At 37.6% G+C, this 912,185-nt stretch overlaps 37 protein-coding genes, 4 long non-coding RNA genes and 1 other non-coding gene across 127 annotated transcripts; 23 read left to right on the top strand and 19 right to left on the bottom strand.

The window, feature by feature from the left end:
• The first annotated feature begins 5,528 nt into the window (after nucleotides 1-5,528).
• On the top strand, nucleotides 5,529-52,211 carry LOC116430962 (scavenger receptor class B member 1). 4 transcript variants are annotated; one of them, XM_031985753.2, is made up of 8 exons: nucleotides 5,529-5,764; nucleotides 40,848-41,103; nucleotides 41,800-41,941; nucleotides 48,484-48,684; nucleotides 48,952-49,176; nucleotides 49,381-49,543; nucleotides 49,685-49,929; nucleotides 50,107-52,211. In XM_031985753.2, exons 1-8 carry the CDS (start codon nucleotides 5,731-5,733, stop codon nucleotides 50,440-50,442), a joined length of 1,602 nt encoding a protein of 533 aa, XP_031841613.1. In that variant the 5' UTR covers nucleotides 5,529-5,730; the 3' UTR covers nucleotides 50,443-52,211. The 4 variants fall into 4 exon arrangements, with proteins under 4 accessions (XP_031841613.1, XP_031841614.1, XP_031841615.1 ...); XM_031985754.2 differs by having other exon boundaries at nucleotides 5,544-5,687; XM_031985755.2 differs by lacking the exon at nucleotides 5,529-5,764 and adding an exon at nucleotides 20,419-20,480.
• Nucleotides 7,236-9,777, bottom strand: LOC116430963 (uncharacterized). 3 transcript variants are annotated; one of them, XR_012998546.1, is made up of 5 exons: nucleotides 9,240-9,777; nucleotides 8,879-9,118; nucleotides 8,448-8,582; nucleotides 7,747-7,920; nucleotides 7,236-7,683 (listed from the first exon to the last, which is right to left on the bottom strand). It is a non-coding gene; the product is annotated as an uncharacterized LOC116430963 (long non-coding RNA). The 3 variants fall into 3 exon arrangements; XR_004235836.2 differs by having other exon boundaries at nucleotides 8,448-9,118; XR_012998547.1 differs by lacking the exon at nucleotides 8,448-8,582 and having other exon boundaries at nucleotides 7,238-7,683.
• A 137-nt stretch (nucleotides 52,212-52,348) lies between the features above and the next one.
• On the bottom strand, nucleotides 52,349-56,955 carry LOC116430961 (ATP-dependent DNA helicase Q5). The gene is made up of 13 exons (XM_031985751.2): nucleotides 56,623-56,955; nucleotides 56,403-56,527; nucleotides 56,157-56,321; nucleotides 55,905-56,081; nucleotides 55,658-55,837; nucleotides 55,466-55,571; nucleotides 55,276-55,387; nucleotides 54,967-55,194; nucleotides 54,708-54,893; nucleotides 54,515-54,638; nucleotides 54,173-54,445; nucleotides 52,824-54,084; nucleotides 52,349-52,751 (listed from the first exon to the last, which is right to left on the bottom strand). The coding sequence occupies exons 1-13, from the start codon at nucleotides 56,708-56,710 to the stop codon at nucleotides 52,702-52,704; spliced, it is 3,075 nt and encodes a 1,024-aa protein (XP_031841611.2). The 5' UTR covers nucleotides 56,711-56,955; the 3' UTR covers nucleotides 52,349-52,701.
• tweek (transmembrane protein KIAA1109 homolog tweek) lies at nucleotides 56,894-85,703 on the top strand. Of its 9 annotated transcripts, XM_031985739.2 has the most exons (50): nucleotides 56,894-57,319; nucleotides 57,907-58,218; nucleotides 58,312-58,455; nucleotides 58,573-58,892; nucleotides 58,968-61,243; nucleotides 61,311-61,597; nucleotides 61,675-61,978; nucleotides 62,079-62,402; nucleotides 62,835-63,207; nucleotides 63,280-63,780; nucleotides 63,851-64,457; nucleotides 64,536-64,612; nucleotides 64,686-65,022; nucleotides 65,097-65,275; nucleotides 65,341-65,566; nucleotides 65,651-66,039; nucleotides 66,117-66,278; nucleotides 66,335-66,460; nucleotides 67,487-67,625; nucleotides 68,357-68,599; nucleotides 69,041-69,297; nucleotides 69,383-69,412; nucleotides 69,530-69,833; nucleotides 69,906-70,304; nucleotides 70,378-70,890; nucleotides 70,969-71,384; nucleotides 71,527-71,968; nucleotides 72,061-72,308; nucleotides 72,394-73,088; nucleotides 73,160-73,320; nucleotides 73,391-73,599; nucleotides 73,787-74,016; nucleotides 74,095-74,313; nucleotides 74,408-74,479; nucleotides 74,542-74,697; nucleotides 74,763-74,942; nucleotides 75,010-75,211; nucleotides 75,294-75,682; nucleotides 75,748-76,157; nucleotides 76,264-76,593; nucleotides 76,663-76,974; nucleotides 77,058-77,250; nucleotides 77,331-77,560; nucleotides 77,651-77,932; nucleotides 78,015-78,203; nucleotides 78,275-78,481; nucleotides 78,647-78,670; nucleotides 79,241-79,365; nucleotides 79,462-79,652; nucleotides 79,901-85,703. In XM_031985739.2, exons 2-50 carry the CDS (start codon nucleotides 57,966-57,968, stop codon nucleotides 80,118-80,120), a joined length of 15,102 nt encoding a protein of 5,033 aa, XP_031841599.2. In that variant the 5' UTR covers nucleotides 56,894-57,319; nucleotides 57,907-57,965; the 3' UTR covers nucleotides 80,121-85,703. The 9 variants fall into 9 exon arrangements, with proteins under 9 accessions (XP_031841599.2, XP_031841603.2, XP_031841602.2 ...); XM_031985743.2 differs by lacking the exon at nucleotides 69,383-69,412; XM_031985742.2 differs by lacking the exon at nucleotides 78,647-78,670.
• Nucleotides 85,704-121,117: 35,414 nt separating this feature from the next.
• Nucleotides 121,118-145,489, top strand: LOC116430887 (uncharacterized). The gene is made up of 7 exons (XM_076367839.1): nucleotides 121,118-121,273; nucleotides 136,763-136,883; nucleotides 136,970-137,326; nucleotides 137,398-139,062; nucleotides 139,261-139,872; nucleotides 140,251-143,862; nucleotides 144,081-145,489. The coding sequence occupies exons 1-7, from the start codon at nucleotides 121,238-121,240 to the stop codon at nucleotides 145,487-145,489; spliced, it is 7,812 nt and encodes a 2,603-aa protein (XP_076223954.1). The 5' UTR covers nucleotides 121,118-121,237.
• A 2,006-nt stretch (nucleotides 145,490-147,495) lies between these two features.
• On the bottom strand, nucleotides 147,496-170,279 carry LOC116430911 (uncharacterized). Of its 2 annotated transcripts, none has more exons than XM_031985614.2 (5): nucleotides 170,158-170,279; nucleotides 153,835-154,141; nucleotides 151,631-151,781; nucleotides 148,852-149,059; nucleotides 147,496-148,259 (listed from the first exon to the last, which is right to left on the bottom strand). In XM_031985614.2, exons 2-5 carry the CDS (start codon nucleotides 153,850-153,852, stop codon nucleotides 147,923-147,925), a joined length of 714 nt encoding a protein of 237 aa, XP_031841474.1. In that variant the 5' UTR covers nucleotides 153,853-154,141; nucleotides 170,158-170,279; the 3' UTR covers nucleotides 147,496-147,922. The 2 variants fall into 2 exon arrangements, with proteins under 2 accessions (XP_031841474.1, XP_031841475.1); XM_031985615.2 differs by having other exon boundaries at nucleotides 148,852-149,044; nucleotides 170,158-170,274.
• LOC116430910 (tachykinin-like peptides receptor 99D) lies at nucleotides 161,679-182,365 on the top strand. 5 transcript variants are annotated; one of them, XM_031985609.2, is made up of 10 exons: nucleotides 161,679-162,967; nucleotides 173,763-173,838; nucleotides 175,585-175,823; nucleotides 176,318-176,466; nucleotides 177,184-177,308; nucleotides 177,709-177,917; nucleotides 178,052-178,152; nucleotides 178,235-178,325; nucleotides 178,546-178,664; nucleotides 180,604-182,364. In XM_031985609.2, exons 2-10 carry the CDS (start codon nucleotides 173,778-173,780, stop codon nucleotides 180,860-180,862), a joined length of 1,353 nt encoding a protein of 450 aa, XP_031841469.1. In that variant the 5' UTR covers nucleotides 161,679-162,967; nucleotides 173,763-173,777; the 3' UTR covers nucleotides 180,863-182,364. The 5 variants fall into 5 exon arrangements, with proteins under 5 accessions (XP_031841469.1, XP_031841472.1, XP_031841471.1 ...); XM_031985612.2 differs by having other exon boundaries at nucleotides 178,546-178,701; nucleotides 180,604-180,741; XM_031985611.2 differs by lacking the exon at nucleotides 161,679-162,967 and adding an exon at nucleotides 167,639-167,752 and having other exon boundaries at nucleotides 180,604-182,365.
• Nucleotides 182,366-183,047: 682 nt separating this feature from the next.
• On the bottom strand, nucleotides 183,048-184,251 carry ave (sterile alpha motif domain-containing protein aveugle). The gene is made up of 4 exons (XM_031985660.2): nucleotides 184,190-184,251; nucleotides 183,770-183,861; nucleotides 183,516-183,629; nucleotides 183,048-183,404 (listed from the first exon to the last, which is right to left on the bottom strand). Exons 2-4 carry the CDS (start codon nucleotides 183,806-183,808, stop codon nucleotides 183,228-183,230), a joined length of 330 nt encoding a protein of 109 aa, XP_031841520.1. The 5' UTR covers nucleotides 183,809-183,861; nucleotides 184,190-184,251; the 3' UTR covers nucleotides 183,048-183,227.
• Nucleotides 184,252-184,538: 287 nt separating this feature from the next.
• On the top strand, nucleotides 184,539-188,997 carry LOC116430925 (RNA polymerase II-associated protein 1). Its single transcript, XM_031985657.2, has 8 exons — nucleotides 184,539-185,064; nucleotides 185,143-185,830; nucleotides 185,907-186,411; nucleotides 186,491-186,660; nucleotides 186,736-186,895; nucleotides 187,001-187,280; nucleotides 187,370-187,473; nucleotides 187,551-188,997. Exons 1-8 carry the CDS (start codon nucleotides 184,585-184,587, stop codon nucleotides 188,884-188,886), a joined length of 3,723 nt encoding a protein of 1,240 aa, XP_031841517.1. The 5' UTR covers nucleotides 184,539-184,584; the 3' UTR covers nucleotides 188,887-188,997.
• Nucleotides 188,998-189,117: 120 nt separating this feature from the next.
• Nucleotides 189,118-218,393, bottom strand: LOC116430926 (CB1 cannabinoid receptor-interacting protein 1). The gene is made up of 2 exons (XM_031985658.2): nucleotides 217,950-218,393; nucleotides 189,118-191,787 (listed from the first exon to the last, which is right to left on the bottom strand). Exons 1-2 carry the CDS (start codon nucleotides 218,123-218,125, stop codon nucleotides 191,463-191,465), a joined length of 501 nt encoding a protein of 166 aa, XP_031841518.1. The 5' UTR covers nucleotides 218,126-218,393; the 3' UTR covers nucleotides 189,118-191,462.
• A 2,199-nt stretch (nucleotides 218,394-220,592) lies between these two features.
• On the bottom strand, nucleotides 220,593-223,378 carry Pisd (phosphatidylserine decarboxylase). Its single transcript, XM_031985623.2, has 6 exons — nucleotides 223,218-223,378; nucleotides 222,886-222,934; nucleotides 222,560-222,821; nucleotides 222,207-222,440; nucleotides 221,831-222,122; nucleotides 220,593-221,646 (listed from the first exon to the last, which is right to left on the bottom strand). Exons 2-6 carry the CDS (start codon nucleotides 222,924-222,926, stop codon nucleotides 221,240-221,242), a joined length of 1,236 nt encoding a protein of 411 aa, XP_031841483.1. The 5' UTR covers nucleotides 222,927-222,934; nucleotides 223,218-223,378; the 3' UTR covers nucleotides 220,593-221,239.
• Nucleotides 223,379-223,698: 320 nt separating this feature from the next.
• On the bottom strand, nucleotides 223,699-236,805 carry spz5 (spatzle 5 Toll-1 receptor). 7 transcript variants are annotated; one of them, XM_031985629.2, is made up of 8 exons: nucleotides 236,673-236,805; nucleotides 235,187-235,626; nucleotides 231,348-231,502; nucleotides 226,509-226,598; nucleotides 225,949-226,125; nucleotides 225,420-225,584; nucleotides 225,001-225,243; nucleotides 223,699-224,767 (listed from the first exon to the last, which is right to left on the bottom strand). In XM_031985629.2, exons 2-8 carry the CDS (start codon nucleotides 235,214-235,216, stop codon nucleotides 224,596-224,598), a joined length of 1,032 nt encoding a protein of 343 aa, XP_031841489.1. In that variant the 5' UTR covers nucleotides 235,217-235,626; nucleotides 236,673-236,805; the 3' UTR covers nucleotides 223,699-224,595. The 7 variants fall into 7 exon arrangements, with proteins under 7 accessions (XP_031841489.1, XP_031841486.1, XP_031841484.1 ...); XM_031985626.2 differs by lacking the exon at nucleotides 236,673-236,805 and adding an exon at nucleotides 236,246-236,661; XM_031985624.2 differs by lacking the exon at nucleotides 236,673-236,805 and adding an exon at nucleotides 236,269-236,661.
• On the top strand, nucleotides 229,900-230,419 carry LOC116430918 (uncharacterized). The gene is made up of 2 exons (XR_004235825.2): nucleotides 229,900-230,121; nucleotides 230,205-230,419. It is a non-coding gene; the product is annotated as an uncharacterized LOC116430918 (long non-coding RNA).
• A 1,486-nt stretch (nucleotides 236,806-238,291) lies between the features above and the next one.
• Nucleotides 238,292-336,516, top strand: LOC143174551 (von Hippel-Lindau tumor suppressor homolog). Of its 2 annotated transcripts, none has more exons than XM_076367924.1 (3): nucleotides 238,292-238,443; nucleotides 333,124-333,573; nucleotides 334,452-336,516. In XM_076367924.1, the coding sequence occupies exons 2-3, from the start codon at nucleotides 333,257-333,259 to the stop codon at nucleotides 334,696-334,698; spliced, it is 564 nt and encodes a 187-aa protein (XP_076224039.1). In that variant the 5' UTR covers nucleotides 238,292-238,443; nucleotides 333,124-333,256; the 3' UTR covers nucleotides 334,699-336,516. The 2 variants fall into 2 exon arrangements, with proteins under 2 accessions (XP_076224039.1, XP_076224038.1); XM_076367923.1 differs by lacking the exon at nucleotides 238,292-238,443 and adding an exon at nucleotides 297,618-297,769.
• PH4alphaEFB (prolyl 4-hydroxylase subunit alpha-1) lies at nucleotides 238,296-585,003 on the top strand. Of its 6 annotated transcripts, none has more exons than XM_031985764.2 (12): nucleotides 238,298-238,443; nucleotides 387,896-388,291; nucleotides 464,776-464,813; nucleotides 535,876-536,083; nucleotides 576,191-576,513; nucleotides 580,014-580,181; nucleotides 581,889-582,061; nucleotides 582,454-582,744; nucleotides 582,922-583,146; nucleotides 583,246-583,311; nucleotides 583,417-583,582; nucleotides 583,727-585,003. In XM_031985764.2, exons 4-12 carry the CDS (start codon nucleotides 535,896-535,898, stop codon nucleotides 583,819-583,821), a joined length of 1,695 nt encoding a protein of 564 aa, XP_031841624.1. In that variant the 5' UTR covers nucleotides 238,298-238,443; nucleotides 387,896-388,291; nucleotides 464,776-464,813; nucleotides 535,876-535,895; the 3' UTR covers nucleotides 583,822-585,003. The 6 variants fall into 6 exon arrangements, with proteins under 6 accessions (XP_076224037.1, XP_031841624.1, XP_076224036.1 ...); XM_076367921.1 differs by lacking the exon at nucleotides 238,298-238,443 and adding an exon at nucleotides 297,618-297,769; XM_031985763.2 differs by lacking the exon at nucleotides 238,298-238,443 and adding an exon at nucleotides 297,663-297,769 and having other exon boundaries at nucleotides 387,935-388,291.
• Nucleotides 239,262-239,355, top strand: TRNAY-GUA (transfer RNA tyrosine (anticodon GUA)). The gene is made up of 2 exons: nucleotides 239,262-239,298; nucleotides 239,320-239,355. It is a non-coding gene; the product is annotated as a tRNA-Tyr (tRNA).
• Nucleotides 547,997-562,144, bottom strand: LOC116430964 (putative helicase with zinc finger domain). Of its 3 annotated transcripts, none has more exons than XM_031985757.2 (6): nucleotides 561,715-562,144; nucleotides 560,584-561,254; nucleotides 559,754-560,455; nucleotides 559,158-559,673; nucleotides 558,137-558,744; nucleotides 547,997-550,085 (listed from the first exon to the last, which is right to left on the bottom strand). In XM_031985757.2, the coding sequence occupies exons 1-6, from the start codon at nucleotides 561,935-561,937 to the stop codon at nucleotides 550,079-550,081; spliced, it is 2,727 nt and encodes a 908-aa protein (XP_031841617.1). In that variant the 5' UTR covers nucleotides 561,938-562,144; the 3' UTR covers nucleotides 547,997-550,078. The 3 variants fall into 3 exon arrangements, with proteins under 3 accessions (XP_031841617.1, XP_031841618.1, XP_031841616.1); XM_031985758.2 differs by having other exon boundaries at nucleotides 558,164-558,744; XM_031985756.2 differs by lacking the exon at nucleotides 547,997-550,085 and having other exon boundaries at nucleotides 556,972-558,744.
• Nucleotides 585,004-598,101: 13,098 nt separating the features above from the next.
• On the bottom strand, nucleotides 598,102-614,340 carry jdp (DnaJ domain-containing protein). 2 transcript variants are annotated; one of them, XM_076367557.1, is made up of 5 exons: nucleotides 614,065-614,340; nucleotides 610,532-611,113; nucleotides 607,371-607,472; nucleotides 606,688-606,804; nucleotides 598,102-605,725 (listed from the first exon to the last, which is right to left on the bottom strand). In XM_076367557.1, the coding sequence occupies exons 2-5, from the start codon at nucleotides 610,613-610,615 to the stop codon at nucleotides 605,504-605,506; spliced, it is 525 nt and encodes a 174-aa protein (XP_076223672.1). In that variant the 5' UTR covers nucleotides 610,616-611,113; nucleotides 614,065-614,340; the 3' UTR covers nucleotides 598,102-605,503. The 2 variants fall into 2 exon arrangements, with proteins under 2 accessions (XP_076223672.1, XP_076223673.1); XM_076367558.1 differs by having other exon boundaries at nucleotides 598,102-605,680.
• A 7,138-nt stretch (nucleotides 614,341-621,478) lies between these two features.
• stumps (DBB domain-containing protein stumps) lies at nucleotides 621,479-671,765 on the top strand. Of its 3 annotated transcripts, none has more exons than XM_076367918.1 (19): nucleotides 621,479-622,434; nucleotides 622,527-623,383; nucleotides 632,686-632,738; nucleotides 635,760-636,204; nucleotides 636,501-636,695; nucleotides 636,824-637,095; nucleotides 663,295-663,454; nucleotides 663,964-664,351; nucleotides 665,062-665,358; nucleotides 665,456-665,591; nucleotides 666,235-666,425; nucleotides 666,855-666,927; nucleotides 667,326-667,634; nucleotides 668,132-668,551; nucleotides 668,803-668,919; nucleotides 669,000-669,094; nucleotides 669,259-669,478; nucleotides 670,001-670,567; nucleotides 671,624-671,765. In XM_076367918.1, the coding sequence occupies exons 3-19, from the start codon at nucleotides 632,729-632,731 to the stop codon at nucleotides 671,638-671,640; spliced, it is 3,912 nt and encodes a 1,303-aa protein (XP_076224033.1). In that variant the 5' UTR covers nucleotides 621,479-622,434; nucleotides 622,527-623,383; nucleotides 632,686-632,728; the 3' UTR covers nucleotides 671,641-671,765. The 3 variants fall into 3 exon arrangements, with proteins under 3 accessions (XP_076224033.1, XP_076224032.1, XP_076224034.1); XM_076367917.1 differs by having other exon boundaries at nucleotides 622,513-623,383; XM_076367919.1 differs by lacking the exons at nucleotides 621,479-622,434; nucleotides 622,527-623,383; nucleotides 632,686-632,738; ... (1 more) ...; nucleotides 636,501-636,695; nucleotides 636,824-637,095 and adding an exon at nucleotides 655,653-656,007.
• LOC116430944 (uncharacterized) lies at nucleotides 669,303-673,882 on the bottom strand. Of its 2 annotated transcripts, XR_004235828.2 has the most exons (5): nucleotides 673,618-673,882; nucleotides 673,230-673,404; nucleotides 672,167-672,500; nucleotides 669,826-672,005; nucleotides 669,303-669,476 (listed from the first exon to the last, which is right to left on the bottom strand). It is a non-coding gene; the product is annotated as an uncharacterized LOC116430944 (long non-coding RNA). The 2 variants fall into 2 exon arrangements; XR_012998690.1 differs by having other exon boundaries at nucleotides 669,826-672,500.
• Nucleotides 673,883-674,801: 919 nt separating this feature from the next.
• On the top strand, nucleotides 674,802-676,991 carry LOC116430980 (WAP four-disulfide core domain protein 2). Of its 3 annotated transcripts, none has more exons than XM_031985803.2 (4): nucleotides 674,802-674,961; nucleotides 675,595-675,712; nucleotides 675,905-676,080; nucleotides 676,528-676,991. In XM_031985803.2, the coding sequence occupies exons 2-4, from the start codon at nucleotides 675,648-675,650 to the stop codon at nucleotides 676,812-676,814; spliced, it is 528 nt and encodes a 175-aa protein (XP_031841663.1). In that variant the 5' UTR covers nucleotides 674,802-674,961; nucleotides 675,595-675,647; the 3' UTR covers nucleotides 676,815-676,991. The 3 variants fall into 3 exon arrangements, with proteins under 3 accessions (XP_031841663.1, XP_076224185.1, XP_076224186.1); XM_076368070.1 differs by lacking the exon at nucleotides 674,802-674,961 and adding an exon at nucleotides 674,975-675,029; XM_076368071.1 differs by lacking the exon at nucleotides 674,802-674,961 and adding an exon at nucleotides 675,050-675,458.
• A 1,090-nt stretch (nucleotides 676,992-678,081) lies between these two features.
• Nucleotides 678,082-680,149, top strand: LOC116430981 (waprin-Thr1). 3 transcript variants are annotated; one of them, XM_031985806.2, is made up of 4 exons: nucleotides 678,082-678,548; nucleotides 679,041-679,106; nucleotides 679,738-679,911; nucleotides 680,033-680,149. In XM_031985806.2, exons 1-4 carry the CDS (start codon nucleotides 678,542-678,544, stop codon nucleotides 680,119-680,121), a joined length of 336 nt encoding a protein of 111 aa, XP_031841666.1. In that variant the 5' UTR covers nucleotides 678,082-678,541; the 3' UTR covers nucleotides 680,122-680,149. The 3 variants fall into 3 exon arrangements, with proteins under 3 accessions (XP_031841666.1, XP_076224187.1, XP_031841665.1); XM_076368072.1 differs by having other exon boundaries at nucleotides 678,092-678,548; nucleotides 680,014-680,149; XM_031985805.2 differs by having other exon boundaries at nucleotides 678,139-678,548; nucleotides 680,030-680,149.
• Nucleotides 680,150-680,278: 129 nt separating this feature from the next.
• LOC116430977 (uncharacterized) lies at nucleotides 680,279-681,856 on the top strand. The gene is made up of 4 exons (XM_031985799.2): nucleotides 680,279-680,770; nucleotides 680,892-681,044; nucleotides 681,188-681,301; nucleotides 681,442-681,856. The coding sequence occupies exons 1-4, from the start codon at nucleotides 680,612-680,614 to the stop codon at nucleotides 681,631-681,633; spliced, it is 618 nt and encodes a 205-aa protein (XP_031841659.1). The 5' UTR covers nucleotides 680,279-680,611; the 3' UTR covers nucleotides 681,634-681,856.
• Nucleotides 681,857-682,804: 948 nt separating this feature from the next.
• Nucleotides 682,805-700,558, top strand: LOC116430974 (protein DOP1 homolog). Of its 11 annotated transcripts, none has more exons than XM_031985795.2 (26): nucleotides 682,805-683,013; nucleotides 684,434-684,778; nucleotides 685,461-685,707; nucleotides 685,888-686,165; nucleotides 686,243-686,408; nucleotides 686,558-686,747; nucleotides 686,827-687,002; nucleotides 687,082-687,354; nucleotides 687,431-688,994; nucleotides 689,084-689,346; nucleotides 689,422-690,985; nucleotides 691,166-691,476; nucleotides 691,552-691,753; nucleotides 691,829-692,230; nucleotides 692,310-692,446; nucleotides 692,531-692,687; nucleotides 692,767-693,138; nucleotides 693,220-693,334; nucleotides 693,500-693,671; nucleotides 693,856-694,067; nucleotides 694,297-694,449; nucleotides 694,554-694,749; nucleotides 695,233-695,244; nucleotides 695,620-695,787; nucleotides 695,860-695,971; nucleotides 698,208-700,558. In XM_031985795.2, the coding sequence occupies exons 3-26, from the start codon at nucleotides 685,652-685,654 to the stop codon at nucleotides 698,409-698,411; spliced, it is 7,455 nt and encodes a 2,484-aa protein (XP_031841655.1). In that variant the 5' UTR covers nucleotides 682,805-683,013; nucleotides 684,434-684,778; nucleotides 685,461-685,651; the 3' UTR covers nucleotides 698,412-700,558. The 11 variants fall into 11 exon arrangements, with proteins under 11 accessions (XP_031841655.1, XP_031841644.1, XP_031841654.1 ...); XM_031985784.2 differs by having other exon boundaries at nucleotides 693,220-693,358; XM_031985794.2 differs by lacking the exon at nucleotides 695,233-695,244 and having other exon boundaries at nucleotides 693,220-693,358.
• Nucleotides 696,230-697,857, bottom strand: LOC116430979 (uncharacterized). The gene is made up of 2 exons (XM_031985800.2): nucleotides 697,470-697,857; nucleotides 696,230-696,908 (listed from the first exon to the last, which is right to left on the bottom strand). The coding sequence occupies exons 1-2, from the start codon at nucleotides 697,534-697,536 to the stop codon at nucleotides 696,367-696,369; spliced, it is 609 nt and encodes a 202-aa protein (XP_031841660.1). The 5' UTR covers nucleotides 697,537-697,857; the 3' UTR covers nucleotides 696,230-696,366.
• A 1,167-nt stretch (nucleotides 700,559-701,725) lies between the features above and the next one.
• On the top strand, nucleotides 701,726-705,971 carry LOC116430976 (uncharacterized). Of its 2 annotated transcripts, XM_031985798.2 has the most exons (10): nucleotides 701,726-702,063; nucleotides 702,173-702,367; nucleotides 702,461-702,633; nucleotides 702,709-702,987; nucleotides 703,071-703,266; nucleotides 703,348-703,602; nucleotides 703,700-703,930; nucleotides 704,028-704,381; nucleotides 704,478-704,641; nucleotides 704,752-705,971. In XM_031985798.2, the coding sequence occupies exons 1-10, from the start codon at nucleotides 701,737-701,739 to the stop codon at nucleotides 704,927-704,929; spliced, it is 2,352 nt and encodes a 783-aa protein (XP_031841658.1). In that variant the 5' UTR covers nucleotides 701,726-701,736; the 3' UTR covers nucleotides 704,930-705,971. The 2 variants fall into 2 exon arrangements, with proteins under 2 accessions (XP_031841658.1, XP_031841657.1); XM_031985797.2 differs by having other exon boundaries at nucleotides 702,173-702,633.
• Nucleotides 705,972-707,378: 1,407 nt separating this feature from the next.
• LOC116430940 (UPAR/Ly6 domain-containing protein crok) lies at nucleotides 707,379-722,203 on the top strand. Of its 2 annotated transcripts, XR_012998705.1 has the most exons (4): nucleotides 707,379-707,804; nucleotides 716,729-716,890; nucleotides 718,209-720,892; nucleotides 720,956-722,203. XR_012998705.1 is itself a non-coding variant. In XM_031985691.2 (3 exons), the coding sequence occupies exons 1-3, from the start codon at nucleotides 707,735-707,737 to the stop codon at nucleotides 718,478-718,480; spliced, it is 504 nt and encodes a 167-aa protein (XP_031841551.1). In that variant the 5' UTR covers nucleotides 707,379-707,734; the 3' UTR covers nucleotides 718,481-722,203. The 2 variants fall into 2 exon arrangements, 1 of the variants encoding a protein (XP_031841551.1); XM_031985691.2 differs by having other exon boundaries at nucleotides 718,209-722,203.
• A 561-nt stretch (nucleotides 722,204-722,764) lies between these two features.
• gcl (germ cell-less) lies at nucleotides 722,765-727,141 on the bottom strand. Of its 2 annotated transcripts, XR_004235818.2 has the most exons (9): nucleotides 726,783-727,141; nucleotides 726,468-726,591; nucleotides 725,955-726,051; nucleotides 725,518-725,887; nucleotides 725,183-725,452; nucleotides 724,694-724,912; nucleotides 724,519-724,609; nucleotides 724,244-724,447; nucleotides 722,765-723,755 (listed from the first exon to the last, which is right to left on the bottom strand). XR_004235818.2 is itself a non-coding variant. In XM_031985583.2 (8 exons), exons 1-8 carry the CDS (start codon nucleotides 726,926-726,928, stop codon nucleotides 724,316-724,318), a joined length of 1,449 nt encoding a protein of 482 aa, XP_031841443.1. In that variant the 3' UTR covers nucleotides 722,765-724,315. The 2 variants fall into 2 exon arrangements, 1 of the variants encoding a protein (XP_031841443.1); XM_031985583.2 differs by having other exon boundaries at nucleotides 722,765-724,447; nucleotides 726,783-726,928.
• Nucleotides 727,142-727,152: 11 nt separating this feature from the next.
• LOC116430894 (fidgetin-like protein 1) lies at nucleotides 727,153-730,336 on the top strand. Of its 5 annotated transcripts, none has more exons than XM_031985580.2 (4): nucleotides 727,153-727,292; nucleotides 727,768-727,857; nucleotides 728,228-728,330; nucleotides 728,434-730,336. In XM_031985580.2, exon 4 carries the CDS (start codon nucleotides 728,447-728,449, stop codon nucleotides 730,247-730,249), a length of 1,803 nt encoding a protein of 600 aa, XP_031841440.1. In that variant the 5' UTR covers nucleotides 727,153-727,292; nucleotides 727,768-727,857; nucleotides 728,228-728,330; nucleotides 728,434-728,446; the 3' UTR covers nucleotides 730,250-730,336. The 5 variants fall into 5 exon arrangements, with proteins under 5 accessions (XP_031841440.1, XP_031841438.1, XP_031841437.1 ...); XM_031985578.2 differs by having other exon boundaries at nucleotides 728,186-728,330; XM_031985577.2 differs by having other exon boundaries at nucleotides 728,161-728,330.
• On the bottom strand, nucleotides 730,277-733,960 carry LOC116430898 (uncharacterized). 2 transcript variants are annotated; one of them, XM_031985586.2, is made up of 8 exons: nucleotides 733,882-733,960; nucleotides 731,943-732,195; nucleotides 731,749-731,877; nucleotides 731,577-731,679; nucleotides 731,362-731,500; nucleotides 731,139-731,286; nucleotides 730,932-731,060; nucleotides 730,277-730,602 (listed from the first exon to the last, which is right to left on the bottom strand). In XM_031985586.2, exons 2-8 carry the CDS (start codon nucleotides 732,172-732,174, stop codon nucleotides 730,427-730,429), a joined length of 1,056 nt encoding a protein of 351 aa, XP_031841446.1. In that variant the 5' UTR covers nucleotides 732,175-732,195; nucleotides 733,882-733,960; the 3' UTR covers nucleotides 730,277-730,426. The 2 variants fall into 2 exon arrangements, with proteins under 2 accessions (XP_031841446.1, XP_031841445.1); XM_031985585.2 differs by lacking the exon at nucleotides 733,882-733,960 and adding an exon at nucleotides 732,361-733,529 and having other exon boundaries at nucleotides 730,291-730,602.
• On the top strand, nucleotides 733,906-740,089 carry glo (heterogeneous nuclear ribonucleoprotein glorund). The gene is made up of 9 exons (XM_031985584.2): nucleotides 733,906-734,064; nucleotides 734,564-734,831; nucleotides 734,991-735,134; nucleotides 735,878-736,016; nucleotides 737,178-737,350; nucleotides 737,752-737,945; nucleotides 738,046-738,165; nucleotides 738,338-738,437; nucleotides 738,525-740,089. Exons 2-9 carry the CDS (start codon nucleotides 734,573-734,575, stop codon nucleotides 738,608-738,610), a joined length of 1,215 nt encoding a protein of 404 aa, XP_031841444.1. The 5' UTR covers nucleotides 733,906-734,064; nucleotides 734,564-734,572; the 3' UTR covers nucleotides 738,611-740,089.
• Nucleotides 740,090-740,550: 461 nt separating this feature from the next.
• Nucleotides 740,551-750,041, top strand: LOC143174502 (ATP-binding cassette sub-family C member 5-like). 10 transcript variants are annotated; one of them, XM_076367507.1, is made up of 25 exons: nucleotides 740,551-740,714; nucleotides 741,603-741,696; nucleotides 741,946-742,095; nucleotides 742,241-742,399; nucleotides 742,669-742,816; nucleotides 742,909-743,142; nucleotides 743,211-743,384; nucleotides 743,461-743,608; nucleotides 743,687-743,835; nucleotides 744,055-744,165; nucleotides 744,853-744,963; nucleotides 745,743-745,894; nucleotides 745,975-746,433; nucleotides 746,531-746,657; nucleotides 746,731-746,876; nucleotides 746,956-747,089; nucleotides 747,149-747,336; nucleotides 747,578-747,854; nucleotides 747,937-748,090; nucleotides 748,153-748,281; nucleotides 748,371-748,647; nucleotides 748,729-748,894; nucleotides 748,966-749,149; nucleotides 749,216-749,408; nucleotides 749,532-750,041. In XM_076367507.1, the coding sequence occupies exons 2-25, from the start codon at nucleotides 741,614-741,616 to the stop codon at nucleotides 749,793-749,795; spliced, it is 4,317 nt and encodes a 1,438-aa protein (XP_076223622.1). In that variant the 5' UTR covers nucleotides 740,551-740,714; nucleotides 741,603-741,613; the 3' UTR covers nucleotides 749,796-750,041. The 10 variants fall into 10 exon arrangements, 7 of the variants coding, with proteins under 7 accessions (XP_076223622.1, XP_076223620.1, XP_076223624.1 ...); XM_076367505.1 differs by lacking the exon at nucleotides 740,551-740,714 and adding an exon at nucleotides 740,721-741,278; XM_076367506.1 differs by lacking the exon at nucleotides 740,551-740,714 and adding an exon at nucleotides 741,268-741,379.
• Nucleotides 750,042-750,084: 43 nt separating this feature from the next.
• Nucleotides 750,085-759,111, top strand: na (sodium leak channel non-selective protein na). 2 transcript variants are annotated; one of them, XM_076367504.1, is made up of 29 exons: nucleotides 750,105-750,427; nucleotides 750,716-750,849; nucleotides 750,932-751,117; nucleotides 751,185-751,408; nucleotides 751,482-751,756; nucleotides 751,833-752,080; nucleotides 752,187-752,576; nucleotides 752,698-752,889; nucleotides 752,951-753,088; nucleotides 753,166-753,372; nucleotides 753,440-753,636; nucleotides 753,716-753,838; nucleotides 754,047-754,220; nucleotides 754,329-754,508; nucleotides 754,618-754,870; nucleotides 754,950-755,117; nucleotides 755,336-755,544; nucleotides 755,618-755,738; nucleotides 755,821-755,954; nucleotides 756,044-756,209; nucleotides 756,485-756,679; nucleotides 756,885-757,102; nucleotides 757,509-757,732; nucleotides 757,824-757,960; nucleotides 758,044-758,180; nucleotides 758,253-758,409; nucleotides 758,489-758,608; nucleotides 758,672-758,846; nucleotides 758,933-759,111. In XM_076367504.1, the coding sequence occupies exons 2-29, from the start codon at nucleotides 750,745-750,747 to the stop codon at nucleotides 759,109-759,111; spliced, it is 5,232 nt and encodes a 1,743-aa protein (XP_076223619.1). In that variant the 5' UTR covers nucleotides 750,105-750,427; nucleotides 750,716-750,744. The 2 variants fall into 2 exon arrangements, 1 of the variants encoding a protein (XP_076223619.1); XR_012998525.1 differs by lacking the exons at nucleotides 758,489-758,608; nucleotides 758,672-758,846; nucleotides 758,933-759,111 and having other exon boundaries at nucleotides 750,085-750,427; nucleotides 758,034-758,180.
• LOC143174503 (uncharacterized) lies at nucleotides 756,931-758,759 on the bottom strand. Of its 2 annotated transcripts, none has more exons than XR_012998529.1 (3): nucleotides 758,626-758,759; nucleotides 757,711-757,966; nucleotides 756,931-757,074 (listed from the first exon to the last, which is right to left on the bottom strand). It is a non-coding gene; the product is annotated as an uncharacterized LOC143174503 (long non-coding RNA). The 2 variants fall into 2 exon arrangements; XR_012998530.1 differs by lacking the exon at nucleotides 758,626-758,759 and adding an exon at nucleotides 758,193-758,341.
• Nucleotides 759,112-760,753: 1,642 nt separating the features above from the next.
• Mcm3 (minichromosome maintenance 3) lies at nucleotides 760,754-764,995 on the bottom strand. Of its 2 annotated transcripts, XM_031985808.2 has the most exons (12): nucleotides 764,768-764,995; nucleotides 764,597-764,709; nucleotides 764,273-764,481; nucleotides 764,055-764,185; nucleotides 763,466-763,704; nucleotides 763,137-763,379; nucleotides 762,695-763,058; nucleotides 762,306-762,610; nucleotides 762,075-762,225; nucleotides 761,545-761,993; nucleotides 761,141-761,350; nucleotides 760,754-760,880 (listed from the first exon to the last, which is right to left on the bottom strand). In XM_031985808.2, the coding sequence occupies exons 1-11, from the start codon at nucleotides 764,837-764,839 to the stop codon at nucleotides 761,152-761,154; spliced, it is 2,475 nt and encodes an 824-aa protein (XP_031841668.2). In that variant the 5' UTR covers nucleotides 764,840-764,995; the 3' UTR covers nucleotides 760,754-760,880; nucleotides 761,141-761,151. The 2 variants fall into 2 exon arrangements, with proteins under 2 accessions (XP_031841668.2, XP_076223628.1); XM_076367513.1 differs by lacking the exon at nucleotides 760,754-760,880 and having other exon boundaries at nucleotides 761,046-761,350.
• Nucleotides 764,996-765,400: 405 nt separating this feature from the next.
• Nucleotides 765,401-793,759, bottom strand: Orct (Organic cation transporter). 15 transcript variants are annotated; one of them, XM_031985536.2, is made up of 13 exons: nucleotides 774,675-775,176; nucleotides 772,526-772,703; nucleotides 771,982-772,092; nucleotides 770,661-771,592; nucleotides 769,490-770,209; nucleotides 768,219-768,507; nucleotides 767,776-768,034; nucleotides 767,433-767,601; nucleotides 767,120-767,350; nucleotides 766,784-766,998; nucleotides 766,515-766,696; nucleotides 766,115-766,251; nucleotides 765,401-766,032 (listed from the first exon to the last, which is right to left on the bottom strand). In XM_031985536.2, the coding sequence occupies exons 5-13, from the start codon at nucleotides 769,630-769,632 to the stop codon at nucleotides 765,915-765,917; spliced, it is 1,743 nt and encodes a 580-aa protein (XP_031841396.1). In that variant the 5' UTR covers nucleotides 769,633-770,209; nucleotides 770,661-771,592; nucleotides 771,982-772,092; nucleotides 772,526-772,703; nucleotides 774,675-775,176; the 3' UTR covers nucleotides 765,401-765,914. The 15 variants fall into 15 exon arrangements, with proteins under 15 accessions (XP_031841396.1, XP_031841397.1, XP_031841404.1 ...); XM_031985537.2 differs by having other exon boundaries at nucleotides 770,718-771,592; XM_031985544.2 differs by lacking the exon at nucleotides 774,675-775,176 and adding an exon at nucleotides 772,861-774,631.
• A 1,566-nt stretch (nucleotides 793,760-795,325) lies between these two features.
• Dap160 (dynamin associated protein 160) lies at nucleotides 795,326-812,856 on the top strand. The gene is made up of 36 exons (XM_076368068.1): nucleotides 795,326-795,676; nucleotides 795,801-795,856; nucleotides 796,077-796,230; nucleotides 796,494-796,642; nucleotides 796,730-796,957; nucleotides 797,288-797,383; nucleotides 798,092-798,187; nucleotides 798,643-798,813; nucleotides 798,940-798,963; nucleotides 799,368-799,529; nucleotides 799,613-799,982; nucleotides 800,069-800,282; nucleotides 800,351-800,502; nucleotides 800,560-800,682; nucleotides 800,750-800,888; nucleotides 800,966-801,280; nucleotides 801,385-801,753; nucleotides 801,823-801,980; nucleotides 802,053-802,254; nucleotides 802,388-802,675; nucleotides 802,805-802,927; nucleotides 803,111-803,206; nucleotides 803,478-803,615; nucleotides 803,687-803,813; nucleotides 803,898-804,062; nucleotides 808,370-808,494; nucleotides 808,571-808,677; nucleotides 808,753-808,825; nucleotides 808,890-809,096; nucleotides 809,170-809,409; nucleotides 809,478-809,624; nucleotides 809,696-809,939; nucleotides 810,146-810,220; nucleotides 810,996-811,169; nucleotides 811,244-811,414; nucleotides 812,774-812,856. The coding sequence occupies exons 2-36, from the start codon at nucleotides 795,835-795,837 to the stop codon at nucleotides 812,833-812,835; spliced, it is 5,706 nt and encodes a 1,901-aa protein (XP_076224183.1). The 5' UTR covers nucleotides 795,326-795,676; nucleotides 795,801-795,834; the 3' UTR covers nucleotides 812,836-812,856.
• On the bottom strand, nucleotides 812,026-820,959 carry LOC116430969 (uncharacterized). The gene is made up of 2 exons (XM_031985777.2): nucleotides 820,589-820,959; nucleotides 812,026-816,659 (listed from the first exon to the last, which is right to left on the bottom strand). Exon 2 carries the CDS (start codon nucleotides 816,655-816,657, stop codon nucleotides 812,794-812,796), a length of 3,864 nt encoding a protein of 1,287 aa, XP_031841637.2. The 5' UTR covers nucleotides 816,658-816,659; nucleotides 820,589-820,959; the 3' UTR covers nucleotides 812,026-812,793.
• A 1,549-nt stretch (nucleotides 820,960-822,508) lies between these two features.
• On the bottom strand, nucleotides 822,509-824,680 carry LOC116430971 (uncharacterized). The gene is made up of 5 exons (XM_031985780.2): nucleotides 824,493-824,680; nucleotides 823,868-824,269; nucleotides 823,588-823,792; nucleotides 823,282-823,497; nucleotides 822,509-823,200 (listed from the first exon to the last, which is right to left on the bottom strand). The coding sequence occupies exons 1-5, from the start codon at nucleotides 824,560-824,562 to the stop codon at nucleotides 822,951-822,953; spliced, it is 1,143 nt and encodes a 380-aa protein (XP_031841640.1). The 5' UTR covers nucleotides 824,563-824,680; the 3' UTR covers nucleotides 822,509-822,950.
• Nucleotides 824,681-824,718: 38 nt separating this feature from the next.
• Sgt1 (suppressor of G2 allele of skp1) lies at nucleotides 824,719-826,215 on the top strand. The gene is made up of 5 exons (XM_031985783.2): nucleotides 824,719-825,055; nucleotides 825,140-825,250; nucleotides 825,362-825,563; nucleotides 825,705-825,904; nucleotides 825,988-826,215. Exons 1-5 carry the CDS (start codon nucleotides 825,014-825,016, stop codon nucleotides 826,093-826,095), a joined length of 663 nt encoding a protein of 220 aa, XP_031841643.1. The 5' UTR covers nucleotides 824,719-825,013; the 3' UTR covers nucleotides 826,096-826,215.
• On the bottom strand, nucleotides 826,209-827,972 carry LOC116430972 (mitochondrial potassium channel). Of its 2 annotated transcripts, none has more exons than XM_076368069.1 (3): nucleotides 827,781-827,972; nucleotides 827,465-827,712; nucleotides 826,209-827,330 (listed from the first exon to the last, which is right to left on the bottom strand). In XM_076368069.1, the coding sequence occupies exons 2-3, from the start codon at nucleotides 827,630-827,632 to the stop codon at nucleotides 826,548-826,550; spliced, it is 951 nt and encodes a 316-aa protein (XP_076224184.1). In that variant the 5' UTR covers nucleotides 827,633-827,712; nucleotides 827,781-827,972; the 3' UTR covers nucleotides 826,209-826,547. The 2 variants fall into 2 exon arrangements, with proteins under 2 accessions (XP_076224184.1, XP_031841642.1); XM_031985782.2 differs by having other exon boundaries at nucleotides 827,785-827,972.
• Nucleotides 827,973-827,985: 13 nt separating this feature from the next.
• Nucleotides 827,986-831,248, top strand: LOC116430970 (S1 RNA-binding domain-containing protein 1). Its single transcript, XM_031985779.2, has 3 exons — nucleotides 827,986-828,128; nucleotides 828,275-830,183; nucleotides 830,269-831,248. The coding sequence occupies exons 2-3, from the start codon at nucleotides 828,312-828,314 to the stop codon at nucleotides 831,040-831,042; spliced, it is 2,646 nt and encodes an 881-aa protein (XP_031841639.2). The 5' UTR covers nucleotides 827,986-828,128; nucleotides 828,275-828,311; the 3' UTR covers nucleotides 831,043-831,248.
• Nucleotides 831,249-912,185: the final 80,937 nt, after the last annotated feature.

The following is a 912,185-nucleotide window of genomic DNA, read 5'->3' as shown; positions in this document are numbered from 1 at the left end:
CATCGCTGAAGGTCAATTACCTTAAATGCAAGAAAAAGAAGATCCGGAGGAAATCGAAGAAGCAGGCGGTGTATGTACAGAAACGTGTTTCAGTGGCGGAGATTGTTTTAAAAAGGATTCAACCGTCCATGGAAGTAAGAGAATTACTTCTTAACCCCCGACACACTGGTTGCTTGCGGTCGAGTTTCTCGGAAATCAACATAGAAATGGCTGAAAGCGCAAGTAAATTCTCGAACGATGCCAACTACACCTTTCTGCAAGACTTTTCTGTGATTACCTTCATTCTTTATTGCATCTGCTTAACACTAGAACTACCGTAAAAATGACGAGTTTCAGTTTTCTTATTTCGCAATTATTGATATCTTAAACGTGTTCAATAACTGCAATGATTTTAAAGATAAATAGTTTCGCTTCGATACTATAATTAATATATGAAGAAACCGAAAAGATCTATTGTTACAAATTTTATAAGGATTATATATAAATCATGTTAATTGCTCGGTGGTTCTAGTGTTAAAGAGAATCCCGTTTTCCTTGGTACACAATGAAATGTAATAAGGACATCATTATTACGCGAACGTTTGAATGTTATAAATAAACATACAGGACGTACGTGAAGTACGTAATGTATGTAGGTAAAACCACAGAAGAGAGGGGACGTAGTTCTATAATAAGACTAGCGTCATGGTTTCATATTTGCGATATTAAATTCGTGGTAGAAAGAACTTATTGAAATGCATTTTCCGTCTTTCCTTCACTTTCCTCGAAATATTAGCAACAAGGAAATTTCAACGGTATTTCTTGTGTAACATTTTCGTAAATATAGATTAGAGGTACAGAATGAGAATAATCAAAAAGATTACTAACAGTAAGTGATAAATAGAATCTAGTTCAATCGTAATGGGTTTTATTTCTCATCGCGAAGAATCCCTGATGAATTATCCCACAGGATCGCCAAAAAGGCGTAAAGGACGAAAAAGGGAGACAAAGAAAGATGTGAAGGATGATAAATCAAAACAAGAAGAAGGGAGAACAAAACAGGACACTAAGCCGAAATTAAAGGACGATGCAAGTGAAAGCAAAAGGAACGAAACAATCAAGGCTGCAAGAACGAAGGAAAAAGGTAAAAAGAATGGAAGGGAAATGATCGAAGACTCGGATAAGGAAATTTTCCTTGCAGGTAAAGTGTCCATTACTTTCCCATTGGAATCAGGGATTCTGTAATTGATAAAGAGCATAATCAAAATAAATATTTCTTTAATATATGATTAATTAACGGATATGATTCTGTTTAAATAATCAATAGCTATTCTAATTTTGTACAAGGATTTGTAATCTAATAATTAGACCGTTGAAAATTGTTTTTCTTAACAAATATTATAAGAAGCACTACATTTTGGATATTTTATGTATTTTTTCGTAATTTGCACAATATTTGCCAATTTGCAGTTCCAAATTTCCCATAAATGTACACAAATCCGCAGTCTAATAATAATTTCATGTATTAGTTAATTTAATATAAGATTCTTCCGAACGAAATAAAAGGACCTCGAAGTGTTCTTGAAATCCTGTTTAAGATTGTTCATTCCGACATTGTAGGAGTTTATTGTGAATTAAACTAAAACGTATACCTGATACCAATCCAGTGCTGCACTTAAGAGATGCATTCCGTGTAATAGGCGTCAAGTTAACCGCAGAGGATAGGAAGAAAATAAAGCAGCATCAACGCGAAGTTGAAGATGCAAATGCGGAGGAGAAGAACGATAAAGTCAATTAGCTGGAAAGACAACCAAACGTGCGGCGACCGAGCAGAAATTCCGTACAATTATTCACGAACCAAGTACGGAGGAAATGGAAATGGGAGTGTTCGATAAAAATCCGATAACTAGTTACCAAGCAAGTACTATTTAATGGGAGGAAAATTTTAATTTGCTGAGTAAAATGCCAAGAATCCTGAAGCAGTTTTAAGATAATCTAAACAGAAACAGATACTATTTGATTTGAATAGTTATTCACAATACTTTATAGCATTGAACCAGACCTGTTATGACAATTCGAAAATAATCGCTGATGATGAGAATAATTAAAAATATTTAATAATTATTACTAGCGGTAACGCTAATGGAAACAGCCGGTTAAATCGAAAATAAGTTAACTAGTCTTTATTAATTATTTTTCATCTCATTGTTTGTGCCCAAAAGATTCGCTGACAAAGAGGCCGAATGCCGGGATGATGTAAACAAAAAACAGAACACGCAACGTGCGTCACGACCGTGTCCTACGGCATGGGGAAAACTTCTCAAATTCCTGGTATTATTCCTTAGTTGTTATTTCAAACTCTCTATCTGAATAATTAATTCCCCCATGTCTGACGTGCACACCGTAGAATCGTAACGCACTGACGACAAAACGAATCGAATGCATTGTTAGCTCCAAAATATTGCAGGTACGTAAAAGGCTTGTTCCATTTGACGAGATGGAAAAAACGTCGCTACTAGTTTCAGCTGAACAGAGGCCAAAAGGAGACCAACAATTAACACCCGAAAGGGTATGGCACGGCAACCGGACAACCGGCGGCGCTGCCTTTTCATCTAACAAGAATGTTGATAATTGCCAACGAAATCCACAACAAACAGTCGAAGACGCTGTTTTGTCCACAGGCCCACATTTTTAAATAACACAGAAAAATTCTGAACAATGTGATAATTAATTTCTTAATTAGTAGCGTCGAAGGTGGATATTATTATTTACTGAACACCTGTTCTCATAAAAATAAAAATAAGATGTTTCAGAGAATGTTTAATAATGTGTTGCAACAGATAATTAAACTTGGTTTAAATTGAGGTAGTAATACGAAAATGTACTAATATAGTAGTCAGCTAATAATATTTTTATTTTATTTTGTTACCTCAATGTTTTGTTCAGTTATATAGTACATTACATTTTTCTTTAATTTCAAATTCTCTAAATAGATTATCAACTTGAAAATTTGTATAAATATGCAGCGTCTGTTTATACAAATGAAATTATTTATTATCGTCAGATAATTCAATGTCGACGAAATTAATATACCTCTCGATTGCCTTGAATTGAATTTAAAATTACTTTGCATTCCACTTCTTAAGAAACATTCACTGTAGGGCGATGCATGTCCTACCGTGGATGAACGCATGCAGCTGCAGATTACGGACGTAGTCATTTGTAAACCATTCCCTTCCAGTAATCACACTTGTTGGTCGTATAATCGCAATGACTACCCCACCGTGACATGAAATAACTGACAGCAGGCGGTCGGATACTTCAGACTTACAAAAAGATCCATCTAACTGCACTACCAACCTTTTAATCGACTTTTAATAGTTTGAAGTGCTCTCCACAGGTAGAAATTTGTAGAAATTTGAGAGGTAGTTTTATTTATACACTTAAAAAATGCCATAAAAGTCTGCACGTTATCCTTGGATATTATCTCTGATAAAAGTATTTATATAACAAATATAATACTTGAGCCAGAATATATTTTGTATTTATTTCCATAGTCATGGATATAATAAAACAACCTATAAAATACATAATTAAACTGTGAATCTGAATTTGGCGCCTATTAATTTTGACACAGCAATAAAATAGCTATTTTGATAGTATAAATATATTATTATGTATACACAGAATCCCGTAACACTAAAAATAAAATTCATTTCAATTAATTGGTGGTCCACGTGGTATGAATAAAAAATCATGTGATTTTATACAAAAGTTGAACTTTTCGTACTGTAAAAAAGGTCGTTATGCATCTAATAGAAATAGATTTTGTTTAAGTCGTTCCTGTTACTTCTTTGAACGAACAAATATAGTAACAGTTGCAAACGGCGGCCATCTTTGGTACCGAGCGAAAGAGGAATGAATTCCCAGATAACCTATATCATTTCAAAGATAAGACAGCTGTCCGGTCCAATAACAGAAAATCTGACTTCGAATTATCGTTATAACTCTGATAAAATATTTTTTTGGTTCACAAGGAAAATGATCCCACGGCACTGAACATGCCTCATGGCCTTGAGCCCGTCAGGTCGTTAACATTGCGGACGAGGTTGTGATACGGCAACTAGCAATCAAAAGGTGGAGTAAAATTCTAGAAGTACGCGAACCTCTTACGGTCATCAATTGGTAAACATCATAAATGCATTTCCTGCGCATCGTTAAACCCGGTCCACGTCATGTTGCACTTAAAGATAAACGAACTTAGGGGCAAGCAAAAATTGAAAAACAATGAAATTTCGAAGCTCGTGTGTTTCTCATAAATTTCTGACTTTTATAATTAAGTAATGCTTTTAATTGATTGCATTTCGATTGTATTGTTTTACTTCATAATAAATGTTATACGCAACGAATTAAAAATTGAAATAATAAGCGTGTACATATCTCTTAATTAAATTTGTTACGTCTATATAAATCAGTGGTTCTTCTAAAGATTGTAATGTAAAAACATTTCTAAGATAGTTAAGATCCATTACTGAAAATTTTATTTGAATCATGTTTAATGTATTGACCTTAGAAGAACCTTGGTCATTCTGTAAGTTTTATTCGTGATCGTGTAATCTGATTACATGAAAATTCATGAAGCCATATAGTTCCACCTGTATGTTGACGTTTATGGACATTTGAGGGTCATTACCTAACAGGTCATTGACGTCAGATTTAAATCATTCAATTAAAAAATTTGCGATTCTTCGCGTAGATCGTAGAAACCGATTTAAAAATGTCAACCACGTGGATTTATTTAATAGTCTTTTCAAGAGGCATTTGAAGTTTTCATGGATAAATTATAGGTACATAATATATTAGTTAAACAATACCATTCCAGAACTAAATAAAACGACGACTTAAAATATTATTAACAGTTATTCAAAATTTCTATTTTCAGCTATTTTTGAATCATAGAGTTGCTATATTCCCTCTTCTCACTGTCCCATAATCCAGTCCTCTAATATTAAATATAATAATATTTCAAGAAAAAAAACAGTTCAAAATTTATCATTAAAAAGTAAATATTTATTCTATCATAAAAGTGACAAATAAAGTGATTATTATAATGTACACACAATTGGAAACAAATTTTATTCAAGAAATATAATTATAACACAACAGATAGACAAATCAGGCAATAATATTCGATAGCATACATGTCAAACTTTAAGTATCGTAAAAAAGTAAGTTTCTCAGAGAAAGAAACTTTAAAGTTTAATTTTTCCTTTCACACTACAAATCAAATATTTTTTGATCACATTTTTTAATTATATATTTAAATGTAACCAATATATACATCGCTTACGTTGTAGCGATAGCTAAGCCAGCGGTCAAGCTATTGTATCTCCACCCGCGTCGAACTCTAACAGATAGATAGCTCGTAACAGTCTTTAGACGAACAATCCAACTCCTTATCAGCTCCTAGCGGCAACTGCTGGTTATCACGCAACGATTTCAGACCAATTCGAAAAGAAAGAAAAAAGAGACGTAGATTTACGACTAAGGGAACTGCTGCACTCAGTGCACGAACGGCCGTCGACGAAGACGTCCGTATCTGCACTGATGAAACCATTTTGAAAACCGCGAAGAATCACATTTTCTAATCATTCCAACGATTCCGGTTCTTCGTTCGACATTGGTCAATCGGGACCGGTATTCTTTACGTAAGTACTCGGGACATTGAAAGTTTTACACTGCCACGCCAACATGTTCTTCCACGCCAAGATATCAAAATTATTCTGTAAGTAAAATTTATTATTATACCTTTTTAACCCTTAAAGGATCACACCGTAAAGTAACGTAGAAGACTGGTAGTGTACAACAAGTGGTGAGCTCTATAAGAAGATGATTAGAAAAAAGTGTTTAGATATATGTTTGTTACAATTGTTTCTTATTGAATTTAATTTCGTTAGTTTATTTCATACAAAATGAATTCAATTAGTCCTTTATCCTAAATATATATTGGCAACAACAACAAAAACAAAAAATTCTCCATGATATCTTTGAAGAGAAGGAAGTAACTCTTTTATTGACAGACTCATATGAAACAACAGAGATGAACGATATACTTCGATACTTCGATTAAATGACATGAGATCGTAATAGATCACAATCTCTTTATTAATTGCGTCAACTCGATGACTAGGTTATAAATAATGAACCATTATGAAAATTGGTCGACGATAATTGCTGTCGCTTATTGCGCCTGTTTGAAACAATATTTCCATATGTGAATTAGTATTGAGATTGGTAACGCTCAGGAGTTCTGTTTTCTGGTAAAAAACGATGGAAATGAGGGAGGAGTTGAAAATGTTATGCAGTTGCAGATAAAATATGCAAAAGATACGTCTAGATCGATATATCAAGTTTAATTGTACCTAGTGACTTAAGAAAACGTTCACATAGTTCTTACCAATTGGCACACACCTATTTTAAACAGTTCAGCTGTAATTTATGTACTTAATTAACATGAATCGTTCTGGTTACTTTCAGTTAAAATGAAATATCTTAATTTTTAATTACACCTTTTGCTACGGAAATATATAAACTAGTTTAACTCCATCGATTTTGCTGGTAACTTTCATTTGTACGATCCAGTAACGAGCAAAATGGTCTTCTTATATAGTCCAAAGCACAATTAACTGACGTTACCGAGTGAGAGGCAGCCTACTTTCCCAGAAGAACATCTGCTTTCTTTTCCTAGATATTTTAGAGCTATTTTCCTGTCGCTTAGTTTCGAGCAGACGACATAATTGTGTCGGCATAGTTATTTGTACACCTTGACGGATGCCTAAAGACACGGTTCTGCCTCGCTTCTAATTATTTCCTCGAGTGTGTCGGTATGGCTAGAGCACCAAATTCATATCTTTATAGATGAATTCAAAGGTTCTGCAGTTAAGTAAAATTCTATTCTCTGTGGTAATTGGTTCCAGTGGCACAGGAATCCAATATAAGGGAGAAAATTTCGTTAACTTTTATTTTATTCTATTTTTTGGCCATTGGAAGCTGTGAATATATAAAAATCTATAGATTACTTATAAATAATTGTCATAATTATTAAAATTAGTTTTTTAATTCTTTTTTTTCGAAATCTACTTAGATCGTTTTTCTAACAAGGAAGTGTAATTCGAAGTTAAAATGATATGGTGTTTTTTTCTTTTTCTTTAAAAAATAGCAAATTCGAAGGTGAATATGTTTGAAATAACAAACCTCGTAAACAAAGGCAAAAATTTGTTGTGAAGTTAAGAATTTTTCCTTGAAGAATCTTGTAGACGAAGATAAACATAGCGTTTCGTATAAGTGATATCGTTTTTATTCAACAAAACTGTTTGTTTCGACACTCTAGTTCACTCATGATAGATAAATATCACAAAGTAATATAACATAATTTTTACAATTTTCGAAATGAAATCACAGTTATTTGAAGTATCATCGATTTAATTCATTTCTATAAGGAAACTTATTACATAACCGAAGTACAGAGAAATATCTAAATATTGATTAAATACTTCAAATATATGTAGATCAACGGAAACAGTGTTGACTTGGCGACGCTACATTCCGAGCGTTACGTACACGTGGTCTTAGAATTCTATTTCTTAAATAGCTACGTGTTTCGTAGACTTTTATCATTTCGTCTGGCAGCATTTCGTCCTATACCTGTAGAGTTCATACGTTTAAAAAAGCTGATAGTGAGACAGTCAACACACTCCCCGAAACTACCTGCGACAATGGTCCTTGATGCGCTGTCGACTCAAATACTCCAGTTATCTGAACATTTGGTAACCAGCTGACCTGAGATTTCGAACAATAAAATGTTTAAGGGATTTTCCCTTTATCTTTTCAGACCACGGTAGCAGAAGTTGTGTCGCAACAATTTGATCGCCGGTATACACGCTGAAAAACAATTATGAAACAAACAGCTGTTATTAACACAATCATTTCACTGTTATGCAAAAAGTAGCTATCAAATCACATGATCGTTAAAAAACAAAGATATTTCGTGGAAATATTCAATTTTAATCTAGGACCATCCTAACAGAGAACTGTAATAAATTATTTCCTATTCTATGTATTTTCCATTTATTTATTTACTTGTCCAATCTGCATGTTACCGTGAGTGTAATCTAAATTAAATAACTGACTTTCTTTATTTTTTAGATTAATTTATCGTTAGCATAGTTCAAACGAATTTCAATCTAAACCTAACTTGACATAAGTTTCTTTCAATGAGTAAAATCTTTGTTTTTGTCTTTCCAATTACTTTCAGCTTCTGAAATTTCATACTCATTACCAATCTATTAATTAATTAATCTACAATTTCTTTTAACGTAAATCGGTTTGTGTATCCGCGGTATCGCATATTCATGCGAATATTCATCCGCAATATTAAAATCAACTCCAATTTCCCTCGCATCGATTACCTTTTCAACTGCCAATATAACAATCCACAAATTGGTAATCATCGAATCGTACGCCACATAATTGAGCTGACTAAAAGCTACATCGTCAAGTAATTTCTGGTGAACCACCACGTAGCTGAAAGTTCCGCGTCGCGCCTGAAAATGACGACCAGATTTCATAACGACAACCGTGCACCACGTGTTTGTTCTAGAAACAACGAAATTATAGTCCTTTTTGCGAATATCAGAAGCTCATTGGGTTGCACTTCACGACTGCAATCTTCGAAATGCCGTGACGCGATAGAAAATGAATCAACTAACGTGTGTTAGAAAATGACCGGAAACTTTTAATAACGTAATTATAGTAAGTGATCGAGACGTGTTTTCTTTCCACCGACGATCGATCAAATAAGACACTCGTCCTAAGTAAGGAATCGATTATTATAACTTACAACTCATGGCTTACGTGATGTCCGCATACAAATGTTGAACATTGAACGCGGATACATTCCATTTCGTTTCGAAAAACCATAGCCGCTGTAAAAATTAATCGACTCGTTTGTTGATTACTGGAGGAGTTTCTTTATTGTTGTACGTGAATTGTAGAATATTTGGTCGAGTCATGTTGATGATCGGTTTGTCGGCTTCACATTCGTCGCGGCTTGATGAATGAAAGTCGGAACGCGGGTTGTCTATAGTAGTATAAAGTAATTAAAAAATTATCAAAAAATGACTATTACTATTACATTACTACATAAATTTCAGAATCTTTTGCTGAAAGTTACGTATACAATTGAAAATTAATTTACTTACCCAATTTTAAGAACTTCGCCGCCAGATGGAAAAAAGCGTGAATTACATGGTCGGTGTGAACGTGTTAATACAAGTCGGACCAGTATCCAAAAGAGGAATTTCACGCGAAATTCCTAAACGTGGAACCCTGTAACACTTTATATCCATTCAGCGGACCATGAACTTGCGAAAACTGTTAACGAAATCATGTGTCAAGAATGGACGGGGTTCAATGAAACAGTTGCTGAGCCGTAGAAGTTGCGATAATCCAGCAAATGGCACAATAACTTCTGGTGAACAACTGTTATCTCGGCTTCTTTAACACTCCATTTAATACAAGAACGCGTTCTCGTAATCGAGTAAGTTTTTACTTGTTCTCGGAACGTTCGAACAGAAATTTATTTGCCGATAAATACGATAGGACGCTGCCACTTCTTGTACCGCCGTCAATCGCTTTTTTTTCAACGTTAGCCGGAGTAATCGCGAAACTCCCCTCGAACCATAATAGATCGAGCAAATTTTTGCTTTCTTCATTCCGGCACATTTGAACACGATTACATTTCAGCTCGTATTTTCGTGAATCACGTTTCGTAAATTGATGAATCACGATGGATTACTCTCGTACGAGATTGAATAAAAGGTGCACATGATTTTGGAATATCGTGAATTTTAATACTTCTACCAGACAGGTCAAAGTGACACAATCCTGATCTTCTTCTTTTTACAATTATTAGAAAAGTAACAATTGATTCTGCGAGAAATGACTGAAGACATTAACTTAGTAATACGCGAACTTAATTATAAATTAATGGAAATCTCAGTAGATGCACTGTTATAGTGTCTATAGGAAAATTTCCAAAGGTTAAGTTGACTGCTCGACAGTTTTAGTGTTAATATTCTCGATATTTGTAGGGCCAGTGTTGTTGCTTGTGCTACGATAAAAATGAAAACTATTCTGGGAACCGATTAAAGATATGGATTAAAGTTTCTTTGGTATAAAGTTTGGTTTTAGCAGTACAGAAACTGAATATTCATAAAACGAGTCTTTGATCAATCAGATTCATTAATGTGTCTGGCCATATCTCGATGTTTCTACTGATAATAAAAACTGACGATAGTTCACAGATTCTATGATACGTCTTACGTTACCGTGTCTACATGATCAATTTTTTGCATCCATTGTGAGATTCAGGAATATCGTCATTCAGTGGCTTTGAGTTAATAGTCAATTATAATCCAATCAATTGACACAAGATATGACGGTGATCATCGAAACATTTTAAAGGTGCGATCAGATTATAAAATCATAAAAGATTTATACACCTACTTTTTACTTTATAAGAGTACTCGACAATTATAAATCTTGTAAATGTTCGTTAACAAGATAATACACAAACATGGCAACTACTTAACTTACGTAGTGAGAATTTTTTCTTCACCGTCTGGTTTTTTTTAGAAAACTCTGAACCAGTTTGACTAGTAAATCAGACCAAACTATTCATAGTCTGGCACGTTACCTATACAGCAAACAATAATTCTATACTTAATTGTTTAATTGACGAGTCTTTGTAACAATATATTGTCTGATACAGAATGTTTTGTTTCTGTAAAATGTTTAGCCAATTGTATTCTAACATTATTAATTTAGTATAGAAAGAATATTTTTAGAACACTTCCAGTTTTTCTGAACTCACCTGTTAATTTTCTAAACTGAAGAATCAATTTTTCACCATGACACCTGTGTACAATAGTCTAGACCTGTCCTGGGCTAAAAATATTCCCCTTGATTCATTGGCTGTTTCACTGAGTGCTTTATCCCAAAGCATCCTTGAACCCTCGAATGCTAGGTCACCAGGACCCTGGTGTTCTGACGCGCCCCCTGACTCAAGGATTCTAACTTTTACTTTCATGACATCTAGACACCATAGTCTAGACCTGCTGTGTACTAAAAATATCACCTTTGATCTACTGACTGACCCGCTGAGGTTTTTGTCCCGAAGGGAACATGTTAATATCTTAAACTCATATGAAAACACATTCATAATAATTTTTGTTGATGTGAAGAATGTGTTTCTTCTTAACCGTATCAGTAAATTGTAGGTCACTCTGTACACGAAGACGTGTTTTTAAGATACTTCGATTGGAATACATAAATCATTTGCCGTGCGTGACGGCTGCAAAGCAACATTCATTAAAGAAGACTCGTTATCTTCCCTTTCCGTGTCGTTAGGTGATCAATCACAGGAGTATTACCGAATCGATAAGACACTTAGGTGTTCTTATTTTTTCAATGCAAAATAAACAAAAACTTGTATAAAGTATAATATTTGAAAGCCGCATACGTATCTATTACAGTGTGTTACTTATAAGTTTTGAAAAACTTATCAACTTCTGATACAATTTTCCAAATAAAATTTTTCAAGATATCGTAAGTCCTATATTTAAATTTATATGAAATAAAAACAATTTAAAGCACAAAAAATCAAACTCCGAAAAAATACTAAAAGAAAGGACACTAAAAAAGGAGCTGATTTAAAGATACAAGGGCTATCCACGAAATTGATGAACAAATCATTCAAGGAAAGCATGTTGGGGTTAATAGTACAAGGGATGCGTCCAAAGGATCCACAATATTTATCAAGGAGCACCGAAGTATTTCGGGAATCCCGAGACTTTCGTGTCCCACGATTCACCGGCGGAGAGGTCAAGCATTATAAAAACGCTGTAAAGAAAAAAAGGAAATACGTGCCAGACGATAGAAAATCACCAGATTCTACCATTAACGTCGACTAAGAATTTTTGTTTTTCCCCTTGGACGACACAGCAGGAAATTAGGATTGAATTTTTGCGATCTATCGGATTTGCATACCGCAACGAGCCATGTTGCCGCACGATTACTCTCACGAGGTTTACAGATGCCGTTCGCCTCAGACGTTGCCTCGGGAGGAAACAAAAAGGAAGGAAAGGGTTCGGTTCCGTGCGACGTAAATTGGCTGTGCTGGAAGCGAACGTCAGCACTCGGGATTACCGAGCGATTTTTAAAATACCCCGCAACTTGTCTCCTATTTTAAGAACTCGCCTCAAAGATCGTCGAATTAAGATGTTTACTGCAATGTTCAACGATAACGTTTTCTACGTCCCCAGGGTTAACAATGAATACTGAATGAAAAGTTCACGTAATTTCAGATTTTTCGTTTTCTAGAAATTTAGACAAATGCTTGAGCTACGTAAAATTGTGGAAAAAATGTATGATACATATAATATTTCATATTTTTTACAAAGAAATTTGCAGGACAATTTGGATAAATAATTAATTATTTTATTAACTATTTCGAGAACTTTGTTAAGTAAATATTTTAGTTCTTGTCAATTTATGAATTTTATTGTTAGATATAAAAGTTTTGTATTTTAGGATAAAATAGAAACAATGGTATGTCATTTATAGCAATATGTAATTACAGTTTAATATTGTAAACGAAAAATTTCTGTGTATTTAAGATTTTTAAAGTAAATTATTCAGTCACTTGTTGCCAGAAGTATTTGCACGGCCTTCTTAAGGAAACTGAAGTTTACCTATCGATTGACGGAATTACTATAAATGAAAAAGGTCGAGTCAGAACCGAGGCGAACCGAGTTCACTGACTGTTCCTCGAAGAATGACAAACAAACTCGGATCGTATACTCGTCCTTTTTTTGTTTGCTGTTAATTGAAACATAGACCATACAACTTTCATTACTTTTGCACGGATCGTGCCTTACGCTTTATGAACGCGATTAGAGGAGTCAATTAGCGTGTTTCTTTAAACTACTATCACAGGCAGATTTCGTATTTGCGTTCCAATTTCTACGATAATTTATGTACTGTTATCCTTAATACAGTAGAAATTGCATTCTAAATTCGATTCCTAATAAAAAAAAGGTATCTATAATGAAATTTATGCGATAAAACTGACACTCTTTAGTGATCGTTGAAGAACACTCCGAGAATTTAACGAAGTTTCAAATATACGAAATATGCGAAATTTCATAAAATTCTGAGACTTTCAGAATTAATAGGAGAACACGTTTTTTATGGTCGAAGGAATTGACGTTTATCTGTGGAAACTGATAAAGTGTTACTCAATACTTCAAGATTAAATGGAAATGTATATTGCGTTTATCACGAAGATTCAGCTAGATTATCTATTTACCACGTGTCGAAGTTGATATGTACTTATGCATTCGCAGACAGTAAAAGTTCTTAGGAAACAGTAATATACAAAGTTCAATCAGACTTAATGCTGTTTCAAATGATTGTTTTATTTATTAAAACTATTGGAGTGGGAAAATAAATTTTACATAATTTCACTTTGAAAACGGTATAAAACAGAGAATTTCATAAAACTCCATTGTTTTGAATATTATTTTTAACCTACTAAGGCTTTTAATATTATTATGCAACGGTGAGAGTTCGTATCATTGAAAGATACGAAGTTCAGTTGGTAAGGATTATTTAGCACAATTCTATTGTAAACACGCTGCCAGCAGAGTTCTTTTGATGTCAAAGAACAAAATCGAGGTTCCGATGCATTCTCGGCAGGAACAAATAATTATATTATGTCATAGTACACATTATTACATAACTAAACTGTCATTTGTGTGAATGAAAACATGCAGACCGTGTAAACCGATATTCTTGTAAATTATATAAGACATTTAGGAAAAGAGAAGCCGAGATTTGATCTAGACCTGACCTAGACCCGACCTATTTCTTCTGTAATCGCAGACAAAACTCAAGTTAGATTTAACACAGAAAGACCAACATCAATTCACAGCAAAATTGTCAATGTACCTAACCAGTTATTTACGACCTTGTTTTAATAAAATTTAAACAAACAGCAGCAGTTTTGGCGATATTAACCCTTTGCGGACGGATGTCGGCATTTCGGTCAGATGAAATGTTCAGATTTAGCAGACTAAGTCGTGGACAAATAATCTAATTCGTCGAACAGCCAGAGATCAGTATGTAGTTTTCTTTTTTTTCTACTAATTAAGCAATCGATATACAATTTAGGTTCATACGTTGAAGGTTTTGTATGTTTCGAAGAATCTTCGGCCGCAAAGGGGTGACGATAATTAATAATTTTCTTTCAATACTTTAGATGAGACAAATAATACACTTCCAATACACACGTTCCGCAATTTACATGGTAAATTATTTATACTATTTACGTGGTAGATTTTATGCGCGATCTGACGTCAATAACACCGAATAAAATGTACTTTTGTTTTCAGAAATGTCATTATTATTATTTCTTTTGTCAAGTCATGTGAAATAAATATGTATTTCTAAAAGTTATACCAACTTTTCTTTCCAATATTCGGTTTTTTCTCGTATAGACACACTCTGTTTACGTGATTTTCATCTCGTAAAACGAATTCATATGGAACGGATTATAGTTCTTTTGGGAAGGTTTAAGATAAAATTATCACATCCGAAGTATCTGTTTGAATGATTAAAGTTGACGTGTTCCATCTGTCAGCTATCGCATATTATCATCAGTTGACGAGATTTATAGATTGTTCTGTGCTACTTCGGCTTTGATGTATTCTAAATACGCTTATCTATGTAGGAACCAACCTGATATTCATGAGTTCTGTTCGAAAAGTATTTCTGAATATTATAACTAAAGGTCAAAAATGTTTTTATGTCGGTCATCCTGAAGTGTTCTATTGGAATTTACTTTCTTCGTATGATTTCAAATAAAAAATAGTAAAATAGTTTAAAATAGTATTTCCTGGATACATTTCTAATGAGTTTAAGACAGGTATTAAGCGTTGACATTTAATAATGTATTTCGTTTGCTTATCTATATGCTAAGCTTAATGTCTTCCGCATGGATAAAATATAAGCCATATATATAAAAAGTAAATTATATTATAATTTAAAACACATTATTATTTAAATAGGTGAATTCTGTCGTCCTAGATTGGGCAAGTTATTCAACTTATTTGTTAATATTAATATACTTATTTTTAGTGGTAATAAGTCAATTATTTGAATAAGTAAATTGAGTAAAAAATAACAAAACAGATATTTTCCTTGAAATCTTAAAACGATGACTTGCAAATACACATGCAAAAAGAATTATAAGTACTCGCACTTTGCAAAATATTATGAAAAAGAACAGTTTGGAAATACAGATACAAAATATAACCTTGTCTCTTTTATTAATAATGTAAAAAGAATGAAAAAAATCGGACCGTGGAACTGTATACAAATATACATATAAATAGGACAATTGAAACAATTTGAAGAGATAACAGTTTCGATACCTTTGCATCTTATACTCTTCTGAAAACATTATTAGACTATAAATATCAAATATACGCAGTTTAGTTATGCTAATTGGAATAAAAGTTTCCAAAAAAATTTGAATATTTCTTATCCTGAATTTTATTACAGCCAAACATGAAATTATCCAATATGAGGTTACGGTGTCAAACTTATTTTTAAAAACATTTCAAACTACAACTTTGTTCATGAATTTATTCGGGATAAAGTATACTTTCACGTTTCAAGCGTATAACATTAGGATACGAAAAACATCTGAAGCATAGCAGAAATTCCATTGTCAACAAGTTTCATATAATTGTGCGTTATCGTGACAAATTTGTAAAATAAACATTGCAGAAGGAAAATCCACAGGTTTTTCTGGATTAGTAAGCAGAATCTACTGTCGCTAGATGAGACGTAGATCCATGTATTTTCGTCGAACTCTTATTTCATACCTGTCACCCTAATTATTCTGAATCAACGATAATTAATAGGTGCGTATAACACATAGTGTGACAAGACGTTTGAATTTCATCACTAAGACATTTTGCATCACATATTTTGAACTTCTATTTAAGTAACAGTTTCATATAGGAAAAGGTAAATTTTCCACTACGCAAGTTTTATAGATAAGACATCTTCAATTAACTTGACATTCTTTGATGCAGGACAGTGATTCTATAATTAAAATTATATAAAACTTGTTTAAAAATTAAAGATTTAATTTAATTCTATATAATTAAAAGAATTAAATAATTCTATATATGTAAAATATGTGGACTATAGATGTTATATTCCTCAACACATGTTATATACTATTAACTCTTACTAATTGTTACAGAATGAATGAAAAATGAATACAACAAATTATAAAAGATATATTTTACATTAACGTCGTTAGAATTATAGGAGAAGAAATCACGAAAAGCATTCGTAAATATTTTGATGATAGAAAAGTTTGTTAATTTGCATTCTTTGTGACGGAATGTCGGATACTTTGTTTCAGTTAACATTCCTACAGAATATTTATAATCGTCTGTCTGCTGAGTTAGCTTGTACGAATAAATATTTTTTTTCATTCATATAAAAATTGTCACTACTCGGACGAGATACTTAAAAACGAAGACACAAGAAATCATGATGACATGATAAAATTCTAGAAACTGCTTGTACCACGCGCAATTTTAATATTCAATTATACAATTTCATTCAAATAACGTAGAAAGAAAAGGTGTAGCATCTAAACGATTCTTCCTGACACACATATTCAGTTTATTTTGCTGAACAGTCGTTCCACCGTTTATTTAAAATGGAACAGTTTTTTTATTTTTAAATTATATTTTTTGTGCTTATCCAATGAAAACAACTGATTTCTGTTATGTTTTATGTATTATTTTGAACATTTTACCTGTGTAACAATAAATTCAAACCAAATTAATGAAATATAATAATCTACATTTACATTACAACATAGAAAAACAGTGTAAAATTCGTGTAAAAAATTTCTAATAAACAACAAAATGTAAAAGAAGTTCAATACCTGACAAAGATTAACAGTTAACAGAAAAATATTTTTTTGTTTTCCGCTAGCTAAAATAAACCTTTACCTGGATATACTGTAGAGAATGGTAATTTTACAAGATCTACTTAATCAGGAACACGGCCTTCTTTCTCGATCAAAAACCGCGTTGGGTCATTGTCCCAGAAGGTTAACTTCTGCCATACTTAATCATCTCCTTGTTAAGAACGATTACTTCACTAAAAGCGATTAAAGACAGAGCCGTTACCGTGGATGCACTATAATGCAGGCCCTCAACCGTTATCCAATTATACTGACGGTGTATAATATACAAATGCAACTTCTGTTTAATTCAAATTAACACGAAATGAGAAGAACATGCCGCATAGATTTTATCAGTACAAGAACGATGTAATGCATTACTGGTACAGTTAGCGTCTAAGACGCGCTATGTATAATTACGAGACATTGAAATGTTACAATTAAGAACAAAAAATTCATCTCCCTTGAAAGAATTAACATTTTAACTCTTTATCATCACTTTTATTATCACACTTATTACCACATTCAGTCTTTAATGATCCTTCTTCTTCCTTTGCATTTTTTAGACCAAGAAATATATATTTTACTACAATAGATCCTTTATATATGAATGTAAACCGATTTCTAAAAGGATATAATGATTTTTGTAGCTTTATCTTACAGTCAAGAAGGATAAGTTTGTTCTTAATATAAATCACTATTTAAAAGTGTCACTATCGTTGTCATCCATTACGCTCGTTGAAATTGAAATCCATGAGATAAAGTAAATTTACAGTATAATTGACAATCGATCATTACTGGATCGTGTGAGAGTATAAAGTGTTAAAACTGCGAAACATCGTTCCTCACTGATAAGGACAGATCGAAAGACATTAATCTTCGTACCGCTATATAATCAGTGAACAGATCTCTTACAAGTCTGCATTAAGGTTGCCAACCTTCTCAAGCGTTCTTCTCAAGCTACCAAGCTTCTTTTGAAGGTCACCGGGTCTTCAGCATTAAGGCTGATTGTGAGAAGGGTTTATAAGATTGTGCAGTTATGCTTGAAAGCGTCCAAGTTGACAATATGTAATTAGACGTTTAGACATACTAAATTACAAAGAAATAGACTAGAAAACTAGAAATTTGTCAAGAGTACAGATGACGACAAGGTCTTTTAGAAAAACTTTTATTGGGTTTAAAAGTTCATCATATTCTTTTTACACATTTAACCATAATTATTTGGAATTTGCACGAAAAGTAATCGTTATTTATTTCTTTAGCTTGTCCATATATTTCCGTAAGAAAAAACAGAGTCGAAGTCTTATTAAGTGCTCCATCAAATTAATAATGCGTTCATACAAGAATAGAACGAGAAAGGCAACTGATATTTCGAAAACAACAAGTAAAAACGTAAACAGGAACATAAAACTGAAATTGCTGTACGCAGCCTGAATTTGCATGAAATTAAAATCGGAAGCCGGGAAACGAGCGAATTCTGCGCGCATATGAAAATTGATTGAGATCGTCGCAAATTGCGATCCGCAGATCCATTTTAGATAAAAATGAACGGCTAACGATGAAAATCCGATCGAGATGAAGGTAATTTGCGAAATTACGCGATATAAGAACAAGTGGAAGAAAATGTCCGTGTCTATTGATAGTTCGCTGGAAATCGGTTAAAGACAAGCTGGAAAGCTGCAGGTGTCGTCTATCAACTCATAAACGTGACGATCCAGTGATCAAATCGACGCTGCATACTGCTGATATTTATCTTTCAAATTAAATCAATATGCGTCGTACGGGGAAACAGTGTTGAAGAAAAGGAAGCAAAGGAAACTTTCGATTGAAAGTGGAAACGGGCGTATGCAGAGAGCATCACGAGGAGGGAATGAAAAACACGGTTATGCTAATGCGGAATCGGTGGAAATTTCTAACAGGAGGAAAAAGTCGAAGGAGTTCAGTTCAGAGGAGGTTTCTTCCGAAATAAATATTCATCGAATGACGCTAGGCGTTTCGGTGTTCCATCCGACGCGTCCGAGAAATAATTTGTCGAGTGTAAACAAACATGAACTGTCGATCGTGACACGAGATAGCGTGAAGGTGTTTTGACAAGAACGCGAATCGTTTGTTCAACGAAAGAAGTTGTTTAGTCTCATAGTCAGGTTCCGCGTCTATTATTTCCAAAATTCGTCAAACATTTTTCTCTTTTCCAGAATGTTTGTCACGTTCCTTTCAGTGTGCATAATGTCCTTGATTTATCTCGATCGCGTCGACTATTCCAAAGTCCGCACCTATTGCGCAGCGGGCGGCCATCTTGTCGCAGAAGTGTAAATACGATCACACTGCCCCAAACACTGTTATTAATTTCTTCATTGCGTCGCTGTTAACGCCAGACAATTGACGTTAACAAGACGGTGTAAATTATCTGAATATACAAATATTAATTATATCAAATCTGAAAATTATGCGTGTTGCATGGCCGATGTCGCGACGCGATCCCGCCAATAAAAAACCAAAGATAGACGCAGAAAACAGTGAGGAAGGAAAAACCAATAAAGGGTGATGACTTGTAATTTGTATATACGTGGAACAGATCTCGCAGTCTATATTTTTGAACAACATTAACATTCGGCCCACTGCTGTCGGAACAGCTTTTCTAAATTCCTTAGCCTTGGATTTCGCGTTGCTGGAAGGATCCTTGACTGCGTGCTGGTTCGAGTAATTGTCTGGAATCTCGGGCCGCTTTTCGTGAACTGTCGAAGTCAACTCCGACCTCGTTCTAGCGTGGCAAGACTGGCCGACAAAGCGAAACTATAATTCAAGCTTTACGAATTCGAGGTTTACGGAAATACTCGGTGAGCGTGGCTTGAAATGAGCATTCTGCGCATGAACATTCGTACCGGCAGCAGTAAAATGTCGGATTGTTATTTTTATTTCTTTTTTCCAATTTTCTGTAGTTGATGTTGCATTTGAAACAGTCGTTGTCATAATGGTTACTATTGACGTCAATCCTTTAATGATGTCTCAATGATTTCTGATATTCCGCTTGAAATATTTATTATTATGGTGGTTACTGTTGACGTCGGTCTTTCTAATGATGATTACTGTTATTTCATACTATTAAACTTTTTTAAATACTCGAAAAAAAGTAATGACACTGAATAATGTGTTTCATGTCATATAGGTACTGCACTGTATGTTACTCACGTTAGGCAAGCCGGCCTGTGGGTCAAAAGTGAAGAGGGGCAAGGGCCTCGGACGCATGCTCCGCTTCAGCTCGCGGCTCGGGCAGTAACAAAAACGTGCCAAAATTAATTCCACGATTACTATCGGGCCGCACGCCACGAATGGACGTCTCCTCTTACCCTTCTTCACTTTTGAACCACAGGCCGGCTTGGCTAACGTAAGTAACGTACAGTAACTTAATAATAATGTAAGATTTGATGAATTCGTTACCTATAATATTTACAATATCTTCTACAAATAAAGTACTGAATACTTTCGCAGAATTTAGGTTATTAATTTTAATCAACCAATGCTTCCTCATTTGACGAGTAAGAATATGTTACACGGAATAAGAATTTAGAAAACAATATTAAAGTCATTAATCGAGGCACAAGGGTAAACTCGACATTTCTTATTCATTAATTTTCGACGACTAACAGTTATTAAATTATAATTAATGTATAATATATTATGAATGTAATATATCAATTATAATTAAAGTGTAAATCATGCTCTTCTTAATTGCTTTACCAGTATGTTTTAATTATCAACTATTGATCATACGTATCTGAACATTCTCGAAGAAAATCTCGTACAATTAATATGTAAATTGCTTTGTCAGAGGAATACGAACCTTCGGAAAAAAGTAATGCAAACCGCTAATTAGTCCTTGTGATCGGCAATCTGAGTATATATTTCTAAGATCGGAAACTCTTCTCATGAATTTGAATTCATATAATGATTGTTTATATTCAAATACTGATATTCATCAGTTTTCATGAAATCTACCAAGTAACTACAAACAATCATTTCCATCTTGTAAATTATTTAAAAGAAATTAAAAGAAACATCTAAAATTTCAAATATGACTATTTTAATACCTTTAAAGTATATTGTTAATGAAACGGCAACTTTTAAAAGAATAACATAATTACCATTTCACACGTTAATTTATTTCAATGTTCAGACAAAAATCTGAGCAATATAAAACGTTTGAACACAACACGATGTTCTAGAAGTCTAGAGATTGGCAAAACGAAATAAATGCACGATCACTTTATTTCAAGAAAAAGTAATTAAATAATGCAACAGTCAGAATATTTTACTGTAATTAGACGAGTTTTCTAAATTATTCCTGATGAGGTAAACCGATGAAATGATAAAGATGGAACAGAATCATGAACTAGCCTTGAAGCGTCCTGCTCACAGTTAAACACATTAACGATTACGCAATAAAACGGAAAATAATTCATATGGTATTGTATAAATAAACGCGTAATCCTTTGTCTATCGACCTGAGAAAATTCTTGAATGATCTCTTAGCTAAGACAGGTTTCTGATTACGATTAAAATCGAATAGTTGATTGGACTTCAAATTATTAGATCGAATCACAAAAAGAATAAGAAAAATTAGTTTTTCAATTCAATATCGATGTTTGTAAATCTTCAAGTGAATGTGAAAGTGCTTAAATTCTCAAACATCATTGATGGCAAAAGCCAATCGAAATCTTTCATTTCAAAGACACCGATAACCTGAGACATTAATCGCAAATATAAATAATAATTGACATAATTATATAAACATTTTTATTCTATCCCTAGGTTTTCATTTCGTAAGATGGTTACATTCTTCTAAATATAAACACAGTATCAACAATCCGCTAATGTGTGAGTTAGATCTGGATTACGCTATGTTGTATGTGAGCGAGGACAAACTACTCTGTGAGAGTTACTATCACAGCTTAATATATGCATCAACATCAAATCAAGTAATAATTAACGTCGTTTCTACATAATGCGTTTCCCAAATGGTTCCATGATAATTCAAACAACATAACCGAAAAATATTGCACATGTACAGGAAGTATGAAGTCAACAGCTTACTATAGATTTAAATCTTTATAATGATTTCTCTCAAATAAATAGTTTTAAAGGTATACAAAAAAAAATCAGTATCAATTATGAATATACCCAATGTCATTAAGATGGAACCGTGAATCGGCATGATTGCCAAAAATTTCATGCGATTCAAGGAAACGGGCAACGAACGATGATTGGCCACCGTCGAGATCTGCGTACGTCCATATTAATGAAGCGAAGACGGGAAGTTCCGGTTGTAAAGAGAGAAGTTTCTTGGACGAAATTCCGTTTACGGCAGTGGCAAACCCGTCGGCATTCGTGGGAGACAGGTTTAAGTCAGGGAAGCACACTACATCGCAATAAGCATTTTTGCCTTGAGTTGACCGTGCCCTCGTAAATATCAGTACAAAGTTCTTTGGGAAAACCACCGCAAGATTCGTTCAATGATACGTACCGTAGTTAACAATTCTATCGTAAGGCGGAGCTTGAGTCCTTGACCGAAAAAATAATTGGTGGATACACGTAATTTAATGCAGTAATATCAATGTTTACGACGGTCACTGCAGATTAAGCGTTTTGTTGTTAATCGTAACCAATAGCGAAGCATTTCTTTGTGCCATCAGTCGGATAAACTTTTGAGTTAGACAAGATGTTAGATACTATATGAAAGAAAAGAATGATGAACAAAATTTATTTGAATAATTGGTTGTTTATTAGAGTAAAAATGAGCTTTCCGTGTTGATAAGTAACTAGAATAATTCGTTGCATGTGAAGAATAATAAATTATGATGTGGATGAAGTATTTAGGTAATAAGAATTCGTTTTAATGTAATTAAAATGTAATTGCTAATTACTTTATTTCATTCCGTCACTGCGTAGGATAATGAGAATAATGATAGTGTGAATAGGCACGGTTTAGTGCCTACAAAACGCCCTAATAGCGCTGTTATTAAACCTCGGCCAATTAAGAGATTTGTGGTGGCGTTGAACATTTAGTTTCCAGAAGATTCTTAGATCGAATATATTTTCGAAACGCAATTAATGTTAATAGGAATGTGTAGAAGTTGTTGATCGCCAGAAATGCTTGATCTTGCTGAATCATTGACGATCTCGTCGTCATCCACGTTCTGTGGACGATCGTTGGTTCGGTCATTCTGTTATGATATTTGATAGAAATATGAAACGACCTGAACAGATCGTGCAGCCCGAGACAATGATGACGTGTGTCACGATACGTGATAACGAGCAATCGTACATGAAGGAATTTGGATATTCTGTCTTTCGAGGAATATTAAAGATAAATAAATTTTAAATATAAACAAATAAAAATTGGATAAAACTAACTTTCGGAATATGCCTCCAACACAACATTTTAAAGAATAAGTGAGAGACGAAGGAATAAAATGATCAATAAACGTTATTTATAAACAAAGGATTAATTCAAATATTACAGTATAGATGAAAGAAAAATGATTATACTAGTAATCAGTGTACAATTTTATTTGAACAAAGTAAATCATATTCCAGAAACAAAAACAAACGAGAACCAGATAAAATCAGAATACTTTCACCAAACAAACCGAACAATTTTCACGAACGAGGACAAAAGAAAACAAAATAGAATCAAAATATTTCCACGAATGAGAACAGAGCAAAACCGGATAAACGAATCGAAATACACGTAAAACCTAAAAGGATCACTGAGAATCTCGGTGCATCCCCTGTTGAGGATCATATGACTGACGTAGAGAATGTTCCATTGACCTTTGCACGTTGCAATCGAATGCCACTGCAATTGTTACTGGTCGCGTTGCTCCCCGGCTTCTTCACTCGACCACCTGTAGTGTCTTCCACCTATAGTGGGGTACCGGTCCAGGTCACCGATTGGTGAGCGTTCCACGTGCAGCTAGCCGCGACCGGGCGGTTTGTAACTCTAGTGGGGGCACTGCAATGACTCTAACATAATTTTTGAACTTCCACTGAACCGTGTTTTCATCACTTTTGCACAGAAGCGCACACGGTACACACCGGGAGAGGAAAAGTGTACACCGCGAGCATTAGCCGCTTAGTACCTGCATGTGGACATCCGAGTACCTAAACCGCAAGTTGTCGTTCGATTCAATTAGCGTTCTGAACTTTTGCATTCTTGCGATAAGACTTCTCAAGGAAGATCAAAGGGTATTGGTGAACAGTAGAAAAGGATATTGAAAATCTAGAGGAGGAGATTAAAAGCAGAGGAGTTGGTTGAAGAGTGAAACAGGACAGAAGCTAGACTCTACTACACTATCGAAGGATATCAGTGGCCAATAAAGAAGAATATTGAGGAGAAGATTCGAAGACAAATCTAGAGAAGATTCAAAGACATATCTACAGACGAAGATCTAAAGACAAAAGAATTGGTCGACACAGGACAGAAGCTTCCAGATATGTCGCCGAGCCTCAGATTTGCCTGAAGAAGGGAAACGCTGATAGCTGAGATTCTTAGACATATAAGCGCCGCGGGACTGGTCCTATCAAATCAGTGTTTCCTTCCGTAAACAGCAATCGCGAATCGACTAGTTCTACTGGTTAACGAATCCTGTGCGCGATCGTTCAGCCGACTAGCTCGTAACACTTTCGCAACGCACGTGACAGCGCACCTCCGTGTGACTTCGCCGCGATAAAAAATACGTTTCTGGTGATTAGACACGAGCAAGAGGTAGCGCGCCCCCGCGCACGTGCCCTGCCAGGACTTCCGCCAAAAGTATTGGTCCAAGCGAAGTAACAAAAATGAAAGACTTCATGATGATATGGAACCGATTCGCCGGTCGGCGTTACTCGACCGTGAACACTGGCCAGAATCAAAACAACAGCAGCAGCGAGGACGACGAGATGACAATCGCACAGAAAACAGAGACCATCAGGAGAAAGTCATCGGTGGTCGTGAACCGCTTGTTTAATGCGGCATTGTCACCGGTGCACTCAGCCGACAGCACGAAGTGGCCAAAGAGTAAGTAGATACTGATTAATGGTCACCTCCGGGGATTTGCATATTTATTCATTCGTGCAGATGGATATTAACGATTCGACTGACAGTAGATGATAGTAATTGACGTCTTAGTGTCTACGGTACACGTTGAAACATGAACAGATTGATGGTTGATAAAGGAGATTGCTGACAATAGATACTATGTCGGTTTATTTTGATAGTTGATACATTTTTAGTTAGTTGATTTTATTTCTTGGATGACAGAGTAAGGGGTAATGGTTTGTCAATTCTTTTGGTCAAGTATTTTTTGAAGGTTTACTTTTTAATGTGGTGACTACGGTATTAGATTGAGGAAGATTAAGATTTGAAGCGTTGAAGCGGTTGTTTCGATTTTATGGGATTTTTATGAGCGGTGATTCGGTAGTCGACGACCGTATTATTGCACCTAATAACTATAACGGAATATATTACACATGAATGATCTTTTAAATATGCATACGTTATTTTACGAGCTGCCGATAACTATCAATTTTATTTAACCGCTAAAAGCTAAATAATTAAAAACGTCCGAATCCGTTATGTTAAAGTAGCCACTTTCGTGCGAAAATCAAATAACGATCTCACAAAACAGGTGACCACATTAAGAGGACATAATTATTCGCAAATGTAATTTCTAGACAGACCGTCTTTATGCAGATTCGAACCTGCGAACTCTTTCATTCGGTAATTAGAATTACTTGATAATTTAAATTTGTCATTTAGTATTTCATGTGGTCAGACATGAATAAAGAAATTTATAAAATTTTTACCATGGTATCCAGTTTGTTGTACTCGACACCTTAGTGGACATATAGTGTCTACAATGTACTAATTATTATCGTTACTAAAAAAATTGATTAAGTAACCTTAAAAATGAACCATTTTCCTTTGTTATTGAAAGTCGAAAGAATTTATTAATTTGAACTAGCTCTATATGGAAGGCGATTCCCGCTACCAATTCCCCTCAAGTGAAACGAAAACTTTATTAACTAGCTTGCTAGGATGCAAGGTATGTACATTGTCTTCTAAAAATGTTTGGCTACTTGCAACATTCCCAGTTTAGAGGAGAAGAGAAAGTAAAAGACAACGGAGTCTATATTTTTCTGGTTGTCATAGGATCTCTATTAAATTACAAGCGGTAACTGAAAATATCAAGTAACGGAATACGTTCATGTGGTTTTACAATTTAATTTCGATGTAAAAAATTACATTAACTTGATGTGGTCACCTAATATACACAATCTTAACACTTTAATGTCACACTTCCGTCGTGAATATTTTATTGAAAAAAAAAACAAAATTTTAAATGCGCCGTAATCTATTTTACAGTTGAAATAACGACAAGTTTTATTAGATTCTCTGCAAATAAGAACGTTCGTTGATGTTTCCGGACAAAGACTGTAAATAATAAATTTCCTGATGAAATGGCTGCAGTTCAAAGTGTTTAAGCAGATGAAAAAATTAACACACGCGAACCAGTTGATTTCACATCACGATACGCGATCCAGACACGAAATGAAATTCTCGTACTCTTGTTTCAACCATCTGCAATGTCAAAACCCCGCGGAATAACCCTTAATTGCTTCTTGCCCGGCGCGCGCGGGCGCTACAGTGATTTTTCAAGAACGTGCTCCAGTTACTACGCAAAATTGTAGAAACGCTGGATCAGATAACGTTACGTACGCGCGAGTTACACGAGACACACGCTTACAATGTATGTTATAGAATCTGCCTGACAGTTTCCATTATGCAAATGGAAGCTAGTTAATATACGAATCTTTTTGTTAAGCGTTTGTACGATGTAAATTGTAATACGTATTTCAACTTCCAAACAACCTGCTCACGTGTTGAACGGCGTTTGCATAAAACATAGTGTTTCATTTTAACATTCCTATTAATATCATACATGTAATTCGTTGATATGTTCACTTCAAGATTTAAGAAGTATTCAAATTGTATTTACACACGCTGCTGCTATAAGGTCATGAGTGAATATGTTGTTACACATTTTTTATAAATGTCATTTATTATTGGTGATCGAGATACTGCTCGAGAATAATTCCGAATTTTCCGTTACTTGAATAAGGAATGTTTATGTAATTAATTTTAATCAACGATCTGTTTGTATAATTAGTACCCGGTGAATTTATTAACGAATTCGTATTCGGAAGCGATATCTCTGTTTAATTTGCTTTTGTGTCAAAGGCCATTGATCTTCACGACAAATAATGTAATATCGGTGAATTTATAAATAGGTTACGCATACTTGTCGCATGACGAATTTATGGATATGGCCAATCTCCGTTGTAAAACGATCTATATTTGTCTATTGTTTACTAGCAGCCTATAGATATTTAGTGCCAAACAAATGTAATTTCAATATAATTAATAACATCGATTATCATTGTTCATCTATCGCGCTTTCATATTGTTGTTGAAATAAAGTCATACGATTTAGAATAGTTATATTCAGTTTCAATAGAAATGAAAACAATTTTTATAAAAGAAGTTGTATTCACAAAAAAAAATGATTCTTTCTTCAAGTAGTAAATAAGTAAATAAATATTGCGGAAATAAATGTATTTTTTCTGAAAGTTTTTATTTGGGGCCCAAACGGTTAAAGAAGACCTGATTTACAATAAAAGAATGAAAACAAAAGTCTGAATCGTCACAGACAACATTCTATTATTTAAATTATCAGCAAACGGAAGTATACGAATTCATTTATTATTCCTCGAAAATGTTTCAATGGCTACCATTACGACGAGAAGAAACAAAAGGTAAAGAATAGTGAGAGAGTCGCGTCCCCATATGAAGGTTCAATGAAGCAATAAAAAACCGCCTCGCGTTGTTCATGCTAATGATGATTATCCTTCCTGAACACACGCATCGACGAATCACGAGACCCTCATAAAATCCTCGAATATGAAAAGCTTCCTTCTTCGCCCAATGCTGTGAACTGCGACTTTAACGATACAAATTAACACCAGCACGATCGTGTCTTTAAAGCTGTAATTATTTCATAAATAAATTCCAAGGTAAAATAGAAAAAAGCTCAGAGAATATCGAGACACTGTATAATTCTCATTACAATGAAAAGAAAGGTCTCAACCATGCGGTAATTTATGCTGCTGGCAGTGTGGTGGTTAATGTGTTTATTAAATGATGTTTTTCGCGTTACAGACACGGCAATGAATATGTGTACGGGTCGCTTAAGCACAGTGTTTAATTGTTACACTTAATTTTTTTAACTGAAGAAGTATTAATAGCATTGTGGCATCATTAACGACATCATCGAAGTAGTTGATAGTGAATTCAAGCGCGTAAGAGATTAATCTCTCATGAGGATTGTGTTGGTGTCCATAAAATGAACAGTTACGAACTTAAAATTCAAACGCGACTGCTCGGTTTTTATGGTGTGGACTCGTACAATAATAGATATAATTGACGAAGACATTGTCTTTACATTTATTCTTCTCGTAAAGACTGTACTTAATCTTCCGCGAACTGGCATCAAAATATTTTATACTCGACAGTCTTTTCGTTATATATAGTCATTTTTTTCTAATAGAATATTGATCAGCCTATCGATTCTATTAAATAGAAAAATTAATTACATTATATAAAATATGATATCGAATATTTAATTTTATAATTTTCTTATATTGAATTAAATGGCGACTATGAGTCGCCTCTCGAGTGCAAAGAATTAATGCATTAATTCATTCATTTGACAAAAATTTGACAAAAATTTTCACAAAATATTAAAATGTTCGTGCATACAGTTTAATACTGACATCAATAAATGCAATGTAAATCAAAGTCAGATTTGATATAATTTGATGATTAATTGAAACATTTGATATTAATATATAGAAAATTTTAATTTAATTTAATTTTAAATATTTAAAAACTTTATACGAAAATAGAGATTGGAATTGAAAGACAAAATGGTTGCATGTTGAGTTTCAATTTTGGAAGAAGAAGTACTTTAAAAATCAATCACGTACGCACGCATCAACTGGAAGTTTTGACTTAATGACTCACTGTATAGACTATTTTTGTTCGTGTTCGTATTTTTAAACATTGACAGTATCATAACTTGCTTCCTGACATTGCTACTGTCTTATTCATTTATTATTAAGCAATATTTCGAGATCCATACATGTAAAGCAAATTTCTAAAAAAGCAATTGTTTTATTCGCATTTGTAATAAAAAATAAAATCTTATTTTCTGTGTAATTTTAATTACTATTGAATTAATTAATTATCACAGCACTTAAGGATTTTTTCTATAATTACGTTGTATATATCTATCTAAATTTAAAATCGAGATTTGAATTTAATCAGAATGAAGCTATGATACGCAAAGGGACAAATACTAACTTTCAAACTGCTTATTTATCAATGCAGATACAGAATAAATTTTCATTGCTTTAAATTGATAGTTTAAAAAGTAAATAGAATATACATCTGTGATAATATTTGAGATGCATCCTACTGTTTTTTAAGACATGTACATACGTGTTTTAAGACCATTAATAATTTCTGATTTTGATTAAAATAATTTGTTATATTTTTTTCTATGTTTCGCTTGTAATACGTCGTATAACAGCAACATTAAGCTTAGGAATTACAATAATATATCACTTAAAGACTGCATGCTTCTGTGACAGAAGTGAACAATAGTGAATCTGTATACAATGCTGCATAAATCTGCCACGTTTTTCACAATTTTCGTTACACAGTAATGGCACTGACACCGGTTGGGAAACAACTATAGGTTGTATCGACCAGAACCAGTTCACGCTGGCGTTAAAAGGCAAAACGACAGTTCAGAAATTTCCAGATACTCCTTAGGCGAATTCGACTAACATGGCCATTTAAAGTGTCCCTTTCAATTTCGATCTTGCACACGACACTCCACAAATAATGTTCCATGCATCAAATGTTATATACAATACAAAAAAAAAGTTTAAATTACTTTGTATTCTGTTGAAAAAATGTTGAAGTAGATACCTACAGGAAAAACAAAAGTCGTTGATCTCCAGAGTATCCTATTATGCGTTACGATTACTACTAAAAATTCGTGAAAATTTGGGATTTTACTTTTTTTCGAAATACAAACTTCGAATCTTTATGAATTGGAATTAAGTAATTCAATTTATTCAAATTAAGTAATGAATTCAAAATAATTCAGATTCTTTCATTACATATTGCAGATGATAAATATATAAAAGGATTCGTTGATAAAAATACACCCACCTATAAATAGGTTATTTATCGGTTATTTATGTTTCACTATTAATCCTTTGGAATAGTAAAGTAGAAAAGCATGTAGTTCTTAAAACACCCGTGTTTACGAAAATACGAATTTTCGAAAACAAGAGAATGCTGTTAAGATAAGACGTCCAGAAGCGATGTATTTGATGCCCATTAACCCAAAACTGCGCTAATTTTATGAACGTCTACGACACATAAAACGCGTGACTTGCGGAGATGGAAATTTAATGAAGAGTGAGGCGAAACGAGAAAATTAGGATATCTGAAACACAGTTTGTATGGGCCAATAAATTCAACCCAGACGAAGAAAAAAGAAATGAAGCAAAACTATATTTAAGACCTCGATTAAACAGTCAAATTCGATTTTACATTATCAATGTAGCCAATTACAGCTTTCTGGGCCGTGTTCTTTATCACGATTTAAATATAAACAGCCTGTAAATGTATTTATACTGCACATTTCATTAAAAACCTCCCATTATCATTTGTCAGATATATACTGCTTCCATTAAAAATAACATTACTAACAAAAAAAATGTGAATTCATTTATTCGATACAACTATAAATCACTACATTAAGAAATATAAAATCTTAATTGTTATAAAAACATACAAATTACTATCTTCGTTTTCGGTCACTTGATTTATAAGTCGCAGAATTAGCATACATTATATCATCATAAATGACTCACAGCTTTTGAACAAGAGTGTATACACGCTTCTCTGTGTTGCATCTTCAATCATTTTACCCGCTCGACAACTCTTAGCTGATCCTTTGTGTTATGACACGCGCGCTGCATATTTTGCTACAACTCTAGGTTTTCCCACTTTAATAATAAGGTACGTTGTAATCTTTACTCGACAACATGTCACATTCATTCCACTTCCTATGACAACTTGAAAATTTCTATTGTAATTCACTGAGCAACCTCGGTTTCGCGCTAGCGATCATTCTGTCACAAGAGGAATATATGAGAAGCGTGTGATAGTATGCGGAACAGAGAAACCGCTCGCGGAATGATAAGGATCATGACGGACGTTGACAGAAAAAATCACTTATAAATCGCTAAGACAAATCAGCTTCAACATGTAAAGAGATTTTCTTTAAAAAAACATGTTTTGGTAGTATATTATAGTTGATGCATATTACATTATGATATAGCTTGTATATATACCAGGTGTTCCGTTTTAAGGCAAAGAATAAAACTTTGTAGCCTCTTTATACACATGAATTGATAGCAACATTTTTAAAAATAAAAACCGATATATTATTAAATATTAAAAATAGATAAAGAACACATTTTTTAAATAATTATTCTAGCCTCTGGATTTTATTAGATCAAAAATAATACCGAATCGATAAGACTCGTCAATTTTTTAGGAATGTTCAACGGTCAGATTTCGTTTCTTAATAATGTTATTAATCTCTAAATCTAAGGTGTTGACACATTCGCGCGCGCGACGCTTGCGCAAGACGAACGTGTGCATGTGGACGCGCTTGAAAATGCCAAAAGTGAAACTTCGTAATTTGATCTTTCATCGCTGGCATTTGATACATCCATCGGAAAGTCTATCTAACACAATACCTTGGAAAATTTTTATCCTGCCCGCTCCCTGAAACGCAGATACGTTCGCTGAACGTTTGCCAAGAATTAGTGACATGTACGCGCGAGCCGCTTAAGTATTTAAACGTTGAACTTGACGTGTTTCATTGAAAATAAAAATAACTATAAAAATAACAAGAGAACATCTTACGTGGACAATCTACGGATAGATCTCGGATGTTATGCATTTGCAGCGTTTCTAAATGCATAGAACGCAATAAAATTAAAAAGTTTTACTCTTACATAAAATACAATAGTTCTTATATTACTATTACGACAGGGAAAGTCGTAGAAACGATATTACAATTCTGTTCAACTTCGGTTTTTGCAAATTATTCTGCAAATCTCCGTGTTTGCATAAGAAATTCACAATCTTTGGATTAGATTATCCCATGCGCTCGTATATCAAAATGCTTAATAGGCTTTACATTTCCTTCGAAACACGCTAGACCTTTCGATAGAACATATTATTAGCGACAAAAATTTGTATTTGCATAATCATGTGCAGTCCAGCTATTGGGAAGGAACGGCGAAAACGGAAGTGACCCAGTGAAAGAACTAAATTTCACAAGCTATCATTACGCGGAAATTTCAAAACAATAACGAGACGTTATTACACGCGTAGATAAGCGACGGCGTCTGGTGGTAGTTACTGTATTCCATGCTTTTATGACCATCTCGTTGCACATGAAAATACACCTTGCGCGTACCAGTTCGGGTTCTCAATTTTTACGGTTCCCGATTTTTACTATAGTACTATATTTTCGACGGTATTCTAAGTATATATTGCCCATTTCCTTCGGCGCTGAATGATTTTTAAAGGAAACCGGGCAAAGTTACACCACACGTTGAAGAATTCGATTTTCTCTGCATAATATCTGATCGTGTATACCAGAGTGAAATATAAAGGCGTCGGAGGAAGAAAAAATAGATAAAAATAAAATTTTATTTAATAAGATTCTATTTTTTAGAGTATTAGATCAGACAATTATTTACGAATTTCCATTCGTTGCGCGTTCGACATGTCTAACACACGAAGATTCACACTAAACGTACCGACACTTTGTATTTACCAAATCTCACCGTGGCCAATCGATACAAGGTATACAAGTTAGACGATAAATTTGTTTTAGTGGACACAGAAACAAAGGGAAAGGCGAAAATTGAAAAACCGATTAACCGAATAACATAGGAATTGATACAAAAGTTGAATGAACGAAAGAAAACGCAGACTTATAAATCATATTTTCAAACAGGTCATTGGACCTGTCGGGACACGTTTAGTGTAAATAAATTGAAAATTTTACGATGTGATTTCGCGTGTCACATAGTGAAATAAATAAATTGCGCATAGACTTTTGCTACGATGGCGAAACGGCCGACTCCTAATTTCGTCTCGCTAGTTTCTCATGTTACTAACCCTATTTCGCCAATAAAAGAAACAAAACAGTCAGCGATTCTTGGAACTCTACCACCCCAGATAGCAATCGCGACTGAAGCAGACACGGTATATTACTTTTGTTAAACGTTCCAAGTCTCCGACGAAATTCACTCCGGTTCTCTAGACGTTTTTACCGTATAAATTATACATTAAATTTGTAAGTTACTAGTTTTTTCAAAATAGTGCGAACGCATGAATAGGCAGTAACGTTTGAGACAACGATTAACCTACCCGTCTTTAATAATAATAGAATGTAATGTTGACTAATTTACCTTAACATGTTAACTGTGGAATTTAGTTTAAAAAAATCTCTCGTTTTGCACGCAATAAAATAAAAAAATGGAGTGTGTACGTGTCAAACGCAGGATGAATGTACCTCGGATATATTTTAATCAAAAACCAAAGTAAAACAAAAAAGAATGACATGTTTATCTGAGAAAATAAAGAATTCATCGTTGAAGGAATTAGTATCATTTCAAACTTTAAGATAACGTGTATACACGTCAAACGCAGTTAACTGGTTAATCGTTGAACGATACGTTGAATACTTTGAATTTTATGTCTGAACTCGCATTTTCGTTCCTTAACGAATGCAACATGAGCATTCGGATTCTAATACATCCTTTTACATCAAATAATAATAGCTATGCATTCGCGTGGACGGCATTCATGAGCGTACGATGTCCTTTTCTCGTTGTTTAAAGTCGCATGTACTTACATACATATGTTTTTAACTCTGTCACATTTTCATTATAGATATAGAATTAAAATATAGAATATAGATATAGATATAGATATAGAATTATAGAAAATTCATACGACGCATTGAATTCTAATCATCTCGAAGATATCAAATGAATTGTTCTGTATGCAATTTTTCCTTTCTTGTTTTATTGTACTCGCAATTTCTCTGTTTATCAGTTATTACTCTTTCCTAGCGTTGTAAATTTGAATATTACCACTATCCATTAGCAGTCTACATTACAGTTTCATTACAAACGACTGTAATATTTTAATTGCGTCACAGACTTTCTGTTAAACGCGTGGTCGTCAACGTATTAAGGAAATCAATTCAGAGAATCACCGCGTAATCTTCGGCGCTAATTACAAGATTCCCGGCGCACCCTGTGTGGTGGTCGCGTGACCAATTTAAGACAGATAATTATCGTGCATAATGGTTCCCGTCATTCGCGTCTCGTTATTATCCGGCCCAGCTTACCTCGAACCGACATACCACGGGAACGGTCGCGCCGGTTCACTCCAAAGACAGTGGGCGCCGGTATGTTCGGGTTGCGCAAACATGGCGCACACCTCTCGATTTATTTAACGTTGTGCAATCCCGTTGCGCCGGGCCGTTGTTATTAACCCTTAACACATTGCGGACTAGGCAATTCAGTTACTCGCCACGTCTAGTAGCTATATATTGGTTTTCATTAAGTATTTTTCTGGTCACCTATGGTCTCTTTGTTATTGAATTTTATTATCGCGTCAACTACTAAATTTCGAGGAATATTTTCGAATTACAGTAATTTTCTAATGAATATTGATTAGAAATATTTATGTAACGCATAAATTTTATCGAAAACGTTGCTTTCATTTTTATTTTCTTAGACTTGCTGTCGTTTGAGATATATATACCTTTGTTTGATTGTATCGGAAGTTTTATCGATATTTTCCCTGTATTTAGCCATTTCTCCGCATGTTTTAATAGTGAAGCGGGTATTAATTAAAAATTATCGACCTTTCGATAACTGCTTGATACAACTATCTTATCGTTAATAGTTTAGTACAGAAGAAAAAGAACTTTAGTCTTATTCTCCGTCTGCGCTTACTCTAAAGGTTAAAGATTGATCACAAACAATGTATGTAATAAATAAATAAATAAATAACGTTTGAATTTGTCGAAGTTGATCGAAGTCTGACTCGATATTATAAGAGAAGGGGTTAGGAGTTAAAAAGTTCATGAAATCAGCGGTTGGGACGAAGCCGCGGGATCGCGACCACGGAACGATGCGGCGCGCGTGCCGCGACAATGCGGCGAACGGTAGTCCGTCAACCCTTCCTGGCGACGTTGCAACGATAAATTGCACGCGGTCGCATGCGAATGCATCGGATAGCCGCTGCAATGCAGCCACTTAATGGATAAGCATTATCGCTGAGTAATGGTTTGTATTAACACGTTTAATGCCGTACGATTTCATAAAGAAAAATACACGAAATGGAAAAAAAGTATAATATTAAAGCATTTGATTGAATTGCATTATTATCATTGCACGTTCGTCTAGCTGAATGTCACCGCATTAGGTAACATTATTTACAATATCATTCAACATGTTAAATAGAGACCGGAAGGATCGACAATAATCTAGTAACTACTTTTGATTGAATATCGTATGCTACCTTTGGAAAGTTTGTGATCACTTATCCTATCACTGAAAGAAAATCACTGATAAGAGAAATAGTAAAAAATGATAAAACGTTTAGGAGTTCAAAAAACATGTTAAATGTAACAATTTCAAGATTTGTGGATTTATTTATGGAACAAGTAGAAATACGAAATGGAAATTGGTTTACTAAAAACGAGCTGTGAGATAGTGTATTTTTTTGTACTCTTATCTGTTTTGTAAATTGGGACTATTGGAAAGTATTCGAGACTCTTGAACTTTAAAGTAGAAAAATGAAGCTTAGTTGTTCAAATTTGGATGATAAAGGGTCGCTGCCAGAAAAATTTTAAATCGATATCTCTTTCCATGCCGGAAGCAGACTCGTACTTATCACCTTCTCGGCAAAAAAAGAAATTAATTAATTCAGCTAAGGAATACGTGCTCGTATTATATGCAAACCTAAAAAAGTTAGATGTTGCGTTTTTGTTACTGGCAGAAGTGAAAATGTATGCATGAGTGCGAAGTGTATCGAGCGATATTGCAGTAAACGCTTGAAAATACATTATAATAGTCCGAATAGAGATTTTATAGTATCTAACCAGTTTATGAAACATACAATGCCAGACAATGATTTACAATGAAAGAAGCAGAAGAGTTGCTGACATAAGGAATTAAAGTGGTACGTGTCTGACGTAATGAAATTATTACGAACACAGAAGGGTACGTTAAAGAAAACAAGAAGCTACATTCGTTTATAAAGTGAAATATGAATCGAATGCATCTCGAACTTTCTGGAGGATTCTGTATTTTACAAGTCACGATGAAACGTGTACATATGACGACTATCTTATAATTAAAATACAGATCAATCGAAGTTTCAAGAAATACACTCTCACAATTTATTTTATTTTCTCTAAGAAAACTACAAACGGCCAATCGGACAACTCATTGTCGGTAACTACATTGTTAATGTTCTCATAAACTCAAAAACGTTATAACATAAAACATAAATAACAAATACCGGTATAGGAAAGTGGTGCAGAGCAAGAACAACTTAAGAACCAAGCACATTTCTCATTCAGACAAATGAGAAATATAATTGATGAAGTCACACCTGACATAGCACGATCGAATCAAACCGGGCATTTATTAAAATCTTGGTTAATTCATGAGAGGCCAGCCAGTCTTTCACGGGCATTACGAAAGCCCAATAAACGCATGGTAGTCGTCCCGCGAGGGATTTCCTAATTTCCTCTTCCGTGTACGGAGGCTGGTATTTTTTTACCGTGATAACATCCATAAAAGTGTTGCGATTTCATGGATATAAAATATAACGGCGGAGGGCAAATATGCACTTTCTATTGGGTAGCGCATTCGCAGTCGCGTCCCGATTACCGTCGGAAGATTATTACCACACCATGCCGCACTGCCAGAGGTCTTGCAATAGTCGAGAGCAAAACGACTCCTTCTCCGAAACGAACGAACGGACGAATTGGTGTTTGTCAATCCTAAATCCCCGTTTAAGATTGTTTCTCATCTGTCTATTAAGCTTAATGCTCGTCGGGGCCCAAAAGGTCGGGTATAATACAACGTGAAATACTTCGAACGAATACACGTACGGCAGAGGGTTTTGCACAACACGTGTCATGACCTGTTGTGAAATCACAAAGTGAATGACACCTTTTCATTCGGTCGTCGTAGTCAACGAAGATCGATAAAAACATTAAATAATCGAACGACTGAATGTTTATTCATGAATTTTCACGAACACGGTTTCTTAGGTCACGTAATTTTCTCATCGAGCCCCCACTTACCCCCGCCGTAGCAATCGTACGATATTCAAGCACAAAAACAAATTAAACTGGATGATTTAACGATCCTGAGTACGTTCGAATAATTAAATGAAGATAATTGATTTATTTATTTCAAACGTCATCGATCGTGGCGATATAAATCGTTGATTATTAAATGAATTAATAAACTGTGATCATATTCTGTCAATCGTATTTTTTCGATTCTTTCGAGGACTGTATTGTTCAACGTAGATTTATGTTCAATATAAATCTTCTAATGCTCCAAGAGTTCCACGTTTTGAGGAATTCACAATTTTTTCAATTCAGTATCGTCGGGAATTTTCTTTTTATTTTGCGCAAGAATTCAAATTCTCATTTCCGCGGCGCATAAATATTCCGCGTGATTTATGGTGAGGTTACTTAACGCTTGCCGAAGCAATCGGTTACATGCTCGATGAATCGGCGTAGGTGCGCGGCCAATGTCGATGACTAAAATTACGTGGCGCGTGTTGAATGGAATTCATCTTGCGGACCACTTCTGGGGGAAGATACGCGAGTTGTATTGTCCATGAGTACTACATCATTTGTGATATCCATCTTCAAATTAATCGTGACGAAAAGGAGAAGATTCTACAGGCCGTTAATAGAAAAAATTAGCTTCTGAAATTGCTTCATTGCTAATCGCAAAATTCTAACCTTGTATAAAAATAAAAATTAAGAATTAAGAGTTAAAAATTTACTTAAGTACGAATTAAAAGTTTCAACATGTTTCGATAAACACCGGCAAAATGTGTTTCGATAAACACTCCGGGCCAATAAAGAAAAGACGCGGAATAAAGAACCGAACCACCCACGTCGCGAGCCAAGAATAGAAAACCACGCGGATGATGACAGAAAAGTCCATCGTACCTTATCACTGCGACAATCCAAGGTTTTCTAGTATTCTTTTCCATGAAGCCAATAAAGAAGAAATTAATATACCCCGGAAATCTACACGATATTATTGCGCGTCGTAAGAAATTTATTCCATAAAAAATTCTAATGGCAATGTGCGTAAACTACGTCAGAGAGGTGTTGTAGATCACGATATTCATCATTTAATGATCAATTTGAATATCATCGCGGTATAATTGAGATGGGAAAAAAGCATACAAGATAAATATGTAGTTTCAAGCAACTATAAAATATGTAAATTGTTCCATCGAATTGGTTCAATCTAGACCGAATAGGCTTTTTTACGCGGTGCACGCGAAATTAACGTTTAATCCGATCTAATCGTAAAGTAGACTTTTTCCGAAATGAATTCTTGGCAATGAGTATTGGACGAATTTTTTACCTGTCTTAATAATTCATAAGGTAAAGCAAGAATGGTTATTAAATCCTTATGTAACAGAACTTCATTCCCTTTAAAATACTTTTATTATTGCCTTACATAAAGTTATAAATAATTACTCTTTACACCTCACAATACAGTTATAAATGATAAGTAAACGATTGACGTTGCTTTAAGAAAGGATATAGATTAATTAAGAAAGTAATCTCGTTGTACCTCTGTCTTACAAAACCAAATTATAAAACTATAAATTAAATACTATTCAATATCTAAAAATACATCAATGTTAATGTAAAAGGATAAAAATCCATGGTCACCTTATGAGTTAATAGTCCACGCAACCGCGGTTGCGTGAAAACGCGCGCAGTATTTCCGGAAACAGAGAAAAATGGCGCGAGATCACAATTCAACCGCAAGTCTTACAGCATGGAACTTTTCGTCGAATTTTATTCTTCTTCTCTTAATATTCATCATACGGTTCCGTGCGTGCACTCCCACGAAATAAACCAAAAATCCCCGAGCGAACCGGAATTCCAAGCGTACCGCGCGCAAATGCGTCGAACGTTCGCGACACGTAATATTTTGAAAGATGTCGGATGTATTTATCGAGCACGGTAAATAATTCACGGAGCATCGTCGCGCTCGCGGAAAAAAGAAACGGAAATGATTCGTGATATCGTGAGGGGATTTCTTGCGTTCCGTCGAGATTTTCGAAAAATCAGTAAAAAAGTGAGAGAATCTCGAATCATCCTGTTACGTAACGCTAATACGCGAGAAGCTAGATCAATCGTTTATAATTATTATTTGTCCGGACACACAAATTGCCGTTTGTTATATAGGCGACATTGAAGTATTTGTCTTACTTCACGCGGCGAATGACGATCCTCTTGTCATTGGTAACCGGATGAAAATTTCCATGCATTTATTAGGTCATATTTGCATTTATTATATTTCTTTTATTTCTGAAAATAAAGATAAACGAAACTGTTTTTAATCTAAAACATAGTCTCCTTCATTACCCATAAACTGTCTACCTATACATTATAATTACTTTAGAAAAAGTTTTGTTCATTTTTATTTAGAAAAACAAAAGAAATATAAAATCCGTTTTCATAAAAAAAATTATTTGTAGGATGACCCAACAAGTATACTTATACTATCTGTAATCTTACAAAACACTAAGGAACGAGTGCATTGACTTACTGACTGTTATGATGATTACCAATGACTGTAGCTTCTAAATTACATGCTAAATTACTTATTAAATTTGTAAAATAACAGACATTGAACAAGAATATTCGACAACGTAAATAATTGGATAATAATGTAACAAAATATTCGTGATAAGAAGTAATTAATAATCATTCCTTATCATCTGTGCTACAAAGGAATAAGTGGTACATAAAACGCCGACATTTTTTGTGGCAGTCGACGTTTCAACAAAGATTATTACAGTCGCGTTACTTTTATCACAGAAATCTTTTTTTTTAATTTCGCCTTAATCCAATTAGTTAGAAACAATCAATCGGGAATTCGCATAATGATCTGCGGTGTGCCCGTAATGATGCGGTTCGCGATGATAACTAATAAAATACGTCCACGATGGTGCGATTGTAACGAAATATCGTTCGCACTTTACAAAACAGTTTCATTCAAATTACTTCATAAAATTTCTAGCCGAATAGCTGAGCACGTTTTTATCAGAATCTTATTTAGAGCTCACGATTTTACGTCCAATACGAGTATGTTGAATTCCGTTTCGGTATAAATAGATCGCGCAGAAATTCTATTTTATAGCGAAGTGTTAAATCGTGTCTCCTTTATTTTTTGTCGGGCACAGATATTTTCGCCCTGATGGCTTTGAGCGCGCTCTGCCTGACGATAGGCTCCCTGTTCATCGTCTTCGAACCGTACGAGCTGTTCTTCAAGCTGAAGGTGGTCTTTGGACCGGGCGGAGAGATTTTCGAAATGTGGCGGAAACCGGATGTCGAGCTCTACTTGAAGGTCTACCTCTTCAATGTGACAAACCATGACGATTATATGTCCGGCAAAGCCAGCAAACTGAGTTTCCAAGAAGTCGGTCCCTACGTGTACAGGTGAGCAAGATCGGTATAGATTTTCCTCGACTTCGTCCGCTTGATTCATTAATTAAGCAATGTAAACAGACACAATTGTAGTGTTAACTAAGATTTTCCAGGATAGATGACAAGCAAGAATTTATTTTTCTTTATTATTCAGAATTTCGCATTCTACTGAAAAATGATAAATTTCTCGATCTTCGTTGTAATGCTTACTTTATTTTGAATATTTTAACATTAAAGGCTGTGATAAGTGTCTTTTAAGTGATGATCCTAAAAGAATTTTAAAAGTAGATTCAACCCCTTGTCCTATGATTACTTCCATAACTACGCTTAATAAAACTGCTTTATCGTAAATAACGTATCAGAAAAAGAAAAGGATTTGACACTTCTTATATATCTACGTTTATTCCAAAGGTTAACAATTGATGATAGAAAACTAATATTTAATTTCTATTGGAAAAAGTAATTAACACTTATATTTGAGAAATTTAGTTTAAAATTGTCGTCGCGAGTCTGATACGATATTATAGGACAAGGGGTTAATCGTCAATGTAATCACTATAACATTAAAAAATTGGTTAAAAAGTTCTCAGTTGTCAATTGTGAAGTTTACGAAACTAATAAAGAACAACAAGTAATGAATTATGAATAAACTCTGCGTTAATGATATTCTAATCGTACGATAATCTATAAGTGGGAAATTAATTTTAGAGAGGCTTTCGAGCATCGAGATGTTGAATTCAACACAAACGGCACCATAACTGCAAACGTCTATCATCCATTGGTCTACGTGCCGGAGAAAAGCAACGGAACTGAGGAGGACCTAATGATACTTCCAAACATCGCGTTGCTGGTGAGTGAAACAACCAATTTTATTCCCCTTCGAGTTCCCCGTTTGACTTCCTTCTTCACGAATACGACTGTGCATGCTCCAATTCTATAACTCTCAGCGCACGATGCTCACGCGAAATTCAATGGAATTCGTGAACTCGCGACACTGACGTCATTCGAATGAGGAATTCAAAGAAACCGAGAACTCCGATATTGTGGAAAATGCAACATTAAGATTGATCACGACAATAAGCGAAGCTTCTCTTTTATTCAAATGAGAATCATCCTCTCTTCGAGAACTTCTTTCACCTTTGTTTCTTAACACTAGAACAACCAAGCATTTAACACGATGAACATGTAATCCTTATAAAACTTGCAACAATAGATTTTTTTCGGTTTCTTCCTATTTTCAGTATAGTATTCAAGTGAAACTACTTATTTTTCAAATCATTTCGGATATTTAACGCTTCCAAGACACCAATAATTGTAAAACGAGAAAATTGAAACTCACCATTTTGGTGGGTGCAATAGATCTAATGTTAATATTCGAACTATTTATAATTCATTATCAAAAATATATAATAAAGTCCGAGTTAGGTAAAATATCTGGATTGCATCGATGTGCCATTTTTTTACATGAAATTATCATAAAATAATCGAGTGTACAAAGACTGTTTAGGTCCAATGTGCCACGAATGATGCTTCAACCTTTGTGTTCTCTGTCCAACGAGTTGCAAACAGACTTGTCAACCTTTCATCAAGTTTTAAGCATCCTTTCACGCGACGGACAAGCCATTATGAGATAAAGTACAATAATCTGTAATCATATTAACAGAATCATTGATCGTATCGCATTCGCTCGACAACGGCGACCTAGCGCGTTAAAAGAACGCTGTTAATCATCGTGTTTACTCCATAGCCTTGTTGTACACCGAAGGTTGCGATGTTACCTTATTACATGATGCTTTCACACACCTCCTACTCGCTCCTCGGACCGGTGTGCGCGAGACAAGTGTGTCTTGGTAGAAAAAATCGAGACGAAATTAATCGCACGACGCGGTGCGCCTCAATTTAATTGAGTACCGAATCATTATGGTCGATAAACCCCTAAATAACAAGACAATCTCCGTGACAGAGTCCTTTTAATGAGGTGAACGCTCGATTAAGGACGTCAACGGCGGTCGTTAACAACCTGACTCAACGTCGACCGAGAATATTGCTACAGCCCGTGTAATGTGGTTCGTATGATTGATCGAAAGCAATAAAGAAAGAGGAACAAACCCTTCTTGTTTGAAAAAATAGATGTAGACACAATTCGTGAATAGAGTCGATCCAACGAAGTTAAATAGGAAAAGTTTGAGATGATCCTATTCTCGGTACTCTCGAAGTAACGATTCTTTAACCCTTTGCACTCAAAAAGTACTTCACTAGAATTATCCAACATTTTCTGTCGAGATATAGACGACATGTTTTGAAAACAATTTATTGAGACAGTGTGCATAGATTAAGGAGCACAGTTTTTTAATTCAATATTTCATATATTGATGCATTATACAAAGCTTAACATAAGTATTAAATTTTCTAATTTACTATGTCCTGAATCTAGTGACCACTATGAATGATTATTGTGCAAAAGGTTAAATAATTTATAAGTATTTGCGGTATTGAAATATTTGTAATATCTTGATATTTTTAAATTGGTATATTTTTGAGATTTTAATATTTATCAAGTTTGCATATTTTTGAAGTTTTAATATTTTAAAAACGGCTATGTTTTTGAGACTTCAATATTAAACAAATGTTTATATTTTTAGTTTTTCAATTTTTAGTAGATAATTGGAAAACTTCTTGCGACAAACAAGCTGTTCCATTTTTTAAGGTACGCGCATAATTTAAAATCACAAACAGTTTGAAGTGATTATCACGGTAAAAACTAATTTAAAAAAGTCATAAATTAGATATTTACGTGGGATAGATCAGCATTGTAAAATGAAACCGGTATCTCATGTCGGTGAACATTGTCACTGGACACGAACGAGAGTGAGAGTGATGACGTTGCAATGTATTCACATGGTTCTGTTCTGCTCCTTGAGTTTATTCTTGCACACGCGGGCACCGAGTTAAGTGGATATCTGTATATTGTTATTACCGTTTCATTACTCACTCAAATATACAAACATATACACAGGGAATTGCTGTTATTAGACGCAGCCGTAAGTGCACGGCTATGATGTCAAGAAGAATTAACTACAAGAGCTTTCCACGCACACTTTGTATCTATTAAAGTCCTGTGCATATTTACAATCACTTTGGCCAGATAATTTGCACACAATCTACATATAATGAGTTTGAATATTTCTGTTATACTAGACTTAAGAATGCATAATTTGTACTCTGAATAGATATGATAAAATAACTGACGGCGAATGATGAATTATTAATAGACTGTTGAAACAGTCGAACAATAATAATAAATATTTACATATAAATATTTGTGCATTAGAAACTTCTCATTCTCGAAGGTAAAAGACGACATTACACGCTCGATTGTAGCAACACGTCTTGTTATGACGCAAATCGTTGCATTTATTATTCTTTTCATTTGATGCCACTGACATAGAACCGTTTGCCTTGAAACTATGATAACTTTCTAGATAACTTAACCTATCCAATCAAACTCATAAATAAACAAACTATAATAAGCTACGATGCAACACGAAAGTAATATTAAACTATATTTCGTAACTATTTCACAGGAATTAAATTTAAAATTTAAATTAAAAATTTATTTTCTATTAATTTATCATTTTACGTTCATTAATTAGTTATTAATCTAGCGTTCGTTTTCGTTGTAAAATATAGCATGAAACTAATGTCGTCCGAATGAGTTCAGCAAACGGTTTGAAGTTGGTAGATCGTTGCGCAGAAATCGAATCAGATGTCATTAATCAGAAAGCTCCAGGTTTGTTTAATGAAGTTGTTTACAAATAGCGTCGCGATAAAAAGAAGACGGAAATGCAGAACTGCAATCCAATTCCGCGTACGAGCTGGAGGATCTCCGTGTTTGTATCGTAATCGCGATGAACGTAGTCATCGATTTCACGAGGACATTTCCATCTCCGCAGAAAAATTGATTCTGTTTACCATGTTATTTACGCTTCCTTATTATTCAGGTGGAATTTCATATAAATAAAGCAATTTTATAGATACTAATGGTGCAGCATATTCTCAACATTTCTGTGCACAACACGGATTAAAATAATAACAATTATTACCAATAGATAATAATGTTTAAGAGTAATAACGACAAAAGTCTACTTTCAGTTCGTATTTAAGAAAAACTAAAAAACTAAGACTTAAAAGTATAATCATATATTAATAATCACTAATTAAAGATAACTTACGTCTCTCCACGGATATTGTAAAAGTGAATTTATATTCTGTATTAGCTGTAAAAGACAGTATAAATTTTATACAAATGCTCCGCTTTTTACTGGTAATGATTATAGGAATATAAATCGAACTATTATGTAACAGCAGCTATACAATGTCAGTGAATGTAAATGTGAGATTACCTAGTACACGGTGAAACAAAAAAAAACTTGTCAAGAAAGAAACTGATACTTTACAAGTGAGGTACATTATTCACTCTTGTTGCCGTGAGATTTTGCAATCGCTGAATGTTGCCTAAGGAAAAATTTGCTCACGCGTCTGGTGTGTTTCTGTTAGTCATCTCTATATACGCGGAAACGTGTTGTACTCCGATTACACGTAACGTAATTGATTAAGTAATGGACTAGGTAAGAAGGAACTATAGATACATGGCGGACTAATATACATTGAATTCGAATTTTTTCGGGATAATTGAAGTATTTTTGAAATAATATAATTAATTAAAATCCTTTTCTCATTCCCGTAGAACTGAAATTTTAATTAGAAAATAAAAGACGTAAGCTTTTCAGAAGTTTAAGAGGAAAATTATGATTTTAAGAGAAGAATAGGAGGTTCTTTCTATTATCCAGACATCGCTTACGTGACCGACGCTCTCCCCAAATATTGTCTTCAGTTGAGTGCCATTTGAAGCCATTTCCTTTCTAACCTCCTTTCTAATTGCATTACCCATTAGACAATTTAGATAGTGTTTTGTGATCTACAAAGACAGAATTAATAAAATATTCTGTCCACAATAATTATAGATAAAAATTTACATTTATAAAATTTATTAAGGCACAGCGTTTTTCTACCTACTTTGCGGACGACTCACGGTCGATTAAAGAAAAAGTACCAATCAATCCGATACGTTCAACCAGAACTTTATTAAACCGTAATATACTACACTCCCGTTATTAGAAAATGTCTATGCCAAAGAACACATGTATGTAGTTGAACTATTATTATTCAGTACAAAACTGATCGTGTAGAAAAGAAATATCGGGAGATCAAGATGAATTATAATAGCCCAATGTTACCTTGCTAAGTACTTGTATTGTATTAAAGGAATACAATAATCGATCATAATTAGATACACACATCACAATCATATATCTCAGAAAGGGATAATTACTCGGAAAAAAAAGAAATCGCACAAACATTTTTTCTTCATTCGTTTAATCGTCCATTTCCGTTATCTTTTTGTTCGCGAAGTATCATGTATGGAGCACCAAGGACCGAATTATATAACTCCGTATGTAATTGCGCTTATTAATTGATCGATCACAGGAAATCATGCAGAATAATTTGTTGTAAACGAAGCAAATACTCTGAGTATTAAAACGAGCACGGAAAGGTTTTCTAGAATTTAAAAATGTTTTTAAATTCGAAGAAAAATCTATTTTTAAATTTTTATAAGGATTACGTGTTAATCATGATAATCGCTCGGGTATGTCTAGTGTCAATGAAGTGATTCATTGTTGGTTAATTTCATTGACGTAAGAAGCTAGAAATCATCCGTGAATGAAGGTGGGATCGAAAATGCGTTTCCTGGGGCACTTTACCGGTCGTTCGCAGGCGAGCAAAGTAGAATCGGGAATAATTTGTGAAGTGCATCCTTATGTAACACGTGTACCTGCACGTAACGCATGCATATGTATGTGACCGGCAAGAATGTTGACTTAAAGCGTGCAGGAGATCCAACGACGCGCACGGCAGACAGTAACCGCGCGCGGCCAATTACAATGGCGTCAATGAACTCTCGCAGATAGTAAAAACCACGGAAGTTCGAGACTCGCTTTGTCTCCACATGCGAGGAACACGATAGAGTCTTTGATCAAGTGCGTTCTTGAACAAAACGGAACAATAGAATCGGTTTAATCGGTTAAGGGAAGAGATACCGCAGTGAATAATGATCTTGAACGAACGATTTTCTTCAACTTTCTACCGATAACACATAATTGCTAATTAACTGTAATATTCGTACCATGCAGTACAGGAGTTTTGTAACGAGTTAGATTAATTGGTGCCGATTAATGAGTGACTCGAACTATTTTCTTGCAATTGCGAAGGCTAACAACTAAACTATCGCTAACATTGTTTAATCTGTAATGGCGTTTACAACTTGTTCAAGAAGATACAATGTATTTTATATGTTCGTAATTGTTGTTTTACAATTGTTCCTCATTGGAAGAACCCCAGGGGTCTTATGGAAGATTTACATTTCAGAATCTTTTGACTCCTCAGTTTTTAGACTTCGATTCTTGGGTCTTCGGATTGTAGAATTACATTATAGAGTGTTGAGATTTAGACCTCTACGTTCGAAGATCTTCAAATTTGAATACTTGAGTACTTGAGCTTCATGTTTATTAAGCTTGGGCTTTTCGGATCTGAGAGTTCTCAGGTTTAAATCTTTCGGTCTGGTAATTCTTTGATTTGAATCCCTAAATAAGTGTAGTTGGAATTCCTTGGTTCCAGATTAGTTTATTGTAGATCTGAGTGTTTAGCTTTCAAATTTTTTGATTTTTTATTCGATCTGCCCCCTGGTTAGCTAACTGGAAGTTTCGATGATATCTCAATCCTGGGGTTTCATCCAAGCCTTGAGGTCTCCCCTGTCTCTCAACTGTCCAGACTTATCGATCCAGTCTTTTTCTTACTCGAGACTTAGATGTCATAGTCCAGACTCGATCTAAACTAAAAGTTACTCGACCTAACCATTGGACGGCTACCTGCAGACTTGATCGCGATAAAATCTTGATGGTTAACAGGGAAAAGAGCAATTCATTAATGCATCCCACAACTAATATTATGTTGCATGTAGCTCTTTACACTCAACCGATTGTTCACAGTTTAATTCAGCATTCACGATTCTAAGTTAATTTGATTAACAATATCCGTCTTTCACTCCTAAGTTGATTGGTTCCATTCCTTTCGGAGCTTGGAATTGAAATTAATTCGTTGGGTTTCGCGTTTCTGATTTATTTTATTTCGATGTGGTCTGAGTAACACGAAATTGTATTAATCGCATTCGACATGTAAAAACATTTCGTACGCTTAGAAATCTAATAAGTACATCCAATTAATTCATCACGGTGATTACTCCGACTTACTATTTCACGAATTGCTTTGTTCCAGAGTATTACGAATGTAATGAGAGAGGCTTCGTATTTGACCAGGTTGGGCTTGAACGTGCTAATTCATCACACGGACTCGAAACCTTTGGTCCCAATGACCGCTCGAGAATTTATGTTTGGTTACGAATCCACCTTAGTCACTTTGGGCAATAAAATGATGCCGTCATGGATCAAGTTCGACAAGCTTGGACTCATCGATAGGGTAAGTTCCTTGACCTCGGATTACTTTTTTACAATTTTCATTAACTATCGATTAACTTAAAATAAAAATCAAACTAACAAAACTCGTGAATTATAAATTTATTATCGTGTCTATTGTATAGGTAGCATTGATTTAAATATTTATTAAATATTCAAGTGATTCATAGCGAATTGAAGTAGTGTCCTTGCGCGTTCATCCAGTTCACCACGTTTTTGAATGTCAATTACCAATTCGTTTCTCTGCAATTTCACTTATTTTTGCTCGCAGATGTATGATTTCGATGGCGATTACGAAACAGTTTACACTGGAGAAACCGATGTTCACCTCTCGGGTCTAATTGAGAAGTACAATGGCGATGTAAATTTACCGCAATGGACAGGAAAGTGTGCGAATGTGAACGGTTCCAGTGACGGCGCCAAGTTCCCAGGTTACATAGAGAAGAACGACAGTGTCCTTTTCTTCAGGAAAAGTCTGTGTCGTAGTGCCCACATGGTGTGTTGAACGTTCATTCTAACCAGAATCATCCGAGCTCATGAATGATCGAATGCATCCGATTTCCAATTAAATGAAACTTGCTTCAACCCAATCCAGGCTATTAATCGATCATTTAAGTGTCTCGATGCTATCAGTGATTTAAAGAATTTCGGAGATAATATACCGACGATTTAATCATCCGAACCATTAATAATGTTGTAGAAATATAGCGGGGAGAAGACGATAAACGGATTGCACACGTACAAGCTAACATTCGTTGAAAACGAATTGGATAATGGCGCCTACAACCCGGAGAATAAATGCTTCTGCCGTCAAGGGCATTGCTTGCAACCTGGCTTAATAGATGTAACCGACTGTTATTATGGTAAGATAATTTAAATAATAACATTTTTTATATAATATTTTCTTTATCTTTTATATAAGAATAAAATGATCTTGAAAAATAAAATCAATGTTATCAAAATTGAAAATTGGTATTAATGAACTTACCCTGTCAAATTTTCAGGTTTTCCCATCGCTCTCTCTTATCCGCACTTTTATAAGACGGATCCATCCGTTTTGGAGGCTGTGCAGGGTTTAAATCCGCAGGCGGATCTTCACGAGTCTTTCGCGTACGTTCAACCAAAATCGGGGCTTCCGGTGAACGTCGCCTTCCGATTCCAAATAAACATGGCCTTGCAAAACATCGGTCACATGGCCAGAGTGGAGAAATTCGAAAATACCGTGTTGCCGCTCCTATGGTTTGAAATAGTAAGTGTTTGTACAAATACAGTAATACAATAATATGAATAATTCTATTAATAAATGTAAATTATAAACTTAAATTTCACTTTTCTATTGACAGGAATTCTTAATAGAACATTTATTTATAATAATATACGTAATCTATGATAATTTCTACTTAAATTAATAAAACGTTTTTTCCAGGGTTTGTACGAATTGCCAACGGCAATGAACATTCGCTTTTGGTTCTACCTAAACTGCTTGCCAGTTTTTACAACCCTGATGACGTACACCTTTGTGATCGCCGGAGTCGCGGGAATAATCGTCAGCATCTACAAAATCGTTTTGTGTCAAACAAAAGGATCATTGTTACCCAATCAGATTTCGGACATCAAAAATCATAACTTACAGTTCATAGCGAACAGACGGCTGTCGTGCAAAATGAACGAAATAGACAATACGTTGCTCGTGTCGAAGGACGGGAACGGGATGTCAGACGTTACAACGGAACTATTGAATTTGAAAGAGGAAATTGTGTGACCGATTGTACGCGATTTGAGTTTCAGAAAGAGGCTATTTTCCACGTAAAAGTCGTTCTACGCTTATATCCAACGGGAGGCTTCGAATGGCTGTGGATTTTGAGAGACCACACCCGCCTCGAGTAAACGAGCGAAGTCCGTATTAATAAGTAGGAAAGTGCTTCCACAATTGGGGAGCTTAGAATTATTCGTATCGAGACGTCTCAATTTTATGGTAGTTTTATAGATTTCAAACTGTATCGTAACGCTGACAGCGTCATGAAACAGTGGGCTGATAGTATTCATTTCATGATTTACTATGAAACGCGTGATCGTTAAAAGGGTTGAGTTAGTTTGAATAATAAAATCATAACGAATAAATCACCTTAGATGGTGAGTAGTGTCATCTGTTCATACATTTTTCTATCGCGACGCAATTATCATCTGTCAATACAAACGGTGCAAATTCATAAATTTTCTATTTACTGATACGTGAACATCGTATCAGAATCGATGTCAGTCTTTCTTTTTTTGAAAATAAATTATTATTAATTAAATTACTAACACTTTACTGTTCTATAGTCAATATATAAATATAGTAAGGAATCTATTATGCTTATTGAAAATAATAAAATCAGTCGTGTGATGTACATACGATGAATTTGCACATGAATGTATATGTAAAAAACAAAACGAATTAAGACTGATTCTAATATAGACTGTACGTAGGAATTAAGTATTTTTGATGAAAGAATAACTAAATGCATTGGTACTAATTAGGCGGAAAGATTTCGATTTGAAAATCGAAGAGCATATAGGGGTTGTAGTTGCATTGTAATTGTAAATCACGACATACTTATAAAAAATGATCTACTTGGAATTGCACCGTTTGTTAATCTAATACATATTTATCATTATTAGATTATTAAGATTATAAAGTACAGAATCATCGTATAAATATTTTCTACTATACTTTCAATCATTTCTATGTATGCACACGTATTTAAAGCGAAAAAAAAATATTGAACTTTAACGAAAGTATAATGAATATGGATCAACAGAAATGACAGAAATCATGTTAGCGGTATTTTGGTATATTTAAAATGAGTAAATTTTTGGAAGCATCGTTCATAAGTAATAATTTGTAATTCTTCGTGAAATTTATAAAATCTTAGATAAATTGCCATTTCTTTTTAATCAACAGACCGGAGGAAATTCTACGTTACTTGGATATATTCAAATAATCAATTAATTAATATTTATCTCCAGATTAAATTAATGTCAATTGAAATATTAATAAAAGTAACTCCATTAAAGTGTTTTAATAGAAAATTATATTTGGATTCGGTGAAGGAAAGCAGATTTTCATATAGTATAACATTCTAAGTCATTAATGTTGAAGATAAGGTACCGCGAAGTTATGTCATTTTTAAGTAATTCACTAAATGTAGAGACTTCTAAAATATCAGTCTTGCCTAAATTCGAGAATATAGTAGACCAATTAAAGAAACAGTATTTTTATAGTACGAAATTGAACTCATGAATCATATTGTTCTAACACTTAATTATAGTTCGATGAAACAACATCGTTTGAAGTTTTTCTTAATAATTTCTTTCCTTTGATTGTACCACTGATATTATAAGAATACGAATATTTAATAAGACGCATGTGTACATTTATCATGACTTTTACAATTTTCACTTTCATGAATATTGTAATTCTTGCCAGTGAAATAATGTAATGTAAATATTTATAAAAATTGCTCAAATAATATTTTTAATAAAATTTTATCTCATTAATACCTTTCTCTGTAACTTCAGAAATACTCCCATACAAATTTTGTTTGTGTCTTTGCTGTAAGTATTCAGGCTCACTTATTAATTTGTAATTTATGAGTTATTAAAAAAAAACGTCAAAATTTTCATAGAATGTCATTGTTTATTATATTACTTACAATTATTTTCAATTTAAATTAATTTCATAACGTATGTTTGTAACTAAAGAGTATTTTTCAGAAACAAATGTAAAAAATTGGAGCAGTTTCTAAGAAATGTACCTCAGAAAATTAAAATTTTTCCTTAAGATTTATTAAATTGAAATATAATTAATTGACATTTATATACATAAAATATCTACGTGATTCGTGATATAAATACAATACATAAATAATGAATTCTATATTTGTATAAATATATATATATTATATATATACACATATACAATTGTAGATCAATTCTTTTCAGGCTGTACTGATTCTATTAAACACTTTTGATGCAAACATTAATCCTGTGACATATATTTTGTAACAAATCGATGTATTCCCGTTTTATCTGAAAATAATTATTATTATACTATCCTTAAGTTAAATGAACATTATGCAAGCCAATTAACGTATACTTTACCGAATATTTTTTGACCTAGCAAAGTATAATGCATTTCCCTACAAGTTTTCGAAAACGACGATCTATCGGGAATACGTTTGGATGGATAATATTTCATCAAATATGATTTCAAAATTTCTGCAGTTTTAAATTGTGTTGCCTTATCTGCCGGTACCATTATTTTATCTTTTTTATTAGACGAATGTTTTACACGTTTTGATTTATGATGTTCCACATCACGAGATTTTCTTCTTTCTAAATTTTCGGTTACTAAATGCTCGTCATTTGATACCTTTTTATCTACATTTTTCATAGTCAATAATTCTATTCTATCACTTATAACTTCATTTTCATCTTTTTTCGTATCTGCAACAGTTTTGATTATACTAATATCAATAATGTCATTTGTTTCACAATTAATATTAGTAGTTATCTCACAATTCGCCACAGATAATTTTTCTTGATCAAGCTTCACTCTTTTATTTGTTTGACTGTCTGCACTGTTGTCAAATAAATCTATAACTTTCCGTCTTTTATTAAATTTTGATTCTGTCATGTCGTTAGTAACATTCATATTCTCATTACTTTTGTTATTTGTTGAACTTGATTCGTTACAGATTAACCCTGTCTCTATATCATTAGTTTTTGATTTGGCAGATTTTATAATCTGCTCATAGACCGTTGCAGTAGCACGTGATGTTTTTTTATTTTTCGACTGTCTCTTTGCTTCTTGCGGAGACTTTCGTGACTTTTTGTCCTGAAGTTTTAACATTATTTTATTTTCTTCATGAAGCTTCCTAGCACACATAAAACCATTAAATTTCTGTGAATCTTCAGATTTTTTATTGTTTTCCTCAATAACTTTATTCTTTCCAGTATCTACACTTTCACTATAATAAATGGGACTTTTCTTGGGATCTACTTTCGTTTCTGTTGTGTAAATGTCATTGTTGTCATCTGTTAAAATACTTGCATCAAATAAGCAAATTTTATTTTTAGTAGATGATGGTTTCATTACTTCTTCATTGTTTTTCATCTCTAAAGCGGTCTTAAATGTAGGATATAAAATATTTTTGTTTGCGGCACTTAAGTCTTGGGAAGGAACGCGCATATCTTTATCACAAAATTTACTTGGTACACTTTCCTCTTTCTCTAAACTGCTATTACTTACTACTTGTTCATTAAAACTGTTTGATTTTACATGCTGTTTATTATTTGGTTTGTAATCACGTAGGTATTCATGAACAGTGTTGTTGCTGGTACACTTTCGCACAGAAGAAATCTTTAACCGTAAATAATACAAAACATAAATAAATATTGATGTAAAAATTAAAAATTACGAAAATATGTAAATGTATTAAATTACATACCAACTTAGACATATTGAACTTGTACTTGTTTGCAACTATAGTGTTACATAAAGCTTTATATTCAAGCTCATATGCTATATTATGCATATCTTTCTCTTGCAACTGTTCCGTTAACTCCGTAGATATTTTCTCAAAATTATCTGTTAATGCTGATTTTAACTGAATGTAATAGTGTTCTCGCACCTGAACAGTTAGACCTTTAATTTTTACATCAGTACTTTCAGCTGCACACACATGTGATTGTTTGGCATCTTCAAGGTTCTGCTTCTTTATCTTGAATAATATATTGAGAGAATAAAATATTATAAAGTAAATTGAGAAATTTAGGTATTAAGTTTGTACCTCGTCATTTTTATTATTAATTCTCCGAATAGAAAACTGCTTCTCAATTAATTCTTTTGATTCCCGTTTGCTTTCAGCTAAGAGTTTGTTTCTTGAAATTTCCCTTTCATTACCTTCATTTTCTCTATATATTTAAATATTTAAACATTCATTAATGAAAAGTGTGTAAAATTATTTATTAGGTATTACTTACATATCATCATATTTTGGTAAAGCTATTCCAGCCAGATTACTGCGACTTTTATTTGATCTGGTTTGGCACATTTCAAATTGCGATAACCTCGCCTGAACAGCATTCTTATTTTCACATACATCACACCTGTTCTTACATGGTGGTGGACTGTCTCCGAAATATTTAGAAAATACTGCGTGTCTACATCTAATATACATATATATAAATTATATATCACCATAAGTTGTTTAAACAAATATCTATAAATTATAATCCTTACTTTACTTCAAGGCAATATGAAACAGTTTTCTCAAAATTTTTCCACCTTAATTTCACAAGTTCTGTATTTTTTTGCGTTATTTCTTCTTTGATAAGAAATGCGATAGATCTATATTCTTCATTGCTGAAATAAACTCTGCAGAAAGCTGGTTTCCCATCTCTGCCTGCTCTACCAGATTCTTGATAATATGCTGCTATATTCTGAGGGACTGTCCAATGCACAACAAATCTGCAATGCAAATTATAACATAGATTTTTAAATAAATAACATGGAGTTCAATGAAAATATTCATTCATCTGTATACTTCACCTAACTGATCCTTTATCTACACCCATTCCGAAACTACATGTTGCTGCAATCACAGGTACTTCACCACATGTCCATTTATTTTGAACCTCGTTACGTTCTTGATTCTTCAGACCTACAAGCAAAATTATTTACTTCCTTTTATCATTAATTTTTCTATTGTAGACAAACTGTACAATAATGTGACATATACCAGCATGATATGCTAATGTAGGTATGCCAAACTTAGATATTTTATTTGCAATCACTTCAGTTGCTTCTTTTTTTCTACAGTATATAATGCCACAATTTTTCTTGTCCTAAAATCATTTGTTCAGTAGAAGTTCATAAAAAAAACATAAACCTTTTGTCTTTATAAAACATATAATTTATACAGAATTTTTACTTTTGGGGTAGATGTATCTTGGGAACCAAGAGCTTTTAAAATAAAATTCTTCAAGTGTTCGAATGGCTTATCTAAGGCTTCTAAGAACCACATATCATAATAAAGATTAGGTCGAAATACAGGTACTGAAAATATCAGGGGATTTTTCATGTTTAAACATTGAAGTATATCATCTTTAACCTATAATAATACATATTATATTAAACAATTCTAAAATATGTTTCTATAAACAATTTGAAAAATATACCTCTTTAGCAGCAGTAGCTGTTAGTGCAACTATAGGGATATTAGGACATAATTTTTTAAATACTCCTAACTGTCTATAACTGGGCCTAAAATCATGACCCCATTGACTTAAACAATGAGCTTCATCAATAACAAAATAAGCCAATGCTTTTGCCTTTTTTAATTTGACTATCATATCCTTAAAAAAGTGTTAGCAGTTATTTGTAAATGTTCTTATTTAATAATTTTAACATGAGTATAATAAAATAAAAACCTGAAAATGTTGCTGTGCTCCCATTTCTGGAGTAACATATAACAACTTGGTCTTCGGCGAAGTAGATGATAAATCCTTTATTATTGCATTTCTTTCTTTAGTCGATGTTGTCGAATTTAATGAACTTGCATTTATCTTTTTGCTAACTAAAGAATCTACTTGATTCTGTAATATAAAATTAATGTTATATAACTCATTCTATCAATATTTAGTTATTTTTTAAATTAATCCATCCATAATATATACCTTCATAAGAGCTAATAGTGGTGAAAAAACTATTGTAACTTTATTTTCCTTCATTACGGCTGGCAGTTGAAAACAAAGTGATTTACCACCCCCAGTTGGCATACATACAAATACATCATCTTTACCTGGACATGTATAATCATTCATAAACAAAACACTGATTAATATTTACACGTGCATAAACAAATATAATGTATAATTAATTAAATCAGGTTTCAACCTTTGTAAATAGCGGTGGTTGCACGTTTTTGAATATCGCTTTTAAAATCATCATGACCAAATACAGTTTTTAAAACAGTTGACAGCATTTTACCATATACTGAAGTAGACTAATTTTTAACTAAAACTGATCATAAACAATTATAACTGCATTATAAATCACTTCTTAGACACAGTTTTTACACGAATTTTATAGGTACACAACTTAACAGAACCATAAAAACCCGCTATCATCATACTAGTAAATACCCATAAACACTTGTGCTCAGAAATCACTGCTGCAGTAACCAACCTTTTCGACCAAAATTTTCTAAAGAGGTAACATTTTGGGATATAAAATCAATAAATTTGAAAGGTATTAAACTGTCTTTTCATATACTCTACAGTTTTAATTAATTTTTATACTAAACAGAAGATTTTAAAAATATATTTTCATTTACAATGAACAAACACAAAAATGTATATTTTGATCACCCCTTTTACATGTGTATTTTGAAGGGAGCATTAACAATAGAAGATTGTACTTCATTCTTACATTTATAGTCAGTGACAGTAGTCAACTATGGAGTGGTTATGTGTATTACTGTCCATCGATGACAGTTCTATGACATCTATTAAAACTGATATACTAATAAACATTAAACCATGAGTGACACAACAAAAATTGAATGCTATCCTTATATAAGAACCAAATAAAGGTAAACTAATCCAACATATTAGTTTTACTTAGCATTTATTAATAAAACATTTTTGAAAATGATACGTTTTGATTGTAATACACTGTACATGTAAGTACTTTCGTTGATAACTTTATAATTATTTAACTAACACAATGTACCAAGAAACAAATAACTACGTATAGTTACTATCTTCTAATATTGATAACAGTAAATGTTTTTTTATGTTGATTTTGATGTTCATTTTCACGATAAAAAATGATTACTTCTTTAAATAATTAATATTAGTAATAACTATTAAAATCGATAAATATAATTGAATATATAACATAATTATTGTCAGTTTTAAAAAATATTGTTTAATTAGGACTTATCATTTAGGTTATGTTTACAATCTTTACTTTTTCGTTTATCAGTCTTATAACGACCAATGAATATTAACAATAACTTGCATTTAATTTTGAGAGAAAAATTTGAAAATGGTAAGACACAATTGCAATAAATTAAGAATTATAAATTTATTAATCATGAAGGAAAAAGTTTAGATTTTAAGTAATATTCTTTATATTTTTGTTATTTTAATAAATATTTTTTCTTTGTATTTTTAGTGTTTAATAACAAAATGAGTAATAGTTCTTGATTTTATAATTATAAGAAAAATATCACAATGGAGGAGAATGAGCTGTATAATGCTACAGTTCCATCTTTGTCTGGAATTGAACCAGCTTTCTGGAATTATTCCGATCATGTCATCCTCGATGATCTTAAGATGGATAGTAGTTTTATATATTTACTTTGCTCATTAGTATCTGCTACTGCTTGGATTATTTATATAGCTTATTATAATAGCAGAGTCATCGGTTACATATTAACAAAATTATTAAATCGATTTGTTATTAGAGATGGGTATGTTAAAGTAGGTGAGTATTGAAAACATGATTCATGATATATTGTTTTACTTTAATATATTATATTCTACAAACTAATTGCAACCAATTTTCTTCTATTATTAGGCTCTTTTACTCTAAGTGTATTAAGCGGGAAAATAATGTTTAGAGATATAGTTTATATTACAACAGATTATAGTATCAGAGTTCAGGATGGATGGCTTATATTTAGATGGTGGAGGAGTTATGTTCCCAAAGATGTATCTGAAGGTACTTTAAATGAATTATAATATATTTTTATTTATTGTATAAATATCATGATTTTTAGTTTTCTCTCTTTTAAATAAAAGTAAACTGCTTTTAATGGAAAAGGATATTCCTTTTTAGATCTATCACATTCCGATACTCGATTATCAGTCATGTTAAATGGCTTTGAATTACATGTTTACAATCGCTGTCAACTGTATGCACAATTAGAAAAATCATTTGGTCTTACACCCCAAATGTTTCCTGATGAAGAAGATTATACTGTTAATATCGATGATCGTGATACAGAATCATTTAAGAAAACTGCTAATGAAACTCGCCAACAAATAAATGCAATGGATGTTTCCCGTCATGTTGATAATATTAGAAAAAAGGAAGCTCACGTTATAGCTCGAACTTGGAGAGATTTAATACCTGTTATTAAATTAGATGTCTGCACGGTTAGTTCATTGTGTATTTTTCAAGTAAATAGACATTTTTTTTAAATGTACTCATAACAAATTTTGTTGTTTCAGGGAAGATTAGTATTTGGTAATCGATTGGTTCCAACAACTTTATCGATAACTGTAGAAGAAGCACATTTTGTATATTCTACAAAACCAGCAGCATCCCGACATGATCATTTCATGCACTTTACAAAGTGTAAAGCAGAAAATTTCAAAGTCATTTTAGCACCTAGCCCAAAATATACTGGTATGGTGGATGATCCCCCTAGATACATGGGAGAAGGATTTGTTGTATTGAGCTCGAACAATATGGAAGTTTATTACTATATGGATGAACCTGGATTTGTTCCTGAACATCCAGAAATGATTCAGTTAGTAAATGGAGATATGGTAGAGGCTATGCCACCAATTTGGGGTATTGATATTAAGTGTGGAAAAGGTACAGATTTCAGTTATGGACCTTGGGCAGATAGACAAAGAGAACACTTATTTAAGTTCTTTTTCCCAAATGATTATCAGCCATTGAAAGTTACAAAACCTCCTGTGACTGGAGAAAAAAGACAAGTCCAGTCATTTGATATTAGATTATCAACATTAAATGAAGCCACAATTGACATACTCTTTAGTAAGAATACTGAAACGAATGCTGTTCATATTAATGTAGGACCTGGTTCATATCTGGAAATTACTATGCCATGGATAGTTTTACAAGATGGATATACCACGAAAATAACAGGTCAATTGTTGCATTTAGAAGCAACTACAAGTTTACAATATCGAAGTTTAGTTGAAAGTGAAACGTTAGAATTTGGTATTAAATGTCATTATCCGATAAGATGGAATGATCATCAGGAATGGACACTGAATTTAACTGGATGCAAAGCCACTGCTAACTTAGTTTATTCGCACAAAGAATTTTTTCAGGATATGATTAATGATTGGGCCAGTAAAGCCAGACCTGATATTTTACATTTTGTACCTTATACGTGGAAGTTTAATTTAGTATTAAAGGAATTTGAATTAATCACGTTATGTAATGAATATAATTGGATCGATTGTTCATCGCAGAATCAAGAAAATGCGCACATAGCTTTTTGCGGAGAATTCTTTGAGCTATCATTCGATCTCCCATTTGTCGACTATCTGCCCGTTACGATACCTTTACGTTTTTGGATTCAAGGTGAAAGCGTTGACCTTTCCTTTTACTTACCCGAAGTCAACACAAATCATACGATTCTGTTAGCTTTGCATAAAAATGCAAAGATTATGACACGTGATGGATCACACATATATTTATCAGAATTAAGTAAAAATAAGAAATGGAGAAATGTTTGTCAGAAGGGTGCAGGTTGGGTTGACTGTTGGTCTGTACCAATTGTGGCATTAAGTATTAATTATACATATCATCTGTGTCCACCTCTAGGACCTACCCCACAAGCAAATATCACAACACCAGAGAAAGAAGAAATTCTTTTATCCCCAATGAGGATACCTCGATGTAGAAAATCACCTGGTCTTCAATGGACAACAAATGGTAGCCAGAAATTTGATCCACAATCTATAGCTCCTGACAAAGTTAGTTTAGATCTCGAAATAGGCCCATCCATATTGTTTTTATATGGGTCATTGTTAAAAAATTTTATACATTTAAAAGAGAACTTATTCGGTGATTATCAAACGTTTACTGACATGCAGCAAAGTAGAACGAATCCTACATCTACGACTACAGAGAGAAGTAAAGACAGAGATGTACAGAATAGCAGTATTGAATCTGTAGATGATGAAGATGCAAAATCAAAGTCATTTGATCCTAGAGATTATAGACCACTGGAAGTAGTTGTTGGAATCACCATGCACGATATACAAGCCCATCTAATTAAAAATTGCGGTGAAAATGATCCTCCTTGTCCCGTTATACTTCTTGAACGATTCGGATTTGAAATGAAAAAACGATATAGAGAAACTGAACTTCAGTTACTTCTCTCGCCTGCTATTGCGTTGCTCACTGATAATGTGGTACGGTCAAACAAAGAACGTCACTTGAATCAAGGACATTTAATGTTAAGTGCATTGCAAGTTAGAGGGCATGCAATGTTCAGTAACGAAGGAAGAAGTTTAGATCAAGAAACATTGGAATATGCATGGTTAATTGAAGTACAATTGGGTAAATTAACTGGAAAAATGACTTCTCCACAGTTGCATCATCTTATTACATCTCTGGAAACATTTTTACTAATGGTAAAAAATAATGAAAATACTTTACGCCCTCCTGATTTGCCGCATCATTGTCATCATGGTATTCCTCCCTTAGAATGCCCTGATAGCGACATTGATAAACACTATAGGTATACAATAATATTATATAAATAATAACATTTCTAAATTGGTAATAAACTTACTGTGTTATTTCAGATGTCCTAGTTCTGAAGATATAAAATATAGAATGACCAGAATAGCGATAGATGCAGTTGATTTACATTTTCAAGAGGTAGGAACAGCCGTACATCTTTGGATATCTCCGATTCGTATTTCCACGTGTAATCTTCATGGTCAACATGTTAAATCTGGTGTAACTAGTATATTACCTAGAACAGTAGTTCGACAGTTTGTGTCAGCAGCTGATCACTTTGCAAATACAAGTAATACTAATACAACAGGCAGTGGGAGATCACACAATAATGCAAGCAGTCGTATGTCAGGTATAATAAAATTATAAAAAGTATATCACTTTTGTTGGCAAACTTTTACTATTTCATCGATTTGTTTTGTATTCTAGGTGATGGTTCTGATGTCTGGTTAGAAGTAGGATCAGTAGCTTTAGGTCCAGTTATTTTAGAAGCAGCAATTTCACTTCCAACTCCCGAACATAATTTACATTTAGTACAAAATAAATATTTAAAATTACATGATGAAGCCACAAAACGTTTATGGTTTTTATGGCCTCAAGAAAGTGGCGTAAAGCCAGCAAAATGTGGTTGCATAGGTGGTTGTGCATTTTTTGGAAATAATCGAAATGGGCCGAGATTTTTTAAACCAAGTTATCATGATTTCCAAGATGGTATTAACGTTGCTGCGTATAGGTAGGACTATATTTAGTACTTATAATATCATTTTTGTAATTTATATTTAGTAAAAAAAAAAGAAAAAACGAAAAAGTACATTATTTTCTACTTATTTTAGAATTAATGAACCTGGAAAGGAAAAAGGTTTCGGACAGTCCATTTTACATGATGGTCAACTGGTATTCCATACTTCGCCTTATAACTTGAAAGATGTGTCTTTACAAGATTATCCGGTTGTAGGAGTAAAACTAACTGCTACACAGGATGGATCGCACACTTCGAAAAAAGGTGTTGAACGTCCAAGGTCTGTGGCAGAGCATAATAAAGATTCCGGTATCGAAGAAAATAGTAGTACAAAATTTATTACTGCATCAGCAAGTCCATTCGCATGCAGTGGGGAACGGAAACTGCTGGGCAGAAGATTTTCTTATACATCAATGCGGTAATCTTCGGAATAGCTTTGAACCGGCTTATTAATGATTTTAATGACTTTTTTTTAATATTGCATGGTCGCTACATATGCTAAAATCCATAGAGTAATCATACATACTTTAAATCGTAATAAAATGAAGAAAAACTAATGACAAGAATAAAAATATTAAAAATGTATATTATTTACGTTGCACATCGATGTAATTTTTTAATGTATTCTAAGTTTTTATGGGTTCTATCTTAATGAAAATTTTCTGCTTCTCGCAAGCTTTTCATCTCTTTTTAATGTAAAAATGACTTATTTGTTTTTAAATGTTTATTTCCAAAACGCTCCGCAAAATGTAATAGTATCACTAGTAAAATTGAATCTAGGTATTCAATATTTTATTAAAGAGTTTGCTTATTATATTTGAATGCCATAATATTCTTATTTTTATTATAGTGGAAGCAGCGTAAGAGATGTTCCATACTCTCGGTTAGTTGATGCAAGTCCTGTTGCACATCTACCTCAGAAGTTAGATTCAGATTCTAAATTACACACGGAACGCAGTAAATCCATCTTAAGTGTTCCTGAAATTGAAGCTGCTCCTAAGAGTAGTGTATCTGATTCTAAATTAGCGGTAGATTATTTCAATGCATCAGACGTGGAACCATTCGAACCTAACAGTCCACAATCATTACCAGTTGTGTCTACTGACACGAATTATTCTGAGTCATTGCAAATAGCTACAAAAACGGTTGATAGTATTAACATTTCTGATTCTCATCACTCATTGTATGTGAACTCAGAGTCTGAAGAAAGAGTAAAGCAAGAGGTACAATTTATTAAGTTACATTTATTAAATATTTGTCTATCATACTTTAATTATATCTGACTGTACTTTTAGGTTCAACGAACAATATCTATGTCTTCGGAAAACCATTCAGAAGCATTCTATTCCGCTGATGAAGATACCAGTCATGGTTTAAGCGGAAGTCGTACATCTAGTTTACGCCAATCTATCATTGGATCTGGTTCGGTATTAACACGAAATGATAGCATGAAAAAGAAGTATTCGTCGGATCTGTCTATCGTAGAAAGTTCCGCGAATGTAAATGTCCCTGTGTCTGAAAAAGCACACACTTTAGAAAGAGCCAAACCGCAAACGACAAGCACGAAACGCAGTCCCAGAGTTAATCGAAATACTAGTTTCCAAAACGACACTGATTCAACCGGGCACAGTATATTACGTGACTCATCCGACAGCCATTCTGTTTCTTCCACAAGTTTTATTTCCGCTGTATCTTCGCAAGAAGATGTTACCCTCGTAAATTTACATATGCAAATAAATAAACCAATCGTTGATTCTCCATTGCTGATGTCAAGTTACGTTAGTCATTTAACTCAGGTAATATCGGATACAATTGTACTGTATTTTTCAAGTTTTCAATGATTAAGAAGTGTATTATTAAATTCAGGTGCGTTGTTCAAATTGGAGCCAATCGTCAATACCTGCTGGAAGCGGTGCATTTACTACACCACTTTTCCAACCTACTGAGGATGGTAGATTAGTTTATGTTGGCGTTAAATATGTACCGAAATTCGAAACTATCGCTGAAGGGTTTACATCCTTGAAAATGATCACTCGATCAGATGGTTCACCTACAGCTGGTTCGTCTAATAAAACACCCACACACCCGTATCTTTGGGATAGTTCAACTATAAGTCAAATGGAAGGTGAACAAGATCATACGACCCACAACGAAGAAGAATTGTTAGCAGCACAGCACGAGAGTGGATCGCGTACAACAGTAATTGTAAAATTTAAGGGAGATGTAGATATTATGTTAACTCCTATGGTGCTAGAATCTTTGCAACGTTTCATCGATGCAATCATACCAACATTAGCCGCACTACACCCGTTATCTATTTTAAATCATCTTCATCATGAATGTATTGGGAAAGTTGAAGACGCCAATATTTTAAAACAGGATCAAAGTTTATCATATTGGAGTCAGGTGCAAACTAGCTCAAAAAGATCTACTGCTGAAAGAAATGTTAAAAATGGACAGGGTGACGACAAACGTTAGTTCGAATATTACGAAATTTCTTGATGTATGATGTAAAAGAGTATTATTAATAGGTTTTTCTTTTAAATAACAGGTAAAGTTGCACTACAAACTAATCTGTATGAAGAAAGTATTATGACTCAAGTACAAGGCAGTATTATTTTACCAAAAGTAAGGAAAAATTTATATTAATTTCTCCTCTATATAGGAACAATTTTTATGTAATAATCTAACATCTTTTTAGATGAACATAACATTATTACAAGCTTCTGTTGTTGAAGAAATCATATCATTCTCTGCTCTCGAGAATATTCGTGATTTAACATGCGTGTCATTATTTGCTATATGTTTCGACGATGTCACAGGAATATTTTATATTGGAAAACAAGCTCGAGAAGTCGTTCAAACATTTCATAAGCCAGCTGTATTAACAAATCAGAAAAAAGTTAATAAAATTAGCAAAGCATTTTTACCTGGCCATCAAACAGCTGCTGTAGTAGCGGATATTGGCAGTGGAGAAACAGTTTACATAGAAACTTCGGAAAAACAACAAGAAGAAATTGTTGTTACATTGAATATAGGTAATTTTATACTGTCATTATACACTAGTATGATATATAAATTAAGAAACTAATTTAAACAATTAATGTAACAGGCAAAGCTCATTCTCAATTACGTAGGCTTCGAAATGAATCTTCAATTTTGAAAGATGCTGTTATAACAGCAATCCCTGCTCATTATTCAAGAGTACTATTTACGTGTACTAGAATAACTTCTCCATTAAAGTGTGTCGACTATTATATGCATCAGTTCATGGATGATAAAGATAAAAGTGTATGTTTCTATTTTTTATATAATTATATAAATTATGTATAACAATTTATTATAATTTACTATAGAAACATAGCGGACCTCCACAAGCTACGGAAGAATTTACTTTGGGAAGTGGCGAAGACAGATTAGGTTTTATAATGTTTGAATGTGGATTAGAAGGTGTTAAACTTAAAGTAGTAAAGAGGTCACAATTTGAAAAAGGAGAAAATGGAGGTGATAGTAAAAAGGCAGACACTGAAGTGTTTTATACGGATAGCGTAAAAAGTCAAGAAGAATTAGATAACACAGCTGGTATACAATGATCATAATTAACTGAATAAACATGTATGATATGCATTTGCATATATTTTTAACATTTCATTTATTATATTAAAGCATCTACTGCAACTGCAGCTGAACCAGAAACAGCATCAACGAATTTACCTAATGGGGTTCAGATAAATACCAGTGCTACATGTGCTAGTCTCGCATCAAAAGCAGGGAATGGAAATACAGTTTCCTGTGTTATAGAATTAAAAACAGTATGGTTCAACTTCGCTGCTCCACCACGTACTCCAATAACCAGAAAAATTGATTATACTCGATTAGATTGGAATTTATTGAGTACTGCATCACCAGCCATAAATGCTTGGATGAATCCTAGTAATAAATTCGCAATGCGAATAGTACACATGTTTAGGACTATGTACAGAAGATCAACGGCTATTGTTGCTTGCCTTATGGCAGAGGCATTAGATGTACAGGCAATTCATATGCCTGCTAAGGTATAGTATACATATTTTTTTAATGTAAGGAACCAATTAATATATAAAAATATTAAAACCATTACTATGTACTTTAGAGTCGTTATGGAAGATTGACTCCATTAGCAAAAACATTACAAGAAGATCCATCATGTCAATTATGTACAATTTTACAAAATTATGTTCTATTAAACGATCTAATAAATATTGAGGCTAATTTAAAAGAATCGCATTTGCCTCTATTATCAACACTTCGCCAGGTATGTGTGATCGAATATTCATTTTTTATTATTTACACATGATACTCTATTTGTAGGGTGTAATAGTACTGAGTAGACAATGGAAAAACGTTCTCTATACACCATTGTTATTGGAACATAATTATAAAACAAAACATGTAAAACCATTGAATGTAACATTTGCTGTATCAGATCCAGAAGAGGTAAGACCGCATTTTATCTTTTGTGAAAAGTTGAAGTATTTATAATATTTCTAAATTCTGAAATATGTGGAATGCAATTCTCTAAATAATATTATGCAAATTAATATTAACTATTTTGACACATTAATTTTTCTAAAATAATAATTAACATTATATTCGTTTCTCTAACTCTTCGTATGTTGGATTTGGAATTATCTTAATTTTTTTGTTTGAAAATAGTTTAAATAACAAGAGAATGTCATAATTTCATTAATTAATTTTAATATTATAACTTTCATGATATAGAAGAGGTTTTTTATTTCATCCGGAAGTTTATACACATCTTATGGGGAACATAATTCGGTAGATCATTTTTTTTTCAGCGAGTAAGGAAGGAAGTGCTGAAGGATGATTGCAATATAAAATGGAGTAAGAACTTTAAAAATATATGCACAAAGTAGTCCTAACACGATACTTTTCTATAAAAAGAACCTATGAAAATTGAAATTTCTTTTTACATTAAAGAAAGCACAAGCTTTATCATGTAATTAAATATTAACCTTATTGAAACATTTAACAATACATTAATGCCATTATATGTTCTTAACATGCTCATTATGTTCTAACGCATAGTATTCAAATTATAATCATTTTGTGTTGTGCTTGTGTAAAATAATATTTTGCAATAGGAAATAATTACTTTACCTTGAATTTGAAACTAAATTTTAATTCTTACTACATGTTAATATAAATTTGGTGAAGGTTTTATAATCTTGTGCAATATGTTATATAACTAAAAACATAAACATTGTGAAATATGTACACATTTTGTAATAGCAGTACGACTTCCTGTGAAATTCAAAACTTCTGAAAACGAAATCTCCTCAAAACTATTCTCACATTGATTTGGTTGTTAAATTTATTAGATTATGGTATTATACTTTTTTAATCTTTATTGCTGATTATAATGAAATACGGTATCCTGACTTCAATTGTTAAAATACAAGTATCAAATACAAATTTCTAGTTTCACTTACTCATTCACAGGAGAATTTGCTGACAGACGGTGAGGGTAGTGCAGGAGAAGTTGATGATCAGGAAGTCACAGATGAATGTGCTATGTTAATTCATACGGACCACATGCATAAACATATACATGTCAAGAGTGGACAAGATAAGACTACAGGTACTATAAATGATACTAACAGAGTATTTATCACATAATATACTATACCCGAAACACAATATACTCAAAACTGTATGGTACAGTACTTTCGATACAATTTTATGGGATTATCGAGTATTTCAAAAAGACTTTAACCGAATACACCTGCAGCTTTTTAGCATCTGCTTTAAATTGTGATTTCAATAATTGCTTAATGTTTTACTATGCATTTTCATATAGGCACATTATAGCATGTGCCATTAGATATAGTGATTGTAAAGTACTTAAGCATTATTTTCAGTCTTCTGTTAAAAATTCTCTTTTGTGTTGTATAAACATTTATTTGCTTCTACTAGTATTATCTAACTTTGTCCTTTAATTACTAACATTAGTAAAATCTTAGACCTGTATACAGAGTTTTCTAATCGAGTGACTCATAATGAATCCTAAATTGTACAATTTACACATAAGTTCATGATTGAAATGATCTTGCAAGTTTACTCTGCATGCAAGTCTTCAACTTAAGTTTCGAGTATACTTTTTTAGAGTATTATCTGTAGAAGTCAATCTAATGATTGCATTTTGTAAATAACATAATAAGTGTCATTGAAACTTTAAGACGTTTCTTTTATAAAAATATTTATATATATGTTATTAACAAAATATATATACATATATATATACATATATATTTTGGTAATATAATCTTGGGCTTTCTGAACAAAACACTTGGCTTGATATGGAATGACCAGGTATTTGTGGTGATGGTTTGACGGTTCCTGTAAGTTCTCCTCGGGGGAAAGATACAACCCCCATAGCAACACCGGTTCCAGGCCCGGATTCATTAACCTCCCCCTCTCCACCAGTAGTTCATCCAAAGAAAGGAAAATCACTACAACCCACGCAAGTGCCTGCTAGTACACGAGCAAGTATTGTTTTTCCATTGCTTGCAAGTGGCGGGTTATTCAATCAAACTCGGGAACCAAGTAACATAAGTAAGTGCGAGATGATCAAATTTCATTGATTAGCAGTCTATACATTGGTGTAATGTTGTTAAACTAAAATTTTACTTAACTGTATTAAGCTAAAGCGATTAATAGGATTTTTTATTTTAATTGATTTACAATATCCAGTGTGCAGACTGTTTTGAGTGTATTGATTATATAGTGGTATAAGTTTCCTCTGCAGTTGTATCGCTTCGCACTTCGATCACAGCTCAACATTTTTGTGTATGCATTGGTTCCAGTTTTCTTCATACCTGTTACAAGCTTATCATTTCATAATTGCACTTATTAGGTATCTATTTCATGTTTTATTTCCCTTTATATACAGTTCTATACTTCTAATCCTCTAACATTGTTTTGTAACTTTTCTATATGGTAAATGTTGTACTTTTTAATGAAGTTTACATAAATATACACAGAATTTTGTACTAGGCTATGGCACTCTCAGAGAGGAAAAGACACCACAAATTCACATTTCCCATTCCCATCAACTGGGTTCCAATCCAAGTATCTATTCTGGTGGAGGTCACGGTAGTCAACATAGTACTGGAAGTTTGGATCAAGTGACTTCTCCAACAAGTCATCACTCTATTAAACCCTTAAATACAGGTGAAGATCTGTACAGTTGGATGGCAAAACAACAAGAGTTTATAAAGGATAACGACAAAAGCAATTTAAAAGGAAACTGGGTGAGTAATATTTCAATCTTTAAATAATAATTTTGCCAAAACCATTTGTTTTTGAGTGGTTACTTTTACTATTCCTTTTACATAGGTCTTTCGAGCAGAACAAAAGTCTTTGAAGGTATTTGAAATTTACTTTTGATTCTGATGTGACATTACATAATTGTTATTTCATTATATACAATGTATTTGATTTGTTAATATAATTTTATATATAAAGAATCTAAATTACTTCCAGGATTCTAAAATTAACACAATGACAACGGATGATACAGAAGACTCTGATGTTCATAGTGGCACTCTTCTTTATCCAATGAAAGATTCACTCAGATTGCTAGATGCACATTTAATTTTTGAGCCACTTTTGTCTTCCTTATCTGTTATGCCACAACAAATGTTGTCTGCTATTGGTTCAGGAAATGTGAACAATGTGTCTTCCTTAGATTCATTAGGGTCAAATTTGTCGCTAGTGGGAAGTATGGAAACTATGCGTATCGACATAGTTGTTAGTGAATTTGGGAAGATAACAGATAAGAAGAAAGGTATGTGTTCAACGAGTAGTAAAAGAAATAGAATTACTTATGCATTAATACGAATTTTAATAAATATACTAGGTAACAAATACCAAATAAAAAAAGGGAACAACTCGAAATTCCATTTGGATATACCACCAGAAACTCCAGCATTTTTATGTGAGAAGATTGGTATTGATATAGATGTTAAGAAAATGGCTGATATGACTGTAGATGATATGATTCAAAAGCAAACTGTTTTATACATATCTCGGGGCCAATTGAAAAAGCATACAAGTACAGTTGTGAATTTTAGTTTAAATATACGATATATTAGCCAACAAGTAAATATGCCTCTTCTCAGATTATTACATCAGATTAGTAATATGTATCAGAATGTTAAGGAAACCCAAATGGAGTTAAAAGAACAGCAACCAGAAAGTAAACGAAATAATGCTTTAATTGTTAATGATGTGGTAACTAAGAATGGTTCATCATCAAGTAAATATGAATATATTATTTCCTTTCTCTAGTATTTTACCGTAAATTTAACATTTATATGTTTACTTCACAGCATCCGATTTACAAGATCAGCTTCTGTTAGGTGGAAAAAAAATGGATATTCCTTTACTCCGTAGTAATATGGAATCAAATTCGTCCAAAGTTACATCACCTGGTACGAATAATCGATCTCGTCCACAAAGTTTTGCTCAAAAATTACGCAGTACCGGAAAAAGTGTCAAAGGTTACATTAATTTGAGCGAAGGTGTAATTACTCCTAACTTTGGAGCAAGTCCTAGTGGGTCTGGTTTAGATAAATTTTGCGTACTTCCTGATAAATGCAAAGATACAACATACATGACACCTCGATGTTGGAAAACAATTTACTACTTGTTAGATCTATATGCTACTCGTCCAGAGACTAAAACTATCACGCATCGTTTTTCCATACCAGCAGACACATCGGAACACTATAATAAAGGTGGTCAAAAGTATGAGCTTCTTAATGAAATCAAAGATGCGGACATAGAAAAAGGTTTAAATGCTGAAAATAGCTCGACACCTGTACCACTTCCACGAGAATTGAGTTAGTACAATTTTTAACAAAACCGGTGACAGACGAATATTTCCGATATATAAATGATTTTTTAACGATGTTTTCTAGATATTGTCACAGGAGAACGTACAAGATTAGTTATCTTTGGCGTTGCTAGAATACACAGAACTAGATGGTTGGCTACTCTCAGTGGTTTAAAACTTGAAGCCGAAATAACAAGTCTTCAGGCGAGTCTAACATGCTGCAAAAAATCGAGGCCAGCAAATTTTGAATGTAGTTTAACTGGACAAATCGGTAGAACAATGATTGTCTTATTAGAAGGTGTTGCCCCTAGCCAACAGACAGTTGTGAAAGTAACTGTAGGGAAATCACAGGCTTTGTATTCTAGTATCAGCAAGCATCAGAAGGATAAAAACAGTGGTTTGTTAACTGTTGGTGTTGTGAATATTGACATTCCTCAACATCCGGTAGCTCTGCATGGTATGATGACTAGGGGCAGTAAACAGTTGTCATCGACATTACAAGTAAATACAACATTTTTGTTCTCCCTTTAAGTATTTTTTATATTTTTCCGTAAAGACCAAACCATTTATATATGATAGAGTTCTTTGTGTTTGTCTATAATAATTGACGTATTTATAGTTTAAAATTTTAATTATTATCTAGGAACTCAGAGTAACAAGGACATCTTCAAGAATGTCTAGAGGTCAACAGCAGGATGATGTGGATACAGGTGTACCTGGTAGTCCACATCAATATGCTCCAGCTCCACAAGTTGACGTACAAAAACCACAAGTTGTGTCTAGTCTACTAGAACCAATTGTTATGCAGTTTAATATTATACTTCAAAGTTTGAGTATAACAGCAGCTCTGCTACCATCTTTGCAAGCACAGTACAAAATGGATCAAGTCACTAGTTCTGGTGTAACTGGTAGTAAAGCTAAGTTTACAATAGACTTACCTCATCATACTTTAAGTTTTACGACGAAGCTTCAAGTGACAGAAGCAAATTTACCTTCCGAAGCTAGTATCGAACTTCCTAAAGTACACGTATCCGCGGAATATGTTCAGGATGGTAGTAATAATATGAATGATAGTAAATTGGCTGGTTAGTAAAATATAATAATTTATGCTGGTATTTTCCGAAATATTATATTTTACAGTACAAAGATTCTTAATTAAACTTCTTACAATTCTCAGATGGCGTAATATTGAGACAGGGTAGCTACCTTAGTGCTACTGCCGACATTGGTGTATTTGAACATTCTTTAAGTACAGATCTTCTTAATCATTTAGTATTTGTTCAGAAAGTGTTTATGAAGGAAGTAAATGAAGTTGTGCAGAAAGTATATGGTGGAGAGAAACCCGTTCCTTTATGGTTGGAAGATGAAGAACCAACTAATTCACCCGTGAAGAGAATATTATTCTCTTTAATTATTCGTATTAAAGTACGATGTGATTGCATTAATTATTATTATTAATCAAGTAGTATCTTTTAATGCTTTTTTTACAATATCTTATTCTTAAACACAGAGAATACAACTGACTGCAACAACTCCAACGAATTCAGCAGTGCGTTTGGAAACTGGAGCTGTCGAACTTCAATTATCCAATAGAGTACAAAATATCGTTGGTGCTACTCAACCAAACCCATATATGAAGCTATTTGGAAAGGCACAAGTTGACATTAATTTAAGTCTCGGACAATTGTTGAAAAATGTTTTATTTGAAGAGGCGGAAACGGAATTCCAACAATTTGCATTTTTCAATACTAGAGTAGGATTACGGAATGCTTTTCAAGATGAAATGGCACAAGGCGAAGATAAGGAAGTAGTATTAATTACATTAAAACGCCCGTTGATTTATGTCCAACCGGTGGCCATCGATAAAGCCATACTTGTTTGGTTGAATTATAAAAACGCGTACGAGTACTGGAACGAAAAGAGAGCTAACTTAAATAAAGAGGTTCTAACAGCTACACAGCAAGTGTTAGAAAAAGTACCATTCGGTCAGATAACAAGTCAACTTAGTGCGCCTCATTTGGGGACATTATTTTTGCAACTGACTGTAGATGATATGGGCATTTGTGTTCCACTTAATCCTTTACCACCTACTTGGGGTATGAATAGAGGACTTTATGATGGCGAGTCAAGAGATGCTGTTGTAGTGACTTTGGAGAATACAAGCATTTCTGCATGTAGCAGTGGCAGCTTAGTTAGTAAAGCAAGGTACAATGCAAATGATACAATTAACTATATTTCTATTTTTGAAAGAGGAAACACATGAATATTTTGTACAGGTTTATGGGCTTATGCCTAAGATTTGCTGAAGACTTTGAAACTTCTTTGGATGATTGGAAACCAGACACAACGGACAGTAGCATAATGAATTTGTGTATGGTATCTGAAGGCACTTACGAAGTGTGCAGTAGAACGATTGCACAAAAGCCAGACAAATCTGGTAATAAGAATTCAATTACATTATAACAATATTTTATGGATTATACATAACATATTCTAATAATTTCCAGATAATGCTAAGTGGATTTTAAACGTACAATGGCAAATGGAAGGCGTTGATATTCATTTAGATGTTAGCGTCGGACAACAATTATCAGCTCTTGGACATACTTTAACAATGTTAACTGGTTCTGAAGAAGATGACATTCATGTTCCTGCAGAGTATGATAGCGATGACGTGGATCAACCAGAGAATAGTACTAGCCAGGTTAAAAAAAAAGTATGGTATAATTATGTTTATTTTATCCTATAATACTTTTCTGGCCCCATTGGTTCGGTAATGTATATAAGATAAAAATATTACATTTTTCCATATTTACTTATTGCACTCCCATATTATTTTGTTTTCGTTACTTAATTACATACATCGTTCTGCTTCATATTTCTTAATCAATATGTATTTCCAGGAAAGTATATTAATGAAGAAGTCCAAGAATTGGACGGATAGTTTACCAGCGTTTGTTTTTGATCCAACTCTTGACGCGAAGAAAAGATCAAAACTTATCGAGAAAGAAATGAACGAACAAGCAAAGATTATAAATGATCTGCGGTCGCTAGGTGCTTCTCACGGAACTATAGAACAAGAAATGAAACGTTTGCACGAATTAGAAGCTGTAGTATTTAAAGATTTCAGAAGGTAAAGTCATATGATATATTATAATTATCTTTAATAAAATGAATCGTAATTATTAATATTTACTTGTATATTATTTAGAGACATGATTCAAAAATTACGAAGACAATCAGTTAAAGCGTCTGGAATAAAAGGTAAATTAGGGCTTGGTGGTAAACCAAACACATACCGGTCACGGTCATTTATCGTACCGTCACCGACACTTGAAAATCAGCTAGAAAGTCCTGAGGATATGAACATAGATGTCAATTCAACCAACTCTGCCAGTTACGAAAGTAGTCCTAGGAGTGGTCCAAGTCGGTATGATATATTCTTATTTTTATAATCAAATAAATTTATTTTTCACTTAAAATCTGATTTGTGAACAGGTGTAATAATAAATATCCATTTTCAGATCTGCTTCTCTTCGAGTAAGAGGACTTACCGGACCACGAGTTACATTTAGCGATACTCATACAATGGGAAGGTATGTTAAGTAGTTTTAGTATACCATTAACCAGTAGTAAATAACACAATTTAATTATTTAGACAATCGTCATTGCCAAGTGCTGGATCAGAATTAAGTTTACCAGAAGGAGAATTAGATTGGCCACAAACTATTGATATAGAAGGAGAAAGGGTTGAATTGAGAAAGAAGAGTAGGGATATCAGTTGCACTTCAAGTTACGATAGTATGGAGGGAAAGTATGTATAACAATACAATTTAAATTTGACTGGGAAGTCTACTGTCTTTGTTTCTTCCTGTTTAGCGTTCCACTACTTGATTCATTGACGAAAGAGCAATCTTCTTCAACATCGTCACCGTATATAACACCTCAGAAACCTCAAGATCCTAATATAGACTTCGAACTCGATGTAAAAGTTCTGATTAATAGTGGCAAATGTGTACTTCACACGAAAGATCCAGGAAAGGAGGATGAAATTAAAACGTAAATCATATAATCTATATTTTAATATTTTATATATTTCCTTTAATCGGCATATAATTTTTTATAGTATGACTAAAATGAAAAAAGAGCGATCATGTTCAGGAGGCACGTTCGAGTTTCAACCAAGCAGCCCTAGTAGTAGTAGAAAACATTTAAGTAGCAAAGAAAAATCATCTACTACAAGTACATCTCGATTACGGTATTTACAACATACGAACGTGCCCCTAGTGGACTTGACTATTTTTCATATTCCTGGTTTAGATGTGAAGGTACAGTATTCATTTTTTACTGACACAGACAAATTGTATTGCAGCAATCTTATCTGTTACGTCGTTCTGGCAAACTTTTTAGGTGCACTATGAATCTAAAACACTTCCCGAAGAATCTGTGTCTCCCCGCGTTTCATCCGACAATGGCATGCTTAATCCTACACCAACAACGACGACGTTTAGAAAATCCAGCACGAAGAAAGCTAGTTTATTCGCCTGGATGACACTTCAAAGTATACCAGAGGAAACTATAATAAGCCCGCATATTCTTGAATTCTTGGAGCAAACGTTAGAACCGATACCATGTAAAACAAACTTCCAAAATAATGCACAAACAAACCCCGTATTTCCAACGGAGAATACGGAAAGCACATCTTGGGCAGCCACTGCAGCAAGCAGCAGCAATTATGTTTATGCAAGTTTTCCAGTTGATGTAATAGTATATTTTCATATGCAGCCCTCTACTTTTAGGTAAGCATTGATGAAATTTTGTTAATATAATCGATTGTAAACGAATAAAACTAATTACTTTTTAGATTTTCCTGCTTACCACTTTCTCGCGTAGAATGTATGCTTCAATTGCCGTCCCTTGACATAATCTTTTCGTCCAAGCGAGCAGAAGAAGAGCTCATAGAATTTCGAGAGTACAAATCACCAGGCACACAGTCCACTGGAAAAGAATCAAGTTCAGCTATTGGTGGATTATCCGTCACCGGTTGTCTCGCTGATTTTTCCATTTATATCTTCCATCCATATGGTGGTGGGAAAAAAGCAGGCTTGAAAGAAGCTCAGTGGTCACCACTATCAGATAGTGAGAGGAAGGATTCTTTAAGTATCAATGTTGAGTTTGTGAAATTTCATATTGCAAGAAGTAGAAAGTTAAATTTTCAAAGTGAGTCATCGAAGAAAATGTTAGACACTAGTCGAGCAGTTATACGATTTTCTAGTACGTATACTTAATTATTCGAGTTAATAGTTTAATTTTTACTAATTACAGTTAATGAAGTAATCATGTTTTTAATAATGAAATGTTTTATTTTATAATTTCACAGCAATTGTTGATATTGGATCTGCCTCATTTAAGTATGATATGCGAAAATTAAGTGAAATTTTGGTCTTTCCGAATGCATGGTATAGACGCAGTATAGTACGGCGATTATTTTTGGGTGACTTAAGCTCAGGTACAGCATACTCTGAAGGTGATGGTAGCCCTTCTTTAAATCAAGAAGAAGCTGTTATGGGAAGTTCTTTATTAAAGCATTATGAACGACATGGCACCGATGGTTTATCAAAAAGTGCACCAGAACGAAGTCCTACATTAAACAGAGATAAGCTAAGATTAAGTTTAGAAAGTGATATGCCAAGACACGCGCGATTAAAAGGTATTATGCAGATTATTGTCTTTTTGCCGTTTAGTTTTATATATTTCATATTACGTATTTTTCTATTAGATATTGGTAGAGGGTGGAGTTTTACTTCAGATAAACAAACGCCATCAGAAGTAAAATTAAGAGAATCTGCGTGGGAAACATTAGTATTATTTGCTATAAATTTCACTCGTCTGAATGTTCACATGAATATGAGTAATGTGATGGGCAACGTTACATGGATGACAAAGGATTTTAGGTCTGATGGAAGACTCTCCATTGGTAGTACCGGACATAAAAATTTGTATATAGGCGTTGGTTTGGAGGGTTCCAGTTTAGATGCAAAGGGTGGTATTGTGGCTGGCACCATAGAATTGAGTAAAATCGATACATGCAGTAAGTCGTTAATTGTAGTAATTACATTAAGAAATTAATATTTTCATTCAGTCACGTGCCACTATTCACATTCATTTTTATAGTACGTATTCGGGAAGAACCTGGAATAGAACCTGATCATACTCTAGGCTTGAAATTATTTGCATTGGAATTGAGATTGGATTATATGGGAATTAGCATGCTAATGTGTAGAGTTTCTTCGTTGGATGTAACATTAAACGACGAATGGAAAATTAGTCGAAGTAATAATGGAGAGACATTTATGCCAACAAGAAGGTTACATATATACATATACTTTCTTATATTATCCATAATTTCACTAAATTAATTACTAATTGGATCAAATATTGATACAGACCAGCAACAATCTTCATACATGGCGATTTAGGATGGGATCAATTACAAATAATGATAAGTAAATCGACAACAGCGGATTTACTAAAAATGTATTATAGATTAGACGAATTTTTTAATCAACAGTTCAAAAGTAGCAAACGAGTATTCAGTTCTTTACAACCAAAGCATCAAAAAGTAAACAATAGTAGTTTTAAAAAGAGACAGATGAAATATAGATCTACCGGTGAAGGTGAAGGATACTATAAATCTACATTATTTATGAACTTTAAATAATTGAAACAGAGTATTTAGTAGTAATGGGTAAAATTATATATTGCAGGTCCGTGTAATTTGAACCAGTCAACGATATCGGATGCACGTCATCATAGACATTGGCAAGGAGTATTAGCCCAAGTGGCAGATCTTCAGTTAGGAAGTTTAAGATTCTGTTTACCAACAACAGGAACTGTTCTCGGTGGAACGATGGAGCTTCACGGGTCTAACATTAGTTTAGCTTGTTTCCATGGTAGCAATTTTAAGAGTAAAAGTTGGGCATTGTTTTCATTAAAAGAACCGTGTATCAGTTTCGCTACAGAAGCTCAAGAAATCCCAAACATTGAATGTAATTATTGAGTTATTCTGAAAATTAACTATATCTAGAGTTTAATTATATGCAGAAGTAAATCACGAGTGCATATTTATAGCGCCAAATACATGCGATGTACACGTCGTACAAACTTTGACCATCAGTTTAGGCCAACAACAGGAGCAACAAACAAGACATCATTCGATGGCTACTGTTTGTAGATTAAGTTGCAGTCTTCTATACCAGCCACAGTTTAAATCATTACAAGAATGGTTTCATTATGCATTTGCCAGTAGTGAAATCGATGGTATGTTGTACATAAGATCTTGAATAACTTTGTAACATTAACCGTGTAACAATTATTTCCTTTTTTTACAGCTGTAGATCGATTTCCGTGTGTTGAAAGAGAACGCACAGACAGTACATCGGACAATGCTAATATGCCTCGTGGAAGAAGTACATCAACAACTTCTGGAAAACTGGAGGATCACTCTCATGCAAGAGAAGTTATATTTGCATTGCCATCGTTGCAATTATATTTAAAAACTGAACATCTTCAGACAGCTAAAACTCCAGATGTTATTGGTGAGTGATACGTTTATTATATTCGTATTAAATGTTGTTTAATACCTTATACATATATTTGAATGTTTACAATCCTTTTATACATGAATATAAGAAATACGATTTTGTTAAGTAGAAAATCTTTTTCTCCGAATTGTTGCAACTATTTTCTTCATATATTTTTAGGAGCCCCAAAACATATTTTATACAGTAAGTACAGTGTGAAAATTAACTTATTTCAAATCTGGTAAGACGCATTGTATAATCTAGAATGTTCTAGATTTTTAAATGGTTTGCAGCATTTGTAGTCTAACTTAGTATTCTACTATGTATTGTATGACAATTAATTTGCATGAAATACGTAGAAAAAAACTGCTAAAACGACGCTGAGGCTGATCGAGTATGCATTTATAAGGATATTTTCAGTATCACATTTGCATAATTATTAAATGCAAATTTAATGAAATTTAATACAACATACATTTTTTGCACCAAAAAAAACATTGCCATTCATGAAAGATATTTTTTAAAAATTGTATAGTCTTAGATATTTGTAAATAGACAAATAGATATGAACACATTATTGATTCTTATAGCATTTTGGACATATTGTTTACTATATTTGGACATATACCTGTTTACTATATTTTTTATAGAAAAACGATTGCACAGTGCCTTAAACATAGAAATTAGTATTTGTGATGCAATGCTATAATTATTATTAAATACACAAAGATAAAATACTGTAGAGTATACTACTAACAACTGTTTGTTGAACAGGTGAAAAACCATTAGTCGAATGTAGTTTTATAACAGAATTCGAGGACCACATCTTCGTTACCGTGGATGCAGAGGCGTTTTTCTTCCTACACGACTTAATCACGTCGTACGTGAAAGAAAAAGTGGTAAGCTTTATTCAGTTAGAAGAATATCCATGTATATACATTATGATAAAAATAATACTACATTAAAAACAATACCTACTTTTTCGATAAATGTAGAATATGGGTGCAAATAGTCCGGATCCCCAAGAAAGAAGAAAGGGAAGGGCATCCGCTGCTAGTACCTCTGGTACAACATCAACTACTTCAGACGATGAAAAGAAACGCAAACAATTTGATCCATCAGAAATGTTCATAAAAGATTGGAGATCGTACAGGTGTAAAACTTGGCACTTAGAACCAACTGTGAGGTAGTATGATTTTTTATAACTTAAATAAAAATAAATATTGAAACACTTAATACCCAATAATTAGATGTGTAGATTATATTATGGATCTGTATATACTAGTAGGTTCTGTTGACTGTAATTTTCTTATATTTTTTAAACACCCTAACAAATTATGAAAAGGGCTAAGTTGAGTATAATAATTGATTCATCTTTGTGTTAAGAATAATTTTATAATCAATATCGATTGATTTTGAATATTTATGTTAAAGATTGCTGTCTTGGGCCGGTAAGAGCATTGAACCGTATGGTATAGATTACATTTTGCAAAAGTTAGGATTCTCTCATGCTCGTACAACGATACCAAAATGGATTCAACGAGGTTTCATGGATCCCTTAGACAAATTGTTAGCCATACTTATGTTAAGAATGGTGTTAGCTGTACGCGAGGAATCACCAGAAGAACAGAAGGAATATAAACGCGAAAAATAATTATACTTAAAAGAAAATGGACGTTAACGCTATTAGACATTTAACCACTGAGAAAGTGAAGCAAACTCAGAAATGAAAGCATATAATAATCGTCCATAATGATAAAGTCCTGTCTAGATAATAAAGAAAGTCACAGGTTAGTAAATGAGACTAACAATATACATTCTCTATATTCTTCCTTGCAATGCGCAAGACGAACGTTGATTAACTCGAATCGCAGACGAAGGAAGGAATCAAGCTTATTGTTGTGAAAATTATTTTCAATCTTAAAAACGTGGAATTAGTAATCACGAATCTTAATCACTTTGAAGACATAATGGGACACATTTTAGGGGACATTTGTACGAAATGTAAATAGTAAAGTGCAACCTGTTATCAATTGTACATTAAACTATAGATAAAGATTTGTAATCATCGATATTTCGTTCGAACGTGTTAGAAGATATTGCACAGAACGCCAAGGATACATCCAGTACTATTTAAAATATACAGTGTTCATGCAGTTATTAGCAAGTATATTTCTCATAAATGATAAGTATATAGAAGAAATGAAAGAGAGAAAAGTTTTACTGTTTTTTACAATGAACATAATAGTGCATTTAAATTTTATCATGTATACGACATTTTTGTTCATTTCTGATCTTCTGTTACATGGTTGCGCATAGTTGAATTTATCTTCATATGATCACGCTTCCATATGATATATAAAAACAAATAACATTTTATTTAAAGTTGAAGGTCACTTTTGTTTCTCAGAAAATATTGCAAACATAAAATATTTAAAACCATAATTATAGCCATTAGAAAAAAGGATAAAATTGTTTTCTCTTTAATTTTTTCCGTATACTTGCTATTTACGAGAAAAACGTTGATGAGTAACTACTTGGAAACCCTGTGTATATACATATATGCGTGAGTATATATATTACAGTGTTCAACGACGCCTCGTTATATTTTCATAACATAATTAACGAGAATTTCAGTTAGGAAACAAAAATTCGGTTACGCCATCGAATTCGTGATTCTACATGAAATGATACCGCGATTGACACGTATTTCGTGTACAATATTTAGATTCGAGTATCTCGATGTAACGTCGAGTAAAGTGGTTTCAGCTTTAGAATTTTATAAATTACGTTCATGTACGTATTATGTACAGTTATTAGCGGTTTAAGAAGTCACGCGCCTAGATAAGGAAATAAAAGAAATTAAATGAAACGTATGTACGTCTTATGTATGAAACTACACAGAAGCAAAGCTTCTTGGTTTCGAAACTTTGCAGCATTCATAGCGCGTACCATGCAGGGTGTTCTTCAGTTGCTTGGCCAGGATTTACCAATATATTCTATTAGATCATACGAATAAACAAAATTTCACAGAAACGATAATTTCTTAAATGTTTCTTTTGTGATACAAAGTAGCCAAAAGTAAGAGATATGTTTCTTTTAGCTGTGATATAAATGTGTGTATATACAGGGTTGGTAAAAATCGTGTTAAGACTTATATAGAAAAAAATATGGATTTGTTACCAATGTATGTACACCTGACTACACAAATAAGTTTTCAAAATACCACAAAATTAGAAAAAACATTATTTGTAAACTATACAAATTCGATATATCACATTTATTTCAATATGACGTAACAAATATATAAAACACGTAATCTTTATAAAATACCACATATTCTTTATACATGGCAGATGTTGCAATATATGTATATGGATATGTAAGTATTAACATGATTTTCGATGTACCAATCCTACTCGATGAAAAAGAATTCTAGTTCAAATTGATTATACAAATTCTTTACTTTTTTTCTAGCAGAATGTAAATAATGGTAGCTATATTGAGAAAAAGGAAACGAAGATGCCAATTATGTTTAAATATATTTTCACGTTTAAGAAGTTCAGCTTCATTGTATTTCAAATACTTCCTCTGAAACGAAACTCAAAAGAGAAGCATTTGTGACTTTGCATTTCAATAAATATTCTATCATGAATATAGTTAATGAGATAAAATATCACAGTTTGGCCACAGGATTCAGGAAGACCGTGCATATACAATAGGGAAGATTTATCTTTGTACGAACTGCTCACGCGATTACGCTTACATTCTTAAGGATATTTTATGTCGTCGTCTTTCCTCTGTGTTTTTTTTTTAAAGTAAAAAATGAAGAAGCTGAATTCAACTGAAATGAATTCAAAGCTTTCAGTCAATCGACACCGGCCGTATTTTTTGCTCAGCTTTACGGATAATTTACGCGAATTCTACTATACGGTAACTTAACTTTATTTTTTAGCACCGCGAAGTGGGAATGATTCTTTTCACTCTATTTATGTATATACACTGCTTTTGTGTATATGAAATTATAGCTCTAACGTAATATCATACAATTTTGTCTACACGTCGCAATTCTATCCGTGTAACTCGCGAATATGCATGTGCATACGTATGTAATATACAGGTTGAGTTGCTTAAGATTGGAATTTAAACTGTCTCTGTTATTTTTAATGGCATGAACAATTTTCCAAGCACGGAAATATTTATTTAAAAGAAAAGACAAGTAATATAATATAAAAAATTAATTTTTTTTCTTAAAGGAGTCCATATAATACTTAATATATAAGACAACGCAGTGTATAATTCTCTACAAATAATGATTAAAAACTATTTTCTTAGTGGCAATGTTTGCCTCTTTAAAATAAATATTTTTGCTCTTAAAAATGTTCTCATTTCGTTAAAAGTAATGAAGATATTTTATACTTATATCTTTCTTGATTCACCCTGCACATTTTTATATATACACATACATATTCGCGCAAATTTGTAACGATAACGTGTACTTTTAAAGCAATTAAATGAAGCTGATATATATTACACGTAAATCGTTACTTGTAGGATATTATATATATACAGAGAAAGAGAGAGTTCTAGTGTATACATATAGTGTACTTTAAACCAAATGTAAAAATGTAAAAGTAGAGGAGATACAGAGACGAGCAGAATTGATGTGTCGTTGTCCAAGTATTCTATTTTCGTCGGCGAAATCGTGATTAATGTAAACCTTGCGTCACAGTTAACGATGTAATTCGCTAAATTGTATTTCCTTCAATTTATTCTTCTTGCCACAGGATTTAACTTTAAGGCAAATCGTTCCTTTATAATATATTTCGTTATCCAAACTGAGAAAAAGGAAAGAAAATTAAAAGGGAAGCAAAGGATATGGTCAAATTTGGATTCAAAACAAATTTTATTAGTACTAACTGAGGTACAGGGTCGGTCAAAATTATGTTAATATATCTCCATGGAAAATTCATGCACTCTAGTAAAATATGAAAATGTGGAAACGACAAGTTCTATTTTGTGTATTATCAATTACATTCAAATAGAAGTTGATAATGCAATTCTCTGGCTCTATATATTTGTTAGTATTGATATTTATGTATTCACATATAAAATACAAATGTACACGTAGCAATATAAGTAAAAATACAGAAAAAACATTCACGTTTCCCAGCATAATTTTGATTAATCGTGTATCGTTTATTTCATAACTAAAATTTTAATTTCCATGTTAAGGATAACTACAAAGAAATTCTCGTATTTTATTCATTTTTAACGAAACGAACATTTCGTCTGTCTTCTGTCCAAAAATGTTGACAACAGTAGTGAGGATACACATGCGACAATTAGGTAGGAGAAAATTGTAACGAGTAGAGAGGTGTCTTCGTGAATCAATGCAAATCATTTCTCATTAGATTGCCAGTGGTATATAAGTAAATACCTACATACTTCTTATTGTTCACAGGATGTTGCAATAATCTGTATTTGCAATAGAAAGATGGAGAGTTACTTTGAATGTTGTTATGCTGAAAATGTTTGTATATGTATATTTATATATGCGTCGAATAGAATTCACATTGTATCACGCGTGTTACTTCGCACGCGAGCACCAGTATACAACCATCCACTTGTACAGTTGGAAAAGTAGTCGATTAATTAAAGTGTAAAAATCTACGTTAATTTCACGTGGCTCATTCTATTCGTAAGTTAAGTAGATTTCTGATAAATTCATAGGCAGCTGAATATCGTCGAGTCTTTCTTCCATTTTAATGTTGTGGAAAGCATAGTTGGCCTTAAACGTTTCCAATCTAATATTCAAACAGCACTCTCTTGTGAGGTAGTTTGCTATAAATTATGTAGAAAAGTTTCTTCTTTCGAAAATCCACGCAATCAGTAGTATTCGTGAACGTCAATTATATAGAAAAAGACTGTAGAAGAAAAGAATTGTATCGTACGAAAACAGTCTTAACACTTCGTCTTCAAAGTAGTATTGGATAACAGATTTCCAATATCTACAATTACAATGTAATTTCATTTCTGATAACGAAATTTCATTGAACAATCGATTTACTGGATCCCCGCTGAGCTTCCGTGGTCTGAACTTCTAAAATCTGTCATATAAATGATTCATTCATTCAAACCACTTTACGCTTTCGATTAAATGAAAACAAAGAATAACTAATGGAAAAGAGATGGAATATTTGTAAACACGTACGATTAGTAATTAGTAATAAAAATTATTATTGTCTTACGAAAAATTGCTGTTTCAATGTTAGCTCGGAAACTTTATGCCGAGCTGACTACATCAATACTTGTAGCACTTAAAAGACCGTACATTTCTAACGGCTTTTCTCCAATATTAATAATTTCTTCACTTTAAAATGAAAAATAAATGAAAACAATGGAAACGTTCATAAGTTCATAGAATGTACCAGTCTTCATCGTTAATAATATGTTTATATTTTCAAACACAAGACTGCTATTCATGAAAAGAAGATGAAGAGAACTAATCCTAAGTGCGGTTTTCTAAGTGTTCATTGATCGTTGATGTTCAATTACCATTCTAAATAACCGTTACTCTTTGATTTACTTCAGAATCTCCGTTAGAACAGTAAGTCTAACTGAAAACTGTATTATATGCATGTACACTTGCTCATAATTACGAATCTTCTTCACGCGTGAGTTTCTATTTAACATGAACGATAAAGTAAATAAAAAAAGACTTGGTAGATTCAACCAGTACAAGGATAGCGAACTTTAACATTGTACTATTAGTATTATTTACGGATACACGGCGTATTTATACATATATACATGTTATACAATAACATAATGAACTTTTTCCGTTTATTTCTTTACTCCAGCGACGAAACTCGTCCGTCATATAGGGCGGAGAAACGTGCACCGATCGGTTTTCGGAATTCTCAAGTGTAAATCGGATCAACAGTTAATCGTTCAGTGGATATATTAAGGGTTTTCTGCTAATTATCTGACCTATCGGTAACGTAGCGTTGTAATTGTGTACGTGTATAGACGCATGCCCGAATTAGTGAGAACACATTGTATAGTAAACGTGCCTGGAACACGGGTTTTACATATTTTCCCGCAGCACTCCTTGGCACCCGGCTTGATCCATTCGATCCTACATTTCTTTTTACTGAATTATCAACTGTTGTTCTATTTTCTATGTATATTTGTTATCGATATTTCAACAAACGAATAAAAACTTTTAAGCTGATGTCCGATCTCTATTCATATCTCTGTCTCTTCGGGGCACAATGAATTTCAGGAATTTACTTGTATCTTGAACCGAGAGCTTGACAATATTTTATTCTATATACAGGGTGTACCACACAACTGAAACAGACTGTATCTCCCAAACGATTAGAAATAGAAGAAAATGTTGCAGATAAAAGTTAAATGGTATCAGACGGTGTGTAGTATGCAAATCATTTTATATACGTTTTTGCATTGGTGCATAAAAAAATGCAACGACTTCTTTTAAAATGGAAACCTATGTTTCTCATTGCACCAATTAATGCAGTTTTTAATATTCTATAAAAAAGTACTAACTTTCTTTTTCTAACGATTCTATCCTTCCCACTGGAATCACTGATACTATAAATAATTTCGAAACAGAAAACGCATTACGACATAGTGTAACGAATCAACGGAAAATATTACAAGGTATTTATTTACAGAATTATATTCTCATAATAATTAGAGCGTACCAAAGTAAATGTGGTCACGAAAAGGAGAAAAAAGATTGGGAGATTAAGCTGTCTGGCGATCGAGACGGGAAAGAGCAGCATGTAACACGTCTTCAGTGTCGATTAATTAAGGTTCACGATGTTGATATCGAGTTTCGGGTGTGCGTAAATTTCCCGTGTAATTTGGGGTGACGCGTGATTTTCGAAAGTCGGCGCCGAATTTACCAGGGCAAATTGTTCTTTGCATCGCGATTCACGCGTATTGGTGACTTTAATCTACGTCTGGATGGAAAGATTTCCAGCAAACGAAATTGAGGCCGATCTCTGCAGAAGATTCACGAGAGACGAGGCGTGAATGATCGGTCGAAATGTTTCTGGCTTTTGTCGGTGCGTTTAATTGGCGGCGAGGTGATCGCTTGACAGCGCGAAGGAATTACGAAACAATGAGCGTAACGCGTTACGAAATTACTTAAATAGACATTTTTCAAGTTTCGATATGAGCAACTGTTTCCTACAACTCATTTGAGTCAAATACATAAGTATATAACTGTGCTGCATAATTGCCTCGAGCCGATCATATTCCTGTTTTACATATGACATTTAATTCACATCGAGAAATGAATAGTGCCTGATAAACTATCTACCATTCGATCCCCGTTATAAAGTATGACATTTTCCTTTAATCGTAATTATTTATAACGATACTACAGAGCAGTGCAACCATTCAGTTGAAATGTGAACAACCGTGTCAAGGTGGTCCCAGAGTTAGTAGAACGCACTCTTAAGGATAATCGTTCTGCGCCATTCTCTTAGCGTGATGAACACCCGTAAAAAGATTGCTTCCAGTTTCTTCTAACGAGCTCGTTCATTTCGTCGCGATTTCAATGTCCCGGCTCGGTGAAGTTTGATTAATGTTCAGTAATGGACTTTTTTGAGAACTAAGATAATTTTCAGCCATTATTTCAATTGGATTGTGAGCAAATGTGATTGTAAAGGATATGGTGAGAGCAACACGTTTTGTAATCCTGGACATATTTTTGGGGATTATTTTGCATTCAAATGGAACCATAATTAATATAGAAGATTGTATTAAAATCAAGTAATCCTATCCAAAAAAAATATGTATAATTTTACTTACAACTTTTTTGCTCGATCTTTATTAGATCTGTTTTTAATAGCAGGAAAAAGCTTTTAATTGTATGTTTTTTTCGGTCTTTTGTACACTTAACTTGCTACTTGTTCATTTGATTGATTCAAAATATTCTTAGAACTTACATACCGACTATCATTAAGAAAGTAATACGCGACGAACATTTTTTGCTAGTTTACTAGTGCATGTATGCATTAAAATTTCATGAAGATCGTCATGCATCAGTTTCGTTGATGTCTCCCTCGGTCCGCGTAGTAATTTATACGTTCTCTGATAAGAGCAATGATTAATTTGGTTCCTAACAGCCGTGACTCATCGACCGACACGATCTCCATCACGAAGATGATATTCAGAATATGCTCTGTGTCCCTAAAGATTTTCGCAATAGTTCATGGCATATTGGGGCCAGTGGGCGGCCCATTCTTTCGTCACATTAATATACACCCCTCTTTGTTCCACTCCCGGTAATGTCATTTTACATGTTTCGCGATTAATCACCGACCAGTTTTTAGTTAACTCGATACTGGAGAAATTTCCGGATCACGGTGATCCTTGTGCTTTTTACACGCCCCGCTTGAAAATACCCATTTTTCTTTAGGATTGCAGTGATCTAGGAGTTGTAGAACATAGATCTTGATTAATTGACTACTCTAATTTCCGCGTGTTTTCTTCGAAACTTTGCGCAGAAAATGTACATAACTTAAATTTCATTGTATAATACCGCGAATTTAATGAATTTTGTATTGCAAGGTGAAATGGAATTTTTAATATTTGAATATTATTAAATGACACATTTTTGCAATTCAAGGTACGGCATGTGTTAACCAAATGAATCAGAGAAAAAACATCAAATATTCTTTTAAGTTAAAAGTGAATTAATGTGAATGAGAGAATGTAAAATTTACGATTTTTAAATTCATAAACTACCATGACAAATATGAAATATTATCGTTGCCTTATTTGTTAGTTTTTATTTATCAGCGGAAGGATATGTTTTGAATGAGTGTCTGTAATAGATGTACAACTGTAGAAAATAGCTACACACGCGAATGTAGGTTGTACATATTCAATTGTGTGAGATTCGGAATACCAATGGAACACAGTTACGACTTTGCGAAGTAAATTATATTTGATAGCCGCACGCCTACGCACAGCAGTATCATTGAATTTCTCTAATTTGCATATCTTTTTTGCAAATACGTTCCTTGCTAGAAACGTATTTCCTTTGAACTTTGCGATTATAATTCTTTCGATTCCGTTTCTACACTTGACCAGATTATTCAAAACTTATGAAATATTGAAGATCTTTTTCGCAAACTGAAAGGAATTTGAGTTTCAAAAATACATAAATACAAATGAAAATATATTTCACGTTGAGAGATGTAAAAGCATCACGGTTAGATTCATAATGAAACAAGTATAAGATCTCTTATGATAAAGATGTTATTGCTAAATAAATGTTCAAAAAATAAGTGCTACCAGTTGTTACGTGAACATCAATTCTTCTAGGAACAACAGAATGAAGTATACGATAAATGTTTGTAAATCCAGTATTAAGATAACATTCGTTTAGGGTACAAGTTAATTCACTTTAGCTACCATTGACGAAAATTTCAATTTCCTAATTCACTTTACTTGTACTGTAAAAGTTCTGATAATATTTCTACAGTATCGCGACGGATTATTCCGCGGACAGTTATGAAAGACCTACGCCGATTACTTGCAGTTTCGAATTTCAATTAAACAACGTCAAAGAGCAATGTCGATCGACGGTTATCGTCGATCGTAGTTTTAAAAGGTTTACAACTTTCCCCGTTTGACCTTATCTTCGCAGGTGTACAGCTAATAATTTGTGTCTTTCAATTCGCAATGCAATTGTCAGACCGCAAAAAGTCAAGGTCGAGATCCGTCGAACCTATTCACGACGTAGATACAGCGTTCGCAACAGGCAAAGGTGTCTACATCGAATTAGTTATCGTATAATTGGACAACTTCCCATCAGGAAGAATAAAATTTATTCCAGGTGTCACCAGGCTCTTGTACTATTCACTGACAAATAAAAAAAAAAAGAGTCGTCAAACATATTAAAAACATGAAACTTGCGGTTAACTGCAGAAAGTAACGTGCATAATGAATTTTAAGAAAGAGGACGCGCCGAAAGCGACAGAATTATTTGAAAAATCTGCAGGGAGCAGAATATTGTTGGTATTTTCGTATTATACGGAATACATATGTTTTTAAGAAATAATATATTGATATTAAATAACAGAATAATGATAATAATAATAATGGTAAGACTGACAGTAATAATAATAATAATGATAATAATAATAAAATATTAATGATGTGTTATAAAATTAAATAAATATTAATCCAGACCTAACCAAGACCTTCAGCTAGTAAATAAAGGTGTTTTTTTTTGTATTTCTTTAAATGCGTGAAAAGGACTGGACTATTTGAAGAACGTTTTGCATTTTACGGTTTTCGGTGAGCTCTCGCGAAATTTGAACGCGGTGCGAAGCCGTTTGGAGAGCTTCAACCGGTTTCGCGACGCGAATCGTAATATTTCGCTCGAATTCGTGGCTCCTGGCCGGTGAACTCCACGGTGTTTTTTTATCCAAGGCAAACAAAAGGTGGCGGTCAAGGGGGAAGTACTTAGTCACGGGTTTTCCTGAGCAGAAACTGGTTTCTGTTTGAGGTCCTTTTTAACTGCGATTTGAAAGCGTCGTTAAGGGCTTACCGTGAGACATGGATGACTTGCCAATAATTCCTCCGCCTTCGCCAAAAGCCCATTATTTCACTGACAGAGAAGTATAGGTATACTTCGTTTTATAGCTTCGAACGGGGTACGTATTGATCCGATGGAATTAAAAATGAGAAACGAGCGGGAACATGTTCCTTTTAGTGAATTGAAGCTTAACGCCGTATTACACTAGATATTCGCGGGTTACGAGTACATTTAGATGTACCAGAATAATTTATTTCTCGAAAAGTAGTTTATTCGTTAAATTTCATTTGTACTAGGAATTTAACAAAGTTTCTTGTAATAGAAATTTAATGAATGCTCGTATGAAGGTGGTTTCTCGTAACTGTAAAGTACATCGGTATATGTTACGAGACATGTTTTGAATCCGCCTTTATAATTTAAAAGAGAATGTTACACGCGATGCGATCTATTATTCAAGTTGTCCGTAAAAGCGTAGTCATTGTCATTCATTGAGGATTTTCGAGGAACCTATTATGGAGAACGATAACATCTAGAATCAAAATGGCAGCTTTCTCCGGACCAGGAAACGGTCTCTGCGCATGAATGTCAAGGTTGAGTTGTGCTCTTGATCTTCGGATAAAATATGACGTAACGTGTCTATAGACAAAGAAGAACGGGGCCATAAATTTTCCATCCCCCAGTGCCATCGAAGCAGATACTAGTAATAAAGAACGATAATTAAGGCAATCCAGATGCATAACGAAGCTACAGTACAATAGCGATGGAAGATACCCGCAACAAGTTAATCGTTGAAATATACACACTGTGCGGCCGATCGTTGATATCGTTACAGTGGAATTCGATGATACGTGTATTTACTGTTGTTAAGTAACGAATGCAATCATTAAACAATATTATTGTTTAATATAAATAACTTTAATAATAACAAGCGTAACCAAGAAATGATTAATGTACAAATTTCAATCTCTTAGTTACATTTTAACCTTAGACTTACTCTAATTCCAATGCACATATTTATTAAACCATTTTTACCAGTATTAGAAATAACAGAAAATTACTCAGAAATATTAACTCTTTGCTCTCGACAATACTTTTCACTATAAATATTCATTATCTTCTGCTATAATATTGATAATACCATTTGCAACTAACATAAAGAAAAGTCTTACACAAATTAAGGGTGAGAAGTATGATAATTTCTATGGTTCATATGTTAATACCTAACGCAAAATTGAAAATTAAATTTTAAGACTGATCATACTGTATTGAGTCAAATGGCGACTGAGAGTTGACTTTCGAGTACAAATAGTTAAAATTTCCAAACGACAGAACAGATAAAAGAAGAATTCCTTTCCAAATATCACTTTCTTTCCCATTCCTCTTCAAAGTCACTTACGTCTTTCTACGCGTGCAACTAAACAATCCGCTGTCAACACTGTATTTCTGTACGTCAACTCGTTAACAGGGTAACACCTGCGAGTCGCCACTTGACAGACGTAACCGTACAACAATGCGAACGTGAACCGCGAACAATCGATCACTGGAAAATTGGGTCCGAGTCCGCAAGCAGGCGGGACCTTGCGCAACCCGTTCGCGAAGAGCAAAATGCTGGAACTCAATTTTGATCGTTGCCGACGTTCGATGTGGAAATCGATCTCGCTTGTCCACGCGGATCAAACAATGGACAATTAATATCTCGCGAGGATCATGATCGAGTGGCGCCTCTCCGTGGTTTCACCTAGTAATTATTCGTTGGCTCGGGCGTCTTTGTCACGAATGTCACGAGACAGGCCGATCGAGAAGATGAAGAAGATCCGGCTGGCCTTATCTCATGACCTATCGACCGAACGTATCACACGGAATTTCGATAGCGAACACGGCCGACACTAAAAGGTGTATGACATCGATATTCCCTTCAGGCGTTTCTTGATCTTTACTCGTAAATCTGCGATTTAACGACGCGACGAGTGAGCGACGTTTGGAATTTCGTTTGGCACCCAGGGCGTAGGATGGGGTGCACCGCGCTATAAACCTCTTTTCCAAGTAATATAATAATATATAAGTCCTAAATAAAACTGTTAGGAACAATAGATTTATTTACACAATATACGTGAACTAATTTGTCATTTTGAATAAAAATAAATATTTTTAAAGAAATGGTATTCCAACTGCTAAGAAAATAGGTGGCGACTACTATACTGATTTTTTACTGATGGCTTCGCGACTAGTCCATTGGTTCAAATTTTACTGATATCAACTTAATACTTAATTTCTTATATTGATGTTTATTTTAATTTGACAACGTTGACTGCCACAAGAATTCCGACTGTTTTGTGTAGAAATATTTATTCTTCTATAACAAAGGCAAATAGTATTAGAATTAATTATTAACGATATAATGTTGTTAGGACAACAAAGGGACAACTTTACGATACGGTAAAATATTCATAGAGTCGTTCATAACCGTTAGCTTTCCGTTCGGTAGTTTAGCAGGCCGGCCTGCAGCTAATGTGCGGTACATAAGTTCATTGCAAAAATTAGCCATTTTCTATTTCTTTCATCTACTTTTCACTTCAGCCCAGGTATCGTAAAGTCGTATTCCAGAGGGTTCCTTAGAAATTCAGAAATAAGTGTCCTCAAGGATTTTGACCTAACGGAATTTCCCTGATGTTGCTAAACATACGTCCAATGAAGGAATGATACAGGAGTGATTATCACAGCTAGGAAGGGGTGGAAAACCATTCCGGAGGCTCCACCTTTTTAAAACTAACGGAACAATACACACCGAATTCACCCTTTGTGGATAAACGTTGAGGAATTCGAGACACTAAACTTTGTTCGTGACGCTGAAAATGGATTTCAGCTTTATTCCAGATACTACGTATGAATGTTTACTCAACATAATTAATAAAATAAATTCTTGGTGTTTTTGTATGTTACATTCATTTGTTGTTTTTATTGGAATATTAATTAGCGATTGAATAATACTTCAAATAACAAATAAACGATTTACTTTGTATTTGGAAACGAAATGAATTTGTATTTTGTTAGCGGAGAATATAATTTAATTTTCTGTTTTTAACCTTCGTTTTATCGATACAATACTATGCATTTCATTTTAATGATAATTATTCCGTGCGATGTTAAGCAAAGCATATGTTTCGAATGTATTAGTCAGTTTCGAGGTTTCCGTGACTTCCAGGGTTTTTACGTGGACATCTTTTTATTTTTTTCGTCGCGTAACTGTGTCTATACAGCTATAAAAGCAAACGGACCTAAACCCCGCTTGAAAGGGACGATTTTACGAGAAGACGTGCGCCGAAATATTTGACGAACCATCGAACCACGCATGCGAATGCTCCTGCCTGCGGCAGATGGAAATCGAAAAAGAATAGTCGTCCGAATTTTATTTTTTTTCGAGTGTCCTCTTAAGGCAACCGATATAAAACACGCCTGTCAAACAAAATTCTATATACCATTTCACTATAAATGCTCGTTTATAGAATATAATATATTCTTTCTGGTTTATGGCATAATACATTCATGTTACGCCATAAAATTTAGAATTCACAGGATCGTCGGTTTTGGATACTTTATATTACACGATGTAAATAGATGAACATCAATAATCTACCAATAAATGGACCATTGAAATCCGTAATTGAATCATGCGAAATCGTCGTGCAATATGAATTTTCAATAATCTATTAAACGAGCCGTTTCTGCTCGGGGAATTCGCAAGAATCCAATTCGATAATTCCACAGAAATGTGGAAACTGTAAAACAGAGTTAGGCACAATTATCTAGAATTGTTGAATGTTACGAAGTTCAGTGCGTCAGCAGTTACTGGAAATTTCATGAAACCATTTCACAGAGTTTGAATCAGGATTTAACTTATTTGCATCATTAAACGGAATAATCCGCACACAGTAATTGTTGCTTATTCCGTACACAATAACTTCTACATAATTGTCTTTGTGTTACTCGGCTATATCGGTCGTAGCACATTAATTTCAATCAAAAGGTTCAAAAGACTTTCAGTCGAGCATCTATGATTTATAAAGTAAGCTTCACATTTAGAGCGAAGATGCAAACGGGTTAATACAGTTCCATGCTGTTTTCACGAAATCGTGAAAAATAAGTATCATAATATTTTACAATGTTGCATACACAAAATTTGCATGGTCATATTTTTTGGAAACAAAGGTTGACAAACAAAAAAATATAAATTCTCGACACTTTAATTCATTTTTATGTAAAAAAAGTCTGTTGCACTTTTACAGTATTTATTATTTATTGTTGCCATTAGATATTTTTTTATTCAAAGATAACAAAAAATTTTGTATGAAAGATTACAGATGATGATTCGATGTCTACTGTTTTCGTTCGGTATTTAATAGCAACCTGTAAAAAGGATCGACCAAAGCTGAATTAAGATGCACACGAGCCGTACCGGCAGATCGACAAATTAAAATGCTGCGCACCGCTCTTCGACACACGTAGTAATGGCGTGCCAACAGTGAAGTTCAATGTTTTATATCGGTATTACTCGTACTACCACTTGTTTCCGCAACGAGTGGAGCATTAGAAAGTAACCATTAGTCATTGATGTTCTGATAAGATAATCCAGCTAGTAAATACATTTCGATTTCTATCGAACAGTTTAATGAAAAACTTTCTGCCATGTTACGCGTCGATCGAACGATGAATATGAGAATTACGAAAGTATTTGAACTAAATCTTATGTGATGCGATATAAATTTGCGTTCTACATCTGATTTAATGTGATATGTAATTCAATGTTACAAGTATAATGTGATTTTATATCAAGAAATAAGTTGAGGACAACCAATTCATTTTTACTAAAAACCACATTTGTGAGAAAGTATGACACAACTATTTGTCTATCATATTTTTTATATATAATTATCTTCAGCTTTTACCATTATTTTTAATTTTTATTAACCCCTTTCCCTATGATTTATTTCTTAGCTATAATCGATACAACTATTTTATCGTTAATGATTTATTAAGAACACAACAAATTTTAATGCTTAATCCATGTTCACGTTTCTTCCAAAGGTTAATTATTGATAATAGAAAAGTAATATCTAATTTATATTTAAAAATAATTAATGACACTTATATTTCTTAAAATCAATCGAAAATTTTCATCACGAATCTGATACGACATTGTAAGTCAAGGGGTTAATCATGTTAATAAAATACAATGTTACAAGTTAAGTTCCTACTTAAAACTAACTGAAACGAGACGTATACTTTTAATTTCACGATTTCGCAAGGAAAACCGTGATTCAAATATGCTACGCGCAAATACTGCGAATAATCGTGCTCCTTTGAGCACAGAACGCAATCTGACCTACGGTTTACGAAAAAAAGGTCACTCGAACGTTTGAGCTTTCAAACGGTTCGAGATGATTGTTCGCGCGTCATTAAGAGCTACTTTGACGGACACCACATCAAGATTACTGGTCAGAACTAATTAAGATTTCGCAGAAACGCCGGAGACAACAAGGCCGACTCTAACAATTTCACGGTGCCATCCCGCGCGAGGGAACAGTTCACTGACTTTCACCCTACATGGCGATGTTCTTGAAAGGAAGGACGAAAAGAGAACCCGTCTAGAACGACTTTAGGCAAGACCGAGCGCAGAACGCGCGTCACGACCGTGATTTGTTGTTACCATAATCAGGTGAGTTTATTATTATCGTCCGACGCGGCGGACGGAAAAATGCGAGTCCATTTCGGAATGGAATATCGGATCACCGTTATACTGGGCGACCCTGAAAATTGTCATCGATTTAGAAAATTTAACTTTTAGGTGAAGATACTTAACACTAGAACTACTTATCAGAATCACGGGTTTCAGTTTTCTTATTTCGTAATTATTAATATCTCAAACGTGTTAAACATCGATAAGAAATTAAGAAACCGAAATAAGAAACATTGAAGAAACCGATAAAGTCTATTATTAGAATTTTTATAAGGATTATATATTAATCATGTTAAACGCTCGATAATTCTAATGTTGATTTTGGACAAGGATAAATATGGAAATAAAAATTCTGATTTATTCGACCAGTTCGTTTTATGCAATATTATGTAATGATATACAATTTATTAAAATTTCTAAAATTTTGTAATATATGTTTTCATTTACAATATTTTCATCTTCTTGGTTATCAATTAATTGGAAAACGAAGGTGCACTTGTTTACTCGATTCTGAATATTGTGTGCATATGCAGTTGATATATCACGTCTAAAATCGGGCGAAGTAACAACGGGGGAATAATGAAGGATAATAAAAAAGGAGAGACGAATGAAATACGTAAACAATGGTGTCAGCGATCTAGGAAAGGAAACATCGACTTGAATGACGATATTTGGTACAAGAGAAGCTTTACGACGTGGAATTGCAACATCTGCTACACGAGAATCAAACACCAACGCAAATAGAGCTCGTGAAACAGTTTAATGTTACTTATAAATTAAATTTGATTCGGGAGTAAAATGAATTAGTTCACGTTTAACATGTATTCCATTTATTATATCGTATTATAGTATCGATTAGGCTGCCATGTCGGAATATCGCTAACATACACATTACGGAACACCCTATATTCGTCCCTTTGATATGCCGAACACGTGTTACCCTGCGATGCATCTGAGAGACGTCTCGGCGAGTTAACCTCATCCGGGTGAAGTTTAATTCCATGTAGCTCGTGAGCCTACTATTAAGACATTCATGGTTAAATAACCGCCACCGGCTCCGTTTGAAAACGAACTTTAAATTTTAATTGAATATTCCGGTGCATTTACGGTTTGAACGTCCGTTAAGTCTTGTGTACGCGGCGGCCATTTCAAAATTAAGGTAAATACATAAAGGTGAATACATCAGAACCTTATACGTATGAACTTTTAGGTTTAACAAAAGTGTATTGTTGGTTAATTGTATTTAATTATAGAGTGACAGAAAAGGCATTTATAAATTGATAACTTGTTATCAATAAACAATTCTATTTTCGGTATAAAATTAAAAAGTGAATAAATAGTTACTTACATCAAATTGAACATAAAAGTACGTTACTTAAAGAATTAATTAAGTGCATTATCAAGGATGATCAATTTAATGTCGAATGAGAAATTCCAATGTTTCCCTGATGCACGTCCTAATTTTCTATAAACGTCTCCTCGTTTTAAATGATTATTATCAATTTTTAATGATTACTACAAATTTCGATTAGACACAAAATGATTGATCAATAATTCTGAATAAATTGTTACTCGAAATATATTTTTATCTATTTCATGTTCGTAGTAAGTACTCACTTCTTTTAAAATCTCCATTACTAAATACATTGTGGACCTTTTAGGCTTACATTAGCGGTGTTACTTGTACAATATTTTACGGAAGAGAAAGAGAAGGAGAAAGAAACATCCGTTTCCCAATCTGATCAATTTAAAATTCTCCATGCCGAGCCATGTCCGCGAATTCATTATGCTTTCAACAGGATTTATAACGTCTCGTGGAGCACAGTACCCATAACTCGTACGTGCTGTAATCATCCGACGTGTTACGTCTGGCGGTTTCGTTACTCTGATAGTGACGCATTCCCGGCATTCCGTACATTCCGATTCGATTGGTCGCGAAAGTCGAAAAATGGCATGACCACGAAGAAATACCAAGAAGCAGGCAACATGTGTCTTGCATCAACATTATTGCTACCTCCTTTACACTCCGGTTTTACCAACGACGTGTTCGATGAAAAAAATTCCTTTTATATTCCGTTGCACTCCTTGTCAGTAAGAATGAAATTTTCCTTTATTTACTTCTCATCTTCATTAAGAAAATTGATCGAACGTTTTTTTTTTGTTTCTCTCTTAACCAGTTTGCAAGCTTAGAAACATTCCTATCACAAAGTTTCGTAATAGATATGTACATAACAATTACTTATGGTAGTAATGGTCTCAATATTAATTATTTATGGTGAATGAAGAGAGGGATTTTGTGTGATAACCAAAGATTTGTTGTATAAGAATTATGCAACATATTCTGATGGATTGTAAGTAATTGCATATCTTCCAGTAGATATCTTTTAAATTAATGTATGTATGTAAGGTAGAGAAAGAGTTGATCATCGTGTGCAAAAGTTGTCGAACATTTGTTATCGCTACGTTTACGTAACTTCGAATTTCTTTAGACAAATTTCTAATAGTCAACAGCTAGTAAAATCTTCTTTTCTCCGTGGAAAAGTGAATCGGTAGAAAGTAACGTTTAAATTTGATAAAATTTTATTGTATTTCTCACAGTAAAATAGACTATACAGTGCTGCCTCTTTCGACATTTTTATGCACTACTAAAGCGTATTACTTTCATTCTCTTTTTTAAATATTGTCGTTGATGATACTTTTAATGCCTATATCTTCCATAAAACATTTTTATATTTTTTCAAATGTATCACGGCTCCAATTTCAGGTTATTTCGTATTTTCATTTCTCTGTTTGCCACGCGTTTTCCATTTCGCGTAGGGTAGTAAAGTTTTATTAAAGGCTGATGTCCCTGTCAGTTGTACCCACATTTTATCCGATACACGTCGTTCTTCTACACTCGCATGAACGGAGGATTGTTAGCTGATTGTAAGTCACGACTTCCGATTGGTTCAATCCTGTAACATATTATTCTACGATCTAACAAGTCTCATCAACAAGTAAACAACTTAAAACATTTTTCATATGATTCTACATTTGTACCGATACAGTTTGAACGCCTATATCATTCCAACAATCGCCGTGTCGATCATTACTGACAAAAAGAAAGAGAAACTATACCAAATTTCATCGATGCTATAAAATACAAACTTTAATAAAACCTCAATCAATTCTTCACCTCATTCGTGATCAACTGAAATTCACCTTAAAAAGGGTGTGTCAATGATTAATAACAAGTACTCAAGGAAAATCTTGCAAACTTCTAAATTCTATAAAAATCTCCTATCCACTGATAATATTCAAAATCCAGTGGCACAGGCTGTCTAAAATGTTCGAGCGACAGCGCGTACGAAGAATTTATGTAAATGCCAATGACGAGCGATTCTGCGCAAAAAATACGATCGTTCGAGTTCCACGCGAGAAAGAAAGGATAGGAAGTGAAGGAGGCTAGAAAAGGGCAATAAAAAGACAATAAAAAGAGGAAAAATAATGGTAAAATGGATTCGAATGAAAATTGGCGATAACTTTGTTTTCTAACTGAAGGTCGTGCTGGTGTGTCATTTGAGTTAAGTCTGGATTTATATTTATTTAACCCTTTGCACTCGATTGCGAATCGCTACTTGATTTGATACAGTAAAATTTTAGAGTATAATATGTAATGTTAAACTGTGTATAATGCATCAATATTTAATTTATGTGCTTAATTAATTTATGTGGAATTAATGTTAAGTTAATTAAAAAAAGTATCATATATGTCTTATAAGAAAATGTTAAATGTTTCTAGTGAAAAACTATGGAATGCAAAAGGTTCATATAATAACTCATTATTAATATTTTATTATTATTATTATTATCATCATCATTATTGTAGGGCTACTAAAATAAAAACTAAGTCCGTAGTCAGGTAAAATATATTTATTACGCGATGTGGCTCTAACGAGGAACGGCGACTAACTATTTTCCTCAACTGCTTTTCCAAAAAGGAAAACTCTTCAGTCGAGGGCGTACGTGACCCAGGTCATGCTGGTCCCCTTGGTCATAAATTTCTTAATGAGCCTGGACTATCTCTCAGGCCCCCAAGCATCGACAAGGAAAAGGGCGAACCGTCTACATTATCATCATCATCATCATTATCATCATCATTAGTACTATTACTATTAACCCCTTATGCTACGATTTCTTTCACAACTGTACTTGATACACCTACTTTATCGTTAATAATTCAGATGAAACAGAAAAGAATTATAGCAAAAATAAATGAATAACATTTAGATTTGAGGGATTCGGTTGAAAATTTTCATCATGAGTCTGACTCGATATTACAGGGGACAAAGGGGTTGATATTTGATTTCTTAAAAGTAAAGGCAGTCCGTACAGTACAAGTAAGCGCCAAATCGGCTTGGCCTAACGTGTAAGATAAAGGAGTGCTTGTTTCGGTTCATGAAACGAAGGGAATGGACGGGTCTCCGAGCCACGGTATCGAGGTCGTTAAAGGTCCTAGGGGAAAAGGTTAATTATCCGGAGTCACCGTGAAGAATTCCGGAAGATGTTTGGCAACTGTGCCTGCAGTGGAAGCGAAAGTCTTACTCCTATTGGCCTGTCCGTATCGGGGTTACTGGTCACTTCGCAAAACAGCCGTTCGATGCCTCTGGCCGGGTTTTCGGCGTGATATTGAATAATACTCGCGTTAAGTGTGTGCGAGTTAATTGTCGGTAATGACCGTGTTACGACAGCTTCCGCTTTCTACAGCGGATTCACTTGTGTTACCGCCTCGTCTCATCCCTGCCCGTCGTGAGTCCGCCTTTTTCTTTTCGCGCCGATCCTATCGATTGTTTCCTGAATGGACGTTAACGGTGCACACCCTTGACCCGAAATTCCGTTTGAGTTTGTAAATCGGGAGATCTGTAATCGATGCCTCGAGAATCTTTACGCGCCGCGTTGGATTTCGAATCTCTGTGACCTGAAGATGGATAACAGTAATTGCTTCGTTTGGTTGTTGGTACTTAGTAGATCTTATTTTAAATTGAATTTAATTGTTTTTCAATTTGGAAATAAATTGCACGTTACAGTTGTTATAATTTCAGTATTCAGTTACTAATAGTTTTCATTAAAAATGAAAATTACAATGAAGAGATAATTTCTTCTGCATAATTGGAGATTAGGAAGCGGTGCCGAATCAACTACTTAATTGTTCAGTTAAATAATTCTTAAAAATTTTGAGACAAAACTGCGAACTATTAAAAGAAATTCCTTTTTGATCGATTATTCCGTAATAACGCAAACTTAGATAAAAACCCAGTCTAATTACAATTACATAAGTAGGGTACTAAAATGTTTGTATACTTTTAAAGACTAGCGTCTACTAATGAAAGGAACAACATTTTGTTCGCAACGTCAATATTTTCTATGAACGTGTTCAAAGAGAAATCGTATTGCATCGACAACGTTCGTACATCGACGTTTCGACAGGCAACAGGTTGCCTCGACATTGACATTTCGATAGCAGAATTTGGGTTGACCACGTAGACCAGCTACAGAAGAACTGGCAGCAGGTTCAGTGGTCTGTAGTAACTCTGGGGTCAATAAACCACGTTCCTGTGGACGCACATGTGGCGAATCGGGGAATCTGCTTAAGTTTGTTAAAAATTCACGCACGGGGGTCAAACGTGTACGGCATATCACCACGGCTAGTAAGAGTATGTTTTCCGGTACGAAATTCAGTTACGTACGTATCTCGCGCGATTCGACAGCACGCCAAAATTCATTAATATTAGGTTTACTGGAAGAAGTAATAAACAGTAACGAAGATTTTTGTAGACAATAAAAAAGAAATTACGAAATAATGAATTTGATATAATTTAGATATTGGAAGGTGTATCGTTGAAATTCTTAAACATTATCACAGTTTTTATATTAAGCCTTAAGTGAAGTAAGAATGATTAATCGTTCTAAGTAGGAAAAGTTTCAGCAAAATACATATCTGTTGCGAAACTTTCTTCTTATCCATCGGTCGTGATCTGTTCTGGAAACTTCTTCGCTTTGAAAAGTATCTGGCTGCAGTTTTCACCGAATTTAATGATTTTAACATCGAAGAATATTCCCACCTGCTCTTTCTTGATTTTACAAGGTTCGAAATCTTGCAGAATTTTCAAGTTCATTGAAAAATGTAAATGTCAATATTAAGTGCATTAATGAAGTTTCAAGAACTGCTGCTTTTTTTTAACTTGAAAATCATTACAAACTCCGACAGTATGATCCTTGTTTATTTATTGAAAGTATGTATTAAAATTTCAATTCTAAAGAATTTTTGCAAGTTCTTTATCTTCAGATTTTAATTACTTAAAATACGCAGGAGTATGGTAAAGTGAATTAAAGAAAACATTTGCTTACAAACATTTGCAAAATAGTGTTTCTCCAATAACGACTCGTGAAATAGAACGATCGAATACTCATTATCTTTTATACTCCAATACCCATTGCATTAATATCTACCCATTATACTGTATTATACCGTTCACGCTACTTTTTCATCAGTGAATTCGCATTTTATCACGTCGTTTGATAAAACATATTGCTTGTGGTCATGGAAAATTTTGAAGTTTATATCAATAAATACCACACAAATATAATTTTCATGTTCATCCGAAGTAAAAAGGACTCCGTAAACACGATGTTTTATTTTATGTTTAAAACACGACGTCGCTTTCACCGTTTTAATGCAACTGTCATAATCGTAAAATTTGTTAAAAATGTTATGACATGGAATAATTAAAACCTTGCTCGAGCTTTTCAATTAAAACAATAGACGCTAGTAGTATTTTATAAATACTAAATGGTTTAAAAACATTTTAATAACACTTTAATAATATTTTAATAACATTTTAATAACGTTTTAATAAGAATTTCAACATAATAAAAATGTTTCGAAATAGAAAATAAATTCCATCCCTTTGAAACTAAATCCAAATAGTGTTTTCCAAGAAAGGACGAGTCGAAAATAGCAGGAAATCCCGTTCGGGATTCATCTACGATATAAAATGTCTCGCAATCGGCATTCCGGAATATCTTTCCTACGTCCTCCTCAGACAAATCCGCTTTCTCGGATCACCGAAAATCCGCGAATTTCAATCGGATCGAAAGGACGGAACTTCTAGACGCCTAGACCAGTGGTTCTTAAACTGTTATCCAGCAATTCTAGGAACTCAAAATTGATTAACTCATTTCCTTCTGTGACCCCATTTAGGGACCTCTTCTATACCAAGTAATGTAATTATTAGTACAAATTATATTAAATTGCATGTACCATCATTCCCAAATGGACCTTCTTTAAAAGATTAATAAAAAATATAGTTTCCACTTGTTCTCTCGAAAATTTCATAAATTGTTAGTATCTCATATAAGTGATACATATTTCATTTATATAAAGAATAAATAGATAAGGTTTAGATTGGTCGAATTCGGTTAAAAATTTTCATCGCGAATCTGATTCTACGATATAAAAGGAGTTAACACGTTGACTACCACAGTGATAACCGATGACTGGAGCTTCCAAATTCCTTGAAAATAATTACAATAAGAAAACTGTCGAATAGAAGTATTTCATAACTTAAGTAACTAGACTATAATGTCACTTAAGAACCATGATACCAAATCATTAATAATTGATTCTAATACCATTTGTTTTTGTAACATTATACAAAATACACAAAGTTTTCGTTGCAGTCACCGTGTTAGCGTTAGAACTACCAAGCATTTAATATGATTAATATGACTAATATATAATCCTTATAAAGATTGTAGCAATAGTGAAACTATTTATTTTCAAAATCATTTCGGATATTTAACACTTTCTAGATATCAATAATTGAGAAATAAGGAAACTGAAGTTCGTCATCTTGACGATTTCGGAAATTCTTCCAGTGTTAAATAAGAACCGCTGGTCTAGACAAAGCTGGAATACGCGCCAATAGACGAAATTCCCGCGACGCGATGTTCGCCGCTCGGAAATCGGGCTTCATAAATAAAATCTCATCCGGGTCGTGAGACGTAACCTCGGGACTCGCGGCGAATACGAAGTCATTACGCATTCGGCGTCGCTGGAAAAGAATGTATCGCCGCCGCGATCATCCGAAGCACACCTCCGGAACCGTGTTCGCGTGGTCGTAATGATCATCACGCTATAAATTTCTTCGGTTTTGGAAACATTCGTCACACGAGGAACTTTTTTCCGGAGACCGAGGAATATGCAATTTGATTAATATATTTCTTGCATTTGTAAAACACAATTTCCAATCAAATCTGTTATCAGGTTGACTACCAGTCATTTGTTTAGCAGCAAAATTATATAGCAGTGGAGTACTTAATTCCTTTATTTAATTTAAGGAATAATTTATTATTTCTTTCATATTCAAAGGATACAGTCTAATCGGAGTCAGTAGCATTACTGCTGTGAAATGTAGCAGTTAAATAAGTTTAATTAAAATTAATGAAATTGGTTATATTTATAGTTTCTTCTAGGCAATTGGCTAAATGTTAATCACGTCGCGGCAGCTACTAAATGAATTCGCTCGAAACGAGTCACCGAGGCGAAGGCAGTGATACGCTAATGCAGATGTGTAGCTGTTGATTCATAAGATTACTATTTACCCGAAGTAACGGCACCGCGAGCGAGATAAAATGTAATGATACGAAGTTACAAGCGATCCGAGAACGATAATACGCCCCGCGTTAACCTGGAAAAACAATTTTGACCGAAAAATCGGCTGTAAACTAGCCGAAATGATGTCCGATCCTGGAAATACATACACGGATATAACGGTATGTGTATCATCTGATCGGCTCGACGGTCACTGACGCCACTATTTTTTTTTTGAAATCTCGTGTAAAAGGTACAAGATGCGAGGTTGTTTTGCCAAATGCTGGAATCCTTTTTCTGGAAAAGTAAAAAACAACGTTCAACTCAAGTGGGTCCTCGAGGTCAGCGACTCGTCGAGGAATTTTGTAACGTATTCGGCCATTTCCCTAATGACTACTTCATCAGTTGACCTCATATACAATAAAAATTGATTTTTAACACCTTGAATGTCTAAGTAGAATTATTATAATATAAATATCTCATAGAAAATTCTTTTTCTAAATTTCTAAATTTTCCCTACAAAATCCTTCTCATTAAATTTACCTAAGTCAACTGGATCATCGTTTCCTGAAAAAGTTCCTTACGGTTTAAGGTACCTCATCCCGCTATCTCAGAATGCATATATTAATCGAAAAGTGGTAAAGCATACCGAAGGTCGATAACGCATTTTGCAATTGCACTGAATAAAGTTACAGGGTCGAATAGCTTCTTTGAGTTCAGTTGCTGGCTGCCTTCTCTGCTTGATTGGCTGCAAACCTAATTCAAGGGTCCCATGAAGGGATGTAAATTATTTGAATCGTTGCGTACCTATCTCGGCAAGGATGCGGTTGCCTATTTATGTAAACGCGTGACAATTCGTTAAAGGCATCATCATCGGAACTGTCACAAAGTGTTGCACATCACGATTTCTAATGTGAATAGCAAACGAAGATCTTCCTTTGCAAAAGGTGCTGTCCTGGAATCTTCGGAAGCAATTTCCAGAGCAGATACACCGGACAAGGTAGTTTTGCCTAGCTAACGAAGGATCCAGGGACCTAAGAACCCGGTTTGTTTCATCGTCGCACTGTCAAGTGAACCTGAATCCATACGGAGCCAGCTCGAAAGAGGAGCGATTGCGCTCGACCCATGTAATAGATTGATCAATCGCTGGCTCATCCGTCCTTACAAGTACTGTCCTGAGCACGTCGTGACGCATCCCAGCCAGGAGTTCGCTTTGCTGGTTTCTTTTCTCTTTGGTCTCATGTCGCATACCGGGAATACTATTCCAGGCTGAAGGAGCAGCCGTGGCCTTAAATGATCGACGATTTGTCTTGCTTTATACTACAATGCCTTCGGGCACTAAGAAACATCACGGGATCAGGGGATATTTGTAAGAATTTGAATAAGCTTGTAGAACCGATCGCTTTTGTTCCTTCTATTTGAATTTTCGTGGAAAGTAACTATTTTGTAATCCGATTAATTTTTAAGTGTCGTGTTAAAGGTCATGTGTATCTACAATGGGAATAATTATGGTAAAAATTGAGATATTCGACAAAATTGAGAGGACTAGTTAAGTAATGTCTTAAATTTGTTCGTTCTTGCGAGACATTCGAAATGTTTGTGTCGCGTGATTATTTGTAACATAAATTACGTTTCAAACGTGCAGAATGAACGGTCAACGTTGACGGTTTCGCAGAGGAATTCTGTGAATCAGAACGAGGAAATATTCGTAATAATTTATATGTTAGCCAATGCAAATCATTTCTTGCGAACAGTCGGCCAGATATGTATCTGATATAAATCAGAGATTCCAGTGGACGTTTCGGTGGAAGCTTGAATACCTGGAGGAAAGAATGGAATTTTACAACAGTTTTTATGATTCCATTGTGATATCCCTTCGTTTACAAAATTTCTTTATTCCAGCAATTAAATATTCTCTTCACAATAGGAAGTCTCTATTGTTTGCTATTATTGACTTGCTTTTTCGAAACAATTTACAGCGTAATTAAGTTATCGCTCGCCGGTAGATCGCGAGCTTAATTTAAGGACAGTTTATTTAACTTAATCCTTGTGCATCTGCGCCTCCCGTTCATATATCTTACGTTTATGAAATGAAGGAAATATGCTTAATGTAATGTAATGCCCGCGTGCAAAGAGAGGAATTCACATTATTCACGTTCTTCTCATGCGGAAATTATTTTCAACTTTTTGTTACGTAAAATAGTTTGCAAACTACACGAGGCAGCTTGCAAATGTGATAGTCGTGCAACAGTACATTCGTAATAGTCTCTATCATGTTTGAATATTTTGAAAACTGCAATTTGTTAGCTTAATTGCAGGTAATTAATTAACTGCACGATGCACTTGTAAAACATTTTCCTGTATTTCATTCAAATTCAAAGGTACAAAGAAGAGAACATTAAACAAACCTGAGTAGCAGAGTTCATATTAAAGTTTTCTAATAATAATTCTTGATGCCGTTATTTTGCAGACTAATTCCACTGTGTGGAATACTAATAATTACACAATGGAGCTAATTAAGCTGCTTCAGGAACAGAAACAACAGGTTTCCGATCCTGCCATAGCAAATTAACACTACTACTGTATCAGCACCCGCGATCCAATCGCACGACTACATCTTGTCGATCTTATCAAGCATTTCATAGTAACTTTTCAACATTTTATCGTATATATTCCACAAACATGCCTATACATCCGAAGACAAAGACGTTCTGAAAACTATATAAGGCTCCAGCCGCTTCGCGCCTAGAAACAACGCGCCTGGGATTCTTCATTCCTTAAAAAATCGATGTCCTAGACCACCTACGGAAATTCCACGGTGTTAGATCCTTACGCAACACCGTCACATTTACATTATTAAGAAAGTATCAACACGTACACTAGCAGCTTTCCTCTTGCTTCATTTAAATTCAATAATATTAATAATAAATATTAATCTACTGTTTACTAATCAATAATTAATCTAATATATATTTATCAATGATTAAAATAAAAGATTAGACACAATTAAAATAGAAGATTAACCCCTTATCTTATAGTAACCTGTCACTAAAAATGAAATATTATTTGCCTATCATCAGTTATCAATCATCGGACTAAACGCAGATATAGGACAACCACAAAATTCTTCTTCTCTATTAAATCATTAACAATAAAATATTTCTAGTATGCGTAGTCGTGAAAGTCGTCAAAGGACAACGGGTTAAAAGAACCGATGTCCTAGACGACCTATAGGAATTCCAGTGTTAGATTCTTACGTAACACGGCCACTGGCAACCGTCGATATCGCTACTGTGAGATAAAACGGATTGGAATATTCGGAGGGGGTGGATTCGCGGCGCGCATCGGTTGAACGGAAGATTTCACCGAACCGGTTTGCCCACCCGAACAACGCCGGGCCTTAACCTTCCCACAAAGAAACAATAATTTAGGCGCAATGATAACTCAACGCGATACACCGACGCGCGCTTCGAAATAATCTCTGACGTCACATCGGTGGATTCCTTTCGCGTGCAGAAAAGAAAGGAACAAGAAAGCCACGGGCTCCACGTGCACGGGTCACCGGGAAGCTGGACCGTAACGTCCACATTCAGGTGTGCGACACGCGGGAAAGATGCTGATGTCAGACCCGCGGGATTCGGAGTTACGCCCCTTGATAGTCCCGTGATGCACCGCGATGTTCATTCGGATAAGGAAACGGTCCTCTCGTTCCAGTGGCCCGTAATTGCTCGTACGAAGCATTACCAACGCGTTTTCTTCTTCGTTTTCTTTGCTTCGGAAGCAGGAATATCATTTTTGTTAGCGTAAAGTTGTAGTATTAATGAAAATAATGTCCCGAGACAATAAAAATGTAAATGTTTCGAAGTAATTTGGAGAAACAAGGGTGAAGTAAACACTGAATTCTTATCTTAAGGATTTTAATGAATATTTCTCTGTTTGAAAGGAGGACAAACCCAGGATTATCGTAAATCGTAAGGATTATATATAAATAAATGAATAAATAATAAATTGTAATATCGCTTCTTTGCATATTCCGAGGGCTCGTAAGGTTAGTCTATGAAACTCATAAATGAAAGTCAAGGATGACTGGACAATTGTCATAGTCAGTCTCGTGTTTCTCAAACGTCAAACTCGACTGTCAGTTTATTCGACTTTATTACTTCAACTTGTACTAATTGGCGTCGATAATTTATTGATTTAAGAGAGAAAATATCTTAAAGAAAGTTCGTTTGTTGACTCTAGCGCCAATAATGGATGCTGCAGCATACTCATATTTCCATGAAGAAAAGTACACGGTTGGAAGACTCTTTAAAATGTACTCTAATAAGGTTTATTACGTTTTCTTTGGTTACGCAAGAATGGCTTCATGGAGGTAACGTTGTTTGGCTTCCTTATTACTTTATCAAATTCTCTCACTGACTGGCTGTCACTGCGTGCGACCACATGATGTGATTATATCACAGTAACAACAATGTCAGCGTCACGTCGTGTTGGGGAAACGGAACGCGACGAGTCACGATCGACACGTTGCGATCTTTCCTGTACAACGGCCGCGAAAGTTACACGCCGGCCACGTCAAACCAGTTAGCTCATGTAAATTACGTCTTCGGACATTATCAAGCGGATTCGCGCGGAAGATATCACTCTACCCAACGTCGAAGCATTCGGAGAAAGTGATTTGCGCCGGGATGACTGGCCGTTCGTGATTCATGATCCATCATTGGCAAGGTGTGTTCCTGCTTCTTACATTTTCGCATCAATGTTGACACTGTGTCATTCAAGGAATTTAAAAAAAAGCTGCTGATTCACGTGCGTGTGATCAATTAATAGATATAGTTTTGTAGTTTCCGTTTCACCTTTTCTTAATGAATTGACGATAAATACAAATACAAATACAAATACAAATATAATGAATATTGAGATATTCTGTGTAAGACTAGAAAGTAATATTTTAATGTGTGATGTGTATATGTATTTCTGTAATTGAATAAAGTTTCTTGTTTTGATCAGAAGTATATTCTACAGAAGCTACGTGTAAGCATAGTTCAACCTGTTTTTATTAAAATATCCTTCTCGATAATCTCGATGACAGTAAAGCAGCTTCTCAATGAGTTTGGAAAGTTCCGTTTTGTTATCTGAGACTTTCGAATCGAAGTCGCGCGTACGCGGCAGAGAGACGCCTTTTGACTGTTTAATTATTGAAATCGCTCTGGGGAAATGGACAGATCTTAATTTGACGGAAGATTTTATCCAATAATTCTTCAGTGTGCTACCTTAATTTGAGCTCACTGAATATTTTCATCGAATTCTAATTAATCCTGTGTATCAGCTACTTTACACGATCATGCGATATACTGTTATTCCAACACTCTTCATTCTTTCTATTATACAACTCTGAAACACTAATGACAATCTCGAGAAATTCAGATAAAACTTGCCTTGGTAAAACAATGAAAAAACAGCTAGAAAAATGAGTATCTTATCATGCACAAATCAAAACAAACGATGATTTTCTATTAATCCATGTAACAGAAATTTGATTATATTTTGAAGAAATTTGTTTATCTTTACGAAAGAAATCTTCTACTGTCAGGAAAGCAATGTAACCGCGTCAGTAACGGCACTGATACGCGCACAGTCATTGAACTGTCCACATTAGAATCACAAAAGTGAAAGCAAACGAAAAAGAGCACCACTTTCATTCTCGATCAAGTCGGAATTTCAAATCAAGCTTTCGATCATTCGATTTTCCGTTTCGCGAGGGTCATCCTCGATCAAAGGGCGGTTAGTTGGCTATCCTGCAGTCCGTATCGCTGAGTGAAAACTGCATTTCAGACTGTCATCCAGATCCAATCAACTAATGAAAAGGAAAAGAAAGTGATTCGTTATCCAACCGCAACGATCCACATCCCACACCTCTTTTCCATCGGTTTTGCTGCTTCCTTTATCTGTCATGACTGTTCGTAATTCATTCCGGAAATCATCAATTTTCGTTTAAAAGGAAGCACCGGGTAAAAAGCACGTGTGGAGGAAAGATCCACTAGCGGGATAAACACAACCAGTTCATTCATGTACGCTTCAACGAAACTTAGTAACGAAACGAAATTTGCTTTGCGATACAATTAACTTTTTATATTAAGAAAGCCAATTACGCTGGCAATAAGCACACTTGTCGATACCTCATAATACCTGTTCTGCTTACATAAATAATTTTAAATCCTTAAAGTGAATGCCGTCAAAGTGAATCGCAATTAAACGTATAATCAAATGGACTATTAAATGGACGTACGATATTATTCAACTGCTCAAATGTATTTTATAAATTTTGTCTATATAAATGTAAAATATATTTCATAGTAGCATATATCTTACGAAATCGTGTCCATTGAAAAGTTTTTGTTATCTAGCAACTGAAAATGTACATTACTCTACAACCATTGAAACGAAGACAATATATTATAAAACCTCTACAGTTGAAAAGTAAAAACTTTTTCATAAAATAAATGGACATTGCGTTTGCTGGTAACTTCGAGCAAACAGATGAGAAACTTTACATTATTTCTTTTCACAATTGCTGACCGAATCGACCGTGTTATCCGGAATTAATTAGTTACCGCGACGGTTCCCTCCCGAATTAATTAGACAAATTGACGTGCTACTACGTGCCGTATGGGAAACCGCCGCGGAATTTATTCCGACGATGAATTTTATTACGAGAGAAAGTGGTCGCGCGTCGCGGATATTATTCACACGGCCAGGATGCGGCATCCCGCATCACGGACGCGTCCTACGACAAACTCTTTCCAAATTTTTTTCGCGCCTATCTCGTGTTAGGAAATTTACCGACTGTGAACCGCATTATTTTTCGTTCAGAACGGTTTCAGAATTGCGTTAAACATGTCGTCGCCCACGCGGATCTAGAAAGTTTACACGCCTCTCCCGTTTGCTCGAAAATCGTGCAATAGAAGCACACTCGCGGCGAAAGAAACTAGGTTTCACGCGGATTTCTGCGTGGCCGACGATTTTTCACGAAATTTTCATTGCGCCAAAAACGAATAAATAGGGTAATCTGATCGTAAAATTTCCCTCGAACACTTGTGTCCCTCATCGACCTATTCAAATTTAGCCCAGTTTAACAAACGCACGATATTGCGTTCATTCGCGAATGTTTCACGATTGTTGCAAATGCGCTAAATGGGTGCAACCTTTGAACATTAACCATACCAGCACTTTGTATGTATTTATCGTAATCAGTCAAATGACTGGTTACAAAAGAAAGGTAAACATTTTAGATGATCAATTTTTCTTAGTGGAGACAAAAGGACAAGACAAAAATTAAATAACTGATTAATCGAACAATATAGGATTCGATATAAAATTAACTGAATGAAACTGTTAATGGAACAAACGCGTATACGGCAGGGACGAATCTATTTTGATCGGAGTATCTTTGGGCATACCACTCTTACCGATATTATGTTAAACGCGTTTGACAGATTATCAATAAACGTTTCGCAAAAAATTTTTACCGGACAATCAAAGAGAAAGAAAGAAAATTTTGTTCAGTGAGATATAAATTACAAGGTAGTACTCATAACGCAGATTTAAAGTATACTTTATACATAGTATAGTTAAACCAAAAGGCAAAGCTTTTACGTTGGACGTGTGCACGATACAATGGTCTACATAGTTAAAACTCGATATTTTACTGGGTACCAGCCATTCCACCAAATTCACATTGGAATTTTCTTTTATTTCTCGTTTGTAAATACTACGAGGGAGTACCTTTGCTGCATGTACCCCGTTCCGTTGATAATCCTGCATCTGTGGAAATATTCGGTAGTTCTAATTTCAACAAAACTATGAGAGAGAAATTACAACGATATAAAAGTTTTCTCAAAAAAAAAAAAAAAATAGATATAAGTGTGTAAATTACTTATTTTATCTCAGAGTAGAATAAAATTAATGACTTCTGTTACACGCTAACTATGGAAAGCCCAAATTGCTTCTCCTAAAAGAAATCGCCGGTACGCGGTCTACGTACGTATCAGGCCGGCTAAAAAATTCGTATCAGCGATCTACCACCGGTAGGAACCGCGGTACGCATCCGGCATGCAAAATACGGCTGGCTGCCGCAGCGGAATGGCAACAAGTAGTAGAAACTCTTTTTTTTCGCGGGAAATTTCAATGTCGTGTGACTCTTCTCATCTCTCCCGCGTGTCAGTGACGAACGAAATGTGCTCACCTGCCGTGAGGTAAGGTCGAATGATAATAGAAGAGCTCGAATGTGGGCCACAGCGAAGAATTGGGTTTTCGTCGATCGCTGTTCAGGGACTGTCTATCTATAACGCTTTCTTTTACGTTTTATTTGCTAGTCACGAATTTCGCGTTACTTTTAGATCTACCAAATGATCGTTGAAACGCGAAAATACTTTTCTATTGACATTTTGACTGTAAGGAACAATTTCAGCGCTTCACGTATCACTTATTCTTTGTAGTAGATAAAAAGGAACAATCGTTGATTATTTGGTACCATGATTATTATCTCGTTATTTACACTATTGAACATTTTTCGACATCAGTTATCTTGCAAATTATGACTGTTTTCAAGTAATTTGGAAGCTATGGTTATCGGTGACCACCGTGGTCGTTAACGTGTTAACTTTTTGACACATCGCTTGAACTATTTATAGGTAAATTATCATAGGTATAATACATTGATACGAAAGATAGACTTACGTTGAATATTAAATATTGATACACTGACAATTACAAAGCTGAATGTATATCTTAATGAACGATGTTTCTCCTTTAATTGGAAGCATCACAGTTTTAAGAGGATCTCGGTTGTCTTCGAGATCCCAGAGGAAATCAGACTCCAAAGTTCTGAGAATTTTGAAGATTGAAGAGATTTAAAGTTTCTTCGAAATATCAGGGAAGTTTAAAAAATATTTGAATATTCCAATGATTCGACAGAAACCAGAAGTCGCTTCGACGCGGCTCGAGAGGTTTAACTTCAGAGGAACTAAGGCAGTCCATAAGTCATAAGAAATATTGTGCATAAGGAACTTAGTACTAATTATTAGAATTTTCTGTGGAATCGTTTAGATTCAATATTTTATTCATCAAGTTCTTCTTTCAGATTTATGTTACATTTGGGATGAATTCTGTGTATTCTCCATTGAAATTTTATTGCTGTATGTTTCACAGATCTGTTGGTCTTGCCTGTTAGACTCCATGGACTCTTTGATATATATTGCACACCTTACAGGACCAGGAATGTATAATTTAAATTCCACGAACTTGCTATCGTAAAGGAACCCTTGTTCGTTGCTTCAAAAATGAAGAAGTCCGACATTCTAGAAACATTTCAAATGGTTTTGCTCGGAGAAATTTTTCACCCGACATTCTCCGCTACGATATTTTCAGAAAATATTGTTTTCTATCGCTCTTGAATCTCGCAAGTATCAATCGAAGAGATGAAACGAAACGGAGAGAAACGAATAGCTAAATAACTTGTTTCATGATTATACAAACTCCATGAATAGTCATCAATTATGTAATTATAAATTCGAAGAAATAGCAACGATCTTAAAGGCAGCAAGCAATCTTAATAGCAAAAATCTTGAAAATCTTTAACCAGTTAACTGCATTCGACGAATATACACGTCATCTTAAAATCAAAATGATACTAATTCTTGCAACGATAAATTCTTTATTCTTTCAGATAAACATGTAATTCTGCTTCGTTTTGCTTTAGCTTATAGTTGGAATACATTATATGTGCTGTATGTGCGTCGCAGCATCGACAATTAAACGACGCGGAGGAACTTCAATGGATGAAGTCCTATCGAATATGTATAAGTGGACTGTAGTGTTGTTGACTGTCCCACTAAGTGGTGAGAAGTTGACTGTCCCACCGACTAGTGCGAAGTGATGAAAATGTCTCTGGTCCTTGACCACAACACCTCGTGCCAGGTTGAGTATGCTGATATGTCTCTTTGGTTTACTCCAATCAACGCATCTTTGCTATTTCTTAAAATACTAGTTAACGCCCTTTAACCATCCCCTCTCCAAGCGGTGGTGAGGACAAGTATGGGGGTTTTTCGAAGTTTCGATAGGACGCAGAAATTTCCTCCAGGTCGACTCTTGCCTGGAAGTGCCGTTATGCACATATTCTGGTCGAACGAAACGAAATTCTAAGGCTATTGTATAAAATTGAGAATGACTGAAATAAACTTTACTATCACGAAGAACAAAATATCGATTATAGAAAATAAAACTCTGAAACATTAGCGAAAAATAAACACGAAAATAAACTAAACTTCGAGAATCTCTAATTACGGTGTTCCGTATAGAAAGGAACAGATGCAATTGGCCTGGGTTAGACGAATGTACACGTCATCATTTGATTTCATTGCGAGTATTATAAAATATTTCCGAAATTAAATTTCACAGTTAATAGTGTGGGATGGAGGAGGTTTTGGCGAAAACAAGCACAGGTGTATTTGTATCTTTACTGAAATGGACTATAAGTGACTAGAATTAAACTAAACTATGTGTCTTAATCTATTCTACGCAATACTACGCTGTTCCACGCTAACCTACTCGGATCACCTACTCTAGACTCTCAAACTACACTCTCACACGAGACATGATTCTACAGACCATCATCGGTCGCCTGTGAACCATCTGAGTCTAAATGACTTGGTCATAACGGTCCGAGTATACTTGCGGTATCCGGCCTTACGCATCGCACCCCACAATAGGTTAAAAGCGATGAAAATTTGTTGTTCAGAAACATAGAAGATACTCTTACTTAGGAAATGCATACATTGACACTTTGCATTGTTTTAAATTCATATACTTCGACAGAAGCATTTTAATAAAATGCATGGTTTTTAATACACATAAAGGATTATTGACAGAGTAAATTGACCTACAATGCTTTTAATAGAAAATTTTGCAGATCGTGCCTTCGTTAAGGTCTACTCGATTTTCTCTACGCGGGGAAATGTTTTTGCGTGCAATTTAGTTAATGGCTCCGGGATTCCGTATAAAATTGTTTAAACTTTACCATGGTATATAAATTTTTGACGTGCGGTCGCAGTGTAGGGAATATTTTACTTGCTGAAGCTACAAGAGTTACGAGAGACCTCTCGTAAATTTGCTGCGTTGTATGGTTTCACGAAGAATGGAACCATCGAAAAATACGAAGTTCCAACGTTGCTACACATCTCGCTCGAGAGAAAACTTTCCTTTGAACATAGCCTAATGCCGTGTCAGTTTTACGATTATGCATAGAATGGACGAACTTCGCGTCTCTTTGACATTCTTCCTGTTTTTTCGCTTGGATTTCATAGGTTGTACAATATTCTAAATACTGCATTAAATTCCATGGTTATATACTATGTATACATATCCACATGTTTCTTGGGCCATTTTACTATAAGAATTCAGGAAAATTTTATCAAGTGTCCTTATATCGTTAGAAAAATTAATATTAAATATACTCTTAACGTTCATAATATTTATTTTTATTATCCTTTATTCTTATTATTCTTCTTATCATTTATCTTCGTAATTAATACAATAATAATATGAGTACATGTATAAATTATAAAAATATATGATAGAATTGGTTAGTATTAAGAGCAAAAATTAGAAACGATACAGCTTCGGTTTTCATTTTATTTGAAGTAAAATTATTTTTATATGATATTTTCTTTTACAAATGAATTATAATTGATTATAAGTTTATTTGATTTTAGTTTATATTACAAGTGAGAAGGCAACACTTACAGTTTAACGATGTATACATTGACAATTAAATATTTCCATTCCAATGTGCTGTTTACCCGCGGGTTTTTAACTTAGAAATTATGGCCCGGTAAAAATACCATCCGCATCTGCATAATCGCTGCCATTTTTTTCTTTGGTCGCTACCTTAACCGTGCGTGAAGCTTACATTTATACGCGAATGGAATCGCGCGCCACTTGTAACAAGATATTGGACATTTAACGTCACATTTGACAGCCTCGGCGACTGAAGCATAATTCTCGTAGATTCATGAAACGTTTACCTTAACGCGCGTAAGATGCTACGATATATTAAACCGTCCGTTTAAACGTGCCGCGAATGTTACCCCCGGTGTGTTTCGAACCTGTTACACTGTCGTGAGCTGAAATTTTATTCACGCAAATTTTCGACAACTATTTTGCTCTGTTCCATTTAATTCGCTGTTTAGTAATCAATTGCATCATCGTTACGAATCGTTTACACGAAGATTCAATTTGTACCTGAATATTAAATGAGATTGATAGACAGCAGCTAAATGCGCGTTTATACAAATTAGAGATGCAAGAAACAATAAAAAAGGGATAAGTAAATTTGGTAATACTTTTATTTTAATTTAACGTGTCAAAACCGTAGAAAATTGAGTCTATCAGCTTGACAACTTCTACATTTTATGTTTGTTGACTGATTCATATATTGAAAGTGAGGTTGTTATTAAATAATTCGCTTATTTGCTAATTCTAAGTTGTTTGAAAATTGAATTGTATTGATATTGTCTTTCATTTTAATGGTACTTTCGATAATTGGTGAACCTTACTTTTTCGAGTGAACACGTTCGTATGAAATACGTTTTATCGGTCGATCATTTTCAATGTCCAGCATTCGCGAGGAAAGTGATTCGGATTATGACGAAACTTTTAAAGTAAAGATTTGCGATTTAAATTTGAGTTATGTAAGCCGCGAGCACACAAGCGCCGTCTACAAACAACATCGCTCTCAGTTACATCAACGAGCTTGCAGCCGCGCTTGTTGCGCACAACACTCGACTTGTTAATTAGGTTCACCTATACTGAGGTATTCATAGAATCTCTCGTACTCTTTTGACAGTGGTCTGAACAAAAAGGGCTTAAAATTAGAGAACTATTCACAATAGCACACGGAAGCCTATAAATTCTCATGTCAGTGATCTGATTAATGATTTCACATTCCCTAACTATTATCATTTTTACTATATCAGATATTTCAAATGATTTCTTGATATCCATGGTTCATGCACTGCTTCGTCCATTACTGGAAATACTATCATAGTAATAATATAACATAATCAAATTGTAATGATAAATTAAAGAATATTACATTTGTTTAATAAATAGACGACACCAGTTTCTGAAAACTTTCTTTGACTTTATTGTTAATGACTACTAATTTTTATGCTTTCATAGATGAATAAAGTTTGGAATAATATCCATGTTTAGTCTACCAAAATTTTTATTATATGAAAGAGGAATTAATTATAAGTGTAAATGAGATTCGATTGAAATAGTACTATAAAAATCATCTTACAGTATCCGAAAGAGAAGCTGTTGTACGAGATAAAATTGATTACCCATATCTATGTATTAGGTACATAGATTATAGAAATTGTTTAAAGGCGTTTAATTAAAATCGCTTATGTTTAATTCATTCAATTAAAGTAGTCTTCCCGACATTTCCATTTCAGAACAAGACAGAAACACGATACTCCTGATTAGAGAGAATTCCTCGCTGTACATTTAACCAAGGTCCTAAAACGGTTCTTTATCTTCGCAAATGTATCGCGTGCTACGATCAAAGCGGCCATTCGGTGCCATTTTTGGTGCCATTGGTGTTACCTCCTCGAATAAACGGAAAGAGCGAGAAACGAAAAATGACCGGTGCCATTATCATATAATTGAATGACGCTTTGAAAACACAGTGCAAGTACATTGTTTTCCAAAAACGAAATACATGAAGGTAATGAAGTAAAAAACGTAATTTATCCGAACATACTAATCTTAACTGTAAATCATCATGTGTAGACTGTGGGTTTAATACTTGCAGCATCCTGTAACCTACGAAAAACACTCTAGATTTCACATACATCATATTATATTATATTATATTTATTATATTATATTATATTACTTATCATTATATAATCTATGTTACATTTTTGCTAAATTTATAAATTAGTATAAAACATATAAAACAGAAACTTTGCATACTTAACCGCAATGCGTTTATAAAGGCCCAGCACATCGTTAAGAACAAATAGAAGTCTCAATTAATGTTTACCTTAACTCACAGTTGCTGCAAATGGAAGATTTACTCATCCGTATCGTTTTATCATGGCTAACTTCAATTTGTCTTACAAGCACGATTGCTTTTTATTTACTTTAGCTTATACGTTACTTGTTAATTGGATTGGGAATTCGTCGAGTTCGAAGGTTTCACTCGGCAATATCTCAATCGTTTAATCCATGAGTAACAGACCGGACTGATCGCTGTCCACTCTTTGTTCATTCAATCGCGTCTCATCGCGGGCCCGTTCGGCGCGTAGCATTTCTCACGATCTTGTAACCGTTTTCAGGATAAATCGCCGCGAAACCGTGAGACATACGGATGCACCTGCTCGCAAAAGTATCCCGCATGGATTACCTTCCCGCAATGAAGAATGCGTTCCTGTTTGCCCGTTCGGGTCTAATTCGTTCGAAGGTCGAAGTTCCCCGCGAGCAGACCTGCACGGCCTTCCCCAATTACGTATCCACGAAATCGACGAATCGAATACAGTGAACTGTACTCGAGTCACTTCAACCATATAGATGATTCACTCTCATCTCGACTCGACTACGAAACACCTTTAGCCGTCGATGAAACAGCGACACGCTGCAAATGGATCGAACGGATCAAGGATACGGAGTTTTCGAGCCGGACTATCTCGAGATCGACGCGTTTAGATTTAGAATTTGCTGTTGGGTTTATCTTTTTGAGGACAGACATTGCTACATTGGATAGAATTGAAAGTTGAAAACTTTTTAATACTTTTGTGAAAAGTTTAATTATTGAAACAATTAATGGGTAGATTCGGAACTTTATGGTAGACTTGACTCTTTGAGAATGAACGTTGCTATAGGGTGGAATCGAAAATGGCAAACTTTCTAATACTTTTGTGACTAATTTAATTAATTAAATAACTAAAGATCGGGTATAGAATTTAGTGGTAAGCTAAACTCTTTGAGGATGGTTGCTGCATTGGATAGAATCCATAGCTGGAGACTTTTCAAGATTTCTGTGGTTAATTGAAATATTTAAATTAATTTAAACACAGGGTATAGCAGTCTTTTTTCCTATCATTTAAGAATTTGATAGATAATTTAGCTTCCTATGAAAAAAATGTTCAACGCTTTTAAAAATCCTCTCCTGCAGGGCGTTAAGTCGAGTTGAATCCTACAGCTGAATCATGAAAGGTCAAGTTAAGGATCGAATTGAAGATTTTTTGTTCGTGATGCAGATCCTTGAGAGATTCCGGGTGTCAATTTTTTTTATGATTGATGAGCGTTTGATTAACAATGCGAGATTCCAGCGAAGTGATGCATGTTACCAACGTAAAATTGAGAAGTTTGCGTGATGAAAACATACTCAAATGAGTTTTGCGTAAACCGTAATGAAATCATAGTTTGTGTAAGTCGTTAAAGACGATGTGTCTTTGAAAATTCTTTTACGAATGTATCATTTGCTTAAGAAACTATGATCTACGAATGCTAATATGTAAAATCGAGTGTTCGATGTTATCTTTAATTTCTTAATTAGGAAAATATTTAATTTATATTTTGTAAATACATTTGGATACTCGAGCAGGTTATCAAAAAACTCAAGTACTTGACCACTTTTGACATGTTCATTAACCATTACATAATTCATCTTTCTTGTTAATTTGCAGCAATGACGGATAGTGATTAATGACAGCAGAACAAGATTGTCATCACTTAATTACATTCAAAATTCGAGGTACCGTTACTAACTGTATTCAGAGTACAAAATGTATAACAAAATACAGAACAAACTATATTCAACTGAGAATACTATTAAACAATGTTTCTACAAATTTCTCCATGTACTTAATTTCAGTTTCATTCATTTAACTTCAAATCCTCGCCGCAAATATAATACAACATTCCAAGTATCAGATTAACAGTCCAACACTAAACAAATATCCTCATCCTCAAACGACAACTGTAATTTCTCCAACGCTTCGCCGAACTAAACTACAATGCTTCTACAAATCCAACTAATCCGTTCCAAATCCAAAACTATCTCTCCCAAAAACAGATCAACCCATATGACTCGAGCAGAAATGTCTACCGACGACGCCTGTACTACAGAAAATACTTCTTCCACAGAGCTCTTCGTTCTCTATCATCGTTCTAGCGAAAGGCGATCATCAACACTCGCTAAAAACGATGACACCGAAGAAGGCAAGGAAACGCAACTCGAAATCATCCAGCCAACCACTGTCCGATCCTTGCTTCTCACTTTCCAACGGAATCGGAATGATCGCGCGGGAGTGATCCGCGATAGGGATCGATCTGCCCGTTTGTTCGTTACAGAAGGGTCCTCTTCAGGCAGGCAAGGATCACGACACCGAACACGCCGAAGGATCAACGAGGAAAGAGACGAACGAGAGAGAGAGGTAAATGAGGATGATGCCAGGTGGGGAGAGAACACGCAAGAATTATCCCTGAAGAGTCGAAACGTAGAAGAATGGGGAAAAGAGAGGACACCAAGGAGGATGGGCACCAAGTTGGTCGGTTGGTCTGGTTGCCGACCCCCACCCTGTATATAAGCGTTCTTCTGCCGGCTACGTCTTCAGTCTTACAGTTCGAACGGCGCACTGCGTGTACACGAATCACGAAGAGATCATCCAATCTGTCGAAAACGCTCGAGGACCGCCGGGAACCGGGATGCCCTCTCACTGACGGGTTCTAGCTGGATAGCGCGCCAGGATGCTCGGCCGTGTCCGCGCCGCTTTCTTCAGCCTGGTACGTGATCCATTTAAAATAGAGCCGTGCGATTCCCGCCGCGCCGGCCCGGGCCGAGATTAAACCGAGTGTGGGCTCGTACAGGACTCGCGTGCCAGCTACCCGACCGCAAGCTTTCGATCAGTGCGTCTTCCGGTTCGCCGGCCTTGTGAACGATGTGTGCCGGCCGCTGCCGGGCAGGGTTGGGGCAATGTAGTTCGACCGGATGGACTCTTTCTTAACCCCTTGGACTACTAGATCGCTTGATGGCTAGGCTGAGGAATTCGGCTGATCAGTTTCTATTCTTTGTCAGTCGATTCTCTATTGATTTTATTCTTTAACTCCTGGTATTTTGATCACTAATTTGCTGTTTGTCAATAAGCTTACATGTCACCACTCAAAACTATGAAACTGTAAATTAGAAATCAAGCTAGACATCAAGTTGTTTCATTAGAGTACTTTGATCAGTCTCACTCACGCTCGCAATTTTGAACCAAACACGAATGTCACTAGGGTGACTCGAGGTCATAACGTAAATGAAATATCGGTCTGATAGCTGATGATCGTTGAGGGGATCGTAAAAGGTATGCTTTTGGTATGGTTGTATAGAGTTGTATTTTATGTCCTGTGGAATTGTATTCTATATTATGCAGAATAGAATTTTTTGTAACACTTTAATGGGTATGTTATGGATTAATTATAAGATAGTGATTTGTGAAGTCACGCTGGTATTGTTTATTTACCAGCGTTTTGTTTACGTTCGTTCATAAAATTGAGATTCGCATCGAAATTTATATAAAAATTCATCGCTTGAGTAGAATGATTTGTTTCTTATTTATTCAGTTGGAAAATGTTGTCAAAGTGGAATATTTGATTCATTTAAACACAAAGCAATATTGTACGGTAACTCTTAGACAAATATAATTTTAATTGATATAATGATCACCGAAAACGGAGAGAATAGGTTTTTGTTTTTCATATTCTCAAATATTATGGAAATCATCTCGAATGAAATTAAAAACTTGTTCGTAAATTAAAGTGTTAAAAAATGAAGGAATTATTTCAACGTACAAACTTTTTTAATTAAAAATTTAATGCTCGTTTGGATCACTTCTCGATATTCATTTATTTATTTACATATATGAAAACTACTTGTCCACAATAAAATTTGACTAACGATGATAAACCTACGTTCCAACGCAATGCAAACAACGAATAGTTAATGATAAATAATAAAAAATGAATAGTAAGTAAATAAAAAGTAAATAAAATAAGTAAAAATAATATTTAATATTTACAAAATGAATAATACATAATTTTAGAAACAGTCTCCAAAAGTATTAGCTTTGGAACACGAGAAAATTTATGAAGTGACAGAATTCTACTGAAAATCATATAAATTTTGATTTATCAATCTACTTTATAAATTCTACATTTTTAATCACTGGTACCTCTACATTAATGTAACGTTTGAAGATCGAAGTGTAATTTCAAACACTCGTTAATCGTAACTCCAATTTTTCGGAGAAGTAAATTTTCAAAGAAAATAAATAACAAACAAATTATGTTGAATGATTTCATCCATTGGGGGTCAGAACAGTGTGACGCCGATAGCCGGGACGTAAATATAGCGATGATAGGCGTTTACACCTGTGCGCTACTCTGAGATGAAAGCGGGATTCACGCCACGTCGCGACGAAATACCAACCGATTGCGAAATAGAGGCATACGTCGATTCGACTGCAAATAGAAAATCGCAACAATCGGAACGAGAGTCACCGACACGTGGTACTTGCTGGGCGTTGCATTTACTGTGTCGCTCCTTATTTCAAAGACCTTGAACAAATAGCACTCATTTTCATCCGAACGACGATGTCGCGTTCGAATAAATAATCTCATCATTTAACCCCTGAAATCAGAATATATAATACATATAAAACATATAAACTATATAAGACAAAATATTAACCCTTTGCACTCGTATGTCATATGGGAGATGACAATACAAATTTGTTATAGAACGTTGGAAATTGTTTGAAAAAGTATCACACTTTAGAAGATTATAAAAATTAAATCATTCTATTCCACGTAGGTTACCGATGAGGTTCGATACACAAGATAACCTATGAACAAAAATGCTGAATCCTCGAGAAGAGATTGTGTCGATCGTCGCAAATAATAAAAGTTTATACGAACGTGAGATTAATAGCGATGGAGGTAGAAGTGAATTTGCAATAAAATGCCGTGAATAATGGTCAAGATAGAAACATTTAACACAGTATTAAATGTTATCCAGAGGATGACTTTATAAAATAAAATGAAAAAAGAAAGTGTTTGTGGATACTCTTCCCCTAAGATTCATTAACTGTCATTTTCTTGAACATTAATCTTTCAGTTCTGATTGATCCCCGTTCGAGTAACGTAACTCAGATGACATTAAAAAATTTCTAGAAATAAGAAAAAGGGGAAGCAAGTAGAATTATTGAAATAAACCTCCAAAGGACAAATAAAATAATGAAACTATTGTTTCCCCGTATTACATAACTGAATCAGTTATTAGAATCTTTTCGTTGCATATAAATAAAAATACTGGTAAACAGAATAATTCACTTGACGACCATAAATCGAATATTCTAAAATCTGTACGTACACTGTCCCTAATATTTGACAACCAGATGTGACAACAAAGACGCAAATTAAAATACAAGTTGGTGGATTGTAGTATTTCGGTAAAATTGATTACACGAACATTCCGGGTGTGTTAATAGCACAAATTCCTACGATCGAAATGCGTTGGATGATGAACGCGCGGAACGAAGCGAATGATGATTCCGCTGACATAATATAATAGTCGGTGTGTATCACGGATGGGGAACAGTTGTGTGCGAGTGTTCCATTGATCTTGGCTCTTGAGCAGAATGTCGTTGCACTACATTTCATTCATAACTCTCAATGCCGCGGCGCAGCTATTATGTTCAGCTGGAATCCGCAGCTCGTCTGATCGTGACTCGTTTTATTGAACCGTGAATCGGCGAAGAGTCATTGAGATAACCCAGAATCCATCGACGAATGGTTGTTTCTGATAACTCCAATTAAAAATCCGTGTTATTGTTGCTGGTGTAATTGTTATTATAACTGTTATAATTAAATAATCGTTATTACAAGTGTTATAATTAAATTGTTGTTATTATTCAAGAAATTCAATTCAGCGCAATTCGTGTTGATTATTATTATTATGATCATTATTACTGTCGTTATTGACAATTTCAGTACCTCCCACTTGCAAACGTTTATTTTTAATATAGGCAAAGAAGTGTTTGACAATAATAAAAAGGCAGTTATAACAGTTTGTAAAAATATATTGATATATTTCAAGAGACTTTGAATAAAAATCTTGATCGCTGTTGAGGAAATTCGATTAATAGATATTTTTGCAACTCTCATTGTTCAATATTTAGAAACATGTTTACAAATTTAGTCCTCATTGACGAGTGAAATGAAAAGGCATTTGAACAATTTTCTTGGTTACTCTTTAACATTTGAAAGCGCATAAATTTCCTTCTAACGTCGTCCCTGAGGCTCTGGTCACACATTATGAAACACTCTGTACATTCAGGCCGAAGAAAAAGAAAGGGCTTGTGAAATAATAGTCAGTCAATGGTTTAACAGAAGATCTGCTCATCTGTCGGAGCATTTCCATTACGAATAGCCCCCTTCTATCGAAAGTCTGGCAATGATTGACGACTACCGGTTGAACTATAGGTGCCCGGTACCTATCTCTGGATCAACAGAAATTATCTTCAGATGCGATCCGTTTGTACTGTTTACAAATCCGGCGAGATACAGCGTTTAACGCTTTGATACGGCTAGTTAAATACAAAAGCTCAGCTAATTTGTTCCGGTCCGCAGCTGCCCGTTTGCTGCGCTTCTGCGATAGTACATACATGGAAATTTTCAATTTGCAAATTTTCCGTTGCCGCCGATTCGTGGTCGGCGGCTGTTCTCAAAATTTTCGGTTTCAAAATTCTTACTTGACCACTGATCACGCAATGTGATACATATGCTAAAACCTACTAGTGTGTTTCAGAAGTTGCAGGAAAGAGATGATTCTAAAATTGTTTCTCTTTTCATGATTTCAGTGAATGTATTATTTCGCGTCATGTTTCTAATATGGCTGACATATGTATGTTTGATAGTTGAATGAAGCACCCAGCATCATGTAATTTCAATTTAACTTATTATATTATTTCCAGCTGTTTATTTTCCATATAAGGAATCAAATAAACTAAAGGTAATTTTAAAATCAATAACAGCTATAATTTTGTTCAGAATTTGACATTATGAAAGACATTAATTTCATGAGAAAAGTTTGAAATCATGCTCCGCAATAACAATTATTTATTTGAAGGATACTTAAAATGTTACTTGCTACACAATTCGTTAAAAGAATTATAATAGCAGTACTCCATCCGTAACATGGCTTAAAAACACTGAGCAAACGAAAAGAACCTGCAATATAACTTCACATACTCGTTATCGTGTAGGAAGAAATCCTTTTGTAATCCTCTAACGAGATTGTATTTTTTTAAAAAGATATGGAAATGCATGTGAATTAATTTTTCAAAAGAATTATACAAAAAAAGATTATCACTCTTTTATATCCTATTTCGCTTCGCTGATACAATTCCCAGTGACTTTTTTGTGAAGCAACAAACTGTTGATCTAATATATTCTGATGTTCTGGAAAACTTCTGCATAGTTGTTCATGTGCATCAGTATAACGAAAGATGGTAATTATCTTTGACCGATGACTTAATTTACATGAATGCATCTGACTTCTGGTTGGAAAAATATGAAATAATTGCGATGAACTTTTCTTCGAGTCCAACAAAGCCCTGCAATTTCCTGGAAAAATTTTATCAGAAACGATTCAAACTGCAAACAGTGTTGCTTTGAGTTGCAGAAGTTGGAAATAAAATGAAAGTGGATATGAGAGTCGGATAGCACGATGTACAACGAACATGATAACAAAAATCCAATTTAAAGAACAATAGTTTTTACCACGTCCTTGAAATAAAAGGGTAATCATGAAGATTTCCATCTTTTCATTGGAAAATAGTTCCCTTTTTATCATTAGATATTCTGGTTCCTTTCCATTTAATAGATCGTTTAGTTTTGTTTAATACGAAAAGAAATATTAGTTTAACAAAAAGAATACCTATTTATTTTTTAATTGTCTGTGAGATATTCATTTTCTTGTAAAACAATGATATTAGCAAGAGGCTTTCTTGATAGTATAATACTTAAAAGATTTCTTCGACTGATTGAAAAATTTTCAAATTTCTCTTTGATATTGTAAAACTTGCTGTAAACGTTGTATGAAGATAATTATACCTGGAATTTAAATGTTTAAACACGCAATAATGGTTTTAGGTTTAAAATTGTTTAATTGATGTAAGTAGAGCAATTGCAATAATTGCACCGTTTAAAACAAATTTACAGAATGTACTTTGGGATATCCTTCGGGGTAATTGTTCGTGAAAGTTGAACAGAATCACAGTGATTAGATTCTGTTAGAGTAGGTTCGTATTACCGTTGATAGATTGTTATTTTCTTGATTAATTTCACGCGAGATCGCAATAAACGCTGCGGCTGATCCTGTAGAATTCATAATTTGCCGTACGATCAATAACGCAAGGAAAAGGACGTATTAAGCAATCCCAGTTAGTCTCGGCTCAAGCACGCATTTGCAGTAATGTTGAAAGGTTATGCAGTAAGAGAGTTTTGCAGCTATGTAAGAATCAAAGAACTTTTTTCCGTCAATTGTCATTCATTATTTAATTGAAGACTTTGTGTACTGGTATTTACTATATACGTATAAAATATTAAAGAATAGAATACGATAGAAATGATGGAGTAACAATTAGTGTTAGTCATAATGATTGAGTAAAAGTCTTCAAAATTTTACTCTATTGGCATTATTAGTTTTCCTTTTAAAATAAAATTTTTAATAATGTTGTTTTAAATGTTATATATTATTTGATATATCTTCCTTCCCTGTACAAGGTGATCAGGTTGTTAATATCAAATAAAAAATGATAAATTCTAAAAGTGCAATGCCAAGTAGTTAAACCGTATACTTAAGTCTATAGGAAAATCATCTTATCAGTTCAATAATTTTGAATTTTCCTCAAAAATAAATGATTTAATAATACAATCTTGTAGAGAAAGGAAAATTTTAATTGCTTCTACATATTTTGGTGAAATAATCGAAATGTTTCGTCCACGCTGACTTCCGATTTCAACAGACCTCGTTTATAACAGATACAGCAAACAAAAATTTCATTCTAAGATCAAAATACATTGAACTACGATAAAACTTAACCTTTTCAAGGATACTGGCATAGTATGTGTACATTTGATATTAGTTTAACGTTAAAGTCTTTCGAACGGACACTTGCCTTATTTTCGTATAATTTTCATAACTATCTTTGTCCGTTTTCGTATTATTCAATTTATATCAATTTGAATAAAATGAACTGCATCCAAACGGAAACTGAAATCATCTTCATCTGTTCTAAAAAAAAAATTCGGCCTGGAAGAAGTTAACACATTGTTGCTCTTTGTTCCTTCGGTGGTTGTATATTTGGCTTTCGATTCTTTTCGCGTCTATCTCGGCTCCTTATTGGTCTACGCCAGAAAGCCGCAACAACGTTGAACCTTCGCACACTTGTTGCGACGACCTCCGGGTCCGGGGCTGACAATGAATCCGTGTAGATTGTATCGAGGCAACTTTCTTTTCGTAATCCTCCCAATAATGCAAACACCTCCATCTGGTTTCAGTAATATCCCCCGTCTGGCATTCTGATATTAAATTACTTCTCCCTTTGCAACTGGCCATTGTTCCGTCGAGCAATTAGTACGATTACATTGATGAAGAAGGAAGGGACGAAGAAGGAAAGAGAGAGGGAGAGAGAAGGGGACAGAGAGAGAAAGAGAGAGAGAAAGGTGAATTCTAAGTGTCACGTTCCAATCCGACTGCGAGAACACCGAATTATCTTGATTTTTGGAATGACGCTTCCCGGGAGTTCACACCGTTTCAAGGACGGGACGGAACGGTTAATGTGAATGACACAACCTTGTTAGATAGTGTGAACGCACTGCTACAGGATTACGCGATCTCGGTTTGTACCGTGGAAAAATAAAACATATTGATGTTCCTATTACCGGACTTAAATACTCATTGTAAATCTGTGATTACATACCTTCACAGCTCACAACTTACAGGATTTGTAAGATTATTCTCTGAAAAATAATACTTCTTACAGTTTCTCGTAAAATATCAAATGTAGGTTAATTATCTAATTACATGAAAAATAAATAAAATATATGAAAATCTCGTTCTCAATGGTTCAACGTTATGCACAAAATCTTAGTGTATCATAATGTAACTGTATGAAAAAGAATTTTCGGTTATACTTAAGATTGCCTAAGTTGATGGCGATGCTACTTAACACTTAGGCAACCGCCTGAAGAAAATTACAACCATAACGTCTTCATTAACTTTAATTGAAGTCATTCAATAGATTTGATTAGCATTGAAACTACCAGATGGGTCAAAATGACCCATTCCTGATTTCTTCTTTTTGCGATTATTATAAAGGTAATAGATACTTCTCTGAGAAATTATTAAAGAAACTGATTTAGAAATAGGAAAACTGAATTGTAAATCAATTAAAGTCTTAATAGTTAAAAATTGTGTTTCGTGAAAGCAAGACAGATGCTTAATGAATTGCAAATATTCTCAATTCAAAGTTTACTAAATAACAATAGAAAAAATGAACAAAATGAATGGCAATGCGTCGATAAGCGACAAGTGGAACGTCTCCCCATTCGATTGCCCAAGTATTAAACGAGCGACGAACACAGCCGACTTCGAGGCTCGAAATTCGCGTAAGGGGGATGTTTGTAGGAACTTTCTCCGAATAGAGAAACCAATCTAAATCATACTAAAGTCGGCTCAGTCGGTGTTGTGCTTCAATCCGTGCTACCGAACAGCCAAATGTACGATTGGCGGGCCAAAGTCATAGCCTCAAGCGGTATCGACATTCGATTGCGCAATTTTTCGGGGACTTTCACTGAGAAATGATGCGTTCATTCGAGTTTTGCGATGCACGGGCTATTAAACGGTTTAGAGTCAAGAATTGGACTGGAAGATTGTTAATAACAGCTAATTCGTTCGAAAGTTTTAATATATTCTCTGCGTTAACAAATAATAGGCTTAAACTTTTCATGATATTGAACTTCTGATTTCAAACTAATTAAATGTCGTCTTGCCTTTTAAGCTTAAACTTTCTTTGATAATATTCATAGCTTTATAAAGCACCTCTAGGAAAATATCAAATAATTCTCTCTACCTTTCGGCTTTTCGAAACTGAAACAGTACTTAAACTACTTAAGTTATTGAATAGTAATTAATATGATTTTGCAGTTGTGTATGCTTTTAACAATATAACTACATGAATTACCACTAAAAAGTTTGAAATTATACATACATTTTAATAAAATAACTATTTGTTAATTTGATAAAGTGAACTACACCCAAGTGAGAGGTTTTTCAAGCAAAATAGGAAAATTAGATGAAGGAAATTTACTATTTTGGTATGTAGAACCATGAATTTTACAGATAAACCTAAATAACCCGGTTTAAATTAATTTGGTTTAGTTTCTTAGGGAAATAGATTTCATGTTCGTACTCAAATATTTAATATTATGCATTTCTTTTCCGTAAGCCAGTACTCCACTTAATTGCTGTCGAACATTCAAGGTGATGCTTCTGAAGATTTCCTCGCTCGCACACGTTATAACCGGAGTTATGTTCGATAATGGCGATGCTCAGTCGACAACTGGATTTTACATCCTCGTAAAATTACCGTTCGAATCGTTGCCAGTTGCCATTTCAGCGCGTTGAATGGAGACGTGTCACGATGTTACAGAAAAATTAGCACGGTCGATCAGAGCTTACCATTATATTACATTTTATGCACTTGCCGGAATCTTGATTACCTATGATTCAGCGTATCGAACATTTGACTTCGCGAGATATTCCTTTCATCTGTATTCTGATAGAAGCTTTCATAAATAAAATTTATGAGCACTCGGTGTTCAGGTTTAGTTAATCAAAGATAATTAACAAAATATTTCGTCACTTAGAATCATAAATATGCAAAGTACTAACTACCCTTCTTAATTAAATTAGCATCAAATAGTACATTCACTTCGTCACTGCTGCGGCGGTAGCATACTTTGCAAAATTAATGAACGCATTAACTCTACCCAAAACTGAATTAATGAGTAAACTTATTAAAGAAGTAAACACTTCGCGAGCATTTATAAATCATCGTTGAAAGAGCAGCGATTAATTTTCAGCAGCAGGGAACGAAAACATTCGAGTTCCTAAAGTTCGCTGTGTAAACGTTTAACCTATTAACACTTAACGGACGGATCGAATCTACCCTGTCTTTCCCAGTTTTCGGGTATATTTAGGGTATATTTATTTACCTATGTTTTAGGTATATTTAAAACGTAAATCTACGTGGCCCGTCCTAGGGAGTCACAATGGAAAAACGTAAATTTACGTGGCCCGTCTGTTAAGTGTTAAAGGCCAAATTTTTACACAAACCGAAATTTAAGGTATTGATAAAAACGTGACACAACCACTTCTTTTTATTGCGAAATAAATATTCATATCGGGATGTTCGTGATAGCGGGAATAATAAGTAGTACGCAGTGTGCAAAAATAGTATAACTGAGCAAGATTGTATTATTAAAAATTTGTCATTTATTTGCGGAGGAACCTCGGGGCGAGATGGGTTAATAGAAACATCAAAATATATAAACTCTCAGTTGAGAAATTTCTATAAAATTGAAAGAAATAAGGAACACTGCAAGGGAGATTGAGTTGCGCGTAGGAATTAATAATTGTTTACCTTTAATACCCTTTGTGTTTCCTTACCCCAATGTAACTCTCAATTATCGGTGATTGATGTCGACGACAGTTGAAATTACTGACATAACCAGGAATCGATTACTACACAGTTAATGGCCCATTGATGTTCTCGGGGTGGCGGGTCGCAAGAATTAATTAGTTTCAGGTGCACACAACTGTAGGTGAAATATCCCTCGAGCAAAAAGACTGGACGCAAAGAGGCAGTAAATGTTGCCCTCTTCTCCTGCTCTTTAACTTTCGCCGTGGCCACTCGTTACGGCGTTATTAATATGCGCGCATCGCAGGACACCTTTTTCAAAGATCAATCGCCCGCTCGATCTCGCTCAGGTCACGTGGAGACGCGCAAGACTCTGGATCCGCGTTTCTTCACCCGCTATCGCGATTATCTTGCGATTATATCGTGGTCACGTGCGCGAAGAACTTTTCTTAACCCTTGCACCGACGGGCAAAATGTTCGCGACGGTCGAAGCGTTAATATTTGCAATCCATCATACGAATTTTTATTTTGGAAAATGTAAATCGGCTTGGAAGTATATTACAGTTTATAAACATTAATGATCGAATGCTTTAACGAGTCAAATGTTTTTGTAGAAATTCTTAGCTCGAAAATGTGAATCGGCTTAGAGAACATTACAGTTTATAAACATCGATGATCGAAGCGTTAACGCGTAAAGTCTTTTTGTTGGATTTTTTTTATTAAAAAGGTAAATCGGCTTAAAAGAAGATTATAATTAGAGAAAATGATAATGTCGCCCCCACCTCTCTCTCTCTCTCTTTCTCTCTCTCTCGCCGCAATTCCCTTATTTATTATTACTTTACTCCTTTATAATCCAGTAGATTATGTACATATATACAGTTGAATAAATTGATGAACATTATTGAATACCGCATGTCCGTTAGATCGATGATCGGAACAAGTCGCTCGTTCTCCGTGAACTAGCAGCTATCCATTTGGTATCCAAAATGGTTATTTTCATTAAAAGTGTGCGTTAAGTAGGGTAAGTCGGGGGGAGATGGCCAACTTTTTTAGAAAGAATTAATACATCATAAATATTATTACTACCTAACGGAAAATAAAATGAAAAATAAAGTATGTTTCATATTTGTATTATTTCATAAATATTTTATTTTTATATCTGTATAAGAATAATAGTTGAATAAGTCTTTGTATAAAATTCAGTACACCACTTAAAAACAATTGAAAATATTTGACAAATTTAATAAGATCGGTCTATCTCTACCGTAGAGCCATTTCATCCGGAATTACGCTACAAAAAAAGACGTCACACTGCAGCTTATTAAGGACAGGTTATTTATATCTGTTGCTAAGCACGCCGAGATTCAGTGCGACCTTTGAATGGTAAATATAGGAAAAAATCAAGGTATTAGAGGTTAAAGAGGTTTTATAGAGGCGTTTACATTTGATGTCTATAATTTTCAATGGTCTATCACAGAACAGTTTAGTATTCGATGGATTGCACCACAGATTCCACTTCACGGTTGTTCCGCGGAAAATCTTTAATACCTAGTTTGATCATTCTTTTTAATGACCTTTGTGGAAAAAGACATATATTTACAACGAACGGAGAAGAGAATTGCCGTGTTCGTTAATATAGAAACCTATACTTTCAAACTTTGGAGAAGATCAATTGAAAAAACTTTGCACAGAAAATCAAATAAAATTAAATGCTATAAGACTACCTTAACGTACTGTTAGAAATAAATCAATATTGATTCTTACAGAACTACAGTAAATACATTCATGTAGCTGTACTGAATTAATACATAAAAGTGCGTCGGAGGTATTTCATCAACAATCCACCTGGTTGTTAATTAATTGATCACCGATCCTCATTATACTCCATCCAAATTATGTCGAAGGTATACAAAGCTGTTTACCAATATGAACACATTAATTACAACGTAATAGGAGAATTCACTTCAAAATAACCGTAAACTGAACCAGCATGTTGCTAAATCAATTCCAACTGAAAGTAAATAACTTCCAATAATCTTTTACATACTCGTCAAACAAAGAAATCATGTGTTCACTGAGAAAGTTAATTCACCGTGAAAGTTTACTCGTTTACAAATAAAAATCAATATCCCTCTTCAATCGATACTAATTAAATACACAATATTCATGTCCAATTAAGAGAAAAATAAATCTTGATATTATAAGAGGATTAGTATGGCCATGCATAAAGTAACCTATCGAAACCACAAATGATTCTAATGGAGGCAACAAATGCGGACCAGATATCATTTAGTCCAGCAAAGCTCCACCGGCTTTCAATGTAGGTTTATGTCTCGTCGGATCATGAAGGTAACGCCAACGCGCTATCTCGACAGTCGTAGGCGCATAGACGGGGATGCTGGTTGCCCGTGGTTCACCTGCTGATTTCCCATTGTCCACTAAAATATCGTGGCACGAATACCGGAGGTATTACCATTGCCAGTTGCTGATTCATGACACAAGGCGGGTCAAGCGTTAGCATATATTAACCTTTCGTAGACATATGTGTGTACGGACAGCGACGAAGTAAAGAGACCCGTGTTTCAACGACAGTGTGTCCGTCAGCTCCGAATGGAAAGAAGAGCTCGGTCGGTTCTCACTTTCCCTTTTCGTGGGTGGAACACACAGGGCGGCTGAGATCATCCATCGCCGTGCAGGAGACCCTAGCTGAGCAGGATACGCGGCGGCCGTGCCACTTTTCACGACGGCGTTTCGGGCCATGCGTTAGACAAGATCGTATGCGATGCTCGAGGACGAAGTATTTCAATTTGTATTAAGTTTCAATTGAACATTCTCGCAGAGCTAATAGATTGCAAGCTTTTATTCTAAGTGTGTCGTAAATCTATAAAAAATTAGAAGGTGATATCTTCAATATTTTACGTATTTATCAACGATATAAATCAATCCAGTAGCTCCAATGTTTACTTGTTTACTTATTGCTTTTGTACTAGATGTTATGGAATAATATGTTATTATTCCATCTGCAATGGAATAATATGTTAGTATATGCTTTTCCATGAGGTTGGAACATTGTTTATTATTTACCGTTTAAAATAAACACTGGCTCCATGAATGCTATTATAATGTCCGCATTCGTTTACCGGTTTGTGTTCGTTTATTATTCATGGGTAAAACTAGAATATAGAATCCATTAATTTCACGAACACAACGTGGGCTATGTAAATGGTAGGAAATTTGTTTGAAATGTCGACTGAGGGAATAGTAATGTACAGATTGTTAGAAAAAAATAGCTGAACATTAATCTGAACTAGATGTTTGATTATTTGCATTATCAAATAGTAAATACGCAAGTAACGCTAACAGGTGCAATATTTGAAACTATTGTATACAATCAGGGGTACATGTTTACGCAAAACAAGGATTACGTAAGAAGATTCACGATAAAAAATAATATTTTACGTACGTGAATTCCGGCACGGTATTGTCATTCATAAGTGGAGACAATTAATACTATTACCATTCACAAGTAAATCAGTAGCGCATCGTAAATTCTACGAGTATAAATATAGCAACGATTTTCTATTCATCTTATTCGCTTGGCTCTTTTTTTCGTGGAAATTGATCCTTAGTGCTTTCTTGCGACTCCTTGCGCTCACACATAAATCACAGTATTTTCGCTAGGATAATGAAACAGAGAATTTCAACTGTGCAAGACATCATTTATCTGATTCAATGGTCCTGTCGGCGGAACTCGAGAAGAATAAAGTAATTCTTCAACCGTCTTTGAAGTAGGTGGGGCCACGGCTCTAAGTTAATCATTAATCACACATCGCTGCTGTAGCATGACGGTGTTAAATGTGTGTTAATAAAACCACTTACGAATGATCAATTACCTTAAAAATTATATAGCAATACAAAAAAAACTTTTATTTTATGCAATATTATTCCTTCTATCTAAACTTTTACTGTTCTATTGTTTTGAAATCCTTGGAATGGAATTACATTTAAAATTTTTTATAACTGTACAATAAAATCATAAATTACAAAGCTCCTTCCGCTCTAAATTAAAATGATAAGAAAAACTGATACATAATAATGGAACAACTGACATAAGTAGCACACATCAGTAAAAATAAACTACAATTTTATTATACAAATAAGGCATAAATACATAGGAGAAAGAAATTCGAATGGAATCGTAATTCGCGTACTCTCACGAAAAATGGTGGCGACTCTAAAAAGCTGACAATGATTGATCTTTATCCTCCATTTCTCGTGACACTTTATCGGCGAATCTTTCATGGAAACCGATCATTGACTCAAACATACTACTGAAAGGAGAAATAGAAATCGATCGATAGGAGTCGATAATATAAAAAAACACCGTGTTCTCCGTTCGCGCTGGATTTGTCGGATATTCGATTATGAAACATCACGATGCTCCTTCGGAAGAGCGGGCGACCTTTAGTTTTAATTACCCTAAATGGCCGAGCGAACGAAAATACTTCCCTCGCGTAATCATGCGAGAAATAAATCAGCGATTCCTCGGGCTGACTTTTACAGGAATCTCGACATGAAAAGATTGAACGCCGTGTCAGTGTCGGCTGCGCTACAAAACCGTGCACTGTTCACTTATATCAATATGGTGTTGGTTATTTATAGACGGTGGACAGACAGAATTGATGGTCGCGAATGTAATCTCGGTTTATCTCGGATTTTTTATGAATGCAATACGAAAGTAACTGAATACTTCAGGGAATATTGTTCAGGGCAAACCAAACGCGCTAACGAAAGATCATACTAAGCTTCTTGACTTAAAATGTGATACGCCTTCCATAAAACTGTTGAGGTTTGTAAAACAGACAGACTAATTTGCAGCATTTGTTTTTGCGACAGCTAAGAACTTAGAGAAAATATTTGATGGACTATCTGAGATATGACGATGAGCTATGTGTTGACTTGTTGCTACTCCGACAACATAAGTATGTATGGGCAACAATTTTTGGAGCCGACCCCAGTCCATCGCATGAACGTATACTGAGCAACGCAGTCCAAGAACGGTTGACTTGACATTTAAAATGAGATGCTATGTTGTTAGTGAATCTTCGTTAAGCTTTTAAAAGGTGAACAAGATTAGTCCAGCTGAAGTCACCAACCGAAAGAACAGATCGTGATACTACATTGACTAATTTGCTGTGTAATTGTCGGGTTGCATAATGTTGACCTAATGATTTAGGGCACGTGGATATTTACCATAACAACAGAAGGAAATAAGTTGTAACGTAGTTGGCAGTTCAACTTTCTATATTAAAAACTTTACCCTTTATAGTTTCACCTTTCACGCAATAAGAGAAAATTCCAATTATATCATGTACATACTTCTTTGAACATATTGTTCCGAATTTATGTAGGTCTTACACTATTCAGTAGATAATGCACTTCAGAACAAAAACTGAAGCATGGCTTTTAGCGTTTTAAGTATGCAACTTCTGAAGATAACTAATTAAACGTTTACATGCAACAGGTGGTTGCCACATCTCTGTTGCAAGGCACTCAGCAGCAAGGAAGCAGGCAGAGCAGAGAAGTAATATTGAACATCAGTGATGACCAGAAAACACAATATCTAAATCAAGACTTCTACTCAAGTATGTATTCGCAATTTACGTATAAAACGGAAATGTATTTATAACATTTCAGTATAAACAAAAGTTTATATGAACTGCGTTTGCAGATGCATACAACTATGGATATGAAATTAGTCCAAGTGGACAGTTCCATCACGAGGCTCGAGGACCAGACGATATAACGTATGGTTGCTATGGATACATAGACCCGTACGGAAAACTAAAGACAACATTTTACATAAGCGATGGTTGGGGATATCGAGTCGTCCAACCAGGTCAAACAATTGAATTGTTTTTACATGAGCATGAACATCACCAACATGACGACTCGGTCCAACATGAGCATGAACATCACGACCACCACGGGGTAATGACAGAATGGAAGGACCTGTACTTTCCAGAAGTATGTAGACATTTCGACGGTACAAGCAATAACCCAAGCATGGTTCCACCATCAGGTCAACGTAAGTAAAATCAAACTGTAAAATAAACAGAACTACAAATGCAATTGAATAATATCTCAAATATCCCACAGCACCTAGCACGGGTGGATCAACTGGCGGAGGAACACCAATACCAGGCCAACCGCAATATCCAGTACCACCAGGATATCCCGGAATTCCTGATACACCGGGCACACCTGGGTATCCTGGAACACCGGGCCAACCTGGTTATCCTGGAACACCAGGACATCCTGGCGCTCCCGGAACACCTGGAACACCAGGCAGTCCGGGACAATCAGGATATCCTGGACAACCAGGAACACCTGGCACACCCGGTACTCCAGGAAGACCACCTCGACCCGGACATCCCGGAATTCCTGGCACACCTGATATTCCTGGTATACCAGACAAACCAGAATATCCTAGTACACCTGGAGGACTGCATCCACCGGGACAACCTGTAACTCCAGGATACCCGGGGATACCTGGAACGCCAGGGAGACCAGGAACACCTGGCAAACCTGGCACCCCCGGAACTCCAGGAAATCCACCTCAACCGGGACACCCAGGAATCCCTGGCACACCTGGAACACCTGGAATTCCAGGAAGACCGCCTCAACCAGGTCACCCTGGAATACCTGAAAAACCACCACAACCCGTATTCCCCGGAACTCCTGGACACCCTGGGACACCAGGCCAGCCCGGTTACCCCGGAACACCTGGTAAACCACCTCAACCAGGACATCCTGGAGCACCTGGACACCCTGGAACACCTGGATATCCTGGAACCCCTGGCACCCCTGGGACTCCAGGAAAGCCACCAAAACCGGGACAACCTGGAACTCCTGGTTACCCAGGAACACCAGGACAGCCCGGTTACCCCGGAACACCTGGTAAACCACCTCAACCTGGATATCCAGGAACACCCGGCATACCCGGCACACCTGGTACACCAGGCGTACCATCTCAACCTGGATACCCTGGAACTCCTGGATATCCTGGAACCCCTGGCACTCCTGGGAGTCCAGGAAAGCCACCAAAACCGGGACAACCTGGAACTCCTGGTTACCCAGGAACACCAGGACAGCCCGGATACCCCGGAACACCTGGTAAACCACCTCAGCCTGGATATCCAGGAACACCTGCTGTACCACCTCAAACCGGACACCCTGGAACACCTGGATATCCTGGAACCCCTGGCACCCCTGGGACTCCAGCAAAACCACCACAACCTGGACAACCTGGAACTCCTGGTTACCCAGGAATACCAGGCCAGCCCGGTTACCCCGGAACACCCGGAAAACCACCACAACCTGGATATCCAGGAACACCTGGCATACCCGGCACACCTGGTACACCAGGCGTACCATCTCAACCTGGATACCCTGGCACTCCTGGATATCCGGGAACACCCGGCACACCTGGAACTCCCGGAAAGCCACCACACCCTGGACAACCTGGAACTCCTGGTTACCCAGGAACACCAGGAAAACCCGGTTACCCCGGAACACCCGGAAAACCACCACAACCTGGTACACCAGGTGTACCACCGCAACCCGGATACCCTGGAACTCCTGGTTCCCCAGGAACACCAGGACAGCCCGGTTACCCCGGAACACCCGGTAAACCACCTCAACCAGGACACCCTGGAGCACCTGGATATCCTGGAACGCCCGGAAAACCTGGCACACCGGGGAAACCCCCGCAACCCGGACACCCTGGAACACCTGGATACCCAGGAACACCAGGACAGCCCGGTTACCCCGGAACACCTGGTACACCACCTCAACCCGGACATCCAGGAGCACCTGGATATCCTGGAACGCCCGGAACACCTGGCACTCCAGGAAAGCCACCACAACCGGGACATCCTGGAACTCCTGGTTTCCCAGGAACTCCAGGACAGCCCAGTTACCCCGGAACACCCGGAAAACCACCTCACCCTGGATATCCAGGAACACCCGGCACACCCGGCACACCTGGTACACCAGGTGTACCACCGCAACCCGGATATCCTGGAACTCCTGGTTCCCCGGGAACACCAGGGCAGCCCGGTTACCCCGGAACACCTGGTAAACCACCTCAACCCGGACATCCAGGAGCACCTGGATATCCTGGAACGCCCGGAACACCTGGTACACCGGGGAAACCACCACAACCCGGACACCCTGGAACACCTGGATATCCTGTAACACCTGGAACACCTGGCACTCCAGGAAAGCCACCACAACCGGGACATCCTGGAACTCCTGGTTTCCCAGGAACTCCAGGACAGCCCAGTTACCCCGGAACACCCGGAAAACCACCTCACCCTGGATATCCAGGAACACCCGGCACACCCGGCACACCTGGTACACCAGGTGTACCACCGCAACCCGGATACCCTGGAACTCCTGGTTCCCCAGGAACACCAGGGCAGCCCGGTTACCCCGGAACACCTGGTACACCACCTCAACCCGGACATCCAGGAGCACCTGGACACCCTGGAACACCTGGATATCCTGGAACCCCTGGCACCCCTGGGACTCCAGGAAAGCCACCACAACCGGGACATCCTGGAACTCCTGGTTACCCAGGAACACCAGTAGAGCCCGGTCACCCCGGATCACCTGGTAAACCTCCTCGACCTGGATATCCTGGAACTCCTGAATATCCAGGAACACCTGGCACACCCGACATACCTGGTACACCAGGTCATCCAGGAACACCTGCTGTACCACCTCAACCCGGACACCCTGGAACACCTGGATATCCAGGAACACCTGGAACACCTGGCACTCCAGGAAAGCCACCACAACCGGGACATCCCGGAACTCCTGGTTTCCCAGGAACCCCAGGACAGCCCGGTTCCCCCGGAGCACCTGGTGTACCATCTCAACCCGGATACCCTGGAACTCCTGGCTATCCGGGAACACCCGCCACACCTGGCACACCAGGAAAACCAGGAGTTCCTGGTCACCCTGGAACACCGGGACAGCCCGGTTTCCCCGGAATACCATCTCAACCTGGATATCCAGGAACACCCGGCGTACCTGGAACTCCCGGAAAGCCACCACAACCGGGGCAACCTGGAACTCCTGGTTACCCAGGAACACCAGGACAGCCCGGTTCCCCCGGAACACCTGGTGTACCATCTCACCCCGGATACCCTGGAACTCCTGAATATCCAGGAACTCCCGGCACACCTGGCACACCAGGAAAACCACCACAACCGGCACAACCCGGAGCCCCTGGTTACCCAGGAACACCAGGAGAGCCGGGATATCCCGGAATACCTGGTGAATCACCGCAACCCGGTCACCCTGGATCTCCCGGATATCCGGGAATACCCGGCACACCTGGAACTCCCGGAAAGCCACCACAACCGGGACAACCTGGAACTCCTGGTTACCCAGGAACACCAGGACAGCCCGGTTCCCCCGGAACACCTGGGAAACCATCTCAACCCGGATACCCTGGGTCACCTGGGTATCCTGGAACCCCTGGCAAACCCGGCATACCTGGTACACCAGGTCATCCTGGAACACCTGCTGTACCACCGCAGCCCGGTCACCCTGGATCTCCCGGATATCCGGGAATACCCGGCATACCTGGATCTCCTGGAAAGCCACCACAACCGGGACAACCCGGAACTCCTGGTTACCCTGGATCTCCCGGATATCCGGGAATACCCGGCACACCTGGATCTCCTGGAAAGCCACCACAACCGGGACAACCCGGAACTCCTGGTTACCCTGGATCTCCCGGATATCCGGGAATACCCGGCACACCTGGATCTCCTGGAAAGCCACCACAACCGGAACAACCCGGAACTCCTGGTTACCCTGGATCACCTGGGTATCCTGGAACCCCTGGCAAGCCCGGCTCACCTGGTACACCAGGTCATCCTGGAACACCTGCTGTACCACCTCAACCCGGATACCCTGGAACTCCTGGTTACCCAGGAACACCAGGACAGCCCGGTTACCCCGGAACACCCGGTAAACCACCTCAACCCGGACATCCAGGAGCACCTGGATATCCTGGAACGCCGGGCACACCTGGTACACCGGGAAAACCACCACAACCGGGACAGCCTGGAACTCCAGCATATCCTGGTACACCTGGCACACCTGGCACACCTGGCACACCTGGCACACCTGGAACACCTGGTGTACCACCTCGACCCGGATACCCTGGAACTCCTGGATACCCAGGAACACCGGGAAAACCCGGTTTCCCCGGAATACCTGTAGGACCACCACAACCTGGCCACCCTGGAATACCTGGATATCCTGGAACCCCTGGAACCCCTGGAATCCCTGGCACACCTGGAACTCCAGGAAATCCACCACAACCGGGACAACCTGGAACTCCTGGTTACCCAGGAACACCAGGACAGCCCGGTTACCCTGGAACACCTGGTAAGCCACCTCAACCAGGACAACCTGGAACTCCTGGTTACCCAGGAACACCAGGGCAGCCCGGTTACCCCGGATCACCCGGTAAACCACCTCAACCCGGACATCCAGGAGCACCTGGATATCCTGGAACGCCCGGCACTCCTGGTACACCGGGAAAACCACCACAACCCGGACAGCCTGGAACTCCTGCATATCCTGGTACACCTGGCACACCTGGAACACCTGGTATACCACCTCTACCCGGATACCCTGGAACTCCTGGTTACCCAGGAACACCAGGACAGCCCGGTTACCCCGGAACACCCGGTAAACCACCTCAACCCGGACATCCAGGAGCACCTGGATATCCTGGAACGCCGGGCACACCTGGTACACCGGGAAAACCACCACAACCGGGACAGCCTGGAACTCCAGCATATCCTGGTACACCTGGCACACCTGGCACACCTGGCACACCTGGCACACCTGGCACACCTGGCACACCTGGAACACCTGGTGTACCACCTCGACCCGGATACCCTGGAACTCCTGGATACCCAGGAACACCGGGAAAACCCGGTTTCCCCGGAATACCTGTAGGACCACCACAACCTGGCCACCCTGGAATACCTGGATATCCTGGAACCCCTGGAACCCCTGGAATCCCTGGCACACCTGGAACTCCAGGAAATCCACCACAACCGGGACAACCTGGAACTCCTGGTTACCCAGGAACACCAGGACAGCCCGGTTACCCTGGAACACCTGTAGGACCACCTGAACCTGGACACCCTGGAACTCCTGGATATCCTGGAACTCCCGGCACACCTGGGACACCAGGTTATCCCGGAACGCCTGGTATACCTGGAAAACCGCCACAACCGGGTCACCCTGGAATACCTGGCACTCCCGGCACTCCCGGTATTCCAGGCAAACCAGGGTATCCTGATACACCTGGACAACTACCTCCGCTGGGACACCCTGGAACACCAGGATACCCTGGGGCACCAGGAACGCCAGGACGACCGGGCACTCCTGGTCTTCCTGGACCACCTGGTGAACCCCCTCATTCCGGTTATCCTGAAATTCCTGGAATCACTGGTATACCGGGCAAACCTGGACGACCGAATAAGCCTGGAAAGCCCGGCCATAACGGTTCTCCTGATATGCCTGGGGGTAATCTCCATCCACCAGGAGGAATCCCTGGTCTGGAAATTGTTCCTGGTACTCCGCCGCATACGCCACAATCTGAATATCCTGGAAGCCCTGGAATATCAGGAGTGCCCGGTAGGCCAGGTAAACCCGGAAAGCCTGGGCATCATGGGAAGCCAGGACACCACGGAAAACCGGGACAGAATGGAAAGCCAGGACACAATGGAAAACCAATGTCACCAGAGTCTCCAGCTGGCCCTGCATACCCCGGATATCCAGGTTCTCCTGGAACTCCGGGAATACCTGGATCGCCGGGAATACCAGGAACACCTGGGAAACCAGGATTTCCTGGAACTCCTGGCACACCAGGCAAACCTGGAGATTCAGACAGTCCAGGTGGACCTGGCACACCACCTTATCCACCTCATCCAGGATATCCTGGAATACCATCAACTCCTGGCTCACCTGGTGCACCCGGAACGCCATCGTATCCAGGGTACCCTGGTACTCCTGGTAGGCCGGGATCACCTGGCGCTCCTGGAATTCCAGGCACACCAGGCACTCCAGCCCATCCTGGATATCCGCAAATACCAACTCCTCCACCACACCCTGGATATCCTGTATACCCTGGAACTCCGGGCACTCCTGGAACTCCAGGGATACCAGGTACTCCAGCTCATCCCGGATATCCAGGTACTCCAGGCATACCCGGTACTCCTGGCACGCCAGGCAGACCTGGAAGGCCTGGTAAACCTGGAAGACCTGGTACACCCGGCACTCCACCTTACCCACCACAACCCGGCCATCCTGGAACTCCCGGTATTCCTGAGACACCTGGAACACCAGGATCACCTGGATATCCTGGAACACCTGGAACACCAGGATATCCTGGAACACCTGGAACACCAGGATCACCTGGATATCCTGGAACACCTGGAACTCCAGGATCACCTGAATATCCTGGAACACCTGGCAAACCAGGTAAACCTGGTCATCATGGACATCCTGGAACGTCAAAACCAGGTAAGGAAGATATTCCTAGATTTACAAATTTGTGTAATATATATTAGATGTTGATTTTATAAAGTAGTCTATTTTTTAAAATGTGGCTTCGCGGATTTAATGATTACATCATTGATCATTATGCAATTTTTTTCCAAATTGCTGAGGAATTTTTCAATAGATATGTAAGTGTATCTTGTTTAAATTGTAGATTTATGTGTATGTAATGAAAATTACAGGTCATGGTCAGTTTCCGCAATATCCAGGATATCCTAGTGAACCGCAAGCACCAATTGGAGATGTGGGTCCTGATGGTCCCAATGGGCCATGGCCTAATGGTCCTGATGGGCCCGAAGGATCGGGCGGCCTAGGAGGTCCCGAGGGTCCTGGCGGCCCCATCGGCGGTATTGGAGGTGATGGCGGAGTGGGTGGCGAGGGCGGCGTTGGACCAGATGGTCCGGATGGTCCATGGCCAACTGGCTCACCTGGTCCTGACGGTCCATGGCCCGGTGATCCAGATTACGTATCCGGCGTGAAGGCAACATCTGCAGCTCATTACGAGGGACCGATAAAGCTTCAGTACCCATTAAAGCAGTACGAGCCCACGACTTCGCCTAGCTTAAGGGAACCTCCTTTCGGCAGCTACGGACAAAAACAGGTGGATCGGTTAACTTCTGCGTCTCAGTTTGATTCGGGTTACAAACGAGGTGAATCGAACGATGAAAACTACGAGAAATACGTGGAATCCACTGGCTTCCAATACCCAATCAAAATCAGCAGTCCCTTTGGCTCAAAAGACACGCGCTACCAAGCTCAATACAATCAAGGACAAGTGAACCTGGACGCAGACACCATTAATGCTCTTCTTCAACGGAAAGAATCTCGCAAATACGTGGACCAGCAGAACGAGAATATTCCTGTGACGAAGACAGTGCGGCTGGAAAACACGTATAACGAAGTGAAGACCAATGGCAGGTACGCCGGCGAGGAAGAGTTCGATCAGAGCTCTCGGGGACATCGTAAATTTTCTCAGCAGGTGAACAAAGTCAACCAACCCGACCGAGGCCGCCCTATCGTTCAGGTGGAGACGAACGGCGGCCGCGACGAGACGCAGAAGAACGTAAGGTATCAGTCAACGGATGGCGATAACGCGGCTCTGATCAAACAGGTAAACGAATTGTCCGAGCCGTTAGAGCCTAGACCAGGCGTGACTGCTATTGGGGTACAGCCTCCAAGCAACAAGCCCTACCAACAGTCAATAGGGCCAGATCCCCAAACCTGTCCTTGCTACCTTGTCGAGCCGAGCAATGATACAACGACTACCACGAGCACGACACCCGTTCCCCTTATCGGTCAGCTTGGCTTCATTCCCGTGGTATTCATACCATACTGTCCAGGCGACGAGACGGACAGCCAAACCATGAAAGACATGTTCCCGTCCGCTATGCCTGTCCCGTACACGTGCAACGCATGCGGTTCGCAGACCGGCCAGATCGAAACGAAGCTTCTCAGCCTGAATCAGCTTGGGAACATCGAGAACCTGCGCGAGGCGTTGCGTCAAGCGAAACTCGGCTTTTTGAATGTTTCAGCTCGTAGCCGGACCGAGAGGCGACGAACGAAAACACGGAACGCCAAGAGAAGAGTGTAATTGTAAACCCGAGGGGCAATTGAGCCATGGCCAATCGGCCGTCACCAAGTTCTCCCGTGTACAAACATGATGTCCCTGAGACGACGATAAACCGCTGCCCGTCCATCAGCTGCTGGACAGCTGACGGATGGCCATGAAGGACACGATGATCGTGGCCCACGCGTCTCCGTTATCACTATGAAACGAAATATGATTTATAAATCACGTTGATCACACACGAACCCACCAACTATGATCCCCCGGAGGTATGGTATTGCGCCGGCAAGTGAATAGCCCCACCCTTCTCTTGTTTCCCTGCCTTAACTTCGAGTTGCGATAGCATTGTACGGAGATTTATGATAATCGAACGGTGGTGCTTCTGTAATTCCGCTTTACTGGTAGAAGCTGACTAAACAAGTCCCCAGCCCTAGATTAGGGTCGTAGTAACCTTTCGTTCATGCATTCGAGTAATTCTAGGACGACTAACACTGGAGACCAAGCAATTCATTTATTTATTCAAGCTGCTTGTTTTTTCGAAAATACTTTTTATCAATGAGGATCTATATTTCAATGTCAATCCTTTGGACGTAAATACTTTGTTGTTGTTAGTGTTGCATGCATAGTTCAGGCTTAAATTTTCTCTGTTTCCACAAAACTAAAATGAAAACGATTAAAAAAGTTAACGCAGGTAAAAGAGAGATCTTTTCGCGCAGACGCCAAGCAACATTTGAAAAGCTGATTCTTCTTATTAGTTATAAGGAAAGAGGTATTTTGCCCTATCATCTCATTATCATCAAGTCATATTTAATTTCAAGAATGCCCCTTCGTTTCCCACGATGTTTAGGAAGGCGACGATGACGCGTATCGCGCGCCCCACGCAGAAGTTTTTCGATTTAAGTTATACGAACATCGTGGGGAACGAATACATACGTTCCGTGCTCATCCTTGTATGCTTGAGATTAAATATTGATCGTACAAGGCCTAATAATACATTTATATCGGATGTGCCAATAGGTTATCCATTATAATTTGTCGAATTTAATATTTATTTTCGGTAATACCGAACATCCACGACGCATCGATGTTATTCTTGTTCTTCAATGTCCTGCGCCATTTTTAGAAAAGGGTGACATAGATATTCTAAAATCAAGTCGACACTTTTATTTAAAAAGAATGTAATTGATTACTTATTTGCACACTTAACAGTACTCATTGAGCATGTACCGGACGGCTGTCGTATTTATATTTACCTCGATTGCCGAATGATTTGCAATAAGAAACGATATGCAGTCGATAACGATTGTTTAATACAACGGAACAGACCGTGCGCGACTGTACGTGCTCGATGCGTTCTTCTTTCTTTAACAGGTTATATTTTGTACATTGGATACAGCCTTATGTAACCATGTATCTTCTTATAGCGTAACGATCAACAGATTTTCAATAAATTATACATAATTGTACATATTAATATTGCGTTCATCTAGTGTTCCTTTATGAGCATCAATCATGTATTTTTAATAAATAAAACTAATCGTGAAATATACAATCGTGTTTGCTTTAGAAGAATATATTGAAATCAAATTTGTCCTTTTATAGTGTCAATAAATGTGCGTTCTCTAGTGAATTTGTCGAGTCGTAAATTCACACGCGATGATGATCTATTAATTCCGCTTCAAATCGTAAATCAGTGACGGAAAGCGATACGCAAAATTGTACTGCATTGGTTTATTTAACCACGTCGAAGCTCGATAGAGGGACAGATGTTCGATTTCGAACCATTTTGAAATAACATTACGGGGTCATTATTCATTTGTCGAGCTCGAACGAATTCGCAATCGAAGCGTACGAGATAAACGCATCGGACATCTATTTTGTATATTTACTACAAATAGGACACATGAAATAAGAATCATACACTAAACAAATGAAAGAATAATTTACTTGGCACCTGTTCATAAAGAAAAAGTATTTTGTAATGTACTAAGAATTTGTGTCCCAATTTTAAAGATAAATCAGAAACGTAATTCGTCATCGGAATGTCATTTATTATTATTAATATTATGTACATACATTACACGAAGAATTAATAAGTATTAAAAATTAAAGTAAATTAATTAGCGGAACAAATAAACGTATAAATGCCACATACGCAGTTAATCAGTATCCGCAGATACTGCTGCAATGTTCTGTTTGTTATTTGTTATGCGACCAGTGAATTGGTCCTGTTTGGACCTGTTTAAACATTTATAGAAATTGATATGATGCTATGCATAAAGGATACAACATCAAACATAAATATATTGGTCAAAGGAATATATTTATTTAAATTGAATTCATTGAAAACACAGATATATATTTTATTTAATCAATTAAGTGAATTCGACATAGATATTTTTGGCGTTGCAATTTTTATGCACAGCACTATACTGGAAGTTCAACCTCGAAAGTAAACTAAGAATAGCCTCTGTATCCTGAAGGATAGCTATAACTTCCATAACCGCTCCCGTGATAGGTATAAGGCTCATAGTTACTCCTCGTGCCGTACACGGATCCATAATTCGATCCTCCATACCCTGATCCATACCCATAAGCATCATAGCCACCGTAGCGTCCATAACCACCGCGTCCGTATCCATTATATCCGTCATCGTAGCCTAAACCGTAACTTCCGGTGTTGTATGGACTGTATCCACCGTAACCTAATCCACTTCCGTAACCGCCATATCCGCTCCCATACCCGTAACCACCATAATTGGGATTGTATCCAGCATTTCCGTAATAACCGTACCTATACAGGAACAATCATGTCATAAAACTGATCTGATTTCAATGGGTTTCAGTTTATCCAATTAACGAATCTATACAAATTTACAGTAGCTAATTTCTCAATTCTCTGTACGCTATTTGTATTACAAAAATGTTTATGCAAATATTATGTATTATAATGGCATAAACTATTCTATCCCACTACAATGCAGAATAGTAAAGTTTCGTTGATTAGAACCCCTGAAAGCATCGTTATCATTGCAAGAATGGAATATGATTACACATCGATACTTTCATGAGAAACAAACACTTATGGTAATGTATATAATATTTCTACTTTCTTTCCACTGCGAGAATTTCCTAGATAAATGAAAACAAATTCCTCTTTACCGGTGTTTATATAATAACTAATGAAAACAGGAATTTGCATTAAGTTCCGCAGTCGACTCATTATTTCGAATCATCAAACACTCAAGGCTTCCAGCAATCCCGCGGCCTCTATGCCTCTCATGTTCATACGTGAAAGCTGTCATGCCAATTTAAGTCGGACGACAATTCCGTGACAAGTTTATGATAAGTGTATTATTCCATTTTGAATTGCGTTTGAACCTTACCCAACGTGACCGTTACCGACAATTCCGCTCGGACTATAGGCTGGATAGCCTCTGTACCCTGTATTCAAGTGTCCTAGATTATATCCTGCGCCGCGGTACCCTGCACCGGGACCGTAAATCGAGCCGTAGTAACTTCCGTAGGGCACGCTCCCACCATATCCGGGCTGACCATAATCCTTACTAATATGGAACGCTGGAACCAAGAAAGCTTTTAAGAAAATCAAAATCGTTAGGGGATCTGATAGTACCTTAGCCGCCTGGCAATTATTTCTCCTTAACCCTTCGTAAAACAGAATTACATACTGATCAAAATGACAGTTTGAATTCATTTTTTGTTTCGATATAATAACGAGAACTTTGTAGCATAACCAAAGTGTGTTTTCGCATTGAAATCATATTGCAAATTCGAGTTATAATAGAAAATTTAGATATTTGCAAATTTGGGATCTAAAGGGTTAAATTTAAGGACGTATGGAAATATTGTATCCAGGAATGATAATATAGTTATAGTTATTATCCGTTTGTAACTTATTGGTATTATCCACTAGTAACACCTTATCTCATTCAAATTTTCATATATTTTCATACATGATTAATGTGTAATAATATCTACAATTCAATAGTGATTATATAATAATTCATAAAAGAGACTTCTTCGATGTAAGAAAACTTCTATTCAAGTCGAGTATCTCACACTTTACGGCGCGCAAAAAAGAATGGACAATACGTTAAACCTTGGCAAATTCCAAGGAACGTCAGAACGGTTTTCACACAAATACGTCCTCGCCTCGTGCCCTAACGGCGGAAATGACGCGATGTTAAACGATGCGTTTATGCATTCGAGATCAATAAATGTTAGCCGTTATCAGTGACGTTTCCGACTAAATGATTGGAAACATTGACAATATCTCAACACTTTAATCAATACCGGACACGAGCTCAAGGTTTAATTTTCACAATTAACGATATACATTACCTACTCTCCGCGCCAATCAAATTGTAATAAGAAATACTTAAGAATGATTGAAGTATTATATTTTATAATCGGAAGAATATTTTTCTCTTATTACAATGTCATTGGGATGGAGAGTACGTAATGCATATCGTTAATTATGAAAATTAGACATATTGATTTTATATAATAAGAATATTCAATATTCTTTATCTCAATGAAATTGTAACAAGAAAAAAATATTCCTTCGGTAAAAATATTACAACACTTTAATCATTAAAAAAAGTGTTAAACTTGAGTTGTATATATGAAACAAGATCGAATGGAAAATTAATTTTAATTTCTTTTTACATTCGTATACAAAAGTGCACATCTACATAAACATCCATCGTTTAAAGAAACATCGGTTAATTAACCGCTTTCCACGTTTCAATTCGGCGGGTGTAAAAGCCACACGGTGCGCGCATAACCGCGTGATTATTTAAGCTCGTGAACTCACTGTCCGTGCAGAATTGCGGCTATCCTCAGGACAGACAATCAATCGTTATCCAACGATTCTTGTATTAAATAAGTGTGTCACTACCGTTCCCACGATCGAACGTCTCAAACAGTTGCCAACAGTGAAAAAGTGACATTCGTTATAATAACATGCTAATGCGGCGAGACCGGCGAAGGTCCTTCAACATCCGCCGGCATATTTTCTTAGTGTTGCTCCGCGATCACTGATTCCCATTAAATCATTCATGTAACTAACCGCGTAACGAGAAAACAGAATTTCCTTGGAGTGATTCATCTGCTACGATTTTCGCAGACGGCGTTTTCATTCTGAGCACATGCTAAGTACAGAATAGCGATGAATATTAATATTGTTTAATATCCTCCTTTATTAGATGCAATACGTGGATTTCCATCGTTGGTAAGTCGAACAGTTAAATGAAGCTTTTCATTGAGAAATAGTTGCAGCAAATCTAGCTGTTTCATTTGAAACATGAATCTTTTATTTTTCAACATAAATGACTATAGCACTTCTTTTTCTTAGTGCTATGTGAAGAATTTGGTCATAATAAAATTTATTTATAGGAATAAGTGATTCCAAATTAATTAGTTCTGATTAATGATCATAAAACATAAATTATGGTAATAATAGTAAAATAACCATCAACTGTACTCTTATTAGTAACTTACCATTCTTCAAAATATCCTGAATTTTAATATTTATATTCTAAGCTTTATCGATCTGTTAAATGTTCCATTAAATAACTCTGATTATTTTATTGCTTGTTAATTTAATGATAAATATTAATGCAGGGGTTTTCGTTTAACGTTTAAACGATGTTTCGTTGAAAATGAACAAATGTCTGTATGCTTTTAAATAAAATTATATTAAGCATCTGATGAAGAATAACTAAATGTTCTTTATACTCGAAACAGGTAACTGATCGATCGAAACAGTTCGTGTGAGTTTTGAAACCAGGAAAATAGAGAAAATGGAAAATAGAGCCATACATCAGAAAAGAAGGGGCGCCGCGAACGCTGGGAAACTCGAGAGAATGATGAAGCGGTGAATCTGGCCGTTGGATGTGCGCGACAATTAACCAGGACTGAGTGGCATCTTGACAGTACTCGAAAAGATAAATGTATGCGAAGTGGCAACGCGGGAAAGCAAAAGCTGTCGGAAACAGGAATTTTAATGTAAAAGAGTTGCGCTGGCATGTCCAAATCTTTCATTTTCAGTAAAGTCGAACATTAGTGGTAAGGAAGCTTTTGCAGATTAAAATATGCTGCAATATATTATACACAATATATAATTGGAATTGGATCACTTACTTCGATCACTCGCGGATGCTGTTAAATCTTTGGTGGAATCATCGTACGACGGACTGTTCACCGGCGCTAATTTGGTAATTAGCTTTGGCTCCGACGTTTTGATGGCACCACTGCTGAGTGCTATCACGCAGGCAAAGCAGAGCACCTGCAACTGAATGACAGAAGAACGAATTTTCTTATAAACAGTTCGACATAAGCTCTATAAATTATTTTGTATCATGAATTAATTGTGTTCTCGTTATCTGTTTATATTTTGTTAAACGGAATACTATTCGATATGAAATAAAATTTTGTGAAAATCTACTTATGTCGAAGTTGCTAAAAATTTTGGTAATGCGTGGAGTAGGAAGAAACGGTATTATCAAACGCAAAGACTACGTGTTCCCTTTTGTATCCTATGATACATTTTGAGTGTTTCCCACTTTCACTTCCTTTGATCCTAAATATTGGTAGAGAACGGCAGTGTATTCTTAAGAACGGAAACAGGATTATTTAGGCTATGTACACTGCACTTTACGTAACAAGGAAGATAAGGGAAGACACTAGATAAAAAACTTCGTGGCATCGGAAATTCATTAAAAAATTCTGATCAACGCTGGAAAGGTGCCATAGAGAAAAAAATATAAAAGTGAGCGCAACAGACATTGTTCGAAGTATTCCTTACGGTTATGTTTAATAAAATTCACAGAACTGTATGACGCTGTATTAAAATTTTCATATTCACAGGCACGTTCCCTGCGCCGAATTTATAAACTTTCATTACATCCCGTATTTACGAAAACGAGAGTTACCGTAAATATTCGTAATCTAATAGTAATTCTAAAAAAAATGAGTCTCGAAAATTAAGCGACTTATCTGTGTACATAATAATTTGTAATGTTAATGATACAATTTTTTTTCTTCGAGGAATAATATCTTTACTAGCTTAAGAATAAATTTTCAACGTCAGTCTTTACGACGAAAAATACATACTTTTCGTTTAAATTTTCTAAACAGAAAAATAATATGTTTTTTATATGCTGTGATTAATATAGAAGAATACCAAGTACTGTCTCTGTAATTAAACAAAGCCGTTAATTACCGATAGGGGTAAAACAATCTGTCCTGCTTGTCTGGAACTAAGAAACTGAGTGCGAAAAACAGCTTTTATTTCACACCCGTAAAAATAAAACTTTCGTGTTAACGAGGATTTCATTCAGTTTACCCGCTAATTGCTTATGTTTCATTCTGTTTTTTTCTACGTTTCACGTGACGCAAACGAAATGCACCAGCAATCCTGTACAGGAATCACATATGGTCCATTCTGCGCAATTTGTTCGTATTTTTCATAGAAAGAATAATTTCCAATCGCTGCGTCTAAATGAACCAATTACCACACATGCATTTTAGATGCAAATCCTATTGCTTCCCGGAAATATCGGTTCTTCCACTGGGTCACTCGCGACAATTGCGTATTATTTATCGATGAATTTGTCATACGCGCACCATTCAGAAAATGAGCAAAAATTGTTTATCAGAACTAAATGAAAACTTGTACAAAAGGAAAATCCCGCTGGTGTACCTTTTCTCGCGTGAAATTCAATCAACATGCAGCATGGGCATATTAAAATGTACCATGAAACATTAAAATAACACGATTTTTTGAATTCGTTTACTGAAAACTGTGACGATCGAGTTTTACAAACCACAGTCAATATATTTTGTATCCACTGCCCCTCAATTTACGTCTAACTTATATTACAGCTTGATTAAAGGTACCCTTTGTTTCACATGTGCGTGTACTTTCAAATTACACGGAAGGGTAACAAATTCTAGGTGCAGTAAAATGACATCCACATTACAGTAGGTACCAATTCTCCAACGAAATATCGGGGAAACGTCGTACCACAAAACATCAAAGAAAAATGTCATTACCGTGCATGCACAACAAACGTACAATTTCATGCTAAACAGCTCTTATAACTCCACTCACAAGGGGCATCGTCAAAACCGCGGATTAAAATCGCTCGGTTTAAAAGTAATTCCATTAAACATTATCAAAAAGCGAAAGAACGTTACGGAGAAACGAGAGAAATGAGCGTAAAATAAAATGAAAAGAACCATTTAGATTCTTACGAGCACCCTCTGTTCAGGGGTAGAAGCCAAGCCCCGTAAAGAATAAGTGAAAGAACAAGGACGCAAAACGTTGTGCGTAGTCCACTTACCGGTAAGAGTGGTTGCATTTTTCTCAGCTGGGACGGACAAGAATTTTCACGAAAACGCCTTCACCCGGTTTCCGATGATCTGCTTGCAGAACACGGCACGAAACCTCCTATATACACGTTTCGCGTAACCCCTCCTAGCCTTCCTGGACAGGCTCCGAGTTTGTTTAAACTCGAGCCTTGCTCAGAAGACGACGTTGACAAGGCCGCTCGCAGAGAATCAGCCGGCGATTCGCTTGACACGCCTATAAGCATTGGCGGCGTGGTGTCTATGGGAAAATGTGTTTCCCTATTATCCAACGGTGCAGCTCTGGATAAAACGTTATTGCAAATAGTGAGTAGACTATTGTATATTGAATTCTGCGTGTACCTTCGAAAATAAATATTCTGTGTTTCATTCGTTGTACGATATATAACAAACGGATATATTAAATATTAAATATGAAATATTACAAATGAAATCCCTTTGAAATAGGAGAAATGCAACTTGTATGAAATATGAAAAATCGAATCCCTGTGAAATATAAATTTATGCAATAAGCTTCTGACATAATATTTTATTAGTAACATTTTGTTCGGAGAATGCTGAGAGTATTTTCGGAGCTGTTGAAGGAATAGAATGTTGTAATCGAAATATTTTTGTTATTGAGATGTCGCTTCGTGTTTGGGATATTATTTTATTTGAGACGCACGGCGTAACATATTTTGAAGAGTTTTTAAGTTTTTCAAATAATATTTTTTTGAAACTTTCTGTATCCCCGCCGATGCGTCGAACGTTCACGTTCATGATTATTCTTCGATTTCAGCTAACATCATCGCGCAGGGACATGACATTAACTTCAAGTAGTTCAAGATCAGTGAAATCGAGCTGATGAGCTTCGGAAAGGGAATGTTCTGTGCGGAACGCCCGACAATTTGTTAATGATAACATTTCGCTCTTTAATTCCTGGTCGTGGCTGTCACGATTGTTTGACTGACATGCGTGACAACAGAGAAAAATACTGCGAATCGTTTTGATGATTCAGCGTGAGAATTATCATTTCTAATCATTAGTAACCCGAAAATTTTGTATCTTTTTTTTTAATTTCTGAGGAATTAAAGAATTGGTTTCTGATATTTCTTTAATTTAACATTTAAAGCTGAAGAAAGTGCATTAATCTTTAAGGACTGTCTTCATCTAATTCAGACCAGAAAGTAACGAAAAAGAAAATGTTCATACTTTTATTCAGAAGTATAATTTCAGTAAGATAAAAAGGAACTACATTAAACTTCGATAAACTGTATTAAAAACTTCATACTCAAGAAAATCGACTTTGTAAATTTATTTTGTACATATTCGAACAAAATATAATAAAATTTTATACCTTAATAAAATACAATAAAATTTTGTACCTTAATAATGAGATAAATTTAATCACAGTTTATTTAATAACTGTCAGTGACAATACTGAAATTTTGAATCACAATCGTTATTTCGACGATTAATGAAATTACGCAAGTGGAAGCAATTCCCATTATGAAGAACAACTCAATTTTCCACATTAGCGATGTACAAAAAAAATGAGAGAACGCTCTCCGGGCATAAGGACACATCAACCACGCCTTCTTCATCACATTGTATGTTCTGGTTTATTCCCAGGTTAAATTACGTGTTACGCCATCGAAGTCCTTCTACTACAGATATTTGCCAATGAGTCACTAATACTTCGTTGTTGCTAGTTTGCAGGAATCTCCGCTGATAAAATATTTCAAACACTAATTTACAAATGCATAAAATCCGCAGACCTTCATTCATCACATATTTCTCAATATTTTAATGAATTCTCTTAAACAACTGGATTATAGGAAGTCTCAGTAAGCCTGTTACGCGAAACCAGATTTGAAAACAAGAAGCTCAGGTTTTATATTACGTGAAAATTCTAAAAAAAATATTGCATTATTCCACTCTAATTTCTCCTTTATTTTCTTTGTCCTTATTTTCCTTTCTGGCCACTTCTTCCACCCTTTCATTTCCTCCTCCTTTCTTTTTCGTTTACTTTCGATTCTCAATTCTTCCTTCTCTTTTATTTTCCTTTCTCTCATCTGCGACAATTCACTCGATACCCAGACATTACAAGTACTCCTTCTCGAAATATGTTCTTCTGTTATTTTCCAATTAAAAGCGACAGAGTTAACGTGCCAGAAACTAGTTAGAACAATTCCCTAAATGGATCGTTCACGACAATAAAAAATCGGTTAATCGGTTAACCGATAACGATAACGACCACGAGCATTTCCGCTTGTCCAGCACATTCGTTACAAAGTCCACAAAAAAAAAAAGAAGGCGGCATTACGACACGAAACATAACGTTTCGGGCACACCCTCGTGCCACAACACACACGCCGCGAACGGTGTGGCCATTGGCACGGCTATGAGAGCCCCGAGTACGGTGCAACGTACACGTTTAATCCGTAGACAGTCGCAGAGACAAGTGATATAATGTACATGAATATTCATGGACACTAACGTGTAGACTACGAGCTCGTTTGCCTCATTGTTTGTCGAGACAATGGGAAAACCACCCTCGACGAGCGTCACTACTTTCTTTCTTGTGTCGGACAAATGATTAAGCTTGAACCTATTTTGATCTGGAACATTTCTATTGCCCGGAAATTTCGGCTGAATGGTTCTGAAGATTTTGTAGGAACTTTTCTCATTACTGCTGTAGTTGATGAGATCCTGGAATACAGATAGAATGCTTTATCTGTCTCTTTGTATACAATTTTTTTTTGTTCGTTATTCTTTTTTTCCGTCAAATAAATGTTGAAAGCGGATTATATCCGGATCAATTGAATTCGCAACGGAATGCATTAAACTTGGCGCGCTCTAGATTCAGTATGAACGGTCAAACGAGAGGCAATTACCAAAACTTTTCTCTGTGAACGTGGATTTTACAGTAAATATTGAAGGATCAATTTTATTTCGGTGTGTAATGTACACTCGTTCTTTGAATACGCAATGTTCACTCGCTGTTTCGGTAGACAATGTTTCACATCGCATTCCTCGCTTCATTTACACATTCGCGTACTTCCATCTCAATCGCACAACTTACAGAACATTCTTTCATTACCATGAATTAACTTCATGTATATTTGGAGTATTCTAAATTCATTAAAGTGAATAGCGTTAATATGTAAAATTTTTAGATAATATATTCTAGAATATTCATCTATTTCACACACCTTCATTCGTATATCCATTCCCTCACTCAGTTCCCATTCGCTCTACAATATTCTTTTTATGTAAGAAATGAGATCGGGAGAAGATGTTTTTTCCTTTTCAAGTAAATATTTAGTGGATAAATCGGTTCTTGCGCATAACGTAAAGGCACGAGCGTCTTTTGTTTATCGGATTCGAGCGCTGAAAGTTTCTAATTCAATTCCGAAGTTACTTAAACGTCTTGTGAATGGATTTATCAGATTCGAGAAAACTTCAGTTGAAAATCCAGCGAAGGGCGGAATATCAAATCTCGAGATTTACGAAAGAGAGCAGCGTGAAGTAAGTGTACGCGAAATTTTTAATTTCACTTCATTTGCGAGAACGAGGTATAAAAGAATTCAGTCTGGAGACTTGTGAGCGAAATTTGGAACGTTTGTGGCGTATTAATGTGTACGAAATTATACCGAGACGTTGTTTATTGGTTGATATCTATCAGTTGTCGAAAATGTAATTATAATCAACATGAACGGAAAGTGTTGCTTCTCGATTACAACACTCCATTGGTTTATCGATTTTCTGTCAGAGCCATGTTTATTGAAACCCGATATCTCCTTTCGTTTCAAGGGAAATAGTAAGTTAGTAACAATACCATCTTCTTTACTAACTCAATTGAATACGATACACGAAAAATTGTCATAATTATATACTTTATATATTATCAAAAATATATTATATATTTCTTATACATTACCAAGACTTTATTTTCATAGTTCCGTTATTTCAACGAAAATACTAATAAGAATAATTAACCAATTTAAATCAGATTACTACTTTAGAAAAATTCATTCTCAGATGTTAACTAATAGTCAACTTCTTACAATAGATGCATGTTTTCTTCTTCGTGGATGCAACGAATTAATTTATCACGAAATTTCGAGAACAATACAAATTAGAAACAGGTCCAGCGATTTCTCGGTTTCTAAGGGGAAAACGTGTTAATTCAATCGTGTGAATTCTGCTCGCACACAAGGACAACGCTTTTGACAAACGTCGCTTAATAATTTAACCGTAACTCCTGGGAATATTCAACGCATCTTACAATTAGGAGTATCCACTGAAGTTCCACGAACGACGAACAGTTGTCTTAATAAACTTCGAAGTTACAAAGCAGTACGAATCTAAGACACCTTAATCATACTTGACTTTAGAAGTTCCTGCTTCATGGTCGTTCATAGTCAGTCCCGCTATCGTTGCTTACTTAACAACAACAGTTTCATTGTTACTCGACTTACGCTCTGATGATTTACATTGTACAGAAAAGAATATATTTATAAAACATTTTTATATAATCTTTCAAATAAAATGAAACATTCACTGACGTTTTATCCTCCATTCGACACCAGCTTTCGTAAATTACTGCGTAAAAATTTATGTTTTCATAAAACTTCACCAACTACTCTGGACGAAGGATCTTCCCATAAAACATCTTTATGGTAATAAGGTTACGAGAGATTTATTCTAAAAAGGAACATTAAGAAGATGGATTTTGCGTAGAAATGTTTTCTATAATGTAACATTAAACAACATTGAAAAATGAATTTCAGATTGTAATTAAGTTAATGATACGTATTTTCAAGATTTTCTCTTTCCGAGACAGTGATTAAGTGTAGCAAACTTTTCTTTATGAAAAAGATCATTTGAACCCAATAAAAGATTGTCGTCATATTTTGAATACAAACAATAAAAACCTATTCAAAAAGGAAAACGGATATAATTTTAATTTGTAGAATTTCTATATCATGCAGAATAACAAAGCACATTAAACGGAATACTCGCGTATGCAGAATGGCTGTCGCTTTTAACGGACATGACTGTTAACAAATAATAAACGTCAAAATATCCATGCAATAAGGAAATATCTTAATAGTTCAGCTGTCATTGGGTATTTTTTATTTTTCTCAGATAATTGTCTGTATAAGTTCTCATTAGTAGTACCCTTCGTTCGAATAATAATTACACATTATTCACAGCAGATTATTCTATCTATATATTTGAAAAATTTACTCGAGATTGTAGACAACTAATTACTGTTTATATTATAACTATTAAACATCCAATTTCAAAAGTTTGATGTTTATCAATCAGCTGAATATCTAACCAAGGAGCTTCGTAATGTTACTTTTTGAAGTATTCTATTACATTACTCATATACCGTTCTTTATCCTAGAAGATCTCCGGTGGACTGAGAGTGCTTCGAGTTAAGTCACCATTGAATAAGAAGAATATATCGTGACACAATTTCAATTTCAATTTTTACTTCAAAAGAAAACGTGAAAACAATTCTAATAAATATTGCTTTATATCGCTTTCGTCTATTGGATTTATAAATATAATAATCTACAATATTTACACTTATCACAATATTCTAAAACCGTACAATCAATATTTTTCTGTATGATATTTTAATTATTGGAATAAAAAGAAAGTTTGTAATTTGCACTGTTTGCTTTAAATTAAAATAAACTGCTCCTTATCATCTGCAACCGGACTTGCAGTTTCGTAAGTCGGTTTGCAAATAATGTTCCTGACAGTGGCCAAATGATAAATGGAATTTTGGTTAATCTCTTGCCGTACAATGACGACTAAGACACGTGACGAAGTTTTCTAAATTAATCGAATAAAACTTAATGTTGTACATTGCATATGGTTCACAGTAAATAAACTATTTTGCTACTGCCAATCTATTATCTTCAAAGTGAATTTGCATTTACGGTGGAACGGATAATTTCCTTGCGTTTCTTCTAAAATATTGGTAGTTAAAAATTACATCAGCTTAGCAGTAAAGGAAAATAATACAGCAAGGGGCTAATAAGTTCGTCACTCACTACAAAACTAAACCAATTTCGTAAGATAATGTATGTATTGGAGACAAGAAAGAAATTGTCTCTTGAAGAAGGAACTTAGTGCGAGAAACTTTGTAAATGTATACCCTTATTAAGATTCAAGACGGTTTATCACTTACACTAAAGTGGAAACTTCATCGTTATTAAATGAAAGAGTGTGCAGCTTGCTGTCAGAGTATAATAATGAACTGTAAATTTCCAAAAGTGTCTATACAAATTGTCAAAAAATTCATTTCCATAAAATAATCTTGAAAAATCTACATTTACATAAAGATCTCCGGGTTATCACTGTTCGAGCGACTGTGGAATTTTTTAAACAGTTTCGTATCTTCGCCATCACAGATCGACCATACAACAAGATCAAATGCAAGTGTTACAGATTTGTTAGAATTCGAGTAATAAAAATTTCGATCACGTTTCTCACTGGCTCTTGTGTAAATACATAATTCTTTTAACGACCGTTCTGTAGTAACACACACAAGTTCCTCAATTCAGCAGTTGGGCATTTCAACTGACCTCTATCCAATACTGTCGAACCGCATTGATTCTTCTATGAATACGCTGATCGAAGAAAAGATCTAAGAGGCTCTTCTATTTTTTCAAAATGATTTTTCATTCATTGTAAGAATATCTTCGAAAAGTTTTCTACGATTAGCGACATTTTATCTTGTTAAAAAAGGAATTATGCAAGAAATTTGTTTGTGATTTACATGTTTTGATCCCTTTCCACGTTATTTCAGGAATTATCTGAATAATCCGCGTGTACATTTCGGTAATTCATTTTCCCAGGTGCTTCAGAAAGGCGTTCAAAGCACTTACTATGTCGCCGAATGTATAATTCAGCACAGAGTGCCATCATATACGATCTAAATTAATTCTCGAACTACAATATACATATTTAAAAAGCTACATTTAATGCTACATTTAAAAGATCCTTCTAAACACTAGATGACAATGACATCTTCAACCAGTTTCAAGACGTTCAATAATAATGGTATTTGAAAATACCGTCGGGAGGTTAAATACGTAAAAGGGTTGCATTAAAATACCTTCAACGCATTAACGCTACAAATATTAAATGTGTTAAAATACATTTGCGATTCTTGCCATTGCCATTACTGAAATCATAAAACCGTATTAATAGGAGATTGTTAAATAAATACGTTGATATTCACAAATATTCAATAAAGAGGCTCCTGCAACCTTTACACGACATTAAAGACGAGTTACTTTTAATATTCCACATTCAATGTTAAAATACTTTCATTGAACTGTTACGATGAGCCAAGTGTCCTTAAATTGTCCTATCAGTTTAATCAATTTAAAACACCACCACCAGCATTTACTTCGAGATGATCGCGACAAATACTTCCATTCACTAACAGTCATGCTGAAACTCTAAAACATCAAAGGATATTTCAACAGCATCATCGGAATGTTCAATTCCCTGCGATTTCCTCAAATTCCGGAATTCGTAAAATTCGTTCGCGACGGGTGGCGAACACAATGCGACGGCAGCAACGTCGACTACGAAAATAAAGAGGAAAAAAAGATAGAACGGGAGAATGTATACAGAACTGTAATACACGAATAACTCAGCTCGTTCATTATTCACACGTAAATTTCCGCAAACGAGAGGCGCGTATAGAAAAGGTAAGCCGCGCGGCTCGGCATGGCGCTGAAGACAGAGGGGTGGGAGTTCTCGGTGGTGTAGCGGTGGCGCGAATCCGCAACGAGCCGGTAGGGTCACGAAGAGCGCAGGTTCCACGATGATCTCCTTCCATGAGGAAAAGCCCGCCGAAGTCTGGCTCGCCCCACCGCAGAGATCCTGAAAACCGACGACATTTCGTCGTGAGTTCTCGGAAAGCGCGGGTCTGGGCTGACTGAGCATCGATCGTGCCATCGGATCCATCGATCGCATCTAATCCAGCGCGTCACGGAAACCGACGAACTCGCTTGTACTCGCTAAACAGAAAAATCGATTTGCATCGTTGGATAGGTTCGAATTGAATGATATATTCCGATAGAGCTTCCATAAGAAGACAACAACTATCTACTCGAATAGTGGAAGCATGAAGATCTAACCGAGAGTGATTAAGACAGTTCATCCCCTATCGGTGAGGAACGATGAGTAGGACTGATTCGATCTAGATTGCAAATTTATAGGGAAAGTTAACGAAAAGAGACGTAAAGAAGTTTGAATATTGAACCGGAAGCGAATATGTTCTCCATTGAGCTAGGTGTCGGGTAATCTGCCGCAGTCCTTTGATCCAGTTACCCGTTGCCCCGTCAACGTCTATGCGTCGAGTGCAACTGACCCAGCCAGCGTTTGTTGACAACCCGTCGAGCAGCGGCGACGGCCAGCTACTAGTTGCGTGTGGAATGTGTGTGTGTGTCAAGAATTAATGAACGCCGGCACGTGCTCTTAACGAGATCCAGTGGACTTGGTTCTAGCTAGAGGACATCGGTACACTGAATTTTTGAAAGTTTTGGAACTGCTGGACCCTATTACCTTGATTGGCAGATTGCTTTGGTTCCTTTATTATACTTTAAAGCACTACGAATCCCGTGAAATTGAGAGTTTATCTTAATCCAACGTGTCGCATCGACTTATTCAGATCCTCGGATCGTTCGCGAGTTTCGCACACAACGTTGTTACGCAGATCATGAAAACATCGCTGACTGAACCGTCTTTTATGATTGATTTTTACGACGTGGTCGATGCGTTTACGGCCACTGGCTGTGCTCTGTCTGGAACGGTTTAACGATTCCCTGGAATTCACATGATTTAGAAGATCGCTTGAACAAGTGCGTCAAGAAAGTATCGCGGGATGTGTTGAAAATGATAATGAGAGCCAGGTTGATTGCTAGAATCTCGGAAAAGCAATTTGATTGAAATTCTTTTGTGCGACCAAACAACGTACAGATCGCATTGATCGGGAACAGAGGAACGATAGATTGTGGCTGCTCGCGCGAAAACATCTGGCATTCAGGGAATCCGTGATTGATCTTTAAGTGGATACTGAAGCGGTCGGTGAGTTCAGTTATTGGATTTTGTTCGTTGCGAAGATCGGAGGGGACGTTCTTGGTGGAGCAATTTTTTCTTCACAGTTAAATGATTTGAAAACGATGGTGCATTCATTGCTATGTAATTGTCCTGTTTCTTTATTTTTTAGTTTATAGATGCCACTTCCTTTTAGCGTATTTTCAATTATAAATTGTCATTAATCTGTTGGTCAGATTATTTTGGAATACGAGTATTTATATTGATACGCGTGAACGGAAATAATAATAACATGAAATGACTTACCCCTCGACAAATGTAATTGATACTACAATAAATGCATATTACAATGACGCATACTATTATAATTAAATTTCAAAGTAGAGACTATTATCTAAGTTTATAATGATTATTATTCAATTGTCGTAGGCAATGGAAGTTATTTATGATTGGATCCAACAGAAAAATGCTGTCTAAAGAAACGTGTTATTCGGTTATTGTCGAAAAAGTGTTATTCTCAGTAGAAAGAGAAATTTTAAGAATTTTTTGTTATTAATAACATTGGTTGAATAAGCCCACAATTATTTTGGTCTTGTTTTATAAACTTACTCCTGGCAATTTCGACATTTTCGGCACATCGTTGTTTTTTTAAATATACATGGGACCATAATACCAGAGTTCAGGGACGTTTATACACTTTAATATAATGTTTACAGTATTCTTTTGTAGCGTTCACTATTTTAATCGTTAAACGGTAATATACCAAATTTTAATGGTAGTTTTTATTAGATTTTATTCATTTGATTTAATATTTATATTTGGAAAATTATATGAATGTAATTAAAAAATATAATTATGAAATTTCTTATAAAATATAAATTAACATTGAAACAATGTCATCTAAAGCTATTAGTTGAGTAGAAGCTCGTAAGATAGTTTCTTAATTGTTTTAAGCCAGAGCCTTGCAGGAAACACGGGTATTATATGAAGAAAAGAATTGAACAGATTACTATTCGAGACTGCCCAGGTGGCGCAGCTAGTAACATTTTTATGATTCGCGCATCCTTTCGATGGACTATTTCGGGATCGACGATACTGCTTGCAGAATTTAGAATAAAAATATCGCTACGATTACACATAATATAACTTCCACCATCGATAAACTTTATTTTGCAACGTTTAATTTATCGTTATAAATTTTAAACATGAAAATTGCATCAAGTAAACCAACGACGGAATATAACGAAAACACAACAAATATCCATTATTCAATATATATAAATATTAATTCCATTTTCGTGAAAGAATTATTTATCTTTGACCCACGTACAAGTGTGAAGTAAAAATAATCTGTAAAGGTTCTATTTCTTTTACGTCGAGAAATAAGCATATAAAATGACTGAAAATGAAACCTCACGAAAGTTTAATTAACTTATGCAAAATCGTTAACTACGGCTATCATGATATCATCATATTATAACGCTTACTACATGAAATAACGGAGAAGAAAAGATAATAAAACCTTAATTTAATTTTTAACGTCGTACTTTATTTATGTGTAACATTTTTCAATAGAGACTTATCACGATTAAAATAAAATTAACCTTTCTCAAATATAGCAATAATACAGACAACAATAATAGACAATAATAAATGTTCATAGTTACCAATGGCCGAGGCCTTAAGAAAAGGAACTACGAATATCCAAATCACATTTACGATGCAAAGTATACAGTAATCCAATTCGCAACGGGGGCCCTTGTTTATGCACCCGCTCGACAATACAGTACTAAACAGAATTGAAATTACGATATTCAAATAGAGCACTGTCATGATGAAATTCTGATAGAGTTAGTACGAAATCGTTGAAGAAGTTTGTACACGATCCATAGCACTTGCGAACTACATCGGAAAGTAATTGTGTTTACTGAGAGAGTGCCACTTGAAATACCGACCCGTAAACTTTTATTAATGAAATGTGATGATGCAGCAGTTGAAACGTAACCAGCCGAAATGAAATGTCGATTCCAACGTGGCTCGTTGATTAATTATTTTGAAAAATGGGAATGAATGGAAGTTATAATTAATCAGCAGATATTTATACAAAAACGTATGTAAAATTAGACAGAAAAATATGTCAAAGAATATTTTTCCTTGACAAAGGACAGCATGAAATCTATACCCAGTTTCATTCAAATTTGTAATTTATTGGAGTTTGCACAATGAAAATTTCCACAGCCCATCGTAATAAAGAGATATGTATATAGCTGGAAGTATTGATAATGAGTCTTGGGAACGTTCTATCAGCTCAAAAGTTGCTGCAATGTATTGGAAATATACTACTTATGTAAAGTATTTATAGAAAAAGATCTTATTGTCGATTTTATTCTTAAAATGCAAAGAAAAACCTCAGTTCAGTTTCTCGTTCTTTCATTCTTTTTATTTGCATAAAAAGTCGATTTCAAAGTTCAATTCTTCTATTGTTGTAAAAATTCTTCCGCGTGCAAGTATCTAAGTAATCTCAACGTCAAGTGATGTATCTTTCCTTGATTGATCAGTTTCTGCTTTATATTAACTTTCTTGAGTATGTTTACTTCACTTGTCACGCTTATGTAGTATTATTATGTCTTTATGGCTGCTGCACATATGCAGCAAGAAATTTAATGGTGCAAATGAACTACCTTTGATTATGCAAAACGTGATTTATGTATCGTCGTAATACCGGTGCAAGGTTGAATCATTTTTCCGTTTAATTATTCCATTTACTACCAATACATCTTTCTATTTTTGACTTAAAATATTCATCGTGAACGTAAATCAAAATAATTATATGAAACGAAGGATTAAGCTGCATTTGTTTCTTATTACGCTCATAAAATACACTAACAAAATTTGACAGGAAACAATCTTTTTTAAAGTCGACGCACGTAGTCAAAGAGATTCGTCACATTTTCGAAAATGGAACATACGAGAACCTAAATATCCAGGCATTCCGAGGAAAATCGTATAAGTACACAGTTCGGAAATTTTGAACACGAAAGCTTTTAGTTCCCGTGCATACATTGAAACCCGGACAGACAAGTTGTGATGGAGGCATTCTGTTTTCCAAATTGTACTTTCATATACGCAGGATTTTCGATTCGAGTGGAGTTTCAATTAAAATTACGGTCGACCGAAGCTTTTTTCCTGGCACCAATGTGCGCACCATCTTAGATTGAGGCTGTAAAACCTCTTAGTTTAATAGCTACTTACATACATGAGACATCGTCGATCTGTATAAATATCGAAAACTCGTGTATTGGAACGAATGTAGCGGAAAAAGAATGTATTTTCTTGAAATATATATATATATATTTAATATTGATACACACATTTAAAAAATGAGGTTTTTGTCCAAATAAATTGTTGTAAAATCAAACTACAGTTGGTTCTTGACGTTGTACAGAAGTTTGAAATGTCATTACATAAAACAGTATTCTTCGATATTAAACATAAAGTTGCAATATTATATTAAAGTAACATAAAATTGCTTTTAAATTTATTTCATTCCATTCTTCAACAAAATCCTGTTAAAATGTCGGTTTAAATGCCCTTAGGTAGTTTCCAATACAGTAAAGGAGAATTTCAATCGACTACCTTGGAAAATACTTTACATATCAGTCGTTTCAAAGACCACGCAACTACTTGAAAGTCAGACTTGGTTATAGGTTTTACTTTATTCCTTTTCTACCCTTGAGTTTTCTTCATTTATTCTACATTCAACAGTTCCAACGATCCGAGAATGAGAATTCTGTATTGTTCGAACTTTTAATCGCAGAGTTAATTGAACAAATAAAATCTTTCTCAAGCAAACATTTATTCATTCGAGCCAAATTATAATTTTATTCGAAGCAAAATTGTAATTTTACAATGTTATTTGCAAATTTTATTTGCAATGACTTTTAAATTAAATTTTCTTTCAAACAATTTCATTTGAAAGTTTACTTCTTACTTTTATTTCTTACTCATTAATTGAACGAAGTTTTATTCAACCTACCGAGGTGTTCAAAATATAGTGTTCTCCAATCAAAGATTTATAGAGTACGGTTTACATTCCGCCCAGTTAGCGGAAGAGATCTACTAGATTCATAAATTTCAGTGGGCGAAAAAAGATGTGGGTGAAATGGAATAGAGGTAGAAGAGAAGGACCACCGAATGAATGCGAAGAACCTCTTTTTCTCGTGGCATTAAACTACCAACCGTGCGATTACAACACTATCGTATTTCGCTAAACGAAACTTTATTGTACTGTGATCGTATACAGAAAGTAACAAACACTAGACCAGGCTTTCACAAAACGGAGATTCAATTTTATTATATTTTATATCCCTGGGGATAGAAAGTACATCATTTTGTATTGATTTTATTTATATCCTCGATTCGCAATTGTTAACGATACTCGAACAAAGTCTCGAATGGAAAAATGAAAAATTGTAGAAAAACATCATGGAATTATTTTGAATTATCTTCGAAATTGAAATATTTAAGTACCTTGTCGTTAGGGTTGGATAAGATAAGAGCGATTATTCTGAAACCTGACCATTCCCTGTGCTATACATTAATTGCATGATACAATAAATTATAATTTATTATATTGGGAAGAGTTTAATATAAATCATCTCCCCCAATCCAGGGGGGGTTCAGTTCTTAAGTTAACTGAATCTTGTAGGGATGAAGACCTAAGTCTCTTTACTTCTTGCACTACGTTGACGTGTCGAAACGTGTTGATCAACAACTGAGCCAGTGGCTTCGAATTTCTGTATCAGACGACGAATTGTGAGTTCTGTCAAGAATTTCTATAATAAATGTTAATAATTTCGAGGTGTTGAGCAATTGAGTATCTATTCATAATAACTTGTCGAGCATTACTGAGTACAAATAATATGTGACACTAACAGTTAAATAACGAACATGGCGACTGTGACAATTGAAAGATCTATCCCTCTTATTGGAAGACCCTGTATATTGTCGTTACATGATGAGATCAATGTGTTATCAATTTATCGCAGATTTTGATGTGTTTTTCACTGGTAACGCTTTCATGAATAATACAATCTACTGAAATCATTGATCAAGCAAATGGAACTTCATTCAACGTCAGTTTTACTAAATCGACCTGTGAAAGTATAAATTTACACGAACATCCACAACCATGTTATTAATGACTGCAGCTCTTTATGGAAATTTCTGTTTTCAGGAACTACAATAATAAGGGAACACAAACACAATAGAAGTTTCCTGTAATGTCCAATATACCTATAGCATATCTGGTTACCTGCAATTTAACATAATACATTGAAAAGAAATTTTTGAAGTTTAACAGTAATTGTATCTTATTTGGAGATTTATAAAATCCACAATGAGCCAAAGAGATTCCTGTTGATTTTACTGTATGTAATTCGGTTGTTTAATCAAGTGTCAACTAAAATTTCCAACAATCTTTACAAATCTTAAAGTCAAATGTTTGCTCGCATAAACAGATTACCATGAAAATTCCATCTCGACGCCTGAGTTAAAATAGATTAGTTGACAATTCGTAAAGGTTAACTTCTCCGGGGGTGACTAAGAAATCGCGTGAGTGTCAAACTTTGGTAAAGGAATCGAAAGCCAAAACTTTAAAGTTCTGGTAATCCTTGCGACTTCGAACTTTTTTAGATAGAATCTGTATCTGCTCAATAGATAACCGATAATTTTTGACGAATATTCGAACATTGTGCTTCTTAATCAAAACCAACCTTATTACTAATCAACTGTCTTTTATGGAATACACAAAAATCCTTTCAATACGATCTTTTTCGTATCTTATAAATTATTAGGAATTGCTTGAATTTTGTATTTGATAATAACTGGTGATTACAGTGTTCTTTGTGCAAATTCAGACACAAACATTTTACGTTGACTTATAACAAAACGTGCAAAACGGGAGATCCATTTTGATTCATTGCGTGTCAAGCGGCGCGGATCGGTTGGCCTTCGCGCGTGTCTTTCGGTGTGATGAACACTCGTAAATTAATAAAACGGTGCAGTCAAATAAAGCAAAATTGAAAGAAAACATGGTTTCATACAAAGTGGATCGCTCCAAATTATTAGCAAGAAGATATTTAATATGAAATATAAGCATTCTTACGTTCAAAAAGCTTTACTACAGCAATATTTCTCTCGTAATGAGAAAATTCTTGAAGTTCTGATTTAAATACACACTGTATTATTTTTTCATCGGTTTAGGAATATCCTCCAAATATTTTAATATAAAAATTTAATATAACAATTCATAACTCAAATCATATTCAACATTCACAAATGAAATATAAAATTGAACGTGAAAAGAATATAAAATCTTACATTTTTATTATTACACTGTTTCATTGTACAATGAAATGCACACAAGAAAACATCTCATTTCCATTTTTACTGGAGAAATAAAAACACTGCTAATGAAAAGAACGCCGGAGAAATTTTTAGTAGACGAGACTATATGACATGGGCTCTACTTCCAATTAAGTTTGTATGCAGAGATAAAAAGTATCTTTTTCCTCGAAATACGGTCAGCCTTATGGTTGTTATGCGAGGGCGGTCAATTAGATCATTGACGAGCTAGATCCTCCCTTTAATGGATAAAGTCAACGTATTAGAATCTATTTCGGTTAATGGTGTCCAAACTGTGCAAAGCAATTTCACTTTACGTCACTCATCGTAAACGTGGCTTAAGAAAATTCGACTGTACGAAAAGTGCCTCATCAATATCGTTTATGACACGACGCAATTAACAAGGAATGATCTTGTTTACAGCTATATAATAGAGAAATTCTATAATTCGATTCTATAGAATAGAGTATCCAAAATTAATGACTTTTTTATAGAGTTTCATTCTATAAGAATCGACTCGATGTAACTCGAGTATCGTATTCTTCCTAACTAAATGAGTATCAATTTCTCGAAACTACAAAAATTATTTATTATTACTATTTTACTTATTATTTATTATTACTAATTCATACTAATTTGTGTAAGAGATCTCAATATTTGCAATTCGAGGTCTCAGCAATAAATCTGTCACAAAAGAAATGTTTAAGGGAGAAATCATATTCGAATGAATTGAAAAGAATGCTCAGCTGATGTGAAATCCATAACGCATAAAAAAGTCCTACAATCGTATTTCTTGCAAGTTGATTAGTACTTACAAACAAGACGTCGTCGATTAAAGTGGCCTTTGCATGCTTGTATTACGTCGGCCAAATGGCATAATCACGTTATCAAGCACAAAGTGCACATTGTCCCGTAGCATGGCCGTAACAAGGTACTGTCGCGGCGTCTCCAATGACCATGGAGCTATAACCTGTTACGCTGTGGACCAATATGACGGGTAAACCGTGTCCTAACCGACACTTATCATCCACTTGTATTGTTTCCATTTGAAAATGTAACGATAGTCATTACATCCAGCAGAATAGAAAGCCTTCCTTTTCTGTCCTTTGCTATTGTACATTGTAAAGCATGTATTACTGTATTAATTAATGCATAACACATTATAATTAATATACTTGTAAAAATGAATCACAATGTTGCTATTTATGCAGTCTCTCCTTTAAAATGACTTCTTTTTATAACTACATTGTTTTACCATTCTTAAACGCCATTTTCTAATAGGAAAAGAAACCATCTTAATTCTCTTCCCGCAATCTTAAACAGTAAAATTAATTAAAACGAGGTTCAAAGAATTCCAAGAATTAAAATAAATTAGTGTTGAACGGATTAAATCTAAATTAATCTACGAGAATCTTCAAGATAGATGTATTTAAATATTTATAATCTATTATTGAATTGATTGCGTGTAATTCTTTGTCTCGTTACTTCCTCTTACTATTCCTACAACTTTCAGATAATTAATTATGCTGTTCCTTGAAACCTCGATTATCCTTACATGTAAAAGAAATTTTGTATTTACTTTAGATCTTGTGTTATTGTTACACCGTTCGTGTTACGGAGATCGTGAATCACGATGAACAGTCTTCCTACTGATTAATAGGAATTCAGAATCGCTCTCCGTCTCCTTGGTGGGTCGTAGAAGAGATTGAGCAAAGTACAAACTCTAGTTTTTCTGTATCCCAGTGCGTCGGCAGCCAACAAACTAGAGATAAATAACGAGCAATGGGAAACGAAGTTAGCAAAGCACACAAGAAATATCGCAGACGAAAAAGATAATTGATTTAGATTATCTTCCGATACAAAAAAATATATGATTTGTACGCTGGATTGCGGAAAGTAATGAAGATTGAAGGTAAAATAATCCTTGAAATTGGTAAAAGAAATATTTACATTGAATTCGAAAGTATAAAGTATTCGTTAAAATAATTATAAGTTTAGCTGATTAATATTCATCCCGTGAGCTCTGAATCCTCTCAAATTGACTGGAAGACACATAAACGTAACGGTTCATCATTCCCTTATCTGTATGGAAGCTTAATCATAATTATTTCTTTATTTTGAATTTTCATCGTTATTTTCACATTACTCTCGCGAAATTGCTCGACAAATGTATACACATGTACACATCGACGATAACTGTACATATCATTCTTGCGCGACTACATCGATTTCAACCGTAGAAGGAAGTCCTTTTGCATTTCATTCAATCGGTTCTATTACGCTGCACCAAGTGCTCATTCTTTCAAGATTTCAATGGAAATGGAACCACTATCGATGTTCTGATTTTTTTTTATCGCATATTCATTTTATCGAGACACATGAAATGTGTGCTTACTTCATCGATTTTATAATACAAAAGACACTTCAAATACGATTTCCATATCAATATCCTACTTTCATATTAATATCAACTTCCTACTTCCATAGGATAAAAGTTATTAAAGAAGTTCATGTTAGAAACGTTTCTTTCCTTCATAAAGAGGAAATGAGTTTAAAACTTGTAAGATGATGGTCATTTGTAACTGAGAAAATCTGAGAAATCGTTGAATCGTTGAATTCATGCTTTTCAGATAAACTTGTCTTTTATGGACTATTATCGAAATATTTAAAATTTCAAATAAAAAAGGCGACACTGGAATTCTAAATAATGATTTTACTGTAACCTGTTTGTCGGATTCATTCGTGAAGGAATGATTAAATATGTGCGTTCGTGACGTTGATAAAACAATGGAATATCCCCGCTTCCAAATCTGTTTCCAAGAAACGAAACACGCCTGTATCGTGACACAAATTTTCGAATTTCATTTTACAAAAGTATTACGCCGTTCCTTTCATTCCGATGGCCAACGGTTATTGCCAATGAAAACTTTAACATTCTCACAGCATTAAACAACAACAGTCACTAATTCATTATTTCTCCGTGTTATCGATAAACAAATAATATTAATTCAATTCATTTCGTTACCAATCGGCGGTACAGAATAATAAAATTCACATTTACAGAATTTCACGTACGAAAATGTTACTGATATTTGACATTTCCAATTCCATTTCAATATATATTCTCCTCACATGTCACAGATATCTATATGTTTCTTATGCTTTGATTCTAACGAGCCACCTAATTACGTTGTTACAATAACATACCCGACGTAAATGAAACTGCGCGACCTAATTTCTTTGAAGGCATTTCCAACATTCTGCAGAACCTAAAAATTCACAATTCAACCACCAGTAGAATAAAACGAACAGCCACTTTCATTTAGGAGAACGGAGGACAGCAGAATATTTTAAAACAAAATTTTTTGAATTTGTCGTTTGATGCTAATGAAGCTTGTATTGAATCCCTCACATATTGAAGTTTATCGCGGTGTTTACCGGGGGAAACAAGACCGTTTCGTCCACCAGAAAATCTCTGTACCCTGTTCCAGTTTTCACTGATATACGCATTTGTTGGAACTCGAACACGGTTCGCATCCAATTATCCCATTGAGAATCATGAACACAGTATCGAAGGCATTTATTTGTTCCATTACAGTATCGTTGTTTGTCACGTTAACGGGGTATTCCAACAGCATAAATCTACTTTCGTTACATAATTACCCAAATTGATGAATATATCCATGTATCAACGTCAAATTATTTTAATCTACAAGCCAACAACAGTGTAGAAACAGTTTTAGTAACATAAAAGTTGTTGTTTATCAAACAGAATACCAAGTTTCGACATACTTCGCGTTCAACGGTTTGTAAACGAAAAAATAAATAACAATAATAAATGAGGCTAAAAATATTCTATCACGAGCGTTTGAAGAATAATCGAACTCTGTTGTATTTTGTAAAATTCTTGTATTTTGTCAATTCCTGGCGTGCATTAATTGTTTTATTTGTTCGGTGCAGTACGTTGCATTAATATTCCGTTTGGTAGGCCACGTATGCAAATTTTCGGAAGCCGCATAAGGTCGTACACGTCCACAAAGCTGACTGAAGCTAATGTATTATCGTTTCGAATGTATTTACATCGATATACATAGAACTGTACAGTCTATCGTGCCGAATAACGCCATCATTGCCCGTAACTTACCTAATTTATGCAAACATCAAGTTAGAAGGTGTCACATCCAAGGAAGAATGTTTTTGCACCTACTACGAAATAACCGATTTTTTGGAAGCTATGATAATGAAGTTAATGTAGCACAGCATTGCTACTATAATTAAGATCTAGTTGCCAGACAAAAAATAGAACGTTACAAACAGTATTCTTAAACTCAAATATTCTATTGCTTCATTTAGCTTCACAAATAATTTTGAAGCCAGATGGAAATTTCGTTTTTAACGCTCGACATTTTCTTTCTTTCAGACGGACACTTTCAATATGGACGAGTCCGGAAAAAATGATACCTATAATAACATCACTGGTTTGAGCAATATAACTGGTAACTAATTTGTTTTTCTTTTTTATACTTAAATTGTGGATTTTATGTAAATGTAATCCGTCTACTGGTCAATGTGAGATATTATAAATTAAATGAAGACTAATTAGACTTTGTTCTTCGCGCTGTTCTATTTTAGTACAGTTAAACATGTACTTCCATAAAATCTGCAAGTTTTTTTAAATTATACATATTCAGGTAATTTCAGTTTCTTTATTACTACCTTCTTTGTCTCAAATCAATGTAAGAGATGAAAGAAGTACGGTCAGTTATAATTTCAGATATTCAAAGGACTTCATTAGCCGTTCTTGAAATAGTATTAAAGTAAACCTCCGAAGTATCTATAATTACATAAATAAAAAGCTGACTACTACAAAATTATATTTCAGATATCTCTGTTCTCTTCAAGTTATATTATATATTGAAATACAAAGGATATTTGATGAAGTTCATCTAGAAACGTTAAACTATAAATAGCTTTTGAAAGAAATATTAAGTTGAAACCCGGCACATTGTTTTGCAAATAATGAAACGGTAAATAAGCGCATCAAGCAAATATAAATTAATACTTCGTTAGATATTCTTATCCTTTCACCAAAAGCTTCGGGATCAAATAAAAATTCCTATAGTTACAGGTTCATCCATCATCCTTACGTTGTAGTAAGCTTACAATGGTGGTTTTCAGATTCCATAGTTCGTCAAGGCATGAAATTAAGCACCGTAGCTCGCTTACGGTTTTACTGTAAATGCGATACGATTTGAAGTCTTCAATTTTAATAGAATGAAATATAAGTCATTCCTAAATTACATTTGTATCAGCAATACTGCGGTTAATTAGGTTAAAGACTCATCCATTTTCTATGTATACTACTAAGCTTCCGACCGTATAAACTTTTTATCATGAAAACTCGCGTAAACAAAGTAAAAATGTGACTCGAGAAACATGATTATGTGCACAGTAATTGAAATGATGCATATTAAATTACAAATAGTATCAATGATAATTTAACGATATAATAGTATTGTATTTAATAATAGTATTAGTATTATATTACGAACACATTCTATGCCATCAGAAATTGAATTGTAATTTCTCGGAAAGCACACAGCATGATGTTCCGTATTATAATTTATATTACAAAATATCAGGACGCTCTCGACATTCTATAATAAATCACGATCTCAAAAATAATTGTTAAAATGAATAACACAGAATAATGAAAAATAGGTTTCTCTGATATATTTTGTCATCATACGATGCTCGTGGAAAATGTTAAAAAATCCATGGCAATTTAATATTTACAGTAACACGATAATGAGCAACGTTGCGAAAGACCGGAAGTTTTCAGTCACTGTCATCGCGACGGAAATTAACGTATCTTCGGAACAACGAGGAGATCCTTTCCACTACAAACATATTTTTTCATACTCCTTCAAGCTTGGTCGAGGAGCGCTTATATTGCTACAACCAGGGATAACTTGATTGTTCCGTGAAACGAAATTTAATTTTCATTCAAACGTAATTTTTCGTCCAAGAAATACTTTAACGCAATTTACGTTTGAAACATTGATAACGAAATAATTAATGATCGCGATCGATAATTGTAATTGAAAATTGTATTATTAGGAACCCTGTTTTATTGGGAACACGTTAGCAAGAACATTTCTTATTAATTTTTTTAGTTAATGAATCCTTCTTAGATGGAATCATATTAATTTGATAAATAAATCTATTTTTCCATTCAACAGATTTCGTAGCTGAGGTGGAGTTTAGCTGTGAAATAGACGAGGGTGAAAAAGTACCGCCGCTAATCGTCGTAATCCTCAGTATATTATACGGAAGCACATCCATTTTGACGATGGTGGGAAACTCCATCGTAATATGGATAATCGCTACGACCAAGCGGATGCAGGATGTTACAAATTTTTACATCGCGAATCTAGCACTGGCCGACATTGTAATAGGTTTGTTCGTGAGTCCGCTTCAGGTGAGATACTCGTTCTTTTTTATACCCCGGGAAATCATATGGTCCGTGTAACAGCAAAATCCTTTAAAATCCAAAGAAGAATTACAGCAATACGAGTACATCCTCCCTAATGTAACTTTAGACATATACAAATTCCTTCTGTATCATTTCTCATTTTTGAAAAGTTAAGTCGAAAGCTGCCTCCAAAGAGGATTTTCGTTATACATTCCTGGATTTCAAAAGATTGCCTGAGCTGTCTTGAAATGTGAATAAACGCGTTCCAGAAAATATTTCTACGTAGGTATACAACAAAAAAATTGGTATGAACAATAAAGAAAGGCATTGGAAGAAAAGTAAATTTTTTATCTTAAATATAATTTACAAGCAATAGTTTACGATACGTTTTTGTATAATTATCCTTTACATTTAAACAAAAATGCTGATGGATATTATGAACAAAACAATCTCGCAAATTACTCGTGACGAATTCTCAAATTTTCTTGTTTTCTTTTCAGTATCAAGCTGCGCTACTACAAAAATGGATTTCACCGCATTTTATGTGTGCTATTTGTCCTTTTGTGCAAGTTCTCTGTGTCAATGCTTCGGTCTTCACGCTGACAGCGATTGCGATTGATCGACATCGAGCGATTTTGAAACCACTCAGGTATGTTTAGCAGCAAATACTCTTATTCGATCCTTTTAATTATATTATTGTTTAACTGATAATTCCTTCTTTAATGATTTTCATCTTCGTTTCGTTATTGATTAGTTTCGTATCCAAATTACTTCCTTTTTTTATATTTACCAATATATTTCTTCTGGTTATTGTGAGAATAAATTCTGTAACATTTCAATTACAGAGTCAGTGGGAATCATGTTACCACCTGCCTATAGCAAATATAATCACATTTCAAAATTATGCGATACTTAATTCTATCTTATGTAAATTAATGTAACGGTATTCGGTTATTTAGGTACTTACCTACGAAGAAGCAAAATTTAAAAAAGAATGTACCACACACAAAAGAAAAACACATGAATGTGAACAAGACAAAATAATTAAGAAAACTATCGTCTTTATGATCGTATACTTTTCTTAGTTAACGATATTCGAATGATTAAAATATATACAATATTCCCCCGCAACTTCGTGAAATTCTTCTTAAACTTCGTCGAAAAAATGATGCGCGGAGGTGGTTGTCAAAGTACCAAATTAAACGGGGAACATTGTAAATGCTAATATGTTGTTTAAAGAAACGAGTATACTTGTGCAAAGTACATTCTCAGTTCCAATTGTTGTTTGTTCTATTATTTGGAAACGCGATAGCGAATTCCGTAATAATGGTTTCCTTTCATCCAAGCATTTAACTGTTCCCAATAGCGCGAAGCCGAGCAAACTCACTGCCAAAATTGTCATCATGGGAATTTGGTTATTTGCCGCGATTTTAGCAATACCGGCGGGGATGGCATACACAGTGACCATAGTCCACAAGAATTTTTATGGCGGTAAGTTTATTCACCGATCGATTTCTGAATTATACATAACCGTACAACTTTCTTATGTTGTCCAACGTGACGGTCAATTTTTTCAGACATTTTACTTGTAATCGTGATGAACAGTTAATATAACAAACGATGATTGTTCTTTTATCGTATTTGCTGCACACTTTGAAAAATGTTTTATAAGTGCATCTCACATTTTTCTGTTGAGTTTAAAAAATAGCGCTGTATCGTGCACCAGTAGTACATTTCAAATTGTTGGACAAATTTATTGTATTAGTGAATGAAAATTATAATAATGATTATCAAAATATAATTATTGTTGTTGTTATTATTATCAATATATTTTTATTAGTCAATTGAGCGTAATTGTATTTATTTATTGAAAATCAGTGCAATTTTTCAGAGCAGAACGTACCGATGTGTGCCATCAATAACATCTCCCACAAAAAGATATTCATCTACTCAACATTGTTGGTGTTGTTTCAATTTTTGACACCACTGTCAGTGATTTCTTTAGTGTATACAAGAATGGCACTGAAATTGTGGAGTAACCGAGCACCCGGAAACGCGGAAAGCAGTCGGGATGCAAATTTAATGAAGAACAAGATGAGGGTATGACTTTTATCGTTACACCAAAAAATGAACGTTGCGTTTGAGTTCAATTTAAAAGCCAAGGAGTGCATTTTACTGTATGATAGAAGTTAACAATGAGTATTAATTAAAGGAATTGTTTCTTGTATTCATAGGTCATTAAAATGTTAATCGTCGTTGTCGCCGTTTTTGCAATCTGTTGGTTGCCTGTTCAAATATATCACGCTTTAAAATATTGCTACGAGAAAATAAACTGGTAAGTACTTTATCATAACTTGCGAAAATACGTTTCATAATACTTATTATTCTACAGTATATTAACTAAGAATTTGTTTTAGTTACGAGTACATCAATTATATATTTCTCGTTTTCAATTGGCTGGCTATGTCAAACAGCTGTTACAACCCTTTGATCTATGGAATATATAATGTACGTATCCACCAATATTTCACTTGCACAAATAAAATAAGAAAAGTATAGTAACTAATAAAACTATTTGAATAAGCAACTTAAAGATTCAAGAGCTTATTTTAAAATGTATATAACAATTAAAATACACATTTGTTAAGATTAGATGGGTGGGTTGTGTTAATATGTAAATGCACTTTGTAACTATTAAATTGTTTAATGAGTAAGGACACTTTTTCAGGGAAAATTCAGAAGGGAATTACGACAACGATGTCCGTGTAAATTGCGAAATCGGGCAACTAGTCCGCCAATCAATAATACCGAAATGGATAAAACGCAAAGTAGCCGAACCTCGATTAGGTATGCTTTTTATAAGCTATAATTGGAATGAAATTTGGTAAGCATGTAACATTGTAATGTTAACATATTTATTATATACAGTGGGTCACAAAATTATTCGCTCAGTCGATAATGCGGTAAAGATAAATGAAGTAACCATACAACGAAGAACTTTTTCAGATTTCTTTTAATGGATATACATTATTTACAGTTCAGTGTAACAAAATGGTATAAAAAAGTATAAAGTTTTGATTTATAATTGCAAAGAAAACGAATTGTAACAAATGTCTACACTTTTTCACGTCACAAAATTATTCGCCCATGTTGCGACCAACTAAAACAAATGCTATCAATGTGGCTTTGGTAGGCATTTGTTTATGCTTTTCGCTAAAAGTAGACAGTATAACGTAGACAAGTGACTAAAAAGCATTGATCTTGATTTGTAACTTCTTGTGTCAACAATTCAATATTATGGGTAGAAAAAGTAAAGAAACAAATCTGGAAGTTAGAAAAATCATTATTTTTCATTGGAAAAATGGAAAATCCATTAGGGACTTGCGGAAATTGTTTGCAAAAGTTATTCTACAGTGCGATACGTTATAAAACGATATAAAGAAGAAGGACGAGTAGAAAATAAAGCAGGCCGTGGTAGGAAAAAATTATTAAATTCCGCGGAAGAGCGATTTATAGTGAGAAAAGTTAAAGAAGATCCAAAAATAAGTGCTCCCCAAATCAATTCACTCCTTCAAGGCTTTTCTGAAAAAGAAGTTTCCCATGAAACAGTTAGAAGAACACTGCGAAAGAATAGGTACAACGGCCGCGCAGCAAGGAAAAAGCCTTATATAAGTGAAATGAACAGAAAAAAAAGAATAGAATTCGCGAAAAACTATATTTGGAAGCCTCCTGAATTTTGGCAAAATGTCATTTTTTACGACGAAAGCAAATTCAATATTTGGGGTTCCGATGGCCCGCAAAAAGTTTGGCGAAAACCAAACACGGAGTTGGATCCGAAGAACTTATGCAGTACTGTTAAACACGGAGGCGGCAATATAATGGTTTGGGGATGCATTAGTTATCATGGAGTGGGTAATTTGGAAATTATTACAAACATAATAGAGAAAATAATGTATTTAAATATTTTAAAAGAAAATTTAAAGGAAAGTGCTCAAAAGATGGGGATCTTAGACATTTTCCACTTTTATCAAGATAACGACCCCAAGCACAAATCAAGAGTAGTGCAAGAATGGTTGCTATACAATTGCCCGAAAGTAATGAAAACTCCACCTCAATCGCCGGATTTAAATCCTATCGAGATGGTGTGGAATATACTAGACACTAAAATACGTAAACATTCAATTAAAAATAAAACTGAACTACAAAACAGATTACAAGAGGAATGGCAAAACATTGATGTTAATTATTTACAGAAAATAGTGAGATCAATGCCAAAAAGGCTAGCAGAAGTTATAAAACAGAAGGGGTATCCCACTAAATATTAATTTTATTAAGATAATAATTAAAACAGTAATTATTATGAAATGAGCGAATAATTTTGTGGCGTGAAAAAGTGTAGATATTTGTCACAATTCGTTTTTTTTGCAATTATAAATCAAAACTTTACACTTTTTTATACCATTTTGTTATACTGAACTGTAAATAATGTATATCCATTAAAAGGAATCTGAAAAAGTTCTTCGTTGTATGGTTACTTATATTATCTTTACCGCACTATCGACTGAGCGAATAATTTTGTGATCCACTGTATGTGTATAAAATGGCGTTTCAAATTTTTATAATCACCGCCATTTAATATTATGACCTGTGCACGCGGAAACAAAATAGGAATGTCATGACACATACAAATTCTAGTACAATTGTATTATCAATTCAATTTTCAAAGCGAATTATTCAAACATTATGTAAAATAGAATTTATCAGAATTATATTAACTGTTTTTCAGATACGAATGGAAGCGAACAATTTCTGGCGGTTACCCAGCTGTTGCGTCGTTTTATAAGGGAATATCAATGAGAGGATCCACTCACTCATTCATTGATGACCCCCAAACTTATGCGCGCAATAAGAAACGATTAGGACATTATATGCATGGTAGTCATGAACATAATTGCTCGATTTCATCGAATAAAACCGAAGAATTATACGTTTTCTCACCCCGGAAATACGGAGAAGATCCTGAAATGGAAGAGTTAGGTTTGTAATATCAAGAATTCCATAATCTATGCGCACATAGGCCTACCAACCGCAGTCGATAAAACTGTTGGCAAAAGGGGTAAGTAAGTAAGTATTTAGATAGAAGAATGTCGAGGACTGCCATGCCCGTTGGCTCCCATAACAACAGATTAATCGTAGAATTTATTTACATTCAATTTTAAATTTCGGTCAGATGTAAAATATTGCTTGATTGCCATTACTTCTCCACTACGTTCCAGAATCTACCTTTTTCCTATCACCTGTACTTGATAAGATTATACATATAAAGTACTTTGAACATGGTCAGCAAAAAGACAAATTGCATTATACTCGAAGTGCAAAATTTTTGTGATTTTTGTATCCACTGCGTATAGACAAAGTTGAATTAATGAATGGTTACCTCACACAAGACCAACGAACCATTAATGACATATCACAATTCCTTTGTACCCTATTTTAACCATTGCTCAGACTTGTCTGTGAACCTTATGTAAGTGTCTACTTATATAATGGTGATTATACTTACAATTTGTTGACGTTTGTCCATTTATTAATGTATAAATATTGTTTTATATGCTAATTTTTCATTTTTCAGATAGATTGTAATATATGTTTTATTTAAAAAGTTTATATAAATGTTTCCCTTTATATTTAGTAATAAGATTAATGAAATGTGACAGTAATTTACCGATAATAGGATTTGTGGATGTATTGAAATGCAAGAAAGATATGACAATGAATAAAATTGAAAATTTTAATTTAAAAATTATTGTAAATAAGTTCTATTTTCTTTTTTATAAATGCATTTGGTATGGACACAGTTTAATATACAAAAACACTATGGAAGATATGTAAGGCTGTGACATTTTAATTAAAATATTATTCTTCTATTACACAAATTTTATATACCTTAAGTATTATGTACAGTCCGCCTCTCATGCTAGCTCCATCAGCCAGAGATTTAAAAGTGCAGGAGAACAAGAGGATTCTTCCACTTACGACGCTCGGATCTTGGCGTGCGCCAATGACCTTGCGTTGAAAGTCGAGTGTTGTGAATATAAGAATCCTCTTGCCCCTGTGCAATTTTAAACCTATGACCCATGCAGCCAACGTAAGAGACGTATAGAATTTAATGTCTCATAGAGAAGAAATTTTATTGTATAAAAGTAGTTTTAAATGTCACATATTTAATTCAGAAATATCAAAAAGTTATTTCAGATATTAGTAACATTTTCCTTTTATTCTATATGAAATTAGAAGTAATCTTATAAAATTATTTATGATCTCGCTTTGGTTGAAATAGCTAATACAATTACATTATTATTTGTGTAAGTAAAACTAAACTTTTAAATATTGATAGCAGTAGCGGTATTAATATAAAATGTTTATCTTATAGTTAATATTATTAGCAATTTCATAAAACGATGTTTTTAAATGTTATTATATCAACCTACAATAACTTTTTAATATTAGAATTTCATTTTATATTAATATTAAGTCTTGCATTACTTCATAACATAGGAAAATAAACTGAATGTATTCTTCTATTATTGCATTAATAAAAGTTTCTTAATTGTATTACTAATGCTTATGTCTGTATGTACATTATATGTAAAATTATAATAAACAGGATATAGTAAATTTTAATGGCTAAACAGACTTCTTCAAATAGTCATAAATTCTATAGAAAGTAACAAGTAATAAAATACACAATATCATGAACTAAAGTCATGGAAAAAATGGTTTTAGTCAATAAGTTTGTATTTGGTAAAATAAAATATAATTAAAAAATTTTTTGTTGTTAAATGATACATTGTTTTATTGTTTTTATGGAACTGCTTTATAAAATAATATATGTGGCATTTAAAAATTGTATTTAATTCAATTTAAATATGTTGTACTAATTTAAGAGAAGAATCAAAGACTCAAAGTAATTGTATTAGTATGTATAGTGTAGTTCATATATAAAAAGAGTAGATTTAAAATAGAAACATTTTCTGTAAGAATGTGATAAAATATAGACAATTAAAATTATTATATAATTACATTGAAATAAATATTTCATTAGTGTCTTATTACTACTGTCCATAATATATTACTTTTTCGTTTAAAAAAAAAATATATATTTCTCACAACACTTATATATTTGTTATTATAATTTTAATTAAAATATAAGTAACTGAATACAGGTAATTATAAACATGCAAAAATTACAATCTTTATTCAATATGAATATTTTACTTTTTAAAACATGATTAAAACATTAATAGTTATAATACAATGTGTAAGAACTTTCTTACTATATGTTAGCAAAAAAATAAAGCTTAATTATAAATAAGTTACTGGTTTCATAATATCGATTATCTTCACATTTTAATCAAAATTTATATTATTGCGTCGCTCAATATCTTTAATTTCTAACATATCTGTTTTAAGATGTAATTTCATTATTTCTCTCCAAATATCCATTCTATGTTGCTCATTATCAATTCCCAATCTCAATAAAATATTTTCATTAATTCTCAACAAAACTCTTCCTGTGATGTCATGCTTGAAAAAACAAATAACAATAACAAGATATCAATTATTAGAAGTACAAAAATGTAATTAAAGTAATTATGAGGTATGGATTTACATTTATTATATCCATGAAATACTTACATATAAAAACTTTTCGTGATACAATTGATAATAATCACTACAATGCCTCCTTAACCATTTTTGTACATCTAACACATTCCATAAATAAACTGGACGTGGTCGGGCAGTTTTATTCTGCAATATTTGACGTATGTACGAAAAATGTTAAAATTAGTTAATTAATTAGATAGTAATGGAAATAGTATAAATTGAATTTTAAGAATATTATAAAGTTTTATTACATTTTTAGAATATCATTTAAATGTTCAACTTACCTTAGGTTTATTAGTAGAATTAACTACTTCCTCTACCATTATGTGCAAAAAGATCAAATAAATTTCGTGATTACAATAATATTTCTGGATAACTATATAAATAAATATACAATTATTAATTACAATTCTTTTGTTCTCACATTATACCACGGCACGTCACAGGAGTTGGCATAAAAAGTTGTCATTGTTAAAAGATACATATTCACAAATTTATCATTATACAATATATTTACTACTAACTGCAACTGTATAACCTGTCACTAGTATTTAGAATTACATATATTAAATTCTGGTTAATTTTCTGTGGCAGTTTTATATTATTTACTTAATTACTTTAAATCGATATATACATATCAACAATACGATGACTGACGTCCAATAAGTAAGTAAACATTCTGATAAATACATACATGTACCTACCTACTAGATAGATATCTCATATGTATTTACGATGTCAGGATTAAGTTCTGCCACAGATGGCGTGTTTTTTACCATAAAATAATATTGGTTGGGTTAGACGTACTTAGTTATGTATGTAACGATTAACAATTGTTGATGCAAAATATCAACTTATACAAATTTGACGAATAGTTTAATATTAATTTTAAATTACACTTTAGTTGTTAATAGAAGTAAAGTGAATAAGTGTACTTATTAACGTATGGTGAATAACTGATTGTGCACTAATCTACTACAAATGCTAATTATACTGAGAATGTTTATAACCTAAAAGTATTTGATAATAAAAAAGAAAATTAGCTACCGCGTACAAACATTACAATTTACTGTATATATTTTTGATATAATTAGAAATTATGGATAGGACTCCAATATTGAAGCGGCCTAAGCCGACTGACAGTGAAGAAGAATTATTTCGTATGCAAGAAGAATTTTTGAAGAACAAACAACAACCGTCTGCAAAAGTAATTAATTTGCGAGGTTCAGCAAAATCATTTGATAGTGCTACTTCTACGGGATCATCTAGAAATGAATCTGGTACTGGAAAAACAAGATCAAAATATTCTGAGCTGAAGAAACTTAAAACACATAATAGAGTTTCTACTTCACAAACTAGCGGTGATGTTATAAATCCTATAGTTAATGAAAGAATTCAGAATAATTTAAACATAGGATCGCAAGAATCTGTTCAAAACATACCAGTTGCGCCGTCTAATATAGTATTAGGAAATATAATTGAAAAGAAATTTAATCCAATTAACTATATTTTTAATAAAAGGGAATCTTTGTTTGATTCGACCAAAGGATTTCCAGAAGTATTTGTTTCTAAGTATATGGTACATTATTCACATTGTTTTATGATAACCATACATATAGTTTTTAGTTTATTTACTTCAATTATTATATGTCTTTAGGAAAGTGATGATAATGAAAGTTTATTTTTGAAACAAGTTTCTTCAAAAAAGGAAACAACAAATAAAATGAAAAACTCTCAAGGGATTATATCATCAGTTAATGAAGGTAGTGTTATTATTGAAGGATCATGGTCAAGTGAAATACATAAGGAAAATTTGGAAAAATTAAGTCAGATGACTACAGAAGATATATTGAGAGAGAAAAATAAACTTGAAATGGCTTTAAAACCAGAAGTAATCCAATTTTTAAAAGAGAGAAGAAACAGAAAACTTAAAGAAGAAAAGAACGAGGTAGAAATTAAACAATTCAATAGTCTTACAGAGAATCAAAATTCTAATGAGCAAATGAATGAGGAAAAATTAATTACAAAAGAAATTTCTGACAAACATGACGTTCCATCTAAAAGTAATGATGTTATACAAATGGAAGTAGATAAATCTGAAGAAGTATTTAATGTAAATAATACATGTCCATCCAAAAACAATGATATTGTACCTATGCAAGTAGATGAGCCTGAAAGTATACCGAAAGCTCCAATAGAGTTAATGGAACAAGCTAAAGAGAAGGGTTGGGTGCACATGGATGCCCTTGAACCTCAGAAATTAAAATGGATGGAAGAAGTACCAGCACAGAAAATTGAAGAACCTGCTCCAAATGAACCATACAATGCTCGTTTCGATTTTAGTGGTAAATTCTTTTATATTAGTTTACTTAGGAATGCATATTTTAAACATAGGCTCCAATTTTTAATATACTTTGATAGGTTTATTATTGCCATATAAGGACGAAAGTGTGTCACTTGATAAAGGTCTTCACCATCATGGAGAAGAACCTGAACGTCCTGGATATTCTTTACAAGAATTATTACAATTAAGTAGATCAGCCACACAACAACAACGATGCACTGCTCTTACAACATTAGCAAACATTATAGAAAAAAGTCGCAGTGGCTGGTATGACAAAGCATTACAACCAGCACCTTTGAATGCTCTCAGTCAGAAAAATATTTTGCTACTGTTACGATTTTCATTAGATGACACATCGGTAGCTGTAGTTACAGCAACTTTACAAGCACTTAGAGCATTTTTATACAGTGAGGCAGATGAAGTTTGTTTAGATAGACTGTATGGTTTCAATAATTACAAGGAACCTGTTTTGAAGACACCAAAAACAGATGTTTCTGATACAAGTGATTTAAAAGACCATGAACTGGCTCAGTTAGATGCAATAGCTGCTTTATTAAGATCTGATATTCTTTTAAGAATCAGGTATTTAATAGTTTATTCTCCATTTTTATTAAAAACATATAAAATATAAAACTAATAAGATAAATGTAATTATCTGCAGATACATTTTAAGCGAAATGCGGCCTCCGCCAGTTGGTGTTACTTCTGCGTTAGAAATATTAACCAGGCTTGTAAGACATTCACCTATAACAGCATTAAATGTTGGAAACACACCAAATTTATTAGAAACGATAATCGAATTTTTTGTACCCCTATCTACAAACTCATTAGGTTAATTTTTTGTCTCTAAAGTCTAGCAGTTATTTTAAATATATTGTTAGTAATATGCATGTTCTTTATTTGTAGCAATGGTCAATACTATAAACAACGTGTATGGTGTTCCTGTTACTGCTGCTCTTAAATTTTGCCGAGTTTTGCTCTGTTATGGAGGAAAACCAATTTCTCAGAAGTTAAACAGACTTAAAATTGTGCAAAGCATTTTGTCATACATCAGTTGTGATGCAGGGTACTGTATTAAATCATATTAAACTGTGAAATTTATTCTTAATGTTCTTTTTTTAAGTACTTTTTATTGTATGTAACAGATCTAGGAGGTTTTTATTATTTTTAGGAAAGAAAGTTTTAATCTTAGAATTGAAAGTTTACGGTTATGGAAACTGTTGTTACTTCATGGAGAGGCGATGGACAGTGTAACTGGAGCACAATTAACTCTTTTATCTCAGTTGCAACTTCTCTTAAGCAGTCATAATATTCAAACCGCATCCGAATTGTCTTGTGAATATGCAGCATCTTTAATAGCTGTAGCTAGTTGTCTAACACCTTTAAAGGAAAATATATCAGTTTTATTAAGAAAATGGAATATACAGTTACAATCTCTAACAAACGTGACGGTTGGTTCAAAGACAATATACAAGATTTTACATGAAACGATATGTATATATGAAAGTCAAACATTTACAAAAAGTATATTCTTTTATAGTGGGGAAAAACAAAACTTATATCAGAAACGTTATTGGCTGTTGGTGATACTTCCGCTGTTAAAACATTGAGTATATCCCGATCGCAAGTATTTCAAAAACTTAGGTAGGCGTTTCGGTATCATATAGCGTTAATATTTTCTTAGAGAAAATGAAGATATAAAATATTTTTAATCTTTGTAGCTCTACATCGAATTTATTGAGTGAATGTAGTCCAGCTACAGAACGTGAACCTTCTTGTCTACTTCACTTAGGAGTATTAACTCAGGATGGACAGTTGCAGCCTATAGTATCTGAGCCATCTTGTTTTCCTTTTCTTGGTACTACTTTCAGTATTTTCACCAATTATTCTTTTATAGAAGAAATTCAAGCAGTGCTTAGTCTTCCACAAGTTTATAAGTATTTAAAAAGATTGGAAACAACAGACTGGTGTTTAGAAAAATCATGGTATACAAGATCTGAATTATTGTTCTTAACGAGTATAGTTAATGCTGCTTCTATTATTAAAAAGAAATTGAATAATGAAATAATGCATATTATTTGGAAAATTGCTATTAAACTGGTATCGACATTGCCAGCTGATTCTTCGTCTGATATAAAAAATATGTTAAGAAGTGCTTTATCAGAAGAGAAATTAAGTTTAGAAATAGTCGCAAATGAATTAGAAAAATTGAATTTAAGTTCAAATATACAGGATATTACACCCAATTTATCTCGTAATGTGGCAACTATATATGAGCAGTATGTACCATTGAATGGTGAATGGGATCAAGCTGCAATGCCTAAGGATTGGATTTATTTACCTGTAATATACATTTACACAAAGTGTAGAAATGCTGGTAAATGTAACGATGAAGACAAATCTGTCATCTTGACTGTACTAAGTTTGGAATTAATATTACCTGATTTAGTTGAAAAACTTTCACAAAGCTTGAGATTTAGCAGATTAATCTTGGTGTATCTTTGCGATACAATATATTTAAATAATGACGTTTCGGTTTTGCTTACTAGAGCCGTTTCAACTTTGTTGAAAGATCATCATAAGAAACTTAATTTTACAATGGAGTTACCTGGATTAAGTTCATTTACTGATCTATTTACCGCTATGTGTGAACATTTCTGTTCGACTTCTTATGGTGATAACAGTTTTTCAATGACCTTATTGGTACCTATTGCACAAAGACATGATGCTCATTATAGAAAGTTATTATGGTCAGAGCATGCAGGTGTGCTTCGATACATTAGGTTATCAATAGAACAATTAGTTGTTCCATTAAAAGAATATTTGTATCCTATCGAGAAAGATACATCTTTAATAGAAAGTTATATAACTGCTCTTGTCAGAGGAATTGTAAGAAAAGATTGGTGCCCAGTTCCTTACACAATTGCTATACATCACTCTGCAATGTATTTAAAACAGTCTGATAAAATAGCAATGAAGATGAGAGTGCACCTAGCAAAAATACCTAATAAGACTTTAGCTACTTTAATATTAAATTATGAACCACCTAAATTATAAATATAAATATTTAATTCTAAATTAAAAAATTCTGGAATCCTTGTAAATTAATTTCTAATACAGTCATAAAACAATAATATAAGGATCATTGTAACCTACATTGTATAAAGTGTAATTTTATATTTTTTGCATCTCTGTATTCAATAAACATTAACTTATGTTTCGAAATATAAATATGACTAATAAAGGGTATCCTTAAGGGGTTAAATAATTCATTTTAATCAAACAATGTACATATATCGGTATTATTGAAAAAACAATTAATTACATGATTAAAGAATAGGAACAATCTGTGTTTACAATTGTACAAAGCATAGAGGCACTGCTTGGTCATTTTTGCTGATTATAAGAGTTGTTAATAAAAAATTGTTGTTGCAATCTGAAAAGCATAGTATATATCAGACATTTTTTGGCTTGCTAATTATTTTCATTTAATACAATTTTTTGGAATAAAGGAAATGTTACTGTATGTAGCTTAGTAAGATTCTCCATAATTCTCTTACCATTATTTATAAAATACTCAATCTAATAATGTAAATATAGTAATAATAAAAATAATTATACTCATGAAAAAAAGATTGTGAAAGTAATTGAAAAATGAAGACTTATATAATTTTTTCATAATTTATTGTATTATAGTGCAATAAAATGTTTAATATTGTGCCAGAAGTTCAAAATTGTAGCTTTTACCTTATGTTGAGTACATAAAGTTCAATGTTTACACATTATGGTAGAAATCCATATTATGAACAGAAATACACAAACAAGTAAATAATTAATAGTTCTTATAATTGCAAGAACTGATTGTTCGAAAATTAAATGTTTAAGATATGTGTATGTAATTATTTCAATATCTTTAAGTATAAAATTTTTAAGTCTGATTTGTTGGAAGTTTAATTTGTCGTTAGAAATAAATGAAATATTGGTTCGTTTCTTATATGCGCATATAAATGCAGAATTTCTGCATTCTAAAACGCAATAAGTAGAAATCCTATAACGGTAGTTGCAATTATGCGGTAACTTAATTTCACGTACCTCGTATGGCGCTACGGTCATTATTACGTGTTGTTTCATTGTAAGTTCGTGTTCAAACGTATTAAATTGTTAAAATCTTTTATCACAAATTATAAGCGAGAAAAAGGAAAGAAATGCAGTTATTGCTCGAGTGAAAAGCAATTCTTTAAAATACTAAGAAGTAAATCATAACTCCAGATTAATTCACGTATCACGTATCAAAAATGAACAAACGCAAATCTTTCTTTTTCATCTTAAACGCTTTAAATATCTAAATTAGCGCATTAAATAATAGATTTATTTCTAGACACTTTCTTCATTTATATCAATTATATCATGAATATACATATTTTTCGTAGTTTTTCAATAAATTATCTCGTTTATTTATCTTTCCTTCATTAACATCTACATTGAATACGTTCTTACATGTGGTGCGCTATTTAAATGAGTGAGTTCTCAAATTTCCATAATCCTTATCATTTTTTTTAAATATGTTAAACTTCCCTCAGGTCTCATTGAATATTGGCAAAATGATATACGTTGGTCATTCAGAGCAGAATATTTTTTATCCATTATATGTATCACATGCTTCTCAAAATATCGTGATTTTACATAAACCTATTTATATATAAACAGTAAGAAATAATTGTTAAGCAACCCTATCGCCGATGGTTCTATTTACGCTTTACAAGTATAGCTACGCTATAAAGATTTTCGTCAAGAGTTTACGAAAAGTATTTCAATGCGAGAAAATATATAAATCCATAAAACAAGAATCATTGACTATTTTAAGTCCATTGTGGCCAAATCGAGAGACATCAAAGCATTTCCTATCGATAAATATATACTCGAAGTAACACAATTAATCCGCTGCTCGTGCAAGTGTCGTCAACAGTTGACAAATATTACTTTACTCGATTCGAAGAACGTTACGCCACGTTTCTTGCGATAAATCATCTCTATTAGTTTATAACAACAGCATTGTATATACATTTACAATTCTCGTATATATATACAAATGTATTCTCCAAGATAGAAAAATAGGAGGGTGAAGTTACGTTTCGGTGAGGTTAGTAAAACGGGTCCACCGTTCGATGTTACATACATATTCATATAGCCGTTGAGAGATGCCAGAAGGATACGTTCATATCGCTAAAAGCCTTATCCGCAGGTATATCATGACTCGTTTCCTGTTACAAACGAAATATCCCGCTGAAAGACGTTGCCCAATCTGTTCGTCTCACGTTCCGTTATAAAACATTCGGACGAATATTTCTTTCCACCTACAGGCGTGAAAACTGGTCTCTTAATTCGAATCGTCAATAAAACGTCCCGCTATGATCGGCGCCACGCGATCGTGCTTCGAAATCGAGTCTGGAGCCTGCTCTATCCGTTTCATTCTTGTTATTCGGCGAGCGATCCCGATCACAGATAATAGATCGGTCTCATGCGTCAATCAATTTACGATCGTGAAAAACAACATCGCCCTTACGAGGTAACACAGAAGCTGTAGCCAATTTTCGTTAAGTAATGGCTTTCATGACGTTAACGCCAACCGACTGCTAGGACTCTATGCCTAGCTTCCTGTAAGTTTCCCGGTCAACGGTGACCAATCTGCCTTCCACGCTCGAGCAGTCGAGCTCGATACAATGCAACCTTGCGCCCCATTCGCAGTGACTTTGATCATCTTGACGGTAGTATTTGATTTGCAGACACGTGGACAGATAACCGGACCCCAGGACACGCATCGCGATAGATAATTCCTCCCGGTGACCTCGTGCGCTCGCTGGTATACCCTTTGTGTTGTGGTAAGCGCTGTAGGCGCAGGCTGTACCGTCTCGCGCGCGCTCGATCGTTTCCACTGGCTTCCCTCCGATACTCAGGCACCTGAGAAATTAAAACATCCCAGGTTCCAGGTTAGTTTTATATAATCACACGTGGTCCTATTTTAGGGTGGGTAAATGTCATTGAGATTTAACAAAAAAGAATATATTTATGAAAGCAAATACATGTAAGAAGAATAGTTAACACTAGATTTACGGAGATTTATTTGTACAGTTTGTTCTATCGTTTTTAGAAAAACTGATATTCTTTCGTTTAGATCTTGGAAATTAGAGGTTTAAAATCGACAAAATTCAATATGAGTTAAATTAACTCGTTCCGCAAATCTAGTGTTAAATGAGTCTTTGTGCAAGATTCGCTATACCACTAAAACAATTAAAAGTACGGATATTTCACGATTTCAACGAAATTGGATCATCTTACTCAGAATTATTTTATTAGAAAAAGGGAAACATCAATAGTATGTTGGTCATAAAAGTTAGTTACAATGTGTTGATCGTTCCCCTTGATCTATCTTGTTTTCTACCATTGTAAGCGCACGGCAAGGTTCGAGTTGCCGACAAAAAATAGCCCTTATCTGATCAGGAACGGTTGCGTGCTTCAACATTCACGGCAAACTCGTACAGTATTTGTAGAGACTTTTTTAGGCAACGCTGTATATTGTAATCTCTCACGTAGAACCGAAATTATGTTACTCACGTGTAAAATGTGTGCAGTAAAACTTTTCTCTAAGTTGTTTATCGCGTGAATTGTGCGGTGTTTTTATGAACAAAATAATATGACGACAAATCTTGTAGGTGTATATGAAAGTTTTGGCGAATTCGATGCAAACTGTTAACATTTGTGGCGTAACAAATTGTATGCAATTTTGAACGAGTAAGAAAATGGTTTTACGGTTTGTCGTTGGGAAACCATTAGAAATACTCATCGGTATACTTCTGAAACTTTCTTTTATCATTATTGACAGTATTACTTATGTATTACTTGCTTTTATGAAATAAGATACGACGAGAACATTTTGAATTAAAAAAGTAAGGATTTCAAATCGTGTTTCCTGTTAAATGAATTTCCTGTCGTTACAACAAACATGAAACTTCGAAGCTCGACCGAAAGGTTAATTGAATTGATCGGGTCTTTAGTTTCAATTGTAGGCAGGCGTCGAAGCAAGTCTGATTTGATCGTAAATCGGCGGTCCTCGGCGGTTCGCGACAATACAGAATGGTGATTCGAATTCATTTGCATCTTCGAGCTGCCAGCATTCAAGATTCAGGACCTCGTTTTAGGCCTCCATTGTGTCGCTCACCTGCCGTGTATCATGCTACCATCCAATCAATTACAAAATGGTCGCATACACGGTTAAAAATTGAAAATCTGGGAACAAATATTTTTGCTTCAAAAAACTAACCACACACTTTTTAAAACAATTGATCTGTGAACTTAAGGAAAACAGTTATTTATATTTCAATGACGAAAACGCATAACGTTCTAGATATCAAAGTTTTAGATCACAATGCTAATGAGAGAGAAAATTAATTTAAATCGTGATAATCGTGCAGCCGACGGTAAAAATACCCCACGGCACATTCGAAAGAAACGTGAACCATTTTCACCAGTATAAGTTATAAAATTTCAGATTGACCTGTTGATACCGCTAACCCCTTACATTTTTATATCATTTCACGCGCATAATGGAGCAGCGGGAAAATTTTATGTGGCGATTTCTAAAAATATTTCTTCCCTTGAATGCGAACTTTCTTCGGCGAAATTTATTTCCACTTGAGTACCGAGAGTTAATTTACATCGTATCAAGGAACAATGCTGTTCCATAAATATACATATACATACACGACAAAGAATGTCTGTTACATATTAATAGTCCTCGCATGGCGATGTACACTGGCTTGATTTCAAGCTTGTGTATTTTTAGTGTCCCGAGCAAAATATGTACATGTCAGTGAACTCTACGCGTATCAATGTCGAACATCACTCACGTGTTCGAAATTAGTTCTCGTGACGTAAAAGCACGTATAATGATTCGCATTGAGAACACCCGTTTTAGATTTTACGTTGGTAAAAGGATTTTCTGTAGTTGTCCAATGTTAAAAAATTTTCTTGGAAATATACAGGGTGAAGTTGGTTGTAACGTGTAACATCCTCTTTTTATAATAGTTTAAATCACTTTTATTTGCTACAATTTAAAATTAATAATATAATTAAAAAATCAAGCCGAGATCCAGTTCTAAAATGAAATCAGATCTGGGAACCTGGAATTGAGGTTGCTAGGAACCTTCGACGTAAGTCCCCATGAATCTAAGTAAGTAGGTCCCTCTAGCTTGGATCACATTTTAATTTCAGAATCTCGGTAGGGTCCTAATTAATTCCGTCGACTCTAGGCTAATTTAATTTGGAGTCAGTCGGTTCTGGATTAGTTGGATTACTTAGATCAGCTAGATTAATCTAATTCGCGTTTATTAATGTTGGGTTTGAATTGTGACAATTATGAAGGTGAAATGATTGTGGTTGTTGTATTGCTTGGAGCCAAAACTTGTCGAACGAAAGAAACGATTTCGAAATTTTGATAGGTATCCGTATTACCTTACCTCTATAAAATACACAGTACATTTTACAGGTATCACTTTAACGGACATACAAACCAAGTTAAAATAAATCCATCGTCATAGATTTTGTAGAATTCAATCATCTAAACGAGAACGAATAACTGGTTCGGTACACCGCTCGATAATGCAAAGGACTCATTAACTGGAATTGCGGCGGGCGCTCCTCCAATTTCGCGAGACAGATACAAATTAAAGGAGAAAGAATGACAACTTAATTGCGAATTCTATTTTACTCTTAGATCGACAGTGGCGGGTATCATTTTGTTCAAATGTTATTTAGGTTGTAAACGTTGAACATTTATTTCGCCAGATTTACGAATTCATTTCACTTAATTAACAAATAATAATTGCTATTGTCCGTAAACAATAATGTACTGACTTTTCTTTTCGAAAACTGATATTCCCGCTGCGATTCACGTCTGTGTGCCCGTCTTTTGACTTATATCCACCAAATCTTTTCTAAAGTATGATAATAGCGCCGAGCATCTGAGAAATACTTTCTCTTGAATTCTTTAAGGGCGCGGAGGGCTGTTGAAATAGATGGAAGTGAATTTATTCGTCTAGGTGGCTCTTTCCCATATATTTGTCCGAACCAGATGTTTTCCCTCAACGAAGAATATCGAATTGTGAAATGGCGCGAAAGAAAATTCTTTGGGAACCTGATAATAAAGTGTCGACACTAATGGGCTATTTATTCATGTCGTTTCTAGCATCTTTTTTATGGTACAACTCGCAGAGACTGGAATAAAACAGAAATGTCTTCCTCTTGTTTGTTATGAAAGTTGTATTATCTATAAAACAATATAAAATACTTCGAATAGTTCAATAAAATTCTTGTGTTCTTTGGAATTCGATAGAATCCCAACGCAGCAAGTGACATTTTTTCTCGATTTCAATTTTGAGAGTTTTATCCAAGAATATCTATATCTATAAACATTTGTGGTTTGCTGATTAATCTGCGGTTTTTGTCAACTTATCACTCTATTAAGTTCTCGAACAATGTATTTGTTGCAAATATAAGAAATTCGTTTTTCAGTGTTCGCATTTGAAAGAAAACGAAAGATTTTCGAATTTCCTGTAACACTTTTGCCGCAAATGTGTGACGTATCCTCGACACGTACAGTGGTGCAGCAGTCGCATTTAGGTTTACATTTTTTAAAACCCGTAAAACACGGTTCCTTTGGCGCGTCGTAAAGCTGAACGTGAAACGGAGTCGCTCGGGTCAACGCGGCCATTTTCAAGATCGATAGAAAACGAAAAGCCGCTCTTTTTTATCGTTAAAAAGACGTAAGGTCAAGTTGTGGCGAACATTCCGTCGATGGGTCAGTGAAATAATGATCTATATTCTAATCGTACTGTATCCAAGTGAAAAGTAAACTTTTGCTTAAATATTTAAAGTGTTTAAGTACAATATGAAATATTAAATATTAAACATTTGCCAGATACATGATTTATATTTGGAATATGAATATTACTTATTTAACTTTTTCAAGATAATTAAAATGTTCTTTGGCATAATAAAACCACGAATTACTGAAAATATTTATCTTTTGTAAAGTTTACTAGAATTTTTTGTAAGAGTCTTGAATTTTCGAAACAGATGGAATTCAAAGTTTCGAACGACATTGAAATCAGTGGTAAAAGAAAATGCTATCGATAACATTTTTATAAAGCGATATAAACTTTCATCGATATAGGAATATACACCGGTGCACGAGTAAATATCTGTAATTCAATTCGATTTCATGGAATGCGATGCAATTCCTCGCGCATACGCGAAGTATTTTTCTACTAATATCTGGCTATACTTCAATATCTTCTAGACAAAATGTTCTTCAAAGTCTGAAAGTATTTTTCATATGAAACAGTTTAATACATTATTAAATAAAACGCAACACAATGCATGGATCATATTTCTTTTATAACCCCTACCATACTTACATTCTTTACACTTATGTTCTACTCTACTTAATGAAACAGTTCTTTACCTTGGAAATAAAGTTACAAAAGAAATTACTAGAACGTAGAAACAGGCGGTCCGTTGTTATAAACACGATCTCTGACGAAACATAGTAGTATGAAAATAGAGAAACAATGATAAATCGTTCGGTTTCGGTGTTGATTGAAATGGCGGTTGCGGTTTCAGTTTCTGTGTCGAAAAGCACGAACGCGATGCGGGTCGCGAAAGGTTAACCATCTGCGAATGAGAATTTTTGAATCTTCTAAAAACTCTTTCTATAAAATATTGAATTATGCATCGAAGTTTGAAATATTAAAAAAGAAAGAAACAGTCTTTTGATATTTGAATAATTAAATTATTCATCTGCAGTTTTCAATTTTAGATATCGAGGCTTGAAGTCACCATTACGGCGGTATTCGACCACCAAAGGTTAACAACGCAAACGGTTAGGTTTTTAGAGTGTGGCGAAGAAAAATGTAGAAACTGCAGTTTTTAGGCCAATGAATTCGTGTCTCGAATAGGTACCGATCAATCGCAATCTTTGAACCGTTCGAACGGAATAACCGACCGATCTGCCACGATAGAACAAGCTGAAAAGAAGTTCACGGAGAACTGCGGGTAATACCTGGAGCCGTGCAACGCGTGATCGATACGTTCCATCGTCGTTCGTGAAAAATGTAACGAATCCCGGGTCATAAGTATCGTAACATTGCCGACAAGACTCTTGCCTTTATTTTCTCTCATCTAACAGGAAACAATGATCTTAGCCGCATCGATTATTCCTATTCAAGATTTCGTTCACTCAAAAGTTTTTCACTAGGAATATTATGATGAGATCTTAAACAACATTTTTGTTTGTATTGATTACTTCCATTCCAGATTTCGCTCACTCAAAAGTTAGCACTCGAAAGTTTTTCAGTAGGAATATCTAACGTTTCTTGATGAGACATAGGCAGCATTTTTGAAACTGACTTATCGAGAAATTACAAATAAACTACGGAACGAAGCTATTTTATTTAAATATTTCACATATTGATGCATTATGCAAAACTTAATGTTAAATATCGAACGTTGTAATTTTGCTGTATCGAATCAAATGGTGACTGAGAGTCGCCCACTCGAGTACAAAGGGTTAATTTATGAAATGCGGGTGGTGTCAAGATAACAGAAATTGCTGGAATATCCATTATACATGGAGTGTAGGTTTCGTACGTTTATAATAATTATGAATATGTAAAAATGGAACGAACAGTTGGATAAGAGTTAATGACGTTTTAAGGTCCTTTGAATCTTGATTCTTGTTAAGTGGATTTTAGTTATGGGAATATACGTAAAAATTTGAATGAGATCCACGGATTCCCGGAGGAAATTCGAAGACCCGTAAATCCACAGATTCATACTAGAGGATTATTGGATGCAGAGACATGAATCGTAAATCACTGAGACTTTTCTGACCCCTTAGATCGTTGGTTTTTATAGATTTCTAGGTCTAGGATCATATGGTATTAGACTTCCTAGGTTTAGAAGGCTTGTGGCTTTGATCTCTCGGTCTAGAGATTCTCTAGCTGGGATCTCTAAGTTTATATATCTTAGTTTATGACGTTGATTTTCTGGACTCAGGGCTTTGTAGTTTGGGTAATTGGTACTAGATAGCATCTGACTTGGATCTGTGAATTATGTGACTCCCTTGGTTTCATTTTCTAGGTCCGAAGTTTCCCTATTTTGAGTCTGTGTGTTAAGAAGTCCTTTCTATTATTAGATCAGGTTTTTTAATTTGAATTCTTCTGTTTATATTATTCTGTTTCTTTCACTTGGGTCCTTGAGAGCTGTCTTTGAACAAAGAGAAGATCTTTCAAAGTCTTGGAATAAAGAACTAAATACAAATCCACCAATCGGATGCTTCGAATTGAAAGTTCAATTATTAAAAAGTGAATATGTAGTCACAGAAATATATGAAACAGAAGCAGTTTCTTTTGAAAGCGTTTCTTGCTCACTTTAACAGGGAAAAGGCGGTCTCACAAAGGTGTAGCAGTACGAATCGTACGAAAGCTCAAGTAATGCCTTACTAAATAAGAAATGAAGATATTTCTGGTTGACTTCTGATGTCGAAACCACTTGTGATTTGACGTACTGATGTTAAAGTATACATCGAGTACTCTTGTCATTTGCTAACCAATACAGAGTTTCGCGTGCAAAGGATATCTTTCCTGTAGAAATCAAATAAGTACATTCTCTGTTTCTACTTCAGTAATTAGCGTACCGGGCTACTGGATAATATCGACGACCATGCGTATATCATTCATTTGATTATTCCCATTCATACGTGCGGAAGCAAGATGCATTAATTAATCATACAGTGATCCTCATTCTTCATAAAGTAATAAATTACATCTGTCGAAGCCAGATATTTTAATTAATTATTTCTTACATTAATTAGCCACATTGAAACCGTTTTCTTAGACTGCGAATATTTAGAATGAAAAAACCATTGATATTATTAATCAGTGCTGGTTCCAAAAATACTCGTTCTCGTAGACTTCATAATGTTTCGTTCAATGATTTTGTGATTTTATATTTCCAGTGTTCTATACTCGTTACGTGTATTAATTAATAACGAGAACAGGCATATGTGATTTTTGTAATTACCATAGAGACAAATTTGATCAATTTTGTCCTTAATAAAAGCTTTTGTTCTTTTCCTTTATGCAACTTCACTGTGAGTTTCGTTTCATTTGGAATTCTCTCCCCTGTTTCCATGGTCATTGTGAAGCGCGCAATTTCATGCCTAGGCACCGGACATTGAAAAAGAACGTTCATTCAGCGTGCTTAAATGCGACTCCTCCCTTTGTGGTCTCCAGAACTAGAACTTGACGATGTACAACGCAGAATATTCTCGAGTTTACGGTCTTCGATTTAAAGTAGAACTCACGGTCTATTAACTCTTTATCTTCACACGTTCTTCTCTTGAAACGAACACACACTGACGCGACGAAACGCGGAGTATGTGCTCAAGGTAATTGAATAATCCTTCCTGAAATGAAAGTTCTATCTTGGACTTTGTGAAAACCATCCTCGCCTTTCAAAGTAACAAATGATCTGCACCCTACTTAGACCGAACCTTCTTCCGCTTTTACTTGCACCCCGAAATTGTTTAAATTTCCATGAAATTACTGCGTTTCTCGTCAGATTAGATTCTAGATTAAACTGAAGTTTTCCGTGACTCGTGCTGAATTAAAGTGACTCAATCGTGAAACGTAGAGTCAGACGGAATCAATTTCTCCTCGAACGAAATCTTTTCTAACTGAATATTCATATTAAGATGCGAATTAATTCGTTCTAAACTAACTTGTTCGCGATTAGCTTTGGAACGAGGACAGCGCACACGTGAGACGAGTTTCCCTTTGTCTTTCGTGTAAGATTACACGAAGAAGCGGAGCGATAAGTTTTTTAGAGATTACAAATTTCTTTGCAGCCACCGTAGATAGGAAAAACCAATCTTCCGGTTGCAAACATTCTCCTTGATGCCGGATAAGCATTACGTACAAACATTTTTCCTTGTCGTTCTTATAGATTACTTTCTCTTTGCACATGATTCTTACCCGCTGTACGTGGGCGTTTCATAAACCACAGGGCAAGAATCATAGCAGCAATATGTGCATCCAGCAGGTGCGGGATACTGTAATGATTATTGTCATTGAGGTCATAAGCCGTCCACACGCAATGAACAGTGAGCTTCATTTATACATTGTACGGATTTCTGCTATTACCTGAAACTACGCGTGTTGACAAATATTGAGAAAGTTAATCAGTTTCGTAAGTATTTTTCCTTCCACCCTTTCAAAATTAACGAATACAACTTCTAAAAATTGCTGAAAGAAGACATAATACTGCATTAGACCAGGAAAGAGTTTAATAAGCTTTTTGTAATTACAATACCAAAGGACATTACTTACTTATCATTTGAAATGACATTAACAAACACAGAAGAATCACTCCAACTAATCCAATTAATAAAATATATATATAAATAAAAAATAAAATACATATCGTATTTGAAAAACCTTTCGAATGAAACTTCATTCATCACAAAACAACTTGTAATTCAAAAGTATGAAAATTTCGTTTCCTAAGAACTGAATCAATTGAATAATTCTAAAGCTAATTCATTTTCCAAACGATATTTAAATCCCGGCCAAATTATGTTTGTCTCGCTGTTCTGTTATTGGCTGCCGCAAAAAGGCGTATATTATAGTTGACTTTACAATTCCTGCGGAAAGATAGAATGATTTATTAGAGAAGTTACAGTTGACGATTCAAATCCGACGAGCGGGAAGCATTCGCGATTATGAGAAGCCAGCCGCCTGTAAAACGAAAAGAGCTGTTCGCGACGGAGTAATTTGCAAACTTATATTTTTAGTCCGCGCTTTCTTTCGCCGTGCGAACTACACAGGAAGAAAGAGATGGCCGGCATTGAGAGGCGCGACATCAAAGAGAGGCCTTCGGAAAATGTTCGTGCAGCAGTGCGCTTAGAAATGGAGAAAAAACCCATTATTCCGAAAGTATGATGCTCATGTGTGCACTAGTATTCTTCAATAACCAATGAACCCAACAATCTCGCCATAATAATTGCCTATATTTTCTTGATATTAACACTAGATTTACGAAACCCGCCGATGTGACGGATATTAAATTTTATCCTGGCTAATTTTCATTAATTCTTCGTATTTGAAGCTCCAACTTCCAAAGTCTATACGAATGAACACTGGTTTTCCTAGGAGCAATACAATAAAGTGTACAATAAAGTCCATAAATCTAGTGTTGAACAAGAACAAATTTTTATCTGAAATAACATGCAACTTCATGTAACTCGAATCTCACGATTTTCTGTTTCTCAGATTCACAACTGTTTAAATGAACCACTGGCCGCCTTAATTTCTATTTAGATAAACGAAGTTTCGCGTTAGGAAAGTGATTGTTCCATTACCCGAAAATCCGTTTATCCGAAAATTTGCGGGTCGCCATTACTTTGTATACGCGAGGCTTTAATGCACCGTCAGGTAATTGTTGTGTAAAATTTCGTTGCGGCTAATTTACGTGCGCGTGGTTTCGACGAAATTTCACCGGGATTTCCTGTAGTTGAAACGCGACGAAAAGGAGTTTCAGTGTAACCAAGGAAACACAGTGTTAATCGAACTTCTTGCTGGTCGGCAGTCACACTTCGCCGGAGGATGCACTGTGCTAACAAAGACCCCGAAAATCGCTGACGCGTGTCTTGATAAATAGAACGGTTCTTCTATGCAAACGCTTCGAGGGTCGCACTGTCTCTCGGGTTAAGTAAACTGCATGTTTTATTAAACTCGTGCGTGTGAGGCGCCATGCAGAACCCTCGAAAAGTCGACGCTTTTGATACGTTGAATGACATGAGAATCATCGGTGACCCCCAACCAAATCGAATTTCCATAGCCCACTCAGTTAAACGATGATTATTTGCAAAAATTTCTATATTCTAAATAATGCTATCTAATTCGGTGACATTCAGCTAGGTAAACGTGCAATAATAATAATGCAATTCAATCAAATGATCTAATATTTTATTCTTTCCATTTTGTGTATTTTGCTCTATGAAATCGTACGGTGTTCAGGGTGTTAATTAGCATTTGTAACTAGGTCGGTGTAAACCTTGTGCCTGTCATTTATTTTCTCTTCGTATCGTTTAGAACCTCGATGTTGAAAATTTAATTTTTCAACGTAAAACTTATGGATTATTACCATATTTATTATCATTAGAATATCATCAAATTTTAAATTATATATAGTACAACATTAAACTTTGACGCGATTCAACATTAGTGAATGAAGAAACATTTTTTTGTAGATACAAAAATCTTTTTAGTTCTTAACTGATAGAGATTTATAGAACCAAATTTATTCATGTCATCACAACTACGTCGAACCCGCATCATAATTTAGATTCCTTTAGAAAGCTTGTAATCTATAGCAAATCCCAGTAACCAATAGCTAACGCTGTTAGTACTGCAGAGAGTGGGTTAATCATAATAAATTGCAAACAGTGCAGTACATAACTAATACTGAAGTACGCGTGCATAATAAATTTATTAAATGTAATTCGCTCTGACAAAAATCAGTTGTTGATTATACAGATATTATCAAAGTGCATTCGTGTCAATGATAATTAAGGAAACGTTTGCATGAAAGCCGTGTTGTACCGTGTAATTATTAAATTAATTAAACTGCAACAATCATGTGAAATTAAAAGGTAATGTCGTGTCATAATGTTGAAAGCGCATGAATTATTGAAATTAATTAACCTGCTTTTTAATACTTTTTAATCATTTCCAATTAGTCATTGAGTAAATTTATCCGCTTTGTGCAAACGTTTAAACGTATTGTTTACTGGATCACTTGTGGCTCTGGATGACTGTAGCTTTGTACTTACAACCCACACTTAACAGCTAAATCTGGTTACCTCGTTAGTTATTTAGATTATGTGGGTTACAGTAGGTTATTGTATCTAAGATCAAGTCTAATGCGGATCTCTTGAGAACGAGGATCAAAATAGACTCATCACCACTGTCAGAGAATTACGCAATACTTCGATTGTTGAAAAGTAATGTGGCTATTGTCTATTGGAAAATAATATGGCCATCGTCTAAAATAGAACAAGCAGAAACGTTTCATCTAACAAACGAATTTCAGTTACAGTTTATCAAAACATTCCTTTTATTTCATTCGTGTTCAATACTACGTCGTCCAAATATCTCATCCTTATAAACGAGGGACCTAAAGGTTAGCTTGAAGATTCTACAGACTATTTACTCGACGAAAACGCCGGATATTTAGTTGCTCCGCGAAGATTACACGAATGCAGTCGAACACGAATATTTTACTTTGATGTACCGACAACTGGTGCACTACATTCGACTATGTCTAACGTTTACACGTGTTCGTTCTTGGTGTAAACGTGGTATAGCATAATGTATACACACTTCCTTGTGGATGCTAGTTAAAGTTGTATCAATTGTTCTTATAGTACATTAGCGGCGAGATCAATAGTCCCACTTGCTTTGGGTTATTAGTGCGTTTCAAATACAATAGTGCTTTCATATTCGAATTAATATTAGGTACCGGAAGTTTGTGCGTCAGTATTAGATACAAGTTATGTTTATGCTGTTGATATCAAATGAAATAAAAATATTTGTAAGAACGTTCTCTGCGTTTAAATTTTGATTTAAGAACCCGCATGGACTTTTTCAGTACTTAATACAAAACAAAAATGTTCATCCAACTAACAGCTTAAAATGTTTCTTAACCCCTTGTCCTACAATATCGTGTCAGACTCGTGGTAACGATTTCATATAGAATTCAACGAATATAAATATGATTTTATTCTTCCAAGTCCGAATTGAATATTATTTTCCTATTATTAATTGTAATGCTTCTGAGTAAACGTAAACATAGAATAAGTGTAGAATTTTCCTCTTTTTCTAATGAATTATGAACAACAAGATATTTTCGTTGAACGTAATTGGAAAAGAAATTATAGGGCAAGGGGCTAAACTTAATATGCTCTATCAGTCTCCAAAAGTTTTATATCCTGTTTGTATTTTATTCTATATATCTACTGTGCCCCGTCATTGCAACCGTTACCATTAATACGCGGTTGAATCTGCAGGTTTGAATCGCACTGGTTGAAAATCGGAGAAATCTCTGCACGTGTATCTAGCTGTTGGTAAGCTTGAAAAATCGCTGGATCCCTGGAAAAGCCTCGCGGTCGGGTCATTCAGAGCAACGATAATCTACTGAAAACGCGATTTGATAGTTAAAATTTTTGTACGCGAAAAATAGAGAACAAATAATTCGTTTCGTAAATCTTGGGTGACGAAAAATGTTCCTTTCTACGGTAAACTGGAAAATATAAAAATATGAATAAAAGACTGCTTGATCTATTACAATTTTTAACTTCTGCATGCAAAATCTATTTTTATATTTTTCTTTACAAAATGTGAAACGATCAGAATGTTTAAGTTCTGGACGCTTTAACATCCAGATACTTCGAGCAGTTAACACTCAGATACAACGGGACGTAGAAAATTCAAGAGCTGATTGAACTTCTACAGAGTATATTTTCGCTGAAAAAGGTTCTTTCCTGTTTGATCCAACGCTCCCCTCAGGACACCACGAAGTTTCATGAAAATCAGAACTTTCGGGTTGGGCGTCCTTCCTTGAAAGTTCTAGAAATTATTTCTCAGTTCGAAATGAAGCTTACACCGAAGATGTTCGTCAGAATCGCGGATGCATTTAAATAGACCGGATATTTACGAAAATATTTTTGGTAGGATTTTTGCGGGAGCAAAAACTACTATGTTTCAAGATGTTTTTTACGAGTCCGGTTTCGAGGAAATTATTGCACATACTCTTTCTGCACTTTGGAGGTAATATTATTCCTGACTGCTGCGATATATATATTTTATTCTCTGCCAGAGAAACCTGATTAAAACAAGTGTGAATAGATAGTTTCACTGGGAAACATAAATTTCGTAATTTCTTTCACAAAAAAAGAAGCAATATATAAATTAGCTGTTTTTAGGATACATTTATTTATACAGTAATTTATTTTCTTGAAAGTGTGTTTGATGACATGAAAGTTAACATTTTTCAAGTTATATTAAATTGAATTTGATATGTTTAAATAACGTACATTGCTTTCTTCCGATTATTAATCCTGCATTGTTTACTGTAAATGGATAATAGTAATTTTTGGTTCAGCTTCGTGAAATAAGGACGAACGCATTTTCCAGCGGCATGGCGACTTTACTCCCACGTGTTCATATTACCACGTTATTGCGAATAATACATTTCGCTTGTAACAGTTGCAAAGTGGCTCGATATTATTGTAGTTGTTGTACCTTTCATGAAAAATTGAAATTTTTCCCATACCGCTCACTTAGAGAAACGCCAAGGGATAGCCAGTCTTTACACGAGTCCACTTTTCCATGTATCAAGTTTATAAATATATAATGGTCCACTTTACTTGTTCCTGCATGACATAGTTCCGTTGAAAAACTGGCCTACTTAATTCTTTCATACACGTTGTCCAAACAGACTTTTTTCCCTGACTCACTTTTACATTTGTTTATCACAATTACGTTAACTCGTTAACACTAGAACAACCGCACCCGCCAAAATGTTGGGTTTCATTTTACTTATTTCGCGACTATTGATATCTTGAGAGCGTTAAATATCTGAAATGATCTGAAAAATAAATAGTTTCCCTTCAATAATATCATTACTATACGAGGAAACCGAAAGAAAATCTACTATTACAAGTTTTAGAAGGATTACATATTAATCATATGAAATGTTCGATTGTTCTAGTGTGAACAGTTGCTTCTGTGAACTGTTCGCAAAATCTTTTAAAGTGTATTTTATATATTATTGTATCTTATTCCAATATTTTGTACTTTAAATAACATTATTGAAACATACACAATACAACAGCTTCATTTGAATATTTAAAAAATTCTTTTAGATATTTGTAACACAACATTTTTTTCTGTCTTAGCTGTCATATATGAAATTTTTATATAACTATGTCACACAAACATTTATCTTCATTACGTTGTTTATTCCATAAATCGTTAGATGTACACACGGTGTGAAATGCATAGACATCCGATATGCGCAATAATCAGTGAATTATCTCCTCGAATGACACTGTCGAGAAGATACTTGACACTATAAAAGCTTCATCGTATACAGGGCGTTAGAAAATATATAGAACACATTCGTAGGATCGATTCAACACATTAAAATGATGAGAAAAGTACATGTGTGTACATATATGTCCGATAACGCTTAACTCTTTAGTTATATGCTGCTTTGTCTTGTCTGAAATAGCCAATAAAAAGTAGGACAAGGTACAATTCCTTTGCGGCAGGAGAGATTAAAACGAGGAAGTCCGATTATAGTAAATCCTGGAATAAGAATTTTCAAAATCCAGATTCAGAGCATCCCAAAATTCTTAATTCCAAATTATACAATTTCTAATTTAAAACTTATATTAAATCGTTTTAAACTTCTAATCTAGATTTGCCAAAATTCTCGTTTTTCAATCCAGAGTTTTTCATTTAACCGATCCTACTATTGTAACTTGTAAAAATTTGAATTATTTTGCAGTGTAAAACGTTTCGGTTCATTTAAGTTTCAGAATTTATATTTTAAAATTATATAAAATCCGAAAATATCGATTTAAGGAATTTCCACTTTAGCAATCTGAAATTCCCGACATTGTAATCTGCGTTACCTTTTATAAAGGTATTTAAAATTTCCCCTATTTTTAAAATTATATTCACTATAATGACTACGAATATTTTCCCATCTCCGGAATTGAATTCGTCCGACTGAATTCTTCGGCAACGTGGTCCCGCAATTGCTTCGTGCCGCACAAGCACGAAGTACCCGAAGCATGCAAATTATTCTCATCTGGTAGGTAAGTATTTTTAAAATTTTTTTAGACTTCCCTCTGTTCTTATTTTACTTATAGCACCCACTCACAGAACTTTGCGGGTTTGATAAAAAATGAACCGCGACGGACAGAGAAAATGGTTTCCTTTGTACCCATAAAATTGTCGAATATAGAAAGCACACTAATTACACTGTAAGTTTCAAAAAATATTTACAGAATGATTTAGAGAAATCAATGTTTCAAAATTCCATCAGGCTTCAAATAATAAATATGCATTAAATTTTTATTAAACATTACACTGTGTTAAATTTCATACGGTTTTATATGCTACAAATTTTATAAAATCCAGAATATAGTAATATAACAAATAAATTATTCTTATTCGAATAAAAACCTTCACGCGTGCACTCGATTTGACTGTAATTGAGTTTAAATGTCTAAAAAAAAAAGAAGAAAAGGCTTCAGTCAGCAACAATGGCGTTGGAAACAAGAAGAATCGTAGCTTCTTATCATGTGTATAAGTGTAGGTGATGATAAATCGTTTGCGGACGGTTAAGAAGCGCCTCTGAAGTACTGAATTTAAATTTATCCCATGCAGAGAGTGGCTTTATTCAGGCACAGAGTATAGTTGAACAGACGCCTGTGCAGATAACGTCCGGAAGGTTTTGTAAATAAGCTTCTTCGACGTACCCTTTCGCTACCATCGCTTTTACAGAGACTCCGTTTGATTTTTATTGACGCCAGACACGAGTGTTCAACGGATATCGAGAATCCTGCCGGATTTTTCACAGAGTCAGTGCATTTCGTCCAACTGACATAACCCATTGAACATAAAATCTAATATTTACTAAATCTCCGAATAAATATTTAATAATGATATTATTTTGTAAAATTATTTTCAATTATATTATATTAAATTATGCTGTAAAATTAGTTCCAACAACCACTTCGCATTTCAAATAACATAATTTTATTATAGAGAAATTCGTAAAAATTCTGACCGCTACGTATATATACACAAAATTTGTAGTTAAATAATGAAACGATAGTTAACTATAATTGAAAGTAGAAGTTAGAAAAAAATAGGAATCCTAATAGGAATAATTAGCTTCCAATTAAACGTGAAAGTAGGAATTATGGAAATTATAATGACAAAGTGAGAAGAGCACTTCACCGATGCAGAATGATTAGGGTATTCGGAACCCTTAATAATTAAGACGCATAGGAGGGCTGCATTAACTGCATCGCGTGATTCGGATGAATCAGACACAGCGAAATAGGTCGCTTGAAATTCTACGCGATTTCGAAGGTAACGAGGACGAAATTCAGCTCGAGCTGCTCGCACGGAATTAATTACCACGAAATAAAAATATTTGATGAATCCCTTATTGTCCGGTTGAAAAGTTTGCCGGGGTTATTACGTGGTCACGATCCTGGATGGAATAATTTATCGCGGCGTTCCGGGTGATGGCGAGAGCGGCTGATAAAATTTGATAAAATTTCACGTTGCTCGTAACTCGAAATGTTCCCTGGGCGGACTACGGGATGGCTGGTCACGAAACAAAAGCTGAGAAGCATTTTTTAAAATAGTAGCGTGCATCGGGAAACAACCGGGGGAAACCAATTTCGCATTGATCGCGTGGGTAATTGGCAAAATAATTTGCGGCAACGAACATACTCGTTTAAATCTTCGCTGGCTGGATTCCTGCTGTTTTCCAGACTTTCTACGTCTGCATTTAAATGTCACGTCGCGATTTTGAGCATTTCGTGCGGCTAATGTCATCGAAAATATATCAAAAAAGAAACTTATCAAACCTTTACACAGTAACCGCAACAAAGATGATTCTATTACTACTTATTCCACTTTCTATTCTACTAAAATAAATATTGTCGACAATAATTACTGATAAGTTTACGATTACAATTCTATGTTGTCTTTATTTATTCTTCTGTTTTTTAATATCACACTATAAATATTAGCAACGATCAACTTCACTTTCACTAGTAAAAACCTTCTCGAGCCAGAACCCAGCAAAATAAATTTGTCCATTCTTCTGGTTTTTTACAGCATAATTTATATAAACGAGAATCAGTATGAAGATTGGCAATCTAATAGTAAGTAACCGAGTGCATATTTCGCTATCGTCTATCATGTTGCTGGTTCCAGCCGCGCACCGCGAAAATAAGGGGAAAAGAGCAGTCGCGTTCTCGAAGGAAATAAAAAGTAGATCGCACCACCGTTTACCCGTAGCCACAGAAATACGAGCAATTATTAAATATTATCCGCGCTAGCAGGTATTTACCCCGCTGGCGTCGACGACGCGCCGCGTACCGCAATTACCGTCAAGTAATTCTCGCTTCTATTCCGAGCTGTTGCGAACAGCGCCTGATTTTCAGCCGGGGGCGGCACATCAGTCGATACTTCAACCGTCCGTGCACGATCGCGTTCGTCTTCCGACGTGCTTATTATGCCGTAACGACATCTTTTCACAGTGAAAACGCAATACATCATACCCTCCCGGTTCGTAATTATTTCAACCGAGCCGCGGATCGATCATTTTCGATCCGCTCCGTTGGCGTCGCTCGACGAAACTTCCATCCGACGATCTCGGTTTGAATAATTCGAGACGTAGTTCTACCGGAACTACAATGGAGAGTGACAAACTTTATAATAAATGGAATGAACATTTCGTTAATACTAGAACTACTGTACCGTGAACATGGTGGATTTCAGTTTCCCTATTTCGTAATTGTTGATATCTTAAAATTGTTAAATATTCATAAAGTGATTTAAAAAATAAACAGTTTCACTTCGATACTATAGTTAATATACGAGGAACCTGAAAAATATCTATTATTATAATTTTTATAAACATTACATATTAAACGCTCGGTAGTTGTAGTGTTAACGACGTAACAAGTTTTGAAATAACTTTGTTTCGTATTCATTGTAAATATAATAACCTTATATCTTGGAAGAAAGAATTACAATGTTTATTTTCATAAATATTGTTTTCTTTCGTTACATATCAATGACATTTATGATGTAATAGTTCTTCTAAAAAAAGTGAGCCATCTCTCCTGGATTTAGCCTATATGTTTGTTTTAATTTATATTTAATATTTTCCTCTTGAAAGCAATGCAGCACGGGAATTCTAGTTTCGATGAAAATGAGTTTGTACTCGCATGCCGCGTTCATTCCAGACCATTTGCCTTCCGTAGGTTAGACGAATGAAAATCGTAATCGATTCGTAAGTTTCGCAGTTCAAGGCGATGCATATTGCGGGTACGTGGCAACACCTGGTCTACTCTCACCTTTCGTGCCCACATTTCACCGTGTGCCCGTTTAAATGTTCTATAACTCTCCCCACCCCTCGCTCTTTTGTTTTCGCGACACTGCTGAACCCCAATTTAGTCGTAGAACCCGTTTCACACTGGCAGTTCCTAATTGCAAGCAATTTTTCAGACGTGCGACATTTGCTGCACCCTCAAATTACACGAGTGATATCTCTATACCCGCCAATTTTTCATATTGATTTATTTGATCGACTGCCGACCGATTTACTATCTCAACATTTCACTATTTCACTACTTTGACACGTCGCTAGTTTGCTATCTTATTAAAAATAATATATTTTTATATATTACTATTTTGCTACTTTGCTATTTTTTAGTTTTATTATTTTACTATTGCGTTACTTTTCTGCTTCACTGATTTTCAAATTATTTCACTCTTTCGCTGTTTTACTATTTCATTATCCTTCAAACTCTTCACCTTCCATAATAAATATAATTAATCTGTTCCACGACACAAATTAAAATTTACTATTTACCTGATTTCTATTTACACGTAAATGTAATACATGAAATGAAAGGTGTGCGCGCGAATCTTTATGAACAGTTTCTTCATGAAACGAGGTCACCAGAAAAATTCTACTGTACGTCAACGTAATTTTTGCAATAACTTTTATTACGCTGTAATTCTTCGTTGATGGTCTTCTTTCTATTTGCCAGGTTAACCGCAACCTCGAGCCCGACACGACACGTAAACATTTATTTTGTAAATACTGCTTTCGTTGCGAGCGTTCCTTGCGCGAACGTTTAGGCAAATATTCTCTCGTCGACAGGTCTGCTCAGTGAATGGAATAACTTAATCCATTACTTGTCGACGTGTACGCAACCCTCTGCTTTACACACTTTTTAAAATCAACGTGATTGACGTTTTCCGGTGAGATTGACTATAAAAAGAGAATCCAGATCGCTTGAGGAGTAGACGGTTTTAAAATTTCCTAGCTCAAATTCGTTTCTTAAATATTCTACTATACAAATTCTTTTATCGTGAAAACTCATGTGGATGCGTTTGAATGTGAACATTAATTATACTTTGGATTTCGGTCATAGTGAAACTGTATAAATTTGATTAGAATACATTTACATGCATTAAAATTAATTCTATGGAGCCCAACAAAATGGAGAGCTTAATGCAGTTTAATTAACATTTCAGTTTTTAATTTAATAACATCCCGAACGTGGTAAGCCTGGAATAAACTTTTTCCGTTTAATCTATCTTCGATATTTTGCATACTTTATAGGGAAAACTTTGAAATTTCTTTATCAACTTTCCTGACATTCATTTCCATCGACCGATATCCTCAACCGTTCCGTTTTCGTATAGAATTCTCACTTCTTAAAATACATTAGCGAATTACCAATTGATACGTTAAACATTTCAAGCGTACAATGAAAACAGTAATCGGATTAAACTGGAACAAAAAATAGATCAGTACCACAACACCACCGATCTTCATCTGCATATTCAGTATTTCCAGTTCCAAGTTAAAATTGGAGTAAATGATCCACGCATTAACCGATAAATTAATATTCATAAAATTAGTACGAAGCTGAGACTCCTTTCAGTAAATCAATATCCATACAGAAGCGAAATTCGCTGTGGAACTGTGTTGTTTCAAGCTAATAGAAATGCATGGAATCGGAACAAATTAATTTTACTCGACGTACGAAATATCGATCGATTCTCCTATAAATGTTTAATTCGTTCCAAGACCATCACCGGTGAACGTCGTCGTAGTCGACACGTTAATTAAAGAAAAAAGAGGAAGACAAGGAAAACAGTGGAAGGATAAAAATTCCGCGCAATATTTTCTGGGGCAAAGGTGAAATAGGTATCTGCTCGACCGGAGAAAGGAATTAGGTGAAGAAAGGGTTTGTCCGAAGGAAAAGTGGTCGGTCCAAAGCATCGACCCAATTACTCGAATGCTATCATTTTTATATTCGTCTCAGCGTTTATGGCGAACGATTAAGGGTTAAGTCGCGTCGTGCCAAACGATCCGAGTAGACCGAGGCTCTAACGTGCACGCGTTTATCATTCCAGCGGTTATTTCCTGTGTCACGGCCAACAAACGGCTATTAGTATTCCTCCGCACCGACACCTCGTAATTCTTGATTCGCGGCGGATATCATCCATGAATTCATACTTATCGTCGATCCTCGGTCGGCTCCCTCTTAAACCGTGAACGTGGTCGCTTAAATCGTTTCGATGACGATTTATTCGATAACCACGGGGACAATTCGGTAACATCCATACGCGATCAATTCGGATTAATCGTGTGAATCTTGAGTCAACAGTGATGTTATCCTTCAACGGATACTTATCGTCGATCCTTTTACATTGTGATCGCAATAGTTACCGCGGATTTATTGGGTGAAATTCGGTTATTCCTTCCTCCCTTCGGGCGATCAATTTCCATTGATCGTGTAGATTTTTCTTCTGTTCTTCGGAGGCGGTAAATTATGATTTATAACAGTAGTCAAACGGGTTTTAGTTCTTTTATTTTGCAAATATTGGTATTTTTAAAGCACCTTTTAAGAAATTGAGAACAATGTATTGTTACAATCTTTATAGGGATTACATATCAACCGCAATAAATAATCGGTAATTCTAGTGTTAAATATTCGTTGATATCATTGAATTGAGACTTATTATTGATTTTTTTGCCAACGAATTCGCGTAGTTTGAAATGGTTCTAATTATTTACAGAATGTTGGGACAAAGAACTTCAGTGATTTTATTTGAAGTTAAATTCATTTAGAAATATAGATGACTTCATTTTAATGGAACAAAACGCGTACTGCTGTTTTGTTTATAACATCATAATTGTACATTCTAATTTAAGTTTATTAGGTTCAACCGTTCTTCGCCAATCTGCCTGCCTGTGTTTGAGCACAAGAGTTAAGAGGCTAAAGTTCTCGAGAGGGTTATTGTAAGTGCACGCACCGTAAAAGTGTGCAATATAAGTCTTCCCCGTTTTCTGTATAGATGCGCAGAAAATGCTTGCATACATTTACTTAATTAGTGTTATTTTTACTATTCCATTTAATCGCAATATTAATTCCAATTATTTTATTATTATTTAACTTCAATTACTGAGTCTGTATGAAATGAAATTATTACAAAATATTATTTAATATACATCGAATATGCGTTGAGCAATTTAAATCATACGCTTTTTTGAACTTATCGATCGTTACCTCACAACAATCCCAACGTCCCGATGCCAATTTGCATTCGATGGCCTAGGAAACAATTCAGTCGTTTCGTTGTTCCTATAAATTTCGTACAATAAAGTATCGATTGTTCGGCACGAATGAAATTCATTTTTCATGCATCGTTTTACTTTCATACGAACGGTCGTCTCCCGTGTCCATAAAATACGTTATGTTTCACAAGATCGGAACCATCGCACTTTATATTTCATCGAGTTCTATCGAGGCACGGTGGTATACTGGTGCAAATGAAAGATTGACCTTCATAAATAGTCTGTCGAATGGAAACAAGTAAAAAGTGGGCTAAAATGCTGGTACGGCCGAAACAGTGTTGATTCCGTACGTGAAATTAAATTAAATTTATTCAGATACGAAATTTTGAACACGAGATTTTAGTTTTCGATACATTGATCTTCGATATTGAAAATAAATTATAATTCAGCAAAGTGGTTACGTATTTCTCGGTGGCGGAATGTTTTTAATAAAAACAGGAGGCGTGCTCGAAATAGTGGCGCAACTAGAAAGATTATTTCTCGCGTGGAAGTAGGTCAATACTGTAAAATTAAATTTTTTCATAGGGATTTATCTACTTCTACATCTACACCGAGAAAATCGAATTTTATTGAAAAATTTTATCGAGAACACGTGCCGTCGAATGGAACCGAGCTGACGTACGTCTATCTGTAACTCACTTACTACGAGCTCCAACGCATGTTTGTCAAAAACATATTCGAAGTTTTCCTAAAAACAAAGCTGCGCACAAACAAATATTATTCTAAAAGTTCTATGGAAGGCTGTACTGATCGCGAGTGCAAACGTAAATTAGAATTTCAGTAGCAGTATTTTACACATTTACGCACAACAACAATGCTGAATATTAATAATGATTTATAATAATTTCTTTTATTAGTTCCAGCACACAATAAGATAAATCAGTAAAAAATATTACGCGATGTTTATTAAGAATTACAGCAAAACGGTTATTCAGTTCTGTATATTCTCTTCAAGTAGAACTGGTAGGTCACGCGCAGACACGTTATGCAGTGTCTACAACGATGAAAATAAATCGATACAATTTTTAATATAATTGTAGACCCATTTCAATAGAATCAAGTAATATGTCAACGTTATGAAACGTTTCGTGACGTTATTAGTGTCCATTATTTGCGAGGGGGTATTGTATTCACTATCCAATCATGTAACAGAATACTCTGCTTTTATAATGGCGACCCTTCCAATCGAATATAATATATATGAAAAATGAGGATAAAAGGCATTTACTTTCGTACGAGAGACATTGCAAAATATAATAACGTCCATTACGATGAAATGGGACGTCTTACAGAAATTTCGTGTATCAATTGGAACGAACAAAAATATCCTAACAATTTCAGTAATTCACGAACGAATGAAAAATGTCGGTGACATTCTATTTTACAACATCGTGGTTCAATTATGATTGTTCACGCAGATTCCAATCTTCGCCAATTCCAAACGGATCATTGACAAAGGAGAATTAATTCCACTTTCGCAAGTTCAATCGCAAGTGCATCATCCAACCGTGAGCAGCCCACTGATTTTTTCCTCAGTTCTGAAACTTCATTTAACCGTTCAACAAGAAAAGTAATACTTGACCCGCCTCGATCAATACTCTTTCCTTGTCTTTCCAGTCTTTATCTCCGTCCGTCCGTTTTTACAATTCCTCGTATCTTCCATCTCAGTCCGCGAACGTCTGCTCGAACGCAAAATCTGTATCACTCCAACGAACTTAACCCGATAACGTACACGATATGCTCTCTTTCTCTCTCTCTCTCTCTCTCTCTCTCTCTTAAGAAAGAAAGAATAAAAAAAGAACAGAACAGAGAACATACGATAGAATTCAGTCCGCGTGAGTCTGCGTCCCCGGGAAAATAGACCGCGAACATTTCTCCGATATTTGCTTGCGTTCCTGGTTACAATGAATAGAAACGGTAAGCCATGAAGACGCGCATTAGCGAATTCTCGTCCATCGGCACGCACGCCAAACTTTTAAATTCGATTATTTCGCGGCACGCGTCACTGTGACGTCGCGCCAGCGAATTTTGCCCTACAATTTCGGCGTGCATACAGTTGGGAGATGATTTGATGTCCAGCGCAGCGATTTCTAAACTGAGAACTAGTGCAAAACAGGATGCGGGAAGTTATTATTTTGTCAATTACGTTTTTCTCAGTTTTTGTAATAACAGGTCGACTGTCAGTGATATTTTTATTTGTTAGCTGGGGTGCAGAGATTGCTTTTTCGAATATGTTTTGTTCAGTGGAGTAGTTAATATCTTTATTTAATTTTGAGAATAATTTATTATTTCTTAATATTAAAACTAATTTTGAAGTTTTAATATTAAAATACACTCCGTGTTCGGCCAACGCCGATCACCCCTGAGAATGTTCTGTGATCGAAGCCGCTCACTTCGATCGAAATGTATTCTTTTAATATTAAAAAACAATACATTATTCTTTAAATCAAATAACGGCACTAACTACTCCACTGCTATATTATTTTGAACAAAAAATAATCAAAACTAAACTAAAAATATGAGTGGCAGTCAATCTATTAATACATTTTTACCATTTAAAAATTTGTCTGTTATTTTATAAAATAAAAGGGCAGGGGGCGGCGAGATTACATTCTTCTTAAAGGAGGCCGTATCCATCATTACTTATATTTACCTACAATTTCTTATAAAACTTATTATATTTATTATTAACAAATATTTCGCTTTTGAACGAATCATCTCATCGTTAAGAACAACGAAATATTGATTTTTGGTTGGAGGAACGTTGATATTTTCCCATTACCCATCAATATTTCCTGAAGCTGTTCCATGTTGCTCAAGAAAGGTATTTTCATCTCTCCTCGCCTCATTTTCAATATTAACCCCCTCAGACTTCGTTTTTATATAAAATTTTGTTCGAAAATCTACCAACACTAATCGTTATTCAATGCATCACCAGTAACGATATTATCTGAATTATAATAGTGATAGTACACTACGTTTCTGATGAAAGTAGGCTCGTATATACAGTTGCCTATCACAGTTCTAATATTTCGTCAGATATTGAAGTAGTAAAACAGTGTACATAATGTGCGCCTGGTCTGAAGGGGTTAATTCGGTGTTCGTCGACACGGGTACAGTGTGACCAATCAACTATGAACAAGACACATAAAATTTTAGTGCGTACACGGAGTATTCGTTTTATCGCGATCGTCGGCGGACTGTGTGTAAACGGAATAAATCAAACGCGACGCGTCGAACGACACAATGTCCCTGTAGTGTAGAAATGCTGGTCGTGTCCGCGGGTCCGGACACGTGATTTCGTGTCCGTCGGGTGTGCGCCCGTTGAAACATGCACGTTCATAGGCGATTGCGGGGCGCGCACACAATAGGCCACACAATATTCGTGTACGTACCTGCCTAAATACATGCATGTATCATTCCGCCGGCTTCCAAGCTATGATTCATGTCCTTTTTTATGTGCTTCGTGCACCCACGTGTGTCATACACAGGCCGAGGAGATTGTGACGTTTCGTTCCTCCGCAGTCAAATATGGCACAAAAGATTCTACTTTACGCGTAATCAAACAGAAATGGGATTGATTTCGTTTAGAAGGTTCGCATTGAATGGTCGTCATTTCTTTTTTGTAATATTTACCCTTTTGTTGGAGTTATTCTTTGATCCCGAGTGAGTTTGTTTCTTTTCCAATCCTGTTATGGTTGGTTGGTTTTTTTGAAGTAATTCTTTTTTAATTTCGTCGGTTTCACGATTATTACGGGATTACGATACTGTTTTAGTTTTATGTGGATTTTATTCGTAGTTGTAACGTAATATTTGTCGTGGGATTATTTACTTGTATGTCCTTTGTTCTGTTTCGTGTTCACCAGGTTTATTTCGTTCTAACTTCGTTTAAGTTTGAGAAGAAACGAGTGTATTTTATAATGTTAAGTGTTGAGCTGAATACAAGTGACACGTTAAACGCATTGATGAGAGATTCGCGCGGTAAATCGCGTCACGAGGGATCTGATAAGAAAAAAGAATGTGCCCACCCGTTAATCACCGTTTCTACTTACTCTAAGCGCTCGTACATGCGCAACGAATCAAGTTTCAAAGTTAATTTCCACGAACTTCGTTCCACATTTCTCATTAAGCACCTTAGTGCCTCAGGAACAAAGTAGAACTTTATTAAACTGCAAGCCGGAAGTTCGGAATAAAATTTCTGATGCACGCTCTCGATGAAATTGTCTTCGACTATTTGACATTATCTTATTAAATATCGCGTGCAGCCAATGAGTCCGCTCATTCATTTCGAAAACTTTACGTGTAAACATAAATTCACATTTCTTGATTCGTGTCACTCGATCAAAAACATTAACAATTAACTGGTAACAATTTCCTTTCTTTCAAATCTCATAATTCAAACACACAATAGAATAGACAGACAAATGGAAGATCAAGGCTCCAAAGAATGGAAATAGTGAGAAATAGAAAATTATACACCACAATGAGAAAAGATTGTTGTACGATCACACATTCACTGTACCCACTCTAACAATTGCGGCGGTTTGAAGCTGATGTCGAGCCGATAGGTTGCATCGCAGCTCAACTTGACGGTTTTCAGCTGTCGAAATCTCGCTGACGTTTCCATCTTGCAGTAAACTGGACCCGCACCCGGTTCCCTTCGTAGGGATAAGGTCACTCGGAAATGTCCATCAGCACCCATCTAGCCCCATAATCGTACTTGTGGAACCAAAATGAAAAGAAAACGTAACAAAATGTTTCTTCGCCGCGGGGACGATGATCGTATTAAAAAAAGCCGCGCGATGTATCGTGAATCGATGGCAAATCAATGATTTTTCCTTCAAACGATCACGATTTCGAAGAGAAATTTCGAGCGCACCGGTTCGCGACATGAAACGAACACGAACGATCCGGTGCAACGTGCGCCACGGGCGTCGCGACGCTTACTGAACCACGACGCCGTGCATGTAACGCGATTCCGGCACGCGACGGCGGCTTTGATTCCGCTTGTGTTTCGCCCCTTGGCCCCATCCTACCCCTTAACACGACGATGAATTTATTTCAGTCGATCTTAGACCACTTATCGTTGGTGTAAATAACGTTTGGACACGCTTATGGCGTCCCGTAAAATATTCTGCGGCTTTAGCTACCTCATTTCTTGTCTTTCCTTTCTATCGCATAATGCAGAAGCGAAATTGATTACGTTTATACGATAAATCAAAACGGAAACCTTCGGTTCAATCGATTTTTGTTTCCTTCAATTCTCATTTAGATGTTTAATTTGATTGAATATGTAATTGTGAGTACATTACGGTTGAAAATGTTGCGTAAATACGTGTTGAAAAACATAATTGGTGCAAGGATGTCGAAAGAATTTTAGAAATTTCTATTGCAATTTATTTATTTTTTTTATATATTCTTAGATCTTTTTACAAAATTGTCTTATTCAATTGTCTCGGGATTGTAAATGTAATTTTGCACCTTTTTGGGATCGTGCAAACATAATATAGAACAACTCCGTACTGCGGAAGGAACTTTAGGCTAACTTAAGGTCACGGAACCTCGGAACAATGTATATCTCTGGTATGTGAAAATGAGCTTCGAGCATATCAATCGTTTCGGAACACAATATGAGAAACTTTGCAATTCGGGAATTAGCTACGGACTACCTGAGGGTTATACAACCGCAATCCAATGAACTTCAGTGCTGTGAGATCAATTTCGTATTGTTTCGAAATTGTGGAGTCTTGACAAATAGCCTCGAAATTACGTACTGCCTCTACAATCGTTTCATAAACTTTTAAAATAGCGACGAATTCTATAACAAAGTGTCCTACAGTTTCAGTCAATTGTGAATCACATTTTTCCACGACTCTACTGTGTATATAATATTCTCAGAAGTCCCAGGAATCTCAAATAGTTCTAAGTATCTTAAGAATTTGTAGAATTCAAGGAGCTTGAAATATCTCAAAAAACATATATTCTAAGATTTCCCAAGTGCCACAAAAATTGGAAACTGTTAGTTCCGTGAACACAAGATCCTATTAATCCAGGTCTTATAGGGGTAGTTCGACATTACTGATATGATGTCGTAGCTTTTGATATTGAAATCTTGTATCTAAGTTTTAATTCTAGTTCTGAGTTTCATAAAATAATAATTTTGAGTGATCGTAGAATAATTCTATGTCTGTAAAATCCCTTGTCACAATGATCTGCGACCCCAAGATGGCTTGAAAGAGGTTCTACTTTGCATCCACACCAAGCAATGTTGAGACGGTTTCTCACTGATCCTTTTTGATGAGCTTATAAACTAAGATTCCAAATGATTGATGGACCATATCGATTTTCATCTACCAAGAAATCCTGGTTTCTTAGCATCTGCTATGAGGTCATCGGTAGCTGTCCGACGATACTATGTCAAGCGCCCGAAGGTGTCCTAAGCTTCACCTACTTTCTGAAAACATCGATATCGGATCGCCTAGGAGGAAGGGACTGCATTTATTGTAAACCACAATGCTTGTCAGCTAAAATTTAAATGTTTACACGATATAATGTCGGTACTTTACCATATGATTGTTTTTCATTGATTGACGATTCAATTAAACGTACACGTGTAACATATCGGATATTGTGAATGCATTGCATTGCACGATACGTAATGTCGAGAATTATAATTAAGAATCATTTATTTTTAATAAATTCTGTATTGAGCAACATTTAATCAATATTTTAAAAAATTTTTTCAAACGACAAAGAAAAGGTGATATTCATTTACATACTTAATCTATATGAACTTTCTATATACTATTTTCTATACATAATAATAGTACTTATAATTATTCTCTAAATGGCAAGATAAATATAAATGATAAATATATTTGTACTAACTAAAACGTGTTTCAAAAACAGCTACATCATTTACAACTATAGCATACCGACGCTGGAAGGCTTCTAAACAGTTTTAAAGACTTACAGACACCTGAACCGAGAAAACAAGGTATTTACGCGAGACAAAATCAAGATGAAAGAAGCCTTCAATTCAATCGATTTTTGTCCCTTCTGCTGTTCGCTTGGGCGCACATGTAATTCAATTAACTGTATAATTATAAATCCATTACATTCAAAAATATAAACGGTATAAGGTTATTAAAATAATGACTGTAGAAATCTTTCTTGCACAAATACAATTTATTTTTTTCTTTATCATATATTCTTAAATTCATATACAAAATTGTCTTAGCAAAGTTTGAAAGAATTCTATATATACATACACACTTTCATATACATTAAAATCTTGTCTATCTGATGTATATTTTGTATTAGAGTATCACAACATTGAATCATGTAGGTACAAACAATTGTTGCAAATAATAATGTTCGCATTGTAACACAACAATGTAAGTACTTTGAAACAATATGAAAATACAGCAGATAGCAATTTTGAATATGCATTGCAGTCATTTTCTGAATTAATCATATGTTTATAAACGTGTACTATTACGATAAAAATAATTCTGGTTCATTGAGTATAGAAAGGTACCTATCTGTAACTCTCTGTAGCTTTTACACTTGTAACGTCGGTAAAACCTTTGAAAAACTTTATTTCCGAGTTTGGCCATTTATTTGAAGTTTTCAGTGTATTCTTCAGCATAGTCATTTTGTTTGAGTAACAATACATTAACAGTAACAATGACATTGAAAATAAGTCTTTTATTGCATTATCTCTATTAGATGAGATCATTAAATTACTATCTACCATTTATGTGTCTGTTCCCCAAACATATTTCCAGTCAAGTGCAACAAGATCTATTAATTGTCATAATGAATATTTATGTTTCTCCTCAGTGTTAACAGTACAGTTAGTCACAGCTTGACCCATTTTTATTGTTTGCCCTGGTTGTATGCAGAATTTCAAATCTTCTGGAGCTTCGAATAGCAATACAACAGTAGATCCCATTCTAAATTCACCAAACAATTCTCCTTTGCTGATATGTGCACACCCTAAGTTAGCATCTTTCCAATGCTTCACTTCAGGCCACATAATTTTATTTGTTTGCAGTTCTTTATCACAGTAAACTTTTATAGAACCTACATTTGTTGCTCCCACTGCAGTGTATGCCATAAAACCGCCAGCCCATTTTCCAACATATACCACACGTTCATTTAATGAGAATAAATTTGGTAGATATTTAGCTACTTTTGGATTGACACTTAACAGCTTTCCTGAGAATAAATAGTTTACTTCATGTATCTCACAGTTCAATCACGAATATATATCACATTAATAATATTTAAAGTATAGAACTTGGATTTATTAGTATGATTAATAATGACGTTAAAAAGTCATTATTGATCATATTAATCATAATAGTACGCATGTAAAGCAGAAAACAGAAATGATATATACCTTGAAAATGCCTACGAAACTCTATTTCCCAATCAGTTGGGCTGTGAAATCTGTGATAATCTCCAGGAGCTAGATAAACTATTAATTGATATAGTTGATTTTTTGGGTTTTTCAAAAGTGATTTTACATAGTTATCGTCATCTTCTGATGTAAACTTCAGAGGTGATTCAGAGGTAAAAGTACTCATATCACCCAAAAAATGTCTAAGATTATAAGTCACCCCCTTTACTTGTTCCACTAAACATGCTGTTACAGGTCCAAAATGCAATACCCTTCCATCCGAAGGTGATACCTATATTTAAATTATATACAAATGTGATGTTATTTGTAATATTCATATTTATTTATAATGATTTCCATACAATAGTTTACATACAATACTTGTTTTGCGGTCAATAGGTCTTGCATCTTGTTTAAGTGGTCTAACAAAGAAATCAACAAGACTTGGAAATTCTGATAAATCAGCATCAATTTCATCTAGATTAGCATGAAATGTTTTTGCATAAAATCCATATAAAGTTGGTCTCAAAGCGACGGGTAATTCCAAACTAGCTATCCAACCCCATATTCTACTTATTATCCGAAGTGGTAGGTAATAATAACATTTTACCTATGTGGGGAAAATGAAATAATTAATGGGTTTAATCTATAAGATTCCTACTAGCTATGACAATGATTCTACAAAATGATAAATGGTAATTTGCCATTTTAGCAAAAAAAAAGTTATACCACAAAAACATTGATTGGCGCGTACACATTTGCATTTTCAGTTGGTGGAAAATATTTTCTTGTAAGCTTCCATTGCATTAGTGCCCACAGTGATATAGATATTGCAATAGGTATATTCCACTCCGATTTTGCAATGGAATACCACCAGGATTTAGTTTTACGTTCTGCTGGAGTTGAATATTTCCTTACATTTTTTTGATTTACTGTAACTTTCAGAAACCCTTTTGGATACATATCTGTACAACATTCATGTGAGTTTTTTCTGAAAAGTGTTAAATTCTATAGATATTGAAACACCTTTTTATCTCAAAAATAATATTACAAACCTCACATGTTGAACAAATCTGAAAATTCTATAACCACTCATATCCGATGCTAAATTTTAAAAAAAAAGGTTTATTAAAAATTTCTTTACAATATTTTCAGAATTTTAGGTTAATTTCAATTCCACATTAATTTCTATAAATAACATATGTGATATGAATTTTACGAATATAATAGAAAATTATACCGAGAAACATCATGAACCTTAATGTAACAATGTGTAATGAGAACTATATATAATTAGATTAACAGTTTAAATTAATCTAGTATCTATTTTGAAACAAATTCACGTTAAACGTAAGTAAGTATATCCATTTACATTAAATATACATACTTTTGATCTCGCAAATAGCTTTACAAATTCGGAACAAAGAGAATCATATAATCAGAACGAAAGCTCCTAGAAACTGAATACAATGTAAAATATGTACAGAACTTTTATCACCCACAAGATTTATGCTTTTATATATCTTTTAACCGCCATCTAGTGGTGTAATAGTAAAGATCTATTTGAATTGGGTGTCGGTAGTCTCAATCGTATGTAGTTACGTATTTTAAGTTTGTGATGTAGTTCAATAGTTGACCCTTTCAATTAGGATACGGGTCGCTAGTGTACTGGAACATTTTTGACGATGTCGGTATTACAGAACTGCAAATAGAAAATTACTTATCATTTTATACAACGTTTGTACAATCACATAACAAATTTAACATACAAGTCTGTGCATAGACTTAAAAAAGAAAATGAATCTACAGAAATTCTATGTTTTGAAATTTCATGATCCAGAACATTAACATATTAAAATGCAGACTCTGAACTTCAGTTTGTCAATTAAAAAATTTGCCCATATCCAGGGGTTTAATTTTAGCCTTGGTCACCTTTGATGCTCCATCGCATTTTTCAATATATTCTCGTTATTCCATATAATCGAAACCGATACCGGCTTAAAGTAGATACTTTCAGCTTTAATTCGACGCGTCGGAAATTGTAAAAGAACGGCTGGTTTCAATAGTAGTGAGAAAAATGTATACATGATCGCGTATTGCTTCTTCGTAATGATTTTAGCACTGGGCATGGCGTTAAAATGATAAGGAGTTCTTCTAGGGTCTAACAGTCTCTGTTTATTCTGTTGATGGGTTCACTGAGAATACATAATTTATAAGCTATGTTAATGAATTGTAAAGGTATTAAGTTCTAGTTACAATGGTATCTATGAAAGACTTGTTTGAAAATATCGATGGTTGAATATTCAAACTGCTTTTGAACCATTAACTTTACGTACTATTAGTATAGTGTAATTAAAAGTCTCCTATTAACTTGTTTCTCAATACAAATTGTAATAATTACATTATGCCAAGTATTTCTAGATGATAGGTCAACTATTCTAAAATAGAAAAGGTAACTAAATGGACATATGATGATTGAAGTACCAATAAATAAGTAGCAAATGACTTTAATTATACGATTTCTAAATTCTCCAAATGTGTGTTCCCCAAGTTCAAGCATTTTTAGTGCAGGAACTGAGAAGAGATTTTCTGTTATTGTTCTTAAGTCATGTATGTTGATTTTTTCAAACGATTTCAAGATTTACATTCTTAATCGTTTCTCTATAATTCATTCCTCACGATAGATTACAGGAAGTCCATAATACTGTGTCACAAATCGACTTTCAGTTTCGGCTTAAAGTAATCTTCGATGACAAAATCACTTTTCAGTAATTAAGCATGATCTGACAGGAGCAACCGTGAGGAAACCAGAATAAGTCGTTGTACAGTTCATTTCCGTTTCCTTTTAACGCTACTAGCCTCTTCTGCACGTACAGTTGCTCACATTTGCTTGTATAACCCGTTGGTAATGAACAAATACCGTTGCATACGGTTTCCCTGAAAAAATAACGAAAAATCAACATTTCATTCATTTAAACTGTTAACATTGTAATATAGAACTGGACCTGAAACAATATTAATTCGAGATTTAAAGTTTCAAATCGATCAATTCAAATTAATGTCTGACTGAAATATATCGGATTTCATACACTCCAACGCGTGTTCCTCAATTCTAAATTATTTTGGTCTAAGTCTCTACGAATATTTATATATCAGTTTGAATTACTCACATGCATGTCTCGCTTCTTACTACTTGCGAATATTTGTCATCTGGAAGATTAACTACGTACATCCAGTTTCCTTGATTATTCAATGCTGCCCTTGGCGAAATGTATTTTGCCACGGTTGGACAAAGATGAATAGTTTCGGGATTATTAGACTGCCTTTTCTGGCGTTCTTTAGACAATTTGCTGTACCTGAGCAATGGATTCTCGTATGCAGTTCGGGGTGCAGTTTTGCTATCCCGTGTGTATCTAAATAAAACAAACGAAAATCAATGTGGTCATCGTCTGCTCAGGGTATTCCGTCGAATCTGGCCAGTTAAGAATGAAATTCTGTGATCGTGATATGTTAATTGGATAATTAATAAAGGGAAACATATTCGGTAATAGATTGCATTAAGTGGTATCAATACGTCTGTGATAGTTACCTAGCCGTCCACCATGGCCGACCCTGTCCGAATGAATTTAAGGAGTGTGTCTGTGGATAGAAGGGTCGATCGGTGGTATGGCTGTTATCTGGATGATACTTAATATTCGTCCCATCGTTTAGAAATGGATTTCCATGTGCCCGATTGGGTGTATTATACCTGTAACTAGTCACAAGTAATAATAATACTATTAATGCAGCAAATAAAACTCAACTATATTCGAATTTTGTAGTTATTAACTATAATCATAACACCGTGGATTCGCATAACAGTTCGCAGTTCAGTAATAATTTCAATTGTTAGTTATACTGCTAGTAAACTTTACGATTCTGTTAAATTCAAGCGTTCAAGGAGTTCCTATATTAGCGAATGAATCGAAAAATATAATTAACACGTGGTACAAACAATGGTTACACTGTGAAAAGTGGTCAATCTAGATCATTGCGTATGAAAGTATTAAGCATGGCGACATGCAAGAACAAAGCCTGGATTGACTGATGCAACACGATCGAATTAGCATTTGAATTACCCATTTTGTTGAGTGTCGTTCGATGGCGCTCCATAAATTAAACTCGGCTGCCCCCGTAGCGGATACTGAGACGGCAAGAATGGTAACGGGTGCGAGTGCAATTGCGGCTGCCCCCGTTGGGCGTAATTGTAGCCCTCGGTATAATCCGGAATTGGCCTTGAACAGAGTTTCCTTGACCTTGAACGATTTCAACGTGAAGTTTGGAGAAAATCATCGCGACGGTAACAATCTTAATGGTACTCGATTTTTTAATAAATGCTAGTAGAAATTCTTTTTGTACGATAAGTTCAGCTTACTTCTTACTCAAAGACATTTGAACTTTTAAAATAAAAATTGCGTATTATAATTGCACTGTTTTGCTACTGTTAAAAAATGTTTTACTCGAAGAGACAAAAACGACAAATGACTATTTAACACCTAAGATTCGAATGTGATTTCTTGTGCACATACAGAGATTTATGAATGTTATATACATTATGTTGCTATCAAACGCAAGAGTTGTTACATTAGTTTTCGTGAATAAATCGAAAATAAATTATCGTGTATCTACTACGATCTACCAGTGAACGTTGAATTCGTCTTTGGACTCGTCCCTCAACGCGGAGATGAAATCGAAGCTGCATTTGTCAACGAGAAACTTGATCAGCTGCCTGCAACATGAGAAAAGAACTCCGTTCAACAAGCGGTCGACACAAATCGAAACTGAGCAATATGTCAATAAAAAAACTGCAATCATACTTTCTTTGTTGTATCGTCGGTATAATATGGGACCTATGACTGCGAGATGCAAATTAGTCGCGACATTTGCCATGATCGGACAGCCTGAGAGTCGTGCATGACCCTCTGACACGACTTTAACAATATGTTTTCCAGCCGAATAAAAAGTTACTTGACTTTTCACGTGTTCTTTAACCGTTCCGCAACTATGTTTGTCTATTTAAAACCACAATCCCGAGACATAAATGTTTCGAGGCTTCAAGTGAAAAAATTGGAGAACAGCTAACCGTCAGAGTTGTCCCGTGTTTTGAAACGGTTTATCACATGTACACTGTAAAAAGTAAATTTATGCTTTGTTTAAACTTTTTTTTACGAGAGAACAATAAAAAGAGGAGGCTACCGAGAGCATGTGAAGCTGCATTGATTTAATTATGGCTACGTAACGCCTGAACTTTAGAGCTACAAACATTTCTGTCCCGTTATGTGCGGTAAATGCGACATTCATTGTCATTTTAATACTTCACTGAATCCGACGATGATTTAGGCACCAGTTTTCTCTTCTTAACAGCTTCGAGTCAATCGATGAACAGCCATCAATGTGTACCGAAGGTGTTATCTATCGGGGAACCCAAATCAATTGTCGGTCGACCTAGAATTTCGCGCGGAGACACGCGAACTGCCCGGGCAAACACGCCCACTAATTTTCGTACACGATGAATCTCGAAGAACTTTCACCGGCAACGGTGAAAGACGCCGGGCTAGAGATCCGTCACGATGTATAATTCATGGTCCACGCCTAAAAGCTGTTTCATCGGTCTCGTCGCCGCTATTCCAATGATCGCGCAGGTTGCATCCCGATCACACATCGTTTCCAGTCCCGGGGAATATCAAAGCAGGCTGACTTTCGAATAGAAGCGGAATCAGGAACAGACGAAAACCGGAGGTCACTGATTGACCTCGAATATCCTCGAACGGTACCTCCACGCATTCTACTGGTACCGTTTGATTTTAACCAGTTAACCACGTTTGACGAGCATACACGTCATTTTAAAAGCTCAAAATGATAATCATTCTTTCAACGAAGAAATTATTTATTTTTTCAGGTAAACATGTAATTTTCCTTCATTTTACTTTAGTTTTTCGTTAGAATATATTACAGGTGCATTTGCCATGCGCTTGACGAGCATGCACTTCGTTAACGGGTTAATGACACTTTTCAATTTCTTCTCCTGTAATTTAGCTTGAACAGTTAGCGTTTTAATCAGAGATTGAAAAGGTTCTGAAGGTAACTGTTTGAAACTGTTATATATCGGTTCCGAAGAAGCGATTATGAAGAACCCAAAAAGTCATAACTATTATTGGGAATATTGTACGTGTGGTTTAAAATTCTACTTTTCAATTTTCCGGTTTGAATGTCCAGGAAATATAATAGAGACTGGCGATACAAGTTTCTAGAGAAGGAATTTAACACGATCGAGAAAACTATCTCGGACTAAAACATTACGACTGCCGCAAGGCGATAGACAACACGAGTACAAATCCAAATCCTCAAAGACAAACTTGTTAATAATTTACTTGAATCCTGAATTCTGTTTGGAAGACTCGAAACATTTTAGCTCTGCCCTATGTGTTTATGTACGATTGACTGTGAGGCTCTGAGGGAAAGCCTTTGCATTTCTAAATTACTTCAAATTATAGTACAATTTACAGCAAGCAATTTCGAAGCGGAGGATATGTTTACCTATAAACATTTGAAGAGATGCAGGAATGCACAAACATCGTCTGTGCGAGAGTTATAAATCAGGTGGGAGTGTTCGAACGCAATGCGATAGTTAATGATAAGCCATTGCATTGGTAATGATAGTATTATACCGTGTAAGGCCAACGAAGGTCACTTTGCACGTGCACCATAAAGTAAAGAACGAATCGATGTGTCTTCAATAAAGTTGTTTCTGCGTGGTGTTCCAATATCGATGGCTTAATAACTAAATAGTGAAAATATCAATTTAACGGGTGAAAAACAGCTGATTTAGAATCTTTAATCGAAAGTCTCTAAAATGAATAGAAAATGTTCATGTGTATTCCTCTTTACCTCTCCTTACCTGACAAGCAAGACGGAAATGGAAATGGAAATCCATGAATGCTGTGCAAAGATCGTGTACAATGATAAATCTCTCGTGTTCCATGGATCGATGGTATATCGAATGGCAGGATTATCGATCGCAACGGTTCCGATAATTATCTAGCAGGGCATGACCGCTTCAAGGCCACGGTCATGCTACGATGATTAAGGAATTAACCGTATCGGAACCGACGTAACAACCTTATCCAGGTCGCCATTCGTTTTTACGTAACCGATGAACGCTTTCGGGCCTTGTGGAAGGAAAATGTACAGGATGTTTCAAAAAGTTAATGAGGAAACTTTTTAACAACTTTTCCGCGCGATCTTAATCGAACTGAAAACATTCATTGCGATAGTCATACGTTATTATTATTTTACAAGAGAAATATAAAATTTGCAATGGACCAACAGTTTGTGAATCGAATTGAACAAATGTTTATGTCACCGATGCACGTAAGATCTTATTTATTGATCCTTTTTCTAACAAATGAGTATGGAATCATTAGAATTTGACTTTTCTATGTGTCCGGATTTGAAGAAACCGAGTCCGGATTATGTGTAACGCGTTACGAAATGAATCAATGTTGAATAAATTAGTGTATCTATAAGGTCAAACTTCAGCATCAATCCAAGAACTCCTCCCACGTAGAACAATTGGTAGATATGCTGCGAGTAAGGAAAGTATATAATGGTAGTCTTTTAATGTACAAAAAAGTATAGTGCATTTAAATGATTCAGGTTGCTTCTGGATTATTATAATGAATTAACTACATTTATTTATATGAATATAGTCTAAATATCTTATAAAAATCACATTGAAGTTATTTCTTCGATGACAGGATTCGTCGAATTGAATGTTAAATAGAAGAATCGCCTATTGTTAGTCTTCTTTTATCTTTCAAAATGTTCGTTACACATTTAAGACTCGCTTGTATTCGATACAATTTTTCCTAGAAAAACGACAATTATAAGAAAAAGGGTAACAGTGATTCAACAGATTTTACATAATTACTGGAAAAGATTCGGTGTGCTACTTACGCGTAGACAATACGCGTGCGTACCGCATCGCGGATCTATGATGTCAGATTTATTATCGCGCATTTGCATGATAATACCGGCTGTTAACAGTCACGGGAGAATGAAACGCTATCGTTCCAAGGTGTCGGTCGCGTGTATTGTCCGTTCACGGAGCCGCCGAACAGAGCAATTGAAAAAAGTGATACCATTCATCGTGTACGTCGAATTGTTACGTTGATTCGTTCGATAATTTATTACTTAGAAATTTGCTCGAGTCTGTCTCAATGGAGTTGAAAACGGAGTTAATATTAAACCAGGTTGGTATTAACGCTGCATTATGAATAACAATGCGAATGTATTTTTTCAAAATAATTTACAAACGGGATTAATTTTGTAACAGTGTGCCAGTGGGGTATACATCATTGGCAACGTTAAGTGTCTGAGGGATAAAAAATATATAATAAAAAATGAAGAATGAAAATTTGTGAATCGAAACTAGGAAATAAAAGATTAGTAAATGATAAATTAGTATATTGAAACGAGGGAAATAAAGGATAAGTAAATGACAAACTTGTAAATCGAAACTACGGAAATAAAAAATATGTAAATTACAAACTAGTGTATCGAAACCGGAGACGTCATGTCAGTTCGAGAAGTTTCCAAAAAATTGGCTCTGGAGAATTTATAAAAATACAGATCACTCGCTATCCTGCCATTAACATTCCCAATGGCGTTGGCGGTGACATGTCCGCATACAAATCAGTTCGTACGTGCCGAGACAAATTTCAGGAAGGGAAAGTCCCGGAATCGCGATCACGAAATTGCTCTGAATGATATCTTGGATGTCGCACGCTCCGTTTTGCTGGTTCGGAATAGAGTTCGATCGAGGACGTAACGTAATACCGGAAGTGGGTCTCCGAGCTGCCAGTAAACCCTTCGAATTTTCTGTGTCTGAATAATTTCTTGTCAATGTATTTCAAATTTGAGTACCTTAAGTTTTATAATTTACCAATTACAGGTTGTGGTAACTTTATAAATTCCTCCCTCTTTGCTTTATATTCTTTATAAACTGAAGCATTTAATTTGCGATAACTGGAAACTCTACGATTGCCACTCGACCTTGACATTTTAAGGAAAAAGAAAGAATCCTTGAAGTTCCCGATGCGTTGATCTTTTTGTATAATTCTTTTTTCTTAATTAATCGACCTTTAAATGGCTCTAGACGCCTTCGATGAAGGTCGTCTGGTCTTTCTGGGACGTCGAACTCTGTGTAACAAGAATCTGGTATCAGTTATTATTTTGTTTTCGATTTGTTACACTCTTCAACCTTCGCATGCTGAATAATTACAACTGTAATTCATCCAATTAATTTAATCCTTTTTGAAACTAAAATTTATCTTCTCTGAAACTACAATTTATCTTTTTTGAAATTGAAACCTATCTTTTTTTAAATTCAAACTTATCTGTTTCCAAACTAAAATGTGCCTTTTTAAAATTTATCATTTTTAAAGCTAAAGTTTATTACACAAATTGAGTTTCGTACCGGGGGTAGTGGTCGACATTCTCGCAGAACGTTTGCCCCGGCTTCGCGCAATTAGGAGTGTGTCCCGGCGGCGCAGGAACAAAGGTCTCGAATTGCGGTCGTCCTGGACACCCGTACTCGATGCAAGGCTGACTATGCGTGTTCCCCAAGGATATCTGAAATCATATCGACATTATTGATGGGAAACAAATGTTTTCACAACGAATTATGATAATAATGCATTTCAAAAAATTTTGGAATTTTATTTCAGAAATGAACTGTAGCTATTCAATTAGGAGAGCGAATAATTGAATTTTCAAACAGTTTGTTTTACCATAATCGGGCGAAGAACACGAACAGTATTTGCATACAACATCGGCGCAAAAAGATTGCAGCGATAGACGTAATTAGAGCGTTGTGCTTATAAAATTTCTATAAAAATTATTAGGAGAAATCTCTGGTCAGTTGCGGAATCTGAATGAATCATAGTTCATTGAAATAAATTTGTCGACGCGTGGCATTCCTCGAATACAACAAATCTTTTTATAAAATTAAATAAAAATATACAGAATTGTTTTTCTTTTCTACGTCAATCAATCAAAAAGCTAAAGTTTCATCTCTTCAATTAATGCATTATGTAAATTGGGTTCATCCTTTATCTTTATCCTTTGCCAAGATGGCGAAGAGAGTTACAGAAAAAATTCATATATACTCGAACATTATGTAAGCTTCACCGGCTTTCACTTTCTTTAACAAGTAATTATTGCATTCAGCGAGTTTTAGATTAGATTCAGATTTACCAAATATTTCCATTCAGAGATATTTGATTGGAAAATCTGCAAAAAGAGTTATTTCATACCTCGATACATCGCCCCTTAACATTGTTTCATAAAAATTACATGTTCCTATGATGTTGCGTAATCAATCTCATTATTAATCGTGATTACAATCGCGAAACACATGGTAAACCATGCTTGTTGTGAGTTATCGAGATGAATGCCGTATTAGAATTAGCCATCATTCACGAATCTATTCTCATCAGCCTATTTTTGAATCTGAAATTTTGAAACGAGCGATCGTTATCTGACCTCGGTCGTTAACACGGATTTAACTCTGACGTAATATCCTGGTGCAGTGGCGTTTAACTGCTTTCTTATGCCACTTTCAATTGACTCATCCGTATGACACAGCCGGCGGCACCGCGTTTCATCGATCACCAGATCACGACGGAAATCAGTCGAGTACAGAGAAACCACTTTCATTCTGATGATTCGTGAAACGATGTGATGCAACCCCATTACTGTTAAAATATTAACAACAGAAATGTGAACGGAATCTACTTTGATCTATGCCCGAATTTGTACATTCCAAACGTACAATTGCTTTCATCAAAATTATTAGCAGAATGTGATTTTTATGGATTTTAAAAAGTGTAAGGCATTTGTAATTTTGATAATACTAAGTATCTTAGTATCTTTTTATCTCTCTCGAACAAAAGTGACGTCTTCGTTCAACATAAATGATGTTCTGCAAATTTATTAAGAAATTCCCCGTTAAAATTGCTAAGCATAGTCTAAACCATTTTCCCCGTTATGTCATCCTTTAAGGGAAACCACAAATTCTACATAAACAAAGGCGAAAACCTAAAAATACTTTAAACTGGTTCTCCCTAGAGAAATTCACGACCCAACATGAAGTACTCCGTTCAAAAATACTTTCGGAAAGTCAAATTTCCGTATTTCACGCTCGAAATCAAATGTTTCACTTTCAAGCGAAAATTGCATCAATCATATTTGAGTAACACAGTTGCTATGTTGCAAAGTAAATTTCATCTACGATGTGAATCTTTGCGTATCCAATCGTTCAGAAGAACCGTGTTTAATTTACCGCGAACATTATTTCTGAAAAAAGGCATGGTAAATAAACGATCACTCGAGCAGTCGAGTTGCCTATTCCCAACGAAAATTCTTGCAGAATAGTAACATACATACGTAAAATTTCAAAATATACAATTTCAGTTTAAAACACTAAGTTTCTAATAAGTGGATAACAATGAAACGACAATAACAATTGCGATTATTAATAAATTTTTAAGAACATAATTAGAGAAACAGAATTATGAATATATTTTTCCTCGTAAATGCTATAAAAGTTTTATATATTCTTTCGGATCTGCCATGTGCATTTTGTACACTTTTGCACTCTCAAATTTTCCATAAATGCATAGAAATCCGCAGTCTAAAAGGGATTATTTTATATGAGGAATTTTCATACATTCCATGAGATCTATATGTTTCTTTATTATTGAAAGGATCAATTACGAGCGTTACAAGCTGCACAGTTCGGAATCGGCGAGCGTTTTGCACGGTCGTTACAAAACACAGACGATCTTACATGTTATATTACTAGTCGTTACACGAGCGAGGCTTTCACGCTGCACGAAACTATTCGTCTCGCAAAGATCGGTCGTGACGTTACGCGGATCATCGCGTAAGCGGTCGTGAAACGTGTGTCTCTCCGTACGGACACGCGCCCGCAGGTAGTTACACTTTCACGCACGAACGTTAGACAGCCTCGCAGAGTTACGAATTGGAAACGACGTTTAGACGTTTCCTTAAAATTGTACGCAGTCTCCTTTTCGCGTGTCGCGGTCCTCGCATTGCGGCAACAAGACGAGACTTGAAGCAACCGTCCAGGATTCGAAACGTTTGATTCGCCATTTTGTCGGTTAGTTTCCTCGTAATGGACTTTTTATGTTTCCCCAATTCGTTACCAAGCTACTACCGATTAGATAAAAACTTCATTTTAATAGAGAGTGATTCCTCTGTAATTTTTTGCTTTGACCACGTTGACTTTTCATTTTTCAGCTCTACATTTTAACTTTAATGAGGTTAAAGATGAAAGAACGTCTATTACTTTTGAATGTCTCGTTGAGGTTATAAAATTTTGTGAAGTTACAATAGATTTTGTTAAGATAGAATTTTTTTACAATAGATTGCATCGACTATCAAGTTTGACTAATTATGAAAATAATACTTTTTATGTATAACTACGACAGATTGTATCCACTGTAAAATAATAATTGCTAGAATTTGATAAAATAAGTAAATACCATCTAGCTTTTTATTTGAACAATTTTTTTTCGGTGTAATTACAATTGAAAAAGAGGTTTAACCTAGTTACACGAAGTGTGTGTGGATGAAGCATTGTTTCAACTACACGGTCGTTACTGAATGAAAAAAAATATGTGTTACGATCTCCGGGATCGTTGAACCAATTTATCTAAGGTGTGATGCAAGTGACCGGTGCTAGATAGTTGTCACTCATATTAATATAGAACGTTTTTTCTGCTTCCCGTTAACTCGTGAAATATACAACAGAAAAACGATATTATTTTACAATCTCGACTTCCTTTGTCTCTTTATACTTTAACCAAAATTACGAATCAGTGGAAATTACTATAATCTATAATCTTAAATAAGCATGGTCAATGTTAATGCATTTCGACTTGTAATATAATAACAAATACATCGTTTTCTTTAATTATTTTCACGTTTTCCGTTTCACTAATTATAATCAACCCTTCGAAGAGTTTGATGGTAGGTACCCTAACATCTCAGAGACTACGTTCATACACTGATCCTCATATCGTTTCTTGCGTCTTATTATCTAATACTAAACATTTACCATTTCCAATACTTTCCAGACTTAAAGATACGCACAAAAAGTATGAAAAACTTAAATTGTTGGTGACATTTGCAACGGAGAAAAAAGAATTTCACCTGCAAGAGGAAATTGAGCATCGTCTCTAAAGGGTTGGCTCATAAGTAAAAGTAGTTTTCAAGTGATTCGTTACTTACAACTGCCAACAGGCTCAACAAGCGTCTCATTTTCGGCTGAGAATGTCCCCTGTCGTGGACACTGAGAATGATCTCCAGCAAGACCGGACTGTCTCGTCGGTACACGTCTTTGCCTTATCGTCTTTCGATCGCACCGCGTACACCACTCGCGCGGGGCAGGTGTCTCGACGGAAACGTAACGGCTAAATCACATAATTAGCGCCGCGTGAGTTCTGCCGCAGGAATTTGCCGCGACAAACGGCTTGGCCGATCAGGGAATCGCGTGCCGGTAACCGCGGGAGGATGCGCCTGGCGAACTGGACGGATCGCGGAAACGCTGACGCGTGATCATCGAGTCGCTCCGGTGTTGACAAGTATTGTTCCCCACGGCTGGAGAACGATACGCCTCCTCCAGCGGCCGGTTAATCTTCCGTCGGGGAACGGTTTCCCGACAGTCTAAACTGTGTGAATTAAGAAACAATTAAACAATGGTCCACCGATGAGCGATTACGCGGCCAACGGAACGAAAAAGAAGGCTGTAACTCATGTCACACGGTAGCTGTTCACCCAGGATTGGTACAATCGCTATTCGATAAAACTCGTTGATAATCTGCGCGGAGGAAAATTTCTAACGGGTAACATCGCCCGAGTGTAACACACCGATTTTCATGAAGCTATTGTCTTCCAGTTCTCATTACGTTTCTAGTTACGGTCGTTTCAGGAAGCCTTATTTTTCGGTGTGTTATTATTGGAACTTTCGAATTATAAATAATAAATAGATTATAAGTTGTAAGTTAATGAGTGAAATCAGTTGTATCTTACTTCCTGAAGTGATTCTATGTAGTGCCTATTTAGAAATATTCTTAATAGCAAATTTTGAAGGGTTAACACCCCTGTAAACGAGATATGGAGAATGTAGGTTGAATATATTTGCAATCTCTATTTATGTTCACAACTTCAAACCAACGTGTCACACTAAGATGATATTTCTAGCAAGTATGCTTCATTGACATTAGCAGCCCTGAAAGAACAGCTACCCCCATGCATGATCAACTATCGCATCAGGCTTTATAAATTTACTTGACTAATTGATTTCTAAGTACCAAGCAACACTTAATACGTTTTCTTAGTTCCCCATCACAATTAAAAACATTTTCGAACCCGAAAGCATACACATTTCGTAACCGCACTTCACAAAAGGGTTGAACAGTGGTAAGCGTTTAGCAACGCACGACTTAGGAGACCAAAGTCGGCTTTATGTTTTCTTATACGATTTTTGAGGAAGAAGTGGTAATGAATGTTATAAAAAGAATTGTTTCAAACACTATTCTACGGCGGCAATTGCAGAGACGTGCTAGCATCGGCTACCGTAGTCACCCGGCACTGACACTCGTGTATGTGTTTCTACGGCCTGGTGGATCCAGGCTCTGCCACAGTTAGCCTCGCACGATTTTACGCGCGACGATCTTGCCTATAGCAATGTGGGCACTTGTATCTATACCCATACCCACGTCCATGCCCCTTCCTAGTGGACGCGTGCACGATTTCCGATCTAGGGAGCCCAGGGTGGGGTACCGCGATACACTTTCACTGGTGTCCGTGGTCCGAGTACTGTCCGGTCGACCTTATACGTTGACGAGACCCGTCGGACAGTCCTTTTCCTCAAACGTGTCGTCAGAACCAGATCAATGGAATCGTGTTAACGGGAAGGCCGACTACTTGCCGTTTCATTTAATTTCGATTACTTGTGTAGACAGAAAATTGTTCGAAAATTATCATATTAAGGAAACAATTAACCTCGTAAATTAGGATGTTCCTCGCGATCGTTGTCGTTGTTAATGTTCATTGAAAATGTACATTTACTTTAGAGATTATGTATCGATAATAGGGGAACTGTCGTTTACTTGGACTTATGCACTACATATATCTAATTAGGTTGGATTGAAAATTTCCAATTCCAAACTAATTTCTTACTATAAGGTAAGAAGTTAAAAAAAGGAAGTATTACTCAGGTATTAATAATTAAGGGATAACTACTAAGCGGTACTATTTCTAGTGGGTAGAGTAAAACTTCAAGGGTGATGAGTAGAATTTTGCAATTATTTTAGCAACATCTGAATTTAATATCTTTTTATATAACATTAAATGGTGGAACGTTAAACTTTAAAGTAAGATAATTAAAACAGTTTTGTATTATTTTATGTAAAAAAGAAGTTTCTATTTCTTTTTAAAATTCAATTAATGTAAAAGCTTTTTTATCGTAAAAAGAGAAAGGTCATGGAAGTTTTAAAACATAATAGAAAACAGTTTATTGAATAATATTTTGTAATGAAACACGAAATTTCTTTTTACAAACTCATTATATGAATTGGTACATAATTACCACACATCGTAAAGTGATCCATCCAAGTGATAGCAGCGCCATCCGTGCACAACACATGAAATTCAATGTACATCCAACATGAAAAATAAGTCTATGTTGCTAAGACACCGACGCAGACTTAAAATATGTACCTATGTTACCACAGTCGAATTCTTACAAAATTCCCATAAGCTGCAATGTTTACGTATGTCAAGTCTGTAACACCGATGAGAGGCAGGATAAATTTCTCTCTTTTCTTTTCTAGGTTATCAACACCAAAGACGAGGTATAAGATAGACATTCTTATGATTTCACATATAAAAGTTGTTATTAAATGTAACCAACAGAAATCGAGACACAAAGTAATTTTAGTGCATAAATGTTTCAAAGAAGATTACGTTATATCATTTTCATTTGATTAGAATAATTGTTTCTTTTGAGGAATATCAGATACTTTATCAATCATTTTCTATAAATATATGTTTTATTTTTTATTTATCTGTGGTATGTTAAAGAAACTTTACTTTATCAACAGCAGTCCCATTTGTGTTGAAAACTTACCTTGTAGAACATGTAATCATTTTACATTGCTGTCTTATGCAGTTTGAGTATTCACCGCTTTGTTAACGTAGATGTCGCTAGTACGTTCGAGCATTGTTTAGTGTGTCGGTATTTCAGAACAATTTATTGAAAATTGCAGTATACGCAACGTCTGCACGTAGTTTAAGCTGTTCGGTGAGCACCTTTTTTCCCAAAAGTGTCGGGGCTGTGAAAGGTGTAAACAATAGTGCTTAGAGTGAAAACAAGATGTTCGGCACAGGCGGTACAAGTCTGTAATAAATGTTAACTTGGTTTAACGATCTGGTGAACATCGCTGCGAATAAGTGTTCCGGCCATACAGCAACGTGTACTTTCGGTAAGAGATTTTTAGGTTATGTATTAGTAAATCGGTGAATTTTCTTATTTGTGTTAATGATTCATTGTGTCGTCACTCTCTTTCGACTTTGCGTATTTATTTGACTTTATTGGAATTCGTTTCATGATCCAAAGTTCACAATTCATGCATGTTTCCCTCAAGTGTCATTTAGTCTGATGTCAATCACAACCTAACTTTATTGACAAGCCATTGATGTATTTAACGCCAATCCTCGAAACTTGTTGATTAGATATAAGATCTGTAATTTTATCAATGATTTTTGAACCGACCTTCATGTATTATTTAATTTAATTTATAAACTCCACGATAATTTGCCTTAAAAGGATTTATATGTAAGCTCATTTGTTTCCGGAGGGTCTTCAAGGTTAAACGTTGAACTTAATATTTTCAATTTAGCAGTAATTTATTAGCAGTTTCCTTTTTCAATGTAGGATCTTTTCAATGCCAAGTATTGTGTTTTAATAACAAGTTTTCTATTTCATTATTACCATTAAATGGCCAAAGTGTATGGAAATATAAATTATCCAGTTTATAAGTATTTATTTAATTTTGGACTCTACAGGGAGGAAAAGTGTCATTAAATACACGGATAAAATTGTAGATCTGTTTTGGCTCTAACGAGCAGTATAAATTTTATAAATTTGTATGTACGTAAAAATTAATCTATAGGTGGAAAAAAATAAAAATGAAAATTGGTGCATGTAAAATTTGCATGTGTTACTATGCACAAGTGACTTTTATTTATTTACAGCGTGAACTGTACACTGTTTACTCTGTAGCGATGAAATCTCTCATCGCCTTCGATAGCTCAGTTGGTAGAGCGGTGGACTGTAGTTGGTTCGTTACTTGAGAGACATCCATAGGTCGCTGGTTCAAATCCGGCTCGAAGGAAATCTTTTTTATATTTTTCAAAATTAATTTTTTATTACCTTCATTTCATCGTTGGCAGTTTCCTTCTATTTACAGCATAATGTTATGCAATAATACAAGGAAGACCGGTTTATAATGAAATAACGAAACATCCGTCGCACATTAGCAATGAAAATTTTTCTTCTGCGTTCCCAATTTCACAATTTCTCATTTAAATTTCATTAAACGATTATTTTTGTTCTCCTATGCAAATCAAATACTTGCTGCCCTCTGGAAGCGCAGTTGCATATCAGAATGTAGGCTGTTGATAATGCAGTCTCGTTGCATGCAACGAGAATCCCTGAATTAGAACACATCGCAGGCATGGAAATAGTACACAATACATATAAAAATCTGGGAATCAAGGATATTATTTTTAATGTAAACAGACAAGAGTAAATTTCCCAAATGCAATGTTTCAATAGATTTAATAAATTCATATTACACGAAAACTATTTATAAAAGGAAAAAAGTACTAATTCACTACAAAATTAGTGAAAAATATTATTTCCCTATTAACTCAGCGATAAAGAGGGAAAATGATATGACAACTGAAACAAATTGTGAGCGAAAAATGGATAAATTCCGTATATGATCCAGGGGATCACTCGCGAGACATATCACTGATACAGTAGACCGCGCGCATTCACGTTAATTTATCGTCGATCCTCTCTAATCGTCCTTCGTAATTTATTACTACTCTGTTCATATTTATTGGTGGCCGGTGGGCGCATTGTACACACGAAATTGCTTATATTGTTGGCCAGCCCCTGGACGGTCGCAATAAATTATTCCACCGTGAAGGTGTGATACCTGACGCACACCTGATCGATTGCAATTGTGGCCGTGGATGATTTGATGGCACTTTCTGTCGCGCTTTGTGCACACACTGCCCGCTGGAGCATAAATCTTGGCCGAACGGTGACAATCCTAAACCGACGAGTCTTATCAGCCGATATTACGTCCAAACCGTTTCCTGTATCAATTAGTTAGAGTATGTACGCGAGCCATAGTACATATAAGGTGTTCATGAACGAATTGCAGTTGCTCGACGAATTTTGAAGAAGTTTTGTTCAAGATAAACGTAGGAATTATTTTAGAAAGTTAATCAGATTTAGCAGCAGTGGTGGTACAGCCAATTATTTACACAGATCACGAAAAGAATACAGTATATATCGATGATTGTTATAATCGATAAAAACTCATTGTTACGATTATAGAAAAACAATTTTCAACTATTTTACCTATTTATTATCATTTTGAATAACAATTACATTCAGAATGTGCAAGACCAAGTATTGTAGGGACTAAACCCATGATGCGCATTCCTGTACTAATCCTTAATGGGTGGACACACGAAGGGTTAACTCGTGCAGTGAAAACAGGTTTCTATGTGACGCTATCCTCAAGCTAATAAATAAGAGACAAACCAGTCTCGCCAGTTGTATCTCTGAGGGTAGGTCAACGGTTGGCCTTGAGGATTAGGGCAAAGGGCATTCCCCTTAATTTTCATCCTCTCTTTCTACTCTTTCGAGTCTTCGAAGGCTGTGTAACATTTCATTTCTACATACAGTTTTGTAACTGTAATATTCTTTATAATTTCGCTAATTGATAAAGGGCGCAATATAAGAACCACAAAATTATGTCAATGTATTTTACCAAGTAACGCCGAGAATACATATTTGACTAGTTTCTCGTCTCCAGTCACCTTGTTACGAGACAATGAACACAGATACACCTAATTATTCTTCAATGGAAACTTCCATTCCTCTGTCCCGTGTACCATGGCGCTGTTCCAACGTGACCGTTTTGTCTTCGGAAAATCCAGTGGCTCGCTATTCATCAAAGTCCGTTCTTCCGCGTTCGGTCGTCCACGCAAATTTTCCACGAGCGAATTACTGAGTCCAGTCGACCCGAGTAATTAATAATTCATAGGAAAACGCAGCTCGTTTTAAATCCAATAAAATCACTCGATCATTTCAAAATAATTAATTGGATGGTACAAAAGGACGCATGGGTAATGCGTGGAATACCTGTGCGTTGATGTGGGACGCCGAAGACTTAATGCAGCGATACGCAGTCCGTTTAAACCTTTTGTAATCGAGAATTTTTCAAAATTTTAAATACCGAATAGTACATTGAAATCTTAAATACCAGAACAGAAGAGAACTACGTATTAATCTTTGATTATTTCCATAGATTTCGATTCTAGATATCAAAATTCGAAGTCACCGTTAAGGATATATTCGACCGCGAAGGGTTGAAATTTTCCTGTCCCTTGGACTTCTCGTGATCTATTTAACCAGTTGACTGCTTTCGACGAGTGTACACGTCATCTTAAAATCAAAATGATACTAATTCTTTCAACGACGAATTCTTTATTTTTTTTAGATAAGCACGTAATTCTTTTATGTTTTACTTTGGTTTTTCATTAAAATATATCCTAGGTGTATTCGTCCTGTGTTTGACAAATATACACTTCATTTTTTTACTTTATTGCGCGCAAAACGAGAAACTTTTCAAATTAAATTCCACAGTTAACAGGTTAAAACTGCTTACCGAACTTTTTAGAATTACTCCACAGAATTTCTCTTTACGCCATTCTTTTTTGCTTAATAATTGTTTATAACATTGAAGGAAATGAGAATTCGTTGTTACAGCCCACGACTAATGTATGGTATGCAGCCATTTTTGCGCAAAAGGTCGTGCATCACTGATCAAATGGCTCGTTAAAACCGTGACACTTCCCGCGACACAAAAAGCGCGGAAATTTGCCTGACCCGATTTCCTTTCGGTATCGATGAACGACAGTTCCATCGGGAAATCGCACGGCGACCCACCTGCACGCGATTATTGTTATTCAAATTGACGAAAAGCTATCGGCAACAATGGCTGATCGATTGACGAGCATCGAAATTCCTCGGGGCAAATATTTGATAGGATGAATCGTTACACTGCGCGCGGAATGATTCGTTCTGCGGTCTGCTCTGTGAAAAATCGATTCCCCGAGGGGAACTTTTTGGAAATAATATCGCCTTCTCCTTTCATAATAATCGTCGGTTAGAATGAACTATTTACGTACCAACTCAAATTGAATATCATCAGCGTGAATGTGTTAAAATAAAAAGTCTTAGATGTACGATATTTGGGTCGAATTTGAAAATAATTGCGCCGGGTTTGGAACCTTATATTCCTTCACAAAGTTAACCCTTTGCACTCGAAAGCTTTTTACTAGAAATATTCAACATTTACGAGATATATACAACATTGTCCGAAACTAACTACCAACATTCATAAATTAAGGAACAAAGCTATTTTATTCCAATATTTCACATATCGATTCAAACATTTTGACATTATTCAAAGCTTAATGCTTTACATAAGACTTTACAATTTAGTTATATCAAATCAAGTGGTGACTGAGAAATATAAAACTCCCCAATGTGTCTCGACGAAAGTACTTCGAACTCGAATCGATAGGAACTCCAAGGTTCTTTCGAAAATAAATATCTCCTTCCATTAGAAAAGAATTCACAACGGGGCCTGCGCGTTGAATGCTTAATAAAGAAGAAAAGCTTCCACGTCGTCTTTAATTCTCCACGCAGAACCCGCTTCTAAAGTCGATTCTTTCACCGCGAAATTCCCCTCACGAGACATTCCCCTGAAACATGACCGTCGGTCCACTGCACCGTTGGAAAGGATATTATTTGCTTAGAGTGGACACGATTCCTGACTACGTGAATTATAGGGGTCTCTAACCGCTTGCGCAAGGAAATTCCCCGAGGGGGTGGCCACCCCGACGACCGAACTCTCGCGCCGAGTTGTGTTATTAGTTGCCCGGCCGTTGAATGGCCTGTATGCCTTACTTGCTCGATTATCACGCGCATTGTGCCGGCTGTGTCGTATTTCGGTGGCCCTCGGAAGCTTGAACGCCTTATCCCGGCAGCTGCTAACGTCTTAACCGGCGCGTGCTACCGGCCAACTTCTCGGTTATGGTCAGAACGTGGTGGCCCGACTTGACCATTTATCGGGACCCCGCGCGTGACCAATTAGACCCTGCCGTATTTCGAATCGAGCGCACCGTCTTGAAAGAATCATCCTAGGGAAATTGGTGAATCCCCTCGTTCGGATTAACCCTTCGCGCTCGAAAATTCTTTCCTTGCATATGTTCGTCAGGGTATTATATAAAGTATCGTGTAAGATAGGATTTTGTAGGCGTATATAAAATGGTAAAACGTGGTTAAGTAAGATTCTTTTTACTCGATGTTACTAGCTCGATTGCTACAGACAGAGTGCTCTGAGAAGGGTACTGCTTAACCAGAGGATCTCTTCTTGTCAGCGTGGTTCTTGCTCCGTTTATTGCATCTGGAGACGCTTTGGACAAAGCGTTCGACTTTTCCTTCACTAAAATTAGCTTACAATCGATTAAATTAATGGTTTTATTAACTCTTTGCGAACAGGACGATTCGAAGTTAGTTCGGTTCTTCAATTGTGTTCGTCGGGCGTATATATGGGTTCATCGGTCACAGCAATGGCTTTACGTGGGACACATATGAGTCGTTCAGAAGCCAATGCGGTTAAATCCAGAAAACAAAAATTGAGAATATTAATGTTTTGGCTTCCGAAATTATTATATAACATATTCAGAAGCTATAAGAGGGAGGGCTTTCTGATCTAGAAAAAACGAAGGAACGAGTAAGTTTTTTAATAACTAAAGATTATTTTAAAAAATTATTTATTTTATTAAGATTTACAAAAATCAGAAAATATCAAAAAATGAACTTAACCGCATTTGCTTCTGAGCGACTCATGTATGAGCCTTTCGGCTCTATCAATTCTGTTTGCTGAACACATGTATAAATTTATCGGGCGGATAGATGGTTTACGCAGAACATATTTGCGACGGTAGTCCGCAAAAGGTTAAATAGAAAGTGTATACGGTTCAATGTATAGAGGTATTTTATTTCAATGTTTCATGTCTAATTACGTTACACAGAATATGACGTTGAATATTGAATTCTGATTATGACCCACTTCTGGAATCCTATTTATAGTTTGGATGAAACTGTTTTAATTAAAATTGATTTCGACTGTATTAATACGGCATGTTGTTAAAATATAGAGAAGATTCTGTTAGTTTTAGGATCTTTTATTTGCGAAGAGTACTGCTAATAACTTGAATTTAGTGTTTGCGTGCTAATTGGAAAATGTTCCCAACGAGAAACGGAATAGTTGGAATGCACCGTGGAACCGATCTTTATCAAATAATCAGAATATAATATGAGTTATCGCAGGCTGCGCTGCGGGCTTGTAACCGTGATATCGACTGCATCCGTATAATTAACTTGCACGTTCTGCGCCCGCACGCAGCTATGCGTCCCAAGACAGACATGAAGCATGGAACCGGGACGCACCTGTAGATACGGCGACCTACGAGCTACCTGGGAATTGGTCCATTCGTTCTTGGAAGCTGTGCGAATTTCGTGTGTATCTAACACACGCGTCGTGTCTTATCGCGACACTTCCGTAACCTTTCCTACTTAACCCTTTGCACTCGATTTATTTTCAATGTTGTTGGGTGTAAACTTGTGTTTATTCTTAGGGAAATGAATTAAAGTAATTTACAGTGGTAGAATTCAACGTTTTATGTTCATCTTATTTATTATTATTATTATAATAACATTTAATTTTTGCAATCTTTTAAAGTGTGGTTCTTTTCCAAACAATTTCCAACGTTCTATAAGAAAATTGTGTTGTCATCCCCAGCATGATACACAAGCGCAAAGGGTTAATACTATTCGAGATGTAATATAGAAAAACGGAATGCACGTGACCGTCGACGGTCTGCCTTTACACGCGCGCGAGCGAACGTACGGGCGAACGGAATAAATTAATTCGGCGACGTTGAAAGAGAGGGATCGACCGATCTATGGATCGCCGTGGATAGGGTTGGCCCCAAGTGGCGGGGTATCGATCTTACTGAACAACGGTCGGGCGGGTTCGGCATGCGCGAGTGGTAAAACTGCTATTACTTTTTACCGATTCGTTGCTCGTAAACGGATCACGTACACGGTCGCAGTAAAAGATTGAGAAACAGAGGGGAATTTTTATTCCCAACGGTTCGTTTTGAATACCGGCGTCTAGACGCGTTCGTTTTCTCTCCTTTTCCCGGCCAGCCGTTGAAATTTTCACCTTTCGACCGTCGCGACCGTAACGCTTATCCTCTCCACGAAAACGTCCGCGATCGGGATCATTTATTTATTTATGCTCCAGTATAAAGATTCACCCGTGTTCTGATTGCTTGATACGGGAATACTCTTCGCACGGCTAAATGCTTTTATGATTCTGTGATTTTTTTTTGTCAGATGATGCATCGTATAATTCTTGTCGTTTGAGAAAGAGTCTTTTATTAATATTAATCTGTTGTTTATATTAATGACTAAGATGCAAATATAAATATATATTATATAAGAATATGTTAATAATTACACGTATCCATAACATACCTACTCTACAATCGAAATCTATATTCACCCATTTGTGGAGAATTATTAACGACGAAGTTAATCGATTTGCAAAGAAATCAAAATACTTCTTTCGAAAGCAAATAACCGTTGTAACATTATATATTTCCTAGAAACGCATGTTAACCAGTTAACTGCGTTTGACGAGTGTACATGTCATTTTAAAAACTCGAAATGATACTAATCTTTTCAACGATGAATTAGTTACTTTTTCGAATACACATGTAATTCTTCTTTGTTTTACTTTAGCTTTTCGTCAGAATGTATTGCAATATATTTGCACTGCGTTTGACGAGTACACACTTCATTGCTTGACTATATTGCGCGCGCAGTGAGAGATTTTTCAAACTAAATTCCACATTTAACTGGTTAAATTTATCCATTTAAACTGATATCTGAGAAATTCCGCAATGTATTTCAGTCGAATTGAATCAATTAAATGTATTTAACTGAAATTAAATTGAAAATTCTGAAGAAGGAGCAGGTTCGTCGATAATTTCACTAGAATCTACCCCAGGAAACGAAACGTTTCGTCGCTGAGAACAACGATACGATAATCTGCGGGAAACGAGTGGAAAGAGGCGACGGGAAATTCGAAATGGCCGCCGCCTACCCGGAAGAATTTAATCTTTCGGCCCGTGTGGAACGCGTCCAATTCAAGTCGCCGGTGAACCGGCCCGAATTTCGGATGCATTGTCATCTTTATTGCTGGAAGAGATGGAGATCATCAGGTCCCTTTTTGGCAAGCGCCCGCGCGCCCTCAAATCACCACAGCCCTCTTCGTTCGAGCCTGTGTGCCAAGAATGGCTGCGGCTCGCTGGTTTATCGATATTCTACGGTTTACTCTTCCATTGAATCCCGAAGAAGCTGTGCTTCGCGCGGCTGTCAAACGCGCAGCGCGTCACACGCGCATGCTTTACATAGCACGCCGATGCCTGATTTCGATTCGACTCGGATACGTGACTGGAAACGCTGCTCGCGTCGCATGGAAGTAAAAGAAAAAAACGACGGCGAGAACACGCCTCCTATTCGAAGATGCGAGTGGGATTGTCCCGTTGGACTAGCGTTTAGACGTCAGTTCAAAGTGACCGAAGTTCTTTGAACTTAGAAAAGTCTTCGAAGTATTCTTTGATTTAACCTGTTAATTGTAGAATTTAGTTTGAAGAAACTCTCGTTTTGCGCGCAATAAAATCAAAGAATAAAATCAATAATAAAATCAATAATAAAAATAATAAATTAATAAAATAAAATCAAACGTAGAATGAATGTACAAGAAGTTTTATTTTGCACGTATTTAAATTATGAAGGCGTTTTTGCGAAAGGTTTCAATTAAATTAGTGTATTTGTACAGGTACAAGACTAAGGGACCCTTCGAAACTCAAGAAATGTATTGTTTTGAGTTTTATACAAAATTACAAATAAGTCATTCTAATTGCTCGGTAGTTTTAGTGTTAAGAATTAAGCAGTTGACCAAAGTAGAATGTTGAGTAACTAAATTCCTTGTGGCAAAAGAACAATAGCATCTTTTATTTGAAAGAGTATTTTCGCGAAACTTTCAGAATGAGATCGATGACAAAGCAAAAACCATTGGATTGAGGCATCGCGTAAAAAGAGAGTTCTACTTCCGAAATTTTTCTCTTATCAACGTTTGATTATTTTTATTTCCTTCGTCTGCGTTAACGATTTGTGTTCAGCAATTCGCGAGAGAGTTCCCTGGTAGAATATTCTCTCCGAGAGAAAATAAGCGGGTTCCCTGAAGCAGCGTGTCCGGAAATTTCGATGTAACAACCGGGAATTCGCGATGCAAATAGAATGTAATGAGCCGAGGAACAAAGTTCGAGCGGTTGTCGCTTGGGAATCGATACCGGGGATAGATACGAGAGTGTCGACCACGGTGGCGGTCGATACGGCCGACACCCGGCATCGTAAAAATAGATAGCGGGAGTTTTTCAGATTGAGAAAGATGATATTGACGACTTCTGAGACGGTGGGCGCGCGAGTTGGAACTCCTAGGATGTGCGAATCAATGACGGTCGACTCTCGACGCGATCGATATCGTCGATTTCTGGTTCTAGGCCGAGAAGACAGGAAACCAACTCTACCCTTAGCTTCTAAACGATTCTAGAACTCGGAAAACACCTATTTCGAACAGAAGCATTTCCAACCTTAACCTCTTCAAGAATACTGGCACATATGTGCACATTTGTACACAGACATTGTATGATGTCATGATGGGTATGATATCAACAATAATAGTAATAATAATAAAAATAATAACAATAATAATAATAATAGTTATTATGAATATATAGGGTGTTCTGTGGGGTAGTATGCAACAGTCATCAATAAAGTAGTGTCTCCAAACGAATTGAAACGCTAGAGGTTAACTCGTTCTCAAATATGGAATCAGCACGCTCGCGCAAAATCGTTTTCCGTTGAGCTGCTCTGGCTTGAAGACGATTTCACGTCCCCGTTCCGAGCGTTAACGATCTCCCGGCGTCGTGACGCACGGCCAAAGTGATTCTGCATTCCCGTCGGGACCGTAATAAAGCCCTGGGTGTCACCCGTTACAGAAGACACGCCGGAAATAGACTGTCTAACGGCTCCATTTGATCGAGACCCGTGATAGTTGGCCAAGATACGCTTCTTCCGCGCGCGGCCTCGCCGGTCGCGATGAATCAAAAACAGCTGGAGATCTGCCGGATACCGCGCCGGCTATCCTGGCTGCAAGAACGCTTGTGCAACCACGGTGAATCCTCGATTGATCCCCGCGTCCCGATAGCCGAATGCATTTCAAACAAATTCCGCAACTGCTCGTCCGTCCGTCCGTCCGCCCCCTCCTATAGACACGAATCTGTGACCGCTGACTCCTCGGCGCCTGATTTTCATAGAGACCCTCTATAAATCACGATCCTTCCTTGATTTCTATGACGCCTGGGCCCGCGATAAAGTGAAAGGAGATGCTAGACGTTTCTGGTAACCCGTATTCGTTGGCGGGGTTGGGACCGCAGGCCGACTGAAACTGATTGATCCCAGTTTGATCGCCCTTAGTCTCGAGCAAGAAAGTTTCCGATACATCGCGCACATTTCTGCGATATAGTTTTGTGGAGATTGATCTGTAGACGTGAGAAGATAATAGGAAATGTTAATGTTATTAAGTTTTATCCTTGCGATGTATACTGAAAACGTTAGCTAAAATGTAAGGATTTTTTGTTAACGCCATTGTTAACCGGTTACGAGTTAACTCGTGTTTGCACTTGCATTAGTTACTTCAATTTTTATAACGCAGGGCAGTATAGTTAATAAAGGGCGAAGTTACCTAAAATATGTGTCCAAAGTTTCATTTTAATTCATTATGTATAAACAAAGTATATTGAAGTTTATTTAGATTGTCTTATTTTTTTATTTAATTGCGTCATAATAACCGGTGACATGGAGTAGCTTCTGCGTAAAATTGCCAGGCAGAAAAATGTTAAGAAAATAAACGAATGAAATTTACTCCGTAAAAACTGCGCATTACATGAACATCTGAATCTGTTACACACTTAATTTCTTCAAATTTATTCATTCAGAAGACTTCCTCGAACAGAAAGTTTCTAAGATATAATAGAAATTAATGAACAGCTCGTTCAAATTATAGAGGGAATAGGTGTCGTATAATAATAAGAAAGAAAGTTATACAATGAAACCCTATTAAATGTTACAAAATGATCCTAAATTACTGTACAGCGTTATCTCGAGAACTGGCGAGATCTCAGGAAAGGAAGGTAGATTGCATTCTGAGAGACCGAGCCGCAGCGATTAGAATAAATTGCGTCTGGCGGAGCGAGGCTTTCTAAATCAGCCGCGAGGAGACCCTTGCCCCGCGCTTATTACATTTTAAACACGCCGATTGTCCACGGCGGCGACGACGGCTGCTTCCCACCTAATTTTTATCCGATTCCCACGGAATTAAAGCGCGCGATTATCCACGAAACGCGGGGGCACTTTGCACGAGCGGAAAACCGAGTTGCGCTCGAAAGTATCGTTACGCGATCACGATGCAATTCCCTGGCGGCGGGCCGGAAGTAGGCTCGCTCGCGGTTAATGAAATTGCCTAAGCAACGACCGCGCGTTACAAAGGCGGATCCAGGGATCTTTACTGTTATGCAAATTGAGGACGGACCAGGCGAAACGATCGTCTGAGACTGCTGCCTCCTAACTTTAATTAGGATCGCTTTCAATTCTCGGTTTCCTCTTGAAATTTTCGCGGCTTCGTCCCGACGATAAATATCGAAATTGGATCGTCGATATTCACTGATTGAACGGGGTAACCGAATATTTCCTAAGTTTCTTGTTACGCAGAAGAAATTTAATTTTCATGTATTTTTCTTTTTGTCGAGAAAGCGACATAAAGTAAAGGTTGCTCTAAATTTAATCATTTGTTTTATACACGTATGCGTGACAATTATGACTCGATATTTTCAATGGAAGGAACGTGTAGTAGTTTCTGTTTAATATTCAAACTTAAACTACATTATTTGCTGTGGACGTGTAGAATTTAAGCGTTAAGGAGCGTTTGCTGGGAACGTAATTTTAATAGTAATTTTCTCTATTTTTATGAGCGAGAATAAGTCCATCCCTTGTAATTATAATAATAGCTATAATAACTTTGTTGCACACGCAGCCATTAAAACTGGGAGAGAAACGGTGATTTACTGCACGGCAGAAATGTTGAAAATCCGTCGTGGTCTCTGACTACCAGCACCCGATTTTTTATCCTTATCTCCTCATTGTTCGAAGCAACAATGAGTAACCCGTTGTTCGCCATTTTCGCGTAGCATTCTTTTCCCTGGAATAAACCGATTCTTGAATTAAGATAATTAAAATGAAAAGGTTCAAGCTCGAACTTATCAAACAATAGAGCTGGTCTCAAGGGAAGCTTCCCCGATGTCTGTCATCTTTTTTTCATAGATCCTTTCGTCGAGAAGCTTCCTACACAGGAAAATAATTCCATTTTAATGCTGTACCATCGAAGAAATGTTAATGAAATTTTAACGAAGACAACCCTATCGATTCGAGTCATTTTCCGCTCTTTTTCCGTCGCCGCCAGCTTTTCCTTGAGCCTCGGGGAATCTCCGGCATTTCAGTGGCGCACGAACACGGCCACCATTAATTTCGATTATTCAACGGTATTTTTGTCCTGGTTATCTCGCGACGGACGTATAAATTTCCATGAATATTTCGGAACCCGTTGACATTAGTCCGCATTGATTTAATCAAAACGCAAAGTCATCGTTTAATATTTACTGCCACATTTCGGTGACCGAATAAGCGGTTGACAGGATCTTTCCGTATCTATTCTCGTCCGTGCATCACTTCCTTCTTCAGAAGATGACACCGCTATAAAGTCCAGATTAATTTTTCGTCCGAAATTCGCGGTATGGATTTCCAATTTCAATTTGAATAATTAATTCGACGAGAATGCAAATCAAATAAGAATCTAATTTACAAGGACGTCATGCAGCCTAATAAATATTACTACAACCAAAGCTACTTAACCCTTTGCGGTCGACTCTTGCCATAACGACGACTTCGAGCTGTCATATCCAAAATCAATTCCTGCGAATGAATAATTGAATTATTCAAATAATTAGAGATTGATACATGATTTTCTTTTTACCTAAAATTTTATCATATAACTACATTTCTTATGGAAACTGTTTTTGAAAGTTTGAAATATCCTCGTCCGCAAAACGTTAAGTTTCCAGTATTAACGAGATTAGTTCATTAAATTAATTTCAACCACAAAAATAAAATACAAAATAAGCTTCATCTAACAAAATAAACTTCAATCACAACTCCTACAATTTTAAACTTCAATATCTACTCACTGAACGCTCAAACAACCCTTATTAACACTAGGTTTACAAAATACATTAATTTAACGCAGATTGAATTTTATAAATGTTATTTACTAAATATTCATATCAATTTTGATCGATGTAGGTGCACAAATATATATTTCTATCGTCTGTCTTTAAATTCCTAATTTTCACGGTCCAAATGAACGAACACCAACTTTGTTAGGAACAGTAGGATAAATTGCAAAATAAACGTCCGTAAGCCTAGTGTTAAATACTCACAGTCAATCAATAATAACTCGATCACTGCATCAACCAACATTCAACTGTTCCTTCAAAAACAAGATGAAAAATACCTGCGTATCCAAGGGTCGGCACACGTTGCTCTCCCAAGGATCAAAGCCCAGCGATTCCAATATACGTCCACGTGCTACGGTCAGGGATCACAATGGGACACCCATTATTCTCAACAGTGTATCCGCCGCGCTACTCATCTAAACCTCCGGCACAATGGCGCGGCCACGTGCAAGAGAGCTCGCGGGAAGAGGTCCGGCGTCGAGTCGCTCTCTCCGGGTAACAAGTCCTTTCCCATTCCGAGCTGTTAAATCCATCCACGGGTTCCATCGATTATGGTTTCGCCGAGGGGTTCCCTCTCTTTCTCGTTATCCCATTGTTTGCGGGAGGAAAAAATCGACTCTCGCTCGGAATATCCGCTCCGTGCCGGAGGAATCGGATCAGCGGCCGGTTCCCGCGGTCATTCCAGCCCTTTTATGTCCTCTCTGCCCCGTTGCTGGCTAGCTGGCAGGCTGGAGAGGGGCAGAAGACGTTTTCCGATTTAATGAAAGAGGTCCCATCGCGGAGAATCGATCGCGAGCGAGCAGGAGGAGGGACACTGTGTCTCCTTTTCATTTGACGGACGCGTGGTCCCCGTACAATCCGCGTCTGAGTCGCGTCCCAAACAAATACCCAGGGTCCGGCCAATATCGATCCTCCCCGCAGTCTCCACGGACACTCCTTTTCCCGTCTTCCGTTCAACCGTTCCTCCCCCGCTGCCGCTCACTTACGACAGTGGCCGTGCACCTAGGGAACCGCCGCTGAATTACCGGCTAACTAATGAAACGCTTCTAACAGTTTCGTTTTAATCCTGCTGATAGATTGCGGTACCTTCGCCGTTGCTGTTGGATCAACGAGGCTGAGTCTGGCTCTTCTGATTTCCTCTCGTGACCCTTTTTCGTGGTGCGCTCGCGTTTGGATTATTGGATAACGGTGTGTGTTCAGAAGGGATCGTTGGTTTCTTTGGGTCAGTAGAATGTTTATGTTCAGTTGATTCTTTAGGGGATTGCGATAGGATGAATTTGAATGTTTCTGATGGATAGGGTGGACGAAGACTGGAATGGAACTATGTAAAGATTTTGGTCTCAGTGTTCCGAGCTAGTCGGAGAAATGTATAATCCTTAAGAGGATTATGCTGCCCCATTAATTTGAGACGATCATTAAATTAATATAAAGCTTATTAAATTGAGGCGATTATGATGGTTAATTTTCTTTCGGAAGCGTTCAGAGGCAGGAGGTCTTAAATGTATTCTGCGGTGGCGGCAGCGAGCTTATAAAGACGCAAGAAACGCTGAGTAGTGTCCACTGTGGGAAATGGCGATGGTAAAATTGAAAATTACGTTAAAGTTAACATTGCAATCTTGCGATTTGTTAATTTAGAAGATATATTGAATGTAATGAAATATTTCTATAGTGAACGTTATTGTCAACCGATGATGGTGGATGTGTTGAAAATGAAACGTCGCTACAATGCAACGTTTTTTCTTTCTCTTCGGAAATGAATCTCTCAGATTGGTTTCTCGCGATCGAGATGATCTTTTGCTTCGCGGGAGACACGTCTCGGAGTTGCACATGGTCGGATAACGCGTCGCAGGTGACACGAACGCGCGAATATATCCTCGAGCGGATTGGAAATTTATCCGCGACGCGTTCCACGAGTTTCGGCCCCAGTTACCACGTAACGTTGCCAGTTGCGGGAACTCTCATGAAACCGTGCAGCGCCGTGTTTCACGGGAAGAATTCCTCAACTCCGTGCGTGTTTCGCGACAATGGGACTGACGACGGGTATGTTCACCGCACGGTCGAACCAGTTACGTTACGAATGAGGACTCATGCTTTCAGAGAGGGTTTGTCCGATGTGAAATGTATTTTTTTTAACATATTATAACGAAGGTTACAAATGTACTACTTTATGAAATTAGAAATTGCAAATTTAAATCAAAGAGACGAAACTGACGTTTTCGATCTTCCGAAAATTTAATTATCAAATAATTGAATTATCGAGTAATTGAATAATCGAATACTTTAAAATACTAAAAACCTTCAGCTCTTCTAGTCAATAATAAAAAAACACTCAGAATTACGAAATCTATTCCTTCCTTATTATCATTATTATTCCTTTATGATTCGCTACAAAACTGATAAATTAAATTCATCTGCAACAAATTTATCTAAACACACTCACAATCAACTCCACCAAAAACTCTCACAAACATCCCTCAACATCCTCGCCAATCCGTCGTTCCTCTACACAAAATTTTCCTCCCGCCCGTCCAAGACTTCCAAATCCAATTCGGTGGGCCAACAATCCTCGCTTCAAGAACTTTCCCCGTGCGCTCGGAATATTACGCCGGGCTAGAAAATTACGGGGCGATTCCCCAAAGAAACCGGCGAGAGGAACGCATCCGTCACGATGGAGCGTCCGGTCGAACGGCCATATTGAATTGCAAAGTTTTCACGGGCGTTCAGGACCGAGCGCCACCGGAAACACGCTCGACAATTGCTCGGCTCCGCTTCATTTTCCTGGCCCCGGGGATCGAGAGTCCTTTTCCTTTGGTCGCGTTCCTCCTACAGGAAGAACAACTTCGCGTCGCAGACCCGATTCCCTTGGTGTCCCGCACTCTTCACGCCCCGTTTCGCCCTTCCTCGCTACCATTCGTTCGATTTCCACGTTTCATTCTTATTCGCGCCTTCGGACCGGTCTCCGCCGACTGCGACTCGAACTTCCTGTCAATTGTCGCGCGACAGGGATACTCCGGTTCCAGCCGGCTTCCTATCGCTCAAGCTGTTCACGGCGTCGCGCGCGACCGGCCTTTGTCGTGTTTCTTTCATCGGCAAGCTTTTATCAGGCTACTGGAACCGCTGGATTTTGTTCTTACTGCTCCGGACAGAAAGATTTTGATACTTCGCGGATGAACGAGCTTTGGAAGGTGACAATGTAGACGAGGAATTCATGACTTTATTGGTTTCTGAAGGAGCGTTGCGGAGTGTTTTGTTCCCTTGATAATGGAACTACCGAGCATTTGCTGAGATTGTTATGGAATCCTTGTAATGATTGTAACGATATTTTTTCCGATTCCTTCGATCATTTGTTATAGTACTTACGTCGCTACCAACGTCATATTTGCGACGATCAATGTTTCGTATTTCGTGTAAAGTAAATTACATTTACGTGTGTTTTTTTTTTAATTGTTACTTTTATTTTGTAAAGACGATATGTTTTATTTAATAAAATATAACCGCGGCAACTGTTATTGAGAGAAGTGCTGATAGCGAACAGGTTAAATGAAACTATTTATTCTTAAAATCATTTCAGATATTGGATACCTGTAAAATACCAATAATTGTGAAACAAGAAAACTAAAGCTTATCATTTTGACGATAGTTCTAGTGTTAATATTTAGGGAAGGTGATTTTTTTTTAGGTTTGAAGTTGTTTTCGATAATTTGAGGATTAAAGGAAGCTTAGAAAACATATCGGCGAGTAGAATCAACGTACCGATTAATTTCGAACGAAAGATCGCCGATAATTAAACTGTCAAGGTTTCCATTTTCAAATTCGCGTATAATTTCAGTTGCAGGAACGATTGCCCGAGCATTCTTTCCATCGACAATTTAATTATCCTTTCATTTATCCATCGGTTTATCCGGTTTACTGATGCGTTTGGAATACATTCACCGCGCGGGATCGCGAAAAATAAAAAAAAAATTCAACAGCAAGAAACGCTCTCGTTTCCGATGAAGAACCGAGTTTGTAAATCCGTTGGGCATGCGTGCAATTGATTATTTTCAGGTTTCAATCTTGAGTTAATAAAATCGATTCTATCCTCCACTCTTCCACTCGATTTTTTTCCTTTTTTCTCCATGTCGGTCGGCTTGGCTGCGTGCGTGGACTTTTTCATGGCAGATTAATCAAAGTCACCGAGTGAATTGTAGAGACCCGGTCAACAGATTACAGAGATACCGGGGACCCGGCCGTGTATCATTCGCGTATCATAAAAGGAAAAAATCGGCGCGCGGGCGTCGAACGATGGTATTTCATCGTACTCTGTTTTCCCCGCGTTTTGTCGAGCAAACAAGAGGGAAAAGTGAATTCGCCGGCGGCCCACGGAAAAATGGTTAAGAATACAACAAAAGGGAAGCGGATAGGAGGCTCGCGGAGGGTGTTATCTTTCTCCCGGATGCTTTCAAGCGGCGCCGATCCATCGGCAACGTCAAAAACGAATGGTTTTTCAGTCTCTTCCTTTCCTGTTTCTCTTTTTTTTACGAAACTCGCGTCTGTTTTGGTGTTCGCTAGTGACACAATATTTTGCTTGCCTCGTTCAACGAGATTTTCCCCGACGGACAAACTTTGATCTATTTTCATTGGAAAAAAAGCTACGATGACGCCGTCACTGTTCGGATTTTACGAAAGTTTGAGTCATTTCGCATGTTCCAGGATTTACAGAGCATTCCTGTTAACGAGGTTCAACTTGTTCGCAAATCAATGCGATTGCAACTGTTAAAATTTTGATATCTAATCTATAATACATGCATCTTACGTCGCTGAGCCAATAAGCTATTCGAACTACAAGAACTTCGAACACTACGAAACATACAAAGTGCAAACTAAAACATCAGTTGCCCGGTACCAATTAACCCATTCGAGAACGTGATTTTTTTCGAATACGGTCCCCAGGAGCGAAATTCTGTCACGGGTTTTCCAATTAAGTTTTTTAAAATCTCTAGACGATAGTCATAAAAACTCAATTTATTTATTGTTGGTGAGTATGTTTATTTTGTTTTTCTATACTTTACAGATACTATTAATTAAAAAAAAGTCTTATCTCGACGACTACTTTACTCAGAATAACTGATAAATGCTCATTATTATTATTGCTCACACGGTGTGCAACCGGTCTTATAGCCTCGGAAATCAATTGTACACACGGTGGGCAATCGGTCTCGAATAGGTTAAGAAACAAATTCTATGGTGACCAAAACGATCGCTTCTACCTTCTTCTAATGAAATACATCCATCTCTGAATTCACACGGCACTTTTTTCTGCGAGTCCCTTTTTTACGCGGTAGATTATAACACTATTTACGTGATAGTGTTAACCTCTTCAAGGATGCTGGCGCATGTGTACATCTGATTTTAATTAAACGTCAAAGTCCATTGAACAGACACTTGCTCTATTTTCGTATCATTTTCATCAGTCTATTCTATGAATACGAACAGAATAAATTACATTCAAACGAAAAGATCATCTTTCTCCGTCATAATGAGAAATTCGGCCCTGAAGAGGTTAAACAAATCCACGTGGAACAAATGCTCGTGTAAATTGAGGAACGAGTGCAGGAGTAGCAAAGGAAAACTTCTGTGTATTGAAATTGAAGGAAACGATGCACCAAAGGTTAAAGGGCGTCGAATAAAAAGAGAATAGGCTGCTAAGCCGTACGAAGTTAATATTCAAGAGGGCCGGAAGAGAGGCGTTCGCGCGTGCAGCCGAACGAAACCCGGGATAACGGTGGAATATTAGAACGGTCGGGGAGAGAATTTATCTGGCCGGTGGATGGGCGAATGGGCGAGGGATCTAGTTTATTAGCCATTAAGGAAGAACCGTCCCGCCCCGCCCCGTCGAATATTGTCCCGGTCGCATTCCGAAGCGTTTGGCTGTCGATTGCACGCGCGCGCGCGCGCACGCACGCACCGCGACCGAGGAGACCGATGATCCCCCGTGTAAGCTGCACGCTGCAGTCTGCATCGGAAGGGTGGAAAATTGAAATTGAGCTGGCCGATGTTCGGATATACTTCGACGCCAGCCAGCGTCGGCGTCGAGATTCACCAAAGGATGCCTTCCGCGCGTCACACTATTTTGCCTCACGTAATTTCCCATGGTCCTCCGACTCACGCTCGACGTCCTTTCACGGGCGACGGGTGAACGCCGGACGAATGCGAACGCGATTGTTCACTTTTCCTCCTGCTGGGAGTTCTCGGAGGAAAGTCTTCTCGCGAGATATTAGAACGGGGGAACATGGATTTGGGAGTTGGAGATTGAAGACGTATTTGCCAGCTGGAGTTTACTGGAAGAGTAACTGAAATGATTCGTTGAAACGGAAGTTACTGCGATTAATACTGGAACTATCGAATATTTAATGCGATTGATATGTAATCCCTATGAAAATTGTAACAATAGATTATTTTCAATTTTTCCAGGCATTCATTAGAGTATTCAAGTGAAACTATTTTCAAGATCATTTTGAATATTCAATGATTTGAAGATATCAATACTTGCGAAACAGAAGAACCAGTTATTTGTAACTGGTATGGTAGTTATAGTGTTAAGTAAGTTTTGGAATCGGTAAGTTTGTTGAGTAAGGATTTTCATGGGATTCGATTCTTGAGTGTGCAGAAATGTGAAACGAGTATGGAACGAAGGGAATGTGAAATTTGTAATGCAATGAAAAAAAGTAATGTTTGAATATTTGACGACTTAGTGATGGGTTGTTCGATATCGTGTTCGATATCGTGTCGAGTATGAAATTTTATCAGTGACACTCGAGTGCGCGAAATACACGTTGATACGTATTGCTGCAAAAATTTCAGGAATCCGTTATTTCTCACGCTGCCATTCAGTTCGTAATTTTCGTAAAGCTTCAGATGTATAAGTATAGAAAGTGCTGACAGAATATAGTGGACAATGTATTAACGTTAAAGAAGAATATTTTGAAAAACAATTAAATCATTTGTTCGAACTTATTAGTGACTCCTCTCATTCTTTCTCGAAACGTTTGTAGCAACCACGTATCAAATATGAAACGATCGTATGAGAAAATAACAGAATCAACGGTTATTTTCGAATCATCATCAGCAATACGTAACCGGATTACATTTCGCCCGACTGCGATCCGCACTAAGTTTCTTTCACCGGTGTCGTAGTTCGCTTATCTTGCGCGAGCAGATTCTATCGCGCGCGGGTCGGATCGACTGTAGAAACTCGGGGATTTCCCCGAGTCAGGTCTCGGACGGCGAACAACCGCATCACGATTCACGAATCCGTAGCGGGATTTCGTTGGGATCGGAGACACAGCGGTTGATTTAGTGGCGAGATCCCGGCCGATGGGATGCCTGTGCATCGTAAAATCAAAGCAAACGCTTCCTTTCCCGTTTCATTTTCCGCGAATCGTTTGCATTTCATCGCAGTTTTATGCAGCCGCTGGCCCGCGTCCCCGCTTCGTCCCTTTCGGCCTTGCTTTTCTATCGAATCAAAACCGTCCCGAGATTCGCTTCGACTCGCGCTCCGCCCAGAAAATACCCTCGAAACTGCGAAAGGTTCGTTGCCGACCCGAAAGAAATTCCCTGAAATGTCTTTGAAAATCCTGTTTTCGTTATTCTGTAGCGCGTGCCTTCGATAAGGGCGACTAGGCCATGGTTATTCACGCGAACATGTATTTTCGAATCTACAGAAGATTTTCAATAGATTTCCAGTGGATTCTGTTTCAGGGACAAATTTGATTTTCATGAAGGTTTGACTTGAAAATGATCAGTTCGTCGAATCGGCGAGTTTGCCAAGTTAACAATGGTAAATGTTATTATTCTTGATTTACAAGTTTCTTATTTCATTATTTTACACGATTACGTGTTCCGCTGATGCGCTAATATTCGCCACGCGGCTGTTACATCATATCCATACGTCGAATTAATACGATTTATTCGTTGATTATGAATAATACTGTATGCCTGAAATCATAAATGAACAAAATGAAACTGTACGTGACGGTGAACTGTAAATATACTGATAAATGAGTAAGAAGAAAATTGATAAATTGGTTTTGCAAATTCTTTACTCGTACTCGAAGTCCGTGTTATTTGGCTGGTGTGTCTGATCAGTGACAGGTACTTTCACTTATACTAATTCGGATGATCACCGAAATTACGGTAGTTAATGTTTATTTATACAGGATAACACAATAACATGAATCAAAAGTAAATTCCACCTTACTGCTACTAAAAATTGTTTTAAGTAGTAATAACAGAAAATAGTCAGAAAAATTAGAGTATATACGTATAAAAATATTTAGATTCGATTTTCTCAAGAGTCGGTTAGATATAAATTTTTTAATCTACTTTTCGCAAACTAAGAAGAAAATTCATCGTAGTCTTTCGATTTCATTTCGAACCACCGCTCTCGCTGAACGGAGATTTAAATTCCGTTCTGCACGACGCCAAGAGGGACGGAAGAAACGCCATTACAAGTACGTATCGACGGAAACGTCCGCGCGAAACGAAAAAACTAATTTACAGAGGGAACGGAGGGAAAGGAACGCGAAACGAGGAGACGAGAAAACAAGAACGCTTTTGATCCTGTTGCATATGCATACGGGTATTTCGCGTATGCAAATCTTTGCCAAGGACAATATTGTTTTCGACGCTCGACAAAGCGGCAATGCCGAGCTTCGACGCGTACGGATTCCGCGGGAAATCTTGTATTTCGCTCGGGATCGAATGACCGAAAATAGAATTCGAGTTTTCCGACCGATTAATTACAGAAACCGCTTTTTCGTGTCTCTTTCTCATTTCAAATGTTTAAACAGTAGGAAATATAAATGTCACAAGACCAGTAGTGTCGCAAGTATTTTTAACAGAAATTAATTACGTCAAGAAAGCCTTCCTAGTCACTGTTTTCTATTTACTTTCCTTAAACATCGAAACGTGAATTAAGAGTAAACAACAATAAAATAATAACATCTAAACATCAGTACCTTCAGATATTCTATCAGTAGAACTTACTTTCAAATATAACTGATCTAAGTAATTTTAATTTTCGGCAAATACAGTGTATAGTTAAAGTTGAAGGATCGGCAACCCGTGGATCTCTCATCCTAAGTTTGTCTCCTATCCCAAAATAATTAAATTTCACTTCAACATTTCCTATGTACAATTTCATCCTTACCACTCTTCGTATAACGTTTCAAACTTTCCTGGAAAAACAGCACTTCACTAAAAAAGCTCTGCTTTAGTCCATTGAGGCCGCAACACTAATTTTGAATCACCCGGTATATCGGACCCCGGTAACCGCGCCCGAGACACAGAAAAACGAATTTCACCGATTCCCCCCAGGAATTCCAGAAGTAATCGCGTCGAGCCTGGAATATTACGCATCCCGTGTTTAGCCGGGCTCCTTCGCCGGCAGCGATTTGTCCAATTCGAAGGAATCTCGCGCGGCAAATACGACTCGTCTCCATGCAAATGCTCGGCGAACAGAAAATGGTTAATAAAGGGTCGAGGCGTGGAAAGAACCGGGAACCGCCTGTCGACTGGGTAGTCCCACAGGATGTCGCCGGGGCTAAATCGAGAAAAAGAGCGCCGGAAGGATGTTGCGCGCCGGGGCACCCCCAAGAAACTGAGGAAACTCGTTACCGCGTCGAGTGGCTGTTTAAAGAATCTAACGACACGCGTATCGCGACGGATCAACGTTCGAAAGAGGATCGCCGAGAAATTTTCTTTTTCCACGAGCCGTTTCCTCTCCAGGACCCGCAGCAAAAGGAATCGCGCCCGTTTGCGTGCCGCGCGATGCGCGAATCCTGCCCGGCAAACGCGAAAAGATGAAAGGGGAGTGAATTTCATCGATTTCCCTTTTTTCCCTCGTTTTTCCCGCGACGCTGTTTTCTTCGATCTCTTTGATGAACGGCCGCGGACCGACAGAAAAGCAATGGTACGCTATTTCGGTTCTTGCGCCGGGCCGGATGCGGATTTTCCATTTAGTTTTTCGTTCACTTATCGTGTTTCCGTTACGGTTTTGATATGGTTTTCCGTTTCAGATTCGCTTTGGTTCGACCTTTTAATCCAGTTTCAGTTTCGGTCGTTGCCCGAGAGCTCATTTCGATGTGATTTTATCGTATTTTAGTCTATTCGTCGTACTGCTCGCATGGTTTCTAGACCAGATTTGAACTGGAGTTTCTGTTTCGGTTTGACTATTATCTCTATCGATTCTGGTTCTAACTTGGACCTGTGTTACATTGTTACTGAGATAGAGATTGTACTTGCAGTTGTAACTCTAATTTAATAATTGCGATTTGAATTCTGGATTAACTTGGAGTTATTTAATCTTCGTTTAACGTCTAATTGGATTCAACCTCTGTATACAGTTTCATGAATTTTTTATTCATATTTTAATTCTATGACACTGTTCAGAATTTCAAATTTCGGTTCACTCGTTTTACAATCGCCGCTTATCTAGTTTGTCATGTTATTAACTTCAGACCTGATTTTTTTACAAATTTCTATTCACTTGGCTAACGGCAAAGAATCGACATTCAATGTTCCATCAGTAATGCTATTATTCAATTAAAATAATGGTAGTATACTGATTCTCCAATATAAAAAGTCTCAAAACATGGATGTATACAGACATGGTTTCTACAGTTTTAATACTCTCCCAAATATTGAAGTACCAAAACATTGTGCAATTGTAATGTGCGTTAGGTCTAACAAGGTTAATTAGCACTAGAATTACCGAACAATCAAATTAACTTCGTCCTATTCTTCTAGAAATATTATAAGAGTGTATTTATTGAGATTTCCATTGGCTTATATTGTAATTCGTACAGCATCAAATCAGATTATTTAGTCATTTCTCCGCGAAACGCTTATATCTTTTCAATGATTGTAACCGAAGAAAACAGAAATTGGTCATTCTGACCTGTTTGTTGATTTAGTGTTAATAATTCGAGTTCTGATCACAGATTTTGTTAAAAATCCAACTCTTCGTTTTCACGGGGAAATAAGTGAGATCTAATTTAAATGATGCGAAACGCGGGTTGCGCGAGCGCTGAGCGATCGATGTCAAGTGAACCGACGATAACGAGCGGCGTCGGAAGTTGGCCTCTCAATAAGAAGCGTCTCGACGATGCCGGAAACAGCGCAGTCGTCCACTTGAACGTTAGCCCGAGCAAAATACTCATGGCTCCGGTTATTTGCATTTCGACGTGCTTACGTGCATACGCCGCGCAGGCGGTATCGAAAAAGTACTCTCCACGTCGAGCGTGCGACGTCCTTTTTAAATTCCAACAGGGCTGGGCGCGGTCCTCGCGGTTAACCCTTTGAAAATTTTGCGTTTGTTCGATCTTCAACTCTAGAACTGGCAAAAGTTTAATATATTGATAACAACAGATTTCGTTCGGTTTCTTTATATATTCTTCCTATATTTATTACAGTGGATATTATTACAGTGGATTTATTACAGTGGAACAAGTAACTTTAAAATGGTAAAATCTAGAAGAAATTTCATTTGCTTAATAAGTAAAGGTTTTTTAAGAGTTCTACCGGCCAAATTAGAATCGTCGATCGTGAAACTTTGGTGAAACGGAACTTTATCATCTACCGTGTTTAATATCGGTTTTAAGCAACAGAATTCGTATTATCATTGAATAATAATGCAAATTGTATGGGTTTCAACAGCTGGGTTCAAACGGACTCACACGCGGCTGGGCGAGGATTAAATACGATTATTCACAACAGAGGAGACGCCGTGTTCATACGATACGGGTTAGCTATTATAACGGTGGTAATGCTGAATTTCGCTCATTTATCATTGTGCGTGATGTAGCACAATTGTTACTATTAATTGTTGTCGTTTGATTGCGTGCATTGTGCCTGGCTAATCTTTGAGCATCGCGGGCGTGGGTGTTCTTGTAATTTGTGAAGCTTGATCGCTACGCGAATAAGTGATTATTAATTATATATTTTCTTGAATATTTCACCTGAAAATGATTTATGTTGTATAAGTATATAAACTACATTTGAATTAAGCTGTATTAAACTTGGTTTATTGTAACATTCAAATGTATTTCCAAAATTCCACATGCCGTCTAAGATTCTAAACTTCTGTCTAAACATTGAGGGCACGGTTTCAAATCAATCGATTAAACAATATTACAAATCTATTACTTCTTTCGTCTAAAATATTCATAAAAACCTTCATTTAATGAATATTCCAAAAGTGTGCTCAACTTTGAAATATTTCTTCATATCAAACATTTTGAACTACAGTTGTTCTGACAGATTATTCCAGCTATTAATAAATTACAAATACCAAATCATTTATAAATTACAAATAACATTTCACACAGAAAAATCGTCGGTTATCGAGCACGATTGCCAAATAAATTATCTGGTCACATGTGTTAACTGATGTTATACCGCACATGCTGTGAACGTCCCGATCATCCCTTAAGTGTCACGTCCAGTGAATGTTAGCCAGCGTCAGCCTTAAGCGTCGTATCCGGCGCAGATGTTCGCTGGAGGTGGTTCCCGATGAAGCCGAAAAGAGGGTTCCGGGGGTCGTTAAAGGGTGTCCTTAATATTTTCTTAATAATCCGTTATTAAAAACAGACGAGAAAGGGGCGGGTGGTCGCGCGTAGGCCGGCAGAAAGAAATTCAGAAAAGTTGAATGACCCCCGTTTTTCTCTGCTCGTTAGCGCGGCGCTTCTCCTTTTTTTTCGACTCGATGAAATTTGTTGACGAGGCGGGTGGTTGTGATTAAAAGTTAATGTTGTTAGGGTGCCGGTGAATTTCGCTTACGGCACGGGCGGACACGTCGAACGCCTGGAAATAAAAACGATTACGAAAAATAATGAGTGACTCGTTTCACTTTTTACTCGGTGCACTTCAAAATCCAGAGGACGCATTTCGTCCTCGCCCCTTTTGCTATGCAATATTGGAAAAGTCTTTCGTATCTCGATGGCGTGAGAAACTCCGCGTTTTGTTACCGTGAAACTGCATAGCTTTCACAAGCCGTAAATAAAGAATTTGACGCAGACTTCCAACCCTTCAGCAGAGAATACCTTGTTCGGTGGAAGCTTGTAGCTGGACATAAAAATTGTTGCTTTTAGAGATCGATTTGGGATGGGTAAACTGAAATTTTATTCTTTGTCCTTAGAATTTCAGGCAAATTGAAGCCGATGTAACACTGCCGGAAAATTCTATCGAACTTCGTTCTTTCCTTCTTAACTTTCCTTTTAAGATAATACTATTTATTGTAGGAAGTTTGGCGTTGTTAGAGATTGGTAATGTTCAAAACACTCAAAACGAATAACAAACTAAGTTTATCAACTAAGTCTATAACAAGGACTACACGAAATAATATCGCTACGCTATCACACAACCGTTCGCTTGCTAATCGCACCAAAAAGTCATGCCCTCATGCGTTCCCACTCGCTTTTAAAGCTTACCCCATTCGCTCTCCATTTCTTACACTTACACCCTTCTCACTTGCATTCCTCTCACTCACCCTAACCTTTCGTCCATAGTCAAAATTCATGTGGTCACGTACACGCTTTATTCTCACGGTCCCAATCGCTCGATCTTAAACACTCTTCTTTCGCGCTTCTTCAGGCAGTCGACTTGCCTGGTGCACCCACATGCAATCACCTTTATTTCCAAACAAACCGGCGCCACCTTGTCGCAAAGCGATACCAGCCACCCACAGGCACGCTCGATCATCCGTACCTACACTATTATTTAGAAAAGTACATTCCAAAATTGAAGCTTCAACGTCACAATAACTATAAAAACTAATAAATACCATAATTCAAGACACAGAAACTTAACATTTTAAAGACTAGATCTTTTGAACAATTTCTACAATCCTACTTCCCATACGACAGGTAGTACAATCAAAACTTCATCTCCACGGGTGAAAAACGCGTTTCCGATTTTCCGGGTCCGGGGATGTCCTAAGTAAACCGCATAAATTCGTGAAATCGATTCCGATTCTAGCAAGGACCCCATGATAAGAATGAGAAAAAGTAAGCGGAGGCCGAACACGGAACGCGGCCAGTTTGTCGATCCGAAATTACGGATGGAACCCGCGGAAACAATGCGGCAGCCAGCACGGAAAATCGTAACAGCCAGTACGTAGGCACGTTCATCGAGTGCAAGTTTCGATCGGATCGAGGTGGTGCTCGGAGGAAACGTGGTCGGCATACTGTGCGTTGGTCAGGATCAGTGAAGCCAGAAAGCAACTAAAGGGTTCCGTTTTCTCCACTCCGCTTTACCCCTTCCACTACCTCATTTCTCATCAGCGGGCATCCTCCAATAACCTCCGCAATGGTTTTAACCCCTTATAATATCATGTCAGAATCGTTGCGAAGATTTCAAAAAGAATGCAACAAACGTAAATACAATTCAATTCTTTTGAATTCAAATTAAATATTACTCTCCCGTGGGGAAGGGGACGAATGGACGAAGAGGAAACTAGGAAGGATTAGGAGAGCAGAAGAGAATGTGAATAAGGAATGAGAGAGAGAAAGAGAAATGGGAGAAATAAAAAATAAAATAGGATAAGACAGGAAAGAATGGGAAGCACGGCGGAATCAGAGATCTCTAGAATGAGAGAAAGGCGCGGTGATGGCATCAAAGAGTATAGATTAGAAAATAATGAAAGATCGGAGTAGAATTTAAGGCAAATAGAATAGGAAATAAAAGAAAAGTTAGGCGTGCGGCGCCTTGGGCGTTCCACAGGCGAAAAAAGAAAGGATGGTTAAACAGATGTAAGGTGGAATGAGAGCCTGTCGGTGTACTTCGCAAGGGAAACAATAAAGGCCTTATATACATACATATTACTTTCCTGTTATCAGTTATTATAGTTTAGAGCAAACAAAGATATATACAGGGTGGAAATGATAAAGCGTTACAGTCGAATATCTCCGAAAATATTGATTATACGCAAAAATGTTTCAGACGAGAGTTGTTCAATACCGAGGGGGACATCATGTGGTGGAATGCTATTATTAGCATGTCTAGAATTTTTCTCTTTTTTCTAATGAATTATTAACGACGAAGTAGTTGCATCGATCATAGTTGAGGAAGAAATCATGGAGAAAGGGGTTAATTGGTTACCTGTAGTCTCATTGATGAATAGTAAATTAGTATCAAAACTGACATAAGAAGCAATGAATGTTGACCATATTAGACCTGCAATCCTTTCAGGATTTGTCTCCTGAACAACGCTCAGTAATTCTTATCCTTGCGTCGACTGATTTCCCTCCATTCGATTCGATAACCAACCGCCTCACCCCTGTTTTATCCCCCCGCCGGTCCTATCGTGATTCCCACCCTCATCTTCCGATCCGCAAATCGACGGCAGCTCTGTTTTTGTTTATTCGACATCGATATCGCGCGGCGAGGGTTCCCCGGTGTTGACTTTTGTATTGAAAATCAACTCCTGCGGGTCTGCCCTCTGGCCAGACGATTTTCACCCCCTTTCTACCTCGATGGTGCGCTTTTTCTGGTACCGCAGGTTTCTGAGTTGCGTAGGTTTCATTTTGAAGGAGATTAATTGGGAAAGTTTGGAGCGAGGTTTGTAGAGGTATCTTCGAGAGTATTGGTGGCATGCTTGAGTTTCGGTTGATTTTGAACAGTTAGGGTTTCTGATTTTGTTGGGTTTCTAAGTGGGTTTTGTAGTTATTATTATTGTTTGTTTTTTTTGATTTGTGGATATTTGAGAATTAAAATATTGAAATATTGAAATATTCAAATATTCAAATATTCAAATATTCAAATAAATATTGTTTAGTTACAAAAATTTCTGCCGATCAAATTTTTCATTCTGTCTAATGTATGTCAACTAAGAATTCTTAAATTCCAAATATTTTCAAATTTCCTTTATTCTTAATCAAATAAGTAAATCTGAGAATGTAAATACTTCTTCCTTGCAGTTAGAATCGACGTATGTTCGTGCTCAACAAAATGTAAAATGAATTTCTACTTTCCATGTTCATAATCTCGTTGCGAATACCTTTGTCCCTCCGGTATCCTGTGTAAGTGATCCTCGCCGTCGTCTCTTCTCTGTCGTCTCCCTCGCGCGTTCAGTACCCGAGCCGTGAATTTAATACCCGGTGTGCAATGAGAGCTTAATACACGGCCGAGCATTTCCCGGGGTAATTTATGCAAAGACGAAGACGCTTCGTCGGCTGTATGCATATGCTTGCCGGGATCAACTGTTAGAGTCGAGTGTTGATGATACTTTTCGGTGCGAGACACGCGAGCGATGATGGCGCGGCTACAATGAAAGTAGCGACGTGAAGGGACGGTGTTTAATTAGAAGTTTCGCGTGTCGCTTGTAACGGGTTAATCCATTGTTTTCTCTCGCGAATTGTTCGCGTTTCTGTGCTTGTAACTGCGTAACGTCAATTTCAGTTTTGTAACTGGACTGCGGATTTTATGGATAAATTACTGTGAACTTCATTTTCTGGAGATTTAATTGAGAATTCTATTTCGCTTCATTGTTCGCTAATAGTATGCAACAATTCTGAACTGTTGTATTAAACTTTTGATTTGTTTCTGTATACTACTAAGATGAAGTAGAAGATCTATATTGTATTTTTATTCTTCAAACTTCAATTTATGGAGAATTAATTAAGAATTCCGCTTTGCTTCATTAATTGTTAATAGTATGCAACAATTGTCGATCATGTTAAACTTTTGATTTGTTTCTGTCTACTGTTCAAATGAAGCGAAGTATTTATATTTGATTGTTAATCTCGTTTGAACCTCAATTTATAGAGGATTAATTAAGAATTCTATTTTGCTTCATTGTTTATTAACAATATACAACAATGGCGATAAATTTTTTATTTATTTCCGTTTACTGTCGAAATGAAGGGGCTTGATATTTCATCTGTATTCTGGTTTGAAATTTGCGTGTTCCGTGTCTGCGAATTTATCGAATCATGTTGATTGTTTTTGTAAAATTCTATAGGAGCAAGATTTGAATAGAGGAAGTTGAACGTAATTTACATAAGCACAAACGAGCGAGATTGAAATGCGAAAATATGCTCCATAGAAACCATACACGCCTTCGACAAGTTCCAGAAACAACCGCGCAATGGGGAACACGAAACGAAGCTTGTCGAGGCGGAGTTTCGACTAGGAAACCCCCGCGTTCTCGTTCTCTATTGATGCATGCACTCCCTTTACAATAAATTCACTGCTGTCTTAGAAGAACATCCCCATCGCTTGGCAAAATACCAGCCGATGAGCCTTGAAGCCAACTACATGAACTAATGATCCCGCCGTTGTTCTAATACATAAGCATATTCAACTTTTCACGATCTACAAGTGATTTCAAGATGATCTGGAAGGTATCAATCCAATATTTCAAATTATTTTTCAATCCATAATTTTAAACTAAGAATACACAAAACAAAAGATACTTTCTTCAAATTTCTAACCCAAAAATTTCTAATCCAAATTTTCTTCACATCTCACTTCATACACCATTCACCTCCCCAAAAACTAAATCTAACTTTACCCACATCAACAATTAACATTTTCTAAATCCTCGATGCAACTATCTATTCGATACTCGATTTTTCTCAAATCCATGTTCTACGGATCATTCTCAAGACGCTAAATCTCGAAAACAATGAAAATTTTATAGGAGCAGCCAGTGTACCGGTTTCATCAGCAACGAAATACCTGAGACAGCGCGAAATCCGTCTTGTTCGAAGATCCGTGCATCTCGAATGCTCGTGTTGCCGGAATCTTTGGTTTTCACCGGAAAACGTGGCCCGGAGCTCGCACGTGGTCCATTTACAAATTGAAAGGGGACACCCTGTGTACGGGGTACGTAGGTAGGGACGGCATTGTGCGCGCGTTGCACAGCGGTGCCGGGGACACGTTTCGACAACTACAGTTTGGAAACGAACGCCAGGTAAAATACGAAGTTTCCCGGCGAATGGAGTTCTGAAACAGTGTCCACCGATGTCGGAAATGTACATCTCGCGCGCGGGCGCGCGCCACCGTACGCTGTTTACGCGGTTCTCTGAATAACAACCCGGTTCGGGGGCCGGGATCGCCGCTGAATAATAACCGAGCACGCCGCATCGAAGCCCGGCCAAATATCGGAAACAATGGAATTCGAGGTTCTTTGATAGCGGCGACGGGGAACGTGCACGATTCGAACGATGCGTGACTGGCCGACCGCTGTTCGCTGAAACAGAAGACGGCTTGTGTAAACTCACCGTCGTATCGATTTCTGTGTGGTACTTATTGATAGTATATCACGAGTGTATCGCGAGTGCTTTAGAATTGTTAAATGCTTGGAGGAGAAGGGGTTTCGATTGGGACATGATTGGTCATATCTCTACTTTTGCGTATGAAAGCGTTTAGGAGGTACTTACGTGGTATACGGACTACCTTTGTAAACTCAAAATAACTTTGAGTAATTGTTTATTAAAAATTAAAGTGGGCTGTATATTTGCTGGTATTGGAATTTTGAATGTGTAGCGACCTTAGTTGCTAAAATTAAATGTGCAGAGGAGAAAATGTATGGAGTGATAGAAAATGCTTTTGTGCTTCTGAAGTGGTTGGTGGCTTCTTGGTTAGGTCTGACTTGAATATGGTTTGAATCTCTAACAACCTTTGTTTTTAAGAAATAAAATATGAATAATAACGGTAATAGTAATGCTATTAAATAAATACTAACTCAGGCTTAATCCAAATGACTGACCAGCGCGACCTTCAGTTAAGAAACAAAGGTCGGCTGTAGAATAAGTAAATATCATATAAAACTGTAAATTCACCGTTGTTTCGACATCAGTTTGATATTTATTGTTAGCGTATCACGAGTTCAGAACCGTTGAATGTTTATAGAACAGAGGAGTTTCATTTGGCAAATGATCGGTGATATTCCCACTTCTAGGTACGGAAGGGTTTATAACTCGTTTTTATAACGTTCACCTATTTTGAAACTGAGACTTGAAACGTGGTTGACGAAGCATTGAATTTGGAATATTAAACCATTGGGTTCTTCATATTAAAACTAGGGTTCGAGAAGTAACCGAATATTCCAGTTTGAAATATGAAAGGTTTGAAGCTAGGGTTTGCATCTTTCATGGAACCAGAATTTGAAACAAGGTTAGAAGGTTTTTGAAATCTGTGATATTAGACGATTGGCAACCCAAGTTGAAAGTAATTAAATTTTGAATATGAAGAGCTTCGGGACTTGAAGTTGCTCGAGTTTTCTACTGGATTGGGATTGAAAAATGTCTGAATTAAATACTTTAATAGAGTAAACCTTATCTCCCATCTCCGTTAAGTAATCATCGAAGGTTTTCTGGCAAACCATATCGATAATTAATTTCCTAAAAATCTGCAGAGCTTTAGTAGCCGAGCATTTTAACGGCATCCGCAAAATCAAGCCACCGAACGTCGTCATAAATTCCGTGCGTCCGGGGAACCGTCTTCCACGAGGTTCTGATCGATAGCGTGCTTTAATACGAAGAAGACGCATTATCATCTCGGATGGTCGAATCCATTTTCGAGACGGTTACCGCGCGATGTGTAATGGCCCCCCATAGATCGTTACGGTACACAATTTTGTTTCGCGAAATTTCACGGGGAATTCGCAATTTCATTTTACTCCGGCTGACAACGGTGGCGGCGGAAGGCTCGGCGACGAGTAATTTCCTTGGGACACGGCCGTGACGAGGGCCGATCGTGGAATTATTAGAATATCGTGTCGCGGTTTTAATTCCGGCTCCCGGCGCTCGCTCGCGAAATTAATAAAAAGAAACACCCGAGACGAGCGCGCCATATTGCTTTCGCCGGTGACGGGTCGCGTCGATTCCGATCGAAGTCGGGACGAAACGGTTCCATTTCTCCCCGTTCGTTGTTCTGCTTCGGAAAATTGAAAGGGATTTGATTGCCGTTGCTATTAATCTACGAATATTTATGGAAATTTGTGGTTTCGATTCTTCGGTTCAGAGAAATTGGAAGTGAACGTGTTTAGTTTAATGATTATTCTACGATTTTGGTGTAGTGAACAATGAACATGGAATAGTATTGCATTTAGTCTAATTGTAATTTTTGGAGTATTGAATTTTGATCATTTTTATGAATATATACTAATTCCCAATACAGTTGATTGATTTTAATTATTTATTATTATTGTTGTAGGTTATTTGTTGGTTAGGATCTAAAGATTCTTCTGTCATTGGAAAATTCTTTCATTCGAATATTTTTTATTTCCGATTAATTCGAATAAGGAGAATGCTGTTGCATTTCTCTGCAATGGTATCAATGGAAACTGGCAGTGTTCCGTCGCGCATAAATATCGCGATTTGTGGGGAAGGAGTCGGAACGGCGAACGCGAAGCGATTCATAAAGGAGCCCGGTTACCGGATCGCATAAATTTTCGTTCATGGTGGCACCGCGACGCGCGAGAGGGAGATCAGACGTTACGGACTTTGCGGATGCCGATCGAGTGAAGAAATTGTATTCCTCAAGCAGATTTCGACGCGTTTGCCAACCGCTGACACGTTATATTACGTTTTTCGCTGGTTGCGTTTCCCTCTCGTTCACATGGTTTCACGTATCTTTGAACCCGTACTATTCAGTGTAACTTCGTATTACTTATAATTTCAAAAAATGTCGGTCTCAATTGTGACATAATGCAAGTATTTTTAAATTTGCACTGAAATGCAACAACGCACACTGCACAATTCACTGAAATTTTAAAAGAAATTATGGAACTCCATTGAAACTTCAAACATTCTTATTTCGATTTATGGAGATCATTGATGAAAAGAGTTGTTTTTTTGTACAATGTCGATTCCATCGAATCTGTTCAATAAAAATGAAAATTCTGTTAAATGTCTGGAGTTTAATAATGGGCAATCGAGCGAATCGCAGCGTAAAAGGACGGATAAACCTGAACAAACTGATTGGTCACCTCTTATTAAAGTGGCAAGCGGGAAATCGGGATTTCTAGGATAATCCGATGACCATCGCGCGGCGAATCGACGTCTTTTCTTGATTAAACGGACGGACCATATCGACACGGTACAACGTACAGGGTAGACGAGGATACTTCGAGTGCGATTAGCGAAACTATCTCGGGGCTTGGTGCTCGTCCTCTTGCTTGTAATCTAGTTGAGCTCAGTAGTAAATGCATCTATAAACAGATATTGGAATTTAATCCCACTGTAATTATGCTTCAGCCCGCGGATAACAATATTCCATTTTTTTGTGATACTATTCTCTGGTTTAGTGAAGATTAAATAATTAGAGAGAAGAAAGAGCAGAAGCAATCAACGTAGTATGAAATAAAATATCAAGAAAAAAAAAACAATCGTGACTGTTACTCCACTTCTTCGTTCTATGCTCCTCCCACTGGAAGAAGCTTACGTAATAATCAAGAAATTCCATAATTCACAGCGGTGCATGAAAGTACTAGCATTTCAATTCGATTTGTAATTACATTTGAATCTCAACCTCAGAGAATTTCCACAATATCATATAATAATTTCACTCTATTCTTTGCTCCGCCTACTGGGAGCAGCTTCGAATGAAATCAAATCTCCAATATCATTCACAGTATCAGAATTACACCTGTAGAGCCACTCAAATATTATTCAATTCTAATTTCCACCTTCCCTTGCATTTTCGATTGTTTTACACTTCCCTTTCTCTAAAGCCCACCTACTGGGCGGGTCCACGGAAAGAGCCACGCCTCCTATTTTAATTCACCGTAGGGAAAACGTATTCTGGTTTCCATCATCGATCAGATTATCACCCCCTTCCTCTCTATCGACGTTCATATTTACGCTTTCATCGCTGGGTATTACAATATCATCATCAATACAAGCCGAGTTAGCGTGGTTGAATAGACAGCAGTCAGAAAGACCGATTTAATTTGACGTTACGTTTATTTTCGCTGACGAATCGGGAAGGCGAGCATTGAATGACCACGCTGCAAGCTGGGGCCGTCATAATCCCGACAGCTGGGCAAATCAAACCGCTAATGTTACAGTATTTATCGCAGAATTAGGCGTGACGAATGGAAAGCCCGGCGATCAACGATAAACCGCCCTGATTACCGGGAACTCCGGCCGACTATCGGCCGATCGCGCTCAAATCGGATTAAGCCCCGCCATCGGCCTTTTCGACGCAAAACATTCGGGCTTTGTCGGTCGCTCTGGCTTTTCGCGATCGGGCCCTACCCCCAATCGCGAATCAGCTTTGTCGCTCACGCGTCCACCGAACGCGAAAGCTTCCTAATCGGTCGTTGCAAATTATTTATCCGTGTTTTATTTATTTCTCTTTTTCTCATGCTCGTTTTTTCCCTCCGCATTATCAGCGGTAAATTCTCTATAAAATGGAAGTACGTTGAAATACGCTGCTGATATCTTTTATTCTGGCGTTTTTATGTTACGCTTTCCGTCGGTAGTTTCGACGTCTTAAAAAATATTATCTGAAAAAAATTCGAGTTTGTGGAAGTTTTTGTTTCATTTGTCTCTGTAAATTTTTGTTCGGTGGAATTCTTTATTACGATTTTTATTAAGAAATCTGTGTTATCACACCCTAAGCTCGTGCTCCTTGGTACTCAGAGAACACAAATCAATTCTTTTCTACTACGAACACGTAATAATTTCTCGCTCGTATTACCCGGTGATTAATGTTTCACCGGAACAGAGCGGAGTTTCGCGACACGTGCGGCATACCGTCGGTAGCAATCAGATCGGAAGCATCGACTCGGTTTGCTCGGAATTAATCGAGCCGTTACATCTAAGCTCACGCGTATAACGATCTAAGCAAATCGGAAATTTGTCGACGTTCGAGAATTAGAACGCGCCGAATGTAGCTCGCATTATGCCCTCGGAGCGTGTAACTGGGCGAAATCGGGGGTCAATCAAGGCACCAATGGAACACGTAACGGGGATTCTCGATGATTGAATATTTGATTCCGCACCTCCAGTGAATCTGCAGCAATTCGTGTTTCCCCGCGTTGTCTCTAGATTACCAACGTTTGTATATATTTTCGTAACTCACTTCGTGAGAAACCAGCGGAATTTAATTAAATACTTCATATATTGCTTTTCTGAATCGACTATATCGATATATATTTATGATGGATTTTGAATTGAACAGGCATCTCTGCAGCCACGAATGCGAATGAGACTTTTGTTTAAGAACGTCGGGAGCATTGATCCACGAAATCGAATATTTCCCGTTCTCGAAGGAGCTCCGTGAACTCGGCAAATATTTCCAAAGAATTTATTCCGCTGAAATAGATATACCTTCCTCCAGCCAGATCGACGCGATCACCTGGAGTCGTTTGGTTTGCAGTCAAAGGTAAAATCCACGTCCCCTCTCGATTTTATTTATTCCGTGTATTGCGTTTTACATGTACCAGTGATTCTCTCAACCGATTTTCTTGATCGACTTAGGGATCCTCTTCCTTTACAATCCCTTTGACCGATGTAGCTCCATGAAATTTTTCTACGTCATGCAAAAGAACTTTATCTAATTTAAAATATATCTTCTTCTTCGTTGTACGATAATCATTTTCATTGTTATAAACTGTCTTTAAAAAGAAAATCAAAACAGTAAATAGAATGTTAGGAAACCTTGGGATTTCTCTGAAAGTAATCTTACGCTACAAGCAATCAAGGTTACGCTAAGTAGCTAATGGATGGAGCTAAGCGACGTAAGAGCGAGGCCAAACGTTTCTTTTGCGAACTAGGCTATAGAAATCGCTTTAATCGTTTTCGAAATTTTAATGGACAATGTTAACGGGAACATTATAAAACCTGTGTCGTCTGTATCAGAAATACAAATTTTCAATTTTCCTGAAATTCTGTATCTTATTCGAGAATCGAGTTGAATAAAACAGAGGTACAGTTTGCACTGACGCGGATCTATGAATCAGCTTTAATAAATGGTTGCCTCGGTTCCCGACCCCGCGATTATTGAATTAATTGTTGCGGTTTAATACGAGTACCACAGTTTATCGTTTGCACTCGATCGAGCGTGACTCGTCGCTGCGCCGCTTATCGCCGATTCGACCTGACTCTTTGGTTTTTAATAAATCGCGCGCTGCACCGGTGCCTTTCCACCGAATCGTTCTCAAATTTTCATGAAAGCTCGTTTGATTTCCGACTACGATTCTCTGTCTTCGAACCTTCTGTCCCTCGGTCTTTCATTTCGTAAAAAACCTTTCTTCATCTTTTTTCGAACGGATATTCGGCTCAGCGTTTTTCGATTCGTGGGAACGAATCGACGAATCCACCTTCGACCTCCGGCTCGCGTTTCGATCATGTCGCAATAACGACCGAACGTTACGCCCGACTCAATCCTCCGGTCGAATCGCTTTTAAATGATGCGCGGGTAATTGGGTCGAATTTTCGAAAATGCTACCGTATTCGATTTCGTCCGATAATCCGGACGTTCACTGCGTCGCGATGTTCCATTTGTAACGAGCTGTCAACATCAACCTTTTCCCCAAATTAATGCCTGTATTTTGTCAGCGTTGTTGCCATTATTGTTGCATAACGCTGGTTGAATATCGTTTAATACTCGTGCTTCGTGATCCATTTAAATATCACGTTTCGCATTTTGCCGTGCAGGTTTCGGGGAAATCGTGAATAATGTAAATGCGTGCGATTGTCTGTCTAATCATTTGAATATCACGTTTCACATTTTGCTGTTCATATTTCGGGGAATTCGTGAATTATGTAAACGCGTACGATTGTCTGTCTAATAATAAAGTTATTGATTAATAGTGAGAATAGTATTGATCATTATAGGTGAGCAATAAATGTTAACGATGAAACATTGTTCACGAATAATTTAGGACTGAGATTAGTGGGAAAGGTCACTTTTGCGAGTCGTTATCGAGAGAGCAACGGTGTATCGCTTCAGCTATCGTATATTCGATTATCTCGTCAGTTGCAGTAATCGTGATTTCTCGGTCGCAGTGGCGCGGGCCTATTCAGCCGTGTATCCTGTGTCTCGTGCACGAATTAAATAAATCAACGGTCGAGCTTATCAATAAATTGCTGCCTCAATTACCTACGATCGATCGCGACCGAAGTCCCCAATGCGAAGTCGTGTCCTCGGAGGACTCCTATTGAAATTATCATTCGATAAAAGTGACAACGAACAAAATTATTTAATCTCTGAAATTACTGACATCAAGGGACAAACAATATTACATTTCAGTGGATGCATTAAACACTGTTCCTTCTAAAGTTCCATGTACACTCGTCTGAAATCCTGATTAGAAACCTTATATTCTGAGATCAACGATGATGAACGAGTAACATTAAATTATTATTATATTAAAGATTTCCAAATATTCTTTGTTACTTAAAGATTCATTTTTTAACCCTTTCAAAGTCTCATATACAATATCAATCTTTCATTACTGCATCGATATGCGAAATACTATATTGAAGTAAATTACTTTTGTTTCTTGGTTCATCTATGTTCTCTCATTAGTTAGTTTCAAAGAATATTATCTATATCTCACCGAAAGGTTCTGAATATTTCTATTGAAAAGCATTCGATTGCAAAGGCTTGAAATATCCAAAACTACTTAACCTCTGAAACATTTCTCTTTTATCTTCAGTCGTTACCAGATTAAGAGCTGTTCAACAACTCTTAAATCTCAAGTCACTCTAACAATAACAAAGAAAACACATTCCCATTACTTCGGCCTATATATGGGAACCAACAGAATGCGAGAGTGCAAGAAAAGATCCGTTAATCGCTCGGTTGGTCACCGTTTCCGACAAAATCGCCGATAAGGTAAGCAGCTGCATGAGAAAGGAAGAAAGGAACTGAGCAGAGAAGAAAGGTGACGTGAAAGAACGAGCACTCAACGTTATTATTCAGGCGTTTCCGTGTCGGCCCCGTGCCGGCGTCCTCCTCAAAGCGATTTTGTCGCGCGGGAAAAATTATTGCGCGTCGCGTGCGAACTTCGCGGGCGTACATACTGGACCCACAAGCGTTACTTCATACGTACGTAGGCACATATGTATGCGCGCGTATATATTCTTTATCGAGCCCCGCACGACAATTTCCGCGATGCACGAGCTCGACCCGGTCGTTCATTTTTCCGTGTTCTTTTTTTGCCTCTACCACTGTTCCTTCCCGTTTTTTCTCCTTTCTCCTCCGGCAGCGAGACACCCGAGAGCTATACGTCGCGAGGATTGATGCGAGATTATGCAATCCGGAGGGTTCTTCAACACGAGAACCATTCTACCTGTCGGAATTACCGGTTTCAGATTTCTTGCGTCGCGATTGTTCAAATTGCTCAGCTGTTCGTGTTTGACACTATTTTAACACTAAACGTACCGCGAACGATGTCAATTTCGTCTTAAAATTTGACTGCAATTTCTTCGTTTTTCTTCGTTCATTTCACGTTATATCAATTTTCATGTTACCGATTGTCCAATCCAATCAGTTTTGGATTTTTGTCTTTCCTTCTGTTTCGGTTTTCAATAAGAAATATTTATCGTTTAACTGGTTCTTTATTTTATAACTAGTTATTTGTCTAGCTGTGATAGATATAGGTATATACAAAGTGTCGGTACGTATAGTGTTAAACGCGTTCATTGAACTAAGGAAAATCTTTTTCTATAAAAATATTATGGAACTGAGATTCTAGTGAAATAGGGAATGAAATGTTAAAATTTATTATAAAGTATCATTGAGGTTTTTCGCGTTTTATAAATTTTAGCGAAGTTTCTTTCCTTTCGCATATCTTCATGAAAATGAATTTTTATGTCTGAAAAAGATAGTTTTATCTAGGTACATAATGCAACGCGTGTGGCGCAGGAACATGGAAAGAATGCACCGTTATAATTTTACAAGAAGAAGCACGTGAATTGCGTTGAACACTCGGTGGTTCCAGTGTTAAATTAACTCCCGGCGACGATATTACTTCCACTGGGAAGATTATTTTCTTAATAGCAGTCCTTTAGAACAATAATGCCGCCTCTGAGTCGGCCAGCAACCCCTTTGCTCGATTTCTGTACGCCACGCGACCATTTTTATTTAACGCGATTACCATAACCGCCTTGCCCGACCCTTCCTCGCTCCCTGTGATTTTCATTTTTGCTGTTTCCTCCTTTTACTTTCGCCCGCGTGCTCGGAAATTAGTCGGTGTCGGAATTGCGGGTTGCGAAGCAACAATGTTTCAGCAATCGACTCGATATTCCCTTCTTCTTTTTCCTTGTTTAACGGCTTGCTTCGCAATAGTCTACCCTGTTTTCTTGTTCCGATGACGAGCAGAAAAACAACTCCCTACGGTGCCCACTTAATGCCATCTTCTTGTAATGACAGCTGGCTTAAAGCTTCCGTGGTAAGTTCTCTGTAAAAAAATTTAGGTATTAATACAATCTAAATTTCTTTTAATAGTGCATCTTGTTGAGTCAAACATTTTCACGAAATTGTAATATGTTGTGAAATAAGCTAAAACGTACAAGTCTAAACTGCAGATAATCAAATCTCAATCGTCAAGTTCTAACGAACTTCTTCAAACCATGCTACACCATCTCAAACATATTAAAACATATACAAACATTCTCAAACACTCCCAAACACGCGAAACCATTCATTCTACCAGTACAACCAAACAAAACTTACAGTTCTAATTACATTTATCCAACGAATCCATATTCTCCCAACAAAACTACAATTACAAATCTCAATCCAGTCCTCACCAATTCACCATTCACACACAACACTGTCACAGTTCCCTCGACCAGGTACCCTATCCGTCACTGACCAGCGACCGATATTTATCTCTCGTTGCGTCTTGGACATTACCGCAACGGGATATAATCGTCGCCGACGAGCGCGCCGTCCCCGATCGATTCACCGATTCAAGTTCGTGCCCATGCACACGTACGCGCACCTGCAGGGAGAGAGCGAGTCGCGGGTCCCGTGTGCAGCGTCGGATCAATCCGGATTAATTGAGTTACGGGTGGCGGTTTTGCGGCCGGCCAACGACCGCACGGGATATATCCGCGGCTTCCGGCCGGGTTTGTTGGCCGGGGGTCGCGACCCCCGCGACGACGCCGAAGGTGACTCCGTCCGGCTTTGTCCGTCCCGATGGAGGCGAAAGGGAATGAGGGAAACCTCTCGAGAGGTTTCTTCGATCCAGGGAGAGTCGAAAGTGAGCAACGAACGAGTGGGTCGTCGGTTTCGAGTGTTTGCTCGGCTCTCTCGCTTGTACTTGAATCCATTGTCCTTGGACTGACTGGATGCCGCGGAATTTTAAAGTGAAACTAATCGCGGAGCGGATCGACACGATTACTACAGTTGTGTAAGGAATGTAGGGGGTGAAAAATTGTTTTGGGCGTAAAGGTAAACGAAGTTTCGTGTGATAGAGTTGTACTCTTTTCGTTAACACTTTGAGAACTAGAATTAGAATTAAATATTAGAATTGATAATTAGGAAGCAGTAGAGTTGTGAAGGTTAGTATTTCACGTTAGACTTTGTATAATGCAACAGTGTGAAATATTGAAATAAAGTAGACAAATACGTGGATTAGTAATATTTTTATAGTAATATTCTTAGTTTCAATAGTGTACCGAAGAAAATCAGAACGCGACTAAGTGGAAAAAAGTTAAGCGAAGGTTTAAGTTTCCTTAATGGGGATTTACGGGGGCATTTTCACTTGGAAATAATTAACCCTTGCGTGATGGTTTCCTTAGCAACTGCAATGAAAGTAACTGCTTACTTGTTATTTAGGTAATTACTAGAAAAACAAGAGAAACCGCCTTAACTGTGCTTCTAGCGGAGCTTAATCGTCCTTAGCAAAAACGGAATATTCAACAACCTCAAGGAAACCAAAAATAAACTAAAAAGAGACCAAGAAGAAAATCATTCAATTTAATTCGAAGTTTTCGTCACGAACCTCTAATTCGGTATCATAAGGCAAGGCATTAACGCCCGAAATGTCCCAAGAAAAGGGATAATTATCCCCAGAGGGACTTGCAGAACGTTTTTCGGCGATGGCTTGGCCTCGGTGTCGGCGTTAACTCGGCGCAGTCTTCACTGATGGCCAGCAGGGTCAGGCACAAAGGGCGATAGGGCCGCTTTGGTCGTCAGTGTAATTGGCGAAATTAATTAACGGTCTATAAGCGAGCCGGTCGGTGTGTCCGCGGCCGTTATCCCCGTGTCCCTGGACCGGGATCCGCCACCAGAGACCTCCGCGTCCCGGCGACCCCGTGTGTTGTCGCACGATGTCCTTTCCCTCTTGCCTCACGGCCCTAGCCTGACCAGGATCAGACGACCGCCGGACGGTTGTTGTTGAAAATTACGGTTAAAGCGCAGCGTGAGCGGCCGTGCGTCATAGAAGAGGCCGCCTCGGCGTGTCACACGCTAATTTAATCGTGTATTACGCCACCGCGTCTCCACAGAGGGCTGTAGACGCGATTTAATCTTTTGACAGGAGAGTTTCGGTTACACGCTACGTCCTTTGATCGAGCATTTTTATAACCCTCTAACCCCGCGCCGGTGGAAAAATTACAGAGAAAACAAATTGCATTAGACTCTGTTTCTTTTTTAGTTAATCCGGGGTATTGGTCTTTCTAAAAATTTGTTTAGACTACTTACAGCACGGTGCTTTAATTAGTTACTGTGTTCAATTGAAAGTTCAACCCTTTGCCATACAATTTAATTCTCTACTATGATCGATACAACTACTGTGTTATTAATAATTCGTCGAAAAGGGGATAAAAATTCTAGGCATATTTCATGCCTATGTTTGTTCTAAAGTATAATAATTGACAATATAAGAAGAATATTTTACTTGAATTCACAGGAATTTTGTAATAGTTACGTTCGTTAAGTTCTATTTAAAATCTTCAGCGCGAGTCTGATACGTTATTATAGGGCAAGGGGTTAAAAGCAGTAGATGGATGAAAGGGAAACCTAGATTTTCGATGACAAAGCTACAAATCAATATTCCAACTGTCATATTCGAAAACCGAGTCAGCATACACAGCTACGAAAAGGTAATAAAATTATTCATTCAAATCTTACACAATCCTACAATCATATTTCAAATCCTTTTTCCCCAGTCACCTAAATATACATACACATAATCCGCGAATCCAATTACCCGATCGTTATTCAAGACCAACCCCGACTATCGCAAAGGAAAATCGTTACGTGGATTCCGTCGCGCGAAACTGCTCTGGCCGGGCAAGCATCGGCGTCAACGTAACTGATTCGAGAAAGAAGCATGTATCCCGGGGCCGCGACTTTCTATCGTGAACAGCACGCGCTGGGCCAACGTGGCGGAACAAGATCTCAAGCTCGACCTGGGAAGCCGGCTGACGGCCGGATCGCGAAGAACGAGAGGCAGAAGGGGGAAAAAAGCTGGCGAGCGGAGGCAAAAGCCCGGAGCTTTCGTGTCCCGGGGTTCGAAAGCAGAATTTATTGCCAGCCGCACGCGAGCCTCGCTTCAAGATCAAAGGGTGGATACGACTTAAGTGCTTTTTATCAAGCGGCCAGCGTGCACGCGCTGGGCGACAGATCGTTGCGACGCAGAGAACCCGCGTGTTTCCCCTTTATTGCGAATTTTTAAGGAATTCCGTTGAGCTGCTGAGGCCTTCCGTGCTCGCATTTGTCCCGTCAAAATTAGCGCGTTCCGCCACGGTTTCTCCGCGTGAAATCTCGTCGCTGGGCTCGTTCCCTTCTGCAACGCGAAGTGCATTTTTTCGGAGCCAGGGGCAACAAACCGGTTTATCACGGAAGCGAGATAAAAAATATAGCTGCTGCAAAAAGGAGGCCGGGTTTAGGTGCTCCGACTTATCAGGGATAATGAGTGGGTAGGAATATGGCGTAGGCGCATGGACACTGTGTTCTTCGAGTTTTATCGTCGACCGCGATTTATTTATTAACACTCCCTTTTATCGTTAATATTCAAATACTGTGTAGCATTTCCATTTTATTCCTCGTACAAGAATCTAAGACACATTTTCCCTGTTCCGACACGCGTGAAGTAATCTGGGAATCCGTGAATTTACATAGAAATCTATCGCCAGTGAGCAACGATAGCGCGGAAAAGGCGAGCTCGGAACCTTTGTCAAGCAGAAAAATGGCCACTTATTCCGATTTGTAAGAAATAATCCGCGAGTACGAAGATTTCTAGGGAGATGCGCTGTTCGTTCTGAACATTTTCCGACACTTTCGAACTACTTTCACGCGCTGGCGCGGAAAAGGCTGCCGTGGAGCCGTTGTCAAATAGAAGAATGGCCAGAGATCGCGCGCGGCGTTTGCCTTACGGGGCGTGCTAACATTCCGCCAGAGAAAACGTGCGCGCGTGGCGCAGGGGCGCTCGGCACGCGTGTTTGCCAGAAACGAACCTTTTTGTTTGCCCGCCGCGGAAGTTCCCTCGTAACTTCCGGTACACGACGCCCGACCCTTTCTCTCTCCTCCCACGTCCCGCGTATTTACTTCTTGAGAATGTGTCACTCGTTTGCGAAACGCACGGCCAAGAAAGTGTAAACAGTCGTTGTCGGGTACCGCAAGTTTGCGCGTCTCTGCCTCTCTCGTTCACCCTGTACGCGGGTCCCACGGCAACGCAAACGCAACGCGTTTGATGTTCCGCGTGGCGAAATAGTTAATGCTGGTTAGTCGGAAAGGCACGAGGTAAACAGCAGGTATGTAGCTGTGTCGTTGTTGTTTCTGAACTGTACACCAAGCGTTCGGGCTCTACGACGTCTGCGTTTCGCGGGGAGTTTGGATTCGTGGAAATGATCGAGTACGCTTGCTATCGTAGATCTTTGAATCTGATTTTTAATGGGTTTCATTGATTATTGAGATCTCTGGTGTTGTAATGTAGTCTGTAGTGAAAATTGCTATCTTATTGGATGAGTAGTCTTATTTTTAAATATCATAGATGCTTAACATTAAAACTACCAGACGGGAATAACCTATTCTCGATTTCTTCTTTCTGCAGTTATTAAAAAGGTAATAGATGTTTCTCTGAGACATTATTACAGAAATGGATTTAGCAGTACGCAAACTGAGTTTTAAATCAATTCAAGGTGTATCTATTGAGGTGTATCTACACTCTGTTTGACAAGAGCGTGTCCAGCAAAACTCGAAAACTATTTAGGATATCGGGTTCGAAAAAAATACACAAATTCTTTATGGTGTATACTAAGATGCTTTATTATTAATATTGTGTCCAGTCACCGCCATTATCAATAATTAATTTACATCTTCGAGGCATACTTTCTACTAATGTAATCGCATAATCACGAGATAAGGACCTCCATACCAATCGAATTTGATGAATCAGCTTCTTGATCGTGTTGAGCTTCTTTCCTCTGAGCTTGATCTTCATGATTGCCCAAAAATTTTCTATTGGATTTGCATCCGGCGACTGTGAAGGCCAATCTAGTACATCGATGTGATTTTCCTCTTTTCAGGCTGTACAGTGTCGACTTCGATGTTTTGGGTCATTATCCTCTTGCAGTAGCCAGTGTTTATTATTTCTTATAAACCACCTCTGGGCAGATGGTAATAAGGCTCTCTGATAGATTTTGACCATTTTGGCAGCGTTTAAATTGTCAGTGAATACGTGCAAAGTACCGAATCCCTGCTTCGAGAAGCAACCCCAAACATGCACCTTTACCGGGTGTTTAACGGTTCGCCGAAGGAGTTTATTGGCGTGGGTACACCAGGTATGGGTTATAAAAGTATGTGCCCAAAAAGAAGTTTCGTCCGAAAAAATTACATTGTCCCAATCACGGTTCAAATTTTCATTCGCCCAAGCGAGTCTTTTTGTGACATGTTTCTCGGATAGTAGCGGTTTCTTTATTGTGCTTTTAAATTTCACATTATTTGCCAATAATCGTCTTCTTATCGTATCACATGACAATTTCAAACCCTTTCTACATAAAACTGCCTGTCCACTACGTAACGATAGACGGGGATTCTTCTCGAATTCGCGTAAAATCAATTTATCCTCTTTCTTCGTCGTCTTTGACTTAGTGCCATGATTTGGTAGGTCATCGACGTTTTTGACCTCCAAATATCGTTTCACCCACTTACTAACAAATGTCTTCGATTTCTTCATGTATTTAGCAGCCGCCGTGTATGACATTTTTGGTCCTTTAGGATGGGAACACAGAAACACTGCTTCGTAACGTGATGCGTACGCGGCACTCATAATGAAATACGTCGTTTTACGAATAAGCTCGATCAACAACTGAGGGTTTTTTGTACAAAGCATCTTAGGGAAACATTCAAGTTACCTGCTTGAAGTGGAATTTCCTACCTAAGGCATCGCAGGTAAGAGTTTTGCCGTACACGCTCTTGTCAAACAGACTGTACTTTGAGTTTCAAAAGATCAGTTTAACTTCTCGGTAGTTTTAGTGCCAATGTGTAAAACCTATAACCCAATGTCTATACAATTAATTTAAAGATCTTCCTTATTACATAAATAAGTACACCAGACCCTCGGTTTACGCAAAAATTCATTCCACGTGGATTCGTTTTACGCGAATGAAAATCGTGTAGTCTATCGATACAAGACGAAACAAAATATTGGAAAGAAAAGTTGGTATAAGTTTTAAAGTATGATAATGGCATTTCAGAAAATAAAAGTACATTTTATTCGGTGTTACTAATTCAGATTGCGTAAATTAAAGCATAGAAATTATCGCGTGAATAGAGTTCTAATTTACCGCGTAAAAAGGAGACTAACTAAATCTCATTGTTCACGAGAGCAACCAAACACCTCGCACAAGTTCCATACATCACCAACATTTCCTACTATTCTTCGGTATTTATAACCCCCATAAATATGAAGACCCTCAGTCCAATTACAGTGCAACAAAAGGAAGCTTACTTGCTGTACAGACAGGTAAACGCGTCTCGTCCACCGCGGCCTATCGAAGCATCGCGCGAAAAGCGGGGCCCACCGTCGTGTGCCAGTAACCACTGTCATCGTAACGAACGTGTTAATTTCAGCTACCACCCCCACGGCCATTCGGCGAGCGAGCGTTCCACAGGCGGAATCGCGAGACCGCAGCCCCGTCGTTGGATGAACAGCGGCGGCGGCGTTTCGAGGCCGGTATACACGCTTATTAACGTTCGCAAATAGCGGCCCCGGTCGGGGTGTATTTATGAACGTCTCGGCCGCCCAGCCCCGCAACGAGACGACCTCGGGTTGCAGCTTCTAATTGCGCGCGCGGCTTGCCGAGGGTTCTCGTCTCTTCCACGGCTTCCTCGCTCTCCGCGCGACGCGACCAAATATCCGCCATTTTTGTCTTCCATCTTTTTCCCCGGCGGGGGATGCAGGATTTTTTCGAGTGATAGAATTTTTTCAAGCTTCCTTACACCGACCACCCTTCTTTCCTCGCTTACAATCATCACACGAGTCGCTCAGAAGCCAATGTGGTTACGAAAACAAACATTGAGAAAATTAATGTAATGGCTTTTGAAATTATTGTACAAAGTATTCAGAAGCTATAAAAAGAAGGGCTTTCTGACCTAGATAAAACGAAGAAACGAGTAAATCCTTTGAAAACTAAAAGGAATATTATTTATTCTATTAAAATTTATAAAAATCAGAAAATATCAAAAAATTGATTTAACTGCACTGGCTTCTGAGCGACTCATATATATCACGTTCTTCGAACGAAATAAGCTAAATGCTCTTGATTAATCTTTTTCATTAGAATTTAGATGGATTTCCGACGAATTCATTCAGAACTTCTTCCTCGTTTTCGAAATCATATTATTGTTAATGTTTCTGGTTTCAAACGAGAATTTTAATTTCCTAAATGGAGAGGGAGAAGATTTTTCCGTCTTTCCTATTTTTGTCTATGCATGTTTCTCGTTTTTCTTCACGGAATCATGCAATTACGCATATTTCAATTGACTCGACGCCGGACCGGTTCGGATCTTGTCGCGTGCACGCGCAGAATCGGCGCTCCCATTAATGTAATTAAAAGACGTTTTAATTAATATTTATTAAACGGACCGGGGAGCGTGGAACATCCGGGGAAAAATGGGAGAAAAATAGAAGAATGAAGTAGAGGGCAGGGGTCGGTGAAAACGGAACGGAACGGAACGGATGCGGCGGAGGGAGAAAAAGGCATACAAATTGCAGTCGCTCGACGCTGTAATAAAGGCCGGGCTGATATAATCAAAATACACGCGTTAATTTGCATACAAATTGAAATGATATATTTTGCATTAGTGCCGGCGACGTCGCCGCCGCGAATCCCGTTGAAACATTCGAATTGTATTTAATTAAGCGGCCAGTTTTACTGGGGGGAGGGTATTGTGTAATGCGCGCCGCCATTACGATCTTGAATTACTGCGGTTGGAAAGTGGCCTTGAGGTATACACTCGATTGGCGCTTCGATTACGGTCGATTATTGATATTGAAAGTAAGGAAATCTATTTTTCTGTAAGAATAAACGATAATTTGAATGCATTTGCACACTGATTCAATACTTTTTGAATTTCAGAAAAACCTTCAGTAAAATGAACAGTAAACTTTCACAGAATTTTTTCACTAATTAACTCCACCGTAATTTAATATTCATTTGAATAGCTCCAAGAAAAGATCTAAGAATTAATTATAATTTCTCTCTTTACAAAAATTCCAAGTTTTAATTGAATAATTCAGTACAAAAACAGTCGGTTCTTTTCTAGGATTAACCGTAGCTAGAAGTAAGCGAAGAAAGTTCCTTGAACAACAGCTTCGAAAGCTTCACTGAATGCTGGAGGCTTAACATTCGTTGCACAGGAATTAATTATAAATTCATCGCGCGCCAAGTTTCCCGTTTTATCGGTATTCCGTGTGGAATTTCCCGCGTTCCCCGACGAAACACCGTTTCCCTTTTTCAAGAATGCAGGTGCGCGCGCTCGATGGCCGCCGCGCGGCGCTCTCCATTTTCCATAGCGCGTTGCATATTCAGACGCGGAGTGCATCTTTCGCGAACGACCGCCACAGGAGTTCCTTTAGTATTCCCGATAAGTCGAACTTTAATCGCTTATAATATCATTCCGTCCACGCAGCTTGCTCCCGGGGGCGGTTTCGCGGTCGGTGTCCTGAGTTTAAGGGGAAAACGCATCGCCGAAGTGTGGTGCAACTGCGATGCAAGAAATTGAGCAACAAACTTACCTGGCGATTTTCTTTTTAAGCACAACTGAAACCAACATTGAGAAAAGGAAAACTGGATAAACAAAAATGTAATAAAAATAAGAACTATCGAACAAAATGATGAAGTGAAATTCAGCAGAACCATAATTATTCGACTTAATAGACTGATTATCAGTGAATATAAATGAGAAGTTAAAAAGAGATTGTTTAAAGTATGTTTGCATAATTTATATATCTTGAGATACAATCTAATAATCCGAATTATTTAATTTGTAGATTACAAAGACTTCGAACGATCCACATAATCAAAATGATCTATTAGAAATAACTCGGTTAATCGAGGTCCTACGTAATTTTTCAAAATATAACGGAAAGTAAGTTTTGTGTTGCTGTTATTGATTCGCAAGTAATCTATCGAGAATCTATATCGTAAAATGCTATTAACAGTTAAATTAAATTTACTCTCATATTAAAATCAGTGGATCGCGTGGAAACAGGAAATTTTCCGAAAATTCCAACACATTGAACCGTTATCATGGCTTGTTGTTACAATATTGGGTTACATATGGACATTGGGTCTTCCTATGGACTCGTAATCAATGCATTGATCGTCGATACCGTAGAATGTTGTTAACAACAAGTTAAATAAAAATGAATAGCTTTATATGGAGGACGAAAATTTGCAAAAAGATCCTGAAACTCGATTGATCCTTTCTCGTGGCTTAGTGGCAGATAAACTCTTAAGTTTTACGCCAGCTGCACGCCGCGCATCGACATCTAAAAGCCTCTTCACAAGTCCCGTCTGTTCCCAGCCGCTATCGAAACTCGGCTGGCAAACCCGAAATGAAGATGGCCGCGGGTGGAATGCACCTCGCCGATGTTCGCGAACGTTAACGCCACCCCTCACCGTTGTACCGTTCGGTAATTAACGAAGTGCTACTCAAGCTCCTCGAATCTTGTGGGAGGGAAAACTTTGAGGGGGTGTCTTTGGAAGCATTGTTCGAAGACAGTGAACGGGAAATTTGTACCAGCGATTACTTAGAAAATAAGGAACACGTACAGAATGATAATCGGAAATTATAAACGAAACTTTTATTTCTTTTGTGGTAATTTCGTAATTTCGTAATTCTGTAATTTTATAATGGGAAGAATACTTGAGAAGACTCTTCGTTCAGACATAAGAAGTTACTTTGAATGTAACTTCTATTATAATAACGCTTCTCTTGATCCTTCTGTATACCGATTTGCTTTACATTTTCTCAGAAATAAGACACCAACTACTTTATCCCAGAAACAAGAAGTTTAATCGTTAAAGTTAGGCATAGTTGCCTAATTCCTAGTGTTACTGCGACACGTTAATGAGCAAGTGAAGTTACCCAAACTTTCTCCAAAGGTCAACGGGTAAATAGCTTCTGGCGCTGAAAATTACATAGAAAACTTCGTTTATGTAACTTACAACCATCCTGATTACAATATTACCTCACCAATTACAGGAACCAGAAAAACGTCCAATTAAATCAAAGCACAGGTAACAATACAGTTAGAAGATGACATGTATTTTTAGTCCACAGTCTTATAGTTTCGATTAGTTACGTATAAACTTATCGATGAATACTAAATCAATAATCGAAAATATCAGTAACTAGGGAATAAAACGAACAAAGAATTGAGCAAGAAAAAGTGAAAGCTCAATCAATGGTCAATCGGTTGAATTACTGAGTCTAGCCATCAAGTGATTTAGCGGTACACAAACGAATGAGGAATCGAATCAACTCATCCAGCCCAATCAACAAATTAAAGTCCTCTCGAAACCTTACAGACAAAACAATTGAACACAAATTATTTTCGTTCGTTTACTAACTACCAGCAACTGTAGTAAATTTTTCCTTGTTGCCTGGTCCAATCACATTGCTGCAGCGTTTCCACGGCTTTGTTGTCCAAGTCGAGAGACACGAGCTCGTGGGTACACGGTAACGCACTCGACGCGTCCTTTGAGGGCAGTCTCTTTAAGGGCTGCATGAACTGCGTCCTCCGCTTCCATACGCTGGGGGAACCGGAAGTGCAAACGAGTTGACGCAGCAGTAGCAAGCAGCAGCGTCGCCGTCGCGGAAATCACTTGGCGGCCGCGCATGGTCCTCGAATTTACCATTAAACGGCCGGAAACGCGTCCGCGGGAGCCCACCCTCGAGCCTCGCTTGTCGTTCTGCCGGCGGCTAATTGGCTACGGTAAATATTTGACTGAAACCGTATCTTCTACTTTTTTTCTACCTCGTTTCACCCGTTAACACGGCTGGAACGCGGCAAGTTATGCGTCGGCTCGCGTAATTTGCCCGTTCGCCCGAGTCCGCGGACTCCGCAGTTTGAAACGCGCCCGCGAAACGGTCCCGGCTGTTTGCACGATGTAACGAAATGGAAATATTGATTGCGAGTTGTGTAACCAGTAGGTGAGATTACGAAAGGTGTTCGTTTGGGTGGAAGCGTTCAGACGTTTGGGATGAATGGATGTTCCTTATGCTTGCGGACGAGTTTTTTCTTGGTTGAGGGTGAGGGTCAAGTTGGTTTATTCTTGGGTTGATAACTTTGCGAAAGATTTGTTGAGTAAGAGAAATTGTTGGGTGACTTTGAATTTTAAACGAAATGGAATGATTTGTTGGAAAGTAAGAATTATAAGTTTCTGTAGTTTCTGTAGACATCGATTTTAAATAGAGGAATAATGAGAACTAAAAATTATGAATGGCTTGGAGCTTTTGAGAGTGGAATGTTAGCACTAAACGCCCCGCGACCGGTCAACTGACCGGTATTAAAATTTTGTTTAAAATTCTACGTGTTCCTTCATCCATTTAACTTTATATTAATGTCTACATTATCGAATTAATCAGTGTTTTAATTTAAGCTTTTCCGTCTGCTTCTGTTTCCACTAAACAAATTTATCATCTAACTCGTTTACCTTTTGTAACCAGTTATTTGGCTGATTACGATAGAAATACATGTATACAAAGTGTCGGTACGTTTAGTGTTAATCATGGTTTCGTATAATATATGTTACTTTGCTTCCGCAGTTTCATTCAGAATGATTTTTTTATTGGAGTTTAAAGTAGAACAATCGTTCTACGGAATCCGTGGGATAATCTAACAATAGAGGTACATCATGATGAAATGTAACTTCAAGTCCACGGATATTGAATCCCGAACGTAAATGCTCCCGAAATTCATTGGCTCGGTGAGTCGATCACATCCTTCACGTCGCCCGGAAAAAATATTCCATTCCATTTTCGCGGAACTTCCTCACGCAGACATCCGTATTACTCGCTCCCGTTTCGTCGTCTTTGCACTGGGATTTGTCAGAAACCTTCAGTCTCTCCTTACTGCTATTATCTTCATTCTCATTCGGTCCTTTTCCTCAAGCGTGTTTCATTAAAAAAGGGAGGATCGTTCTTCTTTGGATGATAATACTTTGTTCTTCAATGAAGTTAGATCATTAGATTCTCAGGATTTATAAATTATCTTGTGACACCGTGATCAGCGTTGTCTCCAAGTTTTACGATTTTTATTATAAATGTTGCAATCCTATGCTTTAGAAATTTTTGTCTCTTCTTTTAGTGAAGTTTATATAAGGATTTGTTGTGAATCGAATAATTTGATTTGAAATGAGATATATTGGGATAATTGAGAGATGAAGTGACTAAAATTGAAGTATCGAGTAAACGATATTCAAACTCGTGGAGTATTAAATAAAGTAAATTAAAATATTTCTTTTTAAGCCTAATGGTTAATTTGTATTATTATTAGTTCTCCTTTGCGCCCGATCCCGTGTGCTCATACATAGGTACATTCACTGCCTGCACCTTGCCAGGTATACCGGCGCATTTTCCTTTGACCGTGCCACCTGGAAGATTAATTCGCTCCTGTTAACTCGAACTTAATTTACTGAATTCCTTTTTACGATGTGATTGCCTCGAATTTATTAAAGAAACTCATCGCGGTAGCTGGTGCAGGGAGCGGCACGAAAGTTACGAAGAAGCTCGTGAAACATCCTTTAGAAAGAAAATGCAGCAATAATTTCCACTCTCTTAATTTCAACTTAATTTATTTCCATGGCGCGGTATAATTGCCTGTAACGTATTATAAAAATGAAAATATACTCGCATTACGACTGTGAAAAGCATCGTCCAGACGAACATAAAAATTCTTCACTTTCTGTAGAAAGAAAATGTAAATTAACCTGTTTCTATTAATCTAAACTGAATACCCTAAATTACTTTTATTTTTAGAACGTAGGATGCAAAAGGTATTATAAACGTAGAATGCACAGTATTATACCCGAATAACTACCCGATACCAAAACAACCTATAGAACAACGATTTGCAAACCGTTTCAGGATGTAATTACTACTGCCACTCTAAGAAGGAAACTCGAAAAAACCATAAAACACCCCTAGCACCTCCGTGCTTTCCATAAAGTGTTATTAAATCTCGCTTAGGAATCAATGAAGTGCTGCGCGTATATGAATCGCCTTTCCGGAAGTTGAAACATCAACGTATACGTGTGCATACGGAAGCGCTGGAAAAAGGAGAACCGAACTGAAAGAAAAAGCTAACTCGGAAGACGTTAACCCGGGCGGGAAACGACGTGCTCGCGTGCTGCTCGATCTGGAGCGCGAGCTACTTCTGAATGAGAAGTACGGCGTCGAGAGTAGTATGTACACGCTCGTTCTACAGGAATACGGGTCATTCGTCTGGCGCGGTTCTTTTACGTCGCTCGGAAAACCGGCTGGACTCGTCCTATCAGCTGTTGAGACATGAAAGTTCCTGAACGGGAAATTTTTTGATTGACGACAGGCCCATATGACTCAGGTCAGCTGGTCAAATGTCCAGGTGACAACTTTCTTTAACACTGAACGTACTACAACCGGTCAAATGACCGGATTTACAATATGAGTTAACCCTTTACAGTCGGAACTTTTTCACTAGAAATATTCAATATTTTTCAGTGAGATATAAACGACATTCTTTGAAACTAACTAATGAGGAAACGTACATCAATAGAGAAACAAAGATATTTTATTTGAATATTTCACATATCGATGCATTATATAAAGCGTAATATTCTACATATATAAGACTATAATTTTCCTATATCAAATCTACTGGTGACTGAGAGTCATCTGTCGAGCGCAGAGGGTTAAAATTCTGTATTTCCATTTAACTTTATATAAATTTTTACATTGTCTAATTAATCAGTTTTTTCGTTTTTATCCTTTCTTTCGTTTCTGTTTCCACTAAGAAAATATATCGTTTAATTTGTTTATCTTTATTTTATAACAAATTATTTAACTGATTACGGTAGGAATAGTTATGCATAAAGTGCCAGTATGTTTAGTGTTAACACTAAAACTACCTGACGGACCAAATTGAACAAATCCTGATTCCTTCATTTTGCAATGATGAAGAGACGACAGACGTCTCTCTTTAGTTATTAAAGAAATTGATTTAGCAATACGCAAACTGAATTATAAATTGATTGAAGTCTCAATATGTATACTCTTGAACGTAAAAAATCCATTTAACTGCTCGGTAGTTTCAGTATTAAAAATAGTCAAGCTGCCAACGCGTACTAAACATCGGTATCACAGGTAGTTTCGGTAAATGTGTTGAATGCTCCACTGCCACTTTTATCTACATCAGCTGTGCACCCCGATACATTCTTGTCTTTATGGGTTTCTGTGTTCTATAGGTTTTTTACAGTTTTTCCCATTTCACTAGTTTCTACGATTTATGTAAATTCTGTTATTATGTCTATTAATTACAAGTATCCTGTTGCAGCGTAGAGGCGTTGTTTCGCATAGGAAGCTGTCTTTCTTAGGATAATTTCAGGTATTGCCGGTATACAAAAAGATAGGTGTTAGATTCTTGTCTAGCATCGAGGACGCAACTGTACTGGAAGAAGTAAGAAATATTCCAAGAAACACGTAGTACTTGCGTTATTTTTTGTCGTCTCTAGTTCGCGTGTATGTAATAACGCGGCTGACTTTTCTTTCGTTGATGGCGTATTAATCGAAACGCGACGACCGTGTGGTCTGTACGCGATAATTTTTTCGCGGAGCGTTTAAGAAGGCATCCGGACACTAAAGCGGGGCGTTCGCGGAGATACCTGGCTCCGGTGGATGCGAGCTCCGAGTGGCTCACTCGTCTCCGCGAAATGCTCTTCCTCCGCAATTAGGGGCGGAAAGGCCGGGGAAGAGTGCACTCGCGGGGTTTAGAGCGAAACGGGGCCTCTACGCGATATGGGTAATTATACGGGGCACTGATTTATGTCTCGATGTAAGTGAGATGACCTCAAAAAAGTATTTACACGTTTTTACTCAAAATTGTATTTTTTAACTGTGTTTCAAGTGGGAACTGGAATTGCTTCTTACTCGCATTGTGATAAATTATGTGACTAATGGAGTATTAATAATAATGTTTCTTTCTTTAAATGTTCCGTATATGTAGAAATGATGAAATAGGACGATGGAGAAAATGGAGCAAACTGTAACTGAAGTTTTCTTTTAAAATTGTCGTACATAATTTACGGTATATATGAACTAACGAAACGAAAGTGTGATCTACAGAAGTTCTTGCTTTAAAATATCTCAAATGAGGCGATCTGTATATTAACGTCATCACACTATCTTCCTTTTAATAATTGCCCTATAGAATTCTCTAGCTATTTCGAGGTTAGGTGTCAAAAGGCACCTTGTGAAATTTTAACTTACAATTATTTTCCAAGTTTAGTCTCATTTTCTGGATTGACTTTTTGATTTTTCCAATAACGATTACAAAATTAATTATGGGAAATGTTCAAAATTCAATCGTAGAAAATAAATAGACTGAGAAAATAATTTTAAGCCAAAACTTCGAAAGGTGTCTTTCGATACCTTCAGTAGAAATAGTGTTAATTACTAGAATAAGGATATAAAATGCCAATAATTAATAAAAATTCAATTATCGAGAATGTCTTCGAAAATTCGTCTAAGCACAGGTAATATGAAACGACCTGTATACCAAGGCGTATCGAATAGAAAGAAAAAGATCCGAGCGAGCTCCACTAATCTCAGCGGTCCTCCTTTTTTTCCCATCTCGCTGGGAGAACTGCTCTCACGGCTGAAGTTTGTGGCGGGTGTCAGCCGTCGAGAGACACGAGAAACCGATCGAACTTATTGGCGAATTCCAGCGCGGAATGGCGGATGCCGTGTTTGCAGCTCTCTCTCTCTCTCTCTCTCTCTCTTTCTCTTTCTGTCCCTCTGTCTCCCTCCCTCTCTCTCTTTCTCACGACTTCGCGACTTTCCTCGCACGGATCAAGACGTGACGTATCGTCGAATTCTCTTTGCGGGGGGAAAAGATTCACCGGCGTTACATCGTCAAGCTTACGGCTCCGCGTCTGTCAGTTTTCGCGATTGCCACTGAAGGATCCGGCTGACACATGACAGGGAACATCTACTTGCGTCCAATGTTATACGCCCGCTATTTTTTTTTATAGCATGCTTTACATTGTGACGGAGATCGAGTCAAGTTGATTAGTTTTTTCATTTTTAATTCTTGCGTGCTCTTTGGGAACATATCGCTTGATAAAATGTGTGCTGAAATATAGCTTGGTATTTTACTTTTACGCATTGCCAGCGAAGTTTTCAGAAAGATAAACTGTGGAATATTCATTTAACGGATTTAAGATATGCAAATATAATTGATCGTGGAATACGTTGATACGTAGAATACCTCGATGTTATTTTCAATAATTATCTTCGCTACTGGGAACATGTAATTCCGCGTTAATTACAGTATCACCATAATTGATCCGCATATACAGAAGTGAAACAAGTAAACCGAAAGATTCTTGTCCGAATGTAATTAGTCGCTATATTTTATTATCGTTCAATTATAACATGTAATCACTCCAATAATTCCTAATTACATTTAGAACCTAACAGTCAACCATCCTCAATTATAACGACAATTCCACTTTTAATAATCTTCGAAATATTCCAACGTGCTATAGTTGTACCAATCAATTACTCCGTAATGATCGTTCCAACAGGAACGTTCGAAAACAGACACAGAAAGAAAAAGAGTTCGCGAAATCCAAACCCGAGGGGTAGCGATTAAATATCTGGGGAAAAGAGAGGATAGGAGAAGTAAAACCATTCCGACCGACGTGAAAGCACTCGTTTTCGAGGTGTCGGAAACATTTCGGTAAACTTCTGCCAGTTGCTCACTGTTACACACTTCTCCCTTTCTCTCTCTCTCGTTCAGCCCCTCTTTCTTCTCTCTTTCTTCTTTTGTTCCTCCTTTTCTACCTTTTTCTCCCTCCACCGACATTATCATTTTCATTTACATTTCCGCCGCCACTTGCCTCGTCTTTCCTCTTCCCTTTCCTTTTCGTAGAAGGGACAGGGAGATGGAAGGAGACTTCCCACTGGGGGTATTTTTTTTGTCAGAGGATGGGTAAGGTAGTATCTCGATACAGAGCGAAAAGCAGAGCGAGGCGAGCGAGGCTCTCGGGCGCGGCGGTCGGGCCGGCTCCCAGGAGGGAACGGTAGGAAATTGCGCCGAGCACTCGAGTCACGGTGAGAATCCACCCCCGCGACGACTTTCCTCTCGTCGTTTCACGTCGTTAGACGGTAAAAGTGCGACGGGAATCAGAAATGAGCAGCCGTCCGCTCGAAACAATGAGTCCGCCCAGCGAGACCGCCGAGGCGCGCTGTGCCCGACCTTTAACAGTTGGACATCTTGCTACCGTTATCTGTTATTGGGACCTATTGATTTCCGACGCGCGTTTAGGGATACAGTTTTTTCCAATCGAGTCGTTTTCTTTTATTTATTTTTTCTAGACGAGTTGTTTCTGTTGAGAATTGGATGTTGGGGGTTCTTCTTTTTTCTAGTAAAGTTGTTTCTTCTGAGAACGATTTGTTTTGGAAGAAAGTAACGAGTAAAATTTGATTGATAACGTCGACATTTTGAAAAAGTTATGATTTGCATATGGAAATTTCAATTATTTTTCTTCGGTTTTAAAATGAAACGGAACTCGTCCGGTTTCTTGTTTCAAAAAGTGAATGTAATGGATTGTTTTCTACGGGGTTCAGTATTTACTTTGAAGCAAAACAGTGTTTATTGTGTTGGCAGTATTGTCCAGTTTCTCTGATACTATCCTCCATTTTCGAAACAAGGAAAAGGCGGGAAAATGAGTTGAATTTAAAGTAGGTCAGCGATTTCCTTACAGAATATCGAATTACTTTATTATTCCACGGTTTATTTACACAATTCAACGGTAGAAATCAATTTGTTATTTATTGAGAAGATTTAATTGATCCATTCATATATTCATATTATTAAAACATAATAAACGTTAAAATATTTCAACAGTTAATCAGAATTTTTCTGTTGTATTTGTGTAAATAAAAGTCATGTCTTGTATTAATTATATTAATTCCTTTAAATAATATACTTTAGTTGGCCGAGAGGCAAGATACGTCGCGTAATTTCGTGATCAACCACGACTACATCGTTTCCCGCCGTGTCAGAGTTTCCTATCAAGAATTTTCATTTCTAGACCGGAATTTTCACCGGACCAGTATCGAATTTCAACGCATCACCACTTGCACGTGCATGTGGCCTCACAGACACCAATTAACTTGACGTTGGCTGAATGATTGGACAGAGTTCTGGCTACGGACCGATGTGACTAGGCGGTTTTTGCAATTCACCTTGGAAAATTGCCGGATGACGCACGGCGTATCCTACAGGTACGTGATTTCCTTAAGCAATAAATTAGTACATTATATGTTAGCACATTTTATACGTTTTATTTATTTTATCCATCCAAATATGTCCCTTACCTCTAGTAACACTTAAAATCAGTTCATCAAGTTCATCAAATTACATATTTCCAAATTATATATTTTTGAAGCCATCTTTCATAATAACTCGATACTGAAACTTCGTTTGTTACACAGGCACTCACAATCAAAATAAGTAGATATAGCACAGAATAATCAGACGCCTTTATTAAACCTTATTCGATTGTATAATTACTTATTGAATACATATCAATTTTCTTTTATATTTTTCATTAATTTTTTCATATACATTCCCCTTTTGTAAATCTACCCTGTTCACATTACATTATCTGTATTAAATCCCTCTCTTTCATAATCCTCACCCTTTTCATGCAACTCCACGCAAGCAATCTCCCTTTAAATACTAAAAAATTACATTTTCCTATCCCCAGCAAAATAATTCAGAAATATACCTAACTATGAACCCTTTGAATACCAAGGAGCGATGTATCGCTCTTTCATGCACTTGCAAAAAGTTTCTTTTTAATTTTAGTAGTAACAAAGGAAGTCTACCATGTCTAATACTCTGTACAAATGTTATTGACGTCAAATTAAAATTAGCCGAAATATAAATTTTTCTTTATAATCATGCATCTTTGTTTAAAATTGTCTGGCATCTCTCGAATATGTATGAAAATTCGACACTCAAAGGGTTAAGCATGCTTCATTCCATCAACAAGACACCAAAGAACAAATGAACTCAGCGAAGCAGAGTTTAACCTTCGCGCGCGAATTCCAGAAAGCTCGATCCTCGAGTCGCGAGTTGAAGGTACCGATTCATAAATAATTCCATCCCCTGTAGAGGGAAGAAAGCGTTCACCCCCCAGGTGGATAAAGCGGCCGGCGGCTAAATGGATTAATTTAATGCCGACTGTTCGTAAGAGTGCGCGTATCATGCATTCACAACATTTACGCTCGCGATCAAAGAGAAGGCCGCGCGGACAACGGAAAAAGGGTCGAAGCGGAACAGAGAGAGAGAGAGAGAGAGAGAGAGAGAGAGAGAGAGAGAGAGAGAGAGAGAGAGAGCAAAGAGCAGGAAAAGTACATTTTCATAATCGAGTCAAGTACTCTACGGCGAGCGTCTATCCCGGAATTTTCAGTGGCCCTGCGCCCTCGCGGCGCAACTTCGAATAAAACGACATGCCGGGACCGTGGCTACATTTGATTCCACGATTTTTTCACTTCCGGCCCTTCATCTCCCCTGTGTCTCGTCCGCCGCGTTCTTTTTCCGTTTAATGGAAATTCGCTCTAACTTCGGGCGAAAGGGAATCATTAACGGCCCCTTGAATTATTTACCGTTAACAACGTGGAGACGGTTCCACTCGTTTTTACGACCGATCATGTTTCCTCTTACTGGGACACGCGATGGATTTATGTACCAGGTATAAGAATGGAATTTTTGCTACTCCTAAATTGTATATCCTTGTATTTCTTCGTTTGATTTCTGGTTTAAGTGCTTCGGTCAATTTCCTACTGTCTTACTTTTTAACTTCTTGTCCTATATTTACTTTTTAACTTTGTCAGTAATAATTTATTAGAAAATAGAGGGAAGCTTGCAATTCATATGTAGCCTTTGCTTCGGAACATAACAATTGATAATATTAGATACCAGAAAAAGTTCATTCGGGTTGTTAAATAATAATTCAAATACAAAATACATTAACAATCGAATTGAAATCGGACCTCAATTCATTACTAACAAGAAAACCGCGTGAACTTTTCCCGCTAGCTAACAGAAAAACAGTACATAATTTGTATCCAAAATAATTGTCATTTAATTAATTCCGTTCGAGAACTTGCTCACGAGTCTCGATGTTATATACCAAACGATTAGCGAAATATATGTATTAGCTGTGATTTATTATCAAAATCATACATAGTTTTAATGACTAAACTCAATATCGAACGAGTCAATACATTTCCATTGCACAGTTCTCCAGCAAACTTCCTGTTACACTTCGCGATATTATTCCCGCGTTTCCTGTCCAACATGGAACAATCGAAGCTTTTTTGCGCGAAATGGAACGGAAAGGGCTCAGGGGGGAGGATTAAATAAATAGTTCCCCGAGCGTTTCTCGTTTCGATGATTGCAGTTATTCATCTCGGCGACGTTTCCCGCGAGTTTCCGGCGCGCGTTCCCCGTTAAATGCTCCCGATGCGTTTTCAAAGCGTCTTGGACAAGGGGGTTGGGAAACCTCATCGGAAACGCTTTGAAGGTTCGCCCCGGGGCCAGGAGTCGCCGGAAAAAGAGGATACCGACGATTTTGTTCAATTTCTAAGAACACCCCGAGCGAAAACCTCGGATCCCGCTCTTTGACCGTTCCGCCTCACGGCATTTCGAAAATGCCATCGAGCTTCCTTCTTTCTAATTGCGCGGCCTCGTTACGCGCTGATACGTCCCGCAGGAAGTGCACTCAACGTTTCAGGACGGTTTCTTTTTCCGTTTGCGCGGCGCCAGTCTCACTCCGCGGCCTTTTATTGCGACGCGGGTCCCTCTCTTTGGTACCGCTTCTCATTGTGCCTCCACCGTTTTAAAGGACCTATCCATTCATTCAGATTGAGTATATCATTCTTTCTTATGGTTCCTCAGCTCTGACGCCTCCACTGAGGAGCTGGCCACTTCGTGAGATGTTTTTATAGGATTCTTTGCCAAGATTGTGCTGGTTCAAGTGGTCATAGTTTGCTGCAATCATTTTTCAAGGGAATTTCAGATAATAGAAATGTTTCTAAATATTTCCGGTGCTTTAGATATTTTAGATGATCGATTATAGTTTCAGTACATCGTTACATATTGTAATGCAAGATAATTCCTCATTTTCCTGATTTTGATCTGATTTGAATTATTAAACATCTATATTTTCAATTACTTCTAGTATACTCAACCTTGAAACTTATTCAACACGTTGCCCTATGATTTTTTCCTGAACTGTGATCAATCTAACTACTCTATTACTAATAATTTATTGAAAATAAGAGAACATTCCAGTCTGATTCTATGTCAACGTGTGCTCTAAGGTATAATCGTTGACAACATAGGGACAATATGTAATTTGCATTCAATGAAATTGAATATTTGTTAAATGCTATTTGAAATCTCACTAGTTTGACACGATATTGTAGGGCAAGCGGTTAATTTCTTTTATTAACATATTTCTTTTCGTTAGACCAATATTCATGAGGCAATACTTCTTCCAACAAAAACAGCCCATCATCTGAACTTACCTGTTTCGCAAATCTCTATATCAACAATAATCTCCGTTCCCTGGTGCATTTTTACGAAATCCATGTTATAGAACCGGGTTTTCATTCAAATGACGAGGTTTTCAACGCATACCGCAAGTTCCGTCGGCCGAATGAGAAAAAGACGGCGTCTCCGGCAGTCGGCGACGCCGATAAATTACAAAGATTCAGCGAATCGAACAACCCCCGCGCGCGGTGTATCGAGTGCCGGTCCGCCGATGGCATCGCGCATGAATTACGCCTCGCCCCCGTGTGTTTCATGGAACATCGACCCGCGTGCATGCGAGCCCAGCACCGGCTAGACTTTTATTAGACGCGCGGCCGAGAGAGCCACGACTCGGTTTTCCGCGCGAGAGACCACCGACCCTTTAATGAACCGCCGTCGCCGCCGCCGCCCCTGGAGAATGGAAATCCCGATGGACATTTATAGAATTTCGATTTCCCGATTCGGACCGCCGCCGACGCCGACGTTGCAATCGTTGAGGAACAGAATGGCTTCTCTTTCATTCTTTGCTCTTGCGAGCGGACTGTCGTTGATTCTCTGCACGGGGTGAGTTCCGAGAAATGGAACAGTGCGGTATTAGCAAGAGATATTGTTTAGAATATGGGATACATTTGTTGCAAAATGTGTCTCGTCTATTTGTTTTTGTTTTCGTTTTTCATTCTTTTCCTTTTGCAGTAAACATGTAAACATGAAAAGTATTGTGTAACAAAGTGTACTTAGGTTGTTTCGATATGTAAAGGGTGGGGAATTATTGAAAGTACTTTACTTATTTTGTCAATATTTTCTTTCGTTTTGATATAAGACTGGGCGATTGAAATGATACTGCTAGAAATAGGCAGCTATAATTACAGTTGGTTACTCACATGATCCCAGCCGGTCTGTCTCTGAAACTGGTAGAGAGGCAAGGGAGGATGTCCACGGGCGGTGCTCGGTCCGATAGTAATGGCGGAATTAATTTCAGCACGTTTCTGTTACTGGCTGAGGTGAAGCGTGCGGCCGAATCGCCTTGCCCCTCTTCACTTTTGATCCACAGGTCGGCTGGGATGATGTGAGTAACCAACTGTACCTTCTATTTTTTAAATTAGAACTTTTCACCTAGTATTAATTAGTTTCAGTAAAACCTTGCACCTAAAATATAATGCGTTGAACGCAACGTTTCCGAATGTTAATTTTCATACCAATATTATTAGCAGTGGAAGTAGACTTTCACCTTTTGCCCTTCCAAATTCCATCTGGAAAGTTTTATTTTGCACAAAGATGTAGTTTTCCAATCACAATCTAATCACTTAGATGTTCCTCAATTGCTTCCATATTGCCTGTAAAATGAACATCCGTAAAACAGAATCACAGGTAAAACGATTTAATTGAGAAGTTAAAATTCACATTGTGACTAGCAGGGGACGTGAATTTTGCAGAGTGTTAAGGTCTTATCGATAAGATAGCCGAAACGATCCGATTCGTGAGAATACGCGGCGGATTACTCGTTAACGCCGGCTGCGAAATACTCGGCTCGTTCGATTTCGAAACTATGTTTCACCTCCACCCCCAATCGAATAATCAGAAACGCAAGACTTCGCGGCCCCCGCATAATCCAAGCTCTCGCTGTCTGACTGAATATGCATGAACGCGTTCGAGACATAAGCGTTCGCTACTTAAAATAATTCAGCCGACTGTTCTCCCGTTCCGTTGATTGCGTTCCATCTGCCTCCGGATCCGCAACTAAATACCTCGGAATTGCTGAGAATATATGTGCTTCATATATACATACATACGTGTGTATGTGTGTGTGCGTGCGTATGTATGTATATATGTATATACATTTAATGTATGTGTGCGTGTACCGACGACCGCACCCACAATGCCGTTTAGAGAGAAATTGTTGCCGAGCAGACAGAACTGCCGGTACTCTGCGCCTTTAAGTGTCAACGATTTTGCCGGTAAGTAAGTTCTTCGACGTTTCCGGTTAACGAATTAACAGTTTGCCAAGTTGCGCCGGGAACTTCCACGGCTGAAGTATTAATATCGTGGGATGACGCGGAGAATGCATCGCTTGTACGTTCGCGTAATGGTACTGCTGATTCTTCTTTTTCCAAAGAGTAGTTTTGGTCACAGGATCTGAAGCTAAACCAATATTTATTACTCTTTTGGTAAAGGCAGTGAGTAATAATTTCAGTTCTTCTCGATTTAATCACACTGCTTATGAAGGATAAAAATTCATTTATATGAATATAGTAAAATTGACACTTGCAATAAATAAAGATTTCGATTAATCTACATGAATATCACCATTTACGCCATTTTCACAAAGAAAAATCCAAGTTACCGAAATCGCTTATTCAAAACTCATTACTTAATAACCTAGCACGTTACCATTAACACCTAGCCAACCGAATGAGATCTCCCATTTTTCCCTTAGCAATGCATTGCCATTTATTTTATATACTTTCCGTTGTTATTTAGTAAGTCTCGAAATAAGGATATTCGCAATTCATCAAATACCTTTCTTGCTTCGGCGAAACACAATGTTTAATCAAATTCGTCGAACGAGTTCAATTAAAGTTGATAGAAAACCTTGTAGTTTCTCGTCAGACGGTTGCCTAAGTGTTAATATCCATTCACTAAGTCCTCATTCTTCCAGCAAAAGAATCGAAATGAAAGAAGAGTCGAAACTTAAATACGGTCCAAAAGTCGCTTAGAAGATCAAAACTTTTCCGTACGTGTTTTATCGGATGGCAGGCAGCGAATGCCGCGAGCCGTTGGCCGATCGGTCGATCGGCGGCAAGACCAGGGTCGTATCAGATACGGGGGCATATTTATAGAATTTCGTTCGGGAAGTGTCTCTCAAGATCGGTGTCGAGATTCGTGATAAGGCCGTCCCGTCTTTCGATTTACGGTTACCCGGCAGCCACGGGACAGCTAGTCGGAGAGTTTTAAGCCGCTGTCGCGGCTCGAGCACGTTCCTACCTACGACAAGTTCCCGAGATCGAATCGGAACTCGTTCCGCGGCGAGACAACGGCCCGGGAACGATGTAAAACCCCGAAGACAGACTGATCCGGGGAAATGGCGAGACAAAGGGTGAAGCAGAGAGATAAAGAAAAGGTTGGGAACGTTCACTAGTGGTGGAAGCCGCGTCGATACAACGCAGACACTTCTCCAATTCGCGCGATGTTTGCGCGCAAATATTGAAAACGAGACTCGAAGTCGAGTAGGGGAATTAAAACGAATTTCGACGTCGATTCCGACCCCGATGTTTGCCCGCGGGAGGCAACCCGCGCACCGCGGCGACCCGGTGTACCAGAGTTTATAGGGAAACAAACTGTCGACTAAGCGGAATCGATTCTGGGACGGGCCAACTACACACCGCCCGGTCGTTTCACGGTGATTAAGGACGCGATAATGCCGACACTCGCCGATACAAGAACCGGGAACGAGTTTTATCCGCGGCTGCAATTAGACGCGTTGTCGCGCGTGCTGGGAATCTTCGGGGTTGTTCTTGGGAAATTGTGTCCTACGGTCGGGTTCTCTGTTTTTTGGGTTTAACTCGGAGATATTGTAATTGTTAAATATTGTAATTATTAAATATGGTAATTGTTAAATTTTATTTCTCTTCTTTGTATATTTTATATAGTTTATCTTTGAAGTATGTAGCAGATATGTTCGCGTTCAGTTATCGAGTAATAAAGCTAATATTGCTATATCATTAGCTATATCGTTACATGTAATGGTAATGAATAAATTATTCACGAAACTACAACTACATTCGAATAATACAGTCGCAGCAAAAATTTCAGCGCCTGTGTGATTCGATAGCGAACGAACGAGCATCTCGCGCGATTATCCAATCAGTTCATGATACTATCCGACTGTACCGGCTCGAGGGCCGTCCGATTGCCGAGGACTCGTCGCAATACTTCGATAGGAAGGCTATGAAACGGCGCTGATCAACGTTCGAAGGCAAGAAAATTCGTCGGATTTCGGTCGTTTTTCCGGGACTTCCGGTCGGGAATCCTGGGGAAATTGCTCTCGACTTGGGGACCTTGAGCCGAGGGAAAGGGCGCGGAAGACGGGGCGGCCCAACCGTTCCTAACGAGCAGTTCGCGAAATATCACTCGATCGACCTTTTCCCGAATCCTCACATTCTCGTCGCAGTTCTCTTCGAGCCTGATTACAGAAGCTCGACGAGGTCGTGCGTCTCGTATTACTCCGAAGAAAGAGGGCTGTGCCGTGGCCGCCCCTCGGTTACCGGTTTCGATGAAGTCTGAAGTCTGGTCGAGGGGTGGAACGGGAACGAGAAACCGAACGAGGAAACGCCGGAGAGAAATAACAAAGGGAACTGCGATGAACTACGATCCACTGTAACTATTCTTTCGATCAGTCCCCCTTTTGTGTTCTTTATCCAGGAAAATATTTTTTTTTTATCAAAGCCGGTTCGTACGTTCTTCATCGGAGAGAACGGGACAAGCTTGATAGGATTTTAAGTTTAAGAGAGATTCGGTTAGTTGAAGGAAGAAGTTTTTCTCTTGAGGGCGGGACTTGGGCGATTCCTTTTGTCACGAGGGTTAATTGAACCTTTCTTTGTGATTGGATCAATTTTTGAATACTGACGTTAAAAGTTTAAGGAGTAAAGTGATTCTTTTGCACGAGACATGAGCTTCACGCGGGGACCAATAAAAACTAGTGGGAGGAGCTAACAGAAATTATTATATAAGCACCAAGCAACATTAGTACTAGAAAATATTGCTAGATCATAGGTCTGTGGGTTAATCAAAGATTAACGATCTTAATCGTTGGCCAATAACAGCTTCACTAAAGTGTAGTAGGCGGTGCCAGGCACGCCCACTTCTCCACCATTGTCCGACTTCTGCAGTCAATTATAACATTTCTCAAATAAGAACCACAGCTATACCTTTTCATTTCACAAAATTAACACATCTCAAAAACAATCGTTACTCCAAAATACCTTCACCAACTTTCTACCTTCCCACGTTTAATTTTCAAGCGTACGCAACACTCCAAACTTCCCATCAGAAAAATCCGCGCAGCTTCTTCGAAGAAAGTCTATCCAAGACTCAGAAAGCAGAGAAATTCAGTTTCTTCTTTCGAACGAGGTTTGATTCGATAAAGTGCGTCTCGGCTGCCGGGACACGCGACTTCGAATCTTCCCCTAGCCCCACCTACTCACCGCCCCGCCCCCTCTTTACAAGCTCCGTTCTCGTACAGGGAAGTTCCTAAGCTGAACTGTTTCGTAAACAATTTTCATATTTGATATCTCGTTACAGAATGAAAACCAGGCGCAGACAAATTGAATTTCCGCCTTCTATACGGGACACGCGCAACTTCCGGCCCCGCCCACTTCCTGTGTAGACTTGACGCGTAGCCTCCCCGTCGCAGCGCGCGAGTTGTAGGCTTCCAGCGGCGCGCGAAGCTAGCGAGCGCTCCTGATTGAAGAAAGTTGTTACTTTCCCAGAGGTTCTATCGCGCTGGGACCGGGGCGGAGTTTAGACGTTGAACACCGGTCCAAAGCAAATCCTAACGCCCGCCGCCTCTGTAACTTATATCGACTTCGCCCCTCCCGCGACCCTTGCCAAACAGACTTTAATTACTGTTTTCTTAGGCTTCGTTCTTCCTCCCTCCTCTCCCGCTCTTAGTGCGCTCCTCCTTTTTCGAGCTCGTTTTCGCGAGCCCCGCGACTTCCGAACTTCGTTTCACGGTATGTTGAAAGTTTCCTTCGAACATTACTTTTTCCCGCGGACGGCGATAATGGGTCGGTGTTCGTGGCGCATAAATGCTTCTCGGTGAATTGTTATTTAAATCTTGGGTATCGGGAGAGTACAGCGTTGTCGAAGGCATGTTTTACTAGTATTAGGGGTTAACGGAGCTTTCATGCGTAGAATTATTTTAAAAGAACAGTATAAAAGAACAATAATTTAAGTTAATCGTTAGTGATGAAAGATAACTTCGAAGTGTCGTCGAAGTGCAGATCTAAATAAATTACTTTTTCTATTGTACTACTATTACATTTTTTATATTAATTCGAATGTTATATTTCTACAGAATTTTTATAATTATTAATGTAATCTATAGCGGGAATAAAATAGTTTTAAAATTTCAATAACTTTCATTAGTAAACGTCTAATCGATATATAAAACGATTTCCTCCTTGAATAAAACCTCGCGCAAGAAGAAATCTAGGAATCCAGAAATCCGACACGTTTCTTTCGCGAAATGGCGTCAGAATTCACATGGCCCCGGTATTCGATCGTCGAAATTTATGACGCGGGGTGGTTTTTCGCCACGGAACGAACAAGCTGCGCTGTAAAAATCTCGAAAGCGGACCGTCACGCATCGGCGACGAAATCGAAATTCGCGTCACGGCCGGAGACGGGACAAGAAAAACCGGAGATAGCTCGGGGCGGGGACACGAGGGGGTGGGTCTTGTGCTAGGGTGTCGGAGGGCGAAGAAAATGATAAACGAGACGGGGCACCGATAGAGTTCACGGGCAACGGGGCGGCGGGCAACCTTTTTCCAACTTTCTTCCCGATATCGATGAACCGACACCACGATAAAAGCGATCGACGTTTATTTACCGTCCCGTCACGCCTCCGAAACGGTCACCGTCGGGGAACGTATTGTTCGACGATGGTCTTGTAAAGTGTCGCAATCCTTGCGGCTTTTTCCACCCTTGTTCGGAATTTTCTTAAACGTTCGGAAACATTGGAAATGATTGTCAGGTCGCGGAATTCTAACCCTTTCGATTTATTTTCAGTGTTATTCGGTGTAAAATTCTATGTATTTTTAGGGAAATGAAGATTTAATGTTTATAGTCTTTTAAAGTGTGGTACTTTTTAAAGTATCACAAATAAAGTATAATAAATTTGTATCATCATCTCCAATATGATATATGAGTGCAAAGGGTTAACACTAGAACTAGCACACCCATCAAAATGAGGGGTTTCAGTGCTCTTATTTCATGATTATTGATATCCCAAAAATGTGAAATATCTCAAATAATTTTGAAAGTAGCTTTATTCGAATAGTGTAATGAGTATAAGAAGAAAGTATGAAAAAATCTATCGTTACAATTTGTATAGGGATTACATGTTAACCTTATTAAATGCTGGACAATTCCAATGTTAATATGTAATTTTTATAAAGATTCTAACGATACATTTTTTCGGTTTAATCCTTTTAAGGTATCGATAATCGAGGAATAAGATTCTAATTTTCAATTCTAGTGTTAAATTAGAAAATTTAAAAATGAAAGAAATATAAGAACGAATTGTAGAAAATATATTAAAATATTTAATATATTGAACAATTTATGTTTGAGACATGTTAAGAGAAAACTTATTATATATTTATTATTATATTATATTATATTATATTATTATTATATTTCGCAGGAACTTTTGTATTCCGTTTAGATCGTAAATTTACCAGAATTGTTGAATATTCCCTCATTTTGTTCAACGTTCCCTTCGTTTGATGTTATGTAAGCAGTAATTCCGTAATTTTTAATAAAAGATCCTTTTACCCATATTTCTGTTGTGAGTTTCATAACATTATCCATTTCGTTACTCCGAAAATTTTCCTTATGTTTGTTGGTAACAAATATCGGGAACGGGGCAACAAAACGCGTTGTTCGCAATTAGCGTGGGTAATAATAATAATTGAAATAACGGTGTTTATACAGACCGGTGCTCTCGGAAGTTCAATGAATTAAAATACGACAACAATGCGCGGAGATTTGAATTTCCAACGATCCGTGCGTAGAATGTGATACGTGATAATATTGTGTTCGATATAATTATTTCACGAGGTTACTTCTACAAAACAAACCTCATTGTTCTATCACCAGCGTCCGGATTTCGTTAAACCTTCTTTTCCGGAAGGTCGTTTGGGTTCATGCCCGATATTCGTTTCATTAGCAGAATAATATAAAACAATGAGTTCACGGGTGGTATTGATTAAAACAGATTACAATACCGTTCGTCATTAATATAATGGTACCTTTCAGTTTATTTATCCATGTTTCCGTTGGAAAGCTCCCGTTGATTAATCATACTTACCGCGCATTATCAACCATGAGAACGGCCACGACTGTGTACGTATTATCTCAAATATATCAACATTTCGGTAAAAACCGAACACAGTTTTATTCGATCTTATACAAAAGAAATCATTTATCATTGTATTGCACGTTTGAACGTACTATAAATTATGAGATGCAATGTTTATGTATGGGAATCTTTGTGAATTATTTGAAATATTGGTGTCTATATTTTAGTGAAAATCAATTGTAATTTTAACGCATTTTATATAGAAGAAGTAATTTATTATTATAGTGTATATTTACTTACGTGAATTATGAACTGCAATTTATATGTGGGGGAATCTGTGTTAGTTACTTCAAACACACCTTTCGTGGGAATCAAATTAAATTTTATTTAATCTTATTGGGCAGAAATAATTGGTTTTATTACATATTCGAACACGTTATAAATTATGAGATTCAATTGTTACATGCCGAAATCTCATTAGAAGATATTATATTTTTAAATCATTTCGAAGCTTCGAAGACGAAGTCCATAATAATCACTTACAAAACGTCCTATAAGCCGCAGGTTACGTTATTACTGTGATGACGTGGAGGGTAAAAGCGGCGGGTCTCTCAGGAAGACTCGCTGCTTTGAAACCAGACGCTAATTCGGCCTGATTGCGCCGACCATTCCAACTGCCGTGATGGAAACACGATCGTCGGCGCGATATTTGACAAGTAGGAAGATTACAAGCTGAAGATGCAACAGTAGAGCCCAAAGACCGCGCGCGGACGTCGATTCTAACCGTTCCGTCCAAATAATTAATAGAAATTGCTCCGCCGGCTTCTATAGACACCCCTGTTCAAAAGCTATTCCGCTACTTACCCACGAACCATTCATATTTGCATCACGTTTGTGCTGGTTGCATCTCGATACATCTCGAAATTCCGTGTAATACATTAAATGCTAAGATGAAACTATCGTTCGTATTATATAATAATGAAAACTTCCTATTAATTATCCCTTTGCATTAAGCACAACATCATGCAGTCGTAATTATTAAAATTCCATTGCAATTTAAATGTATTTCAAGTGTGCATGCATAGAAAAAGTATATAGAATTTATAAATTATATAATGTATAATTATAAATTGAATATAGTACTAATAAAATATTACTTATAATAGAACAAATAAAGTATTATAAGTATAGTTATAAATAAGAAGTATATAGCATTTATAAATTTGATAAATGTAACGTGTTTATGTTGAAATATTCGAGTATTCGAAAATCTAACCATTGTTCATGGAATGCGGAATTAAATGAATCAACTTCAACGAATATTTTTTCATAGGGCTGGGTCGCGCATTCGAAGCGTTGATGGAACATTCCGCGTAGCAGATTTTGTATCGAGATTTCACCGGGAAGAATGCAAAGGGTAGCAGCGACAAGGACGTAAGCAGGGTTTACAGTGAAATAAAGTTTTATACGAACAGACGTAAACCTGCGACACGACTACACTCGAGTCTCTTAAGGCACGATAACTCGCCCTTTGCTCTCTTTTTTTTATAGGTCGTTTATGACGTTACTGTGTACTCGAAACGAGCTATAAAGCTCTATCGATACACCGGCTACCTCGCTTCCCTTCTTTTTTCTCCCTTTTTCACTGTGTCCTTCGTGGAGTCTACGTAAATTTGTCGTAAATCCTTTGACTAAATTGTTTTTTTCTTTTTCGAGCACGCTGCGCCGCGAAGATCGACGCGGTATCGAGTTTCGATATTTTAGTCCCACATCCGGGTCCCGTCGAACAAACTATAAATCATCGAATTCTGCTGTAAAAACGGAAACATTCATTATATTAAATTTGCTAAATATTCAATCATAATTTCATTTTCTGTTTCTCATACTTTATTCAATATCTTTCGCACCCTCAATAATTTTATCAATTTCCCTTAAAACTAAAATAATCACGTGCTTAAATACTTAAAACATTCCTAAACCTCTGTCCTCAATAATACAACAAAAGTCACATCTTCTTTAAACAAAATTTCAAAAAAACAACCATCGACGTATTCCCAAATATCAAGTCATAAAATCTAATTTCAACAGAACACCCTATATGTTAACACTAGATTTACGAACATTTATTGTACAGTTTATTTCATTGTTCCTAGAGAATTTGATATTCGTTTATCTAGATTCTGAAAATATTTTATTTAAAAATGGATAATTAGTGATACTTATTCGTGCAATTGCATCAATGAAAATCGGTTTAAACGTTGACCAAATAATATTTATGAAATTCAATGTGCGTCAAAATGGCGCGTTCCGTGAACCTAGCGTTAATATAAAACATTTCGAACGGAAACCCAATAACACATACTCAAACCAAGCATTACATCATCAATCTTCACGAAGCTTCGTATTCACAAAATAATACCTTCATCCCCTAATCCTTCTTTCCCCCTCACTCCCCATCCGGATGGAACAAAATCTGTCGCAAACGACGGAGTCCTGTCCTCCGTCCCCCGTTGCCGCCCAAAGAATCCGAGAAGTCTCCAACTGCGCGGCGAGTCAGCAAAAATTCGCAATTAATTGAATTCCGTTGCGGGCCGGGAATTCAATGGATATCAGACACGATTACCGCAGACGTTTCCAAGCGGGTGGTCTTTTGTTCCCGTTCGACGCCGACGTAGCGTGCGTGCGCGCGCGTCCTTTCCCGTATTACGAGCCAGGCCACGGAAGATCACAGGTCGCAAATTACAGGGCTGCTCGGCCGCAGTCAAGTGCACTTGCAGAGCTGCGAAGACGTTGCGGTTCGACGAATACCAGGGGATCAGCGGACGTTCGATTCTGCGGGGGTGGCTGGGGATGCTAACGGACCAGTTACCGGTTAATTCACGGAATCACGGCTCACACCAATTGATTAACGGCCCGTTTAACTCGGACCACTCCGGCTCGTTTCGTCCGATCTCTGTGTTCTCTGTGTGAACCCCCTGCTGTTCGGGCTTTTTCCTTGTGAGAACATCGACATGGTTTTAGGGAAAATATGTATGTATGTTTTTGGACTGTTTCATTAGCGGAAACTATAGGATTGTAATTATGGCTGATATTAACACTAGGTTCATGGACACTTATTGTACGGCTTATTCTGCTGTTCCTAAAAAATTCATGTTCGTTCAATCGGATTTTGGAAGTTAGAGATTTAAAAATAAATAATTGAAGTATATCTTGGTATAATTGCAACAATCAAAGTCGAAGTAAAGATATGCTAAAGAGTGTTCATAAAGTTCAATACGTGTCAGATTGACGCGCTTCGTAAATCTAATGCCAATGTAAATTAGCCGTTGATACGTTTATATAACTTTTTTGGTTGTTCGTAGAAACGTATACGTACGTTCGAATTTTCTAATGCATGGAAAAGTTTCTCTCGGAGTTTTTCATTTATGTAGACTGTTATTCCAATGAAATTAAATAATCTAGGTTCCACTGTACTTCATTCTGCTCCTTCATTCAATTGTTCCTTCCGGCATCGCGATTTTGTTTATTGAACATTGTTCTGCCCATTACCTACACATGCAGTGTCGGTTTCAATTATTGACGTACCTTGTTCGTCACTCAGATATCGTTCCATTATTTGATTCAATTATTTCCTCTTTTAGTAAGCTTTTAGACGGTTTCTTTCCGATTGTAAATATTTTTAAAACATTCGCTTGATCAAAGGATGGAAATCGAGGATAACGATTAGGTTACGATGAAATATTTCATTTTGCTTGGGAAGTCCTGTCGCTCGGACACGGGCGGTCAATATTTCGCGCACCAGCTCGATTGGTTATCAGGTTCGTCAGCGTCGGTTCGTTTCCTGTCGGCGTCGACGTCGGAGTATCAGCTTTCCGTCCCGTTACCTCCGAGACAGAAGCGAGAGGGGGCGGAGAAAAGGGGGAAAGTGAAAAACAAAGACGAGTCGGAATAAAGACATTGATTTCCCTTGTTTCACGGGGACAACAGCGGACGTGAGTTAAATTCTGAAACACAACCGGCTACGGCTTTCCATTTCTGTTTCGTCGGATTTTTCCACTTGACTTTATTAAGTTCCCCTCGCGCCGCGGAACACCTTGTCTCGTCCAACGTTTCCGCTTTGTCCACCCTCGTTTCATTTTCTGTCTTCTTGAACGTTGATAGGAAAATCATTTTTGTTCCGCGACGATACGATATTAATGTAGGGATGGAAAATGTGCTGCGATATAGGCAACGACCACGTGCAATTCCAAGGGCACATTGTAGTGTTTAATTCTTAAGACATGTATCATAGAACAATTGTCATAGCACGAAAAAGGTCACGGTCACTTCGTAACTTCTATTAACACTAGAACTACCGCAGAGGTCAAAAGGACCCATTCCTAATTGCTTATTTAATAATTATTAAGAATGTAACAGATAACTCTCTGAGAAATCACTACAGAAATTGATTTAGCAATAGGCAAACTGAATTATAAATCAATAGAAATCTCAATAGTAGTACTGTTGGCGTTCCATAGAAAAAATTCAAAAAGTCAGTTTGACTGTTCGATAGTTCTAGTGTTAATGATAACGTATTCCGAACCGTAGCAAGTATATACGGAGTCTGTAGGATACAATAACGAGATATAGCGTATGTTGTACATAAGTAGATTGACTTTATTCCGCATTTGTGATCTTTATATATACAAGCTTGTTGGAAATTTTGGGAGCTGTACTTTGATAACGTGCGCGGTTGTCCAAAAGGCATTTTGCGTGGATCATCCTAGCTACTTGCCAGGGGGTGATGATTGTGCAGTGATTCAAGGTGCAGTTTACTCTATGTGTCAGAAAAGACTGATAAGGTTCACATATGAATGGACGACTGTTTTGGCGTATGGCTGGTGTCATTTTGCGATGAGTAGCGCCGCACAGTGCGACCAAACGCCCGTTCGTTGGACGAGACTCAATAACTTAAAAAGTATGAGTGATACAAAAAATGCTTCAGACAAAAGTTGTAAAGTATAGAGCTAAATATATGTTGGTTAAATTTTTTTTATATTATGGGCATATTATGAAATTGTTTAAATGACAATGGATATTTTGCATTTCGATTCCAACGTTATATCGGAAATTTATGGAAAATTTATTTGTATAAAATTTTTATTTTTGAAATGAGAATCATTTTGTATAGCACGCACTAGTTAGCAACACATTGGTAACCTTCAATTTTCGTTATGTGAACAGTCGAATTTTGTGGTTTTGTCCACAGGCGGCCGCACTGTGCGTCGGTATGTTTAGGGAAAGTATAACTGCGGACAGGATGATCTCTAGTGGTTGAAGAAAGAATGTTTGGAACCGAGCGACTGGACTGTGAGAATGACGTGACTTGCGAAGTGTATACGTGACTGCGAGAATGATAGCTATGCATGCAAGGGAGAGGGTACAAATGAGAAGGGATGTTTTTGTAGAGAAGGAAAGAGTGATTGGGGATGACGATTAAAATTGCGTGCGAGTTCAGTGGCATTCTAAGAGTGTTACACGATAATCTATTATGAGTAATCCACCAGATTAAATTCTTATTATTAATCATTTAATTTTAATAAACTATTTTTTTTACATTGGTTAAAACATGCGAGTTCTTACTTTGCAACTGTAGTTATGAAAAAAATGGTATTGCACTCTTACAGAGCTTTTTCAATAGTGTAAAGATTACCTTTGCAATTTTTGAACTTCAACAAGAACATAGTTAACCTATTAATTTCAAAAATCTCTAATAATGCTGACAATGGAATCAGATAATATAAAGCAAACCGAAGAGGAATCACATATTTATCTGAAAAAAATAAATAATTGATCGTAGGAGAAATTAGTATCATTTTGATTTTGAGATGACATGTATACTCGTCGAACATAGTTAACTGGTTAAAACCTCTCCCACTTATTACATACATTTTGTGTATATTAAGACAATATATTAGTTACCGAATTAAATAATATTAACCCTTTGTCGAGTCTGACTTTGTCAAGCCTGACTCGACATAACATTCCTTTGCAGCAAATCTAACGCCGAGGGTGACTCGATATAGTTGTTAAATTTAAGAATTATAATTATCTTAATTATTTCTACACGCCAATTAATTCACTTATATTAAAAACAATCAATAAAGGTCTTTCATTGTGTCTCAAAATATTTTATACTTCATCATCCTGCTTATAACTTTATTAAAACTGAAACAAAATTCTCAGGTATACAATGTGTTGATAAAAATAGAAAATCAATTCGAACCGGACTACTGTGAATAGGAAAAATTCATTTGCATCGCAAACGGTTAATTACGTAATTTCAATACAATAATTCCATAAATAACTGCAGTATGACAAATCTTTCTATATTCCCTGATTCGAAACACGACTTCAGAACGAACGGAATCGAACCAACGGGAAAGAACGCGGATCAGCCGATAATGAATGGCGGAATGCACGACAAGCGTGCGATTACAGAAGCACGCTAACGACGACGGAGGATCTCGTGTTACTCGCGCTGCGAAGGTGAGAACCGAACGACCAAACGACCTTCCCTCTCCTCCTCACTTTCCTCCCTCACGCCGCAGGCCGAGCTTTTCATCCCCCTCCGCCGCCACCCACCCTTATTTGTTCTGAGAGCCCCGCTGCAAACAATGGGGGGATTACGGGCTGTTTACTATGAATTGAAATTCCTGTAAATTTCCTCTTTGTCAGGGGCTCCCGCGATTCGTCGGAATTCATGGGCCTGCTCGGGAATCTCTTAAGATTTCAAGACTATAAATTTCCATCCTTTTGTTTCGCCATCCTCCGCCCCACGCCAACAGGTATTTTTCTTTCACTTATCGTCGTTCGCATTGATGGAACCTCGTTCGGTATGCTTAACCCTTGCTTGTTGCGAGTGAAATTTCAGCCCTTATGTATCTTGTTTGGGTATTTTTCACTGTCTATCTTTGGGATTTGTATTGCAACTGTTGCAATGGTTTTATTAGTTACTAGTTTATTGGAAGGGAACGGAATTCTGGTTTTATGTGAAATTTATTTGGAACCTGACGTAAATATTGGATATCGATGGATAACGGATCGTTGAGACGATAATTTGACTGTACGAAAATGTTTGTGTATTGAAGTTGTTAAGTTCTGCTTGGAATCTTTAATATGAAAGTCAATCGATATTGTCTAATGAAAAGCCGAAAAGTACATTGTTGCTACTTATAAATAAATAATATTTCAAAATATATTGTTTGATAATTATTCTATCACTAATGACGCCATTGTGTCAACATACGTAAATCTCTCAACTCACTCCAAATGCAATCTAAAATCACAATAGAGAATTAAAACATCTTCCTTTAAAAGAAATCTCAACGCCTCCCGTCGAAATTATTCTCTTAATCCGCAAGATAAAACGGTGCCGTTAATTATTCCGCAATTCGTACGCGTCTCGCGGCCGCTGCATTCCGCACGTTCACCGTTCGTGGTAGAGCAGCCTCTAAGAATGCGCGCGTTACCCAAGCAAATAGTCCGCCGGCTGCTTCGAAATGCCCGTGTGCTCGTTGTTTGCGCCGCGGATGCAACGTTACCGAATACAAATCGCATTATCGCCGTGAATCCGATTACGAGCGCGTTTTACGGTACCACGAAAGTTTCGCGGCTACGAACATCCTACCCGCGTCATTCTTCCATTCTTCGGGGCCCTTATTTAATCCTCTTTCCTCGGTTACAATAAGAACCGGCGAACGCTGCCGTTCGTTCGTCTTGCATTCCGTCCGTGTTCCCTTATGCAGCTTTGTTATTAATATTTATCGCTGTCAGCAGGGAACAGGCGCCAGTCGTTTCACGAAAGAAATTTCGAGTATCGCTTCTATTAAATTATATCCCCGTTAAATTACAGCCTGTCGTACGTGCCACCAGGGAAATAAGTTCCTCCAGCTGCAATCTGCAAACTGTATCCATTCATATGTTTATCGTATCTGTTCCAAGAATATTCAAAATTTCAGAAACTTCAGTTTCTCGTAGAGTACACTGTGAAATTAAAGAAACTTGTTAGAAACTTCTTTTTAATGGATGGATTGTTCTTTAGATAGAAATGATTGTGTCGAAATATTCTCTGTTTGAAACGAAGAAATTATTCAATTACCTTCGATGCATTCTTAAAGATTTTCTTTTTATACCAGTCTGTGGGTTCATTTTGAATCGTGGAAATTGTTCTTATCATCGAGTTTTATTTAATAGACACTTCTTGTACCTTTGAATTTTGTTTATTAAACCGTCTTTCGTCGTGAATTGAAGTGAAAGAAAGTTAAGGGTAGAAAATAGAAACAGACTTCTTCGTTGATTCAAATGAGAATGGAAGGACAACGATCGTTGTTGCATATTTATGGTTTAATTATCTCCATGGAATCACTTTCTATGCATCCAGCCATCGTCTCTGTAATACCACAATGGCGTGGTAGTAGTCGCAACTGCTGCGACAAATTAATATCGTAAGCGGCTAGTTTACACAGAATGTATTATCGTAGCGATGTTTATCTCGGAAGTTGTTTAACAAGCTCCCTTGTATCTGCAAACAGCAACGAGTACGAGCGTTCCTCGGCGTTACCGTTTCTGTGCGCGTCTTCGCCCACGTATTACGGTGTCTTGGGACGCTGAAGTCTATTCCTGTTTGCGTTCCATTCTGATCTTTCTATGATGCTCGAATATGTCAACGGGTAGCGTGGCTAATTTGCTTCAAGCTACAAGGAAACGCTACTTGGAATGACGGTGCTATAAAAATACTTTTCTATTGAGATGTTAGATGCATTACAGCTTCTTCGTTTTATCAATGTCTCTTTAGTTTTTTTATTCCTTTCCCATCGATCTTTCTATATTCTATCTTTTTTATAATCTCTTTTTATATTGCTCGATATTACCATAGACTACAGGTGCAGTAAATACTAAGGAAATTAGTAAAATCTACTTTTACACTACTCAATATTACCATAAACTTTACGTGCATTAAATACTAAATAAATAAAATTCCTTTTCATACTGCTGAATATTGCCATAGATGATACATGTCTTAACCACTGAATAAAGAAATAAAGTATTTTTTTACACCACTGAATACTAATGTAAACGCCAAATCCATTAAACACTAGATAAATGTACAAATTTTCATAATAAAATCAGTGATCCCCATGTTCCAAAACGAGTGCACAATTCCTCATCAATTCGACTGCGAGTCAACAGGGTTCCAAGCACCGACTCGCAGCCCGCGGAAAGAATAGACCCATTAACCACCTTAATTTCCGAGTTTCCCGGCGGCCGACGTATAAGGGAAAGAAGCCCATTAATTCGATTCGCGGAAGCGGCGATTCGTTCCAGCCGCGTTCTTATCAAGCCGATTCCCCTAATTTCTACCGGGAAGCGAGATTTTCCGGCAGCGAGATTGCCAGCGGGAAACGAGCGAGCGGAAAACCGTAATCCCATCGCGGAATGCGGACGCGGCCGAGGAGCGGTCGGCTGGCGGCCGTTCAAAGCGGCGGCCGCACGGTCAAAGGGAATCGAAGCGAACTTTAACCTCGCGTTTCCCAGTCCTCGTGAAACAAGAAAATTTCCCGCGGCTGCCGGGGACAATCGAAAGCTTTGATCGCCAGCCGGAATACGTTTCCGGGCGCCGCGCCGCGTCAGTTTGATCAAACACCTGGCCACCCCGGAGCGCCGGGACAACCGAAAAATCGGCTAATCTCGTACAAATTTGACGAATCTGCCAGCTCGAACGTGGCAGACACCGTGCCTCGATTGGCCGAGGACGTTGCTCGTGTTTGGCGATTTTGTCCTCAACGATTAGACACCGCTTTTGAGCGTACATTCGTATTTTTCAGAGGCGATTCGCGGAGAAATGGTATAAAGAAATCGTTTGATGAAATAGAGGTATAGTCCTAGTTTCAATTTGGAAAGCTTCCTTATGGACTCTACGAATATTCGGATTCTAAACGAAAATATTCGAAAAAGTTAAATAGATTTTATGGAAATATTCCGAATCTTTGAAGATTAAAAGTGTGGAATTAAGTGATTGCAAAAGGTAGTGCGTATCGACAATAGTCTTAACACTTAACCGGCTTGAATTTATAAATTTATAAAGAAATTCATAATTGTCACAATTAATAACTTAGAAGTGGCTTCAATCTAAAATAAAATATTAACAGGTATTTTTACTCACCTGGAGGGTTCAGTGTTAACCGTTCGATAACGATCCTCGATATATTATATCTTCTGAACGATCAAAGAACAAAGGAATCTCATCAGTTTCCAAAATTTTTGAAAGGAAAATAACATATAGCATTTGAATCAATATATTCCCTCTCCCTTTCGTATAACACAAGATAGCAGTCCTAGTGAAGCAGCGACACTGATCGGGAAAGGACTCGATTCCGGATGATCGGATCACCGTTCCGAACATTATCAGCACGGTCAATCAGCCGGCGATCAAAAGGAATGATGGAGCTCGCGATCAAGAGGAACGATTAAAGTGTAACGTTCGCGTGAAATCCTCCCCCGATCGGCGAATACTAACCGAATTCTGTTAATGTTCCGGCGCCCGTTTCCGTCAAAGGGAATCCTCCACGTTCTACAAACACCGGGACCGCTCTCTTCTTGTCTCTCGCTGTCATTAGACCTAATTGCCGATGCCCGACGGCATCCACGCCTACGATCTCGCCCTGTATTTCCCCCGCGCTACCGTAATTCGTACGCTCAATTATCTCCATTGTTCCCGCGATCGGGCGCGAACGCAATCGATATACAATGGGCGTTTTCGTTTGTTTGCCAACCTCCGGGCCGGTCACAAAGCGCGCGGGCAGGACGACTACGTGCCCGGAATCAGCGCTGTAATCGCCGGCATAGATCATCGGAAGATCGGACAAATAGAAACACGCCGAACCAGTGTTAATCATTCCCCTCTTCCCTGACCCCCTCTTCAGCCGTCACGAACGGTACCGATCAAAGTCTTTAACCAGTTAAGGGATGATTTCTATGATTGTGAAGGGGGAGGATAAAATTGGCGTGGTTTGTACTGGTGTGGGTTGACGTTGGAATGAAATAATTGGAATTGGGAGTGTTTGGGTAATGTGTTCATCGTAATGTGACGAACAGTGGAATTTTTTTGGAAAGAGCGAGGGAGGTGAATTGTGAATTATGTTAGTGATGGTTAATCGCGGAATGGATAGTGTCAGAATACACCGATGTATACGGTACACACTGTATCATAAAGTTCATTAAATATTATAACCACTTTGTATATATAAACCTGTATTGCATTAATTTAAAAGATCACTTGTAAATACATTCAGTATACTTTGTAATTTCATCTGTAAAATCATTTGTAAATTCGGTGTATTAATAAACTTATAAAAATGAACTAACAGATAGCTTGGAATTAGAGTTTTGTAAAGTGTGGAATGAGTAATGGAATAAGGGGATAGACGTTGATTGGGAGATGTAACTAGAATATTATTAAATCGTTGTTTTAAGTGAATGGTAAAGTAGATTGTCTTGGAAAATTTATTATGTAGTGATATAGAAAATGAAATTTGATTCGAAAATGCAATGAAACATTAATGTTGGATTAGTAAAATATATAAATAGAATACGATTAGAAACAGTGAAGATACAAGAAAGTATAATGGGACATAAGTGACGAGTTAACTCGTTTTATCCAACAAACTTTGGTTTCGAACAGTTTCCGGAAGAAGGAACATTGAAACTGCGACGCCACGTCCTGGAAATAAAGGTTCTTAAAATACTTATAAATTCAAGAAGTTCACAAGCGGAAAGAAACTTCTGAATCGTTGAAGAGGAATTATGAAAGGAAGATGATTTTCCTCGTAAAAACAAAGCAAGAATGCGAAGTAAAATTTGTTTGCACGAAGTTCAACTTGTTCGGCAAACTAGTTGGGAAGTTCTACTTATGGCTAACGAGTCTGTCCACTGCCGGCCGCTTCTACTTGTTCCTTCATCAAACTTGATTACCTTTCAAACGAGGGGGCATACTGAAAAAGTTGACACCGCATTTTTTATTCATCTAGCCAAGCGAGCCGTGCTCCTCTTCATACAGAGTGTCCCAAAAAATGAAAAAAAGGAAATTGATACAAGCATTTTAAATACGAATCAAGATCAAAAGCTACAATTTTAATCAAATTATTGCAACATTCCTCGTATATAACATCGGAGAACCACAATATCGTTCTCGCAGTAATTTCATTAAAAATTACTCCATCCAGAATTCCCACTCATTTCCACAAAGAAAAGACCCACGCAATAAATGGACGATGGATACAAAAATATACCTTCCGTAATATTCATTCGACGTTTTCCCAAGTAGAAAAACAAAATTTCATTTCACGATGCTTCCTGAGGCGTTGCTTTCCGAGTGGAAATGTGGATCGTTCCAAGTCGCGATTGTACGATACTTTTTTTCTGTTTATTGCGCCGGGAAATCGGTCGACGAAAAAAGAACGAGTCGAGAGTCTCGAGATGTAGGTATACCGATATCGAATTCCGTAATTAATATTTCCCATTCCGACATTGTCCGTCTTTTCGTCTGTTATTTTTTCCGCGATCCTTTTTTCCACTTTTTTTTTATTCCGTTTTGTTTTATTTTCTCCATTTTTTTTGTTTGCCGCTAGTTTTTCGTCCCGTTTTGTTTTTATTGCGTTTCGGTACCGCGACGCCACTCGAGTTTTAATTTCGAACGAGCACGGCCGACGAGTGGGCTTGGTTCAGACCCCGTTGTGGCATTTTCCGGTTCCGTTGCGAGCCCCCCCCCCCCCCCCCAAAGCTCCGCGGGACTGAACGAGCTTGCCGCGCTTTTTACAAACTGCATTTTTCATTACGTTTTTCGGCAAATGCCGTTTCGTTGACCGTTTCTTTCCTCTGTATATAAATATATTTTTTTTAAACGTACTTCCGCCGATTTACGCATGTTTACGCAACGCGACGCGTTACTCCTTTTTCTTCTTCAGCTCCCTTTACACCAAAGTGTTCTTTGCATGGTATTTTCCAGAATTTCTAATTATACACTATTTTTATATAGTAAACGTTAGTACTCTTTAATTCATTCCCTTTATATATCATTTTTCAACCAGAAAATTATCCCGATGATTAATATATACTTCCAAAATATACTATTTTCTTCGACCTAAAGAAAATGAATGTTCATATCTACGAACTTCTTTCGTCTCGATACAACACAAAATCAGCAATATCTCCCAAAACTCGCAAGAATCTATTATAATAGATACACACTTATATTATAATAGATACACCAACAAACTCACCTAATAATTTCCCCTCTTCGCATTTTCCACAACAAAAACCAACGAACGCTTTGTATTACCTGTGCAACGCTTCATTTCTCGAGAACATAATTTTACGATGCTCCAACGACGGTACCTCGCGATCGCATACCTGCGAGTACCGATCTATGTATCATCCCGTCACTAAACATCACACAGAAGCCGAAGCTACGCTCCGCCATTTCATTTCATCCTTTCTTTTCCCGCGAGCCTCTTATTTATCGCTCCGCCGCGGCGCCGGCACGGGCGGAAACGTTTGTCGCATTTCCCTTCTATCGCGGGGGTGGCAGAAGGGAATGAAGAGGTGGGGTGCGAGAGAAAGCACTTCCCGGAAACGTAATAAAGTACCTGTGCATCTGTTACCCCCGTGTGGCTCGCTCGCAGCCGCAATTTCTCGTCCTCCCGCGGCTCGGCCTAAGCAAACACTTGGCCGAGACCCTTGCAGATTGCTTACCGGCGAGTTGCATCGTCTTGCCTCGGACATTTTGCGTGCCCGACCCGACCTAACCCCGCCGCTCGCCCGGCAGCGAATTAAGGTCCCCGTTGTTTGCGAACCCTTCTTCCGGTTGCCTTGCTCGCTCTCGCCTGCCGCCCCATTTCTCTCGTAGCATGCGACGCTTTTGATCATCTTGGCATCCGAGTCGGTGCGCAATCGTTATGCTGCGAAAGGAGTTTCTTTTTCTCGATGATCTTGCGTAGATGATCAGGTTCTTCTGGGCTTCTGTTAACACTAACCGTAACGGGAACCGGTTAAATGACCGAATTTAAAATTCCGGGTTTTCTTTTGTTCGTTTAACACGTTGAATGCCATGGAGGTCATCGGTGACCTCCAACCAAATCGAATTACTGTAGTTCACTCAGTTGAACTATGGTTATTTGAAGAGATTTCTATAAGTAATGTTACCTAATGCGGTGGTTACCAATAATAATAGTGCAATTCAGTCAAATGATGTAATATTATATTTTTCCCATTTTGTGTATTTTACTCTATGAAATCGTACGGCATTCAACGTGTTAATTTTATATCAATTCCTATATTTGTCGATTAATTGGTTTTTCAATTTTCATCGTTCCTTTTGTTTCTGTTTTCATTAAAAAAAGATGTATCATCCAATTTGTTTATCTCTATTTTGTAGCCAGTTATTTGACTAGTTACAGTAAGAAAAATGCTGATATGGTTAGCGTTAATCCCTTACATTATGGCCTCCTGGTGAAGATTTTAAATAGAATTTAACAAACGCAAATATTTCTCAACTCATGTGAACTCAAATTAAATATTATTTTTCTGTTATCAATTATTATGCCGTAGAGCAAACGTAGATATAGGGTATGCATAGAAGTTTTCTCCTTTTTTAATAAATTATTGATGACAAAGTAGTCAAATCGTAGGCCAAGGGGTTAATATGAATAAACTGCAAGTAATGCGAAGAAATGTTTCATTTATTGTAAACACATTTTTTTATGGTTATTTTTGATCAGTTAATTTAGGAATCTATATTACGTGTATCGCTCGTTATTACAGAGTCAGGGGGTTAAGATTTAGGAGGATTTTCGTGTAACACTATTTTTCGTGATTTTTGAGCATTGTGTATGTTATGTGAAATAAAATAAATTTTGGGTGATAATTAATGTTTCATTAAAAATCAAAACGAAGAAAATATAATGTAAGCTACTTTATAAATGTATAGGGTGATAATCTAGAGCTTGGAAGATTAAAATGTTTTCATTGTTTCTAATCGTATAGAGTTTAAGTTAAATTTCATAGAACATTAACGTCTTATTTTTGTTATTAATGTCAGTATCAATGTCCATAAAAAGCCAAAATTTAAGTGTTTATGTTTGGAGTTATTCTAATAGGATTGCATTATTAATTAATGGTGAACGTTCCTATAAACTTGAACTCGAGATTTCGCTTCATCTTTGAAGTGTAATATCATTTTCTCCGGACATCTATCGGTGCCGAGACAATCGTGAGAACATCGTCTGAGATATCCACTTTCTTGTTTATTTGTATAAAAAGAGGGTTGATGGATAACCTGTCGCGGATAGGGGACACTATACATCGCACGGATTGCGAGGAAGACGGAGTATCATTCGATGAGAAAGAACTAAGCCGGCCGCTTAATCTCAGCTGACGGGCTTGGCTAGATCAATCGGTTCGTCCGCCTTAATTGAACTTTTTACTCGCCACCGATTTATTAACGATGTTTTACATAAGTTGAGTAAAAAACGGGTTATTATTCTCTCTTGGAAGGATGAGTCTGATCTTGACGTGCACCGAGAATGTAGGGAAACGTGATTAATCTATACTAGGAACGTTGAATCTTGAATAAAGAAGAATGTGGAATCAGAAAATTATTAAATATTTTATAAGCTCAATTTTCTTATATTTAAATGTCGATTTTTGTAGATTTAAATATGTAGAATTCTTTGACATTATCATTCCATTAATACATTAAAAGTCTCTTTTGTAATTTTCTAGTTTGAAATAATTAATCACCTTCTCTTGATCATTGCTGTTGAAACACAAACATTTCAGTAATGAATTCATATTTTGTTTTCCGTCGATTCATCCCTTTCTTTTCGAAATTAGCATGGAAACTAATTATTCACCTATCTTTCAAAACGAATACGAGAAATTAATTTCTCTCTTCGGTCCTCTTTATTCAAATCAATCCAATATTCGTTCTCTTCAACGTTCATAAACCTCAAATCGCGTCTCCTAATAAGAAAATGAGGTAGAATAGCGTGTAAATCTTCGCAATTTCAAAGATAAATCGTATATTTAAACGATAGAACTTTTTGCTTGGACTTTCACCGAACTTTCTTTAACTTCTGTCGAGCTGACTCTCGTAACTGGTGTATTCTTAGCCGCGTCCACTCGGCGAACTTCCGGCGAACGCGTTGGTAAGGATTGCTCGTCCGAGTTGGACGAGTCGGCCGTCTCGTTATTTCCAATTCGAGGGCCGATCGTTCCTTTACTGCTGACGGCCATTTCGCGCGGAGTTGCTTGCAAATTGTCGGGGAAATTACAACGTCGGCTTGGCTACGGCTCGCTAAGCTTCGTTGTAATTATTTCACTGCCACGGGAAACTCGGAACCGCCGTTTCTATCGGCTACTGTTAACTGGAAACGCTATCGATTTCATCGGACACGGTTCTTTTGACTTTGATTCTGTTTATGTTATATGACAATCACTTCTGAAAATATTGAGGTGTATGCGCAGAAAAAACAAATGATTAATACGTTCTGTGCCATCGGAAATTTCGGTTATATTTTGCTTATGAACTGTATTGATTTTTTTAATATCATGTTAAGTTATATTCAAGTTTTTGATCATTTTTATATATTCCTTGGTATGGTTTCTTTATGATTTCGCTGCTTTGTAATGTATACCGCTATCCGTGATCATGTGTCCCCTACCCCTTGCCCTATGATTTACTTTTCAATTGTGATCGATACAACAACTTTGTCAGCAATAATTTGTTGAAAAAAGATAAAAATTCTGTGCATATTTTACGTCTACGTTTGCCTTAGAATATAATAATTGATAACAGAAGGTTAATATTTCATTTGAATTCCAAAGAATTGAGTGGTATCTATGTTTGTTAAATTCTATTTGAAATGTTCTTATAAACATTTACGTGTATTATATGTAGTACGTGTATCATATGTAGTATGTGTGTATCATATGTATCATTTGTAGTTTGCCACTGAACGTGTTAAGTATAAGATAATGCTAGATATCTTATCCATAAGACATTTATTCTTTTACTAGTACCAGAATGTTGTGTTAGTAAATACTAGAAAATCTTAAGACAAGTGAATGGTGTACTTGAAATGTAAATAGTAATTATTTGATGTTACTAGTTAATACCAAGTGTTACGCATACGAATTATAAGCGTTTACTATAGAATTTAGGAAGCAGTTCATTATCTACTTACAAAATCCCTAGTAGAAGCTAATACTTCTTATGCGAACGATCCTTTATGCGATAGAAACTTTTTGTGTTTGTAATAAAGAGATCTACACTCGTGTTTGTAAATAACCCGTGGATTTTTATGCAAAATAACGTTCTTTTCTTTAATTTCAAAGGTTCATGTTATATCGAAGTATTCTTTCTCTGATTTAATAATTCATAGTTTATTGACATTGAAGCAGTAATAATATCGAATTTAATTATGTTATCCGTAATACCGACGCGATCCGAGGAAAAAGTTTTTTCATTTGAAAGTTGATTTTGCTGGAAATTTAATATGAATGTCGGTACGGTGCACTAGATATTGAATAAACCTGGACATATCTGTGCATGGCTCACCCTTTCTGTTTATTGCAAGGATACACTGGAGCTTTTTCAAATATGTAAAAAATGTATGATATCAAGTTGTGGAATAACGAATCACGTTTTTTTATTTTATTTGGGATGTAGTCGAATTTTTAACATAATAAATCAACTTTAAACTAATATTTTTGAATCCAAAAGTTGCTGATATCTTTTATGAATTTCGTAGTTGTGTTGATTAAAGCTTAAACTGTACTTAATCTTATAATTGTATTTCAGTCGACGAAACGAAACTTAAATGAATAAATGAATAAAATTCGGTTCCTTTGTCAATAACGCGAATTAGCGATGGTTGTTCACGGCGTGGTGTGTTTGAATCGACCTTTCCAACTGTATTCTTGTCATGTGCATGACTTTGCTTCTCGATTATCTAAATTATAATACCGCACGTCAGCTCCATATACGAGGGAAATCTAAATCCGCGCGAAACTCTCATCTCTGGAGTTTCCGTCAGATTACGCTTAGAAAATTATTGCCAATGGAACGATTATCCGAATTTCACCTCCCTAATTTCACGTCTCGTTAATTTCGAAAAAGAAACACATTAAACTTGCGTTACCCGCATCGAGAAATTCTAGAATCTGCAACATATTTACATTTCAAAAAGTTGGATTTAATATTAAAAACTTAAAATTTTTAATCTTAAATGTAAAATTCGCCTCTTAAAATCTGAAATGTAAAACTCATAATTTAAAATTCATAATTTTAAATCTTAAATCCAAAATTCGTTCCTTTTTAATTCTGATTTTTAAATACTGAATTTAAAATTTTCAGAATTCCACTAAACCGAAATAAATCTGTAATAAAATCCAATCCTTCTCTCGCACATAAAATGATAACTATACTGAATTTCACCGCGATATCTTTTGCCCGTACATTTTTATTTTTCTACAATAGCTTCGCTCTGTTCGCCGTATTTCCCGGTGGATTTGGAACGAAACAAGCGAGCTCGATCGATGATAAATAAACAATAACTTACGGAAGCGCGTAAATGAAATAAAGCAAACGCGAAGCTTAAGGAACCGACGTATCGAAATTGATGTAGAGGGAAACTTCCTCTCGAAGGGAACTTCGTCCGGCCGAAGACCAAGGATGAAGTTTCTTAAAAATCGTCCGACGGTGTCGCAATATTTATCTTTTTCGGTGAATGCGTTTATTCCCGGGCATTTATCAGGATAGGGTAAAGGAACTCGCGGAGATATCACAGTCCGATGATATACCGGGGCCATATTCAAATTCAGCCGCGAATAGTGCCGCCATTTTTCGTGGCGACCGACGAATTTTTCGTAAAACAAGCACGAGAACTTCCCACCCGCGGATATATTCTCCCCGGTATGGCGATTCCGCTCGTTACCGGAATTTCCGGTCGCCGCTGACCGTTCCCCGCCGAACTAGTCGATTCGATTAATTTTTTAACGCTCCCGCCAGTCGACGAATAACTAACTGCCACGGAAGATGAATGTTCCACGAGAGAATAATCATTTTTTTATCCTTGAAATTACTTCCATTTACAATTTTTTCGTCGGTGAAAAGTGAAACGACGTTTCTGAACGTGAATACACTGCGCTGTGCGACTTTAGCGCCACCTATATTTTTAAGTGGTTTGGATCTTTGATTAAGAATGAGTGAAAATCATTAAGCTGAGTTTGAAGAGTGCAATGTGTAATAGATTTCGGGAAAGTCCTATTGAATTTGCTGCTATGGATGGAGCAGTATTATCGATAACGTGATTTTCAACTGTTGCGAAAGTATAGCGTCAAAGAAGTAATTTCACTTTAAGTTAATATTGGTATTATTAAATGGCCAGCATGTTCTTCGGGCCAGAATCTAATAGAAAATATTTGAACTATTATCGTGAGATATGTTTATGTCGAAAATCGTCAGTACCAAGACGTTTTGAAGTTAAAACATTCAATTATTGCCGAATCGGATTTTTCAGTTAATACAGAACAATAGGTTTTCAGTAATAATTAATTTAAGTTATGATTAATCTAATTCTTATTATGGTGCTATAGTTATGCAGCAATAAAGGGTCACATTTTTTAATATATCTCGTTTCATTTATTCGACACTTCAATAAGATTTTCCTGAAACATGTTGTTTCCTATTTTCTTTAAATTCGAGTAAATGATTTTTATACATTCTCAATCAAAGATTTGAAACGCTTAAAAATATAGGTGGTGCTAAAGTTATGCAACGGAATGTAAAAAAACAAAGTAATTGACTGCTTTCTATTAGTGTTTCATCGTAAATGACTGGTAATATTTATTTATATTAGCAGTCTTTCTTTTCATTTCTATCTTAAAAATGTCAGTAAAAAGAACACTGTATTCCTCTTCAGTGTTCATTTCTCCGCAGCAACCTGAAAAATATAAATTTGCATGGAGATCCGCGGTGTACTAATTACATTTCCATGAAAAAATTTTCATTAAAAAAATTTAATTTATCTCGTCGGGAGTGGTGTAAAATAATCCGCAGACGTAAATTTGAATAAATATAAATTAATTGTCGGGATCCATTCATATTTCTATATAATCTTTTATATAATGCCTATGTAACATTATTACATCGCCGCATGCATAGATGTTCGAATATTTTTCATTAAAAACAAAAATTAACCTAAAATAATCTATTTGAAACTTTCCGGCAGTATATTTAGAACCATCCGTCGCATTGTCAATTAAAAAGTCCCGGCTAGCAAGTTTTAACATACATTTAACGTAAATAAATTTACGAACATTTTTCAATTAGAAAAAATTTACGTGATATGAACAATTTGAAACCTTCTAACAGTATATTTAGAAACTTTTGTCGCATTGTCAATTAAAAAATCCGAGAAGTTTTAATATACATTTATTTGCCTTGATTCTCGAAAATTTTTCAATAAAAAAATAAAAATCCACGTGAAATAAACCGTTTGAAACTTTCCAGCAGCAGAGTATGTCTAGAGACGTTCGTCGCATTGTCAATTAAAAAATCCGGGGTGGCAAGTTTTAACGAAAGCGGTCGAGAGACCGTTTGCTCGTGTCATAATCCGTGCGCCGCTACTAATCTTCGTGTTCGAGTGCGACCGGGGAAAAACTTCGGCCGGGAAAGTTCGAATCCCGCGTGGAAAAGGCTCGCGTCGCGAATAAATCGCGGAAGATATACGGAATAACTTCTTATTGCAAGCCGGCCGCGCCGCTCGGGCATAAATCTTGCTTCCCTTGTCATCGCTAATTCGAGGCCACGCCGCGCGTCCCACTGTTATCGATAGACGACGCTTGAAAAACTTTTAATGAATACGGCCGTACATAAAGTCTGCCGTGTAATTCCTGAGCCAATCACAGCGTTCTTTTATCGCGTTCACGGTGCAACGATAGCGTTGGAGTCGTTTTGTACGCGAAAATGGCGCGTTTAATTAAGTCGAATGAGCAGACTTTAATGAAGACGTCACTGGAATTTTTATGGAATTGCTTCGCAATATTCAGTTTTGCTATTCCTATCGATGATACAGTATTTGCTATTAGGTTAGAACTATGGATTTAAAATTTTTGTGGTAGGATTTTTGGTTTGTTCGATTTATGGTTTTTACAGATAGCCACAGCGGCCACGAATAAAATAGATCCTTCCAAAAACTCCAGCAGTACTTCCTTAGCTTTAAACTTATACATTTTACCGTTGACCTATATCTCTATTTTTTGGTTCAATCACAAATCATTGTTCAATTTAGATATTGTTCTTGTCATTTTAGAATTTTCCACTTTCAATGCAGCCTAGTCAACTATTACAAGTGAATATTCCCACGACGTTACTGTGGCGTCATCGGTCGTGACCGCGTTATCTCACTCGTCGTCTCAATTTTTTTTTCGTCCTATTTCCGGCAGCATCTTCATCGACGCCACGCAACAACGTCCTCGTAGTCTATTATAAAGAAAAAGTGCAACTTCTTTAATATAACGTCTTATACGAAACAGCGGGCCGGCTTCTATTATAGGAAATATGGAGAACGCCGTTCAAGTTGCCCAGAAAGAAAATGTTTCTCGAGCGAACCGCAAATTAATAGAGCCGAGCGGTATAAAGAAAAATGAAGGGAGATTGGCGAAAGGAGGCGATGCGGGGGGCTGGCCGCGAGTTTTTCAATTTAATTTTTCCCGCTAAACGGAGCAGGAGAACGGTGTGCACAGGCGGAAAATCGATCAGCGGCGTACGCCCGTATTATCAAACAAAAATCTGGTGGTCGACGGAGACCGGTGCCCTTTTTCCGGGCTTCCACTTTTCCGGGGAAAAGCCGTAATGGAGTTTCGGCGTTCTCCGCCATTGTTTCGCAGTTTTATAAGCCGATGAGAGTGCCGGGGAACATTCTCTGGCCCGTGTGGACGGACCGGGAACGATTTTACACAATGTGGGGAGGGTCGAGGCCAGGATATCCGCGGCGAAATTTCGGTATTCGGCTGTTTGCCCTGCCCGAGTATAGTTCGCCGCCAATCTTGCGCGCGTTGACAGTGATTTTCTTGCGAACGGGATGGTTCGGAAATATTCGAACCTGTTTCATACCAATGTGGCTGCGATCAATAATTTTTTCTCCATAGTAATAACACGGAAGATTTTAATTCTATTTATAATATAATATGTTATGGAATATATTAAATATTAATATTAATGTATTAGAATCTGTAACGCTATCTATATGTCTGTTTAATTATCATATTAAAAAATACCTTCAGTGACCTGCTTTCAAAAAGATAAAGCATGCATTTGTATAAACTTAGATTTCTCTAATAAGAGAGATCAGTCATGAAGTTATTTTGTTTAACAAAGTTCCCGTAATTGTATGGAATACTAACTTTGATCTCCAATGAATCGCAGTTCATTAACTCCACACAGAAATTCTAGTTCCGCCGCGCGTCGACTTTAAGCTGCGCCGAAAGGAAGAAGGAGGTACGCGGAACGACGCTTAAGCTTGTCACTCAATGCCGGCTCGCTCGAAAATTATTAAACAATATAAATGAACGAACGTCAGGGAGGATTGTTGGCTGAGCGGCGCCGTGTATTTATAGCGGACCGATGCGGATCCGTATCCATTTCTCGCGACATTTCCTCCGTTGACGAACGAGACCGTCGGGAAATGTACAGCTATTTGATTACTACCCGTTATTGATCCCCTTTCGGCTAGGCGAACGTCTGCCTGCGCGTCAGAGTTAATGCCAGGTATTGTTTAAATGAATTATCAGCGCGACGGGTCCGGTTCTTGAACTCTTCGTTTCTAGATCACAGACGATTCTATCCTTCGCTCCGCAAAAGTCACTTTTCGAAGCACTTCATGGGGATTTCGTACCTTCCGGAGCTGCCTTCTCGAAATATCTGTGAAAGTTCGGGCGGTTCTAGAACTTCTGCATTCCCGTCGCTCCCCGCGCTATCATTTCGCAGGAATTTTTTGCCTCCTCGAAATTGTTTAACGTCCGTTCCTCCTTTTTTCCAGCGTTAAACCAGTTATGTCTTCCGCTAGGTTCTATCGGAATTTTTCTTAGAATTTCATGTATCTTCTGGGCTCACGTTCTTCAAATAACTAGAAGCTCGAGAGGTTCCTGGAACTTCTCGGTTTTCAGCGACTTGGAGCACTGTTGCTCCGCTGTTGCGCTGCGTCAAATTTTCGAATAAGAATGTTTGAGTGCTTCTAGTGCGGAATTTTCGTTAGAGAATGGCTGTATATATGGAACCCAACCTTAACAGTATCAATTGAGTTATCTTTGTTATAGACAAAAAGAATTTAACCTTCAATCTAGTTGGTTCTTAATTGAACAGTTCTACAATATTTCAATCATTAAAATTTTATCGCTGCAAAAATCCTTTTACCAAGTATTTCCTAAGTATCGTTGATCCTAGTGTAATCGTACCAACATTTACTAGTGATTCACAGTCAATTTTTCAACAAATCCTCGCTAGCAATAAAAACCACTTGCCTGAATGAACTCAAATATTAGGCTAGAAAAATGTGGAAAGAGGTGTTCGAATTCAAAAAAAGAAATCGTCGGAACAAGACCAAGCCGGAGTCTTCTATCTGCCCGATTAACCCCTCAAACCTTTTAACATTTTCGTCTTATCTTAACCAAATATAATTATCCTTGAATTTACTCACAATTCAAAATCATCCAGACAAGTTCAATTCACACAATCTCAAATAAATGAAAAGTCACTTAATCCCCACAAATTAATTATAACTAGATCTCGCAATATATACAAAATTACTGGTTTGAGGGGCTAATCCAGGTCCCTGGTTGCTTTTTTGTTTTCAGTTAGTCGCGAAACCCTAGAACCAAGGTCTAACTTGGAGCAGAGTGACTCGGGAAATCAGTGACAAGTGTTTCGAGCAACGGTGTTTAAGCGATTGTCGGAGGGTCGTCGGTGGCGGATTAGGCGGCGCTAGAGATGGGCGAGAATCATCATCCTCATCATCATCACTATCATCATATCCATCCCCAACATCGGCAGCCGCATCCGCAACAGCATCTGCAGCAGCAGCAGCAGCAGCAGCAGCAGGATCAGATGCTCCTTCGTTCGATTAACAACGATCACAGGTCCTTCGTTAAGTTCATCAACAAAACGCAGCACAGCGTCGTGTTGTATTGGATCGATTACCAGGGGCAGGCGGTCAGGTACGGTGTGCTGTCCCCAGACGATTCCTTGGATATCGACACGTTCGTCACCCATCCGTGGATCTTCATTGACGAGGAAACGAATGACAGGTAGGATCCGATGTACCCGTCGCTTGATCCCTTTCATTTCTCTCGATCGTCGAGACGTTCCGACTTTGAGCTACCATTCTCCGCTCTCGCTCGAATCTTTCGACGACGAGAAGAGGACGCTTCTCTCGGAAGAAGTCGGTGCTACTTCGATTAGATGGTATTTCGGGATCGAAGTTCGTCGATCGGGGACCAGGTGCTTTCTCTTATTCATGGCGCCGACTTTTCTGCGACGACCCGTGTCGGCTAGTTTGATTCGGCGATAGAGACGCGCGGAGAAAGAGGTGGGACTTTGCTGATGCTTATCTTCGGGCTGGCTGTTAATCCCGTAGACTGAGGATTGCTCCCTGAAGTTTGCTCTCTTGGAATCTGTGATTCGATTGATTTGATTGGTCGAGGTCTGGAGAGGTTCTTCGGTGAATTGTTATTGGTTCTTGTGTGACTATCGATTTGAGGATCTTGACAAGCTTGTAGGGAGTTCTGGGTATGATTCTCTGATGGTTTCATTGGATAAGGTTCCTTGTCTTGTTTCTCATGGAAATCCTTCAGGATTTAACTCTTCTCGAAACTGGAACTTGTATGACAGAAAAACTAATTTATATTTCTTTTAGTATCCTCTCCAACTTATAAGATTAAAAGTATATTATCAAGAAAACGTCGTTGATCTTCAAGTAACCTTGAAGATACCAACATTCTTTTCTACCTGCATATCCTCCAGTCTCTAAACTGATCTCGAAGGGTCTACTTGTTCACTAACCTTCGCCAGCTCTGATTTTAGGCAAAAGTTCCGCCACTTTCTCCAACTTAAGACTAGTTAACGCAGTGATCGAGTTCACTTTGTGGATCGACGATAGGATGGAACAGGGAACGCGTTTTCGCAGGTACACAGTGAACCAGAAGGACGTGTTCTTCCCGGAGCCGTGCCAGCTGCCGCAGAGGTGCGAGAGGACTCACGTGCGCATCACATTGCCGATGTACACGTTGTGCGAGCTGGCGCTCAGGGTGATCAGGAGGCGGTTAACCTACGACTGGCAAGCTTTCTTGCTCGACATTCCCAGGAGTCTGCAGGACGAGTTAGCAATGATGCTACTCAACACGCAGGACAAAGGCGCCGTCGCTGTCGCGTAGATGCAAGAAAGAAGACATCGAGGAACAATGCTCCTTCACGTTATACCCACCGTTTTTCGCGCGTGTTGACCATCGAACGACGGACTCCGGGTCCATTCAGACTCTGAATGAGAATTCGTGCTCGAATTCGTTTCATTGTTTCGCATTCCAGTATAGAACATTGACCTTCTTGTCCCCGTGCTTGTATGTTTTTTTAACTTCCATCGCTTGTCTATTTATTATTTATTGCTATCGTTAAGTTTTATAAGCTAATCCTTTTGTATTACTGCAGTGAGTTGCTAGTATTGATGCAGTGAATTGATAGAGTGTCCAGAGTCAAAATAAACCCGGAGTCCGTTGAAGGGAAATTAATGATTTGGACTACAAGTGACTGTGTGCGATACACGTGTTCAGTTTAGTGGTGTACAGGGTCGAAAGCTACTTGGTCGTAATTGCTTATTTAATAAGGGGATGTTAGTATAGGGATGAATCGCAATTCTCTGTCTTTGAGGCTACAACCCGTTGCCATACAATTCGTTTCGCGACTGTGCTCATCGAAACGTTGTTTCTCTCATGATCGTCGCGACGATATATCTCCCGCAGACCTGATAAAAAGTACATTTAAAAAATGAAAACAATAATGGTAAGGAATCGAGGTAATTAAATAAAATCAGAGGTAACGAAGGTGATCGAGATGTTTTAATCCAACTGCTACGTGCGAATTTTGTTTTCTAACATTTGCAAAGCTATCGGCGAGCACAGATATTTCTCGAGTTTCTTATTTCGTGTGAAGCAAAAGTTATAAAGAGAGAGAGAGAGAGAGAGAGAGAGAGAGAGAGAGAACGCGCGCGTGTGTATGTATGTGTGTAGGAAAAATTGAAGCGCGGGAAAGATTAAAAGTTGCTCGAAAGCGCGGCGTTACTTTTTGTTTGCTTAAATTCTTCACGTCGTTCCTTCCAGCTTGGTTTTCTTCTATTTCTATCTGGCGAGCTCTCTCCGCATGTTTCTGTTTACGTTCGTCGTTAACGGGACTCGTTTAATACGTAACGTGGCGAGGGGCACGCCATCGAAGAAACTGGATAGACGGAATCGAAGTATCGAGAGGATCGACACGTAGACTTTCTAAGCAAAGCCTCTGGAAATCACGGAGAATCAAAAGAATTTGTTATATCTAACTGGAACCTGGTAAATCGTGATTATTGAGTCATTATGCTAATATGGGATTATTAATGTGACGACCACTCTTTCAATCCTGTTGCGTTCTTCATTATTTTTAATAAAATTATTCATTTTTCGAAGACATTTTTTAATTCGATTTAACATTGCATTTTTAATGTGCAGGTAAAGTAAAAGGCTGCAGCAGGGTTTGAGAGGATAATAAAAAAATTCAGTTTGAGGTATCAGTATGCAATATAGTAGAATATATTACTTTCTAATGTAGATAATAAGTTATTTATCTAGTTTTGCCAATTAAAATTGCGATTCATTAAACAACCTATACACTGAAGGAAAAACACAAAGGTTTCATGGTAGTTCAAAGCGCATAAACAAACGATATTAATTAAAAGACAATGAGGCAGGTGTGTTTAAGTCGAAATTCGTTAGAATTTCAATTACAAATAATCACGTGTTGCCAATGAATTCACATAACGAGCCAGTGATACTTTTAGCTGACAGCGAGCCCTTACACGCTCCCGTTATTACGTGATTGTTGAAATCGTTATAATTTAAATAAACCGATCGCGATAACGCACACAGAGGCAATCTCCCGCTAACTCCAAGTTGGTGGAACTCTAAGTATTTTTACTCATGTCCTGAGATGCTAATGAAACTATTAAAGATGAAGAAAAAAGTTTCGGTTGTTTCCCTCTTATTTTTATCTTCAATTCTTTATTCCTTTTACTGAAAGTACTTTCCATTGGTCCACTGATCTCAACTTAACCCTACTGAAATCTTCGATCTACTCATTTTAAACATTCTTAAAAATACGCTAATAATTTCTACAAATCAAACATACCAATACTAAATTCTCCAATAATTATAACGCTATATTCTTATAAACAATAAAAGCAGAAATTTCAATTATGTCATTTGAAACCATTTCCTTCATTGACACTTAATAAGGCAATTCAAAGTGATAAACCTAAACCATCGGAGATACCACTTTTATAATGAATTCATTTTCTTTCTATTAATTTTATCATTGGTCCCTCTCAATAGCAAATTCCTTAGCTCTCACGTTCGCCATTTCGAACGGAAGCTTCTTTAAAAGACTGTGAAGTCGGGCAACAAGCGAGAAGAAAGTAACACAAGGGGTCGGTCCGTCTTGATCGGCAAAGTTCGGAGTTCTCGCGAGTTTTTCCGATCGTGGGGCGGGGGGTGGGTGGAATCTCCCGGTGAAGATCGCGGGGATTTCCCCGGAAGAAATTTCGACGGGAGAAATCGGTGCGGCTGGCCGACTAATCCGGCCTCGTTCCCGCAATTCGTAAGTAGAGTTTCCAACTTATTAAAGCGATCCCCGCCCCCTTGCATTTTCTCACCCCCTGGTCGTCTAGTAATGAACCATGCAAGTCCAGGCCGATCTAGAAACTTTTAGACGCGTCTCTACCCAGCGAACCGTATTCACGGTTTTTCATAAAAGTATCTGCTCGCTCACTTATCAATTCTAAACAGTTGAATATTTTTTTTAATGTTCAAATATTGGAAAATAATTTTACATGTATTTCATAAATGTCAAATTATAATTAACACTGGAAATATTAGATTGATACGTTGATTCTTAAGGTTTTAAGTATTTAATATGTAACTAATTCGTTTGCGGTAGAAGTAAATGGTATTAGAACGAATTGTTAATTATTACAATATTACAGTGTTCAAAATTAATTATGTCATTGTAATTGTTTTCAAGTAATTTGACAAAGCTAGATGTAGGCAATTGTCATGATAATTAACGAGTTACGGAATTATATACAGTTCGTCGAAAAAACAATTATTAATTTAGGGAAGTATATTATACTATCCGTTGATTACTTATTAACCGAGTTAAATACACAGCCGACCAGAATAACCGACCGAAACAGAACGATATAAACCCATACGCTCGTGTTTTTGGCTTCGCTGGAAACTTTCCAGCGGAAATCCACCTTGAATTCCATGCCGGGAAATGTTTCCGGTAAGTTGGTTGAATTTTCTGTTTTCTTTTCCCTTTTATTCGCATCGCGAATGTCACAGTCCGCGAGGGACGAGGCTAGGAGAGTTTCAGGGCTTCAGCTTCAGCTGTAATTAATGGATTTTTATTTGGAAATGTTTGCCGCGAGGTAAATCCCCTCCTCTTCTCTTTTCCCTACGGTGGAAATCGTTGATGTAACTTTTTCTCGGGTTCTTGAACAATTTTAAAAGCCTTGTCGCGCCTGCTTCCCATTAATTTCGAAATTTCTGCGACTAAAATAGCATGGAATTTTACGTAATCTTTATCTCGAACTAACTTCTATTTACTAGCTAATTATTTTCTTAGGAAACTTGCGATTCTCTATTTATAATCTCTTCATTTCATCACACCTAACAAAACTACTACCATTTCCAAAAACTTCCATTCATAATTCTCACTCATTAATGCTATCAATCTTATTTAATCCCCAAAACGTTCGCGTACCATAAATCCTACACACAATTGCTCAACACAAAAATCTGTCCTCTTGAAAAATTTCTAAAACACACAGAAACCCCCACAATGCAAAAATAATTCAGAATCGTATTCCACCGACGCACCGCTTCAAAGCATCGATTGCACGGCGCGGAAATCCAATTTAAAATTAAAAGTATATTTCTCTCTCGCCCCGGATTTCATACAAAACCGTGAATTCGCATGAACGCGCGGCGGGCAGAACGGGAATCCGCGGGCGTCAGCGGAATATAAGGGAATTACGTAACAACCGGTTCGTTCCGGTTACCGCATTCTTCCGTATCCTGGGTCCCCGCAATTACACTTCCGATTTCCCAATACTCGTCCGGTCGATGAACGGCGATAAAAGCGCGATCTGGCCGAAATTATTTCCCTCGAGCGCCAGATCGCCGCGACTCGTTGAAAATTCCGGGCGTCCGAATCACGAAGCAACGCAATGCTGCGGCCACCACCGTAATTCATTAGACGCGCGCCGATACGCGGAGATAACGAGCGACCGGCCCACGCGACTCAAAATTATTTACGGATCCGGAATACCAATACAAACGGCCGCGGCCAGCGAGCAATTAATCTGCGAGGAGCGCGCTGTCGTCGCATTACTCGTGAAATCAACCCTTAACCCCCTGCCCTATGATTTATTTCTTAACACTAAAACTACTGAGCAGATCAATTGACTTTTTGAGATTCCTCTATAGACACTTCAAGAGTGTATCTACCAAGTCTTTAACACTAAAACTACCAGACGAGTCAAAATGACACATTCCTCATGTCTTCTTCTTGCAATTATTGTTGCAACTGTTTTTATGTTTTATTGGCGTGTTAATAAGGTGATTTTTGAAGAGTTATTATAGAAATGTTATGAAATACAAAATGATTATTAGTCGTTATTTGGTTTAGTGTAATGAAGTTATAAAGTTTCATGTATTATATTGAATTGTGTGTAGTGCAATAACGTGTAAAGATCGCATGTTTTTAACTTTTGAAAAAGACTATTCAAATGACAAGGTGGTATTACGTTGTCGGCGGTGAAAGTGTCAGACTGTCCGGTCATAGAATGTCGCAACGCCTGCACTTTTGCACCTCACGATTTCTCCTTTGTCGAGGATGAGCCGTGGGCAAGATCGACAGCGATCCTTTCGACCTCGACACGAGATTTCGCGCGTCTTCTCATCTTTCTGCCTCGTTACGAGTCACGACAGAGATATCGCACTCGAGACATTCATTCTTAGGTCCGATTTCTATTTAGACTTCGAATTCATTTTCGTTTCGAACACATCGAGGGAACCTTACTCTATCATTAATCGAAATTATTACAAATGTATGAACAGATGTTTCATTTCGACATATATTAATAACTAAAGTTATTAAAGACTTATCCGGATATTCATTGAAAATCCATACCCCCATTATCTCAAATTTTAATGAAACCGATGTCAGAAATTAGCGGGAAGTATATTACCAATTTATGAGCTTCCTTGATGGAGGATGTCTAATTACGAAGGGGAGACACAGGGTTGCCATTTTTAGTTACCATTAACCTTTCCGTGCTATCATGGGTAAAATTTTATACTAATTTTCTGCACATTTGAGCCGTTTACTTTGAAAGTGGATTAAGTCCATTTTTCAAAAAATCAATCTAATCGTTATAATAATTATTGTTCTACATAATCTTTCTATTCTTTAATAGTTCTTTAATTGTTTTCAAGTGGACTTAAATCACTTCCAAAATGAACGGTTCATTTCTTTAAATCCTTTATACTAACTTTATTATCAAATATATCAATTGTCTCGCATTCTTCCTTGCAGATCAATAATAATAGCATTATTGTAGTTCTCTTTGATGGCAGTCTCTGAGAATTAACATTGCCACGAATCAAGAACGCATATCCCACATCCTAAGGCAGCCACTATATTGTATCACTTAGATTACCATAATCTTCCTTGAACGTCTCAAATTCAATAGCGACGAGTCTGAAACGAAAGTAGCCAGCGAACTCGAAGTTTCTTTCAAAGGGGAACCGGATTCGTTAAATCACCGCTGTGAACGCCGCTCCCATTCCAAATAATGGCGCTTTCGATCACTTTAACGAGATCTGTCCAAATATTAAGCTCGTAAGGTTCCCGACAGCTGGTCCCGCACGCTATCGCCACAATGTGACATTTCGTAGCGCGTTTAAGATCCATTAGGATCGGTCTAGATTAACGAGGCACTAACCGTAGTCCATTTGCCGTGCATTTAATTGACCATCGTCCGCGCGAATGGCCCCGCAGACGAGTCTGAATCATCGTCAGCGATTCTCCTTCGCCCCGCTGCTTCCTGGTTCACCATTGTCCCGATCGCGTTCGACAGAGAGATCTGGGAGACAATGGACCGTCACCGTTTCTAATCACTTTATACGCTCCTCCACTTTGATCAGGTACTTTGCATCGAATGGAAGGATTACGAAGAATTAACTATCATTGTTCCATATTGCATCGCGCGACCGCTTCGATAAAGCTTCGTCGATAGATGATCGTCGTTTGGAAACCAGTAGAGAGGAAATAGCTATTAAAATGAGTTAGAGACGATTAGTGGTTGCTACTCAAATCGTTCATGTCTCAGTGAATGTCGTTATGTGGTCCCCATTTCGAAGCAAGTAAGGAGGCAATATTATATCAAATTGTACTAATACATGTTTTCCAACATTTCCATTTTTACAATATTCACTCCAAAATACGCGAATTAACCTTTTAGGTACGGCGCGCTCGTCCGCAAGTGGGTACCCATGCGACGGCGCATCTGGCTGCGGATGGCACACAAAAATCGTTCGTGACGATTTCCACTACGACATTACTTGGGAATAGAGTTCGAAATGAATAAATCATAATTTTATATATTTTCCGAATTGGTGCGATCCACGAAAGCAACTATAGTGGCGTTCCACAACAATATAGTGTCTCGGCGGAAGGCCACTATAGTGGCGTACCGTAATAATTGATGCCATCCGCGGAAGCCACTATAGCGGCGTACCCTACCTAAAAGGTTAAAGGACAACTAAAATCACTAACGTTAACAATACCCACACTCGTAACACTCATCTCCACACAGTCCCTGTTCAACCGAAATCACCGGAAATAAACGAACATTCCAAATAAAACAATCTCCCATTCACCTATCGTTAACCAAAAATTCCTGTGAACAAAAAATCCAGAAAATCGCGCGATCCCCGCAGCGCAACAACCGATCAATCGGAGCATCCCGGAACCGCGTCGCGTGAATAGACGGCCGGAACGAAAGCGGAGGTGCTCTCGCCTACGCGGAACACGATCCCAATGGGCGAAACCAGCGGATAAATAGGCCGTGGTCATATAAAACTGCCGTGGTGTTGTAATCGTATAATGACACTCGATACTCTCTCTCTACCTGCCCGTCTCTCTCGGCCGCTCTAACTCTCTCCGCGGCGATTGAATAGGCCGGGTCGAATGAAAACGCGGCCGAGGATCGGGTGAATGCGAGTGCGGACTAAACACGCGAAAATAGACGGAACGGAAGGGGGAGATGAATCCGCGGGCTGCAGGAAGCGGCGTGGCGCGCTCGTGAAACGCTCTCGGCCCCCGGGGACCATTGTTTATCGCGCGTGCCATCCGTTTTAATACCCGTTATAATTGCGCGGGAATGAAAAGCCGATGGTTTCCAGTCTTCGACACGTTATTTCGACATCAGTGAAACTAACGTCCGTTGAACCGCTTCCGTTCCAAATTGTCGCAAAACGACCGTGAACCCTCGCCCGGTAATTAGTCAGCACGGGGAACGTTATCGCGTGTTCCCGCATAAATAACGCGATCCGACGCGCCGGACGAGCAAAGGTGAATTACGCGGGCCGCGTGATCTCAATGGGTCGCCTAATAAATGTTAATTACCGATTCACCCCTGCCAGCGACCCTCTTAAACCCTTCGCAGAGAAAGGGACCGTACGGATGCCGTTTCACCGGATTCCATTCACCTCACACCACCCGTTTTTCGACGAATCTGCTCTTTTCCACGGCCAACGCGATGAATAAAAGATTTCGCGATATTCGGAGGGTGAACGAGTAACTGCTAGTGATACTGTTCCATGAGGCTGAGTGACGCAGTGTCTCGTGGATGAGGTTATTAATACGTTTGCTGCTGACAATCTGTTTCCGTAGTGGAGTTCGTAATGGTGATACCTTGTTGAGCGTAGTCCTTTCGAGAATGTCTGGTAAGAGAGTTGATTATTTTTTGATAGTGTCATTTTGTGAATTATGATTTGTAACGATACTTTTTATACGATTTAGTTTGTTTTCTTTGTAAATGCATGCCTGTGAAAAGTATCTAAAACTACATGGATATATTTTTGTTGTTATAACTGAATTGAATTGAATTGAATTCAAGTTCATTTAATTTTGGTTTATTTTAATTTAATTTAATTTTGGTTTATTTCGTAAATGAAAATGTGGAATTTAACCAATTTTCTTGGACAATGATACGGCAGCGAGCACCTGGAACGCTTCGTTCTGCGACGTAATTCGCAACGAACGAAGATTTATGCATGTAATCGTTTGTAAATACATTTGCCTGTCGGTTTATTGAAAATTGATTGTTCGTCGACCGCCGAGCAGCGGACTCCCACCCCACCGCCTCGCCTTGATTCATTTCATTTGGATCGCTTTGCTACCGGCACTGTAATGCAATAAATAAACCGCGATAAATGTCCCTGTCGGAATAGGAAACGCGTGTTTCTAGGATCTTATTGTCCACGACAACACCGGGAATAATTCTTCCTCAGCAGATTGATTGTACTTCAATTATCGTCCTCAGTAATATTTAAAGACTTTCGTCAATAAATTGAAAACATGGGAGAAGAAAAGGAAAATTTACGTTATGTGTATAGATACAACCAAATAAAGTTTACACGATTATTACTCTCAACCCTTCGCACTCGAAAGATCTTCACTAGAAATACTCAACATTTTTCGATGAAATATAGACATCTTTCGAAGCTAATGAAAAAACATACATGAACTGTGAAGCTTTCACATATTATTTGATCTGTTTCACATGTAGATCAATTATATAAAATATAAAATTATATATAAGACTTTATAATTTCCGTATATCCAATCAAGCGGTAACAGAGGGTCACCTCTCGACTGCATGAGGATAATTTCCTTTGTTAAAAATTTCTTGTGAATTAATGAAGATGAAATGTGATTATTATTATAATATCGACCAGGCGTCTCGTCGCGAGAATTCATACGCGAGGAGACATAACCGTGTGCAAAATGCGCGTTTCACGAATGCAGCGACCCATGTCGACGGTACACGCTCATGCGCGCAATTAATGTAAAATTGGAATTCTGCGCACTGAAAGAAGCTTCCCTGACAATTTAATTAGCAGCCGTCGAACGACAATCCCGACGGATCGCGTACTCATGGGCTTCGATTCAGAATCGGTGACAAAATTACGGGCAGGAACAATTTTGTTACGCGTGTATATGAATGCACCCCCTTACCACCCTTTAGTGCATTTTTCTTTTTATCTGTTTATCGATTTAATTGTGTTTCTGTCTGTCTGCCTATTTATGTATCGGTTTACATTTTTATTTATCTATCTACTGATCTACCAATTGTTTATATATAGATCTATCTATCAATAGAATTATTTATCTATAGACCTATTTATTTATAGTTCTATCTATCGATAGATTTATCCTTCTATAGAATTAACTATTTATAGAATTATCTGTATATAAGTCTATCTATTTATAGATTTACTTATTTATAGTTCTAACTATCTATAGAACTATCTATCAACCAATCTATCTTGCTATACAACTATCGTCTTATGGATCTATTTATCTATATCTATCTATCTATAGGTATTCTTATTTAACTATCTATCTAATTATAAATCTATCTATTTATCCATCTATTAATCCACCAATTTACTTTATTCTATTTTCCTTATCTTTCTTTTCTCTCTCTCACCCCCCTCTTTCCCTCGACTTGTCTTTCCATTTTTTCATACACCCATAATCTGGATATTTTATCGGCGCTGAAAACCGCTCGTCGACGATTCCGGGTCATAAATACTGGAACGCGGGGACTCGCGTTTAATCGCGTGATACGCGTGCGGTGGGACATAAACGATGCCGCGGTTCGAGTTTCCTCCGGAAGCTCCGTTGTTCCTCTCCCTCTCCACTCGAACGGTCGTATTTTTGAAAACTCCCGCGATCGAACGTCGCCCTGCCACGCGCTCGTTCGTCAGTCTCGGCTCGCTTCGCGCCACGGAGCGGGGGTTTCATTAATTCTTCAATTCGCGCGAACATTTTTTCGCCAACTGCCAAATGGACCGTGAATCGTGACATTCGACAGCGGACCGTCGAAATATTCGTGCAGAATTCTGTTCCAGGATCCCGGAGAAATTTATGTAAACACATGTGCAGAGATTTTCGTAGAGAAGGTTTGAGAAAATGAAATTTATTTTAGGAAGTTAGAAATAGAAAAAGTAAAGTTTTATACTATGTTGGAAATTCCTTTCGTTAATGTTCTTGCAAGAAGGACCGCAAATAGTGAATTTTATATTACTGATAAATAGTGCTGCTCCTTTATGTATCATAATGTATTTAGAATAATCGTCGAAGAAATGCTAGACTCGCTGAAGATGAAGCCAGACTATTTGCGAGCCTTTAGGGACTACAAACGATGTCACGCGAGCTGTGCCTCCAGGGATGTCAACAACCATAGCCTCCTTTGCGGAAGTTGGTTGGTTAGTCGCTTGTAGAATATAATAGTTATTTGAACCCGATAGTCAGAATTAATTATTACATTAACACCGAGGCCCGGCGGGAATTGAATACAAATTGATATATCCTCTTCTATGAATCCCACTTACTAAATTAATAAAAATGAATAGCAACAAGCAAACAATTTTATTTTAAAGAGGAATAGCAGTTAAACAATGAAACAATATTCATTAAAATTATAATCATTAAACAATCATCAACATGTTCGAATCCAAAGAAAGTTCAAGCAATCCATATTTATTAAATCAATTAAACAAAAAAAACTAATAAAGAGTTCATCATTTTTACTAACAATAATCTTCTCCCCAGTTGTCCCAAAACTTACCCTTTCCCTATATTTTCTCCTCAAAACTCCAAAAACATCTTCCACTCAATAAAATCTACATCTCCCAAATTAATTTCAAAATCTCCGCCATAAATCCTGCAATCCAAAAAACTAATAAAAATTCACAATTGTTGTAACAATCACGCAGCCCTAAAACCTCACCGCTTCCCGTCGAAACATTTTTTCCACCCCCGAAAGTTCTCGTCGCTTTAAATCCCTGGGTCGACGAGATCGGAACGAGCTCGTTACACGCAGCGACCGAACACGATCCTCCGCGGGTGTCATACCCAACATGTCTTCCAGCCAGACCAGGTTTCCTGGTCACCTTTCGCATTAATTAGCCCCCTACCCCTCGGAATCGGGACGCGTCGCTAGTTACCGTCGTTCGCGGCATTGTGCGTCTATCAGCGGTAGTAGTAGGGGTCGCTAATGGGATTCAACGGTGTCGAAATCTCGGCGGGCCGTGCCAGAGCGCGGGCGCGCGACAGACACCCGGCGTCGTCCTAATTGGCGCGTTAATTAATTAGCAATCGTCAATTTGTAGCGTCGGCCGTCCGATTACGAATTTCGAGGCCCGTTCTCGATATTAAAACTCCATAAACACGCGCGTAATGAACAGCGCTTGCAATTAGCCGGTGAGCCGACCCGTTGGCCCATTTAAACACGAATTAATCCTTTAACACCCCGCCCGTGCGTGGACCCCCTTTCAATTTAACTTTTCGATTCAAAAAGTGTTCATTATCGTTACCAGAATCGCGGCAAATTGGATTGGCCGAAAAGAAATACGGTTTGATAGGTTTTTGGATCACCTTTTGAACGAGCTCTATATAAAATGATATTTTTAGAAAGGTTTTCGATGCAAGAGAAATCACTACTTCGTGTTTGAATGACGTTTGTGGTTCGGTTTTTGATTTCAATGAGAGCGAGGTGTTCATGCGAGGATTATGGGTTTTGCGCATCCCTTTTGTTGGTAGTCATGCTATATGGAACGGTTAACGCGAATGGGAAGAGGCAGATTTCGCGAGGATTTAGCAATCTGTCTTTTTAGATTATAATTGCATAACGTGCTTTTTGTTAGTTAAAATGACGTTTTGGTTTTCACTATCAATGATTTTAATTATTTTCACGTTTTTCTGGTTCGAAAATCACTCATTACTTGTATCTTCGTGATAAACGTTCGAAATTCGGCGTGACAAGATTTGTATTTTTCGTTTAATCATCGCGCTCGTTTGGATCGTTAAAACGGAGTGCCTTCGTCGATTAAATGCGTAGACGCGATAGAATGTTTTTGTAGTTAATAAAAAATAACAGTATGTTTCGTGAGATAGCATTCAGCGATCTAGCTCCGTGGATCATCATTCTAGAACGGAACATCGGATCGATAGTTCCTGTATCTCGACAATATTATCACAGTCAATACGGGACCGTGTATTTAGTTGAACGGTACGCGCGGCCGAAATGATACAAACACGGTAACTAAGTCGTTTCCATTAAACCGCCGGTTAATTATCCGTAGCCCGGATCCGCAGCGTCTCCGGTGCCATGTGTTCGCTGGGTGTAATGAGATCGAGACCTCGGGGGTCTACGACTGAGACGGTCTGGGTCGAAAAACGGTTCGTTGCACATCGATGGAATCCCAAAGTTAATACAGAAACGTTATCGTTGCCAAATTAATTCTGTTATTCTTGTATAGAAATGTTCCTATAATAAGGTGTTTCAGCGAAACACGAAGACTTTGTGAGCAAAATTTTCATTTTCAACTGTGCCAAAAGTCTTATCGAAAAATTAACTGAATTTTTAAAATAATTTTATCTTTACTTTAGTTCAGTTTGATTTGGAATTTTATATAGATTATATAATGTCATTTCAATATATCTTATTAGATAGACTCAAAGTTTCCTTGTTTTCATTGTTATGATATTCTATTCATTATAGTACAAAAATGTCTGACAAAAGCAATTATGAACGAAGATACTAAACGATGACGAAGGTAATAGAAAATCTAAATTTCCCAAACTAATTGCTATTTACATGTATTGCTAATGCATGCAAATACGTAACTGTCCACTGACAAACGCGAAGAATCGTCAATTTCCGGGCAATCGAGGAAGTTCCCCCGGCCGTCCGGTGTTCCGCAATTGGTTAAACGCAATTTACGAGGAACAATTCGCGGCCACCTAATTTCCCTTTGGCCGCGAAGCAACCGGCAATTAGTAGCCTGCGAACAGACGCTAACTATGAAGTAACTGGAAGAAAACGGCGGCAGCCGCGTCCCGTCGATTGTTCTTCTAATGAGATTTCGTGGTACCGCATTCTTCTGGGCTCGTGGCCCGTCGATCGCTAATTAATTGCCGCGCTAATTAGGATCCGGAACGGCGAATTCGATTGTACAGTTTCCACGTTTCGAAACGTCCATGCTCCGGGATCGTGTATACGCGCCGTGTCGCTGTTATCATCCCCGTTGTTCCTGTTACGTGTAACTGTCCGGCGAACCGTTTCGTCAAAATTTCATCAAATTCCTGGACAACTGGATCATCGAAATTGTCGATGCTACCACGTTGATCTCTGTATTCTATAATTACAAATTTCCTCGACGATACATAGAATCATTCGCAATTAAAACTGTCTGTCAATAAATCCACGTAATCATGTGATTATTTAGTTTCATTTTTTTCCAATCAAGTATTAATTATACATTCTATCAAATACAGTCCAGTTTCAAATATAAGTTCCTTCAAACTCAATTAAACATAAATCAGAGTTTTCATTATGTTATTAAAGCACAAAGCGTTAAGAATTAACGATCGAAGCCACCAAAGCCGATTTAAACCAAACAACTAAACTTCAATATTAAATAAATTTCCCCTGTCAGCAGACTCCGACAAAAACCCACCGCTGTAGCATTCTACGAACCCTTAATCCCCTCAAACAAAGAAATCTTCGAATAATAAAATAATTAATCCTCGGAAGAAAGACCGCCGGTACAGTTGTGCATTGTAATAGCTCGTGCGCGTGCAGAAATAATTAAAAAAAGAATCTCGTTTGGACCGGCAGACCTCGTGCACGCGGAAGAGCGTTCCCGCCGAGGAACAACGGTATTGTTCGCAAATAATTTGCGGTCGATTCTCGAGGGTGGCACGGTTTTTGTCCGGTCCGATTCAATTCTCGCGGTTCGCGCAAGCGGCCCTGGAAATTTTTCTTGGCCGGTTGGCCTTTTTTCCCCTTCATCCCCCGAGCAACCCCCGTCCGCCTCTTCACCGATAATTAATTAATCGCAGCATCGCAGCCTGAGATCCGCCGGGATTGATCCTCGTTAAGGCTTTCCAAGGCCACTGGCTCGAAGGAACAGAGAGAGTTAGGGGATGGAAGCTGGCCGGAGGAAGACTGGCAACTATTCGCCGTAAATTGGAGACTCTGTTCCTCCCCTAACCCTTCTTCCTCTCACCGTCGGTTGGCATTCCTCTTCCGGAACGGCGGAATTCCACCGCGAACTTTTTCAGATTGCGCGGCCGCGCAAAATGTTTGCCGGCATAGCTGCCCAATGCTGCCACTGTTCCGTGGACAGACTGGCGAAGAAAGAGTAATGCTGATTGATGTTCGAAAATTAACGAGGAATGGGCAAAATACTGTTTGGTATAGAGTAGCATAACTGTCGCTGAATGTCTCGTGTAAATCCGGCTGCCTCGTCGGCCGTGTGACAGGCGCTGGGATATTTTTTATGCATACTGAAGAACTTCGTGTGCCAACGAATAATTCTTGAATTTTTGATGTAACGGAGTTGGGCATACTCTGTGGAGCAAACATTCATGACCCACTTGCTACATTGCAATATTTATCTATAATACTATTATTGTAGGGATTTCAACTGATTGAGATTTGAAGTGATATCTATTATTTATTAATATTAACAAAAACTCAAACGCTATTTTTACAATGCTCGCTCCTTCTTCGTTCCTGACTCTACGGTATCTCCTCTTCTACTGCTTTTGCCACATTCACCTTATTTCGCGATATTCCCGGAGTCGCGTCCGCTTTTGTTTTTCGATTCGTGGTCACGATCTTTAGAGTTCGTCGCTCTGTGGTGCCACTGTGAATCGGCCAGTGGGCTATATCATTGACACTCTACATTATGTTATTATGTAATAATAAATGTTCGATGTAAATATAATATATATATATAAAGATCGTATCACTACGTAACCATGGAATTTAAAAGTTACGAAGTTCCTTCGACACGAAACTTAAAAACGATATAAATACGAATTTTAAGAATTACAAAATTTCATCAGTATAAAACTTATAAATTACATAATTATGTAAATACAAAATTACAAAACGATGTAATTTGAATACAATATTTAATATATCCAAAAAATATTTTGTAAGATCTCGATAAAAACAAAAGTACCTGGACCCGGTCCAGTATTATTCAAGTTTCTCCGTGCGCGCTGTCCAAAATCCCTAGACACGGAACTCGCGGCTCGCTGTATTATATGTGCATACATATATACACACACACATACAAATGCACGCGTATTCGTACAGCTTGGCCCGTGGAATACTTTATACTGCATGAATAATGTATACAGTGGCGCTGATAGCGCGCGGTCCAACATTTAGGCAGCCTCGGCCAATATTGATACACGTTCCCGACGTGTTTCCCCTCGATCTGCGCCCCAGCGCGCTTTTCTCTTTCGGCCACGTGTGTGTATGTATTTACACGCGCAGCTTCCGTCCATCCTCCCGGCATGGATGCGCTCTGTCACCGTTGCCGAACCGGCGTCAGTCATCGCGGCTTCGTCCCTCCCCTAACAGTAGTAGACAGTTGGTTCAGCGATAATGGCGGTCAGCCGGGGAGGAGGATGCGAGTCTCTTCTCGTGTCTCTAGATTCGCTGGGGTGCAGTCTGTTGACTGACTATAGTTCCGCCTGTTCGGCTTTCACCGATTCAGGAAGTTCGTGGTTAGATGAATTGGGTACGCGTGGCAACGTTGGAGGGTGGATTCAGATTTCTTTAAGGGGAAATTGGATTCGTCGACGACTCTTTCGAATGTGATTGAATGTTTGTTGTTATAATGTTCTGAGAGTTCGAGAGAGTGCAAAGAGTAAGTTTAAGAATCCAAAGATTTTTGTATCGCGTTACACTGTAAAATACCTTTTGCGTGGTGGAATAAAGGTTTGTGGTATTACAGATTCTTTGTTGAGAATTTGTAAGTAGTATTAATGAATTTAGTGGAGTTTGTTTGCGATGTTAGTGAATATCACTAGGAATTCACTTATAATATTAGTAAATTATAATTTAATCTTCTAATATATAGTGAATGCAATGTAGAAAATAATTCTACATTAGTATACTCTATCAAGCAACAAACAACACAACGGTTCATCGAACGATACAATGAAATAAATTGTCTATAAATATTTTTTATTTACCAACAAATTGCTGATCAAAACAAGAGCACCCTAACGAAGCACTGAATTTCGAAGCATTAATTATCAACAGGGGAGAGTGGGTGGTTGAACGGGGATGAAAACTCGAATCCACTCGACGCTCATTAGGGTCAGGTACTCTTAATGGCAGCCAAAAATAATCCGGGGGATTATTTTACCGGCGACTGGAACCGGCCACTTTTGGTCCCTTCGCTCGCCGTGAAGACGGCTTTAAGCTCTCCTGTCGCAGCTCTTTATTATTTAGCGGACAGGCGTGACTCCGATGCGGACCGCTTCGCTCGCACTTTCAACGGTTATTCTGTTTGCGGAAAGTATATCCTCGGCGGTCCTGCTCCGTAACGAAGGAGATTCAATATTTGCGGATTCTTCGGGTTCATCGCGTCCCCAGCCGGACACTTGTTCCTTTCGTCGCCTGGTGTTTGAATAACGCCGGCAATCTGTTCGAAAAATATCGCGTGCTCAAGTTCCGCGACGCTTGGAATTGTTTCATTTCTGTTGATTCTACCCTCCATTTCTCGTTATTGTTTTGTAATGCTCGCAGATTTCATGCGGCGAATTTTTTGGTATTTTAAATATACACTATAACTTCAAAGAATTTAATAATTCAGTATCGAATTGTAATAATTTTATAGTAACTGTAATTATATAGTAAAACAATAATTCAGTATAATAACTCAATACTGAATTTATAATTGAAAATTAAATAAAATTGTATTTCCAAAGTTACTAATGATTAAATAGAATTATATGATCAGTTGGCTTTATTCGACAATTTTATCGCTAGTCGATGCTAGGGGTTACTAGAGTGAATCCTTTACAATTGAACCGAAAGTTCGTGTGTCATGGCGATACTTAATTGTTTCCCGAAAGTTTGTATCGCGTCGCAAATAAAGCGATAGCCAATGAACATAATGCAATTCGAATTGCGAAACATTAAGTGGCCACAGAGGATCTACGCAGGATCCACTGAGAGAGGCGGTTCGTTACGGACCGTTTCTTTTGATAGGCGGAGAGGGAATCCCCACGGAGTATTTTTCCCCGTTTTATCGGGGGAACAGCCAGCAGCTCTTTTACACCCCTCCGGCGGAAGTTATAAGCCCTTATTTGCCGTCGTTTTAATATCGGCCGCCTGGCCGCGGACTTCTCGCTTCTCTCGATCCGAGAACACTTAGGGGCCCGTGCAAATAAAATTAATTACGCTCCATTAAATCGATATCCATTTAATGAGGGAGAAAAAATGGAAGTTTCTTCACCGTGGATTCTCGGATCTCGAGTGCTCCCTTCGATCAGACTGCGGATATTCGTATTATCTCAATTTTCGAACTGTAAGCTTGAAATATGAACAACGAATGTAAACAGATCATTTATCGAAATTCATTATATTTTACAAAAATTGATTTATCTTGTGTCTCTAATTTCATTTTCGCTATATATACATAATACCTCGACAGAAGGACACTAATACCAAATTGTCAATTTTGTATTTTTGTAGCGAACGTAACTCAATGTAAACGAATATTAAATAATGGTTGATAAACTTTTTGTCACTGTTAGTAACTAAATAAATTTATTATTTCAATGACGCATCGAAGGTTTTGCGACCACTGTTTTCATGTAACGCGATATGTAAAAATATGCAGGAATTTCTAAAACTTCGAAAAAGTTCAGTTGAGCATTACACGTTGTTTTTTTCATTGTTAGTGATGTCTCCTGTTCCCTAATTCGTTTATTTTTCGTAAAACAGAAAATAAGAGTTGGCATGATAGTAATCATTCGGAATATATTAGTTTTTATTATTCATGTTACACGAGAGAAATCTCGTTCAGCACGATTTTCTATGACGCGAATTCGTACAAAACGTATCATATTAACCGCGGTATATGGGAGTTTACCCTTATCTACATAGTTGTCAACTCAGAAAATATGAACTAGAATAATAATACTATTATTCCATATTTTATTGTACAGAATAAAACATTAATATCAATATTAACACATTGCCGACCAGTCACGAGTACACTCGTCTATTAGTCCGAATTGTGTCATAAGTTTCGTTGTATTTACGTACATTAATTTATGCATGAAATCATCATATATCTTTATAAGAGCATTCCAGATTCTATTCATTAGTTTAAATCATTTAAATCATTTTATCATATTATATATATGAATAAAGTATGTATGTTAAAGGTGAAAGATGTTTTCTGTAAACACATTCACCGGTCAGCAAAGTGTTAATGTAATAAATATTAATACTAACACTAAACGAACCGTAACCGATCAAACGACCGGTTCTAAAACTTGATTTCAAATTCTACGTTCTTCGTTCATTTAACGTTCCATCAATTTCTTAATCAGTTTTTAAAATTTTTCTTTCTCCTTCTGTTTCTGTTTCCACTACCAAAATGTATCATCTAACTCGTTCACCTTTATTTTATAACCGTAATATACAATTACGATAGAAATAGGTATAGATAAAATATATAGAAAGTGTCGGTACGTTTAGTGCTAATATAGCATAACACAATTCACGATAGAATGAAATAAATCTATAACAGTGTCGACAAATAAAGAAAACTCGAGTTCCTGCAATCCTGTCCCCGGATTTGGAATAGCAAAACAAATCGCGGAGCTCACGTAAACTATTCGCGACGCGGAACGTCCCTGTCGAATGGGTCGACGCGGGGCAGGAAGCTCGATTGTCGCGCGTCTGTTCGTAAAGCCCGGTTACTTTTAACGCCAACAAAGTAATCCCCACGGAACGTTTCCCCTTTTTCCGGCGCGGAAGCGCCGCTCCCGTCTCCCTTTTACGCGCCACTTTCAAAAGTTACGACTTTCCACTCCCCCCTGTTTACGCGGGCTTATACGTCCGTTTAATGTGAGACACGAGGCTCGCGAGAACTATTCGGGTGGCCCGTTAAGGCGGGTTTACACTCGTAAACGGAAGCGTCGCGCGGGACAAAAATTTTGAGCAACCCGGATTGTGCGGACCGTACATAACAGTTCGGCAGTTTTACTGTTCTAAGGATAACGCTGAATCACGAGATTCACTGTTTGAAGGCAAACCTGGATTCGGAAAAACACGTCTCTAAGGAATTTCAATACGTTTAACGGTTTGTAAAGATGGTGTAGCTGTGAGACTTGGAATATATGTTTCATTGAGTATTTCCTAATATAATTTTAATGTTTTCAGTTAATACTTCATAATACAGTTTTAATTATTCTATTAAATACTTTATAACGCAGTATTATTATAATTAAAAAATGTTAAAGTAACGACGATGATATAGAAAAACGAACTTTATTTTAATACTTTATTGTACCTTCTATCACAGTTTACATATTAAATTCTATAGTATAGATTCTAATATATTTCACCATTGATATAACGCCAATACAGTAATACACGATATATCACGCGACGAAAGTATCCATTGGAAATAAATTACAGAATGACTCGTGAAATAAAAAGCTCAGGTAATTCGATACACGATGCGCCATTTATAAACAATCCCACCGACGAGCGACGCGTCTAATTATTTCGCGATCGATTTCTCTGCGGCGGTGGCAACCATTTATAACCGTCCGTGGCGTGCACGAAAGTAGTCCAGTCATCGTCGATGCTCCGGAGGGAGAAAAACCGTTCCGTGAACGGGACATCCGAGGGGTGTCGCAGGGACGAAGCGGTTTCCCTGTTAAAATTAATTTGTCGATGGTGACGCTGAGGTGAAAAATGCTCCCGGCCCGTTAAATATCTCCTCTGCCGAGGTGGCGGTGGTGGGGTATTCCGCGGGGACCGTGCCGTCGCTGCTCGTCCCGAGTAACTGACCGTAACAAATGTCCCCGAGGCGATCGAGCCTCGGAACCAACGTCGGAAATATATCGAGACCGCGGCTTTTCCATCGCGGAAATGTTCGCGCCTTCCGTCGACACTTGGAGAAGCAACGCAACTTCGTGGAAAATTCCGACCGGGACGCGGTAATATTTTTTTGGTGATAGATTGTATCGTAAATTCTTTAGGATTAACTTTCGTATGTTCTTTGAATCTTTTCTTGGTTTAAATTCATAGTTTCTTGATAGTATTATGTTTAATTACAGTTCTTTTATTTGATCGTACTGACATTTTTAATGCACTTGGGTTGATGGAAAGTATTACAAGGAAATGGTTACTAATATTGGCTTTCCAGTTTTTTTTTTGTAATATCTAAAGGATGTAGATGAATTAACACATTGTTGACCGATCACGAATTAACTCGTGTGTGCTCTTGTATTGGTTATTTCAATCTTTGAAACGTAGGGCAATGTAGTATACTGTAAAAGCAAAGTATTGAAAGTTATATAAAAGATATGTTCAAAGGTCGATTTCAATTCATTACGTATAAATATAGTACATTAAAGTTTATTTAGATTGTTTCACTTTCATATTTAATTACGGAATAATAACTGGTGACATGGGATAGCTTCTGCATAAAATTGCCGGTTAACAATGTATTAGGAGTTAACGATATTATATTATATTATATATAGAAATTAGGTAGTAGCTTTTGAGCTTGAAACATTATTTAGCTAGAATCTCTTATATCAACTATTCCACCCCAAAAAGATCACCTACGAAGGAACCACTCCATCACTAGAAACTAGCCCAAATAACTCTACCACAAGCCGAAACCACCAATTAAAAAATCGAACTTCCCTCATTTTTAGTTTCCGATATTTGCCAGCAATAACCGTATAAAGATGCACATCGTGGCGATCAGTAATAGCAGGCAGGCCGCAAACTTCGCAAATCCGATTGCCAAGTACCCGTGCGCCAGCTCGCGACGGAGGAACAGAGAGAGGGAGAGAGTGAAACAAAATTATCCCAGCCGCAAAACATCGATTTCAATAAAGTGTCCCCGACTGGTTGCCGAGTGGCGCGCACCGGTAGCTTCCTAGCCCCAGTTAGTCAGAAATCGGTGTTCCCAAACTTCCGGCGTTACCTTGTGTTCCCAAACACGTCATTCCCGGTGAGCTGGTGTACTTTATGCCCATGGACAACGGGAAATGCTTTCGTTCTTGCTAACCGTCTGGTGAATCCCTGGACAAGCCTCTAGATCGGGCTACTTCGAAAAATTTCGTGAAAAAGCTACACGGCAACACTACATACACGTATATCCAAGTGTCCGTGATCCTTGCTCCCGTTCTCCGCAAACATGGCCGCCGTGACGCTCACGCGAACGGCCGTAAGCCCTCCGGATCCTCTAAGAAGCTTTCCCAGTGACGCGTTTGTTGTCCTTCGCCGGCGAGAAGTCCCGGAACCCGGGAATCTGACGAGTGCTACAAACACTGGATCTTCTTCTTGGCGTCTGACGTGTATGTTCATGCACGTACGCGTACACATTGTTCGCCAGACAACGTCGGCCATTGTCACCGGCGACAATGAGTTGATACGAGGACGTGCAATCCTCTGGAAACTCTAACGCGGTTGTTGCATTCGTTAGCGGTTGGGTAGCAGTTTTGCCGCGGAGATGCTACCTGCTTCTAAGAGGGAGTTGTTTCAGCACCTTGCTCCTCGCGGTTTAATCGTGAGAGCTGAGCGTAAGAACGGTAGTCGGTTGTCTCGCGCGGTTTGGTCGCTATCGGTCTCGGCGATCTTTTAATGAGGTTGGGAATGAATCGTGGAACTGGATGCTAGGGGACTGTTGGAATAGCAGTGTTCGAGGCTTTTTTTGGAGTGAGAATTATTCAATAGTTGCGGATGAAATGATGAAACTCGGAGAATTATGAATTAATATTCCACTGAAACTTTCAGTACATCATTGGAAAGATGCAATTTGGTTAACAGTAACTTTGGAGAATAATTTTCAAACTTGTATGTTTGCGTGAAAATTCTCTGTCCAACGGTAAAGGTAGTTGTACATAGAACGTCTATCCCATGCCGACTAAAGTGTTTCATTTTCGTTAATGGAAAACATTGGAGCAGCGCGGTAGCAGAATTATTTGGGCTCGTGAAATATTTGTTTTGGGCGGGATGAATAATTCAGATAAACATTAGCCGGTGGAACATCTTCGTTACGCCGTGCCGATCGAAAACGCTTGTATCGCTTTCCATTCGCCGAGAAATTACGGACGAGCGTTCCCGGGGAACCGTTGCGTCGCCCAGACGTATCGTCGGTGTTTACATAATTCCGGGTACGAAAACATCGATGTCAGTGCTGCGCTCGTGCACGACTGCACGGCGCGCGTCCCGCTCCTTCTTCCTCCGTGTTGTAAATCGATATCGAACTTCGCGCCGCAAGAAAATGCATTACACGAGGCAGCCCGGCAGCCTTGGATTGCGCAACCGGGAGCCTGCTCCGTTTAAATGGCGACGCTCCCGCTCGCAGTTGCATAATGGCGCCTTCGGTGCACTTGGGGTTAATTAAGGGAGACGTTCCCGCGGAAGAAAGGCGGAAATCCCTTGTAACGAGCGGCCGATCACTCGAAAAGTCGATGCGACCAATTAAATGTACTTCGATTCGGAAAACGTGGCTTTTTCTGTCGAATATCGTTATTGAGATTTTTTAAACTACATTTTATACTTTGAAAGATAATCTATTGAAAGGAACTTTTTTTGTAGATAAAACTTCAAAGAAAATGGTAACGGTCATAATCAACATAAGGTTTTCCGATACGAATACGCTCGATCTTCATGGTGTCCTCTATTTTCCAAAAACTCCCTCAAAATCTCTCTGATATCCCTCGTTTTCCCACATCCATTGATTCAACATTCTCTGAAAAGATACGTACACTTTGAAACGATTCTCCGCAACAAACCGACACAGCGAGCCGTTACAAACGTTCCGTTGAACGCGACATTTAATTAGAAACGCTAGCGAGTGGTGGCGTACGAGGGCGAAAAGGATCCAGGCCCGCGGCGCGGGCGAACGGGGGAAACTCAGGGAATACGTATTGCGAGTTTTCATATCGTAGGTTCTCATAATACGTATCCCTGCTAATCCGCTTTGCAGGCGCGTTTCTCCGGATACGCTCCGCACCGAGATTTTTCGAAAGGACTGAACTGGAAGGCAGAAAGGAGACGGAAGAATAGTTGGCGAAACAGGTTAAAATGTGGGTGGGACTGGTCCGACGAGCGTTTTCAAGGGACGAGTTGAATCTACGTGATCCACGGGGCCGGGAATAATTTTTCAAGGAAGTATCGCGGACGGATTCACGTAATCTCCGCGCGTGGCGAAGTAATTGCTCGTCCTCGTCGCTCGTTTATCCCCCATGTTCACTGCTCCCGTATCCAGCCGACAGGGTGCATCTCTTCGACCCGATTTCCCTTCTTTCCCCTCTTTTTTCTCTCGTCTTCTCACCCCTTTCGGTGTTTTATTTCTTTTTGTATTGGAGAGAAAGGAACCGGCGAACATGCTCCCCCATTTTGACGCTGCAGGGACACGAGGATTCGATTACAGCTTCTTAAAAGGCCACGGCGTCGGACCCCTTTGAAAGTTTCTCGCCGGCTCGAGCTTTTGAAAAGAGAAGCTCCCGGTTGAAAGGCGAATCGTTAATTCAGCGCCTCGTGTTTTTTGCGTCACCTCCTTCCCCCTCGCTCTCTCCTTCTCTCTCTCTCTCTTTCTCTGTACTGCGTAGGCTCGTGCCCCCCCCCCCCCTCCCCGCTCACCCCGTGTAATTACGCCCGCGTTCCAGCCTCGTGTACGTTCTTAGCGCCAAGTTTGGGAACTAACTTCATCGGTGTCACGATGAGAGATTGATTTTCGACAGAGTTCACCGGTATATAATCGTGGCGCGAAACAGGTTAACGGGGTCCTTCGCATCGGATTGCTGTGCAGAGTTGTTATTGCGAATTTTCGGGGCTGGTTTGACCCTGTCGGGGCGGAGATTCGATATTGAGCAGCTTATCTTGGCGCCTAGTCATTTATTTCGGGTGTTTTCGGAAGGGTATGGTGAAAGTGGTAAGTTAGACTTAGTGAGGACTGTATATTGCGGATGAGAAGTATGGGACAAGGGTCGATGATTAATGAAATACGATAATGTTACTAAATGGTGATGCGGGCAAGCTTGTAGGATCAGCAAGTATATACGAAGTGTGTCTTAATCTGTAGTAGTTATTGTAATTTATGCAGCCATTCATTCTTATGCGGACATTTAACTAGTTAACTGTGGAATTTAGATTGAAAAAATCGTTGAAAAAATTAGTTCCACTTTGCGTTTTAAGATGACGCGTATAGACATCAGACACAGTTAACTAGTTAAAGGGTAACACTTATTTTCTTACTTCAAATACCTATGAATAAGCAATAGAGCGAAATTAAAGTAAACATTCACTACTACCACGAGTCTGCACTTCACTGCGCAAGATTTTTCAAATGTTAATCTTAGAATCATCCCTGTCAACGAAACGTGTTCATGATTCAACCATGAGCTCGCGCGCGTACGTGTGCACGCTCCAAAACATTTGTGTCCGCGGTAGAAACACATAAAACGCACAACCGAATGATAACCGTACAAGCAAAACCCCGGAATAAGGTAATGAAACGTTCACGTCACGCTTCTCGACGAAGAGGTCGTATCTCCTCGCGCAATATCGCGCGCGATATCCGTTCAATCCATTGCCGTGCAATCGATCCTCGACGATAAACGACGGACAACGATGCGCTATCGCGTGTTCGGGTGTTTAGAAACACCGATGGGTGTTGCAATCTTTTAACCATCAAACGTTTGTTTATGCAATGGTCGCGACACGTGGATATCTGGTCGTGCTCGTGCCGCCGGATGGATCACATTATAAATCGAATTCTATATGAGGAGCAAAGATGGAACATTCTCTGAAACGTGCGAACGCAACGTGGATCGTTTTCAAACGATTGGAAGCACGTAAGAATTTTTATGAGATTTAATATTCATCGAGAATGATTTTCGTTGAATATTCGTTAAAAGTTCTAACTTTTAACATTGGAAATAATTCTAAAGCTGAAGATTATATTAAATATTATTCATACATAGTGTAGGATTTAGATTATCGAAACCGATAACAAATAAAAATGCAGAAGAATCTTATTTCTTATTAAACTTCTCTATTTCATCTTTCTATTATATATTTCTACTCGAAGTAACTGCGAATAATAGATCAATTAAATTCCTAACAATATCCCTTCAAAACTCAAATCCTCTGACAATATTCTAATTCTTTTATAATATCCTCTTCTTCCAATAAAATCACAAATAAAAATTCTTCTCTGTACATTGCTAAGCGCTGAAGCCATCAGAGCGCAACATTTCAAAATGGCGGCGGGTAACAGGACGTCGGGCTTAAAGGACGGCACCGTTACTCACGTCGGGTCGGTAAAGCAGCGGCGCGCGCTCGTTACTCGTTTCCTCGTGGTTTATTCGTGGCTGCTAAGTGCCAAAGTACATCGAAACCAGTGCAGCCCGCAGTTTCCTTGCATAATTTTCGCCGGCACCGCGGAAATTTACCCGGCGGCAGGTTGGCCCTGATCGGCTCGGCTCGGCTCCGTTCGGTACGACACGTCTCGGCTGTTCCGCGTCCCATCCGCATCCCAATGGACGGAAGAACGGGCTCCACCACTGCAGGCTCGTGGCAGAATAAACACCCGCGAAGTTCCGACCGGTTCGATCACGAAATTTCACCGCCGATAACATTAACGCGCGTACACGACCTGCCGCGAGTAGATGAGAGAAACGAAGGGGTTGGCTGTTCTCGTTCGATCACCGCGAGCTATTTCCCCCGCGAAGCCTAATCGTTCGCGTTCCAGCCAGCCCGGTATATCGCGGTTAGCGCGTGTGGGAACGTTCCAATTATCTAAACACGCGATTGTAAATAGATTATCGCGCGATAGCTGCTGGGAATATGTTCGCCGCCGCTATCTGATTGGAGGACTTTACGTCTTAATTGCTGATTAACGCGGAAGTGGGAAATACCCGACGAAAAAGGTTTAGAGAAGCTTTATCAAAATTCTTATGATTGGATGGGATTAATTGGTAACTGGGATGGATTTGGAAGCTGGATTAAAATTATAATAGAAAATATATGCGTTTCTCTGCTGCTTATACAGAGGGAACGAAATTTAGAGAAGGCTTACTGGGACTGAAAGGAGTTAGTGAAAGTTTGAATAAGGTCATTTTGAAAGGAATAAATGAGTAGAAGGTTGAACGGAGTTAACGAAGATTGATGATATTGATGGAATTGTCGGGAAGTCAATTATAGTCGTTATATAATCTATTTATTCGTTCAACTGAATCGAATTTATTTATAACCACGTGCGAACATGTGCTGGCGATAAATTGAATCTTTCTATTACAGTTACCAAATGAATCTCGAATAATTGTCAATTACCGTTTGATTGGTAAAAAGTTGATTAATTACACTCTTTCTTGCACGAACTATTTATAAACGAAGCTAATCCCCTTGACACACGCGAACCAGGTCATTTCTGAACGAAATTCATTAATAATTATATTTTTCGGGCGCAGTTGCCAAATGAATCTCGTCGCAAAAGGTTAACTAGCAATTAACTTAACCGAACTATAGGAAAAGCTGAACTAAACTCTATAATTCTATTTATTCGTCCACGATCCACTCGGAAATGAAGTTAATCCCCTTAATACACATGAACCAGAACAGCCTGCCAAAAACATTGATCGCCGCGCACGGCGCGCGTGTCGCTACGTAGGTAGACACCGTCAAGTAGACTTTGACGTCGGGTATGCGGGTACGCTCGTAATTCACCGGAACGTAGAAATAATTGATAACGCGACGCTGCGCGGAGCCCGGTGCTCGCTCGCGGGTTCCGCGATTGCATACGGATGAGACCCTGGCTGAGGTGCTCTCGAGTGTTCGTGACAACAACTCCTCAGGTAAGACTGCCGCGGATGGATAGGGGGAGAACAACTCATCGTGACGAGCCGAAGACAGCCGCGCAGGTGAGACAGTCACCTGAATAAGATGATGAACTGAATTTACTCGCGAAAAGACGCTGTCGATAATTGTCTAGAATGCGCCTTTCGAATTCATTGACCTTTCGTCTGTGCCGGCGCTGAACTTTTGTCCCATTCTTAGCTACTCTTCGTTCCATTGAACGGAGAAAACGGGAATATTGCTAAATACGGGTTGATGACCGCGGGATATTCTCGCGGCGTTCAATAATTTATTAGCCGACTGCAGATTTGCCATCTGCGTTTCTATGTATTTTTGTACGCTAATTGAATGCTTGAAGAAGAGAGTTACTGTAAAACAGTGCTCGTATCGTTTGTTATTAGATTGTCGGTTTAATCAAAGTTACAATGAGCAAGAGAACCCTGTTTATAATTTTAGTAACAAATAGGATGTCTATTTGAAAATTTATTACCTGTCTAAGAACCGTTCTCTTTACCTGTTAACTGTGGAATTTAGTTTGAAAAATCTCTCTTTTTGCACGCAGTAAAATTAAAAAATTAAATGTTTATTCGTCAAACGTAGGACGAATGCACCTGAGGTATATTTTAATGAAAAACCAAAACGAAACAAAGAAAAATTACATGTTTTTTTGAAAAAATAAAAAATACATCGCTGCAGAAACTAGTATGATTTCAAGCTTTATGATGAGGTGTATATGTACTCGTCAAACGCAGTTAACTGGTTAGAATAGTATGATCACAAATGTAAATCATGACAAATGATAATACTACAGTAATTATAATATGAAACAAAGATAAGCTTCATCGAGCAATTCGTCAAACAACAAACGCTCTTATCAAATCAAACACCTTCGAAATGCACGGTGAACGTGCCGCGTTTACGAGCGAGCTACGTTTAAATAGAACGCACGCTATATCCGTAAACGAAAGGTCGTAATGAATAATGGTAAAAGTGGCTCAGAGAATTTATGAGCGCCTTATACGATACAGAACAGAATTTAAATATTCCCAGCGTCTCAGAGACAACGGCCGCGTTTCCATTACCCGGGGAAGATAAGAGATTCGCGTTTGCTCGTAGGACCAAGCTCCGCGAGCCGCGGGATTCATTTCTCTCGCTGCGGGGCCAACAACGCGTGGCACGGCGCTCGTATTTTCGTCGGCGTGCGACGGATGCCTCGAAAAATCCGTCCGCGGGAATTTATGCGACTATGCATTCGCGGCTTACTGCGGCCCGACCGTACGTAGGTACTACGCGCCGAGAGGAAAAAGAGACAACGCGTTGCGCAAACCTCACGCGACCTCACACGACCTCATGCGTCCTCACGCGTCCGTTAAAGGTTGACACGCTCGAAGCTGCGTCTCTCTGCCTTCTGTTTGCCTATCTGGGAAAAACGAGTATCGAGAAAGAGTTATCTCACTCGGCGACGTTTAGCGGTCGCGGGACACGACAATGAGGAATTTCTTTTAAGCTTGCATTTAAACTGAATCTGCAACCCTTACTTTATAGTCTAATAATCATAGTAACTTTATTTGTGGATAGAGAAGTGTCTCTGGTAACTTTGGTAGAAATGGTCGCTTTTCATTTAGTTTGGTTTCAATTTGTTATATCATATGTTCTGATTTCTCAGATTTAAACTCCTTCGAGGCAGGTTATATAGAACTTATGGTTTAATATAAAGAAGAGAGCAGTAACCTATTGATTCAAAATTACTGACTTTCCAAGCTGCGGTTCTTAATGCGGACCTATGAATCCATCTTCATTTCTGTCAATTTATTTAGAATAATAAGGATATCTACGAGTTTCTATTGATTCATCGACTAACCGTCTACAGGCGTAACTAATTTTTGTAACTATAATAAAATGTATATAGTATAAAATGAACAAATATCAGTCTGTAAATATAAAATTAACAATGTATTCAGTAATTTTAATAATTGTACTTACGCCCGAACGTGTGTATATATATATTTAGTTAATTAATTACTTCATTTTATTGGCCACTTTTCCGTTCAAAATGAGATAAATCAACCAGATGCCAATACATTGGTGCATGACTTCAAAGTCACACGGGCCTGTAGAGGGTTAAACCAAATTCATTTAAAATCGTACAAGCTCGCCCGAACTACCATCGGAAATAAATAAAAAATGTATACGTCTCGCGCAGTCTTCCTAATTCAATTAGAACCGTCTTTCACAGACCTACAGCACGTCCCTTTTCGCGTCTTGCCGGAGCGCGTAGGTATTGTAGGCAGCAGCCATTAGGATATTAGGACTAAGGTGCAGCCGGCTTCGTTTCCGTGTGTCCCGATTGGACAGAGCAGCCGTCTGGCAAGCATAAGGTGTCCGAGGTGGCGTGTCGCTCCAGCTGGTGAGTTATTTCATCGTTATTTTCCGGCCGGCGACAAATTCAGCGCGCAGCGCTGGAATCAAACTGTGATCCATCTCTCGCGATACGAGCCAATATAAAACGATCGTAAAATCAAAAAGCGCCGCGGGACCATCACCGGGGGAGTAATAGTATCATCCAATGTTTACATCTCACGTAAATTTCGCGACAACACCGCCGCCATTTTGCTTCCCAGTCAGTCAGAGATGCGTGAACCGAAACGAAACCTTCATTGATTCGATTTTCATCGAATTTCATTTTCGCGAATCGCAGATCTCTCTTTTTCTTCACTTTTTTCCATTGAAAGAGATCGATTTCGATCAGGAATCGAGGTGCAACTTGGAAAGTGCAATATATCGGATCAGAATCACCGAGATTACGAGTGTATTCTTCTGCGCGTCGAAATCTCCCGTCACTTTAAGTAGCTTGTTAATAAAATTAGACGGGATCGATGTCCGATAACTGCTCCTGCCCCCTCCATCGCCCCTCTCATCGCGACTCTTTCTTCCTTTGTCTCGTCGAATATATTTTCCGTGCAATATCGGGTCTCGCAATCCACTCTCCTCTTTGTGCAGAGCGTGCTCGGAAATGGAGGCTCGAGATCGAACCCGGGAAATCAGATTTTCTTCGCCTCGCGGGCAGACGCTTGAAAGCCGACGGCGATATCTACCGATCTTTACAGCAGTGACGCTGGTAGTTAGTTGTTTCGGGCTTTTCCGCAATTGTTGAGCGTTAATTAAGCAGTACTTGGAAAAAAGATCCAACTTTTTAGTAGGGGGAAAGTTACCTAATATTACGTAGAATGTTATGATAATAATATCTTCTTCCTATATCATCAATATTATGAATAACTGATATTATTGGTGACTATACATACAATAGCAAAATTGCACTTAGATTATGTACTACAGGATAATAATAAAAATAATCGCTTCAAATTTGGTATTTGCAGTATTTTCTATAAGAATTCTCCAATCTTCCGAATTACAGAGTTTCTTCTAGTGAAATGTTTGCAGTTACTCGTACAACAAATAAGAATATTTTGTTCATTAATAGTTTGTAGTTCGCAAAAAGTGTTTCAGATTGAAAATAAGTCCGAAAACAATTAAACAAATGAATGAAAAATGAAATCGTTCGGTCACGTTGGATGTGGTCTGATACCGCGCAGGATTAAAGTATTCTATTAAATTCTGAATAAAATGGAAACCTTGAATGAGAAATTTCGTTGAACTTATTATCGTATTAACTTTTAGGAAATTGTGAATGTTTCGTTGTAGACATTCCTCTTTAATGTTCGTAACATAATATAGAGGTCGATGAACGAAGCTGCAAAAATTCCAGCGGACGGTGCGTTCCTATATAAACGAACAAACGCGTTGAGCTCATGATTTGAATGTCGCAAGTTTTGTAATTTCCCGTGAAAAAGTGGCACGGTTCCGGGCGCTTGTTTTTTTTACTGCGAAAGTCTTGAACGTGGAACGATTCCCTCCATTTATGATCGTTCTTGCCGTGGTCCCAGAAAAATCGTACCATCAAGAGTCACGTAAACTCAAGGACGGCCCTCGAGGCTAATACTGTTTGCAGTTACAGGCGAAAGTGCAACTCGTAGCTTTCCTCTTTCACGACGGTGTCGTTTGTCAGTGCCACCGCTGTCGCTGCCTTCGCGGAAGACAAAGCGCAGGGGACGGTTGACGAACTTAAACCCTTGGAAGTTGAATTGTTACTAAACGCAGCACAAGGGCCCGCGTAATACCGAATAATTTCATCAAAATAATTCGTTTAACCCTTTCGCTAAATCATTCTTTCTCGCGTACTGAAGAGAGATTGTAGTAATACTTTAAGAGAGATGAATGAATTGCTGTAAAAAATATGCACAAGAAAAACTCGATCTGCAGGATAATAGTATAAAAGTATAAGTAATTTCAATTAAGTTTGGTTAATTAATTGCATTAGTTAATTTAAAATTGGGACAATTTTAAACCTACCTAACCCCAAGGTTTTAACCTAGTTGTTTAATAGACACTTTAATTTACTTAAATCTTAAAATTATGGAAATTTATTATCGACAAAACACAGTTATTACACTGGCGAATATAGATACAAGTTTGTTTCTTAAATGGTTCTCCGGAATCACATTCAATATATCAAAAAATAAAATTTAAATCTAAGATTGAATTACACGTCAAAAGATTTTTTAATACGCTAATCCTTCGTTCAAATAAATCTATTCATTAACTTTCCAGTTCTGCCTTGGTAAATATTCTACGCACACAAAAGCTTGTTTCTTCTCAGCAACGTTTAGCGATTCAAACTTTCGGTGTACATAAAATTATCGACTGAAGCGTGGCTGTGTATCATCGTCCCTAATTTTCACTGTTAAAGGCGTTAATACACCGCTACCGAGACGCAGTGTAACCAAAAACAGTTTAAACGTAACTGTGAGCGATCATCAGGAACGCAAGAAGTACCCAAAGGGAACATGAGCACCGAAGTTTCCCTTTCGGTTGTTCGCCTCGCCTGTTGCCGCTTCCTGATATCTCCTTCCCGAGGATTATTATAATCTCCGTTGAAACGGAGCTGCCTCTAATGGAAGATAATGCAAATCCTGTCGCAATTCCGTCGGGAATCTGACAATGAGACGGAGCGCCCGAGGGCCCACGCAACCCGGCCTTGCTACCAGACCGAGTTGTGTAACAATGTGCCGTCCGGTCTGCTGTGTATAGACACTGGCCGGGGTGGATAGGGGATGTGCCCACGCAAACTCGATGGGCCGGGCGGCGACGGACGACGACTTAAGCTTATCTACGTTTCACGTGTCGTACTTGACGTGACCGCATCATTAACCAAACTTGTCCGCGAATCATCGACTTTCTTAGCACTCATCGGCTGTAATGGATACCTTTGAATTGCAGAGTGCAGCAAAGCTTTGGAATTGTAAGTTGGGAATTTGGATCTTGGTTGTCGGGGTTTCATTATTGGATGGAGAATGTCTAGGACTATATAATTATTCAAAATGTTAAGAAACGATTAAGTAGTAACTTCAAATGAAAGAATTTTTGTTGAATAGAATTTTGATTGATTAATATTTCGGTGTTAGCTTCGAGTAATTGAAACGATTAATCTAGGAAACTGAGAAGATAGTTGCGAAGCTCATCTGCGTGATTTTAAGGTTAATACGATTTGCAATATTTGTTATATAAGCGGAAGTTCGGAAGGGTCAAGATGGTTTTCCTCGAATAAAAATATACTGCGTGATAATTATTTAGTTTACTAAAAAAGGACCGGGCTGGTCTTCGACAGAACGCGACTGACGATCGACCTCGGAATACGTGGCGATCGAAGATCGCCCCCCTTTTTAAGCGCCCTTGCGTTCAAGAGCGCATCAACAATTCTACGAAACCGTTTCTGCACGTGTGTTCCAATTTTTCGAGCATTGTGTGTCGGCTTCCGACGGAGGAACTATATGCCGTGACTTTTTCGGGAATTAACACCTGCGTCTTGAAGGACACCGCACGGGTCTTGTTGGCCCTCGATAAAAGAGCGCGCTGTGCCAATTTCGGGAATTCGCTCCTGCACGTGAGCGAAGAGTCGGCTGTTCCAGTTAGTATTAATTATCGGTTTTAGGCTGAAAATATTTGCTTTTCTTTTATTTCCCGAAATCCTCGAAATGAACAAGGAAAATGTCGATTATAACGTATCAGAGAGGATAATAGTACTTGGTTAAATGTACAGAAATCTGCTTCGAGTATCCGTCCTCTATTCACAGTTAAATTACGTCCACCAATCGATCAAAGATAAATCAAAGTGATCAAAGCTCGTGGTCTAAAGGACGTCTGCCTCTGTAACATGAATAATCATGTGCGAGAGAGTAAATGGCTGTCAATGATGGCTCAGTAACCAGCGCACAGTCCGTCTTACCCGTTCGATAATGGTTAGTTCATTAGAACGAAGATTCCGCATCGAATTTCCCGCGGAAAGCAGACGTATCAATCTCAAGGGGGTTTTCACAGATTTTAATTAATCCTGTGCAACGCTGGTGTTACAACGGAGAAGCGAGCACCAGCAGCATAAACTCTAACCCATCCTCCCAACATCCTTTGTTTGGTCCGCACGTTCCCTGTTGCGGTTTCAGCCTTTTTTTTATTAATATCTTTCTCTCGCGCACGAACTAACCGGTTTTTTTAATTTCGGCACCCCCACGAAATATTACAATCTTCTCCCGGCCCTCTTTAATCGCGTTATTCGTTATACCACGAAAACTGAGCGAGATTGAAGAAAAATTATTAATACTGATCCTCTGGCAAACGAAATTAACGACGCTGGGTATTAACCCGAGTTTCTCGGTGTCTGCCACTTACAATTAAATATGTATTGTTCGGCCAAATGGGAATAACTGTCAATTCAAAATTTATCTTCGTTTCGTATTAGCGAAAATTATAACAATATTATGAATATTATGAATATTTACCTCTTCCAGAAGAAAGTTCATTCAATTTCATGTCATACACTTTGCTGCATAAAATAATTCATCATAAATCTATACAGTATCGCCGACAATATAAAATCGTACTTCATTGTTTTTCCACGAGGAACAAGTAAATATAATTTTCACTTCCAATCGGGGGTTGTTTTCATCCTCAGCAATTCATTCTCGATACAAAAATACACAAGATAAATGCATTCCCTCTACTGTCAGTACTTTCAAACATAGTTCGTGAAAAATTACCCGAATGGTCCAGGTAAAAATGGCCACCCTTCGAAGAAGAGAATATTACTTCAGCGGGTCATCGGGGCGGAAAATTACCAGGACAGGGTAACTGGGTGTAAAGCGTAATTCATAAGTATCACAGAAATGTCGTTAATGCGGCCCGTAAAAATTTAACGGTCCCCATTATCGTAAAAATGTGACCGGCCCCGGATGACCCGTGCCTCGGACTCGCGAGGAAGTCGTTCCCCGCCCCCTCGACTGGCAATTAGCTTCTGAATTATTATGCCGTAACGCAGCTGCAATTCCACGGGAATCGCCTGTGTAATCCACCCACTGCCAGCTACGGGATTTCCTTCGTCGGTACCTTGTCTTTTTGCTTTCTCTTTTTTGTTGTTTCCTCGCTATCCCTGTCGCCGGTAAGGATAACGGAAACGGGAATTAATTAAACGGAGTACATCGGTGCGTGGTGTATTCGCGGGAATTATTTTTACCCTCTATCCTCGTTACAACGAAGACACATCTCTCTGGAGAGCGCGAACCGGTTACTGAAAATTCGTTTGTGATTCGCGTTACTCGACTTGCGCGTTCATACCGAGTGTACCGAATGATTGGATATTGTTCAATACTTTTCTTGATGTCCATAGAATCGAAAAGATTCATTGAATCTTTTCTGTAATTAATTGTTTAATAAATTATTAGATTAATTATGTGATTTGTTATACTTTTCTTTGTGCTTTCTCTTTGCTATTTTTGGATTTATTTGTTGATTATTACGAAATACGGTTTGCTGTAATTATTACATTGTGAATTATTAGATTATTAGATTCAAATTTGTAATTGATTAATATTTAAAATTCTGTAAGCGAATGAAGAACCAATCTTCGGTAATTATATATATAGAAATATTATTATCTTTGATCAGAATGTTTCTGTGATTTTAACAGCAGCTGGTTATTTATTTTCAGAACAGCACAGAGATTTTTGCTTATACCAGCGGGCGACGCGCATTTTCCAGGTTTTATTTCGATAACTTCGGAAGTTATTTCCCGGACTGATGGAACCGGTGACGAAGTTTAATGAACTTGTTCCCGTACGAGTTCTGTAACGATTTCCTTGTTAGTAATCACGGTTATTCGAATGGCATGCATAGAGAAAAGGAAAAAAGAGTTCCCGAAAGCGTATGAATGTACAGCGCTTGATAAATGCGTTTCGGTATGGTCGCTGCGCCGCGCTGAGTTCTTCAATTATTCTCAACGGTTAAATTCTTTACGTTACCATTTCTGAAATTTGTATATAAGGTTTCTGTTAGTGTTTTAATATCAAATATTAACAATTCTAACATTATGAACTTTAGTAGATATTTAAATATTGGTTAATTACTACTTCCGTTGATTTCGTTACTCATTGAACGCGATCATAAATTTTCGTTTACGATCACGTAAATCCATCGTCTGAACAAATGATCTATGGGAGCTTATTCACCTCATTCGCGCTTCAAGCGCGTTAAACATCGACTCGTAAAATTTAACGGTTTTAGGCCAAAGCTTCATCCACCGATGAATAAGTAATAAGTTGATCAGATAACAAGGCTCGTAAAATATCCTCTGAAAATGTCCTCTGTGCTTGGTTAGCTTTACTGACGAGTTTATGCACACGAATATCCATAAAATATTTTCTTCTCCTTCATTAACCCTTACCATCCACGCGTTTGATTAAAAATACAAAGGTATTGTATAATAACAACAGGGAATAAATATTTATGATACACAAGGAATGTACAAACGCAATATTTTTAATATATTAATATTCTCTCCATATTCTCAATATTATTAGTTAATAATTGATAAACGTTACTTCACAAATGGTACACATATCACAAATATTATTTATATACTATTCTAATCGATACGACGAATCGAAAATCCATCCTCCGAAGATTAATCCCGCGAATAACTTTCGGATGCATTGGAAGTGAGTAGAAATGTTTGGGAACAAAGGAAAAATAGAAGACGATAAATCGGGGTTAAGTAAATCTATCGAAAACCCATTCACCCATGTCTAAAATTCATAACGCTAACGGAATATCCGCTGCGAGTCTGTAAAGCTTTCACCCGATGTGCCTCGTGCCCCATTATTCTCAAAAAATCCGCCCGACAAATCGTTTCATAGACGTTTTCCCGTTGAAGCTTCGATTTCACGAGCGATCTACATAATCACGTGAAATTCAACGCTCAGGGAACACACGCATTAGTAGGTATCACGGATCATTCTTTAAAATCTGACTTTTTCCGCGGAAGCAGAATTCAAACAGGAAATTTGTTTCATCTGTCAAAGATTCCAGGGCTTTAAAATATTTTGCTCGAGACAAGAAGAAAACGAGGCATTCTTTCATCGTACTTTATTCGTGTCGTTCGATAAAATTTTCATTTCACTCATCACTAAATAATTTTCGATTCAGAGGGTTTCGCGGGACGTTTTCGTTCGAGCGAACGTTTGAAAACGCTGAAATTGTTAACGGACGTTCGTTAATTACAATTTCAAGGAGCATTATTCAGGACGTGTTCGCTCTTTTCCACGGAGAATGAATATCTCGCGTTGAAATAGACAGAAGGCAAAAGAGAGAGAGAGAGGGAGAGGTGGGGGAAAAGAGCTGGGATAAAGACGTTTTCACGAGGCAGAAATATTCATAAACCGCAAGAATGGCGTGCAGTCGATGTATTTTCTTGCAAATGAATTTTCATGCGGTGTAAACAATGTAACCGCGCCACTATAATTCCGGACGCGTGCGATCGTCGGATGAGGGGCCGCAGAAATTTTCATTTAACGCATGCTGCGACCGGAAAAAGCTTCCTTGAAATTTAATGGACTGCGGGCTTCCACGAACGAAATTTCTTCTCATCGCCGACGGCCGTTTACATTTTCATCGATGCACGAAACACGGGCCGCCATTCTACGCTTTGAACGGGGATAACGACGATGGTATTACCGAAGTAAAAAAGTTAGGAAAATTGGGTAGAATTTTTTGGAACTTATATTCGTAAAATATTTGTTTTGCGGGCGGGATGAATAATTCAGATAAACATTGGCCGGCGGAATATCTTCGTTATACCGTACCGATTAAAAACGCTTGTATCGCATTCATATATATATATATAGATTCGATGAGGATTCGATAAGATGAAAATGATTTTATAGTGTAATTAACCCCTTGACCTACAATATCGTGTCAGACTCGTGACGAAAATTTGAAACTGAATTTCAAAAATCTATGTGCTATTTATTTTTTTCAAATATAAATTAAATATTACTTTTTTATTATCAATCTTTAACTTTTGAAGAAAACGAAGCCATAGAATAAGCATTAAAATTGTTCCTTTTCCTAATAAATTATTAATGAGGAAGTAGTTGTATCGATCATAGTTAAGAAATAAATCATAGGGCAAAGGCTTAAGTATTGAAGAAGTTATTGTAACTTAAATTGAAAATTCAGAAAGCTTATAACTACCTTAGGATGTAGATTATTTGTGAGTTTACATCTGTAGAAAATAACTAAATTGCACGTACTGTGTATTCTCGTTGTATCTGTATATTTTTTATTGTAATTCAATGGAAAACTTTATTGTTGAATTTATAAGAATTTCTATTACTGTTCTATCAACAATTCCTTATTAAAGTCGTATTAGTAGCCTTCAGCGTTAACTGGACTCGTTGACATCGGATTTGTCAAACTCCATTAGCCCACCCTACACAGTACCCAATTAAGGCCTCTAGCTACCCCAGGTGATTCCCTAAGTAATTCACACATTCGGCGACAGATGTGTGATTCATTGGGTCGATAAGATCGGGACCGATTCTTTTTCCCCTTCGAATCGACTCGACGAATTACTTCCACCGACCACTCCGGGAATGAACAAAAAACACACCCTCTTAGATCCACTGTACCCTAATTTGTTCGCCCTCTATTCATTTACTATACTGCAGGACGATCCGGATCGAGTTACTTCAAGTGAGTCGTCTTGCGACTTCTCTTCGGATTGGACTTAGAAGGTTTATATTATCGTCACTAATTTCTCAGCGTTTTCATAGTAAGCTAAATGACGTATTGAATTCTTACATATCTAATGATATTGAATCGTTATTAAAAATGTTAACTTGTCAATTTCTACTTAAATAAGAAAACTCGTTCCAATGTATGAGAATTGCTCATACAGTTTAATGGTTAATTCACTAATCAATGCGTCAAATATCACTCCCTCACAATGATTTGAAATACAAAAACGAATGTCACCAATATGACAACATTCATTCTCAAACTGTTAATGTTTCAGTTGGCTATCAATAGCGAGGAGTTAGCATTTATTATCGTAATTTCACTACAGGACTATATTTTTATAGACGTTTAGCACAGACTTAAATTTTTTTAGTACCCTTTGCAAATGTTTTATCGTCACTCACATTTCACTCGATAACGAATGTTTTCAAAATTTTACTTATCATTAGCTACAAGTCTCTATTTCAAAAGAAAATACTGACAGCCAGGGGTTGGTAGGGTCGTTTCGGGTATTGACCCTAAAGACGTTGCACCGCCGGTGTTCGGGCCGGGAGCAATCTTTGGCTGTTGGTCGCGCATCGATCCGCGGCAAGAAATTCGTGTTACATTCCGATCGGAGATGGGGGATGGGGGTGGCCGACGGACGGGGGACGTTCATTTCCGCAGCGGGCCGCGGGAGACAATGAACGGTTAATCGGATCTTGCTGCGGGCCATCCAACGTCGGCGAGCGACGTGCATACACGTCGGCCTGGTGACGTATACACGTCCTCGGTGTACAGAGTCCGAGGCCCGCTATACGTGCCTCCATAATCAGATGCAGCAACGAGCATTCAATTACCCGTTGCACGGCAATACGTTCGCCAGCGTTAAGGAAGATCGGGGCTGAACTCACATTGGCCGCGATTTACATCGCGGAACAATCACGGAAAGGTGGGCCGCATTAAAAACCAACCCTGCATCGAATTAACCTTAATGAATATTTTTCAGGTCTTTTTGAAAACCAAATTTTTCTTCTTTTTTTTTAATGAATTTGTTTAGTCCTTTTTTATATAGTTATATTGTGTTTTTGTTTCGCGAGGAATAGATTTTATAATTATTTTCGTTGTAATTTGGGGATACTGTTTTTTAATAACAGAAAATTAATAGATAAATTGAGACATTTTATGAAAATTATTATCTCCATAGATTGTTTTATTATAGATTGGAATAATGGGGAGGTTCCTTAATTGAAAGACGAATTATAACGAAAATTTAAAACAATGGACTGATTTTTCATTTGAAATATTTGTTAATACCCCCACACGTTTCTGTTCGATGTTCCCAAATGAATTCGATTAAAATCTTCCCAGGCGAATTACTTACGTGCAACTCTTCGGTTTCCGGTGATCGCGAACGGCGAGCAACTTTTCCGTAGATTCGGTAAAAACAATGGACGGGGTGAACAAAGTTCGGCGCTATTACGAATGTATCGCTGTGTACATCGGACGATATGAATATTATAAGATAATGAATTATTTAGCGAACGCTTCCGTCGTAATGCCTCGTAATGCATTCAACGATGAATATTTCAGCGAATCGGGCGCCGGTAAATGTTTTTGCATGAACAATCGGGAACACTTTGTTTAACGGTAATATCGCGGCCGGTGATCCGTGTTAAACGTCCTCGTGATATCGTTCACCAGCCTCCCCCTTCACGTACGCGACGCGACGGCGGAAAACAAATAACTCGGTAATAATGTTTCTGCTTTATAAGCGGCGACATTGTCGTTCAAATATCCGGGGATAAATGTATCGACGATGATGATGTCGTTTCGAAGCTAATAACAATCGAAACAAACGAAAAAGACTGTAACAATCTTTTTCACGATTATACCGTAATTCGATCGAACAATGAAGAGATTAAAATATAATCGATTGTCGTAAATGCATCTCGTCCGCGTTATCGTCGATCGTATCACTTAAACGCGACTTCGAAACTTGTACAGTGCAACGATAAAAAGAATTTCAGAACTTCGAAACCCGACGGTACTCGCATAGTAAAGGATAAGAGTCTAAGTAAGCACTAGTCTGAATATTTTCCAAGTCGTCAGTTACTTTTTGGATAATGTTTCAGATAAAGTAAACACGCTCCACAAAACGTTAAAGGATTACTTGTTCCATTCTGCATGCAAACGATTGATTCCAATGACAATGGCAAAATCCATTGTGTATTTTATACAATACAGTATCCGCGTGTTGATGGATTCGTTTAATCCGAGGGGAAAAATCGTTTGCAACTTCGAAACTGATAAAGCTTTTTCGCTCGATTTAGCGAGCACTGTCTACCATTAGCGTCGTTTCTTTTTCTAAATAAACCCTGTAGAGAGCTGCAAGGTAATATAGGAGATCGATCAACAGTATCAATCCAATCGCGACGGGCCAGACAATATTTCCGGAATTTTTATCAACCACCGCGAAGACGAGCGGGAAAATTATTGAAGCGGCTCGTTCGCTCGTGTTTTATTCGGGACGGTCGCCGTGCTGTTCCATCGCATCCATACCGATAAATCCTGGATAGTTTTACCGTGATCCGGCGAGATCGTCTCCTGGAATAGAACTCTCGTTAAAGATTCACCAGCATCGGTCGAAATCACCGCGTTTAATCCGCCCTTAAACGTCTTTGCTGTAATGTAACACGTGTATCTGTCGAATTCGTGAACAATGCTACCCTCTCCATTCTATTTCGAGCAGCAAGGATATGAAATCGATACGCTGGAAAGGTAATAGTAGAACAGGTAGCGCAACAATAGGAAACTTGTCTAGGAAACTCAAGACAATCAATGGAAACTTTAATTCCGAAATAATGTATCGTTTTATATTTCCATTCTCTCTAAAAGTATTCGGTAATATTATATTATTTCGGCTGTTTTTGAAAACGTTAAAGTCTATAATTTTAAAAGTATTAATGTTTAAGAAACGATTCACATATTTTTATATTCAAAAACAAATAGAACCTTCACGTATTTGTATTAACCCCTATGATTTCTTTCTTAACTATGATCGATACAATTGTCTTGTAATTATTAATTTGCTAAAAGAAGACGAAAAACTGTAGGCACTTTTTTAAAAAGAATAATATTTCATTTGAATTCAAAAGAATTGAGTAATATTTCTCTTTGTTAAATTCCGCTTGAAATTTTCACCACGAGTCTAACACGATATTACATGGCAAGGAGTTGAAAGACATGTAGGTAATAATACATATTTGTATTAAAAGAACAAGCAGAAAATTTACATATTTGTATTAAGACCAATAGAATTGGGATAATATTTGATCACTTCCGTGTTCCATCCGGTTCTGTTCGTGTCTATATACTTACTTACGTCTACGGAAGAAATATTATTCCGAGGAATAAATTCTGTTCCGTTTAATGGAATCAAATCTAATTAAGTCCAGATATTCACGTAATACTGCAGCACAGAGGGCCTTATGATGAAACGTGGCGTAGTGTTGAGCTTAAAACGTCAGAATTCACGATGTTTAATTAAAGTATTTGAAGGTTGAGCCGCGAAAGGGCATAGTTTGTTCCGGTAGGGAGCACGGATACTTCGCCCATTGGATTCTGGAAGCGATTTTCAGCGTGAAGCGTCATAGCAACGCTCGTCTGACTCTCAACGGTCCTTGAAATTCAAGTGTCCCGGAATTTTGGGAGAGCAAGGTAACGGACCACTGATTTCGCGCGATTGCTTGTCGATTATTTGAACGAGCACACGCGGAGCGCGCCGGTTCGTGAAATAAAACTAAATGTATGCGTTTATGAGAGCAAAATCACAACCTGGAAAATTTTAATCAAAACTGCAGCACTCGAAACTGCAGAATTATTAATGTTTCTTTGTCTTGATTTCTTTGAACATTGATTGTGCAACATAAATTATTTCACGCTGCTTCTAGGAATAACAACTTTCATTTGTTCATCAGCCAGAAGTGGTTTATCTTTTACTTATTAAACAGATAAAGCTTCAAGCAAATATATTAAATCAAGCGATACCTTTATGTAAAATTTCTAGATACAAGGAGCTTAAATTACAATTTTTATTAACCCATTTGCATCATTAAGTGCAATAATCCGCATACGATAATTGTTCCTTATTACTAGAAACGGAATATTCCGTACACAATTGCTTTTAGTTGTCTATGTTGCTCGACTATATCAGTTGGAGTGAATTAATTTCAATCAAAGGCTTGAGACACTTTCAAACGGGTTAATTTAATTTATCACTGTTACAAGTGAATTTACCTGGTAAAGTCTCGTAATTCTCTGAATCGCAGATCACATCACAACAAATTTGAAAGAAGGAAACGGGAGGAGCGAAACAGTTTGCAAAGAATTCAATTTCCGCCATCGATTATCCTCGTTAATTCTTCCGGTCGGTCGGGGGGTGATTTCTCTCCGCGTGAATGCCGGCTGCATCCTTCCGGGATCAGAAAAAGGTGTGTCCCTTTGAATCAACGTCCGACCAACCGACGATTTGTCACCCTGGCAGTCCACCTCCTGTTTATAAGGTACTCGGTTTGCGCATTAATCCCGCCGGATGAAAAAAAGCCCGTGCAAACAGCGCTTCAACGGTGGCCGGCCGACGTTTTATTTCTACCGGCGCTCGCGTCTGACACGTACATTGTTCTCGCGGAATTTACGGCCTCTTCGTTGCCTCGATGAGACAGGGATTTCTTCGCGCATTTTCCGCGCATTTTTCGAAACCGGTGACGCGAAACTTCATCGATTCCGACGATCTGCGAAGAATTGAAATGTTCAAACTGTTCTTGGTTACGATCACTAATTTTAGAATTTTAAACACGATTCAAGATTCTCTCTACACTACTATTAATATAAACAACCAATATTAAAAAACTAAGAAATTTTCACTCAATTTTTCATAAACAACTTTTTCAAAATTCAAAGTTCACAGTACATTTAATTTCCAGTCTACTAGTTTTAAAACAAATTTTAGAGAAAACTTAGCAGCCATAGACTAGTTCATACGCTTCATAGACTAGTTCTAATACTTGATTAATGTTCAGAGAATGTTACTACAACATCGACAAATAAAAGTTGTCAGAGACGAGTCACGGTCACACGATGTCGGCAGATAACCGATAACCAATGGAATCACGCGTGTACGGCGGCAGCCGTTAAGTCATTAATAACATTGACTTTGTTGCCGGCGTGATGCGCGAATAATTTGTGAGCAGGATTGTACGAGCTTGCACGACGCCTGCCCTCTCTTTCCCGCTCGTGCTGCTCGCGGAAATTGTTGGCGCGTAGGACCGGGGCGTTGATATGACACGCGAGCCCGTAATTAAGCCGAGCTTTAATTTATTACTTGTAATTCACGATTATTAGCAGCGGGAGAAAGGGAAAGCTCCGGTCGGTTTAGCGGAACGCCTCGCGGAGACGTGTAATTAGTGATAATTATACGCGCCCCTGCCGCGACGATCACAACGGATACGAGGAAAATGTGTGTGTGGTTAATATTCTTGTCTCGGAGATGAAGCTCTCTCTTGCAGAGGTAGCGCGCACGGCGTCTTTATCGTCTGCGAACTTGCAGCCACTGAATTAATTTCTTCTTTATTAGGCCTATCCGAGGACGATTTATTAACCGTTAATAATTCATCCACCGTTTAACCCCTTGTCCTACAACATCGTGTCAAACTCGTGGCGAAGATTTAAAATAGAATTTAACACGGTGACATGGAACAAGACTGGAATTTTCTCTTATTTTCGATAAGTTATTAATAACAATGTGGTCAGATCGATCTCAGTGGAGAAAGAAATTATAAGACAGTAGAACGTAGCTACTTGGGATTTGGGAGTTGATATTTATTTAATTAATGGTAATGTTGATTAACAGTAATATTGGATAATAGTAATATTGATTAATGATAATATTAATTAATTGTAACATTTGCAATTCACAAATATATTTTTCGACTTGTAAAATTATTGTGTGTCATAATTGTCATTTTACGGAGCACCTAATTGAAGTTTATTATGATAAAATACAAATGTTTCAATTCAAAATCTTGAAAATTACAACTGTTGTTTTCTATAATCACGTTCATAGATTCAATTAACATTCCCATAAACTATTACAAATCTAGAGGATTTTCTATATTATATAAATTTTTCGCTATCACATTGGCAACCAAGAACAGTTTTACTACAATAAAAGAACACCTTAGACCATGTCCATCGATTTCCGGAAACCCTTATCGAAAACATAAACAAACAGTGCTCGTGAAGTATGTCCAGTCTTGCAACTTTATTTTTACATCTCACGCGTGGCCTGGATATCACGCGCACAATAATGGCCACCTGCCATACCCTTTTCCCTTAATGAACAATCTAAATCAAGCGTCAAGCCGGCCAGGTATAATAACGGCGTATTTCTGAAGATATATTTGCCGCAATTAATTCCCGGGTTAACGCTGCGAACGGATGTAAACGCGACTGTCGGAATGTTTATTCGGAAACTGCACGCGATTTTCAATTTCATTTCTGCGCGGGGAAGAGGATGGGGTGAATGCCGGGAGACGCTAACGAGTGGCCGTCGCATCGTCCGGTTTTCTTCTGGCAATAAAAATCGTGCCGCGCCGCCCACCGACGTTCGTTTCGAGTAAATTATTCGTCGGCGGGCCGCCGCGGCGTTAACGTTGAACGGACATGAAATTCAAATGAAATATTTACCACATATGGGAAACATTCCATTTGTGTGTGTGTCCGTGGGGGTGGGGAGAAATGTTTGCAGTACTACTACATATTCTTATTCCACGGAAACGCGCTAATTCCACGCTGGAACTCTTGCGCCAGGGAGATTGAAGTTTTGTAATTTTAACGAAAATTCGAGCATCCCCCGGCCCTTACTACTCCCCATTAAATAGACTTTTTAAAATACAATGGTGTACGTGCGGTGGCCCGCGTGCATCAATTACTCGAATAAATATTGCGAATTTTCTCGACGTTTTAGCCTTTGCCCAAATTGTTCCCTATTTTCAGAGGGGACCGTGCATCACTTGTGGTGGAGCATTAAATCTCATTTATTTCGTATTATGTAATATGTAGAAATTTTGTGTTTGTTTCTAATAGATGAGTTTTGTATGTAGAAGTATAACTTTCGAATTTCAATCTCCTTGAAATGTCGAAGAATTCTAACATCACACTTTATCCTTCGAGCACTTGTTCATTTTGATTCTTATCTTCATCGCAAAGGAATATTAATACTTTGACTGTCAAGTAAACGCTCATAAAACCTGCTATGCAATCGAAACAATTTTTTTAATAATACAAAAACTAAAAAGTCAAGATTATTCAAAATTATTATCTTCCTTATACTTCGAATATCCAACAAAATTGGATTCCTCTGATATGTCATCAACAAAATTAATGTTCATGCTCATGTAAAAAATGATGCCACACGAATTCGGGTGACGTGACAGTTAAATTGTTAAGGTATATTTCCACTTCAGTGGGCAGTCGAATAATTTCTGAATAACCCATCCGGTCGTTGACGTCGCTAGTGATCACATTCTTTCCCGGTGCAAAACGATTTTCAGAAGTATTGCGGGTCCCCGCGCCGAGGATGCATTTCTGGTTGATGCAATTTGCACCTGACACGCGTCGCACAAAGTGGCACGTCTGGATGCAAGAAGAGGTGGAGGAGGAGCAGCAGGAAAAGAAAAAAAAGGGAACCGGCGGATCCTGGCGGATCGGTCGGGCGGCAACAAATTGCAAGGGACGAGAAGCGGGACCAAGGGGTGTGGCTGGCCTTTGAGGGAAGATGGAACGACACGACGGAGGAAATATTCTCGAACTTCCTCCGAGTTGATTCTCAATGCAAGCGCGATGATGCACTCGCGAGGCGCTTTCCACTTCTCGCGAGTTGACTCTTCTTCCTGAAGGGGGAACTCCTCCGCTTCCTTCTTCTTCCTTCTTTTTCCCTTTTTTCTGCTCCTCTTCCCCCTTTACCCCCACGACGATCCCTTTTACGTATCGAATAGTGCAACGAGTACTACTGTGAGAAAATTTGCAGTTGCGAAAGTTCACGATTGCACTGCAAAAAGAGCGGAACGTCAACGCTCCGACTATTAGGATCGGAACGTGCAGCTACACAGCGAATTCAAGCATTATTCCCGCTTCCTCTTGGAACTTCCTATTTTTTAGTACTTGCCCATAACATCATTTTCAAATGTTTATCCTCTTAGCTTCGACTTAGATTAATAGCGAAGAATTTTATATCAATTTTGTACATGCGAATGTTATTCGACCGAACGTTTAATTACAGTGGAAATACCCTAGATGTTGTTAACGTCACGATTTAATATTTTCTTTTAACAAATTTTGCAAATGCTTGAGGGCAGCAGAAACATCTGAGTCACGGTCTCACGGGACTAACTTCTTCACACTTCAACCGAAGTTGAACATCGGCTAAAAGATAGAGTGCACGAAGTTTCGCGTGGATGACTGGTATAATCGATCAAACATGACACCGTGGAAGAACGTCTTTGCTCGTTTTGTCCTTGCTACAGGCTTTTTATACGTTCTTGCGTCTACGTTAATTTCTTGCAATTATGTCTTCCCCACAGTGAATTTTTCGCGCAAGAAAAGAAGAAACAATGAGGCGATTTTAATGAAAATCGTGGAAACTTCCTGTAAGTGTTAATGGTTCATAAATTCTTCCCCAGTGAGAATGCACCTTTAGCCGCCTTTGGGGCAGACACCAGCCACTCCTCTATATAGTCCTGCAAGCTTGCTGCTCTTGCTTCAAGAGCGGGCAAGGATTAAATGAACCCATACATGCTTGGTGCAGTCGCTAATTAACTCTGGAAGAGTCGAGTGATCTGGCAACGAGAATGCGAGCCGATATCGGATCGATCGAGGCTCGGTTCAAACTATAAATACATGGGGCTGGTTCCGAAAACACTAAACTATTCGAAGCTCCATGATCAGTTCGGATATAAAGAATAATTAGCGGAATATTAAATAGAATATCTATTTAAAACAGGAGAAAGGAACAAATTGGATGGTCCCATGAATATAAACTCATTTGGTGCTTTGGATCTTTTAACTCTTATTACTCCAATTGGCAGTCTCACTGCCAAGCACGGATACATCGATCACAATTGCAACAGTTAAATATGTATGAATAAATTTCCTGTTTTCTTGATATTATTTTATGCTCATTCAACATCCATAACTGAATTTTCTCTTTGAAATTAAAAAAACATATGTGGAACAACTGTCAATTATTCTACGATATACTTGGTATGATAAGGGTTAATCTCCTCCAGAATCGTTGCCACCTTCATCTATTAGCAATAAAAGAACATCGAACGATTTTCAGACTATCTCGGTAAGAAGACTATCTCGTGTCGTTTCGACCGAAAAACGAAAAGAAAGGGGTGCAGCATGAGAAGAAAGGAGACAAATCGCGCCGCAACAACGGGTTAACCCGGCATGCACTGCGAATGAACATCCCCCTGCAATTACGGCTTGTATCGTGCTGCAGTCCGCAGGAAAAACCGCGTTACTTACGGGATTAACCGATACTCCTCCGTTCATTCAGCCCGATAAAATCGGAAATACACGATCGCGGCCGCGCCGCGACCGGGGAAACGGCCCGGAGCTTAACAAAAGCGTCCGGGGTGTACATTTCGAAAGATTAGCAACAAAGAGATCCTTTGTCAGGAGCCTCCCGTTAAATGGGCATTTCCTCCTTCCCCCTTTTTTACAGATGAGCTGCTCTATTCTAATTTCGGAGGGTATGGGATTAAGATTATCGATGGATGTATTGGATTATTCAAAAGTAAGCGTTGCTCAAATATAACGTGTAAGACTTTGTACTGACTTTGTGAAAGAAAGTAGAAAAAGTATATATTAGTTATTATATATGTTATTACATTAGACATTATATAACAACAACAACAATAATAATATTAATTCTAACTAGTCAGATAACCCTCCTTCACTATAATAAAATCTCAGTTTTCACATAGTGCACAAGTAATAATCGCCTTAGTTAATAAAAACTCCGGCAACTATTTTAATACAAAGTAAAATAAAAAGTAATAATTATAATAATGAAATTCTAAAAGCCTTCGTTCCCAAAACAAACGGTAAACCAAAACAAAAATATATACTAGTTACAAATAAAATACCAATATTCCAACTAAAATTAATACAATATCTAACAGCCTAAAATGACCCAAATATATCTTCTCGAACTCTTCTCATCCACGTTATCTCAAGAATCACAAAACAATGTTTCTCAAAGACCATCCCTGATAGAATATTAATAAGAAACTCATTTCTCCAGAGAACTAACTATCGAGAAAACGAGGTGTAAATCGTTCGGGCCAAATTACGAATTCACGAAAACGCGCGGTCAGTTCATTGGAGCCCCTAATTCCGGCGCGACGACGCCCAACGAAGCCAATAAATTCCGCGACGGTGGTGTTCGGTATCACCTCGCCCCCCGCGTTTATATGTATGCACCGGCTCGCGAAAACTTTTCGGTTCCGTCTGCATTTTCCCCCGGCAGGTGGTGAGGACGGCGGCTCGGCTCGGCGCCGCGCCGCGCGGCTGGAAATACTTTCCGCGAACTCGTAAGAAATTAAAGTTTCCCCGCGGAAACTCCGCCGCAAGTCGTTCTCCTCTGCATCGTCCCCGTCGCAGTCTTCGCGGACGTCGACGCCCGCCCCCTTTTCTCCTTCCCACCCTCTCCCTCACCACTTCATGCCCGGTACTCGCAGTTCCCGTTTCCAGCGGAAGTGAACGCCAACTCTCGGTTACATTGCGGCTGAAATAAATCGAGCAGCGTTCCGCGCGCGGTCTGGCGAAATTTTTTTGCTGTTCCCGCTACCGAGCGGGATTACTGATCCGGGATTTAACCCCTGCAGCTATCTTTCTTTGATCATCTAAAATCGTTTATCTTGTAGTGGTCCTTAAGATTTCATGCAATTTTATAGATTTCGAAATTGGTTAAATGAAATTTAAAAATTTGAAAATTAGTTTTTTTAGTGATGTGTTAAGGGAATTGAAATTCCGATGTGTGAGGTGTGAGAAGGTTGGGAGAATTTAGAGTCAATTAGCTTTTCTGTTTTTTTCCAATCTAATAAGAAAACTTGCCTTGATTGTGTGAGTGATTTGACCAGTGTCGATCAACGTGTTAAATGAGAAAACAATGTATTTTTTATATGTTGAGTAATCTCTCTTATCAATGGAAATATAATGTCAATATAGTTATTGTTTCATTCACACTGAAGTACACTAGAGAATGTATATATTTTAGAATAACATTATCGTAAATAATTGCTCAAGTAAAAAGCCAATAAATTAGTCTTGCCAGCTGTTATCTTTTTTAATAATATCAAAACAACATCTCGCCGAGTAAATTCACTCTTGGCTTCTGTACAGGTTAAGCGAGAACGTTTTCCCACGGGAGCATGGAAAGAGACTAGATTCGTCGACTTTTCCTTTGTCCCGGAATACAGAGACGCCAGGGGGTGGGGAATAAGTAACAGCAGCGATTAACACGCTCGCTTGTAAGCTCAGATATTACTCGGGTGTAGCGCGCGCCGCTGCGCAACTACTCTCCGCCTCTACTTCCGTCTAAACATTTTTCCCTTAATCTTTACGCGGATTATCGGCCGCGGCAGCTGCGCCGCGGAAACTGTAAACCGGAAATTGTGTGCCTGTATAATTATTCGGGGGCCTGTACGAAGTTTTTTAGGACCTCTACGAGCTGCTGGAAAGGGTTCGCGGGCTTTCTGTTAATGAAATCCGGGTGCTCGTTTTTTTGGAATGGACAATTTGGAGAGTTTCTTTTTATTCACCGATTGTAACTTCATTTTGGATTCTTGTTCTAATCTTTTGATGAATTTACATGCGTTGCAGGGTATTTAATAGAATAAGAGTTTCAGTTTTCTGTATTTGGTAAGTATTTGGGTGATGGTTATCTGAGTAATGTACTAAGTTTGAATTTTAATGAACGTTATGAAAGGGAGAAGGAAAGAGTTTGAAAATTCAAAATTGAATTAACAACTTTGTCAATTTTTAGTTTGAATATAGAAAGAAAGTAGTGTTGTATGTGAGAATTATTTTTTAATGTAGATGAAGTGTTTCTAAAGATATTTTCGAAGAAAATTTTCACTAGCCACGTTAACAGAATGACAATTAATCGGTCTTCTTCAAGTCCAATTCAAGGAAGAGATAAATGACTTTGAACTCGTGTTTCTGAATGTATACGTAATCCCAAATTTCATATCCTGCCAGGCGAAGGTTTGGTTGAACAGCAGTTTGTCAAAATAATGTGTCCCCTGGAAGTTATAAGAGGTCAAACTACGAGGAAGTCGCGCCGCGAATGTCAATACAAGAGTCGCTTCTTTTTACCCGCGAAGCGAACTCTGCCCGTGATGTATGGCACTTCGAGCGATCCTTGTTTTCAACGGATACATCATTTTCGAAAAATTCTTTTGGCTGAGAGCGCTCTCGATCGCCCGCTGGAAGTTTTCGTCTCGGAAGTAGACGAAATTGTTATCCAGTAGGAAACTTTTGGAATACGTATAAAGATTGAAAAATCTATTATTCATTAGCGTTCGATTAAACGCAGACAATCCAGTCGCGAAACTATAAAACACTTTATTACCAATGAATGAAACATTCTTTATTAATTAAGCAGTGAAATGTGTATCTTCGAAGGAAACGATTCATAAATTATTTTACAATTACTTTAATAATTGCTTAAGCTATTTTGATGAACATTCTTTCAGCGGGCTGTATAGTTTATTGCCGCGAAAATGAAAGAATGGAAACTTTCGCGTCGAGCAAATGAAACAATCAACTCTCCGAGTTTTACAGTTTCATGGATATTATACTACAGCACCTTCAACTTCGCGCGCTATGGTGAACGTTTAAGGAATTCCGAGGAAAGGGTTCGCTGTTTCCAAGGAGCCGAGTGCCAAATAACTACAGATGCCAATATAGTGTTCGAAAAGGGTTTATTTTATTGCTAAGCGTTGCCCGGAAACGGGGTCAAGAATTTAGGGTTGTGTAACATGACCATTCCTGTGGGACGTGAAATACAATGGAGCATCGTAAGACTGAGATACCGAATGGTAACGATGGCGATCAGAAAATAATGGCAATTGCGTCCTCATTGCATGTATGTGCATTCATTTGCATGTGAAATTAAAGAAAATAATGAACCAATTAAAACTTGACTAAAGGGAACAATCAATTGTACTTCGAGAAAATGAACATCCGCGTAAAGTCATATTTATTTTTAAAAAGGAAACTCATATTTAAATAAAAAATACGCTTTCAATTTATATCATGTTCCATTAAAAAAAAACGCTAGACCGTGGAACAAGCGACAAATTAAAACCACTTACGAATTCCCGCGATAAACACAACAAAAATTCGGATTAAGTCGCAATCCAGGACAATTCTTTTCAATTTCCCTCGACTCGGTTCTCGTAAAATCGCTCTTAAAACCGGCGAACGTAGCAACTAAACCCGTTACAACTTTGTTGGGGTTCGTAGTAGGAATTTTTGATACTTAAAAGGGCTCGGGGTAAGTTTATGCTAATGCGGTGACGCGAGCGTAACGCGACGTAGTTGTCACGGGCTCCCACGACGCGGAAGTCCGACTCGCGAGCGACGGTAGGGGGAGAGAAACTGTTTACAGAAGCCGCGGGCTGAAAGGCGACGGAGCTAAAGTCGCTGAAGTAGGCAGCGAGACGGTGGAAAAAGAGTCCTGAAATGAAACGAATCAGTAACAGAGACATTTATGGCGGCGCATGGGAAAGCAAACCGCTGCGGGTGCTGTGGAGTGAAACTATTATGAAAACGGGACACTCCGGTTATGAGGGGGTGGCGGTGGAGAGGTGAAAAAAGTGAAACGATTACGAGGAAAATGAGGCGTCGCGGGCGAAATGAGCCGGACGACGGTGAAGACGACGGCGAAGGGTGTCCGCGGGACCGCCTGACGAGAGAAAAACGTCCCGGTCGAGAAATACGGTGCGCTGGCTCGTCCGGAAAGAGAGGGAGCGGCGAATGGGATTGGCGGTGCGTGCAAAAGAGAGAAAGAGAGCGAGAGGGACAGAACGGTCGCGAAGGAAAGCCGGGATAAAGCGTACTGACGGAAGAGGATGAAAGCTCGGAAGAACACGGGATACCTGTAAGCCGGACACGCGCGTTTCCGCGAGAACTTTGTGTCGATCGTACAGTCCGATTTTTTGGGTTTGTGTGCGGGAGAGTTCTCGAAATCCGCTGAAGCTTTTGTGTTTGCCCGGTGTTGGATTATTTGAGGGGTATTTGTAAATATGTTTTTATATGTGTTAGTTTTGGAGGGTATGAAGGGAATACGTGGAATGAATTTGTTGCTTGATTTTAGGGCCGTTAATTGGGATTTTTTGAATTTCTGATTTTTTGGTAATGGTTATTTAGGAATTTTGTGTGATCTTAGAAGGTTATTTGGTAAACGTTCTGAGTTGATATTAATGATACTAGTGGTGCATTAATGGTATGAATGTTACTGATTATAGTAATATAACAATTATATTGCATTTATATGTACAAGAATATAAAATAGTTTGGACTCGGAGTCAAGCACACGTGAACAACTTCGTGTATATCTACGAAGAGTAGCATAAACGAATAAACCTACATTCACTGCTAAAAACTCGTATTTAAAGCTGACAGACCCTTAGAAAGAAGTGTTCGTAACTTCTGCAAGCTCTTGTCACTGCTATTGCACATTTGCCCAGCAAATCCACGTAAATTATTTAAAAAATGTAAACTTCTTGAAACACTCATCCACATGGTCCAACGAAAAGAATGCAACTAACTCCAAATATTCATTTTTGACGAAGTTCAAGTCGGTACGAGTCAACTGCTGCTTCCACGTGCAGGAACGAGAAGTCTGGAAGGAGAGGGGACAATACAGCGGCGAATGCGAGCGACGGAGACCGAAGAGCGGTGCGGTGGTGGGGATGAGCGCAGCGTTCGGCAGGGGACTCGTGGCAACACGCTTGCCGCAGCATCCGCGTGAAGTCAGTCGGCTGTCGGATCTCGTGCCGTGCGGGTCAAGAATAGAATTTTCGTTGCTTTCGGTCGGTTCCGAGAACCGCGTGGCTCTTCGTTGGTGTTCTCCTGTGCGCGCTGTGAAATTCCACTGTTACCTAAACAAATCGTTCACTGTGTCTTGAATACCACCAGTGGACTGTACACCACAGCGGGAAGATCGCTGAAGAAAGAAGAGAGTACCGGTGAGTCAGCATCACAGTTTCACGTGTTTAGAACCGTCGCGTTTTAATGCGTGCTATTTTCAATGCGAAACGCGATATCCGGCATCCGGTTCCCGCTGAACTCTGGCGAACACGAAATTCATATTTCCCTGTAACACTGCTCGTAAAGGTACTCTTATCAAAAATGTACGGTTGCAGAAATATTTCCACGTGAACGTTATAGCGTGCCACATAGTAGACAGAATAAATTGTATGAAAGATAAACAGGGTCAAGTGTCACCAGTTATTTTCTCTATTTAAACGCGTTGCGCCGCTTATTGAACATTGTACGCAAATAGATTTGACGCGTTGCTTATAGAGCCGTGAGGATGACGAGGGGTCCCCAGTTTTGACTTGAATGGGCGATATAAAGTTGCAGTTTTTTCGAGGGTCGTTGACACGCGTGTCTAGGTGGAAAGAAATTCAGGGGATAGCTCGATTCGCAGAGAACAGCGTGACTTAATAAATGCCGGTGACAGCTGGCGTTGCAATTGCGTTGTGTCACCGACTAGCGTCACACGAGAATACGTCCCACGTATTTCAACGCTCGTCCCCGGCCACTGTCCGGGGTGGTATAACGTGAAGCGTTCAACAGGGGGGCAGACGGTACACGCGGTTGCACTCTGGCCGTATACTTGCCGCGCGCGTTTTTATGTACTCTCCGTGACGCGTCTTAAAATATGGAGCTGCACCGAATGTTACGCCGTTCCAGAGCTGGATGATGTATCCTCGATGCCCTAGGCTGCGCTTGTCGGGCCCTTAATGTAAACACGTTTCCAGTGGAATTTTCTGCGACGTATTATTGCGCGTACACACCTCGTGTTTGGAATGCAAAGCGTGTTGGAATTTTCGCGCCTCGAAATTTATAAAATTTACACGCCGCGCGGGAAAATTTAAAATTTGAATTTGATTTAGTTGATACTTTAATGTTTGAATATTGTATTTTCTTAGTGACTTCGAATTTTTATTTCTTGTCCTGTGATTCTGTATTAGAGTTCAGTGTTGCCTTGAGTACTTAATATTTGAAGTACTTAACGTTAGAAATACTCAATCGAGTACTTAGCTTTTCGAATAATTAAATAATTTTATAACCGTTTCTCTCGCATACTCAATTTTCTAAGTACTCAATATTTCGAGTACTCATCATCCCTTCTTAAGTATTCACCTCTGAGTACTCACTATTCAAGTACTCATTTCCAAGTACTTCAATTTTCAAACATTCAATTCTTCGCATATTCAACTTTATCAGGTACTCGATCCCTTAAGAATTCAAATCCAACGTTTTCAATTCCCTCAATCAACAACCCGACAGTTCATCGATTCCCTCGAGGTGCTTAATTCAATTTCTCGACGCAGCTCGCCCGTCGTCCACAAAATTTTCTTCCGGAGATAATTACTCGGTTCGTCCGTTGTCAATACTCCGATTCATCGAATCCCTAAAACCCCTCCGCGCTTCCCGGTCCCGCTCCATTTTTGATCCCCACGGATCCCCCGTCTCGCCTATTCTTCAATTGTTCAACACCCTCCGGCCCACCCTTTTCCTTCGGCTCTCACCGAAGTTTTTGAGTTATCTCGGGGAAGGTCATTACGTTTCCCGATTCCCTCCGAACTCGCGAAGTTCTTCACGCGAGAAATTTATGTCCGGCCGGCCTGCAGATAATTAGATTCTTATATCATGAGAAGTTTTGAGTAGGCGTCATCCTATTAAGGCCGGGGGAATCGTTCCTCGGGACGGTGTCGTTGACTCTCGCGAACCCGATTGAAGAACCCGCCTTAGCTTCGAAACTTCGTGCCGGTCTGCGGCCGGCTTCCCTCTCTTTTTCTCTCTTTCCCTCGTCTTTTTATACTGCGCCTGGACCCGTGCTGGTGATAACGTCTTCCCGACTTGCTTTCTCTCAAAACAGTGTCTGGACCTGCCACCAAGAGCTCGCCGGAGGAGGAACTGGTTCTCGGAAACCTTTTTCATTCCGCCGCGCGAATATTAGCATTACGATTGCGTGGCATCGGAAAAAAATTCATTATCATGCATTTTCTTTGTGGGAAAGCTATACCATAACGCTGTATTGGTCCGATCGGCGAATTATATAATTTAATCAAGGATCATTTGAAGAAGTTGGAAATTTATCATTCAAGTTTCTTTCTTTTTAAGAGGCTTTGGTTTATCTAGGAAATTTATGTAAACGGAACACGAAAGATGAATTATTAATTATTTCTAGTCGAACTTTGATATCATGATTTTGTTTAGGGTATATTGGAGTCGTTGAATTCGATGAACGATGATAATGGCATGAGATTAAGGGAGAGATCTCGGAACTACTCCTTTCATAAAGGCATGCCTCTATCTCTGAAATGGATCCTTCCGAGAAATCATAGATCAATTTAGTCGGCCAGGGCAGTGGTTCGGAAGATAAAGCGGCCCGCGGTTAAAGGGGAACTGCTACGCGGAGAACTCGGCTTTAGGAATAATTTAGAAGTGTGTCACAGCGGTTACGTTGGTTGGATCTGTTGATCGTTGATCTCGTCGATGTGCGCGCACGTCTATCAATGATATTCGGCGATCGATCGTTCGTTCTATTAAGCTGTCCGTCGGTTTTTATGACGGGAGCGGCACCATTGCAACGGTGTGTCGTTACTTCAGAAATTTATGAGTCGTAAATTTCATTAGATGTCTTTGGAGTCATTGCGCCGGTAACAGTAATGAAATTGAGAACGCTTTCCAGTGACTTTTTCCTTTCTCCGAGGACTGCTCGATGGATCTGCAAAGTATCCATTAACGTCACATTAAAGACGGAGAAAATTGTCTTCTCGCGGATTCCCTTTTCGCATTCGTTTATTTTCAGTTGGCCGGCGCCTTCATTATTACGCCGCTTAATTCTTCGAGTAGTCCATTGTATAAGCACTCAGCCTTTTTAGTACTGGATTCTGCGAGTTTCGAACTTTTCAGGTATTCAGTTCTCCGAACACTCAATTATATGATATTCGTTGAATATTCAGTCGTTTTGAAATTTAATTCTCTAGACATTTAATTACTTGAGTAGGTAGGTATTCATTTGGAGTATTCAGTTTTTGGAGCAATGAATCCTTCTAGGTAATTTCTCGAGTATTCAATTATTCGATGATTTTATACATCAATTGATCAATTCTTCTAATTTTAAATTCTTCCTCTTTTCAATTCTTTATATCTTTAATTTTCTTAATCACCTACTCTTTGAATATTAAATTCTTCAGTGTTCAAGTAATCCCCAACTCTTTATCCACAAGTTTCCTCTGTTCCACGCGAAATCTATTTTTCAAGGATACTCAATATTCAGTACCCAACATACCCACGAACTGGAAAAAGCTCATATTACATAATGTTGCAATGGACTGCAGTCGAGAATTTTTTCCACATCCGTTTCGAGGTCACGCCGCTTCCGCCCGCGTTTCCGTAATAACCGACGAAAGAAATAACAATCCAGATTAAGCCGGGCTTAAACGAGTTATCAGGATTCATGCTACGGGAGAAGTTTGCTTTCCAGCGAGGCTGTCTCTCTCGTGTTTACGATTATGAGAAATACAACGTCCTCGCTACTCTTTATCTCCCTCTTCCGTTGTGGTCCGACACGGTTCCCGGAATTTTCTTAAATTTCCTTGGAATTTTCACGGGACTCCTGCGGACTGGAACTTCCATTATCCCTTAACGTCGCACCGTCTTTGGCGAGGGGCATTGGTAAAGGCGAAACTTTTGCCCCGATCATGCGTTTCCTGAATGGGGATGAGCGTCGGAAACAAGGCGCAATTTCGTAAACTTCTGTTTGTTCTTCGCAAAGAAACTTTAAAGGTTATTCAGAAATGTGCATGGAGAAATCGTTAGGTGTCTGTTCTCCAGTTTTTTTTCACTGTTCATATTTGTATCCTATACATATCTTAATTTTTGAAAATTGAAAATCGTTAGGTATACTGACTGTTATTCTTTGGTATCTTTGACTACATTTAGGAATAAACGATTGTTAATCAACTTCATTTCTTTTTGTTGCGAGTAATTGTAATTATTTATAATATTTGAATTTACCTACAACAACAATACGACACAGGTTTTATTAATATTGCATTCGATATACGTAATATTATTCAGTTCGGAATATTAGGACGCTGGTTAACCTTGACTGACATTCGTGTTAGAGTTGTGCAAGGTTTCAAGGAGAACTCGCCGCCAACGCATTCGTGGGTGCCTAGCTTACAATAAGTTGCATCGGCCTGGTTTCACATGCATAATCAAGCTCTAATCATCTCCTCTTGATGACACATGGCCTTCAAAAGAAATTCCACCTGCATTGTAGACGTTATTTCATGAAATTTTATATAAGAAATGTACGAGATGAATTTGTTTTTATCATTGTAAGAACTGATTTTCCAGTTTACGTTGATTAAATGCTATAATACTCTCTTACCATCATTCATTACCCTGAGCATCACGAAACAATTAAATCGGTTTCCGAACCTTCACGTTAATTGTACACCGCGTTCTCATTCCCATTCACCCTTCAATCAACAGTCCAACGGTGTAAACACGTTCATCGACAACGCTAACATCATAAAACAATTATCATCCCCTAAAACTAGTATAAGACAATAATTGCAGTGCAAGATCCGCGTGTACGTCCAATTAATGCCCGAATCCGACCAATCAACAACCGCTGTTTCCGTTTCCTGTAGCCAGAGTCCGGTTGCACAACAATTCCCATTGCGTGGCGGTTAGACGAAAGTGTTCAAAAATTCTCGCGTGTCGGTCCGTCCAATTAGCTCCGAAAAGCCGTGCAATTAACGGTGATCGAATTACTGAAATCGACTAATACGTAACCAAGCGTCAAATCGATTAGCCGACGCGTCATGAAAATTCATCGCGTCGAATCTCCGAACCCTTCTTTCATTCCCCTCGAACGAAGCGCAGTCGAATTGCAGTTACTGTCCTATTTTGAAATTGTAGTCTGCGTTTATACAGGGTGTTTCAAAAAAACTCACAAAACTTCAAAGTTACGTAGTGTCTGCCAAACAGAAGAAACAAATTCTTATTGAACATCTATTCGAACTTAATACTGGAACTACACCGAGAATTTAACACGATTGATATGTGATTTGTATAAAAATGGTAATCAAAATTGTAACTACGTATTTTGTAAATTATGTCGAATAAGTAATACTTTCAAGATACCAATAATTGCGAAATAAAGAAATGAGAACCATTCATTTCGACTGGCACGGTAGTTTCAGTATTAATAGTACACGTTGTATCACCTTATATCTTCTTCTTTCTATCAACGCACAGTACATTTTTCCCTATCCTCGGGGGATTCACGCGTGTCGTTCGGAGTTTCGCGCGAATTAAAATGAATTGAAGAGGTGGCCCCGTGGCGACGGCGATTGTTCAGTTGGGCCGGTCTTTTCCACGGAATTGTTTGGAAATTTCCTGGGCCGCGCCGGGGCGAGAGAGGTTCGTTCGACACAGTTAAGGCCGTTTTCTTTTATGTTAAACCCGGCGATACGGGCCAAAACGAGCTACTGAACTCCGCCACTTTGCTCTCTTATCCGCCCGGAGACCTTGCTTACCCACCACCATTTTATTTCTCTTACCTCCGTCCACCGGCCCCAGTTTTCTCCCTCTGGCAAGCCCTTCTTCTGTCTTTCTTTGTTGCAAACTTACGAATACCTCTTCTTTTTCCGTCTCTCTCTTTCTCTCTCCGATTGTAAGCTCTGCTTCCTTCACGTTCCTTTTCGACTTTTTCATTCCTCGTACATTTAACTTTCGTCTTTGGTTTCATCGTCGAACGCCACCTGCGCTTCCTCCGTATATTATGTATCAGCTTTTTTCCCTCGGCTTCCAGACAGTTTTCTCTCACGTGATCTAGTTCTGGTTCTTTCTGTCAGCGCAGATTCCTCTCTACGTTCTCTTCTGTTTTGCTTTCGATTTCTTCCGCTTCTTTCGAGTGAGATTACTTCTTTACCTCCTTCCTTTAGTTTTAGATAAGTTTCTGTTTCGAATATATTGTATTCTGCCCAACTATTTTCTTTTCTTTAAAGTGATATAATGAAATTCTATCATAACTGCGTTGTAATAATATTTTCATTCAAATATCTGTTCTTTCTACTTTATTTTTCTCGTATATTTCACAACATTTTGCCGTTTCCTCTTTCGAAAATCTAGGCCACCGCGACGATCTTCTTTTCCATCCCTTATCTTCCTCTCCCTTCCTAGGATTTTGTATCTCATAATTTTCCCTGCTTTCTTCGCCATTTATTTTACAAACCGTTTTTCTTGAGCTCGCGCAATCTCATTTCCTCTCTTCTTCTAATCCACAACCTCACGTTCCCCTTTTTCACGCTTCTCACCTCAACCCGTCCAACCACTGCAACCTTTTTTTTTCTCCCGCATTAATAGTATCTTTTACTCCTCGTGACTTTCATCAATTCCATTCGTAGCTTTCTTCCAGTAGATCTATGCAACGCTATCTTCTCCCGTTCCGACCAAAAACTTATTTCTCCTTCGTTTTTCTTCTCGCGTCTAGTGGCCCTCAATCTACCCCTTCCCCTTCCCTTGCTTTCATACCGGGCGCACGTACAACCCTCTCTCTCCGTCGCATTAGTAACCTTGCACGCCCTTTACCCTATTATTCTCGTCGCGATTACCTTTTTGCCGACCCCGGAACAACCCCCTTCGTTCTCTGTCTCCCGCATTAGCTGTAACCTTTCACCTCTTTATTCCCTTTTTAGTAACCATTCACCCTTGCATTCATTATTTCTCTGTATCTCCTTTTCACACGCACACAGACTCATACACACACCTGTGCACGAAACACTTCCCCGTTCCAGTGTTCTTCACCTGAGTCTTGTTTTCGCCACTCTCCTTTTCCCCCTTCGGCACAATCGTTCTCCGTCCTTTTCAAATCTACGACCCGGCGCCGACCCTTGTCACGCTCTTTCTATATTTAATCTTGTTCTTCCTTCGGCACGAGCACGTTTAAACCCTTTTTTTCCTCGTCCGTCGCATTAGTAACCCCGCGCACCCTTGCGATTCTCTTTTTTTCTTCTTCTCCCCTGCCAGCCCTGGAACATCCCCATTTTCCCTCTCTGCCCGGCGTGTATTTCGGACCTTAACCAACCCTTTCCGATTCCCTCGAGCACCCGTCCATCCAACAGGCTTCTGGAGCGCGTGTCGCCCTCGACTTCCCTTGTTCCGGTCTATTCTCAACGCGCCACGCACCTTCTTCCAAGGTGTCCGTGAATTTCGTCGACCCTGCGGGACGAAATAAAGGCACTCTCGTTAAAACGAGTCAGTCCCCCCGTCGGAATTTAAATAGACTGTCTGTCGTTGGTTTCCTTTATTGTTAGCCTCGACTGCTGGTTGCACGCTTTGCGCCCGCTCCCGTCCCCTTGACTCCACTTTCCGAGGCGAGCGACGGTTCTTCCGCATTGCTTCTAAGTAGTCACCTGTGGGCCGTACTTTGAGAATTGGGCATTGAAAAGTGTTTTGATATCTTCTGTGTGCAAACCGTTTTCATTCAATGTTATCGTCTTTTGAAGTGTCATTGCGGGTTTGGCGGATGAATGTGAGTTTTGTGAATGGATTTCTTATCGTTGAGCACGTTTTCCGGAGGCCGTTAGCGTTTTCGTTATTGTGTACTTCTGAAAGTTTTGTTCTTGTTAGTTTTATATTTCTTCTATTATCAGTTTGTAAGTAATTGAATTTCCAGAGTCAGAAATTCCGAGAGTAAAAGAGCATTTGCTTAAGGTATACCTGTAGCTGATAATGAAGATGAAATTGAAAGCCGAATGATTTGTAACGCGATTAACGTTTGATTTTATCTTGAAACGTTAAATGGGAAATACAAATAAATTACAATTTTTGTGACATTCCAAAGTGTGACGTAATTTGCTAACTACAGTTTCTTGGACATTCCTACGTGTATAGTTCGCGTCAAGGTTTCTACACACGACCTTCCTTCCTCTACCCTCTACTCTATTGTCCTTGCTGGAATATATTATTCGATCATAGCGTACCGTCTGACAACCGTGAGAATGGAAGTTGTGCTTGGAGTGATGTATGGCCAGGGAAGTGACCTTGAGTGGCCCAATTTCTTGCGACCCACCTATAGCTTACCCGAGTGTGTCGAGTGGGTCGCGGCTTCACCCCCATCACCCTGCCGCGCAGTACAATTTGTCAGTGTGCACCAAACATTAACCGAGATTGCGGTAGAAACTGACCTTTGTTAACTTCTGTGCGATACACAGCGGTGAATTTATTAACAATGAAACACATATCTCATATTTATTTTTATGGGAGCAGAATTTTGTAGTAACTGTACCATCGTAAGTTACGTTATTTTTTATTCGCGTGATATGCATATTTCTCATTGAATCCAGAGATGAAAACATAATTCAAGATTTAATTTGTTATTCGAGTAACTTGTCTGCAAGGTTACTCTTTCAAAACAACGAATTTATATTGGAGTAAAATAATATCTTATATTCTATATTAACAGTTTCAGTAAGGAACAAATCAAGAATGAATTCATTTTCTCTGTATTCATATGTTTATTAAACTTTGATTATTAATACGGAAAATACAAACAACGTTGCTCGAAGTAATTGTTAAGAAAAAAAGAAAATAAAACAAAAAGAATTCGCGATTGTAAAATATCGTGATTGGAAATACAGCCAGTGATCATTAGTAGAGATTTTTCCGATCTGGCCACGGCTGGCGAATATTTTAAACAAACGAGTTAACGAAGGGGTATTCAAACGAGAGGGTCGGATATTCTGTACAGTTTATCGCCATTTCGAAAATATGGGAATAATAGTGCCTGCCTGGTTGCTTCGTTTGAAATATTCAGGGAGCCAACCTCTCATTTCTCCAAGCGGCCATGTGCGTCTATCTTTACGGCGCTAGTCGAGCTTTATGACAGGGAAATTTCGAACGCATGTTGTGTGTATATACCGGGTGTATGTGTGTGTGTATGTGTATGTGTATGCGTATGCGTATGCGTATGCGTATGTGCATGTGTATGTGTATGTGTATGGGTATATAAAATTGATGTACAACATTTTCTCTAAATATTTAAATATGATTAACAGTTCAAAATGATTAAGCATTTTGTGAGTATTTTAATTTCCACTAATAATATTGAAATTAATTGAAAGAGGACTCAAAAATATCAGTATTGTATAATTTTACTGTTAGCTCCTTTGCAATGTCTACATTGTAAATATCTATTTATATTTGATATTTCAGTATTTTTTATGTTAATTACAAATTGTACGAATGTTCACAAAATTGTAATTGCAAAGAATCTGCGTTTATTTATCAGAACTTTTATCGAGATTACTTTTCCTCGATAGTCCCAGTTTCTGTTAAAGATTGACCTACTTCGTCGTATTGATTGCTCTCGTGAAAATTTCACTTTTCTTCCGGACATTATTTAACACAATGCAAAGCTAGTTTCTTGTTTCGATAACGGGAATATCCGTCCGACAACGAGTCCTCGGATCATCAAAATGCAATTTCGTCGATGGCGGTTAATTACGTCCTGCCTGCATAAATGTTTAACTCGCGAAACCATTAATTTGTGTTTTCCTTATTAATATTCATGAAACCTCGAGCATTAAAATATTTACCCGTGACCAGCCGGTAATTATCGGATTGGAAATTGTTTCGGGCGTGCAGCTCGCGGCGACAAAGCGCGAAATTTCAAATTAATCACGAGCGAACACTTTTCAGCGACGAATACCTTTCGACTATTTCTTTTTTACCCTGATCAAAATTCATTACACTTTATATCTCTCGTTTACATCACTCATATTATTACCATTTTATATCGAATCTTTTTAAAATTCGAAGCTACCACAGATTCATATTATTAATATTAGTAGTTATTCATTTTATATCAAATCTTTTTGAAATTCGGAACTACTAAGGTTCGTCTTATTAATATTAGTTGTTATCAATTTGTAAGTGAAATAAATTCCACGTATCCACGAATTCTACGAAATTCCATCAAGATTCTCAGCCCTTCGACCGAGAAAATTATCAGGTTGCGAGAAGTATTCTTTGAGAAAACGTTCGCGGATATTGAACACGTATTACACGTCTGAAAATATTATCTGCGCGGGTCTCAAGTGGTGCACAGTTCCCTCATTACCGAGTTCGCTGTAAACTTTCTCGAGCGTTATCAGGGTGGGGGATTATTGACTGAAATTTTCTGTAAATCGCCGCTTGAGATTTAATTCGTAATTCGCAACAGATAATCCGAACTCCGACACGGCTCGCAGTTTCCTCGTTAGCCGAAAATTCGCGAACATAGAGAGTGGACTTACTGGAAAAACCGTGCTGCCCGTTTTTGAACTAGGATTTATTCCATACTTTATAAACTTTCATAGATAATATCGAAGAGATATTTATTTTTTGTTTATTAAACCAATTTTTTCCAGGCGTATATAGAAATATAAATGGAATCTGTAATAACAGATAAGGAAGATTCGTTGTCCATTATTTGTCAGACGAGCGCGAATAAACGTGTAATCGAATAATTGTCACAATGACGCTTGTCGAGTCGCGTTTCACGTAAAATGATGAATTGTCCTGACATTTGCTTCCGATTAAACCCCCATCGAACACAGTTCATATTTTATCCATACTGAATACAAATATATTTCATCCATTGTTATTAATAAAGCTTGACGTTGATATGAATTCCTGGGAAGCATCTGAAATTCCCCAAAATTTAATTAAATATTTCATTTCAAGCATCTTCTGGTTTTTCCGAAAAAAATGTAATAAATTGTTCCATTGTTAGCGTAATTAAATCTTCACGTGAACAATTAAATATTCGTTTAGTTTCTTTTTTAACGAATTCACAAAAACGTGTATTTTCATGAACGTCCATCCTGTACCAACAAGTTTTTTTCATTAACAAACTATGACAACCAATTAAATTCCCATTACATTTACAATCTACTATACCTTGTTAAAGTCCCTCAAGTATCGCTTAATCTACGTTCCGCAAAGAACCGCATAAATCACGCCAAGAATAAGATCTTGGAACATGTACAACCGAAGCAAGCATTTCTTTCCCTTTCAATTTCCGTTTCGTTGCCCCAAATGATTCAGACGTGTCCGTTGAATATTCCGCGGTGCTCATTATTCAAATAAAATTGTATCCGCGTTCCGGATGCAGTTTACCGAGTCGCGAAGTTAAATTTCGTTTGATCCCGTGTAAAAAGTCCGTCGCTCTGGGGACACGCGTAGCCATTTTCCCGGCAGCCGTTGTCCCTTCATTCGATTTCGGTTTTTCATCTTGCAACCTCCACCTTCCCCCCCACCTCCGCCACCGTTCACCCCATGGCTCGCCTCGTTCACTTTCTGTTCCGCATTTAAAGCGGAAATTAAGCGGCGGCCCGGTCTTAGCCTCCTTTTCACCCCCTCCGAACTCCTCGGCGAATAGAGACTGTTGCTCGAAACGTAATTCAACCGCGCTTTTGTGCCCGCGGAACGCACGCTGCGGCTTGCTAGCGACGGATTCGAGCGGAACTCGATATTTACGGGAACCGACCAACTTCTCGTTAAATTTCTATTTTATTGGAATCGATATAATCGTATTGTATGTTACTCCGTTGTGTATAAAAGTATTTTAAACGTAACGTGTTTGGTTAAATGTATTTCATCTGATATATTTGTTGAAAATATTTGATCTATTGTGTGTTTATTGTAAATATTATTGATATATAAGTCTTTCACAAGCTACAGTGACCAACTTCATTTTGTCAATTATTTCAACTTTTGTTTCACAGCTTTAGTAATTAATAACTTTAATAATAAAAATATTAATATTGTATAATATCATATATTATTTTATATAATATACTATATAATTACTATATTATATAGTATTAATATTAATATAATTGTATTATTATCATTAATATATTATTATCATTATTATTAGTATAATTATAATATTATTACATTCTTCATTAAAGGGGCTCCAAATTTCACCCATCAAACGATCAAATATTTTTAATCCGCGCACCATCTCAGCAGCATTCAGTACGATTTTTTCCTAAACACTGCACAATTACATGGGCGCAATTAGTAACGAATGGAACACTCACGGATTCGACGATCCAGCCGTTAAGCGTCCATTAAACGGATGCAGAAACCGCGTAGCCCGAGCCCGCCGGCCGGTTGCTCTCTTCTTACTCATAGTTTTAGGCGCATTGGCTGCATAATCGGGCTCGGAAATGCGTGTCGGGAGCAGAGCGGTTCTCTCTCGTTAAGTTTTCTCATTAAAATTTGGCCTAGAGCTGCCGGGGCCAATGTCTAATGATAGGCGGCGCGGCGCAACGGCGGCTGTGGGGCTGAAAGCCGAGACTGGGCGGGCGGGCGGGTTGCAGCTTTCCCGAGTCGAAAAGGGATTTTCGGTGGCTGAGGCTTGATTAAGATCCCGTCCGCCCCCGGCCCCGCGAAATTAAAGCTCGCAGACCGTGTGAATCGGAATTATAGATAACGCGCGGCAGCCGTAATCGACGTATCAGACGGGCGCATCGTCTAGACGCTATCGAAGAACTTCTCCAGCGGCTGGGCACGGCTCCTCCGCTGGAGGAGAAAATGTGTTTTCTTTTAATATTTTACTGAGATGATGGTGAATTGGTAATGGAAGTTACACATCTGAAATTAATGTAGACGTTCCACCTGACGCGCGATCGTCGATCACTTTTAACATCGGTTTTTCTTCTCGATCCTGCAAGCGAGTAAGTACTTTTAAATTAAGTGCAAATGCTGAACATTTGTAGTTTCCGTGACATTTTTTAAATGGGATTTTCATTTTCCGTGAGATATATGGAATGATTGGGCATTGGTGTTTGTATATTCGAAATTGATGTAAATATTCGGTTCGATACGGGTTCGCTGGTAATTTTTTAGCGGGTTTTCCTTGATGCTCGTGTAAATATGTTTGGATGAAATGTAAACTTTACGAATATTTGATTTGTTTGATATTTTTAACGGAAATTCTCATTTTCTGTGGAATATATGGACAATTTTGGCAACGGAAATTGAATGGTTGGAAGGAGTGATGAAGATAGAGTCTTTTTCATTTATCAGGTACTCACACTATTGTTGCACTTGGTCTTGTAATTAATTGGATAGATTTTTCACTATGTTACATTCGTCTTATTTTTTTTCCTCTCTTTAAACAACTTCTCGATGGTCCTTGTATCCCGTAAATAACGTCGAAAACCGATCTTCCTCGCATCGACTGGCCAAGTTAAGGAATAGGATTTAGGTGTTGAAAAGGGTTCGCGTGGGACGTATTGTTTGCTAGGGTTCCCTCGAAACTTTTAATCCCTTTGTTTTCGGAATTTACTGTGCTAACGGTGAAACGTAGTCACCGCCGTCAGGAAGAGGTATTGCTTAAATACTGTTACGGAGTAAAATCTAAAGTAATTATCGGAATTAGGATACTGTATAGTCTTACTAGCATTATTCAAATAATTATATCACTCAAAATAATAATGATAATGAAAATAAGAACGGTGTATTAAACATGTTTGTTCATTTAAATTGTTCGTAATAATAATTATGTTATTTGTATAATGCGGGAAATTTAATTAGTATATAAAAGTGTAGAAAATGAGGTGCTGCTTGATAACTACTTTGATGACTGACCTTATGGTATTTTTCTAGAAGTGAAGAATAAAATCAGGTTATGAGAGGTTGTTAACCCTAAAACAACGGTCTGCTCGTTTCACGAAATATTTAACGCTTTCCAACCCTAGATTTTTTTTACGAGAGCACCGTTAATAGCATTTACCGACCTTTTACTTTTATTACTTTATAAACTATTATACTGTTTTTGAACATTAAGGTTTAGAGAAACTTTGACCTCTCGGTATCTTTCTAGGGCATCTTACTTCAAACGATGATAATAAACAGACAAAACGTTAAGATGACACGAAGCATTAACCCTTGCACTGAATGAATATAATCCTTCCAACAAATTTATAATTAGGTCGTATATTAATATATTTTTTAAAGTAAATTTCGGTATTCTTTCGTTTTATGTTAATTGGATTCAGAATGAAAGGAAAGAAGTTACACGAAAAGGTTATCATTTCATTCAAAGTTCAAGAAATTTGCCTTTATACCTGTCTGAAAAATCTGCGATCTAATTACTGACGTTTCCGGGGATTTGATAACAAAGATGGTGCCATTGGGCAGCTTTCGCAATGCATGAAACCAAGATCTGGCAATGGGAACAGAGGCATCTGACGGTTAATCCGTCGAAAATCTTGCCAGTAGCATACGCGCCATTACGATTACATAAATTCCATGAAACGCATACGACCCGCGTGCTGCACCGCCAGTATATCCGGTGGTAGGATGCTGAACACAGTAAATGCAATTGCACCGAACGCATTCCTCGACCTGCTTCCTATTTGCCGGCCAAAACAGAGGGTCTTGCTCCGGCCGGATTTCGATACTCGCATATACATATGTATCCATGTACTCTTACACGTGTGACCTAATTCAGCCACGGTTAGAAAACTGTAATACTTCTGTTAGATTTCAGACTGAATTAATCATTTTTTTGAGTTCCAATTTTTTCAACTTTTTATCATCTTTCGAATTTTAATCACTTTTCATATACCGCTTATACAGTATTAACATTAAAATTAAATTTCCTTCTCATTTTAAAATTATTACAATAACATAATCCTCAAAAAATCATTTTGCACGCAACATATAATAGTATCTTTCTTCAGATTTTTTCTTCGATTAATTATATTTACAATTAACCGTAAATCATTTACTATTTTTACTTCGTAAATGTTTTTTTTCGTGGTTTCTCATTTTCCTTTGAGACACTCTGTATCATTAGAACTGGAGTCACCGACCGAACCACGCGGCTCTGTGTATTCATGCGTCTGTGTGTGTATCTTTCGTTGGAAATCTTAAGACTTGCTGTAATCTTCGCGCGGGATTTAATGTTGAAGGGTCGCTGGAAAGCTCGGCGCTGGAAGTTTGATTTCAAATATTACGAGCTTAATATCTGTAGCTCGCACTCGATAGTCACGGTAGGCTTATTTGATTAAGATCAGCGAAGCTGAAATCCATTAGTCCGATCGGGCCGCGCTCCGCACGCTGAAAATCCGGAGACAGACAAGGAGAACCGTGCTGTGTGCGCGAGCGCGCAGGAAACGGAAAAACACTGATTCCGGTATTAAATTGCGTCCTTCCGATTTCTCGAGAAAGCTCGTCGTAGACGTCCCGGATTTCTTGTTTAATTTGGGAATGATTTCAACTCTTTTATTGAGTAAAGCTTTGCTGAACAGCAGAAAAATTCATTAGGCGAATTAAAAGCGGACCTTTGAATACGTTTGCGCAATTTAATTTCGAGGAAACAGTTATTTCAATGATGTTGAAGCTCGGCGAGTTAACGAAAGCATACAATTTAAATAATCTTTTCATTTTTGTGTAATTATAATCGTTTTTTATTTATTATTTCTCTGACAAGTTTTATGAAAATTATTTTTAATAGAGTGTGTATCGACTTATTAAAAGTATTATTTATAAATAATGATGGAAAGGGTACGGGGGTGAAGCTAATCACTTTGTGGAATTAACGTTTATACGCGTTGGAAGGGTGTTCTTTCCTTTTGATAAATAAATAAACGTTGGCAAACTGTCGAAAAATGTAAGGAATTCTTGAGATTCGCGGAAGAAACGTGCGCAAGCTGCACAACTACCCTCCGTGAAACGAATTTCAAGATCAAAGGTAGAAGATTGCGAAAAGGCGGTGGACGGGGTCAGGTCTGACAGCAAACACCTTCCTTCATCGATTGTCCCCAAAAGATGCAGGTACTGAGTAATCAAAAAACGCCTCCTCGTCAGCCGATTCCTCGTTAGGGAGCAGTGATAAAAGAGGAGGGTGGTTTAACCCTTCAGCCACTTATCTTTGAAGGGATCGTGATAGGGCAACATCTCAAAACTATTTTGTCTGTCACTGATATCCATTCGAAAAAGACTATTTTTTTTTTAATTTCAAATAATTAAAGTTTGAATAGTTGAATTTCAGACAACTAAATTTGATTAATTAAATTTTAAATAATTGGACAATAGATAATTTTTTCTTTTTTTCTTTGAACTTTATTTTATTTTATTGGACTAGTCTCCCATTTAGTATAATTATTCTTATTTCTAGTTTCTTTGACTGACTTTTATAATAACAAATAGTTCTTTATAATGTTTCCATGATTTTCGATGGCCACCATGAAACCTAATTACTCCGGACGCTACATCCGATATCATGCGTTTGATCTTTTCGTTCATTCGTTGATTTAAGTTGATTGCCTGGCCGCATTCTGTCCATTAAATCGCAAAGGATCGATCTCGAGGAAATTTTGCATAGTTCCTCCCTTAAACCCCGCGGAAAACACAGACTTCCGTTGGAATCCGGTCACTACACTGCATTTCCTTGATTTCCATTCCCTTGTAACTTCGTGATAATTTAAGTAGATTGTCTGTCTGCATGCTCCACATCAACTCCTAAATCCTTTCATCAGGCTGGACTACATTTTGCATAGTTTCCCTCTAGAATCCCGGAGAAAATGTCAGCTACCATGAAACCTGGTTGCCCTAACCCTTCCTTTGGACTAAAACTTAGAATATTGTCAGTCTCAAAGGATCAGAATAATAAGTTTCGAATAGTAAAATTGGGTTGCAACGGTAGACAAATACGTATATCATTAACACAAGTGAGAAGAAAGGCGGGAAAACGTCATTATCATAATAAATATGTCCAAAGTTACAAATTAACCCTTATACACTATTCATGCGGTCGTTTAATTGGCTCCGGTTTGTAAACAGCCTCCGGCAGTACGTAATTGTTGCACAATATTGCATGCATTACATATTAGTAACGTGTGTATTCAATTATTGCGTAATTAGAACAATCGTAACAACAATAATGATTTCGTATGCCAAATTAGACTAACGTTGATGTTTAATCAACAAATAGAAATTATCTGTAATCCATTTGTAATGTATCTAAATGTTCACTGTTCAGTTCATTCAATTACATTCCTACAATAAAAAATTTTCATTTCATGTAATTACCAATCTCAGGATCCTCAATTACAGACATTTATATAAAGGAACCATACATTCGCATATCTTATTTTTCCATTGAAGCATGAACTGGTGTTTAAACATTCAATCAGAAGCATATCGATTTTCATATAATTTATATAATTATCAATTTCAGGATCCATAATCACAAAAGTTTACATGAAATTTACATAATAAAGAGGATACACACTTTCGTTTCTCATTTTTTCAATAAAACGTAAAAAATAGTTTATGGAAAAACAGAGAGAGAGAGAGGGAGAGAGAGAGAGAGCGGGATCAAATTCCCCGTTGAGCAGGAAACATTCTGCTTTCCCTTTGCTCCCAGCGTTCTCTGCTCGTTCAACTTCGAGGGCTCTCTGGGGCGAACCTCTAGAACGAAGGATGCTGCGAATTCCGACGCCGGAACACGCCGCGCGCACCCCCTGGACCGATTCGAAAGCGGCAGGCTCGCGTGAGCGGCGGCGCGTGCCTTCGACACGCGTTCCGCCTTCGGTGTCCCGTCTTTGAACCCGTCTACCTCCCGCGACCAGCTCTGATCATCCTAATGGATTACGGTTCACTCGCGATTTTAATTGGATGAAATTGGCGCTCTCTCTCCCAATGCAAGCGCCTATTTGGCTATATACTCGGTTCATGGTTCAGCTGGCTCTTGCACTCCTGCCGGACCTGTTTTGCGATTAAACGAAGACTGACGCGATTCGTTGCGTCCTTATTATTATTAGCGCATGCACTGACGCTTAAAAGTGTTTGATTGATTTACTCGACGAACGCTGGGCATTTACATTGGTTTAGCGGTGAAGGTTAGGAAAACGAAGGTAATATTGTATGCCTGATAATTCGAAGGATCTTTCTGGTGATTTGCATTCTTGTTGTTTCTGAAATTGAACGGAAGTTTGCTTTTACTATACATTTTATAATTATATTTTCTAAATAATATTAGAAATTTTTGAAGATTCTCCCAGTGTTGAATTTCCAGAAGTAAATAAAATTCCCATCAACTACAGAATTCGGTTTTTGCCACAAGAGTTCAAAGTGTAAACGAACGAAGTTCACACTCAAAAATACGATTCCCCCACTCGTTGATTATCCGTTTTCCGATATCGATTATATTCGAAAATTCTGCATTGAAGGGTGCAACGTTCAAGCGTAATCGAACCGAGTAATTTTTCCAGCGCGTATCGCGCGCCGAGATACGATTAAAAATCAGATAAGAAGCGAATTTCCGTGAGCAGGAAATCCGGCGGTACGATGGGAAAGAACCCGCCAGAATGGGTCATTTCGCCGGTTATCGGTGAATCATAAACGATTACGTGCATGCAGTAGAGTCGGTGCACGGTGGGTCAAAATCATCAAACACTAAGGCATTTCGTGGACAAATAATTTATAGTTTCTGTACTGTTACAATAATTTTCTATGCATACTGTTATTGCAGAATATGTATTTGCAACCTAAAATTGTATTTTTCATATGATTCAATAAATTTCCTTTGATATTTTTCACATCTACATAAAATAATTTCTAGATTTTTGTTTGTAGAAAAATATTATCTTCTTAATTATGTTTTATATTTATGTTCTTACTGGCGCTGCAGAAATGACCGGCTTCAATGAAGAATTAATTCAAATAAATAAATTAATATATGAAATATTAATTCATGACTGAGTCATTATTAACAAACATATTTTGTCAATTCAGCAATTAACCAGGCTTGAAATAAAGATTTTAGAAAATATCGTGAATTAAATTCATGAAACTTCAGCAGGAAAATGATAAACAAAAACATTTTATTGATAATTTTAGATAATATATTTCTATTTATAAATCCATAAAAATTGTTGCTCTCGAGTGTCTCAGTTATTTGCAGTCGAGTCCGTCAACAATGGATGTTTTTCAAGAAGGGGCTTCGAAGTTAGCGAATACTGCGCCATTTTGTAACATTTTGACTTAAAAAAAATAAAAATATAATGCAGAAAATCACAACTTTATACCCAAAAGAAATCAGAAGTTTTCACTTAATAGTTATTAACAAAAAAAATCCTGAAGTTTACCTATGTTTAGAACATCTCTAAGCGGAGTCCCTCATACAAAAACACGTCAAAATCTCAAAAGGTTAGATTCGCCCGGATATAAATTTTTGAATTTTGTATTCTCGAATGTATCCAGAATCATGGGGTACATTAAAATTTTCGAACAAATGTGAACAATTTTTTTAATTTAACGAAATTTGAAAATACCGAGAAGAAGTGATAATCTGACCAAAAAGATAATAAAATTGTTAGTATTTATACTCTGCATTAAATAAAACACCATTTAAAAGTATTTCAACATAAATTAAACGGTTAACTCTTTTGTATAAACTAAAATCTAAAGAACATTTTGGATAAACCTTGGGTCCTTCAAATGAAGTTTACTGAATTATAAGCAAAATATGGTTTCCTGTTACAAAATTTGGACGGATGTTTCTACAATAATAGTAGAAGTAGAAATGTAGTATAACATTACTGAGATACACAATTATTTTTCCGTCAAATGCCTAGTGTTTGAGGATTTCAACCCACTATGTGGCGTACCTACATGATCGGTGGTATCGTCCATGCTTGTGCACGGAATCCCGATGCATTCTGTCCCCCGAAATCGATGAAATAACGCTTCTAAACTTCGTAAAGTGCGGTCGTTGCGTAACCGTTATGATCTGTTCTGTCTCGTACAACGCCGAGGATTATGAGCCCCGGGCAGCGCTGAGAGCTCTCCCCTGGGAACTCGTAAGAGACGCGACGAGCGAACCGGAAAACCCGTGGCCCATTTTTCTCTCCCTCGCCCGGCCGACATGTGTTCCTTACATGCAACGATCATCCGTGTTCGATCGCGACCATCTCCCGCCATCCCCGCAAACAACAAATTTTTTGTTATCCACAGGTTAGAAAGGATTATTTTTCTCTCGCGAACATTTCAGTTCGCTTAATGGGATTAGTTCCTTAAACTTCCAAGTCCTATTAAATTTTCGAACTTCCGCGGGGTTACGAGTTTCTTTCCAACGAACGTGGAGCCTGCGTTAATCAGACTTTATACGATTTCCATTCTTTTTTAAGTACCTGGGATTTCGTAGTGTATTATGAAGTCTGTTTTCCTTTATATTTCAGTAAGTACGAACCTCTAGCAAATGTGAATTTTATTATGTAACAAGAGAAAAGTATTGTTACACTGTGGATTTTACATTTTATAATTTGTTTCTACTATATAGATGATACTTTACCCCCTTGTTCTGTGGTTTTTCTCCCAATTGCGCGCAGCAGAGAAATTTTATTGCTCGTAGTTCATCATAAAAAGAAGAAAATTCTACACTTATTCTGTGTTTCGGTCTACTCAGAAGCATTATAATTAATAATAGAAAAATAATATTCAATTCGAACGTGGAAAAACCAAGTGATATTTATATTTGTCAAGTTCTATTTAGAATATTTACCACGAGTCTCACACGATATTGTAGGGTAAGGGGTTAATTGCCATCATACAGCAATCTAAACCTCAACGTGTCACAGTTAACCCTTTGCACTCGAAAACTTTTTGGTTACATACATTTATTTTCTAATGAAGCATTCACTAAATCACTGTAATAGAAATAATATATGAATCGTTAGAATTGTTTTGTTTCAGTACTTCATATTTATGTACGTTGGGTAAAATTTAAATATCGAATTGGCTAATTTTTATATATGAAAATAAATGGTGCCACCACTCTAGTGCGAAAGGATAAATTTTGAAAAGTTATATGCGACATTTACCTGCTGTATCAATCTGTCTACAGTACGAAACTCAAGCATACAAATAATTCGTAGGAAATGTAACCAACGGAAGCATCAAGCAAACGGGACAACGGTGAACATGAGACAGGGAAGGGGATGGGTAGAAACGTATCGCTATTAGGGGCACTATTTATCGGCAACAGCGGCGTACAGCGCTTACGTTTCGAAGCTAATCCCGGCGCGGTGCTTTCGACGTTTCTCGTCTTCGTCGTTATTATCGTCGCGCGATCCCCCGGCTCGTGTCGGTCGCGCTGTCTGCGCCCGCGAACATTTATCATGCCATCTGGGCCCTCCATTTCGGATAATGTCGAAACGGTCGCGTTGCGGCTGCCACAGTATACGAGGGGCTGTGCCCCGAGGCGACTAATTTTTCGTCCACCAGCCCTGACATGTTCAGAACACTCGTGTTCTCCCACGCATCTTGTTCTAGAGGCAGTCCGTTGGTCTCCTTTTCCTTGGTCTATTTATTTTAAGTTACTGTTCATAGGGAAATTATGTATTTTTCGAGGAAGTTGTTTTTTTTATTTACTCAGGAAATTGGTGTTTCTTTTTTTTTTGTAAAAGAACTTATGGTTTGTTTTCGTTTCGTTGTGGGTTGCAATGCTAAGAATTGAAAGGTGTACTTCATTTGTTTGTGAATATTTACTAAATTTATGGGATTTTCTAGCAATTATAATGTCTCCTGAAATAAAGTTAACACGCTGAGACAATGAATATGAATCATCGTACATTTTTCATGCCGAAGCATGCAGTAACAGTAAAATTACATTCGTCAGGCGTGATTGAATAGTAAAACCGCTTTAATCGCGTACGCGTCTAGAGTGACGATGAGTAAATTGTTACTAAAGGATTGAATGCTTGTACTTTTTTATTCGAAGTAGTTTTTGCCTGTTAATTCTAGTAAATGCATAATCACTATGTTACGAATATACAAATTCAAATTTTGAATTCAGATAAATTGAGTGCAACGACAGTTTCATTATTCAACCTTTTAATTATATGTAAAATTAATATTTTACATATAAAGCAAAATACACTATAAAAGTACCGAGCTTTTAATTATAGGCACAATTATTTACTAGAATATCCAAATTCAAATTTAAAAATCAAATACATGCAATGTAACACGCTACAATGTTCCGGTCACGAGGTTCCGCGATTTGCGGTTCTTTTCTGGAAAATATTGGAACACTCTCACCCCGTAGAGATGGGGTGACATTCGCGACACGAAATTCCGCTCGGTATCGGGCCATAAATTCGAATTAGCTCGAAACGGCGTTCCCGAAAAGAAGCTTTCCGCCGGGCCGTCGCGCGTGTTGTAATTCACCTCGTCGCGTCGTTCCGTTTCACGCGATTCCTACGCGGTAGCTCGATATTGCGTTTCAATGGCTGCCGGAAGTGCCTCTCTTGCCGCCGATGAAACTTCACGCGGCCGTGTCTTCCGTTACGACCACCGAAAAGGGTCGTTCGAATCGTGAAAATTTTCGTCGATTGCCGCCTCGGTTGCTCGTAAACCGACCTGAAATTCTTCGCGTTCCGATCCAACCAGTTCTTTACACTTTTTCTTCGGTCTCCGGCGCGACCGTCTTGAAGTACCGCAGCTATTGCAATCGGACTTCCATTTTGAAGGCACTTTAAAGTACTGTTTTTCATTAAAGCGTTGACCTAAATCGAATACGATCGGACCCTTTGTAAAATTTTTCTTGAATCGCACCGTTGGAATTCAATTTAAAGTTGGTATGAAATCGAATCATCTTTCTGTATCCTATAGTGAAATTTTTAGCGAAATACAATGTAATTCGTAGTAACTATTATCGAAGAAAGACGCGTTATTGTTGTTAAAAATAAAAGTATATCGCGACTTTCAATTTAACGTCACTTTCAGCACTGTCCGTTTTTCGTACTCCGCAAAACCTTGATCGTATTACTCTCTTTGGTCTCAGCTTGCAACCGACACAACCTGTAATTTTTACTACTAATTCCATAGTAAAACAAGCTAATTCGAATCTAGTAACAGATAATAATCACGATCATTACACGCGATGTGCGATTCGTCTTTTTTCTGCATTACACGCGTGACATGTTATTACTTAGTCTCAAATGGTCCAAACTTACCTCATCGACGCGCGAGGTCTTAACAGGGGTTACCCGGAGCCATCGAATCGACATGGTTGATCCCGTCTCGGCGTTCCCCGTGAATCACCATGCTCCCCTGGAAGATTTTCCACTGTCGGGAGATTCGTCATGTGGTAGCTGTGGGGGAGAATCCGGAGAAAAAGTGCGTCGGTGGCTAGAGCGAGACGACGAATGGGTCGGCGGTGTCGGAAGAGTTGTGGGTGAAAAACGCGACGGTTCCCTTGCTGGGCCGCCCGTTCTCATTGCATATTCAACGGGATGGCACGTAGGTACACGTGTGTACCTGACGCTGCAAATGTAGAAAAAGGGGACGCTTCGGCCTGATGTACGAGCTCGAGAATAGGGGAGGCTTGGTGGAGGGGTGCGCGGCATACCATGGTGGGGTCGTTCGGGTCGCAGCCGTGGCGCTGCGCACGCGGAAGTGTGATTAAATGCTTACGCGTGGAATAAACCGCGACTTGCTCCTTCTTTTTCCGTCCTCCGCTCGCCGCGTTCCACGGTCTTCAACCGTGGGCACATCCCCCGCGGCCAGGGAACAGTGCGTTTTTCAAGCGTTCGTTATTTCGTCGCGCGTCTTTGTCGTCTTTGTTTCCTTTCGTTGTAATTGTCGGTTCCAGCGGCGTTGAATTATTCAATTTTAATTTGCCGCTGCGACCCAGCGAGTGCGCGGTTGAAAGGCCACGCACGCGGGACTTAACGCGAACGGAATTTCGTTGTTGACCCGGGCCTTTGTTTGCTCTTTCGACACGCGATCGTACCTCTTTACGCGGAATTCTTGGCACGGAGGGGTTCTTTTTTTGGCTTTGGGTTCCTTAGCGATTTTCGAGATCGTAATAAGGATGTTCTGCGCTGATTTTGCCGATGATTCTGTGTAAATCGATTGTGTCTTTCATTTTCTTTTGCGAAATACTGTAAAGATTCTTTGTTACCGAAAATTCAAATTGAAGAATTCAGATTAGATATCAAAGAAGATAGATGTATTGAGAATTGTTAGAAATCCGGGAAAAGATGCAGTTATGGAGTAATGATTGCTGTTGTCCAAGCCAAAATTTCTCATGATAGGTTTGAAAGCCTAATTCCATAGAAAAAGTTATTACAATATTTTAAACGAGCGATTAAAGGTACGTCATTCGCACGCATTTGATATTCACAGTATCACGAGGGTGTTCAATCGACGAACTCGCCGTTAACGACCTCCAAATCGCCGCGAAACAGGTGAAAGACCGTCGGAAACACGGAACCATCCCCGCGACGTTCGGTCTTTCGCCACACATCGGGCATTGTTCTTTTGCATCGTTCGATAAATACACGAGCCGGCACGTGCGTGGCCTGTAAAGGCTCGAAGGGGATGAAAAAGGAGTGAGTTTACAGGGCGAGGGGCTCGAAACGGCCTCGACGCGTTAGCCGGAAAAAGCTGGGCACTGATCGGTGAGAGGGAGGAGGGTTCGTCCGCGTGCAAACGCGGGCTTAAACTTCCGCGCACGCGAAAGGGATGTCGACAAATTAAACTGATTTATTTTATTCTCCCGGACCCGACATTAATCTTGTCGAGCGCGCGGGCGAGCGCCGCAAGAAGTTGGCAGCGCTGTAAGCAGATTTCCCTGTAACTTTTTCGCCCGCGCTGGGTATTAACCCAAAGCAATGAAAAAATTGGTTTAGTTCTGTCGCGAGTTGGAACGTAAACTGTTTATTCTATTGGAAGTTCGTTCAGCCAGCGATTCGAAATTGAATTTAAATTTCACGGATAATGTGATTCGCGGATACATTGTTGCACGGTTTATCACTGAAATACAGATTTTCTTTTATTCAAGACAACCAAAAAGAACGTTGGAACTACACTTTTAAGAACGTTTACTTTTCATTCGAACAGTCTACAAAAATTCAAATTTCCACGGAAGCTCGCGTTCGATTTGCCATCCATTTTTGCCTACTCGTAAGGATTTAAGTAACACTTCGAGCTCGCTGTATCGAAATGTCGGAAGAAATATCCGGGGGGAATGTAACGCACGCCAATACCGATCCCCGAAAATTTGAACCGACTCTATCAAAGACTTCCAGGTGGAATAACTCATTTAATCGGGTACATAACGTACGTTTTTATCTTCTGCAATTAAAAACGCCGGTGGGATTTCGAGCGGAAACTATTCAGCGGAACGTTCGCGCGGACTATTAACCATAAATAAAAGAGATCTATTTTCGTCATTCGGATCGAGGAACCTGCATTTAAAACGCATTGGGATAGCCGAGGCTTACGATATTTTCGGCCAGCGTTTAAAAACCGCGCGTGCAGGGACGACAAACAGTCCGCGTATGGTAACGTCCGAAAGAAATAAGTGATGTTAGAAATTGCTTGTTTTTACGAGAGCACGTGAGATCGCGATTAATCGTCGCGCGCGCGGTGCTGTTCGGGACAATAAAAAGCGGCGAGAGTGAAAAGGGGGAAGGTGACGCGGATCGTCGGTGGCAGTAAAATTAAGCGTGCAGCGCGCCGCGTCATTCTTACTTTGTTTATTGCCGCCTATTTACTGTTGCGTTAAATTCGTTCGCTGTCTTGGCTGATCTACGAGCAGAAACGGAGATGGTGACGCGACCGTGATGCATCGCGCGTTTGCCGTGTTCAACAGCCGTGCGCGTTAGCCGCGGAGACCGCGTATCACTGGACTTTATTTCGTTTTCATCCATGTTCGATGGTTCTTCGTTCGACCGACCCCGCTACCCGCGAATTTTTCCGCTAAATCGACTTAATTGGTCGAAGACAATAAACGGATTACCCGCCACATAAATCGCGACGGAGGAAACACCTGACCACCATTTTCCCTGCCCAGTCGCCATATTTACGGAAATGGTCGTACGAAGATTTTACGAGTTTGTTATATGTACCGTTTCCACTGTTGATTGAAACTTCCATACATATGGAACGTGATTTATTTTTCGTGAAATTTATACGTTTGTTCCTGTAATTTCAGAATATAATATATTAGCTATTGTTACTTTGTACAGACAGCACGATTTTATGAATTACTATTGAACTTCGAATGTATAGGAACAGCTTGATTGCAACCCACAAGCCTGTCTTTCCAAGTCCATATAACCTTTAATTATTCAAATCTCGGCATAACTCAATATCAATAAAACTCCCCAAATCCAAGATATATTGCAACTACAACAAGCCTTTTCATTCTTGAACTCTTTCACTCTTTCTCCCTGTCTGTTTTCAATCTTACCGCCCGACAGACGTGAAGCAAGAGAACACACAGAACCGTCGGTGTGTGTATAGGCCTCGGAAAAAATACCGCGGTAGCGCGAGTGTAAAGGAGTCGCGAGAGCAAACAATCACGATCGGTCAAGGTAAACAGAGGAAAGTTTCACCGGAGGGGTTGGAAAGTCCCCGCCGAACCTCAGGGTGGGAGAGGGACAAGCCCAACAAAGACGAAACTGGAGGAGCAGCTCTCCCATGGAGTAATTCTAGGAAGCATGGGTGCTGCCAAAGGAAACCTGACCCTTTCGAGACGACTCCCTCTTTCTTTGCTCGGACAGGAAAGGACCAAACCGCCCTCGGGTTGGCTGCATTCCTCGCACGCGTTGTTTCGCTAATTGTGACTCGACGTTGCGGCCCCCCTTTTGTTTCCGCTATATTTCTCGAGAAAATTAAAATTTTTCCGCGGCCTTGTTGCTTTCCTTCTAGCCGGCCCGCCGCTCGATTCACCCCTCCTACCTTTCTTTTTCCTCGTTTTTCGGCGTCCCTTTCCTCGCCTTTGTCTCTGGCGCGGAATCGAGAACATTTTCTTCGGCGCGATGAGCACACTCGGCCTCCGTGTCTTGTTGTTCGCGAAATTAAAGTGGCTCGCCCCCACGCCAATAAGGATGCCGCGTTTACTCGGGACGTGCTTCCGTTAGACCAGTACTTTTCTTGATGCTTTGGAACATGCCTTTTGTTGCTGGATTATCGTTAGCATTGAATTTAATTGTATACAATGTTCTGTTGAAGTTAGTAGTACAGATTGGTTCGGTAACTGATTTTGGAATAGCTGGTTGTTTAGTTTTTATCATTTGGAGTGTAGGTTTTTTAGTAGTCAATTTTCTGCATAAAAAAGAGGTTCGCTTAGAAAAAGTCCGCGTAAATCGAGGGTCAGGTGTATGTTTCTTTTTTGGGTCTTTAAAGTGCCTATTAAATATCGATTAAAATATTAATTTCAGCCACCTACATAATCAAGGAATTAACACTCATTTGATGTGTTCAGGTCTATGTGAATCGAATATTATTAGGTGTGCTCACGTAATTAATTCATCTGTTCAAATGAATTTTCAATTACCAATTAATTATTTATAGGAAGTGAAAGTTCTCGACTAATTTACGAGCATGTATAATACAATAGATACATATTAAACTATAATTTAACATCATCTCTTTAAACCTTGAAACAACATTCTAATTTTTCAGAAATATCTACAATCCCCTTAACACTTCCCCTAAATCAATTAATATTCTAAATTCCTTCTACAAAAATCAACCATATTATAAGATTTCTTCGTAAACTCGGAAAATCCCGAAATAAAATAAAAGAAAGCGAAAGCTGATGCGATCGAAACGAGAAACTTAGAATCCATCTTCCCTTTTTCTGGGACGGTGATCTCGATCTTCGACATTAATAAAATTAGTCGGTTAGTTCTCGGATAAATGTTGCCCTCGATGGCCACGGCCGGATAACGACCCTCTCGGCTGCAAATTCAACGTCCGCCGGTCGCCTGCTATAAAACGAGCAAAATCTACGCCGTACGTACGTATATATACGGTTGGCCCTCTGCAAGGCTAACGAGAGAATTTTCAAGGGAAGAAAGATATATCCCGTAGCGGTGAATTCGTAATTGTGTTACCGTTGAATTTACCGGCAGGTTGAAGTAATTAAGTCCCGTTTCTTGTCAGCCCGGCCGCTTCAACATCCGCGGTTCGCTCGACCATTTGCCGTTCAACGAGCTAATAGGACGATCGGACTGGAAAATCACACGATTTTCCGTGTACCGTCCAGACTTCATCAATTGTTTTCAGTAGAAGTCCTAACTCCGAATACCTCTTTCAACGTAACGGGACTTATCCTGTGAAATGTTCATCGATACTTGGAGAATATTCTAACTAATCCAATTCTCGATATATTATTATTTTATTATCGATATGAAATTATTATATTATTACCGATATATCATTATATTACATTCTCGATGGTATAAGTTTACCATCAACATTCATAGATATCACACTGCTATTTCGAAACAGTGCAATTAACATTATTCCTACCGACACTCCACGTATACCTATTCCTACCGCGACCAGTCAAATGACTGGTCTTTAGCACAACTTATATTTTTTAATATAGAATGAATATAATAGCCAATTTGACAGTATACAAATATAGTTTCTTTTATTTAGAAGTATATAATTTACATTTTATTCTTTTTCACTGCATTTTTTACAAATAGTCGATTGTACGTTTCCCACACACGTACTTTTTACATTTTAGACAGATTTTGTTAATCTTATTGTATGTGCAATATCTTATTTGACATTGTTTCCGTTCGCCTGAACCTGTACTTGTATTTGTGACGTGTGTTGCTTGATTTTCTTTGCCTAAGTCTAGTTCTTTTTGATATTTAATGGCAAGTTCTTCTGCCAAATGAAATAAAAATTCTTGCCTCGAAATTTCTTCTCCCGTGGATTTTTTTATATAAAATCCATGCATTTATCTCGGCTAAATCTAGGATATTGAAAAATACCTTTAAAGGCCATTTCCGACATTTAGATTTTACCGATTTTACCGAGGCCGATAGGCTAACGAGAACTGTAAACACTTGGAAGTACCGTAAAACAGTCCCTGAAAGGTACTTTTTGGCTAAAATCATGCCACAACTGCATTACCTTTCGTTTGTAACGACTTTATAGTATCAGAATTGAGTCTTTGAGAGAATACTATTACAAAAAGATATAAATCATTCTACCGGTCAAATGATCGGTCGTGGTAGGTAAGACGGACTACAAATTTTTCTCAGAAAATAAACAATAAAAAAGGTGTGAATATTGAAAAATGTTTTATACATATATTTTAGGAAAAGTCGTGAAGTATAAAGGCGATTCAATTACGTTGTCTATAGGAAATTCTAATCGAAATTTTAAAAACAATCATTTGACTGGTCGCGGTAGGAATAGTGTTAAAGAAATATTTATTTTGCAGTCCAAGCAACTCACAGCAAAATTTTATTAAATTTCATACAATTTCTTTTAATACATTTATAATTTTGAATTTTATATATTTAAAGCATAACGAACTGTTTCATAAATCCTTCCCCGCAATCAATAATCCAACCCCCAACAGCGAGGTTCATTTCCACCCTCGAAACGCGAACGGTCGCCAACGAAAAAATAAGCTACGCGTAGAGCGATTTTTCAAGATTTATATCAGGTGATAAATCGAAATCGAGGTCACTCGGATAACACCGCTCGTTATATAGTTCATGATCGTCCTTTATCGTATCAGCGGGCTACCGGATAGCGTTAACGGAGCCTTGGCCCGGTCAGCGGGCGGTAGCGCTATGGAAATGCTCTCTCGGCGGTCTCCGTGACGACGATTACCGTGGTTAATTCCGGGGGTACTACGGTAACTGTTTCCCCCGTAGCCGAGACCGAAAATCCTCTCGTTAGTGGACGGTAACCGTATCGTTTGTTCATTTCACCGTGGACCGTCGCGCCGGGGAGAGCGAGCCCTAGTGTTTAGGATGGATTCGAATATGGTTATCGTCCGGTAACGAACTTTCCACTCACGCTGATGAACCCCCTCCTCCAGCTCTCTCTCTCCCCTCTTTTCCCTTTATTGGATACCGATGGCACGGAAAGAGGACAGGAGATCCGGACAGTCAATCTGCGCGACGCGTACGAAATCTGTCGGTCGTTCGTCCTGGACCAATTGTTACGCTACGCGGTAACGTTATCTGGGAAAGGTATATTGATAGTGAAAGAATTATTACTTCTTGATAGATTAGATTATAGTATTACGAAGTAATGAGAAAGTGAATAGTTGTTTATGTTTTATGGGTACAGATTTTGAATGACATTTGAGCAAGAGATAAGTTTGGGTGTTATAATTGGGTATGATAAAGCTATTTGGAAAAAATATATTTATTGACAGTGAAACAATTCCTAGGTAGATAATTAGTGGATTAGGATATTGAAAAAGGCAATTATGTATTATTTTTTGTAAGTATAAATTTTGAAAGAAATTCGAAAGAAACGTTTACATATAAAGTTTGAAACGGTTGAATATAAAATTAAAAAATTTGTGATATAAAATATTATTTGAGTGACTAGCATTAATTATTTGGAAACCGAAGGTTTGTAACTGAAAATATTTGATCTGTTCTGATAGGATTAAGAAGTATGAATCATAAAAATTAGCGACGCGAAATGCAGCAGAACGGTAAATAAAAGTAATTTGAGATATTTGTGGTCGTGGAGACCAGAACGATTATCCAAATGAAGAAAACGAAATAAGAGCGGCGCGCTCGTCAGCCAGAAAGAATAACGGGGCGAGAATATTTTATGCGGAACGTAAAAGTCCATTTTCATATAAACGAAATAATCTCGAGCGTTTCATGAATTTCACTTCTCATACCTTTTATAGACGTATAAACGCGGAATAAACATCCTGAAACCGATCAAGATTTCGTCTTTCGGCCATGTGTATCCTCGTTCCGCATTCACTTTTTGTTCAGCGCTTCGGAGTTGCTCCAGATTCTTCATTTTTGCATGCTTTACTATTCACGCAATACGTATCGACGATGAAAATAAACAGACTTGAAATCAGAGCGCGAATTCTCACGTATTTCTTCAGTAATGATTCGAAAAATCTTGCAACTGCAAATAGTTATAAAATATTGTGAAATTCATATTACAATATTATAAAATCCCCACATTACAATGTTTCAAAATGCATAGTACAATATTCTAAAATTCATGTCATAATATTACAAAATTTAAAATTCTATGTCAATTTAAGATTCAAGATCGACATCAAAGGAAGGTTAAAAAATTCCTTTACAAACTTTAGGACCATTAACGTTAAATATTCTAAAGCGAGATAAACTTCAGAATTTAAAAGATTTGCAAATGCACGGAAAACTGCGTTACAGCTAATTCTAAAGAAAAAATGTCTGATCTTTTGCATGCTTGATCGTCGAAATCACGCACGGGCGAAACAAAATCCGAGTCAAAGTCATTTTCTTCCACACTTTTCTTAAACGACACCTTATAACGAGCAAGACTCTTTCTTTATCTCGTGTAAAATTGAGGCAGCAACCCGATATTTAGTTAACAGCTTGTTAAGATACAAAATTGAAGGATGAAGGAAAGGACTGGATGAAAGAAACTGGATACTTTTGATCCGGCGTAGCGAGGAACGGCTTCTTAATCCGAAAGATTGCTGCTACCGTGTCGCAGCGGGAATCGCAGAGAAGAAGACGAAGGAGAAGAAGAAAGTAATATTCAAACGGTTCGGTTTTCAAAGCTCCTTGGTTTATCTTTATGACGTCCATTCGCGTGTCTCGCCTTCCGCTCTTGCTCCAAGAATTCCCGCTAATTCGAATCCAAGCGTCGCGTTACCGAGAGAGGGACTGCTCGCAGCTCGCGAGACAAACGGTCCCCTTGCGCCGTTTTGCTCCTTTGAAAGCTCTCACTGGTTAAATCGATCGTCCCTTCTGGTCTTCGGAGATCAGACGCGGGAAATGGTCCGCGGTTGCCATTTACAGTCACCCGAAACGGAGGAAACGAGCCGAAGAATATTAGCTTTGTACATTAAATGCCTGTATTTTATTTAGATTGTAAAATACAGTGGACCATCGATTTTCCGATTTAATTGAGCAATTAACAGTCGAGATAAATGGAGATTTGAGAAAAAGTTTTCTAATATTTGTAAAACATCGTATATTTGAGGCGATCTAAGAATCTGAGCTGTCAAATCCCGATTTACTCAAGATTCCAGACAATCTAGTTTTACTGCTTTTATAGCTTATTATGTTAGCTATGAATGATAAAATTAAATGATTAATTTCATTATTAGCGACTTCTTAATATTTAATTGAATTTCTTTATTAAATTCTATAAAAATCCAATATAACTTCATTTCATTAAATCATATTCAATATAGTTTCATTTTAACATCAGCTAAGAATTTTAATTTCAAATTTTCATTTATTATTTCACATTCACCTACATTTTCATGATGGAAACTTAATTTTACTGTTCCAGTTTCAGGTGAGTAGAAGGCACATAATGTTTAAAAGTGTGACGAACAGATCCTTTTCAACCGCAGTTTCGAGCATATGGACACTGGGGGTAATGGACGGCGTGACACCCTCACAGATAGCCAGCGCTGTTTCAGTCGACCTTTAATTTTTCATTTCAATTCTGTGGTTTGAGACCGTCTCGCTTACCGAAATGGAGAGATACTATCGTGACGAATTCAATATTTCTGGAGCCTTGTACCGACGTGGGTCCCTTTCAATTTCAATTTATTTTATAAAGTCCGGAGAAAACATTATCTAACAGGAGTCACTAAAAGTATATCACTTCTCTATTCCATTTCGAATATCTCAAGAAACTGTTTATTGTCTTCTATCTTTTAAGCCTTAAATCATGAAACAGTATATATTTGTCATCTAAAATTTAAAAAAAATTAAAAAATGTTTTCCTACATTTTTTATACAAAATTATTGAAAGAATATTATTTTCCACTTTTAAAATGAAGAAATTATTTATTGTTGCCCGTACTTTTAGGATCGATATTGTAATAAGTATTTACCCGGCTGAGTTGTTTAGTCTCCCCAGGGGTTGATTGAGGGCTGGAAAAATATTTTCGCCCCGGAGAATTGAAAAGCCGAGCCAGCAGTTCGATACGATATTCTTATGCTAATTTATCGGCTTGCAGGCGGTGACACGATGTATAATGAAATGTGGATTTATTGGCTGCAATTTATCGAAATAAACCCGAGGGAGGGTTTACAGGAGGGAAGTCGAGGGTGAAAAGCGAAAGCATCAGAAATGTTGAACTTTTCGTGGGTTTGTAAAATAAAGGAAGATCAATAAAGGGAATGATCAATTTCTGCAGAAATAGAGGAGTCGGTTTCGTTCACAACGAAAAGATATCGAAGTCGATGCTCGACTTGGGGTTGAAAGAGTTCGAAGAGGAATGAAACGCAGTTTTAGATTTTTATGGCGTAGAAAATAATCAGTTGTTACAATTTTTATAGGGATTACATATCAATCGTATTAAATGCTCGATAGTTCTAATGTTAATGAACTACATGTTTGATTGTACACGTTGTCTGATATGACATTTAACACTAGGTTTACGTAACGCGTCAATTTCATGCAATTAAATCTTATAAACATTATTTACTAAATGTTTACGTTGATTTTGATTCATACAATTACCTGAGTATGTATCCTAACTGTCTATTTTTGAATCTCTAGTTTTCAAGATATGATTGGATGAACAACAATTTTTCTAAGAGCAATAAAATAAACTGTACAATAAATATCCGTGAACCTAGTGTTAAGTATGAACCATCTGAGTGTATGTATACACGCTTTCGTCAACGTGTTGACACTAAAACTATCTAGTAGTTAGATTGACTTTTTGAAGTTTCTCTATAGAAACTCCGAGAGTGCATCCACTGAAACTTCAGTTCACTTACAATTCAGTTTGCGTATTGCTAAATCAATTTCTTGAATAATTTCTCAAAGAAACTGTTAGTTTTAGTGTTGTACGGCGAAATTGTTTTCTTTCGAGAAATCAACGGATAGGAGTAATAATTCTCGCGTTTAAACGATCCCGCGGAATCACAGGGATCTTGTTTCGGACTGCTTGCCCGGCTATCCCGGCGATTGGTGGCTCTTGCTTGAAAATTTACAGCAAGCCCGGTTCCGGCCGAGCGTGTCCGTTACGATCTACAAAATCACGTATAGTTATAGTTACGCTGATTCTGATGCAAATGAAGAGGCCGTCCACTCGTCTCCTGATAAAGTAGTTTGTCCCGTTTGCCGGCCGTTCTGGTATAAATTATCTAACACGCTCTTCTTGGAGCGATAAGCCCACGCCGCCACCGGCCGGAACAATCGACCGACGCGCTTAGGAACGTTTTCGGTGAATATTAACGCTTCGAGTGCTAGTGTCATTCGTCTGAATCCGTTTTACTATGGACCCATAAATCAAAGGAAAGTAATCTTGTTACTGAACTGTGGATCTTTGTGCAAATTCAGATTTTTGGGCAGATAATTAGGAAAACGGAATTACGATGGTAAATGGATTTTCTCGACTCTAGAACCACAGAGAGTTTAACATGATTAACACTAAAACTACCGGACGGCTGAAAATGACCTATTCCTGATGTCTTTTCTTTGCAATTATTAAAAAGGTGACAGATGTTTCTCTGAGAAATAATGAAAGAAATTGATTTAGCGACACGCAAACTCAATTGTAAATGAATTAAAGTCTCAATGGATGCACTCTTAGAGTTTCTATAGAGGAATTTCAAAAAGTCAATTTCAATGTTCGGTAGTTTTAGCATTAATGCGTAACAAAAATTGTAACAATAAATATTTCTTCAGTTTCTTCGTGTATTTATTATGGTATTGTATAGTATTATATAATTATGAAATTATATATTCATTGTTAGGTAAATCTATCATAAAAGTTACATATCTGATGGCAAAAAATGAAATTTTCTTTCGATTAATATCAACCAATTATTCATACCGATTGAGTTCAGTGGAATTAAAGTCGTGTAACGTATATGTTATCTAAAAGAGATATCGATGGCATGGATATTATATAGATAGATAAAGTTTAAAATATGAAATAAATTAGTTATTATCGTGGCACTTTCATCGGTTGAGTTTAAATAAATTTCTCAATGCCAGAAATTTCTCTATCGCTCGAAAAGGATACTTTACTTCGTTGCACCAGCAGCGAGATATTTATAACGATTACGGCATATTTATTACATAAATAATCGCGTAATTTCGTGCGATAAAAGTCGAGGTATCGATTGAACTCCTTTCGCGGAAGGGTGTCGCGTGTTTATCGAACGGTCCTGCGAATCCCGCACGCGAAAGCTACAGGCTGATAACGCGGCGCCGCGTTTTCCGCGAATAATTTTTAATTTTTCATGCTCTCGTTCCGATAGCTGCCTTCCTCCTGGATCATCGTTGTCTCGAATTAACGGATGTTCGCGGGATGAAAAAAGGCGCGGAAAAACGCGCGAGCAACGAGAAAAAGAATGTCAAATCGCGGAATCGGCTGGCGTTCGTTCAACGTTTTCATACGTTTATCTCGAATATTTGCGTTCCCATTTATACTGCCTCGCCTAGATGAAAACCGCCCGCCGTTCGTCCCGCTGCTGGTTTATTCACACTCAACCCTGATAATTTGAACTCAATTCGTTCCCTCCCTTTCTCTCCGTTTGCCGCCGCCGCAGCGTGTCTGTTTGCTCATGGAAATTCGCGCGTGCATGTCGTTTTTGTGCTCGTTAGCCGGCCTCTCTAGGTCGTTCATTCTCGGTTCCTTTCTGTTTCTCCAGTTTCGAGGGATTGAAATTGAGTACTCGTGTTTTCTGGAGTCAGTTGATGCATCAGACGAACCTTTGTTCGTTGATTGTACTTTATTGCGTTTATGAATTTCCTTTTCCTTTCTTCGATTTTTTTTTTTACTATACATAGTATAACTTAGAACATTCTGAACTCTAATTCACTTCACCTTATTAACTCATGTTAGAACTATTTATTAATACTGCTCGATATAAATGTTGCACATTATTTCATTTTCCAACTTACTTTTTTATTTTGTTTAACTTAACCCATTCGCGTCATGTTTAAATACCCTCGCAATTGTTAGTGGAGTCTGATTGAAATAGCCTGGTGGTAGGATAGCGTAGTTAGCAGCTTCATACAATTTTTAAACAATCATCTAAGACCAACCGTAAACATTTTTATCCTATTATGTAATTTATATATGATAGAATGATTTATGTATGACTATATATGATTTATATAATGAAGAAACTTGATGCGGATATAGCTCATCATGAGTCGCTCAGAAGTCAATGCGATTAAGTCCATTTTTTTATATTTTCTGATTTTTGTAAATTTTAATGGAATAAATAATTTTGGTTTGTTGCAGAGCCTACCCTTTGAGAAAAGGCTTTACATACTTTTCTGATCAAATTAATAAATAAAAAATTTTTTAAATCAATGTGTTAAAAAACATTAGTTTTTTCAATTTTTACATCGTAGCACCAGTCTCCACTGATTCACATCTGACCACGCCGAAACTTCGTGCAGCTTTGTCTTCCATGCTCAAAACACTGAACTGTCGTCGTATTGTCTTCGACAAATGGAGTCTCGCAACCGAATTACCTCATTCCACCCATTTTTTTTCCGTTCGTTTCCCTACCGATGCCAGCTTACACGTTTTCATCGTCTATCCACTTTCATCCCGTTCGCTCGTAGCCAGCCTCGTTATCCCATTCTCCTCGCCCCTGTTCCCGCTTTCGCGGGAAATTACGTCGCTTCTAATATAAAATGCGAGGACTTATCCTTCCGGAAGTTCGAGCTTCTCTTTGTATTTTCATATGATACAATCCCCGCTGTCCCCTTGTCGCCTGCTCGACCCTTCCCTTGTTTCTCCATTTTTTTATTTTTGTTTTCAGCTGGTTGCACGGCAATCCAATTACCGGATGAAACTCGCGCGAAAGAAGGGAGTGGGGAACGATAATGTTATCAACCGAGTCGCGGTTCTACGTATACAGGGTGTCCTAGGTTATAAAGGTTAAACTTTGACGGTATATTCTATGAGCCTGAACGAGTAAAACGAATGGTATATGAGCATAGCTCGTTTGAAGTGTTAGTGAAAAGTTACGCAAAATATATAATATATTAATTTATTCTTAGATCGTTAGATAATTAGATATTCGTGACTCACGTGTTCTTCGTATCTGATATTTTATAACTTTCAAATAAAGCTTTTACAAATCTGTTTATATAACAGTTTTTATCTCCTACAGACCTACAGAATAAACTAAGAATGTGCAGTCATTTTTAACACATTTACATTATTATATTATATTTTTCATCTTTCATAGGCCTATAGAATAAACTGAAAATGTTCGGTCGTTAAAATATGGAGCGCTCCGTGCACACGCGTACCGTTTCGTTTCGATTGTGATCATTAGTGTCAGACAGAATAGCGCAACGCCGCGTTAAGCTTCCGCTCTTGTCTTGCCACGTGGATAATAAACCTCGTTGGTTTATCGCGGACACGAATTAAAACAATGTTGATTGTGTCGGTCTCCCGCGTTCAATGGAATCTTTGTTTTATTGTCTCGTGCTCCTATAATGCGCCGACCGCTATCGTACATTACTATAAATGTATTTTATATGAACGCCATTAGCGCAGCTCGTCCTCGATGTTCAGGTTTTCTAACAAACAACGTTTACAGAGATCTAATTGTATCATTTCTTTTAACAACTCATTGTCCTGCGTGTTCCAGAGATCTTTATTGCATTCTTCAATATTTCATAACAGTCGTAAATACATCGACCGATATCATCAGTTACGTCAAACTATCACAATATTCACAATATTTAACCAGTTAACTGCATTTGCCGAGTATATACGTCATCTTAAAGCTTGAAATGATGCTAATTCTTTCAACAATGAATTCTTTATTTTTTCAGATAAACATGTAATTTTTCTTTGTTTTGCTTTGATTTTTCAGTAAAATATACTGCAGGTGCATTGTCACTGTCATTGTCATTGTCATTGTAAACTCAATACATCAATTTTTAAGTCATCAAGTCACTAATTTATTTTACACAGTTACATTATTTTACATTACATTTTAAATAATTGTACAACTATACCACAACAGTTTAAACCCTGATATGCAAGATTATATTGTATAGTATATAGTAATCGAGCAATCAGACCCCTAACGACAATATTTCCTCTCATCTCGCTATTGTTAGTAATCACAGCACCGTGTCCCAATCTCCACCCGTTCGCTTGGGAAATTTCCTAAGGATAATGGGATCACTGGGATAGCCCTTAGGCGGGTCTTCACCGCGCGATCTGACCCGGCGTTTTTGTTAGTACCGGCAGCGTCAACCGTTTCAGTCTTTGTCGAGCGTGTTCCGCCCCCACTCGTCAGCTTCACCCCGTCAGACCCGTTTCATCCCTTTGATCCGACCAGTCATAATTCAACCAGCGCAATTTCCGTGAGCGCTCGAACTAGGGTGGCCGTGCTCGTCCGCGAAGTTTCCCGACGCAACTGTTACCGGGTTCCGGATACTCTCACGACCACCCCCGGCTTCTTTTAACCCGTGGCAACATGGAATCGGACTTTCTACGAAACTTTCAGACGGAAGCTGATAAATACCAAAATTGTTCGTTCGAAGTTGCAATGCGGTGACTGTTGTAGGGGAACTTGAAAACTCATTGGCTTTCAATTTTCTTTCGTTGCATTTCGTAACATGATGTTTCGTAACTATGTTTCGTAATTATTACTAACTACCGAGCAAGTAGAGTGACTTATTTCCAATTTTTAATAAAAATTCAAACAACACGCTTTTTGAGATTCGAAGGGTTTCCTAGTCTTTTATCTGTGCAAATACACAAATGTAATTGAAAATCTTTCACAAAAATGCCTCCATAATTTAAATACTGACAAAATAAATATTCCGCAGTTGATCAATTTGACCCCTCCCATAGTTTTAGTGTTACAGAAACAACTTAGTTATATGGAAAGCAATTGATTTCTTATTATAACAATTGATGAAGCAGCTTATTTCTATGGAAAATAATTCATTTCTTATTGTAACAATTGAAGAAGCAACCTACTCCTATACAACGAGTTCTATTTCTTAAAGTAGAGAAACGAAACTTTTCTTTAAACATTAACTACCAAATTATCAATTACCAACGTCCCACACAATCAGCACAATTTTCCAAACAGAACTTGGCAAATTAACACATTTTCACATCTCCAAGACCCAACAAAATTCTCTGGATACAGCCCAAAAAAAACTAACTTCTGAACAAAAACAAAAATGCAAAATTTTATACACTCCCCAGTTCACACATATATCTCCCAAAACGCTCGAGTGCCGATTGAAAGCAGGAAAACCATCGAAAGTTGCTTAGGGGATGGCTTCAGGGTCGCGTCTCGCGAATTTCCTCGTTATCGTGGGTACGCGGAAACTGAACTCCGCTGGTAGTTGAGCGCCGCCCGAGACAAATGCACGCACTACTCTGGCTGCGATAAGGGTCGTCGGATTGTTTCGAAGTTCGCGGCCGGTTGTTTGATATTGTTAATTTACGGGACGGCTGGTGGAGGACGGAGGCGTTCGTCTTTGAATGGCGTGCACGCGGGCGGCCTAGCGTTTGAAACGCGGCGCGCGCTATCAGGAAACGTCTCGTGGCATCGCAAGCCTAGACGCCGCGACGTGGTGCTCTGTGCGGCCGTGCATTAATTCGCGAGCTATCGGGCACCGTCGTAGATAGTATAGATTGTTGCGCGGCATAGTTTCCCGTCATTGAATGTCGGAACTTCGTGGCAGCGAAAGGAAATATCGTGGACCGGTATCAGGCGGCGTCTTGCGCTGCCGTTTAACGTTGTGGGATAATTTTGGGCTATCGTGTACGCGGTATCTTGAGCGTTGGCAGGCGATATTGATTGTTACTGTCGTTACCTGTTGCGGATTATCGAACGCTTTGACACATTAAGTTCGTAATGGTCTGTTACCGGTTAAAGTAGATCGTGCATGATCGTAGACGCGCCGTAACTGCTGGAATTCAGTGTATACTGTTGTTATACTGTAGCTGGATACTGTATACTGTTATTGGGTATTTGTATGGATATTATTATTCCTTTGCACTCGAAGGTTTTTTAGTAGATATTGAATATTTTCTGATGAGATATATAAACGACTTTTTTTTATACAGTTGTTTTATTTGAATATTTATGTATTGAAGCATTACACGAGGTTTGAGGTTCAGTATCAAAGTTTATAATTCAGCTGCCTTAAGTGGAATGGCGAGTGAGTGTTGCCTCTCGAGTGTAAAGGGTTATATTATAGTTCAACTTGCCTTCAGTAACGTGTCAGACACGTGATGAAAGTTTTGAATTGAATTCGACAAATTAAAGTATCGTTTATTTATCTTTAACATAAATGAAATATTACTTGACTATTATCAATCGTTAAGATTTGTAGTAAACGTAGACATAGAATAAGTACAAAATTCTTTTCCTTTTCTATTGAATTATTTGCGATAAAGTTGTTTTGTCAAGTACAGTGGAGGAATAAATTATAGGGCGAACGGTCTACTGCTATTTCTGAGTTCTCGAGAGAAAGAAGCTTTTGAATTGTAGTTGGATCACTATTATTCTGTACCATGAACTGTGATATACTACTAGATTTATAACTATTACCTAGTATAGTAAATTATCATAAAATATCATATTAAATAAACATAAAAAAATTATTACATATTAAACTATCGTGTAAAAAGAACCACCAAAAAAACAGAAAAATCGTTGGTCTAGTGTCAACGAACAAAAAGCATGCATCCTGTCCGAAACAAAAGTTCATTGTATTGATCAAACTACGACGCGCAGGACGCACAAAAATCGTCCGCTAACGAAACACGGAGCACCGGGGACAAAAGCTGGATGAAACGCGGATGAGAAGACGGTAGAGCGGATAGGAATCATCCCCCGGACGGGCGAAGGGGATGCGCGGCGGGTCCCGTTGTCAACAATGCGTTCGAATTAACGGTGACGAGCAAGAAACGCGCTCGTAGTTACCGGGTATTTCAATTTGCGACTGCGCCGATGAATTATCCGTAATTTTCTCCGCGATTTTCGCGATTAGTTGTTAGTTTGACACGACGCTCGTGAGCGCAGCGCGCACGGATCAGCCACCAACGTGACGGAATACTGTAATTACTACAGGGAGATCAACGAGAGAGAACGATCCTAAGAATCTGATTAATATGCTAAGGTTACTCGGAAATTAAGCGAGACGAGAATTTTGAGGGCAAGTGATAATGACCGATAGGACTGAGACTTTGAATGAAATAAAAGTATTGATTTTGTGATCAAAATAATCACATTGAAGGGCCTTGAAAATTATTTTTGTAATGAAGTATCATTAAAAGCTCCAATCGCTACAGAAGAAATTTTACCTAATCACTACATAGGATTTTCTAAAATTTAATGTTCCTTTTCAAATTATTATCAGAAAACAAGTAGTTTTCCAAAGTTTGATCTGTGCCATCAAGTTTCCATGTTTGAAATCATAAATCGCAGATAAACAATTTAATTACTCGAATAACAAAGGATCAACGCATGGTTTCCTTTTCTTGTCGTGTTTAACAGTTCAGTAATTAATGGTTTAGTGCCAATGAGTTCTAATATTTCAGGGATCCGTGAGTGATTACTTGTAATTTCGTTGTTTTAATACGCATGTTAACGTTGCGTTACAAATTCCTTATGTTTACGGTCTTCAAGGCATATCGCTCGCAGAAAAGACAAATTCGGCCATTAGTCACTTTGAATTTTTGTGAATGATAATAGCGGAGTTTACGGCCGGACGCAGGGGGAATGTAAACTGGCTAATTACCATGAATGATGGAAACCCGGATAATGGACGTCATAATTACGGGATAATGAACATAGAAACACCGAGAGCGCTTGTTAGACGATAACAGGACATTCGAACGCCTGTCCCTGTGAATGAAGCCGGGGTCGAGGGTAAAAAGTCACGCGACTGAGTCGTGGGTCGTAACTCTTTCACCGGCGAGAATGATTGAGTAATTTATCCGTTAAAGTATTCATGCGTGACGAAATCAGACGAATATCGAATCGAACCCATTTTCGAACTGTTATTTTTTTGTTCTTTGATAATAACTTTTATTCCAACCCTTAATCTTAGCATGACGAATGGTAATTTTCATCTGTAATCAAATTTACATTATACGCAAGCTTTATGAAGGAATTTTACATTAAATTTCGTGCATATTCTTTAGTACAAATGTTATAAGCACATATATATATTCTCAACTCTTTGTTTCGAACCGATTCACTAATAATACAAATAATATACTACTAAATGTGAATAATGTTGTTATCAATTATTACCAAATCCTTTCAAGATATCACATCATTTCAAAGCTCAACTCGACGTAATCATCCTACAGTTTATTCAGAACGAACCGAAAGTAGCACGGTGTTTGCTCGCAAACATCATGCAAACATCACATACTCGAATGCACTGCATACTGAAATTGATAACAGTGGACAATAAAAGAAAAATCTTTCGAAAATAAATATCCCGATGATTCAACGCGATTGAACAGACTCTGGTAGAACGTTGGAAAATATTTATTTTTTGCTTCGCGCGGACGTCGAAATTCCGTCGCCTCGTCGATACCCGGGCGTCGACGTCGATTAAAACAGATCGTGTTTAGCGATCGGCGTCGTTCAACGACCGGGATTACCGTTCGATGCCACTCGTTTCGAGTCAATGGGACTTCGTGTGCATACGACAAAGAGGGAAATGAAGAGACAGCAACGGAGAGAGACGGAGAGGGGTGTACAGTATAGCCTGGAGATGCATTCCAAAAATACTAAGTAATCAAAGCGCTAGTCCTTATGTTGCCAAGAAAAATGCCTGCATTTATGCAAATTTAATGTTAAAATATTTCTGGATGAATTCTCTATTTTCGAAGTAAAAATGGACGCAAAAGTATTCATAACTATACCATGCACTAAGTAAATAGCGTTAACCCTTATGCTGGCAAGTAAAATCTACATTTATCCAAATTTTAGTATTACAACGTTTTTGCATAAATTCTCTATTTCAAAAGTAAAAATCGACATAAAAATTCTTCGCAAAATAGATCTAAAGAAATTTTGTCCAATTTTTATGAGAACGAACCAAAATTGCGTAGCAGAAATTGTTGAAATGAATACTCGGTTGCCAACTGACTATTCGATAAAGAGGGAAATAAGGAGGAACAACAGAGATTGAGAGAGATGAATGGGAAGAGAAATGATGAGGAACGGGGTGTGTTATTAACAATATCAGGATCACTGACAATGGCGGTCGCGAGTCCGATTGTTTGCAGATAGTATAATAACCCGTTGGCATAATGACATAATCATGCCCGGGTTACAGTAACACGAATATGCGTGCATCGCTCGCATTATTCGCGATTAATTTACACAATCGCGTATTACGATTTACACGGGTAGCAGTTTACACGGACGCTTATCGCGGTTTACGTAGCTGGCCCGTGGAACAATTTGACGCGGATAGAATGCTTCTAACGTGACCGCACGGTTATGTTTACGTTCTGTCGCGCCCCAATGTAACGACACACACTGTTCCTTTATACGTGTATCGTTGCGTGTACATTGCAAAATGGTGCGGGGTACATTGCAAAACGACGTGGTGCATGCTGCGACAGATTTGGCTGGTCATTGCTGTTGCTGGGACACTGTCGTTTGATTCTGGCTGTTTCATTCTGGGACATCGGTGACTGAATTTGTATTTTTCAAGGACAAATATATGTCTTATTTTTGATATATAAATATTTTATTTTATTTATTTTTTAGCTACGGCGGGACTAGCCTCAAAGCTATATCTTTGTACAGCAAGATTTGTCGCGGTCTGTGTCATACCTCCAATATTTTAACCCTAGATAACTAAACTTAAAACAGTGTCATTCTGTAACTAAACATTTGAATCATAGACTACAAATTAGAAACATACATATTTTTATATGTATTCTTTTTATTTGAAACAAAGTGGCAAAACATAAGATACATGTTAACAGTATTTAATTCGAAATTGGAATGGGTTCAAAAGTAATGTTTACAGTCGTGGCATATATTAAAAGTGTGCTCCTAAATTCCAATTCGCAGAAGTGCAAAGGTCGGTAGACTATTCAGACGAATACGCAGTTATCTAGGGTTGAAATCGATAAATTCAGGTGTCATCTCCGCAGACCTCGCGCCTCGCATACCTGCACAACTACCACGACAAAAACTATATATAAGCCGATCGATTGCAATGAAAATCATTAAAGTAAGAACGTAATATTTAAACTCTCTAAACCTTGAACTGTTTCCCGTCTCGGAAATCTAACTTTAATATTATTTGATGTTTAAATAGCATCAACTAAGCGGTGCATTTTTATTTTAAATTCCGGAGACTCACACCGTCACATTTGCGTATTATAAATGCAGCACTGCGATGTTAGACTCATCGAATTTTCTAGTGTGCAATTACGTTAGATTAGACTATAATGTGCACTGCTACCGATGACAAAGAAAGAATTGAGTATAGTGGCGTACCGTTCAAAAGGATGATATACACGAAAGCCGCAATAGTAGCGTATAATACATAAAGATTAAATAGATAAGGGTTGATTGAAATTCAAAAGAATGAAAATAGATGTGAATATATTGAAATAATCTATGTGACTTCTTTAGTTCGAGTATAGAGAAATTGACGTAAAATCGACAGAGGATTGAATGAACAGAATAAATTGTAACAATTATTCATTGACGGTTTACTAAAAAATGCCAACTTCATTGTTTTAAATATAAACAAGCGGTTAAATGTTTTCAAACGATGACGTACGCGCGGGTTTAAAAATTAAATAATTCCATTCGACCGCATTGCTCAACATGTCATGAAGTATTCACAGATCGATATAAATTGCTTTTTAAAATTTTATCAGATGGCAGATCGAGATTCTAAAAGGATTGTTCGTTTTACGGTCTGCGAATGCAATTTTTTCATTGCAATATTAATCGACGAAGTTTCGGTGCAACGGAAATTCAATGATGAAGCGCAGTTCTATATACAGACCACCTGTTGTCGAGTTTTTGATGAAGTGGTCGGCATGCTTTACTTGCAGCTCCTCGCTGGTATCTTCATAGAAATTGATTAAACTTTTAATCGTGTCGTAATCAATTGCTCGGTAACAGTGAAGAATAAATATTTGAATGGTTTGTGTATTTGAGTTAACCGTATATTATATCTCTCCTTTAATAACGCCGGAATGAAAATTGTTGTTCGCGTGAATCGAGGTGATATTGCTATTTAAAAAATAAAAGGGTACTCTATTAATTCCTGGATTAAATTAACTTTCATCGAACTGGCGTCGATTTCGATGCCGTCTTTTAGATTGAACGGAACTAATTAACGATCAGGAGCTTCACCCTCGTCGAATTCATTTCAATTTCCAGCGCCCTTTTTCCTCCCGTTCGTATTCCCGGGTTTATCTACCGGAAGTATCGGTGTTTAAAGCAATAACGGCGTTGCTGAACATGGAAGTGACGATAATGGGGCCACTGATGGGAAACGCGAAGACGATAATGGCTGAAATTGGAGAATAATAATGACAGAAATTAGAGAAGTAACAGTAACGAGAACGCTGAGGACGAGAAGCTTCAAAATTGTCCGAAATAGAACATTCTTTCGACAGTTATTTTTCTTCTCTTCAAACAATCAATAAAAAATACAGAAACAGTATGTACCGTACAATATATCCGAACATAACAATCTTTAAATATTACGGATTTTGCACTGGGTATTTCAAAAAGCAAAACCTCGCGAATTTAAGTGCGTCATTGTAATTCCTTTTAATCCATATTAATTTCACTTTAAAGTGCAGAGTTAGAGTTTCAATTTCATATATAGGAAATTGGAAAATCTTCGAGTTCGAAATTCAAATTCGGTTGAAAAATATGTCTGTTCCCAAAAGTTTTAACTTTAGTCACTATTGACCATCGAATGCGATTTTGAATGGATTTCAGTGATTCTTTCCGAAAAAAACCACTTGCATCTTAAGGAGCGACTTAAAGCTTCAATTTCATATATAAAGGGTTGAGAAATCTTCGAGTTGATTAGTTTAAAAATTCCTCCGTTCCCGGGAGTTCGATTTTGACCTCGGCGACCTTTGACGTTCGTTCGCGATTTTAACTGGCTAAACGTAAGTTTTTCACTACCGGACTTCTTGCATGTTAAAGTGCACACTTCCAGTTTCAATTTCATGTATCGGAAATGGAAAAGCTTCCGGTCGAACAGTTCGAAAATTGACCCATTCCTGTGAGGTCAGTCGGCGGTTCCGGTGCCCCGCCGTCCAGCGGCTATTTTAAATTTGCATTATTGATCGAATACGTTGCACGACATGGACTAGTATCCACGAAGTTTCAATTTTACAAGAGAACAGGAAGTAATGGAAAAAAATTCAAACAGGAAATAACAAGGAAAAGGTTGCAGAATTATTAAAATTTAGGAGTATTAGAAACACTAACAAACTTATCTCAATCGCGGCAATGCGTGGGACGACGGTTAAATGGAAGAAGCAAAAAATGCGAACGGAGATAACAGAGGAACAGAGGAATAGAAACGTGAGATAACGGTTAGTGGAAGGAGGAAATGCTGGCGGCGACATTGTCGGAAAATCAGAATATGGTAGTGGCACGTGAACGTGAACCGGGGGGCACGGAAAAATCACGTGTAACCGACGGAAGTAAGAATAAAAGGGTCTAGTAAATAACCGGGACAAGTACAAGAAAATATTACTGAACGTGGGGTAGAGAAACGCGAACGTTGGAATGGAGACTGGGACGGCATTAGTCAAGGGAGCACGATGCAGCGGTGATAAAAACGAGCAGCATATCGATATCAACTGCATTAAGGAATCTAATAGTATGAATAGTAAAAGAAATAGTAAAAGAAGAATTCTAATATAATTAATGGGTATGTATCAAGCTAATACAATTAATGGTTATCGATAAACTGGAAAAAGAAATAATAATAACGATAACATCATTTTAATCGCAGTTACTATATAATTTGAGATTAATCATAAACGCTTAGAACATTTTTATTTTAATGTTATATACTATATTTTCTTTTATATATTTGACAGATGATTCACGCAACTTGTTCACCCTGAATAACTTCTAAAGTACGTCTCATTAAAATGGTCTGTGTGTAATATCAAGTTAGAGATTCAATATCAGCAAAAATTTCCGTAAGGCTTCTTCCATTCACTAACGTAAGTGTTCGAAATGGTACCCATTCACATTAATACATACACTGACATAATCTATTAATCAACAAGGAAACTGCACTCTGAATTGTTTCTGCAAGAAACATACTGCATGTTTCATGAATTCGTTCTTTCATATTCTTTGGTGTTGTTGTTGATTCACGATACACCATATCTTTTAATGTACCCCAGAGTGTTAGACCTAGTGAATGGTGGCGGCCACAGAAATTGTCCATCACGACCGATCCATCGATTGGGGAATTGTCTGTCCAGCACTTACGTTGATACATGTGCATAATGTGCGAGGTAACCATCATGATGGTACCAAATGTCTGTGTGAATATTTAATGGCACATTTTCTAATAAAGTCGGTAAAATATCACGTAAGAAATCGAATATTTTTGTCGCGTTAATCGTTCACTTATAAAATATTTGCTGTTATCTTACTGAGATAATCATGTATAAACATTGACGACAGCTTTAATACTGAATCACGGAGAGAAGTGGCGATTACGATTCCATACGGAGAATCGGTCACATTGATAAACATTGTCGTGTAAACTCCGCGGTCTCACGGATATTGATATTACACACAGACCATTTTCAAGAAACAAAGTGAGATTATTCGTTAATTATTACGTTTACGGCTAATAAAGATCAGTACTTTTTTTACTAAAAATTTAACGCTATTACAATATTTTGACATAAATAATATAGCATTCCATTTAAAAAATGAAGTTGACCTTCTAATTTTCAAAATGCCTTTACTTACAAAAAAAATATACATTACATAATGTATCCCTCCAAACCATATAATTTTTCTATAAAAAGTTTTTTCATACAACTCGTACTTATTAAGAAGTTATTGAGAGTGAACAAGTTGCATAGATCACCCCCTATATTATATTTTCTAATTTTGTATTTTCAGTATTTTATATTGAAAATATAAGAAACATGAAATAAAGTTACAGAATATGTATAAATATTAGTATTAACGTATGAAGATTAAAGTTTAAATTTATCTTGTATGAATAATAATGTAATATTTTAGTCATTATTAATTCTGTATGTAGAATATTGAACTTCAAATTTATATAGAGCATGCAGAACGGTCGCAGCCATTTTTACGGTTTGTGTGTCAGCGGATCGTCCGCGATTCCATTATCTCATTCAACTTCCTGGCCTAACCCCGTTTCACGTCATCGTTTCTATAAATGCCTCGAATGAAATTCAGTGATAATGTCTCGCGCAGATTTACCCAATATCAGATTTAGATGACTGCTTTGACGTGTCGTGTCGAACTGAGACGTGTCTCTATCTTTGACGGTTCCACTTTTGTAACGTATTGCTTGCGGAGCGCGCGATACCCGGGACACGCTAGAAAAATTGAATGGGGAGCTTTTTGATCCTGCTATTTTATACTACGCTAAAGGTCTAAATGTATTACGTAAGTTCAACTATTCAGTCATTCTAACAGTGTAGCTTTTACAGTTCAAATATTGAAGCCTTTAAACGGTCTAGATTTCGAAGTTTGAACGTTTAAACTTTCAAGTAGTTTGATGTTCAAATTTTCGAATATTTAAACATTCAAAGAGTCTAATTACCTTTTACAAATGTTTAAAATTTCAAATCCTCAAATTTTCGAATTCTCAAATTCTCAAGTTTTCAAATAGTCCAATGTTTAAACTTTCAAATAGCCTAATGTTTAAACGTCCAAATGTTCAAAATTTAAATATTCAAATATTAGAAGTTCAAGTATCCAAGCTTTTTAGTATTATATCCCGAAGACTGAAATATTTGAAAGAATGCTGATATATTCGTGATAATCAAACTTGAACGCAATGGCCTGTATAGAATTGGATTCTTTCACCTTTTATCGGTTGAGCCAACCGATTACCTCTGTCGTCGTGCTCGGTTAAGTCCCGGGTTTAATTTGAATTTGATCGAAGCCTTTCGATTACCAGCGCGCGGCCGTCGCCGACGGAAATGCCGGAAGCCATGAACGGTCCTTTGAGTGAAATTTAGGTCGCCCTGATCACCTCTATAAAGGATTTTACCTAGTATTTACATGTATACGTGGTTAATCAATTAAGCCGAAACGCTTCGGTGTGTGCCTGTTGCTTTTGAAAATCACATTTCAGCCTTAACGTTCGTTCGAGCACCAAAAATATATTGCGTCGATTACTCCATGAAATATATACAGGGTGATACATATAAAATATATGTAAAATTTATAAAACTTCCAGTGTATTTGGAATTTACTTCAGATTAGACTTTTCTTTAAGTTCTTAGATTTTTAACGCCTAAGCAATCAGCTTATAATTTGCGGGTGCTATTTAAAGGCTATTAATAATCTATAATTATTATAATAGGTCTTAGTGACCACTTTATAGTGGTCTGCATCTATTATATAACTACATTTGATCAGTTTCTACTCAGGATTAGATCAAGAATCAGTAATTTAGATTAACACTTACTGTGCAGCTTTCACGTTCTGAGTCAATCCTAAAAACTAAAAAGTCACAGGGGCAAAGGGAATTGGTCGCAAGCTCTAGCTCGGTCCTTCCAGGAAACATAGCAATTGAGCTCCCGCGTCCCCAGGATTCGGTAAACGTAAGAAGCTGTCGCTGGGTAGAAATGAAATTCGATGTTAATGCTCGTTACATTTCACTCTGTCGCATTCAGTTCCATCTGCTTTCTTTTTAAAATTAACTATTGTTCTATAGCTATTGACCCGAGCATTCTGAGTGGACTTTGCTTCTGTGACATTTTAGCTTTTAGAATTGACTCAGGGCGTGAGAGCTACACAGTGCACGTTTCTCCGTCAACAACCAGGAACGAAGCCACTCCCCGACGAAGTGTGCTCCGCGAAATCGTTGTCCGTTCACTGGAAACGAATCAACCGGTACAATGTGTACAATTAAGTAGGCAATAAATAGTAGATAACAGGGGTCGGGGCCGCGTTACAATCCGCGCCACGTTCGCCCGCCGCCTCGTTAATTACTGTCACGAGAGGGTCCAACAATAGACACCCAACTAAACACCGTTGAACGAACAATCAATGGTCGGGGTGAAGTTCCGCTGTAGAACTGGCGGGAAAATTAAACACGACCAGCGAAAAGAAAGAAAGGAAAATGGGGGGACAAGGGCAAGAGTGGGACAAAAAATTCGTCTGATTCGGGGAGCAAGCAATCAGTCTGTCCATTCAGAATGCTCTCCCTCCCCTCTCTCGGTCATTCACTTTCTCGCTCACTGTTCTTTCACCCGTTGCTACAAACCCACTCTTTCTTTCTGTCTTACCCGTTTGCTCATTCACTAACTCGCTCTTTCATTCACAATCTCTTATTCATTCGTTTCCGCTTTCTTCTACTCACATTTGCTCGCTTTTGCACTCATCATCTCTTACTCATTCCTTTTCTCTTTCTTCCGCTCACGTTTCCTCAGTTCTGCATTCATAATCCCCTACTCAATCTTTTTCTCTTTCTTTCGTTCAGTGATTTACTCACATTTTTCACTCGCTATCTGCTCCTTACTTTTTCTCTATCATTCACTCATTCTTTCACTACATCCTTCAGATTTTCCTCTTCCTATCATTCATTCATTCTGTCTCGGTTTTACTTAGTACTTCCTACTCACTTTTCCTTTCGTCTCACACTCTACTTTCACCATTTTGTACTCACTCTCTTTTCCTTTCTCATTCCCTGTTTGGTCACTAAGCTATTCATTCTTCCACTCACTATTTCCCACTTTCTTGCACTTTCTCACTATTCCTTATTTTTTTTTACTCTCTTCCACTCACTATCTCTCACTGTCTTACACTCTCTCACTATTTTTCGCTCTTTTTTACTCTCTTCCGCTCACTATCTCTCACATCCTCTCTCATTCTCACTCTTTCATCCGTATACTCACTATCTCTTTTTCTGTTTCGTTCGCTAACTCACCCTCTAACAAACATAGTTCCTCCCACTGTCTCCCTCTGTCCCCACCCCCGATTTCGCCGCTGCCTGGCCGTTCCCGAACGAAACAAACGAATTGTCGTTCCGCGAGAATCGATTCCGCACCCGCAGCAGTCTGGGCGTCGCGCAATTTGATCATCTCTCATTAAACTTCGAAGTACAGCGGGCGCGGGGGGCGGTGTTGGTTCCCAGAGCATTCGTGCGGAAGACGGTCCGAGGATGAGCAATCTGTTCAAACTCGCCAAGTCTGACTCCTCTCTCCGTCTCCACGCCTTCCTCTTTCCCTCTCGGGACGCCTCCCTCGGGTTTCATCCCCGTGTTCCAACGGATGGGCCGGCAAACAGAGAACCTAGCGTCATCCGCAAGCGAGTGAGCGAGTTTCATTTGTGCCTTGTCCAGCCGCGGAACATTTCGAGGAACGACGGGACGATTTCGTCTAGCCGACATTTTTGTCTCGCGTCGATGGACAACGAGGGAAAAGATGGAAGAGGGATGTTTCGTTGGTTTTTCGGTGGTTTTTTAATATCGCAAGAAAAAATATAAATTTGAAATATTGAATTCTGATGGTTGCATGCTTGACACAATTTATTGTAATTGATACTACTACAGAAGTTGAATAAATAAGTTCGGTATTAAATAAATAAACGAAAGAGGCGAAACTGAAGCACTGTATGTGATGCATGAAGCGATGAACGGAATGTTGACAGTAAAATTATCGATTGTCATCAATTATAATCAGTAGAAATTCGAAATGTTAAAGGAAACTGAGAAGATATGAGAATAACTTGTCTTTTACTTCGAGTTAATTAATTTATAATTATAATAATCTACGGTTCGATCGGTGGTGAAGTTATCAATTGTTACCAATTACAGTCTATTTGCAGGTATTCGAAATATCGGAGGATGGTGTGAAGATATGAGAATATATGACTTTTGCTTCAGGTTAATCAATGTATAATTATACTAATCTACGTTTCGGCTAAAACGATTTCTTAATTATCTGAATGACCCACGGAAAGATTCTTGCAGACGAATGTATTACGCAGATCCGAATTGGAGTGAAACGAGAGCGTCGTCGAATGCGCGGAGCGTAACGAAATGCCCCAACAAAAATGGAACGAATTAAAAGCTGCAGCTCGTTGCGCTGGTTGGGGCGCGTCCTCGATTTATTTAACTCCGCGAGCGCGACCAGCGCGCACGCAGGCGTTAACGAATGAAGCCGAAGTTGTCGACACCGAGTATCGATGTTTACGCGCTAATCGGCTAATTTATATGCAAACGCTGCCTGTATCCATAAAGTCTCCCGACGTAGACAATAATCGTGCCCGGCCGTAAAATAAATATTACCGGTTGTTAGCGATTTATCGCCGCGTTTTCTCGACCGGAAAACGGTGCCCCTCTGTTTACCGGTTGGATAAATACCGATGACGTTCGAATTTTCCGAAAATTTTTATGCCCGAGCAATTCATTTTCAACCGGCGTTCCCCGCTGGCGTCTAACAGGGATCGATGCCTCGTTATATCGTGTTTGTTCAATTACTACAAATTTCATTTGTCCTATTTTTTATTTATTCAATATTATTTTCTGTATTATTATTGTTATTTCCTATATTATGTCCAACATTGTTCTTATCATTTGTTATCTTATTTCTACATTAAACTATTAATATGTTTATTTTTCATCTTGTTGCAATATCAGTATCTATTCATTTCTACGTTACTATATTTATAATATCACTGTATACTACTATATTATTGTATTACTATTCTAAACTATATTATTCCTATTATTTCCATATTAGTTCTAGCTGTTCCAGAAAGTAACGAAGGAAAGAAAAGAATAACAATGAAATTGTAGAGGATTGCGTTACAAGGGTGAAACAATGGGGCGGTATATCGCGACGAAATTAATTTGTCTCGCTAAAAGCCTTCATATTTAATTATACTTCGATTTACGCAGAATTTTAGTCCACGAAATTCTGAAAAACGGCTCCGTCGCTGCCTCCCCTGTCCCTTTTCTCTCCTATCCCTCTCCATCCCGCGTCGGATTACGCAAAAAGCGTGCGAGCGGATTGTTGTTTGACTTTAATTAGCGAGATGCGAGGGGGAGAAACGTCGCGACGCGATTCACGCGAAAATTTCGGGACCGGGGGACAGGCAATTAACGCACGCTCTGTTTGCGTTATTATTACACGTTGTCTCGCCCTGTCCGCGCCGCCGCACCGCGTCGCGCGGTAAACAGATACGCCGGCTGGCGATTTTCGTAAGTTCGTCGTAATTCATGATTACTGCCGGAAAATGGATCGATCTTTTGAATTATTCAAAATTATCAAGATGTTCAAAGTTGACAACTGAATTTTCAGTTTGAAGTTTCTGTGGTTTTCTGGGAGCTACATGAATTTTATTAACTTAAAAAAATAGGAAATAGTTTACTAATGAAGATTCTGTAATCTTTTAATTTTATTCGAAATTATTGCTGCCAACAGATATTCAGTATAACTGAATTTCCAATTCCTTCGTACTCTCTGTGCTTCCCTTGAATCTATATGAATCTTAAGAATTTTGAAAGATATTAAAAAGTTTATTATTTTAAATCTCATTGATTTGCTCGAGATTTCATGCAGAATTGTTTCTGCGCGGAAGAACCAAGTTGAAAGGGTAGAATAAATATTCTTCTCATACGAAACTTCTTTTCCGAGATAATCGACTTGGAAAGTTTGCTCAACGCGCACGGGTGTCTGTTCATGACTGACCGTTTCTACTTACTTTAAATACTGGAATACAAACTTTGCAAGTCGATTATCTCGGAGAAGTTGCATCGCATAACGGAATTCCATTATATGTTTTTAACTATTGCTGTTCCGTTAAATTTTCAATACGTCTCGCAATATTGTTATTACATTGGTTTCAAAGCGCTCTTCAAATTGTTATCAAAGTCCTTTCCAAATGCCGAAATACGAAGAGAAATAATTAATCTACAAATTCGTCGTTCCATTTTTCTTCGCCCAAAAACCGGTGACAAAGGTTGGAGTGGTCGGTACCTTGCACCGTGCAACAACAACGAACACAAAATCGTTACGAACGGTGCAGGGAGCGGTAACAATTGGTCGCGCGATAAATCGTAACGTGTATGGGGCCCTCAAGTCTCGCGCAGGTGAATCGATGATTAATCGCGGTACAGTTCGTCCGAATATGTTCCTCGTGTAAAGTATATAAAGGGTTTGGGGGGTCGAGGAAAATGTCCAAGGATACAGGGTGTCTCATTTTTCAAGCCAAACATTATCAGTCTATCCTTCAGACCAAAATAAAATAAGAAAAAATGTCTTTCGTTCGAAGTATCGCTAAGAACTTATAAGAAACAATTTATTATTATTATTATTATTATTATTATTATTATTATTATTACTATTATTAATACTACTACTGTACAAGGTATGAATAGAAATTAAAATATTTGTATCTGTTTACTTTGAAATGTAGTGAATGAAGTTATAGAAATACTATATCCTTTAATTCCTATTAAATGTCTTAAATCAAATACTATATCTTATAACTAACATGTTACAACACTATACAATATACTGTTGTATATATAAATATAAAAATAAAACAGTCATTAATAATTTGCAATTTCGTCACTACAATACAAAAATATAATATATAATCTGTTCATTACAATATCAAAACAATTACATCACACAGTCCCCTCATTAAAACTTCCCAACAATATTCCCATCAAATTCATCCACTTCTCCTATTTCTACCTACACAGAACATTCCACCAACATTCGTACGGAAAACTGGAACACCCTATATATCTCGGCCGGTTCCTTGTCGAGGTGCGCGCGGGGGTGCCACGGGTTTCCGGGAACGGTGTTTTGCCGGCGCGAGAGCTCCAGACTACATTCACTTTCGAGGGTTATCAGGGGTTCCCTTGGGAGAGGGTCGCTTTGTCCGGTGACTCCCATATTTCAAGGGAGCTCCGTTGAAAAGCGGCGTGTACCAACGCGCAAACTACGCGTTGTACCGGGTCCGGGGCCGGCCGTCCTTGGACACAGCGCTCCGTTGACAAATGTCCCTGGTACCGTTTCGATTCTGCTACGGACCGTCTCCTCCTCCGCACGTCCTATCTTCCTTCACTCCTCTTCTCCTTCTTTTTGTCCTGTCTCTCGTCGAGCGATCTGCGTTCACGTCCATCCTATTTTACTTCCCGGCGATCGTGTCCCGCGTTTTTTCTCGCTACGATCTACCGAGAACTGATAAATGCGAGCGACGTTTATTCGACGTTTCGAGCGCTGGACGTTTACGACTGACTAAAATTTCGGCGTCGCCACGTCGCTTATCGTCTGGATCCTGGCTATCTATAGGACCTCGAAGCTTCTCGCATTGGCTTTTTGTGAAATCTGTAACGACAATATCGATTTAGTCGAACGGAAGATGAGAATATAATGTAAGATAGGAATAAAGGAGAATCGTTAACATTTGTTGAAGTCGACGTTACTACGTTGGAATTGTTTAAACTCGAAAATGAACTTGAATAAGTTATTCGATATAGGGCGTGTAAAATGCATTAAATGAACTCGTAATTCTCACGCGATTCAGGGAACTCGTCATAAATTCACTGCGAAGATAAAATTCTACTTGCAATTTATAATCGCGTAAATCCCCAGTAAAGTGGTCCATTTTTTAAAAGAACTATTATAAATATCATTAAACATAAATATCATCTGACAAGAACGATATATTCAAAGTAAATACATATAAGAATAGTTAAATAAAGCTCTAAAAATTCAGTATATTGCTAAAAATATTTGGAAATGCAAAGATTTAACGATCTAAATGAGATCGGTCCATTGCGCCAGGAACTACCCTATAACGAATAATTCATGTTGCGAGCCTGATAAATCGGTGTTCAACGGGGTGGACGAAAAATTCCTTGCGCGAGTAGAATCGACTATCGATCCCGCATAAATTACAGCGGCGAGGGGCAGGTTTTTGCCGGCCGCAGCGTCGGTTTCCCGCGGGTTCTGTGCGTGAACAAACAGAGATAAACGCGGTCGGGTCCGGTGGCTGATCATTTTCTGCGAGGAGAGCGTCGAGACGCGAGCCGGATATTTATCTCGGCCACCCGATTATAATTTCCCGCTTGGAAATTACGAATCTCCGCGTCCCGGTCACGCTGAAAGCTGATTTTTCGCGAACTGCGCCCGACTGATAATGAAACCCGGCCGGAGTGGGCTTGTTTGCGAAATTTACGGGCTTCCTGGGATGCGGCGAAAGCGGCAAAGGGTTGAAATCCCTTTCTACCCTTCCCATGGAATAATGAATTGCTGTTCGGATATATTGCTATTGTCGGTTCCGAATTCAAGTTCGTTCACCGAAATTTCTGACAGTTTTGAATCGGCCTCGGCCTTTTGAACGCGAAACGCGGCGATGATAGCGTGAATTTATTTTTTAGGGAAACGCACATTATTTTTTGGAGATCAATTTTAGAAGGAATTTATTTTGGAATGGTTTCCAAAAGTTTAAAGAATTCTCGTTTGCAAAGAGTTAAGTCAAAAAGGTACTTCAAATTTCCAATTAACAATCCTTGTACTGAACGAAAATCTCAATAAGCTCTCTAAATCTCTAAGCAGTTTATTTAACTAGAAAAAAACGCTTTCAAAAACGAATTTTGAAGCCTTCGACAGCAGCCGGTCATCGATCCATTTCTCTCATTAAAAAACTAGAAGGTAACCCTACCTCAAACCTGCATCTCGACATCCGGGCATCGAACGTAGACGTCGTTGCAAAATTCACCATCGTCGAGGACGTTTAGCCCTCGAAAAAATGCATGCGATACTCTTGAGCCGGTTCGCGAACGAGTTCCACCCTTTTTCGGCGCGGTGCGCGTTAGAACGGAAAAGAACGAAGAAAGGACCAGGCTGTTGAGTGCGAGCGGGAGTGAGAGGCGAGGAGGGTGTGTGTACGAAGGGGATGAGTGAAAAAAGGATGCGATTCGTTGCAAGATTTACGACGTTCGAAGCTGCGACCGGTTCGAGGATTTTTCTCTTTCCTTCTCCTCCCTCGTTTCCCTTCCTTGTTATTCCCATGTCCATTTCTATGTTTGAATTTGCACGATTTATATTATAAATTGAAAAATTAATTTTCTTAGTGACACTTCGAAGAAAACGAGTTTTGGATTTATAAAAACTAAGAAAAAACTAAAGAGATGAGAAAGCAATTGCTATGAAAAAATATCGAGTTCTCTGTTTCCATTTTATTAAGAATATCCTGTGAACTGTATAGTACTTTGATGAATGCTGATCTTGTCATCACGTTAATTACCTCGCGTTTTTTTTCACGTTCATCCTATATTCTTCCAGGTCGCAGCCTGTGCACAAGCTTTTTGTTCCCTTCTTTGTAACCATCTATTTTTATTTACTAAAAGAACCTCACCACGGGAGTGCTTAAATTAGCCTGAGCCACCAAGAGCAGCACCCAATAAACTACAAGAAACACCAAAAACAAAGAAACACAGAGAAAAAGTAGTATGAAAGCTTCGCGACGCAGGCAGCTCAGCTTTTTCCAAAGCTTTTTGCTACTTTATCCATCATCAGCTATTCCTCACCTCGGGATGAATAGCTGCCTTGTTTTCAACAAATAGAAATAACAGTTAATAAAGTAATGTACAGCGAGGAGAGAAGGAAAGGAAGCGACCCCAGGTGAGCTAGGTTAACCCGGGAAAAGAGGAACATGTGTGCGAAGATAGGGGATGAAGGAAAAGGGTGGTGGAAGGGTCGAGGCTCTCGAGAAGTTTGCAGGCCGGATTGCTGGAAAATCGCCGGTGACATCGACGAGCGTTTCTGTAGCTGCTCGCCCCGAACCGAACCCTCTTTTCACGACCCTAGCCGTGTCGTGTCAGGGGTTAATTTTTAAAGCGGCGGCTGGCCCCGCCGCCTGCGATCGGATTATCGATTGTCCGCGATCGCCGCTCACCGGGATATACCGGCCGGCTTACCGGAGGACCAGTCTGGACTCACGGTATCTGGAAAATGTTGACTGGGCTCGATAACGGCGTCGCAGCTCGATGCCTCCGTTCCCCTTCTTGCCCAGGGGTGAACGACGCCTAGACCCTCCTTGCCGCGCAGTTTTCGGCTGGCTCTTCGGGGTAAGAGTACCAGCAGGCTGGAAATTGTCGAAGGACGCATTGAATAGGGTAGAATCGGTGTCTCGAGTGTACGGATAGGTGGTGCTGCTAGGGGTGGGACTTTCTAACCTAATCTTTAATTTTATTGGATCGTGAAAATCAGAGGGAATCGATGGAACTTGGAGTTCTAATTATTGTGTTGATTTTATGGCTTCTCTTGATGAACCATGGGTGAGGAATTATTGCGTGAAGACTTAATATTAATGTTAAGTTATATTGATTTTCAGCTTTGAATCTGACTGATTGAAGTTTTCCAATTAATTTCGGTAAATAAATATATTATATATTTTATTTCTTTTTTCAGTTGAAATTAAATAACCTCTTTTCATTACTAAATAGCTTAATCTTGATAATAAACGTAGAATTATGATGATCACATGAATCCTCTGCTGTCCCTAGAAAATAATCAACTTCACTTTTAAATAATACAACTCCCGAGTAAACTTCTTTCGTGATTGTTGCCACGGTTACAAACTTCATTACCAAGTTTCCGTTCGTCGATCAATCACAGTTGAAAAAGACCATTAAACAGCCACCTCGGAAGGAGCGTTCGTCTCAACGATGATACCTTCGAAATTTCAGTCAGGGAATCTTCGAAAGTATTCAAACCGGTGGCAGAAGAGACCAGGAAATTATTCTTCCCGCCGCGGGGTATGCCGGTTAATTTTCAAGCCTGACGGACGACGTCGTAGGAAACCAGCCAGTCCTCTCGTTTTTCGTCGGGCTCGATTTCACCGGGTCCGTATCGATTGCTCCGCGGATCGAGAATCCGGAGGAAAATAAGAAGGGACGCTGTGAATGGACGAAAGCCTCCCTCGAGGACATTTCCTTCGACGAAGTCGAGGGCGGGGAAGGGCAGGGGTGGCGCGACGAGCTCTTCAGACGCGAGAAAATTATTTTCCAGAAATCGGACGCGAATCATTACTCCAGACCGAGTCGATTTAACGGTCCCGGCCGAGTTGGAAAACTTTTCTCTTTCTCACCCCCTACCCCTTCGTTACTTTCTGTCTCCGTCTCCCTCTTTCCCTCTCTTTCTTGGTTTCTTAATTTCTTTCTTTCTTCATTGACGTGCCGGGGGAAGCTGGTAAACTCCGATATCGGTTTACAGACAATTAGTTGCCATAATCACGAATTAACTTTCAACGAGCGAAGATGAAAATCTGCTCGGAAGTTTCTTCCGTCTAGGGACTGAGAAATGTCGGCGATCGACCGATCATGAAAGTGATAACTTGGTTCGGTGTCTGGGTGTCTAGGAGTGTTCTTTTTTGTCTGGAGTGTCTGGTGTTTTTTTTATTTGTTCGTTTGTCTGTTTATTTGTTTGTTTATTTATTTGTTTGTTTGTTTGTTTGTTTGTTTGTTTGCTTTCCTGTTTGTCCGTTCTGAGTGAGAAGATGCATGCTTTGAAGGAAGAAAGAAAGAGTGATGTATCGTGAAAATTATTTTTCCTAATATTAAAACATTAATAATCATTGTAACATACAACTTTTACGAAATAAAGAATTATTTCAGGATCCACTATATTGGAATCGTGATTCTACAATTTCTTTCTGATTCGATATGCCTTTCAAACGTGAAATCCACGATTCTTCATTTTAACCATTGTTCAATATCAACTTCAATATTTTTACAACCCCATTTCCAAACGCAGTGCACAATGAATCATAAATACGATGAATCTTGCTTCAATGAAACACAGTTTACAGACAAAACATTACTCGTCGAAGAGAAGACATTTTTCCTTATCTAACTTATACGGCACGAAGGTAAAATAGTTCATTACCACGCCAGCTTATAGTCGTCTCGAAGTAAATAATCAAGGATCAATTCTATCTGTGGTGGAGTTCCCGTGGGATAAGGGTTCGGGTGGGTCGAGATCAGCCACGAGAATGGATTTACGGTGCAGGAAAGGGATCCTTGCGCAGGATGCAGCCGGTGCGCCGCGTTCTCGAGGATCGCTCGGCTCCTCTGACGAACAGTGGTTCGTGCTCGATCCTGACCGAGGATTACCGTCAGACTAGGCGTCCTTCGGCTAGGATCGAGGGCTTACGATCCTTTGGAGGGTTCGATCTTGAACCTCGTTCATACGTTTGATTTTCTTCATGAAAATCACCCTTTATCACCAATTTACTATATACTTTAGCGTGATTTATAAGCGTTCGAAGATTAAAAAATCTTGTATCTACATGTCTGTTTTTGATTTTACTTGTTTTAATAGGTATTTGGAATTATACATTTTAAATAATCTACTCTAGTTACTATAAAATAGAGGAAACATAAGAGGATTTACGCAGATCGAAATTTTACGCAAGAATACTTTATTCGGAAGATTATAATTTTTATTGTTGATTTTTATTATTATTTTAAAGATAAAGAAATATTCATCTTACTGTAACAGATCAAATGAAAAAACTTCGTTTCACAGTTTAATAAAAGTCTTTGTGTCCTGTTTCGTCGTATATCATCAACGTTTATTCCATTTTTCACACAAATTTCTATATTAATTTATTCCCGACGAATTAAGTGAAATTATTCGTCGCGATGTAATCACGGAAAATTCGTCGTTAGCCGGCACGATTCATCAAGATCCTAGGACGTTGCGTTGAATTTCATTTTCCGTTGCTTGGACGGCGACGGTATAGATCATCGTTGATCCGAAATAGAAATGGTAGGATCGTCCTGACGCGTGTTATTGTCCGGCGACGCGGCGTGATTCACACCTCGTTTGGAATTCACGACGGTGAGGAAGACGAAATATTCCAGGTAGCACGTGGAACGTTCGCGCTGCGGAATTTATTCTCGTTCTTCTTCGTTAAAATTCCTCCTGGAGCTGAATTTCCGCGCGGATCTCGCGCGACTTGGAATTTACTCTTCCGTTTACCAACTATTGTAGTTATCTGGTTATGTTAATTCACCCGTCGTCGTAGAATCCCCGGCGTAAAATTGTTTTTACACCCGGTGATGTCTACATCTGGAAATTCCGTTTCAACCGAATCGAAAGTGTGTCTGCCCATCCCGCGTTTTCTCTTTTCGCTGCTTGCGTGTAGTCGGTTTCCAAATTTGTCTCGCTAACGAAACTTTATGAGCGCAATGAAAGCAAATTGTGTTTCCTGCGAAAAAATATCTGGCAATTGACTGTGGCGTGCTGTAATATTCAACTCGTGTTTATTCCGGAAATCAAGTATTCAAATATTCAAATCGAATCATTTTCACACAGTCCGAGAATTTGTGTATATATTATTCATGACATTACATCATAATATTTGCTTAATTACAAATTACTTTATTCAATTTCATTTATTCCTCAGTTTACCTTTCTATTGTCAGTGTTAAACACTGTGTCCTATCGGTTTTTCAAAAATGACAAGTACTACGGTTGAAATATTTTCGAATTAAATATCGCAATCTCTGTTCATAATCTCACTGTTCCAAATTCTATCTATAGAAACAATAAAGCCCGCGACGTCAGCATAAAATCGTGTAAAACTGTCCTTATCCTGTCCCGCGGATCCATTCGATAAACTACCCCAAGTCCGCGCCATTGTCGATACCGCGCTTATCAACGCCACAGATTTCCCGTCCCCGAAGAAAAGCGTCCGCTAAACATCCACAAAAGGGATCCTTGGCTATCTGGATCGTCCTCTATGGGACTGGAATACGGGACGAAGAAAATCGCATTGACGGCAATCGAGTCGCCGAATTTTCGTGCGCGAGGTAGACTTTCCCGTCGCGCGCCTTTACGAATTAACCTGTTAACTGTCGAATATAATTTGAAAAATCTCTCGTTTTGCGCGCAGCATAAACTAATAGACACAACAGCATCGACTAATATCATGAACAGAATTTTCCTTTGAAACGTTAAGACTCCCATACATGCTGAAACATTTTTTACTTTTCGTTTCAGTGCAACATGTATCATGAAACTTTGGAAGATTCAAATCCATCGCTTGTAGCGATGCCTGCATCGCCGCAGGTTTCAACGTGTATGGAAACCTTTACGCGTCTGAACAAATAGTATAAACGCACCCTTACCCTAATGGCCGTTTCACTCGGCCGCCTTTTTCTTCGGGTCTGACGTGACTGGAAACCGCTGGAACGATTACTTTATGTCGTCTACAAACGCGGCGGCGGCGATTCGTCCCGAAAGCAGATTACGATAACACGGCTTCCCCGTCCCCTTTTCGCCTCCCTTGCCCCCCCCCCCGCCGCCCACACGCTCCCGGTTCCATTGAAATATCGCGATGCTCGAAGGAAACCGGGACAACGTTGTATAAAAGGGCGATAGGGGAATAGAGATGGAAAAAGCATCTGGAGACGCTGCGGGAGTGACCCGAAACACGCGGGCGCGAGCGAATAAGCGACGCTGAACTCGCGAACGAAACGAACGAACGAACGGCTGGGAATTTCTCGGAAGCCTGCTCTGGAATCGGAATGAATCGAGTAGCCTTGCTGCCTTCGGATTTTATTGCGGATTATCGTCAACGACCCCGCCGGCTGACTGAAATATAGATTTTTGTGCCTCTGTTGCCTAGTGCGCTTCGAGCTCCAGTTGTCGGGCATTTTTATTTCCTTTTCATCCCTTTCTTTTTAGATTTTATACGGGTTTGTATTGTCCTGTTACAACTGTTCAAATACTTTGCAAACGAAATTTGTACTTAGACGTTTATCTGCGACTTAATGAAGTCTGTGGTATAGGTATTTTGTCAACTCTAAGGTACAATTTTCGTTTTGCTAATTTAAATTTATTAGATATAGAAATTAATGTCTTCCTAAAATTAGTTTTCTCCCCGTTTAAAAAAGAACCGTAGTTTTCTAAAGTTCGGAAATTTCTTAAATAATAGTATATAGTAAATTCAATAACAAATGTAAACGGAATAAATCCGGAAATTAGATGCGAAACGGTGAAAGAATTCTTTTCGAATTGCTCAATAATGGTCCAATAAAGTTTCCGGACACTCGGTACGCAGCTCTCGACCATGAATCGCGTAACACCGCCCGAGGCACGCGGACGATTCTCGAATAAATCGAATTGTGTCTTCTCCGAGCGTGATTCGAATCGCGTTCGCGTAGCAGGTATGCGCGAAACAACGTGATGTTCGAACAGAAAACAGTCGGGAACAGCATTGGTGTATCCTCTGCGTCCGAGGATAGAAGGGATAGATCCGGATAACGTTTCCACGCGATAAATTAATCCAATCGTCCATCGTACGCGCGCAACTTCCTCTCGCCTGCCCTTTCGCTCTTGTCTCTCGGATCTTTCTCTTTCCCTTCCCCCTTTCCCATCTCGCTCTCTGTTCTTCTCTTTCTAATTCCACGATTTCTCACCTTCATTTCAGTGTTTTATCGAACGATAAAACAGAATTTAGAACCGGCCAATTCAGTTTTCACCCTCTCGGAGAGGATTTATGTTTGACGCTGCCAGATATTCCGGGGTTACTGACACCTCAAAGTTGCAAAAGTTGAGAATAAATTCAACTGTGGATCTTCATGCAAATTTCAAGCCTTCGGGTGGCTGTAACGTATTCGTGATTTATATCTTATGCGCTTTGGAAACACGGAACCTCGTAAGAGACTCGTGACGCTTGTATCATTCATTCCCGGATATTTGTATATTTTTGGAACGTCACAGTGTCTAGGAAGAAGTAAACTATAATTTTTAGGTTAACTAAATCATGAAATAAACTGAATTTATACATTTTTGAAAACAGAGTAGGCTATAGGATTCAATAGGTGTAACTTTTATCAGATATATCTACATGTATACATAAACAAATTCCACGTATATAACTCGAATTCCTCTTGCTTTAAACATTTATTATAACACTCAGTAGAAAGTTCGACAATTATTTAACGCACACATTTTACAAGATCTTTCTCTTATAACGTGATCATTTCATTATCCCCAAACATTCCATCGAATTAAACATGCGAGTGAAAGAAATTAATCAAATCGTCGCCGGGACATTATGGAAATGAAGCACGCGAGGCCCGGGGTTCCGGAATTCTCGCACGCAACAAGTCGTTACGAAACAACGGTGCCAGCGGGGAAAGTGGTTGAAAAATGTCGACCATTTGATCATCGAAATGGCGCCGGGGAATAATTATCGGCGGATCAACGGAACGCGCGGCCGACGTCGAAACGCCGCGTTTAGCGCTGCTGTCTGCTCTCCCGGCCCTGATGAAGCTACTTTCGATGCTGGCGGAGCTGCGTTTTGCTAATAGGGAACGTGGCTTGTACACGAACGAGATCCCCTACCCCCGCGCTAAATTCGAGCAGAATTTTGAACGGGACGCCGGCGAATATTACATACCGGATAAATTCCTGCCTTAATCGGCGATTCGGATTCCGGCGTCGTGGAAACCGAAAGCACCGCCCGCGACGTTAAAAATTCTTGACCGTACGCCTGCCATCTAATTCTTGTCGAAGAACTGTTTTGTTTTTTTGTTTCGCCACTGTTGAATTATACTGTGGGCTTTTAAAGTTTCTTTCCTCCTTTTTTTGTCTGCTTCCGTATTCTTTCTTTGGAGTTATTGTGAAGTAATCGTTCGAAGGTAGACATTTTTTAAACATTTATTATTAGTATTTTTATTATATTACTATTGTCTTTATTGATTATAATCTTTTTACTATTTTTGTTATCTTCACTGCATAATAATTATCTACGTACCTAACTTTACAATTTCCGTAGTTACAAAACAGTTCGTCTAGTTCTACTAGTTTAATCTTCTCCGACCCCTAACCAATACTAAACGCAATAAAACCAAGATAAATCACTTTCACCTCAAAACCAAACATCGACATTAAAGCATTCTTGAATCAGCATACAAACTCCAAACAAAGACGACAGTCAACACAAAATGGCAACAATTTCTGCGGAAAAGCGTGGGCCAGCCAGCTTCGCTCGCGAGAAGTGGAAGCTGCGATTACCGGGGTAAGTCCGAAACAATAGACGAAAGTGAGCCGAAGAATTCCCCGGCGTGGAACGAAATGGGCGAGAGAGTCAGAGGGAAGCCGGGGAAAATGGCGTCTCGGAGTGGCCGTCGAATGGTACCGGTAATTTCGGCGGATAAATCGAAACTTCTGAGGAGACGACTCGGTCGTAGGAAAAGTCCACCGTGAAAGGGGAGTAGTCGAAGTCTCGCGGACGGGGGCTGAGAAAGTCGTCCGACAAGAAATGCAGATTGCCGCCACTTATCTCGAATGGATCGCTGTCCCGTGAAACGTTCCGGCTTCTGCTGGATGGACGGGTCGAAATAAAGGGGATCGAAATTTGGGAACTGCCCGCGTGCTCCATTAACCCTTGGACGGCTTGGGTCTATTTTTACGCAGACCTCATTCGTCTATTAGCTTCTTGCAAGTAATTTAACCCCTTACACTCGAGAGACAAGTTTCGGTCACCATTCGATTCGATGCAGTAGAATTATAAAATCAAATATTCGATATTAGATATTATATTCATGCATTAATACGTGTACCGTTGGAATAGAGCAATTGTGTTCTTGAATTCACTTATGATTTTCCTCTGTATTAGTTTTGTGAAATATCAGTGATATATCATTAAAAAGTGAGAAATGTTTATAGTCAGAGAATTCTAAAACCAACTTGAAACAATGGAAACATGATTAAAACTACATAAGAGAATTCTATAATACCAGTAATTGAGTCGTCAAGAAAAAGAACACACAGAAAACTTAACTTGTCAAATGATATACAAAATTTAACCAGTTAACTGCGTTTGATGTATATACGCATCATTGCTTTATTTTACTGTCCGAAAAACGAGAGATTTTCCAATTTAAATTCCACAGTCAACAGATTAATAAAGAGATCAACGTCTCACAGACCTTCGAAAACATACAAATGAAAAATCGGCAAATAAGAAGTTTATCCTCTTCAGGCTCGAATTTTTGTTGAGGACAGACAAAAATGGTTTTAGTTTCCGTTTGACTGCAGTCCATTTTGTTCAAATCAATACGAATCGAAGGATACGAAGACGGACGGAGATACATAGTTATGAGAAACATTCGAAAACAAAACAAGTGTCCGTTCGATGGATGTTAATATTAATCTAAATTCAAATGTGCACGTATGTGCCAGTACCCTTGAAAAGGTTAAGTAATCCCAGTCATCGGAAAGCTCGTGAAATTTTCAGAAACGCTTAGAGGATTAAGAGTATGGTTGACTAAAAGCTGCGCCGGATGTCGGCGAACGGTCTACTATCTACCATTTTGCTAAGGTGGACACATCTGACGGCTGATACGCCGGCGTGTCGCTGTTGCCGTCGACGTCGACGTCGACGTCGCGCACCGCCACCGCTTCTGCTTCGAAACCCCGGCTCGATTCATTCGTATTCCGCCCCTGTCGGAAACTTTGCGATAATTCGATGTCTCGACGACTGCAAGAGCAGCAACAGCGGCCTGGCCTCCATCATCATCGTCGGACCAAAGCGGCCTACGTGACTTTTCCGCTGCTCTCCGCCTCCTTCTCTGTCTTTCTTGCTCTCGCTTCCCGTCCGTTTTTTTTCTGTTCCTCTTTCGTCGCCAGTCCCTCTATCTCGATCCTTTCTCACTCTTCTCTCCGACATCGCTGCTACTTCCTCCCTTTATACACTATCACATCGAACCCGCCGCGTCCCTTTTTACGACAGTTACTGTGTGCTCCTACAGTCATCTTCCGGCTTTTTGATAGTAACCCGTGCTCTTTGTTTCTTCTTCTGCTTTTTATTTTCTTTGCTTTATGGGGTTTACGCGGCGAAACAGGGAGTCGAGTACCATGCAGGGCAGAGAGTTTTGTAAAAATTCATCGTTGTTCTTACGAGGCCCTTGGGATTGATTTTAGGGTCTTTTCATCGTCTAGTTTTAGCCTTCTACACAGTTGTTGCGTTGATGATGAACTTTCTGTTCTTGCATTCAAAGAATTTAACAAACATAAATATTCATTCTTGTGAATTCAAGTTAAATATCATTCTTCTGTTATCAATTATTATACTTTAGAACAAACATACACATACAATATGCCTAGAAGTTTTCTCTTTTTTACAATAAATTATTAATGACAAAGTAGTTGTATCGATCACAGTTGAGAAATAAATCGTAGAGTAAGGGGTTAATCTAACATAATTTAATTGATAATTTACCATAATTTACCATAGTTTTAAATTCAATAGAACCTTGGTACTATCCCCCATCAAAATCTTCTAAACAAACTTCAATACAAAATATAATTTTTTTTATTCCAATATCAATATCCAAAACACTTTAAGTTCAAAGACCTGATATTCCAATATTACAGTTTACTCGTCAAATAGATCGAATTCCTATGACTCTCGTAACTCGTTGCATATTTACAACCTGCTCGACGTATTTCCGCGGCGATTCAAAATGGCTGTCGATCCATCCATCGGTCCGCGATCTCTCATTGATCGCCGACCCTCTGCCGCTTCTTCGTCGCCTTTTTTCCCCTCATTTCGAGTGCTCCCTCTTCGGTGTTCCGGGCTCTAAACGTTCCCCGGCTCTTTCTCGCGTAATTTTCAAGTGGAATTTCTTCGTACGCGGACCGCGCGAACCAAGAGAGCCGTTCCTCTTTACTCTCTCTTTCACTCCTTTTTTTTCATCGTGGATCGTCGCGCGGAAGGTTGAACTCGAACCCTCTCTCTCGGCTTCTATCCACGACTCGCGGGCTGAAAATTATCGGGTGCAAATTGAATCGCGCGCCGTTTAATCTCGGCCATTTCCGCTCCCCAACGTTCAACACCTTCGGGACCGTTTAGCGTTGACCGTTCCTTTAAAAAGCGCGAACACTCTCGAATACTTCGAGAACGCTGCTCTCAGCAGAGCAGTTTTATTCGAGAAAAGTGATACGCGAGACAAACGTGCATTTCCAGATTAAATGGTAGGATAGAAAATGAATCTTTTGATATTTCTGTTGCTGCTTAAATGTTTGCGTAACGTTTATGTTGCGGATTTGGAAACTCACTTTTTTATCTGATGATTTAATGATAGATTTACAGACATTTATCGTATAGTTTGTCCTATCGTTCTTAGATAAATTTACATTCGTTTATTTCGATCTTGGAAGTTAGAGGTTTAAAAGTAAATTAGGATACATATTGGTGTAGCTACATCAATCAAAGTCGACTCAAATATTTACCAGATAATGGTTGTAAAATTCAGTATGAGTGAAATTGACACATTCCGTAAATCTATCTACCGTTAAGTGAACCAAATTTCTTTAACCCTTTGTGAAAGATAATCTTTTATATTTTTGAAAAGTCTTTTCGTATAAAAGCAGATTATAGATTGAAGTTTCAAATACTATCGAAAAAAAGGAACACATATGAATCTGTGGTTATTTCAGTAGACACATTACTCGTTTACAGCATTCGATTTTAGATACGGAATCCCGAAGCCATTGGAGCGACATTCCGCCACAAAGGATTAAAATTACTGCTGTAATTAATGCAAACGATTAAAAGGAATGATTTCTAACATAAATCTTAACTGTTCGAATAAATTGCTTGAAATTCATGAAATGTCTGTGAATACTCAGTGACCGATGTCTCAGATTAATCGCAATCTAGTAATAAATAAGCGAGCAACGAATAAAGTTTTATTTATTACCGTTGTGTATAATAATGAAAATTATTATCCTCGACTTGAAAGCCCGGCGTTCATGTGAAAAAAACTTTATTCGATAGATCACTTCTTTATAGCGAAGCACGTAACAGAGAGCGAGCGTAATGCGAGTGGAACGATAACAAATTTATTCGATCGTAATGGGTGAAGCGGTAAAGATGATAAAATATACGGCGACCGCGGATGAACGACGAAATTATTCATTTATGTGCGAGCCGATCCCGCGGCAGAGCTCACCGCGGAAGATTCGAGTTCCGGAGGTCGCCGAGGCGACCGAGATCTTTGCTCTCGATTTATCGAGGTCGGAGATATCGATAAGCCGTGATTCACGGAGCTGTCCCGCGGGTCGTCGACCCTGTAACCGTAACAAAATCGTGCCCCCGCGAAACCGGAGATTACGTCATTTGCAAATCATTGCTGATAAAAATACCCGCTTTATCGTAGCAGGCGGCATAGCCGAGCAAAAAAATGCTCCCATTTTTAGCGCCGTTTCTTTCGGTCGATATTGGGAAAAAATGGAACGGTTTGAAAATGGAGAATGTTTAGTTTCGATAATGAAGTATAAGAAATATTTTAATTTATTTATTTTATTTCATATAATTATGTAATTGGTTTACTTTATTTTAATTTGCTATTAATACTGATTGTTATCGAGATGTTAATAATAAACATAATAACAATTGTATCTAAACATAGTTTAGAAATATAGTTTTTAATCATCTGTACTCGTTTCACTGAAAATTTTCTCTAATTTTCACTAATCACTAATTTTCACTTGCAGAGATCCTCGACCCTCACGCGAACATACAGGTTTATAAACGAATTCTCAAGGACTAGAATAAAATATACAATTTTTTCAAAAAATCTCACATGTACCCACGCGAGCTGAAAATCTCAATTCTTCGACAATCCTCGTTGCAAACAAAATTTTCCGATTCGTTCGCAAACTGAAATTCACAATTTCCTTTCTCAGCGCGCCCGGCAAATTGCTTTATCATTTCCAAACGTAACAACGTGTACACATTTCCCCGTTGCTCGGCGCGTTTCTCCCAAAAAAATGTAATTTGTACGCGGCGACATCGGAACGAACGAATTAATCGGCGCATTAATCCCGGCGTTTCATTTCGACGGGTCGCCAATTTTTCTCGCTTCGCCGGGAAAAAATAGGTTCCCGTTAATCGTCTGGCGTCGCGTTAATCCGAGGCGGCGCGTATTTTTCCCCGGGAAAACTCTGAAATCAGTGAAACACACGGACGCGCGGCGCCGATTGAATATTCACAATTCCGTCCGCGATCCAGGCTGCCGAGCAGATTACAGGGGCGGCCGGGAGTGGGTGGGTTCGTTTAAAAGCAAGATCAATCCCGCGGAAACTGGTTAATGTAACGGCCTTTGTCCCCGTCACTGATCGCAATTGTCACTGGAAAAATCACCGGAATCTCGCGAGCGAGATCGCGATAATCAGATTACGGAAAATTACCCCCTACGCTCTGAAGGTGGTTTTTAAACTGTGAACTGCCTGGGAGTATTGTGGAACCAAATGTGCATTCGCTTGGAAATCGTGGTGTTTGAATTTTACTGCGACGAAATATCTGTTCATTGATTCTTGCGTGTTCTTCTGTATATCTATATGTTCGAAATTTTATTGGGAAAACAGGAATATGAAGGTTGGTAATATTTTTTGTTTAATATTGTTAGGTTCGGAGGTATCTTGAATAAAATGGGAACGTATGTAATTTAATACATTGTTGACCGGCAGATTTACGCTGGAGTTACCTCATTTCATCGATTATTAATCCGTAACTAAATATGAAAATGAGACACTCTAAATAAAGTTCAATATACTTTATTTATACATAATGAACAGAAATGAGTCTTTGGACATATGTTTTGTATAACTTTCAATATTTTGCTTTTGCAATATTCTACATTGTTCTACATTTTAAAAGTTAAAATAGCTAATGCAAGCTCAAACACGAGTTAACTCGTGGCCGGTCAATGATGTGTTAAGAAGATACGGAGAATGTTAAAAAAAATGAAAATGTTAAGAGAATGAGAACATAATTAATTCAAAGGGGATTCGTAGAGTCGAGCGAGGTTCAATAATGATTATATATTTTTGACAATTATATTTGGATTCGTAAAAAATTGTGAAAAATATGATGTAGTAGATTTAAATTATTTTTCTTTGGTAATGCAAGGGTTAAGGGGGGAGGAAAGTTTGATTCGCAGAATCCAATAAACGCAACGTTTCGTTTGACGACCTTACTCTGCAAGCTAATCGAATTGACCTTTCCTATTAATAGAATCCGTGGAAAATTATGTGCCCCCACGCAACAGGGAACTGACCTTTCGTCGATGAATTTTTCAGCAGCGAGTGTGGCCCGAGCCGATTCATAGGAGGCGCGCCGCAAGCCAATTTTCGTTAATTCGTCGGGACACCGTTGAAATATCGATTCCCTCGGAACCGTGGAAATCAATTTTGACAGTCGCCAGGAGGGACACGCGCCGAAAAATTTTTGTCGAAATTATCTTAGTTGAGTAGATAACGAATGGACGAACTTTAAATTAAAAATGGTCAGGATCAATTCACGAAAAAAAATCGGCATCTTTTACATAGTCAATTGAATGAACTAAAGTATTATAAAAATACTCTGATATTATAGTAAATAGAGTAACTTTATGTACATCAAATATTTTATCAACAATTTTTATTGTCGAATTACTATAGTCATCTCTTACATCTTAAATATTGAAGAAGACTGTATTGATTACAAAAATCCAATTACAATATTCCCAGCCACAAAATCACGTATTCAATTATCGTACACTTTGAATATACTGTCTACATTGTTAAATAATTTCATCATAGTATTATCTTCGTTTTCCCACTATACAATGTCCCTTTGCCTTTATTCGTCGCGTCCACGTGAATTTGATTAATACGAAGTCATTAGTGAAGAACAATAAATATTCTTTCTTTTAATTATATTAATTTGAATCGCCGGGATGGATAACCGGTGGTTATTCTCGCCGAGCATAGTCTTTCATCGTAGTCTTTCGGCCGCGATCGATCGTTACAATTAAATTAATAAATCATATTGTTGGCCGGCAAACCGTTCGCTTTGTGTTGGCCTCATTATTCAATGAGGCCTTTATTAACAATATCGCGTTGCATATTGAATTGCACTCGACGAATTCCGGACCAGCACGGTACCAACATCAGCCTGGTCTGATTACGAAACGAACCAGTGATAAAATTAAAGGGCACAGGTCGCCCCCGCATTGGTCGTTTAGGCCGCGTAATTTTATTAATGAATTAAATTCCTCACACCGGTGAGAATTAAAAGGAACTCCCTTTCTCGTTGGTTCAATTCAATTTTTCATTCCATCAACCTCTTTTCTTTTTAAACAAATGAAACGACGATTAAAAATAATTAAGGGATAATTAATATTCGAAAATCCATGAAAGGAATTTAATTTCATTATCTCTTTTCAAAGATCTATAGGTTCGAATGAAATTTCGATGAAATTAATATGTAATACCAATTGTTCACAGATCAAAGCAACTAATTCCATATTTGAATATTTGAATATTTTCAAATCCTCATTTCGAAATATTAATCATTCAATAAGCTTCACTTAATCAAATTCTACTACACACATAATAATTATGTGTAATTATTAAATTCTAATTACCATTTAATTATTTACACGTATGGAACAAACAATACTTACTCCGATCCAAAACAAAAAATTCCTTTCTACAATCCACAATACGAAAAGAACAATCGCAGCGTTTTATTCGAACGGGAAATTCTTCAAAAAATCAACTGCTCGCGTCGTAATCGCGCGAGAAGCACGTTTAACGCGATTCCCGGAGCCCTTCATTTCCCGAGGTCCGTAAAACCACCGGAGTTCCCGTTCCCGATTGATCGTCACCGACGTCGAAACGTATGTCCGGGGGTTGGCGCGTCGTTGCGCGACGAGCGGCGCGTGTTCCGTTCGTGAAACTTCGTTATTTCGAAAGTTTTAACGCCCGGTGGCCCGCGCGATCCGTTTTATTCCCGCACCGCGCCGATAATACCGTACACACCGTGGCATTCTTTATCGAGCTGTGCCACGGATCGTATCTTTCCCGCGGCCCGCGGCTGGAAAAGTCGGACGGGCCGCGAATATCCGGGAAAAGTTGCCCGGTCTACGTGGAAACTCATTTTCCGCATCGACGGCCGAGCGAAATTGTCGCGATTTGCCTGCTGGAAAACGACCCGTAAAAATCTATGGCTGGGAAAGAGTTGTTCCCTCTTCCTCTTTCCCGTTCTCTGCCCCTTTCTCTGCCCGTTTCTGTCGCTGTTCCTCTTCGTTCGTCGGTTCCACTAGCGTTTCCCGTCGATCCGAAAAATGTTTCAGTATCTACGCTCTCCTCCTCCATCGACGCCGGTTCCGCGTCTCTCTTTCGAGCGAAAAATGCGGACAGCGGAGCAACCGGTGACCCATTCTGCGGGAACAAGGAAAATCCGCTTGTTTTGTCGCCGAGAAATGCTACTTGGTTTATGTACGGGCTTCGTTGGAACGGGTGGTTGATGATTGAAGTGAATGGTGTGAAGAGTGATTGCAAGGAGTGTTTTTGGTGAATATTTTTTAGAAAGCATTGTTTTTGATTATTGTGAAATAAAAAGTAAAAGAGATAAACAGAATAGAGATATAGAAATATATTAACACGTTAAGTGCCACCAAAATCTTGAGCGTCTTACGTAACACTTAATGTTTTGGAGTAAAAATAAGTAGGCACACTCATTAATGATTTGGCATCACAGTACTTGCATTACACTATTATTAACTTATGTTATTAAACATTTTTATTTAACCTTAGTAATCTTGCATATTATAATTGTTTTCAAGCAATTCAGAAGCGTCGGTTATCAGTGACTAACACGGCGCTTAACGTATTAACCGTAATCTTTTACAAGGAAACATATTTTCTATCTTTCAACTAATACTATACAAATATAATAATTTCTAATACATTACTTCTCTTATTTTCATTCTAGCAATCGAAACTTCCAAATCATTTTCGATCGTATTGAAATAAAACAAAGAAAGAAAAATCTCTTTCACCCTTCACGCTTTACCCTCGCCGCAAACTTCGAGCAAACAGACTCAACAAACACGGAGATCCGCCATTTTTCACGCCACAGCCGGCGATCGTAATGCCCGGTAACGGTTCCGGCGACCCAGTAACAATTCCGCGCCGCAATAATCATCGCATGCAAATTTCGCCGCGCGACAGCGTCCCATGAAAATGGATTTCGAAAGCCGAGTACCCGCGTCCCGTTTTGCATATTGGCTGGGTCGTTTCGCCCCCTCCCGCCAGCCCTGCCATCCTGTCGAACGGAGATCAAGGAAAGGCAGGGAAAAAGCTCGGGAACAATTGATAAAAAGTAGGGGGCGGGGAAGCGGTTAGGTGGGCCGGAGCGGGATAATAAATTGGCCGCGCGAAACGCGCCGCTTCAGCGTTTCAGAAGTTTCGAACCCTTCGGGGAACCGTTTCCGGGGCGTGTCGTCCTTGAAACTCGACAGTTCGCCTAAGGAGCGTAATTTTTACGTGGATCCGACTTCTTGCCGTCTGGAGATCCAACGTCTGTGTCGATATCTTCAAATTATCCCTCGATATTCTCGGTACAAAGGGTTGTATTCATAGAAAGGAGCAAAAGCTTTTGCTAGCGATTTTGTAAGTAGGGTTCTAAGATTTACTGGATTTTCTGGTAAATACAGAATTCGTATAACAGTTAGTATTTGCTAAGAACATTCAGTTAACCCATTATTGACCGGTCACTGGTTAACTCGTGGTTGCACTTGCATTAGCCATTTGAATTTTTGAAACGCAGGGCAATATAGAATATTACAAAAGATAAATATTAAAAGTTATATAAAAGAGATCTTCAATGTATTATTTCAATTTATTATGTACAAGTAAAGTATATCTAAGTTTATTTAAATTATTTCACTTTCATATTTAATTGAGGAATAATAAGCGATGACACACACAAGTTATTAAAACACTTGATTGCCTTTGTTTCTGTTGATTCTTTGTATTTACTTCAGATTTTCCGGCTTTTAGCGTCTAGCAATAGGAACACCAGTTGGAAAAGGATGCAATAGACACTACGAGAGTTCAATTACAATATATACACTTTTTGGTAATAAACGTTGGAGCAAAGGTTTGCGAATAATGAAAGAGGATTATTCTACAGCGCAGTGTTGCCCGTTCGTATTTGTGAACGGTCAAAGGAATTTTTGGACAATTGGGAGGACCCCTTTAACGATATTGGATTTTATTCATCTGATGCTTTGTGCATTGAATGAATACTCTGTTAAAATGATACGCATAGACAACGTAGATATGTATTTTTTCGTATTGTTCACTCTTAATTTGCCTATATACATATATATATTTGAAATACTATTCTTAAGCCCAAAACATTTCAACATTTCAATTCAACCCCAAAACATTTCAAACACAAGCACCTCGAGATTCCAAATCATCATGAATAAAATCAACGCACAAACATTTCATATTCACATTTCAAATTCAAATCAAATTTAACACTAGAACAACCGCATTCGTCGAAGTGACAGATTTCAGTTTTCTTATCTCGCAATTATCATTGAAAACGTGAAATATCCGAAATGATTTGAAAAATAAACAGTTTCACTTCAATACTATAATTTACATACAAAAAACAGATAAATCTATCGTTACAATTTTTATAAGAATTACATATTGATCGTATTAACTCTCGGTTGTTCCACTGTTAAAATCTTCGCGCTACTCGACATTACGAGCCTTTCGAAATCCAAATCATTTCAACAATAAATCGTTCAATCACAGGAACACGTGGAGCACAGCATATTTAACACCACCGTGAAAGCACGTGCCGGTGTATACAGTACCTACACGTGGTCAAATTTCTGCATGCTCACGCAATTTCGTGCCCGATCGGGGAAATCCATTAGGGGCTGAAAGCACGCTCTCATAGCTGGCGAAAGCTAGAGCGAAACAGGGGAAAAAGAGTTAGTCGATGCCTCTCTAATTCGTATTTAAGTCAACGAGTCACGAGTATTTCGGATGCCACGTTCTACGTTCGATTTATTTCCACGTTTATCCGACATTTGAGAAATAGAGCGTTCGGGCTCTTCTGTTAATTAAAAACACTATTAACCCGGCGTTCGATCAACGGGGCGAGCCGAGAGAATCGGCAAACGAACCCCCATTGTCGGGAAATTAATTCGAACGTTGACCAGCTCGAATAATAATTGCGATCCGTTGTCTACCACTCCGAAATTTTCACTTTGTCCGCCGTTTGAACTGTTGACTGGCCGGCAAACACCGATTGTTAACTTCTTTTTTGTCTGTTCGCAGAGCCAGTGTCTCGCTGAGCCCATCCAGCCCCGATCCTGGTGAGTGTTTTGGATTTAAACATTACGCGACCCGGCGTCGTATCGTTCCTTACTTAACTACGCCCGGAACTGCCGTTAAGCGAATATTTTACTACGCCGGGATATATTCTCTTATTTGAGGATTTACGATCCGGCCGTACGCTTCGCGCCATCCCCGGATGTTTACGAGGGGAATTGTTTACGCGAAATCGTATCCAGTGATACATTAGCCCGGGAGACTCTATGGTCTATGAAACAGATTTTTGGAAGCATTCTTTTACGATCCACTAACGCGCACTCGTTACCGTCTTGCCGAGATGAAACGTTGAGCAACGGGTTATTTCATTGTGGTTTCTTGCTGTTTTTTTCATTTGCGTCCGTTAATGGATTAAATTGTAGCGTACGATAATGGAATTCGGACAATTAATTGAATGGAAAATTTCGGAGATTGTTTTAGTGAGTTTTTAAATTATTTTTGTCGACAGTTGTTGAAATATTTTCAGATTTTCACGTGTGTTTTGCGAACGTTTTCGAAGCAGTATTGAATTTTTGTTGTAATGTTTATAGAAGTTCCGATTCACGCGCGACGATTTTCGTCAACAAGGGTCGAATCGACTCCCTTCGTTCATAATTCTACGATATTACGACTAAGTTTCACGTGTTTATAGCAATCATGAGAAACGCATGGCGGACTTCAATAAAAGCTTCGGCTATTCCGGATTGTTAAATGAAAACTTTATGCCGCGTTAAAATTAAACGAGAAAACTTCGACGATAAAGTAAACGGCGTTTGTGTTACATGAATATAAAATGATTGTTATTGGTCAAAATGGACCCAGCGTTCACCGATTCGTTCGACCGTGTTACGATGGGACATTCGAGGATTGAACTTTTGTTCGGAATTTCGACCGTCAATCGATTTATCGCACTACCATTCTTTCTTTTAAATAACTCATCACTTGAATTTGCCACTAAAACTTACTCATTACCATAAATCATTAACAATTCTTTCAAATAACATCAATTCGATGGAATAATTGTTCATTTCCTTTTACTTAATCAAATATAATTTTTCTTAGATCTAATGAAATACCACTATAAGTTACCTGAATAGTACACTAACAATAATTTACATAAAGAATAATAGTATCAATATTAACAAACTTAGCAGTCAACCAGCCAGTGGTTAAGTTAGAAAATTTTCGTCGGCAATATTTTGTAAGTCTGTAGAAAAAATAACTTTATTTATCAACATTTTTGTATGATCTCAAATTTAAGCTACTATCGCCAGCGACATCAGTATAAATTTATAAAGAAATTAATAATCGTTATGATTAGTAACGACTTAAATCCACAACAAAGTGTCACCGCGTATTTTTACCCGACCGACCGGTTAAACGTTAATAAATAAAAAAAATAGTCAAAAATCGTTCCCATATACCACTTTTCACTAAGAACCAAGTTTCGAAAGAGTCTACAACGAACAAAAAAGTCTTGTCTACCCGAAATTAAATACTTTCTTTCCTTTCACGAACCCGGCGCAGCGATTCAGCAGAATTCCGCGAGCACGATACCGATTCTCGTCAGATGCGGCGCGCGATTTCCCGTGACGGGAAAATTACCGTCTGGAGGAACAGAAGAATTCGATTCCGATCTCGATGTACGCGTTGCCCGTTGTTACGCGTCGATAACACGGGGCATAGTTTCTGACGTGACAGAAATCGATCGTTCCTCTCACGGCTGCCGGGCTGTTCTCGGGGTCTGGTCGGCCCAGTCAGAAATTCTCCGGAAATGACTGTTCCTCGTGTATGTTCCGGCAGTCAGCCGCGAGATTTATCGCGAATTTTCGTGCCTCGATCTCGACGCCGCCGGTCCAAGGCGTTCGCACGCGTCCAACCTGGCCGGTCGATGCAGTTCCGTGCGTTGCCGCGGTTCGATGGGCTTCAACGATAAAGACCGAGCTTTCTACCGGTCATGAGCAACTCGTTCGTTACTCTACTGCCTCTAAATCACAGTAACTGACCGGTTCTTGAGCCGTTTGTCGGGTGATCCTTTTGTTTTCGAGAACCTGGACGAATCTTGATTGAAAGGGTAATAATATTGGGAATTTTTATACAGCTGTCTGTACTTTCTTCTGCTAATATTGTTGGTTCTTAGTGTTGTATTAAGAACCGTAAGATTTTAACTGAATTTTAATATTTCTGTGAAGCAAGTCATCTTTCATTATGTCTTAAAGAATTTTTATATAATTTTTATGTGCATCTTTTCGTTTAGTTTTTGTCGTGTACCTTGTTTTCCACCGACTTTGTTCGGTAGTTAAACTAGTACTTCGCACGCCGAATTAACTTTGTGCGAATTTTTAGGTTTGTGAAGTGGACTGTATTTACTTGTGAAAATCAGTGTAGTGACTCGAAATATGATCGTTGCTCTCTATTTGCTTGGTTGACTATTTGTTTCCAACTATGATTCTCGACTGACTATTCTCGACTGACTATTCTCGACTCACTATTCTCGACTGACTATTCTCAACTCGCTATTCTCGACTGACTATTCTCAACTGCTATTCTCGACTCGCTATTCTCGACTCCCTGGGCCTCCCAGAATCGTCTTCGACGACACCTCCGCAATGTCGTCTTCACGGGGGTGAAGACGTTCTGGTTGGCCCTTTTCGATCTGAAAATGGTTGTGGAAGGGAGACACAATCCCTTCCCTTCTAGTCTTCCTAGTTGCTAAAGTTAATAACTAATTCGTCCCGTTTGCAATCGCCGACCGTGGCAGGTAAAAAGCAAGAAACGCTTGGCCTTAGAAACACATGCTAACGGACGGGCAAGAGAGTTAAAAATACTGGTGACTGGACACCAGATGTAAACAATAGGCAAAGAAAATCTACAGCAATAATCGCGGGCCTTATGGGTTCAGGGATTTATGGCTGCCACGGTCCCTTCTCGTAATACCGTAAAGACGATTGCAAGTTGTGAACGGGACGAAGGCTCCTATTATTTCGAAAAAACTACCAAATGTACAATAAGCCGTAGCAAACATAAAAGGTGTATACAAACTAAAAAGTACGATGGTTCTAAGGGGTCGGAGGAAACGTTAAGGCTGTAAGTGGCCTTAACAGTTTTCACTGATATAAACTGTAAGTCATCTTTTACAATAATCGTAATTCAGCTGTATTAAAAAAATCTTTTGTTCAAATTTTTGTAAGTCTCAAAATGAATTTTCTGAAATTCTTTATCGTGCAGCTTGTGACGTGAATGTGGATCGCGGTAACATAGAGGTGATCCCGAGAATGATCCAAGGAATCGGACGACCTCGTACATCACGTGTGACGCGACGCAACTCTCCATTTTAGCGGGGACAATGCGCATTATGTAGCCCGTCCCAGCGGGACGCGAGCTGATTTTATTGCTCCGCATAAATCTACTTTCGTCGATGCGTATATTGACGATAAATCACGCGGCGCGATGAAAGGGAGGGTTCAAGGGTCCGTCGTGTGCGGCGGTGACGGTAAGACGCGTGAAAAATGCTTAGTTGACAGAGGCTCCCGACCTAACTAGCTGAAATTGATTTTCTTTATCGTAGTCTAGATGAAAAAAGGGCTTGCGCCTTGTGCACGCCATTTATAGACTCTGGGTACACCGGGTGGAGGGTAAATATGTTACTGGGGTAATGTGTTTGTGTCTCGTCCATTCATCCCTTCGCGAGTAATAGCGCGAGTCCCTTATTATCATTATTAATCGACAATATAATATAACTTTTACCGCGTTATAAAAATAATGGAAGAAAATGAGAATATGTGGAACAGTCGATACTAATGAATAAAAAAAGAAAACTAGAATGAATTGATTCACAGATCAAAGAATGGAAGAAAGCACTGTGAAGTAATCGGAGAAAGCAGTTACAATGTTTTCCATTTTAAAAAATTACCGGCATTAACAGACTTTAATTCACAATAATTTCAAATGCTTAATATCTCCAACACTTAACAACGTTCTCTTCGAGACAAAATAAACCCAACTCCAATATAAAAATGTAAACTTACAACGTTAAAAAGACTAAAGAAAAATATTAAGAAATCGAAAATAAAAGAAAATCAAACTAAAAACAATCCAAAAATATCGAGCAACAAAAAGAACCAGAATCGAAAGCGAACATTGAAAAAGGTAGAAAATGTCGAGCAACCAGACGCAACCCCCATGTGTCGCCGGGGTAGCAGCTAGGGGCGCGACGCATCGTTCTCCCGGCACTTTATTATTTATTAGCAGGAGGAACAGCGAGACGAGGGTCAAATCTCGTCGAAAATATCCACGGATTGAAGAGCACTGCAGTAAACGCGAAGGGTGCGCGCACACAACCTCTTCCCCCTCGTTTTCCACCGTCCGCCCGCTTTCGCCGCAGTTTCCATCCCTTATCCAACGTCGTATTGTGCGTGTCCCATTGTGTCTAGTCCACAAGAGCGTATTCGCGTTTTTCCCCTATCTTCCGCTACTCCCCATTTTCCGCTGCACCGCCGCCACTTTTTTCCTCCGCCGTCACCCCACCCCCTCGCATTTCTTCTTCCGTTCTTCTGCTCTTCTTCGCCTTGTTTATCCTTTGTCGGACACGCCGGACCCGCTTCCACCGTGATCCATCTATGTTTCTTCCTTTTTATCCCATTACGCCCTTTTTTCCGACTCTGATCCCTTCCTTGCCCCCTGGCTTCTTTGATCTCTATCTCAACCCCTTGTAAACTTTGTTTCTCCTGGTTCCTACAATATTTTTCTAGAGTTTTCTAAAGATATTAATGACACTTACATTAATAACAGATTGATTGAAAGATGGTTTTCGATTGTAACTGCATCTTCGTGGAAATTATTATTTCTTCAATTTTGTAGACTTTGTTTAATCAATTTAATCAATTCATCCTTTTGAAACCGGAGGTCCAGTTGTTATTGCGTTACCTTTTTGTAAACAAGATTATTTCAACTATGCTATAAATTATCTATACTCCAGAAACATCTTTTGTCATTCAATTTTCCTATTAATCCAATATTTAAATTTAATATAACTCCACCCCTTTAGGTCCACTTTGTCATAGCCCTTTTCTTCCCATTTTTCCTACCACAACCACTCTCTATTCTCCATTGACAACTCAGCATTTCCTTTGTTTAACTCCCTACATCTATCTTTCCTACCGTTCTTTTTATCCCCTGATTCTTCAGCTTTTTCTATTCCAAGATTCTCCACATGCACTATCTTCGACCTCTCCATACCAACCACCGGTGAATGTTTTTTCCCCACTCCGATCCTTCGCTACCCAAACCCTGTCCCCCTTTTCCACCTGTTTCCCCGCTGCGCTGCTCCCCGATAAGTCCATCCCCATCCCCCATTTCCCGCGACTGTCTTTCATTTTCCCTTTTCCGCGCCGCGGTGCGTTTCTTTCACTCCTCTCGAACATTACTCGTCGTATCTTTCGCGTTCGTTCCCTTACTCCTTTTTTCTCTTCCTTCTTTCACCGTTCCTCTCGCCGAGTATCTTTTGTAGCTCGGCCACGTTTCATTTTTATTTTGCATCGAACCCACCCCTCCATTTTTTTTCCTACCGTTCCCCTTTCTTGTCCCCTGTCCCCTCCCCACTCCCATTTTTCCATTTATCACTCTGCGAGGTGTGTTTACCTCACTTTCCCCCCTCCCCTTCTACCCGGGTACCTTGCATTTTCTTACAATTTGATCCCCGCACCTCAGTATCTCTGAATGCAGCCTCTCTTCATCGTTCAGTATCTTTCCTTTTTAGTTTCTGTTTTGTTTCCTTTTCCTTTTTCGTTCCTTTTGTAGTAACATTCATGTTTATGCTGATTGTCCGCCGTCGTCTTTGCGTCGCGCGCTCGTCTTCTTACATTCTTGCGCTGTCTTTTTTGGAGACCTTCTGTTTGCGTCCTGTTAATGCGCTACTGGATTTATTCTGTGTTTTCTGGAGGTTTTCCTATTCCACAACTGTCAACCCTTGTCTTCGTCGCTCCTGATTAGCGATTTAGACGTGATAAATTGTAATAAATTGTAAAACATTGTTTTCGGGGATCAAGAGACAGATTCAGACCTCAAGCTGTGAATTTAAACCTTACGTTCACTACTCTGGAAAATTCCTTTGAAAATACTGTATTATGTGAATATTTCTACATTTAAACAAATGTTAACGTAAGAACATTAACATAGCAATTGTATGACCAATCTATGCTATTCTGACTACAGAAAGAGATCAATCAACGTTGAAATTTGAAGAATAATCTCATTTAAATGAAACACATAAATCAGTCATTCGAATCTCCTATCAAAATTATCACAAAACCCTAATCGAATTACAAATTACGTCTACAGCCTTATACAAACATGGTCGAACCCACTCATACACATCCTGTACACGAAAAAATCGTTGAATCGCCCAACAAAAATCCCCGTTGCCCAATCTACCTTAAAATCCCTTTAGATCTCCCCCTCCAACTCCGATCGCGCTTAATTGTCTCAGCGTGAATCGGCGCCGGGTTAAACCTCTCATTAGAATTTACAATGTGCCAGACTCCCTGCAACCGCTGAAAAACTTTCATCGTGTCTTCGCCCCTTCGAAAACCTAACCCGAACCGCGCCACCCTGGCGAAATTCATGGAAGGGGCGCAGAAACAAGGGGTTCGATGTGTACCAGGGAGCGTGTTTCGCGTTGCCGTCGAAGGGGTGGCTCGTTAGCGTCACGCGTTACCCTCCCGCGGTGCGTTGACGAAAACGGTGGGGTCGCGAAACGCGGGGACGCCGTCTTCGTAAAATTGAATCTAGAAGAATTGACAACACATGCATCAGGACAACGGTTATTAAAAAGATTATTTTTCGTTTTTTTTTGGAATCCTAGTGCTTCTAAACCAAAATCACTAATCTCTCATCTGTATAACTAAAATCTAACTATTTTTTCTAAATAGGTAAATTACTGTTCCTTATTTGTTTAGTAATGTATAATCTAGCGTTTTAATAGTTTTAAATCCACATCACTAATCTTTCGTCTAAATAAATCAAATTTAATTCGTCTATAAAACTGTTTTCACTATTTATTAATTTAGAACCTAGCAATTCTACTGCCCTTAAATCTAGATTACTAATCTCTCGTCTAAATAACTATCGTGTCCATTTATTCGTACGAAACAGTTGTCCGTTGAATATAGTTCAGTGACCTAGGATTAATTAAAAAAGGAAATTTACACTAGAAGTCTACATGATGTCTACATTATAATCAAGATTAAGACCAGACACCTCGACAAGCGCTACGTATCAAAATTCACATGTTCCCAAATTTTACGATGAATTTAATCCGAATAATTAATTACCAAGTTATTTATCCATACCCGGTTCTACAAATCTGTTGATTCTACGACACGATTTTGGGAGGAAGTCGTGTGACGCGCGATCGGTCACACACTCACCCCCGTTTCATTATTATCGCAGCCAGGAAAGCGTGCTATTACGTCACGCCTCGTCAACAGGAGTTGAAAACCGGATCGAAATTTACGATCCGTCGAGCTAACAAGCTACGAGACGGAACCCGACTCCGCTACGGAAAGTCACTTTTCCGTCTTTTTTCTTCCCCTTTTTTGGCCTTCTCGCACTCGCTGCCAAACCGACCACCCCCTCAGCTGTTATTCGGTCTGACAATGAGCGGGAAAATTAAGGTGGCGCGAAAACCTGGCGGGAGTTAATGGGTTTCGGAAGAGAAATCGACTGTACGGGAAAAGTTACTTTCCCCCTCCTCTTGCGGTGGCTGATACCCTTATCTTTCGCGGCACTCTAGCTATCTTGGAATTCTATTTTCTTTTTGGGAATTTTATAATTTTCTACTTACGAAAACTCGGTGGAAGTTTTAGATTATTCTTGCATAGGTTGATTTTTGGCCCTTATAGTTACAGGCTGCAAGCGATTTTTAATAGATCATAAAACAATATTTTCATTATAAAATACAATTTCCATGGAAAAATTAATTTTCCCGAAACGATACTAAGAAAACTGTATAAGAAGGTATGAATCATTCTAAATTCTTGCAGGAATTACAATTTATCGTTCAATCCCGCGTTAAAAAGAACTTTGTAATCTAAATTACAAAGTTCCAATCATAAACAAACTCTAATCTCCAAATGAAACTACACGTAAGTCTCATCAAAAGAAAAAGTTTCTTCTTTCCCCATAAAACGAGAAATAAAACAGCCCTTCTAATTGGTCGCATCTTACCCATCTCGTTTTCTGGAAACGCTCCTCCCGTTTCCGCGAGGCCGCGTTAAAGTTTAATTTCACCCCTATTATATCGCGACCCCGGCGAAAACCCTCGAATTTTAATTACTACGGGAACTGTCCCGCATAATACGCCCGGCACCCTTGTTCGCGCAGCGTGAGACACACGTGCGCGAGGAGGAGGAGAAAAAAAGGAGCACGCTGGTCGGAGGGTCGAGGCGGCCAGGGACAAAGAGATTCGCGGCCGCGACGGGGGACTTTTATATCGAGATGTCACCCTTGGAGCAGGATGCGTGTCAACACCGAAAAATTTATTTAGTGTCCCGGCAGACGATATTACAGGCATAGATATGCAGACGAACAATATCATTTCATTTCGACTGGCAGTGGCCCGTCGTCGCCGTGGAAGACGAATGAAGATATCGTCTAGGGTGAGAATTGCGTCCCGATCCCTGGAATATTCGACATGAATTTTTATTGCTGTGGGCGTGACTGTGTGGTGTCTTTTATGTAAGGTATTTTTAATATTTTAGTGGAATGGAAGGAATAAATATTACAAGTTTTGTATTTAAGGATACAATAATTTGAAGATTCATGAATTTATAGATTAAAAGGTTCAAAGGTTCAAAGGTTCACAGATTCAATAATTAGAATTATAGAAGTATAGAATAAAATATTTTTTTACAGGAAATAAAAATTTTTTTTTTCTTTTTGAAATTTTCTTTCACGCATTGGCATTTATAAGAAGTAGAAATGCTAAGGCATGGACAGATATAATAGCAGATTTATATTGATTAATTAATTGATTAATATTTTTATATACTTACTATAGACACTTTTATTTAATATTTTTTTTACCTGTGATCATCAAATGTGATTGTCTTAAAGATAAAAAATATTAGTTAAATATTAAACCATTTTTTACTTAGTTATTTATATAGAATAACTTTCTTCTCGGTTGTTTCACGGTTTCGCACACATTCTGTACATACATTTTCCCGAGATTTCATGTCCCGTATCTGTTACTCATTTAATACCGTGAAATCGGAACACCTCTGGCCATTTTGATTCCTATGGAATTTTCATGCGGGAGGCAAGAATTAATTAGTACAAGTAATGCGTTCCCTCCGTCTATGTGCGTTGGTAATTAATGAAATTATAATCGCGGGATATTCTGTAACACGTGGTAATTTAATTAACTCGAAAAATCCCTTTTTCCCGGCGCTCTGTCTAGTTTCTATCGACCGGAGAGAATCTCTATGAATTCTTTTTGAAACCTTTGTCACTCGCAATTAAAGTTCAAAATAATTTGCAGTATCAAGGTGATGTTCATTAATTTCCACTTGCCCACTGTGCGAAATTTACACATTCGCCTCATAACCCTTCTATTATAGCTACTTCTTTTGTACATAAACGTCAATATCTTCCTAATTACTTACCATATCATCAAATATTACTCATTCTTTTAATTAATCTAATTATTTTATCTATTGTAAATATTTTAATTACTTTAATTACTCTGATTAATTTATTCTGCGTTTAACAACATTTTACAAGAAACAAAATCACTCTGTAATTTTTAAATATCATCGATCTACCATCACATTTGACAGAATTAATATTATCAGATTAAATGATAAATTTAATCATTTGATAAATCAATTGACAATTAGATTTGATATAATTAGAAAAAATCGATTGGCCAAAATGAATGATTCTCTTCGCTTCTTGTGATCACGTTCCGAAATAAAACTTTGAATCAAACTTAAATAGCCAGGTCCGAATAGAAGTGCATTCTTTTCCTCAATTTTCACGGCGTCGATCGATGATCGTTAAGAAAGGCTTGCTCGGGTAGCCGAGTCATAGTCCGGTCGTCTATCTTGCCGGATAAATGGAATTGGACGGTTTCGCGAACTCCGTTTCGCGGCTGGCGTTCTTCCTCGGCATCGAAAGTTAAATTGCTCCCCGCGGGAGCAACGACGCGCTCGGTCATTTCCTCGTTCGAGACCCGGCCGGCTGTAAACAGTTGTAAACAATCTTCTGGTTTTTCACGTCGCGACCTGACTCGTCGTTGAAACTTCGTTGATACTCTCTGCGCATAGTTTTTTCATTTCTTGTTTTTTTCCAACTGTTTGTTTCCTGTTGCACTGAGACTTCTTCTACATTGATAACCAAATTTTCCAGAATTTCTAGTATCAGCTTAACAAACTTTAATTCGGAATTTCTGTGGATCGCAATTTTTGCGAACTTCCAAATTCCTGAATCCTGAGTCTCCAGAGTTTCCAATTTTTCTAAAACTCTGAAATTCTAAAAATTTCAGTTCTCTACAGTTTTCAATTTTTCTGAAATTCCAAATCTCTATAGCTACCGATTCTTCTAAAATTCCAACTCTCTATACCTTCCTATTTTTCGGAAATTCCAAATCTCCGTAGTTTAGAATTTTTCTGAAATTCCGAATTTTTTAATTCCGAATCACTATAGCTTTTAATTTTTCCTAAATTCCGAGTTTTTTATTCACCATATTTATTCTTTTCCACGTTCACGCTCCGACTATCCGTAATACAGTCACGAGACTTTCGAACGCATTAGAATACCATCGCAGACAACCGATCCACCTTTTATTCAAGATAGTATCTCTGTACACAAGAAAAAGTACCTTAGAATTCCGAGGTAGAAGGAAAAGGATATGTGCCACGGTTCACCGTCGCATAAAACATGGCCCTAGGATCAGCGGACACGAACGAGAGATCTCGGGGTCGGATGGATTCGCTGTATACATAAAACACACGCGGTGTATTCGATAAGAAACGTCCGACGCAGAAACGCCTGTTTCTTCTATCGTTTCACGCGAGCGTAACAAAATCATGAACACGCGTCGATAACCACGGCTCTTTCTCGACCACGTCTCCCCAGTTGAATCCAGTTCGTTCAGCTGGAAATCACGGGACCCTCCGTTTCCGTTTCCGGATACTCTTAGATCGAGTGTTTGACAGGCTTCCTTTTCTGTCGTTTATTATCTTGTTAACTACCTTTTTTATTGGCCTGGATCAATTTACTGTTCCCCAAAAAATTAAGCTCTTCAAACATAAGTTTCTTTTTCGAAAGAGATGGAAATGATATAAATTTCAATTTAATTGTAATTTATATCGTTTCACTATGTATGAACAATATAAAGACATCAGAGAACATTATAAAACAATATAAAGGGGTACAAAACTAATTTTTGTAACAATGTAAAGTAGATAATTACGAAAAGCTACCAATAAAAGTATCCGTAGTCGAGCTTCAGTACCAATCTAAAATTAAATGTACATATTTTGTCACCCTTAAAGTGATTAAAAATAAAATGATCAGAAATGAAACATAATAAATTATAGATTATTGCAAAAGAACAAAAGATTCCATGAGAAAGTTCCAATTTGAAACAAATCCAGTATTTCCCCAGCCACCTCATTCCACTAAATTTATTCCCGTCCTATTCAAGTACTCGAACGATGAGGAGGGGCGAGACGGAGGGATGAAGGGAGGGTAGCAGGAAGAGTGACAGAGAAAGTAGAGGGACAAGCAATTCACCGGTTCTTTTATTGTCGGTTCCCTCTCTCGGTTTCCCGCTTCATCAGCGCGATAAGCTCAGCCAGCACCGATTCAGCGTTTTGTTCGTTACAACGTAAGAAAACACAGACGCCATTATACGATCCCGATGGAGAATGGCTGCCACCCCCGTAAGCCCCTTCGATATCCTTGAATCTCGAAAAGAAGAGGCTCGGCACCCGGCGATTGGCTCCGCGTGACGAACAGGCCGCAGCTTGGAAATTAAGGTCCGTAAAACCCTTACGAGCTCCTCCGTCCGCTGATATCCAGCTGCAGCTGCTTGGAATCGTTCTCCTCGATGGTAGCAGGGTACCTATAATAGGAAGCCGTAAGAAATTATATCCTCTTTCGCACCGCCGTTACGATCACTCTAATTTCTGCGTAACCACCGATCGATGGAGGATATGAAGAGTGTCGAATTTGTATTTAATGCTCGGAATAATTCGCTTAAATTGTTATTGGTATGACCAGATTTTTGTTTAGTTTTAAAGTTGGCAGTTTTGTTGTTAGTGCTACTTTTGCAGTGTTTTTTGAAGGATTGTATGTTGTTTTTAGATGCCATTAGGAGTGGATATTCTCCTTTCCATTGGTACTCGAAATAGTTAACGCTGTCTATTTTACTAATTATAACTTTAATTGCAAAACTCAAAATTAAAATTCAAGGTTATATATATAGGAAGTTACTAAATCATTCAAATATATTACTAAACATATCAAAACCAGCTTTTACACATACGTTTTAGATACTACAATCACTAGATCACTGTTCTTTATACAAATTCAAATTTTTAAAAGCATACTTTGGAAGAACTAGAATTATCATGAAAATTAATTGTTTCGAACAGATACCATATGAAAACACTATAACCTTGAATAATTTATATATATTCCATATTGTGTGCAATTTGTATGTTTGCACTTTCAAATTTCCCAGGAATGCATAGAGGTCCGCAATCTAATAATCACTACAGTTGAACAGTTCTCTATTTCTAGTTACCAGAAGTTGGGTAAATCTCGAAAAATGGACATTCCCCGTCATTTCCTGTATTATGCAAACGTAAATCGTCGCAAAAACGTGCTAATACGCCAGGAACGTCGGAACAGCCTTCAGAAATCCCCCGGGGAAGTTGCCGCGCCGCTCAATTTGTCGTTTCGCGAGTACCGAGCGCAGTTGATGCGTGTCCCGCGGAATAAATGTGGCTCGGTCCCCACGCGCCGGCGAATAATTCATGCGAGAGCGAACGGGACCGTGATCCGCCGCGATCCGGGCGCAATATGAAGCGCCATATCGTTGCGGAATGCATTAACGCTCGCGGAAGCCACGCGGGACTCGATCTCAGACGACCGATTTCTCATCTTTCGACGCGTGGTTCCTACGATGCGACGTTTCCGTCATTTTCCTGCGGCTTTCGCGGTTATTCTAATTTTGACCCAGTTCCCTGCGAGATTGACGACTTTTCATCACGCTTTAAACTTCGTCTTTCCCGATGTTAGATGTTTGGAGTCGTTACTTGATGATTGCTGCTAGTGAACTTTGAGTTTCTCTGGATTTTATTAATTTTATGTATTTCTCCAACTTTGTTTCGTTTGGGAGGAAGTAGATGATGGTATTCTGCGGGTTAATTAAGTTTTATTGAATACTAAAAAAGCAGTAATGTTAGATTATGGAATGGCAGTAAGTTAATGAAGCAGAAAATTGGCGGAGTAGATTATTTTGTACAGACCATAGAGAAGAAAAGTTAAAACCGGAAGGTTCTGAATTTTTCCAAGCACAGAGTGACGTTCATTTTCAGTTGTTGATGACTCTAGGAATGTTGTTATTTGGAATTAGTATTATTAGATGTTAGAGAGCAAACATCGAAGTTCACTCAAATCAAATACTTCACCAAACCCCGATGCATTAATCTAACGTTTCCAAGTAATCAGAATTATCGGCATACAAAAATTTGCACGCAACGCGCAGCAAACAACGCGAAACGTGAAGAATTAAATATCGGCGGAACACAGAGAACAGAGTGCGGTGCTAATCTTCTCGAGAGAGTGTTGCTGGATTAAGCTGTTCAGCATAATATTAACAATGTTACAATTGTATTTTCCACTCGGAAATGGTTCCCGGGCGTTGTATATTAAACGGAATCAACAGAGGTATTTCTGAACTCGAAGTGATTAGCGTTTGAACGTTGAAAAAAATGTTTCTTTTTTATTTTTTAAGTAATTTAGTTGAATAATAGTTTCTTTTTTAACTATACTCGAAGCGTATAAGCTCGAAGCAAATACTGTCAACTATATTTAATAAACAGCAACACGTGAACATGGAACTGTTAATCATCTTTTAAATAGATTATTATGCATTTGTAATCAGATTTTTAACTAATTTTTAATTAAATTTTTATTCATTTAATTCTTAAGATTTAAAGCTACCAATTTCATTTCGAAGCGCCGGAACAGAAAATAGAAAAAACAGAAGTGACGATCGCGCGGCCGAGTATTGAGGATCGTGGGAGACGTAGATTTTTTCCAATGCAATTTCGAGAAGCCGGTGCCCAGTTGGCAGCCCTGATTCTCGTAAGTTTCTTCGGGTGTTTTCGTTGGCGGCTGCTGTTATTGCTGCGATATTTTCTGGAGGCTGATGCAAAGGAACAGCCTCGTTCCGGCGCGATTACCAGTGTACGGGAATTTGTCGTTCCTGGCGGGTGGATGGTGGCGAGTCGCGCGAGCGACGTGCGGAAAACGGACGACGGGATTGCGAGAAACAGATTTAGAGATGACAATAAGAAAGTGGGAGTAGAAAAGAAATTAAAGACAGAAAAATGTATAGGAAATGAGAGAGAGGAGAGAGACAGAGCGAAGGACAAAAGGAAGACAAGTAGAAAGTTGAAAAGAAACAGTGGAAAAAGAGATTCAAAGAGAAAAAAGATTGTCAGGAGGGAAAATCAAAGAAAAAGAAAAGCATTTAGCAGTAAAGAATAAGAAGGATTCAAGGAGAAAGAGAATCAATCGGATAGCAACAGACAAAGGAAAATAAAAAGTCAGTGAAAATAAGAAGAAAGGGTCCAGAGACTCGGGAAAAGTGGAAGACAGCTACAAAAGAAACAGTAAAAATTTCAAAGCAAAAACGAGAAACAAGAAATGAAGAAGAGAGGTGCAGGAAGGGAAATTAGGAAAAACGGAAGAAAGTGTAAAGTAAAATAAAAGATGGGATAAAGAGATTATAAGAAGTCGGTACAGAGACCAAGGGACCGGAATCAGATAAAAATTAAAATAAGGGAAGAGGTGGGGAAATGCAAAAGAAGGATCATGGGACGAAACCGGAGGGAAAACAGGCCGAGCTTGAGGGCTCCCATATACGCTGAAACATACGGCGATGTAGGCATCGCAACAAGCAATGTGTTTAAGCCTTTTTCACTTTTTGTTTGTGTGCAAACACAGAGGGCCCTTAACACTAGAACTATCAAACGAGTTAAAAGATCCGTTCCTGATTTCCCCTTGTTGCGATTATTAAAAGCATAACAGATTTTTCTCTGAGAAGTCGAAGAAATTGATTTGCCAATACGCAAACTGAATTGTAAATCAATTGAAGATTCAGTAGATGCACTCTTGGAGTTTCTATAAAGGAATTTCGAAAAGTCAATTTCAGTGCTTGGTAGTTCTAGTGTTAACGAGGCCGTTAGACGGTTTTCGGTCCATGGAGGAAGGGAAAGTCGGAAGAGAGGCGGGTCGTATTCGTTTTCAGGACGGTAATCGCGGGAGCTGGGTCATGGTACGCGTCTGACTAATGGAATATCCGTGTAGGAGAACGCGTAACGCAACGGTTATGTGGGAGAAAGAGGTGGTTCACTGTCGCGGGCGGAATGTCGGCGCGCGTACGATGAGAATTCGAAATTCTAATAACGGGGAAAAACGGTACAGGGACAGCGGAACCCGTTGTTCTATGCTAATGTCGGAATTTATGCGCCACCATCCGCCGTACTATAAATCACCGTTAAACAGGTCGCTCGCATTAGGGTGGGGACCGACGGAAGCTAAGTATCGTAGTTTGTTAATCGCTCTCGGGATTTGTCTTTATTTCGCGCAGTGTACTTTAGTAGTTGCGATTTGTTTCGTATTTGTTTCGTGGTTGTTGTGGGTCTATTATGCTAGTATTATAGTAATTATTATTATAGTATGGTGGTGGTGATTTTACTATTAGATGATATTGAAAATGTGGATCTTTAGTAAAAAGAGAATTAGGAAAACAACAATATATTTAATAAGATAAAGGAAACAATACGGACAACGCGTAAAAATACAACACACGACTCTCGCACCAAAAATGTTCTACTCCGCTGTCGCTCACCAAAATGTCCCCATGCACGCATTTCCACTCGCTTTTATCACACACCCCCATTTGCTCTGTCTTTCTCACCCTTGCACCCTTCTCACTCGCATCTTTCGTCCATAGTCCAAATTCACGCAGTCACGTACACACTTTTCTCACGGTTCAGTCGCTCAGTTCCAGACACTCTTCCTCGCATTCTTTCAGCCACTCGAAATTGTCTAAACGCAGTCACACTATTTCCCAAACATCCCGGCGCCGGTCCGTCGCAATACGACCTGGTCGCCCTTACGCACGCACAACAAACCATTCATTCTACAATAAATATTCTAGATACTACATTATTGTAAATATTGTTATTTCTTTTTCTTTCTTTTTCTTTTATAATCGTTTAATGTTCCTCTCTTACGTTTCTGTGCTTTCTCTTACATTATTTTGTAGCACGACAGTTTACCTCAGCTTCTTCGCCGCAGTATTACACGTTTAAACTTCACACTAAACTTTTCAACTCATGGTGTTGAAACTTCCATTATGTTACTATCCCGCGTTCATCGTTTCGCTATCACATTTTCATCACACCTTATCATACTTTCGTTTTATTACTTCATCTTTATCACTTCGTAACAGTTTCATCTACTGTAATACTCTCATCCTATTATAAACACATAGCAAACAAATTACTAGTACAGTATAATCCAATATAATGATTGATAATATAATTGTCACTAAACACTAAACATTCACTAAACAAAGTACAATAACCTACTCAACAAAAATCACGATAATAACAAACCCACGCTAAACGAATCACAATATAAAAACTCATCTAAAACCATTGAAAAACAAACCCACGAAAATAGAACTCTCCAATTTAAATTTTCTCAAGCCAATTCGCGCGAAAGCAAACTCGTCTGAACGTTCACGCTACAGTGGCACCGAACGTTACAATCGAGCAGAAACCTATACGTTTGATTCGCGTCGCTCTCCGCTCGAATTTCCAGCGAGCATTCACGCGACCCCGGCGTCGCGACGTCTCCGCGCTCGCCTGCGACGCGTATATTCGTTCAGCAGCCCTCACCGACGACGCTCAAGAAATCTGGGAACGGCGTTTCTCGTCCGCCCGTGACCGACGGGAGCGTTCACGCGCGGTTGGCCTCGCATAAATTTCCGCGGTACCCGTCGTGACGAAAAGAACCCGATCCGCGCACCGGAAAGAGGGCCGAGACGAGCTTTTTTCCATCATCGCGCGTCACTCGCGGCTTTTCCCTCGCACCCTTCTTCCTCTTCCACGCTGCTGGCTCCTAACAGAGGAGTCGCCGTCGGCGATAAGGGGAATCGTATTGTTTCGTGCCTCAAAGAAATCGACGGCTCGCGTGGAGCGTGTCTGGTCGGGTGTGTGATCCGAGAGCGTCTTTTTGGAACATTTGGTTGATGTTTTGGTGCTGGAATATGATAATTGTATAGGAATTTTTATTTATTTTTATTTATTTTTGTTTGACAATGATCATTTGGAATGGTTTGTGAAACAGCTGTAGGTTAATTTGATATTAAAGGTTTGGCTGTTTTGTGTATGTTTGGAAGTGTTTGAAGATAATGTATTGTAACGTTTGGTATTGTTGTAAATGTAATTTTTGTAGTGATTGTACTGAAAGTTGTGTTTGTCATTTATAAAATGGCATTCGGAAAGGAAAAATTAATGGTAGTATAATCTGTACGGAAGTTGCGATTTTGTCACCAAATTATGGCAATGTTTATATTACCTATTTCTTTATCGCGTAAAGGAGCTGTAAATTTAATACATTCATATTTATTCGGGCGCCATCTTGCTAACGAAATTTCTGATTATTTCATTTTACAGAGAAAAGTGTAACCCGTACGACTAGCGAGACACATGGTCGATAAAGTCTGCCGAAGTATATACCTACAGAGTCCTATTCCAGCGCATTATCCGAAATTAAGTGACATATTGCCACTAAACGTGTTTTATGTCCGTAAGTGATTTCGTCGATCGGACGGGGTTTAAAGCGTGGGCTGGCCGGTCGCAGCGACGAATTTCAGAATTTGCTGCGACCGGCCAGCATAGCCGCGCGCTCCAAGAGTTTATTAGGGTTGTTACGAGGACAGGCAGGGTAGAAACAGACCATAAATACGATGGACCAGCGGCGGGCGCGCGTTCTCTATCATCCCCCCAAAAAGACGGCGGCGCGGTGTATCGATTTTTAATTATAGCAATCCTATTATGGCGTAATCGTACCGAAAGCCAAACTCTTGTTCTCCCTGCGGAACCCCGTGCAGAACACGCGGCAGGCCGTAATCCGATTAACCGGTCAAACTCGGCTGCAGTATTTTCACCGAAGAAAAAAATACGTCGGGAGATCATTTTGTTACGCGACAAGAGCAAAAAGAGTTGAGTTCAATGGAGGGAATCGAGAGGGAAGGGGATCCCTGTCGTCGAATTCGAATTGTAACATTCGGATTTACATTCAAATCGTAACGATTAGATTCAAATTTAAATATTAACGGTTTGGAATCGAATAGAAATCCCAACGGTCGGATTCAAATTTATATGTTAACGGTTATATTCGAATTCAGCTCTTAAATTCAGATGCGTATTCTAACGTCCACATTCAAATTCAAATTATAATGGTCGAGTTCAAATTCAACTCCTAACGGTCACATTCCAATTCAAATCCGGACAGTCACATTGAAATTTAAATCGTGACAATCTCTATTACGGAATAAACGCTGTTTAGCACTATCACAAGCACATAAATATTCCAGGAACCCAGGTAGCCCGACAAGAGCAAGGCAAAACACGATCGGTCAACCATAAATTCAAAGATCTCCCCAACCGTGTTGCTTCTGGTGTAATATACGTAGCTCGTATCTCTTCCGCCAAGTCCACAGGTGCGGCGTTTGCAAAGATTACAGCCTCAAGCACGAAACAGTTTCAACCCAGCCGAGTGTCTTTCTTTCTTTCGCTGCAAGGGAAGCGCGCACAGTCGTCACGAAAAAAGAGATTCGATCGGGGAATGGTTCGAGGCGTTCGCAGAGCCGTCTGGATTTCTGTTCCAGCGATGGAAAGTGGGCTGCAGAGGGTGAAGCGCTTCCGAAACGAACGCTCGATATGTTTCGCGCGTTTGAAAGAGACTCGCGATTCAGGGAACGAATTCGGGATTCTCGGCGGACTCAAAGGAGGTTATCCAGGTGGGCTTGTGCGGTTTGTATGCGCTCTCTGCTCGCGTTGGCTACGTGACCTTCGATGCCTTTTGGATGATCGCGATTGCGTTCGATGAAGGTCATGCATAGTGTAATGTAGGAAAAACGACAGTGACAAAAGAGAACGAGAGGGATAAAGAGGAAGAGATAAAAAGTTAAAGAGGGAGACTCATAAAGAAAAGGAAGAGAAAGTTTAATGACGAAAGGCAGATAGGAAGCTGATGGTGAAGGATGAGAAAGGGAGAAAGGGAAAGAAGAAGAGGAATGAAGAGGTAAAAAGGGGACGCTGAGAGCACGGATGCGACCGTGATTGTTTTGTCGGCGGCGGGGAGATCAAACGGAACAGGAATTGAAACGCAGCATCGCGTTATTTAGATTAGTTTTTACCGGGATGGTGGTTCCTTTGGTCACGTAAAACCGTTGACTGGCATGCCGAGGGATTCCCGATATATCGGATTTATTAACTGGAATATGGAGTGCCGGCGGAGAGGCGTGCAACGCGTTTGTCGATCTTTGTGCGATGTTCTTTCCGGGGGCCGGGGATTAAACCAGGGGAGTCGGACGGCCTGCCGTGTACAGTGGCAATAACGCGACTTGATTGCGTTTGGATTAACGGAGAGATGTCGGGTAATGGGATCAGCGATAGGAAACCGATGGGGAAGAGATTCTCTATCAGGCTAAGTCGCGGGATGAAGGTGCTTTTTATGGGATTCGAATCGGCATCGTTGGCTTTTTTCTGATCGGTGGGCTAACATCGCTTCTGATCGGAGCTGGAATTCGGGTGGTGGATTTGAGCTTTAGTAATTAAAGTCTGGTAGTTAAGTGGTTTAGAGTTGATCTGAATTTAAATTACAACGGTCAGATTCGAATACAAATCGTAACAGTTAAATGGTAACGGTTAGATTCAAATTCAAACATTAACGGCAGAATTCAAACTCAAGTTCTAACAATCGCATCTGAATCTCTTCATTTAATTATCTAATTCATTTGGGGATTTCCATTCAATTCTGCTCCTTGTATATACTCCTTCACTGTCCAAAACATATTCTCCTCTAATTCCCTGCCGCATTCTCGGTTCCGCCTAGTAACACACCGATTCCATATTTTACCTCCGCGCATCCCTCAACTCCTCGTATCGGATTCAAGCCCGTCGCAATCTTTAATACTGTGTAACTTTCTTAATTCGGCCGCCATATTCTGCGACGTTAAATCCCACGACGAATCCTGAATTCTACATCACTGTTTGACTTTCCGCAATTTCTTTGCTCCTCCGACCAGATATTCCTCGTCCCCTATATTGCTTTGACTCCCCCTAACATTCTGTAAACTTCGCAGCCCACCCCCTCTCTCTCTCTCTCTCTCTCTCTCTCTCTCTCTCTCTCTCTCTCTCTCTCTTTCTCTCTCTCCCTCCCTTTCTCTCTCTGTCCTCTCTCTGCAATCTCATATTTTCCGCGACTCGTGTCCCCACTTTCGAGACCGTCTCTACCTTCTGCTGCAACTCTTGCACGTGTACTCTACGGATGTTTCCAACGCTTTGACTGCAGGCTACAACATCAACTCTCTGGTAGTTTGAACTCTAACCAGCAGCGCCTGGTGTTACTACCTTTAGAGCGCTGCGGAACAACATTTCAGAGGTTTCTCTACTACCACTCTCACGCGAAGTAGGCTCTTCTTTAGAAATAGTTTTCTTGAAGACTGGAGACTTATACATCCGAATTTTTGGAAATTTGGTATGTAGTTAGACGCGTTGCGTAGCTAACTTCGTGAAATTTTACAAGGAAAAATATCGTGTATGATAACAACTATAAATATTATACTAACGGACACATTTTTATACTCCAAATGCTTATAATTTCAAATTTAACTTTTCACTTTCGCATTCTGACGATCAAATCCAAGATCAAATTTTTATTTTCATGTTCATTGTAAAATTTGAATTTTAATTAACCCCAAATTCCTCATTGAACACCAACCTCTTCTAAAACAGAATGCTACCTAAACTGTTCCAAACACTCCTAACTAGTTTCACTTTCGCATCCTCTCAAAAATTCGCTTCACGTTCCCGCACCAATTTACCACTCAATCAAATATTCTTCGTTCACCGAAACAACAGAATCGGCTCCAACGCATCAGGCAAAGTCAACGTTAGTCTCGCAATCGCTCCAACCGAAGAACCCTACATAAAATAATCCCTCGACCCTCACGAAATCCGACGGCACGAATGGCTAACGAAAGACCAAGTCATCGAACTCCCCGAATCCAAAAATCCTATCAGTCTGTAGTGCCTCTCCTCGACCCTCGTTGAGGGTCAACCGTGGTTAGGGTGGCAGTCGACTACGGCGATTAAAGAACGCGGTTGGAACGCGGTGATCGTCGAAGGCCGGTTGTTCTCGTCGTTAGGAGCCAGAGACAAGGTTTAAGCTGTACGTGTGCAGCGTCTGGCTGAGTGCGATTAACTGGCTTCGCGCTCCCCCGCGTTGAGGATGTGCGTGCGTGCGTGCTGCGTGAAGAGGGTGAGGAAGAGAGACCCAGAGAATGCAGTGGTAAGGGAGAGAAAGAAAGGGTCAGAGAACGATAGACAGAGGAAAAAGTAAATGACAAAAAAGAGAGCGATGGATAAGGACAGAGGAGCAGGGAGACGGAGAAAGAAAATAATAAAGTCAGAGAAACAGAGAAACGAAGAAAGAGGGTAATAGAGAGAAAGAGAGACAGAGAAGTATAGACGAAGAAAGAAAGCAATAAAGAGAAGCAGACGCGTAGAAATATAGCGAACGATAGAGACAGGAAGGTAGAGAGATTAAAAAAGAAGGCAAAAAAGAGATAAAAGGAGATAAACAATGAAAAATGAAAAACAGAGAAACCGAAGAAGAGAACGATGGAAGAACATAATTGAAAGAAAAGTAATGGAAAAGGTAAAGTAAGAAAGAGACAGAGAGAGGGGGGAAATGAAAACTAAAGAGGCAAAGAGAACTAGACAGAGAAACAGCAAAGAAGATGGACAAATAGACAAAAGAAAATAGAAACAAAGGAAGAAATCTGTTTCCTTTAGCAGCATTGCACCTTAAATCAGAGGGTTGAAAGGTTATCCTGCGATATAACTACCACGTAGAAACACGTACGCGGACCTTTGAAATTGTCCCCAGGGACACGTGACCTTCGAGCTACGCCGGAAATTAAGGAAAGCGTTGCAGCGGTTCCTAAGTGCGGTCTAATTGTCCGACATAAATTCTAGTAGACCGGCTACTCGCCGATTTTACGAGCCAACCCCTCGCCTTGGACCTGGGACCCGTCGATCCGCTGCGCCGCGGTCCTGAATTCACTTAATTGCCGGCCCGGAAACTGCCCGCGTTTTTACCCAGGTGAACTTGTGGGTTAAAAGTTCTTCTGTTGAAACAGAATTGGAAGATTCTTGGGTTTTATTAGTTTTAGTTGGTTTTGTGGGTTAGAGAATACTGTTAGCGATGATGAAGATGACTGGAAATTTTGTACATTTAGAAGTAATTTGATTGTTCCAAAGTTAAAGACTTTGAATATTTCGTGATTGCGTGTTGACTGGAATTTATTGTTGAATCGTTTGCGAGTTTAGATTTGAAAGCTTGCAAATCACAGCTCGATCGCGAGTACAAGAACATTGCGAATTATTAGTAGAATCTAGAAAGTACAATAAAGTCTGTAAATTTCCAAAAGCTAAAATTTTCATCAGCTCAAAAACTTAGAGATCCAGGTCTCCAAGTTCCTAGATATTCGGAAGTTCAAATTTAAAATCTCAACTACTGAAAATCTTAAATAAAATCTTTAACATCCCCAAGAACTCGGAGTTTCTCAAAAGAAACAGTTTAAGAAACCTTTAACCCCAAAGTCCAAGCATTCAACATTCCAACAACCGAACAAACCAGCGTCTCAATGTCTCTCGAAGTAAATCTACCCCGCGGAAAGACGAAAAAGCAGATAATTACTCCCAACTGCACGGAATGCATTATGTATGCAAACGTGCCACAGTCACTCGACACGATAACTTACTTCCAACCACGAGTGGGTATATATTATACTTTACCTATAGCAACTCGGACGAATCGCGTAAGAGAACGGGCAGCGACTCCGTAATGAACGGGTCCGCAGGAAATGCTACTTCTATTTCAAACCGCGGAGTAATTTCTTCGCGACGGAATCAAAATTACAAAACGGTTTCCTCGAATCATTACCGAGCTGAAAGAGCGCGGAGAAAATAAAAATGATCGACGAAGAAAAAAACAAAGAACGAAGGAGTTGAAAAAACGGGGTAAACAGGAGGGAAAGGAGAATTTTTATTTAAACCGTGAGGCAATTTGTTGGGCGCGAATAATCTCGACAGAATGATAATTGGCAAAAACGAGGGACCGTTTCTCACTGGCCCTGCCAGTTCCCACCCCTTTCATCCCTTTCCTCTCGGTTTTCCTGCTGGTTGGCCGTCCTAGGATTTCAATCTCGCGCGAAACCCGCCGTGCCGCGTTATATTCGTAATAACTTTCACGAAATTACGTTCGAACCCGAGGATCCCGGTCTAGTCTCGTCTCGCGGTGTGGCACGGCTCGGCTCGGCTCGTTACCTCGTCGCCAGACGAAGAAACTCGGCAATTTCCGAGTTTCGGACGGGCCGAGTCGCAGGACCGGAAACGTCGGAAGCGGTCTAGGTCTGCTCCGCCAGCGTAAATACTCGTTATTCCCGGGATCCCGACGGGACTCGGTCAATACCGGGGCCGAAAAATCGACCGTTTTCCGGGGATTAACGAGCGGGCCAATATTGATGGACGTTTTGCGCGAGATCGTGATTTCGGGGCCATTTCATTTCGAGGTGGTTTGGGTCGGACAAAGATTTGCTCTCGCGAAATCGTGATTCAGGGTATCTTGGTGGAGATGTTTGTGTTTGACGGAGGCTTGTGGTTTTGTTACACTTGTTAGAATGTCTAATTATAATTTCCCAATGGTTTAATATAATTATTGAAATATATCATTGCTCTGCATGTGAAAACATTAGGTACGAAAATACGTAACTGCTTTAGATGTTTTATATAATGCTTTATGTTATTATTTTGTACGATGCTTCATATAATATTTCAGGGAATTATCGTTATTTCATTTTATTTTTGAATCGGTTTTTTTGAAGTTTCATTGACGAGAAAATTCGAGTTTACGTGATTTTTGTGAAGTAAGGTATGTATTAAAAATAAAATATTACTCTGGATTGCCGATTGAATGTGACAGAGGACGAATTAATTTATACGCGCTTGTTCCGTGTTATGTGCTCGTGTTCCACACTGTCACCGGTCTATGGGTTTCGAAAAGGTTCGGTTGGCGGCCGGGGGCGGAATATCGTTAACATTCGTTTCGCTTGACCCAATTGCGCGGAAAATTACAAATTCCGTATTAAAATTCCGAAATATTTGTCACGGTTTGATGCGAATACGTATGAATAACAAACGAAAATTGAACGACAATCGATTGCGATTTCAAGTGGCCGTCGTAAAAACGTGTGGGTCGACGTGCGTGTGACTTTATTCGAAATCTGTAGTGATTGGTCGATTTCGATGGGGATCGCTCAGCGTTCCGTTTTAACAATTCATCGAAAAATGAATCTTGAAAATAGGAAAATGAATTTTGGAAAGACAGAGATAAATATGTTGTTTACCATTGAGTTTCATTAATAAAATTGCTTTTCCGCCGTTACACGAACGAAGTGGTTTAATTGAAATTGAAGTAACAACGGTATTCAAATTAGTAATAAAAAACATTCGAGAATCATTCGGATGTTAATACCATTTCGAAAAACTTAGGCAATAGACTATTTTAAGATAAATCATTTTAATAATTCATTCCTTCGACTTTCGTTTGATAATATTTTATACTTATTTTTATTGATAGAACATAATCACAAAATTAATACGAAAATCTTAAATAAGAAGTTCCAAAACGGCATCGAAAAACATATATTCGTAATTAACCGATAACTGCATTTCGCGGCGAGAGGAACGGCACGGATCTCAAAAATAGAAAAAAAAAATAACAGGTGAAGCGTTATGGAGGATTATTTTCGTGCGAACACACTTTACCCATTCCAGCGTGTTCTAAAAATTTATGTGTGTAATTGTGACCGGCCGTCCGGAATGGACACGAATCAAACGCGTATCGTTTTCACACCTTTGCCGAATCGTTAATGCCGTCGAATTGAATCCCGCCGGCTGAATGAAAATGCGTTTCAATGTACCCGCTAGCTGATATACGCGGAAAAATGTAAATAAGTTGATTTTTATTCGGCTTGCTCAATGTTTAATGGATGCGCGGTTGGGAACCGTGACTGAAATGACTGCTCACCAAATGGCGGATCGTTACAAAATGGTGAGTCACGTGACTGTATTTCCAGTACAAACCGTCAGAGGGCTCGTTAGAACACATATTTTCCCTTTAACTACTCTATTTTTCATTGTGTCGACCTTTTAAGTATTATTTTAATTTTATTTCATATTTTATTGACCGACCTATGTTGCTAATAAATATTCAACCATTATTTTAACATTATTTGACTAATTAATTTATATTGCTAATAAATATTTAATAACATTACAAATAACAATTATCTAACTGTCATTACTCAAACAGTATAACATTGTAATGTTACACAAAAAATATGACATTTAAATATCACGTTAATCGCGACAAATTTATTTACAATGATCAAGATTCACATCCGACGTTAACCACAACGATTCATCACGATCGCTATATAACTCAGTAACTTGGTCAGAACGCGTAGGCAGATGAATTGCGACTGATATACATCGGTGACTTCATCTAACACCGAGCTTGTTGAACTTTTAGTCCGTATCTCGTAAATGGGACACACTTGTCGGGCAGTGGCGTTTAGTGTTCTAAGAATTTATTGGCGAACGTGCCAAATTCAACGTACAGTTGACACTTCTACCTCCCTTTACATTAACTTATCGCGGGAAATAAATAACGTTACACGACCGACGGAATATTTACAAATTCCGATACAAGCGGAAGAGCCTGGCGATACGCGTACGCGCCAAATGGATGTTAAAGGAGTGTATAATCAAAAAAAATCATGCTCCATATTTCTGACTCGTTTTCTCGCGTACGGGCAACGTTTATTGGCTCCCGCGCCGTTGGCTCGGTATCATTGTATAAAAATGCCGGTTGCGACGCAATCATTTCGGCGTCGGTCCTCCGACGGCCGGACCGAAATTTTCGTTAATTACTAACCACGACTGAAAAATGCGCTTTAATTACTCCGTCGACCGTAGAACGCTCGTTGGGCATCGGGAACGCGGGGCACACGAGGGAGGGGAGAATGCAAAACATAAAAGCGTATTAATTCCGTGCTGAAGCATCTGTTTCGTGACCAACGAACAATAAATTCCCTCGTTTGCCCTGTCGACCGTGTACGTATCGCGCGCCGGGGATGTCACGAATTTTTTAATTTGAAAAAATTTTTACGGTTACGACCGGCGGCCGAATAAAAATTTACCATCGAACTGGCCCTATGGAAACCTTTTAACGTTGTTACGGATATTTTAGTGGTTCACGATTGGAATTGGTGATTATACGAAAAGAAAATCAGTTGGAAGCGAAAGAAGAATACTTTTTTCTTGTAATTGGCTTCACGTTTTGGAAAGTCTGAGAGAATATTCAGATAATGTTTTATATAATCTAATATTTCATTGAGAATTTAAGATACAGGTTTTGTGATATAACTGGCCTTGTTTTCAGAAAGAAAAATGAAGAATTAATGAAGAAAACGAATGTTCATATCTAAAACCAATGACTGCAAATAATTATGCCAAATATTTATAATAATTTACCAACTGTTCTTACAAAAAAATTGTAAATTACTTCGAAGAGATAAAAAGGAATCGAGGGGAAAATCAATTGAAAATAAAAGACGAACTTTTTGTCGTAACTAGAAAGGAAAAAAAATTCGGGTTTAGTTTTGTCGGTACACGCGTGCCGTTGAATAGGTCATCGCTGGCGCGTCTGTTCGTTGCCAGCCGTTTCTACTTATTGTGATACAGAACGAAGTCCACGTGTCACATGGAACTTTCAAAGCCAATTGTTTCCACAACAGAACATTTTATGAAAAAAATAGCGTGTTCTATGTTTTCGAGGATTTTCTGTTCGACAAACCAATTCACGCTTGTCTATATTTTTCTTTCCTTTATGCTTCCGTAAAAAACCGAAATAAAAGTGCACACAAGCTCTCGATTAACAATAACAAAGTGTTCTCGTTCTTGTTTTTTTATTAAATGCTACTATTATTCATATAAAATAGCCTTCTGCAGAAAAGTGTTCTACATTTTACGCTTCTCCATTTTAATTTACGTTTCGTTTCCCTCTTTCATTTGATTACTTTCATTTTTCATTCTACGTTTACCCTTTTGTTTTTCGTTTACCGTAGAATTAGTAGCGTAATAATTATGCAGTGTACACGGGGTTGTATCACAGGTAATTCTCAGAGAAAAGCGAGAAACAGGGATCCATTTGTGGAAAATGAAAGAGGAAACAAACAGGAATCGACGTGCCGACGGGTACCAACAGAAAAATCTGGGATAATGCCGATGCGCTCTCGTATTCTCGCGTTTCTCCCGTCGCTCTCTGTCGTTTATTATCTCCGTGGTCGAATAATTAAAGCGCGTTGTTTTTTCTTTCTTCCATTGCATGGCGTAATTAACGGAAACTCCTGTCGGCGTCAAAAACAGCGAAAAATAATAGCGACGCGTACTTGTTTCCATCCTCAAAGCGAACAGCGCGCGAAACGGCGTTTTCCTTTTAGTCTGTTTTCGGTACACGCGAATCGCACGCGTTCTTCCTGCATTATTAATAAATATTAATATTCGAGCACCTTCCGCCGCGGGCTGTCGCTTTGGATTATTCAAATATTTCGTTTACTGCGATGGTAATGAAGCCTGCGTTATCATTAAACGCTTCTGTTCAATTAAACGTTTCACGAAAATTAGTAACGTGGAATATACGTGTTTAACCGACGCGTCCGCTCGTTAATAGTTGTGTTAACATTCACGACTGGTCGACTCGTTTCTCATGACAAAGCGGGACGTGTTGGTGAATATTTTTTGTCATGGGTATTAATTTCGATCCTTTAAAATTTCGTAATATTTTAGTGATTCTTGTAACAGTCTATTATTTTTGTTAGATTTTGATATTAGTATATATCTAATTTTAATCTTAAATAACGTTCAAATTAAATCGAATTACTTCTGTAAACGATGTCATACGAACCAGAGCAATATTTCGTAACAAAACATCCCTTATCTCAAAGATTATTATAATAAATGAAATTATTACAGAATACTAGATTATGCATTTTATTTCACAGAAATAGGAAAAGACTTGTTTTATCCGCTAAACGATGTTTTATCTCAAACGACAAAGCAAGAATGGGGTTGATCTTTATTAACCTGAACAAATTCATTTGAGCCCTGCGAATTTACGCAGACCATAAATTTTATAAACATCCGCGGACTCGTTAATAAAAGAAACTCGCCCGCGAATCTGTTCGCGCAGCGTTATCACGAGCAGACACCCGCCCCCCGCGTTTCTCGGACGGGAAGAATGAAAAAAAGGGGGAAGACGGAGGACACAGGGGTGAAAGGGAGAGAAGAAGCGAAAAAAGAGCATCGAGAGCCCAGCAACAATAAACCCACCCCCGAGAGACAAGTTTCCTGCGGCGGAGCGTTTAAAACGCCGTAAAGCGGAGCGTCCGTCCGAAAATTTCCATGAATTCTTCCATTTTTTTTTTTCCTACCGCGGCGGGAGTATTACCTTAAATAACCCTGTACACCGGTTGTAAGACGCACAAAAGGGACGCCGCTTTGTTTGCAAATCCACATTTAACCGGTGGCCCCCGCGTTTCTCCCGCAGACGAGTGAAATTCCAGCCCCTCGAAACTCCACCGACTCCGATGGATCCTACTCGCGTTTCGCTACGCTGCTATGGGATTTGTTCGACGCTTTCGAAGTTGTTCTATGTTGTATAACGTTGAGTAGTTTGTATAAACCAGTTTCTATGTTAGTATTCTACGATTTTTGTGAATTTTTGAGCTTGTGTAATGTTACTCGACTAATTTAGGTAATAGAGCTGTGGTGTTCGACTTCTTTGGTTCTTGCAAGTTTTCGAGGTTTTGGGATTCTAGGGTTCTTGGAAATGTTTAAAGTCTTATGTATGGTTTCTTTGGCACTATTGCTTTATTATAAGATAGTACGTTTGTATTGAAAATTCATCTGTGTAGTATTGTTCCTGGGTTCTTCAAATTTTCCATTTGAATATTTTCTGTCGAGAATATATTGTATTGTGCTTTGCAAAAACTATAAAATATTGAATGCATTAATTTTGTAGTATATTTCAAAGAATCTGGAACAAACAGTTTTATCATGTTTATCAAATTTAATTTGAAATCCCTGTTACGCGTTGGACTCGATATTACTTGATTTGAGGATAAATGACTTTCGTTAAATTGAACACGTTTTTTTAAGTATTAACCCTTTGCCTTACGATTTATTTCCACTTAGATGTTCTTGCTTACGATACTTAGTTTTGTTGCAATTTTACAGATACAGTTATTGTAAAAGAAATTGTAGAATCACAAGTTCAATTAAATTTACTAATGAAAATAATAAAAATATTTTGGTTACGATATGGCAGAGTTGTAAAATAATGTTCAAAATCAATTTTCACGCGGAGAGCACGCACGGGCGAGACCCGTCATTTCCATTCAAGGGGTTAATTTCACAAAACACCGATATTTAATTGAAATTGGCAGTGACTCGTAGTTAAATCCATACAGTTAAAACGTATTTACGCTCACAGTTGAATTTATGTGCATTACAATCACCATAAGTTTAAAAATCGCTTTAAAAACATTTCGAAGTACATTGGACGTGTTTCAAAACTTTCAGGTTTCAACATTTTAAAATTTTAAATTTCATCATTGTAGAATTCCAATATTTCAAGATTTCAAAATATGAGAACTTCAAGATCTCATAATAGCAAAATGTTCTCCGAGCAAAAATTGTTCGGAGTGACTCGCAACAGGCGGGCCAAGAGTCCGGGTCGCCACTTTTCCACGCAGCTCGTCCATTCCTCAGCTAGCTTTCACGGAGAAGAAAGGGGTGGAGAAAGTTGGCCGAGTCTCTGGTGTAGGCGGCGTGTATTATGCCGAGATAAAAACTTTACCACTCGTTGCCAGGAAATAAAATGAACCGACCCCAGTCAGCCACCCCCTTAAACTGTTTGGAATACGAGCGAGAGGATCGCTTCAAGGAAAGGGGTATGTGAATTCAAGGAGGCAACTCGTACGTTGCGTACGGTACGCGCCCGATGAAACGGAATATCGTTCACTTTCCCATCGACATTATCGACATTGTTCGAGGGCAACCGATCGCGTACCATGAATCTCAGATTTTCTGGAAACAATGTCGTAGACTGGTAGACACTTTTTATAATGAAACTTTCAAGGAATTTTTATTCCCTTGAAATTGTATTAAATTGTATTAAATTGTATTAAATTACGACAAAGGTATTATTCGTTGAAATGATTTTTCAATTGCAAACCTATTGAGAATTTTTATATGTTAAAATTTAAAAAGTTGTGAATTATAACAGAATTTATAATTGTGGTTATTACGATAAGTAATCGTTACTTGAGAAAATCGTTGATGTATTACTTACTGTAAGGATTACAATTTTTTATAATTTTGTGTAATCTACGTAATTTTGTTATATCAAATAATATTTATAATGGGAAACGATAAAAATATGTCAGGTATCATTGGAAAATTTTCAATGGTCCTTTTCAACATTCGAGGATATATTCTGGCCAGTGAAATTAATCAATTTTACTCCAGTTAGTAAACTCCAGAGTGTTTTCCTTTTGTTACTTGAAACGGCGTTCCCCGACGAAAAAATACTTCAGCTTCGTTAATTTACTTTGTATCAGAATGAATACAACGTACAATCCATTCACCGAGAAACTCTACGCTTAATTATGGAAGCTACAGAAACAAGAATCGGATATTTAAGCTGCGGCGCAGTTTACGGTTCCTTTATATTGTATAATATTACGCGCGCTTCCTTCCTGCAGTCAAGAGCTTGGCAAACTCGAACGAATCCGCTGGAATTTCTTTGTGCCGTGCCTTCCTATTCTTTTCTCAAAAACAATAGAAGAATACATTAGAAGAAATAAACGAGCAACGGTCTTCGTAATTGCGGTATTTAATAAAAACACTAGGCATGTTCTTCGCGGAATCATTTCAAAAGAGAAGAGGAACTAACAAAGAAATCTCACCCGTACATAACCTTATGATTACAAATGCAACAATTTTCTTTATAAACTTTCAAGACAAGGTATACTGCGAGACAATTGCGCACAACCTTCATCACTTTCGCGAATATGAATTCAGAAGCACACTTTTTAACCCTTAGCATTCGAGAAACGACTGCCAGTCGTCATTTTATTAAATGCAACAAAACTATAAAATTTCAAATTCGGTATAATCTTTCAGCACACGAAATATTGAAATAAAATAATTCTGTTTCTTAATTTATGTTAGACGATTTTTACACTAGTTGCAAAAACTATCATCGATTTCAAAGGATTAATGTATGCTAAGATTTAGAATGCTTCTTTATTTTCTAATTGAAAACTATAATAAGTATCTGAAGTTGTATTACTTTGTAATAAATAAGTAGTAGGAATATACAGATATTCCTGTTTTTAATTTCCTAATATACGAGTCGAATTTTTAGTTACAGAGAAACCCTGATTTCAGTTCGGTTATCTAGGGTTAAGTTTAAAGAAAACTTTTCTATCATTCCACGATAACATTCGTTCAAGTTTTCAGTGCCGAACGAAGTTCGCTAGCCTCGCGAAATTGTTTCCCAGGCAGGGTTCAATCTGTACGTACACCAGACGCCAATAAACTAAGAGGATCGGTGGCCGATGTTCCGTCCGATAGATCAAGACTAATTATCTCGGTGCCTGGCCCGCGGCAAATCCGACGGATTGCACCAATGGCAGACGATATTGCATCAAAAGGATCGCTGCACTCGGGGGACACGGAATCCCAGAAAATATTCTCGTGGAAACCCGATGAAATCAATAGACATCGCGGCGAAAGAAACTTCCACAGGGAAAGCATCCTCCGAGGACCGGGCCGAGTACCTTGAAGCTAATCACGACCAGCGTGCTCTTTGCCTCTTCCCTCTTTCTCTTCGGTGCTCTTTGACACTGCTGCCGGCGAAATTCTTAGAACTTTTGAAATTATTGAAATTATTGAAATTATCAATGAGAAAATTAATTTTCGTCTGCATGGTTATTTTTTTCTACTAAACCAATTTAACGGACTACGGCTGATGTGATATTCAAGTATAAGCCACCGGTGAAAATAAGAAACCAGAACGAAATGAAAAAGAATTACGCTTTTATTAATTGGTGAAAAGGTCGATATTACTTTGGGTTTTACGATGACTCGTTAACCCTCACCAAAGGGTGAAAATATTTTGTACTAAAACATTTTCAATATTTCTTCTTCTTTATTAATCAATCGATTATAAACCTTTCAGAAAATTAAATATTATTGTTAACTACGATATTCTTTTCTGCATGTTTATGAACTAATTCGATTAAAATGAAATTCTAAAAGAATTAAGTATTATTTCGATATGATGCTTCCCAGTATACATTTCGTTTCAGTTTAATTTGGATGTCCCGATTTCCGAGTAAATGTGTGTTTTACTTCTTCTTCCGGGAGTGCGGGAGTTAAAGGCAGACCATAAAAATCGAGAAATAAGGAGTCACGAGGGTTAGCCGGCGAAAATAGCAGGATAGTATAAATTACCGAACAGAAGGGAGGAGAGAATAGGAACATTAATAGAGCAACCTAGAGTGTAAGGGAAAAAACCTAGAAAGGGAGGGAATGGCAAAGTTCTATTTAGAGAGTGAAAGAGAATAGCGACTTAGAGAAGGATAGAAACCGAGGACAAAAGAATAGGGATCTAGATAAAAAGAGAGAGACAGAAATACAAAGCGCATAGTAACCGCCAGAAAGATAGAGGCACAAAGAGATCGGAAACTTTCCAGAAGACGAGGAGAGGGAGAAGCTTGATACATTGATATCTAAAAGGAACAGAGGTCTAGAGCAACGTGGAGAAAGAGTAATTATTCAGAGAGAAAGGAAGACACTTAAACCTGCAGGCGGAAGGAGAGAATAAGAGACGCATACACTAACATTCTAAAGAAAGAAAAGTAGAACTACTTATAAATAGAAAGATACGATCAAAAACAAAACAGAAACCTACAATAAAAAGCGAAAAACTGACATAAACTAAGAAAGCGGACAATAGAAGAAAACCTAACACATTCCAGAATAGAGGAAAGACGAGTGAAAAAGAAGAGAACGTGGAAATACGTTAAAAAATCGCTATCAGATCGAAGACCTAGAGTAACATTCAACGAAAGGTCATTCGAGAACCAATGTTACCTCTAGAGAAAGCGGATCGCGCATGAGATGAGATAGAATAAAAGGAAAGAAAGAAAGAAGAAGAGAATAAAGGAGCACACGGTCACCTCGTAAGATCATTCGCGAGTCCGCTAGAAGAGAGATGGAAAAAGAGAAACTCACGAGAAGAGGAAAAAATAAGTTTCCTTGGTGGAAGGAAGATTAGTATCTCGCCACGGTCGGCCACGCTGTAGTATCGACCCGATGCTGCAGCTCTAGCAGCACCGCGAAAATTGCACTCGCGTTTCTCGGCAGCGCGTACGTCGTCTCCTTATCTTCTCCGGCGAACCGCTACGCCACGCTGCCACGCCGACTACCTTCCGACACTGCCACCCCCGTTCCATCCCCGAACTTCCTTCCCGATTTTCTACCTGTTCCCCACCGCGTGGAGTAAAGCTTCTAATTATGAGGAATTAAGAGGTAGCTACCGCCGCGCCGCGCCAGTTGGATACGGATCGCTGGTAATTAGAACCGCGAGCTTGTTTTTGAATAAATCAGACCGACGCTGGCGAGCAGTGGGTGGGTGAGATGCTGGTAGGGGTAGGCCGAACCGAGGACTCTGTAATTAGATGAAATCGTTGGCATACGCAGCTACCCCGATAATGATATTATTTATACGACGAGTGGGGATCGCGGATCCACGGACGCGAGAGCGCGTTCAATTTTTCAGCGAGCTTCCAGTGGCGGTAGCGATTGAGGTTTTTGATCGATATTATTGGAATATTGATTATCGAAGTCGTAAGAAAGTGGAGTAATGAAGTAAAGTAGCATAGAATTGTAATAATGAAGTAAATTTTTTTGAAGAAAATGAAACTTACCCTTTCTCAAATATTTTCTATTGAAATTAATTGATTATCAAATGATTGCAAGCAAAGTAACCAAATTTTCATTTTCGAAATTATTTACAATTCAATAACCTACAATGCACTGATTATTAAACGAGTGTCCAAAACGGTACTATTCGATCGTAACAATACACCAAAACCAAACTTCTAAACTTCATGTTCAAGGTTTAACTCTCCAACAAATCGAAACAAAAATACAAGATCGATCAATTGTTCTAACTACACATACATTGCCTCTAGCAAAGGGTCCCTAACCAGTGACGCGCAAGAAACCCCGTGGTTCGGGCCAAGCGACGTCAGTTCGATGACAGACAGCGCACGCCACCCTTTTTCTCTTACCCACCCCTATCCCCCTACTGTCTCTCCCATATTCTTCCTTTTCCTCGATCTATCGAGCTTTCTTTATCAACCACCTGTCTCCGTTCCCTCGCTCCACTCTCCCCATCCCTCATCCACATCCCAAACCCTTCAGCTCAGCCCCAGTCTTCACCCCCGTCATGTGCAAATGCGTTTCTGAAAAGCCTGTCCCCCGACAACGACGCGCGACGAATTCTCGTCCCGCGACGCGTAAAAAGGAGGAACGAACCGGAGCTTGAAGAAACAGACGGGATAGGGTGCGAGGAGGTGGAACGGGGGTGAGGAAAATATCGCAGACTCCCATCGGCGGCCGGGAAACGCAGTGATTCGACGCACGTGAACGGAATGCTTCGCGACAAACCCCGTATTTGTATCCAGGTCCCACGGTCTTCCGACGCTTCCGCCTTTCCCTGTGCCCTCTTCGCCGTGCACCCCTACCACCAGGTTCCCAGGCCGCGATTTTATGGGCTAACTCTCGGGGAAATATTTCGCGGGCCGAGACGTTACCGCCGCACCACGAGACGTATGCCGGATTACCGACGGTCTGGAACTACCCCCGGCTCGCAGTAGCGGCCACTTTACGCGCCTCGTAGTGAATTTTCGGCTTGCTCCTCGAAAGGAATTCGCGTCACTGGAGAATGGAGATGTTTTTGGGTTATTGTTGGTGGTTTCTTCGGAATTCGGATTTTTTTGGGTTTGTTTTTGGAGGGCTATTTCTGGAAATGATCAAGCGATGAAATTTGAGGTATTTTAGTTGGTCTGTTTGGATTTGGGATGCAAACTGTAATTTTTAATGTTCAATGATTTTAAGGACTGTTGGATAGGAACTATGGAAATTAAGAAGATTAAAATGAGAATTAAGATAAATAGATTAGTGCTTATGGATTTCTTAATTTAATTTCTTAATTTAATTTTTTAAATTCGATTGTTTTGTCATGGTATCGACAGATTTTTGTTTCATTCTTTTGGGTGGAGAGATGTTAGGTAAATCGAATTATAGGGTGTTTCTATGTTGATTTTATGCATTCTGCGTACTAATGTTCGTATATGAAGATTACTTAGTATAGTTAATTATCATGAGGCTGTACGCATTGTTTCACTCATCGCAACTATTAGCATGCAGTTTGATTTGCCACTGAATTTCTTGAACACTGCGGTAGTTCGACAATTCGAATTAGTAACTAGAAACAGATGCGACGTCCAATGGTCATTTTCAGCGGGATCATTTATGTAGTACAGGGTCTAATTAGTCGGCGGCAGGCAATAACCAAAACCGCCGCATCTATGACGTGATTACCGAGCCACTGTTTTGTTTATCGCACTAGCTACATTGACTCGACTCATTGAATGGAGTATACTAATGAATAGTCTACGAATTCTACGCGCATATAGTGTGTGGAGTTAAATGAAGGACGGTGATACCTGTAGAATCAAAATGTGCCTCCTCTGGTATCGTTTCGATCAAAATGTATCTAGATTTTTAATTTCCTAATTGAACATTTTATTTCTCGATGAAGGAGCCAAATATTAAGTTTTCAACGTTTCTAAGTTAAAAATTTTCAAAGTTTCAACGTTTTAACGTTTTAACGTTCCAAAGTTTCAAAGTTTCAACGTTTTAGCGTTCCAAATTTTTAAATTTTCAAAGTTTCAAAGTTTCGAATATTAAAATGTTCACATTTTCTTAGTCCCTAATTAATACTGTTGTTAGAGAAACATTCTTTTCCGTTGTTTATTTCAAACTAACTATTCAACCAACAATCAAAGTTGACGTCTTTTCCCCTCCTATTTAATTATTAATGAATGAAAGCAATTCAGATTTATGCAGTCACCGACAAAATCTTATGACCGAGGAGTTAATATCAAACTTGAACGTTCAGTTTATTGCGTGCATGGAGGAACGATCTAGTTGATTATCCAGTTCTCCCACTTGAATGTCCCGATTAAACTGCAATATAAACTGTAACTAAGGCAGCGCCGGTATTCCGAAAGTTCTTCCCGTCCGGCGAAGTGTTGGGCAAGTCTGGCGTACCCCAAGTCGAGGATGCCTCGCGTTGTTTACAAATTTATTAGCTGCGGGGCGCCTATAAATTCTATTCGCGGGAAATTAGCTTGGCTGAACACCGCGATGCATTGTAAGCGACACAACCTAAACATTAATAAGTTCAACGACGACTCAAATTCAACAATATTTTATACTTTCCACTCAAAAAACGATTTTTAATCGTCACTTTTTTCAACATAAAAAAATTATAAAGTTTAGTGTACAATATTAAATTTTTTATAATACGATAACACATGCAATGATATTAAATGTCAGAAACCTTAGAAAAAGCTTTCTGTATTTAATCTTGCCATTATTTTTCCAAAAATACTTTTAAATTTACGGAAAATTAAAGAAGATCGTTACCAATACACGCGTTTTCCTACTGTCTCAATAATTTAACCCTTTGCACTCCGAACCATTCTGGACGTTGGCTACCGGCTACTCAGCGCGCTTTTGCGGCAGAAACGTGCATTTACGGACCCGCGTATTATTTAGTGTAGTTTTGGAACCAAGTCACCTATTATAATGATATTGGACTTATATGAATTGGTTGACATCAAGGAATGTATATTTGCAAAAAAAATCAATATTTTATTTTTTATAATTCTGTACAGTGCGATAAGCCGTTCTTCCGTATCACTTTCATCGCTATCGCTATCTATGCGATCTCTTCGTCGCCCTGTTGGTTGGACGATATCACTATCACTGCTATCGTTTTCTTCTACATTTAGTCTTTCTAACATATCTGTATAAACGTCTATCTGGAGCTCATCTTCACTACTACTTGTGTCATGAGACTCATTCGTGTTTGACCGTTTTGCCATTGTTCTAATAAAAAAAAAATGAATAAATACATAAGTAGAAAGCTTCTAATTGTTATTACTAACTCACAAAATGATATTTACCAAAAGAACTTATTTACAAAGAGAAGGATCACTTTTCCGATTTTCTCACTCGTTAGATCTATCTATACCGCTCGACGCTTCAAACCAGACTGAGCTCAGCTTTGAAAATCTTTTCCTCCAGTTTTAAATTTGTTTATTTATATTTATAAATCTCACTATACAGTGCGAGGTATGCACGCATACCGACCTTTCTTCTACGAACTCTCCTTATCGCCCTTCTCAAATGGCGCCGAGAAGTGCTCGGACCGTCGTGAACACGCTTCTCGCGTTCTCTTCTGACGCAAAACCCGCTGACATTTTTTTTATATATCTCAGTAATTTTACTATATTTTTATTTGATTTCTTGTGCCATTTCAAGAGAAAACTTCAGGGAAACATGTATGTTTCAAAAAGTTACGTTGAAATAACTTAATTCCCCGTAATCACTAATAAACTTTAATGTCCCCTGAGAGGGGACATCTGAGTGGTATGCTAAAATTACGATGTCCCCTGAGAGAGGACAGCGGAGTGCAAAGGGTTAAAAATTTTGGAGCCGAATAAAATTCTTAATCCGAATAATTCAATATTGCAAATGTTACGAAACACAAATTTTTGTACAATTCGATGCTTCCGTCGAACGATATCAATTGAATCTGGACAACCAAACAGAAGCAAGATTAATCGTTAATACGAATAGTTCACGACTAAGTACACGTACAGGAAAGATTTGTGCGTTAAGGGGTTAAGACGAATGAAATCGAGACGCGACGAGAGCCAGAATAACGGGGAATCGTAAAACGCAGCTGCAGTTCGCCGATAAAGACCGCAGGATCGAATGTAGACCCCAATGGCTGGCCAGGCAAAGCGAAAGGAAGATAAGAGACCGAGGAGATTTCTCGTTCTTAGAAGCAGGAGGGAAACGAATAGATCGACGGCAAGATGCCTCGAAAGAAGAGCACTAACACACAGGACATCCGGTGAAAAAATTGTCGATGAAGTAAATTTGAAAGTCTTTCGCATAACAAAATGTTACAGGTTGAAAATATTGGGAATGAAATTATGCAGATTCGGAAATGAATGATAGATTATGGAGAATTCGAGGAGAATAGAATTTAATGTGAAAAAGGAAATTCCTTCTTCGAGAAGATGGGAAATATTAAGGTGTAGGAGAAACCGTTAAAATCACAAGGAAACCAGAATATAAAACCGAAAAAGGGAATTCGGGTAGAATATAGCAGACGATGAAAGGCATGGCAAATTTATAGGGCGTTAGAAAAATATACGCGGCACCCAGTGGCGAAGGGAAAATTGCGAAGGAATGAGGGTAGAATGGTAGGTTGTAGAAAGTAGAAGAAAAAAAACTGTAAGTTGAATGAAAGCGCAGATAACTGAACAAAAAGAGCAAGAGAAAGATAAATCTAAAAAGAAAACATTGAAGTAGACACACATCTCTTTGCAGAGGAAGAACTGCTGCAGTTTTCAAATGCAGAAACTAAATATGTATAATCTAAAAAGCGCCGAAATCCAAAAGATAAAGCACGAATGATTTGAGGGAGAAATAAATAAAAATTTGAATAGAATTTAAGAAAAGGAAGAAACCAAGACAATAGAACCAATTAAAATACATGTAAAAACGTCATAAAATCAGAAGTAGCAGAAATCAAGAGAAGTTCCATAAAAAAATACACAGAATTTTGGAAAAATTAAAGAGGAAAAAAAAGAAGCCAAGACGTCAATCGGAGTACACACAGAACCTCCACAAAATTAAGAAATAGCAGAAACCAACAGAACAGGAGCTCAATAGAAAAAAATGTACAAAAGTTTCACAAAATTAAAGGAAAAAGAAGTCAACGGAATGACAGTTCAGCCAGGAAAAGAAAATTAAAATGGAAAACGTCTACAATTTCAGAATGAAATGGCCAGTGGAAGAATGTTAAGCACGAACAGCGACGCGAACGAAGGTAAAAGGCAAGCAATCAAGACCAAGCGAAACGTAATCAGATTCCAAAACACGAAGAAGATGAAAACGCTGGCAGGGCTGGCCGGGTAGAGGAAAAAAAATCTGACGATGATGAAGAGCGTTTCGGTGACAAAAAGGCGGAGGTTAAGATGGATTCGAGCCGGCGGGAATAACGGGGCGGACAATGTTATGGAATCGCGGACTGTAATTGCGGCCACGGGGTTGAAAAAGGCGCAGCGGACATATCAAAAGAGTGGGACGAGGTAGGATGAGAGCGTGGGTGGTCGGGCGGGACGAAAAAAGCGAGTGAGATTAACGCTGTCGGTGAAAAGCTGTCATCGCGCCGCGGCAGACGTGAATCGAAGTTTTCTTACGCGAGTGTCACAGACTTCTCGTCGTTTCCCATCGGATAATGCTGTTCCATCTCCACTCGAAGCGCACTTCTCTTTTTCTCTTTCTCCTCCTCTTTTCCCACCTTTTTTCGCGCTCGCGAACCAAATAGAAAAATCAATGCCGCGTAGTCTCTAGGTACTAGTCTAGGTACCGACACTTTTAATTCTCGCGAGGAATCGCCTGTATGATTTTACCAACTGTTTCAGGGACTTTGGTTGGCAAATTGAGAGGTGTTTGTGATATCTTTTTCTTTGTCTTGGGAATTAGGTTGCGGATTTTTGTGGGAATCCGTAGTTTTATTGTAGTGAAAAATGGGATAAGGAATAGAATTCTATTTGTATTGTAAGCGATTGTATTAGTGTAGATAATGTGAGAAGATTGTAGTATATTGAAGTAAAACATAGAGTATTAATATTCTTTAATAGATCCTGAGAATTATCTGGAAATCTATATTAACGGAAGGTAGAAAAATTGAAAATATATTAACAATGGAAGTAAGAAATTGAAGTATCGATGTCGAAATAGAAGTAGATGTAATTTTTCACGTAATCAATACACAGAATATTAAAATAAATAGAGTATTTCAAGACTGAACAACCGGAAGAGACTAATAATTATCTATTTCCGTGTCCATTGAACGCTTAATTAGCAATTTCCTACTTAATCTTTCATGAAAAATTCTTCGACGGGTGTCTATCGATCGGTAATACACAGAAACGTTCCTCGTCGAAATTCAACGAACTGCGTCGATGTTCATTCTGTTCCGTTGTTGAAAAATATATTTGACGAATGGCAGCTCACGGTCTGCCGGTTGATCAGATTGATTAGCCGAGAAACAGAGTTTTGCGCGTTTATACGAGAACGCTAATCGAATCGGTGCCGGGGATCGATGGCCGGTCACCGGAAATCGACTCTCTCTCTCTCTCTCTCCCGCACCTCGTGCCACGCCGCGCCACGCCACGCCATTTACCCGTCACGGCCCTTTTCGATCGAACGCCGGACGAAATTATTGGCGGATACGCATTTAGTCGATCGACGTTGATCGACTCGAATTATCTCGTCGCTGAGCGCCACCAAGTTCCGGGGTAAATAACATTCCGTCGCGAAATTTCCTCGTGCCTCGCTGCTCTACAGGGCGGCCAATTAATCGGGGCCTCGCAGACAGTGAACTGTGAAGAATTGGAAATTTTGAAGATTGAAAATGACCGGTTAGAGGTAAAATTAATATTTCAAACTGCCTTTGAAATTGTTTCTGTTGAAGTAAAACATGTTTCTAGACGTTTCATTTTTTGAGAACACTCTATATAGTACACCAATTCCAATCAATATCACAAAAATTCAGGAAACCCCATCAATCTGTCGCAGTAAACACCAAAAAATCTCTAAATACGAAGCAATAAATAAATATTTGGAAACGGAAACTGAATTCACATCGAGAGCCAAAGACGATTTGTTCCAGACATCGTTCCGCGTTCCCCTGCGATTCGTCTCGACGGTTCAAGCCCCGATATGATTCCACGGAGTCTTTAGTGCATGGTAGCAATCCCCTGTGCGGTCCGCCGGAGACGAGAACCCGGCATAATGTATCACCGGTACGCCGGAAGAATGTATTATTCATTGATACCGCGACGTCTGCGTTGCTTTTTCATTCTCTCCCCCAACCACCCCCTTATTTTTACGTTCAAATGCAGCCGGAACTTCGACGATGCTGCTTTGCATTTTCGCGTTCCGTTTCCGACCGGTTTGAACGATGACGGTTCCCCCACCACGATAGAAAAATTCTTCTTCTTCGAGCACTCAGATACTCCAGTCGTCTCGCTGACAATGACAATGACACGGTAATTGTCCCATTTTCCTTGACGAAGCACGTTCCTTTTGGAGGATTCTTATTTCGCGAACGGTTCCTGTGCGGGACAAAAGTTGTTTTGAGGCGGTCGTTTCACTTTCTGGAGACTCGGTTCGCGTTTCTTTCCGCTCGATGTTTGTTTTTGTTTGATTTTGAATTTTTATGCAATTGCGGCTCGTGAATACCGCGGTATTTGAGAGATAAGTTTGAAACCCGTGTTTTCTGCGTGTCTTTAGAGGAGAATTGGAAATGTGTTTTGTTGTTTGATTGCTGGTAAGAGAAATTTGGTTTGTAGATTTGGAATGTGGAGTGAGGAACGAAGTCAATTGCGATTTATGGGACGTCCAGTATAATCTAGTGTTATGAAGTTTGTATCTCATTACTTGAACAGAACTTCCAGCTATACTATGTTCCAAATATTATGGAACAACTTGTACAATCTACTGTCCTCAAGTTTGAAAACACCAACTTGCAAAGATAATATCTTTACGTATTTTGGCACTCTATAAATAGAGTATACTGTTCTAAAGTTCCAAAGTACCAACTTATATAATACCTTCATATATCCCAATAATCAAACAAAACTTCCAACCATACTAAATCCTGCGTATTATGGAACGTCCTGTATAATCTACTGTCCTTAAGTTTGAAAACACCAACATACGAAGATAAATATTCTCACGTATCCCAATAACCGTTCAAAACTTCCGACAACATTCTGTTCCACATTTTATGGAACGTCCTGTATAATGCACTATTCTCTTCATGAAAATAATATTCTCTCCGATCTCAACAATCAAAGAATATTCCCAACTATACTGAACCTTAAAAATTACGAAATATCCTGTATAATCCACTGCCCTCATGTTTAAAACTACCCCTCAGCAAAGGCACTTTATCTTCATCTCAACACCCAGTAAATACAATTCATTGTTCCCAAGTTCGAAAGCACCAACTATACTAAACATCCATAATCAAGTTTAAAAACACCCAACAGCAAAGATAATATCTTCATCTCAACACGCAGTAAATATGTTCCCAAGTGAAAGCATCAAGCAACAAAGATATTCCTGCCTATGTCAACAACCGAACGAAACTTTCCAACTACACTATACTCCATACGTTATGGAGCATCCTGTAGGATCGTCTCCTCTCAAGTTCAAGGAGCATAAAGACGAGATCTTCATGGGTATGCGAGGGGGGTTGGTCGCCACGGGGGATAGACCACGACTGGAAATAGTTTAATAAGAACTCAGCGGGGGTGGAGAGAGTCCGTGGAACCGGAGGGAGGGTTGAAGAAGCTCTCCGGGCTTTGTTAAGGGGCGCGGACGAAGAAGTGTACAGGGAGGAAGATTATTTTGGGTATTCTGTCGTGGCTTTATAAGCTGCCGCGCGCCGCGGGTAGGATAAGCGAACGGGTGGCCGATATTAAAGCTTCCTATTCGGAGGATCCTGCTCCGGGAACATTAACCCTAGGAATATCTAGAGCTGCGTGCGCAGGAATGCTCTTAGCTCGACGCTTATTAAATTTCCCCAAGTTTTATACACTCGCCCCGCCGACTTTATCGTTCCCGGCAATAACCGCGGATTTCTTTGATTACCCCACTACTCTTTCGAACTCCCGCTGCAAACAGCCGCGGGAACTCGGTGGGATTCTTCGGTGGACACCCGGTAGTATAAAACGTATAAATCCTGTTTTCGATCGAATATTTCCGAGATAATGGAACTTGGAAACTGTTAAATGGCTTTGAATCTGTTATTCTCGTTATTCGGGCTTTCTCCTCATTATTTTGAAATGTTTATTTATTTTTTGGTATGTTTTCGGTAACCAGTACAGAATATATTTTCATTATTTTCATGAAAATGGTGGTTCTGCCCTTTCAAATATTTATGTTTACATACAGAGTACATATTGTGTACGTTCAAAATATTTATAAATTTAAATATCCCCGCTCTAATGCGGAGGATTTTGTTTAAACCGCCATTAACGCGGGATCATCATCGCAAAGAAATTATAAAAATTTCGGGCCGTCAAAACGGCATTTAACTCTGCATACACATTCAACAAAAGAAAATGGAAAGAATGATTGCGATTCCTCCAAACATGTAAATTTATTATTTCCCTATGCTGACGGAAAACCGTTTCAACGTTCTTTGAACCAGTCCGGAAATTCGTGTGTCGCGACAGAGGAGAACGACAAAAAAATTATTGAAAATACGTGAAAAGGGAGAGGGAAAGATGGAAGGAGCACATAGGACAAATTACCAACGTCAAGAACAAATCCCGCGGAGAGACAGGTAGCACAGAGCTGTGGAAACCGCGGGGTGAGGCTGGCAGAGGAGCAAAACCGTTGGGCGAAGGGTTGAAGAGGGAGAAAGAGGAAGGATTTCGTTAATGGAGAGGCACAGAGAGATGGAGAAAGATGTTTAAAACGCTGGAAGACTTGTCGTTGTATTCGTGAGCGGAAAATTCTTGATTCTCGTGTTCCTGTTGACGTTCAACCCCTTAAATCTTTTTTTTACGTTTTTACTATTATATCTATTGATTTTAATTAATTTACCAAATATCATAGAGTTAATTTGGTATTACCTTCCTGAGGTAGAAAAGACTGTATGTAATTGAAGGATTAAAACTAAAACTGGGCGGGTTAAATTGACCCAAATTTTTTATTTTACAGATAGTAAAATTACAAAGATACCTTTTTGAGACATTCTTAAATGCATTTCTCTGCATAGATACAATAAGAAAAATTGCACCTTTATAAATTGTACGAAAAATTAAAAGCGTGTCACTTTGCCGAATCGCTAGTTCTGACATTACAAGAAACAAAAAATATTCAAACAAAATATTTAGTGCCTCCCAATCTCCTAAACCCCTTTTTCAATCCTATTTCCTTCCACCTGATTTCGAAGAGGGGAGGAACGATAAAAGCGGCCGGCGAAACGGAAACGCGGGAAAAACAGCGATATGAATTATTACCAAGCGTCCACGCGTAAACCCACCTCTTCCGCACGAACGAACCGCCCCTTGTCACTTGTTCGCAGTACATAAATTCGGACATCGCGTCCGGCCGGCTTGGGGGATTATTACGGCCACTTCTGTCCACGTATCGTTGATTACCGACGTTTTTGGGGTGTCGGCTAGAGGGGTGGCTGCTGTTCGTTTCGTTGAACGTTGGTGAGCGTGTGTCGGTGTTAGCCGAGTGTCTTTTTTAATGCTCCGACAACCATTTCGTTGATCATTAACTGAAGCACCCTGAAAACTATTTAGTGACACAAAGAAGTCATTGGAAATTGGTAAAAATAAAACACAAAGTTTCAAAATTACCAGCTTCTAATTTTCAACGCTTAGAAATTCAAAACACTGCAAATATAACGTTTGAAAATTCAAAACACTAAAATTTCAACGCTAGAATCTCAATATTTGTAGTAACAAATCTTTAAACCTCCAATTTTCAGAGAAGTTCAAAGTTTAGATCTTCAAGACTATAGTCTACTTAAAAATTCACAAAATTTCTCTTAGAAACTCTCTACCTTGTACTATCAAGTACTTTCAAACCTTAAACCTGTAAAGCTCGCATAAATATCCATAAGTTCCAAAATAAATTTTTCATGCGCCCCAAATAAATCGCCACGTTTACACGACACGTGTACATTCATACGAGCCCGTATATTCGGCGCCGGTTGTTCCGGTTAAATTCCGACAGTTCGAAAATTAAGTCACAGCGGGTCCAATGAACGAGGGCGGAACCCGCGTCATTTTGTCAGTCGCGCGATAATCCGGGATTGAAGCCAATTTACAGTAAATACAAACCGGAGCCAGCCGTGTAAATTCCGTCGAATTACCGGACGTCTCGTTCGGTCACGAAAATTATTACTTTCCCCGTTTCACCGTGACCCTGCAATAACTTTAATTCTTCGGTCGGCGACCGGTCGGACGGGCGCGTACACGCGAGTGCGAAGTGTTCGCAAATTTAATTCGACCTGCAAAACACTCTGTAAACTGCAGCCGACGCCCGGGGTAAACGACTCGCGCGGATTCCACGCGGAAAACTCGTCCATTTTTCCCGCGTCGCGACAAATTTCATTCGCGTGCATCCCAAAGAGGTTTTCGACAAAAAAATCGTTCGGAATGAGAAAAACCAGGAACGAAAACAAACCCGAATAGCGCGGATTACGCTTCCGTTGTAAAAACAACTGTCGCGTGGCGAAAGATCGAAGAGGAGCTGCAGTTGAGGAAAGAAAGAGTAAGTAGAGCGAAGGAAGAGGGGAAAAAAGGTTTTTGCGCAATTTGTTTCGTGTGAAAATGGGATTTGTCTTTTGTAGATTGAAAGAATGCACTTTGTGAATTGGAAAAAGGATTTGTTGGGCAATCCTGAATGGAATCATAAAAATTAAAAGAGATGATTTAGTAGTTGTTGTTCGACGATTTTGTTATGTGAAAAATGGAACTTAGTACTTACATGGTTTGAAACATATATTTGCTATAGAGAAAATTTCTTGTTATGTCAATAACGATTATACATTATTTATCCCTCTTCGTTTCACGATCATCTTGATCAGAACATAAGAAGCGTAAACGTTAATTACAGAAAATTAAAACTACGCGTCCACTCGAATTCTACCTTGACAAAATACCGTCTACAATAATACTAGCCGACATTCCACGCGATTGCCTGTATAAATTCTCATTGCTCCCGAAATTACTTTCAGAAACGAACCGACCGGGAGTTTCGATTCTCCATTCGACGTTTGATTAAACCGATAGTAAAACAACACGTGTCCATCTCGCCAAAAAAGAGAGGAACAAAAAAACACCGTAAAAATTTGGTTCGATTTCGTTTTCGTGCATTTATATTCGCGTGACTTTCTCCTGTTATTTCACCTATCGACGAGCGGTGTCGAAGTTGGAGCGCGCGGTAATTTTTTAAACGACCGGCAGGGATGGAGACCGATTCGTGCATGCGTTGTCGAACTCGACGAGCACAGAAAAAAAAAACACGTAAAAAAAAGAAACGAAAATAAAAAAGGTACGCGACGAAAAAAAAGTAACGTACACATAGGTACACACGCATGCACGCGCGCGCGCACACACATGAAATTGCGTGTATATTTTCGCACGATTTATTCGCGTGGAATCGTATCACGTATCTACGGTCGATCATCGGTCGAAAAACGACACGCGTTACGAGTCGTGGAATTAGCATTTCCCTCGGGCTGCGCCCGATTTACACGCTCTCTTCCCCCTTTTCGTCCCTTTTCGTCCCTTCGCCCCCGGAACCGCTCTTCGTCGACGGTTTTGCAATTTCAGCACGGAGAACTCCGTTGCGGTAATCCGCAATGGCAGCCCGTGTGCGATATCGCAATTATGACACTTCTGAATAAATTAGTCCGGCGCCATGCGTGCGGCCTCTACGCCGCGTTTAACTCGATACGCGGTCTGTCACGTGTCCAGCCACGATAGCCGGGGTCGTTATCGTTACAACACGCGCCCGATGGGAAATTACCGATCTATCCTCCTCCCGTCCCTTTAATTGTGACCGTCCGTTCTCTTTTTTCGCGGTGATCGAGAAATCATGTCCTCGTGTTTTTTCTGTATTTTTTTGTTGAGTGTTTGATTTTTCCATTCGATTCCGTGTAATATTTGACGTAGGGACGAGTTTAATGGTTTAGTTTGATTCTGTTTTCCGACGGATATTTTGATTTTTGTTTGATTTAGGAAATTTTTGTATGGCAGACTGTATTACAGGAGGAAGGTTTTAAGCATGTAACTTTTTTAAGATTGTTGCTGATAATGTTTCGGTTAATGGAAAAAGATAACTGTGAATGTATTTAGAAAATGGTGTTCTTGTATACAGAATGTGAAATTTAAAATTTCTTATTGAATTAAAATTGAATACGTATGTATCATGGTATTGAGAGAGTTAAGCACATTTGATCCGTCCGAAAGTACGTTCATATTTACCAACACAACCTGCCGTCGCCGTACGGTAATTACGCTGGTTTTAACTAAATTATGTCGACGCCACGACGCGTACACGGTGCACTCAACTCGATGCATCGCCTGTCACGCGTTTGCACCCTTGTGGCCTGCTGCACGGTGCCCAGAAATTCTCGTGCGTTATGGAATTCGGTAGAGTAAAAATCGAAGCATCCTGGTACCTTTGAAAAACATTCGTAAAGAATATAAACTACATTTTCCTTCTGGAAAAGATTAAAATCTGGAAAATTACTGATAATAAAATGTAAACATTAATAATTGATGCAGCTGCGAAAGAAATTACAAATCAAGGAGTTAACGATTAAAGATGAATAAAAGATGGTTTAGAAAATCACAAATGATCAAGAAAAATGATATAGTTCCTTAGAGTTCGAAAATTCAGAGCAAACTGAGAACTTTAACTCGCGTTTCCCCTTTTATAGACGACGTCCCACCACTCTGCGCGCCTCTGTTGCGCAGAAAATCGTGCACAACCAACAATCCGCGAAGCTAGCAAATTGAAAACCATATTTACCGATAAATTTAATATTTTTATCTATTTCACAATTAAAACAAATTCTTTTTTAATAAACACTACCAGGTTACAGTCTTTCGACGACTTTTTTTATGGAAGTTGTTATTAAACGTAATTTTTAAAATATAAATATTCCAAAGTATGAATATTTATATCGAATTGATTTTATTTTCTCATGAATTATTGAACAGCCGGTAAACATTAAAACGGTTCATTGCGTGTCGTCTATATAAAATTGCATATAAATGGGTAATTTGAAAAATTCTGTAAATTTTTCTGAAATAGATTGACATGTACTTACGTTGTTATCGGGTCCGCATCAACAATGCTCGTCAGTATCAACAATACTTGAACACACTCGAACCTTATTATATTCAACAATTGTGTCCTGCCATCATTATTCCATCCGAAGGCTAGAAAACACCGAATGCAACGAAGAAAAGAAACGAGGCGAGGAAGATCCTCGCGTACAACGATCCAGCGGCTCGGCCATCAATTCAAACCCACTTGCCGCGTCCTCTGAATTGCTTACGCGTACACAACAGTTGTTTGTAATCCCCTTCCTAGCGCCGGTTGTTGCTTTATTATTTCCTTCCTTCGCGCCACGCCATATATACACACGTATACTGCATACAGGGTGTCCCAGTGGTCCAACTTGTAATTTCAAAATGATAAATAGATTAGAACACAATTTCAGTAAAATAGGACGAAATAAAATGGTTTTTAATCATGCGTCTATTATATAGGTAAAAACCTTTTCAAAATGTTAAAGTCACTTGTCATATTTTTAAATTGCAGTATTTACTTTTACCATAGAATACGTTTCAAAACATTCTAGTAAATACTGTGTGAAACTTTCAAAATCGCTATCTTTGCATTAAAAAATGATAACTTAATGATTATATTGATATATTGAAAAATATAAGTTCAAAGAAGAGTATTCTTTCCCTTAAATACATTTTTCATTTTCTTAACCTATCAACCAGGGATTCTATAGTAATCTTACCATTTTTCCCTTAACTTCAACCAACCTCTAACATTATTATTTACTTATCTATAGATATTGACAACACATTATTTATGTATCTATAACTATCAAGCACATCAAAAATATTTCACGTTCCAGTCTAACTCACCCTGTATGCACATAGAGACATGCACCCTTTCTCCGTTTGCCCTCGACGTCCAATTTGCTCGCGCGTTACCCGGTATTACACGCGCTGCATAATGCACTGAATCGCTCGCTCGGCCCGCGAGGTACCCCTCTGGCACGCGTTTATCAGCCGAGATAGAACGGGCAGAGGTGGAACGGTTCCTGCGTTTCGTACGTTTCGAAGAGAGGCGAAACTTTTGAAAAGCGAGGAACCGATCGATCGGACCCGATAACTCGATAACGGGATTTCGGAGCGGAACAGAACCGACCGGGTCGGGATCAATTTTTCCGACGGCCTTTGAAACACGCCTCGGGACGCGCGCGATCCTGTTAACCCCTTTTGCGGTTCGATTGTATTTTTCTGGCCGGGCTGCGCATCAAAGTGCACCCACGGCTACGGCGATAATGTTTCGCACAACGGGATCGTGGAAACTCTTTCGCGAGTTTGTACTGCCACGGTTGTTTCGCGCTTGGAATCGTAGTTGAAAGTCTCAAGCGGATTGGGAACAGAACTGCTGCATTTGGTATGATGAGTAGTTCCAGGGTTTCCTTGGTTCGCAATAAATGCAATTGCAAAAGTGTTTCTAGTTTCGAAATTATTTGAATAATTAATATTTTTGGTTGTGCGATGTGATGTACATATGTTGTGTGGAAATATGGACCATTGTAATCTTGTTATTTTTGCATGGAATTGTGTATTAGTATTTTAAGAACCAGTACCATTAAAAAAAATAAAAAAATTGGTAAATAATAATAAATAGGCTCCAGTTATTGTAGAATAGGTTTTGTTCAATTGTATTCAATTTATTTCCAATTGAACTTGGACACGACTTGATAAAGAATGTTTCAACATTTCCGAACTCGGAGTTGAATAACTGAAAACTGTATCATCCACACAGTTTTAAGCAATTCTTTCCTTTTGTCCATTTCCGTGAGTGCAGCATCGAAAATCAGAAACCGAGCCGTAGTTAAATAAGAAGAGACGGCTGGCCATAAATTTCGGCGCACTTTAGTCGAAAAACGCCGTCAAAAACATTTTTGTAACGAAAAAAAGAGGTTGTGGTTACTACCTGGCGGACACCCGCTGCTTTGTGAAGTAAAGTGTAGACTGTATGAAACGTATCCCGTGTACCGTAACTGCGAAAAATATAGAGGAAACGCGAAGAATATCAGTGTTACTACTGCTGGCTCAGAGGATAGAATACTAGGCTGCCAACTCAGAGTCTCCGGTTCGAATCCCTGGACATCGAAAAATATTTTACACGTTGAAAAATGACCGAAGCGTGTAACAAACACACCGACGGTGTTTTTGTCTGCGAGTTGGAAGGGATGGGAGAAGAGAGATATGTGTTATAGTCAACTGGGGAAATTTCCAAAGGAAAATAGATAGAAAATGTCAAGGATTACAGGAACTCCGATGTGTTAAAAAGGAAAATAAAAATATATAGCATTCGATAAAATGTAAAGAACAGAAAAGGGTAAATAAAGAGGAAATAAGGGGGGATGTCGCGGCGGTAGGATATGTGACAGAATTGTTGAAAAAGGAAATTCCTGGTGGGAAAAGAAGGAGGGAGGGTGGGTGGTGGGTATAGTCGTCGTTCGTTTTCCTCCTTCCTTCCCCCCTATTTTCCGAAATAAGAGTAGAATGAATATCTAGAAAATAGCATATAAAAATAAAAGAAAATGAGGAGGACTACGCAATTGGAAATGGAGAGGAGGTATTCAAGATAAAAGCTAGCGAAACAGGATCGATAAAAAGAGAGCGAAAAAAGCTTCCGGGAAAGCTGTAATTCGATGTAAAAAGAAAACAAAAGGGATGAGTGTTCTTGTGCGAGGAAAAAGGGGATTGGGAAGTAATAAGGTTTTTCAAGGAGGGAAAGGAAAATTTCTCCTTAAGGGATACATATAAAAGTGGAATTCACGGCAGAAGAATTTCTGCAAAGTAAAGAGAAAAGTGGGGAAAAATGTAAGTGAACAGAAAAAATAAAAAATAAATGAAATTCCAAAAACAATCAAATCCTTATTATAAAACAATTGTCCTAAAGCACAATCTTTATTACTACTTTAAAAAGCTCTCTACCACAGAAAATGATGGTGAAAAATTCCCAAAAATATCCTTACTAATACAGAACAAAAAAAAAACAGATCACAAAATAAATGTCAACAGAGTGAACTCAAAAAGCCGCAACAAAGATGGCACAATAAAAAGAAAACGTGCTTGTCCAGGGCAAGCCAAGAAAATGAAATAATAAAGAAAACCGCGGGACTGCAGTAAAGGAGAGAAGAAGAATACCAAGGGATGTAAATCCAGGGGGAAATAAATCGTTGCCTGAAAGCAGCAGGCTGTGGCCGGTGTTCAAGCTATGTGAGTATGGCGCGCGTCGTTGTTGCGGAGAATGCGAAGCGACGTTGAAAAAATGCGCAGCGGAGCAATCCTAAGCGTATTTCCGTGCAAAAAGGGCCGGTCGCAGGGCAGTGCTCCCAATATTTCGGAGCGTCTCGGCTCTGAAACATTCGTCCGCGACTCCGTTTCCATCCGAAGCAGCGGCCGCGAGGCTCATTCCGGATTCATTCCGAAAATGAATTTTAGATCGCGGCAGGGCCCGCGTATCCGCAGCCGCGGCCGCACCTGCACGCCGCCCTTCCTCTGCACCCTGCAACTAAATAAATAAGCAGACAAATGAATAAATAAAGGGCTGAACCCGCGGGAATTTATTCGCTGATTCGGGAGGCTCGCAATTCCCGGACCGGGACGCGATTTACGATACATACCATTGTCCCGCGAGGCCCCGGAGGCTTATACGCCGAGGGTCTCGCAATCGATTTGCCGGCTTGTAAATCAGCCTTATTTGCAGGACGCGGGCGTTAGAAAATTCTGATAACTCCGTAGGGAGTGAAGAGGAAGGACGAGTTAACGAGCGCGTGATTTATGCTCGACAATTCCGAAGCGGGCTCTATCGCCCGCGTTGCTTCGGACTTTTTGGCCTTTTGTGTTGGGTGAAAAGGGTGCTAGATACTTTTTCTTTCTTCTTCTTTCTGTTCTTTGAATGAAAAGCTTAGGTATAGATAATTATGATTTTAGGGTTTTGAATTTTGTGTGCCTAAGCTGCTGAGCTTCTGAGTTCCAAGTTCCATTCGTGCTTCTCAATCTTAACTGCCTATGCTTCAAGACTTTTGAACATTCCATTCGTTAAGCTTTCAAGTTTTCGAGTCATTAGTCTTAAACCACTAAGCATTAAGCTTATGAGACTTCATCTTCCAAGATCCTAAACCTCCAATCTTGAAACCGTTGTACCCACGAAACTGTGCATCCATCGTTAGCTATTTGATCCCGTAACCATTCAGCCTATGCAAATGTTCTTATCTTTGTGTATTGTTATCGAGTTATCCAACCCTCAGGGCGACCGCTGAAGTATTTTTTATTGCTACTTCTCGTTACTGAACAACGAAGTTCCAGTGGAAAAAAGACACAATAACCGTAATAACGCAGAATAATTGCAACTGAACAGAAACGACCGTTCCAACTCAGTAGCAAAGTTTCTATCGGAATTACAACGGAATTTAATTCGAGCGTGGATCAACTTTCCCTCTATCTTGTAATTAACAAATCCCCGGGAAACGGGTAAAATTGTTAACCGCACGGACACTTGGAGAACGAACACGGTAGATACCTTTCAGGTCCCCGCCTCGTCGCAACTCGTTCGCAATTACCGAACTGCGCGTTTTCCGTGCCAGTATCGCGCGGCTTATTACATTAAACAAGCCACGTTGCAAGTAATTGTTCCGGCAATAACTGGCAGCCACGAGGCGGCATTAATAATTTTCCACCGAAATAATGGCGCCCGGTGCATGCGTCATATTTTCGTGACAGCCTTTGTTCGGAGCCGAGCGTTTGCATTACATCGTACTCTTGTGTTTTATGTACACGTACGTTTGTGAATGTTTGTGTATGTGTTCGCATGTATATGGTCGACGATGATTCCACTCGGAACCAGGGACAAACAAAGAATCCGAAAACAGGGGACCAGATAAATCCTCGCAAACGAGCCCTCGGTAATAATTCGAATTTATTTGGGGGAAAACTTTAATGAATGCCTAAAATGTTTGCGTTACAAGTTATGCGCGTTGAGCCTGGTTGGAGTGCGTGTGACTCGAGGTATAATGCGCGAATGGTGGTTGAGTTTCTCGTGGTTTGTTCGTTTTTATTGTACTTTCGTGTGAAAATTAGATCTACCTGAAGCTGCAATGGTTGTTTTGGGTTATATTATCTATGTAATTATTCGGCGCTATATCTTTGTTGGTTGAACAAGTTTTGTTGGATAAAACTGAGTGAAGTTTATTAAAATATTATTTCTATGTGATTGGTGATTCTTCTGAGCTTCTCTCAATTTAATTTCGGTTTCAACTTCAATTCATAACAAATTATTATGGATTAAACTTTATGTATAGAGACTATTTCCAGTACTTTCCTCTAGATATAGTCAAAGACCTCAAAATAAAATTTTATATAAAGCATCATACAAGTATCCTATTTCACATAAAACGAAACTTTTCACTAACTTTTAGTATTTCCCTTTACGTTCAGTAGGGTCAAAAGTCTATAAAAACAATGAATCCATTCGGCGACCCGACGTTTCGTCATATCGTCTCTGTTTCTTGCGACAGGGATGCCCGGCAACAGTCGGAAGTTCCACGGGGTTTTAATACATTCCTCGCGCAACGGGAAAGTTGCAGTGTCCGCGGTCATTTGCGAGTTTCCCGTAAACAGCTCCCGACCATGGACCGCATATCAGCCAGTAATTAAACTTAAAGTTCTTGGAAAGTGATCCGACGCTGCCGTGCCGGCCACGCGTTCCACGTGTGCATAGAGGACACCGGGACCATTCAGCGTCCGTCGAGAGAACTACGGAGTTCCCTCGGTGCTTCTGATTCCAACCTCCTGTCTCTGTATCGATAAGCAACGTGGGAATTTGAACGAGCCACCGAAAGTTTCGTTCGCATCTCCTCCTGTTTCATTTAAATTTCTCTTACAATTAGCGTCGCCTTACAATTACTCTCTCCCGGCCTGTTCGTGTTAATTCTTCGACCGTGATTAAACCTTCCACGTCCCCGAAGTAATTTAACCTGTTGTTTTCGTTGAAGGCTAGATAGAAATTTGTGTATCTTCACATTTTCATATTGGTTTATGTAGGGTATTATTGTGTTTGTTTATGTTTCCTGTAGATTTATCGAAGAATCTTGAAGAATTAAAAATAATGGTAAAGATAAAGAATGAAATGTTGATGGTTTGGTGAAAAATATTCGAATTATATTACGTACAAAGGCTGTTGGAGCTATTATTTATAATTTTTGAAGATATTACGTTTTTAATAGATGTAATAGACTTTCTTTGGGTATGTTTTTTTCTTCATCACCTTCTACTTATAATAAATGGTAATAAAAAGATATTTTTCATTGTTTTGATGGGTTTAATCTAAAAAATTTAATTGTTCATTTTCCTAGACGCTATTTTCTAATATTTAGTATAACTTCGTAAAATTCTATTGATGAAATATTCATCGACAAAAATCCGTTTTAAGCGCTGATTTTCCATCAACGTTCCTCTACTAAATTTTCAAAATTCACTCCTGCAAATGTATCCCACCGCGAAACTGAAATTTCCAAAATTACCAAGCGCATTACACTACTGTTCGCCCTGCATTCATCAACCACTTTTGGTTACCCAAAAGTTACCAACGCGAAATTTCCCAACTCGCGAATATTACCGCGCGTTTTCACCGGTATTCGCATAAAATTCCCATGAGACATGAAACAGAAAGACAAAGCACGGGAAACACGGGCTTCAGAGGAATAAAAAATGAAATTTTTCAATCGTCAACGAATGTTCCGGGGAATTCGCTCGTGACAAATCGGCGAGGCGGAAAAATAACCGAGGGTGCCGAACGTCTGCGCGACGATCGCGCATAAAAATCACGGAACAAAGGCGCGACGCGCCAATTTTCGTTCGACGAACCGTTTTCTCTGAAACAGTGATTCCTATACTTTTACGACGCAGAACCCATTTCCAAAAATAATCGTTTTTCCGACTCGTTCGCTTATGAAATTCTTTATGATTAATTCGAAGTAACTGCGTTACTATTAAATCATTTATCTATAATATGTTTAGAAATTATTGTGGTATTTTGTAACTTTGAAAATTTGAATATTTGAAAGTTTGAAAGTTTGGAGCTTGAAATTTTAAAACATTGAAACTTTGAAACATTGAAAATTTTAACCTTTGGAACGTTAAAATTAAAAATTTTGTAAATTTGAAATTTAAAAATTCCAAAACTTTTAAAGCTTCAGATTTCAAAATTTCAAACTTTCCGTACTTTTAAAATTGTCGCAATCTGTCAAAAACCAAGTCACGATTCAGTTTGGTAACCTTCATCCAAAAGTACTCCCCTTTCGCCTTTCTGATCAATATTTTTCCGTCGGTAGAAGGAAAAGCCTCGAGGAAAACTCGAGACGAATGGAAAAGAGGGGGGCGAGTTGTTTTGAAACGTAGTCGGCGTTTTCCCGATCCCCATCGGACACGTTGTATCGGTTTGGTTCTCTCGAAACAATCGCTGAAAACTTCAGACGACAATGCGAGCCGCGGTACCTTCGGCCGCGCAGCCAGTGAACAATCACCGTCGGCTTATTCCGCGCGTTCTTCCCCCTTTCCTTTTTTCTCATTCTTTTTTGTCATAGTTGTCGCTTTTTGGTTTTGTTTCGTTCGGTTTTGTTCGGTTCCGCGTTCGTGTCCCTTCGCTCATGCTTTCCTTCCGCCTTGTTTCCTTTGAAAGGGGAACGCAGTCGAGAATTACATCGGTCGCGAGCACACCGAATCGATGGGAATCCGCGGACAGTCGTTGGGAATCGAGAAACGAGAAGTTTCGTGTGGTCTTTTTTTACCCTACGCGTCGTGGAATTTGTAGCCCTGTTTGATTGTGACTGGCTTTTGTTTGTTGGCTTCTCGGCTTCTCTAGGGAAATGATTTATATATTCAATAACTTACGAGAAAATAAATTATACCTTTTTTATTTACTTCTATCTATGGAATAATTGCCAATGTTAATTATTATTGGAAATTGATCACTCTTTAATTCTGAAGCTGATCTTAACAACGTATAGTATAACGAATTCAGATCACAAGTTCAACGAAAGTAACATTCTTAAATGCTTATAATCATGTCTCTGCTCTACATTCCATTTATATATTTCATAAATGTATAAAACCTATCTTCTAAATAATTTTTCCACGGGCAAAGATAATGTAGATCGTTCGAAATTTGAATCCTTAGAATTTCAACTTGAAAATAGTTCACCGTTAGAAGCGGATCACATTGCGCTCTCGAGTACCGCGCGACTTCCACGCAGAAATGTTGCGCGCTCTCGTTTCATGCGATACGATCCAGTTTCGCAGTCGCATTCTCCAAAATTCGAACCGTCTTTTTCAGCGAAACCGCTGAGGCACGACGATCGTGCGGTGACCTCGCCGGTCGGGCGACGAAGTCCGTGCACGTTACCCGTTAGAGAATCTGCGTGAAATGAAAATATGAACGTAAAAACGGTGAAAAAAGGAAAAAAGAGAAGAGAGGGAAAAAGTGCACGGCGTATCGCGCTTGCTTGCTTGCTCGCTCGCTCTTTATCCTAGTGACCACCGAATTCATTTTTTCCTTTTTCATCCCTTTTATTTTCCGGTCCCCAGACTAAACCAAAACGAATTGCAAAAAGGGGGGTGAAAATCGTGACTGAGACTGAGACAGGAAAAAAGGTAAAATGATCTCTCTGTCTCTCTATTCGTTTCTGTCACTCTATTCTCTCTTTATTTCTCTTAATCTCTTCTCTGTTTTCTTCTATCCCTTTATTTCTGTTAGTTTCTTCTCTCCTTTTTGTCTCTCCTTGATTCTCTTAAATTCTTCTCTGTTTCTTGGTCTCTTTTTGTTTGACTCGCTCCCTTCTCTCTGTTTGGTTCTGTCTCTCTCTTCTTGCTTTTTGTCTTCTTCAATATCTTATCCCTCTTTCTCCCTCTGCTCTCTCTTTGAATCTCTCTCGGTGTCTTTTCTCTCCGTTCACTTTCTTCGTCCAGGTCATTCACTTCCCCCATTTCTCAGTCTTTACCTCTTGCCTCTCTCTATTTTCACAGCGCGGTTCGAGAACGACCGTTTCCACAGTTAAATCATTATTTCCGGCTTGTATTTTTCTCTCTTGGTTGCTGGTCGGTGTACGCAACGAGTAAATCACGTCCTTGGAACGAAAGGACTGCCTGGAAAGTAGGGGATGGGGTGGCGAAAGAAGGGGAACGAAGAAGCGAGGAGAAGGATGGAGAAAGGAAAAAGGCGAAAAAAAGATGGTGGAAAAAGCGTGTGGTGGTTGGCGGCACTCGAGCGCCGCGAGGAAAGGAAGCGGAAGGTTGCGGGAAGGACAGCGGGGGTGAAAAACGGGGTGAAGTGTGTAAAGCGGTGGAAAAAGAAAAAATTTATGATGGAAATTGGAGAAACAAAACGGGGGAAGAAAGTGGAACGTTGCGGGGTTGGAAGGGATGGGAGTGGAAGAAGTTGCTATCGAGCGGATGTTATTGGCTCGGTGATAAATAAATAATCGATTATTTACAAAAATTATACATGATATAACATAAAAATATCAAAATATATATTGTTTGAAAATGAGATACTATTTATTCAGTTTCTTTCGACTTTTATTTACTTTGAATTTTTGTGTCTGTAAGACTTGTTTAATTGGAAATATTCAGAGGGTAGTTGGTGGAAGATTGTATAAACATTTGCTAACCGAGTTAGTGGTTCTATTTCAGTATAAATTAATTGGTAATACTTCAAAAATTTCCATGAAATACGTATGCAATTTCACTTTGCCCTGTTTTACATTTATTTGAATGATTCTTTACACGCGCAGCAAAAGGAATTTGCACTAGTTGTATATTGAATAGTAAATGTATACGCAGTACATGGCTACTAACATTTTTTCCTGCGATACCTCGTTTTCCGGTAAATCGACAGTGAAAACACGTCGGACGTGCATGTGCATTCGTGTTTACCGTAAGTAAAAACGGTAACTAACGAACAGTCGCGCCGGCCGAGCTCTATTTAATAGCACGCTCGTCTGAAATTCAAACCTTTTTTCGAAAACGAAGCGAAAGCTGTGAACAAATTTCACTGTACGTTTTCGGCTCACCTTTTTCATGGAAATCCGGTCTCTTTCGGCTCTCGCGCTTAATTCACGCACTCTCTTGTGTAACGCGCGCTACAAATATGCGATGCGCGCGTAATTTATCCTGCTTTCCAAAAATTCTACGGAGAAAAGATTCCAAAGAAGAAAAATTAATCTTTTTCTTTCGTAAACTTCACAAACAAATTAATTATAAAAAGAAGAGTAATTAAAACCGTTCCTTTATAGAAATTCAGAACTGATAAGACTCAAAGCAATAAAATTCATAATTCCACTTTAGAAATCCAAAAGAAAAATAACATCAATAAAACAAACTTTTATAATCCCCCCTTGATAATCCAAAAGCAAGAACCAAACAAATTGAAACGAATAAAAATTCATAATCTCTTCTCAAAACTTCAAAAGTGATAAACCTAAAGACTCGAGACGGAGACTCAAAATATCAGATTCGTCTCCAAAAATACTTTCCCATCTAAAGAAAACGCCTATTTTACAACCTAGCCCGAATATTTATAATTAAAGCCTGCAATGTCCCGAAAGCGTGGCAGTTAATCGAAGATTCGTGGATTCGGCTGGATCTTCGATCGCCGTAAATTCGAACGCGAAGATTGGCCGCGTCGCTCAACGATGAAGTTTTTACGACCGTGCATAAACTGCAGAATACAGAGAGGAGTCTTACGGCCAGGAGTTGCTGGGGGTGAGAAGGGGAAGCAACGAACTCTTCTTTTCCACGTACCACGAGATAGAGAGAGAAAGAGGGCCTAGGAGTTGTTTCGTTACGTTCGGACAAGTTGCGAACTCGTTCATGCAGCAGCTCGGTATTGATTGTACGGATCGTCGATAATTTGTTTTTCCGAGTTCCCCTCGTAACTCGCGCGCAAACTGCGCGCTCTCCACAGCTGGCATGGAAATAAAACTTTCCGAACGGATAATGATGCGGTTGAATGTTTGCTACCTTGGATTTGGATTGATTTAGGGGACAGGCTGGAAACATTTCGATACTTATTCCAATGATCGATATCCACGGCAAATCTTAGAAAAGATGTCGTTAAGAAACTTAGGATACTTCGTTTATTATATTTACTTTTCTTTGGATTGGTGGATATTAGAGTAGTTTGTGCAAATCAACAACGTTTAACTGTAACCAATCGATTACAAATTAGCATTTAGCAATTATACTGGAATATTAACATTTATCAGTATTTTATCGAAGGTTTGACAAAGTTTGAGAGAACAGTTAATTTACAAGCTACGAACATTTAACACTAGAACTAACGAGTAGTTACATTGGTTTTACGAATTGTTTCTATAGAAACTCGGAAAATGCATCTATTGAGACTTCAATTGAGTTCAGTTTGCGTATTACTAAATCGATTTCTCTAATGTCTAATGCATCAATTATCTTCCTAATAATAGTAAAAAAAAGCCAAGTTACTCATTCTCCGTCATCTGATATTTCTGTTATTATAGCACAACGTCACAATATTTTCATCAGCAAGCCACGATTATCACTAACAAGAGAGAATTTCAAACAAATACTCCAATCTCAAGTATCAATGTCTCCGTCGACGTTTTCCAATCGGAAGAATTCGATAAACGATCGCGCTTCATAACTATTCATTACGGTAGTGATCATAAAAGAATATTTGTCGAGTGTCGGATCTACGATGTACCTTCTCAAGGATTCTTCAGTTTGCAGCGAGGTATAGAATTGATTTAATTAGTCCAGTACCGGTCCTCGCGCGAGAATTTCGTCGAGAACGGAATAACACGGTCACTCGAGGTATCGAGTAGATCTCATTAAAAGATGACTAAAGAAGAAGACAGAGAGAGAAAGAGAAAGGTGGAAAGAGAATTAACGCTTTTCTTCTCATTAACATTATCCCCTTATCAAACGAAACTACCGCGGGTCGTTCATTAATGCCACATTTTCCGCGGGATAATCGAGCTTTCATCGTGACCCGCAACTCTCTGTCTTTCCCCCGCGAATTCGTTCAGCTCGAAAAGCTTATTAACTCTTTATTACGAAACGGCCGTAATCCCAGTATACACTTTATAATTCTGATAATCCGTAACATCAATCCTTTAATAAGATCCCGTGTAATCTGTAGCCAGGAGATAATGAAACGCCCCGAGGTATTGGAATACGTTTTGTTTCACCTGTTCAGACTGCAAAATTATTGTTACTTGCTAGCGCGTGTTTTACCATTAAATCAGTTTGAGTCTATTAATTTTTTTACGATTATTATTATTTGATCCCCTTTGTAATGCGATCTGCATTATTAATGGACTAGGGATTTTTATGCGTTTGTAAATATTAAATTCGAATATAAGGATAAATGGAACATTACGTATTAATTAATGTTAACATCGCGTTTACTTTAATACTGAAATATTAAAATTATCCAGGAATAAATAAACTTTGTAAATTCGTGTTGCCATTACAATGTGCTAATTTCTATATTAACTCTTTGCTTTACAGTTTACCTGTTAGGACAACAAGGGGACAATTTTACGACACGGGAATTATTCTTAGAGACGTACGTGACCATCAGCTTTCCGTCCGGTACTTTAGCAGGCCGGCCTGCAGCCGATATGCGGCACATAAGGGTTCAGCGTAGAAATCAACCATTGTCTAGTTTTTTCACTTCAGTCCAGGTATCGTAAAGTCGTGTTCCAGAGGGTCTGTTAGAATTTTAGAAAAGGTGTCCTCAAGGATTTTGACCTAATGGAATTTCCCCAGCGTTGCCAAACATTCGTTCAGCATAGCGACCAACTCCGTCATCCCCGCTCCAGGAAACCCGCGCTACAGGCGGACTGGAAAGGGATGAGACAGGGGTAGGTATCTTGCGTAGGAAGGGATAAAAAAACCGCCCCTGAGGCCCACCTTCGTATATCGAGAGGGAGGGAGTAGGCCCAGGATCAGTATAAAAACCCTTCAAACAGTCAGAAAAAAGATCAGTTTGACAGTCAGTATAAGTATCAGTTCAGAATCAGTTCAGTAAAAATCAGTACCAGTTCAGTTCAGAGTCAGAAGTAGTTGAGAATCAGCTCAGCTTCAATCAGAATCAGTTGAAAATCAGCTCAACTTCAATCAGACTCAGTTGAGAATCAGCTCAGCTATCAGTCAATCAGTCATTTAGTTCCAACATTGGGTGGTCCTTCGAAAAACTCAGCATATTACCCCACAAACTCATTCCAAAATTCTTCAAATTTCATTTAAACGAAAATCTCCCCAAGGTCCAAGATTTACAAAATCTCCAAATCCCTTTAAACCAAAAAGTTACCGAAAAATCGTTCATCGAAAACTCCAGGCGGCACTCCTAACCCAAGCCACCCGATACTCCAAGCATTAAACTCTATCTGCTCGATATTATGTTTGCTCGACTGAATCCGAAGAGAAGGTTCGCTCGTCGTCCCAAGGGGCGGGAGGGAGAAACTTAATTCCAGGTCACGACGAAAATATAGATGTTCGGGTAGGAGTGGTCGGGGTGCAAAGGGCGACGATAATAGAAAAGACACGAATGTCACCAATAGGGGAACCGCTGTCAGATCGTGTAAAAAGATGGCTTTGAAACCCGCGCGCGAGCCTCAAAATGGTAATTTCACGGTTTCACGAGCATTTTGCCCGCGGCCAATTTAATTCACGACGGATGATCCTCCCCCCATTCCACCCTCTCGTACCCTCTTTCTTTCCCGCTCACCCCCCTCCCACCTCTTATGTTTCCCAGCAGTTTTCTTCGTCCGTCGTTTCCCGTGTCATCCAATTCCGCTTGTTCGAACTCGTTAACCTCGACTTTTCCCAACTTTCCCTCCTCGCCTCGTTTTTCCGCGACGGTTATCCCGCCCCTCGGCAGCAGCCATCGCGATTCTAAACCGCCTACCGTAAGCTCGCGGGAAATAATTGCCAACCATCCCGGAAAATATGTTTCCTCCGTGCCACCGGTCTCGCCCTTTTTTTTCTTTCTTACCGAGGAAAGCGTTCGAAGGTCCCCGGGCTTTCTTTTGCCCGTGAAACTTGATTTCCCGCGTATTATCCGCCGTCCCACGGGAACACGGAACAAGCCGCGCCGCGGAAAGGCTCCACTTTGCTTTCGGTTTTATTTAACGCAGCCGGTGGCCCTTGAAGCATCCTATCTTTCTCGTTTCCTTGTTTCGTTTCGGTTGCGGCGCCGCGGATAGCGCATTAAATCTGCAACAGGAGGGGTCGCTGCTCTTTATTTTCTTGTCCTCGGGTGAGTGAGTTATTTGGATACGTGATGGTTTATTTTTGAGGAAGATCTTCCTTTTCTTTCTTGAGAAAAGTGGATTGGTTTAAAAAGAAATCTTTGGTGACGATTTTGGAGGTAACAGCAAAACTAAATAAAATTGTTTAAAATATCTATTCCAAGCGAATGAAATAACACATTTCTAAATTTTCGAAAATTATAAATTTTAGTTTCCTTAAGACTATCCAATAAATTAAGTTAAATTTCCTAATGTCAAATATATAAATAAAGAATATTACCTGAATTTCTTCAACAAAATAATTTCAGTATTCTCCATAAAATAATTGTCAACCATCAGCCCCATAAGTTCATAAAATAAATCCACTTCCCTCAATATTCATAATGACTTTCCGTTATCAAGGAAAATTCGTTGAGAAATGTCCTTAATTGAAAAACAGGTAGTCGAACGATGAATAACAATGGTGAATTACTTATCCCCGAGAAGGAATCTTCTTTATAAATTCGCTCTGCTTCCCTAACAATCCTATCCACCGGTATAATCCATTAATTCTATTGTAACAGATATTCCGTCCGAGAAAAAAATCTCTCTCGCAGCGTTCTCCGATCTCGCCGTGAATCTTTTCAACTCCCGTTCCCATTAATTCGCGAAAAACCGTTTTCCCGGAAAGCGCCGACAGAAATTCGCTGCCTCCTCCGTTAAAGTTCGTCAAACGGAATCAGGACGACGCTCGTAAACGGGGGAGCGAGTGGGAACGTCGGAAAAGGGAGCACGCCGGCGCGGCACGTCATCTTCGTGCAGGAAGAAAGAATTGAAAGAAAAAGAAGTCACCCTTAACAAACTGCCCCCGCAGTTAAAATTTCACGTGAAAGTTTCGCGGGCCACGGGCACTACGAATTTTCGCTCTTTCCCGTCCAGTCTCTTCATTTTTCTCTTTTTCTGCCTCTTATCCTTCTTTTCCCTCCTTCTACCTCCGAACTACTCGTTCCTCGTGAATTGTTAACGCGACAAAGAAATTAAATGCGTGCACGCCTCTTAACCTGCAGTCAATTTAAATATAACGTTTCTTACCCTTCGGCTGGTGGATGCTATTTCCCTTATTGCTCGTTGCTCGTACAGAGTCAAAGAAATATAAACTAATTGACTGTTGGCGGTGATTTTGATTGTTTCTAATAGTGGCGTAATAGTAATATACAATGTTACATAGTAGCTTTTACTATACTATTTTACTAAAATAAAATTCCGAACGAGCCCCCATTCAAAGAATACACGTTGTTTTTAATAATTCAAAGTACACGTATTTTCAACAAAAATTCTCTGTTTTCTTTTGTCCATTGAACTTTGCATCAGTTCTTATATTGTCAAATCAATCAGTTCTTTAATTTTTGTCTTTCCTTTTATTTCTGTTTTCACTAAGAAAAATTGATCGTTTAATCTGCTTACCTTTATTTTACAACTAGTCATTTGATCGATTACAGTAGGAATAGATGTATATAATATGCCGGTACGTTCAGTATTAAACAAGCATACGCAAGACACGAAACAAATCATCGCAATTATTATTTATGCTCGCGACAGGAGACAACATAAGAGAAACCTGGAGGCGAAAACAGGAAATCTGAATTGTCCGAGATCGGTGATATCCGAAACAGTCGCGGTATTATTACTCGCGTTACCGCTCTTTCTATCTCTCTCGTCAAAATCATTCTCCTTTGCGGCCAGGCCACCGGTTTTTTCCTGCCAGCCGTTGTTTACGCGTATTTTCCGTCCGCAGATTCCCAGCCGAAAAAAGGACACAAAGAGACAGCCGCTTCCCCGCTCAACCTGCAACAGGGGCTGCGCGTTCCTCTTGTTTCCCGGTGTTTTTCGTTTCCATCGATAGAAACAGAGACCGCTGGAAACGCTGCTCGTTCACAGTCCAACGAGTGACCCTTTTCCGAGGGGCCGTTCGCGGTGATTCGTTCTCGCGAAATCTTTCCATTCAATATTTTCACGAAACCAATCGTTCTCGCCTACGATTTTATTGGACCGCTTTTCCGTGATTTAATTTCTCACGAATTATTCTCCTTTTTTTGTCAGCCACCCACCGCCAACCCTCTCTTCATACCTGGTTGCCGGAATGCGCTAAGTATGAATCGATTTTGAAACTGAAGAACGCTTCAACGAAATTCGATAATTTCGTGTGTTGGTGATTGAAAATATAATTCTTTTTATCGACAGATACTCTTTCGGAAAATACATCATACGGTCGGTTTTCAAGCTCTTCAACGTGGACTGAAAATTGAATTTCGTTTTTAACGCGAAATTAGTTTCCAAACTTTTGATCGGCCAAAAGAGGAACTGATATGAAAATTGATATTGGTATGAGTTGGAAATGTTGTGGAAGCGATGTTTGTTTCTTTCAACACAATTAAATGGCAAATTTCAATATTTTTCTGTCTAATTCAAACGTGAAAAAAGCCGATGACACAGTACAAATTCGAAAATCATAAGTTCAAATGATTCATATTGTAATTTCTATCCTAAATTACGACTACATCTTACAACTTTCAAAAAGAAACCCAATATCTCCCAGTACCGTGCATAAACAACATCCTCTTACCAATTCAAACCTAATCCACACAAAACTAAATCCATAAAAATCCCAGAAACACTGTAACATCGAGATTATAAACTCCACCGCAAGTTACCACGAAATCTCACAATTTCCCAAAAAAAGCCCAACATTTTCCAGCAGTAAGTATCAATAATATCCTCTTACCTCCATTAGCAACCAAGTATCACCCTCGATCAATGTCCAGCACATTGAACGCGCCGGGAAAAAAGCGCGGGAAGGAAGAAAGAGATTAAGCACGTCGAAAAATTCGGAACAATTGCGTGTTCGGCACCGTCTCGAGCGCGTCGGAGTGAAAAAGGAAGCGAAGAAGTGGCCGGTGACCGAAGGCGACCAAGCACTGCTGCTCTTTTTGCCGTCGCAACTAACCTCCCCCCTTTCTTTCCCATTTTTCCCTCCCTAGCCCCATATTCTTCAGCCGTTCACGCTCCTTTCACTTTTTCCACCGACTCCCTTTTCTCGCGGCCGCTCTCCTCTCCTTTACACCTTAATTCCCGCTCGTGGTCTCCTCGAGCGACCATTCTTCCGGGGTGGCGCTTAATTAACGCCGTCCTTTCACCGAGATTCCCGAGACTCCCTGTCTTTCATCCCCTTTCCCCGCGCTTTCATTCCGACCCAGGGTTTCTTCGAATTTTTCTTCGAGACTCTCCGAGGTATTCCGTGGGAATTAATTTAATATGTAGCTACCGACAATTTTCAATGGAAACCGATTGAGATGAATTCTAGACGGTTTTCATTGGTATTTCCGAGATAGCTTTTAGAAAAGTTTTCATACTTTTCAGTTAATTTAGTGATAATTTGGGTAGGGCTCATGAGATATTTGTAGACGAAATGTTATGAATAGATTGAAGACCCGATGCACTTTTGAGAAACTTAAATATATGTAACATAGAACACGAAACTTTAGAAGTACTTAAAAATATTGTTATTTTACTTTTAACTTAAAGTTCTTTATATTAAGAAATTAATTGAAGAGAAAGTAATTTCTACTTAACTTACATTTCCTGGAACTGTTTGGAGGACTTTTGTTCCTCAATCTTTAGCTAATCTTCTTTTGTTTCTTTCAACAATAACTGCTCTTTAAAATAATTAACAATAAGCTTGCAATGAACTTGAACGGCAGTAGTTCTAATACGCAAAATGATTTATTCCTGCACAAACAAATCGAATTTGACATGCAGAATCAAATCCGTTAAGAGTCGAGTGACTGTACTAGTTCACGAAATACTTAGATTAATGTGTAGTGTGCGAATATAGTCAGTAGCTGTATCGAAAGGGGTAAATTAACCAAGAAAACGGAAACACGGAGAGACCAGAGTCGCGAGATCGTTCGCGATCGCGTTCCCGAAAACGTATTTCTCGCGACGCGCCGTCGAACGCTTTTGTTCCCCGGAACGCCGGCGACGGGGAACGTTCCCTCGTTTTTCTCGGATGAAAAAGCTTAAAGAAGGACCATTCAGACCGAAGAAGAGCCGTTTCCGAAAGTTCGTAAAATGTTAAAGGGTCCTCCGCCCGGCCGTTTCATCCCCCGACCGAATCGGTTCCGCCTTTGAGCGGACAATAGGGGAACCACGATTCCGTTTCCCCCACTCCCGTTCCCTTTTTTTTGTTTTCTGTTTCCCCGTTTGTTTCTACCGTCCCTATTTGCTGGGGTAAAATATTTTGTAGCCGATATTGCGCTTTTATCTATTGATGTCGTCTGTAAGAGACGAGTCAAGTAAAAAATGAGGATTCGATCATTGAAGCACGATAATTGAACGATTGATTCAATTTCTTTCGTCTTTTCTCTTTTGAGAAAAAGGTAAAAATGTTTTAAGATATTAAAAATACCTTTCTTTGATGTTTGACTTTGTAAGGGTTGAAAGGTGGAAATGGTCAGAGGGGTTGCAAATTCTAATACTATTGTTTAATAGAATTAATTTTTTCTGAAGAGATGGAGATAAATATATTTTAAGCTGGCGTTCTCGATGAGGAATGAGAGGTAAAAGTATAGACCGAGTTGGAAATTGAAATATGATAATTTATCGATTGAGTCGGTTTCTTTGGAGAAAAGGATAAAAATGTTTTGTTACTAGTCTTTGACGGTTGATAGGGGATGAAATATGCAAACGTGGATGCGCAAGGGGATGAAAAATTGAAATGCGATAACTTATCGAACTCACGGAACGCTTCTCCAGAAATTCAGATAAAAATATTTTGTTTAATGATCAAAGAGCGATGCTCCATTAATAACACAATCCTGAAAGGGATGGTGAATATTTCTGAAAGTCCAATATTTAAATTCATCCTTTAAAAAGTGAAAAAACTCCTCTTTGAACATTCACCCTGATTCTTCTCTTTAATTTAACTTCATCTTTCCGTCCTTTTCTTCATTTAAGCTCCAGATAATCTCGAAGTTGTCAAAAATCCAGAAAAATCAAGAGCCAAACCCCTTCAATCTCTCTTCATCCTTTTCAATCATATTTCCATGATCAACCTTTTAAAAAAATACTCTTTTGTCAAGAATTGTTCAGGAAGCTTTCGAAACTTCGCTGAAAAATCAATCTGGATCGCTTCTGCCCTCTATCTCTGGGCTGATCAACGTTTATAATTTGTTTCCCGTGGCTCACCCTTTAGCAAAGAGCATCCCCGTGCTTCCTCGCGCTCGACCGATCGCTTTCGAACTTTCGAGTGGCCGTGAAACGGGAACAAAGGGCGCCGAAAGGGGTGAGTCGGTTCGAGTGGAACGCGACTCGAAGGGAAGTTTGCGATTCGACCCGCGTGACGGAATAAATCGTCGATCCCGAGCAGGTGTAAGTCGACTCCCCGAAACTTCGTGTCCCGGGAAAAGTTTCGCCGCCAGGACGGACGCAGCACCGCATCGACGGACAGGAGGAACGAGCTTTTCCGGGGAAGGTAAATCGATTAAAGAATTTTCCTTGGATCTCCCAGCGAGCAGTCGAGAAGCGAAAAAAGACGATTCAAGAGGACCGTAAAACTAATTCATGAAGATACTCCGTCAAGAGTTTGACCGTTATCTGCGAACTGGTCTCATAATCCTAGAACGGTTCGAGTTTTTGCTATATTACGCTGTTATACTCAAGGAGAACAAATTTTAACTATATACATCATGGTACGATAATATCGACGTATTTTTGCAATTATTACGGTGGTCCAGGGAAGTTTTTGTACCTATGTAAAACTAATATAAATGTGAATTTAAAAAATACAACGAAATTTGAAATTGAATTGTTCAGAAGTAATTTCTGTATTCGACTAAAAATGTTTCTAAATATTCCTGGTTATTTCTTAGAAAAATATAAAAATTTTAATATCCGTTTAAAATAATATCAAGTGTAATATTCATAAATGATAGTATGAAATATTTTTTATTGAAAACATATATAAATTTCGATATTAGACGAACTTCATTAAAGATAGTCACGCGTTCTTTCATTCTGTGTATCGGCTAACATTGTCGCGACATCGTTGTGCTCGGATCCGTGAGACAGTAAATGAAGAGGACGTTCTAATCGGCGAGACTCGAGTCGCGAGAGAATCGAAAAGTTTGCAAAACCGGGCGGCTCGAAAAGAGACGGACAGCAGGCTGCATCGGAAACTTTGAATGCTAATGCAATCACGGAAGTTTTATCGAACTTCGGCGTTGAATACAACGCTCGTGAAACCGGATACCCGACAGGAAAAAATAAACTGGAGAAGGAAAAGGAAAAGAATCTCTACAGTGCGCGAGGCTGCCTTTAAATTTACGGCGAGCCTTGATAATTCGATCGGATAGGATTCACGGAGGAATCTTGAATTCCAGAGTCCGTGATAATTCTTCGATTTTCATTCCGAGTTTGCTTATTATCAATATTGAACGGTAATAGAGAGTACCGTTCGTAAAATAGATGTGATTTTTAAAAATTTTGTTCAGAAACCCTTTATTTTCTGTTAACGACAGTTAAGTTCGTAGAAACCTACTTTCAGCGATGAAATGAATAGAAGTCTACTCGAGAGTAGACAATAAGATTATAGAAACTTACTCTCAACAATAAAACTCACGGACACCTTTTTTCCAGCGATAAAATTGATAAAATTCTACTCCTAAGGGGATACGTAACATTACCTTTTTATTTTTTTTCCATTCTATTTTCATTCTACTACAAAATTCATAAAAATCCACCCTCAATAATGGAATTGGCAGAAATTCTCTCTCGAGCGAAACATTACAGCTAGTTTCACCGATGCGATCGGTCACTCTCAGCGAAACAATTCTACCCGAGACCAATTTCGAATCCTAATCACCGTTCTTTCTCTTGATTTCCACCCAGCGGCGTTTGTCGCGGTGAGACTCATCGATAAATCTATAATCACCGATACTTTATTCCGGCAGCGGGTCCGGCAGCCCTCGAGCACAGGAAATACGATGGTTCGAATCAATCCAGGGAAATTCTTTTTTCCTCTCCCAGCCTGATGATTAATTGATAGCCATCTATCTTCATTTGATCCTCGTTAGTGTCGCTTTTCCGACGGGCGGCGGAAACGGTTGAAAAAAAGGAAAGCACGGGAAACGTGAGTCGATCGGGTATCTAACCGATTAATCGATGGAACGAATCGCTTTGATGCTGCGAACCCTTTTTTGGAACTTACTCTCTTTAATTCTACAAACACTTCTCCGAAGTTTTCATTACATTCTTATTTCCACTTTTATGGACGCCTTTTATTACACTCCCACTTTAATCTTGTACGCGAAACTTTTGTAATTTGTTACATAAATATCTTTTCTACCTAAGAACTAATACAACAAACATTCTTTTTTAGTTTTTTAACTCTATGATACAAATCATTTTTCTAATGTTCGATTTTAACTATGTTATAAACTATGTTATATCACAACTTTCCTTGTAACAATTTTCTTATGCATTTCTCAATTATTCATAAACATCTTTCACAACATAATAACGCGGCTATATCAAACAGCTTTAAACAAATAGTTCTAATAGCTAAAAAATGGGGATGTGACTAGATAAAGAAAAATCCAAAGAACTCGGAAACTTTATGAACTTTCGTTTCATATTTCAACCACGAAATATTTAAACGTTTCCGTTGGTCGTTTGTGATTACAGAATTCTCGCCAACCAGAAGAATGAAGACGCGAGGAATGTGGACGATAGCGATCGCGATTTTATCGGTGATAGCATTCCCGGGCAGCGACGCTGAACTCTACACCGCACTGGCGGATATGGAGGAATTGCTGGAAACGGAGGCGGTCCTCATAGACACACTGAACGGATACATTAAAGCGCAGGAAGAGCGTCTGGCTACTCTCAGAAAGTGAGTCTTACCATTCTGATTGCTGTTCTATTTCTGCGGAGACATTTACGTTGCGGCCGCACGCGATCTCGCTGCATACTAAATTCGCCGATTATCGGCATTCCAAAATTATGGACTTAAACGTTTACCAGATGTAAAGTCCGATATTCCCGCAAATCAAATTTTTATCTCGCCAGCCTCGGGACTGTTACACGCCTGGATTAATCGGCGCTGCTATCTTGAATCATTTAAACACTCAGATTTTCAGTCGTTTCAATCCTCAACGCGATTTTCCACGTCTCAAACTGTAGAAAATTCTCCTAAAAGAATTTTAAACATGCTTCTTTTTAAGAATCAAGGGAAAACATGAAATACCCCGTCATCAGTGACTATTCAAGCAAAAATATAACAAAGATCACATTAGAAATTACCATTTAAAATTAATAAAATACTTAATCTCAAACATCTCGCGCCACATCACAGTATAAAATCACAAAACAAGCACTAAAAACTGAACTCGAATCTGTCACGAATAAGACATTTCTTGTTACCTCAAAGTACCCTTATTTACTCAACTCCAAAACCAATTTAACAGCCTGTAGACACCCGGTATAACCATCGAGCAACCTCCCGTTCAATAAAAACTGACATAAAATCCGCGTTAGCCGGCGTTCCTGCTGCAAGGAAAAACTCGAGGTGCATTAAATGCATTTCCAGGGGCTCCTGAAACTAAATCTAGACGACCGTGGTCAAAAGGATCCGGCCAGGTCGTATATACGTATATACAACGGAAACGCCGGGAAAATAACGCGCGCGCACGTGAGTTCGCGCGGGTCTCTTTTGAAACGACGAGAATCGAGTGGCAGTAGAGCCAAGGAACGTGTTCCCAGCGTTTCAATTTGCCCGGTTCGCGGGGATTAAAACCGTCGAATTCGAGAGCCGGGAACGGGACGTGGTCGCTGCGCCGCGCGCCGACTCGGGCACACGTATGCGTGCGGCATTAACTTTTTCGTTGCTCTCGCCGTCCAAGAGACGCAAAAATCCGTAAAGCCCGTATATACGGAAATCCATTCCAGCTATTCCGCGACGGTGACCGAGTTAATTTTCTTTTTCGGGCGGTATGCCGCTAACGAGCACTTTCTTACTCCGTCTTTCTGGGTTTCTGTACCTGGTTTGTTCCCTCTGAATCTCTTTTCGTATTTCTCTTCTCGTGAGTCTCTATTCAGGTTTCTCCTTCTGTTTTGCCAGCCTTCCCCTAGATTTCTTCTAGCTTTATACCCCAGATTTTTCCACTTTTTTCTCGTTAGATCTAGTGCTAATCCTCTCGGTCCCTCTGTACGTTTCTCCTTCTGTTTTTGTTCACTTTAGTCTGATTCTTTAGATTCCGGTAGCATTCCCTTTTCTGAATCTAATCACATCTTTTTCCCTTTTCTTATGTTATTCTCTAAATATGTTTCTCCATCGTTCTCTACTCTAAGCTTCTCTTTATAGGTTCCTTTTTTTACTTCTCTATTGAATCTCTGCCCCAGTTTCTTTCCCATTTTTCTTCTCTCAAGTCTCCGCTAAGTATCTTTTTCTATTTCTCTTTGGCTAAGTATTTTTTTTATTTCTCTTACTAATTTTCTCTCTTAAAATTTCTCTCTTTCTGAGCATCTTACAATTACTGTCTCTACTTGTCTTCTGAGCTTCTTTCTATATCTCTTTCCCCATTTGTCCTCTCCCAAATCTCTTCCTAGCTTGCTTTACCTATTCCTCTGTCACTAGTCTCCTCTCCAAATTTCTCTTCCCATGTCTCTCCTCCTAAACCTCTCCAAATTCCTTTCTCTACCTATCTTCTAAGCGTCCCTCCGTGTTTTCCCATTTCTTTTTTATTCCTCTTTCGCTAGGCGTCTTTCCAGATCTCCCCCGTTCTCCCGTTCACTCTCTACCGTTAATTATTTCCCAGAGGCTTATTCAGACGCAAAGACGGGATCACGCGGGGTCGGGAGGATATCACCGTGTCAAAGACAAGCACTCAAAGGACCTCGGGATCTCTCATATCCGCGGAGAACGAGGAACCGCCCGGTGCCAAGAGACAACGCAGAGAAATAGGTGATAGAGACGGAAAGTCCTGCTTCTCCCGGCTCGAGGACTCCGCGACTCGAAATTTATTGGAAACGTAAGAGCTCGAAGAAAATACAGAGAGACGCGATGCGACTCCCCTAAAACACGACCCTTCCGCGTTCGTCATCGTCCCGGCGAATGTCACGCCGCGGCGATAAAATATTTTCACAGGCGGAACACACGGCGCGGCAGACGGGGACGTGTCGCGGACACGTGGAAACACACGTCCGCTTGATTTTCTTTCGGATCTCCTAGCTGCCTTTAACCGGAAAACTGCGAGTCGCAGGTGGTCCGCCGCTACGGTGACTTTATTATCGTTTCTACTTGCCTCGAGTTCCGGTTTCGAGTCAGGTATTTAATTATCTGCGCAAATGTTTACTTTCATGTTGCTCGGAAGCAGGAGGTCCGGTGGATAACGTTGTTCATCGTTGTACAAGTTTGAATAAATGCTCGTGACATTGTGATTGTTGAGATAGAAGGATTGAAGAGGAAAGATTGAATTGAGATTTACTTAAATATTTGGAATATTATAGGATACATGGGGACATACGCGCGAGAATTTTTTTGTATTTTTCTAAAATTGGAAAGAATTCTCTGAAAGATGATAATGCGACTGAATTGGAAAAGGATTAAAAAGATGAGAGAACGGTTGATCAAATTAAGAAAGGCTACAAGAATCCAGAGTTTCGGGTAAATATTCAGTGTAGCGGTGTTCGCTGGTTTCGGTTGGAAGGACTATCGTTTATGGGTCGCGATGATTAATTTAATAGATGGATTTAATCGTAGGTTATTAAACACTGGCAACATTATAGGGAGACGTTAATGCGGGGCACCTGTTCGTAAATTTTCGTGGATTCGGCTCGGGCAATTATACAGCCGGAAGCTCGGATGGCGAAACGGGATTTCGGCGCGGCGCAGGATTATCGGTTATTCCGGACTATTGGATGATACCCTTAGAAATAGCCCAGTATAATTTTACATTCTGGAGTCGCTTACTGCAAATACTATGGCTGTTCGATAAACCGGATTCCCCTTCTCAGTCCATTTGTTTCGTTCGGTTTCCGGTAATTAAATTTCGCAAACGATTTCCCTTATATTTTTAACTCAAAGTTCTTAGATTTCTAATATGTATTGACAGATTTATATTATCTTGACATTTGTATCGTTCATTCTCCTATACTCGGGCTTTTAGTTACACAATTTCAAATTTTTAAGCTCTTCAATTCCCAAATTTCCCAAAGTCAGAAACACTTTAAGAGATTCTCATTAAAATTATACAATTCACAGTATCTATGATTGAATAATCTTGCTAATCTCAGATCCTCAGGAGACGAAATCAATTTTTCAGAATTTCCAGTTCCCAGTAACTCTCAGTGACCTGAGATCCCAGATCCTCGGCAACATTTGACTATCAGCGACTCTCAGCGGTCTTGGATCTTTGGCGAACCGATCATACTCACGCCTTCAGAAATTCTCACTTCCTTATCCGCCCATTCCCTCGAACCCTGTCTCAGTAATATCCACAAATCTTCCTAAATCTAAACACGAGCAGCATTGATCCACGAACATTCGATTCTCCAAAACTTCACAACCCGAACCGTACATTTCCGACGCGATTCCCAACGCAAGTATCTACAGTGATCCCTCCGCTCGCGATTCAATTCGATTAAGCACTTCCGTTTCCACGTTGTATCCGGCAAGCCGGCCGATTTCGTATTCGATGGCGCATCCCGGGCGAATTTCGATGGGGTTCCGCGGAATGAAAAAAAAAGAAAGAGGAAAATACGGGCAGGAACGCAGAAGAGATTTTCCCAATGGTTTCTTCCTTCTTGCTTCTTCTCCTTCGTTTTCTTCGTCTTCTTCCCTTTTTTTCGCTTCTATCTTCCCCGGGGTGTGATTTGGCACGTTGCCAGACTCGATACCGCGACCGTTTCGAGGGCAACGGGAAAATAAGAGGAAAAATTCGGCGAGAAACGTTAAGAACGTGGCCGGACCGCGGCAGTCCGGGGTTTTCTTGAGGGAAACCGGGCCACGCGACGATCCCTTCTATCCTGCAGGTGCAATATTTCCGGAGCTCGCCGCTGTCCCTTCCATTTTTAATCCGCTAACGGTGTAATTACTTCTTGCCTCGAAACGAATGAGATCGCGCCACTCCTGCTCGCTCGTCTGCCGTCTTATTTGGTCCGCGAGACGTTTATGGTCGAACGTCTTTCGCAGCTTTGGAAATATTGCGGTGGAGCTACGGATGTATATTCGAATTTCTCTTTTGGAGTAGCTTTTCAAATGGGAAATTAATGTAATATTTCGAATTCAATTTGAACGTTTGAATTAATGAATCAAGCTTTTGAGCGATTGATTTCGATAAATATGAAGAAGGAAATTAAATTTCTGTTGAAAATAAAAACATTCGCTTTATTGTTTTTTTTTTTATTTTCTTTGTAAAATTTTATATATTTCTGATATAAGTAAATTCTTTAAGGGATGACCTTTTTTATATTTTGAATTTCCCTTAGATTTACTGTAGTTTCTGAGCAATATTGTATTGTTACAAAATCATAAATTTTTTATCGAATACAAAATTTATTTCAAAAATGATATTGATGTCTTCGAATTGGTCCACTTGTTTGTGATCACTCTGTAGTCTTTACTCTAAAACCTACGTAACAGACTCTATCACATGAAAGTCAAAAACTTTTAATCACGTTCAAAACATCGCGAAATCGATGTTAATTATTTTTACGAAAATGCTCGACTTTTCAAAAAGCGAGCGATCAATTTTGAATCGCTCTGTATATTAATTTTGCATCTCCATCCGCGCCGTAACTCGACCACGTCCTCATCCGATCGAAGTTAAACACACTTCTGTGTTATTCAATATTTAGATAGGCTGAGACTGCCGCGACCGGTATCATTAAGTTAATTTTCAATTTATTTCGTAAATTAAGCATAAATCATTCGTAGCGGCCGGTTGGCCTCGCCGCAGCCAACGGCGGTGACCGCCGAATCGATGGCCAGAAATTCGAGCGTAATTTTATTTTCGTGAAAATTCGCGTCCTGTTATCCAATATTCGCGTATAATGTAAATATCGCGCACAGGTTCGTAACAAATTCGATTCCGCGGCTCCCGGATTAAATCCACACCTTTGAGGCAGCCGCTGACATTCATTAAAACGAAAAAAAAACGTACCGCGCGGTAAAATGAATTTTATTATTCTCATTTGCCACCTGACAATATTTGTAAAGAGGAGTTTTACATAAGACTAAGTTTTTTATGTTAAATAATCACACGTGCGAACACTCTATTTGATCTTTATCGTGTTAAGCGCAATGTCAGTCACCGATGACCGACGCTTTCGAATGACTTGAAAACAATCGTAACATGCAAGATTACGGCTATCGAATGAAAATGTTTAATAACCTAACCAAGTTGATAATAATGTAATGCAAGAATTGTAACGCCAAATAATGAATAATTGTTCCTGCTTTTCTGTGCTGAAAAATAATAACTCTACGAAGAAATATAATTATTTAATTCCTTCTTTTAATAAATTACCTCATCTCTGAATAAATCATTCTCTTCGCCCTTTCAATAAATCTATGGTAATATCATTTTAATAGGAAATATTAAAGTACGATTAAGAATTAAATATTTGAATATTGGATTTATTAAAGATGAACTTCTGTAGGAATATAAAATTCTTCTAGAACAGTTTCCAAGTGAATATAAAATTGAACAATAGATATGAAGTCCTTCATAAACATCGAGAATTCAGGAATAACAAATAACGTTATTTGAGTGCAGTACGCTTTTCGATGTCTCAATTTGTTTAGCAAACAAGGTGAACAAGCGGAAAGTGCAATGGACACGATGCACGTGAAACAGATAGAGTAAGAGGAGAACAGCGTGAGAGAGACAGAAATTGTTCATTTCGTTAATGCGAATTGCTCCGTTGCGTTCAATAGTATTTTTGAAGCAACGATAACAATTTAAATAGGCCAGGTTCCCTGCTAAAAGCACGGGATCACGTCTAGGGAACTGCGTTGCATAAATAAACAAATTCGTATCTCGCTACGTGACGCAATGTTTCTTCAACGGCTTCGTCATCTTTATTTCAAACCGCGGTGCCGTCTTTCACATTTTACTTCCTTCTCTTTTTCTTTCTTTTTAATATTATTTTCCGAGGGGGGAATGAAAATATGCAAGAATGCATCTCCTCGCTGTCCCTTGCGTTGCTTTTACTTCGAAGTTGTTGATTCATATTATCTGCTCTTCCATGATTCGATCACGTTCCGCGCTCGAATCAGATTGCGATGTTTAATATCTTAAAATATTTGTGTTTTATTAAATATTTTTACTTATCCTCGGAAATTATAGAATTAATGAATATTTAGTTTTTTATATTGCAATAGTGAAAAATTGCATAAATTGCAATTGGAAGCTTTCATCATTTTCCAAAAATTAAAAACATTCGTTTGTTCTATAATAACTATAATCATAATAATTCAACGCTCATTAGTAAATAAAGGACTGACCTATAATTTCGACTGCCAAATCATCAATTCTCCCTTCGAATCTGGTAATTATTAATAATTTAATATTTATTAATTTAAAAAAAAGACTAATCTACATTTTCGACTGTCAAATCATTAAATCTCCCTTCTGTTCTAATACTGACTAATATATTAACTAATATAGAATATAAGTTATATTATTAAATAATTATCATACCCACTAATAAATTCAATGATCATTAATAAAAAAAAAAGACTGCACCACATTTCCGATCATTAAACCATCAATTCTCCCTTCAAATCCGACAAAATCGACAAAAATTAATTTCCCACTTTCTGGACGATGTATTTTTTGACGGAGCGGAAGTAGAATGTTGAAAACAGTCCCACGGAACACGGGGCAAAGAGGAAGCGACCGCGATTAGGCGAGGCATGTTCGTGTTACGAGCCCGCTTCCGGCCCACGTAGAACAGATTCCACGGGAACTTGGTACCAACGACGGATCGTCGTTTAATATCCAGGAAGCTCGCCGTTCCAGCTCCGATCGGAATTTCGTGTCCGAAAGTTTCACGCGTGACTTCGCGAAACGATCGGAAACCCGTCCGACTAGCGTTAATACGCGACTACTACGACGAACTTATCTTTTGATCGTCTGAACGCGAGAGCTCGCCGAACGATCGAGTTTTCCGCGATCCAAACAATATAGCTCGTCGATACGCCACACTGCCCGGTGGGGGTTGGTAACACGCGTAACTCGATATTCCAGAATTAATCGATCGAGTTTGGGATTTGCTACGATAGATCCTATCGCGAAAGGATTTCGACTCGCTCGGAAATCTGAGAAAAATTCACCACGAAGTGTAGAGATTTGGGATATCGAAGAATTTAACCCCTTGACCTACAATATCCTGTCAGAGTCATGATGAAAATTTTCAACTGAATTTGAAAAGTAGAAAAGTGTTATTTATTCTTTTTTAAGTATAAATTAAATATTTTTCTATTGTCAATCATTAACTTTTGAAGTAAATATAGACGTAGAATAAGCATTCAAATCTTTTCTTTCCCTAATAAATTACTTTACTCAAGTAGTTATATCGATCAGAATTAAGAAATAAATCATAAGGCAAAAGGTTAAAGGAGGATTTCTTCTAATGAGAAATTTCTTAAATTTCTCTTTTGAATCTAAAATTTTGGGAAAGAATAACATGATGTATTTATGGCTAGAGTTTATAGTTTTTTCAATGCATATTGGATTCGTTTAAAGAATTAACCCTTTGCATTCCAGAGGTGCCTCTAAGTCACCAAATGATTTGACACAGCAAAACTGTAAACTTTGATATTTAATATTAAATTTTGTATAATGCATGAATGTACGAAATATTGAAAGAAAACAGTTCTCCTCCTCGATGCATGTGAGATTTCTTAATTCGATTTAAGAAAATGTCGTCTGTATCTCATTAGAAATATTGAATATTTCCGGTGAAAAACTTCTGGAGTGCAAAGGGTTAATATTAATTTGGTGTTCGATAATTGTACCTGATAAAATTAATATTGTTTTCCCGAGAGGAATGAATCGAGGAAATGAAATGTACAGGTTTGGTAAGTTAGTTTCTTCAATCGTCCAATTATTAGCAATAATAAGTTTAATATTATTATAGAATTAAACATTATTTTAATATTAGTAACATATAGAACCAGATTGTTGATTAGTCATATTGATAAATCAATATACTCTTTATAATATTGCGATAATTATAGCCTGGTACTGTAAGAAGTCATGCATAAAGAATTAATCCCAATTTTGCCCCTTGTTACCGAGAGATGCCAACTTTATCTAAAATTGCTCGTCCAGTCCCGAATTTGTTTCGTCCGCTGAATATCATCAAGGTTTATGTTTATCGTGTCCGCGGCTGCGAGAGAAAGATAACTGAACAAAGTTAATGTACATACGTACGCGGGGGTCGTTCATCATCCCCCGGTTTGTTTCTCCCTATTCATTTACTTCTTGGTCGTTGATTCATACGGAACCGGCGTCACGGCAGAATGAGTCGTTGCGGGGTGAACCAATTCCGCGAAGTCTCTGTTTCAACGATATCCTTATCAAAGACGGAATCGAGTTTCGGAGCGGCAGGCTTTACCGACCGAAAAGGAACAATTAAACGGAACCCGATTGCAACACAAACCTGATACCGTGCTTATTAAGAACCTGTCCAAATATCCCCACGAAATTATTCGACTACAATCCCCGACATTAAAATCACAATCTCTCGCGTTTGAACATTTTCGTTCCGTTCGCGGCGAAAAAACATTGGATAATTGGAAAATGAGAATTATGAAGAGGGTTTAACATTCTTTTCCTTAAATTAGGCAAACAGAAAAGTGAAACCGTGTAAGTAGTCACTGTAGATTCGAATATCTAGCCCTTTCTATGAACAACAAGAATTTTCTCATTATTAAATTGTAAGTAGATAAGTAAATAATATTAAATTTTATGTCCGACTTGTATAAGATTATTCTTTAACTCTTTGCTCCCTTGAAATAAGATTTATTTCTTTGATATGCTACAAGTACTTTGTTATTAATAATTTATTGAAAAAGTGAGAAATTCTATACTCTATGGTTGTGTTTGTTTAAAAGTATAATTGATAACAGAAGAATAATAATTAATTTTAAAAAAAGGGTTAATGAGAACTCATTTTCTACAAAATTATCAAATTTATTCGATCACCTCAAAACACCCAAATCACCAGAGACAATTTCTTTCATCCCTCAAAAGAAATTACTTTTCCATTCACGAGAAAATCGTGAATCATCCATTCCATTGGTACGATTAATTTCTGCAACAATCACGAGGAAACTACCACTCGGAAAATGGAGGTCGGATCACGGAAGGAAGAGAGTTCAGGTTACGGAAAAAAGAAACAATATTCTGCAAGCGTTTCCGTAATCGTATCACGGCCGGAATTGCTCGTCGAATTAGACCAAAGTGCAAAGAGAATTTAATTTGGTTCGAGGCTCCCGTCGATCGGCCCGGAAACCCAATGAAATCGAACGTATTTATTCGGGCTACCGGCTCGACGGTTCGACAAATTTCGCGAGCCCCGTTTTCGGAATATTTCACGTAGAACGCGCACAGAATGGTAGAAGGGCGGGGTCAGGGGTCGAGAGGGTGACGCGATACGTTTTAATTGAATTGTTGCGTGTTTTGTAGGATCGGTTACAAACTATATGCTGGACGCATTTCAATTTCGATATGGGTCTATAAATTACGGGACGGGCGGAAAACGAGGACCGAACTTAACGCTGGTTCGGCACTTTGTGTAATTAAAAGCGCGGCATGTGAAACGGGAAGCGTCGTTACGCAGATTTTTGTAAGGAAACTGGCACGCTTTGATCTGGCACGAGTGACCCATTCAGGTTTTGTTTTAGCGATTGTGCTTTTGGTAACGTTGTGCGGTACTAAAGGATTTGGTTGAATACTACAGGATGGGCATTATGTACTTCCATATAAAATACGTAGTATCTAGGATTTTTAGTATAACTTAAGATATTTTTAAGAAGCGTGAATGCGAGAATGAATGTGCGCGGAGGGCAATAAAAGAGGAAAGCCTAATGGTCAAAAGAGAGTGGCTTGCACAAAGTCGCAGGCCCAAGGTTTCTACGTCGGCACTGAAGGGATATGTTTGAGAGTTTGCAGAGAGTGCAAGTGAGAAGAATGATTGTGGGGGTGAGAATGATTTTTTGGTTTGAATGTGTGAAAGAGAGTCTGTGCAGAGAGAGTCGTACGTTGGTCTTCATGGCAGTAAGTTATGTGTTGCTATTACATAGTTCATTATGTTTAAACATTACTTGTTTTATTATTAATAAACGTAGCTATTTATTAGAGTTTTCTATATTCCCATATATTATTCCCGATCCACACATATCTAAACTATAAATATTGTTTTCTTAGTTGAACGAATTTGGAATAATTATTTTACGAAGGATATTAGACGCTTGTATAAGTACTGTATCACAAGAGAATTTTCTTGTTATTGCTTTATTACTAATGTAATGTGTCTAGAAGTGAAACTATTTTTCAAACCATATCAAATATTTCACACTTCTAACATACCACTAATCGCGAAATAAAACTGAAACTCGTAATTTTGGGTGCAGTTATTTTACTCTTAACCACTTAACTGCTTTCGAGGAGTATACACTATTTTCTTAGACAAATATGTAATTGTTCTTCGTTCCGCTTTAGTTTTTCGTTAGAATATATTATAGATGCGTTTGACGAGTGTACACTTCATTATTTGATTATATTGTGCACGCAATGAGAGATCCTACAAATTATATTCTACAGTTAACTGGTTAAAACCATAAATTCCAGAATCAAACGAAGACAACTTTAGTACTTCCCCCTATTTTCTCTCACTATAAAAGAGGGTGTCGGCGTTAATCGGTGGTCAGGAAATACTTCGATCCAACGAGTATCAGAGTTATGTGTTTCGCAAATTTCACCGGGAAATCCTGTGCCGGAGCCCTCGACCAGGCTAGGAGGATCGTCGAGCCGTGTTTAATTGGAAATTTTCGACGAGACCGTCGGAAAAAATTCGACTTGGTCGCGTCCCGTCGCGGTCTCGATAGCTATCGCCGCGTATCGATCGGGAATTATTCCCGCAGCCGCGGTACCGAAGTCAATTTCCCCCGTCCCTCCCGATTCCCCGTCCCACACTGTACTCCACAGCGAACCGGTGAAATTTTCCGGAGCATGTAGCGCGTTTTACACGCGTTCGATTAAGCCCGCCGCCGCGTCGAACCTCGATGCACGGGAACAACGCGTGTCGAACATCTCACCCCCTTCTCGTCGTACCGCGGCAACGAACGGCCGAACAAAGTTGTTCACCGTGTACCGGAGATCCTGTAACACGATTCTGCCTTCTGTTTTCTTCTATCCATTTCGATCTGTCTCTCTCTTTTTTCATTTTGCCTCGCATCTTCCTCGCGTTTCTAGTCGACGTGCTATCCACGCTTGTTGCACGACGACGCGTCGAAACGACGCGCGAAATCGCTGCGCTGCTTGTTAGCCGTTTGGCTGATGCGAGGTTTAGGTGTGTTCTTTTTTTCATGTGTTCCCGGATTAAATGGTGTTTATGGTTTTCGAATCTAGAAAAGAATATTAGGAAGCTTCGATGAGTTTATCGGAGAATTGGAGATTTGGAGATTCCATAAAATGTTTGAGAGTTTAACTTTTTGTTACTTTGGCTTCGGTCGTTTGTTTCGATGAAAACGTCGAAGTGTTAATTAATGATAAAGAAAATTGCGGTATTTTAATAATAAATCATTTTATTCTCGATTAGTGTGTCTCCGGGTCTCTAAAACCCTACAAAATCTTCTTAAAAAATATAGTCTACATATATTTCTTATACACAAAGTTTTAGATGCTAACTTATCTCTAGGTAACTTCGCAGGATCTCGTAGAAAAACTTGGGGACGAAAAAGTTATTTAATATACATCGGTGCTCGAGGTTTGAAATTACCGTCGGCGAAATAAAACCACTCGAGCGGCTTTCAGGCCGGGTTGGTTTAAAGTCTCTCGCCTCGGTTTCTATTAAGATAATAATAATCAGTGGACCACTCCGCACACAGAAGTAGCAAGTACCCTCTACAACTTGTAATTAAGGGAAGGATCGATGCTTGATACATAGTACACACTTCGCTTTCCGTGCGCGCGGTGCGCAGCGGTGCAGCGGCCGAGTAAATTCATGATCGCATACAATGGGGTTCATTACAAAATAATATTAGCGGATTAATATTAGGTCCGTCCACGAGCTCCGTCGTTTTTACGCGTTTCAATCCCAGGAAAAAGTGGAGCTGGAACGGTAAAGACGATTTGCGCTCTTGCGACGCGGTTAACGTAATTAAACGAAAATTCAACCGTAATAAGATACAGCCCCGATTTCGACAATTCCCAGTGGGAGTCCTGGCAAAAAATAAACGCGAAATTCTCTGGCGTAATAAAATTCTCGTGCGGAAAAGGAATCCGGTTGATTCCGATCTGCATAAGTTAATTCGCGAACGTTCGGAATTCGTTTGAAAAATTCCGTATATTTTTCGACTAATTTGAAAAACATTTCAGCGCGATTGCTTTATCCTTTCCAATGAAATTCGACACCCCTAATAAACAGAAATTTCATCGCCAGGAAACGCGAATTCAATGGATCCGAGAACCGTACTTCAACGCGGCAAATAATTCGACTTCATAAAAATTATTCTACCCAAAGATATATCAAAATAATTCCGCGAGAACCTTCGAGCATTCAAGCCATTCAACGTTTACTAAGTTCCCGCAAAAAAAAGGAAAAATAAATTCCCAACGTATGGATACGCAAAACGCATACGTAAGTTCTCATTAGCAAGTAAATTTTTAAAAAAGCACGGCGTTCTTTGAAGGGAGAGGAACGAGTTTTTCGGAAAACCCTCGCTCGATATTGCGGGACGATTTGAATGGCGAGGACAGAGGTGCTCTTCTTGTAAAATTCACGGTGAATCGCTTTCGAATTCCGAAATTACCGCGACGCCCACGTGGAAATTGTCAAAAGCATGCCGGTGATCGTCCGTCAATACGTTCGACCGGTCGTGGTGGTACGTACATACGCCGGGGTGAGAATTATGGGCGCGTCGAGTCCCGATCCTCATTCCGCGCATTCGCCCGTTAGAAATTGAAAATCGAGGAAAAAGACGAGCGCGAGCAACGCTGCCGGCCCGCTTTCATATTCATCGTTCCTCCCCTCGTCGGCCCCCGTTCGATCGCCATTAACCCGTTAAGCGCGTAAAACGAGTTATCCTCCGCCTCCCCCTCCGGCCTCGTCATTCGAAAACACCCCGGCTGACGAGCGTAAAAAGTTAACTCATCCACAAACTTTCGTAATTGTGATCGATTGAAAAACGTTTAAATCGTCTGTTTCGCTCTCTAATTTCATTTATGCCCTCTACGGGTGAGGAATTTAGTTTTCCCGAGTCGTTAATCCGGAATTATTAAATAATCCTGCGAAATCGTTAACATAAAAGCTGACTCTCGTAGAACGACGTTCGGGTACGGTTGAAATGGAATTGGAGGAATTTCGTTCGAATTCCGGAGAGTAGTTCGTTTAAATTTAGAATTTATCCGAATTTAATGTGAAGTTTAGTAAAAATTATTGGAAACTAGAGTGTGTTCTTCTTTTTCTTTTCTTTTTGGATTTCGAAGTTTCGAGGAAACGAAGGAAGACATACCTCAGGGGAAATGGAGGAACGTGAAAGGGTTGAAAAGACGCTGGGTCGGAAAACTTGCTGGGGTGGCGATCCTCGGGAACTTGATCTTCTCCCGTTGCTTCGGAATTCTGTATCTTCGTTTCTTGATAATTAGTGCCTCGTTTATTTCCTAGCAGAAAGAAAAATCAGTTATATATACAGTGTAAAAATTAAATACGTATTCGTATAAATATTAATACAAGTTCTTTTCCACAAATTAAACACAACAAAAACAACGAAAATATTAATAATCATCTTCACGAATAATAAACAGTAAAACAGATAATAATTTACAACAACAAACAGCATAGAGACCACAATAAAAAATACTAAATATGAAGAAACACCCCAAATTCCACACGTTATTATTTAACACATTTGATAGCCAAATAAACGCTTATCAAAAGTCTCATTCAACTGAAACGTTCTTAATACAGTAGAAAATGTTTATGTTCATGTGAAAAATGATATCGCTTCAGTTCGGATGACGCCGCAAAGTGTGAACACTTTGTATACCGCTTCTAATCAAGGCAACCACTGACTAACTACTAACACGGTTTCTGTCATCGCGTAGGAGTATACGTTTTCACTTTCAAAGCTTTCTAATTTTAAAATCAAAATATAAATGCATCTCGTAATGTCTTTCTAACTTCTTTTGTTTAAACCAGCGTAATTTTAATAGATTACCGATTATTAAACATTCGAAATCTAAAGGCCGATTAATAGGCTAAAACCACCGAAAAAAGAGTCTACACGCCAGTCTCGCAGGTCGAAGATGCACCCACAGCTAATTAAGGGCCATTAGAATCCGCTAGGGAGTAATTCTATCGCGCGGGCAGCATTTCGTAGTTAATACCCGGTATCGGTGCGAGGTAGATACGGCGATGACAGCCACAGGCTGATATACATCCCGATGCATTGTCCCGAACTCCGTGCACGTAGCTAGTGGCAGTGGTGCGCGGGGTGAAGGGTTAGCACATGTACACGAGCTAATGCGCATCTTCGATGCACGAGTTCCATCTGTGTGCGCACGTTTGACCGTAACTTGGACGCCCGTCCACAGGTCCTCCACTTGCTTAGCAATATTGTCTCGCCTGTGTGTCGACGCGTGTTGAGAGAGAGCCAGAGAGAGAGAGAGAGTAGGGGGTGGAACAGGTAGGCGGGGTACTCCCCGATAAAATGATGTCAGCCAGGAGTTACGTTAACGGAGACCAAACAGGAACCCGCGATACCGCTGGATTATGGTAATTCGAGTTGACGTGGCGACTGGAGACTCACCCCTGCCCGCTGTGATCCGGGGTTGAACGGGAGTCGAACAATGGGGACGCGAGGCTTGAAGTCGTAGAAACCTGCGGTCGGGCAAACAGGCTACGGCGAATGGATCGGAGATCCTAGGTGATGTTGACGCATCGCGTTAATCCGTTGGACTGTTTTCTTTCATAACTATTCTCGCTAGAATTACTCGTTAATAATTTATTGGAGATGAAAGAGGATTCTGTGATCTATATGGGTGTTGGGTTTAAACCATGACGGTTTGTGACGGAAAAATAATGTTTAATTGGAATTAATCAGAATTAAGTAATGGCATTTATATTTGCTAACTTCTATTTGAGATTTTTTGTAAACAATTGGGTATGCGATAGTGATTTTTTAATTGGATTTTGAAATTCATTTTTTGCTTGTTTCTGCTTTTGGTTTAGAATGTTAATTTTCTTGGGATTTAGAAGACGAAGATAAATGTAAAATGTATATGAAATAAAAGAGTTTGGTTTTAATTGTTCGAATTTTTAGATTTTTTAATTTCGGATAGACGGATATCTCAGGTCATATCCATCAGCTTATCAATTATTGACACTAACCTGTCGACCGACCGATAAAATTACCCTCCCGCAGCCTCGAGCTACCCCTAATTAGCCGTCGATTAATCTTTAAGCTTCCCACCCCCGTAGACCCCATTGAGCTGTGCTCTCCAGCCTGATTTCTTTTTTCCTATTTTTTCGTTCTTTTCTTTAAAACTTCGCGAAAAAATGTTATCCAATTTTTGCAAGCTAACTGTCGAAGTTTCCAGGAGAAATTTCAATTAGCGGGTGGGATCGGCTGCGGGCGCTTGCCTTCGAGACTCTGTATCGCGATAATCGCGTTGCAATTAGGAAAAAGTTGGGGGAAACTTGAGCGATCGTAGCAATTGATTCGGTTAGATCCGTGGTGTTAAGAAACAGGGATTGGTTTTCGGAGAAGAACGAGTGGCGAAATCAATTTGTTGAGTCTAGATTATATAAGGTGTCCCAAATAAGTCACCATTTACTTAGAAGAATGAAAACAAATGCTAAGAAAACAACTAGGTTCCAGTTAAATAAATATCCATTCGCGAAATGAATAGGCAATTGAATTAGTTATTCAACCATCAATTAGATTACTAATTAACATTTTATACTTACAATAACATTTAAAGCACACAAATGACCAAATAAACCACAACACCACCAGTTCCCAATCAATCACAATTCCTCACACCTAACATTTGCAAACCAGAAATTATCTATCAGTCAATTCGACGAAAAATTTCGACAAAGACGTAAAGCTTATGGACCATCAAGACGGTCCCAGAGGTTAATAAAGACCGAGCTCGGACACCGAATCGCCAGTGCGGAATCCCTCGGGAAACAGTGCAGCGAGCGAACACGCAACATTAACGGCAAATGTCGAGGCTCGGTTCGCCCGGGCCCGACAATCCGATGAAATTTGTTGGCCGATTGCGTCGCGGCGATCGCGGTCCAACGAAATTGTTACGTTATAATCGACTTCCGTCTGCGATACATCGCAAGAGCGAGACAAACGGAGAGAAAGAGAGAAAGAGAGAGAGAGAGGAGAGACCGTGTGTAGGAGAATCGCCGTTGGAAAATGTCGAAGCAACGAGCCACGAAAATTATTGTAGCAATATTCCGCAACAGTGGAGGAGGATATGCATCGTTATATACCGTGGGACGGAAATGGCGGGCCGACTGCAGCCCCGACGTTCCCTAATACGATACATTAAAGGGTACAAAGGGTCCGCGGATTACGAATCGGTATTTATGGCCGACGGGACGTCGGCCGCCTGTGAAAATCGATGGGAAGCTAACTTAGCGATAACACTGTCCTGATTGCCGCGGTATGCGCAAACGAAACGTATCGAATTGTACACCCCGGATGTTTGCACAAACATAGACGCACACGCATGCCACGATTCGATTCGCAGTAAACGAAGTCGAACTGATATTTATTTACTTTTCGTCAGTGTGTCGTGAACGTGTATATAAAATGAAAGTTTCGTTAAATTTTATTCAGTCGCGCGTATGGTTTGTTTTTGTTTGCAATTCATTGAACATTAAACAATGAAGCGGGTTGCCTATAAATCTGTATTCAAATTGTAATAGAGTTTTTCTTACAAGTGTGGCGTTTATATAATAAATTAATGGGGATGTCAAATAAATTTGAAGACAAGGAATTTCGAAACGATTCGAGTGATCGCAAAATCTTAGTCCATAGTCACGACTTCTGAAACATGAAAAAATTATACTTCGATGAAACATCTTCGATTCTAGCCCAATTAATCTTTCTACCTTCAAACTAAAGATACCTTATCCATCACAGATTTCAAATATCTAAGATTAACAGTATCAACATTTTCTTCTTCACTCTTCGAAAATTACACCGTATTGATATACATATATCACCCTGTATATATAGAGTGATACGCTATCAACACAATGTATGCACAATCCTCTACAAAAATTCATCGCCAATGTCAATAAAAATGTCAATAAATAACTATAAAACAGTATCAAAAATCCAAGTCCTAAATTCGACAGTAAAAAAAGAACCAAGAGTATTCGAAACCGCCCAGGCGAAACCTACAATTCCCGATATTATTGCCGCGCCACGTGCACCATCCAAGCATAAAGGGTTAAACCCAAAGTTGCCTCCTACGAGAACCCTCGCGAACGATATGAAATCGCGATGCATCCCTCGCGTCTTTCACGGACCAGAAATCACGGGCGACATTGCAACTGTGGGCACAATATATCGCGACCCGTTCCTCTCCCCTCCTTTCCGCCCATCATACGATATAAATATAGATGGGGACGAGTGTAATGTCGCCGGTATAACTTTCCGCCTACGACGCAATAAGAAATAACGATACGCGACTGAAAACGCTAATACGACCATATAATATCTCTCATCGGTATTGACTAGGAACGACGACGCAGGAAACGCGGCGGGGTTTCCGCGAGTGTTCCGTCCGCGTTCGAGCATCTTCCCTTCCTCTGAAACGCCGAGCCGCGTCCGCTCCCGATACGCGTGGCAACCTTATTGCCTATCTTCACGCGGTATTAACCGTTTCCAATATTGAACGTTCGCGACTGCCACGAGACGCCCCGCAAACAATTGCTTGCGGGAATAATAAGCGGCGTAACGACGTTCGCGGAACGTAAAATAGAGAGAAAATACAGAAGAGAGAATAATTATAGAATGGTATGATGCAGAATTTGATTTGAGAAAAGTGTGGCGAGTGAAATATGGTTGATGAAAATTTTAGTGGACGAAATGAAAAGAAACTAGTGGTGTCTTGTGTTTTTTGTATAAGTATGATTGATTACATGTAACCTATTGACGAATGAAATTAGAAAATGTAAGATAGAAACAGATGAAAATTGGATTTAGATTTCTTTCAAGGCACATCTCCTGCACAACGGAGAATAAATTTGAAAAATCACTTGTTTTTTAAGTTGTCCACAACTTCCTGAATTTGAATGCGAAATTTGAAATTTTTTGATCGAAATGGTTATTTGAACCTATATTTGTTAAGAGTATTTTGTTGAATTTCTTTGTTGCCTAGTGTTAAAGTTATAAATTCGCAACTTTCATCTGCAACCTATAGATACTTGAATTTCTGAATATGAAAGATAATCTAAGGGAGAAAGATAGCGAGGAAATGCTTAGGACGGCGTAAAATATGTGTGCAATAGATTCCGTCAGGCTTAATAGAGTAACACGACCGAATTAAAAACTGGCTGTGCCCGGATGCGATGACGGCCACTATAAATTCCGTGAAGCCGGCACGCTGGGGCATCGAAGGCAGCAAGAACATTGCTGGAATCCCGTTGATGCCTTCGGCGATATACCCCTTGTTAGTGGAAAATCGAGTTGAACCAGGGGCAGCCGATTCCGTCCGACCCCCCATCTTGTCACGGTCACCCTCCATAATGCCTTACTTCTGCCGTTTTATTCTCAACCTTTTATATACTGTCCCATAAAAATTGCCCCGCTCGTAATCTCTACGATCCGAGGACAATAATATACGAACTTGAACGTACTTCGGTAGAAATGAAAAAAAAGAGAAGACCCTTACCAACCCACGATATTTCAAAGAAAATTAAGAAAGTTTCCCGACGATAAACGACGATTAGGATTCATCGATCTTTTTGTCGATGATTTATATTTTAAGTGTGCGTGTACAGGCTGTGCCTCGAGGAATACGGACTTCTTAATTGTCTGGTGAAAAAGCAACGAGAGTTAACTTGGATGATTTCGATGATTTTTATCTAAAAACTGATCGTGTTTTTGTAAGTAACTACAGTGATTAACGTTATTCCTTTTACAGATGAAATAGTTTCAGAGGGTATAACAGGGTAAGGAAGTCAAAAATGTCCTTAGACCGATTTTTTTCGAGAAAGTTTCCTTTGATAGCTTACCAATAAAAAACATTGTACACCGATTTTCAGCTCTCTATCTCAATCAGAAGGGTAGATACAAGGTAAATTCGAAGTATCAGCTTTTGTCCCATTTTCCCTATTTAATAGTAAATAAAAATTGTAAAAAAAATTCAGAAACATTTTTGGCATAACAGTGCATAGCTGAGAATTTTTTGAAATGTTTCTATTCCAAAGTCTTCACGTGAAAAATGAGAAACTCCCCCAAAAAAATGAAAATTTTGCAGTGAAGCATTCGAGCGGCAACTTTTTCATTTTTACAGTGGTATTATATTAAGTATGTAGACATATTAATATGACAGACATTCTCAAATTTTTTGGCTTGCCGCGCCATCATTAAAAAAATGAAAAATTAATTTTTAGTAGTAAGTTAGTTAGTAATTAATACCTTTACTTTCTGTAGTGTACTTTGTATAGTATCTATGTTATGTAACTTTCAATATTTCAAAATTTAAAAAAAAAATAACGTGCAAATGAAAAAATGGAGTTATTGAAGTTAATCGAAAACGAATATGCATCATCTACCAAAACTACCATCTACTCTTCAGGATACAATTCCTTTATGATATATTTTTTCAATTAATAAACAATAAGCGATAATCACTTTAAAATATTTTTAAAACATTTTAAAAGTATAAAAAGGAAAGTCATTAGAATAATAAAAAAAATGATTATGAAGAGAATCTTTTTTTTTCAAATATTAACTACATGACAATAAATGATATTTACTTAAGAATCTCCCCAAAATATTTTATAGGATAAAAGAGTGGAAGAAGATTATGATCGTAACAAGAAACTATTATAAACACAAATTGTACGCACAATCCTGCGACAACAAAACTTCCAGCAGTTCCCCAGCCGGATAACCTAAACGCTTCGCCAAACCCATCGTTAAGATCAGTGATGAAATTTTAGTAGATAACTCATATTTTTAACTATAGCGCAGCAAGCCAAAAAAATCTGAAAAATTTGAGAATGTTTGTCATACCAATATGTCTAATACTGTAAAAATTATAAAGTTGTCGCTTGAATGCTTCACTGCGAAATTTACATTTTTTTATTTGGAAAGGAGGGTTCATTTTTTATGTTAAGAATTTGGAATGGAAAAATCTTAAAAAATTCTCAGCCATGCACTGTAATGCCAAAAATGTTTCCGAATGTTTTCATAATTTTTACTTACCAGTAAATAGGGAAAGTGGAACAAAAACTGGTAATTAAAATTTATCCTATAACTACCTTTCTGCTTGAGATAGATAGGTTGAAAATTGGCGTACAATGTTTTTTTTATTGGTAAGCTATTGAAGGAAACTTTCTCGAGAAAAATCGGTCTAAGGACACTTTTGACCCCCTTATCCTACTATACCGTTTAATGTTAACTTGAACACTCGGGAATTAGAAAAAAATATATTATTTACGCCAAATGGTGATTTTAAAATGCGAAAAATTAATCTACAATTCAGTTAAAAAAATTAATTTTCTCCCTTAAAAAACAGAAATGGAAATTTAATATTTTTACGAAATCATCATTCTCCGAATTTTGCCATAAACCTCGTGCCCGCTCTGTACTTGTATTATTTCATTTCGAAGACAGTCCATCAAAACTATTGAAATTAAAATTTGATTATTAATTACAAAAGTAAAAAAGAATACGGCTTTGCTCGTCATTTATTCGACGCGTGAATTCGATGGTATCCGCGCCGCGATAACTATTCAAAAGCGTTTTCTTGCTTATCACATTTCAACCCCTCGTGGCTCGTTTGTTGACCATTCAACTCCGCGTAGCAACAAGTTAGGAGACCGCACACGGATGTGTAAGATACGTTTGGTGCAGACATATTCCTTTATTTCAGGGTTATCATACAGATGTAAGCACACATGTGAAAGTGACTTACCGCTAACTAAAGGCGCACACCCAATTAAAAAAAATATACGTTTAGACATCTATACACATCATTTATAATTCGGTCCACATATAAAACAGATTATCAAGTTCTCGTCTATACAACGAAGAGTAATAGTACTTATACTCCAGGAAAAACTCCGGTGCACCTACAGATTTCCGTCATTAAAATGACATGTTGTTTCAACCGATCAGCCCGCATTTGCAACATGTACACGTTGATCACAAAGTCAGTACGATAAAAAATTAAATTTCAGTTCAACCCTCGAAAGACTTGGCAAAATGATCAGCTTATGTATATACCGATTTCATTTCAGATATTTTCAAACAAAATCTTTACAGTTAACATTTTGGTCCTTCCAGTGGAGCACTAACTGCGAGTTCATCGAGAGCTGCCCTTTCAACTATTACACTCCACACATCAAATTCTTGCAGTTATCATAACTAATGGGCAAATAGAAAAGGCCCTTAGTCTTTCCAGGGTTGATGATCTACTTCCAAACTTCGGAATAATGAACGATCGGATACCTAGCCCAGACCAGGACCGGCACGTACTCAACCGGACAGGAGTTCTCTTGATTTCTGGGCACGAACTCCTTCGCGAGCGGGTTCAACGACTTGCTGGACGGTAGTTCCGGTACCAGGCTTACATGGTGTTTCAAGGTGGCATGGTCGATGCCGTGGAGGTCCGCCATTTCTAGGTACTTCTGCCAGAGCTTCCGACAGGAACCAATCGTCAGCAACGCGACTGGGTCGCCGACCACCGCGACTAGACACTTGGCCCGCGTAATCGCAGTGTTCAGTAGCCTAGGATTGGTTAAGAACCCGTAGTCCTTCACGTTCCTCTCCGCCGAGTATCGGCAGCAATTTCTGCTGCGCACGGTGCTGATGAACACCGCGGTGAACTGTTTACCCTGCACGTTCAGGACTCTCTCAACCGACACCTCGCCGAGCTTGTACTTCCGCAGTTCTGTGCGGATCATCTGCACTTGTTCCGCGTAGCAGGCCAGCACACCGATAGACCCCTCGCCATAGGTACCCCACCGGTTCACCGGCCAGTTCTGCTTCAACTCCAGAACACGGGCCACCAACTCACGCGCCTCACCCGAGTGAGCGTGGCCCGTCGACTGGAAGTCCTATCGACACAGAAACCCTAGATTACGGGTGTTGGAACTTGAAAATTGGAGGTATGGTCGGCAAATTCTTGCCGTGATTGTGATTTGACACTTGCCGAGATGAAAAGGTGTGGAAATACAAGTACTTTGATGCGAAAATGTCATTGTCAAGGGGATACGTGATCAATTTGCTGCGTCAATTTAAATGATGGTGCTAATTTAATGTAAAATGTCGGTCATTATTAATTGCTATGACACTTGGGCCCTGCGTCTATTGCTATTGTTGTTATTTAGACCAGTAATGAGTAACAAGATTGTATATAATAAGTAACATAGGCACAGTGCTTACAGAAAAATTTAAATGGGTGGAGAAGCCTAAAAATGGAACGCCGAAGAACCTCACCTAGATACCAGCATGCGGATAACCGACCTACCTGTACTTCCTCGCCTTGTACAGCGTAGAAAGTTAAAGGATGAAGGACAGGATGTTGCATCAAGAGATTCCTACCGGGCTCCACAATCCCGTCGTAAAACATTTCTGACGTAAATTTAATGATGTCCTTGTGAGAACGGTAATTCTGACACAGGTGTATCCTACAGGGATGGTTCTGCGGGTACATCTTGTACATCCTCTCCAATAAGCTGACACCTAGGCCGCGTTCGCTGGCAAGATTGCTGTAAATCTCCGGAGCCAGTTGCATCTGATCACCCGCCAAGATTAGACGGGTCTGCGGGGTCGCTAGGGACAGAGGAATCAGAACCTCGCATTCCAAAGCCTGTGCGGCCTCGTCTATCACAATATGAGTGAACGCAAGATTGAGATAGGTTAGAGAGCTAGCGGTTGCCAGTGTCGTCACGATCAAGCTGCAGTCGCGGAGATCCTCTTCGGTTGGATCGCGAAAGGTGCCGTTGTTTTTCATCAGACAGTACTCAAGGACCACCGGATGCACCTGAAATCGCGAAACGATGGCAAGCGAAATTGTTGCAACCGATTTTGCTTACTGTTTCATCGTTTTCTCGGTAGACGTACCGTATTTTTAGCTCGGCCCTTGTAAAGGACCCGCACCGGTTTCAATTGCGGACACTTCTCCGCCTTGTACCAACCGTCGAAGAACTCCTTCACGTAGAGATCCGCCGCGCTATTGCTATGGGTGCAGAGAAGTATTTTGTGTTTGCTACTGTTAGTGAGCAAATTGCGAAGAGCCTCGGCGATGGTGTTCGTTTTACCGGTTCCGAATGGTCCGAGCAACAACACGGGTGGAATGGTTATATCTGAGGAAGTAGTCATGACGGCTATCGCTTTTTTCTGATGAGTGTTCAGAAGCAGTTCCAGTATCAGCCTACTCCAATTCTTCGCGAAAGCGGCGCTGTCTTGGTTGAGTACATCCATAATGTTGGTTTCCTTGTCCTCTAAATCTTTCTTCATCAGGAAAACTAGCCCTACATCCGGCAGGCTGTCCACTGCTTTGTGCCATTCGCAGAACGGCAAACGGTTCAGTACAAATTGCGCCTGCACCATTATATCTGCATCTGCTATCAAGTTCAAGTCTTTCACACAGTCTTTCGATAGCCTAATGTACACCATATTTGTACACTTATCCTCTATGTGACCTTCGTATACTTTAGCTGATTCTGAATTTGTAAGCGAACACTTGAACAGCACTCTATTGCAACCTCTTAGGAACAGCCTGCCACTTTTCGTATCCTCCGAAATACTGCGGCTTAACGGCAACTGTGATAAAAATTCATTATAAATGTTTCTGGGGATCGAAGCGTGGAAGGAGAAAGTAAAACTTCCATCGTGTCACGAGAAGAGCGCGGTACGGAATGAAAGTATAGAACTGCTAATGCTAATCTCACCTGAGCAAAGAGCTCACCGGGTGGTGCGTACTTAGCAGTTGTGGACGCATCGCCCAAGGAACTCACAATATAGTTAGAAAGAAGACGCATTTGCGACAGTACATTGTATCTAGCAATTTGTTCATGTCTGGCTAATTCCTCAATGGTAATTAATTCGTGCATGCGACCTCTATAATTTTCTGGTGTTAAATGTTTATCGGTAAGGGTCTCCTGCGTTAAGAAGAAATTGTTTCTGTCAGGGTAAGGATATATCATAGCCAATTTGTTCTCTTTTGGATCTTTCGGTGGCACAAATGGTGACTCAAAACGTTGCACTTCTGTTAAACCACTGACCAGGTTTTTTGGGTTTTGTGAAAACTGATAGTTCGTGGCATTGTGTATTCTTTCAAGATCTTCAGGTGGTAAACAGTCCATACATAATTTCTGAAGTATAACAGGATACTTTCCAAAGTAAAACATAACATTTTGACGATAGGTGCCATATTTGTTAGCAACAAATTCAATTGTAACACAATATTCTTTGTTACATTCTGTCTGTGTGTTTATATCTGTACCACACCACTCTTGACCATTTGTTACTCCAATCTGGTTAATTGTATCAGTAACAGATTGCAGAAAAAAGTGTTGAGGATTCTGGTTCAACGGTAATGCTACAATTTGCAAACTTTTACCTGAATAAATAAAAGACCTCTATGTCTATTCCCATTACACAACATCATTGTTTCAATGACAAACAAAAGTAAATACAGATTCACAAGCCAATTAAAAGGATTACATAACACCTTCATTGCAATCGATGCTTACGCCGTACTTCGTTAATTGCTTTACTAATACTATTAAGAACACCATTGTATTCTCGTAGCCATTGACTATTTACATGTGCCTGCCAATATTGCTACCTATCAATTTCTAAACACTGATTCACTAGAGCAATGAAGATTAATAAGTACTTTACTGAAGCACGTAGGGAAAAACCATCCATCATTTCCAGAGACGCAAAGTGAAATGTGAGTAACAGCAAAAGTGTTAACGCAACGTTACTTTTATTTGATCAATACGTATGTGAATCTGGTTTACGGGTAACAAGAAATATACAAACAGTGTCAGAAAATGGTATGAAGCGAGACTTACCGCTGGTCCAAATCCGAAAAGTCCAGGTGTGAACAGTAACACTGTTCGTCGACCGGCAACAAAGATTCGGCTCATGGGAAATCAACACATCGTCGGGTGGTTTGCAAGTTACAATCGTCTCCGGATTTTCGGACTTGATCCAATTTCGGTGCATATAATCGGCAAAACCGAACGAAAACCAACGCTTAACCTCTCCGTTCATCGAAACTACAGGATCGACCATGATGACCGATTAGAATATCGAATACACGGTGGAGATTCGAACTCCCGTTACTAAGTAGGTCATAACACCGTACTGTTATTGATACTCTATAAACAATAGACAATTATATCTCTTCTAGCATTCTGACAACAATACCGTTGTACGGGAAACGCGACGCTAACACTGACAAGCTACTGATCGCACTGCGCAGTCGCAACGTATTTGTCAAACTGAAGCGCAATCCCTGACATCTCGCGGCTATTATCGTACTTACAAGTTTAAAGGTGGCGACATTACCGACGATAGGAGGGCGAAGAAGGGATGACAATTTTTCAATATTATCGGTTGACATTAGTGTATTGACGGCCTAACATTTAACCTTTTCGGTACTACCGTCGCCTATTGGCGACATCCACAAAACGTTCTCTGGGTACTCCAGTGAGGATTTGGAACATATTATTTATATCAATGCCATTTACTTTAATTAATGTACTGTGAAGAAATAGATATGATTTTAAAACGTTCAGCGCCAAGCCTGTTTTATGTGTCTTTCCGTCTGATCCGCGAGATAAGATTCCTTCCAAATCGGCTTTCGGCCGAGGATTGGTTTAGGTTACAACAAAGCAATATAAACATTTTAGAAATGTTTTTGAAACACGTTAAATGCCGCGTCAGTCACGTAAAACACGTTTTCGCGGCTTACGCTGCCGTACAGTGCAACCACTCTTGTGGAAAACTTCCTTGTACCACGAAGCTCCTCCGTGCCGAAAGGGTTAATCCCATAATTTGAATTAACATTAAAATTTGTTATTTTTAATTTAACATTAAAAATTAGTGATATATTAAACATAATTAAACATTAGTGAATTCAAAGAAAAACAAGGATTCAGCTTCAGCAAACCAACCCCGTAGAGCAAAATTCCTTATTTCCCAACAAGATAATAATTCCCACTAAAGTCTAAGCAAAAAAATATACCCCCCCAAAAACAAAACCCAACATGAGAAATTTATTATCTCACAGACAACCGATTTAATCTCCATCTTTCCCACAGCCCCACACAACCCCAAAGTAAAAGGTCGCGCAACTGTTCCTGGATGTAAATCCATTACCAAATCCCAAGCAAGAAAAACCCTTTCAAAATAGCCGCGACATGGGAGGATGAACGGCACGAAAAAAACAGCAACCGACCGGCCTGGAAACGGAACGAAATAAACAAGGGTGAAGGAACAAGCCAGACAGAGTCGTGTCTGACAAACGGTCTCTTCTCGTGACACGCAATCTCTTGGAAATTCCGGGGGGTAGCGGTGCAGTAGGGGGTGGATGAAGGAAGATTCTCATGTAAATCGGCGCTGCGTTATCGAACCGCCGGAAGTGGCTAAATGACGATCGCCATTATCCTGCGGGCCGGCGAACGGGTTGGCGAGAGGACGATCCGGAGTGGAGGGGCGGCGAAGAGCTGAAGAGTCTCGGTCGCGTATGGTAGAGTCCGTAGGAGAGTAGCGTCGCGATTAGCCCCCGATGGGTTGAAAGCTTTCGAATCGTCGACCATTCTACGCGTTGCTGGAGGTATTCCCCTTGATACCAGGCTATTCCATTTACCTCGACACTGTGAAACGAGACTGAAAGAGGGAGACAGATGGGGAGTAGGGAACAGAGAAAAGGCGGCAGGGGAAAAAATGCCGGAAAATCTGGCAGTCATGGACGCTGACCAGTTTCCAGCGGCGCCGGGATAAACTATTTGTCTGTTTTCGAACGCCGTGCCCGTGGGAAATCTGGTAGGACTTTCACAGCGGTGAACAGGAAAAACCGGCTCCTTTTTCTACCTCTGTGCTCTACGCGGAACAATCTTTGATTTTTAATATCGCGTTTTATCGGCGAACGTTTGTTTTTGCTGGACTGTATCATGTTTCGTGAAGCTTTGTTATTTGGCGTTAGCGAATCTACACGAGTTTTCATGGTGTGTATATTGCTTATAAAGTTTGTGTGGCACATTAGTTTTGTTCCTATTTAAGTTGCTTCATTGTTAACATGAAGTTATATTCGAATACAGTGAATACTGAAATCGCACTTCCTCAGCGATTTATACTAAACCCCCTACCTATAGAGTGAATTGAAGAAGCTTAATACTGAATCGTTCGCGGTTAACCACGCTCTCTGTGTACCGTAATAAAGTATCTCGCAGCGAATTACTTCATCGATAATGGTTATGCGATGATAATAATGAAGCAGATTTACATACCGTTAGCAGCATCGAGTGTATTAGTCACGTTAATGGTGCATTAACGAGGAACATTTGCAATGAATCATAGAAGCAGCAAATTAGAATCAAACTCACCCTTTTAAACAATTATTCATATTACTCTCTAATTCTTTCTATGTTCTTTTACATATTTCTTCAGTGTTTGCATCGTTTTTAAAAATTGATAATCAAACGCATAAATCACCTAAAGCACAATAACAACGATAACTCACGGCTATAACAATAAACAAACATCTAGCGCGCCGTTAGACTCCAGTACAAAACACTCGATGCTGAAAGAGAGAATCGACGAAGATAATGGCGACGCAGGTTCGTCTGGTACCCGGTGAAGTCGGCGACGAGGGTGACATTTTTCACGGGCGAAAAAACAAGCCGAGACAAAATTGGAGGGAGATGAAACGGGGGAAGGGATAGGCGTGAAAGGAAAGGCTTCGATCGGTCTCGCGTATATCGCTAATTAAAATCTGTCGCGTACACAAGGTAGGCTGCGATCATGCGAGCAAGAGAAACAGACGGATCGAAGGGGGATGCGCGCGAGGGTGGAGTGTCCGGCTGGATCGCGGGCCAAGGGGAAAAATGGAAAAATCGGCGCGGGAGGTGGAAAATGTCGGTACGAAGAAACGAGGGGAAAACGTTGAAATCCCGCTAACGAGAGGATTCGTTATTGGACGGAGGTGAAATATAAAGAACTGTCGTTATCGCGCCTCCGCCGTGTCCCGGGGGCGCGATACGCGCGCGCGGCCCGGGGTCAGTTTTTTAATCGAGTTTCGCGCGGCGATCTCTACGGCCCGCTTCGAATGCAAATGGCACCGGTATCAGTCAGTTATTAGGGAACCGGGGTCTTCTTTCTTTTTTCGACAGACACGAGGGGTAGTTTATCCGGCTGCAGAATTCGGGGGTGAGTCACGCGACCAGGAACGGTATTTAATATGGTAAAATTGACTGGGAATGGCAGCCTCGCGTTCTACTTGGCCCGGAGCCTGTTAATAGTGTGTTTAATGTCTGTGTTAGAGCTACCCTTTATTCCCTAAATTATGCTGTTCTTGTTCCAGTACTTTAGGCTTGTTTGAATAACACATGATGTGTAAATGTTTCTCACAAGCGTCGGTGCTGGAACTTTTTTACCGCGCTGCTTTCGACTGAACTATAATTTCAAATTTATAAGAAAAACATGCACTGGCTACAGTGCAAGCTATTCATTTAATTACAATCAAACTCTGGGTTATGTTAGATGTAACCTCATTATTTGCACTTTCAAATAGTATTTCGCTAATATTCTCGACAAACGAAACTTCCCCATAATCACAGACAATCGAGAACGAATTTACACGAACTATTCACTGACAGAAACACCATCACCTCTAACTATCAGTCACAGAACATTCGGAAGACCAATTTCAGGGCGGCTCGCAAATCGCCAAGTCGCAGACAGTAGACTTGATCCTTTCACGACTAGGCCGACAATCGACGTGGCGTTAATGGCTTTAGGGTAACGGCCGCGCTCCCCGGTGGAACGTAAATTACGATAAATCAACGTAATCTGCGCGGATAGATGACGGACGTGTCGCCCCGGCTAAGTAGCTCGCGGTGTTCGCGGCCCCGGCTGGAATTGGCGTTGTCGCGGCCAATCCTGGGACGGTGCAGAGTGCGCCCCTAGCTTAATAATCTAGGAAAGCTCGCCCGTCCCGAGCGGCGATAAATTATTCCCCGCCATTAGATCCCAAGAGAATTATTCGATTAAATCTTGATTCAACTGGGCCGCGATCTTCTCGCAAGTACATCAGCCACGACACGTACTCGAACGTCTCTAGGCCTTCTTCCTCCTTCCTTCATCCCCGTTAATCACTTACAAGTGTCACGGAATAATTGACTGAGCGCCTGTATTACCCGAGAAAGCCCCGAGTAAGCTACTTTTTTTATAGTGTGTCGGGGTGAACTTTGACGCTCGGACACGCACCGATGACGAAGGCGGTATAGTGGTTTTAGGCAAGGGTTCTGCGCTAAATTTAGATGACGACGTGCTTGAATTAAATATCATAGTGTTCGAATATTTTCGGATAGAATTTAATCTGCAAATAATTTGTAAATTAACTACAGATTAAGTTTAGAAGACTAGATTCAGAATTCCCTAGTTGTGTAAACTATAAATTACAAATTCTGAAGCATTCATTTTTCAGCACGTTTCCATAAGATTTTATATGAAATTTTATTTTAAACTTTTTATTTTTATGCTTAACAGAGCATAATATTTTCTTCTGTGATCGCACGCTGAATTATTTTTATGCGGAATTAATTTGCGATTCAACTAGGGGTGGTTCCAATTATCTCCGAGCATTGCGACAGCGATAAGACAACGAGGAAAGTGCACCGTAGCCATCGAAGGAAAATTTCTTTTCGCTCTCCCAGACAGATATCGATGCCCAGCTAGGTGTCCAATTGCAATTGAACTGCGATTCGATCGCGATATCAACTTCATTGCGAAAGATAGGGACACCCTCTACACTATTGTCCTCGGGGCGACGCGATCGCCGCCGACGCGGGCGCTTTTCACGCTTCGTTATCTCGCGTCGCGGATATTTTCACGGTTTTCGCCAGTTCCAGCGTCAACTTTACGTTTCTATCACGTCGCTGATAGAAGTTTGTAAATTGGTTGTTACATGGAAACTTCTTGATAAAGAAAGTGGTGAAAACGTTTATAACGTAAAGAAACGTTTCTTCCATTCGTGTTTCTCTTTGAAAACAGTTCTTCCTACTATATGATTGTTATACTATAGATATTTATATAAATTCCAATATTGATTTATTATTCTATTCTCCAAAATAATCGAAACTAAAGGAGAAGAATTTCATTGAAGATAAACATTTCTTACCATATTTATCTCTTACCCTAACTACAGATACTCTTGTCCTCTCAACAAGCAAACAACAATAACAACTGTAATGCACCCTGCAAAAAAACTAAACCCACCAACGATCAAACAAGTATCGCGTACCTAACCCGAACACCGAAAAACTCGCCAGACAGGAGGATCAAAGATGGAATCCTCGAACATACGGGAAGCCTCAAAACGCGGATATATCCTTCATCCCCAAGTTCGACCGAAATATCCGGGGAAATTCGATCGAGTTTCGGCTTCATTTCGAATTCCTCTGTCAAGTAAAAGCGCCCGGGGCGTACACACCAACAAGCGTGCGAGCGATCCGACTAGCGGGGGTTGGAATCCTCCATTGAGGCCGTATCGTTCGTTCGATTCAAGGAGCGTAAATTGAACGTGCAGCCTGACCAGTACACGGGGATGGGAGAGAGTAACGAAGAGAGTGGCAGTCACAAATCCCGAAACGATGAGGTCTGGAAAATAGGGATCGAAGAGGATGGGGTGCAGGTAGGCCAGTCGATATCGCGCTAATGTCGCCTGGGGTTAGGTCATTAGGATCCGTCGGCTCGTTGGGAAGCAACGACAGCGGCCCAGAGTTGTTCAGGCACGATTGGTTTCTCTCGTAACGAGTGGACCAATCCCGGCGGGGGTGGACCGGCGGCCGCCGGATGTAAGCTTGTCGCCTCTGCGCCGTGCCGCAGCTGCGAATGTCAGGTGAACGTTGTCGGGCCGTGCCGGAGCCGGAGTCAAGCACACCTGGCTCGTTTATTCCCGTAATTTATACGACACCTCGTCACTTACGGCGACTGACGCTGGTCCAGGCTGGAATCGATACACATCCTTTCCGGCCAACCCCCTATAACGCCGCGTGTCCTCTCTGTCTCCCTTTTTGCGCGAATCGAAGCGATACACAGCCAGGCAGCAGGTGATCGGCCAACGTGGTTTCGACAACCAAGTGCTCAGCACTGTTAAGTCGAAAGTGGGTCGAAGAAGGGCGCTGATTGGAACGGGGAGCACTGTTTTCATTCGGCACGCTGACAGAGGTCACGAGTCTCGGTTGGCAATAGTAATTCACAGGTAACACCTGCTGAATTCCGTTCGCATTTTCGTAGAGATTTTTTCTAACGCCCGGTGGATGAGCGCAAACACGCCATGTTCTGGGTTAATCGTTTCTGCTTGTAGCGTGTTGCGATAAAAGTATGAAACTTTAGTTTCCAATTTCCTGGGGATGATTGTAACTTCGTTGAAGTTCCTGGGCTCGGCGTGCGTGTCTCGGCGTTATTTACGCATATTGAAGTTAAACGAAGGTTCTCGGAGTAGCGGAGTTCACGGGCATATTTTCTGGCGGTTTTCTCGCGCGGAGGTCTGTCGACGAATTAATCTGGGTAACGTGGCATGTTGGGAGAAAATGAGATACTAGTACTGAACGTGATATGAGTACCTCTTCAGGAAGGTCGATATGATGTAACTAATTTCTTAAATTACACAGTTTTTCCTTCCTCTACCTTTTACGTACAAGAACCTTCTAAAATGTTCAAAATCTTCGGCAGAGGTAGCTAAGTCTATATAGTATTTCGAAATATTAGAGAACGAGAGAACTATTTGAATAATTCAATATTTGCTAGCAACTTTATATTACAGACACGAAAATGTGATGTCAAAATGACGACGTCTACCCTCGAAAGGCTGAACATCATTATCTGGATCTGCCTTAAAACAGTAGTAACTAAATCGAACCTCATTGAATTAAACTTCATTGAACCAATGCGTTGCTCACTCTTCTACATTTTATACGATTACTATATATTCTCTAAATTACGTTACACTTTATTCTCCTCTACGAAGTGCAACGAGGATCATTTCAAAGTCAGTGCACAAGACCTCGGCTAAACGACGCGCTAAACAGTTTTGTCGGGTCGTGTCGAGCAGACCCCGCTTAAGGAAAACCCGTGTCTGGGCGGTAGCAAAGAGAAAAGTAAAGAAGGAAAGTGGCGCGCGGAAGACACGGCTCGTGCTTAATGGCGGTTACAATTCTAATTAAGATAATACTTCAGCCAGCTCCCCTTTCGGGGGGAGGCGAGCCGTGAGAAAGTCCTCCGAAAACCACAGGGACGACCAACGACACCCGGCCCGTGTCCTTTACGGGGGCGTCGTGTAACGTCTCCACGGAGTTGTCCTGCGGCTCGTTCCCTCTGATGGAAGCAATTAAAATAATGGCGGGTCCCGCCGACGACGACGACGACCTCACCGACCTGACGCTGCAACGTGCTCTCGCGAAAGTGGCTGGACTCGTACTGTCATTATCCGTGCCGCTGTGTGATCGACAAGATCGAAGCTGAAATCTTCGTGAACTTTGACTGGAATTCTTCCCAGGCTCCAGTGACCCTCTTGTCAATTCCCTTATTCCAAACATTGACAATTCATCTTTCTTGAAAGTGTATTTCGTAATGTTTATTTATTAATAATAACGTTTTATTGCAGTTTAGTGTATACCGTGGATATTCGAAAATTAGGTTCGTTTACGATTGTTGATTATTAATTCTGTTATTCTAGTATTCTCTATTATTAAAGGAGTGGGTCGTTCTGAATTAATCAATTGCTATCAATACATTAAACACTACATTGTTTTTAAAATGTTAATACATAGAGATAGAGAATTGATTATAATTTAGCGTGTAAAATGTAATATTCTGTATACCCTGTACAAGAGTCGGGATTATAAACGTGTTTCATAATCTTGAAATTTTTCTTTCTTTTCTTAGTCCGTCGGGCACGACTCTCCGGAAATTTTTTTAATCCGCTTTCCAACCCTCTTGGAACAATAGTTGACCGCCTCCCACGATCAACTTAAACGGTATCTTTAAGAAGGATGAATTAGACGCGCCGGGACACGGCACTAACGAGGAGAATCTTAATGTTCAACATGGTCGATTTGCATTGGCCGCTGGAATTATTCATTAGTCTTGATGAGCCACGGTGCGGCCAAGAATTTCGTTCGTGATTTTTGGCGGTTCGCGATGCGGTCACTAAAACCGACTGAAACTTTTCGATGAATAATTGATTTGCGGGGAAGATTCGAGGGGCAACTCTAAGTTTTAAAATACCCTCGCCAGAACTAATAAATTATATGTAAAACAATCATTTATGTTCAGAGATTAACTTCTCTAAATTTGTGGTATATGAAAATCAAGCGGAGAATGTTCGTAATTATTTATCGTCTTTATTGGCATTTCTAAATTTGTGAAGCTTCAAATTGATGATTGACATAATTAGGAATTGACTTGTGTAAATTTGTGGACCTCGGAGTTAATTAACCTATCGTATCTGAATTGAGTATAAATATCGTACTATTTCATGAATAAATACATGTCCTATCGATTCCACGATATTCGGAGCAAAAATAAAATTGTCCGACAGCAAAATATATGATTAACGAAAGTGTACGTGCATATTCCGCGGAGACATTGGTGGAAATGGCGCTGTTACATCGTAACAACCGAGAACACTCTTTAAGTACCGTTCCGTGAACGCGTGCTAACGCATTGTGTAACAACGTCACCATCCATCAACGTGGGTCGTCGCAATCATCCGTATTTCTCTCGTCGCGTGCGTCACTGCCGCCGAGCCATACTGCCTTCCATGCAATTTCCGACAGGGATCGTCGCGACGAAAATCGAGGCCCCTTCTTTTCTCCGGCAAAATGGAACGGCATTGTCCGCGGAGCGTCGCGAAGTGAAAAACGCGAACCGTTGCCACGCGGATGTACTTAAACAGAAATTCATCCCCCGCGGAATAGCTTGTATCGACCAAGGCGCTGGCGAATGGAGTCGGATAAAATTTACCAAGAATGATATTCCGAATATCTTCGCAAAAATATCACGAGATGAAACATTTATATTCGACTAATTCGGAATATGTAATTATCCTCCAACCGAAAAATTCAAATTTCAAATTTTAACGATCTTATATTCCAACGAACGTATTCAAACTTAAAAGCTCAACAGTCACATATTCCAACAAACATATTCAAATTTCAAATCTGAATGGTCTCAAATTCCAACAGAAATATCCAAATTCTAAACCTAACTATAAATAAAAATCTTCCAAAGTAACAAAGGTCATAAAACCCCTACACCAAATAGACCCCCTAAAAGGTTCAAACAAAACAAACCACATTCCCTAAATTGCTCAATCAATCTCCACTGTAAACGTCGCTATACTGGTTACTCGAAGCATCGTCAAGGAAATGGTTTTCCTTCCCCTGAAACTATGAGATCTGAACTCGTTCGTGGCCGCGTATCGTCCGCGAATCCCGTCGAATTAGCTGCGCGATAAAGCATGGTGTTTCGGTGGAGAGTTTCCATTCCGTTCGCATTTGCATGAGCGTTTCCCCTCGTTATCTACGGTCCGAGTCCGATCACGCGAATGACCGTTCTACGCCCCTCCTCCTGTGTCCTCAATCCGACGAGTTGAACGACCGGAGAAAATCCGGGAGCCAAAAGAAAACGCGCGATCTGCCGCGAGGGACATCCCCGATATCCGGGGAATACATTGCGGCCTCTCGAAATGAAATTGTCCTTCCCTATCGTCCATCTGACTCCCTGTTTTATCCTTTCCCATCCCGGCGTTCGCTTTTTTCCTCTCGCTCCTAGCCCACGGCCCTCGACATTCCCCTAATCTCGAAGATTTCTGCGTTCCTTCGGCCCCGTGCCACTATTTCTCCGCGAGATCGGGATTATCAGGAGGTTAAGAAACCGACATCGGTGCGGGAGAATGATTTACGATCTGGCTGCGATCTATGCGGCACACGTGATTGTTGAAAGATGACCCTAGGGCTGAGGAAGTTGGTGTGGGGATAAATCAGGGGGGCCAACAGGTTCTAGGGAATTTTTCTGTTGCGATAAGGAAGTTTATGTGCGATTTTTCGTGGAAATCTATGGTTAAAAAGAATGTCGGTTTTGGGAATTATTCGGAAATTTGCATAGTGAAATGGAAACTTGTGGTATTTCTTAATTGGAATGATTCATTACATTGTTTTGTTGATAAGTGTTTCAAGTTTGTAGTTTATTGTAGTTCATTTTGGTTGAGATTTGTAAGTTAGATATTGTGTTGTTTGTATTCGATATTGTTTATTGGTGGATGAAGGAATAAGCTAATATTTTGATGGGAAAAAGATTTTGGGGGAAGAATTTCTTAAAAGTTCCGAGACTGAAGTGGTTGATGGTTGAATTTGAACGAAATAAATGAAGTTGGAATTTAAATGAGACGATAAACATACAAATTTGCCTATGACCGTTGAAGTTTAAATTTTTATACAAGATTTGGGATTCAAATTTAAATATGATCGTGGAAGTTTTGAAATTCAAATTTAAATCTGATCTTTGGAGTTCGTATTTGCATTTGAGTTTGTTACGCAGTAGTTGCGATACAAATTTAACTGTTGCAGTTTGTGTTCGGTTGTAATCGTTAAAATATGATTTGCCGGTTAAAATTCGGATGTAATCATAACCGTGAAAATTTTATTTCGAAATTCGCTGATGTACGTTCAAAGTTAAATATTACAGTTACGGACTTCGCGCGCAACGATCGAAATTACTATTGACTATCTAAAATTGAAGTTCCACCATTAACGCGTAACTTCGAAATCAATAATTCGAATCTTCGATATTCGAATATCTATTTACACCCAACCTGAAACGTAAATTTCATCGATAAAGCGTTAACTTCAAATTCCAGAAATGTAAAAAATTCTAGTTCAACAGTTCTGTTTCAAACACAAATACCACCCAAAAGTTAAACTCCAATCCAAAATAAAATTCAATTACACTCACGATCACAAATAAATTACAACAATTCAAATTACAAATCACAATATAATCTTAGAACGCAAAATCCAAATTCAACCTCATAACGCCAACAATATCCTCCAACCAATCTAAACAGAAGCCAAAACAAAAGAAAACAAGAAAGAAACAAAGAAATTTCAATCAATAATGAATTCTGCATGATCAATCGAAAGCACAAATGTTTGCACGCGTAAGAATGAAATTCCAAACTCAAAATCCAAATTGAAACTCAAATACCAACATTCTCCTCCAACCCACCAATCTAAGAAACAAAATTTCCGTCTAAACAGAAACCGAGAGAAAAGAACAAAGATATTTTCATGAGAAATGAATTCTTCAGGATCAGTTGAAAGTAGAAACGTTCGCACGCGTAAGAATTTGAGGTGGTACATCGTCCTGGTATCCCGAAGGCGTCGCAAAAAGAGGGTCGAACGGAATCGTAGGAGAATTAATCGAGGGGCCGAGGTGAAATCTGCATGCGAGCCACGCGCCTCTCCCATCGGGGCGACGTATTATTACGTCGGGAAGGGGGCGAGTCCCGATCCCTCCTATCCCACTTTGGTTGCTGGCTTTTCCGTGCTCGCTAGAACGATCTTCGCGAATTATCTCTGTCCCTCGCGGGAGGGCGGGGGTGGACAACGCCGGTCGTTATCTACGGCAGGCAGTTATTGCCTATTGCGCCGGTGCCCGGCAAAATAGAGAACAGGACTGAATAATTCCCTCGTCATCTTGCCAAGTCCTTTGTATCTCTCTTTAAACCCCGGAAACGCGGCCTGCCGGCCAGGGGTTGCGCGCCCGCCGGGATACAGGGATCATCGGTCTTTGTTGGGGAAACGCGGTCGCCAATTTGGAGGGTGAAATGGAAAGCCCGGGGACCTCGGCTGGAATTGCTAAATCGTTACCCGATCACGGAAGAAGGGGATCGCCGCCTTTGCCCACCTGTTCCGACGCCGGATCCGGAGTGCGTTTTTAATTAAAATATTCGGTATCATCATCTACGTTTTCAACCTACTGCTGACCGATCTTGTTTTGTGATTTTGGTATTTAGATTTATTTTATTGTTTGGTGAGAAATTCTTTCTTCAGTTTAGGTTGAGGATTGATAATAGGAAACTGCCATTTTACTTCTATTATTTTTCTTTCGTTCATGATAATTTTATGAGTTCGGATATTTATTTGGATATTCTTTTGTATTTTTGATAATTGTTCGATATAATCGTTCTATTGTTTCACATCAGATTTAAAATTAATATTGTATCTACAGAATATACTTGCACACCTTCTGTTTCTAATAACTAACTTTATCAAACGAAATTTTGGAGAATGGAATTTTTTTAAACTTCTGTGATCCGCGGATCGAGGATGGAAGTTATCGCTGCTCCTTGGATCCCGCAACATGGCGAACTTTCCGCTTCGAAGTTTGTAAGTTAAATTACTGGAAAAGCAAGTGGCCTATCTTCTTAACAATAGCTCCCGCAGAGCGGACCGGTCGAACGTTGTTATTCGAGGGCGCGGAACTTTGAACCCCTGACCGCCGGAAAGTTCGCGCGTTGTATAATTCGCGCGCTGGTGCAACCACTTTTCTCTTCACCTTTTCCCCATTGCGGCTACGCTTCATGGATCCACGGACGAAGCAATCAAACTTTCGACGCACGAGAGCAAAACACTTCGCGAGGCGAAATTAGAAACAAAAGAATCGATCGAAACACGAATTCGATCGTTCGGTTCCCTTCAGTGTTCTGACGTGCTAAGGGAAATCGTAATTCGAGTTCGTGGAATTTTGTGTTTGGGCATTCGTTGCCAAGCACAGACTCCAATGCGTCGGAGAGAATGAAAACTTTAATGGACAGACTTCAATTAGAGCTTGGGCTACGGAATTTGAAATCTGCCGAGTGTAAATTTATAAATTTGTAATCGTTCAAATTCTAGTTGGAATTTGTATCTTGAATGTGTTATAATTATTCTTATTAGAATATTTAAATTCGAATTAACCTTTTACTAAAGGAAATTTAGCAGAAGGGTAATTGATTTGTCATTGTAAATTCAAGTTCAATTTGTATGTTACATTACTTAATACGTTCGCATTAATTACAGGACTTTAATCGTTAATATACATTCACAATGCTATTCTGCTTCACATTTTCAAACATTCGCAAAAGTAGCCTCGCCTGATTAATCCGAAACACTTTACAATTCAAAAATTGCTTAATATATCCTCTCATCGATTTGAAATTCAAATTGAATTCGAATCGATAGGAATATCGATTTGTTGGAACATTTTCCAGGAAGCAGAAGTAAAATTAATTAAATCGCGCGGAATCCACCCTTCCAGTCTTCTACCTCGAGCGCCGTTACGTAAATACGTAAACGTTGTAGAAAATGGCGCGTAATGAAACGGTCATTGTTCGAAACGCGACGGAAAAATGACAACGGTCGCGCGCTCCTAGGGTCGCACGTGCAGCATCTGCTGAATTACAATAAAAGGAGCAGGGGCGCAAACCTGTTCCCGGATAGGAGATTAAATTAAAAAGCACCGTCCATGGTAGATCGTCACGCGGCCTGGATTCCCCGAAAATTAATAAAAGGGGATAATCAGCGACGGGAAATATGAATCTGTATTTTCGCGCGACTGTCGCGTTAATTAAGTATCGCGTCGAGTCGTCAGCTTAATTATTATGAAATTTTTGGAGGACCAGCGCAGGATTTCCGTAATCCTTGTCCACGTTGTAGAATAATAATAACACGAAATAAGTGCAATTAGCAGAACTATATTCAATTATTTATGATCTGTGCTCGCTCGTCGAGAACACCTCCGTTGCATTTTTACGTGCTGCATTTACTGTTTAAGGTTTTGTATCTTCTTTTGCGTATGTCAAGTGGTATTTAGTATGAATTCAATTACTACTGAATTAATTTCCAACGTGAATCTGATATAATGAAAATAATAGTAGTGTATTTCTTTTACTAATGTATTATGAAAATTGATAAAAAATGATTATAAATCGAGAAGTTGACACGGCCAAAATTCTTAGTGAACAACATTAAATAGCAGCCAATTATTCTACACTCTGTTCGCTTTGATTTAAAACATTGGTAACAGTTCGTAAATTCTTCTGTTCAAAATTACTAATATCGAAAAATCAGTATTTACTTTCTTTTGAAATTCCAAATTATTTTCGGTTTTATTCGTGAAAGGATATCCAAGTAAAACGAAATAAGAGATCAAAGTGGAAAGAAAATTTCAATCTAATGGAGATTGAACGAGATGAAAGTGTCGATGACGTTGTTCTAGAAACGTGGAGGATTACGCGAGGGAGCACACGGAAGCCTCGAGAAACATTCAACAGTACCTGTCGAATCCAATCAACGCTTATCTGCTGGTAAAAAGGCTGACCACCGACTGGAAGCGGGTCGAGGAGCTGATAACCCAGGATGTGGGCAAGTCTTTCGTCACGAATATCACGAGCTCACGGAGCGACCTTAAATTCCCAACTGACGAGGACCTTAATGGCGCGGCCGTCGCCCTGATGAGGCTGCAGGACACTTACAAACTCGAAACTGCACAAGTTGCCAGGGGCGTGCTGAATGGAGTTCAGTACAGCACCGGATTAAGTGGTTCGTAAACATACATCTCCACTTTTCTACCCTTTTGACCAAACCGAAAAGAAAATCAGAATCATAAATCGTAACTTTTAAGTTCTAACAAAATTGAAATTCTCACGATAACAAATTCGAACTCCCACCCAAAGAATTAAGGTTAAATAACATCCAAAGATCACTAAAACAAAAAACTTAACATTAACATTCATCTTCCCTGCAATCTCAGTTACATTATCACAAATTTCACAGAGCTCCAGTTGCCAGAACTTAAAAGTTACGTCCAGAACATCCTACATAAAACTTATAACTTTCACGTTCAAAGGACCAAGCGAGCAACGACATTTCCTTCCCCTAAACTCCATCTTACATTAACAGCGAAAGAAACAAAAGGAACCAGAACTAGGGGAACGGGGACGTCTTGTTACCTTGTGTTCGGTATGACTCTCGAAAAAGAAGGGAAGAAAGAGCAGGAAAGAGGTGGGGACGTCGCGGGGGATGCAAAAGCTTTGCATCCAGCGTTGCTTTTTCGTCGTGAATTATTTATGCGGGATTTAAGGGAGGCTGGAACGTTGAGGGGGTGGCAAAACGTTGCGAATCGACAGGAATATTGGCCTCTGCTCCTCTTTCAACCCCCCGCACACCCTTTATTGCCGCTCACCTCCTGCCGATGTTACCTGCGCTTAAAGATCCCCGGTATGAATAATTTACGCGATTTCCTTTATCAGCACCCTGTCCTCGTCCCCACGCGACTCGGACCGTCCTGATTTTGCACGCTTCACGCTGCCGCAGCATTTCGCAACTTCTGATGTCGAGCATCTCCCCTCTGTCTTTTCTTCTATCGCGGTCCCAGTGATTCGCGACAGACTTCGCTTTCGTCCAAAGCAAGAAAGTAATTTTTTCCGGCTATGTCATTTGCCGATCATTTGAAGGGAGAAGGATTCGGTAAATCTTGAAGAGTGTATGAAGTATTTAACTTTTTGCTTATTGGTCTTCCGAATTGGATAATAGTAGTATTTCATTGGAGAAAATGAAATGGTATTATTTGAGAACATAAAGGGAAAAGCGAGAATTTCTGGTTTTAGTTTGCGTTAGGTTGACCGTTTATTTCATAACTTGTAACTATTGAATTGGAATTTGAATTTTAACAATTAATTTAGAATTTCGATTGCCAAGTGTTTTAGTAGTATTACTCGAGAAAATGAAATAGTGTCTTTCCAGAAGATAAAGCGGCAAAAATAAAAATACAAATTAATGTTTTTAGCTTGTAAATTTGAATTTGAAATGTAACGGTTAATTTAGAATTTCGATTGTCAAGTGTACGTTTGAACGGTCGAGTTCGAAGCTCCAAATTCGAATTCTAACGATGAAAGTTTAACGAGCGAATTTGAGTTTAAAGTTTGAGCGTGAAATTTATATTTAGATTACAACCCTTGCGCCTCGATTCAAGCTGTGTCGGTGCAATTTAAGTTTACATTCTGACTCCATTCGCTCGTTTAATTTGATCTAAAATCCCTATTGAAATATCCGTTTCTCGTTGTTATTAATTCATTGTTATCGAAATAATAAGAAAATCCTCTAGCGAACTAAATGTTACACTCGGATCAAGAGAGTTTCCATCGGACAATCGCGATAAACTGAGACAAAGGGCTCGCGGGTCGCGAGGAGTGCCAGGAAATTCATTAACGAAGCAAGTTCGCTGGGCCAGCGATGGAAAGAAACGCGCTAGGAAGATAACCGAGGCGGTTCCGCAGTTCGGCGCCGCGCCGGTTAGAATATATAATAAGACAGCGAGAGACCTTTAAACTTTCGTTGAAAGTTCGGGATCGGTCGATTCAGTCTGGTCTGTTCGAAAAATCCGGGAGCGTCCGTTCCCGTTTTTCAATTTTAACTTTCAGATTTCTCAACACCGCCCCCGCTACGACGGTTATTACGAATGTAATTATGATAATCGAGTCATGAATTATACAGGGTGGGCTCAGAGTCGCAGAACAATCAAGAACTAGGCGACCGTTCGGGGAAAAATAAAGTCGAAATCGTGGAATAAATTGTTCCCTCGGACGAAGTTCTGTTTTCGCGGACGAGCTCAAAATCCTTATGGACACCAGTTAGATCATGATTCGGATTAATGGAAATTGTCCACCGTTCAAGCCCCACGGATCTTTCCAAACCCCAGTTAAAAACTGCCGTACTTCTTCCGTTCCGAAATTGAATTGCGCTTTTCTATTTTTATATAAAAAAAATTCTAAATAGTGGAGTTGTTTCATGTTTCAATTCGTACACCGGTAATAACAAAAATAAAAATAACTAATTAGAAGGAACGCGAGTACAGTGCAAATCTCACGTTAGCCAAGCCGACCATAGGGTTAAAAGTGAAGAGGGGCAAGAGGACTTTTCCACTCATAACGTTCGGCTTTCGACGAATTGTCATTATTGGTGCACGCCGAGGCCCATAGGCTTAAAAGTGAAGAGGGGCAAGGGGAATCAATGCTTCACCTCGGCACGTGGACGTCCCGAAACTGAGCCTCTATAACTACCGGACCGAGCGTCATGAGTGGACATTCCCCTTGCCTCTGTGCGCTTTTAAACATAAAGCCGATGGAACTAACGTGAGAGGCGAATAGTACAGTTCGCCAATTCCGAGCTAAGCGGCTATCTTCAAGCTAAGTGGGTAGGAGGCAAGAGGAGACGTCCAATCGCCACGCTTGGCCCGGATTCCCCTTACCTCCTTATCAACTTGGGCGCTATGATCGCCGCTCAGCTCAAAATCGGTGAACCTCTGTTCTGTTCGCCTCCTTTGTCCTGAGCCTCGCTTTGAAGTCTAACAGAGAAGGGAAACAAGGAGAAATGTCCACTCGCGACGCTCAATCCGGTAGTTATGGCGACTCAGTTTCGGTACATCCTTACTATTGGTTGAGTCGCGCAACAAAGAACGCAAGCGAAACGGAATGTGATGAAGTGACGTGCACGAACATTGGCGTCGGATTTCGTTTCTGCGTGGTGGCAGTTTTCTATGTTTACCGAATCCCGGGGATAGGAAGGCTCGACTACTGTTTTCTGGAAGGACCTGAAACGTCCAGGTTCAGAAAAAAAGAAGCGAATAGTAATATTTTTCATTGCATCAAAATAAAAATGGTTCAAAATGCGTAGAAAATTAAAAACGGATTGGCGTAAATAAAGAACTCATAAATTTATTTAGCGCAATAAAGTTAATACACGTGTTCTAATTGTTTTGCACTATCTGAAAGTACTTGAAATAGCTAATGCATAGAGCCACACAGCAATTATTCCACTGATAAAATGTATCTTTTCTTTTTTTTATGATATACAAGCTACACAACGTTTGCGAGTTTTCTTCGGTGAACTTGTTTCAATGAATATTGGAAAATGTTAATTTGATTTACGAACTGATAGGCTGCCACTTTTAGACAATGTAACGAAGAACCTTGATTGCGCCGTTTGGCACTCAAACGGTTACGATTTCGTACAGTGATCGGAGATTTTGTTTGATTTCGCAGCCAGCGATTGCTTCGAGCTCGGGCGACAGTCTTATCACAACCGTGACTACTATCATACGGTGCTGTGGATGCAGGAAGCCATGGATCGCCTTCAAGAGGAGCAGAATGCTACCACCACTTCGAAGCCGGACATATTGGAATATTTAGCGTTCTCCACGTATATGCAAGGTTTTTATTCCACTTCTTTATGGATATTCCTTGAGTTTATTTCTTCCTCGATATGCGAGGCAATAAGAATTTAAACTCGAACGTTATACTCCGGTTCTGATATGAATTCAAGTTTCGCCGAACATTTAGATTCACGTTTGAATCGGAAACTTTAACGATGAAATATAAATTTAAGCGTCAAACCGTAATATTCGAACGCTGACGATTTAATATGAATTCAATCTCCAAGTTCAAGTGTAAATTTCGTCGGTTGCATTACCTTTTAACGTACCCGTGGGCCTTTAAATTCGGACGTTAACAGGCGAAATTGAAATTCAGTCACCGAACTGGAAACGCGTGTACCGGTTGTAAATGCAACAGGAGACTTTCGGACTCCGTTTTATTCCAAAACTAAAGGGAACGAACGTGTCTGACGAATTATGCAAATGATTTAAGTTTGCAATTTTGTATGCCCAGGAAGTTCGGTCGGCGCTGAATTAAAATAACAATTGTTTGCGGGTTGCTGGCGTCATGCGGGGACAGGGAGGATTTGCGAGCCGGAAACCAGGAAAAAATTCCACAATCCCGTGAAAGTCGCGCATTATAAATTAGACATTAAATTGCTCGCGCTTCCGCAATGTTACTTTTTGACTACGAAATTCAGAGACTAGCCGCACACGCGCGCGCGTTGTACTATTATTGCGTTTTTTCGGCGCATTTTGGGGATGCTGTAAATAAATCTCCGGCCAAGCAATATACAGGAAGTTTTATGGCGAAGAAGCAGAAGATACTTATACAAATTAATAACAGTTTTTTTGCGTCGTAACACATGAATATAAAATTGTTAAATTGAAATTCAGATAGTAATCGTTAAATTCAGATTCGAATTGTAAAATGTAAACTGCAATAAAAGTAAAATTCAACTTCTCGCTTTGATACAAAAACTCAGGCTTCGAATTAAACGGTTAGAATTGTCAGTTAAGTTTAGATTTGAATTCGACTGCATAAATGTCGAATTTAAATTTAAATCGTTATTACTATATCCATATTGGTTTCTACGCGTTAAGTACAAATTAGAATCACACTATAAAATTCAAATTTTATAACCGTTATGTTCAAATTCAAATTCTGTAATCGTTGAACTTAAATTCGAAACTTATCCAACTTTATATATAGGAATTCTGTTTATTCTGTTTTAAATCAATCTTCGATCATCAAATTCACTAATCTGTTTTTCATATTTTATTGCAACTTGAAAAGTCAATCTGTTGAAATATAAGATGTTTTCTATTGAAACTATCGACGTTTCAGAGACACTCGAAACATTCAACAAAGCACCAGCCGTGCAAAATAAAGCGCTTGTGAAGCTCTCTCTCTCTCTGTTTCTCACCGCCCGAGAATTTAATTGCCATGAAAATTTCCGTCGCGGACGAGGAAGTTCGTCCAGGCTTCAGTTTGTTTAAAGCTCCATTAAAACTTTCCCCCAAACGCATCGCGTTCCAATTGCTCCGGAAATCTTCGAGATCCAAACCGCTGACGGTTAACCCTTCGGAGACCGTTAAATCACAGAATTGCCCGAGTAGTTGTTTATTAATGTCACCGTTCGCAGTGCACGCGAGTGAATTTCATAGATCGGACACGGTAAAATACCTGTGTTTCCGGTGGCACGTAGAGGGTGGGTGGGTTGTAACACGATTTGCTAATGAAATTTATTCTACTGTATCGCAGGAAATGTAGCTAGGGCTCTAAGCATGACAAACGAGTTGTTGGAGCTAGTGCCGACGCACGAGCGGGCTTTGGGCAACCGTGCATATTACCAAAAGGAGATTCAAAGCAAGGCGCATCAGTCGAAGAAGAAACGCGGCGAAGATGGTCAAGACGACACTGCGATTCCCGAACAAGTGAGACAATGATGAAACGAAAATGAACTTTTGTTTGATTCAATTATGTTTGAACAGTTTTGACGATAAAACTATGGATTCTGAGTTCCATTGAAACTTTGAGAAATTTGAATTCCGTTATCTTATCATATATTGGTATAAAATTTTGAATTGAATTCTGTTTCTTTTTTACAGTATTGTGTTTTTAAATTTTCAAAGTTGTATGTTTTTCTGTTTTACTTAGGATTGTGCGTTTCCTGGGAAACTGTTAAAGATTGACTAATCTTGTAAAGTTTATTTTCAACCCCTATTTTTGTATAAGTACCGGTCTTGAAATCGGAGAATATAAGATGATTTTCAGTTTTCGAAGTTAACAGAACGGAAGGAAAGAGGGGGAAACATAATTAATTTAGTCCATTATTTTGCGTACGTTGCAGAACTTCACAGTGAACGACGAGAAAGTGAAGCCGTGGGAGGAAATGTCGGAGAGGGAGCGTTACGAGATGCTCTGCCGTGGCGAAGTCTCGATCACGCCGGAAATGGAAAAAAATCTGAAGTGTAGCTACGTTGACCGTGGAATCCCGTTCCTGAAGATCGCGCCGTTGAAAGAGGAAGAAGCATACCTGGACCCGAGGATAGTGATCTATCACAACGTGATTTACGACGAGGAGATCGAGACGATCAAGAGACTAGCGCAGCCCAGGGTAACACGCGCACATTTGATATTGATAGCATATTTTTTTTTAAATTATAAAGTTCCTGTGGAATGAACTTGATGTGAGATGTTTTAATACCATTAATATAATCTTTGAAGAAATGGTAGGAATTTCCTAAGCGCCAAAGGTCCATTTAATAATTGGAGAAAACATGTCACGTTGCAGTTCAAACGTGCCACGGTGCAGAACTACAAAACTGGTGCCTTAGAGATAGCGAACTATAGGATTAGTAAGAGCGCGTGGCTGCAGGAGCAGGAGCACAAACACGTGGAGGCAGTGAGCAGACGCGTGGAGCACATGACGAGCTTGACCGTGGACACCGCTGAAGAGTTGCAAGTGGTTAATTATGGTATCGGCGGCCATTATGAGCCGCACTTCGACTTTGCCAGGGTGTGTAAATGATTCTTTTTGTTACACCCTTTAAATAATAATATTTGTATCCCAAGAACGGTGGAAAAGAACTAAAGGTAATCAAATTTTTGTGTTTAGAAAGAAGAAACGAACGCTTTCAAGAGTCTAGGAACTGGTAATCGTATTGCTACAGTTCTGTATTACGTAAGTACTGCACTTTCCAATTCATTAATATTATCTAACTAAATATGCACTTCTGTTTTAGAAGATTCAAAGAATTTTAGGATTGATGATATTAAATGGTTTCAGATGAGCGACGTGGAACAGGGTGGCGGTACCGTTTTCACTGCCATCAACATTTCCCTGTGGCCCAAAAAAGGCAGCGCTGCGTTTTGGTACAACCTGAAGCCTAACGGGGAAGGAGACTTCAGGACCAGACACGCGGCCTGCCCAGTGTTGACTGGATCCAAATGGGGTGCGCAAAACAATTAAGAATAATTCCAGTTGCTATCAACGTAGATTACTCTATCCTTTGATATTGAATCATTGAATATACCTTTGATTATTTATTTGATTATTGAATATACATTTAAATAATTAACATACCGTTTTATTCCAGTGGCAAACAAATGGTTGCACGAAAGAGGTCAAGAATTCCTGAGGCCCTGTACTCTAGAGAATCAGCCAACAGATGAAACCGATGTCAGGCACTGAATCTACACCGAGACCATGGATCAACACTTTTAGTAGAAATGAACGGAAAGGAGATCAGTCTCCACCTTCTGTTCGAAAAAAGGAAACACCACTATGTTGTAAAATGTATTGAAACGACAAACGAGGACGTTGTTTAACTCTGTCACTGGAACAAGTCCAATACAAATTTAAAACAATGTAATTTATACCGCAACAAGATAACTTTTCTATCGGTTGAACGCGAATAGTAAGAGCAAACATCATCGTCTATCAGTATCTTTTTTTCCTTACCGTGGTCGAGTCGTCAAACTTTTACATAAACCCACGTTTTATTACTTAATCACCCCACAAAGTGATATAAGGCAGACTCTGTAATATTGGTACGAACTTTGCATCTCTGAACGTGAATCATCCTTAGCTCTAGAGTTTTTACAAAAGCACAGCATTTAGGTGTAGCGTGCATTAGGAATTAAAGCAATAAATTGTTGCACGTTTTGGGCCAGTCGATTTGTCTTCACTAGCGGCAGGGCTTCTGTGCTCGCGTTGAACGTGAGGCGAGCGCCGGATCCCTGAACAGTGTGTGATTGAGTTCGGTGCAAGGAGTCGGATGGAAAGAAGCGGAGTCAAGCATTCCTGTGTTCATCATAGAATATTCTAATCGCATCTTCACCGCATCGTTCCTTCTTCTATACGTTTCTCGCCCCCACTTGAACGGGTCCTTTTGTAAATAGTAGTGATGTAATCGAGAGTCGATGATTCCTTGAAGATCTACAGCGTGTTGTATACGAGTCGCTTGTATAAAAGGGAAATAAAAAGAGAAGGAATGACAGGGAGGATTTATCAATGAGAATTGTTGCATCCATGGATGGGGTGTAGAATATATTTTACTGCTAGATTCCAACACCTTAGGAAGCCGATCAAAGCTTACATTGCGAAGGTATCACTCTTTATTCGCTAACTCGGTATGATCACCTTGAGAACTGGACTTGAAGATTGCATAAGAAGTCAATAAATTTATCCTGAACGCGGCGTCCCAAATTAAATACACAATCTTCACTAAAATATGTTCATAAGACACCAATTGTACATGCCATCTACAAATAAGAGCAGTAGAAAGGAGAACTAAGTATAACCCAGGCAGAGAAAATATTAAAAAATTGCTTTGTATAAAATAACAAAATAAAAATATAGTGATCCGGTTTATATTATTGTTAAAGGAACTTAATGCGCAACTTTTGTCTAATTTGAATTCGTATCAAATACGTCATGTGATACAAAGATATTACCTGTAAAATTTGAAATTAGTACAACATCAATGGCGTGTCATCATGTAATCACGTGACCACGCGTCTAACGAACGTTAGAAACGGTTTATCAAATGTTAGATCTATCCTACGCCTGATCCATAGTCACGTCTCTTTACACCGGTGATATTGAACTTAGCAGATAAGACGTTACTCGTGAGCTTCGATGTCCGTTGTCGTTTCGGATAAAAAGAATCTATTGAAACTATCAAGTAGAGGAAAGGAAAAGATATTCAAATATTCGAATAGTACGTACCTTAGATGCCGCTACTGTTATTCTCACCTTCCCCCTCCACCTTGAATCACAGTTCTTCATGCGCGCGAAATTCAAATGTTCTCCTCTTCCATCCTTTGCCGAGTGAAAATTATTACGAAATGTTCACTGCTATTAACCGCGAACATGAAAGGTTAACACCACTTGTTATCTAGTAATACAAGGTCATTCACTAAAAGAACATTTTACCTGTTAATTAAAAAAAAAATGTTCCGCTAAAAATTGTTATGATTATTAATATGATTGGACATCTTCATTGAATAAAGATATTCTATTCATTGATGTGAGTTTCTAATGATCTGGATGTTACAATGATATTGATTCAGTAACACATTTTTTTCTATTCCTTTCTATAACGTATACAGGTAAAAAGTAATTTTCAGTGAATCATCTTATACGAAAGGAACGAACAAATTTTGTACGAACGCGAGCTCAACAATTAAATCCATACGCACTCGAAAGTTTAAGGACTGTTTATTCTCCTTTGTCTAGAAACCTGGAACCTAACAACACGAATGAGCAAAATGTTCACGGTTATGACGGACGAATGTTCAATTTGAAATCAAGTATCGAATAAGAATTACAAGCATTTCGCATCTTATGAACGTTTCAACGCAATCTATTACTTATTTCATATTGCGGAACTAATTAATGATAATTAAGGACTTATCGCTGATAAGTACTTATCAACGTGATATTTTTTCAGAATTTCTGATTTTCTTACCAAACACAAATTTGCACGTTACGCGCTCACGAAACAAGTCAAATATGGATGCTCTTTGAAGGAGGAAACATAGCGGGAGGTATCGAGCCCGCTGATTGGCCTAACAGTTACCAACCACAGATGCGAGCCAATCACATTTATTCTCTTTTGACTTCGTACTCAAGCGCACCCTAGTGTCGAAAACAATTGCGGTTGAAACAGTTCAAATTAGTGCCTCCATTTTCGCCGAAACTTTTTCTCTAATAGTTGAATTAACTATACTAAAAACTATGTAACAGAATAGAGAATACCATTACTGTAATTCGAAGGAATACAAAAAGTTTCAAGTGAGTGATTCGATTCTAACGAAGTTCTCGTTCCGTGTTGTTGGTCTCAGAAGTTGATCCCCAAGGAAAGTACTTATCCAACATTATTTATAATGGCACGATACACTTACATCCTCATAGAGATCGTCGTTGGTAAGCACGTTTCACTTGTAACGCATTGTAAAATAATAAACAGGTATTGGCGCGAAATTCGAACGCAACACGAATGTAAATAGTACGTAGAAATCTATACACAATCATATCGTTTCTTTCGACGTTTATTTCACAATTGAACACTATTGATCTGCGTTCTGGTCAAATGAACTTGATCGCGCATTGTTACGGTTCACTGTTATCGCGCGCAACGATCATTGTTTTCACCGCGCGAGCTGACGCAGCCAACTTCACGGCGATTCGTCCGGCTACGAAACTCACTACGTTTCCTACGTAACGTGTAGCTTTTAAGCTCGTTTGTAATGATCATTAATTCATCCTACTAATAAATTATAAGATACTGCCATGTAATAAACGTTTACAAGTCCCATTAATCACTTCCGTTTCAAATATCCGAGATTCAAATTCCTTATTCTATATACAATGTAGCTATATAAATCAGTTTACAAATTCCTCAATGCTACCTATTTGAATATTTCATGAGTTCTACGAGCAAAACTACAATCTCCACTATTTTCAACATTCCCAGCTCATCTCTAGAACTAATCCCCAATCCCTAATCAACAAGAGCAATTTTGTAGAAACAAATTAATTATATGTAAATATTCGGTAAATTATATTTTCCTCTATTATAAAATCATCTCCAGTCAGCCACAGTTCAAATGATCACTGCAGCTCCACCTCTGTTCCTATCATTGGCTGCCAGAACTCGTCGCGCGAACTTCGATATCTACCGGACGGTCTGCCGCGACACGATCGCGACCCGATTGTCCGTGAAATTGACGGCACTTTGCACGGGAAATGACGAGATAAATGACGCCCTTAATCGCCGGCTCCCTCGTCGTCTATCGGGTAGAACCAGTGAACCGAACGTTGCACAGAAGTGTTCTAATGCATGCATAGATCGCAATTTCCTAACGAAACCAAGTTACCGCGTAGACCACGTAACTGTCTTTCTCGGGAAAGACAAAGAGGGAGAGTGAGAGAGGCAGCGACGAGGTACACCCACGGAATAGTCCTCCGGATCGATCCGTATCCGGTCGTCTTCGTCTTTTCCATTGGCGTCCTCTCGCTCCCTCTCCAGAGCAATCTATATTTTCTTGCCCTCCTACGCGATTTCCCCCTTTATCACGGTCCTCTTGCTTGGTCAGACCAACTTCCCTCCTCGCGTTGCTTCTCTTGATCCTCTTTTACCGCTAGGTTTTCTTCCGAGTTTCGTTACTGCACATCTTTATCCGACTTTTCATCTAGTTAGTCTGCGACTCAGGATTTGCCGATTTCAATCAGCTTCCTCTTTTTAGAACGAAAACCGGGTCACCGGGCAGGACATGTCAGATTGGGAAGGTTCTCGAACGCTTCGGGGTTTCCAACTGCGTAATTTGGAGTTGTATGTACCAGTCGATCGTAGGTAATTCGAGGATTTTCGAGTGGATTCGTGGTTCTATGGAATGGCTGGATACAATTAGCGATGGACAAGATTTTTTTTATGATGCGTATTGCTTTTTATTCTTGTATTATTGTTTATATTATTTTTGTATTATTTGTATTTATATTATTTTTTGTATACGGGATTAAGGTATATTGAATTTTATTCGGAATAATTTTAATAGGCGGAGACAATGATTGCAAAAATAGATTTGATATTCCAGTTGAAATGAAGGGAGTTTCCGTGTTTCGTGTTACGGAATTCGGCAACAAAAGGCTTATTTTTTGCTCGCTCTAGTGAATATTTATATGTTCGAAAGTTGTTCGCGACAAAGTTAATATGAGTTTGTAAAGTATACATTAACATCGAGATAGCTTCGAAGATGTTACACGGTTACAATAAATATTTAATTTTGGACATCTTCCTCGATGCCACGTGTTGGGTCAAAGGGTGAGTCACGTGGTCCCCTGGCGTACTTATAGATTCGCCAAAATAGGTTCGGTTGAAATTGGCAATCCCCTGCAAGCTACTTGCGCTTCCTGAAGACTTAATCTCGAATTTTCTCGATGTAAACATCTAATGTATGATTACATCGGATTTTTAAAATTCTTAACATTGCCAGTACATTATTTTTCTCTTAAATTTAGGTCGAGTTTAGGACTAATTTTTTAATAGCCCTCCGATATCACATCGATACGTACAGAAATGAATGTTAATTCCCAAGCAGAATCCTCTTAAGGCACCCTCATTCTGCTCACATTTAATTCCTTCCCTCCATTGAAAGTTAAATTCGTCCTTGTTTCTCCGCTTCCTTTCTCCACAAATTCCGTCGCGTGGAATATCACCGCAAGACCCTCGAAGCTTAATAACAGAATATTCCACAACTTTTCGACCTTATAATTAGCAATCAGAGTCCCCCGCTGCAGATCCTTTTTTAATAACCGGAGGCAATTAAAGTTGTCCGTCACAGTATCCTCTAATTGCCTAGCCATTCTACGCCAGCAAATACACTTCCGTTACAGTTCCCACGATATTCCTTCGTCCTTACCGTTTTTTGCTCATCCCAGTTTTCAAGGAGCTAAATGCGTTTTCCTGTTTCGTCGTTTTCCCTGGCGCGATTTTCATCGAGCAAACTTTTGTCTTTTCGTCTTCTTGGATCTTCGTTTTCGCATTTTTCCCTTGTCAAAGCAAGCTTCTCGGTTCTGTTTGCGGTGGGATTAAAGTTCCTCCGCGTCCTTCGAGCTCGAGTACGCTTCCCTGTCGAACGCTTTGATCGAAGTACCAACAGCAGCAGTTTTACTTTCCGGGGAAATTTTTTGCGCTTGGTCGCGACAGCATTAATCGTCCTTTAGCTTTCCGCGTCGCTAGAGACCGCGCTCGGAATGCCAACAATAAATCCGCGCGAGAAATGAAGAGATGATTCGATCTCCCGGTGGGCACTTTAATTATTTTTACGGTCGTGTTAAGGACACGACCCGCGTTGCGCAATCCATTACACAATCGACGTTGCGAAACGTTCACCAGTTGCTCCGCAAATCGTCCCTTTAATATCGTTAAACCGAAAGATCTATTTAGCCCGCGAATAATTGCGGATGTTTTAATTGAATCGCGCGGGAGCTTGATTTCATTTGGAAAAACCTAATAGTTCCGATTTGTAAGATTGAATATTCTTAAAAATTCTTTTTACCATTCTTTTCATAAAGATTGTGTTGAAATTTAATATTGAAATGTATGGGGAGAGATATTAATTTACAAGGAGAAATTGGGTCACTCTTGCATTATTCTTGAATCATTTCGTATCGAGGAAGGCGGATTTCGAGCCGGGAATCCTAGGAGATTATCTTTCCTTTGAAAATCATTCAGTGGTGATCGGATTTCGATTGACTGCGGGGACCAACTGTTCCAAGACTCTTCTTTGAACGTGATCAATCCTCTGTCCTGAATAAAATTTTTAATTGAAAGAGACCCGTTCGAGTCCTTATGAACAGAATGAAATCTTTTTCTTAGAAAGATATTTGATTGGATGAACGTTCTAATAAAAAAACGATGTAATCATAGATGAACTAATATTACTCTATACTAAATTTCAGTGTAATTAATTGTTAATTACAGTTTATTCAACACCTAAATTCCTATTCTCGATCAATAATAATTACTAATCGGCAGTTAAGACGTGATTATTTACGCCTGATCAGATTTTATCCTTAAATCTGTCAGTAACATTTCTCCTGGCAGAAAATACCGAAGTCCTGAAAGTGTGTGAATATTTATTGAATACAAAGTAACATTCAACCATAGTGATGCCATCCCGATGGTTTCAAGCGAGTTAGTTAGCCATGCATAGAGTTTGCCGAAGTAAACATGGTCCATGTCGTTGCATCGGGCATAGATGCGCTCCATTGTAGCTTATTAAATTTTTAATCCTACTCTCATGTACCTGTCGCCTATTTTTATAATGCTATTAAAAAAGAGCAAGCAACTTGGGCTTATGAATAATAAATCACAGAAAAATGGGAATAATAACCATCGAATTTCGACATAAAATTGAAGGGAATTATTTAATATTTTTAAATATTATTTGACAAAGTATTTATTATTTAAATATGTGCTTATAAGACTTCTTTAGAGAAAATTAAAAACATAAACAAGTATTGCAATGGTGCGATCGCAAGAATTTACAAAGAACGGAAGCACGTTTCGAAAGGCGTACAAAGGAATTTTTGAAAATTCTTCGAAGAACACTTGAATATCCGATGAGCATCTTGAAGGATATACTTCACGGTGCTCGGAGAGTGTAAGAACATTGCAAAGGATGTTCTGCTGATACTTGAAAAATGCCTCGAATGATATGCGAAGTATGCTTTCAAGTATACTTAAAGAAATTTGCGATACGGATTTTAAAGGGTATTAAAATGACAAGCGATACACGAGGAAGAAACATGGAAAAATATACTGTGTTAAAAGGAAAGGTATTAAAAAACATATCAATGAAAATATTTCAAACGTTGTTCTAACAATTAACACACGTATGTGATTTATATTAGTAAAAATCCCAGGGGTGCGTGCATTTTAGCAAATTTTACACCAGATGCAAGTGTTCTAGATATAAGACGAAAGGAAACAGCCGATGTTTATAAATACCACTCGATCCGGACGATACGATAATTGGACACTCGATCTATTCAATTCCATCGGTGCATGTTGCATCGGTGCATATTGATTCGACCCCCGTGTACTGCAGCCTCTCGCTCACTGAAACCTTGTATATTCCTATATAAAATTATAGTGACGAGCAAAGACAGCTTGTGATCAATAGTGATATAAATGACCCGCCCTCTTTTAATTATGCCCCCGGTACGTTCCGCGGACAAAAGTTCCCGTCCACAATCCGACCGCAACTATTACGTAAACTGTAACACTGACAAATACAACCATTCATTAGAAGCATAATAATAAGACATCTTTATTAAACCGTAGAAAAAAAAAGAAAGCATCACGAACATGAGAAGATGAAAGTATATAAGGGGGTGTAAATGTCAAGGCTCAGCTGCAATTTTACCGTAACTGTTACGCGCTTTTTAGATCCAGTGAAATCTTTTAACTGCAACAAAGATAGAATAATTTAACTGCTTCTATCTACAGAAAAAAATATTTCGAATCCATATTTCTTCGTACCTAAGTAAATAAATATATTAAAAAATTATCGATAATCTATCAATACTTAAACACATAGAACAGAACAAAAAAAGTCCCATTTTTTCTAAATATCATGAACATGTTGTTGTTGTTGCTGTTGTTGTTGTTGTTGTTACTATTCGTCAAGCTCCCAGCTCCCAAAGAATTAAATAATAAATACAATTCAACATACAAACCATCCACTAAAGCCCAAAATTCATTTATATTTATTCAACGTTCCTCACAAGTTTCACTAAAGAACAACGAAAAATGTTCCTCGGCGACCTCAGCTGTTCCGCTGCTGACACGAGCACGTCTCGCCAGGGCTCGCGTTCACTACGGGCAATATGTAACGCTGTTTACCGATGTAACAGCCCTGTGTGTCCCACGCTGAAAATAAATCATAATCGACGTCAATACTGCAATCGTCCGATACCAGCGAAGCCACAGTCCCATTCAAATTCATAAGCGCACGGTGATGCGACCGACGGTTAGGTCAAAGTTGAAATGATCGGAGGGCAGCGGCGACCTGGCCGATCGAAAGGTGACGCGACGCAACGGATCTCTCCCTCGTTATCTGGAGAACGCAGCCCGACACTCGGCGTATTACTGAATCGTGGCCGGTCAACCGAGCAGACACGTTCGCGATAATAGCTCCTAAAGGGCCACGTAGACCGTATCGTTACCGGAGATCGATCTATTCCGCGCTGCAGCGGGCGCGCGCGCGCGAGCCCGAAGATGACCATGCCAAAGGACCAAATTAACACTTAGCGGTCACCTGTACATCAATTGCGTTCCGGCTACCCTTTGCAACCTCTACATGCTGGAAGGAAAATTATCCTGAAATTTCGGCCAACTTTATCGGGCACAGAATCGCGTGCTTTTTAATTAAAAGTTTGGGATTGGTCATTACGAATGCTCGTTGGCTTGATGAAAGGTACCGAAGGTAATGAAACAGAGGATTTCAACGAGATTTGGAATTGGTTTAGCGTTAGTATTGGGACAGTGAGAATTGTAAGAGGAATTCATTTTTATTGGAGGTTTTTTATATGTCTATAGTACGAAGTGGGTTATTGTAAAACTTTGACCCTATATTTGTCGTGTTCGCGAAGGATTCCACGTTTTTTTTAGTATCGCAAAATCAACGATAAAAGTTCTATTCAAAAAATTGTAGGAAAGTATTGGTTAAGGAGTAATAGCAAAAAGTAGAAGAGCAGGGAATATTTTTCATTTGCTTATCATTATATTCGTATAAAATATTTTGAAAAGATTATACAGAAGATATGATTCGTTCATTTTTCTTTCTATTGCTGAGTACTGTGCAAGTTTACATTACTCATTATTCAGTACAATCAAACCCCGAAAATGCTATCAGATATTTTGATTTTAATGGCTAGTGGCCCATGAGCAGAAGGAAACGATCTATCCATTATTCCCGGCGCAGTCTAACAAGGGACTGTGTCAAGCAGGGCGCGCGCCTTCATGGAAAATGTATCGACACGATTTTGTCCGTCACGACACGGGTATTTTTCCCAGATAGAGGTAACGAGGTTGGTTATGTGATTTGACCGATCGTTTCGGATTCCAGATGAATCATTAACAATGATGAATATTTCGCAGGGTGTAATCTCTGAAACGGAGAAGAACATGCTGATTGACGATTCTGTCGGCCGGTGTACAGAAATACATAATCGACTCGAATAAATTAGCTTCGTGAATGATGTACTTAACTCCTTGTCTTATAACAGCGTGCCGTTCAGTTCAAAAACAATTCATTCGAATTCAAAATAAATATATCTTTTATGTAATCAATTATTATATAAATAAATTATTAATGACAAAGTAATTGTATCGATCAGAGTTGAGAAAGAAATCATAGGGCAAGGGGTTAACAGAATACACAGTTCGATGCATTTGTAGCGTGCATAAATCTACCAAAGAATTAATGAACTCCAAATAGTAATAAAATTTCATGCTGTTTCACTTTCGTTCCGTTCACTGAAATCATTTGCAGGAGAAATTAATAAGTTGAGTGAACGTTCCTTTCATCTGCTCTTTGAATATATTTACCTGCATAATCCTGCATATTCTTAGAAAGTTTTGTTCTATTGTAAATTGTAACAATTTGTCGAAATATGTAAGTTTTCGTTATAACGTTGCCGAAAAAAATGTAGATATTTCTGTTTACGAGAGAAAAAGCCATTCACTCGGAAAATGCCATTCTAAAACGCGGATGAGAGAAGGTACTGTTATTACTTATGTAAATCAGCGACGTGCCAACATTATGTTAACCATAAAGTATTCATCTTTTTATATTATTTCTAAATGCTAAATTTTTAACATTGCTAAACTAGTATACCATTCTTAGTCTACAAAATATTAAAAAATCTAAATTCTGTAAAAACATAATTTCTTCCACAAAGTTCTAAAAAATAATTGAAAAAACGCTATTTTCACTATTAACCTGTTAACTGTGGAATTTAGTTTGAAAAACCTCTCATTTTGCGTGCAATAAAACCAAAAAATTAAGTGTGATACTCGTCAAACACAGAACGAATGCACCTAGGGTATATTTTAATAAAAAACCAAAGCAAAGCAAAGAAGAATTATATGTTTATCTTGAAAAATAAAGAATTAGTATCACTTCAAGCTTTAAGATCACGTGTATACTCGTTAAACGCACTTAAGTGGTTAATAATTTATAAATCTCCGAAATCTACAGAACATATTGCACAAACTATAAAACAGTTTCCAACAAATTTGTATCCAATACTAACTGCGACAAGCAACTTCCCAAAACAATTAAACAGAATGATCTTGATAGTTCCTCGTACCTGAGCATTACGACTCACGAGTTGCAACGTCCCCTAACCAAACACCGGATGAACGAGTAAACAAATTGATTACCGATCCATCAATTGGACAGAGGTCCCATTCAACAAAATGGTGAACATAACAGGGTCGTCATCGATCGTACGGCGTACCGGCTCGGCCCGGCTTGCACTGCGGTCGGAGCGACAAGTATCTGTCCCTTGCTAATTGTTATTTTATTCCGTGAACCGTGTCCCGGCCGCGGCCTCACGATCAAGAGAATTTTGTTTTCCCCAATAGAGAATATTGTCCGGCCGCTGGATGATTGGGAACTGGAGCGAGGCATTCGTTTCGCGCTTCAAGGATTTCTCGACAATTTTGGTCGTTTATCTGACGTCGGCCCTGTTGTTTGTGATCCTTTTGTTCGTGAAGACGGTTCACGGGCGACGTGGCCCGGCCACGTGAATAAAACACGATACGAACCACCCTCAACCCTTTCCGGACCTTTCGATTCATTAATTACAGGCAGTCTCATGAAAACTGATCGCGACCGACCTTACAAATTTAACAAACATTTATTGTGTATATAATGGAGTGATACAAAAAAAAGGATTTTCATTTTGTCATAGTAACGACTATAGGAAGATTTATCTGTACAAATTAAAAAGGAATTTATTGTTTATGTATTGAAATGACGCAGGAAAAAATAATATTAATTTTGTCGCAGCAACTATTACAGAAAGACTATTATTATTACTAAATATTTCTGTACAACAATCAGACATGGTAATTTTTAAAAATCATTTTTATAGCAGTGTTAACTTCTTTGCCAAAACGATATTTTCCATACCACTCAAAATACAATTTAATTAGGTACTAAAGTCTCTATTCTTAGCAAAGGACACTAACCCACAAAGAGGACACGCAACTAATTTTGGTGATTTCGTGTTTCCAACGAGAACTACAGCCGCAAAACGATGATCGAAATCTCATTTGGCATTTCCGCCTCATTTCAGCTGGTCTCGCCATTAATCAACTGTAGGTTCACGTAAAATATGCTCGATAATCTCGATCGGACGCAGTGGCTCGCTGAAATCGAGTAACACCGTCAAACACTGTTCCCCAACCCCTTTTTAACCCTCGTGTCTCATTTATTAAAGGCTCCGCCAATCCAATTATACTTTGCAGCACCTCATTAAACTTCGAGGCATCTCTAAGGCGTGCCACAATCAATCACCTTCCGATACAGACGTATTTCGTGGACTGTCATTTACATTCCAATCCCTTAATTTACGCAACCCCTGGTTACGTGTCCTCGAACTTCGCATGTATTCCTTAAACCGTTCAAAAACAGATTCGAGCAACTTCCTCCGCTGCCGGGTCCACCTAAAGATCTATGGAAGGCATAAAATATTCACAAGAGATGGAACCACCCCATTCGAGCCAAAGGGAAGAGAATACATGAGAGATTGAAGATTGAGAATAATCATTCTTCTGACACAGAATATTATTTTCGATATAGATTTTGAAACGTATCAGTTCCTCTTCAATCTTCTTAAATTATTTACTATTGTCTAACTTAACTTCTATTGAATTATAAATTTTCCTAAGTAAATAATACTATAATATAGACCATAGAAAAGTTTAGACTTTTTATAATAATTTGTTAAGCTAAAGAATACTACTATAAGACATTAATAAATTTGTTATATAAAACAATTTATATTAATGCCCTAATCCTTTTACCTAAAGTTATTGCAAGAAATGCTTATATACCAAACACAAAATTAAACAGATCAATATTCACTAATTAAACACCAAATCTTCCCACATTTCTATTCCAATCTATAAAGTCTCTTATCATACCTAAAACGCTGAAACCGTTAAAACAGAAAGTATAGTTCCCCGGTACCCCAGTTTCGCGGCACTCCCCGGTAAACTCGTAAATTTCCATAAACGTTCTCGCCGCGGGTAAATATCAGGTGCCGCCGCCCCGGTAAAACGGTAAGCTCACTCGCCGGCGAGAAATGCGGTGAAAGTATTAACGTAAATCGCGGACAAAGGCGTAGGATGGGTTTTACAGGGCGGTCGTGTTCGATACGTGTATTACGATGAAAAGCGGGGCGGCGTGGCGCGAACGAATGAAAAGACGCCTCCGTTTCCCCGCGCGTGCAGGGGATAACGCGCGCTGAATGCCGCGCTCGTTGAACAAACGACATTAAGTTTCGCCGTACCGTGAATTAGGCCACGGTTCCCCCCCGCGTTCCTGTCCGTGAATGTGTCCCAAGAGATAGGGAAAGTTTGCCGGGCGCTGGTGACAAAGGATCGCGTGCGCCCATTGTCTCGCGGCGTTACAGTCAGCTAATTCAATTCTATTTTTCGCGGCTGTTGTCCGCCATCGCAAACGCTAGCGCGGGAAAACTCGCGCCGCTCGACTAAACGTGCATTCTCTAAGCAATTATTTTTCGAATCCATTGACCATAGTTTGTTAACAGGTTGATTCGGCAATCGGCACTTAAATTACTCGAAGCAATTTTTGTAATGAAATTAAAACTAGAAATTGCCAAGGTTTGTCACAGTGAATGATGTTTTAAATTTCTTGTATGTTGCGGATCTTAGAAAATTTGGTTTGTTTGATGTTGGAAACATTAATTTTTGAATCTGTACAAATGCTGTATTATTCAAATTTGCATGACGTTTCTCTTTTGTTTCTTTTTCTTTTGATTGACTTTAGGAAGTGTTCAGAAAGAAGGAATCTGGAATGAGTCATTTTGACACCTATATAGTGATAGTTCTAATCACTTCATAAAATAAAAAATATTAAAGTTTGATAGAATTATATACAGGCAGGATCAATGAAATTTTTTAACGATAAGGTTTCAAGATATTCAAAACATGGAGCATATTTTTCTGTACTATGTAATATTGTCAACTTATTGGCTGTTTTATTGGCTGATAAATTATCTTTTAGCTGTTTTTTATTCCCTATAAATATTTATTATTTTAACATGAAAGGATTTCCTCCCCATAAACTTTAATCAATGAACCGAAAATATATTATAATTTCGAAAGGAGCATAACATTTCAATTAATGTTTCGCTCGAATTAGTGTTTTGTTGTTTTAATTGTAGGATACTTAATTGCAATTGGAGACTGTTTCTCGTAAATTTACTAGTGAATAGAGAAAATTAATATCGCTCGTGTAAAGTGACGCTTTCACGAATGAACTTGCACAAACTCGGGGCAAGAGCAACTTCTTCGCTGAGTTGCCGGGACACGATTGAAGTCTTGATTGATTTATTTGATGTAACAGTGGCGGCCTAATAAATGATTGACCCAGATTAGGAACTTCATTAAGCTTCATTAAAGTTTCTACTTACTTCGACTGTGCTTGATGTGAAGTACTCTAGCATAAATAACTTCCTTTATGGTGATTAGTTTTACCTGAACACTGAAAATTAAAATAATGGTGTCGCAACAATTCAACGAAGAATAATTTAACATTTGCGGAAAATTATTTTTTTCTCTAAATATTCTCTCCCGGCACCGGTATCTAATTAAGCTGCAATTAAAAACCGCAAATGGAAGGTGAAGAAGTGCACGGTACGTTCTTAATTAAACACATTTATTGAACCTTTAATGGCGTGAATACACATCGTCGCGTCGTCCAGCGCGTGACGAATATATATATACCTATATATATTTTTTTTTTACATCATATAATGTATATTTATATTCATATATTTATACGTACATAACAGAGACTCACACGTTATCGGGGAGGCGAGGAGTCGCATCGACAGTGGTTTCTAATCAATTCTTAGAAACCGTTTCAAACAGTTTCAAATATATTTCACTTTTCACAATTTACGTATCAAAATTCGTATTATGTTCAGTTTCTCATTTTCAAATAGTACTCATGCAACATTGTTACAAATTTCTGCAACGACTCTACTTCGAATTAGCGCCTCGCGGTGGTGACTTCCGCCATTTTCTGTGCTCGCTACTCTCCGAAAATGGTTCCCTTTTACATTCCCTTTTACCCTCTTATAACTTTCTAAAACCACGATACGATATTCAACTCAATTATATTGTTTTCTTGTTCTTCCGATACCTTTCATCGCTGCTCTACTTAACGAGGAACAATTCCCACAATACTTCGCTTCTCGCTTTAGTGTGCTTCGAACGTCATAACGTTGCATTAATCCAAACTAGACCGTTACATTTAATAATAGTTCCTCACTCTAAAAAAAAACCTAATATAACTTTACCTCCAAATTGCAAACTTACAAATCTTTCATTTCATATTTCATACTTTTATATTTTCATATTTTCATATTTCCGCGACATGTTTAATATTTCGATAATGTTCTTCCTTCGAATGGCGTGGCACTAATTCGAATACAATTTCGTGAGGTGAACCGTGCAACATTTTCACATGTCGCATTTTTTTTTTATAAATCCATGACGTCCCCCTCCTCCCGCCCCGAATGCACGACACATCGTCGATAGGTCGATCGCGCGGAAATAATAAATAGACAGAAGACACAGTGTTCCGCGAGGCGGAATCGCAGACGCGTCTAGAAAAATATAGATGTAGGACACACACACACAGACACACAGGTAACAGTATGATTCAGAAGTTTCGTGCCCCGCGGAGGATAGACATGCAAACTACGGCTGACGCGATCGGTTCAGACACATTCTTCGAACATCCAGTGACAGTTCGCGAACGTTTTTCTCGTACTCCGAATTTCCTCTCTCGTTAGAACCGCGTGACAGCAAACGAAGTCGAAAACGTGATCGATTCTTATCTGTTACTATGACAGACACGATGCGCTGTCGATCTGTTTCCTTTCTGTAAATGTCGCTTTTGTTGTCTGAAAAATATGGTACCGCTACGCGAGTGTCATTAGGATTGACAGCAAGAGTTTCTTTTGTACTATTATTGTGAAATTATATCATGTAACGTTCGTAATAGAAAACATTTAAATAAAATTTCAAATGCTATAATGAAAACAAAATTTAAATATCTTATATTCAATCAATAATTTAAATATCTTAAAGAAGTATTTAAAGATTTAGTTAAATTTCAAAGAATTTTATTTAACAATTTCTTTAACAAGAAATTAACAAATAAATTTTCTGTTACACATTAATGAAATTTCATCTTCTTTTAGTACATTCAATTACAAACACGCCTCATCGACGCAACTTCATACTTTAATATTCAAGCTGTAATTTGCGTGCGTCGATCGACATAAAATGTGTGTGTGTACCGTGTCTTCGTTGCAACGTTCGAGCATTTCCCGGTATTCCTCTGGAAATATAAATATCGGAGCGCGGAATATTCACCGGTGGCGAAAGGTTAAAAGTTTGATCCGGATGCGAGAACTCCGTTTGCGATCGATAGCGCGTCGTGTCGTCCGGCTCGAGTACTTCCGAGTACTTTCGTCGACATTGCCCCCGCGACTCCAGACCAGGGATTTTATTGCGAGGGTTCTCGCCATCGTCGTCGACGATATGCATCGCGCCCAAGCCACACACTCGTTTCTGATATTGTTTCGCGAGTCCGATGATTTCCACTGTCGGACTTCGGGAACTTCGTGGAGACTACATTTCGTTATGTACTTCGCTACGATGGGGAAGCCGAGAAGCGGTTCCGCGCGCGAGAATGCTCGGGGTGCGGTCGTAAAACTGGAACGACCTGTATCTTTCGAATTTTCGAAGACAAAGCAATGATAAAAAATGTCACAAACATCACCAGTAATTCGAAGTAGTGTTAATAGAAAAAGCATATTAACATATAATGTTATAATATATTTAATGACAAAATTTTACAGTTTGTAATGACAAATTTTACATGGCTCCGCCAGTGCAAAGTGTTAGAAAGTTGGAAATATTGTTTTCGAGCTTCTTGTCTATCTTTTTGTATATTTAATCATTTATTATGAATTAATTCATTATTAATGAGAGGAAAGATAAGTTAAGTATGGAAAATAAATAATTAAGGTTTTCATTTCAATGGAAAATTGTAAATTTGAAATTAATGAAAATTGATAGTTGTGTTTGGATAATTGATATCAGGTAATATATTTAGAATGAGGTTGTCGAATATAACTAATGGAATTTATATTTGAATAATAAGTAATAAGATACTATTTTGATTTCATTGATTTTCTTCTCTTTTATCTTCGAAATTCTCGGAAATACAACTTGTCCCATTTCCACAGTACATTGTAGAACGAATGATACGCGAGAGACGAGATTTTTACCGTTAAACCGTGCGATCGAGCCTTAGAATGTAATATCGAAAGGTCACATCGATACAGACGAGTCGACTGCTGCTATTTTCGGGGTGTCGATCACTGGCTACCTACGGTTTTTCTTAATTATGGCCGAACACAAGAATAATATCGATTACAAAAATATTCATTTGCTACTCGTCACTGAACAGCGAATTCCGTGAGTTCATAGCATACAACAAATCACAGAAACGAAAGAAAAGAAACAAACATTTGAATAAAAATTCCATGCTCGATAAAATACAAATTTCATTAAGAATTTGAATAATAATTTTACGAACGTTAACCCCTTCTCCTATAATATTGTGTCAGATGAAAATTTTCAATCGAATTCAACAAATCTAAACGTTACCTTTTTACTTATTTTTAATATGAATATCACTCGTCTATTATCAATCTTCAATCTTTAGATAAAATCAAACACAGACACAGAATAAACATCAAGTTCTTTCGTTTTTCTACTAAATTGTTAACGATAAAGTAGTTTCATTAAGCTCAGTTGTAAAAGAAATCATAGGACAAGGCGTTGAATTTAAAATCTCAGAAACAATCGTAAATAAATGAAGAATTTTTATAAATGAATATGAGACGAAGCTCTTCCAGACAAATAAAAATCGTTCACGTCACAACGAACGCATAAAATTCGCGGTTCTTTGATAAACGATCGTTCGCGCGAAAACAAAGAGACGAATGTGAAGGAAAACGATACGTCGAATCAGTGTTCGCCGTACCGCGAGAAAGAGCTCGCGGATGATGTAACTCGCTGTCGTGATAGGGCAACGCTATCGATGATGAATGGCGGTGAAAAGAAGTCGAGTTTGTCAACCCCATCGCCGAGACACGTTAATCATTCTTTCCCCCTTTTCTACTTCGGGGCGATATGTCGGTTTGTTGGTCCGAATAATGGGGCGTGACACGGAAAATTCCCGAAAACGTCCCGTCGAGAACCGTCGGGGAGTTTTCAACGGCGAAATTGATGAGTGCCCGGATTTTCGGTGTATCGGTAAGCCGGTCCGAGAGCGGGTTATTTCAAAATTGCGAATTCAACGTAAGCTCTTAAGGGTCCCTCTGAAATTCCATTTGCCTCAATTCCCTTGGTTCGCGTTAATCTGCATAAAATTCCTTGCCCTGTACACTGATTTAGCACATTAATTAAAACTACGGAAACGATTACCCTTAAAATGATCGTTCCCTAAATTCGTGGATAATGAAAGTTTTTCTCGATGGATGTTTTATACCATTAATATTTTTGAAAAAAGAATATCTCGTATAGTATCTCTCTCCTAGAATGTGGTTAATAGAGAAACATGAATATACCGTGAGTAATTGTTTTGCCAAGTAACTGTTACACAAACCGAAATACTATTTCAATGAAACTATTTGTTCGCCTGGCATTCGTCAATCGAAACAATTTACCCGATGAGTTTATCAGTGTTCATATTTCGTTCTATTTCGTTTCTATTTTTATTTGTTGCTTTTTCATAGAGTGACAGATGAATTTTGACAGAATCGGACAGACAGTTTGCGCGGAAAAATGTTTGCCACGATTGCTTCTGCGGCGAGGGGGTTGAAACGCGGGAAGGACATGACGCGCGAGATCTATAGGGTAGTGTGTTCTGTCGGACTCTTCGACATTCAAGTGTCGTCGAGAAAAAACGATATACATTTTGCGTTTGACACAGGTACAAGTGCGCCGTCATCGATTTGCTCGACGATGGAAACGGATCGCTTAAACAATTTGCCCTCCACCCGTCCACCAACGAAAAAAACAATTCATCCGTTGCGCGAACTGTTTAAGGATTCCACCGGGGAGCACTCGATGTTTGAAACAACGAGTTACGCTTTACTTTTTATTTTTTTCTGCGTTTTCTTATTTTCTTTTAGCCACTCGACGCTGGAGGAACCACTTAAACGGCGCGTCTTACTCGCGAACTTCGCGAATTATAAAACGAGAATTTTCGTTTCAATTCGCAATGGAGCCGAATAATCGATCGAATTAATTTCCTGGCAATTGAATCGCAATAAATGTATTTGAAATTGAAAATAATGGAAGTAATTAATAGTGAAATTGAATAACGACGCCCTTTTCCAATATTCTTTAACGTTTCATTTCATTCTCTATCGGATCTTTATCCCGCGAAACGCTTACAAATCAAACAATTATTACTAATAAAAAAGATAAGATGATTACTTGAATATTCTAAAGCTTAAAGAACATCTTCTCAATATTCTAAATTCTGCTACTTCCTCATAAACAACATAGCAAAACAGTAATCAAATTTTCCCATCGCAATAAACAGTCATGCAATTTTGAATTTTCCAATCTTCAAAAGTCAAGTTCCAATGTTCTCCATTCCTACTCAAACAATTTTTTCATTTCACCGAAAGTAACGATCAAACGGGTTTGCAGAACACGAACATAGTCCATGGCTCGCGCGCCGAAAATATGGCCGCCGTGCCGCTTAAGCGGTCCGTCGCGAGTAGCGTACAAGTATAGAAACAACTATTTATTCCCTTACGTTCTGGTGGATCCCGTTCGTAAAATCGTGGAAATCCAGCTGGCCTCGACACGACGTCAATACACCACCGTCCAACCGATCATGGAACTTTCATACCGCCGAGGTCCTCCCACCTAGCCGGCGAGCGAGCAGTCTCCGAACCTGTCCCCGTCGTCATGGCTGAACGCAACAACGCGGCGATAATTAAAAATCGAAAGCTGGAACAGCGTCGCCGCTTCGTTTCCTCTCCAGTCCTCGTTCTGCCCAGAAACCGGAGAGAGAAAGAACCTCAACCATGTCTTCGGGGCACGCCTCGGCTGTCAATCGATCGCTCTGCCACTCGCTTCTCTAAAAAAGGATCTCGAAATCAGGATCGATAACTAAATTAGACCGTCCACCGTCCGCTTATCACGTCATTCTTTCCCGTTCTTCAATCCGCGCGATAATCAAGTTAAAACATCCTCCATTGTTCTTTTTGCCCGTCGTCTCATCCGAGTTTAATCCTTCAACGTGCAATTCAGTGAATTGCGTTATCCTCCTTTTTGCACGACGTCCCATTTTTCCTTCTTCGACGCGGATTACAATTAAATTTATAATATATTCAATATTCTTAGCACTTTATAGATATATCTTCTTCTTTTAATTTGTTGTACGAGTAAATTGGATGCTTTCTTTCTTCGTCGTTTCATTGTTCTTTCTATCTCCAATGTGAGTAATAGTTCCACTTAGAATACTCTCTCTTTGCTTTATTATTTCGCAATTTTATTTGTTTGATTGACTTAGATCATTCTTTTCTGCTTTTCGTTTCGGTGTTCTTCGTTTTTCAATGTTTTCTTTATCTTGGTTCATTTCTTGGCTTCGAAACGAGATCATCAAGCTTCTTCAGTATCACCGTAAAATAAAAACACAGTTCGTTCAAAAACAAAGAACGAGTGCAATCTGTTACTTCGATCTTCAGTCTCCAACATCTCCAATATTCTTAGTACTCTTTCGAACAAAATAAAAGCACAATCTGCAAAGCTTCCTCTTTAATCCGAAGCTTCTTCAGGTACACAGTTTCAATACAGCACGTAATGCCTCCAAGCAACAGAAAGACAAATGAAATCTTCGACCTTGTGCCAAGAAGTCTGTCCAGAATACTCAGTATCCCCAATTAACTCACCAACGGAAACATGATTACAAAATAATCCGCCGGAATTTCAACATCGTACCCGAACAAACAGAAACAAGACTAAGAAATGATAAATAATCCGTGATAACCTCGAGTTCCATTTTTCTTCCAGAATTTCAGGAAGAATCAGCTCTAATATCCTCCGTTTCCAATCATCTCATAAACGGAAACAAGATTACAATATAACCAACGGATCCTCCATTCCATTTTTCCCGCGGAACATCCCGAAGAGTTACCTCCAGCACAAACAAGATTACAAAATCATCCATAAACCTCCAACTTTCGACGTTTTCCCAAAAACTTCCGGGAAAAGTTGTTTTCTCGCGTTCACCTCGCGAATAAAAAATAAGATTGCGATACCATCGATGGACCGAAGCTTCCTCCGGAACTTCAAGAAAAGTCACGCCCAAATATTTCCAGTCCCAGTGCATCTCATAAAATGAAAACAACATTACGAACTCGTCAGCGAAACTTCGACCCCGGCTCTGCTCCCCGGACTTTCTCCAAAGAATCGCATTCAATCTCTTCAACTCCAGTCACCTCACAAATGGAAAACAAGATTACAAAATTACTTGAACTTTTCGCTGTAGAACTCTCGGAAGCTCTCCGACATCCTGCGTTTCCTCTAGCACTCCAGGACTGCAAAGATCTCAAAATAACTCTTGTCAACCTGTAGCTCTTCGCTTCTTCCAGAACAAATCGCACTCAAAATTTTCTCCAATCTTCGCACAAATGAAAACAAGATTACAAAACAATACTCAAACATTCGTCTTCATTCAGGTCACCTTAATTCCGTCCAGGACTCTTGTCTTCTTCAGCTTCGGTTGGACAATGACGAACCTCGAAGTTCAACGTTTCTCGAGATGTTCTTGAGGGTACGTGTTTCATGCTGTTCGCTTCTATTTGCTCTTTCTTTCGCTTACTCCATTCGATATACTTTGAAAGGTAGACACGCAGATAAGTGTTTAGTTTGTTTGTTTTTTTTTTCGTTTGGTCCTGACGACAACAGACTCCCACGCGGAATCCCTCGGCCCTCTTAGATTTCGTAGTTGCGAAACTTGCTGACCACTACGCTAGGCGCATCCATGTCCCATCCATGGTCGCGTCGTGACCCGTAGTAGATGTTTGCCCCTCCTTCCGACGCTCTTCTGTGAGCATTCGCCGGCTGGACCTTGGTCTGCCCCGGTGCACCAGCTGCATCCCCCGAACCGTCCTGCAGCATGCGATCCTTCGTCTTCGGTGTGCTCCAGTGCATCGACTACGACGCATTCGATTTGCTTTTCTTATTTCGATATTCTTTTCTCCCCATTTTTGCGTCTTTTTTGGCGAAAAGCAACAGCGTGCGTGTAGTTTGGAACCTCTATCATTGGATACATTGAAGCGCGAGGGAAGTCATTTTTCGAGTCATTTTATGAATTGATGATTGATTTTGTGAATTGGAGATGGAATTCTTATTATAGTGAATGGTAGAATGAGTTTTAAATGGTTATTAATTGATAGATTCATCGATTAATTGAACTTTGAATGGATAATACGAATACTTGATTGATAATGTGTATCATCGTGCTTCAATTTTTTAGTTAACAAAACTGAATTTTATGTTTCGCCAAAGTTTACTGGAACAGATGTTGATCAAATATTTGAAAAAAGCAATGTTCCGATGATGAAGGTTCCTTCCCCATTCTCCAACTCCATGAAATAAAAGCACCCAAGCGAAAGACTTCAAGAAACCATTCCCACCGTAAAGCGAAACCCAAAAAACAAAATATAAGAGCTTATTATCAAACAATTTCAACTGCAAACTCCAGGCCGTTAAAAATAATAAAATATTCAAAGCGTGTTCCTCAATAATACCTCAGAAGTACAAAAATATATTTCTCTTTCACAGTAGCTACGAATCAATGTAGTTTCAACCCGACCACCTTAAATAATTCTCGTTAAAAGTTCTACAGCCACAAGTACAAAATTCTACTCCGGTATCCGCAAATAAATAAACCGTTCTGCTTTCTATGATTAAATTCAATGGAAATTTCTATGAAAATGCCGCGCTTTCTTCCGATTTTGGATCGCGAAGCAAGCTGTGAAGCATTATCTTGAAAAAGGAGTCCCGAGATTCCATAGGAAATTGGAAGAAAAATTCCTTGTGCGAACCGTTCAACTATTTTGCGTTCTATTGTTCGCCGAGCCTTGCAATGGAATTTCCATCGTACTACTACTCACTTGGTGAACATGCTCCTTCATTCCGAGCCACTGCTTGTAGCTGATGGCGATCCCGCTGCGCCTCCATTTGTCGTAGTTGCTTCTCTTCTCGGGGTCGCAAAGAACCTCTTTCGCGTGCTGCAGAAATAAACGGAAAAGAAGAAAAATGAAAGAAAAATGACGGTCGCGTGTTTGATCGCGGCGCTCGCGAGCAATGGATACTAGTCCCTATGCTGCATCATCACAGGATCAATGTGGGATAACTTTCAAATTTCAGAATTCAGGACAAATTGCATATTTAATATTTCAAGATAAATTTAGAATTGAAGCTACCATGAAGTCGATCGTTTTGTAAAATCTTCTACAAATTAAACGTATGGATTAATAATTCTAGAGTTAAGACACTTGGAAAATCAAATATAAATTTTCGTAAATTAATTGAAATATATTCACAAATATTCGTTAGCATGAGGCGTTATTCTCGTTTTACTGTAAAGTGTACAATTCTAAAATCAACGCATGGCATTGTCGTCGGCAAGGTAAACCGCCGCAAAAAATCACACGATCGCGCAATTACTTCCCGGTGACTCATTCTGTCAACCGGTTTGTATGTCAGATGGATTTGATGCGATTGGCGAAGCGAAACGAATCAAATATATTTACAAGTGTTTGAATTATTCCTCTCGCGCGAAAGCAAAACGAACCTTTAATTGTTGGAACTTCCGTTCGGCTTCCTTGTCGCCTTCATTCTTGTCCGGATGATATTGAAGAGCGAGGACCTTGTATTCTGCCGTGATTTGTTCCACCTGAAGTGAAATGTGAATTATTTCTTTCTGTCTAACGTTGAATGGATAAGACAATATTAACAACATTCAAAAGAATAGAATATTATAAGTAACAATCTTTTCCTAGAGTACAAAACTTACAATTCAACGTTTCAAAGAAACAAATAAATATCCCAATTATTCAATTTTCAGGAAATATAAGAAGAGCACCATGTTTCTCTCGTGAATATGTAAAACCTAGGAAACAAACAAACCTTGAAATCATTGAAAACTTCCTTTGCCTTCTATAAAATCGTCACCGACAAAGTAGCTCCAATCATCTCTTTCTATACAATATAATAAGAGTACTATGTTTTCCCCATCAATATTTAAAACCTACGAAACAAATAAATCCCTAAAATCATCGAAAATTTCCATTCTGTATAACCCGGGTCAATGCGACTGCCGAAGAACTCGCGCCATAAGGGGCTAATGAAATAACGTGGAATCTTCATTGTCTTAATGCACTCGCGAAGAACACAGGTGTCGAACGCGCTTCCGTCGCGTCGCGACCATTAACGTCGTGAGACCCATTTTAAGCGCTTTCCCGCGCGCGCGTGTATGCAGCCGACAAAAGAGATCGGTCGGTTCCTTATCAATTTTACGGTTAATGGGGACGAATGATATTTGCCGCGCAATTTAATGAATTCGCCTAATGGGGACCGTGGGAGTAGAATTTCTTAATAGAACAACGACGGGAGCAGTTCGTCGGTAAACAGGCAAACACGATCACTTATTAACCCCCTACCACCCACCCTCGTTGCCATCACAGCTTTATTTAAAACCGCCATGTTTATTTTTAGTAGAATGTAGCGATGCTAAGGGAGAGGAAGGAAAAGAACACTGCGACCGCTACCATAATTCTTCGAGAACGGTCAGCGATGACTTTTACGCGACATTAATGACCAGGGAGGAGCTGCTATATAACTTTGTTGCTCGTGAACAGGCTGTGTACTTGGTGGATGACTTCAAGACTAGTTCAATCTGTTTCCTTATAATATGCAAAAGTGATAAAAAATGCGTTTCTTTTTAGATAGATAATTTATTTTTACGTTATCAACTAAAATGTTTGCTGCTTTATTGATAATTTTAGTATTATCGATATTCTGGAATACCTTTTTGTATTTTTTAAAGCATAAATTCAGGTATTCAAAAATTGACGAAATAATTTTGTAAAATTTTTGAGTTTTTGAAATGTTTTTTTTTTTTAAAGAGTATTGTATTGTATTTGAAATTGAAGTGTATCCAGGTGTAGAAAAATATAGAATTCGATAGAACAAGGAGATAGGAGGAATTGAGAGAGGTAATAGGTCACTTGAACATTCTTGCGAGAGTGGCAACACTTGTTTGTAGGGAGAATCGAGAAACGACGTGACTTTTATCAACTCGACAGAGATAAACGAACGATATTGGGTAATTGCAAAAGTCGTCGCTCGAGTTCGACTCGTTTTATTGGAACCGCGATCATCGACCTCGCGGAGTTGACTGTCAAGCCTAAAATAAAGCGTTGACAATTTTTCTTTTTTTCTAATTTATATTATCGAATTCTACTTCTTAACATTGTAATCGTGAAAACGAAATTCCAAGGATTATCTTATCAATTTTTCTTGTTAATCTTTCTTGTTTCTTTATCAATTTTAAATAAATAATTCCATACACTAAAATGGAATTATTTTACTCTTTAGTCTTCGATAATTCATCTAATTGATACCTATTTAATTAAGATAAAGAACGATTACAATGAAGCCAAGAGAAACTGAATAAACCGGGAGATGAGCACGATAATTCGATGAGTGAATAATTTATTTAATCCGGCGGTCGCCGAAATCGACGCGGATTGCTGCAATCAACGCCGTTAATCAGTTTTAATCGCTCCAATCGCATTGCGATCTCGACGAAAAAAGAAAAACGGGTGAGAGAACGAGAAGCATCGAAGGGTGGAAAGATTGAAAACCGTTAACGAGGATAATTCGAGCGGACGACTCGTATTTTCAGCAAACGAACTGCCACTCCGGAACACGGTGGAAGTCGATCGATACTAATCGAGAATTTCGGCCAGAGTCTGATGATTAAAGTTCTGCCGGACGTTGATGGAATTATCCCTCTGTGACGTGACCGACACTGGAGCTAATTAACCGTGCGTAACTTCGGCTGGTTTATTCAATACTCGTCGACCGTGTAAGAATTTCTGCCTCGGGGAGAATGCAAAATCATGAGAACCTCTGACTCGAGGAATGATCTAATTACATCGTACGTCTGTAGAAATTTACATGGTACAGAAATCTTCGAAAATTTTGTAAAATGCAAAGTTTAGAGAATTTTAATGTTGTTTCGTTATATTGTCTTCTTTACTGAAACTAATAGCGAAGAAGATTTAATTTTACTTGATTTTTTATTTTTTGTAGTTTATTGGTTGATTGTGTGGTCTATTAATATTTTTCAATTTTTTAATTTTTAAGTTATCGAATTTTCGAATTCTGAAATTAAAAAAATTTTTAATCTTCAAGTTATCAAGGTAACAAGTTATCAGATTATCAAGTTATCAAAATTTCAAATTTTCAAATTTTCATAGTTTCAAATTTAAATTCAAATTTAATTTATTCTTGGAATACAGAATTCAAAGATAACACTAGTCAGTGCCAATTTCAAATACCATATTAACGAAACATAAACAATCAACGCGGCAAACATAAACAAACAATTTCCTTTAAACCATCCCGAGCACGCTGACTGCGTGATGAATCACCAAACAATCACAGACCTGCATCCTTATTATTTACCAAAACAAGATAACAACTACACTTCCTGCCCTCAGTTTTCCCTAATGCTAAAAAAATTCAGACAAATCAATTCATACACAAATAAGTCTAATCCAATCTTCAAACTCTAATAATCCTAATCTATCAATCTCACAACTAAAAATTTTTCTCGACTTACATTCTTCTTAATCTGACCAACCGGTACCCCAAATCATCAACAAAAACTGATCACATAGCAACTTCCTCAACAAAAAAAAAATAAGTCAAAGAAACATCGCTCACCGTAGAAGACTCGTCGCACGACAAGAGAGCGTAATAATCCTCCTCCTCGCTGGGCTTATAATTGATTGCGTCCTCGACGCTCATTTTCCCTCAGTAATTCTCGCCCTCGGAAAACGATCCAATCCCGAATTCAATCCAAGACTACCAGCCTCGTTCTCTAGCTCCTCGAATCTCCGACGTTTCCTCTGGTTCACGATCTACAAGACAAACGCGCGTGGATCTTCCGCGTGGATCACCGCGTCACCAGTGTCACTCTCCGTCTGGCCCCGGCAGCGGGTCCTTTCTGGTCGTTTCGAGGATCTTCCGCAGCAAGCGGTCGGCGTCTAACCGTCACCTGTTGCCGTGTCGCACGTCGAACGCCGGAGTGAGCCGTACGAGGGAAAACCGTGTCGGAGACCCGGAAAGACCCGGTTCCCCGGGAAATCCCGTGCGTGTGCGCAATCCAGCCAACCACCACCACTGCCCGCCACCACCACCACCCTCTTTTTTCGGTGAACAGAGCGACGCCGACGGTCGCGATTCACGTCAATCCGTACGCTTCGCCTTCTTCTGCGATTCTCACCTGCGCACTCGCGGACCGTCCTACCAGAAATATTTTTTTTTTTTTTTTAATTTTTTTAGTCTTTTGCAGGAGTTAGAGTTGGTAGCAATTTAGGGTATATAGGTAGTCGTGAAGGATGGACCACGGAAGTTTGACTTTTTCCGCGATCGGTTTTTTTGTAATTAGACCCAGTTCGCTGTTCGGTTAAGCCCCAATTGAGCACTTGTGGATTGTAATACCTCCTCTAGAAATACTTTTTAAAATTCTTTCTAGCTTTTTTTATGAGACAGAGTTGATAGCAGTTTAGGGTATAGCTGTAGGGTAGACCAGTAAGGTTTCATTCTTTTCGCGGTCGGCTTTTTGTAATTAGACCTGGTTCGATATTTAGTTAAATTTTAACTGGGCCTCTTGGCCAGTCCCCTCCAAAGGTGAGGATTTCCAAAGGAGGAGGCCTTTTAATTTTTTTTTGGATTTATTTTAGACGAAGTTGATAGCAATTTTGGTTTGTGGACTGTGGATGTTTCATTCTTTTTGTGATTAGTATTTTCTAAGTAAATTTGTTGTTTAATTAATCTTCTACTAAAAATTTACGTACTGAAAGTAATTATTTTTTCCAATTTTCTTTAGTTTTTATTTAGAAGTGATAGCAATTTAGATTTTAGCTAGAGAGAAGGGACAAGGGCAGTTTGATCGCTTTCGCCATCGATTTTTTGTAATTGGATCTGGTTCGTTGTTTGGTTAACCTTCTATCGAGTACTCGTGTACCATCCTAGCTCTTCCAAGAGTATTTTGTTAACTTTTTTATTTTGTTTTTTTTTATCAGAATTGGTAGCAATTTCAGCTGCAGCCACGAAGAACGGGCTATGGAAATTTGATCCTTTTCGTGATCATTTTTTTGTGGTTTGACCTGGCTGATTGTTTGTTTAACCTTCAACCCACAGAATATTTTTTGTGCAGTTTATATTGTTCTGTTCTTCCAACTGTATCTCGTTTTTATATTTTGATATTTTTTTATAATGGCTAGGTGTGTGTAAGAGAATGCTACATGTTGACAGAGGATTTTTGTGAATTTACCTCGCTCATGAATGTGCGGGACGTAATGGAGTATGAAATTAAATTTTTCTTCAGACAGCTTTGAGGTATTCTTCAGAGGCTGAATTCGAGAGAATGTAACCAAACAAAAATGGGGAATTTCCTACGTTAATATTAAATATGGGCATAAAATAAATAACTGAATGCAGAATACAATTTTCTTTGAACAGTGACCTTTTTATGTTCCTTTTCTCGAACGAAGAGAAACCAGCAAAATGCAACAGACAAGTTGTACATTTTTATTTATTTATATTAAAGGTATACACGCTAGATGCAACGTAATATAAAATACACTTAAACTTGATATTATTATTTCTAAATTTTATTCCGAAAAGTGATCATTCCATTCAAAAGTTTTGCTCCACCAGTTGAAGATTAATTTTGCGACATTCGAGATAGTTTTGTCAAAATTTAATTAGTATTCTTCATTACAATAATATACCAAATGTTAATTTATTTACATGCATGAAACGAAATATAAAACATAATTAAAAACGTGCACGCAACCTCCATCATAACATTCGTCATAAAAACGCTCGTATAACCGTAGCCGGAGAGAAATATTTAGACTGGGGCAGCATGAAAATTGCAACAATGAAAGAAACTGACACGAATCAAGTTAATTTTTTTCCATTTAATCATTAAACCGTGAATTTGTATGCATATCGTGCAAAACTAAACGAAACAGCGAGAGGAATGAAAATTTTCATAAACTGTAACAAGAATTTAATATTCTCCTTTCCGACGAAAATATTCATCGAGGGAAAAGGTTTCTACATAATTCCTATTTTCGCGAATGCCTTTGTGAAAAGCGCCACCATGCACGATCACTCGCGATCAATAAAAATGCAGAAATTTAAAATCAGATCAAAGAACTTAATCAAGATAGCCCATAGAAAACGGTAATTCAATCAAAGGAACCAAACTACACTGTAAATTAACACGAAACTCGACGAACATTAATATTCTAATAATAATACCAATGTTATATCAAATTTCTATTAACAATTTTGTTTACAAGCGTTTTTCAGGCCTTTTTCCTCGAAGCTCGAAGAAATTCGCTGTGAATTTCGCGCTTGTTATAAATTATAAACTTTCACGGCGACATCGGGACAATCCGAGTAGGCCGTGCCCACGTTCCCGACGCCATTGATCGCGTCAGTCAATTTCCTTTAATTAGACAGCGGAACAGACGAGCTAATTAATTAACATTTTCACAAAGAAATTCGATAATAGCGTCACAGGAGGGATTCAAATAATACCGCACCAGAATTTCACGCGCGATGTTACTCGATTAACGAGCGTCATTGCATTACAATAAAACACCTTATGAGGCAATTAAAAAATTGTCGAAAAATAACTGTGAAAGTGAGGTTTTCTATAAGAAACCGATCCAAACAAAGGACTATCTTAGTATAAGTTAAATCAGTATCCAAAAGCGGATATTCACGCGAAATTCATAAATGTGAAACCCTGTAACGTGGAATATTTTAATCGCACTTGTAGGGAGTTCTACTGTACGTGGGAGGCTGCAAAAGTTTCGAGGAAGTTTCAAAAATAAAAATAATTTTATCAATTTGAATAATTTCGTTAATAAAAATAAAATTAATTTCTCGCATTAAGTGCTTACAATTTTAAGCTACATATTGTTACAAATTTCAATCGCACAGTACAGCATTTACACACATGAATTACGAGAATGGAAAGTTACAAGTAAGTTTGAACCAATGGTTTTATTGTTTTTCAAAACATTCTACTTCGACATTGATTCACTTTCTACTGCGTTGTGTCAGCACTTTGATATCTTCAAACTGTGAAGCCGTAGGAAAATGATATAAATAACGGAATTTCGAATTCTTGAAACTTTTGCAGCAATCGTATAGTACGCCATTGAAATTACCTGTCTTTGGAAAATGGTTTTAATCACACTCAGAGATACCGATCATCCAGTTGATCCTTTAATAATGAACCGATCGAAGAGATTGAAACTCGAAAGCGACTTGACGGATCGACGATCGTTAACAGCTTCGTTTGAACCGATTTTAACGGAAGGAGATAAAACAATATTCTCTTGAAATCGTGAGTCGCGTCGTCCGAAACACTGGTTAGAATTAATGCCGACGCATACTGCGTCTTGATTGCGGCAGATTCCAGGGACTTGTGGCTTTCACTTGCGGCCACGTGACCTCGAATGCTATCTTGACGACGTTACCGATCGAGCTCTTCTGGTTCAAGACCACGTGACCTTCGGTTATCGTTTGAATTTCGTAACGGTCATCGGCGGAAAAATATACTAACGTGCGACTTTCTCCGATGTTTTGACAGTTGTGTACATGTAATCTCGATAACGATGGTTAGCTTTGAATTCAGTGATAATATTTCCTTATATTTAAAGTTTTTATTTTGTGCGACGGCTATACTGATATCCAATGTAAATATGATTACACATACAGTTAAAGATAGAATTATTATACTGGAAATATTTTTGCCAATAAAATGAATAATATGAAATTCATATAGAAATCGATTATTAATTTAATCGATTCCGGTTATTAAAATGATTACCTCAAGTTTTGAAGATGACGGAATACGATTGTCAAATTTGTGGTCATTGGAACGTTAAAAATAAAAATAATTCTATCAGTTTCAACAATTTCCACGCATTAAGTGCTTACAATTGTATGTTACATATTGTTACAAATTTCAATTGCATAGTGCACCCTTTAAACGCATGAATTGCAGAAATGAAAATTCCTGGTATACCAAAAATGCGAAGAACGTCGAAAAATAATAGAACAACGAAAATTTGTGAAGCATTAAAAAAATTCGAAGCAGAATCAACTCGATATCCGAGAGTCGATTGTTCCCGGATTGATAAAACGTTCGTGCCCCCGCGTAAAAAATGTAGACCGGTAATCCATTTGAAATTTCCCCAAAAATTTGTCTGCCATTTTCATGCCTGATTGTTTCCCATTTCATGTGAATTGCGTTGTGCAATGTTCAAATTTTATACGACAGAAAAACACCACGGAAATATGAACTTACTCCCGGAAGGGCAGAATTTATTCCTGTGGAAAATACAGACGCGGGGAAAAAGGAGGATCCAGTCGGAACGTGTGCGGAAAACTGAATTTCACGAGCCGGCTTTCAAACAGGGCCAGCGGGACGATCCGCAGGAACGAGCTTTATCTTTTTGCGCCGAAATAAAATTCGTTCTTGCCCGCACATTCGCCAGAAAAAATATTCTCCCCGACTTTTCTGCTGAATTCTCGAACATCGGACTCTCAGAAATTACAATCGATTCTCCAAAGTGTTACCAACTCGTTTTATCGTTCCCGCATACTGCCGGTCTCTTTACAATTCGCATTTAAATGTAAATTGAAGGTAACTTTTACCTTGACGTTCAATTCGTAATCTTGCAAGTAAAATCTACGCTGTAGTTGAATGTTTTGAACACCCAGTATGTAGGATTTCTTAGACTTCATTGGGAACATTGCGGAATTTTGAGATTCCCCGTGAACTCTTGGAAATCTTCGAGCTGTTACAGAGATTTTTGAAATCCTTAGAAATACACTGACTTCCTTAATGATCCTTTGGAGACCTAGCACTACCTTAGGGGTATTTGAGAACCTTCGACTTTTATGTGTCTTAAGGATCTATCAAGACCATTAGCTTGAAAACCTTCAACTTCCTCTTATGGATTTTAAGGATTCTTGGCAAACTTTCAATTTCTCTCGAAAAACTTTGTATTCTTGTCAATTTTCAACTATCATATACTCAAAGTAACACTTCGAAATTTTTTTTATAAAGAGTGCTTACAAGTGCTACAATAGTGCATCTATTGAGATTTCTATTGAATCACAATTCATCAATTTCTTTCATTATTTTTCAGAGAATCGCCTGTTATTTTTTCAATTATTTGAAAAAGAAGAAATCAGAAATGGGTCATTTTGATCTGTGTAGTAGTTCTAGTGCTAACCAACACGAATTCACTCTATTTACATTCAACAAATTCTGTATTTAATTTACATAAAGTAAGTTCCAATTAGCGTGCAACACATATATAAATACAGACGTAAACGGTATCCATCGTGTACCGTTCGTTGCACCAGAGTTGGCATTCAGGGCGGTAGAAGGGCAAAACGGGTTGTTCGCTATATGCTTTGTTTATAGTTTTGACCGGCTACGTGTAATGGTATTGACAACTAGCAAATTAGTATCGAAAATGAGATGAGTAAAGATGAAAATTGAAAAATGAGCGCAAAGTGTCAATTTTCGTGCAACATACGATATGTGGAGCAATGAAGGGCTGTGGCAAAGAATTTTCCCGTCGTGCGTTGGAAATCGTTCCACCGGTGCAACGGGTGTCCCACTCGGCAAATATTTAGCCACTCGGTTTAATTCGACGCGAGTGGAGGGTACACATTCACCAGGAGCCGGGAAGCCGCGGCGAATGGATAATCCTACCCGGAGCTCGTACGTCATTAGAAATTCAAATTCCCCGCTGGGATTACGGGGCGCAGGGAGAGGGAAGACGCGAAAAACGTGACTGAATGCGCGGCGCTCATTACACATTCGACTCGCTTCCGCCGAAGACGGCACTGATTATCGGTACCTCTGCCCACAGCTGTTTAAAGCTATTGTCTAACAGCGGAGCTTTTCAAACGATGAAAGCTCGCTGAATTGTCTCGCTTAACACGTTCACTTCCAACGTCACTTGCTCTTGACGGACTCAATCTTATACTTTATATGAAGAAAATAAAATTAATGCTGTGGATGTTGTTGTTCAATTCTTTGACTACTTTTATCTAAAAGCGCTTTTAAAATTTGCTTTTGAGGTTGGAGTACTTCGTATAGATTATCTGGGATTATTGTAGAGTAAATATTAAGCGTGTTTGACCTTTTAGCTACTATACTCCACTGTAGTGACTTTCGTGGATATTATCCGTTTGAATGGTATCTACTATAATGGCTCGCTCCTTTCTCTATCATCGGTAAAGTACATTGTTGTCTAATGTAATTGCACAATGGAAACCTTTATCGGTTTCAAATCGTAGTGATACATTTATAGCGCGTAGACTACGTAAGCCTCGTAGAGACATAGCTTTATGGCTATTTTACCACAGTTAGAAGATTAACCTTTTCGCTGCTTGAATCTATTTTATCCAGGTGTCCCGTTAAAAACGGTGAGCATCGCAATAATTCAATTTTGCGGGGGATGTCGACGGATTTCAATAAAGGGGGCATAAAGCGCCGGAAGCACAAGGGCCGCCATTAAAACGTGTGAAACACGTGTCGGCCAAATGTCAACCGTTTCACTCGGCGAATCGACAAGCGGCCACATTTCTCCGGTCGACAGCACGTGACAACGGCTACCATCGGGACAGGGCTAGGTCGCTTCGACGAATTCAGGGTAAACTCCGCTTTAACCATTTAGCCTTTGTCTTCCCAGGGTACCGCCATCTTGTGTTTTACTCGACTCCGGAGAATAGGCACGGCTCGAACCGAGGCGAGCATCATACAGCTGTTTGCAGTAAATCATTCATACTTTCAGTCTTGGCTGGATGCATGAGTTACATTACTGGAAAATGTCTTACTTTGACCACGAAGAAAAATAGAAATAGAATTTACGTTATCGTTGGACTGTGGATCTTGGATTTATGAATTATTTAAGCATAGCTTCGGTCATGTTTATTTGACTGAATCAAGTGGAATGTTTGAAATGTTAAACTTGAAACTAAGAATTCGAGATTTGGAATTTGAAATTTGAAATTTGAAACTTAAAGTTTAAATATTTCACTGATTCGAATCTTACGAATATTCGCAATTCATTTCCATATTACAAATAACATATATCTAAACCTGTTTAGAAACCAGCCTCACACTCATGAGATTAACGTTTTCGTGCTCAATTTTGCCTGCGTGCCCCGTATCTTGAGTAATAAGCGTTACGTAGCGAACATGGTAATTAGGTTGCCCCCTTCTCCGACATTCACCATGAAACGAAATTTTTACTATTTTGATCCGTTATCGGGCCCGTGAATCAAATAATCCCGCCGTTTCCACTGAGCGCCTCGTTATCCCCCGGGAAGCAGCTGGCCGCGAATCGAATTGCAGAAACAGGTACAGAAATGCTACAGCACGTTTCTAATTGTATAAATGTCGGCAATCTGATGGAATAAATACAAGATTTCTCTAACATTCCTGCAAAAACTATTCGGCAAATCTTCCATTCGAATATGCAGAAAATTTTATATAAATTTTTCGAACTGCGACATTCAAATTTAATATTCCATTTTAACCGAAATTAGAAATTAGAAAACCAGAAAATTAAATAAATATAAACGATGTGAATATTAATGATGCAAAAATTCATAGGACAAATGTTTTATCATATTCAAGAGAATTTCTTTTTTTGGCATAGTATCACAGTGAATACGGAATATTAACATTACAGAGGCGAAAACACGAATTCTGTTCCTCATTACTATAATTATTACAGTTATTAACATCGCATGCAATGGAATCCCAACGTTGCAACAAAGGATCGTACAGCCGGTATCATAACACGTAACCGCAACCGAATCCACCGCACGCAGAAATGTCCACTAAACGTCAAGTGAAACCGTTCGCCGTGCAAATGCGTGAATTTCCAATGTACACGACATTAATCGAGTCCCTGCTAATTAGACACGCGCTCCGGAAGCAGCGTCGGCAATCGACAACGTCCGAAACGTCGCAGAACAATGGATCGTTTCGCAAGCGCGATTCAAATGATCATTAACCCCTTGTATTTTGATTTATTTAGCAACCGCTCTCACAAGTGTTTATTCATGTCTCATAATTGGCTGACTAGAAAACAATTTACATATTATTATAGCATACATTTTATCCTTGTATACATGGTGCAATTTCGAATGTTTCGAAATCTTAGAGCCAAATCACTTAATTGATCTCGCATGCATTTAATCTCATTAAGTTTTCCTATTTTTCCCATTGTATCAATTTTTCGATTTTCCTATATTCTTATTTTCCTATTTTATTATTTTACTATTTCACTATTTCACTATTTCACTATTTCACTATTGCACTATCTCACTATTTCACTATTTCACTATTTCATTATTTTACTATTTCACTATTTCACTATTTCACTATTTCACTATTTCAGTATTTCACTGTTTCACTGTTCCACTATTTCGCTATCTTACTACTTTACTATTTTTCTATTTCCTAAATAACTTCGTCAAACAACCATCTCACCCCAGCATCCGCATTTCAATTCTAGTTTCAAAGTAAATTACTCCCCAATCAAATTTCTCTTTAGTTTATTGTCTCCGCCACGCGTCCATCTCGGTATCACGATTACAAAGGGTTAAACGAATCGAAAATAGAATCTCGGTAAATCTCCACGATAAACCGCCGCAACCTTCGCGGGCTTTGTTACCGGTCGCGGTATTATTAGAGAAATTTCCATTTTATGACGATGAGGGGTGATCGTTCTGTAGATCTTGGTGATCGATAAGGAAACATGAGGGATGGCGAGGACGTCGAAGGGGTCACAGTGTTCTGCTCTGAAAGGAAACGCGCCGCCCAGAGGAAATTCACGGTTTCGCTCTGTTTCCGTACGCACATGCGTGACAGACACGCAAGCGTGCACGCGCGCGGCACTAACCTTACCCCAACAGGAATTCTTCGAGCGGAGGCTCGTGCACGCGCGGCTTCGTCTCCCTCTTCTTCTTCTTCTTCTTCTTCTTCTTCACCGTCAAGTGCTTCTTCAAGGATTACTGAAATCTTTTTACCCCATTTCTTTTTTTCTTTGACCTGTTTTCTTCTTTTCCTTTCACCTCTTTTACTTCTTTCTTTTCCACCCCCTTGACGCTAGAAGTACCCAGCTGTTAATGCGAAGTGTTTTTCATTTTTTCTAAATATTATGGTAATGTACTTCTGGGGATCTTAATTGACTTGTATTGTAGTACACTATTTAGTAATTTTTTTATCAGTTTTGGTGACAGATTTTGCATGGTTTCAGAAATTGGGTAATAAAAGAGTATAGTATTGTCGCTGGGAAAATGGCGTACTTGATCCTTTTGGGAACGTTCGGTTTAGTTATAGATCTTTTGAGATTTTTTTTATAGATTTCTTGATGTTGAGGAACATTGTAAAAAAAGTTTTTATCAATAAATGCAATATGTTTGTATATTTGTTCAAAACAAGAAAGAAAAGTTGTTAAGTTATTTTAAAAAGTAGAATCTGAGTTTTAAAAAATTGTACATACTCCGATTACGTATTTCAATTTTAGCAGAAAATCAATGGAGTTATTTATTGGTATACACAATGCCTGGAAACTCAGTTTTGAATATTCATTTTAAAAATATTATTGCACATGCGAGATGCAAACAAATGATATTCCGAACGAACAATTAAATAACAAAATTCATGCGCAACTGTGATATTGGATATCAGACTATAGTAAACTAATAAAGCTTACGAGTTTAATTAAAATTTATTAATTTGGAGCGTCTTTCTCTTTGGCAAACCCGATACGTATCACGAATCGTGCATTCTCGTCAGCGTTCAATTCAATTTATTGAAGCAATTCAATATACATATTATTTACAATATTGAACGTATGTCATACGTTGTGTCTGAAAAATACGGTAACCCACTGTGAATTTTTTTATTTAAACCAATTACATCTAGTACACCAAATTATTCTATAAAATTACAAACCTTGTTTAATTCAGTATGAAAATATTAACAACCATTAAATCATTTTCAATAAATTTCTATAACGTAATAAACTTTCAGTACCTTGTACAGAAAAACAACATCGTAAAAAATAATAAAAATTACTCAGAATTAATCCAAATAAATCCAAATTAATCCCAATTTATCCAAATTAATAAGAAATTAATAAAAATTAGTAATTTTAATCAAAGCAACATACGATAAAACATATCCAATTAAATTTACAGACAACAGAAAGTTCCCCACAGAAATCCCCGCACAAGCTGCCAATGGCGGCTCCCTCCTATTAGCCGTCGGGGTTCCCTCGTCGAGGGGTTAATTATATTTAGTAGCGGCAGTATGTTTCTCGCCTTTAGAGGCACAAACCCCCGGTTTCCCTTTCGAACGGTTTTTCGGCGCAGCGCGCGGTGGTCGAGCCGGGGCCCTCCTTGTTTATCTCGAAATAACGCTCGGCTGGCGCACATGGGCGTTTCTTCGGGCACTGCCAGATGCGTGGGTGGTGGCAGTGAAGAGAAGAGAAGGAGAGCACGAATGACGGTCACATGGCATCGTCGCGGGGCTCCTCTTCTGCTCTGACTTGTCAGTATTCCGTGAAGTGTTGGGCCGTGTATGCGCGCCGGGTCCTTCTTACGCCGCAACCCCGAACGGTCATCCACGAAGCGCCCCCTTCGATCGCGAAAATCATCCACTGTCACTCGTCATCCTCTTAGTTCATCCCTCGATCTTGCGTCTTATCAGAGGAGTTTTCTGTTTGGCGCCAAAAGTGATCAAAGAAAGAATTCAAAAAGATAAAGAGATGAATTGTCTTCGTTGATGAAGTAGAATCCGTACGATCTTTGTTGATATTGTTGATCGAATTGTTTACAGTGTTTGAATACAAGAGAATGAAGTTGAAGCTGGAGGTTGAAGAATTCAGAAGACGGGAAATGAGTATTTGAATAAAGTAAGAAGAATTTTATTCGTTGCAGAAGGAGAATCTCTACGATATATCTTTATATTGTTAGTCGAGTTGTTTATGTAGGATGTGTTTAAATAAGAATGAATATTGGAGAACGTAATACAAGCTGGAGATTAGAGGATGAAGAAAAAATGAAGAGATAAACAAAGAGGATTTAAATGAGGGAAGAAGAGGAAGTTCCTGCTCTAAAGATTGTCAACTATTATTGTTGGTATTGATGTTAGAGTTGGTGTTTCATATATGTTCGAATAGGACTGAGTAAAATTAGAAGTTGAAGAGCAAAGAGGAAGAGAAGAAGCAATTGGGCAAAATACGACTTCAAGGCTGTTGTAAAATCTAATCTGATTGATCTACTAACGTGAAGATGATTAGAGTTATTGCGGAATGTTAGGGGATGATTTGTGCGTGATTCGAAAATTAGATGAGCTTCGAAGTGTTCGTTAAATTTTCTTTTCTCTGTTCACTGGTTCCTATTTGTTTGTTATTTGTGCTGAAGATAAGAAACTAAAAGATTTGTTCTTTGACACCCTGCAAAGAGAATCACTACCGAAGTCGCCGAAGGTAAGTTAAATTAAAATTTCATAGAAACGAGACGTAAAAGTCCGTTTACGTAAAAATAAACACACTGAGTGAGAATAGACTTTTCTCGGAAGTTCTTGGAACGTTCTCGATTGAATATCGAAAGAGAGGAACCCGGCGAGGAATTGTCGATTTACAATTTCGATCTGTTTTCGTGTATAAACATCTCCCAACATTTGTTTGGATAGAAGTTTGTATTAGTCCGTTATCTAAAGATAGAGGGTCAGAGGCTCTCTTGAACGTTTCTACGCCGATCGAAGATCGAAGAAAACTCTGGTTCAAAGGAAAAACAAACTTGGAAACGAGATGAGAAAGAAATATTTGAAACTTCTTCGCCATTCTGACAAAAACAAGTGACGGTAATTCGTGAATCATCCTTTGAATTATTTTCCGAATTTTCATCATTTCTACGCAAGAAAGGGAATGAAATACAGTGAACATTTTTATAATTCTTAAGAAAAAGTCTTTTAATGATGAATGTGATTTGGTAAAAGACGCATCGAACAAGAAGAAGAAATTGATGGGAACATCGTTTAATGTTGCTCAAAGCCGTATCGTGTTCTTCCGATCCGCTGCTTTGAGCACGAAGGAAGAAGAAAAAGAAAGGCAATCGAGCTGGTGAAAAGGGCAACGAATAATGCAGCCCTTGATGCCTTCTTGTTGCGCAGAAACAAAAAGTTCCGCGATGCTGAGTGTTATTTCATTCGAAACACTTTGACTTAATTGCGGGGAGAGCCTAACTGATTAATTGCCGCTCTTCGGCCAACTGTTCTTCGAGAAAAAAAATAGTGACTGACTAACCATCGCTGAAAAATTTACACAAGGTTCACAGACGTTACAAGGTGGAGAGGATTTATTGACAATTCGAGGAGCGTGAAAACAGAATGACTGGTTGGAATTATTTGAATAAATTGGTCCCAAAGGATTGAAGGTAAGGGAATCGATAATATTATTATACATAGTAATATGTCAGGTTTCCTTTTTTTTTTTTTTTGATAAACTTGTAATGCAGTTTGAATTTTTACAATCTCCCCGCCAATTTTCTCAAAATGGCGTTCACTAAAAATTAAGAAGCATACGGATTAAGAAACATTTGGTATTGTAAAAGCTTCTTAAAATATGAAGATAATCAAAAATAAAATATGAAATATTAAACATTACAAAAATTTTTTTATTTTCAATATCTACGATCAATATTAATGTACTATATGCTCTTAACAGTTCATAAGCGATATAAATTAAATTAGGTATCATTTAAGTTCCATCGTTAATGAATTATTATTGACAGATTCAATGTTTGTTATCCTTGTCAACTCATCGACTATAATGATCCTCTTCCCGCGCAATTCCTACAAATAGGTTTACAAAGAAAACACACTAGGTACATTAATAACCGTCCATCGAAATTTCTCGACTCTGACTGATTACCGTAAGCCGACTTTATTTTTGTCGGTGTCGAGTAACACGAAATATATGTATTCTCTGAAACTAGAGCGCGATTTCGTTTACCGGGAAGAATATTCATCGCGAGGAACGCTGAGCACATGGACGGTCAGCTGACTAGATAACTGTCACTTTTCGGAAAGTGGAATTCCTTGTAGCTTCTTTAAAATCAACTGAAAAATATTTGAATTTATAATCTGATTCAACCCTTAATATACATTCTTTAAAATTATTCATAAATTTCTGCATTCAACGAATTTAGTGATTTAAAAATGTTTTAAATTTTAAATCAGTGAAAATTTTTTTAATTTTCACCGACAAAAAATGACTTCTCGATTTCTTTTCATCGAAATATTCAAAATCGATTTTTTGAACGAAATGAAATTGTAAATCGCGAAATTTAAATAAAATGCGAAGGACGCTGCTTTTTTTCGTGGCCGTACGCTGCATTGCCCGTTAAGGCGTCCACGAGCCGAGAAAACTGTACGAATATTCCATTAGGAATTAGCCAGGGCGGCTCACCATGTATATTAATAGATCGAACCTGACAGCCGAACCTAACCAGACTCACGAACGTTACGCGCGAAATCGTTCCCCTTGCGTTTTCGTTTCAGACTTTCAAACTCCGACCTCGATGCGAGTCCTATTTGCGTGCACGTGCTCTCCTCTTTTCTTTCTTCCCTTGCCTTTCAAGCAGCGAAGCCTGTGATAATTAGACAGCAGTTGAGGATTCATGTTAATCCTCGTTTATACAGAAAAATTTCAAAAATGTGGAATTATGTTAAATTTTCTTTCTATCGACAATTGTCTTAAAAGATAATAACTTTATCTGTTATTAAAAAGGATAGTAAAATTACTGAACATCTAATACATCTATAAATTCGATTAAATATTATATTTTATTATTTTTTATTGTATAGATGTTAACTAAATTTTCACAATATTTTTGCTTAAAATTATTAAAATGTCACAAGTTACTTGAGACTGACATTTCACATTACTGTGTTGGAGCAATCCTCGAGTTCGCTTGACTCTTCTCCCCATAAGTTTTTCTCGTTTCCCTGAAAAGTGCTCGAACGAAATGAAACAAACGGAGAGGTCCTCGCACAGGGAACGCGTTTCCAGACGGCTCCTGAAATTCGAAGTAATGTAACGTGTTGCTCGTAAAATAGACGCCAGAAAACGGTTACCAAAAACGTAAAGATCAGTGGATCCAACGCTGAAATGCGCGTGCATAGCCTCAAAGTAATTACTTTGAAGACGGTACGCCCGCGTCTATACAATTCGCGACATAATATTTCCCCATGAATTTGGTAAATCTTCTATAAGGTTATCTTGACAACTTTATTGTCTCTGCGAAGCACACTAATGTTCAGAAGAAAATACCATCCTTTGTGCTCACGTGCAATTTCCTTTACAAAGATCTATCAACGATAAAACCTTTAATTTTCGTTTTGAGTGTGGCGCGAGCAATTTTTTTTTTGGAATATGAATGGGTAAGAATAATGGTGGTCTACCTTCTATTTCTGAATTCTTGAAAAGAAGCTTTTGCGACATATTCTTGGATTAAAATTACTAATATCAGCCATTTGCAATTGATTCCCTCTGACAGGACAGTTCGAATGCAATATTGAAATTTCCGAGTGCAAAGAGTTAATAATCAATAGTAACTGATACTGTTAACAATATTATAATATTGGTATTCTATTAATCCAAGAATATTTAGCAGAAGCTTTCTTTTCTCAAGAACTCAGAAAAAGTTAGATCTTTAATATTCTGAGCTACTTATATGACAAAGAAAATTATAAATAGTACAAAAGTATGAAACGTATGACTTAGAATGGCAAAGTGTTTATAATGTACAGTGAAATTCGCTATTGGTGAAAGCGAGGATAAAGCAAAAAGAGAAACGCAGAATTTTCGGCCAGGCTACCAGGACAAATTCAATCGATAGACCTTGATATCGTAGCCGAATACGATTGAACGTGCATATGCAAGTCCTTTGATACACGATGTCGGTGCCATAATCGCGGATCTGTTGCACAAGCGGCAAACAATGCGTTTAAAAATGCGTGTCGCGCAGCAATCGAAAGGTAACCGATATGTGTTACGATCAGATCGTTTAGCGATCGCTTTTTGGACATCGTGTCGCATCAAATGGACTTTTGTTACTTAACTTACAAAATAAATTATTATTGTTACCATTTAACCTTATTGCTATTACGATGAAGAGTGCGCTAGCAATGCTAATAACAAAACTTTTGAGTGCAATGATAAAATGCAACGAGAAATGTTAAATATTTTTACTATCAAAACTTCCATGTCCAATAATAAAACGCAATGAAAAATATTTGAATATTTCGAGTAACAAACTTTCGAATACAAAGGGTTAAACCCAAGAAGATTCGACGAAAGATTCATTCCTTTAATAACTCGCGAACAAATCGGCGGGCGAGCGCGCGGAAAGGAAGGGGGAAGAAGCGAGGTCGGACGGGGGACACGGTTCGCTGATTTCCGGATCGGCTTAATTTACGTGTCTCATGTTAATGAGTATGCGCGTGCGTGCGCGAGTCGTCACATTTAAAGGAACGAGTCGTGCACGTGTAAAAACGCGGGTGTACACGCTTATCAAGGGTTTCGACGCGTGCATCGGTCAGGATGCGCTCCGCTTTGCTTTCGCTTTTTCCAGCCCCCCTCTCACAACCCCGTATCGAAAAAGACAGGTGCACCGCACGCTCACGCACGAGCTGTACGTGCTGTTCAGGTTGACCCGACAGCGGGTCGAACTTTTTTCTTACCTTGGGGTAAAAATAGAACGGCGAAAACATTTGTCGGTCGCTTTGCACGCGAATCCGTTTAGCGAAATTCTTCCGACGCTTTGGGTATAACCATTATGTACTTTTCTGACTTTGGCAATTCGAAGTTTATGATCCTGTTTTGAAGAGAAAATTTGATAACAGGGATGAAAGCTGTACGCTGATGACGGAATTCGAGAAAGAATTTTGTGAGTTATTCGTTTTAATGAATTGGAGATCGAATTTTATACAGAATTTCATATTATTGATCGGAATGTTTGTGGAAAATTATAGAAGTGAATGATTGAATTGAATAAGTGGGAATCCGAAAAGAATTTTTGTTCTTGTTTGATAGAGATAGGTGAAAAATGGGAAGAAATAGATTGTAGATTGAATGTATCAACAATTAAGAATGACCGGCAACGTAGAGATAAGTCGAGGATCTAATTATCGCAATAAAAGTGTCAATTGTTCCAGCGAACGCGACGAAACTCCAGCGAATGAAGTCGTTTAGGTCTCGATGACAAATATTGTGATTGGCAGGTCGTTACACATCAAGGTCGTATCTTTCAACGTCTTAATCTTGGCAGTCTCCACTTTAAATAAGATCATATGTTTTTGCGTTAACTAAATGGCAATTAACATTCGATGCTCTGTAGTGACCTTCGCGTGACCTTAATTCTAAAAGAAAATTAATGAAAAGAAAACTCAGAACCGTAACATACAAAAATGTTAACCCTCTAAATTCTAGATTGAATTAAATCCAACTTCATCAAAAATCCAAACATAATTAATTCACATTACAGTAAATCTTTTGAACAGAAACTTAATTTCGAGGTAACCTAAAGAACATAAATAACCGCAACCATAAATACTAAAAAATTCAATCCAGTCAAGTCCGAACCAAATTCATTCAATTCCTAGCAACACTTCGATGAAAATAGTACATACTCCAAGCCACCTGGACAAAATCAGGTGAATGGTTAACCAAAAGGAAAAAGCCTGCGAATGAAACGTCAGACCGTGCAAGCAGCATTGCGTCGAAGTCAAGAAGCTTGGGCGCATCGTTCCGCCGTGATTCGTCCCATCAGCTGATCCATTTGGACAGGGGAGTAAATCAGAGTGCTTGAGCTTTCATGGGAACGATAACCCGAGAGTCTCTCTCTCCCTCTCTTTCTCTCTTTCTCTCTTTCTCTCTTTCTCTCTTTCTATCATTCTCTATCTCGTTCTCCCTCTCTTCCGTTCGCTGCTGGCACGCACGCCAGCTCTCCATCTTCGTCGGAAGCCGCACGAAAATAGTAGCAATTCTGGTTGCTGCAACAACCAGAAGCACCGAGAGACGTCGGCTCGCTCTATAGCGGAATTCGAGCGAGAAATTTCGAAGGAGCGAGTTTCAAGCAATGATTTTCTACCTCATCATCCTCGGTACATCCGGCTCTCGTGTACACCAGCCGTTATCCCGCTGGATATTGAATGTACTCGCGCAATTTTCTCGGGAAAATGTAATCCAGAAGTTTCGTTCCGCGTTTTGAATATTATGCGAGATATTGTTTGCAAATTCACTGTATTGTTTGCAAATATTCGTTTCATTTGATTCGTGATATTCTTCTTTTAGATGTACAGATGCCATTTTTGTAAAAAATAATTGCTTGATTTTACAAAATGCTTGGTTATGTATTGTATTATGGTGTTGTATTATATTTGAAAAATTTATTTATACGTTTATTTAATATTAATTTAAAGATATTGATTTTAATATGCTTTTTCATATGTTTTTTATATTTTTTTGTTTGTTTATAATGTACTACTTTTGACCATCTCAACGTCATTTCTGTTGGAAAATAGTTAATCAACACGGTAAGACGATTTTTACTGAAATGTTCATGTTAATGGGTATACGATGTTCATTTCCTGACAGCGAACAATATATTTTGATTATGTCTGTCTCATTACTCGTATCATAAAGTAGTCTATTAGGTACGGATGAAGTGTATGTAAATTCGTGTAACGATTCGTTGCATGTTCATTAGGGCACTGTCATATTTGACTTTATTACAATATTAATACACATAGGTAGATGTAACGGGAAAACGCATTGTTTTTTTCCTTTAGTTCCGACGTTTTCCTGTCAACTTTAATTAACCTATGAAAATGAAAATGTTCGAAGAACTTTACATAGGATTATTATATTTATTTATAAATTACAAAATAAATAAACAGGAATATCCTTGATATTTACTTTTTTTGGAGGTTTTGAGAAATCTTGCACGGGGCCCGGAAGATTCTAGATACTGCCTTGATCATCGGGATTTCCCCGGCAAGCAGAATATATCTCAGGATCCAAGAGGTCCATTTAGTTTATTTGACCCAAATTCTTAATCCATGTTAATATTACATTAAAAGTAATGCAAGCAATGCAATTTAAAAATGCAGAAAATATTCCTATCATTTTTCTCTGGAAAAAGATTTATTTTGAAAAAAGATTTAAAAATCAGTACCATTAGAAAATTCGAAAATATTGACTCCGAGGTCGAAGAAAAACCCTTAATGCAGCGCTAATCCTTGGAACTTCCCTGTCAGATACAAGACACCCTGAAAAATGAGAAATCCTTGGAAATATTCTTGTAAGATAAAAATTTACGTAATACCAACAAAATTGATTAATCACGAAATAATGTTCCTCACTTACCACAAACGATAAAATTATTAAAAAAACATGGAATAAAAATAGTAATAGAAACATTTACGTGTTCACCATTTTATTTAAATACGTGTAACATGAATAATTTTATCAGTTATATTCTTATGGAACTTTCTTTCGTAAATTCTAGGATGACAAAACGAATATTTCTCCTTTTTGTTCGTTCTTATTTTACGTTACATCGACTGTAAGGTTATTAGCGACAAAATGAATATTTCATTATGGCAGATTTTCATGCATTTTTTATATAGAAAGAAAAAATAATTCAGATGCTTTAATAAAATTTAATTCCCCTGTAGTATAATTATACATTTAATCCGTCTGGATTGTTAATGCAGGAAATGAAATTACATTTCTCCCGGGTCTTGACGGTACCGGACAATAAAAATGCTAATCGCGGCGGTGTGTCTAGTCACAAATTTCCAGAATCCTGAGGTGTGCTCGGTGATTGTTAGGAAATTCAGGAAGGTAGTGTAATGGGCGATTTTCATGCAACTGAAACATCATCCTCCCGTGTCCGGATGCAAACGAGGTAAACCGGGAGCGCAGTTGCGCATTTACTTAACGCTATCACGCGCGAAGTTACGATGGCATGTCTGAGAATAATTATACATGCGTGCGTAACAGCTCGGTGGCGGAATCGTGGCGCTTCGCGCTAAAGTAGGGGAATGAAAATTATAATACCACTATACGGGGTCTCCTATTCATTGTATTCACTTAGAATCGTAACCGGAATAATTGCTCTATTTTCAAATTTATGCGTGGAAACGATGACAAAGAAATTTGTCTCGACGGATATTCGAGTTGAATTTCAGGATTACCTTAATTTCAAATTATAACAGAAAAGGTTTTTATCTTATAGAGAATTTGAGAATGTCTGCATTTTAAATTGGGAAATATCAGATGAATTGTAACATATCTTTTTGTGAACTGTATGAATTGTGAATTTCAGAATTATGTGGTTTTTTTGTTGTTTATTCGAAAGAAAATTAATTAGTATTTTGATGTATGATACAGACGAAAATATTGTAAACCGACGTAGCTTCGGTCGTTTTAGTTCACCGCTTCGCGTATAACCAGAAATTCCGTGTACCAATCGATGTCACAAAATTTCCTTTTTGCGACTCATATCAGTGGTTATTGGGTTACGAGACGCAGTTCCCATTATTTGCTTTTTTAATTGAAAACAGTAAGTTAATACTCCGAAGTTCGCTTTTCGCCGAGCATCGATCGATATCTATTTTTACAAAAGGTGACCGTACCAATTTGATAAATCGAAAGAAACCGTTCGTGATACAACAAACAATGTAGCTGTGATGTAAAATTTTCATATAGAATCAAAAAAAATTAAGCAAAACGAAGAAGCATAAATAATACTCTGATCTTTAATATTAGATTAAAATGAATAATTAATCTCACATATACACTATTATATTTTAAAAAAGGAAAAGTACAAAGTCACAACAAAATTTTCATTTTGGTATCACAGAAAATCATAATCCTTGCATCACTACTATTACACTTTCTACAATTGGTAAGCATAAAATCACCAAGAATACAATTATAATAAAAAAGAAAATGATTACTACTCCTATTATATTTAATTACTACTATTATACTATTTATAATCTGAAAGTATAAATTCACAAAGAAAAATAATTATAATAAAAAAGAAAATAATTACTACTACTACTATATTTAATTATTACTCTTATACTATTTACAATCTGAAAGCATAAAGCGACAAAGAAAAATAATTATAATAAAAAGAAAATAAGTACTACTATTACTATATTTAATTACTACTATTACACTCTTTACTATTTGGAAACCTAGTCATAAACAAACAAAATTATAGCAAAAAGACGTAAAATTCAATTTCGTCATCAGGAGACGAGAATCATGATCGTTACATCAGCTCAAGAATGGAGGAGGATAGGTTGAAGATGAACGGAGGAAGAGTCACACTGAGATCGCGAGCCAATATCACGTAGATAAAACGTGAATGAGACAGCCCGTGCTCGATCCCATCCCCCTTTTCCACCCCGTGCCCGCCACCATAAACCTGTCGCGGGTGTCGCGCGACACGCGTCTCCCTGCATCCGTGGCTAAATATAATATTCGTGCGTATTTTCAGCGATGAATGAAACTGACGCTGAAAGCATCATGGGGTGCCGCGTGGCCAGGCATCCGTGATCGAGACACGCAGGCTCCGATCTACGTGAAAAATCTCTTCCTTCGTTTCTTCTTTCTCCCCTTTTCTTCTTTTTTCTTCTCACTCTACGCTTCCATAATCACAAATAATAATAATAATTTATTAATGGAAGCCCTTTGATACAAAAAGAAATAACGACGAGAATACCGATGAAAATAATTTTTTTCAACCCTTTTCTAAGTTCATTTTTGTTTCTCCACCCTTATCAGTCTCTTAATAAATTTTCGTTTTTGTGTTAACTTATTGTATACATTCTGAGTAAAAATTATATTATAATATTGTAATATTCTATACCACAATTGTATTTTATTTTGTTCTTTGAAGATGAAGTTATGAACGTAATTTTACTACAGCTGCGTGTAAAAGTCTAGTCGAGGGGGTTAACAGCGAGGATGGAAATTGACCGACTCGAACACGATGATTGATTGATCGCTAGTCGTTGATTGAACTCAATGCCGCGAAATTATTCGCAGGAAAACTTTCCATTTTGTTTTTCAACCCTCGTTACTCTGCATTTAAATATTTCTCCTTTGAAATTTTAGTGTGGTTTGATTTTTTCCAGGAGGTATGAATTTTTATTAGTTTTCGAAGTATATAAATTCTGTTTGAGGAGTTATTAAATTTTGTTGAATTTCATTTGAATTTTATATTTGAGAAAACTCTGGAAATTTTTATATTTCATAAATACACAAAAATTATTTTGAAAAACGTTAGCTTCTGAAAGTTTCTAACAACGTTAGTTAAACAAATTCCTGAAATTATAATTCAATCTCTGCAACGAACAACTTAAACTTCACATAAAAATTCATTAATTTAGCTAATATCCTCTTCAAACATCATTTATATCATAAATAAATGTTATGCGATGAAATACCTCAACATCTCACTAGAAAAACCATTTAAATTCGAATTTTGTTCGTTGCGTTTTTAGAAGATGATTCTAAAGTCCCTAAATTCAGTTCTAATAATCGAAACCGAACTTACATGAAAGGGTGAATGGTGAAATACACACAATTGCGTTACAGCAAATGGAATTCTACCAGATAGTAGGAATAATTGAAACGTTTTCGCTGTTTCAGAATATCGGAGTGGCGGCAACGGTCTCTCGAGCAACGGGTCACCATGGCAGTCGGTAAGCTTTTACCCGTTCTTGGATCAAACCCATACCCACCTAACCCGGGGCTGCATTTCGCACCCGTGTCACGCGTTTCACGCATAATCACGCGACCATGTATATTGCTACCGTCTATTCCGCCCTGTCGACACGTTCCTCGTTTTCTCTGTTTCATAGCGTGCAGTAGCATACGCTACGAGAATGTTCCTCTCCTTCCACAGAATCTCTTAAAATCTCTAAAATATTTAAACAAGAAATTCCTTAAAAATTCCTCTCTATACTTAATAAAAATCACATGAAATATTTATTTTCTTCGTAAATAATTAAATATAGAAATAAAAATAGGAACAGTAAATGTTTTTTCAAATTTTTATTTTATTTTTTCTGCAAATATTAACACCATTTATTTTTCATTTTTTCATTCGTCGCAATCGAAAATTTCCATCTGTAAATCTTTTCAAAAACTGCTTCTCAATTTTACGGATCGAATGATCAAGATGTTTAGAAAGGGTAGAAGATTTTTCCTCGTGGCGGTGGCTGCTTTGATGTCTCTTTTTTTCTAACTTCTACAAGATCGAAGACACCCTTCAGAGTAAAGGCAGCGGCTTCTTTGACTTCCGATTCCCGTACAGAAATTCGAAACTTCGCCTGTCCCTCGATCACACTTCGATAGAAAGGAAAAATAGGTTTTTCGGAGGCGACACCGAGAAGAACGTCTCGTTCAAGACTGGAAGGGGCTGCTTGAGTTTTCGAACACGTACGGGCAACGCAGGGAAAACAGGTGGAATCTGTCGAAAGATCTCGATCAGCGATCGAAACACGGATTCGTACGCGACGAACGTACTTGGGAACCGTTCTCCTTTCGATTCTCACACTCTCCTCACGTAATACCTGTCGGCCACGCGAATTTCACGAATTCTTCCATGATTCGTTGCGTCCTTTATTTCCAATTTCCACTGTCACCTGACTGTTTCGTGTCGGAAAATTTATTCGACGATTTAATTTCTTATGCAAAAATTGGTTTTAATCAATTTAAATACGCTGAAGGTCGTTACTCGTAATGAATTTAAATTTCTAGCTGCTTCTTTTTCAACCCCCTTTACAAACCTAAAAGAAATTTATATTGAATATTCTATATAAATGATACTACTTGTCTATTTCATTTAAATCATTTTCAAAATACAAATGAATTTGCATTTTATTCCAACCATAATGACACAACCAATTTTAATTATCCCCAAAACACGAACACCCCCTTAGAGAAAAAATACTTCCATTCTTTTAGGACAAATATCTCTCAACAATATTGTTCTAAGGAAGAACGACTTGATTGCACTTGCTTCCGTTCATCCCCTAAAATGTCTTAAAGCCATTGCATCTCGCGCCCTCAACCCTCAGATTCTAGCGGTTCCTCTGTTGGGACAGCTGACAATCATGGAAACGGGTCGAAAGGTCACCCATTTCCAAAAATATTTTCACAGGCCGGTGGAACTCGTTTACAGGAAACTTGGCTCGTATCTACTCCCCTCCGCCCATCTTCCCCTCCGCGAGCAAGGCCGATTCATCTTCGAAGAGTAATAACGCGTGGATTGTGAGCGACGCTGGCGAACTTCCGGTGCCGCGTACGTCTGCCCCGTTCCTTGCTTCTGGTTTATGGGGTGGGGACAATACAACGTCCGGTCCAGCCCCCCACTTGGGCCGGCCACCATTCGATTCGTTCATGGCGTCCTATAGGCATCGCGTATCTCGCTACGAGCAGTCTCAGGTGGACCTCGTGTTCGTCTAGTCAAGTGAACCTTTTGTTTCCCTTCATTTCCACCTACACTTGTTCTTCGTGATCGTGAATTTTCGATCGACCTTTAACTCTGCTGTGATTCACAGTTCATTTGACAATCGAAATCATGTTGAAAAAGGTGGATCTGCATTAGCAGCAACTTTGCTTTGCATCTTTTTCCAAGCAAAGAGCATCATTGAAGAGACTGAGATAATTGTAGTGTTGAAGAGAGTGATTTGGGTCGAGGACGACTCGAAGGCGTTAGAACTCAAGGTTACAGGATTCACGTAGAAAAGGATTTTAATGTCCACTGATTTTAAATTAGATTAGTTTCTTTTTTAACTGATTTGTGGTTGGATATTGTGGTTAAGGACCTACAACGTTTCGCCAGTCTATTATTGGCTGTTTTTAAAAGCAACAACTGCATCTAGACACTTAAGATTTATCACTGATAAAAAGATTGATCGGGACACAGGAAGTGACTCTAGCATCGTAGGATACTTCGAGAGTTTCCAGGAGATTTATTAACGTTTGAAGTGTAGCATTAGGTTTAACTTTAGGAACGAGTTAGAAGTTCCTCAATCATCTACCCTGAGTACAGATACTTCGCATTTCCTCTCGAAAGACTTGATAAATCAAAGTTTACTTGAGAACATACGTAACAAGTGGAATAAGTTACAGAAACTTTTCTCATCACATATACCGAAGTAACAGACTCAAAAGATCTGAGAACCTTTAAAGCCAGTTCCAACTGGAGAACTAAGTCTAATCACTGGAATCAATATACACTGAACCTCGCTACCGTTGACTCCAAACTCATAAACACAGAAGTTCAAAGTGCATCGCCAATGCTAAAGTTCGCAGAACCAAACTAAAAGAAAAAAGTGGAAGTGTCTCCTCAAAATTCCTCCTTAATCAAAAAGCTCTAAAACCCCAAGAACCTCAAACGCTGACGACTCCAAAACAAATTAAGAAGCTCCCAAATATAATCTAAATCCAATCAAAATTTATCTCGAATCAAGACACCTAAAGACCCCTAAAGCTTCTAAAACACTTATAGCCGATTCTAAAGATTCCATAACAGCTTAATTAACAATTCAAACCCCTTTTTCCCATCATTTACCCCGAACCAAGGACACTAACGTTCACCCAGAACACTCGGTTGAATCATCGATGACATCGTCAGTGGATTAAACCAATCCAGAAGCGTTCTTTGGTGATCAGACTTGACCAGACTCTATGAGTTCGGGTCCGTATGTTCACAGACAACCCCTCGTATTTCTCGTTGTCGAGCGGTGCAGCGTCGTCGTCGAACGCGACGGCCGCGACGTCGACAACGAGCGTGGCGTTCTCGCCACCAACTAAGGCTCCCACGGGCCTGACGGCCCTGTTCCGTCGGCGGCCTTGCAAAATGGGCGCGGGCTCCTCCGCGAGCGTGGTATCAACGTCCACAGCCAGCACCACGCTAATGCACCAAGAAAGCAACCGGAGCAGCGCGTCTGGCGCGTCGACGCCCTCGACGCCCACCGAAGAACGCGTCCCGATGCTCTCCAGAAATGGAAACCATGGTGGAGCTAACCAGAGAAGGAGCTTCAGGAATTTGTTCAGGTCCGTCAGCGCAAATGCTGATCACGAGAGGACGCAACAGTTCCTCAAGGGCGACCCGAGACCATCGGATGTCGCGCCACCCTCGCCCTACCTACCCCACAGGTTAGTGGATAACTGGTCACTGGTATACACTGAAGTCTAGGTTATTCATGTGTGAATTTACGCTATTATTGAAGGACAGTACAGAGAAGGTTGTATTTACGATATTGGTTATTTTATTGGATTCACCCTATGCACTCGGAAGTTTCTCGACAGAAATATTCGATATTTTCTGATGAGATATAAACGATCTCCTCTGAAGTTTATTTAATGATAATTCACACATAAATTAGGAAAAGTAATTACTGGAATATAGTATTTTGTAATCCGAGTGATGTAATGTTTACTGTAACCGACAGGTCACATTCACACTCCGAAAATGACAGGAGACGACCTGGTCGAAGTAGAGCAGTCCTGAAATCTGCGAGCGAGCTGCTTTCGAACGATATGGTGTATTGTGGTCTGGCTAGGGATAGTCATCGCCACGACGACGATGACGAAGATGACGATGATCCTGATTCTAGCGAAGTTTTCATCGGCGTCGATGATGCAAGGTCAGCGAATTTACTATTCATTCTCTACTGAGTATTGGTTTTGATAAAACTGAATTTACAGTTTATTTATTATAGCATAAGTTAAATAATTAATATAAATTGATACTAAAAAGACTAACGGGTTTCAGGTACTACAACCTATCATCCACTCTCCCAGCGCCAGGTTCAGCAGCCGCAGGCCGGAGAAGACACTCGATAGGCACTTTCTTAGGTAAAGATCGTGGAGCAAATGTCAAAGACAACGTTGCCAAGAAGCAACCTCACAATTCTGCAGCTATAGTAGAACCAGACACAATGGCACCACCTGCGCCAGTGGATACCGTTGATGGTGTCGAGAACAGGACAGGAAGGTCTTGCAGCAGGTCCAGGCGCAGGCGACATCGCAGTTCCTCCAGCAGGGGTAAGTAAGCAACAGGATTAAAGTAATTCGAAGTAATAATTTATTGAATGAAGTTACAATTATCGAGCATTGATCAATTTACATTGATCTAACTAATTCAACACGTCGATAAGGGAAAAGGAGAATAATCCTCATAGATAAATGTGCATCGTGTAAGGAGCAAAAGTATTCAATCAATGGCACGGTCAATAAAATAAAGAATCCGCCATTTGAAGGGAACAAACCTTATCCATCTATCTACATGCTCAAATTTCATACAATAAAACCACACTAACGATTAAATAGTATTTCAGCAATATAAAAGTCGAAAATTGAAAACCAGGAAGAACGTTCCCCTCAAATGGTTGATTTATATATTATCCTCTATCTACCTGTCATTTCAATGATTATTATACAGAGTAGTGTAACAAAAAATTAAAAGACTAAAATATACAAGAATAAACAAGCCTACTAAGTAAGTAAACAAAAGTAAACAAGAAATATATAAAATTTATGAAAAAAAGTAACGATAATGCAAGTATAAAGAAATACAAACGAATAAAGATACAAATAAACGTATGAAGCTGTTATGTAGATGTCAATTGAGGCCATGAACGATTCTAAAGACATTAGATTGGCCGACCAAAGGCATCTCAGAATCATCTGAAGCGGCGACCTCAGGGCCAATTTTCACCGAGAATCCGCGGGCCATTCTTTCCTCCTTGTCGGTCAATCGCGACGGTAATTATCCCCCGACCACTCGAAACAAGTGCAACGAACACTGGGCCTCGCGTTCCCACGGGACTACTCGATCGCGCGCCGCCCGCATCGCCCGCGTCCGAATCACGTACAAAAGCCTCGTTACGAATTCGAGCCGCCTGGTATATACGCGCGGCTTTCGATCGGCTCGACGCGACGAGAGCCCGGTGCATTCGAATCGAATTCGCGTCGTTTAATGCGGCACTGGGACCGCGAAACTCGACACGGGAATCGTCGAACGGAGACAAATTGATGGAATGATTTAGTAAACTGACCGTTTCGATACTATTGTGACAGTATGATCGAATGTTGGGCGTTTGGTAGCGAGTTTTACTTTCGTTTGTGCTCAGGTTGCTTTTAAAAGTAGAGAAAAATTGAAGTCTTAATCTGTTATAAATGTAGATTGTGAATTTGTTTTGGCTTTTGACAGGTGAAAGTTGGTAATCGTAATGGGATAAAAATGTATTATGAATTTGAAAATTCGAAGGTCTGAAGGTTTGAAGGTTTGAAGGTTTGAAGGTTTGAAAGGTTGAAAGTTTGAAAGTTGTTGTTAATCATTATAAAATACAGATATATTATGAATTTGAGTATTTCAAAATTTTTTAATTTTTTAATTTTTTAATTTTTAAATCTGAAAATTTAAAAAAAATTGAAAAACCAACATTTATAAATTTTAAAAATCCTTTATTCCTCAACTCCAAATTCAAATGTTTTTCCTATTTTTCAATCGCTCAAGAGCAGCACAGATTCTTAATTCACAGAAACCGTGCTCCCTTCCATCGAACCAAAAAGGGGAACCTCGTAGCGAACGGACTGAAATTGCATTTTATCTCGGTTTCACGGTTCTTAACTTGGAAGATGAATGATTTACATAGAAATCCGCGGCGCACCGATAACAACGAAGCGACCGCGGTTTCCGTCAGGGACCACGCGTTCCTCTCCTTGAAATTCGACTTAGGAAATCGCGGCTCTAAAGGATATCCGGTGATCTTTGATCGGCTCGCAGATAATCTCCCGGCCTCTCCGTGAGTACGTGTGTGGACAGCACGGAGGTGGACGCGGGGAACGTCTCCCCCGGAAACACCCTGTACTTTTAGTATTCTATGGAACGATCGTCGCTTTCCGATCTACGACCGATCGAACCGGAGCCAGCCGAAACAGCCCGGACAGATCGTAAAATTTACGGCGTTACGTGATCCGTCGATTACGGATGAGACGTCAGCCCCGCCGAAACACATCGATTCCACGTGATCGGCCCGCGGCTCCTGGAACTTATGTCGTCCACGTTGGCCCCCGCGTGTCCCTTTTCCTGTTCGATCGATCGGCAACGGGACCTGCCGGGGATCGATCGAGACCGATCGACGAAACACATTATAAGCGACGTTATGTTCGTGGAATGAAAAATGAACAATGGCATAGACGTTTTCAATCATTTCTTTTTAATCTCTTGCGCTGAAATTAATACGAAGATTTAGCAAAGTTTTGCACTTAGAATGTTGCTTTTACCTATTTTACGCGCGTATGTACGGTAATTTGATGTGTCAATCATTTTGTATAGAATGATACATTTCGAAAGGGTCTAGTACGTGTAACGCGACTAGACTATCAATATGTATGAAACGTCATTGGCAATTTTGGTACAAAAATATCTCTACTCGAGTGGTACGTCTTTCTAGTGCAAGAAGTAAAGGAGAAACTTTTTAAAAAGTGTCTAATTTGTTACTTTTGGTATTTGATTAGAATGGTTAAGTTGTTGAATAGACTGAAGATTTAGAATATTTTTGAGGTGGATATAGATCTTTATGTAGTAATTTCTGTTTCGTTATTTATAAAAATAGGTAGGTGTGTATAATATGTTGCAATACATATTATATTTTTAAACAGCTAGTGTGACCATTGATTTCGAATATTTTTGAACGACAAAATGTCAACGGATGTAATGTTTCGTAACGAAACGATTTCATTGGGTAAATCGCGTGACAAACGTTCTATCGTTTTTCCAGCCGCGCACGCAGAGATCGTTGCCTCGTTGCGGGTAACGAGTATCGTTTACAACCAATTTTAGGGCAGTTGATGGCAAATTACGTGCAGCGCGACGCGACGATACAGATTTGAGCATTCATTTCTCTATTACAAAGAGCACAAGCAAGATATTCAACACTGTATTACGTTCTATCGACGTCAAACGCCAGAACTGCGCTTATACATAATATTCCATGAAACATTCTCACATATGACAATAAGTTGTATAATTGTATATTGTATAATAACCATTAATCTTTTATTGTTCGCAAAAGAAACAAATAATTATTTCCTAAAAATATTACGGTAATTACATCTATTTTCAAAGTACGATTCACGTTAGTTAAGCAACTCCTAACATCGAAGCCAGCTTCGCATTAAAGCTGGATTAAGACCGGAAATGAAGCGTGGATATCCGCACGATGCGGCACTCGTAATTACGCCGGTCGCAGAAGTCAAGTGAAAAAATTAGTTTCGGACTGACGAGCAGTTTTTCTCTCCTCCCCTCGATCGTATCCTCCATTCAATCCTCCATCGTAAAATACGCGAGACATTTATTGCAAGTATTTAACCACATAATCCGGGGAAGAAAGTATATAGACCTATAAAACATTCAATAAAATACGAACGAAATGGGAAAGGAAACATCACAAATGTCGATGCGACATAATAGGAATTCAATCTAGAATTTTATTTTCACGATCGGAGTGATTCGGTTGTTTCCTTGTCGATTCTCCGACTATTCCTGATACAATATTTAATCTTCTATTAATATCGGAGATCGATAACGGAACCAATCATTCTCCAGTTTCATTTGAATTTCTCGGGGTGGGTGTCCACGAACGAACAATGATTCTGGAGGCTGTTCAGAACAATGTTGTCTCGGTACTCGATGTATCCAACGTATCTACTTATATAAAGATAATATTTCTTAAATTGTACACTTCTAGAAGACATTTAAATTTTATTGTATTATACAATATTCAAATCAAAATCGATTTACGTAATTATCTAGCACTGGAAAAATAATATGTTTCTCGGTACCTTAAAAATGAACGATTTTCAAATTATCGAACTTAGATCTTAAAACTTACAATTCATTAACCTGTATAATAAAGTAACTGTTATAAATGTAATAATTAATAGTAAAATATCTATTACAACTATAGTAATTAATAATATAGTAAATACCTATCACAAATATAATGATTAATAATAAAGCACCTACAACAAGCATAATAGTTACCGATAAAATACCCATCACAACTATAACGATCAACAACGAAACATTCCAAAACAAAAAGAAAAATCTAAATCCGCATAGCATTCCTAAGTGTATTTATCAGGATGTCCAGAAGAAGACACTCGCTGTCGTTTACTATTGACAGTGACGAGATCGTCGGTGCTCCGTCCGTGCCGGAAGTTTTCGTTCATTTGTTGACACTGCCACGTCGAGCAGATCCGTACGAGCCGTCGAAAGGATACACACTCCACTTTAATATATTTTTCACGGGAACATGGCGGGGGGTGGGTGGAAGGCGAGGGCACGTGGTGGCAGGATAAACTGTATACAAGCCCGACGAAAGAACCGGTGCATCCGGCTCTGCGGAACCGCGCGCCATGTTGCATCCGGGCGTAACACGGTGTCGTGACATGTTGTCTTCGGGTGTCGTTAAAACAAACTGTGTTGACACGCGTCGTTGATTTGTTCGCCAGTTCTCCCCGTCGCCGCCGCCATCGCTGGCTATCTTGCCTCGTTTAAATACGAATGTTGTGTTTACAATTTCTCGACCCTGTTAACGTAAACTGGAGTACAAATGGAGCTGAGCATGAATGAACATCAAGCAACGAATAGAAGTGTTGAGACGTGTTGTATGTTTGGATGTCGAGTTAACAGTTAAGGAATTATATTGAAAATTATTTTTCAATATTTTTGGCTGAAGGGATTTTGTTTCGAGGTAGATCATTGATGTAGAGATTCGATCGAGTATTGGAGGATATTTGACGAAGTTTGACACTTTCTCTGGGAATGGTAATCCGTTAATTAGTATAACCTAATGTAGTTGCAATATTTATTCTTGCCCATTGTCAGTGTTATTAATAAACGTGGTTAACTCTAATTTTGTCTGACTATGGAAAGTCTAAAAGTTAATAGTTATAAAATATAGAAGGTATATATATTTCTCTTATCTATAGTATTTCAAAGTATATATAGTATTCGTCTAGCTTAAATCTTCAAAAGTTCTATTTGTCTTCGCATTACAATATAGGTTTAATTTTAAATACATTACCTGTATAACAATGTAATATAGAAACTATGTTACAAAATTACTAATTGCATAATCTCAATTGTTTATCAATTGGCTACAAAATATCTAATCTTAAATTACTTGCTCGTTAAGCAGAAATGCAAATCCCTTTCGCTAAACAACCGTTCACCACGCACACGAGAGTCGTGAAACGACGGCTCCACGGCGGCAAGTTGCAGTATCATAATTAATGATTCTGTTTCGCGTGACGGTGCTCGTCCGATGGCATGTTAAGCAGACAATAGAGCAGGTCGCGTAGATCTGCTCGGAAGATGCCGGTCAATAACCGTGAAATTAAGCATTCCGCCCGCACAAGCCGCTTTCCATCCGCGTATATATTTACCGGTTATACTTCCTGGTGCTGGCCGAGCACGGTTTCCGGTCCCACCCTTGCTGGAACTTCGTTTCCGGGACGCGGCGACTCGATTTTCTTCTCTCGCGACTGGCCATCTCGCTCTTAATACTATTGCCAGCCTTGCCTTTCTCGTTTCCGCGATCTTACTCCATTTTTTGCGGAAATTGCTATATTTTTTTCATTCATCAACTCCTGTGATTTGGAAAGATGTAGTATAGACCTTCACAACAGTCTGTAGCGTCTCGAAATTTGATTAACCCTTTGACCTACAATGTCGTGTCAGACTCGTGACGAACATTTTAAACTGAATTTAACAAATCTAAGTATTATTTTTTTTTTTTAATATAAACTAAATATTACTTTTCTATTATCAATCGTCAACCTTCGAAGTAAACGTGGGCATAGAATAAACGTCAATATTTTTGCATTTCCTAACCAATTATTTACGATAAAACAGTCGTATCGATCATAGTTAAAAAATCAATCATAAACCAAGGGGTTAATGTACAAATTTCATTGCTTCTTGATTCATCGACGAGTGAAGAATTGGATCGAACTGATTAACGATTGTTTATTTGCTCGAAAAATGTTCAATACAAAGTTTGTTTTTAATGTATTTATGAAATAATTAATGGAATACTCTGTAGACGAACAGATCTTTAATCAAATGAATTGATCAAATGATCTTTAATGTATGAATTCAAACAAATCTTTAGAAACCTATTCATAAATTAAGAAACTTGAAAGATTTCAATGATTTCTCTTCGTTTTTCGAAGAATTACGTTAAAACATCGCGTGGAATCGCGATCTTTAGGTAATTAATTAATTCAAATTGATCGCTATTTAATCGTTTACACTTGGAATTAAAAGTTCGCTTGTCGGATACGGATGCAGCCTTCCGGTTTCTGCTCCCGGACCCACTGACAATGAGGAAAAAAGAACAAAGAAGGAGAAGAAAAAGGAACTCTTCCTTTCGCGAGTAATTATTCTTAATTAGTCCTCGTCGGTCCTGCGGCTTCGTTAATCGTGCTGATGGAACTCTTCCGCGGGATTTCGATCGGGAATTATTAAAACGCTGCCTACAAGATCCAGGCTATTTTTCGATCCCATTTGTTTTCGCTCGGGAAGAATATTTATCGATACACCGGAGGCTACGCAAACATCCGGATAACACGTTCACTGGCCGACATGGATCGTCTTATCGAGTGATTCTCGCCAGGTTTCGGCTAAACATTGATTAGAATAGACGCTTCAACGAGCGTGTCCAAAATTTTTGCTGTTCGAAATTTGTGCATAACGGAATATTCTTCAAAATAATCTACTAAACTCATAAACAACGAAAATTTTCGAAATTATGAAAATAATTTAAATGTTATTCACAAATTTTTTAAATTCGTTTGTAACTTTAGTATATTTCCCAAGCTCCATATTGAACTCGCATAGCATAAAAATTTGTTTAAAATCTATATTTATTTGAATTATTTTAGACCCTACAAGAAATTGTAAATACTCATATATTTTCTATAGATTAATTAATCGAATAATAAATCATTGGCAAACTAATCATTTTTGACAAATACAACAAAACGATTACATACGATAGCGAGGGATTGTAGAGATTAATGTTACGAATTGAACGACTGGTACGATTGTCGATAAATGTAGGTCATCCCTCAGAGGTAACAAATATATCAAAATAAAGTTTCGAGAATCGTGGTTCCCCGAAAACCCACCACTTCCCCTCACCATTCGCCAATAATTAATTCCGTAGAGCAATTGTTCCTATTGAATTATGAAATCCTCGTTACGGTTTCACCCTCGCAAACAAGGGTTAATTGCCTGCTACGAGGGGCCGGTAATCGTTTCGAGAATGATTTCGAGACCCAATTTTTATTTGTGCCCTGGCGAAAGGGTTTTGAGATCGCAGTTGGAATGGTCATCAAGTACCTAAACGACCACTGATTGGTCAATACGCGATGTCCGGCAACTGCGATTTATTCGGTGAACCGGAAGTCCACTGTTGTTCCTTTGTCGATAACTCTCTTTACGAGTGTCACGTCTGCATGACGCGAGTAAATAATTTGCATAATGATCGATAGACTGTTTCATTGATTTTGTAATGAAGTTTTTTAATCGAAAGCTACAAGACGTGAATTTTAAGGAAAAGAAACTGTAACTTCATTGTTTTCTTAACAAAGTTCTTAAAATTAGAGAAATATTCCTTTTTTGCATTTCGTTTTTTATGTAAAACTCTATAATAATATAAGTTTATATAAAAGTCTACAATGTAGAGATCAATGTGTTCTTATCCATTCTCCTTCATAATATTTTTATTTTTCCAATTCTGTATTATACTTTCATTTTGGTTAATTATACAATGCATAATAATTAAAGTGCGGATTTTATGCGTTTAATAGGTATATGATATAAAAGCTTCATTGGTATTTACAAAATTATTGTGCTGTTGTTATTGCAGCAACGCAGATAATGCAAGAAGTGTACCGATTAGTGATATCGATTAGGACTTCCGATTAGTCCTGGAATTTGTAAACTACCCTACACCAACTAGTACTCGCGTGAACATCCTCGTTCGTTATAACAATCCCACTTACAAGAACTTCGAAATTGAAACTCGTCGCATCGAATGTAACTCAAACAAACAGGATTAATTAAACGAAAAGCGTAGCATTCTCATATTGAATCAGTGAAACAAAATGGAACATTAGTATTTACACATCTTTCTCTCTTTAAATGCGACTGATTTACGACTGTTTTTTCATGATTTCTTCAATCTACAGAACGTCTACCATTTGAAAAATAAATTAAATTAAACAAACTAACGAACAAAGATAATAATTAGTGATAGTAGTATAGAAATTAGCGAACGTGGCGTAAAACGTTGGCGAAACGTGCGTTCGCGCGGGAGCAACGCAAGAGCAAAGTCGTGCCTATTTCTGTTTTCCAGCCGCCCCCTCTATTATTTTTATCTGGCCGTCGGCTACTTATTTTCGTGTTCATATGCATTTTCTGCGGTGCGTCGACGTTCCCGGGGACCACCTCTATTTTTACGTCATCCGTGAAAAAGTGTCCCCGAATGGCTCATGAATATCGTGATACCACCCTCGTCGGTTGCAAATCCGAGCGTCCAAAAACGCTTTTGATGCCTCAGAACGTCGTATTTTCGATTCTCTACGAGCCTGTCAGACGTCAGACGGCTGAACCTTTAGTGAATTAGATGTTTCAAGCTATAAGAAAGAACAGCGTTTGTTTGGTACACGTTTTTTCTCGTTTGGAGACACTCGAAAATGGTCCCAATGCGAACGTCATTTGTTGATGTCGCTGCGATCGCTGGAGCGCCGCCATATTGTGTTCGATGTCGGAATGAACACGTAAACAGAAGATATATAGTACTTCGTAAAGACTACAAATACTTTAACACGTTGAACACCGCACGATTTCATAGAGGAAAATACACAGAATGGAAAAAATATAATATTACATCATTTGATCGAATCACATTATTACTATTCCACGTTCATCTAGCTGAATGTCATCGCATTAGGTAGCATTATTTGTAATATAGAAATGTTTTCATATAATCATCGTTTAATTGAGTGAACTATAGTAATTCGATTTGGTCGGGGGTCACCGGTGACCCCCATGGCATTCAACGTGTTAAGCAATTATTGCAACATTATTTGGAGTAATATAGTCTATGATAAATATACGAAGAACAAATGTTGCGAAATGAAGGAAAATATTGATTGAACACTCTCATATTGAAAAGCACCGTTTTTCACATTTTTACCAATTGAGATTAAGAGTTTCATTGCATTAATCAAGGAAAAGAAATATATTTCGATATCACTTAATTTGTTTCATTTCACTGTGTAACTATATATTTTACGACCGTATACGCGTGGAAGGTCTATGGGGAATAAAATGTAATTTTCTTTGACGAACCATCGTCTATCATAGACGAAGAGAGACGTCGAATTAAGATCAATATCCCGCGACTCAATGAACTCCTCATGAATCTAATAAGAGTCCCAGTATTTCATTCGACCAGAAGCTTTTTATCGGCCCAAAGAAGAGGGGGATAGATTCAACAGCACGATACGAGAAATCCATACCGTTTTATTTACTCTTCCAGGCCATGGAAGAAGATACAGTTCAGCGGCGATAGTAGAGGCTATTTATTTTGAGGGAACCTTTTGTATCTCGTGGCGTACCTTTTAGTTCGCACTCACCTTCGTGAAACACCTTCTTCATCCCCCTAAAACGAATGGGAAGATATTTTTTATTCCACACGAGCGGAATAATAAACTTTTCGCCATTAATCTTTTTCATGCTCAGACTTTTCTAGATCCCCAAAATTGAGCACTTGCATAAACCATGGATATTAACTTTACATCATTAGATTTCATAGGTTAATTAATATAAACAATCTATTATTTGTTGTTTACAAATTTTATTAAAAAGAACTCACACTTCTGGCATTTATAACATCTACAATAATACTAAAAATTATAGAAACCATAGGTCTGAAAGTGAAAAATGGTATGACTCCCAAGATATTTCTAAAACTTAAAAGAGAAATAATTCTGGAAGTATAACAGATTATAATGTTCAAGATAGCTTTAAAAATTATAAGGAAAACAGTTATGGAGGTATAACAGGTTATGATATTCAAGATGATTCTAAAAAGTAAATGAAATACAGGTCTGAAAGCTGAAACGGAGACAAGAAAGCTTTGCATCTTTAATAAGACGTGTCCTGGCTCTGCGCCGGCTAATCGAATAATCCTCATATTTCCTTTGTTTCGGCAAAGAGACGGCCGCCCACAAACGTCCATGACTCGAAAAGTTTTGAGCTCGTTAAGACCCGGTCTCTAAACTTCCACTGAGACCGGACACACCTTACTCCTTCAATAAGCCTTGGAAATTGTGTCCGTGTTTCCCAGCTTCTAGCGGAGAAGTTGGTTCAAATTTCCTAGAATTAACCGTCCTGGGACGGAGAAGTTTTATTTCACGTGTGATCTTGATTTCATAAAAATCAAATTTCCGGGATATCATTTTTATACGTTTCAATAAAATATTAGAAATGTCTAAGTAATTCAAAAATGAAGGAAAACAATTTTAATCGGGAAATGTTCAGTTTTAGAGTAAAATCAAATTAAAATTATACAGATTATTTTGGTACATATTTAAATCGATAATAATGTCAGTATTCATTAATCTTTCTTTCTTGCCTGCCCTCTTTATTGTTCTAAAATTATTTTGTCACAATTGTTTCAACTATGAAAGCTAGCGATTGATTCATTAATCTTCAATGGGGGAGATTGGATTAGAAAGAATCGAAACAGGAACAGATGTCGCATGGCCAGACGTAATAATTATGGATTGATTATTCTCGATTAAGTCGATCAACGTATTAATTATTGTTGCTGCTGTGAATGTTGGTTAGTCGATGTCGGAAATGCATCTCAAATAATGCCGAACAATTAATCATAAAATATAATGTTTAAACAAAAAAATTAATAAATACAATTGTATAAATCAATAAATTTCCTTGCAGAAAAATAAAGAATAATCTTCAGAAAGTGAACAAATATTTTCATTTATCTAGGTAAACATATTTACTCAATAAATGAGAACAAAAAGTTCTTATTATATAAAAAGGAAAATGTTGTTAAATAAAATTTTCCACATAGCCGTGGTACGAAAAAAGGAAACCCTATAAGAAGAAGACATTCGCGCAGCAGTGTCGGCCGGTTGCCTACTTTCAGGGGCGTTCAGTACCGTGCAATGTGTAACCCGATACGGTTGCGAATGAAACCATCCATTAAAAGAGCCACTTTCCTACCACGACATAAAAATTTCTTCCGTCCTTCTGCTCTGATCCAACCGAACATCTTAACATCTTATCCGAAGAAGCTGCACAACTGCAAATGAACAATCCACTTGAGTTATTAAAAGCCAAACAAGAAAGCAACCAAATAAAAATACATTTCTTGCATTTTATTACTCCTAAAAATTATTATTATTCTTAAAAATCGTTCATTATTTTCCAAACCAATAAACAACAATTTTATAAGCCTTCCAAATTCGCCGTTACATTTTAATTCATTTTAGTTTCATTAGTACATTCTCACTTCAATTGCAGTTCTTTTTAATGTTCTTATTCTTTAATTACTATTTTATTTAATATTGCATGATATTAAGAGTTTAATATAAATTCGTTTAATCCCAATTCGCCGGTAATATTTTTTTTTAAATATCTACTATTTATTCAGAAAACACTTACACGTATACACGTTAAAGATGAATATCCGAAACTTCATAAAGCATAGAGGTGATAATTTCAACAATAAGAAATCGGATAAGAAATATTTGTTTGATGTTTTATTTTGAAAGTGTGACGAAGTGTTTCGGTCTCGCGTGGCGGCAGCATAATTTATCCCACGTGACTGGTAGCGTCGAAATATCACAGCGGAGGAGCCCTCATGAAGGATTGGCCCCTTTATTATCGCCGTGAAAATTTATGGTTGCCATAGATAAATTATCTGTCCCCACGTCTTGTACGAGATAGTTGTAACAAAAAGGGCCACCGTAATTTTTCGTCAATTCGGATGCGCAATCACCGTCGACGAGATAATCCTAATTTACATCTTGCCCGCTATCCCGTTCAACATCAATCATGCGTTTTTTTTCGTGGACCGTCCCGTTGGAATGAGGAAAATTCGTGATTTTGATACTGGATAAAATGAGCACGGTTATATTCGAAGACGAATTTAAAAATACTTTGAGTCGGTGAGTCGGATTTCATGTTCGTGAAAAATTCAAGAATTCAATCTTCAGGAATTGACCCTTTGCAGGCGAGCATTTTTTAAACTTTTAGAAGTTCTTCTCATATAAGACTGAAACTACATCGAAATATAAATACCAAAAAAGAAGAAAACCACATATCAGTCTCTTATTATTGAAATAATAAAATGATTTACTTCCAGCTTTCAGATATGAAAGCTCGAAGTCACCATTACGGCGGCATTCGACCGCAAAAGATTAATATTTATTACAACTATATTCTTCAAATTTCACCACCCTTTATTACGGTAATTGTGAAAATCTTACGATTTCAATTGGATCAAGCCATTGTTCATTAAAAAAAGGATAGATCGAATGGAGAATAAATTAAAAAATAACAGTAACATCTAGGTTGAATCGAAGTCAATCTAAAATCGAGTTTATGAACCATCTAAATTTAACAAAAATCCAATCAATAACTTCAAGGATTTCATACAAAATAAATTAAATCTATAAAATAGTTTTTACAGCCAGCTGAAGTACAAATAATTCATAGTTATTCTTATTAAATGTTTCTCCAAGCTCTTGCAATAACAGCTCACCATTCGATGCCCCAACGTTGCGGCGAGCATACGTAAAATTAGTGGAAAACTTAACGTTCCGTTGCAAGATTTCTTCACTCCCCACACGATTATTAATCGCCCGCTGCTAACTAACGTTACATTAATCGTTCGTTCCGCGTAACGGCGGCTCGAAGCGAAACGGGACGATGTCAAAGTGCGTTCTCATCGCGGGGCGAAAATTTATCTGCCATTATTCCTCATTCGGTCGGTTCTCCGTTGGGCGATTTCCAAGAAATCGTGGAAGCTCGGCCGGTTTTATCATCTCCAGCATGTAAACACTGAGACAAGACGTCGGACTTGCTCGTTCACCCTCGTTAGCGGTTCTAATCACGGTAATCGTGTGAACGTTCGACGATCGTGCGAAAATGGGATTGGTAGTGGCTCGAGATCGTTTAATGTAAACCATGGAAAGAAACTAGAGATCGAATGAGTTTTTCAATTGAATGATTCGAGAGAATTCTGTTTTTGATCTGAAAGATGGATTTCTCTGCTAAATTAAAACTGAAGAGTCGTGTTTTACGATATTACAGTAGAATCTTGATTATGTGATTTAATTGATGACTAACAGTCCACAGAAATATTTGTAAAATATTTGTAAATTATTTATAAATATATTCTAAGAATTATATACAACCAAATTTGTAAAATTCAATTGCATAGACGTCGAGGTACAATCTAAGAATCTGAATTATTGAGATTGTAAATGTTCAAGACTCTGAAGTCTAGAATTAAAACGATCTAGATCAAGAAAAGATCGTTATGTTAATCGAGTTCTTGTTGTAATTTTGTCCTAGTATATAATTGCACATTTCAGCTGAAGAGATTTTTATGTATTTAGAAGGATTGAAGATTATTCGTGAAATGTAAGAGAACGTTTCGATTGACGAAGATTAATTTAAAATTATAAAGTGATACACTTCTGAATTCAACGAAGGATATCAAGAATAATAATTCCTGTCTTATCCAAATTTTATCCTATTAATTGGACCAGGCGAAAAAGCGCAACGCATTGGTTAATCGTGTCAAACAAAACTTCACATTCCCAAGAACGGGATCATTAAAATTAATAAACAACACCGGTAGAAGATGGAACGGTGGCGTCCTGTTTAATTGCAGACGTAACAAATGTTACGCAATCGTTAACGAACGAGCGGACCATCCTGCGATAATTATTCTAATCTTGTTACCTTGGCGGAAATAGACGCGAGGGATCATTGTTTAGAACAATCACGGATACTGGAAAGTCTTATCAGGATATGTAAAAAAAATGTTCAAGTGTTTTTTGACCTAATTATGTTTCCATTTTGTTTAACACATTCCGTTAAAGATATTTATATTATTAGTGCTTTCAGTGAATTATTATTTACATTATTATTATTGGTATGTGTTCGTACTCTTTCGCGAAAAGATATTTCAAATATGTAGATAAACTGGGATCTGCGACAGGGTTAAAATGGCGTCGGAAGCCGTGGCGTCTGCAATTAGTCATATTTAGCTACGTCCAGAGATATAAATTATGCTTTCGCAGAATGGCCAGGCGCGCGAAAGTCTGGTACACGGCTCGTAACCCCCAGAATTACACTCTAAAGGTCTACACCCACAACTGTACTGGCATTGCGTTCCCGCGGGATCGTTTATAGTCACGGTTCCCCATGAACCCATGTTACGCCAATCCCACGTTCCGCATGTGCGAACTAGGATTTTGCGAACTCGTTGATTCATTTCTGTAGCAAAGAAATCGATTAGCAAGGGGCAATTACGTTTTTGGACAGTGCCTCTTGTGGTTGTTCCTTATGTGTTTAGGTATTTCTGTGATTTAAGGTTATTATTCTCCTTTGTAATAATATTAATATTTGGTGCTACTTCAGGGTATAGCATGGTGATGAACTACTATTTGTCTTGACGATTAAACTCGAATAGTTTCACAAGTGTCACTATTCTTAGATACTAAATTTCCTGGGTGCAATTATTCTCGAGTAGTGAAGTACTTAGGTGTCATTCGTCCTGGCCATTATAGCTCTACTAAGTTCCAGGGATACTACTATTTTGTTACTAAATTTCTAGGATACTACTACTTCCAGCTACTAACTTTCTAAGCTACTACTATTCTCAGCTACTTTCCTATGCTACCACTGTTCTCAGCTACTTTCCTATGCTACCACTATTCTCAGCTATCAAAATTTCAGTATTGTCAATTACCCTCAAACACTAAGATTTCTAAGCGATACAGGCACAACAAGATGCTGACAGTCGTGCACCCTGGACCTTAAGACAATTATTCTCTTCTCGGTCACTCGGGCGCTCGAACCATTCAGCTGGTCACTCGTTTCCCCACAGATCCCCGGCCACCCTCTTTCTCTCTCTCTCTCTCTCTCTCTCTCTCTCTCACACACTCTCTAATTGGAGAGGCCCAATTTCTGTATTAGCGGGTTACGCGAGGGTCGGACAGCGGCCGTAAACGGATTACTATCGCGTTACAGTACTACTGACTGTCAAATAAAATATTCGTCCGGCTGTTCGGTGCAGGCATGATAAACGCTTTTACGGCCGGTCAAAGGGCGCTTATCTAAGTTCAAGGTAACAACAGGAGGCTTGTCCCAGTTGCCTCGTCCGCCTCCGCCCCCGCGCTATACCGTTTTCGAGAGAAATATACGACTTCTGTGACTTGAAAAACTGTGACCCGTAAAGTTTAGAAGCTCTGGACCTGTTACTAGTAAAAGAATCTTTGGTTGAGAGGAGAAAATGAATATTCTTAGCAGAATGATTGGTGACTTATCAATTCTAGTTTCTATTTACAAATAGTTTTTCACTTTGATTAAATATTTTAATTATTTTTTTATTAAAATGGTATTTAATTTTAATAATTTGGTTCACTAATATAATTCTCCATAGCATACTTTATACTTTGATATGAAGACATAACGAATAATATTAGACAAAATTAATGGAATGTGCCAACCAACGAAGACGCAAAATTATCGAATAACGCTCTGACACAATTATTTATCAATTATTAATTATTCTCCGCACGGCCCACGAACAATCTATACTCTTATTTTCTATGGAGGGAAACGTCCACGGACGGAAGTAATATAACGCAATTGGTGTCCATTAAAAAACAGCTAAAGCCTTTCGTTCTCTCCATAGAATGCCGAGTTTGTGCTCGTTTTATGATCCTTTGTAAAAAAATTGTTTCTCAAGTTTCAACACGTAAAAAATATAATATTAAGAGACAAAACAATTTAATGACAATAGATTCTGCTACAAATGGAAAGAAGTTTGCGCGTCAATGGCCGACAAGTCTCGCATACAAGAATCAGTATTGTCGTACTCGATGACGCTATAATGCGAGAAATAAAGAGGCTAAGTACGTCAAACGTCTTGGAACTGTTAGTTACCACTTCAACCATCATGCCACCCAAATTCAAACGACATAATTGTTCATAAAAACTCAAAAATTCAGTTTTTCAGTAAGACTCCCTAACAATTTTATTTAATCTATGAGAAGCAAGAAATGTTGAAAGGATCAATCGTTGATAAAATATCTTGAATTTTCAAATATCTTGAATTTTCAAATACCTTGAAAATACAAATTTTTTTGAAAACATTATTTTTTGGAATTTTGACGAATGTTCATTCAACAGTCAATACGTTAAACGTCTCGCAGCTGCAGAAATAGAAGTGTGGCAAGAAAGTGCCGCCTAAAACCGACTCGAGGATGGAATTTCGATGAAATTCCTCGTGAATAGAGGCCCTGTTCAAGGTTTTTCGTTGAGAAAATCTCGCCGCTGCCTCGCATACACTTGCGATTGGTCTTCCCCGTAAAGTGCTCGCCACGCTTTCGTGTACGGGCTCTTTGTGACTCGCGATTCGCTCCGAACCCACTCGTATACGATACAATTTCGGGGGAAAAAATTTGGGAATGAAGTTGGTCGAGTGCCTGAGAAAAGAGAGTAAAATGTCACGATCCATTTTCGTGACGCATCCTCCCTGAGAATGAGTCTCTGGAACACTTCTTTGTTGAAATTGATTAATTCGTTACATTTTTTTGCGAAATTTCTAATGTTTAAAATGAAAAACATTTATGAAAACAATGTTGAATAACTTCTAATAACTTTAAATTTAGTTTCAGTTTCTAGAATACAAGAATCTTTTAAAAATTTAATTTCCAAATGAAATGAATTCTTTTCTTAAAAATAAAACTACCCCTTCAGAGGTCCTTAGAGGTCAACACAAAACTATCCCTCTTAAAATAACTCTTGAACTCTTTAAACCTTAACAAAACACTATGCTAACCTAAGAATATACTTTAGAAAGACATAAACCGACGAAACTTGCCCCAAATGTAAAACTACCCTTACAAACAGAAGAAACGGAAGCAAAATACGATACTAATTTCATTCCAACCCATAAAAAATGTAATTTAACTTTTCAATTGCTTAGATTCAGCTATTTTAAAGCCTGGAAACATTTCCGAAAGGATGTTTGGTTAGCGATTACCCTGCACCCTTCCACCGCGCCACCCTTATTGGTTTAGGATGGTCGCTTTATCTCTTCGCGATAGTAACGATACACGTCAAAGCACATCTGCGCCGAAACGACAGTTTCAACAGAGCTTCACCTCCCAAAACGATTCAAGCGCTAACACAACAGTGCAACAGTTTCCTCAATTAAGTCGATTAATGTCTAATTAAGCCACCCCGTAGGCGTAACGATTTATATACACGATCTGCTTCGACGTTCCTGGCGCATTTCCTTTGTCGCGGCCATATTTGGCGCCGCTTGTTATATCGTGTCAATTATTAAGACGCCGATTAAAATCTTCAAGCAACGCTGTTCTGAATTGTTATTCTTCGATAAGTTACACCTTTCAAGAAACTATAAAAAAGTAGACGAAGACTGGAATACATGGAACGAGTTGGAATTCATATTACAATGAATGTAACTGAATTAACTATTCCAGAAAGCGCACTGTTTTTCATCAAACTAAAATAAGATTAATTACCAATTACTTTTGTTCAAATTTCCATTTCTAGAACCATAATAAACAATACAATCTTATATTATCTTAAAATCAGTAACAAAACATTCTCTTCGTCAATTCTCAGGATTCTAACATAAGTTTTCTCATTCGAACCTGATTCACAAAAAAGACAACCAAAAATTTATTCCCCTTTTAAAACTTCTCACAAACTATGAAAACAAAAACTCCTGAGATCATTCAAACTCTAGCTATATTCAACCTTTAAAGAAATGCATTTATACGATAAACAGCGAAAATTTACCTCTATCTTCATTATCAAATTCCCGCATCCAAAATCGATACTCGGAACCCGAACGCCAACGAACTATAATAAATACCGCGCATTTCCGTTCCTTTTCCAGCCGGGAGCGTTCTAAGCGCGATGGCGCGGGAATAATTCATCTTTCATGTATGAAACGCAAATCGTTTCCGGCCGGGGTGCGGAGTGCCCACCACTGCGCGTGTCCCGCGAAATCCGCTCTCTCCCCTGTTAAATAGACGTTTGGTTTTCGCGTCGCGTGCCGCGGTCCACGTGGGATTCCCGAAATATTCGAACGAGTCGCGACTGCGCCGTGGTTGCCGCGAGCCGGCCGCGCGCATGCGCCAATACACTGCGCGGGGCTTCCCCGAACCGCATCTTCCGAAACAACCCTCGAGATGCGTGCTCAGTGACGAGGCGCGCCGCGCTCCAGCCGGACGTTGTTTTTTTATTTTCGATATATTTCGGTGAACTCCTCCTCCTTCCACCTTCCTGCGATTTTAATATTCAATCGGGAGGATGCTTCTTTTCGTCCTCCGCGTTTGAATAATTGAATTATCGTTCCGTAGTGAGAACCGTTGAATTGTATATTAGTGAATGCTATCGGTGAATTTTCTTTGTCGAATAATATTTGTTGATCGTGGTGCGACATGGGTTACATGCAGTGTTATTGAAAATTGTTTGAGGATTATTACTGATACTTTGGTGATCGGTCCGCGGGAAGATGAAGATCAAGGAGGAGAATCATTATGCGAAACGAAGCATCGAGTATTTCGGTAATGTTTCTTTTCTTTCGTTGTTCTTTTTGTTTGTTTGCCGTTTATTGGTTAATGTATTAGGGTTAGGATTATTATTGGAATTTGTGATCTGGATTGTTGGTTGATGGTAACTTTTGTTGTAAGAATGAGGGTGATGAGAGATTGGAATAGATTAGTAATTAATTTTGTAGACATTGTCGATAACTTTTAATAAAATTGAGTATATAGTAATATTATTGTGTTTATAGTACGGAATTAATACTGATAATCATGGATGCAAAATTTATTCCGTTTTTAGCGGAATAACTGAAATTCATGCGCTTCAGGTTTTATTTGAAACAAGTGGTTGTACACTCTAGTTTCCGGGAAACGGCGAATGATATTTTCAGTATAAATAGTCTATTATATTATACAATACGAGGCAGGCATTATTTGCTAATGGTCGAGCAGAGAGGAACAATCCTCGCTACTCAAATTACCGCTCAATTAAGCGAAATTCCGCTGAGCCAAAATGGGAACGCAATTGTTTACAAATGTGCTCCAGTGTCCCACATATCGTTTTAAGGGATGTTACACCTGATTTCAATAAATATATCCGACATCGGTGTACAACAATAGATGAATTATAAATTATAATGAATTCATGACATTCTTTCGTGACGATCGACGATGAACAATTTATAAAGAGACGTATAATTAATTAAAATTTCTTTATTTTCAATCCGTAATGGAATATCTGAAACGAACCAAACATTATCAGAAATATGAAACTTTCCAATATTACCACTTTGACTATTCAAAAGTATAACATTTTTGACAAAAAAAAATGTCTTTAACTTACAAACACAAGTCTTTTTCCAAGAACTCCACAATATCCCTTCATTATATTCAAAATTGTTTCCAGATTAATTATTCTTTTAATAACCCTCAACTTCGTGTAATTTATTAATATTTTATTTAAAACCATGAAAACCTATTTATACATTGAAAGTTGAGATGTATTAAAGTACCTATAAATGGAATGAAAAGAAACTTTAATGAATAATCCGCCAGCATGATTTCAATGAAAAGCAACTAGTCATCTAAGAGGGTTGTGGAGGAGGGATGAAAGCATGGAATCCGTTGGGGATTATTTATAAAGCGTCCTTCGAGAATTCCACGAGGCAGGCATTTTCGTGCATTCGAAGGCGCGTGTTGCATCGTGTCCTGATGCACCCGATGCGCAGGATATGCAGTATGCTAATCGTATGCGGGCTCCCTCGCCACGCGGCGAATACAAATGGGGCCCAGCTGCCGCCATCTTTGCGGCATCCTAGCCTCTTCTCTTCTCCGTATCGTCGCTCAAATCTAAATATTTCCTCGACGAGCCCTGCTACAGCCGTTTCATTTGTAGCATCTCGCTACAAATACCTTTTTACCGCTCGGTATAAGAAACCTATGAATACGTTAATGTCCACAGGGTGATTTATAAATTCATGGCAACTCCTCGGCAAGTTTCGATTTAAATCTACATTTGAATCACCTCTGCGTCGAGCCAAACCATCAGTCACAGTTAAGATTCAAATACTTCAAACTGTAATAAAAGTGATTGAAAAATTCAAAGGTAAATATTATTATTCAAAAAACGTGGTTATACAGAATGACAAATTCTAGGTAACAATTATCTACGACGGGCGATAAACGAACACAAATACATTGTCTCTTCTTTATTACAGAACATTAACACGTTTCTTTCAAATAAGAATATCCAAATCAATAAAAAAAGGAACGTATTAAATCGTTTCCAAGTACGAAGAAGCAAAGGCACGTCCCACGAACGAAATCCAAAACAAACGGAGCCAGGCCGCATTGAAATTCGAGGCTCGTACAGCTTAATTATGGGCATCGTTTGATTTCTGAGTCTGTACGTGAAAACAATGACGCGGACGACGATCGGCCGCGGTGGGGCGGCTCGAATTCGACGATGGGCATTCCCAATCTTCAGTTCTATCGAATCGATCAGTCGTCGAGGATCGATCGGCCGCGTCGTTTTGAAATTTCTTCACCGATATTTTCTTCTTACTTATCCGTTTTGGTGAAATTCCCTTTATTTCTTGGTCACGACGAGTGAAAATGTGAATCGTTCGGAGATATAAACGAAAAACCGAGGTGCGAATGCGCAAGAATAAATCCCTGCGTGTAAGAGATGGTCGAAAAGTTTGTCCCGCAGAAAAATATGGCGAACACGTGCGAAACGCCTCGTTCCCGGCGACGAAACCGGCCGAACTTTTTGGATTTGTCCAACGTCACCAGTGAGTGCGCCTCGTTTTGTTCTGAATTTATGCTCTAGATTATTTTTTATTCCTTCACGCGAAAGACTGCTTCTTTTCTTCGACCTCTTCCCGTCCAACCCTCTCTTCACTCCTTTATGTTCGCCAACGAGTTATTATCGTGAGCTGTTTTATAAAAGCTCGGTTTGAATAGGATGAAAAAAGGATGAGACGCATGAAGTTCTTGCACGCTGAAGTATGGCCGTTTATTTAGTCTTGAGATTTTAATTCTGTTTCATTGCTATGTGAATAAGTTTTTGTACGAAACGAGGAACAAAAGAACGAGACAGGTAGTTGTGATTGTTTTGAAGAATAACGATTGGTATGAATACAAGCTTTAATGGAATTTATATTATCCTATTCGTTAACAATGAGATACGTGTAGGGGATGTTAAAAATATATGAAATAAGAGTGATGCAAATGTGAAAAATATATGCAGATGTAACGAAAAATTATATTTCACTAGCTTAAATTTTATAAAATACACGGAATTGCATTTTTTCGATTATGTTAGAGTGTACAGTTTAAAGTCGAAACGTGACTTCGATTTTTTCATGCTTAACACCGGAAAAAAATATTTTTGAAGCAACAGATTCGCTTAAAATGAACTAGAAAAATTATAAATATATTAGGCCAAATATAAAATGAAACATTCATTGAGAGTTTGTAAATGTTGACAGCAACATTTTTTGGAGTAACAATTTACGGTAAAATTGCACGAATTTCTCTGTTTATGGTTAGTGTATTTGTCACAGATGGTCGTCGCGATATCCCATTTCGCAAGAAGCGTTTTCCTCGGCGTTTCCTGTCGGTCAATCTAGAATCGTGTTACGAAGAGTACAGATAACGGCCCCGCACGATTCGTTCGCGACTATTAATTTGGTATAAGGCCGGATGCGCCGAAAACGGAAGCCACGCGCGTCACGTAGCGATCGCAGGAGCCGCCAAGATGGCGTCTGCGGAAATCAAACTTAGAACGGAGGTTTTCTGACCGACACTTCGTGTCTATTCCCTCTAACGCAATACTTATCAACTGGAAAATTCTCTGTCATCATTAAATTACAGATTTCAATCGCTAAAAAATTAAATTGTATATTTAAATAACAAACAAACAAATTAACAGTACTTTAGCAAAGAAAGTACGCAACGTACCTTCATATAAGTTCATATTATTATAAAAAGGTTTAAAACAACAAAAATTCTTCATGACTTGATAAAAATAATATTAAAATATAATAATACGTTAAAATCGTTTGTTTACTATATTTAGCAAAGGGAAATATGTTAACAATTTATAAACACTTAACGCCCTATCAATAAACAAGTAGGAGTCTCGAATAATTCGAGAAACAGAGACGTTTATTTGAATTAGAAACTTAGGACGCTCAAGTTTGGCTATTTCGCTGGTCATAAAACATTTCTCCGTCTTTGTAGCGTTTTTTGGATGAAAAAAAGAACCGTTCCAACTCCAGTGGACACAGGAAATGTACTCATCGGCACAATCCTCGAATGGAAACCACGTGTTGCGAACGCGGAAACGAACCCTTCGACTACAAGTCTTCTTCTATTCTTAACGACGCGTTTATTTGTCCGCGGTTTTCACGGAAAACTGTGGACGAACAGAAACAGAGGGAGAAAATGAAAGTTTACCCCGTTCCCGGTTATTTTCGGACCCTCGTACCCCGAGGAGATCGTGAACCTTTCCGCTGTTCCATAATTTCGATCTCGATACATCTGTTTCGAATTTGTTCGAAAATGCATTGAGTTACATTGACAGAAAGAAGAAATAAGAAAATATTCTTAAGACCACGTGAAATCGAAATGTTGTGCAATAAATATTATTTACAGCAGAAGTGTCAGATCAACACGTTGTTTATTGCAGATGCAATGAAAATGCATAATAAAATTATATAGTTCTTCTATGTTTGTATGAATATATGCGGTTTGGTTGTTTTTCTCTTGCTGAATAATTGCGTAATAAGGTATGAAACCAATCAAGAGAAATCATTACAAAACTATTCAAGAACTTGAATGAACGGTACGTAACAGGTAGTACCTTCATTAGACGATACTCGAACTGGTATGAGATAATGAAAGTGACATTATATGGCAGAAGTTTCTTTTATTATACAGGTGTGTGAATATTCATAGATTAATGTGTGTATCTCAGTTGCTGAATGCAATAAATTGGTAGATGCTGCAAACATCAAAATACTATAGCATTGCAAGCATCATTAACTCCTTCCCTTATGATTAATTTCTCAACTATGATCGATACAATTACTTTGCCATTAATAATACATCAAGAAAAGAGAAAAATTCTAGGCATATTCCATGTCTATGTTCGCTCTAAAGTATAATTATTGATAACAGAAGAGTAATGTTTAATTTGAATTCAGCACAATTGAGTAATACCTATCTTTGTTAAATTTCCATTCAAACCTTCATCACGGGTCTAGTGTTATTGTAAGGCAACGGGTTAAACATCGTAGACATGACAGACATAATAAATATCACACAGAAAATGCACGAACACACGATAAATCACAACGAAAGTAAACTGATGCATGGAACGCTTGAAGGAGCAACTTTTTTCAAAAGATAATTTAACATTGGGAACGTCTTGAATGGCGAAGTCGATAATGAGGGGAGTTCATTAAAGTGAAAAAGGAAGAATGTGACTCTTTCCGGTTATTTTCGGTCGGAGGGATCGCGAACCTCGTTGAACACAGCCGGCCAGTCGCTAGATATCGATATCGCTGACACAAAAGCTCCGTTGTCCAAGAATGCACACGGTTATGGAAAACGAGCGATCCTATTAATTCCTCCATTGTGCTCACGATAAACTTAAAATAAAACTCGTGTTTTGTCCAGACGTTTCAGCTAAAAGTTCGTTTCAAATTTTTTTTTTGGCGACGTTCGTCTCGATGTAACCAGAAAAGATAATTTTTTTTAATAGCAGTTGATTCTTTTGTCTTCTGAATAAATTCTCCATTATTAAACTACGAGCATTTATAGCTTCACAGTTTTAGATTACAATTTATTAAGAAGACAATTATTTATCTTCCTCGGCCAACAAAATAATATTCAAACGTATATTCATTAAAAAAGATAAAATAGAATACAAAAGAAATATATTAGATACTTCAAAAATGGTACTTCAAAACATAAAAACGAGACATTTTATAAATAATTGGTACAACAAAGGAAGCAAAAGTTGTTTCTTAATAATTGATCAGAACATGGATGAATCAGAACATTCGAAGCAAAGGTTTATGAAGGGATGAATTAAATATTCTATTAACACTAGAACAACCGAGCGTTTAATCTGGTTAATGTGTAATTCTCATAAAAATTGTAACAATAGATTGTTTTCGATTTCTTTGCAAATTCAGTCTAGTATTCAAAAGAAACTGTTTATTTTTAAAATCATTTCGAGTGTTTAACACTGTCAATAATTGCGAAATAAGAAAACTGAAACCCGTCGACTTGACGGGTGCAGTTGTCCTAGTGTTAGGAAAAGGGTAAAAAGGTACTAGTTTTCGAAAGCAGACTACATGGTTTAAACTGTGTCGCGGAAGGAATGCGCCCGCGTAGTTACGAGGTTTTCGCGATGCCACATTCTCGAATAACGAGGAACAAACGCATTAAAAGACCATTATTTTATTAGTCCCGGCGGGTAGAGGGCACGGTCGCGTGTCTCGTGTCGCATTAAATGAAATTGAACGCTTCTCTCCCCTCACAGGGGAAACTAAAGCAAGGTGTGTCTTGCCGGTAATACGATAATAGCTCGCGGAATTTAAGCGTGGTGCATTAATTAAAACCTCCTGGCCCTCCGTTAACTAAATAGAAACGGCATCGATCCGTTCGCCATCGATGCGCACCACCATTGATCCGGATGCGAATTACCAGCACCGCCAATTATTTTTTAAATTAAATATTCGAGGCAGCCAAAACCCTCATTCTTTGAAAACTACATTTTCCAAGCCAATTAAGCATTTTGGAGTAATATTAACACGTCCCGTGCCAGACCGTTTTTTGAAGACATTCCGTTCAGGCCGCGTGGGGCGTATACGCCCCACGCTTTACAATTGTATTGTTTTGTTTCTGGAGTATGCCTTACAATGATTAAAATAATGCAAAACTCGTAACTGTCAAGAAAAGGGTGTATAGTTTAAGACGCATAACACAACAAAGCAATAAATTAATTTTTTTAGAAATTAGTTTAACAAATACCTGGCTGAACATTACTCTACCGAGCGAGTCGCAACCTCGCACATAATATTTTTTTATGATGTCTATATTAGTTTGAAATAAAACATTTTAGTTAAAATATATTTAATATTATATTTATGTGACAAGTTTGTATGTAATCAGGAAGGGATACTATGGTGAACTTCGTTAAAACATGGCAAACATATATGTAGTTTATCTACACAATTATTACAGAATGTTGCAACTTTTACAGTACAGTTTCTTGCCGATTGGGAACCACATTTTTTAACGTTAAAACAAATCGCAGTAAAAAAAAGTGACTACCACGCCGTGTAGGGCGTATATGCCCCACGATCAAATAAACACCGCGACAATAGTATTAAGATGCCCATAATTGACTGCATAATACATTTTTAATAAATTCTTCATCTTACAATGACAATACCCAATGGCTTGAACGGAAAGTTTAGCGTGAGGCGTACACGCCCCACGCGGCACGGGACGTGTTAAATATTAACTTAAAATGTGTGGTAATTTAAGATAACTGTGTTGATAGTGTTATTGAGCAAAATGAGCAATAAACAATTGAACGACAGATCAATAAATATTAAAATTGAAGATTGAGAAATTAAAATGAAATTTTCTCGTCTTATAGTTTTTCTTAAAATCTGCAAAATTTATTAGCTTACTAAATAGTATTGAGAACAGAATGATTGAAGAAACGTTGAAGCAGAATTGGAACATTAATAAAAAGTATTAATTAAACAATCATTTTCTCAGGGTCCCGTTCAGCAACCGGGCTGTCGAAAAGTGACTCTCATCCTGAGGACGACGTGCTCTTCGTGTCCAGCAAGGACAGCGAGATCTCAAGCTTGTGGGTGAACTACCTCACAGCCTGTTTCGAACAGATCAGCAGGCAGCAGGGTCGGCCGCCATTCAAGTAATTATATCTCCATACTGCAACCTTTTAACCTTTTGCGATCCAACGTCGAATCTGACTCGACGTAACATTTTCTTGCAGCAGGTCCAACGTCGAGTGTGGCTTGACATAATTTTTAAATTTATGAATTGTAATTATTTTAATTATTTCTGCACGCCAATTAATTCATTTATACTAAAAGCAATCAATAGAGATCTTTAATTGTTTTTCAGTTTATTTTATACTTCATCCTGTTTATAACTTTATTAAACCTGATACAAAATTCTTAGGTATATAATGAATTGATAAAACTGAAAAATTAATTTAATAAATTACTATCATACAATAGTCTAAAGAACTTCTCCAAATTTCAAATTGAATAAAATGCAATGTTCGCTCAGACTTCTTCCAAAATATACAAGTAAACTCTTTAACCAAATACAATACAGATATCTGTTCGTTGAATCTTCTTCAATATTTCGATCTGATTTGTTCATTATCCATAATTATTATTAATGTCATGATTCCAGAGTACGTCACGTCACCGTCGAAGAAACGATTCCGCCAGGCACCGAGGACAGGATCAGATCAGCGCGTCTGCAGATCGTGGTAGTGTGTCCTGTGCTCCTGGAACGCGTGCAAAGTCGGCCGGAACACGCTACCAGCCTAGCCAAGCACCTAGTCTGCGATAAGGTGCTGGCGATGATGCTAGGTGTCCACGACAGTCATATCAGCGACGCCCACAAGTCAATCCTGGTGTCTTACAACCAGTGGAGGAAATTTTTCGTGAAGGACCAGGATGAGACGTTCGTCGGCGAACTTTTGGGAGCCGCAGTTGGTATCCTTGGTACCACTCCACCACCTGCGCTGAGAAGCGACAAGACTGCCTTCTCGGTTCATCCGAAAAAAGTGAAGCTGGTAAGATGAAAGCGATGTTGAAGGCAATAATGGAAATTAAGGGAATAGAATGACACGTTGTCGAAGAAGAGAATGTCCTTATTAAAATTTATTAACACAATTTATTATCATTAACACGGTATATTATTACTAACCCTCACTGTATGTCAACGTGTGCTCTAAGGTATAACCATTGATAACACAGGAATATTATGTAATTTGCATTCAAACAAATTGAATACTGTTGATGTTTGTTAAATTCTATTTGAAATCTTCACCACGAGTCTAATACGATATTTTAGGGCAGGGGGTTAACACGATTCATTAATAAATTATTTATTAACACGAATTATTTATCAACACTAGGTTTACGGACATTTATTGGACAGTTTATTCTATTGTTCCCAGAAGAATCGATAGTCATTCATTTCGGTGTTGTAAATTAGAGGTTTAAGAATGAACGAATGGAATATATATTCACGTAAACATATCGATCAAACTCGACATAAACATTTACTAAGTAATGCTCATAAAATTCAGTATGTGTGAAATTGAAGCGTTCCGTGAACCTAGTGTTAAAATCAACAGGATCGATCACTGATGTATTAAATAAAATGAGGACTCTTCAATATGCACATCATAGTGGTATAAAAAAGAACTCCAATATAAATATCATAAAATGAAGAAGCTTTCGAGCTACAATGGAATTAAAAGAAAAAAATCTTTCTCAGGGTCACAACAGGATAATCGCGCTGCTGAACGATCCCCTACGACCAGAGGACAACGTCTCGGTGATTGTGGATCGCTGCGGGGAGGCGATCGAGATCGTCCACGTGAAACGGCGAAATCCTTACGCCCTGCAGTTCTCCATTCCCGAAAGATGCTTAGAGGTATCGATGTTAGTTGGCGTAAGGATATCGAAGAACGGTTGTCCTTTGGGAGTGAGGCAGGTGAAGTGCGAGAGTAGGCTCAGAGAACTCGACCAGATACTCAGGGCGCACGACAATCCCCTGGAATTCATGTGTCAGGTAAAGATCGCCTCGATAAGCAGGCAGCTGCACATAAGAGGATTATCCGACTATTCGATCAGTCAAGATTATTTTTACCGATTATTTATGCTCACAGACATTCGGCTTCAATCCTGGTGACCGCGAACAACTGGACAACTGGATGGTCCACGCGTTTCAACGCAACATACCGCCACATTTTAATCTTCTCTCCACGCCCAGTGGAGTGGTGTCTACACAAAAAGTCCACTCGAGTGAGTTTTATTTTAGACGTCGTTTTATTTGATGGAGAGTAGACTGTTGATGCATAAGAGTGTATTGGTTTGGAATGGTAGTTCTAATTCGTGGTATTGTATTTCTGTATGTTGATTGCTGTCGCAGGGAGATTAGCTGGTAAGACAAGTAAAGCAAAGGCTATTAAAACCATCGAAATCCTAAAGTTAGGGCATCAAAAACGTGACTAGATTTAGATACTTCAGTGTATTATCTTCATATACCAGTTTTTACTAGTATACTGAATCTTGTACAGAGATGTATCTAACTATTCTTACAGGCATCAACTTTCGTAAATATATTTCTTTTTGTTAACACTGAAACTACCAAATGAGTCAACATGATCCATTCCTGATATCTTCTTGTTGCAATTATTAACAAGATAATACTTGTTTCTCGGAAAAATGATTAAAGAAATTGATTTAACAATACGAAAACTAAATTGTAAATCAGTTCAAGTCTCAATAAATGCACTCTTGGAGTTTCTATAAAGTAATTTCAAAAAGATAATTTAACTGTGCTCAGTAGTTATACTGCTAAGTATCAATATTTACGACGCAATAGTTCTTTTAACAAAAGTGGACCATTTGTCCCCAATTTACTCTAACATTTTGCCTGATCCAGGTCCCGAAGAGAATCCAACGCTGCTGCACTTCGCCGCCCGCTTTGGGTTGGAGAGACTGGCCTGGCAGCTGTTAGAGTGTCCAGGTGGCGACATAGCCTGCGACCTGAGGAATGTGTCGGAGCTAACACCGGCCGATCTCGCGGAACAAGCTGGACACGCGAGACTGGCGCACCAGCTTCGTGGCTACATGGTACAAAAACATCGCCTTTAAAGCGAAGGTCACAGTTAGTCCAATGGAACCGGTACTTCCGCGATATTTCTCTACTCCTAATAGCCACCATGTCGCTTCGATTTGCGCTTCATTCGCCAAACAACTCAAAACAGCATTCTACTCCATGTTCAGTTCGTAATGATAATAATTAAATTTTACGCGTGTTCGCTCAGTGATAACTTTCCGCACATCTTGCACCTCAAAGGAGCCACCCAGTCTCTGTTGAAGGGACCTGCAGCTTTAGCTGATGATTGAATTGAGTTTCTTGTTTCGCAACTTGACTAACTCCTTGAAAAGATGTTCTCACACGTCTATGTGCAGAGATGCGCGCTAGGAGTTCGGTATTCACCGAACTAACTGGTGTTTTGCTTTTGTGTTGCATGTTTCGGGGTCTGCGTCGAATCGCAGCAAATGAACGAGTTCACCAACATGTACAGCTACCTGAAGGTGATTAGCGAGACGACGACGGACCAAGCGGCAAGTGAGTATCCTTCTCTTTTAGTTTATTGTCCATAGAAAGAATAAAGTGTAATTACTTTAAATCTACTTCGAATTAATACTGGAACTATCGAATGAATCAAAATGACTCATTCCTGATTTCTTATACAATTACTGACGAGATACTAAAAGTTCTTTGGGAAAGTATTAAAGAAGCTGATTCAGTAATGCCTGAAGTGAAGTATGAGTAAATTGAAATCTTAATAAATGCATGTTTCTGTAAGAAAAATTTAAAAAATTCAGTTTATGTCTTCGGTAATTCTAGTGTTAAAGTATTCGTATTTAGAATGGCAGGATAAACAAGCAGATATAAATGCTAATTTTTATAGACAAATTTCAATATACTACGGTCGGGATTATAAATGATAATAATAATTATAGGCACAGACCAATCATCGACTAACACGAGCAACGAAGCCAGCAACGATAAGGAAGATTACTGTCGTCCACGACCACTGAGTGAAGCTTATTCAGTTCCACCAGCAGCAAGACCGATAACATCTCTAATCTTACCAGGCCAATTATCAGTCACCCCTAGCCTGACCACCAGCAACCCTATTGAAGCAAATTACTCGATCGTACCGGCACCGACGCCGGTCGTCGCCAGTCCATCGACACCGACCGCTCCAGCGACCACGCCGAACGGCCTTGAGCTGCCTCTTCAAGGCTACATGAAAATGCATCCAGCTGGTAGGTCATTTACCAATAAATATATTTTGCATTATACTTCTTTATACTATTATTTTCAATGATACTTGAAACATCTCGAGATCAATGCTTTACATCATTACCAGGATGAAGGTTGTTTTAATGTTCACCTAATCTTAGACTTAACTATTTTCTATGGCAACTTTCGTATCAATGATATCAGCAATCATTTTAACACTACAAATAGCGAGTAGTCACGGTGACTTTACTAAATTTTTCGATACGGACTCGTCTATAGAAACTATTCTATTCTAGTTATCTAGAAGACTTTATACAGATTCCGAGTGACAATTCAGTTTGCCTATTCTTAAGTCAATTTCTTTAGTAATTTCTCAGAGAAACATTTGTTATGTTTCTGATAATTCTAAAAGAAGAATTCTGGAATGAGTCATTTTGACCTATTCGCTAATTCTAATATTAAAACACCGTAATATAATAAAAAAAAAATTAGTTCTTAAACGAAACTTCGATTTTTTAAGGACCCAAAACGCCTACGTCCAACGTGACCAGTCAACAACCGTCCAGGACAGCGACGCCCACGCAGAACCGTCACGACTGTCACCCGAGTCCTCGCGAGGAGAATAGCCAGTCTTCCTGTTCCTACGGCAGGACCACGTCTAGCTCGAGCACCAAGTCGAGAGAGCCATCCGGGCCACAGGACGAGCTCCTCGAGATCATAAACGACTTCAAGAACAACGTGTTCACGATAACTGAGGTCGAGAGGCTCGTTGAGAACTGGAGGAACCGGAATGACGTACAACAAAGCTTCAAGGATAAGCAGAGACAGTTGACCGCGATGAGGGAAGAGTACGAGAGGATACAGAAGAGGATGAAGGAGGAAATGAAGGCGCCGACTCCTTTTGACAGGATCAGGAAATTCTTCTCTAAAGGAAAGAAAGGTAAATATTGTAAGAAAAGAATGTCGCGATAAAGGAGATAGTTAAATATAAGGATAAATGATTTTGAAACGTTGGTATAACTGAGAAATGAATGAAAAGTGATGTTTAGAAGAGGGTCGATTTTAGAATCTGTTTTAGACACTTTGGCTACAGGAACTTTAAATAAAAGTTTTTAAAAAGTTTTTTAAAAGTTAGTCTTTTAAAAATCAATAATTGACAGCTATGTAAGTTGGAGTATTCTATTATTGCAGACTCGAAAGACTCTGCGAGCGGAAGCGACGATTCCACAGCCAGCAAAGCGGAGACTATTAATGGAGGACTGGCGGATCGCAGACCAGTTAGCAGTCTGAGTCTTCGTAGCGTGTCAAGTATGAAACGTTCGAAATGTTGAGAAGTTGATTTAAAATGTTTGAAACGGTGTTTAAAGTTCGTATTTCTGTCCTTTAAGGCTCGTCTTCATCTGGCAGAATGAGCACCGCCAGTGGATGCAGTGGAACTAGCCTAGGCGACAGTGGAACGCATTCTGACACCGAAGACAGAAGAGTACGTATCGAAAGCACAAGTTTATTTTTTAAAATTTTAATTTAAAATTAAATAACAAAACTTAAATAAAATTTAAAATAAGGAAAATAAAATGTAAATATCTGAAAATAAGAAGGTAATTTTAGAAAATTTTAAATGGTAATAAAATTCTGTTTCTTTTGTAGCTACAGAACGCGAGGGAAGATAAGCCAGGCGTGATGTCCTACGAAATACCGCCCGCCCCGAAACCTTTCGCTGGAAGGTACTCACCTGCGCTCAGGTACTCCCCGTCGCCTCGTTCCTCAACCGGCAACGACCTTGACCTCAGACCTTCTCAGCTACCATCGAAGGCGGAGGACAACGAGTATTACATCGCTTTTCCTCCCTCGGGTTTACCCGTGCACTGTAAGTATTAACACATTCCGGTGACGTTAGTCCGACGTCATTTTAAATTCTTCAACTGAATACCAGTAACGTAATCGTATGTCACTTCAAATACTTCAGATGAGTACCGGTAACGCTAACCACATAATTCTACGTCATTTCAAAATCCATAACCAAGAACTAATAGCATAATTCTATCATATATTTTCGTCATAGCCATACACATTTGAATAGCAGACTTTACGATATTTACCTACAGAATTTGTAAAATGATATGCAGTCACAAACGCGTTAACACTCGGAACAGTACAAATTATTAAAAAATTAAAAACAACAGTAATATTGAACCAATATTAGCAACAGTGTACCTATAAAATGTAAATCCTTTGTCTCCCAAAAATGCTTCATCAGAATTCACAAAGATTCAGGTTGCAAAGGGTCCATTCATCCATTTGTTCATCTATTTATCTACCTCTAGTCCTATTAAAAAAATTCAATAGAAAATACAATATATTCTCAAAAATCTGCGCAAATGTTCAACAGCGTTCAAGCCAGACCACTCGCAGAAGGAGCCAAAGACCCCAAGCTCTCCGTGCGACCACCCGAAGTATCTGGAAATGATCCAGAACCCATCACCAGGTGTTGCGAACACTCCAGACTCGGAACAGCCGCGGCATCCAAGCAATAGTTACGCGAACATCGAGCCGGCTCCCTTGAATTCGGCCCCTGCGCCGCCTCCAGGCATGTGCATTCCCACGAACTACATGAACGTGACACCTGCCCGCGTCACGCCATTCCAGGAAGTCGTCCAGGGCCAACAGAGGCACTCGACTGAACTGGCACAGACGCCAGAGTGCTCAAAGAACCTGGCTAAGGCTGATACACCGAAATCAGAGGATATTAAGACACTTGCTGATGGTCAAGGTCAAGCTGCAGACGTGGCTGTGAACAAGAGTAACGAGGAATACGTGGAAACAGACCTGGTGAATGGTTCTTGTGACGTAGACGTCCCGGACTGCGGCAGAATGCCAGATTACATGAACGTGGACCTCTCACAGGATCTCAAGGTCACTGCCAAGAAGGCGCCTGCTCCACCTGTACCCCCAAGAGGTAAGATTTTGTTTGCTTGTGTTTATTCATTGTTTAATAAATGACTGGAGCAATTGCTAAATGGAAATTAATTTATGAAAACGAGTTTATTTTTTAATAATTATTTTATTTGATATAGCGATTATTGGTTTGTCGTTGTATAGGGTATTGGTGTATATTGATAGCAAACTTTGGAGAAATTTTAATGTAAATATTTAGATGTGTTTGTGTTTTACGGAAAGGAATTCAAACTTTAATTATTATCTGAGATTTCTTTTTTTCTTGTGTATTTTACTTTACTTTTTTTGTGAAAGTATTAAATTTGTAGAATCTCCAACTGTTGCGCTTTTGATATTTTTCTAATGACCAAGACTGTTCACATATTAATTAAGGTTTTCTTTCTTCAACGATTACGAAAAAGCAAGTATTTGCGAGAACGTTCTCCGCGTATACTCGGAAACCCTTTGAAAGAACTAAGTCCTTAAGAAGCTCGGAGTGATTCAAAAGGTTCATTGAAATCCGGGTTGGGAATTGACATTCCACTCGAGCTAATCACTCAATCGTTCTCTTTTACCCGGGGAATTCACAGGGACTGGTTACTTAATCGGACTTTCATCATCATTATTTCTTGAAACCTTCTCAAGCTGCCTTAAAAAGGCAAGCTTCTTTCGTACTAGTAATTTCCTCGTCTTAGCTTCATCATCGTCTACTGCCTTTAAGCAGTGTTTGCCCCAATTTCTCCGATTTTCTCATTACAATATTTTACTCAATTAACTCTTTGCGCTCAAAAGCTTTTCATTAGAAATATTTAACATTTTCGATTTTATTCTGAGTTCTGACAACATTCTTTGTAAATAATTAATGATCAAACATACGTAAATTAAGAAACAAAGCTATTTTATTTCAATATTTCATCTCACTTTCACATTACCTCTCGAGAGCAAAGAGTTAATAAGACATAACAAAAATATAACATAATCACAAAATCCTATTCCTGATTCGCAATATTTACTTCTATCGTTTTATTAATCGAGTAAAAGAAGAATATTAATTCGTTCAATGTATTTTCTGTTTCAGGCGCCACAAAGAAGTAAGAATATAGCCACTACAGACGCCATTGTCATTCTTTTACTTCTTCTACGATAGAAGATCATCCGCGAGACGTGCCTTCGATGATTGTTCACTTCATTCACGAACTGTCCGTTAAATAGTTCCATCAAAGTGATCGTACGACGCCAGTGTTCTTCGTAATTGTTAGTATTAATAGCGTATTCAAATGTAAATCGTTCGGCACTGTAATCTTCAGTCTCTTGTGTACATTGTTTCCTCTTCGTGCGATCTTCTCCTCATTCTCGTTCGAACACTCGAGGAGGCGTGATTTAATCTTTGAAATTTTAATGTTCAACAATGTTCTGGCACGCGTTTAGATAATTCACACGAAACGGTTTCCACGAAGTGCCTGGAACGCGTCATAGGAAAAAGAACGAGATATTAATTAGAATGATAACTGTTACGAGAAATATTATTTGCAAACGGTTAATATGTTTATTCGTGTTAAGATTAGTTTGTAAACGTTCTAGTTTAATATAAAATACCGAAGACCAATCACTTCGAACTTACGCAGTTCAAATAATATTTCTGTGAATGTTACATTAATTAGAAAAACTTTGTATGTATTCGTTTTAGATGTCAGAAGTTTGAAAGTTGCACAGAATCTTCAGTTTCACTCAATATATAGCCTGTAATCTTGTAAATGAATGTTATTTCCTTTACTTGTAGAAAATTCCTCCAAAGATTTGTAAATCTGAACTTAACAGGACCTAACTTAATGTACGATGTAATAATTTAGATAATTTTCCATCGAATATTCGCACTTATTTGTTAATCCAATATGTTCGAAGGGTTTTTGAATCCTTAGAGGCTAACCACCCTCGAGATCGTCGCAAAATGGCGGCTGGGAATTGAAACGTGTACTCGTTAGACTTAAGGGAAAAAGCGGTGATTAAGGACATTCGATGCCCCAAATTAACCACTAAGTTGTATATTAATCTATTAATTAATTAGTTAATTCGGATCTCGATCCAACTTGCAATACAATGCTAGCGAGCACCAAATCAAAGTTTCGTCGTTTTGGCGTGCAGCCAAAATTGAAAATCTGTATATATATATACGTTTCTATCTCTGTCTCGTCTATTCTTTACTCTAATCACAATAACTATTATCGTTTTCATTTAAATGTTAAGCTGTGAATGTTCAATGGAACGTATACGACGTCTGAAGACTGTAAAGAAAAATGGCGTCGACTCACAATCGTATGTAATAAGAATCGAATCGAATACTCTGTACAGGCGTCGAGTTTTCGGCGAACGCTGTCGCACCAAACGTGTCTCAAGTACCAAGAATGCATTTAACAATCTAATTGTAATTGTAATTGTAATTGTAATTGTAATTGTAATTGTAATTCTAATTCTAATTCTAATTCTAATTGTAATATGTTAAGCCATAACTATTTTCTGTAATTTTTTTACCGGATTCGCTGAAGCCCATTCTTTTCTATTTATGTTAATGTATCAATAAACGAAGAAATTACAAGACGTGTGTTTTTTTTTCAAATCAATTGACATTGCTCGAAAACCTTAGCAACCTGTGATTTCATTTTGAATTTTTCAATTAGAACACTTACATTTTTCCAATAATATTTACATTGCATCACACTTGTCAGACATTTGAGTTTTTAAATCAACTTTCCGAAGATTTTTTATGAAAATATTTTGTCTAGTCTGGCGTGAAAAACCGGTCGTCCTCGGAAGTCAACGCTTCCGAAGAATTATGCAACCAACTCGGCTGAATATGCAGATCTGAAGCACCATGAGAAGAAAAAGCGTCGGTTAGTGTAAAAGCAAACACAGTAATCCAATATCTTTCGAGATTCGAGATTATTTAAAAAATCAATTAAATAGGAATAATTTAATTCCTATAAAGCTAACTAAGGTCATATTTACATCTATATTGCACCTCGTTTGTATACCATTTGTTATAAAAAAATATAAATAATACATTGTTTATACTACCTTATAAATGTTATCTTACAAAAATTACTTTCACCCTTCACATCCGAAATTTCTCAAATACTGTTTCAACAATAACAAAAGTGTAACTATTTAAATTGCGTAAGAAAAGGAGTTATATTTCTAATATACACACAAACAGAGATACTAATTAAATCTGTTTCTAACACAGTCCGACGATACAGGCGCAAATTAATTACACATTTAACATATTTTTCAAACAACGACATGAGGGAACGCTTAACGACGTATGATGTCACGACAGTTTGCGTAGTGGCAACTGCGCCTCTGAATAAAACATGTGATTGAGTATTCATCGCCATCATTGAACTGTCTCCTGTAGCGTCCGCCACGCCGCTAGGGAAAACCAGTCACTTTTCAAGTCCACGAAAAAAATGTCCAATTCGTGACTAATAAGACAATACCGAAGTTTCGTCGGCTGACAAGGACGATTGTTTTCGATTGGAAGCTACCTCGGCCTAATAAACGATCATTCAAATAGCGTTAACCCTTGTCACGTAACAAGCACATTGTCTTTAGCTGAAAATCTCCACCGATGCGCTCTCAATGAAAATATATTAATCCACAATTTCTATATAATATAATACATAAATTAGTAATTTAAAATTAATAATAAGAGAATTTACATCAAAACTTTATATTGTATACTATCTCTATCCTAAATCAATCGATCTTCTTTTCCAACGGACAAAAGTGAAAAGTCCAAATGATAATTTATGAATCTTTTTAACGCTAAAACTTCCGAACAATTAGAACAACTTATTTCCAATTTATATAAAAATTAGATATTTAAAATTTGTATAAAAACAGCAAATCTAATAAACTAAACATTCTAAAAGTAGTCACTTTTACTTGCCCAATACTTATACTGTTAATTTGCATATTATTCCATGTTACTTATCATTGTCGTAACTGTTTGTCTAGAAGCTAAACATTTTCAGGCAGTATTGCTATGTATATCACAAAAAAAGGAGGCGAGGGCCGGAAAACGATCCATAAAACAAAAATAAAAGGGCCGCAATTAAACGACCCGGAAACCGTCTAGACTGCAAGCTGCTTTTACATTTCTTTCCTCGTGGCTTGAAGAAACCGCTATCTTCCTTCCGCTCGATTTAGATTTCTCGTTAATTGGATTCGGACGGCTAATTGCGGTCCGACATCCGAGGTGGAACCGGCGATCTCTCGACCGGCGAACGACGGACCCGCGTGCACGCGCGATTCATCACCAAAGTGGGGATCGATCCTATATAGGAGGGAAATTCCTCTCCCCTTCGGCAAAAGTGAGAAGGACACGATCACCTGTCGATAACCGTCTATCGTTCTCCGGTATGCCAGTAATCAGTTCGCATCTACCGACTAATCGTTTACTAGACAACCGAGCGTTTAAATAATACGTAATCCTTATAAAAATTGTAACACTAGATTTTCTTCGGTTTCATCGTATATTGATTATAGTATTGAAGTGAAACTACTTGTTTTCCCAATTAATTTCGGACGTTTAATGCTTTTAAAATCTCGATAATTGCCAAATAAGAGAATTGACGTCTGTTACTTTGACGGGCGCGGTTGTTCTAGTATTAATAATCTTGACATAACAGTTCTTATAAAATGTGTGTTATATCGGAAACATCGGAAACATCGGAAACTTTGTGGTTGTTTATACACATTTTATACTTTGTGAAAACTAGATTTAGGGGAGAGTTCCTTTAAGTATTTAGAAGATTTTTTTGTGATTTTATGTATAAGTAATTGTTATCGAATTGAAAAAATGTGTTTAGTTAATGATAATTACACAGTGCTTAAAACGAGAGATTATTGCAATGGTAGTATAAAGTTTATCATTGTTTACATGTTGAAGAAAAGTGTCAGCAACAGTGTTGTCGTAATAAATAAATTTCAGTGGTTAAAAGGGTAAGATTGTATTGAATTGCTTCAAAATATTCAGTTTTCTGTTTTTAGGTTCATCGGAGATAACCGCCATTTTGTTTGGACGTTGTAAGGACAATTAAAGGATGAAATTTCTTCTAGTGACTTTATTATTAACGTTAATTTTGACCGTCACATACGGTCAACTCAGGTAAACTACATTTTCCACAGTAACATGCCTTAACATTAACAATAATAGAAATAATTATATATCCCTCGTTATGTTATAATATTGACATTAATATTCCTCAAAATCAAAATGATTTAAATCTGATTGAAACAATAATTTATTAACTTATGTTTATAACAGTTAATTTTGATTAAAACAATATAATATTCGCAGATACGAACCGTTCGCCGAGAAACCAGGATCCTGTCCTCCAGCTCTGCCAGTTCAAATCTGCAGTCAGTCGTGTTTCTCTGATTCCCACTGCTTAGGGATCGGCAAATGTTGCCCGACTAATTGCGGAGGATACGTCTGCTCGAAACCTGTGACAATGCGGCAATCAAATCCACAAGGTAAAATATAATGTTTCAACGTCACTAATTAGCGCCGATAAAGATCACTTATTCAGTAGACTATTTTTATTATTTTAAAAAATAACAAAAAAATATTACGATATTTATAATAATACTTTTATATCGTTAACAAGTGATTAAGATTTTATAACTAAAATTAACAGATCATTGAAATAATCAATTGTAGCTTACGTTTCGCAATTAATATTTTAGATTGGAAACTTTAGAAACTGTTAAATCATTGTATAAAATATTGAGATGTTAAATAACAAGAATGACTGTTACTTAAATTAGTTTCCACTTGATTATGTCTTGGTTGACATTTAAACAAGTACTTTTAATAGAAAAAGTTATTCAATATACAATTGAAGTTTGTACCTTAATCTTGAAGTAGAAACCATAGGATTTCTTGGTTCATTCTTATAAAATAATATTTTTCAATTATAGAGAAACCAGGATCCTGCCCAGCAGTGCCAAAAGGACGATGGGTGTGTTCGCCAACTTGCAGCGTGGATAGCGACTGCAGAGGAACGCTGAAATGCTGTAAAAATCGGTGTGGTGCATTGGCCTGCCAGAAACCGGACGTCGAAGTGATCGAATCCGTGGAACTTCCGGTTGTCCCGTTACCGGATGAACAGCCCGACATTCCTAGGAATCCGTATGAAAACCCTAGGGATCCATACGCGATCCCTAGAAATCCGAATACGTATCCCTATTACTTCTATAATAATTAATTAGGACGTTCACAGTTACACTAGATCAGGAACAATTAAAAGTTTATAGACTTTGTGAAACTTGACGCCATATACTCTTCACACGTGCCATATTGAAAAAAAACATATGAACTTTTTTAAAACATTATAAATCACTCTGTGAAAAATTATTATTTATAACAATGATCTTAAAAATCAGCTTCGTTCTTCATTTTTCCTCAACACTTTCGGTTGATTAGAAAATAATTTGATTGATTATGTTGAACGCCTAGTGATATTGGAATTTCTTGAGAGTGAAAGAATGATTGACAAGAATGATTATAATTTAAATATATAGTATTTGTTAATATTTATTGTTTATGAGATAAGTTCTCTAATGAAACAGAATAAGACTATCTATCGAAGGTGGATCTCAGAAGGTCAACAATGATATCTAAAAGGAAAGATGTTAAAAATGTGTCCTTCAGCGGAATTTTTAGATGTCAATTCAGTAACGTGTAGTTTTACGTAAGAAATTGCGGTTTAACCTGACTTTAACCTAACTGGCCCACATTTGCACGGCATATTAGATAATATGTACGGTAACACGTTCATGCATTAAAAGGAAGAGGTCGTTGACAGACTGGAGAGTGGAGAAATTTTAATCTTTACGAATATAGGTGAAGACAAGAATTAATTATAAATTGAAATCTGAATAAAAATTTGAATTAAATCAGAATCGACGAAGTTACACCATTGAGAAAGAAACAAGAAAATTAAGATTCATTTTAATATAAACGATTTACATATACTTCGAATTTTAAATTAAGAAAACAGCATAAAAGAATCTAATATTTCACAAGATGAATAAAAATTCTTTTATTTTCAACGAAGAGACTTCTTACATCCCGCAGATTGATATTGCCAATGTAAATGTCCGTCTTACCGCGCACTTTATTAATAACAGTAATTACATGTACGCATCAGTCTGTCAGAACATGTTGTTTAAATAGTCAGCGATGGCTTCAAACTGAGTGTGTATTCAATAGTTTAAATTGTTTCAATGCTGTTTGTCATACTTCTTTAAAATGGCACTTTGAAAACATTAAAAAAATCAAAAAACAATTTACTGTTCTTTAAAATTCAAAAATATTAATAACTATTCATACCGTTTTATAAATATTCATAAATTTGTCAGACACATTTAAAAAACCTTCAACCTGGTACATCGAATTTGAACAATCCAGCAGTGTTCTCAATGTCACTCTTATCATTTCATAAAGGCAATTTGCATCAGTGTTTTCAATGTCGCCATAATACATGCCGCAGATCCGTAACAGTTATACGAGGAACCGGCACAGATCATTTGAGCGCTACTTACGTTGAAACCCGAGTGCGACGTGAATCATGCAATTTCGATGCACACATGCAATTGGAATACCCGGTTACATTATTCCTGGAACATGTATTTGTGTCATACGGCAAAAATAGTAAATTGATAACGGTTATTAAAACGTACACGAAGCAAAACAGTGTCCGGGAACCCGGGGAAACAATCCCCGATTTTCCAGTGTAATTCACCCAGAGATCTTGCTTTCGCTACGAAATGGAGGTGGAAACGTGGAGAAACAAGGAGGGAGGAAAGAACAGAGATTTAAGAAGCTGAACTCCTATCGTGCACCGATTAGACGTGAAAACATCTGCCAACTGGACAAACCTGCCTTTCTGCAAGGTGCAAAGTAGACGAAGACCTCGCAACGAACTAGAAAATGATCCGTACGTGTTTGCTTTCCGAGGAAAGCTTTATTCTACTCTCACCAAAATTGTATATTTAGAAAATATTTATTGTAATAATTATTTTAATTGCAAAATACTTAATCATTTCATTTGTTATTTGCTACTTTTAAGATCATACTATATACTTATCATTGGTACTGTGAAACATTCATGTAATTTTGTTTCATTTAGAATTTATTAAGTTTTCTTTACACCATTCTTTTTCAGAGCAAGAATTTGTAGTTGCTTCGGTATCAGAGAAATAATATTATAATAAATAAAAGGGAGGATTTTTAAATGTATGTTTGTAAGAGTCATTTCAAAGTCAAAGAAATATTTCTTTGTTATTGTATACTTGTGTCTCGAGTATTACATGTATGTGATATTTAGTACGAAACACTCGGTACATTTACCTGTCTGTTGCTCACTATCAAGCTTCGAAGAATCGAGCTCGTCGTTTCTGAGTGATTAATGAATCATTTTCTGTCACAGAGAAAGGAACAATTCTTGCCGTAACGGTGTGCTTGCTAGTCGCTGTGACAATTGCCCAGCTGTCCTGTAAGTTAATCAATCGATTTAAACACATAATTATTTCCACTGAAACGTGTGTCTCTGCGAAATTACAAGATTCGCCTTGACTTTAATAAAGAAGATTTCCAAACAGTACAAGCGAAATTAAATTCAACCGTAACCTTTGAAATATTATAATGTGTAATATGTTTCAATAATTTCACTCCACTTGTAAACCGGTTGTGCATGGACCTAAAGACACTATTTTAATCTTATGATTAACATCTTGTTTATCGTATTTTATTAAAAGATTATTAATTAAAGTAAAAAAATGGAAGGTCTATTTTAACAGTGTTCAATTGTGTCTTCATTTTTTTTAATGAATATGTTATATTACTAATTATTGGTTGTAACAACTATAAATAATATTTAATTTTTATTATACGCAACGATAAGCTCATTGAGGAAGCTTTGTGGCGCCATCTACATAAAAATGTCCAAGCTACCAGCAACGAACCACAAACTCAAATGATAACATCTTATGTTACCGTTCGCTACTTTACTAATACAGACTTCATCATCTTGTCTTTAGATAGCGCCATTACAACTATTTAATATTTAATATAAAAACAATTTTAAAGTTAAATATCATTCTCATTTGATCAAAACATTAATATAGCTAAAAGTGGCCACTGTCCGCTGAAAAACAGCATATCAAAATGCACTCCAAGATGCGTTACGGATTATCAGTGTTCGATGAACGAAAAATGTTGTCCAAATAAATGTGGAACCGAATCATGTGCGGATGCAAGCATTTTCAGTGCCGGAAATGGATATAAAGGATCGCAGAATGGTAATAGATTTAATGCCCTTTTCTTTCGAGAAATTTTCACTTTTTCATAAAATTTGTTTTCACTAATTTCATGATAAAACGTGTGTTTAAAATTCACTTAAGACATTACGCGTTTCAGAAGGAGTTTACTGCGCCGGCATAAAATGTGGACCGTATGAAAAATGCCAATTTGACCGCAAAACGAAACGTGAAAAATGTATTCGTACGTGAAGGATTGCAATAAAAGTCCATAATGTAATCTGTTGTAATTTTAATCCATTTCAACGAACCATTAATCGAAAATATTGTAAAAAATGATCACTATCATCTGCATTATTTTTTTTTACATTTTCCTATTCATCTATCAAATATTCAATAAATTTTTTTACACGAAATGTTTTCCTGTTTACCGCGAAAAAATTGAATTTTCCTTATAACGATTATACAACCTGTTGAAAGTCGAGAATCGACAAGATAAGCCAGATCGATACTTCTTCTCGGTAATATCGTTGTTGTTAGGCTAGAAACACGATTGTAACGACTATTTAGGTTTTAGTTTATTTAAAACGTAAGTACAACGTGATGTAAAGATGAAAACTCTTCGTCTTTGAAGTTTCCCGACAAAATGGCATTTCATCTGCTCTGGTATTGCGTATTAGATAACATACTTTATTAACCTTGTAAAAAGAGGTTAGGTTTATGCCGATAAGCCATAATAGCTATGGAGTTTTTAGTAAATCGATTGAAAGCTCTTATTGTACTCCTCTTGGGAATATTCAGACGAGCGATGTGTTGTCTTCGACGTCGACGTAGATCGTCTTGCGATTCTATTCCCTTGTCAGCAGTTGGTGTGGTACCAAACACCACAAACAACACAACAGTGAGTTTCAAATGCTACCATTATCCTTTGAATGCTGTATTTCACAAGGATTTTAAGATTATGTAAACCATATTGTACCACTGACTTCGATAATAGTAATCACTGAAGATGCTTGCTCAAGGAATCAGAGCAGTGGGATCAGTGGGAGGAAAATCCTGTTGTTGTTGTACCAGACAAGCCTGTGAATACAATACAGGCTAAAATCGAACAATACAGACAGCAAGCATCTCAATCACCAGAATCTACAGAAGAGCCACACGCAAATTTTTTTGAGGTAAATACATAAGGGCCTATTAAATGAGTCTTTAGATATCTTAAAAGGTTTACGTTTGGATCTTTTTGATATCTTTAGTTACAAGTACTTATATAAAATAAAAAATAACCCAAAGATAACAAATATTCTGTATGTTTTTTAAGGACATGACACCAAAGATCACCAGACAAATAAAGATTTTAGTGAAGGATAAAATATCAGAAAACACTTCTTGGAATTCTTCAAAGTTTGCAGTAAATAGTAACCCTGTACCATCTGTAAGTTTGTACATTTAATATAGGGTGTCTTAAAATGTATCAAGTGTTTTATAGGATATATTTAACCACATATTTTGAGACAACTGAAACTTCATATTCATAGTGAAGCAACAAAAATTAAAAAATTAACATTTGTACAGAATGAGCTTGGAGAATGGGAAGATAACACTGTTGGTTGGGAAGAAGAAACGTCTAAAGAGTTTGGGGATCCTACAAAAACGCTGAGAGAACAGAAAAGACGAGAACGAGAACAGAGACTATTCGAACAACAACAGAAGAGGATTGAACGCAATTCAAGACCGCAGCCGTTAGGAGCAAAGCTAACATCTTGATGAGAAAGAATATACTCAAAGCAATTTTTTATCACAATTCATAACTTTCCATCTATTGGTGGTCAGACATAAGAATTTTTCAACACCGCATGGAACGTCATATAAAACCAAGAAATCAAAGAGCATTACGATTTACGTTGTCAGTAATTGTTGTGTTCCATTGTAGTAATTAAAACAATGTATCCAATGTAGGCTAGGAGCATACAATGATTTATTTTCTCTCTGTGCGGCTATATTATTTTTCTTTACTGTGGATGCATTGAGGGCCTTCCAACATCCTTTATAAAACACTTTCACAGCTTTAGAGAGAACATCTATTGCATGATCAGACAACTTGGATGTGACCGCTTCCAGAAGGACATTTCCCTCTTGAGCCTCAATTATCGAATGTCTAATTGCGAATTATTTTCTTAAATTCGTATGTTTTTCAGTATCAATTTTCTGAATATCTCCTCTGCAAATAGAGTCTATACAACATGCGATGCATTTAAACTATTATATCTGTTCAGCTGAGAGGCACAGAATAGTATTTAACATTGTAAAAAGCAACAGACTTTTAACACTCAACAATGTTGTATTATAACGTAATACAAATGTGAAGGACGGACGTATGTATGCAGTTTGTGCAGTCTTTAAATGAATTTACTCTAATGCATTCACTGTTTATTCTCGACATGTTTTTTTCACATTTAAAAACATTCCATGTAAATAGCCTTGTAGTGTTGTTTAAAATCTGTTTCCATTGTAATTGGAACGGACTGTTTTTAAATTTGTATTTAAATTACATTGGCCTCTGAACTTCTATAATGTGCATGTGCCTTTATTTGGTACTCAGAGTTTGAACAATTTTTGTATCCATGTAATTTCATTGGAAGTTAACATTACAATGAAAGCAGAAAACTATGCCATATGGCAATGGTTGTTTTTATGATGATTTCAAAATGTGAACTATGTTGATTGAGTTTGTAGCAATACAAAATAAATAGTGTTATTGAATAACGAAATATTATTAAATATTTCTTAAACGTCCAACTTTGTATACAAATTTTATCTTGCTCGAAAATAACATAAAAAATGGTAATATTTTCAACAGAAGAAATGATAAATACGTAATTTTTTCGACGTAAATAATACATACTCAGTATTCTGTATGTCGATAAATGTATATGACCGTACCAACTTTACCATATTTACAGCCAGATAAGGCCAGGCAGAAAATGATAAGCACGAGCAAAAGCAGCTCAGGATAGAGTAATATCATTTCCTTGTACGAGCATTTCACTCATTTTTACATTTACCGAGCATTTCGCTGCGAATCTATTTTGTTTTCCTTAATGCGTACCGGATGTATCAAGTGTAATTACGTGTCCAAACAAGCCGGTAAGTACACTCAAAACGTGTTTGAAAAAAATTAATTATGGTATAATTTATACAAAATACGTGTACGAAATATATTTAATACAAAGCATTAAATACATAAATGTCACACATATAAACCCGCAGTTTAAGAATGAAGCAATAAAAGTTATTTATAAAGCACATGAATGAACTTTTTTGTAATGCGTTTCATTTATTATGGAGTATAACTGTTTTAGCATAAATGATATAACTGCTTTCTGTATATTTAACGTGAACAGTTCCTAACAGAAGTAAGGAAAAGATAAAAGAGGTTAATACGCATGTGAAGTATAAGTAACGGTGATTTAAAAAAAATTCATGACTGATAATTGAAACTTGAATAAATAAAAACTACTTATGAATAATGGAACTTCAAAAAGGTGCAACAGTTATGATTCATGCTGAACAAGGGAAAAGATTATCTCGTGTACGATAATTAGTCATTCCCCATCAGATATCAGTTAACAAACGTTCGGAAAATGGATAGATATGTGGATCCTACGTAACCCAAATGTTCTAAATTTAATCGCCTTTTTGTACCCAAAGGATTACAACAGAAATAATATCTTTAAAAAATGTTGCTTTTTTAAAGAAAATATTTGTTATTTCTATATCAGAAAATTGACTGATTTCGTAGTAAACAAATTAGAAAACCAAATATTTAAAAATAGCAGAAAAGTAGCAACCGTACAAACGAGTAGGTAAAAATCGATCTTATTGCGTTATGACACAAGACTTCATGCATCAAGGTCAAGGATACAAAAGATGAGCAGATTAAGATGTGAAATTATGTACGTCTTCTAAATTCCTTAACCCTTCAGTGATGCATTTATAATTCATCAAATGTTCGACTGGCTTTCCATTGAATAAAAATTAATCTTTGAACGGAGAATTCATAAAAATATGGCCCAAAGATTTTTGTTTCAAGTTCTAACTTTTACCGGTTTAGAACAGCAAAGGTTAATCACTGAAAAAAACATCAATAAACCAAACTTATAAAACAGATTCAGACCTTCGATGTTCGACTGAAAGAAAAACGAGATTTTACATCTATTTACAACAGCATGGTTAAAAAAATAAAGAACGAGTTTGCCCGTTTTGAATTGCGTCACGCGCGTGGCGACGCGTGGATGCAACAATGGTTGCATACTATGTTTTGAACCCAAATGTATTCAAAAGTTTCAACTGAAAATAGTAACGAAGTTATTTAAATGAGACTGTTCTAATTTTTCAATTGCTTCCGACATATTGATTTCCTGTTTACGCGCTTCCAATAAAAAAATGATTAAACCACTAATTTTTATTTAAAAAAAAAGTATATTGAATATTATTTTTAAAAGACATTTAAAAAGCTACGTTCGCACGATATTTTTTTATCAGACTAATGAATATATCCTTCCAGTTTGATCCCCATTCTCCACGTCAGAGGACACCCTGTATAAGTCTGCGGTTAGCTATGTGCGGTTAATTCTGTTTCCGTCCGAGCGCGGCGAACTTCAGGCGCCGATAGCTGTGTGTACGTGCCAGAGAGACGATGGAGAAGATCGTTTGACGAGGATCGCGTATCACGAAACAAGTTACTGGTAATCCGTCACGGAAATCACCGGATCATATCCGTTTCAAGAGACATTCCTCCTCGATGACTGACGCGAACACAACCGAAAAAAGCTCGCGGTTGTCAGATGCTTCTTGCCTTTACCCTTGACAACACACAACATATGCAAATTCGAAATGTCAACATCAGGAGGTGAGCTGGCCCCCTCGGCACTAGAACAGAGACATATCTTGCTTTGTTCGTTTTGATACGTTTTGTTCACGTTCCTATCAAACCGTTAACCTCTTCGAGCGACAAAAACGCACTCTTCGTTTAGACTCGTGTTTTTCGAATAACGGCCTAAGATGTAGGACAAAACGGTCCTACCGTCGTATCATCTTTTTCACTCAGTGTACGGGTAACGCGTATAAACACAAAGAGAAAGAAAGAAAGAGAGAGGAAGAGGGAGAGAGAGAGAAATAGCGAGAGAGAAAGAGGGTAAAAAAGCATTGCGTCGAACGCGTTTAAAATTTCTCCATGAAAATCCGTGCCCGTTGTTTCGATATTGTCGCCGTTTCCGGGAACGAAGTGGAGACCCGAATCAGTTTGAGCGCGTTCCTTCTCTCTGCTCAGAACATAATCATGTTACTGGTCATATAGTAAGAGCAGTGGTACCGTCATTTTTAGTAATTCGTATAGATAACATGGAATTAGTTAGACAACGACGACGAGGTCGTCGAAGAAAAAGTCAATATCCGGACACTGACGATTATTTTTATCTATGGAGTACGAGTCCGTGAGAGGTTTTGTGTACACTTGGGAACGCGCGACACACGGTCGCTTGTGTGATTGAAATTCACCGTGCGACAATAGGTTACCATGTTTCTCGTTTCAGATAGAGGAACCTGCTTCCACACAATGCGCCGCCTGATAAGAGATTTCTTAGATGGAACTCGCTTCATATGAATCGTTTTGTGATACCCATCGTTTCTGGAATAATGTAACCAGGAAGTGTGTACATGTGTGTGTGTGTGCGCGCGACAAATAGTCTATTTTTATTGTAAATTGCAACACTAAATAGCAACAATGGGTTCCATTGCCTTGGAAGAATATGAACTTATGAAAGACTCTAAATATAGAGTGTAAGTAGAACATGCCTTATTTGTTTACTAGCGCCTTTTTTTTTATTATGCAAAACTCTATTGAATATATTTATTTATCTATTAAATAGATCTATTAAATAGAATACTATATATGTATAATAAAATATGTATATTATTAAAGATGTACATATACTTAAAAATTTGGAACATTTTATACAGCTATGTGTCTGCAGTTGACAAAGCTCTAAAGAGCTTTGAATATACTAGCGAATGGGCAGACTTAATTTCTGCGCTGGGAAAATTAAACAAAGTACTGCTAAGTCATATGAAGTTTCCAGTTATTCCTAGAAGAATTAAAATATCCAAAAGATTGGCACAGTGTATGCATCCTGCTTTACCATCCGGTGTTCATTTGAAAGCTCTAGAAACCTATGACATTATTTTTAAGTGTATGGGCACTAATAGATTGAGTCATGAGCTCTTCATATATAGTGCTGGTAAGTTTTAGCTCACAGGCAGTGTTTCAAACGATAACAGTAGGGGAAAGGAAATAATTTTTGAAAATCTCCTGTAGGTTTATTCCCATTATTGGGTCATGCTGCTATGAATGTAAGACCATCTTTACTGACTGTATACGAAACTCATTTTGTGCCTCTTGGAGAGAGATTACGGCCTGGATTGAGCGGATTTTTAAGTGGTGTACTTCTTGGTTTAGAAGATGGATCTGACCACTTTGATAGGTATTGTTTATGTTAGAACTTTTCATGAAAAGTTTTTAGTTAAGAGGTTCAGTTGGGTTATTTCTAAGATATGATGGACAAAATTCGTGAATATTTCTATGAATTTAACAGTATAATTAGGCAAGAATAATAATAAAGATATTTTTCAGAACTAATTCCTTACTGGAGAAGGTATGTGAGGGAGTAAGTCCAGAACATTTCTATGCATGTCTGTGGGATTGTTTAGCTTCAAATTCTGGAATTCGGTTACCTGCTATATCATTTGTGTTAGCACATTTCAATAAAAAACTGCCAATGGAAGAACAAAGGTATATTATGGGCACAGACACCAAAATTATGGTGAGTTAAATTATATCTATAAGAGAAAGTGAAATGGTTATTTCTTTTTTATTGACTAAACATCAAAATTATAAAATAGGTTACAGCTCTTTGCGCTGGAGTACAAGACAGTTCAGTGTTAGTACAAAGAAGTGCTTTGGACTTGCTGTTAGTTGGTTTTCCTGTACATAATAGTCAATTAACACGCAAACATATGGTATCACTAGTCACAGCTGCTCTTGTCACTATATTAAGAAGGGACATGAGTTTGAATAGGTAAATTGAGAATAATATAAAGATACAGAAAAAAATCATTTAATATTTTATGCATTAAATTTACATATATACATCATAGGCGTTTGTTTGCTTGGCTTTTGGGCACTGAAGTAAGCACATCTATTTTAAAGAGAAAAATAGTTACTACAGTCTCAGAGACCACAGAAAATACACCCACTTATTTTGATATGTATTCAAAAGAAATGTTAATAGAAGCGATTAAGTCGTTACTAAAAACGGTGTGCGAGGAAAGTCCGCAGGATTTGAAACCATACAGAATATTAGTGTCGTTACTGGAGAAAGCAGAAATTGGTCCAGTAATTCTGGATGATATTTTGTTTGAAGTTTTTAGGTAAGCAACTGAATCAAAATTGATGTAAAATATCAATACTGTAAATGACAGAATTATTAATTCTCTTTTACGACAGGACATTTTATAACGCTTGTGGACAATCAAATAGAGTACCAAAAACTAATGAGGTAGTGAAGTCAGCAAATCTATTGTTTTCAACATTGGAGCCATCTTACGTTTGGATACATTGCGGACATTTGTTTGAAAAGGCTTGTCAAACTAGAGCAAATAGTAAAGAAACGGAAGATGTTGTTGTAAGGCCTGTAGGTAGTGGGGTGCCAAATTTCATGGAAGTGTGCATATTAACAGAATTCCTACTGGACACAGTGTCGTTAGATGCATTTATCGATACTCCATCCGAGCACCTACCTGGCTTATTTTATGAAATTGTCAGTAAGCTTTTATGTTACGTCGATCTTCTGTCTCCTATGGAGATCTCTAGGAGCCTTAGATTGTGCGCGAAAATCTTATCTAAAGTACAACCCACGGTGGTAACCACGCATACAGACAAAAGTGATTTGGAAACGAAGTTGGAGACGATTACAAATGCTAGCACTACCACAGCGCCAAACGACAACTCCTTAGCTGCAATTCCCTTAGAGAAGAGTCAATCTGATAGTAAATTAAATAAACCAGACACGTCAAGTGGTTCATTCTCTGAGAAGAGCCCAAGTCCGAGAAGAAGAGCAAACTCAGGGGGTGCTGCCAAAAGATCCGAAAAAAAGTCGAAAAAGAAATCCAGTAAAAGTACTTCGAAATTGACTGATCCTACACAAGACACCAGCAGCAGCAGCAGTATTTCAGTAGTGGTAAGCCAAGAATCTAAAGGTTTACCGAGAAACAAAAGCATGGATGACATAAAAAGCGGATATATAGAAGCCAGTAGTAGTATTAATTCTCCATCTAAGGATCAGTTGACTACGTTGAAGCAGTCAAGTAAAAGTAGCGCAATGGGTTCGACAGGATCCCTAGGCAGAGGACCGTCTCCGGCATTTCAAGCACAGCACACAATGTTAGAAAAATGTTTAAGACAGTATGAGACGTTTTATGTTAAATTAGTTAGTAATAGAGTACTGAGCAAAGAGAGAACGGTACAGGATATGTATGACAACTTGATAATACCGTTACCAAGAGAGAGTTTCGACGAAAGAATGCGTTACTTAGAACTTTTACTGAACTCCAGATTAAGTATGGAGGATTCTGGATTTTTCAGTCAGGATGTATCCGTGATCGAAGATCCTAAACGGTTGGATATTCTTCATCTGTATGTAGACTCTGTACCACAAGCAGAATGGGAGGAAGCCGTGCGAATAGCTTCCAGTTTGTTCGTGGAGCTTTCTACATTTCCTAAATATTTTCATCCTGGCGATGGAGTATTAGTGGAAGAAGAACCAACAGGACACATCATTCTTCCGGATTGGTTGAAAGTTTTAGTAGTTTGTAGCTGCTGGTTAGGAAAGCAACCTGCTTTACAATTAACCAGTATCGCTACGTTGCTAGATCTGATAGCATTGCTGAAAGCTAACAATGATGTCGAGACTTACACAAAATGCGGGGAGGGTGTAACAGCGGTGATTATGGTACCTTTGTTGAAACAATGGCACATAACATATCTGATGCAATATACCAACGTATTCCAGGTATTTCATTTATTTTCGCTATAGGGTTCCCTTATATTAATATTTGTGAAATTTAGCGGTAAAAAGTTATTCAAATTTACTTTTCGAAGGTGTTAGCACATTCCTTATGGCATCATCTTGGCGAATTACCTGCTCACAAATATAGAATGCGATGCGTTGAATTATTGCACGAACTTCACCATGCTTTGCACAAGTCTTGCGATGCAGTTGAGGACGTAATAGGAGCTGCACTAACTGCAGATAATATAGAAAAGAGGATAGAAGCTTTTAACAGATTTGCCACTCTGTGGCACTTGGGAAGAGAAATAGAAACTAATCCTAGACTGCGTGGATGCATGAAGTCGTTTGATCAGTGAGTCATCATTTTCACATTGTCACTTAATCTATAAAAGCGTTTCATTCTACATTAATTTAAATACGTTTATAGGTCACTGTTGAAGATATTAGATAATCTACAACTCGCAGATAACTCACCTCTAAAATTACATGCCCAATCATGGCTTCTTCACTCTTTGATGCGAGGTGATATTTCACGAATAGTGGATCCGCTACTGATAATACTTTTAGATCCATCCACTTGTCGTATGAGTGTTCTCCATGTCAGTATACAGCATAGTAACACGGTCCTGACCAAAAACGATCCCATAGAAGAAAAATCAGAGGTGCAGGACGACACGGAAGGCGCTGCGAAGATTTATGCGATCAGTTCCGTGGATGGAAATGTGATATATCACGTCAGTGACAATGTGGACGAAGATAAAAAGTGGCGGAAAGGAAAGAAAAAGAAAAAGGCCATAAACCCTGTCAAAGTGAAACGAATATTTGCTGTGACAACATTAGCTGCTGGTGACAATTGTAACCAGTACGTGACCGAGAGGAACCAATTCATGAAAGAACTCGAGGTACCACCGAGTATATCCGGCAACCGAAAGATTTCTGTATTCGTCAATCCTCTATCCTTAAATTGTAATGAAAATTCGAATGACTCTTTGACCGAGGATGAGTCGTTGCCTAGCGTGAAAAAGGTGAATTTAACTACCGAATTGTTAAAAAATGCAACCAGGTTCAAGAAAATAGATTTCGATAAAGGCTCCACGGCTAGCTTGGACGAGAGCCTTTTTGAGTCTGCGAACTCCAGTTCGAAAACAAAAGAGAAGAATGGATTTAAAAAGTTAAACGGGGAAGTTAGCTCCTCGCTGGACTCCATTGCAAATAGTTTCGATTCCAGTAGTCCTGAGATAACTAATAAGCAAACAAAGCCGAAGAAGGAACCAGTTATAATGCCGGGCAGTTCTAGGGAAGTGGCCGGCACTATCATCAAGGGTAAATATCACAGTACAAATGAATTTATGACAAATTACGATGTCCATGACGTTGGGAGCTTCGAAGCAAGCGTTGAAATACCGAGTTGGACAATGGACGACGAAGAAGGTGATTTAGAAACTAGCACTACCGCTGAGGAATACTTCAGCCATTCCAGCAGCAACAGTGTAGTGGAAGAGATTTTAAATGAAGTGCTCGACCGTGTGATGCAACTTTGCGACGTTACTGAGGCATCAAAAAACACCGACGAATCTACTGACCAAAATACAAAAACGGGTCGGAACTATGGAGTCGGTGTGCATAATCTTCACTCGCATATGTTACTTTATTGTGGAGTTTATGACTCAACCAGAACTCTGTATGCATTACGGACCCTTCGTAATGAGCTCCTGACAAATACTAGAATGTTTTTGTGCTGTGCTGCAACTACCGGTGTGTGCAACACTACGAAGAATACAATATTATTAAATTTATTAGCTAGACACCGGAAAAGTGTATTCGGGAGAAACTTTCACGGGGATGTAGCGAATACAGAATTTATAGCTGCTTATAGGAGTAGCATGTATTTAGAAGTTCTTATTAGTGTGTGCCTTTATTTTGCGAGGAGTTACTATCCCAATTTGGGACAGATGAGACTCACGCACGAAGAGATTTCAGGAAATAGACAGGTGATTTATAGGTATTAATGGGAGTTGAAAAGATTGAATGTGAGACATAGACTTTAAATTAAACTAACTGATATACCCATAATTATGAACCAGGTTTTATCCGTAACACGGCATTGCAATCTTTTCAACTTCTATTGTATATTTTTTGTATACTTATTACAACCACTCATTTTCCAATAGGTGCAATTAGCCAGCGCGGAATTATTGACTCTAATATTCTCCGAGTTAATTCCTATTGTTCGTGATTCAGGGAAAGGGTTTAGTTGTTACATCGTTGATTTATTAACAAAGTGCAAAGTACAAAAGGTTGCACTACACTGTCTTGTATCCAGCGTTATGAATATGAAGAACGCACACAAGGAAAACGAGGAGGTGTTCACATTTACAGAAGAAATCATTCTGTTTAATGATCCTGTAACAGATAACGACGTAAATAAATGCAAATATAGAGCAAGCGATCACACCGAAGCTTTCCAAATACAACTACTAAGGTGAACAATTAAAACCGAGAGTAGAACCAAGTATTTTCATTAACATTATATTAACAATGTTTTTCACTATCTAAGGCTACTATTAGCTTTAATCATGCTGGAACACCAATGTGGTAGTCAAAAAGGCGAGGAAATATGTACATCGACTACATCAACACCGAGTACTCCAACTCGGACTGTTCCTAATATCATGGGAAGTAGTTTGAAATATATACCTGGCGCACCGATTCCTCAACAACCAATGTTCCTTGCTAGCATACTGAGTGCTTTAGAATTGGTGTGTACCGAATGTGAATCATATAATTCACAGTTAAAAGTGCCAGGTTTTAATTGTTTCAAATATTTCTTCTAGGACCATATGAGACATTTACATCAGTTTTGGACGACACTTGTTACATCAAGTCTTCCTTTTATGGGGTCCTCGTTAACTAAGATAGTGACATCAGTCATTCATCAATTATGTTGCAACATCGAACACTTAGCATCTTATTATATTAATGAAGAAAGATCAACAGTGACGAAATTGCAGGACATAAGTACAGTCGAATGTTGTCTTCCTGCAGATTACACTGTTACCCATCTAGAAGCCTTAACGTTTTTACTTCATTATTGTTTATTGGACACGTCACAACAAATCGGCTTTTCGTTTAATCAGCCTTTCAGTGGTACAATTCAGACTGGAATTCCTGGGGCAAATCCAGGCCAGATATTCAACAATCTTATTCACGTGTTTATGCCTAGCCCACTCTCTCCAGTAAGCTGTAGATTCATACACTTATTTAAATCTTGTTTCATATTATAGGAATTTTCAATAAATTTTATTCTATTCGTAGGACCCTAATACATCGAAGGATAAAAGCGTCGCGAATGAATTGCAACAACACGCTAGACGGACCGCTTTAAGTCATCTACCAAGAATAATTGCATCACTGTCCACTCTATGGCAAGCTGTGTTAGCAACCACAGACAAGTTCGTTTTATTTCAAGCTTTTTTAGTTTAGTATTTAGTAAAACTTAGTTTCACGAACTTTCTTTTCCTTTATCGGTAATGTAGCGAACAAGCCAGTTGCGTAGTCGGTAGTCCAAGAATAGTAAAACACCAACTTTTGGAACTACTGTCTCCTATATCTTTCCATCATGGAGTAAACTTCCTAGCAGCTATTGCTGTTGCTTGGCATGAAAGGCGACAGGCTTCTGGTAATTCGAAAAAGGTAATTTTTTAATTACAATCTGTTGCAACATATTGTAAATACAAATAATAACTTTTGTGTGTTTTATATTTTTATTCAGGTACTTCCCGAAGCTTGTCCGAATCAGCAAGTTATGGTTCATTTGGTGAGCGCAATTCGTGTAATGCCGATCGACACTTTGGTTCAAACTGTTCATCAAGTTGTAAAGAGTCCGCCTCCTATTCATGGCGTCAAACAAGATTTTTCGTTGGAAGTTTCCGTGTTAGAATTACTTTATGTCTATATGCAAAGTAACACATCACAATCCCTAATTGAATCTTGGGCATCTTTGCTTGGTTTACTCAAAGACGGTCTATCATTAACGGCGCCTGCTCAGTTTCTTTTGTTAGCAATCTTAAATGAGTACGTACAAAAGTGTCCTCCTATGCAGGAGAAAAAAGATATAAGGGATCTTCAAGACGTATCTGCGAAGGTACTCTCAATATTTCGATCACATAAAGTTTGTCCCTTATTTTTTGAGTGAGTTGTTTATAATTATGGAACACTGTTTTAGTTGGTCGAATCATGTTCACAAATAGCCGGAGCATGTCTAGAACAAACAACTTGGCTTAGGAGGAACTTAGCGGTAAGAGAAGACGCCTTCGAAGTGGCTGAAGGATCTTCGGAAGGTAAAGAAGGCAAAAATGGTGCTGGTGCGTAAATGTGCTTTTCTTTTAGAATGATTCTGTTGTTTAATTGTTTAGTCATTTTTGTTCTTTTTATGTTGGAGCGATATTGCCTTAATGTATTAATCTTTACAAAATAAAAAAGAAATATAAACCATTTCATTTCAGTTACGCCTGGAACTCCACCGAATGCTGCATACAGTGTACAAGCTCAAGCAGTACTAGCAGAAATACTAGCGCCTTTGTTAGATGTTAGCTACGGTTCTCAAGAAAAGGAACGCGTAGTAACACTATTAACCAATCTTATGTACAATGTAACACCGTATTTAAAAAATCATTCGTAAGATTTCTTTTTATTGTTTAAAATAACCTTAACATCTATAAGATCAAACATTTTCTTTACTTTACTGATGAATTTAGTGTAAAGGAAGACTATGTTGGTCTTGTCGATGTCAAGAAATTTATTTCATATATCAGTATTAGATTTTCATGGTACTAACTATTGCTAATTGTAAAATTTTTAGGACGAAGAATATCGCTTCCTTCACGGCTTGTTCTCAGCTACTAAGCTCCTTATCTGGTTATCAATATACTAGGAAAGCATGGCGCAAGGATGTATTAGATCTTCTATTAGATTCTGCCTTCTTCCAGATGACGCCAGCGTGCTTACCATATTGGAGGACTATTATAGATAATTTAATGACACATGACAATACAACATTTCGAGATTTAATGAGTATTTATTTTCTAAAGTTATTCAAGTTTTCAGCCCTCTGAAACTTATTAATGCTATAATTTTAATAGTTCGTATAATATAGATTAACATAAGCTTGATTTGTCAAACAATAAAACAAAGGATTCTATTACACGCTAAAACTTAGAAGTTCGTATATAAGTTCACAGGGCTGAAAGAGGTAAACGAATTACATTATCCGAAGAAGATTTTTAATAATATTTTGTTATAGATCGAGTTTCGATGGCTCAGAGTAGTGGTATCAGTATATTCTCCTCGAAAGAGCAGGAATATGAACAGAAGGCACAGCTGTTGAAAAGATTAGCATATGTTATACTTTGCAGTGAAACGGACCAGTATCATAAATATATGCCTGAGATTCAAGGTAACAGATTATTAATGAATCAATAATGATAATAATAAGAAGTAATTCGAATATTCTTGAAGTTAACATTATAAATTAAATCTTGTATATTCTTTTGTAATTAGAACGTTTAGCAGACAGTTTACGGTTACCGCAAGTGATTCCATCTATTCAAGCACAAGTGTTTCTATGTTTCCGGGTGTTGCTTTTAAGAATGTCTCCGCAACACGCCACATCTTTATGGCCGGTAATAGTCAGTGAACTTGTTCAAGTTTTCCTGTACATTGAACAAGAATTAAACGCTGATAGCGAAGAGTTCAGGTACAGTAATGTTCTATATTTTCAGTACAATAATTTCTAATCTTTTGCTTTTGGGAGTTTGGTGCTTTCAATGCATGATCTATTTCAGTGGATTCAATTGAAAAATTGTCAGATACAAAAATTAAATAATTTTATAGATGATATAATTTAGTAAGAGAAAATATAAAATAATTTAATTAAACACTAAACGATTATTCGTTTACTTAGATTGTTAGAGTAATTATATCATCGGTAATAATTTTTAATCAGATATTTTTTAAATGATAATAGTCGCATATTGTTCACTAGCTTTAGCTATTCTTTAACATATCTGTTAACACTTTCTTAGCATATAATGTGCTAGGCACTAATAAAACTGTTTGTATTTACTCCTTACTAACATTAACAATACCTAATGTCATATTGTTTTTGGCTCTGTTTCGGTATCCGCGATTTGGTGGAATTTATGATGCCTCCATAAATTGATTGGTGTTGGGACATCAGTCGTCATGGCAGGTAATTGAATGCTTCTTGCATATTAACGATCATCGAATAAGATATAAATGTCGAAACAAAGTATCTAAGATTTACTTTGGATACAAATCTACATTTTTATTGCAGTGTACACAGTTTAATTATGGAGCAAAGTGTATGATAGTTTAAAAATTCCTAGGTACTTTATTTCAAATTGGAAAGAAATTGAGACATGTTATATTTGTTCAGAACATTTTGTAGCATTCAGGAACAGTAGTTACAACAATTCGAAGGGTTCTGTGTTTGTCGTTTTTTTTTGCTTTTGATGCAATATGTTGCAATTATTTTCTCAAAAAATGAACTATAACCTTTCATTGAAGTGCTATTTTTTAAACCGTACCTTTTGTATTTATATAGTTCACACATAAAACTTCTTTCTGCTTTGGATTCATCGTGGGCTGTGAATGTTAGCAATGGACTTCAGGCACATGGTCATCCACACTGGTTACAGTTGCAGCTTGCAGCTGCTAAATTATTAGATCTAGCATTACTCCTACCTGCACATAAACTTCCTCAATTTCAAATGTAAGTGACAGAATTTTTTTTCTTCTTTCTCATGATTATAAAAATTTCGATAAATATAACATTTTTGTATAGGTATAGGTGGGCATTTGTGGGGGACTCTGCAGCAGGATGTATGGATAACAATAATTTGTCATCTGATTTTGTACCACATATTACAAGAATAGCAAAATTAATGGACAGCAAGGTAGGAAAAAGGATGTTTCAACATTTTTTATTATTTTATTAAAATGAAAATTTAATGCTCTGTTGCGTTGTACAAAGTATTAGCAATGCTGAAAGTGCAGTCAAAATGGTAGACATATTGCTATAATTATTTGTACTTGTTAAATCAAATGGGATAAAATTATATGTCTATACATTTGTTATTTTCTTCTTTTAACTATTATTTCGTAGAATTTTATATGCATTTTAAAAGAAAGATGGGAGGAGACTCACAAATTGCTTGACTCTATTATGTTTGTATTTAACAAAAGTGTAAGACAATTTTTAATAGTTTAGCAAATTTTTTCCTTCTCAATGTAATCTTAGATGTGCAACTGAACTGGGACTCACAGCAGAATTAATAAAGGCACAAAGTTTTTATACATCAATATAATCCTCATCTTTTGGACATTCTTCTGGTAACATACATCTTTTCGTTTTGTCATCAAAGACATATTCTTCTTTGCATTCACAACCGCTTCTGCATGGCGAATAACAGTCTACTACATCTGGTTCAGTACATGTGAACCGACAGACACAATGAGTCCAGATGGATTTATCATCACACTGTTGAGGATTTCTTGCAAACACATGATCAATTTCTTCATAATCATATCCTGGAATTCTGTGTTTAGTGTATCGGTATATTCTATGAGGTTTATACCAGTCTAATTGAACGTCATTCGCCCTATCTTTTTTGGGAATATCATCAATGATTTTATAAGAAAGATCCACATTGTCATGCACGTCAGGGCAAATATCGCATCTGCGGCCACGAGGAACCGCATCCTCAAAATCATTTAACATATAATAGTCATCCTGAACAATGCTCAAATGATCATTCTCGAAATTTCCAACGTAACCGATTGGCATTTCTTCATAAAATTCTAAGTCTTTGTAGTCAGAATCATCTGAATACTCTAAAATATAAAATATAATAATTACACATATATGCAAATACATACAATCTACAATCTACAATATAATAATGACGGTAGGATATATTTTACAAAATTATTGGCAAGATTATGTAAGTAATTTAAAGGAAAATGGTTATTTGGCGCCTGATTTCTGTCGTTTAATTCCTCTTAATTACTGTCAATTAACCCAACTTAAGTCCAGTGAAAGAAGCGTAATTATGATTCTTAGTTACATTTTTATTTTCGTCGTGTTCAATCTTATCTCACAACATATAATAAGTTCGAAAGTTTTTAATTATTACTATTAAATAAGTAATTTATACATTTCATACAAGTTATTAATAAATAAAAACTATAACTTTTAATTATATATTAATATGTTCTTAAAAATAATTAAATAACACAGTCACAAATTATTTAAATATTTAAAACAAATTATTTTATTATATATTTAACACTAACAGAAATTTAGAGTACAAGTCAAATAAATATTTCATGATAACTCTACCTACATATTTTTATGTAATTTAGATATTAAAAATTATTGAATGTAACACTTACGAGCATCTATTGCTACTGTAAGATAAAGGGTGAAACAAGCAATTGCTCTTAGTCCAGTCACTGCCATGGCCACTATCAAACTGACTGACAGTGGACTGTCTATGTTCTTTTACTATTATTACATACAAATGTACTTAATTAGCACTGTGTAACTTCACTTGCACATCTGTCTCTAATTAAACACAATTAAATTTCTTTCAAGTTATATTTAAGTTGGAATTCTATCATGCATATTTGAACTATGGATTATAATATTTTATATTATATTAATTTAATCAAAATTAAAAGGAAACTAGCTTCCTATAGTTTCTATTTTTATCATTCATTTGTTCTTCAAACAGTTCTTTTAACTTATACACTGCTTTTGACGCTTTCACTGATGAAATACTTATTTTGGCAGCATGTGAAATATATATACATAGTTTACTTTTGAAACTATGCCAATAACCCTGTATTCTGAAAGTTCAGTGCTTAAATTATATTTAACATACAATGTAAATTATTCAAAAAGAAAGAAAGAACTATTATAATTGAAAGGGTTGCACATCTGCTTTGACAGGAAAGTCATGTGTTTCATTTATTATTTTTTATTTATGAATAACAGAGTATTAAATGTTTAATTCTGTATCATTACAATTGAGATTTCTCATAAGATGTAACTCTATGACCTTAAATTCAATATTAAGGAAAAAGAAGTCAACTGAAACAATGAATTGTTAAAAGTTTATTTTGTTGCAGTATAAACAAGAGTCAAGCTCTGTAAGCGTAATACCAGGGGAACTTCTTCTAACCTCCAACAATATTCGTTCATTGCAAGATTTGCATTATTTTTTTACGACACTTAGTCGCAGATCGAGTGACACTCAAACACCATTAAATGTCACACAATTGGAGACAGTAATTGAACAAGATTTTCTTGAGAAGATGCCTGCAGCAAGGTAGTAGGAGTATAGTCTCAATGACGCAGACAAAAATTGCCTGCTAGACAGAAAAAGATGAAAGAGGCATCTGAATATCTTTTATTCTTTGATATCTTTTTAATGCACCAATTGAGAGAGCATTAACCGTATGTATGATAAACTGAAAACAATTTTGTTGGAAAACATGACCGTCAGATACTCCTCCACACCCGTACAGTTTCATTGTAAACTTGTACACTGCAAATTAATTAACATAGAACATATGTACTATATAGTGACAATTGAACGAAATATTTGATTTTGATTAGCTAAGCTTCTAACTTGTCTCCTCATTCGGTTGTGAATAGTTATTAAAATATATGATACGCCAGGCCAAGGCCTAGCTGGATTGTATCTCTAGAAAATATCTGTACAGTGTAACATAACGTTTTATTGAAATCGTTATTTTTTCAACTGATTCGAGAGTTATCTGTTTCGTGTTTGTCGTGTGTGTTTCTCTGATGTCGTGGAATTTTAGAGGGACAGTGATGCAGCGATTGTACAAGAAAACGAGAATTTTAATTATTTTCTTCGGATTCACATGTCAATTCCTAAAAAATGCCATACAGCATGTTCAATAAAACCGTATCGAGTCTATTATTATACGTAAGTGAAGTATATTATAATATGTCTATATAAAGCTTTTGTTTTTCATTATCTCTTTTTTTTATAATTTAAATATTAAAATGATGTCCCCATGTGGAGAACGTGGTTTTTAAGAAGTGTAAAGATCGGAAAGAAATTCTCTATTGTAATTGGGAATGTTAATTATTCTATTTGAAAAGTTAATGTTGCATATGAACAAATGTAACAGAAAATGCGTTTATATATCTATCACCTGTGTGAATATTATATTAATATTTAGCTAAAATTTTTTATTACTGTTATTTTTTTCACGAAAGTGTAAACATAATATTTTTATCGTATACATCTGTGATTCGTTAAATTTGTAACCGTTTCGTATTATGCTTATAAATCACTTGTATGCAGTAAATAAAAAGTATATAATCTTCACTCAGGTGATTTATTAGCTTCCATGTAATTAAGAAGAAATCAACTGGAAAGAATGAACTTGCTATGAAATTATTTTTCTATATACAACACTACAGATTCTGAAATGCAAGCATGCAAGTTTATAAACAATTTATAAATCTTATTTATGAAATATTTATCTGCTAGAGTTGCCATTTTGATTTTAATCGTGTATATGTATGTATAAATATATGTGTACATGTATGCATACGTATATGTGTATATGTATATATATATATATATTTATATATATTTGCTATGTAATCGCTGATACATTATTACCGCCTTTTTATGCTGTTTCATGTTCATTAGATGCGAAACAAATTAACTGAACACGTATACATAAATATTAATTGTACACTATACTCGATTCGATGATAACAAATTAAATAAGAAAAGAAAAGTGTATCTATGCAAACAAGTATTATCAGATTTTATAATTAATGCTTGTTATGCGAATATTGCAGCATTTGTTACTTCCTTTTAAGAGGCACTTGTGTACCAATCAGTTATCTAGTATACGCAATGTGAATAATTAATAAAGTAGGATGTTGATATGCATTTGTTATACATACAAAATGTATTTGAAACAACAATTTCTTATTTTAATGTTTCATTGAAAGATCTTTAATTTTCATAATATTTTCAATTGTTAATACAATTCCATTGAGTAACATATACTCTGCAAGAAATATTTGCATTTCTCTTAACATGATGGTCCACTTTTTGAGTCACATTGTGTAATTAAACTGTTTTTAAATATTATTTCTCTTCTGAAATATTTGAAATTGCTTGAAGAAGTCTTCTACTAGATCTTGTTTATAATTTTAAGAAGTTTTAGCAAAAGAATTTGTTAACTTAGTATCTAATGTGATATTTTGATATAAAACGAAAACATTTCTTGCATCAAACTTGTTCCTTTCCGTTTTTTTTTCATAAATAACAGAAGATTCAATAAATTTTCCAATGATCCAAGACTTGTGAAACATGAGATTGTAAAAACTTGGCAAATTGCAGATAAGTGATATGTATACATACATATATTTATGTTGAAATAATGTAAATTTATACAATAAATTAACGTTCAATTAAGTATTACGTACGTGATTCACACATTGTTTTAATTATTAATCCGTTCCATAATTTATACCTTAAATCTTAAAAAGCCAACTGAAGTATTTATTCAGTTTATTGTATACAAATAATAATATGTTTAATAATAAAATAATAATAACATATCATTAATTATCCTGTCACTATAATTAAGATATTAAACTAAAACAAGCATATAATATAATTAATGATCAAAAAGCATTCTTACTAAAATTGAAATTCCAATTCAATTTTCAAGTCATAATTAAAAACCACTTTTATCCTTAACAAAATTATATTATTACTTGCAAGAATTGAAACGCTAGCAACATTTCAAAATTTATTAATACTTATCGTCACAAGGTGTGAAAACATATGTAGATTCAAACTGACCGCTTCTCCCACCTCTATTCGCCCATGATTCTGTTCCTCCGTCGATCAATGATCCTGAGCACGCCATTAATATCGAGCCCGCTGTAAAATCAACAGTTTACTATTTTTTTAAAAACGTGGTTCGTCGCGCTCCTCGGAGCAAGAAATGATGAGTCGCGGTTGTCGCGGTGTGCATAGATAAAAGTTCTCGAGGTGCCACTGAATTGTATGAGGCGGCGATGATGCGCGAGAAAACGACGGGAACGGATTTTCGAGTACTGGGATAGTATCAAAACACACAGGGATCGCGCGAGATATCATCGAAGGCGAGGGGGAAAAATGCGAGCGACAGGACTGGAGACAGTGTCGAAGGTGCATATACGATAGACAACGGTATTAAGCAATATCCATGCACATAAGCGGTTACGCTTACGGGAACCGGTTCTCCTGAATCGTTACACTTGAAAGGCTAGCTCCAAACGGGACGAGACGTCGCAAGGTGAAAGTAGAATGACAAAAGAAAATCGACGTGCCTCCGGATTGAAAATTTCCTGTTGAAGTTAGCAGAAGAACGGATCAAGGCAATCGCGAAGACGATGCACGGACCGCTCGGTCAAGATTTCAGCCAGCGCAACATTCGCTGCGAGTTGCTAACTAACCTCATTCGAGACTGATTCTACACTCATACGTCTGGTGCGATCGCCAAAAAGAAACGCGTATCATCTATCGCTGTACAGTCGTTCTTATCGACGATTAATTGGTCAACGCAAAAAGCACTAAGTTCTACACTAAATACTAAATCATTGTTTACAATGGCTGTGCCCAACAAGTGGGAGAATGTTTGCAGATTGTGCTCAGAGGAGAGGAACGAGATGCTGTCAATTTTCGGTAATGAAGGTGTGCAACGAAAAGTCGCGCAAAAGCTGCGAGCTTGCTTGCCTGTTGTAGTATACAAAACCGATCCACTGCCAAAGCAAATATGTCAGTTCTGTGCTGCCAGGCTAGACGACGTTTACGAGTTTAGAGAGTACTGTCTGAGCGTTTACAAAAGTATGCATGCAAAGTTGTTGTCATACAAGGATGTAGAGTCTGTTCAGATTTACTTAGATGCAATCAAGAACTCACCAGACCCTTGTCAGGTATTTATTCCTCAATTGTTCAATGTGTTGAGTATTATGCGAACCAATTTGTTGTAAGTCACATTGAAAATTGATATCATAGTTCATCTATTTTCTTATTATCCGTTAGGCACATTTATGGAGCGAGAAGGCCAGAGCACCACCACCTTTAGTACCTTTGCCAGCCTCACTGCCAGTTGAGAATCCATCAACGCCCATAGACATTAATCAAGAACATTCGAATACTTGTATTGAGTCTTTACCTGAACTACCCTGTGAAGTAGAAATCAAAGAAGTAAATGCAGATCCAATTTTAGGAACTGATGTTAGTATTTATGAATCACAAAATGTCATCAGTGTAGAGAATAAATTGTGTAAGCCAGATTTAATAGCGGAAGATAATAGAAATTTGTTGAAGGAAGAGAATATCGATTCACGAGAAGAAATACAGGTGAACAAGGAAGAGAAGAGAACAAGTATTTTGGAGCAAGTACTAATGGGTAGTTTAACAATGAACGATAGGAAAGAATTAAATTCAAAAGCAAAGTTATCTTCTAAGTGGTGGTGTGCTCCTTGTAATAGTTATTACAAGTAAGTTAATACTAATTATATGAAATATCGATTGCGACAATTCTATAGGTTTTCTATAGGTTTTACATTTTACAGAACAAAGGAGAGCTTAATGACACACATGCAATTACATTGCCCAAGAAAATATACTTGTAGAAAGTGCACAGCATGTTTTGAATTAGTTGAAGATTTAGCTAAACATGAAGCCACTAGTCATCTAAAAGTGACATTAGATTTTGATAAAAGTCTTAAAGATTGTGATCAATGCGAGAGACAGTTTGTAAGCTGGGAAATGTTGAAACAACATAGGTTACGTGATCATTTAGGGGAAGCAATCGATATTGGGACCAATACGTGGTGCTCATTATGCAATAGGTAGTACTATAGTAAATTCTAACAGGTTACAAATTATAATAAGTTTCAGTTTTTTATATTTAATCGTTCTTAATATTCTCTAGATTTTTCCCGAGCATAGAAGCTTATCAAAATCATACTCAATTACATGAAACTAGTAATTATACACCAGTGAAGGTGTCACAAATTGCAGATCAACAAGTAGTTACAATTATAAAAGCTGAGGAACCTCCAAAAGAAGTGAGGAAAGAGCACTTTGTAGAAGCCACTAAATCACTTACATGTCCTACATGCGGGAAGGTAAAAAAAAATTTGAGAAATTCATAGTAAAGAAGTATCAAATTTAATTAATTTACTTAAAGTTTTGCATTCTATATACAGGTCTGTACTCAACAAAGTGCATTGTCGAATCATATGCGTACTCATGAACCTAAAAGACACAAATGTGATATATGCGGACGATCGTTCGGACTTTTCATACGTTTAGCAGCACATAGAATGAGCGAACACAGTCAACAGCCTACAATGTCCCCTGTCATGGCTAGTGTAGAACAAGAAGAAGCATTGAACGCTGAAAGAGAAGCCAGAGAGGCACGGGAAGCTAGGACTCGAGCAAGAAGCAGAACATACTCAGAGGTACAAATATATTTGTGTATTTCAGCATTACTTAAAAAGAACGTAATATAATATAGAATTTTTCTGAAATGTACTTGTTCAATGTAATAATTTTTAGATGATGGAAAAGAGAAATGTTACAAATCATGATGGACCACCTTCAAAAAGAAGTACCCCTAATTCACTTAAAAACGTAGCCAGATGCGGTATTTGTTTGGAGTGGTTCAGTGACCATACTACAATGTTAACGCATTTACAAACGCACTCGGATAACTATACTTGCAAAAACTTTACTTGTCATATATGTAAAAAGTCCTTCAAGGAGAAGTGGCAGTTATTTAGACACGAGGTATACATTTTTTATTTTCTTATTTTTACTTATGTATTGGTATAGTATAACGATAAAAACTTTTAGATACATTCATGCATTCTTTTTTTAACAATAGATGTCTCATAAACGCAATGAATCCATACCAATGTACGTATGTTCAGTATGTAAAAAATCATTTGTCGATAAGAGTGCATACAAAACGCATCAGAAGACACATATTGTCGACAAAACATATCACTGTTCAAAGTGTAATAAAATATTTTTCAAAGAAGTGACTCTGTTAACGCATCAATGCACGACAGAAGCTTTTTATGGTAAAAAGGGAGTCTCCCCGAAATCGTTGCAAAGATCAACAGCATCATTGGGTACTAGTAAAAGATTCAAATGTACTAAATGTAATGCAACTTTCAGTAGTGCTCAATCGAAGAACTCTCATATGAAAACACATACGGAAGGGTCGCACACAGCGGTAGGTTTTACGAAGTTTCTAAAGTGAATTCAAATTTATATAATATTACTTTTGCATTATAATAATATTCTTTAAAATTCTCGTTTTGTCGGATAGGTACAAAAAGATGAAGTGCAAGTGGAATCAGAGGATGAACCTATGCCAAAATTAAGTCCTGAAACGTCATTGGAATATTCAGTGCCTATTGAACCGAAAGTGGAAATTAATGAAGAGAGTGCGCCGCCTCCTATTAAACGAACACTTATTAGAACAACTGGCGGGTAAGATTTAAAATTAATTTTTTCTTTTTTATTTTGTTTCGGATACATGAAATCAGTCCTCACAAGTTGTTGAGTTATTGAAGTATTAAAATATGTTGTTGTTTTCCTAGATATCGGTGCGGAGTGTGTCAATCTCCATTCGTCCTACGGGAATTAGCCGTTGCACATTTAAGATCTGCGCACCCACTAATGCCGTATCAGTGTCCATATTGTAAAAAGCGATTCACGACTCAGTATACGTTTACGCATCATATTAAAGCAGATCATCCTGACGAACATGAGAATTGAATTGTATGAGTTACTATTAGTTCTAAAATGCCAAACGATTCTTGTATCATAAACTGTACTTCGTGTTGGAAGCAATTTTCATGTTTATGTACAAGATATATACAAGATGATTCTTACGAAGTGACCGATGCAATTAATTTTTAAATTTAAGAACTTACAAAGACGTGATTAACTTTGTTAGTATAAAAAATTGATTCGTTATGTTAATAAATATTAAAACTAATTGCACCATTCACTTTTTTGGAACAATTCAGTATACAGGGTAGACCACTAATTTTGTCTACTTGTAATGTCCCACTAATTTCGTGGTAAACAGCGGCGTAAAATTTACAATGAAATTATTGCCGCTACGTTATGCATGTTTTACTACTATTTATACTGGCAATGATTATATATTAAGTAGACTGATTTAGTGACCAACCCTATACAGCACTTGTCGGTTTCGTGCTGAAGCTGTATCGTTTTCTAATCTGGCATACTAGTTCCTGAACAAATAATTGGCCTTAAATAATGTTTTGTAGTTCTATTTCGAGAAAAGCGAAAAAATATATAAATATATTATATATATATAGTAATTCGTAAATAAATATAGTTTGTGTTGAACGAGATATACTTTTTAAGAAAATTTTAGTATCATTTATTATAGGAGACTGGAATAGGATTAGTACTTATACTGAACGTGCCTGTTTAAGTATCATGTCATGGCGTCACATAAACATTTAGTCAAATCAGTTTATAATTGCCGTTGAGAAATAAATATCATGATAGATACTGTATATCTCGATAGAAAATAGTTTTGTGAAATCATATCTGTTATATTTTTACTTGTTAGTAACATTGCCAGACATTCCTTTTTTTTTAAAGAAATTCAGGAAATTTAAAAAAATACTTATAACTTTTGTTTTATAATACTTGAGTTGTCTTCATGTATAGAAACCTAGAAATTAATCATGAGCAAGTGTATAATTGCGCTGTACATTGTCATTATTATTTTATTTTATATATAGTGTATTTACAATAAAAAATGAATGTCAAGAAGAAACTTTGTACGCTTATTAAATAAATTTTTATCGCGAAATCAAAACGCACTCTTAAAATTGATTTATACAAACTGTTAATCTAACTAATTTAGAAAAAAACTATCTTTTTTTGAGTGATTAATGGAATCATACAAACATTTTAATTGTGCATTAAGGTATGCACAATCTATGCCACAGACGAGATATGGGATACACATTCAAAGTAAAATTTTGTCCACGCTCTCAGGGGTACTAAGACCCCCTTACCATTTTCGTATCATGCCCTGTCATATTGACTTAGACTGGTTTTGCATGGCAACGCTCTACGTGGTAGGAATTAGAATAAAAAATTATTGAAAGACGCGTACCTACATATCTTAACCGTTTACCATATTTACTAAGTGGTCAACTTGGATCATTTTGCTTGATGTAATTTTCTTATTACTTCGTCTATGACTGCATGCAATGTATTTTTCCGTCTATTGTTCTAAAATACCGACACCGTTAAACTGCTGCGATACATTAGCTGATTCTATTTAATGGCGGCGTGGAAACTAGGAAACAGTAGAAAATGTTTCTCATAGATGGCGTCATAAGTATCTGTTGAACAAGTATTGTGTTGAAAATGAGAAATTGTGGTTTATAATAATGAGTTAATTCCTATTATTTTATGAGAGAAATAATAAATAAATTCATTAACAAATGGTAGCACTAAATATATTTCTCACACTTCAATTTGCAATGAGTAATGCAATAAAGTAATCACTCGTTTTACTCGTACGTCTGACCATATCGAACATTTACTACTGAATGCGAGCTGGCTATGACCGACTATTACCACTGGCACTTCTAAAATTTGTAGTCGTAATATGTCTCATCTTCATGCATCGCACATCTCAAATGCAAATGCAGCTTTTGGTACACATCCATTCGAATCTGCGCAGAAAATTACAGTCACTAGTATCGGCAATCGTTGAAGCTATTACATAATTTTCAACTTTATCTCCTACGAAAAGAACGGAGACCCAACAATGCACTGAACCAATTCCAAAGGGAATAAAAATGGTAACTAAAATTTTTCAAAATATTCTCGAAATTTCTGTAGCTAAAAAAAAACGAAACTTTTGAAAATTAAAAAGTGCAAAACAGATTCGAGTCTGACATGTCTTACGATAGTTGTACGCGATCGAAATGTCGGTTTTGGAATCAGCAGCGTGCCAGTCAAAAAAAGAAAAAGTTATCAATGTTTTCAAGTACGTGGCGATTGAAATGGCCTGGGAGTAAAAGAGCAACAACAGCGAAAATCAGGATACCTTGATAACGAAAATTGGCTCTGTAGCCGTGGCGGGGGTACGGTGGTGAACGGCGGGCGGGCGCAAAGCGCATGGAAAAACCAGAGGGGGCAGATCTGCCGCATAGCCAACGGAAACTCGTCGGGTGCTCGTCAGACGCGACGCGTCCGTGATCACGCACGGTCCACCACGCGAGAAAGAGGAAGGTCCCGTTGCGTTCGTTCAGTCATTTCGGACGTGGGAAACGGGGAAGACTTACTCTACCTCTCTGATCGTCGACCGAGCACTGCCATCGAGAAAAATATCCATTCATCTTCGTCGATAATCTGTACGAAAGCTTCGATACTCGTGGGTCCGTGACACGGGAACTGACCGACCGATCGGGGCCCGCTGATTGCGTGCGAGCTTTCCATGCAGCGAGGGTGGAGGCAACACGTCCGAAGTGACTGACTGCAACGTGATTACCTGAAACACATGGTCCGGTAATTGTGATCATGATTGGAAACCGTCTTGCGCCGATCGTCACCCTTATCCTTGTGGTCTTGCTGTCGTCTGTCCATCACGGTGAGTGGAGAACTAGAATATCCATTTCAATCGTGTATCTTAACTCGAATGATGCTCTTATTGTATAATTCAAAATTTCATTTAGAGCTGTAGACATGTAATATGTACGTATATGTACTTGAACGTACATTAGGATGCTCAATAAAATTTGTATGATCTCGTATGAAAATTGTATAGCTTAGTGAGTAAACGTATGTCAAGACACGATATGGAGATCTAGAAAACGACTGTTGGACCCAAAAGTGTATCTACCGTTAGATTTTCGTAGTCTAAAAGCTTAATACGCGGCATTGCAAAATTTCTTGTCTTTGTAAATCACCGATCGTATCATCCTAATAAAATAGTGATTCGCGGGACGAAATGTCTTGTCCTACTTTAGCGACCCAGTTTCCGATCTACGCTGAATTACGATCGATCTACGGGTTTCTTCACGCTACAATCCCCGTCGCGATTTTTATAACCCTAGGGCGCATGCGAATAAGTCGGAAATGAGAATCTGTATCACATTCAACTTTGAATGTCGAATACCGAATTCTCATCGAATAAGTACAAACGCGGATTACATGCAAATCGGCGGTTAGCCGGAGAAACGTTCTTCCGTTGTTCTCATGGAAATGTACTTACCCTTTTACATGGAAAACAGACCAAAGAGCTTTCCGATAACGTGCCCGCGACGTTTCGTAACATTCGAGCGAAATGACCCAATCAAGCGAAAAGTGTAGTCGTCGATCGAGGCAAAGCCAAGGGAAAAACGGTCGTTATCGGAGAACAATCGAACAGGACAATTGACTTTTCGAAAGAGCCGCGCGCGTTGCAGCGCAATGCGGTAGTGACGAGAAAACCAAGCGTATCTATAGAACGACAGGGAACGTGATCCGATGCTCCGTCGCTTTTCCACGCGTTCGTGAATGTCCCAAACGTCGTCCACTGAAAAATCGGTTGGGATTTCTTTCATGAACCAGAAGTCGCGAGATAATGTCGAAACGGAGACGATATTGATTTTAGGTTACATAAAAGGTACGCGATTGGACCCTGCGTGGCTCGAGTACTTAGTCTCCTTCCGGTTTCAAATCACCTCCGCTTTATCTTATCATAAACGGATATGACAAAAATAAAACAAGATAAGTTAATGGCTATATATTTTGAAATTTAACCGTTTTCTGGAAACGTTTACAAAGAATGTAAAGAAAGAGACTATCAAGATTGCTTAAATAACATATGAATTAAATATAAATATTCCTGATTAGATAATTACGATGATGGTAATAGATGATTATAACGAATAAAAATGGAGGTACTTTAAATTAAATTAATTCAAATTTAAGTATATTTAATTCATAGAATTATTTCGATAGAAATGATACTTTAAAGTACCTTAGGGATATATAGCGTTAACCGAACCTAATTCGTTTTTGCGCGCTAATCCCGGTTGGCTGTTTTTTAATCTCTAAAACTTAACCGACGACGAGCAATCAATAATTCCGTTCGATGGCGACTTGGATAACAACGGAATGATAGGGAACGAGGGCAATTAGCCTCGGGACTGGACGCTGCATTGGATCCTGTCCCGTGGAGGATTACTGTGTTCCAGATGCTAGTCGGCGAACTCGTACGACGTTAGCACTTGTGGTACTTCCCCAATGCTTGCATGGAACCGGGTGTACTTAATTTCTAAATTGAATCTCATTAGAAAAGTAAATCGCACAGAAAGGAAACGGGTCGACGGAAGTTGTTGGCCAATGTTCTGTCACGCGAAAAAACTGACGGTATTTGGGGCTGTTTCGTACAAAGCTCTCTGTCTCTATCTTCCAAAGAGAATTCCTCGAGCGATGCTCCCATATTTACGTAACCTTTTGTACAGCAATAAGGCGCGAAGCGTACTGATGCTAACGGTACTGTGTGCGGACGAAAAAAAACAGCAAAAAATACATCGTCGAGAAAAGCCTGGAGAGATCTTAAAGCCGCTCCAGAAGAGAGCTTTCGTAAGCAGATCCGTTACTACCTACTCGACATTCCCATTTAGAAATCTTGATTCTATATTCAAATGAAAAACAGTCGATGAGAGTTTGAAAATAAAAATTATACAGCAACTACCTTGGAACAGTAGCGACTGTTTCAAACGAACATCGAAATCGATCGATCGTCGAATCAATTCACTGGAATCGAATAGAGAATACTATATTTCCGAGACACTTTTTATAATCCTATAGCGAAATGATATTAAAACATATAGAGTAAAGATTAGCAAAACCATACTTTTGAAAAGTGAAGCTACAAAAATTTATTCTTAAAATGAATCTCTTGTCGCAGCTTAAAGCACCGTGGCAATACGAAATGGTACAATATTATCGAGATTCCATAAAGACTGTATTCCTTTATCTCGAATTCTTTCAAAGTGATTACAATCGTCGCGTTAAAACAAGCAACGGGGAGGTTATGAAACAATGGGGAACATTCTTATCTACCGTTCAATTAGACAAGAGCATCCGTCAATCTCCCACAGATCAAGGAACCAAAACGTAGCAAATACGAAAGTGATGTAAGCGATGCGTGCAGTGGCAATCGTTAACGAGTGACTTTAAAGGATCAATTCGACTAAGCAAAATGACCCACGTTCGCGTTTCACGTACGTCGTAGCACGAAGTGGAGAATAAAGCATTGAGGGACCTTTTCGCGAACAAGAAGCTGGCCATTTTAATAGGATTGATCGGGATCAGTCGGCGCAGTTTGTTGAAATTTAGAATTTTTGGTTCGTAGAACCTGGCCCCCGCGAGGGTTATCGAGCGACCCACTTTCTCCCCTCCCTCCCGTTACATTCTCTCGTACTCTCCTTCACCGAATTCTATTCTCCCTGCACCGCGTGGTACCGTGACCAAGGGGACGTTTCTCGTGTTAACCTTGCCTTATCGACGAATTTTTAATAAAATCTGCGTCGCTGCTCTGCACTCCACCAACCTCTCCAACTTCCCGCCATTTATTTAAATTTCTTTAAGCCACATTTCGCATGAAAAAAATAAATAAAATAATCTATTTACTCTAATGGCAAGCGTTTTCAAGCAATCCACGTTTTCCGCCTTCACAAAATACATCTTTTTCAGGATTCTAGAAATGTCTACTGAAACTTGTTTCTAAGGAATCGAGCACAGCGATTTTTTTATAAAAACCGCGCACATCATTCGGACCAAATTTCATAGAAGTTTTGCAATTAAATTGTATTCTTTTGGATTGACCGGTTCCTTTATAATACAAAGATCGCAAAATATTTCAAGCCACATACCATATACCACAGTACCGTTTGTCAAATTAAACAGCATCCAACTTCATCGAACTTCGTTACAAGTTGGTGAATTAGGTACGAGGCTGAAGTACATTGTTTCCTGCAACCTCAAAGCGACACTGTTGAATCGTGTATGGCCCCTGAGCCACAATTCTACTAAGAACAATGAGTTTGCGTTCAAGCGAAAACAACATGAGGGGCTGTAAATATTTTATTTCTCGGTTAAATTCGGTTTGTAAATATTTTATAATCGTCGTTTTGGAGTGTAAAACGTTTGAATCGTGAAACAAGCCCCGAGAAGTACGTAATATTTGGTCGGTGATCCATCTATGACAAGAACGCGGGCAAATGCATTGGAAAACGCTTCTCGCCGATGGCACCTATCATTGTCGAGAACACCGGAAGCTTTATTCGGTAGAAAAGGAAATCTCGATGGATGTCCCCGTCGTTGAGCAACAATAAAAGTACGGACGCCACCAGTATCCATTTCCTTTTCACACTGTAGCCCATGAAGTATTCACTCGTAGAGACTTTAACTTCAGAATTTGATTAATCTTGTAATAAACGACAGTCCAAATTATTTTCTCTAAAAACATCATCTACACTTGTACCGAAAATATACGAACCTTGTTTTTTATTTTACACCATTTTAACAATCTGTCCTGTCAACCCTGCGCCCACAGCTAACCGAAAAGTTAGCAGCCCGGAAATACCTTTAACATCAAATATCTTCGAAGCATGAAGCGGCGGCCTAATAATGTTAACCGCCAGATTGGTCACTGGGGATCCACTTAAATGTCGATGGTTTTCAGAAATCCAGGAATATCCTGTGCTATTTAAAATCTTTGTTAGGCTCTAACACGATATCACCATTTACTTGTACTCGGGTACTTCTTTTCCATATAATACTCTATGGAAGCTTATTTTCAATGAATCCAATACGAATTCAGTGATCTTTCATCGTTAACTATCATTGTGTCTTATGTAGTACAGGAAGACCTCAGGAATAATCTTTCTCCCTAAACTTACAACAATCCAGTAGTTCCCTATATCCGACAATCAACTATGATAGAAGCAGAGCAGTAATCAGCGATAATGGAGTCTGGAGTTAGGTTTTCCAACTTCGAAGGGTATGTTAGACAGTGCTGGGCTAAGGGTCAACTCATTAACGCCGAAATTAATTACCGTTAACTACGTGTACCTATTTTTTCGTGTGTACTTAGGTGCAGGCACTTTGAAAAACGGAAAGGTCGTCGAAATGGGGCGTGAGGTGTTGAGAGGTCGAAATTTAATTTCTCGAGCGAAATTAGGGGATGAAGGGGGTCATGGGATCGCGGTGGAATGGTCTTCGAGGACGTTCCCCTTATCGGTGGCGTATCCGTGTCAACGAGAACGAACGAGCTTGGCCCGGTCCCTTCGTTCCCCGGTTCTCCGTCGATTACATAAGGATCCGCAATGTCACGCAGCCCTCGCCTCGGTTCCTCACGCGACTCCTCCTGTGCCGCCGTCTGCCGCGGCATAGCTGGTTCGTCCTATTTACCGCTGATTGAACGTCTCGCGCCGCGCCGGTTACCAGACGTCATTGAGAACTGCCTTCGACAACGGTACGCTCGTCCTGATCAATGTTTTCGTACCACCGTTCGTCGAAACACCGGTACAAAGGCGCATCAGCTGACCAGCCGGCCAGCCGCTTCGATCCGTCCTCTTTAACGCTAGGACTACCAATCACTTAACCCTTTCACTGTACTAACAGATTAATTACTATTCTAAATATGTCATAAACCGATAAAAGATTAGAAGTTCATACTTTTAATATTTTATGTCTTTTTCATTGATACATATGACTGCGTGTCATATAAATTACATTATTTTTCTTCCAAATTTAAATATAAATTTAATAAAATATACCGATTCGTATGTATCCGAATGTCGCAGTAAAAGGGTTATACTAACTTTTTCAAATTTTTTTATAAAAACTATAAATGTGTTTTTATCAAGACTTCTATTGCCTTATATGTCAGTTTCGGTACTGATCAGCTTCTTTAATCATTTCTTAAAGGAGTGTCGTTACCTTTTCAGTTACTATAGAAGAAGACATCAGGGTCATTGTGACTCATGTAGTAGTTCTAATGTTAACGCCCATCGTCTTGCTAAGTGTTCATGCTTCCTTGACTGGGTCGCACGGATCATCGTGTCATAGACGTTTCATAACTGCTACTGGTTTCATAGGCTCCGATCAATGAATCTGTTGATAAATAATTGAAACGAAGGATTCGGTGGTTAAACTACCTGGTGAACAAAAATTGGCCTCGCGCAATACGAATGACGTTAGTTGTTACGTAACAATAGTAGGCGACCTTAAAGCATCATTCTCTGCATTTCAGGATTGTTTTTAACCTACTTAATCTATCGGCGCCTAAATTGTCCATAATTGTTCACTGTGAAAGTGTGAATTTACGTGAAAATTGGCGGTTTAGTTCCGACTGAATGATGGTGTCAGAAAAATAGAACATCGAGGATGAATTGCAGTCGATGTACCGTGAATAATGTTTCTCGATCCATATGAATGATTCATCAGCAATGACGAATTGATTATGGCGTTCGTTATTTCCTGCGTTTGTTTCGCAGCCAGTTGTCCCTGCGTGAATGATTAACGTTGCGGAAGCTACGGGAACGGAGGGGCGGCTGTCGGAACGCCCTGCAGAACTTGTCCAAGGTCAGGGTGTCGAGCCGTCCACCCCCACTATATTTTCGTGCGCGCTCCGCTTTCAGCGAATCCAAGGAAGGGAAGCCAGTAAAGGAACCCTGAGTCGATACAATTTACGCTCCGCATTCTGCTGGGAAACCAAACATTCGACTACCCGCATCAAAACACGTATTATATCTTGTTAAACAGCTTCTCTTTCACTATTGCAAATAACGTTACTAACGTGTTATTTATAATTTATAAAGTACTTATATTTTAACTTCTCCACAGCACTTATACTTGTCTTCAAATCAAATTTTGAGCTATGGTTACCCTATACGTATTCGTTTTCTTGTTATTAATACAACTGACAATTTAAGTTACTCTTATTATTGTTAAACTGGAAATCTTCGTGGAATTTTTAATCGCCAACAGAAACATTCAAACTCTCTGTTGAACATCAAACGCTTATTCTACTTACGAGCAGTTTCTGCGTGTTCAGGACATCAAACTTAATCTCTTTACGCGTCTAATACAATTAGTTTTAATCCATCTAGGGTTTGAAGGCTTTCCCCGGCGGTATAAAGTAACAGAACAAACCATTTGCATATTTTACCGATCGACAATTTATAAGTGTTAGAAAATCAATGGTGCCGGAGCCATTTTTGGAGAATTAAAAAATCAATGATGTCGAAGCTGAACTTTCGAAGAGTTGTCGTGGTGCTTACGTAATCAGTGGTACCGGGGATAGAGGTGGCGGGTCTCCTAAATCATTTCACGGGAGCCGTGCAGGTCCGTTTGCAATGAAATATCGGCAAACAGTTGCACGGCAAATATTGGCGGACAATTTGCAGACGCGTTTTGGAAAATGCACGCGTCGCAAGGCACCGCGCCGCGTTGCTCACCTATATATGCGCAGCTCTATTTTACCGTGAATGTATCAGTAGGTCATCGCGCGCATTGGTCGGGGTCTTCCTGCTCGATATCAGCTGGTGCCGTAACCAAACCCGCTGGGAGGGTTGAATGGGGTTGCGTCGTGACGCCACAACGCGGCAGGGCCGTAGCCAATCACCGGCACCCCGGCAGACGGACCGTGAAACGAACTCACCGATAATTGAATCAACCGAATGTTCGCTTAAAAAAGATTGAATTTTCACCATTCGTCGAATGAACTCACATTCCTCGACCGTCAATTTACGTTAATTTATAGTTATTTTTTAAAAAAGATTTTTTAGATAATATTAAATATAAAAAACATTTATTAGAATACATTTAATATTTTCCCTTTAACATTTTTTTGTGGTTAACAAGAAGAACACGACAATGTTCGATAATTAATGAAAATGTTAATTTATTAAATAAAATAGACATTTTAAGATATTATTGCTTTCGTTGTTGATCAATGATCCTCCCTTTTATTTCTTTTTTGTGCAAGATAATATTGGATCGGGTCCTCTCTTTTGCTGAAGATTTTGATAGGATTTCTAATAATGTACATTGCCTGGGGATAATTCATTAACTTAAAGCATGTATTTTGAAAATAAATTAATAACGTGGAATATTCGTCTGCTTGGAGCATCGTTGTTGGGGTGTTCGAGTTTAAAAGTTCATCGGGTGCACGTGCACTTGAGCCACACTCGACTCGCGTATCTATACGTTTCTACTTGTGATAATTTAACAACGGTCCATTAATGCTTATTCTTTGATAAGTCATACGGACTATTGAACTGACGCGCAACGGATCCTGTACAAATATTTAAATCGAATTTACTAGGTAATGTAACGAACAAATTCCGTATTTCACGATTTTTCAAATTTTAAGATGAAAATAATTTTGATCCGGATTCGATGGACGATTCAATTTTCTTTTTCGTAATCCACTGAAACTCGATTAACTGTCCGGGGGATAATAATGATAACGAAATTTCACGATGAAACTATCAGTCGCCCCGGACCATCTCCTATCCGCGTGTATATCAAAACTAATAACCAACAGCAACAGACTAATTGCACACGTAGTTAGCAACAAGCACGTGCATATTAGTGGCCCACTTTTCAGAGAATTGCAGCACGCGACAAGGGTAGTACACAAGGAGCTACGGTTTATAACGTGGATCCGGCGGTTCCTCGAAGTCCTGACCTAACCTATCCTAATCAATAGAGTAGCCCGGCGTTTCGTGATATGTCGCTATAAGATGGTTCCTGTTTCTTTCAAGTTCCTTCCTCCTTCGCGAAGCCTACTTTCTCTCCTATTGTTTTCGTTGATATTTATCCAGGCTGAAATGCATACACTGCTGCTAACAAATCTACAACACTTTGGCAAGGTTCAGACAATGGCGGATTTGCAACATGGTTAAGTGACAGCTTAGATTGAGCCCGTGAAGACGGATTACGGTTATGTTAGAGTTTAGGCTGGAATTGTAGCGTCAGGTTAGGATTAGATCGTGTGTCAAGTCTGGCACACTTAATACAAGGCCGCCTTATCTATTAAGCACTTTAGAACCTATGAAAACAAAATTAAAAATTTGGCAAAGACTAGAAGACGAATAAAATTCTCACGATTTAGATATTTTAGGTTCCCATCCAGTTGTAGATCGTATTAAAAAAAGAAGACACAAACGAAGAACACCTAGCATTCATGAATACCTTAATAGGGGTACCTCAGGGACCTACCTGAGTCATTATCTTACATGCAAATAACAAGATCATGATCATGATCTTAGTACTTGGTCTTTATATTATCGTTAAGTACAGTTTATATCGAAATTAAGCTGTCAGTTAAGTATAGGTTATATCATAAGTTCCGTACATTCCTCGTAAGGTTAATGTGGCGTAAGATACACGTTTCATTGAATATACAGACCTATGAGGCGTGAACTCTCCATTAGAAACATTCGCATCCATTGATTTAATGAATAGTTTTTCGAAGATTGCAATAATTGACGTGAAGTTGTTTTCCAGGTGAAGCAATAGTATGTTATCAATGCAACAGCGAATACGATCCAAGATGTGGCGATCCATTCGATCCGTACACTCTTGGGAGCGTGAACTGCAGTATCCAACCACGGCTGGAGCATATGAAGCACATGGAACCCTCTATTTGCAGGAAGATCAGTCAAAAAGGTACTTAACGCAGTTTACTTAAAATCATCTTACATTATATTTAAACAAATATCTGATTTGCAAATATCCTTGAAACGAGACGACATGTCTAACATAATTCATATCTTATATACGTAGCTAATAACGCAAAATGTTGTAATGTATTATGCATTACAAAGCAAAGCGTTGTAATGTATTATGCATTACAAAGCAAAGCGTTGTAATGTATTATGCACTTGTCTAATTCATAATTATGTCAAAATCACATGAAATAATGCTATTACATTAAAAAAATGTTAATGTTCAAGTTAAAAATATTGTTTATTGTGATGAAAAAAGAATGGTACAGAACAGTGAAAGTTTCTCCTCTGTCTGCACTTTCATAACATCAATAATTCAAAGATTAATCCTGGGATAGCCAGCTGTCTCAGTTGTCTGCATTGCGGTATCCTCGTAGCCCTAAAAACTCTGACCACCCCAAACGCCAAGATAGGAAAAAGTATACATGTAACAGTGCCCTTTAACCTCCCGACAATATTAACCGGAATACACGGTGCCGCGCGTAATTTCCTCAAACTGTGCTTGCATAATTCCCGTCGCAATCTCCACCTCCTATCCGTTGGGATAGGTCTTTGAGGAATTTGCGCAGGTGGTCTTTAACAACCGCATCCGCTCCGAGGATCGCCACAGCCGCGTTCAATTGAAGTGTTACAAGGAAACTCGCTCAACCAAAAAATTACTAATCTTGATAAATCTTCGCATGCATAGAAAGTATGATATACTTATACTATGCAAGTCCTTGTTGGCAGAAAATCATTTTTAAGATTTGAAATCAATAGATATTTGTTTGAATATAGTTTGATAACTATACAAAATAATTATTTTAATACATTTCTGACTTGTTCACTGACATTTAATCGTGGTTCTACATTTTCATAATATTATATGGGACGTCATAATAGTTGCAAATAATAACTTTAGAAAATAATTATAAAAATGCCTAATCGCTTAAAAAATGCTCGTGATTACTATCACTTGTCACAGTGTAACTACGCCATCTATACAAAAAGTGCAGGACTTCTAACAAGTTGAAAGTAACTTGTGCTGCAAACTCATTATTACCTTTTTCTAATTAAGTAATTTAATTCGTCTGTTAAATGAAAATATTTAATGTTTGGTAATTTGCTTTTTAACTTAAACTTGTACAGTCTTCAATATCGGCAAAACCAAAATGTTAAGCATGACGGTCTTAGCACAAGAATAAGCAGTCCCAAATTTTTTAGGAAGGGTATGTGTATACTTTGTCTACATAATGAATCTAATTATTGTGTGTTTTCAGTGTACGGCAAGATCAGGGTAGTCAGAGGATGCGGATACATCACGGACGAGAGGGACAATGCTGCTTGCATGAAGAGATCGGGTACCCACGACGTTCAGGCGCATTATTGCTCATGCACCGGTGATCTTTGCAACTCGGCAGAAAGCCGTACGCCGTCCTTCTTACTGCCGTTGACGTCTCTGTTCACGGTTGTCCTGGCATTGCCGAGTCTGCTACTTGCGTACCCGCTCGCGATACCCACCTTAACTTCGCCGTACTTCTCCATAGCCTAAAATGATCCTTGGCCACTAGCGGACAAAATACACGACGCCTAAACCGAATCAACGATTCAATAGCGACCGTTCAGATCCAGGCCAACTCGTTCCCCTCCGATTTCTGTTCCTTCGAATTGACGCTCGTCGCCCGGGAATCGACGAATCAAACGCGGAGAATTTTAGTTTCGTCGTACCGGGAAAAGGAATTCTTTTGTTCTTATTCGACCCGTACCGATTGTCGGTAAAACAGGGGAGATACAAGATCGTCAACTAGTTGGCTACAATTACGGTCACCATTGTCGCTCTTATTTTTCTAAAAGAGACGCTTTCAATTGCGAAGGAGAAAAAGGGAATGTGAGAAAGAGAGCGAAAGAGCACAATATAACGAACACACTAGATCCGGGACTCGAACGATTCACAAAAAAGAAGAAAAAATGAAGAAACAAGGAATACTTATAGTTGAATTACAAAAAAAAAAGTAGTTGTAACGGTGATACAAACTGCCAGAGATACGCGAGATCGTACATCAAATAGTACGCTTCCCTGAGGTAAATTCAAGCGGGAGATTCAAAGGTAAAATTAAATAAATAAATAAAAGTGAAACACACACGAATACGGCCTCCGCGTGAAAGCCACCGTCGTCTCTCGTATAAGCGTAGAAAGTAAATAAATTGAAATATGTCGAGAATTAAATCTCAAAGGATTTAAGGAATAAATAAATAAATAAATATATATAGTAGCGGCATCGCGAATACGTTCGCATGTTTGTACGCTACTGCTGAAAGAGAGAGAAAACAGAGAAACAAATATATATATATTATATTTTATTGGGAAGAAGCAGAAATGGAATTGCACGCAAGAAGGATATTACAGCTTATTTTTAGAGAAGTAACGTCGGGTCGTTTTCGTGAATGCATGGTGTCGCAACGAGCTTTTTAGAGGGATGCGCGCAGTGATTGACAGGAAACATATCGTCGAGACGTCTATATTTTGCATTTCGTTGACGAACGAAGGAAAACGAACAGAGGAACGACGATCCCGCCATTACGATCGCGACCCGTGTTCCGCTGATTTTTGCAATAAAATGCTGTACGTAAACGATAGAGGGTAGTGAAGGCTCGCGAATGAGAAATTACGTGTTCCGTGTGTTTTCTGTGTGGGTGTGTGTATGCGTGTGTATGCGTGTGTATGCGTGGTGGACGTGTGTTGCATGTGTGCGCGGGAGAGTGCTCAGCTGATCGTTCCTATGAATGCGTGCGCATGCCCGAGTGCTTGGTACACGTGCATAATGGCAAGTACAGAACACGCGCGGGAGAAACGCTAAAACAAGAAAATCTTACGAATAGTTCGCTCGAGAAGTAAAATGTTGCTAACTACTTCAAACGTAGCCGAACTGAAGAAATTAAAGACAAAAGAAAAAGAAAAGATGAAAAAACGTACACTGGAATCGTAACGAAGATATAGAATCGTCGATGGAAAAAGTAGAGGATAACGTAGAATGCTTATTGACAACAACAACATCAACAACAACAACAAAAATGAAACAAACACATGTCTCACCGCAGTACCTAAATTAATCGCCGCTGCCGCTGTGTCACCGTGTCGTTTCGCCGCCACTGTTACACTAGTACTGCGACACTATTACTACTACTACTACTATTACTACTACTACTACTACTACTACTGCTACTACTACTACTACTACTACTACTACTACTACTACTACTACTACTACTACTACTACTGTCTGGACTATTAACCTATTGTTATCATTAACATCGTTACTGTTATCATTGTTATTCTTCTTTTGTTGGTTAATAGTATCATAGTTGAACAATTGTTGGAAAACAAGATATCGGCCCTTTCACGCGAGTCTGTGCTTTTAAGTACGAAAATATTCCACATCTCTATACTTTGAAAACTGTGAATTTTAAAATGCAATAATTTCTCGAACATCGGATCTTATGTTCTAAACTAACGAAGTTTGTTTGTATCCCACTTTAATAATAATACTGGATTGATATTACATATTGTTGCGATGGTTAATGTGTTACGAATACTGATTATTAGTTGTGATTGTCGTTAAAAAAAGAAAAGATATAAAGAAAAAAAAACGACTGGACAACCAAGCTTGGTGTTTCTTTTTTATTACAACTGCAATTTCGACTCACCTCAGACTGCGGATGAGAGCATACGAACAAGCACGGAGTTTGAAATCCTCACAACCACTGACTCGCATGTTTTTGATACACAAGTTCCAGTTGACAGTTGCACGCGTCACGCGGCTTGCTTCAAAAGCGTGGTGTTCGCAGGAAAATGTAAATCGTACACTCACCTCGAATTCTCTTTCTCCCTATCCGTTGTGACTTGAGTACACGTTGACACCCGTATATAATTCACGGATTCACTTACAACTTATTCTCCTTTTCGGCAAGTATTATATAATATATAAATTACAGGCAAAATTATTTTCACGATGATTTACTTGTTTAGGTTAAAAACTAAGTTGGCGTCAACGCAATCCTGCCACGGATTCCCGCCAAACTGGAACGTACTATGATAATAAAAGCCCCAGCGTAAAGCTATGTGAAAACGCACTAAATTGTATTAAATTTTTAATTTATAAATTGTTCGAACTTACGTTTAACCTGAACAAATAATGTATTTCTACGTCACAACTATGACTGTGGATTAACATACGTAAAAATAACCGGAATTAGAATTTCACAAGTATCCATGAATTAAAAGGTTCAAATGTGCATTGTTCTGTTCAAGTGATAAATTTGAAACAACGGATAGGGAACAAATGAAAGACAGATTAAAAAGACGAAGGGTAGTCGAAGAGAAAAGAATTTCGTTATGTTCCGCTCAATTAGTTTAGTTGATCGTCTGGCTGTTTTAGATGGTAAAAAAATATGTAATATATCCCGAAAATGCCTAGCGATCTTTCAAGAGTTGAACTTCCTTATTTTCGCTTGTCGAACATCAGATAAACGTGGCATAAAAATGTAACTATTCTAGTTGCTCGTCTGTACGTAACGTTTAAGCCGATTCGTAAGATTAGAGAACTCTGTTTCGAGTTAATTTATTCATAAGTAAGGACAAAAAGATGTTAACCGGTCAGAGCCAGTGTTACGAATCTCGCTATGCTTCACATCCCGGCACTTCGTTCTAAAGAGTAAACGAAAACAAGAAAAGTGATTCATTTTTAAAAGTTATAAAAAAATAAAAGAATGCATCCTGAATTACATATTATCATCGAACTGCGGATTTTATGCATGCACGGCATACTCATTCGACGAGAGATCAATATAGTACAAAATGTAATGAAATTATATAACATGGTTTTCATTTTATCTGTAATCTAATAGCCTTGTATAGAATGAACGAAACCATTCCAATTCCCACAATTTAGCCGATGAAAATATACATTTGCATAAACATCCGCAGTTTGATTATTATGTTTACGTAACGCGATCCATTCTGATCACAAGGGAAGTCATTTATCGTTTTCGAGTATACCTAATTTTTCTCCCTTTACCGTGGTATATTTCGAGCGTAAGTAAAATTGTCCCACCGAAATAAAAAAAATAAAAATAATAACAATAAATCGTAATGCGTCCATAGAAGACAAAAATCCATGAATTCTTTTGTCGCTGTCCTGTCGATGTACCGTGATCCACGATGACCATAGAAAATGTGACGTCTAACAAATAAAAATTAAACGATAACGACACCCTCTTTTGAACGTTTAATTTTCCTTCTGACGTACCCGTAATGGATCATAGGCAGCGGAATGTAACGGAACCGTTCCATTGGAATTCCTATTTCGTACACAAGGTCCGCGGCAGTTCAGTTCTCCCGATACTCGCTTCGTACATATCGTTCGCCCACAATCACATCAATAAAACAAAACTTACTTGGCCACACTGCCCCCTATTCAAGCATATCGAATGAGAGCGAGAGAAGAAGAAAGAGTGAGACGGAAAGAAAGAACAAAAGTAAAAGAGACAGGGGGGGGGGGGAGTGAGTGAGCGAGAGGGGAGGGGAAGAAATGGAGAAGTATTATAATTCCATTCGTCCTACACCATCGGTTTGACATACTTTTCAGTATGACATGTGTACATGTTATGTTTGATTAGCAAAATATGTCAGGTATTCTCTGATATATTAATATTAAACTGTACACATCGATCACTATGTACAGAAAATATTCTGTCAATAAAGTGTTAAATGGTTACTGAAAACAAAGTCAAAATAAAATTTAAAAAAGGGATAAATTTAAACTCGAGCTCCAAGATATTAGTAATTATTAGTTGTTTATTCAGTATGTAAAAAGCTGTTTATTCAACTTATTATTTAATGGAATTAACATAGTAATATGTTGAAGTTCTTTAACCTTGCTGATTTATTCGTGCTTGGTCTACAATTTTTTCCCGCCAGATCACAGAAGTAGATTATCGTATGATACATTTGCATGTAAAGTGCACATTCATTAAAGTGTCAGTAGAAAATAATCCGAGGTTTCTGGATAATGATAACGAAAATTCAATGCTTTAACAGTTACCTTACTAAAACAATATTTGTTTCGTGTATTAAATTAATGTTCATCTCTAAGAACATTACAAATTTCGATGTTACAAAATTCTTTCTTACTATCAGTTATTCTTTATAGCTTTTCTGAGATATAAAAAAACAGGTTAAAGCATTACTGTGCTATATATTCATTACTGAAGACACCTATTATGAAAATCTATGCTAAAGGTAAAAACTAAATGACAATACGACAGGTGTTATATATAACGCATTATATACCTCTATTAAGAAGTTAATTTGAAATTAAGAGCGTTCATTAAATGTAGAAAGACTTAATCACTAAGTGGAGTAAATTCTTATACTATAGCTCCTATTTAGTAAGTGAAACGAAAAATTATTTACTTATCGAATGATAGCACCATATAGAATATATCGGCTGCGGAATCGAAGGAACGTGTTTTGCGCGTTACTCGTTTGAAAATGTAATCGTATAATAAATGTTTCGAAAATTAAAAATACCATATAAAAACTGACGCTATTCAGTGGTAAAAGATCTTGCTTACATGTTCTTTTACGATCAATATTCACAAGGCACGAAGGTCGACATTTCGATGGCTGGCCGGAAGACACAGAATCACTCAATCAGTGTGTCTATGAATTCACTTTTATAATCACATATATCCTTCTTTAATGCAAAAGTATGAAATTTGTCGGTTGCAGATTCACAAAGTAATTGATTATCAGCATTTTCATTGCACTATAAATATTTAAATGCATAAATGACAGTGAAAATAAATGTCTTTAATACTGCGGTGTTTCGTATAACACTTGTTTTCTAAAGCTGAGTTTGGATAGAAATTAAACTGCTTTATAGATCTCTCTTTTTGCTCAACATCAAAATATGATACTTTTTTCTTACCTTATCTCATATTTCATATGTATTACCGGTAAGTTATCAATTTTTAAAATAATATTTATGTAATTCTATTAATAGAATGAGTCGAATTTACGTTATAAAAAATAAGTCTCTAGATTTGCACTTATCCAAAAGTACTGATAGAACAAGCAAAATTTGTTTCGTACTAACGCCGCGATTGTATTCAGTCGACTAGATCTCCAGTTTATAGACATTTTAATAAAAAAGTGATGTCTTCATAATGTAAACGTTATGTGGGTCAAATAACAAAATTTATATAAAGTGTATTCTGAAATTGTCCAGAATGAACATTACTCATAAATGCTTACTCGTAGTTAAACAGCTGAATTAGTATCTGAAACAAGCGTACATTCGTCGGGGTTTAGCTATCTTTCAGAATGCTAAGTATCTGAAAATATAGCTATATCGGCTGATTTCTCCTTTTCCGCAGATACAAACGGTGTCACCACTTGCATGTTGACCGATATATACAACGGATAAGTAAGTTCTTTATCCAAAGACATCACTTGTTTCTATAAGAATAAATAAATTTTATTTTATTGAAATTCTAATATATTAAAGAGAACTCGATTAAGCTACTTACTTCTTCATTCTTATGAAGTAATAACCTAAGCATACCAGAACTCTGAATGTGTTTTTCTTGGCGTTGTTCATCCAATGAAATTAAACTTACTCTGTTAAACACGCATTTATTAAATTTATAATATAAGTATTAAGAAATAAACTCTCACTTTAGATAAATTTTTAAGTGTACTCACTTTAGGATTATATTGTGCTTGCTATGATTAGCTTTAATATGATCTGTGTCCAGTCTGTGATTTCTTTTAATTCTCAAACTGGTGCTATCCAAACATACGACCAAATTTAACCCAAAATGAAATGCTGTCCATCTCCAAATATGCTCGCCAACTTTTTCTATACATCTTCCACAACGAAAACATTCACGCGCAAATTCCTCTTCGCTCATCTGTTTTGGTCTACAATATTAAAAAAAGAAGTATTATCAGAGCATCTTCCCTCCTCAATTACTATTTTGTCACGCTTTTACTTGTAAAATAGTTTCCATATGTACCTAAAGTAGGTCGACAAGTATGAGAGTAGGTTGTTCATAGTGACTATTTTGCTCACAAAGCTGGATGTAAAAAGGAAGGGGAGAAAAAAGAAGGCACATATTCGACACTCATTACTATGTCCATCGACCTAAGATCAGGGATACATTTAGAAAGTGTATAGATTTCTCAACTTACCCTTGATCTTTATTTGCGTCTATTCTCAGTAAATGTAACCATTGTTCCTTGTATGCATTGTGTAACCATTCATGTGGTATTAAATTATCACTGTACAAAATTTTAACATCCTGGTCATGTAATAAAAGGTATTTCATTCTTAGTGCTTTGAAAGGTGCCGCAAATTTTTGACCTTCCTCTGTTGTAAGAAATGGTTGCGTCCATTTATGATTTCTAAAGTATTCATCGATTTGAAGCGTTTCTTCTTTATTGTGCACATGGACAAAGAGCCTAAAACACAGCTTATTTTAACATAAAAAAATGTATTTGGGAAATTGATGAATTTTTGTACTTACCATACTCTTAACATCATATATATGCAAAATTCAGTTTGCATAGCAATTAAGTCGGGACTAGCAATTAACTCTGCCATTAAATCTGGCGTGATCTCTTTTAAAAAAGTCGGATGCAGCCAACCATATCCCAAAAGATTAACTTCTAACCACCGTTTTGCTGCTGCTTTCACCATTGGGACACCATACGATACAGCAGCATTATAATAAGGAACAACAGTCTTTATATTTGTTGTTTCCACCATGATGTCTGTGCATTGGTCGATTAACCCTTGCAACTGGAATAAGGTGGAAGTAGCCAAAATTGATATCACATCTTTTGGTTCCAAACTAACTTCATCCTGATAAAAGGAACCAAAGACTGTCAAAAGGGCTGAAAATATTTTAAATTAGAAACGAATGAGCATCTATTATTTTTATGAATAATGGAAGTTATTTACAATCCAATGTGATGTTAGGATCAGCAATTTCTACATTAATAACTGTCTCATTTGCTTCTCTCCAAGATCCTGAAAACATACTCGCAAAATAGGGACTCTAAAAGGAAAACATATTTTATACATATATACTGTAAAAAAAATTATAAAATTCACTGAAACATGTTGCTACTAGGGTTAAATAGTTTTGAATGACACATAATATTGTCCTTGTTTAAATATAAAAATATGTAATCTATGTATATAAATTCTTATTTCTTTTTATATTAAAGAAATATTAACAAGTAAGAGAATTAAATGTAAATATGATAGAAGCAATACAAAATCACAAAAGAGAATACAGAAATCTAATAAATTAAATACGTATAAATATTTACATATAAGAACTCAAACAAAATATAATAAAACATTACATATCTGAATGAATTGAATTCCAAAGCAATCACCAGTCCTGATAACAACGTGACTCGTTGAATAGCATTATATACAAAGAAAGCATTGACCCAATGATTTTACCTGACTAATATAAACTTTATGTAATCTCCATGCTTTGCCCAACATGAGCACAGTTATATCACTGCCTTTTTCTTCTTGAAATAAAGTTTTATATATGTATTGTGCTGTTGTCAACAATTTTCTTCTAAAAATGTACAAAATGAATTAATGATAACAATATATAAAAAAATATATATAAATAGAAACATATTGATAATGTGTTGTTATCAATGCATGTTATTTTTCTCGGTGATGTAAACGTTGAATAGGCGGCGGTACGTTGCGTAAAGTCACCGTGGAAAGAATTAACTAATTTTTACATTGTTGTGGACATACTTTTTCGGCGTTTGCAACGTGCGATCGATGTAATCTGATTCAGAATCAAAGTCATCCTCCTCGATGCACTTTCGTTTACGACCTCGGTACATTGAATGCACGGCATTGTTTGACATAGATGCAATTCTACTCGCGTAACTTCCCATTTTGCTGTGGCCTCTTTAATACATATAGGAAATTTCAAATTCGAACCTCAATGAATATCCAAGAATTCTCGACATTGTCTTTTAACACGGAGAACCGTAAAAGGCTCGCCACTATGTTCAGTGTACACAGAAGACGGTTTCACATGTAAGTGGCCCTGTAGAAATCTTCAGCATATGTACCTAACGCCTACATGGAATATATAAAACATGTAAACATATGACGTAACAAAAGATGTGACGCCATGTCGGTTGAAGGGAAATACTGTGCACACTATTTGTGGGCAGAATGCTTACTTGAGCCTCGTCCAATTGGACTCCTCTGCTCAAGCAGGTGAAAGTTTCCAATACGTGTTAACCATGAAAGGTACATTCAAAATATTTCGCTTATTTTCGCTATTTACAATTTCTTCTTTCTGGCTTTAGAACAAATTATTCGTTTCGATTCGTTACGTACGTGTTATTCATAATAATTTTGACAATTTGTTGATTAAATTTGCACTTATTATTATACCTAAGTACGCATTTTTTGTTCAGTACTTTTGATTCTCATTCCTATCACTTATAGCGCTACCATGCAAAACCAGCCTTAGTCGATACGATAGGGTGTGACATGAAAATGGTAAAGGGTACTAGTACCCTCGAGAGCGTGTAACAAAATTTTACATTGCATGTTATGTCTATCCTATACTTCGTTTGTGAAGTTACTATTTACTATTTTGAAATACTAATACTGTCAAAAATAGTCTAATCACTGACGAGAAATAGAATAGATAGTCCGATAGTCTGAAATACTGGTCGTGTAAAAAAAGATTGTAATGAAAAGTTTAAATTGTTTTCAGTACATAAGAGAAGACGCTATAAGCAGATTTTTGGGTCAGTATAGCAGTTCGTTTAAGCTGTAAAAATCTACAAGCTATTCAGTTATACAGGTATTGTTCTACCTTGTCTATGGTTACTACTTATATTTATCAGTAGTGGATATTTAAATGGTATTGACATTTTAGGGACATTGTATTTGTATTATATGACAGACTCTATTTTATACTATATCAGAACTATTAATTTATTTTATTGAATTTTCTAAAAAATTTATTTGAAATATAAATGATTAGTTACTCTTATATTTGATGCATAACAGAGATATGAATCTTTAAAATTTTTGAATGAATTATATGATATATACAATCCTACTGTTAATATGAATACAATTTTTTTAATTAGTAGAATTTAAGGTTCCTTTTGACATTATGGCTACAGCTGAAGCAGTAGTTAGTAAAGAGAAAAGTAATTTTTTGGCAGCATATCACATTTTGAAATTTTCTCAAACTGACAAAGATGACACAGAAGTTGCAGATCTTGAACGTAGATGTCTTGCTACAAAGTATTTGACTGCAAAACAATTGTAAGTTTTGTATTGGCATAATGATATAATAATAAGTAATCTAGATTTAACATACATCATAATGTTTAAAGGGAAAAATATATAAAAATATTATATTTTTCAGTGAATCTGAAGATATGGCAGCATGTTTACTTCGAAGAGGTTTGGAAAGTTATCAAACTCTAATGGAGAACAAAAATGGTATTAACAATTATTGGAAACAGTTTAAGGTACAGGCACCTAAAATCAGTAATAATCCACAAAAATGGAAATCTGGATTAAATGATATACAGACAGCACTTGATTGTGTGAAACCTTTACCTTGTCAAAATGACAATACAATGTTGTGTAATGGGAGGATATTCAATGATAGACATATAGAAATTATAGTAAATACCTGGAAAAATAAAGAATTCTTGGTACGAAATAGGAAAGTTAGTGCACCCACTAAATTTAACCTTAGTTCTAGTATGAATGTTGACAATAGAAGCAGACTAGATGATAATAGTCAATACGATGTAGAACGAACTTCATTCTCATCAAGTAATTCTGCAGAAGAAAATAATGCTACCCAAGTAACTTATAAAAGACAAGAATCTAAGTCTTGTTCAATAAATCAGGAAGTACAAAACTTTGCACCTCATCAACGATCCAAGTTTGAACTTAAAACACAATCTAAATTTGTAAGAGAAAACACTTATAATGCATCCAAGAATAATTATGAACAGCCAGGTACTTACAAGAACAATGTAAAATCAAAATCACATGCTTTTGTTCGGAATGATAAAAAAGATTCTGAAGTATGTAAATCTAAAGTAAACTGCTTCAAAACAGCTAGGGATGAATTAACAGTACAGCAGATGAAAGCCAATAAGCCAGGGCAGAAAAAGACCTTAGGCGGTAAAGCAACTGTTAATTCCCAATTTGTATGTCCTTTCAAAAAAGAAAAAGAAAAGGCGATGCAATCTCATGATAACATGTATAACAATGATGCTGAGACAATGGAGGTGGAGGATGAAAGATTGAAGAACATAGAACCAAAAATGATTGAATTGATAAGAAATGAAATAATGGACTCTAAAACTACCATTTCTTGGGATGATATTGCTGGCTTACAATATGCGAAAAAAATCATTAAAGAAGTAGTTGTATATCCTATGTTGAGGCCTGATATCTTTACTGGTTTACGTAGACCCCCCAAAGGAATTTTGTTGTTTGGACCTCCAGGTACTGGCAAAACACTTATAGGAAAATGTATAGCATCTCAAAGTAAGTCAACATTCTTTTCAATTTCTGCAAGCTCATTGACTTCAAAGTGGATAGGGGAAGGGGAGAAAATGGTCAGAGCATTGTTTGCTGTTGCCAGAGTTTATCAGCCATCAGTTATCTTTGTGGACGAAATAGATTCTTTGCTCACTCAAAGATCTGAAACCGAACATGAAAGCTCTAGAAGACTGAAAACTGAATTTTTGGTACAATTAGATGGAGCTGCCACCGCAGACGAGGATCGTATTTTAATTGTCGGAGCGACGAATAGACCTCATGAATTGGATGAGGCAGCTCGTAGACGGCTCGTTAAACGACTCTATGTTCCTCTGCCAGAATTTCAAGCTCGTAAACAAATCATAAATAACTTACTAATAACAGTTCCTCACAATCTCACGGAAGAAGAAGTTAATGATGTGGCTGAACAATCAAAAGGATATTCCGGAGCGGATATGTCTAATTTATGTAAGGAAGCTAGCATGGGACCAATAAGAAGTATTCCATTTAGTCAATTAGAAAATATTAGGAAAGAAGATGTTAGACAAATAACGGTCGATGATTTCAAAGAAGCATTAATTTATGTACGTCCAAGTGTATCCGAATCTAGTTTAACAGCCTATGTTGAATGGGACGCTATATATGGAAGTGGAACTGCGCAAAATTATAAAGTGTAATGAAGACTCAATTTTGTCAGTATTTTATATATCAAACTATATTTTTGTAATACAAATTTTTATAATAAATATATTTATAAATGTTTACATTGTACTGAAATATATTGTCCTACAAAAGGTACACGTCTTTTTAAATAATTCTATGTATAGAAAGTTTATAAAATAATTTTATAAGTACTAAGTTAATTGAAGAATGTGAATTTTTCTTCTGAAGGTAACTACTAAATATGTTTCAATATTAACAAGTATATTCACTGATACAACTGCTGTGTGTTCAAGAGTCAACTGTTTAAAATGAATAGTACTGAAATTGATTGCCGCAAAATCTTTTATGTGATATATATAAACACTTCCTGAAAATGACAGATGTTATTTAGTTTGATCAATGATACTTTTAACATACTGTAAACTTATTATAAGTATTAGATTGTCCTAAAAGTTTATTCATTTTTTTTATTATATACTGAACTATTAATATTTTATATTCTATGTCATGTTATTGAGTTATATACAATCTATTTTGATCTATTACCTTCTTTCATTTTCTTGAAAGCCTTATAATATCATCTTTTGAAAATTTGAAAGCTGAACTGAACATTATGAGCCGAAATAAACTTATGGAACAATCTAATATTTAGATATTTTTATGAACCACCGTATTTTGAACAAGTTATTCAATTACCAGTATCTGCTCCTACAAAAAGTATACGACCATACAGGAAAACAGCGGTCGGTGTACAATGTAAAATTGGAAACAAGTTGTGCATTTCCCATTTTTTACCTTTAATTAAAAAACCTAGATATCCATATCCTAAAATCACAAATGATATATTGTTATTTTGTATACTATAGGATTAGAATACCATAAAATGAATAAAATCACTACTACCTGCAATGCAGATAACTACATCTGGTTTGAATATATAAAAATGATGAACTCTTATATTTGGAATTTCAGCAAGTGTGTAAGTAATATATTTCTTATTTTCAGGAGTCAGATGTAAATGTATGAAACGTTCTCGCGTGTAAAGATGTACCTTAATAAAACATTCAAATATTTTAAATCTAGTATAGTTACTAAATTATTGATAGAATAATTCTCAAACTGGTACCTTATTATTATCTGCACCAAGAGCAATAACTTCAGTTGTATTCAATTCGTATACTGTCCTAACTATTGTCCCTTCTATTACTGTACCTTCAATAATTACCATATTACGGACTGCATTGTAAAAGTAACTGTAACTTGTACTATTAAATGTTTACGATTTAATAAAAATAGGAATAATTATTTTATTTTTTATATTTTATATTATTGAAATCATACCAAATTAATTCTCCTACTGTTTTGTTAATTAACTTTTTTGTCCTCAAATCCCAAATACTTATGTGATTATTTATAGAACGAGTAACACAAAGGACACACGCGTCTAGAAAATGTGTATACTTAAGAATTTGTAATACAATTATTTGTTAACTATATGCATAAACATATATACCATCTCTAATAAACTGTACATTTTGTATATATTCCACATTGTCAGCTACAAAAAATGGAGTTTTGGATATATCACAGACATCATAAAAATAAACGTAGCCTTCGCTAGACCCAGCAGCCATTATGTTTTCTACAACAGTATTTACATTCAATATTAATTATAATTTACTGTAAGACTTAACTATACATTAGTACCTGATATTTCTAAACATGTGATATGTTCTGTATGACTTTGTATTTTTAATGGCTCAATACATTCAGTTCCTGGTTTCCATTCTGGTATATTTCTGAATTTAGTCCATAATTTATATAATGCCATCCACATATTATAATCATATATCTCATGAAATTTAGTATAATGTTTCATCGGATTCAGTGTCTCACAAAAAGTGCTCCATAAGTTTTGAGGGATTTCTTTTTTACACATTCTGTGCCAGTGGTCATTTTCCTGCGATTAATTAATAAATTTTAAATAATTATAGACAAGTTCAAAGTTATTTTGAAATGCTTAAAGCTCTAAAGATTTTAATACGCATCCGCATTTGTATTTTTATGAAGAAAAACAAGGACAAGAAAACGGTTGAAGATAATTTTAAAGTAATGTACAAAATACCATTAAAATCCTATTGATAACTCCATTCCAATATTTGCAAACTCTTTTAAATTTTGTAAGTGTTACTGCGTCGGTGTACAAAAATATTTGTTCCCATATTTCCGGAGGAAAATACATTTTCTACTGTTCAATTTGTTACTGAATGTCCTACTGTTATCGGGATACTGAATTCGCAAAACGAAATATTGAGGAAAAAAACAAATTCGTTAAATGTCAAGAAACAGCGGGAAAATATCGGTATTCTGCGCATAAACATTATATAATAAAAAAATCAAACATCATACAGAGTTTAATTACTTAGGACAAACTGTTATACCGATCATAGTTGTTCAAAATACAACCCTAGTGTATGAATACATAACACAAAGGGTAATGATCGACATTCGGTCGTAATTTTCAATATGCTAACGTGATTCCTTTTGATTCTAATTATTTTCATGTTAAAATACATATTCTGATTTTTAGGTAGTACTTTATAAACTTAAAATCATAAACGAGAATTTTTTAATATCAATTGTTATTATGCAGCAACACATTATTATATGTCTTTATTGTTCGGAGAATTAATATTTATGTGAAATAGATACAAAAATTCTCTCTATTATTTTTTCATATAAACTATTGTTAAAAATAACCTAAATATATTTTTATTAACGAGTCAGTAAAAACTACAATTATGTAATATTGTATTCCAGAAACTTTGTTTTCATTATTTAAATATTCCCGCTGTGTGCGTTTTTAGTCGTAGAATCAGATTAAATATTCTGTAATACAATTGAGACATAAAGCTAATCTGATTATTGTTAATGAATCTGATATCGTGAATTGTCCGCAATCTTTAGCATAATATTAAAATAATACAGATCTCAAGCCTTAAACAAAATTTCATGACCTTTATAATTTGTACCGGTACTGTACTAAATCTGTGATAATAGGCAAGATGAGAATATTCAAGAACATTCAAACAGATGTTTTGTAGGTAATTATACAGAGTTCAACAGAATATATTAATCCTATTCAGGAGTGGACAAGAGATGCAAAATGAAAAAAATTTATATGAACAGTAAATATATTCGATTTGATCTTGTATCAAAGTTATAAGCATGTTTGTTCAGTAACACTTATGTAACTATATAAACAGGTACGTTCATAAAAAATATTCAAAATGGTGAGCCTTGCTATATATGTATTGAAATCTTCATATAAAAAAATCGCACAATCTTTCAGAAATTTCAGGTGTAGTTAAATTTATTAAAAGGTTTGTCATATCAACAGCCAAAATATTTTAGTACTAGTAAGGTGAATAGTTTAAATATTATTGAAATACAAAAATGGCTTTAAACAAAGTCAAATAGAACACATGTTCATGTGAACTGTTTCCATTAAGTGTCGCCTAAATTACGTATTTACACATTCATTGAATATATGAATATTTAATTATTTTTATATGTTTGAAACAGATTAAATTTGTAGTAAAAATATAATTTTCTACATTACATAAGAATATTTGTAATATATTACCGTTTTAATGATTGATACATAGTTATAAGATCACCTTGATAATTGTAAACCAGCCTTAAGCATATCTGAAGCGTACGCCATTTTGCTGATAGTTCCGTAAAGCGTGGTGTTGGCGAAGCGTTTGCTGTCAATTAAAATTAATTTGTGAATTTTTTCTTGTCCACATTTCATCACTGAATATTTGTAAGTATAAATAATGTATTAATTTTTTTAAATCAATAAAATTTATATATATGAAAAGTTAAAACCAAATATTTACAGCATTACGTATTCTTTGAGCTTAAGCCTTTTTTTCTTTGAAATTTTTACGTTATTATTTTCCAAGTTTTACTAATTTTTATTATTATTATCAGCTCGGTATTTTTATTAGCAATACATTGTAAAATATTTATTTCATATTTGTCTATTTCGAGCTTTCTTTTTTTAGTTTTTTGACCTTCAACTATTTTATTAATATTTTTTAAAATGAAAATTAGTCAATGAAGAAATATGTATAGATAATATTGCTTCAACGTGACGAAGTTAACCTTACTAACTTAAAGCTAATAAAATTTCTAAAAATGAGATTGCAGAGATTAAATGTTGCTAAAATTATGTCAATTCTCATGGATATTATTATTCATTTATTTTAGAAGATGTATTAAAATGTATGTTGATCATTTTATAATAAAGATTACTTTAGTTTCTAGCCATGTCGAATGGTAGTGGAGATCATGACGATGAAGGCTATGTTGTCAAATTACGTGGTCTTCCGTGGTCTACTACTGTTGATGAGATCATGAAATTCTTCAGTGATTGTTCTATTTCAAATGGTAAAAATGGAGTTCACATGACTATGTCCAGAGAAGGCCGCCCTAGTGGCGAGGCATACGTTGAAATGGATACACCAGAAGATATTGAAAAAGCTTGTAAGAGAGACAGAGATCATATGGGTCATCGTTATATAGAAGGTAAATTAAGTAATGTATAGTTATTCTAACTTTTCATGTAAAAATTAACAGAATAATATAATTTTATAAACTTAGAACAAAAATTTCATTTAGCACATATATTATTGTATATCATATGAGTCCATGAAAATAGTTAATTTTTTTTTATTTTTGCTATAGTTTTCAAAGCAAAAAGAGGTGAAATGGAATGGGTAGTCAAAAGAAGTGGTTTGAACGTAGAAATTGCAATGGATGATGGTTGTGTAAGACTTCGTGGCCTGCCATTTGGATGTTCCAAAGAAGAGATAGCACAATTTTTCTCAGGTATTTCACACAACATATATGAGCTTGTATTTGTAATTATTTTTTTATTACAATGCATTATTGAAATTTCACTTAAACCTTCTTGATAACCAATGTATCCTTAAATTTTTTTAAATCAAATTATTTCCCTCTTGTACAATTTTTGTTGATTAAAAGTAATCTTGAATCACAGGGACCAAATGTTTTTGATGGCTATAGTATATACGTATAATAGCATTCTTTGATTAAGTACGAAGTGGCATTGTTTTCTGTTTTGTGTTTTAGTTTTATATACGCAGATACTTAAATCATGATATCAAGACGTCCTGTAATTTCATACTTGTGTTTATAACCATCCTAAGCAACACCTCTGTGTTCCATGATTATCCAGTCGCCTGAGTTAAGATTTAAGACTTTTAAAATTCAAGTTCCTGTGTTTCACTAGCCCTGGATCGAAAGACTTTTATTATATTTTCCATATGCTTTACATTTTATTTACAATACATCTTTGTGTTTTGAAGGTAGTACTTAATTCTTAACTTTGGCCTAGTAAAGTATTTTTTGTCTTTCTTAAATATATATATATATATATATATAGTATATATATATATTTATAGTATATTTTTTGGAGCGAGACATTTTGCACATAATGTGCAAAGGATATTAAAATCTTGCTTCTTATAAGGGTTTTAATAAACTGACGATACTTTAATTAATAATGGGTGTTACGCTACAATGTCGATGTTTGATTATGTGTGGGTCAGGGTTGGAGATATTGCCGAACGGGATTTCACTACCGACAGACTACACGGGCCGCAGTACTGGGGAGGCTTACGTTCAATTTGTTAACAAAGATGTTGCGGAGCGCGCTCTGCAGAAACACAAGGAAAAGATAGGACACAGGTGGGGCACTGACGCTAGCTGGGTTTGGGTATACTTATGACTTTTCAATATCATTTTATGATTGTAGTACATGTAGGTATATAAATTTTGTTAGTAAATAGCGGGAAAAATTTTTTAACGGATGCAGTTTCTTTACTACTATTCCATTAATAAAAGCTTGTTAAGAAACAAAATGAAATAGGTTTCAAATTATATTAAACTTTCTTTTTACTTTATTAATCTGTTACGTGTCGTCATGCGTATTGGTTAGATAAAGAAACTGCTTCTATCTAAACACGGATAAAAGAAAGTTAGTCGTACGTAAGCGAAAGTACTGTTGGCCCAACTGAAACCTATGGGTGGGTGCCGGGCGGGAGGTACCCCCTTACATCGTCACCAAACCCCATGGGAGGTGGGTAGGGCTAACCCAGGATGGGTGGGCGCTACAGAGGTAGTTATCATCGATCTAATCTGGCACATCTGTTTGACAATTGCACAATTGTACGTTTTATGCAACAGAGAAAAAAAAGTTCAAGCTCAAAGGCTTCGCACAGTTTTTTTGTTTAAACAAAATATCACTAGTGAAGTACAGCTCGTAATGCACGAAAATGTTTAATGCGATGGTAGTACCATATGCTAACTCTGACGTTCTAGCTTCCTACAAGGTCATGAAACTTTTCGATTCTGAGTATGTTCATTGTAGTTGTATCGCTTCTCGATACCAGTCTTAGTTTCTTTTCATTGAATTGCATAAACTGCAATTGTAATTGTCATATACCTGAGGATCATCAGCATCTCAAAGGCTAGGGTGACATAGGTGCAACAGAATGCAATGTCACCGAGGGAGGGTATCTACACAGGTTTAATAAATCCGTGGAGGTGCAGTATGAACAGTTAATCTGTTACAAAATCTTCAATATGGATTTTTTCTTTGAATCATTTCTTTCTGTCTTTAATTTTTTTTTCTTCTTCGCATCACACAATAATCAAATTTACTATACCTGCTATGCGCAGAATTTTTACTTTTGATTTCACATTTACCCCTTTACATATCTCTTTTTTATTTCGAACTTGTGCTCATTGATATTTTTGCATTGAAGTTTCCTATTCGAAGGCAGCCGATTATAAACGGCAGTAATACCTCTACATGAATGCTAACGATTTTAATATCAACCTTAACAGATACATCGAAATCTTCCGAAGCACTTTGTCGGAAGTACGTGCTAATATTGGACCAAAAATGAGAGGTGGACCAATGGGTGGTTTTAATCAGAGACCTGCTCCCTATGATAGAGGTGCTCGATTCGGTGGGATGAACCGATTTAGTAATAATGGCAGAGGTTCCAGAAACAGAGGTATTAATCATTTCAAATAGTTACTTTTAAAACTTATATAAACAATAGTAGTTTTGATGCTTTCACGGCCTGGAGTGTTACATTCATTTCTGACTTTCGGGTAAGAGCCGTGGTCAGCTGATCAATTAAAGTAACTGGTGACCATCGATCCGGAACATGAACAGGGTACGTATTTAAAGAGACTCCTCTCCGGCACACATCAGTATCAGATGCCTTTAGCCCCCTGATGAAGCCAGCTGCAATGCTGGCGAAACGTTGGGAAAAAATTTCTAGTGGACATGGCTCTCACCCGAAAGCCAGAAATTAATATGTAAACAATGTTTCTTTTTTTTACATTGTGAAAGACTCGGAAGGTAAGATGCTTTATTGATCTTTTTTTATTGTTATTTAATACGTTACAGACTTTGATGGTGGCCCTTGGGGAAGTGGAAACAATTTTGATTCCCGTGGAGGGAGCATGGGTATGCGCGGTGGTCTAGATATGAAGGGTGGAAACTTCAGAGGCAGTGGTGATACATGGGGTGGTAATTCTGGTATTCACAGTATACACATGCGTGGATTGCCATTCAAAGCTACAGAACAAGATATAGCTGACGTAAGTTTGTTTAAAACAAATTTATTAGTAATTTAAAAATGTTATAGTAAAATTCGATTACGTAGCTTATCAGTATCACAATTGAACACTTTAATTGCAGTTCTTCAGACCTATTGAACCAGTGAATGTACGGATTATTCTTGAAAATGGTGGACGACCATCCGGAGAAGCTGATGTAGAATTCGCAACTCACGAAGAAGCTGTTAAAGCAATGTCTAAGGTTTATATCCTTTAATTATTAATACGAAACAATCATTGTTTTGTATAGAATCAATAAAAATTCCAATATAATTTAAAATTCTATTAAAAACTATTACATTCGAATTTCAGGCATCAGTTTAATAATTAGTTAAACGTGAAACTACATTTACTATTGTGATCTTATGTTACAGGACAAAAGTCACATGTCCCATAGGTACATTGAATTATTCCTAAATTCTACTGGTGGTTCAAGCGGAATGTCGTTGGGTGGCATCGGAAATTTTTGCGGAGGTATATTTGAAAATTTTTTGAAGTTGAATTTAGACTATAGCGAGCTTTAAAGATAAGTTGTGTAACGTATATTTTCTAATTTATTAGGTTTAGGTAACAACTTTAGGCCCGGTTACTCCCCGAACAGAGGTTTCAGCTCTCAGCTAGGAGGGAATAATTACAATAGTTTTTGAGGGCGGATATCGCGTTTCTTACGCTATCGACGGTAAAACGCATTGCAAATCAAAGTTTTAAAACAATGAATTGTATCATCACAATGACACTTGATTTCTATATTATGTTCAATTAGAAGTTAAAATGTTTCGTTCTACACTATATGAGATACATATGTATTGGTGTTAAGCAGAACATATGGAAAGATTATGTTTCACTTTTTATAACGATAAAGTATTATCCATGAACATTAGTTAGTTAAATACGTCCGCAACATAAATTAGAATTTATGTTTATTACTATTTTCTCTTCCATTTTCATTTTGTTTTCAAGTTTTAATTATAACTACAAATAACTTTGTAAAAGACAGTTTATATTTGAAAAATTTTAGAGATCAGTGTTGTTTCATTAAGAAAGAGAAAAACTGAGTCATATATACATATATTGTTCAACTTTTTTTCCTTATTTCTGTTTTCTACACAGTTTCAAGTGCATTGTATATCCGCTACTTCATTAAGACCTTATAAGAAGTGTTCCAAACTCAAATAATATCATAAAAATAAGCATATATACGAATTATGTAATGACAGCTTTGACGACAAGTTATTGACAGAGTTAGAAATAAAAACGTGTTTGCACGTACAAGATATAGTTAGTTTACCTATCGGATACAAATAATCTTCAATGATTACTTCATACTGTAACATATTTATCTGAATAATAATTCACAGTTATATTTACATAGTTTACGTTAACTTACTGTTTCTTCTGGATAGTACAAAGGAAGGATAAAGAGACATTTATTCACCGTATGTATCAAATCTTCTTGTACTATTCCACTTTTGGCATTTACAAAAATTATATACATATTTGCTTCTGAAAGAATTTAATTAGGTTGGTATTCACGGAACACCTTAAAAGTAGCTACATTTAGCTTTCTTAAGATATAGATTTCAAATGATTTAAATAATTTATTTTGCAACGAACGAACTAAGAAATGAATAAATGAAAAGGAAATCAGAAACTATAAGAAATTCAGTAATCTCGTGAATCAATATTAAATTTTCTATTGCTTTTATGATAATAATAAACAGATACAGAATGTTAAAATTGTTTTATTCTATTGTAAAATTCAACTTGTTAAACAACGTAGTTTCATATTCGCCAATCTGTTACTTGCAGCATCTTTAACTCTTATGAATGTTCGAAGAGCCAACAACATAAATATATGTGTAATATTTCACTGTGTACAAGTGAACAGAGTTAGAATACTCTAAATATTTCACTGTGGAAATGAATGTTGTACACGAGGCGGGTATGTGTGTATTCGTTTGGGACTTCATGTTTTGTATGTGAGTGGAGTAAATTCGCAAAAAAAAAAAACGAAAATTGTATCCTCGTAAATTGTCTTGTGCATGAAAAATTTGTAGGAATGGTGTATGTTTGATGTGACCTGTGTTTTATAAAGTATAATAATAAATATTATCTTCATAATTCAACGTTTTTTTTCTAATATATTCCTCCTCCATACAGATATATGATCCAATTTGTAAGAACAGAAATTTAAAACAAACCAATTCTGCATGAAGAAAATCTAATATTTTAATAAAATATTATTTCCATTGAGTTTTACAATTGTAGTTTAATTTTAATACTTTATACGTATACAATTATAATTTTACATTTATATTAGTTATCACTGTATATTATTTCATTAAAATTGAATATGCATTCAAAAATTAAGTGAAAGTGAATTGAAATGAGTAAACTATTGATGCACACATTCATAAAAAGTGTAACTGAGCAAAATTACATTGAAATAAAAACAACAAGAATATGTAATTAATAAATTTTTTATTCCATCTACAATATCAAAGTGCTTTTAATGGATAAAATAAACTCTTCCTTATATTAATTTTTATAAAAACGATCTATGAATAAGAAGTCTTTACAGCACATTCGTGGCATACAAATAACCTCGGAACAAAGAGAAACACATCATGCATACTTTCGATGTACCGGTCCATACTGAGTAATTCAAACATACTTCGTGTGTGATTAGGCAAGCATGTGGATGAAGATCTACATAGCAAGGACGACTTAATAAATCACTTGACAAATAAAGTAACGTGTATTAGTATGACTACAGATTATTAATATCATTACTGCTATAACCAAAGCTAGTAACAAACGGTTTCCATGCAAGGTAGAGAAGGTGAAGGAATTCTGTAAAAGAAGACGCAATTAAGTCTTGACACATTCAACTTTAATGAATGCATCGGAATTAAAAAAAAATAAAAGTACATTATAAGGGTTATTTAATTAAATAATTTCTGGTAACTACCAGAAACATTTCTGATATTATTAACAGGAAAGAAAGTATAATTAAAATTGAATTTGTTACAAATTGTATATAGTATAATAAACAAATTTCAAAACGGTGAAAAGTGATGGAATGTCAACGCGCAAGAAATAGTTACAATATGAAAATTTGAATAATAAAGTTATACGGATAGACGAGATATGTTTGCTCAGCCTCAGTAATTGATTAGGAAGATTAGATTCCTTATCATTCTTCTAACGCACTCGACACTCTTCACCAACGTCAAGTGCACCGTAAAGCGTCATGTACCCTGTCACTTATCAGCCAAATTAATTTTCTTCGCCTAGTCGTCAACGGCAATAAAGGTAGTGACACTGTTACGAAATAAGGAACAGTATTTTATAATATATTTCTTTAATCTCTTTTTATCTAATCTTAATTGGTTTGAAGTTAATAAAAGCGAGTAGTAAGTTTTTAAAACCATTGACCACTTATTTACATGGATTGATATGTTAACGAAATGTGTCAATGACATTTAACGACTTGTTTCATGGCATATAGAATTTTTTATCAGTTTCAAAAAAATGTATAAAATTTGTGTTTTATTCAATAACTTCGTTAATGTTTTTTTTTCTAGGAAAGTTTGTTTTATTTATTTATAAGTCTAATAATTTTTTATTGATTTACAGTATAAAAAGAAATGGATGAAAGACACAAAGAGGATACTGTTGTCAATAATGAAGAAGTAGAAAATAATGAGAATTTGAATTTTAACATTGAAAGGTATGATGCACAATAATTTAACTATTACAATTAAAAACAATAATTTATACAAATTGAATACATAAGAGTAATAAGATTGTTTAATAATAAGGAATGTACTGATTAAATTCATTTTTTTTAAATGTCAACTTAAAGATCTTTTAATAGACAATTTAATTTTGTTAAATATTATCTTTGTTTCTTTTATTAATTAGATATATGTAAACTGTGTATATCTTAAATCTAAACATCAAATTTATATCCTTTCAGATATAGCGATAATAATAAGGGGCAGCACTTTTTGCTTCCCAGTCCAAATGCACGTTCACCAAAAATAGCTGTGGAATACATTAGGAGATCTGACATCAGCCGATATAATCCAGCTTTGAGGAATCTTATACCCATACGTCATGAAAAATCGTGTGTATTTGAACAACTTCCTTAACATTAGAACTACTAAGCAGTCAAAGTGTAAAAGAAGTAATCAGGAATAGGTCATCTTGACCTGCTGGTAGCTTTACTGTTAATAATGTAATGGTTTTTGTACATTTGTTTTACATTTTAGAGACAAAGAAAGTATGCCAGCAGACAATGCTGGATTATTTTCATATGTTTTATATACTTGGATAACACCTTATATATGGAAAGCATATAAGAAGGGTATTAGTATAAATGATATCCCACATATATCATCTTATGAAAGTTGTAAATATAATACACAAAGGTAATTACTATATATAAATTCAATGGAAGTTAAGCTCATGAGTTTCAAATAGTTAGTTAAGCCAATTCTTTTAATTTGATTCTGCTTTGAATGATCTTAAACCTAGATTTAAAAAAATAAGAAAAATTAAATTTGACAATTTGACAACTTATTTTATAATAAATAGAAGTTCTGCTTCCAAGAATCACTGTCTTACATCATAACGGATCTATAAAATTATCTTTAGCTATAGAAATTGTACCTCTTGTAAAATACAATTTCATATGTAGATTGGAGGTACTTTGGCAAGAGGAGTTAAACGAGCGCGGTCCAAATATGGCTTCATTTCCGATGGTTGCTTGGCGATTTGTGCGAACAAGGATATATATTGCATGGTTCTTAATAACTTGTAGTACAATTTGTGGATTCCTAAGTCCTGTATAAGCTTTGGTTTTATATAATTTACTGAATATATATTCTATAAAATTGAAGATCATATAAATAGTTTACTTATTTCTTTCGTTTTCCAGATGATATTAATGAAGAAAGTATTAGAACACGTTCAATCTCCAGAAGAAGACGTGTGGGAAGGTATAAAGTGGGCAATATTATTAACATGTTGTGATGTTTTACGAATGATATTTTTCACTTGGACTTGGAATACAAACATTAGAACAGCGTTAAGATTAAAATCTGCTTGTATCAGTCTTTTGTACAAGAAAATTATAAGACTGAATAGCCTTGGAAATAAAAGTACAGGAGAGGTAATATTTAATTAATATTTATATGAATATTAAATAGAGTATGCACTATTAATTTCTTATGGTTTTAGATAATCAATTTATTTACTAACGATAGTCAAAGACTCTTTGAAGTGATTATTTATGGACCTATGGTCCTCAATGGCCCAATAATCGTCACTTGTGGTATAATTTATATACTGTGGATACTTAGTCCATTAGCTCTTCTTGGGACAGTTGTTTTTATTCTATTCTATCCTTTTCAGGTGCGTATGATTATTTTGTATCCTATATTTTTCTAATATTTTAGAATACGATATAAATATACATTTATTTTTTTAGTATCTCATATCTCGTGTAGTTGGATACTTTCGTTCGAAGACTGTTATTGTCACAGATATACGAGTGAAATTGATGAACGAAATCTTAGAATGTATAAAATTAATTAAAATGTATTCGTGGGAGAAATATTTCAGTCGCAAACTGTTAGGTACGATCACTTTTAAGTAAACTATGGTAAGTAATATTTATATGTTTAAAATATTATTACGTTTGTATTGTCATTTAGATATACGAAAGAAGGAAGAACACTGGTTACATAAAACTGTATACTTTCAAAGCCTTGCAATTTCTTTAACGCCAGCTGTACCTGCAATATCTGCTATCATTACAGTTTTAGCTCATTTATCGTCGAGCAGTAGTATCACTGCCGCTCAGGTATACTAATTTTTAAATATCATTGAATCGATAATAATATTGAAGGTTCCAGTTTTATCATATTACACAACTGAATGAATTTTACGGAGGAATATTAGAATAAGTAATTTCGTAATAAAAAGATTATTACTTCAGTGGTCAATGGAATCGTTTATATCCATGCAAAATGCTTAAGGATGTCTGAAGTAACAATTTCGTTTAATGCAATATATATTGCAGGCTTTCCCAGTTACAACATTTTTTGGAAGTATGCTGAGATTGGCCCTCGTTTCCCTTAAGGACTCTACACGTTATTTTTTCGACGCCCGTATTACCCTTAGAAGACTCAAGGTCTCTCAAAGATTAAGTTTAAATTAATGGGTTTAGCCATAAGTAAGATCCGTTATAAGTAGAGTATAATTGTTGTTCCAAGCATTACCCGATTATACTTCTATAATAAAGACTATTAGAAAATTGTCTCTAAGTTTAAATTTAAAAATTAAAGTGTCAAAAAAAGTTCAAGTAAAAAATAAGCTCTATTAAAAAAAAAACAGAACTTACTTGTGACTTAATCTAATATGATTTAATATTAAAATATTCCAGAATTTTAGGTTTCAGTTATAATTTAATCTATACACGTAATTTTCGTACCTTTTATTAGGAAACTAGCTTTCATGTATTTTATACTGGAAGTCACTTAACTTAATATAATTTGATGGGAAAAATGCATAGGATTTGCACGAAAGTTGTATTATTAATAATATGTACTAGCTGACTTTAAATATCAGTTTAGTATAATGGTAAAAGCTTCTCATAACAGTTGTGAGTGTAAAGGGGAAAGTACTGCATGGTGTATAAATAATATATCGAAGCAATTGCTTTTTCTCTTACTCCTCCCTGTGATATTAACCATTTAAGATTGGGGTGCACTTCACTTGCACTTACAATTTAACGCACAAAGAATATTTGGAAACAATTAGAAACAATTAATAATGATAAATACCATTACTTTAAACTGGGATATGTTACTTTTTCCAGGTGTTTCCCTTCATATCGTTACTCAATTCTCAATTTCGCTCCTCTTTCATGTTTTTACAAGTGGCCTTAGTTCAGATCGCTGAATCAAAAATAACGCTCAACAGATTGCAGGTGTTTATTTTTTGTCTATTTATTGTCACTATTGATTACTAATAGTACTAATGGTATCGTGAGATTATATTAATGTAAATACATTTCCAGTAGTTCTATGCATCTTTGTAGCTTTGTGAATGAAAAATGGATAACAAAAATGCTTTTATTCTTTGTTACAATGCATAATGTTTTGTAAGTTACTTTATTTCATGTTTGGTATGTAACAGAGAAGAGAAATTGAACATCAGAATGGTATGAAAACTGGATTTGTAGCATGTAGTCACTGTACTTTAATGAAACTTATTTTGCACTTTATGTATGTTGCAACAGCTTAAACATTTATAGTGAATTTACATAATTGCTTTATGCATGATAACATTTAGTAATTTCTTTGCTCATTTTAGTTGTGTGCTTTGAACAAAGTAGTGTGCAATGATTTTTATTTTAAACGTACTGGCAAGTACAGGGCAACTCAATTATATTTGAATAATCAATTATTCAAACAAGAAATATGATTTGAAAGGTATATGTTGTAATTGATAAAATTTCAGAAATTAAAAATGATCATGAAATTATCATTAATAGTAATGCAGATAACATTCAAGTAATTACGTTGATTGGATTACTCTGAACACTTGTCAATGTTTATAAATATGTGTTGCATGGATTAAGAGATAAATATACCAATTATTAATACAGCTAGAAAATGTTTTTAAGAAACATGCTGTTGTATAATGAAATTACTTCTCCTATTTTACTTTGCCATACACTTTTAATGATTAGTGCTTTTTGTGCAGAATGTATTACTTCTAGAAGAACACACATGCCATATATCAAAAGCAGTTGTAAAATCACAAGCGGTAGTCATTGCTAACGGTACATTTGTATATGAAAACTCGATTTTGAATCAAAATTATAACGAATCAAAAAATTTTAATAATGAAAAAACGTGAGTTTATGTTATTACTAAAACATTTATTATTATTTTTTGCTATGTTATCGAAGTCAGTTTTCGACATTTTATTTCAGAAAAGACTCTTCAGATTCGAGGAACAAAGTCGAATTAGAAAAACTAACTGAACCTTCTAAAGGGACTCAATATGTTGAAGTGCTTTCTCAAATTAAATTTGAGGCAGAAAAAGGCGGATTAGTAGGAATCTGTGGCCACGTAGGAAGTGGAAAATCTAGTCTATTACTTGCTGCCTTGGGACAATTGAAAATGACTAATGGGCAACTCTTGAGAGAAGGTTCATGCGCCTATGTTAGTCAGCAAGCATGGATTGTTAACGCAACGCTTAGAGAAAATATCTTATTTGGTAATCAGTTTGACGCTAAGCGATATTATCATGCAGTTACAGTATGTAACTTAAAAGAAGACATAAACATGTTACCCGGTGGAGATGATACTGAAATAGGCGAGAGAGGTATTAATTTGTCAGGTGGTCAAAAGCAAAGAGTTGCTCTGGCTAGAGCACTATATGCCAACCGGTAAGAAATTTTCCATCTTAAAATATTTTTCATCTCAATGAAAATCAATACTATATTTACACTGTAAAAAATATTCACTGTTTTCATCTGTTCATAGAGATATTTATTTGTTGGATGATCCATTAAGCGCAGTAGATGTTCACGTGGGATCATACATTTTTAAGAATTTAATTCTTGGAGCACTCAAGAACAAATGTGTTCTTTTTGTGACGCATCAAGTTCAAGTATGTTTCATTCATATTCGATTATATGTTTATTGTGCTATTAACGAGTAATACAATTTTCTATAAATTTTAGTTTCTAAAACACTGTGATGAAATCTACTTATTGAGTAACGGTAGAATTATAGAACAAGGCACGCATGATGAGTTGATGCAACTAAATAAGGAATATACTTCAATGGTGAACAGTTCACTGTTAACAACCGAGGACAATACAAAAGAGTGAGCGTTGTATAAATGATGCGTTTAATATTTCGAATTTTAACAACATAATCGTATTATATAATTTAATTTTATTTAGTAAACCATCAACCACAAGTGCTCAAATTGAAAGTAAAAACTCCAGCAAGAATTTGAAAACACAAATTGTAGCAAATAGTAGTTCATTGCATGACTCCAACAATGGCGAAGTATCAAATAGAATGTCTGGAGGAGGTATGTGTCACAAATCAATTATAATTTGAATATAATTTAATTTATATGTATTTTTTTAGGATCGTCTTTAACCACGGAAGAAAAAGTGGAAACGGGTACAGTGAAAGCGCACACGTACCACGTATACATAAAATCTGCGGGTGGTTATTTTATAGGAGTTTTAGTATTTTGTACACTTTTTTTGAACGTAGGAAGCTCTACATTTAGTTCTTGGTGGTTAGCTATATGGATTAAGGCTGGTGGTGGAGTAAGTATTTTTTATACTATTATATACAGTGATTCAATATATTCTCAGGACAATAAGAAACTGTAAAAAATTATGAACTTTAAATTAAATTTCGTGTCTTTTTGAATTTTTTGAATCTACTGATTATAAACGTAATTAATCATATATTTCTTATAGAATTATTATACTTGCGTATAATAATTGTAACATAAAATATATTTCTGAAGCATGTCTTATATCTCTATTGTATCATTTTTTCAAGAACATTACCGACCCTAAAACTAATGAAACTATAGTATCAGAAAACTTAAATGACAATCCTGACTTTACATATTATCAAAATATTTACGGAGCCTGCATTGGAGCTATTTTATTTACAAGTCTGATACGTGGTTTAATTATTAGCTATACTACAATAAGTGCTTCGACGGCACTACATAATAAAGTGTTCAAAAAAATGATTGAATCCACGTTAACATTCTTTGAATCCACGCCTAGCGGTAGAATACAAAATATTTTCAGCCGTGATGTGGACGAAGGTGAAAGCTTTTTAAATATTTCTACCGGTATTATAAATGGAAATTATCTTACTTGTCTAATTTATTATTTTTTTTATTATAGTGGACAACTACATTCCAATTTCCGTAGAAAATATGGTACAGAATTTCTTCACATGCAGTTTCCCAATTATTTTCATATGTTCAATAATACCATGGTTTTCGTTGCCATTAATTATTCTTGGGGCCACTTTCTTTTACATTAGTAGAATATTTAGGTAAAACAAACAGATTTTTAAATAATATCGAAGAGCATTTAAATATAGAAAATTGTTTTTAGAGTTGCAATGAGAGACTTTAAGCGGATGGAAAGTACTTCGAAATCACCCATTCTAAGTTTTGTCACGACTACTGTACATGGCACGAACACCATTCATGCGTTTCAAAAGGAGAAAGCTTTTATAAATAAGTATGTTTATTTTCATTGAAATTATTTGAACAGATAATAAATTGGATGTTGCGATTATTACAAGTTCTTAACAAGTTATTATTTTCTAGATTTGAGGAACTGTTTGACTTAAATAATTTGTGTCTTTACCTCTGTCAGTCAGTTATGAGATGGTCAGCTGCAAGGCTCGATAGTTTGGCAATTGTTTCCTCATCTATCACCGCCTTTCTTGTGATAGCGCTAAAAAATCAGATACCACCAGCTTTCGCCGGTTTAGCAATGGCATATTCCACCCAAATGACAGGTGTTTTTCAGTATACTGTACGGTTAATGGCGGAAACAGAAACACGTTTCATAAGTGTCGAAAGAATAGGCTACTATTTGAGAGTCAGTAAACGAATATACATTTTAGTAATACATCGTACAAAATATTTTAATTAAATCCAGGTATATGCATAAATAATACAGACTTTACAAAAGGAAGGCATCGTCAGCAAAGCTCCTGTAAACCCTTCCAATGAGTGGCCAACTCATGGGAAGCTGGAATTCCATAAAGTTCAGTTGCGTTATAGAAAAGAACTGTTGCCAGTGTTAAATAATATTTCGTTTACTATTAACGCCGGTGAACACATAGGTAGGAGTGACTTAAAAAATGATTCTTATATTTACTGATAATTATTTAGGGCGCGATGTAATGGATTTCAGGTATCGTTGGACGAACGGGGGCTGGAAAAAGTTCTCTTGTCGTTGCTTTGTTCAGATTAGTTGAAATTTCATCTGGGAAAATTAAAATTGATGGCGTAGATATAGCGAAAATAAACCTAGAGTTATTGAGAAGTAAACTATCTATAATTCCTCAAGATCCTGTTTTATTCAGCGGGACTATCAGGTAATTATCTTTAAAAGGTTAAAGTGTTTAAAAAATGGTTTAAGAAATTATTCATTTTTATTGTAGATCAAATTTAGACCCATTTAAGCAATGCAGTGACTCAGATATTTGGAGCGCTTTAGAAAAAACACAAATGAAAGAGAGGGTAAGACATATGTTAGGACAACTGGATGCGTTTGTTGAAGTCGGAGGAAAAAATCTGAGTGTTGGTGAAAGGCAATTGCTTTGTTTAACCAGAGCACTTTTACGCAATACTAAAGTATAGTATTTGTTATTCGTATTCATTGCATTTTGAAATATAGAACTGCAATGAATAATTCATACTGTGTATTGTTAAATTAAATTAATTTAGTAACAATAATTTTAATTCCATTAATTGTAGGTAATGATACTGGATGAAGCAACAGCTGCTGTCGATCCTGAGACTGAAGAGGCAGTGCAAAGTACAATACAAAATGAATTTTCAAACTGTACCGTACTGACAATTGCTCATCGTTTAAAGACTGTGGTTTCATGTAACCGCGTTATTGTTATGAAAAATGGGCAGATAATTGAATTCGATACACCATCCATACTCTTATCTCATCCGAACTCTGAATTTTCAAAAATGCTGACTTCGGCGGATAAAGCCATAAAAGAGTCTTGACTTAATTAATATTAATGTTAATATTATAACTAAGAAGTATTGACTACAACTGAAGAACAGTTTTCATATTACTACTTTACACTATTATTTTTAAAGGAAAGTGAAATGATAACGTATAAATCATTCCTTATATTTTCTAATAAAACAAAAATATATTCTTTATATATTATATGTATTTACAAATGTATTTTCTCGTAAATTTATGTATTGCATAAAATTCTTTCTAAATAAAAATACCGATTTACCAAGGCATTTATAGCTACATATGACAAATATTTTTTAATCTGTTAGTCGTACATGCAACAAAAAAATTCATTTGAGTCAAAATCGTTGAAAGTAAAATATTTGGTTAATTCGAGGATACGTCGTGAGGCGCGCGTTCATTCAAGATTTGAAATATTGATTTACTCACGGCAGCAAACTCTTAACTGCTCATGCTCGTGGAGCTTTCACTGTCGCTGGAAAGCTTGCAGAACTCAACCAAAAAATGTTTACCGCCATGCTACCAGCTTGTTGTTACTGCTAAAATGTTTATTACACGTTAAGCTCTATCGTTGCTTTATACTGAAATGTAGTCTATATAAATTGCCGTAAAGGCAATATTTGTCTTCGTCCAAACGGTTAAAAAAAAGGTAGGTCAACATCGTTAATTAAATTATTTTTACGAGTATGATACTAGAAATAGTTGTGCTTTATATATTACAACATTTTTTATCTTTATTCACATTGTAGAATTTTATATGAAGAACTGTATATTCTTAGGCATATGACTTTGCATTTCACAACTTCTTTCATTCATTATTGTTTATCGTATCATCAAATGCTATTAAAATATTTATTAACAAGAAATTTAAATCCCAATAAAAAATAATTATTATATCTGAACATATGAATGAATAAAAAATATTTGTTTGTTACAGGCCTCACCATTGCAAACATAATACCTATTATGATGCTGGGGCGCAAGCAGAGCCTCAAGGGGGAACCTGTCTTGGCCGATTATGGGCCAGAGGAGTCCCTCAATGAGAGCACTGACATAGAGTGGGTGAACAAGGTGATTTCTAAATGAATGAAATGAAAAACTTAATTTACCTTATGTCTGTTAAGATACGATACTAATTATTTAATTGTTTCAGTTGTGGGTTAGAAGATTGATGAGGTCTTGCGCCCTGGTATCATTAATTTCAGTCTGCTTAAATACTCCTAAGACTTTTGAAAACATTCCGCCCCTTCAATATGTTACTTTTGTTTGTGATTTAATAGTTACGTTTTTATTTACTGCTGAAATGATCGCTAAGATGCACATCAGAGGTATACTGAAGGTAACTCGATACCATTACGAAATAATTTACTTTAGCTTATTATTAAATATTGCATGTTTCGTTGCAGAAGGATAAATCTTACTTGAAAGACCATTGGTGCCAATTTGATGGGAGTATGGTTGTCTTCCTTTGGTTGTCCGTAATTTTACAAATGTTTGAGATGCTAGGATTTGTTTTGAAATTCAGTTACGTTTCAATATTACGGGCACCAAGACCTTTGATTATGATACGCTTCCTTAGAGTCTACCTTAAGTTCTCCATGCCGAAAGCTAGAATTAATCAAATATTCAAGTAAGGAATCTTATATGGTATTTTAGCTTTCATTCAACATCCCATACTTATATTGTTTATTGGGTGATTATAGACGATCGAGTCAACAAATATACAACGTGACCCTCTTCTTCCTCTTCTTCATGTCCTTGTATGGCCTGCTGGGTGTTCAGTTTTTTGGAGAATTGAAAAATCATTGTGTTCTTAATACTACTGACCCGAAACACATAACAATAAATAGTCTGGCCATTCCAGATACATTCTGCTCGACCGATCCTGAATCAGGATATCAATGTCCAGAAGGGATGACCTGCATGAAACTCGAGTTATCAAAATATATTATGGGTTTCAATGGTTTCGATGAATTTGGTAATGATGTACAGTAAACATTTTTAAAGATTTTGGCGATTTATTAATATTTAACAGAAACAATTCCACTTTTCAGCTACGAGTATTTTTACTGTTTATCAAGCTGCATCACAAGAGGGTTGGGTTTTCATTATGTACCGTGCTATTGATAGCTTACCGGCTTGGCGTGCAGTTCTTTACTTCAGTACAATGATATTTTTCTTAGCTTGGCTTGTTAAAAATGTGTTCATCGCTGTTATCACGGAAACTTTTAACGAGATACGTGTACAGTTCCAGCAAATGTGGGGTGTTAGAGGACACATCAGTAACAGTACTGCATCACAAGTTAGTCATTTGTCAATAATTGTTTCGTTAATATGTGTTCCTTATTAGTCAAATTACAGAAAATTATATGAAATAAAGCATTAATTTCTTAAATATCTCTTTTTAGATATTAACTGGTGATGACAACGGTTGGAATTTGGTAACTTTAGACGAAAACAAACATGGTGGCCTGGCTTCTCCAGTGTGCCATGCCATTCTCAGGTCTCCTCATTTTCGAATGGTAGTGATGTGCGCTATTTTAGCAAACGGTATCACCACTGCTACGATGAGCTTCAAGCACGATGAAAAACCAAGGCATACTTACTACGACAATTATTATTACACTGAGATCGCGTTCACGATATTCTTAGACCTAGAAACATTGTTTAAAATATGGTGCCTTGGATTCCGCAGTTATTACAAGCATTCAATTCACAAATTCGAGCTGCTGCTGGCAATTGGTACAACCATACACATCATTCCGTTCTTCTATCTTTCTGGATTCACATATTTTCAGGTTTCTACATTAATTTCCATTCCATTTTGTTCTGAAACAGAAAATAAGAAAAGTTTACGAAGAATAGAAGCATAATTGGAGTACACAATTTTAAATTAAATATTTTTTTTTGCGAAACTAGGTTCTGAGGGTAGTTAGACTTATCAAAGCGTCTCCAATGTTGGAAGATTTTGTATATAAAATATTTGGGCCTGGAAAAAAGCTTGGCAGCCTTATTATCTTTACTATGTGTTTGCTGGTTATATCGTCCAGTATTTCCATGCAGTTATTTTGTTTCCTCTGCGATTTTACCAAATTCGAAACCTTTCCAGAGGTAATATATAATATAAATCAGATATACATTTCACATAAATTATTAATAATTTCTCATGTAGGCATTCATGTCTATGTTTCAAATCCTTACACAAGAGGCTTGGGTTGACGTTATGGATGAAACAATGCTTAGGACTCATGAAACAATGGGACCCTTTGTAGCTGTTTACTTTATTTTGTACCATCTTTTTGTTACACTGGTAATAATAAATGAATTCATTATTATAGCAATTTAACAACGGTGTAATTATACATTGACCGATTATTCATTTTTAAGATTGTGCTCAGTTTGTTCGTAGCAGTCATATTGGACAATCTTGAGTTGGATGAAGACATTAAGAAATTGAAACAATTGAAATTTCGTGAACAAAGCGCAGAAATAAAAGAAACTCTGCCATTTAGATTAAGAATTTTTGAAAAATTTCCTGACAGCCCTCAAATGACGTGCTTGCACAAAGTACCATCAGATTTTAGTCTTCCAAAGGTACTCCAGTTTTAAAATTTTGAATTTTTACAGTGGATAAAATAATTACATCAAATTGTTTATGCAGGTACGTGAAAGCTTTATGCGACAATTTGTTTTTGAGATGGAAAACGAAGAAAATGAAGGAGTGAAAAAAGTAAATGAAACTTTTGACTCAAAAATGATATATAGAAAGCAACGTCCAGTTAAGATTTTAAATAATTTACCGAAAGTACGAAACGTCGTTACTAGCCTTAAAAAGGCAGCTGTTACTTATATTATAAAGTATGCATAACATTCAATAATTTTGAAATATTCATTGTCATGTTTCCTGACCTATAATTACATCAATATTGTTTCCTAGTGACTCCAACAACCAGAGGCTTCTACTAGGTGATTCCGCTATGATACCAGTACCAGGAAAAGGCCTTTTAAAGCCTCAAGGTACTGTTAATAGTGCCAAACAACTACGCATTGATCAGAAAAAGTAAGTTACAGGAAGATGCAAAAACTTCTATGACTTGAAGCAATTAGTGGATAATTTATTTGAATTAATAATTCTATAATCCTCGTCCAAAAAGATTTGAATACTTATGTCTAAACTTTAACATCTAAAAACTTAAAAGAAAGTGAATAAAATTTTAAAAGGTGTTAATTATAAAAAGATTAATCGCTTTTTCATAAATGACCAACAGGTCAATCAGGAGGAGTGTTCGTAGCGGATCCATCAAGCTAAAGCAAACGTATGAACACCTGATGGAGAATGGTGACATTGGAGGGATAAACAGAGTGAGTTCTTCTCGCAGTAGACCGCATGATTTGGACATTAAATTACTGCAAGCTAAGAGGCAGCAGGCCGAGATGCGCAGGTAAAACAATCAATTCTTTCTCTTTCTCTCTCTTTCTCTCTCCTAGCGATAAATCACTTTTACCACGTCTTTGGAATTTATACGCTCACCACGTTGCACCCGATGTAGAAATCAACGTGAGGAAGATTTGCGCGAAAATCATCCGTTCTTTGACACACCGCTGTTCGCGGTGCCACGCGAGAGCAAATTTCGGAAAATTTGCCAGTCGCTCGTTTACGCGAGATACGACACAAACGTGAAAGATCCGTTGACTGGGAAAGAAAGGAAAGTTCAGTACAAAAGCTTGCAGTAAGTGCTTCTGTTTTCAAATGGCTGCTTTGATATGTTGTAGAACAATTGCTTGAACGTCTAACCGAAAATAAATAAACAACGGCAAACTTAACTACACGCTTTTTAGCAACTTCCTTGGTTTAGTCACGTACTTAGATTGGGTGATGATCTTCGCCACGACTATGTCTTGCATCTCCATGATGTTCGAAACGCCGCGTTACCGCGTTATGGAGGTACCTGCGTTGCAAATCGCCGAATACGGTTTCGTTATCTTCATGAGCATCGAATTGGCGCTTAAAATTCTGGCAGACGGATTATTTTTTACGCCGAAGGCCTACATCAAAGACGTTGCCTCTGTTTTGGACGTTTTCATTTATGTCGTACGTTCACATCCAAAATATCCGAGAAATCTTTCAGTTCCTCTCTGAATCGTTTCATGATGATTCGACGATCATTCAGGTCAGCCTCGTGTTCCTTTGCTGGATGCCGAAAAGCGTGCCACCAAATTCTGGCGCACAACTTTTAATGATTTTACGTTGCGTCAGACCGCTGAGAATATTCACGCTTGTCCCACACATGAGGAAAGTCGTGTATGAATTGTGCAGGGGGTTCAAAGAGATCTTATTGGTAAATAGTTTTGCCATAATTTGAAGAATTTCTGATAAAAACAACCTTCCATAAGAATGTCCAAATATTGAAAATAATCTAGATAATATTCTCATTCGTGTGAATTTTTAATATCGAGAATTATTTTTTATTTTGAGTTAAAGCCCTTAGTACAGGTTGTTTATATTACGAATTTTACGCGAAAAGTTCAGACAAAGAATGAATAAGAAGCTTTTTAGGTGTCTACGCTGTTGATCCTATTAATGTTTATATTCGCAAGTTACGGTGTACAACTTTACGGTGGTCGGTTAGCTCGTTGCAATGATCCGACTATCCTGAGACGGGAAGAGTGTGTCGGTGTATTTATGAGGAGAGTTTTCGTGACGAAAATGAAACTGAGACCGGGTCAGAATGAGAGCTATCCATCTATACTAGTGCCACGAGTTTGGTAGGCATTAAAGTATAAAAATATCATTCGTGGATTGAAGAATAATTTTAAACAGAGAATGAAAATATTTTAGGGCGAATCCTAGACGATTTAATTTTGATAATATCGGTGATGCACTGATGGCACTTTTTGAGGTGCTCTCATTTAAAGGATGGCTTGACGTTAGAGATGTTCTTATCAAGGCACTCGGTCCAGTAAGTTTACTCACCTTGAGGTGACAAACGACGATATCGCGCAAACTAACCATAATAATGATATTGTCCAATCACGTTTTAGCTCCACGCCATTTATATTCACATCTACATCTTTTTGGGATGTATGATCGGTTTGACTCTGTTCGTCGGTGTTGTTATTGCTAATTATTCTGAAAACAAAGGAACCGCGTTACTCACTGTCGATCAAAGACGATGGTAAAAAAACTTAACTAATCAATTAAAACTGTCTTTATATGGTACATTAACAATATCAAGAATCTGATTGTACGTTGTTGTGTGAATAGGTGTGATTTAAAAAAGCGACTGAAGATTGCTCAGCCGTTGCATTTACCACCTAGACCGGATGGAAAGAAATTCAGAGCCTTTATCTATGACATCACTCAAAACATCTATTTTAAAAGATTCATTGCGGTCATGGTACTCATAAACAGTGCTCTTCTATGCGTTTCTGTGAGTTGTACAAATTTTCATTTAACCTCCCACATTGCGCTCCTTATAAATCTAATGACAACACACAACACACAATCACAAATACTAAACAGAATTTTGATACACTAGTAATCGTTAAAGACAGGAAGCATTTGACTCAATTCGCAAAAGACTGTTACCTTGAATCATTTGTTCCTTGCCGGCTACCATTAGACCGTGGTAAAAGTAAACCGACACGTGTCTTTATTGCCGTAACGACATACCTTTTTCTTTCTCTTTCATCTTGTCCACTCAAGTGGAGAATCGAGGAGGAACACACGGAAGCACTCGCTACGGTGTCCACGATTCTGACACTGATCTTCCTCGTGGAAGTGATCATGAAAAATATTGCTTTTACACCACGTGGCTATTGGCAGTCCAGAAGAAACAGATATGATTTGCTCGTGACAGTTGTCGGTGTTATTTGGATCGTCATTCATTGCACAATGAAGGTATGTGTCTACCCGGTAATCGATTTAAAACAAAGAAAATTGATGTTTCGTTTCGGTGTTGTTAATTATATATATATATATATATATATATATATTATTTAAAATTATTTATTTATATATATATATATATATAAATATTATTTATTATTATTATTTATATATATATATATATCGACTGTGAATGATCAGAAGTGATTTCTTGCAGAACGATCTGTCGTATGTGATTGGCTTTATGGTCGTGATACTTAGATTCTTCACCATCACTGGCAAACATACGACCCTCAAAATGTTAATGTTGACGGTCGGAGTATCCGTTTGTAAAAGTTTCTTCATCATATTTGGCATGTTTCTCCTCGTTTTCTTCTATGCCTTAGCGGGCACGATCGTCTTTGGAACTGTAAAATATGGAGAAGGTATAGGAAGGTAATGTGTTAATTTTACAGCAGAATACGGAACAAGGAAAAGACACTTTCAATGATAAAATATATTCAAATCGTGGAAATTGATGGGTTCAAAGTACGGATAAAACATGAAAGAAATTAGGAAATAAAACCAACAAAAAAATTGGGCGAGAACAAATGAAAACTGATTAATCAGCCAAATTCATCAGCCTAGCCATCAAGTGATTCAGTAGTACGTACATCATATACTTATCACGCCATCTACTAATAAGAACGGCAAGATTTAGAACTATACAACTATACAATTGATATGACTACATACTCATCAACTTCAATAATTTGAATTCAGTGTCTTCTCTTTCCGGATAATGAAATAGCGCAGGTGTTTTTGATACGATATGATCTTAAGTAAGATCTTTATTATTTAGACGTGCCAATTTTGAGTCACCTGTAACTGGCGTTGCTATGCTCTTTCGCATCGTCACAGGAGAAGACTGGAATAAAATAATGCACGATTGCATGATACAACCACCGTATTGCACTCCAGCTGCTAATTATTGGGAAACTGATTGCGGCAATTTTCATGCTTCCTTAATTTATTTTTGTACATTTTACGTAATTATCACTTACATTGTCTTGAATCTTCTGGTGGGTAAGTATCAACTGATCTTTTAGCCAGCAGTGCTACTCATAGATTCTTTCCCGGTAATTTCCTGATAGGTAAACTAATTCTTTCGTAACAGCTATTATTATGGAGAACTTTTCGTTATTTTATTCGAATGAAGAAGATGCTTTACTTTCATATGCTGACATCAGGAATTTTCAAAACACTTGGAATGTGGTCGATAATCATCAAAAGGGTGTCATACCAATGAAACGGGTACGCCTGAAAGTATTGTTTTTATTAAGTTTATAGACTGTTATAAATTAGACTAGAAGTAATGATGTATTAGTGTGTTTCAGGTGAAATTCATTTTACGGTTATTGAAAGGCAGATTGGAAACTGACCCGCAAAAAGATCGACTACTTTTCAAGCATATGTGTTACGAATTAGAAAAATTGAACAATGGTGAAGACGTTACTTTCCATGACGTTATTAAGTGAGTAATTACCTAGTACTATACAGAAATATGATTTTCCGAGGCACAATAGCTTTATATATTTTTCTGCAGTATGTTATCGTATCGCTCAGTTGACATTCGAAAAGCACTACAGCTTGAAGAACTGCTGGCAAGAGAAGAGTTCGAATATATCATTGAAGAAGAAGTTGCTAAACAAACAATCAGGAATTGGCTAGAGGGTTGTCTGAAAAAAATTCGAGCCAGTGGAGTAGGTCTTAATGAAATTATTAAAAACGAATATAGAACCTTTTTCAGTGAAAATTAACCTTGTTATTTATATATTGTAGAAACAACAAAATGATCTTGTAGCTGGTCTTCGCGCAAATACAGATCAACCAATACAACAACAAGAGCATACAGAAGAAAAAGGAAAAGAAGTAGACAAAGAAGAGGAAGTAGAAACAAAGGTATACAAGCAACTTACCATTACTTTTCTTTTTATAAAATTTCATTAATGTATTTTATAATAGGATGTAGAAGGATCCAAACATAGACCAAAGAAACCAGTAGTTCTTCCAAGGTCAGATAGTATAGGCAGTGGATCAAGGAAGAAGTATTTAACTCCAACATCCTCAGATTCTGCTTCGATTAGGTCTGAAAAGGATAAGAATGCACCACCTAAGAAAAGAAATAACAGACCACCACGTAAGTTATTCTTACATATTGAATTAAGTTATAATTACATACCTCAGTTGTTGGCTTCTCCTTTAACTTGTGTGTTGTATTTAAAGCAATGGCAAAAAATAATTTGCCCCATCTCACAGAGAGTACAGAACAAAGCAGACCACAACGAGAGGTTTTGAATGCAAAAGCAACAGTGCCAAAACCTTCCAGCGTTATGATAGAAGTTCGTGAATGGTGGAAAGAACAACTGGCATATAGCAGTGAGTCCAGTGAAGACGAAGTTTAAACATTTTACGAAAAAATCATGCATATGAAAATGGAACACACACGTTCGACAATTGAAACAGAAACCCAATTTGAATTTAAACGGTGCAAGATAAATCCTATTTGAACGTCTTTTGGTGTGTGTTTTTCTTTTATTTACATACGAATGGTTGAAATTGGGGAATAAAGTTTTCCAAAATTAAACAATTAGACAGTTAAAAGAGAAGGTAAAAAACATGTGCCTGAATCTATTTGTGTTAAACAAAATTTTTTAATAAACACCTTCAGTCTTGACGCAGAGAAAAGAAAGCATGATTCCTGAAATGCTATTAAATATGATAAAAGATAACTATTTTTTTGAATGTATAATTTTCTAGAAATGGAGCATAACAATCTTGTAACAGGAGCTTTCTATATTAAGGCGTACAAGGAATATTGTATAAAATGCTTAATTTTTTTATTATGTTATTTTTACAAACGAAACATATGAATAATTTGCTTATGGAATAGGGGAACTGTATCACATAATCCTGATTTTTAGAATATTTTTTCCAATACTTAATGCTGTTATCCTCTTAAATGTTTAAGTTAATAAGTTCTTTCCCTCGTATATCAATATTCTACTCAGCAAATACTCAGGTTCCACATAGATTAATATTTTGTAGATTATAGGTGTTTTTACACGTATTGAAGATAATTTGATAATTCCGTTACACATATATATTTTTTCTGTCAGTGATTGGTGTTGAAGTATGAAATTTGTATAGAATCGAAGAATTAGATACACAGTAAGTTTTGTACAATGGAAGAGTATCGAACCACGGAAGTGCTAATTAAAATAAATCAAATTGATGTTGTTGAGCACAACTATGAGTACAAGGAACATGAATGATAATTTCTTTTCTATTGAAAAAACTTTAGTTGAAAGTTTAATATATCAGATTGAATCATAAATAACTTTCTTTCTCACCTATTTCTGTGTCATATTTGACATTAATCTGTTACAAAGGTTTTATTATCAAGCTTAATGATTATTAATATCGACATTGATCATTAAATCTTCATACATGTTTCATTGCTTCAATCGGATAAATAATGTACGAACAAAATCAATTAAGTGTAATGTGAATCTATTTACAACAGAAACATTACGTCCTGAAGGCCTGTATTATAATGATAAGCAAGTAGTAATAACATTGGCAATTGTGAAACTTCTATATCTGTTTGTAAATGTATAGTAATTTTTTGTTTAAAGTATATATGTACACATGTATAGTAAAAATTTGAACGATTTGATACTCCCAATGATAATAATTTAATCGTGTAAATTATTTATATAAAAAAGAAAGAAAAAGTATCGATTTATAATATTACCAGCATACTGTTCAAAATGAGTACCATTGAACATATAAATGAACAAAGTTCGAAATATGTTACAATTTCATTGTATAAGATTGAACACTAACCAGTTTTTAATATGTTCATATTAATCACAAAAAGAAACTTAGTTGATAAGTAGTTCATATTGACGACACTAGACAATTAAGAATTTTTTTAACAAAAACGGAAGTATGGATAGAACAAATTACGTGTAAAAGAAAAAAATGCCTAAATATTAGATATGTATATTCAAATCAGACAGCACATCCATTTATATCTACGTGATATGAATCGATTATATATATATATACACACAACAAATAAGAAGAATTAGAGGCATAAAATAATATTGTTTACAGTATTGTAATGAATGTTGATCACTGTTGCTAGTTTATGTGCCAATGTGTTGTACTGTAACAATGGAATGATAATAAATGTTGATAAATATAATTTCTAACTTGCTTTTTAATTTGAGGAGAAGAAAAATCAAACACACCAAAAACTGGTCGAATTATATGTAAGAATAAGTAGACGTGAAATAGAGAGAATACGAAAGTAAAAATTATTGGAATGTAAAGTACTCTGTGAAATCTGTTTTATAAAAATTTTATAACAAAGTTACATAATTTAAATTTAAAAGTGATTTTAAAAATATAAAATTAATGACTTACATAAACGTAATTTACATAAGAAAGATATTATCGTCCGCAGCCATTATCTGATTAGCGTCAGACATCTTGTTAATTGCTGCAGTAATTTCACCAGATGTAAATACTTGGGGCTGTTCACTATTAACGTATTCCTGTACTCTGGACAATGGAAGTGATTGCGCCCTTTGTTGTTGGAACAACTTGTGAAGAAGTGTTCTAAACACTTTTAATCTAAAATTATACAATATGTATTGTGTGTATAGTACTTATACCAAATTACATGGGAATACTCAAAAAACGAATAAAAACGAATATTTTCTTAATGTGAATTTAACAATATATGTATGAAGACCTTGATCTTTCATATTTACACTGTAAGTATATCAAGTGTAAATATTATCAATTTTGACATTTTATGTACTTACCTTTCTTCAGTAATTTCTACAGAGGTTTCTAGCTCTGCCGTTTTCTCAGATGCCGTTTCTTCAGATGTTGTTTTTAACAATTCTTCAGATCGTTTAGTAGGAGACAAACTACTTTGTGATCTAGTAACCCTGGTTACAGCTTCATCAATGTGATCATCATCTTCACTATCGAAATTGTAAGGATCTTCTTCCCCATTTTTATTTGTTTTTTTAACTCGCTTTCTATTCTTTTGACTACTAGGTTCGTCTTCGTGTGTACTTCCTTCGCTATCATGTCGCCTTCTTTTCTTCTTTTCTTTCTCTAAAACTCGTTTAAAGTAGGCGAACTCTATCAATTCTATTGCAGCGTGTGCATCTTCAGCAGTAACATTCTTGGACAAACGAGCCTTTGCATGTGCTGTAGACAATCGAATCAATGTTTCTAAAGTACGAGCTGTTACAGGCTGAGTCTGAATAAAGGAATACAATAGATTGAGTGTAGAACAGAATTAATATTTCATTCATTGAAAATGTAACGATAAAATAAATACCCTTGCCACATCAGACTCTACGGACTCCTCAGATCTCAATTTTGAATACTCGGAAGCTATTGCTTCGCTAGCTTCTTCTGTAAGTTTGGGTTTCATACAGCGAGCTATGTGAATGTATTTCCTCATAAAGTTTATAGAAAGAATTTGGTCCCTAAACATATAAAATTTTTCTTTTCATATTAAATATGGTTTTATAATATTTTCATATTATATTAATTTTCACTCAAGTACCTTTTAGAACGTAGATTACCATGCAATAGAGGATCATACTTTTGATAAACCTGAATCTCTTCATTTTCAGCAACAATTTCATCGGGATTTTTTGTAGTCAGTATATCTATTTTACTACCTAATGGTAACGCTTCGCCATCTTGTTCCATCGGACTTCTGTATCTGTGCATTCTGACAACATGGTCACTAATGATTTGATCTTGTTCAGAATCTACCGTGTCTAACATAACGAATAACAAGTCAAAACGTGAAAGCAATGAATCTTGAAGTCCAATATTTTCCATAGGCGTTTTATACTGATCATACTGTAAACATGAACATTCGCGTGAAATAGAAACACCAATTACTTAGTTCAATTAATCAGTTACGTGTAGCAATGAGCCCCTTACTCTTCCGTAAACAGGATTTGCAGCTGCAAGTACTGAACACCTCGCATTTAAACTAGCATGTATTCCAGCTTTGGCGATTGTTACTTTTCCCTGTTCCATTACTTCGTGTATGGCTGTTCTGTCGATGTCAGACATTTTATCAAATTCGTCTATGCAAATAATTCCTCGATCTGCTAGCACCATAGCACCAGCTTCTAGTCTACGTTCTCCTGTTTCAGTGTCTATAGTTACAGCAGCTGTTAAACCTACACCAGATGATCCTCTGCCAGTAGTGGGTATTGCCCTTGGGGCAGTGCATAAGACATAACGAAGAAGTTGTGATTTTGCAACCGATGGATCACCAATAAGCATAACATTAACATCTCTGAAAAAATGAATAGTTATATAATTTCCTATTTTTAAAAAATATTTTCATGAAACATGGTTGTGCAAATGCTTTTACCCTCTTAATCTTGTACCATTAGGTAATAGTTTTTCAACGCCGCCAAGTAGCAAACATAATATTGCCTTCTTTACATAATCATGTCCGTATATAGAAGGTGCCAATGACTTGCTAAGTAACTCGAAAATATTTCTACATGGATTAGTCTTGGCTAGCTTTTTACACATAGCCACATCATCATGAGAAATAGTTAAATTAGCTTCTTTGCTCAATTGCATGATATTGTTAGCAATTAATATTGTTCTGTAAAAAGACATATTCTTTATATACAAATAATTCTAGATGAATCTGTATTCAGTAGCACGTTCTTTATTCTGTAATTGACGAACCTAAATGTGCCTGTTGTATATCCTCCTTGTTTGCCAGGTAGACATCTAAAGCTTCCAACAATTTGAACTCTATCTCCTGGTTTGCATTGGTCTACTAAATCATTATCACATATTACATCAATACTTCTTGGTAACTGACCAGTTGGTGCCTTTTCAGGCATTTCTTGTATGGTAAGAGTTTGGTGATCTTTATACGTAGAAAGGCCAAATTCTGTTTCCAAAGGATTACCATCTTCATCCTACATGTATAAGTTATAATCATAAAGTTTTGATATTATTTATAAATGAGTTTTATGTTATATTGTATGAATTGCAAAGAGTTTAACCCTTTGCACTCAAGAGATAAGTCTCAGTCACCATTCGATTTGATATAACAAAATTACAAAGTGTTATATATAATATTAAGTTTTATATAATGCATCAATATGTGAAATATTCATATAAAATAGCTTTGTTTCTTAATTTATGTATATTTTCTCATTAGTTTGTTTCAAATAGTGTCGTCTATGTTGAAAATGTTGAATATTTTTAGTGAAAAGCTTCCGAGTGCAAAGGATTAAATAATACAGATATAAAAAAAAATATTTACTTGAGTTGGATATACAGCAGATTGTGGAAATGCTTCAAACGAAGTTAAATCAGTGTAAGCTCTTTCCATCACTGTTTTTGTTACACTACAGTAGTGGACACTTCTAACAACCTTAGGTCGTACTAAAGAACCTGAAAACATTTGTACAACAATGTGTGTAAGAGTGTTATGTTAATATAAGTGAAATTAAATACGAAAATTTATAAAACTTGACTCACATTTTGTAACAATACCTTCCACGCATACCAAGTTACTCAAGAAACGGGATGTAAGTGTCCTTGGTGTCACATGCTTATTTCCAAAACTTCCTTCGAAAGCTACAAAAAAATCTATATTTCCTTTCGCATACTCAGTATCAACGCTTCCAACAAATTGCTTCAATGCATTTTGAAAAGCCTGGTGTTCTTCAAAGCAATTGTTAAGTAGACTGTAAATAAAATTAATATCGAAATTATAGGTAGTATTACTGCATAAGCATGTTGAAAGAACTTTCTGATACAATTTTTTGATAAAATAGCGGGTTCTAAACTTAATGTGCTCACCTTGCTGCACGACTGGGATTCTTTCTTCTCAAATCGTTAATATTTACATACAATCTGCGCTTGCCCTCTTCGATCATATTTTTAACAAGAGTAGTATAGATACCTTGATCCTCCTAAAGAATAACCAGGAAAACAATAATTGCGCTTTAATCGTTGAATGATTCTACTTACCATGTCATCTAAAAAATCTAAATATTCCCTCTGTATCTCTTCGAGTCTTTGATCTCTATCAATTCCGTCCATTTTAACTTTATTTAAAACTTACAATTTATAGAAACACTATTAACATTAACAAGTACTTAACAAGTACAAAACTCAGTTTAACAAACGCTTAGCGTGCCTAGGCAACTACTTTGCGCGGGAAAACGACATAACTGAACGTTCGAGTTTCGATATGTTTTAAAGATTCGAGATCATTAACGTTTCATACGCTTTCCGTGAGGTGGCAGAACATTTGAATCGTTTAAAAATCTAGCGCCATATACTTACCCTTTGTTTCATGAAGTACATCTTTAAAAAGTAAATCGAAATTATGAAGATTTTAAAACTAGAAAATGCTTTCCCTATAGAAATTTGTTATACCATATCTAATTACATGTTATTTAAAAAATATAAAATATTGAGAAAAATTAACTTTGAAAATTAAATTTTAATGTTATTTTTTAATATTCATATGACTAAAGTAGTGATTTGATAGTTTTACCTTTCAAATTATGGGTATATAATTATTGAAACGGAAAAGGTATAAAATAGGAATAAGGTGATAATATCATTGTGTCGTAATACAAATAAAAAAAATCGATAAAATGTCAAAGTCTTTGTATTTTTCATCCGCGTTAGTCGCGCGAAAATAATTATTATTTTTCACGCGAGTATTTCGGGAAAACTTTTACATGTTTACATTTCAAGGGCACTTAATATGTAAATGACACTTGGAAATTAGAGTAAGTGATATGTTCTCTGGCAGATTTGTTTTTCGTGTGCTATCAATTACAAAGGCTGTGTGTACTTAGGTAAAGAAGGTAAATCATCGCCTTCTCACTTTCAATAGTTTAGAGCTAAAACGTTCAATGAGAATATCAGTAGTCCCTTGATTCGTGTTTCTCTGTGTTTCGTTCTCAGTCGGAGGCAACCTACGTTTGATTGATCATGCAGCTTGAGAGTCCAATTGGATTCGTTGGTAAACTTTTGTAACAGGCACGCTAAAATTTATATACGCGAAATACGTATATACAGAAGGCTGCCTAGAATACAATCAGGCGGGATTCAAATACATATTTTGAGCATAACCAAATCTCGATCTCCATGGAGATCATTGTCATCCGTTTTGCTTTTCGTGAACACCGTTTTCTTGTGGCTTCAATGGCTTTATCACATCCACTTCGTTCAATTGTTCTATGTCTAGTTGCTTCTTCTTTTCCTTCTTTGAGGGTTTTCTATAATAATACGTTCTACATAGTAAAAATGTAAACGATGATATTATAGAATGAACAAGGGTTCATTTAAAAATGCACGTACTTTCCAAACAATTCGCCATCCTGTATAGATTCTGGAAGCTTCTTATTCAATGTTTCTGGAAGGAGCAATGACATCATACCACCTGTTAGCACGCACGATCCAAAAATAACGAATGGAAGAGGCATCCAGATTTCGGACTGCAAAACAGATTGAAAATCATTCGAGATATTAGTACATACTTAAAAGTCCTTGTCAGGAAGCGTTTAATCACAGCTATTATTATTGTACTTCTTTTATAAATAATGAAGATATTATTTTGACTCAGTATATGAATAATTACTATACCAGATGTTTAGTTTGTTCCACTAAATAATTTTCTCCAGAAATACTAGTAATTAATGCAGTGGACCGTATCATACTGTAATTTATCTACGCAACGTGAAAGCATAGAATTATTTACCAGGTGAATGACATATGGGGCAATTACACCACCGATTCGAGCGAAAGTTGAACTAGCTCCGAGACCGACATTCCGAATGACTGTGGGAAATTGTTCGGCAGTAAAAACATAAATAGCACCGTAGGACGATGTGATAGTCAGTTTCCCGATCATGGCTAGACACACGACGAGCCACTGAGCATCTAAAAAAATAGTATTGTCAAAATAGAGTTCAGTATTACTTGACGAAACAAAGAAGGGTATTAAAAAAATGTGTGTCTTTAACTAACCAGCAGGTACAAATAAGATAGCAAGTAGCGCCACTCCGGATATTAACATGCAACCGCATAAAATAATCTTCCTGCCCCAACGGTTCAGGGTGAAAATTAGAAATGTGTATGCAGGTACTTCCACTAACCCGGAAATGACAAAATTGACATAGTCGTTGCCACCAAGGTTGGCTACATGCCAGGAGAGTCCGTAGTAAGTGCCGCTATTTACAAGCCTGAAAAACGTAGAAATGATTGATTCATTACACTGTGTGTAATGTTATATAACGAAGATAGATAATAAAAATTGAAATTTAAACTATCGGAATATCTTGGAAGATTTTGAACAAACGTTACCAATTGAAAAATAGTAAAATACTCTTCCGTCTCAGATTTGGATATCGGAAAAGATCAAACAGCGACGGTTTCTTATAATCTGGTGCGCTGTCTTCGCAGCTATTAAGAAGCGTTTCCAGTGCTTCGCTTGGCATCTCCACACCGTTTTCTAATGAGGCTCGTTGAAGGAGGTCTTTTGCTTCCTGTACACGACCTTTAGTCAACAGCCAACGTGCAGATTCAGGGATGAACCTATGAAGATGTTACAGTTAGGAAACACGCGACGAATAATAATATTTGCAATATATTATTGGAAGAATAACATCATTCTTACCACCAATAGAGAAGGAATGCAATACTTGGCACGGTGATGGCAACTTGCAGCATTCTCCAGTCAGTTATAAAGTATGCAAAACCAGCAGTGAGTATGTATCCAGTCGTGAAGAATAATTGGCAACCAACGCCAGCTACCAAACGTTTCCTTGGGCCCACCATTTCCAAGGCTGAAAGGTAACATTGTCTGCACGTTATAGTGTCTATAATATTTAAACAACCTACAGAATCTACTTTTATATTATGTCATTTAACAAGGATCTCATTAAAAGAGGATTATTTCTCCGACCGGTTCAAACAAACGCAGAAATATATAGAATAGTTTATTTAGTATAACTATTTACCAATGACGTAGGCGACTAGAAAGACCCCACTGGTGGTCGAGCCGAGTATTAACCTGAAGATAACGTAGGATATAAACTCGGGTGCAACTGCGACTAGTATACCGCCGACCAGCTGTATGACTAAAGACAGGAAGAAAATTGGTCTACGCCCATATTTATCGGACAAACCACCGAAAATCATCGAGCCAAGCATGACTCCTACCATGAACAAAGAATCCCCCGTAGCTCTCAACCATGCCCTGTCGCAAACTAAGTTCCACTGAAAAGAAACAACACGAACGGTTTTATTATATCTTAACTTTTTTATTCTTTAAGTAACTAACACAAAGATATACTAATACTTTATCATAGTCTAGGAAATGTCTTTGAGGTATTAAGTTTTAACATTGATCATCTGTTTACCAGTGAAGAAAATAAATTGAAAAGCAGATCTTAGTGTATACCTCAGAAATGGTGGTACTTTTGTATTTGCTTCTATCATAGACATATCTCTCGCACTTCTTCAGGCCATGGGTGTTTAGATCACTCGGAGAGAAGGGCTTCTGGATTGGCGCGTCGTCGGTCGATGTGTCGACGTACCTGTCCATTGTTGTCTGATTAAAGACACTGGGGTCGCGTCTGTAACACTGTGACCATTGTTCCGACTCTTGTTCCCATGGATAACTCGCGTTTATCACGTTTTGGGGTAACAAGTACGTAGCGTTGTCCACGTTTTCATGTGGCAACAAGCATCTAAAACAAATTGAAAATAGAAATATGTTCATTTATGTTTGATAAAATTAAATACTAAAATATCTTACATAGAATTAAATAATTCATAAATTTTTCTATTCTTTATGAACAGTTGTACACAATATTACTTCAAATTTATCTCATGAATTGTTCTCAATTTTTTCTATTACTTTCCTTAACAGTTCAGAATGTAGTGTTTTTATTTTTTTGTTTCAAGATCATTTCAAGGACATATACAAATAAGTCATTGAATTCTTCATATAGAAAAGAGTTGAGAATCTTGATTTATTCCAAGCTGAAATTTGAGTTTTCGAGGCTAGACCTTGAGAATGCGAAACGGAAAAAAAGATGTCTCAGACTTATAAAAAGTTAATAGTGGTAATCGGCGTCTTTTAGCATGCAAAATATTTTCCTCCACAACCGCGCGGCAATTCGATCGGCAACAGGTGCGTTTTATTATCGGTATGCGTTCCGATTTCTCGAAACAATATCCGCCACTTGTTTTTAATCATTAATTGAGTTGTCTCCTCCATTTATTCTTTTAATTGCCTTTGTCGAACGCTGCGGTAGGTATCTTTCCGTTTTATTCATAACATTTTGCAGTACAATAAAAAGGATATTAAGATTACTTAAGAGACGAAGATCTTACAGCTTTCCAATTTTCAAAATACATTTTTCCAACGAACTAATCTCGAAATTTTTTTTTCATTAGACTACTTACTAATTACTGATTCAAAAATAATAACAATGATATACAACCCCCCAAATGCAGCAATCTCTATGCTTATACATACGATATTCCTACACATAAGGGATTAAATATCATTTGCTCCACTTTTAAAACTAATTTCTCCAGCAGTCCTCAAGCTATACTGTATACCCTGCCTATCATACTACATTTCAATCCCTTTTCATGTCTAGTAAACTCAAATAATAAGTTCAAATAAAATATTTTTTTCTTCAATTGTGTACAATGCTGTACCTAGTGTTCATCTTCGCGCCAAGGAAGACGCCAGCGATCTTGTGGAACGCGCACGATATCGCCGGAAGGCAGAGCAGAAGGTAGATTCTGCGCTGGTACCGGCCAAACTCGCCCATCCGCAGAATAACGTCGTCGTACGCCATTTTTCCTTGATGCCTCGGATCCTTCTACGTTTGCGTCTTCTGGTCCCCGTGGTCCACTTGCTCTGGAATACGCTGCTAAAGCGACACTTGACTCTCCTCGAATCCGTTTCGACGGTGATGAGAACTTTTCGCTGCGTGCTGCTCCTTGAACCTATCCTGTCCTTTACAAACGAACAATTGTGTTCCAGCAATGCAAGAAATTCTCTAGCTTCTTTCGTCAAAAAATATTTTCCTTTAACAGATGAATCTTTCCTATGCCTTATTTCTTTACAAACTTCTTCGATTATCGGATTCGTATCCTTCAACGAGTTACTTTCTGGGTGAACACGCTTGGACAAGATACTTCAGTCTATGTCATGTTTGACGAAATGATGATTGTTTCTTTTCAGGGCTGTTTTTCGATGTTGTGCGTCCAACAGGTGCAGTTGTTTCGGATCAATTCATTCAAGATTCGGGGATGCTGTTCCTTTGGAAGATGGGATCGTCGAGGAGTTCTTTGAGCTGATTTCAGGTCTTAGGTGCGATGATCAGTTCCACTGGCTCGGATTCTGGCGTCGATAGGTTTCACGCTTTCAGCCTGGAATTGAAAAATTTCAGAATATATAGGACATCCTCTATAGGAGATAGATCAAGAAAAAATTTCATTCCAGATTAGATGAAGGAAAAATTATGAATTAACTTCGTTCAATGGTACTTTAATACTGGAACTACCGATCACTAAAATTGACTGTTTCATATCTTCTAATGCAAGTAATAAAAACACATTCATTGACATTTCAATTTGTCTATATCCCAATCTGAGTTTACCTAAATATATTTCATAATTTCTCAGATGACCACCTATATTCTTTCAATAACTGTAAAAGAAAAGACCTGAAATGGGCCACTTTGACTCAGCTAATAATTCTAGCCTTAACGATATACTATAATTACGTTAAAGGAAGAATAAATCTAATGGTACAGTGAAAACATCAAATTAAACGTATCGAGCATAGTAAAAGTTGATGATAAATAATATAAAAATGTACAGATAAAATATGTGTTTATATCAGTTCTTGATCGAGGTGGATATGAGGATCACCAACAAGGAAGGATCGCTTTGCTCCCGCGTCGTGGATCATCGCAAACAGTGGACATTCCTATTGAATGGAGATACCTGGTGTATTACGCACCGGCGCACGACGAGTATTGCAAAACGACGTATGTGTTATCGAATCATTAATAATGCAAATGAACTTGGCGCACACACGGTCACTTTTACCGGTTCCAAAGAAACCGAGCCGCGTCGTATATGGAAGAGTAACGTTCTCCGCTCGAGTTTCAATAAACAGAACGGGGAAAAGTGTATTAACGCGTTATGGAGATTCAATGTGACTGATACGTTGCGGATTTTCCTAGAAATAATATACAAGTTACATTTCAATAAAACAGCTTGTAAACACACGATGTTAGCGTTACGTGACAAAAGAGATTATTATACAATTTTACTTTTACAGTCCCTGATCAAAAAATTAGGACCAGCCATTGTTCTTAACATTTTTCATGGTAATTGTAAAATTGAAAGTCTAAAAAGTAATTTAATAATGAATTCTTCATCGTAGTGTTAAGACCGAGAATTGAGCAAAGAAATAAAATTGTAGAAAATTAATACGAGAAAACGACTTGATGGAAGTATTAGGTAATCAAATGATATTCATTGTTGATTTTTACCAAGATAGCATTAATTATAGCACTAACTTTTTGATCAAGGACTAAGATATAGAGATAAATGTTAACGAAGATAAATTGGATAGGTCTAAGCAAGTTGTTTGAAAGGATATTTTCATAAAGCTGTAATTGGTTCATTAAGAGCGCTCGTTGCAGTCTTGCTCTGTGAAGCTTCTGCTTTTCTTCTTTAATTTAACTATTAACTGGAGACAAAGTTGTATATAAATGTTCTTGTATAGTCATTTATTGGAACCTGCAACGGAACAACTATCATGACTTAAAGTAGTCATCCATTGATAAAGGATTAATACTAGAATTACCGGTAGCATATACCGGAGCATATCGGTATAGTAAATTACTTCTAATTTTTTACAAAAATTAGAAAATACATTTGTTGACATTTTATTCTTATATTTGTGTAAATACACAAATTTATATTGCAATCTCTCACGTCTTCATAATTTAAATATTTGCAAAATAAAAATTCCGAAAAAGCGTTAAATAAATTACGTATAAGACAAGATAAGTCAAACAGCATGGTGTCTAAACGCTTTGCCGGTGTTACACAATTTTGTCCACACGTTTCCTGAAGAAAGTACTCGCGGTTTCACGGAATCGAGCAAGGAACAGAGACGATCTAACCATTCTCCGATTCCATTCGTCGTAAAGCCATTTTTTGTACAATTTTCCTCACTGCAGCATTAACTCTTTATCGTCAAATGTCGTCGTAATGGCCAGTTCGAGTTACGATATCTAAAATCGAAAATTTGCAAATGAAGAATTTAATTGTTCAACTATCTTTTGATTTTCTTTTAGTATTTAAGACATCGATATTATATCGAAAACTAAATTAGTTTTTTATAAAAAGAAATATTAGAAGTTTAAGACAGTCTCGTTCGTAAAAAGTTAATTAGGTCTTCAAATTTTAATATTCTTAATTAACGTTATAATCTAATCGACAAGATGCGTTGATTCTTCAACTTGTAGCTGAATAATTAATTCAATTATAATCAGTACCAGGTAAATGAAAACACTTGTAATTAAAGGATACAGAACTACCCTTAACATACGAATGATACTGCCAAAATTATTTTAAGATTTATCGATGACGAAAAAAAGCAAGCATATTCCGAGAACTATAATCTCTCCTCCGTGTGATCGTGTCATGCGCCACCCTGTACATTACCGAAATTAGTTAACAAGCTTTCTTCAAATGATTCAAGGCCGCCGCAGTCTTGTGTCAATAACCCGTGTCTCGTAATTCCACGGACATTTTACGAAATTCGTTTCACCTCGGGTAGACATTTCAATAATCCATGGCCGCTGGAATTCCCGAACTTGGCTCCGAGTCCTTTCTATCGAACCTTCACGACAATGTTATCCAACTTAATAAACAGTACAAATTTTGATAAATACGGCACAAGAAAAAAATCTTTCAATAAAATGAAACGTTGTTCAATAGTAATTGTTTCATCTTATTGAAATATTCTTTTTGTAATATTGCTCAATAGTAAGTATTACGTGAAATGAAACAATTGTCCACCCCCCAGAAATCTTCACACAAGACTTTCACATAATGTAACATCAATTTTGTATTACTCTTTAGCATTGACAGCTAATGCTAAAGCATTGCAACAAGACAAATTTCACAAATAAGCCAATAACACATCTATCGATGGAACTATTAAAACTCAATTCCACTTCAGTAACAGCCGTTATATTTCTATTTTTCCCAAATGCAGAGTATATTCATTCGCTATTGATCGAGGAATCCTGAGACACCGCGTATAAGCACAATAACGCGCCCACCGCAGCTTCGCATTGGGTCCGCCCTATGCACTTCGCGAGTCGCTTGAATGATCGTTGCCGCGCGACCCATGTAACAGTGCGATGAAAACGGCACGAATAATCTGCGTGTTGCATGTAATTGATACAGAGTGTCGTGGTACAAGCGGCTGTGAAGAGGGGGAAGATCCGACGGAGCTTAAGCTTGGCCAACGCTGTTGTAAATACTCGTAAATGCCATGTGTTATTGCACGGTTCGGTCCCCGGTGTAATGCAATAAATAAACCGCGATCGTGTGAAGTCCGTATAACAGACAACGCGCTCTCTCTCCCGGTTAGCGTTGTAAATCATCCTGGTTCGTTCAACGTGACAATTTACGGGTGCACGATTGGTAAACGTGTACAAGCAGCGGCCCTACAGTATCGCCGCGGGCAATCGAGACTCTCCGAAGAGGCCTGAAAGATAATCAATGTACACGGCCAAGTGATTCTTGCCGCAACGGTCGTGTAACGCAAGGCTGCCAACGGCACGTATCAACAGTGAACGCGAGGCGATGATTCTTGCCGCTTACATGTGGTCAGCATATGGACCGGCCGGTAAGAATCATCGGAGGATATATGCACGCTGCTTTTATTCTAGTTTAGTGTAACTGTGTCGATTATTCGTTGAACTTATCATTGACGCGTTTCTGTTTGTTATTTTATTAAATAATTCGTAATTGTAAAATTTCAACAACTAAAACATAAAATTAAAACATTAAGTTTAGTGTGTTATTTGAGATTTTCGGTATTTTTTGATTTTGATTTTAAATTGTGTTATTTTTTTATATTAGTGGTGTAATTATTATTATAATTCTGATTATAGAACGTTTTGTCTTTAGACGAAGTGTAATTTAGTTGTTTTACTGTAAAATAAGACAGTGAATTATTATTTGTTATTATATTTTATATTCTTTTGTTGTGTTGTGAGAGTGTGTAGATTAATGAATGATTAGTGTTTATGGTTATACTTTGTGGAGAGAAAGATATACTCGCAAAAGTGTATTTCTTTAGAATAAAATTATAATAGGAAAATCATTGTTAAGAGCATTGATTATATAGAACAAGTGAGAAGTATCAAAGACCTCTACACTAAAACAACGCAATTTGATCAACGCTCATGCAAGCTCTACAATTCTTTCTCATTCACAAGTAAACCAACACCTACTTCAATCAAACCACACACTCACACTAAAACCAAACATACATTCAACAACTTCCAACTCTCAACATTCGAAACCAGATTCAATAAAAAACCCAAACTTTAAACACCTCGATCTCCTCATCAAGATCCGTTCAAAACTCTCACAAGACAAGCACTCAATTTCTCTCGCACACGAAGATCTAAAATTGAAAAAATAAAAACAACATACAAGTCAGCAAAGATTGAAATCATTTTCAAAAACTCGTACTCGTTACCCAAAAGCGAAACAGGAGACCAAATAAAATACTTCTAGTACCAAAAACAGACATACTAATCCCAGCATACCCGTCAGGCAGCGCAACTCTCACCCTCAATCTTCCAAAAGTGGTCTCGCCGATGGTCAAGGTCCGTCTCAAGGTCACCAGTGCGAGAGATATCAAACTTTACCAGGGTAGGGGAAGGCCGTAGGGCTGGGAGCTATCGGAGTCACTGGACCCGTGAACGTGTCACGTGCCGGCCACTTGAGGCGGTAAACAAATCAGCGAATCGTTAACGACGGTAACGACGAAGGGTTGAAAACGTTGTTGGACGCGACGCCAAGCTAGAATACCAGGGGATGCTCCCGGTTAGGAAAGAGTCTCTCCCTGGAAGACCGTCGGTTTTCCCCTTTCGGCCGGGTTGTCACCACTTGTTAACGATACTCACTGGATATGTTCGTATGGTACACCGCAGAAAAACAGAGAGAGAAAGAAAGAGAGAGAGAGGAAAAGAGCGTGTGTTATAGGACCCGCGCGAGAGGAAGGACCGAGCACGACTGTCGGCACACGATGTACTCGCTGTGCGCCCGGCGTTACACGGCACCAGAAAGTATATGTGACCGGCGCGGTGGCGGTGGCGCCGCTCCATAGCCGCCACCACCATCGCCAAACCCCAGCCTCCGCTCCTTTCCCACCCCTCGCTTGTTTTCCCCTTGTATTCTTCGTCCATGTTAACAGGCGTCCGCCACTCGGCGGTCATTTGTCCAGGAGCCAGTGGGCTTTCAGCGATACCGGTTTCGTTGGAAATGTTTGAATTCGATTAATCGGTGGACGTTGCTGGAAGACATTGTATAGTAGTGGTTTTATACGTGTACAATTGGAATTGATTCGATCGATCGCTGATTAACTTAACACGTTCGCGACTAGCGTTTGTTTCAATAGCAAGTTTCATAGTTACAATATTTTATTAAATGCAACAAATCGTTTGTTATAAAATGTGAATAAAATTTAAGAAAAATATCGTGTCAACTACCGCAACCTTATATTATGCGTTAAGATTTCGGATAGAGACACGCGTGAAAGTTATTTAATTTGCTTTACGCAATATACGTACAAAATCTTGAGTGTCAAATCTTGAGTGTGAAAACTATACAGTTAAAAATAGACAAATTGAATATATATATAATTCCATCCATCAAAATCGAGTTAAGCATTTACTAAGTAATGTTTATAAAATTCAATATGCGTCAAATTGACGCGTTCCGTAAATCTACTATTAATATGCAATCCTTATAAAAATTGTAAAAATAGATCCTCTTTTGGTTTCTTTATTTATTCGTTATAGTATTCGAGTGAAACTATTTATTTTTTAAATCTTTTTGAATATTGAATGTTTTTAACATATCTATCATTGCGAGATAAGACAATTTTAGTTGATGACCATGTTCTTCGTCCTGATCAAGAAGTAATTCGTTTGATCTTTAATACAGGAGGAAACTCACTCGCGAAAGCAATACTCTTTTCACACAAATATAATTTCAGCCAATTTTAGATTTCCGTGTACACCTAAATATACATCGAGATCCTTGAATGACCTCACCTTAGCATGCCAAGGGTTAAATTAATCCCAATCCACCATTTTTCATGAAACATGCGAAGACGATGAACTCTCAATCGCCCACATCCTGTAATAGATTTCGCTGATTACAATCACCGCGAACGAGTATTATAAATATGCTTTACTATACCATAAAGTCATTTACTTATTATTATACCTTCATTAGTTCTCCTCCTGCCCGCTATCAGTCCTTAACCTCTTCAAGGACGAATTTCTTGGAACAGACCGAGACGATTTCGTTTCTCCTTAGTCATGCTTCGCACGCGTATATATAGATACAAAATTTAAAAAAGGAAGATTAAGAAATAAAAAAACAATTACCAAAAAACACATTAACCCCTTGCCCTATAATGACGAGTGAGACTCGTGCGAAAATTTCTAGATTAATTGATTAAAAATCAATGTTTTTTTATAACACATATATCTGTACTATGTGAAAGACTGTTTTGCTATTTTCAATATTTCACCTTCAATGTTAACCCTTTGCCATGTGATATTGTGCCAAACACGCGATGAAAATTTTAAACTAAATTTTCCAAATCAAAATGTTATTTACTTTCCTTAAATATAAGTTAAACATTTCTTTTCTATTATCAATCGTTAACGTCTGCAGTACATATAACGAATAAAATAAGTACTAAACTCTTTTCCCTTTCTAATAAATTGTTAACGTACTTTTCTCAAGTACAGTTCTGAAAGAAATCATAAAGCAAGGAGTTAATATATACTTACAATAAATGAGACGTTTCTTAACATTTGTCGCAAATTATTCATAGTACAATTGGTTCAACTTAGACGCGAAGAAAACAATATGGCAAAAGATTAAACAAAGAAAAGAATGAAAGTATCCATATACATGGTTGTCAAACTTCAAAAATGAAAGCATAAGCGGTATCCTTGAAGAAGTTAAGGCCAATTATCTGTGATCTATCAGTCGGACTATTGTGGGTACTCTATGATCGTCTATTACGAATGCCAAGTATTCTGGTCCATTTTCCATGGCCGCACCACGTGTTGTAGTTACGATAAACATGCCGGCACGCTTTTCTAAATGTTCCCGGGTCGCGGCTGAAGTCGTTGGCCCCTGGTTTTCCGTCACGGTCATCAGCATCAGCGCGGCTCCCACCACTGAGTCCTCCTACCCCCAGCTAACCCACGGTCATCCTAAACGGGTGCCTCGAATACCGGCCGGGCACGGTCGTGGCCAAAGATTTCTTACTGTTCCTCGCTGTCTCCCGCCGTTTCTTCCCTTCGGGTGTCCGGGCAAACCTGTTGCTCCCTGACGGATCGAACCGAGGAGGTTCAGACATGGCGTGGCGCCGGGATTCACCTGGCCGACCGCGGGGTTGAATTAGCCGTTTATCGCGCGGCAAACTCGCTAACCACCATCTTCCACAACGCAACGCGATGCTTGGCTACCTTTTCCTCCTGTTTGCGCGTTCCACATCTATTCGATATTGTTATAGTTATTATAATACGACGAGTTCGGCTTGACGACCGCCCATTGAACCTCGTTCGCGCTCACCTTCATCTCATTTCTTTTTGCGTCGTGTTTTCTTCTACGTTTTTGCTTACTTTATTAAGTCTTCGTTTATCACGGTTTTCGAGTTTTCAAATGTTTCTTTTCTTTTACGTAAGTTTCTTAAGATCATTTTACTATTATTGTTTGTTAATGGATGTAATGTGTATTACGAAGATATTGTTACCAGTTTTCATTCTGTTTTGTTTTTTGCTACTTTATCTTTAGATAGACTTTTGTCTGAGCTGTGACTTATTTGTTTAAGCAGGACATCTAATAAACGGAAGAGTTTCTACCTTGTTAAAGCTTTGATAAAATAATCTATGTAAATTGAAATTCGCTGAATCTGCAATTTAATCTATGAAAAGTCTTTTCCGACAAAAAAAGATAATTGATAGAACTATCGTCAAGGACAAAACCTGGAATGATCGGAAAGGGGTGGGCAACTGATTACTTTAACACTAGGTTTACGGAATGCTTCTGTTCATTTTTATTGAGGCAATAACACAAATGTGTATTTTAATTGTGTACCTTTGAACCTCTAATTTCCAAAGTCTAAATGAACCAACAACAATCTCACTAAGACTAGAATAAACTGTACAGTAAATGTCCATAAACCTAGCATTAAGCCTGATCAGCTGCAGTGAAAAAAATTAATTTTCAACAGGGTTTCGGAAATCTTTCTAAACGAGCTTAGAAATGAGTCAAGGATTGAACATCGGCACGTTGATCGAAATGGTAAAAACTGCGGGCTTAATTACAATTGGCCCGGCTCCGCTATCAGACGGGTTAATGGTCTCTTCATTCACCGATGGAAACAGGCGTGCCGACAGGCCGCTCTTCGCATACACGGCACTAAATATAGTATCGCTGTTTCCTTGCACGGAAAAAGTCCTGTGGAATCCCATCGGCTGGCAAATGCGCCAGGCGCCAGCAATAATCCCGTCTTCGAAGGATCGCCGAGGAAATTACAGGAGCGATTAGTTGTGTGCGTTGATGAGGTCCGTTTCAACGGATTATTCTAACGGATCTAATAATAACGGAGTCTAATGACGACGATCGGTCATGGTGGCGACGCCGAAAGGGCAGGAGGATCGGAGAAGAAGAGAGCGATGATGATGATAATGATGATGACAGTGGTAATGATATTGATGTTGATGATGATGATGATAATGAAGATGGCAGTAGAGGTGATATTGATGATAATGAAGATGACGGTAGCGATGATGTGGATGAGAATGACAATAATGATGATGATGATGATGACGACGAAGACAACGTTGATGATGCAGGGCCAGTTTATCAGATGACCGGCGTAACAACACTGTCTTTAATGTACTGTATCTAGACGAGCGTGAATTCATTTTGCGATCGTAAAGCTTACCGACTTTTATAACGGTTAAAAACTCACTGGGATACAGCCTTAAACCTTGGTTAGGTTTAATGACAGTACTTACCCGATGATCTTCACCGTTGCGCGCGTTTATCTCGCGGTATTTCTTTTAACTTATACGTTTGCTAATTGATTTACGTTTTTTCCCCTCTACGCTTTTTGCGTCTGTCATGTTAGATGTTTACCTTATTCTTATTTTGGTGAGGCAGACATTCTCCGTTTGAGAGGGACCCGAGGGTCCTAGTAAATTGACGCAGAAAGGGGCACCAAAGCGACAATCATTGATATGCCATCGGGAAAGATAACATTTTTGTGTCAAGATATAAAGGGTTCAAGGATCAAAATAAGTTGAGAACCGCTGCCCCTCCAAATCTTCATTTTGAATTCCAAGTATTTCCTTCTGTTTTGTGCTGCAAAGACAACGCTGTTATCGTTACTAAAACCCAATAAGACTCGGCAATACATGGTAAACAAACAGAAAAGAAAACAATGGAAAACAGGAACGACAAATTGAGCATAAAAAAATAAATAATATGTAATAATTGTATAGCCATTGTACCTGACAACGTTACATATATTCCAAGGTTTCGACCCTTCCACTGTGAAGGGTATAAGGAGTTGCTGTTATTGTTTAACCACCTTCTAGATCTCAATCGCAAATTTCAATCAAAATTAGTAAAACTCGAAAATATTAAAAAAATTAAACAAAATGTAACATATTTAACAAAAAAATTTTATAAATAAAATGACAAAAACAATAATAACAACATGTCCCTTTTGCAAAAGAAAAATACAAAATCTCCAATGCGATGGCGAGAAAAAAAAGAGTTAAAAGGATACTTTTAATCATTCCAACGTTGTACTGCTCTTTTTTCAAGGATTAATTCGCGCATGGCATGCGCTACAATGACAGAATAAATAATGGCAGGTCGCGGACCCGCAGCATACCAAGCCACGTCCGCTTGTCGCGTGCTCTAACTGGGTCTTAAGGCTGTTTCGGGAGGTTTAGGACCGCCGGAGAATGTGGCCCCGGGCCCTGGACCCTTCCACCTTCCTTCGAGAACGATCTACGGGGCCCCGCGAATATTTACGAGTAGCCTGGGGCCCACAACGCGATCAGAATCATCGTTCGCGCTTGCTTTTCTGCGGACCGTGAACGCGTGAGACACGGTTAACCAAAATGTAATTTGATGATGCGTAAAAACTAATTATTAAATTCTTAGGATTTGATTTCTATAAAGAATTACGTTCAGTTATCTGAAAACAATGAACCGCCATTCAATGCACTATCGGTAACGACATTATTTCGAATAAAATAGTGGTAGTATACTATTAGGTACCAGTAAAAGTTCGTACGAGTTCTTAAATCACAATTTAAACACAGGAAACAGTTTTGTAAAATAATTTCATTTTATTTTATACGGCACACACATAACTTGCTGCTAATATCAATTGTATTCATTAAACTAGTGAAATACTAATGAAAATTGGACCTTAATTCATTACTAACAAGAGAACTTTTTCCGGTACCTAATACTTTTGTGATAAAAATAAGTTCAAAGCAAAGGTCTATTTATAGTTGCCCGCCACAGTTTTAATATTTCGTCAACTATTGAAATAGTAAGATAGTGTAAACTATAATATTACGCTGGGTTAAAAGGGGTTAAACTGTTTCCTTATGCGTTTACTAGAAATTTAAAGGTGCAACATTTCATCTGACCTCTTACAACAAAACATCGACTCACTCTCATTTGTGAACATAAATTTACAATTCCATCACATAAGAAATCACTAAAAATATTTCTACCTCATCTAGTTTTCTAATTACCAACAACGCTTAACAAACATCTCCCGAATAACATTCAAAACCATCAACGAAGAAACCCAGAAAAATTGTAAAATCTCAGATTCCAACAAGAAATTCAAGGAACTGTTTTTCTCGATCGATCGCCCATTTCGTTGGTAGCTCAGAACAGGGCACAGCGAGGGAGGCAGACCCGTGGTTCCCCGGGCAATTAGACCCATGGAATCGATTGTGACGAACCCGATTCGATCCTCGATCGATAGGGACACGCGATCCCGCGAGGAAAACAAATAAATCGATCGCGAAAGTGGAAGAGACCGTAAATTATTCATGCGTGGAAAAACAAGGAGGACGAGGAGATCTTGTAAATTACAATTCTCGGCTCATCTAAGGTACCCTCCTTCGTTCCCCAACCCCTTCCACTCGCAGCGTTCCCCTGCGTCGACCCGACGTTCTTTCTCTTCGTCTTTGAAGGACGAGTACAAAGGAGGTCGAAGAGATGTAATTTCCAACAGGTTCGTTCGAGGAAAAACATTAACGGGCACAAAATGAAACGGCGCTGGTATACCATGTCCCCACCGTATTAAGAACTATAATACTTTCCTTCCCTCTCCGCTTCCCACTTTTCGTCGATCGACGACGTCGAAGAAGAGTCGATATTTAAAAGAAACAGGTAATTGCATATTATGCGACTATAATCGGATGCTCCGATAGTTGCCCCAATTCTTCGGGAATGAAGCGGAGGCCTTGGAATATTCTGATTTTAACTGTGATCTTCGATGATCTCGTTTTTCGAGATCATCGGGATACGTCCTGGGCAACGATTTCCATTTTGGGGACACACTGGAATCTCCCCTGAATGAATTAACCCTTTGCACTCCTTTGTCTCAAGCGTGAGTTATAATTATTCGCGGGTATTCGTAAGTTTTGAGGAATACTTGGTATCTTTGAAGTGTTAGTTTAAATGCGATTGATAGAAAAAACTGTTTGTGTTGATTTTGATCAGTGAGTTTTAAATAAAATACTTTAAGGAAATGTGGAAGAAAATCAATGTATAAATGAAGAAGTATTTGAAATTCAAAGGGTTAATGAGGGTCAGGCAAAAGATCTTTATGTTTCGAAGATACTTTGAAGTACGTGTTTGTTAAAAGTTAAGGTCCAATATGCCTAGATTTATTTTTTTATTTAAAAAAATACTTTTCACAACTTTCTTCTACTTTTTCTTCAATTTTCAATTCCCTACTACCCCAGTTAATTCTTCATAGAATCATTCAGCCCTCGCTAAATCATACACCGTATACCTCGACTCACGATGATTCATTTAATCCGACAATTGTTTAGATTAGATCTGATAAGGCGATCCCTGTATCAAGAAACGCGTTCTCCGACTACTTCGCGGTATCACGTTACGAAGAAGCGACGCGTGTGTGTTATTTGCATTCCCCTTATCAAACTAGTTCTCAATCGTAACGATACCATAAAGCAACGACATGCAGTTAAAAATTTGACTGAATATATGAATAAATATTTGAAAACGAGAACGCCACAATAGACCCAAAAATACATCTTGGGGTCATTGGGGCGTCGAACTAGAAATAGAAACTATTGCCAAAAAATCAGAACATCTGGTCACCCTATCCGTGAACAATCTTATTCGGCGAAGTTAACAAGTTGCCCCTTGAGTGAGTTTATCATTACTAATAATTAATGTAAATTAACTATATGATTACATATTATATTAAAATACAATACTATATAATCAATACTTTTGCATAAACATTATAAAATTCAATAATATCGAACAACAAAGAAAAAAACATTTTATAAAGGCAACCATCACATGTTTCTCCTTTTCAAAATAATTCCCCCAAAAATTCTTTCTTAAAGGGTTAACAGACAAAACAGTGGTTCAAAACGACGAAGATTCTTCGCGTATTCCAACCCCCAGCCTGTCTCCTCCAACAATTACCACCTATTCTGTCCCTCATACTCTCTCTCTCCCTCTCTCTCCCTCTCTCACTCTTTCTCTCTGTTGCTCTCGCACGGTTTACGGTTCTCCCATTATAAGCGTCTAGAGTGGAAGTCGGCATAGTCGGGCCAGTCGGGGTATCCGTGAAAGAAATAATCAGCTTTACGCTTATCTATAAATAGCGAGCGCTCGCGCGCGCACACATACAAGTCTGCGCAACGTTCACGTAAGCCGAAGGCAGCCGGTAAGACGTGAAAGGGAGACGCCGGCATGCGCATACAGGTGCATTTCCTCGGCGAGCGCAAATTGATTCGAAAATCATGAATCCCGCGGCGCCGACCGGTTTCCACGCATTGATTGCCCCGCAAATCGTAACTTTATCGTTCCTACCGCGATCCTCGCGATACTTCGCGTTTGCGTTTCTTTCTTTCTTTATGTACCTTTTTTCCTTCCTTTCCTTTTCTCCTCGTTTCATCCCTCTCTCGGTTCTCGTTGTTTCTTGCTCTGAGAGAGGAGGCTCGCGAGGACATCCTTTGGAAGTTTGATCGATACACATGAGCTTGAGGATAGAGAATGCGAAGATTTTGTAATTTTTGTGATTTTTGTGGTGAAACGTTTGTGGTTTTCCATAGAATTTTTGGTTGGTTTCGTGACAGAATTTGTAGTTTGTATTTCTTTTACTGTGGAATTCATTGTGGAAATTTTGTTGGCGTTTTGAATATTTTGTTGAGATTTAATGAGATCTAATTGAGACTTAGTTAAGATGTAGTTGAAATGTCAAACTGTTCTTTTAATAATATACAAATGAATGAAATATGTATTAGTACTTTGTGAAACTTGTGGAAAGAATAGCTGATGATAAACGTAAGTATTACAGTAGCTGGGTCACAGTCCACGGAGACCCAAGGTTTGCTCGTGTGTAACCGAATCCCAACTATCTTGATCAGCCTACTTATATTTAATTAAGAACCCCAACTATTCCTTGTCTATAAGTGTCTCCAAGGGTCTCCGAGGAGATTCCTGAAACGCCATCCCGGAGCGTTGAATCGCGGCAAACGCGATACAAAAATAATCCGCGGACTATGCAACCGCGTTCTAAAGTAATTTCACGCCGGCAAGCCGAGTCTACTTGTTGCAACTTAATTGACCACGCCGCCGACACTGGTCGCGTCCAGTGGTGCCGGAGAACGCGGGGTTTCGATGCGAAAAATTCTCCCGTCGGGATAGGGTTCGAATATCGAGATTTATTGGTTAGCGATGCCCGGGTCCAATTTGACCCACGCTTTGGAAACATTATTTAATTTTTCTTTGTGAGATACTCATTAATTATAAATGTTGGACATTTATAGAGACTAAAGATTTAAATTACGCTAGGTCAGATATTGAAGGTCAACAAAATTAGGAATCGATGAAATAAGCATCGATTGACCCAAAAATTGATATATCGGATATTAAAAAATCAAGAACTTGATAGATCAGACATTGAAAAACCGAAGATTTGATAGGTCATCCATTAAGAGGTCAAGTATCAAAAAGTCACGGTCAGGTCATCAAGCGACCAATTAAGTGTTCACGTGTTTATCACTGTACACAATAGAATCATAATAATAATCAATATTACTGTTACGAAACCGTGGACGTTCGAGCAATAGATTTTGACGTCAAGCCTAAAAGACCCACAGAGTAAGACATAAATTCATTAATCAGAGCCAAGTGTCTGTCATTATATCTTTAAGAAATCTCTCAACAACGATTTTCCTGTGTAATTCTAAATGGACCCCAACGGTCAGCGCGAACATAGTAGCGCCGACAACGTCGTAGAAAACGATAACGAATATTAAACCAATAAGACACCGGGCAATTGGTAGTTTAACCGATTACTAGTTAAGCCGATTGAGGATCAATAGCCTGACGAACGACGTATCGGGATCTTAATTGTCGCTAATCGAACACGCATTGGTGTACACTTCTGTTTAATGTTTTGTACAGGACGTCGAACAAAAGGGCAGTCGTGACGGTTCACGTGGGCGGCATTGGTCGAGAAGATCCTGGGGGGTGTGGTCTGTGCGCGATTAACCGTGGCAGAGACAAGAGTACCACGTTTCTTAAGATATTCCATAATACAGTATTTTATTTTAGTAGACAGCTTGTAAAATCTTAATCGTTCGACGCGAACAGGTTTTAGATTGGCAGATTCCATGTTTCCAGATTACAGGTGCACGTTTCGGACCGTTTAGATATTTTTCATTCCGCATTTATTAACTAGCCTACTTCGGCTTTTATGATTCCTTTATTCCGTTTCTTTTGCTAGGATTCTCTTCCCCTTTTAATTTTACCGCTTCATTTTCCACGATTTCCTTATTTAATCTTCTTCAACGATCTACCCCGTCTCCTTCAGTTTCCTCACTGTATCCTCTTTCAGTCCTCCACTATATCCTCTTTCATTCCCCCACTCCACCTCCTATAATTACCCTACAATATCTGTACCTATTTTTCCAGTTTTTTCTGATTTTCTTTCTAGATCTATTAACCTTCTTAATTCCATCCGCTTCCCGGGCTGTTAACACCGTCGAAAAAACACGTGACACAAGTTTTTCTTATGACACCGAAACCATTGGACTGATCGAGCTAGTACTCGAAGCGGATGCCTCGAATTAGTTCTTGCAAACCGCAGTATATAAATATTTTTCTTTGTTCTTTAAAGAGGTTCAGAAGAGAAGGTTTCGATCGATTTAAATACGTTTAGAAAATTGAATTCAAAAAATGTCGACAATGAAGTTATTGTGCACGTAGAGAAACTACGCAGAAATTTATAATTCTTTTTTCAAATTATCTGCATTTATCGTTCTCTTCAGCGCTCATCCTCGCGCTACACGACTGCCCTTTCGATTGGTCGCAGACACAGGACCTTTTTTTCTTCCATAAAAATTCCAACGCTCTCACCCTTCCCCGCTTCTCTCTCAACCCCCTTGCTCTGTTGTGCGTACAAAGTCATGACTTACATGGGCGCCGATTAACTTTTATTCGAGGGTGGAGGCGAACAATTTTTTTCGAATGATTTAACGGTGTCCACCGATTTATCTTATAAGCAAAATAAATTCTTCAAATTAAATAATCTGTGATTATTTAGCCTCCTATTTAAGGATCAAAGAAATTCTAAACATAATGTGATAAAAAAGGAAAATGATTCTTAAAATGTTACATTATAAAATGTTCACCAAGATTTTATTAAATTTCGAATTTCTAAAATTCTCAATAAAACGAATCTCTCTGAAATTAATATTTAAAAACAATAACTCCGTAAAAGTACATACTTGCAAAACCACATTAATTGTTAAATCTTCTACAAAATTCACGTTCAATTTCTATAATTTCTCACATTTAGATCCGCTAGAATCCCACAACCCAATCCCGGAATTCCAAGGTCCACAATGTCTCAATCAAGAGCTTTCTAATCAAGCGCAAAGGGGGGTCACCTGACGAACCTCATCCCTGAACCTAATGTAGCTACTTAGGCGTTCCGTGGCGAGGCTAGTAATTATTCAGAGGCGAGAAGAAGCCGCGCCATTATCCTGGGCCAAAAGAACCGTACGAGAGGCGGCGAAAAAATGGCGAAATCACGATCTGTCCGTGACTTCACGATAGGGGTAGAGTCTGCGGTCGCTTTTTCGTTTTGCTGGGAATCCCGTGAAAATTGCCACCGTGGGATCGGAGATGGCAGCAGTTGGACAGCAGTGTTCCGGAAAAAGGAAAGGAAACTGGGCAGGCGTCGTCCATCCTGGGAACGCGAAATTAGAAGGATCGTCCCGTCCCATCCCGTCCAGGCCAACAAAAAAATCCTCCCGGTGAAAACGTGACCGCGTCCGGCGCCCATGGACGCGGCCTACCCCCTTTTTAGCTACTCCCATCGCCGTTGGAGGCCGAGAGCGTGGCTCGAGAGCGAACTCGAAGGCTATTTATAGTAGGGAGCGGCTTCTAGTTCCCACCGCGTGAAAAATCGCGACTGGTTTCCTGCGAGCCAGAGGAGCGGGAAAGAAAGAACGCCACGAAAGAAAAGAAGAAAAGCGGGCGAACGTGGCGGCGGCGGCGGCGGCGGCTGCGGCTGACTCTCCGAGAGGATCGAGGGACACGGGGACCGGGGGAAACTAAATGAAAGGGGAAGGAAGAATAGAGTCGGTGGGGGAAGATGAGAGCGAGATGACGACGGAGGGGGAAAGGGAGAGAAACGAGAGAAAGAGACGAGAGAGAGGACTCCAGGTCTATACTTGTCTTGACTTGCCAGTGTTAGGGTGCGTCCAGAGTGGGATCGCGAGTCCAAGTGGATGAGGCTAGGTGTTCACGGGAGGGCAAGTGCTTTTAACTAAAATTCTAGAGTAGAGACACAATACTTCCCTCCCCAATGTCGCGCTTTATCGATTACCTTGGTATCCTTTGGTTTTCTCAAGTATTTTTTTAGGTAGCCCTGTTCAGTGCTGGATAGGCGTTCTAGGTTGGCAATAAACCTTGCTTGTTTCACTTGTAAGATTTGTGAGATATAAGAATGTTCTAAGTACCTAAATGTAATGGCTAGATGTAGTTTCCTGTACGAAGTGCTTACGAGACGAGTAATTTAGATACAATGAGGACACTGAGCTCGTTGGGTTCGTCAAAAGTTGCGGCTCCTTTGGATCACTTGAAAGGAAAAGAATGACAAGAATGAAACAGTGTATTGAAGTCGTTAATTTAATCTACCTAATGCTATAATTCCACTGTTGATGATCAATGAGAATAAACTTGAACAGAGTACGAACCGTAGGTTCTTCTAGCTAGGCAAAAAAAGATAAAGGTACAAACCGATCTCCTTTGAAAGCGATACGCGGTTCTTTAAGGAACTGTTCGTCAACCTGTTCCAACGGATTATTCCAAGGACACTGAAATGCCACAGAAAATGAGTATTTAATCTTTCCACGTTTATGAAGCGAAGAGAAAGTGTATATCGGGCTTTAGTTTCGTTGCGAGATAGCAGATGAAAATGGAGACGCAGCTTCAGACTTCCTCGAGCGAGTCTGCACGCAGCGTTATCCATTCGGTTTGTTAAAGCGTTCGCCCCGAAAGGCCTGAAAGCCCTAAAAGGCCGCTGTCCTTGCAAGGGCGCTCCCGTGAACTACACCCGCGAAGGAGACAAGAAGAAAGCTGCCGAAGGCATTCACATCCCCCTCTGCGGAATTTCAGGACAGAAATACAAGCGACGCGCACTCGGCCACTCTCTCGGGGCCGGTCGACCGGCCTTACTGAAAGACACTTGGATTAAGCGTTCAGACACGGCGGACTCATTTCGAATTGCTGATCGCCGTTTTTGCAACTGAGAAGCTATGACAAAAGGAGGATCAATACTCCCATCCTCTCGTCGTTTCACGAACTTTCTATTTCATCTTATTTTCTACTTCTATCCTTAATACTAGAACTATAAAATAGGTAGAAATGACTGATTCCTGATTGCTTTTTTCACAACTGTTGAAAAGACAACAGGAATACTTTTCTGAGAAGTTACTGATGAAATTGATTTAGTAATGCACAAACTAAAATCAATCGAAATCTCAATAGTACTTTTCATTTACTATATTTCATTTCTGTAATAGTGCTTGTAGAATTTCTACAAGGAAATTGAGTAAAATCAATTCGATTGCTAGGTAGATCTGGTGTTAATCTTTAATTTGCCATCTTCATCTTTGTACTCTTCTTTCTTCTTCTTTTATTTTACATTAGTTTTTAAGTTCAATACGTTTCTTCTCCTTACAAAATTAATGTATGCAATGAAGATATTATTGCACCTGTTGCTATTATTGCCTATTTTGTAGACTGCGAATCTCAATACTCTTATATTATGTGCAAGATGAAGATTCTTGGAATGTTGACTCGGAGCCAGGGAATTCCTCCTATTAATGATGGATAATTATAAATAATTCCGTGCCTCTCTTTACAAAGCCTGCAGGATGTGATACTTTCTATTACATATAACGGAACAAATTCTCATCCAGCATTCTGGTCCTATTGCGAGAGTAAAAATGGTGTAGTAATCGTTATGTTTTCTACTGAAAATGAGTATCCTAAATTCAATACCCCATGAAACTCAATGAGACTTTAAATATTATTTTAAATCGCCGCGAATGCAATTGTTATATTTTTTCCGAGAAGAGGATTCTGGTTTCTTCGCTGGTTTCCTCGAAGTTGTACGAGACCATGCGATTCCGAGAAGGGAAATCTTTTTCCGTGAATACATTTTGCCCGCATAATTACGAGTCCTCAAGATTAATCGTTCGTTTTCCATCGCGGTGTTGACGTTCTAAATGCTTGAATTATTATTATCCGGCGCTTGTTTTTCCCACCTTCGTGAACCAGGTGGAATACATGCACAGGAATAAAAGTAATTTGAATAGAAGTCAGCTTTGATTGCGTAACGTTCCTGGAAATAGTATTTCTATGCTGGTATTTTGTTATCTACTGGCTTATCTTCAACAACAATTCATATTCAACGTAAATCAATAAAAAAGAACCATTTCGGTATCTTTCGTTAGCATATCATTACAAAATAATTTTACTTATAATAAAATTTTACTTATAACTCTACACCGCTAACAAATGTCATTCGACATTCAAAGTAAATAACGCTCAAGGTTCTAGCATCCCATTAAGGAAACAGACGTGACACTCTAAAACCATTGATGATGAATAACGAGAGGAGACACCCAAAAAAAATTGTCCCTCACAAAATGAATTCGTCTGTCTAATTAGCATCCAAGAAGTATCTTCTTCCCCTTCGACTTTGCCCATTGTGCAATGCTGGCGTCCACAAAAACAGAATGGAAAGCGGAAAAACACGATTTCGCAGCAGGAAACGCAAAATGCTAATTCGTTGACGTTACAACTATTAACGATACGATATGATAAAGCGTCTTACCTTTTTAAGAGATTATGTACGTGACGAAACTGTTCGTCCAATCGACGTTCGGGTAATCGCATGAAAATAATTTCCGTTTAAAGCCGGATGTTTTCGTAATGTATTTACGCCCCCGCGTAAAATATTCTCCCGCTTGCGTCGCGCGGCATGCGCATGCGCGCCACCGGACTCGCTGAGCAGACATTCACGTGCCAGTGACCCAGATTATTTCAGAGAAATGATCAATGATATAATTACCTGATCGCTGCAATATTACTACCCAAAGTTACTTCCTACCACCGTTAACTCGGCGGTCCCCAAAAACCGGCTGAACGACCGTCGACGGACTAAATATTCGTCCGTTGAAAACGCTTCAGAGGCCATCCACTTGACCCGGCATCGACTACCCGCCGTCGCCGCCGGCCGGCTGTACGGTTAATCGATAATGCCCGTCGAACGCAAAGGGTGATGGTTACACCGCGACAGGTGAAAATCACTGATTACCTTTATCGCAGCTAATACACCACGTTACGGCTTTTATACTTGCCTATGTCTGTCATGGGATCGCAGGTCTCGCTGGTCATCAAGAAGACGGAGTACGGGGCTCGTGATCCACGGCAAAACGTCAAAAACACACGCGTGAGCAGAGGGGACGGGTCGAAGACCCTGCGCTACTGAACGTTTTCCAAAGCCATCGGAAGATGGCGGCCTGGGCGATTCACAAATTTTATGGAATACCGTCTATACATACACACACGCTTTATTTATATACATAGTAATAATTTTAATTTAAGTGCACAGAGAATAAGGAAACGAAAACAAATAAATACACTTTTGTGATTCTACATCCAAAGGATTTTAATTAATAAAAAAAATGTTAGGATGTTCGTTGATGTTGTTAGACGAAATTTTCATTAAATGTATCTTGGGTTATATGTATGAGATGAAGCAATTTTTGGGTGGTTTACAATGCATAAGTATTTTTAATTGAGATAGCTGCTTTTGCAAATAGAAATTATTACATTTCAATGGTCCTTTGGGAGAGTTGATCTTGATCTGATAGTTGTTCTTGACTGCGGAACACGCTTTGAATTATTTGTACATGGTAAATCGATTTTTGAATGCTTGAACCTTGAACGGTTTTACCGTTACATAGACTACTTAATAGATATGAACGATATATTTCATCTATTGTAGTTTGATGTTATGCGTCATATAGGGTGGGCCGTGCGATTTGTTCACCTTGAATATTTTCGTTATCAATGAAACAGACTAACCACGAAAATTTTCAATTTTGCATATATTCGTGTAATCCATTTTAACTTGAACAACTTTGGTATTAATCCTAATTAACAATTATCTATTCATATTTAAAACGAATCTATAAAAAATAAAATATCAGTGGTGAATTTCTATTAAAAGAATTATACTAACAAAAACAACTCAGATTGCTCGATCAATAACAAAATTCACCAGGATAGAAAAGCTACTGGCATGTTAGAAGTTGTGCACTGAGTATAGTTGCACTTGACCTCTTGTCATGTTTCATGTTCACGCGGTTGATTATTGATTCATGTGGATAATGTCGTTTGATGACACTGCGAGAAACGCATGATTGCCTTCAGTTTAAACAGTTGGTTGTTTCAAGTAAACGAATTAAGTTAACACGATGAAGACCATTGCTCCCGTGCAAACGATGCAGTATGAAATAAGAGTAACACGATCAATAAGAGTAACTCTTATCCTTATATACAATATATTATATTCTTATATAACATTATTATTATTCGTCCAATTGTTTCATTCTTGTCTTTCTTTCCACAATTCTATTCAAGGTATCAAATTTCAAAAATTAAAGTACGCCATGTTTGCATTAATGTTCTCGTTTCCCGCTGAACCCTATGTTATTGGCTGAGAAAGTACACGGTACCTACCACACAGGAACATGAGGAATGTAAAAATGCGTATGTCCCTTCCAGTCGTCGGTGTATGCTTGTGATATGAAATTTAATGTTAGCGTGTGATACCCTTGCCCTTTATTGCCGTGGCACGATCAATACGAGATATGGTATCAATGAAGGAACGTGGTTGGTTTGAATGCCGTCGCGATCATGGGACACGTGCTCTTCACCCCTTTCTTTCTGGCAGGTTAAGCGCGGCGTCCTAGTGCGTCGGTTCATGGGCGTAATTCCTGGCTGTAAGAGTTGAACGTGTAACACTGCTGGCTCCACTTGAAACGATTGGCATTGACTAGTGACAAACGCGTAATCGCCTTACATTAACAGTGCACGCTCTGAATGGGACTAGTGGCGGGTTGTGCGACAACATTGTGACGGGACCGTCAAACGCGTCGTACAATACATAAACGCGACGGTACCGTTAACATTCCTCTATCCAAACAATGGCTTGTTGAGACTTATGTATATGGGTATTACGGTAGATGCGTTAACCCTTTGTGGCCTAATGTTGAGGCAGACTCAACATTCGATTTTATGCCGTAATTGAGTATTTTAGTAATTTTTACTATAATTATTCATATGTATATCGTAAATATATAATTATGATATCATAATATCCTGTATAAGTACAATTTAAATGCCACCCATATGTACATAAATAAATTGCGAAAGTATCATATTGAAGTATAATCGAGTTAAATCATATTGATGCAAACTTTGAAATGGAAAACCAAGAACACTTTGGATCGTAAAGGGTTAACTCTTATCCTTTCTCAGTGAACGTTTAAAATAAGTAAATAATTTATAAACAATATGCGCCCAAATATGAACCGTAAATTTCAGGAACTTTAATAATATTTGTATTTTCATTTATAATACATAATTTTGATTTCTGTTACCCTAAATATGAAACGTTTTTCGTCGCCTTTACTCGCATAGAAGCTACCGGAGAACTCTGCCGATAAGTAAACATGTGGAAGCGATAATGCAACCGCAAAGCAAAGTTTAACTACCTAGTTAACACGAATGGCAGTATCAACAGATAGACGTTTAAAATCGTGCAAGAAAGATAAGTAAGGAACGACTTAAGAACGGTTAAAATTTGAAGCCGTTTTACCCACAGTCCTGTGCGTTCAAAGCGATAAATTCACAGAGTTGTGACCTTTACAACTGCACGTTTTCTACGTCTCAGTGATAAATATTAAAATATATATTTTGTTTTATCACCTAGTAATTACTATGTTCTTGATTATAATTAGAGGGATTGAACAAAATGCACACAACTCTTTCCTTTTTTGTATAATTTTAAATGTTGAAAATAAAGAATATAATAAAACATACCCGGGTTGTTAATACGATGAAACTCAGTCGATCCGCTCGCACCGCCATCGATTACGAATAATCACGTCACGATCAATTGTCACTTACATTGGATCGTGTCGCTCAGAGCAACACGTCATTCTATAAAACATCTTAAATTCCCGTCATCACATCGTTCAACTATGGTTTTATTCGACTTTGAAAAACACGATACACCGTTTGAATTCAGAAAACGCGGTATCTGGAAAGACGCAAATATTCGAACGTTGCACACCGTACGTTATCGATTGTGGAAGACCCGGTCAATTCTACACTCCATCTGTCACTTCCGTTTCGATAACCAAAAACTCCGGATCTCCTCTAACATACCAAATTAAATTTTTACATAATTTTTATTTTACAAAATCACCTAAAGTTGAAAAAAAATATTCATTGGTAATTAACTTTTTTGGAAATTATTTTGGCTGGTTTCCATAGGTTATTGGACTGATCTCTATTTCTCCATGGGTATAATATATGTTTTTACATTCGTGTAAAAAAGGAATTGAGTATAATCGAAAGAATACCAAGACCGTATAACCTCGTTCACTTCGCGGAATGACCGTTTTCATACTTCTCGATGGCGTTTTTCCATACGTCCGAATCGCGTATATTTCGCTCGCTACGTGTTCCAGTTCGAACGTTCGCACGCGCTTAACTGACAATGAAATGGTGCTTTGTAATTTCCAGGTCGTGTGCACCTATGTATAGTGAGCACGAAACAGATACCATCAAGGACGTCGTGAAGTACGGGTCACTTGTAATTTTGTATAATTCACACTACTCATCACTGGTGTCATTAATATACGAATATACTGGCCACCAGAATCACATGGGAGAGCGGGTATTACTTTAGATACCACTCTACCGTCTGAGTGTTGCACCGGTATACTACTCGAGTATTTACGCTTTTTAGGAATACAGGGGATTCTCGTGAAATGTTGGACATTTGAAACGAGATATTTCCGATTGTCGAAGTAATTCATCCTTGATACACCTTGAAAAGAATATTTAGATGCAATTCATATAATTTTATTGGTTTTATTAATATTTTAGTGTTTTTTTATTATAACCAGGATAGATTAATTAATTTATGGCGCTACAGTTGAGTATGCAAGTACCAGTCTCCTTATTATAATAGTTCATATTAATTTTTTTAAGAGCAACTATACTTCTGGTCATTGGTGTCATACTTCATAGCTGTTCTCCATCGGAAGAATCGCGTATCATATTACTCTGTCAGTCGTAATTATCTATTCCTTTGGGTTTTCTTATTATTAAACATTATTTAAACAAAATTCTTGGAAACATTGAAAACGTTGAGTTACTGTTATCAGTATATGGCAGAAAAAGTTATTAAACATTGAGTGGTAAGTATCACCTTGTAATAAATATTATTGAATGGGCAACAACGTTTACACATTTCGATTTTACGCGGTCTATTCGGGTTAGCTATGGGACAGCATCCGAATATTCGAGTAGCCGGGTACCTAACCCGAACTCGAATTAGAATCAATAAAAGTACTCTCATTATCACACAAAAGTGGTACATTTCTAGTGCTGCACGTGGCATCTTCATCCGAGCCATTCGATAAGTGATTCTATACCTCGCTGATATCGATTAATCGATTCTGTTTCAGTAAGTCGCATTTTCGCTCTTTCAAATTCAAATAAGTCCGTTAACATTCAAATACATTCTATTTTATTTCCATTAATCTATAAATTGTCGCTCTGTTTATATACATATACCAACTAAACAATATTTTGGATACTTATCATTTGAACAGATGTTATTAACAATAATTTTCTAGTTCCCTGCATTACTATATATATTCAACAATAAAAATATATTCTATAATTTTTATTTCCAATATTACATCATATTGGGACTTCTATTAAATAATTTATAAGTGTATTCAAATAATAGTTTATTCTCTTTCGCTGTAAAGTCTTCCTTTTAATTTACTCTCTGTGTGCGTTAAAGATGACGCATTTGAACCAAGCTAAATAATAAAAAGAAATTGTTTATCAATTCGTACTCATAATGTACACGTTTAATGTTCAAGTACGATAATTGTTCGATTATCAGTTTAAATATTGTTGCGTAAAATGAAGAGCTGAAAATTTGAACGAAGGGGTTGCGGAGAGGGCGATCTTTGCCGAAGATCAACGAAACGGTTTCGGGCGAGCTATCGATTCTAACCGAAGACTTCCGGAAATAGCCGAGGTCGTGAAAGTGACGTATGTACGTCAGTCAATGTGGGCCGACCCGCGTATCGTCGGTGAAGTTCTAAAATTTCAGAATTCGTTGCGTCGGGAAGAAGATCGCTAACGTCACGATACAAAATCATGAGTTTCGTTCAGTAAAGTCTAAGAGGGATCCGCGAGCGAGGGAAGCGGCTCACTGTCGTATGTTCGTATACATTGGTGTGAGAAAAATTGCTGCCCGTATACGTGTGCGTTAGGGTCCCGATCAATCTTCAAGTTCATGACCCCGCGCTTATTTGGTTAATTGGATTTATTCGTGATTGAATCCACGCTGAATTGATAGCGTTTCGACAATTCTTCTCTCGTGAGGTATATCTCGAGTCACTCCTGCCAGGATCGATCACCGTGACCTAACCTTGAAATCGTCACATATCCCGACCGAGTTTCCGGAGATAATGCTTCCGTGAAAGTCACCGTTTCTCTTTCCTTGCAGATTCAACTCGGTGGTCACCTACGGGTGAACAGAGATGGCCACCCCACAAACACCAGGTAAATTATCTCCTTTGTTCCCGACTTGTAATTCATCCTCTAGTTGATCTGTCATGTTGACAGCAACTAATAAGAAAACAACAGAAATCGTTCATGATTTTTTATTTGTCACGTGTCATTCGTTGTGTGGCTAACTGTGTTGCAACTAACAGCAGTTTCATTCAGAAAAATTCATTCGTCAAGTGTTATGGAAAACAAAAAGAAATGTCTGTTTTTCCAGGTATGGATCCCTGGGTGATCCAACCCAGGGAGCGTGCAAAGTACAGAGAGCATTTTGAGTCTTTGAAGCCGATTAATGGTGTTGTCACTGGAGAACAAGCAAAAGAGTTTTTGCTTAAGTCTCAACTTTCACCTAAGATACTCGGGCAGATATGGTATTATATATATCTTTTGTTAGTGTACTTTGACATTTACCATTGTTTATTAAGTGATCTGGAAGTTAATTGTGGCATTTTACAATTTTATATTCATGTTTATGATGATGACATATAACCATATTTAATCTTTTAATTATTGATATATTATTATTTTAAAAACAAAGATTCACAAGTAAAATTTTTTATCATTACTATTCACAATTAAATTTCGTGTATTTTAATATATATATTAACTATGTAATATGATAATTTCTATGCAGGGCTTTGTCAGATACAGATGCAGATGGTAAAATGGATATAAACGAGTTTAGCATTGCTTGTAAATTAATTAATTTAAAATTACGAGGCTTTGAAATTCCCAAAGCATTGCCACCAATTCTGGTGCTGAGCTTAAAGACGCATTCTGTTAGTAAGTATACATGCTAAAACTTAATAAAAAATCTTTTAACTAAATATTATGCACTATGCACTTTACTGTATTTGTATGTGTGTTTAGGTGATAATAGTGTGTCAAATTTAACAAATGGAGCTGCCAATATACCCCCACACAATAATGTTGCTTCTTTAGTGAATTTAACTGGGCCCCCACCAGTCCCGGTACAACCTTTAATTGATGGAATGCCCATGGCTGGATCAATTCCACGTCCTCTTATAGGCCCACCACCATCAAACGGACCACTACCTGGACATCAAATTAGACCAGCTTCACCAATGACTTTACCAGGTAATTAAATTAATGTGTTGTTTTAATCTTTAGAGGATACTCAAACATGTGTGCACATTATGAATCTATAAACTGTCATGGGATTCATATAAACCTTTACACTAATAAAAAGTACTATAGGTCACAGCAGATACAATATTGTGACTTGATTAATTTTATAACTATTATATATTGCATAACAACTAGATATATTGTATTCAAGAACGAAAGTAAGCAATCTTCTAGCCATTACCGATACTGTTATCATTAATAGTTTTTGTAAATAAAAATCATCTTAACTAATGAGCAGCATTATTTAGCATTATTTTACTTATGCATCATACTACACAGCATCACGACAAAATAGACAGAATGTGGCTGCCACTACACATGCCACAACTCACACAGCGTCAAAGCCACCTGCTCGACCTGCACCACCCTCTGTGGGTATGTTATAAGAATTGGATGTTTGTATATGAATGATTATGTCTGGATCTTCTCTTATTTGATTTTTTCTTTAAAGCTTATCGAAATATTACAATTTTTTCATTTTATTGAGCGACATAATCGATAGTATGAAATAATATGCTATTGCAATATATGCTTTAAAACTTTGAATGCAAAAATTCAGTTTTGCATGAGAGATAAATCGCCATATTTTAACTATTTTCAGCATATATTATATTTGATATAATGTATAATAAAACTATAAATCAATGATTATTTTAAGAATTTCGAATTATTAATAAAAGTGACTGATTGATACATATATATTTTAATGTGAATATAGTATTATATTTCTTTTACAGTGTTATTAAATATTATATACTACATGTTTGCTACATATATGTAGGAACACGAACACATATCATTCAACTTATACTTTCATTCTTCCTGTCTGCATACTCACCTAAGAAGTTATTTTTAAATAGCATTTATTATACACTGATCTATTGTCAATATAGGCATTACGCTTATGTGTATATGTGTTTTAATTTTAAAATTTTAATTTTATATCACAATTGTCACAGTGGCTTTGTTTACTGACCATGCATATGTGTATACATTTTACTCTACTGTGCTTTTTTTTTGAAGTTACTTACACTTATACAACATTTATACAATAATATAATATTTGTGCTGCAAAAAAAAAAGGAATCGTGCCTTCTACAAGTACTACTACTACTACTTCCACTACTACTACCCCTAGTGGTGGTCCTCCTCAAAGACCTGCACCACCCACAAATATTGGTATGTCTTAAGAAACAAAGGAAATTTGTGAAAAATAGATATTGTTTCTTTGAAAATAAAATAGATCAGTCCGCATGTGAACTTAGGTATTAGTTCCTTATATTTCTAGAACTATACATTCAGGCAGAGAAATGATTCCTTTTTGCATCATATGTCACAATATCATCTTTATTCTTTGTTCAAAACATCACAACATCGTACACTTTGTGTTGAAAATCATCTCCATGAATTATATGTATACATGTGTATGAACATATACTATTATGCTTCGATTTTGTATTTATTGCAAGGCTTTGTAATAATTTGAGCTCAAATTTGTTGTATTTCGTTTTATAATCTATTATCTTATTTGCTAATATTCTGTATTTTTTTACTGTATCTTATTGCATTGAATGTTTAACAGTTAAAATAATGTAATGTTGAATTAAGGGATACTACACGTTGTATAATTTCAGGGGCAAATTTTATACCTGCTACTGCTGGTCCTCCACCGAAACCTGCACCACCTTCATTTCCCAATAGTCCAGTGGCAGCTGGAATGTCACCAGTGAAAGTATTACCTGTGTCTGCTACACCAGTGGTTCCTCCAGTTCAACCAATACAACAAATGACTACTTCTGCCATGGGTAAACTTAATTTATTTTTAACATTTAATTCAATCTTCGTTTTGTTTGCTCTTTATTATTTTTTACAACTTGAGCAGATCTGTACTAGTATATATATTGTTTATATATCTGATTCTTTCTTTACAGATTTACTTGATTTTGATTTACCAGGTATTTCTAATGCAATAACACATTGAGTGTTGTAGAGAGTACAATATTATTGATCCCTTTATATTTTTTTATCGTTAAATAATGATATTTATATTTCTTTTTAATGACGCCTTAGTATTTTATAACACCGAGTCCTTAAAATTATTTTTTCTGGTATCAAATTCTAATACCTGTAATACTTATAAGATAATGTTATAATGTAGGGCTATCAGTAATACCGTTTTTGTAAGATATCCTACTATACTGGTAATCTAATTGAATTGTTCTTCAGTCATTTATGTAAATAAAATTGGTACTTTTTAAATCACTAATTTCAGACTCATCTAATTTAGTAAAGCTAACTATTTTATTGTAATTATAAACGTTCAGATTAAATTATGTAGTATATAATTTATTTTAAACAGGTATGTCTGCAATAGCACCAATTGCTCCTTTAAATACAAATCCAACTCCAATTGCTGCTTTCGGTATGGGACAAGCATTACCAATGCAACCACTGTGTACTGCTATGACTGCTCCAATTGGTGGTTCTACCATTGTACCATCTGTTGCAGCAATACCCACTGGTATGTAAACTTTGAAATATATTCGATTAACTGATATATTGATAATTTTATGTACATTAACTTGTATATCACTGTTGTTTCAGGAACTGGTGTAGTGTCAACTCCTCCAGTTGTAGGTTTACCCCTAGTATCATCAACCACAGCAAGTGGTGCATTAGTAAACGGTGTAATTGCTCAGACACCAGTGTCGACAAGCACACCATTAAGTACAACAGCACGCCCACCAAGTATAGATAGAGTGGGTTCAGTTGATTCACAACATAGTCAGCATAGTCAGCATTCAGTGGGTTCTCCACAGTCTGTAGAATGGGCAGTGCCACATCAGACAAAATTAAAATATACTCAGTTATTTAATACTTGGGATAGAACACGAACTGGTTTCTTGTCTGGTCCTCAGGCTAGAAATATTATGGTGCAATCACAATTGCCTCAAAAGACACTCGCAGAAATATGGTACAGTAACATAGTTATACATGTTCGATAAAAGCAATTGAATTGATAGTTTTTAGTGTCTTTATAGAATATGATTATTTTATTAGGGCGCTCGCGGATATGGATTCCGATGGTCGTTTGGGCTGCGACGAATTTGTGTTGGCAATGCATTTATGTGATATCGCTAAAGTTGGCGAGAAGATACCTACTGCACTTCCAATAGAATTAATTCCACCTGCGTTCAGACGTCAACGACAAAGCAGTTTAACACTTTCACAGGGTGGGTCAGATAATGTGGATCCATCAGCTGGAATGCCACAGGTGAGGTCCATTTTCATATGAGTTTAGATCTTAAAACTTTTTTTATATTCTGGATTTATTTTTTTAAGACTTCCTTTGAAGATAAACGTAAAGAAAACTTTGAGAAAGGTCAAGCGGAGTTAGAGCGCAGGCGCAAAGCATTATTAGAAATTCAACGTAAGGAACAAGAGGAGCGCGAAAGAAAAGAAAGAGAAGAAGCTGAAAAACAAGAGAAAATTAGGTTAGTGAATCTTGTTTTGAATTAATGTTCCCTATATTAATGTATAAATGTACATAGGTTAGAACAAGAAAGACGTAGGCAAGCAGAAATTGAAAAGCAAATGCAAAGGCAAAAAGAAATCGAACAAGAGAAAGAAGAGCAACGTAAACGAGCTCAAGAACAAAGAGAAGCGGCACGGAAGTAAGTTGAACTTATATTTAAAAATTGTTATTGGACCTTACTGATACAAGTTCATTTCATTTTACAGAGAAATGGAGAGACAAAGGCAGTTAGAATGGGAAAAACAAAAATCACAAGAATTACAAGCACAGAGGCAAAAAGAGCAGGATGTATTGCTTAAGTTGAAAGCGAAGAATCAAACGTTAACGATTGAACTTGGAACACTTGTAAGCATTCAGTCATCAGTTAAACAATCTCTATTTATATAACGTACACTGCGTAATTTATTATGTATTTTGTATAGAATGATAAAGTAAAAGAGTTGTCGCAGAAAATTTGCGATACTAGAGTAGGTGTCTCCGGTGTAAAAACAACTATCGATGGGATGCGGTCAACTCGTGATGCACAATTACAAGAGATGGCTGCCTTGAAGAACAAACTTCGTGAACACAACCAAAGATTATTAGCTTTGAGTCAAGAAAAGGCTCGCATCGAAGCAAAGAACAAAATGAACGCAGCTATGGAATCTGCTGGACAAGAGGCTATTAAAATGGCATTTGACAATAAGCAGATCACCCTTAAGCAAATGAAAGATAAGATAGCTGATTTGCAACAACAGGTACGCTTCCTTTAATTTAAACCGAAAAGAAGGTATATGTAAACATGTGTAGTAAATTTGTATTTAAAATACAGTACTCTTCAAACACATATTTATGTTGATAGATTGAAGCCAAAATGGCTGACATCGAAAATAACAATGGTCAACTTCAAGATATTAAGACACAGATTCAAGATTTAACAACCGATTGTAAGAATCTTTATGTTTCATTCGAAGATAAAAAATTAAAAGTCTTAGAGCTTAGAGCTGGTGGCGATACCGGTGGTGGAACCGATTATACATCTGCATGGAATGACAATGCTTGGAATGATACTACTGAAACAGCTAATGATAATACTTGGCCTGTTAGTGATACCACTACAACTACCATGGTAGAGGAAACTACTCCAGGAGTTATGAAATATAGGGCTTTATACGAATTTGTAGCCAGAAATCAGGATGAGATATCATTTCAGCCTGGTGATATTATTTTGGTAATTGTTGTAAAGATACGTAAACATTATACATTGATACACAAAATAAACAATTTGTATATAAAATAGGTACCACCTGTTCAAAATGCCGAATCGGGATGGATAGCTGGTGAAATTCGAGGTCACATTGGTTGGTTCCCTGAGTCTTATGTTGAACAGGTAGATGCTGTAACAGGAAATGACAATGCTTTCATACAGCAAGACAGCGTCGAGAAAAGGACTTTAGAGTTAGTGAAATACTAAGTATATTAATCATTGAAAATATTTGGAATTATTGCTTACTATATTATTAATTGCAGAGGAATAGCTGAAGTTCCTGAGAATGTATCCGATGCTGGTTCATTAGGTGGAGAACCTCCTATTGTTGAACCTATTACTCCTACTCTTGGACTAGGTATAGCTTGTGATGTCCAAGTAACAACTCTGTTTCAATATCGACCTACCATTGATCAACATCTTACCTTTGAGAAAGGAGATATCATTAAAGTTATCGAACAGCAGGTAAGCATAATTTGTGCATACATGTCATTTAATCAAATGTTATGATGTTTGAAATTACACATATAGACATATCAATATTAGTTTGAAATCGATCAAGACATTCAGTTACACACATTATTATTTAATTAATTAGGGTGATTGGTGGTATGGTACATCTAGTACTGAAGCCAGTGGTTGGTTCCCCAAGTCATACGTCAAAGAAATTGCTTCCAATCAAGCAGCAGTGGTTGATGGTCTTAATGAGTACTATATGGCTTTGTATGCATATACCTCCACAGAACCTGGAGATCTAACATTCAATCAAGGAGAAGTTATATTGGTCACTAAGAAAGAAGGAGATTGGTGGACTGGTAGCATAGGAGGAGATAGAAATGGAATTTTCCCTGCTAATTATGTAGAAAAGTGTGATGCCCCAGAACAGGTGCAATGATTTTTTAGTTGGCTATTTTAATGCATCGAATTTTTTATTATATTTGAATTTTGCGACTTCCTTCATAGTAATAGCAAGTAGTGAGATTTTTTAATCTAACGCGTATGTAACATTAACCAGGATACCTCTGTACTTACTAATGTGACTGAAGCAGTTACGTCTGTTGAAACGACTATGACGACTGAGCCGACGACAGACACAATGACAACTAGCCAAGCAGCTTTGGTTAGTCAAGCAACGCTGGTTTGTAATATTTTGTTTTCATATTTTCACTTTGTACAGTCTCACATCAAAAGTATATTTATTATCCTGCACTGTGAAATATCATGCCATGGTATAAGATGCTTAATTTAACATTCTATGTATGCATAAACATATTATCTTGCAAAAAATACAGTAAGCTAGATTTGCTATATCCATGTTTAGCAAGAGGAAAAGACTGCTGAGCAGCTCGAAGATGAAAGATCAGCTGCTGAAGATAGAGCAGAATTGCCAGACTTTAGTGCAATGGCAGCACAGCAGGTAATTAGTATGACAATGGCTTATGTATGTGTATTATGAAAGTGTGCAGTATTTGTTATATTTCGATAAATCTTAATTGCTTTCCATTTTATCTTCATTGCTGGCATCCTGTTACTACAGTATGTTAAGGTATTCTATCTCCTACGAAACACAGCTTTGTAAAAAGCTTCCCTTATTTCTAATAAATATTATACATATAAAATAGTAAAGAAAAAGGTAGTAAAATGTTTTTAAATGTTTCATTCTGTTTATTTCTTCTTTTTTTATACAGCGGGGTAGGAAACCTGAGATTGTACAAGTTCTTGCACCATACCAAGCTACCAGTTCTGAGCAATTAAATTTACAGAAAGGACAGTTAATAATGATACGTAAAAAAACAGATAGCGGATGGTGGGAAGGCGAATTACAGGTTCATATTAACTGTATTCTTTATGTCAGACAAAATACCAATACTTACTAAGTTTACTACTCTTTTTATAGGCACGTGGTAAGAAAAGACAGATTGGATGGTTTCCAGCATCTTATGTTAAACCTTTAACTAGTAGCAGCAATCGAAGTACACCAGTTTCCCATGGTTATCAAGATTCCCCAACAGATCCAAATGTTGGTAAGTAATCATCAAATTCTATGTTTGTTCACTTATGCTCATTTATTGTGGTACATTAAATACAAAAATATATTATTTTTATAGAGCGCGTTATGGCATTATATCCATACCAAGCTCAAAATGAAGATGAGTTAAGCTTTGAAAAGGGTGATGTTATAGTTGTAACCGCAAAAGAAGATACAGCATGGTGGAAAGGCGAATTAAATGGAGTATCTGGTGTATTCCCCAGTAATTATGTATCATCAATGTGTAAGTATTCTTCTTTTTTTATAGTCTGCTTGAAATTCAGAATTTAACGAAAACTAGTTTCTAAACGATTATGCTTATGTTATTGTCCATCATTAATGATTATAAAATGATGTTTCACTCGACTGTACGTAGCAAAAGAGCGCTATAAAGTTGTATGAAACTATGAAACTTAATCATTGTAGTACAATTTTGATCTGTGATATACGGATAGACGGACAACCGTCAGGTTTAACTTTTATTAATAATTAATAACATTTATGTGCATTGATAATGTATATATCAAAGTGTTGACTATGTAAACTGTAATTCATCAAGACGGTCGTTTAGTAGGACCAGATAAATAATGATTTGTTAGTATGTATATGACAAAATTATTTTACCTTTAATAACGTGTATTTGCATATTTTATGTTGCTTATATTATTTCCATAATCTTATTTTAATATGATTGTAAACATATTTGCATTTAAGGTATTTGTGTCCATATAGTTGCTTTCTTATTTAAGGAACTTATAGGTTACAGACATAATTAGGAGTATTGGTACCAAACACATCAATCTGTTGAACTTTCAGTTCTTCTTATACTAGATGTAAACGTTGACTGCTACTATCTTCGGTCTATAAGAACTATATCTTAATCTGTGACAGTATGAACACAATGCGTTCTTTAAAGATAATTAGTCACAACAGGTGTTGTGTGTGCTTCCTGCTCTGATATGGCTGCATTAAAATTAGCACTTTCGCTTGGAAAGGTGGTACATCTTTAATGTACTGTAATTGTTATTTCATTTCTGGTCTATTTATAATCGGTAGTTTGAAGTATAAATTATTAGAGCAGAATACTTTCTCTATCGTACAGCCTGCCTGTTTGCCTGCATGCCTGCCTGTCCGTCCGTCTGTCCGTTTGAGGTAGCTGTTTCATTCTATCACAAAACATTCGATAAATCCATTACACACATTCAATAGAAATATAAATTTATCTTATATTATATTATATATTTTGATTCAGAATCATATAGCATTATCATTTTCAATATTTACATTTGCATTGATAGTTTATAATTTAGAATCCAGTAGTGATATTAATAGAAAATGTACGTAATTGAAAATATTATGCAATGTAAATGTGAAGAACAGCCTGTTCAACAAGTTTCTGTAAGTAAAATTAGTGTAATATGATTTTAATATTATTTTTTTTCTTTATTGTGTTATGATTAATTTGTTTTCAAAATGTATCCAAAAAGTAGTCTATTTACTGTTATTACAAAATGAAATAGCTACTTCAAGCAAGTCAAACTTTCATTTGACAGAATTTCTCGAATCGATGAATCCTCTTTACTAATTGTTATCTTTCGCCTCTGCTTAATATGCAGCATAAAGGATAGCAGAGCAGCACCGCAACATTGCAGGCTAAAATAAAAACATCAGAAGTGCAATAAGAATGATAGCAGACTCTACGCTCAACACAACGTGTTGCAACCGACAAGTCTCATCGCCGGAGACAGTGAGCATAGAAATGAAAGAAAAAAAGAGAGAAAGACTCAGGGCTGGTTCTTCATTTCTATATTACTTTGAATTACATGCAAGCCTTTTCCCTCTGATACGGGGTCTCCTACTCGTTCCTTTATTTTCATTATCACTCGAATTGTTACCATGTGTCTCATCGACCGTTATACTTAAAGCTATTGAACCTCTATGTACGGTTCCAAAGCGGATATTATTGTGCAGTATTTATAAACGTATGCGTACATAAGAGCGCTAAATATTTAAAACAAAAAGAAAATGAAGTTTTATCGTAAATATCGTTACGACCACCTGACGTGTGCACCAAATTCTACCTCAACCCTCTACTTTGATCCAAAAAGTCCAAAGCTGAGGCAAATATGATTTCTTTGTCTACTTAGAATAATATCTAATACCACCAATGCTTAATATTTCGATCAAATGTAAATTTGTTTAAAACATTCTATTTTTAGAACATGTTGACTACAGCTTTTATTCATACTAGCACTTTCAGCCCGAAACTTCATTTTGCAAGTAAATAATACCGTTTTTCTTCTTTAAAAAAAATGAAACGTTTAAAAAATGACTTGGATAAAAAATTATATTTGATGATAGATCAGTAGCGAAATGCTAGTACTTTCTACTAGAAGCAATGACAATAAGTATTGAACTATCTATCTGTAAAACATTCATACTATTCTATAGAGATAAAAAAACGTTCGAACAGCTTTGTGTGTAAATAAAAACGTACAAAAAAAGCAAATTGTGCAGTAAAAATAAATTCTTTCTAAATGACGCTGATGTCGGGCTTAAAGTGTTAGGCCAGTTAGAAAAGTAGATACGCTAATTGTTAATTGTTATTTCAACTTTTGGTAACCAATTCCCTTGAAGGAAATATAGCATTAACAAATTTTAAATACTGCCCTTGTTTAATTTTTTTATATATAAGCAGCATAGCATATCATTTGGTGCGCAATACAGATGGTTTGCACAGTTATTCTACTGCGCCAAGGCCTAGTGCAAAAAGATTCATAGCAGTTTAAAGTATGAACATACGAATATCATTTTTCTGCTTGCCTTCGATGTAAAGGGAGAAGGAGTTGTTGAATCGTTAGGTAAATATTCTGCTCGAAATTTTATTTCACCATGCGAGTAAATGAAGAATCTGTTATAAATGTATAAATATTACTTATTTAATCTCAAAACATTAATAATCAGTTATGGAGTTTATATAGTTTTCTTTTTAAATTCAAAGTTTTATTATTAACATAGCAGTTAAAAAAAGAGATAACAATCTCCATAGAATGAACTAAGAAAATTAAAATATTGCTCTCTTTTAAATCAAATGCGTTTAACCAAATCTATTGTTCCTATTTATTTATTCTATACATAGTTATTGTTTGTTTCTCTTTAATTCGTCTAGTAATATACGATGAGAGATGATGTGCTCCTTCTTCACAGCCTTCTATTATAGAGCCTAAATCATCATTAAAATATCAGTAATAACAATCATAAAGATATACATAGTTATTATCACCACTGGTGGGAATGATTTGTTAAGTAATGTTACATGATCGTAAACCAGCTTTTCCATCAATCTATTCCTGAATATGGTAGTTTATAATTAACTAAACGTAGGGTATCTTATCGTGTTATGTTTAATAGCTGACTTCTTTTTACTTTTATTCTTTATGTTTATGGACATAATATAATGAATCCCGATACTGGAATACTTAAATCATCATTGTGTTAAATAATCATGTTATTGTTTTATAGGATTATCATTGACCTAATTTATCGTTTCTGTTGAAATCCACTGAGTCTTATTGATAAGACTATAAATTGTTTCAATACTCTGTTCTTTTTTAAGTGTTAAATTTTTTATTGAAATCTTTTACTCTATTTAGTAGAATGAATGACTTAGTGTACATTTTTGTGTTCAGTTAGAGTTCATTCCATTAAATATATCAGGAACTTGATGGAATATCTAGTTTCGAAAAACTGCAAGAACCAAGCGCACAGTAGACCAGCATATTTATACACTGGTCGATCCTTTTACACGTTCTATATGAGTTTTTGCAAGAAAGGTGTATAAATATGCCTGGTCCTATGAGAAAACATTGTGTGCTTAATATTAAATATTCTAGATGCGCCCGTAATCTTGTAATCTTTATCTAAACATGTTGATAATTGTGTAAAGCAAGTTATGCAACTGGTTATATACTTAGATGAAATACTTGTGTAATGCTAATCCTTAAGATTGTTACTATTTGCAAAAATATCCATATTGTTTGTTTGTTGTAATATCGAATCTCATTACGAATCTCAATTGTGTGTGATCTATTCATGAGTGAAGGACACTGTACGGGTGTGAACAAGTTCAGATCGCTGTGTATTTATTAACAGATTTCGTTCACACTTTATGTGAATATACTCTGGATCTTTACACGTATGCATATACATGCCGTTCTTATACATATGTACACATATCCATACATATAAAAACGTGTTCGCAAAACTGCTGATTGAAATAAAGTATCTGTCCGTTGTAAAGTATCGTTGTGTATAGCGACTCTCTATTATTTGGCGATACCTAACTACTAATTTAAATGTTAACAAAATTATTTTGAACTAACATTTTCATTTTTCTTCTATTATGTTCGATTCTGAAAACCTTCATCTTTTAAAATTATCATGTTCTAAGTAATTTGTTTATTACTCCCCTTTTTTATTTAAAGATAGTAAAGCACAGATAAGGAGCAATAAAAGTACAATAAACAATTTTTGCATACATTTTATGTGTAGCAAATGAGATGACAACTGACCTAACATTTGGATTGGATTCCATAGAAAGAAAGCGTCAAGAATATATCAAAGAACTTATTACAACTGAACAAGCATATATAGAAGATATGAGACTTGTTCATGAGGTACTTGATTGTTGTGTTGTATAATTATATCTGTATATCCGTAACAAAGAAGGTAAAGAATAAAATCTGTTTATAGGTATTTGAAAAACCTCTTATTGAGAGCTTGGTTTTGACTGTAGATGAGGTGGACAAAATATTTGTTAATTGGAGAGATATTATTGCCTGTAATGAAAACTTTTTAAGGTAGTTAGTTTTTAATAAATCATTAATATGATAATAATAACTTTGATTAAATTTATTTACTTAATACTTTTTCAGAACGTTAAGAATACGAAGAGATAACAGTGAAGGGGAAGTTGTAAGAATGATTGGAGACATTTTGTGTGAAAATGTAAACATAATTTATTTTTATATTACAGTTCTGTATTTTTGTTAACATTCATTATGTATTCTAGATACCCCGAATGTCAGCTTATATCAGATTCTGTAGTTGTCAAATATCTGCCGCTGTATATCTTCAACGACTAACCGAAACAGTGCCAGAATTTGTTAAAGTGGCACATACTTGTCAACAAGACCCCCGTACAAAAGGAATGCCTTTAAGTTCATTTTTAATAAAGCCTATGCAAAGGATAACAAAGTATCCTCTTATTATTGGCAAAGTAATCTATCTTCTAGTAACATTAATTTTTATTTAATATTTTATTTTACTCATGTTTATCATAATCATTTTAGATTTTAGAACACACTTCGGTTGAACATCCAGACAGACAATACCTTCAAGAAGCATTAGCTAAAGCGGAAGAATTTTGTACTCAGGTGAACGAAGGAGTTAGAGAAAAAGAGAACAGCGATAGATTAGAATGGTTACAAACGCATGTGGCCTGTGATGGTCTGGAAGAGCAACTTATTTTTAATTCTTTAACTAATTCCTTAGGTCCGCGAAAACTTCTTCACTTCGGCATCCTTCATAAGGTACTATAAAACAGATGATACATTTTTTTAAATCATCAAAATTTGTTTAACATGCACATTTATATTAGGCAAAAAGTGGGAAGGAACTTGTTGGATTTCTCACAAATGATTTTTTGTTATTTGCTCAACCAACACTTCCAAAAAAATCTTTCCCCAGTGGACAACAATTCTCATTTGAGAGAAATGAACACCAAAAGTTTAAGATGTATAGGAAGGTATTTGATACCACCATTAGTGATAAATTTAGTAATATGAGTATGTTCACTAAGGTGTTTTTATTTTACAGCCAATATTTCTGAATGAATTGTCGTTCTTAGGAGACTCAGATACAAATGGAAGTGTTAATAGTTTAAGTTGGGGAGAGGGTACAGAAAACTCAACAAAAATACTCAGGTTAAGAGACCAGAAGAAACCAATAATATTATTAGCCCCGTCGTCAGGTGAATGTTCTTTATGGACTAGAAGAATTACAGAAGCAAGAAAGAAATTTTTGGAAAATGAGAAGACTCGTTTACAAAGGCAGAGATCAAGTGAGTTTTATTCTTTTTTTTCTAATTTATACATATTATCGTTTGTGACATTGTGGTTTCCTTGGTATCATACGTCCTTATTTTATAATGACGACTTTTTCAATTGTAATGTAAGGTGTACTAAGAATTATATGTTCCATTATTTATCAGCATTTAATTATAATTAATTTGGCATATAATAACATGTATTATGTGTGAGTAAACAGAACTGGCACAGTTTGGAGCGTGTGGCAGAATTCTCGTTACAGTACTTCAAGGTTTCAATTTAAAGGCAACACCTGGTAAGCAAACGTATGTGCTTGAGGTGTTTCTTCTACCTGCATGTGCTTCCCGCTTGTCTATAGTTGTTTGGTATCTTTAATTCTTTCTTCTACTAGCATGTTATAAAACGAAGCAGAGCAGACTTATTTACCAAAAGGAATATCGTCGAAAATTTCTACATTCATATCATCACTTTCTAACTGTATAATATATTTTCCTACTAACAAGTATCTGGCATGATTATAGTTCGCAGGAGACCACCTCAGGGTAAACTTTGGTTAGTAGTTGTGGAAGCTGAAGATATTATAATATCCAAGAAAGGTAAAATATTCTGCTTGCATGCCGTTTGCGATTTAACATTCAAGCTGATGCTGAAATAGCTTGCTTCCCCATTTCTGCAACATTTGAAGTTAACAATAATGCATTGTAATTTGTATTGAGATTGTAGTTAATGGTAGTATTTAATAATATTAAATTAATAATTAATAATTCCAGTAACACTGTTATGATACACTAACTTTGAACTTAACAATATGCGTATGGTGTTTTGCACATGTAATTATGCATTCCTTAACATTAAATGATTTCTATTAACATAATATCTTTTATATTATACAATTTAATGAAAAATAAGTCGCGAGAACGAAGAGCCTGGATATTTTTGGTGTGTGAATAAAGTAAAAGGCTATTGGGTATATGATCTTCAAATAACATTAAAATCAGGCTATTATGTATCACGTGACTTATATTGCATATAAATTCAAGGAGAAAAAATTAATGAAAGAATTTTTTTAGGAAAGTGCAATACATTCTGTAAAGTAAGTATGGGTTCACAAGAAGAGAGAACAGGTGTTGTGTCAGGAACAGATTGTCCTTTATGGGATGCCTCAATGCAATTTCAAGTGAAGGATGTACTTGAAGACACTCTCTGTATCACAGTATTTGATAAAGGCTATTATAGTCCTGACGGTAAAGATAATTTTATAATTATTCAGAAAACACAATTAAGAATCATTTAACATATTAATTGTTACTTCTTACAGAATTTTTGGGTCGAGCAGAAATAAGGGTTGCAGATATAATGAGGGACAGTAGGGATTCATGTGGACCAATCCAAAAACGCATTCGCTTACATGAAGTTGAAAAAGGTATCGTTGTGTTGAAACTGGATCTACGATTATTTGGCAATCGGCAGAAGGACATTTCGTTCACAGGTAAACAGACAATATAGTTTGTATAATTCATATAGTTTTGATATAGTTTGTATAATTCATATAGTATGATTTCATACATAGCAAGAATTGTTTTCTTTAAGAATAATTACACACTTATGCTAGGTTTATGTAATTGATGATACTAGATAGAGATCCATTTTTATAAAAGTATTTATTATACGTTAGAAAACTTGTTAAGTAAGGATTACCTGATACGATCTTCGTTATATGGGACTGGTATCCAATGCAATTCTGGGAATTAATTTATTAAATAAATATTTTTTTTATTTTTCATACTTTACATATCATAAGAAAACCAAGAATGAATCGTTCATGTTTAGTCTTCCTTAGAGGTAGTTATTTAAATTCTTGTCAAACTACAGTATTATGTAAGAAATTTATATAAGAACGCGATATTTGTAATTTTACAAATAGATATATTGTTATTATAACAATGATAGTATATAATAAAAAAGCATTTATTTTTTGTATTAAATATTATTTAAAAAAATGTGGAGCATTTAAAAGGGCATTAGTATAAATAAAATGAACACAAAGTAAATAATTTAAGAATGATTTATTGCATGAATACTTATGATATAAGTGCAATTATTAACGACAGTTTTAATTACGACAACAAGTTTGCGATAAAATAAATAGTTTAATGTACACCGTTCATTCAACAACTGTGACTATGCGAAAATGCGTAATGTATAAATACGTATTGACATGTACAAAAAATGACGATGTGTATTCTGATGATATTTTATAAATTATTATAAAATCTATGATTAAAAAAATAGATAAATTAATATAAATATAATGATTTCTTGTAATTATGTTTAAAACGATTACATGCAAAGTGGTGCAAGTGTAGCTGATGAATATTTCACACAGCATTGCATATAACTTATAATTATTATTCTGCCTTATATAAAATTACATGTTTAATTCTATTAACCAATTTAATATTCAGTCTAAGCGAATGACTTGCACTATGTTGCATTTAATCCTACCCACCCAGTACGATCTGTTCAATTCATAAAAAATTATTTGAATATTCAAATTTGTATAGTTAACTTTGATCCCCCCACGAAGCAACAAACCTTCCCAATCACCAACGTTCAAAGTTTCGAGATATTTAGTTTTTTTCTTTCTTTTTTGCGACGTTCCAGTTAGCATTACCCTTCATACATTATGTATATTAATGCAAACCCTTGTCCTTCAGAAATTGTTTACAAAGTTTATGAAAACCTTACTTTCTGAGCCAAAGAGACTAGTAATGCCAAAAAGAACGTCATGACAATTAACAAAACTCTCGAAACTACGACATTCTCATTTAAATAACATATTTTCTAGCCATTAAACCTATTCCTTCATCAAACGATTGGACCAGCAGACTCCTGTACTCCTACCTCTGAATCTGCACCAGTGGACTCCCTTCGTTCTGACCTGTCTAAGTCTTCTGTAGGAAACTCATAAATTGGTTTGAATCCACCAAACAACTGTGGTTTGAAGTTCTCAGCGTCAAATTCATTTTTCTCTGTCTGCGTCTCTTCTGCGTTAGAAGTGTCTTCTGAAGAATCATGCTCTTCATCAGATTTTCTATTTAGAGTAGGTTCCACAACAACAACACTCCAGCCGTTCTTAGTGGGTGCTTCAGCGCTGACACTAGCGACGAATGGTGCCATGAAATTTTGCGGAGAGGGTGCTGAACTGGATGAACTGGACGGTTGTTGCGAAGGCAACAAAACAGGTTTCTGTTCGTTACTTTCAGTTTTAGAACTTTCTTCATCTCGTACGTCTACATCAAGACGATGAGAGGCGTGTGCTGTTGGCGTATAGACATAAGCGATCGGCGTAGAAGATGGCAACGATGGCAGCCTATGAAGAGTCGCTGAAATGACATCATTCTTCCTTGCTGGGAAAGGAACAAAGTCTTGTAAATAGGGTATAACATTTACGCTAGAGTCTTTGTCATCCTTTTCTTCGCTGTTCTCTTTCACAGGTTCTTCCTCTTGACGCTGATCATTGGGCACCAGTATAGGCGTCTCCATCATTCCATTCGTAAGAACAGAAGGGTCAGGGCGTTCTAAGGGATAAGGAAAATCAGACACCACTGGTCGTCCACTGAACAAATTATGAATCGGAGGACTTTGCTCTTCAACTATATCTTGATCTTCATTATCCTGGAGAAGCGTTTCTGGCGGCAGAGGTCTGTGAGGACCACGCGTTCCTACTACCACACTTTCATCTTTTTCTCTAGAATCATCTGGATGTATATTGACTGCAGTGTTCACAGGATACACTACGTAAACTGGAGGGTCGGGCATTGTTTTCCGGGTGTCGAACTTCCTTCTGTTCGCCTCTTGATCGGTCACAATCTCTTCTGATTCATCGTTTGCGCTTGGACTGTTAGATTGCAGGTTTGTCTCCGCGTTGTCTTCCTCGAATGTTCCATGTTGCTGAATCATTTGAAGGGTGGTTACATGTGACGGTTCCGCCGTCCTACGTTTTGGATATAAAAGAGGTCTGGGTGGCACTTGCGGGGGTTCTTCTGAGTAACGATCTGATCTCTCCTCCTCTTCCAAGCGCAATTTTTGGCTGGACAGTCTCTGAAGTGATTTGACTTCTTCCTCTCCTCTAGAAGTGGCTGGGACCGAAGGGAGACGAAATCTCTTGACCGTAGACTCTGGATCCCTAGGAGAAACAACGCTCTCAGATTTTGTGGAAGCTGCACCTGCTGCAACTCTAAGTGCGTGAATTGGTGGTGGTGGAGGATTCAATCTCTGAAGATAAGATGGTGGTGGAGGTAAAGGTCTTCTTGTAGGAGAATGAACCTGTACAGGTGGCCTTACTCTTGTGGGATAAACTTGACCAGCAGGAATAGTGCCGATAGATTCTGAACCGCGGTGTCCATGAGATGTTTTTGCATTGGGTCTGAACTGTGGCAGAATGTTTGGCAAATTGGAGTCAGGATAAGGTCGTCTTCTTATTCCCAGGTCTGGAGGAGAAGGCATTGGCTGTTTTCCACGAGGTGGTAATGGTAGTCTCTGCGGTCTTGGATGGTCGGGTCTCGTGGTACCTCCATGATGATAATGGTAATAAAACTGTGGTGGAGGTCTTGGTCTTTCCGCCGGTGGAGTTAAGTTCTCTGAAAGCTGTGGCAAATGTTCTTCATCGGGCATAGGTAAATCCACCCTAACAGGTTTGTTTGTGGTAGAAGAAGGTGTAATCTCGTGTATAGTCCCATCAGCTTCGTTTATAACAACGATGTGCTCTTCAACAGGCTGTTTGGGTTCGTCTTTAGGAAAAACTACGTAATTAACGTCTTTATCATCTTTTTTATCATCCGCCTGTTCTAAAAGCACTGTACCTTTAACAAGCGTACCTTGAGTTTTAGATGGCTCTATTTCATTGTTAGTTTTTTGGGTAACAGAAGGATTTGGTTGTCTCCACGTTTGAGCAGCATAAATAGGATTATTATCTAAAATAGATACCGAAGATAATCCAATTGTTCCCTGATGACCTTGTCCATCATAGTTACTCTTATCGATTGGTGTGCCATACTGAGGTCTAAAAGAAGAATCGATTCCAGTCGAACCACCATAAAGATTCTCTCCAATTGCTGTGCCCAATGAATAGTATCCACCTTCTACATTCTGTCTATTACCAAGAACAAAAGACACCGTGTCCTGATCCGGTGGTATGACAATGTTACTGGTACTCTCTACTAAAATTCCACCCAAACCATTTGGTCTTTGATTAATGATTGTACTTGGTCTGTAACCTTGGTTCATAATTACATTATCGGCCACACCTTGTCTTCTATGATCATTTTCAAAAGTTATTGGGAGTCTAGGATCCTTGTCCAAAGGCATTGAAGTCACTGGACGTTGTGGTCGCGGTTGAAATGCTAAAGAATTACTTTGGTATGTACTTTCTTGAGGGATTAGCGAAGAAGCTGTAAAAACAGAAGATGCTATCGATGATGATGGTGCAGTGGTAGTTGTTGTAGTAACTGTTGTAGCCTCTGGTGTCCCAGCAGTCGTCATTACATTACTAACAGGAGGAGGTGTAATAGGTAATGTGCTAGTTTTAACGATTTCATTAGTCGATTCCTTCACCGGGGCATAATCCTTCATATCCTCTTCGCCGATTTCATAATCCTCGTAAGCATCAATGTATTCATCGTGATGCATAATTGGTTTCTGCGGATCTTCATTATGAACTATATTATTTTGTCCCTGCTGATTGTTATTATATACAGAAGCTTGCAACTTCTCTATTGGTAGAATGTCTTCGTAGTCATCTAAATGATCCATAAATCGCTTAGGAGTAGTAATTGGAGGCTTCCAAGTAGTTACAACAGGTGCCTTTGTGGATGTGGCAGCAGTGGTACGTGGAGGTGGAAGGGTTGTTGTAGTAGTGGTGGTAGTAGTAGTAGTTGTAGGTGTAGGCCTGGCGGTTGTAGTAGTGGTAGTACTAGGAATAGTAGATAACACTGTTGTGCTAGGTGCCATTGTTGTTGTTGTAGTCTTCGGTACATACGGTTTTCTAGTTGGATAATAGAGAACAGTTTCTCCATGATAAGGTTTATGATTGTAGGTACTATAGCTGTTCGAACCGCTTTGGACCTTAGTGTTTGCATATGAACTGGATATCAATGGATACTTGTCTTTACCATATACTTCAGACGAATAGTGAATGGGAAGATTGAGAAAATCATGAAAATTTGGCGAATACGGATTGATCTCATTAGGACTGACATCCACTGTCTCCTTGTTCTCAAGCTTCTTGTTCAAATAAGTAGCAGGCTCCTTTGAGAAATCTTTGTTATTCCGTTCGTCGTCTTTTACATGGTCCTGGTAACGAGTAGTATAATTTAAAGCTTTTACAGGCGGCGCTTTTTCAAAGTCGATCTTCCCGGTAATTGGATCCTTTTCCAGCGAAAACGGTCTACCACCGTTGAAGGCGAAAGGGTACGGAAGGTGATAACGCAGAGCGTCTTCTTCATTCGTTGTCGACAAGGCAACAGTGCTCTCCTCAGCGTCAAGATCCAGGTCAAGGTCATCCAGCTGCGACGTTCTCGCCAAAGCCGGAGAAGATTCAATCTCTTCCAGCAGAGACTTCGATGGATTATTATCTATGTGGCCACCCATCAGGTACTCCGAGGATGCACTTGCCACGTAGATTATAGCGAGCACCAGTGCCAAAAAATTGAACTGCATTGTTCTCTCCATATCTAAAAAAGCATTGCATAAATAAAAAAAAAATATATCACTCATGAAACATACAATACAGTTATTTATGCACATGATGAAGTATTTTATATGCATACTAGATTTACATTACTATTGATGACGTAATTAATAATTTAAAGAAAAAAGTATTTATATATCTAACTACAGATAATTTTAAATCACAAGAACATTGTAGCATTCAATCGTTTTCTATATAAACGTAAACCTTTGCAACCAAGGTCATTTGTAGGTCATTTTATTGTAGTCTCAGTCCGTACCATACAGTATTTTAAAATATAATATCAATAAAACTGTATAATTATTTAGATCAGTTCATATTACATACATTCATATACAGCTTTATGCTGAGTGTTCACGTGCCTCGTTTTTCTGGGCTACGAGTTTATCAGGCGGGCAAGTAAAAGGGGCCGGAAAGGAGTACGATCCTCCCTTGCGTCCTACATTGAATATATCTGGACATGGTCACGGACGTGTATGCGGGATACGTGCACGTTTTATAGTACGCCCACCGGATTTGTCTTGTCGTGCCATAAATAAAGTTACTGTAAACGCGTCAGCGGCTTTTGCATCAAGCCATTCCAAATTAATTCAAAGTGAAAATCAAACTCAAAATTTTACTATTTTTCTCCAGAAACTTTCTAAACTTAACTACTAATTTGTATAATAATTACATCTTGAACTTTTAGAAGACATTTTTATTTATTTACTTATTATTATCTCTGGATCATTGTATCAATTTATTAACATTCAAAATGCCAAACAACCTAAGTAATATACAATACCTCATAAGAAAAATATAATATAAAGCAAAAAGTCCAGAATGGGCCGTTCTAGCTGGCATCCCAGTTTTCTTAGTGGCAAGGCTTAAAACGATGAGCTTTCTACTCTACAAATTTCGAATCATTCTCTAACACCTCATAAATACTTCGAGATGTAAACGATCCAATTAGCAAGTACGGGAATCAAGTTCGTCGATCGCGTGTAAAACCGAAACCCTCAGTTCCCGGCAATTACCGTTCATTGTCCGCGATGTAATTGCGGGGTCTTTAAGGCGTTCGAGCCACTGTCCGTAATTAACGGGCTCTCCTAATTGTGGAGAGCCATCGCATCGCATTGCTACAATGGAATGATAAACAAGGACAAGCTGCTACATCTTTCATCAAGCGGAATCGGGTTCCAACGCGTAACGGGTCTCTTTCGTTCTCTCCTTCTTCCTCACGTTCGCCGATCGGCTTCCTCTCGTTTCTGGCTCTCTCACATGGCATTCCAGGAGCCTTTGTCGAGGCTCCGCCGCAATCGAGATTGCTGTATTTGGCATTAGCATTTCGTTACTCGCACTTTCGAGGGAGCTTTCGTTGTCACGGTGAAGACAAGACGCGACACATGATCGAGAGGAAATTCCGCTTTGTCATTGAAAAGAGTTTCGCCGAAAGACGTTTTCATGATGATGCCTGGCAAATGTTTATAAACGGGTACTCTTTCAGGATTTGAGATTGAAAGACACGCGATGGTCGTGTACTGTTATCTGTTGTGCTTAAATGTCCTTTGGTTTAGTTGGTCTTCATTGGTACTTGTTTTGTTTGACCTTGAACTTAAATCCTGGGATAATGGGAATTTCTCTAAATATATTGATAAAAGAAACAAATATCATTGATGGTGGAGTTAAAAATGAATTAACACTAGAACTATCAGATGGGTCGCAATGACCCATACCTGATTTCTTTCTTTGTACTTATTAAAAAGGTATAGATGCTTCTTTGAAAGTTAGTTTAAGTGCTTGGTAGTTCTACTGCCATAGAATAGGACTAATTGCAGAAGTATCTTATCAAGCAAAATCAAACAGATTTTGTTTACGTGGGTTGACAAGAAGAGAAAACTCGGGCACATCCATCAACTTGAACGTATTGGGTTGTATCATAAATCCGTAGCATTCTTTTATTAAAAATAAAATTCACTCGCTTTGGCTTTGGATTTATGTTGAATATTTTATATTCTTCTACAGCTTTTTATCTTCTGCTACGTGGGAATTCTTACACTTATTGAGATAAATACTTTCAAAGTGAATGTAAATAATCCAGCTAGCTACAAAGAAGATTCTCTCAGCGATTCTACGATTCAAAAGTGATAATTTTAATTACAGTGACACTAAATTTTCACTTGATATTAGAAATTTCTTAATACGTTGTACGTTTCATAATTAATCCATAATACGTCTAATAATATTATAATGAATACAATTCATAAAAGGAAAAGTTGTCGAACAGTACGTATATACAACACAAACATTATAACATCATAAAAAGATATTCCGGAAGAAACGCTACGGCCTCATGATACAATCCAACGCAACTCTCGAGGACCATGAAATCGTCCAAGGTCTTTCGCTGTCCGTGACCATAATATTCGTGGCTAGGATGTTCGTGACCGTGACCGGCACGGTGATTCCTAGCTCGGTGACTGGCACACGAAACATTTCTGTTTCGTGTATGATGTTCGCCGATGACCTACTTCTACCTCTCGGTTTCGGGGTTTCATCCTCGAGAGCTGTTTCGGGTACAGGGTCATGAATCATCCGCTTTTCCGTGACCAACACCACGGAAAGAATCCTCGACCGCTCAGAAATTCTCTCGACCTCATTCCCCGAAATATTTGAATTTTATTAATACGACAGAACTACATTTTATACAATTTATTCTTGCCCCCCGTCTTGTCTTTGACGCTAGTAAGTATTGGTTCGATACAAAAGTTTTGACGTCTGTTTATAAGAAATAAAAAGAAAAGTTCTCAACTGTTCGCTAGCTAAACCAAAACTAATTAAAACGAAAAAAGAAGTGTCCTTTATACGCGTTATAATAGTTTAAAAACAGATGTTATTTGTTTCAAAGAAAAAGATTCTTTTGTTAACCACGTGCAAAAAAAACGTCAAAATTTTTGCGTCAACCCAATATCTATTTCTGTGTAGGAAGAAGGAGACGAGTAGCCAGCAATTAACAGCACCTTTCTTTTCTGTTTCAAAATAAAGAAATGAAATCAGAACGTTACTTCTATCGGGAAGAGAGTGTGGTCGAATCCTCGTTCTCTTCTTTTACTCTAACGGCTGGCGTTTGCTTTCTTTTCTCAATTAAGGGATGCCCGGCGACCGATGCAAATCGGAACAAGCAACCGGTTCCAGATTCAATTTTTAACACGGCCGGGATGGCGCTTATCGCCCATGTTTTTATGCTATTTCACTGAACAGTTTGAGACTTTTAATGCGGCGCAAACTCGGCCTAATTATAACGGTACAACGATTGCAGAATATTCTAATTGAACGTTGACGGGAAGCCGCGATATCCTTATCGGCAGTACTCATGGGTAACAATATTCGAATCGTTCCGCCTGATTTTGGGAGTACACTATTTTGAGCTACAAAACTGTGCTACATTGATTAAAATTAATCTTAATTAATGGAATTAAATAGAATCATTTCAGTAACAGTACTGATGCGACTTTAACTCAAAGCATGATTTTTTCACTATACATCATAAAGGAAAGAATGGAAAAAAATACTTGGTGAGAGATATTTTTCAAAGCCATATAATGGTACTTTATGGTGCAATGCATTTTTTCACGACCTTTCTAAATACAATTTTTTCTAATTTATGCTTAAATCTTCGTTTATGTAACTAATCAGCTGATGCGTACCAACAAATTTAATAGTTTAATAAAAATACTACTAAAAATGGTAAAATCATGTGTCATTCCAAATGGAATTACATTCATTTTCAACTACCTGTAGATTAAGTAAGAATATGAAAAGTTTCGTTAGCATATTAGGGATTTGCAACAGAATGAAAACTAATGCAGTGCATTCTAATTTCCAATAATCCTGAACATCAATTTATTTCTCAACTAACAAAGAACAAATTACCTTGACCAAACGACGAATTCAAAGTCAACAAACTCTGTTCTCCAGTCGCTGAGGGAACGACGCTAGCTGCGACGAGGAATCCTGATCACTCACAGCCCCATGCGAACTCTCTTTCGCACACCCTCGGTTCTTTTCCTCGCGAAGACAGATAATCGAACCGCGGCCACGAGAAAGACAATTGAACGCGTGACGTGTCCACGGTGCCCCGTAGCCCTGATAGAAGGTCACACGTCGACTGAGGTGCTTCGACAACCAGGTGGTAGCAGGAAGGCGACGAGGTGACGGCGAGAGGGCGAAGAGGTGGAAGAGGCCCGCGAGCCAAATGATACAAGAGCAAGAGGAAATTCCGACGAAAGAAAAAGATGTTTCAGGAAGATTCTCCCATCGACGACGTCACTCTGCACAGAATGAAAGTACGCTGTTGAATTTTAATAGGATCTAATTTCGTGAAATGGGCAGCCCATTGGAAAAACTTTCGATACCTTTTGCATAAGCAGCGTTACACACTTGGCCGTGAGTAAGACAAAAAGTTTCATCAATTTTCTTATTGCACGTTTCGTTCACTATGAAAATAAAAGATCTACAAAACGTTTATTGTCCATTTAAACTGAATTAAAGAAAATTCAAGTTTGCTCTACGTTTTTTAAAGTATAACGTTAAACTTATTATTATTTTCTGTGTCTCTGGCATTACTTTAAACATTTTGATTTTACTTTTAACTCAATTGAATCTTTAATAAAGGAAATGAATTCTCCTTATTGAATTGTGCATAAAAATGTATGCGGCCATAATGTACTTGCAATTTGCTCCAATAACAAGCAGAATGTTTACAATTATTTGCGAGATTTCGGAGACTTCAATGCCTCCTTTTGTACAGCCTGAAAATGAAGTCGTGTGTGTTGCTATTACATCAATCTCATTGTAAAGTCACTTGTTGTTCTTGTACCTCTTTAATTTGCCTTTGCATTTTTCTTTAACGATTTCTTGACGAAGTTTCGGTAAATAAAATGTTTCCTATTTATCAGTTTAAAAGTTAAAAATATTTTTGTTATTATTTATTCAGAGGTATTTATAATATTATGTTTATCTGCATCGGGATTCTAACTTCCGCCCATTAAACGCGAAAAAGGAACAGGGACAAACTTTCTAAGGTTTCCATGATGTATCGATTAGAGAAAGATTCCTCTGTATGTAGCGGCTGCCGATAGAATGAGGAAGGAAGAGGTGAGGCGAGATGCTCCGTCGTTTCTCGGCTACCGACGACGGAGGTGAGAAAGAGAAGGAGTTGTATCTGACTAATGGACGGCACCGAGTCGACGGAACGGTACGTGGAACAGTTAGACGACGACCCACATTGCGGGGAGTCGCTCAGGGCCGGCCAACGTGCCAGTTTCCTCGACCTTACCCTCCGTTAACCACAATAGACGCTCTAAGATCAGTCTAAAATAATTTAATCACTAATTTGAATCCCCCTTTTCAAAACTACACTCGTTAAGTTTCTCAAACATTATCCGAATGTAATTATTATCTTCGTTTTGCTTTCTCTTTGTGATCCCATTGTTATTCTCACTGGATCCTTTCTTTCTTGCACTTGAATATATTCGTTTTAATCTTCTTCTTTCAGTTTTTGTTTTCTAAATAAATAAAAGCTTCATTTAAATTTTATTTTAATAACGAGGAAAAGTCAAAGTTTTTATACCTTTATCTTCAGTGGATATGTAGGAGACTGATTGTTTTGAATATTATTATTTATAAATTATTAGTTTGACTTACTTCTGCGAAGAAATTGTAGATGCTATATTAAAATTGCGGTGTTAAGAACAAGTATGAATTATATGAAGCATATGAATTACTCAAGATCTGGAAATCAATAAAGGATTGTATATATTCGAAAATGTATTTATACATCTGATGATCGCCATGCGTTATCATATAAAATAAATGTGATTAATATTTAACATTTGTACAAAAAATTGTTTACTGGATACAATTTTCAATTTTCTTCTTAAGTTATTTTCGCCAAAGCAATATAAAATTATTTATATCATTGTATCTATGTAATATCGGTTATTATTATTATAATTATTAATTTGTCCTCATTTATTTAGTAATCTTTTTGCTGAGTCTACTTAATAAAATTCAATATTATCAATGTTGAAAGAATAATCAACTAATTCATTAAAACATAATTCTTAAGATATCCTTATTCATTAATTATATATAACAATAATTACTTATTTCAAAATAAATGTAGCTTTAATGTATAAATTCTTTTTCTATGATATCAAAAAGTATCTTAATATTTAAACATATATTTTATTTGTACAACTATATTATATTGTAAATTGTACTCCTCTTATGACTATTTCTTCTTTCCCCTTTTTGTAACGGCCGCTGGTGGTGGCAATGGAACTTTTAAAGTAATAATTTTCTTATCTTCCTTAGTTGGTAAAGCACCAATAATCCTAGCGAGATCTGTTAATTTCTTTATACTCATTCTGTGACTAAATATTGTTGCAAATAATTCTATGTCTAATATAAAGTTACAAATTGTCAAAGCCAAAATCATACAGTGTATCACACCTTTATCTTTGACACTGGCTGGCCTCAACCTGTAAATTAATTTATTACTTGAATTGATTAAATATTCGTTCCTTTACAAATTCCTGTACTATGTTTTTTCATGTACTTACCTTCCATGGGAACTCACTACACTATATGTGTCTATTACATGTGAATTCACTTCTTGCGAGAGTGGACAAACTTCAATACCTCGTTTCTTAGCATCTTTCATTGGCATATTTAACCATTTTGCAACTGCTTGCATATAAAATAGTATTGCTGTCTTCTTGACTCTATCTGGATCTGTCCGCAAGAACTTCACCGTCCTATTAAAAAACTTTGTTTTCCTAAATATAACATAATAATACATTTAATTTACAATGAAATTTCTGCAAATAGTAATGAAAAAATACACTAATTTACAATAGTAAATTTACCCTTCTAAACTATTATTATCTTCTTCCACAATTTCTGTAGCTGCATCATATAGTGTTTCTAATTTACTTTCTGGTATAATATGATGTATATTATAAACATCTTTTACATCAATAGCTTCCCTATTACATTCTGGCAAAGCAGTATTTGTAATGTATTCATTGTGCGGTAATTGTATTGATAAATCAGATTTATCAATTTCAACATCTGTAAAAAGAATAAGTGTATAAGTAAAGTATCATTAGTTAACTTAATGAATGTAGTATTAAAAAAAATTCTTACTCAATATTGTCTGTTCTAATTGTTCCTTAACAGAGTCCACATTTACTTTCATTTTCTCTAACTGTTCTGTTCTGCGTTTTACCTTCTTCGAACCAAATTGTTTGTTTAACATAGAAATCTTTTCATCAATAGTAGCTGTATTATCTGTCTCCAATTTCTTGTCTAATATTGGAGTCACTTGCCATCGTTCGGCTTGAACCAATCTAACTTTTCCTGTTCTTTTGTTGTGAAGTACAAGCATAGTACGCATCAAGTCTTGGTCCATGTTGGGTTTATAACCTTTATAAACGATTTGTCCATTTGATAGGGCCAACATGGTTTTCCTTTTCCGCTCGTCATAGAATAAGCCACACGACATTTTTTTAGCCTCACCATCTTTGAGTTCTCCATTTTGAAAATTAACTGCAAATACACTTACTTATCAAACCTTGACAATTACTATCAAATATATTATCTCTTTAATTTCAAAATGAATATACAGAAGAAGAATCAAAAGATACAAAACAAGTTAGTACGAATTATCCGAAAATTACGTTATTTTTAAATCCGTTGATCATTAAAAAAAGTACAGAACACGAGTTGCCTTAAGCGTAAAGAGATTTTTGAAAGAATATGCGCTTAATACCAATAATTGGTTGAACCTTATCCGGCGCTATAATTACGTCTTCGATAATTCCTTCAATTGGTCGTTTCATTTCTCACGAAAATTCTATGTACTTCAATCTTTCATTAAATGCATTGAAACCACATTTTGAAACAGTTTTCCAAACATTCAAGCATTACCGGAAGTTGGCGCATTCTCAATCGACATAGCGGAAATAGAAGTTGAATTTTAGTAATTTACAATGGTAAGTATCGTATAGTTTCTTTGAAAGGTAGATCTGATTGTTATACATTGAATTGTGTTTTATAATTTGCTAATGATGTTCGTTCATTAACCTGATGTTTCATATATTTCAACAAAATTTGGAATAAGATAAGATAATTTACAATCCGTGTTATCTCGAAGTCAGTGTCACTTGTTACGCTCCTGCTATGCATGAAATCTATATGAACTTTCGAGAAGTGAGGTATACTCGAAAATAATTTTTGTGTCAAATATTTGGAATGGTTTAAGCCTCTATTAATTATAAGGAAAACGGTACAATGGCCAGTGAAGAGAATACTACACAAAAAGATAGTAACCCAGTAAGTTTCGCAGCTGAAATATGGCGAAGGAAAATAATCATTAAGTGCCGTTCTATATCTGATCAAAATTTTGGATTTTTACAGACGTCAGTTCCCAAAACAAGGTACGACTGGTATCAAACGGAGACACACGTTATAGTCACTATTCTCGCAAAGAATACAAAAAATGTTAAAGTCGCTTATGACACAAACTCGGTAAATATGTTATTCGACAATATAAATAAACATATGTATTTTTCTTTAATGTTTATTTCATTTAATGATTATTCGAATGAAACTTATTTATAAAACCTTGTTCATTTTTAGTTAAGTGTATCAGCTATTCTACCATCGGGAAATGATTATAGTTTGGAGTTAGATTTAGCTCATTCCATAGTACCAGAACAGTGTTCATATAAAGTGTTTCCATCAAAAATAGAAATCAAATTGAAGAAACAAGAGGGGATTAGGTTTAGTGTCTTAGAAGGGAATCCACGTGCACAAACTGTAGCGCAACCCATACCTCAAGGTAAACCAGTTATAACATTTATTATCATTTGTTTCAAATTTAAATTAATAAAACAAAAATAAATTTAAATTGGAAATATTGATATTAATCATGAAATGTTTCCTATAAATTAACATTGAAATGAAAATGTTACACTTTAAGAAATTCTACAAGCAAGTAACCAGCCACCAAAGTATCCTAGTTCTTGTAAGAAATCTCCAGATTGGAATAAAGTAGAAAAAGATATTGATAAGCAAGAAGCAGAGGAGAAGCCACAAGGCGAAGCAGCTTTAAATGCTTTGTTTCAAAAGATTTATGGTAGTGGCTCTGATGAAGTTAGGCGAGCAATGAATAAATCCTTTGTGAGTATTTATTTGGAAATAGTCTGTAAAATTATAATTATAGTTAATATCAAATATTAATGTTACACTGTTTCTGAAAATAGCAAGAGTCTGGTGGTACAGTACTGAGCACTAATTGGTCAGAAGTAGGAAAAGGAAAAGTTGAAAGAAAACTTCCAGATGGTATGGAATGGAAACCTTGGAACTCGTAAAACAACCAATATAATGGATATTTAAGATGCTGACGATTTAACAAAATAATTTCATTTTATTTGTAATAGAATTATTTCATAAATATTTAAAATACTAAATATAACTTATAATATTATCTACTCAGCAGATGTTCTGTATATCACAGAATTAATTAGTTAAGTGATTATCACTAGCTAAGAATCATGTTGTATTTTGTTTAGTTTACTGAATACATTGACATATTTTCCTGACGGAATATAATTTTTGTTTCTTATACAAAGCGCTAAATTATTACATATTTTTTTATTACTACACATTAGTGATTATATATAATAAATGCAATTAAATTATAAATTTTTTGTTATATGCGTTTTTGTAATTCAGTGTTCAATGAAAAAATCACAACTAATAAAATAGCTACAAATCACTTCATAAAAACCCATTACTATGCATCAACTTGGTTATTAAAATCTTAACCCGTCCATATCTTTATTACATATAGAGTAATAGCAGATAAGCCTATTATAATATAAATATTTTTGTAATCATTTACTACTTTTGTATCTAAGTTATGGCTAATTGGAGTTGCAACTGATTTATCATTATTATTGTTTAATCTGAGCAGTATCTCACTGAATTTTCTATTTACGCTATCTTCTAAAGAGTGAAGAGTACTTTGTAATATGCTCTCATTTTTCTCTTGTCCTTTGCCAATAACATCTCGGATATTTGCAATTCTTTTATTATTGTATATCATTGAACCAATCAATGACATAATTGCTAGTATAGCAGATGCAACAATAGACAAGTATTTGTATTTCTGAGCATACATTGTTTGACTATCATGATATTCTTTAATGGCTGTTGTTAACATTGTAAAATGATCTTTTTCTTCTTTCTCTAACAAATTAAGCTCTGATGTAATTCTTCCTTGATCTTGAAGACTTTTATTTTCTAGTATTGTTAACTGTACATATTTTGGGTCATCCCTTCTAGTTTGTATAAGTTCTGAGTACACTTCCTTCAATTTCTCATTTATCATTGTTGCTTGTCGATTAAGGTTTCTCCTTTCATCTTGACATTTAAATAATTTATCTTGAGCAAAAATTACTTGGTGTTTGGCCATTTCAACTGCATCCAAACCTGTTAACTGTTGATACCATTGCCACCATTTTACAAATTTTTTGGGTAATGGAGTTGGTTCTATTTTACTTGCATTTAAATTTTGAATTAATGTTATATTATCATTCACTTGCTGAAATCAATGGAAGACATTGCATCTAAGACAGACTTCATGTAATATTTATATATATTTATAAACATGTATGTTAACAAACATATCAAACAATAATTATTGTAATAATATTATTAAATAATATAATCTAATACCTTTGTAATAACATCATATTTTGTAGCAACAACATTTTGTATATTATTCAGTCTTTCATGTGCTTTTACTGTGGCATTATTGACTGTTGCTTTTGCATTATTAAACAATTGGTATTTAATTACTTGGTTGGATAAATTTCTCAATAGCAACCGAAATTTTTCTGCCATTGCACATGTATTCGAAGCATTTAAAGTATATATACTTACTTATCTTATATTATCAAGTACTTTGTTATGTATGTTTGATTCTACATCACAAAATTGATACATATTTACTGATATTACTTTTATAAACAAAAATTGTTTAAACATATACGTACATATATATATATATAATGAGATAGATAGAATAAACTGCAAAATATATTAAAATTCAAATTTATATTTAAAAATTTCTTCGTAATGTAACTGTAATACAATTATTTACAAGCTTTTCAAAAATAATACATTACTATGAGGACGTTCTTCAAAACTTTACTAAGGCACGTTTTCAATGATAAACCATATGAGCTATAGTCAGGTTTGGTTAGGAATGTACATAGGTTGTTACGGCATTGTGGTCTGGAAATTCAAAAAGTTTTAAATCTTTCAGTTACAAATTAAATGACTCACTTATAAATAAATATAATATAGTAATAAAATTTATATAATGTTATGGAAGCAGGTATTGCTATGAGTATCATTTAATTGAAAATAGTTTGATATGAGATTAATTTCCCATGTAATCAGAAGTTTCATTAATCATTTATTACACATTTACACATATAAATGTTAATTGTCATCGAAGAAGCTGTAATATTTATAATTTAGGTACCACGTAAGATTAATATTTTTATGAGTTTTCATAATGGAAGCAGAAACAATAATTGAGATAAGTGAATCTGAAGATGAAGTGGGAGATGCTTCAAGTGATGATGATTATGTTCCTAATAAGACAGTGACTAAAACAAGTCAAAAAAGGAGAAAAGTAGAAACCTTGGTTAGTTCTGCTAATGCTAACACTAAAAAAAGAAAAATAAATACTGTTATCGAATCAGAAAAGAAGAACAAGAGAATAACAGAGGTAAAAAATAAAAAAGTAAAAACAGAGGTTGTTATTGACACAAATGTCGAAGAATTGTTGGATTCAAAGAAAAAGGGAAAACATAATTTTAACAGCAGAAAAGAAAAAATAGAAAATGCTGACAAGGACAAAGAGAACATTAAAGATTCATTAAAAGATAAATTATTATCAAAATTTAATTCTGTAGAATGTATAGAATGGACAGATATAGATTATGTAAGTGAAGTAAATAATGTTGAAAAGCATATAGCACACAATGTGATAAAACTTTTTAAAGAAGACAATACAATACCATTTATTGCAAGGTATAGAAGAAACATGACTGGAGGTATGGAACCTGATAGATTACGAGCAATGAAAGAGAGTTTTGATTGCGCTATGACAATCAAACATCGAGCTGCTAGTATTTTGAAGGCTATTGACAAATTAGGGCATTGGACACCTAACGTACATGCTGCTGTTAAATCTGCTAAATGTTTAGACGATTTAGAATACATATATTCCCTTTTCAAGAGTTCATCCACAAAATCCTTAGCGGAGAGAGCTAAGAAGTTAGGCTTGGGATTAGTAAGCGATGCAGTGTTACAAGGTCAAACATTACCCCATTTGTCGTCACTTGTTGATTCTGATAAAGAAGGCTTAAAAACGCAGGACCAAGTTAAAGAAGGAATTATTCATATAATAGCAGATGTAATTAATAAAGACAAATCAGTATTTGATAAAGTCAAAGAGCTTCAAAATCAAAGTATAATAAACATACAAGTTGCAGAATGTAAAACCAGTAAGTCTGATACTAAAGAAAAAGATGTTAACAGAAAGTATGAAGTGTACTACAATTTCAATGCCAGCACAAGAACTATTAAACCACATCAAATTTTAGCTATTTATAGAGGGGAGGCACAGAAAATTCTTACAGTAAAAGTTGTATTACCTGATTCTTTTCAAACAGCTTTTAAGTCATACTGTTGCAAACAATACAAAGAAGCTATGACAGCATCTAAATTTCATAGTAGTCTAATGCATGAGAGTATCGCTTATGCTTACACAAAATTCGTTAAACCATTAGTAACTCGTCGACTTAGAAATGAAATGAAACAAAAGGCAGAAACAGCATCCATTGAAGTCTTTGCAACTAATGTTAAACAATTGCTTCTCACTTCACCTGTTCGTGGAAAAGTCATACTTGGCATAGATCCTGGATTTTCCCATGGCTGTAAACTTGCAGTAATTTCTGAACACGGAAATATTCTTGATACAGGAGTAATTTACCCACATAAGAAGGGAGAGAAATATATAGAACAATCTGCTAGTGTTTTGATGAAACTGATAAATAAATATAAATGTACAATTTTAGCACTGGGTAATGCTACAGCTTGCAGAGAAACAGAGTTATTTTTAAATCAATTGATTAAGTCAAAGGCATTAGATGTTTCGTACACAATAGTCGATGAATCCGGAGCGTCAATCTACAGCTGCAGTAAAGAAGCAAAATCCGAGTTCCCAGACCTTGATACTAATATAATCTCCGCTGCTTCCATAGCAAGGCGTTTACAAGATCCACTTGCCGAATTGGTAAAGGTAGAGCCTAAACATTTAGGTGTAGGAATGTATCAACATGATCTGCCAGAGAAACAATTATCAGCAACATTAAACGAAGTCAGCATAAACCTTATCTGCTTTACGTTAATTAAGCAATTATTAAATAAAATAATAATAATAAAAATTATACAAATTATTCTAGGTAGTCTCTGAGGCTGTGAGTTTCGTAGGGGTAGATGTGAACACTGCATCCCAGTGTCTATTAAAAAGAGTTGCTGGTTTGAACGTGTCCAGGGCAAATAACATCATACAATGGAGAAATGAATTCGGTCCATTCAGAAACAGACAACACATACTGGAGGTCAAGGGCATTGGCAGTAAAACTTTCGAACAATGCGCTGGATTTATTAGAATATTACCAGAAACATCAGTGACCGATGCTTCAACTAAAATCAAAGGCACTAAAAATTCCAAGTACAATCCAAATTTCTTAGATCAAACTTGGATTCATCCTGAGTCGTACGAAATTGCCCAGCAATTTTTAAAGTATTGCGATTGCAAGTTGGAAGATCTTGGTACTACTTCATTTATCGAGAAAATAATATCACACGCTAAGGAAGGTTGTGCCGTTTTAGCTGACAGGTTCGGTACAGATGAAACAACGATGGAAGTAATCGTTAAAGGACTATCTATGAAAAAAGATGAAGATATAAGGTTGAAGTCTAACTGCCCTCTGTTCAGGAACAGTATGCTCACCATCAAGGATATAAGCAGTGGATCATTGCTCACTGGTGCAGTGAGAAACGTCACCCATTTCGGGGCATTCGTGGACATAGGTGTTGGCAGTAATGGTCTGATACCAATGAAATGGATGAAAAACTGTACGCTTTCCATAGGTCAACGTGTGGAAGTGAAAGTCCTTACAGTTGACGTCGATCGTAATAGAATTAGCTTGGAATTAATTCAAGTTTTATAAGTGTGTTCCTATGCATTCTTATATATGTGTTTTCATATATATTTCCATGATATTGTGTCTATATTAGGTGTAATGTATATTTATTTATATATTATAGAATATATTCTATAAAATATACTAAAATTATTAAAATCTTACAGAATAATATTCTATAGAATATATTCTACAATATATGTCAATGAAGAATACATATATTTTTACACATACGTCTTTACCTTTCGTAAAGTAGATATTTCACGTAATTAACATGTTCGCGATCATGCTGTTGTTATGCTGATATTAACATATATTTGGCGTATGGTATATCCTATTGCCGCTTTGAGTACATCAAAATATATATATATATTGCATAAAGAATTGCAAAAACGACATGGTTTACAGCGAGGGTACTTTAAATTCGACCGTGGTCGTGAACGTGTTAATGCGTTACGGAAGATCACTCGAACATCCATATAATTCACTGTGGCCCCCTAGTAAATATCTCCTTTGAACTCTATGAATAAACATAAGTGCAGGACGTATTGCTCGATGGGCTAACCATTTGCATATTTCACGCGCCGCTCGGTACGAGTTAACGACTAACAATAAATTTGTCCCTCGTCAGTGCCGCGCGCTGACCTGGAATTAATCATTTCGCCGAATTATAAACGCGCGTTTACACGCCTGTTTGTCGTGTCCGTCAAATCATCTGGAAACGCGTTTCGGTTCGTCGCATCCGATAATTATCGCTTGTTATACCGCTTCGAAAATTCACCTGTAAAACAAGAAAGCTAAAAACAGGGGAAAGTACAAGAAAATAAAGAAACCCGGAATAAATTTAACATTCCGAGCACGGACAAAGAAAAGAAATTCGCCGAACGACGAGGGCGAGCTTGGAGTGGTTGCTGGCTAGGTGGAATCATTAAAATTTGCGACGCGCCGCGGAGCTTTGCTGAATAGACGTCACCAATTACACTCGTGTGATTACCGATCCGATTTTAAGTGCATGTACACGTATCGCAAGCCTCAATTTCTACTTAATATTCTCGCTTATGTATTCAGGCTGTGAACCGTGCCATTTAGGAGACGGTTCGTTGGAATAGTCGGTGGAAACGGCACGGTCGCGCTCAAGCGATGCGCCGGTTATTTACCAAGATTTCATCGTTTCCGTGCGACGTCGACGGTGAGCCCCATTTAACGAAGTATTCATCAGTTATTTTATACATTCTTATTCTTCGTTTCAAATTACTTTGATGATTAGTGCGCTGGTCCCTTGGCGTATAAGCAAGATTGACTATTGACCAAATCGATCAACTTCACTTTTTGAGCTTCGAAATACTTTTTTGTCATTAATGCGTTTGATTTACTTTTAATATTTTATGTTTAAAATCAATTTATTATTGGGTTTAATATCACGAAATAACAAGAATTCTTGTGGCCATGCAAAGATTACGATAATAATAGAGGTTACTTCGAAGACTTGATTTGGCTAATGAGTTACTTATATAAAAAATATTTCGAATTTACGATGAGTTAGAATAGAAACAATGTCTTGTCTGTATCAAGCTGGAGATCCTCAGGTTCTAGGAAGCCAAGTATTTATCAAAATTCGTGGATTGAGCAGTAAATTTCAAGTACGGTTACGGCGCCGTAAATAGGACAGCCACCTGAGAAGATGCAGAATTCATTCAGTAACCTGGAAACTTGTAAAGATGAATTCTGATCACGTCTCCACGGTGTTCCTTCCCCAGGGATGGAATTCGAGGCTGTTCAGGAGTCAGATGTTGAACTGCATCGGATACTGCAGCAAAAAATCACAAAACGATTCGATTCAAATTGCAAAATACACGGTTACTTGCTTCTCCTCATTATCTGTTGATCATTTTATACGGTAAATAGTACATCTAATCATCAAACTAATTTTTTCTGTTAGTTTATCCATAGTACTAATTCTTCTATATTCAATTATTAATTTTAATAGTCCAATTACACGCATGCTCTTAAATTTAAATAAATATTATTAAGGCACAGCTAGGTTCAGCAAAGAATTCGTAAGAAGAAAATGTTTACTTTATGCTCTTCACATTCACTAAAATAACAATATGAAATGTTACTAAAAAAATTAACTAGTATTTAACAGAATATATTAATAACGACCTGTTAAACAACCTGCTCTTTATTCTAAATCTGTCCCTCTGGTCTAACTAAAAGAATTAAAGTTCTCAAATAATTTAAATTTAATATTCTTTACTTACATTACACTTTCATCCTTGTAGCTCTTCGTAGAACGTTTCAAATTTTATGGAAAAAATTGCACTTTACTAAAAACAGGTTCTCGACCCCTGCCCTATTCGAGCATCACGCAACTACAAAATTTCTCCACCGTTTTCCCTTTCTACTCACCGCAGTTATTCGTTAGATAATGGCACACCTGCAGGTTCGCGAAACATTAAACTCAATGATCCGCTGCATCGAAGCCTGCAAATATTTCTGCCATTAAGAGTTCGGTCGACCTTGGATCCCCTATACGGTGAGTCCAAGCGAACCAAGAGATGATCGAGTAGATAAGCTTGATGAATCGGCTTCACCTAGTTGCGGTGGAACAAAAGGCGCAAGGATACTCACCGGTTACACCTTTTCCCGTCGAATGGAGTCAAGGCCGGGTAAACGGGTTCCCCGACGAAAAAACTCGACTAAACCGTGGAAATCTCTTGGGTGCGATGATGAAACGCTATTAGCGCAGTCGGCTCCCCACGATACGTCGTCTTTAAATATTTAACCCTTTGCACTCGAGGACTCCGGAGTGAAGCCATTTAAAATCCGCCATTACAAACTGTAACATTTTATCGTTAAGTGTATCATAACATTCATATCTACAATCAATAAAAAACAATAAATCTATGACTTTTTATGTGTGTATCATTTATTTATACATGAATAAGTACGCTTCTTCTATTTAAATTGCTTCGAGTGCAAAAAGTTAGGTTGGCTGTTATGTTCACTTACAATTGTAATATGTAAACTGAATGATGTTGGATAAAAATGTTTAATAACGTAGGTAAGTTGGCAATAGTATAATATAAGGATTGTCATGGCGAATAATTAATATTTGGCACCATTAGTGTGTCCTTAATCTTCTGATGAAGCGAGGATTTGTATAGGACATGGCTCTCGAAATCCTCAAATTACATTGAAGTTGATAATTACAAAATTAATACTAAAGTTAATTGAATTAATAATTATTCCTATTTATTTTTGGCACGAAAGAATAAGTGTTACGTAAAACACTTAATATTTTATTTTCCTCGCAGATAACGCGTTAATAACTTCAATCCACCCACCGATATGGCTATTCCTTGGCAGTACGCCACTGCTGCGTATTGCTTCTCCAGCGCGCCGAAGAACACGGGGGTTCGCTTGTTGCGGTAATGCATCTATAATTTCTCGCTGCTATATTTAGCACCCGTTTTAGCACGTGTTAGCGAATCACACGACCCATCCCCCTTTTCCGCGTCCGGGGACGCTGCAGATGCTCCATTTGGAATTTAGTGGCTATTATAGTTGGCATTGAGGTGGCGACGACTATGGCCCGGCGATAATCAATGGGGGTTGTAAAGTTTGAGGACTACCTAGACGTCTACTCGTCGCCGTTCGGTGTCTGCTGGGTTATTGTCGAGGCATTAACGCTGGAAATAACGGGTAGCTGGTGCTATGCTTATCTATCAAGCCAAGGTACAATGAATTTTCCAAGTTAGACACGTGGAAAATCTGAAAACATAATTTGGACTTTGAAGACGTTTGCCTTGTCCCCTATCCTGAACTCCTTTCTGCATAATCGTCCATTGATCAACCAGTTGAAAGAAGATTCATGTCATCACTTAGATCCCCGAAATATTCAGATGTCCCAGACTATGATCATCTACTTGCAATCGCTCAATCCACAAATTCTCTTCTCATCGCTGCTAACAAAGGACAAGCAGTGACAGAATTTCGCATCCTATTTTTATCAGACAAATTTTGGCGTTTCACTCGAAACTGCAACAAACAAAACCAAGCTGTAAGATTTAGGAAAAGGCCAGATACAAATGATTAGTCTGGGTTTCTTGTATTAAAAAGCACGGACAATCAAGTGAATGCCAGCAACGCTCGGACGTTATGAAATTTGAAAACCATCGCCTCGATCTGCTTCGTGTTCGTATGAAATATTGAGAAGCCTTTTAATTCGTCGATGGAGTAAAAAGAAGGAGAAGAAAGGAGAACCCAAGGGTTTACATCGTCGCGAACAATGGCAACAAAGCCAAAAACGTTGCAGTGGATCACCTGAAACCGAGAGACGCGTTCCGTGCGGGACACGTACTCGCGATCACGTGGCCCAGGCTTTGAGGACGCGGATTGCCCGCCCCTTTGGCTTTATTTCGTTATTGTATTCCTGTAGACTGGGATCATTTCCCGAAAAACAGAGGATTTCGTTCCCAGACCATGCTGAAAGTTTTAGCAAGTAATCTGCCGGGTTGCACGCTTTCCTATCGAGGAAACCGGTGTTCCATTGCGGTGCGGCCCATCCGTTGTCTCTCGAATCTCGGATAAATTTCGCATGAGACGCGTGTAGCGTTTCGGCCGACTTTAACCGCGAGTTTGCTCCTTTCGCAGCGATCTTCTTCCCCGCCGCTCCTTGTCCCGGTCTTTTTCGGTTACTAGAACATGGAAATACGTTTTCGGGAAATAAAGCAGCAATATTACAAGGTTTCGAGTGTCAGTGGATCGTTTCATCATCATTTTAAAGTGAGGTTTTCGCATTTTTATTAAATTCGCGGAATGAAGTTCAACGTATGATTTCGTAGCAGTACCTACGTTTAGCGATTTTCGCTAAGAAATTTATAGTTGTTGCTGTGATATCATAAGTATTCGTAGATACAATTTTGATTCTTCTTAAACGTTCTCGAATAAAGTAACAACATAGAATTGAAGTTAGAACTATGCAGCAATCTAAACAATCAGTTCGTATTTCCCTTATAAATATTCATAAAAATGGATTTACTAAATTTCCATTCAATTGTACTTCACAATACACGTTAGCAAATCAACTTATGCAATAACTTCCCCAAAAGCCATTCATACTTTCTCAATAATTACAAAACAATCGATGCAAGTCCGAAAAATCAGGAAACTCGGGTATGTGTTAATCAGGATCAAAAATTGTGTGTGAGTATTACTGGTTTGGTATTCGTTACTCCAGATTTATCGGCGTTAAGTGTTCAACCGAAGAACGCGGGTATATATCTTCGTCGGTTTTTCGCTTGGTGGAAGGTTGGCGAGCGTTGCTGCGCAGATATTTCATCGTTAGGGTTGCCGGGAGAGGCTGGATCCGATGAAACACCTTCACCTTTGATTTAGGGAACTTGTTCAAACAACCAAGCCGGGTTTTGATCGAACTACGAAGAAAAGTTCCGGTGAAATACTGGCGGAGTTCCTACGAGTTACTGGATCTAGCAGGGAATTTAGTTACGCCGTTGAAACACGACCGTTTTCCGCGGAGAACGATATTTTTCACGTTTTGAGGACCGTTCTGTCTCCGGCCGGACGAAATGGAATTACCCGCCGTTAAAAATTCACAGATTGTTGCCTGCAATCCTCTTTTTCGCCCTGGGGACCAGACAGTTCCGGATGTCTCTGAAGATTTTCGACCTGTTACGGGTTGATCAAGCTTCGCTGCCGGCTTTTAATTTTTCAAGGTTCTTATACAGTATTCAGAGCTTTAGGAGTTAGTTACAGGATGTTACGTCGGGTAGAATTGATATTAAAAAATGATCAAACCAATGGAACTCTCGGGACAGCTAGCCGAGCTTTGATACTACTGATACCTCTAGCGTCTCAGAGATAGCGGAGATTCTTCATACCCTAGAAATCTCTTGCTAGAGCCTTAAAGTCCGCGGAGACGTTTGGGATCTCAAAATGTGTGAGATTTTCGGGATACAGAGTATCCTTGGCGTCCAATGGACACCCTGGAAGCCGGTATCCTTGAACTGTCTAATAATCTTGCAGCCAAGAGACATTTCAACATCTGCACCCTTTAAATATTCGAATCTTTTGAACATTTTCTTATTCTTTTTTTATTAAGAACATCTCTGTTAATCAGTAGTTAAATAAAAGGAACATTCCAAACTTTCAATCCCTTTATTAACCCTTTGTACTTGAGAGGTGATTCTCGTTCACCACATAATTCGATACAGAAATATTAAAGACTCTTGTATAAAACTATTTTCTAAACTATCTTCAATAATTATAAAACCCCTCTCCAATAAAATAATTTCCAATCAAGATCCTTCTTCATCCTTTACTTCATTGATTCCCTCACGCTTCGTATATCCATCTACAAAGAATTAAAAAAACTAGAAACTCTATAAACATCTTACATCCATCGACAACCAATTTCATTGAATATTCCTGTCTCGCAGCGGAAACTCGGGGATTCCAGGAACTTTATCATCGGTTTCCGTTGGAATAAACAGCCGTCGTTGCGCGGTAGCGAGATAAAATCCGCGGCGAACGGATGATCGGCTGGTATTAAGAATAGAACGTGCGGCAGAGGGAACAACAGACTGTTCCGTGTGTCGCGGCGGGGCCCACAATGCCATAACGACAAAATGCAGGCAGATATTGCGCGCGGAAGGGTCGGTCGGGGGTGGCGCAGCCAGCCCCCCGGGTGAAAAGTAGTTTCGGAGCGTCTATTCTAACAATGCCGCGCATGAAAAGGGAAGGAAAAGCGGGATGCATGAAAAGCGTGCCGGAAAATAAAGAGAAGATACCGAAAGCAGAAGAACCGGGGCGGGGTGGAGAGAATTCAATGCCAAGGTTTGCCGATGTGGCCGGGACGAAATCGATACCCGATATTTTCGGGATAGCGAGCCTGCTCGCGAAGGATGGGCCGTGCAAATTGTCGTAGTCCATTTCCTCGTGTCTTAACAACGGATCCTTTTATGTTTTTTTGTATCCTGGAGAATATTTTTGAAATATAATTGAGTTTGATATAGTCTTTTTGTGTTTTGTGATTGCATTTTTTTGGAACTGTTGATTTTTAAAGGATTGAGGAGATGTTTTGAGACTGTCTATCGTTTAGTTAATAGTTTATGAAAATAAACAGTAACTGTTAAGTTACTGTTAAATTATTAATTTCATGAAGTTACTTTGTTACTTTAAAAAGAAAAATTCGCAATACTCAAAGAAAAATTGGTATAATCATAGTCTTTCTTACTGGCTACCAATGCATCAGAATTTCTAATAATTTTCTAATCATTTTTTAATAATTTTTTAATAATTCTGATAACCCTAATACCTCTAATAACTGTAATAATTTTAATAATTTCAGTAATTCCAATAATTCCAATAATTCCAACATTTCTAACAATTTCAACAATTTCAACAATTTCAACAATTTTAATAATGCCAACAACTCTAATAATTCTAACAAACCTAACAATTCTAACAATTTTAACAATTTTAACAATTCTAAAAATTCTAATAATCATCAAGTATAGGTAGATTATTTTCAATTCACGCAGATCCCATGTAAAAACGACACGATCCGTGTTATTACATTATTCACGTTGCCTCGCAGTGGGAACGCTTGCAGAGATTACAATAATTTTCCTTGACAATTCGGCGCCGAGCGGTATGGAGGGACGCCCGGTCACGTAGGGACGATTTCGCTCTTATCGCGTCTAGCTCCCAGTTTTCTAGATCGTTTCACCTCAACACGCAACCGACCACTCTATTTTCTATCGAAAATACATTTGGGGCCGGGGCATTGTGTGTCCCATTGGATATATACGGTTCCATCGCGAAGTATGTATTCCCGATTCCGCCCACCGCGCCGTCTGATTTATCCGATCCGTTGTAGGAAATCAATTGCATCCGCGGAACTCTGAATACTATCGGCGGACTTTATTTCAACGTTCCCTGGGCGAACCGGTACCATCGCGCAGGCTGATTGATTCCAATCCCGAATACTTGTGAATTCATCTATCTTTTTCTGTTTTTTCTTTCATTTCCCCGTTGCCAAACGGAATACAGTTGCTTTGGGATCGTTCGAATAATGCTGCTCGGAATAATTCAGGATCCTACGGAATCGTATTGTTTATTTAATCGTGAGGTTGAGGATTATTGGCATAGCATTTCAAACTAATAAAGTTGTTAGATACTAACGATTAAATTTTTCTTTGAGTGATATCGTTGCTTGTCATTCGCAAATAAATGTTGATATTTTATTCAGTATTATCATAAAGAAATACTTTGAAGTACATAAACACAAATTATCAACTTTGATACTCAAATTTTCAAGTATTGCTTTGGTACTCAAAATCCATTATTCATTGCAAATTTCAAATTTATATAGGTTATAAACATCCAAAGAATATTAATTTAGTTGTAATGGGCATGAACCATGTTTACTCCGATTCAATACAATTTTATTTTACTTGAATCAATCATCATACTAGAGCTCGATGAGACAAGCCCCGTTCCTACCGCAATATTTATCCTTGAACCATTTTCACTTTTACTTCGGTCTTCATCTGAGACGGTTTATTCGAAATCAAACGGACTGAATAACCGTAAAGCACCACAATAATTTCGTACACGCTCATGATAAATGATTCGAAACCCGTCGCGTCGTTTACCCGGGATCAATTTTTATTGCACCCGGAGATCGCGCTTCACCACCATAATCCTGCATCATCCTCCGAACAATAGACAACGACCCGTAAATAACGAGGTAACATTTAACCCATTCCCGTCCCATTCGAATGCAATGGAGAAATTAATTACGATGAAGAAATTACTGATGATAAAATCTGCATACAAGTCACTGTGTTAACACATTGTCTACCGGTAGTTACTGAACCGTTCTATGAAAATTAACCCTTTGTAGACGCGAATGTTTTAAACTTTCAGACTCAGATATTAGAAAAGAAGAAAATCATGCATGAATGATTAAAAAATTAAATAAACCACTCGTTTGCAGCTTTCGTTTTTAGATATCGAATCTCGGAGTCGCCATTACGACGGCACTTGACTGCAAGGGGTTAGTAACTAATGCCTGAGGATTTTTTAATGAAATTTTCAATAGCAATGGAAATTACAATCTTGAATGAGGGGATTATATTCGGTAATACATTCTAATTATTATTATTTTATTATATACAGATTTATTATTTACAAGACAAATAATGGACCACTTTTTAGTACGAGATTCCAAGTCACTGAAGAGCCTGCTAACAGCTGTCTGGTAACAGTATTTCGAGTTGAACAAATGATTTATACGCTACAAGAAGTTTGCGGGAAGCGGTGGCCGTCATACGACGTGAATTGGTTAAGCGAGCTACAAATTGCTACTACCGCTTGGCTGGACTTAGCCCGACCGCAAAACGGGGTTCTTCGGCTTCGAAGAAGCTTTTTCCACCCTCCTCCGCCATCTTTTCTTCGCAGCACCGGCATTTTAACCGCTTAAGTCCTTCCAATACAGGGGCTCGCACAACCGCTCAGAAACATATACAATATTTATATCGCCACCGAGAAATACCACCGCATCTATAAACATGGGCAACGGTTTCATTAAATGGCTCCCCCTTTACTCCTCGTATGTATGCGGCTTAATGAAAAAAACGGCCAACGTAACGTTCCCCTATTCGTTCCGGAATGAAAGGGCTCGACATCCTTTATTTCGACCGTAAAATTATAATAATTGTGAATATTAAGTGTGCCTGGGCGGCGGAAAAGGGAATTCGCTGATGATTTCTGGGGAGCGACGAAGAAAGTTCAATTACTGACGGTTTTTTGAGTAACTGGTGTTTCTTTCTGTTGGATACGACAGAGTCTCTTTGTTCTTGGCTCGTTTTGCTTTGAAATATGAAAGAATGATCGGAGAAACTGTAGTGGTGGTTTGCGACTTTTGGAGGTTATGTATTGCGACTTCGAAGCCAAAAACTTTTCACATCGTAAACATAAAAATACAAATAAACTTCATACCTTTTTAATGTTTTGGAACATTATCAAATATTTCTGTTAACAAATGTCAATCTTGGAACACCTTATACTTCGAATTCACATAAAAATGAAAATATCTTGATACCGAAGATAGTATCTTCTACAACCTTAATCTCCAGGGTTTTCTCTACCATCAAACTCTAAAACAAAACGTCTTCAACAATTTCTCAATAAAACTAATTCAAATAAACTTTTCAAACGCAATCAACCCCATTCTCATCATCCCTAATACCTTGCCTTTATCCTTGCCGTTTAAGTTTCTCTATTTCTGATCTGAAAAAAGACAAAAGATAAAGAAAGAGAATATAAAAATAAATCTCAGTATATTCGAAACAACAACATTCACATTTCCGGCGGTCGGCTGAGCCTCTTCCCCGTTGTTCGTGCCCAAGTATCATCACGATGCCCGGGTCGCAGGGGTTTGGGGCGCGAAGGAGGCGTAGGCCGTGCGCGCCGGAGGTTACTTAATTTCGGTCGCGACTCATAGGAGGCTCGGTGATCCAATTATCGCGGTGCACCGCGAGAATGGCGGAACTCGGGGTGACGAGCCCTCCTCCCCTTCTCTCCTTCATTCGTTGTCGAAGGGGAACGGTAACGATCCTCAAAAGCGGAACGGATGATGTCTCGCCGTAGGCACCGGCGCTCGGATTCCATTCCGTTGACGGATATCAATTCATTTCCTCGAAAAAAACGTCGTCACCGGCGCGTCAAGGGGTCGCGTTTTCGATTGAAACGCTTCTCCTTCGACGACCATTTTATTTACTTACTAGCGAGTCTCTTCTTCTGTTCATCCGTCTTCGAAAGCTGCGAACGATGCGCACACTTTGCACCGTGCAGCGTTTTTGTGTCTCTGCAGAGTGTGAATTGAAAGTATACAAAGGGTGAGAATTGAACGGTGATAAGTGGTGATGTTTAAAGGTTGTTTAGGGTTTCTGGATTCGGTATTGGATTAGAAGTTGAAGTTGTACGAAATGGAACGTTTTTGGTTTACTGTTTTATTGTCTTTGGGGTGAAGAGAATTTTTGGAAGGTAGCTATGGAAGGATTAAGATAAGATGTAGTATTTGAGTATAGAACGGCTTATAATTGGTTTTGGCTTTCATCTAATAGTTGAAGCTTCATTCCAATTCTACCAATGATTCTCAATAACTTAATAAAAAAAACACTATACTTGATAGGCGCCTTTACAAAATAAAAGAAGTAAAATAGTGAAGTATTAATATAGATTAATTGGCAGCTAATAGGTGCAGCCATTCCAAGCTGCAAGGCAAGGATTATGTATGATAAATAATTAACAGAAATAAATAAATGAACACTATACTTAATAACATTCTATACAGATAATATTTTCAATATTAAAGTCATTTAACAATATTCTCTTCAACAACGCGTTGAAAATTAAAAAATCAAAATATATACGAATAACAATCTCAAAAACAGTTCAATCGGTAAGAAATTTTTCACGAGTTTCATTCCCTTGTATCGATGTCGAAGACTGTTGTCACTGTCGTTTCTAATGAAAATAATCGTACACAGTAAATTCGCCAGTCGTTAACCAAAGCCGTTTCAATAACTGCAACACCGGGACAAACTTTTGGCACGATCGGAAGGCTGCCGTCCGCGGGGGTGGTCGGATTCCTACATATTCATGCCAGCCATTTCGAATAGAATATCTACGCGGGGCGCATAATATTCGTGCCAGGCGTATGAGCATTGGACGTGAACCAACATCGAGTGTTGTTCCGCCTCAAATATGTACAATTGAAATGAACTCGGTTTACCTTTCCGTGCGTCGCGCCCGCCTCGGCCCTCTCGCGTCTTGTTACGCTCTGTCCCCGTCTGTCTCGTGTCGCACGCGAACCCTTTATAAAATATTGAGTCACCTTCATCCTCCTTCCTTTCTTTCTCTTTTTCTCACTTTCCTTTTACTCTTATCTGTCGCCTCTTCTCTTTCTCGTTTGAATGACATTTGGCGGTGGAGAGTCGGTAGGAGGTTGGTGTGATTCAGAATGGAATGCGATTGTCTTTTGATTTCGAGTAATCGTTTATGATTTTTTGGATTTTATAATCAAAATAAGTTTTTTTATTTGGTTTTGATTATGTTTAAGGTGGAAAGGGTTGTGTAATGACAATATTATTTGTGTTAAACTGGTAATTGATTGATTGTTAATTATATTAGTTGTATAATCTTTGAAAGATGGTAATTTAGAATCGGAATTTTGGGAACGGGATTTGGGAGAGTGATTTCATCCCTTAAATTTCACCCCTAATTAAATATTTTCCATGAGCAACGAGGAATGTTACGTGAACATTGGATTTAATTAATTTAATTCATTGTCTCACTCGGTTTCATTCGGTCGCATCTGCTTTCAATATTGCATGCTTGCATACAATTTACTATAAATTACTTGCTGTAACTAGTGACACGGTATCCCACTGTCACTAGTACGGAAACACGTGGCGCTAACTGCGGCGAGTAAGTCAGAAATAATTAAGAAACTTGAGCACGATATACGTGCAGCCTTGTTAGAGAGGAAATATAACGAAGACAGGTTGTAGTCACGAGTAATTAAAAAACAAAGGCACGACATTAAAAATTATCACCTATTCTAGCCAAGCTCACTAAATTCACTTTATTCTTTACAGAACGCCACAAAAAGGAATCCAACACTTTAAAGTCTTATAATACTCATTAGAACTAATAAAAAAACCTCTAATCAGTATAAGTTACAAAATCTATTATCATTTATTCAATACTATTCGAAGAAACACTTAAAAATAACGAATTGCTCGACTTATATTCGCGACATTAATTCTTTGCAAACAAAAATGTATTAAATTATTAATATTTAATTAGAATCTTAGATATATTTCATAAATTAGAAACATATCAAACCTTTACATGTTTACAACAGAAAAAGGAAATTATGTACCAATCTTCTATTATTTAAACAATTAAATTATTGCTTCGTAGTTTTGAAAATTTGATATTGTCAATATATTAACATTTCCCTTCGAAGGGTTAAATTACCAAATTATAGCGAAACGAGCCATTATGGCGTTCGCCATCTGTCTGATTGCACTTGCAGTGGTTCCTGAAACCAGGGTGGGAAGAAAAAAAAAGAAATAGTTTTCCGTGCTACGCCACTGGACGGAATATTGATCGACGGGGTGCAAAGAGACTCTTACACTCGACGCCAGTCGTGAGCCAACCCTTACGTAGGCCCTTGCACGTTCGCGTCGCGCCGCGCCGCGCGAGACCCAGTCGGGATCGCCCATGGAACATTAATTTCTCGTCAATATTTCACCTGGCGCGTTCACCGGCCCACCTTTTGTCCGCCACGATGGACGAGGCGGGCAGGCCGAGACTATGGAATTAAGTTGCACTGCGCAATCGATGGTTAGGGGACCAAACTTTGGGGGAACTTTCCCTGAATGGTTATGTTCATTATTGAAATTGTCCCTGCTTCTACACATTACTCCATTTTACTAGGTTTACTTCATCATTTGTTTTAAACTAAAATGGTCAATAAACGTTTATGTAACGATTTTTAAATAGAAATGAGTTACAAACGTTTTATCCATCTTGTTTGGTTCTAAGATGGTAGGCGACAATTGTGTGAAAATTTTCCTTTTGCTGTTCGTAGGCTTCGATTTTTTGAGTCATTGTGTGACTATGAGTAATTTCGGACTATTTGAAATGTACTCTAATTATTAGAATAATTTATTTTGTGATTTTATTGATTCTTACTATGATATTTCGATGGGAATCGTATTTTTTCGGGGATATCCATTGGGTTTCGATGTCTTCCACAGTGTTCGAGGCCACCGCGGTCGGCAATGTGGCATTAATCGCGGCATCGTTTCGTGGAACCGACACTTTTTGTGGAAAAATCTCGGCAACCGTCGCCGGGCGTCTGGTATAAATTTTTTCAATTAAAAATGCCGAGTGCGCGCTCGGCCGTGAACGCCACCGGGGATTTTAACAGGGTGTTCCGCGCAAGTTTCGCGGCGCTCTCAACGAATTAACTTTCAGCGTCGCGAGCAACGCGACACGCGAAATTTTCCGACGGATTCCATTCAATGTTAAACATACGTGACATTCTGCGTTTTCCATGTAATTTACAAAAATGAAATACGCCCGTATTTCATTCTCCCTTTTTCGTTCATATTACCTGGAGGTTTTGCTGACGAAATTACTGGCCTTGCACCATTGTTCGGGTAATAGCGCCGTTCGTGTTGTCTCAAATAAAATTACATGCATCTCCAAATGAGTTTATGGCTCCATATAAACTCTAATCTATAATTCGAATAATTTCTAATATTATACCCAATTAATGAAATACAAGCATCTCGAATCAGAGATAATCATTTTATAAATATCTTTATTTATTAATGTATTGTATATCTAGAAATTCCAAGCAAATATTTTTAATCTTAGTAATTATTAATATGAATCTTTTTATTATTTGTATCTCAACTAATACACACTTAATCTATACTAAACAACTCACGACAATTTCCTCAAAAATGCATACAACCAATATTATTGGACTATTAAAGCCATATGTTAAAACCGTACACTAATCCGAGGCAGGATCTTATTACTAATCCGAGGCTCACCTAATTCACGCAAAACAATCCTCAAAAATCTCTCTAGAAATCTATACAACCAATATCATTTCAATATTAAAACCGTTTACACACTAATCCGAGGCGAATACCTTTCACTAATTCGAGGTACCCCAACAGAAACACTGATCCATCGAGGAAAACAGCACGAATTTCGTTTGTAGACGTTTTGGAAGCTTTCGAAACTACATCCAGCCCGTTAATTCCAGCGGACCAGCCGAAATCGAGGGCTGTCCTCGCGCGGATTTTCCCGGCGTTGTCGGTGCGGCGAAAATTGCGTCCGCCTGGGCTGCATTCGCTCGGCCAAATCGGACACAGCCGTTCACGATATTTAATTGTAGTTACCGTTGGCGTGTATCGACGACGGGAGAATTCCCTCGCAGCGGAGCAATTAATTTTCCCGATCAACACTCTGGACGCGGGGCGAATATGTCGCCGCGTATAAATACCAGACGGAATTTCCGCTTGTCGACGATAAAATCGATCTCCGCCCGGGAAATTCTACGGGCCACCGTCGCGACGCGTGCTTCCATAAACAAGAAGCCTGATCGAAGTCTGAGATCTGAACCCCGTGCCTTATGATATCATGTCAGACTCGTGAAGAAAATTTCCAACCGAATCGGACAAATCCAAATATTATTTACTTTTTTTTTGTATATAAATTATATATCATTTTCCATTATAGATCGTTAACGTCTGGAGTGAATGTAGGCATCGAGTAAGTATCAGATTCTTTTTTTCTAATAAATTATTAATGATAATGTAATTTCATTGAGTATAGGTGTGTAAGAAACCGTAGATGAAGGGGTTGATCATCATGAATCTTTTCCTTCATTTTTGACAAAGTTGGAAATACCTTTTCTTCTTGATAGAGTGAAAGATTGAAATTGAACGATGTAAATTGTATGAAATTATTGAATCGAGTTGCGTTGTATTACGTTGTGTCTCTTTATTTTGTTGCGCGCTGTATGTTATGTAGGTAGATAACGAGTTAATTGATATATTTGATGTTGCGCAACATCATTTCGGTTACAAATGCAATTTGAAACGAATCGTTTCAATTGGACACGGAATGGCTTTCATGGAGGATGCGATTAATTAACCAAAAGCATTTGATCTTTTAATATTTATTAATGGATTGTTTTGGGAATGTAAATCTTTATGAATTAATTTAGAATAGCTGGAATAGAATGATTGAGTAGTTTCGAGTAAACGAAGGAGTATGTTTTAAGGAATTTATTTGCACAAAATTATGTGAAATCAGATCTGCATGTTTTAGAAAACATTTTTCTATTTTAAAAAATCTATATGACCATATTTAACAATGAATACAAGGTAGAAACATAAATACATGTGAAATCCAGACCGTCTGTAGGACAATCTTTAAGCGTGCCAAACAGTGGTTATTATTCATTAATTTCTGAAATAAAAGTCATTTTGCATAGCACAGACTACCTAGAAACAATTTATTTTTTCTAGATTTCTTCTTTTTGCAATTATTAAAAAGGTAACAGATGCTTCTCAGAGAAATTATTAAAGAAATTGATTTAGCAATACGTAAATTGAATTTTAAATCAATTGAAGTCTCAATAGATGCACCCTTGGAGTTTCTATAGAGGAATTTCAAAAAGTCAGTTTAACTGCTCGGTAGTTTTAGTGTTAATTTCGTTATGTGAATAGTTGAATTTTCGGGTTTTGTCCACAGGCGACCGCACTATACGATCCAACGATTCAATTAGCGAAACAAACGACACGTGGTACGATTGTGTAACGCGTAACTCGCGGTGATCGATCAAGATCGTTGGATAATTAGCAATTAACCGGCTAGACAGGAGGTTGTCGGCTGTTGGGGGCGAGCGAGGGTTTCGGCGTGCGGCGAGCACAAGCTAAGAGTTAAAACGTCAGAGGGTGAGCCACGTGCGTACTTCGATAACCCTAATAAAGTCGTTATTGCATTATCCGTTTCCGTCCGCCGCAGGAGGAAATTTCTCCTAGAACACCGGACGAAAGGGAATCGAACGTACTGGTGTGCGGTCAACGAGATAAACTAGTTTATTTCAATAACAGCGAAGCTGCCTAGCCTTCGGTCGCCTCCACTTGTTTAGCGGCTCTACCCGCTGTTTCGGACGGTATGGTATTTTTCACAACGTGCCATGTTATTGTTGATTGTATTTTGTCATTTCTTTTTAATTTTCTATTTCCATATTGTTCTAATGGTGTTTTTTTTTCAAAGAATTTTGACTCACTTGTATAGTTTTCCTGATTCTTTTTTGAATTTTTGTATTATTTTAAGGGGTTTTCTGTTAATTGTGAACTATTTTAGTCTAGATTGAAACATAGGAAACTACTTCGGATCATTTTTTTATGATTATTTTCTGAATTTTATATCTTTTTTATTGTTTCGCTATATTTTGTGTTAATTGTTAACTATTTTGATTTAGTTTGACATATTGAAAGTGTTCAGAAGAATTTCGATTCAGATTGAACGACTTCGATCGATTGAGAATCACTGCGATCCATTTAAATTCACTGAGAATGATTACGGAGAACCTTGACACACTTGAAAGTACTTGGATACCTTTGAATTCATTGGATTCTACGTTGAACCACTGTAATCTACCGACAACCACTTCGAATAATTTTGAGTCGTCTGGACCCAGTTGGATTCACCTTAAGCCACTTGGACTCACTTGAATCCACACGTTAGATCATTTCGACCCACTTACAGGCACTTTAAACAATTTCAATCTACTTAAATGCATTTGGATCCACTTAAATCCATCTTGAACCACTGTGATCCACTTTGAACCATTCTGCTCATGCAACTCTGATTTATTCTTGAATCACGTAGCGATCTTTTTTTAGTCAGCTTTTGTAAAATAGTACAGTAAAAGATTTCATAGTATCTACTACTACTTTGTATAATTCACCTTCCAAAATCGAGTATTCAAAAGGAAAAAACGAAACTTGGGAAATTGTATGAAGAAATAAATATTTGCTGGATCAAATCGAAATAGAAAAATCCTTTGTAATTGTGCAATAAAAGATTCAATAGTATCTATTGATACTTTATATCATATACCTTTCAAAATGGAGCATTTAAAAGGAAAGAAAGAATCTTAGGAAATCTTATAAAAATATAAACTTGTTTGCTGGATCAAATCAGAATAGAAAAATCCTGTACAATCGTTTAATGAGAAACATTCAATACTATATTCATACACTATCTTTTTCATTCATCTTCCAAAATAGAGCATTCAATAGTATCTATTCTATTATCTTTCCCATTCATCTCTCAGAACGCAGCATTTGCATTGCTAGCACTATCGTCCCGAACAAACAACAGATCGATACTGCAGCTCGGTTACCGAAACGCTGATACGTCTGTTTATCGCATTAAGCCGATGATATTCCGTGTTCTGATTGAGGTAAGCTGTTCGCATTAGCTGCTAGTCGAGCAATTTCTACTAGCGTGCTTCAGTATTCGGTTACTCGCACCCTGGCAAGGTGTTCTCGACGTTGCTTACCGCGATTGTGACCTTTTCAACGGCATTTCACTCTTCGCGCGCCGCGTTCTCTGCCTCACCCTGCTCCGGACTATTTCGTATGATGAACCAGGAAGTCCGATGCTTTTTCAATAAATTAACACTAAACGTACCACGTCTGGTCAAATGACCGATACTTCCAAATGAAAAAATACATCTATAGTTTTCCGTTCTCGTTAAAAACAAATGAAAATATATCAACTTCTTATTATTATCCAAAAGTTATCTTGGGTATTGTCTCCGTAGTAAATCAGCATTCATCTATATTCCTTTCGCAAAGATATGATGGATAGATAAAGTGCCGGTACGTTTACTGTTAATGTCGGAGGACCGCGTTTGAATGATTGAAAATAAAGTTTACGAATATATGATTTATTTTTCGGTTGACTGCCGAACTGGGTTGACTCTCTCGGCGGTTAGAGACGGAGTCGTGTCGACATTTTCCTCAAATTTGTGTATTTGTATAGGTACAATAATAAGGGACCCATCAAATCTCGAGAAATATATTGTTCTACTTTTTATGAAAACTTAGGAATAAGTCACTCCAATTGCTCGGTAGTTTTAGTGTTAAGTATAATAATTGGTTACAGAAGAATAACATTTACTTTGAATCCGAATGAGTCGAGGAATATTTATGTTTGTTAAATTACGTTGAAAATATTCACCACGAGTCTGTAACGTTATTATAAGGCAAGGGGTTAAAATGTACAGAGGATTTTTGCCGTTTTTACATCCGCCACTTTTATGGCGGCCTTTTCCGACGTCTTAACCTGGACACGGGTCTGGACGCCGAAACACTCTCCATCTCATTATTGCGAATAATTGGAGCTGCTTCACCGGCGTTTAGCGTTCTTGGCATCAGACAATAAATTGGCTGGTTAACGGGATAAGGCCGTGGAATCCGCGCGGTGATAATGGCCGACGCTGGTTTCGAATGCGGCCGGTAAGTTCGGAAACAGGTCGCACTTGTTTTGCTCAGAATTCGTTCGTGTTAACGATTCCACTGATTCGGAGGATACGATGTTCATTAATTAGCTTCGAATTTTGAGGTTTGCGTCGAAGGTTTGCGAAATGTTAAGTAGTGTTTTGAGGAATTTTTGTTTACTGAGCTTTAACTGGCGAAACTGGGTTTAGTTTTGTAATATTGGAAGATTAATGGAAGTAGATAGTATAGAAACTTAACAAATTAGAAATAGATAACATACAAACATAATAAATTACAAATGGATCATATAGAAATAAGACAAGTTCATATGTGAATATAATAACTTGTAAAAATAGAAATTGAATAGTTATTAATCTTTTCAATCTGTTTTATTCAGTTAAAATTAAAACAATAAATCTTCCTAATGAAGTTAGAAGGCCTAAACAAAGAAAGTAAAATCAAATGAAAATTTCTTCCTTTTTCAAAGCATTTTCCCTAAAAAATTAAAGAAAAACGAAAAAATTAAAGAGTTCCTCTGTTGGTTGAAAGAGGTATGACATACTCCTTTAATTATGAATATCGACGTGCTGCGACCCGGCAAGACAGATAGAGCGTCGTATTTCAACGGGACAATGAAATATATCGGTCCAATTTAGCCTGAGAGACGGAACGACGGGGAAGGAACAAGCCGATGATGAAAGAATTTCGCGAGTGCCCGTGTGCCAAACCGCTTATAATTTATCGCGCAAGTGAAAACGAAGGAAATCGAAGCGCGGACGTGTTTTATTAATCGATGTGTTCCACTTTGCAGGCTAACGATTTCCGTTTCTATTAATTAAAATCCGATAACGCAAGGTTATACGGCCGAGGATTTGTGCCCCTGTTCAGCCGTATTAATATGCTTGTTAACTGTGACATTATCGGCCCATTTCGCGGTTATTACAAAGTTAATTTCACACTTACGGTCCTCTTGTTAGGCAAAAATCCGATTTTTTATAGGATCGCCGTATTCTCATTGTATTCCGAATTCTTTGAGAGAGTTACTGCGGTTTATTGATGTATTCTTGATAGATTGAAAGATTAAGTATTTTGTATTTGTAAATAATATAACTTGTGTATTAAATTTTTTTTTTATTTGTTTATTAAGTTAACGTGTGATTTATATTCGATTTAACACTAGAACTAGCATACCTAAGTTTTTCTATTTCGCAATTATTGGTACCTTAAAAGTAATAAACATCCAAAGTGGTTTTAAAAATAGTTTCATGTAAATATTCCAACAAATATATGAAGAAACTGAAGCAAATCTAATATTACAATTTTTATACAGATTATTTTTCATTAGATTAGTAGTTCTAGTGTTAACGTTGATATTACTAGACAAATTAAAAATCCGTAAAGATCCATTTAAGAGTTTTTTCTTTTTTAATTACTGAGCTCCTAAAGGTATTTTTATTAAAAAATTGTGAAATAAATTGATTTCTTCTTGAAAATACGACAATAAAAATAGCATCAAATTTTGAGATGGTAGGAAACAAAAATTTTGGTTGAATATTTCACGTGTGCTTTTCTAAATTTGTAAACAAAAATTGAACACGGTTTTAGCTGTTTGGTGGTGCCAACGTTAATTGGAAATGTAATTTCAAGAGGGGCCTCGAAAATTGTTCCGAAACCTCGTTAATGGTTTGGCCGCCCGTGCGCTCTTTGAAATTGGAAACCAAGGGGGCTGACGTTATTTAACAAACAATGGCTGTAATAATTATAATACGTCTTCGCCGCGCGTTTCGATTTCGATCAAAAGTGCGCGAATTACCGGCACATTTATATTACAATGGTGTAATTATACGTGCTACAATTAACGTTGAGAGAGAGAGAGAGAGAAGAATAAAACACTCTCCTGTTACAAACATTTGCAGTGAAATTATATCATTTGTTTCTCGTAATATTTGAATATTTTCGTGTTTCTGGTATCAAATGAATCAAATTAGAAGGAAATAACGTTAATTTATAATGACTAGAGTATCTGCTGTAAGTAGAAATAGTCAGTAACAATCAGACAGTCTACCATATTATCAAGCCCCCAGAAATTCTGTTTAATCGTATATTCATTTTTAATGATAATTATTATTCTAATATAAACAGCATAAACTACAATAACAATATGTAAACCATACACAAGATAAAAGAAAAGTATAATACAAGTATCATGTGTGCAATATAGAAATCTCTTAATTTCCCAAAAATTTTTTTTCTTTTTCCCTAAAAATTCTAAACCGTAATCACTAAAGTAAATTGATTTATAAAAAGGAAACAGGAAAAAAATCAACGAAACTAAAAAAGGAAAAGGGAAATTAACAAGAATACAAAAGGCAAGAAAAATCAACAAAACTAAAAAGGATAAGAGAAATCACTAAAGTGAAAATGAAAACCAAATAAACAAAAAACGAAAAAGAGAATTAACAGATCCAAAAAAGAAGAATAGAAATCACCAAAGTTAAAGAGAAAAAATAAATGAACAAAAATGGAAAAGGAAAAATTTAAAACGAAAAACAAAAAATATGAAGGTTCACTGGCGCTGCGGGGCTCTGGCCATTGAATATCTGAATCTAGCCGAAGCTTTATTTTCCCTCCTGTCGGAGGGTAGGCAGCGAACGAGGGGTTGAACAACGGGGCGGGGGCGGAGGTGGTTTTCCCGCCGGCGTCTAGACGCCGCGGCGCCTGTTCTCAGGCATCAGCTGCTCGCGGAAGTACGGTCGATGCTTGAAATTTGTTTTTCCTCTTTCCTTCAGTCCTTTTTCTTTCTTTCCACCCTCTCTCTCTCCCTCTTTCTTTCTTTTTCTCTCTTCCGCTTATCTCACTTGCGTCTCAGCTTCTTCGTTAACAATTTCGATCCAGTCGTTCGGTTATTAAAGAAACCTGGAGGTTAAAGGGGGTTGAAGGGGTGCGGAGGGCGGAATGCGGACGACGATAAGCCGGGACGAGAGGTTTCGTGGAATGATAAAGGGCGTTCGAGTTTATCGGGCGCAAAGGTTTATTAAAATCGAACACCTTTTCCGGCCTGAAGAATTCGATGCTCCACTTCGCTTTTAGTAATAATGATAATGGTGATAAGCTTTTATTGGAGAGTGTCTGAGAACTCTTTTTCTGAAAGGATATTCAATGGTGGTATTGAAATGATAATGATCATTGTAGGATAATTTAAAGTATTCCTTTAATTCAAGGAAATGGAATAATATATTTGGTATAACTTTCGGTTTGAATACAGGTAAGTAATCAAGAAACGTGATTATGAAAGAATATAATTTAATATTACAGAAGACACGGTTCTTTAAAAATAAAATTTGAAAATTGAATTGTATGTATAGGTATTTTAAAATTTGTTTCAACAATTTTACCATAATTTCAATGCTCTAATTGAAATTACTCAAATATTAAAAACAATTTGTCAAATAATTGTTATTTCATTAATTAAACGATTAATTTGCAGCTTTCGAGTTTAGATACTAAGATACCTGCTTTTTTTCTTTCCTAATATTTAAAACATCAGGGTATACTTCACTTCATTCTACAAACAGGTTTCAAAAATTTGTAAAATCCTCGTTCGCAAAGGGTTAATATCAATCAACAACAAGAAGCGTTAACATCGATCAATAAACACCCTCGTTAAATTCCAACACTTGCGCGTTAAACAAGTCTCCAATCAGTTCCCGACTATCGGAGATCCTCCAGCACCCTCTTTATTCGCAATGGCGCCGTCAACCGCGTTTACAAACGGAACACGGAGCCGATGACCACGGTCAAGTGAAATCGACCCTCTCATCCGAGGTTCGAAGCCACGCGACGGGAGTTGCCGCAACGATCGGCTCCCTCGAGTCTCTTACAGAGATTAAAAATCGATCCGCTCTTAGCCCATTCTAATTCGCATGAGCCATCGACTGATTAAAATCCGCTCTCCCCGACGACAGGGGCGTAGACGCGTGTGCATGCCATCCCTAGATCGTTTTCCTAATCTTCTTATTTTCTCTTTTGTTGAACAGAAATTTTGAACACTTCTCTATTTTCTCATTAGAAATTAGTAATATGTCTCTTAAATTGTGCTATTTTGTCTGAAATAAATAGAAGACATGTAAAAATATGCGAGTCTTTAATTCGTAGTCTATGAATCGAATGTTTAGTTACAGAGTAACACTAATTTAGTTCAGTTATCTAGGGTTAGTTTCATATATATTTTACTTTCGTTATTTTCGTTTCTCCTCTTTTTCTTTTTCTTCCTTTTTCTTTTGGTTGCCGGTTCTCCCTTATCTCGCGGAAATTGGAACCGATTTCGACGACGAGATTAAGCGAGAAAGAAGAAGAGAGAGATTGGTGACCGAGAAAGAACGACGTCCAAGAACGAGACACTCTTATCGGGCCGGCATGCGATCCACGGAAAATTTCGTTCCGCCTTTTGAAGCCAATCGACGCTGACCGGGATATATCTATCGTGCGTAAAAGCGTCGGAACAAAGAGACCGAGTTCTGTACAGTCGGACGCAATAATGTCCATTTCGGGAAATTTGGAATGTTTGTAGTAGAGCGAGGAGTATTTATTTTGTTATTGAATGTAGTTTGAATATTGAATCATTTTGAAGCTTTGAAATGTGGAATGTGAAAATATTTCTGTGAAATATTTCATACTTGTACTATTTGACTATTGTTTGTATTGGAAATGGGGTGGTAAAAGTTTTGAAAATTGATTTCTGTATTTTCCACTTACTTTTTGTGTGATTTTACTATTTTTCTGGTATTATTTTTAGAGGTACACTAGGTACATAGAAATATTATTTAAACATTAGAAATTTATAGAAATAATTGTTCTTTTAAATGATCTCACTGGATTGGTTCAATTATTATTACTTTAAAATTGGAGAATACGAAGAATGTTGGCACTGAAATTTTGGAAAATCATGTTGGTAAATAATGAATGTTGTATTTTTAATCTGAAGAAGGTTTATTGTACTAGACTGTACACGGCCAGTCCGATCAATGGTACATTTTATTTCACGCTCGTGTCGTCGTGGTTGTCACGAGACTGGGGATGATATTGTCGTCGAGTCGACGGGAGGAAAACTCGGGAATCAAGTTTCTGGCAGATATTCCGGGATCGTTTGTGCTTGCTAGAGCTGCTGTCGATGTATCGGATAACTATGTCTACGGCCGTTCAATCGGAATACAATTTTCTTTCTTAAATTTCGATTATTTTTGCGAAAAAGGGGGTAAGAGACTACAAGCCTTCATTTTAAATCGAGTTCTCTAAAGAACTACTGAATCTTTAGTAATGACTAAAAAGAAATGAAAAGTTAATCAAATCAAGTTAAAAATCAGCTTCAAAGTAATTTACGAAAACTCAGGGATAAAAAATGTTTCTCCATCCACCATAATTTGCACTTATCAAACTATTAACTCTTTGCTTTTAAATGTTTTCCACGGCTCCATCCATTAAAACTATTTTATTGTTAATATTATCCTGTGCCTATACTTACTCCAAAGATTAACAATTGATAATAGAAAAATTCACAACTGATAACAGAAAAATAACATATAACTTCAACCAAAAAAGAAACAGAATAATAAATACATTTGCTAATATTGAAATCTTCGTTAACAGTCTAACACAACATTACAAAATAAAGAGTTGATTGTATATATTTTATCTTTCTGCATAAATATTCAATATATATCGATCGATAACTCAACCTCTGTCTCAACCCAATTTCCCAGGTACACGATCGTCAGCCATCTTCCCCAGAAAATTCGCCGAACGTACGAAGATTACTTTCGGAAGCAATCCCGCCGCCATGTTTCACGTCGGTCAGGCCAATTCCGGCGTCGCGTTAATCCATGCGTCGGTCAACTCTTACGCGGAGGACTCGGGGCCGACTTTTGGCAAGGGTTCGGCCCCGTCCTGTCCAAAGTAGCCCGTAAAATCCGGCGGTTGCGAGTATCGGGCGTAAAACAATTCCCCCGGGGGTGTGTCGCGTGGATTAAAGGGCATAAAACTTCGCGAAAGCGTAATAAACTCGTTCCTTCGCTCCTCCGTTTCCTCTTTTCGCTTTTTTCCCCTTCTTTCTCTTGTCCTCTCGTCACTCTTCTCGCATAAACCTTCTCTCACGGGTTGAACGAACTGGTGTTACGTCAACTTCTTGCTATCTTCTGTGTTTCCTTTCTTAATCAGTTGTTTTTTTCTGTTTTTCATCAATATATTACAATTTATGTTACAACCAATTCTATCTACTCAATTTAGTAAATCTTGACATTAAACTTACGGGCACTTTATTATAACCTGTTTCTGCCGTAACTAGTCAAATAATTGATTATAAAATAAAGGTAAACAAGTTAGACGATAAATTTTTCTTAGTGTAAACATAAATAAAATGAAACACAGAGATTGGAAAACGAAAATCAAGAACGGGCATTTTGACCTGTCTGGTAGTTTTAGTGTTAATGAGCATTGGGTGTTTTCTTTTTTTTAATGAATTACGAACAATGAAATAGCTTTGTTTAGCGCAGTTGTGAAAGGAATCATAGCGTAAGGGGTTAACTGCAAAAGTTTTAATTTTGCGTACATATCCACAGCTACATGACAAATCTTCAGAATTTGAAGTTCTAAGGTTAGAAATCACCGTGTAAGTTTCGCTACGCGCTACTTCCTTCCGCTTTCGCGTATAAACGTGCTCTTCATTCTACGATACCCGGCGCTCTGTCTTTTTCCTCGGCACGCCTACTTGAGAGACCATAGTTTTTCACGCCGAGAGTTCAACGAGACTAAAACGCGGCGGGCAACGGACGGTGAATTGCGAAAAACGATACGCCGTGCGTATACTCTGATTAAAGCGTCCCTCGTTAGAAGTAAAACGGGACTGAGCCCACTAATTGTTGTATATTGGGTGGCTCCGGACGAAACGAACAGCCGAGGACACGGGAATAATGCGACGTTAACATAGTATTCACTTTAAATTGTCATCACGCAATGGTAATATTGTTTGATCATAACAAATTCAAATTTCCCGTGGTGAACTTTCCTCTTTACGCCTTGACCCTTTAGAGGCGAGTATTTTTTTAACGAAGCACGTCGTTATTATTTTTGAAATGTAATGTGGTCTCTTGCTACTGGTTTACAATGGAATTGTACGCTCCAGATTTATTCTCTTCCTTGTTTTATGTTCGTAGAATTGTATTTTATAAACTGAAACTTAACAAAGTAAAAAGAATCCCTTTTACATAAATACTGTATATTATATCTTTAAAAAGAATCAAAATTTTTGTGTTAACTTAATAATTTCTTTCCAAGCACATTAAAGTCAACTTAAGTACATCCCAAATTTCTTCATATATCAAAACAGCATATGAATTATCAATTAAAGAGCCTTAATAGAACAAAGGAGTAGCGGAATAGAACCAATTGTCAAACAGCGAAGCTAATAAACCACGGGTATCCTTCCAACCCTTTGATAAGGCATCATGATCTGACATAGCAAAATGATAAAATTCGATATTCAATACGAAATTTTATGTACCATAATGAAACATAAAACATTCAAATAAATTAATTCTATCCCTTGATTTTTTCGTACATAATTTCTGTATAACACAGTCGAAAATTGAATCATCGTTTCATCAGAAAATTATGATACATGTAGCGATAGAAACTTTCGAGTCCAAAGGGTTTCTCGGGAAAAACTACAATAGAAATTCAATCGTTCGATCTGGAGACGGTCCTCGCGTCAGTTGGTCTAGTCGGTCACAATTTTCTCAAAGTCCGCGGTGAACCGCGCAAGCGTGTCGTAAAACACGACGGATCCCTTTTTATTCGTGGTCGATGGTATCACGGATTTAGTGACCACGGATCGGCCGAAGTATCCCATCTGGTCCGGATCAAGTCATTAAACTCTACGTGCTTTTAACTTCTCCCTTCCCCCTTTGCCTTGCCCCCTCGCCCTCCCTCATCCCTTCCCGCTCACATTCTATAGCCGTGGCCAGCATAAACCCGGCGAGTACAACACGGCTCTCCACTATGTTTCCCATCGCCGTGAAAAGAAATTCCAGAAAATACAGCTTCCTCGATGGGGACCGTGTCGCGGCCAGGCTCACATCATCTTCTCGGTAAGCCCTAGGTATTCCGCTGCTTCACCCCCACCCTCCGTTTCTTCCATGTATTTGTAAATCCTACAATTTATTCGAGATCAATGTAATTTTTTAGTTGCTCTTGTAACTTTCGGCCGAGAGTCCTGTCGGTTTTTGGAAGTCCTATCTTTTTTACAATCCCTTTTGCCTAGGATTTTTTGTGGACTCTACAATTTCGTATATTAGTTGTATATTATCTCTTATGTAATCTATACATTGTTTGATATGTCTTACAGTCTTTTATAGGTTTTATAAGTCTATTTGTGAGCCCAAGAATTTCTCTCGCTGATTAGATGATATTCTGTAAGTCTTAGAATCCTTTTGCACTTGACAATTGTAAATATATAAATGCTTTTGACAGTGTTACGATTTTGTTGAAAGTATAATTTTTATAGTGGGCCCTGGGATTTCTTGTGAGCCCTATGAATGTTTTGTTAAGCTCAGAATCTTTTGTTATGTTTCTGTCGCAGGTCTTACAATGTGAGGCTTAAAATTTCTTGCTGAATATTATCACGGATTTTAAGGTTTCCTTCGGATAATACAGTCCTGGCCGCGAGCAGCGCGCGCTCACGACCGCCCGGAATTACGATATTGCTTCGCGCGCGTGGATCCGCGTCACTTCGCCCTCTCGCGCGCGCGGCAACTTCTAAAACTCGACCGTAACGTCGGCCGCCGGTAATGCGGCTCATTATTCGACGCGCTACTGCCGACGTTTACATGAACGTAACTTCGCGAAGTACGTGATTCGACTCCCTTCTTTGTATTTCATTTCGGACTCGGCTGTACGTGTTCGAACGTTTGGAGACGTTGAAGAAAAATGTCGCTAATGATTTGATTTAGCTGATTGCATCCCCTGACTCGTGGAAATTTAATGATAACGCAAAGGGTAGTTACCGAAACTGCTTTTTCCTAGTTTTATACTACAAAGAGTAAGCTTCATTCGTTTGATTTTAATACAGGAAGAATTTTAATGCAATTTAATAATAAGAGGTGGCTACAAATAAATTTACTTTACGCCAATTCTTATTTCTATCGATAAATTCAAGTGAAATAGGAATTAACGGTAAAATTTAATTTCCCTTTGTATTATGTTTTAAAATGATTAAAAACAACAGTATTATAGAATATTATAAAGTATTATAAAGTATTATAAAGAATTTAATTAGTAACAAAAAAAGGAAATTTTTCTTTGGTTCCAACTTTTCCGAATAAATTTGTAAAACTTCATATTTTATAATTAACTATGTGGAAATGTAGTTCGTTTACATTGGTGCAAGGATTAATTACCGTACAATATCGTTGTGTGATCGATTTTCTCCGACCGTTATCAAAGTTCACTAACCTCGAAAAGTGGATCACTAATTACAAGAATGTAATACTGAGTTTGCGCGGGTCTTAAATTCCAATTCCCGAGCGAATTTAAACGCTCCACCCTGTTTCATGGTAGCCCCCGGACGTTTCCTGTAACATCTCTCCCGTTAATAAAGATGAAGAGATTCCAATACTGGACTCGCAATAGTGGACACCGTCTCACGTACCATTAGGCCGCACTGGCCACAGACAATAAGAATCTTTCTCCGTTACTTTCGAACCTGGTTCCAGTGCTTTTCTCTTCATTTCTCGGGTTACATTCATTTATTACACCTCTCTTTGCTTTTCTTCGCAACTTTTCGAATCTTTTCTCCTTCGAACTTGTTTCCTTTTATTTTCATCTAACTTTTCTTCCCCCGGCATCTTCAACTAACATTCCTTTTAATGTTTCTTTACTTTAAATTTAGAAATCTGTTCTTGATATCTTAATTCCTTTTAAAATTCCTTTAATTCATTGGGTATAGAAATTAATTTAATATCCTTTTAAGATAAATTAATTTTTTATTTACAATGAAGTTAACCATTTTCTGGTCTTCAAAGTATTTGCTATTATTTTTAAGGACTTTCCTCTGTTTTGTAGACAAGTAAGTTTGAAAGGTCTCACAAAATGGCGGTGAAACTTGGCGCGAAAATTCAAAATAGATTTACGACTATTTAACCAAAAGCTCCAAAAAATCAATTTTAAATTGATTAATAGATTCTAGAAAATTTACTATTCATCAATTTAATAATCGGTATCTAGCTATCTATTCATTTATTTTTCCAGTCTCAGAAGTACAATTCCGCTCCCTGCTCGTGTATCGGTTGACCCAATAACAACAAGCGTTCCTAGTTGAACGGCTCGGGCCGGATGTTTATTAATTACGTAGAGAATGGGGTTCGTTAATTCATCGCTCTTCACGCGTAACCGCTAAACAGTCGATATCCCGATAGTTAGGGGTTGGCTTAGTTTCGAGAACAGATTCCCGGTTCCGAGCGGAGTACCGCAACCTTAACAAGGGCAACGTGCTCGTTACCAAGCCGATAATTAGACACATGGACGCCTCTGATCACTGGCGGTCCAGCTTCTTTCAAAATTTCCAAGCGAGACGCCTCCGAGATTACGGACAAAAACCTGAAGAATTGAGTGATTAAATGCGAGCAGACGCCGTAATCCGTAGTAATTGGAAGATCGTGATGGTTAAACGAAAGAATAACGAGACTCGAGTTAATGAAGACTTTAGTTCGGTCGAGAAAGACTATGAACGTGTATGCCAGCGAGCGAGAAAACGAGGATTGGGAAACTGGAACGACGTTAACTGGTCACGTGATTGGCTTCTCGAGGCTAAGAAATTTCAGCGATTCACCTGCGAACAGGTACGAGTCTGGTGAAGTTGACTAATTCAAGGATGGGAGTGGGATTGTCGGAGTTTGGTTTGGGAGTGGGTTACTGGCAATTTTCGATTGAAGATTGAAATGGGTAAACCGATGGAATGGAGATTCGAAAGTTTGAGACTTCGGCTTTCATCATCGAGTTTTGGGGGTTTTTGGCTTAGACCCCTAGGATATATAAGGGTATTGACTGAAAATTAAAATAGATGAATCGATGGAATCGGAATTGAAGTATCTAAGTCACGAGCTTTCGCTGTTAGTAATTTCCATTTTCTAGCTTAGATCTCTATATACTGAAGTTTTCAAGCTTGTATCCCTGCTAGCATCCTCTAACTGTTTAAGAGTCCTTCAGCCTAGGTGTCAGCAACCTAAGATTCCTTAGCACCTTATGCGCTCGAAGTAAATCAGCTCAAGGTCTACTCATTCTAGTTTAATTTATCAAAATCGATCGCTATTATTCTTCAACAATTTTCCAATTCGTCGTCCAATCCTTTAAAGGCAACCCTATCATCAGTGCTGGTAACAAAACTGACTACACCAAAAACCATTCTCGTACAGTAACTACATCGTAATCCGAAAACCCTCATTGAATTCCCAATCTGGTTGTCGAATCTGTACCCGGCACGCGGTCTTCGAATCCGAAATTCCCTAGAGGGGAAGGGGGTATCGTGATTTGAGTATTTCGACCTACGGGAGAGGAGGGAGAAACGAAAGAAGAGTAAAGGAACACACACTGATGCAAAAGACTGTCCCAACCTAGGCCCGCGAGATGCACAAGTGAGCCGATACTCGCACGAACAGACGTGCACACAAATATAGACAAAAGTATGCATGTACAGGGTGTTTCCGAAATAGTAGTACAACCGAGTAGAGCGAATCTACGTGCAAAAATAGATTAATCCTTTGCACTCGTGAGGTGACTCTCAGTAACCACTTGATTAGATATAGCAAAATGATCAAGTCTTATGTACAATATTAAGTTTCGTATAAAGTGATCATGCGGTACTGTTCGTCCAATTAGTTACACGTAACTTTACTGACGAATAGATGAAACTGACCAATTAGATCCACATTTCTTAGCCTAGTCATCAAGCTATGGACTGAACATACTGTGACCACTTTATAGAACCACGATTTCGGAAACACCCTGTACAGACGAGGTTGGTAGCGTATTTGAAGAGGTCGCAACGCGGTCCATGGAACCGAAGCGAAGGCGGTCTGAGAGCTCTCCTCGTAAAGACGGTAGGCCGGGAATATCACGTGCGAGGCTAACATGTCCTCGGGGAGCCAGAGGGTGTCTCCTATGTGTACATAGCCAGGGTATCCAGGGACGAGTAGGTACCTACCGGCGACGCAGTTCCTTCTCTCGACCACATTTATGACCGTCCCGTACACACCGTCTGCACGCGTAAGCTGCCCTAGGCAGCTTAGGTCATTCTTCCCCGGTTTTTAAATGCCCCTGCGCAGACGCCAGATTTTCCGCCACTCAAACCCGATCAACGTTTAAAGGATCCCCTTCGACGATAACTTCTACTGTTTATTTAGACCGACACGATCAGCTTTATCGGAGAATGCATTGAAAGCACGGTCTAGGGATTCTTGGACCTCTAGAGGAATTTTTGGACATGAATTCATCCCTTGGTAAGAGGATGAGCTTTTAGTCGTTAAATTAGGTCATTTAACAGTGTCTTATAGCTTTCGCATTATTCTATGATCGTTGCGATCTTTATCATCCTTCAAATTCTGATTTACCAACAGCAAAACAATATTTCACGGAAACTCGAATAATTGTTATAATTTTTCAAGTTTTCCCAAGACGTTCTTCGTCTTATATAAATGAACATGTAATTATATCTGACTCGAATTATACCTAATTACAGTTGAGTCCCTCGTTGAAAAAGTCCAGCGTTTCGGATGGAATCACGGGGTCCTCTCGTCTGTCCGAGCTACGTTGGAACAATGGCCGGTAACGTTTCTGGAACGAAGTGGCTCCTCCATCCCCCGATTGTTCTCGAGGCACAAAAAGACTTTTCCTATTTACAATGAAATAAATAGACAGCTGAAACGATAACATTTCGAGAACCTCGAAAAAATGAATCGCGATTTTCCAGCTTTTCCCCTCTGCTACCACTTCTTCCCCCGATCCGTTCTTCATCCAGCCCCCACCCCATGGCTTTTCAGTCCTCGAATCTTAATTAAGAGAAGTATAACGAGGAAACCGGACGGGGGACAAAAGCGTGGAAAGGAATAATGTGCATTGTCGTCCGTCGTAACAATGAAAATATTCATCGCGGCTGTATTTTATCTCGCTCGAACGAAAGAGATCAGGAGTCGGTTATTCCGCCTATTCATTCTATTTTATATAGACGCCGGAAACGGAGACCCGTCGGACGTCGAAACAATCGGGGCCCGATATACTGATCGTCTGTCCGTTGCGTTTGTTCCTCTTCCTTTTTGAAGTAATGTGTACTCTTCGAACGGGTAGATTCTTGATTTTTTATGATATTGCTTTTATGACTGCGGGTAGACGGGTGGTACTGTAGGGAGATGAGATGTTGGTTCAGTACTTACAAGCTAAGGTATTATTATACAGTTTAACTACTGGAGTCGGGTACTTCAGTATTATCCTATTGGTAAAGTTACTCAGTCAGATACTTCACTGTTAATGTTGTTTCTACTCAGTCGATTACTTCATTATTGTGGTATAGATATATAGTTATTCCAGTTGAGTGTAGTTCATTATTATAATGTAACTACTTTTAGTCAAGCACTTTGCTATTATATACTCTATTCGCTGATACTTAATCTGGTATATTACTATTAATAACTATATAGCCACTCTCTCGGGTACATTTACTGTTATTCAGTAGTTTACTTAACACTTTTTAGACCAATGGACATACCCCTTTATTGTCAATTTACATCTTCTCAATCGAGTATAATCCGACTGAATGATTCCTTCTTTCCAATTTCAGCTTGCAGGGAGCGAACCAGTATCTTATCTCCCTTGTTCCATTCGTGACGACTTAAAAATCTGACCCGGTTCCCTGTGGATGCTTGGACGACGGTGCGCCACGAGCATAACGAAGCGCTTTCGATGCCGTCTGCATTCCTGCTCAACCGCGAAATGCAAGCCGCGTGGCTTTGCCACCACGTTCTCGCCCTCAAACGTATGTCGAATTTTCGGAAATCGGGTTCACCGGCCGGGATTCATGGTATCGGAGGTATACACAGGGTGTCTTACAAGTAATACGACATTTTTGCTCGAAATTCTTAACCAGTTTAACTGCGTTGGAACGAGTATATAACGTCGTCTTAAAGCTTGAAATGATGCTGATTCTTTCAATCATGAATCCTTTTATTTTCTCAGATAAACATGTAATTCTTACCCCAAGGCATATTTCGTTTTGCGTTTGACGACGGAGTACACACATTTCATTTTTTGAACATGTATATGTACATGAAGGAGAGGAATAATTACTATCAAGAAAATCGAATATGTCTCGCAGCCCTCTAGCAGCAAGTGTAGAAAGTGTCATCATAATAATATTATGAATGTTTAATCATACTGTATGTAGAAATAAATTATTCAGTTGTAATTGTTGCAGTAGGAATGCTTGAAAAAGAAATGCACAAAATCATGCTGGCCCATGTGGAATGTTCTACAAAAATATGCAAAGGTATTAATACACATATTATAAAAAATTTAATTACTGGTCCGAGAAAATTAGCGATGGCAGCGTTAGAAGCTGGCGCAGGACAAAAGGAAGCTACAAAACAGCCACGAGATTCTGAAATCGCGACGTAAATTGTAGACTATCTACTGGAATACTTAATTTAGCGTATGTATCAGGTAGTACCATTAATTGCAGGAAATCCGTGCATTCCGAGCATGTCATTCCGCAGTAGTTCGTGATTTCTCTTGATCTGCAAACGGCAAAACTGAATAGCAATAAAACAGCAAAACGCGGATGGAACGGGAATCCCTTTTAGCCGTTCATTTGAACAATCCCGTGTGTTCAAACGCGTATACGCGCGTCCCTGCTTTTAATAGTATTTAATATTCCCGGGGAATGTTACTGAACTATAGGCAACAACTTCGCCCGGTGAATAAAACGCAACGAACAGTAACGGGGAAGTTTTAATAAACACCGACCGGTGAGCTCGTATAGGGAATATTATTCTATCGTCGAGTCCGCAGTACAATTGTTTCGTGTACAATAATGAGTGTCGTGACAGCCAGTCGCGGCTTGGTCTGGAACTAACGGAACGTGTTAATTTATTTCACACTTTTAGCGGGCTGTATCTGACAGATCTGTCACGTAATCCTCGTATACATCGTTGAACGCGATTAAAGCTCGGAGTTTATCCGTTGTTTGATCGCTTTGTACCCGACGTGTACTCGACTTGTAACTTGTTAATGTATTCATGTAGTACTTCAGTCGTGTTCCTTTCGTGAGCAGTAGTACACTTATGCTATAGTTAGTATTTCAGATGTTTATCTCATATTTACCCGACATGAACCCGACATATTCGACACGTACTCGTCATGTATTCGATATTTATGCAACATGTACTCGCCATATTCCCGGCACGTACCCACCATCAAGTATCCTCTACACAAGTAACACTTGACAATTCTTTAAAGTTCTCTCATTTCGCAATATGTTCACAGATTTCAATGTAATAAACAAGTTACTATTAACCTTAGATCTCTAAACCATATTAAATGGACAGTATCACGGAATCATCAACAAAATAACAGTGTCGGAAAATAGACTTGACAGTTATTTTAACAAGATATGGCTGATCTATGGAAACGAATTTCTCCAAGTCTCGTTCACACGAGAGATATAATATTAAAGGGTTCATTACCATAGAAATTGGAAGCACAACAGTAACGAACTACAACTTCGCTAACGAAATAAATTCCCCACAGATCAACCGATCAATTAATCCGTATTACTCGAGAGTAATCGGAAGATCGCTCTCGCGGTGAAGTAACAAACAGGTGTTCCGCTCGGAAACTTCATTTCGCGAGCAATATCTGTTCCCTCCCGCGGCAGAATTCGATTCGTTCGTCGCTTCGGCTCGTGTTCTCCCATTCGAGATTACTCGGGGCCGCGCGAAAACAGTTACGCGGAAACTCGCGGCGCAGTTGTTTCTGCTCCACGGTTACAGCCGAACCTAACTCCCGCCATTCTTACATCGCACCTAATTTCCATTTACACCCCTTTGTTACCGGTCTTCCTATTTCTCGTGCGCGCGTTCTTAATTCGAAATTCGATACCTCGACGGTATGCCGATCAGTCGTAAAATTCAGCCTTTCCACTTTCCCCGGCGTGATTCGATTTTTTTCTCTTCCTTTGTAACCCGCACGCGACGCTGTAAACGACGACGCAAGGAACAAACGACTGTAGTAAAAAATTGACCTGCCTCGCGATGAATATAAGTGAAATTTATGTTCTTGACTGAACTTTCAACAAATTCTATAATATAATATAATGATGAACTTAAGTATAATGATAATCTAGAGTGTATATAGTAAATATAATGAATACAGTAATGTAGTAGTACCTATAGTAGTACAGTGGTGTAGTAGCATCTATAGCGTAGTATCATAGTAATTCAGTAGTATAGTCGTAACAATAATCGACAGTAACAATCATAATAAACACAAGAAGCTGACAGATTTCAAAACACGTATCAACAACACCTCTCAATCATTCATTTCACAGTTTGAAACCAAGCTACATTTCTCTTCCAACTTCCAACAAGAAAATATCCAATAAACCTTCTAATAATTTACTTTCCACCGGCCAAACGTTCTACCCCTTTACCGAGCCTCAATCAAGCCCTTAACTAAATTGTTTTTCAAATCTGATTTACATCGATCTACTCCAGAGAAACAGACACAAGCAGGAAAATGTTTTTTAACTCGGGGAACGCTTTTAACCCGAAACACAATTAAAGGCCCTCGACAATCGACCCGTTCTCGTCCCCGTTTCATCAGCTAGCCCTCCACGAAACATTAACCCGCGATACCTGCGCAGGTAACTAATTGCCGGGGAGAAAAAAAAAGAGAATGAAAGGAGGGTAACAAGCTGATTCACGTGGATATCCGCTTTGTCCGCGGGCCGCGCGTTTATCGATCCGTCCGCGGTTGTTCGGGGCTCCTTCGCTTCCCCCGCCCTCGTGATCGAAGATTAAATGTCGTTGCCAACTGCAGTTTTGCCTTTCTTTCCGCCCCCCGACCACCCTTTTGCTTTTTCATGCTGTCCCCGCGCGGCTTGGATACACGGAGAAAAAGCGCTCGCGAGACGGGCTTTCAGGAGAAAAGTCTGGCGAACGTGGGAGCTCGGAGTTTTTAATAATGACAGCACGGAAGTGGGAACAGTGATTTGTTATTTAAATCGCGGGAAAGTTAATAACGGGGGTTGTAATAAATACGCGGTGGGAAGTTGGATGGAACGATGGGAAACTGACATTCTGCTTTGGAAAGTAAATGACAGGAGATTACAAGTTGTTTTTAGTATAGTTGAATATAATTTGTACTTTTCTTCTTTTGTTATTAGTATTGTTTTATCCACATTTGTGTTATTACTGTTGCAGGATAATTATGTATTGACATTATAAACATTGTTATAGTTATCAAAAGAAATTAAAGTGTACAGTTAAAGTTCCATGACAGCTGATTTTCAGAAAGGTTTATATTATGTTTGTAGCTTGTGAAAAACTCGAACAACGAAAACGTGTTTTCATTTTCTATTAGCTTTTGTAAATTTATCTGAGAAAGGTAAATACATACTTTCGAAGTTTCATAAAAACTCGCGGCCATTTTGTTGGCATAATATACAGTGTTATTTGCTTGTCGCGCGACCAATCGGGAGACAAGAGTCGCCATTAGGGAGCAATATAACAGGTATCCACGGAATTTACAATCTCACTCTAATTAACGTCTAACGACGTTGAATTATGCTAGACTTCCGTCCGCGACACTCGATAAAACCAGACAAGACCCGAGGACCAAAGCTCTGAACATAGCGGAGACGTTGTCTGCCAGTGACAGACCGCGCCTGACTGCCGACTGGAGTCCTTTTATAATACTTTGACAACAAGTACTTTAACATTTGCACTATCGGCCAGCCGAATTGCAGCAAACGAATTTTTGTAAAAATTCAAATGATGTATTGAAATACTACTATTATATTCATGACGACTATGACTTCAAATTTTAAAGTTGTAACTTGCAAGGTGATCATTTTGTCTGGTTACATTTTTAAATGTTTCAGTAAACAGAAACGTTGCATTAAATAAAATATTATTACTCTGAAGTCTAACTTCTGTCTCAAAATTAGTTGAGAACTAATTATAAAGAATCACAAACTTCACTAAGAACTATTGGAAGGCAAAGAAGATAAAATTAGAATTTCTACTTTTCTATTTCTATTTGATTGAGTTTCTACGTTATTGTCTTATTTTTTAATTTCATCAAGAAAATTGTTTTGATTGGATTTTAATGAGCGCCGATCCAATGATGAACGTGTTAATTATAAGTCGACATTGTCAGCCGAGTTTTCACGACGAATTAAAAACGAAAGGAACCAAATAGAAGGGAATTAATGATTCGTGAAAACGTTCGACCGGCTACCTTTGACGTGCTCTTTCCGGCGATTACGCGCCGTCCAAACTGTCCCGGATCGTTATCTTCTCCATTGTTCTGTTCCGGGAGACGAGCTTCGATTGGATCTCTGTGGAAATTGATCTGGATTAAACTAGTACGCTTCTCGGGACTAGATGTTTCATCGAGACTTGATTCTATCTTGGCCAAGAAGGATCGTGGTGGTTCGTTCCTGCGTTGACTTGTTAATTGGCCGATTGATCGTTCTTGCGGAGAAGGAGAATGTTACTCGACGCGTATGTTACAATAGACATACTCAGTTGCTCGACGAGTAACTGAGATGTATACGAATTCTAGTTAAATGTCAAAAGAGATAGTATCTGAATTGATGTGGCAGTAGTATCTGATATTTATGAAACCTGAATTGTGTTGTGTTGAATCACGAATTGAATGCATAGAGTATCTAAATAGTTTATAAATGACTTCAATGTTTTTGACTAATTTTGAATAGTGTTTTAAATAGAATTTACGAAATATCGAAATTGTACCTAATTAATAATCAAACGTATAGTTAGCAAATAATTAGGGTCGATTACAACTTTTCATTCGATGTTAAATTATATCTAACTATGTGTGTGTAATAAGACATTTAATTCAGACATTTTATATCCAAAACATATTAATATTTCACGTCAACTTGTATTAACACATAAACATCTGATCATATTTAACTATTCAAGTATAGAAAATATGGCCACGACATAAAAGTATTCATCTTCAATGCTTGTTTAATATCTCGCGAGTGGTGCTCGACACATTTCGCGATACCCACACAAAAACGCGCGGCACCACCCACAAATAAACGGCAGATAACGAATGCTCCTCAATACTCCACCCAACTAACACCTTCTCACCGATGAACACGAAAGCGTTCACCGAATATATATCCACGCCCGCTGGGCACAGGAGGAAAACTGGTATTCATCGTGTTCGCGCGATTGCGTAATGCCGTTACACTGAAAAGAAGCGAACAAACCAAACGTTGTATTCAATCTTTGAACGAGATGCGTCACGTGACCATATTTTTCAATACACAATGACTTGGATGGTATAATTAGCAGGTAAAAAGGTCATGATTGAAGCTGAAAGGATATAAGTACATATCAATAAATGTTTCGTATACTATACACGCTATTTGAAAGTTGTTTAAATATAATCTTCTTAAGTATTAAGAATTTGTTGAGAATTTTTAATAATCTTCTAAGAATTAATAGTCTATAACAATCTTTTTAAGAATTTCTTAGATACATTTTTGTTGTATAGTGATATAGCTAAGATTATAGTAGTTCTACTATATTAATAAGTTTTATAGCAGAACTATTGTACTATAAAACAATTATAGTCGGACTATTATAACACTATTATAATTTACTACAATAAAAACTGTTAAAAATACTATAATATAACAACTATAAAATACTATAACGCTATCAACTTCATTTTTCTAACACTCTATCTAGAATATAAGAATAGATAGGACATAATATTGTGATCACTAAAGAGAAGGGTTTTAGAAGTTTTTCCTCCTAATCCGACAATTTGGACCATTGTGCGACGCCAATGACTCCCACAGGCAGTGCTTTTCTTCCTCCTCTTCCCCTTTCTCCCGTGGTTCTCTGGATCGTATAAAATCGCGCATAACTTACACCGAATCTCTCTCTATACGAACAAACGGCGTCTATGGCGGGGTTATAATGATATGGTTCGGGTAGTTCGCGGACTTGGTCGGGATACAGATGCAGCAACTTCGTTGCACTACGATGTAAATACGTATTCCCTTCGGTCCGCAGTTTGAACCGCATACGGCGTCGCGTTTTCGACCAACGAAGAAATATGGCGGTACGCGACATACACGGGGAAACGAGGAAAACCGACCGACTGCGGTTAAATAATAAAATACAAGGTAGTTACCTGTGAAACCCTTTAACGATGGAATATGATCGTTAATTGTTACGGCCATGCGTTTGGGATATATAATTGTAAATAAAAAATTAATTCTATTAATTTCCCATATGTATATTCTGAATATATTTTTAATTGTTCTGTTCGTTAATAATCAGCACCACTTTCTTATTATTCTTATTGTAGTATTCATTTCTAGGATTTTATTTTACTTTAAATTTTTACTACTAATATGTTACTATCGAAAATATGTTATCGTCAATTATCTCTATTGTGAACATGAAAAATTAGAACTCCCTCGAATATTCTGAAGAATAGAAAATTCATCAAAAACCTATTTCGCATAGTAAGACTCTAACAATTTTAATAACTTCACGTGTTCATTTTATTCAAAAATCACATTTGCCAAGACAAAAGGAGATTGCATATACCTTATCAGTCTCGCTTGCGACACAAAGGATAAGAAATCAAATAAATTCGCAGAATCGTTTATTTCCATGAAACGCAGCTTCGAGCACCTGTATCACAGGTTCATTGTCAAAAGAGTGAAACCTTATGAATTCTAGTCGCCTAAAACTGCGAGCAGAGCACTCGCGGGCGTATACGAGCTCATAGAGGACAGTTCTTTTCAGACGATATGACGCGGCGGGCGAGCGGGTTTGAGCTCGAGGAGGAAGCCGGGGACGGCGGTAAAACGAATGGGAAACAATAACGATACAGCGTTCCATAATGCATATCAACAGTTCCCTGGCTCTCATTTTCCGCTCCGTTCGCCGCTCGCACCCCTCGTCACGCTGGTCGGTACATCATTAAGCCGGCGACGCGACGCACGGTCTTCTTTACCCGTATTCTAGAGTTCGGGTATTCCCCGCATCACACTCTACCGATTCGCGCAGGTTTCGGTGTCTGTAGGTGCCAGACGTACTCTGGAAGCATTGATAGAACGATTCGCCGCTTTTATATTACCCGGCATTTACCCGAAATTTACCCGATATGTACTTGCCATGTACTCACCATGTACCCGCCATATATCCGACATTTACTCGACATGTACCCGACATGTATTCACCATATATCCGACATTTACCTGTCATATACTCGACATTTACTGGACATGTACCCAGTATATCCTCGAGATTTACCCGACATCAAGTATTCGCTACACAAGCAGTATTTCATGATTATTTGAAGTTTCCTTATTTTACGATGTACAGTCTCTTCCTCTCATATTTCACCAATGAGAATTAGAAAATTAAATGATATCTAAATAATAATCTGAACCGATACACCATTCCATGACGTCATACAATCTATTCTCAACAATTACAGTCACAATATCATAAGTAACAGTACCTAGTTTATGATCCAAGAAACTTTTTCCAAAATGGCAAAAGTGTCGTCAGCATCTGAACTTATTTCGAAAAAGTTTGATTCTCGAGCGAAGTGTAGTGGTTCTTCACGAAGATTTTCCGTTCGTTTCTTAGCCAGCGTGGAATATATATTGCAAATTCCGATTTCGTTCGCAATTTCCCATAGGAACAAGAGGGACGGCGCGCGTTACCGTGCGTTGAATTCGGAAAATGTTTAGCGGGTTGGGGCGAGTCATACAGACGGCCCGGTTTTTACCCTCTTTCATTGAAACGGTGGGTGGGGAGGCGAAACGCGGCGTCGCTTTATCGAAAAATAATTCCGGTATGTGAAAAATTCGACGCGTCCGCGGGATCGAATATTTTATTCGGCCCCGATATATACGCTCGCTCCAATTCCGCGGGCCGTTCTGTTATTTGATGAGCCAGCGCGTTTGCTTACGCGATGCTTTCCCCTGATCAAACAAGACGCGCCGTCGAACGAGTTTAATACGTTCCGGCATTTGTTTTAATAGTAGTTTTCATGGTTATATTTTATTGGGCGCAACATGATATGTGTTTGAAATATAAATAATATATAAGAGAAAGGTTTGTTTCTATATGATACATGTTGAAATAATGTTAGTAAAGTTAGCAAAGTTGAGTATAGTAAAATTTAGTAAAGTTATTTAGTCAAACTGTTCTTCAATCTATCGAATCTACTTTTCTAGAAACACAAATATAAAGCATACAATAAACTTCGGTAAATCTAGTGTTAGTTAATAATCATTGCAGATTCCCGTCAGTTACACTATGCGTTACGATTTCAGATAAAAGGACACGTGAAAAAAATGTACTCTTCTTCACGCAAAATATGAAATGTTAATGTCTATAACTCATGTGACGCATGAGTGCGAACGAGTTTAATACGTTGCTGCTTTTGTAATTCGAACGATCCTCGATCGGCGGATATCGCGGATTGTTTAGTACGCGGAATTCTTTTTCTTTTTTTCTTCTTTCTCTTTTTTCCTTTCGCTGTTTCCGCTGTATTCCGCGGAACGAGACACAGTAACGCGAGAGGTCCGCTTTCAACCTTTGAGAATTAATGTAACGTTACCGCGTGTCTGGTTCGCGATGGCTCTACGAGCAGAGGCGGTGTCATAATAATTATTTCAATTAAAAAACGCATTAGCACGCGGCCTGCTGGAGAGATTTTTTTCTTAATCAAATGAAATATTCTTTTCGACGGAAATTGTGGGATATGCTGGAAGATGCGAAAATACAAATGCGTTTTGCCGTTGATGCAAGTGTGCGGGATTTTATGGAGATACCGATTCGTTTCATTCGTCGGTTTATAAGGAAATATTCAGATGATGAGATCTTACTCAGGTATCTTAAATTAAAGGTGGTTAAATGTAACAGTCTATTTGTTCCTTCAGGTACTATCCATTATGAGATCTACAATTTCAACCATCTTTGTTATATTACTTTTCTCTTAAATATTTCAATAAATCAGGTACTTCGTAGTCGAAGTTTACCTTGACAAACCTATACATTACTCAGGTTCTTCTGACCCAAAACGCTGTAATTAAATGTCATATTACTCAGGTACTCACTATTTGGCACGGTTAAATGCCACATTATTCAGGTACTTGCCACTCAAAGACTGCCCGATTAAACGTCACATTACTCAGGTACCTATCACTCAAACGCCACATTGTTCAGGTACTATTTAACACCTGATCTATACGACCAAACGATACATTTCTTCAGCCACATCTCACGTAAAAAATCTCACAGTCAAAATCCATACTTATTCAGGTATTCCACACAACTCCGCAATACCACAATCCCTCATTCCAGTATTTCCCATCAAAAGGAAAACACCTATTCCATGTATACTCGAATACAACCCCGAAACTCTCCACAATACCAGCATTCCTATTCAGGTACGTCTCACTAAAACAATCTATTAATCCAGCCCCTCGACGGCTCAGCCAACGACAAAGCACCCCATCCGACGATCAATTCCCATAGAAATCCTCCCGGCCAAGGATCAAATATTCCCGCGGACCGCTTTTCAAGTACCTACCCACCCGGCCCGGTGCGGTGCGCCGGCAGCATTTCCTCATCCGACAAAGAATCTTATTATAACTGTGTCAATAATTGTCACAGAAGTTTCCGCAGCGGTCCGTGTAGATTTCCGCGGACGAAACGCGTGCGCGCGCTACACTCCGCCCCCGTCGACGTTGAATAAATGATAAAACCAGTAAACAGGGTCCTTCCAGCCCCTCTCCCCTTCACCTACCCTGTTTCGTCGCGTTGAATAGCGCGGGGACACGCTCCTCGGATCCCGAACCTCTCTTTTTATATTTTTTCTTCGTCCTGTTCTTTCTCCTTCTTCTCTTCTTCTGTCTTTTTGCTTTTCCGTCGCGTGTCGGCAGTCTACACGGATAAATAGAAATTTTTCCCGGTGAAAGGGATCGGGCCGCTGGCAGTCATTCAGACCCGGAAACCGTTTAATGTAACGCCCGAAGAATGCGTGGAAATTGCAACCGGATGCGGCCCCCTTGGGATTAAGATCGGGATAATTACGCTCTCGCCAGAAAAGTACGTGTATATGTGTATTTATGCGGTATATGTTTGGACCTCGTTATCGGGAGTTTCGAACTGAAATTTTAATGGGGAGATAAATTGATTCTTTAGTAGCTCCGGGGGATTTTTTTTAGGGACTGGAAGAGTTTGAATGGGAGTGAGCTTTTATTTTGGTGGATGTTGGGAAATGAGCTTCTGTTGGTGTGTATAGCTTTGAGTAGTGCTTTTTTGGATTTAAAAGTTAGGAAAATGTTAATGAGATTAGATTAGAGATTATCTCTTTTTGCATTAGGAAGGTTTGAAAAATTTATTTACTTTGAAATTTTGTTTTGTTCAATTTAGACGTTAGAAAAATTCAAATAACAGTTATTTCTATAAATAAAATTCCAGAAATTTTTTTAAATTCTAAGAAATCATTTATTGTTCCAAGCATTAATGACGACTACAAAAAAAATGATAACAAACATATCATCAATACCTGAAAAAGGACTATTGATAACATTGTAAATCCTTCGATGAAGAAATGGATGAATAGCCTTTTATCCCTCTATATCATAAAATCTCATTTAATACTATTCTGAAGTTTAACAGTCATTAACTTCATTATTCACGCCCACAAAGGTAATATTCATCCGCGAAAGACTGCAGTTCTCTTCTCAGTTGCCTTGCCCGAAAACTTTTTGCCAGTGTATTCAATTGTGCTTCAAGCAAAACTCCGCGTTCGAGTCGCTTAAACCATCCCCGAACTTCCGAAACCGTGACATCTGTTCCCCGGGCATTCCTATTGCCGCCCCCGCGCAACCGTGACTTCACTGTATAAATTCCAGCCGCTGGTATCAGTTCCCTGTTCCAGTTCCTTTCAACTTCGCCGCCACCGCGAGTTGTCATGTGAAAGTCGATTGAACGAAGCACGACAACTACTCGACGAAGTCAACGACACGCGGACTCGAAGCTGCCAATTGGCAAACAATCGATCCAAGCATGAGACATTTCGAATCAATTTGTTATAACGCGATTTATTGGCTAGTTATTTGACAATTAAACAGTAGTCGTGTCGGTTTGATTCAAAAACAAAATTACCACCTTGTCTTATGGCTCTATTCACAGTTGTGCTTGATCGAGATGCTTTATGGTTAATAATTTATTAGATAAGGAGGAGAATTTGATATTTATTCCTCATCTACGTTTACTATAGAGGTTAGCTATTAATAATAGAGAAGTAATATTTAATTTAAAAAGGGAAGTAAATAGCATTTTGATTTGTCGAATTCAGTTTATAGTTTTCACTAGTTTGATTCGGTAACATAAGGCAAGGGGTTAAATAGGTATATTTCTGTATTAAAAGGTTAAGTAAAAGTAATACGTAAATTATTGAACTGTTTCATATCAAACGTTATATATTTGTAACAAAAATATAGAAAAAAAAGTCTCAACCATAACTCCTTTATTTAGAAACACAAAAGAGAACGATTTCCTTTTACTTCGTACGGAAACGTCAAGGTTATTTCAAGGTTAACTATTTTTTTTCAATTAAACAATATATTCCTTTATCTATTGTATTTATCTATTCTTTTTCAGTAAAATGTAATTGTAAAAGAAAGAAAGGTTTCATTTCTCTGCATAGACGTAACAGCTGACAAATTTGCATTCCTCAAATACATCTCTTCTCTCCGAAGAATAGAGAGATCCAATCTACAAATTTTTTTCCCAAAACGTGATTTGAATAATTTCGTTTTACGGGCAGGTGCAACGAGAGCAAGAAAGAAAGGAAAAAAGTCGGTGGAATTTATGCGACGACCTAATACAGAGCTGCCCGTTTCGTTTTGTATTCATCCTTTGTTGCCCGGTTGCTTCTGTCCACTTGTGCTCGCGTTGAGTTGTTTGCGCCCCGGTGAATTTACGACCGCAGCGTATCTCCCGCGCGAACTACTGTACACCGCTCACCCAATTATTTTCCGAAGTTCTCGTCTGATACGGCGGAGCAGCTACCCGGCCTCTAAGCGAGCCGGTAATTTGAATTATTCCGAGGTATGGCTGATTTAAGACCAAAGGGAGCCGTCTACGAAGTTTAGATTAAAGGCGTAAAATGAAATCTGATGCGATCCCTCCGCCGCAGTTGGCTTCCTTTATTTGTGCTTCGTGAATTTGTTGCTCAGGGCCAACGCTCGTCATCTTTGTGTTCTCCGGACCAACGTGGCAGAAATTGGTGAAAGGTTTAGGGGCAAACGTTTGGGGGTGGGAACTTTGAATTCACTGGGGAATCTTAGAGATAATGTGGGAATGAATTTGCAAGAATGAAGTTTGGAATATTTGTTGTTGGTGTTTTATGGTTGAAGCTGATATGAAATTTGTTAAATGGAAATGTTGCTTTGTGTGAACGAAGTTTGGAATGTTTGTTATTGATGTTGTGGGTGATGTTCATATAAGATTTGTAAAATGGAGATGCTGCATTGTTTGAATGAAAATTCACATATTTGTTATTTTTTGTGAATGAAATTTGTAATATCTGTTATTAATGTTACAAGTGATACTGATAACAAATTTATTACGCACTTGTAATGAGTGTAGTCTGAAATATTTGAAATTTGAAATAATCCGTTTTACAACAATTGTGGGGAGTTAGGAACTTACAGATTGAAAGATTACTCACGTAGTACCAGCCTCTACATTTTAAGCTATTTTACCGAGAAGGGTTTACGTTTTAAGCTACATTTTACGTAGAAAGAAGTACGTTTATTCGGATCGCAAATTTTTCTTGTGAAATGAAATTCGGGTAAAACCATTATGTTCGTTTACGCTGGAAGATTTCAAGCAAAGGTCAAGGGTAATATTCATGAAACTCAGTTTAGGGGTCGAGTGCAGGGAATTTCTAAGAAAGAAAATTTTTCTGCCTTTTAACAAAGATTTACTTCCGGAAAACTGAGAGAGGTTGAAATTGAATTAAATTCCATGAACAGGTAACGAATTTTCAGCTTTTTATAATACAATTAACGAACCACTGTAATTACTTATTGCTCATTTCCGTGTTTCCTTGTTTTCACGTATATGTTCTGTATGCAATATTCATTTTCAATGTATATTCTGAAAACAATATTTTCCTGCACAATTACTAAATAAATCAACAATAAACGAATTAAAATACAATAATTACTCAAAACTTCCAGAATATTCACAAAAATTAATTAAAAAATCCTCAGCAGTTAATCATGGATTTCCAAAGTAAATACAATCCCAATTAAAAGAATATATACCATTCCCTATCAACTTATTTTCCATCAAAAACCTTATCTCAAAAAATGAAAATCTATTATTGAAAACTTCCACAATCATACTCTCTACAAAAATGAACTACGAAATCCTCAGTCTTAAATAATCAATTTTCAAAGCATCACTAAATTCTCGAATTTAATCTTTGTACACCATTCCCTTTTAACTTATTCTCTGACAAGATCTGCAACAATCTTTTTCTCAGAAAATTGAAACATATTATTAAAAACTACCACAATCATAGCCTCCACGAAAATTAACCGAGAAGTCCACAGCACTTAATCATCGATTTCCAAAGTAAAATGAAACAGCGGTGCAGAAGCATTAACACAATCCCAACCGAAGGAACCGCGGCAGAGAGCAAACAACGTAATCGGCCGGAATCAAATTAAATTTGCAATGTCCTCCGGGATGAATGGTACGTATTAGTACCTGCTCGAAAACTGGAACGTCGTGATCTGCGAGCTACCTCGTCGCGACAGGGTGCATCCGTCCGTATTCAGGAGTGTCTCTTAAGGACGGACTTATTACGACCTTTTCTACTCGAGGGACAATGATTCAAGAAATTCCTTTCAATGCTCTCTTTATCACCGTCGTCGAACGAGTGGGCGTGCACCACCCCTGGAAGGCGGCCGGTTCTCTTATATAATATCTCCTGAAGGGGTTGAAATCCTCGCTCGACCCGAAGACGAGCGTAACCGAAAGAAAAACGTTTCGCACAATATCGCGGTCTGTCGCGGACGGCTGTTCCTTCGCGGTTGAATTCAAGATGCGAAATAATTACGCGGGGAAATGAATGCGCGGACGTTTCTTTCTTCTTTTTTCCTTTTTATTTCGCTGAGCAGGGTATGTATATAGCTGCGATGGGGATACCATTCACGCGGAAAGATGTAGCGACCACAGGGAAACGTTCCTGCGCGCGTGCCTCCAACGATACAATTTATTTATGCGTCGGTTGGACGACATTTTGCGTTTTTTAAGAAATTCGGTGGATGGTTTAGTGAGAATTTTGAGAAATTTTCTCTAATGGGAGAAAAATGTTTTTTGTGGTGGTAGTTGGTGGGGTAGAAGGCTTTAATGTGTAATGATTCTTTTTTTTCTGGATTTAGGTGAATCTAGAAAATTCTGACGAGTTTGATAATGTTGAATCGGAACTTAGTGAATTTGCTTTTGGATTCTTTGGTTCTTGATATTTTATCTGTAAATATTTGTTTCAATATAGAAATAAAAAAAAAATGATGAAGATGGAATACAAGGCACAAAAACCGACTGGTTTTTAGATCATTGTAACATTCCCGAATGTCACTTGTATTATTCTTGTTTATAAACTAGTAGAGTTTAAAAATAAAATAAACATTTGTAAAAAATGTTAAAGAATACTCTAAAGAAACTCAGGCGACAAGAACGCAACGCTATTAAGAAGGACAAGAAAAAGAAAGAAGAAAGAATGGAGTAGCAAGAAAAAAACAAGATGGCGCCAGTACGCTTTTCACCGGCTACGATATCTTGATCCTTACGAGGTGGTTAAGTGGCGTCGGGGGGCGGTGCGCCGGTCGCCCGATGCACCGCAATTTTCGACCTCTAATTTTACGTTTTTTTGTCGAGCAGCAGGAAATTTAGCCTCCTATCTACCTCTTTCTTTCATTCTTATATGTACTGAATGTTTTCGAAATCAGTTGTATAGTAACAAAGTGACTGAATTTATATGCAAAAATAATTTTAAAACATTGAATAAAATTTTCTAATAGCAGTGGAATGATTTTTCCATTAACATGAAGTACCATATGACATTAGAAAATATTTGTATTAACTGTAATAATACAATTAATTTGCACCTTGCAATCCCCGAAATATTCTCTAGTTCGTTAAATAATTTTATTCCAAGTGTAAAATAAAAATATAAAATTCCAAAATGGTGGGTTATCAAATCTGAAGTCTCTAATTATTCAAATGAAAACCTAAATTAACTTCTACACCCAACATTTGATGTTGTATACAAAACAATTCCCTTCCCTGTTATACGATTTCAAAAACACCCTGTATATTTTCTCTTGCGATCACCTTGTTCTTCTTACACAAATCGCGCGTGTATGTGAAATATCTTTTGCATACGTTTACACCCTGGTAATTACACCGTGCATCGGTGTGCATTCACCACGATTATTTTCTTCGCACGCTAAGACGAAAAGAGGAAGAAGAAGAAGAAGTGGAGGACGAAAAAGAGAGGTGGAGGGCCACCCTCTTTTTCATCGCGGGCCGGGCCGACCAGGTCCGCCCCGGCGGCGCCTTAAAAAACGAAAGGGAAGAGAAAAGGAACTGTGGATCGGGCGTTCCCGGGATTCTGAAATCGTTTGGACAGCCAACAATTTCGGAGGGAACATTGCGCGCGAAATTACTTCATCCAACCGTAAACAAATCGCGACCGTAAGGGAGGCGAGGATACAAGAGAGAAATGGAGAGAGAAAGAGAGAGACTGACAACATTTACGATGCTCGGTAGCCCATGAGCGGCCGGTTGAAACCGAGCCAATCATCGTTCCGCGTATTTTCCCTTTTAACTCGATGGTTGTTCGCGGGACAGATGAATTATTCGTTATCGAGGAAATTGGAGTCGAAACGAGATAATATTCGCGGGGAATTATTTAAAGTTCCATTTGTGGACTGGCATTCCGTTTTGAGAAGACGTTTTTGTTGGAATTAGCGAAGTTGATAGTTTGAAGATGACATCTGTGTATTGATAGTGATATTTTTGGTTTAATTATACTATAATTGGTATAATTATTATATATAAATATTATAAGTATTATATAATTATTACAATTATTATTATAGTTATTAATTTAATTGGGCAGTAATTAAATCATTTATTACTACATTAATGTATTGATTTATTAAGTTATTAACTTTATTACCATAGTTATGCGATGAATAATTACCATCGAACTATCATTTACATAATTTTGTAGTTTCTACAATTGAAGATAATTTATGAAAAATATAAATTAAAACTGAAAAGAAATTGAATTTTGTATGCCCCGGAGTAGTGCACGATCCCCGCCTCGGATTAGCGTGCTCAGTCGTCCACGTTACTGCAATATTTAACTATATTTCAATATTACGTTTTTTCTTCCGACGTTCCAGCTTCGTTAAGAGGATTATATTTTCTGTGAGACACCTTGTATGCATTTTACATGGAAGCGTCGAGTGTAAATACTTCTCGCGGGAATTATATATCTTTCCGCGTACGGGGATGTTAATAATTCAAAAAGAAATTTTCATTTTGCTTACTTTGTACGTCTACGGTCCACATGTGTTTGTTGCGTAAACAATTTTATTCCCGCGGATCCACGTAAGTACGCCGGATCACATGGATTTTCAATTAACAAACGCCCAGGAGTCGCAGCGTGCAAAGAAGCTTAACGGATTAACTTTACGCCGATCGGTACGACTAATTTGCATACATCGCGTGTTTCACTTTTTTACGGTTAATGTGACAGCCACTCTTTATCACGCGTCTTATTGGCGGACTTGACTTTGTGGCTGCTCGCCTTAAGCTAGGTTCACAGGGACTACTTTCCTCGAGATAAATCCGGAATATCCGCGCGAATCTCAAATTTTTAACATTAAAAATGAATAAATTTGTTTAGACAACTTTTATCTTGATGATGACCCGATTAGCTAGTGGAAATCAACTTTGTAGATGATAATATTATCTGATTACTTTTGACATAATAAAAACAATATTACAAAAATATTATTATTGTATGTACATTATTACTCATAAATAATATTAATAATAAATATTTATTGCCATAAATATAAAAATATTTATTATTATTATTCAAAGTAAATTCTAAATATTATTAAAATATTGCAATTTCTCGACAGAATAATTACAATAACCATAATTGCTCCAAATCAAAGAACCAACGACCCTTTTTAACGCTAGCCTAGTCAATCAAGGGAAAAAATTGGTTTCGCGAGGGATACGCCTCTTGCTGGTGAAAGGGGACGAGTGCAAGGTCAAAGTCTAACCGCGGTGGCAGTACTAAAAATGAGAATATATTTGCAGCCGGCGCTCGCTTGCGCCGGGGCAAGAATAAACCCGCGCGCCGGGAAGAATATTCATGTTCGTCCCGGGGGAGAGAGAGCGTTCGTTCGTTCGATTCGGTATCGATAGTCGATAGCAATGTCAGAAAAAGATTCCATGAAGACCTTGACCGTGCCAGGACGTTGAAGTCGATCCGCCAGAACATCCGCTCGTGGAACACACTTCTGCTCTCACGGTTATGGATCTGCGAGCCACGCGCCGTTATAAACGTTTGAAATTCCCGCGGGAAATTTTGGCATCCGCTAGCCAACCGACTTTGAGGTCTGATTGCTAATGTTTTTCAATTCCCTTATCCGACGCCTTTGGGTCCTTCTGATCTTTTTTGTTAAGATCTTTTATGTTGAATGTATAAACAAATGTTCCACTTGAGTTGTTAATTTGTTCTTTTTTCTTTATTTCAATCGATATACTTTCTGTCAGATTTATTTTTATCAGTAACCTCTTGACCGTGATATTTACTGCTATTCGAATGGTTCTTGGTCATTGCTAAGAAAAGGTACATTTGTAGCTGTAATGTTTGGTGAGCTTCTGGCACATAGTTATATGTGTTTGTATTTTAACTTTGAAAGTAGTTGATTCCAAAAATGTATTTTTTTAGATGATACTAGGTTCTACAGTGATACAAACTTTAAGTTTTAGAGACCATTTGGTAGTACATGTTTCCATAGCAAGTGCTCTAGATATTTATCTATAACACGTATTACTACGTTCCTTCGTAGCAACATTACTATACGTTCCTACATCATTTAATATCATGTTACCCAATAACACAGGCTACAATGATTCCTACAACCCATTATACAACGTGTCTTTATAACACGCTTATGATAAGCACTCTGTAGCACATATAATAACGTGCTTAAGACTAAGTACAGATACGTGTGTACGTTAATAACTCTCTATCGTTCTTCGAGGTACTTCGTTATCCTTGACAGTAACGAGAGGATACCAATGTTTTCGGGTGAAAGTGTCGATCGACGGTGGAACAACCGAAGAAGCTACGATTCATCCGCACGCGTTTCAACACTTTTAATGGACACCAACGCCGGCTCTCGTGTTTCACCGCGCGCATACCTGTATGTACGCGGATGTCGTGCCGTAAGCGACCGGCCACCTTCCCCCCATAACGTATCGCGTTACGTCGTAACGTAAGAAGCGTGAAAATGAAACCGGACATTACACTCGTGGAATATAAACCATTGTTGTATGACATAATAAAAGGATGGCTTAGAAAGACGGGCAACAGCTTGTCACTAATCCGTGACAGGTTGTAACTTACTGCTGTCGACCTCTCCTATAACCTAATGTTAATTAGTGGATCTGGTATTTGTTAAGAAATTGAGACAATAAAGAATGTTGATGCATAATGATTTTAATATATTATTGTGTAAGAATATACGAAGAAATTATATTTTCATTTGAACTCATTGTTACTTTGATAATTATTCTGTGATATAGTTCAGCCGTCTATCATGTGGCACTACGTGTTTTCGAAATTTCGATAAATTCACAATATGATTCATATATTGTTGGATTAAATGGAACAAATGGAACTTTAATTTCCGAGAATTTATAAAATTTATATTTTCAGACCGCTATCGCGTTGGTTTTGTTAACATTTGACCCTGACGAGATTAGGTACTTGTTTACCGAGAATCACAAATGAAGTGTTCGCGGCGATTAAATGGTGCAAGAAGTAAATTTAGACAATTTAATTTAATTATATATTATTGACGATGATTCACATCTAATAATCGATTAATCGTTAATTATTAATGATTCACAATTGAATTTGAGGTGATCACAATAAACTTTAATTGGCAATAACTTCATTTAGTAACTCACGATCAAATCAACAGATGCATTTTAATCCAAGAAGAACCAAGACAGCAACAATTCCAATGAATTAATTTAACGATCATCATTGTATCTTATCATTAGGCATCTTATCATGGGCTAAGCAAGGTCACAAGATGAATCACTAGTGTTACAATAAGACTAGATAATTACCGTTTCGCGAACTGAATCGCTTTTAACTCATTCGCTGCCAGTTACGAGATATATCAGATCAACTGCTACTTTCTACAAACAGTTTTAGAGAAAAAATAATAATTTAATAGTAATTAATTATTATTAATAAATAAAGGAATAATTTTTCCTTTGTAATCAATTTTTGGCACTTGTGGCAAGACGTTCTTAATTTTCCTGGCAGCGAACGGGTTAACCGGTCAGTAGCCGCGCGGGAAATTAAATCAAGCGTTATAGAGGTGTAATAAATTTGAAAGGGGTAGTTTTTCCCCCTCCCTTCCGGTGCTAAAGGATCCTGTACCCGACAGACCCATTCCGATGTCTCGAAGTCGATGCATTCTTATCTCGGCCCGGTCCCATGGATACGCTTCAAACGGCACGTGAGGTTATAGGTGAAATTGTGATTCGCCTGGAAGGTGCCGAAGGGTCCGGTGGATCTCCGCTATGGAAACCTCGGAAACTTGCAACACACGTATACAGGATGAAGACGAGAATATGTACAGGGCGCTTTATAACTCGTGGACCAAATTTTTGGAATTATTCATGATGAATAGAGAATGATCATTATATTCCCTATTTATTTTGAAGCTTGTGGCGTGTAGGTGAGTGTGGGTGTGTAAATATTTGTTACAGGGTGTTTCATAATATGTACGTAGTCAAACTTTGGAAATAAATTAGAAATGAGAAAGTTCAATTTATTTTGGTTTTCTTCTATGATAGTAGGTTATGTACTAGTAATAGATATGTGGCAATACATATAAAGTTCCCTACTATGAAACACCATATATATTTATATTTCATAACATAGAACTTCAGAAACTTAAATTAGATATATGCGAGTCATCTTAATTTCAATAAATTTAAAACGTTCCAGACCTACAATAAACATTTGCAAATACTGGCGAGGACACGTATATAGGTCCTTTCATATGGTGACGAAAATTCAAAGGCGAATGAAGTACACAGGAATATCCAAATTTCAAATAAACAGCTCAATGAATGAAATGCTTCCATACGTTTGTTCGACACGTGAATCTACACTCGCAAGTTATGAAACAGCCTGTATAGAGTAAACCATTCCCATCGATCGGTCTGAATCTCGTTTTCTCCGTCCGTATTGGAGAGCAAGAATTGTGTAAAAGGGAAAACGGATCTTATCGTTCCTCTTTCGATGTGATTCTTCATTACTTGAAATCCATTTTGGCCGTCCCAAATTCGAGCGACTCCGCTCTGAATAGGAACCGATATTTCCCGATAACGTGTCCTATTTCCGTTGACAATATGTAGCTTCATCTGTCTTTAGACAATTATCGATTGCCCCGAATTAATGCGGCGTGTATAGTATGCACTGATTAATACATTACTTTCACATTTGAATGAATGCTCGCACAGCAATTATTGTCAGTACTTTCAGTACCTTCGTTCAAGATGATTAACACTTTCTAAAAAAGTGAAAAATAATCAGTATATACCAGTTAAAGAGATACTTTCAACAGAACGACCAAAGGAATTTGAGAGTTGAAATAATCCCTATCAATTCCAACAATCTTCAACACCCATCACTACAAAGAGCCCACCTACCCCGGATTAGCGTTCCCCAAAAATCGCGGCAATCATCGAAACACAATACCCGAAATCCCTCCATTAAGAACATGTGTCGTTCGTATATCGACGATTCCTCGAATTACAGCCCGTATCCCCATCTCGAATTCCACATTTAGCGGGGTCGTCGTAAGACCCCGCTGTAAAAGTCTTTCCGCTCGACAACGATGGCGGTTGTTCGTCGACGATGAAACGTAAAAAAAGAAGTCAGGAAGATCTGTACACGTATCTATAGAAGGACAGTGTTTCTCAAAATATTTCTCACCGACGAGCAATTTCAGTATTACAAAGTAAGCAAGTAGAAAAACATCAATATTCCTCATTTTTATCAAAAATTCATATTTAACAGCGTCAAATTATCAATTTCGCAACTCTGGAATTTTAAAAAGAAAATATTAATGCTATAATTGCAAATACCAATGTTGAACTTTCTCTAATTTCATTCTATCACTCTATTTGTATGTGTGCACCAAAATTGTCCGAATCTTCAAGGTAGACCATAATTTTAGAAAAATTGAGAAACACTGTTATAGACGGTTTAAACAGTCCGATTCGATTGGCGGTAGCTGCGATCGTAAATAAGAATATTCGGCTGGTACTAGGGGAAAATGGCCGGCCCGGGTCTCGAAGCATGTTCCCTTGGTTTCGTGTGTCCCCGTGCCCTGTGCATCGTAACCTGTGCATTGCAGACTATCCGTTGCATGTGGATTCGTTTTACGCAAATGAAAATCGCATAAATAGAATCTGTCGGTGCAAAAGAAACCAAAACATTGGAAAGAAAAACTAGCATAAGTTTCAGAAATGCATATTCATTTTACAAAGCTTAACAAAACTAATAATAATAATGACATTTCATAAAGCAAAAGTAAATTTTATTCGATGTCACTAAATTCGGGTCGCGTAAACTGATATCGAGTAGGGTAATTCCGGGTGAAATGGTCCGATCTCATTTAAATTGTCAAATATCTATATTTTCACTTGTTTTTAGTGGTATATTGAATCTTACAGGGATGCCTATGTAACTGTATTTCTTAAATGTATTTAGTTTTATAAATATGGTTTTTTTGTTAGACATGAATGATATTTACAACGTAATAGTTCCTTTAAAAGAGTGGGCCATCTCCCTCCGATTTACCCTACATAGTGTTATAATTTACCGCGTAAAAAACGTGCCGCGTAAATGGAAGGACGGGCGTAACTATACGTCGGGTAGGAAATTCCTGGCGGTGCAATAACGATCCTGTCGCGGGGTCCGCTGCGAACACACGCTTCGCGGGTAGGGCACTGAATAGACCATAACGGTAACCGTTATCGTTACCCACCTATGCCGGGCCCCGATACGCCCAATCAAACGGTACCTGTCCGTGCACTATGCTCCTTTCTTAAGCGGAAACTCTCTCCGTAAATCGCGCTGCTGGTGTCCTATTTTCATCTGATAATCGATACCGGCGACCGCCTCGAGTGCTCGTGCACTCAGAGTTAAACTGTGATGCATGCCGGTTCTGCGTGGCTGGATTGTTGGCGAGATTCATTTTTCTGGGTATGTTCTTTCCTTGTTGATAGGTTTTTGTGATATCCTTGTTGTATTGTATTTATTATACTCGGTATCAACTTGGTTCCAAAGAAAATTGCAACATACAGAAAAACTATACACTCACATCAACCAGCAATAAGTTAATTTTGTTATTTTATGTTTCTTTGCTGTTACGGATAAATATATGATGATTTCATTTAATTTTCTCACATTTGTTCGATATTCACAGATAGAATTAACAAGAAACAGTTTAGCACGTATGCTCAACTAATTCGTGTCGCACATAAAACACTTGCGCCTAACCTACAAAAATTTACTCTCCCTGTTCATACTATTTACTACATTCAGAAATTAGTTGAATTAGTTCAAACAGTGTATTATAAATATACTAAAACCAACAATACTTATCACGAGAAGAAATATTTTTTAAAAAATGATGTAAAGTTCCAAAGAGAAAGGGGTTCGCGAGACGTAGATGGGCAACGGGATTCGTTAAAGAAACGGAACAGGGCCTAATGGGAGCGGAAACAAGAACGCAATTACTAACTTTGTTTTACGCTTAACCGGGGATGGCTGCGCTTCGCAATTAACTCTTTGCGTTCGCTGGATAATCGGGGGTAGGGAAAAAGTTCAACTGCGGCAGCACGGTTGCAGTCACCGCGTATATTTCACCGCGGAAGTTTCCGGCTGCGGAATCGCCGTTATTATCAACAAAACGGGAGAAAGAGAGAGTTCGCCGCTCGGATATTACGTGTTGTTACAGAATCAAAGGTTGATGGCGGACACTTGCAGGTCTAGGTTTCATAATGGAATGAAAAATTCCGTTCTTTCGCCCCAATACCGTTGAATGCAATTAGTCCGTGCAACGAAGGGAGACAGAACAGTCAGTTCTCGCGATCTACTGGTTTCAGATTAAAATCGTTCGTGGTTCCCATCTCCTCCGAGCTTCCGTATGATTTTAACACATTGAACGCCGGCGACTTAAGAGACATTTAAAGCCTGAGCACCGGCAACGCATCGGCCACTTAGCCCAAACGCCGGCTTCATTTGCTTGTATCTGATCAATGAGTAGCCAAAAAAATATTCAAAACATTATACATTTTCGTAAAATTAGTACATTTTAATTGCATATTCGTCATATCCAGAAATCCGTATTATTGCGGGGCCGGCGCTCAAGCGATAGACTCAGAATCTCGCGTTTTCACGGGGCCGGCGCTCAATGTGTTAAAATATCTTTATCCTCGACTGTGCTATCGACTCTGCACTTTTGAACGGAAATAGAAGTTTAATTTTAGTCGAAGAATTTCTCGAAGGAAACCCTGAGTGAAAGAAAATAAAGTTTAATGGATAATTCATGAAGAAATGGGTATAAAAATTTCGTTATTGGAAGTCTGTTGTAAGTTAACATGGAGACTTTATTTATTGTGCTAGAACTATTGAACTTCTGTTTTTCGTGAAAAAGGGAATACTTTTTTGAAGGTTTTTCATTGAATAAAATGAATGTCACGTGGAACGAAAGTTAAACCGCCTATTGCATTGACACCCCATACATATTCATTCGTAACGTCATATTCGTGAAATCCGCCACGTTCCTCCTTCATTGATCGTGTTCCATTGGCAAAGGGTTCTCCGGAAGCGTGTCGCGTTATGGGAACGCGTTAAGTGAATCTCCAGTCAAGATTCGTTCGGCTCGCGGAGAAATAGAGAGAGCAAACGAGAGAGCAAGAGAGATGGAATGGAAAATGGTAAAAGAGAAAGAGAGAAAACGAGAAGCACACGCGATAACGCGTGTACTTCGCGAAAAGGATGGAGAACCACCACGCGAAAGCAATCTCTGTTTTCAGTCCATGGGAATATCCGTCCCTCGGCAGACTGCCGGCTCTCTCAGCTCGGCTGTCTCTCTTGCATCGCGTGCAACTATCTCGTATGCAACCCGTGATGCGCGTTCGATTCGCCCCGTGCGGAATTCCGCGGCGAACCCCCTGCTAACCCGTGAACCATTTCGTTCGTCCGAGAAAATCCGTGGTCGGAGTTGTCTTCAAGGAAATAAAGAAATTTGTTCGAAGTAAATTTTTCTTTCTTTTGTTTTGATAATCTTGAATGATTAAATGATACGAATTATCAAATGACTAGATATTTGAATGACCAACCATCCAAATGATCAAATATTCGAATAACCGAATATTGAAGTGATCAAATATCCAAATGATCAAATATCCAAATGATCAAATATTCAAATGATCAAATATCCAAATGACCAAATATTCAAATGACCAAATATTGAACTAGACAAGTGATCAAATGATCAAATGATCAAATGATCAAATGATCAAATGATCAAATGACCAAATGACCAAGTTACCAAATTACCAAATGATCGAACTTCCAAATGACCAATTATCAAACGTCGAAATATTTAACTTTCCAACTAATCGACTGATCAGACAACCGATCAAAAGCCCAAATTTCAAGAAATACTCAACATCAAAACCCCATGAACCACTTCCATGAATCCAACTGTCCAATCCCTCCTTCCATTTTCAAAGAAACCTCAAGAAGCCCCAGTCCACCCGACAACAAACCAACACCGAACTCCCAAACCCAAAACTACCCCATCGTTCAACAAGTTGCGATCGTTTCCTAGCAAAATCAACCAGTTCGGAAACGATTGAGTTTCCAGACTCCAGAGAAGAGCAGTTCTCGGACAGTTCCCGAAGTAGCCTCGTCCAACTCGCTGGGATGTTCCTCAGGGTCGTGGCAGCCGGTAGCAAACGAGCAAAGTTCCGGTAAGTCCGGTGGCGCCTGGAAGAAACGCCGGAAAGAGGATCTACCGAACGGTCTAGCCCGGATCGGGCGCGTTTACTCTAATCTGATCGATTCGCAGGGGCTGGGTGCCGGTGTCTGGCCGCGAGCTGCTCGCTTAACAGCCCCCGGTAGCCGATTGAAGCCCTGCAGCGGCCGGCGACCGCCTCCCTTTCGCCCTATCTGCCATTCTTCCAGGGTAGACCGGCCCGTCCCCGACAATGCGGCAGCTATCGACCGCGGACGTTGGACTTTAAAGTCGGGGAACACGTCAGCAATATCCTGTCCAGCGGTCTCTCTCCTTGAACCGAGATTGTCGCGTGCGAGGGGATATGAATAGCCCGGTCCCGCCGCCCGCGTCGAGACAGTTCTCCCCGTGGCGAATAAAAATGCAACCTCCGCGATTATGATGCGACTGAACAGGGATCTTGGGTGAGCTTTCTTGTTCCTGATTCTTGAATCGTGCTTCGGTTCTTTTGGGGATGAGATGTTGAGAATGAAGTGGAGGTTTGTATAGAGGAATTGAGGATCTTTAGGTGTTTTAGAGGTTAATGGTGATTTTGTGTTATTTGCATTATGGGCAATTTTGCAGCGCTTCTGTTATTTCGGTTTGAAGAAATGGCCTTGGAAAATGGGGATTTGAGAGAATTTTGTTTGGTTATAAGTAGGTAGAATACTTTATTTGTTAAATATCATGTAAGATGATAAAATAAGATTGAATGTTTTCTGAACAATCTATTCTAGCATCTACTTGATCAACTATAGTCGTGTAATAATATACTATACTAATACTTTACTCGATTTGTCAAATATCAAATAAACTAATAGAACAAAGATAAAACTTTCTATTTTCTAAACTATCTTCTACTTCCTGCTTGACCAGCCACATTACCATAAATTCGTCCAAACAGCTCTGATTCAGCTACAACCTTCATATCCCCGTAGCTCAAACATTTAATCAATTATTACGATCGGCTGCTGCGCATAAATAAAAAACCGCGCGCGAACAATGCATACAGGATGAATGAACGATGACTTCGTGGACCCAGCGCTAACAATCGAAATTCGAAACGCGGGTCCGGTAGGGGAAGGGGCATTTAGCCTAGAATTCCAAACGAGCGTAAAAATGCTAATTACAATGTTCATTAAGAGTTCGGGGCAGGAGTCGCGGTTTTCGCGCGACCTTTCCTCCAAGTTTCATCCGAAACGTGACCGCGGGCATCCGCATTCCGGCGCAAGGCTCGTGCTTCCTCCTCCGTGGACGTAATCGCGTGTACCGGCTCCATCCATTCCGCAATAGTAATCGTTCGGTAACGCAGACACGCCTGATCTTATCTCCGCGCGAACGTGGTCTACCCACGACGTACAGATCCTTCCTTATTATCGTCGTCCTTCTTCCACGCATTATCCATTATACCTCCCATCCTTTTATCAGCTCGAAATCAGACGACTTTTCGTGTACCAATGTAGAGGTACTCTCAGATCTAATCGGCTGACATCCTTCTTTTGAGATATGGTGATTGTATTTTTGGAATTGCAGTGGTGTGTTTTGAGGAATACTGTGTGTTTGTTAGAAATTATAATAATAGTTATTATTAACTAAGTAAGTAAATATTATATAATATATATATAAGTATATTAATAACATTAATCATTTTCAGAATGGTAGTGGAATATTTTGAGAAATATTATTGTTAATATTATTATTATTATTACTATTATTATAGTATAATTGATAACTATAATATAATATTTTTATATTATTAACATTGTCAATGCAATAATAATATTAATAATTTCAATTTGAGAAATTGTTCTTCGACTCCTAATTAGAATTTCTATTGTTTCATCTGAATATTAAATGAAATGTGACAATAAAACGTTCGCTGAAGTTTAGTTACATTTGACCAAACAAGATAAATGAACAATTTCGACATTGCTCGGTGTCTAAGACCGCCAAGCCAGAGCGGAGGTCCGATTGGACAGCTCGATTGCTTGGCTTCGGAAAGCCCCGCGACTGCTTCTGCCGGCTGGCGCCATTCCGAATACAGTGCAGCTCATTTGAGCGAGTTACACGATTAGCTCCGTGAACCCTTCACGACTCCTCGTTTAATCTGACAAATGCGCCAGGACCTCTAACGTCGGTCCCGATCTCAGTCCTGGAAGACCCCCACCCGCGTCCCTTATTGGACAATTAAGAGACCGCAGAGAAAAGATTTCACCGTGAGGCCGGAAACCATCAGAAATTTGTCTAACCGAATGGTTCTTCGAAACTAATGTTGGTTATTTTTTCATTTGATTTATTTTTAATCTATTGCAGAATTGTTCCTAAGAAATTATAAATATTCAAACTTTAAGTATTCAATTATTATTGGTGTTTGAATTATTTTAGTAAAGAGAGATTTTTGTGAAATTTCTTTTTCCCTAAAATTCTCAATTTTTTAAGAAATATCTGGTTATAACAATTCGACATTTTTTGAGAAATAACTAGTTATAACAGTATGAAATTTGTTAAGAAATATCTAGTTATAAGAATGTAAAATTTCATAATTTTATTTTGATTTAGTCATTACAAAATGTCTTGGTAATTTTGTAAACAATTTCCTTGTTCTCCGAAGCTGTTCCAGGAGAATAAGTTTACATTTGAAACGAGAGCGCAAGTTGTTGAATGAGACTATGGGCTTACGTGTCCGGTCATTATTTACAGTTTCTACTTAAAGATAAAACGAAACGTGCGCGCCTCAAATAAGCTTTCCATGTTTATTTTCCTTCAAAATGGAGTCCCTTGTAGTGAAAATATTATTTTACATTCTCCAGTTATTTTTGCCTGATGAGTTAACACATTCGTGATTGCAACAGTATACATATTCCCCCATATATTTCATTTGCACGGTGTCCCCGGCAATTTTGCTACGTCAAAATAAGTCACATCATGGTTACTTTTTAATTAATAAAATGACCGCGAGCGATGCATCCGACCGCGGAAGCTTATGCATTTATAAAATACCCGTATCCAGCGTGGTAGAATAATAAATTAATTTTAATCAACGGAATCAATTTTTCATCAGCCGCGAAACATATTAATAACGCATTTCTCCTTCTAGAATATTCGAAAAAACCGTACCCATTAATATTAAAGAATCATTTATAATGTGATAAAATTATCATTTCCTAAAAAGCTATAAAAATAAAAATTTCTTTGAAGAGCTAAGAAAAATTACACCTTTTGACATGAATTACCATATAAAGTTTAGAATATAATTATTAATACAGTAATATAAATATTAATATAATGATATAAATGATACAAAAATATAAAATATTATTTCTCAAATTCTCACCTACAATTTTAATATTTCTATCAACTATGCATTTTAATAATTACTATTATTGTAAATACTAATATTATAAACACTAATACTATTTCAATAAACAATAATAAAACACCTGGACTTTGTTAACATGAAACTCAACCTAAGACACACAGTAGAAGATTCAAAAATACCCCCTGATTCAAACATTAAAGTAATCCCGTTGGTTCGAAAACTTTAGGAAAACGGTGGAAGAGAGAGTGAAAGTAAAGGGATGGATCGAAGGGACGAAGTTTCTCCGTTATAAAAGGACGAGGACAGTCGACAATTAGTTGGAGAGTAGAAGAGAAAGGGGACGGCGAAGCTTGAGCTCGAATCAGAGCCCCGAAATCCGAGGAACTTTTTTCCCTCGCTGGCATACAGAATCACAACACCGATTCGCGATTCAATCGAGACACCGGAACAAGTTCGACTAACTATCCGCAAGCCACTGTCGACGGTGGTGCATCGATCGCTCGTTTAGTTTACCGTGATTCGACCCGCGGCTTTTAAAAGTTGGAACGCGGGGTAAGGGAATGGAATTGTTAGCTTTCGAACTCCTGAACTCGAGAATCCTCGTGTTACCTTCGAACGGGAAGCTCGTGGTAATTTTCATTAGTTGTCTTACAGGTTGTATTCGTGAATATTGTTCGACATGAGTGGATGTTTTGGTTGAAAGTGTAAGGTGATTGATAAAAGAAAATGGAAAAGGTTATCGTAATATTCTTGTAATAAGAGTTGCTTTTATGTCGATTATTATAGCTGAATTAAATTTTTCCTTTTACTTTTGATTAAGTGTTTAGTTGAGACGGTGGGATATAGGTATCTGAAGTTGAAAGTTTGGTAATTTAGAAGTTGACGTATTTCAATTTTATGCAAAGGGATTTTTTAAATTTGTTATTTGGTGATTCTAGAACGTCAGTAACTGATACAATATTTTTCCCATTTCAAAATATTCCGAAATAAATTTTCAAATTTGTTACTCGACGATTTTATCTCGCCATCAGTCAATATAATAAAAATCAACGACCTAATCTAACAATTATCTAATATTCCAATATCCCCACTTTCCCATTCCAAAACACTGCGTACCCTAAAGCAAACCTTAACACCTCACAATGAAACTTGCTTAAACTCAAGAACCCATCCATTGCAAAACTCATCACCTGACAACCACAGTCCTAACCTCAAATATCAACTCCGAAAACATACGAACTCACAAACACCTCACGGTAATATATATTTTCCAATCAGTCAAGCAATCCCAGCCAAATTCCCTCAACCACTAAAAGCTACCTGAAGCCAACAGTGTGATCAAACACAGAAACGTCTGGGTTCATAAAATGGTCGCACAGTCCGACTGCAAATTCGTCGGCTCGCGAGATTCCGGATAGATAGGAAGGCTCGTAAAGAGTTCGCGCGTGTTCCTCTTCCGTCGTCTTTCGAATCCACGAGAGACGATCATCGGCGTACATCGCGTTTGGCACCTAGCTTAGCCACGTTCGCGAAACCGACCCCCGAAGTGGCTGCTGAGGTTGTTGCCCGGCCCGCAGAAAAGGTTTGCGAGCTGAAGCCACTAAATTGGCTTCTTTGTTCGAACGGCGGGGAACTGTTCTGCTAGCACCTCGCTTTTCCGTGAAATTTTGTACCCCTATTCACTTAGTATTCTTTTTTTCCCGTGATTTCAGTTTTCAGCGGTTTTGGATAAATCTTCTAATATGTCGAATAAACGCGTTGTAGTTTTGAAGGAATTATGTAACTGTTGATATAAGTGTGATTTTATGATTGTTACACTTTGTGTTGGAACTTGTATTATTTTAATATATTAGTTAGACTAAATAAGAAAGTTGTAATTGGAAATAGAGAATGTATTGATTTTCTATTGAAGAAGTTCACGTTAAGATTATGGAGATTTTACAGATGTTGTAAGTAGATAGGTGTAAAGTTGCAACTTTAAAACATTCGATCAAATTTTATTATATAAAAATCAGCTTTGGATAAATATCATAAAAATATATGATAATCCATGTTTATCAATCTGAACAATTCAACACTCAACATTAATCAACATGAACCATTAAACTATTGAAACCAGTCTCTTACAACACAGTTAACAATGCTAATCTTCACACGAAATCAACTTAAAGCACAAGAGAAACAATTTCAAATCCAAAAGTTCCAACCACTATTAACTACAATACTTAACACTAGAACTACCACACCTGTAAAAATGGCGGCTCTTCGAAATGACTTTAAAAATAAATGTCCTCATTTGAATATTGTAATGAATATATGAAGAAACCGAAAAAAAGTTTATTGATACAATTCTTATAAGGATTACACATTAACCATATCAAACGGTCGGCAGTTCTAGTGTCAACAGTTCCATTCGTCTTCAGCCCCTGATCCGCCATCTTTCTTCTTCTTCCAATCCATCTGCCGTATTACGGAACTGACGCGCTGTGGAGCGTGACCTACCTGTCAACGATTCTCCCCCGTTTCCGCTGGTTCTTTGAACGTTGGCCGCGTGGTCGCGGTCCCGGGCCGTTCTGTCGTTTTACGGCCGGGGCGAAATGAAATTAGCGGCGCTGTCCCCATCCGCCGCAAAAGCAGTTCCCGGATGCTTAGAGCCGTATCGCCGAGGGTATGTGTGCGCCCGTTTCGAACAGGCAACCCGATCCGATGAGCAGGAAGGTGAACGAGCGTTCTCCTTGGTCTTTGGGCGTCTGAGTATCGGTTTTTGCGAGCGGCCGGTGGACACCGGTGATCGTGACGCGGAATGACGGGAATTGGAATGGTAGAAGAGGTGTAAAGGGAGGATAGGATGAGATAGGGGTTGTTTTGTGGTTGGGCAAATTGGAATTTTTGGAAAGTAAGGTGAGTGTGAATGTGATGGATATGGAGGAGGTGGATTAAGGGATAGAATGGGAAATTGGGGGTATTGGTTTGGGTTTGACTAGGGTGATGTTTCAGGGATGAGAATTGAGTTGTTAAGTCTGAAACTAAGAACAGTGGGTTAGTGTTAGGTTGATACTTGGTTAAAAGGTTTTTTATCTATTATTGTTATCTATTTTATTATTGTATGGTTTATTATATATAGTTTATCATCTACCATAGAGATAAAAATATTAGAGATAGATAATAGAGATAGAAACATAGGTTCTGTGAAGTTGTGAGTGATATGATTGTAGTAACTATAATCGAATTTGTATTTTATTACGTTTTGAAATTTCAAATGCAGGAGACCTGTGGTCTAGTTGTAAAGTATTGTTTAATTCTGCTGTGAGGGTGTTTCAGAATTAAATTACTGAAATATGATTACAAAATAACTTCTAAAATATTCTTCTTTAACAAATACAAAAGGCTCAGAAGATCCGCTTCAAAACAAATTCTTTTGCAAATTTTATTCTTACTGTGCCTCGCACCCAAACATGACAATTTACATAAACATCCGAAGACACTATTTGTTAATGACCTTTTTTTCGTTTATTTACCAAGGCATGTCTGGGCCGTTTATTTTCGTTCGATTTCCTCCAAGAATCGAGGCAAAAAGGAATCCGTTTCTTAATGTTCCCCGATAATTGCACGAGGGATCGCTGTTACCGCTGTTTCGTATCAGTGTTCCGGCGTCCCCGACGAGTTTCGGAATCGATATCGACCGATTGACAACGGCCGGCAACTGTCCGATTCGTTTGGGAAGAGGTGCTTTGTTAAAGATGCTCTTTACCAGGGGTCGGTCGTAGAGGAGCGAAACGTTAGATCGTTCCGACCGATACCACGGAATGACCGTTTCCATTTGCTGCTCCGGGCAGTCGCATCTTTCGTTAAACGGGAATCCTTGAGTTGGCAAATGTTTTGGTTGGACGTGATCTGGATGTGTTTCGCTCATTTATGAAATGTTCGGCACACTGGTATATTGGTTCACTCGTATAGCATAAAAGCAGATTCATAAACCTACTAAATTTGGGTTCTTTATTGCGAACGTTGTGAGCTTGTATATTATAATGCGAAGGGGTTAGAATGAAATTAGATTGAGATTATAAAAATACGTTAGATCATTAGGCAATAGGAAAGTTTGAAGATATGAAAGTTAGAAAATTTGAAATTTGAAATTTGAAACTTTGGAACTTTCAAATAGAAGATATTTTTGTTTAATTCAAAGTTTAGTATTTGAGCAATTGTGTTTTACATCAAGAATGAAAACAAAGTTTCTTCGTCATCGCTTCATCCCATAAAACGATACAACGACACAAGTGATCAAGCGAAATCAACAACGTCCTTGTTGAGGTCAGCCATAGGGCGGTCGTGCATAAATTTTCCGCCGGTTTAAAATTTCGTGCTAGGTGTCATCGGTTCATCGTGCCTCGAGATACGTTGTTCGAATTAAAACACCGCCACCTATATTGGGACACAAAAAAGTGGAACACCATTGAATATTCATCGTGCGAAATGGCGCGATTCGGGATCATGCCGGGTTTCACTTGATGCGGCAACAGATTTTCTGGCAGGAGAAACGTACGCTCTTTGCAATGGACCCAGAGCCTGAAGAATCGGTTCGCGTTTCGTTGATTACGACATCGGTCAATTGTCATCTGCTCCGTATAAATGGAGAACAATTGCTTTTAGTGTATTATACAAGTCTGTTCGTTTCAGATGCTTAAACTTTCAAATTTTTTAACTTTCAAATCTTCAAACCTTCAAACCTTTGATTTCCAAAAATTGTTCATTTAAAACAACAATCTCATGTACTCTAAACGAATACATTACTCTGAATGTAAAAATATAATAGAAAGAAACGACCCTTACGTGGCATTTTTCAATTCCCAACAAACCCGTTATTATTCCAAAACCCACACGACTTACAATCCGAACTATTCATGACCCTCGCGATAACGTTAAGCGGGGAACACGTCGCCGGGGAGCCCCCGTAACACGTCTGGATCTTCTGAATTGTGGATAACCATCTAAGGTTGGACTATTAATGGCGGCTGCACCAGGGCGAGGAAACGTATAACGGGAGCCTGCGCGCATTCGGAGCAGTGCGGCTGTATAATCGAACAAATTATTGTATTATTCCTTGGAATATAGAATGCTGGATATAATTCGTTGTCTAGGGAGGCTGACCAATCGCTGTAATCTACACGGCGGATCAACGTTGCGAAGCGTAGACGCCGAGCACGGACAACAAGGTGCTGTTAAATGGATTCGGGCTTTGGTTCAATGGAGCAAAAGTTGGCCCATGACTCTACGTGGAAACGTTGTGCTTTATGAATGAGTGTGAAACTTGAGTACAGACATAGCTGTTCTTTTTTAATAGAAAGATTAGAATAGTGTCAAGTTTATTTTGGTAATGTATAAGAAACCATTTATTGAGAAGAGAAAAAGTATATATTATTATATCTAAGGATTTCATAAATGTAAAGATTTTTAAAGTGGAAATATAAGCAAAATATAATTTTATATGAAATGAAACCATGTAGTATTTAGATAAGAGAATACTCAAATGATTTTTGGGAAGAATTGCAAAGAAATATTCTATATGTATATAAATCACAGCCGATTAATTCCTTTACTACTGCAAGTACTGAACATTCCAAAGAACTAGCCTTAATCATTCAAAGCTTGCAACGAAGTTGAAATATTTGCAGTCTGACAAAGTTTGCTCGTTTATACTCGTCTCTACTACTTTTCCTCTTCTTCAATCCTTTTTTCTTTTTTTCCTCTCCCCTTGCACGTTGTTACGCTGTCGTATAACGCAATATCATTGTTACAGTGTATCACATGTACCTTGTAAGACTCTTTTAAAAAAAAGCAAAAAATCAGGCCGTCTTTTTTTCTGGCTGTAAACGCTTTCACAGTCTCACGAAGAGTTCGACAGGCCAAGCATTGCGATTGCTTTCGAGTCTCAGAGCCATGGTCGCTGAAAGCGACGCGAAGTAAAAGCGCGGCGAACGCGACACGCTCACTGATAGGTGGAAAATCTTGTTACGCGTCACACCGCGAGACGTATGACTCTTGCCGCCTCGGAGTTACTACCTTTTGTTTTTCAACCGTGTCGCCCGTGATTCGTCGTACCTTTACGGATCAGAGGATCTGGAAAAAGGTGTTAATTGCTGTAACTTGATACCAGAATGAAGAATTCTAGTGATAATCACTTTTCGTCGGCTATCGAAAGAATAATAAAAGACAATCTTCATCAATGTTGATTACCATGTGAATGCTGAATATTGTAAATAGATGCATTGTATTGATTCTAGCGACTAGATCGTCAAGAAAATTCTTTCAATGTTACTATAAGTTGCTGAATCTTACTTTATCAATAATAAAAATGAAACTGCATCGATTGGACCAAAGTTATCTATATTGGTATCGGTTCATTGAGATATCAAAAATTATTTACTATTATGAATTTTTGAAGCATACATTTTTTTTGAATAATAATTTTGTGGAAGAAGTCTTCCTTTCCTACTCTCACTTTCTCAAAGTTTTATTTTTACATCGTACTCCTCAAAGTTTTATTTTTACATCGTACTCCTCAAAGTCATCCCTTCATCCCTCAACTTAACGAAAGCCGAAGATCAGGATGACACTCGCGCGTCATTAACGAGACGGTTCCTCTCGTCAGCGTTCCGGAAGTGGCTTAGTCACCGCGAGACGCCATTGAATCCCGACCTCTGTCATCGGATGTGTATATGTATGCCCATCTACGCAAACGCGGCCAGGATCGGCGGAGGATTTCGTTCGATAGAACGAATTTCGTGCGTCAGCATTAAACTTCCGACAATTATAGAGGCGTGGGCGTCTCGCTCGCGGTACGTGCCGTTCCAGGCGCGCCGCGTGGGCGGCCCATGGTTATGTTAAAATCGATTAACGCCGCGAGCTGAAATTCGCGGCGTTATAAACACTCGCGCGGATACGCCGCGCCGCGCCGCCCGGCCTGGAACCACTTTCTGGAATGAGATTACGTAACACTGAGTTTAAAAGCTGCTCGTTCGATTGCAGCTTAACCCTCTTGCTATCACATGGGAAGAGGTATATAGTTTTTATCCATCGTTTTTGCATATTCTCCGTATGGTATTTTGCTAATCAATTCGGGCGCAATTCTGAGGAAATTAATTATCGTTTAATCTGCTGGGTTCTTTGGGTCTTTTTTCATTGAACTGGGTTTTCATTTTCAGAGCAGCTGTTTGTTTGTATAATGTCTTTGGATTTAACTTTGGTTTTTATTTTGTTAATGACGGTTTTAAGTCTGAGGAGAGTATAATAAAATTAGGAAACAAGTAAGTGATTGTTACAGGCTGTGTAGAGGTAGGTAACCCCTTTGTTCAGGGTTAAATTAAAAAAGAAATTAGTATAGGTGATTGCAATAGGAATATTAAGAAATCTGATTAATTTATTTCAATATTGTGATTTGTTTAGTGAATCTATTATTCTTTATATTACTGTGTATTGTACAGATTACGATAGAATCATAGAATATATTAAACACAATAATAAGCAATCCATTATATTTTTACGTATTTAATATTCACTGTTACTAGATATTAATAACGGTTCTATCTTTCAAGTCAATAACAAACTTAGAAAGCTGGTATTCTAATAAAACCATTTCGTTCGGCAACATTCGCTACAATTTAAAAAAAATACAATCATTCGGCACCTGTTTTTCAAATCATGTTACCGTTTAACGTAATTACACTGGTACCAACGTGAAAAAGATATTCAACGAACGGAGGGAAAAATGCGTGATATTTGATCAATATTCAATTGAGCATGTAACTATCAAACTGGAAATGGTACTTGTATTATTTTGCTATTCGTTATAATTAAACGCATCAATCGCTAGTATAATTAAAAGTCAATAAAGCGTGTCGTAAGTAACACGTGTGCTCGCGAAATGATTCAAACGATCCGCCAAATACGGTTCTTCATTCACTTTAACATACTATCCGAATTCACCTACGCGATTTTAACGCTTCAAGCGCTGACAAATAGTTCGTGACACACATCGTTTCCTGGGAACGTTTGCTTTCATTTCATTCCACTCTCCTTGGAGCAATTCTGCGTTCTGTATCTTCATCGGTGAACAAGTTTGCAAACCCCAGTTAACGAAAGACAATCGTACCTTATTATTTCTCCATTTTGTTAGGGTGAATCAAACAAGTTACAGGAAGATGTTATAAGAATTGTAATCAGGTCATTACATAAAATTTTCGAAGTATAAAGAAATGAAAAATAAAAATAATCGAAGTAATGAAAAGAGTAAAACTTGACAATAAGAAAAACTGAAAATATACTTAATCTTAAGTAGTAATGTGTCTAGATAGAAATTAATTCAGTTTTCGAGAGTACAGTGTTCTTTTTGCTATAGAATATTTTTTAGTGAATTAAGATGGTTTCAGTTTCCTAGTGAATTAAAATAGTGAATTAAAAATACATTCGAAAGTTAACGCAACGAAAATTATCCTGAAAATTGATATTCACCGTTATTATGTTCATGAATGCAACGATATGGCAGGCAGGGGAAAGTGTTTAGCCGTACTTAGGTAAATTACGCGTAATGGCGGCGACCAAGCCGAAAAAAATTATGCCGGAGCGTAAGCGTCGCGCGCAAATACGATTTTTAACGCGCGTTATCGCCAGCAAAATGGACGCCGCGAGTGATCTCTCGTGCGAAACGTGGGTTTTTCACGCTTTGGACACCCGTATTCATTATGTTAATCTCATTTGCAGTGATAAACATTTCACGCTGGAGCTTCGCGATCGTAAGTCCTGAAACACGCGAATTTTTTTTTCAGTGATGTTAAAACACGAATCTTTCACCAGAAGCTTGCCCCACTTTCGTGCAATTCGATCTAAAATTAGCTGTGGGATTTGGTGTTTGTTTAAATTGAAATTATGGGATCGAAGGAATTAGCATGGGATAAACTGGTGCGGTATAAATAGATTCGATTAAAGGATCGATTTGGACTCGTTCAAATTACTGTTGATTTTGCGTGTTTGTAGTGTTTTGGCTTTATTATGTTGATACTACTGTGGCATATTTTTTATTCAGTATATTATTCTTCATTATTATATAATCTATATGACATAGAGATAGTGAAATAATAATATTAGTTAATACAGGTAAGGATAACATAGACAATATTCTAAAGTTAAAGTGTTCTAAGAACGAAGCCTATAGCAGACAAGCCAAGAGAAGAATCAGTATCTAGTTAGTTCCAGATTGGTCCAAACCGTTGAGTTCAAATATTGAATACCGAAAAGTAACAATTTTTAAGTTTACAAAATTCTCAATAGTGTAAAACCCACGGCCTCTGATAATAATGGGTTCCTAGCGTCAAGGTCTTCGCGGAACAAAGTTTCTAACAGGTCAACCAATGGAACAATCAAATTCTTGATAGTCCTAAACTGATCTAAACTATCAAGTCCAGGTGTGAAATTCTCAAAACTTAGGGTTCAAGAAGCTGAAGTGCTCAAGGACCTCAGAGCTCCGGTAAACGACAAAAGATCCTTCGATAAGTATCTATATAAGGGGAATTATACGCGTTTCGTATAATCTTGTAATTCACGGACACCTTGTACGTACAAATTTTTGTGTCGCAAGGGTAGACCCGGTTCACGAGGGGACATCAAGGGCGTCGCGCACTCCGCGTGCATATTTTAGGAGTCAGAAGACCGCAGGGAAGACGTATATCAAAACGGCACCCACGCCTGTAATAACATAATCGGATGACCGTCGCGTTAAGCCCGGTGAGCGCGATATAAATTATGATAAATCGCTCCGTTTAATGACACGTTGGAAGGCTGCAAACAGGACTCGTTCTCTCTGCGTCCCCCCTTCTTCTTTGCCCCGCTCCTTTTCTGCTCGCGTCTCGTTTAAATCGCGTGGCGAAGATTAACGCGGTCACAGCCAAGTGTTTTTGAGCCGTGTTAATATCGCACGTGTATACGAGTATACGAAACGGGGACGTGGCTCCTCGGGGTTCCAACGGAAGACAGCTGGCACCAATAAAATTCTCGGACCATGATGCAGATAAGCAGATATGCTACCGTGTCATGGTTCATCGAATAAAAAGCCGGTTTCCTGAGATAGCACAATGGGGTCTGTATTATCGCGTGCCTGTGTTCGTATATTGTTTATTTATCGTGCGGTAAAGTGATTTGGTTTTTTTCTTTCGAGTATTGCTACTGTTGAATCCAAATTGAGGAATAGAAAATTATAAAAATTATTACTGAGTGGAAGAGAAAGTTATGGTATTGCTTTCAGACATAGAATATTGCTTTGGAACTTACAGTGTCACCTTGAGAAATGTGATATTACTTTGGGACCTACAATATCGTTTTTGGACCTACAATATGGCCTTGAGAAGTATAGATATTCAATATTGTTTTAAGACCTATAGTACTGCCTTGAAACCTGCAGTATCGTCTTGAAAACTATATTATTACCTTGAAAACTGTAGCATCGCTTTCAAAATTACAACATCACTTTAAAAAGTAAAATATCATCTTAAAAACTATAATATCTGAAACTACAATTAAAAACCCCAACAAAAAATAGAAAAAACTAATTACGTTTACTTCAATTTCCCTATAAGATCCCCTAAACACTCACCAACATCCAACAAACAAAACATCCCCAAAAGAAGTATTCAACCAGTGATTACATTGATACTTTCAATCACGATTCCCGCCAACTGCATCGATTACGTTTCTCAATACAAAATCTACGCGCCGATCAGCATCCATTTTCGAACCACTCGAACTATAGAAACGGAAAACGTTGTATTTCACTCGGATTTCACTTACACGATAGATATTCAATAACATGGGACCGGTATCGGACTGACGCTGAGCGCGTTTCGCAGTTCACCTAACGGCTCTATAATTCCGATTGCACGCGCGAAAACATCCTCCCTTTTATATCCTCCGCCCAACCCCCGTCGTTTAGTTCGCTCGTTGTCGGGATTAGAAAAACGCGGACGCGAGTTACGGGCTCGCTGGAGGATGGAGAATTTATTGGAGGGGAGAGGAACAGGGGGGTACTGGTTTCCCGGTACCAGTTTCCGGTACGTATGGGACAAGCAAGATCGCGTGCGTTACAGGGAGCATTATTTCGCCGGGTGTATCGCGTCTGTAACTCGCGGCGGTCGACGCGATAAATTCGATTAAATTACATATCGCCGGCAGTTCGTAAAACAAATTGGCCAAGGTGGGGGCAGCATGTACGCAGACACGCGGACCCTTGTACAGAGTGTTCCCGCTACAAGGAAATGTTCGATCGTGTACTGAATCGAGGATTTCTGTGAAGTTGTTGGGTATTTGATGCTTGGAAATTTGATACGGTGCATTGATTTTGCAATTGTTTTGAATTGATTAATTTTATGTTGTGGTATGATGGGTAGATTAGTTGTTGGTTAATTTTTAGTGTATTTAGTGTGATTGTATGATTGAATTAGTATATGTAGAAGTTATAGGTACCTTTTATAGTAAATTAATCGGAGATTTAATGTTGTGGTATTTGAAATAATTGTAAATTAGTTGCATAGAAAGAGATGTTCGCCTCATTTAAAACATTGGAGGAAGTTTAGAATAGTAGATGAATATTTGATTGAAGTTGCAAAAAAATAACTCAAATTTATATTTGTGTGAAGATTCACGATGTCATTATAACTTCAAGTTTTAGTTTCTGAAGATATTCAGAAGGTTCTTCATAAGATGAAATAGAAGTTTGGGTAGAATTTTATTTTGTTGTACTTGTCGATTCTATACTGAGGGACAAATTGATTTGACAAAACGAGGGAGAGAACGTTCAACATCTTCTTTTCGAATATCTTTCGAAGAACACTGACGAAAAGTTTCTCAACCGAGCGTCCTCTGTCCGTGACGCGCGTGTCACATTAAAATTCGCCCGAGGGTAGCAGTGGAAGGGTTAATTTACTTTGAGTACAGTCCACGAAGAAACAACAGTAGCAACTTTGTGCCATCGTGGAGAGTAAAACTCGTGGAAAATTTAGTTATTCCGCGCGCGTGTGTGCTTTCCGCGAGAAGAATTTCAAACCTTCTCGTAGAAAAAACATGCAACAAAAGAGGAAAAAAGCAGAAAGGGGTATAACGAATTTTTCAAGTCGATAATTGACTTACGGAACAGTCGATGCCTGGTGTGGACAAATTTTGAAGCGGTGCCCGGAGGCGTTCCATCGACTTTAACGGCGGTGTGTGTGTGTATGGTATTCAATAGTGGTTCATAAACTTTTATAGGTCCAGACCCATTTTAGAAACTAATCAATTTTTGCGAAAAATTTGGTTATAAATCTAGATACAATTAATTTAACACAGTTTCATTATATGATGAACGTAGTCTGAAAGTTTTAATTCCTTATGAAAAAATATGAAATACGATCTCTTCATTTTGTAAAATTTCTACATTTCTAAAACTTCAAACTTACAAACTTACAAACTTACAAACTTACAAACTTACAAACTTACAAACTTACAAACTTACAAACTTACAAACTTACAAACTCACAAACTTACAAACCTACAAACCTACAAACCTACAAACTTACAAACTTATAAACTTACAAACTTACAAACTTACAAATTTCCACACATTCAAATATGCAAATTTCCAAGCATCAAAATTTCCAAATTTCTTCTGTTCAAAAGTTTGTTCTTCATGAGTTACTAGATTAAAAAAAACACTACTGCATTTCAACAAACATATGTTATTTAATCTTATAATCTCGCTACAACCCTGCATAAAACCAAGCAATTTTCGAACTTGATTTTCCCGAAAACGAAGGCTCAAATAAACAAACTATATTTTATATTCTTCTTTTATATTTTCACAAGGGGATCTTGATATTATTTGTACATATTATTCTGACGCATCCTGTATACTCGTTGGCTGCAGGAACGAAGCCGGCGCATGCGAGCCGCGAGTGAATCATCTCGCGGAAGCGCCGCGAACGTTCACTGACCACAGTCACGGTTTCTGGCAATAAACGTTAAATGCGCTGGGGCTGTGATGCGACTCAGCGGACCTGTTGTGACCGTAATAAAGCGCGCGCCGGACGATTCAAACGCGGTGCCGCCGCCGCGACGACATCCGTCCACTAAATAGAGAAACTTAGAACGTGGTTAACTAGACGATCATCTCTTGTGCCGAGAAAACTGGCGATTCTTAATAGAAATTATGGACATGAGATATTTAGCTATTGTTCTACAGGACGATTCAAAAGCTGTGTCGCTGGAAGACGTGTTTAATGCGATTTATCGTAATAAGATGTTATTAGTCTTGGTAAGGTCTTGGTTAGTACGTTTTAGAAGCATTATTTACTGAATATTGTCGGTAGATATATTAATGCATTGGAACTTAACTTGTTTTTGAAGGTTACGTGTTAATCTTTACGTACAGTAAAGATTTAAAGCTTGCTGGGAATTATAGATACTACTATTTTTGAGATTTGAAGTGTGAGATGGATTTAGAAGTTTTTCTACGGGTTGTTTTATAAATTGAGTTACTAACAGATTATTTAAAGCATCCAAACATTTGTGTCCAAAAACATTCTACTATCTGCTCAAATCATTTTCTCATCCATTGCAACACGAATCATCATAACATCGTTCACATCATGTAAGGATCAGCAAGGTCTTTTGTATTACGTTTCTATCGTACGATCGGAACAGAAGTTGTTCGCGTGCGCGATTCGCATGGCAAGCCGAAGCGCTCGTATTAGAAGATCGCCGTCTCGGTCAATAAATTATAAACCGTTCCGGAAACAATCGGGAAGGAGCGAGCGTCGGCGATTCGCGTGACGCATTTTAATCCAGTGGCCGGGGGGAGGGGGCGGAGCGCGGATGGAAGCCGCGAGTGCATGATTGCTCTCGGCTCTTGTCGCCGATGAGTCACGAACAGGTTCCATTCCCACTTTAACCACTTAACTGTCGAATTTTCTCGGTAAACAGTGTCACTCGCGAGCTTCAAATCAAGTGTCAGCCTTCATGTCGTTTGATTATGAAGATAAAATCGTTGCCATTGGATTCGTAGTAACGAAAGCTGTTCATTTTACAGAGAAACTGAACTGCATTTCTGGATTTAAAGAAGTTAAGGAGGTTTAACACAGTCGAACCTCGATAACTTTGTAACTCGAAAAATTTCTTTCTTTCTTTTTGCTGCACTGTAAAAACCTGTATAACTCGAAATACAATAGTTCTATAATTCGAATTATTTGCCACAACAGTATACCTATTCTACCTGTTTAGCTTAAATTCAAAACGACGCCAATCTCTACAAAATAAAATTCACATTTAGATACAAGTCAAAACCTTTAAAAAACTTCAATTAATCGAATTAATTTAAGATTAATTTTAATTAAGTTAAAATACTTCTGTTAGTGGAATTAATTTAAAACTAATTAATTTATAAAACTTCTATAAATAAAATTTTCGTTTGTTATCTTTTTTACTCGAAAACTCGATTAAGACAAAACCTCTACGATTTGATCTTACATCTCCCCTTGTGATTCGACGTATCGAGGCTCGATCGTATTGTTTTTCAAGCATTCGTCGTGGGCAACGAAGGGAATTGCTTGGATGCTGTCATCGTCTCGATTCTACTCTGCGCAGTCATCTGTTCAGGTGATACTCAATGCGGCAGAAAATAGAGACCGGTGACTAATGATCATTTGTCAAGGTGGCCACCCGATACGATCGTTATTACTATTGTCGACGGACGATAAAAGGCTTCGGAACGACCAGGAGCAAGTTTGAATAGTAATGCGGAACGATAAGAGCGAAATTCAGGGAGAAGTTAGAGTATGCTAATAAACATATTGGTAAAAATAGTAACGGGTAATTTTAAAGTCTCGTACGCGAGGTAAATTTTCTGCACGTCAGAAGCAAGTATAGGTATAAGAAAATTTATGTAATATAACATAAACATATAATTATAACTATAATATAAATTTAAATATAAATATTAATACATATTATTATATATTACAAAATTTTGATCAATTAGATACAGTTGACCATTTCATCTGGCATTTAAAATGGCTAGAATTAGATTGTACTAATAAAATTAAAAATTCGAGTACAAAGGGGGTATGTTAGTCAGGCTAGAGCCAAATAAAGAATCAACTTTATTCGACGCAGCGTGATATTATGAAAGGAAAATTTGTTCTACCTATCTTTCTTTTTTTTTAGCAACTATCTGTAAAGCATTGTTATCCGCTATAGAATTACCGTCGATTATAGAGTCATCGTGATTAGAGCTTTCACGGTTCAGCCGAGCTTACGATGCTCATAGATAATGGATAAAGTTATCTACTGCGAAAATCGAAAGTACAACGGTCGCCCGGGGCTTGAATTACATTAGCGATTCAGTCACGGCATAGTCACGGTTCGTTCGGGCATTATTCAATGCTCCTAGGCGTGACCGGGCCGTGAACGTTCGGAGAACGCTGCACAAAGCCCGGCACCACGTAACCAGAGCCGTTCCGAACGCCGCGAGAACTGCTTTTACGGAAGATTATGCACTGTACATGGCATCCTGCGATGCTTCGAATTTCTCCTCACTGAGAGATTTGAGACTCACCAACTGGCCTGCAATTTTTACTATTTTAACGTTTCCGAGTGTTAACGATGAGAAAAATGGCACAGTTTTACGTTGGCAGTGTTGCTGGAGTCATTCTTAAGAAACTGGTACACTAGGAATAATAATTTAAGGGTTAATGTCTTAAGTGGAAAAACATAAGTTTAAGAGGTCAATTAACTTTAAAGACTCGCGATAAAAATATCCATTTTAACAAAATCAATGTTCAACACTGCACGTGGATCGCAGCGGACGACTACTTTGCTAATTTCTATATTTCACCTACAAAGTTAATATGCAATTACAATAAATGAAGCGTTTTTACACATTTATTGCAAATTATTAATAGTAAAATTAGTTAGTAGTCTAGTCATAAACGAAATATGGGAAGAGGTTAACAAAGCTGTGGACCCAAGAAATTTGGAGACTTCTAGAGGTCATCGAATCTATAAAATTAAAGATAGATTTCTCTTGCTTATAATCTTAATAGAAGATTTCAAGACTTGCAACTTCGTACAAAAGACAGAATATTCTTCTAGATACATGTTCTTAATTAACCTGCAAGATTTAGCCTCAATACCTTCCAATTATACTCGTTAATAGCAGCAGCGTGCAGGGGTACAACCGAAGAAAAATCAGCTTGTCTACGTTCACTTTCTGCGAGAAATTTGTCTCCAACGGATTCCCCAGTTAAACGGATTATCAGTATTCATCACTGGAACTTAACTGCTGCAGCAACGTTCGCTAGGGGGTCGAGCTGAGCGCCATGATGTCGGGCGAGGCGAAAAAACCCGGAAAAATTCGGAACGCGGCGTCCCGTGCGAGCCGCGCTGTGGCTTTTAGTTATCGCTGTGGCGCACTGTCGAACTGGTTTCACCCGACCGGGCCGCATAATTACACCACGCGTCCCAGGTGGTCTTAATAAATGAATACCGTAATAAATGATTCTGTCGTCGGCGAAGAAGAAAAGGTCAAATCTTGAACGGTTACTGAAAAAGGAAGAAATGCGGCCACCACGTCCCGATAATTACACAATATTATTTTTTTCTTCCCTGTTGTTGCGCTCAGGACTGCCCACCTCACCACTGGAGTATGCTAGATACTGCTGTGCCTCGAAAGAGGATAGAGGATAGCAACGCTAGCTTTCTTAATTCCTTGTTAAAAGATGATAAATATGTATCGTGGTCGTGTTCGTTTTTTGCTTCTAAATAATCGTCGGTCAGCGAAAGCCTGACTGCGGATTAGCCAGGGAGATCTCTGTCGAGGGGATGAGACCGCGATCAAGGAGAATTTTTTGATCCCCACCTCGAAGGATGGAAGAAAAGATTCGGGAGATAGTAACCAAAATACGGGGTGACATAGTCTAACACTTAACACTAGAACCATCAAATGAATCAGAATGACCCACTCCAAACTTCTTTCATATTTCAAACTAAAAATAAGAGAACTGGCATACTAAGGAACTCTCATTATTACTGTAGATCTAAAGTTATTCACTTCCATGTTACTGGTAATACTTCCAAGTTCAGGAGCTAAGAGATAACACCCATGCGAAAAAAGCGAAAATAATCCGGCGAGCGGTGTCCAGCGTCACTGTTCCAGCAACACACATACCAGCCTTGCAGCTCTTTTTCCGTAGCCCACATTTGCATCGATCCCGGGGAGACCGCGCACGTCGTTCCCGCCGAGGGTTGAATCCTTGCTCGCAGTCTCACCCCCTCGACAGAGATCTCCCTGGCTAATCCGCAGTCAGGTTTTCGCTGACCGACGATTCCCATTGTTAAGCGAAGTCCCCGGTAGCTAAACCCCTAGCCGAATATCCGCGTCCGGTGTTCTCAGGAATTTTTTGATCCCCGCCTCGAGGGATGGAAGAAAAGATCCGGGAGCAAGTAACCAAAATACGGGGTGACGTTCGCGGACGTAACGACCTAGTTTACGCTTCTAATTCACCCGGGGAAGAATGGAACGGTCCAACGTATACACGGGGTTAGCGTCGGGGGTGGAAGGGGAAGTCTTGGGGACAAGGACGAAGCCAGCGAGTCAGGGATGCGGGCGAGAAGGAGGGAAAGCGGGAGTGAGAGCTAGAAGGGGAGAGTTTGAAGCGGAACACCCGTACGACAGCTGACGCGGAGACTGGTTCGTCTTCGATTTTCGTGAAATTTTTTGGAGTTTTTTGTTGTTAGGTTAAGAATTGGTGCACTGAAGGCTGGAGCTTCAGTGTTTGAACGTGTTTTTCTCGCGTTTTGATCAATGTTTTTGGGGTTGAGTTTGTGGATGAGTTTTTTGGTAACTTGTAGGTTCGATGCTGATTAAAGTTTTTATGTTAGAGACTGGTGTTTTCTTTAATATTCTTTCGGGGGGATTGTAGATGTGACGAGATTGCTTCTGTAGTTAAGTTGTGATGATTTTTATGGTTTTTGAGACGATTATTGTAATATGTTTTGAGCAACATTGTTGAATGCTGTATCAATATTACTTTGGATAATGTAATTTTTGATATTATTGAGAATAAAGTTAATCGTCGAATGATCATTTGTTTAAAAGATTTTTGGAGAGCTATGAACATCTCATCAGTTTTATTTTGAACTTTTAATTTTAAAGTTATGACTACTTGTTTCTATCTTCCCCTTTCGTTGAAGAATATTTGCTATCTTTGTTACAGTAGCTTTATACTTCCATCTCCTTTGTACTTCTTTGAAAAGGAATCCTATACCATATTGGATTATCCGCCCATATACGATTTTTGCGCAGAGTTATTACAGATTACGAGTCTGTTAATGATGTAGGTACATTTGGAACGGTAATGATCCTGATTAAATCATATCGAATGTCGCACACGTCTTCGCTATCGTACGCAACAGTATATATTCATCTGTCCGACTGTTAATCGCTCGATCAACGCACACAATGCAACGATATGATCGACTGTAAAATTAATGGAATAATGGCAAACTCCATTCCGCGCAATATAATCCTCCTTCACCTAAAAGCCGCGCAAAACACGAGTACCGGAGTGCCCAATTTGTTCCAACCCCGTAAAGTGGAGAGATCCTTTAACCCTTTATGTCCTGGAAGTACTTTGAAGTGCCACTTTCATTAAAACACTGCCACGAGCCAAACAAACTTAGATACTTTTCCAAATGTAATATAACAGAATCCAAATCATTACACAGGTTTATACTATAAAAATCATGAAACAAATTTAATATATGTATTATTCTTAGCATCTTAAGTTATGCAACAAAGACACAAAGATTATTAATCCATGTGCATCATGCCACAGAATTACAAATATTTCAT

Source organism: Nomia melanderi, chromosome 5, assembly GCF_051020985.1.
Source record: "Nomia melanderi isolate GNS246 chromosome 5, iyNomMela1, whole genome shotgun sequence".
Lineage (NCBI taxonomy): Eukaryota > Metazoa > Arthropoda > Insecta > Hymenoptera > Halictidae > Nomia > Nomia melanderi.
The sequence above is the reverse complement of the archived record's forward strand: the minus strand, read 5'-3'. Positions and strand labels throughout refer to the sequence as shown.

What these genes read in the sequence shown, in the direction of transcription:
- LOC116430962 (XM_031985752.2), top strand. Translation starts at nt 24,932, where the DNA reads ATGAAAGACTTCATGATGATATGGAACCGATTCGCCGGTCGGCGTTAC. An exon ending in GTCGGTCCCTACGTGTACAG is followed by an intron (nt 41,104 to 41,799) that starts GTGAGCAAGATC and finishes AATTAATTTTAG; the next exon opens with AGAGGCTTTCGAGCATCGAG. An exon ending in AGCTTGGACTCATCGATAGG is followed by an intron (nt 48,685 to 48,951) that starts GTAAGTTCCTTG and finishes TTTTGCTCGCAG; the next exon opens with ATGTATGATTTCGATGGCGA.
- LOC116430961 (XM_031985751.2), bottom strand. Translation starts at nt 56,710, where the DNA reads ATGCTGTCAACTGTTTTAAAAACTGTATTTGGTCATGATGATTTTAAA. An exon ending in CAGCTACTGCTGCTAAAGAG is followed by an intron (nt 55,838 to 55,904) that starts GTATATTTTTCA and finishes GTATTATTATAG; the next exon opens with GTTAAAGATGATATACTTCA. An exon ending in AAGATACATCTACCCCAAAA is followed by an intron (nt 55,572 to 55,657) that starts GTAAAAATTCTG and finishes AAATGATTTTAG; the next exon opens with GACAAGAAAAATTGTGGCAT.
- tweek (XM_031985739.2), top strand. Translation starts at nt 57,966, where the DNA reads ATGGAGGAGAATGAGCTGTATAATGCTACAGTTCCATCTTTGTCTGGA. An exon ending in TGCAAGCAGTCGTATGTCAG is followed by an intron (nt 61,598 to 61,674) that starts GTATAATAAAAT and finishes TTTGTATTCTAG; the next exon opens with GTGATGGTTCTGATGTCTGG. An exon ending in CCTAGGAGTGGTCCAAGTCG is followed by an intron (nt 74,314 to 74,407) that starts GTATGATATATT and finishes ATCCATTTTCAG; the next exon opens with ATCTGCTTCTCTTCGAGTAA.
- LOC116430887 (XM_076367839.1), top strand. Translation starts at nt 121,238, where the DNA reads ATGCTCGGCCGTGTCCGCGCCGCTTTCTTCAGCCTG. An exon ending in GGTTCCACCATCAGGTCAAC is followed by an intron (nt 137,327 to 137,397) that starts GTAAGTAAAATC and finishes AATATCCCACAG; the next exon opens with CACCTAGCACGGGTGGATCA. An exon ending in TCCTGGAACGTCAAAACCAG is followed by an intron (nt 143,863 to 144,080) that starts GTAAGGAAGATA and finishes TGAAAATTACAG; the next exon opens with GTCATGGTCAGTTTCCGCAA.
- LOC116430911 (XM_031985614.2), bottom strand. An exon ending in AGCATCCGCGAGTGATCGAA is followed by an intron (nt 149,060 to 151,630) that starts GTAAGTGATCCA and finishes TTTTCTTAAAAG; the next exon opens with CTTTCTTGGTTCCAGCGTTC. An exon ending in GTCGGTAACGGTCACGTTGG is followed by an intron (nt 148,260 to 148,851) that starts GTAAGGTTCAAA and finishes GTTCCTGTATAG; the next exon opens with GTACGGTTATTACGGAAATG.
- LOC116430910 (XM_031985611.2), top strand. Translation starts at nt 173,778, where the DNA reads ATGGACGAGTCCGGAAAAAATGATACCTATAATAACATCACTGGTTTG. An exon ending in GCGATTTTGAAACCACTCAG is followed by an intron (nt 176,467 to 177,183) that starts GTATGTTTAGCA and finishes TGTTCCCAATAG; the next exon opens with CGCGAAGCCGAGCAAACTCA. An exon ending in TGCTACGAGAAAATAAACTG is followed by an intron (nt 178,153 to 178,234) that starts GTAAGTACTTTA and finishes AATTTGTTTTAG; the next exon opens with TTACGAGTACATCAATTATA.
- ave (XM_031985660.2), bottom strand. Translation starts at nt 183,808, where the DNA reads ATGGTAGAGGAAGTAGTTAATTCTACTAATAAACCTAAG. An exon ending in ATTCTACTAATAAACCTAAG is followed by an intron (nt 183,630 to 183,769) that starts GTAAGTTGAACA and finishes CAAATATTGCAG; the next exon opens with AATAAAACTGCCCGACCACG. An exon ending in ATCACGAAAAGTTTTTATAT is followed by an intron (nt 183,405 to 183,515) that starts GTAAGTATTTCA and finishes TGTTTTTTCAAG; the next exon opens with CATGACATCACAGGAAGAGT.
- LOC116430925 (XM_031985657.2), top strand. Translation starts at nt 184,585, where the DNA reads ATGGATAGGACTCCAATATTGAAGCGGCCTAAGCCGACTGACAGTGAA. An exon ending in GATATTCTTTTAAGAATCAG is followed by an intron (nt 186,412 to 186,490) that starts GTATTTAATAGT and finishes AATTATCTGCAG; the next exon opens with ATACATTTTAAGCGAAATGC. An exon ending in CCTATCTACAAACTCATTAG is followed by an intron (nt 186,661 to 186,735) that starts GTTAATTTTTTG and finishes CTTTATTTGTAG; the next exon opens with CAATGGTCAATACTATAAAC.
- LOC116430926 (XM_031985658.2), bottom strand. Translation starts at nt 218,125, where the DNA reads ATGGGTGCTGATGGACATTTCCGAGTGACCTTATCCCTACGAAGGGAA. An exon ending in AAACCGCCGCAATTGTTAGA is followed by an intron (nt 191,788 to 217,949) that starts GTGGGTACAGTG and finishes TTAATTTCTCAG; the next exon opens with GTGCCTGAGTATCGGAGGGA.
- Pisd (XM_031985623.2), bottom strand. Translation starts at nt 222,926, where the DNA reads ATGAGTGGTTATAGAATTTTCAGATTTGTTCAACATGTGAG. An exon ending in AGATTTGTTCAACATGTGAG is followed by an intron (nt 222,822 to 222,885) that starts GTTTGTAATATT and finishes AACACTTTTCAG; the next exon opens with AAAAAACTCACATGAATGTT. An exon ending in TTGACCGCAAAACAAGTATT is followed by an intron (nt 222,123 to 222,206) that starts GTATGTAAACTA and finishes ATTTAAATATAG; the next exon opens with GTATCACCTTCGGATGGAAG.
- spz5 (XM_031985629.2), bottom strand. Translation starts at nt 235,216, where the DNA reads ATGAGACGCTTGTTGAGCCTGTTGGCAGTT. An exon ending in TGTTGAGCCTGTTGGCAGTT is followed by an intron (nt 231,503 to 235,186) that starts GTAAGTAACGAA and finishes ATATGATTTCAG; the next exon opens with ATATCCTTGGGGAACACGCA. An exon ending in AATGTCGACCACTACCCCCG is followed by an intron (nt 226,599 to 231,347) that starts GTACGAAACTCA and finishes CTCATGTTGCAG; the next exon opens with GCAGCTGATCAAGTTTCTCG.
- PH4alphaEFB (XM_076367920.1), top strand. Translation starts at nt 297,747, where the DNA reads ATGACGCACGGCGTATCCTACAG. An exon ending in ACGCACGGCGTATCCTACAG is followed by an intron (nt 297,770 to 464,775) that starts GTACGTGATTTC and finishes GTCTGTTCGCAG; the next exon opens with AGCCAGTGTCTCGCTGAGCC. An exon ending in ACACTGCGATTCCCGAACAA is followed by an intron (nt 582,062 to 582,453) that starts GTGAGACAATGA and finishes TAATTAATTTAG; the next exon opens with TCCATTATTTTGCGTACGTT.
- LOC143174551 (XM_076367924.1), top strand. Translation starts at nt 333,257, where the DNA reads ATGGGCGAGAATCATCATCCTCATCATCATCACTATCATCATATCCAT. An exon ending in GACGAGGAAACGAATGACAG is followed by an intron (nt 333,574 to 334,451) that starts GTAGGATCCGAT and finishes GCGTTTTCGCAG; the next exon opens with GTACACAGTGAACCAGAAGG.
- LOC116430964 (XM_031985756.2), bottom strand. Translation starts at nt 561,937, where the DNA reads ATGGTCGATCCTGTAGTTTCGATGAACGGAGAGGTTAAGCGTTGGTTT. An exon ending in TTTTCGGATTTGGACCAGCG is followed by an intron (nt 561,255 to 561,714) that starts GTAAGTCTCGCT and finishes TTATTTATTCAG; the next exon opens with GTAAAAGTTTGCAAATTGTA. An exon ending in AGGGCCGAGCTAAAAATACG is followed by an intron (nt 559,674 to 559,753) that starts GTACGTCTACCG and finishes TCGCGATTTCAG; the next exon opens with GTGCATCCGGTGGTCCTTGA.
- jdp (XM_076367557.1), bottom strand. Translation starts at nt 610,615, where the DNA reads ATGAGCGTCGAGGACGCAATCAATTATAAGCCCAGCGAGGAGGAGGAT. An exon ending in GGAAGTTCCAACAATTAAAG is followed by an intron (nt 606,805 to 607,370) that starts GTTCGTTTTGCT and finishes TTATTTCTGCAG; the next exon opens with CACGCGAAAGAGGTTCTTTG. An exon ending in TGAAGGAGCATGTTCACCAA is followed by an intron (nt 605,726 to 606,687) that starts GTGAGTAGTAGT and finishes AATGCGTCGTAG; the next exon opens with TCGATGCACTGGAGCACACC.
- stumps (XM_076367918.1), top strand. An exon ending in ACCAGCTTCGTGGCTACATG is followed by an intron (nt 666,426 to 666,854) that starts GTACAAAAACAT and finishes GTCGAATCGCAG; the next exon opens with CAAATGAACGAGTTCACCAA. An exon ending in GAGTCTTCGTAGCGTGTCAA is followed by an intron (nt 668,920 to 668,999) that starts GTATGAAACGTT and finishes CTGTCCTTTAAG; the next exon opens with GCTCGTCTTCATCTGGCAGA.
- LOC116430980 (XM_031985803.2), top strand. Translation starts at nt 675,648, where the DNA reads ATGAAATTTCTTCTAGTGACTTTATTATTAACGTTAATTTTGACCGTC. An exon ending in GTCACATACGGTCAACTCAG is followed by an intron (nt 675,713 to 675,904) that starts GTAAACTACATT and finishes TAATATTCGCAG; the next exon opens with ATACGAACCGTTCGCCGAGA. An exon ending in GCGGCAATCAAATCCACAAG is followed by an intron (nt 676,081 to 676,527) that starts GTAAAATATAAT and finishes TTTCAATTATAG; the next exon opens with AGAAACCAGGATCCTGCCCA.
- LOC116430981 (XM_031985805.2), top strand. An exon ending in GACAATTGCCCAGCTGTCCT is followed by an intron (nt 679,107 to 679,737) that starts GTAAGTTAATCA and finishes ACATTAATATAG; the next exon opens with CTAAAAGTGGCCACTGTCCG. An exon ending in ATATAAAGGATCGCAGAATG is followed by an intron (nt 679,912 to 680,029) that starts GTAATAGATTTA and finishes TACGCGTTTCAG; the next exon opens with AAGGAGTTTACTGCGCCGGC.
- LOC116430977 (XM_031985799.2), top strand. Translation starts at nt 680,612, where the DNA reads ATGGAGTTTTTAGTAAATCGATTGAAAGCTCTTATTGTACTCCTCTTG. An exon ending in ACACCACAAACAACACAACA is followed by an intron (nt 680,771 to 680,891) that starts GTGAGTTTCAAA and finishes TGCTTGCTCAAG; the next exon opens with GAATCAGAGCAGTGGGATCA. An exon ending in CACACGCAAATTTTTTTGAG is followed by an intron (nt 681,045 to 681,187) that starts GTAAATACATAA and finishes ATGTTTTTTAAG; the next exon opens with GACATGACACCAAAGATCAC.
- LOC116430974 (XM_031985784.2), top strand. Translation starts at nt 685,652, where the DNA reads ATGGGTTCCATTGCCTTGGAAGAATATGAACTTATGAAAGACTCTAAA. An exon ending in TTCCAAATACAACTACTAAG is followed by an intron (nt 691,477 to 691,551) that starts GTGAACAATTAA and finishes TCACTATCTAAG; the next exon opens with GCTACTATTAGCTTTAATCA. An exon ending in AAACTTCCTCAATTTCAAAT is followed by an intron (nt 695,788 to 695,859) that starts GTAAGTGACAGA and finishes ATTTTTGTATAG; the next exon opens with GTATAGGTGGGCATTTGTGG.
- LOC116430979 (XM_031985800.2), bottom strand. Translation starts at nt 697,536, where the DNA reads ATGGCAGTGACTGGACTAAGAGCAATTGCTTGTTTCACCCTTTATCTT. An exon ending in TACAGTAGCAATAGATGCTC is followed by an intron (nt 696,909 to 697,469) that starts GTAAGTGTTACA and finishes TTTATATTTTAG; the next exon opens with AGTATTCAGATGATTCTGAC.
- LOC116430976 (XM_031985797.2), top strand. Translation starts at nt 701,737, where the DNA reads ATGGCTGTGCCCAACAAGTGGGAGAATGTTTGCAGATTGTGCTCAGAG. An exon ending in ACTCACCAGACCCTTGTCAG is followed by an intron (nt 702,064 to 702,172) that starts GTATTTATTCCT and finishes ATTATCCGTTAG; the next exon opens with GCACATTTATGGAGCGAGAA. An exon ending in GGCAGTTATTTAGACACGAG is followed by an intron (nt 703,931 to 704,027) that starts GTATACATTTTT and finishes TTTTAACAATAG; the next exon opens with ATGTCTCATAAACGCAATGA.
- LOC116430940 (XM_031985691.2), top strand. Translation starts at nt 707,735, where the DNA reads ATGATTGGAAACCGTCTTGCGCCGATCGTCACCCTTATCCTTGTGGTC. An exon ending in GCTGTCGTCTGTCCATCACG is followed by an intron (nt 707,805 to 716,728) that starts GTGAGTGGAGAA and finishes GTTGTTTTCCAG; the next exon opens with GTGAAGCAATAGTATGTTAT. An exon ending in CAGGAAGATCAGTCAAAAAG is followed by an intron (nt 716,891 to 718,208) that starts GTACTTAACGCA and finishes GTGTGTTTTCAG; the next exon opens with TGTACGGCAAGATCAGGGTA.
- gcl (XM_031985583.2), bottom strand. Translation starts at nt 726,928, where the DNA reads ATGGGAAGTTACGCGAGTAGAATTGCATCTATGTCAAACAATGCCGTG. An exon ending in TCCTAACATCACATTGGATT is followed by an intron (nt 725,888 to 725,954) that starts GTAAATAACTTC and finishes AAATATTTTCAG; the next exon opens with CCCTTTTGACAGTCTTTGGT. An exon ending in AAGCACAATATAATCCTAAA is followed by an intron (nt 724,610 to 724,693) that starts GTGAGTACACTT and finishes CGTGTTTAACAG; the next exon opens with AGTAAGTTTAATTTCATTGG.
- LOC116430894 (XM_031985577.2), top strand. Translation starts at nt 728,176, where the DNA reads ATGGCTACAGCTGAAGCAGTAGTTAGTAAAGAGAAAAGTAATTTTTTG. An exon ending in TATTTGACTGCAAAACAATT is followed by an intron (nt 728,331 to 728,433) that starts GTAAGTTTTGTA and finishes TATATTTTTCAG; the next exon opens with TGAATCTGAAGATATGGCAG.
- LOC116430898 (XM_031985585.2), bottom strand. Translation starts at nt 732,477, where the DNA reads ATGTATTTTCCTCCGGAAATATGGGAACAAATATTTTTGTACACCGAC. An exon ending in TTATCAATAGGATTTTAATG is followed by an intron (nt 732,196 to 732,360) that starts GTATTTTGTACA and finishes AATTAATCGCAG; the next exon opens with GAAAATGACCACTGGCACAG. An exon ending in TGTACAGTTTATTAGAGATG is followed by an intron (nt 731,680 to 731,748) that starts GTATATATGTTT and finishes CACATTTTCTAG; the next exon opens with ACGCGTGTGTCCTTTGTGTT.
- glo (XM_031985584.2), top strand. Translation starts at nt 734,573, where the DNA reads ATGTCGAATGGTAGTGGAGATCATGACGATGAAGGCTATGTTGTCAAA. An exon ending in GATAGCACAATTTTTCTCAG is followed by an intron (nt 735,135 to 735,877) that starts GTATTTCACACA and finishes TGTGTGGGTCAG; the next exon opens with GGTTGGAGATATTGCCGAAC. An exon ending in CAGAACAAGATATAGCTGAC is followed by an intron (nt 737,946 to 738,045) that starts GTAAGTTTGTTT and finishes CTTTAATTGCAG; the next exon opens with TTCTTCAGACCTATTGAACC.
- LOC143174502 (XM_076367507.1), top strand. Translation starts at nt 741,614, where the DNA reads ATGGATGAAAGACACAAAGAGGATACTGTTGTCAATAATGAAGAAGTA. An exon ending in TTGAATTTTAACATTGAAAG is followed by an intron (nt 741,697 to 741,945) that starts GTATGATGCACA and finishes ATATCCTTTCAG; the next exon opens with ATATAGCGATAATAATAAGG. An exon ending in TACATTAGTAGAATATTTAG is followed by an intron (nt 748,091 to 748,152) that starts GTAAAACAAACA and finishes AATTGTTTTTAG; the next exon opens with AGTTGCAATGAGAGACTTTA.
- na (XM_076367504.1), top strand. Translation starts at nt 750,745, where the DNA reads ATGATGCTGGGGCGCAAGCAGAGCCTCAAGGGGGAACCTGTCTTGGCC. An exon ending in CAATGGTTTCGATGAATTTG is followed by an intron (nt 751,757 to 751,832) that starts GTAATGATGTAC and finishes TCCACTTTTCAG; the next exon opens with CTACGAGTATTTTTACTGTT. An exon ending in AATTCGAAACCTTTCCAGAG is followed by an intron (nt 752,890 to 752,950) that starts GTAATATATAAT and finishes TTTCTCATGTAG; the next exon opens with GCATTCATGTCTATGTTTCA.
- Mcm3 (XM_031985808.2), bottom strand. Translation starts at nt 764,839, where the DNA reads ATGGACGGAATTGATAGAGATCAAAGACTCGAAGAGATACAGAGGGAA. An exon ending in CAAATCCTGTTTACGGAAGA is followed by an intron (nt 762,611 to 762,694) that starts GTAAGGGGCTCA and finishes TCATGTTTACAG; the next exon opens with TATGATCAGTATAAAACGCC. An exon ending in GGTAATCTACGTTCTAAAAG is followed by an intron (nt 762,226 to 762,305) that starts GTACTTGAGTGA and finishes TTATATGTTTAG; the next exon opens with GGACCAAATTCTTTCTATAA.
- Orct (XM_031985543.2), bottom strand. Translation starts at nt 769,632, where the DNA reads ATGGCGTACGACGACGTTATTCTGCGGATGGGCGAGTTTGGCCGGTAC. An exon ending in GGCGCGAAGATGAACACTAG is followed by an intron (nt 768,508 to 769,489) that starts GTACAGCATTGT and finishes AATTTGTTTTAG; the next exon opens with ATGCTTGTTGCCACATGAAA. An exon ending in GATGGCGAATTGTTTGGAAA is followed by an intron (nt 766,033 to 766,114) that starts GTACGTGCATTT and finishes GTATTATTATAG; the next exon opens with AAAACCCTCAAAGAAGGAAA.
- Dap160 (XM_076368068.1), top strand. Translation starts at nt 795,835, where the DNA reads ATGGCCACCCCACAAACACCAG. An exon ending in AGTGTGATGCCCCAGAACAG is followed by an intron (nt 802,676 to 802,804) that starts GTGCAATGATTT and finishes AACATTAACCAG; the next exon opens with GATACCTCTGTACTTACTAA. An exon ending in TAATTATGTATCATCAATGT is followed by an intron (nt 804,063 to 808,369) that starts GTAAGTATTCTT and finishes TTTTATGTGTAG; the next exon opens with CAAATGAGATGACAACTGAC.
- LOC116430969 (XM_031985777.2), bottom strand. Translation starts at nt 816,657, where the DNA reads ATGGAGAGAACAATGCAGTTCAATTTTTTGGCACTGGTGCTCGCTATA.
- LOC116430971 (XM_031985780.2), bottom strand. Translation starts at nt 824,562, where the DNA reads ATGAAACGACCAATTGAAGGAATTATCGAAGACGTAATTATAGCGCCG. An exon ending in TAAGGTTCAACCAATTATTG is followed by an intron (nt 824,270 to 824,492) that starts GTATTAAGCGCA and finishes GTGTATTTGCAG; the next exon opens with TTAATTTTCAAAATGGAGAA. An exon ending in ATTAGAACAGACAATATTGA is followed by an intron (nt 823,793 to 823,867) that starts GTAAGAATTTTT and finishes TTCTTTTTACAG; the next exon opens with ATGTTGAAATTGATAAATCT.
- Sgt1 (XM_031985783.2), top strand. Translation starts at nt 825,014, where the DNA reads ATGGCCAGTGAAGAGAATACTACACAAAAAGATAGTAACCCA. An exon ending in TCGCTTATGACACAAACTCG is followed by an intron (nt 825,251 to 825,361) that starts GTAAATATGTTA and finishes GTTCATTTTTAG; the next exon opens with TTAAGTGTATCAGCTATTCT. An exon ending in AGCGCAACCCATACCTCAAG is followed by an intron (nt 825,564 to 825,704) that starts GTAAACCAGTTA and finishes TTACACTTTAAG; the next exon opens with AAATTCTACAAGCAAGTAAC.
- LOC116430972 (XM_076368069.1), bottom strand. Translation starts at nt 827,632, where the DNA reads ATGGCAGAAAAATTTCGGTTGCTATTGAGAAATTTATCCAACCAAGTA. An exon ending in AATATGATGTTATTACAAAG is followed by an intron (nt 827,331 to 827,464) that starts GTATTAGATTAT and finishes CATTGATTTCAG; the next exon opens with CAAGTGAATGATAATATAAC.
- LOC116430970 (XM_031985779.2), top strand. Translation starts at nt 828,312, where the DNA reads ATGGAAGCAGAAACAATAATTGAGATAAGTGAATCTGAAGATGAAGTG. An exon ending in TATCAGCAACATTAAACGAA is followed by an intron (nt 830,184 to 830,268) that starts GTCAGCATAAAC and finishes AAATTATTCTAG; the next exon opens with GTAGTCTCTGAGGCTGTGAG.